General features: G+C 50.0%; 14 protein-coding genes and 3 pseudogenes across 38 annotated transcripts; 9 read left to right on the top strand and 8 right to left on the bottom strand.

Moving 5' to 3' along the window:
* Positions 1-13,239: 13,239 nt before the first annotated feature.
* On the top strand, positions 13,240-20,514 carry GATA5 (GATA binding protein 5; the record flags this gene model as incomplete). The annotated part of the gene is made up of 6 exons (XM_080924697.1): positions 13,240-13,783; positions 15,115-15,290; positions 18,923-19,048; positions 19,448-19,535; positions 19,922-20,046; positions 20,359-20,514. The coding sequence occupies 6 exons, from the start codon at positions 13,240-13,242 to the stop codon at positions 20,512-20,514; spliced, it is 1,215 nt and encodes a 404-aa protein (XP_080780823.1).
* Positions 20,515-58,976: 38,462 nt separating this feature from the next.
* On the top strand, positions 58,977-65,549 carry RBBP8NL (RBBP8 N-terminal like; the record flags this gene model as incomplete). The annotated part of the gene is made up of 12 exons (XM_080925589.1): positions 58,977-59,037; positions 60,441-60,483; positions 61,220-61,315; positions 61,599-61,711; positions 62,103-62,175; positions 62,307-62,449; positions 62,543-62,625; positions 62,810-62,976; positions 63,843-64,548; positions 64,784-64,910; positions 65,216-65,283; positions 65,376-65,549. 12 exons carry the CDS (start codon positions 58,977-58,979, stop codon positions 65,547-65,549), a joined length of 1,854 nt encoding a protein of 617 aa, XP_080781715.1.
* A 4,699-nt stretch (positions 65,550-70,248) lies between these two features.
* Positions 70,249-83,170, top strand: CABLES2 (Cdk5 and Abl enzyme substrate 2; the record flags this gene model as incomplete). Of its 5 annotated transcripts, none has more annotated exons than XM_080925809.1 (10): positions 70,249-70,604; positions 77,079-77,150; positions 77,263-77,355; positions 78,328-78,405; positions 79,233-79,341; positions 79,760-79,925; positions 80,282-80,385; positions 80,959-81,065; positions 81,240-81,455; positions 81,550-83,170. In XM_080925809.1, 10 exons carry the CDS (start codon positions 70,249-70,251, stop codon positions 81,863-81,865), a joined length of 1,617 nt encoding a protein of 538 aa, XP_080781935.1. In that variant the 3' UTR covers positions 81,866-83,170. The 5 variants fall into 5 exon arrangements, with proteins under 5 accessions (XP_080781935.1, XP_080781937.1, XP_080781936.1 ...); XM_080925811.1 differs by having other exon boundaries at positions 81,240-81,444; positions 81,550-81,823; XM_080925810.1 differs by lacking the exon at positions 77,079-77,150.
* A 132-nt stretch (positions 83,171-83,302) lies between these two features.
* Positions 83,303-84,348, bottom strand: RPS21 (ribosomal protein S21; the record flags this gene model as incomplete). Of its 2 annotated transcripts, XM_080925001.1 has the most annotated exons (6): positions 84,269-84,348; positions 84,050-84,112; positions 83,858-83,921; positions 83,663-83,734; positions 83,462-83,517; positions 83,303-83,370 (listed from the first exon to the last, which is right to left on the bottom strand). In XM_080925001.1, the coding sequence occupies exons 2-6, from the start codon at positions 84,097-84,099 to the stop codon at positions 83,361-83,363; spliced, it is 252 nt and encodes an 83-aa protein (XP_080781127.1). In that variant the 5' UTR covers positions 84,100-84,112; positions 84,269-84,348. The 2 variants fall into 2 exon arrangements, with proteins under 2 accessions (XP_080781127.1, XP_080781128.1); XM_080925002.1 differs by lacking the exon at positions 83,303-83,370 and having other exon boundaries at positions 83,458-83,517.
* A 7,639-nt stretch (positions 84,349-91,987) lies between these two features.
* On the bottom strand, positions 91,988-92,435 carry LOC308426796 (large ribosomal subunit protein eL21-like; annotated as a pseudogene). The gene has a single exon. The product of its transcript is annotated as a large ribosomal subunit protein eL21-like (transcript).
* A 20,152-nt stretch (positions 92,436-112,587) lies between these two features.
* LAMA5 (laminin subunit alpha 5) lies at positions 112,588-160,388 on the top strand (the record flags this gene model as incomplete). Its single annotated transcript, XM_080925767.1, has 79 exons — positions 112,588-112,899; positions 117,177-117,329; positions 129,196-129,313; positions 129,996-130,114; positions 130,201-130,371; positions 130,460-130,557; positions 134,878-134,993; positions 135,139-135,257; positions 135,352-135,442; positions 135,595-135,729; positions 135,876-135,938; positions 137,928-138,068; positions 138,150-138,287; positions 138,380-138,514; positions 138,601-138,735; positions 138,810-138,947; positions 139,459-139,511; positions 139,745-139,850; positions 139,948-139,997; positions 140,081-140,186; positions 140,606-140,705; positions 140,862-141,018; positions 141,156-141,294; positions 141,474-141,616; positions 141,693-141,799; positions 141,872-142,025; positions 142,307-142,467; positions 142,545-142,653; positions 143,022-143,119; positions 143,198-143,399; positions 143,509-143,635; positions 144,214-144,353; positions 144,681-144,796; positions 144,877-145,088; positions 145,378-145,582; positions 145,765-145,909; positions 146,093-146,233; positions 146,338-146,499; positions 146,674-146,775; positions 146,863-146,946; positions 147,685-147,915; positions 148,552-148,665; positions 148,825-148,952; positions 149,128-149,208; positions 149,306-149,520; positions 149,799-149,899; positions 150,117-150,297; positions 150,389-150,538; positions 151,043-151,194; positions 151,268-151,378; positions 151,563-151,674; positions 152,130-152,300; positions 152,480-152,676; positions 152,862-152,978; positions 153,138-153,292; positions 153,682-153,823; positions 153,915-154,017; positions 154,308-154,418; positions 155,108-155,287; positions 155,363-155,511; positions 155,588-155,764; positions 155,864-156,000; positions 156,081-156,234; positions 156,401-156,534; positions 156,608-156,770; positions 156,866-156,988; positions 157,068-157,216; positions 157,294-157,570; positions 157,671-157,801; positions 157,918-158,088; positions 158,173-158,287; positions 158,385-158,530; positions 158,603-158,798; positions 158,909-159,067; positions 159,159-159,312; positions 159,395-159,528; positions 159,599-159,689; positions 159,784-159,903; positions 160,042-160,388. 79 exons carry the CDS (start codon positions 112,588-112,590, stop codon positions 160,230-160,232), a joined length of 11,124 nt encoding a protein of 3,707 aa, XP_080781893.1. The 3' UTR covers positions 160,233-160,388.
* A 72-nt stretch (positions 160,389-160,460) lies between these two features.
* On the bottom strand, positions 160,461-165,023 carry ADRM1 (ADRM1 26S proteasome ubiquitin receptor). The gene is made up of 10 exons (XM_080925768.1): positions 164,895-165,023; positions 164,340-164,553; positions 163,664-163,780; positions 162,532-162,655; positions 162,169-162,255; positions 161,677-161,758; positions 161,275-161,507; positions 160,998-161,155; positions 160,808-160,910; positions 160,461-160,693 (listed from the first exon to the last, which is right to left on the bottom strand). Exons 2-10 carry the CDS (start codon positions 164,550-164,552, stop codon positions 160,587-160,589), a joined length of 1,224 nt encoding a protein of 407 aa, XP_080781894.1. The 5' UTR covers position 164,553; positions 164,895-165,023; the 3' UTR covers positions 160,461-160,586.
* Positions 165,024-173,666: 8,643 nt separating this feature from the next.
* Positions 173,667-216,272, bottom strand: OSBPL2 (oxysterol binding protein like 2). Of its 3 annotated transcripts, none has more exons than XM_080924891.1 (14): positions 216,210-216,272; positions 198,191-198,323; positions 197,104-197,242; positions 194,591-194,666; positions 189,078-189,212; positions 188,416-188,513; positions 185,639-185,821; positions 183,962-184,069; positions 183,179-183,268; positions 181,339-181,462; positions 179,876-180,016; positions 177,879-178,002; positions 176,732-176,822; positions 173,667-174,665 (listed from the first exon to the last, which is right to left on the bottom strand). In XM_080924891.1, exons 2-14 carry the CDS (start codon positions 198,225-198,227, stop codon positions 174,563-174,565), a joined length of 1,449 nt encoding a protein of 482 aa, XP_080781017.1. In that variant the 5' UTR covers positions 198,228-198,323; positions 216,210-216,272; the 3' UTR covers positions 173,667-174,562. The 3 variants fall into 3 exon arrangements, with proteins under 3 accessions (XP_080781017.1, XP_080781016.1, XP_080781018.1); XM_080924890.1 differs by lacking the exon at positions 216,210-216,272 and adding an exon at positions 213,282-213,416; XM_080924892.1 differs by lacking the exon at positions 216,210-216,272 and adding an exon at positions 213,282-213,416 and having other exon boundaries at positions 179,876-180,013.
* An 11,844-nt stretch (positions 216,273-228,116) lies between these two features.
* Positions 228,117-231,919, top strand: HRH3 (histamine receptor H3; the record flags this gene model as incomplete). 4 transcript variants are annotated; one of them, XM_080924938.1, is made up of 3 exons in its annotated part: positions 228,117-228,366; positions 229,368-229,534; positions 230,999-231,919. In XM_080924938.1, the coding sequence occupies 3 exons, from the start codon at positions 228,117-228,119 to the stop codon at positions 231,917-231,919; spliced, it is 1,338 nt and encodes a 445-aa protein (XP_080781064.1). The 4 variants fall into 4 exon arrangements, with proteins under 4 accessions (XP_080781064.1, XP_080781065.1, XP_080781066.1 ...); XM_080924940.1 differs by lacking the exon at positions 228,117-228,366 and adding an exon at positions 228,427-228,451; XM_080924939.1 differs by lacking the exon at positions 229,368-229,534 and having other exon boundaries at positions 228,117-228,362.
* An 11,048-nt stretch (positions 231,920-242,967) lies between these two features.
* MTG2 (mitochondrial ribosome associated GTPase 2) lies at positions 242,968-257,238 on the bottom strand. 8 transcript variants are annotated; one of them, XM_080925056.1, is made up of 11 exons: positions 257,216-257,231; positions 254,997-255,216; positions 254,202-254,315; positions 253,426-253,569; positions 249,618-249,895; positions 248,938-249,145; positions 246,420-246,567; positions 245,361-245,476; positions 244,552-244,770; positions 244,232-244,370; positions 242,968-243,430 (listed from the first exon to the last, which is right to left on the bottom strand). In XM_080925056.1, the coding sequence occupies exons 6-11, from the start codon at positions 249,139-249,141 to the stop codon at positions 243,036-243,038; spliced, it is 1,221 nt and encodes a 406-aa protein (XP_080781182.1). In that variant the 5' UTR covers positions 249,142-249,145; positions 249,618-249,895; positions 253,426-253,569; positions 254,202-254,315; positions 254,997-255,216; positions 257,216-257,231; the 3' UTR covers positions 242,968-243,035. The 8 variants fall into 8 exon arrangements, with proteins under 8 accessions (XP_080781182.1, XP_080781178.1, XP_080781179.1 ...); XM_080925052.1 differs by lacking the exon at positions 253,426-253,569; XM_080925053.1 differs by lacking the exon at positions 253,426-253,569 and having other exon boundaries at positions 255,036-255,216.
* Positions 257,239-257,665: 427 nt separating this feature from the next.
* On the bottom strand, positions 257,666-281,361 carry SS18L1 (SS18L1 subunit of BAF chromatin remodeling complex). 2 transcript variants are annotated; one of them, XM_080925023.1, is made up of 11 exons: positions 281,061-281,361; positions 271,313-271,389; positions 270,558-270,642; positions 268,821-268,965; positions 268,175-268,372; positions 266,555-266,719; positions 266,135-266,236; positions 265,008-265,100; positions 262,863-262,979; positions 261,727-261,854; positions 257,666-260,474 (listed from the first exon to the last, which is right to left on the bottom strand). In XM_080925023.1, the coding sequence occupies exons 1-11, from the start codon at positions 281,127-281,129 to the stop codon at positions 260,448-260,450; spliced, it is 1,206 nt and encodes a 401-aa protein (XP_080781149.1). In that variant the 5' UTR covers positions 281,130-281,361; the 3' UTR covers positions 257,666-260,447. The 2 variants fall into 2 exon arrangements, with proteins under 2 accessions (XP_080781149.1, XP_080781150.1); XM_080925024.1 differs by lacking the exon at positions 281,061-281,361 and adding an exon at positions 271,789-271,902.
* Positions 281,362-281,485: 124 nt separating this feature from the next.
* PSMA7 (proteasome 20S subunit alpha 7) lies at positions 281,486-287,378 on the top strand. The gene is made up of 7 exons (XM_080924846.1): positions 281,486-281,655; positions 284,360-284,486; positions 285,004-285,128; positions 285,716-285,838; positions 286,238-286,357; positions 286,784-286,846; positions 287,179-287,378. Exons 1-7 carry the CDS (start codon positions 281,560-281,562, stop codon positions 287,269-287,271), a joined length of 747 nt encoding a protein of 248 aa, XP_080780972.1. The 5' UTR covers positions 281,486-281,559; the 3' UTR covers positions 287,272-287,378.
* A 1,524-nt stretch (positions 287,379-288,902) lies between these two features.
* Positions 288,903-298,734, bottom strand: LSM14B (LSM family member 14B). 4 transcript variants are annotated; one of them, XM_080925158.1, is made up of 10 exons: positions 298,404-298,734; positions 296,911-297,074; positions 295,653-295,788; positions 294,658-294,774; positions 292,145-292,312; positions 291,828-291,905; positions 291,476-291,637; positions 291,034-291,184; positions 289,814-289,998; positions 288,903-289,362 (listed from the first exon to the last, which is right to left on the bottom strand). In XM_080925158.1, exons 1-9 carry the CDS (start codon positions 298,528-298,530, stop codon positions 289,827-289,829), a joined length of 1,275 nt encoding a protein of 424 aa, XP_080781284.1. In that variant the 5' UTR covers positions 298,531-298,734; the 3' UTR covers positions 288,903-289,362; positions 289,814-289,826. The 4 variants fall into 4 exon arrangements, with proteins under 4 accessions (XP_080781284.1, XP_080781285.1, XP_080781286.1 ...); XM_080925159.1 differs by lacking the exon at positions 291,828-291,905; XM_080925160.1 differs by lacking the exon at positions 294,658-294,774.
* Positions 298,735-333,221: 34,487 nt separating this feature from the next.
* Positions 333,222-395,066, top strand: TAF4 (TATA-box binding protein associated factor 4; the record flags this gene model as incomplete). The annotated part of the gene is made up of 15 exons (XM_080924937.1): positions 333,222-334,440; positions 368,950-369,110; positions 370,268-370,387; positions 372,618-372,737; positions 373,490-373,612; positions 375,348-375,437; positions 375,832-376,077; positions 378,627-378,774; positions 381,136-381,250; positions 383,075-383,244; positions 383,549-383,679; positions 384,546-384,671; positions 385,525-385,581; positions 385,973-386,092; positions 393,688-395,066. The coding sequence occupies 15 exons, from the start codon at positions 333,222-333,224 to the stop codon at positions 393,853-393,855; spliced, it is 3,114 nt and encodes a 1,037-aa protein (XP_080781063.1). The 3' UTR covers positions 393,856-395,066.
* Positions 395,067-415,764: 20,698 nt separating this feature from the next.
* CDH4 (cadherin 4) lies at positions 415,765-869,050 on the bottom strand (the record flags this gene model as incomplete). Its single annotated transcript, XM_080924965.1, has 16 exons — positions 415,765-415,971; positions 417,454-417,618; positions 418,320-418,459; positions 420,725-420,958; positions 422,749-422,982; positions 425,239-425,381; positions 425,946-426,199; positions 430,165-430,350; positions 437,711-437,848; positions 451,833-452,005; positions 465,528-465,672; positions 470,108-470,263; positions 512,426-512,596; positions 530,446-530,672; positions 866,952-867,063; positions 868,994-869,050. The coding sequence occupies 16 exons, from the start codon at positions 869,048-869,050 to the stop codon at positions 415,765-415,767; spliced, it is 2,742 nt and encodes a 913-aa protein (XP_080781091.1).
* LOC308426961 (small ribosomal subunit protein eS24-like) lies at positions 672,981-673,368 on the top strand (annotated as a pseudogene). The gene has a single exon. The product of its transcript is annotated as a small ribosomal subunit protein eS24-like (transcript).
* Positions 869,051-960,712: 91,662 nt separating the features above from the next.
* On the top strand, positions 960,713-961,441 carry LOC308427618 (protein lin-37 homolog; annotated as a pseudogene). Its single transcript has one exon. The product of its transcript is annotated as a protein lin-37 homolog (transcript).
* Positions 961,442-1,153,433: the final 191,992 nt, after the last annotated feature.

The following is a 1,153,433-nucleotide window of genomic DNA, read 5'->3' as shown; positions in this document are numbered from 1 at the left end:
AGGACTCGGTGTTCCTAAGAGGGAGCAGGGACTAGGGGAAAGAACCAGACACAAGTGGATCCCTTGGCAGAGGAAGGGCTACAAGGCAGACATGGGACTGGGAGGAACAAGAGGGGCCACGGGGCCAGTAACAGATGCAACTATGAGGGGCATTAGGCAAGGGGCTGTGCAACCTGGACAATTTGCACCCGGAGGCTCAGCCGGCTCCGAGACTGGGGGTCAGTGTAACCTATGAACTGCTAACCCGCACTGAAGCCCAGTGCATCCTGGGATCTTGAGGATTCTATGACAGATGCCCAGGTGCCTTTGCTGCTGTGTGCTCCCCACAGTTGCTTCATGGCATGGAAGGTCTGCCCTGCCTGAAGGTTTATCCTTTTGTGGCAGAATCTAAGACACCCTGTAGATTACAACCCCATCCCACCAAAATCCCCCACTCAGCCCAGTCAGGAAGGGCCACAATGAGGGGACCCAGGCAAGATCTGCCTTAATGTCAGCAGAAAAGAAGTATTTCTGAAGCCAGGCTGCAAAGTCAGCTTCCTCAGATCTGGGGGGCAGCTCCACAGAGCATGAGTGGCCACTGCCTCCCAGAAACTGTGTCTAGCAGGCTGTACCTCAGCAGGAATCTGCACCCAGGCTGTTCTTCCCACCCAATGAAATGAGGGGTCCATATGCAAGGGACAGCCTCAGCTGCTTACTGTCCAACGCTGGGACTCAATTTCCCCTGAGGTAGCAAGTGGGTGGTAAGGGGCAGGGGGTCCGTGTGACGGCTCCGAGCCAGCCTAGGCTGTCCTTTGTGGAAGACCTACCTGGCTCAGCTACAGGAAAAAGTAGGGAACATGGGAACTCAAGGGAGCCAGCTGGGGTGCTGGGCCATCACCCTGACTTTATGGCTGAGTGATCAGTGAGTCACACCTGTTCCAGGCTGTACCATGCGCCACCTCTCAGGGAGGACCCTCGCCCTCCGGCTCCAACCCACCCGTGCCCGATTGCCAAGGCAAACCCTCCATTCCATCTGTATTTGGGGTGCCGCAAAGGTCAGAGCCGTCTGTGCCGGGAAACGCCTTCTCACCACCGTGGCCGAGGCTCAAAGTCCGCAGCTGCCTGTTTGCTGTGCCAGGGCATTTGCCTGGGAGGTGCCGGTTCCGGCAGAAGGGGCAGAGGTCTGCAGGCAACAGTGGGTAAAAACCAAGTCCAGACCTAGAAAGACCCAAATGAGATCCACAGAACGCGCAAAGGGAATCTCAGTCTATGGGGAGTGGGGGAGCCGACATTGAATGGCTTCACCCGTGAAACTGGTGAAAAACACAGCTGGTCCTGCTTCCTCACCAACCCTGCACCCTTCAGCATTTCTGGAAGGGACCTGACAGCCTTTACCAGACAGCACAAGCGACTGCTGTCCACAGGGAGCCCATCTGTGGGGAATCTATCATTGTTCCCAAGTGCATGCAAGTGTGCAGACCACAGCACAGTTCACAGGTTCAAACAAACAAACCAAAACAAAGCCTGAATGTACCTGGACACCCATCTCCAAAACCACAGCCACGGTCCCTCACAAAATCCTGGGATGTCAGATGACCTGAGGGGTTTCTAGATCTTTCTTTATGGAAGTTGCATTGGGTACATCAGAGGATCAGGGCATCTGGGCCTTCCTCAGAAGCAGAGTCCTACAGATAAAGAGATGGGACTTGGGATCAGTGAAGATGAGGTTCGAGATACGGGGCTATCCCCAAGAGTGTGGCTGTGGTGATTGTGAGCGTTTGTCAGACTACAGGCAGAGCCCACAGAGGAGAGGCTCACCCTTCTCTCCTCAACCAAGTTTCTCCTCCCCGCAGATCCTCTGTGGACCCCACTGCCAGGCTCAGTCCCACAGAACGAGCTTCCCTTCCTGAATGGATGGGATGAACCCAACCACCACCTGTCACTTTTCAGTCCCTGAGGGGAGGACAAAAAGCCGAAGGGGGACCAGACAAGCTGACAGGCCCAGCACACCTTCCACCCAGCAGACGCAGCCCCAGGGCAAGGTGAAGTATACCTTCCATGTCCAGTTCTAGGACGCAGCCTATGTGGCATGGCAGATGAAGCGAAGGCCCAGAGAGACACGGAGTCCTGAGTCCTGCAGCCAGTGAGACACGCGGTGCAGGCTGCAGAGGCCGAAATGAGGCGTCCTGGAGAGATTTGCCTTCTCAGTGAGATATCTGAGCAGAGGTTGTGTTAAAGGGGTCTCACGGGGAAAAGCAGGCAGCAGGGAACAGTGAGGCTTTCCAGGGCAAAAAGTGGCCTGTTGGTTTGTTACAGGCAAGGCTACCAGCTGCAGGGAGGTTGTTTGTTTGTTTGTTTTGCCTTGTTTTTTTTTCATATGGCTTGGAACTGGCTTTGACTTTTCCAAGAAGCCAAGGATGATCTCAAACATCTAGTCCTCCTGCTGCCCCCCACCCCTCCCCCCAGTGCTAGGAGTCACAGAAGTGTCCCACAGTCCTTGGCTTTGATGTTTTATTTTAAAGATTCATTTATTTTACATATATGAGCACACTGTCACTGTCTTCAGACACACCAGACGAGGGCATCGGATCCCATTACAGAGGGTTGTGAGCCACCATGTGGTTGTTGGGATTTGAACTCAGGACCTCTGGAAGAGCAGTCAGTGCTCTAACCACTGAGCCATCTCTTCAGTCCAGTTTTGATACTTTTATTTTCTCATAAACCTTTCCAAGTTTTTAAAGCAAAGTGTAGCACCGTCATGGCTGCCGGTTTGCAAACTAGCCTCAGCAATGGGACGGAGGCATCCCCAGGCGAGGTCCCAGGAATGAGTGGGGTTCTGCCTCACAAAGACTCCTACAGTCCGAAAAGGCAAAATTCCCTGTTCCTCTCCCCACCATGAGCACCCGTGTTTGCCTTCCTGTGCCTCTACACACTTGCAGCTCCTGTGAGGCTCGGGAGGTGCTACTCCTGCGTGCTTATTGAGTGGCCCCTGTCACATGCACACACACACACACACACACACATAAGCATCAAAAGACTCTAGGGGGAAAAAGCTTGCTCGCCCTGGACCATAGCAAAGAGACGGTGGTCACCAGTAAACACCCTGGGTACCAGGCGTTCCTCTCAGCACCCAGAGCCACCAGCTAGAGAAGCCAGGCCACCTCTTTCTGCTTGAGACCCAACTGACAGCTGGTGTCAGTGCTGGCGCCACCGTGTCAGGGGGATGGGCCAGCTCTTCAGCTAGCAAGATGCCAAAAGCTCTCTTATCTCTCCCCCAAAGGAAGCTGCACCAGGCAGGGGCTCCAGGACTACAGGAGGTGGGAGGCCCCGGGGTTTTCTAGTAAGATCCATCTGCAGAAAACTGTCTTGTAGATTCCAGCAGCAGCTGCTGGGGAGAAATTCCTACACAGGAGAATGGCAACTTTCACAGGGCGTTTCGGAAAGAGGCAGGCACAGCCTGGGACAGACTCTGATGGTGACTGGGCAAGGCCGCCATAAAGGAGAACAGAGGGAAGTGACCATACGCCTGTCAGCCCTGGAGGGGGAAGTCACAAAAGTGGGGATGGCCCCAGTCCACCCTGGTGACTACTTAGTGAGTTCTGGATAGGCCTACACGGACGGAGGCTTCTCTGAGGACATGAATGGACCGTTGCTCTTGCCTGAGAGTTCAGCAAGGAGCTTGGTGGCCAGGAGAGGCAAAGCCGTGAGACTACCTTCCCACCTCACCACCTGGGCACCAGCATGTTCCTGGCGTGAACTTCCTGTTTCCAGACCGAGCTGCACAAACTTCATAGCATGATCAGTGTGAGCAGCAAGAGACAGCAGGGACTCAACTCCAGCATATGCTCACAACTCATGTGGACAGCTGACCCCCAGGTCCGGAGCAGCCCCACGTGCCATACAATGGTCCTTGCACCTTCTCAGGAACGTGGATAAAGGTGAGAAAGCGAGGAGCTTGCCGCCGGTGACAAAGACAAAGGCACAGGGCTGGGTCCGTACCCACGTATCTCACAGCCTCTCCGAGATGACATCCAGTTTCCAACTCAAAACTTCGCTGCAGTCCCCCCACACCAGTAAAGCTGTACAGGGATACACCTGTCCCATGCACTGGGGGGCAGAAGCTCTATGCCAGGCTCTGCTGTCACCCTGAGCCCTCACTGGTTTCAGGAGTCTTCCTCAGAGGTCTGGGGTCCCAGCTCCCAGGGAATTTTCTCTGGAATATGAGGCCTTATTTGGTCCTCTGCCTGCCAACCCCTGGGCCTGTGGACATAGGGATGCTTACATAGGAACTTCAATGTCAAGGTACCAATAGACCCACCAAGCCCCTGCCCACCAGGGAAACCTGACCTTTGCTCCTCTCAGCAGGGTTCTGGAACATTTGGGGTAAAGAAGGAGGTATCTGTCACTTTCCAAGTTGTGTTTTACATACATATGTACATGTGCTATATATAGATACACACATGGGTAGGTGTGCACACAAGTATGTGTATGTGAATGTGTAGGCAGCTGCATTCATGTGAGCCTGGGCATGTGTGTGGGTGTGTGAATGTCCATGCACCAGGAGCTCACATAGGTGAGCATGCATGCTCACAAGGTGTGTGTACACACGTGACTATGAAGGTGAGCACACGTATGTGTGTATTCACATAGGTGCTGATGCACAAGCTCAGCTCTGAGTCCTCCCTCTCTCCCCCTCCCTCCCTCCCCCTCTCCCTTTCCTTCTCCCTCCCTCTCCCCCTCCCTCCCTCTCCCCCTCCCTCTCCCCCTCCCTCTCCCCCTCCCAGACTCTTGAGAGCTGCCTGTACCTCTGCATAATGGAGCTCAGACAGACACTGAAGCTAAGTGAGGGCTTAGGAAACGTCTCACTGAGTGTCGAGGACAATATGCTTCTCTCTCTGGTCAGGTTGGCAGGCCAGGCCGCATGGCAGACCCTGGCTCACGCACGCTCTCTCTCTCATTATGTGCTTTGTATAACTTACAATGTCTACAGTCAAACCACATAAGAACACTCCTTCCCCTCTCTTACCAAGGTCTCCACACACTGCTTGTAATAAAAGAAGCATATATATAATATATATATTATACATACATATATTTGAATATATAATTCACAGTCATGTGTGCATAAACACACACATTTCCTCATGAGCATACACACACACTCACCTACAGGAGCTGCTTGTGCATGTACATTCACATGCCCACACACACATATGCCCAGACTCATGAATGCATGTCTGCAGCCATTCCCCTTACACACACTCTCAACAACACACCCACTCACTCACATACACACTCTCACACATTCTCAGTCACACACTCACACACACATACTCTCACACTCACACACATTCTCAGTCACACACTCACACATACTCTCACACTCACACACACACACACACACACTCAGTTAAAAGGGGAATAAGAGGCAGGCATCAGTCCCTCGGCCAATCAATCACCCCTTCTTCTATCTAGACTACTTGGCGCTTCTGAAACCTTTTAACTTCCTTGGGTTCACATCCCAAATCTCCACCAACAGGAGTTGGCTGATGGCTTCTGACACGTCCGGAGTCAGTACACTAAGCAGACACAACGAAAATACGATAAACCTCTGCTCCCAGCCCTGGGGACTGTGGTCTTGAGGGACAGGAGTTGGTGGGCTGTCCTCCTCCACAGACCTGGAATAAAGCAACAAGGCTCCCAACAGACACCATGAAGCCTCCTGTAAGCTCCCAGAAGTTCTGTCTTGGCCCAGTATGACTCCAGTCAGAAGCCTGAGCTCCCCTGTGTGGAATTTTTCCTGAATAAAGCAGGAGGTGATCCTTGGCTCCTTCACAAATAAAGCTAAAAGCAGAGAAAAAAAGGAGAGGGGGAAGGGAGGGAGGGAATGAAAAGAAATTTTTACAGATAAGAGAAGGCTGAGGTACCCCACATACGGCTCAGAATGGCTAGCACTATTCTGAGCTCTGCTCATTGTCTGGCTGTGTGAAAATCTGTACCCTTTCTCTCTCCTCCCCCGAGCCCAACCGGCTCCAGGTCCATCCAAAGTAAACCTGCCCAGAAGACTTAGCAAGGTCAGAAAGTGGAGGAGTAGGGCCTGAGAACTTTCCACCAGGAACAACCTGACACAACTCACGTAGGCTGCCTTGCCACAGCCTGGTCATGCCCAACCCAGCCCTGCATAGGTCAGCTCGGGCCAGCTGATCACCCCAGACACTTGAAAGTAAAAGTGAGAGTCAAATCCATGTTCATTATAAGTTGTCGCCAGCTCATCTGGGGACTCAAGGGTCCTCACCAATCCTCTTTGCGTCCCTGGCATTGTCTCCGAGCAACTACCAAAATCTGTCACAGTGGGAGACGGAGGATGCTCCCTGACTGTGGGGAGACAGGATCCTTGATAACTTTAGAAGATGCTCACTAGGTTAGTCCAGTTGTGGGCTCAGGGTGCTGACACACCACAGTTCACCTAGGTAGCAGAGAACATGTCCACACGTTAGCAAAAGAGACTCTGTATGTCCAGCAGTAAGGCCCGACTAACATGCTCACATCAGCCCCATGCTACTTCAGACCCGGTCCTGAGCTGACCTGGGTGTATCCTAGGCTGGAAAGGCCCCCGAATGTGCAAATCAATCAGCATGCTGTGCCTCACCTAAATTCTGGCCAATCCTGCTCTGAGAGTTCGGTGGCTGCCACAGGCCTCAGAGTCTCAGTCACGGGCCGGCCATGTTTCCCAGTGTACTGCATGACGTAGTTCACTCAGAGCTGTGGGCAGCCAAGAAGATTCTGAGTACACGGCAACCAAGAGCAGCTCCATCTCCCACCGGCCTCTCCTGTCTTGGCTCCCAAGCTCTGAGACTGTCCAGAAGGTATAGTATGGAAGACACTTCTTCACCGAGTGGGGCACCTGCTGGAAAACGAGTTTTAAATGTTTTAAATGACAGTGTGCACTGCTTCCTTCCATGGGTACCCGGGCAGGATAGACTCTCAGGAAGCATCGGCCCCTTTCTAGGTCACCCGGATGCTGACCAGGAGATTCGGCCGTGAGGATCCTTAGCTTCCCCTGTGGACCTCAGCGAGGCTCTACAGACAAGATAGCAGAGCTGTCCCTTCACTCAGGGTGCTTCTGAGGGTCGAGGCGGGCCAGCCAGATTCCCGAGCACCAGAATCTCTCAGTCGCATCAAACCCTGTTTCCAGCCTAACCCACCAAAAGGTTCACTCACTGACATCACACCTAGTACTCGGAGGTGGACTCTGTTGTCCCCTCCCCTACACTGACACTCAGCCTCAGGGTGTCCTTCCTATACACACAGAGCACTTGTCTGTTGGGGGGTGTCACTGAGTGCCTGCTTGTACTCACATGGGATGGGGTCTGGCTAATTATTGGTAATTCCCGGTCGCTGTTTGGTTTTTGAGACAGTCTTGAGTGGTTTCAGGATGGTTCTCAGCTCCTGATCTTCCCGCTTCTACTTCCAAAGTGCTGGGATTGAAGGAGTCTGGTGTTTCAGAGTGGGTCCCACCGTCCCTCAGCCTCTGTAACACAGCCCAGCTGGAACTACCACACAAATATCAAACCCCCTCCCACTTCGTCTGTCTGTCTATCTATCTATTTGTGGTTTTCAAGCAAGTAGTCCTAGTTTTCCTGGACTGGCCTCAAAGTCAAAGATTTGCCTGCCTCTCCCTCCTGAGTGCAAGGATTAAAGGTGTGTGCCACCATCACCACCACCATTACCACCACCATCACCACCATCATCACCATCACCACCATCATCATCACCACCATCACCACCATCATCACCACCATCACCACCACCACCACCACCATCACCACCACCACTATCACCATCACTACCACCATCACCACCATCACCACTACCATCACCATTACCACCACCACCATCACTACCACCATCACCACCATCACCACTACCATCACCATTACCACCACCATCATCACCATCACCACCACCACCATCACCACCACCATGATCACAACCATCACCATCACCACCACCACTACCACATCACCACCATCACCATCACCATCACCACCACCACCACCATCACCACTGCCACCATCATCACCACCACTACCACCATCACCACCACCATTACCACTATCCTGCTTCCCTCCTACTTTTTAACCCAAGGACAAGCCAAGATTTAACTGGCAAGGCAGCATCGGTGTCAGGCTGGTTGATAACTCATTTCTTTCCAGCCTGGTCAGCAGGTGTCCTGGGTGAGGTCACTCTCCATGAGCTAATTCTCAACTGAGAGCCATGTGTTCAGCGGCCTTGTCCATCCTCGCTCCAGCTCTTGGCTTAGGGGAACCAGAGACCCCTGCCCTGATTCGTCCTCTCCAGTGATGTGACGGGTCTACCCAGCCCCTTGTTCCCTCCATCCCTGAACGGCATGTCTCAAAGCCATCCTGTCCTGCAACAGGACATTTGCTACTTGTTCAATCAGATGGACATTCATCCAAACACAAACTTGCCTTGAGGTCGTCTGGTGGTCTGGCGCAGGAGCCTGCCACAGGGAAGGCTGAGCAATGTCAGGAAGGGCTTTGAAAGCAGATCCAGTTACACATGGGATCCAGGACCCCTGAACTCTGCCTTCACTCCTGTACCCTTCTTTTTCCCAGCTGGTTCACGCCTCACCAGGTCATCCACAGTGCAAGCTGCTTTCTGTTTGCAGAAGTTGATGGGCCCCGCTGCTGGCAATGGGACCCTCCCTCCCACACAGCCCGAGGATGCTGAGCGCCAGCCGCAAGCTCCTTAGACAGATGGGAGCCTACTCAGCCCAGTGGATTTAGAACCTTGGAACGGCAGTACTGATCCGTGTCTGTGGAGCAGAGAAGAGAGCAACCTCTGCCTGGTTATATTTCTGAGACTAGTCACTTCTGGCCTCAGTTTTCTTATCTGGGAAGGGAGCAAGAAAACCTCCCATCTCACTAGTGAAGGGAAGACAGTGAAGACAGGCACGTGAGATCACCAAGGGAATGTCCTGATGGTCATAGTGACAAACGCAGCTGTGTGCATAGAGAGACCCAGACAGAGGGACACCGCAGGTGGCACCTTGCTCTGAAGATTCCATTACAGCTCTGGGCATAGACAGATGGCACTTGGCCTGAGGGATCCAACACTGTTTCCAGTGGCTGAGCTTACATACCTGCAAGCGGAACACATGCAGCGTGCCCAGACACAGCAAACCCGGTACCTCCAGATCCTGCACTCCAGGCTACCCCGCCCCTCCTAGTTAGAAGCACACACCTTTCAGCCCTCCCTCGCCTCAACCAGTTTTCGGGCCTTGAAGGAGCCCTAGAATCCTGCTCTGTGAACCCAGAGGGATGCTAAGTTCCTGAGACAATCTGAGGCCTAGCCGGGGCGGGGGTGGTCAACAGAGAGCCACACTGCCCCACCAAGGACACAGAGAACGCAGGATAAGGACCTGAAAAAGGTAGTGGGGGTCGGAAGCTAGCTTTACCCAGAAAGTGGGTAGTAGTGCTTACTGAAGGTATAGCCCTGTGTGCTGGAGACCCCCTGACCCCCCCCCGCTACCATAGGCGGCAAAGGAAGCCCCCCAGCTTTTTCACGGCAAGGGTGACCAGCCCTGCTCTCAGGGGTTGGACTAAGGACACCCCTGTCTGCACGTGATCAAAGCCCAGTGGCCACAAGTAGCGTGCCAGTGAGCACGGGCAAGGTGTGTGCACTCGGGGCTCCACCTGGAGGCAATCACTTAAAGGTCGCCCCCCCACCCCCCATCCTAGGTTATTCTCACCACAGAGGGCGAATGTAAGAGCAAACACAGCCAAAGTGTGATGCATACCCCAGACATCTAAGGACAGGCCAGGGTCCCTCTAGGGAGTCGGTCTAGAGGTCCTGACGCCCCCTTATCCCTCTGAACAATAGAATTGTTTTCTTTTCCTCCGATAAATGTGTCTGCGTTAACAGTTCCCAAGCTCTGCAGTGGGGAGGGGTTGGCTGTTGGGCAAGTGACATCTGGAAATGAAACCCAGATCCTGTCAGGCTGGCAGGAGGTCCCTCTCCCCATCCTCCACCTCGGCCACTCAGCTCTCATGGTCACAGTGCCGCAGCCCTCTTAATCCAGACATCATGGGTTGAACTCAGTTCCGTTTGGTCACAGGGTAACGGTCATGCCAACCCCTCATCTCTCTAATATGGGATCCTTATCTCAAAAGAACTGTCCTTTTCCTGGTTCAGCCAGGGAAGTCTGAAAGGCTACCCGAGGGTCACCGCAGCTAGCCAAGGCAGAAGTTCCCACCTGCCTACCTGCCCTATTGTTTGGCCCTTGGCACTCTGGGGCCAGGGCCTGCTCACCCACCCACCTGACCAGTATTCATGAGTCTCTACCCAGAGCCTGTTGAGAGCCTGCCACGTGCACACCCCAAGACAAGCTGCTCTGATGCCTGTTCCCACCAACCCCTCCCTGAAGCCACTGTGAGAGGTAAATGCTGTTACCACGCCAAGAAAAAATGGCTAGCCAATGCTGCAGTCTTGCTACAGCAAAGCAGCGTCCCCTGAAGAGCCCGGCTGCTTCCTGTCCATGCTCCATCCTGCTTTCCTCAAAGCTGACTTTGGGACTCGGAGCCTGCTGAGGGGGGTCTGACAGGAACACATAACGATCTGCCCTAGAACGCTCAAAGTGAGGCACAGGGAGTAACGTGGGCCCTGAGGGGTGTGTGGGAGTGGGATGGAGGGTGAAGAGAGGAGACGCTCTCCTCGTCTGGGAATAGCAACGAGAAAGTCCTGTGGACAGAGAAACAACTTCCGACCTGGTTCAGGCGTTGGTTCCCTCCTGGAACTCATAGGCAGGATCATGGGCGTCAGGGGAGGGATAAGGTACAGATAGAAAGACATAGGCTTTGTGGTTTGTTCTGAAACTCCTCCTTCTTTGCCTCAAGCAGAAGGGTCCTGTTAAAGGGTCAGATATTGTCACTGCCAGTGTCCGGTCACTATGGGGAAACCTGATCTGGGCAAAAGACACCCTGCAGCCATTTCTGTCCCTGCTCTCTGAACAGATGAACCTACTTCCTTGTCTAGACAGTAGCAGGAGGCCAAAGACCTTGGCACCCACAGGACTGCCCTCTGTGGGACCAAGCCTCCAAGGAGCCTGAGAAGGATGGATCTCCTCCCCCTTCCCCATATCTATAGAGGCCAGGAGTCCCCCTAAATTCTTCATCTGTCTGAATCAGCATGATGGGTTACTAGCTGAGTGGCTTTGGGGTAAGTTAGCTTTGTTCCCCTGGGTGTAAACGGGAATAGCATCATCTGCCTCATTAAGACTGAGGGCAACAATAAAATAAGTCACGGAACAAAACCCAGCACCTGTGTCATGAGGCTCTTTCCACCTCATAGACTGTACTGAGTTTATCCCACCCCAAAAGCCCAAGTCCTTCTAGGTCCATCCCGGCAGGACCCTAGATCTACAACTAGGTACTATTTTATCTGGGGGAAGAGGATTCAGTTCCCAGAAAGTGAGTCCCCCTCACTTTTCATCCTGGACTTGGTGGAGTGCAGGGGGGACATCTTCCTATTTCATTGAAACATAGTCAGGAGGAGGCTAAGGTGCTGTGCCGCTCACTGGTCAGTGCCAACAGCACCCAGCAGTCCCCCAAGATGGGCACCTGGATGTCCTTCCTGCTCCGGGGCACTTGGGGAAGAGGAAGACCTGCACACTGGAAGCCAGAAGCGTTCTGATGAGAAGGGATATCAAGGCTGGCGACCCAAGTACTGTGCATCCACAGAAAGAACCATGAAGTCGGTGCTGGAAGCATCAACCAAGAGCCCTGGCCTGTCCAGTCCCCACCTCAAGGAGGGAGGGAAAGGAGAGGCCAGGAGAATGCAGTGGGAGGTACTTTGAAGCAGGAAGCACTGGCTAGCTCTCCTTCCCAGGACTACCCCAAGCCAGCTTCTGTTCTGTGCCTCTATGGGTCCCATTGAGGAGGCTGTGTCAGGACGGTCTGTATCATCCTCAGGCCCAGGATACCCCATCACTTCCACTCATGGCTCACAACTAGATCTCCTCACACTGAAGAGAGCAAGTTGGGTGGACATCAGTGTGCGGCAACGCTCGGCTCCTTTCTGACTAATTCATTCCCGCATTGAGCAGCAGAAACACTGAACACTGACTCCAAGGTTAGTCCATGTGTTTCCCTTATCAGGAGCTCCTGCCTCGCCACCTATCTGTTTGCAGCCCCCGTGGGCCAGCGTGAACAAGTGAGAAACATTCACTTCCATCTTGGAGCCCCCCCCCCCGGCACCCCCCTCCCGGGCTTGCTGCACCTTCTGCTCTCCTTCTGGAACTCCCAGTAAACCAGAGGACAGAAGTCACAACAAAACTGAGCGAGCTGTTCTAGCACCAGCCTCCTGGGAGTTTCCAGTACCCGAAAGAGACTCTTGCCGATGTGAAAACCGTGGGACTTGGAGTCTGCCGGTCTTCTGTGATGGCCTTAGGAACTATATCACTCCACTCAGATTTCGCTGGCGCTGGAGTCCCTCCTGAGTGGACTAGATCCCCACGTAGGGAGTATAGGGGCATCAAGCGCCGGCCAACACGGTTCCAGCACCTTGTGTCCCTAAATTCAGTGGGGCCTCAGCCACAGGACACTCACTAAACCAACTTTGGCCAGGAGTTCGGAATAGAAGTGGGGCAAGGGCTGGCACTCGTGACTGTAGCGACAAAGTTCGAGACGGTTCCGAACTGCTGCTGCCCCAGGACTGTGCGCGCACCCAGCCTCCTCCCACCCCCTGCAGACGGGCTGCGAGGGTACGGCCGTGCGCCCAACTGCGGAACCTATTCGGGTCACGTGGCACCGCGGCCAGAGCCCCGGCGCTGACCCTGAGAGGAGGGAGGGACCGACTGGAAGAGGGAAGGGGCCGCTCAGCGGGGGCGGGGCAGCCCAAGTTCCCGGGATTCCCTGCAGAGCAGCTCTGGGGAGACCCAGTCTACAACCCACTGGCCACCCGCCCTGGGCCAGCGCCGCACCTTTCTGTGAGGGGTTTGGCCGGCGATCTCTTCACGAGGCAAGGACCTTGTTCCTGGGGTCCCGCGCCTACTCTAACCTCTCATTCCACCCGGAGGAGCCTGGGACCTGCCCCGGTGACCGACTCAGAAAAGCAGAGTGTGCAAACCGAGCTGCAGCACCTGCCCCGGGCGAGCGCAAGAGCTGATGGAGGGGGCCCACTGAGCCTGCCCTAGACGCCTGTCTTTCTTCTCTGCAGGTCAAGCTCGCGTAGGGGAAAATGTACCAGAGCTTGGCGCTGGCCCAGAGCCCCGGCCAGGGCACCTATGCCGACTCCGGAGCCTTTCTGCACTCTTCGGGAGCCGGCTCCCCGGTGTTCGTGGCACCCACTCGCGTGCCCTCCATGCTGCCGTACCTGCCTTCGTGTGAGCCGGGCTCGCAGCCTCCCGCGCTCGCCGCGCACTCTAGCTGGACGCCAGCAGTTGCTGCTGATTCCTCAGCCTTCGGCTCCGGAAGCCCGCACCCGCCAGCTGCACACCCACCGGGAGCCACCGCCTTCCCGTTCGCTCACAGCCCCCCGGGGTCGGGCAGTGGCGGCAGCACTGGGGTCCGGGACGGTGGCGCTTTCCAGGGCGCGCTGCTGGCTCGCGAACAGTACCCGACCACGCTCGGGAGGCCCATGGGCGCCTCGTACCCCACAACCTATCCAGCATACGTGAGTCCCGACGTAGCTCCTTCGTGGACCTCCGGACCCTTCGACAGCAGCATCCTGCACGGTCTGCAAGGTCGCCCTGGTGGTCTCCCTGGCCGCAGGACCACCTTCGGTGAGTACCGGGCTGGGGCTGCCCGGTGGACCTGGCTCTAAAACTGAGGCGCGCAGCAATAAACCCGCGCGCTACGAAATGCGAAAACCCGAAATGCGCTCTTCTGCAGTCAGGGCTCTTCCGCCTAGTCCGACCACGCAGATTCCCGCCTAGAATTGTTAGGACTCAGAAACCTTCATAAAACACACAACGATGAAAAACGCTCGATACAGAATTCTTTTTTCAGCACAATAGCAAGAAAATAATAGATTTCTGCTTTTCACCCAATCAAACCCAAAAAAGCATTTCTAGATTATGTCGATTTGGGACGTACATTTTAAAGTTTTCACAGGAAGTTTTGGAAATTGTTTTTGGTTTTAAGACAGGGTGTCATTATGTAGACCAACCTAGTTCCAAACTTAACAGCAATCCTCCTGCTTCAGTCTTCCAAAATGCTGAGCTTCCCGGCCTGTGCTGGGGCTGAAAATGAATTTTATGAAGCTCAAAAAAAAAAAAAAAAAAGCGATTATTTGATCAAGTCACCACAGCCATCTCGTCCCGCAACGCTGGCATTCCATCTTGAAAGTTCCATACCTCCCAGGAACATAAATTAGGTTAGATTCCAGGGTTGTTGAGCAGAGAATCGTTCGTCTGGGTTTCTGAGTATTTTTGAGGAACAGACACAGTAAAGAGGGCTAACCTCGGGGCCTTGTCTAGGCCATCCCTCCAAAAACCTGGAAGGTTGACCCCTGATTCATAGCTCCAGTCTAGTCTCAAACCGACCTAGTAGACTTAGATAAGCAAGGGCAGCCCCTGTGCCTGGCACCCCCCCCCCCGCCCTGAGCCAATCAATGCCCCACTGCCTTCGCATGTGTGGTTCCCTGATACCCCTGTGTCTTGTCTTCTGAGGGCAGACAGTAGTTGATCCCACAACAAAGCGGACAGGAGGCCCTTGTAGACCTCAAATCTCCATTTCCCAATCCTCAGACCACTCACTTGTACACTGGAGACCCCGTGGGATGGGGAAGGGAGGGAAATAAGGCTCTGCCATTTGTTTCCCGCTGCCTGCTTCCAAAGTGTAGTAAAAATGCAAGTGGACTAGGCCCTGGTTAAGAAAGACATGTCAGGTATCATCTACCTTAGACTTCGGCTTATTTACCCTCCTACCTTATAAAAGCAGCCCCAGCTAACAGATTTCACTGAAAATGAAATATGACTAAGTATATACATAAATAAGTTGCTCTTTAAACGAGTAAGTTTAAGACACTATAAAAGGAAGCGGAGTCCAGCAGAAGCCCTCAGGCATCCTGGTGGAGCAGAGGCCCCAGTCCACAAGCTTCTTGTCCCCACAGTACCTGACTTCTTGGAGGAGTTCCCTGGTGAGGGTCGGGAGTGTGTCAACTGTGGAGCCCTGTCTACACCGCTGTGGCGCAGGGACGGCACCGGACATTATCTATGCAACGCTTGCGGCCTCTATCACAAGATGAACGGGGTCAACCGACCACTAGTGAGGCCCCAGAAGCGTCTGGTGAGTGTGGCAGGGAGAGGGCCAGGGCCACGAAGGGGGTAAAAGGACTAGCTGGCTCCTACAAACTCAGCGGTGTCTAGTTCTTGAGGGATGGGGTAAAGACTGAAGCATAGGCACTGTAAGCTTCCCAGGGCTCCTGGTTGGGCCAAACTCATCTCCTCCTGGAGTTAGAAAATATCCAGGGACCCATCAGTATCCAGGCAAGGAGTCCTGATAGGCACCTGGCTCAGGGTCTCACAACCCACTGCAACATTGTAACCTTACAGCCCATTGGAAGTTACCTGGGACTTAACAGACACGGTACCTTTCAAAGCCACTAGCTACACAGTCACAGGATGTTTCAGAGTCAGTTTTGAGAGTGAGTCTGACCTGGATACATATAATACACAAATACAACCCCTGGATACAGATTCTGTGCGACTCTGAGGGCTCAGTCTTGCAGTAAGACTATGTGGATGGCAAACCTAGTCCTGAGTATTAGAGGCCTCAAGGTGACCCAGCACAGATAAGGCTGAGGTGCACTGATGGTGGTCTAAATGAGAGGATCTGTGGATGTGTGTCCTTGGAAAACACTTTCTGCCTCTGTTTTGAGGGTCTCTAGGAAACTAGGCTTCTGCCCTTTGCCTAGATCGCTGGCTAAATCTTGTTTTCACTTTTGGTTCTTTATGGTGCATGGCACTGGTGTTAGGGATGTCAGGGCTCAGGCGTGGGTCACCGAAGTCACAGAGGCAGGAAGTAGCTTTGCTCTCTCATCTCACAGGCCAATCTTCAAATTCAAGTTTAAATATGGGTTTGGGTTGGAGTTGGCAGCTTCCGTTCTTCCTATGGAGGCTGTAATGTGTTCCTGGGTCTCAGACCTGGACAAGTCCTGAGTACCAGGCCCTTCTGTGTAAAGGTGTGAACCCCTCATGTCAACATCTCTGCCTCCAAGTTTCAGGAGCCCCTGTGCCCATAGCAGGCAGCACTGAAGGACTGGGTTCAGCCTGACGGTGTGTTGAAGGTGGTTCTGAGCGCACGAACTTGGGGTTATAGATACTCAGTGTTGTGGGCATAAGAGGTCCCGAGATGGGAACAACCTTGCAAGTTCCGGGAGGCAGGTAGGATACAAGAAGGGGCCTTGGGGAAGCTATGCTTCCTTCCTCTGAGCTGGGGTTTAGGATCTGCAGGCCCGGTCTGCCCAATACCTTGCTTCTTACCATCTGAGCGGCCACCTCAGAGGCTACTGTGCCCTCCGTGAGCTGCTCAGATGGGTCTCTGTAACATTCACTAATGAGGAAACCATGGAAACATAGCCCAGTCATGGAGGACCAAATCCCAAGCCTGAGGATGCAGTCTCCTCAGGCAGCAGACCTACTCTGTGCACTCTCTCCTGTGCCTCCTCAGGCAGCAGACCTACTCTGTGCACTCTCTCCTGTGCCTCCTCAGGCAGCAGACCTACTCTGTGCACTCTCTTCTGCCAGGCTCTGCACTGGACGCCCAGACACAGTGATAAACAAGAATCAGGCAAGAGCCGCTGTCTGCTCTGGGGTAGAGGGATTCGGGTCCCTGGCCCCAAATCTACTCTTGTCACCACTCATGCCCCCATCTCAGTTTTCTGTCAGCAGACAAGGGACAAGCTTCGACCTAATCTGCTGTGTCTCCTATAGGAGAGGGTCCACTTGGAGCCGTTCGAGCCTTGGCTGATCCCCAAGGCTCCAGTTGGCTGCCTCAGTCAATCTTAGGTAAGCTGAGCCCTGGACAATGAGGCAGCCGCTCTTCAACCCTTTTTATTGCAGCTTACACTCCCCAGACGGCTTCCCTGCCTACGTAACTTGCCCTCCAAGCAGGGCTCCAGCCCCCTTCCCTGTGTGTCCACCTTGGCAGGGCTGCCTTTGAGCTCCAAGGCTGAAGTATTTGCAGGTCCCCAGTGCATGAGGCCTGGCACTTAGTGTCGCCCTCCTTCAGGTGAGCAGCCATTGAAGATTAACGTCTCTTGAAAAGAGGGGACCAAAAATAAATAAATAAAATAGAATAAAAATGAAGTGTATCCAGGGGAGGTTGCCTGGTCTGGCACAAACGGGGAGAGAGGACAGATGGATGCTGGCATGTGAGGTGGCATTGGGGTGTGGCAAATGGGCATGTGCCAAAGTGCTCAACAGAGAGAGAAGATTCTGTCCACCTGGCTCCTCAGTTTCCTGACTGATCCCTTGTCACCTGGTCCCTTGACATGTCTGAACCTGTTTCCCTATTGTCTAGTGGCTGATGGCTGTGACGTTTGAGGGAAAAGCAAGCGCTTCTCGGGTGGTTGTTTTCCTGTGTTTTTAAGTTCATAAAAGTAAAAGATAATCACCACGGAAGATTCCAACCTGGTTTCTGGACTTTTCTCTTGCACTTCTGGACATGGGTTACCTTTCATCCTGTGTATGGGCTGCATGTGGGACACATACTTCGATTTCTTACCCACCGTGTCTCAGAAGGGTCCATAGTTCCTGGAAGAAGAGAGGCAGGACGCCAGGGCCCCCCTGAGTCTAAAGGTCTGTCGGGAGCTGTCACCTACAAAGTGCCAGGCACCTAGTTAAGTGTGGCTTCCAGATGAGCACGGGTATCTTCCTAGTCATATTCCGAGTATGGCCAAGGACACTTTTTAGCCTGATGTTCTGGAATTGTAGTTGAATTTTTATCCCTGAACCATAACGGGGATAGATGGGGGTGGCGTTCACATGTCCTATCTGAGAGGTACTGTCCGAAGTGGGGACAGAACAATACCGTCTGGCGACAAGATCCCATCACACACTGAACCGTGAGCATCACAGAAAGGTTCAGCTCTCGGGCAGCTCAGGAGACATTGCGCTTGGTGAAGAGAGTTGGGCCCTCCAGGATGGTCCCCCAAATGCAGCACAGGAAGCCCATTCCTTGCTCCCTACCAACTTCATTGGTTAGACCCAGATTTCTGGGTCTCAGAGCCCAAGTTCCCCAAACACAGGGAAGTCTCTGGTGGGATTCAAATGTGTGAGATCAGGGGACTCGAGGCGCTGAACACAGCAAGGGTGGCACATGACAGATAGGACCCCGAACCCTCTACTCAATACTCTGTGGGTACTGGGGTGCTGCGGGATGTGGGGGGTGTTGTCCGTGTGTGCTCTGAGCCTCTTGGGAGACAGGTATGCAAGGGGACCAGCAGGATCTTGAGAGTTATCCTTAGGGCCTGACCTCCTAAGTCTGTGGCCTTCCAGGCACTGATCCCCCACAGAGGTGCTGGATTAGATCAATCTGGCTGGTGATCAACAATCAATAGTTGTATTTCTACACTAGGCCTTTACTGGGCCCAGAACCCCACAACTAGCCCCTGAAAGGTCTGTTACATCTCAGGGATGGGAAATGCCCAGAGGTGAAGGATTGGTCCTGGAACCAGAAGGTCAAAGAGTCAAAGCTTTGTGGAGCAAAAGATACCACGTCCTGCCAGACAGGTCCATGGCAGGCTTCAAACCGTCACCACCCGAGCATCTCAGTCAACCAGAACGGTCCACGGCCCGGCCGCCGGTAACTGCTGAGTCTGGCTTCCATCCTTCTGCTGGTTGTCATTCTCTGCACCCAAGGACCCCAAGTCTGGGTTCCCTAATTTCCGGGCTCACCCCAGCTTGCTTGCCCCACAGTCCTCATCCCGCCGATCCGGCCTCTGCTGCTCCAACTGCCACACTGCCACCACCACCCTCTGGAGGCGCAACGCGGAGGGCGAACCAGTGTGCAACGCCTGTGGCCTCTACATGAAGCTCCACGGGGTGAGTGGCAGGGAGTAGCTGCCTTTATCTGGGGTCACATGGTTGCCCCTCCTCCCCAGCAAGACAGGCTTGAACATGTTCTGGAAGTGTCACACACGTGTTGACTGCCTGCACACCAGCTCCTCTGGGAGACCAAGCTGTTGCCTCCACGTCTACTGCACAGACCTGCCCACTGAGGCTCAGGGAGCTCCCCAGGGTTTTCCAGGATAGATACTGGACACCCAAGTCTTGGCCTCTCGGCTCTCGGGCAGATGGGATGGCACCCAAGGGTGGTGCCTACAGTTCAACCCAGCGTCTAAGAGGGGACTGGCCCTCCAGGGTAGTTCAGGAAGGTACAGGGAAGGGCCTAGGGGTGAGCAGGGACAGGGAGCAGCCACCTACCCTTGCTGTTCCTGCCAGGTGCCAAGGCCACTGGCAATGAAAAAGGAGAGTATCCAGACAAGAAAACGGAAGCCAAAGAACCCTGCCAAAATCAAGGGTTCCTCAGGTAAGCAGGAAGCCAAGAGGAGCCTTCAGGCCTCCAAGTCTCATTCTGATGAGTGACCTTAGCCTTGCCGTGGGAGGGGCACGTGGACAGATGTGGGGCGGCTGACCCTCTAGCATTTGGTGATGTGTGACTTTGAGAAGTCTCTGAATCCTTCTAGACGAGGACAGGAAAACTGGCCACATGGCGGCAGGGGGCGGGAGGGGGGAATATGGTCAGATATATTCTGTCACATGGTGGCAGGGGGGGGAGATATGGTCAGATATATTCTGTCACATGGCGGCAGGGGGCGGGGGAGGAATATGGTCAGATATATTCTGTCACATGGCGGCAGGGGGGGGGGAATATGGTCAGATATATTCTGTAAATGTCCTCCCCTTCCCTCGCAGGATCCGCAGCAAACACCACAGCCTCCTCCCCCACTCTTCTCGACACCGACAGCTCAGCCACCACTCTGAAGGCAGAGTCCAGTCTGGCATCTCCAGTGTGTGCTGGGCCCACTATCATCTCCCAGGTAAGGAGGATGAGGCAGGGGAGGGCTAAATCCTCACACTTCTCTGGAGAACCTTGACTCTTCACCAGCTCCAATCCCATCAGAGTCCCCCAAGACCTCTCCCAGAGTTTCACTAAACACATAGCCCTCAGCCACCAATATGATGGCCTCTTCCCCAGAACTGTGCGTGACATTGCCCAGGACCTGTCAGGTCTTACCAGTCCTGCTCCTCAGTGAACTTTGTGCTCATTCTAGGCTGAGGGGCCCTTGGGGCAAGTCCCCCTATCCCATGAGAGGAGGTAGACTCCACACTCCATCCCATCCCCCCTGCAGGCCTCCAGCCCAGCGGACGAATCCCTGGCCTCCAGTCATTTGGAGTTCAAGTTCGAATCTGAAGATTTTGCCTTCACCTCCTCATCCCTGAGCCCCCAGGCTGGTCTCAGTGGGGTCCTACGTCAGGAGGCCTGGTGTGCCCTGGCCTTGGCCTAAGTGCTCAGGAAACTGTTCCCACGGTGCATCTCAGGAACAGAAGTTAGTTCCTGACCCAGCAGCCCCAGAGGTTCCTCACCACTGTGTGGGGAAAACTTTGTGTTGATCGCCTGGAGAAAGAAGCAGGCTGGTGGATGAAGGGTGGAGCCTCAGCTAGGGTAGTAATGGACTCCCCAGACCCGTCATGGACCTCTCTGCAGCCAAGATGACTGGAGATACCCACCAATTACTTGAATTCAGCTCTTGACATCGATGGTCAAAATTTACAGTTTGTAGCAGCTGGCAAAGGTTCACAGCATCCCACAGTAAAATCTGATCCAAGTGAAACAAACATAGTCCAGGCAGGCAATGAGAAACGGCCTCTCGGCCCTCGAGGTCTTTATTTCTCATGTTTGACTCTGCACGGCGGACGGAGCGCTCACTCCCTTACGGATGCGGGACAGCCAGAGACCAGGGTACAGGTTGAGCACTGAACTAGGACACCGTCCCAGGGCAAACGCATCCCTCCAGCCGTCTTCACAGACTTCTGTATTTATTTGTATGTTGGTCTCCAGACCTGGAAGTAAAGGGCCTTGTCCTGGCAATCCGTGTACTAAGGCATTTGCTGGTGGGAAGACCCACACAGCGACACCGTTGGAACTGGGTGACCTGTGGCCTTGTGGCTTGGAGTTGGTGACACAGCCCCACCTACAGTATCCTTTTCACTCCAGGTCACATCAGCTGGTGGTGACTCTGCCCAGGGCCTGCAGGTCACTTATACAGCCCTGTGCAGGAAGGTGACAGGCAGCAGAAGGCAGAGGTGCTCTCTAGGCCACATTCCCACAGGTCCTATGTCCTTTGACTGCTTCCTGGTCTTTCCAGGCCTCTACTCCCCGGTAAGGAAACCAAGGGAGTCAAGGGGTCATCCAACCATGAAGGCCACCCCTAACCTGTCTTTTATGTGGACCCTCAGTTCTTCCATCCAGTTCAGCTTGAGAGAGAGGCAGTGAGCGCTGGTTAGAAGGAAATCAAGGGGCAGTAGCCTGCAGCATTTGCCCTGTCACTAGCTCCGAGCAGGCATGCCTCACCACCCATGTGTCTGTGGAAGGCAAAGCCAGCCGAGCTGCCTAGGTGTCAGTGGTCACATCCCAGATATTGGAGTAAGGAGAGGGAGGGGACTAGAGACCTGGACACAGGCAGCACAGTGTATCTCTAAGCACCCACACCCCAAGTGCGCAGATGCGGACCAGACCATAGCATCAGCATGAGGCTGCGCACAAGGTCTCAGCAACGTGTTCTCACCGCAGTGTTCCTAGGAGCTCCTTTTGCCCTGGCTTCAGTTTCCCCTTCTGTGATGAAAGAGGTGTGACCACATCTATAACTCATGCACCTTTGAGGTGGTACAGGACTCACCAACCTAGGGAGGCTTCCTGGAGACAGCCACAGCGCAAGACACAAGGCAGGTGGCATCCCTTGGATGGAGAGGAAGGGAGTTCAGGTGAGAGGGATGTACACACGAGACCCCTTCCATGTTGTAGTTTTTTTCTTAGACAGGGTCTTACTATGTAGCTCTGGTTGTCCTGAAACCTATTACATAGACCAGGCTGGCCTTGAGCTCACAGAGACCTGCCTGCCTCTGCCTCCTGAGTGCTGGGATTAAAAGCATGAGCCACCACACCTGGCTTCCTTTGCTTTTTTATTTTTTAATTTATTTTATCTGTATGAGTGCTTTGCCTTCATGTACGTGTGTGTGTGTGTGTGTGTGTGTGTGTGTGTGTGTATCCCATGCATGTATGTGTGTGTATCATATGTATGTATGTGTGTATATCCCATGCATGCCTAATGCCTCAGGATCCCCTGCTACTGAGTTGCAGGTAGTTGGGAACCATCTTGTGAGTGCTGAGAACTGAATGGATCATCTGAAGAAGCAAGGAGTACTCCTAACCACTGAGCCATTTCTTCAGCTTCCTAATTCTGTTTCTTAGCTAAGGAGCCAGCTGAGGTGAAGAATGCCGTCAGTCAGTCACTGGGCATGATTACTGCTGCTAAATGTGAGCGTTCTCCTCCCCAGGAGGTAGCCAGTGAACCAGGTCCTTTATACAGCTACCAAGAACCCTGCCGCTGCCCTTCCTCCCCCTCCCATCCCTGTCCTGCCCGCTGGTCATAAACCACCAGATGAGTTGTACTCACTGGGGCCAGAGCAACTGGGGGACTTATCCGAACAGCAGGAGGGGAAGGAAGACCCTGTAGTTTGCTCTGCTCCGCTCCGTCTCCATCACCCCAGACCATGAAGCAGAAGGGGCCGGCCATAACATCCCTTCTGCTTCATGAGTCTGTCCCTTCCTGTCCAAAAGTATTTTCTGGTCCTCCATGATTTGTCCTGGAAGGAAGGAAGAAGGAGAACCATGATAAGTAGAGCACATGGGGCAGAGATAGGGAGACCAGGGTCCTGTCCATTGGAGTTTCTTGCCAGAGCTTATGGGCAGAGCCCTCCAGCCACGGCCCTGCCCCATGGCTGGAGCACAGCAGACAGGCTGGTACCATACACTTCTACTCTATTCTGGGGTCTTGCTGCAGTGTGTGTTGGCGTGTTCTCTGTAGATACAGGGTGAAACTGACCCCTAGATGCTTCGTGGCGGAGCTGTGCAACGTCAGGAAGCCAAATGCTGTTTGCACTGCCTCAGACGGAAGCTTACGGGGGACAGCCCAAAGGCTGAGAGTTTCTTAGACTAGAAAGGGCAAGCCTGTCAGAAAGTTGAGCCAATTCTCCCAGGTATTCATCTGAAAGCCTGGGGTCTCAGAAAGGAAAGCTTAGGGGAGGAGGCACGTGGAGGGCAGTAGCTTCCTGTTTGACCAAGTAAGGGCATTTCTTAGAGCAGGCCACTTGCTACTGTCAGCAGCTTGGTGTGGGTCTCATCAAAAGACTGAAGGCACCATGTTGGAGAAGGGGCACTGACCCATCCACAAGGCCCTCTCCGCCGTCCTTTGTCACAGCCCTGTGGACAGTTCTGGGGCCCAGGCAGCATTTCCGAAGGTAAAGTAAGCAGCCTGGGTGGACATGTGAGAGGTGATGTTCCGTGGTCCCAGTTCCCCATGTTTTCTCAGAGACGGGCCTGCAGCTGGGAAGCCCTCAGAGTCCCTCCAGTCTCTCTAAAAATAGGCCCAAGACAGCAATAGGGGAAAAGCTCCAGCCCTCTGTGGGACCCAGCTAGGGTAGGGACACCAGCTAGCAATGAAACTCAAAAGTGTCCTCCAGTCCCACTCTCATGTAGCTTAGAGTGTGTCACACCTCATATTGCCCTAGATTAGTGCCAAACAGCCACCCAGACAGGCCTACCCCATGCATTGACCCTGTGACCCAAGGAACTAAGTTCCTACTGTGTCCCTGTCTACAGGATGAAGAGAGGCCAGAGAGACATAGTTTCCTGTAGCTGCCAGGCTCTGGGCAGGGCGGCTGTGATGCCTGAATTTCCTACACAAACACTTGGGTTGGGGCTGACCCTGGCCTCAAAGGGGAGGGGGCTGACTAAGCTCTTCACCAGTAGCCCCCTCCCCTCTGGGCCCCGCACGCCGCCAAGATGTTGACACGGACGGCTCCAGCCGTCTTATTTATTATCTGATAAAGCAAGCTCGGCACCACTGGTGGACAGCGTCTGGCCGCTCTGAGCTGACCAGCATGGGGGAGGAGGGAGGCGGTACTAACAGAGGCGGGGCCCCAGCCTCACCCTAGGACAGGCCTCCACCCTGGACTCCCTCCGGGACAGGCCACATCTTCTCCTCCCCCACCATTGGCCATCTGGAAAGGATCTCCCTGCCTGTCATACACACCTGAGCCTGTGCCCACTTCTGCAGAACTCTGCTTCCCTCCGGTTCCCAAATCTTCTAGCTGAGCCCTTCTTCCTCGTGTGCCTGGCACCCCATTACTGTTGCTGCCTATCCTCCACACCCTGCATTTGGCCTGGAGCTCAGACTTTCCATGATGCAGGTTCAGGCCTGCTTCTTCGCCTCCAAATACTACTCCTTCAAGAGTCAACTCTGCAGTGTTGACTAGGCCCCGGGAACCCATCCCCCACCCCCTCCATCCCTGGGCCACACTGTTGACTAGGCTCAGCAGCAACCCTCCCCCCATTCCAGGGCTCCTGTCTGCAAGCAGCTGCATTTACTCTCAGGTACAGGGGACACTTGGCAGCGTCCAAGTGCATCTAAACCTTTGCTTCATCCTCGCCCCAGACGCTAATGCCCTTCCTGACCCTCATGTGTCTAACCAATAGCATGGGCACTAAGTGCCCACTCACCCCTCCTCCAGCACTGATGGGAAGAATTTAAAAGTGAGATCAATAGAGTACTGCCTCTCTACTTGGAGGTCAAGTTCCCCAGCCAGCTCCAGAGGCCTCTTGCAGACAAATTAGCATAATACCTACACCTCTTCATGTATTTGTGGACCTGGGCATTGCAATGTGAGGTGTAAGCTCCCCTTTGGCTGTGGACAAGGTCCCATGAGACTACCTCCCACCAGGAAATGCTACTGTGGGGTCTCTAGCATAGATCCATCACCTGTCCTTGAGCAGGGGAATCATGGTAGATATCCAAGAAAAGGAAACTGATAATTATTAGAGGGACTGTGTGTAGCTCAGCCCTTAAAAATCAGACTTCCAAAGCTGGGCACACATCTTTAGTCCCAGCACTCAAGAGGCAGAGGCAGGTGAATCTCTGTGAGTCCAAGGCCAGGCTGCAGACATGACAACACAGAGAAACCCTGTTTGAAAACCAAAACAAACAAAAAACTTTTTTAAAAAAATTATTATTGAGTCGTAATATTTTGGGTTATTTTTTCTTTTATCCTTTCATATATTACATCCTGACTGCAGTTCCCCTCCCTCCACCCCTCCCACTCCCTACCCCCACTTCCCCTCTCCCCCACATCCTCTCTTCTTTTGTTTCCCTTTGGAAAAAAGGAGCAGGCCTCCCAGGGCTATCCACCAAACACAGCATAACAAGTTACAGTAAGACCAGGCACAAACCCTCATATCAAGGCTGGGTGAGGGAACCCAGCAGGAGGGAAAGCAGGCCAGAGTCAGAGGCATCCCCACTCCCACTGTCGGGGAGTCCCACAAGACACCACGCCACACAACTATAAGGTATATTCAGAGGATCCGCCCAGACCCATCAGGGTCCAGTTTGTTGCTTCAGCCTCTGTGAGCCTCTGTGAGCCCTGCTTAGTTGGTTCTGTGGGTTGTGTTCTTGTGATGTCATCAACCCCTTGGCTCCTACAATCCTTTCTCCCCCACTTCTGTGGGGTTCCCCTGGCTATGTCTGTCTGTTTTGGCCGTGGAGCTCTGTGTCTGTTCCCATCAGTTGCTGGATGACACCCCTAAAGTCAGAGTTTCTAAGAGTTCCTAGTAACACAAAGGTGTGTCACTCTCCTACCAAGACGATAGGCCGAACTTCAGCCCGTATGTAAAGTATGACCACCACAATAAATACGTAATTATTCTTTGTGTGTGCATGTGTCGTACATGTGGAAGAAATACATGTTTGGGCATGGACAGGTGTCCTCATGGCAGACAGAAACTGACATCAGTGTCCTTCCTCCCTCACTCTCCTTGTATTGTTTGTCTGATTGATTGATTGGTTGGTTGGTTGGTTGGTTGGTTGGTTGGTTGGTTGGTTGATTGGTTGGTTAATTGAAGGTTCTCACTGTGTAGCCATAGCAGGCCTGGAACTCACTCTGTAGACCAGAATGGCCTCAAACTCAGAGATTCTCTGTCTCTGAGGTGCTGGAATTAAAGGTGGGCAGCACCACACATGGCTACTCTCCTTGGTTTTTGATACAGAGTCTCTCACTGTACCTACCACTCATCAATTACGCTAGGCAGGCTGGCCAATGGGCTCTAAGTACCTTCCCCCAGCACTAACCAATGTATCTAAGGACCCACCCTCCCATGGTGGGTCCTTAGCCAATGGGTTCTAAGGTCCCACCCTCTCACAGTGCTGGCCAATGGGTTCTAAGTACCCACCTTCCTCCAGCACTAACCAATGTATCTAAGGTCCCACCCTCTCACAGTGCTGGCCAATGGGCTCTAAGTACCTTCCCCCAGCGCTGGTGTCCAGCCTACATGGGTGCTGGAAATCCAAACTGAGGGCCTCATGATGGCGCAACAGGCTTTATCAGCTGCGCTCTCGCCGTATCCCCAGTGCACTGACGATTCTTAATATGTAGAGAAATAGATGGCAACTAACTAATTCCCAGGACAAATACAACTTAGTCTAAAATGTATTTTTCTAAACGTCCTTCAAGTTAACTTGGTTACTGAGGACGGAAGCCCCAGAGGCGACCTTCACGGGGCTGAGGAAGCCAGCGTCACTGCCTCCTTATCCAAAGGTGTGGAGCATTCGGGACAAGTGAGACATTGCCACTAGTTTTCCTGCCAGACCCCCACAGTCCCTCCTCACAGAGGATCCAATAAGGACAGACTGAGGTCACTGTCTTCTGCTTGCTAATAGGTCCCAAGCAGGTCCTCTAGGTGACTATACTGTCCTCTTAGAGAAGTGACATCTCCCCCCCCCTCCTACAAAGAGGGGGACCTAAAATTCCTCCCCCTCACCTGCCTGGTCACATCTCATCTCAGGGATGAACTTACAATCCAAAGAGACCCGCCGGACAAACTATTCAACATAACAATCTGAGTCCCCAGAGCCTTTAGAGACCACTGTGGATGAGTCAGACGGGGAAGCATCAGGAAGAAGACCAAGAGTAGTTACTGGAGCGTGCACACAGATGTGGAGGCTCCCATTGCATGCCTGATCCCACAAAGGGCTCTGGGGAGAGTCTGCCGAGGCTGTTGCCTGCCCTATGCCTCTGTGTCTCTGCCATACTGCGAGGTAGATCTAGGATCCAAGAGGTCTTCTGCCAGTCCAGTAGGAGGCAACTGGGAAGAGGCAATTCCTTCTGCCAGGCATTTCTCAGGGACGAATCCATGAGCCTCAGAAGGGCAGGAGGACACTCGGGAGGCTGAGTTCTCTCTGAGTGAAAAAGAGAAGGATGAAGAAAGACAGAGAGACAGGGGAAAGACAGAGACAGACCAAAAGAGAAATAGGAAGTGACCAAAAAAAAGCAGGGAGGGACCCAATCATCTGACCCTGGCTCTGTGATCTGCCAACCACAACCAGGTAGTCCCATTCTTGGAGGAATTAGATGCCCATCAGTATGGACCTGGTACCTACTGGCCCATTTGTTACTTCTGGGGCTGGAGAGCACAGGATAGAGAAAATACCAGCCTAGGGCTCAGGGCTATATTATTTTCTTCAGCCACACAGAGAGGGTCAACTTGTCCACATCTGAATGGAGTCAACAGAGACTATTGAACTCTGCGAATCTCTCCCTCCCTGCATACTAATGACCTTGGGCTAGGGTGTGGGAGACAGCAGGTCCCACTCAATCCGCAGGTGCACAGACTTTCCTAAATCCTGCAGCCCAGGGCCAAACTTTTAAGTTCAGAAAACCTTTCATACCGAAACCTCCTCAAACCAGCAACATCTGCTAGGAATGAGCCAGCCTCCACTTCCACATGGCTCCATGGGGAGACTGGCTCTCACCCTCCTCCAGAGCCTCACCACCAGGATCTTCTGCCTAAGACTTAGGAGATCTTGACCTAGAAGGTAAAATCTCCAGCCTAGCAGACATACACCCTATGTCACCCTAGAGAGAAAGCAATGCCCTGGGCCAAGGTCAGACCAGCACACTGCTGCAATCAGGACTCTAAGAGAGCCCGGATGAGCCCACAGCCACATCCTGAGGGGTTGTCAGATCACCTTGTTCATTTCGTAATGAAGCCAGGAAGTTAAACACTAAAATAAATCCTCCATCTTTTCCCAGCAAGTCCAGACACTCTCGAAAGCCGTATGTGGTGGTAGTTGCTGGGGACCTGAAGCAGGCACATGCTGCAAAGGGTAACTGGAGCCAAGATGGAAGGGGACACAGCAGCCTGGCCAGACATACACAGACCACTTGGACTTAGCAGAGTGCAGAAGATTTAGAGCTATTGGGGGCTGCCTTGGGGTTGGGTTCAGGGCTAGCAGGAATCTTTGGTGCCTAGGAATCCCTGACTGCAGAGGTGTTGGTGACAGATGTGGTCTTACCATAAGAGCAGTGGTGGCCCCTCCTGTCCATGTCCTGCTCTCCAATGGTGGGACATACCTCACGGGCTATATGGTGCACTTGTTGGCTCTACTGCTAGACTCAGCCTCTCTCAACTGCTCACTGGCCCTCCTCAGATTCTAACATAGCCACCCCCAAGTAGGAAACTTCTGACATCTCCCCAGATGCTGTCTCAAGGTTGGCCATAAAATAGGGATTTGATAAACTCCTGCCCTAGTGTGTCCCATGGCCTGGGTGTGAGGGGACAGAAGTGGCCTTTCCTTGGTCATTCTGTCCTGCTGAGGGGACTGGGCTCAGTACTTCCTCCAGAACTGCTCCCACTACCCTGCTGAGTGGAGCCACAATTAGAAGCACCATCAGCTGGACAATGGGTTCCAAAAATACCCCAAAGGCAGGCAGGACTTGCCCGTAACATCTGTAAGTTCTGCCCTGCGGAAGTTATAAATACGAAATAATGTTAATTCAGAGTCATTTGTCATTTGGGGACAGCCCTGTCCTTTGCCGGACAAGGGATGTTTTTCCAGCTTTATAATTTATTGCTCTTTATAGTTAAATGCAGCTACAGGCAAAAAGAGGAAAAGATGAAAATAAAATTTTTAAAAAGCAGGGTTTCCCCTGGAGCTGCCCAGGGTGGGAGCAAGGCTGGCTGGGTAGAACCTCCTTTACCCTGGCCAGCAGCTGCAGGAGATAATGCTATGCCCCTCCAGTTGACAACACTCACACGCAGGCAGCAGGACCACCAGGAGGCACCCTGGGCCCTTAGGGTCTCCTGATATCCCCAAGTAGCCAGGTAGTCATTAGGCCTACCCACTCCGTCCAAAGAGGGACTTTCAGTCCTCTCTTGGCCCTAGCCCATCTGGCTACCAAGTTCAGGCCACCCTCAGAGTAACATGTCAGCATCCTCCACCTCCTAACTCCATCTAACATCTGCCTCACCCTTCTGCACATATGTGAGCCCCAGGGGTTCAGGGTCACAGGAGGGGATCATGTTCCCTCAGCCTGGAAAGCTGTGCCAACAGCTGCCTCAAAGATCCTGGGTCCTCCGTTTCCTCTTCCTTATATACTGTGGCCACACTCCGTGCCTCAGACCCTCAGGGAACCTCTGGAAGGCTCTTGCTTGTTGCCCCTCTGGGCTGGAATGAATGCCTATCCTGCTCTATGTGGGCCTCGGCCTTTCCAGAATGCATCTTGCTCACAGCCACTTGTTACTGGTGTTACTGCTTTTTAGTGGTTCTCCTCAAGGCTCAAGTGCAGGAGAAAGGGACCCGTGTGCTCCTTTGTCATTACCCCAGGGTCTGTACAAATCTGGCAAACAGAAGATGCACTGTTTTGGAGGGTTACTACCCGGTCCCCGGACTTCAGAACATCCCAGGTACACACACCTGTGAAGGCCGCACTAGCTGACCTGCGATGGGCAGTTAACATGAAGGTCAGCAATCAGCAAAGCCGCTTGGTCACCACTACACTGACCTAGCCCAAGAGTCTGAGAGTAGCAGGCAGGTGACCCATTGGCCCCACTAATCACAGGCAAGGGTGAAAGGTCATAGATTCTCTGAAGAGTAATAGCAGCAATAAAGTTTCCCTGACCCTCCCGACTGAAAGTCTTCTCATAGCTGGGATGTCTCAGCCACAAGAGTTTCTGAAGCTGGCATAGCTTGTCTGCACTCAAATATGCCTCTGAACTGCCTTACAGCCTCCCGCTGCCTCCTTCCCGGGTTCAAACTAGGAAGGTCCAGTGAGACTCCCTTGACCCTGTCTGACCTCTCCTGGGAGGAAGCCTTAACCTGGAGACTATACTATGACCTATGACCCTAGCTTTCAGATCTGCTCTAAACCATAAGAACCAGAACCCAGGCGCTGAGGTCAGGAACACAAGTGGAGGTCAAGAGCAAGTGATTTGAGTTAGATGAGGTTGAAATGCTGCCCTGGCGCTGGCAACCCTTCCCCCTCCCACCGCCTGCAATTGCCACAGAACTCCAAGAAATTCTCCCTGAGAATCTTCCTGAGCCTCAGAAGGGACTGGGAGAAAAGTAGAAAGGGCTTGGGAACTCTAGGTTATTGGTACAGAGTAAAGGACCACAGCAGATTCTGAATCTCAAGTGGGCTGGGTTCTGACAAAGTGGACCACAAGATTATCTTACTCCTGGACTCTGGGTGGGCAAACCAAGGCCTTAATGTACGTAAGAGCTGGTGTGCTCATGGGGGTTTTTGGAGATGGGGAAGGAGACAGTGGCCAGACAAACAAGCAGATCCACCAGAGGGTCACCCCAGAGCCTAGGGACCAAACATCTCACATGAGGTACTAGGGAACTCAGGACTCAGAATCATTGGCATGGCAGCAAGGAGCAAAAGGACCATCCCATTGAGAGTACATCTATATTCTCCAGGGCCATAATGTCTTCTGTCCCTACCCAGAATGCTCCCTCTCTACAGACAGTAAAGTCTATGTAATAGAAAGTAAATTAACAAATTGGACCCAAGGCTCACTTAAGGGTTATTTGGTCTCTACTAGGGCAATCTGTCCTCTAACCCCATCCTGATAGTGATGAGTCCCTTTCTGCAGAGTCAGCAGATGGTAGCCATTCCCACCTTCAGGGATTAGGTGGGACAAGGAGCCTGGCCAGGGCAGGGAGGCTGCTCAGTGTAGCATTACACATCCTGTTTCGACCTCGGGATTGTACTCTTGAAGCCAGCCTGGCCCACAGAATCATCCATGCATGCCTTGGATACAAACTTAGGTACCCAGTCCTACGGGGAGGTTAGAGGACAGCATGGGACATGAGGTACGTGCGGGATGTAGAATACATGGATGGATGGTTCAAAGCCCTGAGAGGCTGCCCTGGCCTCACTCAGTGCCAGGCCCAGGAGTGACTCACTGAACCACCTAAAGAGACCACAAAGGCTGAACCCTGCTGAGCAAGCTGCCCTCGCATAGCACTGGGAAGTGAGACACTGCAACTCATGGCAATACTACCCGCAGACGCTGGTTCTCCCCAGTCCATGAATTCAGTCCACACAGCCTGAGAAGTATTCATCAACATGCCCCTGGCCCTGCATGGAGACAAAGCCCTAGCCTCCAGGACAGGGAAGTCAGGCCCAGTGACCTTGAGGACATCTGCCATAGGTGGGGTGTCTGGGGATCCCAGTACAAAGGTCCCAGAGAAAAAAGAAACAGCCATAAACCAAAGGGCAGCGTTCTGCTGCAAAGCAGATTCAGACCATGGTTGGCGCCCAGTTCAGGGGCCCCTGTGCTGAGAGCTGCCCAGCCTCCCAGTCCCATGAGAAGGATAGACCAGCAAAGGCTGTGTCCATCTGCAGGGTCCTGCTGCCTTGGGGCCCTTCCATTAATTTCCAGGCATTTTTCTGGGTGACTGTGTGCCGGTGTAAGGCTGGCTCCCAGGGTCCCCATGAGTGCCTCGGAGCTCTGTCACTTCCAGGGCAAGTCTGGAGCCTTGTCCCAGTAAAGAATTCTGGGTCCCAACCTCGGGGGCTGGAGCTTCAGTATGGCTAAGATATGAAACCAGGCATAGTGTCATGTGCCTTAAATTTCAGCATTTAGGAAGTAGAGGCAGGCGGGTCTCTGAGTTCGATACCAGCCTAGTCTACAGAGCAAGTTTCAAGATAGCCAGGGCCACACGGAGAAACCCTGTTTGGGGAGATAAAAAGGAAAGGAAAAGAGAGAGAGAGAGAGAGAGAGAGAGAGAGAGAGAGAGAGAGAGAGAGAGAAATAGGGGAAGGAGGGAGGAAGAGAGAAAATGAAGAGGAAGAGGAGGAGGAGAAGGAGGAAGAGAGTGATGGAGGAAGACAAGCTGCTAACATGGGTTGACACCAGGACAGTGTGCCGAAGAGCTTCACAAATTCACCCAGCATCCAGAACTTTCTGAGCCCTGCCTCTAGCTGAAAACACCTCGGTGACAATCACACAAGCACATAGGGGTAGGGACTGTGCTCTGAAGCTTCCATTTTATAGGACAGTACCAAGGAAATGTTTTACAAACACACACACACATCACACACACTCATGCATATACACACACATCAAACACATACACTCATGCACACACTCATGTAGACACACTCATAAACACACACTTACACACACTCATGCACATTCACACCCACAGACACACACACGGAGGTAGAGACAGAAAGCCTAGAGATGATAATAAGGGGTCTGTGGCCTGAAAGACACAGTGAAGGTGGGAAGCGGCAAGCACGGAGTAAGGGCTGCAAATTTCTGTACTTGTGGAGATCCCATAAAGATTCCAGAGGAGCAGGAGAACCCTTAAGAGACAGGTCCAGGAGGGAGCAGAGTCCTGTAGATGTGACATTTGCTTGTGCAGCTCCCTGGGAGCATCGTCTCACTGAGTGTCCCTGCAAGACCTGGAGGCTGGTCTCAAAACCAGGGGCTCCTGCACTGGGCATCACCCAGTGTCCCTCCAGTTTCTCTGTAGTGAGTCTCATGCGTGTAGCTCACAGAGGACCCCCTGACACATCTGTATAAGCTGAAACAAGCCTGTTGGAATCTAAGACACCAACTTCTCCCAGGCCAGTTCTTATTGACCAATATTTTTCCCTAGACAAGATCTTCCTGTGTAACCTGGGTGGTCCTGAAGCCTCATTCTATGCAGCCTGGAATCACCCCTTAATTGTAACACCCCAGCATTTGTTATTTTTGTATCACACTATGACCACAATACTTGAAACAATGTAAGAAAGGAGAGGGTTTTGGTTGGTTGGTGGGTTGGTTGATTTTGGTTTTTTTGGGTTTATTTGTTTTTGACTTGTAATTTCACCCAGGTTCTATTTTGTTCTCATAGTGAGGAAGGTATAGCTGAATTTATGTAAAAGTTCCCCATCCTTCTTAAGCAGCGCCCCCAACTGGGGGACAGCGATCTCCCAAAACACATGTTGGAATCCAAATCCCCAGGACCTCCGTATGACCTCTGAAAACAGGGTCATTGCAGTTGCAGTGAGGAAAGACAAGATCATGGCAGACTGGGAATGGTCCTGACTCCTTGAGGCAGAAATCTGTGAGAAGGGAAGTTAAACACAGACACTGTCAGGGAGAACACTATGTAAAGAAGAAAACAGAGGTGAGAGTAATGTTTCTACACCCCTAAGGGGATACAGAAATTCAGAGCAGACACCTCTGTCTTAGGAGGAGCCAAACACATAAATACATACACACACATTCATACACATGCATCAAGAAAAAGGAAGAAGGGCTGGAGAGGTGGCTCAGAGGTTAAGAACACTGGCTGCTCTTCCAGGGGTCCTAAATTCAATTCCCAGCAACCACATGTTGCTGTAATGGGATCCCATGCCCTCTTCTAGCACAAAGGCATACATGCAGTCAGAACATTGTACACATAACAATTAAATAAATATTTTTTTAAAGAAAAGAAAAAGGAAGAAATAATCTTTCAGTATCTCTTAACCCAGTACATCCAAAACATCTCAGCCTGTTGTCCCCCAGGAAGTAACAAAAGACATAATTTAGCATCTCTGGGTCGTTCAGGTCTGTGTAGCCACTGTGTAGTCCACACTGAGCCACCACAGCAGGGCCAGTCATCCCATGACAGCCACACTTGCTGTATGAGACCAACACCCAGATGAGATAGGTCCTCCTCAGACCTCATGTTTGGGCCAGAACTAAGATCAAGGTAAGCTGAGCCACACCAAGGACAGTTACAAATGGCATGCCCGGTCAAGCTGGCTTTCTAGGTCTGTCCCTGAGACACTGACGGAGCTGGTCCAGCTAAAAGAAGAGAATTCTGGGTCAAGGAAATGAAAGAGGAGTAGAGGCTGTGCTGGGAAGCAGAGAAGGGGGCTAGGAAGTGGGGAAAGGAAGGGGTGAGCCAGCTGTACTCAGTTCTCTCCTTGAAACTTAGGTGCAGGAGACAGGGCCTTCTTCTCACCTTGAGCTGTGGCCAGCAGACTTCATCATTATCATCCCTCCACCGAGAATGAAAGGCCGTGTGAGCATGTGGGAAGATCAGACCTCCACAGCAATCCCCCACCTCAGTGATGGACGAGGTGGGTTTTCCATGAGACCTTCCAACTGGAACCCCAAAATGCTTTGGCCACCCAGGCAGGGTAAGGGTCGTGCCAGGCTGTACTGCCAGGCTAAGCTGTCTGCTGATGGCCCTGGCCAGCCGGAAAAGAGAGACTCATATTTTCCTATGAGGAGGCTGGCCTGGCAGTTAGAAGACCATGCTGATAAGGGAATCCTGGGCCCCTTCTTGTGCCTGTTCTCTGAGCAGTACTGAGGAGCAGAGAAGCCCATGCAGAGGAAACCTAGCCAGGATCCAGCAGCTCTAGAGTATAAACTTCACCCTGTTCCCACTGCCTCGGTACCCCTGCCACCTGCTGGGCTAAGCAGGCATACAGGGTGTCATCAAGGCATACAGGGTGTCACCAAGGCATACTGGGTATCACCAAGGCATACTGGGTGTCACCAAGGCATACTGGGTGTCACCAAGGCATACTGGGTGTCAGCAAGGCATACTGGGTGTCATCAAGCATAACTGGGTGCACAGCAAATACTCAAAAGATGTTTTGGGTATATGTAACGGGAATGGGGAAAGGAAGGAGGGAGAGAGAAAGGGAGGGAAAGAGGGAGTGATAGATGGAGGAAGAAAGTGAGGAAGGGAAAGAGGGAGGGAGGGAGGGAGAGAGAGAGAAAGGAAGGGAGAGAGGGAGGAAGGGAGAAGGGGAGGAAGGGAGAAATGGAGGAAGAGAGAAAGGAAGGCAGAGAGGGAAGGAGGAAGGGAGAAAGAAAGGGAGAGTGGGAGGGAGAGAGGAAGAGATGGAGGGAGGAGGGAGGGAGGGAGGGAAGGAAGGAAGGTAATGAAGGGTAAGAAAGGAGGAAGGGACAGGAAGCTAGGCTCTGCCCTGAGGGAGGGGCCTGCCATGTCCTCACATTCAGCTGACCATTCTATAGTGAGTAACTCACAGAGCGCCTTGCCCACTGGTCAGAATGCACAGTGGAAGACCTGCGTCTCAGATCTTGACCTCCTCAGGACCTTCAGACAGCAGGTGCCCAGAGAAAGACCCGTGCAGTATAGCCTGGAAGCGGGACCCAAGCCAGATCCATCAGTTCAAATCCAGCTCCTCCACAGTACTGTGTGGCAAGCCACTGATACTCGCTGTGCCTCTGTTCCCTAAGCCAGCTCTGAGAAGGCAAGGACGCTTCAGCTCAAGGAACTTGGGAGACAGCTGTGGGGAAAACAGGGCCTCCTCAGGACAGCTAACTTCTGCCAAAGACAGAAGCCACTGGCAGAGCCAGAGGACCTGGGGGACCTGGGCACCTGCCCTGCGGAAATCGAGCAGCCCAGCCAGACCTGCATTCCCAGCGCCATGTTAAGGAGAGCTGCGCAGATAAAGCTCCCGGGATGAAGCCCTGGAGACTGAGGCCTCCTTGTGGAGGTGCAGAATTCTGGGATGGACCTACTGCGCAGGAATCTTCTTAGAAATTGAGGTTTTTTTTGTTATTTGTTGTGTAGTGTTACAGCTCAAATCTAGTGCCTGCGACTCATCAGGAAAATGCCACAGAACTGCACCCAAGCCCCTTCTGATTCTAGTTTTAAAAGTAGGATGTGCTCTGGGTCCCCAGATAATTACGTGTTAATTTAGGGAAGAGACCAAGCAACCCTGACCCAGGACACTGGCCTCCTTCCTCCTTCTAAGGAAGAATTCATAAAGCAAAAAGCCCAGACCCCCCACACGATGGTCCCACATGACCTGCCTCCAAGCTGACCTCTGTCTGGTGGCTCCATTGGCCCTAGGTAGTGTATGTGCCTGCCACAAGCAAGGTCATATACTCAGGGGTTCTCAGAAGGCTTGGCCCTGCCTGTCCCAGGGTGAGAAAGCTCGCAGACAAGCAGGATATCTTCCAGCCAGTCAACAAGACTAGCTGCAAATGGTCAGGGATGACCACCAGGCTTCTGCTCCCCACAGCCAGAAACAATAGCTTCTGGAGGCTAGAAAGTAGATGCTGTATCTCCGGAAGCTTCTCTGATACCCCTAAGCCAAACTAACTTTCACGCGCGCTGAGCAACTGCCGTCTGCAACTTGTAAACGCAAAAACTCCTCTGCCTCCTCTTCTTCCCCTATAGATGGCAACTGGGCAAGGGGCACTGATGGCCAAGCAACATGGAGGGTCGTCATCCCTGCCTGGGTGTCACTACACCGAGCCTTCTACAAGCAGCTCCTACCCACTGGACCAGTCGTGTCCACACCACACACATACACGCACGAATGCACACACGCACACACACAGTTGAGGGGAGAGGGGGGAAGGGAAGAGAGAGACAATATGTGGTGTGCTGAGCATCTCAGGTTCTAGTCCTCATCCCCAGGGCATTTATACATACATAACTACTCAGCAGCAGCAAGCTGGTTCTGCCTCGCAGGTTTCCCTGGGAAGGGGGAGTCACAGGTGAGCTGGGGGTCGTCCATTCTGGAGGGAGGGCGCTCATGTGGGTGTGGGATGTGAATGGGATAAGCTGGCCAGGCCCATGTCTCATAACATCACCAGTCAGCACCCGTACCAGGAGTTAAATACAGAAAGCCGGGGCTCTGTCCTCCTCAGGACGGCCAGGGACAAGAGCTGACCTTTCGGATAAGCCTTGGAAGGTGCTGAGCCACTTGGGAGGCTAACTACCATTGTTGGGAGCTCACTGGAGGAATTCTGCATTCCCCACTGTGAATTCTCCACAGAACAGTAAATGCTTTGCTGACTGCATTTGTTCCCGAGGTCCTAACAAGGTCAGCAGAACTCTCAGCTGAGGCTGTGAGACAGACCCAAGTGTGGGCAGGGCCTTGCTCAGGCAGAGCCATACTGTCCACAAAGGTCTAGTCCATGGGCACCCAGGTTGGAACTCTGTCACTGTGGGACCTCCAGCCTGGGCACACATTTGATTAGGTGCCACAATGACTTCATCTTTCCTTGACTCCATCTGCTGAGATCCTGTTTCCAAATAAGGTCCCATTCTTGGGTACCAGGGGCAAGACTTCCCCATTTCTTGGGTGCCACACTCTGGAGCTCTGAGAGAGACAGGCCCTCCATGTTGGAACTATGTCATATGACATAGGGAACGAGACAGGAAGTACTTATGAGGTGAAAGACAGCATAAAGCAAGCAGAACTGGAGAGACAAGAGATGGCCAGGGACGTTGAGGCAGGGAAGTGAGGGTTGGGTTGAGGGTTTGTTGATGTCCAGAACACATTGGCTCTTTTCTCCCAGCAAGTAGGGCCCACAGAGGATTTGGAAGAGGAAGACATATGATCTCCCTCGGGGCATAGCCCAAGCACTTCGAATGGACTTCAGGGAGGCAGGAAACCACAAGTTGTGGTCACCCTTCGTTGGGGTGACCAGGGTTGCCTGAAGACCTAGGGGATTCCCACCCTGCATCCCCAAGAACTCAGCATCGTGCTCAGAGCACAGCTGATGCCCAGCTGGCAAAGCATAGGGCTGAATAAGTGGAACCTTCAGCCATGGACAGAAAAGCCCAGCTTCTCAGAGGGGTCCTCCAAGCCAGAGCTGGAGCCCAGTTCAACAATAGTCAGAGATCTTCCCTACACGTGCCTTATTCACCCCGCCTGCCTGCCTGCCTGCCTCCCTCCTCTCTCCCTGCCTTTCTTCGGGAACAAATGACCCATAGACTCTATGCTGCTGGTCTGTTAGTGCCTGTCTAGGCTTTCCCAGGCAGCCACTCACCCTCCTGCCCTGTCACCAGGCCAGAGGCTCCATTATTCCAGATGCTTTGGGCAGAGCCCAGCAGCTTTCAGAGCCTCCATATCTTCCTCTATAAAAGAAAAAGCAATTGCTCCCACAAAAGAAAACCCAGAGGGACCACACAAGAAGACGAGTATCCCTTATCAGCATGCGGGTGCCAGGTAAACAGTTGGTGTTGGTCAGTGTGTGTAACCATCTCTGAGATGGAGTGGAGTGACCGAGGGAGCATCACCTTCCTTCTGAGCCCTCAGTAGACCTGCAGATGGAAATCCTGACACCAGAGTGACTATCCCCAAGCTGTCCCACCGTGACCTAGCCACTGTGGTGCCATCCTCTGTGCTGCTCTTCCAACTCCCCATGGCCCTCCGCTACCCACGTATTAGAATCCAGTCCAGGGTAAGGAAGCCTCCCTGAGCTGTCAGTGTTTCATCCTTCCTCATTCCTCCCTTTCTGTCTCCCCAGGGGACTAGGAAGATGGCAACTTCCAGCCCTACCAATGATACTATGTAACAACTGTTAGAATCCTAATAGGCAGCCCTGGCCCAGCAGCTCCATAGGAATGCTGGCCTTGCCCCTTTCCAGAGAGACAGAAGTGGTCGAATCTTTGTGAGTTTGAGGCCAAAATGGTCTACAGAGCAAGTTCCAGGACAACCAGGGCGACACAGAGAAACCCTGTCCGGAAAAATAAAAGAATGCTATGGTGCACAGCATGCAGGGCTGCCGGCTTGGCTGCCAGCACTCTGAGGCCAGGCAGCTGGCCAGACACTCAGCAGCTCCCTGGCACTTAGACACTTGCAGCCTGCACCCTGGATGCCCTTCACTGGGCCGGCACAGACATAACCAGCCCCAGTCCTCCCTCCTGCCTGTCCTCTGAGCAGCTTTGGACACCACACAGCCATGCCTGGCCAAGACTCCCTCAGAGCCCAGAGCTCACCCCGTGGCCCTGCCCACCCGGACAAGAGGAAGGTGGGGCTTCTTTCCTGTCCCCTGTCTCTCCTAAGAGCTCTTGCTCCAGCCTTTGATCTTCCATAAGCTCTGTGGCTTCTGCTCCCTGTCCACCATGACATTGACAATTGTTTATTAGTTCTGAAATAGCTGAAATCATGTCAAACATTCCGCATGTTAGAAAAATGTTTATGAAGTGTTATCATCGTTTATGTAACCGTGCGTGTTGGGAAAGAAGCGTAGATGCTGCAGACCACACAGGCCAAGCCCTGGCCATGCCCAAGGAGGGACTGTATCCTGGAGGGAGCCCAGATTCCCCGGCTCCGGGAGCAGATGCTGAGGCCAGGGCACATTCTAGGTCCTGCAAAAACCCCAGCACCTGGTCCAAAAGCATAGGATGCTCCTCTCACTCCCGAAGCTTCATGGTTTCAAAGCTTCCCTGTACTGGTCAGTGTCTAGCTCCTCTGGGCTTTAGGGGGCCCTGGAAGTTCCACCTCTGTTTGAGGTGGATGCTTGGATTTCCTGTTAGTCTGAGAGAGGATGCTGAGGGCAAGTGAGGGGCCTATGCTGTGCTTCATGTCACGAGATGGACTCCAAGGAAGACCTCAAGGCCAATTTGACAGGCATGGCGTCTGTCCTACCCAGCCCTTACTGAAAGCTAGATCCTGACACTTGCTGTCACCTCGAAAGAGTTTTTTCCTTCATGAATGTCCAAGGAACACATGGGCCAAGTGTGCTGTTCCTGAAGAGTGAAGAGGAGCAGCCAGCGTGTGCAAAGGTCCTGGGGAGACAACAGCACAGAAAAATCAGAATGAGAACAAGGCACAGAGTCATCAGGCAGCAGGGGACACTAGGGCTGAAGGAGGCAGTGGTGGATGGGGGTTCCATGGCACAGTTGCCAGCATAGGTAGCCTGGCCTGAGACACAGGTGCTAAGGAGCACAGCGTGGAGCACCAGCGTTGCTTGGCTGCTGAAAGTCTCAGACAGCTCACTTCACCACTCTGAGCCTGTTTCCCGGCCTTTACCTTGGGACAAACACCCACCGGAATGGCTAAGAGCTGACAGGAAGTATCAGGTAGCAGAAAGGCAGCCAGTGCCCTCACAGTCTCTGGCGGGAAGGTGGAAGGCGTCATTGCCGAAAAGCACTTCACTACATCATTCAGAGAGCCATCCTGCCTGTGGCTGCAGATTTGCCTTCTAAAGAAAACCCGCAAAAGCCCTGTGCACAGATGTCTGCGCAAACTCTGCTCATAATGAGCAGAAAGAAACAACAGGTGCACCGCCGTCAGCCATGGTGATGGCTCAGCCTCACAGGGGTCCACCGATAGGCAAGCAGATAAGGAACTGTGAGGGACCGACAAGAGGGAATACTATTCAGCCATAAACAAAAACAACACCCAATAACATCCCAATCAAAAAGCAGGGAGAAGAAGCCACAAGAGGGTGCAATTTTCCATGAACTGTCCAGGGAGGTTATCTGTGCGGTGGTCACGTCTATGGAGAAGAAAAAGTAGTCACATGCCAATCCCAACATTTGCACCTGATTCCTTCCTCCAGACCAGGCATGACATCCTACAAATCCTTTACCATGCCCATCACCAGGCAAAGATTGCTCCTACTCAACAGGAGACTCCTTGGGAAGAGGGAGAGGGAAAAAACCTTAAATCTTGCTCGAAACACCAGAACTGAAAACAGGTATCCAAACAACTCTCATACCTAACGTTCACCCCCACCGAAGTGGAGATGACTGTCACACCCTTGGAGGGAGGAGGGACACAGTGCTTCACATGGCCAAGCGTGAGCCCAGAAACATGATGCCAGGGAAAAAAAGCCAAACCCCCATAGCTCATGCTGCACCATGTCAGTCACGTGACATGCCCAGTGAGGTAAACTGGGTGTAGGAGGGAGGGGGAAGCAACTATTGAAAGGCCTCCAGTCTCCCTTGGGTGTGATGGGGTGTTTGGAAATGACCAGAGGTGATGTCAGGAGTAAAGGACGTAGTAAATGACACTGACTTATAGGGCTCAGCAGTTAAACACACTAGCTGCTCTTCCTGAGGTCCTGAGTTCAATTCCCAGCACATCAAAGGGATGCTCCAAATCCTCTGTATCTAGTCTCATGACCTGATGCCCTCTTCTGGTGACTGACAGAAGTGCAGCCCAAAATCAGTTGACTTGCAAGTTTGTGCAATGCCTTACCGGCATGTACCCACACCCCTGGGCACATCATAGCCCAGAGAGAGCTGAGAACAGACCTCACGTCCTCCACCTTGCTCCTGTTAGATTACACACAGAGCAAAGATGCAGGCTCCAGCAACTGCAGTCAGCCAGCAGTTCCCAGAGCAGAAAGACCCCTCTGTCCCCGAGCAGGGTACCAAGAGCTCTGGGCAGACCCTCACTGCAGGGCAGGACTCAGCTCATACACAGTGCTTCCTAAGACAAATTTGTTCCTTTCTGGCAGGTCACTCAAGCTAAATCCTGACGATAAAACCTTGGGATAAAATAAACATTCCTCAGACAAGGAGCATATGGCAAATAGACCTCCGCCCCCACCCCCAAAATGCAACCTCCTCAGTATTCTCTTCGATCTGGGAGAGCCAGGCTTTCAAGGTGGTCCTGCTCCTGTGGATGCCTTCCTGGCCAAGGATATCCTGATGTTTGCCCATGCCAGCCCCATTATCACAATATACCTAGGCCACCCCACACCCCTGCTTTCCAGACATCCCCAAGAGGACACTGAGAGGGTCATCAGAGAGGAGGCCACACCCCACAGCCCATCCAGGGCGCTGAGACCCAAGGGCAGAGACAACTTCTCCCTTCCCATATCTCTATTGTTTAATTGTTTTTAGGCCATAAAATTCTGACTTTAATATTTTCAACTCTTGTTTCTCATAAAACAACATTAGTATTTCTCTAAAGACACGCAGACCATTAATGTATCTTTATGATGTGCTCGGGATCCTTGGTGCCTGGACCGTGGCCTGCTGACACCAGACCCTTGCCACGCAGCATTAGTTACAACATCTGGGTCTGACGCCGTCTCTGCGTGCACGGCAGGGCAGGGCAGTTTTACTATCTGTGACGTGCCAGCCCGGTCCTAGGATCTGTTCTCTCGTCACTAACACCTCTTTGTCCCCTCCGACTGCCCTCCTCCAAAGTCACAGATCAAGTTATCCTGACCGACAGCCATTTACAGTTCCCATCGCAAGCTCATTAAGTTCCTCCAACTCCAGGAAGCTGAGGCCACTCTAGGCAGACACACAAGCCTGGGAGCCCTGCCATTACAGCCCCAGGCCAGGGACAAATGAGCAGAAAAACAAGTCCATGTTTCCCAGAGCTGAGTCCACAAGGAGGCCCAGAGCTGCCCAGAAAGGCTGCCATATTGCCTGCCCGGTATCCCTCCCCCCTTCCTCTCTGTTAGATATCAGGTCCGGCCCCAACTAGTCAAGAACCAAAGAGGCTGCTAGGAAAGAAGTCTGCATAGCCCAGGATGCTCTTCCTGTGACCCCCACACTGTCAAAAAGTATCTCTATCACTGCTTTGCCAGCAACTAAAACGACAGAGGACAGATGTGACGGAACCATCTATGGTTTATCCCAACCCCTGAGCCCCAGGCAAGAAAGGTCAGACCAGCATACTTGGATCTCCAGAAATAGGGCGGAAAAACACAAGACAGGAGGGGTCAGACTGGGTACAGCTGGCAGGTCTTGCCAGAGCTAAGACTTGGGCCAGATTTAGCCAGGTTAATCCCAGCCTTTGAGAGGCAAAGATAGGTGGATCTCTGAGTTCAAGGCCAGCCTGGTCTACAGAGGGAGTTCCAGGACGACCAGGGCTGCACAGAGAGACCCTGTCTCTAAAAACCAAAAAAAAAAATAATTAATTAAAAAATAAGACTTAGGATTCCAAACCCTTAGCAACGAAGAACACCGGCTGTTTAGACCTTTTTACTTCTGCTTATTTCTGGTTTTTGAAACAGTATCACATGGCACAACCTCAGCTCAAACTTACTGTGTATCAGAGACTGGCCTTAAATTCCTCCTGCCTCCACTTACCTACTAGTTTATAAGCATAATATTCACACTTTTACTTCAATTGAATATTTTTAGGTAAGTGTGGGTTTACAAATGTTCCTGCCATTCCAGTGGTGTCTAGGTAGAGGCCTAGGTGGATGTCAGCCATCTAATTAAGCCACCGAGGGGGTCCAACTGTCCTCAGGGCTGGAAGCTGAAGAGAGAGCTCAGAGGTTAAGAGATTGTAGTTAAGAACACACGCTGCTCTTGCAGAGGATTTGGACATGGTGCCGACACGTCCGACAGCTTACAACCACCTGTGAGTCCAGAGGCAGGAGAACCAAACACCTCTGGCCTCAGCGGGTACTTGTGCTTGCAAATACACACTCACACACAAATATACACATACACATGATTTTTTAAAATAATAAAATAAATATTTTTAAGAGATCCTTTTATCTGAGAGGGCTGCACACATGACACAGTGGTGAAGCCCTTCCCTAACATGGGGGAGACCCTGAGTTCATTGCCAGGTACCACGAGAAAGAACATTTTTAACCTCTTAATGGCTCCTCAGAACTTAAGCATAGAGCCACCAGAACACATCACATCCACACCTAGGTTTATGTTAGTACCAAGACAGCTGAAAACAAACATTTATCCAAAAAAAGTTCATCCCTGACCCCAAGTCACCTGGTGTCACATACCTGCTGCCTCAGCCCAAAGAATGCAGAGTCAAGAGTTCAGTAACAACCTGAGCTATTCAGTTGTCCTCTGATGTCCACAAACGCCTCTACCTGTCTCTGCCTCCCAAGTGCTGGTATTAAAGGTGCGTGCCACCAGGCAGGCTCAGTCATAATAGCCCTTCTGACGGCAACAACCGATAATGGAGTGAGAATATATAACCACCCACAAGCAGCATCTTTAGCCCTGAGATGGAGAGCAGCCCCGCTGAGCACAAAGAGAGACCTGAGTATTTAGATGAAATGACCAGAGCAGAGCAGGTAGATAGGCAAGGTCTAATCAGCTGTCGGGGGAAAGGTGAACCTAAGGCTTTCTTCCGGGTGAAGAGAATTTTGGACTCAGCCACTATGGCTGCGCAGATCTTGTGGCCATAAGAAACATACATCTCTGAATGCTTCGTGCTGGAGGGGCTATCATGCTGGCAGAGAAGGACCGAGAAAGAAGCTCACTCCAAGCAGAGGGAACCCTGGGAGGAGACAAGAGGGACAATAAAAGGAGACTTTGGTCTTACTTGGCTTCAGTGCTTGGCAAAGTGGACCATCCTTACAAAGCCTGTGTTATCAAAAAGTAGCCATAAAAAGGGGTGCTAACAGAGAGGTATGTGGGGGGCAGATGAGAGAGAGATGGCTCTCCTTCCCAGTGCCCTCCCCAGCAATGTGTGTCTCAAGTTGGATATATAACCAACTGCCGTGAGAAAGTCCCTGCCCCTCCCACACAGTCCACTGCCTGTCTGCGGGAAGACAGAGACAGAGGGCCTGGACTTCACTGAAAGAAAACCCTACTCAGCAGGACCCCTCCTCTGGGGCCGTATTAATAGGTGACACATTTATCTGGGGGCTAGGGATACAGGGTTGGGCTGGTTGGTACTGGCAGCCCACCCAGCCTCTTATCTATTAGTCCAGTAACACAAACATCAGTGGCCCCGCAGCTTTTAAAGGTGTGCTTACTGGCAGCTGTCTTTGAAGCCTTATCTTCAGCCCTCTCTGCTCAGGGATAAAAGCCCAGGGCCGCCTCACCTCTGGGCTGGGCTTTCCCCAATTGGCTCTGGAAGCCAGGGTGAGAGCTATGAGAACTTCAGGGGTAGCCTTGGTGACTCAGGCATCAGCAGGGGCCAGAGGATCCCTGCTAGGGCCAGGGATCACCTACATTCTCTGAAACTTGGACCACCTGCCCACTTACTGTCCATCTACAGAAGAGAGCCCCAGAGCTGCCCAGACACCACTGTGATTGGATACATTAGCAAAGGATGCCAACCTCAACCTCCAAAGAGAGTCACAGATGAGTATACTGGAACCTTCTCTCTCTCTCTCTCTCTCTCTCTCTCTCTCTCTCTCTCTCTCTCTGTCTCTCTCTCTTTCTCTCTCTCTCTCTCATATATATATATATATATATGCTGACTCTGACTGTCAGAAGTTTCCTGAAGGGCAGGAGAGATGATTCATCAGTTAAGAACACTAGCTGCTTTTCCAGTGGACCTGGGTTCAATTCCCAGCAACCACATGGCAGCTCACAACTGTCTGTAACTCCAAATCCAGGGGATCTATACTGGCTGGTTTTGTGTCAACTTGACACAAGCTGGAGTTAGCACAGAGAAAGGAGCCTCCCTTGAGGAAATGCCTCCATGAGATCCAGCTGTAAGGCATTTTCTCAACTAGTGATCAAGGGGGGAGGGCCCAGCCCATTGTGGGTGGTGCCATCCCTGGCCCAGCCCATTGTGGGTGGAGTCATCCCTGGGCTGGTAGACCTGGGTTCTATAAGAAAGCAGGAACCAGGGGGAGCAAGCCAGTAAGTGACATCCCTCCATGGACTCTGCATCAGCTCCTGCTTCCTGACCTGCTTGCGTTCCAGTCCTGACTTCCTTTGGTGATGAACAGCAATGTGGAAGTGTGAGCTGAATAAACCCTTTCCTCCCCAACTTGCTTCTTGGTCATGACGTTTATGCAGGAATAGAAACCCTAAGACAGGATCCAACAGCCTCACACAGACATGCATGCAGGCAAACACCAAAGCATAGGAAATGAAAAGCTGGGGGAGAGGGGGCTCCTGAACACAAAGACACAAGCAGTATCTGCAGTCATTCAGTGTCCAGAGCCAGATATAAAATGTGGTAGGGCGTGGTGCTGAGTGACCAGGAATGTGGCTTTGTTGGAGTGTACTTGCCTTGCATGCCTGATGCCCTGGATTCAATTCCTAGCACAAGAGGAGGTGGGAAGAAGAACAGGAGGGAGAGGAGGAAGATCAAGAAAGAGGAGGAAGAAGTTTGACACCCAACCCAACCTCTCTCAGAGGAGAGGGGCCACCTGCCTGTCCTCCCCTTCCTGCCTCTCCGGCTACCCTGCTCCTCATTCAGATACTCCAACCTTGGGGCTCCTGTCTCCCCGCATCATCCCCTGGTCCTTTGTACATCTATAGCTGTTCTCTGCTTCGGTTTGCTTAAATGTAACCTGTCCCTCAGGCCACCAAAGGCACCCTAAAGCAGCCACAACCAATACCCATTTTCTCTCCCCAAGCACTTCCACAAGCTGGTGTGGCCAGAACTTTTTTTGGTTGGTTGGTTGGTTGGATGGTTTGTTTTCTTTTTGTTTTGTTTTGTTTTTTTATATATGAACTTCTAAAAAAGAATCTCGTGGTGCCTTCCTGACCTGCACACAGTAGGCACTCAGCAATGTCATCCATTTCTTACCTCCAGCCTGCACACAGTAGGCACTCAGCAATATCATCCATTTCTTACCTCCAGTCTGCACACAATGGGCACTCAGCAATGTCATGCATTTCTTACCTCCAGTCTGCACACAGTAGGCACTCAGCAATGTCATCCATTTCTTACCTCCAGCCTGCACACAGTGGGCACTCAGCAATGTCATCCATTTCTTACCTCCAGCCTGCACACAGTGGGCACTCAGCAAGGACACTCCGCCCTTGCCCCAGTCTTTACAGAACAGGCAGTCAGTAGAGGGCACATCACCCCTACCCTCAGTAGGTGCACAGTGAGAGTTCAGTAGACAGAACCCCATCCCTGCCCCAGTGTGCACACAGCACAGGTAGTAGCAGGCTATAAACAGATACCAGTGAGCATACTCAGTGGGATCCTATGGCTACAATCTCTTTGGCCCACTCCCACAGGATGGGGTATGGGACTAGAAGGACTCCAAGTTCAAGGCCGGGCCTAGAAATGTGGCTCAGTGGTAGAGCACAAAGCCTAAGGTGTGAGAGGCTCTGGAGTCGATCCCAACACCACCCAAACCAAAAACCAAGTTAAATAAATGAGGCCAGCTCAGACAACTTTAACAAGATTCTGTCTTAAAATGAGAAAAGACCTCGGGGTGTATCTCAGCACTTGCATGGTATATACAGGGTCCTGGGTTCAATCCCCAGGACCAGAAAAAATAATAAAAAAAGAAAAGATAGCTTTATTTACAAGTTTTTATAGTTCGTTTACTTAACGTGTATGGCTGTTTGGCTGCGTGTGTACTTGTGTGTGCACTTGTGTGTGCACTTGTGTGCCACGTAATCTCAGGCCCAAGGGACTGGAGTTACTGATGGATGTGCAAGAGCCACATGTGGGTGCTGGGAACTGAACCCAGGTCCTCTGGAAAAGCAGCCTGTGTCCTAACTGCTGAGCCATTTCTCCAGACCATAAGTTCAAAAAAAAAAAAAAAAATGGATAAAAAGAAAGGGGTAACCTGGTGAGGACCAACCTCACACAACTGCCCTGACCTCGGGAAGGTGGGGCTCCTTGTTTTCCCAGTGGCCCCTCTTATACCACCCCCAAGGGTCAGGGGATATGTGTGTATGCACAAGAGTAACTGTGATGGTTTTTATAAGCTTGACCCAGGGAGTGATACTATTAGAAGGTGTGGCCTTGTTGGAGTAGGTATGTCACTTTGGGTGTGGGCTTTAAGACCCTCACCCTAGCTGCCTGAAAGCCAGTATTCTGCTAGCAGCCTTCAGATGAAGATGTAGAACTCTTGGCTCCTCCTGCACCATGCCTGCCCGGACGCTGTCATGCTTCTGCCCTGATGATGATGGACTGACCTCTGAACCTGTAAGTCAGCACCAATGGCTTATATGACTTGCCTTGGTCATGGAGTCTGCTCACAGCAGTAAAGCCCCTCACTAGGACAGTAACCGGTATGCTCTAGTTTCCCTTGTGTTGAGGGAAGAAAGAGCTTATTTAATTTACTTCCTGGTCACAGTCCAACCTTGAGGGAAGTCAGAGCAAGAACTTGAAGCAAAAACCATGAAAGGATGTTGCTTGCTCTCTCATTCACGTGTTTATGATTGCTGTCCTATACCGCCCAGGACCACCTTCCCAGTTAACAAACAGTACCACCTACAATAATCTGAGATTTCCTATATTGATCAACAATCAAGACAAACCCCCATAGGCTAATCTGATCTAGGCAATCTCTCAGTCAGGTTCCCTTCTCAACTGGTTCTAGGCTCTGTTGTTGACAATTCAAACTATCGAGGACTGCGTGTGTACATGCGTGTGAACACTTGGCACATGTATGTATATGAAAAGGATACATGGGGATAAGTGAGGGATAGGCATGTACTCACACACACAGCATGTGCACTGTAGTCAGACCTTGTGCTCTGTCAGGACTGAGGCTCTGCTGAAACACTGTCCAACACTGTACCCTAGAACCAGCCATGCCCTGAAACATGGGTAGATGGACGGATGAGCGAATAGGTTTGTGAATAGATGTGAGATGTCTAGTGCTTGCTCAGATCTTGGGCAGACATAGTAAATCTGGAAGAGGACTAAGGCCACACTCTGCTCCTTTCCAGGGAATAGGAGGGAATCTCCAGAGGCTGACTTCTCTGGCTCCAGCTTGTCCAGAATATGAAAGGGGACAAGGAGTAAGAGGGTGTGGGTTAGGGTTTCCTCCACACACCCTTTCCAATGCAAAAGACCCCTGAGTCACTGTAAGTCACACACTTTCTCAGAATAGCAACCAAAGTCACTTCAGGTCCAAGGCAATGAGGAGAGCTTGGCCTCCTGGACCAGCCCACTTCCAAGAATGCTTCCTCCAGGCCTTCCCCTGTGGTATCTTCCAGCTTCAAAGGTTTCTGGCTTTGCACGTCACCCAGGAAGGGTGAAACGTCTGGTGAGACTTCCACTAACCTGGGAGCAAGGAGAGGGTCAGTGCTTCACGTAGGCACAGAAGGGGCTCGTGTCGGCAACTGAGCAAGTCATGTGATATGTCAGTTTGATACACAAAGCAGAATTATCTGCAAGGAGAGAACATTAATTGAGAAAATGCCTCCATGAAATCTGGGTGTAAGGCATTTTTTAATTATTTATTGGTGGGAAAGGGCCCAGCCCACTGTAGATGGTTCTATCCCTGAGCTGGCGGTCCTGGCTTCTATAAGAAAGCAGGCTGAGCAAGCCATGGGAAGCAAGCCAGTAAGCAGCACCCTCCATGGCCTCTGCATCAGCTCCTGCCTTCAGGTTCCTGCCCTGTTCCCTCTCTTCCTCCCTCCTTCTTTTTCTCCCTGCCCCCTTCCTTTCTCCCTCCCTCCTTCCTTTTTCTCCCCACCCCTCCCTTCCTCTCTCCCTCCTTCCTAGGTTTGGTTCTCAGCACCCCATAAACTGTGTGGTGGGCCATGTCTCTAATCTCACCTCTTAGCAGGTAGAGGCAGGAGGATCAGAAAGTCGGGTCATCCTTGGTTACACAGAAAGTTTGAGATCAGCCTAGCACATATGAAACCCTGGCTCCAGGAACACACAGAGCTGCATTTTAGAGTAGTGCTAGGATCTTAGCAAACACAGCCTCTTCCTCTCTCCAGTGGTCCCTGTCAGACCTGAGCCCACAGACACTCACTGTGACATTGTCAGCAACTAAGGGGGACTTAGGGACATGACACATGATTGCATATGTTCAGCTGCCTACTCCACCTACTGGTGACATCTGTCTGGATCCTAGTACCACCAAGGGATCCTTGACCCCTTTCTCCTGTGGTCATGTTTGGACTGTGTGTCCCTCTGTCCTCATCAGCTTTGCTGGAATGGTTGCCATGGTGACAGTGATGCTAACAACTCCCTTGGTCCAGTTTTGCTGAAGACCCTTATAAACAGGTGGGGAAACTGAGGCCAGAGAAGTGAAGTGCCTTACCCAAGGACCCTCCCTTATGTGAGGGGACCCTAGAATGAATGGGGAGGAAAGGAGGAAGGGAGGGGGTGGGGAGAAAAAGGAAGGAGGGAGGGAAGAGGGAGGGAGGAAGAGAGGAAAGAGGGAGGGGTCAGGGAGAAAAAAGAAGGAGGGAGGAGGGAGAAGGGAGGGGCAGGGAGAAAAGGAAGGAGGGAGGGAGAAGGGAGGAAGAAGGGAGAAAGGGAGGGAGGGAAGAGGGAGAAAGAGCAACTGCCTGGTGCACACCTGCAATTCCAACGCAAGAAGAAAAGTATAAAAATATATTTCTTTTGAGGCACAATCTTCTGTAGCCCAGGCTGGCCTCAAACTCATGAAGGCTGGCACCACCATACTTGATTTGATGCAGTACCGAGCATTAATCCAGGACTCACGCATGACACCGAGCTTGCAGCACTCTACCAACCGAGCTTTGTATTCCATTTTTTTAAGACCTGGGAAGGTAGCTTAGTGGTGGAGCAGTGTAGGAAAACCTCCTGCTACAGTCGAAGTCTGACATTACTGGACAGACCTGAGCTTGGAGCAAAATGCAGACTCCCTTGGTCAGCGGGCTTCCTCTTCTCCGGAGGATCCGGGACTCCTGAGGAATGCGGTGCAGTCCTGCACCTGGGATTCCTGGGATGCCGCCCATGCTAATGAGGCAACTCAGTACCTTAGCCTTCACTCCATGACCTTTGCCCACAGTGAATATTCTCATCCCAGTCCCAAAATGATATAACCCTTGTCTCACTCCCAAATAAAGTGTACAGGCATACGGCCACCCCAATTAAAAAAAATATACACAAGCTAAGATCATTTCAGAGAGCTGTTTCATTGAAGAGAAGGTCTTCAGAGAGCTGTAATGTTAGGCTCCTGGGAAAAGGCTTTCTCCTCTCCACCCCACCCCCACCACGCCCTGCCCCACCCCCACCATCACACCCTTTTCTCCTACTCCCTACCCCCTATCCTTACCACCACCACTCACACATCCCCACACCTCCACCCCACCTCCCCCACCCCCGCCCCCCATTCACTCCCAGGATCCTGCCTGGTCTCCCCACTTCGCCCTTCCAGCCCAGCGTGTATAGCCCATCTATACACCATGAGAGGGAGAAGACAGAGGATGTGGAACCACAGGCCAGTTGTGTGTGGAAGGCCCCAGGTTCTATCCCCAACACCATTTTTTTAAAAAATCAGCCATTGAAGTGCAGTAAACCACATGGTGGCTCACAACCATCTGTAATGGGATCGGATGCCCCCTTCTGGTGTGTCTGAAGACAGCTACAGTGTACTCATATAAATAAATAAATAAATTTTTTTTAAGTACAGTTGCATAAAACTAAGCTGGTGGTGTTTAATGTGCAGGATGAACATCCCCAAATGAGCCCCCACACACACAACCACAACCAAGAAACTGACTGCCCCATCACCCAAGAAGCTGGTTCCTGGGCTGCTTGTCGGAGGAAATCTGTTTTCTACTCACGTTCCTGCACTTTTCTGTCCTCTTTATATGGAACAGAGGACTCAGAACCCTGCCTCTGGATCATGAAGGAGGTTCCATTTCAAAACGTGGCTCCTTTGTTTATTCTCTGGCCAGTCCAGTGGAGATTGGTTATAAATACAGCAGCTGGAACACCAGCCAGGCTGCAGGCCAGTGTGTGCGGACCTCTGAGAAAGCAGTCTCTCCTCAGGTACGCTGGTCTGCACCGCTTCCCTGTCTGTCCTTCCAGCCCCAAGCAGGAAGGGTCGCACTGCCGAGTGCCTGCCTACAAAGCACACTGTCGATAAGTCCCTGGCTCGGAGAGACTTCGACTCAAGTCACAAAAGAGCTAGGATTTAAACTGGCTGGGGCAGGACGCGGGACAAAGGAGGCGGGACAGAATTGAAGGGTCCAAACTTCAGCTTTGGTCCAGAGACAAGTCTACCCTGCAGGTAGGAAGCATGCTGCTTTTCCTCCCCACAGAGAACCCACCAGATCTGTACACACAACCTCCAGGCATGCACACACTGCCCCTAGGAATGTATGTACAATCCTCTAGATGTGTACACAAAGCCTCCAATGCACACGTACAGCCTCTAGCCTGTAGACCCTGCCACACACACCTGAAAAGCCCATACACATAGCACAAAATAGCACCCATCGAACAGTCAGGAGCTAAGACTTGTGCACCAGATCTGGCTTAGCCATAGGCTGCTGTATATGTCTTGGGCTAGGGCTGACAGAAAGCAGAGGTGTACCTCTCTTGGTCCTGGATGAAGGAAGTCTAAAAGCAGATCTGATGACAACCTTTGCCATGTGTCATCTGGCAGAGGAGGCAGGATGGTGACATACATGGGGCTCCATCCTGATTGCCACCCAAGTTCCCAAGAACTACAGCCTCAGTGTTAAGAAGTCAACATCCATGGTAGGGGCCACTTCAGACATTAGCCGAAAGCAAACAAAGCCTCCGTCTACTTATACACAAATCCTCTTTCTTCAGACACCAGGAGCCCACAGGGAACATGTCTGCTCCCTCCTGTGGAGCCCAAGCAGAGACACACACATGCTGAGAAGCAGACACTTCTCACAAAGGTCCCACCAGAAGGTGAGGAACACAGTGTCTCTAGTGCTCTATGCCCTAAACCTTCCCCTTCCTGGAGCCTGGACAAAGTCATCCTGGGGCTAGAGACAGTCCATTCGTACCCCAAGTTCACGGTCAGCTGCCAGCAGCAGGAAGTCTATCCTTCCAGACCCAAGACTTCCTCCTCTCCCAGTCAATGTGGTTGCTCCGATCGACCCTCATTACCTACCTTCCATGGCTCCATGTGCGAGGAAGCCCCCTTGCTTCTGGGCAGAGTCAGACAAGCTAGAGTGAAGGGATGTTGAAAGGCACTTGAGCAAGAGAGAAGAGGGTAGGGCTGTGAGCACCCATGGCCTCAGAGGACACCGTTTCCTGCAGGAGTGCAGCCATGATGTCACTGTCCACAAGGCAAATGGCATGACATCACAGGGTCTGGCCTCTCTAGCACCTCGAACTAAGCTACCTCACACTGCCCCATGTGACACACCAGGGATACTGAAATCAGAGATGCCCACCCACTGTAATACCCACAACCCACAGGCTTAACCCCTGACCACCTCTACCATGAGCAGAAGCCAGCTGTCTGTCTCAGGGAGGCCAAACTGGTACTGCACACTGGCGAGTATAGTCTATACTTCATGTCCTGGCTTTTGGCTTTGTTTTGTTTTGTTTTTTACCCACAAGGCATAAAGTCGGGATGATTGAACTGTATCTATCCAATGTCATTCTGACCACAGACCAGAAAATCAAGGTTGGACAGGAAAACTTTCCCTGCCCAAGGTCAGCCCAAGGCAAGCTGGTTGTGGGAAGCACAAGGGTCCTCTAAACATCTGACTCTCGAATGGTAAGGCCAGCAGCATCTCTCCTTCCTTCATGAAGGCCCACACACGCTGGGTGTGCTCTGGGCTAGCCAGTACTCCTGACTGGAGCCCCACAAGATGCTCCCGGAGATGGTCAAGCTGAGGCACCCGGGTCGCTCCGATTATGGAGAAACAATCCAGCTCTATGCACATGGGCAGCCGGTTCTTCCACTCTCCCAGAGATGGCCAGACCAGTCTGGCAGCTTTAGGCAGTCCCTGCCTCCTTGCAGCTCCCGGCTGGAAGAATCAGAAACCTGTCAGGCGGGTTTGGTCAAAATTCTGTCTTGCAAGTTCATACTGCTTGCTCCTATCTCTCCCAGGTGGGGATCACTGAGGACCGAGGCCCCTGGAGGTCCAAGGCTGGCCAAGTGGCCATGTGAGTACACGGTTGGTTACAGCAGGCAGGGCCCTTCCAGGAGCTGGGTGGACTGAGCCGTTGGGGTGCTCACCATGGGGGCTGGAGACCCAGCTCGGGCTTCAGAGCAGGAGGCCGGAGACAGGAAGCAGGTCTGGGAGGCGGGAGGCAGGGACAGGCAGGCTGGCCTGCCGTCACCTGTGTGTGATATGGAGGACTACCTGATGCCTGGTCCTGGGGACCGAGCAAGGAGAAGAAGGACTCAAGGATTTCCTGGGCAGAGGTTTGAATGCAGCAAAAGGAAAAAAAAACGACACTGTGGTCCCAATTTCTGCAGGGGGTTCCAGGGCCTAGAAATAGGCTGGTGGCCAGCACTGTGTCCTGGACCACTCACTGTCTGTCCCCTTCCTTGTGGGTCTGGAGACTTTGCAGCCATATAAATGAAGACAGCACAAGGCCAGGTCCAGCCACCCTTAGCTCAGAGCTTGCTTGGGGACACTGTCGGGGGCCCTAAGGTTGGGGCAGTGGCTGAAATACTTAACAGGCAGTGGGGGACAGTAGGGATCCATCACTTGCCTGTTCCGTCCCCTGCCCCCAGGCCTGTGAGGCTGGAGTCAGGTTGCAGGGCCCTCTGTTACCTGGCCTGTTACCTAAGCTCCTTATTCTTTTGCTGTGCCCAGGCAGGCAGTGTGCACACAAGCATAGGACACACAAGTATCTGTGCTCACCTGCCTGTGTGTCCACAGCCACCCCCAACCCCGTGTAAGGGATTCATGCGGCAGGGGATGGGCTGAAGTTATGCAAAGGCGTTTACTTTGGGCATGGACCCAGAGGTGGGTTTCTCGAACTGAAAGTGTTGCTCTGTCTGTGGTGGCTGCCTGCCTCTCAGGGCCTATGTGCCAGAGACATCCTACAGCCACCGACTGACCAACGCGCTGGCCGGGAGGCCTGTCTGTGCCTAGGCCATATCTCTTGTGAGCTGGACATTGTAGGTAGGTAACATTTCTGATCTCAGTCTCTATCAAACAGGAGCTGCAGTGGGTGAGCATGGCGGGATGTGGGAGCACATGGGTTAGAAGCACTCTGTTCCCTGCCTGGCCCTCTGGAGCACACAGGGACGCTCCCACTACATGCCGGGTTCCTCCTGCCTCCCCAGTCACCACTACCCAATCTGTGAATGGGGAAACCAAGGCACAGCCAGACAAGTAGCTTGTATGAAGCCACCGTGAGATGCTTTGTCAATCATAGCAGTCCCCCACACAGAGAATGAGAAGATGGACCAGCTAGACTCTGGTTCAAATCCAGCTTCTGCCTCCTTGCCTCTGGTCTGCCCCATCCATGCCCTGCAGGCTGGTTCCATAGCATGAGATACTCAGTACTTCTTCCAAGGCCAAGTGGGCACCAACCATGTCCAGGTAATAGCTTGGCTTCCTTGGCTAAACGCTGGGAGAATGTTAACTTGCCTGGGCCAAAAAACTCCTAGTGAGACACAGGTGCGGAGGTTCTGTGGTTCTGGTTACCACCACTGTGGTCAGTGTTGATTTTTGTGGCTAGGTGAATGTCAGATGAATAACAACCCATCCTTAAAGACACTGAGCCAGGGTCTGCTGACGAGTCCTCTTCCCTTGACAGCCTGATTAAAAAGGAAAAAAAAAAAAAAAAAAAAAAACAGGGGACCAGGCATTAAGGACAAACAGACAGGGTGGGTGTCATTGGTCTTCTCTGACTTAGTTTTCCTAAGAGGGAACAAAGCCAGCTGTCATTACCTACCAGTGACATGGTCAGGTAACAGGAGGAGTCCAGGGGCTCCAGCTGCCCCAAAGAACAGCATCCAGATATGACCACTGACCCATCATTTGGGCTTTGCCACTGGGCCAGATGGCACTAGTATTATTAGGAGCCACAGCTGGGGGCATGGGTCTTCATCTTCATTTCCTGGGAATGGTCACCGAGCCCCACGGCCTGGCCAGCACTTGTCACCATTGCTGATGACAGGCCTCTTCCCCTTCTTCCTACAAAAGGTCTTTTTGTTTGAGAGACTCGGGCGCAATGAGGGAGGGTGCTGTTAGCTGCCTGGGGGCTATACATGAGGGAGATAAGAGGTTCAGGGTTCCCTCTGTCACACACAGAGCATGTGCCACCTGCCTTCTGCCTGGAACATTTAATACTGGTGAGAGTCTCACAGAAACTCAATATAGGACAGGGTGTGTCATTACCCCCAGATGAGGAAACATGGGCTCAGGGGATAAAGCGACTTACCCAAGACTACACACGGAAAGGACAAGAACCCCATTCAAAGCCCAGGGTAGCTCTCTTCTGGGACACCAGTCTGCTGGCCTGCTGATTAACTATGGGAAATCCCTACCTCCTCTCAGTGGCCACTCAAGGGGGAGCTATGCGGGGCAGGTGAAGGGTCTGAGGTTTGGGTGGGGCTCCTTGGAGGTAGGTGAGACTGAAGAGCAGATGGGGACCTGAGAAGCAGGTGGGAGTTCGACAGGACAGGTAGGGGCCATAGAACAGGTGGGAGAGTCTAAGGTTCCAGTAGGGCTCCCGAGAGTGTAGTAAGGGCCCTTGGAGCCCTGGAGGCTTCACAAAGTACATGGGTGCCCTAGGAGGTAGATGGGGACCTAGAGTTGTGGATAGGGGCCCTTGAGACATGTAGGGGTCCTGGGGAGCAGGTGGAGATCTTTGGAGCAAGTGAGGCATTGTGAGGAGCATGGGGGAAGGGAAAGGAACCTGAGGTTCAAGTAGGCTTCCTGGGAGGCAGGCAGAGTTTACTGTGTGCCTTTCCTGTGAGGACATGTGATAGAAGGCTTCTGCTGTCCCCCAGGCTTCCTCGCTGCGCCCTCCTAGACTCTGACAGGGGAAGCAATCAGCTTAGGGACATGCTCCGTTTGGTTCTGGGGGGACTGCACTGAGTTGGTTTGAGTAGCTCAACCTGTCCACACGGAAGCCATTCCTCAGATCCAGTCTCCTTCCTTTTGCCAGCTCTGATTCTGAACAAACCGTACCTCTGTCCCTGAGTCCTCACAGACAAAGGGAGGCACAGTAGGCCTGAAGGTGTATGAAGCCTGTGTAGGTGGCAGCTGCTCCCAGCTTTGTACTTGCCTCCCCAACTGCCCGGGCAGCAGCAACAAAATGGAGCGGAGGCTGACCCAGCAGCTTTGTCCCTCGAGCCCCTCCTTCCCAAGGATGCAGTGCCTCGCAGACCTTCTAGTCTGGGTGTCGAAGAGCAAGGGGTCCCGTTGCCTCTGGCCAGGGACCCTAAGGCACAGAGTTTGGGCCTCAGCCCACTCCCATCACCTCCGGCTTTTTGCAGGCCCGAAGCCTCACACGCTCCTGGGAATCACCCTTCTGGGTTCGAGGCCTGATCCCCTTCACGGCTCCCCACACCCAGAGGGTGCAAAACAACAGCCTTGGCTTCTGAGAGGACCCCACACTCACCTACAGAGTTCCCGAGCTCCCAGCCATCTTCGCTAGCACAGATTTACAGAGTAGGCATCCTGGGGATAGCCACCGGGCTGACCTGTGACACAGGCCTCCGGGGAACTATCATCTCACCCTCCTTTTCCTGACTACCCCTCACAGGGACACCCCAGGCATGGCAGGGCCACTTTGTCCCAGTCATATGTGACTCTGCTGTCTGTTTACCAGGGAAGTCATGTCATGCCTATAGCACGGTTACCCAATCCGTATCAAGACAACCCTGCTTGATCTTGTCACGGCCACGGGTCCCTGGATGGGACACACCATTCACATCTGAGGGAACTAAACCAGTGGGCAACAGAAAATGCAGGATTGCCGTTGGGAGCCTGAGGGTCACAGCCAAGTGGCAGCGTATGGACCCAGATCCCATACAGGCCTCTCCCAAGCCTACAAGCACCTCAGGATCCCTTGGCAAGGGTTGCTTCAGCCCATAGAGCAGGTGCTAGGGGCCTGGGAAGAGCCACTCGTTGGGCGAGTCTGGGTGGAATTACAGGTGCCTCAGCTCAGCCCTTTCCTAGCCCTGTTTGTCCGTCCAAGCCAGCTGGTTTCATCTTCTGGGCCTTTAGCAAGGTGAGGCTTACACAGCTGAGCATACAGGCCCAATGGAAAACATCCCAGGCTTGCACAGGGTGAATGAAGAAGGTCTGAGTTCAAATCTAATCCCCACCCCCACCCCACCCCTAGTGAAAGAGGTAGAGATGGAATCTCTTTGAACCTTAGTTCTCCCACTGGAGAAGAAATCCCTTGGGATGTTCTGAGCATTAGATGGTTCTGTTGAAATTGGTACTGAATATAGGAGAGGAAATAGCAGCTAGAATCCTGTAACCTAAGACTGGGGCCCTCAGCCCCTGGCCCTCAGACTTGGGGTGGTTACTTAACCCACAAGGAAGTCACTCATTGAGATGAGCCTCAGCTGCCAGTCTCTGGGTGAGGGGTCTCCCACTTCTTCACGCTCTCACCCACCAAACAGAGCCACCAACTGTCACCTCCACCACTGTAGCCAGCTGTAGGGCAACTGAATCCCAGGGGAGTCTGTAAAACCAGTCTGGGAGCCCTTCTTCTTTGTGGTTTCTCTCCCATAGCATAGGTGTCTCTGCTCAGTGGGTTCCTGTGGCCAGAGCCACTGTGTGAGACAGGATTCATTTCACTTCAGGATCCCCAATATTGCTTCTCCCCACTCATAGTTTAGCCTCTAGAAGACAAGGTTTATATCCAATTCTCTGACCCCATGCATATTCTGGTATTAATGAGTTCAGTCCCATCCCCCAACCTTGAATCACTCACTCTCTGACTCTCCCGCACTGCAGGCAGCCCCTCACAGTGAGCAGACATGCCCCCCACTCGTGTACATTTCACATACTTTCCAGCCCACAGCCCCTTCTTAAGCCAGCCCTCTTCCCACTCCCTCTCTGCAGGCTGGACACGGAAGAGCAGTAGAGGTCCCAGCCCGCCTCACGGCCAGTGCGGAGTGGCCAGCGTTCAAGGAGTCATGGACAGCTTCATGGAGTCACTGAACAGGCTGAAGGAAGCCCATGAGAAGGAGGTCCTGGGTGAGTGGATATTGGAAGGGCTCCACTGCACTCACAGGAAAATGGTTTGGGGGTCTCGGCATGTCAGGGAACTCCCAAGGATCCTCTCTGGCCCACAGAATCCTGACCCAAGGACAGGATCTGTGAAGTGTTCGGATGCCCAGCCTGGGCCAGACCATATCCTATTGTGTAGACCAGGAGAGGGGCGTGTTGAGGAGTCATTACCAACACCTTGTAACCACAAGCTACATCCAGCCCCCAAGCATGTCCCTGCTGTGTCCTCTTAAAAGACTGGCAGGTTTATTCTAATAGCTCATAACCCAAAGGGAGAGGCCACTCACCCTAGAGGGTCCTAAGGCCATTTGATGCGTCTCTGGCACTGAATAGACACCTCCTCCTTCCCTCCAGCCCAGGCTAAATTTTCCACTGGTCAGGGTTCCCTCCACCCACTTCTCTGTGATTACAGTACAGACCTTGGAGGCCTTTCAGAAGGGCCACGTGAAGGTCAAAGAAGCCAGCCACTCCCTCAAGCCTCAGGGAAGAAATCTCTGTCTTTCTGGGAATGCCTGGGCCTACCCAGGTTGAGATCAGCCTCACTGGCTCCGAGAGAACTGTGACGGTGTGAAGAGGGTCTCATGGGACTTGCCCTGAAAGACGTGGATCACACAGCTAGTGTTATGGAAAATGTCCCAGAAGTAACAGAAAGCATGCCTACCCGGTGTGCTTGGGGATACAAGCTAGGGTTGATAGGATTTGAGCTCGAGAGTCTTGAAGTCAGTACTGACCAAGAGGAGACCAGGCCACTCCCTAACAGAGGAGTAGACCTTTTTTGGCAATTGGTTTGGGCTGGCAGACACCCTCTTTATACCTAAGAGACTTGACTGGTTACACAGGAAAAGGGGCAGAGGCTGCTGAACCCCAGGGGCTAAGAACTTACAGCTGCTAAAAGAGTAGATGGCTAGTCCCACCCACCCTCAGAGATTATGGTAATTTGAAAACTGAATAGAACCTAGCTAGTAGGGAAAGACAGGTACCAGAACTACCCATCCCATTCTATGAGCCCAGTATAAACTTCCCTCCCTACCCCTCAAAAAGTATCCCCTCTTGGATTCTCCACTCCTCCCAGATGGCCCACCACTTCTAGAACCAGGGTCTCTGCCACAGCCTCTAGTCAGATGTTGAGCTAGGGTCCTAGGCCACAGTTCAGGAAACCCAGACTTCCAGGCAAAGGTGTGGATGGGGTGCCCTCTTTATGCCCTTCCTGAGGAAGGGGGCTTCCAAGAGTCAGGCAGATATCAAGGGTCTAGAGATGATTCTGTGTGTCAGCCAGAGCAGGGGTTTCTATAGCATGCCTCAGCCTTACCTCTGCTACAGGAGGCAGCTGGGCTGGGCCTGACATGCACCTTTTCTGTCCTCTCTGCCAGGCCTGCAGAACAAGCTTCTAGAACTGAACTCAGAGCGGTGCCGGTGAGTCAGCCTAGCCGGGCCAGAGGAGCAGACAGGAGAGCAGCTGTTCCCACAAGCCACGGTCACCAACACTGCCCAAAAGGTCCCAGGATAGCAACCCACCCAGTATCCCAAATGAAGAAGGAAAACTGAGACTTGGCATAGCAGGGAGGGCGCAGCGAGTCCCTTGGCCAAGGTGGCATACTACTCATGTGGTGGAGCCAGGACTGGACCATTGAGACGTCAGTCCCAAGAAGTCTGACGTGGCCCTCCACTTGGGGACCGAGAGAGACCAAAGCAGCAGTTGTCAGTACTTGTGAAGCCCAACACATGGCCTCAGTGCTGTGGTTGGCCTGTAGGTCACCCTCCTGTGTCCCATCTCTGAGTAGACCAGTGGTTCTCAACCTTCCAAATGCTTCGACCCTTTAATATAATTCCTTGTTTTGAGGTGACCCTTAACCATAAAGTTATTTTTGTTGCTACTTCATAACTGTAATCGTGTTACTGTTATGGATATAATGTGAAATATCTGTGTTTCCCAATGGTCTTAGGAGACCTGTATGAAAGGGTCGTTCAGTGCCCCAAAGGGGTCGTAACCCACAGGTTAAGTAAGAGTGGCTGAACTAGACCAAGGTTTATATGTGCCATAGCTAAGGTAACACAAAGACAAGACTAGACAGGTCCCCACAGAGCACTCAAACCCAGACCACGCTGGGCACCAAGACCAGCGGCCCACCTCAGTTATTTAACCACACAGAGATGCACAGAGGGTGGAGGAGCTCTTTGCCAAGAATCACCAGCTCCGGGAGCAGCAGAAGGCTCTGAAGGAGAACCTGCGGGTGCTGGAGAACAGGTGAGAACATCCAGCCATTTGGCTCTCCCCAGAGCCATCCTGAGCGCCTTTAGCACAGACCAAACCAGACAGAGGTTTCCACTGTAGGACCTTGAAGAACCTCAAGAGAACCTCCCTCCCAAGATCCCTTTCCAAACATAACTACAGTGTTTTGTGTAATTATGTTTAGCAGGAGGCAGGCCTGGGGTGGGGGAGGGGACCATGACCGTTGGGAAAAGCAGGATGCATCCTAGCAATGGGGCAGAAGGAACTACCCTGATGGGTATGGCTTCTCCTGTCCTAGGCTGCGGGCTGGCTTGTGTGACCGATGCATGGTCACCCAGGAGCTGGCGAGGAAGAAGCAGCTGGAACTGGAAGGCGCGCACCTGCAGAGCCTGCAGCATCTCTGCATCCTCAGTGAGCCACACCCACAGTCAGGGACCCCAGGGCCTGCCCGGCCCTCCGAGAGCCACAGGGAAAGAGACATGATACACTCTGGCTCCCAGACACATGGGAGGAGGCCCCCAGTGGCCTGTGTCTCCTCTCACATAAGTTCCTAGGCCCGGGCATCCCCACTCCCCTGACCTTCCTGGAGAGAGCTCTGGGGACAAGCTGGGGTACAGTGTTGTCCCTTCTGCCAACCTCAGGCCGGGGCTTACTTCACACTCTCCCTCCTCTAGTGTTACTATTATACAGCCCCTGCTATGTGCCAGGCTAGCGCAAGACAAGGAGGGCTTGTCTGGTACCGTGGGAGTCCCCTGTCTCCTCCCTGCCCCACAGACATGCTCACTGACGACACTCTTTGCAGCCAATGAGATGAATGGGCTGAGGGAGGAAAACAAGATCCTGAAGGAAGAAGTGAAGAGGCTTCGGAATCTGGGGTGAGTGGGGAGGCCCAGGCCCAGACATCTGCTCAGCAGGCCCGAGTCGTCCTAGAACCCTGCCCCACAGAGTGGCCCAGCTGCCTCAGGTGCCCTTCTGAATCCTCATCATCGGCCCTGTTCCTCTCCAGAGACAAGACCACACCACAGGCCTGGGAGAGCACCTCAGAGCCCCCGTCGCCCTTGCCACTCCCTTCCCCCAGCAGCCGGAAGGGTGCCACCGAGAACCCCCCAGGATGCTTGGAGGAGGCTGAGGAAGAGCAGCTGGGCACAGGTCTACAGGGTTAGGGGAGGGGCTGGGAGACTGAGCAGGGGTTTCGGGGATTTCACAGCATCTCCCCAGCTCCTGTCACTCCTCCTCCCACAGATAAAGTGTCAAGCCATAAGACATCCCCAGTGACCAGAGTCTCCCCAGCTGCCAACCTGCCGGAGCCACGAGCCCTGGACATGGTGAGGATGTACCTCCTGACCTACCCCCGCAACACCGAGTGCCTTCCAGGCAAGCATCTAGCAACATCATCCCACTGTGTGTAGGAGATACTCCGTACCAGCTTCACATTCCCGGGCTTCATGTGGGGGGGGGGCAGGCCTGGGTGAGGTGCCCCACCATGCTGACCTACCCACCTTTGTACAGACCCCTCAGTGCATCTCCAACCAACTGCACTCAACGGTAGCCGTGGTGCGGCCTGGCTCCAGGGCCTGCCCACCAGACAGTGGCGCTGCCAATGGGACACCCCCACCACCATCCACGGGGAGTAGCCCTCCCAGTCCAACATACGAACACAGTCTCCCAGTGGACAGGTGAGACCCCACCCATCACTGGGAACAACTCTTTGCTGACACCCCATAGTAAAGGAGCAGCCTGGGAAGTCCTGATGCTCAGCAACCCTCTGGGTACCCTACCTCTTCCTGGGTTGACCTTTCTGGACATCTGGGTTGATTTACAGCTCCCACTGCTCCTGAGTGACCAGGCCACAAGAGGGTCAGGACACTTGTATATGCCTTGGCTAGGACCTCAAAAGACCTATGTAAAGCCCGAGTCTTGTTGCCTAGCAGAGCCAGTGGGGCTGTGGGAGATGGACAGGGGGACCAGACACTCCAGATAGCCACAGGATCTTCTAGTTCACTTTCTGTTACTGTGGTCAACAAAACCTCTGACAAAAACGACTCAAGGCAGGGGAGGGTTTATCCCAGTGCACTGGTCTAGGCTCATCCCTGAAGGAAGTTGGGGCAGAAACTGGAGCAGGAATCTGAAGACAGGACTGCTTGCTACTCTCTCTACAGCATTACCTCTATCGAGGGCTCACTCGCAGCCAAGGAAATACAGCAGGAACAATGCAGAGGGGTGTCAGCTAGCTCCCTCATACAGTCTAGGAGCATCTGCCCACCCACCATGGGTTGGGCTCTCCTTAATTAATAACCAAGTGTCCCAGCCATGGGTCCTCTTTGGCCAAATTGACCACCTTCTATACCTAGTGGCCTCCAAAGCCAGGGCCTGAGAGCCTGCCCTCTCCTGTGGCCGTGTGATCTTAGGTGGCTTGCCTGACCTTCCAGGGCCTCGGCTTTCTCCTCCACAAAGTGACATGCCTTTGTCCTCTCTCTGGGAGCTCACTTAGCCAGTCACTGCTGGACGAGGCTCACTGACATCACACTTCCCTTCTTCCTAGCTTCTTACGGGCCACCCGGCCATCAGCCATAGCCTATGAGACCCTGAAACACTCCCTTCAGACCGATCGCCTCTGCCTCCTGAACCGACACCTGTCTCTGCACCTGCAGAACCCCCACAGCAGCCCCCGGGCTCCTGCTGCAGCACCCAATAGTCCCCTGCCTCGGGGCCTGAAGGCTAAAGAGGCAGAGGCGTGGGAGGAGCCTGCTGCCTTGGTGGGCATGCAGGACCCACGGCTGGAAGGAGCACTGCACCTGCTTCTGGTCCAGCAGCATCTGCGGGCACGGGCACGGGCACGGGCAAGCACTGCCAGGTTGAGGGTCCCATCTGCACCAGAAGAGATGCCATCTTCCCCACCAGCGGGCTCAGATTCTGGGAGCTCTGACAGCGAGGCCCCCAAGTCAGCTCTGAGCACAGAAACCCAGCCTGATGGATGGCAGCCTCAGTCCACAAGCCAAGGTAGCTCCCAGGAGACACATGTGGCCACTCAGGACTGCTCCCCAGACAAGCCTTTGGACCTCTCTGACCGAGGACGATATCGGGACATCTCCAAGACGACTGGCCAACCTTTGCCACTCAGCCCCACAGCTGTCTGCACTCCCGGCTCCCAGCTGCCCAACTTGCCCAGACCCCTGGTTCATAGCTCCCATACGCTCAATAACACAGAGACCAGAGCTCAGGAGTCTAAGGAATACTCTACTCCCAAGGTAAGGGTCCCAGCCCTGTCCTCAGCCTCTATGCAGCTCCACTGCAACCTCCCCGGGCTGCCTTCTTGTCTCTCCCCCACCAGTTGATACCAAAGAGCATCCTTAGCTGCCTTGTTCACAGTTGGATGGAAAAGACTGAACACCAGTCTGAAGATAGAGCTGGCTTGTAACACACACACAAGCACAGAGAGACAGACAGACAGACAGACTCAAATCATTAATTTACCTCTCCCAGGATACCTCACATCCTCTCCCAGGGATCCATGCGGGCCTGACCTCTCCTGGAAGAACTGCAGAGGAGACTGGAGGAAGGCCAAGGCCAGGACCTCACCTGCAGGGACTTGGTGCTGATGGGACCACAGGTAGCATGTTAGAACTCGGGACACAGGTTCAGTGGGAAGTGATGTGCAGTAGGAAGGGAGGTGTAGGGCATCCTGCTGGCCTCGAGCCGCGTCTCTCCCACCATGGTTAGAAGCTGTGAGGTCCAGGTGTTCTAAGGGAAGGCTGTTCTGTAGGAGCTAAGCAGGCAGTTACCTAGCAGGTGAGCCTGGGCTCAGAACTCTGGCAAGATCCCTGGGGCAGCCCCTCTGAAGAGCTATTACTCTTTCCTGTCTTGGGACTGCATGCCAAGACCACCAGTCTGGCTGACTTTATTCATGTCTTTAAGAGCCTAAGGTCAGAACACAAAGGCCAGAGCTGGAGCAACTGGAAAAGTCAGACACATCAGACACCAAGGTGGGTCCTCAGCTACTCACTCAAAGTAGTCCTGGCAGATGCCCAGGCAGGAGAGGGTGTTCTTTGCCCTCAATGTGTCTTCTTCTGCCCAGGAGGGTCTGATTTCTGAAGCAAGTGCTGAGCAAAGCATGGAAGGGGAGGGGCGTGCTGAAGACCATCGACAGGGTCAGCAACAGAAGAGGAAGCGAGCCTCAGACCAGCAGGACAAAGGTACCTACCTCCAAGAAGGGAAAATAGGGCCTGGAATATGGTGGGCGCATCTCTAGCCACCTGGAGAATAGCATCTGGGCTCCAGCTGATAGAAGCCCCGAGCCTCCCCAGTAAAGGACTCTGCGAATCCTGGCCAAATGACCTCCTTGAGGTAATCCTGGGATTTAGCTTCCTTCTCTCAGGAGGACCAACACCAGAGCTCCATAAACTTGATCTGAATAAGAGTGGCCCTGAGAGGGCGGAGAGATAGCTCAGTGGTTAAGAGCACTGACTGCTCTTCCAGAGGTCCTGAGTTCAAGTCCCAGCAACCACGTGGTGGCTCCCAACCATCTGTAGTGGGATCTGATGCCCTCTTCTGGTGTATGAGAAGACAGTGACAATGCACTCACATACATAAAATAAATCTTTAAAAAGGAGTGGTGCTGAGAGAAGCTGGGGTGCAGCTCAGCCGGCAGAAGGCTTACCTAGCTTACCTAGCAAGCATGAGGCTTGGAATCCCATGCCCAACAGGAGGCAGGGTCTCACTATGTCGCCCTGACTGGCCTGGAACTAACTCAGTAGACCAGGCTATCCTCAAATTCACAGACTGGCCTGCCTCTGCCTCCTGAGCACTGGGATTAAAGGTATGTGCTACCACACCCAGCCACAGGGAAGTACGTTAATTACATTATGACCCTCAGCTACCTCCCGGCCAACCTCAGCAGTATGAGCTCGTATCTCAAAAAGAGACAGAGAACTGAAGACAGTTATTATTTTCCCCATAAGTAGCTCCCTGGGGCTGGCTGGCATCCTTGGACCCTCTGTGTACCTCTGGGCAGCCACAGAGGCACATCCAGCTGGCTCTGGGGTAAGTGTTCCTTCAGCGTTAGGGTTGCTCACATGTTTGCCCAGGGCGGTGTCTTTGAGCTCAGCTCTGCCTGATAAGATAGCAGGAATCTCAGCCTGGTCCTGGGTGAGGACTCAGGACACTTCCTGCTCCAATGCACAATGGTGAGTCTTTGAACACCTAAGCTAATATTCATGTGCCTTATGTTTGCCCAGGCTACAGCTTAGCAGGCTGGGCTGGGGCCACCACAATAAGCCATTGTTGCCGGAAAGGGACTGACCGCAGCCTGTGTTTGCTCCGAGTGGAGGCTAGTGTCATTTCCAAGCACTTCCTGCTATGTGCACATGGGCTGGGGTGTGGTCCACTAAGTCACCTTCCACCTTTCACACTGAGTAAGAAAGACAGTCCACCTAGCCCTCCCAGCTAGAGTTGGGTGGATGCTTCTCCATTCCAGGACACTGTCTGGCAGCCAGTGAGAATAGGCATGTCCTGTGAAGGTCGTCCGCTTTGCCTAGCAGGATGTCACACATCCCAGGGTTAACTTGGGCCAAGTAGAGTGGGAGGCTCATGTAGTCCTCTCCGCCTTATAATTCCGACCGGCTTGTAGAGTTGATGCTGCTTGACACGTGCTTTGACACGTGGGGGAAACTGAGGCTCGATGAGTTACTGACACAAAGTCACGGGTCTGCTGCATAGACCCAGTGTCTCAGGAGGTCCTGGTGTTATTTGCCCAGAGCAGATGCCCCTCCCTTGTAGTCACAGCCCTGGCCACACTGTGGCAGGGAGAGAGACTCTGGAGTTAGACTTTCTGAGAGGAATGGCCCTCCGGTCATACTTTCGTGGCTCAGCCGTTCACTACCTAGTTGGGAACAAGAGCGGCCGACAGACTGAGTTGAGCTTTCCTGAGCCTAGAAGTAGAAAGCCAGAAAAGCCGGCTGATGCCACGTCTACTCTAACTTCATCTTCCCCACAGCCCCCAAGAAGCCACCCCAAGGGAGGAGGAAACCGAAGGAACCCCTAACATCAGCAGAAGGTCCCAGGAGCCCAAGGGACGTGCAGGACTTCAGCCTCTCCGCCATTAACAGCTGTCGGGAGTCCTAACTCTCCGGACCAAGGGACACTGCGTTTGCCCAGAAGTAGCTGTCACAGACTATTGCCCGCACAAATCAAGCCACACAACCTGAAGATAACTCCACGCACATAAGCTCCGCCTATGTCCAGAGGGGCTGGTGAGCCAGGCCTCCTCTCAGGTCTCTGGGCAGTTCCTCCCTTTCCTATCCTGTAGGAAGGCTGCGCTAACCCTGGAGTCAGGGCGGGGATAGGGGCGCCCCAGCCTAACTCTGCTTCCTTTTCTGGGCAACGCCCCCACCTCCTGATGCGATTGGAGGTCCCAGACATTGCGGACTTTTCCAGGCCAGGAAGGAAGCTTCAGCCAGCGGTCTCAGGCGCCCCCTTGTGGATCCTTGGCAAATGAAATGCGGCCCGCAAAGAGGATGAAAAAGAAGGCCACACGCACCGCACTGAGTACCTGGTCAGATGTGGGAGAGCTCAGAGAAAAATATGAGTGGCAGTTCTGCAGCTGGCAGGGCTGAGGTCAGATGCGTTGACCCATTTAGGCAGGTGATCCAGAATTAACTGGATCCAAGGACAGGAAGACAAAGTAAAATTAGCTTCTATGTTCTGCAAACCCCCTGCTCGCTGTTAACCTGGCGCTAGTGAGGAAGGCGTCTCAATGTCTCTGAGCCTAAGAATCAGCCCTGGGCCACTGGATCCTGACGGTATTGAGGAAACTTAGGGAAATCCCTGTGTGGATGGAGTTTAAGAGCTGCCATTTCCAGGGCAAAGACAGGCACTGGCTGCAAAGCACCCAGTCAGGGTCCAGTGTGGGGTAATAGGAAGAAAGAGGCTGCCTTGGGAGGTCAAAGAAGGTGGCACCTAAAGTTTAAATTTGGGTTCTGAGGGATGAATAGGAGTGTGCCAAGCAGGCAAAGTTTGTAGCATGCTCTTATAAGCATCTAGATGCCTGCCAAAAGGTTGTGGTGAAGGCCAGGGAGAAATCACTTGACCATAACTGAGCGAGAAAGGCCGGAGCGGCCAAACCAGATAGAAGGGACAGCATAAAAGATGCTTCAGTGTGGCTGTAAGAATCTGAAACTCCCGGAACTGGAGAAGCTGTCACTGGTGTGCGGTGAGGCCTGGGCTTGACAAAGTACTGTTCTCCACTGAGCAGACCTCCCTACCTGCCATCTGAGAAGCCAGAAGGACTGAATTCCAAGGGACAGCCAGCCGGGGGTGTATGTGTAAATGTGTGTGTGTGTGTGTGTGTTCAAACAGTTACAAGTTTCTTGAGCTTTTTCAAAATTGAATAAAATACCATTTTGTTCTATGCAGTCCGACATCCTGGTCAGATTTGGTCTGTGGTCTTCCCACATGCAGGAAGAGGCCAAGTGCTGCCTAAATGCCCCTCAAGCACCTCACAGGTCCCACCATGCCTGCCAACACTGGGGTCCAGCTCTAGGGTCATGTCCACACTGTGGCAAGCTGTCGGGAATGCTCCTTGCCATCCCTGTTTGACAGTGGCTTCTGTCAGGCATGCCTGGTTTTTCTCCTGTTCACATTAGCAGCAAGGACCTAAACCTGCTGAACCATAGGCCCGATGCTATCATCTCTCAATTACCTATCCCAAAGCAGCTTAGCCATTCAGAGAACACGTCACGCTGCCGGAGACCAAAACTCAGAAAGGCAAGTTGCTCCCCTGGTCACTTGCAGACACTGGCTGCTAACAGCAGCCCGAGTGTGAAGGACACCACACCAGGTCAGCAGATACCATGCCCCCCCCCCACAGAAATGACACTCTCTGGGTGTGCCCACCACTCACTTGGACCAAGTCCTGCATTCTACTAAACAGGAAGACTGCCCACCTTGTCACTGGTCCTGGCAGAGGCCATCTCGGAACAGGCAGTGGAGAAGAGAAGGGGTCAGAGCAAGAATGAAAGGAGAGAAGGGGGTGTCTGACAGAATCAGCTTGTCTGAGCCTTGAAAACAGGGAGGGGCCACCGATGGCTTCTTCTCCCAAAGAAACCAATTCCTGAGGATCCCTGTCCCTCAACCAACTCCAGTCCAGCACCCACTGCAGCAGACACAGGATCAGAACAGGCAGTGACCATAGACCAGAAAGAACACCAGGGAGATTTTCCTTTTGTGCTTCCTCAATGATCCACCGAACACCAGACTCTCTACGGGTGAAGACCAACATACAGAGTAAGAAGGGTTTGTATACTGAAGTCCTGGTCACCCTCCAAAAAGGAAACTGGAATTCCAGTATCATGAAGACTCAAGACCACATCCATACTGCAATTGAGGTAACCCAGGAAGGTGCCAGCTGTCCTCAGACCATAAATGGGCAGTCAGTGAAGGAGGCCAGGTGGCCCCACTGGTACAGCCTGGAAGCTGTGGGCTCTGGTGGCCTATAGCTGGATGCCTGTCAGAAGAACCTCATCGCTGAAGAAACACCCTTGGAGCAAGTAGCCATGCCTGTGCCTCACTCCGAGTCCTCAGCCTATAATGAGCATTCGCTGCAGGGCGCTCTGTACACACGTCCTGGACAGGAGAACAGGACACAGGTCGTGCACCAAACAACCTTGCTCGGTCTCTTAGCTACTCCAAACTTCAACCGACAGAGGACAAGCATCTCTAAGGCCCCAGAGGAGCGCCGGGGCACGGCACACCTCGCTAGCCAATGGAAGGGCTCAGGGGAGTCTTATTTGCATGCTGTCGCGCCGCGGCCAATGGGCAGGGACCGCGGAACTACATTTGCATATGGGCGCGCCGCGGCCAATGGGCGGGAGTGACGGGGTGGTATTTGCATGCAGGCGCGCCGCGGCCAATGGGCAGCTGCGCGGCGGCGCGGCGCGGCGGCGCACTCGAGCATGGCCGCGGCCGCGGCGGGAGGAGCCCCGGGTCCGGCCCCCGGCCCCGCCAGGCCCGCGCCGGCCTCCCGGAACCCGCCGGCCGCGCCGCGAAGGCGCGGGGACTCCCGGCGCCGCCAGGCCGCCCTCTTCTTTCTCAACAACATCTCCCTGGACGGACGGCCCCCGAGCCTTGGTTCCGGAGGCGAGAAGCCACTACCGCCGCCGCCACCGCCCACCGAGGCCCGCGAGGCGCCCGCGCCGCCGCCCGCTCCACCAGGAGGCCTCCCGGGGCTGCCAGCCAGGCCTGCGCCCCAGGGCCTGCTCAGCCCCACGACGGCGCCCGCCGGGCTCAGCCTGGACGGGCAGCGCCAAAGGTGAGTGGGCTGGGCGGGGGCGGCTGCACGCTGGGGTCGGGGTGGCCTAGAAGAGGCCTAACCAGCTATGTGTGTGACCTATGGCCTTGGCAGCTCAGGGCACCGGTGGTGAGCCAGGTCCCTCCTCCCAGCTCACAGGGTAGTTGACCGGTGAGCCACAAGCTCGGCAGAACTGGACATGGTTGGAATGAGGCGGGTCCATTCACCCCGCACACCTGGGACCCACCAGCTAGCTCTCAGAGATCTGGGTGAACCAGAGTCAAGAGTCAAGATGACCAGCCCAAGATCAAGGTGTTGGGTGACTAGGGAAGGAGGTTCTTCAGCTCATGATGCAGGAGCCAGGGTGGTGGGCCAAGGGTCCTTCATCCTAGTGCTTGAGGGCCCATCACGGCAGCGTGCAAGAGTCAGAGTGGCCTGTAGTCCCGTCTGCCCTTGACTGGGACTGAGGTGATGTGGCAGCATCAGTCCAGGATACAGAGGACAAATTTGGGATTGATGGAAGCTGGTCAGCCTCCAGATGTAGGGAATAGTTCCATTGAAGCTGTCAGCTCCTGGATATGGGGAGTTCTTCACCTTGAGAGTTCCCTGAACATGGATTTCAGAGTTCCTTCAGCCTAATTGGCTCTAAACACATCCCTTCCCTGGCCACTCCATCAGTACTATAAACACCAGGACACAGGAGCCCTTCTTACATGCTGTGTGTCCAACTCAGCTTGTATGCCAGCGCCCTACCCCACATGGTCTCATCCCTTCTCGGCTTTATTATACACCTGGCCAGACCTCCCTCCCCACTGTCCTACACCTGCTGGACTCAGGAACATGGAACTGTTCTTTCTCCCCTGCCTGGATCATTTCTAGGATCCCACAGCCTAGCCAGGGCAGCTCCTAACCATTCCCCCCATCCTCAGGCCGTGCCCACTTCCCAGATGGCCCAGCCACCAGGTCGGTCTCAGCCTGCTCAGCCCCCTTTTGCATTCTCGGCCTTCACCTGAAGAGTGATAACAGGAGCTGGGCAGAGGACACTGCAGTCCTTTCCAGGAAGACCCTGCTGCTATACGTCCAAGCTCTTGCTGGGTGGATCCCAGGTGTGGTGGGAAAAGTTGTTTGACATCTGACCCTGCATCACGTGTGGCCAGAAGGGCCTCAACTTTCTGTCACAGCCTTAGCCTACAGGTAGGGCCAGGTCATGCTTCTCTACGGGACAGAGGGTTCCACTGGGGACAAGGGGCCATTTGTCCCGGTGTGTTAGCTGGACCCCTTGTGAAAGGCAGGTGAAATGTTTGTGGGTGAGGCTCCCTTTGGTACCCCCGCTACCCTAGCTCTTCCAGCCAGCCAGCCTTGCCCTCCTTCCTAGTTCTACCCCACTTCATTCTGATCCCCTTCTGTGGTGGACATCTTCTGGGGCTCTACTTCTGAGTTCTTGACGCTGCCCTGGTATTAGAGAGTTGTTATCCTTCTGTGGTCACAGCCCTCAGCAGGAGGACAACAGTGGCCAGCCTCCTGAAGGCTGTGTCACAGTGAGTGCACACCAGCCTTCCTCTGTCCAGTAGCTCTGTGACCTTGGGCAGCTAGTGGGTCTCTTACAGCCTCAGTCTCTTGCCCTGCGGAATAGGCTGACAAGAAGCCCTTTCTCCTTGAGGTCCCAAGATACTAGGGACTCAGTAAAGTTGATGCTAGTTCCACTTTGGGCTATCAGGAGTGTTTGGTAGCAAGAGACAGAGTCTGCTGGGTTTCTGCACAGGACTCTTAGAGCCGTATTGTCCTTTTTCCTGCATGCCTGGGAGTAGGCTCATCTCTAGAGCCTGTGGTCAGGTTCGGAGTTCCAGCTACTTGTCCATTGCTGCTTCCCGCTTAGAAAGTCAGTGTGTGCACCTCCAAGGCCATGGTGACAAAGGACACAAGCCTGGTAGTTCTCAACAGCAGCACTTTTTCCCCCATCCCTGGATGCCTGTCACTGAAGGTCAAGCTGCAACCTGGGGGTCCCTCTGACGGTGTACAGCTTCCTCAGGCCTTGGGTGCTCAGGCTCTGTTGATCCCTCTCCTCGTCCCTGTGTGTTGTCCTCTGTTCACCTTCATCCCTTCTTAGACTGTCTGCAACTAAGGCCTCTAACCAGGGCTTCTGACGGATCTTTTTGGGGAACTACTTCAACTCACCACAGCCCTGCTTAATACCTGCCGGAGAAATGAAGGGGAGGGAAAGTCCCCATGCCAAATGACTTTGCAAATTGCAACCTAATTGCACCCACCATCAGAGAGCTGGGCATAGCCCAGAGGCAGGAGGCTTTGTTCTGCTTTGATCTGGAAGAGGGGCCTCAGCCAGCCCTAAGTAGCACCTGAGCCACTTAGAGAAGCCAGTGAGCCACTTGGCAGCCTGGTATTAATCTCTGCCCAGAATCCACTCACTAGGGGCTGAAAACCACTGGAGTAGTCAGTTCTCAGGGACAGCCCAGTTGCTGACCCTGCCTCTGAGGCCCCATTCTTTCTCTGTGAAGCTGCTAGACCACAGGCCTCCACATGGAGTGCTGGGAATATTGTTGTGGCCTGTGCTTCCTTAGCAGGGGAGGCTCCTGGGCGCTGCCCAGGATGGGGCTTCTCTGCAACCTGTCATGTGGCAGGTGGCTCCTGAGTCTGCCCCAAGCCTGCACAACCAATCCACTCTTCCTGGATCCCTAATTGACACAGAATCGAAACCATGGGAAGATGGTCCTGCCTAGACCTCTCCCCATCTCCCAAGTCACCAAGTAAGGTAGCCTGTCACATACCAGATGCTGTTTTCAAGGTCTGTAGTTAGGTTTCAGGTACTGACTGAAGTGGTTGTGGACTGAAGTGGAAGCAGAGTTGCTAAGAGGCAGATCTGAGCTGTTAGGACAGCTGAACTGCTAAGCCCTCTTAGCACCTCCGTCTCACTCCTGACCCCCGGCCGACATCACATGTCGCACATGGAGCCAGAGCAGGCACTGTCCTGTATTTATCTGCAGCATGAGGCACTGAGCTCAGGTCTGCCATAGTTGGACTTGCTTAGTTGTCTGGAAAGTGTCAGCTGAGGCAACACAAAGTCCAGATTGTTCCTCAGTGTTTATCCACTTTTGGCCATTTTCAAATTGAGTTGCAAGGCACATGTGAACAGTACAGGAGTCTGTGCAGCTTCCTGTGTGTGTTTGTGGACATACACAGTACATGGCCACCTTACACTCCAGAGAGCAGCCCTGGGTCTTCTCATATCCTCCTCAGCCATCTCCTTACCAAGACACCCGTTGCTACGTTAGAGTGTCGTATCAGGCATCATGTACAGACATCCCACATGTCGACCCTTATGCTGGCCAGCACAACTGGTTCCCAGTAGGGTCAGTTCAGGGCACACTGTGAGGTGTGATCCTGTCTTGTCTATAGAGCATGGCGTCTGCACCAGAAGAACCTGGCCCTTCCTCAGAGTAGCTGAGCTCACATGGGTCTCTACTTCTCTGTTGCCAGCTGTTGGATTTCAGACAAGTTGAATGGCTGTGTGCCTCCGTTTCCCTATCTGAAACTAAGAGTAGTGCCTACCTGTTACAGTTCTGATGATTGGATTTACAGATAGCATGCTTGTGAGGGAGAAGAAAACCACAGGGAACAAGATGTTGGACCAACTAGGAACACTGTGCACGCTCCCAAGGGAGCGTGACATCCCTAAAGGGACCAGAAAATATCAGGAAGAGCAAGCCAGGCACCTGAGGAAAGATCTGCCACAGCTCGCCCACACTGTCTCTGAGGACTTGCAAATGAGATCCTTAAGGCTGTGATCAGCCACCTGGTTTCACCTAGATAATTACCTCTGGGAGTACTATGCAATCCTGCAGGGTAACCTGGGAGCACCTTCTTACACAGATGAAGTCTAGAGCCATTCCAAAGCCCCTGCAGACAATGGGCTAGTAAATTATATTTATGGGTGGCTTACTTGTATGTCTATATGCTATGTGTTTGCTTAGTATCCACAGGGGTCAAAATAGTGTTTGATCCCTTAGAACTGGAGTTACAGATGGTAGTGAGTCACCATGTAGGTGCTAGGAATTGAATCTAGGTTTTCTGGAAGAGTAACCAGCGTTCTTAACCACAGAGCTGTCTCTCCAGCCCCAAACAGCAGACTTTTATTTCTCACATTCTGGAAGCCAGAAGCCCAAGAAGGTGTGGCAGGCTCCCTTTGAGACCGCACCCTCATAGACTTGTCCTCCTTTGTCATCACATGATCCTCCCGCTGTGTGTCTATGCCCTAATCTTAAAGACACCAGTCGCACTGGATTAAGGGCCACCCCACTCAATAAGGTAATCTCTTATCTCCAACCATATCTCAGAGCTCAGTTATGTTCTGAGGTCCTAGGGTTAACATACGGATTATGGGGTGGGGCACATACTCCCTCCAGCATCTCAGTGTGAAAAACCTGGGTTTAGAGTTATTTATTTATTCCATGTATGTGAGTACATTGTAGCTGTCTTCAAACACACAAGAAGAGGGCATCTGATCCCATTACAGATGGTTGTGAGCCACCATGTGGTTGCTGGCATTTGAACTCAGGACCTCTGGAAGAGCAGTCAGTGCTCTTAACCACTGAGCCATCTCTCCAGCCCAAAGGACCTGTTTCTTATGAGGCATGATCAGATCTACAGGGGCCAATACAAAAGGTATTCAGGCTTCTTCATATGATCCTTCCTTTCCTCATCTCATGCCTGATGTGATATTTTTCTTGTCCTCAAGAAGAAGCATTTCTGAGCTGCAGTGCCTTAGACCTCTGGCGTGTCAGAGGCTCGTGGTTGGATTTCCAGGTCCAGCTAGAGGACTCATTGATCAAAGAACTTGGGCTTGCTTAGTTGCATGGGACATATCCACAAGTCAGTGAAGCCTCTAGTGTTGCAAAAGAGCTCTGGCTCAGTGCCAGCCTGAGCTTTCCTCTCCAGTACCTGGAAGTCTCTGGATATCAGGCTCACCTCACCTCTGTCTTTAGTATGCCTTCACCCGCTGGCTGCCAACACCACTGGAGGCTTTTTAACTGTGACATAGCCACTTTGTGCTCTGTGAGGAGCTTGGTACAAAGTGAGGAACAAGGACACTATGTACGTGTAACAGCAGTTAGTGCAACTGAGACACAAGGACTCTGTACACGTAGCAACAGTTAGTGCAACTGAGGCACTTTAGCTGCTGGCACCACTGACAGTTCCCCACCAGTAACACTCAAACCCACATTGCAGAGACACCATCATCCCCATCTCTGCCGCTACGCCATCCCCTGCACTACCTTCTCCGCCATTGCTCTGAGTGGGTGGTTTCCTAACAGTGCTGTGCGGCAGTACTTGATCTCAGCTGCTGCACTTTCAGAATGTTTTTGGTGCAGACCAGGATTACCCACGGATCCTGCCTGGTACAGGGAAGAGAGAGGAGAACCAGTGTCTGTGCCTTGGTGGCCGTGTGGCCTGGGGAGTCCTTTGGCTGCTTTGAGCTTGTCCGAAGGGGCCACACGTCTTGCCCAGGGCAGACTGTTAGCAGTGCTGGGTCTTCAGGAGGCAGCCCCTCGTGCAGTCATCCCACAGGCACATGGCTCAGCTCTTTATTTCAAAATGCCTGCACAATTGCTGAGGTCCAGGCAGGAGGAGGGTGGCTCATAAGTGTTCCAGCTTCTGTTTGGGAAGCCTCAGACTGTATGACCTGGTGAATTCCCTGGCCAGATACCTACTTTCAGGACTCGCTTGGAGTGAGGACTAGTGAGAATGTTTGGCTTACATCACTAATCCTCAGGTGCATTTGATGGGTGATTGCGAGGGCTGGAGTCTAACTTAGTGGTAAAGCAACTTGCCTACCATGTGTGAGACTCAAGATCTTCAACATTAGATGCATGTAATCAAATGCACACATGTGAAGTGACTGAATCATGGCATTTTGTGACCCTTTGTTTCAATGATTCATGCCAAGACAGTAATCCTGGTGACTAACAGGAAGTTATGGTACGTGGGTGAATGGCTTTTGAAGGAGTTGCTTTTCTGTGTAATCCCAACAGGCAGCAGTGGAAGCTGAAGATTAGGAATTCAAGGCTAATTTGCAGCTGCCTATTGAGTTTGTGGACAGTCTGGAGCACATGAGACCCTATTTTGTTTTATTTAAGATTTATTTATTTATTATATAATAAATACACTGTAGCTGTCCTCAGACACACCAGAAGAGGGCATCAGATCTCATTACAGATGGTTGTGAGCCACCATGTGGTTGCTGGGATTTGAACTCAGGACCTCTGGAAGAGCAGCCAGTGCTCTTAGCCGCTGAGCCGTCTCTCTCCAGCCCCCTAGATGTTTTCCCTTAGGAAAGGCTGGCAACCTTGTGACAAGGAAAAGGACCCCCATGCTGCCCTACTGCACGTTCCCACACTAGCTCAGTCCTGCTCAGGGACCTGCTGCAAAGGCTTCCTGGAGTCTGTGTGTTGTCTCTTCTGAGGCCATGATGTCTTCCTACAGGAGACGAGTCACATCTCAGCGCTGTTCCCTTGAGTTTCTGGAAGATGCAGTGGGATGTGCCTCGGTGCAGAGGTATACACCCTACCTGCCCCTGCTCCAAGGCCCTGAGCTCCAACTGCCTCTGACCCCAGGAGCCACAAGAAGGCCCAAGGAGGGCAAGAACGACCTGCTTTTTACCTTACAGAACCAAGCATGCATCTGGATCACCAAGACACAAAGGCCTGAAGAAAACCCACTTCATCAAGAACATGAGGCAGTATGACACAAAGAACAGCAGGTAAGAGTGTGTAGGGCCTGGCCTGGGACTGCCCACTGTGCTCCCTACACTGTGGGACCAGGCCATATCTCTGGAGGCCAGAAATATGAGATCCGGGCCCTGCCCTTATTGACAGCAGCACCATCAATTCATGGGGCACTTGCTCCATCGCCTGTGGCCTGTCCCCTGACCCTATATATTAGTTGAATAGCCAGGCCAGCAAGCCACTGCTGTATAATCCCAGAGAAGGGCCACCAGCTGGACACAAGTGTTCAGAATTAGAGATCAGGAAAGGCAAAAATGCATGTGTACCCAGGATATAAGGTGTGGCAATATTTGGGGAGCATATACAGGATCAGGCATGGTTATACTTGGCAGCACAAAGATCCACATTGGGGACACAACAGGAGATGTGGTATATCAGTGGGCATATGGGAAGCTTAACTCAAACTGGTATCTGGCTCCCCGGAACAGTGCTAGGCTAGACTCTGGGCAGCAGCGTCTGTCTTCACTGGTGCAGGAGAGAGCTTTGGGTATGTCCCTTGGTAACACATTACCAGTCACTCTGACGCCAGAGTCCCCCTTCCTCACTATAGGTCACCCTGGTAAGTGTCCTCAGGAAATGTTGCTGCAGGGCCTGGCCAGAGGTAGCTCCCTGCAAATCCCAAGTACTAGGACAGTACGGTGGCTATGGTTACAGCTTTGAGCATCCCAGGGACCCAGTCCTAAGCCCCCTAAATAGCTGAGATCTGGGTGCTCTCTAGTAGCAGTAGGCCTTGCATTTGTCTGGACTCTGATAAACTTTGGCGCCTTCCTGTACCCTCTGTTTATGCAAATGAGGCTGTTCTTTTCTGAGTGACCTGTGCTCCCAAGAAATATGAGCTCTATGGCCCAAGTGCTAAGATGCCAGGCCTGACTTCCTGAATCAGTTTCCATCACCCAAATGTAGACAGGACAGAGTTCCTGCCCTGCTCTGACCTGGGCCTCCCACAGGATTGTACTCATCTGTGCCAAGCGGTCCCTGTGTGCAGCCTTCTCAGTTCTGCCCTATGGAGAGGGCCTACGGATCAGGTAAGAAAAGCCCACACTGCGGACACAGATCAACTCTGGTCCTGCTGGGCCCAGCCCACAAGGCAGCCCAGCTCTTGAGTGTAGGCTGGGTCCTTAGACTCATGGGGTTAGCATATCATCTCCCACTACAGCCCAGGAACATGCATTCCATGCTCTTATTCCCCAGAGCCATGGGTTCTGTTCAAACCGTGTGTGTGTGTGTGTGTGTGTGTGTGTGTGTAAATGTATAGATAGATAGATAGATAGATAGATAGATAGATAGATAGATAGATAGGCAGGCTACATATAGGTTGGCTTATATATAGGTTGACTGAAATATTCCTGAACCTCTCTCAAATATGCTACTATAACCTTGTAACCAGTCCAAGTGATTGTGTTCAGGGAAGAAGGAAACAGCTGTTGGGGTGGGGCAGTGTTGTGTGTGACCCCACAGAACAATAGTCAGCACAGAGACACCTCCTGTGCAGAGTGGGAGACAGCTAGTTCTCGGGCTCCCAGGCCAGCTGCTGAGCCGCGTGACTGCAGTCGAAGGGATTGAGGCCCCTGGGAAGCAAATTTAAGCCAGAGTTCAGGTAAGTGTTCAGGGATGTTCCAGAGTGGTGGTTCCCAGGTGCTGTGACAGATGGCATCTGCCCTGTCATTCACAGGGCAGGAGTGAGAGGCAGGTAGCCCTCAGGTTAAACCTGTCACACACCTCCAAGGTCGTGCCATCCCCTTGTATGCTGAGCACTCTGTGGGCGGGTGAGCATGTGGATTTGCTGTGGGACGACATCACCCACTGACTACAGGCAGAAGGACTGCAGCCCTCCCTCTCCCACACATTGCAGTGACCTGAGGGTGGACAGCCAGAAGCAGAGGCATCCATCCGGCGGCGTTTCTGTTTCTTCTGAGATGGTCTTTGAACTGGAAGGCGTTGAGCTGGGAGCAGATGGAAAGGCAAGAACCCTGTGGCCAGCCAGTGGTCAGCAGAGTTAGGCAGACAGGAGCTGCACATCAAGACAAGTATTGGGAGCAAGCCACAGCCCTTTACACCTGTCGCTAGCTGGCTCATGCTACCCCAAGGAAGGGCCTAAGTACTCCTTATATGGCCACTGACAGCTGTGGTGACCCAGCTGTCTCCCCTGGGTTTTCCACATCTAGCTTCTGCACCAGTAGGCCAAGGGGCTCCCAATACAGAGACTAGCCGGCTGCAGATCACAAGTTAGGGATGGAAGCTAGTGTTCTGACCTTAGAGTGCCCATTCCAACTGGGTAACAGCATGGCTTCAGGCTTCTCACCGGAGGGCAGAGGGAAGCAGAACTTGGTTGTACTTCCTGGAGAGAAGGACTAAGCTCTAATGTAATTGCTTTTCTAGGTTGTGTCTTACGCAAAGTTCCTGTACCCTACTAATGCCCTGGTTACACACAAGAATGACAGCCATGGCTTGCTGCCCCAGCCTCGGCCCAGCATTCCCCGGGCTCCACCAGGTTCAAGACACAAACCTGTGCCTACCAAGTCAACACCAGCTGGCACAGAACTAGGTAGCCAAGATGCCCTTCACCATCACACAAGGGAGGCAGTAGCACTGGGCTAGGCACAGTGGTGGGGCAGACAGCAGGGTAAGCCACACTCATGCCTGTGCACTGAGGCTTCTCAGAGGAAAGGATCCCAGGTAGTGTGGCCCTGGGCTCTGCCCGAGTCAGGCAGGAGAGGCTCAGTGTGGGAAGAGAGCTCTGTCCAGACGTCATTTCTTGTACCCACGCTCTGGCCTTTGACCTGGAGCCCCTCTCAAACCTGGGAGGCTTGCTGTCATGCCTCTTCATTTGCTACAGTGGGAGAGGGATGGTGTGGGGTTCTGATCGAGATCTAGGGTGTCAGTAGCTGCCTCTGCCTACAGGAAGCGACGGGGGAGATGCACTGGAATACAATCCCAACCTCCTGGATGACCCACAGTGGCCATGTGGGAAGCACAAGCGTGTGCTCATCTTTGCTTCATACATGGTGAGCTCCATAACCCTAACCAAGTTTAGGTTCAAGGAGCACACAGGGGGCTGCAGAGATGGCTCAGTGGTTAGAGCACCGGCTGCTCTTCTAGAGGTTCTGAGTTCAAAGCCCAGCAACCACATGGTGGCTCACAACCATCTGTAATGAGATCTGATGCCCTCTTCTGGTGCGTCTGAAGACAGTGACAGTGCACTCAAAAATAAATAAATCTTTCAAAAAAAAAAAAAAAAAAAAAAAAGGAATACACTTGAGTGGGTACCTCTCCACATCAGAAACTCAGAACAGCCATCCCAGGGTGCCTTGTCTCCACCCACCACCAACAGGTAGAGGGAAGGATCATAGGCAAGGGTGATGTGCCAAAGCAGGATAGCCAGTCATGCCGGACATCTCCTGGGGTCAGCTCTGAATGCCTGGCAGGCTGGGCCTATCCAGAGGACAGACAAACTCAGAGCCATTTTATCCTCAGAAATGCAGGCACCTCTCTGAAGCCCCACATGCTGTCTGTAAATCCAGCTACAGGGCATCTCCTCTCCAGCATCTTGCCTCCACCTACCTCTACTTCTGTTATAGACCACCGTCATAGAGTATGTGAAGCCTGCAGACCTCAAAAAGGACATGAACGAGACCTTCAGGGAGAAGTTCCCTCACATCAAACTGACATTGAGCAAAATTAGAAGGTAAGAGCGGGCCAGGCAGATACCCATCCCCAACCACCTAACCTGGCTCCGGGCTTTCTCCTTGTGTGCTAACAGCCCACAGCCCATGGCATAGCCATGGAAGGGTGGCTGCTACTTCATCAGTCTCATGATATAGACTTGCCCCAGGGAACATGACTCCCATCCCACCCACAGTTTAAAACGGGAGATGCGGAACCTCTCTGAAGAGTGCAGCCTGGAGCCTGTGACAGTGTCCATGGCCTATGTGTACTTTGAGAAGCTTGCACTGCAGGGCAAGCTCAACAAACAGAACCGCAAACTGTGTGCTGGCGCCTGTGTTCTGTTGGCTGCCAAGATCAGCAGTGACCTCCGCAAGAGTGAAGTGAAGCAGCTTATTGACGTGAGTGTGAGGTGTGCACAGCATGAGCAACCCGCTAGGCGCTGAGCCTTAGGTGGGGACCACAGATGGAACTAACCCACTGACCCTTTGCTTCCTTCACTGCAGAAGCTGGAGGAAAGGTTCCGGTTCAACAGGAAAGATCTCATTGGATTTGAGTTTACGGTGCTTGTGGCTTTGGAACTGGCCCTGTACCTCCCCGAGAACCAAGTGTTACCTCACTATAGACGCCTCACCCAGCAGTTGTAGCCGAGACCGGTGCACCCCACAGGGAGGAAGGCCAGTAGCTTGGCTAGAGCAGACTAGTGTCCCTGTCCCTCTAGAAACTGCACTTGCTCCTCACAGCCCATGGCTCTTGGCTTCCTTTGAAAGACACTGCTTTTATTTTGGAGTACACCACACCTCCACCATGAGACCCTGTTGAGGATTTTCCTGAAGCAAGTGAACAGTGTGAGGCTTGATTTGCTTTTCTTGTGCCTGAGACCAGCCTGGTTTATGTTGTGAATCCTGAGATCCAGCTTTCATTTTGCCTAGCCATGAAACCATTCCTGTAGAGACCCAGGTATCCACCTTCTGAACATGCTGGAATTGCCAGGCTTCCGTCTTCTGTGCCTCCACCCAGGCAGAGTTCACCATCAGCACTTTGTCAAGATACAGGAAAGGGCAAACACCTTGACCCCATTCTGAGTGCTCACACTGGACCTTGTTAAAGCATCTGCCACTGTGAAACCCATGCAGTGTTTGGCCAACACCACCCTTGTCCCTGCCAGAACTTTTCCCTGTGGTACTGGACCATTTAAGACAACCACTAACTGTGGGCTCTTGACTTTTCTGAGCAATATCATGATGGAGAAAAGGTATTATTGAGATTTAGTCTCTATGGGAACAGAAGCTGGCCCACTAAAGCCTGCTGCTGACTCTGAACCATGCTTGATCCTCAAGCAGGAAGGTACTAAGCCCTGCCATTTAAAACACTCCTAATAGATGCCATCTAAGCCAGCTTGCCTGCATACTGACTGCTACTGTCTCCCTGCTGGTACCAGACAAGAGCCATCGTCTGCCTTCCCAGGCTTGTTCGTCTTCCCTACAAACTGGTCACCAGCCTGGCAGATGCCAGTTCCACAGCCACTCTTCCTAGAAATGTTCACCCTCAAGCCTGACATTACCCACCTAGGCCTAGTGCATCAGTAGCAGCTTAAACTGGAGCCTTGAAGGATAGTAAATTACCAGCCCTTTACCCTGTCTAAGCTTATACTGGTCTGTTGAATCCTTAGAGCATCTTTGAGTGTAAGACAGTGATCCTGCAAATGGGTCACCTTCAGGGCAGCCCTTGTTTAAAATGAACTTTTGAATACAGCTGACTGAAGGGCTATCCTTGGGGGACATACCCAGACAGTACATCTAGATCTATGTTAGAGCTGGCAAACCATAATTTAAGCTTCTATATTTATGTAGTACTCACTTTACCAAACTTGGTGCACTGTTCTTCCTGCCCTCAACAATGCTAAGAGCTGCAGATGTGTGGTATTGAGCACTGTTACAACAAAGCCAACCTTTAAACTAAATGGCAGGCTGACCACCACATACATCCGTTAGTCCAGAAATCTGAGGTGTATCCATGGCGTCCAGCTGGACTGTGACCCAATGCCACAGACCTGGTGCTGCACCCTCAGCACTCAATGGGACAAAGCTGTGTGAGAGTGTCTGACCTCAGAATGCTGTGTGTGTCTGGTAGATTTTGAATGGAAGATGTTAAAATGTTTTTCTTAAAGTAAAACTTGTTTTTGCAACATGCTTCCTTGCCTCCTTTTAAGTGTGCTGCCCCTTTTCTGGTCTCGATAAGAACATAGTCAAAGCAGACTTAGCCATCACAGGTACTTATTTTTATTTATAACAAATTTGTTCCTGATTTCTTCTGCTCAAAAGTTCCTAACAAAGGGGAAAAAAAAATAATTACAAGCTGTGTCTCTTGGGGAATCCTAAGACACTCAACCCCAAGGTGAGATTCCCTTCCACTTACTTTGAGACAATTCCATCAGCCTTAGCCAATCGGAGGATAGAATCATCTGACTCGCCCTTTAAAATTAAAAATAAACACATGAGTATCCACACAAAGCTGGTTCCCTGCTTAGCAGGGCAGAGCATACACGACCACACCCAAGAAAGGGACACCACCATCACAGCTCAAATATTGGCAGATACATGTGGTGAAACAACTCACCATCCTGCGAATGGCCCCGCAGATGCCGTAGGTTTTAAACTGGCCGTTAAACCGACCTGTGCACCTGTCAACCTGGAAAGACAAAAAGAGGTTGGGAGATTCGGTCCCACCCATACCAGAGCCAGGCACTCGGACCTAACTGCTCCAGTATTCCTGCCCTCGGGGACTAGCCTCACCGTCGGGTTCCCAGCTCACCTCGGCCACGTTCATCTGGATGGACGCGTGGTCCTTGGCAGCAATGATGCGGTTGCTCGCGGAGCTAAGTAAAGAAAAACACAGTGCGTGTAATAGGTCGCGAAAGGACAATGGATGAAAGGGAATGGGGCAAAGTGGGCGCAAGAAAGACGGGGCCGCGCGGACCGATAAGCAAGAGCCGCAGAAGCTCACCATTTCCGCGGCACATAGAGATCTACAAACTCGCCGGCGTCGTTCTGCATCCTGAGGCCGTCCCTGCAGAGTCACCACGCCGGTCATAAGGCTGGTCAGGCCCACACACCGAGTCTGTGGCCCCAGCCAGACCCATGCCCTCCCACCCCCACCTCCGAGCGCTCCCGGCCATGAGACCGCGCCCGACCCGGCCTAGCTCGCGCCCGCCGCACGGCCTACCTGTTCACCAGTTCAGCGAGAGCGCAGAAAGGAAGTGCCTCGTTCTCACGCAACACTATTGTGCAGGAGGGGCGGGTCGTCGGTAAATGCTTCCGGGTCAGGTTGACTGTATCCACCATACCGGAGGTGTGTTTGTGAGCTTTTACTTCCGCTTCCGGTGCAAAGAAGCCCGGGCTGTTCTTTACAAATTACGTAGGTCCCTGGTTCCGCCTCCAACCAAGACACACCTCTTTTCTCAGGCTCCGCCTCCATCGCAGAGTCCTGCCCCTCCGTTCTCCGCCAGTTGGGTTGCACTTGGTGTCTCTGCAGGCTGACCAGGAGGGTTGGAAGGGCGTCGGAGCGGAGCGGCGCTGAACGCCGACGCCAGAGGGTCCGGGCGGGGAGCCGTCGCCACAGCCTCGGAGTTTGGCGGAGGGAGGCGGGGACGGGAAGCCCAATCCTTAGAAGGGGAAACTGAGGTCGGGTCAAATGAGCTGCACCGCTGGCTTCCCGCTGCACATTCGTTCTCTTCAAAAATCTCCTACCCATCCTGAGAACTGAACTGCGTCCTTGCTATTCTACCTCCCCTCACCCCAGGCTCTCTGCCCCTCTCGCCAGGCCCTACCCTGCTTCTCCGCCTCCAGCCACCACGCGGTCTACACGCCTAGGGAAGGGAGTCTGGTCCGAGAGAGCACGCCATTAATCTCAACATTCGAGATACCGAGGCAGATGGATATCTGTTTGAGGCCACTCTACATAGTTGGTGTCTGCCTTAAAAAGAAAGTTTCCACACCACAGTCACCATCGTGCACAGTAAGCCCCTTGTTGACGAGGCTACTGTAGAACCGTATGCCTAATATCATTTCTCTTGAGACTGGAGCTGCAGGCGTATACACCCAGTTACAATAGTCCTGGGGAGAACCTCCCTGCCTTGTGTGCCCTGAGTGGGGATCACCTTCCAGGTCTGGTGAAGCCTAGGCTACACTTTCCTCCACCCACCTGGAGTGCCGGTAGTTGTGTGTGCAGTAATACTCCCTGGGGAACAGATGTCCTCTGTCAGATTCGGCATAAACTACACCCAAACACTTGTTTTCTCCGAGCCTTTATTAAGTAGGGGAAGAAAAGCTAAAGCGGCTGCTTCCTGACTTGGGCTGAAAAACACCAGCAAATGACCTTGCAGGTGTAACTTTTAATAAGAGAAAAGGGAGAGCTCTGTTAAAATGTACTTAGGACACGGTGGTAATACTTTGATTGGATAGTTAAGTGAATCAAAGCAGATTTTTAATACCTGGTCTTTGGTGGTCAAGCCTCGGGAGGAGGAGGTGGCCAAAAAGGAAGTAGACCTTGGTGGTTGGCTTTAGAAATTGAATCTATCAATTTTTAGCAAGGCAAGGCCTGCCAGAGCCATGTTTGCCACATTCAGGCTGCAAGGCACATAGATAAGGGTGGTCTGTTTATGTTTTAGTCTTGAGATCTGCAGCTGATCTGGCTGCATCTTTGTATGTCCAGCTGAACCCTCAAAGCCTCCTTAGTGGCCAGAGATGAAGCAGCCGGTGTGCCAGGAAGCAGAGCATGGCCAAAGAGAAACCGCAGAAATCTGCAGTAGACTCCACTCCACAGATTCAGCGGTCCTGGAAAGGGTAGGGACTGGGATCAAGTAGAAAAACTTAAAGCACATAGCCCTGGATAGAATGTTCAGAAGGTCTAGCCTCTGGTAACTACCCAAAACAATGCCTAGAGCCCACCTGACATCATAAAAGCAAGACTTGAAAGGGTCAAAGTAGTAGTAAGTTAAGTCCACTGCACCTCCAAAAAGGAGCAGGAAAGCTGCTTGAAGCCCAAGACAATGAAAATTCACATCACCTGGTGTCCACTCACTGACTGCCAGACAAACAGCGAGGGAACACGGTCCCTAGTGAGAGAACGATTGATCCAGAACTCAGATGCTAGAATTAGCAGACAGAGTGGTGACAGGGTTGACGTAGACGGCACTCCATCTGCTCCAGACCTCGGGAGAGGCAGGACACTGCATGCCCGAATCTCAGCACTAGGCAGGTGTGGGCAGGAGGATCAAGGATTCAAATCCCAGCAACCTCATGGTGGCTCACAACCATCTGTAATGAGATCTGATGCCCTCTTCTGGTGTGTCTGAAGACAGCTACAGTGTACTCATATGTAATAAATACATCTTTAAAAAAAAGTTTGATCTTAGGCTATAAAGTAAGGCTTTGTCTCAAAAATCTAAATGAGTAGGAAAGCCAATGCTTTTAGTAGGAATAAAAGAGTCTAAACTACTAAATAAGCTTCCTGGGGGGGGGGGGGTAGTACACGCCTTTGATCCCAGCAGGCAGGACGCAGAAGCAGGTAGTCTGGTATACAGAATGAACTCCATGACAGACCGGGCTGCACAGAGAAACCCTGTACCTTGCCCAGCATCACCCACACTGGGGCACATGTGACTGCCAGTGCTTACCAAGTCCTCACGGGTAAGCACAATGCTCTCATTAAATCAACCAGTGTAGAGGTTGAGTCACCCTAGCTCACCTGGCTCTGTTGTTCCTGGTCCAGCAGGGTTCCCACCTCCACCCGACTGAGGAAAAAGTGAAACAGAGCCTCTTGGTCTTCTGTAAGATGTCAATGAATAAACTTAAAAAACAAACAGTATCAGAGGGCTGGGTGTGGGCAGTGCAGGTTTTAGGCTTGTGGGAGCAGAGGCCTTTAGCCCCTAGCCATCTCATTAATCAGTGTGACTCATGCCTCACACTGGACTCTGTAGACCAGGCTGGCCTCAAAGTCACAGATGCAGTTCCTATGAGTTCAGGGCCAGCCAGGTCTACTTAGGGAGTTCTAGGACAGCAGAGCTATCTCGTAAGACTCCATTTTCAAAAAAAAAAAAAAACAAACAAACAAAAAAATGAGTGTCTCATAATGATTACATAACGGCACCCAAACCTCGATGACTTTTCTCAGTTGTCAGCTTGGCTATATCTGGAATTAACTACAATCCAGAAATGGAGGGCTCACCTGCGACCTGGATGTGTGTGTGTGTGTGTGTGTTTGTATATGTGAGTGCTGTGACCCAGAGAGGCCAGAAGGAGCTGAATGCCCCGGAGCTGGAGTTACAAGCCGTTGCTTCTGCCCACTATGGTCTTCTCCACCTACCCACAGCCCCTACTTTGCTTTTTTCATTTTGAGAGAGGATCTCACAAGTTTCCCAGACTAGCTTTGAACTCAATTCTGTAGCCCCGGCTCGTCTCAAACTTGACATTCAGCCTTCTAAGTAGCTGGGATTATAGGTCCGTGCCTCCAGGATAGCAAAACAAACTGTTGTTTTTGTTGTTTTTTTAGGCCAGGAGTGGTGACATGAATCTTTAATCCCAACACTCATCGATCAGACGCAGCTGGATCTTTGTGAGTCCAAGGCCTGCCTGATCTACATAGTGAGATCCTGTCTCATAAATTAATTGCTGAGGGTGGAAGATGCCAGGAAGATCAGTAAAATGCTTTTATCACAAGCATGAGGACCCGAGTTCAGTCCCTAGAAGCCAGATGTGCGACCCACACCTGTAGTGCCCGGGCTAAGGACCAGAGGCAGGGATGGAAGTCCCACAGCTTGCTGCTCAGCTAGTCTAGAGAATCAGCACATTCTAGATTCAGCAGGGTGCTTTGTCTCAAAAAGCAAGTTTGGAAATGATCAGAAAAGTTGCCAACCTCTGCTCTATACACACACATACATGCACACCTACACACACAAATACACCTCTGGCCTGTATATATATATACACACACGCACAGACCAGAGGTCAGCTCTGGGTGCCATTGGGACAGAGTCCCTCATTAGTCTGTATCTCAGCTGATTTAGCTGGTGAGTCCCAGGGGTTCATCTGTCTCCACCTCTGCAGCACCCCAGCATGGGATTGCAGTCCCACCTCCCTGGGTGACCCTGTCTATACAATAATTCGACACACAAAATTCAAGACCCCCAAAATAAAGAAGTGAGTACCCCCACAGGAGGAGCCACAGTGAGTTTCTTTTTCCTCAAGCACCCAAGCATATGCAGGAGAGGAAACTATTCACGGCAGGCGCCATCCTGAAAGGTAACCTCACATCCCCCTGTACTGTTCCGAGCCGCCACTGGGGGGCATCAAAGAGCCATTCTGGAACAAGGGCAAGCTTACAGGGTTCAGCTTCGCTGCTTCCAGGCTTTCACCCCAAGTCATGCAATCACCTCTTGTAAGATCTCTAGGGTAGGAATGGGGTCAGAGGCCAAGTAGGAACCCCAAACTTCACACACTGTTAGACAGATGCCTTCCTGCAGAATCTCTGCAAGGCAATCTTGTCAGGGCTCCTGAAGGGCCCTGGGTCCTTCTCCCTGCAGAACAAGATCACACCTGCTGTGCCTCAGTGCACTCCGTGCATCCTACAATGATGTCAGCCGCTCACCGTGTGGGGAGTGTGAACTGTCTTGGTAAAGAGGATGAGTTTTTATCAGTTATCCCACCCTGTTTATTTATTCTGGGCCTGTGTGCCTCTGCAACTGCACAGATGACATGGTGTGTCCCTGTGGAGGTCGGAGGACAACCTGAGGAAGCCAGTTCTCTTCTTCCACCTTGTGGGACCTGAGATCTGAGTCAGGACATCAGCATTGGTGGCAGAGTTACCCTTTCACTGAGCCATCTTGCGGAACTTCTTCTGACTCTGTAATGACTATTCTGGTTGTCAATTTGACAGCATCTGGAATGTGCAGTGTTGGAGGGCTCACCTCAGATCATGAGGCTGGAAGACAGGTTTCTGACCTGGATCTTGACATGGAAATACTGAGGCATAGTGGCCGTGAAAAGCTTAGGCCCAGGCAAGGTGTCGCACACCTTTAATCCCAGGAGACTGAGGCAGAGATCTCTGAGTTCGAGATCAGCCTGGAACAGAGTGAGTTCCAGATTCAGGCATGGCGGTGGACAGCTTTGATCTGACCACACCTTCTGCTGCAGGTCTGCATAAGGACACTGGGAGACGAAGACTCACTCTTCTTCACAGTTTGCGCTGACTCACCAGCACCTCTGTTGGAACCCTGTCTACAGAAGACCAGCTGAAACAACCAGCCTCGTGGGACTGAGCAGCTGCTAGATTCTTGGACTTCCCACCCACAGCTGCCCATTGTTGGGTTGGACTACGGACTGTAAGTCATCACAACAAATTTCCTTAATACAGAGAGACTCCATATGTTCTGTGACTCTGGAGAACCCTAACTAATACAGACTCTTTATCAGAACCCTGTATTATCTTGACAGCTAAAATCACATAAGAATTGTTGGTCATGAGCTGGAGAGATGGCTCAGTGGTTAAGAGGTTAACCTCTGCTCTTCCAGAGGTCCTGAAGTTCAAATCCCAGCAACCACATGGTGGCTCACAACCATCTGTAGTGGGATCTGATGCCTTCTTCTGGTGTGTCTGGTGACAACTACAGTGTACTTATATATAATTAAATCTTTAAAAGGGGGAGGGGCTGAAGAGATGGCTCAGTGGTTAAGAGCACTGACTCTTCTTCCAGAGTTCAATTCCCTGCAACCACATGGTGGCTCATAACCATCTGTAATGAGATCTGATGCCCTCTTCTGGTATGTCTGAAGACAGCTACAGTGTACTTATAATAAATAAATAAATAAATAAATAAATTAAATAAATTAAATAAATTAAATAAATAAATATTAAAAAAAGAATTGTTGGTCAGCTTTGTGTGCCTGCCTCATTTTTAAATTTAAATTTGCTTTATTTTTAAAGAATCATTCATTTTCATTTCACGTGTTGATGTGTTTTGTTTGTAAGTGGACGTCTGACACCCACAGAGATCGGAAGACAGCACCAGATCCCCTGGAACTGGAGCTACAGAGGGTTGTGAGCCACCACCTAGGTGCTGGGGATCGAACCCAGGTCCTCTGCAGAAACAGCCCCGTGCACTCAGCAGCCGAGCCATCTCTCCAGGCCCTCGCCTCTGCTTCTCTAACCATGTGACCTAGGACAAATCTTCTTCCCACTTCTCACCTTTATCCAAATGGTAAGCATGCATACACACAGTACCCCCCCCCCCGGAAGGTGTGTACTCAAGTACTCAGAGGGTCCTGTGTACCAGTTCACACCATCATCATCACCACCATCATCACCACCATCATCATCACCATCATCATCATGATTATCACCCTGATCACCAGTATCATCATCACATCACCATCATTATGATCGACATCATCAATTTTCTAAGTCAAAAAACTGGGTGGATAGATCCCCAGTCCTGGGTTGGTTCTCTGGAAGCCATCTTGAGCTTTCCTCCATCCTAAGCATCTGGGTTACCTGGCCCTGTGTGCAGAACACCCCACTGGGCTCCTGAAGGCCCACCTCCCAGACATGTAAACTGAAACCATGCAATGAAACGGGTGAGGGCCAAGGGGTGGAGCTAGGCCAGCATCGGTTGCAGCTTGTGAGAGAAGGATCCAGTTCAGGGCTAAGAACCGTTCCTCAGACTGGAGAGGGCTCAGCAGTTAAGAGCACTAACTACTCTTCCAGAGGTCATGAGTTCAATTCCCAGAAACCACATGGTGGCTCACAACCATCTGTAATGGGATCAGATGCCCTCTTCTGGTGTGTCTGAAGACAGCTACAGTATACTCATATACATAAACTAAATAAAAATTATTTAATAAAAATTATTTTTTAAAAAAAGGAGTCCTTCCTCCCAGGCCTGGACTTTGGTCAGGATGAATGACAGGTCAGGGTAAGGGGCAGGCCTTCTCCTGGAACAGGTCTGACCGGGGCTTCAGCCCCCTCTCCCTCAGGCCCCTCCCAGGCAAAGGCTCTGACAGCCAACTCAGATTTCGGCTCCTGGTGCCTCTGCTTCCCAGCCATGGTCTGCAGCGTACACACAGTCATAAAACCCTAGACAAGCTCAGGTGAGGCCATGTTAGGCAGTGCTGACAGAGTCAGCCCAGATGTCTGGGGTCTGGAGGAACTGGGTACCCAGCTCTGAGCCAAGCAACAGAAGAAGAGCCTTTATACATTAGCTCCAACAACAGTCAACAACTCCCTCCAGCCAAGGTGCACAGTCAGGCTGAAAGGAAGAAAGCTGTCAGGCCCGAGCCCTGCTCAGCCTCCAGGCTGACCTCTGGCCCCAGGGACAGATAGTGCTGACTCTAGGTCTCTCCGTTCCCAGGTAGAGTTTCCGGACTGCCGCCACCCCCAGGTCTTCCCTTGGAGACAGGAACAGCGCTCATGAGCATCCGGAAGAGCTGGGCGCCTTGGTGTGAGGGACTTAATCTTGTCTATCGAACAAGGTTAGCAGTGTGTGCCTGTTTCCTCTCAGGTCCTCCCTTGGCCCTCATGTCAAGGATGCGTGTTTGTTCTCTCAGATCTAATCTGCTTCCTGGAATGTCCATATGTCTCACCCTGACTCACTGACACAGTTTCCTGGAATGGCTAACTTAACACACGGCTCTCTCTCTCCTTTATTGGCAGTTTTGAACTTAGCTAACGGGTATAGATTGTGAGGCTAAATCTCAGCCAGAGAGGGGTAGCCATAGCCAGTTTAGAATGAATGTTCTTGTCCCCAGCCTTTGGGGATATTTATTCTTTTGCGCACAAGTGACGTTTTCCTTGCTGTGACCCTTTTTTTTTTTTTTTTTTTTAAGTCCAGGTCCTTTATTTCTCTTTGTACATTAGGCCATGAATTCATAGGGAATGGGCTCCAGCAGCTCAAGGCTCTTTTCCATTAGTCCTCACAAAGTGGGCTTCTCTGGGTGGTGCAGGCTGGCGCTTCAGCTGAACCCAGGTGCCCTTCTCCTTGGCTTCCTTTTTCTTCTGATCGTTCTCCTTCACCCGCTTCAGGAAGCCGTCTCTGCTCTTTGAGTGCTTGATGTGCTCAATCCGCACATTGATCCTCTTGGCCAGAATCTTGCCCTTAACTTGCTTGTTTACAATGATGCTCACAGCATGCTGGGTGACACTGTAGACTCTTCCGGTTTTTCCATGGTAACACTTATGGGGCATTCCTTTTTGAACAGTGCCCATTCCCTTGATGTCTACAATATCACCCTTCTTGTAGATTTGCATGTATGTAGCCAAAGGAACAACTCCATGTTTCCTAAAAGGCCTAGAGAACATATAGCAAGTGTCTCTCCTCTTTCCCTTTTGTGTTCGTCATGTTGGCGAGTTAACTGGAAGATGGCTGCCCCCTTGCTGTGACCCTTAATTTGAGTGGTAATTTCTTTCTTCCTTCCTTCCTTCCTTTTTGGTTTTTGGTTTTGGTTTTGTTTTTTCAAGGCAGGGTTTCTCTGTGTAACCTTGGCTATCCTGGAACTCATCGAGATCTGCCTGCCTCTACCACACAAGTGCTGGGATCAAAGGCATATGCCACCACCGCCCAGCCAAGTGATAACTGGACCTTTGCCTGAGTCTTTAGTACTCCCTGGACTAGTGAAGAAACAAGCCCAGGGCTGGAATCTGGAAAGATGGCCCAGAGGTTAAGAGCTTTCTGCTCTTCTGGAGGGCACAGTTAGGTTTTCAGCACCTACATGGTGGCTCACAACCACCCGAGCCATAGCCAAGGACTCCAGTGCCCTCTTCTGACTTCTACAGGCATTTGCACATGCAGTCACACTCACACACTCACACACACCACAGATATAGATAGATAGATAGATAGATAGATAGATAGATAGATAGATAGATAGATAGATAGGTGATATATAGATATTTAAGATTACTCTTTTTTTGAGGCAGGATCTTGGAACTTGTGTAGTCCAAGCTGGCCTGGAACTCACAGAGATCCACCTGCCTCAGTTTCCTAAGTGGTGGAATTAAAGGTGTGAGATCACTATGCTCAGCCATAAACATTTACTTACTTATCAGATCCCAGTGCAGAGGGCTGTGAGCCACCATGTGGTTCCTGGGAATTGAACTCAGGACCTCTGGAAGAGCAGCCGGTGCTTTCCCCAACCACTGAGCCATCTCGCCCTCCCCAATATTTTGCTTTTTTTAAGGAAACAAGAATCAGATTCTCAACAGTGCAAGGAAGGACACAGTCAAGAACTGTAGGACTTGAACTCTGTACATAGAACAAAGAAAGAGAGACTGTGGAGTGGGGAGGTGCTCCATGGTGTCTGGGTCATCCTGGAGGCTGACTGGAAGATGGTGCTGAGTGTGGAGCCAGTCTGATGAGTATTCTGGTAACTCCAGTCTTTTGGTTGTCCTTTTGGACCTAATCGGGCCCTTGTGCATGCCCATTACTAAGACACACCAAACACAAATAACTGCCCCATAAAGAATCAGTTGGAAACTAAGCATTCATAATTGGGGTACAAGAAACCCCCATAGGAGTGGTGAGTGTTGAACCCCTCATCAACCATGGGAGTGTAAGAAACCTCCTTAGGAAAAGGTGACTAAAACTCGGGCACAGTGGCGTACAACTTCCCCGAATAGCTCTTTGCATCTCATGCGTGCTTAAATATTGAGCAGAAAACACCCATACTAAAGGCAAGAGACACAGCAAATGTCAAGAGTCTTGCTGCTGTTCCTGGACCCAAGAGCCGATCTTTAAACCCTCAATGTGTTGGCCCCGATTCAGCTCAGATGAGGACTAGGTCTGGCAGCCTTTCATTGAGCAAATGCATTAGAAAATGTCCTGTTTCCCAAGAGGGGACTCAGTATGCCCAGTGCTGGAGGAAAAGTTCCATAACTCTACTGCCCATAAAAACAGATCAGGATGACCACGCAGATAACAGAGACCCAGACCTGATTCCTGACTCCTTGTATCCCCCTGATGCAGCCGTTGCTGCCCCCTCTCCTCTTCCTCAATTGTCTGAAACCCTTCAACTCAGACAGACCCCTTGTCAAACTCAACAAAACACTGCCCTCAGGTGATCAACATGAGAGGGAAATTGAGAATCTCCCATTCTGGGTCACCAAGAACTATGACCCCAAAGAACCTGAGACCTTTTTTCAACTGATGTTAGCAAAGCTCTCCTAGGAAGGGAGGGGATGGGCTTGCAAATGTCCTGCTCTCATGATGAAGCCAGAGACAACAAGAAGAAGCAGATGCCTCATCTTGGAAACCAGGAGAAACTAGGTTAGTAGAGGACATTGAAGAAGCCTTTTTGGAGTCAGATGGTGGTGTACACCTTTGATCTCAGCACTCAGGAAGCAGAGGCAAGATCTCTGAATTTGAAGCCATCCTGGTCTACAGAGTCTGTTCTACTACAGCTAGGGCTATGGAGAGAAACTGTCTTAGTCAGGGTTTCTATTCCTGCATAAACGTCATGACCAAGAAGCAAGCTGGGTGGGGGAGGGTTTATTCAGCTCACACTTCCACATTGCTGTTCATCACCAAAGGAAGTCAGGACTGGAACCCAAGCAGGTCAGGAAGCAGGAGCTGATGCAGCGTCCATGGAAGGATGTTGCTTACTGGCTTGCTTCCCCTGGCTTGCTCAGCCTGCTTTCTAATAGAACCCAGGTCTACCAGCCCAGGGATGGCTCCACCCACAATGGGCTGGGCCCTCCCCCCTTGATCACTAATTGAGAAAATGCCTTACAGCTGGATCTCATGGAGGCATTTCCTCAACTGAGGCTCCTTTCTCTGTGATAACTCCAGCTTGGATCAGGTTGACACAGAACCAGCCAGTATAGAAACCATGACTCAAAAACCAAAAAGAAGAAGAGGAGGAGGCACAAGCCCTATTACTGCCTTGTATTGGTGTTAGCACTACCATACTTAGAAAGGCCATTTCATTTATTTATCAGTATTAATTAAAGGACAGACTTGATGTCCCAACACAAGAACAGAGGACACCAACAATGACCTATGGCACACCACCCAAGGTACTCACACTATTACTCTGGACTGGCCAAATGTATTCAGTGGGTGACAGCCACAATTCTTTTAACAGGCGAAAGTGAGAAGCCAAGGGGTGGGGAGATGGCTAACGGAGTCTCAGATCTTGAGGTATGGAGCTACCATTATAGAGAGAGATTACTTGATTCTGACAAGTCCCTGAATGCAGCCTGATTTTTATTGGCTGTCCTGAGCCTACATTAATCACATTGTTTGGAGAGAATAGAATGTCAAGCTGAGGTCCCAGCTGACGTAAGAGAAACTCACTTTAAGATTGGACCTGGAGTGGAGGCTAGAGAGATGGCTCAGTGGTTAGGAGCCTCTTGCAGAGGACCCAGGTTCAATCCCTGCCACCCACACAATACCTCACAGCCACCTTTAACTCCTGTTCCAGAGGATTTAGTGTCTTCTTCTGACTGACACAGAGTCCAGACACATATATGGTGAACAAACATCCATGCAGGACAAAGCATTCGTATAACATACAACACACACACACACACACACACACACACACACACACACAGGAATGACCGGGCTTACATTCTTTATAAATGGATCCTCCAGAGTGATTGAACAGGAAAAGCTAATGTGCTACAGTTGGTGGGAGTACTGAGTAATGCAGCAAGCACGTAAAGTAAGGAGAATACCAGGTAACTGGTTAGCTCAGATCCGTGAACTGTGTGCTTTCCACTGGCCTTCGACTGAGGCTAAGTAAGCCTTTGGTGTAGTACACGTTTGGTGAGATCTGGGCTCACAGGATATAACTGACAGGAAAGATGCCTTGTCCACAGGAACCAACCACTCCGATTCTAGATATCATTTTAGATTTGCTTATTTTATTTATATGGCTCACTGTAGCTGTCTTCAGACTCACCGAAGAAGGGACGAGATCCCATTACAGATGGTGGTGAGTCACCATGTAGTTGCTGGGATTTGAACTCAGGACCTTCGTATCTTAATGCTACCTGAAGAGATTACAGCAAGACATGACCCTGGGCTCCCAGACAGACAAACTCTCAGCTGAGATTGAGGGAAACGATCTGGCAGGTGACTTTGCTAATGAGGCCACTTAGTAGAAATGTCCCTTTTCTATTTCACCCACGTCTCTCATCCTATCCTAAGTTCCCTGCCCTGCATTTACCCCCAAGGCAAAACAAGGTAGGACCTCCAAAGATGAGGATGGGGGACAGGTTCTAGAGATAGCTCAGTGGGTTAGAGCACTGACTGCACTTGCAGAATGCACAAGCTAAATTCCCAGCACCCACAACTGCCTGTAAGTCCTGGCTTTCATGTGCATATAATATAAAAAGAAATACTTTTTTAAAAAAAAGACAGAAAATGCCTTTTACCCAGACAGAAAAGAAAATGCAACTTAAACCCCATGTGTGTGAATTATTATATCATGTACATAGTCACTTAAGACCCCCAAGTGTGTGATGCTACCTTAGAATGTCTGGGTACACAGCCTTTATACCATAGCAAGTATAAATGGTGGCTCACAACCGTGTTTGAAAACAGCTACACTGTACACACATACATTAAAGAAAGAAAGAAAGAAAGAAAGAAAGAAAGAAAGAAAGAAAGAAAGAAAGAATGACATCCTTAAAAATAATGTAATTGAACTTGAGAGGTGGCTCATCGGTTAAGAGCACTGACTGTTCTTCCAGAGGTCCTGAGTTCAATTCCCAGCAACCACACGGTAGCTCACAACCATCTGTAATGGGATCTGATGCCCTCTTCTGGTGTGTCTGAAGACAGCTACAGTGTACTTAAATATAACAAATATAATAAATAAATAAATAAATAAATAAATAAATAAATAAATCTTTTAAAAAATAATGTAATCAAAATATGCTTAGAAAGTAAATTTCCTAGGTTTGGAATAACCGACTCAGACAATGGGAGCCATTTGCCCACAACCTTTGTCAGAAGTTTCACCCAGACTCTTGAAATACATTGGGAGCATCATACCCTCTGGCACCCTCCCCTCCTCTGATAGAGGACAGTCTAAGTCAATGTTCTACCGCTGCAAAGATACACCACAGCCAAGACAACTCTTATAAGAGAACGCATCTAACTCGTTTACAGTTTCCGAGGTTTAGTCAGATATGACAAGGAGTAGGGCAGCATGCGGGCAGATATGGCACTGGCAAGGTAGTTGAGGGCTACAGACTCATCCCTAAGCTCACTCAGTGATACACTTCTGTCAACAAAGCCACACCCCCAATCCTTCTCAAACAGTGCCACTCTCTGATGAAACATTCAAACATATGGGCCTCTAGGGGACATTCTCACTGAGACCACTACAAGGAGAAAGGATGAATCAAGCTCTAAAAGACTTTGGCAAAATTCATACTTGAAACAAAATTACCCTGCCAAAATGTCTCCTCTTTGTCCTCCTAATAATCAGGACTGGCCCTTGAAAGGACATAAACTGTCACCACAGGAGATGGTCTACTGTTTATCCTTCTGAACCCTACTGGAGGTCCATGGCCTTTAAAGCCAAGACCCAGTTTCTCAGGGACTATCACCTTGGGCTGTCTTCTACTTCACCCTGTCTTGGGTAGCAGGGCTATGAGCTCAGGCACCTCTTTCAACTTTCCTGCCCAGATGCATGAGCCGGGTAGCCGTGCGCTGATCAAATTCTGGAGAGAAGGAAATCGAACCCCCTGGGTAGTATCTAACCAAGTCCTGCTTGGCTACACACTGCCCAAAGGGTCTGGGAACATATACTCAGATCAAGAAGTGACCTGCGATCAAAGAGACGTCTACCGAGTCTGGCAAAGCTCACCTGAACATTCAGGAACCACCAGCACAGTCTTTAAAACCAATCCTCAGGAGATGTCCAATGCCCCTCACTAAGCCACCTTGCACGCTCATCCTGTGACGTCTCAACCTGCTGCCGCGTGCCTTGGTGTCTGCACGTTTGCTATAATCATGTAGGTCTCATGTTCCTGTTCCTCTCTTGGGGCCTTAACTCTCTGAGGCTATTTTTAACTCAGGATACTCCAAAAGGCAAACCTATTAACTTCTTGTCACAGGCTCCCTTTAAAAAGACTTTAGTGACACTCTTGCGTCTCATGTAGGCAGCGGACAGTATTTTTACTATTAACATAACCATGTAACCACAGCCAACATATTTCTGTCTGTCTGATTTGATGCATGCTTGGTAGTACCCTGTGGGGACATGTAAAGTGAAAGACTACTCTCTGGGATGTACCTTTGTCTCTTCAGAACTCAGGAAACCAACTTAAGCACAGTGCTGGGAAGAGCCCACAGTGACAGGAGTGACTCTCGAGAGACCACTCAGGATTAGGGATGGACTTACAACCCGCCCCCCACACGTGCTATGAAAACCCCAATGGAAGAGTTACAGTAATTATCATACCCACTACTCCAAACTGCATTGACACCGTCACCCATAATGCATCATAACAGTAAGTCTTGTGCAAGAATCCTCAATATTCAGGCCTTAGGGAATCAGGGCAGATGTAAGAGGAGGAGAGCTCAAAAGGACAGCTTCCCTAAAGCAGGTAAAGGGAGATCACCTGCCCCAGATCGTTTCTAACAAATCTTTAAGTCGAGTCCTTATTAACTCCTTTCCCAAGTCCAAACCTCTTCCCAATTTTCCATCACTTAGACATCACTTAGACCCCCAAATTATCTGTTTACTGGCCAATATCTCCAGCTAGCCATAATGGAAACCCAAGACTTAAGACAGACCTTTACAACTGAGAGGGGATGCAGAGACACAAAAGCCTGGTTACAACAGATAAAACAGGGGCTGCAGAGATGGCTCGGTGGTTAAGAGCACTGACTGTTCTTCCAGAAGTCCTGAGTTCAGCTCACAACCATCTGTAATGGGATCTGATGCCCCCTATACAGTGTACTTATATATAATAAATAAATATTAAAAAAAACAATAGATAAAACACTCAGTCCATACACTTGATAAGGATGACCCCAGACTCAAATAGTCCCCTTCCTCTTGAGTGGCCCTTCTATCCAAACTTTTCCAAGGCTGAGGGGCCTGGAGCTGGGAGTCCTGTTGTTTCTTGTCCTTGCTGTTCCCCCTCATCAAAGGCATGAGGCCATGGCTGCTGCAGAACCCCCACCCCCAGGACTAATTGAATGTAGGTGGGAAGAGCAGTGACTCCCGTGGGCAGTGTAATGAGGTTTAGTGCCGGGCAATTTGTTGAAGAGATGACCAGTCACACAGTGAGATGTCTAGTGTATTGTGGGGAATCCTTATCTGAAATCCTGCCGATAGATGGAGGAACTAGTCCTTTATTCCCCTTTAGTCCTGTTGGCTACCTCTTAAGATATATGAGTACATTGTAGCTGTCCTCAGACACATCAGAAGAGGGCATTAGATCCCCTTACAGATGGTTGTGAGCCACCATGTGGTTGTTGGGATTTGAACCCAGGACCTCTGGAAGAGCAGTCAGTGCTCTTAACCATTGAGCCATCTCTCCAGCCCTGGCTACCTCTTTCACTACAGCATTTAGATGCCCCCCACCTGCCTAAAGGCCCCTCCCACAAGAAGAGGGATCTGTTACCTCCAGGAGACTTATCTGACTCCCATATTTATATAGATGGTTCACACGTGTCCCAGGAGACCCCCAAGTTAATTTAAACCTTGAAACCAAATAGCAACCAATTTCAAGTGAGCCTTGTTCTCGTGGTCAGTGGTTAATTAAACTGTAGATTATAGCAGGGAACCCGTTAGAAGTGGAAAAGATTCCTTACCAATACTGGCAATGCTGTTCAGGGAACAGATTAGCAACTTAATCCTAAAGCAGTGGCTCGGGATTAACAAGATTTTAGTTGGAAAAGGCAGAGTCTGTGTGTGAAAAAGACAGTAACCCTTGTTCATTCCAAACAATGTTGTTCCCCATGGGACTGTCACCATGGTTCTCCAGGGTCTTGATGCTCTCACCGACAAACTAGCCAAAAATGTAGGGAGAGATGAGTCCTTTACTAACTTCATGGAACAATGGTGAGGATAATGGAATGATGACCTCAGTTTATAAATCTATAATTATAATCTCATAATCAGCATGTGTAATTATAATAGCTGAGTCATGATTCCAGGAGGTTGTCACAGATAGCCTTGTGTTGGAGTTCTAGTCCTAAGGAACAGCCAGTGCCAAACAACCTCCACCCAGTACCCATGGCCCCTCCTTTAGATGTTCAGGGCAGAGGCCCAGAGCCTCTGAACAGAATCTGAAGATGAGAATATATAACAAGAAGGGTATGTGTTGTGTTGTGGTTTGTGTGTGTGTGTGTGAGTGTGTGTTGTGGTGTGTGTGAGTGTGTATGTATGTGTGAGTGTGTGTGTGAGTGTATGTATGTGTGTGAGTGTGTATATGTATGTGTGAGTGTGTTGTGTTGTGTGTGTGAGTGTGTGTTGTGTATTATGAGTGTGTGTGTATGTATGTGTGTATGTGTGAGTGTGTATGTGTGTGTGTGAGTGTGTCTGTGACTGTATGTGTGAGTATGTATGTATGAGTGTATGTGTGTGTGTAAATATGTGTGTGAGTGTATGTGTGAGTGTGTGTATGTGTAAGTGTGTGTTGTGATGTGTGTGTATGTTGTGGTGTGTGGGTGTGTGTTGTGGTGTGTGTGTATGTGTGAGTGTGTGTGTCTTCTGGTGTGTGTGTGTGTTCTGGTATGAGTGTGTGTGGTGTGTGTGTTGTGGTGTGGTGTATGTGTGTGTTGTGGTGTGTGTGTGTGTCTGTGTGTGTGTGTGTCTGTGTGTGTGTAAAAGAGCCAATCATTTTTGTCTATCAAACAAGTTTAGTAGTCCATGCCTGTTTCTCTGGGGTCCTACTCTTTTGTTACTTTGTCATGGACTGTATGTTTGTTTATCCAGATGTAATCTGCTTCTGGGAATGTCCACATGTCTGACACCCTGACTCATCGCCACAACTTCCTCAAATGCTTGTCTGTTAAAATTTACCCCTTCAGGCTGGAGGGATGGCTCAAGCAGTTGAGAGCACTCGCTGCTTTTCCAGAGGACCTGGGTTTAGTTCTCAGCACCCACAGGGTCTTTAGCTGCACTTCCATGAGATTTGGTGCCCCTCTGACCTCCACGGGCATCAGGCATGCACATGGTTCATAGACACACACACAGGTAAAACACATAAAATAATTTATAAAAACAATTAAAAGTCCATCCTTTCTCTTTGTACCCTTTTGATTTCCTTTGCATATTTTCCAAACTAGCCAATCAGGTTTAAATGGTGAGGTTGAATTCAGTCAGTGAGGAATAGCTAAGTGCCCTTTGAGTTAAGGCTAAAAGATTGAGGCCATTTGGGGCTGCTTGTGACTGGTTTCTAGCTTTTGACAGCTGCATACCATTCTGTGCAAAAGCAAAGTTTGCTTTGTCAAACTGCCTTTAATTAATTAATTAACTAATTAATTAATTAACTAATTAATTTTGAGACAAGATTTCTCTGTGTAGCCTTGGGGGTCCTGGAACTCTATCTGTATGTACCAGGTTGGCCTTGAACCCTAACAGCTGCCTTCCTAGTGCTGGGATGAAGGGTTATGCCGGGCTCCACATGTTCATTTGAGTGGTAGTTTCTTGATTTGTGAACCCAGCCTCATCTCTAACACAGTGTGCTGGTGCGTAGGCCCATGTGGCATCTTGACCCTAGCCTGGCACGTAGGGATGGTTCCAAGAGAAAAGGGTTTGTTTTTAAACCTTTATTCATTTATTTTTAAGATTTATTTATTTTCTCTATGCGCACACTGTAGCTGTCTTCAGACACATCAGAAGAGGGCATCAGATCCCATTACAGATGGTTGTGAGCCACCATGTGGTTGCTGGGAATTGAACTCAGGACCTCTGGAAGAGCAGCCAGTGCTCTAACCACTGAACCATGTCCCCTGGGAACAGTTCCAGACAGTTGTGAGCCATTGTGTGTGTATTGGAAATCGAACCTGGGTCTTCTGGGAGAGACCGTGCTCTTAACTGCTGAGCCATCTCTCCTGTTGGTGTTTTTGTTTTCTCTGAAAGATAGCCAGACATCCAAGGGGAGATATTCCATAAACACTCCCCACCTAGTAAAACCTTTCTGTAATTCCTGTTTGCTCAACACTAACTTTTTCCCAGACTACCACCCTCCCTGCTGTGCTCATTGTGAACTAGCCAGTTGAATTTGGTTGTTCGATCAAGCCCATAAAATGAGCGGCATTCACCGCCCACCTTAGAATAAAATCAAAGTGAACGCCCCGCCCCAGTGAGCTTTCCAGCCAAGACTGGCTCAGGGCACAGCGTGCCCTCGTCTCAGAAAGTGCCTTATTTTCTCCCCGTGTGTCTCTGTGCCACCCTGAGAATGTTCTTTCCTAGAAGTTGGGAGGACTGGTAGATGGTAGATCCCATCTTACAGATCAGGAAGACAAAGGAGGCTAAGTGGGAGGAAGCGGAGAGACTGAGGGCCCAGGCACTGCTCAGCCTACAGCAGTGTTAGGGAGATTCAGGATTTGGGGGAACCCAGCTGGGGAGCAAGGGTGGACAGCAGAGGAACCACACCCACTTCTTCAGGGCCCGGTCTATCAAAGATGAACTGTCATCAGGGTGTGTTTTGTGTGTTGGTAGCTGGTAGCTGTCAAAACCAGCCCTGAGGCCAAGGTCTGCTGGTGAAACAGGACGGAATCCAAATTCCTGCCTAGGTGAGTTGCCTGGGCTTGCCCCTCTGAGCCTGGCGCCATATCTGCTGGAGGCTTTTCTTCCACCAGCTTTATACTCCTTCTGGAATGTTCTCAAGAACTCAAGGAAAGGCTGCCAGAGAGTCAAGGCCCTGAAGGAAGACTTGAAACTTTCCTGAGGCTGCCCACAGCAGGGGCCACAGGCACCTTGGCGGGGTTGAAGGCTGCTCTGAGTCCTAGGCAACAGTGGGCCAAGCTTTCCATAAGCCTTCTATTGCCGGTCCCTGAGGGTAGAGCCAGGCAGGCAAGCCGGGACTCTGGATGAACGCAACTTCTGCTAGCCAATGTAGTATGACTGGGCGGTGCAGCTGCCAGCCAAAACCTGATCCATAAAGGCGTCATATCTGGAACCCCCTCGCTCTCGACATCTCCACCGCCTTAAGCTTCTCCCTGGGCTGCTGTTCCCTGAGGGGACTTTGTCTATTCCTTCTGTGAGAACCTTATGGCCACAAAGCCGCAGGACACTGTTCTTCACCGTATGATTATGACTGGATGGATGCCCCCACCCACCTGATCCGCCCCAAGCCTGGCCAGGAAGAAGCTGGGTTGAGCTTGACTGGAGCCCACTCCTACGCCACCATCTCCCTGTCCGGGGTTCTGTGCAGCCCCTGCTGTCTGGCCACCATCCCCAGCTCCAGTTCCAGGGGCACCTGAGCCACAGTTTCCACTGCTCTGCTTTACTCAGTCCACAAGGACTCAACAAGTATCTGTTTGTTCAGGCCTGTGAGAGGCAGGGCAGGAGAGTCAGCGGTTTCCCTCAGAACAAGTGGCAACGTGGAGACAGTTGTGATTGTCACGACTAGGGTAAAGCAAAGGGCTCTTGTGTAGAGGCCATGGTGCCTGCTCGGATCCGCAGGGCGTACAGCACAAACTATGGGTCTATGACCGATCCAGTCAGTCAACAAGGCCAACTGGACAGGCTTTGTTTTTATTTTGGGGGTGTTGGGGTGGAACTCAGGGCACCCTGAATTTACTCCGTCATGCTGGGGCCTCTAATGCTGTCCCTCATGCTGCGGTGAGCCCAACCACACAATAATTCTCCTTGCTACTGAATAGCTGCAGCTCTGCCACTATTGTGATTGTAAATATAAACATTTGATACCTGATATGCGACCCCCCCAAAGGGGTCTCAACCCACAGGAGTGGGTGGTTTGGAGGGTCTTAAAGAGCTGTGGTTCCACAGAGGAGCTACATGCTGCTGTGCTGGGGGTGAGCTCCTAGAGCAGTGGACTCCGTTTCCAAGAGAGCACTGGTACCATTGTGCACAGAGACAGGGCTCAGCTCCCAGTGGTGCCAGGACTGGGGGAATTCCAGAAAGAGGCCCACTGCATTCCTCCACCTGGGTGGGCAGGGGCGGGGGCTCTGTGCATTCCTCCTGGAGACAGGGGCCCACAGCCTGTGCCAGCATCAAGAGGGACCCAGATAACCTCTGCCCAGATTCAGCTCAGGGGAGCTAAGCTGAGCCTTGCTGAGGACAACAGGGGTCCCACCCTCCCTAAGGGACTGGAAAGAGGCCAGGCTACTAGGTCAGGCCTTTCCCAACCTGGTGGGCAGGGCGGAGCGGAAGTTGGGGTGTCTGGGGTCACATGGCCATCTGCAGCAGTCCATAGGTAGCCTCTTCGCTGTAGTCTGTTCTCTGTGAAACAGGTTTTAGAGCAGCTTACCCCAGGTGACAGTGTCTCATTGGCCCATATGCAGCCCTGCTGAGGGCTAGTAATGCTGAGGGCTCCATGCCTAGAGGTGGCTCCGGGACTAGGCCAGAGGGCCCAAGGCAGATGGAGACAAAGGTGGAACGCAGGACATCACTGTGTCCAAAGGTCCCATTGGCCATGTTAGTCCAATAGCACAGCAAGGCTTGGTAGAGCTACGGTGAACTAGGAGGCTGGGCCTTCCTATCAGGAGACTGCACCGTGGTTCTCCCTGACCCCTCAGAGGACAGGAACAGTCCCTCAGCTGGGACACACAGACCCCCGGGAAGAATAACCCTGAGCTTACAGCGGACGCCCCCACCTACCCACACACCCTCTGCAAGCAGGAACCTCTCAGCCTCCATGTGTTTACATTCCCTGGAAATGTATTTCCACACGAGAGTCATAGGACAAATATTTTGCTAATGTTGAAACTCGGAACAAACAGAGATCTGCAGCGGAGCCTCCATCTTAGCTCTCCTGTCCCACACAATCAGGGGGATACGTTTCCAGGTGTGACCTCCTCACAGGCTAAACCATGTTCCCAGATAGCCTGGTCTGAACTGAAGGCTACCCAGTCAGACCAGAGACGGCCTGTAGGATCCAGCTGTGGTAACGTCTCACTGCCCTGCCTGAGCTGGACACCCCAAGTCCTCTCTGAAGTTTCTGCTCCCAAAGGATTTCCCCAGGCTTTTTACTAAACACGTGGGACAACAGTCAGTGACAGTATCTGGGTATTACTTGGTAGTTTGAACCACTATAGACCCCAAGAAGACATGTGCCAGGCCTCCTGGGTATGGGATGGGCAGGCATCCTTCCAGATGGAGTCTAGACTCCACAGGAGCCTGGGGTGGTGGGCAACTGAAGACAGGTCAGGGAGGACCCACAGTTCCTGGGAAGCCACGGAGTCTCTCCGGGCTGAATGTCCTTTGTTCACAGCACACCTAAAGTAGAAGGCACAGGTCTTCTTGTGTGAGTTGACAGAGCCCAGAAGTCCGCGTGGTCATCGTTTCCAGGATGTAGCCCTGCCTCCACTGACAGCCTGAAAGGCCCCAGGCACCCACCCTGCCTCCATGGCCCCCAGTCGCCTCCAAGCCTAGATCCAATCGTTGATCTTGCACAATTGAGCTTCCTCTTGAAACCCAGGAGGACCATGGTCACAGCATGTCCTGAGGTGTCCACTTCTCACTCTGGGCAGCCTCTTTACAGAGCTGGCCTTCAAGGTCTGGAGAGCCAGGAGATGGAAGTGTAAGTCTCTCCTCCTGCAGGAACCACTCTCCTGTGCTGGTCATGGCCGATAGCCTCTAAGGGGTCCTCTCCTCCTCTAAGGGGTGGGGACTGCTGCTGCTGCCGCTGCAGACCTAGTACAGGGCATCCTGTGACTCACAGGTTGTCTGGGAGTCCCCACAGGGTCAAGTGTGACTATGTTTAATTCTAGTGTTGTCACCAGTCTGTCGACATCGCTGACCTTCAGCTGTGTGTGCTGTCCCCTCACGACATTCCTTATCGCCCCCATAATCCCACTCAGGGGCCACAGAGTAAAGACCATCCCTGTAGGCCTCTGGTGGCCACGACGTAGACGTCCTGTGCGCGTCAAGTCCTTCACCCTCTTGTCCTGTCTCCATCTTAGAGCCTCCAGGCGCTGCACAGGGAGGGGCTGGCCCCCAGGTCAGTGTGAGAGAGATGGTGGAATGGATGGGTCATGTGGCTGGTTCGATCTGCGTGTGTAGGCTCTCACAGAGCCATCCGGCCTCACGGGCTCCCGTGTGCAGGGCTGAGTGACCAAGACCCATCTGTTCTTTGTTGTTATTGTTTGGGTTTTTAATGCAGATATATAAAGTGTTTATTAACAAGAAAAGCCTCCACATTCTTCTCGGATACACCCATGACTCAGCCACTGTGATCTCAGCCCAGTAAGTCTTCCAAAGTGCTGCACTCGGAGACCCCTTGCTGGTGCGTGCGGGGTTTGCCATCCAAGCGGCAGTCAGTTTGGCTGCATGTTCCAGCCTATGTCAGGGCCTCACACTGATGTGGATTTTATATACCGGCAGTCTCACTTGCCCCCTCAGCCCTGGTGTGTCCCTCAACACCACGTGAGCCCTGGCTATCCTGGAATGCACTCTGTAAACTCTGTAGACCTGGCTGGCCTCGAACTCTTGGAGAGAGTGCTGGGACTAAAGGTGTGCACCACCACTACCAGGCGAAGTCACTTTCGTTTTAATTTATTCCTCTTGTATATTACATCCCAACCACAGGTTCCCCTCCCTCCTCTCTTCCCAGTCCCTCCCACCTACCTCTCCTCTTCCCTAAGTCCACCCCTCCTCTGTTTCTCTTCAGAAGAGGGCAGGCCTCCAAGAGATGGCAATCAAACACGCATATCAAGTTTCAATAATACTAGGCACATCGCCTCATACTAAGACTAAACAAGGCAACCCGGCAGGAGGAAAAGGTCCCAAAATCAGGCAAAAGAGACGGAGGCACCCCACCCCCACTGTTACGAGTCCCACAAACTCACCAAGCTACACGTCTGTAATGTAGACGCAGAAGACCCAGCTCAGACACGTGCAGGCTCCCGGTTCGTCGGTTCTCACTCACACTGCCACTTCTAATGGCTGTCACCATAGGCTGTTACTTACTGCCCACTGATGTTGGTGTTAGTTCTCACATACTGTGCTAAGGCTTCTTAGGGACCATAGGAGACGGGCATTAGTGGCACCAGCAAAGACAGCTCACTGTCCTCCCTGAGCTGAGGCAGCACAGCCCTTCAGTGGTGGAATAAGGTCCGGGGTTACCTTGCTGATAATACGATGTCCTTTGATCCCTATGAATAAGAATCAGGCCTAGATCCATCAGTCCCAGTGTGAGGCAGGATCTCGGTGTCCAGGAATGGCCAGCCCCTGAAGTGGCCTTGAGCCACGTGTAATATCACAAGTGAGGTATGGAGTAGAGAACATGGGAGGGCTCTGAGGAAGGCTCTGAGGTGGGCTCTGAGGAGGGCTCTGAGGTAAACTCTGAGGAAGGCTCTGAGGTAAACTCTGAGGAAGGCTCTGAGGAAGGCTCTGAGGAGGGCTCTGAGGTGGGCTGAGGTGGGCTGAGGTGGGCTGAGGTGGGCTAAGGAGGGCTCAGAGGTTGGCTCTGAGGAGGGCTCTGAGGAAGGCTCTGAGGTGGGCTGAGGTGGGCTGAGGTGGGCTGAGGAGGGCTCTGAGGTAAGCTCTGAGGAAGGCTCTGAGGAGGGCTCTGAGGTGGGCTGAGGTGGGCTGAGGTGGGCTCTGAGGAGTGCTGAAGAAGACTCTGAGGAGGACTCTGAGGAGGGCTCTAGGGTGGGAAGTGATTTTAGGGCACAGCTGGGAAATAGATACAGTGTTTCTAAGGACAGTAATGAGGGGTTCCCAGAAGGCAGAGGATAGAGATCTGGGGGCAGGGGCACTTGTAGGCCTGAGAAGCTTCTAGAAGGTCAGCTCTATGGCAGTCATAGAACTAGGGCCTTTCAGCTTGGGGGTCCAGGGTATTTGTGCCTTCCAACTGGCCCATTGCCTACCCCAGTCCTTCCAGGGCCACACCAGGCCCTGCTGCTGAGTTTGGCAGGTCTGGGGCAGCCCTGACCAGGCAGATGGAGAGAGATAGACAGACAGATACATGGAGACAAAGAAACAAAACTGTGAGGAAGGTCGGGGTTAGGAGGTGGAGGGAGCAGGTGGACAGAGGAGCTGCCTTTGGCCAAGAGCAGAGGCTGCTAGGCCCAGGCAAAGAACTGTCCAACCGGTGTGACAGGGGGTAGGCTGACCTCCAGTTGCATTTTTTGCCAGTGCAGAAAATCTGGCATAGTTTGAATTTGAGGACCCCATCTTCCCGAGGTCCTGTTGGGTGGCTCTCCTGCTGGGCTGCAGCCAGGACACCAGGGACCATGGGAAACACTCTGACAGCTCAGGAAGCCTTGCCCCTGCTGGAGTCAGGCTCTGCCCTCAGGAGAACATTCCTCCTGAGCATAAGCCTCCTGGCCATATAAGGCCGCCTGTGGGCACCTCTCACAGGCCCTCACCCCACCTACCCCATGGGAGCCAGTTTGACCAGCCAGGACAGGGAGGAGCCTGTCGGAGCATTGGTACTGGGGGCGAGTACAGGGCAGCTTTGAGGCTGAGCACAGCATCCCCAGATGTCTCCAGTATCCCACCGTGTCCCTCTTGCTCCCTTTCCATGCAGGTCTGAGCCTCAGGCTTCTCAGGCTTCATCTGGGAGATGGTAGGGATGGGGTAGGAAGGCAACAGATCTTGAGTCTTTCTTTCTCAGCCAGGTGCCAGGAGACCCCTTGGTGCTTTCTCTACCTGGTAGTTCCCAGGAAGGTGGTGGGCCTTGAAGGACCTTGGTTGTCTCTCAGGCAAAGGGCTGGGCCTCTTGAACAAGCAGGGAGAGGTGTGTCTGTACTCTGGCAAGGATACTTCTGGGAGGCCCCTCATTCCAGTTCCTGAGACACCCTACCCCCCACCCCAGGCTGGGAAGTGGTTGAATCTACAGGAAAAAGAATCTTGGTGTAGTACAAAGGTCTCAGATCTTTCTCAAAACTTCTACACTTTTCCTCTAAGAACTGGAGCAGGAGCAAATGAACCCATTGGCAACGGCTGCCTCAGGTGAGGCCTGCGGTGGTTACAGAGGGCTCTGGGCATGGAGCTCACTGCCTGCGGAGGGGATGGGTCTGCTAAGACCCTTAGGTTGCTCCTGCAGAAATGACAGTCTACTGTATGCCTGGGCCTGAAGGTTCTAAGGAACCATGAAGAGAAAGTCCTGCTTGTTTCCAGGGTCTTCCCAGCCCCACCCTTATGAGTACAGAAGGCAGAAGACTTTTGAGAAGTTAGATCAGATAGCTGGCCTTTGGACAGGGTTCTCCAAGCCCAGGGGAAAGGGGTCTCAGGGTACGATGCCTGGGGACCTCCTGCCTACGAGCTTCCCAGCTCTGCTAAAAGACAGTTCTGATGTAGGGACATGCTGTGCTACTCTGCCAAGCAGTGGCCAACAGAGGCCAGACGCTGTCCTTTGGGTTTACGACATCCTGATGTCAGCTTCTCAGGACTGTGACTCCCTTTGGCATCTGTCCAGGCTGAATCTTTGGAGGACAGAGCTGGAGCTTGCTGACAGCAGCTGCCAGAATCAGTCCTGCCACTGGCTCCTGGCTGCCATCCATAGGCAGGGACAGAGGTTCTGCCATCAACTCTCTGAAAGGGACTCAGAGCAGCCCCGAGAAAGGGAATGGGCTTCCATACCACCCTTTCTCCAAAGCGTGTCCCTGTGGAGGCACACATCCTGGGCCTTGGAACTTGACCCTCTTCCTGGCTTGTCTAAGCGAGAGGTAGTTAGAGCCCGCTCTCTATGAGGGTGTGGCAGCCACCTTAAGGCTGGGACCCCAGGCCTGTCTACTGTTGCTTGTGACGCCTAGTGACATGCTTGAGGGTGAGCAAGGGTTATTTATCCTCTTGTCCTCTGGCTTCTAGGGTTGAGTGGAACAGCTCAAGTCCAACAGCTGCCCCCAGGTTGGGTGGCTTAGGGGCTGATGGGTAGCCCAGGAATACTGTTGGAATAGACCCCTATGCAAGGACAGGAAGAAACTATGGCAGACCTCTTTCCCAGCAAGCTGCAGCTGACCCCTCTGCCTTCCTCCGAGGCTGGGCCTTGGTGAGGACCGCTTCTGACACAAGTCCCTCTCTAGGCCAGTTTACTCTTTACCTCATTTTAGACTAGGCCTCTGTCCCACAGGACAGGCCCCTCTGATGTTGTCTGGATTGTCAGAAGAAAGGGGTCAGCTTTGAAAACGAATACCCAAAAGATCCCCAAAATGCATGCCTGAGAACCGAAGTAGCTGACTTAATGGCGCCTCTTTGGAACCGTGCATGCGCGCCATTGACTCCATCCATCCATCTGTGATCTGTTTCTCCATCTACGCGAGGAAGAAAACTGGTGGTGTTGTCAAAGGCTGCAAAAGGAAGATACTGGCCCCCTGTAGTGAATGCTGGAAAGTGGACCAGGTTGGCAGGGGATGGGCACAGAGAAAAGCACCCTCGGGCCCCGCCCTCGTGGGATATCTCCTCCTGCTCCATTCCCCAGCTCCAGATCCAGCTGCTCTGTCCTGGCCCAGGCAGACCAGCTGCCACAGGGTAGTGTGTGGACACCTCACCAGCCCTGTGCCACAGAGTCCTCTGCCCGCATTACCCGCCCCGTCCGCCCGCCACCAGTTGCTCTTGGGGCAGCTGTCTGCTGGGAAGTAGCTAGTTTGGGGTTAACCCTCCGGGTGCTGGCTGCTGGGCTGACTCAGCACGTTCTCAGCCATCTGCCCCTCTCTTCCACTGGCCGGTCCTCTGGGACCAATCCAAAGTACACCCTGCCTGGCCACTAGGGGGCTCAGAGGAGTCCTGGTACAACCTTTGCCCTCTAGACCCTCAAACTCGGGTGAAGTCAGCAGGCTATCAAGCTCAGAGGTCAGACACTTTAGTATTGTATCAGCCTCAGGCTATTAGGACCCCCCAGCTGCTAAAGGGGAAAGAGGCAGGAACGGGAGAGGCTTCCTGATGGGTATGGTGGACCTCTAGGCAGTAGAAGGGTGGGGCCAGCCATCTGGGAACCTGCTACTGCCCAAGCTGTGCCTCGCACAGGGTCATAAATCAACTTCTGAGCCTACTCTACTGAATTCCAGATTCCTCCAGGTCTCCCGCCCTCTCTGGAGCCAGCCCCTCCCCCACGCCAAGCCAAGCCTTCGCTGCGAAGGGAAGCGGCTGCCTTGCCCTCCTCCCCCAGGTGGAAAACTAATAGTGAGGTTATAGAGGAATTCCGGGGAGGAAAGTGGACGGGTCCAGGAAGGGCAGCCTGTCTTTACCTCACATTTTTAACCCAGACTGGGGTCCACCCAGCCTCTTGCGGTTTAAGATTTGTAGGAGACTGGGGGTAGTCAGGAGGGCACCAGGTGGTACAGCCTTTCCTGACAACTAGAATCAGAACCTAGCCAGGACATGATGGCGGTGTTTCAGGAACTCACTCGGACCCTTGGGATCATCCAGAAGGCCCAGCAAGATGGGAATCCTACCCAAAAATGTGAGATAGTGGCCTGGTGAGGAGACCAGGAGGGATGCTAGTCCTGCTCCTGTGTCCGGCCCCACAACCGCCCAGGGCTTCCCTGGAGACAGGTTTGGACCTAGAATCCAAGGGGAGGTGACCCAGTGGCTGTGACTGAAGCCTCCATGACCTTAAATGCTACTCAGAACCTGGCAGATCAACCAAAGCCCACTGTACCCCAGAAACAGGAGCCAGAGACACAGCTTGCTTAAAGGATGTCTAACCAAAGTTTCAAGGACCCTATTGGGCAGGCACCTATAGGTCAGTGAGCATCCTTGGACATGTCCCATGTGTGGGTGCCTGTCATTTCTTTGCTCCCTATTGTAGAGGAGTTTTAAACCCAATAGGGGTAGACAGGGCTAAATCCTACCTACCAATGGAGGAAGTAGGGGGTCTCCTTCTGTCTGGTCTCACCACCACCACTATTTGCAGATCATATCCCCTCTGGGTCCCCACCCAAGGCTACACACAGTTTATACAAACATCAACAGGGAAGGAAAAGAGTAACAGGCTAGAGCAACGGGGAGGCGCCAGGTGGCTGAGACCTGTTTAAAGTTAGGGAAACAAAAAGGGGAGCCGCTGGGCGGGTAGAGGCAGGCCCGGCGTGCTGGAGTCCTGAACACCCAGGGGAAAAGCAAGGGGTCTCTGTGGGGATCGAAGCCACGACCTGGAGAAGAGGAAAGGCTCAGTAGCGCCAAGTTCCCACGGCCTGGCCAGAGGCCAGCAGGTGCCCCTTCCAGGACGCTGGTCTAGCCGGGGTCCGAAGGGTTAAGGTCCCAGGCCGCCCCCTCTCTTCTGCCCTCCCCCAACCCCCTCTCCGGGGCATAAAGCTCGGGCGCCAGGGCGGGCCTGGGCGGGGCCTGACGTTCTCGAACAGGCGGGGCCAGCCGGTCCGGCCGCCCCAAACTAGACTTGCCGGGCTCCTGCGGCGCGCTGTCCCTAGAGCCGCAGCCCCCAGGAGGAAAATGGCGAAGCGCAGAGGGCAGCTCTGCGCGGGGAGCGCATCGGGCGTTCGTGGCCCCCGGAGCCCCGCGCCGCTGCCGCTGCTGCTGCTGCTGGCTGGGCTGGCGCTGGTAGGCGAGGCGCGCACTCCCGGGGGCGATGGCTTCAGCCTGCACCCGCCCTACTTCAACCTGGCGGAGGGCGCTCGCATCACCGCGTCCGCGACCTGCGGCGAGGAGGCCCTGACGCGCAGTGCCTCACGCCCCACCGAGGACCTCTACTGTAAGCTGGTTGGGGGTCCGGTGGCCGGCGGAGATCCCAACCAGACAATCCAGGTGAGCACGGCGCGGAGGAGCTGGTTTTTACACCATCCTGTGGTGTTCCACCCCTAGCGCCGGAACCCAGCCATCTCCTAGGGGCTCCCAGTGCTGGGGAAAGTTAAGTACGGACTGACTCTCCCACCAAGATTCCCTGGTCCCATGTTTTGCTGGACTAAGAGGGACCCTGACGGGGCCACCGAAACTCGTGCAGACACTGCACGTGCCTCTAGAAGAGCCAATGAAGTGTCCGAGTCACTGAAGGGCCCTGAAGCACGGGTGAGGGGGTGACCTAGGCAGGAGGGGACCGGGGATCAGTCCCCGGCAGCCGTAAGTCCGGGATCCCTGTGTGGGCGGGACTTGGCCTGGGTGCTGACTGTGAGGAGGGGGCGGGAACTCCTTGTTCCCCCGGGACAGGCTGGAACCTGTTGGCCTCCCGGATGGGGATGGAATGAGCGCGGAAGCCGCGCCGTCGCCCGTTTCTCCTGGTGTTGGGTCTCACCGTCCCGGCCAAAAGTTGAAGCTTCTTCGCTTGGGATCTGGGAACTTCGGAGGTGGAGAGATCAGGCAGGCAAAGTTTTAACTGAGCGTTAACACCTGAGGGCCGTCGTGGGGCAGCCCCCTGGCCAGCAGGTGGTGGGTCCTTGCTTGGCTTCAGTCTCCCAGAAGATGTGGATTCTGTGCCTAAAAGACTCTCCGGAGCCCTGCCTTTCAGGCTGAACCTGCAGGTGGGCCAAGTTGTCTCGCCGCAGGACTCCTGCCTCCTGTTAGGGACCTAAGAGAGTTGGGAGCCACAAGAGCCTGGTAACGTTAGCCCTAGGGACCTGCTTCCACATTCCTGGAAGGAGGCTGGCGAGGGAAAGAATAGCTGGAAACACTCGTCGGTCGGGGTGGAGAAAGGGGAGCGTTGAAGGAGTTCGGTTTCGTTCACTGGCTTACCTGGCCACCACCCTCCTTACCTGTTTACTCCACTCTTCCTTGGGCCTCCAAGTGGGGTGAGGGGTGTTGAGAAGGGCCTGGCTCCCTGTGTTCTGGTAGTCTGAAAACAAGAGTAGGTGTGGGCCATCAGAGACAGGGAAACTGAGGCCTGGAAAGGTACAAACACCTGTTTCTGAAGCTTTATAAGTCAGAGCAGGATCCATCCCAGCGGAGCAGTTGGAAGTGAGGTGCCTCTTGGCCTGTGTTCCTCTGTATATAGTGTCAGGGAGCTGAATCTCAGGAGGGGGCCCTCTAGGGATCTGTCCTGACCCAGAGGGACTGTCATCTCTGCTTACATAGTAATTGCTGTTCTATGGGAAGGGAACTCAGGTCCTTTGGCACACCCCGACCACTGATCCCTCTGCCTGTTCACAGGCCTCCTCAGAGGGTACTGGCTCAGATGGATCTGGTTCTGTCCAGTTGCTACTATTTCCCTATACTGGTAAAGGTCACAGCACCCCCTTGGTGAGAAAGTAGAAATAATGGCTGCTTCAGCAATGGCCCACTACCAAGAGGTTAGGCATGAAACTCACAGATTGGCTCCAAGGAGTCAGGGTCCCTTTATGGCAACAGAAGAGGGACCAGGCATCCCAGGTCCTACAGGATCTTTGAGCAAGATGGAGTGTGGCCTGGTTCTCCCACCCTCCCAGTGGGCATCACAACTCTGCCGGCCTCACGTCAGTCAGGCATGACTCAGTGGAAGGGAAAGTCCTAATCAGCTCCTATGTTTCCTAGTTTTGTTCCTGGTAGGACCCTCTGTGGCAGGGGGTGGAGGAAGCCTGGTTTCCCAGCCCTGTCTGCCGAGCCAGAGGTCAGTGGGGGAAATCCAGGCCACCAAGGGTGCTTGTGGCTTACTGCTTAGTGAGTAGTTGATCTGAGACTCTCACTGTGGTTTCCTAACTCCCTAGACCCTCTGTTGGCTAGAAAGGGGCACGCACTGACTCTTCTGGGTTCCTGGAAGCCTACTAGTATCCCTGAGCCCTGGCCTGACTTCTGGGGCAGTATGATCATGTTCCACGTGGTCTGAGCCACAAGAAGCCTCCCTAGTGGGCATGCCCGCCCAACCCTGCTTGGCATCCACGGGGCAGGGTCCTCTCAGGGTCCTATTCTGCTCCATCCTGTAGCTCTGAGAGTTGGGGACACACAGGTTGTAGGTAGGGGATTATCATTTAGGGTTGACAAACTGGCACATTTAGGGTCACCATTGTCCTAGCTCCTCTGAGTCACAGCACAGGGTGGTGGAGCAGGATGATTGTGTCTAACACCAAAGAGTTCTCAGGGCCCCAGGAGAGCTAGCTAGATAGTGTGTATGATGGGATAAACATAGCAGGCAGGACCTGGCAGGGTACAAGTCAGCTTGGGTGGTCCAGAACAATGCCTAGGGACTGATGTCTAAACCAAGATCAGAAGAGCACTTAGCCTCTACAGGCTGCCAGGCAGGAGCTCCCCAGAGGTCAACACCTGGAGTTTGGGGAGCCACAAACAACCCTAGGAATGGGCACATAAAGCTGAAGTCTGGGACTAGCTGAACTTCCAGGGAAGCAGAGCCTACTGTGTGTAAGTGGGAGCTGGAGGCTTGGTTGCCACTGAGACCTTCTTGACCAGGCAGGGATCTCCCACACTCCAACCTCTTCAGGAAGAAGTTCTGTACCGCACCCTCAATCTGGGAGGAGTTAGGGTCACTTTCTGGGCCCCTGTCAAGTCCCCAGTGCTTGCTGCCTTTGTGTTGGACAGGTTTTGTTTCCCTGGGGTATAGGGGCGGGGACTCTCCTGGCCGGGCTCCATGGCCCCGCCCCTCCCCCCACCAGGAACAGCAAGCCAGCTTCCTACAGGCTCCAGCAGGTGGCTAGGCTGTGAAAGAAGCAGCTGTATGTGATCATGGCGGTGGCATCTTCAGTTCACCACTATCCCTACTCCGCAGATGGGGACACTGAGGTTCCCAGGGCACCTTGACTTGGCTTTGTCCCAGAGGGTGGGAGCCCCAGGCTCTGCTGCTACTACCTCTGTAATTGTGATTACGAGGACATTTACGTTCCAGCTGCACCCCATCCCTAAAACCTGCTTAAGTCTTGTCTCTGGAGACCCAGTCTAGGAGGTACTGGATTGTTGGGGTGTGTCTCCAGGCACAGACTGGGAGTTGGGGAGACATCTGATTCCTCCATGCACCCTCTTCTCCAGATGGTCTTTCTTCCTAATAGTTCTACCTTTCTTACTCTTTCATCCCTGCTCCCATATTATCAACCACTCCATCCCCTCCCCCATCCCTACTACCACCCCTCCTCATCCCTACTACCATCCCCTCCCCATCCCTACTACCACCCCCCATTCCTACTACCACCCCTCCCCATTCCTACTACCACCCCTCCCCATCCCTACTACCATCCCCACCCCATCCCTACTACCACCCCTCCCCCATCCCTACTACCACCCCTCCCCATTCCTACTACCACCCCTCCCCATCCCTACTGCCATCCCTCCCCCATCCCTACTACCCCTCCCCATCCCTACTACCACCCTCCTCATTCCTACTACCATTCCCTCCCCCATCCCTACTATCACCCCTCCCCCATCCCTACTACCACCCCTCCCCATCCCTACTACCACCCCTCCCCATCCCTACTACCACCCTCCTCATTCCTACTACCATTCCCTCCCCCATCCCTACTACAACCCCTCCCCCATCCCTACTACCACCCCTCCCCATCACTACTACCATATTTTCCCCATCCCTACTACCACCCCTTCCCATCCCTACTACCACCCCTCCCCATTCCTACTACCATTCCCTCCCCCATCCCTACTACCACCCCTCTCTATCCCTACTACCAACCCAGTCCCCTCAATAATCTCAAATTGTCAACCCCTCTCCCCATCCTATACTATGAACCCCTCCGTCCCCCATCCCTCCTACCAACCCCTTAAGGGATTCCTTGCAGTGACCACCAGGGAGTGTGGTAGGCTGGAGGGTTGGAGAGATCTTACCTGCTTTTGCCTCCTTTGCTCTCCTGGATGCCTCAGTCCTAGTCAGCTCTCTGCCCAGGACATACTCCCTTTACCCTGAAGGCCTCTGAAGCTGCCTTATGTCATCGAGGCTTGTCTTGATTTTTCTCACCTAAAGCAGTTGTCCCCTCAGACACTGTTCCTGCAGTGGGGGCCATACCTCTTGAACTGCTCTAAGAACTAAAGATGAGGATCTGAAGGTTGAGAATAGAGAAGGCATTTTGGGGACCCAGGGTTCATACGGCAGGATGGTGGCTCTAGAGGAGAGGGGGTGCCTAGCTAGCCCTTCTCAGTCATCTGTCCTTTTCTCCCTGCAGGGCCAGTACTGTGACATCTGTACAGCAGCTAACAGCAACAAGGCGCACCCTGTGAGCAACGCCATCGATGGCACGGAGCGCTGGTGGCAGAGCCCTCCCTTGTCCCGTGGCCTGGGGTACAATGAAGTCAACGTCACACTGGACCTCGGCCAGGTAGGGTCCATTTTTGTCCTGCTTTGGGCACAAGATAATGGGCTTGGTGAGGTCACCCTCTGGGGAGACAAAGCCTGGGGCAAGTAGGGCTGCTGGGAGCAGGACTGGCCCAGGCAAAGGCCCAGTGGCTGTGGACGTGGGGGGGTACCTGGTGGGCCCATGCCAAGGTGTGCCCTGAGAAATCACGCGGTGCCACAGATCTGGTATAAGGGAGGTTTATTTGGGAAGGGGGGAGCGAGACTCTGGTAGAGGTAGACAGACAGGGGAGCAGAGAAAGGGGTCCAGAAAGAAGGGGGGAGGGGAGAAAGACCAGCTGGGAACACAGGGAACATAGAGGAAAGGGGGCGGGTAGCAAGCAGTTCTTTTATTTGCCGCCCCAGAGTAGGCAGCCACCTACACCTGGCTGCCACCTACACCTGGCGGCATATAATGTCTGTAGTAAGCGGAAAGCCGGTCCTTGGGAGGAGTCTAGCGGAGTTGCCTGTAAGCCAACAGTGGGCATCTTTGTTCTTCAGAGTCCCCGGATGTACCTTCATGGTAGACATGAAAATTGAGGAGTGAATGGAACACCATCAGGGGCCACACACACTGGAGTTGCTAGGGAGCTGTGCTGGCTGCACACGGAGGCGTGGCAAGCCTGCCTTAGGGCCCCTGGTGCCCTCAGAGGCTCCCTGCTGTTTGCTCTGAGGAATTCCTGGTAGAGGTGGGAGGGGTGCAGGAATGTGGAGGAAGCCCGTAGAAATGGACATTCCTGAGATACCTGTGCTCTGGTGACCACCTTTAGGTCAAGGGATCAGTGACTGAAACCACACTGCCATCTCTGAGCCCTCACAGGCCCTCCAGGCTCCCGTTCAGGCAGGAGGGTAGATCAGGGTGTTTCTCGGTGATGTGCAAGCCACCTGGTGATGTGCAAGCCACCTGAAGGTGAACGGGGCTTGGGGATGCTAGGGTCACTCCAGGACTGGGCCACACTCACGTAGCTGTGTCTTAGTCCACTGGGGTCCTGGCTTGTAGTGGTGGACATGTTGAGGCTCCCTGGAACAGGGGGGGCTGTGTAGATGAGGCTGGGCTTGAGGTGGGGTTTGGGCTCGGGCTTGGTCTGGGGTTGGGGCTGGGGCTGGGGCTGAGGCGGGGCTGGGGCTGGGGCCGGCTACATGGTTGATCCTACACACTTCTGCCAGTGCAGAGACTGTCTCCATGCCTACCACAACACAGCTGGCCTCTGCTCCTTCCTGGGCCGCTGTCCCTCCTGCCACTTGAGGTAGGAGGGGATGAGAGGTGGACCAGGGTAAGGGAGGTGCCCATAGCCAGGCTGCAAGAGACAGGCCTTTAGGGAAGGTACCTGCTTCCCATGTGGAAGCCTATGGATTGGAGAGCAGACTCGGTCTCAGCATGTGGTCTTGAACTTCAGGGGAATCATCCACAACCGTGTTCTAGCAGCCGGTGTAGAGAAGAAGGGGGAAGGGAGGAGGCCGCTACCTCAAGCCTGTCTGGTTTCTGGCCTCTGAATTCCTGTACCCTGGAGCCTAGGAGGTCTCAGGGGACACTTGAACCCAAAGCCATTTTCTTCTTTGGCACAGAAGTGGAGCACTCATGGGAGGGCGTGTGTGGTAGCAAGGAGGTGCCTATGCTCTTCTTCCCAGTCTTGCCCGGCTGCATCTAAGGAGGCAGGTGTGGGGTAACACTGGGAAGAGAGGGTCCTATCCCCATGGCAACCTCAGACTGCCCACAGGGCAGGTGGGCACTGTGCCCAAGTGTTGTATGGGAGGGGTAACAGCTACCTCTAGAGCCCAGAGTCATCGTCACTTCTGCCCCTTGGGCCTCAGATTGTTCCAGGCTAGGAAAGAACTTCATACGTGGGCTTCTTGTTTCTCCAAGCCTCAGTTTTACCATGAGGCAGGAGGATGAAAGCCTTCCCAGCCACATTCTGAGAAGAGCCCTCCACCAGTCAGTCTTCTGTCTCTCTCTGTCCTCTGTGGACCGTGTCACGGCTGGCCTGATGGCTGCCAGCCATGGCAGGGGCGGGAAGCTCTGGGATAGGGGCAGGCAGACTGACTCCAGCTTTTCATGGGCAAGTTTTTCCTGGGTTCTGCGCTGCAGGCCTGGGAGGTCCTCTAAGGCACTAGCCCTGGGCTGGGGCTCCTTCAGGAAGCATCAGGAAGCGCCTGGCCTGGCGCCTTTGTTCTGGTGAAAGCGGATGCCCTGGGAAGGGGGTGGGGGTGGCTGGCAGGGAGCCTTACAGGGCTGGGGAGGGCAGGCTGGGCTGCTAGGCCGCCCTGGATCTTATGCCCTGGTGTGAGAGTCTGAAGCTGGCACTGAATTTGGAAGGCTGGGTCCCCATGACACCCGTGGGAGCAGCCAGGACACCTGGAAGGACACCTAGGAGAAACTGGGCACTTAGTGGAGCTTGAAAGAGGATTTTTTTTTTCTGTTGGGGAGGTCCCCAGGAAAAGTTTTCAGCCAAGGACAAAGGAAGTTTCCTGAAACCCAGCCTGATTTGCTAAGGGTTGGAGGGGGTGTGCTCTTTTATCTCCTTTTGTTTATCTGGAAGTTTCTGGGGCCCAGCAGTCAGGTGGCTGCTCCCATCATTTTCTCTCCAGAGCCCAGCCCTATGCCAGGGAACCAAACTGAGGCCTCCTGACAACCCCAGCAGTCAGGGATGAGTTGGCCTGTGTCCTCTTCCTCTGCTGTCCGACTGGAAACCTGGCCACACAGGGCTACAGTTCCTCTTCACCTGCAGTATTAGCCCCCTTCCCAGATCAGCTCAAAGAGGTGAGGAGTGTCATTCTCTCTCCTGATAGGGCCCTCTCTTGCTATTGTGCAGGCTACGCAGGTCCCAGCCCCAATGGTCCAGAGCTGCAGGACACATCGGAGGTGCCAGAGAAGGGGTAGTCTAGACAGAGACAGTGAGGGTACTTTGGATGAAAGCTGAGCCGGTTAAAGCTAAGTAAGGCTAGGGTGAAGGGCCTGCGCCCCAGGGAAGGCTTATGACACAGATCTTGCCCCCTGCCCATCTTCCCTTTGACCGGAAGAATGATACATGGAGGCTGTGGCACATCGACTGTCAGGTGTCCTCCAGGAGCACCCTGTCTTGCTTTTCTCAGGTTGGGGCTCCGTGGATAGGCCTGCTGGTCTTGGGCTAGTGGTCATGAAGCTGAGGCTTCTGGCATGGCTCCCTGGGCCTGGCTGGGCACACAGCCATGTGGCCAATGTCCTGAGACCGCTTGGGTTGTCCAGGGAAGTGGCAGGAAGTGTAGTCATGGCCAGGCTTAAGTTACAAGTTACAGAGTCCAGTGGCCAGGACAGGTGCAGGATTGTGCCAGTCTGACTCCTTGGGCTGGTCTCCCAGGGGTAGGGTAGAGTAGGGGTCTGTGCAGGCAGGTTCTCAGACCAACCCTGAGTTGGAGCCGCCTTCCTTCCCTTCCTCACTGGCTCGCTTCATGCTCCCACACCTCCCTCCCACCACCTTTCCCCTTCTCACTCTCCCTGCTCAGAAGAGGGCCCAGCCCAAGGGCTATGGATACACTCTGGCTGTTCCTTTGCTGCCACACTGACTCTCAGTCATGACTCGGTGGTCTCTTCACACTCTGAATAGAACGATGCACACTCCTAAGTCACCCTCTCTAACCCCAGTCCCCCCTCCACTGCCCTGGAAGCCCCCAAAGCCTTCCTGTTTTCTGTGGTTTTAAACAAACTCCACTGTGCGCCCGTACCTCTCAGTGGAGACTAAACTGTTTGGGTTTCGGCCGTGGGGGGTCCTCTTGGGATCAACTCCACTTCCTCTGCCCCCCCCTGGCCTTCTGACCTGACCAGGCTGATCCACAGGCAGGAGGGGCAGAGAGCTTGGGCCAGCTGTGTGTTCAGGGCTGTGTGGCATCTGCTTAGCTGGGATTCCCTAGTTAAGAACCTCCTGTCCCCTCTGCCCTTTCTTTTATAGTCTCCTTCTGCGGTGCTTACAACACACCTGTGGCCCTAGGCAGCCATCTGTTCTTGGCGTGTACCACAGTCTTTTGGGTTTTTTGTTTGTAATTTTTATTAGATAGCATCTCATGTAGCCCAGGCTGGCCTTGAACATCATGTTAGTTAACCCAGGCTGGCCCTGAACATGTCAAATAGCCAAAGATGACCTTGAACCCTTTGCCCCGACCTCAACAGATGTGAGGTACCACCCCGACATCAGTCCCTTGCTTTCCCGGCATCATTTGACTCTTGAAGTCTGCCCAAGTTCTCACACATGCTGGTCAGCTGCACCCAGGCTCCATTTTATTTGTTTTCTTCCTGATTTTGAGTGGTGGGCTTGCTCAGTGGCTCTCTGGTCTGCTGAAGGGATGGGCCTGCCCATTCACCCAGCCGTTAGCCTGAGCGGACTGTGTCACGGCAGTGCCCATGCAGTTCCGTCTGGTGGCAGATTTCTTGGTGAGGTGGAGAAGGACAAAGAGACTGAGGGCTGGACAGGACTCCTCAAGGTCTTGGAGGGCTCCGAAAGCCGAGGTGCCCTAGAACTTGATCTGAAGGGAGCGGTCAGGGCATTAGCCGGACGCCTGGGGCTAGGAAGGCCTTCCTGCCTCCGCCCCGGACCCTGACCTGTCCCTAGGAATTGGCAATGGGCCTTCTTCCTGCAGGGCCCAGGCTGAGTCATTGGCCACCCGCTGAGTCACTCCACCAGAACCGTAGGTTGGCCCCCTCAGCCCAGGACGTGTCACGGCCATCTATACTGGGTCTCCGTAGGCGCTTGGGCCAGGGGAGAACTAGGCTGTAGACTCAGGACCGAACACTGATCCTTCCCTGGAGGCCCAATTGTAGCCTCCCTCTTGGTGAAGCCGTATCTTCATTTAGGATGCTGTCAGGCAGGAGGCTCACCTGTGCGTGCCCACATCACAGGGCCTGGAGGCCCCCACCAGCTCCTCTCTCACCCTCACATGTAGATGTCCAAACCCACTTGCCTTTTTCATTTTATGTGTATTGGTGTTTTGCCTGCATGTGTGTCAGCCTGAGGGTGTCAGATCTTGGAGTCACAGACAGTCGTGAGCTGCAGTGTGGGGCTGGGATTTGAACCTGGGACTTTGAAAGAGCAGCGTATTTTTAGCTGCTGTCTTACTTTTCCTTGGGTTTCCTTACCAATGTTGTGTCAGGTGGTTCTAGGGTTGGCTGCCCTGGCACCACCTCTGTCCATCCAGGGGACAGATCTCTTCTCACTGGGGCTCTGGAACCTTCATGTCATGGAGTTATAATATTTGACGCTTCTCCGTGTACCTTTTCCCTCTCCCTAGGGTGGAGAAGTAGCTTCATAGGGCCACACCACGGTCCCTTGAACCTGGAACCTGCCCTGTACTCCCACCCTGGATGGCTGGCTTGGTTCATGGGACTCTTGCTAGTCCTGGCAGGCAGGGTTATGGGCACAAGCCCTGTGAGGTCTGGCTGGACGGGGGGTAAGGAGGTATGGTGGGCCAAGAGCCTGGCCCCGGCTGCTGCCCTGGAGACGTGCCTGCCCCAAAATAGCAAGACTTTTAAAAATAACCGGCAGCTTTTGTTTGCTTTTTGCTTTAAAAGACATTTTTCCCCTCTGTGAAGAGCTATGCAGCAGCAGAAAGGTCAGGCTGTCTTGGCAGCTGAGAGGAGCAGGCGTGGCAGGGGAGGGGCCAAAGTCAGGGGTCTGTGCCCCTCCCGGGTCATACCACGGGCACTGCTGTAGTCCTGGGAGCAGAGACCAGGTTGGAGACCGACGGGAGGTGAGAGGGCACAGCCTTCCTGCCCTCCAGTGTCTGCAGCCAGCAAGCCCTGGAGGATAATTGCTCAGGCTATACATAGCGTGCCTGAGGCTTAGCTTGACAGGTAGAGGGAAGGTGGGTTTGGGTCAGTGCATCCCACCCCATCCTGGCTTAGAAGTTTCCATGCGCCTTACTCTGCCCATCAGCAGCTTGGAATTAGTGTTTGTGAAAGTGCTCTCAGCTGGGAAAAATGCAGGGCCAGCTGACTGGGGAAGGCCAGAGCCTCCAGCAAGGGTGCAGCCTGGGGTCGGGCCCAGGGAAAGGCGGGGGTGGGCCCCAGGGACTCTTGAGGGCCAGGCTGCCAGCTCCCAGGGACAGCCAGTGTCCCTGTCAGTTGTGCCTAAGTTTCCCTCCTGCTGTCCCTGGCCTGTCTTCTTCACAAGGGTCCCTCTGTCATTGTATAGTCCCAGACCTGCTGGACCTCCAGTTTGGGGTCACAGGGCACAAGAGGCTGTGGCATGAAGCAGGGTGCAAAGTAAGTTGTCTCTGAAGAGGCCAGAATTCCTCCTCCAGCTGGGTGGGGTATCACCCCCCCATGGAAGTGGACAATGACCTCAGAACTGGCAGCCCGTGAATAGGCCTGTGCCTTGGGGAGAGTAGCTGTACTTGGTCCCACCCCTTTATCTCAGCAAGGACAGCTCAAACTGTGTCTGGGTACACTGCCTACTGGGAGTTGGTCGGGGTGTGTGTGTGTGTGTGTCTGTCTGTCTGTCTCTGTTTCTCTTTTTTAAAAAGATTTTATGTATGTGAGTACACTGTCACTGTCTTCAGACACACCAGAAGAAGGCACCAAGATCCCACTGTAGATGGTTGTGAGCCACCATGTGGCTGCTGAGATTTGAATTTAGGACCTCTGGAAGAGCAATAGTCAGCGCTCTTAACCGCTGAGCCATCTCTCCAGCCCCTCTGTGTCTCTCTGTCTCTGTGTATCTCTATCTCTGTTTCTCTCTTTCTCTGAGTATTTCCTTCCCTCTGTCCTGGAACTAGCTCCGTAGACCAGGCTGGCAGTGAACTCAGATCCACCTGCCTTTGCCTCCCTTTGCTGGGATTGAAGTCTTGTGCCATCACCTGGCTCTGAGAAGAATTCTCAGATTAAAAAAAAACTGCCTCCCTCAGGTTGGCCTGTGGGGCATTTTCTTGGTTAATGACTTCTGTGGAAGGGCTCAGACCGACGGGGCCGGTGCTATCCCTAGACAGGTGGGCCTGGGTTACTTTCGAAGGGTAGCTGGCCGGCCAGGGAACAAACTAGGAAGCAGTGTTGGTTTCCGCTTCAGTTTCTGCCTCGGCTCCCTTCAGTGTAAGATGAAGTCAACTTTTCCTCCTCGATTTGCTTTTCTATTGGTTTTTTGCACAGTGACTGACAGCAGACTGAGAGAGAAGCTGGCACTACGGGGAGGGCAGTGCTGGAGTGACCTGACCATGTCTTTATTTCGTGTCTTTATTTTGTGGGAAGAAGGGGGAGAAATTTGGAGTTTTGGGCTCATACTTAATGAACTGTTCTGAGGCCTTTGAAGATGAGGATGCTGAGGAGTGTGTGGGCAGTAAAGGCCGGGCTTGTGAGATTTCACAGGGAAGTTCTAGGGTCCCTCACGGACTCTATTGTAGTGGTGTGTGTGTGTGTGTGTGAGAGAGAGAGTGTGTGTGTGTGTGTGTGTGTGAGAGTGTGTGATTGTGTGTGTGTGTGTGTGTGTGTGTGTTATTCTGAGTTAGGAATCTGTGGTTTTAGCCTGGCGTCAGGGCGTATGCCTTAAATCCCAGCACTCAGAGGTGGAGGCAGATGGATCGGTGTGAGTTCCAGTCAAGCAGGGCTACACAGAGAAACTGGTTCAAAAAACCAAATGAAGGGGCTGGAGAGAGTGAGGGTGTACACATAAAATAAATAAATCCTTTAAAGAAAAGATTTATTTAATGTACATAAGTACACTGTTGCTGTCTTCAGACACACCAGAAGGGGACATCAGATCCCATTACAGATGGTTGTGAGCCACCATGTGGTTGCTGGGGATTGAGCTCAGGACCTCTGGAGGAGCAGTCAGTGCTCTTAGCCACTGAGCCATCTCTCCAGCCCCTTAAGGCTTTTTATTAAGCCAAACATGGTAATGTGTAAGAGTCTCCCACATGGTACTGTTTTTGGTGGCCAAAAATCTATAGGATTAGAGGGGCCATAGACAGAAGCTGAGGCTTGTCTTTGTAAGAGGCCAGGAGAGTCCATTGGTAAAGGTACAGCCTCAGCTACAGTGGGGACCCTAGGATTGAAAGAGTAACGGAGAGAGGTTAGAAAAGAAAGGTTATGGGGCTAAAGAGATGGCTCAGAGGTAAAGAGCACTGGCTGCTCTTGCAGAGGTCCTGAGTTCAATTTCCAGCAACTACATGGTGGCTCACAACCATCTGTGATGAGATCTGACGCCCTCTCTGGTATGTCTGAAGACAGCTACAGTGTGCTCACATTCATAAAATTAATTAATTAAAAAATAAATTAGTTAAAAAGAAATAAGCTTAAATCAGAAGGGAAGCAAGCCACTAAAATAAACAGCATCCTTCCGTGTCTCTACTTTATTTAGTTCCTGCCTCTGGTCAGCATTTAATCACAGCGAGTAAGCAAGCTAATACAGCCTAGAGTAGGGGTTCCCCTTCCCCATGGGGTCCTACACACTCTAAACCTGGTGACTTCCACCTGCTATTAGTGAGAAGCTGGGGCAGCAGATAGCAGGAGGGATCTGCCCTGTGCAGCCGGGGTCCAGCCTGCTCACCCCACTGGCCTCCTTAGTTCCAGCGCCTGGAACAGATCCCAGCCTGGACAATGACTTCTCCCCTTCCTTGTTCATCTTGCTCTAATTTCCAAGACCTGTGGGGGGGGAGGTGCGTTCTTCTCGGCTTACAGACTTGTGCATGGGCTGTGGAAAACACTCCCTCCCCTTCCTCAGAACAGGGGAGGCCAAACCTGGAGTGGGTGCTGTGGAGATACCCCTGGGCTGAGCGGGGCGTGCAGATAGAGAGCAGGTGATATGGAACTTGTAGGTGCTGGTCAAGAGGGAATGAGAAGTGTTGGGGTGTGTGTTTTTCTTGGGATGGAATCCAAGGCTTCATATGTCCTTGAGAAACACTCTAGTATGGAGTGGCAGCCCAGCCCCAGGCAGCTAAATGGGCAAATGGCCCACCCAGTGCCTTTATCCCAAGGACTTCATTTCTGGCAGGCTAGTTAGTCCTCAACACAGGTGGGTAAGGAACTTCCTGCTTCATCTTACCTTCGGGTTGAGGTAGTTTGTGTATATCCGACACTGCAAGTGACCTGTAGGCAGACTGGAGGTAACAGTGAAGTTGGGGAGCCTCCGGTGAGGAGGGACAAGAGCTAGTAGAGTTAAGTTGTGAGGTAGGTTGGGGAGGGTGGTGGGCAGGAGCTTATGAAGTGAGGATCCCCTTGAGACGTTCAGGGAAAAGGTGGTTTGTTGGTCCAGAAGAGTGCTTTGCTGAGGTTTCTGTGACAGCCTGTCACTTAGTGCTGGGAGCTCAAGGCTGCGCTGTGGAAGAACCTTCTCAAGCCCTGAGGGCTAGAATTAATAATTCAAGGGCAGGAGAGGTGGCTCAGTGGTTAAGAGCACTGAGTGCTCTTCCAGAGATCCTGAGTTCATTTCCCAGCAACCACATGGTGGCTCACAACCATCTGTAATGAGATCTGATGCCCTCTTCTGGTATGTCTGAATACAGCTACAGTGTACTTTTATGTAATAAATAAATAAATCTTCAAAAAAAAATCAAACACTTCACAAACCCAAAGTTCTAAGTATTCTCTGAACTCAGACTCCTTGAGTCTATAAGAGCCAGAAGCTACATCCAAATAAAATAACAGTATCATTTCTTTTTAAAATGTATTTACCCATACTTACTTGTTATTTTGTGACAAGATCTCACTATCTAACTCTGGCTGTCCTGAAACTGATAATGTAGGTCAGGCTTGCCTTGGACTCATAGGGATCCTCCTGCCTCTGCCTCCCAAGGACTGTGATTGAAGGCGTGCATCACTACAGTGTGTGACAGTCCTATTCTAAAAGGAAGGAATGAGAGCAAAGCAAAAAGGACCAACATTAAATCCTGTAGCTGATGCTCAACATCTGTGGCATCGAGTGGCCCTGTCCAAATGGCTTCCATTGGCAGACTACGTGGCTTCTCTGAGATGACTCCACTTGGTGCCTGTAGCTCTTCTTTATAGATTTTCCAAGTTTCAGGCATTGCCAATGGCTGGGTCCTTGCTGTAGCTGGGGCTTCATTTGGAACCAGGAACTCTGTTACTCTTTTCTCAGAAATCTCGGTAGAAGGTGATGCTGTAACTCTTGTATTCTCCATCCCAGCAGATCCACCACCTTATAGATGATGCCGAGTTCTGTCACCATCCTGAGCAATGGGTGGGCCCCTGGTCCTTAGTTACAGATACCTGAAATGGTGGGTCCATGTTCCCACGTAGCCTTCTGCCCCAGGCAGCAGCTTTTCAGGAGAGTTGACAGTTTGACACCATGGAACCTGGTAGAGCCACCTCACTGCATTGAAGGCCCCCAGGGACCTTGCTAATTACGTAATTTCTAATTAAAGTTACTAGGCTTTGCATTCTATTTAAACAAGCTGCCTTTTTTTGAATACTTACATTCTCTACATCTTTGGGTTTTTTTCTTTTCTTCTTTTCTTCCTCCTCCTCTTCCTCCTGCTGCTGCTGATTCTGGTTGTAAATCTGACCAAAGGCAGCCAACAATAACCATGACAGCCTAGATGTTATGCTGACTTGAATTTTACCCCCACAAAATTAATTAATTCATTCCTTTTGAATTTAGCCTCTCTCACAGGCAAAATGCGGACAGATTCCTAGCCAGAATGACTAGTGTGACTTCTCTATGGGATAGTTATTCCCTCTGAAGCCTCATGTCTATGTACCACATGTATGGCTGGTGTCCAAGGAAGCCAGAAGAGGGGGTATTGAAACTCTGGAGGTTCCACAGGGGTGCTGGGAACCAACGCTGAGTTCTCTGGAAGAATGGCTTGTGTTCTTAAGCTAAGCCACCCTGTCCATATCGCTTTATTTTTGTTTTTGTTTTTTAATGTGTATTTGTGTGCATGTAAGTATGTGTTTGTGTACACACGTGGGCCATGTACATGTGTGGAGGTCAGAGGACAATGTGGAGCCTCATCTCCTTCCATCTTCATGTTGGGTTCTGGGAATGAGAGCCAGGTTGTCATGTGGGCGATGCTTTTCGGTAGGGAGGCATCACTGCCCATATTTCTGCTGGGATCCTGGTCTTTCATGCTTGCATCAGAATGGCCCAGCAAGTTCCACCTCCAGCTTCTAGTCTTTTTTAAGATTTATTTTGTCAATAAACACGTGTCAGATGTTTTTTCTTTCTCTTTTAATATATAAGTACACTGTAGCTGTCTTCAGACACACCCAAAGAGGGCATCAGATCCCATTACAGATGGTTGTGAGCCACCATGTGGTTGCTGGGGACTGAACTCAGGACCTCTGGAAGAGCCATCAGTGCTCCTAACCACTGAGCAATCTTTCCAGCCCAGCTTCTAGACTTCTCTAACCTACATTTCTCAGTCTTCCACATTCCTTCCACACCGGCTCCAGAGCCTGGGGACTTTGTCATTAGCTTTAGTGACAGCAGTGGCCCAACAACTCTGGCATCGGGTTTGTTTTATTCTTTTTTTCTGAGACAGGCCTTTTCTGTGTAAAAAGTCTTGACTGTCCTGGAACTTACTATGTAGACCAGGCTGACCTCGAACCCAGATCTTTCAGACTCTGCCTTTCAAGTGCTGGGATTAAAAGTGTGTGCCTCAGATCATTGTGACAGGAGCTAGGTTTTCAAGGCTCCTTGTGACCCACTTCCTCCAGTTAGGCCTCACCTCCTAAAGTTTCCACATGTCCCAAAATGGCGCCACCAGCCGGGACCAAGCTTTCAAAACATGAGCCTGTTGGGAAGACATGTCAGAGTCAGGCCGGAAGAGCTCATCACAGACGAGCCTCTGTGTCTCCTGCTGTACCTCACACCTGAGAGGGCGGGGAGGTACTTGGAGGGGGCCGGTGTCCGACATCACACTCTCTGCTCCCGCAGGTGTTCCACGTGGCCTATGTGCTCATCAAGTTTGCTAACTCACCGAGGCCTGACCTCTGGGTGCTGGAGCGATCCACGGACTTCGGACACACTTACCAGCCCTGGCAGTTCTTTGCCTGTGAGTGTCCTGAGCTGGAGAGTTGGAGTTCTTGCCATGGGGCTGTAGTGGTTTCAAGGCCCCTGATGCCAATCCCCTATGATGGCCTCTTAGGGGTAGCTGGGAGCGTATCAATTCCCACACTCGACATTGGACATAGTTGGTGTCACACTGGTGGTACCAGGAATCTTTGGACCGTTTTATGGCTCCTCTAGATAGGCTTCAGCTCCTGTGGTAACAAAGCAGCCCTGGCAGCTGTGGGCCTACCTCCTGCCAACTTTACTGCCTGCGGCAGGAGACAGCTGGAGCCCTTGGCAGGCCCGGCCACATGCCACCTGACTAGTTATGTTGGCAGAGCAGGGGGTACTCTGATTAGATAGGCCTGAAGGCACGTCCCCCAAAATTCCCAGTCTGAGAGTGGGAGGGGCAGCTGCAGTCTAACTATGCCCACAGAGAGGTTAAGGAACATCTGTCCTCTGGCACGTCCCAGGAAAATGGAGGCCTGAGCAATGTGGTAGAGACGTCTCTGCAGTCCAGTGTGGCCTGGCTGCCTGAGGCAAGGGTTCTCTGTCTGGCCAGTAGAACACAGGGCACCGATCTGTGATTCACAGCATGTAGGCAGCACAGGACGCTAGGCTGGGGCCCAGGATGTCTGTCTACTTCTAGCATTCCGTTGTCTTACCTTCTTATCCATTTCCTGCAGCCTCCAAGAGGGATTGTCTGGAGCGGTTTGGACCTCGGACTCTAGAGCGCATCACGCAGGATGACGATGTCATCTGCACCACGGAGTACTCTCGAATAGTGCCTCTGGAGAATGGCGAGGTGTGGGGATGCACAGCCATGCTTGTCTGGGGGTGGTGGGTCCCTGTAGTTAACAAACCTGGTCTGATCCGCCTTGTCTTCTGCAGATCGTGGTGTCCTTGGTGAACGGGCGCCCAGGAGCCATGAACTTCTCCTATTCCCCGCTACTGCGAGACTTCACCAAGGCCACCAACATCCGATTGCGGTTTCTGCGAACCAACACCCTACTGGGCCACCTTATGGGCAAGGCGCTTCGGGACCCCACCGTCACCCGCAGGGTGAGCACGTGGGTGTAGAGGCTCTGGGGAGTGGGTTGGGGTAGGTGGCACGGTCAGGTGACACCAATGCTCATGGTTTCCATTACAGTATTATTATAGCATCAAAGACATCAGCATTGGCGGTCGCTGTGTCTGTCATGGTCATGCAGATGTCTGTGACGCTAAGGACCCCTCGGATCCTTTCAGGTGAGACCTGTGGCTCTCTGTCTGTCTGTGCTCATCTACCTACCTGCCTGTCATAACTCTGGCTTCCCCATGGGGCCCGCACTGGCAGCTACTCCCAGTCTGTTTCCCCATCTGAAGAGGTAGAAGTGTGTGAGTCTCTAAGGTTATCCTGGTCTTGGGTGGCAACATCAGTGATAGACATGGTGACTTGGCACACACCTGTATCCCTAGGTGAATGTGTAGCATTTGTCCAGGTGGCCCACCCCAGTTCCCCTAAACTTCCCCAGGGCACAAAGACTCCCTGTTGCCTTCATCGTGACCTTTACCCCACTCAGAGCAAGGGCCAAGGTCAAGGACAGGAGCAGCAAGTGTTCCCCATTTTATGTACCCAGTCCCCATATAGGGCCGGCCAAAAACTCACCTCTCGGGAGTAAGTAGAGCTTTAGCCTGGCCCTGGGCCTGACATCCAAGCTCCCATAACCTACCCAAAACCAGCTGACTAGGCAGGAAACACCCAGTATCCACCACACACACACACACACACACACACACACTCACACACACACACACCATATACCTTCATACAGTTTGTATCTGAGTCTAGAGCTCCTGGTGGACTGACCTCCCAGTTAGCCCTAAACGGATGACCAGAGCCTGGCACCATAGTTCTTATTCTGCCTGGAAGCTGCTAACAGGACATAGCCTTTCCTTTCCTCTCCTGTCCTGTCCTCTCCTTTCCTGTCCTCTCCTCTTCTCCCCTCCCCTCTTCTCCCCTCCCCTCCCCTCCCCTTCCCTCCCCTCCCCTCCCCTCCCTTTGGCAGCAGCCAAGTTTTGAGCTGCTCACAGACAAGGCCCTGTGGGCATGAACACAGTTGCTCTGAGGAGGTAGCATGAGCCTCGAGTCAGAACAAATCAGGAACAGGAGCAGGTAGAGCCACTGGATGGAGCTGGCTGTGGACCCCGATAGACCTGCAGGGTGGAGCCGCAGTGGGTTGTCCACATGAGACACTCACGTCCCACCCAGTACATTGGCCAGGCAGCCCCTCCCCCAACCCCTTAACCTGCCCTAGAACACGCCCACAAGATGTAAGCAGTCCACCTGACACCTCTATTGCCTCAAAGTTTTTGATCCTCAGTCTTGAGCTGAGCTCAGTATTCAGTCTCTACTGGGGCTTCACAGTTTTAACACCGGTTCCAGATTCTTGCATGTACACACACACACACACACACACACACACACACACACACACACACACACACACTGTGACAAAGCTGTCTCCTGCAGAGCAACTTAAGCAGGTGTCCCCAGCTGAACGACTCAGGCAGGCAGACAGGCTGCAGTCCTAGACGTCTGGGGACACTTGTGGGAACGAGTCTCTGGGCTCTGCTAATTGCCCTGGGAAATGAAATACCGAGTGGGAGTACAGCTCCCTCTGGCCAGGAATGGATGGAGCCTATTAGTAAACCAAATTAGCCTTAGAGGAAGTGGGGCCCCTGGCATCTGGATCCATCCTTACCTGCTGGGAGAGGCTCACCGTTGTACCTGTCTCACATGCTCAGGCCGAACTGAGCCCAGCCCTCCCTTCAAGGCTTGAGGAATGGCATATGCTGGCATTTTCCCCAGAGCCACAGACTTCAACCAAATATTATCTCAGAGCTCCAGCCTGTGCTCTGAAGCAGGCCAATGCATTCTTTCAGTCACTTGCTGTCCCTCCAGAGATGAGGTCGTCTGTTCCTGCAGCTGGCTCGTGCCGCCTTTCCCTCATCCTGTCTATCCAGTGTGCTCCTCATCCCCACTTGTCCATACCATGGCTGCTAGCGCTGACGAAGAAACTAAGTCTCGTGGATGCTAAGCAATCGCTATACCCAGTGAGCCCCAGCCCAGTGTCTGCTCTTGTTCTGCACAGGCTTGCCTTGAACTAACTCTGTAGTTTGGGCGACTTTCTGTCTCAGCCTCCAGAGCAGCTGTAGTTACAGGGTGTCCCTGGCATGTACACACACACACACACACACACACACACAGTGACAAAGCTGTGTCACAGTGTATTCTATGACAGGCTCTGGCAAAGCCAGATGTGCAGAGAGAGACCCTAGCTCCTCCCCATGTGACCTGCTCCTCAGCCCCACATCCTTCCCACCTGGGACTCTCGTCTCTGTCTCTGTCCAGTGCCTTTGTCACTCTCTGGTTCCTGGTTCCTGTTCTCAAGGACCCTTGCTCCGCCGGACACTTTTCCGTTTTCTACAGTGTACCACCACTTAGTGGGTGGCTCTCTGCCAGTCACCTTTGGAAGGCAGCTGTTGAGCTAGGGCATTGTTGGCTTTGGCTCTTTTTTGATGCCTGTGCCTTCAGACCTTCCATGGAGTTCTTTACCTGGGTCAGCATTCGGTCCTCATCGGGTCCAGGGTCCCTTGAGCTGAGGCTGACGTGGTCGCCATGTTTTTATGACCTCTGCCTGTATGCCCTGTGGATCCAGTTGGAAGTGTGGAGGGCGTGTCTCTGGTTCTGAGCTCTTGGAATGCATGTGTGTTTGTTAACCAGGTGTCCTCTGTCCTCTCTGTCCTTGTCTGTGCTTCCACACAGTGATCCCTGTCTGAGGACACCTCGTGTTTTCCTTGTGTCTTCTTGGTGGCCTTCCCTCAGAGAATGTCCCCGTTAGCTCTGTCTGTCCTGTTATTCACCTACTCCATTGAAAATCCTTAATTTCTTTTTCCTTTAAAAAATATTTTTTAAGTTTTTGTATGCATGAGTGTTTTGTCTACATGTATGTATGCGTACCATATGTGTGCTGTGTACTTGAGGAGGAGGCGACATAAGATGGTGTCAGATCCATGTGGGTACTAGAGATCAAACCCGTCTTGGAAGGGCAGCCAGTGCTCTTAACCACTGAGCCATCTCTCCAGCTCCGGCCTTTGTTTCCAGAGTCTCACCATGCAGCTCTGTTTGGCCTGGAGCTCATAAAGTAGATGAGGCTGGTCTGGAATTCACTGTATATACAAGATTAGCCTTGAATTCACAGATCCACCTGCCTCTGCCTCCCAACTGCTAAGATCAAAGGCGGGCCCCACCACACTGAGCTTGGCTTTTTAAAAAAATAATTTAATAATTGCATTTTTTCAATTCTAGAAGTTCTAACTAGTCATTTTTCACATCTGCCTATTTTTAGTTTCCTTTGTTTATAGTCATTCTGAAACATTCTTTACAGCATTGCTTCATTAGATGGAGTAGGGCCCAAGTCTGCTGTGTGTGGCATCTGCAGACCCTTCCTTTGCAAGACCTCGTTGGGGGCTCTGCCTCTGATTAGGGAGAGGCCCCCAGGGCAGACTTGTAGTGATTTTTTTTTTTTTTTACCCGTTAGCCAGCCTTACACCACTTTCTACTGCCTCCTTCCCTTATTAGCTCAGGGGTGCCTCTAAACCATGTAGATCGCTCAAAATGAGATGGGCTCGCTGCAGACCTGTGGTTCTGCTTCAGCTGGTTAGACTGAATGGCTGCTGCCTATCTGTCCTGAGAGGTAGTTCGTTCCTTCTATGTGGAGGCTGAGGCTTTCCCAGAAGCCTTTGGGATGTATGTAACAGGAAGCAGAATTGACTCCCAAGGCCCTGGGACCCCCTGATGGGGATCAGCAGGAACAGAACTTGATGGTTTGAGGTCCTGAGTTCCTGGCACACACAGACAGGCTTCTGGCCCATTGCTCAGGAAATGTGTATGCTGTCTCTTTGAGCTGGCTGTGACCCTGCCACACGCCGGTAGAACGTGGGAGGTGTGGGTTTATACAACGCAGATGCTTCAGTCTTGTGCTCATCTCTGGCCAGCTGTCCCCCTGCCCACTGGGACAGCGGCGGGCCTTCGGCCTTTGGAAAGAGGAAGTAGTTCTTGGCCACTAGCCCCTGGGGAGATGCCCTAGATCTGTGGGGGTGTCTGGCTGACAGGATTTCACAAGCTGAGTAAGATCCAGGTTTCTGGGGAAATGAATGTATTCTTCCCTTAGGACTGGATCAGGATTTGGGTGCACGGTATTGAGAGGGCCAAGTTCCACCTGTGTTAGCACCCAGACCCCACCCCAACATCAGTACACACCCTAAGGGTGTCACTGAGATCCCCTGTTCCTCTCTGCTGACTCAGGGAGTCTGTCTCTTTCCCTTTGCCCATTCTCTAAGGCTCAGGCCATGTGCAGAGCCATTGCAGTGGGAGTCAGATGTCTGGACCAGAGCGTGACAACTGGGAAAAGGTGGGACGGGGAGCCTGTGCCCACACAGCAGGCCGGCGATGCCCAAGGACGTGCCACCACCTCATCTCTAGCCCTCTGATGCCTGTCCTGACTGGTCTCTGTCCCTTCGTAGGCTTCAGTGTGCCTGCCAGCACAACACGTGTGGAGGCTCCTGCGACCGATGCTGTCCAGGCTTCAACCAGCAGCCGTGGAAGCCCGCCACCACGGACAGCGCCAATGAATGCCAGTGTGCGTATTCCACTGCGGCACACCGCCGGCTCCCAGGGCTCACGGACTAGGCCCCACACACTGCCCACTCCCAGGGCTCACAGACTGGGTCCCAGGGTCTCCAGAGCCATGGAAGGCATGCTAATCGTTGGCCTTGACTCCACAGCCTGCAACTGTCACGGCCATGCCTACGACTGTTACTATGACCCTGAGGTAGACCGGCGCAACGCCAGCCAGAACCAGGACAACGTGTACCAGGGTGGAGGTGTCTGCATCGATTGCCAGGTGCGCTAGGCAAAGGCCAACCCGGTGTAGGTGGCCCATGTGAAGGGAACAGTGACATGTCTGGACTTAGTGAGCTGTGTATCTGTCTCCCCAGCACCACACCACGGGTATCAACTGTGAGCGCTGCGTTCCTGGCTTCTATCGTGCCCCTGACCAGCCACTGGACTCACCTGATATCTGTCAGCGTAAGTAGCGTTGTTTCTAAGCCTTGGAGGCTGTGAGTCTTAGGGTCTGGCTGTCTCGGCTGCTGTAGCTCCCAGATCTCCCTCCCACCCCAGGAGGCCAGACCATAGCTCCTTATTATTTTATGACCCCCTTCTCTCTGACTGTTCCTCAGCCTGCGACTGTGAGTCAGACTTCACGGATGGGACGTGCGAAGACTTGACGGGCCGCTGTTACTGCAGGCCGAACTTCACTGGAGAGCAATGTGCCGCCTGTGCAGAGGGCTACACGGACTTCCCACACTGCTACCGTGAGGGCCAGCGAGGAGCTCGGGGTGGGGGTTGGTTGGGAAGGCCCAGGGTCGCTGCCTGAGGGGATAGAAGGGCCTAGGAAGGGTGGAAGATCCAGGGCCCAGAGCCCTGGAGTGGTTGACAAGTATGATATCTCCTCCCTCAGCTCTGCCTTCATCTCCCCACAATGACACGAGAGAACAGGTGCTTCCCGCCGGACAGATCGTGAGTAAGTACCCCGAAGTCATCAGGGCGAAGCCGTGCACAGAGAACCAGTTTTTGATCTTAGCCGCCTTTCATTTAGCTTGTTAACCTTTAAAGTTAATTTTTACTTCATGTGTATGCATGTTTGTGTGTGTGTGTGTGTGTGTGTCTGCCTGCCCATAGAGGCAGAAAGTGTTGAATCCGCCTGGTCTGGGAGTTACGGTTCTGAGGCACCACGTGGGTGTTGAGACCTCAACCTCCTTCTCTGCAAGAGTAGCCAGTGCTCTTAACTGCTGAGGTGTATCTTCAGCACAGCCACATGAAAAGCTCTGCTTGAGCCTGTATGTAGCTTTGGTGCAGGGCATGGCCTGCCTTTCCCAGAGCCCTGGGTGCCATTATTGAAGGAAAATAACCCATTCTTTTCTTTTTTTTAAGATTTATTTGCTTATTATATGTAAATACACTGTAGCTGGCTTGAGACACACCAGAAGTGGGCATCGGATCCCATTACAGATGGCTGTGAGTCACCATGTAGTTGCTGGGAATTGAACTCAGGACCTCTGGAAGAGCAGTCAGTGCTCTTAACCACTGAGCCATCTCTCCAGCCCAAATAACTCATCCTTTCTTTCTTTCTCTGTTTCTTTCTTTCTTTCTTTCTTTTTAAGATTTATTTATTTTATTATGTATCTGAGTACATTATAGCTATCTTCAGACACACCAGAAGAGGGCATCTGATCCCATTACAGATGGTTGTGAGCCACCATGTGGTTGCTGGGAATTGAACTCAGGATCTTTGGAAGAGCAGTCAGTATTTTTAACTGCTGAGCCATCTCTCCAGCCCCCAAATAACTTATTCTTACAAACACTGAAGTGAACCACACAGGCCGTTTAGGGGTTGTGTCTCCTGCCACAATCGTGTAAACATGGCCTTCTGCAGCTTTCTTATACAGACAGATGGAGCATCAAATTAACCAGCCACTCTGCCCTCCTTCAAACGGGCATGAGCGACTTCTCATGGTCTCTTCTCCACAGGGTGTTTCCCAGACATCAGCAGGCTCTGGCTCAGCAGACTTGCATATGTTGTGGCCTTTTGCCCGGGTGCCAAGTGTGCTCTCTAATGTAAGACAGCAGTGCTGGTGCACCAGCTGTGTGCATAGCTGCTGGCCGGAGTGTTGACCTGCTCCGTAGCCTCTGCTGTTTGGCTTTCTTTCACAGCCCTGGCTGCCATCGGGCTAGCTATGTAGACTAAGCTGGGCTCAAGTTCCCCCGAGATCCAACCACCTGCCTCTGAGTCCCCACCCACTCACCCCACCAGGTCCCTAGCACTGGGATTAAAGGCGCACACCACCACCATGTGACTTCCTGCCTTTATTTTGATTACTTGGCTACTGCTACACTCTCTGCTAGCTCCGGGCCATTATTCCTGTCAGGATCATCGGTCGGAAGATGTTCACAGTACTCTGCTGCATGGTTTGGGCCACCTGATGGGCTTTCTTCTTCCCAACTCCCAGAAATAATGATAAATCCAGAAGTTTCTGTCTGGCTTGACAGTTTAGTCTTGTTTTCCCTGTGCTTGTGCTTTCGTTAATTAGGAGCCTCTGTTAAAACTGTGGCGAATTAACATCTGTGTTGTTGTTGTTGTTGGTGGTGGTGGTGGTGTGTGTGTGTGTGTGTGTGTGTGTGTGTGTGTGTTTAAGACCAGGGTCTCACTATATAGCCTTGGCTGGCTTGGAACTAGCTGTGTAGACCAGGCTGGCTCGCAGAGATCTGCCTGATTTTGTTCAAGATAGGGACTAAAGGTTTGTGCCACCACACCCAGCCGGACAGGTGGTTTGAATCTGCACCTCATCACTGTTTTCCTAAAGTACCAGCTTTGGGAGTTTGACCCCTTTTTAGATCTTAATTTGTGGTACATAAATGCGTAAGGAAGTGACTTTGTAGAAAAGCTGGTCTTTCGGGTGGGAGGGTTGGGCTCTGCCTGTGTCTAAGCTCCCTGTCCCCACCTTCCTCCCAGACTGTGACTGCAGTGCCGCAGGGACCCAGGGCAATGCCTGCCGGAAGGACCCGCGGTTGGGACGCTGCGTCTGCAAACCCAACTTCCGGGGCGACCACTGCGAGCTCTGCGCTCCCGGATTCTACGGGCCCAGCTGCCACCGTGAGCGCAGCCCCTCATCCACTCGTGAGGTGCCCCTGCACCAAGTGAGCACCAGCTGATCGGTTGTTTCTCTCTTTGCAGCCTGCCAGTGTTCCAGCCCCGGGGTAGCCAACGGCCTCTGTGACCCAGAGTCAGGCCAGTGCATGTGCCGCACCGGCTTTGAGGGGGACAAGTGTGACCACTGTGCTCTTGGCTATTTCCACTTCCCTCTCTGTCAGCGTGAGTTGCATCAGCAGGTGGCACAGGTGGCTGGGGTGCCTGAGGGACAGCCTGCTCCTGTCCGGGTCCCAGTAACACATTCTACTCTGCAGTGTGTGGCTGCAGCCCAGCAGGGACCCTGCCTCAAGGCTGCGATGAGGCTGGCCGTTGCCAGTGCCGACCTGGTTTCGACGGTTCTCACTGTGACCGCTGCCTTCCAGGATACCATGGGTACCCCGAGTGCCAGGGTGAGCAGAGATTTAGAGCGAGAAGGGCTCAAGCCATTCCCACAGGACCAGGGTCTGACCCCCAACCCCTCCCTGCGTGCCCATAGCTTGTGCCTGTGACCCTCGGGGGTCCCTGGATCAACAGTGTGGAGTGGGTGGTTTGTGCCGATGCCGTCCTGGCTACATGGGTGCCACCTGTGAGGAATGTAGCCCCGGCTTCTACGGCTTCCCCAGCTGCATCCGTAAGTTTCTGGGGAGAATGGAGGTGTGCGGTTCTTGGCCCTACCTGTACCCACACGCTGACTTCTTCCTGTAGCCTGCCACTGCTCTGCTGATGGTTCCTTGCATACAGCCTGTGACCCTACAACCGGCCAGTGTAGGTGCCGGCCCCGAGTGACAGGACTTCGTTGTGATGAGTGTGTGCCAGGGGCCTATAACTTCCCCTACTGTGAAGGTGAGCTGGCGGTGGTGCAGCTGTTTGTGTGATCTGTTCACGGAGGTGAGCTCATAGGTGTATTCAGGGACTGCGCTCTGTGGCTGTGTCCCTGTGCTGTGTGTTTTTAAGGTTGCTCATGTGCTTGTGTTCACATGTGATGTTTGCGTGTGCCACCTTGTGTTCCGTGTGTTCCGTGCTTTGGGAACCATTCATGTGATCGCTCTGTGTGCATGATGAGTATGTACACGTGTGTGTGTGTGTGTGTGTGTGTGTGTGTATGTGTGTGTATTCATTGTAGGTGAATGCCCATGTGTATTCTTGCATGTAGCCACATGCTCTGTGGCTCCCTGCAGCATGGGGGGAGGAACGAGTGTGCCCTTGCCTTGGTGGCAGGGATGGGTGGGGAGACCCATGTTTTCACACCTGTTCACAACCACAGGAGGGTCTGGGGGTTAATCTGGGGCTGGGGAACCCTTGACCTTGAGCCCTGTCACTGAGGAATGATCAAAGCTTGGTTATCTCTTCCTAGCTGGCTCTTGTCACCCTGCTGGTCTGGCCCCAGCCAATCCTGCCCTTCCTGAGGTAAGCATAGCATTGCCTGTGCTGGAGGATTAGGCAGGGGACCCAGCCTGCCAAGTCTGAACCCCAGAGAGACCCTGGTTTCCAGCCTGCTGCTTGCTTGCTGTGGCAACCTCAGGGCCCATTTGCTCCTTTTGCCGATCCTTTATTTCTATTCTGGGTGGCTGCCAGGCATGGGGTAAGGGTGGGTGAGGGGCTTCAGCCCTCTTCTGTCCCTCAGTCTTACTCTCTCCCAGGTTCAGGCTCCCTGTATGTGCCGGGCTCATGTGGAGGGGCCAAGCTGTGACCGCTGTAAACCTGGGTACTGGGGACTGAGCTCTAGCAACCCTGAAGGCTGCACACGTGAGTCTGCCCTAGAGGGGATGGTTAGGGGTCTAAGGGGTAGACCTGCCCCCCATCCTGTTCCCCAGGACTCTCAATCCTGCTTTGTTCTCCCCAGGCTGCAGCTGTGACCCACGAGGTACACTGGGTGGAGTTACTGAGTGCCAAGTATGTCAGAGAGTCAGGTATTGGGTTGGGGTCTGGGGTCAAGTGTATCACCTCCCTGAACCTCTCTTCCTGTTCCTCCCCAGGGCAATGGGCAGTGTTTCTGCAAGGCTCATGTGTGTGGCAGGACCTGTGCGGCCTGCAAGGATGGCTTCTTCGGCCTGGATCATGCTGACTACTTTGGCTGCCGTAGTAAGTCCTCATACGCCAGCTCCCCTCCCCCCATCTGTACTGTGTCATGCATGCTGGAAGTCTGAGGCCCACGGGAGTACAAGTGGGTCAGGCAAGAAGGGGTCTCACTCTGACAACAGTGAGAGGATTCTGACATGTGGCCCTTTGCTCCACCCTGTGTTCATAGCAGACATGACTAGTCCATCCCAGTTCCCTTGCCCCTGCCCCCAAGCAGACCCTAAGAGTTGCTGTTAGTTTATCTACTGAGGGTAGTAGACACCAGAGGTGTGCACACATGACAGCTATCCAGGTGGACCATGCTGGCCCTCCCTGGGCTTGGTAGAGACTGGCCTGTTGGGCCTAACCTGGAGGGTCATGAGAGGGACCCCTGAGGGTGCTAGGGGCTAGGCAGCCTCTGACCCTGTTCTTTTCCAACACAGGCTGCAGGTGTGATGTTGGTGGTGCCCTGGGTCAGGGCTGTGAACCAAAGACGGGTGCCTGCCGGTGCCGCCCTAACATCCAGGGCCCCACCTGCAGCGAGTAAGTTCCTTCCACCACCTGGGCCTGGGCTGGGGAGGCAGCATGAATGATATCCCCCCCCATGTTCTCGCTAGGAGCCCACATGGTACCCCCTGGGAAATCTGGGTGGCCATGAGGGGCCATTGTCCGTCCCTCTCAGACACCTCTGCGTTGCAGGCCGGAGAAGTACCACTACTTTCCAGACCTGCATCACATGCGGCTGGAACTAGAGGAGGCGGCCACTCCCGAGGGTCATGCTGTCCGCTTTGGCTTCAACCCCCTGGAGTTTGAGAACTTCAGCTGGAGAGGCTACGCACACATGACGACTATCCAGGTGGGCCGCCCTGGGCTCGGTGCAGAGATGGAAGCTGCTGGGTCTCTGGGGTGTCAGGCAGAACACGCAGCACCTCGGGATCAGGGGACCCAGGTCAGTGGTCCGAGGCGTGACGTTGTTGTCTTACACCACCACAGCCCAGGATTGTGGCCAGGCTCAATGTGACCTCTCCTGACCTCTTTCGGCTGGTCTTCCGGTATGTCAACCGTGGATTGACCAGTGTGAATGGGCGGGTCTCTGTTCGAGAAGAGGGCAAGCTTTCCAGCTGTACCAACTGTGAGTGGGGTCGGCACACTGCTTCCTTTTCAGCCCTACATCACCCAAGTTATGCGGGTGGTGGACCTGGCCCGTGTCCCCTTCATCCTGACCCCGTGGGAGGTGTATGTTACATGGGAGAAGTACAGACTCGGGTGGTCTGTGGATTGAGCCCAAGCATCTTACCCTCTCCGCCCTAGGCACAGAGCAGAGCCAGCCAGTGGCCTTCCTACCCAGCACAGAGCCTGCCTTTGTCATTGTGCCCCAGAGGGGCTTTGGGGAGCCCTTTGTGCTGAACCCCGGTACCTGGGCCTTGCTGGTCGAGGCTGAAGGTGTACTCTTGGTGAGGCAAGGGTCAGAGTGGATGAGGGTGGGCCCTGGGCCCCAGAGCCTGTGTACTCACCCCCCACCTCCCTCAGGACTATGTGGTCCTACTGCCCAGCACCTACTATGAGGCGGCTCTTCTTCAGCATCGAGTGACAGAGGCCTGCACTTACCGTCCCTCAGCCCTACACTCCACAGAGAAGTAAGGTCTTGCTGGATGGGTCGGGGCTGGATCCTGCGTGGACCTGTGCTGACCTCTGTCTCTCTTCCCCAGCTGCCTCCTCTACGCTCACCTACCCCTGGATGGCTTCCCTTCGGCAGCTGGGACTGAGGCCCTGTGTCGCCATGACAACAGCCTGCCCCGGCCCTGCCCCACAGAGCAGCTCAGCCCCTCACATCCTCCGCTGGCCACCTGTGTCGGCAGTGATGTGGGTATCTTAGGACCTGTGGGGGAGTAGGTGCTGTGGACCTTAGACTGGAGGGGGTGCAAGGCAAGGTTGTGAGGTGGTGGAGTTGCCATCCATGGCCCAGAGTGGCTGCTGCTGTCCCCAGGGTGGAAAACAGGAACTCACCTAGCTTTTCCGCTTCCTTCGTCACCGGGAGTGTAGACCTCTTCTGCTTGTAGATGCCCTGGGCTCCAAGATCTAGGTGTAGGCAGCTGTGGGAAGGATTCGAACTGTAGGGCTCTGTTCACCCTGCCCTCCCTCAGGTGGACATCCAGCTTGAGATGGCAGTGCCTCGGCCCGGCAGATATGCTCTCGTGGTGGAATATGTCAGTGAGGATTCACACCAGGAGATGGGAGTGGTTGTACACACCCCTCAGAGAGCCCCCCAGCAGGGGATTCTCAACCTCCACCCCTGCCCATACAGGTAAGCTTAGAACAGGAAAGGGCGGATGGGAGGACCCTCCTCAGATCTTTCCTGTTTATAATCCGTCCCTCCCTCAGCTCTCTTTGCCGGGGTCCTGCTCGGGATACACAGCATCATCTAGCCATCTTCCACCTGGACTCTGAAGCCAGCATCCGGCTCACGGCTGAGCAGGCTCACCTCCTCCTGGTAAAGCCCCAGGCCCTTGCCCCAGAGTAGCTTTTTCTAGCATATTTTAAGTATGTATGAAAGAGAACAGAGCCTATGGGTCCCAGGAGCTCCTGCCGTGCGGGGTTGTGACATACTTGTCTGTGGAGGGGCTTATGCAGATCCGGCCGTGTTCTTGCCTCTGAGCTGAGAGCCCCAGATAGAGGTGGGGTGTGCCGCAATAGATAGGTGGGGGTACCGCAAGGTTTGGGGGGAAAGCCCTAGGAACCATCACCAGTTCTGAGTGTGGGCTCCGGGAAGCTAACATCTGTGATCAGCTGTGGAGATCCCACCGCCCCTCCTGTCCTCGGCTGCCTAGGGAATAGCAGCATGTCACCCTCTGTCCTCAGCACAGTGTCACCCTCGTACCTGTGGAGGAGTTCAGCGCTGAGTTTGTGGAGCCCCGGGTCTTCTGCGTGAGCAGTCATGGAACTTTCAACCCCAGCAGGTACTGGGGCTGGGAGTGGCTAGGGTGAGGAACTAGGAAGTTGGCCAGGAGAAAGTTCTCACTCACCCTGCTTCCCAGCGCTGCCTGTGTTGCCTCCCGATTCCCGAAGCCACCGCAGCCCATCGTCCTTAAGGACTGCCAGGTCTTGCCGCTGCCCCCAGACCTGCCTCTGACTCAGTCTCAGGAGCTCTCGCCGGGTGCACCCCCAGTGGGACCACAACCTCGGCCACCAACTGCGGTGGATCCTAATGCAGAACCCACATTGCTGCGCCACCCACAGGTGAGGGCTCAGGGCAGACGGAAGCCTCTCCAGGGATGGGGGTGGTGGTGATGCTGCAGACAGGTGGGGCCGGCTGTCCCTGCCACTCACTGGAGACTGTCTTCAACAGGGCACGGTGGTCTTCACCACCCAGGTGCCCACCCTGGGCCGCTACGCCTTCCTGCTGCATAGCTACCAGCCGGTCCACCCCTCTTTCCCTGTGGAGGTACTCATCAACGGTGGCCGCATCTGGCAGGGTGAGCAGCTGTTCCAAGGGAGAAAGACCTGGGCGCTGCCAGTTCCTTTAATTTTTTAAAGATTTATGTATAAGTAAACTGTCTTCAGACACACCAGAAGAGGGCATCAGATCTCATTACAAATGGTTGGGAGCCACCATGTGGTTGCTGGGACTTGAACTCAGGACCTCTGGAAGAGCAGTCAGTGCTCTTATCCACAGAGCCATCTCTCCAGCCCTATTAGTTTTCAAACTAAGTGCCCTATGGTCACAGTGAGTGGTAACTCCACCTCACCTATCCCAGTTCTCGGGAGCCTTATACCAACGCCCGTTCCCTGTATTAGAGCTCTGCGTGTCTGTCAGGAGTGGTGAGAGGGACTTGATCATGTGTTGGCTACATATCATTCACAGAGAATGAGGCCTGGTCTCAGAGGCTGCCGCAGGCTCTCTGCCTGTGACATACCTGAAGTTCATAGCACAAGGCCTGTCCCGTCTGTGTCCCCTGATCTCTCTGCCTGTCCTACACTCAGGATAGAGCAGCTGTGCAACTAGAGTGCTCAGCGCTGGAGGCCTGACCTTCCTGTTTTGACCCCCTGCCAGGGCACGCCAATGCCAGCTTCTGTCCACATGGTTACGGCTGCCGCACCCTGGTGTTGTGTGAGGGCCAAACGATGCTGGATGTGACAGACGACGAACTCACCGTGACCGTGCGTGTGCCCGAAGGCCGCTGGCTCTGGCTGGTGAGTTTGTGGGTCTTAGCTTGGGTACATCCCCTGCTTGCCAAGGGACCCCCGTCACCATCGGAGGCTCTTGAGGCTCCCTGAGAACCGAGCCACTAAGCCCAGCTGGTGGGCAGAAATGGAGGCTGGGTAACAGGAAAGAGAAGAGGACGTGAACAATGCTGGACACTTAGCTTGCTGTCCCTTCGCTGTCTGCCAGACAAGGACTGCCATGCCCTGGCCTTAGCCAGTCTGAGGGGGCTGCACCACTACCTGCTCCTGCTCACAGGCTCTGTCCACATTCCCCCAGCCAGGATCTTGCAAAGCTGACCAGGTCTTGTTCCGTAGGACTACATACTCATCGTCCCTGAGGATGCTTATAGCCCCACTTACCTCCAAGAGGAGCCTCTGGACAAGTCCTATGACTTCATCAGCCACTGTGCTACCCAGGGCTACCACATTAGGTGGGTTGGGTTAGGTTGGAGTGGGATGGGGGCACAAGGGTCAGGCTAAGGGCCAGGCTCACTGTTACCCCTCATCATAGCCCCAGCAACTCGTCTCCGTTCTGCCGGAATGCTGCCACCTCCTTGTCTCTCTTCTACAACAATGGGGCCCTCCCTTGTGGCTGTCACGAGGTGGGCGCCATAAGCCCCACATGCGAACCCTTCGGGGGCCAGTGCCCCTGCCGGGGCCACGTCATTGGCCGAGACTGCTCCCGCTGCGCCACCGGCTACTGGGGCTTCCCCAACTGCAGACGTGAGTACCCCAACTCCCTGGGGGATGGGGTTGGGCCAGGACCCGGGGGCATGGTGGGCAAGGAAACATTCTGGAGCCTCACTGACCGCCTCCGGCAGCTGTCGGCTTGTGCTGTGTGGGCTTGTCTAACAGGGCCTAGGAATCAGCAGGACCCTGTGTCCCCGACAGTAACACACAGGAGCCCGGAAGGGGTAGAAGAAGGGTAGTGTCCCTGCTCTTCCCTACCACACCCTCACACCCTGGGGTTGAATGGGGCAGAAGGGTCAACCAGTACCTTCCACTCCCACAGCCTGTGACTGCGGAGCCCGCCTGTGTGACGAGCTCACAGGTCAGTGTATCTGTCCACCACGCACTGTGCCCCCTGACTGCCTGGTCTGCCAGCCACAGAGCTTTGGGTGCCACCCCTTGGTGGGCTGTGAGGAGTGTAACTGCTCAGGGCCTGGTGTCCAGGAGCTGACAGACCCCACCTGTGACATGGACAGTGGTCAGTGCAGGTGAGTCACGACAGCACCCCACAGTCGTGTGGGGTCTCGTGGTCAGGGCGAACATTGCCTCTTATACTCCACTCCTGTTAATCTCAGACCACACTCGGGGGGGGGGGGCCGGGGTCCTGTGGGATCTGGGGGCTGGGGCCCAGGGCTGGAATGGGACTCCCCTAGCCTTTGTCCACACACAGATGCAGACCCAATGTAGCCGGGCGTCGCTGTGACACCTGTGCTCCAGGCTTCTATGGCTATCCTGGCTGTCGCCCCTGTGACTGCCACGAGGCAGGCAGCATGGCCTCCGTATGTGACCCCCTTACAGGCCAGTGCCATTGCAAGGTAAGTAGAGGCTGTGTCCACCTATGTGTGAAGGGGCTTCCTACGTATCCGCTTCAGTGGAACCATGATCCTCAGCAACTTACTGGGCAGGTGGGGCTTCCTGGAAGCATTTGGGGGAACAAGGCGGGAAACTGGTTAGTGCTCTGGCTCTAGACTCTGGCCTTGATTGTCTCTTGCCCTTAGGAGAATGTACAGGGCTCAAGATGTGACCAGTGTCGCGTGGGGACCTTCTCCTTGGATGCTGCTAACCCCAAGGGCTGTACCCGCTGCTTCTGTTTCGGGGCCACAGAGCGCTGTGGGAACTCTAACCATGCCCGCCATGAGGTATCCTACCTTCCCCTGGGACTGAGGCAGAAGCCACCAGAAGGGGTCCCAGAGTGCAGAGCAAGGCCAAGTTCCCACTCTGTGACCCACGTGTGTGCATGCAGTTCGTGGACATGGAGGGATGGGTGCTGTTGAGCAGTGACCGGCAGGTGGTACCCCACAATCATCGGCCCGAGGTGGAGCTGCTGCACGCAGATCTGCGCCTTGTGGCTGACACGTTTCCTGAGCTCTACTGGCAGGCTCCGCCCTCCTACCTGGGAGACAGGGTGAGCATTTGGTTTGAGGAAGTGCCCCGGGGCACTGGGGAGCATCGGTGGGTGGCAAATGAGGTCACATCCGGGGACCTTGGAGCTATATTGTAAATGGAGCCCGAGAGGTGCCCAGGTGAGGGTGCTTGTAAGGTGGCAAAGAGGGAGACTGTTCCACTGTGCTGGTCCCAGGTGTCATCCTACGGTGGGACCCTCCACTATGAGCTGCACTCAGAGACCCAGCGAGGAGATGTCTTCATTCCCTACGAGAGCCGGCCGGATGTTGTGCTGCAGGTTGTGGAGTGCGGTGGGTGTGACCAGCCAGGATAGTGGACCAGCCCAGTTGCCGGCTCTCACCTGGTCCATGTGTCTGCTTCTCAGGGCAACCAGATGAGCATCGCCTTCCTGGAACTGACATATCCTCCGCCTGGCCAGGTTCACCGAGGACAGCTACAGCTGGTAGAGGTGAGCAGAGCCTGCAGCCCAGCAAGGGCCCAAAGGAGCCATAGTCACTGCTCGCTGGTCTCCACAGTGGAGGATGCTGAGGAGGAGACAGAGGCGGCGGGTGTCCTTTCCTATTTCCCATGGTGGGTCATCTCTGGTTCTAAAGCCTTCTCAGGCACTGTGGGAGCCCCTCTGTGTCTCCTCGGGCTCTGTACCTCACATGAGACACAGCAAGAGCCGCCTGCAGTTTGTAGCTCGATCTCTTTTATAGTTAATTATATTTTATTTATTTCCTGGATGTGTGTATGGACGCATGCACACGCACACATGCATGTTACAGCATGCATGGAATCAGCGTACAACTCCCAAGGGGATTGAACTCGGCTTGTTAGCCATCTGTACAAACATGCAGAGTACTGATAAAAGCAGAAAAAAAAAAATCATCCTTAAAAACAGACAAAAGCTTTCAAAATGTCCTTTAATGAACAGGTTCTTGATCTCCTGAAGTTTATCAAGTTTTCACATTTGTTCAGCCTGTGGGTCTTGTTTGTGAAAGTATTTGCCTCCGATGTCAGAAAGGGCCCATTTCTCTGTTCTTTTAACAACCTGAACTATTTCCTTGGCGGATGTAAATTTTCAGTACACCTGGAGTTGACTTTGTGATGTGAGGTAGGAGCCTAGCCGCTCCCCTGCGACCTGTGGGGGTCAGCTCTGTGCTCCCTGCTCCACCCCAGCTGAGGTCTTACCTTGGCCCCCCAGGGGAACTTCCGGCACTTGGAGACTCACAACCCAGTGTCCCGAGAGGAACTTATGATGGTGCTGGCCGGCCTGGAGCAGCTGCAGATCCGTGCTCTCTTCTCGCAGACCTCTTCCTCTGTCTCCTTGCGTAGAGTGGTACTAGAGGTGGCTAGCGAGGCTGGCAGGGGGCCTCCAGCCAGCAGTGTGGAACTGTGTATGTGCCCTGCCAACTACCGTGGGGACTCATGCCAGGTAAAGGGGTGAGGGTGGGCGCTTAGCCAGGAAGGTCCTTCCTCGAGACTCTGCCAGCATCTGCTCTCTTCCCTGTCCCATGTCTTTCCCCAGAGTGCCCCCCTCCCCACGAATGTCTACCCTGCATCCTGCGTACTTGCTCAGGTGGCTTCGAGCCCTCGCCTGTTTTCCCAGCATCCACCACTGCCTGCCCCTCCATACACACAGCTGCTGCGACCCATCCATTGCTCTCAGAACCCACACAGCCAGCATCCCTGATCCATCCTGATTCCCACTCTGCTCCCTCACCTGGGGATCTGGGTAGTCTAGCATGATACCCGGGGAAGGTTTGTGACCGACCGCCACTAGGAAAAGATGTTCAGGGTAGAAAGGTGGCTCTGGTCACCAGTCCCACAGGCTGGTCATTCCTGAACTGCAGTATCCACGTCTGGCACTGTGTCCGTAAGTCCAGAGGCCTAACAGTCAGACATGGCCAGTGGTTCTGGCATCCAGTTCCCTAGGGTCCAATGTGTGCTGTCTCTGTACCCCCTGTTAGTGCACGAATGTCCCTAGAGGCGGACGTGTGAGTGGCCCATCTGGTCTGCCCAGCCTTGGGGCTGGCATCCAATCACAAATGCCCTTTCTGCCTTTCTCCAGGAATGTGCCCCTGGCTATTACCGGGACACCAAGGGTCTCTTCCTGGGCCGATGTGTCCTCTGCCAGTGTCATGGCCATTCCGACAGCTGCCTTCCTGGCTCTGGTACTTGTATGGTGAGTACTTTAAGCAGGGTGGCCAGGAAGACCCCAGGGCCTGTGGTTCCAGATAAGCTTAGGCCTCAGGTCCAGGATACACACCAGCTGGCTTAGAGCAGTCCCTGGGGTGGGAGTGTGTTTGCTGCTCTCAGCACTGACGATGGGCTGTTGTCCCAGGGCTGCCAGCACAACACAGAAGGGGACCAGTGTGAGCGCTGCAGGCCTGGCTTTGTCCGCAGCAATCCCAGTGACCCTGCATCTCCCTGTGTGAGCTGCCCTTGCCCCTTGGCAGTGCCCTCCAATAAGTAAGTAGTTGGTCCCCTGTGCAGCACCCGAGCAGCTGGGGTAGGCCGTTAGGTGGGAACCCCAGTACCACGTGCCTGCCCCGATGTAGCTGGTGGGAGCCCCCAGCACCGGTTGGCTGCCCCGATGGAGAGGTGCGGTGTGTGATAACTGCTTGTCTTATCTTTACCCTTACAGTTTTGCAGACGGTTGCATCTTAAGAAATGGCCGAACCCAGTGCCTCTGCAGGCCAGGCTATGCCGGTGCCTCCTGTGAGCGGTAATTAGGCGGGCTGAATCTTTACTAACAGGTACCCTTGAGCAGGGCCACCAGACCCTGACCACTCCCTCTCTTCTCCTTTTCTCACTGTCCCTAGGTGTGCACCTGGCTTTTTTGGGAACCCTCTGGTACTGGGCAGCTCCTGTCAGCCCTGTGACTGCAGTGGTAATGGAGACCCCAACATGATCTTCAATGACTGCGACCCCCTCACAGGAGCTTGTCGAGGCTGCCTCCGCCATACCACCGGGCCCCACTGTGAAAGCTGTGCCCCTGGTTACTACGGCAATGCCTTGTTGCCAGGCAACTGTACCCGTAAGCGCTGGGTGGGATCTTGGGTGCACCCTAAGGACAGGTTATATGCTGGTGTGACCACCTTTCTGCATGGTCGCCAGTTTTGCAATCAGACCCTGTCCTTGCCATGTCCCCTTCAGGGAGGGGCTGTAAGGGCTTGCACGGAGGAGAGCCATCGGACCAGTGAATGTGGGGTGGGAAAGGCTAGGACCAAGTAATGGGGAAAACAGCAGGAAGTAATGGGCTAGGTTTGGAAGGACTGAACTGGGGGCAGTAACCATAGCCCCCACTTTCTGCAGGGTGTGACTGTTCCCCTTGTGGGACAGAAACCTGTGATCCCCAGAGTGGACGCTGTCTGTGCAAGGCAGGCGTGACTGGACAACGTTGTGACCACTGCTTGGTAGGGCCAGGAGTGGGGCTTAGGACGGGGCAGGCTAACGGGAGGAATGCGGCTTGTGGAGGGAGCGGCTGAGGGAGAGGAGAGTCCTGCTCTGTGGAAAAATGGGGTTGGGGGAGCTTTCACTGGTCCTGAGGAGCCTGAGATAGCCCAGGTTTCCAGGGCTGGCAAAGTGTGATGCTGAGGGCTGGCCAGCCAGTGACAACAAGGTGATTCACAGGAAGGACACTTCGGTTTTGAGCAATGTCAGGGCTGCCGCCCTTGTGCCTGTGGACCAGCTGCCGAGGGCTCTGAGTGCCACCCTCAGACCGGTCAATGTCACTGCCAGCCAGGGACCACAGGACCCCAGTGCCTTGAGTGTGCGCCTGGCTACTGGGGGCTCCCGGAGAAGGGCTGCAGGCGTGAGTACAGGAACAGGGGCGGCAGGGTGGAGCGAGACAGGCTTCCAAGGACAACGCCTACAGCCACAGCTGCCTGCCCCTCTTGCTGCAGGCTGCCAGTGTCCACGGGGCCACTGTGACCCACACACCGGCCGCTGCACCTGTCCCCCAGGGCTCAGTGGGGAGCGCTGTGACACCTGCAGCCAGCAGCACCAGGTCCCTGTACCGGGCAGGCCTGGGGGCCATGGCGTACACTGTGAGGGTGAGTCTTCGCTCTGCCTTTCTCCCTCTTACCACGGTTTCTACTCTGCCTGGTATTTGGGGTTCCCAGGCCTGATGGCCTGGTGTTCATTGCCTGTAATAAGTAACCTCAACACCACAGAGGGACTCCAGCTTCCTGTGTCCGGTTTTTGAAGACTTTCTTAACTTCATGCTAACCTGATATCCACCCTTACTGCCCTGGTGGGTCTCACTGCCCTGGACTCTCCCTAATGAAGTGCTCCATGACCTCAGGCCAGCTCTTCCTGACCTTCACTTGATCCTGGGATGCCCTCGCCGACCTCTCACCCCTATGACTTTGACAACCGACACAGTTCAGTCTCTTATGCTAACCTCTCATGCATCTCTGACCCAATGCTGACCCCGTTTTCCTGATTAATTCCTGCCCTGACCCGTTCAGGTCCATAACCCTGGTACTGGTTTCTTGTGCTAATGGTTGTCCCTGGGATCCCTGGCTCACCCATGTCCTCCGCTCTCCCACCTATAGTGTGTGACCACTGTGTGGTCCTGCTTCTGGATGACCTGGAGCGGGCTGGTGCCCTCCTTCCCTCTATCCGGGAGCAGCTGCAGGGTATCAACGCGAGCTCCGCAGCCTGGGGAAGGCTGCACAGGCTGGATGCCTCCATTGCTGACCTGCAGGTATTCTGTGCTCACCTACCTGCCCTGCCTCCTCTAGCTGGCCGTGTGGTAGTTAACCTTCCGCCCCCCACAGAGTGCGCTCCGGAGCCCGCTGGGACCTCGCTACCAGACAGAACAGCAGCTACAGACTCTAGAGCAGCAGAGTATAAGCCTTCAACAGGATACGGAGAAGCTGGGCACTCAGGCAAGACCTATGACCCCGCCCCAGTATCCTATGATCCCTCTCCTCAGGAGGCCCTCACCCCCAGAACCCCGCAGTCCTTGATACCAAAGCCACCCATGCCCATCCCTGGGGCCACCCTTTTTATCTTGCCCTGTCTCAGTCATGTAACCACAAACGCTACAGCTGAAGGGAACTGTACCCACAGGCCATAGGGGTCCAAGATCGGGCGGGCCAGCTACTGGTCAACACGGAGTCCACACTGGGTCGGGCACAGAAATTGTTGGAGACTGTGCAAGCTGTGGACCGTGCCCTGAATGGTGAGGCTGGCTGAAGCTTGGGCCCAGTATGGGGTGAGCTGTTTGGAGGGGTAGGACAGGGCCTTCTGGAATTCTCTTCTTGAGCTGGCTGGGTCCAGTACGTTGATTCTCTGGGCAAGTGGCTATTTGGCCAGGGTCCGTTGGATCTCAGAGCTAGACCCTCATACAGCACCACTGGGGATTCTAGCAAACCCTTTAGTGACAGACAGACCAGCGGCTGAAGAGAAACTGGGGCTCCCAATCGTATGATAGGATTGGGGGGGAAAAGTGAACTTTTTGCCTGGGGAAGGTTGGGAATTGGACAGAACCAGCGTGTCAGGATTTATGGAGAAAGGCAGAGAGGGGTCTTAATCCTGGGGGGCTCCAAGAGCCTGTGAAGTGCTGTTGGGGTGTGCGCTGGTGTGAAGTGGATGAGTGGAGTCTAGCCCCAGGCCCTGACAATCCCCTCTCTGTAGAACTGGCGTCTCACATGGGCCAGGGATCTCCAGACAATGCCTCGGCACCGTCTGGCGAGCAGCTGCGCTGGGCACTGGCTGAAGTGGAGCGGCTACTCTGGGAAATGCGGACTCGTGACCTGGGGGCCCCACGGGCAGTGGCAGAGGCTGAACTGTCAGACGCCCAGAGGCGTGAGTGGTGGTCAAACCCTGTTAGTCAGGGCTGCTCAGGAGAGCTCTGGAGCCAAATAGCAAACATCTCAGCAACTGGACTACTCTAGGGGTGGATTCGATGGGCGCTAGGCAGAGACGGGGGTCAGGAAGGGGGTCTAGGTAGCACGGTGACCACCTTCCTACTCTGGTGTTGGCAGTGATGGCTCATGTCCAGAAGCAGCTGACCAGCTCCTGGGAGGAGAACCAGTCGTTGGCCACACACATCCGGGACCAGCTGGTTCAGTATGAGTCTGGTCTCATGGACCTGCGGGAGGCCCTGAACCATGCAGTCAATACCACCCGGGAGACTGATGAACTCAACAGCCGCAACCAGGAGCGGCTGAGAGAAGCCCTGGTAAGCCCTCTTGCCCTGTGTCCCTGCCTCTGCTGCCTCCTACTTGGTCCTTTCCGCCTGTCCCCCCATGCTCTCTCAAACCCAGGCCTTCCCTCCCTCCCGTTCTCCACCCCCACCCCATTGCCCTATGATCTTAGGGCCCCATAACGGCCTTTATTCTCACTCTCTTAAAATGTTGTCCCAAGCAATGGAAACAGGAACTGTCCCAGGACAATGCTACCCTGAAGGCCACTCTGCAAGCCGCCAGTCTCACCTTGGGCCATGTTTCTGAGCTTCTGCAGGGCATAGACCAGGCTAAGGAGGTAAGTACACCCCTGCACCTCACTCGCTCCCCCTGGCTAGTTTCCTGTAAGATTTCCGGTTGCTGCCAGCTTAAAGCTGTCCCGGACTCACTTGCGTGCATAGTACCACCTGGTCCCACATCAGGAGGGTCATTGAAATAAAGCCCACGGTCATCACAGGACCTAGAGCACCTGGCGGCCAGCCTGGATGGAGCCTGGACACCCTTACTGAAGAGGATGCAGGCCTTTTCCCCGGCCAGCAGTAAGGTGGACCTGGTGGAGGCTGCCGAGGCCCATGCTCAGAAGCTCAATCAGCTGGCGATCAACCTGTCTGGGTATGTGGCACCCCCCAAGGGTGTGACTTGGATGCCTGTGGGTACACTTGGCCCACAGTAGTGGCAACTCGTCTGGAAGGAATCCTGGAGGGAGAAATCAGACTTTTTGTAGTCTCGTGGGAAGTTTGGGGCCCAAATTTTGGCAGAAAGGAGCAGATCTAGAATTATTTATTTTATGTAGCTGTCCTCACACACATCAGAAGAGGGCAATGGATCCCATTACAGATGGTTGTGCACCACCATGTGGTTGTTGGGATTTGAACTCAGGACCTCTAGAAGAGTAGTCAGTGCTCTTAACCACTGAGCCATCTCAAGAGACCCCGAGATGTGGCCTGCCAGGTTATACTCGTCCAACCACATATCCCATGATCCTCCCTCCTTCCCGGCAGGATCATCCAAGGCATCAACCAAGACCGCTTCATTCAGAGGGCGGTGGAAGCCTCCAACGCCTACAGCAGTATCCTGCAGGCTGTTCGAGCTGCCGAGGATGCCGCAGGCCAGGCCCTGAGGCAGGCCAGCCGCACATGGGAGGTAAGGCTCTGAGCATCTGGCCCACAGGAGCCCTGCTCCCAGGCCTGATGGTGTGAGCAGTCTCATGTAAACAGCCCCTGACCTCCTGCAGATGGTGGTGCAGCGGGGCCTAGCAGCTGGAGCCCGGCAGCTGTTAGCCAACAGCAGTGCCCTGAAGGAGACCATCCTTGGGCATAAGGAGAGGCTGGGCCTTGGTGAGTACCTAGATCCTTGGGTACACAGATATCTGGGACATGTCCCCGTAGCTTTGGTATGATCCTAGTGTGGTCTGGTGTAAGAATCAGTAGGTACTAAATGTGCCTAGCCTGTGTGGCTTCTACTCTGAGGGTGGGGTTTGGGGTGTAATGTCAGCTGTCTTGGTGGTATGCCAAGGGACCACAGCCAGAGGATGGATGAAGCTCAAGGCTGACTTTGTTCTTACTCCATCTGTGGGCAGGAGGGTTGGGTAGAACTCCTTGCCACTGAGGCTGCCTCCTCTCTGCAGCCCAGGGCCGCCTGCAGGCCGCGGGGACCCAGCTTCATGATGTCCGGGCCAAGAAGAACCAGCTGGCAGCTCAGATCCAGGAGGCACAAACCATGCTGGCGATGGACACAAGTATGTAGCGTCTCCCTGCTCTTGCCTACCACTCTTCCGGACTCAGTAGTGCCTCGTGAGAGGAGATGCGCTCACACCTGATGAGTTTGACTGTAGTCGGCATGTCTGAGGAAGCTCCCATGCTAAGGAGCACTCTGGGCTTGTGCCTCTGATCTCTGAGGCACGGGGCACCAACACAGTGTCCTGCAGGCACTTGGCATAGATAAGGCAGGTCACAGGAGTGCTGGACAGTGGTGAAGTTACGGGCGAACATGGGACAAGGCCCAGCGGGGTAAGTTACTAGAGGATGTAGGAACGTGTCCAGCAGATCCCTTGGTTTGGGAGAAGGAGCTCTGAAAAGGACCTGCTGACCAGCGAGCACAGAGGTCAGAGTGGGGTTCATCTGGCTGCCTCTCCAAGAGGGCTCAGAACTGACAACAGCGTGGTCTGACCATGTCGTCTAGGTTTCCCTGTGGCCTCCAAAATGTCCCAGGCACACCTGTCACAAACCTAAAACCCAGGCAAGACTTGGGAGTTGATAATGGTCCCACGGTGGGAAGATCGCAGGGCCAAGAAGAGAAGAGTGGGGAGGATTTTGAATGTATTGAGCTGCAAGTGTGACGCTTATGCCATCCACGGGGTGGGTGTCTGCAGCCGAGGGCCCTAGGAACCTGAAGCTGGCTGCCACTGGGCATGGCTTCCTGTTACAGGTGAGACCAGTGAGAAGATCGCTCACGCCAAGGCTGTGGCTGCAGAAGCCCGAGACACGGCCACCCGCGTGCAGTCTCAGCTTCAGGATATGCAGAGGAATGTGGACCGGTGGCAGGGCCAGCTGGGGGGCCTGCGAGGCCAGGACCTGGGCCAGGTGGAACGGGATGCAAGCAGTTCAGGTGAGCGGGCATGGTCCCTGTCTTCCTCGGGGACAAGGTGTGGGAGGTAAGGCTCACATCTCGCCTCTCTGGCAGTGTCTAACCTGGAGAAGACACTGCCACAGCTGCTGGCCAAACTGAGCCGTCTGGAGAACCGCGGAGTGCACAACGCCAGCCTGGCCTTGTCTGACAACATTGGTCGTGTGCGCAAGCTCATTGCCCAAGCCCGGAGTGCCGCCAACACGGTGGGTACTCACCTTAGGGAGGTATGCGGTGGACCTGGGGAGCCGGGTGGTGAATTGTCTTGTGCTGCGCTTCCAGGTCAAGGTGTCCATGAAGTTCAATGGGCGTACAGGGGTACGTCTGCGCACCCCACGAGACCTTGCTGACCTTGCTGCTTACACTGCCCTCAAGTTCTACATCCAGAGCCCCGTGCCAGCGCCCGCACCTGGCGAGAACACGGGGGACCGCTTTGTTCTGTACATGGGTAGCCACCAGGTACCAAGCAGGAGTGGGGATGGGCCATACTGGACTGCAAGTTAGAAATGGGTCGTGTTTGGTCTCCATCCTGACTGAGTCTTCTGGGCACTACCACAGGCCACTGGGGACTACATGGGAGTGTCTCTGCGTAATCAGAAGGTGCACTGGGTGTACCGGCTAGGTGAGGCTGGCCCCACAACTCTCAGCATTGACGAGATCATTGGGGATCAGTTTGTAGCCGTCAACATCGACAGGTAGGGTTACCCTGAAGAGAGGTTGGGCTTGTATTTCCAAGTGTCCTGTTTGTCTCTCACTGCTTGCCTCTGCTCTTCAGGACCCTCCAGTTTGGCCACATGTCTGTCACAGTGGAGAAGCAGATGGTTCATGAGATCAAGGGGGACACAGTGGCCCCTGGGAAGGAGGGACTACTCAACCTGCATCCTGACGATTTTGTCTTCTACGTGGGAGGTTACCCCAGCAACTTCACGGTGGGCCTGGCTCAGCCTCGGGGAGTGTTGGAGTGCTCTGGCGGTCCTGCCTATCTTAATCTGGGGAAGAGTCCTCATCTGGTTTTAAGTTCAGGCTTCTACAAGTCTGAGCGTGCTTGGTCTCTAGGAGGTAGGAAGATGCCCTGACTTTGCAATTTGCCCCCAGCCCCCTGAACCCCTCCGATTCCCTGGCTACCTGGGTTGCATTGAGATGGGCACACTGAACGAGGAGGTAGTCAGCCTGTACAATTTTGAGCAGACCTTCAAGTTGAACACTGCGGTGGACAAGCCCTGTGCTCGGTAGGTAAGGCCCAGCAGCACCCTGTGTCTCCAATCACCCACCCTCCACTGACCTGAAGCCTCTAACCTGCAGCTCCAAGGCCACCGGTGACCCATGGCTCACAGACGGCTCCTACCTGGATGGCAGTGGCTTTGCCCGCATCAGCTTTGAGAAGCAGTTCAGCAACACAAAACGCTTTGACCAGGAGCTGCGCCTTGTGTCCTACAACGGGATCATCTTTTTCCTCAAGCAAGAGGCATGGCTGAGCCCTGTGTCCTCTCCTTGTTTTGACTTTTCCCTGATGTGAGCCTAAGGTCTCCGAGCTGACCCTGCTCTGCCCTGTTCCTACAGAGCCAGTTCTTGTGCCTGGCAGTACAGGAAGGTACCCTTGTGCTCTTGTATGACTTTGGCTCTGGCCTGAAGAAGGCCGACCCACTGCAGCCCCCACAAGCCTTGACGGCATCCAACAAGGCAGTAAGACAAGGGGCCTGGGGACGGGAGGACCGGCAGAGAAATTTGGCTTTCCTGAAGCGTGCTACCCTATCCCCTGCAGATCCAAGTGTTTCTACTGGCTGGCATCCGCAAGCGTGTGCTGGTCCGCGTGGAGCGGACCACTGTGTTCAGTGTAGATCAGGATAACATGCTGGAGATGGCTGACGCCTACTACCTGGGAGGTGTGCCACCCGAGCAGCTGCCTGCAAGGTGAGCACGGGCTCTGGGGCATGTGGGGTCCCAGTGCCACCAGGGCGGCCACTCACGACCTGACTGGTGTCCTGTAGCCTGCGGCAGCTCTTCCCTTCGGGAGGCTCTGTCCGTGGCTGCATCAAAGGGATCAAGGCTCTCGGCAAGTACGTGGACCTCAAACGATTGAACACCACGGGCATCAGCTTCGGCTGCACTGCTGACCTTCTAGTGGGACGTTCCATGACTTTCCACGGCCACGGCTTCCTGCCGCTACCACTTCCTGATGTGGCACCCATCACCGGCGAGGTCTATTCCGGTTTTGGCTTTCGTGGTACCCAGGACAACAACCTGCTGTATTACCGTACCTCCCCGGTGAGTTTGCTTCTGCCGCAGGCACAGTCTGTGTCTGTGGGGGCAAGAAGAGATGAGTCTGGACGCTTAGCATAGCCAGTGACCTTGCCTCTGTCCCTAGGATGGGCCATACCAGGTAACCCTGAGGGAGGGCCATGTGACACTCAGGTTTATGAACAGAGAGGTGGAAACTCAACGGGCCTTTGCTGATGGCGCCCCTCACTATGTTGCCTTCTACAGCAATGTCACACGGTAAGCCCTGCCTCAGGCAAAGGGAAGGAGGGCTAGTGTGCCTTACAAGAGGGCCTGGGGAAGCTTGGCCCTTCAGGAAGAATGTACTAGGCTGGCAAACACCATCTTCTTCCCAGGGTATGGCTGTATGTGGATGACCAGTTACAACCAGTCAAGTCCCGTGAGGGAACAACCCAGATGCTCCAACTGCAGCCTGAGGAACCCCAACGGCTCCTCCTGGGAGGCCTGCCCATGTCTGGTGCCTTCCATAACTTCAGTGGCTGCATCAGCAATGTTTTTGTGCAGCGGTGAGCCTGTGGGTGTAGGGGATGAAGTCCCAGTTGACCCTGCCTTCCAGTCACTGACAGGTATCTAACCTGTTCCCCCCACAGACTTCGGGGACCACAGCGTGTGTTTGACCTACACCAGAACATGGGGAGTGTCAACGTAAGCGTAGGCTGCACACCAGCCCAACTCATCCAGACCTCAAAGGCCATGGCTCAGAAGGTGGGGGACCCACAGTGGTGTGTGGGCAGGCTTGGGTAGCTGGGGCTCTGGCTTTCAAACAATTGGTCAGTGCACCATGGTCTGGTCTGTGCCTTAGGTTTCCCGCCGCAGTCGTCAGCCCAGCCAGGACCTTGCCTGCACGACGCCCTGGCTCCTTGGGACTATTCAGGATGCATACCAGTTTGGGGGACCCCTGCCTAGTTACCTGCAGTTTGTGGGTGTCTCCCCGTCCCACAGGAATAGGTAAGGTTGGCCAGGCCAGGCTTGGGTGGGGTTGGAGCTGCTGCCCATGCTGACACCACACTTGGCTTCCAGGCTCCACCTCTCGATGCTCGTCCGCCCACGTGCGGCTTCCCAGGGCGTCTTGCTCTCTGCAGCCCCCCAGTCGAGCCACAGTCCTTCACTGGTGCTCTTTCTAAACCATGGACGCTTTGTCGCACAGACTGAGGGCCCCGGGCCCCGGTTCCAGGTCCAGAGTCGCCGGCATTCACGGGCTGGCCAGTGGCACAGGGTAAGAGGTTAAGGAGAGATGGGGGGTGGGTGGGTGCACAGGCAATGCCCCTCAAGCTCCTTTCTTCCCAGGGTTCTGGGATACCCTTAACCAGGCTTTTCCCACACCAGGTTTCTGTCCGTTGGGGAATGCAGCAGGTACAGCTTGTGGTGGACGGCAGCCAGACCAGGAGCCAGAAGGCACCCCATCATCGGGTCCACAGAGCAGAGGGTCCACAGGCCTACACCCTCTTTGTAGGAGGTCTCCCTGCCAGCAGTTCCAAGCTCCCTGTGAGAACCACACCACTCCCATCCCTGGCCTTGGCCTGGATGTGCACCCTTTAGCAGTCTAAGCCTGATGTTATCCGTTTGCTCCTCTCAGGTGTCTGTGGGGTTCAGCGGCTGTATGAAGAGATTACAGGTGGATAAGCGGCCACTGAGGAACCCAACGAGAATGGTGGGGGTCACACCCTGTGTCTCAGGCCCCCTGGAAGAAGGCCTGTTCTTCCCAGGCAGTGAGGGAGTTGTCACATTAGGTGTGTGAGGCAAGGGAGGTCTTGTGGGAAGAGGGGTGCTAAGCCAGGCCCCGACCTCTCCCATCACGACTCCTCCCCACAGAGCTCCCCGAGGCCAAGATGCCCCATGTGAGCCTGGAGCTAGAGGTGCGGCCCTTGGCAGCTGCTGGCCTCATCTTCCACCTGGGCCAGGCCCAGGCCACGCCCTATGTGCAGCTGCAGGTGGTGACAGAACAGGTGAGCAGAGCCTGCTGCGGGTTTCTTCACTGTGGCCTGTTGGGCAGAACCTAACTGTCTTTCACCCCAGGTCCTGCTGCGGGCAAATGATGGGGCACGGGAGTTCTCCACGTGGGTGACCTACCCCAAGCTTTGTGATGGACAGTGGCACCGAGTGGCAGGTGAGGGGACCCTTTTCCTTTTCTGCGGAGAAAGGTGGGTTGTGGAAGGGTCGTTGCAGGTTGGCTGGCTAGGGGACACAAATGTGCTCCACAGTGGTCAAGGGCAGGAACACACTCCGGCTGGAGGTAGACAGACAGAGCAACCACACCACAGGCCGTTTGCCAGAGACCTTAGCTGTTTCTCCAGCACTTCTGCACCTTGGGAGCCTGCCCAGTAAGTGTGAACTGCCCTGTAGGGACTGCGATCCTCCCACCCTCCGAAAGGGTAGCGAAAGCCCAGGCTGATGAGCTAATGCAGGGACAGGATCCAGCAGCCATTTACATGGGTCTTCTCTGGCCCCTCTATTTCCAGAGTCTTCAACTGCTCTGCCAGAGCCCCCCGCCTACCGCGGATGCTTAAGGAAGCTGCTGATCAATGGGGTCCCTGTCAACGTGACTGCTGCACAAATCCAGGGAGCAGTGGGGGTGAGCGGATGCCCCTCAGGAGTCCTCGCACTTCCCAAGCAGGACAACCCCAGTGTCCTCCCGCTACGTTGGCATTGAGTGTGCCCAGACCCTGGTGTTCGCATGCACTGTCCTTTTAAATGAAAGGACACCGCAGAACAGACATTTTATTTATACGTTGTTCCTCTTGCCCGACAGCTGAGTGCTGAGATCTGTAAGACCATCGGCCCCTGAGATTAAAGTGACTTGTTTTGACTTGTGTGTGGATTAAACAGAGCAATGGCGGGCTGGGGTACAGAGCCCAAGTAACACAGGCCAAGACCAGACTGGACAGGTACAAGAGAGGACTTTATTAGTGAGGTGGGGTGGGGCAGGAAAGGGGGGGACAAATCACAATCACCACTACGGAACCACACAACTACAAATCCCAACTGGGGAAGAACAGTGAATAACTTAATCTAGACTCATATCTTCCTCTTCATCTTTCTTGTCTTTCGTGTCACCCTCCTTGGGGTCTGATTTGGCATTGTTCTGCATGGCTTTGGCAAATGCTTCCACATCTGAAATAGCCACAGAGGGTTACTAAGCCTCACGCTAGGGCTGCAACCCAGGTAGACAGCCTCTAGCACTCCACAAACAGGCTGGCTCCGGCCAGAACTGGAATTGGTACTTACCACCTTTGTTGGCAGCCTCTACAGCCTCTGCAGGAAGGCCAAACTGGCACATGAGGGGGCCAAGCTGTCCCGAGGCCAAGGCCGCGCTGAACATACCCAGGGCCTGCAACCAAGAGCAGACATGCAGAGCTGGGTGTGTAGGGCACCAGACCCACCAAAGTCACAGGTGCAGAGAGTGCCATGGACATACCTGCTGGAACTGGGGCGAGGTTAATGTGTTCTGGATCTCATCTGCAGTCTGGGGCAGAGACTCCCCAGAGGGCAGGTAGGGCAATAGGCGCTCCTGAACATCTGCATTGGCAAGGATGGGAGCCATGATCTCTGGTGTCAGCACACTCGCCAGATCCACTAAGGGCACAAGCAATGTGGTCATCAGTGGCCTGGTGCTAGCCCAGGGACCCGAGAGCAGCAGATCAGGAGCCTTGTGTGAGGTGGGCCAGTGAGGCTGGATGCCACGGGCTCTTTACCTTGCTGGCTGCCTCCTGGCCCTGCCGGCACGTTCATAGTGGCCAGAATGCTCTGGAGGTCGCTCAGCTGGATGGGCTGGGTCGGGCTGGCTGCTGTGCTGGTTCCATTACCTGAGCTGGGTGCGGGACTTGGGCTGGTTGCCGAGGCAGCTGCTGGGGCAGAAGGGGCTGGGGTGGCGCGAGTGGAAGAGGTGGTGGAGGACGGGGTGACGGCTGCTGACTGGCTCCGGGAGCTGGGAAAAAGGAGCAAGTGCTGGAGCAGCGAGGCCCATCATGCTTCAGGGCTCCTCCTCAGGTCTGCAGGACCACCTCCCCTGGCAAGTGAGGTCTCCAGAAAGGGGAGTGCACTGGCTGCTGGTGGTGCCTGGTACCCACGTCAGGCACTGGGGGATGGGAGCTCACCTGGATGAAGAGCTGCTGGCCGGAGGTCCACTGCTCCCCAGCAAGCTGGCCAGGCCTGGCCCAGTGAGGGCCCCAAGGCCACCTACAGGAGTAAAGAAATGTGTGCTAGATACACCCTCTAGCAAGAGAAGCTACACATTGCAATACCAATGCCAAGGGATGGAGAGGGAGGGTTAGGCAGCCATAGGAGGCTGAGGTGACCACACTGCTAACCTGCACTCTGAGAGCGATTCTAAGTTAGGTCATTTCCTCCCTAGCCACATTCATGCTTAAACAGTGCCTTCTAAGTAGGTGTGACGTCTGTGCTGCACCTCCGTCAACTACACACACCAGACCAGGTCACTCTCTGCACATCTAGCAGACAAGCACTTTCCATAGGGGAGACACAAGGCACACCCAGACATGGCTGAGACCCTAGTAACAGGAGCTGAGAGGAAACCCAGGTCTGCAAGTGAGCACTTAAAGGCACCTCACAGGAGCCAGGCAGCTTACCCAGTCCTCCGAGGCCGGCTGGTCCGATGAGCTGCATGAGCTGGCTGTGGCTCATGTTCCCCAGCAGGCTCTGCAGGCCGCCCTCACCTGGTGAACACAGGAGTCAGACATGGGCCTGTAATGGCCATGGCCAGGACCTAGACCCTTGTGAGCACTATACATTCTTGACTATGGCAGATGCCTTGCCTGGGCCCCACCCAAGAGTCACTCAGGAAATACCAGCCTCTGGAAGGAGGCGGCAGGGACCAGGTGAGCTGTGTAGATGGGAGGAAAGAAAGAACCAGAACTTATTAAGCAGGGATCTGCCTCAAATGTTCCCAGTCTCTGAAGGACACCGTCCCACACAGGCTTGGTGGTAATTACCGCCCAGTGCTGAAAGCTCGTGGCCACTACTCCCACTTGCTCCCAGCGCCCCAGGCATGGGGGGGTTGTTCAGACACTCGTTGACTTTCCGGCAATGCTCCTCATCTTGGTCAGTCTTGGGCTCCTGCCAGAGAGGATGTGCAAAGAGCAAGGATGAACAGTCTGCACAAGGAGGTAGCTCACGCCTGCTGGCTTCCCTGCCCCCACACGGCCACCTCTCCAGATTCAGCCCACAGTGACTGGAGAGGCAGTGTAACCCGCAAATGCGACAGCACCAGACATCCCAAATCTAAAAGGACAGCAATGGTAACAGTGTAGGCCCCACAGCCAACGACTACGACGGAAGACTGGTGTGCCTTTGGGGTATGGCTCTTCCTGGGCTGTGGAGGTAATGAGCTGCCTGGGCAACTGCTGGCCCCAAAACTTCAGAACAGAATACTGTGCAGCAAAGGAGCAAGAAAAGGCATGCTGGGAGAGTGACTGGTTCCATTAATAATGCTCATAACTGAGGCATTCCACCTAAAGATGCTCTGTAACATGGACACGCCCCTTGTCCTGTTTGGATCCTTGTGCTCAGGTGACCAGAACCCAGGCTGAGAGGAAGCCCCTCCCCTCTTTGCACTTTGCAGACACACAGCTGCTGCCCCTTTTCACAGGATGAGCGTGGTAATGACTGGCTGTGTGCCCACCCTTGAACAGACACCCAAGTCTAGCCCTACCTCTAGACTGTACCCATGTCCCCAAGAGAGCCCATGTCCCATACCACATCGGAGCCACATTAACAGTCTAAGAAACACAAATATGCCAATGGTCTTCAACAGGTGGCAGAATGTGGAGACACCATTTGAGGGACACTGCAGATGGGGGTGAGCTGCAGGCGCCTCAACACTCAGCACAGGAAGGCTTAAGGGGGCGGGCACCCAACAGCTGAGAGAACAGAGGGTGTCACCTCTGAGGCCCTGGAGCTGTGTGTCTGTAGATGAGTCCATGGGCAGGGCTCTGGTGCCTAACCACGAGCTATCCACAGATGTGGGAACTCAGCTAGACCAGGCCTCCAGTCAGCACCTTCTAATGCGGGGAAAGTAACCTCAAGTGTGTCACAAGGAAAGACAGAGTGGACCGTCCTGCTTACCTGCATCCAGAAGAAGAGCCGCTTGGACCCTGCCTTAAACTTGAGTACGTAGACCCTCCCACTGGGGCACTGAGGCACCCGCTTGAACTCACAGTCATCAGGAAAGATAATCAAGTCCTGTCAACACAAGGACAGTCAGACAGACGACACACACACAAGTGTGCACCACCAAGGCTTAGGTCCCATGAAAATTTGCTGGACCCCAATAGTAGGATGGAGTCAAGAAATCTCAGACCCCAGTGAAGACAGAGGAGGGTCCAGATGACTTAACAGAAACATCCTGCAACTATGTTCCAAAAAAGTAAAAAGGTCAACCAACTCTGTCGGCTGCTCCTAAGTCTAACAAAGAACAATGTACTCTGAGAGACAAAGAACCCCAAGGAAAGCAGCCTCTTCAGAGCCTAAACTACCCCAGGCTGTGGCGAGGGTCATATCTGCACACTTCTCCACAAGACTGCAAGTTTAAAGCCAGGGCTGAGGACGATGTCACCAGCTGACTCTGTCACCCTGTCAGCAGGCTGTCTCTGCTAAAACCTTAAGTACCATGGTCACCACGGGGTGCATGGCTTCAGAGTGACTGGAGCACTCTGCCAACCTTAGGACCCCTATACCAATCTACTAAAGGTAAAGCCATATTCCCAGCTCTTGCCCCACTGGCCTGGTCTCAGGCACTCACATCCTCCACGGTCCCAGAGGTCCTGTCTTTCCAACAGAAGTGAATAAGGGAGTCGTCCGTCTGCTGGATATACACGAGCCCTTTCCGTTTATCTGGGGTGACCGTAGTTCCTTTTAATGACATTTTTCCTGCCCGGAACTCCACCAAATACTTGGTAGAGGATCCCCGAGAGCCGGGCACCAGGCTCGGGAACAGAGCGCCTGAAGTCGTCATCCTGAAAAAACAGAGCGAGGCCCGTCGTGCGGCGTCGCGTGCGCAATGTCCCACCCATACGCCGGTCAGCCCGCGGCTGCCCGGGAGCGGGAGCGCGCCAGGCTGCCCAAGGCCAACTGGTGTGCGTAGGACGGAGCGCAGCCCCGCGGACCCCCCGCTCCCGCGACGTCACTGCCCGCCCGTGCGGAGGCTCGCTGCGTTCGGCCCCGGTGCGTCTGGGGCACCGGCAGTCGGCCCGGACTGACTCGGCCACGCGCTGCCGCCGTGTTCGGTCCTCCCGCCCCTCGGCCCAGCCTGGAGCCGCGTGCCCCTGTGCCGCCGCTGCCGCCACCGGGCCCCTACCTGGCGGTGTTCACACTCAGCCTAGGGGTACCGTCCGGGCTCGCTCTTCCTCCTCAGCGCCTGCCGGGCCTCGCCGGAAGCCCGCGCTCGGCCCGCCCCGCCACCGCTCTCGCCGCCGATTGAGTTCCGTCAGTCGCGCGGCCGGCCCCGACCAGGTCCCGATTGGTCCGGGTCGCTGTCCATCGCGTCCGGCCCGCCTCCGCGCCGGCGGCCTGTTTCCGGCGGAAGCGCGGGCCAGAGCGGCCCCTATTGTTGCTGTGTCATAGGGGAGCGGCGGCGACCCCTGGCGGCGTCGCCGGGAACAGTGCCCCGACCTCCTGGACAGACAGAAGGGTCCCCACGGGGCGGCGCTGCAGAGGTCGAGTTGAGGATGGTGGGCACCGGGCTGTACACAAACGTGGCGGTAGGGCTGAGCTGTGATGTGACATGCACCCGTGGACAGTTGTCCACTGCGTTATCCACCCAGTTCTGAATGGACCCATCTCTCTCCACACCGCAGAATGACAGCCTGATTTGCATTATTGGGTGAGCGAGATGTCAGGGCCTGAGACATAAAATAGTCACGTGGTTTAAAAGGTAGGTGGTAGTCTCTTGACACGAGAGCTCGGAAAGTGTCAGCTTCATGACACTTTGTGCTAATTTGACATACATTATAACCAAGTACAAGAGGCTGCTCAGGACGGGGGTGTGGGGTGTAGAAGGTAGCATGGGGGTTGCTCGACTCTGTAAGTGCGAGTTCACAATGCACCAAGGATGGGGTCTAGGGGCTGCTTGTAGCTACCCAAGTGAAGTGCAATGACCTCCGTTTAGGGCAGAATGTAAAGCCCGAGAGTCTTTACATTTTCTCTACACACCACTTCCATTTCTCTCTGCTTCCTCTATGTCAGCTTTGAAGAACCTACGAGCAGTAGTTCAGCTTGGTAGGCCCCAGGCCCATCCTCAACCCGTCTCCAGGGCTAAACAGTGCCGAATCTCTAACTTCCCCTGGCATGTTTCACAATTCACCATCTGTGTATGTGTGAAATGTGTGTGGCCTTTTTCTGAAGCAAAGGTGAAAAGTAGTTTTTTCCCACCTATCGGCTGCTTGACGCTGACACAAATACGTTCCAGGCCAGCCTGAGCTGGAGGAGGCTCGCCTCTAAGATGCATTTATTTATGTTGCCACAGTGGTTCACTCATTTAAATTCCTGTCTGGAATCCCTATGTACGAAGCTCCACACGCTGGCTTGCATCTGTCATCTTTTTGTTGGCCTCTGTCCTGTGTAGCTTTCCTTTTCAAAGTGTGTGTGTGTGTGTGTGTGTGTGTGTGTGTGTGTGAGAGAGAGAGAGAGAGAGAGAGAGAGAGAGAGAGGGAGGGAGGGAGGGAGACTGACAGGCACCCATGTGGCAGTCTATGGGTTCCTGGATCAAACTTGGGTTGCCAGGCTCTCCTGGCAAGCAGTTTTACCTGTTGAGTCATCTCACTGGCTCAGTTTCCAGATTTACTACCAAAACATTTGAATTTAGTTAGGTGTGGTAGCTTATGCCTGGTAATCCCAGCCCTCAAAAGGCTGAGGCAGGAGAGCTGCCTAGTGTTCAAGACCAATTTAAAAGAATTAATTGGGGCCAGAGAAATGCTTCTGTGGTTAAAAGCACTGGCAGCTCTTCCAGAGGCCCCCAGGTCTGATTTCCAGCACCCATATGGCAGTTCACAACTGTCTGTATGTCCAGTTCCATGGGAGCAGATGCCCTCTTCTGGCCTCTGTGGGCAACACACACACACACACACACACAGAGAGAGAGAGAGAGAGAGAGAGAGAGAGAGAGAGAGAGACAGACAGACAGACAGACATGCATGCAGGCAAGACACACATAAAATCATTTGAGGAGCAGCTTGGAAAATAGAGCTGTCATTCACTAAAACGTTATGTTCAGAAATGGAAAGGTCATTTTTGTTTGTTACCATGTTAGGTGTCCAACCCAGGGCCCATGGATCCCTGGTTAAATGCTTCAACACTGAGTTACATTTCCAGTCTGATTTTAACTGGTTTTCATCTTATATGTATGGGCGTTTTGCCTGAGTATACGTGTAAACAACTCACATTCCAGTGCCTGCAAAGCCTAGAGGAGGGTTATGTGGGACCCTTAAGAACTGGACAGTTAGGTGAGTGCTGGGAACCTTCCTGGGTCCCCTGGAAAAGCAGCTCGTGCTGTTTAAAGCCTACATAAACAAAACTTCTTTGCAGCTAACTGTTCCTTTCCGTGTGGCGCTGTACCACCGGACACTGTAAGGCAGCCCTTGTCATTTCTAAGAATCGTTCCAGAGGACGATGGTGGAATTCGGTCAACACAGGCTTGGTGAGCTTGGTGTCTGGAGCTGACACTACAGCCCAGTGGGCCATGAAACAGCCAAAGAGAAAAAGAAGAGAGTTCAACATGGCTTCTCAGGCAAGTGATCCCAAGCAAAGCCATATGTCAAAACTGCCACTGGAGGTCACAAGGAACCCACATTTCAAAACCAAGAGATTTGGGCTTCTTCCAGGTCATGAATGCTGAGGGCCCTGGATCCAATATCTTCTCATAACCCAGTTGGAATGGTGCCTTCCATCCCTTCCATAAGTAAGTGTTCTGTGGGGAAAGCACACTGTGCTGGCTGGGTGCTGAGCTATGTTCAAGTCCACTCCACTGAGACACTGAGAGGGCAAAGATAATGGTCCCCGCAGTTACTGCAGCTCACAAACACCCTTGGAATGTGCAAGCCTGTAGAACCCATGTGAAGGCCCCAGAGGAGACTCGGGGAGAGGACACTGGGCAGGCTGCAGTGGTTACCTTGGCCCCTGACCTGTGTGGACCGCACAGTGGATGGTTTCTGTGTGGAAAGTCTTCAGTTTCCACAGGGAAGTCAGTTCTAGCAGTCACATGGAAAAGAGGAAGCCCTGAGCTGGAGATGTGGCCCAGCAGTTGAGTGGTCCCCAGCAAAAGCCTCACTGCACAAAACAAACTGTGACACCTCTGCGCGTGGTGGGTGAGTGAATGCTGGGTCCCAGCCCTGGGCACGGAAGCTCAGAGGCACTGGTATGCCTGTGCACTTTTACCTGGGGAGGAAGAGAGGTTTTCCAGAGGGCAAAGGCACCTGAAAAGATGTTCATGTTTACAAGGAGACACAAATGACAATTCACCCTTGAGAACAGGTCCACAGAAATGCAGTAACAGCACCGAGGGCTGGGGGTCTTTAGTTCTAGAAATGCAAAGTTGGCTTAGCCACTGGGGAGCTGACTTCGGCAGGTGTGGCTTTTTCTCCATCTGTCTTATTAATAGACTTAATTCTTCAGAATAATTTTAGGTTCACAAGAGAACCGAGCAGAAAGTGCAGACAGCTCACACTCCCCGGCTTCCCTGCCTCCCAGGCTTCACCTTTCAGGTGGGTCTATTAGAACCAGTAAAGTTTCTCCCAAAGTTTATGATTTTAGAAGTCTACAATGTACACGGGGCTCGCTTGGCAGGTGCTACTCTGTACCCCTAAATGAACACTAATCAGTTTCCATTGGGAAACCAAGGTCAAAGCAGGGCAGTATCGGTGCCTAGTAGGGCTATGTCTCAGTGGGGACAAATGTCTTTACATAGTGAAAGGTGCCAAGCAAGCAAGGGAACACAGCAGGACACCTCCTTCCATTAGCCCCGTGCAGGAGGGGGGCGCCCTCCACGCCTCCTCGCCTCTGACCGGTCCTGCCTCATGAGGTCATCAGGAGGTTTTGAGTTGTACACGTGTACAGTTAAACCCTACCAACACTGCTCACGCATACTGTTTGAGACAGTCTGACTACATACTCCAGAATGACCTCCAAATCTTCCTTTTCCTGTGTAAGCTTCCTGAATGCTCCTGGGCAGTAAGTGTAGCACACTTAGACTACTGTTTCCCCGTGTCTTTTTTTCTGACTTGGTGTGTAGGTGTACCATGTGTGAGTCTGGTCCCGGCAGAAAACAGAAGAGGGTGTCAGATTGCCTGGAATTAAGAGTTAATTGGCTCTTGTGAGGTGCTAGGAACCAAATCATTGTCTACTGAGCCATCTCTCCCGCTTCCCACTCTAATGGTGAAGGTCAGAGCACAACGCCCAGAAGTTCAGGAGTTAAGTCTCTTCTTCTGCCATGTGGATCCTGGGTATGAAACTTGGAGGGTCATTAGGCTAGGGGGCAAGTGTCTTTACCGCTGAGCCACCTCACTGGTCCTCCCAGGTCCTTTTATGGCTTAAAATCTTCCAACACTGACGCTCCATGGTCTGGGTGCACCTCTGTTCTCTAACTTGCTGACGTTCTTGGTTTCTTACAGGTACCTGTCCTGATCCCAGCTAACATGAACCTCCGTGTGCGGGTGTGTGCGGGCACAGCTGCTATCAGCCTGTGTGCAGGTCTGCGTCGGTAAATATGAAAATCTGCTTGTCAGCTTTGTGGCAGGATTGTATCTACTTGGGTTTTGTTTTTGGAGACCTCGTCTCACTGTATAATTAAGGCTGGTCTTGCGCCCAAGGCCTTCCTGCCTTCCCTTCCAAGCTGGGGCGACAGGTCTGCAGTAACCATGGGCATGGTCTGGTTAGTTTTCTGTTTTTAACAGACAGGGTCCATGTAGCCCTGGCTGCCCTGGAACTCACCAGGCTGGCCTTGAACTCAGACTAGAGGCTCGTTTAGTTTTCTAAGTCCCTGCCACCTGCCTCTGCATGCCCCAGCAGTGCTGAGTGTCCTGCATGCGTGTCAACAGCGTCTGCGGTGCTTCCGTGTTCCAGGCTGCCGTTTCCTAATGCTCGATGACAGCCTGAACACTCCCCAGCTTCAACTGTCACCTACGGTTCCTTTCTGATGAGGTGGTAATGCTCCTGTTTGTTTTTAATGGAGGTGAGTGTAGTACTGCTGTGTGATTAGGCTAAGACAGATGCAAGCTGGTATGCAGGCCAGCTGTAGTGACTCAAACTCCTAATCCCAGCACTGAGGAAGCTGAGGGTAGCTGTTTCAAGCTATATGAAACGTGACCTCAAAACAAAACCAAAAGGGTCCGGGGAGATAACTTAATTGTTAAAGTGTGTGCCACAAGGCTCTGGGTTTGAGCTCCAACACCCACATAAAAGTGACACAAAAGAGCATGTGCTTGTGGATCTAGTACTGAGGAGGGTTCCTGGAGCTGACTGGCCAGCCAGTCTGACTAATCATGCACTCAGGTCTCAGAAACAAGATGGATGGCTCATGGGAATGACACCCAAGGCTGAAAAACCTGTGTACAAACATCTAGGGATTTTCTTCACAAACGCCCCAATTTTGAAGCAGCCTGCTAAAGGGACAAAAGGTGACACCTCAATGTCTACTAACAGAAAACAAACAAACAAAACCCAAAAAGCCTCAGGCTCACACAGGCCCGTGATGACTTTCAAATAAACTATTAAAAATGAAAACAGCCAGACAGGAAGGGCAGAAACTTGGGGACAGAGCCAGGTGGGGGTGGTCAGGGAAGCCTGTCTAATGAGGCACCTACATGGTTTATCCAGTAGGATTTGGCAGCCGGTGGCCATGCAACAATATGAACTTGCTGGAACTCATAGGTTATGCCTCTTAGGAAGAGGCCCTAGCAGGTGTGAGCCCTGAGCAGCACCACCCTCTGGTGCTTGTTCCTCGGGTCAGACGGGAGGTAAGATGCTGTGTCTGAGCGCCTGCGGCAGTGGTGCCATCTGCCCTGCACAGCTGGAGCACAGCAAGCACATGGATTCTGGAAGACCATCTGTCCCTCTATCCACAGAGCTATGACAGTGGATAAACTTGTGGGCTCCCTCCCAAGCACTCAGGCTGCCCCTAGCTCAGCTGTTTTATGGCTTCTAACTGCAACTCTAGTCCCCAGGAGAGAGGACAAGAACCACTACAACTCAAAATGTCTGAACCCTCCATCCTGACACACCACCCACGGCCCCTCTCCACTAAGACAACCCACTTCAAGACATTACCCATTTGCTAGGCCAGTGTATAGAACAGACAGTCCAAACTTCTACTCCAGTGGCGTACGAGAACTTGCCTATAGCTCTTTCCAGAAAAGTCAGAGCCCCTGAAATGGGTAAAAAAGGATCCAATGTGAAATGTCAACCACAGCCATGTCCAAAGAATCTCTACTCAGGCCTGAAAGTTAACATTTATATACTCATAGATCTGTGCACAATCCTCAAAACCTCAACCCAGAAATGATTGATTTGGCTAAATAAACGGTACTGACTGTCCCAAAAATAAACATGCCCATAAGTGCATTTTCTTGTCTGGCATTTTCATGTGTTGGTGCTGGTAAAGGGCCAGCCACGCACAGGCACGGGGAGGACGGCAAGCTTGAGACAGCCTTAGGTCGGGGAGCAGGCCAGAGTGGATGGAAATGTCACTGTCCTCTGTGGATGTACTTTCCTCACCGGCAAGAGCTGGCTCTGAGAGCATAGAAAAGGACGGCTTCCACAGAGCACACCTCCAGAAAAATCTCAGAGGGCACATGGCGGCTAGTGAGCCAAAGAGACACAGTTTTGAGGTCAGCTGGCTTTGTGATTTTGTTTGTTTTCAGAGTTTCTCTGTATCCTTGGCTGGAAGTCACATTGTAGAACAGGGACAGACGCACCTTCCTCTGCCTCCCGAGTGCTGGGATTAAATGTGTGTCACCACGGCCTGGCAGGTCAGCTGCTTTAACAGGCTGCAGGTCCCCGTGTCTGGTACTTATGTTAGACATCAGCACGTGTGCAGGCTGAGACAGGAGGAAGTGTATGGCTTTGAGGACTTCCTATACCACTCCTCCAGGTCCAAGAACTTGAAGGCAGGACAGTCCCCATTGCTGTGAATGCCTTCTACTTACAAACCCCGCCTCACACTCCAAGGACCTGGGATGCCAGGTGCCCACTACTTTGAGAGGTGTCTCCACATGTAGTCTGTTGAGATGGGTAAGAAGGCATAAAACGTGTAACTCCCTTTTAGAACTTTCCATAGAAGGAGGGTCTGACAGGAACCTTCCCGCAGGGGCTGTTTCACTAACGGGACAGAAGAGGCTCCCAAGCTTTTCTTCTGATTTTCTAGGCTTCAACTATGGAAACACACAGGAAATACAGGGCATATCCTCTATGCATGAGGATGACTCTCCAGAGGGCAAGTTCAACTAGCAACAAGGTCCCAGGGCCACTGGGGCTGTGGGACACCCTCCTAGGAGCTAAGCCTGTGCCAGACTTTGAGGTGTGACACTGACCCTTTGACAGACATTATAATGACTGTAAGCTCTGGGCAGCCTGAGAGCTGTGAGTGACTCAGACTAAAAGCTCGCAGACATGCACGTAAGTGGGTGTCACTCCTCCTTAGATGACTATGTTCACAGAGCATTACAGGTTCTCAGCCAGAGGATTCCCCATGTTCGTTCTGCAGGACTGAAGAGCTGGACTTTAGAGAGGCAGGTTTCCGATACAGGCCCACCTCTAGCCAAGCCCTGGCAGGAGGTTATGGATGCTGGTGACTCCAGAGAACCACCAGAGTAATGAGATACAACCAGTAACATAAATCATTTAAAAAGATACATTTTACATAAAACACTACAGGTGTTTATCTTCTCACCTTTAAACCTCTAATTCTAACTACAATTAGAATAAAGACAAGAGGTGCTGAATGAGACAAGGTCTCACTACAGATGGCTTTATGCTCTGTTTTCTCAGACGTGGTCTCACACACCCTAGGCTAGTCAGCTCATTTTGTAGCCAAGGATGCCTTTAAACTGCCGGTCATCCTGTCTCTGCACCTCAAATGCTGGGACTATAGCATGCACCACTGTACCTGACTTGAGAATATGACATTTGGAAAAGCCTGTTGCTCTTTTCCTCCCCTGAGGCTATCTCAAGGGACAAGACGACTCTGTAAGCAGCCAGGCCCCATGCTAGGCTGAGCTCACCCGCAACTGCACACAGGAGACATCTTTCAGTGTCTTCCAAGGGAAAGTTCATTGTGGAAGCTCATTATGGACACTTTCTAGAACTGTCCAACGTGAAGGGTCGGGGTGGCGACTTCTCCATGTGTTGGAGCAGGTGGAGACACACAGCTGCCCTGTTGCCCTTTCCCCTTACACTTCTGATTCCGGCAGATGTACAGAGAAACTGGGCTGGGGCTGTGTACACGGTGATGGGCCTAAAACACCCAGAGCCTGGCCTTAGGAGACGGCATGGAGATACAAGCCTGCCAGCTTGTCACTTCAGGCCGTCGGAGTCCCTGGTGAGAGGTCGTGGGCTTTCCGAAGTAGTCATTTTAAGTGTGCCTTAGACTTGCATCTTCAATTTGGGGAAATGTGCTGTGTGAAGGTTACCATGGAAAGGCAAATGGCCCCCAGACGCACATAGGTTGCCCTGCTCTCTCAGACACTTCACTATATCCTCCTGGAAAGATGAAAAAGCCATAAATCCTCAGATGCATCTCATAGGCATCAGAAACTTTGTTAAGGGGTCTCAGGAGATAGAGCAGAGACGCTAGTCCCAGGCAGTCGCCTGGCTGCCACAGAAACATCTATTTTCAGTTTCTACAGCTATAAAATCAAGCCTGCAACCCATGTTGGCTTTTCAAAGTGTTTTAATGACAGAGACTTTTTGGAAGCCTGGACATAGTGATTACCTTCCCATTTACAAGTGCACACTGTGTGAACGCACAGATGTGTACACAGTAGATTATCTTTGATGCAAAGAGCTCCACTGTGAACCTTGGTGTCACCATTTTTACATAAAGTCCATCATGTGACAGGAATGCAGAGGTGGACACACCTACTTGTGTTAAAACAATTTTAATGACACCAGGTAAGTAGATCTTGCTTCTGGTCTTCCATTGCACACAACCGAATGTCACTTGCCTGGACTGAAACATGCACACTGGGGAACCAAACACAAGACTTTGGGGAAGGGGAGGGCACACAGGTGGTGAGTGAAGAAATGACCTTAGAAACAGGCGTGGTCCACAGCGACAGTGAAGCTATGGAGTGCTGTAGCTAGAGGCGGGGCTGCCAAGGCTGGAGCAGCCCTGAGGGTTCTTCATCTAAGTCACAGTGTTCCTGCCACTCTGGCTTGGCACAGGACACTTGGTTTGGACAGTACACAGTGGTGATTATGTGTTTGCTGCACTTTAGCAGATCATTCAAGTAATTTCAATTTAAATATTTTCTAAAGTAATCTTTACCTTATTCAAGATTGGTAAAAAATACAGAATCTGGAGGCTTGTCACTTCATTCCACGGTGCTTTCCACAGCAAAGGGGACCCTGGCCACAGGATGCTTTTAAGATCCATGTTCCCCTCCTTCTTGGGTCTGGGTTTGAAATTCTTCCAGAACTCACGTCACAGCCTTGACTGGAACACACAGACCCTGCTGGTTCTTCCTTCATTACACATTTATAACAGAGTGTGCTGCCAGCTCAGCTGGCTTTGTGCACTGTCACCTGTGAGAGGACTGGAGTTCTGAGGCCTCAGTGGATGTGAAGATCCAATGGAGCTTCATAAAGGGGCTGCAACAGCGTGAAGCGCTGGGCAATGAGAGCTCACTGAGGCCCTCCATCAGGTCCGAGGCTACCTCCACGCCTGTGGCTGGAGAGGCTGTGTCTGCCACGGTAGAGCTCAGAGGCTACCTGAGGATTCCAACCTCACAGGCCTCCTCCTGGGCTCACAGGCCTTACTTAGTAGATGTCTGGGCAATCTGAGAAATTGCGTTCAAAGTAATGGCCGGCATACAGCCAGTCGGGAGCTCCTGTGTACGGGTTATTGCCTGGAGAGAACCACCTGCAAATGCAAGGGAGGTGGTCAGCAGACGGCAGGATCCGTCTTAAGTCAGCCCTCACAGCGATATGTGCCACTGGAGAAATGCAGCCTGAGGAACACCATCACCGACAGTAACTGACCAACTTCCCTGCGGCTGAGCTCTCCCACACACCTAACAACCCAGCCCTCCACAGGACAGCTTTCAGAGGAGAGGGCGCCCAGGACGTGAACCTCACCGGGTTCAGGCTGCACTCCACCAGACCAAACCAACTAAGGTCATCAGGGGTACACCAGGAAGCACACTCTGTGGGCACGCCCAAAAAGTGACGGGCTGGCTTTACGGCTCAGTGGTCAAGCAGTCTGCCTGGCAGGTACAGAGCCCCGAGTCTCATCCTCTTGAGTGTTGGTATTAAATGCATGTGCCACCACTGCCCAGCATGGATTATCTATTTTTAATTACAATTTCTTGAGACAGTGCCTGAAACCCTGACTGGCCTCAAATTCAGATTCTCTTGTTTCAGCTTCCAGAATGCTAGAGTTAAAGATGCAAGCCACTACATCCAGGTATGTTTTTTAATAGTTTGAAAGACCAATAAAAGATTATTTTCAAGTTTTTCTCTAGAACAAAGACATGCACATTCAAAGCACTGCATTAAATCAGAAGGCCATGCATCATTGTCTCAGAGAAAGTGTCTGCCATACACAGAAGGTTCTGGGTTCCATCTCCATCACAGCACAAAAGGGAAGGCAGAGGGGGTGGTGGAAGAAGACTGATTTCCAAGCCCCAGACCCTCTGGAAAGTAGTGATACACAGGTCTTTAATCCCTGTGGGGGTGTGGGGGTGTCGTGTGTGCAAGGGCAGACAGATCTCTGGGTCTGTTGCCACCCTGGTCTACAGAGTTGCCAGCCACAGCTACACAGAGAAGGCTGACTCAGAAAACAAACAGCAACAACAGATGCCAACAAACCAACCCCAGCCCAACGTCATTAGAGATGGTTATTGACATGACCTAGAGACAGTGCAGGCTCAGTGACACACACACACACACACACCCATCCCTCAGCTGCTCTGGAGCAGGACTGGGAGGTGCTTGAGTTCAAGAATGGACAACAGTGTAACCCATCTTAAAAATAAAAAGCAACAACAACAACAAAGAGCCTGAGCCAGCTGATGGCCCACAGGCCTTTCACCCAGCACTGGGGAGGCAGAGGCAGACAGATCTCTGAGTTTGAGGCCAGCCTCGTCTACAGACTGAGTTCAAGGACAGCCAGGGCTACACAGAGAAACCTTGTCTTGAAAAAACAACCCCCTCCCTCACAAAAAACCAACCAACCTGATTCATTGAACTGTTTCAAACATCCGAACATTTTTACAGAAGACTAAAAATGTTTATACTACTTACACAGGTATGTATCTTGCCTATGCTTAATAATTACAGCACTTCAACTACTGAAGAAAAATACAAGCAATGTAAGAAATCTGAGTCAGAAGTAAGGCAAAGCTCCTGGCAGCTGATGTAGGCCCGGGAGTCACACACCCTCCACATGGCCCCCATCTCAGCAGAGGGCCCACATAGAGGTTTTCCTGGTGCCACAGTGGGCTGGCAGCAGGACCTACCTGGGCTTCAGTCTGGCACCACACTGCACAGGGTAGGTGATCTGTGTATATGTGTGCATCACCTTACCACAGCGTGTAAATGTGACATCAAAACTCTCACCAACTGTTTAAATGAACCGTTAGACTCAGGCTATATATATATTTTTAAACTGGCCATATCTGAAAAACCATCTTAGGTCAAATATGCTGTGAAGTAGGACAAAAAGGCCTGGGGGTGAGGTGACATGTCTTCTGTGACAGTCAACTCCCTGTAAATGTTTTTAAGCAACATATGTGCTAACCAGATACTCCGGCCTTCAACACATGGCTGAGTCACAGCACTAGGTAGCAGTGGTGGGGTAGGGATCTTAATGGACCCACGGGCTGGGCAGGGAGGAGGGAGTTACTTGCTGTCTGTGGTGTGGTGTGGTGTGGCCTCTTTACTGCCCCCACACAATGAGGTGTGTGAGGCCTCATTGTTCCATCTCACCTGGTCCTCCATTCTGCTTCCTCTTTGGCGCGCTCTTTTCTGGCCTCTCTCTGCTTTTCCTCCAGTCGCTCCTTCTCCTGACTGGCCAGATCTAGGTCCAAGCAAGTAAGCAAGCACTTGAAGCTTCCAGCTTGTCAGAGACGCCAGACCCACACCCACCCCTAGAGGACTTTCCCACTTTGACGAGAAAGTGTGGGGAGTGAACTCTGGCTCGACCACCTGTTACGGGTGACTTGTTTCTGCGAGATGTGGGGCACTTCTCCAGGACAAGCAAATGAGAGGCCTCCCAATAGACCACAGCATTCCTCCAAGAGTGTTCTGTGATGTGCTGGGCAGTTTAATGGCACTGAAGCCCAAGTGGGAAAGCAAGTATCTGGAGCAGTGAGAGCTTATAGGACGCCAAGGTGTAAGAATCCCAAATCTGCTGAATCTTTCCCATGAAGGATGAACTGTGGCTTCTGATGGAGGAGAGAGGATGCTGGAGGGAGGAGCACCTCCTGCCCAGCATGGATGAGGTAAGAGTGGGTCTCCAGACATTAGGACTTCCTCCCTAACAAGGAGCCTTGCTGGTATTCGATCTAGGTTAGTGTTCATTTGGAGTCCTGGGTTAGAAAGAGGTGAGTCCTGGCAGTAACTCCACTCATATGAACTCTGCTGGAAGTTAGTCGGAAATGCAAGCGCTCTACCTCTGAGCTATACCTCCAGCTTTTGAAATGCAATTTTAACACCAGCTGAATTAAATAATAACGTTTGGGATTTGTATTTTGCTCTTTTCCCCCCATTCATTCATTTTTTGTTGTGCTGTTTTGAAACAAGGTTTACTAGGGTAGAGCACTCTGGCCTGAAACTCTGTGCAGCTCGGCTGGCCTGGTGCTGGCATCCATCCTCTTGCCTCGGCCTCCCAGGTACTGGGACATAGCAGGTATATGTCACCATACCCGGCTCACTCGTTTTTAATTTAATTTTAACATTTTATAAAGGACTGGTCTGTGACTAGCTGGAAGATAAGGTGTTCACTACCGTTTGCTGCTCTACAAAGCATTGTCCTTGGAAGGCAGCACCTGTTAGCCTTGATAAAAGGTCTGAGCATCCTTCTCACAGGGCAGGCCTCAGCTTACCCACACGAGCCCTGAGGGCCAGCACTCACCCATGTTGCCATTCTCCATGCCACGGATGTCAGGACGGAGGCGGCAGTCTGTGGGCGGCAGGGTCTTCTCCATCCCCGACTCCAGCTCATTGAGACTCACAGTGAAGCTGGTGAAGTTGTACATCTGCAGAAGCACAGAAGCACTGTTGCACGTGGCTGATCAGCATCCTGACTCCCGAGGTGGCCTTCCCTTCTTTCTTGTCATTATTTATGAGCATGTGGCTCAAGGACCATAAGGAATGTAGAATTTTCTCTAGTCATCCCAACTTAACTGACTCCCGGGAACAAACGTCACTTAAAACAAAAGCAAACCAAGCCTCAGGGATGGTGGTGCCCACGAGTGTGCACTCTACCTTCCCAGGCCATTCCCAATGCCCCAGATCCACCAGCCCCAAACAGGCACGAGGGTCCCACGCACACTGAACCAAAAAGGAAGGCGCGTTCATCTTAAAGGAAGTTTCCCTGAATAACGCATAGGCTGTATTCTTCTGAAAATGCTCTGGATGACTCCGGCTCCATCAGTCCACACTGAGGCAGTGACAGTGGCACAGTGAGAAAGCTGGACAGGGATTTATGTGCTTCACCTTAGCGACTTCAACACAAGCTAGAGTCATCTGGGAAAGGGACTCAGTTGAAAAAACGCCTCCTTCGGTGGCCTCGGACAGCCTGTGGGTGAGCAGTGAGCAGCACCCACTGCTTCTGCTCCAGTTAGTGCCTAGGCCCCAGTGGAGGCTGTTCCCCAGAAGAGTGGGCTCCCCTCCCACATTAGCTCTGGTCAGTGTCTTATCACGGTAAGGCAGCACGTTCACAGGTAAGCAGGACTTTGTCCTTTGTGTGCTAATTTACTCTGTGTAATTATGTGTGTGGGCACATGCACGTAGCCCAGAGGACAGTCCGTAAGAGTTGATTCTTTCCTTCTACCATATGTGTTCCAAAGATGGAGCTGAAGTTGTCAGGCTAGGAGCAAGCTCTCTTCCCACAGAAGCCATGCCACTGCCCGCCCTGCAAAAAATGTTGGCACAGTGCTAGGACAGAATGCAGGCCCTGCTGTGCACACTAGGTACTCTATCACTAACTTACACCACAAGCCCTGAAGCCCCCACTCCCCTTTTTTTGAGAACAGGGTTTCTCTGTGTAGCCCTTGTTGTCCTGGAACTCACTTTGTACACCAGGCTAACCTCAAACTCAGAGATCCACCTGCCTCTGCCTCCTGATTGCTGGGAATAAAGGCGTGAGTTCCCCCACTGCCTGGTTTGGCTGACTGACCGATTCATTCGTTCATTCATTTTATTCTATCTACTTGTTTTGAAACAGGGTCTCACTACGTAGCTCTGGGTGTCCTGAGACCCAGTTTGCAGACTTACAGTATAAAAGGATTCGCTCACCTCTGACTCCCCAGTGATTAAAGGCATGTACCACCACACCTTGGCTATGTTTTTAGTTAGGTGTATGTGTGTGTGTATCTATGCATGGGAATTTGCAAGTGACTGGAGGTATACTCAGAGACAGTAGTGTTAGGTCTCCTGAGAGCTGGAGTTACAGGCAGTTGTGAACTACTTGACATGGGTGCTTGCAGAGAACTGCAATCGGGTTCCCTAGAACAGCAATAATCATGCCTAAGGCTAAGCTATCTCTCCAGCTCCTGGAGCTCTTGATGAGATGTAGTCAAGACAGAGCTCTGAAGGCACAACCAAGCACTAGTGAATTCTGCATTCAGATACCTATGCTAGCTGGATTGCCTTACCCGCCTATTCCCAGGTCCCACATAGGCATCGCAGTAGGTAGAAGTTACTCTCAGACTGGGCCACAGTCTCATGGTAGTTCTAGGGAGTAAGGGCCTCAGGATTATAGGGATGTGATGGAATCTCCCTGTCTGCTTGGAGACAGCTGGTTGGCTACGTGCAAGAACAAAGTGGAAGAGCTGTGGGCGTGACTGGAAAGGTGCAAACAGGAATAGCCTGCAGCAGACGGGCCTGGCCTCAGGGAGGCTTACACACCTGAGCAGAGTTGGGGGGCCGGCTGTTGATCCTCCAGAGTAGCTTACTGCCAGGGATGACTTGCACCGTCTCCTGAGCCACAGGAACATCATCTGCCACACTGCCAGGCACATCACTGTTAACTTTCTCGGGGCCATCCTCCTGAAACACAGAATACCTCAGCAGACACTGGCTAGAAGACTTGCTCCCAAGCCCTTGTGCAGTGCCAAAGCCTTTTCTAACTGAGGAGAAAAAGCTTCAAACTGTGCACATGGATTTGCTTTCTTCAGAGGTGTGCCAGGCTGGACTTCTAATCTCTCACAGAGAAGGGCATCACAGGTTGAAACAGCAGCAGGTACAAACACTGTCCTCCCTAACAAACGCTTGGCCATGTGCCTGCCCTCCTTCTGGACCCATAACATCATCTGAGACAAAAGGCCGCCTGATGCCATCTGTTTTCCTGGGCAAGCTCATGAGCTATCCCATTTTAACAGGCACAGCTGTTTGATTTGCCTCTAAAGTCGGCTCTAGGACACAGCTGTGGAGAGCACCAGGGCCCTTCTACCTGCCCGCCTGCAGAAAAGCTGCCGGAACCTGAGCACTTTGAAGACTGTGGATAACAGGAACCTGCTGTATAGATTAGGCTGCCCTGGAACTCACAGACATCCTCCTGTGTCTGCATGAGTGCACTACCACACTTAATAATACCACCGGGCAGGCACACACCTTTACTCCCAGCACTCTGAAGGCAGAGGCAGACAGATCTCCAAGTTTCAGACCACCCTGGTCTACATAGTGAGTTCCAGGACAGCCAGGACTACACAGAGAAACCCTGTTTTGAAAAACTAGCTAGATAGATAAATGGATGGATGGATGGATGGATGGATGGATGGATGGATGGATGGATGGATGGATGGATAGACAATAAAAGGTGTTCAATAGCATATGTATAACAACACCAAAATAACAACTAGATGCCTGGATGAGGACAAACACTGTTAAATAAAAACTGAACATCTCTGCTTTAGAACATGCTGGGTTTTTTTAATCTAGTAAGTATGATACCTTTTTTGAACTATCACTTTTCATTATAATTTTGCTTAAGAATAACTTAGCTTATAGTCATCAGCATTCCAAAATTCTTAGAGGAAAGTCTTTGCCAGTACTTCCTGACTGCTGAATATATTACTGAGAACTCAAGAGCTGGAAAAACAGAAATGAGATGCACTTGACTTCTTAAGTAGACCTCAGCTAACTCAGGCAAAATGAGAGATATATTCCACTCCTCTGGAAGCTTCCAGCAGCTACAATATAGAACAGAATAAAGTCAAACACCTCTGCCCAAATACTAGGACCTAGACAGTTTTGGCTGGACAGATATATTCCACCCTATATACACCTCCTGACTGAGACCACAGCAGCACCATGCTCCTGGAGAGGGTATGCACCTTGAGCAGGGTCAGGCAGCTGCAGCTGGCACTCACCATCTTGGTTCTCCTGGCATGGTCACCTCTCTTCTCTTGCTTCTTAAAGGATTCATACGAAGCAGGATCGATACCCCACAAGCACTCTGTCCACTTGCCATACATTATAAAGAGCTTCTTCCTGCTGCAGTAGAAGAGTTTAGAACATGGTTAACAACCATCACTGACAGGGCAGCACCTCAGTGCAGGGAGGACTTTGTGTTTCAGTACCTCATTCATGCTGCTGGAGAAAAGGCGTCCCCATCCCCGATGACAAAAAGAGCCTGAGAGTCCTCAAGGCCTTAGAAAACAGGGTCATCTTTAAATGTCATGCTGTTGTGCAGACCCTTTGCTAGGGTAAGTGCTCTACCACTGAGCCTCACCCCACCACCTGTTGCTTTTAAAATACTACATGGGGTATTCATATCTCCTGAGTCCTTCAGATATTTTTCTATAAAATCTGCCCATAATGCTTCCCAAGGTCACATGATGATTCGCTTTCTCTTTGGTTATCACTGCTCTCTTCACCTAATCACATGCCTGGAAAACTCCACAATAGTCAGACTGCCTCATATCAAGATGAACAGAGCCCACTAGGGACAGTCTTTTTCTTTTGCCTTAGTCTGGGAAGCACACAAACTGGCACCTGCTCCTTGGGAAGTGCCCTGACAGGAAGGCACTGTGTGGGAGGACACATATGGCCGGTACAGGGACTCAGGAGCTTTTTTCCCTCCACGGAAAGTTTGCTCGGGGCTAGGGAGAGGCTCAGTGAGAGCTTGCTGCGGAAGCACAAGGACCCAAGTTCAGATCCCTAGAATAACACTTGTACTGGGGTCAGAGACAGAACCAGACAGACAGATAGGCCAAATCAGTGACCAATCAGTGATCCCCAGGTTCAAAGATCAAACGTGACAAATGACAGAGGACGACAGCCAACACTGACCTCGGCTTCCACATGCATGATCACAAACATGTTTACAACACACATGCATAAACGTGTACACACTCATACATCGCACATACAAACAAAACAAAAAAAGGAAAAAAGTAAGGCATGCTTGGATCCAGGATACAAAACCAAAGGCCAAGACTTGCCCACCAGTTTGAAATCATCAGCCTGCTTCAGCCATGGGCGGACAGGCCAGTCTCAAAAGATGCCTTGTGCCCTGGGTCACCATTATGACCATGACAGGACCTGTGTGTGTCCTTGACAGCACACATGTGAGGTCCTGACATTTCTCATCAATCTAAAGTCTGACATTAATGTACAGGTTGTTTGAACAGATGAGTTTCTAGGCAGGGAGAGAGAACAAAAGCACTGTTTTGAAGTCAGAACTAGATTTCAGTAGCTCGAGAGATTCTTTTAGCATTATACTACTGAGCGGTGGTTAAAGTTATAAATAAAAATTTGAGAGCCACAACATAATTTTACCAAAGGGAGAAACATCCAGAAAATGTCAAAACAGTACTGCTGTCCATTTTCTAGACAAAATGGATACCAGGCCGGTGACCCAGGCTGTGACCCAGCATTGAGGAGGTGGAGGCAGGACTGTGACCGTGACTGATACAAGCCTGCACCGCACGGCAAGGCCATCTCGGAAACAAAATAAATGGAAAAGAAAAAAGCCACATTATCCCTGAGTAAAAATGTCTTACTACTTAAGGTCACCTTCTCCTCTTCCTCCAGAAGGGACCAACGCCACTCTCCTATCACCAGAGGTCACACTCAACACTCATCTTTTTTTTGAAGGGATTAAAAAAAGAGCTGGCCCCTTTCCCCTTGAACAGACTGTATGACCACAGCTCGGCACAGCACTGGACACTGTAGACACACCCAGTGGGCATCAATGAGCAGACCTACTTTTTGTCTTGAATGTATCCCTCTACTCTGTGAAGCTCCTTCCCAAACAGTCCGCAAGGCTTGAAGTGCAGTACACACTTATCTCCAGTTCTGTGGGACAGACACAGGCGTGAGCTATGACGGGAAATGTCTAGAGAACTAACCAGGCTATAGGAGAAAGAGAAGGACTCAGCCATCGAGGAAAGGAGGCCATGAGTGATGGTTAACATCACAAGGAGGCTTTACTCAGTGACAGAAAGGCTCTGTAACTGACTTGTGGTGATTGTTTACACAACTGGGTAATTTACTAAAATTTTACTTCAATGCCCATTTAGAAAATGGGTGAATTTTATGATTTATAAATTATATTATTACTAAGATGTTTACAAGCAAAGATGTTTACAAGCAAAGATGTTTACAAGCAAAGCCTAGACCCTGACTAACGCTTGGGCATGGTCACTACAGTTTTCACCTAGCACCCACACTTCTTTGGTGCAATTTACATTTTCAATGAAATTAACAATGGTAATGAAAACACTAATCAATCAACATGGGGCATTTCTGATTATCTCCACACTAGACAGAACTAAGTCTAGTCAGACACAATGCCTAGGGGCCCCACTACAGGAAGGACTCAAGCTGAGGGACAGAAATGCAGGATAGAAGTCCAGACAGGAGGAGTGCAGACAGACAGACAGCACCCTGCATGTCAATCAGCTCATTTGTCTTATCTTCCCATAGCCAGCCTGGCCTGTCACCCACAGCCCAGAGTCACCACCCCACATACACAGATGGACCTGTTACCTGTGATTTAGGATCTCCACTATCCCATACTGTTCTATCCATAGCTGCCCAAGGATGACATTGTGTACACAGCAGGTGGGGTTGGTCCAGGTATAGGCTTCATTATGTCTGTGAAAACATACAAGAAAAGAAGTCAGGAAAATGAAGCTCAGAACCTGGTGACCCAGAAGGCCATGACCAGGCAAAACCAGACCATAAATGCCTGGGAGCAAGACAGTGCTTTGAAGTCTTTCCAGTGTAGGCGATTTAGTTAGTGTGCATCTGAAATTTATTTCTCCGTTCCTTTGTAGCATCAACAAAGCTTTCTACTTAAATGTCAAGACAAGTTAATAAGCAATAAAGGAAGACTAAAACAAAAGAGAGGCAGCTCTCCTGTGAAGCTGCCAAGAGAAAAGATGTTCTAGAAAATCACATCCCGAGTCCCAGCCTGGCTGTGGGGAGTGCAGGAGAGGGCTGCTGCAGTCAACAACACACAACACTGCCCATCCTTCGAAATGACCCTGCCCCAAGGAAAAACCTCACAGGGAGAATGCAGTGGCATCTAGACCTGTCCTATGGGAGGCTGTACCAGAGACCTCTGCAAAGAGCAAAAGCATCTTGACATAGGAAAAATATCTGCAATCTCTCAAATGGCCCAGGTAGAGTCCAAACATGTTTCTCAAATACATTTGCAGCTTTGCGATTCTTCCCATCTCAACTCCCAAAGCAAAGAGCATTAGGACACAGGTCAGGCACTGGGGTGTCCACCACAGGAGCTTCCCTCATGAGCCTGCCTCTGTGTTCTGGCAAGCTCTGCAGGTTCAGCCTCTAGCTTCTTAATGTTTGTTGGATTTCTGAGACAAGGTCTCACTATATGGTTTGATTATCCTAGAGCTCATTATGTAGACCAGGCTCGGCCTCAAACTCAGAGAGATCCACCTGCCTCAGTCTCCCTGAGTGCTGGAATTGAAGATGTGTACAAATACATCCAGCCTGCCCTCAGGTTCTTAAAACTGTCTGGCAAATGGCCAGTGGAGAGCAAATACTACACAGATACTCCCTCACAACAGGCTCACATTAGAGAACCAAGTAGCAACTGAAATCCTGGGCTATGGGGGCTGCAATGGGTTTCAAAACTTGCTACTGACTGACTATCTCAGATGGCAGCTGGGCTGGACAGCCTCTAAGAAGGACCTCTAGTGGTTCTCACCTGAGGTACTCAACTTTGTATGTACAAACACACATGCCTGCATGGGCATCAGCAAGCAGGTATATGTGGCTCAGGAAAGCTTTGGGTCCCCTCCCGAAGGAAGGAGAGACCCAACTCTGAAAGCCCTGGAGGGAGTCTATGGCTGAGAGTGAAGTCCTTGCTGACCTGGAGCCAGCCTATACATATTAGGTATGTCCTAGGAGTAAAATGCTAAGCTAAGCAGTTGGTTTGGGGTTGTCATGAAACACTAACGGATGGTTAAGGTGAGCGGCTCCAAGCACTGTGTGGGAGGGATGTGACTCATCCACCTCTGTGGACACAGGAACTCTCCCCACCAGGACACCTAGCAGAAATGCCGCTGGCAGAAAGGCTCTCAGCCTATACAAGGTCGGGATCTCCCCAGAAAGAAGCCCTATGAGAAGTGGAAGCCATGATGTCCCCCCAGTCAGTGCAGGGCACTCTGGCCCTTGCTTGCTCCTGTCACTCACTTGAGCAGCTCCAGTGTGATGGTCCCCCGGGGCTCAGCCTCCACACTCTTGCCCCAGAACTTCAGCTTTGGGTAGATGGAACCGTGGAACATGAAGTCTTGATTGAGACCTTCTGAATAGAATGCACTAATAGGAGGGTGGTGACTGACCTGCTCAGATATAAATCTGAACCCTAAGTCTTCCCTAGATCCAAAAATGAGAAAAGGGGAAGAGAAAAAGCCACATTAATGACAGCCATAACAAAGAGCCATCAGCTTACCCACCAGTTGCCACAGTGTGCCCTCCCCTAGCCGCTGATACAGGATCTGGGCCCAGGAGCCTCCAGTATGACAGGAAGCAGACCCAGCAACAATCTCTCAGGTGACACGTCTGGCTGTGTGCCAGCACTCTGCACTACACTGCCCACTACCACACAAGCTCTCCTGAGAGGGAGCGTCTGTCTGTCCCACTGCCCACCCCACTGACACCTCAACCTTGCAGCCATCAGCCAGGCAGGCCTCAGATGCACACTGACCTCAACCCCAGGGACTCCTAAATGCCAGTGAGCCCACGGACTCAAATCCTATGAATGGGTGCTCCTGTCCAGCCCTCATACAGGCTCCCAAAACTTCTATGATGAAATGTCTCACATCCAAGAATATTCCTGGCCAGGAAACAGGATTTTAGCAGACTCCCTTATTCAATAAAAATGTCAGTTTTTAATTGTTCCGGAACTATGAATACACCTACAGTTGTAGTCATTAGGAATTATAAAAGCTAAACCACATAATTACTAACTTAGCTGGAATCAGAATTCCCAATCATTACAGAGGAAGGAAAGTTGAAAAATTAGATTTTAAAAGGTTGCCTGCCAAGGTATGTAATCTACAAAATGAATACTTGTCTAAGAAAAGCAAGTGTATTTTTAGCTGTTCAGGAGGCTATGAAGGGATGAGAGACAGTGTACACAGCCTGGTCTGCACAGCACTGTGGAGTAGGGCCACTTAATATCAGGAAGCTCAGTGTGGAGACACCAACACGCAGGCCTGGAGAGGAGCACATTACGAGGGAGTTCTCCTGGCAGCCTCTGAATTAAATCCCAAGTCAGGCTAAGTCTCTGATGCCAGCACCTCGGGGCTGCTCCTGTTCTCTCCGCATCCACACTTGTCCTTTTTGTTGAGACAGGTCACACTATGTGACCCAGGCTGGCCTGGAACTTGTAATCCTCCTGCCTAAGCTTCCTGAGTGATAGAATTTAGAGGTATGAGCCACTATGGCTAACTCACACAACTGTTTTTACCACCCAGAAATGTTCTCTCTTACTTCTCTCATCCTCTTTTTATCCCTTCTTCCTTTTGGTTTTTGATACAGGGTTTCTCCATGTAGCCCTGGCTGTCCTGAAACTTGTTCTTGAGCTGAGAGAGATCTGCCTGCCTCTGCCTTTTGAGTGCTGATATTTAAGGTATGTGCCACCATTCCTAGCTAAGAAAAATGTTCATGATACGATGCAAAAGTCACCAATTACCTCACACACAAGAAAACCTACTAAGATGTGGCACCATTTTCTTTGGTGGGTTGCATCTGTTTTCTGCTTCAGCACTGCCACATTCCATACTGAGCATCGCCACGGCCAACTCGCCAACAGGCATTTAATGAATTCCCAGACTACCAGCTGACCCTGATTGGAGAGCAGTGGCAGATTGCACACCAGAACTCCTCTCTGCAGAAAGGACATCAGAGCAGGATGGCAGGTGCTGGCCCTTCTGCCTGCAATCCCACAGCCTGTGGCAAATAATCATGATGCCAGCCAATGAGAATGCCTCATCTAGTTCCTTCTACTTACTTCCTTCCCCATCAGAAAAGATCTCCTTACTAAACCACACTGCTGTTCTCTGCATTCCTGAGGCATAAGCACACTGTACCAGCCATACATGCAGCACAGAATAGGGCCCACTAGGAACGTGCAAATTCAGTAAGTGACAGTGAGTCTCTGGAGCTCAGGCAAGGCTAAGGCAAGAATGCAATAGAGTCTGTGACTTATGACTAGGAGTGTTTACCAGGGTGGCATCTCCAAGACAGTTTTCTGCATAACTGCAGGAGACCCAGAATTGGCAAAGTAGGTAGCAACAATCTCCCAGCCCAGCTGTCTAGTGGTTCACCACAACCCGTATGCTCCAGGCCTCAGTGGTCTGCTAGGACCAAGGGTGAGAATGGGAGATATGCACTGCTCGTGTATGAGCGCCGGCCACTGTCTGCCCTGTCCACCCCACCATGCCAGCCTCGTGCTCTACAGGGTCCCAAGAGAGAAACCACTCGGGGATTTCAGAAACACAGACTACACATGGTAAGGCTAGCACTTTCCTAAGGCACCGAATGAACAATGGCTGGGCAGTGTCTCCTCTCTTAGGTCACTGCTCTCTCACCAAAGTGATTCTATAACCCGCATAATCCTACTCATTAGTTCTCATTCCTTTTTGGTCTAAAACTAGTGACCCCATGTCTCTGCCATGTAAGACACATATGCTACCAGTGGTCTAAACAGCATGGCCCCCATCCTTGAGCCCACTGTACTAAGATTCTATGCCAGACCCTCATATGGTACCAGGGTTCTATCTCATCTGTAACACAGCACTTCATGTGTGTGAATACCTTCTTACCCACAGCATTCCAAACACTTCAGTAGCTCCTAGCTCCAAGCGTCTATCCTAATCTGAGGAGTCAATGCTGAAGAGAAAAGTGAGCTCTTCTTGTTCATCCAAGAGCCCTTCTGCAAAAGATTCATTATGAACTCTCCTTACCTGATCAACTCGTAGGTCTCCCCCAAGAGCGGATTAAAGGGTTTGCCAGTTCTCTCCCACTGGGAAGCCACAGCCGAGACAGCAAAGGCAGCTACAGACTGCAAATAATCCAAAGGCAGATCAGAACAGCTTCAGTCAAGACAGCAAAGCTGCTCCCCACAGGTATCCAAGGCACTCAGTTTACACTGCCCACTGTGCTGACTTTTCAGTTTTTGACTAACTCTTTTTTTAGGATTACAGAACTTTTAGAGAAACACCATTATATCATCATCATCATCATCATCATCATCATCATCATCATCATCACCACCTACTGCCTCCTCAAAGTCACAAAGAGGGAACATGTTTTCTCCACCCCAGGATACAAATCCTGCATACGCTGAAGCAATCAATGTCCATGTGTCTACACACGCATGTTTACATGCATACGCATGTGCACAGGTAAATTCCCCCCACATAGGCACATGCACAGATGAGACAGTAGAAAGAAGTCAACTATGTGAGGCTCACAGCTGGGAGTTCTTAGACTGGCCAGATACTTGAAGAGAATACAATTCCTCCAGATAGCCTACCAACAGAATACCTGGGTCCCTACAACTATGGGGCCAGTCAGTCAAACAGTTAAAGCATTGGGACTGTCCTCAGTCGTATGAAGTGCCCACCTGCATCCTTTCCAGGGGCTGGGACTGATCCGAGGCTTTGTGAATGAGGTACACATGCTCCATGTACTCCGTGATCCGCTGCAGGAAGCTCAGTGGCTCATTGAAGGCAATTGGCATTGTGATCTTGGATAGTTCCTAGAAGCCAGAAAGACATCTGCTTAGGCCTCTGAGGCTTCCGGGGCAAATATTCCACTTACTCTACTGTTCTAAGGATCACTTCCCAGAGCCTCAGATTCCCACACAGATAAGGTCTTAGAAACTCTCTGTGGACAAGCTATCTGTTGTGAGCCCTGGTTTCTACCTTGACGTGTCTTCCTGAGAGGCAGCGATGGCAGCTTTCTAGGAGCCACTCCCAACCTGAGATCACAGGAGCTCCAAGACAGCCCCCACCCTACCCCTGTCCATTTTAGATGAGTGGCATCAGCCCCAAGTTTCCCACTGTTAAAGTTTGCCCTTAATGAGCAGGCGGTAACAGCGCATGCCTGTAAGAGAGCAGAGGCAGGAGGATCTCTGAATTAAAGGCCAGTCTGATCTATGGAGTGAGTTCCAGAACAGCCAGGGGCACACAGAGAAACCCTGTCTGGACAGAAAACAAAGCAAATGTATCCTCAGCATCCATGGTCTCCTCCAGGATGACATGGAAGCACCCGTGTGCTTGGCAGGTAAGCCCTTCTACAACGTGGCTCTGCCTGGAAGCTTTCAGAGTCTGTAAAGGAACACCAAGGGACAGAAGTGATGCTGGAGCTCCTGCCTCTCTCCACAGAGTTCATGCAGAGAGGACAAAGGTCTTCAGAAGCTATTCTTGAACGGGCTTCCCGAAAGGTATTAATAGAGAAGATAGAAGGGCTATCAGAAGAGTGAGGATGTTATGACAGGGTAGGCTCGGGCGCTCCAGAAACTACAGGCTTTGGTTCTTAGGATGATTTGCAGGCTTTCAGTATGGGGGGCTAGAATGACACCCCCACCAGTACCAAATGTCACTAGAGATTGATAGAGTTCCCTGGGAGAGATAGTATGCTCAGTGTATTGCCAGCAAGACAGACAGGTCCTGAGAGACAACATTCTGGGAAAGGGTAGGGCCTTGTTTACTGATTTAGGGAGATCCCACTGAAAGCCTGAACTCACAGATCCTGAGCCAGAGTCAGTCAGGTTTCTCAGACACTAAAAGCCAAGCTGAGAGACATTCAGACATCTGGAAATATAGGGATGCTTCCATAGGAGAAAGGTAAGAAAAGACAAGGCTTCATAGACTGCTGTGCATTACATACCTGTAAAAGCAAAGCAAGCTGAGCCTACAACCTATAGTGCAAGAGGTCAGAGAGGCCAGCAGTGGGCAGGAAGAAACACACAAGGCTTCCAGCAAGAGAGGCTGGCTGGGCTCACGGCTACTCTCATGCACACTGCTCACCTGCTCTAAACCTTGGGTTCCATAGGCCAGACTCCACCTCTGCTCCTGGGTACGGTACCATAGCCTACAAAGTGGATTTGGCTACAGGCAGCAAAATTTCTCCTTTGATCCAGGATTGCCATGTCTCAGCACCCATCCCTGAGCCTCAACAAATAGGTATGCAGGGCTAGTGACTGTGATCTGCTTTAGTCAGCCAAAAGCCAGAAATGGTTTAATGTCCAAAACAGGGCATCATCTCACTAAACTGAAAAACCACCAAGAACGGGGGTTGAAATAGTTACAAGATCACTTAGATATTGTTGGCTGAGGGGTACAGAAAAGCCTATTGCCTCTCTGAAAGCACAGGAGGAGACTTCATAAGTCAGGGTGTGGAGCATGCAGTGAGCTGCCACAAGCATGGGTGACAGTTACTTGTGGGGAGAGATGAAGCACAGGAAGCTGAGCTTCTGAGACTGCCTGCCATGTTCTGGATGTGGACAGAGTATCAAGGCTTCGCCAATCAACTGTGAAGAATTAAGAGGATGACTTAATCCATCTATGTTGTTAATGCCAATCTTCTGGAAAGCCATCAGAATTAGGTAAAATCATTCCATGGTTGACTAGGGTAGCTAAGAAAGCAGGACAGGAGCTGGTGAGATATTTAACAGCTACACTGTACAAGAGAACTGACTCCTGCAGCCTGTCCTCTGACCTCCTCATGCACATGTGTGGACATAAATAAACATAAATAATAATCACAGGACAGGAAGAGTCCGTGAGACAGCTCAGTGGTAGAATGCTTCTGAGGTTCTGGACTCCGTCCCCAGAACTGTGAACAAACAACACCAAAAGGAAAAGAGACCAACAGACACACAGCCGTGTGCACCCCTCCCTGCCTTCCCCTGTATGTCTTATGCTGCCTCAGGACTCTGCCAGCATTAAAGTCATCACCAGACACATGTTCTTGTCTTGTAACTCCAGACACAGGAAACAGAATAAGTCTCTTTCCTTTACAGTTCGTCCAGTCTGTGGTATTATATAGGCAACAGAAAACTGACTAACAAACATTTAATGAATTTGATTTTAACTCATATTTTGAAATAAAATCATAAAAGGAACCTGTAAACATAAAAAATGAAACTGATGAACCTACACGGCTCTCCCAGACCTATGCACAGTCACTCATAAAAAACTGGAAAACTTTGCACCAGGGATACACAATCAAGCAATTAGAGTAAGGTAACGTCCCCAGGAAGACATATGGATGTTATGCAATTCTGAATGAGCAGACAGGAGCTCTTTGTTTTTGTGTATTCTGATCCAAAAGAGAACCTATACCTACAACTTCTTCCAGTTTCCCAGTGCCAACCCCACACCAATATGTCTACCTTTAATCCACCTACAGAGCTTTAAAGTAAAAGGCTAAACGTGTTCTCTCTGGGCACAGGGTATCCCAACAACAATATGCCATTAAAAGAGCACAGGCAGACACACCTGAAATTTGGCAACAGGTACTTCTGGACTCTTGGACTTGAGTTTCTAGTTGTCAAGACCTGGTTTGTGCATGAAATGTGCCAGAGACCTTGTTATGGTAATTTCATGATATCTATCTATCTATCTAGATAGATAGATATATAGATATATATGGCATGCATATATTTTCTTAGATGCTGTGATGGTTTGCATATGCTTGGCCCTGGGAGTGGCATGATTTGAAGATTAGAAGGTGACCCTGTGTCACTGTGGGTGTGGGCTAAAAGACCCTCATCCTAGCTGCCTGGAAGCCAGTCTTCTACTAGCAGCCTTCAGATGAAGATGTAAAACTCTCAGTTCTGCCTGCACTATGCCTGCCTGGATGCTGCCATGTTCCCACCTTGATGGGATTGAACCTCTGAGCCTGTAAGTCAGCCCCAAATATATGCTGTCCTTTATAAGACTTGCCTTGGTCATGGTGTCTGTTCACAACCCTAAGACAGAAGTTGGTACCAGGGACTGGGGTATTCCTATGAAAGGCCTGACCATGCTCTTGTTTGGAAGAATGTAGATTTGAAAGACTTTGTTACTGAGTGTGTGGACCAGGCCTAAGAAGTTTCTTTTCTTTTTTTATTGGATATTCTCTGCATTTACATTTCAGATGTTATCCCCTCCCCCAATACCATCCCCCCTTCCCAAGAAGTTTCAGTAGAGAATTTCAGTATGTGGCCTAGAGACTGTTCTTGTGGTATTTTGGTGAAGAATGTGGCTACTTTTTGTCTTTGTCTGAAGAGTCTGCCTAAGACTAAGGTGAAGAGACTCAGATTAATTGCATTGATAAGAAAGTATCAGAAAAAAAACCAACATAGACTTTGTTCTCTGGTTAGGTCTCATGAAGAAGATTTTAAACAAATGTAGCAAGCTTAGAAAGGAAAAATATAAAACGGTCTGAGTATTAATGGGGTATTAGGATGTGAAGCGGAGCTGAATACTGGGTTCAAGGATCCTACTCAGCTAAGTTTAGATCCAGGCAAGGCAGTTGGTACACACCTTTAATCCCAGGAGATAAAGCTAAGAAGATCTCTGAGTTCAAGACCAGCCTGAGACAGAGTAAGTTCTAGGGGAAGAAAAACTTAAATCTAGATATGGTGGTACACACGTTTAATTGGTGCAAATCTGAGTTCAGGGTCAGTCTACAGAGCAAGATCCAGGACATCCAAGCTTAGGCAGTGAAGGCGTTGTAAAGGAGAAAGCTGGTGATAATGTAATAGAACAAGGGGACCACGTTCTAGCTTCAGCAAGTGGCAGAACTTGGCAACTTTGGCCATGTGGCTCTGGCTTTACAGTCAAAAGGAGGAGACTACTGGGACAATTGGTACTGGTTAGCTAGAGCAAAGAATTGAGTAGTACCTAAGGAGAGACCAGCATCACTGAGGTGAAATCTTCTGGGAAGCTGTTCCAGAGATAGCCAAGGTTGTACCTTGTGCTGCAGCTGTACTTGGTAATGTGTAAGAATCACCCAGGTGGTACTGGTTTTAAGGCATGAAGGGTCATGAAGAGCAGCTGAGGCCTGGTACTGTGAGAGGCCATGGAAGGCCACTGGTGAAGGTGCAGCCTCAGTTGTAGTTGAAGGCCCAGGGCTGAATGGGTCATGCAAAGAATTTGAGGCTTAGCACCATGAAGAGAGACTATGAGATATTATTGGTGAAGCCTAGTTGCAGCAGAAGACCCTAGTGTATTAGAGATGCCAGTACCACAGGATGATCACCGAGCAGCAGCGGCAGTGAGTGAATCAATCTAAGCTTAGAGTGCTACAGAGGGCAGAGCTGGAGAAGCGATGCCAGCCCTTTGGAGGAAGCCAGAAGATCTGTGTGGATCCCAGACACTGAAACAAAAGCTATAAAATTGAAGTTGCCTTCGAGACCCCAGATGCCAGAGCCATGGGCTATCTGCTGAGGAAAGCCGCTAACAGGGAGTGGAACCAGCCCAGGAGAAAAATTTGTTGCAGTCAACAAAGATAAAAAGGAGTTGAAGATCTGAGGACTGCTTTCACATCAGACATGGAGATGCAGAGTTTGGAGTTTGCCCAGCTGGTTTCCTGTCTTGCTTTGGGGATTACAGTTAAGTGATCGGATGAATCTCAGAAGAAACTTTAAATTTTTAGCATTGTTGAGACTGCTATAGACTTTGGAAGTTGAACTAAATGCATTTTGCATTATGCTATGTTTATAAACTCATATGTTTGAACAAGCCTCAGAGGGCCAGGGAGTGGAATGTGATGGTTTGCATATGCTTTGCTCAAGGAGTGGCTGGATTAGAAAATGTGGCCCTGCTGGAGTAGGTGTGTCACTGGGTGTGTGCTAAAAGACCCCTATCCTAGTCTTCCACTAGCGGCCTTCAGATGAAGATATAGAACTCTCAGCTCTGCCTGTCCCATGCCTGCCTGGATGCTGCCATGCTTCCTGCCTTGATGATGGATTGAACCTCTGAGCCTGTAAGTCAGCCCCAAATATACGTTGTCCTTTATAAGACTTGCATTGGTCATGGTGTCTGCTCACAGCAGTGAACCCTCACTAAGACCGACACCAACAGTACAAACCTCATAGGTTTTAATACCTAAATCCCATGCTTCATGTGACTCATCTGCACTCACCAAGCCAATGCATTTCTTCAGGATACTCCACACGCTGAAGTCGCTTCTGGTGAACATGGGAGCAGGAAGGGCTGTTCTGTGAGGAATTTGAGAGCAACAGAAATTTATTACCCAATGGAGTATGTAGGAGTAGCAGGTATTTCTCACAGGAACTGCTCAGTGTCATCCTGGCTTAAAACTGAAACATCAGTCTCTTAAACAACGGCATGCTGGGAGAGAGAGGAGGTCACAGCTGACACTACAGGGTTTCTGCACCACTGTTTCTAAGTCCTCCCAGGAATGGTTATTGGTCATGGTGGCCCCTGCAGGGGCCAGGCCATTGCTGTCCTTCCGTGAGCTCAGGACAAAGCTGACAATGAGAAGGGAATCCCTCTGCTTGCATCCCTACTTCCTGATGTAGAGTCCTCTGCCTGACCTCAGATGGCGGGCAGAACGGAGACTGCAGGAGTGAGGTTCTTCAAGAGTGTCCCAAGGTGCATCCCTTTCGAGCCACCTTCCACCCAATGTCACCTTAGCCTCAATTTCCGCTCTGGCTACTAGGAAAGACTAGAGCCTACTTCATCTATAACTGTGGGCTAAACACTGGCTCCATGTGTGGGAAGAAGCCTCAGTAGCAATCTGCCTAGCTTGAAGGAAGGAATGTGGCCCATCATAGGAGTACAGAGAAGGCAGCATAGAGCGAGCCCTTAGATACACATGACAGCTCTGGGCCCTTAGAGGACAACCTAGTTTTTCTTGTGGAATTCCCAATGACACTTGTCTGAAGAGGAACCAGAGAACCCTGACTGGGCATTTTGATCCTGGAATAGTCATAGCTGGGGTCTTGTCAGGTAAGGCCTCACAAAAGGCTCACTGAGTCAAGGCAAGCTAGGTTTATTTGGGAAAAACCTCTGTTGAAAAACACCTCTCTGGTTGCTTACAGTCAATTCTATGGCCTTTTCTTGAGTATAACAATGGGTGTGAAGGGCAAACCCACTGTGAGGCTGAAGCAGGTGGCCCTGGGCTGCATAAGAAACAAACTGAGCAAGTGTGCAAGCCGCGGAAGCAAAGCTGCCTGGCTTCTCTGATGAACCCCTTTATTCCCAAGCACATGAATATGTTTCCTCTTGGTTAAAGTGTTTATCACAACAGGAAATAACTAATACCCAACTGTTGCATGAAGCTGGGAAGGGTCAAAAGGAGAAAAGACACGGGGGAGAATGGCAAGGTTCCAGGCTGAGACAGCAGTATGGAGGAGCTGGAGGAGCTTGAGTATACAGAGGTTTAGATGCAGAACTCAAGACAAGAGGCCCCAGGGGAGGCAGAGCCAGGAGGGTGAATAAAGACAGGTCTGAGTAAGGCGACATGAGCCCTCGTTTCCTTTTTTTTTTTTTTTAAGATTTATTTATTTATTAAATTTATATTTATATTATATATATGTACTTAATATATTATTATATATATATATAAGTACACTGTAGCTGTCTCCAGACACACCAAAAGAGGGCATTAGATTTTACTACAAATAATTGTGAACCACCATGTGGTTGTCAGGACTTGAACTCAGGACCTCTGGAAGAGCAGTCAGTGCTCCATCTCTCCAGCCCTGTGAGCCCTCATTTCAACAGTGACCATGTAGATCAACATCCACAGTGCAACACCCGTCTGAGCAAACAGTGAAGACAGGAATGAGTCCCTGCTACAGGAGCTTCAGGCAGAGAACAAGGGTGACACAAACAGGGTGCTAAGTGCCACTGTGCTGAAGGAGAATGGGGGAAGGCAGCACACTGGGTGCAGAGTGGACATGGAGAGCCTCAAGGTCCAGGGGTATGCAGTGGCCAAAGCATCAGATGAGGGACAAAATGGGGTCTCATGCTCACTGTGATGTTTGGTCACAAGGTAATGCACACTTGGGAGGGAGCTGGTGAGAAAGTAAACAAGCTCCTTACACAGACCCTCACAGCCCACGTCAGATACTCCTGCACCCACTAAGCATGTGAATGTAGGACAAGAGAAGGCAGAGGGAGCCTGCCCTGAAGGCAAGTGGGCCATGTATTAGATCAGCAGTGAGGCTGAGGGTCCACTGAGGCCAAAAACACCTTCTAGAACATAAGCAGAAAGCCTATATGCCCTATGGGCGCTTTCCCTGAGATTGAGAAGCTTCTGTGATGAGCACATAGTTTATCAGAGCTGCGGGAGTTAGAGAACCGTCACTAGTCCAGCAGTCACGCACATCTCAGTCACAGTAAGAACAGGATTAACCTGGTGCCTGGTGTGGCAGGTGGTCAGTGGGTCAGTAAATGAGGCTGTGGATCATGCTCTGTACAGACTGTGAGCCAGCCTGGAACAGCACTATCACTTCGTGGAAAGAGTTATGGGCAAACAGTGGACAGGCATCAAGTTTCATAGGACACCTGGTGGCTAGACTGCTGGGGGTGTCACCTTGGAACTAGGGCTGCTTAGCTCAATTCATGAGACTTAAGGGAATACTTTATAAGATATATAGAGGTAATCCTTGATACAAGACAGCATACCTGTGCTTTTGAACTCCATTCTCTTGTGGTCTCTCCCCATTTTTCCCACTCCTAGTACTTTTGCTGGTATCCAAGTCAATCATCCCACTAATTTTATTTGCCTCTGAAAATTCCCCTGTAGAATTATCAGAATCAAAGCCTGCAACAAAGAAGTAAAAATGGTCACCTTCTCCAGACCTGGGAGATGTAGAAGCCTACTTCAAGACACAGAGAAGCCTAAGGATCTGTAAACCTTCTGTTTGGTTTGGTTTTTGAGGCAGGATCTTACTATGTGACCTCATCTGGCCTTCAGCTCACAGTGATCCACCAGTCTCTGCCTCCTGAGTGCTGAGATCATGTGCCACCATCTCCATCTGAACATTTCTAAGTGGTACATTTAGAATAATCATCTGTCCCCAACTCAGTGAAAGCGATGGTCCCCTGCGGTGTCAGGATGCAGAGGGTGTGGAAGCAGCACCTCTACAGCCTACTGTAGCCTGCTAGGATGGCAGAGATTCTCTCAACATCAACGACACTGAGCCCCTCTTTGAAAATATCAAGACAAGCTACTTCAAAAGCTCAGGGGTGTAGATCTGCTACACCAAGTCCCTGGCTGAGAGAGAAATTCTAGGGGATGTGTGAGGAGGCATGGCCTCCCGGGTATAGCTGGGTATCTGTCTATAGACTCCTCCTCTGAGGGCTGCTGAGGCTGTTCTACAGCACACTCCACTTGTAGGCACACACCAATGAGAAACAGAGTCAATGGGTCTAAACTGAGCATCGAATGGCTGACACTCCATGCCCAGAATGGAAGTACTAGCCGGGAGGTGGTGGTACTCGCCTATAATCCCCGTACTCTGGAGACAGCCCCAACACACACACACACACACACACACACACACACACACACACACACACACAGTCCTTACATGCTGTCTCTTAAGAACCAATCAACCAATCAAGGTTCACCTCATGAGAGAAGCCATCATTGTCTTTGTAGGAAAACTACTGTCAGGTCTAATCTAACACACTCCTGGCCTTTGGCTAAGCCAGACCAAATCCCATATTCCACACCCCACAGACCTCTACACAGGATGCAGTTGCTCACCTGTGACGGCATCAAAGAATTCTTCCTCCCCGTTCATCCTTCAGTGACAAGGCTGCCACTGCTGTGGGGTTTGGTCCTCCTACTGGATCATATCTGATCTGTACTTAGGTAGAGGTGTATGGATCCTGGGAATCTGAGGGGAGAAATAGTTTGGAATGAACTCAGCCTATGGTCTAGAAACAGCTTGTAAATCCCACCCCCCCCCCTTTTTTTAAATTTTGTTTGAGACAGCATCTCACTCTACAGCCATGCAGACCAAACTGATCTAGAAATCAAAGGGCTAGAACTGCTACCATGCTCAGCCAAATACTCATTTGGAATTGATCTAATCACTCTCCATAAGGGCCACTGGCACACACCTTTAATACTACCACTCCCCAAGTAGAGATAGTGGATTTCTGTGAGTTCAGGTCTGCCTGGTCTACATAAGGAGTTGCTGGTCAGCCAAGATTACATAATGAGACCCTATCTCAAAAGAGAAAAAGTAGGAAAAAGAAGAGGAGGAGAAAGAAAAAGAATTTAAAGAAGAGAAAAGAAGGAGGAGGAGGAAGAAAAAGAATTTAAAGAAGAGATAAGAAGGAGGAGGAAGAAAAAGAATTTAAAGAAAAGAAGAGGAGGAGGAAGAAAAAGAATTTAAAAATAGATCTCATGTCTAAGTAACAAAAAAAAAGTAAATTAAAACAAATTTATTCTTTGAGCGGCAGGAAAAGATGCATGCACACCAAATATAAAGATGAAAGATAGCTAAATATTGATATGGTGGAAAAACTGACACTGACTCCTGTCCTCTGACCTTGTACATTCCTACCCCCCCATACACACACAGTAAAGAAATAAGAATAGATTAAAAAAACACAAAATAAATGGGTTAACAGTTCAAGGCCTAGGACCACAGAGATTGCTCAGATAGCACTCAGGCAAGCAGACTGGAAGTTCAGATGCCTTGAACGCACACATGTGGACACGTCGAGGCAGTCTGCCCGTAACTGCGGCTTTGGAGGTGGGACCCCTGGAGCAAGTTGACTAGCAAGTTCTGAGTTTGATCACGAGTTCCTATCTCAAAGAATAAGGTGGAAGAACTGAGAAAGATCCTAAGTGAATCAGTCTCCAGACTCCACAATCATGCATACACATACATACACATATGCACACATGTAACTCCACACATGAAAAGATGCACACACACACACACACACAATTTAAAATAAGATCCAGCATCCCAAAAATAGAGTTCCAGGCCAGCCTGAGCAATTTAGTGAGAGGATTTTTGTCTCACGATTAAAAAGTAAGCTCAGCAGGTAAGAGTGCTTGCTACCAAACTTAAGCTGAACTTACTTGCTGGAGCCCATACAGTAAAAAAGGAGAAATGAGTCCACAAGTCATCCTCTGAGACATGTATGCATGCCACAGCACTCACCCATACACAGAATGCAGGGAAAGTAGAGGAGAGGGTGGAGATGCAGCTCAGTAGTACAGCACTTACCTAACATGTGCAAGGCCCTAGGTTTGATCTTCAGTAAGTAGTATAAAAAGAAAAAAATTAAAAACAATGACTAATACATCAATAAGTAATCATTATTTTAAGAGATACATTTTAAAATAGTCCTTTATAGTTAGTTATTCAGGAAGATGATAAAATATTAACTTAGGAAGACATGTGGGCAGTTAGAGCAGTTTTGACAGACAGTCCCCTGAGGGTGGGCTCTGCTGTGAGTCATGGGGAGCTGGATAACAAATAGCTGGAATAACATGTCAAAATATTTGACTCTCATCCACTCACACCAACTGTTCTTTTCCTTTTTGGTGCTAAGGATGGAGCCCAGAGTCTCACACACACTTAGGCAAACACTCCACTGTGGGTTACATCCCCAGCCTGGACACCAGAGAGACAGCTATATAACTTTTCTCAAAATTACTTTTAGTAATTTAGTAATCAGCTTAGCATTTTAGAACTCCTGTACAATAATTTCTCCTGTTGGGAAGAACACTTTCGTTTTGTTCAGGACAGGGTCTTTGTATCTCTGTATGTAGCTCTGGCTGGCCTTAGACTCACAGAGATCCACCAGCCTCTGCCTCTGGACTGCTGAGATTAGGTGCACCACCATGCCCAGTCCAAGGATAGGATTTTAAAACAGCGAAGCAAAAGTTCAACTTAAAACCAGGCATGCATGCCTTTTATCCCAGCACTTCTGAGACGGGAATGAGAACCTCTGAGTTTGAGGCCAGCCAGAGCTACATGATGAACTTTTGTCTAATAGGAAAACAACAAACATCTTCAAATTGTTTCAAGGGGTTTGATTTTTTTTTTCCTGAAAGTAAGTAGAATGCTACATGTAACTTACAAACTCTGCTACATGTAACTTACAAACTCTCTGAGAAGTTGCCTGTGACCCCTGAGGGACAAGCAAAGTCCCAGGTGATAAATATGGCTTCTGCCTTTGGAGTGACCAACACAGTACTAGAGACAATACCCACACAACCACCGAGGCCTTGCTTACTAATAAGGGTCTAAGCATCTGATTACCAGCCAACCCCGTTCCTCAGCTTTGGTACTTCTCTCTTCTTTGCTCCCTTCCCAATGTAAGTGAGGAACCAGACACCTATGAAGCAACACAGAGCAGCCACAGTTCCCTACATGGTCTGCTGTGAACTGTGCAAAGCAGAATGTGCTGCTTATTTCTAAAGCTGCAAGAAAAGAAACCGCTAAACTCAGTAATGGACAGCATTCTGTCCTACAGGTAGCAAGACAACCAGATGGCTACCGATGTGCTATGCCTGCCCCTCCAGATAGATCTCTACAAGGTGACTGGGCCCAAGGCCCACCCTGGTCAACAGAAATGAGCAGCCATCCTAAATGCACAGATTCCCACTAACAGCTCCATCAGCTACCACCTATACTGACACTGGCCTATGCACTGTCTCCCCTTCTGCCCCTACACAGCCTCCTTCTACAGTGGTGATACACAGGAACAACCTCACCAGATACTGACTGGTACCATTTGTTGCATTTTCCAGCATCCAAAATTGAGAGGCATCGTGTGTCTGTTCACTATACACTGACTACTCTGCAGAATCGCTACAACGGCACAAAATGGACAAAGCCAAGAGGCCAAATCAAAGCCCCCACAGCAAAGATAAGACAACCTGGATACTGAAAAGCATGTAACAGACTGACCTAAGACGTGGATGACCCATGTTCCTAGCAAACATAGAAATGACTGGTGACTAAGAGCCAGTGAATTATTCTTGGGAAAAAGGAATGGGCTGAGGATGTGGCTCAGCTGATGAAGCACTTACTCATCAAGCATATAGGGAAGCCTGGGCTTGACCCCACAGTACCATACAGATCCTGTAATCCCAGCACTCTAGAGATGGAGTTCAAGGTCGGCCTCAGCTACATGGTAAGGCCAGCTCAGGATGTATGACACCCTGTCTCAAAACAAACAAATAGGGTAAAACTGTTTCCCAGCCCTCAACTAAGATCACATGTGACCATCAAAAGCAGTAACAGTCTGGGGAAAAAAACCACATGGCCAGCTAAAGCCACCCTGCTGAGAAAATCATGCCAAAATGAGCCCTGCATCTGGTTTAATCTACAAACTTAAGAAAATACTCAGAAAAAGGATTGTGATAGACACTGTGGGAGCCCAAACAGCAGCGCCCAGACTCCAGAACCTTCCAAGCCAGAGACAGCTACTCCAGTAAACAAGTTACAAAGGAAAGAAAGTGGCAAAGGGCAGGATTATCTCAACAGCAGCGCTTCTGCGGTGGCGGTGGCGTATGCCTATAATCCCAGCACTTAGGAGGTGCAAGCACAAGGATTAGGAAACCAAGGTTATCCTGACTGCAAAGCAAATTGGAATACAGCTTGGGTACAAAAGACCTGTCTCTAAATAAATTCACAAACAAGTTTTCGGAGCTAAGGGTGTGTTTTGGCTGGTAGAACATTGCCTAGCATTTGTAAAACCTGAGATCAATTCCTAGTACCTGGAAAAAAAGCTATAAATGACTCCCAGGTGGTAGTCGTACACATCTTTAATCCCACTGGGGAGGCAGAGGCAGGCAGATCTTTTGTTTGAGGCCAGTCTGATCTACAGAGCAAATTCCAACAGCCAGAGTTACACAGAAAAACCCTGTCTTGAAAACTCAACAACAAAAGGGGAAGGATAAAATCTGGAGTGAATAAAGAAAGAAAAAAAGAAAGCAAGCAAGCAATGGGAGGGAACCCAAACAGAGAAACCAAACAAAATTAGCAACAAAAACAGCCCACATGCCTTTAACTCCACCACTTGGGAGGCACAGGCAGGTAGATCTCTAGGACAGTCTGGTCTACATAGTGAGTTCCAGGACAGCCAGGACTAGAGAAACCCTATCTCAAAAACAAAACAGCACTAATGGGGGACTGGAGAGATGGCTCTGCAGTTAACAGCACTTACTACCCTTGTAGACAGCCAGGGTTCTTGGCACTGGGATGGTGGCTCATAACTGTCTGTAACCCCAGTTTCAAGGGACCCAACAATACCTCTTAACACTCTTAGACTCCTGCATGCACGTGGTGCATGTACATCTGTACATCCGTACATACATACATACATACACACACACACACACACACACACATTCAGGCACATACACTTAAAATAGTTTTTTTTTATAAAAACACACTAATATCATGCCTGAAACCATGTTCAGAGAGGCCAGTGAGATGAGTGGCCCTTGGGCAGCATGAGGACCAAGTTTGTGTATTAATGTCATGACAGTGTTTTTCAAGGGCTCTCATGTTCTAGAGCTGTACAGACATGCATGTAGGTAATATAGCAGCCTGCTGAGTGTCTCTTCAGAAGAATCAGGGAGAACACATGGCAGGATGGGCTTGGATGGTTTGTGTTGATCCTAGCACTCAGGAGGTAGAGGGAGGTGGATCTCTATGAGTTCAAGGCCTGATCTACAGAGTAAGTTCCAGGATGGCCAGCCCTACACAGAGAAACTCTGTCTCAAAAAATCGAAAACAAGCAAAAGGAGAACCAGTCTTGGTAGGCCTTTCCCACAAGACTCCACAAGGTCATGGACCCGATCTTGTCACTCATCCTCAGTAAGTCCCACAACTGTAAGTAAAATCATTAACCTCTAACTCCCAGCATGACTGCAGGCTGCCATGGAGGAAACAGAACTTGCTCAAGGGCCTGGGAAGACTGTTGTACTCTGTCAGGCCAAACCTGGTGCCACTGCACTAGTTTTCGGTAGACCTAAGCCACCAGAAGCTGGGCTTGGGGGGGGGGGGGCCAAGGCCAACTACACCAGTGTTCCCAGGGGAACTCTCCTGATGGACTGTCACAACAGACAAGATCTGCAGGAAAACGAGGCCACGTGGATACCCAGCACTTCAGAGATGGCCCACAAGGTGGAACAGCACCTATCAGTTCTCAGACCTTCTACAAGTCTGTCATCTTTAGGACCTGCTTTAGAACATGGCTCCCAAGTCTATGTAACCTACAGACTCTGTTTTTTTCTGTTGAGCAGAAAACCCAGAGAGAATGCAAAATTGTATTTGGCAAATGAGCATCTTCTGTTAAAGGAAACTATGTCTGGCTTGCTGAGCAGAACATCCCATTGTGGAGAGCTGCAGGCGCAGAGTCAAACTATCCCGGGTTATCTTTGCTCCCCTTAAACACTCGTTGCCCACACTTTGTTGACCTAACACCCCTTTGACTATCAGGTAAAACCACTGAGTGTATTCTTAGCAGACTGCAGGCTCCCACCAACCAAAACCCCAGAGCATCATCAGACAGCAACACTGAATCCACAGCCTCCAGCAGAGCATTCTAAGCTTTGCTGTGCTGCCTGCCTCATGTTCCCACCAATGTAGTCAGTAAAAGACCTGCCTGTCTTTTGTTCTGCAACCGCACTAAGTTCACGACCCTGCATCCATAATGGGACATTTTACTTGGGGCAACCTGAATCCTCAGGGCTGTGGGTTATGTCTTTCCATTTATTTATTCATGTATATATTAGGGGTGAAGGTGAATGTTTGCCACAGGCAGCACAGAGGTCAGAGGATGACTCGTAGAACGCCTTTTGTTTCCAGCATGTGGGATGGAACTCGGTTCAACAGGCTTGACAACGAATGTTTTTACCCATTGATTGACTCATTGACCAAAGAGCTATGTTGTGTGTGTGTAGACACAGCTCTCTACCAAAGCTGAGACCACAAAGCAGACAGAAAGATAGACCTTACCTCCTTAGCAATGGACCTACAGGTTCTCTTGCCCTCATAACCAACCCATAGGGACTGCTTCAGGAAGGGCTCTGGGGTTCTTGTTTCTTTAATCAGTGCTGTCTAGTCAGGTATTTCCCTTTCTGAATTCTAGAGAAAACCCAGGAAATTAGTTCTGGCTGGGCATCATTTTGGCTTTTTACCTTCTCCACAAAACTCTAGGCTGGGGGCAGGGCTCTCTCCTTCCATCTGGTCCCCAAGCATACCGTCACCATAACCCCTCCCCAATTTGGGACACTCAACAATTGTTTACCTAATAAATGCCCATCTGCTTCAAAAAGGGCCCTCCCAGGCTCTTCTAAAGTCCCTCTATCCCTCTGTGTGCTGTCTTCCTATGAGGACCTGACCCAATCAGACCCACAGTGTCCCACACTTCCAAGAATTCTCCTACTTTCTCTTACAAAGTATCTTTGGGTTATTTATAAAAATAGATCTAAAGCCAGATATGCTGGTATATACCTATGATCCCAGAACAAAAGAGGCCGAGGCAAGAGGAGCTGGAGGTCCAGGACAGCCTGGCCCACACAATGATGCCTTGTCTCAATCAAATAGGAAAGGAGAGGGAGGAAAGAGAAGGAAAGTTTGGACAATTAGTCATTAAATGAACAACCAGAATACCACTATCAGCTTACTTAAAAACTTAGTCATGGGAACCTCTGCAGTTAAAACTAGGAGGGGCAAGCTAGATAGGATCTCTACAAGGCACAGCATGCATGGAGAATACAAACATTCTAAAGCCTCTTTTTCTCACATATCTATAATCCCAGCATCTGAGTGGTGGAGGCAGGAGAATCAGGAGTTCAAGGCCAGCCTGGGATTTTAAGACCCTATCTTAAAAAAAAAAAAAAAAAAAAAAAAGCCCAGCACTTGGGAAGCAAAAGCAAGTGGAAGTTTGAGGCCAGCCTGGTCTAGAGTGAATTCCAGCCACAGCCACACAGAGAAACACACCCCTTAGTTTCTGCAGGAAAATGTTAGTTTCCAATCCTCAAAACTCCTGCTTAACCAGACAGAAAAATTTGCTCTCTCCCAAGAGATCACAGAGCAGGAATCCTCACGCAGTGAAGTCTCACTGTACAATCCCACCCTCACTCAAGGGTAGGCAGGAACACAGGAGTCTAGAGAAATTTCAGAAACACAGACACACGGCAGCCATGGGTATCGTGATGGCACCTTTCATCTAAGGCCACCAGAGCCACAGCATTTACTGACAAACTTGACAGATAAACTCATGCAAAGGTCAAGGCATAACAACTGATTAGGCCCAGCCAAGGGTACCACCATATTCTTTCCTCAACATTGCAGACCTAGCAGGAACTATCTGGTGTGTATCCTGGGTGGGCCTGTCAGACCCAGACACATATCAGAGCATGACATGAAAGAAGAGTCACTCAGAAATGCTGGGAAGAGAGCATATTCTGCAGTGATCAAAAGAGCTCTGTGGGAATTAAAAACAACTTTCCTAGACTGAGATGGAGAATGATAAAGCTAAGCCACAAAGACAAAGTTGGTTCCACAATCTGAGCACTCAGCCACCCCAGCAGCCCTCCGCACCGCACAGAGGCAGCTGGAGCCCAGGCTCCTATTCCCCACCTTCCCCAGCATCTAGAGCCACCAGCCCCAGGCCTAGGGCATCTTCATTCCTCTCCCAGGCAGGCCGTAATGCTACTTTGAGTGGACAGTGCTTCTTGGCCACCTCTTCAGTGCCTGTCATCATTTGTCACTTGGGTGTCACCTTGCAATACCCAGGAAGCTATTGTGCCACAGGAAATGTAGTATGAGAGGAAGGAGTGCTCAAGGGACTCCATGCACCACCTTCTCTGAAAGGCCTGCTGAGACAGCATGGCCCATGGGCCTCACAGGCTAAAGCATTACCCACTGATCTAGAATCCTCAGCAGCTCCCAAAAAGTAGGAAGAAATGAACGGGAGACTCTCGGCCTTATAAAACCAGGCCTATGCTGGGGCACAGCACAGCTCAAACAGCCAATTCCACCAGGATACAAGACTGAGAGTCCGGCCAACCTCTAATTCCAGCCCCTCTGCTCTCAGTTCAGTCACTGGACAATGCTCTTTGCTGATGCTCATTAAAAGTCTGCAAAGCCCTGTCAAGGGAGACCTGCAGTGGTTATTTTTTACAAACTTTGTATAAATTTAGAATCACAGAAACAATCCCTACTCTTTCCAACAGCTTTTTTTAGGAAAGAAGCAAGAGCAGCTGGCTGGCTTTGGCCTCGACTGCAGTCATCAAGATGAGAGGGCACAGGTCATGAAAGCTTTGCTTTAAGCAGAGGCAGTCTTGGGGAAGGAACCAGAAGTGACCTTTACTAAACATTGACTCCCACTCCTTTAGCCAAACACAGTTAACTCCAGCTGTTTAAGAGGTGCCATTATAGGTGAGACAAATGGCCTTTACTGTGCTGTCCAAAGCCTCAGCTTTCTTCAAATTCCCAAGATTTATGGCTTCTTCCAGGAGCTACACAATCCATCCCCAAGTAAAACCTAACCATGCTCAGAGCTGTGTAAGTAAACAGCTGACTTCAGCCTCCAGACTCCATTCAGCAGCAGCAAGTCTGGTTAGTACCTACCTGCAGAGCAAGTGTTACAGCCAGAGGACTCTAGGTCTCTAAGAAAGTCATGCAGGAAATGGGAAGTGTCTAGGCCCAGAAAGGACAAGGAAAGCCACAGCATCAACCACCTGCTGTTTCCATTCCCCACACCAGCAGGGTGGCCCTCAACTGTAGGCCAAGAAGGTGGGTGCTCAGCAGGATCCCTTAACAGCAGCCACTTGGGGGGGAGGGCTGTCACCTCTAAGGGAAGCCTGGAGTCCATTATTCTTGACAGGTTCCTTCCTTCACTAGAGCACATTTAGCAAGCAAGCAAGCACCAAAAACATACCACACACTTCAAGAACATTATCTTATAATCCAGCACAATGTATTTCAAGTACACACAAGATGAGCCCAGTGCTTTTGTACAAAAATGTTTGTTTTAGTCATCAGTATGCTGCAACAGAGGAGAACTGTTCAGACGCTGCTCCAGAGAGTGGGTGGGGAAGTTGTGGATGGGCCTCCCCACAGCTTATGTCTGCCACTGAGACAACAGCAGAATCAGACAAGTGGTTAATCCTCTGTTACATGTGGCTTCTTTCCCTCCAACACCACCACCACCTTGCTGATCATCTGCTGATCAACCACAGCTTTGGCAAGAGCCAAGAAAAGGGGAGCTTCGGCAGAACCAGATGGATGACCCTTGATCACCCATGAGTGAGATATCCTCTGGGCATCAGCCTGCTCCTGGCCCTTCTGACATTTTATTTGGCCAGCTTCCTCTCCCACTCCAGGCTCTTCCTCATCAACTGGCTCAACATGACTCTGCAGCTCCTTAACTAAACTGGTTTTACTGTGCTGAAAACTTGTGATAAAATCACACCTACCCAGATCACACCTACAATCCTTTCTGAGCACTGGGGCCAAGGGTGAGCAGTGTTAAGACCAAGTCAGAGAAGCCATAAACCCCAATTCCTCCTGACAAAAGACAAAAGAGGAAAGCTGCTGAATTCAATCAGTGTTTATTTTGTCTGAAGAAAGGTGACTCAGCTATTGATTAAGTGATAAAGGTCCTTGATCCAAAAATTGGCTCTGAATATCAGAAGGTCTGGGGCTGGACCAGAAGCTATGCTCACATGTGCTCCATGTTTGCTGATGATAACCCCTCCTAGCTGCACGTAACTATTAAGTCTAGAGTGCTGTCTTTGCCACACACCACTGAAAGAGGCCATCACTGGAATGGAGCATTCATGGGAGTGAGATACACCCCAGATCTGTTGCTGAGGTGGCCTCACCTATGACACTAAGTGCTTTTTCCCCCTCCCAGGTGTCCCAGACACTAGATCACACCCTTACGCTAGCTTTAAAGCACTGCCATTTTCTGTCAAGAGCAAGTACCTAAGGTGCAGGTTGCAGCTGGCACCTTTACAGCTAGCCTTTAGCCAGATAATTCACAGGTGATCCACTGTGACCTCCCTCCATACAGCTGCCTTCAGATTCCAGAGCAGACTCAGCACATGCTCCCCACAGACCTTCTGATCTCCATGCATAACTGCTCCTACACCTAGAACTCAAGTCTTCACCAGTGCAGACACTTACCTGGTATTTTTCCAAACCAGTAGTTCAGCCCTTCTGAAAAACTGTTGCAGACTGACACCAGCCAAGAGCCCTGGAGACCCTACCTACCTGATATACCTCAGCACCAGTCTAGAACATGCCAGTACCCAGGCTGGGGTCAGGCACTGTCAGTCCCAACAAGTAAACATCCCACTCACATCCATCCCTCCTCAGCACAGACCAAGAGCTCAGAATATGTTTCTCAAAATTAACCAGGAAGGTGGGCGGAGAACGGCAGGAGAAAGCAATCAAAGAAAGAGACATGCAGAAGCAGCTAACAACAGTGCACACAGCCACCTCCTGGAAGCTGGAGGCTCCCACCACCGCACTAAGACCGTGGAAGACATCGCATTTGGAGGTTCTGCCAATGGAAAGAACAGGAAGTGTCAACAAAGTTCACGGACACATTAAGATGAGGACATGATCATGTTTATAAAAGGCTGCAGGTTCAGAGTAAACCAGCCGTCTAATGAGGCTGTAATACCAGCAGTGGAAATGCCTTAATAGTTTGGAAAGGCAAAAACTTAGACATCAGATACAAATTCAGGATTGAATCTGGACACCAAAACCACGATCAAACTCAAGCCTGAACTATTATTAACTCTTATGACTGAAGTATTTTTAAACTTGTATTTATGTGTATTGATGTTTTGTCTGTACACCATGTTTGAGTTATTGAAAATTTTAAGCATCCACATGGGTGCTGGGAGTTGGACCTAGGTCCTCTGGAAGGGCAATCAGCACTCAACTGCTAAGCCATCTCTCCAGCCCTCAAGTTTGGGGGTTTTTTGTTTTATTTTAAGATTTATTTATTTATTAAATACAGAATGTTCTGTCTGCATGCCAGAAGAGGGTGCCATATCTCAATGTAGATGGTTTCGAGCCACCATGCAGTTGCTGGGAATTGAACTCATGACCTCTGGAAGAGCAGTCAGTGCTCTCAACCTCTGAGCCATCTCTCCAGTTCTCTGAAGTATTTTTAGCTGAGCAGTTTTGTTTTGTTTTTCTGGAGCTGAGGACCAACCCAGGCCCTTGTGTTTGCTAAGCAAGTGCTGTACCACTGAGCTAAATCCCCATCCCCTGAAGTATTTTTGAAAATTCAGTTATTTATTATTATGGAGGGAACACACATGCAACAGGACACATGTGAAGAACCAAGGATGGCTCTGTGGAGTCAATTCAGTTGGCCCACCGTTACATGGGTTTTGTTTGGGATTGAACTCAGGCCCTCGGGCTCTCTGGCAGATGCTTTTACCCTCTAAGCCATTCACTGGTCCCTGATTGAAGTACTTAGCAGTTGTGTTCAAATACTGACTGTTTCAATCATCCAAAGTGTTATACTGAGTTTGGGATTAAACCCTGCACTGGCCAATTAGCACTAAACAGTACATCAGATGTCCACATCCAAATGGAATCAGGTGATGACCAGGTGCCAACACAGAGGCTCACAAGTGAGAGGAACCACACCCTGAGGTGTCCACAGCAATGCATTCCAGAGCAGATCTGCCTGGCAAAGGCTCTCTGTCATGTGTGGTATCATTCCTAGGTGCCTGTCTCACCCTTGGAAGAGCCCAGGGTGCCCTACAGCACACCACACACATATAACTTTATTGTTTTCTATTACTTGCATTCCTCTCAGTAACACACTGTTCAGGCAAGGGCACAGAAGACAAGAGGAAATGGTGACTGCTCTTGTCAAACAGCCCAGAGACCAGCCAGGACCCAGGAACACACCTCAACCTTCCCACTAACTCCACACCACCTTGTCAGCCACCATGAGGGCTGTCACACAACTTCTACCCAAAGGCACCCCATGTACCTGGCTACAGCGTAACAACAAGGCTGTCTGCCCAAACAAACACCAGAGAAATAATTCCTAAGATTCAGCAAACACCATTATTTTCGGCAGCACAGGAGAATAAAATGCACCAAAAATGTTCTAATCAAAAAAGGGAATGACAGACCCTGAGGACGTGGTGGTGGTTAAGTGCTCTTGCTGCTCTTACAGAGGACTAGAGTTCTGTTTCTAGCAACCATTAGCAGCTTGGGGGGGGGGCTGGGGGGGGGATTAGTGCTTCTTCTGTCTTCCACTGGTACTGAAATGGGTACACACATAAGACAGACAGACAGTCAAAAATATACACATTAAATCCTTTTTTAAAAAAAGAAGTATCATATTTTCAATTACCTTTATTAAACAAGGAGATCTCATAGCATTTCCAGAAGTGCTGGACAGGCGGATCAAGGTTCAATGGCTTTGTTTGTTAGAGACAGGGTTTTTCTGTGTAGCCCTGACTGTTAGACCAGGCTGGCCTCAGACTCACGAAGATCCACCTGCCTCTGCCTCCCAAGTGCTGGAGTTAAAAGGGTATCTACCGGGGGCTGGAGAGATGTCTCAGTGGTTAAGAGCACTGACTGCTCTTCCAAAGGTCCTCAGTTCAATTCCCAGCACCCACATGGTGGCTCACAACCATCTGTAATGAGACCTGATACCCTCTTCTGGTGTGTCTGAAGACAGCTACAGTGTACTCATATATAATAAATAAATAAATCTTTTAAAAAAAAAAAAAAAAAAAAAAAAGGGTATCTACCACCATGCCTGGCAATATTAACAAGTTGAAAAAAGAACGAAGCTGGGTGTCAATGTGTACCTTTAATCCTAGCATTCTGAGGCCGGTTTTTCAAGACAGGGTTGCTCTATGTAGCCCTTGCTGTCCTGGAACTCACTATGTAGACCATGCTGGCCTCAAACTGGCTTCAAATGTCCACCATGTAGAAGGCAGAGGCAGGCAGATCCTTGAGTTGGAGGTCAGCCTGATCTATAAATCAAGTTTCAAACCAGCGAATGTTAAACAGTGTGGGACCCTGTCTCAAAAACAAAAACAACAAAAAGAATTTGAGCTTGCAGGCTGGAGAGATGGCTCAGTGGTTAAGAACACTGACTGCTCTTCCAGAGGTCCTGAGTTTAATTCCCAGCAACCACATGGTGGCTCACAACCATCTATTTGAGACCCAATTCCCTCTTCTGGTATGTCTGAAGACAGTGACTGTGTACTTGCATACATAAAGACTTTTAAAAAAATAAAATAAATTAAAAAAATATGAATTTGCCAGGGGCTATGACACTTGCCTGTAATCCCAGAACATGGGATGGTGAAGTAAAAGGATCAGAAATTCAAGGTCATGCTCGGCTACACTGAGCCCACCTTACATTAGATCCTCCTCAAAAGTAACAGAATGAATGTAAAAAACACACCAGCTGGAATCCAATACCAAATAATCAACCCTGGAAGCATATACATACAAGTAACACTACACAAACTGAGCAGGTTGTATTTACATATTTAAGGATACATAATACACACATATGTAACATAAAGAGAGCAAAGGGAGTACAAGGAGACTTAGAAAGAGGAAATGATGTAACCATATTATAACATCGAAGAATAAAGCTGGGGATATACCGCAGAGGCTGCTCACTTGTCTGACAGGCATAAGGCCACGTTCATCCCTAGCAAGGAAAAAAAGAAAAAGAAAGTCTGGGTTACAGTACCTTTGCTCCTTAATTTACTGCTGTGTGATCTGGAGTAAGTTACTTGAGCTCTCTACCCCTCAAGAGTAAGGATAATGTTAGTGACCGCTGTAAGCCTCCTGCTTCTAATGATCTAGAGCAAATAATTGCTCAAAATTATCGTCCCCTGAGATAAGAGTTGTTATTAACAGACTGTACCTGGGGCAAACAGGAAGGTAGATTCTACGGAGGATATGCAACCACCCATTTCCTCATTGTCACCCTTTAGATAGCACCATCAGAAGCACTGAGAGGCAACGGACAATATGTCCACTCGAATGTCCCTGTCCCCTTACTAACAGCAGTGAACTAACACTTTGGAGCACCTGTTGCTCGTCAGAGCCCACTACAGACAAATGACCCATATGTATCTCTCTCTTACTGGTACAGCCGATGCCACATGCCACAAACAAGAAGTGAGGGCGGGAGAGAAGGGCCAGTCTCCCCACAAAAGCGGTCAGCAGTTCCCCATCCCTGAGGATCCCACTCAGGAGCTGTCCCTTCAACATTTCAGACGATAGGGAGCCTAGCCTACATGAAGACCTCCTCCAAGTGTGTGCAACGCCCCACAGAACCACACTGGTCCAGATGTGCAAAGGCCGACCCAAAAGAGCATAACCCAAAAGCTTGTCCAGTTCTCAGGACCGAGGCGCCCCCCTCGGCCGCAGCGTCTCGGAAGAGCAAGAGGGACCGCGCGCCGTCGCCTTTGCTTCCCCGCGGGGCCCACCCGCTGCACTCAGCGCGGACAGTCCTGGCTACCTCGCCGGCGCAGGCGATCTGAAGGCGCGCTCCGACTCCGCTGTGGAGACACAGGCCCTCGGACCTGAGGCCACGCGGGCACCAAGTTCTGCGAGCGCCCCGGGGGGGATACGCGGCTCGCCCAGCGAGGAGAGATCGCCGGAGTCCCGCGCGCACGACCGCGGACCTCGCTCAAGCCCCCACGGCGCCCCATCCCTCCCGCGGTCCTCTACACTCCTGGCGGCCTAGCGCCCGAATCTCCAGCCCGGGCCGGGCCGCGGCCTAGGTGGCACACGGGCCTCCCCGAGACCCGTCCACGCGCGCTCGCCCCGCCGCAGCCCACTCACCCGAACGTGGTCCCCGCGGCGCCGCCGACCCCACGGCCGCCCCGCCTCCGCCCGCGTCCAGCAACCCTCGGACACCCAAGCGGAAGTGCGGCCCGCGCCTCTCCGACCCACAGCCCGCCGCGCCGCTCGCCGCGCCCCGCGCCGTCCGTCAGCTGCCACCTGTCCAATCAGCGCTCGGCCCGCAGGCCGCGCCGGGGGCGGGGCCATACAGATCACGTTCTCCGGACAGCTTCTCCCTCCGCCCTATCAGAGTCCGGCTTACACGGGGGAGTGGCGGTGAGTCTAGCCAATAACCGCTTCGGGAAGGTGGGTTTATGCAGATACTGTAGCAGAAGGAAAAGGAGGCAGGAGGAAGGGGAGTGACCTTGGGAGAGGCTAGTTTACAAACAGTGAGTCAGGTGGCTGGGCGTGGACGATCCCAGCCTGGCGCTGGGTTAGACCCACCCTTCGGCTCTCGACCCCGCAGACGCTTTTCTCTATTGCTGGGTTTGGAAAAATTGCAAATGTCGCCGCCCGCCTTTGCGTGCCAGTCTTGGCTTAACATACCCTGGGGCCAGTTTACCTGCCCCCACCCCCAGTTGCCTCCCTGGCCGGTTCATCCAGTTTAACACCCTTAGGCGCCCTGTGGTCTGCAGTGGCTCCTGGTTAAACCCAGGATCGCTGGGGACACGACACGCCTGCAGCCTGTTTGGCCTCAGGAAAGCTAACTGACCTCTCTGAACACTCAGTTTTCTGTGTAGCCAGAGCTCCGCAGCCTCCTCATTACATTTAAATGGGGTCTGGTTTGAGACAGGCGGAGCGACATTAACCAAGATGGCTTCTGGCTTACATAGGACTTTGCTGCGGGACACTGGAATTGCAAAGGTAGAATTTGCAGCCTAGCCAGTAGGTTCAGTCCAATGTCAAACCCGAGGGAAGCAATCAAATGACTCTTGTGTTTTACAAACCTTCCCAGAAGCAAGTGAAGTGAGAGCTTCTGTAGGAGTCTGGTCGTTTGAGAGCAGGAAGCCAAGGAGGAAGCAAGACCCCTAGGTCACCCAGAGCCAGCTGCACCTGACATCTGTCCAAGGCTTTCCAGTTACTTGAGCAATTACTTGGGGTTTTTTTGCTAAGCCAGTCTGAGGTTTTGGCAAAGGAGTTCTGAGTTCCCCGAAACCAAGATTTGTAATGTATGACCCATGAACCTTCAAGCACATAATGAAGGATTCTGCCCCAAGGCCACACTTCTTCCTCCAGTAAGGTGGTGCTCGCACACAGGCCCCCCAGCTGCCTCTGTGGCCCACTCTGCAGATGCTCATGCCCTCTGCAAACAGAGTGAGTGCATGGGTCTCTGTGGCCCAGCAGACCCCGTCTGCCTCTCTGGCTCCCACCCCAGGGACAGCCTGCCTTTCTGGTGGCCCCTTCTCAATGGCGCAGGGGAGACGTGCTGGGACTGGAAAAGAGCCCCCTGCATGCTCTGCTCCTAAAGAGAGAGACAGAGGGAGGCGGGCCAGGCTTCCGAAACAAAGGCGTTGCCATGGTTACCTCGGAAGAAAGCAACTCCAGCCCGCTGAGGGCTGATGGAAGGGTGGGGCAGCTGGCCCCCCAGCCAGGACAAGGACGGCTAGCCGGTTGCCACGGAGATAGTCAGGCTGACCAGGTTCAGCATTTTTTTCTGGGGGCCTGGCCAAGACGGGTTCAGAGCCCCTCAAACCCACCACCACCCACACCCTCACCTAAATCTCCAAGATCAGCCCCTATGCAAGGGATAAGCCTCAGTAGGACACAGCTTATCACCTCCTTTTTGACTTTGAGCTACAGGACCCTGCCATCTGGGCAGAATTACCACCCAGGCTGGACTGGGCATCTCTACTCAAATGGTGGAGTGAGTGGGGTGACCTAGGGTGGTCCCTGGGGCTGGGATGGCGTTCCAACCACCTGTCTTCCAGCTCTTGGGGCTGAGGCTAACCTTGAGTTCCTCACCTCCTGCATCTACCTCTCAGTGCTGAGCTGACAGGCGCCCACCACTACTCCTGGCTCTCTGTCCCTTTTAGGGGCTGCTGCTGACTTTCAGCATTCTCAGGTGCAGGGCAGGTGGCTCAGCATCCCTGCCAGCTGGGGAGGGGGCTCCTTCATCTTCACCGGGTGTAGACAGAGGCAGAGTTGGCCATGACAGTGCAGATAGTGAGAGTTATGACCCCCAAGTATCCCATGATGCCCATGTCCCTTCCAGGCCCCCCATTTCAGCAGCCAACCAGGGAGATGTGTGTCACTGCTCTCACTTTATAGGTGTCATATGACTGGGTCTCAACCTGGGGGCAAAGGGCAGGAAGGTCTGACGGGCCAGCAGTCTGGCCATGCCCAGATTCCGGACCAGGGTCTGCCCTGAGTTTCCTGAAGGGACTACGGCTGAGGGCCACAAGATCAGATACCATGTCTCAGGACCACTGAGTAGCTGCAGCTTTGAGTGCTCTTAGCATCTGAGAAATGCCAAAGGACTGTTTGGGGAGTGTGTTCCTTCCTGACAGGCTCCTGGGACACAATGGGATGCCATGTGAGTGCTGCTCCACCACGCATGGTGTAAATAAAAGACACACCCAGTCCCAAGTGCTGAATGAAGGGGGGGGGGTTACAGGATAAATCCTGGAGGCCAAGCCAACTCTGAGGGCAGAGGCTCTCTGACAGAATCCCTCTATCTTCTTGACCAGGGTGAGGACTGCCCCTTCCCCATGGGCAGGCCATCTGCCTGTGTCTCGCAAGACCCACACAAGGCCTCCCTTGACCGCAGCTGGTGCTGTGGGTGGTCACAGCCAAACAGCAACATGAGTGCCATCATTCTGTTCCCCATCCTCACCCCTGAAAGGAAACAGAATGGAGGTGACTGTTCCCCACTCCCAGGGCCAGGCTGACAGCCACCCACCCTCTGCCTTTTACCCACTTCACTCTTACCTCTTTGCCAGAGTGCTATCTCTTCATCTCATCCTGTTTGTAGACCAGCTGGGTCAAGGCGTGGCATCCAGGAACTGGGGTGCCTTGTATGTGGCCCCACCTGGCCCCTGCTGCTGAAGCCAGCCTGAGGCCATCTCCACCCCTGTTCCCAGGCCCCTGGCAGAGCACACGTCCAGCTTCTCAGCCATGCCATGGAATCTTCCGTTAGGACAGGAAGTAGGCTGCCAGTGGGCAGCCTGGCCACAGAGGCCTGGACCAGCTCACGTGGCTCGGCTGATTCTTCCCAGCCAACTTCCAAGTCTCCTCTGCAACGTGACGACGCTGGCTTCCCTGTCGGGGAGGGTGGGTATTTTTAGGTTGAACCCGCCTCGTGAAGAGACAAGTTATCAATAGCAGCAGAAAAGGGCTTTTTTCTTTTTCCCCCTATGGCTTTGGGACACAAACATGCTGCACCCATTAAACTCTGCCAAGAGGAAGCAGGAAAAGCGGTGTTTCCCAATAAACTTTTCACCCCAAAGTTCTCTCCGTGTGACGACAAGCCCAAGTCGTCCCAGGCCGACCCCAACATTCCTTCCTCTTCTGGGAAGCTACCCTGTCAACCTACCCAGTGACAGGTGACAGGTGCTGCAGAGGTCAGGGAGTGAGGATCCAGGGGACGTGGGAAAGGAGGCCCCACAGACTTCCTTTCAAGCACCAAGGAAGTTATTGGACCATTTCTCGGTTCCTAGTGCTGTGTGCCCAGCTGTAGGCTGAGTGCCCTAGAGTGGATTATGTCAGCTAAATGCCCAACTACTCAAGACAAGTGATCACGAGGCCCCCCAGCAATCTGCCCACCTGAGGTCAGGAGGCCTCACTTGCCAGTTAGCAACTGTTTCCTGCAATCAGAGGGATGTGTGAAAGCTGGTCAAAGCCAGCACGCTTCTTCCTCCCCCACACGGCTGACCAGAGTGTGTGGAGGCGCCTGCACGCCAAGAGCCCAGCGCAGAACCAACATGTACGAACACTGAGCTTTTCTGACAGGACACTGGAATGGCATCCTGCCTTGCTGAAGGAAACATTTGAGCCGACTTGGCTGCCTGCCCTTCAGGATTGGTTAGCAAGCACTCCGTCTCTGAGGAAGCCCAGAATAACAAAGGCTTCAACAAAATAGAAGTGTGCTTGTCTCCCATGTGACGGGAGCCCAAGCAGCCAGAGCTCCTTCCAGTCTCATATCACACCATGGCCCAGAACAGTGGCTGCTGCCCTAGCCGTCCCATACAGCTATAACTAGAAAAGAAGGACAGAAAGAGGGAAAAGGGACAGCAGCAATTCTGCCCCCAGCCCCAAGATGAATCACCTTGAAAACCTGCCCCTGGAGCTGAGGAATGTTCGGCCAGCGAACCAGTGTGCCCCTCTTCCCAGCTGTGCCCTGACTGGTGAAAAGTGGGTTTCTCTTTCTTTTCCCAGCACCCACTTCTCCACTCACATCTCACTGGCCAGGACACCATCCCCTGCTACTTCGACAAGGCTGAAGCATTCTAACTGAGGGTGTCACTGGCCTAAATAGAACAGGGTCAGGAGGGACGATTACAATAGTCGATTATCTGCTAGGCCTACCTGCTGGCCTCACCTAGAGCAGAGTCTGAGACTACCCACCCCCACCCAGGTCCCAGGGGCTGGGACTCTGGGACTTAACCACACACACACACACACACACACACACACACTCGAACTTCAGCCCATAACAATGGAACTCCACAATACCCTCATGGGGCCAAGAGCAGTGTGAGCCGGGTGGCAGCTGGGCTCCATCTCATAGTCTTTAGGGCAACTCCATGCCCAGCATGGAGCTGGCCCAGGGAACTTTGCTTCTTCCTGTACTGGAACTGGTGGAAGACAGGTCCCTGTCTTTCCTCCCAGGAACCCCTGAGCACCTGCCACACACACTGACCCTGGGCTGGACCCGGGGGGGCCAACATGAGTGTAACACAGATGCAGGGTACACCTGAGCAAAGAGAGGCCCTGGGTCCTGGCCCCAATCTACCAGTCCCAGGGCCCCACGTTGGGTGGCAAGGATATACGTACATCCTCGTGCGGGGGAACAGGCAGGGCGGGGGAGAAGTGGAGGAACGACAGCTGGGCTGGGTTAGATTTAGCTTGCTGAGAGCCAAATGCGTTGGCCGGAGCCGCTGGCTGGGCCTCGGTGCCAGGGAAGCTGCACACCGGATGGGAGGGGCAGGTTAAACGTGCCTGGGGAGCCCAGATGGGTAGCAGAGATGAGGTTCAGGACAAAGAATGGAGATTTCTTCTTTCTGGTAGTAGATCAGGCCAGTGAGGAAGGCCAGTCAAGGCCACCACCGTCCTTTCCTGGCATCATCATGCTTCTTCCATAAGGCAGAGAGCTAAGGACACAGGAGAAAGACAGCCGGGTAACTGGAGTTCTTCTGGGACAGGGTATGTACCCTTACCTTATCTTGGGAGAGCCGTGGTTGAGAAAAACACAGCCAAGGACCTAGTGCCCACTGCCTGTGTGCCAGGCTGGGTTATCACAGAGGTCAGAAGCCCTGCCCTGGCCCCTGACCTGTGGTGGAGATGAGGTGGTCTCTCACGGTATTGTAGTATAGCCAGGAACCTTGCTGGGCACAAGCCTATGCCAGTGTGCAAGACCCACGCTGGATTTATTGCACTGATATTGCTGTCTTGAAAAGCTTAGGCCACATATTCTTCTCATAGCAGGTTTAGCGATTTCTACAGCAACCATGTAGAAGGAATAGGCTGGGCGAACGCTAATGCCTCAACCAGCTCAGTGACTTATCCCCTCCAGGGATGGGGATGGGCCAGGCTATCAGGTTGGGGTTGTTTGGGGAAGAGATGGAGGGGCTGATAAAGGGCCTCATGCTAGGCACTTTGCCAAGGCTGGGAGAAGTCAGGAAACCCAAGATATCCTTAGCCATGGCTCTAATGGCCCTCCCAGGACACCCCTGGAAGATAGTTAGGCTTCCCCCAATACCCTTACCTCTAGAGCAGCCTGGCCTTCTGAGCCCTTGGCAGTAGGAGATGGCGCAAGTAGACCACACATGGACAACCCAGGTAGGACAGAGCCCAGAGCCCACATGGGTTTTCACCTGCCTTTGCTTTGTGTGCCTTCATCTTCCTGGGACTTGGGAAGGTGTGTGAAAACCCTTCAGAGGGCAGGCACCTGGTCATCTACACAGGATCCATCTCTGAGCTATCTTGACTCCGCCCACCAGCAGGCTGACCTCAGACAGGGGCACTTGATGGCAGGGTTTGAGTACATCTACCTCTGGACTGTGTGAACTGAGATACGAACCTAAAGGCATCACACTGAGGGGAGAGGCTCACCAGGAGAGCAGAACCAAGGGTCGCAGGGAGTACTTCGGCTCCTAACACCAGCCATTCCTACAAGGTAGACGAAATGACCGACTTCCTCTGCTGGGCACGCTTGACAGGGATCCCCCTTCGAAATGTCACACGAATCAGGAGTGATAAGGCACACCTCTCATCCTAGCACTCGGGGGTGGGGGTAGAGGCAGGTGGATCTCTGGGTGTGAGTTAAAAGTCAGCCTGGTCTACACAGAGAGACCCTGTCTCCAAACAAACAAAAGATGGAGTCTAACCTCCTCAGCTCTTGGGCTCAGCACTGCCACTTCCCACAGGTGACCACTGTCATCGTCCTAGCGGGAACAGGTAAGCACTAGCTCTGCCCAGCTGAGTTCTATGGAACTACAGCTTCATCTGTCAGCACCCTGTGCAAGCCGTCCTCCTAGGTGTCGGTCCCCACTCCAAAACCAGCCACCAGCAGCTCAGCCCCACCGTCTTCCACAAGTCTGGGGGCCCTAGGGGACATCCTGCTATGTTTTCCTGTTGTGTTCTGACTCTGTGGGCTGTGAGCATGTCAGGTAAATGGATGAGTGTGTGGGATGCAGGAATGAACAAGGATCTCAGACACCAACCCAGCCATGCTAGGCCTCTAGGGAAATAGCACGTGTTCCTGTTACTGGTTCGTTTCTACAGCTCAGGTCAGCTTCATCCTGTTATCACCTTACACACCGACACACACACACACACACACACACACATTCTCCTCCTCTCTCTCCCTCTCTCTCTCTCTCTCTGCTCCTCCTCCTCCTCCTCCCTGCCTCCCTCTGTCTCCCCTCTGTCTCCCCTCTTCCTTGGGAGCTTCTGAGGTGCCATCCTTCCTCTCTCAAGGATCCAAGGACTTGCCTTCATTAATTGCCTCCACAGCCCTGCCCTGAGCAGTTCATCCCATCTTTATTTTCCCAGCAGTATCTATTCCCCCCACCCCCACCCCTGAGGAGCTGTACTGATTCCCAGGGGACATCAAGAGTAAACAGAGCCACCCTACAGAGGGCAGGGTCTTCCAAGCAGCCCTAAGTCAATATTCACTCAACTTCCTTTTTGTTGTTGTTATTGTTGTTTACTGTGCTTTTGAGGACTGTGGAGAGGTCTCAGAGCTCTAAGAGGAGTCAAGGAATCCAAACAACTCTGGGGTGGGGATTGTGGGATGGACATATTCACAGAAGTATGGGCACCACCCTGATCACAGGGCACAATGGGGAAGCCTGGAAAAACTCTGAGGGTGAGCTGACCCTGAAGGGATGTGACCCAGAAGGGGTTTCCTATGGGGCGTGGGAAGAGGTAGACACCTGCCCCTTCTAGCAGCCATGCTCCAGTTGGGTGGAGTACTCTTCTGCCCAGCAGTGAGACGCCAGGACAAGCCCAGTGAGCCAGTTCAGCAGACTCTCCCTGACCCGGAAAAGAGGAGGAGCAAGCAAGGGATGCTGGTCCTCCCATGATCTGGGTGCTGAGTGCTACATGAGGGTACTGGTTGGCTACATGGAGTAGCCTGGTATTATTAGCCCCCAAGTTGACCATCTAGCCTCAAAGCATCAAATTGGGGACTAAGTCAGAGGCGGGAGTCACTTTATCATGGTGTTGTCACATGTGGAGTGACTGTGGTGGGGCCCAGGAGATGGTCAAGCAGAGGGCAGGAACCCAGAGATACCAAGTGACGAAGCATTCAGGCCAGACAAGGCCAGGATGGCCGTCAAACGTACAGAATATGAAGCCCAGACCTTCACAGAGAAGGTGGGAATTTCCAGAACAGACAGCAGGCAAGCAGCCACAGCCTGCCACAGGTCAAGGGTTCAGACAGAGGCTGGGCATAGTGACACACACCTCTAATCCCAGCACCGAGAAAGCAGAGACGAGAGGATCTCTCAGTTTAAGGCCAATCGGGTCTGCAGAGATAGCTAGAACTACACAGAGAAATCCTGTCTCGACGCCCCACCACCAAAGACTCCAGGTAGAGGAACGACTCAGACCTACCTACCAGGAAGGGCATGGAGGGGCTCAATGTGGGTGCCATCTGGGCTGTCGGGAGAGGCCCCAGTGAGGACCGGCAGAGTTGATAAGGGGCTGAGCGCCTCCTCCCCCTCCAGAGCAAGGCCCTCCATTCATAGCACCCGTCCCCATCTCTAGAGACGGAGTGAGTGGTCAGGACTGAGAGCTGGCCAGTGCCCCTCCATTGTGTAACATTCACCATCCACTCTGGCCTAGGACAAGCCATAGTCCATAGATGGCCCCAGAAGAGCGCTGTTATAAGGAGGGTGGGAGTATGGCCGTGAGGGTAGGCAGGCTTACCATTGCCATAATCTGAGAGGCTCTACCAAACACTCCTGAGGAAGAGCTAGAGGCTTCTGGCCATGGGCTGGGCTCCATACCATCACAGAGACCCACACCAACCCACACTCCGCTGGGAGCCTTGGAGGGTCTCTGGAAGGGTGGCTTCCACTTCCCTCTGGCTTTGCTGTTGTGGCTGCCTTGGACTTAGCACCCACTGGACAAGACTCTGCAGGTACCCGAGCGGAGATCAAGCAGCTGTGGGTGCTCCTCGTCCACTCAGACTCCGCGAGTGCTAGCGTGATCTGGGGCAGCACCTCAGGGAACAAGTAGCCTTCCAAGACCGTTATGTTACAACAGCCTCTCCAGAAGCCTTACTGTCAGCAGGGACATCCGGAGACTGGTGTCACACTCTCTGCATTGCCCTATCGCTTACTCTGCCTGATGGGCAGACTGGAACCAGGTTCTCAGAACCTTGGCACGGCTGTCCCCAAGGACCCCACTCCGGTCCCTGTTCTGTCGAGGTCGTGTATCTGAGGGACAGTGTGTGTGAGCTGACACCAGCACAGGTTCCCTGGTTGAAGGTCAATCCAAAGGGCAGATGCAGGGGTGACTGGCTGCAGTTGGGCTTGCCAATACTCCCCTCCTCTGTTCTTCCCCTGGTCGTTGTGGAGTTCGGATTATGTGCACCCACACCATGGCCGGAGCAGCTACCATGGCTGTCACAGACAGACTGATGTGGCAGACTCTAAGACAGGGGAAAAGGAACATAAACTGGAGGGAGCCGCAGGGAGAGATCTCAGGGACAGTCTGGGAAGGAAGCAAGTCCAGGGGAGGCAAGCTGGAAAAAAAAGTTGTTCTCTGAGCACCCAAAGTCTCATTTTCCCTGAACTTTTGAGCCCTAGGCAACAACAGCCATGTCTTTCTTTAAGGATTTCTTGAATTAGTTTTTGTCACATGCTAAAACACTAAAAGCTAAAAAACTAAAAACCTAAAACCAACTCTATCTCCCATCTCCTTTTATCTTCCTGATATCTGGTCCCTAAAGGGGACATTGAGAGTTAGGCCCTGTGTCTGCTCTGAATCATGGCCTCATACGCCATTTTTATCACATTTGGGCCCTGAGCTCATCAGGGTGCACCGGAGCCGGCTCAGAATGTCACGGGATGGGGGGTTGGGGGGAACAAGGAACAAAAAAAAGAAAATCTGCATTCCCATATTGAAATGAGCTGCTGCAAGAGAGAGCAGACCCACGGTTCCACTGAGGAAATGAAGCAGCTAGAGACCAGGCCCTGGCAAACGCCTTGCCCACGACAAGCCAGACGGCTGCCCTTCAACTAGCCCTTGGTGGTTCCTGCTCTCTCGTTATTTCTCATTAGCGAGCAGTGTTCCTACACAGCACAGGAAGAGCTCTGCAGCCAGTAGCACCAGGCTCACCCCGGTTCAAGGGAGAAAGGTCTTTTCTGGCAATGAGAAAGAAAAAAAAAAAGCTGGAGGCAAAAAGCCACTTGGGACAGCACCAGAGGATGGCACTAGCTAAGCTGAAGCTGTGATCCACACTGGCTTCTTCAGCCCAGAGCTGCTCTGGCCCTGGTCCCAAGTTTTTCGTTCCAACTAACCTTCTGAGTGCATCTGCACCTCAATCTTGTAACACCCAGCACCCAGATCCCCACTGGGCTCCATGCCCTGTGCAGTGCTTGAGCCCTAGACTCTGGAGGTAGACTTCCTTTCGCTGCCCTTCCACTGTGCATTCCAGGATTGAAAGACATCCAAAGTCTTCAGGTCCTCACTTAAACTTCATTATACAACTGCCTCCAGCTGGCTCTGGGCACCTACCCTCCACCTGCCCAGTTAACCCCACGGTGGCCAAGGACCTTTAAGATGCCTCTCAAACCCTCTTGGAGTCCCCAACCCTCCCCAAACATCAGCATCCTGTCCACAGCTTGAGAAGCCTCTCCCCTTTCCTTCCAAAGCCCTCCCATTTGCCTTCCTGTGCTTTCAGCCTGGCTGCGTTAGCCTGGGCCACCCTTTTCTGCCGCTATCCCCTCTCCCTAACCTCTATTTCCTTCCTCTTCTCTCTACATTGTGACCTAGTGACAGCTTATCAGTGGGAAATCCCTTTTAAAATCAAAATCTGACCCTTGTCGAAGTGGGGTTCACCAGCTAAGGCAGGGCTGGTGGTGATGACAGTGATTTACGAAAAGGACCTGGGCAGATGGCCAGACCCACTTATGCCCTTAGCTGCTGGTCTCTGGGCCTGAGGAACTTCAGAGATGAGGACTCTTATTCCAGAAGATCTCTGAACAACCTATTCCCTCCCTGATAGGTCATTGAAGGGGATTTTAGCAGTAGCTTTTTCTTTTTTCTTTCTTTTTTGCCACCAACTTCAGGTCCTAGACACTGTGCCTGTCCTCTGCAAGTACAGTACCATAGAGATGCCTCTGATTCGTATTGTATATCCTACAGTAAAGCAAGTATCCTTACAGGCCATTGTCCCCAGCCCCCGTGTGCTTACAGGAAGCCATCCCTGCAGCCTAGGATGTAGCTGCTCTTCCAGGGTGCAGGTTACTGGTCTCAAATCACTCCCAGCCTCTTTTGCAGAAAACTGGTCCCCTGTCCAGATGTAGCACCTACGTCCTTGGGTGGGGACTCTGCAAGCTCTTGCACGGTGGCATAGGCTGGTTCAGGGTAGCCTGAACCAGGAGAAGGAGGCCATGAAGTTAGCTTAGTATCAGGTATGAGGGCTATTTGTTTGGAGTTTGTTTTTGGGATGGGTCTATGGCCAGGCATTCAGAAGAACAAGAGTTTAGCATACAAGCTTGAAGCTTTCCACACGATCCTCCAGTGTGGCCACTGCCCTGTGCTAACGTGCTGGTCTGTCAGGTACACCCTGGTGGGTGTCTGTCTATCCATACCACACAAACAGCTATGCTCACACTGCATGACAGTCACATCACCCTGGACCAAGGTTCCCTATCTCTGTCAAAGGCCTTTTTCTCCAAAGCTCCTGCATCGCCAGGACGCTGGTCATTGCCTCTGGCCTTGTGTCCCTTTTCCCACACAAAGCTCTTCCTGGGAAAATCCTCCAGGTCAGGGTGACACCCTATACAGGTGACCTTCTGTATTTATGCCTTGCCTTGGTCCAGTTGGCCAGCCAGGTCCCTCTGCCTGCACGCTTTCCACGCCGGTATTTCTGCTGGCCTCAGGAGCCTCTGTGTCAGTGCTGAACCAGGACTAGGGCCCCTGAGAGGGTGAACTCTAGGTCTGTGTGACCCTACACAGGTGACTCTACATAGGACAGTGGTTCTCAACCTCCCTAATGCTGCTGTAATGTTGCAATGGCCCCCAACCCTAAAATTATCTCGTTGATACTTCATAAGTGTAATTTTGCTACTGTAACGAATCATAATGTAAACATCTGATATGCAGGATATCTGATATGTGATACCCCCCAGAGGGGTCGCAGCACCCAGGTTGAGAACCACTGACAGGATGTCCGGGAACCTAATGAGGTCGTGCATGCAAGCGGTGAGTCTGGCCTATAGGGGGCACCCGTCACCATCGGCCACTGTCCTTATCGAACCTCTGGGCTAACTCAACCTTCCTGCTTCTTCTGGTCTCCATCCATGGAGGAAGATTTCCAGGCTCCAAGACCACACAGCTGAGCCTTCAGCGCTGGTGTCTGAAGTAACCCTAGTTGAGTGTCTTTATGGCACTTGGCCTCTTCAGAATCCCTGTGAGGGTGCACGAAGCTGGTCTGTAGGACTTGGGCATACTGCCTGGTTTGTTTGTTTGTCTGTTTTATGTATGCTGAACAGTTCAAACCACCAGCACACTAGCACCATAGACAGCTGTGGGGCTGTAGGGGTGAACTGTGTCCACCCAGCTGCTGGAATAGTGAGAGACCACCCGAGAACTGCTCTTGGCTCCAGGTGGTCCCCACGTGGCTCTCTGGCGATGGGCAGCCAGTGGCAACATTCATGGAGGCTTGTGAAGAAAGGGAGACATGGCAGGTGGGACTCTATGCCACGCAGTCCTGAGTTCCTCGTGGGGTCTCAATTATCATTGCTGGGCCTGGTGAGAGTAATGACCAAGATCAGGGCAGTTTAGACGGGGACTGGCCAAGACTTTACAGGGGATTTCTACAAAGTTTTATTGACTATCTCCCTCAATCCTGTGTCAAGATGGGGACATTGAAGCTCCAGCCATTAATGGGATCTAAGGATCCCTTAAAACTCCCACAACCCCATTTCCTGAGGGAGATCTGAACATGTCTGGTTCTACTTGCTTTCTCAGGATGAGAGAGCAGCTGAGGGAGAAGCATTCTGAGGTGCTGGACAGCTGAGAGAGCGGGTCCTGCCAAGCACCTCAGGCCTCAGGCTTGAAGGGCATGCTCCACTGTGCCCACTAGCCCAGCTGGATCTTGCTGTCCAGTTCCAGGACAGATGTTACTTTGACCACTGGTTAAATGCCTGGACCTAGCATGGCTTCTGGACAGCTTCTGTGCTGTGGAGGGGAGCCTAAGGGTTTGCTTGTAAGAGCAGATCAGAGAAGGCTTTCTAGAGAGGATATGTTGAAATTCACCCCTCCCCCATAGAAGCTTCCGGGGTGCCCTTGAGGGGCAGAGACATAGACTTGAGGTAGAGGCTTCTCTTTGCCAGCATCCCCAAGGCTGGTACAGAGAAATGCCAGTCCCCACTGCCCAAAGTTCTCAGAGAACTACTTGGGGTGGGGGAGGGGTGGGTCCTCACATGACCAGTCCCTGCCTGTCAGTGTAGGGTGCTTGGAGCGACGCCTGGGGTCCCCCTCCCCCACACTCATACAGTCTACATTTCTGTCCATTTTGAGGCATCCACCGATGTGTGCTGTTGGTGACAGAGGACAGTCACTGCTTCCCTCTCCCTCGGGCACTGTTCCCTGTCTGTCTGCTGTCTGACTATTCGTGGGTCCCAGCATGATGCTGGGTGGCTGTTTCCGTGACTGTGAATGTCTGTATGTCAGAGCGTGGGTGTGTCTGTCTGTCTTCAGGGAGCCTCTGCTGCTGACTCTGTCCTTGACCTCCAGTATCTGTGTCAGAGGAGGGGGGCCGGCGGCTTTCCTCCTCCCCCTCCCACAGGCAGTAACGCAGCTGCCACCACCCTAGCTGCACTCAGAACTCAGTGACCTCACCTGTCCCCCGCAGCAGTGACCACCCTACTAAGGTATCTCAGGGGGCACTCGTGGCCCAAACCAAGCTGCTTTGTGGGTCGCCCCTCCACCCACTGCTGCTGAGTTCTGGGTGGATGTGCTCAGCTCTGGGCTGGGTCCGCTCAGGCTCCTTCTTCCCTTATGTAACTCCACATCTGTGTGTGCCTTGCAGGTCACCCTGGACCCTGTTTTGAGCTCTGTCTAACCACGTGGAGATTGAGACCCACAGTTCTGTGCATATGAGGCTGGAGAGAACCCTCGTTCCCGGCATCACTTTCAGAGACCCCTCCCCAATCCTTCTTTGGACATCTATCTCTTACCCCAGAAACCTACTTGCACAAAGCAGAATGCAAAAGGGAGTCCTGGGGCGCAAGTTCCCCAGAGCTGCAGGCAGCCATTCTCCACCCCACCCGGGCACTGTCCCAGGTTCTTACAAGCTTAGGAGCTACGGGCAAGGGTCGGGCAGGGGTCACCAGGGGCGAGGGCACAAGGGCAAGCGGATAGGCAAAGGACTAGCTTCTAGGTGCGACCTTAGACATGGTCCCAACCCTGTAGCTGGCTATTGCCGGAGTCGGGCTCTCCGCCAGCCGCCGTGCGCACCCGGGCAGGGGCTCGAGTCGGCTGGCGGGCACGCGGCGCTGTCCGTGGTGCTGCCCGCGCCGGGCGGGGCGAAGGCGGGACGGAGGCGGGGCGAGGGCGCCAGCCAATGGCGGGGGCTCTGAGCGGGGCGCGGGGGGCGGCGGGCCGATCGCGGGGCGCACTCGGTTGCGCGCTGAGCTAGGGGTGCACCGACGCGCCGCGGGCGGCTGGAGCTCCGCTTTGCTCTCGCTGCAGCAGCCGTGCCACCCGCCCCACTCCGCTCAGATTCCGACACCAGCCCCCTCTTCATCGCCCTCCCAGACTCCAGCCCCGGCTCTCGTTCCTGCCTCGCGGACCATGCTCCGGGCGCCCCCCGGAAAACCGGGCTGGGTGAAGAGCCAGCAAAGATTAGGCTCACGAGCGGGGGCCCCACCCGGCCGCCCAGCTCTCCGCCCGTCCCCTGCCCTGTGTCCCCGAGCCGCTTGAGCCTGCTGGGCCATGGAGCGCGCGCCGCCCGACGGGCTGATGAACGCGTCGGGCGCTCTGGCTGGAGAGGCGGCGGCTGCAGGCGGGGCGCGCGGCTTCTCCGCTGCCTGGACCGCTGTCCTGGCTGCGCTCATGGCGCTGCTCATCGTGGCCACAGTGCTGGGCAACGCGCTGGTCATGCTCGCCTTCGTGGCGGATTCGAGTCTCCGCACCCAGAACAACTTCTTTCTGCTCAACCTCGCCATCTCCGACTTCCTCGTGGGTAAAGCCCCCAGACCCCGTCCGCTGCCAGAGTCCAGGGGCGCGGAGCCCGGGCTGGGCAATGGGGCTTGGCGCTGCAGCCTGGGGTGGCTTCTCGGGGGTTCGGCCTTAGGAGGGGAGCTCTAGAAACCTTAAGATGGTGGGCGCGGGCGAAGTTCCTCGCCTCCCGGGCTGTAGGACCGGGGCTGGGTAGGGACGTCCCCGGGGAGGCTGCACTAGCCGGCGGGCGCTCAGGAAGGCGCAAGGCGCAGCGACCGCCGGTGCAACGCTGACTCCTGCGCCGAACCAAACAAAGGCAGCGGCGCCGGACTCAGGATGCTGGAAGGACGCGGAGGGGGGGGAGGGGACATAGAAAGGGGATTTGGGGAGCTGTGCTGAGGAAGGGGACTGTAGGCAAGGCGAGGGTGAGATGAGGAAAATGCTCCGAGGAGCTTGTTCTCACGTGTCCAAGCTCTGCTCCCAACTGGGGAGGGGGGGGGCGGGGCACGCGGTGGGGGCCGAAGCGCCAGACACCTGTTGGGGCTGCGAGCTGCTGCGTCTACCAGACGCTGGAAGCCGGTTTGGGCGGTGAAAGCGGCTGGCGCGGCTGCAGCCAAGAACCCTTTAAGCCAAGAGAAAAGCTTTCTCGGTTTTTAAGCTGAGAAGGGAGGCTGTCAAACAGCCAGGGTAGGCATGGATGATCAGCTCCAGAGCCAGTCAAGCCAGGGAGAACATAGATCCCTTTCCCCTCTTTTGGCAGTTGGTAGGGCAGAGGCCCAGGTTCTGTGTCCAGAGGTTCCTCCCTACATGAAGGTCCTTTCTCCTACTGCCAGGTCCAGAAGACATTGGTGGGCTGGAGGCTGGCAGCAGTTCAGTTGTCGGGTGACTAGGAGGATAAGTAAGATAGAGTACTGGTCCTAGAAAGGTGGCTGCCCTATGAAGGCCAGCCTTTGCCCTCTCTCCATGTGGTCAGTCTGTCCCCAAATCCTGAGCCATGGCCACACCACAGCTGCTTTCCCATAGGTGCCTTCTGCATCCCATTGTATGTACCCTATGTGCTGACCGGCCGTTGGACCTTTGGCCGGGGCCTCTGCAAGCTGTGGCTGGTGGTAGACTACCTACTGTGTGCCTCCTCAGTCTTCAACATCGTGCTGATCAGCTACGACCGATTCCTGTCAGTCACTCGAGCTGTGAGTTCTGGGATGTGGGCATTAGAGTTTACTCTGTGTGTTGGAGAACACTGGACAGGGTATGGCTGCCCCGGAGTTGAAGACAGAGACCTGGTGGGCTTGCTTCCTTTTGACATGTGGGCCATTATTCAGTGACCATTGGCTGCTAGTAGTAGTAGCATGAGACAGGAGGTCAGCTTGGAATTCCATACTCTTGCAGGAAGGGGTGTTTGGATCCAGCCTCTATCCTGGGCAGGTTCAGGATTCCTGGAATGGAAGGAGGGGTTTCATCCTTCCCATTTTTGGGTACAGGAAGGCATGCACACGTAACAGCAGGACAACACAGCTCATAGCTGCACAAGCTCTGCTATATGGTTATTGTGAGATAGCCCGGGGCCAGCGGACACTGCTGTGGAGCGGGGCTTCAGCTGACACTTCTTCAGCTCCTCTTCTAGCGGGCTCACTTTAGGTTTTGTCAGGATGCATCTTAAGGACCAGTTTGCAAAGAGCACCAGCACAGAGCTTCCCTGGGTCCTGGGTCCCTTCTACCATCCCCTGAAACCAGCAAGACAGTGGCACAATCACAGGGCTATTGTGACCAAGGTGCCCAGTACAAAGCTGGCATGTGGCAGGTGTGCTAGACTTGTGGTTCCCAAGGTGGCTGTAGGGGACACTTATCTCAGCTGTCTCTCTGAGACCCCTCAGCAGAATTTTTGACCCCTTCTGCTACTCTGCACCTTACACTTGGAGGTTAGTTTGTTTCTTGGAAGACTAGATAACCCCACCTCCCTACCTTTTCTAGCCATTCACCTTCTAGAAGACAGGATACATTGTTGCTCTCTTCAGATGCACCAGAAGAGGGCATTGGACCCCGTTACAGATGGTTGTGAGCCAACATGTGGCTGCTGGGAACTGAACTCAGAACCTCTGGAAGAGCAGCCAGTGCTCTTAACCACTGAACCATGGCTCCAGCCCAAGACAAGATACTTAATTCTCTTGTGTGTGTGTGTGTGTGTGTGTGTGTGTGTAGGGGGGTTTTCTAGCAGTGGGCCAGCAGGTTTCCCTTCTGCATTCCCAGTTCCAGTAGTGAGAGGAAGGAGATACTGGTGCAGAGTTGGGACAAAGCCCTTCCCTTTCCCACAGTGAACTGAAGACAGCTCTCTGGCCCTTCTAAGAAGCCTCACCTCAGAAACAGTTGCGTGTGGCCTCTGGGTGTGGCCTCTGGGTGTGGCCGGTGCTAGTGATGCAAGCAAAGGCAGGGGGACCCTGTGGAGCTGGTGGAGGATGGCGAAGAGACAAGATTCTGGTTGGTTGTAGTAGGCTTGGAGGCTCCGGGAGAGTGTGTGGGTATCAGGCAGGCAATGGACACAGCAGGGGAGAGAAGGGACATGGCACCTTACCCAGGGCAGACACGGAAGCTGAGGCTTCTCTGAGCCTCCAGTCCAATGCTGCTGACCTGTTGTTGATCTGTACAACCCACTGCAGGTCTCCTACAGGGCCCAGCAGGGGGACACGAGACGGGCGGTTCAGAAGATGGCACTGGTGTGGGTGCTGGCCTTCCTGCTGTATGGGCCTGCCATCCTGAGTTGGGAGTATCTGTCTGGTGGCAGCTCCATCCCCGAGGGCCACTGCTATGCTGAGTTCTTCTACAACTGGTACTTTCTCATCACGGCCTCCACCCTCGAGTTCTTCACACCCTTCCTCAGCGTCACCTTCTTCAACCTCAGCATCTACCTGAACATCCAGAGGCGCACTCGCCTTCGGTTGGATGGGGGCCGTGAGGCTGGTCCAGAACCCCCACCTGATGCCCAGCCCTCCCCACCTCCAGCTCCCCCCAGCTGCTGGGGCTGCTGGCCAAAGAGGCATGGGGAGGCTATGCCGTTGCACAGGTATGGGGCAGGTGAGGCAGGCCCTGGTGTTGAGGCTGGGGAGGCTGCCCTCGGGGGTGGCAGTGGGGGAGGTGCGGCTGCCTCGCCCACCTCCAGTTCCGGCAGCTCCTCACGGGGCACTGAGAGGCCACGCTCACTCAAAAGGGGTTCCAAGCCATCTGCATCTTCAGCATCCTTGGAGAAGCGCATGAAGATGGTGTCCCAGAGCATCACTCAGCGCTTTCGGCTGTCGCGGGACAAGAAGGTGGCCAAGTCGCTGGCCATCATCGTGAGCATCTTTGGGCTCTGCTGGGCCCCTTACACACTCCTAATGATCATCCGAGCTGCTTGCCACGGCCACTGCATCCCCGACTACTGGTACGAGACATCCTTCTGGCTTCTGTGGGCCAACTCGGCCGTCAACCCCGTTCTCTACCCACTGTGCCACTACAGCTTTCGCAGGGCCTTCACCAAACTCCTCTGCCCCCAGAAGCTCAAAGTCCAGCCCCATGGCTCCCTGGAGCAGTGTTGGAAGTGAGCAGCTACCCAACTCTCCTGAGGTCTCCCTTGTACCTGTTCCGTTGGCAGCCCGAGCATGGGCCTGGCCTTGTCAAATGCCATGGCAGCCTCTTAGATCATCAACCCTGAGGTGGGGTAGCATGGCAGGTGGGCTGAGAGCCCTCGCTGGTGGAACTGGAGTGTGCTGGCTAGCTCTGCCGCCACATTTTCCTTCACCACAGAAGAGACAATCCAGGAGTCCCAGGCATGCCTTCCACCTACACACACACACACACACACACAGTGCAGTGCCAGTGATGTCTCCCTTTGCATACTTAGTGGTTGGTGTCCTCCCTAACGCAAACCTTGGTGTGTGCTCCTGGCTCCGGCCCTGGCAATGCGCCCTGCATGTGTTCACACCCGCCGCACACTTGCCATACCTCCCCTCTCCCAGCTGATCTGGGAATGATGCTCTTTGCTGCCACTGTCTCTTGCTTACTCCCAGAGCCTGGCTCCTATCCCCCTCCCCCTTAAACTCTTGCGCCCCACAAAGTGTCAAGCGCCCCAGGAACCTTGAAGCTTCTCTGCTCCGTTCTGGATGTTTTTAGGAAGATGGAGGAGAAGAAAACACGTCTGTGAACTTGATGTTCCTTGGATGTTTAATCAAGAGAGACAAAATTGCTGAGGAGCTCGGGGCTGGATTGGCAGGTGTGGGCTCCCACGCCCTCCTCCCTCAGCGCTGCAGCTTCCGGCTGAGCCGCGCCAGCTGCTTCTGCCTGCCCCACCCCCAGACTTAGGACGATGGCCCTGCCCTGCTTGTCCCATCTGTACAATCAGAATTTGGGGGCGGGTGGGTTGTGAGGTAAAGTGGCTCTTCACTGTGCCCTAAGGGTCCTGAGGCTCACAGGACCGGTCAGCAAGAGAGCAGGCCTGCGACACCCGGAAGGAAAGCTTTGCCCATCCTGCATACCCACCTCAGGCCTCTGCATGCTCTGCTATCCTTGTGCCCTGGTGTGCTGCCTCTGCCAATGTGAAGACACAATAAAGTGTATTTTTTTATGGGTGCTGACTTTTGGGGACTTTGTGGGTGTAGCCATTGTTCGGGGTTCTCACCAGAGGTCCATCCGGTGGAGATGAGAATGTGGCCTTGGTATTCTGAGGAACTAGATGGAAGAGAAGCCAAGCTGTCATCCCAGGGTGTAGTTCCCATAAGGAACTCCCAGCAGTACCCAGTTACAAGACTCCACCTGTCGTGTAGGGAGAATCCCAGCTGGTGTCCCTTTTCAGGTGCTGGGACAATTCACATTTGCCTTTGGAACACACTATTGCCGTTCCAAGGTGGGTGCTCAGTTTTCTTGTCAGAAAGCATTCATTGCCATGACCTTAGCCTTGTACATGTGCAGCCAGCCATGTTCTGGCAAGACACAGGCCCCAGGAAGGGCCTTGACCATCCTTCCTGCTTTGAGAGAAACTCAGGAAAGTGGCAAGGAAAGGAGCCGTTGGAGTTCTGAGAACTACAGGTGGACTTGGGGCGGAGAGATGTAGAGTCGCCAGTGCAGGACGGACAGTAGGAAGAAGACCCGTGAAAGGTGGGCGGTACTGCCCTCAGCAGACAGCCTTATGGGTATCCTTGCCACCTGGAGCAGGACAGCCTGGTCCTGGCTGTCACCTTTCCCCCTCTGAGCAGGGAGGGAAGTTGCTACCACATCCAGGCAGCATGGGGTCTTTACTGCAGAGAGAGGGACACCACAGGAGCACATCTTCGAGGTAGCTCAGTGCTGCACAAGGAAGGAACCCACAAAGCCGTTCCTCTCCAGATGTGCAGTCCCTGCAGCTGTGCTGGCACTTGTCTTTCCCAATTACTTGTCAAACCCCAAAAGGCAGAGCCTCTCCCTGGATTTGAGTCCTGCTTCCTCTGGGCTCAAGCAGGACTTTCCTCCCTCAAATCACTCAGGGCCCTCCTCAGTCACTGGGTTGTGGAGTGAGCCTGGGGATTCTGGGTCTTCTGCCATAGTCAGTGTTTTTTGTGCCTCAATGCCCCAAGCTGGTGACAGCAGATGCCACCTTTGCTCAGCACTCCCCCTACCCATCTTGTCCCTGAGAGCTGTGAGGTTTTGTGGCTCCCCCAGCAGGCTGGTACTGGCTCCCTCTCCCTGCACCAGGCCTTGCCTCCTCAGCGGGTTATCTGTCCCCAAAGCCCAGAGTGATCTGGGGAAGGACAAAGGACTGCTCTCTCAGCATCGGGCACTTCCAGCATAGCCAGCGGCCAGGCTGCCCCTCTGCCCGGCCCTACTAAATGGCTACAAATTGGAGGATAAAAGCGCAGGCTTTCAAGCAATTTTGCTTTCAATCTCTGGAAACTGCCGCTCCCAGAGTCGCTGTGTGGGGACGGAGGAGGAGAGAAGAAAGACACAGAGTCTATTGGGCCCGAGTCTGCAGCAAACAAACAGGCGGAGGGGGCCTTCTGCAGCCCCAGCCAGCCGCTCCCATAGTCCCAGCCCGGAGGAGAGGAGGCTGTGCTGGGCTTCAGCTGCACAGATGTTGTTTACTGAGCACCTACTGTGCACCGATGCCAAGGAGGTGGGTTGCCAGCACAGCAGCACAGATGTGGGCCCTGAGCCAGAGGTGACAGACAGAGGACTCCTGGGATAAGCAGTTCTAGGACACAGTTGTCTTGGGCCTGGGAGAAGGACCACTTACCAACCAGGGGCCACCAACAGGGACAGACTTCCACTTGGATTCTAAGTCAGGGCTGTGGCCAGGCTGAGGGCTACCTGGAGGAGTGGGTCCCCCTGGGTGTTGACTCTGGCTGCACATGTCTGTCAGTCATCTCTTCGCTCTTGGTACTGACTCTGAAGATGCCCCATGAGGGGAGGCTCTGACACATACTAGCTGGGGACCCTCCCAGCCTAAAGGAAGAGCCTAAGCGAATGGAGGCCCCATCAAGTAAACCCAGTCCTCTCCTCCACAGAAAAAGAAATGATTCAGAGCCAGGGCTGTTAATGGCTGGGGTCTCTCTGGCAGGGCTTCCAGAACCCTGTTGTATAAGAGTCTTGTTCGCTGTTCTCTGTCCCATCCCAGAGCTTCTGGATAGGTCCCAGGGCGTTCCGGGTAATAACTCCTTCACTAAGAGTTAACAGTTGCGTTCTTGCTGGGCTTGAGCGGAAGTTAGCACCCCATGTCCTCAGAGCAACCCCCAGTACTGTGCACATTCTTCATTCTGCAGGCTCACCCCACATCATAGGTTGGCAGTTGGCAAGGAGCCAGCATTTGAAGCCAAGCCTGACACGGAGCAGGCTCCTTCCATCTTTTCTTCCGGAGCAGTATTGTGCTCTGGATACCATGGATGGCAGTGTCTGAGCTGGTCCCTCTGCAGGATTCTGTCCTTCTCAAAGACAGCGTCCACAAGTCACCTGCCTACAGGGTGGCTAGTAAGAGTCCCCAGAATGGGAAGGAAAGTAAGGTGCTTGAGACAAGCTCTGTTGATCTTTGGCTGGTTCTTGTTGTTGTTTTCTGAGACAGATTGCCTCTGTATAGTCCTGGCTGTCCTGGAACTCACTCTGTAGACCAGGCTGGCCTTGAACTCAGGGATCCACCTTCCTCTGTCTCTTCACGATCTGATTAGAGGTGTGTGCCATCACCACCCAGTTTGGCGCTGTTGCTCTTAACACAAAGCATTTGCTGTCGAGAGTTTGAGATGAGGTTTTATGTAGCTCAGGCTGGTTTCCAATCTATCATGTAGCCAAGGATGACCCTGAACTTCTGATCTTCCTAGCTCTACCTTCTGGTGATGACTTCTCTAAGCATGAGCTGCCAAGCTTGGTTTATGTAGCAGTGGGAATGGAGCCCAGAGCCTAAAGCATCCCAAGCAAGCACTCAACAACCGAGTTACCTTTCCAGATCAAAATGTGCATTGTGGTGGCGGCGGTGGCTGTGGTGGTGGCGGTGGTGTACACACCCTTAGTACAGTCACTAATGAAGCAGGGACAGGTGAATTTCTGAGTTCAAGGACAGCCTAGTCTATAGTGAGTTCCCGAATGACCAGCACTACACAGAAGCCCTGTCTTGAATCCCACCCCCAACCAAAACCAAAACCAACCCTTTCTGGCCACTCCCTGTACACTCTCCAATGTGCAGTCAGGAAAGCAAGCGGTCCCTGCCTTCCCTAAGCTGCTGCTGAGTCAGCGTTGTGGGGAAGAGACCAGGACTGTGGAGTCCAGGCTCAGCTGCCCAGGTGCCAAAAGTGTGCTTCAAAGGACACTGTGACTTGAAGGCCGAGAGTTGCCCGAGCCTCCCCAGCTGATCTGTGTTGAGGGTCAGAGTAAAAACCAGGCACCTTAAGGGACGCCCATCCTTGTCTATCCCAGGCCAGTTTGTGTGAACAGCCAGGTGGGGGAGGGGTGTCAGGGATTCCTAAGCTTTGCTCCTCTTCAGCTCAGTCTCTGCAGCTTCCCCACCCCCACTCTACCCGCCAACAGAAAGTGGCCCTCGGGCCACTGAGGCCTCCTGTCATTACCACAGTTGCTCCACTACTGGCAGTGCCCAAGCCTGCTGCCAGTTGGTAGTGCTGTGCTAACCTGGCATTGAGTGCTTGGGTCTCACCTCCCTGCAGGAGGGCAGGCTTCAGGGGGTGGGTACTGAGGAAAGGTCCATGGCTGGTACCTTCCTGCTGCTTCTCTCTGTCCCTACACAGTGGGGCAAGCACCACAGAGCGACAGAACGGGGACACTGGCTGTTTTCTAGCTGTGTGGCTCTAGCAGGTCCTTCAGCCCCAGAACCAGAGCACCTTTCCCTCCCCTATGGGCCAATGAGGACAGAGGGTCTCGATTCTGAAGTCCAGGTCTATGGCACATGATGGCCACACTGAGGTGGGGACCCTGGAGGAGGCTTTGGCTGCACAGAGGCTGGGAAGAGACAGAGGACTGAGCAGAACACTCCCTATACCTAGGAAAGGTCACCACGGTACCAGCCCAAGGACTGTGCTTAGACCATAGTGACACCAAGGACAGCTTTGGGCAGTTATACTGTGCCTGATCCCTTTCCTTCAACTCTAGTTCTCAGACACAGCGGCTTCTGTAATTCTTGCCTTACAGATGCCAAAGCTGGAGTACGGAGTGGTTAGGCAGCAAAATGTCCCACAGCTGGGAAAAGGCTGAGCTGCAGCTGTCTCCTTCTGTGGTGACTTCTCAATTTGTTTAGCACTCAGCACCGTCTTCTTGCAACTGTCTTGAGCCCAGCCTGATAGGCCCTGCTCAGGAGCCGAGTTCCTCTCCACAGAACCAGTCCCTCCTCACATTTAGCTCTGAAGGGGCTGTATCACCCTGCTTTGGGATGGCCTCTGAGTTACCACATGAAAAAGGGGAGCCAGGTGTGGCTTATGCCCATAATCCTAGCACTTGGGGATCTAAGGCAGAAGGCAGATTTGAGGCTAGCCTGAGCTATAGGGAGTTTCAGGATAGACTGGGCTATCTGTTTCAATTAAAAAAAAAATAGATAAAAAGAAGGAAGGAGTCAAAGAGAGGATAAAGCAAGACCTAAAACCAGAAGCTCAGGAATTAAAAACATTGAAGCCCAGTGCTTCACTGGTATCTGGGGCACTTGGTGCCTTCACATGAGCTACAAAGGACTTGGGTAGTTCTGCTTGGGATCTGTGGGGCAAGCACTCACAGCCCACTCTTGGGCTGGTTCAACTCTCTGCCAGTGGTTTTCCTCAAGCAGACAGACGGTCCATATTTCTGGCATCTCCAAAATCCTGGGGTTTCCACGGTAGTTTGGGGTCTACCTTTGCAGCTTCTCCAATCGCCTTCTCGTAGGAGGTTTGTTGTCTTAGGGTTTTCTTCTCTTTTAGACAGGGTCTCCCTCTGTAGCTCAAGATTATCTCAAACCCATGGCAGCCCTTCTGCCTCAGCCTCCCAGATGCTGAGGTCACCATGCCCAGCCCTAAATTCTTGCTGTAAACATGGTTAAAAGCAGCCAGCGATATTCATGCCAGGACCCAGGAGGCTAAGCTGCCTTTGGAGTTAAGACCTGGTTAACTAGCCCTTTATCTTTAAATTCACTCTCATATAAAGTCTCCGGGCGCATCAGGAACTTATATGAATGACGCCTCATGCAGACCCCTGTAGTCTTTATCCCTCCCTGATCCGTCATCAATACAGTTCTCTCTGCCCTTTTTCTACCACCATTCTGCCCTGGTGAACTCTTATCAGGAGGCCTAGTGGGAGGTGAACTCGAAGCTGGTCACATTACTGCACAACTATAGTCCACATTCATGTGACCAAAGCAGGAGAATCTGCAAGTCTGAAGCCAGCTTTCTCTACATAGTGAGTTCCAGGCTATCTAGGGCCACATAGTGAGACCTTGTCTCAGATAAACAGGTTACTGACCCAGCGGCTCATCTAATGGCAATACTTGGGAGGAAGAGGCAGGGGCGGGATGATCGTTGTGATATAGAGACCCCTCCCCCCATCTCGACAAAATGAAACAAGACAAGCCCATCTTACACCAGCTACGTCTTCTCTAGCATACATCTCCACATTTGTGAATTTTTCCTAAAAAACAGGTTTAGTTAATGTAATGACCCCACTTCTCTGGTTCCAGTTTTTGTTTTGTTTTGTTTTTTTTTTTTTTACTAGCTACATTGTGTCAGTATGAGAGAACACCTGGCCAAAGGAAGGACAGAGTCTCAGTGCCAGGAGTTTGGTGTGTAGTCTCTCTTTCATCTTATCCTTGCCAGACACCAAGGGGGGTCATTTATAGTAGCCAGCAAGCAGACAGAAGGGGAGACAGGGGACAAGCGGAACTTCGAATGTCCCCCAGTGCTTCAAATCATAAGGCACAACAGTGACGGGGGTGGTTCACAGACTTTCTACAGTTCTATAATCTAGACACCCCTCAATTCATTGAGAACCCCAACAGTTCCTCTATGGTCCCCATGAGGGAGTACCAACCTGGGGGCAAGTGTCTTAGTAGAGGATCCCATTAGATGCTGGGAAGGGAGTTGGTTGTAGCAGTTTTTACCCCTGGGCTCCGTCCCAGGCTCATCCTCTCAGCAAAGAGCTCTAAGCTTAGCTGAGGGCCAGGTGAGAGCACTGTAGCTGGGCCATCTTCCAGAGTTCCTCACCGAACGGTTCCCTTTGAGGGTTTTCAGATCCACATGCCACAGTGGTATGTATAGAGGTCCATGTGCTACTGGCAGAGCCTCAGACAAACGGCCAGCAGTTGCATGGTCAAGTTCTTCTGGAGCTGACTCTGAAAAGGCCCTTCCCAGTGTCTTAAGAGGGAGTAAGGTCTTGTGCCACTGGGATCCTGGATTTCTGGTCTCATTTTATGTGTGAACAGTTTGTCTCTGGTCCATTCTGCCTCTGCTGTGCTTCTCCATCAGAGGTGGCCTAGGATGGGCTATGTGCTGGGCACTGTGGCACCAAGATAGCAGAGTGTGAGCTAAAGGCCCCTGAGGGCCCCATCAGTAACGCCTTGTTGTCAGGGCAGATACAGGCAACCAGACAAGGGTGGGAGCCGAGCGAGACTTACCAGCAGTTGCTACCTGCCATGACTCTGATTGGTTGGGAAACCTGAAGCACCCAGCCCTTAGTGTGCCTGGGACACAAGACAAGCATCTTCAACAAAACCAGAAAAGAAACGGGGCAGGGGAATCTCTGTAGAGAAAGACAAGTGGAAGAGGGGCCTGGGAGCAGCGGTGAGGGTGAGCTGACGGCAAGGCCACTTCCTTTTATGTGTTCCAGCTCTGCAAAGGCCGGACATTTGGCTCCTGGAGCATGTGCATGCAAGTACAGCTCTGGATCAGCGGGGCCAGGCTAGGCTGGGAAGCTTAGGGGAACTCTGTACCTCAAATCTTGTGCTCCATCCCCAGACCTGCTTCCAGAAAGGCCTGGGAGTAACCAGGCTGCAGCAGGTGCCCACACATAATCACTGGTAGATGACTGTCACCGGGAGACAGACTGTGGAGCCCCAGCAAGGGCAGGCTAGACCCCACAGGCAAATGTGCCAGGAGAGAAAGCACCAAGGAACAGAGGGAAGCTAGCTTGCTGTGCTGTCTGGGAAATGTCACCAGTCAGTGGGGACAGATGTTGGAAGATGGGAAGAATCCAGAAACGTAGAAGTGATTGGGTAACCGCGTTGGGCAGATGTGTGCTCCAGACAGCCAGGCTTGTCATAGCTCTGCAGCTCCTCCACTGCTCTCCATCCAGACATGGGTCACAGTGGGGGGTTGGGGGGCTGGGCCAGCAATATCCTAAATGGTCCTCGGAAGCCCACACAGCTCTTTGGAAATGGCCAGTTGAGAAGTATGGTGTCCAACTTAGGGCAGGGCTGCTACTGTCTTAGTGATGAGGAACCCAGGACCCTCATTCACCGCACATCCACACGTACTTGGCTAGCTGCTCTGCTGGGCTTGGATCCACGGAGGTTGCTTGGGAATGGCTTATAATCACGGGCCCTGCCCTGGAGACGATCTCAGTCCCATGCTGCCTGTGGCCGTTCTGTGACTTAAGGCAGCAGCTGCTATCTCCAAGATGGCATGCCAAGCCTCCACTGGGCTGCTGCTGGACAGCTGCATGTCGGGGCTCACGCCTTTAGTCCCAGTACTCAAGTAGACGGATCTCTGGAACTTGAGGCCAGCCTGGTCTAAGGGTGAATCCCAGGCCAGTCAGGGCTACACAGAGAAACTCCCCACAAAATGGAGCTGCACAGGTAACTGGCCATCACTGGCTTCTACTTGTGTGGAGTCTGGAGGATGTAAGTCTGTAGCAACAGACGGTGGTCTTTTTACATGGTGGTGGTGTTTGAGGCTGAGGTGTAAGCAACCAGATGAGAGGGACTGACAGTGCAGAATTCCACTCTGGGAACTGAACTGTGGTCAAAGCAGGGATCCGTGATGGCTGCACAACCCTGGAGCCTTCCACATGGGATGGATGGCATGCTCTTGCTCCTTTGTTTTTCTTTCAAAAATTGAAAGAGACCTTCATGTAGTTCTGGCTGGCTTCACACTGTCTGTAATTGAAGATGACCTTTGAACTTCTGATCTGCCTCCCTCCACCTTCCAGTGTGTACCACCCCTCATTACCACAGTGCTGGGGGTGGAGCCCAGAGCCCTGCATATAACAAGTGAGTGCTTTGGCACCCGCCACACCCTGGCCTGTAGTAGCAGTTTAAATTTTATGTGGATGGGTATTTTGCCTGCACATGGTAGGACTGTGCACCATATGCACGCAGTATCCTTGGAGGCCAGAAGAGGGCATTGGATCCCCTGAAACTGGAATTACAGACTGCTGTCAGTTGCCATGTGGGTGATGGGAATTGAACTCGGGGCCTCTCAAAGGGCAAACAGTGCTCTTGATGGCTGAGCTGCCACTCCAGCCCCCTTTACTTACTTTGTGTATAGGTGTTTCCCCTACATGTGTGCATCATACATGTGTGTGGGCAGCAATAACTTGACTTTAAATGAGCAAACACTCATCCTTGAAACAATGATGGGAACACGTGGCTTTGTGGAGAGACCAAATCAACTTTTCTTTCTCTCCAAAAACACCATCCTAGGAAGGAAGCCAGCTTCAGAAACACCCCTTCTGGGGTGGTCCCAGGATGAGACTCAGTGGCATGGCCCTGGTGTCAGCAAAGCTCAGCAGTCTGTGTGACTGAGTCCCAGCCAAAGACTGTTGGTGGTTCCCAGGACATACGGCAGCTCCAAGGAGCCAGCCCACCCCCAGGTCTCCAGGTCCTAGGGAGGCATTCTGAGGTCTCCAGAGCACAGCAGCCACAAAGATGAAAGCCAATGGTGGATAATTAATGCTCTCAGGCCTGGCCTGACTACAAAACCCTTTGCAGTGGCCTGAAAGAGAAAAGCCACAGACACGAGACCCGCCCTGGACTCCAGAACGCCAGGACCTTTGAAATTATAAGATATTAGAATAAAGCTTCCCGGAAAAGGACCCCGTGTTCCAGCTGCAGATCAAAACGGAATTGCTTCTGAAAGCTGAGGCAGGCCTGCTGTTTCAGCAGCCCCACCCAACACAGAGGGACCTGCCTGTGAGCCAGAAGCTTAGCTAGCCTCACTCCAGGGCAGGGGTCTTCCCTAAAGGTGAGCCCTCGTTTCCATTTGTCTCCTTGCTGTACTTTGGAGGGCCCAAAGGGCCACACTAAGGCATCGACTTCCCTGGGGATACTCTGGGACATATGGCCCCAGTCTATACTACCTGGGGTCACTTTCCATAGGGCAGTGTCTGGAGGAGCTAAGTGGTCCCACCTGGCAAAAAAGGCTGGTACCGACTCATAGGTCTAGGTAGGGTGTGGTGAGCTGAGCCTTTGGCCAGGGCAGGGCAGAGTGGTGGCAGTGTCTGCCTCTAGGGACAGGTCTCTGACCACTCTTCCATACATCCTGCTGAGCTGAAACACTGCCAGAATTTAAGGTTCACATCTCCTTTGGTTGACAACCGGCTGGCACATCCTTGAGGCACAGCCAGAGGCTGCGTGCCTGGTCGGATATTGGGTGCATTCAGTCGTGAAGCTCGAGGCTGCCTTGGTGTTCGGCCCCCACAGAGCTCCGTGTTCTGGGAGTAACAGGGAAGGAGCTGGCCCTCAGTGTTCTCAGTCAGCCGGCACTGGAGAACAAAGTGTGGCCACTGCACCCTGTTCTCTGACACGCGGGTACAGCAGACAGCTGCACCGAGGCTGGTGCAGGGCCCTGCAGCTCTGCAAACTGAGGGTCACTCGGCCACAAATCCTGCCATGCGTGAGAAACCCAGCCATGGCTCTGCTGCTCAGCTGCGTTTGCCCAGGCCGCCTGGCAGCAGCGTTTGCTACCTTCAGCCAGCAGCCCTGTCCTCCGACTAACGAGGTGTTAATTAGCACAAATGAGTCAACCCCAGCAAACCAGTCAGCAAGGGTGACAGGCACACGGAGCACAGGGAGCAATTCAGGTACCAGGTGGCACAGAATACTCCATCACCCTGGGCCAGAGGGCAGGGGGCACTTTAGGAGGGTGCCCCAAATAGGTGGGAAAACAAAGACACTGACACATTCATCTATTAGCAAGTACTTAGTCTCAGGAGCTCAAAGCGGCTTGTAATTTACAAAAAGGTTGCTTTTGCTTCCTGTGACTTCGGGCCCACCCCTGTCCAACGATGGCCCCGTGCCCACTACCACCTGAGAGGCTGGCGACCCTGCTCCAGCTCGGCCTCTATGTGGGCATCATGCAGCACCTTCAGGTGTAGAAGCAGCTGCTCCAGGTTCTCCCCAGTCAGCGCTGACAGGCCTATGACCTCCTGTCCGAGGTGGGCCTGGAGCTGAGGCAGGTGGGCTCTGGCCTGAGGGAGATCGATCTTATTTGCAACAATCACGTGGGACCGCTCCGACAGGCCTTCTTCATACTTCTCTAGTTCATATTTTAAATCGTCAACCTGAGTCCATGGCTCAGGCAAGGAAAGATCTACCACAAACAGGAAGAAGCGACAACGCTCGATGTGCCTGAGGAAGCTGAGGCCCAGGCCCTTGTTCTGGTGTGCGCCTCGGATGATGCCTGGGATGTCTGCCACTGTAAGAGGTAAGAGTTAGTCAGTCGGCATCCTGTTCTTGGCCTCCCAGTGCGGTCTCAACCCTGGAGTAAGGTGACTCCCCTCAGGGAGACCCTTTCTGCCCAGATCTCATGTTCTACAACTTTCAAGGAACACTGGGAATCAAAGCCACTCATCCGCCCCCAGGTGACTCAGCAGGCCAAGTGACACTGAGGCACCTCCACTCTCAGGTCTGCAAAATGCTCTGAAATATTTGGGTGACAGGCATGGTGGATTAATCTAATGAGGAAGATTTAACACATTCCTGTCTCCCAGGCTTCAAACATGGTTCAAAAAAGGGAGATGGCTCCCTGCATTCTATGGATAATTTGATTATGGATACAAATCACTACCGTGCACTTTGCAGATATAAAGTACTGTACAAATAACCTTACCAGCAGGCTTGCTATTTTTAATGGGTACATTATCTTCTGGAAAAAAGTTTTCCTCTTAAAATGGTACAGGAAAGGCTTTTTAAACCACATGCTGTCTGCATGACTGATACCGCCCAGTTCCACAGGAGAGAATGAGGAAGGCAAGAGGCAGGCCTCTCCTTAGGCTTCCAACTCCAGATTACAATTCCCAACAGAAGGGATCAGATTTCTTGGCTGGGAGGGGAGGGGTTGACTTTGACAGAGAACAGACTCATTAAAATTGTTTCAATCAGGGAAAACAATGTCTCATTTTTTAAGTGGGAAGCGAAACTCAGGGGTTACATAATTGCTCTCCTGAATCACTGGCCCATTTAAACCCATCCTCTGGCAGGGTTTTGGAGGCTCTACCTGCTACCTGTTGGTGGCCTTCATAGTGAACAATTCCCACGTGAGGGTTCAAGGTGGTGAATGGATAGGAAGCTACAGCAGGTTTTGCATTTGAAATGGCTCGGAGGAGAGAGGATTTCCCGGCATTCGGGAAGCCAACCTAGAAATAAAGTCAAAGTGTCCTGTCATCTCAAGGAGGACACTGTCCATGCCACCAGCAGCTGGCACAGACAGAGCACCAGGCAGGGGGAATCAATGAAAGCCACCATTCTCTCCAGGGTAGCAGTGTGCCCACCCTCAGGAACCCTCTACCTCAGGGTGTGGCACAGTCAGGGGCGTACCATGCCAGCGTGAGCCATTGTCTTGAGTTCCAAGTAGAGGACTCGCTCCTGACCCGGTTGTCCAGGGGTGCAAGTTACAGGGGCACGGTTGTCATTGGCCAGGAAGAAACGATTGCCTTTTCCTCCTGCACCCCCGAGAGCAGCCACGTACTCGTCTCCCAGGTTAGAGAGGTCAGCCACAACCTCATCTCCTTCTTTCACCAAGGTACCCACAGGGACCTGAAAAGCACCTCAATCACCATCACCATCCCCACCACCATCATCAAGTTCTGTTCTATAACCAGCCAGGAAGGAGGGGTAGGCACTGGTAACTGTTCTCTTCAGCCACCAGAACAAACAAAATGTCTCTGCCTGAAGAGATTTTGTGAGGCTGGTCAGTTGCTCCACACTGTGTCATGGTAAGACCTGCCTTCTAGCACTCAGGCAGCTGAGGTGGGGATTACAAGTTCAAGGACAGTCTGGGTCACACAGCAGCAGAGACCTATCTGCATATGGGTTTTCTGAAGTGTTTCTACAGAAACAACCAACCAGCAGGGAGCCAGCACGGGAGTGTGGAACCCTGGGTGGGTGCGCTGTCCCCACCTAGACATGGGAAGGTGTGTTCCTGGCTCCCTCTTGAGGGCCATTTCTTTAGACTTCCTTGGGTCAGAAGCAACATGGCGCCACACCAGTGCAGAGGCGTCTGTGTGGGGATGTGACTCCTAAAACACACCACTGTCTGCTTTTGTTCCTAGCCGGGCATTTAGTCAACCATGGACTCAGTGACTAGGACCCAAGGGAACTGTGCCCACTCCAGTGCCTCAGCTTACCTGGATGTAGAGGGTGGTACCACCTCGTCCAGAGCAGTTTTTACTGCCACCATCTTCTCCACTGAAACCCTGATACTGGGACAAGACTGAGGACAAGGACTTGACTTGCTGGTCAACTAGAGCGAGAGGAAAATCTCATGTTCCTTTGTTTTGAGACTCAGGTGACGAAGCTGCTGAGCAGAGAGAACAGTGGCCTTACCTCTGTCCCCTCCCCCTCCCCTGGCTTGGGTGTACGGCTGGCCGCCCACATTCTTCATTATCCTAACCGAAATAGAATATGACCTTTTTTCCTTCACTGAGACAGAGCTTCTCTGTTTAGCCCTGGCTGTCCTCGAACTCACAGAGATCCACTTGCCTCTGCTGCCTCTCCTGAGTGCTGGGATTAAAGGCACATGCCACTACCACCACCACTAATGCCATGGGCTTTCTTTCTTCTTCTTCTTCTTCTTCTTTTCTTTTCTTTCCTTTTTGAGACAGGCTTTCACTACGTTAGTCCTGTAGCCCTGGCTGGCCTGATATAACAGATAGGCATCACCATATGACTATCATCAATTAAAAACAAAAAAATCCCCTAGGGAGCTAAAGAGATGGGCTACTGGATAGAAACAGGGCTGCTCGTGCAGAGGATGCAGGCTGATTCCCAGCACCTAATGCCGCTCACAACTGTCTGCAGTTCTACTTGCTGGGATCTGACGGCCTCTGCAGGGCACACATGTGGTACCTACACAGACAGACACTCAGGCACATAAAGTGACCAGCTAGCTTCACTATGCTGTCAAGGTGCACCCAGCTCACTGAATATTCATGTCAAGCATGTGCTCAGTACAGCCAAGGCTTCTGCTGCACTTTCTGACCCTGTGACATGGGCTGCCATGAGGTTTCTGATGGGAAACAACCTGTTTCTGAGATTAAAAAACAAAAATGACATCCAAAGTCTTTTGCCTTGGTACACTGGTGCTGAGCACACGCACAATTCATAAAAAGACAGTAAGTCTGAGTGCAGACGCATGGCCAGGTAAGACAGTGAGACCTCCCCCCAGCTGCTCCCAGGGGACATGCCTCTCAGGATGATGTGTCCACCATTTCCTCCATCCCCACCATCAGGGCCTCCGAACTCCTTGCGGGGCTCACTATGGAAGCAGCTCATGCCAGAGCCCCCACTTCCTCCACGGACCAGCACTCTCCGGTGATCCACGAAATGCCTTTTCTACAGAAAGTAAAAGGCACCAGAGGATGTTAGTACCCCTGCAGCCCCTCCAGGAGACAAAACACATGCGAGCAAAACACTCATCCACATTAGCATCTACTTGATACATGCCTCTCCACCAACACCAGAAGTTAGCCAAGCTAACGTGACTGCAGAGCTCCCCAAAGGCCACAGCTAAGACCCAGCTCTTACGGGTCACCCACACCCAAGGACTGACGGGGAGCCACTGCAGACACAGCGGCGGCTGGCATGGTGCGCACACTTCAAAAGGGAACTCAGCAATTCTAGAGAGCACAGCTTGTTTAGGAAATGTTCCCTGAACAAAGTGTCCTGGCTTCTTTCAAACAGAGCTGTATTGCTCACACAGCAGCTCCGTCTGCACTGGTGGAAGCTGGTGGGGAAGGTGGGTCCTGGGAGGACGCCTGAGCTCTAGCTATGCAGAGCTTGCCGTACGCCACGCCACCGAGTGAGGGCCTATGCGTGAAAGGCAGGCACAGCCCTTCTCAGGAGGGCTTTCTTTAGGCCCTTAGTGCAGAACACAGTGAAAGAAAAGGAATTAGCACTGGGCTGGAAAGATGGCTCAGCAGTTAAGAGTTCTTGCTATTGCTGCAGAGGACTTGGGTTCTGTCCTTAGCACCCACATGGCTTACAAACATCTGTAACTCTAGTCCCAGCTCTCCTGGAACTGGGACTACAGGTAGTTGTGAGCTCCTCTTCGGGTGCTGGGGTCAACAAGTCCTCTGCAAGAATAACACGTGCTCCTAACCACTGAGGCATCATGCCAGCCCCCAGGACTCAACTGTTTTTAAGAAAACAAAAAGGTGTCCAGCCCGGGGTAGAGCTCAGCAGTACAGCGTTGAGTCATCACGTGTAAGGTCCTAGATTTGATGCCTCATACCACAAAAATAAACAAAAAGTCTCCAGAACAAATATCCTCAGCTGCACCCTGAAGAAAAACACGAGCTGCTACTTTGACAGGAATGCAAGTCTGCACTGAACCAACAAACCAGAATCCACCTTACAGGAGAAAGCAAGGTCGGATAGCATCAGGAAGGATCCCGCAGAAGCATGAACTGCCAGGGGGGACAGCCCTGAGGAAGCCTCTCTGCTCTGCTCCTTAGTCAGGCTGCCAAAGTTCTTCTCCCTGAGAAACATGGCCTTTTCTCAGCTGCTCAACTGAAGCTCTTCCACCAAGGTGGACATGAGGGGAGTCCTAATGTCTCTTGAGTTCTTGAGTCAAAGGTCAAAGGTCAAAGGAGCCTGTGGTGGTGGCAGCACACACTTTTATTCCCAGCACTCTGGGGGCAGAGGCAGGAGGATTTCTGAGTTCCAGGACAGCCAAAGCTACACAGAGAAACCCTGTCTTGAAAAACAAAGTGAAGCAAAGCAAAGTAAAACAAAATGAAACAAGGTCATGAAAGGTTCTTGCAAACAGAGGAAAAACTTCCTGTAATGGCCACATGTGTTTGGTCCCCAGAGCCCAGATAAAGAGCAGTTGAGGCAGCCACTAAAGAAGTAGACAGTGCTCGGAGGATGACTGAGATTGTCTTTTGGCCTTCACACACACATTTACACAGGCACCTGCACACACACAGGCACCTGCACACACACAAGCACCTGCACACACAGGCACCTGCACACACACAGGCATCTGCACACACACAAGCACCTGTACACACAGGTACCTGCACACACACAGGCAACTGTATATATACACACAGGCACCTGCACACACACACACAGGCACCTGTATACACACACAGGCACCTGCACACACAGGCACCTGCACACACACAGGCACCTGTATACACACACAGGCACCTGCACACTAAGGAGGTGGAGACAGGAGGATAAGGAATTAAGGTCATCTTCAGCTCCATAGTGATTTAAAGGCACCTGGATGGCACAGTCTGTCTCCAAACAGTAAAACAAGGTTGTAAGGCAGCTCTTAGAACACGTTAGCACTCAGGCAAAAGCCCTGGGTTCCATTCCCAATGCTCCAAATCAATCTATCAAATCAGGCCCTAGTCCCACCTGGCCTTGACTGGGCCTGGGCTTTGTTGGCCGGCAAGCAGCAAGCCTTTGGCACACAGTCCCCTCTTCAAGAGCTCCATGCAGCCCTCAGTACTGCACCACGGCAAGCCAAGGCAAGATACAGAATGCAAAGGCTGGTGCTAGAGAGACATCCGAGCAGGTAAGAGTTCTTGTTGCAATTCCAGGGAACCCAAGCTAGGATCACAGTACCTACTTCAGGTGTCTGTAACTCCAAGGGACCCTGCCCTTTACCTTGGCTTCCATGAGTAAACACATGCACACAGTTGGGTGGGGGTGGGGCAGACTCAAAGGTATCCTCCCTAGGCAGTGACTTACCAGTTTCTTCTCTGACAGTAGCTTCTTCCCAGAAGGCTCCCGGTGCTTAGCGTGGTTTATGATGCCCACAGAGAGCAATCTGCATGATGCTTGCAGAGGAAGAAGCTGGCTGGGCTTGAGGACAGCCCATGTGGATGGAGCCCATTTCAAAACACCCTCAAACACAGGGCAAGTCCTTGCCAAGACAAGTCTGGTAGGTACCATAGCTCTAACAAAAAAGTCAGAAGGATCCAGTAAGGCCCTTGGGTTAAACTTGAACTTCAGACTAGAGCTAGAGCAGAGTCTGGCACATGGCAGAATCCAGAATGATGTCAGAGAAAACAAGCTGAACGGCAGTGACCTGTTGGACCCTACAGTACTTGGGCTTCTGTGTCTGCCTGCCTATGTGTACTAAGGTCAGGTCAGGGTCTGGACACACAGGTTTAGATAATTAAGTCTTTGCAAGGGTGAGTGAATCTCCCAGGAGAATATGAAGTACCCGCTTGGTGAGATTATTAAAAAGGAAATCTAGACCTCAAGTCAGAATTTCTTCAAAGTGAAAACAGCCATTTACTAAATTGTTGCTAAAGGGTGTGCTCTTGGGTAGCTGAAAGCCATTAGACTGGAACAGGAGAACACTGAATAACAGCCCACACACCCCGACACAGGTCACCTTCGCAACAGCTGCTCAGTGTCCTCACCTGAAGGTGGAAAGGCTGGGCTAGGCCAGGCCAGTGTGCACGGGTGCACCGTGGTGTCTGTCCTGCTGTGAACACAATGAGCAGTGTCTGTGGGCTTGGTCCTCTGTTCCTCACGCAGCTCCCATCCTTCCAATTTCCTGAGAGATGAGAATGATGGGGCCTCTGGGCCTCAGTGGCTTGTGCTCTAATGAGGTGACGTGCCCTCCTGCAGCTTCAGGATGGGGACCTGCCTCCACAAAGGCCAGACAGCACTGAAGCTTGGATGTCCACCACACAGCCTGCAGCAGGAAAAACGGCTAGGATGTAAAGGTGTGCTTCCATGATGGTCCACACACAAAACCCTGAGGCCAGGGGAGAGCTGAGCTGCTAAGCACACATGGTAGGCTGCGCCATACTGTACTCCACAGGGAGGGGCACTCCTGGGCAAGGCCTCGCTGCCTGCCTGCCCTCTCCACAGGGGTCTAGGGAGGCACCCTAGATCCCGCTCCTCCACACACCACCAGTTCTTTATTCTATGCACACGTCTTCCTCGGTCAGTGCACAAGGTCTTGGCAGTACTCAGTCTGAGTCTCCAGTTGTTCCTGGTGTGACCAGCAGAAGTCCAGTTTTGGGCCCTCTGGGTTTGTGCTATGGGTCTCAGCACCTTTCTGTGCCCCCCGCCCCCGCGGCCCCAGCCATGCCCTCCTTTGGCACAGCCCTGCAGATAGCCTCACCTCCAGGAACTATGAGACCCACATTTAGATGCTGTGTGACACTGATGTCCCCAGGTGTTCACATACTGTGATGGTTTGAATGAAAACAGGCGCGTAGGCTCATAGGGAGTGGCACTATTGGAGGTGTGGCTGTGTTGGAGGAAATGTGTTGCTGGGGCTGGGTAGGTTTTGAGGTTTCAGATGCTCAAGTCAGGCCCAGTGGCTAAGTCACTCACTCTGCTCCTGCAGATCCATATGTAGAACTCTCAGCTTCCTCTCTAGCACCATGTCTGTCTGCCACTGTGCTTCCCACCATGACGATAATGGTCGATGAGCAGCCCCAATTAAATGCTTTCCTTTGGGCTGGAGAGATGGCCCAGTGGTTAAGAGGACTGACTGTTCTTCCAGAGGTCCCAAGTTCAAATCCCAGCAACCACATGGTGGCTCACAGCCATCTGTAATGAGATCTGATGCTCTCCTGTGGTGTGTCTGAAGACTGATACAGTGACTTACTTATATATAATAAATAAATTTAAAAAGTAAATGCTTTCCTTTATAAGAGTTGCCATGGTCATGTCTCTTCATAGCAATAGAAACCCTAACTAAGACACAGACATTTAGTTTGGTAGTCTAGTGTAGCTCAAATGCTCTGTCTTGGTGGCTTCTTTTCTCCTAACAGTGTCCAGTAACCAGCCTAGCCCCATGTCACCGCTTCACGGGGATACTCTCCTCCTGCTAACCGTAAGTTCTTTTTTCAATTTTGAATACTTTATTACTTTATTTTATGAATATGAGTGTTTTGTGTCTTTGCATGTGTGTACATGTGTCTGTGGATATGAAAGTGGGCATCGAATCCCTTAGAACTGAACTTACAGCTCATTGTAACTAGTAAGACCTCAATGCAGACTATCAAACCTTAAAAAAAAGAAAAAAAAGTCAAGCACTGACACAATTGTATTTGTATACATTTATGCAAAAATGTTTAAATTTTTTTTCTTTTATCTTTGTTTTCTAAAATAAAGTTTAAAAAAAAAAAAAAAAAAAAAAGAACTGAACTTACAGTTGTGAGCTTCCAGATGGGTCCTGGGAATAGAACCCTAATCTTCTGTAAGAGCAGCCACACTTTTAACCACTGAGCCCTTTCAAAGTTTTTTTTGTTTTTGTTTTAATTTCTACTAGTTCCTGGAGAGATGGCTCAGTGGCTCTGGAGAGATGGCTCATGGTTAAGAGCACCGGCTGTTCTTCCAGAGGTCCTGAGTTCAAGTCCCAGCAACCACATGTAATCTGATGCATGCAGGTGTATATGCAGACAAAGCACATATACATGAATAAATTATAAAATGCCCTACCACAGAGATGTAACCCTAGTCCTAAGTATGAAAGCAATCTTTTTAAAGCACATTACTTTGGAGTGACTAAATTTACAGACAAGTGCAAAGGAATTCCTGTACACTTTACACCTGAGACTTGCTCAGCAGTGTGGCAAGTGGACATAGCTTTCCTTTCCTTTTTAAATTGTTGTTTTGAGATAGGGTTTCTCTGTGTAACCTTGTCAGTCCTAGAGCTCACTCTGTAGACCAGGCTCGAACTCGATTTGCCTGCTTCTGCCTCTTCAGTGCTGTGACTGAAGCCATGGGCTGCTCCTGCCTGGCAACCACCACATGGGCATATATTTAAATATTCAAACAAACACAAGGACAAATAGTACTACATCTCAAGAAATCACATTTTCTAGGAAAAAATATTTCCAAATTTCAGCATTGGTGGTTAAGTTCCTGGAAAGTGCTATCAAAAAATAAACCCAAACTTACATTTATTAGATTACTATTCAATCCACTTTATGAGTTCAGTGTAGCCCCCAAACCAAAGCCTAGCTTTCACACAAAGCAAAGTTAGAGGTTAGTACCCCTCAGAACAACATGCTGCTCTGAGGACTCCAGGCTAGTACCTAGCAGGGTCTGTTGAGAGAGCACAAGGCCACCTCTGCAGGTGGGTCCTGGCCAGCATGCTAGGGAACATGGCTGGCATCTTCTTGATACCCAGTAGGGAAACTAATGCCTCAGCAAACAGGGTGGGGAAGGAATGTCACACCGGGTACAGGACAAGTGCTGGGCTGAGGTTGATGGCACACTTTATAAGAGAAAGCATGAGTGGTTCCTGAGACTGAGGCAAGGCAGGGATGCCCACGTCCACTCATGTAAGCCATGTGCTCTTGGACGCTAAGGCGGTAAAACAGAAGAGGCTGTGGGCTAGAGACAGCCCAGTGATTACAATGTAGACTGCTCTTGCAGATGACCCAAACTCAGGTCCCAACACACACACCAGACAGCCTAACCATTTGTAGGAACTCTAACACCTTGTATTGGGCTCCACAGAAATCTGCTCTCTGAGCACACACCCACAGGCAGACAGACAGACATACATTTTTAAAAAATCTTAAGAAAGAGGAGAAGTTAAGAGAAGACTGAATGCATAGAAAACCCCAGGAAAATCATTTAGAGTATCACATATTATTATATTGTCTTAGGGTTTTACTGATGTGAGCAGACACCATGACCAAGACAACTCTTACAAGGATGACATTTAATTGGGGCTGGCTTACAGGTACAGAGGTTCAGTCTGTTATCAAGGCAGGAGAATGGCAACATCCAGTAAGGCATGGTGCTGGAGGAGCTGAGATCTGCACCTTGATCTGAAGGCCCACTCCCACAATAACACACTTCTTTCAACTTTTTCCTAACAATGTCACTCCCTGGGCCAAGCAGATCAAACTACCACATGTACACCAGCAGCAATCAATAAGAAATTAAAGTTAAGAAAGCAACCCCTTTGCCAGGTATGGTAGTGAACACCTTTAGTAGTCTCAGAACTGAGGAGACAGAGGCAGATGACTATAAGTTTGAGGCCAGCCTAGTCTACAGATGAAGTTCCATGACAGCCAGGGTTACATAGAGAAAAACAAAACAAAACAAAAATAACAAAAACGAAAGCAATCTTCTTTATCCAGTGCCACATATGAAAAGCATTTAAGCACAAATTAAAAATACATATTTCTCATTTATTTTATGAGTGTTCTGCCCACAGGTATGTAAGTACACAACACGAGCACCCAATACCTGTGGAGGTCAGAAGAGGGCATGAGATCCCCTGGAACTGGCGTTATGGACTGCAGCGAACCTCTGCCTGTTTGGGGAACTGACTCTGGTCCTCTGTAAGAGTAACACGTGTTTCTATCCACCAAGTCACCTCTCCAGACCACCCTGTAACAAATTAATAATAACCATATATGGGAGCTTATGTCTCCCCTACAGCAGAGCTCAGGGGAGTAGGATTCCCTTGACATGGACGTCAGTCCAAGCTATTATGATGTCCAGGCTCCCAGCTACAGAGGGAGACTTTATCTAGATATACAAGGCAGCCAGGCCTGCTGGCATGCATATTTAACCTCAGCAAGTTAAAGACCAGCCTCAGCTACACAGTGTGAGGCCAGTCCGAGATACATGAGACCCTGCCTCAATAACCAATCAACCAGGGCTGGAGAAATGGCTCAGCAGTTAAGAGCACTGACTGCTCTTTCAGATGTGCTGAGTTCAATTCCAGCAACCACATGGTGGCTCACAACCATCTGTAGCGGGATCTGATGCCCTCTTCTGGTGTATCTGAAGACGACAGTGTACTTACATATATAAAATAAATAAGTCTAAAAACAAACAGCTCAACCAGTCAAACTGAACCAAGCAACCAGTAGCAAATGCTCCAGCCTAGTGTGCTACTCGAAGAATTCTGTTCCTGTTAAAATAAGGCTCGATTAACCCAGTCTTTCTATATAAAGGTTTCACAAAGCAAATGCTTTTATTATTCCCATATGACAAAGAACTGGAACATAACTCACCGAGGACTTGAGCTACTGCATGAAGGGAAGAGAGTCTTGGGAACGTGGTGGGTCAAGGGAAAAGCACTCTCTCTGGCTCTGCTGCGGCACCTGCTGGCTCACCGGCAGCTGGACCTGTAAGGCACAGGCTGTCACCATCAGCCCACCGACACCGGCGAAATCAAACTGAAAGGTTAGGAACAGCTGCAAAGCCACCTGGAGTCTTGACGCAGAATTGGGCCTGCTTTGGCACGTTTCCTTCTTTCTGTGCTTCCTGTGATTTTGGGGGGGAGTGGTGTGGGTGGTTTTGGGACAAGGTCTCACCATACAACCTTGGCAGGCCTGGATTCATAGAGAACAGTTTGCCTCTGCCTCTCTTAAGTGCTGTGACCAAAGGTGTACGCTGTTGCGGCCCTCTCCTTTCCCCACTTTCAGTTTGGGTGTCCAGTCTTTGAGTGGGGTGGCTCCCTGCGAGGGAGCAACGGAACCTTTCCCGTTGCTGTTCTCTCTCGCTGTCTTCCTAATGCTATCTCTGCACTGTCCCGTCCAGTGTCCAGAGCTACCCGGGACTGGTAAAGTTAAAGTTAAATAAAACTCGGCTGCCGAGATGGCTCGGGAGGCAAGAGTGCTTCCGTGCAAGCACAGGGGCTTGAGCTGGGACTCCAGCACTCATGGCCTGCAACCCACACACACTACAGGGAGGCTGAGGTGGGAGAAACCAGACTCAAAGAGTCCCAAGGATCAAACTTGGGTCACCAGCCTTAAAGGTAAGCACCTTCACCCCACCCCAACCCACAGCCAACCCAATGCCTTTACCGATCGATTTGACATTGGTTATCATGTAACCCGGGGCACCTGGAAGCTCAGTTCTCCTTCCCTTGAGGTTGGCCTTGATCCTCCTGCTTCCACCTCAGGGAGGGCTGAGACTGCAGGTGTGAGCCCCACATGCAGTCAGATCCACATCTGGGGAGGCGGAGGGGCCAGCACTCCGGAGAACCCTGCCCTCAGAAATCCACCTTTCCGTTCACCGACTCCCCTGTCAAAGTATTTTTTGAGACAGGATCTTATTCTGTGGGACACCGAATGTCCTCTTACACATATGCACATGTGTGTGCGTGCATCGGCACACTCACAGGAGTAAATAAGCCTAAGTACCTAGCTTCAGTGCTACAGGCCACACAGGGCTGTTCCAGGAAACACAGATCAGGATACTGCCGACACAGGTCTACCCACAGCACACTGCAGAGGAAACCCTAGAGAGCATGACCTTTTCCTAACAGTGCTCTTGCTGGGCCAGTGAAGAGAGCTGGGGCCTGGAGCCTGACAGTCAGATGCTTTAGGGACTGTAGAGAAAGGCTTTCATGCACGGGTACTTCACGGTGCTGCTGTGTGAGGGTCACTGTTGCTATACAGGATGCTGAGCTCCCGGCTGCCGTCCATCTTGGTTTCACAGTGTACTGACCAAACTGACTGTAGCTGGTACTGGAAACATGGGCCATGATGTCCCCATTGAAGAAGAAAGCAGGCTGGAGAGATGGCTCAGTGGTTAAGAGCATTGACTGCTTTACCAGAGGTCCCGAGTTCAAACCCCAGCAGCCACATGGTGGCTCACAACCATCTGTAATGGGACCTGATGCCCTCTTCTGGTGTGTCAAAGACAGCTACAGTGTACTTCATTTACATAAAAATTAATTTAAAAAAAAAGAGAGAGAAAGCACTGTGGGTGTGGACCGATGGTAGAATGCTTGCCCGAGGAGAACGCACAAAGCCCTGAGGTTGACCCCTGGAACCACACAAGCCAGGCATGCCACCACTTAGGAGTAGCGCTCAGGCTGTGGAAGTAGGAAGATCAGATATTCAAGGTCATCCTGTACTACATAGTGAGTTCAAGGCCAGCTAGGGAGCAGGGTGTATGGAAACCTGTCTAAAAAAGGAGAAGAAGAAAAAAAGCATTCTGGAGGAAATGTTTTCATTCCTTCAGTGTTTTATACTTTTATAGGCTCAGCACCACTGATTCATGGTCTTTACAGTTAACTAGCTTAATTCTAAGCACTTCCTTTTCGTTTTGCTACAGGATATTAAATCCCACAAATGGGGAGGGGCATTACTGTTCCTGCTATGTACACACACCACACTTCATTACATATGCTTGTGATGTACTTCTTCGTGTGGAAAACATTTAGCAATTGGAGTACCACTTTGTAACCTGACAAATCACATTACATGGTTCCTTCTTAATTACATGTCATTCACAGGAAAAGGGAAAAAAAAGTGTTCCTGCTGTGTGTGATGGCAGACGCACTCTGGAAGCCAGACAGGCATCTGAGTTCCAGGCCAGCCAGGGAGAGCATGTCACGAATTCAATAACGCTGCTGTCTGGTGCCTGCCCTGTGGGGCCTTGTGGGACAGACTGGAGGGACAGCTACCCCCGACACAGCACCCCAGGTCCCCGGACTGGTTGACACGCAGTCAGGGAAACCTCCGACAGTTCCGAAACTGTTCCGGCCTGGTTCTTTAGGCTCCTGAGTAGGAGCAAGGCCATTTGCTCTCACCCCAGCCGCATCTCTACCGACCCTTAGTGTGCAGAATGCTTCTTTACCTCACCTTAAAAAAAAAGAATGCCTCTACAAAGCCGCAGAGGCAAGGACTCGGGATAAGTCAATTGCCCACAGTTAGGCGGCACGCTGAGGCGCCTGCACACCCGAGGAGTGCATCCATAAAGGCTTTCCAAAAGAGCCGGGCAAGGGTAAGTTTCTGCCATCGTTTTCTGTTCATGGTCTCACTATGTAGCCTAGGCGGGCCTCGAACTCCTAGAAATCCACCTGCTGAGATTACAGGCATGCGCCACACGCTCAAGCTAAGACAAGAACGAGTCCTTCAGAAACCAAGTTTCTGGCGCTCAGGCCGGACGGGCCCTTCTCATCAGAGCTAAGACACACAGAGATACCGCCCAGCCATCCCACCCGCCACCCGCCGCCGCAAAACGCACACCCGAACAACGCCACCCGCACCCACCGGCTACCCGCAGCTCCCACCTCCGCTCGCCCGACTGCTTCCGGGGGCGGGCTCTGGTCGCGCATGCGCACTGCACCAGCAAACCGGAAGGCGCAGCGCCACCTCCAAGCTCCGGTTCCCTACAGCTCTGAAGCTAAAGTCTACAATCCGGGCACCGTGGAAGCTGAGCAGAAGGATCGCCGTGAATTCCAGCCCAGCCTTAGACACACAGTGATCCCGTCTCACAAACCAGGAAAAAGTCAGGTGCGGGGTCGCACGGTTTTAATTCCGGGCTTGGGAAACAGAGGCAGGGGGATCACTGTGAGTTCCAGGCCAGACAAGGTTTGTACAATGAGCCGACATCTAACCAACCAAACAAAACAGGGTGAAAATGATAGGGTGTTTAAAAATTGTACTTCATTCACAAATAACAAGACAGACGTAAGCTGTTCAATAAACAGAAATGAGGTAATGGCTAAAAAAGTGTTTTAATGGAAACGGAAAGTCTTCCTCTTTTTACAAGTTTGAATGGACACTTATTACTGAAGACCACGTCTGAAAACTGGTATGACGGGAAAGGAAGACACCTCCTTCCTAGGCCAGGCCTGTGTCTGCCCAGTGCCTCTGCGGAATCTCCCATATTCCACTGTGCTCTAAAGTCTGCAGAAGATGGCCCCTGACATGCGCAGCTTCTTCTGCTAAGCAGCGGGTACTGAGTGGTCAGCCCATCGGAACACCCCAGTCTTCAGTGGTCAAGTTCACCAAGTGCTGAACGGATGTTGGGAAACAGGAGAAGTACGAGCAGCGATTTCCAAATCTCCCTTTGCATCTTTTCTGGCCTTCAGTAGGAGGAGTCATACAAAACAAAACACAGTCAAGCACGCCTGCACAAAGGGTTCATTTCAGCCCAGGACTTTCCAAACATTCATTTAACAGAAGAAAAGCTGTAATACAGGCAATGAAAAACATAGGCAATCACTTTCCCCCACAAAATTACATCAAAATGAACAAAACATTAAATAAACATTATTATTAATCATTAAATATATTAACACCAAAATCAGGTATAAATTAGGAAATAAATGTACAAACTATTTCACAAAGTGCTTTTAAAAATATATACACAACATTCAAGAAATTCTTAATGTAAGACATTTCAGATTGAACTTTTGGGGTGATACATTTTTTAAGTGTCCTTTTCTTTCAAAAAGTATTCACACACACACTAATACAGCACTTAACATATACATACATACACACATACATAACACATACATACACTAATACAGCACTTTAACATATACACACTCATACATACACACACATACACATGTATGCATACATAAAAGGCATATTCCCAGATTGGCAAGGAATAAAAACCATTTTCACAGTTACTTAAAACGTTTTAACATTTTCAATGAGATATTTTAGCCCCTGACTGAGCTTGCAGACTAGTTTTATAAAAATTGCCAGAAAAGAAAGGAGTAAATTAGATGGCGTGTCCTTAAAATGAAGTTACTAATACTTCCGTCACGAGGCGACAGAAACTTGTCTCTGTAAAGTTAAAACCATCATGTAGTCAGCCCTTGCCTCTGTGTTTCCTAAACCCTGTGCCAATGAGACATATGCCCAGGGTTGTTGACATCAGTCCCACAGGAGAGGGCAAATGTCCTAGAGTAAGGTGGTAGCCAACACAGACAAATTCTCTAATCCAGCCCTTGGCTCTTCTGTAAGTAAAATGGAGCTTTCGATGTATTTTCTGGCAAGACTATCAAGATTAATTCAAGCAAACCCCCACACAAGTGCCTTACCCACTGAGCTACAGTAAGTTTTATATCTTAAAAACAACCAACTACAAACATTCAGGTATGGTGGTACATGCCTGTGGTCTCAGCACTTGGGAATGGAGGCAGGAGGATCATTAAGTTCAGCCTCAGCTATGGAGTGAGTCTGAGGCCAGTCTGGGCTATGGATAAGAAGACACAGATAAAGCAAAAGCATCCTGATTGACAGGCCTGATGCACCAAGATCTGCATCCTTGGGGATGGTTTTGTACGGTTCTTGGTTGTTCTCAGCACTTATCTGGAAGGTTGGGTTTTTTTTTTCTTCTCATAGTAACATCATTATCATCCAAATAAATGCTGAGAAATATGCATGCTACACTATATGTGACATTTTCATTCAACAGAACTTTTTCAAAAAGGCTGTCTCTCGAATTTGCACAGAATTAAAACGAGATTAAACATCCTAGAGAGGTGTAGGGAAAAAAACTCGCTCGAATTTCACTGTATAAAACGTGTCCTTTTCATTTGAAAGAAGGTGATAAAGTTATTTGGATTCATTAAAAATGCAGTGTGGGTTTCAGACTTCCCCAAACTCAAAGGAACATCTGCTTGGCAATCGGAACCCAGAGGTCCTGAGGAAGTAATATAAACCATTTGCCAACTGCTTGTAAAATTAAATATGAGTACTTTAAAGTCTCTTTAAATCTGGGTTTGGGTACACTCAAATCCTAGAGATGACGCCAAATAAACAAGGGTCTAAGCCACATGACGCACAAGCCGCTGGGAGACAGTGAAACTGCCCTCCTCAAGGAAGGCTCCCCTACGCTGACGTCACAGACAGTTATCTGGAATACAGTCACCATCCCTCTTCACTCTCTACTACAAAGACATACTTTGGGACCATGGAAAGTGGAGAGACACAGGCAAGCTCTGGAAAGGACAGCTCATGGTTTTTGCACATGAAGCAGTTTTCTTGTTAGAGTGATATGACCCCAAGACACAGAAGGTGTCCCCAAGCCCTACTTAGGCACAGAGGAGATGGCCACCAAGCATCGTTCGCATGTTAAGCTATGAGCCGCCAGTTGAAGAAACATCTTTAAAACAGTCCACTTTGCAACAATGGTATGAGAGAGGCTGACTGGGCCTGTTCATGGTAGCGTGGACCATGGTATCTCTTAGATATTGTTTCATCACTGGGCACAGAACATGTGATACCGTGACCCCCAAAGCTATCTAAGAACATCAGGGAGGGGGTGGGAGACACAAACAGGACAACCTCCCCATCGTACCCATAAACAATGCTTTACACAGCACCAAACATGTCACGCCACCGCAGCCAGTGGTGCACACGGCATCACACCCAGCACGGAACGAGCCTGCCTCTCATGCAGACACGGCACTGAGCAGAAAGGGTGACCAACATGTCATTACTGCCACCAGCTTGTCCAGAACATACTACTACGAAGGGTCCAAAGCCAACATTTGTCCTTTATTGCTGGTAATTTCCATACTGGCCCTAAAAGAGAACAAGATGTAGATTACACTCTGAGGTCCCCAGTGACAGGGTCTGCGCACCCAAACAACAGGAAGCTTCTCCCACAGCCAGAACCCCGGAGAGTCTGCCGAAATCCACACAGTGAGAGGTAGCCCTTCTCCCATCAGAAGTATCGCCCCTTAGCCTGACGGTCCCACCCCAACCTTACAGTTGTTTTCTTGACTGGTTTATTTTGATCAGCTTTCCTCACAGGCAAAGTGCCCTCACTGGGCTCTCTGAGGGTAGGGCCTGGCCATATGCCTAACCAGACGTCATGGTGCATGGTGTCCCTCTGAGAAAGGAGTCCCCCGTGCCCCGAGCTCCTTTGAATACCTGAAGGGGCAGCAGAGCTGCCGCCAATGACCTGTGAACAGGATCAGTCAACACAAAAACCGAAGGAGATAAAAGTGGAGCCTGAATCCAGGCTGAGTTGCAGGGTTGGAAGCCAAGAGTCCTGCACACGGGGTGGGGGAGGTCTCCTTACAGACACAGGCGCTCAACCACAGATTCTTCTCCCCCACAGCTAGCAAAGGAGGGCTCCTGGGGGGGCCACAGTGAAGAAGCTATGCAGAACAGTCTGACAGGCCTCTGGTGCCTGTACCCAGGTGGGTGAGGCAGAGGGCACAGCAGGCCCCAAGTATAATCCTCAGGGCAGGCAGACTCAGCACAGAGTTCAGTCTGTGCCAGTGCCTCTCAAGCCAGCTATTTCTCTCTGCAGGGACACAGGACAGCCCGGAGGCTGCTTCTGATCCCCCAGAACCAGGAAGTGGGGTGAGAGAGTGACTTGCATCTACGGATGGAGGCTAGGGACAGAGGAAAGCACATACAGTGTACACAACGCTTTGCCTGCACTTGACTAGGTCACGGGCCAACTGACTTGGTTGGGACTTTGCAGCACACAGCTAGAACCCCGACAGGCTGCAGTCAAGGTCTGGATGGGGGTGCTTGCCCCTGAGATGTCACTGATGTGCCTCCTCTAGAGACAAATGTAGTCATCCCCTCTAGTTCAGTCCATAACTGGGTTAGCATGCCTCTCTTGTTGATCCGATATTCAAGAGAGATTCTTTTCTGGCCTCAAGAGCATCTGGGCCACTCTAGCCCCTCAGTGGCTGGACACTTCTGCTTTACTGGAGGCCAACTAGTCCCACCCGTGGTTCCTCAGGACAGTAAGAGAAATCTGGCCTCACTCTGACACTCAGCCGATAGCACTTCCTGAAACACCCAGAAAGCTTGCCTGTTCATAGCCATAAGGCCGCTGCTGCTGGGCGGAAGGTCCAGTCTGTGATGCTCTGTAGCTTCCATACTGCTGGCCTTGTCCTTGCTGGTAGCTTGAATACTGGGAGGGGGCTCCCTGGGCAGGGCCTGTGAAGACAGCAGAGGCCGTGAGACCAGCCGCAACCAGCTCTCCATGCCTGTGAACATCCGGGCACCAGGCAGCTGTCCTGCGGTGGGGAAAGCAGCTTACTACTCATGAGGGTCCTGTGAACACTCAGGACTGTGCCCACACTGATATGGAGCACCGGCGGCCTCTCCCCAGCACAGCAGGCCTGCCACCTTGTAGCTGAGGTCAGTTATAGTGGACTAAGTAAAGCAGAACCTGGGGACAGGGAAATTCTCAGGCAGGAGAGAAATGTCAGGTTTCCTGTGAAGATGAAGTTGAAGGCTCAGGAGACGGTTGCTCAAGTGCCCATGTTGGTATTAGGACAGCTTCTACCCCCAGCGATGGCACCACCCACAGGTGACAGGGACCTGGCACATCCATCGCCATGGAAACAGCCAAGCATTCCCAGGATACACAGTTCAGAAGCCCAGTTCCACCTGGGAGCAAATTACGTCACTACCCCCATAAAAGACTGAACCCCCTAAGCCCCTCTTTCTTCTCCTCTTCTCCTGACCCCAACCCTTGTTCCTGTTCTATTAAACCTCTCCACATGGAACCGTGTTGGTTTGGTGTGGTTTGTCCGGGCACAAGCTGAGAAATCTAATTAACAACAGCCCACATCTGCTTAGTTGTTACTTTGTGTGTGTGTGTGTGTGTGTGTAAAACAGATCACCAAGGATGGCAGTACTCTGTCACGGAGCCGCTGTCCAGCCCCCTAGGAAACCCAGGCAGACTTTCAATGCCATAGGGCTGTGGCCTGAAACCTACTGCCTGGCGCTGTTTTCCTTTCTACACATATATCCGCATATCACTCACATCAAGCAGAGGCCAGAAGAGGGAGTCAGATCTCCCCTGGGACAGGCACATGGGAATCCTCTACACAACCCCTACCCTCTCCACACCACAAGATCAACATCTGCCCGAATGGTACCATCAACAGTGTGTGCAGACCCCAGAGGGTCCTCTGTGAGAAAACAGGCGACCCTTACCGTAGGCCTGTTGCTGCCCGGGGTAGCTCTGCTGGTTGGGATACTGCTGCTGGGAGTAGGTTTGCTGCTGTGCTGTGCCCTGATACCCAGCCTGCTGCTGACTGTACTGGGAGTTCCCTGCAGAGAGAAGAGGCACAGTCTCATTTGTGGGCAGTGCAGAAGGCTCCCTGTCACCCCCAGGACAAGTGAGTAGCCAAGGAATCCTTTCACCAACATCTCCAGAGGCAGGACGTTCCCACGTGGCTCAAATATCATAGGGCATTTTTGTCCTACTATTTTATAAAATGCAAATGAAGTGCCGGATGACACAAAATGGGTGATGTAGCTGCTTGAAGGCTAAGAACAGTCCTGTGCACAGGATGGTCAAATTCTGAGCCACACAGCATTAGTTGTCAAGGTCACTGGACTCAAAACGACACAACCCAGTCTGTCTGTGAAAGTGTTTCTTGAAAGGCCTAACTATATGCAGGTGGAACCAAGTCATGGTCCGGGGTCCCCAAATGAAGAAAGAGGAGAAATGAGCTGAGCCCAGCATTTGTCCCTCTCTGCTTCCCGTCTGCAGATGCAACGGCTGTCTGAGGCTCCTGCCACCATGGACTGTGCTTGAAACCGTAAGCCAAAGTAAACTCTTCCCTATGTTTCTTCTGTCAGGTTTTATCCCAGCAACAAGAAAAGAAAAATACAGCCTTCAAAGTTAAACTTTACTTCCTAAGACATGAATGGGACTGGAACTAGAAACAGAATCTTCAGTGGATACCAACAAGGAGGGTCTATGTGAAGCCAGAGAAATCCGATCAGATACACAGAGGCCACAAGACAATGCAGGTAGAGACAGCCAGACTAACTGGAAGGAGCCAGCAGATGCTGCAGAGACCTGGAGCAGACCTGCCCTCAGCCGGCAGAAGGCAGCTCTGTAGAAACTCTGACCTTAGATTTCAGGCCCCCAGAACTAGGAGGGGACGAAGGCCTGATGACCCAAGCTGCCCAACTGGTATTCTATCAGTGCACCCCAAGGGTGCACCACATGATCAGGTCACAGCAGAGGCTTAAGAGGAGTGACCCACCTACTATGTGTTTGGTTTTGAAGGAATAAAACATAAATGAGTGTAGCTGGTGAAAATCAAGTCTGAAGGGCTCAGTGAGACCAAGCAGGAAAAGTAAAACCTGTGGGCTGAATCAGCACACGACAGTGTCACATACACACTCACCTCTCTGTGAATAATTGTGGGTCAATTATTAAGAAACATTTCACTGGGCAGTGGTAGCACATGCCCTTAATCCCAGGACTCAGGATGCAGAGGCAGGCAGATCTCTGAGTTTGAAGCCAGCCTGGTCTACAGAGTGAGTTCCAGGACAGTCAAGGCTACACAGAGAAACCCTGTCTGGAAAGAAAACCACAAAATACAGAACAAAACAAAAATGCAGGAGAGATGGCTCAGGGTTAAGATGAAGTGGCTACAAGACTGAAATTTGGCTCCAGAGTTCATTAGGTAGTTCACAGCCACCTATAACTCCAACACCCTTTTCTGGCTTCTAAGGATGGCCCTGGTGAGGGTGCACAAGTGCACATGCCTATGCACACTCATTTAAAAGACAATATATATGTACTGTGCATGTGTGCAGGCACGGCTAAGACTCTCAGCTTGCTCACGGACGGTGCACCTCTCTTGCTTCCACATTCTGTGGCATCCCACTGGTGATGCCTGTCAGCCAGGAAGGGCACATTTACGCCACAGAGATGGACAAATGCTATGAAGCAGGGCTTTCTGCGCAGAGCCTCACAGCAGCCACATACAGCTGTCCCTCTCCCCATCCCCACAGCACCACCAAGGTCTCCATGCCGGGGCCGCAAGCTCCTTACAAAGGCAGCGATCTGACTAGCTCGTGGGGCTGTAAAGCTGGAAGAATGACCATGTTTGTCTCCCAGCGGTGAAATCCCCAACACGCTCAAACTCTGCCCTGTTTCCCAAATGTGCAAAAGGCAAGTGAAGCCCCGAAGCCCAGCCTGGCAGACCCAACCTCACAGACGTTGGTCACCGACCTGGCTGAGACTCGCTGGAGGCTAGCGCAGCTGGTGTCTGACCCCCTGGGTCTGTGCTGCGCCCGCACACTGGGGCATGGCGCGTGCCCTGCCCTGCTTCTTACCCCCCTCGTAGTAGTGCTGGGTGGGATCCTCAAATGAACGGTCGTAGCTCTGCTCTGTGTAGGACGGCTGCTGATAACCGTAGTCGCTGTGGCCTGCGAGGAAACAGGTGGCCTACTGTCAGCAGAGGTGTCTCCTTGGTCCTGGGGGACAACGGGGCTCTGCAACAGTGAGCTTGGGCCAGGAGACGAGGCAGAACTGGCTGAGTCTACTCCTCCAAGGCCCTCTGTGGTAGTTCACGTTCTCTTCCCCTCCCCTCCTCTTTCTCTCCCCTCTCCCCCCCTTTCTCTCTCCCCCTTCTCTATCGCCCTCCTCTCTCCTCCCCTCTTCTCTCCTCTCTCTCCCCCCATCTCTCTCTCTTTCCCTCTCTCTCCCCACCCACCCCCCTCTAAAATGCTAACACCGTGGGGCTGCTGTAAACTGTAGAGCAAATCAAGCCTCTTGACAGCACCAGCTGTTCTCTCCTGTCCTTGTACAGCTCCTGGGGGTTTCTGGGTAGCAGTGCTGTGTCCACGAAAAGGCCTCTGGATCATGCCACCACCTCACACCAGGATTCAAGGCTTGGTATAAGACTTGTCTCTGCCACCTCCCCTGCCTCCCCTGCTCCCATCCCCGGTCCCAGACACACAGTCTACCTCATGCTATGGCTCATGCCAGAGCTCCCTGGAGACCTCTATCTTTATCTCTCAGAATCTATACTTATAATGGATATTTATTGAGACAGGTCTCCTAATGTAGCCCAGGCTGGCCTGAAAATTCTTCATCTTCCTGCTTTAGCTACCTGGGGTTTTAACCTGGGTTACTACACTCAATATTAAGATCATTTTAAATGTCATTTCCACAAATCCACTTAAAGGTAAAACTGAAGGTGACAATTTGTAGACGTGAGGACAGGAGGCTAGACATCTGGACCCACCATGCTATACACAACTGTCAGCAATGGCTGGCTCCACCCAGCTCAGACTGTTACTACCTTCTGGGAAAGGGAGGCAGAGAAAACCCAGAGGTGGGTGGAGTCCCATGGTGACACTCTTTTCAGCAGAGACCAGCCTCAGCCCATGCCCCCGTGTGCTCAAGCGGAGGGGCTCCGGATGCTTGGTTGGCAGGAGCTGGCCCCAGCGCGCCTTACCGTCTGGGTAGTACTGTTGACTCATGGGCTCTGCAGAACCCTGGCTGTGGCTGTACTGTTCGCTGTAATACTCCTCCTGGCCCAGGTACTGCTGGGAAGAGCCTGTAGGGATGTGACCAGACACTCAAGACCAGCACGCAGTGGGTGTGATGCGCTCACACCTAGTCTGGCAGCAAAGCCACGCTGAGAAGCCTCGTCCGCAGGAGGAACACACCCAGGACCATTCAGATGCTAATCCTCCTTCTCCTCTTAACCCAAACACTCTAGAACTGGAACAACAGCCACCTGTGTCCCCAGACCCAAATATCTGCTCCCTGGGCTAGCTGATGCTTACTCACTCGTGCCATGGAGCAAACCTTACTCCCACACGGAGAGACAGTATGACTCCTCACTGCGGGCTGAAGCAGGCCGCAGCCTTACCTTGCTGAGAGGGTCGGTAGGGCGCCATGGGCCGCTGCCCCATCATGCTGCCTCCTTGGCCACCCTGGCCCATCATGGCGATGGGCGCCTGGCCCTGGTAATGCTGGCTTCCACCCTGTGCTGAGTTGTAGTGGGACGTGGCTGCCTGCTGGTGCATCATGGAGACTGTGTAAAACAACAGAGATTCCCAAAATGAACCCAAGATAACTCTAGGGTAGAGTTCCTTCCCCTGCAAACGTGACTTTCCCCAAGAACCTTTGACTCCAAGTTGTACATCTAACAGTGTGAGCTGCATCCATGCCCTGGTACAAGGCCAGACCTCAGCTGTTAGGACTAACATTTGACTACCTTAGGAAAGAGCCACTGGGCAAGATGAATCGGGCCCTCAGACCCATACACAGCTCCTGGACAGACACTAAAACCCTGTCCTTCCTTGTCCCCAGGGTTTGTCCTGAAGGTGTCATGGTGTGCTCTCTCCACTTCTTGAGCAGCAGTCCTACAGCACCTGCCTGCTGGCCCAGCCACACACTGCTCAGAAGTCACTGGGACAGCACCACCCATCAGAAATCAAGTAGGAGCCATTCGTTTTAAGTCTGTAGAAAGCCAGGTGGAGTATGCCAGTCACTTTAGCTACTCAAAAAATGGAGGAAAGAAGATTCCAAGTTCAAGGCTACCATGGACCACAGAGTATGTTCAAGGCCAGCCATGGTAATTTAATGAGGGGGTGTAGCTCACGAGTAGAGCCCTTGCCTGCCTGCATGAGGCCCTGTGTTTAGTCCCTAGTACTGAAGAAGGAAGGAAGGAAGGAAGGAAGGAAGGAAGGAAGGAAGGAAGGAAGGAAGGAAAACAGAGAAAAAAGAAAGAAAAGTTAATATTCATGTTGAAAAAAGGAAACCAGGTGAAAAACACTCTTAAAGGAAACATTGTAACACTGTACTTGCAAAATAGACCTGCAGTGTTACAATGAGAGGAAACATTAAGGAACCATCCCATCTTATTTGCAACATTCTGAGACCCGTGTCTCTGATGCTCAGGCAACATATGGATTGGGACCTGCCATGCCCAGGTACCCCACGACGCTGCAAGGCTATGTTCATGCTCAGCATCCACTGTAAACCGGAGCTCCTGCTCCGCAGAAAGGCCTGGACCTCCATTTTAGTACCTTTGATCTCCAGCTTAGACCCTGTAACCTTCATAACTGTACCTCTAGCTTAGTACCTGTGACCTCTGTCTTAGTCCTTGTGACCTCCAGTTTAATGCCTGTGACCTCCATATCTGTGACCTCAAGTTTAGTATCTCTGACCTCCATCTTAGTACCCGTGACCTCCATTCATCTTTTCTATTTTCAGCCTTTCCCAGGGTTGTCTCGCCTGAGACCAGTGTTCCTCTTCCAAGTCCCACGGCCAATGGCTCCCTTCCCTTGGAACTGCTATGGCCTCTGGGCAACCACTCAGGGCTGAGTCACTGTCCACCAACCCAGCCCTATGGAAATGCCTAGGGAAGAGCCACAGCACTCACCAGGAGGCCTGCCCCTTAGGAGCCACACAGACAAGTTGCCCGTGTCTGTCTGCTAGGGTTGGGAGCCGACCACGGGTATGGGGCCAGGTGTAGAGACAGTACCTGGGTTGGACTGCATGTTGATGTTGGTCCGAGACACATAGTTGCTGATGGCACCTTGGCCTTGCATGGGGACACTCTGTGAGGTAGGTCCCGAGTGGCTGTACCCAGGCCCAGTGCCATGGCCACTGCCTGACATACTCATGGAGGTTGTGGGCAGTGTGCTCTGGGCCGTCTGCTGCATGGACACGTGGTTTGGACCTGCCAGGAAGGGTAGGAGAGGGAGCGTCAGGCACCAGAGGTCAGGTTTCCACCTCAAGGTAAAGACATCTGCATTCCCTTCAGATGACTTTGAGGAGGAAGGCTAACCCCAGGTCAGTAACGCTTAGGAATGGGGTGAGTGATAAACAAACACACACACACCACGTGTCACGGTTCCCGTGAGCCCCCAGTTGGTTTTCTGGGTTCTTAGTTTGCAGCCCGAGCATGAGCACCACCACACCTTTGTTTCTAGAAGAACGCACGCAGAGGCACATGACCGTACACTAAATGCCACAGGACAGAGGCAAGTGGACCTGGGCACCTGGAGTCAGCTTCATGCCTTCTGCACGGTTATCGGCCACCACACACACTTAGGTTTAGAGGAGTACCTGCGGCCAGGACAGATCTATAGCTACCTTGGTGACACTGCTGCAGCAAACCTGCTCACCGTTACCAATCTGGCCCTGCATGAGGGAGGCAGGGGGCAGGCCCGTGCTGACGGTATCGCTGAGGCTGCCCTGGGGGTGCAGGCCCTGGCTGGAACCGCTCTGACTCAGTGCTCCGGGGCCCAGGTTCATGTTCTGTGTTGGAGGCTGTGGATGACAGAGAGGTTAGAGCAAGAGGGAGTTAGCTCAGAGAATAGGCACCCAGAGCCATCTTTAAGGACTCAGGGACCCATGGGAATTGCACAGCCCCTGGCCAGCATGGTGCTGAGCTGAGACAGAGACATCCTGACATTCAGACACCAGTCAGCTGGCCCTTGGGTCTCAGCGCCCACATCTTTTCAATGAACCAGTCAGTGCACAAGCTGGCGTCCAGTACTTTCACTTCTCCCTCTCATTCTCCATCCATCCCCTCCGCCAAACACGTGGTGAAGAAGGAGGTGGCTCTTCTTCTCACCAAACAGTGGATACAAAGGTTTGTACACACGCCCTACCTAGACCTGGCCAAGAAAAGGAACTCCCAACCAGGCCTGGGGCTGCAGGCCCACAGTCTCAGCAGGGAAACAGAAGCAGGAGGATGGAAAGTTCAAGGCATGCCTGGGCTACAGAGTGAGTTCAAGTCCAGTTCTGGGCAGAGCAGTTAGACTTAGGGACTTAAAACTTATTTTCCAGGGCTGGAGAGATGGCTCAGTAGTTAAAAGCACTGATCCTAAGGTCCTGAGTTCAATTCCCAGAAACCACATGGTGGCTCACAACCATCTGTAATGAGATCTGATGCCCTCTTCTGGTGTGTCTGAAGACAGCGACAGTGTACTTATATATAATAAATAAACAAAATCCTTTAAAAAATATTAAAAAAGAAAAGATGTAAACGAGAAGGTGCCTGTCCAGCGGGAGCAATACCACAGCTGACCGAGATGATGTCACTTGTAATACCTCCACTTTCCAAGGGAGCCACATACTAGGGAAGAGTCATTTCCTCGTGATACGTCTGCCCTGGCACCTGCAATCAGCCTTGGTCACCATGCGGTGGCTCCTTCTCTTGGCCATGTTACCTCACTTGGCCACAGGCACACAACCCGACATCACAGTTAAAGTTTAATTTGGGGAAAATGCATTTACAGAAAATCAGATAGACAATAAAATATTTATAGCAATATCTGGGACATGACAGCTCTGGAGATTTTCCCTTTTAACTTTCCTTCTTTTTCGTTTTTTGGGACAGGATTCATAGAGTGTAGCTTTAGCTAGCATTGGCACTTGATATATGGCCCAGTCTGGCTTCAAACTGACAGCAAGCCTCCTACCCAGCTTCCCAAGCGCTAGGGTTAAAGGAGCACCCCTAGAAAGACTTATGCATTTTCCCATCCCAGAAGTACACTCATATGCATTGGGACTGTGTGCGCCATTGGGGCGGGGGGGGGGGGGAGGCTACAATGTAGGAGGCCCTGCATTTAAGCCTCAGCACCACAGCAACAGAGAGGGAAAGGAAGGGTTTACAACAAGGGCAAAAAGCCCTCTCCTGTTGGTCATGACACTACTGTTACCATTCCTAGGGTTGGTTCTGGGGCCACCTCTCTAAACTAATCAGGCAAAGTTCCAATTCTTCCTGTCTACCACAGCCATTTATGTCCTCTCCCTGTGCGATAGGGGTTTTCCCAAAACCCCTAATTTCTGATGTCTCATAGCTCTGGGCTGCTGTTGGTCACCTGTCTACTTGAGGTGACACACGCAGTACCTACCGCAGGAAGCAGAGACTGCATGTTCTGGTTGGAGTCAGCTATGGTGGCTAGGTAGACTAGGTTCCGGTGCAGGATCTGCTGGTACCTGTGGAGAAGCATGCAGGTGAAACAGGACAAGCTGCCACATCCAGTGTAGAGGCCAAATCTAATCAGGGCAGCCTCGACCTCCAGCCTGGCAGGACTGAGAACAGTGACAACTAGGCCAGGCCGGAAACGGGCAGCTGGCTGCTCTCCACAGTCCGGGATGGGGCAGGCAGGGACCAGGTCCAACCGAATCCTAAGCAGGCTCCTGTTTCGTGACTGAACCCTGGGAAGACTGAGGCGTGAGCTAAGAGGTCAGTGGAGAGGAGGAGATCACGGCAGGACAATAGGGAACAGCCCTGCTCCACGGAGCCAGATGTTGAGGCTGACTCCACAGAGCAGACATTTGGAAGAGCCCTGGAAGGAAACAGGATGGGCCCAGGGGGCTGAGGCTGCTTGTCCACACTTCACTCACCTACTCGTGAAGATGAGAGAGAGAGGTCTGAGGTACTCTGACTCCTCAGAGGCAGAAGCTGTCTTCTGGTTGGGTCTATTACGAGGCCCATGGACGGAGGCTATAGAAACACCTCTCCATGTTCCCCCTCCCACCTCACTCGTTCTCTCCGGGCCACATCTAACCTCCCTGTGCTCTACACCAAGGATCTCCCAGCACATGGAGGAAGCAGCCACAGACACCAGGGCGGGCTGGGTCCTGGGCTGGCAGGGTTACTCACTGGGTACACTCCGCTGTCTTGCCCTTGCTCTGGTAGTCCAGGATGCACTGGATCAGGTGGTGGTTCTCATCCAGCATCTGGGGGAAAGGTAAGCATGTCACACAGCAGCTGGTTCACATCCAGGATGCCAGGACCCTTGGGGAGTGTGCTAGGGCCGACCGCTCCAGGTCCTGGCTCCTAGAGTGCTCCATAGACCCTCAAATCTCAACTCCACAAGAGGGCAGGGGGCTTATGCCCATCCCTGCAGGCTATGTTCAGTGAGAAAAGCCCCGGATATGTCATGGCCAGTAGGAGGCACTGCAGATACATAAGACTAAGCAAGACAATGAGAGGACTGTGTACCAATCTGTAGCCTCTGGTTCTCCCTGAGCCCTGAGGGCAAGAAAGGAAAGGGGGCTGAGGCCCAGGCTACCCTCTGCAGAGGCTGGTGCTTTAAAAAAAAAAAAAAAAAAAAAAAGCAAAAAACATTTATTTACTTATTTAATGTATGTGAGCACACTGTAGCTGTCTTCAGACACACCAGAAGAGGGTATCAGATCTCATTACAGATGGTTGTGAACCACCATGTGGTTGCTGGGACTTGAACTCTGGACCTCTGGAAGAGTAGTAGTGCTCTTAACCACTGAGCCATCTCTCCAGCCCCGGATGGCACTGTTTTGAGACTGTCTTACACATCATATAGGACCTGGGTTAGAAACATGGGGAGACAGGTGACTGGTTGGGCATGAACATGCCAGAGATGGATTGTGGGTTCCCAGAAATGTGCACACCAGAGACTCTGTTCCAGGGAGAAGGAAGCTGATCCTCACTCCAGCAAGCAGAGCCCTTGTTGGCCATGACACTGTAGGAAACTGGTCAGAAATGTAGATCCCAGACCTGCACCTGCAGCAGTGACAGAAAGCACCGGACTGAACTCCCAAGGTGTCCTGGGTGTGCTGGCATGTTTGTTGGAGATTCTAGTACACTCTTCCCAAACTCAGTCATGTGAGGTCTGACCTCCTCAGACCCCAGGGCTGTTCTGGCATGTACTGGTTCCAGTGACTGGTAACAGACTGGGAGATTTGGGACACTGGGCATGACAATGCTTGAGTAAAGTGGACCAAGCTTATGGACAGGCAATACTCAAGGGCCTTGGGCCACCCGATGTTCCCTGAGGGGCATCTGAGAAAGGCAGAGGGAGAGATGGGACAGGACAGAAGAAGTGTGGCAAGCCAGTGGGCAGAAGACAGCCAGCAGGCACAGCGCTGAGCCACGTTCTACCTGGAGTGACCAGTGTCCCTGGGGGAGGAAGTCTGGAACACCTGCTATAGGGTCTGTGCTCAAGTGCTCACAACAGGCCAGCCGGTCCTTCCTCCACCTTCACAAAAACACATGCTCTCCCGTTCCTTTAGACTACCTGATGCCTGTCCTGCTCCTTGGTAGGATACAGCGCCTCCTGTCCATCCTGGACTGGGTGCCCACCAGGGGGCGCTGCCACATAGAAGCTGCTTGTTCATCAGTGAGAGTGATCTAAAGGCCAAGGGAGAACTTTTTCCAGGGTCATTTACCTCCCCATACCCCCCACACAAGTAAGGCTCCCAGCATCCTCTTCTCCAACCCCTCACTCTTGAGGAGAGACTCTCTCCAAGGACACGAAGTAAACCCCCTCCAACATGTCCAGGTCTTCGGATAAGCATTAGCCACAACAGCCAAAGGGAAGATGCAGAGAGGCCGGTGACAGCCTTACAAGTAGAGCCACCCAGAGGGACAGTGCCATTCACGCAGGACCTAGCATTTGTAAGCACAAGGAAACACTGAACTGGCACCCAGTTTTAAGATTTGTTTTTTAACTATGTGTACATGTGTTTACTTGTGTGTTGGTATGCACATGACCTGCGCAGGTACCCAAAGAGGCCAGAAGAGAGGGGTAAGATCCCCCAGAGCTGGAGTTACGGGTGGTTGTGAGCTGCTCAGCGAGGGTGCTGGGAACTGAACTTGGAGCCTCAGCAAGGGCAGTACATGCTCTTAACCTCTGAGCCGCACCCCAGCCCATGTTTTCTCAAGACAGCAAACGGGTTGCTGGCTTGCTTAGTTCAAAGACATTCACAGGAAAGACAGGACACATGCCAAGAGCACCAGGAGCTCACAGATTAGCCTGCAGGAACCAGAGACTTTCAAGGACCATAAGGACAGGAACTGCTGTGGATCTGAGGGAGAAAAGCAAATAGATGAGATGGGAGCAGTGGTCACCAAGGCTCAGGACAGGACTGTCCCCTGCCTGCACCCTGTTATCAGGGATGGGGGAAGGGAGCTCCAGGAATGCCTGCAAGGAAACACCATGCACCTGGAAGGCAGAGAGCATCTCGAATGGAGGACTACATCAGTCTCAACAGGGCTGATCCATGACAGCCAGCATCAGCCTATAGAGGAAGCCTGTCCTCGGGGTCAGACACTGATGGTTTGTAGATGCTTGGCCCAGGGAGTGAAACTATTAGGAGGTGTGGCCTTGTTGGAGTAGGTGTGTCACTATGGGCATGGGCTTAAGACCCTCACCCTAGCTGTCTGGAAGTTCGTCTTCTACTACCTGCCTTCAGATGAAGATGTAGAACTCTCAGCTCCTCCTGCGCCACTCTTGCCTGGATTCTGCCATGCTCCCACCTTGATGATACTGGACTGAACCTCTGAGCCTGTAAGCCAGCCCCAATCTAATGTTGTGCTTTATAAGAGTTGTCTTGGTCATGGTGTCTGTTCACAGCAGCAAAGCCGTCACTAAGACAGACACTAAACCCAAAGGCTAATTAAATAGTCCAGTGGTAGGGGATCTGCCTGACATGTAGAACTCCAATCGGACCCCTCAGATTGGTTCACAATGACCAACACTTGGAGCAACCAAGATTATGAAGAAAAGAACAACTCTATATTCAAAACACAACAATAAAGACAAGATACTATATACATGAAAGATAACCCTGTGCTTAAAATTAACACAGGGTTCTGGGCAGTGTAGGCGCATGCTTTTAATCCCAGCACTCAGACACAGGGGAAGGCAGATTTCTGTGAGTATAAGGCTAGCCTGGTCTACAGAGTGAGTTCCAGGACAGCCAGGGCTACACAGAGAAACTTTGTCTCAAAAAAACAGACAGACAAACAAACAAACAAACAAAAAAAGAGGACTGGAGAGATGGCTCAGTGGTTAAGAGCACTGACTGCTCTTCCAGAGGTCCTGAGTTCAATTCCCAGCAACTACATGGTGGCTCACAACCATCTGTAATGGGATCTGATGCCCTCTTCTGGCATGGAGATAAAGCACTTGCTTCCCCCCAACCCCCGCTCCCACCCTGTGTGTGAGTGAGTGTGAGTGTGTATACATATTCACACATACACACATATATAAATACATAAATAAATCCTTTAAAAATTAGCTGGCTATTGGTGGCTCATACTTTTAATCACAGCACTTAGAAGGCTGGGACAGGTAGATCTTTGAGGCCAGCCTGGTCTACAGAGTTGGTTTCAGCACAGCCAGGGCTACACAGAGAAATCCTGTGTCAAAAACCAAAACACAAACAACCAACAGATAAAGTCAACACCTCTACGGCAGCCATCCATATGCATACTAATATATGGTATAAAAACCACAGGGAGCCAAAAAAAGTCCTTTTAGAAGTTAAAAAGCTGTTAGTGAAAACAAAACAAAAGCCAGGTACACCACTACTCGGGCAGAAAGAATGGCAAAAGTTGAAGACTAACCTGGTCTACATCGTGGGTTCTAGGCCAGTCAGAACCACACAGTGAGACCTTGTCAAAAATTGAAACAACAGGGATGGAGAGGTGACTTGGTGGTTAAGAGGGAGTGCTGATCTTACAGAGGACCCGAGTTCAATTCCTAGCACCCGCTCGGAGAACTCACAAATGCCTGGAACTGAAGGATTACCTAGATTAGACTGGGGTGAGAAGATCTACCGTCCACTATGAGTGGTTCCAGTCCATCGGTTCATGTCCTGAGCATGAATGTCTATCTCATCTCCCTTTCCTGTTCCCTTCCATCGTGGAGAAAATCTCTCTGAAGACCAGGATGTGAAAGGGGAGGGGACACACACGGCATTTTAGGACAGGATTTTCTGAGAGGTAAAACACTTCATTCTGCATTAAGACAGGAAGTAAACAATTCAGAAGAGCTTCAGGAAGTCCCTGAAACTGATCAGACTCACTAGACCTCAAGAGTATATAAGCAGTAAGGATTGCTGGACCTGCTGAGCAGTCTGCAGCCTGTGCAGCCTGGTGTAGGTTCCCAGATTTGTGAGCTGTCACCCATGCTAGAGAAGCCTTTGGTGATGCAGCTGTTTTGGAGTCATTTCTAGGAGACAGAAGACTGGCTTGAGCACACTCCAGGAGAGTGCTGCAGACCTACTGAACATTCATTCACCCACTGCACAAGACATGAGTTAGCGGTGCAAGCAAGCTTCAAAGCAGTCCCAGAAGCACACACCAGCCGTGCATGTGGGAGGTACACATAGCCTTGTAGTCTCACCACCATGCTTAACACCTATGTCCAGTTTTCAAAGACTATACACACAGTAAAGTACATGACTGCAGATACGGTATGTTTCCACTTTTCTGAGACAACACGGGTGTCATTTCTTGTTCTGTGCACCTCTGAATACTTAGAAGATCAAGTTGGTTCAGCACAGCATAGTACCCTGCCTCTGTGATACACAGATGACAGATGGTGTTGAAACGATTCATGTTCAGATGAATTCAAATGGCCTTTTTACAAGATTCTGGACTGGCCAGTTTTCTACCATTTTCTACGAAGTCCTCAGCACTCTTGCAAAAGGGCACCAAGATGATCCGGCCCATCCATATTGCCTGAGTGGCTTTAACTCAACATCATCTTTACTCTAAAATCAGGACACCGAGGCCCAGAAAGAGCATGTCAAGTAGAACAGATGGAAGAAAATTTGAGCCCAAGAAACCGGAGCAGCCCTCTTTGCTCTCACACAGTCCAGAGTGTAAATGTCACTTCCTCAGATGATGGGATGAGATCTGTACCCAAGCTATGCAAATACATAGCTTGGGCTGAGCCCAGAGCATTTCTCTCTGTGCTTTAACTATTCTTATATGTAGGCCTGGAAGTTTCTAATCTCCTTGCAATCTAATCTTCTAAGCTGACTGATTCAATCCGCCTTCTCTTGGCTTTTGACTGAATTGTTCTGCTTGGCCGAATATTCATACTATGGATCCTAGAACACAGGCAATGTGTTCTGATCTTCTGGCTCCTTCTCATTCACTGGCTTGTTCTATCTTCACCTGTGTCTGGCTTCTCTCTACAACCTGTCTCTGTAAAACTGCCACACACACACACACACACACACACTCACACATACATAAACACACACATACCTGCATACACGAACACCCACTCTCCCACATACATACACATACACACACACAAACATACATACACCCATGTACCTGCATACATGAACACACACACTCACACACAAACGCTTACACACACACACTTTTACACACACACACTTTTACACATATACACACTTACATATACACAACCTTACACACACACACACACACACATCTGCATACCGAACACACACCTACACCCACAAATACACATACATAGTCCTTTTATTTTTTTCGCACTACTCCTTTTCTTTCTTTCTTTTTTTTTTAAAGAAAGATTTACTTAATGTATGTGAGTACACTGTCAGTGTCTTGAGACACACCAAAGAGGGCACCAGATCCCATTACAGATGGTTGTGAGCCACCATGTGGTTGCTGGGAATTGAACTCAGGACCTCTGGAAGTGCATCCAGTGCTCTTAACCACTGAGCCATCTCTCCAGCCTCTTGAGTTGCTTCTCTTTCTGTGCTGTTTTTGTGTGACTTGGATCCTATCCTATCCATGACTCATGCTGTCAAATCTTTCTCTGACGTGTCACTTTGTCTGCCCCTCAATTAAACACAGCTTTCAAACATGGCTGCTATAAGCTAACTTTACCTCCATTGTCAGGGATTGGAGGTGTGTACTAAGTCTGCATTCCAGCCAGATCACACTGACCCAGAAGGCCTTTGGATGTGATCCCTTGCTACAGCAGCCATGGATTCAAACTCTTTGATAGCAGAGGACCCCATATATACATGCTTACTAGAGACACTCTAAGAAGTAGCACAAATGGATCCTGTCCACAGCCTGTCTACACAGCACTGTACAGTCCCCCACCCCACTCCTTCGGGCCTGTCTCTCTCACATACGACGAACTGGACTTTAAAGTCTGACTGTTTCTCTCCATCTTCAGTCCCAACCCGCTTGCTGGTGCTCATATCTACCCCTCACTGCACCTGCTGGACACAGTGCATTTGTCACCTTCCTGCATGGGGACTTCCTGCAAATGGCCCTGGGCTCCAAGCACAGGGAAAGTGGCAGGCAAGCCTGCTGGCCCAGAAATCTAGGAACATGCCTGAGGCAGAACACCAACACGCACTACACAGTACAGTGTTCTCTCCAAAGGTGCACAGAGGATGGGGGTAAGGAGGTGGAGGACACCGAATCCTGTTCCAAGTGACTCTCCACTTTAGACTGAGGAACAGATCTGGCCTCTGGCCAGAGATGCCTTCTTGGGAGTGTTTCCAGCCAGGCCTCACTGAGCAGAGGGCACAGGCCTGTGTGTCTCTTTCCGAAGAACACCTGTCCCTGCTTCTCTCCATCCGAGGAATGCAAGGCTCAGGCTGAGAACCACGCAGAGAGAAAGCAAAGCCTGACAGAAAGCAAAGAGGCCAAAGGGCTGTTCCCTCCCCAAGTTGGACTCCAGACTGATGAAGGACTATCATTCCTCCCCAATTCCAGGGATGTGCTCCCACGGGGAGGACTGCTGATCAAGAACAGTTACCGAAGAACCATTACTTTCCCACTATAATAGCAGACTCAGACTCAGCTCCACCCGACATTCGCCGTTATGGGGACAGCTCTAACGTTTCAAGCAGCCAAGTTGCCTCCCTAACTGGATTGGCTTTAGAAGCCTGGAGATCAGAACCCATGTTTAAGGAGAAGGAACTGACCCCACAATCCTGTGTCCTCCACCTTACACTGTGGCACATGCACCCATGCATATACTCAAGAATTAAAAAAAAAAAAAAAAAAAAAAAGCCAATACAATCAGCGACAGAGATTCAGCAACAGAGATAGGTAACTTTTATTGTGCAATTGTTGTATAAAACAGCAGGGGGCGCCCGGTGGGCCTTCTACTAGGCACACAGCCATGGGGATCACTGCACTAGACCCTGGCTGGTTGCATTGGGAGCACAGTACACTGCTGTCATTGGTCACTGGTATACTATGGCCCTTAGCTGGTAGGGACGAAGAAGAATTGGTTCTTGGTCAGTGGTGTCTCTGCCAGCAGCAGCTCCGTGTCAGGACCCCAGGCGCACACACTGTCCCCACAAAAGCACCATCCCGACCACACCTCTCTCAAATGCCACCTCTGTCACCACAAGGTCACTTGCTCCAGGGCAGGTCAGCTCTCTAGACTTCCCACTCCCTGCAGGCCACATCTAGAACCTACCCATCGTTTGCTCAGACTTCCTGACCTCACACCCTTGCTTCTACGAAGAGCCCTTAAACTTGGAAAGAAGGCTCTCTCTGCAAGTGAACGTTACCATTGCCCTTAGAAGAAGAGGGAGAGAAGACAGGCAAGGAGAGAGCTCAGAAGAGGGGACCAGAGATCTCACGGTAGACCGGAGGACACCGAAGGCTGTGACACCCACCACATTGGCTTAGGCAGAGCTGGTGCTGTAGATTCTATAGAATATAAGGCGTATCATGCAAGACTAGGGCCCGGCAAGGGCTCCCTCAGTACACACTAATTCGTATGCCATCAACAATACCTCAAAGTCCCACAGTGGCCTAAGTCTCTCAAGAGGAGTTTAAAGGGAGGACGCTCTGTGGAACTGTGAAGGTTGAGTAGCATCTGTCCTCCAAGAACAAAGATGTTACTTCGTCTGCTTTCACCAGCACACACACACTGTGAGGGTCTGTGTGTGAGTGTGTGTGTAGTTACTAGACAAGAGTTTTACCAAGATACATCCCTAGCCCTTGGCTTCGATACAGGGTCTTGCTATATAGCTTGGGCTGCCCTTGAACTTGTCACGTAGCTCAGGCTGTCCTTCAACCCTCCACCTTGTAGCATTTGCTTCAGAATGTGATTACATCATCAAGCCAGGTCAGAGTACACATCCCCTCAAGCCGTCTCAGTAAAGGATTCACAGACAGGAAGTGGGTTGAGGATCCTACCAGGTCAAGGGCCTAGACAAGCTAAACTGCAGACCCACTTTCCACAGATGCACAGGCTGACTTTCTACCCTGGACTGAGGTCAGCAAACCTGAGCCCCTCTTTGTGATCTGATGTTTGGGGTAGTCTTCCAACACACCTTTGCCTGGAGAAACTGAGGTTGCTTGATGAGCAAGTGTGACTACAAAATTCTGAATCAATGCTGAAGTCAAAGGTGGCTTTGGAAACAGTAACTGTTTCAGATCCAGCAGCCAGAGTGCCTGGATACCGTCCAGACTGCCAATGTGTGGAGTACTTCACCCTCCGCCAACCAAACCTCCTAGTCCACAGCCACAGCGACAGCAGCCTGTGAAGACACATGGAAGAGCTACTATTAGCTCTACCATGTAGCCTCTGCAGACTCAGTCTCCTTTACTAAGGAGTCTCCTTAACTGCAAAAAGTTAAATGTGGCAAGATGTATAAAATCTGTATTTATGCCCTTCTCCAACAATCTCCCCTGCTCAAAGCTGACTAGGGCTTGCCCACTGTGATAACCATAATATTCCTAAGGAGGACAGCAAGGGTGATCTAGGAAACAGGCGACAAGGGAAGGAAATCCCCACAAATACCTCTCGGGTCATGAATGAGTAGAGAGGCCAATGCCCTCGGGGACATAACTGGCTTTAGGGAGTTCAGGAATTCTGTAGAAGGAACCAGAATTAAGAAAAGCCAGCGCGTAAGAAAGGTGCTCAGAAACGCCAAGGCAAACAAACAGTAAAAATCTAAAGTGACTATGTCAAAACTTGAAGCTTCCTTTTGTTGAAGACGTCCACAAACCCACACAAACGCCTTCTCTGGGAAACTGGCCCGAACTAAAAGATGGGACTGAGAGAGACTGCAGGACAAACCTGCGGTGTCTGAAGCCAGGGTGCAGGAGGCGAGGCTCCATGATACCCAGTGGCCCGAGCGGGGGCGGGGCTGCGCTAGCCTCAGGTCCGCCGCGTGCAGCAAGCTTTGGACGGCAGTGCGGGCCCTGGGGATGGCACGCACACTTTAGATGCGTCCCTTTGTGCAGGGCACCGCAGTACCTCACAAGAGCGGCCAGCTCGCCGCAGCAGCGCGCCTCCAGGCAGCCTGTGCCCCCTTCTCCACTAGCAAAGCTGCGCGCAAAGGCGCGCGACCGTCGCTACCAGGGCTGTCAGCGGAGCGCGACGAGCCCCCGCCCCGGCTGGAGGGGCCGCGGGCCCTGGTGTCTCGCACTGCCGCGTCTACTGCCTGGGGCGCTCTCAGAGGACGCCGCGCGACGCGTTCCAGGGTCCCCACCCCCTGCGGTCCCCGCTGCTAGTGCCTCCGGCAAAGTTGGCGCAGGCTTTCCTGGGGGCGCGCAGAGCCGCCGTCGGGGCTCAGTGCAGCGGGCTGTGCCCCGGCTTTGTTCGTGCCCCGCGCCCACCCGCACTCTGTACCCCCTCGGCCCTGCCCACCTTCTGGATGGTCTGCTGAGTGACCTCCCCTTTGCCTCTCGGCCGTGCCGACGCGAAGGCCACGGACATGGTGGTGGCGCGGACTCAGCCCGTGATCATTGGGGTTTATTCTCCGGCTGAGCCCCGCGGCCCGAGGTGCCCATTCTCCGCAGCGCGGGGGCGGGGGCGCGGGGGGCGCGGTGCTGTGGGCTCGCCCGCCTGCCTGTTGCCAATGCACGCTCGAGCCCCCCGCGTCCTCACGCCTTACGCGACGGCCTCCCGGGACCGGATCACGCGGTGAGCCCCCCTGCACCCGGCCTGCGATCTGCGTCCAGCCGGTCTCCGCTACGCCGTCCCCTGTGCTGGGCTTCGGTGGTTCCGCCCGCCCCGCCCCGCCGCGCCGCACGTCCCCCTGACGCTGGACGCCGCAGACGCCGGCAGCGTGGCCCGGGCGGGCGGGGCGCTGACGGTGAGTGTGCGCTTTTGAGCGGCGGCGGCCCGAGCTCGCACGTCCGCAGTGATGAGCTACGACCGCGCCATCACCGTCTTCTCGCCCGACGGCCACCTCTTCCAAGTGGAGTACGCGCAGGAGGCAGTCAAGAAGGGTTCCACCGCGGTGAGCCGGCCCGGGGCCTGCGCGGCGGGGGTGCAAAAGGAAGCGGGGCACGCAGACCTGGGCCCGGGGACCACGCTATCTGCTGGCGGCGGGTGGACGGGAGGTGACGGGAGCTGAATGGTGACGACGTAGAAAGGGCGCCAGGCCGCGGGGGCTGCGCCGCGCTCCCTAGAGAGCCGGGCGACTTGGTCTGGCTTCCCTGCTGCAGAGCGTCTAGGCGAGCGCATCCCCGGGGCTGGGCCGAGGCCATCTTGGTGCTGTGAGCGCGGTGCTGGTGGCCGAGGCCGCAGGTGCGCGCGGGCGGCGGGAGGCTGGTTGTAGCCAGCGTCGGCAGGGACTCGGGAATCTGCGAGCTAGGCCCAGGTGGGCGTTATGAACAAAGGGCGGTTCGTCGGCCCTGCGATGGTGACAGGCTGCTTCCGGGTCCGCCTGCGCCACCGACGCCGGGTTCTGGTTCCGGTGGACCCCTCTCACTGCGCCCTAGTGTTCGTTGAGAGACCTTAGCGTTATTTGGAAAGGGGCTGCTCCACACCTACAAGCATGAGGAGTGAGACAGTTTTAGTTTTGGTTTTGGTTTTTCCGGAGTCACCGGATCTATGGGAACACACGTGGTTCTGAGTCTTGAAGCGCTTGCATTTCCCAGGTATTTTATCTCCTTGAAACTAAAGCTCCGAAGCTTCTGGTGACCCAACCCACCCAAGAATTCTGGAATGACCAGGCTTGGAAGTGCAGGCCTATATAATCCTGGCATTTAAAAGGTTGAGGAGGCTCGAAAATCTCTCAAGTACAAAGCCAGCCTGTGCTTTTAAAATTAAAGACCCTCTCTATGGATATGTGTGTATGCATTACTAATCTTTAAAGTTACTTTTATGTGCATTTGGTATTTTGTCAGTAAATATATATATATAATGTATATAATACATATATATTATATATGTATGAGTGTCAGATTCCCTGGAACTGGAGTTGTCACATGGGTGCTAGGAATTGAACCTGGGGTAGTCTGGAAGAGCAACCAGTACTCTAAACTCTCCAACCCCAAGAGATATGGCTGGTGAGAAAGCTAAATCAATGAAGTGCTTGCTCTGAGGCTCCCAGCACCCACTTTTGTTTAAAGGCAATTGCATCCCAGCATCCTAGCGCCTCTGAGGCAGAGGCAGGAAGATACACCGGGCTTGCTGATCAATTAGTGTAGCAGAATCTGAGTTTCAGGTCCAGAGCGAGACTGTCAAAAACTAAAAACGTCGGAGGGCTGGAGCTATGGTGCAGCAGTTATAGAGTGGAGTACTGAGTAGTTATCAGCGCCCAGGTTGTGTGGATCAAAATTGCCTTCAACTTCTGCTCCAAGAGCTCCAGCGCCTCTGGCTTCCATGGGCAGCGGCACTCAGGTGCACAGACACAGCATACTTAAACTGCTTTTGAAGTTGGAGAAGGGACTGGCACGGTGTGTGGACTGCTGGTCTCCATGCGCTCGGTCAGTAACAGTGTTTTGGAATCTGAGGTGCTCCTCTCCTGTGCTCCCCCTGGCAGCTGTTTGCAGCACCTAGCTAGCTTCTCTGGATCCTGCAGGTCACACTAGCAACACAGAAGGAACTTGTGAAATCACTCTGGGCCCTTGATGGGTCTGTGGAAGGTTCCTGGTATCTAGAAGACTGGAGCCAAGGATCCTGTCCCAAGTCAGAGGGAGCTGCCACCTAGTTGTGCCCTCTGCCTAACCTAACCGCCCTTTCAGGGATTGCTACTTTGTTTCTGTTTCTCTCTGCATTGAAGGGTTAAGTGTCAGTGAGGTTTCCTGGGTTTATTGAGGGCTTTTGTTTTGTTTTGTTTTTTTAAACAAAATCTCACTCGTTATTTACCAATGAAGACTCAGGAACCCAGATACTGGGGTGAAAGCCAGAGAGATAGAGAAAGAACCCAGCTGACCTTCTCAGGCTTGTCAAATTGAATGTCCCTCCTTTCTGCTTCCTGTGTGTCATTCTGGCCATCCTCCTGACTTCCTCATACTCCCCCTTTTTTCTCTCTTAGTCTTATGTTCACGGTAGGCCAGATAGGGGTGGCCATACATTTCTGCTGCGGCTACAGCCAACAGGTTGCTTGTCCCGCCTCTTGACCTATGATTGTCTTTTTTTTTTTTTAACATTGTTGACAGTGTTCAAGCAGGGTCCTTAGACTAAAGGTGTGCACTAAGGCTCAGCTCTACTGCAACTAGAAAGCTGTTTTGTTTTCTTAAGTAAATAACACCACCTTGGGGTCTGTGGTATGATCAGATAGCCTGCGACATTTGTTGGGTTTGGTTTTGGCCGTGTTAGTCGAGCACCATTCCACATCCCTTCGTCTAAGCAGTGGCCGCTTCCTCCCTTCTACAGTAGTAGCCCTGAGCAGGAAGGGGTGTCTTAAACCAACAGTGGGTAGCGCTTCACTTTAGCTACGTGCAGTGTGCACGGGCAGGATCGTGGCCCGGGTCTCAGGACAATTCAGCTACGATACAGCTGTAAGCACCTCAATGCTTTAAAGGCATGACCTCAGCTTTCGGGTCTTGGTACCTTGTTCTAGTTGACGGGAGTGGACCTGGGTGGGCATACTTGCCCGTGGGGCTCCTGCACCAAGCCTTGTACGTGTGCCTAGCCCTGCTCCATTGTATCAGACATTAACTGCTGTCCTGCTTATACAAGTCTTAAAAGTCACTTATGTATTCTCATTTAAGGTTGGCGTACGAGGGAGGGACATTGTCGTTCTTGGTGTGGAGAAAAAATCCGTGGCCAAGCTACAAGATGAAAGGACAGTACGGAAAATCTGTGCGTTGGACGATAACGTCTGTATGGCCTTTGCAGGTATAAGTTGGACCAGGGTGGCAAGTGGAGCATCTGTGACTGGTTGGGGGGGGGATGGGCAGTTGTGATGAGTGTAAATTCAGTAAATGGAGGTCTGTTAAAAGAGGTGGATATGAATCTCTGAGTTCCAGTCTAGCTTGGGCTACAGAGCAAGAACAGCAGTTGTAGCTTGGGGGTCTCCTGGGATTCCTGGGGCGGGCTGGCTGATGTTGCGGTTAGTCCTATCAGTCCCAGTGACCGTCACTGACTGTCCAGTCTGGGAGCACCTGTGGCTGGAGGGATGCCGGGAGCCTTCTTGCCCTCGCTCTTACCACAGAGTTGACAGTTCCCATCTTCAGCAGATCTCAGTTTCCTGAGTGCCAGTATAACTAGATTCGCAGTTGCTGGTGAACTTGCTTCTTGGGACAGCATGCAGAAGCTGGTGTGCTCTGGGGTGTGATGATCAAACGCTGTGTGGCTTGTCATTCTTCTACTCAGTTGTGCCCATGAGCTGCCCTGACCCAAGCCTTTGTCTCAGGTCTCACTGCAGATGCAAGGATAGTCATCAACAGAGCCCGGGTGGAGTGCCAGAGCCACCGGCTGACCGTGGAGGACCCAGTGACTGTGGAGTACATCACCCGCTACATTGCCAGTCTGAAGCAGGTAGATGCTTGCTTAGCCGCCGTCCGCCCTACAGAGCTGTTCTGTTGCATCTTCTGGCTTGGAGCCATCCTGACTCTGTTCTTTGGAGGGAAGTACAAGTCTTGCTGCTCTGGTTGATAGGGGGCTGAGAGGTACCCTCAACTCTGGTAAGATGCTCATGAACCTTAGGGGCAGCTTATAGCTGGAACATGTCTGCCTGTGTGGAGGTGACTTCCAATAGTCTCAGTTAAATGAGTGTTATACTGGCTAGAGAGATGATGGTGCAGCAGTTCAGGGCATTACCTGCTCCAAGGACCTTGGCTCATGAGCAGTCTCTCGCGCCACTTGCACTCCTCCTGACACCAAACACAAATATGGTGCACACTCATGTAGGCAGATACACATCGATGAATCTCTAAATGTGATGCACAACACGCTGCCAGTCCTGGGTGTGTGTGAGGAAAGGGGCGTGTTGAAGGCTGTTCTCCGGTTTCAGTGTCCAAATTGCAGGTTGCTTGCAGGAGGCTTGTTTTTTTTTTTCTCTTTGCTAACCTCTTACCCGTTGGCGTGAACTTTGTGGTTGACAGTGCTCACTTTTTTCCTTTCAGCGTTACACACAGAGCAATGGGCGCAGGCCATTTGGTATCTCTGCCCTAATTGTGGGTTTTGACTTTGATGGCACCCCCAGACTCTATCAGACTGACCCCTCGGGCACATACCATGCTTGGAAGGTAGGTCTGTTTCAAAACAGTGGGAATTTAGGCTAGTGGAAGGTACAGCGCTGGCATCAGCAAACAGTAACCTTGTAGCTTAGTTCTGCGTGCACTGCTTGTTTGTCCATGATGTATGTGAACCCCAAAAGTTCTTCATTCCCATTTGGCATTGTATCAAAGGACATGGGAATTATAAGAGAAAGTGCCTAGATTGAAATCTCCCTAAATTGCTCGATAATAAAAGAACTTTCATTGTTGGCAAGGATCAACACCAGGTGGTAATAGTACCCCCCCCCAAAAAAAAGATCTGGGTCTGTGCATCGCCCCCCACTTCTGGAGCCAACTGCAGGCCATGGAAGTCGGTAGCTGCTAGCCAGCCACTCGGACTGGCTCCATTAAGACACACGTGTGTTTTAGGCCAATGCCATAGGCCGGGGTGCCAAGTCGGTGCGTGAATTTCTGGAGAAGAACTACACTGATGATGCCATCGAAACAGATGATCTGACCATCAAACTAGTGATCAAGGCACTGCTGGAAGTGAGTGCACTTGGGAACACCCCCTAACCCCCGACAGGGCTGCCAGTGTGGTGGCTGGTGGGTTCTTTGTACAGCTTGGGCAGTCAGGGCTTGTCTAAAGGCAGAACATGCGAAACCGTGCTGAGCTGTGGCGTCCCTGCTCAGGTGACTGGGCCATTCCAGAGGCTTGTGTTGCTAAATTGTGGAATTAGGGTGCAAGTAGGTTAAGCCAGAGTGAGTAACTGGAAATACAGGCCTTGAGTCCCAGCGGCCATTGCTGCCTATTGAAAAGTTGCTGTACTTGGAGTTACACGGGCATCTTGCTTGAGTAGGCCTGACTCAGCATTTGGGCCAGTAGAGGTTCCATCTCTATGGAAGGTTTAGTCATGAGCCAAAATTTAGGTCTGTGTAAAGCCAGACACACCTTAACTCTTTGCCTTCTTCAAGGTAGTCCAGTCAGGAGGCAAAAACATTGAACTTGCTGTCATGAGGCGGGACCAGCCCCTCAAGGTAAGCCTACTTTTGGGTAGAGAGGGCTGCCAGGTTACAGGTGTGCAATGATAGTGATTCTTGCTTGATATTTTTAGCTTGCATGGCTGAAATGCCTCGGAAAACCCCTCCCCAGGCCCTGTGATGTTTGCCTGTGAAGTTTACTTTCTCACAGGACTGTTTCTTATCCTGGGCTTTGTCTAAGAACATTCCCACTCGCAGCTGACTTCCTCTGCTGCTTCTAGGTCATGCCTTGTTCCACAAGGCAGCTAAGTAGCCTCCCTACCCTATGGTGCTGTGCTTGTGCCTTGTATAGAGATTAATCATGAATGTGCTTCTTATGGGGTGGGTAGATTCTAAATCCTGAAGAAATTGAGAAGTATGTTGCCGAAATTGAGAAGGAGAAAGAAGAAAATGAAAAGAAGAAGCAGAAGAAAGCATCTTGATGGAGGGCTCTAGTCATCAGAGCATCTCAGACTCCATCCGGACAAGCTTCGGTGCTGGGCCTTGTGCTGTTTGTCCGAGTCCAATAAACTACATTTTTTAACTCTGATGAGAACCTGTCATTTGGGTAGAGTTGTGGTTAAGCTGGGATCTTTGTGACCGTTCTTTCGTGCTCACTTCACCCCACTCTTGGGGCTTGCGTGAAAGGGTGTGGCAAGCCCTGGGTTCTCAATACATTTCCTTTCAGACTTTTGGTCAAGTCTCTACAAATGAAATAATGAAAGCCTGACTCAGGCCTAGCAATAGCTCAGTGCTTAACACTTGGTGCTTTTCCAAGGGGCTCGAGAACTCACATCAGATGACTTTAACTTATGTCTCTAGTTCACAAGTATGATAATGCATATGTACACTAAGTGATACACATACACGCCCCCCTATACACAAACCTTGAGGGAAAAACCTCCATTTCCCATACTACCCCCAAAACAGTCACTGCCTACTCCAATTTCCTACATTAACATGAGGCTGACTATCATACCTTTTTTCCTTGGTCAGAAATGCACTTCCTCTTGGCTTCTAGAGTTTTTTTTCTACCATCTGCGTTGGCTTACCACTTCCTCTGCCCTGCCTGCCCCTTGGTTTTTTACCAGTTTTGTTTTTTAAAAAAAAAAAAAAAAAAAAAAAAAAAAAGCTTGGGCCAAGCTTATGCCTAGCACATGTGTGACTCAGCACTGTCTTAGAAAGGAACCCTGTTCAGTTTACTGCTTTAGGACGCTGCTTCCGTGTAGCACACGCGCTCTAATCGAAGGCCCAGAGACTGTCAACTCCAGCCTGATGTCCATGTATCTGCTCTGGGCTTGCATCCTTACTAGACCGGCAAGAACCACCCTGTCTACCTGTCTGGCCACCAGGTCACTTTCCTGATGCACCATATAGTTGCCTGTTAAGTATATCTGAATCCTAGCCTGTATGTGCTCCAGGCTTTCGACACAGGGACGGAGGCAGCACTTGAAGAATTGTATGTTTATTTCGTTTGCATTACCCCAACAGTAGCCCCAATGCTATGTTCTACTCTCAGCTATGAAGTCCTACAAAAATAAAGCCAAGCTTTTACGAGTGACTTCATCAGGACAGAACTAAAACTTTGTAGCTATTTTGAAGGGGTTTTGGTTATCAAGGTGCTTATTTTCAACAAAATGCCCTGTCAGAGGATGCATGCTTATACAGAAAATCTGACACATTTACTCATGCCACAAATTTATGTCCCCACCCACCCTCCACCGCCTTTAAAATAAACACATAACTTATTTACAAATGAGAAAATAAGGCCAGTGACCTTGAAAAAGAAGGGAGGGGGGGACCTGGCTCATTTCAAAGTGAATGAGAACACTTAAGTGCAGCCAGAGGCTGACAAGGGCAGGAAGGTCAGCACACTTGAGCTTGCCTAGGGTTTCAACACTACTGTGCCTCTGCCTGTGGAAGGCAGGCAAGCTCTCCACTCACTCAGGCCCTTCCTAACTTCACTCATCCCATTGGCCCCCAGCATGACATCACTGGTTCATTACATAACATGATCCATGAAACACCCCCCACCCCTCCCTGCCCTGGCCCTCCCACCCCCTATGACTGGCTCACCCTGTGCTGGCCCTGCCTGGCTCCTGAGACTCCCCACTTTTAGTAGATGGGGTACCAGGCCAGCAGCACCAGGGGCCAGATGGGTTGCAGAGACACATTTGGACACTACACGTGCCAAAGAAAATTTGGTTCCATTTCAAGAGTCAAAGCTGTCATTAAAAAAAAAAAAAAGTTACAAAGTGAGGATTGAGCCTTTGCCTATAGAAACCTTTTTGCAAAATACCAAAACCTTACTATTAGGCTGTGCTCAACCAAGAAGAAAATGTAGGTCAAGTCACCTTTAGGGGTCACCTACAAATACTTCCCAAAAAACAAGTGGTTCTAACTCTCAGACCATGTCCAAGTTAGGTTAAGTCCAAAACTAAGTAGCAGTATGAGGGTTTCCAGACTTCTCCCATTGACTGTAGCGTTTCCTTCTGTCCTTATTTTCAGGGGAGCACCTCTGCCTCCTCAGGACCCTGTAGGACAGAAATGAGCATGTCCAACAGGTACCTATTACACAGCTGTCTATTCCCCTCAACCCCCTGGTGACCAGAGTAGAGGCAGAAGTCCCCGGCCCCTCCACATCCCACACTGCACAGGAATGGTTCAGACAGATTATTCCACAAGAATGAGCTAACAACAGGTCCTGACTCAGTGGCCACTGGGCTTCCATTCTCACTTATAGACTATACTACACAAGCCCTCAGCTTACAAATGACTGGGCCGTGGCCCTGGCTCTCCCATTCAGACAAAGTGGGGCCCTGGTTACGGGGCTCGCTGCTCCTAGGATCTGCCTGTGCTGTTCCACAACCCATGCTTTGGCGCAGTTTCTGGGAGCAGACGGGCTTGCTCCCCAGCTTCTAAGCAGTATCTAGGGACACCTACCTCACTACCTCCTACCCAAGGATCCAGAGGTTCCCCACTCACTTGTACCGAAGCCTTATACCCGGCCAGTGCCGGCTCGGTGGGAAGTGGGGTTGCGCCGTGTTGTTCCATTTCCTCTGCCTCCTCGGAATCCACCACGTGAACTGCGGCCACGAAGGAACCTCCCTGACACTCCAAAAGTCTCGGTGTTCAGCTTCCTCTCTTCAGCCCATGTTGTCCGCCTAGAACTAAACCAAGAGATGTGTTGAGATCTGACTGTAGCGGGCAACAACTAAGTTTTTGAAATAGGCTCTGTCCTTCGACAGTTTAAAGAACAACCTCTGCCACAGCTGGTAGAGGAGGGGCCACTGCCCAGAAGCTTGGACCCTCAGAGGAATCAGGCCTCCTACAGCCACGAGGTCACCATCATCAGTCTAAGCCTCCGTCTGAGCCATCTAGCCCTCTCATGCCAGCTCAGCTTCAACCAGTCATCGAGTCTGTACAGACAGATCAGCAAGTTCTCCTGACTGAAGATGGCCCTCACTTAGTGTATAGCCAAGCCATCGCCCTGCAGACTATTCTGATACACAGCCACATGCAGGTCTTGGGTTCACCTTGGCTTCCCCTACAGAGTCCCTTCCTCCACTACTAAAGCTGCTGCTGAGCGCTGGCCACACCTCTTGTACACGATAATGATACAGCTGGGTCTAAGTCCTTTTCTTCCCTTGTCTCTTGCTTCAGTTGCTCCCCTGGTAAAGTGTGCATGACTCAGGCTACCTAGCCCATTTCCTGCTCTTCAGTGGCTGGCAGCATGCCCGGTACTCAACAACAGGACTCCTGGGCCTATGTTTGTACAGCATGCCTTCTGTCAAGACCACCTACAGTCTGGGGTGCTCACACAGCTGACACAAATCACAATGGGCTGACTACTAACACTTGGGAGGACAGGATGCTCAATCAATTGCCTAAGCAGCAAGGTCATCAAGGGCTTCCCAGAGTGGTGGGCAGATCAGCCAGAGAGAACAGCATGAACAAAGAGCTCTGACTTCAGCAAGTCCTGATCAAGTTTGGAGACAGCCAGCCAGAAGAAACTTCTGGTAGCACATCCTAGCAGGTAGATGTAGACCCAATTGGGTCTTGTGCTTCTCATGTAGAATGTAAGATCCCAGAACATCCACTCCCAATATAAGCTCTAGGCTTGACTCAGTGCTAGTACATCTTAGTCATGTGCTTCTAGGACCTAGAAAATAGTCACCCCTTCCACAGTGCACCCAGGCCCTTACCTTGTTTTGAGTTCAGAAGAAATGTTGTCAAAGAAGGACTTAGATTTGTCGTAGTAACAGTTGGGCCCCAGAAGATCATCCTCACCAGGAGTCTCTTCACTCTGGGCCATCACAGCTGGGTCCTTCTCTTCCCCCTTTTCAGCTTTGTCATCTACAGAGGCAAACAGAGCACAAAGGTCCAGAAACAAACACTACCCAGTAGTCTCCTGGTCCACTCTGCAGCCATCCTCAGGCGGAGGTTAATGGATGGGCCTGACCAGAGTATTTCCTCTTACGAAAAACAAGTCACAAGTTTCACAAACCCACACCCAGCACATCTAATTTCTCAGTTTATTCCAATGGCCACGTTGGTCAGAACCCCAACTCACTTCCAAATGACATCAGTCCTATCTTAACATGCTCTAAGGATTCTCTTGGGGGAGAACTTTCAAGTGAATCAGACCTTTAAAATTCAGTTTCTTCTTAAACTCTTTATCAAGCTCCTCTCGGTTGAACTGCGCATTTGCACTCTCAAAATCAAAGTCACCTTCAAACTTGATTGTGTTTTCCTTAACATTAGTTGGGCGGTTTTGCCCTCTGGAACGATTTCTTGTTCTCCGATTGCCTATGTGGAGGAAAAAACAGCATGGCTGAAATCACCAACTTATTTCTAGCTTGAACTCAAGAGCAGCTCACACACACTAAAGAAAGGCACAGCTCACCAAAGTACCACCTTAGTCCCAAGTCCCCAGCACAGATAAGCAAAGCACAGCCTGCTGCTCATGGCTATGGACTCAAGTGGCCATGGGCATTACCTGACCGCCTCCGTGGAGGTCTTCTGTTCTCATCATTCACCTGCCCTTGAGTGTGCACAGGTGCCGGCTGGACTACATCTAAGGTGCAAAGGGAGACGTGAGGAAAAGCTCCTGCAGAAGCCAGAACCCAGCCACCAAAGCAGACCACTACCACCGCCGCCACTGCCACCTCATGCAGCCCACAGGAAGGACTGAGGCTGCCTATAGGCCTGCCTGCAAAAGCATGTGGTTTGGGCTAGGATAAGGTTTTAAAACACAACCCAGTGCGAACTTCACTAGGAACAGAGCAAACTACAGGGGAGTCAGTGTTCAAGTACCGCTGGCTGGCTTGCTGCTTGGCTGAGCCTGGCGACCATTGAGCTGTGTCGCCGAAGTGACCTTGCTGGGCAACAGTTTCTTAGCATTCAAGTTATCAACAGAACTAGTCTGGACAGCTTGCTCCACCATGGGGCTCTTGCCGACTGGGGTAGATGGGAACCCAGCTCCTGAGGTGAAAAGAGAAAGAAAGTTTAGAACAGCTGAGGAGAGAAAACTTACCACACCTCAGCCAGTTCCCCTCTGGCTGGTACACTGGGAATAGGACAGAGGTGACATACTGTCTAGAAAAAGTCTGAACCTAGGGTTTACTCTCCCAGCTGGCCCATTCCCTTTGAAGCTGGTCCAAGGTGACCAAAAAACAAAACAAAACAAAACAAGTCACAGGATGGCACCAACCCTAGAGCTCCAAGTTGAGGAACTACAAGGAGAGGAAAGTCACTCTGCTACCAATGGGAACTCCCCCAGGTATGCCAATAGGTTTTCTAGGCAAGCTCCGACCAGCCCTGAAGGTGTCAACAGCCCTGAAACAAATTCAGAATTCTAGAAAGCTGGAGAACCACCACCCCAGCCTGGAATCTTCTAGAAACTACAGCAGTCAGATTCTAAAGTTAAATTCTTGAACAGCTTTATGAAAAGCAGAATGAGGTGAGGAGAGACTACAATGAAGGTTAACAACCCAATTTTTCAAAGAGTGAGCCCTTCATAAGTGAGGACGGGCTGCCAGGTGCCCACTGTGGGAGATTATACCCCACTCCCCACAAAGCAGACTCCTCTGACAGGCACTGGCGACACATGAAGGGCCTTCAGTGCTCTCTGCTGTTCCTTGACCGATCAAGTCCTATAACCATGGGGACATTACATTCTTCTGGGCTGTGTGGAACTAGGCTGAGACATGAAACAGAAGCTTTGATATGGCAAAACAAAATGAAAACACTGATGTGGAGAAACCCTAGGGACAGGGTCAGACACTCGCAAAGCAGGTATCCACAGGTCCTCCTGACACAAACTGAGCTGCACCCGTTTCTCAGGCCTGTCATCTCACTCAGCAAGAACAGCCCCAAGAAACAAAAAGGAAACAGTCTCACAGTAGTAGTAGCTCATGTGTGTGGTTTTTAAAAATACTTATCTATAGACACAGCCCAACCATTGACCCCTATGAAAGAGTGGTATGGAAGGACTGAAGGAGCTGAAGGGGTGACAACCCCATAGGAAGAACTGTATCAACTAACCTGGATCTCTGGGAGCAGAGAACATAAGAAAGGTTGGTGGTAAGCCACCAACCAAAGAGCATGCATATGGGCTGGGCTGGACCGGGCCTTCCTCTCCCCCACACATATGTTGCAGAAGACTGCCTGTTCTGGCCACAGTGTGGAGGATTCGTCTAATCCTGTAGAGACTTGCCCCAGGGAAGGGGGATGCTGGGGTGGAGGTGGAGGGAGCACCTTCTCAGAGGCAAAGAGGAGGGGTGAAAAACTGGAAGAGGGGACCAGGAAGGGGGAGGAAACATTTGGAATGTAAATAAAATTAAAAAGTGCTTATCTATCTGTGTGTCTGGGTATGTGTGTGCTTATCTATACATGTATGTATGGGTATTTTGTCTGTGTGCACATGCTCGTGTGTTGTGTTTGTGTATCACATGCATGACCAGTATTCTCAGTGGCCAGAAGAGATCAGCGAACCTAGGACTGGAGTTACAGACCATTGAGAAAGACCATATGAGTGCTGGGAATCAAACCCAAGTTATCTGGAAAAGCATCCAGTGCTCTTAACCATTCAGCCATCTCTCCTGACCCATGTGTACTTTTTAAGAAGTAATTTTGCCTTATGGGTAAATTTATGTGACCACAGAAGAACAATGGAAGTATCTCCAGTCATAGCTCTTAATTAGAAATGATACTGTATGTCCTAATTCAGACACAAAGAGCCCCTTAGACTTAAGAGCCCACATATACAGACTGATAGTACTCCATGCCCCCAACCCTGGGCCTCCTGAACTGAAGTGTGAGATGAAGGCTTCAGCATGGCATTACACAGAACAGATGAGCCCGAGAACACGAGGAAGGTGAAAACGCCCTCAGGTGCTACTGCCTCAGCATAGACAGCTGAGTGCACAGCAGCACTAACTAGCAGGCTCTCAAAATGGCACTGTCCATGCAGCCAGACACCTGGGGGCTGCCATGCAAGCTCCCCACTTGGAATGTCCTGCTGAGACAACTATGTCTCATCTGAGTTGTTGGGAAATTTTCCACAGCAGCAATTCAGAACACATTTGAGACCTGAAAACCCCAACAGGCACCTTTATGTCTTCCCATGCAACAGCCATGCACAGGTCAAAACCCTAAACCCAGGCAGAGTGAATTAAGTGCTCTGCTGACTCTAACCAAACACAAGCAGTGCCCTGCTCCCTGGGCCTAGCGGATGCTCTGTCCCAGCCCCTGCCATCTTGGATGTTCACCCCTGGCTCTCACAGTCTACAAGACAGCATGCACTTAGTTCTCCAAACTGCTGTTACCCTTGCAAGTGAGCTGAGGTGGCTCTGAGGACATGTCAAGCTCTGAAACAGGCTGTGGAGATGGAGAAGAACTAGGGCTGGAAGCAGCGGCTGAGGCTGGAGGGCTTACCAACTTCTCTGAAGAGAGAGAGAGAGAGAAGAGCAAAGAGAAAGCACACAAATAAGTCAGGACATACTTGTCTTATCCTAGCAAGCCTGGAAAGAGCCAAGTTACCTCTCAAATGATGTATTTAGAGCCAGGCTGAGAAGTCACCTTCCACATCAGAAGAGCAATCAAACAGGTGGCCCATAGCATTGGTCTGGAGCTTAGTTAACATTCCCTACCTCAGCTACCTGGAGTCTGAGAAAAGGTGGATGGGGGAAGCATGCATGTATACATATATGCACATGTGCACATTTGTGTAGAGGTCATAGGTCAACCTCGAGTGTTGTTTCCTTGGGTGTCATCCACTGGTTTTAAAGACAGGGTCTCTCAGTTGACTCAGAACTCACTGATTAGGCTCAATTTGTGGGCTAGCCCGTCCCAGGGGCCTGCCCATCTCTGCTCCTAGCACTGACAGCACCCAACTCTCCACGATCTGAACACAGCTTCAAGGTTAAAGACATGGCTGATCTCTGGGAGTAGTAAACCCTGTCAGAAACCATGTTTGAGCTGGGCTCTTGCAACACACCAATCTAGGCTACAACAGGACACAGGGAATTAATGGGCTTGCAGACAGATCCCATCTGTAAAACTACAGCTGCACTAATACTTCATTTCAGGTGCATTCTGATTTATGTCATCTGGTGCAAAACTCAACAATGCTACCTCTCTGTCTCAGGAAACAGCTACTCAACACTACAAGCTGAAGCTGTGCTGGGTAAATTGTCAGGAGCTGTTAGACTACAAGAGTCCAGCAGCTGTAGGACATGAAGACTCTCTGCTCTCAGGGTGCATGACTCCACTGTTTAGTGATCATGGTAAGAGTAGTCGCGCACACGAAACAGTCACTCACCTAGACCTAAGGAAGCGGCATACTGCTGGCTGAGCAGGGAACTGGCTGCCAGCTGGCCATACGGTGGCATCCCTCTGAAGGGGCTGTAAGGCACATGCGGCTGGAAGGGCGAGGCGGAGGCAGAGCCCAGGGAGGACTGAACAATGAGACACAAGGTAAGAGTGCTGCAACATCCTGTTACCCTCAAGTCTCCATAGACAGCACTTTCTCAGGCAGGAAGAGGGTGCCAGGTCTGTCAACCTGCACTCCTGGTATGGTATATAGTTCTGGGCAGTTTCCATTGTTGCCAAACATGCCTTTCCTCCAAACATTTCACTACAGCTGCATGAACTTCACAAAATTAAAACTCTTACAGCTCCCTCTGCCAACGGCAATCTGACCTTTTTACATGAGGAAATGCCACTTTTAGGTGGAGAAAGGCTCCCTTGAAGAGGGACAGCTGTGAGGCTAGGAACTATTTACACATCTCCAGTATATCCTTCCTCTCTGCCTACCAACCTGTCTCCAGGATGAGTGCTCATGAGGACTGCCTGTTCACACCCCCCTCTGACTCTTTGCAGTCCTTCTAGTCTGGTTGCTACATTCCCCCATCTTGAGACCTTGAACACCTATCCACCAAGCTTTTCAGAAATCTGACTTGGGTTCTCCCAAGGGCCAACCCTGTACCCTGCCTGTTCTTACCTTTCTAAATATAGCCTCATCTCAGAACCTGGGCAGTCTGAACCGGAGAAGCCAACAAAGGTCTACACTTACAAAAGATAATAATCTAGCTGCCCTTCCCCCTGTAATCCTGGGGTATAACCTACCAGGCAGTCAGTCAGACTTAGCTTAAGACTTTCAAACTTAGTGTCTACCATAATACAGTACCACAGGAGAAAGCCAGGAGACAGTGAACCAACCTTGTCGCTTCCCCCCCACACACCCGATGCCACTTATAAAAGCCAAAGCTGGACTGCTAAGCTCCAGGCACGCCAGGATCAGGCTAGACCACCAGCAGTAACATCTGTATACCAGGCACAGCAAGCTCAGTTCTCTTTCCCTAGTGGCCTTGCCATGCTGAACATATTACCCTGTAAAGTGTATGCTGCTGCTTGAATTAACCCTTTAGAAACAAACTGTCTAGATGAAAACCAGACCAGTGGTCATTAGAGGCAAGTCCTCAAGGTGAATGCTCTAGACAAACAGATGACACCAACTTTCCCGTGGAAACCAGCCTCTCTTATAAAGGCACACCCACACAGATGCACCATACGCTTACCTGAACAATAGCAGGATCCTGAGGGAGTGTGTGCTGAGCTTTTGGAGGTTCGCACACAGTGATGTCTTTGATATCACTTCCCCGGAAAATGATATACTCATAAATTTCCTCTCTTGGGGGAGCAGGCCTGTCTGTGGGACGGTCTTCAGTACCAAAGGACCTCACTTGGGGGGTTGAGAAAAAGACAGTTAAGTTATTGTCCTGTGCCAAGTCCATTTGCTTCAAGCTTCTGACCACAGCAGCCTCTGACACAGCACTCTCCTTACAATTAACAGCTACTTAATCTCTCAATTTTCACCTGACAATACCGATAAACCACCATGTGGCAAAGATCACAGGAGACAGTAGTCGGGAAGATTACATTCAAAGTAGAATCCCAAGCCTCACAAAGCTCCCTGATAATCTGCAAAAAACCACCGATGGACATAGCTCCTTGAAGACAAGGATGGCGTTGCAGAACCTCCTTTCTCTGATCTGACTTTGCAGATGGAACCCTGGGCCCTCATCACAAGCTGCAGGTGAGGAGATTTTTCTGAGGCAAGCAGGAAGTCTCCCCAGCCCTGGTACAAACAACAGGCCATGGTTGGTGCAGAAACAAAGGGAACAAATTCTGTGTCCGTAAGGAAATCCTGGACCCAAAGGACCCTCCACAGGACGGATCTAGGAAGGCTAGCACCTCTCTTAGGCAAGACTCCTGTGCTGAGCTGAATCTGGTGGCAGGCTTTAAGCAGAAACTCCTATTGTGGACAAGGGCCTGCTCTGGGTCTGTTTCTCCAACTGGGTATCTAATATCAACTGCAGCATTAAGAGTTCAAGTGAACAAAAAGCTCGGACACTGAGCTCTTGCCTACAGCACCGCAGTCAGTCTGGGTCCGGGTGCCACGCTTCTAACAGAAGGTATGGCTAGGGTTTGGGAGAATGGACCAGGACTGCAGGACTCTGGCTTCGGATTGGCCTAGACCCTTCCATCCGCACCCTCGAGGGTCTAACACACCCTGGGTGCGCTGCTGCGCTCACGCTTCTGAAGAGCCGGAGGAAACGAACGCCCCATTTAACGCCGAGAAAAGACAAAGAAGCTCTGGGCCCTCACGCTGCCACGACCAGCGCACCGACTCTGGACTTCTCTCCTCAAACCAATCCCTCAAGTGGACAGGGTCGGGAGAGTTCAGAGCAGGGCAGCCGCAGTTCAACCGACGCCCTAGCTCGGCGGGAGGCTGCACCAGGACTCGACTGGCGGTGGCTACCAAGGGGTTCCAAGGAGAGCGCGCAGGACCCGCCCCCCCCCCCGCCTCGCCGCGCGTCTCGCCCCGCGGGGGCGTCTCGCAGGTGGGAGTTCTATGGCTTCAAAGGCACCCCACCCCCGGACACCGGCAGGACCCTGGTCCGCTCCTCCCACAGCCCCTGCCGAAGCCGGGAGCACCATTGTGCGGGCAGGCGTGGGGCGGTGAACTGTTGGGGCGGCAGTTGGGCGCGCGGCGGCGCCGGGCCGCTACCTTTAGCGAGCGCCACCGTGGAATTGTCTGTGTCGATGGTGTAAAGGATGCCCTCGTAGCGGATCTGCGCCTTGGAGATGAGGCTGATCTTGCTGCCCAGATACGGGGTGCCGGACGAGCCGCTCATGGCGGCGGCCGGGGCGCGCAGGGCGCAGGGGACCAGCGCCGGGCTCCGCCCGCTCCGCCGCCGTGCGGTGGCCTGGTCGCCCACTCCTGCGCAGCTCCGCGCCGCCGCCGCCGCCGCCGAGGCGCCTCCTGCCGCGCCTAGGGCCCTGCGGGCCACGAGCGAGCGGGAGCGGGAGAGGGAGCGGAGCGAGGCGCTTAACCCGAGTCTGAGGGGAGAGGGGGAGGAGCGCCGCCGCAGCCACATCCGGGTCCTCCCGCCACCGCGCGCCGCCCCCGCACGCTCGCAGCCCATTGGCTCCTCGCTGCCGGCTCCCTTTAAATATGGCCGCGCCGCCGGCGGTGGGCGGGTCCGCGCCTGCGCAACTGGGAGCTGCCGGCCCGGGACCTGCCACTCCGAGTCTTCCCAACCTGTTCCCGGCGGGCCCCGCGCACCGCCTAGGGGCGTGAGACTGAGCGGGCGGGGCGGAGCGCGCGTGCGCGGAGCCCGCAGGAGGCCTCTGTTTGCAAACTCCGGGGCAGGGCTAGGGCTGGTCCTGGAGGATCGCCAGGCTCCTCCCTCCGCGCGTGCCGCCCGCACCCTTCGGGCCCAGGTGTTAATAGGCTGGAGATGTCAGTCTTTCTTGTTTACAGGAGCTGGACCCCCGACTGTTAGCCGGCGCTGGGCCAGGTGCGTCCTCTGTGCCGCTGGAGCCCCGGGGTCAGAGAACTGGCAGGCCGGTGCTGCTCAGTTCTGCAGCGCTCCCGGTGGGGCGGCTCCGGAATAGAAAGTACTGGGGGAACCCGGGGCAGCCCTTCACTCCTCCTAAGCCAGCAGCGCTGATGTCCTTAAAATAAGCCCTGACTGTCTTGGGTGGTTCCCGCCTGCCTGCACGCGTCCTCAGACTGCTGCCCGCAGCTATGAAATTGGAAAATTCCCCCCACTAAATCGCTTCCTGTTCTTGCCGAACTAGCTCCGCGTCAGGCACGATTGGTAACTTTGTATGTATGAGCGCATGTTTATTTACAGTTAGTCTCCAGGATCAGATCAGGTTAGTTACTATGAGAAATTTGGTAGGTGGCGATCAGCATTTTATGAACGTGAAATAGAATGAAAGAGGAGACAAGGGAACGTCCCACAGAGTGAAAATCAGGACTGTTTGGGGAAACAATTTCTCTTAAATGTGAAACATGAAACGTACTCCGTACTGTGGTGACATCAACTTGCCGTCAGAGGATTCTGAGAATAGTTGTGAATGTTTTAATATTTTATTTAGTGTGCGTGTGTGTGTGCATGTGTGCATATGATACAACGTGTGCAGAGGCCAGAGGACAACTAGAAGTTCTCTGCTTCCTGGAAGCATATGGTTTCTGGAAATGGAACTCGGGGTCATACTTAGCAGCAAGTGCACTTGTCCACTGAGCCATCTTGCTGAGCCTGTTTTTGTTTTTTTGTTTGTTTAGTTTTAATTGTGACAGGGGACTTACTCTTAGCTAAGGTCGGCCTGGACCTGACTATGCAGCCCAGACTGGCTTCTAACCTTCTACCTCAGCCTTCCCACGTGCCAAAATTTTGAGAATGAGCCACCCCACTAGACACCCTTAGTTGGATGACTTCCCCCCCCCCCCCCCGTTTAAACAGGCAGAAACAATCGTAGAATATGGATGACCTTTGAGATGTTAGTCTGGACCTCGATGGCCACACCGTAACCCCACCCCCACCCCCTCTGTGAGACCCACCGAGTAACACCTGCAGTCTCCGTCACCAAACGGCGGAGAAGCAGAAATGTCTGCTAGATCAACTATAATTCAGCCACACTTTCCACAGCTGCATCTTGACTCAGGAAAACTGAAGCAGCCCTGTTGTGTTGGGAGAGTTCTCCTGGTGTGGGGCATCTGGCTGTCACTACAGCACGGCCATGCTCACTCACACATGCAAGTTGTACTTGGCAGGGTGGGTGGGTGGCCCTGTGAGTGACCTGGCTGCAGATCCCTCTGTGTAGCCCCTACCTTTCAAAGTCACTGAGTCCTAAGCCTCTTGGATTGGAGGTGTGTGCATTTCTCAGTTAGCAGAGGCTGATTCTTCCTGAGTCCTAGAACTTGAGATGGAGGAAGGGGGTTCAGCTCCCAGCGGCCTCACAGTGCCTGCCAGGCTCCTGCATCTGCATCGGGTGGTTCCCGGAGGACACTAGACACAGTGTAGATGGCCACGGAGTGCAGAGTCTAAAAATACACACACTGCCAGGTCCAGGAATACAGGCACTGCCATTCATTCCTGATGTCCTGCCCAGTACTAGGAATGGAGGGCACTTGGGCAGACCGGAGAAGGAGAACAGCTGTGCCGGACTGACCTTTGACCCATGTCTCCATGGGAGAAGTTTTACAGGCTAGCATCTGCCCAGTACTGCTACAGTGTAGCTCTTTACAGTAGGAAGGTCTGGAGAGCCTGCTGAGCCCACCCATTTGATAATCAATCGTGGAGCCAGGGAGTGGAGAGATCTATAGAGAGAAGCCAGGGCTTCTGGGAAACTCTGACCTGTCTCACTTTCTGCTTTTCACAAATGGTGATTAAGCTACTCTGCCCATCTTACCGGAACACTAGAAGCCCCCAGAAGATGTTGCCTACATGAGGCAGCTAGGTTGGATATGTGAAGAAACTGTCATAAGCTGCATGGGAGTAGGGTGCAAAAACTCCCAAGAAGGGCAGGTAGGAGGCAGAAAGGTGAACCCCCATCCCACACTTCAGTGCTGGCCAACTGTGGGTTACAGTAGCCAGTATTCTGCAGCAGGTGATTGTGTGGCACCACAGAAAACCATTCTGTAACTCAGAAGCACACCTGAGGAAGAGTGGCCAGCACACCGTATCCACTGTCGGGGATGGAAGAGGAGGCACAGGTGGACTGAGTGGGAGGCAGAGAGAGGAGGGCGGGCAGCCCAGGGTGTCTGCCTCCTGGCAGACCAGTGCCACGTGTGACTGCACAAGCAGCAATCCTCCTTCGGTCTCTCCCGTTGTCCCTGGTTCCAGATGGACTCCACTTCCCACTGTTCAACAGGCCTGCTGTCCCAGAGTGCACACAAGTGGGGCAAAGTTCATGTGTTTTGACATCCCCCTCCCTATTCAGCCCCCTTTCTCTTCTTTCCAATCCCGTATTGTTTTGTGAGACAGGGTCTCCCACGTAGCCAAGGCTGGCTGTGAACTGTAGCTCAGATGACTTTGAAACTCCTGATCTTCCTGCCTCTGCATCCCAAGTCTGGAGATCACAGGCATTTGCTACCACATTAGACACAGGCTTGATACACACTAGGTGAGCACCCTTAATAGCTCAGGAACGTCCCCAGACTTCCTGGTGCTCTCTCTGTCCCTACCCTTCTTTAAAATTACATGTATTTATTTATTGTACATGTGCATGTGAAGGGCCACCGCACATGTATGACAATCAAAGGACTCTGTGGGCTTTGGCTATTTCCTTCTGCCATGTTGGTTCTGAGGACTGAGCTAAGGTCACCAGGCTTGGCAATTAATTGCTTTTATGCTAATCTCATCTTTCTGTCCCTACTCCCGCCTACCCCCTGCCCCCATCCCAGGTGGCTTCTTGTCCTCTTTGTTGCCTTTCTCCTCTTCCCCGCCCCACTTCCCTGGTACCCAGGTTTTCCAGGTTTGGAGCAGCCCTGCGGTGGAGCTACTACACCAGGGAGGCAGAGGGAAGCGTGTGAAACTCTTGACACCACCACCACCAAGCCTCAGCCACTCTCACGGGTGCCGCTGTCTGGGGCTGGACTGCTGCTCAGACCTGATGGGGTTCTAGGCAACCCTAGATACTGAATCTCTAACTGGTGGAGAGGCAGAAACAGATAAAGTGTTTAGAGAACACGATGTGGACAGAAATGAACCTCTACTTGGAGGCAAGTCTCTTTGAGACCTCGGGAACACCTTAGGGTGAGTCCTTGGGCCTCTGTTCTTTGTGGATAGAAATAAAAGCTCACTTAAGCTATTCTATGCGCTCACTAAGTGCCTACCACCACACAAGAGCCAAATCCACACAACTCTATGCACACCAACTCAGCACACCTGGCCACATGGTCGCCTTGCCAGCCCTCTGAGGTATGATGGACAGTTTCATCCTGAACTGGGTGACTTTGCCAGGGTTACACAGCCAGGGAACGGTAGGTTGGGCAGAGTTCTGATCCTCTTCTGACTTCTGACCCTTAGTTCTCAGCCTCTGAGCATTTTGCATGGTGGGGCTGTGCAGTCAGCTGGGCATCAGAACCCAGATACGGCTGTCTGGAGGCAGGCTCCCAGAGGCTGGAGCAGGACAGTGAGAAAGAAGCAGCAGACTCTCCAAGTGTTTTCTCTGGCTTTTCATCCTAGCTTGGCTCCACAGGAGATACAAGATGCCTCCCTCCAGCAGTTGCCATGGCAACCCAGAAACCTACCTGGGAGCATTCCAGCCAGCCTGGGCACTCTTGGCACCTGCTTGTTGGGGAAGGAGCACCTGCTGGGTAAAGCCACTACTCAAAGGAACAAGGTCATGTAAAGGAGAGATGTCCAGCTTCCTGAGCTGGTCCTCAGCTGACCCAGGGCACTTGTCCATGCTCCGAGGCTCTGTCACGCTGGGAGACGGAAGATTCTATTTTTACTCATAAGCAGGTCTGACTTAACAGCTACAGTCCTTTTCCTTCTGTCCCCACCCCAAGAGCAAAGGGCGAATTAGTGCTCCCTGTGACAGAATTGTCACGCACCAGCAATGGAGGCCTACAGAGTGGGGCACTGTCTGTGAGAGGGAAGCCTGGTCAGGAGCAGGCAGAGCCTGAGAAGAGGGTTCTCCCCAGAGGACATTGGTTTCTCGGCCCAGGGCTTCTGTGCTGTTTCAGCAGGTACCAGGCACTAGATAGGAAAGGTGGCCACTGGGAATATGTTCCCTAATACTAAAACTCTTGCCTTGGAAGTCCTGCAGGATCAGACCACTCAAGTGCTGGTCATCAACAGTGGTGGCACTTCTTTTTCCACACTAGGCTGGACCAGAATAATTTCCAATTTACTTAACAGTTTTACTGAGATACTACTTACTTACTATAATAGTACTCCAGTATACAGTTTAATGATGTTCAAATATGTTCAGATGACCATTACCTCGTACTCATTAGCAGTTCTTCTCTGTCCCCACTTCTAGTACCAACCATCTTAGGTGTTCTTGGTCTCTTGTCGATTTACCTAGTGTAGACATTGAATAGAATTTCATATGGGGGGAATCATACACGGTCCCCCTTCACTTGGCATCCATGTATGTGATTCCCAGGCTCCTCTGTGACAGCATGGGTCAGCAGCTCCCTTTGGGGAATGGATAATGCTCTGTTCTACGATGTTGCTCGGCTTGCCGCCACCTGACCGACATTTAGGTTATTGCCACTGTTCAGGTGTCACTGTTCTGCCTGGAACACCTGTGTGTCTCTTTGCTTGCTTTTACTACTTCCAACCCTCCCACAATCCTTCTCCCTAGTTCTCCCTCCCCTTCTCTTGAGTGGGCGGGAGCCCTCCAGGTATCCCCCCACCCTGGCACATCCTCTCCCACTGAGGCCAGACAAGGCAGCCCAGCTAGAAGAACACACCCCACAGACATTGCCTCGCTGTGTTCATTGTTCTCGGGACTACGGTATCCAGATCACACGGAAATCTATATTTCACATTGTGAGAAGCCGCCGACTGTTTGTCAAAGTGCAGAGCCATTGCTGCTCATGTAGATAACTTTATCCCGGTCTGTATTCCTGAAAGCAACCCCAATAAAACCTCATGTTCCCACCGCCAGCCGTGTGTGAGGCAGATCATGTTTTCACAGTGAACTCGTTCTGTCTGTGGTCAGCATGCTATCTGGAGAAAAGAGACTTTGGTTCATGTCTCCAGAAGCTGGATAAACTGTAGACCAACTTCTCCGGGAAGGTGAGTGGTGGGAACTAGTGCCTGTGGGAAAGTCAGCTAAGAAACCCGGAGACACACCCATCGTGGCACAGTGGGGCTCCGGAGCTCTTTACAATGACTGCCTATGGGATCTGGCAGCTCATATTCCTCAACAGATATAATTTACAACAAGGTTTAAACCTTAGAATGTGACTAAGGTTTAAAAGGTGAGCTGTGTTTGTCTTCTTAAAGGATTTTCTTTTGTAAATTGTGAGGTTTGTCTTTCTTTTTTTCTTTCTTTTATGTCTGTTCATTTTTATAAGGGGCGTTGGCTAGACTAGGTACTAATACAGTTAAGTCACAAACATTCTGGTCCTGAGTTGGTCCAGTTCACTTGTTTTAAACACCCTTTAAAGATGTCTCTTGGGAAACGGGCATTAGCTCTGTAACTTTGGCTGTATCAGTGGATGTTTCTTAAGCCTTAGGCTGTTCGGAAGGGACATTAGATCCCAAGGTTCAGGGTTTCTCCCCGACTTCTCATGGGCCCTCAGTCTTGTCTGTCTTCCTGTCCTGCTGTAGTACCGTGGTCCCATTCGGAAGACACTGCCACAGCAACCTGAAGCAAGCCCTGAAGTAGCAACAGCTGCAGGCAGTTGGGTAGAGTCTCTTTGGCTGAGGGAAGCAGGTAGCAAGATCCTGGAACCCAAGGACTCATGGCCACTTAAGAGAACTCTGCCACTCTACTGCCTCTGCTCACTTGTCCCTTTGTGAAGGGAGATGGCCCTTAAGCTGCAGCGTCTCTTGTCTGTGGGTAGCCCAGTGTCTGCAGCTACAGCTTAGCTCTCGCGTGATAGATTCAGCCTCCTCACACAGTTCTCCATGCTCTGCTACACCCCACCACAGTCCTCCTGGCCCAGCTTTGGCCACTGTAGGGAGTAGGGAAGCTGTACGCTTCCATTCACAGAAAGGACTGTGAGGGAGACCTGTGACACCTGAGGACCCCAAGCACCCTCAGAGTCCAGTCCCACCGTCTTCATCACCAGCCCAGCATCTCGCCAGATCAGGTTACAGGAAGAGCGTATGTCCGCAGACTCCCACATAGAGAAAAGGCTGTCCGTAGTTAGTCATCCCCACAGGGAGAGGGGACCTGCTTCTGTGGCTCATGTGGTTCAGAGGTCTCTGAGGTTTCAAATTATAAACTCCTTGGGATCTCTGTCCACCTACTTGGGCCCCATCCCCTGGCCCCCACACCGTGTCTTGACCTTGGCCTAACCGTTGTGCTGCTTGAAGTCCATCACTCTGTCCAAAAATCTGGATTTGAACTTGAATTTTTCTGAAACAACACAAAGCAAAAAACAAAACAAAACAAAACCGGAAGGGGTTTGAAGTTGGGAGCGTGACTGGCTGCTCTCGCCTCAGCTTCAGTTGTTAGCTAATTGCCCTCAGCTGCAACGGAGTTAACAGCCCTTTATCCTCCCCTCCACACAGCCCTGAGTCAATGCCGTGCTCACCCTGGGACAGCCGCGCACCAATCCTCCCCCAAATCCCTCCCCGGGACTAGTTCTTAAGCCATTCTCAGGAGAACTGTCACCCTCAGGTATGGCCACCACCTGGTACCCAACACCTCACTGATGAGTTGAGAGCAATCTGGTACACAGCCCTTCTTAACTGTTCTTGTTTGGGCCATCCTGTCCCTGGTTTCCGCTCTCCAGAGAGCAGACCCTGAAGTGACTGGAAGTTTCTTGGGAATCGCATCTTTGAGAGGAGGAAGAAGGGAAACGGGGATAGTGGCCAGGACCTGAAGAAGTCTGAAGCATCTCTCCCTGTGTTAAGAAGCACAGATTGCTGGTAGGAGAGGCCCTGAGGGCAGGAAGACTGCCCACTGCCCCAGCTTCGCCGAGCTGGTCCCTGGAGACTCTTCACAGCAAGGCAAGCTTGTTCTCTGTGTCTGCTACCAAGGGCATGGCAGAGTTCAGGCAAATCCTCCTGGAAGGGTTATGAGTAAGTACTCCCTCTCCATTTCTGGAGATTCCAAGCTGAATATGGCTTCCAGGGATCACCTCCTTGGGCTCCCCTGGATGGGATGGTAATCTGACCTGGAGCATCTCCCTTGGTCAGACCTGCCAGATCTCCAACTGGGGAAGGGTGGGAATTGATGGCTGAAGTCAATATGGTAGACCCCCCACACAGGGGACACTCAATGGAACTGAGTCAAGCAAGGCCTCATGGGTACGTGTACCACGGAGCTGCAGAGAAGCCCTCAATCAGAAGTAGGAGGGAACATCCCACTAGCTGTCACTCCAGATGACAGAGAGGTCATCACTGATGACAAAAGTCCATGCCACCCGGCTGGCAGCAGCATTCAGCCTGCAGTGGCCTTCAATGGCATCTGCGATCTTCACGACAAACTCTCCTGGTCCCAGACCTCAGGCTACATAAATTAAGGACAGAGTTTTTTCTGTGTTGGCTGGTTTGTTGCTCTTCAGCAACACAGCCTTAGGAATTAGATATCAGATTGCCATTCCTGTAATGCTTGAAGCATCCAGGAGCCACAGACTGTGGCGGTGATGGGGGATGTATCCGGCCACTCCTCCTGCACCAGGACTGGGTAGGTCATAGACGTTGGCTCAGGTCTACGGACATGCGGTGGAGGAGGATCTATGACTTTTGCTATTCAGATCGGGAATAGCTTTTCTCCCCATCTCCAGGGCCTAGCCAGCTGGCGAGTAAGACTGGAACTGCATGGGGAATGAGGCCTGCCTCCGTAGGATACACCCTCCAAGTTGACAAAGGCAGACATCTAGAATCCTGTGGGTGCCCCAATCCAGCAGGCCCTTGTCACTTTCATTTTGAGGTCGATCTTTAGGTTGGACCTACGGCTTGTTTCCAGCTGTGATGTTCATTGTCAGCTTGAGGGAACCAAGAATCACCTGAAGAATAGGCTTCTGGGTTGCCTGCCAGTGGGGGGTTATCTTGATTGCCAGGTGAGGACCCCTCTTAGTGTGGGCAGGACTGTGTTCTGGGGAGGGGGTTCTGGACCTCTCGAGAAGGCAGAATGAACACCAGCATGTGAGCTTTCATTGTCCACCTCTACAGAGGTCACATGACCAGCTGTTTGGACCTCCTGACACCTTGGCTTAGTGGCCGTGGTAGACTGTACTCAGAGCTGTGAGCTAAAACAAACCCTCCCTCCCTTAAGTTGATTTTTATTTTCTGGTTTTTCTATAATCTGTTTATTTTTATTCTGTGCACATCAGTGTTTTGCCTGCATGCATGAGAGTGTCAGATTTCCCCTGGAGCAGGACTTACAGTCGGGAGCCACTATGTGGTTGATGGGAATTGAACTCAGGACCTCTGGAAGAGGACCCAGGGCTCTTAACCACTGAGCCATCTCTTCAGCCCCCTTACATTGCTTTTTAAAAATTTGTATTTATTGTTGGACAGTGGTGGTGCATCCCTTTAAATCCTACCACTCAGGAGGGAGGCAGATGCCAGCAGATCTCTTGAGTTTGAGGCCAGCAAGTTCCAGGACAGCCAGGGCTATACACAGAAACCCTGTAACAAACAAAAAAACCCACAAAACCACAAAAACCCTATGTATACACACACACACACATATATACATACACATTTGTTTTTCATATATATGTTCATATATTCCATTTATTTGTATGTTTTTCATATATAAATACATATGTGTTTATATATTCCATTTATTTGTGGGGGTGGGGGCACATGCATTTGTGCTTGTGTGGAGGTTAGTGAATGCCTTGATGGAACTAATTTTTCCTTCTACCTCACAGGTCCTGTGAGAAACAAGATCCTCATTTCTCATTAAGGGTCTGGGGACTCAGAGGAATAGGATTGAAGCAGCCCCCATCAGTCTGTAGATGAGCACAGAACCTCCGTTCCGGTCTTGAATAATCATGGGTGACAATCTCACAGTCCCCATCAGTCTGTAGACCAGAGCACAGTACCTCCATTCCAGTCTTGAATAATCATGGGTGACAATCTTGCAGTCACCTACCTCTTACCTTTCCCTCTGTTGACTTATCATGTCTTTTCCTCAACAAAAGGAAAAGTATCGAGTTCATCTCTGCATTTTACATCCTGTTTGTTTTAAGAGCCAATCAGACATGTGACCTTGTAGTTAAGTGTTGCTGTCTTTTCTACTCTAGACTTCTAGTGTTTTTTTGTTTCATTTTTTATGAAGGGGTAGTTGTGGCTAGACTAGCAGATATTAAGCAAGGGACCTAGTGTTTCCTGCTTATTTGTAGCTGGACCTAAGCTAGCTCAAGGCACATTTGAAAACAAGCCATCAGATCTTATTTCTGACAGTCCCGAGGCTCAGACTCAGGGTATTTGGCATGGTGACCATCACCCTTACCCTCTGAGCTCCTAAAATTGCCCTTTTCAAAGTATTTTGTCATAATAACAAGAAAAGAAACTAAGCCATCAGCCGAGATTCACAGGACAGCCCTCCTGCCACAGCCAAACCTGAGCTCCAGGATTGCTCCAGGACCCTGCCTAACCTAAAAGACTTAAGATGACAACTTTATCAGCATTTAACTCAAATATACAATAATGTACCCCTTTAAAATAAACACTTCAATGTTTATTTTAACCTACCCTCACTCTCTCCTCAGGCCCCTCCCACAACAGGCCCCGCCCACTCATCTACTCTCACATCTTCATGGAGCGCCTCCTCTGGACATTTTGTGTGAAGGGAACCACATAAGATGCTGGCTTTGTCACAGGCTTTTTCCCAAACCATAAAGGTTTCCAGGTTACTCCTGGTTAAGACGTGTGAGCAATCCATTCCTTCACATAGCTGGACAATAACCTATCACATTGATATGGCATGTCTTATTTTGTTGTTGTTGTTTTAGGATTTACTTTTAGTCCAGGCATGGCAGCACACACCTTCAATACCAGCACTTGAAAGGCAGAGGCAGATGAATCTCTATGAGTTCAAAGCCAGCCTGGGTTACAGAGTAAGACCCCGTCTTAACTGTCCCCCCCCACCACCAAAAAAATTCTTTTTTTAAATTGGTACTTAAGTATGTATATCACATGGGTGTGGGTGCTCACAAAGACCAGAAGAGGGCATCAGATCCCCTAGAGCTACAGTTACAAGTTTGTGAGCCATCTGATATGGGTGCTGGGAACCACACAGAGACTATTCTGAACTACTGGGCCATCTCTCAAGCCTCTTGGTTTTTGATGGTATTGAAACTGTGTGTGTGTTTGCTGGTTTGTCTCTTTTTGTGACAGGGTCTTATTATGTACTCCGAGGTGTCCTGGAATTAACTATGTAGTCCAGAGTGGCCTCAAACTCATGGCAATCCTCCTGCCTCAGTCCTTTCAAGTGCTAGAGTGACAGGTGTCACTCCTAACTTCTGTATTTTACTCTCACTGGCTGGTGGCCATTTATTAGCTAGGCAGGACAGTGCTATTATGAACTTGGTACACACGCGTTTGTGTGGACCGTTTTCATTTCTCTTGGGGACACACTGGGGTGCTTGGCAGGGTCAGCTGGTAGCTGACCAACCAGTTGAAGAACCACAGCCTGTTTCCCACGTGGCAGTTCCAGGCCACATTCTCACCAGCGGTGTTGTGCTGGCTGGTCTCACGTTGACTTGACGTACAATCTGGAGTCATCTGAAATGAGAGAACCTCAGTTATGAAAAAATGCCCCATAAGAGCCAGCTGTAGGGCATTTTCTAAATTAGTGATTGATGGGAAGGGCCCAGCCCATTGTGGGCGGAGCCATTCCTAGGCCGGTAGTCCTAGGTTCTATGAGAAAGCAGGCCAAATTCAGTGCCAGAGTGTTTCTCTTTGTCCTCTTGGAAGCCAAATCAGAAGCAGACCTGAGCCAGACAAGTGCGCGGCACATCCTCCCCCCAGGCCAGCCAGCCGGCAGCAGAATCCAGCCCACCCTTTCTCCTCCTCAGGGGCACAGAGTTGGGGGGAGGGAGCAGGCTGCGACTGCCCTGGGGAGGGGTTGGGTCTAGTTGAGAGAAGGGAAAGAGATGGAGGAAGCAGATGGTCACCCAAGTGACTTGGACACGAACAGAGAAGAGCAGGGAGCACACCTTGGTCTGACCCTGACTGGGGTGGCCCCGGGTGTGATGGCGGAGCTGTTGTGAACTAACTTATTAATACCAGATAAAGATGGGATTCCAAATGTGAAGTCCCCGCAGAAGGAAGCACACAGGTGGGAAAACTCGAAGGAGCTCCGAGCTGTTACTTAAGTTACTTCAGGAGGATTTATGTTGGTGCGTGGGTGGTCTGAGGGGACACCGTCTGTTCTGATAGGGAAGTCATGGCGGCAAACCTGGGGCAAACGCGGCTGAGAAGCGGAGAAAGACCTCAGCCCATGGGATGGATGGTGCCAACCACGTGCACTATGGGGTTCCCCTTCTCAGTTAAGCCTCTCTGAAAATGCCCTCACAGCACACACCTAGAGGTATGCTTTCTAGGTGCTCCAGATCTAGTCTAGTTGGAGGTTGAAATCACCCACTGTGAACGCTAACCCAGCGGTTCACACAGCTGGGGGCCGAGGGCATCGGAGATACACAAAGACACACAAGCATCTGGCTATCCAAGGATTGCATTCCTTGAAGGGAATATACAGCCAGCAGGGAGGTGGTGGAAGCAGGAGGTGGTGATACCTGAAAAAAGGGTTTCCTGAGGAAGGAGCCAGGGGTGAAAGGGCTTCTTCACAGAGACAGTCACTTTGGGAACCCAGGTGCTGGGAAGAGCCCAACCTGGGGTGTATACAGAGCTGTGTGAGGCTCTGGGGCGGCTAGCCCAGAGCCAGTGTTCAGCAGATGTGGAGATACTGGACCTCCAGAAGGTTTATACTTAGTGTCCAGCCCACATGGGGCCTGGAACAAGGTCGAACAGATGAGCTGTGGGCTCAGCATACTGTACTTGATCCACAGCCCCAGAACCAACCACCTCTGGACAAGCACTTCACAAAGAGCAGGGTACCCCAAGCAAGCAAGTCTCCTTCCACTTAGCACCCCTTTCCTCCTGCATGTGCAGTGAATTTTCCTGATAGGGACGAAGAGGCACTAGATTGATCTAGCTCAGCTCCCACAGGCAACCTGCAGACCCAGCCCAGGACTGCCCACTACCCAAACTGGTCTGTCCACTGGGTGGTTTTGCTTAGCTCATGGTCTTGTCTGGAAGGCCAGTTTCTCTTCTTCCAGGAAGCCCTCCTTGACTCGCATGTGTGGTGACCTGTGTTTCTCAGAAGCTGGGAGAAGTCGGTGGCTGAAGAAAGCTGCTCTGTCAGGCTGTGAAGTGTCTGCCAAGCTCACTCATTGCCTTTGGTTTTGTCCCAGGCTGTTGGTTGGCTCTGGTGAGCTCTTCGGTAAAGGTTTCACCTAGGTATGTGGTAGCATCATTTCTTGTAGTGCCTGGCACCTGCCCGAGGCTAAGCCTTTTTTTTTCTCTTTCCACCGTGACTGAGTCCTCCCCCCAGTCCTGCCAGTGTCCCCTCCCAACAGTCACCTTTCAGTTTTGCCAGCTCTAACATTTTCTCACAGTTCCCTGGCTAACTTGCCTCATTTCTGATTCCTTTCCAGAAACGCTCCTCCAGGGGCCACAGCGCTCTCCCGTTACCGGCCACCCACCTCCACCGTGCAAAGCTTCTACTAAGTCAGATCTAGCGGTCAAGGTTACCAGTGACCTCCAGAATGCTAAGCCCCTTAAGCCCATCTCTGGGGAGGGAGTGGGTGCCCAAGCATGCTTCTCCTCTCCTTGCTGGCTGCCCTGTCTCTCCTCCTCCTCCTTGGATTTCCCTGGAACATGGTACCCAGTCCTGGCCTGGCTCCGATGCTTTCTGAGGGATCTCTCCTGTGGGCAGATGACCTGCAGCTCCCGGGATGCAGACTTCTCATTCTCATTCGTTGCTGGCACACGAGGGAGTCCCACAAGAACACAGACCTGAACTGTCTTCATTATCTCTTTTTCTCTCCAGGGCAGGAAATCCCAGTGCCTGACTTTTTACCTGTATCAAGAATCCCACGGACCCCTCCAAGGGAAGGCTCTATCCCCACTCTTTGTTTGTATTCTGTTACATTGACCTGGCCTCTGCCCCTCTCCTGAGCTTGGTGTGGGTGGGTGTAACCAGCCAGACCTTTGCTACTTTGTGGGTTCTTTGTTATCACACCCTTTCCCATCCTTTCAACCTCTAAATACCAGATAACAGAAAAAAAAGACCCCCTCCCCAAGATTAGGGTAGTCGAGTTCCTGGGGCAAGTCTGATCTTCACTGTCAGGATATCTAAATTCTTCTTGTTTCTTCTTTGTGTACAACCACTTAACAACCAACCAGCAACCTACACCACCTCGCAGGGCCCTAGCATTTCTATACTCTCCAGAGTCCCCAGAATTTGGAACATCTGCAGCTGTCAAAATCGCAGTCCTGCTAGAACACAAGGCAAATCATAGTCAGCTGCTGTGGACAATCTGAAGCAGCCCCAGATCCAACAACTGGGATTAAAATGAACACATTCTTAAGAAACCAGAATCCCCAAGGTGCTGAGGTGGAGAGGGCGATTGGGAGAGGGAGAACCTTCATGGAAGCAAGGGGAAGGGGAGGGAAGGGGATAACATTTAAAATGAAAACACAGAGACTATCTAGTAAAATAAGTAAAAAAAAAAAAAAAAAAAAAAAAAAACCCAGAATTCTCATTACAGGTGGAGGTGGGAGATTTCTACAAAGGCTAGTTCCCTTGGACTCTTCTCAGTCCCATGTCCATGGGGTGTCCTAGGCTTGGGGACAAGGGCTCTGCCTCTGCTGCTTCATGTGGTGTTTCAGGGATGAACCTCCTTACTGGGGTCCCACCCTTTCTCTACCCTGTTCATTGGCATAGAAGTCCAGTCTGGGCCCCTTTCAACCCATCTAACATCAAGGCTCTGGACATTGTAGCTCATGAAGAAGATTCTACTTAAGGGCTGAAGGATGTTTCAGTCAGTAATTGCTTGCCTACATGCTGAAGGTGACTTTAAACTTCTGCCTCCATGTCCTAAATTCTGGGATTACAGGTGTGTGCCACCAGGCTGAGTTTACATGATGCTTGGCTAGTACTTGACTGAGTACTAGACCCTCATGAGTTCTTGAACAAAATAGTTTGTGTTTGCACATGTGTATGTGTGTATATTCCTGCTTCAAGGTATATCGTACCAAAGCACCCATGGAAGTCAGAGGACAACCTCAGGTTGTCTTTGTCTTCCATCATGTTTGAGGCAGGGGCTCTCTTGCTGCTGCTGAGACGTGTATTCAAGTCTTGCTGACAAGATTCTAGGGGATCCTTTGTTTCTGCTTTCCCTTTTTCCATAGCCATGTCTGGGCTACAGACATGAGCTATCTGATTTTCATGGATTCCTGGAATTGGGAATTTTTACCTGCTGAAACATCTCCCTGGCCCCTTGACTTCTTTTCTATTTTGAATGTTTAATAAAGTTATTATTTTATGTATATGGGTATTCTGCCTGGATGTCTGTGCCTCTTTCTGGGTCTGAGACCTTACTCAAGATGATTTTTATTTTTGTTCTACCTATTTACCTGGGAATTTCATTCATTCATTCTTTTTAAAATTTTGATGGCCAAGTAATAGTCCATTGTATAGTTGTACTATATTTTATCTATTCTTCTATTGAGTGGCATCTAGGCTGTTTCCAATTTCTGGCTATTATGAATAGAGCAGCAAAGAACGTGGTTGAGGAAGTGTCTCTGTGGTAGGATGAAGTGTCCTCTGGGTGATGCCCAAGTGTGGTATAGCTGGATCTTGAGGTAGGTCAATTTCCATCTTCAAGAGGAACCACCACACTGATTTCCTTGGTGGCTGTACAAGTTTGCACTCCCACCAGCAGTGGAGGAGTGTTTCCCTTACTCTGCATCCTCACCTGTATGAGCTGTCATTTGTTTTTGATCTTAGCCATTCTCATGAGTGTAAGATGAAATCTCAACAGGTTTGATTTGTGTTTCCTTGATGACTAGGAATGTTGACTATTTCTTTAAACATTTCTCATTTGAATTCCCTCTTTTGAGAATTATGTGTACATTTGTACCCGATTTTAAAAATTGGGTTATTCATTTATTTGATATTCAGTTTTTTTATTTCTTTATGTATTTTGGATATTACCTCTCTATCAGATGTGTAACTGATAAAAGTTTTTTCCCATGTTATAGCCTGCCACATTGTATGACAGTGTCCTTTGCTATGAAGAAGATTTTTAGTTTCATGAGAAATCATTGGTCTTACTGCTCATGCTGACAGAGTTCTGTTCAGAAAGTCATCTCTCCAGAAGGCTATCCCCTTTCTTTTCTATCAGGTTCAATTTATCTGGTTTTATGTTGAGGTCTTTGATCCATTTCGAGTTGACTTTTGTGCAGGGTGATGAATATGGATCTACTGGATTCTTCTACATGCAGACATCCAGTTTGACCAGCACTGTTTGTTGAAGATGCTTTCAATTTTTTACTGTATATTTCTGCCATCTTTAAAAAAAATCAAGTGTCCATAAGTGTGTGGTTTATGTCTGGGTCTTCAGTTGGATTTTGTTGACCAAAATGTCTGATTTTATGCCTCTACTGTGTGGTTTTTATTACTATGGCTCTGAAATCAGGGATAGTGATACCTCCTGCAATTCTTTTCTCATTCAGGATGGGTTTAGCTATCTTTGATTTTTTTTTTATGTAGAGCTGAAAATTGTCTTTCAGGATCTGTGAAAAATTGTGTTGGAATTTTGATGGGGATTACATCGAATCCATAGGCTGCTTTTGGTAGTTTGGCCATTTTTACTAGGTTAATCCTCCTGGTTCATGAGAACGGAAGATCTTTCCATCTTCTGATGTCTTCTTCATTGCCTTGAAGTTTTCATTATGCAGGTCTTTCACTGGCTTGGCTAGATTTATCCTGAGATAGTTTATATTACTTGGTGTTATTTCAAAAGGTGTTGATTCCTTATTTTTCTCTCAGCCTCTTTGTCATTTGTCTGTAGGAAGGTTATTGATTTTTGGTGAGTTGGTTTTGCATCCAGTTACTTTGCTAAAAGTATTTGTTAGTTGCAGGAGTTCCCCAGTAAAGCTTTTAGGGTCACCCACATTTACTATCATGTCATCTGCAAATAAAGATACTTTGGCTTCTTCCTTTCTAATGCATAGCCACTTGATCTCCTTCAGCTGTCTAACTGCCCTAGTTATGACTTCAAGTACTAAATTGGATAGGTGTGTAGAGTGTGAACACCTTCCCTTGCTCCTGGTTTTGGTGGAATTGCTTTGAGTTTTTCTCTATTTAAGTCAATGTTGGCTACAGGCTTGCCGAAGCCACCTTTATCCTGAGCTATGTCCGTCGTATTCCAGATCTCTCTAGGACTTTTATCATAAAAGGTGTTGAATTTTGTCAAATGCCTTTTTTCAATTCTAATGAGATGATCATGTGTTTTGTTTTGTTTTCTTTCAGCATGTTTATATGGTGCATTACATTTCCACATGTTTGTATATTAAACCACCCCCCCACATCTCTGGAATGAAGTCTACTTGATCATAATGGATGATTTCTTTTGTGTGTGTGTTCTTAGATTTGGTTTGTAAATATTTTATTGAGAATTTTCATATATGTGTTCATGAGAGAAATTGGTCCCTTGTGATAATCTCTTTATTGGTCCAGTCTTTGTGTGGTTTGGGTATCAGGGTAACTGTGGCCTTATAAAATGAATTGGACAATGTTCCTTCTGTTTTTATTCTCTTCCTTCTATTTTGTGGAATAATTTGATGAGTATTGGCATTAACTCTTCTTTGAAAGTCAGATAGAATTTCTTTGCTAAAGTCATCTGGCCCTGAGCTTTTTTTTAATAAAATCATTTTTTATTGGATATTCTCTGTATTTACTGGTTGGAAGATTTTAATTACTGCATCTTTTCATTAGGGTTTATGGGTATGCGTAAATTGTTGATTTTACTTTGGTAAGTGACATTGAGGAAATTATTCATTTCTTTTAGATTTTTTTCAATTTGATGAATTTTTTTTATACGTCTTCAATATTCTCTGTGTACTCCGTGCCTGGTGCTATGTCTCTCTCATCATTTCTAGTTTTGATATTCCTTCTCTGTCTTTTAGTTAATTTGGGTAAGGGTTTGTCAATCTTACTGATTTTCTCAAAGAACTGACTCTGTTTTATTGATTCTTTATAGGTATTTTTGTTGTTGTCATTGTTTCTACTTTATTGATTTCAGCCCTGAGTTTGATTATTTCTTGTTGTCTACTCTTTTTTTGGTGTAATTTCTTCTTGTTGTTCTAGAGCTTTTGGAATGTAATATTAAGTTACTAGTATGAGATCTGTCCAATTTTTCTTTTTTCCTTCCTTCCTTTCTTAATGTTGCTGTTTGATGATAAAGCTCAGAACATTCCATCACCAGGGCTGCATGGAGTCAAAGCACCACACACAGCATGGGTGACCTTAGGGAGCCTCCATGGTAAAGACAACAAGGAAGGCAAAAGCCCAGGATGGCATAGAAAAGCTGCTTGGGGGATGGGTTCCTAACATAGCCAATCATCAAGACGCCAAACACTGTTCCACTGACAGTCCCTGATGCAGCCTCACCAACTGTGGTGGGCCCAGCACCAATAAACTTAGCAGCTGTGTCAATGTCCTAGGAAATAACACTGGTCTCGGATTCCCATCGGGCCACCTAGAGAAGAGCTGCTGCAGGAAGGCTGTTTGGATGAGGCTTTGTATACTCAGGGGACAGGAAGACACAGGCCCTGGTACAGCTTCAGATCAGAACTGGAAAAGGGAGCAGTACCTTGTGGTCTGCATCTTTAAATCTGCAACCCCTGCTCAGTGACTATTTTTTTGAGACAGCGTCTCACTATGTAGCCCAGGCTATGCTGAAACTCACTTTTATAGACTGGGCTGGCTCTGAACTCACAGAGATTTGCTTGCTTCTGGCTCCTGAGTGCTGGGACTAAAGGTGTGTGCCACCATGCCTAGCTTCCAATTTTTTAGGTACTTAGTCCTATTTACTTGCCTCCTTGAACTTGCCTCTTCATTGTGCCCCGTAGATTTGAGCCACAAAGTTGTGTATCCATTTTCATTCAATTCTGGGAAGTTTTACATTTTTTTTTCTTGATCCACTTTTCATTTGGTAATGAGTTGTTCAGATTCTGTGAGCTTGCAAGCTCTCTGTTGTATCTGTCATTGATATCCAGCCTTAATGTGTAGGGGTCAGGAAGGGTGCAGGAGGTTATTTCAATTTCCTACTATCTGTCAAGACTTGCTTTCTGTCCAAGTATATGGTCAGTTTTTAGAAAAAGTTCCATGAGGTGCTAAGAAGAAGAACAAGCCATAGTCTTTTGTGTTGTTTGGGTGTAATGTTCTAGAAATATTTGTTAGGTCCATTTGGTTTATAACATCTGTTAGCTTCAGCATTTCTGTTTAGTTTTTGTCTCACGCTGTCAATGTGTGAGGGTCAATATGTGATTTAAGCTGGAGTAGTGGGTTTTTGTTTTTAACTTGACTGTCCTTGTTTGGTGCATAGTTGTTAACAATTGAAACACAAACGAGGTAGTGGCATATGCCTTTAATCCCCAGACTCATGAAGCAGAGGCAGGCAAATCTCTGTGAGTTCAAGAATAGCTTGGTCTACAGAATGAGTTTCAGGATAGCCAGAGGCTACACCGAGAAAGCTTGTCTCAAAAAAGCCCAGCCAACCAACAAAACAAAAGAATAGAAATGTCCTTTTTGATGGAATTTTCCCTTTAATGAGTATGTCTTCCCTGTCTTTTCTGATTAGTTTTGGTTTAAAGTCTTTATTTTCTCAGATATTAAAATGGCTACATCAGCTTGCTTCTTAGGTCCATTTGCTTGGCATATCCTTCCCACTCCTTTGTCCTGGGGTGATGTCTACCCTTGATGTTAAAGTGTGTTTCTTGGATGCAGCAGAAGGATGGCTCCTATTTTCACATCCATACTGTTAATTTTTTGTTTTTGTTTTTAATTGGGGAAAGAGCAGTGTTTGTGTGTGTGTTTCCCTTCTTGATCTCCTGGTTTTTCTGTTTGTTTGTTTTTTTGTGGGGGTGGTTAGTGTTCTTTCTACAGATGTTGCTTAAATTTGGCTTTTTCATGAAATGTCTTTTTTTTTTCTCCATTCATCCTGATGGAAAGTTTTGCTGGGTATAATAGTCTGTGGTCTCTTAGAGTTTTAAAAACTTCTGCCCAGGTCCCACTTTTATAAATTACTTGGTCTCCTTACCTGAAACTTTTAATATTTTCTTTCTTCTGTGTGTTTAGTGTTTTGATTATTATGTGCCAAGGGGTCTTTCTTTTCCCCCCTGGCCCAGTTATTTGGTATTCTGTATGCTTCCTGTGCTTTGTGATAGGTTCTTCTTTAGGTTGGATACACCTTCATTTCTAGATTTCTGTCAGTCAGGGTTTTCTTTATTGATTTTATTTCCACTCCAGGGTCTTAAACTGTTTTCTTCATTTCCTTCTATGGTTTTTGTTTTCATAGATTTCTTTAAAGGGCTTTTTTCCTCTTTAAGGACCTCTGTCATACTCATAAAGGCTGTTTTAAGGTCTGTTTCTTGTGCTTCAGCTATGTTAGAATACTCAGGGTCTGCTGTGGTAGGGTTGCTGGGCTCTAGCAGAGACATGATGTCCTGGTAATTGTTGTGTTTTTATTCTGGCAGCTAGGCATCTGGTGTTGGGATGAGTGTAATTCTAGTTGCTGACATCTGTTCTTGCCTTTGTTGGGTGGGTGTTGATGTTGGTCCTTGTCTGTCTGTTGATTTTTGTTGACCTCTTTGTCCTAGGAGAGTGTGGTGGCTGTGTGTTGCTTGGGAGGAAATTCTTCTGGGATCCTTATAGGTGTTGCCATTGAGGATTCCATGTAAAACATGCTTCTATGTTTTGGGAGCTGACTTTTAGGAATAAGGATGGGATCAGGGGAATGCTGAGGGGGTCCCCAGGAGGGAGGAAATCAGGGCGTTCCATAGGGTCTGCTTAATCTGGGAATGGGAGTAGAAAATGAGGAAAAGATGAGGCAGATGGTACGTTACAGAATTAGGGATGAGGATGGAGGGTCAAATCTGGAGGAGCAGGATGGAGGGTGGTCTGCCATTAGACTACCTGCTTCCTGGCTAGAGTGGCCTAGTAGGTTCCCAGGCAGTGCTTGCTGGGGTTGAAGTCTGGGATAAAGCACAGTGTGTGTGTGTGTTTGTGTGTGTGTGTGTGTGTGTGTGTGTGTGTGTGTGTATAGAAAGCCCCCTGGGGATGGAGAAGTAAAGGTCTGCACTTAGTCAGCTTACCTGTTTCCATGGCTGGAATGCTATTTTCTAATCTTTTAAAACTGCTAAAATTGTGGCTGTGGTGATGGCTCAGTTGACAAACTGCCACCCTGCAAGCATGAGAACCTGAGAGTGGACCCCCAAAACCCACTTTAAAAGCCTGGCAAAGGGGCTGGAGAGATGGCTCAGCTCTTCTAGAGGTCCCAAGTTTAATTCCCAGCAACAACATGGTGGCTCACAACCATCTGTAATGGGATCTGATGCCCTCTCTGTTGTGTCTGAAGACAGCGACAGTGTACTCACATATAGTAAATAAATAAATAAATAAATAAACCTTAAAAAAAAACCCAAAAAAACAAAAACTGGCAAAAGTTTGGGGTGGAGAAAAAGTTAGTTCACTTAAGCTCATTGGTTGGCCGGCCTTCCCACTCAAAGTGTGTCAGTTTTAGTGAGAAACACATTCTCAGAAACAAAGGTTGAGGGGTGGAAAGATGGCTCAGTGGTTAGGAGCACTTGTTCTTGCAGATGGCCCAGGCTGATTTCTAGAACATACGTGGCAGCTCACAACCATTCATAACTCTGTTTCCAGGGATTCAGTGCTCTCTTTTTCCTCTATGTGCACCAGGCATGCACATGGTACCCAGATACAGATGCAGGCAAAACACCTGTGTAATAATATAAAGTATATCTAAAACATTAAAAACAGATGTAGGGAACCATCAGGGATAGGCAACTGTTGTCAACATTGGAGCTCAACTTGCATATGCACATTCAGTCACACACACACACACACACACACACACACACACACACACACACAAAATATACAGAAAGTTTATCACCTTCACGGTGGCAGTTCAGCTCAGTGGAACTGAGTAGAGCCCTTAGATGGGTAAGGTCTCATATTTGATCCCATTTCCCATACAAGAACAAAAATCCTGGCCAAGTTAAGCATCTAAAATTTTATTGTTGTATTTTAATTGTCAAATAATGACTGCATGTTCTTGGTCGGCAGTCGAATGAACGAGGTTAGTTAACCAGAAGATCGCCTCCTACAGTTGCCATCCTTGTGGTTCTGTTGGGGGATGCTTTTCTGCACGGTGTATTCAGATGTTGATTGATGTGTCCAGAGACCTGCTTGCAGTCGGGCAGTTGGCATTGTCATGATATCTGGAGTGTGTCCTGTCTCAGTGATGTGTAAAACTTCTTTTTCATTACCTCTATTTGGCTAATAAAGAGGTGATTCGGCCTATAGGTGGGCAGAAGAAAATAGGATTGGAATTCCAATCCTAGTCAGGGGGTCCCAAGAAACCGGGATGGGGGAAGGAAGAAAGAGAAGGAACTGGAGGGTTCTTCACCTGGAGAGAATTGTTGGAGTAGAACAGCCAGGGAAAAACCAAGATGATACGGGGCTGGGAAGAGGAAACAGGCATCACAACTGGTTTACAGCAGATGAGTATCTGCCCAGCATAGTGCCTGCAGCTTGTTAATAAATTGATTAGATCTCTGTGCCATTTATTGAGGAGCTAAAATGAATAGCAAGAGCCAATGTAGAAATGTCATCATTGTTTCGGCATGAAAGGGATGAAGACCCCCCCCCCCAGAATTAGATTTACATACTCACACATTCCCTTAGGTTTCTCTACAGGAACAGAATTGATAGAATGAATGTGTATGTAGGTAAACTATATATATAAAATATATAATCACATCAGGGTCATCCAATGATGGTTGCTTCATGATGGAAAGGCTGTGAATCTGACAGTTCAGTTCCTGAGTCTGATGTCTGGAGTCCCAGAGGATTCCTAGAGAGCTGCTGGTCTTCAGCCTACAGTGGAGTCCTGGAGAAGTAGGTTCCAGTACCCTAAGGAATACCTGAGCAACAGGCTGGGTGCACTCACCAGTGAGAGCTGTCGAGGGCAAGCAGGCAGACACAGATGCTGCTTTAGTGGCTTCCAGATGTAGTTGTTAACAACCAAGGTTAGCCATCATATCTAGCTTTCCTCTCTCAGGAACATTCCCTGTAGATCTTGTGGTAGATACATATGGTCTCTTTCTTGGACTGCCACCTGGGAGAGGGATTAGGAGTGTGTGAGGAGAGCTTGCTTAGCCATTTAGGAAGCTTCCAAGTTGTTTATGATCTGGACCTTGCCCAGGTGGGTGTGACTGGATCTTCTCCTCCTTTGGGAGGTGGGTGGGGTCCTCTAGTGTGGGCCCTGATGGGTGTGTAGTGCTGTCATACTGTGGTTTTAACTTGGTTTCCTTACAGACCAAAGGTGTGCAGTGCAGTATCTTTCCATGTGCTTGACTCACCTTTTGAGAAGTAACAGTTTCATCTTTGGCCATTGTTTTAAAAATGTGCTTGTTGGGTTTAGTAAGAGTTTTTCAGATGTACTATAAATCAAGTTCTTTGTCAGGGAGAATGGTTTTAGCAATGCTTCCTCTTAGCCTGTATTTCCTCTGTATTGACTTCCCATATGCCTCAGAGTATAGCACTCTGTCTAGTTTACTGATTTCCTTCCAAGTTGGTAATGTCCTATCAGTTTGTGCCTAATTCAAAGCACAAGGATTTTCTTCTGAGTTTTCTTTTACAATGTCTTATGTTTTTGCTTTTCTGGAATCTTGTTTGGATTTGTTAGAATTGTAAAGTAGGGTGGGCTGCAGTTTCTCCATGGTATGTCCAGTCTAGCCCTGTCTGTTGAGAACAGTTTCTTCCCATTGGTGGCCCACTGGCTACAGAGGGGAATACTTCTTTCCAGGACCCTGAGCCCTTTCTCCTCTGCCTTTTCAAGAGCATGTGGGGCTATTCTGGTTCTTTGTCCTCATGTAAGCTCTAGAATTAATTGGTTTCTGCTCCTCTGTGCTGGGATCAGAGAGACAGACCACCATACCTGGCCTGTGGTTTGCTCATCACCAGGACTCCTGCCTCCTGCCTAGGTGGACTCTGTTCTGGCTGACTGTACTTTGTCACTTTCAGGCGCTGGAAATTCCTTTACAGCCAGTACTCACATCTCAGTGAGGCCCTGTGGCTTTGCTCTGCGGTGCTTGGTGTACTGTCAGCTCGCATGACACACTTCAGACTCATCCGTGTTGCCCACTGACAGAATTTCCTTCCTTCATAATGCTGAATAGTGTTCTATTGTGTTTATACTATAAAGATTTTTTGTGTTTAATTATGTATGTGTGTCTCACTGTATGTGCCTGTGTGTAAGCAGGGGCCTAAAGAAGAGACTGTCCGACCCCCTGGAGATGGAGTTCCAGGCGGCTGTGAGTCATCTGACATGGGTGTTGTAACTGAACTTGGGTCATGTACCAGAGCAGCAAGCAGAACCACTGAAGCATCTCTCCAGCCTTCTGCCCAAGTTCTGAGACAGGGTTTCTCAGTGAGCCTGGCTTGCTGTGAATCCCTGGCATGTGCCTGACTCTACCCCCACCCCCAGCACTGGCTTTTATATGAGTGCTAGGGAGTCAAGATCAGGATCTTGTACTTGCCCAGTAGGTACTTCGCCCACTGGCACATGCACCATTGAGGAGAGTAGTTTGTTGGCCACGAATCCTGAAACTTCCGTTTGGGTCAGTTTTCTGTTTTCTGGAGGCCAAAGGCCAGTTTCATCGCTGGACTCAGGTTTCTGCTTCCTACAAAATGAGTTTATTCTTGACTTTCCAGTTCAGAAAGTCAGTTTGCACAGAAGAGCTGCAGCCTACACTGACTTTTGTCCAACAGTAACATACTCAAAACTGCACACACAAACACACTCAAAACTTCACATACACTCAAACTACACAATACACTCAAACCTTACAAACACACTCAAAATTGCACACACACACTCAAAGCTTCACTTACAAACACACCCAAAACTGCATACACAAACACACTGAAAACTGCACTCACAAACAGTCAAAACTGTACACTCAAATGATATTTACGAGGAGCCACTCACCACAGGCTGAGCAGATGGTTTCTTCCCACTGGCTTCACTGCTGGCAGAGACCTGGGCTATTCCCAGTGTGTGGCTATCAGGAACAGCACTGAGTCTGGAGTGTGAAAAATGCATGTTTGTTGACGATATGTTCAATTGCTGGAGTAGCTATGGATTTATTGGAATCTGACAGGCATAAAAAGGTTTGTAAAATGGTTAAGTAGATAAAACGTAGGCACGAGGACCTGAGTTTGGGACCCCAGAACCCACTGAAGTCAGATTTGGTAATGTGTGTATCTGCAGTCCCTGTGCTCCCATGTTGATAATGTGTGCAATCCCAGTGCTCCTGTGCTGAGGTGGAGACAGGAGGAGCCATGGAACCTCACACAACAACAAAAAAGGTGAATGGGGAAAACAGACCCTGAGATTGTTCTGACTTCACACAGATGCTACAGAAAGAGCCCCCAGACCTACGCACATGCATGCGTGCGCATGTGCACACACAGAGAGGGGGGGGAGAGAGAGAGAGAGAGAGAGGAGAGAGAGAGAGAGAGAGAGAGAGAGAGAGAGAGAGAGAGAGAGAGAGAGAGAGAGAGATTATTTTGAAAGGGTGTGAGGCATAGGAAGACCAAAGGCCTCCGCCCTGGGACCCAGTTTGCATTTGTTGCTGTCCATGAGAAAAGTAGCTGGCAAACTTAAAACTGCAGAGATAGTGCCTGTCCTAGAGACATCTTAACCATGACGAAAGTGGCAAGCCGTGTTTCCACTGGGAGAGAATGTGTGCAACCTGCAACTTAATGGCTAACAGGCTCCTAGACTCTAAGTCTAAGCAGCGAGTCTCATAAAGCTACCTTATAAAAAATACCTTAAAAATTATTTCTGTTTGCAAATGTGGGTGTGTGTGTTGGTACCCAGGGAGGCCAGAAGAGAGAGTCAAAGCCCCTGGAGCTGGAGTTATAGGAGGCTGTGAACCACCCACCCAACTTAGATGCTGGGAGCTGAACTCAAGTCCTCTGTTTTTTCCTAGCTTTACTCAAAGGGAGTTCCTAGGGCTGGGGTCCTTCAGGCTGCTGACAGAGGTGCCGACCTGTGCACTGATGCCCACTGCCATCTGTGGCTGCTTGTCACAGACACAAGCACTTGGGTAACGTAGAACCACTTTTATTCTAGACGTTTGTATTACTGTAACATTACCACAATTCGCTGCTGCTGATTTTGCTTTTTTAAAGCATAAGCATTTCAAAGAAATGAGGAGAAAAGGCATCGGTTTTGCTTATTCTAATATTCAGCATTTCTGAAACTTTTTTTTTTCTGGTCACCAAATTTGTGTCTGGTATCCCTTCAGTCTAAACAGTTTCCTGTAGTATTTTAGGGTCTGCTGGTAATGACCTCTTCATTTAGCATGAAAATATCTTGGCTTGACCTTCTTTTTTTCAGTACTGGGATGGAACACATGGGATGAATGCTTTGCTTCTAGGATATATTCACAGTCCCACTGTTGCCTTTTGATAAGAGTCTTACTAAGATGCTCAGGCTTGAACTTATGGCCTTTCTGCCTGAGCCACCAGGGCCAACTTTACTCTCACTCTTAAAAGGTCTGATATAGCTTATCTATCTGTCTGTCTGTCTATCTATCTATCTATCTATCTATCTATCTATAATCTCCAACACTTTAGTTCTTTTGAGACGGGTGTTACTGTGCAGTCCTCAGTGGCCTGATACTTGGTGTGAAGATCAGTTATATATTTGACCACACTGCACCCATCTCTAGTTTCCTGTGAGTTTACTCTTTGGGAGTCCAGAGAACTTTATAAAAATAGTGTGTATCTCTCACTAGACGGGATTCTAGTCAAGAGTCCCCCCCCCCCCAAAGCTTTCCCTCCTCTTTCTGCTCTCCCTGTAATTCGAGTAATGAACATGCAGACATTGTCACAGAGCAAGGCACATAGACACTGTCACACAGCAATGCACACATAGACACTGTCACAATAGACACTGCCACACATAGACACTGTCACACAGCAGTGCACACATAGACACTGTCACACATAAACACTGTCACACATAGACACTGTCACACGGCAATGCACACATAGACACTGTCACAGGGCAATGCACACAGACACTGTCACACATAGACACTGTCACACATAAACACTTTCACACAGAAATGCACACATAGATACTGTCACACAGCAATGCACATAGACACTGTCACACATAGACACTGTCACAGGGCAATGCACACAGTCATTGTCACACAGCAGTGTACACAAAGACACTGTCACACATAGACACTGTCACACATACACTGTCACACACACTGTTACACATAGACATTGTCACACAGCAGTGCACACATAGACACTGTCACACACAGACACTGTCACACATAGACACTGTCACACAGCAATGCACACACAGACACTGTCACACATAGACACTGTCACACAGCAGTGCACACACTGTCACACACAGACACTGTCACACATAGACACTCACACACAGACACTGTCACACATAGACACTGTCACACAGCAGTGCACACACACTGTCACACACAGACACTGTCACACATAGACACTGTCACACATAGACACTGTCATACTGCTCCAAGTCCTTATCTCTCCTTTTCAGATTAGTGTTCTAGCAATACATGGCCCAATCATTGAGTTTTATCTTAGTTACAGAATATAAACTTAAAATAATTTCTAGTTATGTTGTGAAAAAAACCTTTCATTGGTGGAAAGCCTACTTTTATGCCAGATATTATTGGCCTAGCAGTTGTCTTACAATTCAATTTTGTGTTCACATTTGTGAAGGGTGTGACAGAGGACGTCTCCAGGTGTTTCTCAGGTACTGTCTAGCTTTTAAATTATATTTTAAAAAATGTTTGTGTGTGTAGGGGAGCATGTTCACACGTGTGTGTATGTATGTACACACATGCAGGCCAGAGGGCAACTTCAGGAGTTCACCAGGACAATTTCTTTGCTTCTGCACGCATGTGTATATGATCTGCACATTTACATGCCCAGGTGTGCAGAGGCCAGAGGAGGACTTTGTGTTTGGACGGCATGTGTCTCTAGACCTGGATCTAGTCTGGCAGGTCACAGGCGATATTCTTGTCTGTGTGCCTCAGAGGACTGCAGTACAGATATGCCTGGGGACAAACCTGACCTTTTTATACGGCTGCTTTCTCATGCCAACACAGCAAGCACTCTTACCCACTGACTTCTTTCAGCCTTTGTCTTTTTCTAGGACGTGGTCTCTCGCTCATCTGAAAACTATAAGCTAGGCTGGCTGGCCTGTGAGCCCCAAGGATCTCCCTGTCTCCAATTCCCCAGCACTGGATTGTGAGTTTTTTTAAATTTATTTTTAAAATAAAAAAATTATTTGCTCTTTTGTCCTTTTGAAATGAAGTTTTATTATGCAGACCAGGCTGGCCTCCTAGCAACCCACTTGCCCGTCTCTGAGTGCTGGGATTAGAGATGTGAACCACCATGCTCAGATTACATTTAACTTTCATCTTTTTAAACATGGTTGTTGGGGATGAGACTCCTGCCCTTATGCTTCCAAGGCAAACAACTGGCGGAGCCACCTCCATAACTTACAGCTACTTTATAACCCTTACATACTAATCCTGTAAGGCAAGAAGTAAGGTACTTCTCTTGAGAATGGATGATTTTTAAATTTATTAATTTTTTTTTTTTTCAGACAGGATATCTCTGTGTAGCCCTGGCTGACCTGTAGCTCACTCTGTAGACCAGGGTGGCTTTGAACTCAGAGATGTGCCTGCCTCTGCCTCCTGAGTGCTGGGATTAAAAGTGTGTGCCCCACCTCTGCTTTAGGATATTTTGGTACTGGTTCATTTGGGCTTGTGGCCTGGACATTGTGACAGCATTTTGTCAGCTGATGGCTGGTTTGAAGGACTGAGACCCAAGTCCTCATCTGTCACTTGGACAGCTGTTCATGTCTCCTTTCTTATTCTGAGCTATGCTGTTTGGAATCTTCCCGGTACCCAGCAGGCGATGGAAACATGCCGGACTTTATCTCCCCTTCGAAAGATGCCCTGTGCCTTCTGGAGAGAGGTGACATCCAGCTCTTTGGAGTTTCTTTCTGCATTAGTGGCCTGGACCATGCTCTGACCCTAGTGGCTCCCCAGGCATGGGTCCCTGTGCTATGCTGGCTCATTTCCAGAACCTGCACTTGAGGTCATGCTTTGAAAAGCCGGGCAAATGCTGTATCATTTTGCAAAGGGTTTGAGGTGTGACCCAAGGGAGAGTTACTCTTGCCATGTGGGAAGCACAAGCCCGGCTTGTCAGCTTTTGTGATCAATGATTTAAAAAGAAAAAAAAAAAAGCAAAACAAATGGGGTTTAAACTGTATTTTGCACCAAGTAGCTGATACTGGGGAGAAATGACATCTTTCTTTAATTTGGTATGTCCCATTAGGTATCTACTCTGGGTGCAGTATAAATGCTTGCATGGGTGTGTGGGCCTCACGTTGACGTCTGTCATGGTTTCCTTGATTGCCTCCTGATTCATTCACTGAGGCAGGCTGTCTTGATGAACCCTGAGCTCGCCAATTCAGGCTAGTTAGCCAGCTTCCTAAGTGTTGGGGCTACCGGTGGCTGCCTGCCACACCTGCCTGGCTTTTACAGAAGCCGTGCGGATCTGGACTCTAGCTCAAGCTTGCCTGGTAAGTACCTGGCTCACTCAGGCATCTCCCCTGCTTCAACTTACCTCAGTCACGATTAAGACTGTCCAACTATGGGTCTTGTGTTTTTCATTCGTTTCATACTGAGGTACTTTTTATCTTATGTGTAACTGGTTTCTCTGTGTGCTCTGGCTGTCCCTGGCTGTCTCTGCTGGGCTTCAAGGCATGCCACCACTCAACTTGTATTCTACATTCTAAATGGTCAACATTTGAATGCTTGGTCCCCAGCTGCCGACATGGGTATCGGTGGAGTCTAGGTAAATGAAACAGGATGCTCAGAGGGTAGACCTTCAAGTATGGCAGCCAGACCTTGCTTCCTGTCTTGTCTACAAGCATCCTCAACCTCCTGACACTACAATCCATGGGCTGTTCTCTTGCCATGTCTTCTCCAGCATACTGCACCGAGTAAGCTCTTCTTCACTGAGGCTCTTTTGTCAGGCATTCTCATGGTGAGGTGAAACTCATTTTAGGGTCCATCCTCAGTGATCTAGGCATCTCACTAGCTCTCAGCCCTTCCCAACAGTGCCATGCCAGCCACTAAGCCTTAAATGGGACCATTCAACATGTAAGGACACTAAGTTTTTAGGGATGTGAGTTGGGTTTTGTTATCATTGTTTATTTTTTTTATTTATCTTTCAAGACAGTTTTGTGTGGACCAGCTGCTCTTCACATTGCTATGTAACAGGCTGATCTTGAACAAATCCTGCCTCCACCTCTGAAGTGCTGGGATTATATGAGTGTGCCACTATACTCTGTTCCAGATTGAGTTACAGGATTTTATAAACTAGGCATGTGAGCTGAATGGGGGGCAATCTGTATCAGAAATCAACCAAAAAGGAAACCAAGGGAACTACCGGATAGAGCAGAACAACGCTGTTTTGAAGGAAATATGGCTGGCTTTCCCTGGGAAGTGAGGCTGATGGTGAGGCACCCCGGGGAGGTGGAGGCTCAGGAAGGCAGGTGCAGGCATGCACTGAGTAAGCTCCTCTGAGCTGAACTGTAAACCCGGTCACACAGCTATAGTTAGTCTTTTGTGGGAGTCAGCCAAGAGAATGCTGTCATGAGTCATTCTGGAGTTTTGTAGACAGCTGGCTCTGGAGACCAGGGTCAGCTTCAGAAGGCAGGAGGAGCAGGCACCAGACTCATGATGCCCACTATGTATGACATGTAGATGGAAGGATGGTCAGCCTCAGCATGAGAACAGAGCGCTGCCGTCGTCGGCAACTTTAGTGTTCAAGACTTGGCTTTCTACCCTTACCAAGAGTGAGACCCAGCCACAAATTTAGCCTCCTAACCTCAGTTCCTCTCTGGTCTTGCAGAAAGCACTCAATATGTCAGTTTTAAGACTAGTGGCCACCCAAGCCTGGTCCCAATCAAAGGAATCTTGACTAGGCATGTTTGAACGCTGTTATTTTCGTGGGAATGCAGGGCAGCAAGAGGACTCTGTTCCAGATGCTTCAAGCCTGTGTCCTGCTCCAGCTGCCTCAGGCTTCTGGGCAAGCATGAGACTGGATAGACCAACAGGTGCCTTCTGGCCTTTTCAAGTCTTTCTCTTCCTACAGAGACACACTGGTGTAGAGGGTTGAATAATTCCCCCAACTCACACCCACCCACAACACAAATAAACTTCTTTGGAGGAGGTATCTCTGCAGTTGTAATGTGTTAAAAAAAAAAAACCTTTCAAAATCATCTTGGACTTTGGTGGGTCCCAAATCCAGGGACTGGTGACTTTCAAAGATGAGAGGTACCGGCTATGTGAAAGGCGGACAGGATGGAGTGAGCTTGTCAGGGCTAGCATGTGCAACACAACCAGACAGTGTCAAAACGAAAACGGGGAGAGACCAGAGATAGCTGAGTCACTACAAGGCAAGGGTGCCTGATATAAACACCCAGAGAGCAGGACCCAGCTTGAGGCCGGCTACCATCTAGTGTGTGCGCTCTCTCTCTCCCTCCCTCTCTCTCTCTCTCTCCCCCCCTCTCCCTCTCTTTCTGTCTCTCTCTCTCTCCCTCTCTCTTTCTCTGTCTCTCTCTCTCTCTCTGTCTCTCTTCCTTTCCCTCTCTCCCTCTCTCTCTCTGTGGTTGCACACACGTGCATGGAGGTTAGAGGTCAGCGTCAGGCATACAGGTGTATTCCTCAGTCATGCTTATTTTTTGAGACAGGGCCACTATCTGGGCCAGTGAGACCCAGGAATACTGGGAGATCCCCATTTCCCCATAGCTGCACTCAGCATTTTCATGTGGGTGCTGGGGTCCAGCTCAGATCTCATCACTTCACCAAGTGAGCCATCTCCTCATCCCTCCGCTGTGCACCCCCCCTTTTTAAATTAAGCAAACATTTTATGGAGCTGGTGGGATGGCTAAGCAGATAAAAGTAGTTGTCATATTAGCCTGATATAAATTTGATCCCTTGAACCTATGCTGGGGAGAACCTACTCCCAAAAGTTGTCCTCTGCTTATACAAAATAAGGTGTTTTATACTTCATACTTCATGATTCCTCCTGTTCTTTTTTTTTTTTAAAGTAATAAAAATTTTATTGAGAATTCCTGGCATGGTGGTTATCTCCCCCCCCAATCCTGTTCTTTTTTTAATGCCAGTTCTGGGGTTTTTAACTCCAAACTATGGAAGTCATAATGGCCTGTGGCAATGTATCAAAGGAGAGACATTTAAAGAAAATTTCTCCTCAAGTTTCCAGAGTGACAAAGGTTAAGGCTCTACTAGTGTTTACTGTCCCTTGCATATAGATTTTGAAGAGGGGAGGAAACTTTTATCTCTGCCCACATCAGTCTTAAGGGCAGTATACTTGAAAACAGCTGCCTGAAGTGTGGCTCCCACACTGGGCCCTGCAGCAAGGAATGAAGGGGTTGGTAGGCACAGACAGACCCTAAACCCTACACCTGTAACAAGTCTTGGTGGCTCAGGGGCTGTAAGTGTTATCAGCAGATGCTTATGCATGGAAGGAGGCTGTGTCCTCTTGAAGAGGCTTGGGACCACACTGGAGACACGTCCTGGCCTATGGAGAGGCCAGTGCTTGCCCTCATGAAAGTTCTTAGTACTATAGCAGCAAGGAACATGCAAGGTAGGGGTGTGGCACTGGGAATCACCAGTCACCCAAAGGCCTGTGAGCTCCAGAGCCTGGGTTTTGCTACAGGTGCCCATTGTTTTGCTCCCTGTCACCTAAGGGTTTCAGGGTACAGGCTGCTGTGGTTCCCATTAACCAAGGCATCAAGCCAGCCAGCAAGAACCTGCTGATCATTTGGTCCACTTTAAAATCTTCAAACCATCATCAAGAATGAAAATAATTCTGATCTGGGGCTGGGGGCTGTCACTAAGTGGTGTCCCACTTCCTTAGGGTGCTCTTGGCTCCGAGTGTTCTCCTGTGTCAGAAGAAGACTCTTGGGTTTTCTTTACAACTGTGAATTTCTGTTCCTGGAGTCCATCCTACGCTGGCTTGTAGCACCTAACCTGCTTCCTCATCGTCTCCTTTTTACTGGCTTTCCAAACCTGGAGGCTGATGTTCAAGAACAAAATTTCTGTTGTTTAAGGATTTCCCAAGCACACTTTGCAAGTGAGGGCACTTTTGTGGGGTGGCTTCGATGTGCACAGTTCCTTAGGTAGACGATTGCTTAGAGGACTGCTGGGGTAGGGTGGGGTTTGTATAGCAGTTATATAACTCCTTCAGTTTAAAAGGCTGGGACAGGATCAGCACACAGGCTGAGAGTTATATTCTGCTTTTGAGAGAAGAGTCCTCACCTCACCTTTTTGATATAAGGGACTCATGAGACCCCAGGCTGGCCTCCAACTAAATACATAACGAAGGTTGAATTCCTTATCCTCCTCCTGCCTTCATTTTCCAAGCACTTGGATGGTGAGTGTACGTAGAACAGGCTGGTGGGAAACGTCTCTTCAAGGCAAAAAGAGAAAAAAAATTACAGTGTCAAATTCCTCATTCTCCAGTACTGGATCTGTACAGACTGTGACGGTGCTTCTGGGAGGGTCAGTTGCAGTGAGGTCCCAACTAGGAGCTTTGCCATCTGGAATTTGTTTTTGGGCCTTTTCAAAAAAAAAAAAAAAAAAAAAAAAAGAAAGAAAGAAAGAAAAAAAAAAAGTTAAGACGAAATCCATAGCAACGTCCAATAAGACGGCCTTTTGGTTAAGAGAACACTCAGAAAGGGGCGAAACGGTAACGAAAATGTTCCCACAAAGCGCTTGCAGGCATCAGTTTAGCGGATTTACTACCCCCTCCCCCACGAGAAAAGTAAATAAAGAACAAATCAGCTTCCGGATGTCCAGCTTCGCTCGGGGTGTGCACGGCCCTCTTACTAACCGCTGTAAGTCAGGGGAGCTGACCCGTCGCGTCCGCGGTGTCCTCTGCGCACCTCTCCGCCCCGAAAGCGCCTTCGTGCCAGGACTGCTGCTCCTCACTGACCGCCGGGGCCCCAGGAGCGCCCGCGCAGCTGTCGCCGCCCGCCCTGGCCGCAGCCATTTTGAAAGGGTGTAGACAAAGGGCGAACCCCGCAGCCGGCTGCAGCGACCCGGTCGGCGCCGAGCGCCGCCGCTCTCCCGGCACCGCTGCCATTCTCACCCGCGCTCCAACAGACAACTAGCACCCAGCACCTCGCCTGCTCCCCGGCCTCTGGCGCTCGCAGCCATTGGCCGCGTCTTTTAAGAGCCGGCCGCAGCCAATCAAAAGCCACAGGGGCGCGGGCGGGGGCGGTGCGTGTCGGCGCGCTTGCGCAGTAGGCCGCCCCTCCCCCTCCCTGCGCGCCGCGCCCCCGCCCGCCCCGCGCACCGCCCCCCGCCCGCCCCGCGCCCCGCTGGAACCTCCTCCTGCCCAGGCGCGCTCGGCCGAGCGGCGGCGGCGGCGGCGGCGAGGAGGAAAGATGGCGGCGGGCTCGGATCTGCTGGACGAGGTCTTCTTCAACAGCGAGGTGGACGAGAAAGTGGTGAGCGATCTGGTGGGCTCGCTCGAGTCGCAGCTGGCGGCCAGCGCGGCCCACCACCACCACCTCGCGCCGCGCACGCCCGAGCTGCGGGCCGCGGCCGCCGGCGCGCTCGGGAACCATGTTGTGAGCGGCAGCCCGGCCGGAGCCGCGGGCGCAGGGCCGGCCGCCTCCGCCGAGGGCGCGCCCGCAGCGGCGCCGGAGCCGCCCCCCGCAGGTAGAGCGCGGCCGGCGGGTGGGGGCCCGCGGCGCCCCGACTCCAGCTCACCGCGCCGCTTGCTTGTCCCCGCAGGGCCCGCGCCGGCGCCCGCCAAGCTGAGGCCGCCGCCCGAGGCCAGCGCGGGGCCCTGCCCCGTCGCCGCCGCCGCCGCCACCGCTGCCGCCGTCGCGGGGCCGGATCCCGCCGCCGCCGCCCCGCCCGCCGGCCCCGGCGCCTCCAAGCCCGGCCCGCCTGGCCCGCCCGGCCCCGGCGCCGCGCAAACTTTGAATGGGAGCGCCGCGCCGCCCACCGCGCCGCACGCCGCACCTGCTGTCAGCCCGGTCAACAACGGGCCCGCGCCGCCGCCCGCTGCCGGCTCTGTCATCCAGGCGGCCCCCGCTCCCGCCGCGCCCTCGCCGCCCGCCGCGCCCGCGCCCGCCGCGCCCCCGCCGCCCGCGCCCCCAGCGCCCGTCGCGCCAGCCCGGCCGCCCGGGCACCCCGCCGCGCCCGCGCCCCCCGTGTCACCCGCTGCCGCCGCCGCCGCCGCCGCCGCCGCGCAGAACGGGGCCGCTCCTGCCCCCGCCGCGGCCTCCGGGGGCGCCGCGGGGTTGGGCCAGCCGGGCGCGGGCGCGCAGGGGGCTAAGGCCGAGGCGCCCAAGCCCGGACCGGGGCCCGGGCCGGGGCCGGCGGCGGCGGCGGCGGCGGCGGGGGTCGCGGGCGGGGGCGCGGCGGGCGGTGTGCTGCTCGGGCCCGCCATGCCGGGCGCGCTGCCGGGGCCTGCACCCGGGACCCCAGTGGGGCTGGCGAAGGGCGCGGCCGCGGCGACCCCCAGCCTGCCTCGGACGCCGGCGGCCACCACCGGCGCTATTCGGGCCACGCTGACGCCCACCGTGCTGGCCCCGCGCCTGCCGCAGCCGCCGCAGAACCCGACCAACATCCAGAACTTCCAGCTGCCCCCAGGTGAGTGGCAGCGCGCGGAGGGAGGCGAGGGCGGGTGCACCAGGCGGCCCTGGCGTTCCAGGAAGTTCTGGGCTGCATTCTGGGGCCGTGCCCTGGCAGGGTGGCCCGCGAGGCCGAGGGTCGGCCTCTGCCCAGGTGACCTGCCGGTTTTGAGGGCTTCCCAGTCCTGGAGTGCCCAGAGCTCTCGGGGAAACTCTGCTGTCCTCTTGGGGTGCTGTGGGCTACCGCCGTATGGCCGAGGGACCCTTCTTTCTCCTCCCTCCAGTGAGGTCAAGAGAGGGCGATCTAACTACCCACGGGCAGGCTAATGAAGTCTTGTGTGGAAGGCATGGGCTTCCCTGTCGTCAGGGAAGCCGGTTGGGGACTCCATGTAGGGAGCGGAGGTTTAGTGGTCATCGGTACCTGAAAGGGGATCCTGGGTGTTTTTGTTGTTGCCATCCCTGGAGGTCAGCAGGACACTCAGTGCGCAGGGGTCTGCGGATGCAGAAGATCATGGTGATGTTGATGCTGGGGCTCAGAAGCTGTCTCAGCGCTTGTAGATTCCACACCTGCTCTGACTCTGCTGTCCTCGAATTCCTCAGGGCCCCTTGGGTTTGATGAGTGGCTCCTTTCCCCGCTTGTAGACTGCTTTTGTTTGAGAGTCCTCCGCAGGAGTGTTCCCACTGAACCCTGGGCCGGAGCGAGCCCGAGCGCTCCTCCCGTATTACACAGTGACATGTGCAAGCGGTAGTAGCAGCGCCGCCCGCTGCGGTGGCAGTAGTAGAGAATTAGAAAACATGCTGCTTGCTACTGTGTCTGAAAAGTGGTTTGGGTCCCGCTGAAAGAGCTACAGCATCTTTAGAATTGAAATTTGCTGTGGAAGTCAGTGAGGATCAAGGAAGGCTCATCAAAGGTCCAGAGATACCTGCCCTATCTTTGGGGATATAGGAACCAGAAGTGTTTGTGAGGTTGCAGGGGCTGCCGTGCTCTGAGGAGGCACTGGGTGTGACATAAGGCCTAGGAGCTGCAGATGTCTCTTGCTTCACATCTGGGGCTTGCTGAGAAGTGCACAGGGTGTGTGTGTGTGTGTGTGTGTGTGTGTGTGTGTGTGTGTGTGTGTGTATGTTTGAAAGGTCTTGTTTATTATCTTTGTTCTGACCTTTGGGTCTAAAATATGGCTGATGTTTATAGTTTAAGATGCGTTTTGTGCTTGTAGTTTATAATTCGAAATGGCACAGTGCTTTAATACTACCTTTCCCAATGCTAGTATGTACCCATGTGGTCCTTTTATCAGGTGCCCATGGCATCCTTCCGCAGCGATCTTGGCTTCCCCGGCTCCCTTGCTGTATATGTGAAGCTCTCTCCCCTGGAGAAGGACTTGTCACCTGGAAAGGGCACTGGCTGCTGTCTCCATCACAGCCGCCTCCTTTCCAGGTCAGGTTCAGGGTTGGTGCGTGTTTGAGCAGAAGATAACTCCTTGGGGAAAATGTAAACATGTCGTTATTTGCACTTCTTTGCTTCTGCATCAGCTGAGCTCCTGTTAGAGAGTAGGGCAGAGACATCCCGAGCTCTGCTTCAAAGTAGCGATGTGCTTTCTAAAACAGAAGCCTCATACCTATCTTCTGCACCCTCTGGCTGCTGTGGCTGTTTTGATAAGGAATGCTGATTCAAAACCTTACTCAAAAACACCCAAAGCTAAGCTAATGTTTGGTGCTTAAAACTACCACCACCAGTGCTAGGTTTTTTAAAAAACAAGACAGGCATAGTCAGAGGACGCAAACATTCTAGTTTTGTCCTGTAACTGAGTAATCAGAACCTTTTCTAACCGATGTTCCTCTTTCATTGATAAATTTCATAATAAAATATATTAAGAAAATGTGGAAATAGGTTCTAATAAAACTTTGTTTAGCCAATAGCAGCCTTTGCACTGTCGTGTGTGGAGACAGGTTTCAAGGCCACACATTGGTGTCAAGTGGAATAGCATACCATTGACAGTTGAGAGCAGTGTGAAAGGGGCCGAGTCCTTCCCGGTGCCCTCATGATAGAGGTCATGCTGGGGGAGGGGAGGGACACAGGTTTCACCCTGAGGACTTTGAGATCAAATTTCATCTTCACAGTTCATCAGGAACTTCTCATAAGCATGTTGAACTTGTCTGATCTTCCCTGTCAGAACAGGTTTGTAAAGGGACAGGGATGTTACTGTGTCTGTGATTTGCTGCTAGTTTGCTGGTGCCAAAGTCTAAGTTTGATCCACAGTGAGAGCTTGGGAGAGCTCTTAGAGGACTGGGTGGCAGGTGCACATGTCAGGAGTCCACAGTGTGTCTGACTATAGTTGCCTAAGTGACAGGTGAGAGGACCCCAGAATTAGTGTGTGCTTTGGTGGCTTTGAAAGGTCTGGGTGGAGGATGCTGTCCTGCAGGCTGCCCCCCCCCCCCGGCAAATTAGCATTTTTGTGTGTCTTTCTACCTTCGTATTGAATTTACTCTCCAGTTGCTCTAGAACTTGGCTAAATCATAGGTTCTCTGTCTAGGAGAAAACACATTCCTTCTGGTGGCCTGGAGGCTGTGGCTCTGGAGTGAGCACAGGTGTCAGGTGCTGGCTCCCCCATGTCCTGGGTTGTGGACTAGTGGCTTCACTACATTTGGGCCTGCCTGAGTTGTTGGGCAGATTCTCAGGCTGCTCACGTTGGAGCGCTGCCCGTGGACTCTATGGGCTGGGGTTCTGGAGGCCAACTTTGGCAGCAGCAACCAAAAGGGACGTTCTTGGAACTTTAGCTTTTCTTACTTGGGGTCACAGTTGCTGTTTGCCTAGGAAAAATATGTTGCTTATGGAGCTGCAGTTTGTCTGACTGTAAAGTGACTGACTGCTTTGTGAAGAGGAAATTCTGTCAGAATGGGACATGGATGGTCATGGCTGCTCTTTATTACTAGTTCCCCGATCCTTTCCCTGCTTTGAAGGGTAGTGTTGCTGTAGAAATAAGTCTTTTTAAGGTTAGTTTTATTCCAGTCAAAATTCTTATCCAGGTGGACAAGAAGTTTGGGGCAGGTTGTCTTGCTTTCAGTGGAAGGAACTGGACCATGTGGAGTGGTCACCACCCACAGCGCCACATGCTGTATGCTACCTGTGGGAGGACCTCACCAGGGCCTGGCTTTATTTAGGCCAAAGATTGTAACCTAGTTTGCTTCTGCTGGAGGAGGAAGAAGGGGAAGAAGAGGAGAAACATTTTGGTAACCAGAACTTGGGCAGTGGTGCACGTTGGGAGACTAGGGGTGGGTTTTCTTCCCATCAGACTCACAGCTGGCCTGCCATTATCTTTGGGCAGTGTGGTGACAGGGTGATGTGTGGCACTTGCAGGTGTTTTTGCAGCAGTTCAGCATTGTGTTTTGGCAGTGGTAGAGGGGCCGGTGAACATTTCAGGATGGTGGTCTCATCCACACTTCATGCTGTGTGTTGTTCATGCAGAGGCTCTGAGCTTGAGGAGAGTCTATCAGCTCAGCTCTGTTTTGTTTTTCATGAGGCAGGGTCTCATGAGATTGCCTGGGACTCTCATTCGTATCCTATTTAGGCCTTGCTTGAGGTCCTCAAGTTCCAGCTTTCTGGGTGCTAGTGTATGCTGTCATTCTTGGCTTACTGGTCTCCTTGTGCATGAACTGCACGTCCTAGGCAGATCCCTGTACGCTAAGGCTGCTAGGAAGACTGTCCCTGGATTGGGTGGGAGTGAATGAAGGAGGGTAGGTAGGCCAATGGGAAACCTCTTCACAATTGCCCCAGAGATGTCACTGGATCAGAACCATACCTACCTCACTCAGCCCCTGCCCTGAATGGAGTGGCTTGGTGGGTAGTACTTAAGTTAGGGTGTTCCAGGATGCTTTCAAAGTCTGCCTCTGTGTAAATGTGCACTTTCTTCCACTTACAGTATACATTTGGAAACAGCTTTTATTAATAGCAGGTTATATCTAAGTTGATCAAATCACAATAGCTTTTTTTTTCTCCCCCAATTCTTGAAGCAAAGATGTAAAGTTCTGTAGAAGCTGCCTAGGGTCTGAAGCAGTTTGTGGAGTTTGAAGAAGCAACTTTGCTTTTCTCCATGGGCCTTTGCTCGCCTGGTCTGGGATGCAGCTGCTATTCAGGACCGTTTCTGTCAGTCTTGTAGTCAGGCCTTAGCTAGCAATAAAGCCTAGATTAAGTTACGTTGGGAGAGGGGCTTTCGAGTAGGCAGTCTGGGTGCTAGGCAGCTTTGTACCTGTGCTCGGGCCAGGGTTACCTGGGTGCTGCTTTGAGTGCAGTTGGGCCAATTTTCTTAGAGCATATTGCTTGGCAGTGTTCTGCAAGGCAGATCAGGCACTACAGGTTATGTCTAAGAATTAGGAGTTTTATATTTTATGGTAGGGCTGTGAAAGTTTTGGTTTTTGTATTCTTTTGGATATTTTTGCCAAAGACATAAAAGCTTGAGAATTTTTAAGAGCTAAGATTGCCCACAGTTAGGATCCACCTTGTCCTGTTCTTTTGTTACCATGCCTGTCCAAGCACCTTGTGGCTGCTGTATGGGGCAGTGAGCTGCATGCATACCTGCAGCTTGCTCCATGATCTCGTTCTGGTAGGAACTTAGGATGGGAGGGGTTGCTGGAACCTAGGACCCTTTTGCTACTCTTAGCGTCTGTGAAGGTAGGAAGAACCTTGTCCTTCCTGAAGCTTTAAAATTATTATTGTGTGTGTACATGGTGTGTGGGGGTGCACATGCTTCAGCACACATGTAAAGAGCAGACAAGAGTATAGAGTCATATTTGTCCTTGCCACCTTTCTGTGGGTCTTGGGGACCAAACTCAGGATGCCAGGCTTGCAAAGCATAGCAAGTGCTTTTACTCACTGAACCATCTCTGTGACTCCTTCCTGAGGTTTTGAGAGACCATTTTTTTTAAGGTCCTATTCTCTGTGTATAATAGAGTGGCTCTTGAGGAAGTACTTACTGGTTTCTGTGGCCCCCAAACTTTTGCAGGGAGTGCATCCACAACATCCAGGTGGGAGGTGCTGATGACCTGAGGTTTCAGTCATTGCTCTGAGGGACTAATGGTTCTAGTGACAAACTGAGTATCTGCCTTTAGAATGAGACCTTCATAGTGAGTCTGCTCTGTGGATCTGAAAGCATTTTATTTGAGGGTCTGAGTCTTAGTTGATGCTGAGCAGCAAAAAGAGCTGAGCCCTTCCTGTCCAGGGCTGCTGCCCAGAGTTTCCTGCAGGGTCAAAGCTGGGGTATGTGGCCCAGAGCAGCCACAGGGCAGACAAAGGTTGAGCTTCTCCTGATCTGACAGCACTTTTGAGAAGGTTGCTGGCAGGGTTGAAGGGTTCTTGGCTGGTGACCTTTCACAGAGTGGCAAAGAAGGGAGGGAAAGAACCTGCTTTTTTTACTTCCTGCGTAAAATACACAGGAGTGAAGGCTCAAGATTCGTTTGTTCCCCATGTGTACCAGTTTGTGTTTGTATGTGTGTGCAAAGTATATGGTGTCTTCCCATCCAATTAAAAATGACAAAGTTGGTTACTGAACCTAGAGCTTAGTAAAGCTCTAGATTGGCTGGCCAGCAAAATTCAGGGGTCCTCCTTTCTCCGTGTCACCAGCTCTGAGACTATAGTGGAGGTGCCATGCCTGAATTGTACTAGACCGTGCTTTGGATTAAACTCAGATCTTCCTGTGTGCACAGCAAGTATTTTGCTGCCTGAACTATTTCCCCAGCCCCTTGCTTTTAAATTAACCCATCCCTGCTGTGGCATGTGCATGCGTGCGTGCGTGCGTGCGTGCGTGTGTGTCTGTCTGTCTGTCTGTCTGTCTTACACCTTGGTAGAGAGGCCAGACGTTATTCTTGGGAGATGTTTCTCACGTGCCAACTACCTGTTTGTCGAAGGGTCTCTCACTGGCTAGAGCTCAGCAAGTAGGATGGACTGGTTGGCCAACAAACCCTTGGGATCCACCTGCCAATGCTTATCCAGTGCTGGGATTACAAGGGCATGCACTGGCTATTTATGTGGGTACTGGGCCTCAAACTCAGATAGATCCCTACACGTGTGCAACCAGCCCTCAGGATTAGCTTTTGAGAGATTTTGGGCCTTTCACAGGGGGAGCCCTGATTTGAAGGCTGCTCCTGTAACCCACAAAGCCTAGTGGAGAGGCTCCCAGTCACAGGATAAGGCTGCTTGGTGCTCAGTTGAACCTTGTGAAATGGTCTGGAATACTACTGCCTCTGAGTAGTGGTTATTTGAAGGTGTTTGAAGGAAAGCTGTTCTGGCAGACTTGTTTGGACAGGGTCTCTGTAGCCCAGAGTGTCTTGGAGCTGGCAGTTCCCTTGCCTCTGCCTCCAGAGTGCTGTGGTTATAGATATGTATCACCACACTTGGCTGTTTTCCCCTCCCCCAGTGTTGCAGGGGCTTTTCTGATTGTAAGTTTGTATTTACTATAGGAAGTTGTGAAGTTAGTGGGAAGAAAATAAGTCTTTCTTAAGTGCTCCTTGCTCAGACTTTCCTGTCAGGGCCGATCATTTCTGCCTCTTCTTATGATATGTTTGATTTCATAAAGTTAGAAACTTTTCCTGTCCTGCTGAGTGTGGCTAGCCTTGCCCTGAGCTTTTCTGTGCTCCTCCAGCCCTCTTTTGAGGCTTTGCCTGCACTGCTGATACCTCAGTTTGTGCAGACTCCTTGCTGAGGTGTCCTAGTCTGCTATAATGGCCCACCCTTACTTGCATATCTCTACATACACTGGCACATCTGATGGTTGAGCATTTTCTAGGCCTTGGTAGAAATTGCTTTGCAGGGGCTAGGCCAGTTTATACTTTTACCAGAAATACTGCATAGGGCCTATGTAGTTGTGCTTTGATGGTGTCTGTGACTCGGCTGATGTGGTCTTGTTAGTGTGGATGGTTCTGGGGCACTCTGGCTTACTTGCAGAACTGCACCTAAAAATATGAGCATGCTGACCCACGTGCTGAGGGGCCTTCCCTGCTCTTCTGGCATGGCCCTTGTGTGGGGCCAGGTACTTGACAGAGGAATTTCAAAATTTGTTTCTGCCTGTGATGGGTGCCTGTGGCTGAGAGGCGATGCTAGGCAGGGAGGACCTTCCTGGGAGTGAAGAGAAGGGCAGCCATAATTCTATTCAGGGAACAACTGGGGAAGATCAGGGGAGTGGGGAGGAGGGAAGTAGGAGGTGAGGCTGTGTTGGCTTGGTCTAGGAATTGAGGTTTTTCTTACCTGGGAATCAGCTGTTGAGGATTTAGTCAGGGCAGTGACAGAATCAAACTTTGTTTTGTGGTCCCTTTTGGGTCTGTGAACTGTGGAATACAAGTTGTTTGTTGTGGGGGACGGGCAGAGGCAGGGCATGGGATTGGCAAAATCCTAGTGATGGTGTGAGGTGAGGGTTTGTGGGATTTGCTCATGGCCTCAGCTCTGGGAACTGGCTAGGTAGTCTTGTCAGTTAGTGTGATGCATGGGCCATGCTGATGGATGCCCTCTGGGTGGAATGTGCAGGGTTCGATGTGTTATGTCTGAGTGGGTAGTGAACATAATCCGGAGCCCAGGTAAAGGTAAGAATTTGAGAGTCAAGAGTATTTGATGGCCTATTTGATGGCCTTCTAGTCAGGGTGGGAAGAGCTACGGGCTCCTCCTAGGCATGTCCTGCACCTGGAAGCACTGGCCTGCTCCTGGAATGGGCTGTGGAGTCTCCCAAGCCTGGAGGTGGCTTGGGAGGAAAGCTTCCCAAGCAGGAGGGGTGAAGAACCGACTCTGGGGCGTAGGAGATGGGGGCATAGTGTAGACACTGTGCTGGGACCTTTTTTGGAATGGGGACCAGTGCTTCTTGTTTATGCCACTGACTGTGCTCTTTGATATTATAGGTGGGCTCAGGTCCAGCCAAACTGCCAGGTGTGTCTGTTGCCTTAGGCACCATACTGTGTGCTGATGTTTAAACTTTCAGTCTGGGGCCTGTCTTTAGGAGCTGAAAGTCCCATACTGGGGATATTTCCTGTGAGAAGGTGCTGTAAGCAGGAAAATGCCCTGCCAGGGACCCGTAGGCCACTGTGAGGGGACTTGGCAGCTCAGTGTGTGGGCAGTTCTGGGGACCTACTTGTGGTTCACTTGAGTTCTGTTTTTGTGTTTTACACACCTGTGCAGGAGAGTGGGCTTCTGTGGAGGGGTGTCTGCACTAGCACAGGGGACTTACTTCATACTGTGCTTAAGGTCAGGGAGCCTGTTTGTTTGGTGCAGTGACTCAGTGTGTTCTCTGGCCTTGGTTTCTGTCATTCTGTGAGGGCACTGGTGGGCTCTGTTTCATAAGGCTCCTTTGATTTGAGTTCTTTGAGTTCTGTTCTATTTTGCAGCTCCTTTTTGTATCTGGGGCTCCCTGGCTAATGTCTGTGAGGTAAGTTACAGCTTCAGGAGCAGCAGGCTGTGGGCAGGGGCTTCCCCTTGTCCTTAGGTCTTGTCCCAGAAGCATCATAGCTTTCTGTAATTCAAGCTGGGAAAATTTGGTAACTGGCTGTTTCTAAGTACAAAGGGTATTGGGGAATTAATTGGACCTGTACACTGGGGAAGAAAGGGAGGGGAGGTTTGAGGGACAGGGAGCAGGCGAGGATATGGCTGAGTAGACAAGAGGAGTGGAATGTTCTAGGGAGGTTCAGCTTCAACTTCAGACCCCTTGTGCTAGAGGTAGAGGGAGTAAGAGACTTGTTGCTGGTTGTATTTGGGGAGCAGAGCTCTGTAAGACTGGAGTGCAGTTTGCTAATAGACCGTCCTCTCTCCTAGAGACAGCAGGTCAGCTGCATTCCATACAGGACACTGCAAAGTTTCCCTGACACTTCCTGGCAAGTGGGTGGAGCCACTTCGGTGCCACTTAGGGAAGAATTTAGTCTAGCACTGAGGGAACTTAGATCATAAAATGTGTGTGAAACTTTAGAGTGACTCTGTGAAATTCTGGTCCTGTGAGGAGCTGTAGGGAATTTTTCACCAGGTTCATCATACTGTCTGGTTCCAGGGGTCTCTGACCTCTGTCTCCTGGTTTGGAGGACTTGCCAGGCTTTAGTTGGTTCTAGTTTTACCCCTCAGGTCCTGTGACATGGCTCTGTACATAGTGTTTGTGATCACTGTCTGGGGGCTGATTGAAGATCTCCTTTAGAGTTGAAGAGAGAAATGACCTCTTTCATCCTTGGGATGCCTTGTAGGCCAGACTCAGCTCTGTGGGATCTCTGAGTTGCTGCAGTCTTAGCACCATGGCCCTGGAAACCCCATTGTCCAGTCTGGCTTTCCCAGAATCCTGGCTTTATCCTATGACTTTCTTATCCCAGACCTGGCTCCATCGTCATTGCCTAGCAGTGAGCTGAAAAGGACAAAAACAGTGGTGTTGGTATAGACAGGGTGGACAGCATTGTGCCTGCTGAGGTAAAGAGACTTCACAGGCAGCACCTCCAGGGAGAGGAGAAACTGCTCAGTCCTTTTACTGTAGTTCTCTTGAGGAGACCTGGAGCTGAGACTTGCTGCAGTTTTAACAGCCTTCTGCTCTGGGTGGCTAGCTTGTTCTTTCTTACATGTGTTTACAGCGGCCTCAGCACTGGGAGGGGATTGTGCAACACCTGGGGCAGGTGTACTTCTGGCCATGGTTACTCTGTGTGGTTACAGGTCTCTCTCTCTCTACTGTTGGGACACTTTAGATGCTCTTTGAGCACAAGATGTCCTTCCTCTGCCAGGTACCTGGTCTGCTGAGGGTGCTCTGAGTTCTCTGCTGCCTCTGGAATGAGATTTAGATGCTCGGAGCAGCCTGACCCCCCAAATCAGCCTAGTCTTCCTGTCAGCTTGTGCTTGACAGTTAGGACCTTTCCCCATGGCAGAGCTTGGAGCTTCCTTCACTGTCATTGGGTGAGTTTGTCATTCTGGGTTGGAGACCCTGTGAGGTGTCCCAGGTGGTTGCATTATTTACTTCAGCACCACTGGAGCTTCCTCTTGCTTCAGTGCTGCTCCTGCTGAGTGCGAGTACCATGCAGTCCTACACTGAGGTGGTTTGAATATGCTTGGCCCAGGGAGTGGCACTACTGTGGCCTTATTGGAGTAGGTGTGGCTGTCACTGTGGGGCTCAGCTTTGAGACCCTCTTCCTAGCTGCCTGGGAGGTCTCCTGGTGATCTTTGGAACAAGATGTAAAACTCTCAGCTCCTTCTCCAGCACCATGCCTGCCTGGATGCTGCCATGATGATAATGGACTGAACCCCTGAAACTGTAAGCCAGCCCCAATTAAATGTTGTTCTGTATAAGACTTGGTCATGGTGTCTGCTCACAGCAATAGAAACCTTAACTAAGACACACATCCTCAGCATCTGGCATAGCACCCATGTGACTGAAATGTCCCAGATGTGATTCAAGGAGTCTGTAGGATGCCATGTGGCTTGGCTAAGGGTTGATGGCTGGTGTTTAGGAGACTATTAATTAGCATGGGACGCCACACAGGGGACAGGATGTGTGCTCTGGAATCCCACATATGTAGATCTGGGCTGCTTACTTTTATGTCATTTCACATAGTTTGCAGGAGAGCTCTGATTGAGCCGGCATCCCAGGTAACCATTCATTGCACTGTTGGCCTGGCCTGTGGTATTGGCTTCTCTGCCTTTCCTTTCCTTCTGTGCATTGGAGCTGCTTCTTCAGTATATTCCTAGGCATGGGCGCTTCATCTTGATATTGTAGAGTTCTCTGTTACCAGTGCCTTTGAGGATTGAGTCCTCTGGCTGGTCTGCTTTTTTGCAAGAGCTTTTCTGTTGTTGGTGTCTCACTGGCTACCGTCTCCATGGCTGTGTGGTGTATCCCGTGTGTGGTCTCTGCAGGTTTTTCTGTCATCCATGTTGTTGTCTGTGTGGAGGAGTGCCCTGTCCCAGGGTCTTGCTGTTTGATGGGTAAGTATGGCAGCAGCTGTGTAGCCTTGGGCGTTGTCACGTTGTCTTTTATGTGTCCAGTTGTTGCTGTCCAGCAGTGAGGGTGGCCTTCTGAAAACAGGCTGTTTATAGGGAGTATAGATTTTGAGTATCCAACAAATATAATGCGAATTATTTCAGCGTAAGGACTTCTAAAAGATGGGTGGCTTTTAAACCATGGGGTGTCCCTTTATTTGGTGTTGGGGAAAGGACAAGAAAATCAGCCTGGAGTTCAGCTCTGGTCTGGTGGGGGAGGAAGGGTAGGTGTACAGGAGAGCAGGGGGGGGCGGGGAAGACATGCAAGGCACTCTGGTGCCAGAGTGTGGTGGGAGGTGCTTGCCTTTCCTAAACCTTCTCATAAGGAATGTGGGAGAGCATGCCACTGTAGGAATGGGGTCAAAGGGTGTTTCCTTAGTTTTTTGTTTTGGTTTTGAGACAGGATCTCATTATGTAGTCCTGGCTGGCTCAATACTCTCTATGTAGACTGGGTTCGCCGTGAGTACCAATGGTGTCTGCCTTTGCCTTTGAGTGCTACAGGTAAAGATGTGCACTGCCACACTTGGCTGAGGAGGACGTAGTGGGGGGCAGTATTCCCTAGTAGAGACAGTGTGGGTCACATGGGAATTACTGTTCCTAATAGCATGTGAGTGCATCTAAGAGATACTGGTGGTACATGTCTTTAAGGCCAGCAGTCTGAGGCAGAGGCAGATAGAAGGGACTCTAAGTTCTAGACCTGTCAGAATTACATAGTGAGACTCTGTCTCACTAAACAAAACTACCTCATCAAACCAAACAAATGGTAAAGCCAACTTGATTAGTCTGTCTTGTGACTGCCTTGTCTGCTATATAGTGTGAGCAGTGCCTACCCCTCTGTCCTCTCTGGTGAGCCTGAGATGCCACTTGTGCTTAGACTTTGTGATGCTGTGTAGCAAACACAACTGGGAAAGGGAGAAGCCGATGGCGTTGGAGTGTAGAGGGAAGCCTCAGGAGGACATAGGGAGGGGTGTGTAGGCTAATGTGGGAAGAATAGGGCAGCAGGCAAGGCCTTGTTCTTTCCCTGGGCATGTTGACCACGTGGAGACAGGGATGCTGGTGGCTGACCACTTAGGCCACTGACAAAAGACTGCCCAGAAGAGGAGTGACAGGTAGCTAGGGTAAATGTTGTCCCATGAGTACAAACTTCCTGTACATGGGATCCCTGGGTGTCCCTGGCCTCCTCTGTTGAAGCACTGCTGGACAGAGTCAGCAGTGGCCATAGGCCTGTGAAGGTGGGACAGAAGGACCACAGACAAGGGGAACTAGCATCAGGAGAACAGAGCTAACACACAGTTGGTTCTACCTTTCTGATATGTATTTCTGAGGTGATCAAGTTTGAGGGCATGGAGTGGGGAGCTAACCAAGTCTCCTCATGAGGGTACTGAGGACTGAAGGACTGTCCCAGTGGCTGTGGTGCTCACTAAGTGTGTGTGTAGGGAGACTGAGCAGACAGTAAAGAGGGCCAGGGTAGCCAGCCAGGTGTTTGGCATAGCCACTGGAACAGGTAGCAGAGGTGGGTGGGCCCTTGGCTACCAAGAGCTGGGCCTCCATCCTTTGCAAGGCCAATGTCTGTCCTGGTTTCAGGTCAATGGGTGAAAGAGTTCTTAGCAAGAGTATTCTTGGAAGGGTGGGCTGACAGAGGCACCTACAGAGGGACCCTGTAGCATCAGCATTAGTGTGGAGTGTGGACAGTTTCTCACTCACCAGGAGCTTATGTGAGTGTGAAAGGGGTCACAGATCAGCTGAGCCGGACACACGCTAGTTGGGATGTCATGCTCAGGGCGAGTCTGCCTTGTCATGTACACACAGAGCTTGGACCCTCCAAGGGCCCAGGAAGGACCGCTTCTAGGCCCGCCTCTGTTTCCTTCTACTGCTAGTCTGTGTGGCTTCCGTGGATTTGTTTTCCACCTGGGTCCTTTAGACTTGGGTCCTCCTTGCTTGGGTCCTTTTCACCCAGGTGCTCACCCTTCCTGTAACCCACCACTCCCTCTCTATGGTCTTTCCAGCAGGTTCTCCCTCCTTTACTAGCAGGTCTCAGGGTACTTTTGGCAAGAATTTCAGAATTGCCTGCTAGGTGGACAGCAGTCAGGACCAAGCCAGGGGCACTGAGAAGCCCAGGTTAGTGGTAAGAGGGACCTGTGGGACCTGTGAGGTCTAGGTCACTGTGAGCATGGCAGCACATATGGCATGTGGCAGGAAGTAACAAGGCAGGGATGACCACAGACAGACCTCGCCGACAGCTCTGACGGGTGCTGTACACTGCCCCCAGATGAGCAAGTATGTGGTTTTCTTTTGAAGTTACTTTGTGTTTGTGACCACACTCAGCATGTGAGCCTGTCTTCATGTGACACAAGGGCTCAGTTGTATCTTCTCAGTAAGTTGTATTGAAGTGACTGGACAGGGCACAGGCAGTGGCTCCAGGAAGATGGGCATGTGTCTGATTAAGCAAGATGGCATCCACTTTGGCACTGTGGAGGCTGATGGCTGTGGTCATCTCACAGATGGAGGCGCATAGGTTCATGGAAAAGTTGTGATGTTGGGCTGTAGTTAAAGATTGGGTAGGGGCACAGCGAAACACGGCAGGGGCACATGTAGGCTTACGTAAGAGCCTTGCGTGTGTTGGGAGGTAGAATAGAACAGTGCAGAGGTGTCAGGGCTTAGACCTGAAAGCTTGCAGGGAACTGGTTCAGGGAGTGGCACTGGTTGCCAAATAGCATAGGAAGGTCAGGCTGGGGGGCTGTTGGTGGCATCTCAATGGGATTGTCTCACAGGGCTCCAAAGGGTTCACTCTGACAGGCCTGGTCCTGCCCAAACTCTCCCAGCCATGTGAGAATGGCTTCTAGGGCATTGACAAGCACACTAGGATGCATGAGCCCCGGGATTTTAAAGCAGTTTTTGTGCCACATTAGAGCCCTTCCATTGGTGCTCAGCTAAGCAGGTGCCGATCTGCCCCAGGGAAGGGACTATACAGAGGGCACTGCCTCAGCTCTGTGTCCCTTGGGCTCTCTAGGTTATTCTGGACACTGATTGCTAGTGGGCATGATAGCAGGTGAAAGGAACCCTCTCATGTTGTAGCTCTTGGTGTGGGGACAGGATTTGTGTGTCAGGACAGGGCAGGCGGCAGTGAACCTGGAAGCAAGAGGGAGAGGGGCCTGGGGTAGCTCTTGATGAGCGGCTTCCTTGGAGTAGGATCACCGCGAGCCGCCCCCCCATCTGTCTTTCCTCAGAGGAATCGCAGGTACTTATAAAATTGGTTAGCTGGCTTCTGTGACTGCCACTTTTGGTGTGACTGAAATTTGACACTGTACATGTGGAAACCAGGACGACCTTTATCATGGCAGAGCCTGATTGTTCCCAAATGGACTAAAGGACCTTTGGTTTGTGGCAGGAGCTCTGAGTTGGCAGAGAAAGGTGGGGCTGCCTGTCACAGTGATTTAAGCAGGTATCCTTTCTGCCAGAGCCAACCCTGTTGTGTGGCACACTAGAGTGTGGAGGGAGTACAGTGAACCTTCCCCCAAGGGTGAGCTGGCCTCCTTCCTAGTGCCTTCAAGGTAGACCTCGGAGACATTCCCAGAGGGAGAGGTCTCTGGAAAGCTACAGTGCAAGGGGTCATGTTGGCCTCAGGGGTGAGTGAAGTTTTCAGAAAGATGTGTGAACTGATCCTGTATCTCTGACTGGGCTGAGGAAAGGCCTCAGGACATGGTAACATCTGAAGTAGAGGGAATCAGTAATCTTGACTTCAAAACTGAAAGAAAGTGACTTTTGGCAAGGTGGATGCAGGTCAAAGCACTTTACTAAGGGCTCCTATATTTTCCTGCAATGGTGGCAAGCAGCTCTTAACACAGAGGAAGGCCACAGTGCTTGAAGAGGCATTTTCACTATCTCATCCAACTGCCACAGTGAAAGAGACTGTCCACGTGCAGTGGAGATCCCAGGTCCTGCAGGGGCCTGCAGCAGTGGTGGTGGGGGGTGCAGAATAAAGGTGAGAAGTGAGAACTTACTCACCAACCCATTACCTCACTCCATGTGCCACTCCTGTGGGGATGAGTGGTCTAAAAATACTCTGCAAGGTAAAGCAGGTGTTGTATTACATAGCTCTATGTGTATGAGATTCTGGAAAAAGGTGACACAGCTCAGTGGTAGCTCCTTGGTTAGCATGTACCAGTTCTGGGTTCAATTCTGAACACTGTAAACCCTGCCTCCAAACAACAGGAAACCTGAAGCGAACTGTGGTGGAAATGCTTTCTTGGAGCCTTCTTAGAGGTTCCGTGTGGCTCTGGGGATGCCGGCAGTGCATGAGGGCGTTCAAGTCAACAGCACCTAGACCTAGACCATCAAACTGCCCTTAAGATGGGGAGTTGTATTTTGTGAGCTGTGTTTCAGTAAAGGTGCAGGAAAGTTCATGCTGTCCTGTCTTCTCCTTTGTGCTGTGAACTATTGCAGGGTCAGGAAAGCTGATTGCAGCTGGAACCATGTTTGGGATCAATAACACGCACACGCGCACACAGACACGGACATGCAGACACACACAGCACCCTGCGGCTTCTGAGAAGCAGGTGCAGTACAAGAGCAGGTGCTGCAGGTCAAGCTTGGGCTACCTGCTTAGGGCTCAGGTAAAGGGCCTTGGGGCTGATGTTATCTTGTTTGTACACAAGATTGTATTGGGTGTTAGGAAGAGTCGAAGGAGTTTGTTGTGTGGAGAAGAGTTATTCACACAGATCAGCAGGCTTCCTGGGATCTGTCCATCTTTGTTCCATCCGAGCAGAAGTATTTGTCTTTTATACCCCAGGTTTGATTTCACCTTGGGCTCTCTGATTCCAGTTGTGACTTTTATGTGATTTCTACATTTCTCCCTTTCTCTCTCTCCCTTTCTCTCTCTCCCTTTCTCTCTCTCCCTTTCTTCCTCCCTCCTTCCCTCCCTCTCCCCCCCTCTCTCACACACACACCACACACACACACTCACACACTCACACTTGTTCATGTTCGTGTGCTCTGCAGGAGAGTGTCTAGGAGCCTGCAGCAGCTAGGTGTAATAGTGCCATGGCAGGGCATATAGTTTAACATTTGCTCATTTAGGTGTTTGACAGGGCAGCCTCTGAATTGTTCCCATGTTTTACACAGGAAGCTTGGGTCTGATAAGGTCAGTGTCAGACTCTGAAGCTCTGACAACAGAGCAGAGTAGTCGAGGCTTCAAGGGCCTTTGCCTTAGAGGCTGTCCTGTCTCTATGTTAGCCTGGTCTAGTTTCAAATGTCTCTTTGTTGTTTGTTTTCATTTCTTGTATTACATTTGTAAAACACGTGGGTCCAGAGGGTGTTTCTGAGAAGCACTTTGACCTCTGCCCTTTTCTTCCCTGCCCCCAGGATAGGTTTCCATGCTTCTTTTTGGTGATTTCTAAGCCATTCTTAGTGTTTCTGTGTGAAAACAAGCCTGTGCAGACATGTAAGCATTGACTTGCTAATGTACATATGTGCCTGTGCACACAGTGCACATAAACACGTGCAGACATGTAACCATTGGCTTCTGTTGCTTTTGAGAAAGGGTCTTGTTCAGTAGTGTAGGCTAGCTTTGAACTCTCCTGTCTTCACTTGAAGGAGATGCCTGAATTGCAGGTGTGCCCATGGTGTCTGATGTAGTGTGTTCTCTGTCTTCTTGATACCATTGGGACCAAATAAACTGATGTGTGCCTTGGTGTGTTTCTTAACAGATATAGCTTAGAGATTGTTTTTGGTGACCTTTTCTTGTTAGGATTTACTTGTTTTTGTTCTGTGTGTATGAATGTTTTGTCTGTATGTATAACTGCACCACTGTCCTTGGAGGCCAGAAGAGGGGCTTTGGTTCTTAGGAACTGAAGTTATCCTGGAACCCAGTTCCCCTCTGGAAGACCAGCTAATATTTTTAACTTTTGAGCCATCTTTATAGTCTTGCCATTTCCTTTTAATTGAAATACTTTTAAATTTATATCTAATATACTCAGAGAAGAAATTGCTTTGAGTAGGGATGTGTTTCTGCATAATTCACGCACTAAAACTTGAGACATGATTTCACAAGGAAATAGTTCAAGTCATACTATGTTTTGCTAATGTTAAAAGCATGTAGTGGATTTGGTTAGTTCTGCCTGGGCGGATCTGAGAGTGCAAGTGATGGCTTCCAGGGAAGCTGAGCGAATGGGCCTCTGCACAAGTCCCTCTTCTCTTCAGTCACTGTGCTGATTAGTTTTTGTCAGCTTAGCACAAACTTGGGAAGAGGCAACCTCAACCTCCATTGAAGAATTCTTTCATCAGATTGGCATATAGGTAACTTTGTGGAGCATTTTTTTGAGTAATGATTGATAGGGGAGAGCCCACTCTGCTGTGAGCAGCTGTCTGCAGCAGCCTTGGTTGTGTGGAAAAGCAGGGTGGCTAGGGCGTGAAGGGCAAACCATATACTTTGTTTTTCCATGGTGTCTGCTTCTATCTTGTCTCACATTCCTGCTTTGAGTGTAACCTGGGATATGGGATATTAAGCCAATTAAACTCTTTCTTCCCCTAAGTTGGTTTTTTGTTATTTTATTATAGCAACAGAAACCAAACTAGGACAGTCACTGTGGACTTGTGGGCAGGTGACATGGTCCCTGGAAGGGAGGGGGATGGACAAGGTCTGGCTTTGTGTTATAGTTCAGGAGTCTTAAAATTTGCAATCTTTCTGTTTTGGCTTCCTGACTGATGGGCTTGTAGATAGGTGCTACCACACCAGCAGATACCTTTTCAATATTTATTTATTTATTTTGAGGTAGAGTTTTACATTGTAGCTCTGGCTGGCCCAGAACTTGCTATGTAGACCAGGCTGGCCTTGAACTTACAGAGATGCACCCTTTCTGCCTCCTCAGTGTTGGGATTAAGAGGAGTCATTATGCTCTGAGTAGCTGCTTTTTCTCTTCTCTTCTCTTCTCTTCTCTTCTCTTCTCTTCTCTTCTCTTCTCTTCTCTTCTCTCTCTCATGCCAATGATGGAACCTAAGGCCACCTGTGTGCTAGGTGAGTGAGTCTTCTACCATTGAGCTGTGTTCTGCCTGGGCTGAGGTTTTCCTTTAAATGCAGGCATGTATATATAACATTGTTTTCTGAGGATCATCCTTTACATAGAGCAACATGTCCTCCTTTCAGAGTACAGTTTATTTTGAGTCTGTGTCTACCTGACCACTCAGTCTGGACACAAAGCTTCACACAGCCCGCAGCCCCTCCACTGTCTGTCCTCACATGCTGAATCCCAACTGCCACCATTAGCATGGGCCAGCTTGCCCCCTCAGGCTGAGCTCAGTGGTTCTGCAGAACGAGGGGCCTGTGTGTTCCCTCTCCAGCTGTGTGTCATTGTCTTATAGGTAGCTTGTTGTGTATACTGAGAAGCTTTCCATGTGTGGACATGAGCTGTCTGTCCATTCAACAGGGAGGCATGCTTTAGGGCTGCTTCTAGCACTTGGCTGTTATGAACTAAGCTTCCAGAGATATCCTTGTCTGAACCTTGTGAGGACATTCTTTCCTCTAGCATAACACTGAGAGTGGACTGGTGAGTCCTGTGGAGTCTGATCTGTCTCCTCCATGACTTCCAGGAAATGTGTGTATCTGACTCCATCACTCCACACCATCACTTGTTTTCCAACTCAGTTATTCCCATGGTGGAGTAGCTTCTTATCTCTTTTCTTTTTATTGGATGTTCTCTGTATTTACATCTCAAATGTTATCCTTTCTCCCCCACTCTCCTCTCCCCTTCCCCTCTCCTTGTTTCCATGAAGGTGCTCCCTCTCCCAACCACCTTCTCTGCAACATATGCAACTGGAGCCGTGGGTCTCTCCTTGTATGTTCATTGGTTGGTCTTATCTATTTTCTTTTTAAACTGAGGTATAGTTGATATTGAGAGACACCATTTTTAGTGTATGATTCTCTGAGTTGTAATGAACTCAGTTGGCCCACTAGTGTCAACGTAGAAAAGTGACTGTGGCCCTTGGTTATCTTCCTGCTGTGGTGGGCAGTTCCTCCCCTTGCTCTCCCTGACTGTCTTTGAGCTGATGTTGGCCTCTTGGTTCACATAGTGGGTAGCTGAACACTATCTCCTTTCTACTTCTGACACACACACACACACACACACACACACACACACACACACACAGAGAGAGAGAGAGAGAGAGAGAGAGAGAGAGAGAGAGAGAGAGAGAGAGAGAGAGAGAGAGAGAGAATTAGAAGTGGTCTACAGGTTGTGGTCTAGGTAGTCTAACAATGGCTGTCTCCTGATGTAAAGACCAAGAACCCATGTGCTCAGTTCCTGAGTCTGATGTCTGGAGTCCCAGAGGATTCCTAGAGAGCTGCTGGTCTTCAGTCTACAGTGGAGTCCTGGAGAAGTAGGTTCCAGTACCCTAAGGAATACCTGAGCAACAGTCTGGGTGCACTCACCAGTGAGAGCTGTCGAGGGCAAGCAGGCAGACACAGATGCTGCTTTAGTGGCTTCCAGATGTAGTTGTTAACAACCAAGGTTAGTCATCATATCTAGCTTTCCTCTCTCAGGAACATTCCCTGTAGATCTTGTGGTAGATACATATGGTCTCTTTCTTGGACTGCCACCTGGGAGAGGGATTAGGAGTGTGTGAGGAGAGCTTGCTTAGCCATTTAGGAAGCTTCCAAGTTGTTTATGATCTGGACCTTGCCCAGGTGGGTGTGACTGGATCTTCTCCTCCTTTGGGAGGTGGGTGGGGTCCTCTAGTGTGGGCCCTGATGGGTGTGTAGTGCTGTCATACTGTGGTTTTAACTTGGTTTCCTTACAGACCAAAGGTGTGCAGTGCAGTATCTTTCCATGTGCTTGACTCACCTTTTGAGAAGTAACAGTTTCATCTTTGGCCATTGTTTTAAAAATGTGCTTGTTGGGTTTAGTAAGAGTTTTTCAGATGTGCTATAAATCAAGTTCTTTGTCAGGGAGAATGGTTTTAGCAATGCTTCCTCTTAGCCTGTATTTCCTCTGTATTGACTTCCCATATGCCTCAGAGTATAGCACTCTGTCTGCTTTACTGATTTCCTTCCAAGTTGGTGATGTCCTATCAGTTTGTGCCTAATTCAAAGCACAAGGATTTTCTCCTGAGTTTTCTTTTACAATGTCTTATGTTTTTGCTTTTCTGGAATCTTGTTTGGATTTGTTAGAATTGTAAAGTAGGGTGGGCTGCAGTTTCTCCATGGTATGTCCAGTCTAGCCCTGTCTGTTGAGAACAGTTTCTTCCCATTGGTGGCCCACTGGCTACAGAGGGGAATACTTCTTTCCAGGACCCTGAGCCCTTTCTCCTCTGCCTTTTCAAGAGCATGTGGGGCTATTCTGGTTCTTTGTCCTCATGTAAGTTCTAGAATTAATGAGTTTCTGCAAAAGCTCAGGGCCCTGTTTGTTGATAATTGTTATCTTTTTTTTTTTTTTTTTTTTTTTTTTTTTTAAATTTGTATACAGCATTCTGCCTGCATTTATGCCTGCATGCCAGAAGAGGGCATCAGATCTCATTACAGATGGTTATGAGCCACCATGTGGTTGCTGGGAATTGAACTCAGAACCTCTGGAAGAGCAGTCAGTGCTCTTAACCACTGAGCCATCTCTCTAGCCCCCTATGATTGGTATCTTAATATTGAACTTTCTGACCCATGACATGACCCTTCTCTTCATGTAGTCAGCACTTTCAAAGGCCAACTCTATAATGACAGAACAGGAAGTCAGGACAGTTGTATGTTTGGGGCCCTCATAGGCTACATAACAAGTTTGCAGTCCACCTGTGCTGTAGTGTGCGACTGTATTACAGATAAAGATAAAGCAAATTTCCTCTTAGCATTGTTTTATAGCTTTCATAGTTCCTTAACACACTTTGCCTAATTTGTTTATGTATTCATAGCCTATACAGTACAATGCTGTACTTCAAAATGTCAATATATAGTTACTTGTTACTAATACTTAGAAACATCACTTTTAAACCATTCATCTTCTATACTGTGTTCTTGCAGAAATAATTTATTAACTGTTGCTTTTTAAATTTTACTTTTATGTAGATGAGTGTTTGCCTTTGTGCATGTTTGCCACTTGTGTCCCTGTGTCCACTGAGTCCAGAGGAGGGCATTGGATCCCTTGGGTCATGAGTTATAGACAGCTGTGAACTGTCTGATGTGGAAATAGAACCCAGATGCTCACGGTTCTAGCCGTCTCTCTAGCCTGTTGGTTAATTTCTGTAGCTTTCCTCTGTAGAATCTTATGTTTTTTCTTTAGAGACCAATACACTGTGGTAATAGAGGCCGCATTCCATCCATCTGGCTAGCAGGGACATCTCAGGAAGGGACTCTGGGCACTTCTGGTCAGTCTTTTCTCTAGTTCTCCTGAGTCAGCCCTTTCTCATTATTCTTCTTCTACCCCTTTCTAGGCTGTTTGGTTTGCTGGGATAAAAATATCATGGGCATGGTGTGTGTGTGTGTGTGTGTGTGTGTGTGTGTGTGTGTGTCTTATTAGCGTCTGAAACTTAGCTTTCAGTCATGGACTCTGGAACTCCAAGACCAGGTTCCAGCAGATGGCATGTCTGTTGAGAGCCCTCTTTCTGGTGCACAGAGGGCATTTCTCATCTTGTCCTGATATGATTTGAGGAAAGAGGCCAGGGGTCCTTTTGAACTTGAATTCTATTCTCGAGGCTCTACCCTATGACCTATGACCTCCTAACAGCATCACCTTGGGAGTTAGGCTTTGTCCTTTTCTGTCTCAGTGTCTGGCCATGGTTGATGTGAACAGTACCTGTTGTGTTGGTCTGTGTCCCCCTCTTCACAGCACGTGTAGGGTAGCCAGATTTCAGAGTTCAAATCCAGCCAACTCAGTCCTGAGCTCAGACCCTGACACCATACTGTGTGTTTCTGGCTGTTCCCAGGCATCCTGAGAGATGTATCTTTCTGCCTGGGTTTCATTTAAAATTTTTTTTCCTTCCTGCTTGGTTACTTTGTTTTTGGTTTATGGCTTATCCTCCCACCCACCCACCCACCCACCCACCCACCCACTCACTCACCCACCCACCCACCCACTCACCCACTCACTCGCCCACCCCACCCACCCACCCACCCGCCCGCCCACCCACCCATTCACTCACTCACCCACCCACCCACCCACTCATTCACTCTCCTCTTATCACTTTTCTCACTTTCCACCCCTCCCGCTCTTTTTTTCCTTCTTTCACTTCTTTTTCTTTGCTTGGGTCTTACTTAGTCCTGGTTAGTCTTGAACTCACAATGGAGTTAACCATGACCTTGAACTTCTGATCTTCCTGTCTCTGTCTCCCACAGGCTGGAATTGTAGATGTATGCTGTTTCCCTCAGATTTCTTGATATAGTTTCTGATGAACAGGCATTCTTGATTTTAATGTTTTTGAATTTACCCATTCTTCCCCTGTAGTAAACACTTTTTTGAGATATCTGTGAGTTTTTCTAACTCCAAGATCGTGGGGATCTTCTTCTGCATTCCTGTAAGATTTTAGTTTTTCCTCCTCTCATACAGGGTTTTTCTGTGTAGCCATGGCTCTCCCGGAACTAATTAGACCAGGCTGGCCTCAAATTCAGACAGCTGCCTGCCTCTGCCTCCAGAGCGATGTGACGAAAGGTGTGTACCCTCATCACCTGGCTTAATGCCTTTTTAAAAAAGTGTACGTTGGCATTTTACTTGCATGTATGTCTACTTGAAGATCTTGGATTCTCTGGAACTAGATTTAAGACAGTTATGAGCTGTCCTGTGACTCCTGGGAACTGAAACCCTGGGCTTGGAAAAGCAGTCAGTGTCAGTGCTCTTAACCACGGTGTCATGGAGTTGGAGCCATGGGCTCTGTGTTGGGTCCCAGACTGCATTGCTTTGTACCACACTTTTTCTGTGTTCTTCCAGGCTATGTTATGGAGGGGATACATCTGGCTCTGAGGTTTCCTTTCACTTGTCTGCCTGGCATGCCAACTTGTTCTGCGGCAAAATTCCATATTGACTGCATGTTGCCTAGGATTGGTGTTAGAGCCTCCCACCCCTGGACTTTGGAGCTGAGCTAACTCTTTGAAGGACAGATGTGGGAATTTTTGAAGGAATAAACCAATACCCATTGAACAGTGGTGTCTGCCTTGTCTGTGACTGAGCATGGGCTGTCATTCAGTTTAGATCTCCTGCAGCGACTTCTAGATAAGTGTTACACTTTCCCAAGTTAATCTTGTACATATTTTGTTAGGTTTATTCTGGAGCATTGTTAAGGTTATTGCTTTGATTGTGTTACCCCCAAGCCTCCTGCAGAGGTGGGAACTAAACCCAGGGCCCCATGTGTGCTAGGCAAGTCTCACTAAACCATCAGTTGTATTCTCTAGTTGAAACCCTCCTACCCCACTGAGGTACATAATCAACCCTTGTTTCTGATTGTGTGGTTTTGTTTGTTTGAGACAGGCCCTCACTCAAAGATGGTCTGCAACTTACATTTGTACAGCCCAGGCTGGCTTTGAATTCATGGTAGTCTTCTTGTCCCTGCCCTCTGAATGCTGGGTTCACCCATTGAATTCTCCTTTGAGATGTATGTGTGCATGCTAGGATATGAGCATGTGTGTCGGGAGGTCAGAGGCTGGCACTGGCTGTTCTTTTATTGCTATATATCTTCTTGGTTTTGAGACAGGGTCTAACCCGGAGCTCACAGATTCAACTAGAATGGCTGGCCAGGAAGCCTCAGGATCCTTCTGTCTCCACTCCTGTGCTGCTGCCGTGACTAGGCCTAATCATTTAGGAAGACTGAGAAAATTCTTCCACAAGACTGGTCTGGAGGCAAGCCTTTTTAAGTGAATGATTGTTGGGGGAGGGCCCAGCTCATTGTGGGCCTATATTGCCATACCTGGGCAATTGGTTCTGGAGTGTATATAGAAGTACGTTAGGCCATTCCCCCATGGCTTCTGTTTCAGTTCCTGCCTCCAGTTTACTGCCTTGACTCCCCTCAGTGATAGAGGAAACCTGGAAGTTGTAAGCTAAAATGAACTATTTTCTCTAAGTTGTTTTTGGTTTTTATGTTTTTATGGTGTTTTATAATAACAGTAGACATCTATGACCCTGACATTTACATAGTTTCTGGGACTCATAGACAAGATGTTTATGTGGTAAGCCCTTTACCAGATTTAATATTTGAGAGCTCTGTGTGGTTGTCATGAGTGGTTGTTGGGTTTTATTCACTTTCTTTGTGTCTCCTTACAATCTTAGCAGTGCTGTGCGAACTGCAAACCCTTCTGTCCTCCTTGGCTGCTTTCTTTTAGCCTCATTCCACATTCCAGTCTCTGCAGAGATCACTAGAGCTGTTCCCAGCAGCTGAGGTTGTGACTTAGCTTAGTTGGGGGGAAGTGGAGGTGTGTGCCTTCTTGGTCCCCTGTGTTTTTCCCAGACTATTCGCTTGGCTTCATCAGTTGCTTCTCATCCCTCTTAACAGCCAAGTCCTATCCATTCTGCTTGTGGGCCTTCATAAGAGGTCTAGACAGTTCTTTATTGTACAGAGTGGCTATCCTTCCTACATACAGAAGATACATGATCTATAACATTGGGTACATTGGAAGGGGGTACCACATGTGTGTGGGGTTCTGATGGTTGTTGGAGACTGACCAGTGAGTATGCAGGGTGGTACAGGGCAGGTTGGATATGTGTGTGGTGGTACTTTGTGAGTGTGTAAGACAAATGACTGCTGGTGTTGGTGTGTGTGTTAACTGTCAGGATGATGGGAGAGCCCATGGCTGTCTTTTCCCCATCATGGTTTGTTAAGTGAGGCTGCCAGAGAGTCAAGTTTGGAGAGTTGAAGTTTGGCTGCACATTGTTTCAAATGCATTATACTCAAGCCTGACCTGTTTTCTTGTTAGTGGCTCGAACACAGCACCAGTTTAATACATGTTTGCCACATGCAGAACACAAACACAGGACTGGTGCTCCTTCAGCTTGGTCTCAGATTGCCTCTTCCCCACTTCTAACCTTCTTGGGTAGAGGCTACTTTTAAAAAGTCAACATGCAGAAGGACAGATACACCCTCCATCTAGAAGACCTTTGTCTCCAGTGCTCAGGGACCCCAGAGGATGTCACTCACTGGTCTCTCCATGAGAAGCCCTGTGACTGGCATTAAGTGCCATTCAAACTATTTCAGATGTTTTCTTCAAGTTGCAAGTCAGAGGTATCAAGACATGGTAAATCCTAAATGGTTCAGCAGCTTGGAGAAGGATGGCAGAATGGAGAAGGATGGCAGTGGGACCTGGGTAGGCATCCTCCCTGCCCACATGGAGAGTTTGGACTTTGTCAGAGCAGCATGTAACTGTCCCTGTCCTGTTCCTAAGCCCAGCAGAGATGGCAGCAGAGTGTCCTGGCTGCTCTTTGGGGTTTTCATTTTCATTTAATCAAACACTCCTTGCTTTAGTCAGAATGCAAGGCAGGTACCACAAATACGATACCAGAAGTTAGTGTCACTGGGAGAGTCAGAGCAAAGAGGAGGGAGTAGGGAGTAAGAAATGGCTTCCCTCATGTTCCCTGGCTCCTGTCCGGTTTCAACAGAAGGGCAGTCAGAGTACCGCCTGGAGAGTTCCTACTCCTCAGAGGACAGAACTCCTGCTTAGATCCTGTAGCAGTAACAGGCCCGTGAGGCTGACAGTGTGTGACACTATCAGGACAGACACTGAACAGTGTGTGGCCCATTGTGCTGGTGTAGCCACCCCTGGACACTCGAGCAGATGGTCCCTCATTCTGCCGAGGTTAGGGTCGAGGAGCCCACACAGTGGAAGGGAGGCTGAGAGGAAGGCAACTATGTAGAGGAGTGCAGGCTTCCTTGCTGGCGTCGGTGTATGAACTGTGGAGATGCGATGTATTGAGGAGGGCAGCCCTAGGCTGTGCAGGAGGCAGGGTGTGATGGGGAGGAAGAAGAGTGCACACTCTTGTTTTCTTCTTAGAGTGGCCTTTCTGTGTAGATCGGGCTGTCCTTGAGCCTGTCTTTGTCTGCTGTCAGTGCTGACCAGTCAGACTGTGATGCACACCTTTAATGTTAGCACTTGACACACAGAGGCAGACACATTTCTGTGAATTTGAGGCCAGCCTGGTCTACATGTAGTGACTTCCAAGCCACTAGGGCTACACAGGAAGACCTTGTCTCAAAAATAAATGTTAGTAAATGGTGATCTTCACATGGTTTAAAGAGACATAAACCTTACAAACACACAAAGCTGAAGCATGACTTTGAAGAGTGGCTTTGAAGTGTCTCCTGACAGTCAAAGCCTTGCAGTCAAAACCTTGTTGGGTGACTTAGATGTCATTCTACTGTCTTGAATGAGACTCACTGTGCACCTAGGACTCTTCCCTGTTGGTTACGTGTGGGGACATTTGCTAGTGTTGTGCACCAGGCAGGTCTTTCTGCTGTAAAGAGTTGAGCTTAAGTCATTGTCAGAGGATGAGCCTGCCTCTCTGATGTGTAGTCTGCACATAACTCGTAGTAGAAGCAGATGCTACAAACTAAATGAAGTTTCTGCCAGTAGGGTAGGTAAACTTGCCATCTCAGTTTAACTTGCTGTTCTTGCTTGCTAGCAATGCAGCACAGCCATGCTGTTTGACCTTGGTTGCTTCTGTGGTACTCTTCAGCCAGCTTTTAAAGTAGACAAGATTATCCACTAGCTTAGTGAAGTGTGTTACTTTGTATGTACACACACATACATGCAGATGTGTGTGCTCCTGTAGGTAAGTGTTGGGTGTTAGGACCGGGTCATACTGAACCCAAAGCTTTTGGATTTGGCTAGGCTGTCCAGTGTACCCTCTTCCCAGGGCTAGGGTCTCAGGGGCCTGGTGTGATACCTGGCTTTTTATATAGGCGTGAGGGTCTAACTCAGACCTTTGTACTTTTTATATAGGTGTGAGGGTCTAACTCAGACCTTTGTGCTTGAATAACAAGTACTTTATTGTCTCAGCTACCTCTAGTCCCTTTACTTTGAAAAATTGTTACTATCTGGGTTTTAGTGACTCATGCCTTTAATCTCAGCACTCAGTAGGCAGAGGCAAGTAGACTTCTGTGGGTTCAAGGCCAGCTGGGTCTGCAGAGTGAGTTCTAGGACTATCAAGGTCACAGAGAGAAGCCCTTCTTGAAACAAACACACACACACACAGTTTCTGTGTGTAGTGCAGGTTTTAGCTGCTCTGCTTTATATTCTGGTGGTTCCTGCTTCCAGCTGGCTCTTCCAGCCACCTGCCCAGGGAATCTTTGGATTGTGAATGAAAGACACACACACTAGCTTATTTTTAATATGCCGTGTGGCTCAATGGTTGGGCACATCTCACCCTCCTCCTGTACCCTAGGCACAGTCGGGAAAGCTGCTTATGCCCTGCAGCTCCTACATCCGTCCTATCCAACTGCTTCATGGCCAGAAGCAACTCTCAGGAACCCACCCTATCTCCCTTTGCCCAGCCATTGGTCACTGGCATCTTTATTGATCATTCAAAACCAATTGGGGACAAGGACCTTTAGTGTGTGGACACGCAGATTCCTGATTGAATCAAAGCATTAGAACCAATCTCCAACCACTTTGAGCTGGGTATGGTGGCATATGCGTGTATGCCTGCATATCTGTGATCCTAGCACTGGGGAGTTTGAGGCAGGAAGATCACAAGTTTAAAATCAACTTAGTTTACATCATGAGACTATTTTTTAAACATCACTGGAAGCTCTGGTTCTGAGTGGATATGTGATGTGGGAAGAGACACCCAGTTCTCTGCTGGGTGCTCAACAGGAACATTCAGAGTGCCAGGGACAGCACTTGCCACCCTAAGACTCACTGGGGTTTAGGAAGTTGCTGAATTCAAAGCGCATTGTGCCTGCTCCATTGTGGTCTAGAGGGCATTGAGGGCATTTGTGTGTGGACTTTAGCTTCAGCTTTCAGAAAGCAGAGCCTTGGATGCTGTTGTCCTGATAGACTGTCAGTGTCTTTGTTAGCCATGGTGGCTTTGGCCACTTGGTCTCTTGCAGCCTTTGCATTGCCTGGTTGACCTTCTTGCTTGCAAGCTGGTCTAGAGCTGAGTTTGAAACCTCTTTGCATGCAGAAATAATTCTGTCTTTTTGGCTGAGCACTTTCTGAGAAGAGATGTGGTTAAGGAACCATGAGCGTGGACGCTGCTGGGCTTAGGGTAGAACTGTCATGATGGCCACAGGGACATCTCAGTGTTGTGTGGGCTTTGAATCCTGTGTCTGACACACAACTGACCTTACTTAGCATGGACTCTGACGGGAACAGGCTGTGGTGTGCTCCCTTGGGGAAGGCTCTGCGTTGGCCGTCCTAATGCCTTACACAGAAGGCTAGAAGTTACTTGGCAGCCATTGTATTGCATATTGGTGTCTTCTCACCAGTGTCTTATTTTATTTTTTGAGACAGTATCTTGCTTCATAGCCTAGGCTGACCCCAAACTCATTCCTTTCTGCCTTTCTAGTGTGGGGACTTCCTTTGCTCATGTGTGGCGGTCTTTCTGCTCGCTCTACCGGCTGCTGTCTTTCCTCAGTCCTTTCCTCTGCTAGGTCTTGACACTTGGGCCTTTTTACTCTGCCGATTCTCCATGGCTCTGCTTTCTCGTCCAGGCCCCTGGCTGGCCCCGGATCTTCCCTCTAGGTCATCTCTTGCTTACCTCTCCGACCACAGAGCTGCTGGGTGTCGGAAGAGGTGGAGGGAGGAGGAGAGGAGGCAGAGCATGGGAGTGGGCATTGGAGGGACCTGCAATTTCTGAGCTAGCTGGCTTCCTAGGGAGCCTGGGTCAGCCATGGTAATCGTTGGCTTCTGCTCTGCTGCTCCCTGCGCTTATGTTTGCGTCTCTGCAGCAGACCAGTGCTGGCTTCTTTATCTAGCACTTTCTTTCCCTCGGTCCAGCAGCTCCTGACAGTTACAGCAAGCCACTGTTGATCTGTAGCCATGGGCTTGGTATTTGTGGGAAAGAAGCCTGTGCTTTCGGTTAGATACTGTTTGAGAGTTAGGTGAAGTACCAACACCATAGTCTTGAATATGCAACTGTTTGTAGGGAACATGCCACTTTGAACTGGGTGGGTATTGACGGAAGGATGTTTTGTAGTTTGAACCTGTATACTACTAACATGCACACTCCAGCTTGTGAAAACACAAATTAAGATCTAAAAAGTCATCTTGCCAAAGTCTGTCAACTGTTTAAAGTTGAAGAGAATTTAGGAGCTAATGCTTTGAAGGATACATTTGGCTTTAGGGAACTCTAGTGTGGAGACTGGGCCACAGTGTTGGAGACCCGTGGGTATCAGCCACTCCAAGTGGCGAACTTGGCTTCTGCAGAGCAGCTTCCTGTCTGGGGCTGTAGGCTCCTACCCCAGATCTGAGGGAGCCTCAGTTTTAGTCATGGAGTGTGTTGGGTAGAGGTGAGCTGCCTGCCAACCACTGGCCAGTTCTGTGGCATTAGAAAATGCAGGACACAGTACCTGGGCACTTCCCTAGAGGGCCACTCCCAACCAGGAAAACACACACACACACACAAACACACACACACACACACACACACACACACACACACACAAACACACACGCGCATGTACGCATGCACAAAAGTGCGCACAATCTTTCTTCACAGCCACAGAGTAGCAGCAGCTTAGGGTCACCCTGCCCCATGCTCTGTTTCCCTTTTCGAATGGGTCTCATGAATCTGAGGCTGGCCTCTAACTTTACATGTAACTGCAGATGACTTAAACTTAAGGTCTCTCTGCCCATGTCCTGAGTGCTGAGGAGCAAAACCAGGGTTTCGTACATGCTAGGTACACCCTTATCTGCAGCCCAGCTTACACCTCTTCTGAGATCCATTTTGTGTCTAATAATTGCAGATAGAATTCATAATAAACACTCAATTGAACAATATGCAGTTTAGGTGTTTGCAAACATGGTACTAATGGGTTTTTTTGGGGGGGCAACCAATGTATGAAACAGTTTATTGTCAACTCTATTTATCCTGCTCTGAAGAGCAGTTAGAATGTGGTGGGAAGGAGGAGAAATGCAGGTGAGCAGACGTGGCTAATTGCAGGGAGCAAAGGTTCTGTAAGTTCCAACTCTTGCCCTCAGGGAGCTGACTTGGAGAGCAGGCGTAGCTGTGGCTGTGAGGGACTGTCTGAAGAGGCTTCGAAGAGGGTCTGTGTCTGCAGCTGCACCTGAGAGAGTGCAGAGGACACCCCTGATGCTTGGAGGCTGCTGTTAAAAACGGAGGCATAGGGCCATCTCTGCTCTCGGCAGCTGGAGCTTAGTCCTGTGATGGGATGTTGGCGTTGGAGAACTGTTCCTGACTTAGGTGACAGCTGACAGGCAGTTACAGCTCAGGCAGGTGCAGAAGCTGACTGGTGTGTGACAGTGGAGTATGAGAGGAGGGACAAGGAAACCTGGAGCAGTCGAGACTGGGCAGCTGCAGCTGCAGTGGGAAGCTGGGATGAATGAAATGTGTGGTTTCAGTGGGGTGAAGGCTGGGGAGACTTGTTGGGAGAGAGAAGAGTAGATTTAGGATTCAGGATGAGTAACCAGGAAGCAGCCTGCAGAGAAGAGCTGCTGCGATTGGTCACAGGTCCCTGAGTGATAGGAGCCTGTGGCAGTAAGTCTCTTTGGACGAGTTTGAAAGCTGAGGCAATGAAAGTGAGTGGCCTGCTCAGGGGCAGTGTTGTCCTGTGGGATTCTGTGACCTACCTGTGAAGCACAAAGCTGGATTTCTCACCCCATCCATTCCAGATTTGCACACTGGTCACTGCAATCACCCCGAGATGGGAAAGGGCTGTGAAATGTTGCTTGTGTTCATGTGCATGGCTCTTTCACAGACTGCTAAGTTAAACCCCACAGGTAATCCCAGGTGATCCCAGAGCCATCGCCTAGGGAGAGTGCAGGCTGGAAAGACAAAGAGGCTTGGTTGGGTTCTTCTAGGACCTCCTGTGTGGGCTCCTTGGGTCAGCAGATGCCTGCCGTGACAACTGCAGCCCACTTTCTGGTCTGTTGATACCAGCTTTCCGAAGAGGGAAGAGGCACGTGTAGGAGATAACCTTTTCCTCTGGCCCTCTCAGGGGCACTCTGCCGGGCTTATGTGTGTTCTGGGGCATTGCTGGGATCTCTGTCAGGACTCCAGTGCCATTTGGCACTTCGACTTGGAGCCTCATCCTGAGGTTCTGGGCATCCTTCATGACTTTAATCAGCTAAGCTGTACTACAAGAGGAGTCATTCAGAAGGAGCCCGGAAGGCATATTGCACTACAGGGTCAGCTTCCAGTTCCTATGTGTGAGGGTAGCCGGAGCTAACTCCTGGTCTGTTTTTGTATGTTATGATGACTGTGGGTATGCTGGTTGAGACTGTGCCTTATCTTTAGGGCTTACTTGGTTCTTGCTGTGTGTGCCTGCATGTGTTTGTGTCGGGCTTTATGGAGGTGCAGTTGGCACAGGAACCTATGGTTTCAGTGCAGTTTGCCAGTGCAGCTGTATCCGTGGCTCACTCTTCATCTTTGAACACTTTTCCGTTATGTAGATACCTTATATTTTGACTCTGTATTGGTGCACTTTGTTATTCTGCTTCAGTTCAGGTCTAAGTCTCCTGGAGGTGGGCTAGAGTGAAGGGCTGCACTCCCTCATGGGGCAGGCCTAAGATTGCAGGGTGATGTCAGAGGCTTTGGAGTTTTCTGCCCACATCACCAGTTAGGTTTGGTCTCCTTTCAGCTGGGATGTGGACAGCTCCCCACGGTGGACTTAATTTGCACTTTCCTTGCTGGCCTGTGACACTGAGCTCATTTGTTGGTGTAGGCTTCGTCACTGGGAGGTGCCTGTTCAGATATCTTGCCTACTTTTACTTTCCTTACTGAGATGTGAGAGATCACTGAGTGTGTATTCTGTACACCTGCCTTCTCTGTTTGCTCTGGGTTGAGGACCAGCATTTCCTTTCAGCTTCTGGAGAAGAGCTGCACCTGGAGTTTGGGGTGTGAATCGTCCACTTGTTTCTTTGCTTTGTGGACCATGCTTCTGGAATGATTTCTAGAATAATGATGTCTTCTCTCTCCTGAGCTCTGGTCTGATGTGCAGAGGTAGATCCAAGCCTTACCTGTCCCGGGTACTCACTCACCCACCCACCCACCCACCCACTCACTCACTCACCCACTCACCCACTCACTCACTCACCCACTCACTCACTCACCCACTCACTCACTCACTCACCCACCCACTCACTCACCCACCCACCCACTCACTCACTCACTCACCCACTCACTCACCCACTCACTCACTCATTAACCCACTCACTCACCCACTCATTCACCCACTCACCCACCCACCCACCCACCCGCTCACTCACTCACTCGCTCACCCACCCACCCACTCACTCACCCACTCACTCACTCACTCACCCACTCACTCACCCACTCACCCACTCATTCACTCACTCACTCACCCACCCACTCACCCACCCACCCACCCACCCACCCACTCACTCACTCACTCACTCACTCACTCACCCACCCACTCACTCACTCACCCACCCACTCACTCACTCACCCACTCACTCACTCACTCACCCACTCACTCACCCACTCACCCACTCATTCACTCACTCACTCACTCACCCACTCACTCACCCACCCACCCACTCACTCACTCACTCACTCACCCACCCACCCACTCACCCACCCACTCACTCACTCACCCACTCACTCACTCACCCACTCACCCACCCACCCACCCACCCACCCACTCACCCACTCACCCACTCACTCACTCACCCACTCACCCACTCACTCACTCACCCACCCACTCACCCACCCACCCACCCACCCACCCACTCACCCACTCACTCACTCACTCACTCAACCACCCACCCACCCACTCACTCACTCACCACTTTTCCTTTTTGCAATGTCTTCTGTGTGGTGCTGGGTGCCTGCACTTGGCCATCCTGTGGGCTTTGGGTGTTCAGGCAACATTGAAGGGCATTCTGATTCATTCTTACTACTCCCAGTCAGGCATTTTCTAAAGAGGGATGGCACCAATGCCCTTGCCCGTTTAGGTCTGTCCCAGGTATCTAGGGTCTTTGATTGTTACCTGTTATTTCCTGGTGAACAGCTGGAGGAACTGGGTAATGTTAGCTTTGACACATAGTTTAGTCAGAGGTCAGGGATACAACCAAGGCAGGGCCGTGAGCCACCTTGGGCTGGCTAAGCTTGCCTATAGGGCTCCACTGTACCTCTTAAGTTGGGTATATTTACACCAGGCAGTGGGAAGAGCTTCAGAGCTTTCGAGGAGAGTGGTATTGAGGTCCTCTTAGACCCCTTATCAACTAAGGAAATGCAGAGTCCCTTCAGTCTGTTTTGCATCAGTAGGTAAGATGTGCCCTTGAGGAATTCTGCACGGTGGGCTGGAACATGCTGTGCAGTAATAGTGAGTATGTGTGACAGTAGCCACATGGATAGAGCCTCCTAGGACATATTGCCTGTACCTTGTTAGGTCCACAGAGAAACACCGGCCTACAGTGTGCTGATGAGATTGTGCAAGGTAGTTCTGGAGGGACATTCGCTTTCTTAATGCCAACAATAGGGCTTTCTGGATAAAGAATTTAGTGAGTTGAAAAAAGCTCTGCTTCAAAGAGGTTTCTGGTATACTCAGAGCTTGACAATATTAAAGAACCTTCCTGTAGAGGTGTTCTGGCTTACTCCCAGAAGAAAAGCCCAGGGTTTTTCTCTGTGTGTAACGTTTCAACTCTTTCACCAGCGTCCCCTTCCTCTCAGGTGTGTTACGTTGTAGCTGTGCCCTGCTGGGTTGGGCTGTTGCTGAGGGTATCTGTAGCTCTGTTGTGGATATTAAATTTAAGATAGATTTGTTGCTGTTGCTTCTAGGACTTAGGGTACAATTAGTTGCTACTTTTGAAGTCAAAATTAGTCAAACTTGATTGGTAGAATTTGCTTTTCCAGAGTTTCAAGAACTTTGAGGTTCAGGTGAGAAACTATAGACTGTCTGGTACCTGTTCCTGTGGACATCTATTATGTTGTGGGCACATTCTGGTCACCTAGGAAAAAGCACAGCCCCTTTGTCCGACAAAAATAGTATTCCCATGAATAGAGGGCCACAGTTTTTGGTTTGGGTTGGACATTCTGGGGCACATTAGGCTGGAGGAACTTGATTGCACTCAGAGTTGTGACCACAGACTTCAGCACGTAGGACAGAGAACTATGGAGAAGGCACAGAGTATCACCAGACTCATGGCTGCGGTGAGTGGGTGCCTCCCACTTTGTGAGTGTAGACAAGGCAGAGGCAGCATTTCACGTGTAACTCCACATCTGAAGAGGCTGCAGGGCACACATCTATCTGGGCTGAAGCTGTGCCTATTGAGCTTGTTTGTAAGTTTCTTTGTGAGAGGAGAGGCAGTGTGTTCTTAGTGTATTTGGACAACCCTCCATCCGGGGCTCTGTCTCCAGGAGCTGCTCTGCAGCTACTCACATGTCTCCTGCAGTCAGTAGTTCCCTGGTCAGGGTCTTCTTGTACTGGGGCAGGGAGCACTTCCTGATGTCGAGTCTCATTTGTCCCCAGGAATGGTCCTCGTGCGGAGTGAGAATGGGCAGTTGTTAATGATCCCCCAGCAGGCCCTGGCCCAGATGCAGGCCCATGCCCAGGCCCAGCCTCAGAGTACCATGGCACCCCGTCCTGCAACCCCCACAGGTGCTCCACCTGTCCAGATCTCCACCGTGCAGGTGAGTGCATGCGTGGTGAATAGGCTGGTGTGGGGCACTGCTGACTCAGCCTGGCTCACCCACTGGGGATTGCAAGAGTGAAGGTGTGCCTCGTGTGAGTGGATGCTGAGGCAAGTGTGTGTTTTCAAACCCAACCATCAGGTGGAGACTAGGTTGGCTCTGGTCTCCATTCTTCTGACTGAGACCGTCCGCTCTTGAAAGCCAGCTCTTGTGGGCAGTGCTCAGCTTGATGACTGAGTAGGGTTAAAACAGACACGGGGTCAGCTGCCTTGGCTGAGCCCTGGCTTTCCTCTTGCCACCAGTACCTTTAGACTTGTGTGTCCCAGTCCCTTTCTCTGTAAAGCGCAGATCTGGTCATGTACAGGTCAAGGTACTGTCATGAGGACTGAGCATGCTTGGAGTACCAAGAGTGAGAAGGGACAGCAAAGGCATCCAGGTGAGGCCAGGCTGTGCTGTCCCGGTGTGCAGTGCCCTCACACCCTCAGCACTGTAAGCCTCAGGTCTCCAGCACACGCTTGTATGCTTTGTCGGGTGCTGACAGCTAAAAAAATGGTGGGAGTGATCCTGATACTCCTCTGGGTTGTGCTCTGCCCTGTAGATGGGGTGTCTGTGCTGGAGGTGGGCAGGGCTTCCCATAGGAAACAACAGAGAGCACCTCTGCAGTGTTTTTTCCTGAGGAAGCATGTGGGCTGCTGTGGAAGGTTCTCAGTGGCGGGTGGTGCCTCTGTCTGACCTTTGTGTCTCTACTCACACTACTCTGTGGCCACCTCAGGACTCCAGGTATCTCCATCCTCCTCTACCTTGCCTCCCGCTTTGACACTGTGTCCAGGACTCAGGGCGTCTCTACTTTCAGTTCAGGCCAGTGTCCCCAAGAGCACTGCCACAGCTGGGCATCCAGATGTCTGCTTTAAAAGATGGCATTTTGTAGACTTCACTAAAACAGACTGCTTTGCTTTTAGGATTTTTCCATGAGAGGTTTCTCATCATAATTTTTTATTTTGGGCTTTGAATGATTTCCTTGTAGCTTAGTAGTAAGCAGTGAATTACTTGAGTACCATACTATTTTCTTAAGAGTCTGTGTGTGTGCGTGTGCACACATGATGTACATGTGTTACTTACTGTGGCTCATTTTAGATGATTTCTAACTTATTTTCCAGGCTCCAGGAACACCTATTATTGCACGGCAGGTGACCCCAACTACCATAATTAAGCAAGTGTCTCAGGCCCAGACAACGGTACAGCCCACTACAACCCTACAGCGCTCTCCCGGGGTACAGGTAAGAGGATGCTGCCTAGTGCATCAGTAGGATTGCCTGGCTGGCAATGCATGCTTCTGCTTCAATACAGGGATGAGGCTTTAGGATACCAGGTTGGATTTAAGGATGCAGGTGGTCAGTAAAGAAATGATTTTTCTGTGAATGCAGGCTATGTCCTTTTCCTTAGCATTAGCAACATTCAAAAGCATTTTATAAAATGTAATTATGAATGTCACCTCATTAATGTTTGACTCAGGGCATCTTTGAGGAGGGAGTCTGTGCTGAGGAGCATTGTGTCTGTGCTGTGGCCCCATTACATGCTCATGGACAGTGCTACTGGTGTGTGTGGAAGGTGCCACTTCCTATGGCAAATTTGTAGAGGAGCTGGGGAGGAGATGGAGGGGCATTTTCTCTAGTCTTGCTTTCCTGATGTTAGTGCTCTGGGTAGCAGTTGGGAGCGTGTCCTGCAGACACTGGCCGTACCTGGGACAGGTTGATGCCCCTGATCAACTTGTGCAGCTTCTAGCATATAAAGCCAAGGGGAGCTTTCATGCCAGGGGCTCCTGTTGTGTGAAGCAGATATTAAGAGTGGTAGAAGGTGCTGGTCTGGGAGGACATAACATGTTTGGAGAGATGTACTTGGCTGTGCAAGACATTCCTAGACAGAAAAGACACATCTGATCAGGGAAACAGTTGTAGGGCGATGTCATTGGTTGGGGAGGTGGGAAGTAAAGAGCTCCTGATGTTGAGTTTTGAGCAGTCATACAGTGCAGGGCTTTGAGCTCTGTACTGAAGCACTGGTCATGTGGTGCTGTGCTCACTCATCCTTGATCTTAGCTGCAGTGTTTCTGAACTTTTGGAGTTCTGCTCCATTTTCTTTGGTAGCTGTGGAGAGCAAGAACATCTTGGAGAATGGTTCTGTCCCAGGCAGCTGTAAGCCAGGAAAGAGGCCTATGTATTTCAGAAGCTGGAGTCTGGGAGACTTGGGGTTACCTGAGGGGAATTTGTAGTGCTGCCTGTGTTTGACTCCATGTCTGCTTCTTTGAGGAGATAGTGAAGCACTTGGTAAAATTGTGTGTCATGTTTGGTGGTGACAGATGCTTTGAGGTCGGTGGACACTCTCCAGTCAGGGTGAGTGTGTGCCTTGCTGTAGCTGTAGCTGTCATTCGAAGGAAAGGTGGTGAGAAGGGTCCCTGGATTCTGCTGTCCCTGGCTTGTTGAGTCAGCTCTTTGTTTTTGCATATTATCTTCAAATGATGTTTTAGGTTTGGTGGGCAATAAATACATGCTTATCATAAAGAGACAATTATTACCCCTATTACTGCAGGGTAACTTGGGGGCCAAGAGGCCTGGAGGTGGCTTAGGTCTTGTGCAGCTCCCTTATAAAGCGTCTGTGGCTGGAATACTCCAAGGCTTTGATCTAAGGGAGCTGAAGACTTACTTGCCTAAAGCGCTCTCCTTGGTGTGGGTGTGGGATGTTACACTGCTCCCCGCCCTCAGATTGGGGCCAGTGTTTAAAAAACCTGGAGTGAGGAAATGTGGGCAGCTAGATTTGTAAACTGGAGAGGTCCTAATGTAAAAACCTGTAAATATTTCATCGTGATTATTCAAGAATAGAGAAATCTTAGGAAAGAGACTAAGGGGCCAGTGGTTTGGAGAATCTGAGCCGGTTGACATCTAAGTGCTCATTTGCTTTGCAAATGTTTTTGTTTGACCAAGGAGCACCTTCCCACAGCTGGGCCAGTACCTGTGTGTGACCAGCTCTTATTCCTGTGCTTCTGCATGCTGGGCCTACAGAGCATGTTAATGCAGGTAGTTGTGGGGAGTGAAGGCCCTTCATTTGTCTTGATGGCCTGTAAGGACCATGTGGGAGATGCTACGTGCTGGAAGGCCACAAGTGCTTTCTAGCCAGGGCTCTCTGAACAGATGAAAGGGTTCTCAGGATTAGTGTCTGAGATGGGAGCCCATTGTGTATCCTGTCCTCTGTGCTTTGCTGTGACAGCTTCTGGACAGTAACAGTTTCAGTCAAGCCCATCAGGTTTTATTGTAGATACAAATACACCTCTGTGCTATCACTGTGATCCTCAGGTGCAGGTGTGTCAGGGATGCCCTTGGCCGCCTCACGTGGCTGAAGGAAGTGTGACTTCTGGCACTTGTTGAGCCATTTGCTCTCTACTTTCCGAGAAGCTGTTGTACTTCCCTGGGCTTATGCTGCTGTGGAGATGCACTTACCTGTGTTTTGACCTTCTAGCCTCAGCTGGTTCTGGGTGGCTCCGCACAGCCAGCCTCACTTGGAACAGCCACAGCTGTTCAGACAGGGACACCTCAACGAACAGTCCCCGGGGTCAGCACCACCTCCACAGCTGCCACGGTAAGAACTCCCTTTGGGACCCGGGGTAAAGTCAGCCCATTGGTATTGCTTGGGAAATGGAGCTGGTATACAAAGGGGCTTGAGAATATTTTGGGGCCCACAAACCAACCAAGAGCTTTGATGCATTGAAAGGGCAGGGCCCACGAGAGAGCTTGGGCTCTGTCTTCCCTTATGGGGTGGCCTGAGGGGCCACCTAGGAACAGTAGGAGAGGGCCCTGAGCATTCTGCTTGGGATCTAGGACCCTACAGGTGCCTGTGGAAGCCACGTGTGTAGCTGCTGAGCACCTGTGATCTGGGCAAGTTTGGTTTGTCTCTTTGTCCGTGTCCGTGTGTGTCCGTGTCCGTGTGTGTGTGTGTGTGTGTGTGTGTGTGTGTGTGTCTGTCTTCACTGCTTTTTCTTTATGTACTTGGAGCTTTAGAGAAACTGGGCCCACGTGTGCACCTTCTCTTTTTGTGTTCTTTGCCAAGTACTTTTAACCTGCCTGGGGCTTTATGTGCTTGAGCGTATTTAGGCAGGCAGCAGCCCTACCCTGACATAAGGGCAGTGTCTTGGTAGATGTGCCTTCTCTAAAAAGGCTGGTTGAGAGATGCAGGCTTGGTGGTCTTCAGCGTGGCTGATTGCCCTTCTGAAGAGATTATGGCTTGTGCAAGAAGTAGTGTTTTTTGAAGAAAATGTAGACCCATACACATTTTACTGCAGTGAGATCCTGTGGGGGAAATCTGTAACTTACACCTTTTTTATTTTAATACAGGAAACTATGGAAAATGTGAAAAAATGCAAAAGTTTTCTATCTACATTAATAAAACTGGCTTCCTCTGGTAAACAGTCTACAGAGACAGCGGCTAATGTGAAAGATTTAGTACAAAACTTACTGGTAAGGAACTCACACAAAACTGTGCTTCGAATCGTGCTGTGTGACCTCAGCCATGTTGAGTCTGTGAAAGCCTGTGTAAGGATCTTTAGAGGGAGGGGTGCACTGTTGCCAGGATGTGTGGACTGCCTGGCATGCGTGTTCTGGGGACTTGGCTGACACCCCAGCATTCCTCCTGCACTTAAGCATGCAGATGGGTCACCTGAGGGGTCCTGCCAGCACTAGGAAGGAAGGGTTAAAGGGCTCCTTAGAAGCATCTGCCTGTGCTGGAGAATTGCAGAACATGTCTCTGACAGCCAGTGTTGCTTCAGGAGGCAGCCCACCTTCTCCTTCCTCCCCCTTTTAAAACTGAAGGAAACAGGGTCCTTAAACTCCAGTTTGTAGACAGGTGGTCTCTGCACCCGCCCATGGCCCTGCTCCTCTTCCCACCCCTTGAACATGTGATGATGGTCTCTAGAAGGTTCCGCAGAACTGCCCTCTGTCATTGGTTGGTTTCTGTGTTCCTGGCTGTCCCATGGATATTTTATTTAGGCAACTTGGCTCGGGCCAGGGGCTGAACTGGGCTCCTTACCTTGTGTTAACTCTATTCTTTTTACCCAAAGTATCTACTTCCTTGCTGTTTTCTATCTTTTCTGTTTCTTTGATCAGGAAGCACAGGGATTTTGAGAATGTTGTTTTCTGGTTTTTGGCTGGTGGAGTTTGTGGTTCTGTCTGTTCTCCTGGTCCTTTTCCTCTCTAAGGCCAGGCGGGGTGGCATGCGCTGCTCTGCTGCCCCAAGCACCGTCCCTTTCCCGTGCTGCCTTCTCCGCCCGCTAGTCCTGTTCACTCCTTAGCTGCATTCAGCTTTTATCAGGGCCCTGGGGGTCTCCTAGCTCATTCTTGTGGGACCTCTTTGTGCCTTTGACTTTACAGGCTGCCCCTTCTGGCCTTTGCATCAGTCAGATTGGGACTTCCCTGCCTGCAGCTCATGCCATTCTCAGGATCAGAAGTATTGTCAGCCTGTGTGCCTTACCATGGCCACATGTGCCCTCCTCAATGCCCAGTGAGGGTGTGCACCTCACTCACAGGCTAGCTGATGGCCTCCCTTCTCCGCTATGCGTCACTCTTCCAAGATTGCTGTTGTGAGCCTGCTCTCAGCAGTCTGCCATTGCTCTGCCTGCTGCTGCTCTATCAGGGTTGTGTGAGCCCTGGACAGATGCTGTGGTAGTGTGGTGCGCCCTTCTCGGCAGCACGGGTGGGCCTCTCCCCACTTCAGGTGTCTGAGACAACTGTGTGCCTTACTTGTAGACTCGTATGCTTCTCCATTGGTGCAGTGTAGGCCTAACTATGGTCTAGTCTCTCTGACAGGTGCCCTGCTCCCTCACTGGGCTAGAATCGCCCTGTCACTCTGTCACACACACACTTGTTTCCTAGCCTGGCACTGTAGGTGCCTGGTGGGCCCAAGGGGAGGACACTTGACTGAGAAGCCTGTGGGAGCGAGGGTGTTAACCTGCCAGTGACTAGCTAGAGACATGCCCACCAGCTGCTGCTCAGGGTCCAAGGGGGCATGAGACAGGTGCACCTAGGGATCTGCATCTGTTAACACTGGGCAATGGCATACTGGCACACTTATTGTCAGAAGGGCCACCAGACCAGTGTGATTATACAGTTTATGGTGTGTGCCATGAAGTTGTGTGGAAATGTGTCACAGCAATTGCTATGTGGAGTCACTGCAATGTCCATGTGCTTTGTTTTTCAGGATGGGAAAATTGAAGCAGAAGATTTCACTAGCAGGTTATATCGAGAACTGAACTCTTCACCTCAGCCTTACCTTGTGCCTTTCCTGAAGGTGATTGACAGCTTGTATTGCAGTAGTGTGGTCCAGTCAGGGGTGGGCATCACAGATGCCACCTGGCGTGGGTGGGACAGAAGTGGCTTTCTTGGAGCTGAGCCCCCAGATGCATTACAGCTCCAGCACACTTGTGCTCCCTGGGGGAGGGCTTGTTGCCTCTTAAGTGCACTATAGCCAGTTCTTACTAAGAAAATCCTGGTCAACGAGTGTGTTTGAAGTTGAGTGACAGGTGGGCGATTAGTACCTGACACTGGAGATGTATGTGAGTATATCTAGATGAAGTGATGTTAGCCACAAGGCTTTCCTGAAGAATTATGCTTCTGAATTTTTAGTATACTATAAGCAGCAATGTTCCAGCTGGGCCTGACCCTACATGTCTGTCTGTCCTCAGAGGAGCTTACCTGCCTTGAGACAGCTGACCCCAGACTCCGCGGCCTTCATCCAGCAGAGCCAGCAGCAGCAGCCGCCTGCCTCACAGGCCACAACTGCACTGACGGCTGTGGTGCTGAGCAGCTCAGTGCAGCGCACAGCTGGGAAGACGGCTGCCTCGGTGACCAGCGCCCTCCAGCCTCCGGTCATCAGCCTCACGCAGCCCACACAGGTTGGCGTTGGCAAGCAGGCACCGCCCACACCACTGGTATGAAGGCGCGAGCCTGGCATGGTGCTCTTGCCAGCCGCCATGCCATTAACTCACCAGCCCTGGCTCGGAGCCCTTTCTGGAAAGAGCAGGCAAGGAAGCTCCTGCTGGAAAGACATGTGGTTGTTCTCTTAAGTCATTAAAGTGTGAGCTGGAGGTTGAGGCCCACGACTTTGTATTGTATTTTAATAGAATGAAGTGAAACTTGTTGGCTCACTTACTGGCAGGCCCTTAACCTGTTGTTGGGGTTTCCTTAGGAGGATACTCTCTGGACTTTGAGTGATGCCTGAATGTTCAAACCTTTGGGATTGGGAAGGGGATAGGTCTGCCAGGCTTTTGCCTTCCCAGGATAGAGCTGGCCAGTGGCAATAGTTAGTGCTCAGGGAAAGCTGAGGGCTGCTGGCAGGTGGATCTGGCTTTGTCTGGTTTGTATTCTTTGACTGGAGGCAGGATGGCTCTTCACTGTGAGTTGCGTTCAGAGTGTGTACACCTGCCATGAACAGCACAGCCTCACCACACATAAAAGGCAAACGTCCAAAGGGGGCTGGCTGTACAGTACAGTGTTGTAGGGCAGTTAGGAGGTCTTAGGTTTAATTCACAGCTCTGGGTGGTGAATGACAGATGATTGGAATTATTGTAAATGCAGCTTAAAAGTGATGTACAGTGCTGTATGCAGGGTGGGTGTTAAGGAGGCCAGACTCCTGGGTGCTGGCTGCCCTGTTGGAGCTTTTGTCTTTACTCTGTTGGTGGTGAGAAGAGCTGAGAGCAGGCTGACGGCTCACACGTGAGCAGCTTTGCTCACTGAGCTGAGCGTCATTCCTGTGTCCTTTGCTCTCACATGGTTTTAGCAGTCAGCACCCTGATTTACCCAGAAGGCAGTTCTGTGGGAGAGTATGCTCTCTTTGTGAGGGCCTCAGCTCTGGTCTTGGTTCTGTCAGCATGGCCTCGAGTGCTGGGTTGCATGCAGAACCATTTCCGTTGTGTTGGTTTTAACTGTCAATTTGGAATAACTTAGAATCATCTGAGAAGAGCATTCTTAATGAGAAATTATCTAGATCAGAATGGCATGTAGGAATGTCTGGGGGATTGTCTGGTTTTTGATTGATGTAGGAAGACCTACCCTGAATGTTGGTGGCACTATTTCCTGGGCCCTGAACTGTGTAGGAGCTCAGAACGCTAGCTGCACAGAAGGACACAGGCAGGCAACATGGCCGCATTTGTTTCTCTTGACAGTAGATGTGGTGTGACTAGTCTCCGTTGTTGCCTCTGTGACTTCCCTACAGGGATAGACTGTGACCAGGAATTGTAAGCCAAATAAACCTTTTCCATCAATTACTTGTGGTCAGGCTGTTTAATCAGTGTCAGAGGTTATGCTAGAACAGTGGTGTTTCTTCTCACAAACGTGAACATGGTGTGTTCAGCCACCTGCTCATTGCTGTGTGCTGTCCTGATCCCCTCTTACACACTCATTCTCTGCTTATGCTTGTGTGTGCAGCTGAGGCAGATAGGTCAACTTTGAGCAAACCTGGGCCTGAGGCCAGAGGATCTCAGAACCCGTGGAGTGAGCCACTTTTCTGTATCTTCTTTTAGTGGCTTCTCAGTGGAAAGCCCTAGCCTGAGTTGCTGTGGACTTGCCCATCTTGTGGTGTGAGCACCATGTTCTGTTGCAAAAATAGTTCTGGTACAGGTCTTAGCCTCAATTTTGCAAGTGTCCTGTTACATGTGGTGCTCAACAAAAACACACCCACCATTTTTTTCTTTTTAAAAGTAGAGTTGGGGTTCAAATACTAGAAGGGATTCAGAATCCTGCAGACACGGTGATACTGCGTTACACCACTAGCCACACCAAAAACCAGAATTCTTCAGAAAAGCTCTTAGCCCAGAGATTTATAATCAGACCATTGGGGACTTCTTGTGGGCCAGACCCAGGGCACAGCCAGGGCTGTGGGCTCTTGGAGCCTGTTGTAGGTCAGGACAGCAGAGCTGAGCAGGCCTGAGTATGGACCAGCCACCCTTGGGCTGCGTGTGATTCAGAGTGATGAGGGGACAGAGAACCAAGTTCAGGGCGGGACGTGGAGATCCATCTTCACTCCAACAAAAAAGGAGTCTGACCCTATAGGAAACTGATTAGAAACAAGTCATTCCACATACGCCATCAGACAGCAGTGTCGGTCTGACAGGTTGGGAGAAGTCCACGTTCCTTGTGGGGCCTGGGCTTAGCAAATTTTGCCTCACCGCTGCCCTCTAGGGTGGATGTGTGCGGTCCACTGCAGGTCCTAAATGCTCTGTGTACTTGCTCTGCTGTACTGTGGCCTGGTGTGGTACCATTCTGTCTTTGTCTAAAGCTTTTGAAGCTGTGTACAGAGGCTTGTTGGGGACTCCTTGGGCCAGGCTTTTAGATCTGGAATGAGGTGTACATCTGAGCTCTCTGGAGCCTCTGGCAGGGCAAGGTTGGGGTAGCACTGGTGAAGCAAATAGAGCTGGCTTCATGGGTCAGCGTGGTGGCCCTAGGATGTGTGTGCTCATGCACTATGCTGGCTGTGCCCCAGGTGATCCAGCAGCCCCCGAAGCCTGGAGCCTTGATCCGGCCCCCGCAGGTGACCTTGACGCAGACACCCATGGTCGCATTGCGGCAGCCTCACAACCGGATCATGCTCACCACACCACAGCAGATCCAACTGAACCAGCTGCAGCCAGGTGAGGCCCCGGCTGCTGCCACCCAGGACTGGCTAGTCCCAGAAATGGCCAGTTGTGGGACTGGTACTTTATTTCATTTAATCATTGTGATAAAATTAATTCACGCACATCGCTCAGTGGCTTCAATGGTTTGTGCAAGCCATTACCCTTGTCGTTGTGGTTTATAAATTATCTGAATTCTATACATTACACTGTTAGTATCTACTAGATACTTCTAGCTGCCTGTCTCCCTCCCCGGCAGCCAGGCTCCTGCAGTGCTCAGACCCTCTCACACCTGTGCCAGTGAGTTGCCTGTTCTCAGTCCTCCTCCCCCTCCCCCTTCTTCTGACTTTCTTCCTTTTCTCCCCATCTCCCTGTTTTTTCTAAAGTTAGTCTAGATTGTGTGGCATAAATGTTGTTCCCACCCTCTACAAGCCTATAAAAAGTGAAGCCTGCTTTGTTCTTAGGGTTTGGAGGGAAGGCCTTCTCTCTCTTCAAGGCCCCATCAAGCTGCCTGTGGTGAGACACTGCCTCTTCTGAGGCTCTTCCCATTTCAAGGCCTGGCCATAATGAAGTTTATTCTGAAGTGTAATTCCGTATCAGCTCTTTCCACCAGACTTAGGCCTTTAGATTATAATAATATTCCCCCTCGATCCCTTTTTTCCAAGGTAGCCTCACTGTGTTACCCGGTCCTAGACTCCTGGGCTTCAGGAATTCTCCTGCTTCAGTCTCCTGGTGAGACTTTGAATATCTAGCACATGTCTGCTTTACTCTTAGTCCCTCTCAGGAGCCATTCCTGTTGGAGGGAGCCGGGTGTGTGGTACAGCACTCAAGGGCAGTCCCATCTTCAGAGCGAGTTCCAGGACTGCCCTGGAGTGCTAGATACTTTTATAAACCACCCCACCCCCCGCAAAGAGTTTGAAGAAATACAGTCGAGTAGATGCTTGAAGGATGCAACTAAACCTTAAAAAAACAAAACAAAACAAAAAAAACCCCTTAGGGTTTAAACATTACTTAACAGTAAACTTTTATCTTTAAATCTTGTAAATGATTGTATCCTTTGAGATTTCACTTAGAAAGCTGCAGGGAGCCCCCCCCCCCCATACTTGTTGTAAAGACACATATGAGTGCTTCTTTAGAGTCTGTGCTAGTGAGGAACGGACACAGACAGGGCACAGGATGGGTCTACCGTGATCGGTGGTGGCTCCATCTTGGATTTGCACTGTAGTTTTCCTAAGACTGCTTTTCTTTTTCTTCATGTGTATTCTTCCTTATCTTTCTGAGACTTCACACACACACACACACACACACACACACACACACACACACACACACACAGCATGTTTAGATAAAATCCACCCTCCTGCTCATCTCCTCCAATTTTTTTAGACCCTCCATCTCCCTCCCAATTTTATGCATTTTAAAGAAACCCCCCCCCCCCCAATCTGTTGATGCTGCAGGTTATGTGCATGGGTCCAGGACTATCCACTGGAGTGTGAGCAGCCTATCCAGGGCTGTCCTTGGAGAAGCAGCTAGGAGCCCATTTCTACCCATGCTAGAATTAAAAACAAGACTAACAAACAAAACACCACAACAACTTCATTATTGTTTCCTGTGTGGGGGTATTTTGCCTGCATGTATGTCTGTATACCATGTGCGTGCTTGGTGCCCTTGAAGGCCAAAAGAGGGTGTTGGATCCCTTGGAACCGGTGTCAGCCATCGTGTGGTTGTTAGGAATTGAACCTAGGTCCTCTGGAACAGGAAGTGCTCTTACTGAGCCATTTCCCCTTCCCCTTTATGCTGGGATTTTAATGGGCTTGATCTTAGCAGATGTTGAGTAAGCAGCTATAGCTGCTTTGAGTTTATATTGCAAGGGCCTTTCATATCTAGAAAACAGTTTCCTAGTTGTCTTCCAGTCTCTTGGCTCTTAGTGTCTTTCCACCTTTCCCTTCTGTGACGATCCCTGAACCTTGAGGGGAGAAGATGTGGTCAAGGTGTCCCACATCTGCAAATGTCTCTGAGTTTTCAGCATTCTGACCAGGTGTGTGTGTGTGTGTGTGTGTGTGTTCGAGTGTGCGAGCATGCATGTGCGTGTGTGCATTTATGTACATACAAGTGCCCACAGAGTTCAGAAAATGGCATTGGATCCCTGGGGCTATAGTTTCAGGTGTTGTGAGCTGCATGATGTGGGTACTGGGAACGAAGCGTGGGTCCTCTAAAGAGCAGTGTAAGCACTTAACCACTGAGCAGCCAGCCCTGTAACTTCAATGCCTATGTGTCACTGTGACAAGTGCAGAGATGGCAGTTTCCCTGGGCTTGTAAAGCAGCAGAGCCAGTCCTCCAGTAACAGCCTCTGTGTCCACTGTGTTTTTGACTTTGCAGTCCCTGTGGTGAAACCCACCGTGTTACCTGGAACCAAAGCCCTTTCTACTGTATCTGCACAAGCAGCCGCTGCACAGAAAAACAAGCTCAAGGAGCCCGGGGGAGGCTCCTTTCGGTAAGGACTGAAGCCCTGTATGCTTTAGGGAGAGCACGGGAGGGGCTTGGGTTGCCTGCCAACTTCACTACCGGGGCTTCCCTACTGGCTCTTGACACTGGTAGTGTCAGGACTGTTGTACTTGGGTCTGAGCACTCATCTGTCAGTGTGAGCTCCCGGTGTGGATGCAGAGTAGCAGCTTGCTTCTTGCCCTCCGCAGGGATGGAGAACAGGTCAGCTGACTTGGTGCCAACAGAGTACACAAAGGTGACTACATTTATAACACAGATGGCCCTTGTCACCCTGGTCACTTGTGACTCTTGATGAACAGAACAGCTTTTCTGGACATTGCTGTCTTGAGATTCTTGTGTTTGCTCCCCAGAGGCCAAACTGTTACCTTCACTGTGACTGAGCAATGGGGGTTGTTTGAATTTTAGGGAGATTCTTCATCCCCAAAGCTGTTAAATGAGGCTGGAGAGAGTTGGGAGCTATATTGGCTTTGAAGGTTAAGGAGCAACCAGGCAGAGCAGAACAGGCCACCAGAGTGGATGGGGAGAGAGGTTAGGTGTGAATTTAGAGCGGAAATGCCTGCTCTGCAGGTTCTCGGTGCTGTGGCCAGTGTTGATGAAGGAGCTGGGGATAGGTGTGTGGGTAACCTAGAGCTGGCCGCAGTCTTGGGTCCCAGCTGGGCATGGGAGGCATGCTTAGGAACTGCAGTGGAGGTTAGGGCTCCTATTTGGTCTCCTGGAAGAGCCTAGGTACACCCATTCCCAGCACTCATATCTTACCTACTAGAAGCCATTTTTCTGTATAAGGACAGGGCTGTTCTTCAGGGGAGATCAGGAACAAGCAAAAGACAGTGTGAGCTGGGGCCACCTCCTCATGTCAGGACAGGGCTCAGGTAGTGACATGAGCTGGGCTGGACTCCTTCCTATAGCCCATGCTGAGGTGGTCATCCGGACGGTCAGCACTGAAGCAGAGGCAGGACCAGAGGGCTGAGCAGAAGTGAGCTGCTTAACTTGTAAGCAGGAAGGCTGAGTGTGTTCAAGCTTCAGGATGCCTCCAGAGTACACTCTCACAGTACACACGGTAGCAGGTAGCTGGGTGGGAAGGGCAGCGTGGCTCAGTGAAGACCTCCAGAGGTCAGGCTGTGAGGAGGACAGTCTGCACCAAGGGTGAACATGTTAAAGACAGGCTGACGGGTGTTCAGTGAGAGACACTGGAGGGCCTGTTGCTGGATGTAGACCTCCCCAGTGAAGAGGTTGGTCTTGGGACAGTGGTCACATGTGGCTGGGTTCTTATGCTGGGCCATTTTCATAAGGAGACATGTATCTGGGACTGGCTGGTGTTGCTCTGTGGAGGCTCTGAGTGAGTTTTGTACTTGCTCCTCTTCCTCTGAAAGCCGTGGCTGAGGGAAGACAGATTTTCTTTCCTGGAGAAGTTTTTAGGTAATACGGCGTCTTCAAAGCAACAGATGGTGTTCAGGGTTTTGTTTTCTTGGGAAATACTGTGGACATACTGTGGGCACATAGTTCTCTGTGGACTCAGTTTAGCTGTGACCCCACACAGTTCTTCCTTTGAACATTTGAATTTTCAAACAAGGCAGCAAAACACTGTCAGACAACAGGACAAGGCCAGTGTAGGAGCCTCCTGTTTGTGTTTGTGTTTGTGTATCTGTTTGTGTGTCGATGTGTGTGTTTGTCTCTGTGTGTGTGTGTGTCTGTCCATTCATCCATCTCAGTGCCCTTCTACTGCTCCCTGCCCCCTGCATGCTGACACTGAATTGGAACCACTTGAGTGAGCTGTGATTTCCTTGTGCCACAGAGCGTTCCTCTCTTCTTGCAGGGATGATGACGACATCAATGATGTTGCCTCAATGGCTGGAGTGAACCTGTCTGAAGAAAGTGCAAGAATATTGGCTACAAACTCTGAGTTGGTGGGGACGTTGACCCGATCCTGTAAGGACGACACCTTCCTCCTCCCCGCGGCTTTGCAGAGGAGGATACTGGAGATAGGTATGTTTGCACCAGATGATGCCCTGGGATGCTGAGTGTCCAGACCTCTGTCCGCTGTGTTCCATGACCCTGTGAGACTCAGTCCAACCCTTCTGCAGCAGCTCCACTGCCTTGTCTTGGGCTCACCCCATAGAGGCGCCGCTGTTGGTTGGCAGGTAGTAGAAGGTGGGCAGTGACCATCTGCTTCCTGCTTAGATTGCCTTTGTTGTACAAAGCAGTAACTAGTGGGTGAGAGAAGCCAGGGCCGTGACAAAGAAAAGCTGGGTAAGTACCATAAAGTGCTTTTTTTCTGCATGGCCTGCAGGTAAAAAGCACGGCATCACGGAACTGCATCCAGATGTAGTGAGTTACGTGTCTCATGCCACACAGCAAAGGCTGCAGAATCTTGTAGAAAAAATATCAGAAACGGCTCAGCAGAAAAACTTCTCTTATAAGGTAATGAGGCTGTATTCCTGGGGAGAATGTTGGTGTTCTCACCTCGTGACCTGGGCTGTCTGGAAGCCTTGTTGTCCTGGTTGCTCCTGTGCTCACTCTTAGCGACAGCCACAGGTGCTCTCAGGTGCTTCTGCATCTGGGCTGGAGGTACTCTGAAGCTGTCCCGCTCTGGAAGACGGGGCTGTGAGTTCAGGAGATTATGGAGTCTTGTACTCTTAGTGCCCAGTTCCTGCAACCTGGCCCATTTGAGCCCCACCTACACACTTACACAACTACTATTGATTCTACAACTATAGGCTTTCTGCCGTGTGGTGTGTGTGTGTGTGTGTGTGTGTGAGAGACGGGGGGGGGGGGGGGGGAGGCGGAATATGACTTGAGCAGTCGCACAGATGAAGGAGTTTGTGTCTGAGCCTTCAGAGCAGCTCATGGTGAATTGTCAGCTTTAAAACACTTCTAAAGTTATGCTTGGTGGTGCACACCTTTATTCCTAATACTTGGGAGGCAGAGGAACATGGGTCTCTTTGAGTTCAAACCCAGCCTGGTCTACAAATTGAGTTCCAGGATAGCCAGGGCTACACAGAGACACCCTGTCTCAAAAACAAACACTTCTACACAGAAGGACTTAAATATGATTTTAAAATGCTAAAGTGTATCAAGTGGAAACCTTTTATGGGGCTCCCTGTCCTTGTGAGGTCACGACTGGAGCAGTGAGGTGTGAGCAGCTGCCACCGCCACGGAGCTGTGTGCACTGTGTTCTCTGTCCAGCTGTGCGAGGCTTGCTCATGCTTGTTGAAGTTCCAGACCCAAAGTGGACAGAGCTTTTACTAACTCTTTTTTTTTTTTTTTTTTTTTTTTTTTTTTTGTAGGATGATGACAGATACGAGCAAGCAAGTGACGTCCGAGCTCAGCTCAAATTCTTTGAACAGCTGGATCAGATTGAAAAGCAGAGGAAAGACGAGCAGGAGAGGGAGATCCTGATGAGGGCAGCAAAGGCAAGTTAAACCCTGCCTCCAGCTCAGGCCCAGCTTGCAGTCACCCCTCCTGCTGATCGCCAGGCGCACTGCCTTGTCCTGCTCACCACCGTTTCTGGATAGTGTGGAAGAAGGGTTTTGAGTGGAGCTGGGTAGGTCAGGAGCCTGGCCCCCGTGGTGGATGTCAGCTGCGGGAGGGTGCACTCTTTAGAGATTTCATATAAGAGGTGTGGCTCTTTCATTTGTTAGTTAATTAAAAATGTTTCATTTTATTTTTGATAAAAGGTCTCTTTATGTAGCTCTGGCTGTCTTGGAAGTCACTGTGTAGACCAGGCTGGCCTTGAACTTACAGAGATCTTCCTGCCTCTGCCTTCTGAGTATGGGGATTAAAAGTGTGTAACACTATGCTTGGTGGTGTGGGCCTTCTTCCCTTCCCTGTGGGTTCACGTTGCCCTTCAGCCTAGAGCACTCATGCTACGAGTAGGAACTTTGTAGAGCCATCTAGGGATGTTAATTCCAGTGTCAAGTCCTTTGCGGTAGGAGGAGTGACAGTTGAGTGCCAGCCTCACTAGCCGCTGAGCCCAGTGTGTCTGGAAGCTCTGTCAGGTTTTCTTTCCCAGTCAACACTGAGTCAGACGTATGACAAACGGGTAGCCATATGTCTAAGATTCTCTTACTGCATCTGGATGGTAGCAAAGACATTTTTTTCATGGCACATTCATTACCTATGTTTTTGTCGTTTGGATGTAAACCTTTATAGAATTAGCAGGAACTCTGTCTCCTGGCTAGACGCTTCTGTAGATTGGGCATGGTCCTGTGGGTTCAGTGATGCTCATGGAAGGCATGACTCTTCCCTTTCTCCTTTCAAAAATAGTCTCGATCCAGACAAGAAGACCCAGAGCAATTAAGGTTGAAGCAGAAAGCAAAAGAGGTGAGTTTCTCTGATTCCTCACAGCACTTGCAGCTCATGTTCATCTCAGTGCCCACAGAAAAGAGAAAGAAGCCTGGGTTCCTGAATGTGGGCATCTGTTGTGCCTTCACGCTGTCGGGTGGCCAGTCAGCACAGGCTCTCTGTGTGGTCTGCATTTGTCTGGAGAGCACCCGTCACTTCTCTGAGATCAGGCTCCCTAAGTCTCTTCTACCTTCCCGGGCATTTTAAGGAAAGCTTCTGTTTAAAAATTTTAAAATATTTTTGGTTACAGACATGTCCTTAGTTTTAAAAGCCTCAACTTTAAAGAAGTGGTAACTTAGGAAACTTGAGAGAGTTTTGGTAGTAAGAACTCTCAAGGCAGTGATGGTTTTGTTTCCTTCCCAACATGAAGATGCAGCAGCAGGAGCTGGCACAGATGCGACAGCGAGACGCCAACCTCACCGCACTGGCAGCGATTGGGCCCAGGAAGAAGAGGAAAGTGGACTGTGCCGGGCCAGGATCCGGAGCAGAGGTACTGCAGAGGGAGAGAGCACCTCCCTGAGTAGCCAGGGGAGCTCCTGGCCTTCCGTGGAGGCGTGGCCTTGCATTGGACACTTGATTTTCAAGTCCCCTTTTAACATGAGCTAAAACGTGCTCACATGGTCGGCTCTGCTGAGGTTCAGCTTGATTTGGAAAGGCCTGGGGCAGAATTCAGGGTTGGCTCTGGTGCAGACAGTGTGAGGTGACCTGCAGGGCGTGTGACCCAGAGAAGTAGCCATCTGTCTTAGCATGCTACCCTAATGGTTACGTCTGCTTTAAACCGTTGCCTTTTTATTTAGGACAGTAGCAGGCCTGGTATCTACTGCTCGGTTGTCTTCACTGTTGCTGTGACCATGCTGGGTCTCTGTGTCGCTGGGTTCATGGCTTGGAGGCTGGCAGGGTTGGCATCTGAGCCCGCACGGGGCAGGCCCCCTTCTCGCCTGTGTGCTGTCTGCACTGGTTATAGAGCTCTAGAGTGCAGGTGTGTGTCACTTTCCCTGTCCTTGCCTCTGTCTGACTGCTGACACTTTGGGCTTTTCTTTATGAGGTTTTCTGTGTCTTAGGTTCAGTCTCTGAACCTTCCTGTCTCTTCCATTTGCTAAGCTGCTTAGACTCACATGTGGGACTGTGCCTTAGAGTACACATTGGCCATTATTTTCTTCAGGTGTGTTCTGTCCCCATTTCTCTTCCTCTTGGTCTCCAGCTACACACACACTAGACTGTGCTATGGTCTCCGGTCTCACACACACATACACTAGACTATGCTATGGTCTCTAGTCACACACACATACACTAGACTATGCTATGGTCTCCAGTTACACACACACACTAGACTGTGCTGTGGTTGTGCTATGGTCTCCGGTCTCACACACACACACACACACACACACACTAGACTGTGCTATGGTCTCTGGTCACACACACATACACTAGACTGTGCTATGGTCTCTGGTCACACACGCATGGGACTGTGGTGCGGCTGTATTCATTCAAATCACCAACTTCTTCTCTGCCCTTCAGACTGGGTCATGTTCCTTGGCCAAACTGGAGTTGGGCCAGCTCCTGGTGGCTGTTGAGCTCCAGTGCAGGCTCCATTCACAAATGTCGATCTTAGTTGAGAGTCTAGAGCAGTGGCTCAGTCGCCCTGTGCCAACCGTGGGGTTGCATATCAGGTGTTTACATTATGATTCAGTTATGAAATAGCAGTGAAATAATCTTAGGGCTTGGGGCCACCACAACATGAGGGATGTTATGTAGTCTATTTGTCTATAGGCTCTAGTGAGGGGGAAGTCTGCCACTTTCTGATGGCTAGATTTCTCCTCTGTCATTGAACATATGTATTGAAGCTTCCAGCCTCAGTTTCCCCTCACTGTTCTCCCTCAGTTGTGGACTACTTTTCCTATTTTAGTGCATGTCTAGTGCCTGTCACCTGAATGCCGGGTACCTTTGATCTGATGTGATGAGGCTCCTGGGTGGTTTTCCTCTGAAGAACGTGGGCTGGACTCTAGTTTTGGCAGCCATGTTGGTCCACTCAAGTGGACTCATCTGCTGTTTATTTTCTTATGACAGCTCTGTGCAGACATGGGGCTTTTTTTTTTTAAGTCCAGTACAACACAGCACCCCGTCAGTGTGTGTCTTTGGCGATTTTCACATGAGTCTTAATGGAGAATGACCCTTCATCCTGGGAGGCTTGGCCAAACCTCAGCTGCACTCTCGTGTTGCTACCAGGCCTCTTAGTCTTATTTTGCCTTTATCCCCATAGAAACTGCTGCCTGCTTTGCTTGGGCAGTTCTGCCCTGCTGTGGAGGCATGCAGGCAGATTGTGACGTCAGCAGGGCAGTGACCTCCTGTGCAGTGCTCTTCTGTGTGGAGACTGTACCCTAGAGGTACAGAGGCATCCCTCTCAGTTCAAGGGTAGGTAGGAAGAAAACCTCAGCCAGGATCTTTATGTAAATGAGTTGTCAGAAAAGTTGCAGCAACTGGGTCTGCTGTTCAAGTGTGCAGGCCTCCAAAGCCCACACAGAAGTGAGGCAAGAAGGGAGTAAAACCTTGGGTAGCAATTGCATACCTTCATAAGAACACCAGGGGAGTTAGGAGACATTAGTGGAATTTTTCTGCTGGGGGTTTTTGTGGGGTTTTTGTGGCTTGCTGGATTATTATAAGTTGTAATTTATCACCTGGTTGAGGCATAAAAGGCAGGTGCATTGCAGTCCCTGGGTGGGAGGGTAGAACCCAGGGCTCCAGGACTGGCAGCTGAGTCAGTGAGTGAGAGACATTGTCTCAAATATGTAACAGATGTGTTAACTCCTTAGTGGGTTCTCTTTTCTTCCACCCTTCTCCACCCCTTTCCCACCCTTTCAGTCCCTTAAAGCTCAATGGAGAGACAAAAGGACAGAGGGAAAAGGGTAGCATTATTGTTAGACTACTTCCTGCTGATCAGGGCATCAAGTTCCTTAGGGCAAGTTTGATCTTGATCAGAATTTCTAATTTCTTTTTGTTCTTTACACTTGACTACTTAGCATACTGTGACCAACAGCAGTCAACAGCAACCAGTAACATGACAACAGCAACAACCACCTCTTGGGGGTCCTAACATTATATACCCTCTGAAAAGTTCCCAGAATTCTAACTGTCCCACAGCTGCAGAGACCATCTGTAACTGGTTGAATCATGCCCTTGCTAGAGCACAAGGCAAATACCTGCTGTGGTCAGTCTGAAGCAGCCCCACACCTGCGATTAAAATGGAAACTCCCACAATATTTCTGTCTTTTTCAACAGAACCAAAATTCTCACTACACAAATAACGTAGCCATTAACTTGTGGCCTAGCATGCATACACATGTGTGCAGGCAGTGCATACACATGTGTGCAGGCACATTCATGTCTCCTTGGCATCTTCTGTTTCTTTACCTGTGCTTGTGGCTTTTGTTTGTTTGAGACAGCAGCTCCTGCAGCCCAGACTGGACTTGAACTTGCTTTGTGACTAAGCGAGACCTGTGCCCTCCCTACCAAGTTTGGGGATTTCTAGTATGTGCCATGGTAACCCACCTTGTATTCATTTCTATTTTGTTGTTCTTGTTGTTTTGGTTTTTGAGACAGGTTTTCTCTGTGTAGACCTGGCTGTCCTGTAAGGCACTGCAGACTAGGCTGGCCTTGAATTCGGAGATGCATTCGAGGGCCTCTGCCTCCGGAGTGCTGGGATAAAGGTGTGCACCAGTGTTCCCTGTTTCTTTACAGTGGGTTGGTTGCACGGCTGGCCTTGAACTGTCTTTCACCTCCCAAGTGCTCATGGCCACTCCTGGCTTCTTTGTGAAGGCTGTTGTGCTAAGGATGGTTTTTGTCTGTGTTCTGTGGTTACTTTCTCCTTACACAGTTTGTAAATGACCCTGGTCTCATGGTAGTTTCTGTAATATAATGGTGTCTTCTCTTCACACCTTCTGCCTTCCTTCTCACTTTGGTACTGTGAGGTTGGCCTCCTGGAGATGTTGCTTTTCAGCTTTAGGCTAATTGAACTGTTTGGGCTCTTAATCTGTTTGGGGGGAAGATGAAGCCAGCCTCTAGCAACTCAGCCATGCTTCTTGCTGCTGCCATCCAGTGGTGGCTTGGTACATTGTCCTGGCTTGCAGATTGGTTAAAGTCAGAGGTGGCATGCTTCCTCTTGCTTTGGTAAGTTAATCAGTGGGAGCTGTTGTAACTGCTGTGGTGCCCTGGGTCCTCACTGTACTGCAGGCCTTGGTTTACAGAGTGTACAAAGGTCGGAGCTGCTTTTGAATGAAGGCCTTTCTGACTCTCATCACTTTTTTCCTTCTCTTTTCTGACTTTCCTTCTCCTCCTAGACTTGCTTAGCACTCCTTTTTGTGTGTCCACACTGGCCTCTTCTGTCTCTCCTCTCTGCAAGGGCAGTGCTTCTGAGCTCTGAGCGTCTAGGGCCTGTGTCTCACAGGCACAGCACTGCCCTTGGTCACTTCAGCTTGAGCAGGACCGTGTCTGTGGGTGTGCTCTACCTCCAAATGTGGCACCTGGGTGTTTTGTCACTTGTGGAGTGATAGCACCCTCTCCTGGCAGTATTTGGAACTCTACCTAGGTTGTACAACATCTTGTGATTGCTCAGGATCTGCTGGTGTGTACTGACTCTGTGGCCACTTATTTTGTAGACCCTGAACCCCCTCATTTCTTTCCTTTCATTCCTCTTTGTGTGGAAGGTTCTATCCTGCCATGTAAGGACCCATTGCCACTTGTGAGGCTCCTACCTTACTGCCTGTGTTTGGAGCACTTGGGTACATGACCAGATTCCTTCCGTTCTCAAGTCCCCTGTGTTAGAAAAAAGATGGGGCTGGGTATGGCCCATGGAGGTATGGCGAGGCCTGGAGGGGAAGGAAGAGGCCTCTGGGGGGCCCATGTTGGGAATCCCTTTCCCCTGAGGAACCAGCCACATGGCGGTATAGTACAGAATAGAGTTTATTCAGGTCATGGGGGGGGGGGCGATTAAGAGGGTAGTAGAGGCAGAGAGAGAGAAGAGGAATAGAGGAGTAGATGCCGGCCACGAGCATGTGGAAAGAGGGGGGAAGGGAAGGGGAAGAGAAGGGGTAAGGGTGGGAGAGCAAGAGAGAGAGAGGAGGGGGGGCAAGCAGCCCCATTGTATAGTGTCAGGTAACTGGGCGGAGCATACCTGGCTGTTGCCAGGTAACTGAGGGGTGAGGTTAGAGAATTCCAACACCCTGAGTGTCTCCACCTGCTGTTAGAACTTTATTGAGAGTGTGGTCATGCTGTAGGGGTGGCATCCTCTCTTCTAACACCCCTGGCTTTGCATGGGGGCAGTTTTTCCCAGGGGTTTCATTAGAGTTTTGTACTGGGGAGGTAACCAGGCTGCCCTGGTGCTGAACCTCTTAGAATTGATGTCATTTCGTAAGAGTTCTGAGTGTCTGTTAGTGTTCCTCAGATGCTTTGCCAGGTGAGCATGGCTCATGTGGGGCAGTTCACAGAAGGGATGGCAGAGACCCATCTGTAAGGATGGCAGCCATGGATAGGTCTAGTCCTACACTGGCTGCTCTCCCAGTGCTCCTCTGACCTAATGGCTGGTAGGAGACAGCGGTGCAGATTCGTGGTCTTAGAGGTTTGCCCAAGAACACCCACTCTGTTCTGAGGTGCGAGCTCTAGGCTGTTTCTGAAGTGGGTCAGAAGAGTCAGACTGCAGTCTTGTGACCCTGTGACCTTGGGGAGGAGCAGAAGCCTGCCCAGCACTTCCCTTAGGACATAGAACTAACTGCACAGGCCCTGTGTATAACAGGCTGGCCTTAATAGGCAAAGCTAGATAGACAAGAAATAGACCCACCTTTTTATTTAGTCCTTTTGATAGCCTTGGATGGGGCTGGGTGGGCAGCCACAACAGTACAACCCAGGAGGCCCAGACTCATGTACCAGGGAGAATTTTCCTGGTATTGCCACTGTGTGTGTGTCCATGTGTTTGTGTGTGTTTGCGTGTGTGTGTGTGTCTGTCTGTCTGTGTCTGCCTGTGTCCATATCTGTGTCCACACCCAGCCTTGAAACACCTCTGAACTGTAGTTACCATGTTAAGGTTTCAGCTTTCCTGTGGGTGCTGGCAGATGCCTTGTTCCTGTGTATCCCTATTGGGCTCAAGTAGTACCAGGAACACACTGACTGCACCCATGACCCATCCTAGAGCCTCAGCTAAGGACTCCACAGGCTGGATGATCTGTGTGCTCCCATAGCACATGAGGGTTTTGGACAGTCTTCTGAGGACCATTCCCTCAGGTCAGCTGGTTGTAGTTCTGAGGCTGAAGGTTAGGTTCTTCTTACGGTGGTCAACCCTGAATGTGCTCACTGTGTTGTGCCTCTGCTGCACTTCCGGTTTTACAACTGAGTCACATCCTGTTGCTTATAAGGCCCATAGAACACAATTGAGAATCTGTGTCCTGTTCTCACCTGACTGCTGGCTCCGCAGGTGACAGTGACCTGTCCTGCTGAATTGGAAGCCCAGGCTGCTGTGTTTACATGAAGCTGTGGCCTCATTAATGTCAGTACTTGCTCATCAGAAAGTGTGGGTGCCAGGTTGATCCTGTTTGTCTCGATTTCTAACCTTTGTTACTTCTTAATATTGTGCCTGAGATGAGTGCTCCCCGCTCTTCTCAGCCCTGGTGTTGAGGCATGAAATACAGCCTGACCACTGGCCACACACTCCCTGCTACCCAGGCAGGGTCTCAGTGGGCCTGTAGTCTCAGTGACTCGGGTCAGGTATAGCAAGCACAGAAGAGTGAAGCCCACAGAAGAGAGAGGCAGTTTGATCTCAGCCTGACGCAGGCTCCAGAGCCTGTGGGCTCTGCCGCTCTCAGCAACCCGTCTTGCTGCCTCCGTTGCAGACCCTTCTCCTCTACAGGCTTTCTTCCCAGAAACTAGCTTGTTGCTCCTTGCCAGATCACCAAGACCCTCTTGAAGGAAGCTCATGTGTGTGCTGGCCCAAGCACAGCCTGAGTTGGCTTTGGGAAGACTGACAGATTCCCTCATTCCTACCAGCTGCACATTTTTGCTGTGGCCCTTTAATCTCAGGATGAAACACTACTTAGAGCTGTTTCTGCCAACAACATCCAAGGAAATTATTCACCCAAAAGGACATGGCTACTAAGGTGATGGTGGAGGCCAGGGCCACAAATGGACAGTGGTGACTCCCAGCATCTGAGGAAAAGTACCCTCTCTTCAGTTGGACTGTCATATGCATGAAGAAACTGGCCAGGTCATGTAGGCACTTGTACCTGGCCTGCCTGCCAGCTTCCTATGACTGCCATCTACTGGCCCTTGGCCCCTAGGCCTCATGGGCAGCTTCAGTTTCCTAAGCTTTGACTATGGAGGCACAGTCAGGATGTAGCTGCAGCATGTGTATATCACACAAGCAGTTTAACCTGCAGGACACAGACCTGGTTCTCTACTGAGAGACGAGAGCTGTCCATGGGGATCTTGTGGTTTGAGTCCAGCAGGGGTCAGATGGAGGCAGTGATGAGATCAACTGCTGGAGGCAGGAAGGAAGTGGGCTTGGCTCAATGGATAATTGGTGGCCCAGGGGATGGATGGGTCTACAGTGGGGCCCAGCCAGCTAGGGGAGCAGAGAGCCTCCTTCCCTTGGCCATGGATTACTGTCATGACTGCTGAGCAGTTGGCTTCTCTAGCTCACCCCCACCCATGAGTTCAGACCTAGTGCCTCTGTCAGCCAAGGAGGGATGGCACAGTCCTAGATGTGGCATCAAGTGTGTTCTTTGTCCCCTTGCCTGAGCCTCTTGGCCAGTACTTTCGATGTGTGGTATGGAGAATGGGGGTTGTGTGCTTTAGAGCCTCTGGGTGGGAGCCTGGGCTTTGGCTTTCTCCCACTCATGGCCAATCCTATGGGGACATTGGAGGGTGGGTATCCTGAGTGTGTTGTAAAGTGGGGAGTGGGGGGCTTCTGCCCTGCTTAGGGACTTAAATGACAGGACTGTGTTGGCCATACATGTTTCCTTTAAATCCTTGGGATACTTGAAACCCCCCCCCCCCAACTGTTGTACGATCACTAATTCATGTCTTTTCCTTTATCCTTACCAGGGCTCAGGCCCAGGCACAGCAGTCCCAGGCGGCTCCGGCGTGGGAACCCCCAGACAGTTCACACGGCAAAGAATCACGCGGGTCAACCTCAGGGACCTCATATTTTGTTTAGAAAATGAGCGTGAGACAAGCCATTCACTGTTGCTCTACAAAGCATTCCTTAAGTAACAGGATGAGCCGGCGTTTCTGATGGGATGCTTGCGGACGTTTTTATATATTTGCAGATTACGCCTTTTTGTAACAAGCAAATGGGATATTGTTTGAAAACAGCCACCTCTTTACAATGGAGCAGTTTTATACTCCTGTTTATAAATCAGCTCTTCAGTGCGGCAGAAACCGTGTCTGCAGCAGAGAGAACACAAAGGCCTGTGGATGCTCTCACAGGACAGCTGACCCGAGCTCATCCTCGGCTGAGTGGCCTTCTTGCCAAACAAGCCATATTTAAAGACTGATGAGAGCGCTTAGCAAATGATTAGCAGTCGCTCATCCTCTGTGCGTTTCGGTTCCGCTCACCTGACTCACCCGCTAGGTGTGTGTCTACAGCCGATGACCTCATCTCTTATTTTACGTTGTAGCAGTCAGTTGGCGAAGCAAACTGATTTTTTTAGACTATTTATCACCCCACCCTTCCCCTGCCCCTCCCCTCCCTTCTACATGAAACTCCCCAGGAACACAACCTCCAAGCAGGGTCCTGTTTCTGCCAGTGGAGGCCGGGGGCAGCACTGTACAAACATGTTTTATTTGCTGCAGTTTGAAGCTGTAAAGTGGAAGGAAATGAGAACCTTTTCAGCATAAATATATTTTACTTGCACTGTGTTTTTAGCTCAGAGTGAAGACTTAGATGAAATCAGAGTTGAGAAGAATCAACAACAGACTGTTTCTCAGTGTGGATCAAGTGTTGGAAATGGTTGTGTATTTTGTCAGTAATTGTACATAATTTTTGGCACATAACATAAAATGGTATGTAAACTATAATTATTTTGCTAAGAGACTGTATGCAAGCTGTGGCCAACCTTACAGGCGTCCAGAGCAAAGCCCCTTCTTTGTACCTATTTTTTTATTACAAATATACTAATTGGTTCTTTATATTTTCAGAGGTTATTGTATTAAATTGTCTATTGATAGTACTTTTATGACTGTAAATACCTGGCTTTCTCCGTGTGGATTCTCATGTTAGACTTCAATTCGCACGTGTGAACTGAACGCTGATCAGTATTTTTTACAATACCCGAGAACTGTTACACCTTTCATTTTATCTTTTAGGAAATCCCCGTCTTTCCATTTTTTCATGTAAATTTTGCACAGTTACTTGTTAATATGTAAATATTTTACTTTCAGAAATGAAGTTTTTAATTGCTATTGTTTTATATAGGATTGAAAGAAAATTAACTCCTTTATTAAAAACAAATTTATCTGTATTTGTTGTGCCTCTTTTTCCCATTTCTGAGTCTCTCTCTGGTCCTTCTGAATCTAGGATTTGACCAAGCACAGCCCCCCTTCTGGGCTGGGGGTGGGGCCAGTCCTCTGTCCTGTTCCCCCAGAGAACACCAGAGGGGCTGTGCTTTTCCCATTCAGGCCTTATCCTAGACCGTTGTGGGTAGGTATGGGGTGTGTGATAGACCCCTGTAAGTCGGGGTGGTGGCCGTGAAGCTGTGTGTCTGTCTGTGCTGAGGGTTCTCTGTCAACACACCAATCAAACCTAAGCGACATCATGTTTACTGCCCCCCCCCCCCCCCCCCCATGCAGGCATGGATTTGGGACACAGTTGATCACAGAGCGTATGTTGTTGAGCAGTGTGAAGGATGAGACCTGAAGTTTGAGGGTGGAGACCGGATATTGTGGAGGGCAGTGGCTGTGTGAGGTAAGGTCCCTATGGTCCCACTACTTATCTCTTGGCTTCCTGGCCTGCAGTTGGCTATGCATGTGAAGGGCACTGACTTTCTATAAGTGTAGTCAACCGTTTTCACTTTCTTGCTCTCCCTGTTGTGTCAGGACAGCCACAGTGAAGATTCATGCCTGTGCCCAGGCGAGATGATCCTGCAGTGGTGGTTTCGCCCCCAGGCTTTTTCCACAATTGGGTTCTTAAACCTACTTGATACTTGGTCCCAGCAGCATGGCAGGAGACGTCCCAGGTCCTGTTTGGCTATTTGTACAACAAGGATGGGGATGCAAGACTTCCCCTCTCAGCACTCCATTTCAGGACACTGGCAGCTCCCGTCAGGCATGAGGAGAGAAAGAAAATGTAGACCAGTTTGTAGAGGAAGAGTGTGAAGTAGGAATTGATGGTTGTAATCCTGCACACTAGGGGTGATGGTTAGAAAACTTGAAACAGGCTGTTAACGGTAGCACCCAAGCAGTACGTGTAGAGTGTCTGTGGTGAAGGCTGTGTAATAGCTTTCTGTTGCAGTGATGAAACTGAAGGAGACAGGGTTTATCCTGGCTCACAGCACAGAGGTACAGTCGGTCATGGCGGGCAAGTCAAGATGGCTGGAGCTTGAAGCAGCTGGTCACCTATCCACAGTCAGGAAGCAGAGAGTGAATGCACGCTGCTACTTAGCTCCCTGTCTCTTCATAGTCCAGAATCCCAGCCATGGGACGATGCTGCCCACTTTAGGGTATTGGTGAAATCAAGATAACCATCCACAGGCATTCCAAGAGGCGTGTCTCAGGTGACTGACTCTGTCCTGTTGATGAAACCACGAGGTCCTTAGGCCAGATTTGAAAAGATCTGCCCAAATCCCTAAGTCAGAGGCTCTCAGTCTGCTCTCGAGACTCCCACGGGGGTTATATATTAGATATCATGTATATCAGATACAGTATAGTTTATACTGACAAAGTTGGAATTTCATTTTCCTTCAAAAACACAAACAGAATGTGATTCTGTTTTACCCCAGGTGTGGGGATGTGGGGCCACTTCAGACTCCGCAGCAGCTGACTGGTTTGTCGAGTGTGCTAGCTGAAGTGTGGTTTTGCCAGCTGCAGATTGTTTCTGTGTGACATTTGGTGTTCTGGGAACTTTTTAAAGGTATGTAAATGGTAGGGCCCCATAGGCGGGGTGGGTGGTTGCTGGTTGTTAGTGTCGGGGTCCAGGAATTACCTTACAAACCACTATCCCTGTTTGACTAAGATTAGTGTTAGGGTAGTTCCCAGGGAGGTCTTGGGAATGTAAACTTTACTCCATCATTACTCAAAATGGACGTCTTATTTTAGATAGTTTCTTATATCTCTTAAGGGGGTCTATCCCAGGGGAAGCGCCTATCATACAAACTTATACACATGTACAGGAAGTATTGTTGGGTGGTTGGCTCAGGTCCAAGCGTATTGTAACTATACAGTTCTATCACAATTGGTTTCAAAGGGCACAGAACATAATAAAATAAGTAATCAATATTGGTTTCCTAAGAACAGCAGAAACATTATGAGAAAGTTTTCTTATGATAGCAGGCCAGCCAGGTAACAGTTACCTAGGCACTAACATTCTCTCTAGGCCTTAACATTTTACTTAGGTCCTAACAGTTAGTAGCCATGGTCAAAGAAGAAACAAAAGGAAAGAAATCAGATTCAGGGATTTTCCTAATTTCTCTCTCCCTCTTATCCTTGTCTCTCCCATTAACTAGTGTTAGGAGATGTACTGGCTGGTTTTGTGTCAACTTGACACAAGCTGGAGTTATCCCAGAGAAAGGCACCTCAGTTGAGGAAATGCCTCCATGAGATCCAGCTGTAAGGCATTTTCTCAACTAGTGATCAAGGGGGGAGGGCCCAGCCATTGTGGGAGGTGCCATCCCTGGGCTGGTAGACCTGGGTTCTATAAGAAAGCAGGCTGAGCAAGCCAGGGGAAGTAAGCCAGTAAGTAACATCCCTCCATGGTCTCTGCATCAGCTCCTGCTTCCTGACCTGCTTGGGTTCCAGTCCTGACTTCCTCTGGTGATGAACAGCAATGTGGAAGTGTAAGCTGAATAAACCCTTTCCTCCCCAACTTGCTTCTTGGTCATGATGTTTGTGCAGGAATAAAAACTCTGACTAAGACGGGATAAAGGGTGGGAAAAAGAACCTGCAAAGTAGCAAAGATCAGTTACAACAACTCATAACAACGAAGTTACAGTTAGGAAGTAGCAACAAAATAATTTCATAGTGGGGGTCAACACAACATATTAAAGACTGTATTAAAGAGTCGAAGCCTTAGGAAGGTTGAGCCATTGCCCTAGATGAAGTAGTGGCTTGAGATCTTACAGAATCGCAGTCTGGACTAGAAATTCTGGAAGTGGGGCTTAGAGTAGCTGAGAAGACCTCTCCTCCCTCATCACAGCAGCCTAATGGTGCTGTGATGGTTGTGTTTAGTGATGGGGTGGGGGGCCCTAGGCTTGTCTTGTGTGGGTCACAGGACTCTGGGTAATTATGGCCACCCCATGCAGGGCAGTCAGCACCCAGCCCATCACGCCTTTGGTTTCTGTGTCAGTTTACTTCTTAGTCTTAACTTATGTGTGGTGTCTACTGATACATAGTAAACAATTCAAATACTGGAGACTTAGGGACAGTGGACACATTGAGTTTCTCTGTGAAATGTAATTATTTCTGAAAAGGCAAGCATGCCTTACTTGGTGTCTTGAGATTGTTTTATCATTGAGAAAGGCTAAAAATGAAGTGGAACATGATTCCTTTTTAGAATGTGTTTAAAAAAGATATCCTCATGAAAATACGGCAAACTACAGGCTTGGGAAAGTTTATGCCTGGCAAAGCCTTAAGATCCCACAGCTTGTGGCAGATAGGCTGGCTGAGCGGGAAAGGTGTCTCTGCCACCAAGCCTGCTGACCTTGAGTGCATGTGTTCACCTCCCTCCCACACACAGACATAGACACACAGACACACAGGTACACACAGATATACAGACATACCCAGACATGCATACACACAGAGATACACAAGACACAGACATACACACAAACACACACACATAGAGATGCACACACAGAGACACAGATATACAGACATACCCAGACATGCATACACACAGAGATACACAAGACACAGACATACACACAAACACACACACATAGAGATGCACACACAGAGACACAGATATACAGCCATACAAACACAGGCATGCAGACACAGATATACAGACACACACACATAGACACTTAGGCACAGATATACAGAAACACATACAGACACACATACATACAGATAGACACACACAGATACAGATGCAGACACAGATGTACACACAGACATGTACACACAAACACAGATACATACACACAAACACAGATACACACAGATAAGCAGACACACAGGCACGCAAACAGATATACAGATATATGCATTTGTGCACACATAGGCATGCAGACACAGACACACAAACATAGACACACACACACACACACACACACACACACACACACGAGCCCTCAAGAGTGGTAGATTACTTTTTACTCTTCTCATTGCTTTGGCTGCAATACGTGACAAAAACTGATTTAGGTAGGGGAAAATTGTCGTCTTAGGGTTTTTCAAACCCTACTTCTAATGAGGGTTCTTAAATGCTTTAACCTCCCTTCTAGCCACCTGAGGTAGTGGAAAAGGAAGGTTATTAGGATACAGGGAAGGAGACCTGTTTTGAAATGGTTCTTTGGAGCAAATTCCATCTGCGTTGTCAGGAAGTCAGCAGTTTGGTTCACAGGTCAGCGGCAGCTCGATCCACTCACAAACACTTCAGGGATACACCAGCAGCCAGTTCAGTAGTGTCGGGACAGCAGCAGTGGTGTCAGGGCCTAGCAGAGACGAGTCAGGAGGGGTGACCAGGAGAAGTTCTCTGCCGTGTCTCTCTCAACAAAGAGAAGATCATTGAAGACGGGGACTTGATGCATTTCAGAGGTCGCTACGCAAGCCCGCCATCACTGTCCACTGGGTCCCACTCATACTCCCTCCAAACATCAAGTGTCCTCCTCAGGTCCTGCCTTACCGTGTGAGACTATCTCAGCAAAACTCCATGAGTTTTGACGTGCTTCTCTCTATGGAGTCACAACAACTGATGACCTTTAGACAATGGTAAAGCTTTACCAGTACCCCCCAGCGCTGTCCAGCGTCGTCTGCCGTCTGTTGGGTCCCGCTTAACTTCATGTGTCCTTTCACGTGTCTGCTTTCACTGTGTGCCCCAGCGAAACATCGTTTGACAGGACTGGCTTTCTAAAGAAACCAGAAGTTTCCACCTCAGAGTTTATTTTGCCTTAAAGTTTGTGGGTGTGTTCTATCATGGTGGCAGGAGCCGGGTGCCGCTGGATCTAGTCAGGAAATGGGGAAACACAGATGCTGGACTCTTTCTCCCTTTTATTCATTGCAGGAATCCAGCGCATGGGATGGGGCTACCCACACTGAGCAGATCTTGCTACTTTAACCTGATCTAGAAACCCCGTCAACAGACAAACCCTAAGATTCACCTTCTAGGTTTCCCTAGATCATCCTGTGAAGTTGACATTATACAATCTTTACCCAGCTCCTCCCCCATTGGTGGGCCAGAGCTCACAAGTCATCAAAACCTTTTGTATTTGATAAAGCTCAGAGGTTCCCAAAGGGCTGAAGATGTTCAGGTCACCAAAGTGTCTCATAGCAACACCCAAGAACATTTACAGGGACATAAAAATATCCATTACTGAAGAAAGGTGGAAGTCACAACATCTGGTCGCCAGCCCAAATTCCCTGGTGGTCAAAGAAGAAGAAACATCTACAGGGAAGAGAAACAAACAGCCAGCTAAGATGAACCTAGAAATGTGACAGGTGTAATGCTGCACAAAGAAATACAGCTTCTGAAAGATCTCAGTGCTGGAGAAGCAGAGAGCAGGCTGAGGTAGGCAAGGGCTTCCACGAGGCCTCCTCAGCTGAGCAGTACAGCATCTGGAAGGAGCTGAAGACAGGTGGGAGTGGACAGAGCCACAGAGTCACATGACAGCCAGCACTCTGCTGGAGTAAAGCATGTTTCGAGTGGGCGGCTCCAGGTGGACAATGGCAATTTCCAGGATGCCTTTTTAAAAATCATGTGTGGGGCTGGAGAGATGGCCCAGTGGTTAAGAGCACTGACTGCTCTTCCAGAGGTCCTGAGTTCAAATCCTAGAAACTACATGATGGCTCACATCTATCTGGAATGAGATCTGATGCCTTCTTTTGGTGTTTCTGACAGCTACTGAGTACTTATATATAATCAATAAATCTTTTTAAAAGATTATGTGTGCAGAGAATATCCAATAAAAAAAGGAAAAAAAATCGTGTGTGACCCCCCCAAAAGTTCCCAGGCAGCTCATAGAGGCAGGGGAACGAAGGGGGGATAGGGGGATTATGTAAGGGAAATTGGGCAGGGGAATAACATTTAAAATGTAAATAAATAAAAATAACCAATAAATACCATGTGTGTTACATCTATCTGTCTGGGCATGTGGGCACAGCAGCCTGAGGAAGTCAGAGGTCCAATTCTCCTGGGGACCTGGGAACTAGAGGCTCCAGCTCCAAGAAGTTTGGTTTTTCAGATTTGATGAAACCCAAACTCAGTAAGATTCAAACGTGTGAAATGGGAAGGGAAAAGCAATAGCAAGGTGTGTAAGACATTTTTGTCAGTAGAAATGAAAGAAAACAAATCTGGGTTTTACTCAACAAAATGTCCTTTTCTTTCCTTTTCCTTTTTTTTTTTTTAAAGATATATTTATTTTATGTATATATGTGTCTGTCTTCAGACACACCAGAAGAGGGCATCAGATCCCATTACAGATGGTTGTGAGCCACCATGTGGTTGCTGGGAATTGGACTCAGGACCTCAGAAAGAGCAGTCAGTGCTCTTAACCACTGAGCCTGAATCTCTCCAGCCTGAAATGTCTTTTTCAAAAAGGGGTGAAAGGCTTCCAGAAATGGAAAGACTTTCTCACACAAAAATTGGATGTCATTTCAGATATCGAGTAGCATGGTGTCCTCTCAGAGTGGGGCACAGAGGGCTGGAGAGATGCGTTTGAAGATCACTGGATATCAGACAGTAAAGAGGAGCACTGAAGTCAAGATCTGAGCAGAAGAGGCATCAGAGAAGTGTGCTGAAGGCAGCAAGCTTACATAGAAAGATGCTTGGCCGCTGACTAAGGAAATGCCCATTGAGGTCTTAGCAAGGTGGCTTTGCACAATGAAGAAAGATGCTAGACAGGCTGGCGAGGTGCTGGATGGAGGGCAGCTCTGTGTGTTCCAGGACTGTGGAGTATGGAGGGAGGGTTCCTGGGAGGTTAAGCACAGGCCACCCCCCAAAACACCGCAGGTGGATGCTCACTACCGGGAGGTTGAGTCATTGGTGCCCCACACTCACGGCAGCCAGGTGTCTGTCAGCAGGTGTGTAGGACACATGGTTAGTGTGTTCGCAGGCTGGGAAGCACAGTGAGGGATGCCGTGCACAGCAGCCTGGACAGCTCGTAGGGTGTCCTGTTTACAGAGGTCAGACGGTCTGAGGATAGGGGGCCGCGGTGACAGCAAGTACAGCATTGGCTCTGGAACCTGGCCAGGGGTGACTACAGGGGACACAGCCGAACATGCTGGGCAGACAAGAACGTGCTATGCAACTGTAGAGGTACCCAGCAGTACATAGCCAGACACACTCAAGACTGATGTGCTGACCCATGTCTGTGATCCTAATGCTTAGAAGACTGAGGCAGGAGGATTTCTGCTAGTTGGAGGCCAACCTGACAGCCAGGGCTACAGAGGGAGAGCCTATCTTAAAAAGTTCAGGGGGTTGTAGAGATCGTGCCTTGGGTTTCATTACTGTGAAGAGACACTTTAATCACCATCTTATAAAGGGAAATAGGTAATTGGCTACTTGGAGCTGGCTCACAGTTCAGAGTTTTAGTGCTGGTCCCTACAGATATACAAGGGGCCGTTTTTATTTAGACCACCAGAGATGGCTCAGTGTCTTTTTTTTTTTTTTTTTTTGGCTTGTTGTTTCTTTGTTGTTGTTTTTGTTTTGTTTATTTGTTTTGAGATGGGGTTTCTCTTTGTAACTCTTGGAACTCTTTCTAGAACAGGCCAGCCTTGAACTCAGAGATCTGCCTGCCTCTGCCTCCTGAGTGCTGGGATTAAAGGTGCGCCACCTCCACTCTTCAGTAGCTGAGCCGTTAGGAGCATTTGTTTTGAGAGCATAGATGGGACTCTGGGTTGGTTCCCAGCACCCACATGGTAGCTTACAATTATCCATAACTCTAGTTCTAGGGAATCTGATGTTGCCCCACTGACTTCTATAGGCAGCAGACATGCATATGGTACATACACTTGACATGTAGACTAACCACTCAAAAGAATCTAAAAAAAAAAAAAAATCTTGTAAGTAAAATAAAATTGGTGAATTTTGTTATAGACACATTACATCTCAAATACAGCTGATTGGAAAAATCAAAGTGAAGAAAGAGCCAATCTTTCTGTTGCTGGCTCAGCAGTGAAGAGCACTGGCTGCTTTTGCCGAGGACCTGGCAGCTCCACATGGCAGCTCACAACCACCTGTAACTCCAGCTCTAGGGGCTTCTGGCCTTCCTGGGAATCAGGCAAACAAGTAGAACACAGACACACTGCAAGTAAACACCCACACACATAAAGTAAAAAATAATTCAAAAGGGAGAGGGAACTGAAGCGGAAATAGTTGGTTTCTTTGGAGACTCGGTTGCATCATGGGATGCTTTTCTGGAAACTGTCTTATGAGAGGATGCTTTTGCTGAAGCAGACACGTGGGTGGATATTTTGCTAAGAACAGACATGTGGTATTTTTCTGGAGTCAGGCAGCCTGGAGAAAAGGCATGTGATGTTTTGCTAGAGGGGATGCTTGAGAGAACAAGTGTTGTTTGGAAAGGGTGTAAATATAACCCAACAGACAGTGGGCAATGTTGGATGGTATCTGTTCGCCTTACCAGTCTTTGCTGGTCATTGTTGGGCTTTATTGATGTTGGTCTTCGCTGACTATGCAAGATGGTATTGGTTCGCCTTACCAGTCTTTGCTGGTCATTGTTTGTTGTGACTTCATGGAAACACACCAAAAAGCTTCTGGTAGTGTTGTGGCTGCTTCTTGCTGCTTCTATGGTCTCGGACCGACTGGCAGAGCCCATGGTTTCCTCTGAATTGGCCTGCCATGGCTGATTTGTGAGTGGTGTTTGCAAGTGGACCCAGCTGCCATTGCGGATTTGTGTGAACTGAACTGCTGGTATCCTGACAACAAGGATGGTTGTGTCAAGGAAATATTTCTAAACAGGTCCACATCTTCCTTTGCTCTATTAACCTTTCCTTTCCACTATGGTGGGTGGTGGGCTGAAAGGGATGTTAAAGTATTTAAGAACCTTATTAAAAGTAGGTTTAAAAAAATCTAAGCCTACAGGGAACCAGTCTTGAAAGCAATTCACCACAGGGAGTATTACATCAGGGGAGCCACAGAGCAGCTTCAGTGCCATAGCTCCATATGGATGAGAAGCCAATGTCATGAGCTGATTCCTACCGGTGTGAGGAATGTGAAGGGGTGTGAGGGGGTGTGAGGGGGTGTGAGGGAGTGTGAGGGGGTGTGGGTGGTGGGAGGGGGTGTGAGGGGGTGTGAGGGCGTGTGAGAGGGTGTGAGGGTGTGTGAGGGGGTGTGGGTGGTGGGAGGGGGTGTGAGGGGGTGTGAGGGCGTATGAGAGGGTGTGAGGGGGTGTGGGTGGTGGGAGGGAGTGTAAGGGGGTATGAGGGTGTGTGAGGGGGTGTGAGGGCGTGTGAGAGGGTGTGAGGGGGTGTGAGGGGGTGTGGGTAGTGGGAGGGGGTGTAAGGGGGTGTAAGGGTGTGTGAGGAATGTGAAGGGATGTGAGGAATATGAAGGGGTGTGAGGGTGTATGAGAGGGTGTGAGGGGGTGTGGGTGGTGGGAGGGAGTGTAAGGGGCTGTGAGGGGGTGTGGGTGGTGGGAGGGAGTGTAAGGGGGTATGAGCGTGTGTGAGAGGGTATGAGGGGGTGTGAGGGCGTGTGAGAGGGTGTGAGGGTGTGTGAGGGGGTGTGGGTGGTGGGAGGGGGTGTAAGGGGGTGTAAGGGTGTGTGAGGAATGTGAAGGGATGTGAGGAATATGAAGGGGTGTGAGGGTGTGTGAGAGGGTGTGAGGGGGTGTGAGGGCGTGTGAGAGGGTGTGAGGGTGTGTGAGGGGGTGTGGGTGGTGGGAGGGGGTGTGAGGGGGTGTGAGGGCGTATGAGAGGGTGTGAGGGGGTGTGGGTGGTGGGAGGGAGTGTAAGGGGGTATGAGGGTGTGTGAGGGGGTGTGAGGGCGTGTGAGAGGGTGTGAGGGGGTGTGAGGGGGTGTGGGTAGTGGGAGGGGGTGTAAGGGGGTGTAAGGGTGTGTGAGGAATGTGAAGGGATGTGAGGAATATGAAGGGGTGTGAGGGTGTATGAGAGGGTGTGAGGGGGTGTGGGTGGTGGGAGGGAGTGTAAGGGGCTGTGAGGGGGTGTGGGTGGTGGGAGGGAGTGTAAGGGGGTATGAGCGTGTGTGAGAGGGTATGAGGGGGTGTGAGGGCGTGTGAGAGGGTGTGAGGGTGTGTGAGGGGGTGTGGGTGGTGGGAGGGGGTGTAAGGGGGTGTAAGGGTGTGTGAGGAATGTGAAGGGATGTGAGGAATATGAAGGGGTGTGAGGGTGTGTGAGAGGGTGTGAGGGGGTGTGGGTGGTGGGAGGGGGTGTAAGGGGGTGTGAGGGGGTGTGGGTGGTGGGAGGGAGTGTAAGGGGGTATGAGGGTGTGTGAGAGGGTGTGAGGGGGTGTGAGGGCGTGTGAGGGGGTGTGAGGGGGTGTGGGTGGTGGGAGGGGGTGTAAGGGGGTGTAAGGGTGTGTGAGGAATGTGAAGGGATGTGAGGAATATGAAGGGGTGTGAGGGTGTGTGAGAGGGTGTGAGGGGGTGTGGGTGGTGGGAGGGGGTGTGGGTGGTGGGAGGGGGTATAGGGGGTGTGAGGGGATGTGAGGGGGCGTGAGGGGGTGTGGGAGTATGGGAGGGTATGGGGTGTGTGGAAGTGTGGGAGAGGGTATGAGGGGGTGGGAATGTGAGGGGCTGTTTGGGGATATGTGGGTTTGAGGGGCTGTGGGGTTATGAGAGGGTATGGGGTGTGTGGAAAGGGGAGTGAGTGTAAGGAGGTATGAGAGGGTATGAGAGGGTGTGGGGTGTGTAGGGTGTGTGAAGGGGTGTGGCCTCCCATGCTGTGGATTGGCCTTGAGCCTTGAACCCATCTTGGTCATCATACATATCCACGCTGACTGTGGCATGCAATGGGGGTACAGGGACAGCACTGGGCTGTGGAGAAGGAGGGTCACAGAGGCAGCAAGACATGCTTCAGTGAGTAGCAGCTTCACGTGGCTTTCTGTGCAAGTTGACCTGTTATGACCTGGCGCTCTTTGTAGGGTAGCCGTGTGTGTGTGTGTGTGTGTGTGTGTGTGTGTGTGTGTGGAGACACTGAGAGACCTCTTGTCTTATTACCAGGACAGAGCCTTTGATCACACTGGGTGGCAGGGATGAGGCTATCCTTTTTGTGTCTGGCCATCTTGTGAGAAGCTGGAGGCTGGCTCCCACTGGCCAGGCAAAGGTGTGGATGGGGAAAAGGGCTCACTTCCTACCACTTCCAACCAAGTGATCCAGGCAAACACCAGCTTCATGGCACCAAGGCCGCTGGCCCAGAGCCAGACAAGTTCCCTCCAGGATGGTACAGTCCTGAGCCCGGAACCCGGGCAGCTGACAGTGCCATTGCTGGTTAATGTCCTCACACTTGTCATCACTTTGCCTATTTCATGATTTGCAGAAATCATATTAACAGATTAATACATAAAAACAGAGTCCAGTGGCTGGGGAGACGCCGGGTTAATCAAGGGTCTGAGCACAGGGGCCTGACTTTGACCCATCCCCCAAGCCTGTGGGAGAAGATACAGAAGATGTTAGCACATACTTTGTAAACCCAGTGTAGAAAGGTCCTTTACCAAATAAGCCATCCTCCCAGCCCCCAGGCTTTAAAATACTTTGTAACATTTTATTTAGTATTATGTATGTGCATAGCATGACACCCATGCAGAGGTCAAAGGGCAACTCTGTGGGCTCTATCTAGTCTCTCCTACTGTGTGACTTCCGGGGATCAAGCTCAGGTTGTCAGGCCTGAAGAACAAATTCTACCTGCTGAGCCATCTCAATGGTTATGATTTAATTAATTAATCAATTAATCAATCAATCAATTAATTAATTAATTAAATATTGATGATGTGGCTGACTGAAAAAAATGTTCCCTAAAGATGTCAAGTCCTGGTGCCTGAGCCAGGGGACTGGATCTTGTTCAGAAGCAAGAATTGTGTGGATGAAGTCAGGTTCAGGGAGGGCATTCTGGACCGGAGTCGGGCTTGGCGAGGGCATTCTGGATTGGCCACTGACAAGTGTTCATACGAGAGAAGGAAGGGAGTATAACCCGAGAAACTGTGGCATGACCCTACGTCTGCAGGATTGCGTAGCTGTTTAGGGGGCCCCATGGTGGTTACCAGGAGGTAGGCGCAGAATGGCCTTGGCAAGCCAGAAGTGTCCACACCACCTCAGTAGCACCCAGTCTGCCATTGCCATCTCAAGTCAAGCCAGCCAGTGTGCCCTCCTGTCACAATGGGAGGGGAGAATGTTCTGACCCTCCATTCTGCTTTTCTTGGTGCAGGAGAAGCTGGGGAGACCAGGTGCATCTGTATGTGTGTGTGTGTGTATGTATGTGTGTGTGTGTGAGTGTGTGTGTATGTGTGTGAGTGTATATGTGTGTGTGCCTGTGTGTGTATATGTGTGAGTGTGTGTGTGTATGTGTGTGAGTGTGTGTGTGAGTGTGAGTGTATATGTGTGTGTGTATGTGTGTGTGAGTGTGTGTGTGTGTCTATGTGCTGAGCGCTGGACCTGCCATGCTTTTACAGTCCAGCCCCCATACACCTCCAGTGAGTCTAAGTTTAAGGGACCATTTTCCTAAACATGTGGGGACTGAGAGATGAGGATCATGGGGTTTTTAAAAATTTCAGCTGGGTGTTGGTGATGTACATCTTTAACCCCAGCAGTCAGGAGGCAGAGGCAGAGGGTCTCTGCATTCAAGTTTACAGAGCGAGTTCCAGGACAGCGGGGCTACACAGAGAAGCCCTGTCTTGATAAACAAAAATCAAAAACAAGAAAGAAAAAGGTATATGCCTGGCTGTCTTGTCTGCATGTATGTCTGTGTACCACATGTGTCTAGTGCCTGTGGAAATCAGAGAAGAGCATCTGCTCTCTGGGAGCTAGAATCACAGGGGGTTGTGAGCCGCCATGTGGGTGCTGGGGCTGGAACCATGGTCCTCTGCAAGAGCATCAAGTGCCCTTAGCTGCTGTGCCGTCTCTCCAGCCCCTGAGGATTGAGCTTCAAGATCTCGATTTGTAACGTTAAAAACATAGAATGGAAATCTTGTTGAACAGGGACTCTGATTGTCTTCCCACAGAAGACTGTGACTCAGGCCCACGTGGATGTCTTGGGCATGGCTGGGCCCTGCAGAGGAAGGCCACTCAGAGAGGGTGTCCCAGATGAAGTGTCCTTCAGACTGAGGTAGGTCTAAGTAAGGGAGTGTGTATGTGTGTGTGTGTGTGTGTGTGTGTGTGTGTGTGTGTGCATGTTGGTGTGGGTGCAGTGCCTGACAGCCCGTGATAGGCTTGAGGAGGGCAGAGAGAGTGTGTGCATGTGTACATGGTCAGTGTGTGAATGCAAGCATGTCAGTGTGTTGTACTTGTGTGCACATCAGTGTGTGTGTACATGTGTGCATGTCAGTGTGTGTGTATATGTGTTGCAGGTCAATGTATGTGTGCACGTCAGTGTATTGTACATGTATGCATGTCAGTGTATGTGTACATGTGTGCAGGTCAGTATGTGTATACACATGTGTGAGTCAGTGTGTGTGCAGAGGCAGGCCTCCATCACGTTTGCCGCAGCTCAGTTTGTTGACAGCTGCCTCTGAAATCAACCCCACAGTTAGAGAGGCTGGGCCCAGTGCAGACCTGTAGCTCTGACCAAAGAGGACAGGGACCTTTGTCTAAGGAGATCTAAGAATCTCTGGACTTTTAGAAAAAAAGGCCTAAGCTGGACTTCACAGGTCATATCCTCACACTCTGTCTCTGGACCAACCAGTCCTCTGCCCCAGGGCTGGAAGAGGGTCCCCACCAAATTCTCCAATTCAATCTGTATCCTGTGGCTGCACCCCGGGATGCTGGCTGTAGGAGTGTGCTCCCACTGCCTTTCCCAGCCAGAGCAGTTGCCTCGTTGTAAATGTCATTAGCTGCTCAGCACATGTGGCTAATTGCTCCTGCAATTGTCAGCGGCACCGGAATTAACCATGTGAGTGATGTTTTATTATGCAAACCTCTGTGAATGCAAACCTGTACCCAAAGGCTGATCTCAGGTCAGAAGAACGCCCCTTTCCCAGAGACTGGGGATCCCTCTGCTCTAGAAGGCACCTAGAAGGAGATATTTTTAAGGGAGGTTACATCTTCTGGAAGAGACTTCCAGGGGTTGAGTCTGAGGTGTCGGTACCCAGCAGCTGATCCTGGTGGGGCAGGGTTCTGACTCTGAGCTCCCTCCAGGCAGGGCCTGTAGGTTCATACAGCAAGGTACAGTTGTGTGGCTATGAAGGTGTGACTTGGGTCAGCAAGGAGCATACACATGGCTGGGTCACTTTGACCCAAAGTCAGTTAAAGAACCCACAGTGGGAATCAGAGCCGTGTCAGCGAGCCTGAGGTCCAGGAAGAAACGTGTTGATTTTCTCATCAGTGACACACAGTCTGCGCTTGGGAGCAGGGTGGTGGAAAGTCTTCTTCTTGATTTTGGAGGACTCCATGCTACCCAGGAAGGTGAAGCTTCTCGAGCCGGCCCAGTGGACTCGTATGTTAGGTGAGGTCCAGGATGCTGCGAAGGGACTCTGGCTGGGAAGGCTGCTGTGTCAGGGGCCCGGAGTGGAAGAGAGCCACTTACGGCTAACACGAGAACACGTGGGACGTGCTCCGGATCTCACCCTTATTAAGCTATTGACAAAGAGCCTGGCTACACTGGTCAGGTGTGGTTTGCTGTGGCTACAGGCTAGTTTTCCAATCGAGGAAGAGTTGGAGTGGAAGCCATGCCATGTCTCCAGCCAAGATCAGGGCAGGACTCCAGGGCTTCTCCTGATACTGTAGAAGAGACTATGGGTTTTGCACACACAGGCCATGTTATGAATTCACATCCAAGGGGAAACTTGGGAAACTTTGGTCCAGCTCACAATCTCCATCTATGCATCCACTGGTGGCCCACGGGCAGCTAGGGACCAAGACTACGTAGACATGTCATGGAGGTAGCAAGGCCCCTCATCTCCAGGGCCTGGGACACTTGTCTTTTCAGGGAGGGATACCTGTTGGTGTTTGTCTCAAAGAGATGAAGCTTGGGAGTGAATATTTCTGTGTACAGGGGTCCTTGTGGGGACAATGACATGCGAAATCAAGCACACACAGAGGCTGACTGCTCAGCTCTGGGACTGGCAGACGAACAGGTAAACAAAGAGAAGAGCAAGACAAAGACCCCTCAGAGTGCTACTTGGGGCTGCCAGCCGTGGGTTAGAAGACATTCTAGGATCTGCTTCCTCAGTGATGCTCAGGTTTCTGGTTCTCTGGCTGGGGTTGAGGAGGAAGGAAGAGAAGCTGAAGAGATATCATTATCAGGTAGACCCTGACTGTTGGGACACTTCTCTGCTGGATGTGATGCCACCCGGGAGTCTCCACTTCTAGTGTGACATCCACAGAGCGGTCTGGCTGCAGTCTGTGAGTGTGGATGGTGCTCTGGCCTCCTGTGCTGCTGCTGGTGTCTTTGTGTTGCTATAAGGAAATGACTGGAAATAAATCCTCACAGTTCTATCGGTTGCCAGTTCTAAGAGCAGGTCCGGCAGGTTGGTGTTTGGCAGGATCACTGTGTGCTTCCATGTTGGCGCCTTCTGTGTCCCCTGGTGTGACACTTTGTCCTTCTGGTAAATGGTGTGTGAGGTACGTTTGCTAAAGTCTCTGTACTGTGTGGGAACAGACCCTGGTCTGGTGACTCTAGTGAACTCTGTGGGTGTCATTTAGAGCTGGAAGCTGTCAGTACCTCTGCTGGCTCCATCCTTGTCTGGCCACCAAGGGCCACAGGGAGGCCGGTTCTGTGGGGCTCACTGAGGAGCCTCACGTGGGTGGACAGAGGTGTGAGTGTCTGGAGTTCTTGGATGGGACTGGAGTTCGTGAGGAAAGGCAGGGCATCCCATCCATAGAACATCATGCTGGAAAGCTCTGGAAGCTACAGAGAACAGGGCCTGGATGTGGCTCCTGAAATTGGTCTCTGGAGACCAAGAGTGACAGCCCCAGCTGGTAGGAAGCTGACTGGTGCTAGACCATGTCCCTGCTATGGGGCATGTCGGCCATCTGTCCTACTAGTAGGGGTGTGACTAGCATGATGTGCTGGTCCCAACAAAGGCAAGCCTCAGATTCTAATGGTGGTCAGAGTTCTGCCTGACCTGCCCAGGAAATCCTGCCTGGGAACGCAGATCAGATCTGTGTCTGGGACAAGGCCGTAACAAGCAGGAAGTTGTGGGGGAAGAAAGGTAAGAGCTAAGGAGGAAAAGAGGGCCCAGGAGCAGGCTGAGAGCAGTTAGGTAAAGGGAGGAGGCCACCTGGGTGTAAGGAGAGCTCAGAGTGAGGGCAAGAGATGTTCATGGTGGTCAGGCTTGAGCAGAATTCTGGGTTGGGGTTCCTGATAATGTCAGTGATAACAAAATAAGGGCTAGGATGGGCTGCCTGGATAAATGACAGGGGCTTGTTTGTGTGCACACATGTGCACACCTCCATAGGCATGTGTGCATATATGTACACACTTACATATGCATATGAGCATGCATGTGCATGCACATATATATGCATATGCACACCTCTACATGCATGTGAACATGTGTATGCATGCCTCTATATGCATGTGCACATGCATGCACACACCTATATATTCGTGTAAGCCTGCATATGTGTATGCATGTGTACATGCAAGTGTGTTGGCACTTGAGGGCACATTTGACTCCTCCCCATGGCAGTGGAAAGAATCTACAGTACTCAGGGGCCGTGCATTTTCTCCTGCAGTCCGCTGTGGGTCTCAGGACCTGGGGCTCATCACCGACTACCCTCAGCCTGTACAAGCTCCCACACAAGACACGATTTAAGATGTTTTACAAAGTGAAGCTGTCCAAAGCTCCAAGGCGTTTTGGGGAAAGGAGTGCTTAGCCACGAGGCCACATGCAGACTGGAGTATCTGTCCATGTGCAAGCCCCAGCTTCCTTGCACATCAGCCAGTGCTGGGGCAGGAAGGCAGGGTGGTGGGTAGGCCATATGCCTAGTGTGGTCACTCTTGCCTGCCACACACTGCCTGTGAGAATTCTAAATTTATGCAAGGGTTATGGTCCAGTGGCAGAGCATATTAGAGGCCCTGGATTTGACAAGCAGCACCCAAACCAGAGCAAACTGCTCTTACTCTAAGGGGCATCTGTGAGGCATATCTAACCGTGTTTGATCTACCCGCCCCAGTCACCCGCCCACAGCCCTGACTCCGTCAGATTGCGCAATTTGTGGAAAAACACAGCAAGTTGAGGGCCGACTATTTCAAAGGGGACTTTATTTACTCCTTTGGAGCAGCGTGCTAACGCCCGACTCCACTCCTGGACACGACAATTCTGCAAAGCTGCTGTTCCCCTCGGAACCAAGACTTCCTGGCACTAAAAACACATCGAAAACATCAACTCTCTTCCCTTTTTGTTTTTTGTTTTTGTTTTTTTTTTTTCCTTTTTTTGTTTTCGGTACAAAATGATACAAACGACAATACAAAATATTTGTGCTGTTGACGATTACAAAAAATGTCGGAACGTCCGTCTCACCGCATGGCGCTCAGCTGCAGTGCGAACACATCATACTCCGGAATCTTTCCCGAAACAACCACAGTCATGCGGGCTGCTACACATTTGTCCATTTTCAAAAATAAACATGCAAAAATTAAACCAGAATGGAGAACAGGAGAGGAAGGAAAAGCAAGATGCATCCCCGGTGGACACAGAGGTGGTGTATACGAAGGTGGTTTCCACCGGCCGACTGGTGTGGCAGAGCCTGGTGGGTATTCGGTCTATGGACGACCACGCCCAGTGCTCTGTGCAAAGCAATTCTGCTGTGAGTTTTTGGTTTTGCCTTTCAGTATGGGTAGAAATAGATTCCCCTCCTATTTACCTTAGAGAGCACAAAGTATCATCTTAACAGATCACATACTCACTATGGGGAAACTGAGGCGTCTCCAAGGACCTGACATTTGGCCATTACTCTGACACTTTGGCGGCAGGAGACCCAGCAATTTGGATGTGCTGAAAGACATGAGACAGAAAAGCTGCTGGCCGGAAGTTAGGGGTGACTGAGGCTGACCATGGCCAAGTGTTTTTCCAAGCCACTCAGTGGTGTAGGCTTTTTCCTTAAAGGAACCAAACTACACCCTCGTACTGCACAGAGCTGGTTACCAGCCTAGGCTGGCTGGGCCCTGACCACGGACACATTGTATCTACAAGCTACAGAAGAGAAACATTGGACACTGGCTGTATGCTTGGCTAATGCTAACTTGTTGGCCTGGGAACAGAGTTCCAAGATGGGTCTGGGGGTGTGTAGAACCCTATTTTCCTCTAGCCCTAGGGGCTGGCTGGGGTGTAGGGTGAAAGGGACAAGCTGTCCAGCTTTTAGGAAACCCCATGGATGTTCCTACAGGGGCCTGGCAGTGACAGAGGCCTTGGGGCTGGGGAGAAGGAGGTGGAGGCAGGTGAGACATGCCTCCGGGTTCTAGACTAGACTTGGTTCTTCTCAAGCCTTGGGATCTCAAGAGAGTTCTTGGCCACGGTGCCAAACATGTGCACACTTCCAAGAACTTTCTTGGGTTTTCTAAAATAAAACCCAGAAAATTATTCTCAATTCCCTAGCCCTAACCCACGACAATCCCTCCAGTGGCCATGCCAAGCTCAGCAGCGCCCGAACTGTCTGATGGTTCGAGCAATTTGCATAGGACAAGCCCTCCCAACCCCCTCATGAGCACAGGCAGGGGGACTCCCAGGAAGCTGCACAGGCCCCTATTTATCCCCCGTCCTAGGACAGCTTCGTGAGCAGTAAGAGTAGACACAGCTGAGTTTGCAGACCAGCTCAAGTCCAGGAGTTCAGAGGTGGGGATGGGTTTGGTTTGGGAAAGAACCCTGACATCCAATGGGTCACACCCATGAGTTGGGCACTCGTGAGTTCATTCAGGTGTGCCCTTGAGACCAAAGCAGTCTGGAGAAGGGGATTTAGCCACGGGGGATAGAAACCAAGAGGAGCCATGAATTGGAGACCTCTAGTTAGGGAGCACGTGATCTCCTGGGTACCCCCAACCCTTTTGAAGCCTTCCTGGTCCCCCAGTAGTAGATATGAGTTAGAGACCTGGAAGAAACCTATTTTCCATCAATGCTGGGATTTCCGTTGTCTCCCCAAGAAGACTCAAATGTCAAGGCCTCCCCAGCTATCAGTATTCTTGAACCTCTTTCTCGGGGAGCATTTTGTAGTGTGGGGTAAGCCGGGAAGACTCAGCACAGGATGCCCCTTCAGTGCCTGCCTTTCTGTCCCATCCCAGGGCTCCTTTGAGCCCAGACATGTGAATGTCCTAGGTCTGTTTCCCCTCCAACGAAAAGGACAGCTTTGCCATCTCCTGTAGGTCCTTGTACACAGCCTATGCTGCTGTCCTGCAGAAGTGGTCACATGCCCAGCGTGCCCTGTGTCAAGCTGCCATGGTGAAGTGTCCCACCAGCTCCAGAGAACAACAGAAACACAGGTCCAAGTCGGAGCATCTGTGGTCACAGGGCCACAGCGAGATAATCTCACCAGCCACTTGGTAGGTCCTGACATCCATAGTGGTTCATGGGACCAGGCTGGAGCTCAGGTTAAAGGGGCCCAGGGAGGCCAAGCAGCTGCCAGAGTCTGCCTAGGCTTTGCTCTCTGTGGTCTGCACGGCCTGGGGAGGGTGCTGAGCGTTCGTTCAGGGGTTCCATTGAGGGGAACTTGTGATTGCCTTCAACAGGATCCCTCAGGGTTTCATCCTGAAGAGTGGAGGGCTGAGTCAGGGTTCTGCAGGATGCTGTGACTTCTTAGACAACATACTGTCTCGAACCAAAGCAAAAAGGGACCTTGGTGGTATTGGGGGTGACAGCTGGTCCAGAGAGAGGCTTGAGGGTGTGGCAGTGGCCAAAGTGGAGAGGTGGGGTCTGCCGGGAAGGTCTCCAGGCATTACACCTGTCCCAGCTGTTTACAGGATGTTGGGGCAAAACTTCAGGTGAAAGCTGAGTCTACACAGAAGTGGCTCCGCTGATGGGGTTGGGCTAGCCCAGTGTTTTTTGGTGCTGAAAAGCCTGGGTCCTCACCTCACAGGCTTGGGGAGCCCAAAGGGCCCAGGAGACCCCGGCTGTGCATAACAAAAGCCGGTTGAGATCTGGACACCATACTGTTTTTGCAAATAAGTTACCTACTTTCTTTTTCTTAATAAAAGGCTTAAAAAACAAGACAAAACAAAAACAAAAATAAAAAAAACCAAGACATATTGTCTCCCACTGCTTATCTCCCTCAGAAGGTACCAGGTGGGGCTGGGGCTGTGGGGCAGGGGGAACAGAGGTGGGGGCCTCGGGCTGTCTCTTCTCCTTCAGTCACTCCTGAGTTAGGGAATCTGTCATGTACCAAAAGGCACTTTTGTTTTTTGTTTTTTTTTTTTTTTTTGTTTGTTTGTTTGTTTTGTTTTAACAGTGCTTTTGTGGTAAGAAATTCAAGTTAGGGCTGTGCCTCTGGCTCTCCCTTTGCGGTACGTGGCTGTGGCTACTGAGGTGCCGCAGCAGTGGGTGCCCGGTGGCCTTGGTCCACACTGCAGAGCTCCACACGGGGGACGGCAGCGGGGAGGGACCTCTGACACCAGACAGCTCTGGCACCTTGGTTCAGCTCTGCTGCTCGGCCTCCAGTGCCCTTCTCACGTTGGTGGTGAGGCCGGTTAGTCCTCCTCACCACCCCCATACATGTCTGCCAGCTTCTTGAACCGCGGCCCCCAGTCATTCAGATAGTCGTAATCTTGATCCCCGGAGCTGGAGGAGTTCAGGGAGCTGACGGAGCCCGCGGTAGAACCACTGCCCTCATAGTCGAAGACCAGCAGGGAGTCATAGGGGGGTGCGGTGGGGTCGTTGTCAGCAGCTCGGAGTCCCTGGAGATCACAGAGATGGGGGGTTAGATGTGTGTGCTATGCCTGCCCTGTGATCTGTCAGAACAGAGGCAGATGGACTCCATGTAAGCAGGTGGGATGGGGGGGGGGGTAGGGCAGGATCTTGCATACAGTAGGCACTCAATAATCGCTGCATGTGTTTATCTGTAGGGTATTTCTAAGGACCAAATAAGGATGCATGTTTATAAGAACAGACACAGGGGCTAGGGAGATGGCTCGGTGGTTAAGAGCACTCTTTGCTTTTGCAGTACCTGCATGGTAGCTTACAACCACCTGTAACTCCAGTCCTAGGGGTGATGACCCCATCTTCTGACCTTCGTGGGCACTGTACACAAACATACATGCAGCCAAAGCACACATCCACATAAATAAAATAAGATAAAACATATAAATTTAAACAGCAACAACAGCACAGAGTGTAAGGGTGGGAAGCTCAAAACTACTGGCTGCCCCACCAAGGGTAAGACTGGGCTGGGCTGTGAGTAGCGTTCTGCCCCACCAAGGGTTAGGGCCGATGTTAGGCTTAAGGTAGGGCTGCTATTCTAGGGTTTGTATTAGGGCTAGGTTTGGGTTAGGATTAGGGTTAATGCTAAGGATAGGCTTGTAAGGTTAGGGCTGGGGTTAGAATCATAGCTGTTCTTTGGCTAGTATTAGGATAGCTATAGTTTGGGCTGGTGCCAGGGCTAGAACTGGGATGAGGAGTAGGTGTAGGTTCCAGGCCTCCGCCTGCCAAAAACCAAACAACAACAACCCCCCCCCAACCAAACAGGCTAAAAGCAAACCAAACTAGCCCCCCTCCCCCCCAAAAAAAAACAAGACAGACCCAAAACAAACTCCAAACTGTGCTGTCTTGCAGTTGTCTGTTTTCTTTTTGAAGACTTTGTAGGAGGCAGGGGTGTGGTGTGACATGCAGCTGGCCTTCCCTGACTCAACTCTAAGAGATTAAACTTCTCCCACAGTGTGAAGGCCTTGGTGCTGGGTGGGTCTTTTATGCAGCCAAGCGCTGAGAGGGCTCTGTGGAATGCTTGGGTTTCCACCCTCATGTTGTGTTGGGGACAGGGGGCAGAGGTGAGACAGGCAGGTCAATTTGCTTGGTTACCAGGGCTCCAATGCGGGCTGGGACAGCCATTCACAGCTGTACTGGCTTAGTGTGTCCATTCCTCCTGAGAACAGTTCTTCCTCTTGTCACCCCACTGTGGCACAGTGGCCCAAATAGCCCCTAATTCCCACTGAGCATCTGCTGAGAGTCTTAGACCTCCAAAAAGTAGCTGACTCAGGAGCTAATGTGCTCAAGGCCACCAAAGCAGGAGGGCAGCAGGCCTCAAGTGCTAGTCTGAGCCGTCTCACAGCTGTGTGTGTGTGTGTGTGTATGTGTGTGCACATGTGTGTGCGTGTGTGCGTGTGTGCGTGACAAGACAACTTTTAAAGGAGACACTTTTGCTCAGGTCCTCCTGAGGTTCATACCTCATTGATGAAGTCTCCAATGTCTCCTGGGTGTGGCACCACAGGCCTGACTGGGTACTGGGGTTCAGCACCTACGGGCCGTTCGTCCACCCGCCGCACACCGGGGGCCTTGCTCAGCACATGCTCCATGGCTTCTGGCTGCTGTAGCTGGCTGAGGTCGTAGTCCTGAGATGGAGACAGAGTGAGTCAGGGAAATTGCAGTGTGGGGACAGCAGGAAGGGGCACAGGAGAGTGCTGAGAACACCCTTGCTCAGTTTTGTCACCTGCCCAGAGGGTGCCAGTCTCCAAGCACACTGACTGTCCTAGTCTATCCCCTAGGCCTGCCCCTCCCCTCCCAACACTGCCTCTTCTCCATTTGCCCCTCCCTGCCTGAGCTCAGGGTTGCCATGGACCTGCCAGCTGCCTTGTGGGGGCCTGGACCTCCGCCCTGCTCCCCCCACACAAGTGACCTTCCTGCCTGCAGCTCAGCAGCCTCGTGCAGTCAGCTGCCTGAGAGAAAAGGGCTGGGTCCTCCTTCCCCATGAGGTAGCTCTGTGTACTCTCCCCATCCTGAACAGAGCCCCTACCCCCACTGGGAGTGTCCACTAGGTGGGTGTAGGTGACCCCAGAAGACTCGGGACTGCTTTCTTTAGGGCACAGGACAGCAGTGGGTTGGAGAGGGAGGATCACATGAGGAGGACTGATCCCGAGGACAGTCAGCCCAGGCCTGAGCACACATGGGAGAGGATGCAGCCTGTACCCAGCCTGTGCCTCTGGAAACAACTATGCAGTACCCATCCATAAGGAACAGGACAAGGCAGGTAAGGCTAAAACCCCAGCAGGAGCCAGGCTGAGCCTGTGGGACGCTTGCTCACTCGCTCGCTCACCTGGTCCTCCTCGCCACCACCCTCCTCGTCGTACTTGAGGATGTTGTCCCTCACGTCGTCCTCAGGGTCGATGAGCAGCTGCTTTGTGTGCCTCTCCTTTTCCCTCCGCTTCATCCACACAACGAACAGCAGGACCATGACTGCGAGAGGAGAGGCCACACTATGAGCAGTGTGTGCGCACACGGGCACATCTGTGCATATGTGCTCACACAGGTGTGAATGTGTGTTCATGCCTGGGCATGTCATGGACCTAGGATGGTTGGATGTGTGTGTATTCTGTGTTCATCTACATAGCCGGTGCGTGTACATGAACGTGCATACGAAGTCTTAGCTATAGGGACTGGAGAGATGGCTGAGTGGTTAAGAGCAGTGAAATCCCAGCAACCACATGGTGGCTCACAACCATTTGTAGTGGGATCTGATGCCATCTTCTGGTGTGTCTGAAGACAGCTACCGTGTACTCATATACATTAAATAATTAATTTTTAAGATTTATTTCTTTATTTTTTAGAGGGCATCAAATCCCATTACAGGTGGTTGTGAGCCACCATGTGGTTGCTGGGAATTGAACTCAGGACCTCTGGAAGAGTAGTCAGTGCTCTTAACCACTGAGCCATCTCTCCAGCCCCAATAATTAATTTTTAAAAAGTCCCAGCTATAGAATAGACGGAGGTCACAGGAGACATCTGTCCTGATCTTTTTATCCCTCACTGTATTCCTTTGAGACTGGTTCTGTCATTTAACTTGGATCTTGGTTGTTCATTCACCTGTAAACTCCAATAATCCCGTCTTTGAGCCTTACAGTGGGGTTACAGGCATACATGGCTATGCCTGGGGGGGGGAGGTCTTAGGATTCGAACTCAGGTCCTTATGCCTTTGCAGTAAGTGATCTTAATACTGAGCCATCTCTACCAGCCCCTGCTACAAAATTCTCTTTGTGAACATTTTAACTGCAGTTGGTTGTGTATGCAGAGGTAGAACCTGGGGTTGCAAATGGCCCTTTGGTTTAGTTTCTTCTTTATGGACATAATAGTGACACAAATGTCAGGAGGGTCAGGAGGACAATTGGAGAGGGTGAACTAAGAGACAGTCATTCCTCAGAACTATTGCAAGTTGAGACTCTGGGTCCAGAAGTCAAAAGAGACGGTTTTAGGGTACCATGTTCTAGGCAGGAGCCATGTGGGATGATGTTCTCATGATGGAAGGAGACTGGGGAGGGGCAGCCCAGAAAGGGCCTCCAGCAGGTAGGTCAGGGGTGAGTGGAAGCCACATCCTGCACCCCCAGAGGCCCCCTGCCACTCCCAGGAACACACCAGGATAGGCATGTGATGTGTGATATGTATGCATATGTGTATACCATGTGCATGATAAATGTACATGCACATGTGTATGTCAGCACATATGTGTGTGTGTGATGTGTATGCATATGTGTACATTGTGTGCATGATGTATGTATATGCATCCCAGGAAGGAAGGAAGGCTGACTGGGGAAGGATCCCAGAGGTCCTTTTATCCAAAGGACTCGGGTACAAAATAAGAAATTATGTGTGGATGTGCTTCCTTTGTCACCTGCCTTGGCCACTTGTCTGTAGCTTTCTGCTCATCTCTGGGAGCCTTTGCATGGTCCTCCCAGACAGGTCTCTGCTCCTGCCTGGGTTCTGAGGGCAGAGCTTTTGTGACTTGGAGATAGAGACCCTAACTATCATAAAGGTGTCTCTCCAGGTGCTTCCTGCAGCCCCTGCCATCTCTTCACCTTTAAACATGGAGAAGGAGGAGGGGCCAGCCAAGCACTCCAAGGCACAGGGAAGAGAGGTGAGTGTCAACAGGGAAGGGTGGCCCATTTGATCAGGTGGTTTGATTGGTTGCTGGGATAAGAAAGACTGCAGCTAGCGCATGCTCGGTGGCCAGACCTCTGCAAGTGACAGATAGCATTCCTTTCAACCATAGGACAAGGTGGTAGCCAGGGGACCTCTTGATGTGGCCCATGTTGAGGACAGGGAGAGAGAGAGAGTGGGAGGTTCACTGTGTGAGCATCGAACCAGAAACCAGACACCTTGGGCCACTTTCCGCCAGATCAGTTTGCCAGAGAGGCAGCTGTGCAGCTGGTGTCTCATGTCACCTGAGGAGACATGTGGAAGGAGTTTGTGGAAGAAGGGACGTGTCCTCCCCATATGCACCACTCTCTGTTAGGGCCACCTGTATTCTGATCCCTAGCTTCGTACTCCCTGCAGGCTGGAGAGGGAGGCAGCTTCCCTTTCTGCATGGTAGGTGCACCCACTCCATCTGGGCAATGACTGTTCCCCATCCCTGTCCCTTGTGCCACCCCAGCTCTGCCTCAGTCAGTCACCTCCTCCCACATGAAGAAGGTGTCACACACTGAATACTGAATACTCGCCGACACTCACTCAGCAGGATCACGATGCAGATAAGGATGGCCACGATGGCGCCTGTGCCCAGGCCAGCTGCAGCCACCGCGCCAACCGTGGTACAGTCGCCGTTCTCATCACACGGGCACACCTTGACCTTTATGATGGATGTGTTGGACAGGGGAGGGTTGCCAGAGTCCGTGACGATGATGGGGACATCATACACCCCTGCTTCCAGGTACAGAATGCGCAAACTGAGCTGGGCGTAGTCACCTGGAGTGAGAGACAGCAACATGCAGCCAATGGGAAGACTTCCACAGGCACTGAGATTGATGGCATGAAAATCTCTCTCTCTCACACACACACATACACACACATGCACACACACAGATGCATGTACATACAACATACACACAATGTACACACATGCATGCATATCATAACATACCATGCAGTCACACACACGGACATACACATGTGCATACACACACATCATATACATACATTATGCACACAGTGTGCACATATGTGCACACATGGACACATACACACATGCACATACATATATCATATACACAGTATACACATATGTGCACATACATCACACATCACCACATACCATACAGACACTTATGAACATACATTATGTACACATGCGGACACATACACATGTAATACATTATGCACACAATGTGCACATATGCACACACATCATAACATGCCATGCAGGTACACACCCAGACACACACATGTGCATGTACATACATCATGCACACAATCACACATCACAATATACCATACAGATGTGCATGCACACACATCATGAACACACACATACACACACACACACACACACAAACATACACTCTACCATCATGCCATTAAGTTAAGATAGTTGGGGAGATAGTTTCATTGGTGAAGCTCTTGCCATCCAAGCATGAGGATCTGAATTGTACCCCCAGAACCCATCTAAAATGCCTGCCACAGACTGCATACTTATAGTCAGATCTGGGGAGGCAGAAGCGAGCAGATCTTTGGAGCTTGCTGGCCAGCCAGAGGGGCCCTGTCTGAAAAAAAGAGTGGACATCTCCCAAGGAACAAGAGCAGAGCTTGACAGTGACCTGCAGTGCACATGCACACACACACACACACACACACACACACACACACACACACACGCCTACATACACACAAAGCTAAAACATCAACCATTTCAGAACTGAAATCGAGTCAGCATTTAGGATGAAGAAATGATTTCCTGAGTGTACAGTGTTCTATAAAATCAATTAGAAAAAAAGATAAAAACAAAATAAAAACAAAAAACAAAAACCTGGGTTGGAGAGGTGGCTCAGCCATTAGCAGCACTGACTGCTCTTCCAGAGGTCCTGAGTTCAATTCCCAGCAACCACATGGTGGCTCACAACCATCTGTAGTGGAATCTGATGCCCTCTTCCAGTGTGTCTGAAGACGGCTACAGTGTACTCACATACATAAAATAAACAAATCTTTTAAAAACAAAAAGAACAAGAACAACAACAACAAAACAACAACCCCAAAACCTCAATTCTTCCAAAGAACAAAGGCAAAGTCGTTGAGCGGGAACCCAAACCCCCGTGAGCATGTGACCGTTCTCCACCAGGAGCCCAGAGGCAGAGGACAGCAGTGGCTTCGCTTACTGAAGCAACGCCCTGTCATGTTGGCAAGGGCCTGAAGAATTGGCAGTTTCGCTGGTGGAAGCATGAATGGGCATCACATCTCTAGTATGGTGTAAAGCTCCAAGCACTGGCCACACAGGAGAGGTACCTCCTAAGGGGTGTGGTCCCCAGGAGCCAGACAACCCACAACGGCTGCCAGCATGGTTGAGCTAGGCTCTTTCTAGAACAGGGAGGCACTAGGAAGAACTGGCTTTGTGGTGCAGACAGAGACAAACAGGGCTGTATCTCCAGCCTTGTGTGTGTACCGTCTGGGAGGCAAGGACTGTCTCCCATCTCTGTGGCTCACTGTTCTTTGGTGATGGGTCTGGGGCTGGATCCTAGGGTGAGAGCACTGTTGGGTAGGCTCACCATTTAGGCGGGTGATGGTCCAATTCTTCCTCACTGTCGTGGGGATGAAGGGCAGCTCAAAGACGTAGGGGCCAATGTTGGGGTCCATATCGGTGTCGGCTGCGGTGATGTTGATGGCGTTGAGGCCGGGCCGCTCACAGATCTGTGCCTCCTTGGGCAGCAGCTGTGGTGCGTTGTCATTGATATCGATGAGGTAGATCTGCAGGGTCCCAGTGCCGCTGGCTGGGGGGATCCCTGCAGAGCAGAATGGGGTGAGCACACAGGGCTATACACGGGGCAGACAGACAAGTGAAGTCCTCAGTGAGACACACAGACGCACGTTGCCTGGAGTTCATACGTCATCAGCAAGGCTGGGGGCTCACCATAGGTTGCACGGCTTATTTAAGATTATTTTGGGGATTTATACTTTTAGTATTGTGTGTATGGATGTTTTTCCTGCATGTGTATCCTGGCACCCCATTTGTGCAGTGCTCACAGAAGAGGGTGTCGGACCCTGGAACTAGGGTTACAAATGGTTGTGAGTTGCCATGTGGGTACTGGGATTTGAACCCTAGTCCTTTGTTAGAGCAGTCAACCCCTCTTATCTATTGAGCCATCTCTCCAGTGCTCGTACAGCCAACTTTGTGGACCACAAGGTGCTCAGGACCTGGGGGAGCTGGTTGGATTAGGGTTCAGGTTTCTGAGCTGTTCACTTGCTATGGGATCAGCTTTGGGGCCACAGTAGTGTTTGCTCGGTTTCCCAAGAACCCACCACAGAGTCCTGCCTTGGGGTCTTTCACATGTTCCTTTTGAGAGCAGAACTCTTTCTCCTTCCCTGGCTCCCCACCCCCCGACCTTTGCTCTCTCCCAGGTTCTCTTGCTACTAAAATGGCCTGGGTTTCCCTCTGTCCTTGTCCTCTCTCTCTTCTCTTTAAAAGAAGAACCAGCTGTGACTCCGTGCCTAAGTCTGAGCTGAGACCTAGTGTGGTGCTTCCTGGAAGTCCACGGGAGAACACGGGTGAGCACGGTGTTCTTCTTGCTCTTCCTGTTTTTGAGAATGTGATCGTGACACCTGGGGTGTCCATCCTGGACCAGGACGTGGCACAGAGTGGGCAAGGTGGGAGTGGAAAGAGTCTGGCCACCAAATCTCACTCTGACTTCCACACTTTGCTTTCTTAGTTCCCGAGGCTGGCTTGAAATATGTTCTCTAACCCAGGCTCCTTGAGATCGTCATCCTCTCGTCTCGGTCTCTTGAATAACTGAATCAAGGTACGTATCACCAGGCCTGGGTACTCACTCCTCTTTCCCCTTCCCCCTCTCTTCTTTCCTCCCCTGCTGACCCCTCCTTTCCCCTGACACTTTCCTAGACTAGGCGTGAACTCGGCCTCACACATGCTAGGCCAGCACTGTATCATTGAGCTATGACCCCGACTCTAAGCCTCCGTAGTGTGAAAGAGAATCCCTCTCAGTCTTGACTGCGATACACAGCCGGAGTGATCTCTACTGGGAAACTGGCTTTGCCAGGTTTCTTGGTCTCTTCTAACCTAGGTACCAGATCCTCAGTGAGTTCTGCTGGGTGAGGCTCGTCTCTTCCGACTCCAGGTAGGTGCCTGGCCTTCAGTGGGTGGCAGGATAGCCGTGGTCAGAGCATGGAGAACACTGGTGCTGGCTTGCTTACAGGCCTGCCATCATACACGAGGGACACACCTGTCAGAGCACTAGGCTCCTCCCATTCTGCCGGGGCAAAGGCTGAGGCCCAGAGAGGCCATGGCTCTTCCCAAAGCAATGGTGATAGACGGATGTCTCCTCAGAATCTCCTTTACACCCGACCAACCAGCACCACATGGAACACATGAGAGCGCTCAGCTAGACTTCAGGGTGCTCTGGGTCTTGAAATGGGTCTCTTGGTTATAGGTTCCCTCTGCCCTTGCTCCATAGCCCTCAGAAGCCTCCTGAGAACCTGCGCTGTCTCCCTCAGGATGACCAGCGTCCTTCCTGCTCCACTCCTCAAGCTCTTCCATGCTGTCTGCCCAGAACCCACCTATTGCCCTCCCTTGCTCTAGGGTCTCAGGGCTAGGGTAGACATGGACCTTCTTGCTTTTCCTGGCTAGGGTGCCAGCTAACTGTGTTGGAGAATGGCAAATGTGTTCTCTTCACCCCGGTTCATACGTGGGGGAAGCTAGGCTAGCTAAATTCCCTGGCTCATGATTACCCTGGAGCCGCAGGCGGATGTGTAACGGCTGGAACACTGTGGGGACATGGGCAGGTAAACGAATAAGCAGGCTGTTAGGGGAGTAACTGAAGTTTCTGAGGTTTGCATGATGGGACGCCGCGGGATGGGGTGTTTGTTAGGCGTTCATTAGGCTTGTACAGACTTCCTTCCACTGGGCCCTCTAGACCTCTCTGTGGCTCTCTGAGTGCCCCTGGCCTCCCTCGGCAGCACCCTCCCTTGCCCACAACCCCAGAACATGGGAAGCTGCTATGGCAGAGCCTCCCTGGAGTGGGACTTACCGTTGTCAGCAGCCAGGAAGGTGGCCTCGTATACATTGTTCTTGGTGTAGAGGGACTCTCGGTCCAGGACTGCGGCCGTGGTGATCTGCCCGTTGGATGTGTTGATGTGGAGCCAGTTGGCGGGGTCAGACAGTTTCGAGTACCTACAGACAGATCAGAGGCGGGGTCTGCAAGGCCTCAGTGTTCTCCCAGCCAGCATCCTGGGTCTAGCATCCTGGACCGTAACCCAGTGGCATTTTTGTTCTTCCAGAGTGCTCAGGGGCTTCACGTACCTTTATACCCCCTACAGAGGGACAGGCCACACCAGTGGCTCATGTCCCTGTGGTGGGTGGTCTTAGATTCTGGAGGACTCCAGTGGGCTGTGTTCGCATCACCTACATTTTGCATGTGGGTGGGTACTTTGAGGTACAGAGATGGTCAGCGGCTAGCTCAAGTCACTTGCCTCTGTCAGGGAAGCTATGGCTTGCCCTGGCTCCACAATGGTGACATTGGTCACTGATGTCCAAGGTTATCCTATTGGTTGATTTTCTGGGGTGGGTTGCATCTAGATAAACCTCAGGTCTGGACATGGTGCCCCTGTCCTGCTCTCTCTACTGGGCTTCCTAGCTTTCAGGCTTCTTTGGGCATTTGGGGACTCCTCTGCGTGGTACACAGGACTGGATCCTGCTTTGAGGGTCAGACGGGGCTAGGCTGTGCTGAAGACTCACCTCACGGCTTGCTGCATGAACCGGTCAGGGTCCACTGCGGAAAAGGTGGTGAGTGCCGTCCCAGCAGGCACACCCTCTTCCAGGCGGATGAGTTTGTGGTTGGAGGGGAAGTAGGGGGCTTCGTTGACATCGGTGACAGAGATGGTTACCCCCGCTGTGGACTGGAAGGACATCTGGATCCCGCTGGCCAGGGGCGCCTGATTGGACACCATTACGGTCAGCATAAAGGCACGGTTCAGCTCGTAGTCCACTGCCTGGAAGAAGAAACAGGTTACCTGGAGTGTCCTGGCGGGGCTGGCCACACCCAGTGCCCAGTCTCTTAGATTCTCCCTGCCTTGCTTTGTATGGTGGCCTGGTCTCCACTGTCCCTTTACAGCAGACTCTTGTCTCTGGCCTTTTCTGGGTTCTGGCCAATGAGAGAGGAGAGAGGTTGGGGTAAGGGGTCTCTAGCTAGTAGCCCCACACCCTGATGAGGCAGAAACTGGGTTTCTTGGGGCATCGATCTTTCTGCCACAGCTCCTGCGTGTTGTCTCCATGCCTGGCTTCATGAATTCTCTAGAGTTCCTTGACCACTGTGTGGGCAGGCACAAGTGAGTGGAGCGTCTTGAGGGCCACTGCGATCACAGGAAGCTGAGGAAATGCAAATGAGGGTCAAGAGTAAGGTGGCCAAAGGTTGGTTGGTTTAGGGTGGCAACGATGGCAGAGAATGACATCTGCCGCCATGTCTGATGACGAGTTTGTTGGAGGGGACCACTGACTCCTGCAAGCTGCCCTCTAACCACCTCCCCCAACCAAACAAAAATAAAAGTTAGTTTCTGCTGGACACAGTGCCACATGCCTGTAATCCTAGCGGTCAGGAGACAGAGACAGGAAGGTTGCAAGCTTGCGGTCAGCCTGGAATACACAGGGAGACTGTCTCCAAAGCGCAGATCAGGGGCTGGAGGGATGGCTCAGTGGTTAAGAGCACTGACTACTCATCCAGAGGTCCTGAGATCAAATCCCGGCAACCACATGGTGGCTGACAACCATCTGTAATGGGATCTGGTGTGTCTGAAGACAGCTGCAGTGTACTTATAATCAGTCAGTCAATCAATCAATCAATAAAAAAAAAAAAAAAAGCCCAAACCAAGCTAAACAGCAATGTTTAGGTTTTACTTGTTCACTGTGTTCTTGTTCTTGCTACTGATTTTGTGTCCCCAGTGGGAGACTTAAAATAATTTAAATGCAGTTCTGGAGGCAGAAGTAAAATGTCTGTCCCTGGGTTAGAGTCCTGTCTCATACGTGTCCACTCTGGAGAGGGGTTTGTGGGACCCCTGTGGCTTTCGGCCTCCAACTGCTTCTGCCTCTGCCTTCACACCTTGCTCTCCCTTCGAGCTCGTTAGTTTTGGGTGGACACAATCTAGAGTCCTTTCAAGAAAGGGCACCTTGGTTGAAGAAAAGCTGCCACCAGGTAGGGCTCTGGTGCTCCTTTCTCATTGGTGGATGATGTGGGAGTGGCCCGGCTCTGTGGGAGGGGCCACGGATGGGGCAGGTGCTATGCTAAAGCAGCAGGGTAAGCAATGGCGGCGAGCCAGTAAGCAGCATTCCCCCATGGTCTCCACATCAGCTCGTCTCCAGGTTCTTATCCTGACTTTCCCTCCATGATATGCTTGGGACATGTAAGGTGAAACGTGCTGATTTGTTTTAGATTTATTTATTTTGTATGAGTGCTCTGTCTGTGTGTACACCCGCGTGCCAGAAGAGGGCATCGGATCCCATTACAGATGGGCTCTGGAGGCAGGTGGGGGAGGGGCTGGGTGGATGGTTTCCGACAGCGTTTCTTGCCCCGATGTTGAGAATAGCACCTGGTTGGAACTTGGGCGAGTGCTTGACAATGGTGCTGAGAGCGGCCCTTGTGAGAATAAACGGGGAGATGGATGATTGGGAACTCAGTGTGTCATCCAGAGGCTTGCTGTCACTCTATGGGAGGGGCAGGCTGTCACACCTTGACCACCATAAGCAAGACAGACACATACCACAGCTCTCCAGTCACCCGTCTCTCCTTGAAGGACCTTCCTGGCTAATTTATTCAAAGGAAGCTCAAGAGAACAGGCCTAGGACACTTGCCCACAGGCCATCCGATCCCAATGTGGGATCGTCCACAGCCAAACGGCTCAGCTTCTCCAACAGGGCAAAGGGAGTGTACTGGCTGCTTTTGTGTCAACTTGACACAAGCTGGAGTTAGCACAGAGAAAGGAGCCTCAGTTAAGGAAATGCCTCCATGAGATCCAATTGTCAGGCATTTTCTCAACTAGTGATCAAGGGGGGAGGGCCCAGCCCATTGTGGGTGGTGCCATCCCTGGGCTGGTAGACCTGGGTTCTATAAGAAAGCAGGCTGAGCAAGCCAGGGGAAGCAAGTCGGTAAGTGACATCCCTCCATGGCCTCAGCATCAGCTCCTGCTTCCTGACCTGCTTGGGTTCCAGTCCTGACTTCCTTGGGTGATGAACAGCAATGTGGAAGTGTGAGCTGAATAAACCCTTTCCTCCCCAACTTGCTTCTTGGTCATGATGCTTGTGCAGGAATAGAAACCCCGACTAAGACAGGTAGGTAGAATGTGAAGCCTGGGAGTTACTGGGGAGCTCCCATCACAGTACAGGGCTCTCCCTCCTTATTGTAGGCTTGCCCGGGTCTTCATGAACTCCATCTTGGGCAGGGGTGGGGGAGTGTTCCTGGTCGAGCCAGCTTCTCACTTCTGTCTGTGTTCCACATTCAGATGCTACCCCTTGTGCTGCGTCTGACCCCTGGCTAAGTAGATCAGAACCCAGCCTCCCTCTGGACTTTGGTGCCCAGTGCTGCCACTGTGTGAAGTATTCTCTCCGCACGGAAAGGGATTATAACGAGGTAACCAATACTGTGCTGGGCCTGGGACGGAAACAGAAGCACTGAATCTAGACGGGGTGCCAGAGATGCTGCTGGCTCCTTGATGGTGACTTTGGTGAGCCCCCCTCCCCCTGCTGGCTCCTTGATGGTGACTTTGGTGAGCCCCCCTCCCCCTGCTGGCTCCTTGATGGTGACTTTGGTGAGCCCCCCTCCCCAGCCTGGTTTTTATGCTTGTCTGAGGGATGAGGATGTACCATTTCCTGAGCTCTGAGTATGACCTCACCTCTCCGTGGCTCATGGCGATGTCCAGCTGTCACCGGACACGGAACATGGCTGGGCCGTGCCTCTGTCTCCCTAGGCCCAGGTCTGGCTGGTGAGTGTAGCTGTACATGTGGGGTACATGTATGAACTCGTCTCTCCCATGTTCTCTCTCTGCCAGTTTGTACTGTGTCGCTGGACACTGTACAGGTGCAACTTTATAGGAGGAGCCTGTGCCCTCAGGGTCACCTGGCTGGACCCACAGCCACCCAGGGTAGAATAACCTGCACCCTTCCCTTGAAAGGTCTCACAGAGGCTTCTAGGCCAGAAATAGTGACACCCTTCCCTCCCCAAGCCTAGTCTTGGCTCCTCTATACTTAACTTCCAGGTACCACCAAGCTCCCAGAACTTGGCAAGGTCTTCCTCCTGCAGAGCCAATGACTGCCAATGCCTGTAGCCTCAGGCAGAGGCCAGGTCAGTTCGCTTTAATAGGCTGCTTCCTAGAACTGTGGAGGAAAAGGTCTCTGTGCTTTTCGGCTTGTGTCCTTGTGAGACACAGAATCACACTGTATATGATGCACTAAAAAATCTCCCCATCAGTCCTTCTAGAAAGACTACAGCCAATAAAATCCACTGGCAGGTAAGATAAAATACACCTATAACGTGGAGACCAACAGATAATTTGCTGTGACAGTTTCAATCAGGGTGCTGGACATACTCACTAAGGTCCCCTCCTCAGTGACCCTTGGCTCAAAAGTGAAGCTTAAGTATACCTTGGGAAGGTAGGCCCTAGCATCAAGCTGAAGAGGAGGCTCACAACGCATTCTCCTGCACTGATTTCAAGGAGTGTGCATGGTCTCACCAGAAGGGGGGGTCTCATTCACAGACAAATAGCACCATGGACGTGAAGGCCAGAATCTTCCCATTCCTGGTGGAAAATGGTTGGTGAGATTGGAGTCAGGAGGATCAGGAGTTTGAGGCCAGCCTGAGTTAGGAGAGACGCCGTGGAGGTTGCACCCAAAGCGTTTGATCTTTGGCCCTAGGTAGCCAGCAGACATTCATGTTCCTTGACCAGTGAATATGCAGGCAGCAGACACCTACCTTCACCACGGTGACCATGCCCTCATTGGTAACGGGGTCCGTGCGGACACTGAAGTGCCCAGAGGGGTCCCCACTTATGATTCGGTAGACGGCGTTCCAGTTGGGTGAGTGGGGTTGGTCTCGGTCCATCACTGTGAGGTTGGCCACTACTGTCTCTATATGGTTTTCAGGGACCTCGCCTGCAAACTGCAGAGTACAAGAAAGACTATTAGGACCTCATACGGACTCCCTGCCAACACTGACAAGCAGCAGGGTCTCTGCTCTCTAGGGATGACCTAGGTGGATGGGGTGGGGCTGCAGCAGCCGCGGATCACTGTGCAGGGAGCTGGGATAGCCCTGGCTTCTCAAGCATCTGCTCCAGTCTGCACACATCTCCCCAGGACAACCTCATCTGTGCAGCAGGCTCTTGTGCAGGCCCCTCTCCTATGCTCATGTGCACGGAGGACCAGTGGCAAGTAGCTAGCAGGGAGAGTGGGAAGAGCAGGAGTCTCGGAGTAGCAGCTGCAAAAGGCTTCTGAGAGAAGCATGCCCTGGCTCCTCCCACCATCTAGTCACTCCCTCAGGTGACTTGGGGTCAACCACTGTGGCCAGTGACCACACATAGAAATGCTAACATCTCTGATGTTAAGGCACAGTGAGGTTGCAGTGTGAACCCATGAAGGCCCCATGGGTTCACTTGGAGTGGGGAGAGGGTGTCTGCTGTAGGAGTTCAAGTGCCCCCTGCCAACTGTGGCCCACTGCTGGGGCTGGCTTCTAGGTTCTGTGCTCAGAAGCTCTGAGCCCATCTGCTCTGCTGTCTTGGAATTCACCTTAGAGTAAGACAAATAATTGTCATGTCAATTGTCATGCCCCTACTGTACACATTCTAAAGGATGTTCCTACTGTGCATATCCTAAAGGATGTCCCTACAGTGCCCCCCAGTGCTGTTCTGGAACCTTCCTCTTCCAGCCTTTCACCAGAACAGTAGATGGAAGCAAAGGGTTGCTGTCAAGCAGAGCCTTCCTTTGATTTTCAAACCACCTTCAGCCTAGCTACCTTGGAGCTAAGAAGCCTGAGGCTGCAGAAGGTTACCCCAGGAAGCACGAGGAGGGGAGCTTTAGAGAAGTAAGTGGGGCACAGCTGGTCTCTAGAGAATTCTAGGAGATGAAACCCTATGTTCAAACCTTCTGCCATTTAGCACTGAGGGGCACAGGGCTGTCCTAGACAGAGTAGCAGACCTGAGTTGTGGACGCATATGTCCCGTGTCTGGCTTCCTTACTGGGCTCCTGGGTGGCTGGGCGAGGCTGTCATTGGTGGTGACTTCCATAGTGAGAGTGTCTTCTCCTGACACCGACATTCCACATCAGCAGTAGGGTTACCAGGTGTCTGAGGGTCCGCAGTGTTGCAGGAAGAACCACGTCACCCAGGTTTAAGTGTTGAGGCTCTTAGCCCCAGGATCTCAGCCTGTAACTTTGTCTTGAGAGGTATCAGCATGAGGCTGGGGGATTGTTTTAAACCAGACTGTGTGGGGCACAGTTTATTGGTTATTTTCTTTACTGCTGTGGCTAACTCCCTAACAAAAGCAAGGTAAGAAAGAAAGAGTTTATTTTGGGTCACAGTTGAAAGGTTCAGGCCATCATGGTACCCTGTGGAGGCCACTGGTTACCTTGTATCTGCCGTCAGGAAGCAGAAGAAAGATGGATGCTGGTGCAGCAAGCTCCAACCCAGCATCCATGGCGATGTGCTTCCCACATTCAAGGTGGCTTTTTCCTCAGCCCCCTCCCAACTGGGAACTCCCTTATAAACACACGTGCCTCCTAGGTGGCTCTAAATCCAGGACTTTTCAGGTCCAGATTTCCAGTGTCCATTTAGTCTGAGGCTTTTCCAGATCTTCAGGAATGTCTAGATTTCCTCACATGCTTTCCAGAAGTGGGCCTCTCTAGCCATAACAGTAAAACAAAGGCGGCTGGGCTCTGTTCCCAAATCCAAACCCTAGGTTCTAGATTCTGAATCCACTTGGAGGCTGGTTCCTTCCACCACCGATAAACTGTTTCATTATTGTAACATCTATGTTACAAATCACGTGTAACAAGAGTTACAGATGTAACTATTGATACATTATGAGCCTGAGGCTGTCAAGTTGCAGACATCCAGGTGGGCGAGCAGTCCTCCCTGGCTCCATGAAATAAGAACAAACGTGAGCTGGTGTTATGGTGGGCTCTGGGATGGTCCCTGGCTAGCAGCTGGTGAGTGGGTGGCCAGGATGATACTGGGTATCTTGGTTTGCTTCCTTCTTCCAACCCAGTGCCTTCACCTTCACACTGCTTGGCCAAGTGGGGGTTCAGGGACCCAAAAGAGCACTAAGTACTTCTTTGGACACAGACCTTGAAGCCTTGTTGGGTGAGGGGTGACTTGTTGCTGTGTGTCCTAGTCTTGGGTACCCTTCTCCTGTGAGTTACCCGCATCTCTGCCTTCTTACCAGGCTCTTCTGCTAGGCAGGGTCTGGGTCTGGTTCACTGTATTCTGACCTCTGTAAGGGGTTCCTCAGAGGCACTGGCAGCCTCTGCTGTCTGAGGGTGGACCCTGGAGGGAGGGTTGAGGGAGTGGAGGTGATACTGGGCGGTTCGGGATGGAAGCTCTGGGCTTAACCCTGTGACGATCACCCCAGAGCATGAAGAACTAGCCCCCAATTAATGATTTATTGCCACGTGCCTGAGTATAATTAAGGGTACAGAGTCTATTTCAAATTTAAGATGCTAAATTTTAAGCTCTAGGAACTTGTACTAGATCAAAAATCTCTCTCTTCTCCTGGGTCTCCATGCTCAGTTGAAAAGCTGAGAACCCAGGGCTTTTAGAGGTTGGCCATGGAGATTGACACTAGGACGAGAGGCTGGCAGATGCTACACTGCCCCATCTGGCTAGACTCATGGAAGGTTCCCAGGTTAGCCCAAATCTAACCCCACAATTGAGTAGCCTTCTCAGGTAGATAGGTCACCCCAGAGGACAGCATATGCTATACTCCTGGTTATTAAGAAAATGACAAGAACCTCAAAACCTTAGAGGCCACAGGTACAGATCCCTGGTGCTAAAGTTCAGTGAACTCCTGCTTCTGGGGAAATAATTTCCACTGTGACCTGTGAGCCATCTGCCTGTGATTGTTACCTGCTCTGGTTTGGGTAAGAGTTTTCTGATGTCCCAGGCTGGTCTCGAGCCTGTGGAGTGTTAGGGACATAGTAGAAAATGGGATAGGTATGGGTTAGTGGGAGGGAGTCAGGTTAGTGGGTAGACTTGTGCCCCTGGGGGGCTGTGGACACCCTGACCCTTGTCTCTGTCTTTGCTTCCTGGTGACTAAGTGAGCAGTTTCTCCTTCATGCACCATGATTTGCAGCCTGAACACGTACAGGTTCACAGTGACCATGGATGGGACCCTCTGAAAACCTGAGCCAGAACAGGGGTTCCTCTTTGTGTACCAATGACATCATTGTCATAGCAACCGAGAGCCAATACCATGCCAAGTGCTCTTCAGAGGGTCACTGTCCTGCTGTATGCTGTCCCTTGTCTGCCTGGAAAGTGACCTATGGGAACACCATGGCCTAACCCTCTTTCAGTCACTTAACTGGGTGTCACTCACTCCTATGAAGGGACAGATTCTCTTGTACAGGCAAATTGTCATATTGCATGATTCTGCTGTTCTTTCTTAGTGGAAGAATGGTGTGGAGCGCTTTGGTGATTGCTCTCAGCTGCTAAAGGTGACACCAGGGGTGTCTGCAGGTAAAGCCTGTGCCTACTGTTCAGGTGTAAGCTTCCTAGAGCCAGCTATGACCCTGTCATGGCCTCAATCACACACGAATATAAATATGGACAGGCTTTCTGGGCTCATAGAGGTCTGGACATCAGCCAAAGCCACCCAGCAAGAAGGGATCAAGAGCAGCTAAAGGGTAGCCATGTATGGGTTGGGCAAGGCTTAGAGGAAGGCCACACACAGTTGCTGGGTCTCTTTGTGCCTGTCGGGGTCTGCACTGGAGGCTTCTGGCGCATGCGTGGTTTGATGTGTTTTCCACTCCGGTGGGTCCTGCCTTGCTCTGGGAGTGTTGGTGGAAGGAGGCCCTGAGATGAGTTATAGGCTCTGCCCTCCAGGGGGCACTGCCGCTGCACAAGAGCAAGAAGAAAACAACTTTTAATTAACACTTGGGAACAGGATTCCGAGCTGGCAAATCTCCGCATCTCTTTAGCTTTGCCTGATTGTTCTTGATTAAAGTTCACAGAAATAGCCCATGTGTGTTATGCGGCCAACCTGCCCGGCACATTCCTACCGTGAAGCGAAGACGGTGCCTCCGGGAACCTGCCTGGGACTAATGTGGATGGTGGCCTGGCAAGGGCCACCAGGAGCCCAAGTGTGAACAGATGGCAGGGGAGGCTGCACTGGAGAAGAGGTGTGCACTTGGTGTGAAGTGTTCTATACTCACAGGACTTCAGACTGCCGCCTGCTTGTCCCTCCTTGCCTTCCATGTCTCAGGGAACCAAGGGTCTCCACCTTCCTTCATGGGTTGCACAGAGGCAGGACTTCCTGCCATTATACTCCACATTTCAGTTCCAGTGTGAACCACCAGCCTGTCCATAGCAGAGTGTGCTGGCTGGCTCGGAATGATTTCTTCTGTGCCCCAGCACAGAGGCCACTGTTTGCTCCAGAGCTTCCTTCCTCTCCTGTATCTCTCACAGATGGCATGGGACCTGCCAGGGTTGGCAGGGTGGCTCGTGCATATGAGGGAAGACGGAGGTCAGTTAGATTGTATGTGGTGGTCCAGGCCAGACAGAGCTCAGATCCATGGGCAGAACTGGTCCATCTTCAGAGAGGGGAAGGAAACTCCCCTGGAGCTACCATGGAGGGCACGTGGTGGCCGGTGTTCTCCCACTGTGATCATCCCCAGGAGGTGGTACAGGAACCTCACCTTGGAGTCAGAGCTGCCATCTTGGGTCCTGCTAAATTTGACCTCAGACAATCTCACAGATAGTCTGAGATGGGATTTATCCATTTGACACAGGAGTAGGGCTTCTTGGCTCTCTATCTCTGAGTCAGGGTATCTGTGTGTCTCCAGTTCTTTCTGAACAGCACAGCCTTCTTGGCGCTCTTTGGAATGAGCAAGGTGGCATGGCTGAGGCTTGTGGTGGGATTGGGAGGCAGGTTGGGTCCCTGAGTACCACACACCGACCTCTGAGGCTCCCTCCTGCACCATCGGTCTGAGAGGAATACCCTCCTCCCGAGGTGGGCTCCCCAAAGCCAATCAGGCCGCTGTGGTGTGCCATCTCCTCTTCTGGGGAGGAGCCCAAAGCCGCACTCTTTTGGTTTCCCTCTGGTTCTCGTGGTGACCATATCATCCGAAGGCTGCCATCTGAGGGTAGGTGTGGGGGTCCAGAGGTCGGGAGAGTTTTGTGGTTTCTGCACCCTGATATATGTGCACCAACAGTTAGGTATGGACAGAAGGCTATATTCTTGGGAGCACAGGTAGCCCTAACTTAACAGTGGGTCTCAGCTCTGTATGACAATCTCAGGACCCCACAGCACTGATGCCTGGTTTAGGAGTGCTCTTCCGATGTTTTAATTTTATTTTTGTTGTTATTTGCCATTTAACACAAGCTAGAGTTATTTAGGAAGAAGAACCTCAGTGGTTACTGAGATTGAGTAATATGTCTCCATCATATACCCACAGGCAAGTCTGTGGGGCCATTTTCTTGGTGTAGGAGGGCCCAGTCCACTTTGGGCGGTACCATTCCCTGGGCTAACCGTGCTGTAAGAAAGCACACTGAGCAAACCATGAGGGGCAAGCCAGTAAGCAGCATTCTCCCACATTACTGAGGCTCCATTTATACCCTTTGTGATGACTGTGATCAGAATGTGTCCCGGTGTTTTATCACGATAGAAAACAAGTGAGTTTGTGTCTGTGTGTGGTGCTGGCTCACCTCCTGACAAGGCTACCCTGGGTGAGCTCCCTGCCTTCCTGCGGTGGCTGTGACAAGGTGCCAGGACTGTCATTTGCAGCTCAGGGTCAGTGGCTGCTTTTCTAGAGTCTGACTGGTATTTCTTCCTCTTGTCTGCTAGAGGTAGAACAAACAGACTGAGCCCAGAGAGAGGCCCCTCCGGCTTTCTCAAGGCCTCCCTGGCTGGAATACCAGTGCTTCTCCAGGCTGAGCGACCTGGCCAAACCTTCTCCTGTTCCTTCCTGTGCCTGTTGATTGTGGATAGGACAGGACTTACTTAGATCAGTCTGCAGAGGGCCTGAGGCTCTCTGTTTGTCGGCCATCTACTATTTGGCCACTAGGTGGCGCTGTGGTCCAGGAGAACAGCATAGGGACAGGCTCTTGACTGGGCTCCAGCCTTCTAGACACCTTCTCTTCTCTCCCCTCCTCTCCACATAGAAGCCACTTTCAGGGTTCAGTCCTAGCTGCTCAGTGTGGTCTATGTACCCAGAGCCCCATGTCCTGGCCCACCACTGGGTTGGGGATCAGAGGCTCACAGGGTAAACCGATTGGGGGCTGATGAGACAGTGTCTGTTTACCTATGTGCCTGGCAAAGTCCTTGTTACTATAAATGGACACATGCCCTCTTCACTTCGCCTCTGGGAGTGGCCTTCTGACCCTCCCCTCGGCACACCCTGGCCTGTAGCCTGCCATCTCTTCATGGATGAACTGGACTGTGTGTTCACAGAGGGGTAGGATCACAGAGCTGTTCACATGGTGGAGGGGGAGGGGGTTGGAGTCCCGGAGGCAGATACCAGTATAGGAGAGATGACTTAGACCAGGGCCCCACGGAATTCTGGGAGGCCCAGAAGTGGTTATCACATCTCCTACGCACTGAGAGAGCCTGAGGTTCCTCCCCTGTAGCATGGCTGTTTCATGGGAGTCTAGGCGAAACGGTGGTCATGTGATGTACAGTCCAGTCTCTAGGGCCTTCCCTTCCAGGGTGGGGTATCTGTTCCTCTGGCCCGTGACTGGAGGCTCACAGTGGTCTTTCTGTACCATAGTTGGGCAGATACATGCATGTTCAGTGGATTCTTGACCTCTGAGGTCCCAGTGTCCAGAGCTGTAGCCAGTCTTTACCGGTTTTCCTGTCTGCTGACGGGAATCACAAGGGGCTAGCCCTTGTCCACTGGGGACCAAGGTAGAAAGGGAGCTTTGCTTCAAGGACACACATGCCCATAGCCAAGGCCCACCTGGGCATCTCCCATTAGGTGCCCACTGCATAGCCACCCGAGCCTCTCCAAATGACGTAATAGCCTGACTGGTCAGCTTCTCCAGACTTCACAAGAGGCTCCAGCAAGTATCACCCATCGCTTAATCTTGGGGCACACTGCACCCCTAACCCCTTCTCCACAGGAGCGTCTGGGCCCATTCTTTCCCAGCAGAAGTGGCTGGCATGGTGTCTCTCTCTTTACAAGTCACCTGTGCCTCAGGATGTTACCCACAATCCATTCTGTCCCCCCCCCCCCCCACGCCACCCCAGAGAGAGGGAAGTGCCGATGAATTACAGCTTAGGTCTGGCATCTCCTCTGCAAGAACCTGAGGTGCTCACCGTGCTTGTGGTGAATTCTGGAGGGCTGTCATTTACGTCCGTCACTGTGATGATGGCGGTGGCTGTGTTCGAGAGACCGTAATTAAGGTTTCCTTCCATGTCGGTGGCCTGGACGATGACCGTGTACTGCTGGACTTTCTGGAGGGGGAAGACAGCGAGTCAGTCTCGGTTCAGAAGTCAGGTTCAGAAGATGGGGAATACAGGCTTCCTCGGCAGGGTCCATCCATGGCACAGGCTGCCTGGGATTCCCTGGGAGCCTGCCTGGTGGTGGAAGGCTGCTCATGTCTGTATCTCAGCAGCCTGCAATGGGGACCGTCACTTTTGGTGTTAAGGACAGAAAGGGCAGGGCAGGGTTCCTAGGGCCCTGCCCAGTCTTCAGTATGACAGAGAGGGCAGCCTGGAAAGTGCCGGGGGGGGGGGGGGGGGTGGGGTGGGGTGGGGGGGAGCACCGCTGTTGAGATAAAGCCGAGTTGCCAGCTAGATCAGGAGTCAGGGGAGGAATGAAGGGCTAGCAAATGCAAGACATGGTACTTTGGGTTCACAGGCTCCGCAGTGGGGGTGCGGAGAGCGCCTGGACACAGGTGTGATCTGTGAAGGCAGGCAAAGGATAATGCTACGCTGTGTCAGGCCCCGCAGGAGTCACGTGACCCTCCCCTGCTCACTCGCTGTCTGCACCCAGAGAGTCACGTGACCCCTCTGCTCACTGCCTTAGCTGAGAGGCAGAAGCATTGGAATCACATGCCACCCCCCTTTTTTGACCAGGGACAGCATGCTGTGGGAGTGACAGCCTCCGATCAGCAGGGGGCAGCTCTGTGGGGACCCCTCCACTTCTTACTCGCACTGCTGGAGACAGGGTAGAAAGAACCCCTCTGGAATGTCGTCCAGATGACTTAAACCTCTATCCCCGGTCTCCTGAGATGTTATGAAAGGCCAGTTCTCACCACATGATTCAGGGAAGTGTGTGTGAGTTCCAGACAGTGGCTCCAAATCATAAGCAGCAGGTGGATCACATGATTTCCCTATTCATCCACCATCCCTCCACCTACCCAGCCTCCCTCTCTCTAGTGTATGTCTTTAAATATGAACACATGTGTGTGCATGGGAATGTGTGCACACAAATGCCTATATGCATGTATATGTACATATTCATATGTGTGTACATACCTGTAGGTCTCTGATCATGTGTGTAGTGTGCATGTGTGTGTACAGCACCTGCCACTAGAGAGTGAGCTGGGCTTGCTTCTGGACAGCAGGACCCGGGAGGGAAGCCAGGCCAGCAAGGTGAGAGAAATCCTGCAGGAACCCAGAAGAAGCCTGGATTATCACGGCTGGGGCAGGCCTCTGAACCCTCGTGGACCTGAGTCTGGCCCCTGGATTACCCCTCCATAGAGACAGAAGGAGGTGTGGGGTGCAGTGGGGCATCTGGAACAGCCATCCCTGGGGCTTCCACATCCCTGCAGCCCAGCATGCAGACTCCGCAGAACACCATCAATAATGCATCGGCCAGCCTGCCCTAGAAAGTAGCAAAGACTCCACAGCGTGTCCCCGTAGGCAGCGTCCCTTGCCAGCCTGGGCTGATGTCCAGGTCAGGCTGAGCCCATGGCCGGGAGCTCCCAGCTTCCCCTCAGGAGCTGCCCCAGTAAGCACTGAGACCACCTCACCCACAAGGCTGCGAGCAAGCCTACACCCATTCTGGGCTCTCTGATCCCGGAAGGCAGTCAGTATGGGGGAATATAAATTGAGGCTGAGAACCCAACATATGAACCCCTGAACCCCCCATCCTCCACCGAGGCCAAAGTTATTGCCTGCCACTCAGAGAGGGTCTCAGGCTCAGAGCTGTTCTCTGCTAACTCCCCATGTTACCCAGAGGTCACTATTCTTGGACTTTCCCACGGGTCACTGTTGGGACCTTTGTCCCCCGGATACTGAGAAGTGGAGTAGCTGAGAGGCTGCTCTTAAGTTGCTCAGCTTCTAGAGACTGTTCTGCGCCTGACAGTGAGGTGAGGGGTTTGCAGGGTCAGCTCTGGGGCAGAGGGGCCCAAGGGCGCTGTGGAAACTGAAAAGTTGGACCTAGACTTGACACTCAAGCCAGAAGCCCCACTCTTGGGTATAGATCCAAGGGCCGAACAGGCGTCCACACAAACGGTGCCCAGCAGTGTGCACACAGCACCACTTGAAACACAGTATGTCCTCACGATGGAGTATCACTTAGCCATGAAAAGGAGTGGCATTTCGGCACCTGCTGTGCTTAGACGAACCTCAGAGCCATTATGTCAGATGAAAAGAGCCAGGCCCAGAAAATCGCAAGGATGTTCTTATAAAGGCAATGTGTCCACATCGGGCAAGTTTACAGATTGAGGCTGCCTATGGGGGTAAATGGGTGACACCAGCGTTGTAGGGCTTCTCCCTGGGGTGATGAAAGTACCCAGGAGCTAGGAGGATGTAACTCTGGGTGAGCTGAGTACAGTGTGTGGGTGAATTTCACAATGTGTGCACCACAATTAAGGAGCTGGCACTAGACTGTCCCTGAGAAAGCCCAGCTCTCCTCAGTGGGCTGCGTGCATTCCTCCCTGTGCCCCCCGGCCCCCCTCTGCAGGCTGCAAGCCTTGGCCTTGGGACATCGGGGACATCGTGGAGGGGGCTACACAGTGCTGCTCTCTTTGGCCACTGTCCCCCAGGAGCCGAGAGGACTCTGTGCTCACGATCCTGCGTGGTGCCGAGCTGCTAGGAGATGCCGTTGGAGTTCCCAGGCTTCCAAAGGGCCTCAGCAGGCGGAGTCCAGGCATGGCGCATTTGTGCCTGACTGTAGGTCACTCTAAGGATTCTCCTGCATCTGGTGCCGGGATAAGGCGATGCATGTGTGCACAGACCACCCGGGCCCCAGCAGCGCTGGACCACTGAGTGGCAGGGCGCTCTGGCATGTCCTTCTGCTGGGGCTTTCCTTGCCTGGGGTCCAGTAGGGAAAGATGTGCACACCTCACTGGGGGCCCAGGTGGTTGCTTGGTGAAGAAGACTTGGACCCAAGAAGTTGTCCACATGCAGAGCCAACGCCACCAACAGGGACACCGAAAGGGTAGCCACAGAGGGCCTGGGTCTTGGGCAAACCTCCGACTGTCCTAGTCCCTGAGATTTGGGCTTCCTGAGCATGAGTTCTGGGGCTGGAGAGATGGCTCAGTGGTTTAGAGTGTGTGCTGTGCTGCTCTTGCAGAGGACCTGAGTTTGAGTCCTCAAGAAATTGAACTCATCTGACCTCTGTGGGCCTGCACTCACTTGCTCTCTCTCTCTCTCTCTCTCTCTCTCTCTCTCTCTCTCTCTCTCTCTGTCTCTCTGTCTGTCTGTCTGTCTCACACACACACACACACACACACACACACACACACACACACACACACACACACCTCAGTCCCACCTGAAGCTTCTAGCTGCTGAGCCAGAGGATGCATTTCTTGCTCAGACTTCAGCATTTTGCTTGAAGCGCTTTGCTTGCTGTGGCCTGGGGTGGTGACGCTCTGCCTCCACTCTGGGGGCAGGTAGCAAGCTACAGAACCACTCAGGGGCTCCTACTGCCTAGACCTGCCACCTGCTCCTGGCGCTGCCTCTATGACACACAGTGGGCTTCCCTCCTTCCAGCCAGCAGCTCCTTCTGCTGCATCAAAAGCAGAGGCTGCAGATCTTCTCAGTGGGGCGCACACAACCCCTCCCCCCCACTGCTGCTGCCTGTGGGGTGCCAGCAGCCTAGCAAGCCTCAGGCTCGGCACAGGGTGGAGTCAGCTGCTCGGCTCTCAGCCTCGCTGTCTACCTCTCTTCTCCGGGGAGCACCATCCATCACAACCGGAGGAGGCTGGGTGTCAGGAACGTCCCTGCTTGAAGGAGAGGGCGGAGGACTCAGGTCCTTCTCAGCCCTTTCTGGCAACCCCTCTGTCTCTCAGGTGCTGCCTCCGGGCTACCGGGCTACGACGAAAACTACAGGCTGCACGAGGCCCCGACGAAAACCACAGGCTGCACGCGGCCCCCTTCACTTTCCTCGTTCTCCTTGAGGCTGTGGATGGCCCACCCTTGGGTTCCTGTCTTTCCAAGGTTGACTCTAGGACCATTGGTATTTGTGGGCAGGTCGCTCTCTGTTGCTGAATGTCCCATGCCCTATGCAGGCACTCGGCAGTCTCCATAGACTCTGCCTGTGGGGTGCTGGGAGTCAATCACACATACCAACAGTGTAGTAGTGTCCCGAGGGGGACATTGTTTGAGAAGCAGGACTCCAAGGAAGGAAAGGTCTGTGCACATTGTGGTGGGCGTGGCTGCTACCTGAAGTAACCACCTCCACTTAATATGCAGAGGGAATGGTTTGTACTAAGGCCCTGGGGGAGGTGTGTGTGTGTGTGTGTGTGTGTGTGTGTGTGTGTGTACACCTACACCTGTGCATACACCTGTGCATGTATGTATGTGCATGTGCATATGTATATGTGTGTGAGCATGTGTGTGTATGTATATGTGTAGGTATGTGCATGTATGTATATACATGTGGTTGTTTGCATGTGTGTATGTGTGCATGTATGTGTATGTGCACACTCCAGGAATTTTGGCCTCTTATGGGGGGTGCAGTCTTGAGGGTATAGAGTTATTAAAAGCCAGGTCTAGTATTAGTCAGAGTAAGATAGGAAACCATGGAAGGGTAGAGAAGATGAGCGTGGTCACGTGTGTGCACAGGAGAAGATGAGCATGGTCACATGTGTGAGCACAGGAGAAGATGAGCATGGTCACATGTGTGTGCACAGGAGAAGATGAGCATGGTCACATGTGTGTGCACAGGAGAAGATGAGCATGGTCACATGTGTGTGCACAGGAGAAGATGAGCATGGTCACATGTGTGTGCACAGGAGAAGATGAGCATGGTCACATGTGTGTCAGCACAGGAGAAGATGAGCATGGTCACATGTGTGTACACAGGAGAAGATGAGCATGGTCACATGTGTGTGCACAGGAGAAGATGAGCATGGTCACATGTGTGTCAGCACAGGAGAAGATGAGCATGGCCACATGTGTGTGCACAGGAGAAGATGAGCATGGCCACATGTGTGTCAGCACAGGAGAAGATGAGCATGGCCACATGTGTGTCAGCACAGGAGAAGATGAGCATGGTCACATGTGTGTGCACAGGAGAAGATGAGCATGGTCACATGTGTGTGCACAGGAAGTGCTGTGTGGCATCTGGAGTGAGACCTGAAGGGCGGGCCTGTCTCAATGGATGGGAAATTGGAACCAGGGTGTCTGCTGTCTAGACACTTGTCACCAAGAGGACAATTCCTTTCTGCTCCAGGTTGGAGCTCTGACACGCTTTCCTTCTCTCTTGATGGGAGTTCTCTCTGGAAGCAAGCAGCAGCAAACCCTCGATGCCCAGTGCAGCGAGTCAGGGTCTGGTGCCAGGGGACAGAGGTGTAGACACTTGGGCTCAGGCAGATCCTGGCCTCCCAGTCCCTCCAGAGGAGCACGCCCGGAGGTGAGAGCTCGTGCCTTTGAAGGATCTAAGGAATTTGTGTACAAAGCCTCCTGGTTAAACACTGGCAAAGTTCAGAGAAAACCAACAGATACAGCGTCCATCTGTGGCTGCGGCTGTTGTCTCTGGCTGCCTGTCAGAGACCTCAGATCTGAACAAGCGGGGGCTGTGGAGTCTCTGCATGGAAGAAGGCCCTGCTGCGACAGGTGTGTGGACTGTCTGGGGCTGCTCTGGCTACTCTGCACCCAACATCTGGTGAATGTCACAGGGAAGGTCGAGGAAAAATCTCGTGTCCAGACCTCTGGAGGAGCACGGTGGACGGCTACAAAGCAGGCTGGACTTGGCTTGTGGGCTGGGACTGGGGTGATCTTGAGCTAAGCCATGCTCTTCCCTGCTGCTTGTTAGAGCCTGGAAGACCCTGATCTGGGGACTGAGACCAACCTGGCTTATTTGTCACCATTCCTTCACACTTAGAGGTTAATGAAGGTCACACCGAGGGCATTCTTATCTGTTTACTTGGCCTCCATGGTGGACTCTTTGACCCCATGCCTTTGAAGGCCACCTCTGGTTGCCCTTGAAGGAAGAGGTCGGAGGAGAAGGAAATGGTCAAGAGCAGAAAGCACAGGGATCCCTCGAGCAAGCAGCCTCGTGGATGGAGTGTGGGAGAGCTCTGAGGAGGCAGGGCACAGCTCTGAGGGCCCTGCAGGGTTCTGAGGGGAATGGGTGCTGCTTCTTTCTTATTCTCGTGTTCCATCCGGGTGTTCCCCAGGCCCCTGCTGACACCTGCTCCCGTTCTCCCGGGTTCCTGGTCAGCCTGACCAGAATGGCATGGGCGTGGGCAGGTTCAGATGCTGCCAGGCTCCTTGGTGCTTAGGTCATGTCTTCCCAACTGCAGAATCCCATTCAAGGCCCCTTCAGGCTCTCTGAGCAGGCTGTGACCGGACCTCAGTGCTGTCTGGGAAGAACAGCGCCAGGTTGCCGGGTCTCTGCCGTTGGGTTGGTTTTGTCCTGGTCTGATGCTTTTGTCCTGAGTGGAGCTGGGAAGGTGGTTGAGACAGGGTCTGAGGTTTTGATTCCATCTTTGGAAAAGGAAGGACCGTGTCCTGCTTTCTCTGGCCTTGTTTCTTTTGAGTTGCTGCCAAGTGGAGATAGTAGGGAGGTAGGTGTTGTTTGGGAAACTTTGGAAATGCTGTAGAAAAGGCCGCTTAAAAAATCTCCACACAGATGTCCTTGCCAATGACATGTCACACATTTTTGAATGTGTCTGTACATTTTTGGACATGTCTGGATGTCACTGGGGTTTCAGGACACGTCTGAATATTTGTGGGTATTTTTGGAAGTGTCTGGACGTCTCTGGGTTTGCTGGGGTGGCGTCCGCAGGCAGCCCTGTTCCTGGGGTGCCTGTATCACCACACATAGCTCTGCCCTTGCTGAGATGTTTTCCTGTGGCGCCAGTGATTAAAAACTCCTGGGTTGGGATGCAGGTTGGTGCTGGAGCCCTGGCTTAACCAGCACAGGCCCTGGGGTTAGTTCCTGGTACTGGAAAAAGTCTACACACAGACCACACACACACACACACACACACACACACACACACACACACACACACACCACATACATACCACACACACACACACACCACACATACACACCACACACATACACCACACACACTACACACACACACTACACACACACACCACATATACACCACACACATATACACCACACATACACATCATACACACACACACCATACACATACACCACACACACACATACACACACATACCCAAATCACACACACATATACACACATACACATACTACACATACACTACACACACATAAACCATACACCACACATACATACACACACACACACACATACACACCACACACACACACCACACACACAAGCACATGTACAAACACATATGCTCACATGCACATATACAGACGCACATGCACATACATACACGCACAGGTGTGTGCACATGTGTATACTAGATGACAGTGTGTTTTCAGGGCCACCATTCAGTTCAGTACAGACACTAAATGGACCAGGGCTGTGGCTGGACAATGACTCCAGGGACCCTGGGTCTCAAGCTATTGGGGTCTCTCCCTCACTTCTGGCCCAGAGAGTTTCTGCTATCCTGCATCCTGGGTTGGCTCTTCTATTTGGAGATATCATGCCTGTCTGTCTCTATCTGTGCCAACCCGGTGGCTTCTGAGGGCAGTTAGACAGCAGCTGACTCGTTGGCAGTGGAGGCTCTAAGGTAGGCAGGACTTGGATGGAGCGTGAAGCAGCCCCGAGCAGGTTGAGCTGATCCTCACTGTGGTTCGTGGGCACAACGGGCTTTTATTTCTGGCTGAGGAGGTAGGCCATGCTGTTACAGCACAGAGGCTCAGCTCTGTCTCTGTGGCACCACTGCAGCCCAGTTTGAGTAGACTCTCCCAGCTGCTGGGAACTTGTGGGAGACTTCCCTTCTAACTGGATCCCTTCCAGCAACGGTTTGAATATGCTTGGTGCAGGGAGTGGCAGTATTAGGAGGTGTGGCCTTGCTGGAGTAGGTGTGTCACTATAAGACCCTCATCCTAGCTGCCCAGAAAGAAGTCAGTATTCTGCTAGCAGGTTTCAGATGAAGATGTAGAACTCTCAGCTCCTTCTGCACTATGCCTGCCTGGATGCTGCCATGCTCCCACCTTGATGATACTGGACTGAACCTCTGAACCTGTAAACCAGCCCCAATTAAATATTGTCCTTTGTAAGACTTGCCTTGGTCATGGTGTCTGTTCACAGCAGTAAAACCACAACTAAGACACTACACTTCTCTCTCCTCCACTATGGGGGTGCTGACCCTCACACCCCAGGCTGGCCGTCTTCTCTGACTCCAGGGTCCCCTGTCTTCTGGCTGGACATTGCTTTGTCTGTTTAGAAGTCAGTTAGCTGCGGGCTGTGACTGTCCTGCAGTGGCAGGCATCAGAGTTTAGGGCGCTTGGCATATGTGAGAGCCTCAGGATGGAGTTCTGTTCATAGGGAGGCACCAGGCCTGGTGGTGGAGACGCCTAATGGCTCCAGCCTGTCATGATGGTCCACACTTTGACCGGCAGCAGGCCTGGGCTGAGGCGGTGAACATTACCCATCTGGCTGAAGACAAGATGTCTACTGGGTGTCCTTGAGGGATGCTCACTCACAAGAGGCCACCCTAGGACATCTATCTTTCCTTAGCATGCTGACTTCTGTATGTGGTACCAGTGGGGGCTCACGTGAGTGGGCAGAACCGTGGGTGGTGGCTCTGTGGCACAGAGATGACCAGGCCTGAGGCCTTCTTGTTCCTCAAGTTCCTTGTCCTATCTGTGCCTTAGGGGTTTCATGGTATTTCAGCTAAAATGGCCTCCCTGACTTCTGTTGACATGGATGGGGACAGAGAACAGGGAAGGAGCACAGGAAAGTCTCTGAAGACAGAGGACAGTCCCTGGTGTGCTTACTTAGTGCCCCGGTGGCTTTAAGTACCATTTGCAGGAACATAGGGGACAGGCAGGCACTTGAGTCTCATGGAAGGCTACAGCCTGTTTCAGAACATGCCTTACCCACCATGCTGGGGGATGAAGGCCTGATACTTCCTTTTTGTGAACTGACTTCTTTTCTACCAGGGAGAGGTAGTTTTTGTGATAAGAAAAAAGGATCAATAGTCGTTACCACAGAAAAGGCTTGTTTTTGCAAAGGCCTGGTACCATGGCAGAGCCCTGAGAGTTTTAGTCCATGAGGTCTGGGAGGTAAGGGGCCTGTGACCCTCATGTTCCATGCTTGAGTCAGGAGGCATTCGGAAGTGCAGAGGCCCGGTCTGCCTGCTCTGTGTGGGAGTTGTTCTGTGCTGTCTTCCTTCACTCGAGCTCTCCCTCCCTCCCTCCCTCCCTCCCTCTCTCCCTCTCTCCCCGTCTCTTTTTCTGGAGGAAACAGAGCTCTTTCCATCTGACATGAGTGTTGTAGGAGTTTAAATGAGACGGAGGAAGGCGACCAGCTGCTGGTCACTGTGGTGGGACCTGAACTGGATGGAGCCCACGACAGTGAAATCAGCCTCACGGGGGTCAGAGTGGAGGTGTGAGCAGTGTGCACCTAGCTTCTAATCATGAGACTCAGCAATCAAGCCCCCTGCTGCCTCTGAGCTTGGTTCCCACCTTCAGAGCAGCCAGGAGTGGTGCTCATCTTCCTATTAGGCCATAAATATTCTCATTAGGAGCCTTGATAAGATGAGGAAGATTAGCAGGTGGGGCAGGGACCAGAGAGGCACTTGAGCCCCTCGTACCTCGTCCAAGTCTCTCCTGACATTTAATCATGCAGAAACTCTCACTTCATACGGCTCTCCTAATTAGACCCATGGCAACCGAGCTTGGGAGTTTCCCACTTTCTAAGGAGAGCTCACTGCCTTGAAGAGGAAGTGGACCTGTCCACACTGCCCTCCCAAACACTGCTGCATGGCACTGGACAGGAGCTCCTCACAGGGAAAGATCACCAAAGAGCCTTGCTGTGGTAGTTCAGATTTGACTGTGCTCATGTCTAGCTGGAGCAGGTAGTGGAGAAATGGCCCCCTTAGACTTTCCATATAGACTGAAGCTTCCTGAGTCAGGTAATGCCTTGGCTCTGGCTGGACCCTATGCGATCAGTTTCTAGTTCCCCTTTCTCCAGTTTACAAATGCCAGGAGACAGGTGACTGAACGTACTGTGAGGCGTCTAGTATACCATAGTAGGTGAGGCTGGGACAGAGGCCTTTACAAGATGCCAGCAGGGAGCATCTTCAGGTAGCTAGTCTGCAGGGCAAGGCCCTCGGAGCACAGGACACACACCTGCATCAGGAAAGTATGTCGATGAGAGCTCCTCCCCCAGAGACACTGTCCTTATCAATGGCCCCCACCCCTGAGGCTGAGAACCAGAGCAGAGAACTTGAGAAAGAACATTCTGGGGGCTTCCTACCACCAGGAAGCTCCCTTCCACTGGGAAGAAGAAAAAAGGAGGACAGAGAGCATGGAGAAGGAGGGGGAGGAGGAGGGAAGGAGGGGAGAAAGGGGGGAAAGGGGGGAGGAGGAGAGGAAAGAGGAGAGAGAGGAGGACAGGGAGGAGGAGAGGGAGGAGGAGGGGAGGAGGAAATGGAGGAGAAGGGGGAGAAGGAGGAGGAGGAGAGGAGGAGGGGGAGAAGAAGGCAAGAGGAGAGGGAGGAGGAGGGGAGGAGAGGGGAGAGGGAGGAGAAGGAGAGGAAAGAGGAGAGAGAGGAGGACAGGGAGGAGGAGGGGGAGAAGAAGGGAAGAGGAGAGGGAGGAGGAGGGGAGGAGGAAATGGAGGAGAAGGGGGAGAAGGAGAGGGAGAAGGAGGGGAGGAGGGGGGAGAGGAAGGAGGAGAGGAAAGAGGAGAGAGAGGAGGACTGGGAGGAGTAGGGGGAGAAGGAGGGAAGAGGAGAGGGAGGAGGAAATAGAGGAGAGGAAGAAGGAGGGGGAGGAGGAAAGAGATAAGGAAGGAGGAGTTGGGTATCACTGAGACCCAGCAGCCATGAGCCATCAACGTACCAGTCTTGCCAAGGGCATAAAGCCTGCTTCCTCCTGACAGGCCCCTCACCCTCACTGGTTGTAAATGGCATCTTCAGTGTTCGGTTGATCTCTCTATGGAGCTTTTGAGCCCTCAGCCCAGTGAGCACATGGTGCCTGGCACTGGGGGGCAGTTTCTCCAAGGGAAGAAACTGGGATTACGTGGCAATGAAACGGAAGGGCTTTCTGTGGTTCCTCAGATGTGGGCACCAGCTCTCCCTCCAGCTCACAGAGGTAGCCAGCCCCGGAGACCCATGGGAAGAACTGCACAGATGCTGGTGTTCCAGACCAGGCTCGAGAGGACCAGTGCCATCAGGGGAGGACATGGGAGTGTTCCCAGATGGTTCTGCTTTCTCGACAACTGGGGCCCACCAAAGGCAGAACTTTCTGTGCCTGGGTCCTGGAGTCCGGTTACTGGCATGGGTAACAGAGAAGGGTGTGTCCAGGGGCCCTCCCATCATCCAACCTTCCCAGCCAGAGAGACACACAGAGTCAGGGCCTGAATCTGTTCATTGCCTGGGTAGCAGCACAGGGCACGCAGCAGCTCTCAGAGCGGGGCATGCTCTGTATCACCCTCGCATCCTGTGTTACAGGCTTTCCTTTGGAGAGGTTCGGACCGAGTCTCTGCTACAACCCACCTGGGCTCACATATCCTGCTCTGCAGACTCAGGCTGTCCTGATTTAGAAAGCAAGACTTAGGGAACTGGGAGCCACTGGCTGGGTCCTGACTCTCTGGGTGATGGCATCAGAGGCTCTCACCCTTTTGCCTTTTGTGTGACAGTGTCTACTGGCTTGTCCACAGGGGCTTCCTTCTCTAGCCCCCGTACCTGGATAGGTCTCTATGCTTCTTACTGGGCCTTGTCATGACTACCCCTTCTGCTCTCTCTGAACATAAAGAAGGCCAGGTCCTCCTAGCTAAAGACAGCACGGCAGATGCAGCCATTTCTGTTTAGAATTTAACCCAGTCTTTATCCCCGGCTTTCAAACCTCAAGGATAGTCATGCCCAAAGCCAGTTGTGTCCTTCAGACAGTAGCTGCCTAGTTCATCTCTACTCAGTGGCTGTCTGTGAGCTCTTCCTCTTTCAGCTTCGTTTCTGGGGAATGAGATAGAAATGGTGAAGAGAAGAGAATTTTGCTGGAATTGAACATTAGAGATTGAAGTAATTGAGAACGACAAGAGAAAGCAGGTCACCACAGTGTGCCTGATCAGTCCCAGAAGAGGAGGGGGAAAGAGGGAGGAAAGGAGAAGGAGGAGGGAGAGGAAGAGGGAGAGGAGGAGGGAGAGGAGGAGGGAGAGGAGAAGGGAGAGGAGAAGGGGGAAGAGGGAGAGGAGGGAGAGGAAGGAGAAGAGGGAGAGGAGGAACAAGAGAAGGAAAAGGAAGGAAAGGAGGAGAAAGAGGAGAAGGGAGAGGAGAAGGGAGAAGAGAAAGAGGAGGAGGGAGAGAAGGATGGAGAGGAGGAGGGAGAAGAGGGAGAGGAGAAAGAAGAGGAAGGAAAGGAGAAGGGAGAAGAAGAGTAAGAAGAGGGAGAGGAGGAAGAAGAGAAGGAAGAGGAGGAGGGAAAGGAGGAGGGAGAGGAGGAGGGAGAAGAGGGAGAGGAGAAAGAAGAGAAGGAAGAGGAGGGAGAGGAGGAGGGAGAGGGCGAAAAATGAAAAAGGAGGAGGAACAGGAGGGAGAGGAGGAAGAGGAGGAGGAGGAGGAAGAGAAAGCAGAGGAAAGCACTGAGGCTGAGGAGGTCTGCTTCATCATGTCAGCTCATGCTGGGTTCAGTTTCTCCTTGGAGAGGTGTTGGGACAGGTTGGATGTCTAAGGCAAGCTCAGCCACAAACTCCAACTCCCAACCTCAGTTGCACACAGCACGAGGGCACCTCATGTCTCTCATCTTCATCAAGTATTCACACACACACACACACACACACACACACACACACACACACACCCCTCTGACCCTTAAAGCCCAAAGGCCAGCATTACCACTCCATCACAGATGAAGGCAGGCGGACTCTATGCCCTCTGACATGCTGTGAAGGCCACATCTCAGCTGAGTAGAACCCACACTGTTTTCAAGGCCAACACTCCTCCCTTCCTGACACATAACTACAGGGGGACACTGTCCATGTACCATCCTGTGTACTGCTCCATAACTTAATCAGGGACAGTTTGAATTTTCCAGAAAGCTCTGCGTTTTGAGCTAAGATGGGAACTGAAGGCTTCAGGTACTCCATAGCCCTCAACCCGCCAGATTCCCCAGATGGGGGCACTCCTTGGGAGGAGATATGCTGCTCGCTTACAGCTCATCCTGCAGATTATCACCAGAGCCTCTACTTCCGGCTGAGCAGCCGACGCCTGTGTTAGGGCCCCGCAGACCTGGAGAGTGAGACCGAAAAGCTTCCAGAGCTGCTGACTTGCAAAGGGGATAGCCTGGGTTACAAGCAGGAAGCTGTAGCCACACTTCCACAAAGGAGCCCCAGTGTGGCCAGCCTCTGCAGTCACAGGGTACACAGGAAGTCAAGTCTGTGGTGAAGGCAGAGACACCGTCCTGAGGCTGCTGCCTAGGGACTGTCAGGTCTTCGAGGACCCTGAAAGTGACCTGGACAGGGACAGGTGGGCAGCTCTACTATTTCTGGCAGGCTTTAGCTGGTCTACCTTCTTTTACATAAAACCCAGGTCACAGAACCCTGTCCGTGTAAGTGAGCATCTCTGATGATCCAGGCAGGCCTGGTGTGTAGAAACACCCACCATCTTGTGCCTGGCATGTCATAAAGGGCTCTCGGCTACTCACTGATGGTGGTCCAGCTCAGGGAGGTGGCTTCAAGGGGCCCCAGACCTGGAGTACAGTGGCGACAAAACCCTGAGAGCCGGGGAGTTCACCCCCACTTTGCTGAATCCCCGATGGGCTATGGGTACCACTGGGCATGCTGGGGGAATCTCACAGGTGTTGCTCTGGGTCTGTCTCCCTCCAGCCCAATCAGGAGCCAGCACTGAGCATCACCGGGACCCTAACCGTGTGTCCGTTTGGATCACAGAGCCTGTTGCTCACAGCCCATCTCACCTCTCGGTCCAGGCCTGCTGCCACGGTCACGATGTCCCCTGTCTCACTGTTGATGGTGAACATGTTCTGAGATGGGCTCTGGGGTGTCTGGGTGACAATCCGGTACCTCACCATGCCGTTGGCTGTGGTGCTGTCATCTGCATCGTTGGCCGTGACAGTCATCACATATGTACCTGAAACAGACAGCAGGCCGGGTGGGAATGGTCTGACCCCAGACACCTGTCCCACCGCACACCCAGGGCTCTCAACGCAATGGCCTGTGCCTGTAGCATCCTTCTCCACAGTGTGGTCCAGGAGCTGCCGCTTGTCTGAGGGAGCTCCAGGGCAAAGCTCCTCAGCCTGCGGAAGGAGTCCTGCAACATTGTTTCCTTGCACCTCTCTGGGAAGCTGGCAGCAGGAGCAGCTCTGAGTTAGGACTGCTAATGTCCTGAGGATGGGGACAGGGTCCTCATGCAAGACTGCTTCCTGAGGACCGAAGGATCCCGAGTGAAGTTGTGCTGGTGTTTATAAATGGAAGGACTCCATAAAGATGCTGTTACTGAAACATAAATCATGCACATAAAGTTTGCCATTTAAAAAAAAAAAAAACAGCCCATGGTTCTGATATCCTCATGAAATTGAAAACTATGTAACCGCAGAAGGACATCCTCACCCTGGAGAGAAAACATACCTATCACCAGCCCCTCCTTATCCTTCCTCCTAGCTTCCCAGGCTCTGGTCTGATTTCTGTTTCTCCAGATTTCCCTATTCTGGATGCTTCATGTAAACGAGGTTACATAATCTGTTTTCGTTCACTGAGCCTAGAATTTCTGGACCTCCCTCCTTTTCATGACTGAGTACTACCCCATTGTGTGAATGAGATAAACACGCTGCACTTACTGACTGAACGCTTGCACGCCCGGAGCTAAGCTTTATGAACGAGGTCAGCCAGAGAACCACCAGCCCCTCCTCACTGATACTGAGGTTGGCACCTCAGATGGGCAGATACTGAACTGCAAATGAACAGTGTTTCCTGGGAATAAGGGAGGCCCGTGTTCGTGAAAAGACACATAGGTTAACTGAGTGGGAAGGTGGACTGTGGTCATCCCCAGTGGGACACTCCAGCACCCAGGAGGCTCAGGCTGCTGGATTGCCACAAGTTTGAGATTGGCCAGGTTCTAGGCCAGCCTAGGCTGCACAGTAAGATCAAAATAAACTGACGAAAATGTGGTCTTCAGAGGAGGCAGAAAGGGCTCTCTAAGAGAGGAGTTGGGATAGAAGATGACATAGACCCTGGCTGGAGAAGCAAAGGCCCAGGGGAGGAGTTCCATCTGTGGGGCAGGGGTGAGGGGGGAGCAGAGTAGACAGGCTAGGTGTGAATCTGCAGTGAGCTCAGAAATGAAAGTTAGCTGGAAAATGTACCTTCAGGTCCTGATAGTCACACCCAGGAGGGCAGAGGAAGGAGTCATCAGGTAACGTTGCAGGGGATGTGGCTACATTAACTAGTGCCAGTTTTCCATGAACAGGACAAAGCCAGGGAAGAACACTTGAGACTTCTCTGCTGTATCACTGAGGCCTATGCTAGGCTTTAAAGTAACAATGTACAACCTCAAGGAGAGAAACTGACATGTGACCACACAACCTGCAGCAGCCCTGGAGTAAGTGTGGCAGCCTAGCTCAAGATCTGGTGCTTTTCTTCTAAGGGTGAGTGGGTGTCACTTGGCCATCAGATGATGAAATGTGTGTTGGGGAAGGAGAAAAAGAGGGAGAGGGAAGAGGGGGAGGGAGGGAGGGAGGGAGAGAGAGAGAGAGAGAGAGAGAGAGAGAGAGAGAGCGAGGGAGGGAGGGAAGGAGGAAGGGAGAGAGAGAGGGAGGGAGGGAGGGAAGGAGGGAGGGAAAGAGAGAGAGGGAGGGAGAGAGGGAGGGAGGGAAGGAGGGAGGGAGGGGGAGGGAGAGAGAGAGGGAGGAAGGGAGGGAGGGAGGGGGAGGGAGAGAGAGAGAGGGAGGGAGGGAGGGAAGGAGGGAGGGAAAGAGAGAGAGGGAGGGAGGGAGGGAGGGAGGGAAGGAGGGAGGGAAGGAGAGAGGAGAGGAGGAAGGGGCTGAGATGGAGGGAGGGAGTATGAGGGAAAGAGAGAGGGAAGGATGAAGGGAGAGAGATGGAGAAAAAGAGAGAGTGACAGAAAGAGGGAGGAGGGAGAGAGGAGGGAAAGAGGGAGGGATGAAGGGAGGGAGGGAGGGAGTAAGAGAAGGAGGAAGGGGAAGAGGCCAGCAGAGTGGGGAGTGGAAACCCAAAGTTACTGAGGTAGAGAGAAGAGCTCCCAAAGCCCAGCCCACAGTTTGGAAATCAGACCCGGCTGTTTTCACAGCCAGCCCATAGGGTGAGGTGAGGATGCTCCAGGCTTGAACACTTTGAGCCAAAAGGAAGAAGCAGGCCACGGGTTGCCATGGAAACGACCCAGGAACATTCCCAGCCCTAGAGCTGAGCAGAGGCTCTGCAGGTTTGGTTTTTCTTTCTGAAAGGTGCAGAGAGAAGGGGAGGAGGAGGCCTGGAAAGCTGCCCTGGCTTCGGACTCCCTCCCTCATGTTGCCCAGGGATGCTCTACACCCCAGCGGCCTCTGTACTGTCCGCTCAGGATGTCTGATAGTCTGAGGGGCAGGCTCTCAGGCAGCCTCTGCCATTTTTGCCTCCTGTGAGCCTTAGCTTATCCCTCAAGCCTGAGGGGTGGTTGGCCTTTTCAACGCTTCCCTTCTTGGCCTCTCTCTCTTTATGTCTGATGGTTCATGCACCCCTCAATGGATTACTCCCCTCATTACTCCTCTGCACCCTAATTTGGGTTGGATGGGTGTGACTTGGGCTCAAGTCCATGCCCGGGAACAGTGAGGAGTCCAGGACAGTTATGCTCAAGTGTTCCAGGCAAAGCTGTGGTGCAGAGGCAGGGGAGTGCCCAGGAATGAGGAAGGGCCATCAGATGGTAGACTGAGGTGGAGGAGAAGCCACCTGGCACAGGGCCCTGTGCAGAGGACCCAGAAAACAGTGGATGCTGTTGGTCAGAGAGAAGCTGGAAACTTTCAGCAAGTGCCAGCTATCAGGAGGGAGCAAAGGGAGGAGGATGGGGACCCAGGAGTCACAGGGAGGCTGCTGGCAGTGGGTTCAGTGCTTGGAGAACAGCAGGGATGCAGGATTTAGTGGAAGGTGTGGCCACCAATGCCTTCATCCCTGTGGGAGGAAGCAGGTCTTCTGTGGTGGTACACTGGGAGGAAGGAGATGTCAGGACAGGCTGAGGCCAGGGTGTGGTCCCCCACACAGAAGGGTTTCACTTGCTTCCGGAACGGGTGAACATGGCTGCCACTCTGCCAACTTGGGCACAGCCTAAGGCTGTTGTGTCCTGGCTCATAGAGGGCAGGTTGACAGCCTTACTATTGCCCAGAGACCGAAGGGTGGGGGAGGTCACAGGGACAGTGAAGAAAACCGCTGATGGCTTCAGTCTCAGAGCTGTGGTGAGTCTTCCTGGGTATACTTATCAGGCAATGGGGCTGCCTTGGGCCCAACTCAGAAGGGAGAGCAGACACACTCTGGGGACTGTGAAAACTACGGCCAGGAAGGCCAGGAAGGAAAGTGTGCTCCTCTGGGCTCATGCCCAGGACCATGTAGAAAGCAGAGAGGGCCAGGACACAGCATGGGTGGGCAGTGGCTGTGGGGGCAGGGCACAGAGACACTTTCATCACAGGGTAGGCTGGGTCTGCATCGATTCATGCTCAGGCTTCAAGCACGACTCACGTGTAGAGATCCTTATCTGCCCCCATGTGGAGAAACAGCCTCGGTAGCCCTTCTACGGGGCTTCAAAAACACTTGTAAAGTCCTGCACAGAGTACCCTAGTCAAATAGAAGCACCTCAGAAAGTCTAGAAGCCAGGAAGCAGTTTCTGGCTGTATCAACATCTCAAAGATGCTGTTTCTCCAGGCACCCATAGGACATTGTGGCCCCACATTGGGATGTAGAGTTGGGGGGAGGCAGATGTCCTTGATGACTTGGAAGAGAGTTTGCTGCCCGATTGCCTGGGGCTGTCTCTTGTCTCTGGAGTGAAGGAGACCACAGTCTCCCATGAATGTCATCACCACCCTTCACAGCATGGCGTTTTTCTTGCTTCCCCCAGTGGAGGGTGTCGAGTTCTGCATAACTCGGTTACAGAGCGTTCAGTGAGCTGGATTTATTGGCCTCAGCAGGGAAGTGGGTAAATTTATTGCTCTGCAGGACTCTTGAATCCCACAGACAGATGCATGGCCTTGAGCTGCCGGGAGGCCATGTGCTGAGTTATGGCTCTTGCCAGTGGCCTGGGGAGGACTACAGGCGGTGGCCTGGGGAGGACCACAGGCAGGATACATTTTTCTCCAGACTCCTGCTTACATTTTTGCGGGTCAAGTGCTGAGCACAGTGCCTATAAGGGAGGCTGCCTGGGTCTCACTCAGCTGGGTTTCAGAGAGACATCCTGGAGGGAGCCTTGAGGGAGAACTCAGAGAATGTTCCACATTCCTCTGCAGCCCCTGCAGTCCTTGCTAAGGACAAACCCACCTGGCTTTGTCCCCTCTCGACTAGGGGCAGGACCAAATCCCTGACACTTGCCTTGTCCTGGAATGATTTATTTGGAATGTTTTCACTAGGCCCCCAAAGTCACATGATCAGAAGCACTTTGTCTAGTGATACAAGGAGGCCTGGGATGGGAACCAGAGGGCCGAGGAGTCCAGGCTGACGAGCCATAGCCACAGCCCCGGAGAGGCACCAACCCTGCCAAGGATCTTCTCTAGCCTCCAGACGGGAAGGAACTGAGCCCTGAGAACGTCCCAGACAGTGCCCAGAGATGCTCAGATGATGGTCCTGGCCAGACAACCTTGACTGCGGGTGTTGGAAGGTTCTAGAGGAGGAAGAAATGCCGGATTTCCAGAGCATTCCTGGAAGGGAATACGGCTTGTCTTTTAGGATCATTGTGTCAAAGTGACCCTGCCTGGGGCTTACACGAGTGTTTAAGCCCATAGCCGGTGTTGCCGGATGAGATGGTTGCTCTCCCTCCCGAGGCCCCAGAAGCTTTTCAGTTGCTAGAGGTGGTCTCTAGGTCCAGGGGTTCCTGGCTCATGGCCACACCCCTCCAAACTCTGCCCATCTCTGTCCTCACTCGTGAGTCAGTTTCCCCTTCCTTCCTTGGATTTGCTGTGACTAGCAATGTGTGCAAAGCTGACCCCCTTGGCGGGTTTAGCCTTGTACCCATTGTTTATGGGAATTATGTGGAGGATGGGGCAGGGCAGGGCTTGATACTGACAGCAGTGACTAAGCACAGGAGGCTGTGACCTCTCTGTGACAAGTGCCTGGATGGCTTGGGTCGCTTCAGAGGCCAGGCTGGGCTCAGAACTCAGATGTCTCAGTGTGAACCTGGCTGTGACCTTCCCGGTACTCAGCTGGCTGCTGCGTCTCCTCTTCAAGTTTCAGGTTCTTTATGAAGCTGGAGCTGAAGGTGTCTCGAGTCTTAGTCTGAAGAAGACTGATCTGGGCTCTGCATTCAATGCTATTCCAGTGGGTATCAGAGGGCCAGCGAGGTCACGCCGCCTCCTCCTCCTCGTGTTGTGAATGGAGGTAGTGGCCAGCCACCGTCCCCTGCTGACTCTTTCTTCTCCCTCTGAGGCCACATGGACCACTGTAATCTCCCAGGCACCCTTCTGAGTGTTGCTGAGCCCTTGCCCTACTGCAAAGCCAGACCACCAGCGTAATGGCAGGACTCGTAGCCACCCGCATACAATATGGAGGGAGCATCCACCTGGGCCACATCTGTGCTGGCCTGGGTGCTACTCAGAGATTGAGAAGAAAGCCGATTTTCCAGAGCTTGCTCTGGAGGCCTCTACAGCATCCCCCCTCCCTCTTCCTGGAGAAAGACTTGGGTTTTCCCCTGTGAAGCAGAGCCAGGCAAGCCAAATGAGTCATCTTTTCTCTGGGCTCAGGGGTGTGGCCTGCCTCTCACCTGGAGGGTGAAGGCGCCTCCTCTCTGAATGCACAGGCAAGTGGAGCACGGAGGACTCCAGGCTCCACTCTTCCTTGGAACCCGTGTACTACGCTGCCACACGCCTTAAAGGATTAATTTCACAAGCCTTAAATTGCAGTTTAATTTGAAAACTAATTCAGCCCCATAATTGGCTTTCTGCTCAAATCACTGAGGCTAAAGATTTAAATTCTTAATATTCAGACAACTTTCAAGTATCTGGTGCCATCTGTGCACCAGGCCGTGGCATTAATCTAAGGGGACTTCCACCGGTGCAGAAATGAAATAAATAAATATGGGGGCTTGCTAATAGAATAATCTATTGAAGCCGGAGCCCGGCCTTGCACAGATGAGCGTTTCTCTCACTCCCGACTCGTAGATTCCCCTGCCATTTAATGTTTTATGTGACATCAGTTTTAGAATTCACAGCGGGGGGGGGGGTTCTCCACACTGCTACCAGGGGTCAGGGTGTGGGGTGAGCTCTGACAGCTGACTGAGAGGCCAAGACGCAGCTTTGCTTGGGCAGCTTAAGAAATGAGGCTGCAAGTTGGCCGTGGGCTTTCTGGCCAGAAGCATAGCAGAGGTTCTGTGGCCACCCTGGGGATGCTTAGAAAGGAGATGGGGGCTGGGGAGAGGACTCGGTGGGTAAGGATCTTCCCATACAAGCAGGAGGACCTGAGTTTGACTCCCCAGGGTCCACATGAAAGTCGATGCTCAATCTATAAACCCAGCATGGGGAGATGGAAATGGAGACAGGGGAATGGATCCCCAGGAGCTCGTGGGGTAGCTACCCTGGTGAATGGACCTTATTTTGGAGAGGTAGAAGGTGAAGATGGGTGCCTGAGGGTGTCCTCTGACAGCCACACTCACACTTCAGCAAGCACACATCTGCACACACGCACAGGAACACGCATACACACAGGTATGCGCACACACATATAGCACATACCCAATAGTTTTGTTTACAAGGCGATGTATGTGTGGACTGGACTGGACTCCCCCAGAATCACCCTGGCCACACATACACATAGGTGAGACCCTGAACCCTATCTAGTGTGCCAACTGTCACGGTGTGAGTGTGAACTGCCCCCCAGTCCTGGGTGTGTGCCACCTATCATGGTGTGAGTATGAACTCCCCCCACCCCAGGCCAGGGTGAGCCCTGAATCCCAGTGTGCTATATGTCATGGTGTGAGCATGGACTATCCCCCCTGCCTTCCCTCCCAGGTGCCTGTGTTTGCACACTTGGTCTCTACTTGGTCATGCTATTTTGAGAGGTCATGAAAACTTTCAGGGGCAGAGTCTGTTTGGGGGACCATGAGTCCCGGAGGAGAGACTGGAGATATTTTATGGTCTGAGAGCTCCTCCTCACCCTGCTTTCTCTCTGGTCTCTGCCTCCTGTCTCAGAGATGTGAACAGTCCCAGCTGTAGGTTTTTGCTGCCACAGAGCCATTTGTCACTTGCTTCCTCTCAGTGAGGGACGGAACCTCAGACTGTGAGTTGAAGTGAGTTTTTCTTTAGTACGACACTTTGGCCTCAGCACGGAAGGCCACGAACACCCCTCCCCGGCCTGCCTGTTGCTGTAACTCATCCCTAACCAGTTAGGAGACTGAGTGTCTCCAGAAAGACTCTCATCTGGGGCGGGGGGGGGGGGGGGGGAGGAGGCCGTAGCAGCCCATTGAGTGGCTGGGGTGAGGACTCCTGCTATAGGCTCTCTAAGGCCTACAGGCACCCGGCAGGAAGGTCAGCTGGCTTTTAAATATATCTCCCTACATTTCTGAAGAGATGCTAAATTCAACCAAAGTGACTTGTCGCAGTTTGAGGGATGATGTGGACGCTCCGATTCAATCTTCCAGATCCACAGAGTAGGTGGTTTGATCCCCATTTTATCAGCACGTAAGATGAAAGGCTTGCTCTAGGCCACACCAGGGTCACATGGTGACTGCACAGTAGTAAACCTGGACGAGCAGAACCCCTGGGTTCCACACAGACGTGGGTGCAGGGTTGGCTGGGGAGGTCTATCCCATCCCCAGGAGTACACTGTGAGGGAGGGGAGAAAACTCAGATATCGCCCATCCCAACCCCCACAACTACAGCTGTCACAACAGTGACACAGGCGAGGACTGTGGGCTGTGCGGGAAGAGTAATTCTCAATGCACCTCTGAGAACAATCTAATTAGAGGCAGACAGAGACATGAGCGGTCACCGCAGAGGGTGCACAGATGGTGAGAGACACGGGACAAGATGCTGCATGTCACTTGTCATTAGGGAAACACACTCTCTGTGCACCCACCCACAGCCCCGCTCAGAGGCTGGTGGTGCAGAGGTGTCTGCCGTTCACCAGGCATAGCACAGGGGCAGCTCCTAGGGGAAGGGTGTGGAACTGTCTTCCACTGGATCCCAGTGTCCTCTAAAGACCCTTGCCTTAAAGGCAGATCCTCAGCAAGGGGCGCTGTTGGGAAGGGGTGACAGTATGTTACAGTTTGCTTCAAAGGACTCCAAAGGCTTGGGCTGAAGACTTGGTCCCTAATAAGCGGATCTGCTCATGGAGAGGCCATCATGAGAGTTTGACTTTGCCAGAGGATCCATTCCTTCCTGGGATCCATTCCTTCCTGGGCTCCATTCCTTCCTGGGATCCATTCCTTCCTGGGATCCATTCCTTCCTGGGATCCATTCCTTCCTGGGATCCATTCCTTCCTGGGCTCCAGCTGGAAGGCTTAGTTACTGGTGGCGGGGAACCAGAGGTGGGGCCTGACTGGAGGAAGTGTGTCTCGTGTGTGTATTTCAGGGGTGTGTTTTGTTCCTGGCTGTGGTGATGGTTCCTCAGCCTCCCCTCAGACTCACAGCCACGGAACCAGCCAGCCATGGCGGAACTGAAACGGTGAGCCCAAGTAAATCTTTGGAGGGAGGTTGTGCCACAGGGCTGGGAGCTATCACACCGTGCGAGCTGGCACTCCCCTTAGGGACCTTTATCCCAGAAAAAGGAAGCTGCATTCTCAGACATTGTGTTTCCCCTTAGTGGCTTCATTTCGATGGTCTCAAGCGGGAAAGCACTTTTGGGACGATAGCAAACTTGGATGACGGCCAGCTAGCAAACTGGGGCGTGTCTGAGGCTTACACTGTGGACCTCTATGGACGGGCTGAATGAACCTCCAGGGTCCCATGCTGACGTGCAAATGCCAACCCCGGCGGTTCTGTGAGAGCAGAGCATGACAGGGCTTGCCAGGGTGAGGTGAGGTGGGGTATCTGTGGCTACAAGAGTGGCCGGAGGGGTTCCCTGAGGGATCTATATTCTTTGTTTTCCTCAATGCTCCGACCAACAGGATAGCTGACCGGAAGGGGCCTAGGGAAGAGGAGTTGCTTTCAGCCCACACAGCTGGGTGTGTGACAGAGGGAGGGCAGACATGGAGGCAGGCGGCTCTGGGGAGCAAGGAACACAGCTGTGACCTCAGGCTTTCCCAAGGCTTCATGACACAGGGAGCAGACAGGAAATGGGATTGGGTTATCAAGCCTTAAGACCTGTTCCCAGTGATCCACTTCCTACACTGGGTTGCATATCCCAAAGGTTCCACAAGCCCATGGCAGACATTTATATCACCACACATGTCTTTGTATGTCTTTTGTGTCTTGATGGTTTGGGGTCACAGAGCCATGTGGGCGGCAAAACTGCATAGACATCTAGACGAAAGCATCTACACAAACACTCACAAAAACATATACACACATGCATAGGCTCACACACAAACATACAAACACATATATACATACATTCATAGGCTCACACCAAAAACATACATATACAAATATACACACAGAGACACAGACATCTGCATAAACACACATATGTGCATAGGCTCACACACATAGACACACACTTACATGCATAGGCTCACACACATAGACACACATTTACATGCATAGGCTCACACACAAACATAGATACATACATACATACACAGGCTCACACACAAACATGGGCACATAGAGATATACACACACAGACACAAACACCTAGACACTGACAGACAGACATATGCAGGCAGACACATAGGTACACATATTCAGATACATACACATAAGTGAATGTAAGTGATACTGGCCAGCCCTTAACATGATTGTGGTTGAACCAATGCTGGCTCCAGAGCACGGCCCCGTGCTGGTCCGGAGGATTCAACTGTGGGAGCCAGGTGAAGAGTGGCGGAGGCCATACCTTTTCTCACTGCTACATGTGAATATATATTTTCTCAAAAAGACATTTCTAGTGAATTTCTACCATTGAGGGGAAACTGAGGCTCTGGAGGAAACTGAAGGAAGTTCAGGTTGCTTGTGGGACCCCAGGCTGCTCATGAGTGGCGCTGAGCGAACCCCACCCTTCAACATTCTCTGCTGGCTTAGTCAATATTTAATCTTTCCCATTTGTTTTCCATTAGGACGCATATCCGAAACCTCTCATTAGCCCATCCTTCCAGAGAATAATGACTAATTTCCGACAGTAGCTTTCCTTTCTCCTACAGAGACCCTTCCATTATTGTAATTTACTGACAGAGAAGGAGAAATTGCAGACAATTTCCAGGGCCCAGGGACTGTGCTACAGGAAGGGACGCCACGTCCTTGCCTTGGCTGGGGTCTGGGGAGGAAGGAGGCGCCAGGTGAATGTGACATCATCTGGCTTCGTCTCAGTTGGTCTGAATATGTGACTCCTTCAGGGACCAGGGACAGATTCTGTAGTTCTGGGAGCTTTGAAAGTCACTCAGAAATCACGGTCAGACCTTGGATAGCTCGCTGGGAGCAGGGTTCAGATCTGTGCGGGCTTCTGCTTTCTGCCTGACTCTGGGAAGCACCTACAGCTCAGTGGCTTATGAGAATTTCTGAGGGGTGCTGAGAGAGGTACCAAGACAGCCTCTGTTGGCCCTAATGAGTCAACACCAGCGACGCAGGCTGTTATTTCTTTCTTTATTTCTTTATTATTTATTTATCTCCTGTTTGCTTTAAAAGGTGTGGGAGGCCTGGTTTGTGAGAGGGAAGGCCGGAAGAATTTCAGGCCCATTAGCTAAGTCCCAGGTTCTGGATGAGAGGCCACCTGCCTCTGTACTAATGAGCACACACCCCAGCTGAGCCGTGTCTTCCCTCCAGCCCCTCCAAGATGTGCCCTTGGCTGCCCTCATTCGGCTTCTTGGGTTGCTTGTAGCTAATTTGCCCGCCCACCGCCTGCTCCTGCCCCTCGAGGGACTGCCTTGGGGGATGAGCTTCCTAAGGTTCCACAGAAATAATGTTACATCCCGTTCCCTCCGGTGACACTGAGCTCGCCAGTGTCTTACCATCCTGAAAGACAATCATTCAGAAATGCAATCACTTTGCTGAAGCAGCAGTCCCCAGAGACGGGGCAATGACAACCCCTGCCAACGGAGGAGAGTGTGATAAATGTTTGCCCTCCTGCCCTAGCCAGAGGAGAGGCTGACCCCTCACGGGCCCGTGGAGCCCTGGGAGAAGATGGCTTCTTGGAGGACAGATTGCCCTGGCTCTGCTTGCTCTCTGTTTCTGAGGAAAAACTGCCTCTGTTTTGCCCAGTACTCTGCAGAGCTTAGAATCCCTGCAGGAACCCCAGGGCTGGGGCCGGTGATAAGGTGCAGGAAGCTAGGCAAATAATGAGGAAAAGGTAAACGGGTGGAAACCCTGTAGTGTGTCTGAGAGTTGCAAAGGGCTTATCCGTAGAGAGTGGCTTGCTGTCTGTCTGAACTTCAAGGCTACTTGGGTGTCATGTGTTTTTAGATGTCTATACCCGGTATCGTCAGCAGAGGCTTCAGTGACCTCATCTATCCTACCTTCCCCAGGGTAAGGCTTGCCCAATGAGGTCCTTCCATCCCCCACAATAGGGGACAGCTCAGCAGGATTGCCTAGGGGTTTGTTAGCCCTAGGCTGACATCTCCTGAAGAGACCAAGCTAGTGGGCCTATCAGATGTGGGTCTGGCTAGCACTCTACCTCTCTACCTCTATGTAAGCCTCCAGCAGGGTTGGAAATGTGGGTACCCATGTTATAACCCCCATATACAGCTGCTTGGGTCCACCGTATCCTCACAGCTGAATGGCGTCTGGTAGATTTGTTCGTCAGGACTGTGACATGCAGTTGAAACCTGACTCATAGTGAGGGTCCTGGTAATGGTAAAGGCATATGTCCTGTGGTCTGTGGGAAGAGAGGCTCTTGGGTCAGTTCGCAGGGGAACAGAGAACCTGATACAGGGGTTCACCTCCTGGGCCGGGAGAAGAGTTTGCTTGTTTGGTGGGCCCTGGTCTCTGGTCTGATTTCCTAACTCTGGTTGGCACAATGTCTTCCTTTCCTATGTTTTTCTCTCTCCTATTCGTCAGCCCTAGTCTAATGTTACCATAGAGACAAAGACAAGACCAAGAGCCAAGGCAAAATCTCCCACTCTAACAATCTAAGCTTAACACTTGGTCTCTGACCCAGGATACAAGTAATTAGAGCAACTCCTGATGGCTCCCGGGCCTCACTCCAAATGGCCAGGCTTGTGGAGGACAAGTGATATTAAACAATTTTCTACTTTAGGGCAGGTAGCTCAACTGGTAACATGCTTGCCTTGCAAATACGGGGACCTGTGTTTGACTTACAGAAGCCATGTAAAAAAAGCCAGGCACAATGGCGCATGCTTACAAACCCAGAGTTGGAGAGGCACAGACAGTCAAAGCCCTGGGGCTCGCTGGCCTGCCAGTCTAGTCTATGCAGAGTTTTAGACTAGTGAGACCCCTCACGAAACAGCGTGGATGAGCTATGCTCAAGGTTAACCTCTGGCTTCCACATGCACATGCTTGCATGTGTACTGACACGTGCACTAACACGTGTGTGCTCACACACCGGAGCACTGACACATGTGCACTGACACACATGCACACACACATGTACCCACATGCACGCTCACACATGTACACTCACGTGTCTCCTACATTTCCACTCATCCCCTGAAAACATAGTGAGTCACCCTCCTGCTAGCTATTCAGATATGACCCTGGAACCAATGGCCAGGAAGCTTCTTATAATGGCTATAAAATATCTCAGGAGTCTGTCCACTCATCCACGGTCTTTCTATCCTCAATGTCCAGTCTTCCTTAAAATGTTCCTATTTGCAGAGAGACTCTCTTATAACCATCACCCGTCAATGAGAAAGCTGAGGCAGGATTAGAAGGTGGGACATCTGGCAGGGACAGAGAGAATTCTGGGAGACAGTGAAAGATGAGAGGGATTCATCCCAGAACCATGAGGAGACAGATGTAAACCAGCAGGTAGCGGAACCCAGGTTGGAATAAAAAGGATGATAAGTTAAGAGCAAGTTGGAGAACAAGTCAAAACTTACAGCCTAGGCATTTATTAATAAAGAATTAGTCTCAGAGTTGTTACCACTGGGAATTAAGTGGATGGGAAGAAAAATGAGGTTTTATACATAGTGGGTCTAGTTTGGTTAAAAGCTTTGCTCCCTTCTCTAGGGTAGCGGTCCCCTCTTCTCCGTCAGCACCTAAGGTTTGCTACAGTGCCTGCTCTCTGCAGCCTCTCTGTACCCCGAAGTGTGTGAGAATGGGGGTTGGAAAGTCTTGGGCAGCTGTGTTGTGTGGTATCAGTCCCAGCCCCATGTCCTGCAGTGTGTGGAGTCTCCAGGAAGCAAATGCTGACACTCTGCTGAGCCTTACCTGGCTTGGAGCCCTCATCCACAGAGCCGTTGTAGACCTGGTTGATGAACTCGGGACGGTTGTCATTCATGTCGATGACGTAGATGTACAGATCAATAGGATTCTCTACCTTGTTACCGTTCATATCCACAGCGTGGGCTCGGAGCTGCAGAGCAACGGATGCACACATTACAGCTGGCAGCCACATTCAAGGGTAAGCTTGTCTCTGGTGAGGGTGGTTCCCTGGGGACTCACAGCTCTGGGGTAGCACAATAACTTCCTGCTTCCTGGGGGAAGTGGCAGGAGTGACCTGAGGTAGGGCTGAGATACCCAGAAACTTCTGTGAGCCTTGACTCTCTCCTCTGTGCTGATAGGCTGTGATGGCTTGAATATACTTGGTCCAGGGAGTGGCACTGTTTGGAGGTGTTGCTCTGTTGGAATAGGTGTGGCCTTGTTGGAGTAGGGTGTGGTCTTGTTGGAGTGGGTGTGGCTCTGTTGGAGTGGGTGTGGCCTTGTTGGAGTGGGTGTGGCCTTGTTGGAGTGGGTGTGGCCTTGTTGGAGGAGGTGTGTCACTGTGGGTGTGGCCTTTCATATACTAGTCCTAGCAGCCTGAAAGCCAGCCTTCTGCTAGCAGCCTTCCCATGAAGAGGTAGAGCTCTCAGCTCCTCCTGTACCACTCTTGCCTGGATGCTTCCATGCTCCTGCCTTGATGATAATGGACTGAACCTCTGAACCTGTAAGCCAGCTTCAGTGAAATGTTGTCCTTATAAGAGTTGCCTTGGTCATGGTGTCTGTTCACAGCAGTAAAACCCTAAGACATGGGGTCATGTTGGCAGAAATAGGGTGGCATCCTCTATCTGTGATGCTAGGGTCACCCAGGGCCCCTCAGTCTGACATCTTCACATGCCTGGGCCAGACAGGTGCCCCACAGACAAGACTTCACATTTTTCCATAGTGGCTGCAGCTAGGCCGCTGTGACTTGTAGAGTGGGTGGGGCTTAGGTGCCTGCTCCTGAGAGGCTGACTGAGGGGAAGGCCTGGGGAGAGATCTTTATATGGTGCATACAGGCGGGGTGTGTGTGAGACTTCAGAGTTGGGTGTCAAGGAGGGGCAGAGGGAAGGCCAAGCTGGTCAGGACCACTGGGAATCTGCTGTGGACTCTTTGGGCTCAGCTGCTGGTTCACCCTCTGGAAGGTTTTTTTGCCCCTGCTTCAGATATGTCTGCAGTTCTGAGCTTTCACATCCCCCCAGCTGGCTCTTGACACTGAGTGGCTGTGGATGGGCACAGAGGGGCCTGTCTTCCCTCCCCTAGGTGACTGAAGTAGCTATGGTGGGAGCTCCAGCTTGGGCAACGGTGAGGGGTGATCCCTGTTTCATGCCTGGTCTGTGTAGAAGTGAGGTCATCCTAGTATCTTGTCACAGGCGGACACAGGACCTGGCAGTCACGGGAGCTCTGTGTTTACCATGCTCTAGTTCATTTGTATGGTTTTTGGTCTCATTACTTTGACACTCTTGATGCTTTCTGGAGCAGAGGCCACCCTCCATGTAATGCCAGGTATAAAGCGCCATGTCGGGGGTGGGGCTGCGCATGGGGCAGGCAGAGTGGGCTGTGCACTGACTGCCACAGACTGAAGGTCATATGACTGCTGACTCCTCCTGTGGGGAAACCATGGGAGATACAGAAGACGGCAGCCTGAGAAGCCCCAGCTACAGTTGGTTCCCTGCCTGGGGTACCCTGCTGTCAGCTGCTATGTCCCAGAAGCATGAAAGCAATTTTGGGGATGCCCCGAAGCACACGACAGATAGAATATTCCGGCAGGAAATCAGAGGCTTGATAGGGCCTCAAGTCAAGGCCTCGGGGAGGGGAGGAGGCAGAAAGTAGAAACTCCTCAGGCCAGGGACTTTCTCTTATAGACCATGATAATTAAAAAGCGAGTTTGTCTAATCTTGGAAGAAGTGAGTTTAATAAGTGAGTGGCTTCCTTCTTTGCCCATGGGAAGTGAAGTGTTCTCATATAAGGCTGACTCTAGGCGACCTGCTGACAGGGGAAGAGGCAGGGGGAGTGGATAGGCTATGCCTGTTTTCTTCTTTCCTTCCTTCCTTCTTTCCTTCCTTCCTTCTTCCATTCCTTCCTTCCTTCCTTCCTTCCTCTATTCCTTCCTTCCTTCCTTCTTTCCTTCCTTCCTTCCTTCCTTTCTTATAAAAAGATTTATCTATTTTATATATGTGACTACACTGTAGCTGTCTTCAGACACCAGAAGAGGGCATCAGATCCCATTACAGATGGTTGTGAGCCACCATGTGGTTGCTGGGAATTGAACTCAGGTCCTCTGGAAGAGCAGACAGTGCTCTTAACCACTGAGCCATCTCTCCAGCTCTGTTGTCTTTCTCTCAAACTTTAATCCCACGCCTTGTTGACCTCCCCTCTAAACATGGGCATAGATGTCTCTAAAGAACACATTCTGGAAGTGGTGCCTACGGCAGACAGGAGCAGGAAGACCTGGGCATGGGTTGTGGGGTGAGGTGTCTGGCTCTGAAAATCTGGAGACCCAATTTTCTCTTGGGGTGGGGCCGTGAAGGATTTAATTGTTCCCCCAAACCTGGGCTGAGCTTTCGTCAGCTATTTCTGTTTTCCCAGCATCTAACCCAGGGCCCAACACATACTGAATGCTCAAGAAGTGAACATGGTATGGAAGGATGGATGTGTGGTTAGCATGGGCAAGTGGGTGTGTGACGGATGAGTAGATGGTGGATTGGTGGATAGGTAAACAGATGAATGGGTAAACAGCTGGGCGGGTGGGTAGGTAAGCAGATGGTTGGGTAGATAGGTAAACAGATGGGCAGGTGGGTAAGTAAACAGATGGGCAGGTGGGTGGGTAAACAGATGGGAGTGTGGATAGGTAAACAGATGGGTAGGTGGATAAATAGATGGGCAGATGGGTGGGTAAACAGATGGGCAGGTGGGTAAACAGATGGGCAGGTGGATAAGTAAACAGATGGGCAGGTGGGTAAACAGATGGGCAGGTGGGTAAACAGATGGGCAGGTGGATAAGTAAACAGATGGGCAGGTGGGTAAACAGATGGGCAGGTGGGTGGGTAAACAGATGGGAATATGGATAGGTAAACAGAAGGGTAGGTGGGTGGGTCGACCGGTGGACAGGCAGGTTGATGGATGGGTAAGTAGATGGCTGTATGGATAGATAGTATATGAGGACTAGTTGGTTAGATATGCATTTGGGTGATGAGTGGACAGGAAGGTGTGTGAGTGAGTGAACACACAGATGAGAAATAAAGTTCATAGAAAAGGGGGTGTCTGGTCAGATCATGCTTTTTCTTGAAGTTTCTGTGAAGAGGAACAGCTGGAGAACCACCAACAGGGGCTGTGAGCCTGACTGTGTTCCAGCTCATCATGGAAGCCATGAGGCGTGCAGAGGCTCCTGGTCTGTGGTCTATAAAACACAGCTACGTAGGCTCAGGCAAGAGGAGACTTGTGGCTCAGGAGGGACAAACCACATTGCTGAGGTTGCTTCCCCAGTCCTTCAGCAGAGCACCCTACTCCCCAAGGCTTGATGGGGAGGACCCTGCGGCCAGTGACAGGCTCAAGCTCCTGAAACCCCCTTTACATAAACAGGAAGTGAGCAGCCTCAGGACCAAGGTCTGTCCTTGCCTGAGGATATAGTGTGGATAACCCGACAAGTCCTTGTGCATGCACTCGGAGCCTCCTTTGGAGAGAGGAGGGGGTTGATCAGTCCTGAACAAATGGCCATCATAGAGGACCACCAGGGCCAGCTTGCAAGAGTTGCAGCAATTAACAAGACAGCATGGGGCAGAATTCCGCTTTTGTTCTCAGGTGATTGTCGACTCACTGGGCATCCGACTTCTTGGCATTTCACCACAGGGGCACACAGCACCCCCAGACATGCCCACCTTTGTGCTCTTCTGATGGTGTGCGGATGATCTTTATAACCGTGTCATAGCTGAGATCTCTACATGGTGAGAGGCCCGAGTCCAGGGTGGGCTCAGTAACTTGCCTGAGGCTCACAGAGGTAGAGTGCTGGGCCTCACCCTCATAGGTGCTGGGGTGGAGCCCAGAGCCCTGGGGATCAGCCGCAACGTTGTGTGTGTGTGTGTGTGTGTGTGTGTGTGTGAGAGAGAGAGAGAGAGAGAGAGAGAGAGAGAGAGAGAGAGAGAGAGATAGAGATGTGGGGGGCGGGGGGGAGATGAGGGGAGGCTCGTTGCCTCCCTCATATGCACGGATTGTGGGGCAAAGAGGAAGCTGAGCCTTCATAGCCTCTCTTTTCTCAGATTTTTTCCTTTCTGAGAGGCTCTTGCCTAAGAGGCTCCCAGAGACAAGCTATAAGCATATAGATGAAAGGCAGAAGGTCTAGCCTGGGAAGGGACTGGCTATGCTGAGTGAAGACCACTCTGGCCTGGAAGTGCTGAGGTGGAGCTTAGCAACCACACTTTGACCTCTTGCTGGTAGATGCCAGGGTCGTCCTGTGGGTCCTAAAGTGCTCCTTGCTGCTGACCTGCCAGTGTGAAGGGTGGACAATTCTCAGACCGCCTGTTACTGCTTTCTCTGTTCCACGCATGGCTACTTACATGGTAAGAGGCTCTTTCTTCTCGGTCCATGGGCCGAGTGACATACATCCGGCCAGACATGGAGTCGATGTTGAAGACCTCCATGGGGGGCTGGTCGGCGCCCACCCCTGTGATGCTGTAGCGGATAGGGATGTCATTGTCTTTGTCCGACCTGATCTGAAAGGCACAAGAATGGAGATGTGAGCTACAGCAGCAGCTGATACATCATCCTGACCGGAGGGTCCACGCTTGCCCACATTCTCAGAGCACCATGGACCACTGCCGGGACAGGTCAGTAATGCCTCTCACACTGGAGCACACTTGTCCCTTTAACAAAGCAATCAGTCGTTCAGCCCTAGGGAATTCACTTCCCTTCTGTGCTTAATAAACACATCCTAGGGAAAGAGCCAATCCAGTCTGAACTGGTTTTAGGTGCCTGTATGGCAATGCAACCTGGAGTGATCCCAATTTACCATCGAATGCCTACGCATGACTAGGCATGCATATGATTAAAATACCCCATGCCCACACAAAGGTCCGTTTCTATAAGTCAATCAAAAGTTTATCAGAGCAGAAACCCATACCCCTCTCTACAACCAACTTCTCTTCCTCAGGGCTCAACGCAAGCTTCCAGGAATACACAGGCTCTCTAGGACTGTGGCTCATGCTCCATGTTCCCTGAACACGGCTACTTTGTATTTTTTCTTGTAAATAAAACTCCTTGCTACATTTTATGTTTAGTTCGTCAATCCTTCGAAGATGACAAGAGTCAAGAATACAACAGGCTCAGACAGCAACCACGAGTATCAGAAGGGCAGTCGGTGTGCAGGGACTTACTGGGTGCTGCTGATCTCATGCCCAGGGCTCATCAGGTGACAGGCTGGGACAAGGCACAATAGTTAAAGATTGTATGTATGTATGTATGTATGTATGTATGTATGTATTTAGTTTAGAATAGTTTATTCAGGGCCTGGGAGGGGAGTTAAGAGGGTAGTAGGGGCAGAGAAAGGCAGGGAGAGAGAAGTAGAGAAGTGGAGGCCAGTCATGATCATGTGGGGAGGGGGGAAGGAAATGGGGAGAGAGAGTGGGTGGGTGGGGGGAGAGGACAGAGCAGGAGCAAAAAGGCAAGAACAAGAGCTTGTTTTTTATTTTATTTTATTTATTTATTTTTTAGAAACTTATATATTTCATGTATGTGAGTATACTATTGCTGTCCTCAGACACACCAGAAGAGGGCATCTGGTCCCATTACAAATGGCTGTGAGCCACCATGTGGTTGCTGGGAATTAAACTCAGGATCTCTGGAAGAGCAGCCAGTGCTCTTAACTGCTGAGCCACCTCTCCAGCCTTTATTCTATTTTATTTTCTTGAGGCAGTATTCATGTAGCTCAGGTTAGCCTCCCACCTGTTATGTAACTGAGGATGACTTTGAATGTCTGACCCTCCTTTACCTCTCAGGTTCTGGGATGAAAGGCAGGCACCATTAAGTCCAGTCTACACAGTGCTGGGAACCTAGGGCCTCATGCATGGTAGGTAAGCACTCTGCCAACTGAACTACATCCCCAGCCCCTCAATATTTCAAGTTCATGTCAAGATATGGCGTAGGTGCCAAGCCACAAAGAGACACCAGCAAGAGGTACAGAGGCAGAGAGAAGTCCCCATCCACACAACAAGCAGGATCTGCTGAGCAGGTCACCTGTTTGGGTAAAATGAGACAGGAGTCTCAGTGGAGGTCTGAGAGAAGCCAGAGAGCAGATTTTCCTTCCAGTTTTATTTGTACACCAATCTGCAAGGTGACTCCAGAAAACCCCCAATTCCTAAAAAGTTCAGCCGATGGAGAATATCTTTCTTTCTTTTCTTCCCCCATTCTTAAAGATAAGTCGATTAAAAAATTTAATTAAGACTCTTAAAGCAGGAGCAGGGGCTGTCTCTGACTCATCTGCCTGCTTTGGGTCTCTTTCCCCTAACTCGGCTGCCTTTTCTAACCTCAATAGAAGATGTGCCTAATCTTACTGCAACTTGATATGCCAAGGCTGTTTAATATCCATGGGAAGCCTCTCCATTTCTGAGGAGAAAGGAGGAGGGATGGAGGGAGGGAAGGAAGAGAAAGCTTCAATCAGGATGTAAAAAAAAAAAAAAAAAAATCAAGAAAAATGTAATTAAAATGTAATTACATTGTTACTACCTTTCTTTTCTCTTTCAAGTTTGCAAGAAGTTAAATTGAAGAATTTTGGATTAATGTAACCTTGGCAGAAGAGATTTTATGGCAGCCTAGTGTTGACTGTGTCTTACTGTTATCAGTGGTCTCTCTTACATAGATCTACAATGAAAAGGAACAAGCAGAGTAAAGAAAAATGCAAAATGTACAGTTTAAAGAGAAAAAGAGCACCAGGAAGTGGAAGAATAGAGGACTGAAGTTCCAGTGCTCAAGGAGATGAAAAGTTTCAAGAAAAGCCTAATCCTAAGTGAGATAAAGGGAGTGGTGACCTGGGGTAAGGCTCTACCCAGCTCAGCTTCTTACTTGGGAAAAGGATTTAAAGAAAAGCTTAAGCAGGAAAAGGAACCCTCAACAACAGAAATGATACAGATGTAACTGAACAAGGGGTCGGGTTCCCAGCCCCAGCAGGCTGCAGAACTTGGCAGCTGGGGTGGTTTGTGCAGGTTTGGCCTCCTTAGACTCACGGTTTGAACACAGGCCCATAGGGAGTGGCACTAATAGGAGGTAGGACCTTGTTACTGAAGGGTTGGACTTGGAGGTCTTCTATGCTCAAGTTATGCCCAGTGTGGGACACAGACTCCTTCTTCTGCTTTTGGATCCAGATGTAGACCTCTCAGCTCCTTCTCCAGCACCATGACTGCCTGGACGCTGCCATGCTTCCTGCCATGACCAAAATGGACTGACCCTTTGACACTGAAAGTAAGTCCCCACTTAAAAGCTTTTAAAAAATAAGACTTGACACACACACACACACACACACACACACACACACACACACACACATACACTCGGTGGGAGAAGACACACACAAGACTAAATAAACACAACCCCAATCTGTTTAATGTTGCTTGTTGTGTGTGTGTGTGTGTGTGTGTGTGTGTGTGTGTGTATGTGTGTGTGTGTGTGTCTGTGTGTGTGTGTGTCTGTGTGTGTCTGTGTGGTACACAGTCTGTGGGGCTTCAGTTCTAGGCACTCAATGCTTTTGCTTCCATGACAAGGTAGGAGTTGGGTGGTCGACATTCCAGCCTTTTCCCCCTTAGCCAAAGCCATCTTTCTCAGGTGTTGGCGATAGCTGTCAAAGCATGTGCCCTTGACCTTTCATAGCCCCACACCCTCTTTACAGCTTCCTCTCCCACCAAGGGTCTTACAGCTCCCCTCTCCCACTGAGGGCTTTTGTGGCCCGCACTGTCCAGGAAGGAGTGCTTCAACCTTATCCGGGCAGCCCCTGGAATATAAGGGAAGAGCCTTGATATATGACCCAGATGCCAAGCAGCACTTCTTCCCAGGGAGATGAGTCTTATCTGGGCAGCTCCTGGAATGTAGGGCATAGGTCCTGAGATGCAACCCACGTTGGCAGCAGCCAATTGACTTAAAAGTCAACTAAGCCCACCAATGCTTGCGTGCCTAATCACCATTTGTAGCCCACTCGTTACTAAGTGTCTAAAAACTATACTGTTGGAGGGCTCCAGGTTGTCTCTCCTCTGGATGTAGGCCACCCCAGTGCACTGGACTAATAAACCTCTTGCTTTTGCGTCGATCCCCAATCTCTCATCTCATTCGTGGGAGCCTCAAATAGACGGGACTCAATTTGGGTCTTACATCCTTCTGGTCTGTGCATAGCAGAAAAACTCTACCATGGAGTCTGAGTTGCTTCCAGATGCTACTCTGGTGAAGTGGATAGTCTCTCAAATGTTGTCTCTTCTTCATTTTTGCAGAAAATGGGATTTAATAACCAGGGGCATGGAGAGTCTAGCGGAGAGACAGCAGAGCCTGCCCTGTGCCTGTGCCTGTGTTCTTGGTGTGTTTGAAGGGTCTAAGGGACAATTCCCACAGTCATGAGGTGGAGCTCCTATCACTGGAACAGGGACCTTCCCTGGAGGACCAGGTGCCTTTGGGTTATGGAATGTGGGAAGCTGTGGCTCTGGGCTTGGACTTTGAGGTCACAGTGAGGTCTCAAGTGCAATGGGGGAAGGGGACACACAGAGTCAGGGACGGGCCTCTGCTGAGAGGGACTGGTGAGCCTCTCTAGCAGCCCTAGAACAGGTGCTGTGTGTCACATATATAGCCACCTCCACTTCCTCTGCCCACAGGGCACTCATTATAACCACGCTGAAAGGAACCACCATAGAGTTAAGATGAGACACATTGTGCTTTGATCATCTGCTGGGCCACTTCTGACAGTGGGCTGCCGAGTGCGGAATCCAGGGGGCTCTCTGCACAGACCTCGGGGTGATAGGATTCGCTCATAGTTTACCTTGTGCAGAAGAAATACTGTATAAAGGAACCTGGCAGGCCAGGGGAGAGCACTTTCCTGTGATTTGTGTCTAGAAAATGAGGAAAACATCGCAGCCGTGAATGCTGGGTAGGGAGCAGGAAGTGCAGGCAGCCCTCACACCGGCTCCCTGCTGAGGAAGCCGGCAGAGAATAGCTTGGGCTCCTCTGCATTTGTTGTTAGAGGACAGAACAGATGGTAAAAGGTTAGTTTAAAGTGATGTCTGCATTGAAATAATGTACGGGGCGCCGGAGGCTGTGTTCACCTGGGGACTGTAGCAGGACCGCTCTGTCCTCAGAAAAGATGGAAGGAGGGAGGCCCCCAAATCCCCTAAATAGAGTACTTGCCTTATTCAAATGAACTTGAAGCTGGATAAAGTCACCATGTGGCTTCCAGTTGCAGACACCTGGGTTTATTCTCAGTGTATTCAAGTGAGAAAGTAATGGGGCAGAATCACATCTGGATTCCAGATGTGTGTGGGGGTTGGGGAAGAAGAGAGGAGAGGGAGAGGAGAAGAGAATTAGGCCCAAAGGAGACAGCACAGAGACACCCACCATTCAGGGACAGGGAGGTATTCACCCGTCCAGGGCAGGAGCTGTGCCACAAAGTGAAACTCCACAAGTTATAAAGCTGGACCACAGCTGTCAGTGACAAGAAGGTCTTGGAGGATGTGCAGGGCCCGGGGCAGGAGTAGATCAGAGAACGTGATGAGCAAATCGGGCTCCTTTGCTCTTGGCCAGTTATGGACACAGACACACTACATGTAGGTGCATAAATGTTATCTGCACACACACCACACAACAAACACATAAAGCCACACACATATACAAGCATGCATACTCAAACACAAATACTACAAAAATTCACTATAAACACATCCAAAGACATTAAATACATACAAGCCTCCGAACCCACACATTGGCCTCTCTCCTCTGGGTACCCACCTCTGAAGGCGTTGGATATTTTGCAGGCAATGGTTCTGTCCCTCACTGCCCCCTGGTCCCTGACCTGGCATTTCAAAAGATGCTCAGATAATCCTTAGGATCAAGGCTGTTCGGCACGACAGGGATCTCTGGTAAAGTGCTTCTATGCCTCCTCCTTGTATTGTATCAAACCTAGAGATTTTCCCAGGAGAACAGGTTACAATTTCTCATTTTTGTTCCCGCTGGGAGTTTTGTGCAGCCTGCAGTGGTTCCAGCGAGAGAGAAGGGTTTTGAGTCCTGACGGCTGTGCCTCCCCAGCCGTCAGACGCCAGGATGGAGACAGTGGGTTTACTGCAGCCAGCAAGACTAGCTGGCCAAGAAAGGCATTTTTCCCCCTTTAAAACCGGACCCTCGCTGAAGCTCAGAGGCAGGATGACGGTGGCAGCTAAACACATTTGCAGCTTCCTGTGGCCTCAGCCATGTGCACGTAAAACTCGGCTGCTCTCGGAGCTTGAACTTGATCCCAACAGCTGACAAAGAATCAGGTTTTCTTGGGCTTCCGCTTTGCCCAGATGCCCTGCCTCCATTTTCCCTTCCCTGCCCCTTTGTCAGCAAGCCTGAATGATGCTCCACACACCTTAGGAATCCAGTAGAGTTAACTGTCCCCAAGAGTAGCACGTTTGGTCCTGGACGGCACATGCAGCAGGCGCCTCATAATTACTAGATGAGCAAATTAAACCAGGAGTCACCGGTGGGCAGAGAGACAGCCAGACCACTCACTCAGCCCTCTGCTGAGAACCATGGCTGCCAGGCCCCACGAAAGGCTTTGTGCACAAATAGTTACCCATCACGTGATCCAGAAGATGGGTAGGCTGTGGAGGGGTGGGGCAAGAAAGGCTACACAGCCTGAGGCTTGGCAAAGCCAGACAGGTGCTGCGGTGAGTACGAACCATGACTACATGGAGAACAAAGACAGAAGACAAGAGTGGAAGGAGAGGGAAGGGGGTGGAGACATGGCAGTCACCCCAGCTCCCCGGAGCAGGGCCTAGAGACTGCTGGGAACCCATAGCAGAAGATGAAACCACACACCGTGGGTTCTCCACTCTTGCTAACCGCCCTGGTGCACGAGGGCATTTTTAGCAGCTGATCTCCAATCTACTCACTGTCCTTGGGCTCACACCTCTGCACAATCATATCTTCCCACCTAGTGCGGCCACATCAGGATGCAGTAGCCTGGTCAACTGCTCTGACACCAGCTCAGTGGCCCAGCCTGTGGAGGAGCTGCTGTCCAGGTATCTCTAGCCCTTTGGAAGGTCTCAAAAGACCATGAAAACATTCCAGAATGCTAGGCTTTCTGGCCATTGTCCAGCCCATGCTGCAGATGTAGCCACTGAGGCCAAAGATTTCATGTGCAACTGGAACCTTGAGCAGAGTTCCCAGGTTCCGTTTAGTGGTCATATTACCTTTGATCGTTTATTTGTGGTGTTCAGGAGGGATAGAACCCACGGCCTTGGGTGTGGTGGGCAAGCGCTCTACACTGAGCCACGCCCCTAGCCTAGTCCCACACAGCCTCTGTAAGCAGAAGGGAAGCAGAGCCGTCTGCCTGCTGGACCCAGAGCCATACGTACAGTGGACAGAGGGGAGGACTGAGTCAGCTCTGCAGCTCACAGGGCTGCTGCACTTGCCACCAGAGACTCAGGCACATGCTCCCTCCTGCCAGCCCTGCAGATGTGAGTCCTGGACATTCAGGCGGTTGTCTGTCTAAGCTCCCTGTTTAAAAATCAGCACGGTTTGTCTTCGTTCCTAGGCAGAGTTTAATTGTTCTGGTAAGTGACTGTGAGAGGGCAGCTCTGTGGCGTGTGAGCTGCAGCATCTCGCTGAAGAACTCCTTCCTGGGTGATGAGTACCGAGTCCGAAGTAGACACTGTATGACCCACTTCCGGGCTCGGGGAACACCAAGGGAGAGGAGGTGAAAGATCCCAGGAGGGCGGGGAAACTTACATGACCACGCCCCTCCCCAAGGAGCCAGAATATGGGATCACGCCCCTCCCCAGGAACTAGGAAATGCTTACACCTATTAGCATGTTGCTGGGGAAGGGCGAAACATTTTCTTCAGAAGTCACTGTTAGAATGCCTATGGTCCAGGGACTACCACCACCCACACCCACTCAAGCAACCTACTGAGTCACAAAAAGCCAACCGTCCAACTAACCAGGCAGTCAACAGAAGAACAGCAAAGAGGATGGAGGCTTATGGAGGTGTTTGGTGGGAGAGAAAGGGTGTGTGTGTGTGTGTGTGTGTAAGTGTCCGACATTCATCATAGACATGTATAAAATCACCAAAGAAGAAAGCTTGCAAGCAGCCGGACTCAGCCGGCTGCTAAAACTGCTCTCACCAAAGGACTGACTTACAGATGGGGCCCGCCCTGCCCCCACGCTTCCTCAATTTTTTCAAGTGTTATCAAGGAGATTTTGAAGTGTTTCCCATGTGCAGTGAGATTGAGCCTTCAGTTATTTTCACGAAGGTTCCCGTAGCGGAACTCCCAGCATGTGACAGATGTGACAGGCAAAGGAAGGAATGAAGTTGGTGGCGAAACATCATGGCCATTGTACATGCTGTTCACAATTGGAGTTTCATAAATCACAGGAAAACCCTCAAAGTCAGATGAGCACTAATGAAAGCCATGAATATGTTCTTATAAAATTTGCCTGGTGGGGAAGAGGGGATGAGTTGATCTCAGAGATGCCCTTGAGGTTACACCAAATTAACAAGGCCAGCCTCTCTTAATTTCTTGTGGGTGATTGGGCGGGCTTTATTCCTGACAGTGGATGGCTGTGTGGGCAGACACATGCCTGACCTGCTGGGAGCACAGAGGTGACTACCATTTGGGGGACCGTCATTTTCCCACTGGGAGAGAGTTTATATGCCCTGCCCTCCCTAGCTGGTGGAGGCCCCAGGGCAGTCTCTAGCGAGTTCCTGGAGCACCACTCTCTTTTTAACTCCACCCTCTTTTTAACTCTTGTTATTTTGAAACAATGTTTCTCTCTGACCTGTCCCATGTATTCCAGGGATTCACCGGCTCTGCCTTGCCAGCCCTGGGATTATAAGCGCACTGCACACCGCCTGGCTGCTTGTGTCGGTTTCGGGGATTGAGCTCATGTATTTGTGCTCAGTAGGCTTTTCCTTCAGTCTTAGGGCATACATAGGCACACAATCGGATAATCATGTCTGGATTCACTCAGAATAATCGCCTCTGTGCATCAAGGTCCTGGATTCACTGGCTACACAGAACTTACTCCTGCTTTTAGTCTTCAGAAGCTTCTTTTAAAAATAAAACTTTAAAAACCACTTGAAAACAAAAAAAGCACTAAAGCGAAACTCGGCAAGCACATTTAGCAAAGAGAGTTTCTACCCTGGCCCCCCAATGTTTGGTGTGTCCTCCCATGGTAGTGTCTGTCTGTCCGTCTGGAGACACACAGGGTGAGGCTGTCACACTTCCTAGGTAATTGGTAGTGGCCATGAGTCCTTTAATCATGGTGCCATGCTTGACTTTTTACATCAGAGCTGGGACTTGAACTCAGGTCCCCCTGCTTGCCTGACAAGCACTTTAACAGCAAATCCCATCCATCTCCCTTAGCTCCTTTTCTGACAAAGTCTTGCTATATAGTCCAGACTGGCCTCAGACTAAACTTTCTAAGTGCTGGGGTTACAGGCATGGGCTGCCGTGCCTGCCTTCCTCCTTAGCTTCCTTTCTTTGATAATTCTGATCCAGGTTTTGTTTTAGACCTCTCGGTGCTCTGGGCCAGGGAGGGTAAGAACAAAGGTGGTCATGCCACCCAGTGAAGTAAGGAGAGCAGTCTGGTCAGAACAGACACTAGCTCAGGGAGGCATGGCTGGGCTTCCTGCAGCAAGCGGGTGTCTGGTTCTAGTGCTCCAGGGACTGGGCACATCCACAGGTGTGGAGTCATGGCTCACTCGATAATTCTTCCAGGAAAGGTATTTTCGGAAGTTTGCCAAGGTACTCCCTTCTGCAACACATGTCAACTTGTGTCACATTCCCACGCAGGGACACTTGCCCAGGGCACCCTGGGCACTCTCTGCCTGTCCTGTGCATGCCCCCATGGCTCCGGTGGCAGGTGGTGACGTCCAGTCGACACACGCTTAGATAAAGGTATCAGTGACAGACCCTTACAGAAGATGGCACTGCAGCCAAGACCTGGACCAGGGGAAGAGACAGCCCCCTGGGTGATGGGGGACAACGCTTCAGGAGAAAATGTCTAAGAAACCTCAAAGGGCTGAGGCTTAGAGCCAGGGGAGCCCAGCTGTCATACTCAAGGACAAGCAAGGTGGCCAGTGTGACAGGGACAGTGCTCAGAAGACCTGTGGGATCCTGGCTTTTGTCCTGGTGACGAGAGAGCACCGGAGGGGTGAGTGGAAGGTGACATCTGAGGGATGGTGATGTCTCAGGGCAGGTGGCAGAGGGTGACTGAGCTATGATCTGGGGGCGTCCTCTAGAGATGGATTATGCGTGAATGTGAACAGGGGACACAGAACTCCAGGCAACTGGGAAGACAGAGATGCTTTCAACATAGACAAAGCCTGTGGGAAGATGGACTCATGTTGAGGAACTCGGGGTTATGGGACACGCTCAGTTTGACACTTGAGCAGCAGGTTCCCCAAGCACAGTGGTTTGGGCTCAGCTCTGACCCAGTTCAAATTCTGGCTCTACTGATTCCTGCCAGTGGTCTTGGGCAAACTTATTCTTTGCCTCAGTTTGCTGCACGTTAAAAACAGAACGTTGCCTCCGGGGTGAGTCCTGAGTGTGGCTGCTTCATTTCCCGTCAGAGCCCAGTGTGTGATGGATGCGCCTGGGGGTGGTGGGAGCGGACGGGTTTTAACATCATAGGGTACGGTGGTGTGCAAGGGGGAAACCCACCATCTCTACGGTCTCTAGGTCAAATCAGGAACTCCACTCTGCCACACACCCAACGGCCGCATCCGAGGTCCTGGATGAAGGGTGTGGTGACAGACCGTAGGGAAGAGTGCGGCTCAGAAAGTCCATCCTCCGACAGCATCCTTGGTGCCGTGGCAACCGCCAGCACACAGACAACCTAACTGCCAAGTGAGGAGTTTGCTCCTTTCGAGTGCATGTGCGTGTGCCTGTGTGTGTGTGTGTGGGGGGGGCTGTGTTACCCCAGCCTCCAGTAGACTAATAGGAAGGACACTGAGACAAAACAGGCCTTGATTAAAGTGTCCTCTTGTTTGACACCAAATTCTGTTTCCCATCGAGCTTTCTTCCCAGTTTACCTGCATGGCTCATTCCAGATAAGCCGTTAAGACCAGTGTTAGGAGCAGAATCATGAACGCGTAGCTTCTCCTCACAGCAGATGGCCTGACTCAGGTACGGAGGTGACGGGAACCCTGTTTCCTTAGGAAGTTTGCTTTAAGATTTCCCTTCCTCACGAACCCCCATCTATACAGCTAGTCCATACTGCTGTGGTGTGAGGGAGAACAGCCTTTTGTATTTTCCTCCACCTTTGCAAGACTCAAGGAAGAGCCAATATGTATCTCCAGCCATCCTGTTCACCCGGTAACCTGCCCCGGCACTGGGGGTGCCTTCGGAGGATGCCACGGAGTGGGGGATGTCCTGGGGAAAAGCCTGCATGGTACAGAGCCACCGGTCTAAAGCTGTGGGGCATGGAGAGACAATTTCCCAGGAGACATGTTGCTTCTAACACCGGGTGGAAAAAATCACAGGCAAAAAGAAGACAAGCAGGCACACTTAAGGCTGCTGAGAAGAGAACGCTCCTCCCCAGTGGCACTCCTTCCTTCCTCCAGCAATTCCTGCTGGAGCCTCGGGACATCGCAAGTTCCCGGATTGATAAAACCCTTCTCTGCACTCGGAGGGAGTGGCCGGCCACGCGCTTTCTCGGCCTAGTATTTATAGACGAGACGGCGGTGGGTGTGAAATAGACTCGGTAGAGAACGGCAGGTCTTTCAACAGCGTCTGCAGACTGGCAACATTCTTAAGCCAGCAGATAGCTCAGCGGACTTTAAGGGCAGAGGAATTCGGCCGGGTTCAAAGCACACAAAGGCGCGATGAGGAACAGTGCAAGCCTGAGTTTGGGATCAAACTCTCGTTAAAGTCCTCCTTCCATCTCTTATTAGCGAACCTTGGGCAAGTCTAACTTCCTAACTCTTCGTCTTTTCATTCTCAAAGAGGGACTTGAGACAGCTGCCGAACAAAAGCGAAGATGTCTACAGAGCAGAGAGCGATCGAGAGGCGGGGCTTGGAGGCTCCTCCTCCTCCACCACGTCACAAGCTCGCTTTCACGCTGCCTCAGCATCTTCTACATCCACATCATCATCAGCACCACTGACGCTGCCCGTATCACCGTCTTCCACACCACCAACCACCACCACCTTCGACCACACTGCCACGATCGTCATCTCTGCCCACCAACATCATCACCACCAGCATCTTCCTCATCAACACCACCATCAAGGTCATCTCCATCCACATCACCCGCTAGTTCGGTTGCCGGCATCACCACCACTGCCATCACCATCATTTTCCCCACACCCCTATCATCCCCATCACCACATCAGTACCATCACCACCATCATCATCTTTCTCATCAGCACCATAATCTCCATCATCAATCTCCATTTTCCATCTGTTACCACATCATCTCTATCCTCAATTTGTTATCCTCATCATCCCCACCATCAATCTATTACCATTGTTTGAACTCATTTGCCCAAAACAGGGAGAAGAGGTGTGTTACCTAAACACGGCGAGAAGCTGCTGAACCACAAAGAACGTAGCCGTGAGTCCTCGGGGGACTACACAATATTGTTTTTTCAATATTTTTACATCATGAGACTTGGTACTTAGTAAGGGTCAGACACTGATTCTGACATCAACAACGCCAAACTCCTGTGAGTAACTAAAGATCTGATTTTTTGTGTTCCTTGAGGAGGAGAATGCCTGTGTGTTGACCCCAGGACATATTTCCCAGACTTGCCAGCAGAGGCGGCAGACTTGGCTACAGGCCATTCAGATCAAAGGTCAGGATGTTCTTTTACTGCCCCCTGCTGGTGTCCAGCATGTCCCTTCACCTTGCTGGTTCTCTCAGTGAGAACCTCCGACACACCAGTTTTCATCCAATTCCTTGCTTTAATGAGGACACATGTGAAACCAGGGTGGGGGTGGGGCGGGTGGACGGTGGGCTGCATCTCAGTGGCTGGTTCGTGTTCCTATGTCAGGGGAGGAGTCTGACTGGCTTATTTCTCCTGGAATCTAAGAGCCAGGGTAACCCAGAAAAGTCATCGGGTGGTACCTGCTGGCCGGCTTCATTGTGCGCAGGTGTGGAGAGACCTCACATGTCTTCTGGAGCAGAGGGCACCCCTCCCTCTGGCTGTGCGGAAGCATGCAGTGGGTGTGGCAGTTGCTGCCACAGACCTGGCTGCCTTTGCCTTCTCTTCTGACAGCCGTGTTGATTTCAGATCAGGCCTCAGGTCTCAAAGATTCTCACTTAAGAATCTGCAGGAGTGGCTCCCTGAAAAACCAAGGCACCTGGGAAATCTGACTCAAGATGACTATCTGGGGGGGGGGGGTGGAGAAGCAGCCCCTTTAGAGGATGTACAAGTTCCCACTCCTTCCTAGTGCCTCACAAGCAGCTTGCCCTTGGCCCTCTGAGTCACCTGCAATAGCCTCTCCCCCACTGCCTGCCCCCGCCTCAGCGGAGGAATGCTGGTCTTGTCGGACTAGGCTAGAATTGCCAGGCCCCAGCTCTTGAGAACCCACCCTGTCCCCACCTGATCCGAAAACCACCTCCTCCCCTTCCCATGACCACTTCCTGGGTTAGGCTTTGAGATCGCAGGTCTAAACTCCAAGGTCAGGCTTAGAGAAATGGCTTGGACATTTCCAGCCTGTAATGGATCCCAGCCTTGGACAGGACAGAGAATGTGCTCCGGGCATCTGACAACTACAGACTGCAGGGTCCTTGGCAGGCACTGCCTGACCTCCCGCTCAGCTTGCCCCAGCATGGTGGCCTGTCTCCCTGGCTCACTCAGGCAGATGGACAGGCTGCCCTGGGGACACTCTTTCTCTCTACAGACAGCTCTGGCCTCTAGCACTTCTTTTCCTGATGGCCTGTCAGATGGTGCAGAGGCCCTTGTGACCCTGTCCCCATCTGCATCAGCAATGGGTCTCTTCCACGCCTGGGTTTCTGTTTCTGCTGCTCGTTGGCTGGTCTCAGTGCTTTCCTGCTTGGCTCTCCTGCTTACGTTAAACTTGGAGGAATGGGCCTGTCACAGGCAGCCAGTCAGAACCAGAGGTTCCCCAGTATTCACTGTGTAGTCCGTGCTGTGGTCAAGTCAGCCCAGGGTGACACTTGACAGGATCCCATCGAGCTTGCGTGTGTACCTCGGGCCAGGAAATACTGTCATGACCAGAGTAACGACAGTCTGGGAAGAGGATAGATGACTTGAGGCAGGCCACCGGACCAGTAGAGATCTGGACTCTGCCCCTCCAGGGATGGTAAGTTTCTGTTCTCAGCCTGGTTGGGCCACAGGTTCTCCGGCATACGGCCCAACTCTGTTCTGGTCTTTCTGTGGAGCCACTTTTGACTGAGGCAAATGAACATATTGTAGTCACTGCCCTTCCCAGGTGGGGTATGGAGCGGGCCTCACCCTATCAACCAGAGCCTGAATAAGATGGAAAGATCAGCTTTCTCCAGCTGGGAGAGCATTTCTCAGCAGTGGCCCACAGAGCCATGCTGAACTTTGGCCTTTCCGGAGTCCCCTACAACCTCCAAGACTACAAAGCTTTTCCGTGTGCTAAGTCTACGACACTTTTCCAAGGAGGAGCCATGCCTCTCACCAGCCCTCACTTTAGCCTGGCTGGGGACTGGTGAGCAGCGTCCGCGGGGATGTGTGACCCTTAACCTGCGCTGGCAGATTTGCTTTCAAAGCCGGTGGGGAAGTGGTGAAAGGCTCTTTCCGTGTCTGAGGTCTGACCCAAGCCAGGCTGGCCCTCATCAGTCATGGGAAGCAAGGAGGCAGCTGAGCACTCGGACAAACTCAGTGGCCTCTGGCGGGTCAGGCTTGATGGAAGCGGACCTCTGATCTTTAGCTCAGTGAAGCCAGAAGGGCTCCTGGGTGACCTGAGGCTGGGGCCCTGAGCACAGCAGTCTCTGCCACTGAATACTTCAGAGATTGTGCTGGTGACAGACCCCAAGTTACTTCTGCGGTAGGGTCCTGGGGGTCACTTCTCTGACCTTCTGGTTTCATCTCAGCCCACGGCAGTTGTTCATACGGTCTGAACACGGCGCCCTCCTATAAAGTCCGGAGAGTGCCATGCTAACAGCTCACAGGCGCCAACACTTGTAGCTAATGGACCAGTTCTGGGCGCAGGCGCTGATGGGGCCGAAGCAACAAGTGAGCAAAGCAGGGCCACGGTGAGCGGAGTGGGCAAAACCACCATATTTCATTTCTATGCATTAAAAAACTAAGGAATAATGCATATTGAAAAGCAACTCGCCAGTGGGCCATCTTCTCGCTTTAAGGACCTCATGTGTTACCGAGTTCACTTCTTCCTCGTTGGCACACGGGCCAGAAGCTTGCCAGCCCCTCTTAGGTGAACTCAAGTTCAGCTCAGTTAACAGGACTTTACCAGGGAGAACGCAGCAGCGTGTGCAGGCCCATGTGTCGGGTGGGACAGGGCTCTGAGAACTCGAGAGCTGCTGTCTACTGTGCTACAAACTGTTCCCAATAGCAGGACTTCATCTATTGCTGAACAAACTCCAGCCAAGCCAGACCAGGCCAACCCAGCCCAGCATGAGTCCTGTATCAGCCCACAACTGGAACCCATATCAGCTCCTGCCCTAGGTCAGCCCAAGCTCCAGCTCAGTTCCCAGCCCAGCTCGCCCGCTCCAGCTCGGCCCCGCCCCCGCTCGGCCCCGCCCAACTCGGCCCCACCCAGCTCGGCCCCACCCCAGCTCAGCCCCGCCTCATCTCAGCCCAGTCCCAGCTCAACCCTTGCCCCATCTAAGCCCCGCCCCAACTCAACCCCCGCCCCAGCTCAGCCCCCCACCTCAGCCTCAGCTCAGCCCCAGTTCCACATCAGCCCCACATCACAGACTCAGCCCCACTTTGTCTCCACAGTGAGCGCTCACTGTGGGTGGAGACATGCCCTAGGCACTCTTTACATAGCTTTACACTGACCTCTCATCCATTCCTGAGCTAGCTTTACACTGTCCACAACTCACATGTGCCCGAATGCACTGTATATATGTGTGTGCCTGCCTGCATGTGTGCAAATGTACATGTGAAAACCAGAGGTCAGCCTTGGGTGTCATCTCTTGGGGGTGTCTCACCTTATTTTTTTGATACAAGATTTCTCAATAAGACATGGACCTTGATCACTAGTTTAGGCTGATTGCCCAGAGAGAACCAGGGATCTACCTGTCTCCAAGCTGGAGCTCTGGGATGAACTACCATGCCTGGCAGGTTTTACTCGGTGGTAGGGTGAGTACTCCCAGAGTGTGGGCACAGGGAGCCCTGAAGATTGTGGCAAACATCAGTGTATACCCTTAGGCATGTCTGCTATGGCAAATCTCACATGATGCCCGCTGCACCACAAGGAAGAGATTCGCTTTTCCTTTTCTTCTGTGCTCAGAGAGCAGGGAGATGGTGTGGGACACTAACATTTGTTTTTTTTTTTCTCCCAGGACCACAAGTTTGTCTGTGAGTCCCTAGGGGTTGGTGCCAGTACTGCTTGGGTTCCCCTCCCTAGTGTTTAAGGGACTTGGGTCTGAATGAGATGTGTGACACTGCCTTGTGCTCCGTTGTGAGGATGCCGTGAAAGTTTGGCAAAAAAAGACCGAATTACAACTGTGGACTTCCCCTCCCTAAACAGCAAGGCCACTTTATTACCCTGAACAGACCCACGCAAAAGGCCACAAAGGAAGCACAAGGGAGGGTCAAATCCCGGGGTCAAGAAACAGAAATGACATTTGCCTCCCGTGCCTGCCTCATCTATGGGATTGAACTTGCTCTCCACAGCCTGCCCGGCACACATCAGGGAGCTGGTACTGGTGAAGAGAATGGACCAACCTGCCTGGCATCTTCTTCTTCTGTTTTGTTCCCAGCAGCTACTGCTCTATGTTCTCCCTCCCCCTCCCTTCATCCTAAACTGAAGAGCATGTTCAGATGAACCCGGGATTAAAAAAAAAAAAGGTTTTATTTTCTAATGAATATTCAAAATGTTTATTTTATATGCATGGGTGTTTTGCTTTTAAGCACAAATATGTACTCTGTGTTTGCCCAGTGCCCGTAGAGGCCAGAAGAGGGCATCAGAGTCCCTGGAACTGGAATTAGAGATGGCTAGCTGTGTGGATGCTGGAATTGGTCCTCTAAAAAGCAGCTGGTGCTCTTTTTTTTTTTTTTTTAAGATTTATTTATTATTATATTTATATAAGTACATTGTAGCTGTCTTCAGACACACCGAAAGAGGACATCTGACCCCATTACAGATGGCTGTGAGTCACCATGTGGTTGCTGGGATTTGAGCTCAGGACCTCTGGAAGAGCAGTCGGTGCTCTTAACCACTGAGCCATCTCGTCTACCCCCATTAGTTTTTTGAGACAAGAGTCTCATGTAGGCCAGACAGGTTTCAAACCCAATTTGTAGAAGAGGATGACTTTGAACTCCAGATCTTCCCACTTGGACTTACCACCATGCCTGACTGAGTGAAAGTGATCTCACGCATCCTGGGTGAGAATGGCTCCCTGAGCCGTATCTCCAGCCCCACAAACGCTGTGGGATTTTAAGAATTATTACAGACCTTTTCTCCCATGAGTGACTTACTTCCCCCAAAAGAACATGATCCTAGGAGGGGAGGGTCCTTCCCTCTAATGTCCTGGCCATCCCAAGCTGGCCCGGGACAGTTTCGTTGGCCAGTATCAGAGGCAGGGGCCTGATTCAAAGTCTTTTTCTGAAGGCGGTTTCAGGGAGGTCTCCTGGTACAACAGTAGCATACCTTACTTCAAAAGCTGGTCTCCACCCTGTTCAAAGTCAGTCAAAATTGTCGACCCCGCCCACCCACGTCCTTTTACATCTCCCATTGGCTGGGCGGATCTCCGAGAGCCACAGGCTAACAGCTACCTGGCCGGCTCCCCAGAGAATATGCATTTCACCAACACAACTAAAATAGCTCTTTTCAAAATGTCTTCACGTAGCACATGATGCTGGAAGAAGGGTTTGTAATTATGTGTATCACAAGTCATCCCAGCCCGGTGGGGGGCTTAGAGCCTTCATATAAATTATACGAATCAGCAGCAGAGGGAGAGAACCCCACGTGGTTCTTAAAGTGATGCTTTCTCCCCACGGATGCACACGGCACTAAATCACAGCAAAACAGCGCTGGGGGCTGGCACCGTGAAGGGAGTGCTGGGCTTCAGCCTGGCCGCCTTCCTAAATGCATATGATCATCTTAATGATGTATTTGGGGGAGACATGATAAATCACAGAACCAAGGGAGGCTGCAGCATGCAAATGTGTTCGAACGTTCCCTGGGAGGCGTGAGTGATGGACTGCAAACGCACCTGGAACCTGGGCAGCTCTAATTCTCCATCCGGGTCTCTTTCCTGAAGGGGCAGTTTTTAGGCCTCCCACAGTCCTTCGTGCCTACTAACTTTGATCCCTCCCTGCTTGGTGCAGATGCTACACCAGAGGGTCTAGCAGACGTGGACAAAGTCCTCTTAGGTATGGGCAGGGGTGGGGAGGGGTTGGGGTAGGGGTGGGGGTCATTTGCACATTCCTTCCTTTTGTTCTGTTCCCAAGGCTCACAGGCCTAAACCCCTATAGGACCCACATGGCACTTCCCAGAGATTGTAGGCTGCACAGTTCTCTAACATTCACCTTCTGACCCATTTCCCTGTCCCAGCAGGTGCTGGTCAGCTGTCCAGACAGGTGTGTGTGCTGCACGTAGTGTCAGGGAGTGGCTACTCTGTGGGCTCAGGGGCTCGTGGATTCGGCAAGATCTTGGATGTCAGGAGCACAGAGTCAGACAGGAGGAAGTGGGCACGGGTGAGAGAGCAGTGCATCAGGAAGGTGGGCTCAGGGTCTGATGGGCAAAGCCCTGAGGAAGAAGCTGGCACATGAGAGGAGGCCAGACCTTGGCATATCTCAGGCTCTGTGTGTGGAGGAGGGTGGGGAAAAGCCTATGCATAGACATGGTAGATCACAGCCTGGGAGATGGCTCGGTGGGTAAAGTGTTTGCCAAACGTGCACATGGACCTCAGTTCAGATCTCCAGTGCCCACTTAAAAGCTGAGTGTGGCAGTTTGCACCTGCAACCCAGGGACAGGCACATCCCAGCTAGTAAAGCTGGAACGGCCAGTTATAGGTTCAGTGTGTCAACGCTGGCAAGATGGCTTAGCAGAAGTGGAAGGGAAGACTGACTTATGCCCACCTTCATACATGCATTGTGGAACATTTGTGCCCACAACATACAAAATCAACAAATCAATATAAGAAATCATGAAGAAGCAATCAGAATATATCCTGACATCAGCTTCTAGCCTCTGCTCATGCCTACACAGGCAAACATACCTGTATACATACACGTGTATAAACCTTACACATACGTGAATATGCATGCACACATGCACAGAATCTTCATAAGAAGAAGTCAAACGGTGCTCCCATTGGGAGGCAACTGTGCTCTAGTCTCTGGCCTCTGTGCCCCTGTTGTGCCTCTCAGCATCTGGTTCCTTGGTGATATCCTGCTACCTGAGAAACAGCATGGGGAAAAAACCAGGCTGTAAATAAACTCAGGACTTTGAGATCCCCCACTGTGGGTGAGAACAGAGGGTTCTACTCAGAGCAGCCTGTGGGAGTATCCAGTGCCCTGGCCTGGGGCCTCTTGAGGAGGGTCTGCCAAGAGACCTCTGAGACTCCTTCCTGTAAGCGCAGCTCTGACTCTCCACAGATTCCACCAGGCCCCTTCTGCATCCGTATCCTTCTTCCTAGGAAGCTGGTGGGTCACAGGGTCTTGATGTTAAACGAAGCCCCTGCCTAAACTGAGGTGATTTCCTGCGTTTGTAGGCACCGGTTTGTAAGCACGAGGCATTGCTATTGTAAGAATTAACATTTCCTACCATAAAAGAAAATAAATTTGATGTTTAAGCAAGTGGAAAATAGCATTTTCCATTGCTCTGTGCCTAAGCATTTCAGCTGAACTTGGCCTCTGGAAATTACCTCTGTTCAGAATATCTAAGAGCAGGCGAGAAAGCGTCCCAATCTCTCCCTAGCCCCCCCCCCCCCCCCCCCCCGTGCACACCAGGGAAAACACTGCAACGTACAAGATGAACTGAGTAAGGCGAGGGTGGCTTTAGGTTAGGGAAGAAAGTCTCACTTCCTGTGTTTCCCCTCCTCAAGGCTCCAGTGGGTAGACGTCCAGACCATGCACCCAATGGCTCTTCTATTTCACGGAACATTTGCTTCCGTAGACCTGGCTGCAGGAGCAAGTGCCAGGGACCACCCGGACACCTCCCTATTGGCTTCTGAGCTTCCCCGGGTTTAGCTGACTTTAAGTTTCTCTGTACCAAGGCCAGGTGAAAGTGCTCACTTCCCTTTGTACGGGGAGTAAAATGGAGGTTTGATAAGAGTGTCAGACTTGGCAGATCTCCAGGCTGTGGGGCTGACTGGGGGCTTGGGGTGTCAGATAACAGTTCAGAATCTCAGAGACTGAGACTTCCTGGCTGGGGCATAGTTTTCATTGGTTAATCTTTTTTAAAAAGAATTATTTATTTTATTCATGTTGAGTATACTGTAGCTGTCTTCAGGCACACCAGAAGAGGGCATCAGATACCATAACAGATGGTTGTGAGCCACCGTGTGGTTGCTGGGATTTGAACTCAGGACCTTTGGGAGAGCAGCTGGTGCTCTTAACCACTGAGCCATCTCTCCAGTCCCCAAGTTTGATAATCTTGGATGAACAGCTTCAGACATTTAAAATCAGAAGATCCAGGTTCCCACTCACTTTAAACCCTGCCATAGCCCCCTCGTCACGGCCCAAGGCTGGAACTCAGTCTCCCACCCTCTGCTTCCTGCCTCTGCCCTGAACACCCAGCGCAGCAGGTCCTCCTGCTCAGAACTCAGCTTATCCTCTGGGGACCCAAGAGCCAGGCTGCCTTTTGCTGTCTTCCCTTTTGGAAGCTTCTCTGGGACAAATGTGGTCAAGGCTGGGTCAGCAGCTCCCATTGCTCCAAGAAACAAGTTTGATGGAGGCCGGGGATGTCATGGGAGCTGTTACTGAGCCTGAACAAGCACTGCCTGGTTCCAAGACGTACGACCCACGGCCTGTGACCCTGCAAGGCAATGACCCCCTCGGGCCCCGCTATTGTGTTTTCATTGCTGTTTGAAGCACGTGAATCATAGCATCTGGGTTGGAAGAGACGCCACAGCCTCTCACTGAAAGCCCTTCCTACCCTACATCCACCACTGCAGCGGCCTGCCACATAAACCATGAGCACCATTAAAGCGGCTTCGTCCAGCCAGTTTTTGTCATCTTATTCAACACCAAGAATCCCGACTGCTGCAGGAGTCCTGCGAATTCCAGGAGTCACAAGCCTTTGTAACTTATGATCACACAGCAAAGATGTATCGTGCTTTCTAGAGCCCAGGAGTGGGGCAGGTGGGGTTCTTGCCACAGGATTGGGGTTTCTGCATCATAAGAGGATGTCCTAGTTGGCGTCACTGTGATGAAACATCATGACCAAATAAACTCTGAAGGAAAGGGTTCTTTCTGCTTAGCTTCTAGATCACAGACCATCACCAAAGGAAGTCAGGACAGGAACTCATCATGTAGGGCAGGGACCTGGAGGCAGGAGCTGATGCAGGGGCCATGGAGGGGTGTTGCTTACTGGCTTCCTCAGCCTGCTTTCTGATAGAACCCAGGACCAGCAGCCCAGGGATGGCCCCGTGTACAATGTGCTGGGTCAATCACTAATTAAGAAAATGCCTTACAGCTGGACCTTATGGACAGCATTTTCTCAACTGAACTTCCCTCCTTTCAGATAAAGCCAGTGAAGTCGACATAAAACTAGCAAGCACAGCTCCCAGCACAGCTTCCCCTGCCACATCTCAGCTGACCTTTCAGAAGCCATCCTTGCCAGGGCTGCAGAGGCAGCTCAGTGGATAAAGCGCTTGCTGTACACAGGACCCTCAGAATTCCTGTAAAAGCCAGGCAGGTCTGGTGCCTGCCTGAAATCCCAGCTGCCCCATTCTCTGGAAGGGACAGAGACAGGGTTCTCTAGAACAAACCAGGTTAGGCTGGCGTGAAGGATGAGGCTGTTCCTGAGACTTCTCAGTGGCTACCGCTTGCCCATTTCACTGACTGAAGTTGATACCTAGATTTGCAGCTGAAGCCCTTTCCACCCTCTTTGAGTAGGCTCTTCCTGCCATGGTGCCCCTGGTGCCCATGTGTGGGATGTAAGCCTTGTGAGGGAAGATACCCCTTAACCTCCACAGGGACTTTTCAGGCTGGGCTCTGATCTGACCGCTCACAGCCCCTACCAGAGGTGGAGCTGTGGTTTGCATTACTGCATGGACGATCATGCCTAAGCACCAGACTCTGGCTGGACCCCGCTTCTGGTTATGCTGAGATGACTCTGGGGGATGAGGTGAGCCGGGAGCCACCACCCCACATGCAGGCTTCTGGGGCTAGGCCTTCGTGCCAGACTGTTAGTAGGGTGAGCCTAGGAGTCTGCGAAGTGAGTGCTAGCAGCTAGTGCGTGAAGTTCATGGGAACAGGGCAGACTCAGGAATGTAAAAAGCTGGAGTCCCACCAGTGGCATGGGGAGCCCAGCCTGCCAGCTCGCTGTCACATCAGCCCAGGCTGCATGACTGTGGTTAGGTTCCTCTGAGCTCAGCTCTCACCCGTGGGAAGGGGGCCTAAGGAGAGGTACAGCTCCTATGAGCCTAAATGTCCCTGTCAGTCATTATTGGCAATATACTCCTGGGAGAGAGAGGACCCTTAGGTTCTCTTGGTGTCTGCTGGGCCGGAGAGATGGGATGTCTGACTCATTAACGAGGTGCCAGTGAGTAAAACTGGGGCACAGAGGAGCTTCAGGGAGCTCGTGGTGTTCTCTAAACACCCCCAACCTTGTTTGCACTGCTAATTCCAGAAGAAGGGGGTTCGCAGAGATCCTTAGGGATTCCCTTTGAAATCTGCTGTGGTTAGGAGGGAAGCCCTCCCTACTTAAAGGCACAGAGGACAGTTTTCTCAGTTGAATGTGCACGTGTGGGAATGTGCTCTTAGAACCTGGGTGACACCCCTTCCATCAGCCTTGGTCTGTGTTTCTCCCGGGGGACCATCCTGCAGGGCCGTGCTTGTTACCAGGCATCCACAGTTCTGTCTGACCTGCTCCTGCCTGTGGATGATGAGGAAACAGAAATGCTGTTCAGGTATGAGCCACTCCTCACACCGGGAAGGGACCGGGAAAAGCTACAAATATTTTGCACAAATGAGAATTATAGAACACAGTGAAACCTGATTAGTAACTTCATACATTTTTAAAAAAGATGTATTTATGTAATGTGTATGAGCGTCCTGTTGCTGACGCACCAGAAGAGGGCACCGGATCCCATTACAGATGGTTATGAACCACCCTGTCGTTGCTTGAACTCATGACCTCTGGAAGAGTAGCCGGTGCTCTTAACCACTGAGCCATCTCTCCAGACTGAAACCTGATTGGTGAAGAGCCAATTATCTCTTGCTACTCAAGAGGTAATAGCTAAGAGGATGGGTGGCAGACCACCCAGGGAAGAGTCAGAGCTCTGCACACTCTGAGGCTGTTTGGGGCAGTGTGATAGGAAAGAGAGGCCATGTCAAGGAGGAGAAAGGGAAGGTCTCCTAAGAAGGAGGAATGTCTTCTCAGGTTCACCTCCCTGGATGCTGAGTCTGCTCCTGGAGCTGGGCTGGCTACCCTGTTCTCGGCTCTGCTTCACCCCAAGCTCAGCCCTGCTTTGGCCAAAACCTGGTGAATCTTAGGTAGTATTCTAAATAGGCACAATGTAGCGGTGTCTTCTGGGGTCTGAGGGGTGACAAGAAGCCGCCGAGGAAGAGGTATGGCCTCCCTTCGCTCTGGTGCAGCCCCAGACGAGGCAGTTTCAGACTGCGGTTGGAGAGGACCCTATGCAGTGGCATATTTATGGAGTAACCATTTTCACACAGCAAGGTGAGATGGACCCCCGAGCTCCCAGGACCTGCTGGACCGTGGAACCAGCCGTTTTTGGTTTCTTTTCTATGTCTGACTGTTTTCATCAGCGCTGCTCTATAGCCAAGACTCCTTTTTCCAACAGAAAGGCACAGAAGCTAAGCATTTACCTGCCTCTCCTCACTCAGGTTGCTAAAAGTTTGATGTTTATTGCAGGGGAATCGTGCACACTCAAGGATGGGTCTTGAATTTGGCTGTCTCCATACCGGTGGCTGGAGCACCTTGTCTAAGGGAAAGTGACCTCAGGCAGACATTTCTACCTTTCCTTGGTGGTCTTCTAACTCAGCCCAGAGGAGCCTGCTAACCCCAAGCTCAGCCTTAGTGGAAATTGTGTTTATTTTTCCTGCAGAGTTGGTTCATTTCTGGCTGGTCAGGGAGCTGGGGTGGCTGAATAAGTGGAGGAATGCCAGGGTGGTGACACAGAGATCCCACAGGAGCCTCACAGGAGCGCTCTCTCTCTCTCTCTCTCTCTCTCTCTCTCTCTCTCTCTCTCTGTTGTCTGTATGTGTGTCTCTCTGTCTCTTTGTGTATGTCTGTCTCTGTGTATGTGTCTGTGTACATGTGTCTCTGTCTATCTGTCTCTATGTATGTCTGTATGTATGTCTCTCTCTATGTGTGTCTCTCTGTCTCTCTGTGTGTTTATGTCTGTCTCTCTTTGTATGTGTGTCTCTGTCTGTGTGTGTCTGTATCTCTCTCACTTTCTGTGTCTGTGTATGTGTGTCTCTGTCTATTTGTGTGTGTCTGTCTGTCTGTCTCTCTCTGTGTATGCATGTGTGTGTGTGCATGTGTGTGTGTCCCTGCCTCTGGCTCATTTGTTATGAGTTTTGATGAACTCATTCCTTGGTGCAAAGAGAGAACACACTTGAGTCTGGGTCTGAGAAACCAGGCTAGGATGGTGCTGGGGAAGTGCTTATGGGACAGAGGCCTACAGGAAGAACATCTCAGGGACTGTGGGACAATATAGACCCACATGCCTGCTCTCCTGTGTCTTTGCTCACTATGAGACCCATCTTGGGTTCCACACTTCCTGGCACCAGCCACCAGCAGCTCCAGGTACCAGAGAGCACACTCCTTTCCTTTGGGTGCCCTCAGGACTTTACAGTGTGCAGGATTTGATACCAGTGTCTGTCAGAACCCACCCTAGACTGTCCCCTTTCAGCACAGTTAGATGCATGAAAGAGTCTGTTTTTGTCCAGGAAAAAAAACAATCACCTGAGTCAGAAAACATGCCTGCTCTCAACCCAACTGCCTCATGCCATCAAAACCCTGATCCCCAGTTCTGGACTGTTGCACCCCTCCCCTCCCCGTGCAACCCCCATGAGCTCTCAGTGTCCTTGGTCTCCAGAAGCACAGACGCTAATGAGTCCCAGAGTCATGCTGGAGAGGCTGTAATTACGTCTAATCACCCAGCATGTTGGGACTCTGATCCTGCACTGAGTGGCGCCCGTTTTCAGATCTCCCGTTTTGGGAGTTGGTTTTAGCTATGTAAACTGTGCAGATAGCAGGTAAGCTGTCTTCCCGGTGTCATCTGCAATTTGCTCCGGTGTCTAATACTATGGATTAACTAGATTCCTGAGCTCACAGACACATGCCTCGTGTGTCATGATGTGGGCTGACAGCTCACGGGTTCAGGAACATATCACAGTACTCTGTGGAGGGAAGCAGTAACTTAGTCTCACTGGACCTCGATGACAGCATGTCCGGGGTGTGGCAGGCACCTTTGTGCTTGAGTTCCTGAGATCTTTTATTTTCTTCCTCTTTTGGTGGAAACACTCATATGCACATACACTCATCTAGGACAGCAACACCATCTGGTCACCTCTGCATTCATTCTGGATCTTTCCTTGTCTCCTGACTGATGAGACATTTTTTGTTGTTGTTGACCAACAACTGAATAAATTGTCCTTAATCATAAAGTTGTTTGGTCTTTAAGATCGAGCCAGCTCAAGCAACATCAGGGCAGCAACAGCGCCCAGGAATCCAACCACAGGGGGCAGAAGTAGGTGTGTGTGGGGGTGCATGTCACCGGTGCCTGCTCTACATAGGGCGTGCTGCTCACGGACAGGCGACAGGTCACACACTTCAGAGGGCAAATGGTGGGCTGAGGCCATCAAGAGTGAGAACACTTCCAGGAAGTCTCTGAGGTGCCGCGTGGGGTCTTGGACCTGCTGTAAGTCACACCCAGAAAGCCTTCTGTGTGTGCTCTCCTTAAATCCCAAAGGAGGTTCAGGAGGGACCGGGATGGGAGACATCCCCTATGATTAAATAAAGTGTTTGCCCTGAACGTGAAATGGGTGGATGACTCCTGACCATGCATCAGTGACTGAGTCTGCAGGGGGAGGGGGGCTTGGCTCCAGAAATCAGCCTGGGATCCCATGAATCCTGTGCCCAGCTCCGCTGGCCTTCTCCCAACGTCATCCTTTGACTACGGTGCCCCACAGGTTGACGCCTCTCCCCAGGACGTTTGACTACGGTGCCCCACAGGTTGACGCCTCCCCCCAGGACGTTTGACTACGGTGCCCCACAGGTTGACGCCCCCCCCAGGACGTTTGACTACGGTGCCCCACAGGTTGACGCCCCCCCCAGGACGTTTGACTACGGTGCCCCACAGGTTGACGCCTCCCCCCAGGACGTTTGACTACGGTGCCCCACAGGTTGACGCCCCCCCCCAGGACGTTTGACTACGGTGCCCCACAGGTTGACGCCCCCCCCAGGACGTTTGACTACGGTGCCCCACAGGTTGACGCCCCCCCCAGGACGTTTGACTACGGTGCCCCACAGGTTGACGCCCCCCCCAGGACGTTTGACTACGGTGCCCCACAGGTTGACGCCCCCCCCAGGACGTTTGACTACGGTGCCCCACAGGTTGACGCCCCCCCCAGGACGTTTGACTACGGTGCCCCACAGGTTGACGCCCCCCCCAGGACGTTTGACTACGGTGCCCCACAGGTTGACGCCCCCCCCAGGACGTTTGACTACGGTGCCCCACAGGTTGACGCCCCCCCCCCCCCAGCACGGCTGTGGAGCTTTCAAGCAGGTGGGAGCTCCAGGCTGTAAACTGGAAGATCAGGGAATGAAGGAGACGTTTGCAAAATCATCGACTGCGGCAGTTTCTTAGCAACCGTTATTAGAGGGCTCCGTGGTAGTTAAAAAAAGATCAGCTCTCTTGAAAATGGAGCCGTGGATGGTGGAGCCAGATCTCCTTCTTGCCTCTGCTCTGTGGAGGAAACACCCAGGGAAATAGCAAAACGTCTGCAGTTCTCTCCTCGGAACCAAGCAGCCAGGGCAGTCTTCCTTGGGGCAGGAGCAGGTACCAAAACTCTTCCAAGTCAGTGCTGGTGCTCATGACGCTGAGGCTGGGCATACCACACAGCAGCCCCTACTTAACTTTCCTGTGTCCCTGCACTTCACAGAATTACCCAGAATTCAAGAGGAGGGGGTGGTTCCCATAGATCCAGGTCTGAGTAGTGCTAAGAGTCACAGCAAAAACCCCTCCATGGCCATCTGTCAGCTCAGGTGTGTGTGTGTGTGTGTGTGTGTGTGTGTGTGTGTGTGCGTGTGTGTGCGTGTGTGCGTGTGTGTGTGTGCGTGTGTGAGAATGTATATGTGTGTGAGTGTGAAAGAGTATGCATATGTGTGTGAGAGTGTATAAGTGTATGTGTGTGTGTATTTGTGTGTGTATGTGTATGTATGTGTGTGAGTGTGTGTATATGTGTGGGAGTGCATGAGTGTGTGAGAGTGTGTGTATGTATGTATGTGAGTGTGTTTGAATGAGTGTGTGTGGGGTTTGCCTATGTGTGTGTGGTTGTGTATATGTGTGTGTGGTTTGTGTATGTATGTGTATGTCTGAGTGTATGTGAATGAGTGTGCGTATTTGTGTGTAGTGTGTGTATGTATGTGTGTATGAGTGTGTGTGAATGTATATGTATATATGTATGTGTGTATATGTGTGTGTATGTGTATGTGAGTGTGTGTGAGATTGTGTGTATATGTGTGTTTGTATATGTGTGTGTGTGTGTGTGTGTGTGTGTGTGTGAGTTCTAGGGAGAATCTAAAACAATGCTCACGTTCTCAAATGAATGTGGTCCCTTTCCCTCCCTTTATCTTGGATCATACCGTGTATATTGTGGGTCTACACAGCTCCCCAGTCAGTGGCAGGAAAGCTCTCCGCATGTGCCTACTTCTGCAGGAGACAGGCACTGACCTGTGTATTGTCTTTCCATATTTGTCCCTCCTAGGATCTGAAAGATACACAAGGACTCCAGGATGGGGTCCCAGCACCACACATCTCCCACTGTAACACACTAAGGTGTGATAGCAGTGGATAATATGTAAATTGTTGGGGGGCTTTGCTTTGCTGTTTAGCTGGAATGGAAGCTGCTTCCTAGAAACATATGGTCAAGGACTTTGAGACTTTATGTCCCAGCACGGGTTCCCTGATGCTGTTTCCTGTGATGTGTCCTGTCCTGCTGTGTGGGCTGGGTTTGTGGAGGAGAGCTGCCCTGTCTTACTCCTCTGTTTCCTCTGCACCAGTGGAGACAGCTGGTTCCTGACATGTGTGGACAAAATCACACCACACACGGGGGTGTCTCTGTAGAACCAGGTGCTCAACATAGGGTTCATCTTCATTCCCAGCCTCCGCAATGCATCTTGGGTGACCTGGCTTTTTTTTTTTAAGATTTATTTATTTATTTTATATGAGTACACTGTAGTTGTCTTCAGACACATCAGAAGAGGGCATCGGATCCCATGACAGATGGTTGTGAGTCACCATGTGATTGCTGGGATTTGAACTCAGAACCTCTGGACGAGCAGTCGGTGCTCTTAACCACTGAGCTATCTCTGCAGCCCACAGTTTGGCTTTTACACAAGGGGTAGTTTTCCTTGTCTGAATGAAGTCTGATATTTTCCATCCTATGAGAAACATACACCCTTGGATAACGTGGCCTCTTTTGGTTAGGGTGTGGCCTCTCCCTTGGCAGAAGATACTGGGGACAAAGAGCACAAAATTTTCACCTCCCAGCATCCCTGTCCAGCCTCCTCACTCCCCCATCCCTGACTCTGCCATGTCTGAAATGCCTGCTGGAGGGGGCAACAGGCAGATTTCATGTGGTCTTCATTTTCTGGGGAGTGGGTGGGTAAATTTCAGCTCTGAGTATTCCAAGCCACAAAGCGGCTGGAAGAGGAAGTTTTTCTCATAATGGACTTCCGTGTTTTGACAGTTTAATGGCCTAGCAATTGGGTTGGAAGCTAGAAATAAAGTTGCTTGCCCTGTGTGGCAAAGCAACGCTCTCTGGTTTCTACCACAGTCCTGGAATTCCCAGTCTGGGCCGCCTCACCTGGGGCCTGTGGTATCAGCCCAAGGGGCTCATCCTGGCTTTGGCCATCTGCTCTACACACACAGCTTTGAAACCCTGCTTTCGAACTGAATTGATTCCACCCTCAAGAGGAGGAACTCGGAGGGAAAAAGATATTGATGGAAATCCCCCAGCCGGAGCTTCCTTAACATGTAATCAAGTTACCGTTCATATTTCCAAATAAAGTTGAGCAGCTGAGCCAGAGATCTCATATGGGAACCGAACGTAAATTTAAATACTGCCTGCCTCTCGGTATTAGGGATTTTTAGACTTTCAAATAACCAAGCCCAGGAATATTGGTTTGGACAGGTGCTCTGGCTACTCTCTCTCTCTCTCTCTCTCTCTCTCTCTCTCTCTCTCTCTCTCTCTCTCTCTCTCTCTCTCTCCCTCCCTCTCTCTCTCTCTTACTGCTAATTACCAGCTTGGATGGATTGTACCAAGTATTCCAAGTGTTCCAAGTTCCCAGCTGGTGGCTCATGATTTGAAAGCGTCCAGAAGAACCTCAGAGCTGCCTAAGCCACCCAGAGGGGATCTGGGCAGCTCTTCACGAGGTACATGGCAGCAAAATACCTCAGGAGAGACAGGGGGCTCACCTACAGGTGGGTAGCCAGTCATGATAAGCTGCCTGCGGGGGGGGGGGGTGAGTAAGTGACACAAGAGAAGTCTCCTTGATTGTCCAGAACCATCATGTCTGGCACAGTGTGGATCATGAATGTTGATTCCTCTTTTCAGCTGCCCCGCCAAGAGCCAGGCCTTGGACAAACAGAATTAGGAGGAAATGTCTCTGAGCTGAAGTCATCTGAGAATATCCTACAAAGGATGACAGAGAGAATGATGGGGAGAAGTGTGTATGTGTCTGTGCACACATGCGTGCATATATGAGTGTGTGCATGTGTGCATGAGTGTGTGAGTATTTATGAGTGTGTGCATATGTACACGTGTGTGCGTGAGTATGTGTATGTGTGTATGCAGTGGGAGTGTGCATGAGTGTGGGCATTTGTGTGCCTGAGTGTATGCATGTGTTTGAGTGTGTACGAGTGCCCACACATGCATGTGTGCTGGCCTGTGGTGGTTGTAGAGCACAGAGTCCCAGTGGCAGGGGTGGGGTGGGGTGGGGCAGGCGATAGGCATGTGGATGGAAGGCAGGATGGGTGGTGATGGGAGACGGGGAAGCTGAATTGTTTGGGGACTTCCACCAGCCACTGCTTTTACCCATCCTGCCCTGGGTGGCGTCTCTACCACTCTACAGCCCTGTAGAGTGAGCAAGGAAAGTTCTTTGGTTTGACTTTGGTGCCTCCAAGTCCAGTTCTGTTCCTGGAGCCATGACCTGGAGTGTGAGAGCCCGTGGACTCTGAGCTGCTGTCTCCCGGGGAACAGCATGGCCCATTTGTAGTGCCTTTTGCTTGGCTACAGCTGAGCTTAATCAGGCAGGGAGGGCTCCAAGCTCCCAACTGTAGATACTGGCTGTTAGGAGCACCTGGAAAGAGGCAGAGACCACGTGGAACCATGTTAATGCTGACTCACAGGATCGTAGGGGCCACAGCTCTCTTCTGGAGCACCGTGATCAGACGCAGAGGGACACCGACTACTCAGGTGCTAACCCGAGGCTATAAATGTTACCTTCCTCAGCAGAAGGACTCACAGCTGGGGCCAGCTAAGGACTTTGAGATGAGAGATGACTCTGGGTTACTTAGGGGGTTCTAGAAGCCACCACAGGGCTCCTCTGTGAGGAGGAAGAGATTTGGTGGTGGGAGAACAGACCAAACAATGAGAGGCAGGGAGGGGCAAGAGGGGATGCGGGTGCTTCTGGGAACTAGGGAAAATAGGAATATGGCAGCCTCTTGAACCCTCTTGAGGGGTCTAGAAAGCCAGCCATCAGACCTGATCTCAGACTTCTGACTTTCAGGAATGTCAGAGAGTGAGTGTGAATTGTTCAAAACCACACAAAACTCACACAGAGAACGAGGGAAGCAATGCAGAGGCTCCCTTCTGAACCTCAGAGACTTACAGGCCCACATATACTCTGGACACTGGGTAGGGCATCCCAGACTCACCGTGGCTGGAGAAGGGCATGGCATAAGAATCTGGGAGGACTCAGACTCTGCCCACCCCCACCCAGTGTCCAGGCTGAGGCTCAATGTCCCTAGGGCTGCAAATATTCCTCAAGAGACAAGTGCTTGTCTCATTGTTGTGAAAAAATAGCAGTCTGAGAGGAAGAGAGACTAGTTCTGGCTCATGGTCTCTTGGGGGACTTCAGCCCATCACAGCAGGGAAGGTATGGTGGGACCAGGAAACAGAATGGGTCCAGAGGCAGGGCTTGTACGAGCCCCAACATTTCACCCGTAACTACCCACTTGAGCCAGCCAGGCTCCACCTCTGAAACTTAAGGCTCCACAGCCTCAAAGTGCCACAGCCAGGGAACAAGTACTACAATCACAAGCCAACGGTAGACATTTGAGGTTAAACCATAATTGGGGTATGCATGGCTCCTGAATCCCCATAGGGCCACTCAGCTAACTAGTGATGTCAGGTGGGCTTCTAGGCACAGGTGCTGGTGGCTAGAGATGTACATGGAACGTGTTCTCGGGACAGGGATGTAGTTCAGTTGACACAAAGTATCTAGCTAGTGCACATGAAGCTCTGGGATCCATTCCTAGCTCTGGAGATTGGGATGTAGCTTAGTTGACACAATGTGTCTAACAAGGGATCCATTCCCGGCAGTGTAGACCCTGGGTATGGTGCCTTACCCCTGGAATTCTAGCATACTCTAGAGGTTAATGCAGGAAGATCAGAGTTCAATGTCATCTTTGCTCCATTGTAAGGATTGGCTACATGATACCCTGTGTCAAAACCAGCAAATGCTTCTCTGGAAATAAAACCCCTAAGTGTCACCGTTTACAGCTTTCTGGAAGGCCAGTGTGACATCTTAGCACATAGCAGTGCTTATGATGTGGGTTTGAACATCTGAGTTTGATACACCCCCACATACACGCATCACACATACACACACATAGTACACTTGCAACACACATACAACATACACAACATACAAAGCTGCAAGGAGAGACACACCATACACCACACATACACCATACACCATACACCCCCATCACACATACACTACACATACCATACACCACAGTACACCATACACCCCCATCACACATATACCACACACTCCATATACCACACACACACATACCAAACACACATACACACTACACATCATACACCCCCCTCATCACACACACTCGTGCACACACACACACATACACACACACACACACACACACACACACACACACACACGAACACATAAAATTATCATCTATCCCATGAATCAAGTGTAGTCTCTCCTTTCTCAGAGTCCACACACACTCGACAGCCAGCTGTGGGGCTCTGCCTCACCAACACTCCCAATTTCCAGATGTTCAAATGTAAGCTCCTGATAGATGGAACAAGACAGTGTATTTAAGCTATTCAAATATTATCCGATTATTTAAAAACATTTATAGGGGCTAATTATAAGTAACAGTTGATCAGAAATGTAACAGCTATAAAATTAATCCTTAATAGCCGCAGCTCTGACAGGTGGCTGATATTTGTTTAACATATATTAAAAGCTTTTTAAATTTGCATTAAGAGAGCCCGGAGCTTAGTGAGATCCCTGGGGACATTGACCAAGATAAAGTGGCTGTCACCTCTGGCCCTCTGCTGTGGAATGAGGCCAGGTCAATAGAGGCTAATTTTTATTGACTGCATCTTTGAGAAGAAGCATTGGGCAAGTTAGTGAGGAGAGAGAGAGGGGGAGAGAGAGAGAGAGAGAGAGAGAGAGAGAGAGAGAGATGACTACACTCACACACAGAGGGAGGGAGAGAGAGACAGAGACACAGAGAAAGAGAGAGGGAGAGAGGGATAGAGAGAGAGAGAGGCAGACAGAGATACAGAGACAGAGAGGGAGAGAGAGAAGAGAGATGACTACACTCACACACAGAGGGAGGGAGAGAGAGACAGAGACACAGAGAAAGAGAGAGGGAGAGAGGGATAGAGAGAGAGAAAGGCAGACAGAGATACAGAGACAGAGAGGGAGAGAGGGAGAGAAGGAGAGGGGGAGAGAGAGGGAGGGAGGGAGGGAGAGAGAGAGGCAGACAGAGATATAGAGACAGAGAGGGAGAGAGGGAGAGGGAGAGAGGGAGAGAAGGAGAGGGGGAGAGAGAGGGAGGGAGGGAGAGAGAGAGAGGCAGACAGAGATATAGAGACAGAGAGGGAGAGAGGGAGAGGGAGAGAGGGAGAGAAGGAGAGGGGGAGAGAGAGGGAGGGAGGAGGGGGCATGGCATTAGTGGAGTTGAAACAGTCTTGGTCAGTGTGTGTGACTACCATAGAGGACCACTGTCCAGCCTTGCCTCCTCTTCCAGGTTATCCAATGGCCCCTGGCATCCAAAATATGCACAGACTTGGTCCAAAATGATAATGTTCATGAGTACCAACCCCCTAATGAGGGGCCTGAGCAGGGCAGCATCTGCCCTGGGGCCTCCTGCTGAGCTTCATGCTACTCCTCCTCTTCCTCTCAAGGAGCCCACACAGGTTGGTCCTCTGGACTCTTGTGTGGATGTGGGGTTGTGTGGAATACAAAGGAGCAAAAAGATGGGCTTCCTCAAGCCAAAAACCCACAGCCATATGAGCAGCTACTATCTGAGGTGAGGGGTGTTGAGTATCTGCTGGGCCGGGAGAACGAGGCTCAGGAGCAGCGTGATGGTTAACCGTGTCTAGCCAGGCTCGGAATCGCCTAGGAGACACGCCTGTGGGCGCATCTGTGAAGGCCTCTTCTGAGAAGATTAATGGAGGAAGGAAGGCCTACATTGACTGTGGGTTGAACTGTTCCAGGGGCTCTGGTCCCAGACTGGGTAAGAAGGAGAGTGAGTGTGGGACCAGCACTGTGCTCTCTGTCCTGACTGTGGATGCACAAGTTGTGCCAACATGACTTCCCCTCCATGCACCCTCAGAACTGTGAGCCAAACGAGCTCTTCTCCGCCCCCCCCCCGTTGCCATGACGTCATAAGCAAACAATCCAGGATGAACTGCACCAGGAGCAGAGTTCATCTCCCCACAACCGCTCCTTGCTTCCCAGGACACCCCCGATGCCCGGTATGAGGCTGTGAAAGCACAGCTCAGCCATGAGGAGATGCTCTACAGAGGGGCTGCTAGCCTAGACCAAGGCTGTTGACCTCAGAGGCAGAGGCTGGGAGGGTAGGACCTACATCCTGGGCCGGGTAGTGAGAAGTGCTGTGACGGGGAACCAAGGCCATCAGCTTGACGGCATGTGGATGCTGGGCCCTGCCGTGAAGGACTTTCTTGATCATAGCATTTGAATGTGGGAAGATTTACCCTAAGTGTAGGTGGCACCTCTAGTGCTCAGATTAGATAAAAGGACACAGAAGAAGGAAACTGCTCTTTGCCTGCTTGTCTACAATTCTTGACAGCAAGTCCATCAGTCCTGGGGCTGCAACATTCCCCCACTGACATAAGAACCAACGTTTCCAGAACTCTAGTGTCCACTGAAGACCGGCAGCTCCCCAGAATCCTCCAGGCCTTCAGCACCAGCCTCACTGACTGAACATTTACTGATTCTCTGCCTTTCCAGTGAGAGACAGCCATGTGGGACTACCCTGGGATAAATCTCATAAGCCAATCTAGTGTGTGTTCATGTGTGTATACAGACATGTGTAAGCATGTGTGTGTCTATGTACATGTGTGTGCATGTATGTGTGTGCATGTATGTGTGTGCATGTTTATCCATGTCCATGTGTATAATTGTGTGCATGTGCATCCATGTGCATGTGTATATGTGTGTCCACATGTGTGTATGTATATGTGTGCATGTGTGTAACTATGTATGCATGCATGTACATGTGTGCTTGTGTGTCCATGTGTGCATGTATGGGCATGTGTGTTCATGTGAGAATGTTTATGTGTGAGTGTGTGTATGCATGTGTGTGTCCATGTATACGTGTATGTATATGCTTGTGCATGTGTGTGTGCATGTGTATGCATGTGTCCATGTGTGTGTATGCATGAATGTGTATGTGTGTGTCTAGGTGTGCATGTGTATGTACTGTGTGTATATGTGTGCACGTGTGTATATGCATGTGTATGTGTGTATCCATGTATGTATGCATGTGTGTGCATGTGTGTGTATAAAGTATCTCCATCTTAGAAAACCCTGACTGATGTGAAGCTGTATGCTGCAGCTGTTCTGCTCTGGCCAGAGACCATTGCTGGTAGCACATTTCCACTCTGATTTACCTGGAGGTCAGCAAGTGCGCTGATGTGGGAGGGGCCTGAGCCCTCCACAGCTTCCTGGGAGGCTGTGGGAGGAGGGGCCCTGCCACCAGTTGCTTCTTCTCCACAGAGTGAGGGTCGGGGACAGTGAGATGTGAGCTGGTCCAGGCTCCACAGACTGGCTCTTTTATGCACATGCATCTAGACCCACTTGATTCAAAAGAAGGGTACGGGGCACTGTGCCCTCTGCTGAGACCCTGTCAGTCCCACCCCCTCAGCATCATTCCAACGCTTCTCCCGTGCTCAGCCTGCCACACTCAGTGAGGACCTGCAGGCGAGGGGACCCCTTTGGTAAATGATGGCTGCTACATCCCTCTAGACGAAACACTGAAGAGAGACTGTGCCAGCCAGACAGGGCCAGATGGACAGTGTGGCCAGGCCTTTTGTCTCTATCCTATAGAGAACAGCCTACAAGAGAATAGACTTGCTAGGGCACTTTTGGCCATCTAGAGGCAGGGTGGCTGATACCTGATGTCACCTCTGGTTGGGGATATCTCTTCAAGTTGAAGTCTGTCATTTGAGCGTCCCTTGACCACTCAAAATGTGGATGTCATGCTGCCTCTGAAGTGACTCTTGCAGTCCCGCGACTAAGTGGCAACATCATGTGCAGAGCAGTCACATCAGTAGCCATCTCTGCCTCAAGCTTTCCCAGAGCCTGAGACCTGAAACTTCCCATGGTCACCTGGAATTTAGCTCACTACTCTCCTTCCCTTGTTCCGAGTGACCCACTGCCCAGCATCTTGCCTGAATCTGGCCTCCATCCTAGAGCTGGCCCAGGGCAGGAGGCTCTAATGCTGTGGCTGTCCATGGTCATGCCTGCTTGGAGAAGTGTTTCTAAACGTACCTAAGTACACCCACTTGAGCCAGCAGCTCAGCTCTAAATCTCTGACAGTAAATTGATGATGGAAATCTAAAACATTAATGTATTCTAATTGAATATTCTCCAATAAATTATCTGAGCACTTGCAGCAATTTGGTTTTACTGTGATTTCATATAGAACTCTCTGCTGTATCAATATAACCACCAGGGCAGTCAAGAGAGGGAACATTTTCTGCTCAGACAAGGGACAGTGAGTACAAAGGCCCACTTATTCACAGGACTGATTAAACCACAGAATACGGGGCAGCTGAGGTGGGGGACGCTGCTTTTGTCCTGTCTCCAAGGCTCCAGAGCAGACAGCAGAACCAGGACACTGAATTACAGGGGTGCTTGTGGGGGATGTCCTGTCCTGTCTGCTGGGCTGCTCTTCCAGAATGACATCATCTCTTCTTCACCATGGGGCGAGGAAGGAACCTGTAGCAGGGAACACGGTGTGAAAGGGTACACACCGCGAGAATGTCAGTTTCTCCAGGGAGGCCTGCTTCCTTCCGGACCGAGCTGCATCCCCTTGGGACTGCAACTTCAGCCATTTTTGCAGTGGGTCCCTCCTGCTAAGTGACAGCCACAGCCACAGTTCAGCTCTATGGGGAAGGAAAAAAAAATCCAATACAGGCTGACTCCAGGGACACGCGTCTAAGAGGTTCAGTCTGCAGGTTCTGTCTGGGGGAGAGGTGCGTCACACATTTCTGTCTACACCGCATATCGACCCAGATGTGTGGCCTCTCTCCGTCCTCCCCACCAGCCTGACTTTTAGAGCTGTGGTCCTCAACCTTCCCAGTGTTACGGCCCTTCAGTGTCCCTCATGCTGCGGTGACCCCAACGGTGAGATTATTTCTTGGTTATCATTATGAATCATAATGTAAACATCTGACGTGTAGGTTATCGGATAGGCCACCCCCATGGGGGTCTCGACCCACAGGTTGAGAACTGGTGCTCTAGGGACTCCGAGATGCAGTGGGGTGTGTCCAGCCTTTGATGCAGCACAGGGGAGGCCACAAGACGCTCCCCAGGGCTGCTTTTCCTCAGCAAGGGTCACCATACTTTCTGCCTGCCATGGGACAGTCGAGTGAGTGACGCCTCTCAGTGATCTGAGGGAGTGTTAGAATGTTAGTTATTCTCTTTCCTGTGACGAAAGCCCCGACGAAAGCACTTATTTTGGCTCACGGGGTGAGAGGGGTCACCCACCAGGGCAGAGAACATGGTGCTGGGAACATAGGGCTGCTTGAGCTCATATTAGCAGGTTAGGGTGAGCCGGAGACCACTTGACACCCACTGTGGCTAGAGTTCAGTGAGCACAGTGGGGCTGCAGGTCTGAAGGAGCAGGAGTAAGACACAGGAAGAAGATCGTAGGTAGACTACCCTATTTAAGATGGCCACTTCCTGCTTCTTCTGCTTGTCCAAGACAGACTTGGTGACTTTTTCCTGCTGGAGGGAGCTATCTGGTGGGGCTTTCCCACCTGTGTTGGTGCAAGGGCTGAGGTTCCTGTGTTGAGAACCAGGTTCCCTTTCTGTGTCGAGATTATCCAATCCCTGCAATAGCACAAAACAGCCAGTTTCAAGCAGAAATGGGAACTCGTTCCATCCCTAAGCACATAAAAGTTTCCTCTTTGCCAAACAAACTCAGACACCATCTTTGGATCCCCTTCCCATTAGGGAGTCTGTGTGCTTTGCTCACACTTGTATGAGCATTATTTCCCCACAGGCCTTCCATGCTTTTCTTCCCACCTTCACAAAACAAATATATCTGTCTGTCTGTCTGTCTTATCGAGCTATTTATCTACCTACCTACGTATATTTGTGTTTGCTCGTGTGAGTTTTATGTCACACCTGCATACAGGAGCCTGCATACAGGAGCCTGCAGAGACCAGGAGAGGGCATCCAATCAGTGGAACCGGAGTTACAGGTGAAGCCTCCGCGTGGCTGCTGGGAACTGAGCTCAGCGTGTGTGAACCATTGAGCTGTCTCTCCAGCTCCTTTCCTGCCTTTTTATTCTTAAGTTGGCACATGTGTATATGTGCTCACACATGTGACCCCACACAATGCACCCACACACACGTGCCCCCCCACATGGACCCACACACATGTGCCCACACATATGCATCTACACAATGTACCCATACACACGCACCAACACATATGCACCCGCACATATGTACCAACACACATGAACCCACACACATGCGCCCATACACATGTGCCCACACACCTGCACATTATGCTTGTGAAAATACACGTGGAAACGGAGAAGCAAACAGTTGGTTTCTACCTGGAGCTATTGTGGCTGTCAGCATTGGGTCAGGTGACCTCTGCAGAGGTGCTACTTATGATCTCTCCGCTGAGACTGCCTGTGTCACCTTCTGCAGGGCACTGTCCCTACATGGAGCAGTTTTGTGGCAGCTTCCCTCAGTCTTGGCTGTAGCTATTCCTGGGGCTCACTTTCTAGTAGGGGCCCGTTTGCATGGCTTCTTGTCTCCTCAAATATCAGTTTCCAAAATTAAATGACTTGTCCCCCAAGAACACTGCATTTCCTCCTCCTTGTCTCCAGTCAATTTGTGCACCGCTGCCACGGACAACCTCCCCAGTTAACAAATTCTGAATTTCTATTAGATTCAGCTGCGGAGCAGACCTCTTTCTACAAGTCCTGTTTTATCCTCCCCTGAATCTTGCCAGCAGTCAAACTTCATGAGCACGTTAGAGATTTCAGAACTCATGCTGACATCCCTTTAGAAGCTGTCAGCACTGCTGGAGACCTGGAGCCCAATCGGGAGGGACAAGCAGAAGCCAAGCCAAGGGTTGGTGTTTCTGGACCGCCATGGAAGGGAGAGCTCTCTGCTCTTCCCCCGAATCTCCAACAGGGAAAGGGGTGCCCCATGCAGCCCAGGCAGTACTGGGGTTCTAGACTAGGGACTGTGTCCAGCGTTTTTCCAGGGTGGCTCAGGGGCTGCCCATTGCTCCCTCCCCTGTGCTGTGATGTCACCGAAGATAACTGACCTATAAAGGGAGGTTTATTTTGGCTTCTGATTCTGGAGGTCTCTGTCCAACAGGCTCTGTGATTTGGGCCAATGGCGGCACCAAGTGTGGTATGCTGGAAGTTGTTTACCAATAGCTCACTGAGGTGTGGCTGACACCGGGTGTCACTGTGCCCCTCAAAGGCCACCTCTCAAGTGCCTCTCCCTGCCTTCCGTCTCCAAAGAGCCATTCTCTTTCAATAGCACTGAACTAGGAACCCAGCCATCTTTATACAGGCGTCTGAGTGCACTTTGCTAATCCATGTCCCCTTCCCCCAATCTGAGAAGTAAAGCTGGCTGGGACTTATGGGTAATGTCTCCCCAAGACCACGACCACTCTCAGCTCAGCCGCTCAGTTGGCGAGAGTCGGTCGCACTCCCCTGTGGCCCCTGCAGTGCCCTGCAGCTGACTGGTGTGGCTCAGCCCATGCTTCACCACGGACTGGTGCCACTCAGCTCCGTGTGGGTCATCTCGTTCTCTGCACCTGCTCAGCCGCCTCGCTGTTCTAACCGGGCTTTCCTGTCCACACAGTGAGCCCGTCCCCTGTTGGGTAGAGTGAGCACTTAGGAAGAGACCGTCCAAGGAGAGAGCCTGCAGTTCCGCTTCCACCCACGTTCTCATTCAGCGAGTTTTATCAGAATGAAGTGTCCTAATGAGCACGGAACTGCAGCTAATCCCAGCTGAACCTCTGCGTGCCCCAGCTCCGCTGCCCGCCCCTCAAGCTGCATTCCTGCTCTGGTGTGGGCTTTTTGGATCACTGCCCCGGAACGCTGACAGGAAACTCAGGGGCTCCCTGCCTAGGAGACACCACCTGTCTGCACTCTGTGAGGGTCAGGAAAAGAAACATGATGTGGGTGTGGTTTCGTAAATGATGTAATGTGTGTGCGTGCACACAGGGCTTGTGCATGCGTGTGCACATGCTTGGAATGGCTGGTGTGTGGAAGCCATACATGTATAAATATGTAGGAAGGGGGTTGAATGAATGCATGAATTAAGTTTCTGAATGTGTGCGTGTGTGCGTATGTGAAATGGGTTGCTATGTGTTCATGTATGCGTGCATGCATGTATGGTGTGGGGTGTGCATATGTACATGTGTATATGAGGTGGCCTGCTGTGTACACAGTCAAAACATGGTTCCTTTATTCTCCTCACAGGTTTAGACACTTGGCTTCCCTGCTCCATGATCTGGCACGGCCCAGCTTGCAGCGTCTGCGGCCTGCCGTTGTCTCCAGACAGACTCCCCACGCCTGTGAGAGCAGTAGAGAGCCACCGCCCCTGCTATGCAGCCGTCCCCAAAGGGAGGCCATGTAGACACCCGTGAGCTCAGAGAGAGGCTGACATGGGTCCAGGTCTCTACTGTTTGGGGGGAAGTGGCCGTCCTCTGAGCTCCAACTTTCCTGGCCACCTCAGACCACTGACACACCCATGTGGGTCAAGCATTCCAAGAGTCTTGACTCCAGGTCCAGCAGAGGACATCAGACAGCATCAGTCACCACTGCCCCCCACAATGGCATACACTTTCTGGGTGCATGGCTCTGCCCACCAAGGCCTCTTATAGTCTTGTTATGTTTTCCCCATCTTTCTGTGGATGGTGGGACAAAGACCAAGGACTCCGGGCCTTTGTCCAAGCTGCAGCACTTCTGATCTCTGCCCCCATTCCTGTCTCTAAACACACCCACCCACCTTTTGTATGTGAGCAGGCCAGAGCCCTCAGCCCCTGCCGTTCACAGCCCAGGAGAATGACTTAGAGCACACCTTCCTGGAGGCTGGGGTCGAATATGACTGACAACTGTCAATCAAGGTTCTGTTTGCAACTTATTTTCAAGAATTTGCGTCCCCCCCATATGCTGCCTGGGCCGGCCTAGTTCACACCTGCGTCCCAGAGAGCCTTTGGGTTTCAGAGACTGGCCGACCTCAGAAAAGTGAACCAGCTCTGACCCAGACCCACTCCTCCACGCCGTCCCACCTGATGGTGCTCAGGAGGGTCTGCAGCACCCTGGAGAACGGCTAAGACATGTTGCTGTTCCCATGGCCTCCCTAGGCTCACACCGAGGCTCCGGGTAGATGTTCTGGGAAGTCACCATTGCATGGCTACCTTCCGTAAGACACACAGTGTAGTGCTGCAGACACCACTGGATGAAACCCCCTTCAGGACAAACTGACTGCAAGACATGGAGAAAACCTTCCAGCAATGGGTGCAGACTTCATCGCCAGAGGCAGCCACTGTCTGGGGAGGGCTGAGACTTTTGTACAGCATGAGGAACACAGGGCTGACAGCATCACTGTCTTAGCGGGTACCGCGTGCAGCATTGTGGGAGCTGAGGCCCCACAGTGGGGGTTCCATCCTCCACAGCTCCCTCCAGGCCCGGACTCAGACTCACAGGGCAGTTCCAGGGGGTGTGTACACTCAGAAAAGCCTCACAACCCCTGTGGTAAGAGTGTGCACAGAGGCCAGGGACATCGCCACCGCGTCTTCCTGGATGTGTGCTGTGTGAACTGGAGTTTCTGTTGTAAAGCCCCTGTCACCCTTGGATAGAAAACCAGCTGTGACACAAAATGCCGGAGGCTCTGGTAATGCACACTAAATACACCACCTGGTCTGCTGTTGAAGGGACACATAACACAACAGGTCTGAGAATGTCTCCTTCTGCAAACTCTGGCCATCCATGACCCTTACAGCACCCCAGAATCCTTATTTTCATATGGTTTTTGCATGATCATGTCCCCGCATTTCATCTTGGTGACCATTGTCAAAGATGTGCAAGCTCCCCACAGGGAAAAACACAGACAGTCAGATCACAGACAGGTGTCAGAAGCCAAAGGACACAACTGGAGTCACCCACGCTTCCACAGACAGGACAGTGGTGTGTAAACAATCCCAGAGGAGTCGCTGTAGCCAGAGAGGGCCTGTTGGCCCGGAAGCAGAGCATTGGATCTGCCATTGGCCTGTTTCTTTACAATAGTGCCTCCCACAGGGTGAACCTGCCCTGGCGCCGGAGTGTCCAGAAGAGACGTCTCCAGACCAGCCTTAAGGATCGCCGAGGCCCACTTACCCTGACGAGCTGCTGGGGGAAGGGCCCACGGGAGTTCTCCGGAACATTGATGGGTGGGATGACCCAGTCACGTTTCTGCCTCCTCAGCCCGCTGGAGCTCTGATGTTGAGGCCACGGCAGCAGTGTGTCCTTCGGGGGCTGAGAGGGGTCCAGGGCCACTGTCTTCCCTTTCTGAGGGAGAAAAGTCAGAGAAGCCAGGTTAGGTACTGTTACGGAAACATGGGGGACACTGGGGAAGGGCGAGGACCTTGTCTTACGTTGGATTAGATAAAAGAAGAAACCACAAAAAAAGAAAAGAAAAGTTCCTTATTGGTCTCCGTGGATATTATTTTTAAATTCTACAGGTGCTGGGGTGGAACCTACGGCTCTGGGCTAAGCAACATGATTCACAAAAAAACTCACAAAGGGTCACTAGCCCCTATATAAAGAACTTTGGTAAACTAATAATATCTTTCATAACAAGAAGAGACCACGCGCATAGATAGTTCAAACCCCAACACATGCTGAGCATCCACAGCCTGTTCCATCCTCCATGAATCAAACATGCAGATTAGAGCAGCACCCCTTCCACGGGGCAATCTGACAGGATGAGGCAGCTCACTCCCAGTACGGACTGAGACATTCGTTAGTGGTGGGTGACCGAGGTTGTAGGTTTTGTGCAACAGACTGAGCACCGAGTGGGTAAAGGGACAAGTGATGTATCTCCTGTCATGACTCAGTGGCGTTGGATGAAGTCATGATAGCCAGAGTTCCTCATCTGTGGCCCTGTGGACAGACAGACTCGTGGACAGACACACTCGGAGTTGGCGCTGTGGACAGACACCTTTACATGTTGTGGTCCCAGCTGGCTTGGAACTCAGTTGAACCTACAAGGCCCTTGGCTCAGTCTCTCCAGTGCTGGCTCTCACTTCTGAGGCCCTGAACCCTGTGGAGTGGCACCCCTCCCCCATTGGCCTGTGCAGAGGGATAGAGGTGCTGCACATTCCCACGAAGGAGGTGGGCACGGAGGTTTGTCTCCCTGTCCCCAGCTGCCTTCCAATGTGTTGGGAGAGGACAGGGCCTGAGTTCCAGACTGGCGCCACTGCTGCAGCTGTACACCAAGGACCTTGTTAGAAACACACATTCCTTAGCCCCAGGTCTGGCCAGCTCAGGAGTGGGCCGGGCGTCTCTGTCCATTGAGTCTTTGGGTGAAGGACATCATTGGTTTTCAGACACGTGTGCTCATTGATAATTTCACGAGCCCCAGACTCCAGGCCCACCAGTCCCAGGTACCTACTCTGGGGAGAAGGGATTATTTTTCCAGCATTAGGCACAATTCCAGGCCTTTTGAATGCTAAGCAAAGGATCCCACCCTAATCTCTGTCTTTCTCTTTGCTCTCTGTCTCCCCTCCCCCTCCCTCCTCTCATTTAATTTTAAGATAGGGACTCACTGTTTAGCACATCAGGCTTTGGACTCATGATCTTCCTGCCTCTGCCCCCAAATAGCTGGGCTCACAAGCTTGTAGACACCAGACCCTGTACTTATTCCATTCAGAGCACACCCACCGAGGCGGCCAGCCTCTGGGAGGGGATTCTACTTGTCCTCAGTGCTCCTAGCATGGTGAGTCAGAGCCCACCAGGCTGTCTCAGCCAGAGGCGCATCTTCAATGGTAGCCACTTCTGCTGAGGCCTCTAATTGCAGATTGGAAACTCCGAGCACCTCTCTCACACATCCGCTTAAAAGCCCGCCTTTATCTTCATTTGCCCAGAAAAGAGCTTGCACGGCGTTAATTTCCCAAGTGTTGTTTAAATAAATTGCACATATTTGCTACTGTTTTAAAGCTGTGAGACAAATGTAATAACAAAATCTGGTGAAAGTCAATGCCAGACCTGCGCCGGCTTCTGCCTTGCAAGAGGCACCCACCGCTCTGGGAGAAAATCGTCGAAGGCAATTAGGGGCCAGCCTGGCGGGAAGGCACGTTCTCCTAAACACATGAACACCCGGGCCCTTTCTGAACACGGCACAGGAGCACGGATGCACAAACATGCCTGTTATGAATGATGCTCCCCCCCACCCCCAGCAATTCTCCCCAACGGCGGACACCAGCTGATTCTCTGTGTGTTGATGGTGACTGTGTGGTGGGTAAGGGAGGGTGAGGTTCGCCTGTTACTAAGCACTGTGGAGTACACCCATATCTGTGTGGTACTCTGCGTGTGTGTGGCTGGCATACACAGAGGGAGGCGTGCGGACACATGGACGTGTGCCCGGACTCCTCTGTGGCCTGCTCCTTGCCGGGTCTCTACATCTTAGTGTCTGAGAGTCTCTGACCTGCTGCCAACACTTTGCTCCTTGCTTTCGTTCTGGCTCGGCTGCTGAACTGAACGAAGCCTTGCCCTGCCCCTGCTGCTGGACTCTAGGGTGGCAGCGTGGAAGGTGAGCGTGCGATGGAAGAGGAGAAATCTGTCCTACAGCGTCCCAGAGCCTGGGTCTGGTTTCCCCTAGAGCAGTGATTCTCAACCCACAGGGGCCGCAGATCAGGCATCCTGCATGGCAGATATTCACGTTACAGTTCATAACAGTAGTGACACTACAAGTCTGAAGTAGCAATGAAACAATTCTGCGGTTGGGAGTCACCACTTGAGGAACTGTATTAAAGGGCCACAGCATTAGGGAGGCTGAGAATCACTGTACTAGTTATAGTTAGCCCTGCCCCGCCTACCTCCTCCTGCCCCCAGGGTCTAGGATCTGTCTGTGCTTTGTGCCTTAGAGTATTAGGATCCAGGCCGGCCTAGGACCGTGTGACTCCAAGGTACCAGCTCATCAGCTGTCAGACCCATAGCCCTAAAACTGTTTGACTCCTCGCTTCTCTCCTCCTTCTTCCCTCCCTCTTCTCTCTTTCCTTGAGCTGAGATCTTACATAGCCCAGGCTGGCCTTAAAGTTGTGACCCTCCAGCTTCTGCCTCCAAAGAGCTGGGATCACAGGTGCTTTTCCACCCCACTTGTCTTTTTAATTTTTTTTCAAATATTGAAAATTCTGATGATTAACCTCAGATCTTCTTGGTTGTAAGGGAAGGACTTTAACAGCTAAGTTGTAACTTCTACCTGGACATCAGCCTTTTAAAGAAAAATGGCAATGGTGGAATCCATTGCTGGAATGTGCATCCTTGTTCTGCAGAGTGCATGCATATGTGTGTGTGTGTGAAAGTGCATGCATGTGTGCCAGTGTATGTGCATGCACATGTGTGCATGTGTGTACATGTGCATGTGTGTGTGAATGTGTGTGCGTGCATGTGTGCATGTGTGGGTACTTGTACATGCCTGCATGTGTGTGAATGTGTATGCATGCATGTGTGCATGTGTGGGTACTTGTGCATGCCTGCATGTGTGTGAATATACATATGACATGTGCACATGTGCATGTGTGTGGGGGCATGTGTGTGCATGTTTTTTATATGCATGTGTGCACACATGCACGTGTGTGTGAATTATCCTGGGAGGGGCTGGGATGGGGGGTCTGGCAGCCCTTCTCTATCAACTGGTCTCAGGTCTATCTCAAACACAGGCACCTTCCTTTTCTCCCTCTCAGGACAATGGCAAGATGCTCAAACTTGAGGACACATAGGTTGTCACTTCAGGGAAGAGGTGACAGCCATACAAACAATAGCAGCCTGAGGGTTTTCTCTGAAGGGTAGAGGCTCCAACTCCATGGCAATGAATTTGGAGATGAAAGCACAGGTCTTAGCCTCCCCTTGTCCGCAGTGGGCAGTAAGTCACCCCACATCCCTGTCCTTGTGCCCGGGGCACTGTCCTGCCCAGGCCTTCTTGGCTTGTAGGTGAGTTGTTCTCTGAGCATGACCCACAGCTTCAGCTGTGGCTTCTCCGTGAGGTCTCCAGGGCTGCTCCGCATTAGCTAGAAGCTGAGTCAGCTCCCTGCAGGCTCCCTTCACACTCAGGGGATAATGAATAATTCAATCCTGATCTGGGGCAGGTTTTAAATAATCTTTTTTTTTTTTTTTTTTTTTTGTCAGGTTCTCACAATATTGCCTGGCTGGCCTGCAGCTTGCTTTGAAGACTGGACTGGCCTCGGGCTCACAAGGATCTGCTGGTTTCTGCCTCCCAAGGGCAGGGACTAAAAGTTTGTGCCACCACACCCTGCTTATTTTATGCCTGAGATAATAAATCTGAGTTAAAATATAATGCAGAAAACGACCTTTTCTCACTGCTCCCGGATGTCCAAACTGTTCACCTTTTACAAGGAATCACGCAGGAGCCTGGGCTTTAGAGTCAACAGGTTTAAATGTCAAACAGGCATATGAGGTCATATAAGGTCCTGTGAGCGGCCGAGTGCCGGGACCAGAAACTCGGCACCTGTCCCACGTGTGGGTGTGTCCTTATCACTTTCGTTTGGGACGGGGGGGGGGGGGGGGGAGATATGGTTTGCAGTGGTCAGGGAGCGCTCTGCAGTGGGTGGGAATTGGTTTACAGGTAGATGTTGGTCAATATTTTCTATGACGACAGTGCTGAGGGGTAGCAGGCCCCACGCCAGGCCCCTGGATTAAGCATGGCAGGTTCCAGAAGTTGGAGTGGATATCAAGGGGAGGCAGGCTCTCAGTGGAGGGACACTGACGAGACCTAGCAAATGGACCATGCTCACCCGCTTCCCAAAGCTAACGGAGGATGGACAGTCAGCGCTGGGTTGCTGCTCACTGGGTTTCTGCATGCTTGTACAAAGTTCCTGGAGGGACAGGGAATTTCCCATTGTTGCCCAGAGCAGGGAAATGGGATTGCTTTAGGGTTCCCAGATGCCATCTCTGTAACCCTGGAAGGTTGGATGGCCTGACCTTGGAGATGGGGTGGGTCAGCACATGACCGGGCTTGGGTGAGCATGCTGGGTGTCTCTTTAGACCGTAAGTTCCTCCCAATTCTGAGAAAAGGGCATGTGTGTGTCTTCCTGATTCAATAAGAGCCGCTTACAGAAGCTGGCACATCGGCTCCTGTGGGACACACAGCAGGGCCCCGGGACAAAGACTCTTAGTCAAGGTGTGACATTGCCAACCTCACCTCCCGAGAAGCAATCGTCAGCTTCTATTACCCAAGGATGGAAGTCTTTGGAAGACTCTGGTTGGCAGCACAGCCCTGTGAACCCTCAAGGCTGGCGCGTGGTTTCCGGAAGCTGCCTGCAGACCTTATTTGCATAAGCAGAGAGTAGGATTCAGTGGCTGGACACAGAATAAAGACTGCGTGGGGGGCAGAGGAGTTCGGGTATTTCGAGGCCCTGTTTTCTTCCTCTGGCTTTTCTGACCAGGAGATTCCATCAGAAAGAAATAGTAAATCTCGGTGATAGTGGCAAACTGGGGATCTACTTTCTTGCCTGAGCATGTTTGTACGAGCACCCCCTGAGCCAGAGCTTCTTCCCACGGAAAGACACTCACAGCCACAGCCAGGGGAAGGGTGTGTAAGGGGCCAGCAAGATGGCTCTGCAGGTAAAGCACTTGCTGTGTAACCATAGGGGACTGAGAGCAATCCCTAGGACCCATGTAAAGATGGAAGAAGAGAACTCAGTCCACAAAGTTGTTCTGTGACCTCCACATGCACACAGCGGTATGCACGTACCAACACACACACACACACACACACACACACACACACGGACACATACACTAGAGCACACACACATACACAGACATTCAGACATGCACACACATATATACACAGACACATACATGCACATACACATATCCACAGACATATATACACGCATACACACACACATGCACACACACATATACACAGACATACAGACACATACACACATATACACAGACACATACACACATGCACACACACTACCAGGTAAAATTATAATTATTAAAAAAAACCCTGCCAGGCATCTAATCTGCCAAGTGTATTTGCCTTCCACAGCTGCAGGTGGCAGGGGGGCGGGGAACCTCATGAGCTCCGTGTGGCCGCTTGCTAAATGGTGGCTAAAGATTGGGCACAGGCACCTCATAATTCTTAGATGTGTGTATGGCAGGGGGTGGGGCTGAGTCATGTAGACTTCCTATTACCTTCCTGCTAGCCAGAAGGGTGTGGCCTTTCTCCTGGGTTTCACCATCAGACAAGCCCAGCAGTCTATGGCCCGTGATGTGGCAACCAGACGATTTTATACACTTCCAGCTGTAAGTTGAAGAGTCTAGCTGCAATCCCAGGCAGATGGTGTTCCCAGCAGAGAAGGTTCTGGAATCTTCAAAACCTACCTCCTTCCCTGGCCCCTCCCAACTTCTAGCAATCAACAGCTGCTTAGCCAGCATCTTCTTCCTCTTACCCAGAAGCCTTTGCTGCCACACAAGCTCCAGCTCCCAATGGCTCCAGCTCTGTATGTAGCCGGGTAACCACAGTGTCACTGGGGTTGTAGCCTAATGACTTGGGTGGCTTCTTCCAATACAGAGGTAAATATGGAGCTAACCCAGGCCATGCAAATATAATTGTGTCTTAAAGTCTAGCGTTCTGAGGTTGCTAACTGGGTATGAATCTGCATCAAAATGGATGCTGTTCCTGGATTATGAATGAGCTTGGCTCACACTGGAATAGAGGATGAGATACAGCCCCCAAATAAATCTATTGGTAGCTTTCTTCCATTTCTCTGTCTTGTGTGTGTGTGTGTGTGTGTGTGTGTTTGTGTGCACGTGGTTTGTAAACTTTTGTGGTGGTTTTCCCAGAGCTGGAGAGTCAACATGTTTCGATGGAAAGGGCTGTGGGTCCCTCCCCACTGACCAGCCTGGCACTGCTTTAACTGATTAACTGGATTAGGAGGGTTCCTTCTCACCTCTCCCTCTCCTTCCTTCCCTCTCACCCTTCTGGAGGAACACTGAGCTCCGTACATCCTTTGCCTCTTCCTTTTCAGGCTAACTGGGAAAGGGTCCATTGTGTTTGCCTGCAAGCATGCACATTTAAAATATTTAGCTAGGCTTCTGTCTGCAGCCATCTAGCTGGTTTCCATAGTAGCCAATGAACAGCTGAGGCAGAATAAACTGGCATTTAACAAACACAGAATAAAGCCACACAAAGATAGCCACACTCGCAGAGCACGGAGACAGTATACACACCTCTGTATGAGTTCACTCTGAAAAGACCCCAGGTCGGTGCAGGATGCCGTCCTTGCTGGGGGCTGGTTGCTTCTTTGTTTATCAGAACTAAGTTCAGTCACTTTGTTGCCAAGCTGGGAGGTGTGTGCTGGGGGATGTGTGCTAGGGGGTGTGTGCTGGGGGGTGTGTGCTGCGAGGGTGTGTGCTGGGGGTGTGAGCTGGGAGGGTGGGTGCTGGGGGTGTGTGCTGGGAGGGTGTGTGCTGGAGGGTGGGTGCTGGGGGTGTGTGCTGGGAGGGTGGGTGCTGGGATGGTGGGTGCTGGGAGGGTATGTGCTGGAGGGTGTGTGCTGGAGGGTGTGCTGGGAGGGTGTGTGCTGGGGAATGTGTGCTGGGGTGTGTGTGCTGAAGGCCCTAGTGGGAAGGCTTCCCAAGCAAGGCAGATTATTTTGTCATCGTCCCTGTCTGGAAGTAGCTTGGACTTGTACCTCCTGTGTGAGCCACCTACTGTGTGCGGAGTATTGACTGCACCAGCTTTTCATTTACTCATGAACATGATGTGAACTGTGGGAACCGGTGCTGCCTGAGGACCTGGCATTGGGGCTCAGACTGTGACCCCAAGATGCAGCCCTCAGTCCTCTGCTCCTTTTGAAGGTGATGGTTGGTGCGGAGGGTGGAATGACTGTTCCATTAGGGGCCTGCAGCCCACTTCGGTGCCTATGTGTAGAGCAGGAGTGTGAACTGTGGGTCCCCCCACCCTGGGCACTGCAGACAGTGTGAACTGTGGGTTCCCCCACCCTGGATACTGCAGACAGTGTGAACTGTGGGTCCCCCCACCCTGGACACTGCAGACAGTGTGAACTGTGGGTCCCCCCACCCTGGGCACTGCAGACAGTGTGAACTGTGGGTCCCCCCACCCTGGGCACTGCAGACAGTGTGAACTGTGGGTCCCCCCACCCTGGATACTGCAGACAGCTGTGAGCCCACTACCCTAGGCACTGCAGACAGTGTGAACTGTGGGTCTACTTCCCTGGGCACTTCAGACAGTGTGAACTGTCAGTCCACTTCCCTGGGCACTGCAGACAGTCTGGTGTGTGATTCTCACTATCCTGGGCACTTCAGGTTACTGGAAGCATCCTTGACCTTCATCCAAATGACACCAGGCACACCTCCCACCCGCAGTATCCAGAATGAGAGCAAAGTCCTCCGGAGACTGTGTAGACAGGCCTACACTGGGCAAGGGACAGGATGGCTACATCTGGGCAGATTCACAACACAGTGACCTTGCCCTGAGGCCTATGGCAATGGCTGGAGCTGTCACGGTGACGGTGACATGAGTGGCAAGTGGCAGAAGATGCACCACACCTGTGACCTGGCCACAGAGCTTCGGACGTAGAAGCTGTTCAGTCTCATTCAGAAGGCATCCTTCACTGTTTTTTGGACATACAAGATTCACGCCACCTAAGGCCTCCGGTGACGTCTCCAGGCAGACTATGCCTCTGGAGAGCATGTCTCAGGCGTGAGGTCCTGGGTCTCTGAGGCCTCAGTGCTGTAGGTCCTGAGGCCTCTTTCAACAAGAGTCTCTGAACCTCTAGGTGTCTACTACTGGTTTTGGAACACCAGGCTTCTGGAACTCACAGAGGGTGGAGGCTACACTTTTTACAGCACTGTTCGGCCACAAGGTGTCCGAGGCCTCTGTGGAAGGCTGGCGATAGTTGAGACTAATCCTTAAGACCTCTCCTTTCCATTTTCTCACAGGCATCATGGGAGCCTCAGAGGCAGAAACAGGAATGAAGCTACCAACTTGCAGGATGGGACGCCAACCATGACAGTCAGAGGGTGAAGGAGATGGGAAGTGGGTGATGGGCCATGGGTCTGTGTCAATGAGCTACAAATGGGAGGGTAATGAGCCAGGAGAAAAGAGTGTGCTGGACCCAAGGGACAGCATGAGGGGCCTGCCCAGGAAGATAACGGACCAGGAGATAGGGTAATGGACCTGGGGGTAGAAGTTATTGATCACTATGGCTCTTACAATATTATCAACAGGCTGCAGAACAAAGGACTATGGGTTCAGGGGCAGGGTCTTAAACCAAAAGAAGTATTATTCTTTTCCATTGGGAGGCCGGAGTTCAAGATCAAAGTACTGGTTGGGGCTGTGGCTGGGGCTGTGGCTGGGGTGGGGCTGTGGCTGGGGTGGGGCTGTGGCTGGGGCTGTGGCTGGGATGGGGCTGTGGCTGTGGCTGGGGCGGGGCTAGGGTGGGGCTGTGGCTGGGGCTGTGGCTGGGCTGGGGCTGTGGCTGTGGCTGTGGCTGGGGTGGGGCTGGGGCAGGGCTAGGGCGGGGCTGGGGCTGTGGCTGGGGTGGGGCTGGGGCAGGGCTAGGGCGGGGCTGTGGCTGGGGCTGTGGCTGGGATGGGGCTGTGGCTGTGGCTGGGGCGGGGCTAGGGCGGGGCTGTGGCTGGGGTGGGGCTGGGGCGGGGCTGGGGCCCAGGCTTGAGGGTTGGCTCCTTGTCTATCTGGCTCCTGGCAGGCTGACAATTCTTGGCAATCCTGGGGGTGTAGAGACCACTCTATCTTTGTTTCATCTCCTGACAATGTTCTCCAGGTGTCTGTCTGAAGGGTCACCCATCACTGTGGACCTAACCCCACTGCAAAAAACGATGTTCACCCCATCTCCAAACGGGACCACCTTTTACAGCATTAGAGGTTGGGACACATTGGATCCCTGGTAGCTGGATCCCAGGGAAGCTCACAGCTGTCTGTAATCTGGTCCTTCAAAAGTGCTGATGTGCTAGAAGACCCAATATTAGTCTCATAAACAACAGCGTCTTTTTTGGCAAACTACACCCACAGGCCCTATCGTCACCCCCAAGCACCATACCAGCCAGGCAGATGACAACAGCGAGGGATGCTTCATCTTCGGTATTTACCGAGAGGCCGCGTGTCGCTCCGATTCCTCAGGGGCACCTCAGCGCTCCACTGGGAAACATGTGACCTCATTTGCATTTTCTAATTGAATTGCTATCGGCTTTCCTGCAAGACTGCACAAAAGGACATTCTTCCAGATTTGAGCAGCAACGCATCACACACAGAAAGACGGCCTTTAATAGCTGCTGGGGTTGGGGGGGGGGGAAGAAAAGTTGCCAATTTTTTATGGTTCATCTAACTGTAAAGCCGTCGGTTTTACCCAGAGCCATGAGAGTCGCTAAAATAATGAATGGGGAGGCGTCGGGCGCAGAAGCCGGCAGAAGAGAAATGAAAGAACAGGACCGAGAAATTAGGGGTCCCAGGGCAACGGCCCCCGAGGGATTTACTCCAAGGCCCCTTTCCAGGAGAGCTTCCCCGGAACTTAAACATTCTGTGGACACTGCTTTAAAGGCAGCCATGTTCCTCTCTGGAACCTTCTAAAATAGAACTCTTCCCAGGCCCTGCTGGGAAGCCCTTGACATGTGTGTTTTTAAAAGTGAATGTGTGTTTGTCTGGAGCATAAGCATGTGTGCTTGTGTGCAAGTGTAATGTATATGTGTGCATACAAATATTGTGTACTGTGCACAGTGCATGCATGTGTAGTATGTGTGTAGCATATGTGTGCATGTGGTGTGTGTGTAGTATAAGTGCACCAATGTATAGTATAGTAGTGTATACATAGTATTTGTTAGTGTGTAGTGAATGTGTAGTGCATGTGTATATGTAGGGTATATGTAGTGCATATGTTTGCATGTATGCATATGGTTAATGTTTGATTCCTGGCATCACATGTATTATATACATATATGTATGTATATATGTCTTTATTATGTATGTGTGTATATAGTGCATTTGTGTCTGATTTATTGAATACACATGTATGTGTACTGTAGGTTTATGGAGTTTATGGGTTGGCATAGGCATGTGTTTGTGAGTATATTGTATATGTTTGTAGTGTATGTGTTTGTGATGTGTTTGTCCTAGGCATGCATTTGTATAGGTTGCATGCACAATATGTGTGTGTAGTATGTATTTGTACAGTATCTGTGTGCTTAGTTCATATGTGTAGGGTATGTGCCTGAGTATTTCTGTGTAGTGTGTAAATATGTGGATATAGTGTGAATGCATATATCTGCATGTATGTACAGATGTGTAAAATGTAATGTATATGTATTGTGTATGTGCATTTGTAATATATGTGTAGGCCAGAGGTAAACATCAGTGCCTTTCTTGATTACCCTTATTAAGTAGGGACAGCACAATGTTCCTCCAGGTAACAGGGTAGTTTTCAAAACTTGCAGGTCAGGGGGTAAACTTGAATACATTGTATGGGAACTTGTGTGACCATTTAAAATATAGTCATTAAAAATATAAGGGTCTACGGTGTGATGGGAGAAGACTCTTGGCATATGTATAGTATATATGCATATGTGTATCAAAAATGTATTATGTATGCACACACATACATGTGTATTCATGTGTGTACATGTATATACATGTATGTATACATATGGGTATGAATGTATGTGCACACATGTATGTATGTATGTATGTATGTATGTGGATCCCTGGGCAACGATTCTTGAGGAATTTACTTCAGCACCCCTTTCCTTGAAAGCAGCCTTAGAACTTTAACACCCCATGGACTAAGTTTCACAGGTGCCCGTCTCTTCTCTAGACCCTTTTGTAACTATCGAATTCATTTTGTTGCTGGAGTCTGTCCTGAGGAATCACGGTTGGGAACTGAGCGGGTCAAGGCAGTCATTAGCTGCCACGCCTGACATCCTGAGGTCAGTCCCTGCCATCTACATGGTAGAAGGAGAGAATGGACTTCCACAGGTCCTCCTTTGACTTTACCATGCATTGCTGTGACATGTGTGCCCTTACATATATACATATGCAAAGAAACAATTTTTCTGGGCTTATATTCTACCCATGTTTTCTCTCTGAATCTTTGCTCGAAAAGCTTCTTTAACTGAGTCCAGTGGTTCTGGAATGATGGTAATTTTGTCTCCGAAGGAATCTTTGGCAGACACTGGAGACAGTTGAGGTACAATGTCATTTACTGAGCAGAGGCACGAGTGCTGCTAAGCACGAGGTAGAACTAATATCTCCACAACATAAAGTCCTCCAGGAATTTAAAGAGCCCTTAGAATTTTCCTCAATAAATAATATGAACTATTGAGTGTATCCAGACTCATCCAGATCAATCCAGATTCATCCAGATTCACTCGCTGAAGTTCATTGCTGGGACACGGAGCTCACTTCCTCCATATCCAGCTAGTTCCACCTGTCATTCCTAGTAACTTACTTGTCACCCTTTAGGTTTTACATTTCACCATGCTAGCTTTATTTATCTTGATTTTTTTTTCTTGTCTTATGGCGTTGGCTTGGACCTTTGGTGCATGAGGTGGGCGCTCCTTTCCCTATTTCAGCAGCTGGCTGAACTGCCACTGTTGAGTTTGTAGATCCCCTTCTGAGCCACTGTAAGGTCACTTCCTTTTCCAATAACCTGAATATTCCTAATATCTAGAACAGAATTTAACTTTTAGTATTGATATGTAGAAGATTATTCATTCTTTTAATCCTTTATTCTCTAAAAGCACAGATTGATTAATCGTATATTCTTAGGCATGATTTATCAACTATGTAAAAAAGGCAGATTAAAGTTTGTTCTTGCTTATCTAAATCCATAGGCAATGATATTCCATGATGACTTTCTATCACATGTTCCAAACGTTTGGGTCTTTGGCTTGGAATGTGGTTTTGAAAAAGGCTTTTCTGCAGAGCTTTGGGAATGATTTGTGTTGAGGTCCAGACGTGAGTCCTGATCACCTGGGTATGGTTTTCCTGGTTTGAGATAGACAGGAGCGACCTTTCCAGTGAGTTCTTTGGGCAAGTTTATGTGGAAGTAATTTTATTTCCTCCTTATAGCTAAGGAAGACCTCACTAGCAGAGTTGAAATGTTCCCTTGATACAGATTTTAACTTTTAAATAAATGTAATAAACAAATTTGTCTGTTTCTTTGCCTTTTGGCCAAGACCAGGTATAATAAGATAGACCAGAGTTTTTTCTTACGTCAGTTCTGGTAAACTTTATGCTTTGGGTATAAAGCACACAGAATTTCCTAGTATCCACACAATCAGTCAGCTCCATCTTTTCATCCTGGAATCAGTTATCTGCTGCTTCTGTCTTTTTTTCTTACCTAGAATGATCAACTTCCATCTTTGTGGTTGTTTTGAGACAAAGTTTCTCTGTGTCGCCCTGGCTGCCCTAGCACTCCCTTTGTAGACCAGGCTAGTCTTTCAAACTCAGAGATCTGCCTGCTGGGATTAAAGGCGTGTGCCACCACAAGCAGCTATTGATGTCATCAGTTAGGAATCGACTTTTGTCACTGACTGTGTGGCTTTCTGATTCCCTGTCTTTCCTCCATCTCCCCCAACCCCCGCCTCTCTGCTCTTTTTTTTTTTTTCTGTTTACTTGAGCCTCATCCCCCACCCTTTTGATGATTTCTAGGGATGGGTGCTTAGAAGGCAGTGTTCCTGTCTTTACCCCATTGTCCATTAGGCCCAGACATTCCATCTGCAGAAACCCACTAGGTTTATTATCCGGTCACCGTGCCCCCTATTTATATGTCAGTTCTTCTTTTCTAGGGGACACTAACAAGGCTTCCATGTGACTTACAAATCTATAGGGATTTTCCACTTAAATTCTTTGCTATTGATTTTTAGCTTACTTACTCTGACAGAAAAAAAAAAAAAAAAAACAAAAAACAAAACCAAACCAACCCACAACCAGGTCTGTTTGGACTTTAAATAAATATTGTAACTATGGCAGGACTTTTTGGGTTAAAAAATGGAACTGTTCTGTCTGCGGTTAGAAGTCGAGGCCCTTAGCAGTGGTGGGTTCCGGGTTACAAACTTTTCTGCACAAGGTTGAGCTTCCTGGTTGTGTGGCTGCCTGCCCTCTGTCTCCTCAAGGATGTGTCTGTCTGTCTGTTACTCACAGGTGCAGACTTGTTTTATGTTTACAGCTGATTCACACCTGATTGGTGTTCCTCTCTTTACTTCTACCAGCTTCGTTGTGAAGAGCCTGAAGTCACATACATGCACACCAGTCACACATGCATACCAGTCAGTCATACATTCACACCATACATGCACACCAGCCATACATGCACACCAGTCATACATGTACATTAGCCATCCATGCACACCAGCCATACATGCACACCAGTCATACATGTACACCAGCCATATGTGCACACCAGTCATACATGTACACCAGCCATACATGCACACTAGTCATACATACACACCAGCCATACATGCACAGCAGTCATACACACACACCAGCCATACATGCACACCAGTCATACATACACACCAGCCATACATACACACCAGCCATACATGTACATGCACACACAGTTTCACACTGTCTTCTTGTCCTTTACACACTGCTTTACCCCAGTCTGTCTGTCTGATGTCAACAGAGCTGCCTCTAGCTTTTTTCTGGTTGTTTACACAGTTTTTTCCTCTAGAATTTTACTTTCAACCTGTCTTCCTTCTTAGACTTTGGAGATGTGTATTTAGCAAGCTGTACCTAGCAGGGTTTTACTTATTCAATCTGTCAACATGTTTTCATTTATTTGTATGTTAACATGTCTTCATTTTTATAATTACCGATGTATTTGTAAGCATACCATCTTACTCCAGAAGAAATATATTAGCCCATCTGTTCTGTTTTCTTTTCTCCTTTTCGAATTCATTATCATTGAACACACACACACACACACACACACACACACACACACACAATTTCATGACTCTCAGAGATATATATCTCCCAGACTTTAAGTATTTTTAAAGGAAGGTTTATTATTAAATCTTATTTATAGGTGTACGAGTCTTTTGTGTGCAAACACACATGTACGCTAAATGTGTGCAGCACCTGCCAGGGCCAGAAGAGGGGGTTGGACCCCTGGAACTAGAGTTTTGCTGTAGGGAGCTGTGAGCCACCCTGTGGGTACTGGAAACTGAACCAGGGTCTTCTGCAAGAGCATCAAGTGCTTTTAACTATGGAGTTATCTCTCCAGTCCCTAGAACAAATGCTTTTTTATCTTATCAAATTAGGATAAAATTTTCTCCTATTAGAAAATTCAAAATCTGAAATGTTTTGAGCACCATCCACACAAATTCTACATTTGACCTCATGTGTTGCAGTAAACACACACTCATGCCCTCACTCACACACAGACACTCACAGACACTCACACACACTCACACACACTCACACTACTCACACTTACACTCAGACACACTCTCACACACTCACACACAAACTTATTCACACACTCTCACATACTTACCCCCACACTTGCACACACTCACATACTCATACACATATTCACATGCACTCACTCACACACACAGACACTCACACACACTCACACTACTAACACTTATACTCAGACACACTCTCACACACTCACACAAACTTATTCACACACTCTCACATACTTACCCCCACACTTGCACACACTCACATACTCATACTCACACATATTCACACACAACACACAGTCATACTTGCACACACACACCAATGCACTGAAGCACACATGCATGCACAGGTCCAGGCTATGTGTAAAGAAGAGATAAAACAGATGAGTTCTGGTTTAGCCTTGGGTTGCATCCCCAGGATGTCCCACTATAGTCTCAAGCAAATATTCTAAAATCTGAAAATGTGAGAAACCATCTGCCTGCAAGCATTCTGGGTAAGGAAAGATCTACTTAAATTAAAACCGGGTCCCATAATGTTCCATGTGGTTCTCAGCCTTCCTAATGCTGCCACCCCTTAAAACAGTCCCTGGTGTTGTGGTGACCCCCAACCATAAAATTATTTTTGTTGCTATTTCATAATTGAAATTCTGCTACCGTTATGAATTGAAATGTAATTATCTGTTTGGGGGTAAAAATGGTCTTTTGGGGGTTGTGGCCCTTAGGTTGAGAACTGCTGTTCCGTCTCAGCACCTTTTGGCGACAGATGTCGCTTCTCAGAGGTAATTTGCTTACTGTCTAGAGTTTACACACTGTGTTTCCCACATGAGCTGTTCACATGGAGGAAACTGCCGTCGGCCTGTCCTGCCTTGAACGTTTGTCCATCCCTCACCTCAACGGTCCTTTACTTGGCTCAGGGGTTCATGCACAAAAAACAAACAAGGAAGAGTGAGCAGGCACACCTGCCTGTCTTAGTGTCTTTAGCACGCATGGGCAGAATGTATGTCTGTATGTGTGTGATGGTTAGTGTGTGTAAATGTGTGTGTGATGGTTGTTAGTGTGTGTGTTTGTGGTGGTTACTTTGTGTTATTTTAGTGTGTGTGGTGTGATGGCTAGTGAGTATTATGTTAATTTATGTGTGATGGTTAGTGTGTATGTATGTTTGTATGAAATGGCTAGTGTGTGTGTGTGTGTGTGTGTGTGTGTGTGTGTTCCAGTAATGTGTGTCCTCCGAAGGTTTACTCCTACCTGGACTCAAGAAACAAGACCAAAACCACTTCCTGCTTCCCCAAAGTTGGTTCCTTGTCACACCTGTTCTACAAGCCATTCCACTTACGGTCCTTGGTTAGATAGGTTTTTGGAATTTTGGAGATTTTCTCCCACTAAGAGGCTTTTAAAGTCACACTCAGTTATGGAAGGATCTGGGCAAACCCACATAAAAGAATTTAACTTTGTCCTCCAGGCTTCTCCCGGGGAGCCCCCATGACTGAGCCTGCCTCACACTGCATCTTGGTTATGGAGCCAGACAGAGTTGAGGGGCCTGTCAAGCTCCCTCTCAGGCCATTCTGGTTTTCTCAGTGTCTCCCTCCTGCAGACACACAGTTCTGACGCCTGAGGCTAACTGCCAGGGTTCTCAGCACTGATGGAAACAGAGAGGAGGTGGGTGTCATGGAGTCTGGTCAGGTGACTGGACAGTACAGGACCGGGACAGGGGAGGTGCCCTTACCCCTATTCATCTCACAGGTACCCAGCTGGGAGGAGGAGGAGATACAGACCGCAGACATGACAGGATTCCCTCTTCATCTTCTCTCGACTCCTCACTTCCCTTTGACCAGCCCCTGCTGTCCCCTCTCCTGTTCTCTCTCCCACCTTTCGCTGCCCCTCCTACCTCCCGCCCTTCCCACACTGCTGCCCCTCCTACCTCCCACACCTCCTACCTCCCGCCCCTCCCACTCCGCTGCCCCTCCTACCTCCCACACCTCCTCTCCGCTGCCCCTCCTACCTCCCACACCTCCTACCTCCCGCCCCTCCCACTCCGCTGCCCCTCCTACCTCCCGCCCCTCCTATCTCACGCCCCTCCCACCTCCCGCCCCTCCCACTCCGCTGCCCCTCCTACCTCCCACACCTCCTGCCTCCCACCCCTCCTACCTTCCGCCCCTCCCACTCCGCTGCCCCTCCTACCTCCCACCCCTCCTACCTCCCGCCCCTCCTATCTCACGCCCCTCCCACCTCCACCGTCCCTTCCACCTCCCTGCCCTTCCCACCTCCGCTCCTCCCATTTCCTCGCCCCTCCTGTCACCCCCCCTTTTTTGTCTATTATTTTCTTTCCCTCCTTTATCTCCTGAGTAGTGGTTTCCTCAGCCTCAGGGCTGACCTGCTTTCCTTGCCAACTCTCCTGTCCTTGAAAGCAGGTGGCTACCTCTGTGCTCAGTGCCCTACATACAGAATTTGTGGTTTACAGCTCAAGGTAGAAGAGAGCCTCATCCAAAATGAGACAAACATCTTGATGGTGGTGGTTTGGCCGGTCTCTATCTACCCGAGGGATGTCTACCTCAGAGGGATGTGAAGTTTAGGGGTGGTCCCAAGCCTTGATGGGCAGAGCTGTCAACCCTCATTGTTCACAAGTCAGAGAAAGGCTCTGCCTGGGACTCCCCAGAGCAGGGGACACCTTGATTCTGGACCCAACCTTCCTGCTCGCACTGTCCTCTTACCTTGTGCTCAGAGTGTGCCGATGACTGGTGGGCTACCAGCAGCCGCACCATGGCGTCCCATTGCTCAGCGCTCTGGCGTTCCCGGGCAGTCACGGTAAAGGCCACCTGCTCTGAGGGGATCTTCAACTCCCGAGTGGCGAAGACTGTCCCATCGGCCCCGACTTTGAAGTCCAAGCTGTTGGTCTCATACTGTGTCCCTTTGGTGCCCACGCAGCTGCTGAACTTAACTGCAAGAGGAGAGAAGACGGTCGGGGTGAGCAGCAGACAGAAGGCTCCAACAAGCACAGCATCTGGTTCCAAGTGCCCTGACAGTAAGAAACTCATGGGGTCTCCTCTGTCTTTGGGAGAAGTGGCTGGAGGCTAAGGAAAGGGACAGAAGGAAGGATGGGTGGGCATCCAACCTTCAACTCCAAGTAGTCCCTCTTCCCTCCTGCTGTGTGGTTCAGAGGGAGCAGGGATCTCCGCCCACTGACACCCACATTCCCATTGCTTGCTTCACACCAGTCTCTGCCTGTTGGTACAGATGGCCAGGTCCTTTGGCTCCGATTTGTGCTCACGAAGGCCAAGAGCAATGGAGCAACCAGAGAAAGATGGTGAGTCCTAACTCTTTCCTGACATGAGAAACATCCCGGAAATGGGATTGGCATGGCTGGCCCTTCCCTGCACTTGTCAGCCAGCTGTGTTCTGCTGAGGCAGAGGCAGGATGGCAGGTCTAGCCGAGCCACAAACTTCCTGGTTAGTCACAGAGTTAACATAGCCTGTTGATCCTGGCACAGTATCTGCACTGTTTGCTTCCAAAGTATTAGTTAGGCAACCAGATTGTCAGCCCCCGGCGGCCAGTGTAACCGCCATTTCTAACTCCTCCACAGAGCGAGACATTCTCCAAGTCTGCACATTCATCTGGGCCACGTTAGCGCATTTTTTTTAGACGCAGGCTTTTGTGACTGTCACCCAACGCCGCAGTAAATTACGAAGCACCAACAGCTGGTGTCACATTCTGCTGATAAAAGCAACAGATAAAGTTACCCCGTATTTATAAAAATGTGGGTATCTAAGCAATTATGGTGGGAGGGTTGGTTTTATAAGCAATTTCTCTGTCACAGCTTACATGATTTAATTACTATTTATTCTAGAAACTTAAAAAAAAAGCGACTTGTGGTTACATTTGATAAAGTGTTTTCCTGCATGCTCACCTTTTATTACTGCCCTCCTTGAAACAATAGATAACACGTGGCCTCCCTTGTCTGGAGAATCATTCACTAGAGATGTCCCCCTAGTCGCTGGTTCCTCCTGCTTGAGTTTTAATATGAAAGTGGTATCTATCTATGTATCAATGTATCTACGTATCAATGTATCTACTTATCAATGTATCTATGTATCAATGTATCTACGTATCAATGTATCTACGTATCAATGTATCTACGTATCAATGTATCTACGTATCAATGTATCTACGTATCAATGTATCTACGTATCAATGTATCTACGTATCAATGTATCTACCTATCAATGTATCTACGTATCAATGTATCTATGCATCAATGTATCCATGCATCAATGTATCTATATATCTATGTAGCTATGTATCCATATGTCCATGTATCCATCTATCTGGTTTTTTTTTTTTTTTTGAGACAGGGATTTTCTGTGTAGCCCTTGCTATCCTGAAACTGTTTTTGTAGACCAGGTTGGCCTTGAACTCAGAAACTTGTCAGCCTCTGCCTGGGATTAAAGGTGTGACCCACTATGCCTAGCTTGAAAAATGCTCTTAAATATAACGAGGGCAGGCATTTCTGCTCTGACAGGGGGAAGAGTGGTCAGTATAGAGAATCTGGCTTGTCTTCTGAGGCTCAGGGTAACTCTCTGTGTGGCTGAGCTTCCTTGAAGCTGAAACTAGGCGGTTTACAGTATACCAGAGGCTAAGGCAACAAGGCTTTCTCCCACCATGTACACCATCAGAAGGGTCTGGGTCCTCAAATAACTTGATGTCATTATGGCATTACTTGGGTTTGCCTCTGCCCCCTGACAGAGTAAAAATGCCTGGCCTCATTATATTTAAAAACACTGTCAAGCTAGGCATAGAGGCTTGTGCCTTCAGTCCCAGCACTGAGGAGGCAGAGGCAGGCAGATCTCTGAGTCTGAGGTCAGCCTGGTCTACAGACTGAGTTCCAGAAATACTCCAGATAAGGGAATCTAGTCTACCTTATTCTATGAGCACGCTACCCAACTCTTTAAGAACAGATGAAACTTCTTAAAACCCACAATGCAGGGCTGGTTGGAGAGGTGGCTCATGGGTAAAGGGCACCCGCCATGAAGCCAGATAATTTGAGATTTATCCCTGGGATTCATATACTGGAAGAACAGAACAGACTCCCACAAGTTGTCTTCTGACATGCTATATGTACACTGTAGCATGTGTTTCCAATCAATCAATCGATCAATCAATCAATCGGTCAGTCACAATGCAGACCCTACTGGGCTATTCCCCTCCTTGGGGCATCTCACTCAGTCCCTCCGGAGCGGGTTTGCTTCATTTTACTGAGTGACCTTCTCCTTAACCTGTCTGCATTTCTTAACTGAGTAAGTATTTTTCTCCCTGGCACTGAGGACTCTTTCATCAGAGAACAACCTGTTTTTGTTTCTATTCAAAGTGTAAAGAAGTAAGCTAACTCTTTGCCCCCATCATAAACAAATGAAAATCAATAGGCATCAGACCGAGTGGACCCACCATCGCTGATCCCCAACTGTCACCAGTGAGAGTGACAGGTTTGTGCTGAGTCAGCACAAACCACAAAGGAGCCCTGAGCTCTGAGAGCCAATTCCTAACAAACCCAGGAACACGTCACAGTGCGGGAGACTAAGCTCTTACATTCCTGTGGGTGGTGGCAGGAAGCTCCCTGGGGGACTGATGTCTCACACACCAGAGCAGGGAGCTCTCTGGAGCCAGAACTACTGATGAAAGCTAATGTCCCTCTGGGCTGCAGTAGGGCGTCTGTAGGGGGTTCCAGCAGGCACTCGAGTCCTTTGTGTTGTGTATGACCCTGAGCAGCACAGTGCAGTGGTCACGGATGGTCACACCTGAGTGACCAGGGCTGGAAGGCAGGAGCGAGTTCCGCTGAAGCAAAGGACCTGTTAGCAGGAATCATTTATCAGAAAAGCCCCAGACTGCCTTGAATCCCTGCAAATTGTTCCAGGGACAAGCCATCACAAACCACCCCCCTTCTCTTTCCATATTAGGGCGTTATTTTATTGTTTTAATTTTTTTTTTGAGATTGGGCCTCACATTTTAGCCCAAGTTTGTCATCAGGCTCAGAGATATTCTTGCTTAGGCCTCTCGAGGTTCACATTACAGGTGTGCACTGCTGAGCTCTGGGCCTGTCTCCAGGGTGCTTAGAGTATCTATATAAGGCTCAAATGGTAAAGTGTGCAGCAGTCTCATGCCCTTGGACGGCTTCTGACATTGTGTGCATATCTTAAGTTACACTAGGGGTCAAACCTTGCCTCTCAGAACTCCTCTTAAAGCCCCACTGTGTGGAAGAGTCCCTCTCTTGGTCACCAGTTCTGCAATCAGGCAGTCTAGTACTCCTTGAACATGATCACACAGCCATAACAATCCTCAACAGCTCCGAACCATTCCTTTTGCCTCTTCAGATACCTCGGTTTAAAGTGTTACCCTGCGATCTCCTAGCTCCACCCACTTCCCACTAGCCCAGAGGCACTGGTGCAGTCATGCTTCATCTGCAGATGCATCCCACTCACCCCGCCTCCCACGCACCCCCCCCCCGCATCCCACGCACCCCGCATACACGCATCCCAGATCCCACTGACCCTGCATCTCACGCACCCCGCATCCTAGTCACCCCGCATCCTAGTCACCTTGTGCTACGGAAAGAAGCTCAGCTTTCACCACGAGCCTGCCTTGAACCCTTCACCCTCACTACTTTTAATTGCTGGCTCTGTGGATAGAGCTGAGGTGGCATGCATTTGTAGGGGCTCCTTAGCAGAGGTGCCTGACATTCACAGGAGCAACAGATGACATCTTCCTACGACAGGATACAGCAGAATTGTGCTGTGTCACTGAACACGTCATTTTATTATTTCCCTTGTTAGGCGAGTTGAGAAAGATCATCTGAGCCAGACGTGAGCTTATAGCTGGATCCTTGCCAAGGAATGGTGTTTAGTCAAGTGTGCTAGGTGAGGATGGCTTTGTGGGCGTGGCTTGTGAACCCGTGCTATGGCTGCTAAGAAAACCCCAGGAAACAAGCAAAGCTCTTCCCGAATGAGCAGTTAGCCTGGCAGGGTCATGCACTGCTGGTCCCCGACACTCCCCTGGGCTCTGTTCTTTTCGGCCTGCATCTTTATCTGGTGCCTGCTGCGATGTGTGGCCAGAGCGCCCACCATCAGATGAGGGACTGTGTGCAGCTGGGGAACTGTTGAGCATCGGAGCCGGGCACCCTCCTAGCAGGCACTGCCCACCAGCGTGCCCCAGCCTGCGTCCCTGCTGTCAAGGTGAGAGTCCATGCCCAGAGGAGGCTCCTTCTGTGCTGGTGTGCCTGGGAGTACTATTGGCCATGAGCCTCCTCAGAGCAGAGAAGCAGGGTAGGGAGGGCTGGGGTGGGGATTGGGGGGTAGGAGTGAGTGGGGGGATGGTGTCTGGTGGTGGTGTGGGGAGTGGGGGATTGGGACCTCAGAGCAGAGCAGCAGATTTGAGATGTGTCACTTGCCCCTCTGTTGGATTTCATTACAATTGGTGGGGTAGGGCTGAGGTTCTTGTCTGAGCTGAGGTTGCTTCTTAATCCCACCAATTTAGCCTGGATCTGGGTGGGTGTCACAGCACTCAGAGCTCCCATGGTTATCTGTTTGGAGAATTCCTTCCCTGGGAAGACGGATCTGCTTCTTAGCTCTTTGTGAGGTCCCAGCGACAAACCACAGTATTAGGGCTGGATTCTAGAACATGACTGATGTTTTTTTTTTCCCTGTAGGATTGTGGGTGTCCCCAAAGGAGTCACGCTGGAAATATTTTTACTCAGTATAGGTGGAGACTCCGCCTCCTCCAGCTGACCTTCCCCAGTCCATGATACTCTAGCACCGCCCCCCCAGTCCCATGTGTAACTAGGGTAGAACTGTTACTCAGATGAGCTCGAGGTACAGGCGGCATCTGCTCTAACCTCATGACCTCTCCCTTTTTGAGGGAAAGTCAATAGTGAGCAGACTGTCCTCAAGATGACTGCTTGCAAGTGAGCACAGGCAGATCTGTTAAAGATGGTGGCTAATTTTCATGAAGGATTACTTTCTACAAAGTTCACCAGTATATTTCTTCTGTGTACACTTTAGCCATACACAGGCATGTCACAGACCTCTCAGGAGCCATCTGCCCCTCCTGCCCATGACAGCATGTGGCAACACCACTGCAAAGGGCTTGGCCAAGAGGACTGCTCTTCTTAGTTCTTTCTCAAAGGTCCTGAAGAGTCTGGAGGAGTTGTTTATTAAGTAGCAAGAAAGCCACGCCCATCAGGAAGCCACGCCCCCATCCTAGGCGCTACCCACCAGTTTGCAAGCAGTCTGCCAGTCAGGCATATATGGAGTCTGGCGGCCCCCTGCTGGCCTGGACCAAAGCTAGAGACTAGATCTATCTGCACTCAGCAGATTTCTGAGGTGTCCATACGCCGGTGAAACAGTAAACCTATTTCTAGAAAGTGTAGCTTGGTCTGCTGACCTCACCAAAGGATGCCTTGAGCCAAGCTGGTGAGGGAGGGGAATGGACAGCCCTGACTTTAAATTTGTGAGTCCCTCAGCGGCCGCATGGTCCCTTGATGCTTATATTTTCGGTGCTGCTGGGACAAGCTCGCTCTGTGAGGATAGGGGAAGGTTGCTTCTCATCCCTGACCAGTGGCCCGCCGCCTATCAGAGGGAACATGGGCAGGTCGAGCATTGTCCGAATGTCACCGCCTCATGTGTCTGCATTGTCTGGACTGTCAGCACGCTGGTCTCAGCCCATCAGAAGGTTCCTCTGCCCTACTCTGCAGAACATGTCCTTCACCGATGTGGCTGAGCTCGCTTTCTCTGTCTGGGTTCAAGCTTACTGTCTGGTCCCCGTGGATTACTCTGAAGGTTTATTTGCTTTTAATTATGTATGTGTTTCTGTGAGGACCTGTGCACATGAGCAATGGTACTGACAGGCACCAGGAGATGATGTTGGATTACTTGGAGCTGGAGTTGCAGGAGGTCGTGAACTACCCACGGGTGCTGGGAACTGAACCTAGGGCTTTCGAAAGAGCACTGATTGCTCTTAAGTGCTGAGCCAGCTCTCTACTCCCCTGCACTGTTTCTTCTGGGACAAGGTCTCCTCTGTATTTCCCCACACCATCGGCTCACAATCCTAAAAGCAATTTGGGTGGGGACTTCCAGAACACATTTCCGGCATCATGAGGGCAATGGGGAAAGGCAACTTGAGAGTCCAAGTCCTGGCTTGAACCCGTGACCTGGATGTCAATTTTGTACAAGGAATGTTATTGAATGCTCACACAGGGGTCCAGGGTGAGGATGGGCACAAAGAATCTCCTCCCCAGGAAGCTCACCTTGGGGGAGGCTAGAATTACCTCTAGCTCTGTGGAGGGTCCAGCCTGGAGGGCAGAGGAGGCCGTGTGGTTCCCTCTAACAGGGCAGGATTGAGCAGAGATCTGAGAGATGATACAGGCCCAGAGAATTTTTCAGGGAGGGGACAGACTTCCCACCGTCCATGGTCTCATGGTTGGCAGCAGCTGCCTGCCAGGTGCTTGAGAAAGGACAGGGGACAGGGACACAACTCCAGTCTCCCTCATGTTGACTGTGGGTATGGGTTGGAGTTTGGATAAGGCTGAGTAGACAGTGCACTGGGCAAGCCCAACTCTCCTAGCATCTCAGAGAGAGCGCCCGGTGTGTGGAACAGCAGGAAATCAGGCTTGTCAAAGTGAGGAGGAGAGAGGATAGACAATCGGACAGGAGAAGGGAATTCTGAGCAACCCTGTCATGCGGACACATCTCAAACACCTGCTTATGTGTCCCCAGAAAAACGCTTAATACCAGTGTGTCCGCCTGGGCTGTTGAACGTGGTAGAAGATGTAGGCAAACGAGCAGCCAGGCAGGGCAGGGAGGTACAGGTGTAGCCCCTCAGCCCCCTATGTACTGTGAAGTCAAGCGTCCTAAAGAAAGACATTCTCGGCTCACCCAACCCACAGGGCTTTAGGTGTGTGAGAAGACCTGCTTCCCTGGAGAGCACAGAACGGAAGCTGCTTTCCTGCCGCTGGCTGAGCTGCCCACTGTGACTTCCGTGGAATGGACTCAGTCAGTGTTAACAGTAACCTCACACCACGATGACTTTACATCTCTCACTGATGGGAAATTTCAGAGTGGTCTTTGTGTCCACTCAAAGCCACCCAACGTGGAACGTGCACTTTACACTCTCGTAGCACCCGTCCCCCAGTGTGACATCACTGGGCTTTTTGAGTCTTTTTATTTTATAGTGAGGGCACTGGTAAAAGCAGAAATCTGCAGTCGGAAAGTGGCTTCCCAACGTCAGGATCTGAGCTATTCGCAGCTCCTTGAGGTGTCTGGGCTTTGTCTAGAACCACCCTGCGGCCCTCAGACAGGAGACAGACTTTTTCCCTGCGTAGGGGAGAGACTCTGGTTTCTTGCATTAACACTGGTCCTTTGGTTAAGCGAATTTCTGTGCTGCTGTACTGGGCAATACAGAAGTGGGTTTAGGAGGTCGCCATTGTTAGAGGATGCTTATTCCAAAGTGGCTGAGAGAAACTGGGCCATGAGTACCTCATTAAAAAAATCCCACCAACGCCCATTAGGGTGGAACACAGTAGGTCTTAATTGAATTGAAGAAATCCTCCGATGAATTCTCTAATCAAGCCACAGACATGTGCGCACTGAGGGCTTCCAAGCCCAGGGAGCATCACACCCTCCTCCGTTTCTGCTGCTCCCAGCACCCAGAGCCTCAGCACACGTTTCCCATGCTGGTGAACACTACTGGGCTAGACATGGATGCTGTTTAGTACTGACCAGGGGGTTGCCTGAGCCTCACAAGGTAGGAGGGCTCTGGGCAGCAATGGAGGTCACATTCTCATGGATACCAGCTTGGGAGATGGAATTTCTGAGGACTCTGGAGAGACAGCCTGGTGGTCATGAAAACTCAGTCAAGACTGTGGAGTCCCCTGGACTCTTTGAGGGAAATGGGAGGGATTTTAAGGTTCTTCAGATATTTTTTTTCTCTTTCCTCATTAAATGTCACATAGTGTGGGCTAACCGATACAACTAACATTTTCTAAAAATTCTCTTATCCATCATCCATTTATCCACCCACTGATCCATCATTCATCCACCCATTCATCATCCATCCATCATCCATCCATTTATCTTCCTTCCATCCATCCATCTATCCATCCATCCACCCATCATCCATCATCCATCCATCATCCATCCATCCATCCACCCATCCATCCATCATCCATCCATCATCCATCCATCATCCATCTATCATCCATTCATCATCCATCCATCATCCATCCATCCATCATCCATCATCCATCCATCATCCATCCATCCATCCATCATCCATCTATCATCCATCCATCATCCATCCATCATCCATCCATCCATCCATCATCCATCTATCATCCATCCATCATCCATCCATCCATCAATCCATCATCCATCCATCCATCCATCCACCCATCATCCATCATCCATCCATCATCCATCCATCATCCATTCATCCATCATCCATCCATCCATCCATCATCCATCCATCCACCATCCATCCATCATCCATCCATCCACCATCCATCCATCATCCATCCATCCATCCATCATCCATCCATCCATCATCCATCATCCATCCATCATCCATCCATCCACCATCCATCCATCATCCATCCATCCATCCATCATCCATCCATCCATCATCCATCATCCATCCATCACCCATCCACCCATCATCCATCATCCATCCATCATCCATCCATCATCCATCCATCATCCATCCATCCACCATCCATCCATCATCCATCCATCATCCATCCATCATCCATCCACCATCCATCCATCATCCATCCATCATCCATCCATCCATCCATCATCCATCCATCCACCATCCATCCATCATCCATCCATCCATCCATCATCCATCCATCCATCATCCATCATCCATCCATCACCCATCCACCCATCATCCATCATCCATCCATCATCCATCCATCATCCATCATCCATCCATCATCCATCCATCATCCATCCATCCATCCATCATCCATCTATCATCCATCCATCATCCATCCATCATCCATCCATCCATCATCCATCATCCATCCATCATCCATCCATCATCCATCCATCCATCCATCATCCATCCATCATCCATCCATCCATCATCCATCCATCCATCCATCCACCCATCCACCCATCATCCATCATCCATCCATCATCCATCCATCATCCATCCATCCATCATCCATCATCCATCCATCATCCATCCATCATCCATCCATCCATCCATCATCCATCCATCATCCATCCATCCATCATCCATCCATCCATCCATCCACCCATCCACCCATCATCCATCATCCATCCATCATCCATCCATCATCCATCCATCCATCCATCCATCATCATCCATATTGACTCACAGTCTACCCCATGTCCTGCTAGGCACTCAGAGGCTACCGTCCTTGTGAACTCTCACAAACTTAGAATAAGCTCATCAGGGTATCAGGTATATCAGCAAACACCAAGGTCAGTCTTCTCCCAGGGTGCCTGGCTGTCCCTCTCCTCCTCAAAGCCCTTGCTGACTTTAGAGTCTTGGCTTCTTTTCAGGAGATTCAAATCCACACCCCCTGCCTGTGTTCTGAATGACACACACAGCCTAACTGCGGTTCCATCAGTCTGGTCTTGCTTCCCCTTTTGGTGCTTTTTCTATAGTCCTCCAAGAGGAAGACTCCATTCACGCTCTTGCCTTCTGGCCACCGAAACAGGGCATTGTAGCATACATGTGGAGTCTTGCATGGTCACCGTTGGGTTTGTGGGCAGCAATGTTAAGCTCTGGAGAGGTTGGCATCTTCTGGGGGCATACCTTCTAGACTGTCTTGGCAGTGGTGCTTGGGGAAACGGTGCTGCATGGGATCAGGGAGCTCCTGGAGCAGGAGGTGCTTACACTCTGAAGACAGCGTTCTCTACTTCATAGTCCTGTGACTCTGGACCTCAGGTGAGCCCCAGGTGGGAATATCTATGGTCCTAGGCAAATGTGAACTAGCATGTTAGTCCTTGTGGTAGATGACAGTGCAGGAATAGTGGTGATGTTGATGGTGGTGGTGATGATGGTGGGGTTGCTGATGGTGATGATGGTGATGATGGTGGTGGTGGTGATGATGGTGGTAGTGGTGGTGGTGATGGTGGTGATGATGGTGGTGGTGATGATGGTGGTGATGGAGGTGGTGATGGTGATAATGATGGTGATGATGGTGGTGGTGATGATGATGGTGATGATGGTGGTGGTGGTGGTGGTTGATGATGGTGATGATGATGGTGGTGGTGGTGATGATGGTGATGATTATGATGGTGGTGATGGTGATGGTGGTGGTGCTGATGACTGACAGGGATGATGGTAATGATGACAGACAGAGCTGTTGTTGATGACTGACAGACAGGGGTGCTGCCATTGATGGACAGAGATGTTGGCAACTGATGAGATGATTGTGATGATTGACAGAGGTGGTCATGACCATGACATCAGTAACTCTGATACAATCGTTTGGAACTGTGACCCAGACTGGAGTGGATCACAGTACATAGGCTCCCCACCCAGTCCCAATGTAGTCATGGGGGGGGGTTGTGCCACCATCCCCTGAGATGTCTCTCAGGAGGGAACACCCCAGGTACAGCATAGGCACCCCTCTTTGATTCATGACCTTCACATGAGCCGCTGCCCTGCATACATACATATCTAGATAGTTGTCTGTGCTTGTGCATATGTGTTCTTGTGTGTTCGGGAACGTGGAGGCCGGATACCAATACCCAACGATACCTTGGGTTCCTCAGACTCTTCAGCACACCATTTTGGGGTAAAGTTCCTCACTGGCTTAGAACTCACCAACCATCCTAGGCTGTCTCTGCTGCCCTGGCACTGGGATTAAAAACATGTCACCACACCCAGCTTTATTTATTTTTATTTATTTATTTTTAACTGTGGTTTCTGGGATTGAACTCAGGTCCTCAGAAGACTTCACCAACATCTTTCCAGCCCCACCCTGTTTTACAGATGGGTGTACAGCTGTAACATGTGGCCTCCACCCCAGGATGCAGCAGCTAGGCACGGGCACCCCCAGGAGCCATAGGTCACCTCTCATGAGGAATACTGCAGGACAGCATGGCACGCCTGCTCGGTTTATACCCACCCGGGGCCAGCCTACACCAGTGTTGCTGCTCGCCCTAACCCACTACACGGCCAGTGCCCGCGGCCTCAGTCTCTCATCCACTGAGGCTGCGGGCTCCTCGGCAAACTCGGATCACACACTGGGGGTGATGAGAACCATGCTGGAGTCGGGCCCAGCAGCCCCACTGGGGCTGTGTCTTTAAAACTAGGAACCAGAGGAGTGAGCTATTCTTAGAGCTGCCAACCTCTCTCTCTCTCTCTCTCTCTCTCTCTCTCTCTCTCTCTCTCTCTCTCTCTCTCATTAGTGTCTTGCACATCAGGATGGGACTAATGAAATCGTTTGTGATTAGGGCCCAGGTGGGGAGATGACTCTTGTCCGGAGCCCCTCCCCCATTGCCTTCCTGTATGTGGAGGGAGGGTGATGGAGTCCAGGCCCTGCGCTGTCTACTTTTGCTTTTCTCCATTTAGGGCGCTGTGGGACTGTCTCCTGCTCTGCATTTTCTTCCTGTTCTGTCTCTCTAGCCTTAAGGCTGCAGGAGGCAATGTCCTGCTTAAACTCTTACAGAGATGATAAGGAGGTTTGGAAAGAAAGGAGGGTTGAAGCCCTGGTAAGGCCTGGAGCCATTGTCCCAACTTCTAGCGATCACTAAAGGTGAGTGGGATTGGGGGCATGTTCTGTGTGCCAAACCTGAGTCTGGGGAGGGCATGTTCTGTGTGTCACACCTGTGAGTCTGGGTGGGGGGGCATGTTCTGTGTGCCACACCTGTGAGTCTGGGTGGGGCATGTTCTGTGTGTCACACCTGTGAGTCTGGGTGGGGGGGCATGTTCTGTGTGCCACACCTGTGAGTCTGGGTGGGGGGGGCATGTTCTGTGTGTCACACGTACTTACAGATTTGAGGTGGGAAGAAGAGCAGATCCTAAAGTGCCCAAGGAACTATCTGGAAGCCCAGAGTAAGATGCCAGGGGCTGTGGGTGTGGTCTGAGTCCCCCAGGCCTGAAGCAGCCGCAGCTGTTAGTCTGGCTCTTTGTCAGCTTCAGGGCTGAAGCCAAATATAAACCTGAACTTTACCATCTGGACGCTACTGTCAAGACGCCCACACTGGCTGCCAGCCATTTTCCTAGAGTCAATAAGAAGGGGCCCGGGAAATGCAAACATGGTTTTCCATCTCTAACTCTCTTGGTCTGCCCTGGCAGCCTCTGCCAGGTTTTCCGTGGGAGACCCCCTTACTCTGGCACACCCCCAACGAGGAATTTTAAGGTACATGGAGATCCCTAGAAATAAACAAACCCGTGGGTGCCTAAAAAAAACCAAGGAATGAAACTTTTGGCATAGATGGTGTTTAGGTTGCTTTGTCCTTAATGGGCCAAGGTGGACCCTACCTTGAATCAGGCAGACACTCTCAGGAGGCAAGAATGCCTTTGGAAGTCTGGGCTGCTGGATGCTGTATTTGTTAGGGACTCCAGAGCAGCCGCTTCTGGGAGAGCCCCAGGCGTTTCTGACTGGTCCTGGGGCCTAGGAGGGGTCTTGATGGAGCTGTGCTTAGATGAGAATCCAATGAAGGGCAGGTTATGACCTTAGCAGTTAAACCCATCCCAGACAGAGGGGCCCGGGGAGTTCTTCAGAAGAAACAGAGTCCCTTCTGAACCTCCTTCCAGCACGGGACCATAACATTCCCATAGGATCCGGCATTTGACACGCAGGTAAATAGTGTCCCAGAGATGTGGTAAGAAATCTCAGTTCTGAAGCCGACTGCCACAGAAAGAAAGACCACAGCCCCCTATTAATGGCCTTCTCCATCATACTTGGTCTCCACATTTGGGATCGTCCATCTCCAACTGTTAGCATTCTAAGTCCCACCCCACGGTTACCTGGCAACAGGCAGGCGTGCCTGGCACTATAAGAGGGGCCTCGTGCCCCTCCTCACCCTCTTGACCCTCTCTTGCCCTCTTGCTCTCTTCCCTCTTCCTTCTTTGTCCCTTCTTTTCCCACCCCCACCTCACGTGCTCATTGCCAGCCTCCACTCCTCTCTCTCTCTCTCTCTCTCTCTCTCTGCCTCTACTACCCTCTTAATTTCCCTCCCCATGCCCTGAATAAACTTTATTCTACACTATACCATCATGTAGCTGGTCCCCCAGGGGGAAGGGATGCCAAACATGGGCCTGCCAGGGGCACCCCTCCCCCACACCTCGCCACAAGTCCACAGAACATACCCCCCCTCCACTCTCTTTATTTTTTTCATAACATTGATGCTGAAATCTGAGACATGTTTTTTTTCTTTATCTTTTTATAAACACATCACACCCCATTTCTCTAAAGAGTGTCATCAAATCTCCACAACAGCATAGGACAGGTTTTCAGGCGTGTGCCTCTGAGAAAGCTGATTCCTTTAAGCTGGCTAATGAAGTCAGCTCGGAAGAGACAGGAACATGCAAACACGTCTCACCTGGCCTTTGACCGATCCCCAAGTGTCCTCAATGACCAGCCCCTCCTGGTCCAGAGGAAAACATCAGGTAGCTAGCTGACAACCCCTGCCTGCAGGGAGCCATTGCGTGGTGTCTGTTATGCAAATGAAGATCTTCTGCAAGGTGATTATCCAGGATAATTTCAACACCAGATCTCAACAGACAGCAGGGAAGACGCCTAGGACTTACTTGATGCTTCGCTCCTGGGTGCAAATTAAAACTTGAAGAAAGGTCAGTGGACCAGGAGAGATTCCCCCCACCCCAGTGATTTCTTCTGGAGGGGGCTTCGCAGACTCTCTGCCATCTGGCCCCACCCACAGTTCATCACTCCCGCCCATCCAGATGAATCATTCACTCCTAGTCACTCCGAAGCCCCTGCCAAGTGCACACTGGAGAGCAAAGAAGATTCCAGGCTTCTCTCAAAAGGAACATGAGCTTTCACAGACAGGTGACCTTTGGCTTAGATCCCCCTGGCTACTGAGAGAGATTTGTTGGGAAAGAACAGTCTAGGCCAGCCTTGTCTGGCTCCCCCTCTAAGCACACCCACTGTGTGCTTCCACTGAGTGCACCCACTGTGTGCTTTCACCAGAGATTGTGGCTGAAAAGTACAACATGCTGCTTTGTAAGGGTCCAGTGCTTGGAGCTAGTGGACTAAACTGTGTGGTCTTGAAGAACTTGTTAAACTTCTCTGATCATGTCTGGCCTAGCACAATACCCCAAAAGCTACCAGGCATGAGCCTGTAAGTAGCAGAGCTGGGGTCACTGACTCACTGTGGTGAGAGAAGCCACAGGTTAATGTCTCGTACTCACCAAAGTGTTTGTGACAATTGAACTCGGGATACTCAGCACAGTACCTATAATTTGGAAGCTTGGAGATCTGAATGGTCAAGGAGGAAGGTGAGCTTCCTGCCATCTTACTGTTGAGATTCTGTAAACCCCACCCCTCATATACCTGGCAACAGCCAGGTATACCCCACTCCTCAGTTACCTGGCAATAGCCAGGTATGCTCCACCCAGTTAGCTAACACTATAAAAGAGACTGCTTGCCCCCTCCCCTCTCTCTTACTTGCTCTCTTGCTCTACCCCCACCCCCTCTCTCCATCCCTTCCCCCTCTCTCTACATGCTTATAGCCAGCCTCTACTCCTCTATTCCTCTCTCTCTCTCTCTCTCTCTCTCTCTGCCTCTACTACCCTCTTAACTCCCCCCATGACCTAAATAAACTCTATTCTGACTATACCATCGTTTGACTGGTTCCTCAGGGCGAAGGGATTTCCAACACGGGTTTCCTAGAAGCATCCCCCTTGTCCTCATGCCTCGCCGCACCTCCATGGGCCATATCCCCCCCTTCCCCGCCAGTCTCTTCATCTTTTTATTAACACAGTCACTTGGGAGAGGGAAGCAAGCTGCAGGGTACAGAAGGCATGCTTGCTGGACCGTAGCTCAGCTCAGTTCCTTGGCCACATCACTGATCAATCCCTGCCTGTTCCTGGGAGCCGAACCCCTTAGAGCCCTTGGTGCTGGTACCAGAGACAACTGCGTCACCACAAAGGACCCCTGGATGCTAAATGTCTTCCGAACACACAACCCGGCTCCTGTCTGTAGACCCTAAAGGGTGCTGGTGGGTCACCGGGGGCATTGTCCCTTTGCACCCCTTTCAGAGTCCGCTTTTCATCTTTCTGCTTCAGCTGCTAAGAAATTTGAGGAACTCAAAAAACCCCTGGGGCAGGTCCTCACTCTTCTGAACCCCAAGAGGGAGCCCAGATCAATTGCTGCACTTATCCTGAATTTTTGGAAAAGGGAGGGGGTGCTTTCCTGCCTGCTTCTAAATCTCCATCTCAACAGTCCCTGCAGAACAGAAACCCCCCAAACTCATCTCTTCTTCAGGAAGCAAGCTGGAGAGGCAGACCCTTGTCCGGTGCCCCCAGGCATGCTGGGGTGCACTCCCCCAGGTTCACTGGGTTTCCCTGTCTTCTGTGAGAGGCTGTGTGAGGAGGGCAGCCTGCATTTAGAGTTCACAGCTCTAGGGTGTTGGGATTTGGGATGGCCATTATTGAGAAAAACAACTTAAACAGGATGGAGAAACAATCTCTTTGGTTTGGGAAGAAAGGAAAAAAAAAAACATGTACTTATTATTATTATTATTATTATTAAAACAACATTTTATGGGACTGGAGAGATGGTTCAGTAGTTCAGAGCATGTCCTGCTCTTTCAGAGGGCCTGGGAGGGAGCACCATTCCCAGAACCCACACCAGGCGTCTCTAAACTGCCTGTAACTTCAGCTCCAGGGGGATCTGATGCTTGCAGGCTTCCGGGGCACTTGCACTCAAATGCGTATATCCACACGCACATAATTAAAAATAATAAAGATAAACCTTACAATAACACTTTATTCTAATTAGCTCACAAATAAAAGCAGCGTATACACAGTTCAAGAAATCCTCTCAAACACTTCGCGCTCTCGGAACTGTCTGAACCCACAGGGCTTTGCCCAGGATTTCACACTTTCAGTGTCAAACTGTGTAATTTATGCATGTTTCATGGTTCTCGATACTTCAATATTCAGAAAGTTAGATTCACTTATCCACCATGTTAAAAAAAAAAAGGAGAAATTATGACAGACAGAAAGTCAAAAAAGAAAATTAGCTTCCTGTTTACTTTCATGACCCATGGGTCGTCTTTACCTCACCAACTGACGCTCCCTTTTCTCAGCCTTCTTTATAAATGTTATACTGTCCACATTTACCACTGTACACACACACACACACACACACACACACACACACACTGTGTGCATATACATTAGAGCCCGGGGTCCATATGTGAAGAGGATATCTTTTTTTTTCCCTTTTCTGTCTGAGTTTGGGTCACTTAGCTTAATATATTTTACAAGCTCATCTATTCCTGAGAATTTCGTGATTTTATTTTTCTTTACACTTGAAGAATATTTCCTTTTGCGTGTGAGCCACATTTCTACCATCCTCTCATTGGTTTGGCTAGCTGGATATCTAGGCTGGTTCCATTTCCTTGTCAGCCCAGCTATGGCACCTCTAGGCACACGCCGGAGAGCTCCCTAGCCCATCACCAGAGAGAGAGAGAGAGAGAGAGAGAGAGAGAGAGAGAGAGAGAGAGAGAGAGAGAGAGAGAGAGAGGAGAGAGAGGGGGGGAAGGGAGAGAGGATGAGCACATGTCCATGTTTATGGTTGTTTTTGTCACAAAGGAAATGACACTTCGGTACATTTAACAAGTCACCCTGGTTATTCCACACAGCTGCTGTGGTGCTGCTGATATGTCTGTCTGTTCACTGCTTCTCTCAAGATAAAACATCTAGTATTTCTTTGAGAGCAAGGCTTAAACGCTGCCCCGACCTCTGACTGACAGGCACCTTGGAAGACTTGGTAAGAGGATGTGTGGCACAGATGTTTCCTTCCGTGGTCAGGCACTGAGGCATGGCTCATATCTTTTTCTGTGAGTGTGAATAAGATTTGTCAAGAGAAAACCCCAAACAACCCAAAGCTCTGGGTAGAAGCCATCGAAGCTCCCAATCACACGGTTCACTAGTTGTTGACCATCTAGTACAGCGAGAATTGCTTGTGTGCGGTGTGGAAGCGTCACCTGTCAATAAAACTCTGATGGCCAATGAGATGATGACCTGAGGCAGGAGTAGAAGGCGGGACATCTGGGAGAGGGAGCGAGAGAGTGAGAGCAAGAGGAATTCTGGGAAAGAGTCAGAAGTGAAGAGGCTAGTCACGGAACAAGGTCAAGCTTATGGCCTAGGTATTTATTCATCCATTTAAACCTCCAAGTCACAGGAACTGGGGCCTGGTGAGAGAAGACCATGGTTTCAGTCTAGAGTTGTATGAGAAGGAGTCTCTTCTGAGGGACTGTTCAGGCCAGAGTGGCCTGTGAGCATGGGGTTATCTTTTTTGTTAGTTGAAGGAGGAGGGTTCATTGTGGGACGGCACCATTCTGTGGGCAGATGGTCCTGCGTGGGAGGCACTATTCTGTGGGCAGATGGTCCTGTGTGGGAGGCACTATTCCGTGGGAAGATGCACACAGGGAACCAGGCCAGGGTGCTGGCCCACCAGGCTCTCCACCAGAAGCTGCTGTGTGGTGCAGCTGAGATGGTTTAGCTGGCTGTCTCTCACCCAGTGTGAGGACCCCAGCACTGTATCTGCCCCATGAGGTGCTGCTTAGGCATGGCTGGTGCTATAGAACTCTGGATATGGTAGGACCAACCACCCAAGGAGAGGAGCATAGCTCTGGGTCGGGTGCTACCGCTCAGGCATTGCCCCCCACAGGATCAGAGTAAATGGCTGGGTGTCCATCCCCAAAGGCAAGATGACAGGCATTCCCTGGGCACTGACCGTGTGATGGTCTGGCTGGTGGGCTCTGGTGTCTTAGCCTGCACTGGAGGTCTCCTTTGCCGGACAGAGGCTAACTTCATTGCCTTAACCCTGGGAAGTCATGCCATGGGGCACAGACTGGGAGCTCCCCAGGAGGGCCATGCCTACGAAGCTAACCCTGAAGCCATGCAGATGGAGGCTCCCATTCCATGTAGTTAGTAGAGTTCTCCAGCTAGGATTCTCCTTGTGTGATTATTCACCGTCTTGTCAGTTACAGGACTGGGAACCTGGTGAGCCTGCCAGTCAACACAGGACACCAGGCTCAGAGACAGAAGCTAACTTGTTGGAGGACACACAGCAAAGGAACTTAAAAAAATTGTAATTTAACTCTTTGAAAATGTCATATGTTTATACAATAGATTCTGAGCATATTCCCAAAGGTGAGTGACTGTTCCTCCCTCAGCAGATGTCAACTGCCAACATCGGCTTTGCCAAAGGGTGGGCGGCAGGTGACCACGTGTCAGATGGCAGCATTTCACAGTGTCTCTAGCCAACCTCTGGCTATTGTGTTATTTCTGGCCCCTGTCCTTGGTAACCCCGAGCCTTTGGTGGGGCAGCCTGATATGGATGAAGCATCCACCCCTGGGCACAGTTTCCTATGCCCAGTATTTTGACTAGTTATGAGTTTTTACTATAGGGATTTCTGGTTATTGATTTCATCCTGGGAAGTCCTAAGTGGCTAGCATGAATCCGGATTGGAAAATCATCCAGCCAGGGCTAACCTGGGAGAACTCTGAGGGACCTCAGACCCACTAGCTGGGCTTTTCTGCCTTCCACGGGTTTGGATCTACTCCCTGTTGGTTCTGAATCCCAGGATCCCGACGGGCATCTGGGAGTTAAGAGCCGGCTGCCTATGGCCAGCAAGAACCGTCCTCTTCAGCATTTGTCTCAAAGTTTCTAGCGTGTGGCTGGTGGCAAGCTTCACACTGAAGCACAGATGGCCCAGCCTTATCCTGCTAATGAAAAAAGTCCGCATATGGCTATGAAACCAGACACAATCATCTGTTTTCCAACATTCTGAAAAAGTCTACAGAGGTGCAAGGTACTCTCAAAAGAGGATAATTAGCTTGTGCCATCTGTGGGGAAAAAATAAGGACCCCCCCCCCCCGCTTCCTGCCCCACCCAATGCTCTGGGTTTCCAGAAGGTGGCAGCAGTGAGTAGCTGCGGCAGTGTTGTCATGGTGAGCGAGCACCTCCTTCCAGGAGCCTCCACTGCTTCATGTTCGCAGCCAACCACTGGACTGAGCACCCGGACCCCAGTGGAGGAGCCAGAGAAAGAACTGAAGGAGCTGAAAGGGTCTGCAACCCCATGGGAAGAACATTAACCACCCCCCCCCCCCAGAGCTCCCAGGGACTAAACACCAATTGCTGAGTACACATGGAGGGACCCATCACTCCAGCCGCAAATGTAGCAGAGGATGGCATTGTCTGGTATCAATTGGAGAAGCTTTTGGTCCTGTGAAGGCACGTTTCCCCAGTGTAGGGGAATGCCAGTCGATGAGGTGGGAGTGGGTGGTTGGGGGTGGAAGTATCTTCATGGAAGCAAGGAAAGGAGGGAGGGGGAATGGAAGAAGAGGAAAGGGGATAACATTTGAAGTGAAAATACTTAAAATATTCAATAAAAACTTAAAAAAAAAATAAAGAAACTAGCACCACACTCCTTTGCACTATGTGGTTGTAAAACGGGGGAAGTGATGGTCCATTCCTGACAGTGCTCTTGGACAGCAAAGCTCTGGAGTGTCTGGCACACCCTCTGGGGGCTGTGGTCTGTTAACTTATCTGTGTCTCCTCGCATTCTCTGAGCTCTGACTCTGAGCCTGCCAGGCGGAGGCTGCCTGCCAGTGGAGCTTGCAGCCTGCAGGGCAGCAGGCAGAGTCAGGCTCAGTTTGGTCATCCAGACCATCTGTTGGGGACTTTGTATAACTTCCATTACTCATTGGTTCTGATGTAAAAATACTGTAATACCTCTGGCTACGCTGTTGTATGGGGGAAGGGCTGAAGGCTGAGCTTGGCTGGAGGGATCTGGGGCTAGAAGAGATACAATGTTTCCATTGAAGTGTTCAGGGTTAGAATAATGAGGCCTGAGAGATACAATGTTTCCTTTGAAGCTTTCAGGGTTAAAACAATAAGCTCTCATAGCTCCAGGATGGTAGTTTCAGTCTAAGTTAAGGGGGTCCAGGTTGGGGAGGAGGGCTTCATTCTAACATACCTAGTAGGAAGTAGAAGAGAGTATAAAGCATATTGGGATAGTCTGGGCCAGTACTGGGAAAGGTTGAAAATGCTCAGTGCTGCAGGGAGGAAAGAAAGCCAGGCGCAGGCTCTGCTGTGCCCTGGGATGCAGGAAGGCCAGGGAGACAGAAGTTCTGAGGCAGAATGCCCCAGGCTGCTAGCACTGCCACCTTCATTAGTCCATATGAGTTACCATCACAGGTCAACATTGCGGGAAGAGACAATGCCCCCCCCCCCACCTAAGTCAGGTCTGGACCCAGGAGGAGCCTGGCCCAGGGAAGAGGGATGGATTCTCAGAGGAGGGGTGGCACAGAGGATACCCCACTGGACAGTAGGAAGCCCATGGCTTGGGAGTTCCCGTGAAAATAGCAAAGAGGCATCCTGCCAAGGCTGTGGGCCACCATGGCAAGCTGATTTGCAACTGGCTCTTGGCCTTTAGGGTCAGCTTGATCTGGATCAGGTAAATTCTTGAGCTGCAGAGGAACAGGAATTGAGGGCTGAGAAAGTCTTCAGCTCAGAGCAAGAGCCTGGCATTCCGCGCTGGGAATTCCTGCTCTGTGGAGCTCCTCCGCACACTTCTGCACTCTTCCACTTGCCTCCTCTTGGTGGCCCCTGTTTGTCCCAGAGCTGCCACCCTGTGGGCTGTGTTGTGGGCCAGGCAGGAAAAGGAAGTGGATAAGCATGAAGGCCGGATAAGGGTAGAGGTGCAGTTTAGGAAGGGGTGGGCAGGCCTCCTCTTTACTCTTCTTCATGGGGCCCTCAGCTCTTGTGTCGTTCCTGACAGGGGTTCAGCCTCACTGAGATCCAGGGACCATTTGATCATTAGTCACCCATCCAGGCATAATGCACACTGCTGGGAATCATGTGCAATTGCCAGGGCTAGGGCGTTGGCTGAGGTGAGGCTGAGCTCTTGGGGACCATTTGCAGCAGGTGGGGAGGGGGCTCTGTGCAGATCCCTGGCAACTCTTCTTGAAGCTGTGTTCCCTGAGGAGGAACTGTCCCTGTTGAAGGCATGTCCACACAAACCAGCCTCCATATAGACCTATCAGCCAGCCCAGGGGTGGGGGGCTCTTCCCTCACTGGGCCTTGCTACCCCAGTCCCCACAGAACCACGACCCCTATAGTCCGACATCTTCTAGGTCCCCTTCTGTGACCTGCAGCCAGGTCATAGGTGTCCATGTTGCAGAGACCCCCTTCTTACTAGAATGTGCAGTATTCAAACACAATGCCAGCTGCTGCCCTACTGAGTCACCTGGGATCCTGGACTCCCCACTGAGCTGATGCTTTGACAGCACAACGCTATTTCCATTAAAAGCAGGCACTGCAATAAAGTATCAAATCCTCCATTGCAGGTCTATAGAGCATCCCTGCTAGGCAGGCCTCCTGTGCATTTCAGGACAGGCTGAGTCCTTGTTATACACACTTCATTTTCACTATGCTTGCCTCTTCCTGGCCTCAGAATGCTTCGAACTCCACGAGTAACATCTGTCTCACCCACAGAGAAGGATGGGGGCGGGAGCTGTGATGAGATGTGCTAGACACTCTACCCCATCCCACTGATCTCTCGGGGCTGACCACTGACCCAGGGCAGTAAGGAGCATCCTCAGAGGTATGTGGAGGCGGATTCTAAGTAGTGGAGGTTATATGGGGACAGAGGCTGTGCCCCAAGGTCCAGACTTAGCAGTGGGCCTTGCTAATGCCGCCATCTGCACCACACACATGACCCAGAGGAGCTGCTAAGGGCTTGGTCTTTGGGGTGGAAGTGTGCCTCCAGCCCCATCCTCTTGCCTTTAATCTCTTCAAACCCATCAGGACTGGGAGTTCAAGGGAAGCCTACCATGCTCCTGGGAGCACAGACTGAAGTGTCTCCTGGAGTTGACTTTCTCTGCCTTTATAATAGGAGCAAGCAACAGCTTCCAGGGAGGCAGAGGCCCAGACACTGGCAGGAGGGCTTATCTCTGGCAGGTGGGGTATTGGGTGTGTGAGAGAGATTTCTCTATCAGCAGCAGGGGTGGATGGAGGGCCTAGGGGGTGTTGGATAGGGACTACAGTTTCCAGGAGCTTGAAAGATCCTCGGGACTTGGACGCTGACCAAACTGGCCATCATGCCTAGGCTTGGATAAGATCAGAGGTCATTTCCTTGGAGGCAGGAGGTACTGGTCTCTTAAGGCCCCTTCCAACCACAGCTCCTTCAACTACCTGTTATAGGTTGGGGATACACCTGAAGGACAAGAGAAGCTTTGGGCACAAGAGTGTGGCACACCAGCACTCTGTCACTCGTGTCCCTCCATTTGCAATGGCTTTGCTTTCATTTCCCTTGTAGTTGAGGCTGTAAAGGGGGTGTGTGCATGCTTAGCAAGGTTTCTGCATCATAGACATTCTCTTTTGATGGTCAGGTGTGTTAGGCTACAGTCTGGGGATTGTGGAGTGTTGATTCCAAGGACCCACTAGACAAAGCTGTCACCTGCCTCAAGTGTTTGTGAAGTGGCCTGTGCAAGTTCCTGTGTAGCAAATGAGAAAGAGGCCAGATTTGTCTCAGGGAGCTGGGCGCATGTGCTCAACAGCACACACCTGCCACGTGTCTCCGAGGCTTCTCTAGCTCCTGCTGGAAGCAACAGCAGGAGTCAGGCTGACAGCCACCAGCATCCCAGGCTGAGCCTCACGGCCTGCAGCCCACACACCCCATGCTCCTGAGGTCCTGCGTCAAAATCACAGCACCTTTGGGCACCCAGCCTGGGTGTTACCCAGTGGCAGGGAGCTGATATAATTGCCTTCAGTTGTGGGGAGCCCAGATGCAGGGCTGTTTCACCTCTGCTGGGAGATCCTACAGCCCCACCCTTGGAATGTCCTTGGGGAACCAGCTGCCACCGGTTCTGGTGGTTTATCTGCACTTCTTCCCAACATCTGTCCCTGAAGAACTTTCTTTGGTTTCATGCATTCTGGTCATGGAGCTGGTTACAACTGTCCTGGTATTACCATGGAAGGTGAGGGGTCCTACAGGAAGGCCAGCAGTCAGGGGCTCAGGAATGGTGGCTGGGGACCCTAATTATCTCCATTGGTTCTATTAAGCCCCCTCCAAGAAGCATACTCCAAAGGCAGCTTAGTGCAAACATGACTGAAGGCCAAGGAGCCACAGAGGAGAGCAATCTGAGAGAAGAGGGGAGGATACGAGGGGTGCCCTCTCTGCTGCCTGCTGTTTACCAGTCTATGAATTCAAGGAACTGTGTGTGAGTGTGTGTGTTTGTGTGAGTGTGTATCTGTGTATATGTATGTGTGTGTGTGTATGTATTGTGTATATGTGTATGCATGTATATGAGTTAGTCTATGTGTATGTATATGAGTGTGGGTATATATATATGTGTGTGTATGTATGTGCATTTGTATGTATTATGTATATGTGTATGCATGTGTATGAGTGAGTCTATGTGTATGTGTATGAGTGTGGGTATATATGTATATATATGTGTGTATGTATGTGTGTATATGTTTGTGTATGTATGAGTCTATGTATGTGTATATGAGTGTGTGTACATGTATATGTGTGTATATATCTGTATGTGTGTGTAAATGTATAAGTATGTATATGTATGTGTGTTTATATGTATGAGTGTGTACATGTGTATGTGTGTGTGGCTGCTCTGTCCAGAAAGAGGAGCAGCAATGCCAACCCTGAGTGCAAATGTGTGCATTGTACCCAGTGCCCATCTAAAGAAGTTTCGGGCATTACTTGGAAGCAATGTGGCATTTTTCAAGAGTCTGTTATTCCTCATATCACATCTAGGGAATCTTGACACAACTGGGGTATTTGACTTGGCTGTTAGTGATGTAATTTTTCACTGTTGACATACCGCATGCAGAAGAACCCAGCCAGTGCCTTACAGCCAGAGCCCCCCGGGCTAGTCTCCGCTCCCTCAACTCCCAATTTAGATCTTCCCCAGGTTCCGGCTGAGAGACTCTGTCAGCCAAGCAAGCAGCCTGCTGGAGCTTATACACATGGGTAGCCAGGACTGGGAGCGGCAAGGCAACATCACAAAGGCTCTGCTTTTCTCACTCAGACCCCACCCTTCGGGTCCTTGAAGTGGGAGGAAGCACAGCTGCTGCTCTCTAAACTAGGGCTATGAGATGGGAGCATTGCTGTGAGATAGGGAGCACTGAAGTGAGATGGGAACACTGCTGTGAGATGGGGAGCACTGCTGTGAGATGGGAGCACTGCTGTGAGATGGGGAGCACTGCTGTGAGATGGGAGCACTGCTGTGAGATGGGGAGCACTGCTGTGAGATGGGAGCACTGCTGTGAGATGGGAGCATTGCTGTGAAATGGGGAGCACTGCCTTGAGATGGGGAGCACTGAAGTGAGATGGGAGCATTACTTCCTAGAGATCCCTGGAGAACCCTGGGGTCAGCCCTGGAGTTGCCTGGTTTCATGTATATAAGCTTGACATCAGACATGTGTCACACTACAAAGAAGGTGGTTTCAGGGGAGCCTCCCTCACACACCATTTGCCCCACTGGCTGGAGAGGTGTGGTCTTAGCATCCAACAGTGTCTTCATTTCACTGAACCAACCCCTTGACTTGTTCTTTTGTGTGTGGACCTCAACTTCCAAGTAAGCGAGGACATATGTCCTCTAAAGTCTGTCTAAAGCTCTCACTCCCCCCCCCCCCATGTTGGGGGCCAATATATAACAGAGGCTAAGGGGTCCTGAAGCAACAGGCAAGGCAGGGCAAGGTAGGGTTAAACAAAACAAGCAACCCATATTTAATCTTGTCTGAAGGTCTAAAACATTGTTTCACCGGACCTGATTTAACCAGGAAACAGATGGAGGTGGGAGGTGACCCCACCTACCCAGACAGCACCCTTTCTTCCTTCCGATGGCCTCCGCACCATTGAGCATTCTGGCTTGGGACACTTGTGAGAAGTGCACTCTCTGTTCTCGGGTGCGCTGGCTGGCATTCAGAAAGGCTGACCTTTCTGTAGAGTCAGGAGAGGTACCCTACCACACCCCTCTGTCTGGGAAGATGCCAAAGGAACGTGTGCACACCTCACCTTCCCACACAAGGGTGTATTCTGCCCAGGTTAGTTCAGGGACCAGGATTTGGTCCTCTCAGGTCAGGCACGGCCTCAGGAGCAGTGACTGACTCCAGCATCCTCAGCCTGCCCTATCTCCTCTCATATGCCTTTCCATTTATCGAGTTTATTTGGAAGTTCTGAAAGGTCACTATTAATATCTTCAAATGAAAACACAAGGTGATGTGTCTCTGAGTAAATATTGTTAAAATCCAAGGTGCTAAAAACTAAAATGAAAAGAACAAGTTGGGGAGTGAGACTGAGAGGGTGAGGGAGGGGCGGTTTGAGCTGAAGGGGAGGGGAGGTCTGAGCAGAGGGGGAGGGGTGGTATGAGTGCACTGATTCAGCTCTGGCACTAAAGTGTCATCAAGAGTCAAGTACACATCTTTCCTGGGGTCTACCAGATGTCCGAATACAACTGAACACCACTCTCTGTAGATTTCTCTCTACACTTGGGAATGGGTCCTCTTCTCCTACCTGTTCAATGTTGCAAAGACTAGTTCAGCCCTAATCCCAGCCATCCAGTCCTCCTCTATGGGAATCTGCACCGCGCCTGGTTTCTCAGGATGCTGACACTGGCCACTCTGCCTGGGCAGTTTGCTGCCCTCTTTCACACTAGCAAAAGAGTTCTAATATGCTAGCATTCCCACACAGAGAGTCTGGCCTTCAGCTCAGAGTTGGAGCTCACATCCAGGTAGACACAGGAGAATGGACTCTGCTTACCCCAGCATCCCTCTCTGACCATCGGCAGCATTTGCTGTGTTCTCAGCATTTGATGACCCCTCAAGCTCTGCAAGGTCCCACCTCACCAAGGCAGACTGTCAGGCATATCAGGCTCTGTCTGCTTTGCAGGAAGGGGACACGGGTCAAAAACTCTGAAGTTTCAATCAAATTGAACGGCAAATTAATTGCAAAAACCTTTCAAAGTACTTTGGAAAGAAAATAACACGGCGACCTAGACACAAAAGCCCTGTGTCTTTTCTAAAGATGGCACTACTAGTAATTCGATTTACGGAGCACCCCTGAAGCTGCGGCTCAAGTGGTCTTGGTGCTGATAAATAAGATTGTGTGTGACGGTTACAAGCAGTGGTTTTGCCTCCCTTGCACGTCAGCGGCTCTGAACCAAGGTTGCACGCTCAACTTCCCCATGAAGCAAAACAACCCCATTGCTCTCATGCAGCCAGGCTGGTAATGCCATCAGAACATGTTTGCACTGTGCCCAGGGGTGCCCAGGGAGCTGGCTGGGGGAGGGAGGGTTGGAGGGTGGCTCTCACTTTCCTCTCCAAAGCCAGAATCTGCATGGCTTTCTCTGAGAGACCAGGAGTTCCAGAATCCCATTACATCATTTCTACTGTGTGAGTTGGGCATAGTTCCTGTCTGGCTCCCGTCCTTGGGGCCTGGTTTATGAGGACCACAGAATGGGTGACCATGAGACACTGCTTTCCCTTTTTCATGGTGTATGTATGTCCATGTGTGTGTGTTTGTGTGTTGTGTATGCACATGGATGTGGAGGCCAGAGGTCAACAGTGGGTTGTCTTTTCTTGTTCTTGTTTTGTTTCGATATTTATCCCTGGTTATCCTGGAACTCACTATGTAGACCACGCTGGCCTTGAACTCACAGAGATCCACCTGCCTGTGCCTCCCAAATGCTGGCATTAAAGGCATGTGCTGTCATATCACACCATCTACCGAGACCTGGAGCTGACCAATTTGGCTAGGTTGGCTGGCCAGCCAGCTTGGGGTTCCTGTTTATGCCTCTCAGTGCTGGGATTACAGGTGTGTGCCACCTTACCTGGCTTTATAATGTGGGATCTGAACTCGGGTCCACCACACAGTTTAAAGTTACTTCCTGCACTTGCTGTGGCCAGGCTGCAAGGGGGACAATGAACCATCTTTTCCCGGATAAGGCCATATAGGAGGCTTTGAGGTGACAGTCCTAGGAGGACCCAGTGCCCATTCTCCTACAAAGAAGACTGGGTGGCCCTTCCTCTCAGACGGCACTGCAAACGGTGAGTTTGACTGCAAACCGCTGGTGCTTACCCTGTGCTGGCCTTTCTCATGGTACCTCACTCATTTCAGCAATAAAGAACTCACCCTCCCGTTCCTTCTAAGGTACCCCGAGGACAGTGGTGCCAAAAGTTATGGAGTGTGTGGATTCCAGGCTCTTCTCACACAAGTCTCTGAGCATGCTCATGTGCAAAGGGGTTTTATTCTTTGTGTATGTGTGTATTCGTGGTGTGTATGTGAGTGTATGTATGGTGTGTGTGTGTGGTGTGTATGTGTGTGTGTGTAGTGTGTGTATGTAATGAGCACTGTATATGTATGGTGTGTACCTATATGTGTGTGTGTGTGTGTGTGTGTGTGTGTGTGTGTGCATTTCTGTAATGAGCACCATGTGTGGTGTGTGTGTGTAATGAGCACTGTGTGTGTGGTATGTGTAGTGTGTGTGTATGTGTGTGTGTAATGAGCACTGTGTGTGTGTCTCCTTTCTTTATCTTTCCCCAAGGCACTGTGTAGACCCTGTGAGTGAGCGCATGCTATGTTTATGTTCTTAGCCTTGCTCTTCATCTCCATGCTAAGCTCAGGGGCAGCACTGAGAAGGGAAACAGCCTGATCTTGGCTGAGGGTTGGAGAGCCGAGAGCCTGTCGGTTGGATTTGTGTTACAGCATGGCCCCCAGCAGGTTAGTAAGATGGTAGAGAGGCCAAGCAGACTGTTAGCCTCCTTCCCCCCAGCTATGCATCTGGATTCACAGGGGCAGCCCTAGCCCTGCAGGGGAATTGCAGAAACTTGGCTTAAGCTGGTTAAATGTGGCCAGCTACATTTGGAGGGAGATGGGCTTCCAGGGCCCTGCTAATTCAGGCTTGTCACAGTCCAACCAATGCTCCTGGGTGTCAGCCTCCTCTGTCCAGATGTGTACCATGGTGGCTAAGAATGGGGCCCAACAGAAAAGCTTACTTAAACCATTTAAAAATTATCATCATCATCATCATCTTCATCATTATCTTCATCATCATCATCATCATCATCATCATTATTGTAACTTGGCCAAATTGTTCTTGAGCAAATAAATATCCTGTAAGTGTCCATGGCATATTGCAGTGTCAAAGGTTAGGCACAGGTGCCCAGGGCTCTCCCGTTCCCCACACCTCCTACACTCAACACTAAGCAGGCATTAGTCCTACATTAGAACAGCCAGTCTGGAGGCTGGGCTTTGAGGCATTAACATTCTGTGCTCAGAAACGACTGTTTTCATCCTCCCATGCAGCCAAGCAGTAAAGAGCGCCACGCAGATTTTCTGCACCTATCCAAAGAGATTTATCTTTCACACCCTACTTCGTGCCATATGCCGGGTGCTGAAGGGATGAAGGATTTGGCTGTCGGTCTCTGAAGGCGCGGCAGGCCTTACTCAGGCTTTCCTTTGGAGAGTCGGGCTGATCTGTGACATTTCACTTCCCACCGTCAGGGCTGTCTCCTGAGTGTCACCCACTGACAACAAGGATGCCTGTGCAGAGGATGGAGCTGCGTGGGGCTCAGGCTGTCAGGAGCGGGCGGTGGCTCACCCCCCTGGGATGCCAATATTGGTGCTGTCAGGTGGCCACGGGGCTGGCACCCGTGTTCACGCAGATGGTCTTTGCCTCTGCCTCGCTCTCTGTGTCTCGGGGTCTGGTACGCAGAAGCACAGAGTTGCATCTGGCAGGTAGGGTACTCTCAGTATCCCCGCCCCCTGATTCTCTTCCTCACCTCTCCACAGCCACCTTGATGCTGTAAAAAGTTAGACCAGGGACAGGCCAGTGTCTTTGATAACCTGTCTCATCCGCGCCATCGGGGACATGTGCTAACTTTTTTGACCAAAACATCCCATCACATGGTGGCAGGGACAACAGTGACTGTCACTATGGTTGTCAACAGGCTTAGTAATAAACAGTTACTCAGGTGATGGGCTAATAGAACTTCTACCCCCCCCCATGAGCCATTCAAACCCCAATGGTGTTTTCGCCAGGCTCCCTCCTGGGGCCTCAAACCCATGGATCATTTTAATTGGATCACTGAGGGGAGGAGAAAAATCTCTTTTAGTAAGCCTCCCAACACTATTAGCTCAAAGGTTTTCAGGAAAAAAAAAGTGCTAACTTTTGACAAAAGCCACACGGGCATTTATGAGGTCCTTGCTGGCATTTGCAAAAGACACTGACTGCCAATAGAAAATAGGGTATTAAAACAGAATCTAAATCAATTTTTCTGATCAATTGCTGCAGAGATGTGTAGAAGTGACCGCAAACCGAGTCACACACTGCACAGATGGGCTCTGTGACGGGAGTCGTTATGAACACGCCCCGCCCCGCCCCATCCTTACAGCACCCGGGGACCTGCAGACACGGATGCAGATCTGAGAGAATTTCCTGCTTGATCGATAAATGCTTATTAAGAAGTGTGGCTCACACATCCCCGGCAGCATACGCACAGGGCTTAGATGCTCAGCTTTCTCCTCCTCTGGCTTTTCTCCTTTAACCTAAAGCAAGATGAGGCTCAGGTCTGTCTTTCTAAGATCTTTCCAGGACGCTGGCCAGAACGGAAGAAGGATGTCTCGGTGCCTCTGGAGTGAGTCGATGCCCCTTTGATAAATTCCTTAATTGAATCTAAGGATATGGGTGCTAAACAAACATGAAACTAAGTCACACACATATACATACCGACCCACACCCCATACCACTCACACCCCACACCACTCACACCCTCACACCACTCACACCCCACACCACTCACACCCCCACACCACTCACACCCCCACACCATTCACTCCCCCACACCACTCACACCCTCACACCACTCACACCCCACACCACTCACACCCCCACACCACTCACACCCCACACCACTCACACCCCCACACCACTCACACCCCCACACCACTCACACCCCACACCGCTCACACCCCACACCGCTCACACCCCCACACCACTCACACCCCCACACCATTCACTCCCCCACAGTACTCACACCCCCACACCACTCACACCCCCACACTACTCACACCCCACACCACTCATACCCACTCATGTCCACTCACACCCACTCACACCCCCACACCCACTCACACCCACCCAAACTCCCCCACACTCACACCCCACACCACTCACACCCACTCACACATCCACACCCACTCATACCCATTCATACTCACACTCATACCCCCACATCCCCTCACACATACTTACACCTACTCACACCCCCACACTCACACCCACTCCTACTCACACCCCACTCACATATAACACACACTCTATTCCACACCTTTTACCTCTCATCAGGCTTTCATGTTTAGAAATTTCCTTGTATAAAGTCTAAAATTTTATGTGCCTAGGGGATGGGAAAAGCTCATTGATTAGGAGAGTTTGTGTGTGCGAATACTGGGGTTGGAATCTGCTGTAGCAAGCTGGGTGGTCTGTACATGCCCGATGCCTGGGGACAAGAGGATCAATAGGTTTATTGTCTTCCAACCTAGCCCAGAAAACACAGTCCCAGGTCCATATGTGCAGAGGTGTGCACATCCCCACACGTGTACACAAACACAAACAAACACAAATAAATAAACAAATAAATAAATGACTTCATATACCTCATACAGTATATCTACAGACACATAAATACATCTAATGTCTGACTCCATACACATGTGCAAAATACATATCTGAACCTATGTGTATACACAGGACATATACCTATGTATATCAAAATCTATGCACACACATGTGGGCATATACTTAGAATTAATATCTATAACTGTGAATATACACATACAACTACACATATAAACCCGATACCCGTATATAGATCCATACATTGCACACCTGCCATCTGCGTCTCTGCATGTGCACATCTCAGATATGTGCCTTTGCACAGACAGGCACACGCATATGCACATGAACATACGCATACACCTGAGGTCTGTACCTATACAACACAGAGGCAATACTCACATAAACTCACACTCGGACAGTGCACATATTCAAGCCTATGTTGGGTTTCCCATGTCTTCTCTTCCGGGGCCCTGGGCTGCTGATCTCTGCATTTGGAGGTTTCTGGGTAGGAACCCATGTGAAAGGGCTTGGAGAGATTTGGCCTAGCAGTGAATCATGGGAGACAGGTTTGGGACCATCTGCTCTGCGCTGGTAGAGGTGGAGTGTCTCAGGAGGAAAAGGTCCCACATTTTAAAAGAGCGTCTCTTTTATTTTTAATTTTAAGAGAGATGAATTTGTTTTTATTTTGGGTATATGAGTAGTTTTGCCCGCACGCATCATGCCCGAGCATCAAATGCATATGACGTCAGAAGTGGGCATTGGCTTCCTGGCCAGTTGTCATACGAATTGAGTGATTTTCTGTGCTCTTTCCACCTCTGTCTGAAACAATGAATCAAACCCACCCTTTTCCCCTCCTAAGTCGCCTGTGCCAGGCACTATGATAATAAAAACAACCCAAGGGAGAGCCACCAAAGCACACTGCAGCTCCCACAGATCCTGCAAAGGAATACAGGGCATTGCTCAGGGAGAAAGGAGGCTGTGGCGGGCGGGTGTGAGCAGCCCAGTGGACACAGCTGCCTTATACCCAACACTGCTGGCCCTGGGTTCCCACTCAGTCCCAGAACTCACTCAGCCTCCTGGTCACATGCTACATCCAGTGAGATGTGCCTGTGACCACATGACCACACTGTTCCCAGCCATTGTTCTGATAAAGCTGTGTGTGTTATAGCGCCTCCAAGCAGGAGAAACTCTCCCAGCGTAGGGTAGTGGCACCTTCTCATGGCACACTGGGAAGAGAGAGCTGGTTGCAAAGGTAGCATAATTTTTAATTTTAAAAGATCATTATATACTTTATGCACATACTTTGACCCTGTGTGAAGAACACTCATGCCCTCACCTGTGGCGCAGTTTCCAGAACATTGCCCCACTGTGTCACACAGCTGTGGGTTTGGAGTTCTGCATTGTACGTGCGGCTTTTGTTAGCAGACAAAGGAGCTGACTTTAAAAAGGCAAGTTGATTCATTGGAAACACCTGATTCTGGAAGGGCTGTGAAGACCTAGGCAGATGGCCAGAAGCCCTGACAAGAAGTGGCACTGTGTGGGGACGTATGACAGGTCTGACGCCGACATCACAGCCCCGTGCGGGCAGGTTGGCGTTCAGACACACTGAGTGCGGGCTTGCTCTGTGCCTCGGTTTCCACACACATCTGCAAGATGTCACTGGCAACAACCATCTCCCTCACAGTCAAGACTGGGCGGTCCTGCCAAGCAGCTGAGTCAAGTCAAGAACCGAACCAGCAGAGCTTTGCTATGGGTCCGCCATTGACAGAGCAACGGCTGTCGCTGAAACTTTTCCGAACACAGATACCGTCTAACTCAGGCTGGCGAGCCCATGGGGAAGGCAAAGGCAGGGCGGGGAAATCTAATGTCACTTGTGGGCTGTTTGTGTAGCTCTCTTGATTAATGAGGCTGAGAGCAGACAAATGGGAACACTGAGGGGCCTGCCGCTGACTCGCAACACGTAGCTGAGCAAAGCCGTGGACACTCAGAGGTAGTCCTGGAGCATGTTTCCGGCCCTGGGGCTGTAAGCAGGGGTGGGGGGTGGGGTGGGGTGGATGCCGTACCCCAACTTGGCCAGTTTTGCCCAACTCCCAACAGATGCATTCTGAACGTGGCTGCTACATCGTTCTGAACGAGCTGAGCCTACAAGCTTAACTGAGTTCACTAAGCTTCCCAGTTTAATTTCACCACTCAACTGAACTTAGCTTATTAACTTAGCCTATTAACCTAACTAAACTTCCTTCACCAGCTCATTTTTAAACCAAGCTCTGAATGAGGTTTGCTCCTCTATACCCCCTGGTTTCTTTCTGTGTCCGGCAGCCAGGACTGGGAGGCTTCTAAAAGCTGCATGATTGGCGAGTAGGCATGCACAGACCTTTCTGCACATTATTCCCGAGCATGGCTGTTTACGTTTAGATGCCGCTTTCCCAGGGTTGAGTGTGCTAGCGGTGACTCTGGCCGAGATGGCCTATGTCAAGCTGCACTTGTCCTGTCTGAGGGCGGCCTCATGCTGCACCAGCTGAAGACAGCTGTACTAACAAGATGCATGGTAAATAACTAGGTGAATTCCCAGACCTTAGGTACAGTGAACTAACCCTGCTATGAAAAGACCCACACATTAGAAAGCCCAAGCCCCAGACTCCAAACTCCCCTTGTGGTTCAAGGCTGGGCTCTGGACCATGATTGAATTAATTTTTGTGTTTTAAAAAAGAAGATTTTGCCTCGTGGACCATGGGAGGACTAGCAGGTGTTTTCTGCAACCAAGGCTACCTGTTGAGACTCCCCTCCCACGAGGCTCTAGGGAGGAGCGTTTGCCAAGGATTCACCTGGGGGCAGAAGCTCCTCTGTGTTGTTTGTGCACCGGGGAGGGAGCTTGGCCTATTTTACATTGCCAGGTCTATTTTTAAATAAAGTTCTTTGTGCTTTAAGCTGCTCCTAAAATAGCCCCCTGGCTCCTCTCATGGAATTAAAACAAGTCACCAATCGAACCTCTGCTTGAGTCAGCAAATCCCAGTGCTCAGGGACGGAGCGACCATACCACGTGGGTATGCTGGCACCTCAGGATGTCCCTGTCACATGCCTTCATTCCTTCCCACACTCAGCAGCCTCTGAGAACTGTCACTGATGAGGGGACAGGCCTCCCCCAACAAACTGTTCTTCACAAATCACATCAAAAGAAGAAAAGGAAGAGATAGAGCTTTCATTTTGGACCCTTGGGTTACAAATACGAGCAGGCTGGTCGTGGGGAGGGTATGGGGCTGCTTCAGAGCTGCAAGGCACACACGGGTGGCCTGCTAAATATGCTGGGGCTGGTCAGGGATGGGAGGAGCACCTGTGATTTCCAGGGAAAGCACTGTCTGAGCTGTAGGGTTGATGAGACAGACTTTAAAACGACAAGAATTGTCAATGGAGCAATTGCAGTGTTAGCTGCTGCGGGGTGGTGTGTGTCTTACTTGAGGAATTCTGTAGGAAGCCAGTCACTCTCTGTTGGTTTCCATGCACACACACATACACATGTGCACAGGTGAATGTTCATGCACACTCATGCACATGTGCACCGGTGCATGTTCATGCCACACACACACACACACACACACACACAAACACACACAGGAGCTCCTACTTGCCCCTGGAGTTCTTATTACATGCAACGAAGTCATATGTGCACATGTATCCTTGCACACACACACACACACACACACACACACACACACACATGCACACACACTTAGAAGTTCCTATTTACCCCAGACCTCCAATCATATACACACTCATGCTCATATATGTGTAAACACACATATCCAGACATACTCATTCTGAGACTGCTGTTTACCTCTGAACCTCCTGTCACACATGCACACACACACATAAACACACACACAGACATATACACACAGAGACACATACAGACAAACACACACACACACACACACACACTCAGAGTTGCTCAGCCAGGAAGGTAAATGACTCTGCCAGGACACTGGCTGTCATCTGATTCAAGACAGTTTAGACAGTTTGTAGAACTCTTGGACTTTCTCAGAAATCCTGAGGCCATTAGGAAAACCCAGCAAGACTGCCCTGCTCTTGGCAGAGAAGTATACACATTGATCCATGCAGACTCCTCTGGTGTATTTTAACCAGAAGAAGACCCTTTCTGCATATCTGAGGTCACTTCAGTGGCCACCATGCCTGAGCATCTGTAGTATTTACCAGACTCCTCAAGAGTTGTGTAAATGTCTTCTGATGAGGGAAGAGAGAGGGCTTGGGAAGGCTTAGGAAGACCAGAATGTCTGGATTGAGTGTCAAGTTGTGAAGGTGCCCATGTACAGAGACTCCACAGGATGTTGTGTCCTGCCTACAATTAACATGGAGACGGGAACATGAAAGGCGCTCTAGACTTCTGGTGGCAGATGGGGGCACGTCCCCTGCTTACACTGTGAGGACTGGAGTCTTGTGGCTCTAAGAGTAGAGATTTCTTGGTGCCCCAAGTCAGGAAAGCAGATAGGTGGGGTGACTCCCATCAGGAACAAGTGTTCATCTAGAAATAAGATTGTCACTGTGACTAGACAAGGCCAGAACTGCTGAGAGAAGCCAGAGAGGCCAGCCTGGACTGGCAAGAGCACACTCTTTATGAGGGACGGCATGTCAGAAGTGTTAATTATGAGGGGCATAGGAGAAATGGTTTAGTGCCAGACTTGTTGCCCAATGGCCCTAGTAGACGTGTGTGTGGGTGGGTGGGGTGTCACCCCACTTTATACAGTGGTCATAAAGCTAAGACCCTCCAAGAGACTGGTGAACAGAGCAAGACTGAGGACCAGCAGCCCTGGAGGGGCGACACCTCTTCAGAAAAACACACAAATGTACCCCAAACATGGTACCGAGGTGTAAAATCCACATGCCGTGTGACCTCTTGTATGAAATATTGAGACGAGGAAAAGCTCTGAGACAGAGAGAAGAGCAGGCAGACAAGGCTGGGAAGAGGACCAGCACTGGGAGGACTGTGTGAATGCTCTGAAATCAGCTTATGGGCCCCGTTGCTCTCCTGTGCTAAGGCTGATAGTTGGACTCACTGCACAGGTAGACAGGGCTCAGTCGAGGTCATAGTCCATGGCTGACTCAAGCTGAGAGGACATCAAATAAAACCTGAATTGCTTCACTGACCTTTGTAGGTTGGCGTTTTCTCTGCTTGTATGTCTGTGTGTCTGTCTGGAGCAGGAGTTACAGACAGTAGGTGCTGGGAATCGAACCTGGGTCCTCTGGAAGAACAGCCAGTTCTCCACTGAGAACCACTGAGCCATTGCTCCAGCACCATTGGGTTTTAAACCAGGGTAAAGTCAAACGCAATGTAAAGTTAATTCTCGACACCATTTTTAGCACATAGAGGATGTATTTCACTGTTTTGGCAACTTTCTGCAAACATAGCTCTTATCTTAGGTGCTCTGAGACAGCAGGGACTACAGGGTTCTTATGTTTAAGTCTTCACCCGCCCAGCCACGCCCCTGGGGCCATCTGCCTATCACCTTCCAGGTGAGGGCCCAAGGTGGGCAGTGAGGGCTCTGGGAAAGCGACTTCTGCATGCAAGACTGGACACGCGGACAGGACTCTCAGCAGACAGCCTTTGCAACCCATCCCTGCCTCTGGTGGTTGCTTCTCCTCTCCCAGCAGCACATCTGTTCATTCTATTTGCAAAGATCAGAATTTTACAAGACAAACATATGGATCTCGAGATTTATCATATGCCCTGTGCTGTGTCGACGAGGAAATACAGCTGTGTGTGCTTACTCACTCCCTGCACGCTTGTTCCCGGAGTATAAATTCACACCAACACATTTCCGCAAGAAAATATTGTGTCAAAGTCGTACGAAGCAAGCTCCCGTTGCCAGTACTGAATGACATGGTGACTTTATGTTTTCTTTAATAGACTCTAGTCTGTCATTTTTATCTTTATAAAAAAAGGTGTTAGGTTTTTTGAAAAGTGGCCGAGGGAGACCATTCATTCACAATGTGTTTTTTCACTTGTTTTCTCATGGGGAATTTTCCTGAAGAGTGGTGGCTGAAGGGGGGGCAGCCAAAGTCTGCTTTCTAGAGATTCACTTATGTCTCAACCCCATTCCACAGCAAATGCTGTAACCCTACAACTCCAAGAGTAATCCAGAGTCCGCCTCTGTGTTTCCCACACGTTCTCCTGACTAAGCCAGACTATCAGGCTTTCTCCAGAGTGAGCTGGGGAGAAGTGGTGCAGGCGAAGCCCACACTTCCTCCAATAATCACCAGTAATGAGTCTCTAAAGAATCCTTCTCCATTCCATTTACTCATCAACACACTCACTGCCTCACACAAGCATCCATCTACCCATCCATCCATTTACCCACTCATCCATCCATCCATCCATCCATCCATCCATCCATCATCCACCCACCCATTCATCCATCCATCCATCCATCCATCCACCAATCCATCCATCCATCCACCCATCCATCCATCCATCATCCACCCATCCATCCATCCACCCATCCATCCACCCATCCATCCATCATTCCTCCATCCATCTACCCATCCATTCATCCTTCCATCCATCCATCATCCATGTATCCATCATCCATATACCCACCCCCGCCCATCATCCATCATTCATCCGTCTGCCCTTCCCTTTACTTCCTTATGTATCCATCTATCTATCCATTGCTTTTTATCAATGTGGCTAAGATCAAGTGCATTTGTCCATGCATCCATCCATCTGCCCAAAAGGTTGAGATCTCCCAGATCTCAGGGCTTAGGATGGAGGCAGATACTCAGCAATTCGATGTTGATGAGAGCTACTGAAATCACTTAGCAGCAGCTGAAACCCTTGGGGCCACTTCCAGAATGACTTGCTTTAGCCCACATCCTGCCTGCCCTCAGTATGAACATGAAAACACTTTCCATGGTTTTCTTGTCCAGGAGGCTGATGGAGTGTGAAATGATTGACAGGAACTATTTGCTCACATCTCCACAGAGCTTCTTGATGCCCAGCTTGGGCACTCATCTTAGCCTCTGCAGTGTTTCCAGGAAACACCTGTAGGGGGCAGTCTGCTCTCTGAGCCAGTCACTGAGGACTCAGGTTTCCACCATAACCATGGTTCTCTTCCTGCCCACTGGGCAAGGCTGAGCTTTACCGTCCGCTTGGTTAAGGCCTGATGCTGACTTGTCTCAAAATGTATGCATTGCTGTGAGGCTTCCAGAGTTGTCTAATGCCTTTCTGTCACCTTTTGGGTGATTTAAGCCTCATTTTTATGCATGCAGAAAAATCTTAACAATTCAGAAAGAGGATTTTGTAGGATTTGGACAAAGGAGAAAATTTATACCGATCCCTGCAAAAAGCTTCTTAGTGGCAAAGCACTGTATACAATTTGTAGGTAATTCACATTAAATTATGCCTCAGGTTTATGTGGTTGAAAGAGGGAAAAAGCTGTTAGCATAGGCGGTGGTGTTTCCCCCGCTGAGAACAGTCCTGGGATATTACAGGACCCATGAACGCCCCCCTCAGCGACACCATTGCTTTGTTTGTTGAAGGACACAAGACATGGGCTGAGCATTCCTCAAGAAACTGCTCAGCATGCCCTCCTCGATGGGGGGAGTGGGTGGGAAGAGAAGGAAAAAAAAAGGGACACCCTAGTCCTCTGTCCCAAGAGAATCTTGTCCCTTGGAGTTGCAGACAGATCTCCAAGAGACACAAGTCCTGCTGTAGATAGCAGATTCCCTCTTCCCATCTTGGTAAGACAGGGAGTCCAAAACAGCTGGGAGGGTATGGAGACTTGCTAGGTCTTTAACTGCTGAATTGTGCCTGTGTGTCTGCATGTATACATGTGTATGTGTTTATTGTGTGGGATGTGTGGTATGGTGTGTGTGTGTTTCATCTATGGAAGCCAGAAGCCAACGTTGGCTGTCTTCCTCAATCTCCCTCCCTCCCTCCTTTCCTCCCTCCCTCTCTCCCTCCCTCCCTTCCCCTCCTTCCCTCCTCTCTCTTTCCTCCTCTCTTCTCTCTCCTCCCTCCTCCCTCCTCTCTCCTCTTTCTGTATGTCTCTGAACGTAGAATCTCACAGATTCAGATAGGCTCGCTAGCCAGTGGGTTCCGGTGCTCCTCCTGTCCTTGCTTTACCAGTGCTGGGATCACAGGTTCATGCTGTCACCCCCGACTTTACAGTGTTACTGCAGTGGACGGAACTCAGGTCCTTGTGTTTGTGTGGCAAGCACTTTACCCGTCAAAACGTCTCCCCATTCACTGTGAGCAGCCACGATTGAGCAACGGCAGTGAGGTTGTGCTGACCAGGGCGGGCTGTCAGTCAGGGAGAACGTTCTTGGGAGGGAAGACAAGAACTCAGGACGGTGAAGAGGGCACAGGGAAACAGATGGGACAGGCAGCGCCTTTGCAGACAAGAAAGTTCAAGAGCTTGCAGAGCCATCAGAACCTGCACAAAGACTTGGAACAGTCTCCCGTAGTGCCCCAGAGGAACTAACTCTAACAATGACTTAGTTTCAAGTGTTTGATTCCAGGGCTGTGAAAGAATGCATTCCTGCTGTTGGAAGCGTCCTACTTGGTGGCTGTTTGCTCTTGTAGCACATGCGACTAACAGATACTAAGCATGGCTTGGCAGTAATGTTTGTTCCTAGTGATGGGGCATCAGGGAGTCGACCACGGTCCACACTACATAATGCCTGTGACCATGACTACAGCTCTCCTGCTCACATTCTCCGGCTAGGACTTTGAACTATCAGATCATCAGCTTGCAAAAGCCATAGGTCTCCATATGTGTCTATGCTTCTGTGTGCTCAGCTCTGACCTGCGGGTGGTATGTGTCTAACACGGATACGAGCATGTATCTACTGCCTACATACTGTGCCGCTGTGTGCTGTCCGTGTGGACTGCCCTCACCACCACCTGTGTCTTTCTCCGCAGCCCGCTGCCATGGGTTACGCCAACCTCTCTACACTTGGACTTGTCTGGGAAGGACCTGCACGGAGAAAGCCGGTCTGAATTGCTGAGGAAAACGATGCCTGAAGCGCTGCTGGTTTCTCTTAAAAGAAAGCTGTATATTTTCAAGCCTGTGCATTAGCACCAACTCTCACGCATTAACAAAACTCCAGGGTCTGCTGAGTGCTGTGGAAGTGTGGTGGGAAGGTCCTAATGGAGAGACAGATCTGGCACTCTCCTCACACACCCTGGGTGCTGCTCATTTAGCACATTCTCAGCCAGCAAACGGTGCTGCTAATGTATCACATGGGGTTGTCGTCATAAGTAGGTTACATGCCCCCTTCCTGCAACACCGAGACTCTCGCCCCTCTGCCAAGCTGGTACAGGGGGTGGGGCGTTGCTTCTGCTCTGGTCTAGCCAGAAGTAAAAGCTTGGTGGTCTGAGAGAAGCCTGGCATCCCACCCCACATGGCCAACGGTCTACTCAGCATTGTGATCATGCCTGATGTGGGAACCACACTTTGCCCCCTGCTCTGCAGCCCCAGGGCTCTTGCCCACACTGTATGCTCTGCAGCCTGGTTTGCCCTTTTGCCTTATCTGGGCTCTTGAATACATCAACCAAGCTTCCAGCTAATGGTGCTCCCTGGTCACACAAGTACATCTGGTTACAGCAGCATGAAGAGATTGTGCTCCTCTGGAGGAAGGGGAAGAGGAGGAGGAAGAGGAAGAGGAGGAGGATGGACAGGGCTCAAGCATAGGTGATCCAGCCAGGAGCTGGTCTTGGCAGGTAAGAGATACTTGGAAAGCTCTGTGAAGAAGGTTCTGAGTCTAAACTTGAGGGGTCGGAGGTGAGCCGAGCCAAGCCAGAACCCCTACAGGATCACTGTTTCCTTCTCCTAAGCATGGGGTGTGGTGTGGTGAGCTGTCCCACTAGCCCACACAGTATACCCAGAAGTAGGAGCCTGAGATAGCAGCCCATTACTCCTGCCAGATTGTCCCATGGCTCTTCCTCTCCCGAAGGACCTGGAAGGATTATCTCAGGGTGCCAGGTTCTGGGGCTTCTTGAAACTGCTCAGCCAGTTTAACCCAAGGGCAAAAGCCATAGGGGATAGCTAAATGTAGGGGTGTGGCTGTGAGTCAGTCAAACTTGACTACAGAAATGGGTCAGCAGGGCCAAGAGGTAGGTATGATGCATCTTTGAATCTTCGAGTGCCTCTAACCCTGAATGGGGGTGAGGAGGGTCTGAGGCTTCACTGCATCTCTGGCTGTGTGGTGATCCAGAGCCTCGGAAACAGGCAAGCACACTGTTGTAGAAAAACTACTCCCCAAATGGAAGCACTCTCTCCTGGAGGGAGGAGAGAGCCTCACAAGACTCAGGGAGACAGAAGACCAACAAGATCAGGAGAAGCCAAAATGTACAGGATTCTCGGGACCCTCCCAAAACTGTAAGGGCAGTGAACGGTGGCTGGGTAGGAAACCTGATCCCTTAAGTTGCCTTCATGTGATACACAGAGAGCCAGGATTGTGACTTTGTGAGGTGGCACCAGATCCAGTGGGCTCCTTGACGACACATTTACCTCTGGGTCCTCCACGCAACTGCCAGTCCCTTAGGTAAGCCCTTCGCTGTACCAAGTCGGATTTGGTGGAATTGCGCCTTTGGTCCCGGGTGCCCTGTCTGGAGTGGGTCTATGTTGCTTCTTGTCTCCCTAGGAAAATCTCACACAACAGCTTAGCTGAGCTGGGAGGTCCCACAGTGTGGTGCATATACCAGGGCTCTGTAGACCTAACAAGTGTCAACTGCTCACAAGCAGTTATGTTGGCTGTACACTGAGACAGAACCTCAAACCACTGTATTATGTAAAATGCAAAATCAGAACAATTCCTTTCCTGATGACTGCAGTCTTAACTGTGGCTTCTGGAGAACTCAGGGTGCTAGGCCGATGGCAGGCATGGCTCTCAGCGCTTGGCTGTCCTGACCCCACTCCTGGGTCTCTGGAATCGCGTCCCCTGTTTCCCATGCCTGGCACAAGTTCTTCTACCTATGAGCTCCTATACTCCATTCCCAGACTTTTAGCTAACACCCTATTAACCCAAATGTGCCTTCTATTTAGGGGCCTGACTGGACCCCTCCCCCAGTCCTTCCTTCTAGAAGGCATTCCCAGCACTGGGGACCTCTTTACCCTCTTCTGATTGACCCCGACTGTGCTCTGGCTTCTCTGTGCTTGCCTGTGTCGGCTCTGTTGTTTCAAGGAGAGCTTATCTGGATGAAATGTGGGCTGGAGAGGGAAGCTTGGAGATCAGGCATCTTCTGCCTGCGCCCCAGAAGCTGGCTATCCCTCTCGCTTTCAAGCCTGTCCTTGGATGAGACTCTTCCCTGTTCAGGTGTAACTTAAGCTTGAAAAGTGTGAACTTTGAGCAGTCCACCAGGCACCACGGTTACACAACTTAAATTTCCAGAAGGGCATTCTAGCCTCTATCCCACTGAGTCCCACGGTCCAGAAGAGGGATGTCATTTTTCGTTTCCCCTTGGCAGTGGGGCAACTGGAGTGTGCTATTTGCTCTGTGGGTAGCTCCACAGTCCTGAATTTATTTCCGTATGTGCCCTGAGAGCGCTATGAATGAAAGATGTCAGAACGGGCTAGAGAGCCTGCCAGGCTGGCCCTCCCTGCCTGCGGGAGAACATTGAAGAGAAGTGGCCTCTGGCTGCACACACACTGCATAATAAAACCCTGGTAAGGGAGAAGCTGTTTGTTCATGGGAACACCAGCCCCAGCATCCATGGAAGGTGAGACTTGCTAGGCCTCATGGCCTCTTTTGGCCAGGGCTGCATGCAGCCCTGTGTGGACCACTTCCCCTCACACGGGAGCTTTACTGTGGAGCTTTCAGAAGGAGGTGGGAAACGATGGCAGAAGATGCTGCCGCCATGGGCTTTGTCTATGTTCCTTCAGGTAACTGCCTCAGAGGAGATGCGGCAGAGGTGCAGCAGTGAGCAGAGAGGCCCGGAGGGTCTTAAAGTGCCTGTGGCTACATTAACACACAGCCACAGATCCAGGGCTTGGGGATGTGTGGTCAGAGAAGGTCTCAGTGATTGAGGGGAACATCTGTGACCCCCCTCTGTCCCACAGGCCTCTCCTACTACCCTCATATTTCTGGCTGTGTCCCCTAACCCCCCTTCTCTAACAAGGGACACCTTGGGTGGCGCTTGGATCCAGCTGGACAGATCAACGCCATGTCCTCATTCCAGGAGTTTTATCACACGAGTCCTGTGCAAGCAAGGCTGCACATCCCTGGCTCTGTGCACCAGGATCTGGACGTCCAGGGGACACCATCTTACCACTGCACCTTCCACTTAGACTGCGAGCACTGGGGTGCAGCACTGAGACCCACTCTGGTGGCTTCCATTCCTAAAGGTCCAAGCCAGGAAGTGTTTTACCCTGGACCGAATGGGCGACCTTCACTTCTGGCTCACGCACTCATGAGTCCTCACAGGCTTCTCCATCCATCACACGGCTTTGGTCTTGTCCTGTATGCCACCATCTTCTTACTGCCAGAACCAGACGCCAGCCACACACTCAACACCCCCCCCCGCCCCCTGCCATGTGCTGACTCAATTCCCTTCTTAGTCCTTTATCGAAAGGATGGACTGATGTGTGGTACAGCTTTAGTCACAGCTGCTCAGGGGTCCCACCCTTTTCTCCCCCCATTCTTACTAATGTTCCAGTCTTTGATAGTGACCCACTAACCTGCTCAGCACCCTTGCACACATGGCAGACATGTTCACTGTCCTCCAGACACCATCTGCTTGGAGTGCACACCTCTGCCATGGCCTCAGGGGTTGCCTTGCCTGGGACCACATTGAGTCATTCGACAACAGTGCCAGATGCTAGAGCTGGGAAGTCATCCCACGGGTGTTCTTGCTCTTATATGACATACGACTATGTCTGCTTGTCAGATGGGAAAAGGCCCTTGATCTTCCTTAAGTCACTTTGGGATTTCCAGGACAGGGACAACACCTTATGTGTATTCTTATGCATGGAAGGAACACTGGTGTGTCCTGAGGGAAATACCACTCATCCATCTGTATATCCATCTACCTATCCAACCTCCCTGTGTGCTTCCTTCCTTCCTTTTCCCTTCCATGCATTCAGGCATCTCGCCATCATCCATCATTTGTGAAACCATCACTGACACGATCACCCACCCACTAGTTTTTTCTCTATCTCCATCCTTCTACACACCCACCTACCCACCTATCCATCATCCACCAACCCATCCATTATTCATCCGCCCATCAATCATCCATCCATCCATCCATCCATCCATCACCAATTTACCCATCCATGATCCATCCATGATCTATCCATCATCCACCCATCCATTCATCCATCATCCACCCATCATCCATCCATCCATCCATCATCCATCCATCATTTATCCATCCATCATCCACCCATCCATTCATTCATCATCCATCATTCACCCATCCATCCATCATCTATCCACCCATTCATCCATCATCCACCCATCCATCATCCTTCCATCATCCATCATCTATCCATCCATCCATTCATCCATCCATCTATAATCCACCCATCATCCATCCACCCATTCACTAACATGTCAATCAATCAATCAATCAATCCTCCACCCATCAATCTTTCACACTTCTCTCTCTTCAACTCTATCCCACAAACACTGCAATACCAGCTCTGCACCTGGATTTGAAGTTGGCCCACAGATTTCTCAGGGAAGAGACCTTGGTTAGCACCACGCACACAGGTAACTTAAGTTCACCCTCATGTCTCATCTCCTAGAAGCCTTTTTTCTGGTGAAGAGGTCAAATCTTCACCAGAAAACCTATCTGCAGCTCTTTACCCTGCAGACCTGACCCACCACCTACATTCTATCCTACATCACCAGAGAGAGTCATGCGTAACTTTTCACAACATTGGCATGGCTGCAGGGACCCTGAAAGGCTACTTCAGCTTTGCCTGGTCTGAATAGCTTTCTCCAGCCTTCTGTACCTGAGTGTGCGCGCCACACCTCTTGGGGGAGGGGATGACTCAGTTTTGACAGTGAATCTGGGCTCTGTAGGGGCCTCCAAAGCCTTCCCAATCCATTTGGTTGGGAGAGTTGACCTCATCTTTAGCACACTGAAGGACGTGTGACCCTAGCTTAGCCAGTGTGTGGGTCTAAACCCTCATGAACAGGTTAGAGGTCATCCTGCCATGGTGACTGGACTGAGGACTCTCTTCACAGTTTTCTGGAGCTGATGGGGAGGGACAGTCACACTTGATGCCAGTGAGGCTCAGTTTCTAGGAGCAGCCCATGTGAAAAGCAGAAACCCAGCCGATTCAGGAAGCAATATCTTCCTGATGGGGTCACCCACCCAGACCTCTGGGCCAACACATTCCTAAAGTCCACATTTCTGCTTTGGGACTGTTCTGGGTTGTACTTTGTTTCCTTGCCCAGGAAACCTGTAGCTAGCTACCTGTTAGCTGTGGCTAACAGGGAGTGGATGCTTCAGGTGGCCTGAAGGATTCCTGTTCTGGTTCTCTCTGGCCCTGCCAGCTCAGGTCTGCCACTGACACCCAGAAGTCACATCCCACCCGCACTGGACCCTCATTACCACAGCTGCCCTTTGGAGGGGAGGGAAGGAGGCTGGGGAGGCAGGAAAGGGGAAGGAGGCTGGGGAGGCAGGAAAGGGGAATGAGGCTGGGGAGGCAGGCCTCCTCTCTGGCGGCTGAGGAAGGTGATTCAGAGAGAGTGGTTGCTTGCACTCAGCGGTAGATAGGAGTTTGGGAGATGCTTTTCTGAGGTTGCACTGCGCATGGAGATGCTTCTGAGGGGATCCGAGGTCTCTTCCTTGGTTTTCCTCAGTTCCTCTGTACTTGGGAATAGGATCTTTGGTGTGGACCACTCCAGTTAAACCCACACTCTGCTTTTCCACCAAAGCCTGCTGTGGCTGCCCAATGTCTCAGAGAAAACAGTTTCCAACACACTCCAGGGCCTCAGGGCCTGCCCACTTCCTCTCTGCTCAGCCCAGCCCCCCTCCCATCAGCAAACAGACCCGTCAGCCTAGGCACACAGAGCCTGCGCTGCACTGGGCCTTTGTGCTGACAATACATTGCGCAGGTTGTGGTATGGCAGCCCTTGACGAGTAATCAGTACAGTGGACCTTGGCCCTCTAGCTCTCTAGTGACCTGTCCTCTCCATCCCATAATGCTCTAAGCACCCTTCCAAGAACTCTATCCCTACGATGTGTCCATAACCACTTGGCACCTTACTGCCTGTGAACATGACTTTCAAGGCCAAGGATGGTGTCAGGGGTACAGGGCGGAGGTCAATGTGGTAGGCAAGCCACTTGGGAGCCCTGGTGCTGTCTCTGGGTTCCTGGGATTTCCCTAGATGGATCCTCCTGAGTTGGGACACCATCAAGAAGAGCCTGCTGGGGAGGGAAGTCGGTGGTGAGGGCCATGGCGGCAAGCTGGTCAGTGGGTGGAGGCAGCCCCTGTCCGCACCATTCTGGGAAATGCCTTGGTTCAAGGCCAGCAGAACATCTGCTGTGAGAGGACCGGGAGGTTGTATTTCGGCCGTGACAAGAGTCCCAGACACCGGGGAATGGAGGGCGCAGCTCGGGCGGAGACTTGTTCAGGCTTCATCCCCCAGGCCACCAGCTGCTTGCAGGGACCCAAAGGTCGAGATAAATCTAACATTTTGTCACACTGGTGCATTGTAAGGTCAATTGGCGGCCCTTGGCTGTGCAAACAACTCATCAAAAATGAATAAATATGAGCATGCCGGGCTCTGCTCCTGAAGAGGTCATACAAGCACAGACTGACCGGCAGGTCCTCCGGCCTCAGACTTTGGCAGACGCCGAGGCTGCTCCAGGGAGTTGTTAATATCCCAAACACACACTGCCCTGACTGGAGTCACACTGGCTCTCTGGGGATACGACTTCTTCCCAGCCAATTCAAAAGTTCAGACTCACTGGGAGAAAATGAGTGTCACAGTGTTCACAGACAGTCTCTGAGTGAGCAGCGAGCACCTGGCCCGCCAGTGGCCGCAGCAGCTTCCCTGATGGGTGGACACCCAAGCTGCAGGGGCAGCTCGGTGGGTATGACCTACCTGCTGGCCTCAGCGGAGGGCCACGGGTGGCAGTGTCTGTGGTGGCCGCCCTCCTTGAGAGACTGAGGAGTGACTTCCTGCACCTACACTCACGAGGTAGAGGGGGTGATTCCAACTACCCAGCTTGTTTAGCACTGAGGTTGTTTGTTTCTAGAAGCATCTTCTAGCCATGTCACTTTCTTCCTCCAATGGGCATCAGCAGATCTCTGTGTGTGTACACACATGTGTGCATGTACTCCTGTGGGTATGTGCATATGTATATGCACGCATAGGCATATATGTACGTGCTTGATGGCGGAGTCACAGGCCGACATCGGGGCGGAGTCACAGGCCCACATCGGGGCGGAGTCACAGGCCCACATCGGGGCGGAGTCACAGGCCCACATCGGGGCGGAGTCACAGGCCGACATTGGGGCGGAGTCACAGGCCGACATCGGGGCGGAGTCACAGGCCGACATCGGGGCGGAGTCACAGGCCCACATCGGGGCGGAGTCACAGGCCCACATCGGGGCGGAGTCACAGGCCCACATCGGGGCGGAGTCACAGGCCCACATCGGGGCGGAGTCACAGGCCCACATCGGGTGCCATCCTTAACTGTTCTCTTCCTGATCTGTTGAGTCAGGGTCTGTCTCTGAACCTGGAGTTCACCAACTCAGACCAGCCAGTCAGCAAACCCCAGGGTTCCTCCTGTGCTGAGAAACAGGGTTCTACTCCTCAAGCATCACCTGTTGCCAGGAGTGCTGAAAGTTCCGGAAGGTTCTGATGCTGCTTAAACCACCTGCGACTCCCACTTACTCTGAGCACGCAGTTTGCCTCAGGTCTGTTCCACTGACCAGGAAAACACAGACCTTTGCACTCCGTATGGCCTTTCTGCCCAAAGTACTAAACAGAGCAGTCAGAGAAAGCCCCTGGCTCCACACACCTGAACACTACTCATGCCAATGGGAATGAGCACACACACACACACACACACACACACACACACACACCTGAGCACTTTTTGAGCACAGACCCTCTTGCCTAGTTGAAATTTGGTTCCCAAGATTTTTTTGCTGTGTGGTCCTGGATGAGTTTCTTGACCTCTCTGGGTTTCACTTTTGTCATTTGTGAAATAGAGGTAGGGAAAGTATCTCAAAGTATTGAGCTGGGCAGACTGGCGGCGTGTCTCCACTGCGCCCCCCTCCCCCAGAGGAAGCTGTTGCCATTGTTGCTGTTGTGGACAGGGTGGAGCACTGTGGTGGAGCACTATGGTGGAGCACCAGGGTGGAGCACTGTGGTGGAGCACCAGGGTGGAGCACTGTGGTGGAGCACCAGGGTGGAGCACTGTGGTGGAGCACTGTGGTGGAGCACCATGGTGGAGCACCAGGGTGGAGCAGGGACTGAGCACATGTGCTTATTGGAGCTATTCATCCACATATTTCCCACCATACTCCCTAGAACTAAGGAGGCTTGGCCCGGAAGCAGAGATGGCGCCATGGCTTGAAAGACTGGCTTCACGATCCTCCCTCACCATTTCCATCCGCTCTCGGTTCCCTCCGTTTTCTTTTGTGAGACTCCTGTAAAACCCACTGCTTAAGGGCAATTGAAGGTAAAGAAGAGGCCACCTCTGGGCCCTGCTGAGCTGAGGGAATGTAGAGGGAAACAAAGGGGCCATTAGTTTGCACTGCCAGTCACTGTGTGGGCATCTGGGTGTTCATGGAAGCTCCTAAGGCTTACACTCTGACACCCAGTTAGAAGATTATATGACACTGGGACACTGGTGAACTCCATGAGGCCCTTGGGGGCCCCACAAACAAGACTGTGTTCAGGCAGCCAAGCACACCAGCCCAGCAGCCCGAAGCGCTGTGGGACTGCAGAGAGGGCGCTCGGAGCCAGGACCAGGTGCAGAGAATCCTCACACCGCAAGTCTAACGATCAGGATGCCTGGTGACTTTATCACGGCGTCTGCTGACTTCTGTCTAATGTGTCTGATTTATGGGAACAGCACAGTGAATTAATTATGGTTATTAAATGCTGCTTGTTTAATGAGGACAGAACACATACCCGCAGGCCTTCCTGTTCTAGCTGGAGGCCAGGGGTGTTCAGCTCAGCTCACAGTGACAGAGAGGATAGAGACGCGGGAGGGGTCAGACAAATAGAGGAAGGTGGCCGGGTGGCACGCCCCTCTGAACACAGCACTCAGGGGCCAGAATAAAGGCTGACCTTTAGGAGCTGAACTTTGGGTTCAGCAGCGCGTTCACTGAGTGAGCTTGGACCCTTTGGAAGCTCAATTCCCTTCTTAAAAAATCAGGATTTTTTTTATAGGAGTTAGTTATGTAGGCCAGCACAGTATGGGGCCTCATGGGGCTGCTACAGCTTTGATTATTTTTTATTGGAAACAGGGGTCAGCTCAGGTGTTTACATGAATGTGGAGAGACAAAGATGAGGAATAGATGGGGCAAGTATGGATGGTTGGGGAGGGAGGAGCGGTCCACTGGGGAGGGAGGAGCGGTCCACTGGGGAGGGAGGAGCGGTCCACTGGGGAGGGAGGAGCGGTCCACTGGGGAGGGAGGAGCGGTCCACTGGGGAGGGAGGAGCGGTCCACTGGGGAGGGAGGAGCGGTCCACTGGGGAGGGAGGAGCGGTCCACTGGGGAGGGAGGAGCGGTCCACTGGGGAGGGAGGAGCGGTCCACTGGGGAGGGAGGAGCGGTCCACAGAATGAATGCTACCAGAGCACACTGGAGCAGATAATATGAATATTCCAAGCCTAGTTCAGCTTCTAGCTCTGTGACTCCTAGTGAGACTCTTAACCTGTTACTTGACCTCTAGGTTATTCTGTGGTTTGTGTGTGTGTGTGTGTGTGTGTGTGTAGGGTGGGGAGCAGGACCAGAGCAAGAGTGAGAGTTGAGGTGTGTCCAAACCCGGCTCTAGGCCTTGCATGGTTGGGCACATGTAGACCTGTGCTCCCTCCTTTGCCCCGCCAGAGGAGGCCACATCGCCTGGTAGCCAGGTTAAACTTCCTTACTGTGTTACCCGCTGCCCGCCTCTGGTAACTCTCTCAGGCCACTGGTCTGATTGCTAGTGATCATTCTGTTAAAGGAAAGCAGAGTGGGAACAATGGTGGCTGAGGCCTTAACACACGTGAATAAAACGCACGTGGATAAGAAGACAGGAACTGAGCTGCCCGTCACCCACAGGTACCCCAAGACCTCGGGGTTTACAGAGAGTACGATGTCCGGAGACCTGTGGCACAGGGCTCCCGCTCTGATGGTCCCCGTCCTTGAATGCGATAAGCAGGCCCACTTGCCCCACAGAGAAGCCCGAGTGCTTAGCACGACTAGACTTTCCCCGAGGCACAGAAGGAACAAAGATGCCATAAGCTGGATCCTTATGATGAGAGCCGAAGCTAGAGACGTTTATCGCTCAGTTTCGGGGCCTTTCAGGATGTAATGGTTCATTCAGGATGCTATTGCCTTTTGATGTTGCTGTTCTGTGCTGAGCTGTGTGGAATGGGGACAGCCTTGGGGGCAGGGCAGGCCCCATGTACGAGATGGAGTTGGAACTGCACGGACTCTCCTCAGATCTGCCACGAGACCCCAGTCCAGCTGTCACCCTCACCAGATCCCTGCAGAGCCCTGCTTGGACTAAAGAGGACTCCAAGAGATTTCTGAGTTTACATTGCTCATCTTACTATTTGATATTACACAGGACTGATCCGCTTCAGACATGCCATGTGTGCAAAAACCCACGCACAGATTGTCCTTGCAGATAAGGAGACCCATGTTTGTCTTCTGCCTCAGGCTGGAGAAGAAATAGTCCATAGAGGAGGGAAGGAGGCACAGTGGCAAGCTGCAGCAGGGCTGTGGAACTATGCATGTGCCCCAATGCCTCCTATTTCCATAGAGCAGGAAGCAGAGGGTGGACAGGAAGCAGGGCTGGGCTCTGGAAGCCTTGGGGTCTTCCTCCAGGTAGGTTTCAGTCCCTAAAGGTTTCACAAAATACCAACACAGTGCCACCAGCTTGGGACCCAGCGTTCAGACATTATGGCATATCGATTTCCTCTGAGACAAAACGCCTTTGAGGGAAGCTCCACAAAACAGGATGCTCTAAGGAGAGGAGAAATGTTCCATCTCACAGGAAACACCTTAATCTCAGGAAGTAAACTACACAACAGCCTCAGGAAGTCCCTGAAACGGACCAGATTCACTAATCTCCTCTCTCCAGCAGTGTGTATAAGAACATCTACAAAGAGATGCTCTTAGACCAGCTCAGCTGCCCAGAAGAAGCAGAGGCCAACTTAGCACCCAGAAGGACACTCCCACCCCACTGCGTTGCCTGCAGGTTGTGCATTGTGTTCAGGTTTCTACTGTTTGTGAGCTGTCACCCATGTTGGGGTGGGTATTTAGTGATATAATATTGGGTCATTTCTGCTCCTGTAACTCCTCACCAATACTCCCTTAAGTAACCCCAGTGAAACTTACTGGTTGACTAGTTGGAGTTGGTGTGGCTGTACTTTGGTTCCTTGTGAGTTGATATTTATTCATGTCTCCCCAGGAACAGTGTCACACAACACACACAAACCCATGGAGAATGTCTCACATTCAAACTATCATAATCTTGTAATGGCTCCTTGGGGAGTTCTTCCTTCTCCTTTTTGTCTACAGTGTATCTTAGTATCTTACCAGACAGGTCACCGTAGGACCAGGCTGCCTGGGGTGGACTTGTCCAGGCGCTTGTGTGACTCACCAAACAACTGAGTATGTGAGCTGGTCTGGGAGCCCTTTGCTGATGGCTTCCTTTGGGATCACCAAGAGGAGGAGGGTGAACGTGCACCGGGGATGGGAGCAGGAGGTACCTCAAGTTAGTTCTGGAAGTTTCCCTATTCTTTTGACCCTCTGCTGACCCTACAGTTTACCTATCCTGACAGGAGTTATAGACAGGGTCATCCTCTATGACTGGAGACCCACAGAGCAGCGATGAGTTGCAGCCATAGCCAGGCTGAAATAAATCTCCACAAATGGCTTCTGTCCCCACTATGACCCATTTGGTGACTCAAGGCACAAATAATCTTAGAAGGATAAGACAGGTCCAAGATACCCTGCCTCCACCCAAGATACTGGCACACACATGAGCTAATGGTTCCCCCAGGCCAAAGGCTGCTCCCGTGAAGACATAGTTAGCCATGCTAGCCTCCAGCCAGCCTGCTTCAGAAGCTCTACCCACCATCCTCAGAAGGGAGTGCAGTGTCCACAGTGCCCAGAATTCCAGGATGTGTCTAGCCTACCATAAGAGTGAGTGAGCTCTAGGACTGACATCTGGCTGTGCCCTGCCTCAGAATGTACTGGTGCTCTGCATGTCAAGGACACTTGGGGACCTCTAAAGATTCCTCTTATTGGGGGGTTGGCTCCTTTCCATCTCTTCAGCTCCCCCAGATGCCCTCTGGCTTCTCTGCCCCTAGCAGGGTTGGTGGAGCAGGTCTCACAGGGACACCAGGTGGAAATAACTCCCTAACCTGGACAGTGTCCCCCAAGCCCCTTACCTGGTCCAAAGTCAATGGCTAGATGCTGCTGTGGCCATGGCCACAGGGCAAGGTGCATCCTCCTTCCTGCTAAAGTAGGAATGCTTTAGTGGCTGCTATGGCTTAGAAATGGCTTAGAGGTCCTGTGAGGGCTTGTGTGTTGGAAGACTGAGCCCCTTAAGAAGTGGAGCCTAGGTTCAAAGGTTATCTCCTCTCTCATCTGGCTGCTGTCTCCTCATGTGATTTCTCTCTTGTCAGTGCGGCAGAGTCTGTGAAGTGAGGCTCTTCAGACTTTCAGTTGCCAACATTCTGAGGGACGCAGATAGCCTTTCTTTATGTATGTCTCATCTTGGCTCTTTCCTTACAGGTGACAAGGATGCCATATTATAGAATCTCAGTGACACCTCCCTCCCCCTTAAGTTGGAGCCCCCTTCAAAAAAAGAAAGTGTGTTTCACGTATTCAGACTGCACTCCACAGACCGCCAGGGCGCTCCAGTCTCTGCACTCCACAGTAGAAAGGCATGAGTGGACTTTAGCTCCAGTCCGAAGAAAAACATAACCGGACGGAGTTCAGCAACTGAGTGAACCCCAGAATCGCTGTGCCTTGCCCAAGTCACCCCCGAATCACCGTGCCTTATCCTAGTTAGCAGGAGGCTCAGCAGCCTGTGAAATGCCAGACCCTGCAGCTCACTCAACCCACTCCAGCAGAAGGATCACCCTCCCCTGCCAGGCACCGTCTTACACCTCCCAAATAAGTACGAGGAGAAGCTAATCAGTTAAGTCTCTGGAAGGATTAGGTCCCTTTACTGATGTGAATCTACTACTATTGATTCTGGCCTATTGCAAATCCTGTGTAGCCCATTTCGTTTCAGAGACAGTCCGGTGTTGACATTGCTCGGGATCCTGTGGACAGCTTCATCTTCATCGACTTCCTCTGGCGAAACGCTCAACGTGGGTGCTCACACCCAGCCCAGCCCTTCCCTGTTCCTTCCACCCCCGTACGACAGATTTTTCCCCCTTTACAGCAACCTTGAAAGAGCCACAGAACCCTCAGTCCTGCTACAGGGAATCCGTAAAACTGTATCTCTGCTTCATCCTGGGTTCTTTGAAACAGCTCTTAATGAAACAAGCGAAAAGGAGCAGGAAGCCAAAGTTTCTGATCAGGAGTGGTGGCCCCTGCTGTGGCGCAGCACTCAAGTTCTGAGGTGGGTAGGCAGTTAATTCAAGGGCAGTCTGAACTGCATAATGAATCCTGCCAGAAGAGAGGAAAGATGGCTGGAAGGATGGCTCAGCAGTTAAGAACACTGGCTGCTCTTCCAGAGAACCCAGGTTCAATGCCCAGCACCCGCACTGTCTGTAACTCTGTTTTGGGGGATCTGATGCCCTCTTCTGGCCTGTGCACGAACAGCATCTGTGGTGTGCACAGTAGCATGTATAAAACAATGGGAAGAAAAAGGAATCACCTTGTAGTTCTATGAGATATCCTCTATGGTCTCGGGTATTTGCACATGCGGTCCACAGTTAGAGGCTGTTTGGGGAGGATTAGGAGGTGTGCTCTCACCGGGGGAAGGATTGAGTTCGCTCTCTTTCTGCTTCCCAGTTTGCCCCAGCTGCCTCTGCTCTGCCTTCTCACTCTCTAACCCTCAGGAACTGGAAGCCCCCAATTAACTCATCTTCTACACGTTGCCTTGGTCACGGGGGTCTCATCAGTGCAGTAGAAGAGTAGCCAACACACGACTCCAAACTGTATCTATGAAATGCGCCAACTTGCTAGCAGAGATTCTGTCCTGGCCTTCTGCTGGGGAGCCAAGCATGCCCTCTTTGTCCTGACCACCAGCTCTCCCATAGCTTGTCCCAGCATGGAAGCCTGCCCAGGCTCTCTGCACCCTCCCTCCGTGAGGAAGCACATGGAGAGGCGCCCGCTGCTTGTGAGTCAACCTCTGCAGTTGTCCCCCCATTCAGGAGATGCTGCTCCCCAAAGAGTCTCACCATCTCTTTTCTCACTACAGTGTCACCTGCAGACCACCTGATGTCACCTTATTCTTCCATGAGCATTTGAAGTAAGTGCTAGTGTTACAGCGTGAGCTCTTCTCTTGTGTGACCAACTTAAGGAAAAGGTTTCATGGGTTTCCAAGGTTTCAAGCTATCATCACATGGCTCTTTGGTTTGGGGGGTCTGCAGTGAGATGGGCATTATGGGGGAGGAGGGGTCACTTAATGGTGCTCATGAAGCAAAGAGAGACAGAGGAAGAGGCCATCAAAGGCCACACCTTGAAATGGTCTACATCACCACCCCCCACTTCCCGACAGTCCACTAGATTATGAATCCAACAGTGGGGTTTGGACAAATCAGAACCCCTTGATCCAATCACTCCTCACAAGGCCTGTCAGCTGGGATCAGGCCAAATCTTAACCACATGGATGTCAAAGAACCCCAGAGAGCGACAGGTTTAACAAATGACAAAAGGCCATGGTAAATTACGAGATGAAATAATCCTGTATGCAGCTGCGGTTTTAAAGCCACTGAGCCTCTCGTACGCCACAAACACACAACTAATCACAAAAAAATCCACCCTTTCCGAAAGTTATTTGTCACGATGAGGAATGAAAGTTCATTTTTTTCCCCAGTCGGGGGTGGGGGGAGAACGAATGTCAGTTATCTCTGAGACTGTAATTGGGTAAAATTAAATTTCAAAGCCGAAAGGTTTGGATGGATTTTCTCAAGTGCTAATGGCAAATATATATATAATCAATTGTCCTGAAGGCCCGTGCGCACCGTTTATTAAAAGCATGGTAAATGTCTGCGCATTGGGACCTGGCCGTGTTGAGATTTTACCTAAGGAAATAATTGATGAATGAAAAAAAGATTAAGGGCGTCTGTCATCACATTACGTAGGATATTGAAAAATGTTAGAAATGACCTGAATGTAAGACATACGTGGCCAGTTGGAGAGCCTGAGCCCCACATCACGGCCCTCGGACACCTAACAGTCATGATGGCCATTCCTAAGGGAGCCAGGTCATTAGCTACGGAATCTGCACAGGCCAGTCCTGTTGCCACAGTGGATCACAACACATATGTGCACGTGTGCGCAGTCACAAGGAGACTCAGGGAAGGACTGTGCCAGGACCTTCACACGGAGCAGGCACTTGTCTATTTTCTTGTGACATTTCACAAGATTAAAGGAATGATGTCACATGCTGTTTCCAGGACCTTGTGGCTCCTTTCTCTTTCCTGTGACTGCAGCCTGTTTGACTCCGGTCTGAAAGCTGCCTGAACTGAAGGAGAGTCTTTAGCCTACCGAGGATACAGAACCCGGAGAGGCCCCAGTTCCACCAACCCACTGGTATAGCAATGAGTGTGTGTTGCAGTAAATATTAAATTGATAGCTTAACCTTTTATCAGCCCCTGAGGTCTCACTCCATGGAGCCACTCCAGTGCGGAGCTGAGCTCACACATGCAGTCCCCACACCATTTGGCACTCCAGGCTGCCTTTAAGAATGCAGGCACGGTTCACTCCACCACCCCTGTTGCTTCTGTCCCTGGTGTTCCATTTCTCCATTGCCTGGTACAAACATGACTCCAAAGCCTGGAAGCTTTTCGAGCAGGTTTATATATTAAATTCTCAATCTACAAACCCTCTACACAATAAGATTACATCCAATGGACAAAGATACAAGCTGCCCTTCTATATGAGAGAGAGGTCTACAGTGTTCCTTAAAAATATTCATATTTTCCTACTGCCAATTAACTCCACCTAGATTCCCCTGCTCAATCTCCATCTTGACTTTTTCTCCCAATCTCCTCTCCGCCTCCTGCCTCCACCTCTGCTCCTTGACCTTTCCCCTGCCTATCTCTCTCCTGTCCAACCATGCATCGCCTTAACATAAATCTACAAGTGTAGACTTGGACAATGGATCGTTTTTAAGTTGGAGAGGATGAGATGGGTGTGATACCTTAACCAAATGGCCCTCACTCCACCTGGATGGTAGGGCTACCTATGAAGAACACATGGCTCTTAGGTGGCCAGGCGTCTGGATGGCTCAGGAGATACCTTGGCTGCATCACTGTGCTCCTGGGGGTGGGTACGGGGGTGGGGCTGTTTGTCTAGGGGAAGTGCTTTTGGTGACAGGTAAGACGACAAACCCATGAGGTCTGGAAAATGCTCTACTACAGGCAGACACCTTTGTGAGTTCCAGCACCTATGATCAGAAGGCACAACCCCATTCAACCGTCATTCCTGACTCTCGTGCACACAAACTCAGCTGTCTACTGTCCGCTGTGCACAGCCTTCAGTCAGGGGTGACGTCAGCCCTGCTGAGAGCAAACATAATTATGCAGATGGTCCACCCAGGGATATGTTGATTAAAGCCCCGGGGAATGTTTGAGTGAACTAAGTCTCACCAGTGAGAAAGGTGAGGAGAACGGTTAGCACTTAGAAAAACTAACTAAATACCACTTATTTGTGAATTACCACCACCAAAGGCCTGTAATTATTATTATTACCTTTAAGGATGGAAATAAATCTTTGGATGGGAGGTAAACACTACCTGTGGGCGACCTTTCTTCTCAACGCTTAAGTCTCCTTTTCCTATAGGTGAAGGCGTTGGCTACTCTCCTGTCTTATGAGAGAGGCTCTGCGGTTAGCGCCCTCCCACTCCTCCTCTGGTAGATGTTCAACATGTACTCTCAGAAAGAATAAAGTGTGTATTAGCCACGCTTCCCGGAAGGCATGATGATAGTTTTGTTAACAGTGTCAGTCATCGTGGGCCGAGGCTCCCGGGCCACACTTAAGCCACACACTCCGGAGCGCACTCCATCTGCAGTGCGTTGCTCTAAGTGCACACAGACACCCTCACTCAGAAAGCGAGGACAGCAGCGATGCACTCTGGGTAGGCGTCGTTGGCCCTGTGCCTGGCTTTGAGATAATTAGGAATTTACCAGTGAACAAAACTCCAGCTTCCTGGAGTGTGCAAAAACCCAGAGAAGTATAATGTGAGCAGTGTGAGTGGTCGGAGGACGCAGAGCCTCTCTGCTCAGAGCTCAGAGGGATGTGGTCAGGACAAGCATCAAGGAGCAGGGACTGTGGATGAAGAGCCTGCTGTTTAGGCCAAGTGCAGGGGGATGGTTCTCCCATTGCCACAAACCTCTGGGTCAGGAGTACTTGGAACTATTAAAAAAGCCAGAGAAGAGATGCTGAGGTCCACACACAGTGATAACTGTAGAAAAGTCCCCCAGTGTAGCAATGGGGCCAGCAGTGAGCACATGACTCAGGGTCACATGGAAGAGTTCTGTTCTAAATGTGACCCAGAGCCATTGATGGGTTGGAAGGGCTGAGGTGATTTCGTTTTTGTAATGTGTTGATTGGCAAGCAGGGGAACAGACAGAGACACGAAGAGGCAGCATGGAAGCTGGGCTAACTCAGCTGTTCAGTCCGTCAGGGAACCTGCACCCCTTGAGGGAGCCGCCGCTGATGTTTGACTCAGCAAACACTAGTCTGTCACGAGTTTCATGCTACTGGACATAGACAATGACCTTGACAGATCCATGGCTTCCCTGAGCCTGCTCCTCATCCAGGCCAGGCCTCTGTATCTGGACAAGACAGAAGCAGACCTGGAAACACTACTGGGTCTGAGGCCTGGAACACTAGAAGAGCCACAGAAGCTGCTAGAAGCCAGTGCCCCTGTGCTTGCAAACTTGTCACAGATGAACATTTAATACCTGTCAATTCTCCCGCCGTTTCCAGATGCCCTGTCTTCCAAAGCTAAGTCTAAGCTCTGCTCCCAACACAAGGGTGACCGAGAGCTGCTCTCTCTCCCTGCAGGACATCTCTCATGTGATCTACACTGAGCTGCTCATCTGTTCCCAGTTCAGGTGAGGATGTCAGTCACACTCCTAAAGCAAGTCCATGACGACTTATAAATCGTGACCTGGATGTGTCACTCCAGAGTGACAACAATTGAAGTTCACAGAGCCCGAGAGAGATAGACTCAGGGAACAGAAGCTGGAAACAAAGCATAAAGGGGTTAGACCAGACTCTATCCATGCCACGCTCCATCTTACGGATGAAAGCTTTGAGTTGGAAAGCCAAGAGGGGGCAGATGCGGTTAGACCCTGCTTGCTGTTGTGTGGCCAGCTTTTGGATGCCGTTAGAGGCGCCTACCAGCTTATGGAGCTGGTCCTCACAGCTAAGACAAATGTTAGAGGCAGGCAAGCACTACAAAATCAATGTTTGTAGGTGGTTCTCAAGCCCAGCTGACTTATCTCCTACCCATGATGCCTTGCCTCTCCTACCCATGATGCCTTGCCTCTCCTCCTACCCATGATGCCTTGCCTCTCCTCCTACATTGATGCCTTGCCTCTCCTACCCATGATGCCTTGCCTCTCCTTCTACCCATGATGCCTTGTCAGTGGCTTGGGTTCCATCTGTAACCTCTGCCTATCTTCACCCTGTGGCAGGAATCTCCTGTTCGGCAAGTGGTGACAGAATCAGGGTTTTCCTTCTTATTTAGCGACATAAGATGCTTGCTTGGTTAACTGAGGGCGAAGGTGGTGGCTGTGCTGTCTGCATGTTACCCATGGTCCCCTAAGGCTGTGGCTCACCTGCAGTGAGGGGCATTCCTCACTGGGGTGTCCTCTGCTTCATTCCAGACCAAAATGAAGCCGAGAAATGGGAGCGCACTTCATGGCGATAAGGTTAAACCATGTGGCCTCTGGGCAGCCTGGGCCATGTTTTGGTGATGTGCCTTTAGTAATGTCTGCTGTTTAACTCTCCTTGGGAGGTCACAATCCCGTAGCAGGTGGCCATATGGCTGCAGTGTCCTGAGTAAGCTCCTCTCCAGAAGCAGGGGTGGGATGGTGTCATGTGGCACACTTCCTGGGGTGCCCACAGTACGGGAATATCACACGGACATGGGACTCGATCCTTGGACCCTCCCTACCTGTAGAGAACAGTTCCTGCCTCCCAGGTCTCAATCAGCCAGGACAGGGTGTTATGACTTGGGACTCCCAGATCTCCCAAATTCAAACAGTAGGTATTTTCACTTCTGCATATATGCTCACGTCTGTGTTTGCATGTGTGAGTCTGTGTGCCTATGTGTGCATGTATATCATGCATGCATATTCAGGCATGTGTCTATATGCACACAGCCTTTTCCCTGTTATCTCATTTTTGAGGTAGAAAGATCTAAAACATACTTTCCATGTTTGCCGACTACCTTCCTGGCCTGACGTTTATTTGCAGCTGCCTGTGTTCCATGTTTTTGGAATCCTCACTGTTGCCTTGGATTAGGGAGATTGTCTGAGAAAGGAAGGTGGCTTGAGTGCAGAGAGTGAGATGTTGCCTCTGGAGAGACAACCCTGAAGAGTCTCAGGTCAGACATTGTCAGCAGGGACCCCCCAGGCAGCACTGGTCAAGCTGCCCCCCACCCCCCACCCCAGGACGGCTGGTGGTGACCCCTCTGCCCACCTCCTCCTCTGTTTTGTAGCATTCTTGAGTAACCGAATTTTCTTTCTTTCTTTTTTTTCTTTTAGCCCACACCTGCATCTTGGAGCTGACACAGAAGTTAACCACCCCAGTACTTTGGAATCAGAAAATGTTGTTCTAACAAAATGTTTGAGGCTGGATCAGCTCCAACTCCTTGAAGAAGCTTTTCTGCCGCTATCCAATTCATCTCCTTATTGAAGCACTTGGCACAATCTTCCAGCGCCTCGGGTTCCATGACTCAGTTTGGAATGCTTGGGATCCTGGGGTACCTTGGGAGGCCGGGGCCATGTCTGTAGCCCTCCATGGAAAGAGAGCTGCCTCCATGGTGGGGAGAAGCCCCAGGGACAGTAACACAGGACCACAGGACCGCCATGCGTGGAGCTAGATGGATGCCTCAGGAAGCAGGGGACCCTCCTCCCTGAGGCCGGGTGTCCCCAGACACCAGCCTGTACAGGACCTGCTCTTTCCCTCTGGCCACACAAGCACACAGAGGTGGCAGTCCTGAACAGCAGCAGCAGAGGTCAGTGCTTGATCTCAGACTGTAGTAGCCTCCAGGAGTGGGAGAGGTTATTCAGTGATTCCGTGAAGCCTTCCAGTGTGGCGTTACTGCACCTGACAGAGCGTACGGGGAGGGCTCTGTTTGTACAGCGAGAGAAACAAACAAACAACAGAAATCCCCACAGGCGTCCATCTTGCAAATCTACTTATGTACGGATTGAGTTTTCTTAAAGCCAAACATGGGGACTGCGGTGCGGTTCAGTGGGAGAGCATTTGATAAGGGTGTCTGAAGCTTTGGGCGTGGTCCCCAACCTGCACACACACACACACACACACACACACACACACACTTTCGTATGCACATGTACACACACATGCATGCACATGTATGCACACACGCACCTCTGAATTAATCAGTTTGTTACTTTTACTCCTATGTGTTCATTCACATTTAACGGTCACATACCTAATGGTATGAGGTTGTAATATCATTCAGACATTCAGAGTTCCTCGGGAAGGCAAACTCCAGGAGCTGCCTCTGACACATTAGTGGTTGGAGCCACAGGTGGGCGGGGCAAGGTAGCCTGGACTCTTCTGCACAGGGTAATTTGTGTAATGACGACTCTCAAAGACAATGCTTCTGTTCTTAAAGATTGAGCAAATGTCACTAGGATGTCCCTGGTCAAAAATCTTGATTTCTTCCTGTCAGGCAACTGGTGAAGTCTAATCCACACTGGTTCACGCCGACAAGTCACAGCACTGTCTCTGTACCCAGCTCCCATCTTTGGGGTGCTTGGCTGACTCCTAGTGGATCCCAGGCCCAGAGGCTGCATAAGTGGACACCCCATTTCTGTACATCTGGAGTCTGGAATTCCTTTCTCTTATGGTGCTCACTGCAGGAGCCCCTTCCTGAACGTGCACCTCCCTGGCTCCCAGTAAACAGTGGGTGGCGGAGGCTGGTCTCCACTTTCACTGCCTGACCTTACGGTTCCCGCCTGCTTCTCTCTGCGCAGTGTTTCAGAACCTCGTGGAGGAGCAGGGACAGCGCGGAAGAGTAGCAGCTGTTGAAATTAGCTCCTGCTCCTGCTCAGAGCAGCTGCGTTCACAGGCAGTGAGGGGGCCCGGGCAGCCTGGGCATCTCTGCGCTCCGGTGACCTTCAGTCTCTCCCATTCTGGTGCTTAGCTAGTCCACGGTGACTCCCGTCATCCAAAGCTCTTTCCTCTATCACAAAGAGTCCAGAGCAGAATTATTGGACGCTAGGACAGCGAGCAGCAGCCCAGAGCTGGGCTTGCCTTTCATGGGCTTGGTGCTGTCTGCATATCCACTGGGGCTACCCAAGACAGTTCCCAGGGGACTGCTTTAGTGACCACAAGGCCATGGCTTGACTTCAGCTGGGATCCCTTAAGCCCTTCTTTTGGCCACTCCTGCCTTGACTTCCCGACCTAGTTTTAGCAAAAATGCCAAATACCACTGAGTTAGCTTTCCGAGGAGACCTGCCATAAAGTGAGGCCCCTCGTTCCTGCCTCTGCCTTCAGTGAGAATACCATTTACCCAGTGTGAGACCTCCCCTCTCCAATCATGATCCTCTCAGGAATTTTTCATCCTGACCCCTCCTGGCATGCAGCTGTGTTAATCTTTCCTGCACACAGGAAATTTAGAGTCTCAGAATCGCCAACTCCCCCCCCCCCAGCCCCCCACCAGAGTCAGAGTTACTTTTCCGGAGCACGCAGCACCTCCCCCACGTAACGTCACTTCTGGAGCACCTGCCACGCTGCAGCGTCTTGATAGAGTGACCGTGCTCCACTGCCCACAGACAGCACAAGGTGAAGGAAAAAGAAATGCTTGGGTGGACCAGAACAGGCATGCGAAGATCTGCAGACAAACGGAAGTGCTGCTCCTGCCGCTGCCAGGCCCAGAGCAGGCTCTGGGATGGTGAGGTGGGCTCCTGCGCTCAGCATCGCATTCCTCAACATGCGTGTAATATGGTGAGAGACTGATGGGGTGTTTCTCTAACACGCTCTGGCCCCACAGGTGTGCAGTGTAGATTAACGGCCTCAGATGGTCTTCCTCACCTGAGGTGGGAACAGGGGTCTTTGAGATTGGTGAAGGGTTTAGGATGGAGACATGAGTCAGGGAGGAAGCAGAGGTCAGCAGGGCGTGGCTGCTGGTTCACAGGATGGAGGAAAGATGGTCGCTCTAAACCCTAAACAATGAGTGGATTACAATGGGAGTGGATTCTGCCCTGTGACACTTCCCACCTGCAGAACTGGGAGACACATTCACATATTTGGCCACCAAGCTCAAGGTCACCCACCATGCAGCTACATGGCCCGTGCAAGGAACTTTGTTTCTGTGCTTAGGACAGATCATCAGTCAGTCTTTCAGCTTCTGTGTTTCTACCACCCCACAGTGTCTCCTGGCTCATTCCAAACAGAACCCCAGATTCTTCCTGCAGGCAGACCTCACCTTTGGTCACCTATGACGATCTTGCTTGGTGGCCTCCCACACATCCTGTTGGACTGCACCCCAGGTAGCTACCCACCTGCCTTACCCCTTTACCAGACTTCAGGCTTACCCAGGGCTCCTGTGACCTGGCATATTTCACCTTCCTCAAAAACAAGGGATTATATTTCTACATTGGCAAAACAAGACAAGACCAAACCATAGCGTGACCTTTCCTTCCTGATTTATAAAGGGTATGATACTTTCAAGGCCTCTGTATACTTTGGGACCCTGAGGACCACAGCATCTGTTAGGTCCTGAAACCTTTGGTGTGGTGGGTTTGGGAATCCCTGCCTCTTTTTTTTCACTTTGATACCATGTACCCAGTAGATGGCTCCAAATCTGTGCTGAAGAAATGGTGCTTAGTTTTAGCCACACTGAGCAGAGCCAGTGGAGGGCAGTGAGGTCTGAAGACCACCAAGAGCAGGGAGGCCATTAGGGATGGGGAGGCTGCACGTGACGCTGGTGTTCAAGCCTGTTCATGTCTGGGCCTAGTGAGCTCCCTCCTGCTTCCCAGGGGTCCCCCCTGAACCCTGCAGCATTCACCGGGGTCCTGTTACTGACCTCATAAGCTCCTAGAAACTAGATCAGGTGCCTGAACACACCAGTCAAGGACCCGAATGCTTCACAGAACCGCCCCGGATCTCACAGTGCCACTTACACAGCCACCAGCCATCTCCTTGGAACTCTCTGGAAGGTGGGCAGCCACCCTCCTCTGGCTAGCCTGGAGCTGTATTCAGGAGTTATCAGTGGAAACGGAACTGAAGATCACTGAAAGACAGACCCAAGGCACAACCCAAACGCCAGCACCCTCCTGAAAGTAATCGCAGTCTCATGTTTAATTAATCTTCCCTGAGCTTGCTGGGGGATGAAAGAAATTTTCTATTAGTAGGAGACCCATGTACGTGCTCAAGAATGTTTAATAGATTCACCGCAAACCCATGCCAACTTCTAAAGTTCCATTTCTGTTCTGTCTCCTGGAAGCATCCTTCTCTGAGCCTAGGCAACCAAGACTGGATTTTACACACTTATCTCCACCTGCTGGAGGGTGGGGGTGTTCTTATCATGTGTGTCTAGCCTCTCACGAGTCCTCCCTCCTTCAGAAGTGGTAACTTGGCTTGGAAGCCCAGCCTCTAGCACAGACCGAATAGCAGGTCTCCACTTGGGTAGTGTAACTGCTCCTGTTTGCTGAGCTGCACCAGCTGCGGTCCTGTGCACATTCAAGTTCTCATCTGAACTCGAGTCCCCGTGCAAACTGGCCTGGTCTGGGGACCACTGTGTCATCAACGAGCTTGTTCACCACGCTCCACATGTGGTCAGTATGGTGGCCCTCTGGGGGCTGGCTTTTATCTCCCCAGGCAGGAAGACAGAGTTAGACAATGGTCAGGAAGCCAGAAGTGAGACATGAAGGGCTTTGAGTACAAGCAGTCCCCTGGCCAGAGAGAGATGCTAGTCACTTCGAATTTTACAGCAAAATCTCCCACGAAACACCAGAAGCTGCACTTGAAAGGCAGATCTTGCTCCATGATCTCGCCCATGTGTGCCATCTACAGAGACAAGACGGACAGACCAACGAGAAAGCCACTGCTGCCTGGAAAAAAAAAGGATTTATGTACAACACAGTGAAACCATCGTGTAGGCTTAGCATCTGACAGAGCCACACCATGGTGACCAGGACTGACTGCTGTTGGCGCTACTGGATAACCAGGGAAGCTTTCGGTTCCATTTGCACTACTGATGTGAGAGGGCATGATACGACAGGCCAGGTGGTGTAAAAGCTTCCAGGAAATGCTGACAGTCTTCTCAGCCCCAGGAGTTCTTGAGAAGAAGTCCAGACCTTCAGCTTTGCATCCAGAACTTAAAAGATACAAAGAAGCCAATGCTGGACCAATGATTTTCTCCCTCATCACACTGTAGGGCTGGCTCAAACATTACAGCACATAGCCTCTGCCTCCAGCTCTCAAGTTGAACTCCAGTGTGAGCCACCGAAGTGCAAAGCCTTTACTGTTCTTTGAGGGGGTTTATGCAGACAGCATATATCTCTGGTGCTGTTAATTTAGGCTAGGAATTGTTTAAAAGCTTTTGAGTCATGAGCAAACCCAGCAAATAACAGAGCAGCAACCAGCTCTTGGCCAGAAAGGAATTAACTGCCAAGTTAACAAGAGTCAATGTTGACCAACATGTCATCTTGATGCCTGATCTTGTTGGGGACCGCTGCAGAGAAAGCTCTCAGGAGTCCCGTTGGAGCGGCAGGGTCCTCCCATTACAGGCTGTGATCCACTGACCACTGGTAGAAGTTATGAGCTCCTGGTTCTCATTGAACAACAGAGTGGCTGCCGAGCATCCTGGACCATCTGGCCTGGCTCCTGGCTCCCTACTTGTGTGCACTTGGCTCTCATTCCTGCTGACAGCAAAGATCACAGGGGCTGATGACAGATGAACACTGCTGTGTATCAGTGTCTTCTACTGTGTCTCATTACAGTACCAGTGTGCCTGGTGGCACCTGGGGGACCATGACCAGAGGTAGCACAAATCCCTATTCTATATTGTGTGCAATTAGGAAAATCTTGGACAACCTATGAAGAGCCTCTTCTGCTTCCATGTTCTATAGAGAATGACTCTGCCTGAACTTAGTAGCAAAACCAGCAAGTGGTCATGTCTGAAGCAATTTCTCACACTGGATCATGGGGAAGGGGGAATGCTTGTATACACAACACACCTAAACTCAAGCGTGGATCTCTGTACTTAACAAGACCTTCATGAAACAGCGGGAACTATAGAGTTCTTTTTCCTGCTAAACTACCCAACAGCATTTATCCATCCATCCACATATCCAACAGCATCCATCTATCCATCCATCCATCCATCCATCCATCCATCCATCCATCCATCCATTACCCATCTATCCACTCACCCAAGAGCACCCACCCATTGACCCACCCACCCATCCATCCATCCATCCATCTACCCATCCATCCACCCATCCATCCATCCATCTATCCATCCATCATCCACCCATCCACCCACCCACCCACCCATCCATCCATCCACTCATCCATCATCCACCCACCCATCCATCCATCCATCCATCCATCCATCCATCTATCCATCTATCCATCCATCCATCCATCTATCCATCCATCATCCACCCCATCCATCCATCCACCCATCCATCATCCACCCATCCATCATCCACCCATCCATCCATCCACCCATCCATCCATCCATCCATCCATCCATCCACCCATCCATCCATCCACCCATCCATCATCCATCCATCCATCCATCCATCCATCATCCATCCATCCATCCATCCACCCATCCATCCATCCATCCATCATCCATCCATCCATCCATCCACCCATCCACCCATCCATCATCCATCCATCCATCCATCCATCATCCATCCACCCATCCATCCATCCATCATCCATCCATCCATCCATCATCCATCCACCCATCATCCATCCATCCATCCATCATCCATCCATCCATCCATCCATCCATCCATCCACCCATTCATCATCCACCCATCCATCCATCCAATAATCTGTTTATGCCCACCCACCCATCCATCATCTTCCCTTGCTTTTTCCTTCTCTCCACGTCCACAGTCTCTCCTCACTAGACTTGAGGCCCCACCAGATCAAGCCTGTCTGTGTCCTCACCTCTGTATCCAGATACTTTCTTCTTTCTCCCCTCAGCCCCTTTCACAGTTCCCTGGTCACTTTCTTTCAAACTCTTTGCCTTGACTATAGGCCCCTCTCCTTGCACAGTGAGGATTCTTTTTGTCACTCCTTGGGTGGGTGGTTTTTCTTTTTATTCCTTTACACTCTGCAGGCTAATTGCCTCTCATACCTCTCCCTGTGGGGCCACGCCCTGCGTGCTCCCATTGTGGCTCCTCCTGTCTTCTGAGAAGCTTCTTGGTCTCGTCTTGTGATTTCAGTGTAGGAAACCCCAAGAACTGCACTGGACCCTTGACAGCAACTATCACACTTTTAATTTTTTCAGTCCATAGCGCACAATCCATATAGCATCCTGGGTGTCATGAGGAAATGCAAAACCAGCTCACAGAAATGTGGGAAGGGAATGAAAAGAGACCCTGCATCACGACCCTGAGATCAGACTCTCTGACCACAGACATGGATGGCCTTCCAAAACTCATTTTAGGTAAAGAAATTCATACAGGAAGAAACGAAACTAAAACCCCGTAACGTTGACCGTTACTGTTGCTCAGGCTGGAAGCATGACTCCACATCCCTCTGTGTATGCATTTAGGTGATTCAGAGGCAGCCAGGGAGATGGAGGACCCGGAAGGTTGAAGAAAAGAGTGAGCTAAGCTCCCAGTGCAGCTGGTCACTGCCGCTCCCATGACTGTAGGCTAACTTTCTAGACAGTTGCTTCTTACACAGGCTCTCTCACTACAGGAGGACCTGGCTTTTACACCCGCAAGAGTTCAGTACACATGACAGCTACTCATAAACTGTTATTCTTACAAGGTCATGGATGTGAAGACTGAGAAACAGAGCAGCTAATGTTTTATAAGGTCTTGATGGGGAGAAAAAAGGTCATGGTGGGAGGAAGAATAGAAGACAAAGAAATCAGAAGAGGGGACATATGAAGTTGATTAGAAAGGAGCCCAGGCAGGGCAGTGGGGAGGAGGGAAAGAGGGCAGTGGGGAGGAGGGAGGCAGGGCAATGGGGAAGATGGAGGTAGGGCAGTGGTGTATGGTGTAGAGGGACGGAAGGCAGGGGGAGGAGGAAAGGAAGAAGGGGGAGGAGGGAAGGAAGGCAGGGGGAGGAGGGAAGGAAGGAAGTGGGGAGGAGGGAAGGAGGGAAGTGGGGAGGAGGGAAGCAGAGCAATGGGGAAGACAAGGGAGTATAGAATTATTGCTATGACTGGGTGGTACTGCTGCTTCCCAAGTAGATGCATGAACGAGGAGGAACGTAGAGTCTGAAACACAGTCTCCCTATTTCAAACTGGGAGGCTGAGTGCACCGTTCACAAACCACGCAGGAGTCTAGAGTGGTACAGAGCTACCATTTCCCCTGGGTGGCCTTAAGGTTGGACTGCAGGACGCTGTTAGCCAGATGTGGCGCTTTGAATAAGAATGGCCCCCAGAAACTCAAATATTTGAATGCTGGGGAGTGGAACTATTAGATAAAATTAGAAGGATTAGGGAGATGTGGCCTTGTAGGAGGAAGCGTTTCACTCAGGGGTGGGCTTTGACATTTCCAAAGTCCCTACCAAACCGATTTCTCTCTGACTGCAGATCAGGGTGCAGCTCTCAACTCTAGCTCGCATCATGCATACCTCACCTGCCAACACTCCCCACCACGACGATGCTGGATGAATCCTCTGAAACTGTAAGCCAGATCCCAATTAAATGGTTTATCTTCTAAATGCAGCCACGTTCATGAACATCGACAAAGACACTGGGCATCATTGGGTACTTGAAGAACGTGTTTGTGGGAGCCAATCCTGTAGCATGGTCCACATGAATGACGTGCACTGTGGCCAATGAGAAGGTCGGGGGCAGGGCAGGCACAGGAGTGACATGCAGTTTGGCCAATGAGAAGATGCGGGGGGCAAGGCAGACGTGGCTCTGTCTATGCAACTAGCTTCCTATGGGTCTATATTTACAAACTTTAACACAAAAGGCTAAAATTATTCGAAGAAAAGAAAAATAACAACATAAGTCCTCAAGTGCCACCAAGGGCCCAGATATCTATGCTGGCCAGGAAGGAGCAGAACGAGACCCTAGTGATCTCTCTACAGCAAGGGTCAGATAGGAACAGGTGGGCCACAGACCAGCTGCTCCAGGCTGCTCAGAGCATGACAGCTGTGGTGGTTTCAATAAAAGTGGCCCTCACATGTCCACAGGAAGTGGAACCATCAGGAGGTGCTGCTCTGTTAGAGTCAGCGTGTCACTGGAGGTGGGCTTGGAGGTCTCAGATGCTCAAACCACGAATAGTGTGGCATCCTGCTGCCGGTGGATCCAGATGTAGAACTCTGGGTTCCTTCTCCAGCACCAAGTCTGTCTGCATGTTGCCACACTTCCCACCACGATGATAACTGACCGAACCTCTGAACTATAAGCCAGCCCCAATGAAATGTTTTCTTTTGCGAGTTGCCTTGGTCATGGCGAGTCTTCACAGCAATAAAAAGCCTAAGACAGCAGGGTTAATGAGCTCAGCATGGGTTCTGTCCCTTACCATTAAACAGAGGTGCAGGCTGTGGAGGCAACATTATCTCTGTTCCTATCCTGGGACAGGAAGTGAAGGGGGCAAGGGTACAGGGAAAGGCTGGCACAGGGGTTTCATCTCAGCCTGGCCTGGGCCTGAGTGGGTGGCACAGTCTCTGACCAGCCAGACAAAAGGCAAGAGTGAGGAAGGACCAGCTGCTGGGAGGGAGATACTGCAGGTGTCCTAGAAATATCTGTTCATGAATTCTGGGCTGGCTGCCAGAGCCATACTGATACAGATGAGGATGCTTGCAGCTAACCATCAGACTGAACTTGGGGACCCCAATGAAGGAGCTAGAGAAAGGACCGAAGTAGCTGAAAGGGTTTGTACCCCATGGGAAGAACAACATTATCAACCCACCAAACCCTCCAGAGCTCCCAAAGATTAAAACACCAATCAATGAGTATTCATGGAGAGACCCATGGCTCCAGTTGCATATGTAGCAGAGGATGGCTTTGTCTGGCATCAATGGGAGAAGAGGCCTTTTGTCCAGTGAAGGCCCATTTTCCTAGTGTAGGGGGATGCCAAGGTGCTGAGGTGGAGAGGGTGGTTGGGAGAGGGAGCACCTTCATGGAAGCAAGGGGAGGAGGAGGGGGATGGGAGTGGGGGGGAAGGGGAAAATATTTGAAATGTAAATACAGAGAATATGCAATAATAATAGTAATAATAATAATAGTAATAATAATAATAATAATAATAATGATAATGATAATAATAAAGAATTCTGGGCCAGAGCCCATAGGTAGCAGGCTGCTCTAACTCCACATATCTCCAAGTCCTCACTGCTCATCAGCTGATGGAAACCCACCCCTTCCTGTTCCCTGACTTCAGATCTCCCCATGGACTCCAAATTCTAACAGACCATGAACAATGAGAACCTGTAGTTACCAGAAAGGGGGCTTTGGAAGGTGCTGTGTAGGTGGTGGGTATAATGGGCTCTACCAGGGAGAGGCAGGGCCTTCTGGGCCCTAGAAAGCATATGACTAGATAGCAGATGGTCTATGGACCTTCCTAGGTTCAGGGGAGGTTAGCCCACACTCAGCCTCATTCCCACCCTTTGCTGTTACTGTTGGCGTCTCTCCTGTGGGACAATCCCCTAGTGACATATGTTTTCTTCTCCATCTGTATAACATCAGGACATCTGTTAAACACTTGTCCTGCCTCTTTTGGATACTCAGTCTACTGGCTATGTGATTTGAGCAGTGTGCATGTGCCCTTAAACTCCAGATTGTGTCCTGAGAAAGTCCCGAGGGACAGATGAGGGGCAGAGTGCACAAGAGAGACAATCCTTGAACAAAAAGATTTAATCCAGATGAGTTTAAATCATTAAAAAAAAAAGATGAGAGAAAGGCAGGGGAAGGGGGGGAGAAGAGAGACAGTGTTGGAGAGGGAGGGAGACATGCTCTGCTGCAGCCTCGCGCCACATATACGAGGGTCCTGACCGTGTTTGCTGGCCCACTCTTTACTTCCTGTCCATTGTCCCCTCGTGTTCACGGCCGCTCTGAACCGATTTCCAGGAACACAGAACTACGATCCGGTCAGTAGCTGCTCTTGAGCTTTCTAACCCAATGGGAGCGTGGTAGGCTCTTGGGGAGATTTTAAGTTATAATATAAACCACTTCCCAGCAAGTGTAGCTCCTTCCACATGAGGATGACAGCGTCACCAGGGCAGAGACAGTGGCCCACAGCCTGTGAGAGTCCTGTAGGTACCAATGGCTTCACCCTTGTTGGCACTGCCAGTCTGAGTCACCAATCTTGGCAACTGTCGGTGAGCATCACCTCTCTAAGCTCAGGTTCCTGTGCCAAGTTATGGCCATGGGCACTATCTGTTATTGAGGACCCCAGGTTCTTAGTCCTACTGTGGGCTGAGCTTACTGGAGACCCTGGGACCCAGGTGGTGGGGTAGTGTATGGTTGGCAATGCCTTCTACATTAAAGTCCCCCCCCCCACGAATTATGGCCATGGCGTCAAGGTATAGAAAGGCAGAAAACAGGGCAACTGGTACCACTGGTGAGGGTAACTGGCATCTAGTGGGTGCCCAGTTGGGTGAGCCAGGCTAGGGAGGGTACTGAGTTCCCCAGTGACCTCAGCAGTGCCCAGAGAATCCTGATGCTGTGAGACCTGGCTGACTTGACAACAGGATACACTGGGGCCAAGGCCCTGCCCACAGGGACATAGATGTGGCAGGGACATGGTTCATCTAGGACGTGATGGCGCTTGTGTGTGGCTTCTCTGTTCTACCACGCGGTTCCCGGCCACCTCTGTGACTGATGGGAAAGCCACAGCTGCCCTAAGTGATCATTATGAACAGGTTCCCTGTAATTGGAAGATAAACCTTCCAAGTTCATTGCTGTCTCAAATTCATCTTTAACTTAAAAAGAAATACCAATAATTAAAGGCAGCTGCATGGGGCAGGACAGCATGTGTGGAGGGCAGATAACGCCCTGCTCTCTTTGATTGTGGCTCATTTTTGCCTTGGGGATTTTTAATCCCTCGACCTTTGGAGTCCAAGCTCTTAATTGTTTTTTTTTTTTTTTTTTAAATTTCATTTTTAGCATCAGTGGCTGCCCAGAGCATAGCCCTCCAGGAAGCTGCTCCTGAGGACACAGCTAGCTCCTGGTTGGGGGCTGGAGAGACAGACACAGAAAACCACAAGGGACCCTCCATTCTTGTGTCAAACTCTATGGTGGTCTTTTCTCTTTCTCTAGCATTAAGAGACAAAAAGCCACCTTCGTAGCGGCTCCCAGGTCCGGTACACAAGACGGGTGGCTGCCAGAATAGTGTCTGAGCCAGCAGAGGCAGACTCGTGCCTGCCGTGCATCACATGTGTCCTGTGGAGAGATCCAAGGAAACTTAAGACACTTAAGAGGGGTTTGCCAGCAAAGATTCACTAAGCACTTATTAATCCCCAACTGTATGCAGTGCAGCTGCCAGAGACGGCAATGGAGGGATGAAAAAAGTCTGAGAGAAACCATATCCTGCCAGGGAGCTGGGTGAGGGTAGGAGCCCCTCCTCTGTGTCTGCCCTGTTTAGAGCTGATGTTAAGAAGTGCTTGCTGACAGGAGCCTGAAAGAGTTGTCTCCTGAGAGGCTCTGCCAGAGTCTGACAAATACAGGGGTGGATGCTCTCAGCCAATCACTGGACTGGGCACAGGAACCCCAATGGAGGAGTTAGAGAAAGGAATGAAGGGGTTTGCAACCCCAAAGGAAGAACAAAAATACCAACCAACCAGACTCCCCCAAGCTCCCAGGCACTAAACCACCAACCAAAGAGTACACATGGATTGGTCCATGGCTCCAGCCGCATATGTAGCAGAGGATAGCCTTGTCAGCCATCAGTGGGAGGAGAGACCCTTGGTCCTGTGAAGGCTCGATGCCCCAGTGTAGGGGAATGTCATGGTGGGGAGGTGGGAAGGAGAGGGTGGGGGAGCATTGTCATAGAGGCAGGGGGAGGGAGGATGGGATAAGGGGTTTGCAGAGGGGAAATGGGATAACATTTGTAATGTACATAAAGAAAATATCAAAGGGAGAGAGAGAACAAGAGAGAGAGAGAGAGAGAGAGAGAGAGAGAGAGAGAGAGAGAGAGAGAGAGAGAGATGAGGTCTGAGGTAGAAGGAGAAACCTACTGCGTTGACTTCTCAACTGTGTGAGAGTCTCAGACATTATCGGTGTTTTGTGCTCTTTCCCAGTTGAGAGCCCTGAGCCTAGCAGCCAAATCCCAACAAGCTGATTCACTGGACTCAGAGGGATGCAGCTTCCTGCCCGGGATGCCTGGCCCACATCATCTGGAGGACCCAATGCTCGGGAGATGGTGATCTCCTATACTCAGAAGGGAAGTGGCTTCCCCGAAGGGCAGAAAGCTTGTTCTCCTTCAATAATCAGAGCTAGACTATGAATTCATGGGGCTCATTACACATCCCAGTGCAGGAACTGCCAAAAGGGCTGCAGGCAGTGAGGACACCTGAGGCAGAGCAGCCATTCAGGAGGGGCTGCTCCTGCTGTGTGGGGAAGGGGGCAGTCCAGACAGGAGGTGAGGATTCCTGGAGGTCGGGGATGGAAAACCAACTCATGACGCAGCAGCAAACGGCACCTTCTCTATGCGCAGAACATGGGGAATCTTCAGTCTGACACAGGGGGGTCTATGGTTGTGGGGCAGAAACACGAATACACAAAGGTTTTGGCACACGGAGGTATGGTTGGCAGGGCATCTGCCTGGAAGGCCAGAAGCAAACTGGCCACTCCTTGGATAAATCCCTACAGCAGTAGATGGCCGGAGGGCCCTGGAAGTAATATTTGGTAAGGCACGCTCTCTGGGCACAGCACAAAGAAGGAGACAGATACCCCTGTAAAGCCACAAAGGAGCAGATAGCAGGCATCTGGCCTATAGGGAGATATGAGGGAGAACAAGTTTCTGGGCCTCATAGGAGGGAAACATGCCGGAAGGTAGCCGGTGTGAGCAGCCCAGGGTGTCTCCTCTCTGCTGAGCCAGGACTACACAAGGGACACATGAACAGTGCTATTGAGCCATGGGGTGTCATAGTTTCCTCCAGGGCTAGCTCACACTCACCACGCCCCACCCTGCGGCATGCAGATAGATCACAAGGAGGTCTCAGAAGCCGCAGCCAGCAGTGGTTACCAACCTGCTAGGAGAGCAGCTATGAAAATCGGCAATATTTCTCCACATCACTCATTTTCTGGACCTGAGCTTGGACCCTCTGACGCTTTAGCTATGATTGTAGAGATTCTGAGCCACAGTCTTTCGCCTAGAAATCCGATCGCGGGAGAGTGGGATAAGGTCTGTGCTTCTCGCTCAGCAGCGGGCAGGCATTGTCCAGGTCCTAGGTACTCATGGTGGGCGTGGAGGCAGACCTGCAGGGGGACAGCTAGGGCAGTGAGACTGGGCCGGTGAGGCCAGAGGTCTCAGAAGTTCAGCCTCGTCCCCATTCCTCAGAGAGGCGCTTCTGAGCTATGTGATTAGCAAAGCCCACAATCTTTTTCTTAACTTTTCCAGGCTCTCTCCCACTTTGGCTCACACCCTGGAGGAACGTCACGTGTGAACATCTGTGGGTGCACACATGCACACACTTTTGGTCATGACAGCCTTAGGAACGTTCTAAGGTCAGGCACAAATGGCTCAGAACACTACACAGGCCACATCGGGATCCAGGAAGCTGTGTTTTGTGCTGCAGATGTTCTGAAAGGGGGCAGAAGCCACTTGTTCAGGTCTCCCCTGCCCTGAAAACGCCTCCCCAGCTGACGGTCTCCAGCCCACCTCCTGTTTCTGAAGCAGTGATCTCTTGACCAGCAGCACAGGTCTCGGCTGTCCAGGTTTCCCTATACCCAAGGGTTCTTGGGACACCCAGGATGTGTCAAACACCGTGGAGCAGATGGTGTCTTACTGCAACACCCCAGCGGCTGAACCTCACCGGCCGGCTTTGCTGCAGAGCGGGGGTGTTCATATGGCACTCTCTAAGTGACCAAGGGCTTTGGTATACACTGTCCTGTCTCGTCCCCATGGTAACCCAGACAGGTGAGAAGAGAAGCTGAGGCTATGAGTTATGGAGACCTGAGGTGATATTCTACATCTTAGCTATAGGACTTTATCAGGTAACTCTCTCCCCTAGCCTTGGCCTCCCCGCCGACAAGAGGATTGATGTCACTGTAGCTGGTTCTGGCTTGGAGGCACATGCATTGGGATGCTCTCTAAAGCCCATCGGGACACCAGCCTTGTGGAATATGCAGAAGCCAGCACATAGAACCCCGAATGCCAGCTAGCACCTAACTACCCAGCTCTCCCTCCCAGCAATGCTGCTGCTGCTCTAGCTTCCGGGTTTGTTGGCATGGATCTGCAGGTGCCTGGTTCTCATGATAAGTTGATGATCATTATTTCTGACCCCAACACAGCCTGCTTCTCGGGCTTCCGACTCCCACACAATCTCTTGGGAGCAAAGACTCGCTGAGACGAGTCCTTCATTAAGATGCCGAGGTTGGTTCGGCAAACTCCAGAACTCCCGATGTCAAGAGGAAAATCCAATCTCAATAAATATTTGAATGGTGGACGAGTGTGCTAATTAGACACATAGGGAAGCACACACCTGCCTACGGTGCTCCTCTCCATGACCAGCTGGCAGAATCAGCAGGGGTTGGGGGGTCTTTGGGGGTTTGGCCCCACCTTAAAGAAGTCCTGATAGCACCCAGGATAGACCCTTCCTTCAGACCTTCCCCGGCATTCTACTGTTTTCTATATAGTCTGTGTCAAAGGGTGACTGGAGAAACCCTAGAATAGTTTTTGTCTTGTGCTATACACCTGCCATCCCAGCATTTGGGTCCCAGAAGATGAATATCAGGAGTTCAGAGCTAATCTCAGCTACGAAGTAAGTTCTAGGTTAGCCGGGTCTACACAAAACCTTGCCTTACAACAAATAAGCCAACTAGGCAACTAAAGCGGGACGTTTCCAGTCCCATGACGCAGAAGCAGAAAGAACCACTCAGCCGAGTCTTACTGCCTCCCCGTGGACTCCGTAAAGACACCTGCGATCACCGTGTCTGTGGCCAGCAGGCTGAGACAGTGACATGAGCTGCCGGTTCTTTCTGTAGGGGGCATGGCTGCAGTAACCTGGAGCTGCTAACTATGGGGCTCCCGAGAGCTCCTTCTGGGACCAACCTCAGACTCATTCACTCTCCCAGCTGACCTCCTCTCTTCCTCACAGACTCACCTCTCCCCTCACAACTGTGTTCTCAGCTCCCGTGGCTGCCTCTGGGCTTATCTCCTCCTCTTCACAGGAACCCCCGATGTCCATGGGCAGTTTCTCAGAGGACCTTATTCCTTTATAATTGATACACTTTTCTTCCCTTTGTCCCACCATCATCAAGAATGTTGTTTCTAGGCAGTTTCCAGTTTCTGGCTATTATGATGAATGGATCATGAAAACGTGATACAGTTGCACAACAGGATATTATTTAACGGCCAATATTAAGGAAAATGAAATTATAAAAATTTCAGATAAATGGATGGAGGTAGCCAAAAATAAATCATCCTTAGTGAGGTAACCTGAACCCCCAAAGACAAATATATATATATATATATATATATATATATATATATATATATATATATATATATATAGTATGTTTTCTCTTATATGTGGATATTAGCTTCTAAGTTTTCAACATACAGACTACAACCCAAAAAACCATAGAGGGTAGGTACCTATGTGAGGAACAAATGTGAGGTACAGGGGTGGGAGTGGGGGGGTGAGAGTGGGGTGGAGGTATCTCTTAAGGAAGAGGAAAGAGCTTAATCTAGTGTTATGGAGAGATGAGGAGGAAACTATACCAGGAAATCTAACACTAAAGGCCACTTGACAAAACATGTGGAAATGTAATGCTGTAGACGCTTCCTAAACTATGCACATACAGGAAAGGCATCTAAGTAGAGTTGCCAAATTGTAGGCGAGACAATGTCACAACGGGACATCTTATGCCACCAAGGAAAAGCTCCAGTGCCAGGCATAGCTTAAACTCTGTTGAGCTATTGTTCAAAGAGGTCCTCAAACTCTTTCAAACTCCCCAGGCTATTGCCAAGGCTATTGGTGGCGCTCTACAACCTCATGGTAAGATCCTGTTGATAAAGGCAACACAAGCACATGCCTCTGAACTTGGGAAAGCTGAGGTGGTGCCTAACGAAAAGCTTTAGCCCAGCTGACAAGTGTTCATGGTGCTGGAAGGTATCTGAAAGCTACCGGAGAAGAAAGGCAAGCTTTACAAACTTGGTGGCCTACAACAGCGACCCGCCTGCAAGATGTGCTGGTGCAACTGTGGCACAGGAGTTATGGCAGTGACCAACGACTTTCTGATTCGATTTAAGGCTCACATCACGGGATGGAACCCATACTCGATACCACTAAAGTGGCTGGGAACCTGCGAAGTTTGCTTATGGGCCTTATAGTGGGAAAACCTAATGCAATTATTCTGTTAAAGGATCATAGCAATAAAACAACTCCCAATAACCGGATTCCCCACCATCTATCCATGCTCTGCCCCACTCACATCAGAGAATATTCTTCCTGTAGGAGGAAACCAACATGAAACACAGACCTACAACCAGACGATGTGCAGAAAGCAAAAGAGAACTTTGGAGCACTCAGCCCTAACCGGGATGTCTTCCTCAAACCCCTCTCCTTAAGGGCCAGTTATCTCTGTGGAAGGAAGGCATGGGGATTACAATAGCCAGAGGTGCTGGACTCCAAGGAAACTGTCTTCCACATATAGCAGGGCTGATACATACATGAACTCACAGAGACTGTGGTAGAACACATGAGACTGGCGCGGGTTCAAGCCAGATCGAATTCCAGCAGTGAGAAGGAGGAGTGGGCATGGAATCTCACCCTTAACCAAGAAGCCATCTGCAATTAATAGCCCCTGGCAAACATTTATATAAGGCAATATAAAAGTTCTTCAATAAAGTGTCACTGGTATATAAACCGTTTTCCAGAGAAGTATTCATGCCCGGGTGTAGTTGGCCAACACAAAACAGACTCAATGGTATTTCTGAGGACTTTTCCTTTGTCTTGCTTTGTTTTGACATTTTTTTTATTTGCCTTATCGGTCTTTTACTTGTTTGTTTTGATTTTCATTTTGTGATTCTTGCTTTTTGAAAGAGAGAGAGAAAGAACATACAGTTGAGAGGGTAGGGAGGTTGGAATGATCTGTGAGGAGTTTGGGGAAGAAAAAAATGATAAAAAGATACCAGTGAATGATTTTTTTCAATAACAAATAATAAAAGAAAAACAGATAGCTGATTTTCTCCCCTTCACACTTTTACCAGGAAGATGTCACTGCCCCCCCTGGATTCCGTTTGAGGAGCACAAAATGAATCAGACTTTCATGCCTGCTGGAATCCCAGACGTCAGAGACAAAGAGGCTGGCTGGGCTCACCGGCTTCCTCATGACTTCTGTGAATTTAGAAGGGGACAAATCAGGAGCCTAAAGTCAACATCTGCCCAACCATGCTTTAACCACTGGAAACTTTGTGTCCAACTGTCACTGACTCACTTCTAGGGAGAGCTGTGGGAGAACTAGCAACATTGTAGCAGAGTGCAGCAGCTCAGTGAGACCCGCCCTTCCGGATCCCAGAAGGGCTCAGAAATCTACTCTGTGCTTACAATGCCTAGTTTTATTATTATCACAACCTTCAAAGTGAGAACAGTGGGGGCCTCATCTGGCAGTCGAGGAACAGCTACAGAAAGCGCACAGTGCTTGTCCAAGGTGAATCTGAGGTACTGGGTCTGCATGATAGCCCTCCCTTTCTAGACCCCTACCACATCACTGTGCAGTTCAGGGGGCTCCAAATAAGGTGGGTATTCTTCAGGGTGTTCTGGTTTAGATTCCATGAAAATTTTATGTCCGATTATAAAAATACACTGCACCCAACACCATGTCTTTTGTCCAATGTAAGGAAGACATCATGGCTGCCCAACACGTCTCTCCATCAGTCATCGGCTCTCTTTGTGTGGCTTCCTTGAGAGCTGGATCTGCATTTGATGTCATTTCTACTACAGCAGTCTGGCCAAGCTTCGACACAAGGTGTGGTCCCCACCCAGACATGCACAGTTCACACCTTTAGGGTCTGTTTGGAAGGGAGTTGAGAAGGGTTCACACCGAGAAAAGCAATTGTGGACAGCGGCTGCTGTCTTCTGATGACACGTTATCCTTTATCTCTGAGGACCGAATGGGTGATGCTGCCACCACATGCAGTGTCCAGCGACATTTGCAGTGTGCATTTCCGATCAGCCTGGGCGACAGGCAAAGGAATCTGTTTCTCTTTGGCCACTGTGCAGCCATGCAGCAGGTGATTAACTAAAACCACTCATCTCCACCCCTTATTGCTGCCAATTTGGTGCTCCGTAGGTATTGATGCTGAATCCCCCATCCTGCACGCTTCCCATCAGATCTTCAGAGCTGCCAGCTCCAGTCAGACCTGCTTTCGTTTATCCTTACAGGAGTGGGATGGCCAGTCACCCTCCTGTAGCCTCTCCATTGCATGTGGCAGGGCAAGAACAGGAAGCCAGGCTGGTCCCACTCTCGGCTAAGGCTCTCTGCCTCAAAGCTGCCCAAAAGCATCAAAAGCAGACTGGCTATCTGTTCGGCTGAGGATATCAGATCCCTGTCTGTGATCCACAGGGCAATTCATTCCCTCTCGTCATCCCAGACACTGTAGTGACCACTGGACGGGCACCCAGGCATCCTACAAGCTGCCCAAGGCTGTTCAGTGAGTCACCCTGGTAGCTGGTATAAATTAGGGTCCTTCAAGATGGGTTGGACGCTTCTCCGTGGCTCTGATAGAGCCTCTGGGGATGTGCAGCCATGTCTTGACACAATTTAGTCGTGACAATGGGGTGTGCAGGCATTTGTTGGACTCTTTATGTAGAGTTGGGGCTGAGGCCCAATACTCGTAATGCACAGTCTCCCATGGGGAGGCCAGGGAGCTGTTCCGGTGGCTGGTTATTCTTGTGACGCTTCTGTGGTGTAGAGTTCTGGGATAGTCTCCTACAGCCAGGCTCATGACATCTGTAGAATGAGGCCAGCTATGGAATCTTGCAGATCACACTGGGCAAAGCCTAGTGTTTGGCTGTGTGCGGTCACCTCTGCCCTTTCCATGTTGCCTTTGGCTCTGCTAGCAACATGAAAGGTCTTACTTCCCTAAATACCCCCATCTCTTCATTAGCAGAGAAACAGCCTCGGGAACTTTTCTGTCACTTTACATTGACTCACTCTCTCCTTCTGTAGCCCAGGCTGGCCTTGAATTATTTCCCGTGCTGGGATTACAGGTGTGACGTCACACACCCTGTTTGTCCTCAGATTTCTGAAGTATCCGGGTGACCATGCATAGTATGTAAATTCTTGTGACCAGGCAGTCTCTTGACTAGGCAGTCTCTCTCTAAATACAGGAGAGGGGCCAGGCGGCATGCTGAACAGCACAGGAGCTTCTAGTACTCTGTGTGTAGTTATGGGACTGGAGCTTTGTCATAGATCCTCCTCTATATTGTGTTTCCTAAACCATTCCTGCTTAAAGCCAGTTGCAGCAGGCTTAAAGGAGGTCTGTCCCGGGGTGCAGGATCAAGTTCCGGGGTGCAGGGCCAAGTCCTGGTGTGCAGGGCCAAGTCCTGGTGTGCAGGGTCAAGTCCTGGTGTGCAGGGACAAGTCCTGGTGTGCAGGGTCAAGTTGCAGGGTGCAAGATTAAATCCTGGTGTGCAGGATCAAGTCATGGGGTGCAGTGACAAGTCCTGTGGTGCAGGGTCAAGTCCTGAGGCTTCACTTCAACCAGCTATCACAAATTGGTGGCCAGAGCGAGAAGGCCTGCAGGGGTGCTTCCTTTGCGCCTGAGACTGCGCAGCTCTGCTGGGGGAGGCTAATTTCGGTAATTATAGTTTATACACTTAAGCTCTTTTTACTTTTAAATTAAACACCTATGTGTATTAGGATCTTCAGACAGAAGCACACGCACTCCATCCCAAAGAGGGTTTGCATCTGTCACAAATTAAGAAAAATATAAAATTAACAAATGTAAATACGTCTGAATGGATGGTTACGGCAGGCTTCTATCTTGACGGCTGCAGTTTTACCTCCAGAAAGGACTCTGAACTATCAACTGCTTTCGGAGCACAACGCCCAGCTGCTTGGCACGCCGCATCGGAGCCACGCTTCCTCTGCAGCTGGGCTCTGGCACTGTCTAACTGCAGGCTTCTGCAAGCCAGAGATGCTTCTCGGGAAGGGCAGTGTTGGTGGAAGTCTGCCCAACACAGATGTGAGCATCAACAACTTTGTGGCTCTGATTGACCGCATGGTATTTTAGGCAAATTAACCTGTCTGAAAAAAAAATCTTTATGGCTGTGTTCATGCCCAGATGGAACACGAACTTGACACTCTGGGTGCTAGCTTTGCAATTAGTTGAGATGTTTCAATAGACTAATGAACTTTCTTCTGAGGCATGTTCTCTGTCAGCAGAGAAGGCAGGCTGCGAGAGACAGTGACAGATGTCAGACACCAGCCGAGCAGCATTCTGGGAAGCTGTGGGTAAAGCCACATGGGAGCAGAAGCAGGGCCTGGTGGTGGAGGGTCCTTGGGAACCCAGCTCACAGCACTGAGCTCTGGCTGAATAGGCAGTAATGAGAAAGTGCCTCAGAGAACACCCTGGAATCAGCAAAGTAACAGGGAACAGAAGCATAAACCATGGCATCCCCAGTGCTCGGGTGGGATGTGTGATTAATACTTCCTGATGGGTCATAGAACACAGAGGGGGAAACTGGGATGAGTCAGAGACGCAGGACTGGGTACTGACTGGCCTGGCCTGATGCTAACCCTAACAACCCCAACACTAACCCTCGCCCTACCATGACAACTCTATCAGTCTAATCCTAGCCCTAACTCTAGCCCTAACACTAACATCCCTAACAACCCTAACCATAACTCTAACGCTTATCCTAACTCTAGCTCTAGTCTTAATGTCTTAGTCAGGGTTCCTATTCCTGCACAAAACATCATGACCAAGAAGCAAGTTGGGGAGGAAAGGGTTTATTCAGCTTACACTTCCACACTGCTGTTCATCACCAAAGGAAGTCAGGACTAGAACTCACACAGGGCAGGAACTTGGGGGCAGGAGTGGATGCAGAAGGCATGAAGGAGTGCTGCTTACTGGCTTGCTTTCCCTGGCTTGCTCAGAACCCAGGGATTCTGCTTTCTTATAGAACCCAGGACTGCCAGCCCAGGGATGGCACCACCCACAATGGGTCCTCCCACTTTTGATCACTAATTGAGAAAGTGTCTTTCAGCTGGATCTCATGGAGGCATTTCCTCAACTGAGGCTCCTTTCTCTGTGATAACTCCAGCTTGTGTCAAGTTGACACACAAAACCAGCCCGTACATCTAACAACCCAAACAACATAACCCTAATCTTAACAACCGTAACCATAACTGTAACCCTAACCCTAGCCAGCCTAAGCCTAGCCACCCAGTGAGGGCTGGAGGAGCGGGTAAGGGGCTCATGTGTAAGCCACTGTGGTCCACCAGGGAGAAGAGCTTGACTTGTGCCTCAGTGGAATCACTAACCAACCAGTCCTCTTCAGGGGACACAAAAGGAAGTGAAAACTGTTGTTTTCAATTAGGTGGACTGTAATTAAAGTATCTTAAACATCTTTGTTAATGAGATGCAGGGTCTATTGGCATATAGCAAGGAGATTTCTCTCTCGATATCTATATCTATCTATTTATGATCTATCTGTATGTCTGTCAGTCTGTCTATGTATGTATGTATGTATCAATTATCTATCTATCTACCTATCTATCTATCTATCTATTTATCTATCTATCTATCATCTATCAATTCATCTATCTAGCCACCCACATACTCACTGAATCATCACCCACCATTTATATATCTAGTTCATCTAGCCACTGTGTGGTTTCTCCTTCCCAGCACCCCTGGCTCTAGTTTCATAACCTTAAAATCTGCATCCAGCAGAGGGTTTCCAGGGATCCCACAAAGAGGGCAAAAGGACATCGGATCCTAGGCTGGAGCCGGTTAGAAAGTGTGTCCTTTAATCCTACAATGGCTTTGAGTGGCTCTCTGAGAGAGGTCACTTTTGACACCATCCAGGCACAGACACTGGATTTTCAATAGCCCAATCCTCTCCCCAAGGCCACTCCACAGGGTCCCTCATGGGACCTTTGATAATGTCGAATGTCTATGCTCCACTGTCTCCGGCCGCAGTTACTCTCATGACCCCGGCGTGCAGATGCACCTGCTGAGGTTCAGCGGCCCTTAGTTTCTCACGCTCTGACTTGACACTCAGCTAACTCACGAGTGTTACACTCAGCAATCCCACTGCTGTTGTGAGCCCATGAGCCTGGGCCCATAGCTTTACCTCGAGATGCTTCAAAATGGTAAGAGGGAAAGCCAGACCATGACTCGCCAGAGGCGTCAGAGAGTATATTTAGTACACATTTCTAGTTACTTGCCACGTTCTTTTATACAATACCAACCCACGAGGCTTGAGCGTCTATAAGCAAGCTGTATTCGAATACTATGAGACTTAGCTGATTATAAATGCTTTTATGACGATATGTTGCTCACTTATAAAAAGAAATGTAAAAAGTGTGAGAGCTGAGTCCCAAGTACCAACTTCCATCATGGGGACAGAAGTGTCTTCCACCAGGGCTCTCCTATGCAACTCAGTCCCCACTCCCTGAGGTTCTGCATGGGCAGACATGACTGTTGCCTTACTAAACTTGGACACAGTGTATGAGAAGGAGCTCAGGGGTGAAAGGAAGTTGGGACCTGAGCCAGTCTCCTGGTTCCTGACTACAGGACATCTGAGGATGTGAATGTCTGAAAATTGAGGCTAGCTCTGGCTATCTACAGAAAGACAGGTTTTAGTGAATGTCTGAGATTGAGGCTAGCTCTGTCTACTACAGAAACATGGGTTTTAGTGAATGTCTGAGATTGAGACTAGCTCTGGCTATTACAGAAACACAGGTTTTAGTGAATGTCTGAGAATTGAGACTAGCTCTGGCTACCACAGAAACATGGGCTTTACTCTTCCACTGCTTTCTCCCTGACACCTCCCATGAACCCAATTCTAGGTTAGTGTTCTCACAGCTCATCTCACTTCTGACACAATCACCTATGTGGGCTCAGACGCTGGAGCTTATGCCCATGAGACTACCCGTCTTGGGATTGGTCCTGAGTCTTAGGCTACCTGCTCTTCTGGCTGGCGATGACCTGGGGGCGCTGATGAGCACTCTTCAGCTTCCACGATTATCAGGAACACACAAGAGACACATAGAGCAAGAGGCACATTCTGAGACTCCACAGTCACTCGGGTGTGTCACACTCCTTACACCTCTGTGTCTGACCCCCAAGCTCTCTGAGCTTCCTCTCCAGGATTCTGTCTGGTGCCAGCTTACTCTACACCTTTTGCTGTAGTCAGTACATGGGCTGATGGTACACAAAGCTTCTGGTCTTCCAGGTGACCAGCCTTATGCTGCTACTGTCTGGATCCCTTAATCTGAGTCACCAACCCAGGCAGGGATTACTTCATGAGTGACAAAAGACACAAGGGTGTTCAGGAAGTGCCAAACGGTTTAGGAACCCTATGCCAGGGAATGGGGACTAGGGTTAACGCTGGTCCCGTGCCTGCCTATGCACCCCGTCCTGCCTTTGTAAAGTGAGACAGATGAATCGTAGGCTTTCCCATATCTGTCAACCTAGGGAGCTAAACAACAAAGACCTATAAGCTTCATTCAGAAAATCCAGGGCCAGTAGCCACTACAGGGAGACAGATAGTCCTGTCTTCCAAATTCTCTCGTAGGAGCTACAAGGATGCCAAAGAGACTGCAAAGTGCAGAAGCCTGTAGAGCCAAGTACCCCCCGGAGAAGGGTTGTTGGGGAGCTCCACTTCAGGCTGGAGCTTAGGAGACAGAAGACAGCGGATGCAGCTGCGATGGTCTTTTAATATCTTGGAATTAATTATTTCCCTGGTGGTTTGGGCATCCAGCTCACTAGATACTTTTTTCCTTTTGAAGCCCCTTTTTCCTAAAATTTTCTTTCCTTTATATACCCCGAATCCCACATGGAGACGGGCAGTCTAGAAATGTCCGTGGCTGACAAAACACGGAGATGAGGAGGCCTTCTGTACTTTCTGGGGAAATATTAAAAGGTGTGAACATCGCTGTCTGGCCCTGGAGATTTCTCCTACCAACTGACAGATGCAAACAGGCTCCTCTGTAATGAGGGGACATTGTCGGCTGTGTCTTCAGATCAGCTCCTGGGATGCTTGGATAAAGCCCAGGGGCTGCTGTGCCTGGAGGGCAGTGGTGTCTTTCTAGGCTGTCTCTCCTTGTAAATGACTCTGAAGGCGTGTTTGCATTTGAAGCACTAGGGTGAAGGCTTGGGGCTGGTAAGGAAGGTGGGAGCGTGGAACAGACAATATCAGGACAGACAGGGCAACTGGAATCATCCCCCCAGTTTCTCAGGGAAACTTTTATAGGTGAGAAAAGCTGAAGATGGGCAAGAAGGAAGTCCAGCAGGCATGCGAGAGGCGGGGCTTTCAGTGGGCGGGGCTTTCAGTGGGCGGGACTTGCTGTGTACAGAGCCTCTCATCACTCCTGTCATGGCAGCCTGCTAAGGTCAGTAGTTCATGGTCATGAACTCTGTACACAGAACATACATGGTAACAGTTGGCTTCTTCAGAGCTGTGTTCTCTGCGGTAGACACCAGGCAGAAGAAATGGATCTGAAGGCCTCCTAAAAAAGTTAGAGTTGAAAAATGTGTGTGATCCCTGCCTTATGCCAACCATGGTAAAGCCAGTTAGAGACCCGAGAGCAACACGTGGGACCATAACAGTCCACGGCTCTGACACAGTTTGTGACACAGGCAGGGAGAGTCTCTGAGTAAGACTGTGAGGTCTAAGCCACAGGAGAAGCACTTGGTAACTGTAGGTTCATAATTGACTATCAGTAACAGGCACATGGGGGCTTGCTCTCTGTCAGGATCAACATGCAGAACAACCAGGAAATCTTTGCTGGAGCACTGGAAAAACCATGTTGAAAATGCCAAGGAAGGCGTGTGTGTGTGTGCCTGGATGTGTGTATGTGTACCTGTGTCTGTGTATGTGTGTGGGTTTGCATGGGTGTGCCTGTATGTGGGTGTGTACATATATGTGTGCCTATATGACTCTTGCTATGCAAGGGCATGAATTCACTTCTCAGCACCTATGGGCTTCATGATATCCTTGGGACCCCAGCATTTGGACTGTAGAAACAGTTGCAGGTGGATCTGTAGTGCACACCAGCCTACCAAGCCTGCTTGGTGAGGTCCAGCTTAATGAGAGTCTGTATCAAAGGTGTTCCAAGGATGACACTTGATGGGCCCCCACATACATATGCATTCACATGCATAGGCACACACACATGCACATACATGCACACATGCACACAGAGCAAAGAATGAGAGTGGAGAAATGAAGCCTGGGTAACTTCAATGACATTCGAGTGTGTATAGGGGTGAAAATGCATGGAAAGCCCGAATTCCTGTGATCCCCTGTGTGAGCCTGCATCCCTGTGATACCCTGTGTGAGCCTGCATCCCTGTGAGCCCCTGTGTGGGCCTGCATCCCTGTGATACCCTGTGTGGGCCTGCATCCCTGTGAGCCCCTGTGTAAGCCTGCATCCCTGTGAGCCCCTGTGTGGGCCTGCATCCCTGTGAGCCCCTGTGTGAGGCTGCATCCCTGTAAGCTCCTGTGTGAGCCTGCATCCCTGTGATCCCCTGTGTGAGCCTGCATCCCTGTGAGCCCCTGTGTGAGGCTGCATCCCTGTGATCCCATGTGTGAGCCTGCATCCCTGTGAGCCTTTGTGTGAGGCTGCATCCCTGTGATCCCCTGTGTGAGCCTGCATCCCTGTGATCCCCTGTGTGAGGCTGCATCCCTGTGATCCCCTGTGTGAGCCTGCATCCCTGTGATCCCCTGTGTGAGCCTGCATCCCTGTGATCCCATGTGTGAGCCTGCATCCCTGTGAGCTCCTGTGTGAGCCTGCATCCCTGTGATCCCATGTGTGAGCCTGCATCCCTGTGAGCCCCTGTGTGAGGCTGCATCCCTGTGATCCCATGTGTGAGCCTGCATCCCTGTGATCCCATGTGTGAGCCTGCATCCCTGTGATCCCATGTGTGAGCCTGCATTGTGCTCCCAAAAACATAAGGCAGCTCAGCCTGGCTTCAGCAGACGCCTTGCTGTGGGTGCTAGACAATGAATGCGGTAGCCGCCTTCAAGGGCCTGGCTGCCAGGCTTTGCCCTGCACATACAGCATGGTCGCGTGCTCTGCGACCCAGGAGGTCACACTCTGCCTTGCAGTTGGTTGATCTTGTGATACTTCCATGGGCAAAAGCTTCCAGAGATCCCTGCCTGCCTCGGGGGAAGCAGGGCAGAACTCTAGATATATGCAGAGCTCTCTAGATATGGCAGGGAATGAGGCCATTGTCACAGGTTGTGCCCTGGCTGTGTCTAATGTCCCCACTGTATAGAGCACAGCCAAATGGGCAAAGTACAAAGAGGCACAGGCTCCAGTCTTAGGCTGGTCCTCTGCTGCATGTGTGTCCCAGACCCCTCTGGACCAGGGTGGAAGCTCTGTCCAGGGTCCTGACAAGTCTCAGGTGGCATCATGGCAGCTCCATGCGGCCAAGAAAACAGCCAGTGTGGCTAGGGAAAGACAATTTGAGTATCTCACTGTAGACAGATCCTTCTTTGTTCTCACGATGACAGCTGTATCTTCCTTCAGCGATAATGGGTGAGTGCATTGCTCACGATCTCTAGACCAGCTTGGGTGGTTCTGACCCAAGTCTGCTCTCAGCACTGAACAGAAGCTGACAGGGCTAGCATGGGTGACGGCCTTCATAAAACCTCATGAGAAGCACCAGGTAGAAAGTGTGGAGGTGCTCCACAGCCGAAAGATCAGCTCCTTTCTGTGGCTTGATGGGAAGGCGGACGGGCCCATCAAAGGTCACGTGCATCCGGTGACCAATTGGTTCACCCTCGCTTTTCAGACATGGTCTGATCTACCCAGGGACAGACAGGCTCTGCTTTTACCTAGAGTGCAAGGGACGAGGAGAGCAGGGCCGTGGGAACAGCTGGCGGGGAGAAGAGAGCCGCCAGTGTGCATCCAAGTGCTGAAGATGGCAGGTACCGGAAGCAGGAGACCTGGGCACATCACGCTGGCGCAGAACTAGGCAGGCTTAGCTCTTCAAACTGCCCGTGTGTCAAGGTCTCTGCCACTTTCTTTTTCCTGTTCCTCCTCATTTCCTGCTCTTGACCCTTGTTGACTGCACAAAGATCCAGCTAGGATCCAGGGGAGTCTTTGAGAGCAGGCTAGTCTAGGTGGACATCTCTGGCCCGGGCAAGCCTGTGCTGTGGCTCAGGTTCCACAGAGTAGACCCTTTGTCATCTCAGACCTGGGATGCTGCTAGGAGTCCTTGCACAACAACCCTCCTCAGTAACACGTCTCTCATGTTTTACCGGTCCTGCCCCATCACGCTTCCATCCTGGACCACCCATTTCTGGACCACCACACTCGCTTCTGCATTGACGAGCCAAGTTTTACACCTTCTACATTTGTTATAAATTAGACTTGGAAGGTGGCTCAATGCTTAAGAGCATTTGCCGCAGAAACTCCAAGCCCTGAGTTCTGATTCCTGGCACCTACATAAAAACCAGGCACGGTCCAGTGTGCCTTTCACCTTAGCACTGGAGGGAGAAGCGGTCTGGGCCCGCAGGCCAGCCAGTCTAGCTGCAATGGTCACTTCCAGGTCTTTGAGGAGCACAGTGAAAAGCAATACAGCAGAACCCCTGTGCCCTCCTCAGACCATTCACAGACTCACGAGCACATGCCACATTCTGTCTCTGCCTCTAAGTGGTATAAAATATGTGTGTGTGTGTGTGTGTGTGTGTGTGTGTGTGTGTGTGTGTGTGTGTGTTTTAAATGGGCTGCTTTGAATTCCAAAAGGCCATGGCTCTACTGATTTCACGAGGTGAGAAAAACCAGCAGACACTGGAAGGAAATCCTCTTGGCTGATGCAGCCTGGCAGGAGACAGCTCTGCCTGGAGCCCCGTGAACGCTGAGGGTCCGGTCTCCCCGTGACAGGTAGATTTGCTTATTTCACTTGGTTTGCATATTTGGTTTGGCATCTGGATTTCAGGTACACATGGTGACGACAGATCCAAAGTGATGGTGTTCAAACAAGAACATAAAGGTTAACAGACCAGGAAAAGATGCAAACTCTGTCACCCACCAGGCATGAGTGGGTGGCTCTTGGCCCCTCTGTCTCACCTGCAGCTGGATTTAGACCTCTGGCCCTGATTTCTACAGGGTGGGCAGAAAATTTCTCAACGCTATGGCTTTCCCACAGCAGGTACCTGGGAGCTGGTTTGGAGGTGCCAGAGTCCAAGTACCGGGCTGGATGAGGAAGCCCTGCAGAGCCTTGACCTGTCTCCCGGGCCCTCGGTTACACAAAGAGTTGCCCATAGTCCACCACATTCTACCTGTGTCCCCGTCCCTCTGGTCTTTCTGTCCACACGAGTTACTCCTGGGAAACCTTTCCTGGTTGGATGAGGATCCAGACCTGAGATCGTGCAGAGGGAACCTCACGGACAACGTTCATTTTGTGGGCAGCATCTGCCAGACCCCACGGTCAAAAGGCATGTTGCTGGTGGTCCAGGGGAAGCTGAGCAACAGAGAGAGACTGAGAAATGTTGAGAGGAGCCTGTGTGTGAGGGAGAAACTTAGAGAGGGAGAGAGACAGAGTCAGAGAGAGGAGGGAGAGAGTCAAAGAGAGTCAGAACCAGACAGAGGCAGAAAGATAGAGACAGACAGGGTTGTGGGGTGGGGGAGAACCAGCCACTGTTCACGGGCAGCGGGGCTCTGCACCTCCTTCCCAGGGATCCTCACACCCTGTGTACCTCCAGGGTCTCATCAAATGCAGGGCTTCTGCCTTTCCAGACCTTTACACCCATCTCTGCCCCATATTTGCTGACCTAACAATTTTCCTGGCTGCTAAGATCGCATTTCATAGAGAATTAACAACCGGTACCTGACCGAGAGTCCCAGCCTCCGACTCCACTCATGACAAAACTCTAAAAATCCCACTGGGACGTTGAACCTCGCTTGCTTTAGCTAAGGTGCAAATGGTGGGAGATGGAGCCAGCCACGCATGGCCAGGCCTGTCTCTAACCCTATCCCTGTACCGTACATCAGCCTAGTCACTGGCTCCTTTCCCGTGAAGCGGGACGTCACTGGCTCCCTTCCCGTGAAGCAGGACACAGTGCAACACACTTGGAGCATTTCGAAATTTGACTCCTCATGCAAATGACTGAAGGGAAACTTGTTATCAATTATTGTCTGAGAGAAAAATAAACCTACATGTGTGTGTGCATGCATATATGTGTGTGTGTGTGTGCATCTGAGTGTGTGCATATACATATGTATGTGTGTGCATGCATATATGTATGTGTGTGCATATCTGTGTACATGTGTATATACATGTATGCACAAGTATATATGTGTGTGGATGTGTGTATATGTGTATACACGTGTGTGTGCATGCATGTATGTGAGTGCACGCTCATGTATGTTGGCTTGGTGGTGGCACACACACATGCTCAAATACAGGAAGAAGGGTGAGCATTGCTGAGATCAGACACTGAGCAAAGGGACTCCACCCAGAGTACCTGCCATTGCCTGCATGTTCCTCTCATGTGCAGAGTGGAAATCTCCTTATCTGAGACTTGGGGTATGGAAATCACCCCTAACCAAATCTTACCACTGCCTGGAATACACTGAAGGGCAAGGGCGGAGAATCGTTCCCCTGACTGTCAAACGTGTTCCCACTTCAGGCCCACTGCACCTGTACAATTATTCAAACTGGGAATCGGTATCAATAACTCATCTGAGATCAGCCTCACTGTCCAGAAAGGCTCATTAGGAGCAAAGGAAGGCGCAGCAGCTGCCGCCAGGGTGGGCGCTTACGTGATTAGGTTCACATTGCGCCAGCTACAAAGGCTCCTGGCCACGTAGTCTCCAGAGAGTCACCGTCTCAGCATCCTTCCTCCAGGGCATAGAAATATTGTCTTCTTGGCTTTGGACACAAAAGCTAATCGGGATGACATCAGTAGGCTGGGCTGGGAGCTGATTCTGTTTAATTGTATGGTCTCAGCTGGAACAGGGGGAGCGTGGCTCTCGGGGACTGCGGGGCTCCTGCTGGGTTTGAAAAGGGACTGTCCATTAAATCTGGTGTATATCTGTGCACGGGTAGAGCTGAGTGTGTGTGTATGCGCACATGTGCGGGCTTGTGTGTATGCATGCGTGTGCAAGCATGCACATGCGTGTACATGTGCACACACATGTGTGCTGCTCACTTGCATGTTTCCTGATCCTGGGCTCTGCCACCCCACACTCCACTGCACAGAGTTGAGCTCAGCTTGCAGATCCCATAGAGGACAAGCATAGGTTGCTCCCGACAGAGTGGATGGCAGAGACTAAACGGGTGCTAGAGCAAAGCCAAGGAGTCTGTTCCATTTGTTCTCAGAGTTGCTCCAGTGTGTTACAGACATCTGGGGAGAGTGGATGCTCACAGAGGGCAAAGGGAGGCAGGCACAGCCAGCAGGAGCAGGCCGGAATGGGCTGCTGGGAGAGTAATTCTCAAGGTCATTTGGAAGCCTCAGGAGGCCTTCAGGAGGGCCAGTCTCACAAGGTTTTGAAGCCTGAGTAGGAGCCCACCACAAAGCCAGCAAGTTTTGAACAGAGTCCAGAGGATTGCACACGTGACAGAGTCTGCCATGTGTTGGCTAGGCGGGCACTTGGCAGGTGCCTCGGGAACCTTACTACACTCTGTTGTAAAGACACACTGACGTCCCCATTGCAGAGAGAGCCAAGGCACTATGCCCTGTCAGTTTCACGCTGGCACAAACAAACGCTCCCTTGCTCGGCTTGAGGGTGAGCCTTCAGAGTTCAGGAGAGAGCCGCAGAGGTGACCGGTCATCCTTGCTCCCCACAGGGCCCCTCGGACCCTCTTATTTTATCTTTAGTGCTAGGGATCAAATCTAAGACCTTGCCCATGATAGGAAGTGCTTCATCAGGGACCACATTCCCATCTCAACCCCTTAACTCCCAGCAAGGCCATATCTGCAGGGCGGCCCCTCCCCCAGGACCCAGCCTTCTCTCACTGTGGCTGAGCTCATCCCTGAGCCAAATAGTTGTGATAAACACCTTGGGTAGTCAGATGTCTGTTCAGATAGCCTTTTAAATCATACCAGCCCTCCCTCCTTCCGGGTTCTCAGTCAGTGTACCTGTCACTTCGGTTCAGGCTCCGGCTCACTCTGGGGACTTGTGAAACAACCCCTTCCACTGCGCCCCCCACCCCTCCCTTCATGCACTGCAAGGGAAGCCAAGTCAGTCCCGCCCAGGGGCAGTTAAGACAAGAGGTTGTGTGTAGATAGAATCAGCAAAGGAGGAAAGGACACAATTGTCCCGGAGCGCAGCTGGTGACCAGAATGGAGAATCACTCTGGGACTTTCTACATTTGTGCATCTTCTATTACAACGAGACTTGGGGGCAGGCAATGGCTGCTTGTGAAATTGCCCCTGTTAGCCTTTTGGCACGTGGCACTGCTCTCCGACTTCCCATGGAGAACCAGGAGGGAAACCTCACCAGACCTCTGGCTGCAGGGCAGGGTGCCAATAAAGGCGCACATCACTTTCCAGCACCGGAGAGAAAGGGTAGAGGTCCGCCTGCCCTGGGGACCCCTGTGCTGGATGCTCTCCCCACTGAGGGGGAACTTAGAGCTTTGAACCTAGGCGGAGAACACCCATCTCTTGTCTTGTCGCGCCCTCTCACCGCATTGTGCATTGTGCATGGGGCCGTGGTGCCCCGGCAGAGAAGCTTCCCCTCCCAGGAGCTCATGGGAAGATGCTATAGTGGGCGGGGCTTGCGGGATGCCAGCGTGAGAAAGCTCTCACCCACTCCATTCGTGGGGTTCCCCTTGTGACTGGTGGGCCTGGTCCCACAGTTCTGTCTTTCCCATGAAATTGCCATGGAATAGAAGGACATTTTTCATGCCACCTGGGCCAGGGTAGGAACTTTGTTTACGTTTCTCCTCTCAGCAGAAAAAACTGATTAAAATCCACCCACCCCCCCACCCCCTGCAAATTTGATAAGCCACAGATATCCACTTCTCTGTGTGTCTTAACTGTTGCTCAGATGAGACAGGTCATTGTGGAAGCCTCACCATGTAGAAGGGCTTGCCTTCCTCCCACGGGCTTCTCAGACCACAAACGCTGGGTTAAGATCCCTGGAAGGGCATGGGGGTTCTGAGCCTTGGGGACAGGTGCTCAGCATAGGGAGTTACCAAGGGGATACATGGGGCCTTGCGTGACCCAGCACCCAGGGCAGAGTGTGGCGCACCCTACTGCTGTCAGACCATAACAAGGCTACTTGGAGCTGCAGCCCACACCCACACTTACATACTGTAGCTCAGTTTTACTTACCTTTTTTTTTTTTTAAAGGGATTTATTTTATTATATATAGAGAATTCTGCCTGCATGTACACTTGCATGCCAAAAGAGGGCGCTGTTTCCCATTACAGATGGTTACAAGCCACCGCGTGGCTGCTGAAAGAAATTTGAACTCAGGACCTCTGGAAGATGCTCTTAACCTCTGAGTAATCTCTCCAGGCCCCCATTTTTTCTTTTCTTTTCTTTTCTTTCTTTCTTTCTTTCTCTCTCTCTTTTTTTACATTAAAAAATTATTTATGAGTGCACACCAGAAGAGGGCATCAGATCCTATAATAGATGATTGTGAGCCACCATATGTTTGCTGGGAATTGAACTCAGGACCTCTGGAAGACCATCCGGTATTCTTAACCGCTGAGCCATCTCTCTAGACCCCATGTAACCCAGAGTTTTAAAAGGCAGGATTCTAAATGGGGTCAGCCTGGCCACATTCCTTCCCAGACTCCTGGAGACAGTCTACTTCATGTCCGTTTCAGCTTCTGGAGGATGCTGAGGTCCTGGTCTCATGGCTGTATATGAGTTCTACTTTAGCTTGAATTCTCTCAGAGGGCTCTCTAACCCCTCTCTTACCAGACCAGATCTCATGTACCCACTCAGATACCCCATCACAATGTCCTGACTCAATGACACTGAAAGGCACCAGTTGCCATGGTAGTGACACAGTTACAGGCTTGTTAAGTGGCCTGTGACACCGTGACCATGAGTGTGATTCTGTGATAAAGAGGACAGAGCCTGCTGCTGCTGTTACAAGCAGTGGAAGCCTGGAAACTCTAGGGCGTCTAGCGGGGGGGCTTCTCAGACGCATGCGTGAAAGCTAAGGTGCTGTTCAAGGGAACAACCACCTAACCAAGCTTCCAGTGGGGAGCCCGCTGAGCACAGCTGAGATCCTGAGGGCCAGCGGCTTCCTCTGCCGAGCTCCTGGCACAGCTTCTCCTGCCACATCCCAACTGCCTTCAAGAAGCCACCCTTGCCAGAGCGGCAAAGGCAGCTCAGTGGATAAAGTGATCTCTTCATGAAAGATCCTCAGAATTCCTCTAAGAGCCGGGCAGGTGTGGTGGCTAGCCTGAAACCCCAGCTGCCCCATCTCTCCAGGAGGGAAGGAGACAGGGGCTCTATAGAACCAACTGGCTAGCTAGATTAGCCAGAACCTGTCAGCCCTGGGTTCAGTAGGAGGCTTGGTTTCAATAAATACAATGAAAAATAAATAAATAAATAAATAAATAAATAAATAAATAAGCAAAGAAGTAGAAAGCAATTGAGGAAGACACTCGATATCAGCTTTAAACCTCGATAAACTTATACATACCTGTGCATGCACACTTGCACACACACATGTGGGCTTGCAAATACATATGCATACACACCACATGTATGTAAGACAGAAAAGATGCTTGGCAGCATCTGATGGCAGTAGAATACCCACAATTCCCATGGAAAAGACAGGTGACAGTCACCCCCCAGTGAACACACCAGAGCTGGCTGAGGTTTTCACACACATTCCCACCAGATGACAGGCCCACGGCAGACACAACTTGACATTCAAGAGGTCAGAAACAATGCCTGCGCCAGCCTTGTCCTCTGCCAGCTGGCTTTGTTGGGGGGACACAGAGTCAGCTTTATAAAGCACTGAGTTTATGTTGGCACGTGCTGCACGTCTTATACCAAGACAGACACTGCTTTACAGGGGCTTCGGTTCCAACTCTGATGTCTGCGCAAGCATCCACAGACTGAGGTTGTATATGCAAACACTTTCTGGGTTTGGTTAAAAAACAAACAAAAAAAAAAAAAAACAAAAAAAAACCCAAAAACTATAGTGCCCAAAGGCTAGGAGTTAGGGAAGGATGTCACAGGGCAGGCTAAATAGGGAAGGGAAGAGCAAGAGAGCCATGGGATGGGAGAAGGCTGCTGGCTTCCTTGTGCTCAGGGACAGGGACACTCCTGGCTACCCTGCCCCCAACAGTCTTCTAATCAGCACAGCCTTCAGCTTGATGTTTCTGCTCTTGGTAATAGTCCATGGCTGCCTGCTTCCCAGTGTCCAGAAAGGGGCTGGATCCTTATCTCTCTCTCTCTCTCTCTCTCTCTGTGTGTATGTTTATGTGTGTATGTCTGTGTGTGTGTTATGTGTGTATTGTGTGTGTGCATTATGTGTATATGTGTGTGCACACTCAGGTGTGCATACATGTGTGGAGGTCAGAGCTTTTTGGCAAGTGTCTCCCCCCACTACTTTCCACTGTAAGTTTTGAGACAGGGTTTTCCACTGAACCTGGAGTTCACTGATTGGCTAGGCTGCCTCGAAGGTCCCAGACACTGTGATGTTCAAGGGCACCCCTCAAGTCTCCGCATCCACATGTTTCTTGGCACTGAGCATCTTGTGACATGCTTGGAGGACAGAATGAAACAGTGTGAACTGCTCTTCTGGGTGTCCCCTCTATCTCTGCCTGTCACCTTGTAAATTATATGAGTCACATCATGTTACATCCACTCAATAATCTTTCCAGGGAAAAACACTGGGATGTTTGCACATCATAAACGAGGCTGGATGAAGTGGGCAAGACTAGGTTGGCTCCATTATGTTTCCTCTGCTCATCAACTGTAACTCAGGTTAGGAACCAGTGCTCATGTGCCCACGTCAAAGTCAAGACCATGGGCTATGTGTATGTGTTGTGTGTGTGTGTGTGTGTATTGTGGTATGTGTATGTTGTGGCATGTGTGTGTATGCATGTCGGTTTCTGTGTGTGGTACATATATATGTTGTGATGTGTGTGTGTATTGTGGTATGTGTGCATGTTGTTAGTATGTGTGGGGAATATGTTTGGCATGTATATATGTATATGTGTGGGTTGTAGTGTGTGTGTATGTGTGTTTGTGTGTGTGTTGAGGTATGAGTGTGTGTTGTGGAGTCTGTGTTATGGCGTGAGTACATGTTATATGTAAGTTGTGGTATGGGTGTGGGGTATATTTTGCATGTAGGTGTATATGCATGTCTGTTTGTCTGGGTGTGTAATATACATGTGTGTTGCATGCTTAGAAATCCTCTGTTTTAACAATGTAACACATAGGTGGAAGGAAGACTTGGATTTTGTCTTAAGAGAAATGTTTAATTTTTAAAGTTACCACACCTGGGAGGAGCCAGATATGGTGGCTCACACGAATCAGGGCAGCACAGAAGGCAGAAGCCGGAGGGTAGCCATGAATTTGAGGCCAATATGGGTTGTGTGGTAAGTATTAGGTAGCCAGAGTAAAGAGTAAGACCCTATCTCAAAACTAACAAACCAACCAACAACCAAACCAAACCAAACCAAACCAAACCAAACCAAACCAATCCAAACCAAACCAAACCAAACCAAACCAAACCAAACCAATCCAAACCAAACCAAACCAAACCAAACCAAACCAATCTAAGCCAAACCAAATCAAATCAAGCCAAGCCAAAACAAAACACCCTAACCAACCAACCAAACACCAAGCACAATGGCAACCATTAAGAAAACAAATGAAATGCTAGAGCAGACACAGAGAGAGGGAGTCTCTACAGTGCTGTGGGAATGTCAGCCAGTCGAGCCAATGTGGAAATCAGGATGAGGGTTTCTCAGGACAGGACCCACTATGCCATGCCTGGCGTTTACTCCACAGACACAAAGCCCGAGCACATCGCAGACACTCAACGCTGCAGCTCATTCCTGCCCCGCCCACAGCACCCGAAGCCAACCTAGGCATCCGGCCTCGGAAAAGCAGATAAAGAAAATGTGGTTTCTACACACAATGAATTTTATTCAGCCATAAAAAGGAAGAAAACTATGTTGTTTTAGGGAAAGGGAGGGGCTGGAAACCATCAAATGAAATAAGCCAGATCAGGAGGAAAAACACTGCACATTTTCTTACATACATGGACCTCAGATTTTATACAGGCACCACATAAAGTCATGTATGCATGACTCCACAAGCAAAGCTGTCTGAGGGATGGGGGTGGGGGCAGGGCTCTGGGGGTGGGAAAAGGTGCTCAAAGCATAGCATATGCTTGTAGGACAACATCCTTATGCAGCTCAGTGTACCTGTCTGTCTGTCTGTCTGTCTATCTGTCATCATCTCCCTCCTCCCTCTCTCTCTCCCTCCCTCCTCCTCAACCCCAAACTGTCATCATCACCAACAACATAGCCCCGTGGAACAGAGCTAACCCCAGAATCCTGCTTGGCCAAACCTAAACTGGGAATCAGAGATTAAATTTTTCTTTCCTCCATGCACGGTTTTAAAGCTATGAAGAAAATTCTAAGCAAATAAATCGTGTTTTACAAATCACTAATACCCAAGGAACAGATTAAGGCGTGCGAAGAAACGGCACGCAGGGCTCTGATGTGGCACCACACACATCTCTGATCCATTGTCACACGCCTGTAAGTAAAACAATTAGAGATGTTTGCATGTATTTATCTTCTCGTGGTTTCTTACGAGCCCCGTGCCAAGAGCAAGCTTGGAGCGGCTCAGAGATGAAACAGGATGAGGGCTCAGCCCTCGGGCTCACAATCAAAGTGAGCCCTGATAAAACGATCCAGACGTGGAACACATCAGCCGAAAGGCAGTTAAAATTTATGAGGTGCAAGGGCCGCTGTGCTTTTCCAGAGAAACGCATAAAGGAGGCCAAGTAACTGACAAGCTCCGCGGACAGCGTGTCCTTAGGGGAGAGGTGAACACAAGGCTGGAGAGGTGCTTCGGTGGCTCAGGCACTAACTGCACAAGCCTGAGGAGCAGAGTTCGAATGCCCAGAGCTGAATAAAACCCCAGCATGGTGCCTGTAATCCAGGCCTCTGAGAGGCAGAGACAGAGTTACCTCGGCGACCCAAAACCAGGACTAGCCAAACAGTCAGCTCCCAGGTCAAGGAGGGACTCCTGTGAGCACAAAAGTGAAGAAAGTTTGAAGAAGACACCTCTGGCTTCCACGTGCACAATGTGCACACACTCACGTGAACATGCACACGTATATGTACATACACCACAACCCTGTCCACCTCCCACAAAAGCACAGGTTGCAGGAGCTTCTGGAGAGAGGCGGGGGCGGGGTACAGTATGGGGAATGGGAAGGAAGGAGGGAGTCATCGCACAGGGAATCCGGCCACTTCTGAGCTGACAGATGACTCAATTTCCCCTGTGCAGTCAGCATGGTTTACTTGGAACCAGTGCTGGACATGGGTCCCTGTTTCTTCTCCTTCCCTATAAGGGGCCAGAACTTACTCCTTGGTATGAGCAAGGCGGGCAGCCTCAACTTCCCTGCGGCCCTTTCCAGGCTTTGTCTTGCTTTCCCACGTTGGGCTTATTGAAATCAGCAAGAAGAGAAAGTGCTGGACAGGCCATGGGTCAGAACCCTGCTCTGGGAGCCCATGAATGCTTCTGACGAGTGACCTCAAGTAGGACTTTCACAGGACATCCTAGTGCTGCTACTCGAGCCTCGAACCCACAGAGGGGCCACGGTGTTCATTTGTCTTGTCCTGATGAGGACTTTGGGGATTGCACGTTAAGCCATAGCCTTCCTTATCTTCCTTCTCCCTCCCATAACCCAGAGGCAAGTTCTGGCAGGAGAATCCACCTGCCCTTCTCTGGCTCATTTTTCCTCCCGACCTCTGTTAGATGGAGACTCTTGAGCTGAGTAGCTGAGCCACTGCCCCTGGTAAACCTGCTCTTGACTTCAACAATGGAGTGTGCTCAGGATCAGGACAGCCACGCCCCTCCAGTGCTCAGGATCAGGACAGCCACGCCCCTCCTGTGCTCAGACTCAGGAGAGCCACGCCCCTCCTGTGCTCAGGATCAGGACAGCCACGCCCCTCCTGTGCTCTAGCTTCCCCAAAGCCTGTGGGCTCTGTGACTCTCACCCCCAGCTTCAGCACTAAGAGCTCAGGAGAACAATTGCGCTCTCCAACAGTCCAGCTGCTTTCTGAGCTGTTCTCTAATGCGCATGGGGGCAGCGTGCCTGCGGAGTAGTGGTCAAGAGGGTGATCTGTGGGCCTGGTGTCCGGTGTTCAGATCCAGCCCTGCCACCCCTTGGGTGGGAGTGCTGGTGACATCGTTTCAACTCTCTGCAAAGACAAGTTCCCTGTCTGTCAGAGGAAATGTTCCTAAGGCCCATGTGAGTACCACATGAGTTAGCCTAGGGCATCAGGACTGTGTGAGAACCCAGCAGCACTGGAGTGTGAGGAGCAGCTGTTGTCATCATCACCACCATCACCACCACCACTACCATCACCACCATCATCACCACCACCACTACCATCACCACCATCATCACCACCACCACCACTACCATCACCACCATCATCACCACCACCACTACCATCACCAGCATCACCACCACCACTACCATCACCAGCATCACCACTATCACCATCACCACCATCACCAGCATCACCATCACCACTACTATCACCAGCATCATCACCACCACCACTACTATCACCATCACCACCATCACCACCACCACCACCACCATCACCATCACCACTACCACCATTACCACCATCACTACCATCATCGGCATCACCACCACCACCACCATCTCCAGCATCACCACCATCACAGTCTCTGTCATTAGAACACGACCCTTCTCAGGGCATCACCCAGGTTTATCACATGTTTTATTAGTTTTATTATCATTTTAATGAAATCTACTGTCGCACTGACTCAGTTAAACTGTCCTGAGCACACACTGTCTCGGCAGGGCCAGGCGATGTGCTGCTCATTGCAGACAGAGCACTGGGGAGAAGGGCGCTGCTCTGTCATCACCATCCCTGCATGGGTGTCCCAGGGGAATGGAGTTGGGGTCAGAAAGGCTGTCCTGTGAGGGCCTGCTCTGTCCCGCAGGTGTGACTTGTGGAGATGACACCGGGCATTGCAATCCATCAGATCCAAGCAGCAAATCCAGAGCTGGTCCATCTGGACGAGCCTGGGGCTGGAACACTGAAACCAGGTGCCAGAGGCTTCTGTCATATTACCTCAGCCCAGCCGGAGGTTTCAAGGGGCCATTTCCTTCTCCAAATGCCCGGCGTTCAAAATCCATAAATCCGAGTGTAAGCAGCTACCGTAGGCCTGCAACCTCTAGTGAGGGGCTTGAGTCACATTCTCTCTCTCTCTCTCTCTCTCTCTCTCTCTCTCTTTCTCTCTCACACACACACACACACACACACACACACATACACATAGAGAGAGGGAGAGGAAGAGAGAGACAAGGAGGGAAGGAGGGAGAGAGGATGAGAGGAGAGAGAAGAAAGAAAAAAGAGAGGGAGGGGAGGGAGGGCTAGAGAGGGGGAGGGGAGATGGAGAGACACAGATTTTGGAGTCTTCTGATAGGTTGGTGTGAGGTCAGCCACCAACAGTCTCCTACTCCCTCTTGTGCTGGACACTGGTCGGCTCCTCCATCGCTGGCTCCCTGCACCTCCCGAGTGTCCCCCACATTCCTTCAGTGGCTACGACAGACTTCCTCTACTTCTTACCATGAATTTCATGGGAGACTCAGACAAGACTGCAGCTCACAGGACAGCCATGCACAACACGGGGGATTCACAGATCACTCAGGCAGGGTCTGAGCAGAAATCCGAGCCAGTGCCAGTCTGGCATACAGCCCACTAGAGAGGACGGCTGGGAGGAGCTGATCTAGCATATCCGTGACCCATCCATGTCGGCAAGGCAAGGTTCCAGGCACTTGGGAAATACACAGTGCAGGCTGGTTAAGGCAAGAAAGAACGTAAGAGAGGAGCCGAGGTGGGGGGGAACCTCTGGGTAGAAAGAAGCTAGATGATTGGTGGCCCTTGACAGAGGTGAGATGGTGAGGGAGACACACACACACACACACACACACACACACACACACACACACACACACACACAGAGCTGAAGATGTTGCTGCTACAGGAGCAATTGTGACCTCAGGGCAGACCTGGGTTCACCTTTGGAGCCTCCAGGGGCCACAGCCTTGCTGACAACTGTCTGCAACCCACAGAAATGAGCTTTGGACGTCTGACAGCAAGAGCTGAAAGACAGAAAACACTGCCATTTGAAACCATTGTCCACGCAGCAGACATCTATTCCCAGAGACTAGGAGTGAGGTATTGAACTAGCCCTTGCTGGATAGTTTTGTGTCTACTTGAAACAATGTATAGCCATCTAAGAGGAGGGAGCCTCAGTTGATAAAATGTCTCCATAAGAGAGGGGGCTGTAGGGCATTTTCTTAATTAGTGATTGATGGGGGAGGGCCCAGCTCATGGTGGGTGGCGCCATCCCTGGGCTGGTAGACCTGGGTTCTATAAGAAAGCAGGCTGAGCAAGCTGTAGGAAGCAAGCCAGTAAGTAACATCCCTCCATGGCCTCTGCATCAGCTCCTGCCTCCAGGTTCCAGCCCTGTGTGAGTTCTTGACTTCTTCCAGTGATAAACTGTGATCTGGAAGTGTAAGGGAAATAAAACCTTTCCTCCACAACTTGCTTGTCATGGTGTTTCATTGAAGCCATAGAAACCATAACTGGCATGGGTCTTGTCTGGGTTTCTGCCACTCCTGAAGCCAACAGGAGGGAACACACATGTCTTCCCTCAATTCTAGCGCTTGGATGCTCTGCCACCATCCTCTGAGCCTCGTGTGTGTGTGTGTGTGTGTGTGTGTGTGTGTCTGCCTATGGGATTTTGTTTGTTTGTTTTATTTTTAGAGGGACCTGATGTGCTGAGAACATGTCCCTGTGGGCAGCCTCAGTTTCCCCATCTCACCACGTAGCTCTAGAGGACTCATTCCCACTGCCTGGGAGTCACACCTGCTTACTCCAAAAAAGTTAGGGCAGGAAGCCTTTTTCTCTCAACCTCAGCTTGGTGTTGCTCAGTTACCTGATCTGTTGACTTTTTATCATTCTCCATAAGCTTGTGTTCCAAAGGCAAAACTGCCAGAAGCTTCCAGAAGCTTCCAGAGGCTTCTGTTACAAGAGCCTCAGCTCCAGCAGGAAGTCTTGGAAGTAAATGGATTTTGTGTCTGGGTGAGCACGGCTGCTGCCGTGGTCAGGAAGAGCAAAGGTTTGCATTGCCCAGTGAAAATGAAAGCACACGTGATGAGAGGAAAATAGCTGGCTGTGCCTTCATTATTTTTTTAAAACTCACTTATTGACTTACATTTTTGTGCATGTTTATGTGCTTGCATGTACGTATGTGCCTCATGTGCAGACAATTTCCATGGCGGCCAGAAGAGTGCATCAGATCCCCTAGAACCAGAGTTACAGTCAGTTGTGAGCCACCGAGTGGATGCTGGGAATCGAGCCCTTATCTTCTGCAAGAGCAGTAAGTGCTCCTAACGGCCGAGCCAGCTCCTCCAGCTCCCGCACTGAATTCCAGGGTGGCTTCTAAAGGCACAGCCCACCTGGACGACACTGGAAGAGTCTCACAGGCACAACTGTTTATTTGACAGTTTTTTAAAAATAAAAATACCAGAAAGGATATTCAGCTTAATTCTCAATTTTGTTTTACAAAACAAACAGGATCGTTTTGGCTGGAAGAACTTTAGAGCAACATGACTTTGCAGGGTGTTTGGCATGCAGAAGGGACACTCAGCCCAGCTCTCCAACTCAGTCAAACTCAGACAGGAAGTCAGACACCTCTGCATCCACATGGAGGTTACACATCACAGACCCCATGAGCCCTACTGGGTGCCTCCTCTATCCCATGCATCAGATACTGTGGGTGTGGGAAGCCCTCAGGAAGAGGCTTCGTTGCATGCACACATCCAAACAGAGGCAATGCCAGCCTGGGGCCACACTCCCAGAAGCTCGTACTGGAGCTCACGCCCATTTGTACACATTCTTCTCACACATTCCAGGTCCCTCCAAACCTCCCTTCTTTTTGTCCTTCTCTCCCCTTCTCATAACTCAAATCTTAGAAGGAGGATGAGATCGAAGATCCAAACCCTCACTCACATGTTTCCAGGGACAACTATATTCCTCTGCTAAGGTCTGGTTGCCTCACTGTATGTGAAAGGCTGGAGCGGGCACCATGTTGTAGGCAGGGATGATGGGAGGGATTATTTCTTGCCATTACTCCATTCTGCTGTGAGACAGCCGCTTCTGGTAATATGGGAACTGTATCATGACTGTGTTTTAATAAAGCTTTATTTATAGACACAGACAGGGGTCAGATGCACAGCACTGAGGTCACCGACCTCTGAGCCCCACTCATCTCCTGTCTTCTGGCTCTGTTCCTTCTCTTTAGGATCTACTCAACTGCTGCTCACTGACATCTACATGTGATGGGTGCAGGCACTTCTGAAGCCTGCTCGACAAACCTTGCAATGTGGCACTGACTGAGCCTGGCTCCACATGGCCCTGAGTCCAGACACTGGGAAGTGTGATGACATTAGGGGGAACCTTTTGCCCCTTGTTACTTTATTCTTGGGGACATCTAGGCCCCATCACGAGCCTGTTCCAATGAGAGGCTCGTCAGACTAGAAAGCTCAACTGGAGGCAGCAGAGGTGTAGAAAAAACCAGGGCTGGATAGTTGCTTCTGGTCAAGCCATACCTGAAGCTGGGCTCAGATTTTTCTCCTGTTTTTGTTTTTTGTTTCCAACCTCAGCCACTTTACCACCCGCCATAGAAACAGCCCTAGTTACGGAAAAGGGTTAGCACAACACTCAGGGAGGGGGCAGAGAACAGGCGCAGCTGACAAGGTAGCCCTTGGGGAAGCTGGGTGGAAGAGAAGGTTTGGGACGTCTGTCCACAGACCTCTGAAGCTCACAAGGGGCCCATCCTCGCTCAGAGACAGGCAGCTTATTCTCAGATTCACTCTGCTGTTTGGAGGCTTCCGAAAGAATGCACAGCTGGTTCTGGTTTAATCCTGTCTTCTCTGAGAAGGTAAAGTCTGCTGTAGACCCCTGTGACGGTCTGGGGGTGGGGAGTCACAGTTGTCTTTGCTTTAGTTTTCTCCTTTTACATACAGAAATACCCAATCACAGGGCACAGCTGGCAACTCCAACAGAGTTGTTTAGGGCCTTCTGCCATGCAGGGCTGGTGGGAGTGACTCTGGAAAGTTCTGGGAGACTGGGGAAGAGGATGGAAAGGAAGGGAGAAGAGAACAGGCTGGAAGAGAAAACACGTCCCTTTTAACAACCTAGCAAGGGGTCAGCAGTTTTCAGGCCCTAGAGAATAGTTCTTGGTATGAATGGGTTTACCGAGCACCCGGCTTCTTCAGTGAGGCCCATGCTGGCTCTTCATGACACTCGTAGGTGGTCTGTAGGTTCAGGGGTGCCTGCTGTATGTTTCTGGGCCTCACTGAGAAAACCACTATGGCCAAAGAGCCAGGAGTCAAACACCTACCTGGATCTGACCCCATGTCATCCCTTCCCAGGTGGCTTGGATGCTGACAACCCTCCCTCCTGAATGGACCTATGGGACACACTCCTCAGGCTGGATTTTATGCTTGTTTACATGCTTCAGCCCTTTATAAACCCTTCTGGGGGTGATGGTGGCCACACATACCTGCAGTGTCAATGAACACGGCTGTCCTGGTGCAAATTTGTGTTCTACGGGAGGATGCAGGGGAAGGAGACACCCATCCGAATCTCAGACACACGGGCAGAAAAGAGCGGAGGGAACGAAAGAGCGCAACTCTCGTACCCAGACACCAACAGGAGCCGTGCAGGCTGCTGTCCTAACTAGGCAGCGACTGGCGAGGAAAGATCTGCAGAACTTGTCTGCTCAGACAGCAGAGACAGCAGCCAAGTTCTGCTGTATCCATGTGGATGTGTAAAGACTCCCACCGTGTGATACCTAATTTCTCGCAGCACACAGGGCTGCTCCGTGCTGACATTTTCCAAGAGGAGACTCTGTCTAAGGTACCAGCCACTGCATACCGAAAGCGACAGTCTGGGTGGAAAAGACAAGGAAGCCTTGTGGTAAATGAGTCTGTGAAACAGTGGCACCACAATCCAAGCCCCGCTCTGAAAGCTCAGCTCTTGCACAGCTCCCCAGGTCAGCATGCATTGTTTTTACATCGCTTCCCGATGCTTTAGCCGGGAACAAACTTGCCTGCTGACCCCCCACTCACAGGATCCTTCAGTGGCATGCCTAGGGCATGCTGGTAGACAGCTGGATTTAGGATGAAGCGTTGCTTCCCTCACTGAAGCTCAGAGTCCAGAACAGATCTTTGTTTTTATCATGCAAAGCTCATTTACATAATTCCCTTCATCTCTTCCCTAAGACGGTAACAATGTAGCAACCATTTTGAAATTTTGGTTTCTTTAAATGAAAACCAGAAATATTTTAAGACTATGTTTCAATTTTTAATCCCAGGTGTGGGATATGTGGCTGCTTCAGACTGTCCACAGCGGCCGACTGTGATTTGCCTCGTGCTCTGGCAGGGGCGCGATTCTGCCAGCTGCCGATAGTTTCTGAGATGCTGTGATGCTTGGAATTCTGGGGGCTTTTTGAAGTTTATATCAATGCTAGGGGCCTGAGGGTGTGAAGGGTTGTTGGCTGTTGTTGCTCCAGGTTTGTCAAATAGCCATGTACAGAGAAGAAACAAGAAGTTATATTTCCTGATGGTCAAGTTCAAACTTGCCCCAAGGAACTGGACGCCTCCAATCAGCAGGCAGTAGTCTAATAGTAACACGGTCCTTTCTGACCCCTGACTTTACTCAGGCATCTCTTATCTTTTCTCTCTTTGTTCCCTTCCCTATCTACTGTTAGGGGTGTTGAAAGGTCAGGAGAAAGAAGAACCCACAAATGCCCCAAAAGACAGGCTCCAGGTAAATCATCTGCCCCGCCAGTGTCTGCGGGGGGTGAGGAGCTTTAAACCCATCCCCCGTTTACCCACGGATCATGGTACATGGCATGTCACAAAGAGTAGAACCCCGCAAAGTGGGTCAAGACTGCAGAGCTGTCCAACATGGAGCCGTGTAAGATCCCAGTGACCTTTTTTTTTGGACAGACCGACCCCAATTATCAGCTCCTCTGGTTCCTACCCCCTAGGGCCTCTCAGGCAATGGCTGGCGAATCAGAAAGCGATTTAGTGATATCTGTGTGAATATGTACCACGGCTCAAGTTTCATGGAGCCCCGTGGATACTGGCATCCTCAGGAACACTGTGACCTCTCAGCATGGGGTATAGCAGAATTTCCCTTATTCCCACAGACACACATGGGGGTGTCCCCTCCTGATTCAGGGGGAACACAAAGACACATGTACTCTGTAGGCAACTGGTAGGAAAGTCACTCTTACAATGTGGGTGGCTATTCTCTCTCTCTCTCTCTCTCTCTCTCTCTCTCTCTCTCTCTCTCTCTCTGTGTGTGTGTGTGTGTGTGTGTCCTTGTTCATGTGTGAGTGTGTCATAGCATGCATGTGGGGTCAGAAGACACCTGTAGAAGTAGGTTTTCCTCCTGTACCATGAAACTGGGTTCAGGTCACCAGGTTTGTCAGGAAATGCCTTTACCTATTCAGCCTGCCACATACATAAGCCCTTTTCATCTTAGCTCAGTGTGCTGCCCCTGGCTTTTTACATGGCTTCCAGGGATCAGAACTGGAGTCTCCCCGGTGCACAGCAAGCACTCTCCCAAGTGAGCCATCCCCCCAGTCCTGTCCTCCATGTCTAACTGAGTTCATCCTCACTGGGATCAAACTGGGTGAGCACTGGATTCTGCTAGTTTTCCACAGGAAGAGGCTGGTCGTCAGCCTGGTGGCAGCACCGGGGGCTATCACAGTACCATGTCTAGGTCCCTCAACAAGAAAATTTGAACTTCGACACTGAGAAGAGGAGGCTGTGAGCTGGTGATAATAAAGGCTACAAGGAATTAAAAAGCTGAGGCACCCCCTGCCCACTGAGTCTCCATGAGAATGCCTGGGTCACCTACTGCTCACCCACAGTTAAATGAGTCACCCCAAGACAGACTCTTCCAATCCTTGGAGACACCGTCCCCTGACACACAGGAGGACAATCGCAAAACGGCTTGTTTGTCACCGTGACTGGGTGGTAAGTTCTTGAGTAGGTGGAAGGCAGCAGGAAGCTGACAGCGGGGTCCAGGGATTGCTCATTCGCTCAGGCTGAGTTGCCTACAAGCAGGCAGGGCATGGATACCAGCATCCCTGCTGGATAGTCATTTGTCGTCCCTTTGCCTTGTGGGACATTGGTGTGTCTGCACGGCCCTCCCTGTGCAGAGCCTGCAGGCATGGACCCCAGTCTTAATGCTCCCAGCCCTCCTGCCCACACGTGTAGATGTGGCCACCCCCAGGCCCCCTGTCCACACATGTGGCCACTCAAGAATACACAAAAACATGCACTCTGCTTAACGGACAGGTTGAATGGCAAGGGCGAGACTGGGCAGAGCTGCATCAGCGCAGGGCCGAGCAAAGGCTCCTGGGATCTGTCTGTGTGGGTCAGTGACACCACACCAGTACTGAGGATGCAGCTAGGAAGGGGACTGCAGTTCTGTGCGCCTGACTTGAACTACTAGCTGAAGTGCCCAGGGTCTGAACACAGCATCTGTTAAGGAGCAAGGCGTCTGCTCTCCCTCCTCGGATGATGGTGGGCCCGCTCATGTGCAATAATTTGTTGGCTTTGATTTACCTATAAAGACAGCTTATTTAACTCTTGAAATTAAAGCTTAAAACCACTTAATTAAAATAATAAATCAGAACCATTCCTGCGGCCCACAGGAGCCACAGATCCCATGTTACTATGGCCCTGCTGGGGAGGCCACCTCAGACCCATTCCTCCCGTCCCACACCGACGGGCACAACCAGCGTGAGAACCCAGCTTTGTGCACAGGCATGTTCTTTCTCCCTGCTTAAGATCTCAAGAGGGAGCTGCTGCAACCCCCACTGTCTACAGAAATGGCACAACCAGCTTCCATGGCAGTGGACAGATGATTTCTCGGTACAGAAGGAATGCTCCCATGCTTGGGGATAGTCGGTGTGTCTGTGTCTCTTCTTGTCTGTTAAAGTGGGTTTAACAGAGGTTTTCTGCAAAGGTCCAGATGGTAAATATTTCCAGCTTTGTGGACAAACTGGTGCTTGCTGTCATTTTAACACACAGCCCAGAGCCAAATGGACACGAGTGTGTGCCAATAAAACTTTATTTGCAAACATAGGCAAGGGACCAGATCTGGCTCTTTGTAGTACAAATAGTCAGTCATTAAGGTAACCTATAATTCATCCTTCCCGCGTGGGTAGGACTGCTTATAGGGGAAAACAGCTTGTGTTGCACAGGAAACAGTGAAATATGTAAAGGGTCTAGGCCGCAGGAGCCCACCACACCTCACAGTAATGGTAGAGCTACTGTCTCTGCCCTCATGGCACGGTGTGGTTCACGTGTGTGCACAGCATTTACACGAATGCAATCGACATGTGATTGTTTGTGTTTACTGTAATACAGAAAGGCTCTGGACTTTCTCAACCCTCCTAGTGGTCTGGGGGTTGGGCTGGGGGTTAGTCAGGGTGAGAAAAGCTAGGACTCAGAAAAGAAAGCTTGGGTATAAATAACATTGCTCCCAACTCATCCTTCGGTGTCGACATGGGCAGGACTCACCGCCAACATCAGAGCCATGCTCCCTGCCTGCTCATCTGACTGTCTCGAAATGGAACCTCTGCATTGTTCCTCCTTCATGGGTGGGAGTAGCTCTGGGACCCAGATTGTTTCTGTATTGCAGGGATGGCATGGTACCTGAAGGGACTAAACCCTGCCACGTCTCTGTGATGTGCTGATGAAAGGTTTAGTACCATGTCCGGAGGACCCATGCTCTAAGCTTCTTTGGTGGTGTGACCTCCAGGATGAGACAGCAGCCAGCAACCTGGATGGTGCATGTTATGGGTCTGCTGGTGCATGCTAAGAATGTCTCAGAACTCTCTGGACCAAGTCATTCAGGTAGGCCAGTGCTGTTGGCTTCCTCTTCCAGACAGCAGAATTCAACATTGGCGGTGGAAGGAACTCACCAGCAACAGGCAGGAGGGGGTTTAGACTGGGCAGCTGGAGCTGGACACAGAGACAACTATGAAATAGCTTTTGTTGCAGGAGCAATGGACACTTAGGAACTTTCAAACATCTGGTTGAGAGCTATTCCCTGGATTCTGTTTTAAAGCCAAATGTTTCCCACTTCTCTTCTTGACTAAGAGAGGAGTTTTCTTACTCACAGGTCTTTATACTGTTTCTCTAAATATTTCAAGATACATTAACAGACAAGGAATTTCTGAAAGGGACCCTAACAATTCAGGAAATAAAAACAACCCCAAGAACTTACATTTAAAATTTTGTGGAAATAAAAGTCTCCTGTTTCTCAGTGGAAACAATTAGCAGAAAGAGAGTCCAAGGAGTGACAGCCTGCCTGTGCCCAGGACAGAGAATGCAGCTCGAATTTACAAAGAACCTAGATTCTAGTTATAAAGTAACTAGCTTCTAGTTATAAAGTAACCAGATTCTAGTTACAAAGAACCACAAAAGGTAAACATCAAACTGAACTGTTCAATCATCAAATGGGCGGAGGAGCTGGGCAGGCAGCCCTCAAAGAAAGAGACGCAAAAGGTTGATAAATGTTTAATAACGGTTCAACATCTTTATCCATTAGGGAGATACAAATTAAAGCTGCTTTGAGATATCATCTTACCCCTAAATCAGAACAGTTATTATCAAGAAAGCCAATGAGGAGGTCTGCTGTGCTCAGGGTGTAAACCAGTGCAGCCCCTATGCAGGTGCATAGAGATTCTCTAATATTCTAAAAACAGTACTACCATAGGACCTGCCTGTGCCCTCATGGGTATCTAATATACTAAATTCAGCACTGCCATAGGACCCGTCTGTGCCTTCATGGGTATCTAATATACTAAATTCAGCACTGCCATAGGACCTGCCTGTGCCCTCATGGGTATCTAATATACTAAATTCAGCACTGCCATAGGACCTGCCTGTGCCCTCATGGGTATCTAATATACTAAATTCAGCACTGCCATAGGACCCGCCTGTGCCCTCATGGGTATCTAACTGAAAAATTCTAAGTTAGAACATTCTGGAGAGACTCGTATCTCCATGCTTAGTGCTAAACCATTCACAACAGCCTCGCTGTGGAGCCAGTCTAGAAGTCCATTAATGCATGAATGCACAAATGCAGGATGTAGAAATGACATCACAACAATTGCCAGAAAATGGATGGAACTGGAGATCAGCGTGTTAGGCTAAATTACACAGACTGAAGCAAGTATCTGCGCCTCCTTTCATATGCAGAATCCAGGCTTACACACACACACACACACACACACACACACACACACACACACACACACACATGTAGGGCATACAGATAGAAAAAGGACTAAGGGAGTGGGGGAGGGTCTGAAGGGAGGAGGAGGGAACAGAGGCTGATAAAATATATGCAAGCTGAAGAAGTATTAGCAGTGTGGAAGGGGCTCTGTAACAGAGTAGGGTGTGGGGTGCATTGGAAAGTGGTCACGGAGGGACAAAGCATGATGATTGATGCACAGGAGTCGAAACGCTGTGTGTGGCCCCTGGTGTTCCCACTGAAAAATGAAGGGTCCCTGCAGGACGGTGTAGGAGGGAATGGGGATTTCTGTCCATGGTGCTGACAGAAATTTGGTGGCCTGGTTTTCAGCCAGGTGAAGTCTTCCCTCATCTACATCGTCTTCAGAGACCAAGCCAGAGTGTGAACTTGGGTTTACAGGCAGGATATTTGATCCCTCCTGGGCGAGCATTGCTGGGAGCCCAGCCTGACGTTCAACAGTTATATCAATGGGTGTAAGGGCTTACAGTTCAGATGTAGGGTGCTGTGTGTGTTGCTGGGGAAGCAGCCAAGGCTCTTCAGCTCTACCTTGGGTACCAATGCCTGCCTATGAACAGTGCCTGACCAACAGAGAGGATTCTAGGAGGCTGATAACATCATTTGCTGGTGCATGGGGGGAGGAGAGATGAGACCTAGCTGGATCACATGATCTTCCTTCACTGCCTGACCAGAAGCCCAATATCCATTTCCTCTCCTCTCATGCCAGCACCAAGGATGGTCCCCTCTTTCCTTAGAGTGAACATCAGGACATCATCAATATTCCACAAAGCAGGGATTTTTTTTTCTTCCCACTGAGTTTCTCACAGGTCTGCTCAGTAGGAAGGGAAAATTTAGCCTTTAAAGCCACTTAACACAGCTGGGGCCTCATCAGTGAGGTGATCGAGAGAATGGGGTTGGCTGGCAGGGGACAAACCTACTGAGAGGCCCCTGCAGTCCTCTCAATGGGACGGTGGCTCTCTAGCAACTGTGGAGGTGAGAGCGTCTTGGGAGGCCCCCGTGAACCCTATGTGGACGCCAGCAAATGTTGTCATTGGTTTGCTGCTTTTGTGGGTGCTAATGTTTGGTGAGTGAAGGCGGGGGACACGTTGTACACCATATGTGACTCTTCTGGAACCATTTTCCTCACGGATGCCAGGTGGCACTCTGGGGGTTCCCGAGATGTGGTCATGGAAATGACCTTTGCTACCTCCCACAGATTCGCTATCTGCTATGCTGTGCAGCTGGGCGAAACCCGAGCAGAAAGAGCTGAAGCACAGAGGCGAGGACACACAGTGAGGGGACACATTTCAAGGACATCCGCACTGCTGTCTCTGAAGCACTTTCCTTGGACATGAATGGCAAGTGTGTGTTGTGTGTGGTGTGTGCACATAAATGCTACTGCCCATGGATGCTAGTGGTGTCGGGTCCCCTAGGGTTGGAGTTCTGTGTGGTTGTAACTGATATTAGACTTCTGGTTTCCACAAGTATAGGCACATCGGATATCTGTGCACCTGCACACACATGCACAAACACACACAAGCATGCACACACATGAACTCACACACACACATGTACACAAGCACATGAACGCACATGCTCATACTCCAGCACACACACATACACATACATTACACACATGCATGCCCCCACATGCACACACATAAACTCACACACACACATGCATGCACACATGCATATATACCCAAGCACATATGCACATAAGCACATACACTCAGGTACTCACACATGTGCTCACGTACACATGCACTCACTCATGCACAAGCACATACATGCATGTACTCACACACGTATACACATGCGCACATATACACAGGCACACACACATGCTCACACATGTACACACGCACACACACACACACACTCACACACACACACACACACACACACACACACAGTAGGGAGGACAATGCTGAATCTGGCTTGGGGCAGCTGCCCCAGTCACTGAAGAGACACACTGTTCTCTTTTCTCCTAGATACAGAGGACAGAGCCATCTTAGATCAAGAGCCACCACCAGCTAAGTGGGGTGAAGGAGACACTATCACATTATGAACCCACACTCACAGTTGGCCCAAGGCTGCTATTATTCACACTAGTAAAATTTTTGTTAGATTTAATGAAAATGAGTAGGTAAAATTAGTCCACCAGCATTCCATCTTGAAGTAAAGGCTTTCTCATTCCGATGGGCAATTTCAGCACAAACCCCAGCCTGCGACTGGAACCATTTCATTGTCACAGCTTGAAGTTTGTTTTGAATTACCTTGATAATAATAGAGCCATTCATTTAGCAAAAGGCACACCACATAGCTGATGGGTCTCAGAGGCCTAATTCCTAAAACCCGGAGCCGCACAGTCACCGTGCAACTAGAATTAGTGACGCTCCACCAGCGTGGGATGGCGTGAGTTTGTCTTTGATGATTAAAACCCAGGTAGCTTCACTTTAATGTTGTTAACAAGACTTTCAGACTCCAGCTGAGCTATCCATCCGCAGCAAGTGCAAACTCTCAGGGGGGCGCAAAGGTTCCCTTCACCCCAGAAGTCCAAGTGCCTCCAGGAAGTGTACAGTTCCATTAAGACAAAGATGTGGTTTTGAATGGGATCATAAAAGAGCTGAGGTGTTACTCCTGGGTTTTTGTCTCCCCTCGTTCCTCAGAGCTATCTTAGTAAAAGCTATCATCTTAAGAAACCCAATTAATATGCAAAAGAGCAGCAGTCCACAGCGAGCAGAGCAAAGTCCTGTGGTGCAGGAAGCAGATGCCCCACTCGGAGGGAAATGGCAAACTGTATTTGCTTTCACAAGATCTACTGTGGTCTTGGATAAAGTTGCACCAAGCAATGGGTCCCCGTGGCCTGCTAACCATCTGTGAGCAGAGGCCCTGGAGCTCAAATGGTGGACCATTTTGTAAACAGTTTTATCCTACTACTTGCTTAGTATACTTTTAGCATCTGGCCCAAGACCAGAAATTTGGCTGTCTGGATTGTGAGACTTGCAAAGGAGGAGCTGAGGAGCTGGGGCCACCATCAACTCCAGGCGCCTCTCTTTTGTCGGGCCAATTGTGACCTTTTTAGTTATGAGTTTATGGATTCCCAGGATGCCTGCTCACCCGGGACCACAGCAGCAGAAACGCCCATTGGGAAGGTTAAAACTTAATAAAAACCCCACTAGCTCATCAAAGGGTGACCTTCCATTTGGAAAGACCCAGAAATAAATTTCCCTTTTGATTAAATTGAAAATCAATTTTCAGTGACATTTCTATTTCATCAGGCCCCACATGGAAGCAAGACCAGACTTCCAAAGTCGGATGGGCGGCTGCAGAGCAGGAAGCAGCCAGCTGCCTGTATGTGGGGCAGTTCCACCACACATGCATTTCAAGGGCTCTAGATGACAATGAAGGTTGTGAGGGTGTCGTCAACTGTGGAGTTGGGAGCAGCTAATGGCACTGTACAAGAGGCTCCCCTGGGTATTTTGATGCATGAGCTCCTACTACATAGTTCCTGAGGGTGGGGTGGGGGGGCACTGCCTATGGCAGCGCCATTGTAACTACGCAGTTCCCAGCTGTTGCTCAGGAAGGTCTTGTATTTTGGCTTTGGCCAGTCTGTTCGAAAGGCTCCTCCCTGTTTGATGACCGCATACAATCATCCTGAGACGGAGGTAGAAACTGGACATGGTTATTCTGTGCAGGGCCAATCATTCCCACTCCCAGAAGCTGCCCTCTGCGTGGCTTCCTTCTTCTCTGTTGTAAGATGGGCTGCTTGTACTCTAGAATGCTCCAGGAACCTATTCGATCAGAGCTCACATTCTAGAGGGACCTTCCTAACACAGGTGGAGACTATTCTGTAGGGAAAACGTTCAAGCTTCAAAAGCACAGTGAAGCCTAAGTTTCTATCCCTGAGGCTAATGTGGAAGCCATTCTTGGCAGATTCCCGTGGTCAGAGAGCCCTTAAAAGCTGAGCTCCACTTGGCAGGGATACCAAGGAATCCCACTAGGGTGTCTCAGAAGAGGGGAAGATGCTCTGTGCTTAGAGCCCACGAGAGAAATGCCCATGGCTCCGAGGCTTTCTTCAATAATGTTTAATGTGCAATCAATATCTGGGCACCGTGCCCACAGGGCAGGCACAATGCCCCCAAATTGTACAAACTGTGTGAATCTCGTTAGAAACGGGATTGCATCATTGTCCCTGAGGCGGCACCCACGGCATCACAAGCTGGGTGCAGATTGTGTCTAAAAAAACGATCGCTGTGATTTAAATAAGCTCAATATGATAGAGGAGGGCTCTCTGCTGTGCTAACGAGCCCATAACTCACGAGTGGGTCTCATTCATCCCAATGGAACCGTTTATGTAGCATGTTCATTACAGCAGATTCCTCACAGCAAACACACAAACGGCTCCAGAAACGGATAGGATACAGAGATGGAAGGACTGCATGTCCTCCGGGTCTGAGGCAGGGGCCACAGTAATGTCCAGAAGAGCAGCAAGGATCTCGAGGAGACCCTGACCCTGGAGCCACAGTCCATGGCTCCCCACAAAGAGGTTACTGGAGCTGCTGACCTTGTTGAGGGGACATGAGGCCGAGACAAGAGGCTACTGTCTCAGGGGCTCTGTGGCTCTGCCATTGATTAAAATGAAGATGACTTGGGGGCCCTCAGTTCCTCACCTAGGATCTTGTAGCAATGAGAGGACTTGGTAATTAGAGGACATATAGGCTTCATCCAGGACATAGCTCCCATGTGCTCTTGAGAAGTGGTTCACCGAGAAGGCACCTGGGTCTCAGGACCACATGTATGAAGAACCTTTCAACTTGTGCCATAGGGTGGCTCACCCTCCGGGTGCCTTGTGCTCATGTATATATGTGCACGCAGGCCATCCTGAAAGAGTATCTGCACATGCTATGTGTACTTGTGGAGTTACAGTGTCCATGTATACACATATGTATGTGCTTATGGGCATACACGGTTCATGACAAAAGTACTTTTACAGGATCTGAGCACAGTTCCCCCTTCATGGTTCCTAAACATATTACAAAGCATTTAGGGTGTAACCCACCCATCGGGACAGGGTCCTCAGGATCCAGCCATCTCTCCAGTACTGACTCTATCAGATGATGACCAAGTCATCTTCCTCCTAGCTCCCTGAGGATGCCCAGTCTGTTCCTGGGTGCCTTCAGGTGAAGATGTAGAACTTTCAGCTCCTCCTGCACCAGGCCTGCCCAGATGCTGCCATGTTCCTGCCATGATGATAATGGACGGAATCTCTGAACCTGTAAACCAGCCCCAATTAAATTCTGTCCTTGTAAGAGTTGCCTTGGTCATGGTGTCTGCTCACAGCAGTAAAACCACAAGACAGTGCTATTCACAAATGTTTTCTTCAGTGCATTCATTTATCTTTTTTTTTCTGGATGGCTTCTTTTGAAGCACTGATGTTGGTAATTTGGAAGAAGTTAGGTTATTTTCTCTTGGTGCTTTGGGTCATGTCTAAGAAGCCATTGCCGAATTCTCAAACATTCATAGTCCTACGTTTAACTCCCGGTCCATCGGGAGGTAATTCTTGTGTGCATTGTGAGGTAGGTGCCCAGCTTCACTGTGTCCCACAGTGATATCTGGTTGTTTCAGCACCATTTGCTAAAGAACCTGCCTTTTTGCTACCGTGGTCTCGGCCTCTTCTGGATTCTGGGTTAAGGTCTGGAGTGATCTGTGTTCATCTTCATGTCCACACCGCCAAGTCTTGCTGCCGTGTGTTTATAATTTTGACACATAATCTTACTAGGTATCTCAGCCAGGCTGGTCCCAAACTTGCAAACCCCTGACTCAGGCTGTGATTTCACCATGCTAGGCTAAAACTGTGGCTTCTTAGCATGCGTTTCATCCAACAATTATTTTACATACTTCCCACATAAATTGGGTAAGGAAGTCCTTCCTGGTGTGCTCTCTGGGGGTTCTGTTCAGATGTTTGCAAATAGCAAGAGTTGCTTCTGCCACAGGAAGTCAGTGCGGCAACTAGGAGGAGCTGGCAGACTTCGAGGGACTCTGAATGTTCTGGCTTTGGAGACAGTGCTTGGCTACACACATAAACCCATTTCGTGAGCACACACTGAGGTACAGAACAGTGAGATATGGACGTTCCTACATTATTTTACACCCTAATAAAATGTATCAGATAAAAAAGGAAGAAACAAAGATTGGTTCAGCCAAGATAGTGAGGGACAAGGCATCTCTATCCTTGAATAGCTTGTTCATCAAGCTTGACACACTCTGTGCTGAGAAAGCACACAGTAAGTTCATGTTGCCCCTTCCATTAGCTGTTTCTAAGAGCCCAGGATGAGGAACGCCTATTCGCCTATTGCTTGCTTTCTGTCTTTGAGGCCACTATGAAGTGGCAGAGGGGGGCAGGTCCTGGTGCAGAGCGAGTATGGGGGTGGGGCAGGAAAAATGGAGGACTTGTGAACTGCAGGGCACCTGAAGCCTCTGGGACTCTGGGGAGAATGGTGTTCAGGTGGTGAGTTTGTGGTGGGCACAGAGGTTGCAAGGTGGACAGAGGTTACCCCACATGTGAGAGTAGGCACTGAGTAGACAGAGAGCATGATGCAGGGGTGTAGGGAGCTCTGAAGCAGGCAGAGGCTGGTCCCTTGTCCAGGGTGGAGAGCATCAGATCAGTCAGCTAGACGGGAGGGGCGTCTGGGAGAACTTCAGGCTGCAGTAAGCTCAGTGAGGGGCCCCACAGAAAACAGGTCTTCAGCAAGAAGGGATGGATGGTTGGGCTCTAAGGTTGGCTGGCACTTAAGGGAAGAGAGCTGACCAGCTGGCCCAGCAAGAGTTCATCCAGACACCAGGCCTTCAGGCTCGGTCCAGGGTCAGTCATTTTGTCCCAGCACCCCTCCTTATGATCTGGGTACCCACCGAGGCAGGAAGAGGCAGTGTCTCTGATTCCGGTACGTTGGGTGCAGCTGGCAGTGTGGACGACATTGTGGCTGAACAGCTGCTGGGCCGCGCACAGGCACAGCCACGAAGCGCATGAAAACACTCTAAATGTGTCCACAAAGAAGGCAAATTATAGCCAAACAAGTTTCCCAGCAGCCCACCCAACCCCCAAGTGTGGTGTTTGAAGAAAAGCAGTGTCTAAGCTGGGAAGGTGACCTAGTCAGTGAAGTGATTGCCTCACATGTGTGAGGACCCGAGTTCAATCCCAAGGACCCCCGTGAAGCAGCCAGGTGTGCTGGAGACCTTGCAATCCTGGGGCCCAGGAGGTGGACATAGATTTCCCCAGGGTTTGCTGGCTATGTGCTGAGTTCTAGGCCAGTAAGAGACACTGTACATTGTGTGTGTGTCTGTCTGTCTGTGTGTATGTGTGTGTATGTATATACATGCACACAGACACACCCACATGGACACACCAACACACATACACAGGCACACACCAGAACTCACTGTTGCATCAGATTTTGACTGTGGACAGTGTGTGTGTGTGTGTGTGTGTGTGTGTGTGTTGGTGTGTCTGGGCTGCACCAAGGAGGGGCTGACTGTCCTCCCAACTCAAGCCTTTTGTAGAGGTGACGGTGCCCTGCTCCTCACTTACCATCTCTTATCCTGCTCAAAGATACCAGCATCCCAATCAGCCGCTGGGTGGCTTTTGCACAGCCCTGGCTGCTGGCTCACCCTGGCGTTAGAACATGCTCACAGGGATCCCACCGAGGCCTCATGAGGCCGGGCTGCCACCCACCAGCTCATCTGCATCAGGAAAGTTGGCCCTGTGAGCGCTGTTCCTACCTTCATCCTGCTGCTAGCTCTCAGCTGCTCCACAGCCAAAGCCCCGGGTGTGATGCCTGACTCGTGCCTGGAAAGCTCCGACTCCCAGGTCTTGCTAATTCCTCCCTCTGGACACGCAGATGTCCACCAGTCTAGAGATAAGATTCCAGTCACCTGCTGAACCTAGCCACATCCTGACTTTTCCTGTCTTAATTTCCATTCCTGAGACTTCTTGGAGGATCCGCCTCCAGATGGACACGCTAACTATCCTAAAACCTTCTGGGGCTGGGCCGTGCATCAGACGCTGCTCACTTTGACGGCTCTCTTTGAATTGCTAAGAGATATGTGCTTTTAGAGGCAATTTTCTTGAGACACTCTGAGAATTTATGTTTCTATAAACACATTTTAATTTTTTAATAGACATTTTATGCCACGAAAATGCAACCCATCTGAATAAAATGTTGCCCCAAGAACTTCACTCAATACTTTAGGATTAAATTTTAAAATGTTGCAGAGCTGGGGGTGGAAGGGATGAATTCCACCATCTTAACACCCCACACCCACCTCTGGCTTTTCTTCCACCCTCTCTGCCCATACACACTCTTCCTTACACAGATGCCCTCTGTGTTCAAGTCTAAGGAGGGTGCCTAGCAGGCAGACACCCCTTCCCTCCTTCTCCTCCCCTGCATCCCTTGGATCTTGGATCTCCAGGCCCCAAACTCTGAACTGCTGAAGTCTTCCTGTGGCTGTTCACTGCTTCTTCAGGATTCCCCTAGGAACAAGCTCGACACCAAACACCCCTCTCCTGTTGTCAGAGTAGAAATGGACAGAGGACAGGACTTTCTGTTCTGCAGGAAAAACCAGTCACCGCAGACTTTCCTTTTTGGTCCCAAACAAGCTGTAAGTTTGACAAAGAGCCTCATACACACACCTCATACTGTAGCTCACATACATGAATAAACACATACACACATCACACCATAGCCTCCACACATATGTGCACACACACATACACACATACACATACACACACACCACACATAGGTACAACTCATACTGCAGTCTGTACACTGCATACACACATCATACACACACCTTGCAGACCACATATAAGTACATCACACACAAATGCACACCTGTTTGTACACATGGCCACTCTTTCTTGCACATGCACACACACCTCTCTCTCTCCCCTCCCACCTACACACACACACACACACACACACACACACACACACACTCAGTCTCTGAGTCCCAGACAGTAGAACAAAGCTCTCTCCCCACCCCCAGTGCCTGGTGACTGGCTGCACCCCAGGAGACGTCTTGCTTTCTCCTGCCAAGCTCTGGCAGCCACACAGTGAAGGGTGACAGAAGAGATTTCTACCCTGGCCATGAAAAAGGAGTCTACATCCCCAGCTGGCCTTTCCAAGAACAAGATCTGATGGAGCAGGAGAGACAGTGCCCAGGCACGACCTAACGCGGCGCCCAGTGCTCAGCGACGCACAGCCAGCCCTGTGGAGGAAGTTCCAGGGCAGTGAGCCCTGGGGAGAAGCCCGCTTCTTGGTGACAGGCCATCAGAGTTTCAGTGTGCGTTCAGTGTGCGGTGGCTCGTGGCGCCTGAAATGTTAATTGGCCATTCACTGAATTTACTGCCACTTCCCAAATGCACACTTATTGGACATGGCCATAATTTTAGCATTTTAAAGGTAATTTTTTAACAGGGCAGCCCACTTGGTCTTTTTAAAAGCAGTGGTTACTCTCATGGGGGGAGCCGTAAATGGCCACAGTACTCTGTGCTGCTCAGCGAAGCTCGAGGCTCACGTGGAGCATTCCTTTTGATGAACTGTTTTAAGCTCTGAAAAGGGTCCAGAGACACTGTCACGTGGACCCCGCAGCATCCAGTGCTGCCGCTGTCTGGGACAGCCTCTGAAGGGCAGGCTCACAGTCCCTTAGCATGGGAACGTTTAACTCCACACACAGCAAACTGCCTCCAGCTACACGTGTCCCGTCAAGTTCTAAGACTCCATAGTAGGTCAGGCTTGTCCGTTCTCTGTGTTTAGGCTTCCTAACTGTGACTCTGATTTCTTAGGGCAAGTGACAAGACCCCGTTCCCTGTGACCAGACAGGGTGGCAGATGAGTGTCTAGGGCCAGAGCCAGATTCATATTTCTTGTTCTTCATTACTATCCCCAGATGTCCCCTAGTGTCTTCTGGGAGATGGAAATGGTGGTGGGGCCCGAGGAAAGCTGTGCACTGTAGGAGTGGTCTTCTCCGTGGCCCTCAGAATGTCTCAGTACATGCAGGGGAAGGATTTGGTGACAGTTGCTGGGACCATCATGTCAGCGAGTGTTGCCTGGTGACCCTTGGCAGTGGTGTCACAGCACTGTGCATAAAGTGGGGTCCCAAGTTACAGCAGCTAAGCGCACCACTTAAGCATGGTTTCTTGGCCTCAGTGACATGGTGGCATTTGGAACTGGGCAACTCTGACTATAAGAGTTAGTGTGCTATAGCCTCCCACCAGTGACTTACGAACATCTGGAGCCCCAACACACACCACCGTGACAACCACACACATCTCTAGGAACTGCCAGTGTCCTAAGACAGAACCACATTTCTAAAGAAGACAGCATGGCCTGTTTCCACCAGGGATCAGCTACAGAGCCTTGGGGCAAAGACGGAGGGTTCGGGGCTGTACTGACTGGTTTTTTGTCAACTTGACACAAGCTGGAATTACCACAGAGAAAGGAGCCTCAGTTGAGGAAATGCCTCCATGAGATCCAGCTGTAAGGCATTTTCTCAACTAGTGATCAAGTGGGGAGGGCCCAGCCCATTGTGGGTGGAGCCATCCCTGGCCCAGCGCATTGTGGGTGGTGCCATCCTTGGGATGGTAGACCTGGGTTCTATAAGAAAGCAGGCTGAGCAAGCCAGGGGAAGCAAGCCAGTAAGTGACATCCCTCCATGGCCTCTGCATCAGCTCCTGCTCCCTGACCTGCTTGTGTTCCAGTCCTGACTTCCTCTGGTGATGAACAGCAATGTGGAAGTGTAAGCTGAATAAACCCTTTCCTCCCCCAACTTGCTTCTTGGTCATGATTTTTTTGTGCAGAAATAGAAACCCTGACTAGGACAGGGGGGTTGGGGGGGGGGAAGAAAAACTTTAAAGACCAGGAAGAAGCTGTGTGTAGACGAGAATCCTTGACGATGAAGGAAAGAGCCTGCCTGGCCAGCACTGGACCTTCTCCTCGGCTCCAGGGTATGTGTAAGGTTTGCTTGCCCTTGTGAGTTGATACACAGGCTTAGGAGAACACCCCTAACAGCTGGGGTGTCTGCCACAGAGCTACCTTGCTTTGATCTCTTAACCTGTCTGCAGCGACACATCCAAGGTGCCATCAGCTTTGGTGCTTTTGTGGGTTTCTTTTCTTTTCTTTCTTTCTTTAAAAAAAATTTATAACTAAGTTAGAAAGAAAACTGCTTGGTTTGGCAATGTCGTAAGTGACAAATGAATCCTATTAAGGTTGTGAAATTAGCAGAGCTAAATGACATTAGCAAACGTAACGTTTTTATCACTCAACTAAACGCTGCCATCCCCACTCCTGCCGACAAAAGAAACTGTCACTTTCGGAGTCACAGGAACTTTAAACATCATTAGAGAGACCGTGGAACAGTTGCCAAGGGCCATCTCGGCACAGCCACCTTCCCTCTGTACGGCAAGCAGATGTGCTGGTGCCGGCATCCATCCGCAGGGTGCGAAGCCCGTCTAGCCTGTCCTGCTAATAAACATCCTGCATGTGTTTGTTAAAGTTTACCCTGCTGCTGAGGGACGCTCTTATGTTTTCCATAAAGTGACCCCTAACCCTGTACAAACATGAATTTTGTTCACTAAAAGGGCTATTACAGAAATCTTTTTCTGCGTGAGTGGACCCACAGCGAACAGAAGCCAGGAAGTAAATCACAGGCTGGCAGACACGGAGAATCCAGGGTCCCTTGCACAGGAGTGTGGGTCCTGCTGAGGGTGAGGCACATTCACTTGACCTTGCACAGGAAGTCCAGGTTGCCCCCTTGGCCCTGTGTGTCTGGAACCCAGGTAGGGTGGTCAGCCTTGCCACCCACACACCCCAAAATCACAAGTGCCTTTGTTAGTCAGAAGAGGGTGGTTCTCTCTGGTCCACTGTTTCTCCCCTCCCCCCCAGGATGAACTGAGGACTTTTCTCTGATTGAGTCTCACCTGAGGAACAGACTCTGAGTGACCCCACAGGGGAGGCGCTTCAGCATTTGGGGACAGGCACCATCTCCACTCACACTGTACCCTGAAGGAAAGTTTTATGGTCAGCTCTGAAATCAAGGCACGGGACAGAAGGATCCTTCTAGGTTCCCTGGGAGGAAGGCAGACGTAGGAGTCCTGACAGGGAGTAGCAGCCATAAAGGATCCCGCTGTGGCATGCTCATTTGATTGACAGCTACCGAAAGGATGTAGGAGACTCCTAAGCAGAGTTGATTTTAGAAGAAAAAAAAAAAGATCTTTGCTACAGATTAGGAGATGATGTCATTTGTGAGTTTTAAATGCATTTATGTAGGAACCCAGCGTGATTTTTGAGGTATCTCAGGTGGTCAGAATGGAGAGAATGGTGAGGGGGGAACAGTCAGGGGGGAAAGGTTAGGGGAGAAGGGTCAGGGGGGAAGGGTGTACTGCTCTTCCAGAGAACCAAAGTGTGAGTCTCAGTGCCCACACTGGATGGCTCAAAGAAACCTCTAACTCCTAGTTCAGGGGAGGTGATGTCCTCTTCTGGCCTCTAAGGACACCTGCACTCATGTGCACACAGACACGCACACACACACACACACACACACACACACACACACACATCCGCACACAGACACACATAGACACACACACATCCGCACACAGACACACACAGACACACACACAGACACACACACACATCTGCACACAGACCTGTAGCTAAAAAAAAAAGTAAGTAAGCAAGCAAGCAAATAAATAAGTAAAGCAAACCTTTAAAAAGCAAATGAAGAAAGGTGACTTAGGAACATTGTGTCTTTTCAAAACAATCTCCCTTGTAGGATCTGGAGCCTGTGGATGACACCTGTCCATCCTGCAAGGTGAACACCCAGTAATATATCTGGCCCATCATGGGAGGTGGATACCTGTCAATCTTGGATGGTAGACACCCCCAGTGATACTTTATCCTTGGATGCTTATGACATTTTCTGAAGATATACAATTAACTAGTTAAAATGCTAACATACTCTACACAATAATCACGCATAAAGGTAATAATCACACCTAATTATTGTGTGGCAGAGGGTGCTGGCTGCTCACAGCAAACTCAAGGGTGTCTACACCCACTATGGAGAACTCACATGCTCGGCACATCCCTTTGTCGGCAGATGTTGGAGAATTTGACAGACAGTTCTGATTGATAAACTGAGCAGACACAATCAGAACTACGAGTACTGGCCATTTTATTACTTTCTGGAGAAGAAATCGGTGCTTTCCTTTCTACACAGGTAGGATGGTGGCTAACAGGTTGTTTTAGTTCTTGATTGGAAACCTCCAAATGCTTTCCCCACCCAAGCTGTGATGGGATGAGGTAAGCTAGAAACCCCAGGGGAATGTGTTGTCATTGTGTTAGACCTCCAGAGATGCCCTGGCTCCTGAGCCGGGAAAGAGGCAGAGAAGGCTCCGGCTTGGCGGCCCGTTTCATTATCCCTGTCAAGGGAACCATTAAAGGTCAGAATGGGGTCTGGGCTCAGTGGTTAAGAGCACTGACTGCTCTTCCAGAGGTCCTGAGTTCAATTTTCAGCAACCACATGGTGGCTCACGACCATCTGTAATGAGATCTGATGCCCTCTTCTGGTGTGTCTGAAGATAGCTACAGTGTACTTGTATACATAAAATCAATAAATAATTGTTAAAAAAAAGATCAGAGTGATCATTGGAAAGCCACTGGGTTTCCCATTCAAGGCCCGCCCATTCAATGTAGTATGACTAGGGTTTATCAAACCCCCATCACTTACCTCCAAGAGCTACACAATAAACCAGAATTCACCTTTACCACTTAAATTCTATTGTCAAAGTTCTAGAAAACTCTACGCCAGTGTCAAATAGGTAAAGTGGCACTCTCCAAAGAAAGTGGATCGCCACCACTCACTGCTGCTTTAGGGGTCTCCCTTGGGACAAAGGACCTCAACCCTAGTTGTCCCTGCAGGTACCCATGGCATCCTGGAGCATGAACTAGGACCAGTGCCTAGACCTTGGCACTGTGTGGCAGGAACTTCATCATGGGTCTAAGAGATACCAGATGCATGAGTTTCCCTGGGAGTGGTCATTAAAATCTGGGAACTATTCTGCCCCCACTTTTTTTGGCCATTTCTCCCGAAAAAGCGCAGCTCTAAGTGGCATTTTGAAAGCTTCTCAGTCTTCTTCCGCTCCAGAGGAAGAGCATCGGCTACCTAAGGCGAACCTGGATGGCTCAAATGCATCTTTTCACCAAGGTTTTTGTTTTCCAATAGAGAATTCACCCTACTGTGCAGCGGCAACCTGGAGACCTCACAATCTACCTCTGCTCAATTATCTGACCACCCTGCTTCTTGGACAGCCAGCCTCTCTGTGCCTTGCCCTGCTATGAATCCACAAGCAGCAGTGTAAAGCAGGGGTGAAACCGGAGGGGTGATTCCTACAGTCTAACCCACACCTGCCCACCAGGCCTGAGGCAGCTCTGAAAATGGGGGTTGTAGGAGTGGGACGGAGGAGCCGGAAGCTGAGAGCCAGGCAGGGGTGTGATAGACACATACTCTTCATGAATGCCTCCAAATATCTCTTCCTTTTGTTTACAAAGGCATTGCCTTGCAAGACAATGCCTCTGGAGTGAGGCTCGACTGTGTCACCATGTGACATGTGATTTGTGGCCATGTGACATGTGATCTTTACATTGACCGATGGCCTCACAAGGTGGAAGGAAATTGAGGGTCTTGTCTCAGTCTGTGGGAACTGTCCTGGCTAACAGGCCCCTTCCTCAAGTCTCCCCTCCTGACAACAATCAAGTCTGATTTAGTTTAGACGGAGTTTCCCTGCAGTACTGGGAGACGCCGGCTCGTTTTCTATCTCCCCTGCTAGGCAGAGTGTCTTCTCAGCTGATCTCTGTCTCTTCCTCTTCCTGAGCCTGAATGTTCTCTTAGTCCCCTGAGGATGCTGGAGGTGTCAAGAGGCAGGGGAGTAGGAGAGCCAGGGTCTGAGGATTTGTGTTTGAAGGTACAGGAGCCACTATATCCATGACACACAGAGCATGGGGAAACCGTTCTTGAGTCTTTCCCACGTTCTGTTCCCTGGTCCAACAGCAGGACTGGCCTAGGGACAGCCTCAATGGCTCTCTGGGAAGCCAGTGTATTTTTCTAGGTTAGACTTAGACACGAGCTAGCCGTGCCTCCTCATGGTACCATGGCACATAGGCACTGGATGCACGCCCTGCATGGTCCTCTAAGATGGAAGCGTGGGTGACTGGGAAGACCCTCCCCTTATTCTAGCTGCTTCTCACCTAGCAGGCAGAAGGTTTCTAATGGAGCAGGACCCTGGGAAGGGACGCTGGTCGGACGGCATCACATGCTCCACACCACTGTAGTGTGCAGGGTCTGCAGAGATGGCTGCCCCAGGGGCTCTGCTACTGTCATCTTGAAAATTCTCAACATGACCTGAAGAAGAAAGTTTTCATCTTTTGCTGCCTCGGGCCCCCGTGAATTACATCACCACTTCCTTCGTAGACGACTTAGTCCTGAAAACGTGCTTTTGAAAAGCTTTCCTGGACAGGTACAAGCTGGTTTCCATCCCAAGCCTGACTGATGTTAGGGCTAAGGCTTCCCCTGGAGAGGTGCTTCCCCGGCCAGTGTCACGTGCTTGCTTGGGGCCATGAGCTTCTCTGCATCCTGGGCTGCAAAGGGACCTGCACACAGAGTGGGGAGGGCAGTTGTGTTGCTCATGGGCTGACTGGTCCATTGTCCGTTTAGGAGAAGCATTTGAGGTCGGTTCATACTACGTACCCCATAGCTGTGTGGGAAGAGTACGGGATACCAGCATTGCTGACTCTGCAGCAGATGGTCCCTGCTGAACAGACCAGCTCTGGAAGCGACCATCGTACTGGTAAGGAATGAACTGACTGAATGGTATACATCAGGTCGGATCGCATATCTAACATATATGTGACGAAAACGGCTTCCACAGAACAAGAATATTTGTCCTGAGAACAAATCGATGCAGTTAAAACATCAACGCATTATATAATTTATGGTGAAAAAGTGTATTTGCTTTAGTGCGTGAGGATAACCAGCTCATTTTTCCTGGAGGGTCCCCTGGCCTGTCTCTTTGGCTGGTCACCCTGCCCACAAGCTGACTCAGCTTCCTCCCACCAAGGTGCTGTCTGCCATCCAAGAAACTGCTGGCCTGCCTATGGGCCTCAGCTGCCTCATCTGGGAAGTGGGGATGGGGGAAACCATTCAACATGTCAGGGCACAGCCATTGTGAAAGCTGAGGTCGCAGGAGTTACCTCTGACCCTGAGAGGGAAGGTTAAGGTCAGAAACATCTCATGTGACAGCCCACTCAGGAGCGCTAGAATTTAACACTCAAACGTGGTTGTTACCACGACAAATGTGTTAGGTGTCACTGATAAGTATTATGGTATGTGTGTTGCTTGCTGGAACCAGGTCAGACATGCCTGATGTGAGGCAAGGGGCCTCTACCATCGGACTGTCCCTTTGTATGAGAGGAAGGGCTCTTAAAAAGACCCAGGACACCAACGGTCCTGCTGCGGTCTGGCTCCTGCTAGATGCTGCCACAAGGGGTTTGCTGCCCAGCAGGTGAGGCCCAGGGCTTGACCCCAAGGCTCTAGGTTAGAGAAAGACTTCAAAAGAGAAGCCCAGCGAGAACAGCAGTCCATATCAGGGAACGTGCAAAGCCGCAGCAGCCGCAGCAGCCTTTGCCCCTGATGCTTACTCTCCTGAAGACCGCTGGCCTGGGAGGCCCCTGGCCAGGGCTGTGAGCCTGCGACCGTCAATTTCACTGGCCTTAAAGAGTGCATTAAACATGCATTAAACACGCGTGCGTAGAACAGGTCTTACATAGTCATGGGAACCAAGTATACAGGCTTGTTTTTGCTTTCGTCTCTTCCGCCCAACCACTGTCCCACTGGAGGCTTTGATTTCAGTCTAGGCTACCTCCTCTTCATCTACAGAAACACCCACTGGACACACCAGGGGACGGGGGAGATGGAACAGTCTCAGTCCCATTTCAAACCACGAAGTAATATTTCCACAGCAGAGAGCAGATAGAATTTTACATAATGCCCGGAATGAATGCCTGCCCCCAAAATAATCAATATTTCCAGCTGGATGCATAAATTAAATGATGATGTTCAAGTGCGAGATTAAGACAATGATTTGATGTGGAGATTGAGTCATACCTCCTCACGCCTGCCTACTGCTGGGCATGTTAATAGGTCTGGTTGGTGACTGCTCGGTCCACCTCTCTCCCTAGAGACAAGGTTCTCAACCTTCCAACGCCAAGACCCTAGAACACAGTTCCTCGTGTTGTGGTGACTCCCCAGCCGCCAAAAACGATCTTGTTGCTACTTTATAACTGTAATTTCGCTCTTGTTATGGATTTTAATAATATCTTAATATTATTAAAGTAATATTTTAAATGTTTAAAAATTTAATATTATTTTTAAGTATCTGATACACGGGATATTTGATATGCAGCCCCTGAGAGAAGGTCAGGTGGCAACTCACAGGTTGAGACTGAAGGAGGTTGGAAGCCAGGGACCACCAGGAACACCTCCAGAGAGATGCTTGGGACAGAATAAACTTAGCCACGTGAACTTACAAATGCTGTGGATATTGCTTAGCTCTCCCATCAAGGTGGCAGGGAGAGGGGGTTACATCTTCCAGAGGCACTTCAAAACCTGAATCAGCAGTCCTATATCTCTGCCTTGTTCCCTCCTCTCTGCCAGAGTTCGGGAGTTGAGGCCCCAGGCAGTGGCCCGAAAACCTGCCCACATTGCTAACATCCTGGTTATTTGCTTTGCAGAGCAGAGGCCCACATTGGTCCCATGAGACACCTGCTCAGTGGTGTCTTAGGAGGTGGCAGCATTAATGGACCGGGGGACAGAAGAGAGGTTTGGACACAGTTCTGCCTGGAGGCAGGGAACAGGCAGGGAACATTGTGGGAGCTCAGTACACTCAGGTGTTCATAGAACTGAGCCTTGGTTCAGGTACTCTGTCCAAATGCAGGTGAGTACTCCGCCTGGTCATGGGACATGGGGTAATGGCCAGCCAGGTCCTTGCATTGGTAATTTTACAGTGCCACTCAGGGAGGAGGGTGTATGTGTGTGTGTGTGTGTGTGTGTGTATTACAGCAGGTGTTTCCTCTTGAGAATTTGCCACAGCTGACATTCCTGGAGCTTCCACACGTGAGCAGCGCACAGGATAAGAACAAACTTTAAATCCAGCTAATCCTCACTTTGCTGCCAAGCGGCACTGACGAAATCCTGCTTTGAAAGCTCTGCCCCCTCAGTGAGTACCGAGCCATGTTTCCAGCACTCTGTGTGACAGACATCACCCTGGAGTTCTGCACACACTGTAGCCTCTTCTTGAGCTCCAGAGATTGTCACACTTCCACAGCTGGGTCTCTGCCAGCACTGTTGTGTCATGCCCTAGCCCCCAGTCACGTGCCTGGGGCTTGCAGGCCTGACTCTAGGTCATGAGACCCTGTTTCTAAAACAAAAATGAATGGTATCCAACTTTGATCTTGGCCCCTCTCCCACCTCTTCCATTCCCCCCCTCTTTGTCTTTTCCCCCTCCATTCACCAAAAAGTTAACAGCTACTCGAATCACGTACTAGACATTCTAGAACTTTCTTAAGAACCTTTTAACTCCATCAAGGGTGGTCCTGGGCCAGTCCCGCTTCACAGGTGGGAGCACTTAGGAAGACACCGGAGTCTGCGAGTCTGGGCTCATATATACCCAGTCACGTTCTCCTCCCAAAGCAGCCATGGGTTTAAGATGGACAGTGTGGTTTTCTCTTATGTATGAGGGCCTAGAAATGAATCATGGGCAGGATACTGATTTCGGGGACAGGAATGGTGTCAAGTGCTTGACCTGGGCAGACACAGACTCGGCATCCCTTCAGGGATAGCACCAAATAGGATCAGTTTGGTAGGGAAGGAAGTCAAAGCCTCAAAATGTCTACAATTCTTGTCCCATGCCAGGTGAGGCAGAGGGCAGCGGGATCTGCAGGACCTGCCTTCTGGCTTTGGTCTTCAGGTAGAACAGAAACATCCAGTTCTAAGACCAACATGAGGCCCCATCAGGAACCTAAGACTATCATGTGACCTCTCCAGGACTCTAAGACTATCATGTGACCCCTCCAGGACCCTAAGAGCACCATGAGGCCCCATCAGGACCCTAAGACCACCATGGGGCCCCATCAGGATCCTAACACCACCATGGGACCCCATCAGGATCCTAAGACCACCATGGGGCCCCATCAGGACCCTAACACCACCATGGGACCCCATCAGGACCCTAAGACCACCATGAGGCCCCATCAGGACCCCCAGAATGCCATGGAAGCCCTCTAGAACCAAGGCAAGTGAGTCCCAGTTGTTTCTACCTCCTTTCTGTCCCCTAGGGCACTCTGTGTGGCTCTGGGTCTTGGTCCAGTTCTGCTGGATTTCTGTGGAAGTGTCAGAGTGAAAGGTGGCCAAGCAAGACATGGTGTGAGAATTCTAGCTGGTGGGTGAATGCTTTCCTGTGCCGCACCGTGACATGGTTATGTGTGTCTGTTATCCACCTCAAAGGTCCCGGGCTGCAGGAGAGTAAGATTCTACGGAAGGGTCACTGTGGTGTGATGCTCGTAAACCAAGATAAAGAGTGGGTTTGCAGCAAACACCTTGCACCATCAAAGAACACTGACTTGAAAACAGTCTTGTAGTCCTCAAAGAACCCGGTTGATGTCTCCTGAGGATCCGCGGTTACAAATGCGCACGGAATTAAGAAGACAATATCCACCGGGGGATCGTGCAATAAACTGAATTTATTAAAATGCTTGCAAAGCACCTCCAGAGAAGGATTTTCCTTACATCCCGATTTAATACGGGTTATATGACCATAACGATCTGCAATAAGTTTACGACCAGTGGTGCATTAGGAGTTCCGCTTTATTGTGAATCCTTGGATGTTTAAGGCAGATGTAAGGGGTATGAACTGGAGGAAGGAGAAGAACCAGATTTGTCCAGTCCATGTGATCGAGGTAAATTAGGCTCTCAGCTCTGGCTCTCAGGAGTCACAGCGAGCAGAACAGCCAACATGGAAACTGCTGTCACGTGGCTGGTCATGTGTCACGGTCATGTGGCAGGTTGGGCTCCCACTCCTCCCTGCTGATTCAAAAATCTGACTTCCCTGGAAGACTATTTCATCATTAAGACTAAGCTAGGCTATCAGAAAACTGAGCTATCCTTTAGCCTGTGTTGGGAGCCTTCCCAAAGCATCAGTCCTCTGCCTCAGTACATGGGTTACGTGACAGGCTCAGGCACCAGGGCGAGGACCAAGTGAGCATCCGTTCTGTGGTAGGAGCTGGGGTCCAAGCAAAGCAGTGAGCTGTACACTGAGCATCTTCTTGCCTTTGTTTCTAGATGCTCTGAGGGGCCTAGCTCCCCCATGGCTTCTATAGTTTAGAATGTCTTTTCTGTACCACCTGCCTCACAGGTCCCCTAGTACGATCCTTAGGATTTTCCTTTCAGACAGACTTGCTACACATCTGAGGACAACCTTGAGCTTTGGCTATCACCTCCCAAGTGCTGGGACTGAAAGCACACACCCCAACACCTGACATGTGCACTGCTTGTGACCAAACTCCAGGGCTTCCGGCATGCTAGGTCGGTGCTCTGCTAAGTGAACCTCGTCCCAAGACTTTTTCTAGTGTGTGTTGCTTTTCGGATACACAGTAAAATCTTTACTGGGAGGAAGGAGCCCGCTGTCATGAGAGCCAGAGAACAGACACTACACGCTGACTAGCATGTCCCACAGCCTTGGCGGGAGACCCGTACTCAGAACCACAGTGGCCTAAACACAAAAGTGTAATGAGTTGAGAAAAGGGGAGGGGTCTTAGGAGAGAGGAACTGGGCTTTCTCCCGCCTGGTTGTGGCTAGGGTGAAATTCCATGTCACGAAGTCACAGCATACGGTGGTGAAGAACAAGAGCCTCTGTGAGGATAGACTAGTGAGCTGAAGATTTTCCACGGGCTAGGATTGGTGAGGTGCCTGCAGGGTCTCATTGTCCTGTTTGCTTGGGGGATGAGCAGGGGCTTCAGGACAGTCAAAAAGTTTTACTTCCTGCTGCCTGGATCTCTGCTCAGGGAAGCTGACCCCATATTCTACTAATAGAAGTTTTATGTAGAGAATCAGAAAGGCCACATCTGCCGAGTGATGGTTGCGTAGTGGGGCTCGGGGTCTAGGGCATAGATTACGTGGTTCCTCTTCTCTTCTGGGAGCTGGTCTCAGGATATGAGGCGTGGGTTCCTGTGCTTTTACTGCCGCCCATGAAAACCACCAACGTCCTAGTTGGTCTGTAAATGCAGAAAGGTCTCGTCAGAGCCCAGGGAGGCTCCGAGTGATCTCCTAAGTACTGCCACCCCATCTTCATGGAGGAAAGCCCGACAAATCAGACTTGAGTCAATTCCTAGGGAGTTTTCTGAAGGAACATAATTAGATTAGAACGCTGCGTTTGTTAATTTTTCGGTTTGCTCATTAAAATTGACATGTCGCTTGATTTTGACAGAAACCTTTTTATCTTGATGTAAGGCGGTAAGATTAAAAAAATATATAAAGCTATATTTAGGAAGTTCTGAAATATGACATGTGTGTTAACGGAAGTTAAACCACTCTCCTCGCCATTCACGCCTGAGAGTTGCAGCTCTGAGAGAGAAAACCAACCTGGGTAAGTGAGGTCCCTTTAAACTTCATAAGGAGACTGCCATCACCAGCAAGGCTGTCTGTTTATAAAGCACTGTGCTGCACCACTGGCGAAGTTGGCTCCTCTGGTTCCCCTCTAACACAGGAAATCAGGGATCTACTGCTGACCTCCAGGAAGGGGACAGAAGGGACAGGCATGGGGAGGCATGGCCGAATCCTATAAGTTCCCAGGCAAGAAAGTATGTCACTCAAACCTCAGCTGCTTCTCTGTGACATTGTTACCTCCCAGATCATCTTGCTGGATGTTGTCCCTCAAGGTCCAGTGGGGACACTTGGGCCATTCTGGACTATAGTTCTGTGGGACCTGTGTTGCCAGTCACCCATGTTTCTTCCACACCAGCAGCTGAACAAGAAGAGCTGAGGATGGAGAAAGACGAGACGAAAGGAGGATGGGTAGGGACACCAGCGGTGTCTGTTATACAGGAAAATGGCGGAGCCTTGGGCCAGCATCCAGTTGAAGCAGCTGGTAGAAAGAAAGTAGTGATACTGATACTTAGGTTCCAGAAGGGGACACAGCGTGGGTCACATGGTGGTTGCTAAGCTGGTCTTTGCCCCCATGCTCTCCCTCCTGTTCTTGTCTCCTAGCCTCTGAGGGACAGGTATTTTGGTGAACAGGTTCTGAGACATACACGGTCACTTCCAAGGACCGCAGTCACGTCTGAGCACCTCGTACCTGCACAGCGAGGAGAGGCAGGCCTGTGCACTGTCAGATGCAGGATGGAGCGGGAGACCCCAGATCTTAGTTCTTCAGCATGTCCAGCAGAGCCCCAGGAAGGTGCTTTCAACACTGTGGCCTCCCTGTCCTGCCATGGGCCTTCCCCCACCAAAAGCCTCCCACTCAGCCAAGTTATCTGGGAAGAACTGAGCCAAGAGGCATCAGGAGAGAGGGATCCCTGCTCTGCCAAAGCTGGTATTGGTGCCACCTGAGCCCAAGCACAATTGGGGTCCCATGAAGATGATGGGGCTGGACTGGGTTGTCCCGGCAGCTAGAGCTGGCTCTGAGATGGATGTGTGCTGACCTCCATGGTGGGAAGAAGGCTCGTCTCTATGGATGATTCTGGAGATGGGGTGAAGACCTAGTCCTATGACTTCTAAATTTTCTGTTGACAGACACTTTGGGGAACCCAACAAGTGATGCAGAAATGATCAGTCCCTAGCTGTAAGGCTGCATGTGGCTGAGGGGTATCCATGAATGTGGCCCAACACAAGAATAACTATTTATTTATTCATTCACCCATCCATCTATCTAACCATCCATCTACCTATCATCTATCCATCCATCCATCCATCTATCATTCTATCTATCTATCATCTGTCTGTCTGTCTGTCTGTATATTTTAACTTGATCGTATGATTACATGTCCACTGTTGTATTATAGTCTCAAAGTCTTAGGCATGTCTGGCGAGGACAGGGGGTGGAACTTTACAGCCGTCTATTAAAACTATTATGTTTGATACCATTTTAGACTCTTGGAGTCGGCACCTCCTGTTCAGGAACTCTGGGGTGTTTCGCACCTAGCACTCTCTAGGGAGAGTGCAGAAACTCACAGGGACAGGGACACATCAACAAAAGTAGTGTGTGCAGGTGCTAATATGACGCTCTTCCTACAGGGCTGTACCTAACCAACTCCATTCTGGAGGCATGCCTTCCGCAGAGAAGCAGTTTTTCTTAACAAGACTTTCTCATAACTGCCAAACTGCAGTGGCTTCAGTGGGAAAGATCTTCCAAGGCTGCCACAGCGGGAGGTCTGTCGTCTTGTTTGTGCCTTAGCTTTAAGGATTGGTGTCACAGGAAGAGAGGACAGAGTCTGAGCAGGGTTATGGTTTGGAGAAATCCTGGAGGCTGGTTTGTATGTAGGAAGCACATGGTCCCCTCCCCTGTCATTTGGACGCCTACTGCTGGGTGCCTATTGCACAGGGAGGGATGTTTCTGAGGAAGGAAAGGCAGCAGCTCCTGGAGCCCAGGCAGGCTGGTCCCAGCCCCGCCCCTTTCCCTCTGAGTTGTCCTTTTAAGGTAAAACCTGACTTCCCAAAACTTTGTCTTTGTTAGCTACACACTTTTTTTCTCGTGTGTAAAGGGTGGGGTCTTGCACCCTGCTGTTCCTAACCACCACCCCCCCCCCCCCCCCCCCCCCCCCCCCCCGCTCACCTGCCTCTCTCCTGATTCAGGACTCAGCTTGATTGGCTGAGGCTTCCTGTGCTCCTGCAGCTGTTACCTTGTCCCTCCATCCCCTCTCTTAGCCACACAGTGGAATTGAGAACTGGGTTTAGGTTCACGCAGGTGTGTAAGCACGTGTTTATCTGCATGGGCAAACATGGTCTGACCTAACTTTGGTCTTCTTAGCCTCTGTCTGAAGGTAGACACTCACTGGCAGCCTGTGGTGAGATGCCCAGCCAGCATGGCCCTGTTCCCGATGCACTGAACCTGCTATGGAGCTCAGGGGACAGATGTGTCCTTGGTTTGACACAGATCACCAGAGGGCTCCTCCTCCCTCCTTGGTACCCACTCAAAGTTAAAAAGAGAACCTCTGGCCTTAGACTAACCTGGAATAAGCCTCTGGCCAGTAGTGTGCCTGGGTCAAGGGACATAACTAAGGTGGTCTCTGCCCGACTCGTACACTAGGGAGAGACCCAGGAAGATCCCACTGTGGGAGGAGAGGTGGGGAACAGCCAACTTCAGGGTGATTGGTGAAGACACTTCTGGGTGTACTTCTCACACCCACCCCTGAGGTATCGCTTCCTCAGATTAAGGGTTTTTCTGCAATAGTCTTGTGAAGGCAGAGCTGGGCTTCAGCTGCCCCGCAGAACAGGGCCAGCAAACTGACGGGGTTTCCAACACTGCGGATAAGATGACTTAGGCTGCCGCTGGGTCTCAACACCAGACCCACCTGCCCTCTCTGTAGAGCTGCATAAGTAAGTCCAGCCCTGCCCACACCACACATACACACGCAAAGGGTCCCACATTGCAGGCTAATCTCAGCTCTTCTCAACGGGAGACCCATCTCTTGTCCTTCCTGACTGGGGACATCTGGCCAGACCTGAAGACACAGTTGGTTATCACTCCTGGTCAAGGCAGGGATGGTGTCATCCTGTGGGTGACACAGGCCTGCTACTGAGTCCCCGAAAGCACAGAACACATGTGCAGGCAAGGCCAGCATGGAGACACTCTGACTTCTGCCTTTGAATCTCACAGGCCAAGAATTGTTACAGCACATGCTCAAGTAGAGAACCCACCACAAACTACCCAGGAAATTATTCTGGGGTTGTGTAGAAACGGGGGCCAGAGAAAGAGGAAGAAAACAAGAAGCAAAGCTCTAGCCTCAGGAATAGCATATGAAAGCACGAAGCAAACTTTAGTCTTTCTTCTTCCCTTTCCATGGGAATCATCAGACGGGTGGGCGAGGCCGTCTCACTGTTCCGTGTCACACTGCAATAGGCACTCGCCAACAGCTGCCACAAGCTTCCTGTCCCTCTGCCCTCCATAAAAGGCAGAGATTTAATTAATTTATCAGTGTTTTTCTTTGTTCCAATTCGAGTTCAATTAGCTGGATTAAACAGAATAATGGGGATGAAAAAGCTTTGAAAGGAGTTTAAGGCGTGGCATACATAGAAAAATTGTCATTATGAAAACCACAGAGAACCATTTGCCCAGTTACCATCCTGTGGAATTCACATGCACACGCAATGCTGGGGCCACGTCATGGAGGGAACCACGCAATGCTGGGGGCGGGGGCCGGGAATGCCAGGGTCACCGGGGCCACGCAGTGCCGGAGGGGGAGGAGCACTCAGTGCCGTTGTGACGCTCACACCAGCCTCAGTATTTACATATTGGGACATGTATGTCTCCGCTGTAGGAGAAGATGAGGTGCTGAGCGTGTGGTGACGCCAGCGTTACAAAAAGCTCGTCTCCAAGTTCAAGCCAAAGTAGCCTCTTGGTCTCTAAACTAATGATGAAATTGAATTTTCTAGACATCTTGCTTTTTCAAGGGAACACTGCAAGCGGAGCGTCTGGGCTCCCCATGCCACAGTCCTGTCAGGAGCTGTTTGCACAGTTCCTGTCCAGACTCCCCCTCACAGCTTCATATTTCCTAGCGCTTTGGTCTACCCCCACCATGTGGGTGCTGTTTGGAGTGGAAGTCGTGGAAGCTTTGAGACACGTGGGGTTAGCTGGCAGAAGTCGAATCAGCTCCTCTGGGAGCTTCCTGACCCTCTGAGGTGGAGGAACTACTGCTTCCTGCCACACAGTTACAGACAGAGCTGTCTACGCACCATGTCTACCTCAGACAGAAAGACCGAATGCCCTGAAACCGTGAGCCAAAGCCATGTCTACCTCAGACAGAAAGACCGAATCCCCTGGAACTGTGAGCCAAAATCATATCTAATTCAGACAGAAGGACCAAATCCCCCCAAAACCGTGAGCCAAAATAAACGTTTTCTCCCTTCAGCCACTTCCAATAGATATACTGAAAAATATTATAGTCATAATAATAATAATTACTCTTATATGTATAGGTGTCTTTCTTGTCTGTGCACAGTATACATGCAATGCCCATGGAGGCCAGAAGATGGCATGAGATCCCATAGGACTGGAGTTCGAGATGCTTGTGAGTGGCTGTGAATACTGGGAACCTAACTCGGATCCTCTGGAAGAATAACCATGCTCTTGACTGCCGAGTCATCTCTCCAAGCCCAGTCAGACATTTTGTCACGGTAACAAAGTACCCAGAACAGACATTGTCATTCAGTGTTTTCCGATCATAGAGATTTTGTTCTGGGGTGATAGTCTAGTCAGTGAAGTACTTGCTAGGCAAGCATGAAGAAATTCACGTACCCATGTAAAAAGCTGCACACGTGCCTGTAATCTCAGTGTGGTGGACGGAGCCAGGAGGTTCCCTGGGGCTGAATGGGCAGTCAGTCTAGGCAACCAGTGAACCCCAGGTTCAGGGAGAGATCCTGATTCAAGACACACATGAACACACATGTACCCCGCACAGGGACACAGATGGAGCTATTCCATATAGAATAACAGGGCCTTTCTGTTAGGGAAAGGGATTCTACAATGTGAGGTGACAAGGCCTTCTCTCAGGACCCTGCCATACCAGATGCTTATAGCAAAGGGGAACTCGTGTCAAGATGCGTGAGGCCATTTTCCATTGCCCATCTCCTACATCTGAAACCTGCCCGCCCAGGTACCCATCAAATACAGTTTGCTGGGAGCTGCAGGGTCTAACCTGCAAGCTACTGGGAGGAGGAATGGCTCCCGTGCGGTCTATGCGAAAGAAGCCAGGATGGGGGAGGGTGGTATCTTCTCTGCAGTGCAGGAGAGTGAAGGGAAGAGCCTCTTGGTGCGAGCCCCCTGCTCTGTGGGTGGGTGCTTGCAAACCCAAGACTGCTGGGAGGGAGGTTTGCTCTGTGCGTGTAGTGGGTTCTGGGTTCACCTAAGAGGCCCCAGCACTCATCAATCCAAGTTCTTATGGAGACACAGGCCATGGCTTGAGACAGGGCAAGAAGAGATGAGTTACCGCAGAGAAACCAAGGCACAGCCCCATATTTGTCATTTGGGAGGAAGAGTGGGCAGACCAAGCCTGGCCACTGATATCCGGGGGAATGGAGGTGACGAAGGCAGCGTGGAGGTGGTGTCTGCCCTGTGCATGGCTGTGTGCAATTTCTCACAGCATAAAGCAGAATGTGAAAGGGTCCTGCCTACCTCAGATGACAGTCTGACTAATCAATTGGCCAACGTCCCCTGAAACTAGAAGAGACTTCTACCAAGCTGCCTGCACTTTATAGTCATCTCAGAGTGGGCAGCTGCTGTCATGGGAGGGACATTCCGTGTGTGCAGAGTGAGGCCCGTGGCTACCCCAGTGGAGAGGGAAAATGAATCAATTAATAAAAAACAAATTACCTTTTACCCAGTTAAGTAAAAGCTAATATAAACGGAGCCGCTGTGTGTGGGGCAGATTTATGCTAACCATAACCACCGAGATGGAATTGTCTTAATGCGATATTAGAAAAGATCAAATTAAACTTTAATGAATGTGACACCGGGTGTCAGAAAAGGCACCGCGGCCCCTTCTGTGTTTTTACTGAGTTCACAGATGAGAATCTATCTACCTGCCTCTAATCTTCTGCTGAGGAGGGGCAGGCACAGCTCCAGGAGGAATCTGGGCTTAGGTCCTAGGGGCCCCTGGCATCCCGTAGGAGCCTTTCTCTCAGGCCCTTGCAGGTCTATGCCTTTAAAGGCACAGCTACAGATCCAGGTGAACGAACAGCAGAGCCTTGCCTGGCCCCACAGAGACAAGCCATAACTCATGCTACCACGAACATGAGCCAGGGTACCCAGACCTGTTCTCTCCCACCACAGCCTTGGGACAGCTGAGCCAGGCCTTGGGTGTGCTTTCAGGATGGGCATGTGACTGGAGCTTGCCTCTGGCAAGAAGAGTCTGTGGACACACTGTAGGGCTGTGTGGCTGGGAGGTGCTGAGGAGCCATCTAGAGATGGTGGCTCTGTTTCCCAGCAACAGAGTGGGATCTGCCCCATGACCTACCCCAAAGGAGGAAAATGAGGTTCTGAACCAGGCCCAGGAGTCAACAACTCTGTGGTCTTCCTGGGTTTAGGTTTCCATGCCTCAGTTCCCCTCCCTGTAAAATGGAAGGACTCTCCTAGGGATGAGAATCCGTTTGGCGCTCAGGAAGTGTTCTAAGAACATAGACCATGCTGACTGTGACCATGTCCTTTCTGTCCTGAGCACGCTGAGTTCTCAGTGAATACCCTTCTTAGCATCAGGCTGGTGTCCCCTGAGTCTCCACTTTGTAGCCCAAAGGGTTTTAGTCAGTTGCCAAATCCAGGGGTAGAAATCGACCTCAGACCTCACCGTGCTGGGCCGTGAGAAGATGCATACATTAACCTTGGCTCATTTCTATCTGCTGAACTCTCACCTGTGGCACCAGCTGTCCCTTACAGCCATGTTCTCAGAGGCACAAGCTCAGGGTCACCAAAGACATATCCAAGGCTCTGACTGTAGCCAAGAACTCACCCTGGTCAGCTAATGCCCCATAGCATGCAAATGGCTCACCAGTCTCTTTTCCCAGGAGACGCTATAGTATCACATGCCTGTGGGCCTCACAAACAGGGTGACAGAGAAGCCAGGCAGGAAAGAACCGGTTCGCCTGCAGTTTAAAATCAAGCAGAACTCATCTAGAAGGTCTGAGTTTGGAAATCTGATTCCCTTCCAGGAGCTGCTGGAGACCGGGGGAGGGGCTTTCTCTGGGGGCAGGTCTTGTGAGTTCAGATTCAGTGCCAGCCACACCGGGGGTCTTTGCTGTCTGCAACCCCAGCAGCTGTGTGTTGAGCATTTGGGCACTATGTTAAACAATCAAAAATCAAATAGATTATTCTAAATAGGCCTCCCTGGACGGAGCTCATGCCCTGGATAAGGAGGCCTACCCCACCTGCTTACACGGAGTCAGGGTGAGCCAAAAGGGAGCCCACGCTGTGGCTGGGAAATAGTAGCCAGGAGCCAAGCTGTGCTGACCAGGAAATAGCACCTATAAACCTGAGGAGCCCACATTCTGACTAGAGGGGAACATGCCCTGATAGCTGCCTGTGGTCTGACTGAGGCAAAATTCCCTCCCCAGCTATTTTTAGAGATGTCTCTAGGGCAAGGCCACACTTGACATTTCGTCCAAAGCCAAAGCAGCAGCCCTGTGCAGAGAGCCTGGGTGCTCCACGGTCTGCTGTTTGCTTTAAAATTGCTCAGCGGCTGAAGTCTCTGCCAAATGACTGTAAATTGTTTTCCATGATGCTGTGATGCAGGGACACAAGCCACAGGGAGCATTTTCAAGGGTGGCCGGAACACAGATCTTCCTTCTGAGAACCTGAGACCTAGGGTCCTGGATGGGCCCCTGGGCTTCGCTTTCCCGTCTGTAAGATGGGGGCTGATGTTGTGTGTTGCTCTGAGTCAAAGTGATGAACACCCGGCTCGTGCAGTGTGTACGCACAGCCCCATGGGGTGTGGGCTCAAGCTCTGATTCCTGGCTATAGAAGGGAGAGCATCCTGCTAGGCGAGAGGGAGTCTGTAGGCCTCCCTGTTTGGCTGTGTCTAAGAACAGAGGTGTCATGGTGGCTGCCTGGGTGAGAGGGCAAGTGGGCCCTCTACAGTAAGATTGTGGAGTGTGTGTTTGGTGTAAATGCCTCTGTCCGGTGGTAGAGGAGAGGGGCCAGGGCCTGGCCAATCAGGAGGGTGCTCTGCAGGGATTGTAGAGGCAGCTGGAACCATATTAACTGGGACACTGGAAGGCAGGCTAAGCTAGCCTACTATAAGCAAGGGTGCTGGTGGGTTTCATGGTTTCTGCTCGTGAGAAGAAAAGTTATAGATGAGCCAGTCACCGTTACCAATCCTTGGGGCAGGCTGTCTTCTTGGTTAAGGGATCAGCCAGTCTGGGCCTGCACTGGGAGACCCACACCAACGTTTCTCCTCACTCATGACCCCTTTCCAGCTGAGGGCTTTTTATATGACCTTGGGAATGTATGCACATGAAGCAGGTGCACCAATCAAAAACTTACTGTCAGCAAATCAAAGAGATTAATTTGCAAACAATTCTTTGTTATACATAGAATGCTAATATCTATTAAGGATGAGGCCAAACTCACACACTAATGCTGTGGGTTTACTTGTTTATTTTTACACAAGAATTAAATCTTGGCTGAATATTTGATATGTCAGGATGGCAGAGTGTCTTCCACGCTTTCCAGAGTTGATTGATATTTTGATTTAATAATTGTCAATGCGGAAAACACTGTGCAAACTATGTCTTGGGCCATCTCAGAAATTATTAGCAATTTTATACTTACCCCAAGCCAAATTCATTTAACATCTTTTTTAAAGAAACTCAAGTCAACAACTTAAATGTCAATTTTAAAAAAATCAAACATTTTAACACAGAACAATCCAAAGATAGACTTGATACCTTCATGCTGAGGAGTGGGGGCGGGAAAATATTGAAGGTGTTTGTTTTCCGTAATTAAACCATTTTGTTTCTATGAGAACAGAAAGCTCTATGCTCAGCACAGACACTCAGTTCATAACACGGCGGTCTGAGCCACAGTGCTTCAGGCAGCATTCGCTCGTGGGCTTAAGTCCCAAAACCAGGGTCACAGTCCAACCATGCAACCTAGGTGAGCGCCGTGGGACACGCCCTGGGTTCATTCCACCTCAGACTTTGGATTAACCTTTGTTCTGCCCACTGAGGAAGTCTTCACCCTCATAAAACCGGTTTTGTGGGTCTCACATTCAGTTATGTGACCTGATCTGGGGTCAAAACTCACAGTGTAAGAAACTGCGGGGTGTATGGTGTGGAGCCCATGGAGTCTAGCCCTGGGGGTTCCATACATCTGAACCTGCAGTTTCTCTTCCCAGAGGACTTCAACTTGAGAACATCTGGATGGCATATGGTCACCACCACCCAACGGAAAATCATCATGGTTCACATGGAAATGAAAAAAGCCCCTGCTCACTTCTGTCTGTCTGTCTGTCTGTCTGTCAGAACTCACAATACAAAGGAATTTGTTCTGGGCAGTCTTCATCTGCCATGTATTCCTGAATACATCCGTGTGTCTGCACAGCCATGTCCATTTATGATCCCTCTGTCAACCACCGTGGGCCACTGCTAGGCCAACCACGAGTGCCTCTCCAGAGCCAGCACCAAAATGGAGTGAGGAGAAAGTGGCAGACAGAGGATGGGAAGTGTAGTCAGGACGGGGTGGGCGGAGTTAGTGATCTGTGCGTGTAGACAGTGGACAGTGGGTCACAGAGAATACAGCAGGTGGTGACAGTGACAGTGGATAGAAGTCTGGAAGTGGCTGTTTCCCTCCTCTACAGCACGTGCACCGCAGCCATCATGAATACACGGTAACCATCCCGACCAGGAAGTTCATGATGAACCGTCTGCTTCAGGGGAAACAGACAGTCACTGACTCCCTGCATCCTGAGAAGGCAACAGTACCGAAGACAGAAATTCGGGAGAAGCTGGCCAAAGAGTACAAAACCACGCCAGACGTCATCTTTGTGTTTGGATTCAGAACCCACTTCGGTGGTGGCAGGACAACTGGCTTTGGCATGACCTATGACCTATGATTCTTCAGATTAGGCAGAGAAGAAGGAGCCTCACACAGACTAGCAAGACATGGCCTCCATGAGAAGAAGACCTCCGCAATCAGCGAAAGGAACGCAAGGACAGACTGAAGAAGGTCAGGGGACTGCAAAGGCCAATGTCGGTTCTGGCAAAAAGCCAAAGGAGTAGATCTGTGCTGACTTGATGTTCTGGTGTGATGTGTGGGCTTCTGAGAGGATAGATAAGCTAAAAAGGTTTTATTAAAAAAAAAAAAAAAAACCTTGGTAGTGGGTTGCGGATGGTGGATAGGAAGCCTTGGTAGTGGGTTGCGGATGGTAACAATGGGAGACTGACTGGGCAGATGACGGGGTAGCACACGCTCACTAGGCAGTGGTGGGGAACGGGAGATGAAGGAGAGATGACTCACTATGGACAGGGGGCAGTGGGTTATAGATGGTGGACGTGCAGTGCTGGTCTGTGACTGGTGAGTAGTGGGCGGTGGGCAGTGGGCCACAGTGAGGAGCACTTGGGGTTTGCACAGTGCCACACGGGGATGGATTTTACAGCTTTCCCACCGTCTGCTCCGAGCATAAGTCACGTGAGTCAGACACCACGGTTTTCTCTTCTACTGTCCCAACATGCCCACGTGCTCTGTGCAGGATACTCTGGGGGAAGCCTGGGGACAAGAGTGTCTTGCTTTCAGGGGAAGAGCTCAGTCATACCTCAGCCCCTGGCCCGAGACAAGAAGCCATGTGCTTAGGAAGGGGGTTGTCCTGTCCATATCCTGGACCTCATTCTGCCCTGTAGCTGCTGGCCATGTGCCTCTTTTCACCACGACAGGAGAGTCCTCTTTGAGACCGTATACGGCCCACTGAACACTCACAGCTCAATCCTGCCTGCATCTCCTGGGGGCAGAATTAATCTCTGGCTCCCAATTCCACTCTACCACGGAAGGCTGTGTTTATATATCACCTGCCAGCCTCTGAGCCAGGTAATGCTGGACTTCAGTGAGGATGTGGTCATTCAATCAACAGCCTCTGGTCCTTCACAGTCCAGTGAGGAGACCAAGGTTGCCTGGCAGCCGTCGTGCAGAGGCCTGGCCAAGTCAGAATTACAGTCATATGAAACAAAAGTAAGCTAGTTGGAGTTTTCAAAATCGTTTTTAAGAGGAAAGAAGAGCCTGGTATTTTTAGAGATGGGATTTGTTTAAAGGTCTTCCTTTCTGTCTGTCTGTCTCTCTCTCATGCACACAGACACACACACAGACACACACACATGCACACACACATGCATGCACACACACATACATGCACACATGCACACACACACATACCACAGTGGGATTCTCAGAATACAGGGAGGACCCTTAGTCTATCATAGACAGCTGAGCCATCCCAGTCACCTTGACCAAGTTCCATGATTCAGTTTTTCCCTGTAAAATGGGCAGACATTAAGCGCATGGCCTGAAGGAAAGTGAGGAGGCCCAGGATTCTGGTGAAGCTGGATTGTCAAGTCCATGGGATTTAGACTCCTCACAGAAACAAATCTCTGGGTCTGTCTGTGGGGGGTCACCCTGGACTTAGCCAGTACCGTTCCCTGGGCTGGGGTCCCAGACTAAGTATAAAGGAGGCAGAGAACTGAGCACCAGCATGCCCCCCTCTCTGCTTCGGAAGGTGGGTGCAGAGTGGTCTGTGCCTCACGTCCCTGCTGCCAGGCCGTCACTGTCCACGGGGGAGCGCAGGTTAGAACAGTGAAAGCCAAGACAGTGCTCTCCTTTCTCAAACTGCTCTGTCAAGCATTTTGTGAAGTAACGAGAAGAGCATCTGACATGCACAGAGCTCTGAGGTAGCACCCTGCCCTCTGCAGACGCCACATATGCCTGGGCTTGGGGGACTCTGACTCAGAGGAAAGATAACACCATGTCTTCTACCCATGGCCCCTAAGCTGGTCACCGTATTGCCCTGTGCACCCTATAGTCAGATGCCACACAACCATACCCTATGGCTCTATACCTCCCCCACATACACTGTGGGTCCATGCCTCACACCTGTACTATATAGACCCATGCCCCACACCCCTACCCTGTGGATTTGTGCCCCACACACATACCTTATGGATCTGTCTCACACCTGTACCCTATAGACCCATGCTTCACACCCTTACCCTATGGATTTACGCACCCCCCCACATACCCTATAGATCTATGCCTCACACCTTTTCTTAGGTAATCATACTCTGGGATGGCAAGATTTGGAGCTGGGCTTCGAGCCTCAGGATAGCCAGGCCAGTCTGGACAGACTGCTGGTCGTTACAGTTGTCCCTTGAGAAATGACAGTCCTTACAGGGGTGACATGAGATGGGTGGTGGATAATGAGTGGTGGGCAGTGGGAACCTGGCAGAGGTGTAGACCTTTGGCACTAGGCAGCTAGTCAGTGGTCAATGGGCGGAGGATGGGATGGTGGATGACGGGGTGGACAGTGAACTGTGACTCAGTGTAACAGAGAATGGGCAGTTGACAGTCTGTGGTGGACAACGGGCAGTCATTGTGGACAGTGGACAGTGGGCAGTCATGGTGGACAGTGGACAGTCATGGTGGACAGTGGGCAGTCATGGTAGATAGTTGACAGTGGACAGTCATGATGGAAAGTTGGCAGTGGGCAGTCATGGTGGACAGTTGGCAGTGGACAGTCATGGTGAACAGTTGACAGTGGACAGTCATGGTGGACAGTTGACAGTGGACAGTCATAGTGGACAGTTGACAGTGGACAGTCATGGTGGACAGTTGACAGTGGGCAGTCATGGCGGACAGTTGGCAGTGGACAGTCATGGTGAACAATTGACAGTGGACAGTCATGGTGGACAGTTGACAGTGGACAGTCATGGTGGACAGTTGACAGTGGGCAGTCATGATGGACAGTTGACAGTGGACAGTCATGATGGACAGTAAGCAGTCATGGTGGACAGTGGGCAGTCATGGTGGACAGTGGACAGTCATGGTGAACAGTTGACAGTGGACATTCATGGTGGACAGTTGACAGTGGACAGTCATGGTGGACAGTTGACAGTGGGCAGTCATGATGGACAGTTGACAGTGGACAGTCATGATGGACAGTTGGCAGTGGGCAGTCATGGTGGACAGTGGGCAGTCATGGTGGACAGTGGACAGTCATGGTAGATAGTTGACAGTGGACAGTCATGATGGACAGTTGGCAGTGGGCAGTCATGGTGGACAGTGGGCAGTGGGCAGTCATGGTGGACAGTGGGCAGTCATGGTGGACAGTGGGCAGTGGGCAGTCATGGTGGACAGTGGGCAGTCATGGTAGATAGTTGACAGTGGACAGTCATGATGGACAGTGGGCAGTGGGCAGTCATGGTGGGCAGTGGGCAGTCATGGTAGATAGTTGACAGTGGACAGTCATGATGGACAGTGGGCAGTGGGCAGTCATGGTGGGCAGTGGGCAGTCATGGTGGATGGTGACAATCTTTGTGGATGGTGAATAGTCATGGTGGACAGTGGGTGGTGGACAGTCGTGGTGCACAGTGGGCACTAGGTACTGAGCAGGAAGCACTAAAATTGCTGTGCTCACGGACAACATGGCTTATTCAGAAGCCCTTCAAAATGACAGGTATGTGTTCTTTAAGAACTGGAAAACAGCTTTCTGATCCTACAACAGAACCTCCATAGATTCTGATGATGAAATTTTCAGTTTATGAAAACAAAACGACCTCAGTCCATCCACACCCCCTGTCCCCAGGTGAATGGAAAGGTCTCCTTGTAGGAATCGACATCCCACACATTCCCAGCAGTGAGGGGGTGGGTGTCAGCTTTTGTCCCCAGCCACAGGCTCACCCTCACAGGCCACAGGTTAGTACTAAATTGCTGTAGCTGGCCTAGGTCTGTGAATCTGTGTTCATCTGCTTGGTTAATCCTCAGAAGCTGCCACTAAGGCATTTTTAAGTGGTTGCTTGTGGATCATCCCGCTCACCCCTTCGTCTCCGTGGCGACCCACTTTTGGTCTTTTGTGCAGGGGCCGTTGGAGAATTGGGTCGTGATGTGTGCAGGGCTTTGGCAAAAAAAAAAAAAAAAAAAAAAAAAAAGAAAGAAATGTTTAATAGACTTGCCAGTTAGCATCCCATCCTTCCTGGCTTCAGACAAAACGAAGCGTGTTATAGGTTGGAGATCAACGTGGGGGTGGGGCTCTTGTAGGTATATGGAACTTGCATGAGCACACATGCGTTACCCCAGTTACCACTATGTGGTTTGGGAATGTCACCAGGCTTGCACGTGAGGATGAGATTAGTTCCTTAGCAGACAGCTGGTGACCTGCTAGGGTTGCCCAGGGGCTCAGAGACTCTAGCTTTACCACTCCTGGCCATATTCTGAAAGGACTCTAGACAATTCCACAGAGATACCACACACTCATGGTTATTCTTGGACTAGTCATGACATATAAAACAAACAAACAAACAACAACAACAACAACAACAACAAAATACCCCAAACACTTGGGTGTCCATAAACAGGTGAAGGAGGGAGAAAAAAAGTGGTCTATACACACAATGGAATACTATTCCGGCATAGGAGAATGCTATCATGGGGTGTGTGTGTGTGTTTGTGTGTGTGTGTGTGTGTGTGTGTGTGTGTGTGTGTCTGTGTGTGTGTGTATCTGTGTGTGTGTGTCTCTGTGTGTGTGTATCTGTGTGTGTGTGTCTGTGTGTGTGTATCTCTGTGTGTGTGTGTGTGTGTGTGTCTGTGTGTGTGTGTATCTGTGTGTGTTTTCTTGGAGAAGGCATCCACTCAGACACCAATGGTTGTCTGGCTTGGCGACAAGGCATGGTTTATTGTCACTAATAGGTTCTCTATGTTCCCCAATGGCAGGGAGATGCTGTGTGCTTGGAGCCCATGGTGCCTCTACCTGCACACAGATGCATCTGGGGGCTGCCACAATAGGGCGTGGCTGCTTCCCCCAGTGAGGCAACCACAGAGTTTTTACATGATCATGTTTGGACTTTTTACAATGGGGTTCTAGTTTAGAAGCATTTTAGGTCTGCCGTGGAGGTGCCGGGACTCTGTAGGGACTGTGAACTCTACGCCCTGCCAAGCCCTCAGTGTTCTAGTCTCCAGCCGGCATGACAAGCAATTAGGTGTCATCGTGCCATGTTCTACGCCTGTGGTAGCCTTCATCTGAGGTCCCCATCTGTTTGGGCTCCTCTCATACCTCCTGGGGTTCCTATCATCTGTTGAAGTTTCTCAGATTCTCCTTGCTTTTGGTGACCTTTGGGATTTGCTGAAAGTGGTCAGAGTTTTTTTTTTTTAATTTGTTTATTTTATTTATATGAGTACACTGAAGCTGTCTTCAGACACAGGAGAAGAGGGCACAGATTCCTTTACAGATGGTTGTGAGCCACCATGTGGTTGCTGGGAATTGAACTCAGGACCTCTGGAAGAGCAGTCAGTGCTCTTAACCACTGAGCCATCTCTCTAGCTCGTGGTCAGAGGTTTTATTGAACACTTGTTTTGTAAGCATGCCACCATTTGGGTTGTGAACACAAAAGCTTTTTAAGCTGTAGGAAGTGGGTACCTGGGAAGATCCCAGGCTGCCCTGGCCCCTTCTCCATGCAAATCCAAATCTCATTTGGATCCTGGGAAAAAGTAAAAATAGCCCCATCCTATGGCAAGATAGAAGCTGAGGTGGGGGAACGATCCCCTAGCTCTCCAAAGACTCAGGCACCATCAGGCTGCCTCTGATGGCCTCTTAATTACTTGTGGTACCTACAGCAATTCCGGCTTTGGGGAAAATGCAGTTGGAGAAAATGTATCTATTTGTAAGCTTCTCTCTGTGTTTATTTTTAGTTGTTACATTTAACTCAACAAATACCCCTTCCCAAAACCCAGGCACAATATGTTGTACAATATGTAACTCAGGAAAGAACACTCTGAATTTTCACTGTGGCTCTGCTCCCCAGGTCCTGCATGGAGCCCGAAGGGGCTCATCTGGAAGCCCTTGAGTGGGGCCTCCTATAGCCAAGAATGGATCTCAGCTGGCTTGGGGTTTCCAATCCTTTACACTTGCACATCACTATTCTTTAAGCAGAGTCAATCTTCTCAAACTCCACCCAAGGCAGTTGAGATTGACAGAGCCCTTCCACAGGGACCCACAGGAAGTCACTGAGGTCACAGCACCCAGGTGGCTCTTAAACCCGCTTATGATGCTCTGCGTATCACTCCCCTGCACTTGCACGGGGGCATCTACATCTGAATCAAGAGAGAAACGCTGTCAGGGCGTGGCCAGGGCCACACAGGGCACTGACTGAGCTCTTGGACTCACTGGAGTCAATCAAATGGAAGGGGGTTTCATTTCTTTGTAAGAGTCAAAGAAGAATAATATGGACTCAACATTACCATGCTCAAAGGCTCCTTCTCCCTAGTTCCTTTACTAGACAAACTCAGAAAGGCAGCTGCGACTGGAGCCGGATCTCCAGCAGAGAGACACTTGGACGGAGGACCCTGCGAGACTGCTTGGTTGAAACATTTATCTTGCATTCACAATGCCTTGCATTTAAGGCTGAGCTATTAGTGTAATTGGATTTTAATAAGGCCAGAGAATTGTCTGGAGTTTTGCTTGCTGCCTGTACCAACGTGAGGGCAAGAGGCCTGCGCTGTACCGCCCTCTACAGTTGTGGAAGTTTCCCAACTCAGACCTCTTGAAATGGCTCACTCCTGTTGCTGGCACTCCATAGCATAGTGTTCGATGCCGTCACCAACAGTAACCACAAAACCGGCTGCTACTTGCTGATATTCGAGTTAGCCATTCCTATGGGGGGGGGCAGATGATTCTGAAGTCTGAACAGCAGATTACTTTCTGATACTTTAATTGCATCTCTGTAATTTGAACTCCACGTTTTGAGCCTGTCTCTAGATTTCTAATCAACCAGGCAGACTTCCGAGCCTCTGAAACTCCTTTTCAGCCCCTCCATAAAAATTTCCATGCTTAATAAGGATGAGGGAGCAAAGAATGTGGCTGTTATGTGGGGACTAAACCCATTTTTCCCGCAAAGCCAGGCGTGAGAACTGGGTTCTCTGAAGCACACAGACCCTGAGATAGGGGTCTCTGGCTCTTACTGTCATGGTTTGTTTATGCTCAGCCCAGGGAGTGGCACTATTAGGAGGTGTGGCCTTGTTGGATGGAGTAGGTGTGTCACTGTGGGGGTGGGCTTTAAGACCCTCATCCTAGCTGCCTGGAAGTCAGTATTCTGCTAGCAGCCTTCAGATGAGGATGTAGAACTCTCAGCTCCTCCTGCACCATGCCTGCCAAGATGCTGCCATGTTCCCATCTTGATGATAATGGACTGAACCTCTGAACCTGTAAGCCAGCCCCAATTAAATGTTGTCCTTATAAGACTTGCCTTGGTCATGGTGTCTGTTCACAGCAGTAAAACCCTGACTAAGACACTTCCCAAGATGCACTGATACTCAGCAATCTAGAACTAGCCGAACCTCTGGCCTGGTGGCCTTTGGCTCAGATCCTCCTACAGGGAAGTTGTTCTTTGTACAGGGAACAATAACAAGGCCATCTGTACCAGGAAAAGCCATACCCTGTGCTCCCTGTGTTCATCTCCCTAGTTAGGAGCGCTAGAAGCCAGGACTTGGGGGATCCCTTCAGTGTTGCCTGCTCCCCTGACTTTGCATAGGGCTTCCACTGGCTGTGTTCAGCCCTCATCCCAGAAGAGAACCAGCCGAGGCTGCTTCTGTCATCTTTGCTCTCAGCCCAGGACTATGCTAGAGTTTTAAAGACACTTTCCCATGTGGCCTCCGCTGGCCTCAGACCCCACGTGTAGCAATGGTTAACTTCTGATCCTCCTGTTCCTACCTCCTGCATGCAGAGATTACAAAGCAGCTCAAGCCGGCTGGGATGGGAGCCCAGAGTTCCTTGCATGCTAGACAAGCACTCTACCATCCGAGCGCCATCCCCACCAAGCACCTTCGGAGTCCAGTCAACCATCATGGCTTCCCACAGTGCCCTCTTTACCATCCTGTGAACACAGCTGTCCGTAGCCCCGGCCTCTCAGAAGACTCATCCCACCAGCCTCACATCACAGGCCCTTCCAGTATATGAATAAAAAGTGGTCACACATTGAAAAGTCATTTCCATGAGTAAAACAGACACAAGCCCTACTTCATAAGCAAAATGTTAGGCCATTGGGGAAGGGAAAGCAATGCCCCCACCTGAGCCATGCCAGGGCTTCCTTGATGTTCACCTGTCCCCACATGAAGTCAGACACTTTTGAGCCAAGCCCTTGGGGAGGAGGCGGTACGACGTGAACAGAGACCAGGCAGGAGCGCATTTTGTGACTGCCTTTGTTGAGATCGAGGGGGACAATGGATCAGAGTAATTAATTGTGTCTCTGGTTCCAATTAGGATGTGAGTCACATTTATACAAGGTGAGTACACGCGGCCACCTCATTGGCCTTGGGCCTGGCCTGATGATGCTTGGCATCTGAGAAGAGGCCAAAGTTCAGGGGGATCTGAGGAAGGATCAGCGTCTTGGGTTCTCTAGACACACACCCACATTTGCACTTGGCAGGAGTGGGCTGTAGCAGGAGGGCTCCAGCTAGCCTTATTCTGGCTTGGGTAAATCTCACTAGAGGGCCATGGCGCTGGTTGCAGAGTCAGGGTGGGATGTGGGGATGTGGCGGAGCTCTCGGGGCCTCCATTTCCCCATTGGAAGCAGTGAGAACCACACATAGCTCCCAGGGTGTGGATTACGAGACCTGGTTGGGAGGGAGGTCTAATACCCATCTGTATCCACAGGTGTCGCTCAGTGCTGCTGGCCAGCACCACAGGTTGGACTTCCCAACCTCCACCCTGCCAACCTATAGATGAGGTTGTTGTAGGCAGCTGTCCTGCTTCTGAAGGACACCAAACAGCATCCTTCACTAGCAAGCCACCCCTAGAATGGTGACTGTTGAATACTTCCAGATACTTCCTAGTGGTCCACAGCTGACGAACCCATATCCTCAGACAAAAGCAAGAAGACTCAGATGTCACCACAAATAACCACCAGTGGTGATCAACCACAGATTGTCTATGGACTTCCCGGGGCATCAGCTCAGTTGTTGAAGCATCACAGGCCACCAGGGACTAATAAGACAAGACGTGTGGACTGTACATCTAGTGCTCTTTGAGAGAGGCATCTACAGTATCAAGCCAGACTCAGGTTGTCGACAAGCAATGAGTGTTCAGGAGAGACTCTCAGGGGGCAGCCCTATAGGTGTCCCACCCCAGTGATGAGCCAGGAATAGGCTCTACTCAATGATCTTGCTCTGGCCATGAGCCCAAAAACTCTGGTATGCATGCTTTCCTGGCCACCTGGTGATATCAGAATCCCCAGATCCTAGACAGAGGTACCGTGATCTAATGCTAGGACACAGGACGGACTGTCCCAGGTGGAAAATGGAGGGCGGCCTTCACCATCGGAGCACAAGCAGACAGAGTAAAGGATCTGGGCTGCACCCAGGGTGTTCTTGGACAAGCGGATCATGTTGGATTTCTCTAGCTATGGTGAACCGCAGACAATCCCAACAGCCAAACTTCAGCTCATCACAATTACAGTGTCAGTGTGTGAGGACAATGAAAGGCAGCTCTGCTCACAGAGCCCTGAGTTCTTGCCATAATGAACCGAAAACAGCCGAGTGTGTGCACACGTCTCCTTACACTCCTGACTCACGTGATTCCAAGCTTGCATCCAAGATCAGGAATGGGGCATGACCTCTGACACATGACCCGTGTTCTTTCACAAGACTTCAGCAAACCTGGGGCAAGTAAGGATCCTTCCCAGTCCCCAGTCCCCAGTCCCCAGTCCCCATTTCTCTTTCTGTAAATATAAGCACCCTTTTCTGGAAGAAATCCGGGTGCTTAGCAGATTAGCTTGTATGATGTCTCTCTCCCCCCTTGTCTGTGTTAGAGGGAACACGTCCCACACTTGGGGCTACGTGTGCACACTGGAAAGTCTGCCAGGTGCCTGCCAGGTGCCTCTCCCTGCACCTGAGCCTGAGTAGATGTCTCCTGCCTCCACTAAGCTCTTTCTCCTCACCACAGGACTTTGCTCCCACCATGTACACCTGCCTTGTTCCTTCCTAATTGCAGTGGTAACCCCAGGATCATGTATGCCCATTCCAGCCCGTGTAACATGATACCAGGCCTCATGTTCTGTTCATGCCAGTACTTGTGTGCTCTAGTCTCCCTGGACCTCCCAACCACTGAAGGAACTGTTAGGGACGGTCCCAAGGTAATACCATAATTGTGTTATGAAATAAATGGAACGGGCAGCCACAAGAGGCCCTCCCTGTGTTTTCTCCAGAAATCTTGAGACTTTGGCTTATTGAGGTCTTTAGAACACACAATCTAGAATATTCATATGGAACGAGCTACTTCTTTTATGACTGAATTCTGTCAGCAGCAACAGCAGCAGCAGCAACAACAGCAGCAGCACCCTCAACACAAGGACGGAAAGTAATGGTATTTTATTCTGAGATGTCTGCAGCGGTTTTAACCATGCCCATTTCTCTCTAACCGTGACCACTAGGAAGCTTGCACCATGTGGTGGTCACCTACAGAGCTTGGAGGGTCACCCTGCCACTCAGAGTGTGAGACACACATTTCTAGAGCGTTCTGCTCTTTGGCCTTTCTAGCTGCACGTATCTCTCACGACAGATGGGGCCCCAGAAAGCTGGGCCTTTCTTCTTTCAGATAATATCATGATCTTATTCCTAAGCCACGTGACACGAGGTAACACTTCTCACCCTCACAAGTGACATCTCACATTCTTCTTTCCAGTAGACAATGAGAATTCTTAACTGTTTGCAACAGTCGTTTTAACCTCAATCATCACTGAAGCCATCGTGGCCATAATAGGGAGAGCCCTGGCAGCCTGAGCAGAGTGTGCCAGGAGGCTTGTGGGAGCAGAACAGACACCTGAGAGTGTGAGAAAGTCAGCGCAGAGGTGTCGGTGTCATTCTCAAGGACAGAACTCAGCTCGATCCCTGGAACTGCTGAGACATTACAACATCCCTCACAGGGAGGGCAGGTTCTGACCTTCACACTGACATCCTGCGTTCTGCCTCATTTGGCCCATTCTGACTCCAGGTTGGAGTCTTCCAATCAGAAAGCTCGCAGCAACTGCATTGCTTTGTAGCCCGATGCTTAGCTATTACATCTTTACCCCATATTCATTTGTACATGTTTGGACCAAGATAGACCAAGACGTGCCACCAGAGACTTGAAAAACATGGCCCACATCCCTCTCACACAGACCAATGATCATCAGTTTGTGGGTGTGCAGCTGGGGTGGTTCTTACTGTACATGGGGTCTTTGCTCACACATCTCTGGAGTCAGGAAGTGGAGGGAACATTCTTGCTGGTGTGACAGCTCGTATAGACACACGTATGCCCGGCTTTAGCAGTGAGTCACTTACCTAGAAATAAGAGGAAAGGGTTGTGAGTTGAGTATAGTCTCTCCCACTGGATTCCTGGTCTAGTTACTTCTTGTGGCAGTCATGAACTTTAGGACCAAAGACAACTTGGGGAGGAAAGGGTTTATTTAGGTCACAGGTTATTGTAATTGGTCATCAAAAAGCAGAAATTAAGGAGGTACACTGCTGACTGGCTTGCTTTTCCCCAGCTTGTGTTCAGCCAGATTCTTACATAACCCAGGTGCCCCAGGGTACCTCCCATAAGTGATTCTAGGCTCTCGTAAGTCAAATAGCCATCAAGAAGATGCCACACAGACTGGTCCACTGGCCAGTCTGATTCAGGAAATCCTTCAGTTGAGGTTCCTTCTTCCTAGGTGACTCTAATTTTGTCAAGTTGACATTGGAAACAGTGGTGGTACCCTAAGGAGTGAGGTCTGACCCTTCAGTAATGACCAGTATCTGACACTTTTTAGTTTGTCTGGTTTTGTTTTGTTGAGAAAGGATTTCCCTAGCTGACCTGGAACACATTACACAGTCCAGGCTGGCCTTCAACTCACAGACACCCCTCTGCCTCTGCCTCCCAAGTGCTGGGGTTCAAGGGTGTGCCACCATGCCCTGTCCGAAACCTCTTTTAGTTTCCAGTGTCTACTTCCCTGAATCTTGGGGCCATGGAAAGACAAGTGCTTAAAGTTTTGGGGACTCAGAAAAACCGAAAGAGCCAAGACAAAGGCCAGCATCTCCGATACTTCAGCAAGGTCTCCTCAGTCCCACCGCCCACCCACCAGGCCTCTCGCTGGGAAACAACAGCCAGGAGAATGCCAAAGACCAGCATCTCCCAGGCGGTCCAGGCTCTACTCATCTTGCTCTTCCCTGGGCTCTTCTTTCCACCATCTTTAAACTGCTCTTCTGTATAGGGACCAGGATAATAGCTCACCTCCCCCCACAGCCTGAAGGCTCCAGCTACACCACAGCAGAAGTTGCCAGAGTCTGCCGAGGGCTTTAAAAGACCTAACTCTGAAAGGACCCCGGGACAGTTAACTGCCAATAAAACAATGATTTTTCTTGCTTTATTGGCGTTGTTCCTGGTGGACACTGTGGAATATGGACATAATGCAATCATGCCAAGAAGGCAGCTAAGTGTCCAGAGCTGTAGAGAATGTGCTGTCCCATGTGCCAGGTGAGTTTGTGTAGCTGCCAGGTAGTCCCCCAGTGATTCCCACCCAAGGTTCACTTTACAGAAGAAGCCCTTGGAACTGGATCATGGGCGGGATATGAGGAAAGTCTGAAGATGCAGCTTGGAAAGAGCTCGGGATCTTAATCACTTTTAGTGGGTGTGTCTTTTGTAGAAGCCCAGAACAACAAGCTTCCAGTCAAAATGAGCGCAAGGATAACTGGACACCCTGGGTACAGGAGGAACGGGGGATACCAGGAATCACAGTAGAGTTCATTCCTGTTACGTCCTGGCAAATAATTTGTCAGAATTTTCTCTTATGTCCTGAGAGTTTAAATGAAGCCGGGCTTCATTTAACATAAAACAAAAGATTAATTTATTTGGCAGATAAAATTTCGAGAGAGTGAAAATTCAGGGGTGGCATGGTTCCTGCTAGCTGCTTTTAGCTAGACTTAGAGTGAGGTTGGAGAACAGAGAACAGAGCCAAAAGATCTGGAGGAAAATGGAATAGACAAGGTTTTGATTACCCAGAAAAGAAGTGATCTAATGTTGGAGGGAATGGTTGTTAGAGAGATTGGTGCAGTTAAAAAGCAATCAAGGGCTTTGCATCTAGGTGATAGGAAAGACACCTCAGGAAGCTGGGAGAATTGGCCATCCCCCATCCCTTATGTTCTCCATGATTCTCTGGGCCATCTTACAAAGGTCACAGGGACACTGCTCAGCCACCGATAACAGTTTTACACATCTGTGGGTGTCAGTGTCACGGAGGTGTCCACCCAGACTTCAGAGGAGGGTGGGGAAGGACAGAAAACGTGGCAGAGTCAGAGTCCCTGAAGACTCCGAGGAGCCATTTGTAAAGCTATAAAGGGAAGACACTAAGACTCTGCTGGGAGGAAATGCCAGGCCCACAGTGGAGTCTGTCCGGGCGACGACAGAGCGCGAGCTGCGAATAGCAAAGCACGGATTCCACAAGCCAGCTGGAGCTTGTGTCATGACGCCATGTGTCCTGGATGTTGGATATGGAGCCACAAGGTTTACTCTCTGAGCTTTGGTGGTATCCTGGTTGGAACGGCTACCTACCTACCCCCCTATTCGCATATTTGCAACCATTCTACCTTAGACTATCTTGTTTCTTTTTTATTATTATTCATTCTTTTATCAGTTTTATTTTACTATTTTAATTACTTTGTTATTATTAAGTATAATTAATATAACCACACATTTATATTTATGATTACTAGAGTACCTTGCCTTTGGAGTTTATAAAGTCTCCTAGCAAAGAGCTTGCTTTGGGTCTTAGAAGAGACTTTCGACATGGAGTTTCAAACACTAGTGGAATTCTGAAGTCTTTGGAGACTTTGGAAAGATGCATTTTGTTTTTTAAGATGACCATGAAACTCTTGGAGCCAGGGCTGAAATGTTATAATTTGAAGGTTAACCCATCCTGGGTTTGTGTGTTCAATGCTTGCTGGCCAGGGGATGGAGCTATGTGGGGAGGGCCAGGAAACTGGAAGAGGTGGGCCTACCTGGAGGAAGCAAGTCATGGAGTCAGGTATTTGAAGATGCCCTCCTCTCTCTGCTACCTGGTTACCTGGTTACCATGGAATGAGCAGCATGGACCACATGGTCTTGCCTCTGGGATATGCTACCTCCTTCTAAGGGGCCCCAGAAATGTGAGCCAGGAAACTGTGCACCAAATAAATGGGTAAGTGAGCAAAAGCTGTTGTTCTCTTGTATTTCTGCCAGGTGTTTGGTCAGATACCTGTAACAACCAACATGACACACAGGGTTTTTCCTTTCCAGGCTGTGGTAGGAAAGACTACAAAGTCTTCTTCATTCTCCACCGCAGTACACACATGGAGAGAGAGCCACACACACACAGACAGAGAGAGAAACACACACACACACACACACACACACACACACACACACAGAGAGAGAGAGAGAGAGAGAGAGAGATACAGAAAGAGAGAGACAGACATAGAAAGAGACAGGGAGGGACAGACACAGAGACACACAGAGAGAGACAGAGATGGAGAGACAGAGACAGAGAGAGACAGAGAGACACAGACACACACAAAGAGAGAGACAGACACAGAGAAAGCTAGAGGCAGAGAGACAGACAAAGAGAGATAGAGATAAATAGAGAGAGAGAGAGATTGAGACAGACAGACAGACAAACATACAGACAGATAAAGAGAGAGAGCGCAGAGCTGGGGTTAGGCAGATTCCAGTGAGATGGAGCCTCAGGTTTACATTTCTTTCCAGCGCCATGATGTAGAATTTTAATGAGGAAATTCTGCAGGTTCTGTTCCCAGTCACACACTTTAGCTCAGTCTGCAGTTCCAGATGTGAACGTGAGTAATGACAATATAATTTGTAATTATGGTGTCCAAGCCCTCCTCAGCGTGCACCCCTTCCTTTATTACTACCGGATACCCCATTAAAAATTTAATTTTCATTCCCGAACACAGCCCGTAATATTTCCATTATTTGGCAAACACAACTGTAATGTGAACGAGTCACTGACACATGCTGAAGCTGAGGCTCCCCACCCCCACCCCACCCCCTGCCAGCTCAGCTATCTCTGAGGACACCCTGCAGCTCCTGATCAGAAAAGCAACCATCCTCCTGTTGATGGCTGTTGTCTTAGCAACAAGAGCCATCAAATGTTAACAATAATGGCCCTAATGGCCCAGTAAGGTCTTGGTGACATGGAGGCCGTGCCCAGCATCCTTCTGAGTGTACCGAATAGATGCTTCCTCGACCTGGCCCTGTCAGGATGTACAGCTTTTACGATTTCACACAAGCACCAAGGTTTGAAGGAGCTCAACCTAGGCCCCTGTGAGGTCAGAGGCTCCTCCCTGGGTCTCTACTACTGCACTAAAAACTTGCTCAGAGCTGTTAGGGGACAGTGACACATTCACAGGATGGCTGTCTCAGAGTCCTGACTACCCTGAACCGTAGGTAGCCCTGTGAGGACCCATGGGATAGATTTGCCTTGTGTCTGCAGGGTAAGGTCCCAGGTTGGTCTTGGGGACAGGGCTTAAGTTATCTGGGCCAATGAATGCAAGTGGTCAGTCACCCATGAACAGTGCTTTGTGACCCAACACTCCACGTGCCTCTCTGAAAAGTGTGGTAGATGACTTGTGTGAGGAGGAACACGCTAGCACATCTCTGGTGTGCTTGTGTGCTGGGGACGCTTCCCTCGTGGCCAGAAGAAAGACAGAGAGAGCAGAAGGAAGCAGTAGACTCTCAGGTAGGGAAACTGAGGCCAAGAGTGGGGGGTAAGACCCAACAGAGGGGGGCATGGGCTTTCCCCAGAGACCCTGCCCAATGGTGCTTATGTGATCCTCGGTGTGAGGAGCAGTGGACCGGTGCATAGGTGTGTGATCCTCGATGTGAGGAGCAGTGGACCCGTGCACAGGTGTGTGATCTTTTGTGTGAGGAGCAGTGGACCCGTGCATAGGTGTGTCCACCATGGCCTCGTGGATTCAGAGTGCAGCTGTGGAGGCGCAGCTACCTGAGCCATGGTGGCGCTGTGACACACATGGGCCCTGGGTACCTGCTTCTGCCTCTGTGTGGCTGATGAGGACCGGCTCATACTGCCTCTCTGGTCATGTTAGGCTGAGCAAGCTGAGGTACTTTCATCTTAGAGCCTGCTAAACACACTTTATTACAAAACAAAACAAAACAAACAAACAAACAAAACAAAACAAAACACAGACTTGGCTACTCTATCCTTTCTTACTGATCAAGAATTACAATGTAACATTCGGCTCCAGGAGGGAGTTCATTCACAAGAGAGAACTCTGGAACTTAGCCACAGCCTCCCTGCCCCCTCCCTCAGGCAAACGGAGCTGTGTAATAGACACTGTTAAAACCATGACAAGGTAGTACATGCATGTAATCCCAGCATGTGTCACGTCTTTTATTTATCTTTTAAATAAAGATTTATTTATTTAATGTGTTTGAATATACTTGCTGTCTTCAGACACATCAGAAGAGGGCGTCAGATCCCATTACAGAGGGTTGTGAGCCACCATGTGATTGCTGGGGATTGAACTCAGGACCTCTGGAAGAGCAGTCAGTGCTCTTAACCACTGAGCCATCTCTCCAGCACCATGACGTGTCTTTGATAGTCTTTCTCTAGAGCAGTGGTTCTCACCCTTCCCGTTCCTGTGACCCTTTAATACAGTTCCTTCTGTTGTGGTGACTCCTAACCATAAAATTATTTTTGTTGCAACTTTGTTACTGTAATTTTGCTACTGTTATGAATTTTGATGTGAATGTCTTTGCTTTCTGATGGTCTTCCGCATCCCTTGTGAAAGTGTCATTCAACCTCCTCAAAGGGTTTGTGACCCACGGGTTGAGAACTGCTCTTGAGTGTAGAAGCTATGGACCAGATCCTGTCTCCTGACCACAGCTTCACCTTTAAAACCTACCATATACCCATGATGCAGCTATGGGTTTCAATGAACAGGCAAGTGAATACCCCCCCCCCGCCTTTGAAGCTAAATCAGTATCAGGCCTGAGAGGGCCGCATGGTTACTGGCTATGGCTGGGCTTGCTCCCCATGCAGACCCCAAACTTAAAAACTCCATCTTTGTTGCTTCCGCAGTCACAGAGCTCTCTCAGGGTTGCTTCGAACCTGTTTCCCATTCTGAACAGATCTTGGTTCCTAGAACACCTTCCAGGATAGGCAGATATCCACCAAACAAGAAATGATGGGTAGATGTCAGCTTCATGCTGTGTGTGCTGCAGGTATGACTTTATACATGCAGATACACATGCCCTCAGACTCATGTGCTGTTGCTCATATGTCATCCATCTTGGTTTTTGAGACAGGACCTCTCATTAGCCTGAAACATACTCATTAGGCTCTACTGACAGCCAGTTGCCCTTAGGGGTCTTTGTGTCTCTTCCTCTTAAATGCTGGGTCATATATATACATATATATAATATACATATATGTATTACATAAACGTACATGTACATGCACACATACACATAAATACATACATACACACATGCATATATACACATACATATACATACACACATGATACACATATGCATACGTACATATACATGCATGCACACACAATACACATACACACATACATGCATACATACATACACATGCATGCACATATATACACACATACACACATATACATGCACATATATGCATTCACACATGCATACATATACACATATACACACATACATACACACATATACATACACATACATGCATTCACACATGCATACATATACACATATACACACATACATACACACATATACATACACATACATGCATTCACACATGCATACATATACACATATACACACATACATACACACATATACACACATGCATGCACATATATACACACACATACACACATATACATACACATACATGCATTCACACATGCATACATGCACACATATACATACACATACATACCCACATATACATAAACATACATACATGCACATGTACATACAAACACACATACATATATTCTGGGACTGGAGCCTGTACTCAGGTCTTTGGCTCACAGGGTAACACTTTACAGAGTGAGCCATCTCCTCAGGCCGAGCTCCACATTTTGACCGACCCCAGCAGATGCAGTTCACAGCCTTCACCTTCCCCGCATAAGTGATTGCCTAGAAAGCCTGAAACAGACCAAGCGGCGCAGAGCTCGGTGCACCGAGCCCCATCTCTGCTGTTCTTTGTTACCTCAAATTGATGTCTTTGACTGGATGTCTTTTAGAGAAATTCTTAACTGCTATGTAATAAAATCTATTAGAGATTAATTCAAGTTCTCCCACAAATAGATTTTTGTGTGTGTGTGTAGATAGAGAAGGTTTTAGAAGAACTATTCTCTCACGAATATTTTATTAAAAAGTCTGGTGCTAAACATCACTTTTCTTAAAACAAAATTACTACCTGCAAGGAAATAGCTGTTTTTGAAAGAAAGAAAAGGGGTGGGGGGCTTCCAGTGAGCCTTCTGCATCGTACTGTGAGTTGTTTGTTAAGTACTGAGGGGGGTCTGGGGAGACAGCTCATTTGTTAAATGACAAAATCTCAACTCTGAGGATTCATTGATGGTTCCCTTCCATAGCTGTGTATGACTTCCCCAAACCTAGTCAGGGCTGTAGCTTCCAGAGACTTGCACACAGCACGAGAGAGCAGAGGTGGAGGGAGATTTTGTGACCAAGTTCAGGGGGGGGGGAAGAAGGAGGAAGTGACACTTGACAAAAAACTTCAGCAAACTCAGAGGATGGCTAAAACTAGTGATTGTAACAGGAGTCAGAGCCTCCTGCGACCTCACGCCAAGGCAGGGCTCATAGGAACGGGCTTAGGAGCAGGCTGTGGTCCCAGCCTGCCCAGATTTCAGGGGGCGCCCCTGCAACGAGCTTCCGGAATCATCACACAGCCACCCTCTTCACACTTCCAAACCTCCCTCCACTTTCATTCTGCACACACCGGAGTCACAACCGGCTACACTTTGCACACACTTAGGCGTCTGGCTGTCTCAGCCTCCTGTGGACACTCTGTCCTCCCTGGAAGTCTACAGTGGATGTTCCTCTCTGGTGGGAGCACTATCTAGGGGTGGAGTGGGAGGAGGTCTAGATCCGTACCCCAGAGTCATCCCCAAGAACCAGTCTTGCTGGAGAGCTGAAAAGCAGAGAGAGGGAACGAGGAAGAAAGGGGGCGTGGAAAGGGAGGAGTCTGGGTAAAGAGAGGGCAAGGGGAATGCTGGAAGTGGGGAAAATGTTGGGGGGGGGAGAGGAGTAAAGTCGGGGGAGGAGAAAGTAGAGAGGGAAGAGGATAGTGGAGAGGAAGCCAGGGCCTTGTTTCCAGATTTTGTGGGTATGCTTGGATGTTGAGGGGTTTCCTGGGCTTGCTCAGCTCACACCATGAGGGGAGCAGGGATGTGGAAGAGAGGATCAAGGCTACTGGGGTGGAGAAGTGAAGAAGCAGAGGAACTGAGGGGCCGGAAGTCATTCAGCTCCTAGGATGTGGAGTGACCAGCCTCTGAGGCTATCCATGTCTGTGACCCCTGACCCCTGAAGGGAGGCACACAGGACCACATGTGTCCCTCACCCTGGGAGAGGGATCAAATCACTGCCAGAGTTAGTCCTGGAGGTCCTTCCTGAACCAGCTTCTAGGATCCCTCTTTCTAACGTGTTTTCAACAACAGGATTTGGGGGAGCAATGGGGGTGTTACTCACAGGGTGGGGGTTGCTTTTCTAGATTAGTAAAAGATTCAGAGACCCCAAAGCTGCTCCTGAGGCCTTATCCAGGAGGGGAGTCATGTCTGCCTGGGTGTAGCACACGCGTGGATCATGGGTTTCAGGGAAGGTAAGGTTGGGTGGAAGGCGGGCTGCAGGCCTTGGAGCAGGGTAGCTCAGCTTCTCCTGAAGGAAAGCAAGATGAAAATTCATTTCCAAGATCGCCGCTGAGCTAAAATCTGACTGTCACGACCAAGTGCAGGGCTTTGGATGTAGACGCCTAACCCTGGTCACACTCCCGCTACAGAGCAGAAACCCTCACCAGGAGGCTCCTCATGGAATCCACGCAACGCTTCACCTGCAGTCTGAGCAGACAATTCCATCATCTCTTCTGCCCCTTGCCCCCCACCCCCTTTCCAGAGGCAATTCTATCTCTCTCGGGGATTTATTCATGGAGACCCGACAGTGGCATTTCTCTTATGTGCTCTGCTGTAGAAATGTCATCATAGGCGTACAGTCCTATGTGTGGCCATGTGCTCAGTGCTCAGTGCTGAGTTCTCAGTGCTGAGTATTCAGTGCTCAGTTCTCAGTGTTCAGTGCTGAGTACTCAGTTCTCAGTGTTCAGTGCTGAGTACTCACTCAGTGCTTAGTTCTCAGTGTTCAGTGCTGAGTATTCAGTGCTCAGTTCTCAGTGTTCAGTGCTGAGTACTCAGTTCTCAGTGCTCAGTGCTGAGTACTCACTCAGTGCTTGGTTCTCAGTGTTCAGTGCTGAGTACTCAGTGCTCATCAGTGCTCAATGTTCAGTGCCATCTTGCCCACAAGGTGATAGGAGGCAGACTTGGATAAAACAAAACCAGACAAGACAAAAGGCTTGCCCTATGTTCACTGAATGAATTATGAGATGGAAGTTGGTGGGTAGAACAACCCCACAAACTACTACTGATGGCTCCCCGGTATCTTAAAGCAGTTTCCCAATTCTTGAACAAAAAATCTGTCCTTCAAACCCAAAGCCAACCCTGGACACGGCATGTGGCTTCCACTCTGCCTCATACTCGAGGCCCCTAGAGTTCATTGTGGCCCCGGAGTTGTTGGCACACCCTGCGTCTATTCTGGGACAGGGGTGCGGAGGGGAAGAAACCACCCATTTCCAAGATGCAACCGAAAACAAAAGGATGCAAATGGGGCTCATTAGTATTTGTGTTTCGTACTTGTTGACGCAATGGGGTTTGGATATATTGAATTAAATAATGCGCATTTGCTGTAATTAACTCTACCTGTTCCTTTTTGTTTTCTATGTGGCTCCCAGAACCACAGATCTAGGACATTGTTTGCTCCTCTTGGTGCCGAGTGGCCCTTGTGCCCCATGAAACATGTCATGTGGTGCTTCACCTTGAGCCCTGTGCCAGGACTCCTGCCACTAGGTAGCTCAACTTTTCATCTCGTCTGGGTGCAAGCTCTCCTTCTGGGCTTTGGCTTACCATGGCCTCTCCAAAGGAGGTCCCCTAGCTTTAGCTGTTTGCAGCTGCCCTTCCCCAAACACTCGCTACTGTCAACTTGTAGAATTTCCATTTTGTGTTGAGTGCTTCTTGCTTTCTGATACTGCAGTTCTGTGCCGACTCGGTCACTGTCTGACTGGCCTTCCTCGGCTTCTCAGGGGCAGGTGTCCCTTCTGACCTTTTTTGTCCATAATATCTCCGATCCCAATTATGATTGGCATATAGCAGGCTATAGCATAAAAGCCAAAACCCCATAGAATGCTCCCCTTAAAACCCCACCACCACAAGCACCATTAACATAAACAATTGACATCACAACCAACATCGTCAGCATAAATATTAGTATAAAAAGATTAACACTGATATCAATCCCACCTACTATTGATGGTTCCCCCAGTATCTTAGAGCAGTCCCCTAGCTTATGAGCAGGAAATCTGTCCCTCAAACTTAAAGCCAATCCTAGACACAGTACCTAGTTTTGACTGACAAATCAGCAATGCCTTGGCTACCAAAATAAACACCATCAACATCAGCATCTGCATCAGTAGCATCAATATCACCATGAAAAACGCCAACATCAGCATCAAGAGCACTGATATCGACATCGTTACAAGCAGCATCAACAGTGCCAAAGACACCAACAAGAACCCCATCAGCAGCATCAATAACATTGACACCACCATCAACAAGACTAACACCCACGTAAACAAAATACCAATACAGTCAGAGCAGGCACACTGACATCACCTCCACAACCAACACAAACACCACCAACACAAATGCTACCAACATCAGCGTCGGTAGTATCAACATCACAAACACTTACATGGGAAAACCATTAACGCCAGTGCAATTACACCAACCTTACCACCAAGTGTGTAATGGTTTGAATGAGCACAGCACCCAAAGATCTGTATATATCTGAATGCCTGAAGACAGTTGGTGGAACTGTTTGGGAAGGATTAGGGGGTGTGGCCTTGTTGAGGAGGCATGTCACTGAGGGTGGGCTCTGAGGTTTCAAAAGCCCATGGCTTTCCTAGGTATCTCTTTTCTTCATGGTTGTTGTCTCAACATGTCGGCTCTTAGCTACTGCTCCAGAATCATGTTAATCTGCCTGCTGACGTGCTTTTTGTCATAATACTTACAGACTCTACTACTCTATGGAGCTGGGGGCCCAAAATTACATGATTTCTTTTATGAGTTACCTTGTTCCTGGTGTTTTATGACAGCGATAGAATAGTAACTAAGACAAGCCATATCAGCAATTCAGACTACCCTCATGAAAAGCACTGACAAGCAGCATTCTCATCAACAACAGTGATAGCACCAGCAACCCAAACATCAGTAGCATCACCCTAATACCAGCACCTTCAACACTGATATCAGCTCACTACCAGGAGCATAAGACTACCAACACAAATTCCATTAGCCTACCAACAAAATCCCCATTAGTCTACCAATAAGAACCCCATTAAATTACCAATGAGAACCCCATTAAACTATGAACATGACCCCATTAGACTACCAATAAAAACTTCATTAGACTACCAATATGAACTTTATTAGACTACCAACAAGAACCTCATTAGACTACCAACATGACCCCATTAGACTACCAACATGACCCCATTAGACTACCATGATGATCCCATTAGACTACCAACAAGAACCCCATTAGACTACCAACATGAACCCACCAGCATCAGCATCAGCACTGTCTTAGTCACTGTTCAACAGCTGTGAAGAGATGCCACGCCATGACCAAGGCAACACTTACAAATGAAAGCATTTAACTGAGGGCTTGCTTACAGCTTCACAGGTTTAGTCCATGGTCACTGTGGTGGGGAGCATGGTAGCGTGCATAGTCCTATCGTGTTAGCTGAGGGCTACATCCTGATCCACAAGTCAAGAGAGAGACTAGGCCTGGCACCCTTAGTAACTCACTTCCTCCAACAAGGCCACACCTTCTGATCATTCTGATCCTTCTCCCCATGACTTAGCATTCAAATATATGGCCCTAAGAGAGCCATTTTTATTCAAACCACCACATTTCCTCCTTGGCCCCATAGGCTGTAGCCACATCATTATGTAAAATGCATTCAGGCCAACTTCCAAAGTCCCCATGGTCTATAACAGCTGCAACGCTCTGTACCAAAGTTCGGCCCCTTCTGAGACTTATGGCAATCCCTTATGTGTGACTCCCTGAAAAACAGAGAAGCTGATTGCGTTCTTCCAACGTACAGTGGCACAGAATGTACGTGGCCATTTCAAAAGAAAGGGAGCACAGTGAGGAAATACTGGACCAAAGCAACTGAAAACCAGCCCAGTAAACTCTGAGCTCCGCATCTCCACGGCTGATGTCGTAGCTCTTCAGATCTCCAGCTCCTTTCTGCTTTGCTGACTGAACCACACTTCTCTCTGTCTTGCGCTGGTTCTACTCCTCACAGCTCTGCCATCGCCACATCTCGCTGTCTCCAACATAGTACAGGCCTTATCTTCACAGCTTCATGTAGCAGTCTGTCTAGGCCTTCATGCGGGAACACCCCTGATACACAGCAGCTTCCTTTAGTTGCGGAGGGAGATTCCACAACCCTCTTTTCTTTGAATCCTTGACTCTAATGTCAAAACCATGTAGCCAAAGCTTCTGAATTCTGCTGTTTGATGCGGCTGGAACTTGGGGCCCACCTTCCATTACATTTGTGCCATCGTTCTCTTGTTGATGGTTTTCTTTGCTGCTTACACTTAAAAAAAATTCCCTTTCATGAGTTGGGAGCTGCACTGAAGTCTCCACTTCCTTTATCCCATTTAGGATCGGGCTTTGTGTTTGATGTTATCTTCTCGGGCACAGGATTTGGCTCCAACGAAAACATTTCCTGGTGCCCCCATTCTCAAGCACCTTATGTGTTTTCCTTTCTCCACTTGCTGTTTTTCATTGTGAGTCTGCACAACAGTGACCAGCAATAGCACACTCCACAGTCAACACAAGTCTGTTTTGAATCTCTTCTGCCAGTACCATTGATTCCCCATTCCTCATTTAGCCTTGGGCAGATCTTAAGGACATGGGAGAAAAACAGCCACATACTTTGCTAAAATATTACAGGAAGTGTCTCTAAGCCACCAATATTCTTCCTTTCTGAAACCTCTTGTGTCAGGCTGTCACCGTTGACATCACCCTCAGCTCCAGTGTTCATGCTCCAACTAGAAGAGCCCAGTAAGACCCACTTAACGTGTTCAAGATGCTTTTCTAGTCCAAAGTCTAAATTCCCCATATCCCTCCAACAGACAGCTTGCTCAGACTAGTCATAGCCACACTTCACTTGCTGGTACCAGCTTCTGTCTTAGTCACTGTTTTATTGATGTGAAGAGACACCCTGATCAAGGTAACTCTTATTTTAAAAAAAGCATTTAACCCCAGAGGGTGACTGGGGAGGCTTGCTTATAGTTTCAGAGTCTTTGTCCGTTATCATGATGGAAGAGAACACAGCAGCAAGTGTGGCCCTGGAGCAATAACTGAGCTTCATCTTGCTTCACAGGCTGAGTCAGAAACTGGGTGGGGCATGGACTTTTGAAACCTCAAAGCCCATCCCCTATGACACATTTTCTCCAACAAGGCCACACCCTCTAATCATTCCAGTCCTGCTCAAATAATGTCTCAAAATATCACCTAGGGTGCCTTTCTTCCTCAAACCACCACAAACATCAAAAACGTCAATATCACCAATACCAGAATCAATTATCAACACTGTTAACACTGATATCAACTGCACCACCAGCCCTGGCTATGCTAGTATTATAAATATAAACACCACTGATGTCAGCTATCAATATGAATGACACCAACCCTATCAACACTGGTCAAATCAACACCATCAATATCAGCACCATGGACAGCAACACCAGCATTGTCAGTATAAATACTACCATTACCACAACCAGTTACTGCAGGATTAGAATCAACAGCAGCAAAACCAACATTAAAAACATCACTGGCATGAGCATCAGAATAAGGACATTATCACCATACAGCATCAGCAACACCAGCATCAGCAACACCAGCATCAGCAACATCAGCATCAGCACCACACAGCATCAGCAACACCAGCATCAGCAACAACAGCATCAGCACCACACAGCATCAGCAACACCAGCATCAGCAACACCAGCATCAGCAACACCAGCATCAGCAACACCAGCATCAGCAACAACAGCATCAGCACCACACAGCATCAGCAACACCAGCATCAGCAACACCAGCATCAGCAACATCAGCATCAGCACCACACAGCATCAGCAACACCAGCATCACTGTTACTGTTATCAAGATCATTCACCATGATCATCAAAAACATCACTACTGCAGTACCACCATTAATATCATAGCATTAATAATGCCAGCATTGTAACCCATATTAATACCACCAATCCCTACCACAGAAGCACTAACATCCCCATCGAAGACAGGGTAAGCATAGATGAAATGAGACAACAGAGGTACAATCCCTTAGGCCTATGTCACAACTGAAAAAAAGTGTGTATGTGCATGCACATGTGTGCACACACATGCATGTGTGTACGTGTCTGTGCATGTGTATTTGTATATATACATGCATGTATGTGTGCATGTGCGTACACACATGCATATATGTGTATGTGTGCACATGTATGTGTGTGCATGCACATGTGTGTATGTATGTGCATACACACATTCATGTGTATGTATGTGCATGTGTAGGCACACAGGAGGCATGGTGGGCACATGGGGAGGTCAGAAAACATCTCTCTGGTGTTAGTTTTTCCTGGCACCATGTGGTATCCAGGCATTGAACTCAGGTCACGAGTCCTGCTCTCCAGTGTCTCCAGCCACTGAGCTATCTCTCTGGTGCCATTTCACAGATACGGAGCATCTTTAATATTCTCTACCTTACGAAAGCTTCCCATGTCTCACAGTTCCACACGGCGTTCCACTTGCCTCCCTTTCCCCAACACCTGCATTCTGCAGGCTCTTGGCTGAGTTTTCCAGTTCATGTCCAGCCTACTCAGAACACCCATCCTGCAGGCGGTCTGGAGGGTGAGAGGTCCCGGTAGTGCATGCTCCTTGGTATGTAGGTCAGGCACTGGAGCCCTGTTACAGCCCAGCAGTAACCCCTGTGGGCAGATCATGGCGTGTCCATCTTTCTCAGCCTGACTGACCATACAGAGCATCTCTGAAGAGGAGGATGCTGCCCCCGGGGCTGGTTCACATGAAACACACAAGGCGACTATGTATAAAGAAACCCAGGTTGCTGTAAGAAGAAAGGGCCAGCAACACCTTATACTAATGTCACATGCAATGAAGTCTGTGACAAAATGGTGTCATTCTTTCCCACTGACTCGGGTGAGGGGAGCAAAGGAAAGTGTTATCCAGGGCAGGTAGGAAGTTGTGATTTGTGAGATCTGCCTGGAGGGTGGCCACTTGAATCTTAAACAAATCGCCTGTCATCGGACAATTAAAGTACAATCAGCCATCCTTGTTAGGCGTTGATTACTTCCAATGCAATTTTATATTTCCTTAATGACTCAGGGTGTATTTTAAGCTCCACGCTTTAAATCTGTCTTATGGCATTCACGCGGCCGTTTGTCGCAGGCGGGGCCTGCTCAGTCTACGGGTGCCCACAAGTGTGGCTCAGCATCTTCAGTGTGGATACAAGAAGGGTTACATAGCAGGCGTGGTGGCAGTGTGTTTATCACCGGTGACAGTGACATGCAGTCTAGGCTACTCTTCTAGATCACCCATCTTGAGTCACCGAAGTCCTCTGAGAAAGAGACCTTCCCCGAGCTTAGCTCTGGAATGGGGTAGTTTCTGACACCACTGGCCATGGTTCTGCTCAGAAGTAAGTGGCCAGGTGGTTGGCATCACATCGATCAATAAGACACTAGGAAGCAAAGCATGAGCACGGGCAACCCTGCTCATAGAAGTGACCTGGGTCCAGTTTAGAGGGCATTGGAGCATTCTGCCTGGCTGTGAGTGTGCCCTAAGAGCCTGGTGCACAGAGAGATGGGGAAGGGTGGAGGGTGTGGAATAAGGATAGCCTCCTTCCCTGCCATGCCCCATTTAGAGAGTCCTACTGAAGCATCACCAGTTTTCTGTGTTATAAGGGAAAAGGTGGCAACCCTCGATGGAGCAGCGGCACCCCGATGCTCCCAGATGTGCTCAAATGTTAAACTCAAGGTTGCCATCTGGAGCCCATGATCTCGAGTTTTCACTGGCTCCGTTGCTCTGCCATCTTTGCTCTCCCTGTTAAGGAATTGTAAGCAGGACTCAGAAATACACCTCATCAAAGGCCAAAGTACCTCTAGGCTCCAAGGGCCCATCTGGGAGGACTCAAGAGGAAGAAATCATAGAAGATGTAGAGACATCTCTTCCAGGGATCGGGGCTTGGGTATCCCTACTCAGCCGCTTGCCTGGTCATCATCTGGGAGCAGCTCACTTCACTGACTCACAGGAGGTCAGTAAGAGCCCCACTGCTGGTGAAGTCAAGGACCTAAGAGATGTAGAGTCACAATGACATCATCGTTGTATGCTAGCTTCTTGTACCTTAGTGCTGGCTGGTGATGACGCCGAACAAGTCTTTGATAAGTATGTCCCCATCCTCCAACATGTCACTATGTTTAAGTGGCTGCCCTGTCCAGGGTAGCTCTACTTAAGAAAGGATCATTTCCACCCTATCTCTCTATAATAGACACCTCTCTAGCCCTACATATAGCCCTACATAGGCTAGTCAGTTTGCTTTTTATCGTTAACATACCCAATCCTTTGGAAAGAAGATATATTTACATGTCTTGCTCTGGGATGCTGAGACTAAGGGCTGGATATTCAATGTCTGCTTTTGGAAGCTTCTGGGTCCTAATTTACCCAGAAGTCTGTGTACCCAGATAGAGCATTCGGGAGCAAAACTAATTGGTAACTTCAAAAAGTCATCATAGACTGGAAAGACAGTTTAGTGGTCAAAAGCACTCTTTATTTTGGCTCACAGAAAGTTTAATCTGTCATGGCAGAGGGGCAGGAGGAGCAGGTCAGCTCATGGCAGTGTGACTGTGTTGGGAAAGACAGGTTTTCACATCATTGTGGACCAGGAAGTAGAGAGAGGAGCCAGGCTGGGCTAGAAGCTTTAGAGTCCACTCCTAGGGATTTACTTCTACTGGCCCCCCATTTCAAATTACTTGTGGCTTCTCACAATGGCTCGGTCAGCTCGGAAACACGTATTCAAGGTAGAATTGTGTGGACGAACTTCTCTAATTCAGGTCGTAACGCTGTGTTTCTTCAACACCTATGTCTCCATCTTCTCAGCCCCCCATTAGCCCAACAGGGCAGGGCACCCCCAGATATTTTATCGGGCACCCCACCAGTGAGGTTCGATTTCTAGGTTGGTTCCTAATGTAACATGTCCGCCGAGTGAGCATGGCTGCAAACATCTTCCGTGTCTGCGGAAGGGCTGTGACAAAGGCTCGCCCTGCTGATGTAGTTTGCAGCTCATCTTGGACCATCTGAAGATAGGTTTCCCTCTCAGTCACCTGGTATCGGACGCCGGACTTTGCCCGTGTCAGCCAAGTGCTCCTCTCTTGCGTTCCAAGGTCTCTTCCTATGCTCTCCACTTCTGATCCACAGTTTGCTCTTTCACATATAGCCGGGATACGGTTTGCTCTTGCAAAAGAGCAAACTGCCTGGCGTTTCTCAGGTTGGAGGAAGCCATTGTGTGGCTCATGCAGTGTGTGGTTCTTCGAGTGCACAGCTCACCCAGTGACTCTTCCACTGTGTAGTCTCTTATCCTTTCTTTATTCCTCTTAGCAAACCCAGAAAAGGAATTCCTGGACCACTGGCTGGGGTGGGGTTGACTTCTCTCTCTCTTTCTCTCTCCCTCCCTCCCTCCTTCCCTCCGTCTCTCCCTCTCCAAACACCACTAACCAGTTTATTTTTTAAAGCTTAAACCAAACCAGCAGCTCCTAAGCTTTGCCTTTTGTTAAAATCACAAGAGATATTATTCTAAACCGTGGTCTCTTTAGCAGGTCTCTCTCTCCCTCCTAATCCTTCCCCTAACTCAGAGCCCTTGCTACTGACAGTTTTTTTTTTTTCCTTTTTAAGACTCACACCTCTTATACCTTGGAACTTATCCTACAATTTAAAATAATTCAGCACAGTGTAGGTTGCACTGTGCGCATAATTCACACCAAGGAAACCGATCCTAAAGCAATCACCTCGGCAGGAAGTCTGTCAGGCAAAGCTGCTTAGAAAGATCATTCTGCAGGGGCCTCAAGTTGGCTCCCAGCACTTGTTTATAGAGATGGGGGTGGATAGGTTACTCTGGAATGCGCTCTTAAAAGCATAAAAACCTCTCTGGCCATTAGAAAGGTAGGCCCTGGGTTACTGCTGCCCGAACATCACAGCTTTGTGATGGTAGGTTGTGGGGAGGGAGCAATCACAGCTCAGCCTGTTGGCCCTACCTAGAGTGGCATGGACCAGCATGGCCACCCACACGGCCACCTGCATAATGAATGCTTGCGCTGCCTGGGCTGCCACCTGCTCACCCACAGAGCCAGCCAGCGTATCATTTCCTTTGGACTCTAGCTGGACAGAGCTAGCCCCTTCACTGTGGTTCTCGAAGACCCAGGTGTTGGCAGATCCTGCTCTGGGGACTGCCAACCGCAGCTGTGGTCTTCAAGACCACACACAGTTCTCACTACAGTCTGGACTGCACTTCCTTACTCTGGACAGTATCCCAGTGACAAAGAAGACGGGCCGTTAGATAAGCCCTCAGGGTGAGTGGGACAGCCGGGGACCAGATGCTGGGCTACTCAGATGCACTGGAGTGCTGTTCGATGATGTCTGGCTGGAAAATTGTGTGGATGGGAATGAACCTGCTGAAGGCTCCGTGACTGTCAGAGAGGCACAGGGGAGCAGCGGGCTGCTGGATGGGCAAGCTCAGATCCTAACCTCCATGTCCCTTTCCCAGGAGACCACTTCCTCAGCAGACGGAGCTCAGGAAGCTGCTCTGAGGAAATGAGGGCTCCAGGTTTGAGACCAAATAAGTCGCTGCTTAGATTTAAGTTACGCCCACGGTGCCCACCAGCAAGCGGGGCAATTGCCAGTCATTCTGCCATGACCTTTGCTCTTCCAGCCTCATCTCCCCACGGCCCTCTCACAAGCCACCTGCTTCCCTGATCCATGAGATGGTCCAGGGAACCCCAGCTCCACAGTTCAGCGCGCCTCTGAGAAGCGAGGTACCGCAGAGTGGAGGGGGCCGTCTTTCTAGCCATGGGTGACAAGGCAACTGGACGAAGAGAAATATGAAGCTAGACTCAGACTGTCCACGCTCATGAGACTGCCTCACAGCACCTTGGAGATTCCGGGTAACCTCAGCATCGACAATGTCTTCATAGGTAAAATGCCTAATTGTTAATTGTGAGAGGGGAGGCTAAGAAGTTGAAGTTCATTAAAAGTGGCAATCAGAGATTTTGTGAAGACACTGTTAGAACGAGGAGACAGGCCACAGATGAGCTGAAAATATTTGGAAAGAAAGCCACATCAGAGGGGCTAGGAATGTGGCTCAGACAAGCAGAGTACAAGAAGCCCTGGGTTCGACCCTAGAACCTCACACAGAGTCACGGCGATACACATCTGCTGTCACAGAAACCAGGATGTAGAAGCAGAAGGATCCAAAGTTCAAGTCCATCTTTGTCTTCACCGCCGATTGTAGACCGGCTTAGACCACAGGAGACCCTGTCTTAAAAAATAAACACATGCCTAATATGCACTCAGCCCTCTTGAGTCTCAGCAGTCAGGTAACAGATGACTAAGAATTGGTCCTCAAGGGACACCTCAGTGAGAAGAAGATGCAGTCGGCAGCAAAGCACCAGCCACCAGGCACTGCAAGTTAAGGACACCAGGTCACTGAGCCCCTGATAGATACATGCCGAGAGGACCTGTCTCTCACTGTGGTTCCTGTGCACAATGGTGTGACTGCTTTGGGGGACCCTGGCTCATGAAGCTACATGCACTGTCTCAGGAGAACGGAGGGACAGCGGGCTGGCATGGAGGAGAGAAGACAGCAGAATTGGAACCTCACCTTTCTCAGAGTTTCTGGTGTTGTCCTTTCTGCTCACAACATTACAGATATGAGGTCAGACTTTGCAGACCTATATGGGTGAGCACTCTCTCTCCTTACCTGTGAGCCAGCCTGCCCAGAGAACTGCAAGGCAGCGGACCCTCCTCCAGGACTTAATACTGACTGACGGGGAGGAAGGTGGGATCGAACGGAGGAAACGTATTATGATTTGCTGAGTTCAGGGAAAGCCGAGGAACCAGGGGCTGTGAACACTCTGCTGACTGCCCACACAGCTGTAGTTGCCGAGGAGGAACTTGATATCTCCTGAAGCCGCACTCCAGGAGGAGCTGGCTCAAGTCTGGCTGTACGGTGCAGGCAGTCGTCTGTTCGCCACACTGGAAGTGGTGCCAGTTTCTCCCTCCTCTGGCACACGGAGGGCATTCTCCATCATCACCTCTGGGACCAGCCTCCCATGGACACACAGAGTTCCATGAGTCCTGACCCTGCACACTGTAAGCCCCTCCCATGGAAGCCCCTCTCGTTGGACCTAATGGAATGTTTTAGGGAAAGCATAGTTATGATCTACAAGGGACACTCAGAACAACAGGGACTGCTGGAGAACGGAGAGACACAAGGCTGACTGGGTGAGCTTTCCTGTGACATAGTTGTACTGGCTGGTTTTGTGTCAACTTGACACACCTGGAGTTATCACAGAGAAGGAGCCTCAGTTGAGGAAATGCCTCCATGAGATCCAGCTGTAAGGCATTTTCTCAACTAGTGATCAAGGGGGGAGGGCCCAGCTCATTGTGGGTGGTGCCATCCCTGGCCCAGCCCATTGTGGGTGGTGCCATCCCTGGCCCAGCCCATTGTGGGTGGTGCCATCTCTGGGCTGGTAGACCTGGGTTCTATAAGAAAGCAGGCTGAGCAAGCCATGGGAAGCAAGCCAGTAAGCAACATCCCTCCATGGCCTCTGCATCAGCTCCTGCTTCCTGATCTGCTTGAGTTCCAGTCCTGACTTCCTCTGGTGATGAACAGCAATGTGGAAGTGTAAGCTGAATAAACCCTTTCCTCCCCAACTTGCTTCTTGGTCATGATGTTTGTGCAGGAATAGAAACCCTGACTAAGACACCAGTCATGCTGAAAGGTGATTCGAGGACCTTTCCCCATCGAGGCCTTTAGAAGAGTTTGCTTCTCATCCTATGATGAGACAGGGTGTCCATCTCTGTCCTGAAGCCCCAAGTTCTGGGCCTAGATCTGAGGGCAAAGTGCAATGTGCTAGTTCATGTTGCGTGTTAGACAGGACAGGAGGCATATATCTTAGCAGAGGATGGTTCTGCCGTATTGGTTCTTCATGCTAAAACATGTGTGTATGCTAATGGGAGGGCACATCACCAACGTGACGGTGAGACCTCACTGAGTCTGCTTTGAAGGCAGACGACATGGGAATACCTCTGCCCATGTCGTAATCCATCACGTGAATTGAGAACATGAGCTTAGTGGGCAGCCGCCTCTACATGGCTGTGAATTTGGATCCTGGCTTCACAACATTGGTAGCTTTATCTCTTCGTCCAGGAAAAATGAACGGGTGTAGCCTGCTCCTGTCTGTAGGCTGGCCTACCTCAGAACAGGCTGAGGTAGTCTCCCTGGGGTGCGTGCCAGGAGTGTACCTACCTTTAGCAGTGCCAGCCACCCACAGTAAGCCATTATGTTCCTAGGGATGGCTGTGGGCACAGAGCACACCTGGTTGTGGTAACAGGAAGTGAAGTTGTAGCCACCAGGCATCCAAGGCGCCGACTAATGGTGCTGACGGAGTGGGTAAGGGGGAGGCAGGGTGAATAAATGCAGAGCTCCAGCCCAGCATGGACCCGACTCGGAAGACCGGAAGAGCAGTGAGCCACACATATCTCCCTGCCAAGCTATCCAGAGAAGGCTGGAAATGGCCCCGTGCCTGGCTTCTTCTTCTGTAACCAAGCATGCAGAGAGCCCTCACAGATGGTCACTGGATAACGGCATACAGGACTGGCCTGGCACCCGGTACAGCTGCCGCTGTTATCGGTGGCATATTGTTTCCAACAGTGGTCATTGCCAATCTCCAGGCATGGGTGGAAGAAGCCCACCGGTTGGTTATGTGTGACACGGGACTATTTAAAGGGAATCACCACTGGGGAGGACAGGGATCCGCTCAGCAATCCTAAGCATTGTCACTGAAAGAGGTGTGGTGGGGAGGGGACTGGCCACTAGCCCAGCTGTGGAGACATCTGGCTGACCCTGGAATGCAGGAACAAGCCACTCTGAGGCTGGACGTTTGACAAGAAAGGTTAAAATATGCAGTCAAAATATACTGATTGCTTTAATAATTTCCTTGTGAATAAACAGGGTGCTAGCCAGAGACTAGTATGAATGAGCATTTTGAAAATGCTTGTGTGGGTGCAGCCCCAGCCTTGCTCCCCTTGGTTCTAGGATAACATGAAGTGGGTGTCTGGAGGGACCCTGCTGGACCACACCCCTGTTTGTCTGCATTTTACAGCTACTGTCGTAGGCACATGACACACACAGAGAAAGGAACCCTGGCAACTTTAATAAATGAGGCCAGAGAAAAGGAGTATCCAAGGCCTTGACTCTCTGAAAAATCGGCCCACATTCCCTGACAAATGAAGCTGTGACCTTCCTTCAGGGTCAGTGTCAGCCGGGACAATCGCATGACTAGGAGGAAGAGCGAGGAAACAGAATCGTCTCCGCAAAAAGCAGAAAACCGCGCTAGGCATGAAACAGAAAAAAATATCTCATAAGGGAACATTTTATAAGTAAAAATTTATGGCCATTTTACAGTATTTGAAAACCGTTTGCTGAAGCAATTTGGTCCCTGGACAGGAAAAAATCTCCATCATATATTTTGATGCCCTCTTACATATACATTGAAATGCATAAACATCTTGGGCAAAGCATGAGTTTCCACATCGTTACTGTGTCTAGCTCATCCCACCATGCACTGCTGCAGGCTCCCTTTTCCCAAGGAGCAGCCAGTCCAAGACACGGTTGACCCTTTGCTTGCCCAAGCTCTGCATGGCACCTCACACATCCCTGTGTGTGGAACAGAAAGAAGTGAGGCCTAAGTTTGTCATGTTTGCTTCAGAAAGAGTCTCCAGTCTGGGACTTGGAAAAGGGAACCTTGGGTCTCCCTCAGGACAGGAGATAAAGTGGGGACCCTGGAAGGAGAAAAGGAGGAGTCTCTTAGAGATCAGAAGGCAGAGAGAGGAAGAGAAAGGGAAGATATGGGGAGGGAGGGATGAAAAGAGAGAGTGATGGAGAGAGAGAAAGACACAGAAACACACACACACACACACACAGAGAGAGAGAGAGAGACAGAGACAGAGACAAAGAGACAGAGAGAGACACAGAGAGGAAAAGAGACAGAGAGAGACAGAGAAAAAGAGAGAGAAAGACACAGAGAAGAGAGAGACATAGAAAGAGAGACGGGGAAAGAAAGACACAGAGAGGGAGAGAGAGACACACAGAGGGAAAGTCACACAGAGAGAGACAAAAAGAGAGAGAAAAAAACACAAGAGGGAAAGAGAGAGGTATAAATAGAGGTGGCAGGGGGGAGATAGAGAGACAAAGAGGGAGAAAGAGACAAAGAGGGAGAAAGAGACAGAGAAGGAGAGAGAGACAGAGAGGGAAAGAGAGATGCAGAGAGAGACACTGTCATGCAGACTATCTACCCTTCCTCTTAGGCTGAATTCTGATCACACTGATGTATGTTGGGGATTCCTGACTAGGAAGAGCCCCCATAAACTTAGGGGGAACGGTATCCATGGTTCACTAGGGCTACTGCTGGCCAACAGCTGCACATGGCATGTACAACAGAGAACTCAGCAGCAAATATACAGACTGACCTGTGTGGTGGTTTGGATGCTGGGTGTCTATCCTAGAAGGAACAGGGATGTTGGGCGGTGGACACTTTAGAGGGCAGGACTCAGAGAGGCCTTTGGGTCATTGGGGCATGTGGTTGAAGGGGCTGTGTCTTGGTCAGGGTTTCTACTCCTGCACAAAACATCATGACCAAGAAGCAACTTTGGGAGGAAAGGATTTATTCAGCTTACACTTCCACATTGCTGTTCATCACCAAAGGAAGTCAGGACTGGAACCCAAGCAGGTCAGGAAGCAGGAGCTGATGCAGAGGCCATGGAGGGATGGTACTTACTGGCTTGCTTCCCATGGCTTTCTCAGTCTGCTTTCTTATAGAACCCAGGTCTACCAGCCCAGAGATGGCACCACCCACAATGGGCTGGGTCCTCCCCCCTTGATCACTAGTTGAGAAAATGCCTTACAGCTGGATCTCATGGAGGCATTTCCTCAACTGAGGCTCCTTCTCTGTGATAACTCCAGCTGTGTCAAGTTGACACAAACCAGCCAGTACAGGCTGTAAGGCCAACTTTTTTCCTTTTGGTTCCTGGAAGCATCTGGTTCCTTCAGTCAAACTCCTGAACTACTTTCTTAATCCTTTGAGGCACAAGAAAGATGTATCCATCGTCCCATCTTGCTCTGACACCTGCAGAACACTGAATGAACTAGACCTTTTGTCTCACAAGCAATTGTCTCCGGGATTTCTCTACAGGGATGGGGAGCTGACTTAGCACCAGGCCAGTGCTCCAGTCCTGTCTGAGAAAGCCTCAGAAGAGACATGGAGAGATGCAGCTCCTACCTTGTTATCTCTCATGTCTACATCCAAGAGAGAGATTTTCCCCAGGCCTAAGAGAGTGCCCACACCCACCGGAGTCAAACCCACAGTCCTCACCATCCAATCAGAACACACCATGGCTAAAATTGCAGAAAAGAAAGACAGATGGGGAGCAGAAGGAAGGACTGACCAAAAACAACCCAGAAGAGTGAGGAGGGAGCCAAAGCTCGCCAAAGCTCGCCAAAGCTCGCCAAAGCTCCACATCACGCACAAACAGGAAGAGATGAATGCCAAGCCAGGGCTTTAGAGGTGAAAACACATTGACCAGGATTCACAGCAGGAGAGAAACCGAAGCATAAAGAATGCTCATGACTGCACTAGAAAGTTTGTGGAATGTAACAGGAAACACAGGAGCCTAAAACAAAACACCCAGACAGTGAGCTGGGTACAGATTATCAAAATAATGACAGTTTCCCAACCTCTATCAAAACTTAAACATTCGAAGAGCCAACACTCTGTAGATGGGCAAGCTGACCAGCCAGCAGACAGACCAAGGCAGCTGACGGACAAGGCAGCAATAGAGAGAAAAGCCCCGAAAGCATTTCATACAGGGAGACAAAGGTAAGGATGCCAGCAGATTTCACACCAGGGGCAGTGCCAGATGGAGGATTAGAGCGCCATGTTTTTAAAGTGTTGGAAGAAAACAATGTCCCCTTCAACTTGGCGTTCTTGAGGCAGCAAAAATGTCTTTCAAAGATGGCAAAATGAAGATATTTTGCTCAGACATAAGAAAGCTGTCCAGGATTTATTACCAGCCCTGTGAAGAACATTTAAGGAGTTCTCCCAGGTGGGGAGGAAGTGTCACCAGACAGAAGCCTGCATCTCCACAGGGGAAAGGTGAGCACCCAGAAAACCTTCACAGGAAGGGTTACTCTTCAGTTCCACGGGGAGCTTTCTGCTGCCTGTACTTTTCACGCCACCATGGCAACGTGCTCCCTGGAGGATGTTTGCACAGGCTCCTTCTTTCCAGCAGGAGGCACAGTATCTAGCAGAGGCTGTATATGTGGCAAATGCCCAGTGAACCTCCCTACATCGTGACGGGTCCTGTTCACATTCTACTGGACTAGAGTAACACATATGGACGTGTAAGAGTTTAGGTACCTAAAGTCCACTGTGGTTTTCCAAGCAACATGACCGCTGTCTCCATTAGATCAGCCTTCCCTGTTTGTGAGAGTCTGTTGCAACTGAATGGGCTTACTGACAGCTGCAAAACACCATTCCTGTTGATCTTTGTCATTCTCTCGTGGAAGGGTTGGGTGGGAAGGCCACTGGAGCCTCACCTAAGATTCTGGCTGCCCCTTCTGACTATTTGTATATAGTTCTGGCCTAATTGGCTATGGCTCCCGGGTCTCTGAGGAGCTCCACGCGTGTGGCTCTGGGGAAGCCGCCCTCCATGCTGGTTGAAGACTTTCCAGGGTAGAGGGTCATGACCACTCTTGCCAGAAGCTCCACACTTGTCTTTTATAACTGCAATGAAGCCCTTTCTCCCTGAAGTTGCTTTGTCAGGGCAACAAGAAAGAAACTTGGATGCTGGCTGATAGATGCTAACCACTGAGATGATGCACCCATCCTTCCTGGGCACAAGCTGGTTCTGTCCTAGCGGATGTCGCTGGTGGCTCTGCCTCCCCCTCCTCTAGCTGACATCCTACACAGATTGTCACCACTGTTCAACAGCAGTGTGTCTACATTGGTGACTGGTTTGTGTGGCCTCACAGTTTAAAACTGCAGTCTACCATCGTTTGGAAATCAACGCAGCAGTAGCTTGAACAGCTGGTCACATCACAAGCGTAGACAGGCACAGAAAACAGGAAATATTCTTACTCAGCTTTCTTTCTTTCTTGGTTTCATATGGTCCAGGACTCCAGCCTAGAGTCCCTCTGTGGTTTGGGGCTACCTGCTTGGCAGTTCCCAATTTAGGAACTTTTGGTTGTCTGAGCCTTTCTGATCCCTTGCCAGTCATGGGAGGGTTCCTGCTTCTCAGTGACAGACAGCTTGGGGGTCACCTCTTACAAGCCTTGCTGGGGGTTTGTTTTAGACAACAGAACTATATGTCTGTGCATGGCTGAGAGAAAGGGATGGAGTCTCAGCCACGAACCTTCTGCAAGGCTGATGCTCTGCTGAGAAAGTATCCCTCCCCAGCACCAGGGTCACTGCTGTCCCGGGAAGGACAAGCACCTCTCTTCCTGAGCAATGACTGGGAGGATGGGGAAGCGCCTGGTGCTGCTACTATAGAAGCCAGAGTCCCTCAGAACTCCTCAGGCACAGGCAGACATGTTAACCGCAGGACCACACAGCTGCAGCCTGCTGAGGCTGCTGAGGAGGAAGCCTAAACCCTGCCTGTATCACACCCTCAGTCTTATCCCAACACCTGCGGTTTTAGGGAAGTGCGTGGGGACAAGCTAGAAGCACTTGCAGTGTGAAATCATATGTATACTGAGACAACTCCACCCTCCCCTCTTCCTCTTTCTCCTTCCTTCCCCACCCTCCTCCATCTCTTCCTCTCTTTCCCCTTCCTCCTCTCCTTTCTTCTACATACCTCCTCCTTCTGAGACAGTGTTACACTGTAATTCAGGTTGACCCGGAGTTCACTGTGGAGCCCAGGCTAGCCTCAAGCTTGCCTGAGTATAACCAAGTACTAGGGTTAAGGATCTAAGGCAACAACCCAGGCAAGAAGTCTTTTCCAATGTCTCTCCTGGCCTTGACCCTTCTGTAAACTGAGAGGGTATCTCAGCACAGGCAGCCAAGGCTATGCCACACAATGAGGGTTCACAGAGCAGGCCCCTGTGGGCATGCCGCTGGATGAGGTGATGCTACCCGGAGTTGAACCTACAGCGTTGTGGTGCCCAGCACTACCTCACGGAACTCAGAGGAGGGAACTCAGCCTTCTGTGGAAAGTCATTTCAGATAACATACATCTAATAACTCCCTGTGGGAGGTGCATCCTGGGAATCTGAGGGGGTGAGGCGGGGGTGCGGGTTTGTGCTTTGGCCCTAGTGAGCTCATTTTGGCACCACATGGGTCACCCTCTACACTTCCAGAATTAGACTTTCAGAGACACACTACATCTCCTCAGCCTTGGTGCCTCTGGTATGACCCACAGGCCCATCTCCAATTCTGTGTCTCAAGCGTGTCTTCTCTGAACCCATCCTGCCCACCCGGACGCTGTACTCACCACTAGGTCACCTGCTCTTGGCTGATCTCTGCCAGCCTCCCTTCTCACTGCAGAGCTGGCCCTTCCATGCACACTGTATAGGCTGGCTCGCCGGTAGGGGCACAGGACACAGGAGAGGGAACAGCCTTCTCTTTCTGTCCTGTGGAGTCTGCTTGCCCCCTCTGCCCTCCAGCCAGCCCCTGACAAGGATCTGTCCCATTAACCAAGAGGAGAGGCACACATGAGTCGAGCTCCTGAATTCAGTTCCTTCTGAAGCTGTTAAACCCCATTGTCCTGAATGGACTGACATCACTAATTCAGCTCTCTCATCCTTACTGTGGGTATTGAACAGCCTGTCCCTGGCTGTATTCTAGCAAGCAGTTTTGTGTTGTGTTGTTTTTGTTGTTGTTAATTTGCTCAGTTGGTAGAGCATGGGACTCTTAATCCCAGGGTCATGGGTTCAAGCCTCATGTTGGGCGCCACCTGTTACCATAAATATTAAAAATGGCTTAACCTTTTATCAGCCCCCTCAGAGTCTCACTCTGCGGATGCTGCTCTAGTGTGGAGGGGATTGCACGTGGTGGATACGACCACCCCAGCCTGTTCCTTTCCTCCAGCGCCCAGCACAAGCATCACTCCAAAGCTCGGTACCTTTTCATGAAGGTTTATATATTAAATTCTCAATCCACAAACCCTCTACACAATAAGATTACATCCAATGAACAAAGATATAAACTGCCCTTCTATATGAGATAAAATGACTTACAGAAACCCTTAAAAATATTCATATCTACCTAACGCCAACTAAGACCACTTGGATCTAGATCCTCCTTCTCCAGCTCCATCTTGATTCCTCCTCGAAGCCCCTTTCTCCCCCTCTTCCATTTTCCTAGCCTTTTCCCCTCACCTACCTCTCTACTGTCCAACCATATATCACCTTAACATCAACCCACAGAGGAAGGCTGTGACAACCAGAACAACAGCCTGGAATCCCAGGAACAGCCCCTCCCAGATGTCCCCTGGCCATCTGTGTGACTACCCTGAGGCCCTAATGTCCCTGAATCCATACAGTGAGCGTGTTCCATTTTCTCAGCTATCAATGGGGGGGGGGGAAGACATGGGACTCCCCACAGCTACAGTCTCGAGACTGAATTTTGTATGATGATATTAATACCCACATGGTCATTATGTGTCTAGGCTTAGAAAGGACATGCACCACATCCAGGCTCAGAGAACACACACACACACACACACACACACTTCTATATCAACACGACTGGCAAGGATGCTCTGAGTGTGAGCCTCAGAAGAGGGACTGCACTCAGACCCTCATGCTCCTGCTCAGATTGTGAAGCAGGAAGCGTGTCTTGTGTCTCCTCTGGCACCATCTGGCCGTGCCTTTGTCCCTGTAGGATTGCATCGGAAAGAAAGTCTGTGGAATCAGAACCAGAAAGGACCATGGTGTGGCGTGGAGACGGAGTTGGTGAGAACCGAAGCATCTGTACCTTTACCAGAAGGGCCAGGCGCGCATTGCTCTTGAGGACTAAGCACCCACGTCACGGTTTGGCACAGCAGGTAGGCTGTTGTGCAAGTGCAAAGCCCTGAGCCCAGATCCCTCGTACCTAAGGCAAGTCATGCCTGCTCACAGCACCCCCACATGTGGAGTGGATGCAGGGGAACACTAGATGCCTTCACAGCCGCTTGCCTGTGAATGCTCTGAACAATGAGGAAGAGGCTGTGATTCAAGGAGGCTTTTTCTCCTCCTCCTCATCTTCCTCATTATCTTCATCTTCATCTTCATCATCACAGCCATTATCATCAGTGACATCGGAGATTAAAAAGAAGAACCACGGCACAGGAGGGGTGGCTCAGTGGTTAGAGCACTGGACGCTCTTCCAGAGGATCTGGGTTCAGTTCCCAGCACCCTCACAGCAGCTAACAGTTCTCTGGGAGATGGTTCCAGGAGATGTGGTTCCCTCCTTGCATCTTCATAGGCACACATAATGTACACAGATACACATGTAGAACATACTTATATGCATAAAAACTTAAATTTTTAAAAAATGATCTAAGTGTACACACTAAGTGTTCTGACATCTTACTGTTCTTGCTATCTATGGGGTAGACTGACCTATGTATGTATGGAATGTGGCGTGCAGTGTCTTGTGTCATACCACAGCTATGTGATAGCATTTGGTGTAGCTGTTTGACTATATGTGATGTGGCTGTGTGGTTGTGTGTCATGTGGTGTGGCTGTGTGTGTCATGTGTGTATGTGTGTTTGTGTTGTTGTCTGTAGTTAGGCTATGTGGCTGAGTATGTTTGTGTGGTAGCATGTAGTGTGGTTGTGTGACTGTGGCTGTGTGTGGCAGCATGTGGTGTAGCTGTGGGGCTGAGTGTGGCATATGGTGTGCCTGTGTGGTAGCATGTGGTGTGTCTGTGTGGTAGCATGTGGTGTGTCTGTGTGGTAGCATGTGGTGTGTCTGTGTGGTAGCATGTGGTGTGTCTGTGTGGTAGCATGTGGTGTGTCTGTGTGGTAGCATTGTGGTGTGTCTGTGTGGTAGCATGTGGTGTGTCTGTGTGGTAGCATGTGGTGTGTCTGTGTGGTAGCATGTGGTGTGTCTGTGTGGTAGCATGTGGTGTGTCTGTGTGGTAGCATGTGGTGTGGCTGAGTGGTGTCATGGAGGAATAGTAACAAATGTTGCTGCTGGGAATACGACCAACTGTGGCCTTCCCCACAGCTTCCCCTGGCTCTCCTTGGCACTCTGCCTTTGGCCATAGCTCTCATAGTAGAGAAGATGTCCTGAGAAATCAATAGGACATGCTGCAAATGTATCTCAGGAACCCTGTTTATCTGTAGTCTTGTAAAACAGCAATCTGCAGTGAACCCGGCTGCAGAGATTCCACAGAGCACAGGAAAGTTAAGCAAAGTTGCCCTGCGAGGCCACGTAAGGCCCTACTGTCCTTCACTAGAGCCCACAGTGTGTGTGTAGAGACACACAGGGAGAATGACAGACAGAGACAGGGACATACATGGAGAAAGTCATAGGAAGGGACAGAAATAGAAACAGAGGGACACAGAGACAGCACTGAGAGAAAAAGACAGAGAGAGGCAAATTCCTCAGGGAGGATGTGACAGGGTAGCCTGGTGTCTAGAACATGGATGGATAGATAGACAGACAATGGCTCCTTTCAGAACCTCTCCCTTTCTGACACTGACTTTTGTGGTTTTGTGTTTATTTGTGGGATGGGGTCTCATTGTGTAGACCAGGCTGGCTTCGGATTAGCAGAGATCCTCCTGCCCCAACTTCCCAAGTGACTTTTTAAATCAAAAATTTTTTGGGGGGTGGGTTCTTGAAGAAGACCTGAGTGGTGTCTTCTAAACTCGCTGAGAGGCTTAAGAGTCTTTTTCTTTAGCATCAACATGCACAAACATTTTCTGGGGTGTTTACACTGGCCCAGCGCTCACAGTCTGGGAAAGTGTAACACCCACACTCGGCTTTGTCAGGGTCCTCGCTCGGCTGAGGATGCGGGCAGTCTTCTTGCCCGCAGTGCGCTGCCCATCATGGGGCTGAGAGGAGCTATGATCGACGTAATATTTCAAAACCCAGCAAGCACGTTCCTCCCCAGAGCAGGTCTCTGAACTGGGCACAGAGAGCCTGAAGTCACAGCCAATCTGCAGCACCTACTTTGATATCATGTTCCAGAACAGTCCACGGTGCTGTAAAATCCCATCCAAGGCAGAAACAACAGCCAGCTCTGGGGTGTTTGCCCCTGGCACCTGCCATAGCAGGAATTTCTTTCACAAAGGATAGGAAAATGCCCTTGGGCGGAATCAAAAAAAAAAAAAAAAAAAAAAAAAAGGAAAGGGGATGAAAAGAGAAGAGGGTGTTTCCGAACAAAGGACTAGAAGCAGCATCATGTGTTTTTACAAGAATCACTCACTGCCCAGCCCCTGGCGATTACAAGCCTCCCCTGCCCCCATCACAGAAAAGAAGAGCTTCCCTAATAACCCGAAACCCATCTTGCATCTCTGAACCCGGTGAACAAATGGCACTTGTTCCTATGGGTGTCAAATGGCTTTTGTGTGAAAGACAAAAATATGCTACCCTACCAGGAACAGCAAGCAGACACTTGTTCCCCACAACTCAGATGCCCAGCGGGTGCAGTTCAGCCCCTGTGGCCCCCAGCATGCCAGCCTGGGTCCTTTCTGTAAGACCAGGAGACCCAAACCACAGGTGACTCTCGAAGCTGAACCTGGAGAGTAAGATGTATGGGTGTGTAAGGGGGCAGCAGGCAGGAGGCTCAATGGTCCGTCACTTTGGATCACATCCAGATGTGCCCATCAGAATCTCCCTTCTCTCTTCCCTGCTCCATATAGAGCCACACACACTGTGATCACACAGACTCAGAGGACATTTCCCCACAACGAATGGCTACTAGTTCACAAAGAACCATAAGCAAATCTGCTAAATGAACCAGAAGTCCAAGCGTCCACCCACGAGTTAAGTAAAGTAACTGTGGTTAAACTGTGAGCTCCTCAAACAGGCATTTCTGAGAGTAAAGACCAAGGTTGGCAGGATGGTGTGTCAGATGTTTTGAGGGTGGTGAAGTGCTCTCCCTCAGCCAGAAGCGCTCCTGGAGCCTGCTGGAGCCTGCTGGAGCCTGCTGGAGCCTGCTGGAGCCTGTCACTGAATGACCAGACTCTGCTGCCTCTTCCCTGTAGTGCCACCATTGGGAATTAAAAGGCTGGGACTTACAATGGACATGTTATCTTTAAACAAGGACAGCCGGTGTTCTAGCAACTCACTTCTCGTGACTTACTGCCAAGGTTACAGAGGCCATTCAAGTCTGTTATGTCTCCACAGAAACAAACAAACAAAAGCAACAACAGTAACAAAATGTCACAATGAGCTGCTTCTGCCTCTTCCCAAGTCCACACAGGCTATTGCCACGCTGGAGGACTTAATCCTAATCATTGCCAAATGTTAGCAAGCAGGACTCCCTTCCCTATCCTGAGAATGGGCATCCCCTCCGAGCCCACAACCGTAAGTCCCTCCCTCTAACACAGGAGTCAGGAGTCTCCACACCAAGTCCCAGGGATCACTCACTACAACAGTTTAATCAAAGAACTTACAAGTGCACCCGCAGCATAAAAAATATTAAAACCACTGAGAACATCACGGCTTCAGTGGGGAAAGAAAGAACATCAAGATAGGAATTTCACGCTTGAGTAAAAGTTCCCAGCATCTAAGAAGTAAATGATATTAGCTACAAAGTATTAATTCGTTTTTAAGTGGAGGGTGGGGTTAGGGGACAATGCGTGCATGACCTCTGGCATGTGGAAGCCAGAGGTCAACCTTGGGTACTGTTCCTCAGTCACCAGCTACCTTAGTTTTTGAGACAGGGTCACTCATTGGCCTGGAACTAAACAGGTAAGGCTGTCTGGCCAGTGAGCCCAGGGATCCACCTCTGCCCTAGTGGTGAGGTGTCTGCCCCATGCCTTTTATTAATAGAGGTGATTAAAGCAAACATAGGACTTCATGTTTGTACAGGATGCACTTTACAGACCGAACCATCTCCTCAGCCAGGGATAGGGTTAATTCCTAATGCAAGGACATCTTAATGCGAGTGTCAAATAAAGGGCTCTTTATTTGTGAAGTAAAAATTTCAGCCTTGGGCAATGCTCACTGGGAGGTACTGTCACCTGCTGCGTGTTTCTTCTTTCCCTCTAGGGAGGCCTTTGCTGCTGGTCTCTTTGTAACCGTGTCTGGTTCTTGTCCATTCCTAGGCATCTTGGGAGGGACTGTTATTTCCCAGGACGGCAGAAAAACTCGTTTACCTCCCTAGCGCTAATCCAGCTGTGTCCACACATTGTCAAACATCTGGAGAGAAACTGAGAGAAAACATTTGCCTCCACTGGCCTGAGGTTGGAGTTGAGAGATCGGCACCCGGGCTAGCTCTTTGTGAATATCTATTACACTTTGCAGTTCAGTGGCTGCAGGGCAAGAGGGCAGCCATGGGAAGAGACAAACACACTCACCCGTGGAGAGGAGCACACTTCATCCAGCCTGCGCTGTGGCTGAACTTTGATGTGTCCTTAGGATGGAACTCTTTCCAGACCTGAGGACAGGGAGACCTGACCCTGAGCCTGTCACCCCAAACAAGGCTCTTTCTTGTGCCCTGATTGTGCATGCAGCCCCTGGAAACCAACCTAAAGTCTAAACCAGTTCAAAGACACACCAGCGGGCCGTGTTTTACACCCTATGAGATAATGTGCCACACTACATCTGCTGTTCTGGCTTATGCTTTTGAACAGTTCAGTGAGGTCAAAATTCAAAGTAACTTTTGCAAGCAGGAAACTCATTCAAGAGTAGAAGTCAAGCTCCAAATGTGTAAGAACAGGGCAAAAACCCCCGGGATACAGATTCTAAATTCATGATGTGAGGATGGCTCAGTGGTTAAGTCTATGTACCACTCTACTTAGAACTCCAGGGGATCCAGCACCCTCTGATGTTCCCCATAGACATTCACAACACACACACACACACACACACACACACACACACACACACACACACACGGGCAAATTTAAAAAGTAAATTGTAAAAGAAAAGAGTCTAATTTCAAGGCCAATAATGACCTTCCCAGTGAGGGCGGTTCACTGATAACATGACCCCCCAGTCCAGGTGAGATCAGAGCAGACAAGGGTTTAAGGAGGGTCCCACTGCACCAACGCACCCCCACACTCCCTCCTTCCCCAGCATCACAGCACCAGGAAAGCCACCGTTGTTGGGTCATAGTTACAACAGAGACCTCTTCTTCAGACACTTGTGTGTGTGTGTGTGTGTGTGTGTGTGTGTGTGTGTGTGTGCATATGTGTGTGTGCATGGCAGATGGATGGCAGATTCAGGAGTGACTATGGAGCTCCAAGCAGTTCCCCGACATATCTCTCCCTCGCCAAGGTTTTAAAAGGTGAGCAAAATCCCTGCCAAGGGTACCTGGGACTAGCCTTTGTGTGCTTGAGACTACATACAACACACACACATCACAAAAAATCATACATACTACACATACCCACACAATACATGCCATACCACACACACATACAACACATACTACACACACAAATACACATACACACCACATGTATACATATATACACACACACTACCCCACACACAAATTTACATACACTCACACCACACACCCACACACCCACACACATACATATACACACTACACACACATACACACATACACCACACACACCACACATACCACATACAAACAAATATGCATATATACCACACACATACATATATGCACACAGATCATATACATATACACACACTACACATATCATGCACACATAAATATACATACACAGCACACACACACACACACACACACACATATATATATACACATACACACAACACACACACATACAGCACCCCCTACACACACCACACACATGCACACACCACACTCACCTGCAGACCCTCCTCACTCTGTGCCTGTTAATCAAGGATCTAAACAGCACATTTCCAGTGTTTTCTTTTCTTATGCATGCTCTGAACAAAGAGGCACACTCAGCAGGCTCTTGGCGCTCAACCAGGCCTTTTTGTTCTCAGGGAAAATTAATTTGGTCACCGCTCCAAGGCCACAGTGCAAGGTGAGTCCGTCCCTCACCACCCCACAGTTGCTGGCAGAAGTGTCGGGCTTGCTTAGGAAGGGACTTGGACTCAGCTCCCCTGAAGATTGGGCTGCTTTTCACTGTGAGGACAGCAGGCACAGCCAAGTTAGCCACTGCAAAGTTAATAAAGCTGGGCCCTAGAGTCTCTGTGGTCCTGTTGGCTGCTCCAAGTTTTGGCTCCCAAGACCCACCTCTGCATCTAGCACCAACCCCTGTCAATTAACCTTCTGTTGTCCTGGTCCTACTTGGGGACATATGTCGCCACAGGGGCAAAAAGAGGTCTTGGCCCCTCAATTTGCGGGACTCTCAGAGGTAACTGTGTTCGAGAATATTTGGGTCAGGAGTTTGATACTGGGTCACCATTACACAGTGGGACTTCCAGGGGTTCAAGAACTCTTCTCCTACCCCAGGAACACAGCTAGAGTAGACTGCAAACCCATTTACTCTGTCTCTTCTGGGCTCTGGTGTGGGTCCACTGCGATTGGATAGGAATCGGATATTCTAGGCTTTCTGTGAAAAGGGCATATCCTGGTCTCCTCTCCATCCTTCTTGCAACACCAGACACACCCTGTCTCCTGAAAGTGCTGCCTTAGGAACCCAGGGTGGGGGGTGGAGAAGAAAAGCCCCTATTCGTGTTGACTCTGTTGCCTTGGCCATGAACTCACAGGTGGAGCCATGTTCTCTGGAAACAGCTCCTTTAGCATTGTCAAAAAGGTTCATGTTAAGACCTCAGCTTTATCATTTCCCTGCTGAGGGTCTCATGTCCCCTTGGATGACTTCCATAGGCAGGTTTCATGATAGTCATTAGCCTCTAATCTTCCTGAACTCCCAACCTTGCTGGAATATCTCCCACAGAGATAAGGGTCCTCCAGTTTCTTAACGCTTTCAGGGAGCTTGGTCTCCTCCGGTGTGGCCAACTCTACAGAGGGCTTTCCTGGCTACCTAACTCGCCACAGACTCAAGCAGGCATAACACACTTAAGACCCAGAATGTGTGTGCACCTTTAAGAACTCTGTCTCCATTCCCATCAGCTGGTTGGCTGCCTGAGGAGGGGGTCTTGGGACACAGAGTAAGTGTACAGCTTAGTCAAGCCGCCTTCTTCCCTCTGGTCCTTAGGTGTTGATGGCTTTCCTCCAAGATGGAGGCAGGTTTGCCCTTATGCTCTGAGTTCCTCTGTATTGTATAGAATGGTGTGTTTACAGACTGTGTTTTGTCCTGAGTGCCTCCATTCTAATGCCACTTTGACTGTTTTGAGGAGGAAGCCTGCAGCTTCTGGTAGGGGTGATGCCACGGGGACGCTACCCTCCGCACTGTCTCCACAGTGCCTGTGGAGCACCTGTCAAGCACCGGGTGGTGAATGACTTACTCCTGGGGGCTGCATGAGGGCCATCATATAAGTTTATTGGGTGAACTGAGACAGTGGGGGCACATGGATATATTAAAGTCATATTCGGGAAACCAGGTCCAAGGATTTATGGGACATAACAGATACAGGAGAGGGGACAAGTAGCTCTTCTGACCCCCACACAGTGAAGCGCACTAAACGCTGAGACGGCATGGTCTTACTCATGACCTCACACATGACATCATGCCAGCCTATGGTCTGGTCCCCGTGTGAGTGTCAAGGGCTGAGGATGTCCTGACCTTCCCTGGAATTTTGGTTGTCTCGGAGATTGATGCCACTGGAACAGTTGTTCCCTGTGGATTTGTTACCAACAGCTTCTGATGCCATGGAAGTATGCCTACATTTCTGGCATAGTGTCTCTGTGACACCCCCTTGCGGAGGTTCTGAGGCTTGTACTCTGGTGTCTCCCTGGCCAGGACCCTGTGGCTCTGCTGTTGCCCCTGTGGCCTCCTGCTAACATGGCTGTCCACTCTGCAGCGTGGGCTGACCCCTCACCTACATTTATCTCATTAAGGATGACTTGAAACCTCAACAGAGCAAAGAAGGCAGCTGGTACTACCGACTGGGTTTACGGAAGGACCAGCCAACATCATGGATGAAGAATGGAACCAAAAGAAAGATCAGTGGAGGCGACTCTATGGTGTCTAGAGGGGCCTGTGTCTTTGCCTCACCCCCTCCACTGCCTCCCCCATAGGATAGGTCCGGCCTGAAAGCTCAGGTTTCCAGCAGAGGCAGCAAGGGGGACTCAGCACCAGGGTCTGCTGTCTATGTGAGTGATCTTTGTCATCTCAGAACACGCAAGCAGAAAGTCACAGGAATCACGGGTCACCCATCGAGCAAGAAAGATAGGAATGTGAGTAGGATGATGATCACACCAAACAATACCCCAAACAGGAAACAGTGGCAGAGAAGCCTGGGGGTAATGAGGGTAAAACAGCTAGTGGGAGGAAGAGCCAGACCGTCATACGTGGTAGAGCCATGTAAATGACTAGGAGGAGAGGCCATGACCCTGAGGGCCCGGGTTTCAAGCCAGGGACTTTCCCCAGCCTCAGAGCCCAGCATCACTTTTAAGCCTCCTTTCTCTTTCTTAATAAATGCCCCCCCCCCCACTCTCTCGCTCGCTCCCCACGTGTCCCTGGCCAATGTCTTTGTTCCAGGACTCAAGAACCCAGATCCTCTGGACTATCCATCAGTGACCAGAACAGATTTCGATCAGATTCCCAGCTGTCTGCCTTCGGAACCACGGAGCTGATGGGCCCTGCCCCAAGGAGGCCCCAAAGGGAGCCAAAGGGAGTAGTGCTTGCAAAGATAATTGAGAGAGATCTTGACAGGGGAGGGACAGGACCCTGGCGGGAAGTCCTGATCCTCAGCAAGGCCTGAACGGAGGAAGGCACAAACATTCCCCAGCACACACCTCATCTGCCAGCTCTCACGGTGGAGCTTCCAGCCCGGGGTTAATTTCGGATTTGTCCCTTAATCCAGCTAACAGGCCTTCCTTGTCAGCTCCCTTGTCAGAAAGCCTCCCGGTGGCTTCATGATTAAGTACATGTTCCAATCTGGAGCCCGAACAGGGAGAATTAAAGTGGTAACTCCTTTGTCAGCTCAATTTTTAATGGGCATCTTAATTTTTCATGGACCCGGTCATAAGGTTGCAAAGTGACTTTTTGGCCCCGGTGGCTGCAGCGTATTCCAGTTCAGCAAAGTGCTGAACAGCCTCTCTGATCCTCTGCTGGCCAAGTGGAAAGAGCTGGGTGCTTGTTCAATAAGAATCCCCTGCAAACATCCTGCGCCTCCTGCGGGGACCATTCCAGGTCAGTGCACAGGTTAAGTGAACAAGAACACAAATGCAGAAATAACACAGGCGGACGGGGCTCCAATTCCGCAGAATAGCAGCCTCGGAGGAAGTCATCGAGCTCCTCCCTAGCTGCCAAGGGTTCCTCAGAACAGAGCCCTACCCAGCATCTGGTCTGAGGGAGGAGCCACAGTTCTCTCTGCCTAGTCAAGGGCTTCCGGCTTCCAAGAAAAGATGCCTCACCAGAACCAGTCCTCCTCCAAGGCTCTGACCTCCCTAGGATATGATCCCTCCCTCCCTGAAACTCAGAAGACCCCATTTGCTCCCCCGGATTCCACCGTTTCCTATGACTTCGGACCTCTCCCTGGTCTCATCCTCTCCCTAGGCTGTAGCTCCCTCCTTCTCCAAGACCCCTCTCCAATCCCAGGTCCTCTTCCCAGAAGTGAAATCCCTTTCCTCGGGCTATATTCCTCTCTCACGCTTTACCCCTCCTCTAGTCCACCCCTTCTCATGCCCCATCCACTTCCTGCTAAGATGCTCTAGCCTCCCGTGGCAGCCTGAGAACTGTAGCTGTGTGGAGTTCTTCCCTGTGCCTCCTCAGCCCCACAGCGCTGAAGAGTAGAATGTGCAACTCTGCCTCCAGCACCCTGTAAGCAGAGCAGAGCAGAGCAGAGCAGAGCAGAGCAGAGCAGAGAGGGCCATGGGTCCGGCTCTTCCCCATTGCAGCCCCTGAGACTCCAGACCAAGGCCTCTGGTTGTTGCTCATCAATATGTGTGACTCTTTAAAACCGTTTGTATGACCCCAGAATGGGCAGCATGTGACGACGAGCCTGTGCGAATTCAGGAGTAAGGCCATGATGTCTAAAACATGTGGCTGAGTTCTGCATTGGGACCCTGGTACCAGTCAGTTCTCATCCCACACATCAGCTGGGCTGCTTCTGAATGAAATGTGGTCTCTTGTTAGGGGTAGGGGGTAGGTGTTAGGAACGGGGGTGGGGAGAACATCACAGGGGGTTGGGGAGGCTGAAGAAATTCTGTCTCATGGGACAGTCAGTCACTCACAAAAAAAACGGCTGCTCTCATTAGGTCAAACTTTCCTCCTATGCCTCTCCACAGTGAGGTCCCTGGCAGCCAGCCCAGAAGCTTACCGTGCTGCCCCTGAGGGACTCTAGAATACCCTGGCATCATTTCCCCTCCTGTAGCTACTACCGTGGCCACCCTGAGTCACCTCTAATCAGACCTAGTATTTTGTCAATTTTTTTATAGGCTAGAGTCATCTGAGGGATGGGAGGGGCCTCAGTGGAGAAAATGTCTAAGACTGGGCTGTAGGCAAGTCTGTATGGCAATCTTTTCATGATTGATTATGTCGCCCCTGGGCTGGCGGTCCTTGGGGGCTGTGAGAATCCAGGCTGACTGAGCAAGCTACGAGAGTGAGACCAGAAAGCAGCACCCTCCATGGCCTTTGCACCAGCTCGTGCCTCCAGGTTCCTGCCGTGTGTGAGCTCCTGTCCTGAGTCCCTTCAGTGATATACAGATATATGGAAGAGTCAGCCAAATCAACTGTTTTTCTTCCCAGATTGGTGTTTATCCCAGCAACAGTATCCCTAACAATGATTCCCGGAGAGAAAGCCTGGATGGGAAGCCTTCTCAATGTACTTTCTCCTGGCCAGAGGAATAAATGAACCCCAATAAACCAGCATAAAAACACACACTTTGGTTATTATATTAGCTATTAGCTTAGATCGGGCAGCTCTCACCACACCAACCTATCCCCCAGTTACGATGCCTTTGCTATTTGCAGTTTCTCCCGGACACTTGGTTCTGCTCCATCTTCCCTTCTCCTCCTCCTCTTTTTAAGACCCCGTCCCACCTTTTTCTTCCACAGTCACAGGCTCTAGCCTTTATTGGACCAGTAAAAATGGGCAAAAGGTTCACATGACTATGTGAGCAACTGTTCCTCGGAGAGCAGCTCCTCCTGAGGATTGGAAATTAGCATCAGAAAACAGCATCAGGGCAACCCACAATACACTATCACCATCATCACCAACACCATCACCATCATCACCACCAAAATTATCACCCCATTTTATCATCATCATCACCATTATCACCAACACAACCGCCATCGTCACCATCATTGCCATCACCGCTGTCATCATCATGATCGCCATCACCACAATTACCAAACAACCCCATTGTCATCACCACCAGCACCACCAGCACTTCTATGGCCACTGTCTTCCATCACAGTTGTTATCATCGTAACCAATCTGACTGTCTTCATTATGGTCACTGCTCTCCAACAACAGTCATTGTCAGGTTCTATCTGCTTTCGGGGCTGAAATTCCCACATGCTCTATTTCTTGAGGCATCCCTGGCCCCCTCTCTCTGGGCGTCATCTTAACAGAGTTATGTGGGACAAGCCAGCCCTTCAATCCACATGGTGGGGCATGGCACTATGGTGGGCTGAGTAATCAGCTGGAGATGTTGCTAACTTCCCAGGTAATTAGAATAAAGAACTATGACAACATCACGGCCAATGGCCATGACAATTCTGTCACCCAAAGGCCTTGCCATGGCAACACAGAAGCTGGTTTCAGGCTCCCTGTCCTTGTCGTGTCTTTTAGTAGATACCATAAACACAGGCTTGTTGGCTTTTAAAGAGAATTGAGACTCTGAAAGGAAAGTTCAAGCACAAAGCATCATGTCGTTCAGTAATCTGCTGACAAGTTAAAACACGGTTCTCCTTTGTGCAGTGGGTTTCCGTCTATGACCCCACTGTACATCCAGCTTCCTTATCCTATGGGTGTTAATGTGTTCACTCCCAGAACAGGTAACCCTTTATTCTCAGAAGTTTTGCTGTGCTTCCCTAACAACTGGGTCTTCAATAATAATAACTCACACATCCACCCATTAGCTTACAGATTCATCTAGCCACTTGACTACACACCTGCATGTCCATCTGTAAATCTACTCATCCACCTACATAGTCTTCCATCCATCACCCATCATCCATCCATCATCCATCCATCATCCATTCATCATCCATCCATCAATCATGCATGCATCCATCCATCATCCATCATCTACCCATCATCCATCCATCATCCATCCATCCATCCATCCATCATCCATCCATCCATTATCCATCCATTCATCATTCATCCATCATTCATCATCCACCATTCATCCATCCACCATTCATCCATCATCCACCATTCATCCATCCACCATTCATCCATCATCCATCCATCCACCATCCATCCATCCATCCATCCATCCATCATCCATCATCCATCCATCCATCCATCATCCATCATCCATCCATCTATCCATCATCCATCTATTCATCATCCATCCATAATTTATCCACCATCCATCCATCATCCATCCATCATTTATCCACCATCCATCCATTCATCCACCTATTGATCCACCTACCAATCCACCCACTCATGCATCTATATAGCTAGTTATCTATGTACCCATCCAACAAGCCACCCATCAACTGTCCATCCACCCACACATCTATTCCTCTCTTCATCCATCCATCATGTGATACCTTCACCCATCAAATCTTTAGTATCTCTTCCTATCCATCAACTATCCATCCACTCTTTTTATCTATCTATCTATCTATCTATCTATCTATCTATCTATCTATCTATCTATCTATCATCTATCTATCTATCATCTATCTATCTATCTATCTATATCCAATTCATCTACTCACTTATCAATGTATTTGCTCAATACACAGCCATTTAACTACCCATCCATCCATCCATTCACCCATCCATCTACCCACCCACCTACCTATTCATCCATCCACCCATCCATCTATCCATTCATCCACCCGTCTATCCATCCATCCATACAACAGCCACTAACCCAAGCCTCCTTCCTTCCAACCACCCTCACATGTGTGCATATTCAGTTGCGTCACTGGGCATAGGCCCATGCTACAGGTGTGATATATGGCTAAGGTCTTTGAGGACCTTGTCATGGTAAGTGGGTCTCAAGGGTGGTAGGACTTCAAAGGAAAGTTTTGTAACTTTGGATTCTAATTTTCATTACTTGAGTATCTTGGATGACATTTGCATCTTCTAGGCAAGAGCAAGAGATTCAGAAAGGCCTTGGTGGGCCCACTGCTGGCCCTCTGTAAGGTCTTGTAAGTTTAGAATTGAGTCCAGATCTTAAATTTACTTGTCCAGGAATCTTGTCCATCTCTGCAAAGATGATTAAAATTCTACATGGAATCTTCTTGGGGGGTGGACAACTACCACAGAAAGAGAAGGACATCTCTCCCCCCACCCCTGGGATTTCCAGAGACTTCCTTACCAGCTAAAAGAACTGAGCACAGGCAACCATGGTAACTGGAGTTAAGATTCTACTTTGTGCCTATGAGCTCAGTGGGTGTCTCCTTTGTGGGGGCTCTGAGGGCAGCCCTAGAACCAGCACCCGTGTTTGGTTATCCTTGGGTACTGCATGCTGAGAACCACTCAGCTGTCACCTTCCACATGACATCTCTCTCAACACTGATTTATTTAAGGGAAGGGGAATGTGATATAATCATATTTTTATTAAAAATATACACAATACTGATTTCTTAAAAAACACTCGCTGAGGAGAGGGACCAAGGCAGAACTTTGGCTGTGGTGGTGACACAAATCTTCATGTGACATAAATTCCATAGGAGCTTTTGGGGTGAGGAAAGCGGTCTATAATTAGATCGTGGTGGTTGTTGCATAACTGCAAATATACTAAAAACCACTGAACTGCATTACAAGGGTGAATTTTATGGTATGTAAATTTCGTCTCAATAAAGCTGTTTTTAAAAAAGAAAACCTTAAATGGTTCTCACCTGCCCTTGGAACGCAGCCCACGCTTCCTACACTGCTGGAAAAGCCCCACGGAGAAGCTTCCTCGACAGGCTCCTGACCTAAGGCTGGTACTCAAATGAGGGACAGCCCACAGCGACCTCTTTGAGAGTGAGAAGCAGCCGGGTTCAGGGTCAAGCACAGTTGACCACCAGCTCTGTTCAGACCCTTGATCATGCAGTCAGCCTCTGATTCGGGACTTCCTTGTATGGCGTTGCTTGTTGAAAACATGGCTACGTCCAGCCGACACTTACCCTGCCTGCCTTACGAGCTATATCTGATGTATGGGCTCCACTGGGTCTGTCTTTGTGTGACAGACCCCCACCAGCTTGTTCTCCTCTGGGAGAACTGCCATTCACTTTACAAGCCTGGAGGAAAGGCAGGTAACCTCTGAGGACATGTGGGTGCCTGGAGGAATGGCACTGGGTGGCATGGGTCAGATCCAACTGCTTTTCAGTCTCCATCACAGCTCCGTGGGAAAGCCTGTGCAATGCACGGCTGTCGAGAAGATAAAACCAAACCCAGAGCCTCTGTTTCGTGGGTGGGTGGCCTGCAGGCTCTATCTGTTCTCTGTGACTAACTGCCAAGGGCTGAGCCCTACAGGGACCCCTCTTCACACTCACCCCTTGCTCCCCACATGTGGAGAGTGGGCACCTCGTGAATTATCCTCAGGTCAGAGGATGGGGCACTGGCTTTGCAGAGAGGTCTGCTCACCTGTCTGAGGGCCTGCTGACTGAGCTGGGACTAGACATAGGGAAAGCAAGCAACCTAGCAGACTGCTTGGCTCTGTCCCCCTAGGAACCCACCTTCGAAATGGGATCAGAGAATCCTTTTTTTTCTATACAGTGGGATGTATAACGCCATCCCTGCCGCCTTTCCCACAGCAGAGAGATGCTTCAACTTGACAGTTTCGAGAACTACAAATTGTTCGTGTTCCTGGATATCAAATGGTGACATTAAAATTACTTAATTTAATATCCTCGATATACTCCTTGGCTGGCTTTGGTCCCCCCCCCGCCTCCTCTTTTCAAATTCTTATGGCTTATTATAAACTGATATAATTACTTCCCAGGAAGTTTGATATTCGTTTCTTCATCAGCTCCTTAATAAACCCCTTTCTCCATGGCTGAGTTGGGAGAAGACGCGTCACAAGTTTTAACTTTTGAGAAGTTGTAAGACTGAAATTCGGTGTGTTATTATCAGAGGCAGATCGCTTAGAACTTAGGGACGTGGGGTGGAGGGATGGAGCGGGGAAAGGTAAGAACCAGGATAAATGTCATTTACGTCCCCACCCACCTAGTCACCTGCCACTCCTCCAGCCTCACTTGCTTTGGAGCTTATGCACAGGAAGCCCCTGGCACATCTGGGAAGCACACACCCTGCCACATAGGCGAGAGGCAAACAAATGAACGACAGCCCCCTCCCCCACCATGTGCTTTCTTTGTCTCACGACCCACAACGTGCTGGAGAAGTCTTCAACAAGTGCCCAAAGTTAACAGCCAAAGAACATTGGAATGGTAACCCTAGCAGAGAAGACCCTTCAAGGACCAAGTCTACCTTTGAAATTCGTTAACTAAAGCCATTTGCCAAGCCGGCTCCACAATGCATTTACACAAGATGAGACCCATCTGATAATTACAAAAACCAAAACAAACCAAAACAAAACAAAACAAAAAAAAAACAAAAACAAAAACCAAAAAACATGGCTGCATGGGAACAAAGGGCTTTTAGAAAAATCCCCACTTGGATTAGCAATCTCTTCAGTAATCAAACCACACACGTAAAGCTACTTAAGGTTGGCTCCCCTTTCCCCCATCATGCCGAGTAAGGAAATCATTCAATGGGGCACTGAGGTCTCTCTCAAACCTGTGGTATCAGTGTATCATCTTCTATAATTTCCTGACACATGAGATACATTCCAAAGATGCTTAGGGCTCTACATGTAAATCTGCCCTTGGAGAGATGAACCAAGATACCTTCATTACTGCCCGAGTGAGCGAAGTTTCTCTCTGTACCCCTGTTCACAGCACCCCCCCCCAGAGTGCTGCTGGCTGACTCTTGAATGACCCCAGACATGCGGACGTAGACTGACACCTGAAGGACCCAGAATGTGCGTGAGTCAGCTGACCACCGGGTTTGCACATCAGGAAGGGAGGTTTAATCTGGATAATGGCTTTTCAAGTACTTTCTCTCCTGTCACTCCGGGAGGCCTGAGTGACAGGCTGGGGCGAGCTGTGTATACAGTGGCTCCTGACAGGTTGAGAAGTACTCAAGAGGCTGGAGGCTCACCCTGGCTCTGGGTTCTGTATTCCCCTCTGCTAAGGCAGGACTCTGGTGCCGTGTCACCCCACTTCTGGTCTGCTGTGGGGAAGCCACACTTGTACACACAATGCGGCAAGAGCATTGCTCTGTTCATCAATAAAAATGCTGGTAAGTCCAGGGCAGACTCTGCCTGCATCCAGCCCTGACCACAGCAGCAGGGGCACCCGACTGTACCCACACCAAGGAGCACAATCAAAGCCCCACCGTGTACAAGGTTCTGGGCTGGTCCCGGGAAGGCGTGTTCGGTCAGCTGCATAGGACTCACTCTTTCCAAAAAACAATTCCTGCTGATGTAACCAGAGAGGCATATGGAAAAAAAATGCTGTGCAGACAGTTACTCTCTTCGGGAACGGCCTGTGGAACAGAGAGAGCTAAGGAGCCTGAGCAGAAACACGGAGGAGTGGTTCACAGTCTGTGGACTCCTTATGAGTAGAGCTAACTATTCACAGTGCGGGGAAATCGCTGGCATGGACAGAGACATTGAGGAAATTATTTGGTGACATGTCACTTTTCAAGGTTTAACTGGAAAGGCTAGAAATGATGTCTGTCGATCCAGATATGAACAGTTGGGGTTTCACGCTGCAGCCACCCTAGCCACTACACAACACTCCCCCCACAAATACACACTGTTATTCAAGTGGTTGTTAGAAAGCAACCAAAGTTGTTGAAGTCCTTCTTCTATGGGAGTGTACAAAAATCACCATGTAAGGGGGAGCCCCTGGGTTATGGCACCACACCCTACACTGCCTGTTACCAGAATCCAGGCTTGGGGCCAGGGACAGACAACCCATATTGGCAGAGGGACTCTGGGAGCAGAGAGAGAATGGGAAGGTTGAGGAATATGCAAATTAATGGCTTTAATTTTCCCTATCCTTGGTTCCAGGGCACTTGGCCCTGCCATCCTTACTGCCCTTTGTTCCAAGGTCCCCTGCCCTCATCGGAGATGACTGCATGATCTCCAAGGACAGCCCTGGCTTGGGTTAAAATCACAGAGCTGCCTGGCACTGGAGCCCCTCAGCACAGAGAAGATGAAATGTGGGCGTCTGTCCTTTGGCACAGCATGCCATGTGGGCAGCCGGTGCCACCCAATTCTCAACTGCCTCCCGGGAGGTCGCGGAGAAGAGAAAGCAGAAGGGAATGAGAATCCCAGCTTTGTAAACTTGCAGAGAATAACATTGTGCATTCAGGGCCGAGAAGCCCCACATTGAGACCTACGTATAATCAAGTCGCTGCAGCTGTTGGGCTAATGGAAATAGAAATATTATGGGGCTTTGTAAATTTTTGTTTTATTATTTTGTGTTGTTATTATTTTTATTGCCATCTCTCGATCACTAGGCTTTGATGATTGGTTTGGGAGGGGGGAGAAAGAATAAGTTTTTTTTTCTTCAGAGATCAGAAAGAGCTGCTGGCGCACAAGCGCCTGCTTGTATATTCATTAGGCAGAACAGCACGTCCACGCAAGGAAAAGTTCATCAGAACAAGGTTTAACACAATTACGGTTTCCGAGGCTGGGTCTATTTAAGTCATTTCCTGCCAGCAGAAAGGTGATAATGTGGTCCGTGAAATTCCTCTCGCGCCTATCACGGAGCAGAGATGCCCGCATCCGAGTCGCCTTTGTCCTTTCCGAGATAACCATTTTCTTCTCCGAGAACACAATATGTGTTTATTTTACAAACCCCAACACAAATGGAAATAAAAAGAACATTACAGAGATTGGGGAGCCTGCAAGGCGATGTGTGATTAACCATATTCCTCAGGGCGGGAGCAGCCAGACAGCCCACTGTCCTGGATTGTTTCTCCTTTCTCTTGTTAAACGTTCCCATAATACATTTCCGATTGGGATGAGCGTGGGTTTAATAGAAATGGCTTATGAGAGGAGCTTTTCAGCCAACAGGAGGCCAACCTCTCTCCCAGTACTGTGCTTCCCGGGGAAACCGGAAAAGTTCAGCCGTCTTTCTGGGAACCTGGCTAAACAAGCCTGCAGGACTGGGGTGACTCTAAAGACCCCTTAGTTCATCCCCAAATGCATCCTGCATGGAAACTAGTCTCCAAGGCACCTGTGAAGGACAGGTGGAAGGAAGAATGAAAGAAAAGCCCTGGGACTGGAAGAGAGGAAGCCCAGTCTGTGATGTGTCGGTGCAGGGAGGAGGATGAGGAGAGAAAGGGTGGTCAGAAGCAGAAGGATAGGGGACAAGGCAGGTACTGGGAGTGGATTGGAGGAGAAGGAAAAGCCTAGAAAAAGATAGGCAAGACCAGAAGGCAAGGCTCCAGAGTTCCAGCAGAGTCTGAAAGATAGCCCGCCACAGAGGACGCCAAAAGACAGTGGAGCACCAGGAGAAGTCTCAGGCAGGGCAGTAGGCAGAAAGGTCCGCATGGAACACATAAAGAATTCCCACAAAGGAAACAGCAAAGACATGAACTACAAGAGAGCTCGCAGAAAGGATGGAAACAATACAAAAGAAAGCACCCCCTCAAAAATAAAAAACCAAATCCAAAGACCAATGAGATAATTAACTCCTGGAGGGAGTTGAGGGGTGGGGACTACGACACAAACTGCCATCAAATAAGTTGCAACAGAAACCAGACTATCAACGAGTAAGTTTCAATGGAAGTGTTTCCTCAATATGCTCGATGCTTAATGATTCCCCTCACACACTGGCCCAAACCGATGCATTTACTAAAGGCAATGGATGTGTGTGTGCAGATACCATCCGGGATTAAGGTGACATAGGCTGGCTATTCATACGAGCTTGTGAATAGCTCTATACCTTTAAATACAGCTTAAACATGGGCTTTAAATATAGCTTTAGAGCCGTGAACACAGTGCAGCTACATACACCAAACCGTGATAAACCCCGATGCTTCAGTCCCGTGCGTCAGGTGAGACAGATGAAAAGCAAGCACACAGAAAATGTGCATTTTAGAGCACTTTGCTATGATTTGAAACTGAAAGCCTGCTGCTGCTTTTGAGCAGGGGTGGGAGTGGGGTGGGAGTGGGGTGGGAGTGGGGTGGGAGTGGGGTGGGAGTGGGGTGGACGCAGTGAGCATCCATTCCATGGACCACGTGTGGCGCCAGGAACATCTGCTGCTGTGGAACAGCCCGAGACCACAAGCGGAATAAAAATATTTGTTTTAAAATGCAACTCTCAATTTGTCTGGAAATTGCTTTTATTTCACACATGAGCATGATCAAAGTGTGAGGGTTCTCTTTCCGGAAAAGCAATATATATATCTATATATTTTTTTTGTGGGCAAGACAATTAATCAAACCCTCATTCACGTAGTATTAAATCTTGTATTCCTTATTTTTTTAAGTCTATAATTAAAAACAAGGTGAATTTATGGAAATATGCTGTGCACAGGCAGGCAGGTGGCCACTTGGCTTAATAAATACATTTTAAAATCAGGGTCTCTGCCTAATGGAGTCTGGCGGGCGCTCAGCTCTCTTGTTAACAGTTAGATGACAGTTAGGTGGCTCCAGGAGAGTCTCGGTGACAGCTTTCCAAAGCACGGCACAGTCATCTTTCTGGACATGTCCAGCAGAAGAACCTTCCAGGCTCACAGGAGAGAGCCGGGGAACTGTTTTGTCTATGAAAATAACTGCCCTGGTTAAAGTTCCTACATTGTAACTGCATTTAAGTGTGCGGGACCATGAACTGCCCCATTTCCCCAGAAGCATCAGAGATTGTCGTCTCTCCTCCATAATTTTCCTTCCTTCACCCCCCCCCCCACACGACTCACACAACCCCGGGCCAGTCACCTCCATGGCTGCCACACTGGAACTAACTGTGGGGTGCCCACCAGTATGCTTAAGGGCTGGGATTCTGAAGGAGAAAGAAAAAGCTAAGCAATTGACCACAGACCAAAGTCACCCAGGGAGCAGAGCCCACAACCCCCTGTCAAGGAACGTGGTAGTAAGGGCCCACGGCAAATATTCTCCACGACTGAGTGTGGCCCGCACACAGGAAATGGCATTTGTTTTTGCAAGGCTCCCATGTTTTGTTCGGTTTCTTTAAAAAACTGAGAACACAGCTAATATAACAGGGTGTGTCCAGAAGGTGCCGTGAAAGGCGGGCGCTGCAGGCAGCGGGGTGGGCACTGAAGGGGTCTTCACCTCTTCAGGGCCCTTAGCAGCTGGATCAGTAGCACCCGCTTTCTGCGACCAGCACTTCCTTGCAGTTAGAACTTTTGCACAGGACGGACGGCACAGCCAGAACTTTGAAGAGGGTCCCCAGGGGCCACCAGTTCTGCACTTTGCTTCCTTTTTCTGGACCTCTCTCCACTGACAACTAATGCCTTTCACTGTGTGGGCTGATTGAAATCTTAATCTGTATGACTAGAGGGCAGCCAGGCAACGCTTTCCCAGCTCTCTAACACCCTGGACTCACTCTCCTGTTGGCTCCCTAGACCCTCTGATTCTGGAGATTTTGACGGTACTGGGCAGGTTCCTGGTTTGCCAGAGAAAGCCAAATCGACACTGCATTTCTCCCATGAGCAGAAGAGGAAGGGAGGAGAGTAAAGAAGAGAAGAAAGGTGCTTCCTTGACACACGAGTAGGTGGATGCACACACAAATTACACAGGTGAACAGAGAGATACATAGGACACACATAAATGCATAGCAACAGAGATTCTGCAGGCACACATACATTCATTCACACATACATACACTCATATAAAATAAATGCAGAAGACATACACTCAAGAACACACATAGATATATAGATACATGCATACACATACACATATAGTTGTAAAAAATACACACAGATCACACATTTGCACATAAACACTGAACATGAATAGGTACAAAGAAACAGATATTACAGACACATATACATAAGCATACACACAGAAACACACATATGTATGCAAAGATATACATATTTATTCACAGATATATACATGGAAATACATATAGATGCATATATATATATATATATATATATATATATATATATATCCATAAAGATAGAGATAAATGTAGGCATATACACAAAACCACATATGCATATAGAATACACACATATGCAAAGATACATATATACTGACATATAAATATAAACAAGTATACATAGACAAATATATATGCATATATATACAGATACATATATGTATATATATGTATACATATAAACATTTGTGCATGAACACACATGCATGTAACTAATACACAGACATATAACAGAAACACATAAGTATACAGATATGAAATTGTATAGATACAGTGGAAACACAGGTAAACATGCATCAGTGCACAGAGGCACAGAGCCAGGGTACACCCAGTCTGTGTGTCAAGCCCTCATTTTGATTTCTGCAAGGCGTAGCTCCGGGGCTGTATGTGTTCATAACTTAGCCAGATGCCTCCTCTGACTTTCAGCTTTCAAGATTCTAGGGAAAGGCTGTGGTGCCTGACTCCAGGTACTGTGGTGTGACAGCTGTGTGATCCAAGAAGAAAGGTAGGCTAAGACAAAAGGAGTAATTAGAGTGAGCTACCAGAACCAGCCCCGGATTTAAATGTTTAAATGTTTTAATTGAAAAGAACAATGGCTCCTGGAAGCGTTCGCAGCCAGGCTGACAACCTGCCATTTATTAATCAGTGTTAAGTAACCACGGCTCAGGTTTGACACCAAACAGAGGATGATGGGTGATGATCCCTAAAATAGCAGCCATGTCTCAGAACTGATTTCCAAATGATCCTGCATAACAAGGCAGGCTCTGGAATATTTACCAAATCGATTAGTGAGCGTTAGGTGACCTGTGGCAAGGGTGCAGGGGCTTTTGGGGAAGGCATGGCACTTTTCACACTGGGCATGTGGGGCTCTCAAGCACATGGTACATGAAAAAGCAGTCAACAGGCAGAAAACACACTTGAAGCTCAGTTCTCCACAGGCTCCGGAAGACACACGGCCATGTCTGAAAACAAGCATTCCTTGGGGTGAAGGATTCGGAGGCGGAAGGAACTCAGGGATATGGCCACACATGACATTGTGGACGAGAGCCATCTTGTCCTTGATGTCAAGGGTGCTGAGCTTAAGGAAACTGCAGTAGAAAGATTTGCGGGCCACCTGGAGAAAGGCCTTCTCAAGGTGTATTTTTTTATCTGCATAAAGCGCTTTGTTACTTCTTTTATCTCAGGATCTGCCCCAGACCCTTGCTTCCCACGGGAAGCCATCGCACCATCTGCCCAGATGCAAACTGCTTCCTGTGTGACACTGTGCTCAAATGCAATTTCACACACCACCCCAGCCAGAGTGAAGGCTCTGGCTCCAGGAGGGTGACACTTAGCAACATCATCATGATTTCCCCTAGGACTCCTGCAGGCACTGAATTGAGCTCTCTTCTGCTGTGGTCTGTTTTGAGACAGGATCTTGCTCTGTAGCCCAGGCTGACCTAGAACCTATTGTTTGGCTAAGGTTGGCTCACATTCATGGAAATCTTCATGCCTCATCCTTCAGAGTTGGGATTATTGGTGTAAGCCACCATGCCTGACTTATTGAGGTCTCAAAACCATACACACAGGTGCTCCTGGATGTCTGTACATGTGTGTGCATGTGTGTGGAGGCCAGAGGCTGACATCAGTTGCCTTCCTGCTTTGTTCTCTGCCTTATTTTTTGGGTCAGGGTCATTCTCCCAGTGATCACTGATTGGCTAGGCTGGTTGACCAGTTAGCTCCGGAGGTCTGCCGGTCTCATGTCTACTTGTGCTTCTCCCTGGTCCTGGGGATCTGGACTCACACGTTCATACCCACGGAACCAACTCCTCAGCCCTGAAATCTCACTTCTTAAACCCTAAGCATTTTTATAACAGGAAGATTAGCATGAAAATACGGGGCCTTATATCACTGTGGCAAGGGGGAGGAGTAAGTTTCTCTTAATGACAAGCTCTAGGGGGCCTGTGTAGGGATGTGTTTGTGTTGGGGAGGAGTGGAGCCCCCTCAGTAGCATCCTGGTGTTCTGAGCCTGTGCACTCACACCCGCAGGGGCAGGCTCTACTCCCGGAGTTGGGGTTTATGAGACATGCACTGACTCTTCTTAAATATGTCTTGAGTAAATCTCCTTTTAATGCTCAATTTAGTGGGGACAGGTACAATCCATCATGCTAAACAGAGACATCAGAGAAGGTAGTGGTTACTCCAGGAGTGTGTGCTGGACCAGTGCCTGGCCTTCAAGTGTGGATTAGCCTCAAACCCACTGTCTCTCTGAAGCACATATTCAGCTAACAGAGTAGGGTCTGAACCTGTGCAATTGATTCTTCTTTGCCTGTGTTTTTCTTAGACCATATCCCCCAGTAAGTACGCAAAGAAGTCTGCCTGGTGATTAAAATAATTCAGTCCTACATCTGTAATAATCTGCCCACTCTGCTCTGGATATCACAAGAAAATGCCCATGACTGGATCATTTTTAAACCAAAAAGTTGCTTCTGTGTTACAGACTTGTAATCTCAACTACCTGCAAGGCCGAGGCAGGAAGAGGACAAGTTCAAGGCCAGCCTGGCCAACTTACATGAGACCTTGTCTCAAAAATTAAAAGTAAAATTGGACAGGAGAAATGGCTCCATCATTCAGAGCTCTTGCTGCTTTTGTAGAGGACCTGGGCTCAATTCCCAGCACCCTCTTGGTGGCTCATAACTGTCTGCAATTCCAGTTCCAGGAAATCCTGTCCCCTTCTCTCTTCTCTCATCTCTGGACACATATGATGCATATCTATTCATGCTTCAAAATGCCCATGCACATACAGTAAAACATACATGCTTCAAAATGCCCATGCACATACAGTAAAACATACATGCTTCAAAATGCCCATGCACATACAGTAAAACATACATGCTTCAAAATGCCCATGCACATACAGTAAAACACACAAACTTCAAAATGCCCATGCACATACAGTAAAACAACAGCAGTAAGGAGAATGCTTGACTAGCAGGCAAGAGTCCCTGGGCCCATTACCTAACAATGTAGAAAAGAGGAGAGAGAGACAGAGAGAGAGAGAGAGAAAGACAGGGAGACAGAGACAGACAAAGACAGAGAGGGAGAGATAGAGACAGACAGAGACAAAGAGAGAGACAGAGACACAGAGACATAGAAAGCTAGAGAGAGACAGAGACACAAAGAACTAGAGAGAGACAGACAGAGACAGAGACACAGTGCTAGAGAGACACAGACAGAGACTGAGACACAGAGAGAACACAGGGGTAGGGCTTCCTTACACACTCCTGACAGGCACTTAACCTGTGTTCAAATCTCACTGCTGCAAAAACAAAGATAAGGCAGAGGAGCTCAGAAACTTTAAGACTAAGGTGTGGGCAGCTTAGGTGAGATGATATCTTCTGGTGGCCCTGGCAAGGTCCAAATATGCATGGCTAATGCCAAGAGCCAGGGAGTAATTTCCTGGAGTCCCATCTCCTAACTCCACTCCCTTGGTAAGTGGGATTCACGAATGAATTTGGGGGTACACTGTGTGCACAGCACTGTCCAGTGGCAGAAGCAGGGATAGACAGCGCTCCTCCTCCCAGCTGGACTGGCAGCTTCAACAGAGACCTGGAGTCTTAGCTGATTCTGCCCCGGGTAGGTGCTCTCCCACAATGTCTCCCAAATCAGGAAAACCCTCTGTGGAATCCAGTCTTACCTGCCCTACTTTCCCAAGGTGGGTGGGACAGTAGCAGGCTTGGGGTACTCGGGGGCCCAGGTCTGGAGACACAAAGGCGTCTCTCCTTCCTCTGAAATGTATGAAGAGCTGCTGTTTTCACCAAGAGATAGAATCTTGAGATGGGCAATGTCTTTGAAGCTATATCCAAACTCGAAAGAAACTTCAGTTCAGACCCAAAGTCTTGGCTGATTGTGTAGCGTTTTCTGCAGGGGTGGTCGGCCCGCAGGCAGGAATGCTAAGACTCCTCAGTAACTACACACATCCTGAACTTACTATTCTGTGCTGGTAGTGCTTAGACAGAGTGGACGCCAGACACACCCCCCCTCCTCCAAGCACCCCGCAGCATGGAAGCCGGAGGCACCAGGACACCTGCTGAAAACTCTAACAGTCCTTGTTCATGGGAGCTGGGAACAAGGAGAAGCCAGACTCCCAACCACGTGGTGTGGGAGGGATCAGAACCTCAGAGATCCCCTCACTGAGCCCTAACCCTGAGACTCCAGCAGAGTCACTGGCAGCTGGGGTTCGAGGCTCGCCATAAATTGGGTAAATCAAATATTCGCTTAGAGCTTCATAACAGAAAATCAAAACTAGATTTTTTTTATCAAAGCTGGCATGCTGTATTTTATATCTAATAACAGTCTGGTTATAATGGTGATTATGAGCTAACATTTAGCGTGAGAGATGAATCAGGGGAAGACCATTCCTCTGGGTAGCTGCCTATAGAAAGCGCCCAGCAGGGGAGAGGATGTTATCTACAGACTGTGATTCGCAGAGCCCATCTGCTTCGGGAAGCTGTGCTTTCCGCTCATGCGTGCTCTCAGTAATTATCTTACAGAACCCCCTCACCGTTTCTGCTGGCTGAGCAGATCTTGCCCTTCCGTGGTCACCTTTCTGGGTGCAACTCCGTGGCCATCTCATGGTGGTGGCGTCTGCAGCTCCTGGCAGCCTTTTTATTTAATGGAACTTATTATTTATTTACATGTGTAGATGCAACAGACAAGTGTGGGTGTCAGAGAAAAACTTGGATCAGACTCTGGTCGCTAGGCTACACGTGCCATTGCCCACCTAGCCACCATGCCATGGCCAGGGTCACCTTTGTAGCAGCCCACACTTGCATGTTCGCACCACCCTAGACAATCATTGTGGGCTCTCTGCAATCCGGACAGGTACAATAAAGCTGGCTGTTAATGTTTAGATATAAATGTCACACCAGGAGGTGGCACTTTGGGAAATGCATGTATCAGGTGGCTCTGACCCAACACTGGATTAGATCCCCAATGGATTTGTTATACGATGACATTCTTGGGGACTGGTTGGGGGAAGGAGGGCACTGGGCTCATGTTCCTCTTGTTCCTTCTTGTCCTCCTCTGCTTCCTGGCTACAGTGGGTAAGCAGCTTTCCTTCGAAGAGCCCGTCCATTGTGATGGTCTACCCTACCAGAGCCCGAGAACATGGACAGAAACATCTGACTCTTTGAGCCTAAAAGGATGAACATGAGCTAGTCACAACTTGGGACAAACCCAGACCAAGTCTCAACTTAATGAGGAAGTATGAGAAACTCCACGTAGACCCAGCCTAAATGGAGCCCATCCCCATCAGAACCAGAGCCAAGAACTGTTGTCTGTTGAAAGGCTCTGTGCCCACACCTGCAGTGCCACCCCCTGAACCCGCCTCTCCGGCACTTGTTTGTGAAAAACAGGTCTGCATCTTCCAATCACAGCACTTCTAGGTGGTGAGATTGTTTTGACCGTTTTTTGACAAAAAGTCAAAAGTGTTTTTCAGGGAAGAGATGAGTCTTTTAAAAGTTAAAAATATATCCCGTCAGGGCAGTCAACTTAGCCTGTGCTAAGTTGAGAGAAAAAATAAGAAAATCTCTGGAGAGCCCCCGCTCCCACTGTGGAAAGAATGAGACACTCTTCACCGTGGCGGGGGCAATGCCTGCGAACACGGGAGGTCTGGCAGCAGGATCTGTCTTTGCCCAGGGTTAGCTTCTAGATGCTGTACCTGGCTAAGCCAGTTATAATCCTGTCAGTGCTGGCTACAAAGTTTTCCAAAAGTTTTTTTTTTTTTTTTCTGACACCTAGAACATTCGTTTTTCACATACTATGATTTGGGGCTACTTTCCTCCGCTTATCCATGCAAAGAAAGCCCTGACACTCAGTTTTTGCATAAACAGTGATATTCAGCATCCACAGCTAAGGACTGTGGCCAACTCATTATATCCACGGGCCATTTTCGTACTTCCGCAAACGCTGGATAAGAGAGAGAAATCTTCAAGAAAGCACTCCACACATAAAATATTTCTTTTATAGCGAAATGTGTCCAATTGATTTACGAGGCTCTCTCAAGGAGAACAAAACAGGCGCCACAAAGCTGAAACTCCACAGAAAGGCTTCCTGGCTTCCTCAGAAGCAAGCTGCCAGACTTCATGCTGCTTGGTTTTCAGTTTCTAATTTGGATTTCTTTGGGGGAGCCCTGTTTTCATCCTGCTGGGTTTACTGATATTTACAATAGTGTAATTGTTATATATTATTTGTTTGAGTGTGTGTGCGCGCACATGTGGGCGAGTATGTGTCTCTCTCTGTGTGAGAGTGTGTAAGTTAGTGTCTGTGTGCGTCTGTGTATGCACATGCGTGCACACATTTCTCCAAGTGGATAAACTTGCCTGAATCAGTCTCTCCTTTCACCATGTGGATCCCAGAGATGGTACTCGGACCATGTGGGTTGATGTCTATGGGAGTAGGCACAAGACAAGGCAAGGCCTGTGATTGGGCAGTGAAAAAGAAAGGAGGTGCTGAGTTTTTGAGAGGTGGGAGAGATAGGAGAAGAAAGGGAAAAAACCAAGATGGAGGAACAGAAGGACAACCCAGGTCTGTGTGGCTTTAAATAGCGACAGGTAGCTATGAATATCTTATAAGAGATGGATTAGTACAGGACAATTTGTCTTATCTAGGTGGGCAGTTTTTATCAATACCAATGGGCTCTGCATTTATTGTGTGGACATTTTGTGGGGATATAAATCTGATTGATAAATTACAAGCCTCCAGAATTTTGATCTTACCAGGTTACTGGGAATTGTGACTGTACCCACAGGGGGCAGATGCTGGGAATGTGAGCAGGTTCGCAGCATGGTTTCTGCCTGGGGCTGGTATAGTAGCCATGGGAACTAGATGGACGGCTGTGGATGGAGCTAGCCATGGAGGCAGTGAGAGCTCTGGGGACAGACAGTAGCAGGCAGTAGCATGGCATGGTACCTTTTTTACTTTTGAATATTTACTACCTTACTCAGCATAATGGCAATGCTGTATCACCTCAACACTGAGCTATCTTACCAGACTTTAATTGCTATTTTTATTGCTTTAAAAAAATGTGAGTACACTGTAGCTGTCTTCAGACACATCATAAGAGGGGATCTGATCCCATTACAGATGGTTGTGAGCCACCATGTGATTGCTGGGATTTGAACTCAGGACCTCTGGAAGGCAGTCAGTGCTCTTAGCCACTGAGCCATCTCAGCGGAATGTTTGATCCATCAGGGAATGTGAGGGAGACTTGCCTGACTTGGACACCTGGATCAGAAGTGTGGAAAGACCTACCTCAGGCCTGGTGAGCCACATCCCCGAGACATCCCTGGCCTGGTCACTGCCACCTCTGTAACCTGCCTGTTGTGGTTTGATGAAGTATGGTCCCCACATAGACTGCAAGGCGCTTCATGGGAACTGTCAGTTGGCTTCTGTTCCAACTGGAAATGGCCTCCCTGATACTATCTCGTATCAAATCATCTGTCATCTAAGGAGGAGATCCATGGACCCTAAGTGTTCAGGGTGGACCATCAAAGGGGGCTGAGACACACAGACGGGACGGGGTTTGGGATGGGATGGGGGATTGGAGGAATCTGGAGAATTACTCTTTTTAAAATGGCATTCACTAAATTTCACAGTAGAAGCCTGGAGGTCACCCAGAGAGCCAAGCACAGCTACCTGGCCCAGTTTTCTGCTCCCGCAGAAGACCCAGTTTGAACAGGCGCATCTCTCTTCTTGGATGGTCCCTGATGCTGAAGGTCTGATTGCAGCCCCCTCAGGTGGAATGACTGGAGCCTATACACCTTATTTAGCAATCAGTGCCCAGCAGGAGAATGCCCTGAACCCAGGGGAGGGAGACTAGGTGCCCTTTGAGCCACAGCAGGGTTTTTGCTGAGTCACCAGAGAGGAGGGCAGCTGCTATTCCTGTGACTAAATGCTATCATTGCACCGCTCCAAAGAAAACAGGTATCTTGCCAGAGGAAAATGGCATATGCCAGGAAGGGAAAAAACGTACTTGAAGGTAAATAGACAGGTTTCTTCCTTGGGTCTGGGATTCCAACAGCCATTCCCCTGCTGGGCAAGCAGCCAGGTGTGGTGGTGCATGCCTGTGAACCCAGCACATGAAAAGCTGAGGCTGGAGGATTGCTGTAAGTTACAGACACACATGGATTACATACTGAGTTTCAGGCCAGCCTGGGATGCAGGGAGAGACCCTGTCACAAAATATCAAACAAACAAAAACGTGAAATAAGGAAAGGGGCCAGTGAGCTGCCCGGAACAGACAGTGCAGACTGAGCTCGGTGGCAGTGTAACCTCTACTGCTGGCCCACTGGCTGCCTCCTTTGAATGATGGAATCACGGAACTGTGACAGGCTTCATATGTCTGCCACTGGACATGGATGCATACATTCATGGTAAATACCGTGTATGGCAGGTAAGTGGGAACACACACCCATGAGAAGGAAGCACAAATGCATACCAGCACCATGCATGTATGTAGGCACTGCATGTATGTATGTAAGGTAAATATTTACAACTTAAATCCATGTAAACATGCAAATGTCTATGAATAGGTCTGATGTGCTTGTGTTGAATGTGCGCATGTAGATAAGCATGTGTGTGTGTGTGTGTGTGTGCATGAGCACATGTGTATATGGAGGCCAATGAACACACACACACACACACACACACACACACACACACACACACACACACACAAGTGGGCAAAGATCCTGCTGGCTTCCTGAGTTCTCTAGAGGGCAAAGCGGGCAGGAAACAGTTCTGTTGTGTCCTGAAGAATTTGCTCTCTGTTCCTGGGTCCTGGCAGGAGCTTCTTCAGATTTCCTGAGAAGTGGGAGTGTCTTTGTCATGCTAACGAGGTGACTCACAGATAGCCCCCGTGGGGTTTGCAATGGGGGTTGGGCACAGGAAGACTAACCCCAGGCCAGCAGCTGGAAACTGAGCCAGCCTGGCTCCAAAGGCTGAGATTCCGCCGCACCCCGTCAGAACTAACCAATCTTGCCTATGTGGAGCCTCTGGGAACTCTGAACACTAAGGTCCAGTGGAGCCCCCTGGCAACCAAAGAGGGAAGTACAGGAAGCCCATCAAACCACTGCCCTCGGTGCAAACCTAACCCAATGCCTGAGACTGAAACAGTGTGTCTTTTTCTAGTAAGAAAAAATAAATGAAAGAAAGAAAGAAAGAAAGAAAGAAAGAAAAGAAAAGAAAAGAAAAGAAACAGTGTGTCTACCTAGAGTAGTCCTGAGTTTTCAGACAGGTTCTACAAAATCACAGTTCCAGGAGAGCTGTGGGAACTCCAGAGTTTGTAGCCTGCTGTTCAAAAGTGAGGGTGGCCCTAAGACTAGTGTGTGTTCTCAGAAGTAGGTGTGACTTCAGCGGCCTTGGTAGATTGCCAGGGGCTGGAGAAAGCAGGAAGAAGGCTGAAATAGGAAGGACAGACAGGGTTGATCAGGCCTGGAAGGGTCCTCAGGCAGAGGGAACAGCTCATGCCAAGTCCCTTGGAGGGACCGGGGTGGGTGCGCTTGGGTAAAAGTGGTGAATACAGAGTAAGGTAGAGGTGTTTGCACAGCATGCCCAGCTAGAGGGGCTCCACAGACGCAGAGGTGAGGGTCCACGTCTTAGGAGACAGCACAGAGACAACAGACACACGGCTCACACCGCCAGGGTATATAGTTTTTCACCAAACCAGTTCATGACACCTGTGGACATGCCCTAAAGACAAGGGACCCCTCTGGTAGCTTCCCAGAGAATGCGCGGTTTCCTGCGATCTGAGAATCCATCCTGTGTGGAGGCTCCACAAGGAACAGTCAAATCCATGTGAAGGAAGACTTGGCAGCCATTCCTGCAGGGCAAGAAAAGCCACCCGAATCACAGGAGACTTTTTCAGGAGCCAGAGACAGCAAGATTGCTACGGAACTGACTGTGACAAGAGCGACCCTTGGGTTGAGAACTGTGGACGCTGCTCTGCTCACACTGGGTCTACTTTTCCATATAATATATCCTCATTCTTCTGGGCAGCTTGCTGGGAGCCCTAAGTGCAGGAGAGCTGGTCAGCACCCTGGAGCCAAGGGTTCTACTGGGACAGGTGATCTCAGCCCCAGTGGGAGCCTCAGATATGAGCCTCTAGGCTCCCTGCATCCCCAGCGGGTCCAGAGATCCTTCTCCTTCCTCTGGCAGCTTCCCTAGAGGGGAAGCATGGGCGACCACGCTGCTCTGGAGAGCCCCAGTGTTCTGTGTGGCAGACACGATGGTGTGAGTTGCTCACTGCCTGCAGAGATCATGTGTGATCAGCGGGTCATGGTGAGCAGAGAACTTAGTCACCGATTCCCAGCTCTGTGGCTTCAGAAGGAAAACCCCGGTTTCCCCACCGCCTGGCTTCAGTGAGGGCACAATGGGAAGGTGGCAGTGTCTGTGTGCTGGGAGTCAGACTGGTGGCTTCCTCTACCACAGATCATTGTGGAGCCCAAGTAACAGGGTGACAACCGGGAGGTGCCAGGACTTTAAGGCTAGAGGCCAGCAGGGGGGAGAGACTGCAGTGGGGGGTTCTGGGCAGATAAGAAAACCTCACTGGGGTCCTCCCTGAGTTGCTCTCCAGGACTCCCCAGCTTCAGGTTAGCCCAGTGTTCTCTACCTGCTGTCACACCCAGGAGAGAGCCTGGTGACAGAGGCGGAGCTGGGGGTGGAAACGAAGTGTCCTTTGCGCCACTTAAGGCTTTATGAAGTTCACTAATGTGCTTAGATGAACGCAAGGCAGGTACCTGCTCCCAGGACCCGAGCCACGAAAGCAATTTGCAGTGAAGCTTTGGCTGCTTAGAGCTCCCTGATGCTTCCGCCCTTCCCAGAGGAGAGCTGGGTTACACGATGCCTCCTCTGAAGCGGTATGATCGGGCCTCGCCATGCGCCGCAAGCTACAATCTATCTCATAAATGGATCCGAATGTTCTACAAATTACCCACTTCAGTCCCTGGAGGTGTCTTTAACTGGGGGCTTAGAGTTGCAAATGAATTCTCCTATGGATGTATTATTCTCTCAAGTAGCGCAGAGAGGGGGACTGGCTTGTACAATGTCTTCATAGAGCCTGGCTAAATTAGATCATGCAAAATCTAATGAGGCTCATTCAGCAAAACTAAGCAGGTATGAGAGGCAGGACAGCCCTGACCTGGGTCTTCATCCAAGATGAAGCTCCCAGGTGAGTTAATTCTGGGCAATACCACTTGGTGTGATCTTTGACACTGGGGAGGTGAAGTAACCATGGATACCAGCATCAGTCACTGGGCAAAATCCCTGGAGAGAGGTTTGTTCTAGCAGGTGTGTTCAACCTGTGACCTGTAGGTCATGTGTACATCAGGATAGCTAGGATGGTGGTTATTCTAGTTCAATTTCCGAAGCTGTGATAAAAATATCAAGACAGAAAGCAACTTAGGGGAGAAAGGGTTTATTCAGCCTAACACATTGATGGCATCACTGAAGGAAGTTAAGGCGGGAGTTCACACGCAGCTCATCACATCACATCCCCAGTCAAGAGCAGAGAGATACAAATGCACTCAGGGGGTGCTGCTTGCTCGCAGCCAGCTTTCTTCCCTCTTATCTGATGCAAGATCCCTAGCCTAGGGAATGGTGCTGCCCACAGTGGGCTAGGTCTTGCTACATCAATTAATTAACAAGACAATCAGCTCACAGACATGCCCACAGGTCAGTTCATCCAGACTCTCTTTCCAGGTGAATCTAGGCTGTGTCAAGTCAGTAGTTCAGATTAACAATCCTGGGGCTGGGGCCCTGCAATCATTTAGACCACAAACCAGTCTTTGGCTGAATGCTACACCTCCTATAGGTCACTACAGTGGTGGGGGAGGAATGTATGAACTTCTGCAAGAAAGGTAGCTTAGACAGGCAGGAATGTGGCTGTGAAAGCCAGGCTTGGTGAGCTCACCAACTAGGGGATCGGATCTCATGACGTTTAACCCCTCCCACAAACAAGCGCTTTCACATACATTAGGGTCAAGCAGACTAAGTATTAATGAGAATGGACACCTGCAGATGGGGGTCCCCAGGACTCTCTTTAGTACCACAGACTCTCAGGTAACTTTTCTTCCTTTTCTCCCCAGCCCTGCATCCTAGTCTCCTTCTTCTTTGTACATGGTATTCTGTCTGCGCAAAGGGTCTCACACCCAAACTGTAGCAGGCTGCACTTTACAGTGAGCTGAAGTGATTTTCAAGAGAGATCTTGACATTCGCAATCAAAATTCCAGCAGGTTTTATTTTCCAAAATTGACAAGAGGATTCTGTAATGTGTACAGAAATGTAGACAGCCTAGAAAAGCCAACATGACTTTGAAAATAAGTAGCAGGCTAGTATACACTAGTTTGCCTTGAACCTCCTCGGGGGAATTGGGGACAGAAAAGCAGAAGAAGGTGTGCATAGGAAGGAGGAGGTGTGCACAGGAAGAAGGAGGTGTGCACAGAAAGAAGGAGGTGTACACAGAAAGAAGGAGGTGTGCACAGGAAGGAGGTGTGCACAGGAAGAAGGGGTGTGCACAGGAAGAAAGACGTGTGCACAGGAAGAAGTAGGTGTGCACAGGAAGAAGTAGGTGTGCACAGGAAGAAGTAGGTGTGCACAGGAAGAAGGAGGTGTGCACAGGAAGAAGGAGGTGTGCACAGGAAGAAGGAGGTGTGCACAGGAAGAAGGAGGTGTGCACAGGAAGAAGGAGGTGTGCACAGGAAGAAAGGGCAATTGGGCCTTTATTCACTTCATGCAGCAGGAAAAACACAAGCCCTGGGTCTGAATGTACACCTAGAGAGAGTGCTACTGTAAGACAGCCCCAATTCAACGCTTTCTTTTATAAAAGTTGTCTTGATAATGTTATTTTATTGTATTTTTGCAGCAATAGAACCATTGCTAAGACATCCACAGTCTCCAGCATTTACTTGGCTCATAGGTGGTGGCATTGTTTGGAGAGGCTTAAGTGATTTGGCCTTGCTGCAAAGTGTGCCATTCGGCACAGGCTTTGAGATGAAGGCCTCAGCCCATCTCTAGTTTGCTTGCCTTCTCCTTTGAGCTTTCAGCTTCCTGCTCTGGCTGCCAAGCCTTCTTGGCATTATGGACCTCAACCTCCAGGAACCTTAAGCTAAGTGAAAACTCTTTTATAAGGTGCCTTGGTCATAGTGTTTTATCACAACAACAGGAAGCAACCAATATATACATACTCTGTTGTTGATTTGAAGCATGAAGTCCACATATGACAGCCTGGTAGGAGACAGCCCCAGGTACACCTCTGGGAGGGATGAGGGTAGTACCTGTCTCTAGGGAAGGAGGGCAGGAGGCGCTTGCCACCGAGGGGCAGAGGCAGAGGGATAGCTGCTTCTACCAGGGGTGAGGCATGGTGCTTGTTGGTACACAGAAGCCCCAGCTTCCTTCTGTATCTTAGCCAGTGGGAAGTAAAGAACACTCTCTTATTAAATAAGAGCCGAGAAGCATCTGGGAGGAGTACTATGGGTTACAGGTAGACCACCAAACAAAATTCAATTTTCAGGGAATGTGAGGGTGTAACGCAGAGGGAGCAGCTACGTTGCACATCACAGGAGACAGTGGGTGATAAGGCAGGAGGGAGGTAGGGCCGGGGAGGGGACAGATCCTGTCTGGTGAGGCTGGGATTGTTTTCTTCCCCCTCTAATCTCACCACTGCAGTGTTGATTCCGAACAAGGCAGCCCATGAAAAATGTCACCGTTCTGCCTACCGTGCGCATCTGCTTGCAGTGAGCGAGCTAGTGGCTGGCTCGGCACAGGATGGTGGGAAGCCACTCCATCCTGCCACGCTCAGCGGGCTCCCCATTTCCTCCTGCAATTACACATCAAACTGTTTTAGCTTCACAGGCCCTGGCTCTATAAATGGCCCGAGGCAGAGAGCCGCCAGGCAGCTAAGCAGCTTCAAAGCTGAGGATTCAGGTATGAGGTGGGCTGTGAAGAGCCAAGTCAAGCCCCTGGCCCTGCGGGCGCACCCCAGGCGGCAGAGCTTAAATACGTGCCCCAGAAATCACTCTCTACTTATCAGTGCTTAATGCAATTAGCAGAGGGTTTAGGGGAAAGTGAAAGCAGAGACAAACCAAGGGCAGGGCAGGGCCACAAGCTCTTGCCCCTTGGTGCAGCCTGCAGACAAGCAGTGGGCATTTCTTCCTGGGGGCCCTAGAGAGTCAAGGTCTTGATTTGGGAAACACACTGTCCTGTCCAGGGTCTGTTTCTGAGTCCTCTCCGGGTGAACAGCATGGCTCCAGGCCACATCATGTTCAGGAAGTCTGAGCTTCTGGGTTTTTCTCAAGGCTCCTCTTCCCTCTGATCCAGACAGGCTCAGAAGACACTACAGAGGCATGACCTTTTGAAAACTCCATCTATCTGCTTCTCTATTCATCTACCCACCCACCATTTGTTCATCCATCCATATATACATCTCTGCATTCTTCTGTTCCTCTATCCATCATATAACCAGGTACCATCCACTTATCTATCTATACACCTATCCACTGATCGATCATCTATCCAAATCTATTTGTTTACATATTTACCCACTGTCTCTCTGTCCATCCATTCATCCATCCATCAATCTATCCATGAATCCAACCATATGCTTAGCCACCTATCCGAGCATCTACCTGTCTATTTATTCATCTATCCATCAAACAAATATCAGTTACCACTCTGTGCTGTCCCTCAGTCCCTCAGCATTGTTTCTTGCTTGGTGTCTCCAACCCGCCTTCCCAGAGGACATGGAGCTTAGGAGCCAGCACTGAGCAAAAAAAAAAAAAAAAAAAAAAAAAAAAAAAAAAAAAAAAGTAATAATAATAATAAAATTAGATAACTTAAGGTCACTTCTCTTTAAGGCCTGTCTCTTTAAGTCCTGGCTGCCGGGGTGTTTTCGGGTGCTTGCAAACTTCTTGCCCTGTTTCCTTTCCCTGTCCCCTTCCTCTCTAACATAACCTTGTTTTAGTGACAGTCTGGTCCCAGCTCCTGTGCTGCACTGGAACTGGAGCTGCTGCTAGGCACAGAGATAAGCTGCCTGCAGGGAGGAGCACGTAACTGAGTGGGCATGAAATCGGGGTCTGGATCTGGCATTCCAGACAGGACAGAGAAAGCAGTACAGCTGGGAGGCTCCAAATGTTTGACTGTGATAAGGAAGCTAGACAGAACGGTCTGCCGACCGAGAGGGACATGTGATGTCCTGGAGTGAGAGACTGACTGGTAGGGTGGATGTTGTCAGGTGGACCAAGCCAACAAGCAAACCGACCTCGCTCAGGGATTTGCTGCAGGTCGCAGCTGCAGATTGTATGAACGTGGTGCCCAACTGCATCCAAAGTCCCCAGAACCCAGAAAGAAAAGACCTCAGATGCCTCTGGCTTTTGGGGCTGCTAATGTTAAAGAGAATTTCATGCTCTACCTGAGCCTGCAGAGAGCCACATCTGTGCCCCGCGTGGGTATCTGTGCAGGACAGGACTTGACGGGATGGAGCGAGGTGCCCAGCACAGTGCAGGACAAAAATCCCCCCAAACCCAGAGCGCAGACACTGACGCCTGTCCTTATCCCAGAACACATGTCAGGGAGACATGTGGCGGGCTTCTGCATGGCTTTTAATTTCTCGTTTCAAAGACACTGGCTCAGAAAATGCTTACTTCCCAATTTTTTCTTCCTCCTAATTAGACTTGGAGAATCTGTCACACAGAGCGCTCATTTCAGTCACAAATGAGTGGCATTCGCATTATTAAGGAACATCATCACCTATCTGGAACACACTCCCTGACAGCAAAAATCCAGCATAGCCCAGGACCACACAGGCTTGCAGGAAAAGGTCTCAAACAGGAACGCTGTAGAGACGCATGTCTGGGTTCTGAAAGACCTAACATGGAACACATGGTACGAACACACACCCTCTCCTTCTGAAGTGGCCCAGCCTGGAGAGTCAGCCACAAGGATTACCCTCGTGCCTCGATTCTTGGGAGGAAACTGTTGGGTCAAGCCTTCCTCTGACTTGGAGTCAACTTCCGGAGTCACCTCCGAGAAGCAGGCAATACTGCAATCTGGAAGAGCTAAGGATGGCCAAGTGTGCATCTGAGGTTACGCTCTCAATGAGAACTTCGCAACAAAACTGCAGGGCCATAAGATGATACTGAACTGTTCAGGTTGTTCACAGCTGAAATTTGAGACTGAAGAAGAGGCAAAGGTTCTATAGCCCCACTCTGGGACACCAGGGTCCACTGCCGCCCTATACACCCCTATATCTGACAGTGGGGAAACACCACAGCTCATAAACCCTAAGTATGTCAGGGTCCAAGCATTGTCTCATTTTCCACCCACTAGATGGTTTAATTAGACACACAAAGTGCCCACCCAAGAGATTGCAACACTTAGCTGGGTCAAAGAATGAGGTCACCGTTTTGTTGTCAGATCTCAAAGAACACGTGCACACGAAGTTGGAGAATCACATTAAACACATAACATCGCTCTCTGTGGCCCTTGATTTCCCTGGATGCTTTTTGTTTCATAAAATGGGATTCATCTCCATAAACCTTTACCTGCAGAAAGTCTGTTAACCAGAAATGTGACTCCCAGCAGCTTCCTAAGGAGGAAGGCGGTTTACCCTTCCTGGCTTGTGCTATGCCCTGATTTATTATTACATGGAGGAATTTCTGCAGGCACATAGCCCTGGCTGCCAGCCTGCTCCGTGTCCTACTGCTCAGGCCTTCTGCATGTGTGTTCACAGAGGCAGGTGTATGGGGTGTGCTGGGGCAGTGCTCTCTGACCTGGATCTGTGAGTACCACTCTACAGTGTGATAGCCACCCGTCCTTGTTCTCACGGTCACACTCACTCTCCCTGTGAAAATGTCATCAACCACCTGCCCCATCATGATGTTGGGCTTTAGGAAGATCCACCATTGTCTGTGTAAAATAGCACACTCTGCCTATGTGAGGGGCATGTGCGTCTGTCAGCGAGAAGTTGGCATCTGGCTCACCACAGATGTGCAGACTTTCTCCCAGAAAAAATGGAGCTAATGTGCAGCCTGACTACATGTGGGTATACAAACACATCTTGGCCAGAATCAGGGTTGGTCAACAATCGGTCATCATCATCAAGGAAAGCTATGGGATCCAGAGGCCGAGCCCCGCATGTGCCACACTCACGCCTACTGGTGGCATTTTTTAGAAGAAAAAGCTGGTGCTTGACTGTAGGTCCCTCGGGTCAGAACCGGCTCAGGTAGAAGAAAAAACTTAAGTGTTTTTTGAAGGTAGGAGCAAAAGGAGAAGAGGATGAAGAGTGTGTGTGGGAGAGTCAGAGAGAAGGAGAAGGGAGACGGGGAGAAATAATGGAGAAGAGTCAGAGGAAAAAGGGAAGAGAAGAGAAGAACAGGGAGAAGTGGACCCAGAGGCAAGGTTCTGGAGGTATGGACTGCAAGTCCTTTTGGGCCTTTTCCCGAAGGAGGGATTAGGATCTGCTTGTCTCCAGTGGCCACGGTCAGCTCGGCCTCCTTGTTGTCTTACTGAACAGCAGTTCAGGGCTTGAGAAGCTCCACTGTCTCCCAGTCTGTGCTTCCACTGGCCTCTCCAGCTCCACCCAGCCCTCCATTGTCTGTGTGTGAGACCGAGACTGTTCTAAAGTCATTCACACAAGATGAACCCAAAACCCAGTGGAGATGGTAAGAGACACACTGTTAGACTACACCCCCCCCCCCCATTCCACGATGGTATGAAACAGAATAGTGTCAAGGACATTAAGTCAGTGACAAGCAGAGATCTCGCCAGCCTCAGTGCCAGGGTGGGGCTGGAGAGTGGGAGGACAGATGGGTATGAGTTAACAGATGGCAGGGTGGGTGTGTGGGTGGGTGGATGGATCGACTGTGGAATAGGTAAGTAGGCAGGCATACAGATGGATAGGTAGCTAGGTAGATGAATGGTGGGAAATGCTTGGGTCGATGGATTGGTGAAGGGATGGGTAGATGGATGGTTAGATGGGTGAATAGATGAATAAATGTGTAGATGAATGGACAGATGAATGAAGAATGCATGGATGCAGGGACAGAAGAGATGAATCGCCAAGTAGACACATGGAGTGGTAGATGGATTAATGGGTAGGCAGATGGATGTATAGATGAATGCATGGCTGAACAGATGGGTTAGTGGGTAAGTAGACATTAGATAAAACGAATGGGTGAGTAGATGTGTGTGTGAGGGATGCATACATGGATGCATGGATGAATGAGTGAGTGGGTGGATGAATGGATAGACAGATAGATGGTAGGAGGGTGGATGGATGGATGGATGGAAGGATGGATGATAGATGGATGTATGCATGGGTGAGAGGGTGGATTAGGAGATATACAGACTGACAGGTTGCTGAGGTGTATGGGAGGATGAAGGGATGGGTGGATCAGTGGGTGGGTAGATGAGGGGATAGATGGATAGGTGGTAGGTGCATGATAGACTGGTGGGCGGGTGTACAGATATATGTACAGATGAGTGGGAGGATGGATTGATGGGTAGGTGGGTGAGAGGGAGGATGGATTGATGGGTGGGTAGATAGCTGGGTAGATGAGTTCAGATATTCTTTCTTCTAATAGCTCATAGGGAAAAATCATTGTATTGCCAGGCTTCTCTACAGTGATAACCTGTCCATCCTGAAGTGAGAACCAGTGCTCACAGTCAGGCAGCCCAATGTCAGTTCTGGCTGAAGCTCCAGTCTTTGCCCCTCCCTGAGATGCGCACCCTCCGGTGGTTGGCTCGGCTTCGGTCAGACACCTCAGCCCTTTTCTAGGGAACATTTGCAGATGCCAGACAAAAGGACTTGGGTTCTGAAAATCATTCACACTGACTGAGATACGTGTGTTTCGGTCTCTCTTTGTCATTTCCACAGTGGGAACAGTGGAGCACCGCAGACATTCTCTAGTTTCTGGAGTCTGCAGGGTTGTAGACCCAAAGCTTCTGAGCGATTCTTGATCTTGCCGATTTCATGCCCAGCACTTCCGGCCTGCTTTAGCTGTGTAATGCCCCTCACCTGTCTCCTCTTGTAGACACTCCTGAGAGGGACAAGCCAGGTGATGGCGACATGGGGCCTCTGCACGAGAGACAGCTCAGGCTGGCTCTGAAGACTAACACATTTGAGCGTATCCACCCTGCTTTCCACCTGACTTGCTTCAGCACCGCAAGCCCCAGAATCTTAGATGTCCCCCTAGGTGAAGGATCCTGCATTGGGATCTGGAGGCAGGAAGAAAAAGGAGTGTAAATGGAGAAGCCTGCCCAGGAGCAGCACCTTAGAAAGCACACACGCACACACGCACACACACACACACACACACACACACACACACGTGTGTGTGTGGTTTCCATGTTCCAGCAGGTTTCCTTAGCCTGGAACTATCCAGCTGGGATCCCAGAAGACCAGGGAGGTGAGAGACACTAATGACACCCGAAAACCTGCCACACACACACACACACACACACACACACACACACACACACACACACACAAGAGGATGGCTCTGAAAAACCAGTGGGTCACAGAACCCACTCCCAGGTGTGCCCTGCGTCAACCTACTGCCCTCACAATAAGATATCATCTGCAATGCCCATTTCTGAGAACCCTATGATTGAGTAATAAAAAGCAGTAAAATAAAGGCAAATCTCACAGTGTTCTGAGCTTACAGTGTTTGCTTGGACAATCCAGCTGTACCTGGGTGTCTGCGGCCCACAGACAGTAGGTTGGACAGTCCTGTGACTACACACGAGTCCTTCTCATTGCTAGGCTACTTCTCTGAGCAACAGGAAACGGAACCAGTTTCTGGTTGTAGGGTGATGTCTCACTAGTGCTTGTTGCTGTACAACTCACCGTCCACCAGCCCCAGGTGTCACAGTAGGAGGGATCACAGTAGGTGCCTTCCCCACACCTTGGGAGAAGGGATGCTGAGCCAGCAGCTCCGTGTCAAAGGCTGCCACCGCGTCTGCCTCAATCCCAGCAAGTGCACATATGCAGGTGTATGGGGGGCTCAGAATTCAGACTCACGTCACCAAACCTGACATCCCAGTATGGAGTGCCAACCACTCCCCAACATGAGTTCATTCCCAGCAATGCCCAAGGGAGCCCAGAGTTCTACTGTCATTACTCAGCATGGAAACAAACAAATTCCATGTGCCATGCCTAACCGTTAGACTATCGTAGTCAAAAGGACTTTTGAGATGTAATTAAGCCAGGGATCTTGATGTGGGTGAGGACCCTGGGCTACGTGGGAGTCCCTAAACACTTTACCACTACAAACAGGTTGAAGAAGACACTGGTACACTGGGTAAGTGTTCTGTTCCCCGCCACTGATAATACTGAACTGTCTCAAATAAAGAATTTACAACCTCTGAAAACTGGATGAATCTTCCATGGGAGCCTGGATTTATTTGACAAGTAGCATTTGAGTCCATAGATATGTGTGTGTGTGTGTGTGTGTGTGTGTGTGTGTGTGTGTGTGTGTGTATGTGTGTGTGTGTGTGTGAGAGAGAGAGAGAGAGAGACAGAGACAGAGACAGAGCAGAGAGACAGAGACAGGGACAGAGTGACAGATATAAAGACAGAGAGTGACAGTCAGACAGAGACAGGGATAGATAGAGACAGAGACAGAGTCAGTCAGAGACAGGGACAGAGAGATAGGCAGAGATAGAGACAGAGAGAGACAGAGACAAACACAGGAACAGATATAGAGAGAGGGAGAGAGAGATGACTCATGAGCAGTCAGTTTGGGACTGGGGGCAGACTCTACACACCACAGACAGTGGGAATGTGCCCTACAGAAAGGCCAGGCAGGGGCCAGCTCTATGCTTTTGGACAGCAAAAGCCTTTATTCTCCAGGACCACAGACAGGAGTTGATACTTTGGGTACCTACAGACTCCACTGAGAGGGCAAACACGGCAGCTAGGAAAGGCTTTGGTTCTTGTGTATCAGAACCAGGAGAGGAAGGCTGGTTTCCCTCAGTCACATCATTCCCCAGAAAACAAAAAGTTTAGAAAGGACTCGGCAGGCAATTTGGCTACACACACACATGTGCATCAGCTGGCCCATGGCATCTCATGCTCCTGGTCACCTGTGTCAGGATAATCAGGGCTCTGGAGTTAGATGCTCTGGGTCACAATGTAGACAGAGCCATGTCTGATGTGACTGGCACACAGAGAGTACATCTGCTGTCACCGGAGATGCCAGAAAAAGTAAGAAGTGTGGACTCCTCCTGATGCTCTAATGCCCATTGCTGCCCTCCCGGAGGAGATGGAAAAGTGTGAAAATCCATGCAATTAACCCACCCTCCCAGAGAAGCACCAGTGTTCAGGATTGGAGTGCTGACCTTGCTTTTGGGAGTGGGCCCAGTCAGGCATAGCAGAGATGAAGGAACAAGCTCAGGATGCTTCTTCCCGAGGGGTGTGATGCCCAGCCCAGCCCTCGCCACCAGCCTCAGCTCCAGCCCCTGGGAGTCTGAGCTACACTTTGTGGCCAACAGTATGTGAAAAGACAGGAAAATGTGAGCTTTTCATTAGCACTTAACTGAGGCTGTCAGTCACCTAATTGCTTCAATAAAATATAATTAATTAAGAATAACATGCGGAGCCATTCACATAAGCTACAGAGCACACACTGAAACCTCTGGATTTTCTTTCTCTGATGAGCCCAAGTCCTGCCCGACACCGCATGGCTGTAGTCAAAAGAGGGGAGTCAACGGCTACTTCTGTCAGTCACATCAGGTTCCCCTCTGCCCTTCAGGTGCTGAGGATGAAGACCATTTAGTTTCTGCTACCTTCCAGAAAGAAAGAATTCCTGGAGGAATCAAGGAACAAAATGAGGGTCTCTGGGGAGTTTGAACCAGGGACTTAAATAGTGACCATCCATGCAAGTGTGTGGCCATTAGGGAAATGTAGAATGTGGTACCCGAGGGTGTGTCTTTTCTAGTCTTGGTCTGGCTTTCTCATGGGGTTGAACTGAGCTGTTGTGTTGGCATGTGGGGATAGGAGCAGGAAGTGGTCATTGCAGTGTCGAGTCCCCTGGAGAGCTGTCTACAGACCTCGGGGAGTGAGGATTACCTACAAGGAGCAAAGTGTCAGGAACTCAAAATGTACAACCAAAGGAAACACTAGTTACTCGGCAGGGAGGGCTAGCCTCAAACTCATAAGGCTAAAACCAGGCCCAGAAGTTGCCAGCTCAAGAGAACTGTAGTGGTTGGGGGTGACACACACCCAGCTTCCTCATATTCCTCTTCATGTTTTCTGTCTCTTTGTTTCTGTCTCTCTGTCTCTCTGTCTCTCCATCTCTCTGTCTCTGTCTCTTTCTGTGTGTGTTCAAGCTTACTTCATGGCCCAAGGTCATCTAACCATTATTTTAATGTTCTATATCTACTAACAGAGAGGTGTAGTAGGCCAAAGAGGAAAAAGTAGAAAGACAGCCCACCAAATATTTCTGCTTAACTTCAGTAGACAGAGCTTGTTCATGGAGCCATATTCAGCTGTAAAGCAAGCCTGGGAATTGAGCTCTTTGTCTAGGTAGATAATTGCTCCCAAGAAGATCCGTGGAACTATAAGTGAAGGAGAGAGAGAGAGAGAGAGAGAGAGAGAGAGAGAGAGAGAGAGAGAGAGAGAGAGAGAGAACCTAGCGGCTGACGGAGAAGCAGAGTAACCACATGCTTTTTTATCATCCAGCCTAGCACAGGCTTCAGGTCCAGTGCATCCTGTGCTCCCCAGTGTGTGCCTGTGCACCCCTGCGGGTGTCTGTGCTCCCCAGTGGGCTCCTGTGCTCCCCAGTGGGTGCCTGTGCTCCCCAGAGAGCACCTGTGCTCCCCAGTGTGTGCCTGTGCACCCCTGCGGGTGTCTGTGCTCCCCAGAGGGCACCTGTGCTCCCCAGTGTGTGCCTGTGCACCCCTGCGGGTGTCTGTGCTCCCCAGAGGGCACCTGTGCTCCCCAGTGTGTGCCTGTGCACCCCAGCGGGTGTCTGTGCTCCCCAGTGGGTGTCTGTGCTCCCCATTGGGCGCCTGTGTGCCCCAGCAGGTGCCTGATGCTGATATCCAGTGTCAGAGGAATCTCCCTTGTCTACACTCCAAAAGGCAGACAAATGCTCCTTGGCGTTTCCTGGCCTCTCCCAACATGACCCACACTGCTGCCAGCTGGCCTCCCAGCGTGCCTGCGTTCAAGATGGTTAGGAAGTATGAGCTCATACATTCTTGAGAGTGAGGGCCAGCTTTGAAAGATCCGGGACGCTGAAGATTTGTGGTCTACTGTTTAACACAGAAGCCTTTCCTCACAAGTGTGATGCAACCACAGTAAGGAAGTATGTGGGTTGACGAGGCCGGGTAGACAGCATAGCACATAGGGACCAAGAAGGATGGGTCCCCGGCCAGCTTGACAAGATTGCTGCCCTGTAAGCAATGGCAGACACAGGGCCCAGAAAGTGAGAGGTGGTTGTGAGGGTCATTAGGTTTGCAAGCCTACGTCAAGAAAGAAACGAATGTTTCTACACTCTTGTGTTCTGCAAAGAAAAGGCCTCGCAGAAATGCAGGGACCCCAGATTAGCACCCACCATGAACCCTGAGGTGCCTGAAGAAGCTACCACCAGCTGCCTCTTCATGGGGTTTTTCTGATACCACCCATGATTTGCAGAGACATGCTACCCTAGGCCTAAAGCTCACATCAAGCCTCCAAGACTGTGAGCCAAAACTAGTCTTGGGCCTTCTGATTTGTTAAAGGACATTTGTTAGAGCTCTGAGTGGGAGAACCATTCTTCCTCATGCGCTGACGTCTCTGCCTTTTGTTACAGCGACTGGAAGCTCGCTAACACAGCAAACGAGCCTCATCTAATTAGTCTGGGCTTTAAGAGATGAAGACAGAACCCTCTTAGCAGCAGCCTTGCCTTAGACTATACTGTCCTTTCTTCCTGGCCCCTTCTGGCCATACAGGCTGGCACTCATACCTCAGCTTGGGGCTAGCTGTCCCTTCGTCCTCTTCTTGGACATGGGTCCTGTGGGCATGTTTCCGTGGAGAACCCCGGCTAACCAAACCTCACCACGTTCCTGTCACTCTTCGAAGTGACACTACCCAATATCAGTAAGCTGCCTGCTTCCCTTCCTCTGCCCTTGAGCAAACAGTGCACTCAGGATGCCATCTCTGTTCTGCGTGAGCCACACAGTCTGAATGGGCGTCTCTGAGGATGCAGGGACAGACTCGACAAATATTTAGTTTGGGACTTTTGGAGGCACACAGTCGATTCTGAGATAAGCTCCCAGGACAGGCACCCCATACTTGCTGTGTCCTAGCCTGGAAGTTACGCCTGCAGAGGAGCCCCGTGAGAGGCAGGGCCTGAGGCGGGCTGTGTGGGCAGCCTCTGCCAGCGAGGTGGACATCAGCTGACCCTTGAGGACAGATGCTGGAAGGTCACACCTTACAGGAGGTAAGGCCATGGGCCTAGGGAAAGTACCTAAGAGAAAAAGACACCCCAGAAGTTGTGCTTCACCTGGAACCCCAACCTTTCCAGACAGCTGGAGTTATGGCCCTATGACAGGGCGCTTGTTACATGCCAAGAATGTCAAAATGTGATGATAACAACCCTGACCCTTGGAGGGTGAGACCAGCAGCCTCTGTTCCCTCATGTGTCTCTACGTCAGGGCTCAGCTGTGATGCGGCAGTAACTAACTGTGTGCTCTTAGGGCGTGTGATACAATGTAACGGACTGGCAGTAACTAACTATGTGCTCTTAGGGCATGTGAAACAAAAAGCCAATGTTCTGAGAATGTAGTGGTGCTGTGTAGTATCTCATCTAACACCCAAGATCACCCTGGCGATGGAGATGAAGTCTGACACCCTACTGGGTGTGTTACAGAAACACCAGTGGAAGAAGAATTACCCAGGCAGGGCAGATCTTTCATGGCAGCAAAGGCATGTGGCACTCACTAGAGGACATTGTGTTGATGTGGCTTGTGGAGTGGTCTCCAGCTTTTAAAAGCTTAGTTTGAATGCAGACTCTGAGCTGTTCCCTCAGTCATACTGCTGAGCCTCTCTGTTCCCTACCCTTGGACAGTGGCGCAATCTATATGTGACTCTGAATGCTGACCATTTGCTAGCTGTTGGTGGCCGTGATGGGCGTGGCTGCTGAACACTGACAGCTGGCTTAGACCATCAGTACGTTTCAGGGCCGCATTTCACTCTTGTTGGCTGGCTAGTCATGACCCCTGAGGTGATCTCTCAGATTCTGTCTACAAGCCCAGATGTCCTGCCTCTCACTCAACGGTTGCCCTGTCCGCACAAAATCTGACTTAGCCAAAGAACACATTCAGCAAAACTGACCAGCAAATGGCTGTGCTGGAGAAAGACCTCAGCCAGACACGAAGTCAGTAAGTCTCACTTCAGGGTGGCCAAACAGAGCCCCAATCCTGTCCGTCCTGGGTGATGGTGGCCCACACTGGTGTCACTTCCTGTCCCGGGTACATGAAGATGTCCTTGCTACCCTCGCTCGGAGAGTCCATGTGAAGCCCAATTAAGAGTGTTATCTCACTGAGATGATGAGCCACTCCCCTAGAGCCACACCTCCAGATGACTGTGTAAGAAACCAGAAGGGAAACCAGAGAGGTGTTAGCCTCAGAGGGGCCAGCAGGAGGCCATCGTGACAGTGCCCCAACTCGGATCCCTCTGTGACAAGGGTGATGCCCGGGAGTGAGGCTCAGCTATGTCTGAGCACTAGGCTCGCCCTGCCCAGTAGGTCCTCCACATTAGTCATCTGGTTATTGCTGAGCGAGTGGAGTGATGGGTGGGGCTGGTGGGACAAATGGAAGACTAATGTACTTGACATTTCCCAGAGCCTCAGTGGGTGAGGGGCGCCCGGGACATCAACATGCGGTATTGTTGTGTTTCTGATGACAGCTGTAAAAAAAAAAAAAAAAAAAAAAAAAAAGTCCAGGGGGTTCTCAGAAAATGTCAGATTTAACAGCACGAGGAAATGTCTTTTGAGTTGGAAGATGAGAACTCAAGGGACTTAGATTAACAACATGGCCCAACATTTTACCAAGTAATAGGACCATATTTCCCCTTTATGGGACGTTGCTCAGGGTGATATTTAATCTCCCGAGCTTAATGAACTTTTAAAACTATCCGATGAATACTCAAGGCTGTGACAAGCCCTGTCCTAAGATAAATCCAGGCACACTTCAATGGACTGTGTCATTTTTGTTATTAAAAAAGGTTAATTTTGATACTCAAGGGGCTCACTTCTCTGGAAAATCGTGCCAGGGTCTGGAACGTTCCGTCCTGATGGCTCCTTGTGACGGTGCATACTGAGCAGGGTGACGGCGAGGAGCTCTCTGGGGGCTGCAACTGCTTCTAGAAAAATCTGGAACCAGAGAGCAAAGATCACCCACGAGAAAACCAAGCCAGGAAAGACCTGCTCATGCTGTGCCTTGGAAACAAGGCTGGGGTTCAATCCTGCTTCTGAAGGCATTGGAGTGAACAAAGGTGAGGGGAGGATTTGTCAAGGAGGGGTTGATATGTCCCACCCCAATCTACATATCTCTCCTTCTGCTGAGTTATTCGGCATTTCATTTCACAGAAGGTGCTGAGTACCCTTGCAGGCTTCCAAGCACATCTGAATTAGTTTTCTTGCTGCTATAACAAAGTTCCTGACAAAAACGACTTAAGGAAGCAGGGTTTTTATTTTGCCTCACATTTCCAAGTACAGTACCTTATTATGGAGACGTCCCAGTAGCAGGAGTGTGAGGCAGAGGTCATACCATGCCCTCTGTCAGAGTGAGACAAACACCAGAACTAAACGAACTGTCTCAGTTTTACACAATTCAGGACCCAGCCTAGGGGATGATGTCACCCATAGTTAGGATGGGTAAAGATCCACCTCAATTAATCCAATCTAGAAACTTCCCCACAGACGTGCCCAGAGGTTTGTCTCCAAGATGATTCTAGAACCTTCCAAGTCGACAGTTGATATTAACCCCATAGTTGCCCAGAGGTCAGACATTGTTATGTGAGCAGTGACTCTCAGTCACCACCAAGGTCTTCTTTCTCCCTTCCCTTGTTGGTAGCTTTCCACAGAAGGCAGGGATGGGTAGTTGCCAGGTAGAAACCAATTCCCAGCCCTGCCAAGTCAGGAGAGCTCCACTGGATGCCCAAGAGCATGCCTGAGGAAAGTCACCTAGTGTAGACAAATGGTGGCATCCAGTGTAACGAGGGATTCTGTGTTTCTAGTGTGAATCCAGGCTGTCCATGAGACAATCCTCCAACACAGGGCATTCACATCTGTGCCAGACAACCCTTCTGCCTGAATTTCCCTAAGGGAGACAGAGCAAGCCACAGAAGACAGGTGGAAACCATTCCCACAGACAATGAGTTGCATGGATAACCAACATAATTCCTAAGTCTTCGTTACATAATTCCTGGGTCCTCGTGCCCCACAGAGAACTTTCTGGGAATGTTATGAGATGGTGGTGGGGAGGTGACTTTGCCTGGTTTTGGCAATTCCCCTCTTGCCAGAACCCGGTGGAAGTCTTAGGACACAGTCACTCCAGTCCCGTGAGGGAAGGGCCCTGGTCCATGGTCACCAGTGAGGCGCCACTAAGCCTAACCATCCTCTGGCCCGAGGTGTGAGATTCAACATGTTTGGAATGTTCCCGGCCGGCACAGTCTAGTTCTGGGACCCAGCCCTCATTCCCTCTTGCCCTCAGCATCCTCACTGAGTCAATTTGTATAGACTACCACATGCTTGTATTCTCTCATCTGGCAGCCTAGAGACTGGGCACATCCCAGGAGTGCTTTCTAGAACATTCTTAGAGAGTCTAAGTGCTCCAAATCTGGAAGACAAGGATAAATATTCAAATTTGCAAGAAAAAAAAATCTGTATAAAGAGCCAAGATATAGCTGAAGCAAGGTGCTGGGCTGAGTCCCCAGTAAGAGCTACTGCTGATTTCTCCTAACATGCACTAGGTGTGTGTTTGATAAGCAATCTTTAGCTGTAATCAGACAACTTGGCAAGACGAGACTAAGACAAGCTAGCCCTGAGCTCGTGAGTTAGACTGGGGCTACTCAAACTGGCTTTCTGAGTTGATGGCTCCAGGATTGGGATCTAGAGCAGTGTTTCTGTGTGTGTGTGTGTGTGTGTGTGTGTGTGTGTGTGTGTGTGTGAGAGAGAGAGAGAGAGAGAGAGAGAAAGAAAGAGAGAGAGAGAGAGAGAGAGAGAGAGAGAGAGAGAGAGAGAGAGAGAGAATGTGTGTGTGTGCATTCATGTGTGGTGGGATATTGAGCAGGATCTCTGGCCTCCCTGCACACACTGGATGGCAGTGCTACCCAACATCCTGTCATGACAACCAGAGTACCTCCAGACAGGGCCATGTATATAGAGCACTGGCGAGGAGCCTGAACCTGTGTGAACACGGGCTATGATGCATCTATCTTTCATGATGCATCTACCAATCAGGTCATCAGCTCATATCTGAAGCCCCTACTATGTGACAGACACTAAATGAGGCTGCAAGGGGCTGGTGTGAACAGGACGGCTGTGATCCCACTGACAAACTCATTCCTGTGGTTCAGGAGCAAACACATTTATTATGGGTCTTGCGTGGTGCCTACAAAAGTCTGGCCAGGCGGGGGTGACATGTGGGGCAGCCAGGCATGGAGCTGAGTGCAGAGAAGAATTGAGTCCCTGCTTTCTCAAGCCCTGCAGCTTCCACCTTCCGGTGCACACCACCACCATGCCTGTGCACACCACCATTGTGCCTGTGCACACCACCATTGTGCCTGTGCACACCACCATTGTGCCTGTGCACACCACCACTGTGCCTGTGCACACCACCACCATGCCTGTGCACACCACCATCGTCCCTGTGTACACCACCACCTTCCAGTGCACACCACCACCATGCCTGTGCACACCACCATTTTTCCTGTGCACACCACCATCTTCTGATGCACACCACCACCATGCCTGTGCACACCACCATTGTCCCTGTGCACACCACCACCGTGCCTGTGCACACCACCACCTTCTGGTGCACACCACCACCGTGCCTGTGCACACCACCACCTTCTGGTGCACACTACTACTGTGCCTGTGCACACCACCACCTTCTGGTGCACACCACCACCATGCCTGTGCACACCACCATTTTTCCTGTGCACACCACCATCTTCTGATGCACACCACCACCATGCCTGTGCACACCACCACCATGCCTGTGCACACCACCATTTTTCCTGTGCACACCACCATCTTCTGGTGCACACCACCACTGTGCCTGTGCACACCACCACCTTCTGGTGCACACCACCACCGTGCCTGGGATGACCAAGGACACCTGCCCACTTAAAGAAGAGCTGTTTTTTTTTTTTTTTTTCTGCAGAGAACTGAAGCAAAGCCAGCATCAAGGACCTTGGCCGTTTTAACCCGACATGAAGGAAAACATCCAGTAGGTTCTTTGACGCAACACGTTCAGTTTTTAAAATACCTCCGGAGGGGGATACGATTCAAATGCAGAATAATTTAACAACAACAACAAAAAAGATTGAATGTCAAGGCTGTTTACACCAAAGCAATTTATAATTGTGAAAAGTCAAAGGAACATAAAGCCTTAGTTACGTTTGGCCTGTGGCAAGGGAGGTGTGCTTTGGATGTAGTTTGGTTCCTCGAAACAGCTCTTGGGGGGGGGATGCTGTTACATGAAAAGACACAGATACAAGAATGTAAAGTGTGTGTGTAAACCTGTGTGAGTGGGTACACAAAAATGTTGGTGCACACTCTCGTGCACACACACACACCACCATCACCAGCAACATCAGCAACAACAACATTTGCAAGCAATTCAGGATGTTCTTAAGAATCGAATTATAAAATAATATGCAGTAAGAGTTTTAACAACAGGGCTGGGGATGGCTCAGTGGAAGAAGCGCTCGCTCTACAAACATGAGAACTGGAGTTCTGGGTTCAAATAAAAACCAGGCAGCCACAGCAGCCCAATGTATGAGAACCAGAAAGAGGATTCCCTAGGACAAGCTGGCCAGAAACAGTCAGGCCAGCAGAACCCAAGAGGTCTTGTCTCAACAAAGTGAGAGAAAGACACCTAACACATGTGCACACATCTCTCCACATGCAAATGCACATATGCGAACATGCAAAACCCACACAACAAACAACGTAAGGGCGAATGGTTTATTTCAGTTCAGGGGTCTACACGGGGTTCATTCAGTCTATCACAGTTGGCAAGGTGTGATGGGGGTTCATGGTTCTAAGAGCATGTTGTCCAGACTTTGTACAGGGAGGGCCAGGCCAGGAGCAGAGGAAACTGGACCAAGATCGGAGGTGATAATCACCATCACGGTCACTTTCTATGATCTTTTTCAGCAGCTGGGTTCTACCTGTGAAACTCTTTAGTCTTCAAAATAATGCCTGGAGCTGGGGGTTGATTCTTCAAAGCATGAGCCTGTGGGGACACGGCAGAGTCACGCCACACAGTAAAACATAGGCAACGACGTATGAAGAGATGCTGGCTCTTGGTTGTTGTCACGAACATGTACCCTACACTCACCCACCCACCAGCAGACTCAGGGTATGAGGCGAGGTCCGGCAGTCCCAGGCACTGGGGAGTAAGTACTAGACAGAGCTCAGCTGTGGCTAGAGGGACCCAAATCACTGAGTTCCCATTAGTCAGTGACCCGGCGGTTTAGTAGGATGAGGTGTTCTGGACCTTTGATTATGCCCAAGAGAGACAAATCCTCCCCTCTGCACTCGCTGATGTTTGGGGTGGCCTCAATGTGAGGAAACCCCCGTGCCAAGGACAAAGGAGCAGGAAACCCCTGTGCCAAAGAATGAAGGAGGGCAAGAAACCCCTGTGCCAAGGACAGAGGAGGGCAGGAAAACCCCATGCCAAGGACAGAGGAGGGCAGGCTGCAGAAGCCTCACGGTGTGGCATCTCAATATAAGTCTAAAGAGTACACCAGAAGAGCGCAGGACCAGATGAAAGGACACTAATTTATCACACTTAAACCAACCGAGACAGAACACTGGCAGGAAAAGGAAGGTTCCCCTGGTGTCCTTGGGGGTCACAGGCATATGGTCTTACCAGGAGACCTATTCGGAGGGCACCAAAAGGTCTCCACCGGAGATGTTGGCTGAGTGTGAGTTGAAATTAGGGTAGTTTGAGTGTCTCCTTGGGCAAGTCTTGACTACCAAGGAATGTTCTCCAGAAGTGAGGTGGGGCTAACCCACACCACACAGAAAACACAGGCCTCAGCATAGGCTAGCGAACGGGTCCTAGATGACAATAGGAAGCTGACCATAGGCCCACATTAAACAAGGGCCTGCAACAACAGAGCCCGAACTAATGCATCAGCTGGGCCAGGGAGCATGCATTATGATGTAGAGCATCTTGCCTGAAGTGACGATATATTCTATGAATGCAGCTCAGAGGCCAAGGCCAGGACCTCGGCAAGGATGGCAAGGAGGTGGAAGAATATTCCGGACATTGCACATGGCACCTTTGAGGTCCCTCAGGCCGGGTACCTGGTGTGGGGGGAACTGTGGTTAGCTGTGGCACCAGACTGCAGTAGACCCCATCATACCCATGGGTATGCTTGACAAGTGTTCACACCAACACCCACCACGGACAGATAAGTGTACTGCATTGGACAAAAATGAACAAGGTCCCACCAGCCTCCAGTCATGGGGGCCTGATATAATGACCCTCATAGTTCAGCCTACATGGGTAATCTGAACCTTGTACAAAAAAACAAAACAAAGCAGACAAACAAAAGAGCAAGGGCTGGGTGAGGGGAGAGACAAAGCTTGACCTCTGAGGTGGGACTGGGGTGGGAAGCGTTCTCTTGTGGCATTGCCTAAAGATAATCCTGATCTTGTCCCTGTGACCTACAGAGCTTGGGTGAAGGTGGCTTCCTGGAGCATGGGGTATGAGTGTTGTTCCCAGAGGTCACAGACCACAGTACCCTCTTCTCCTGGTACCAGCACCATCCCCAAGTCTGAACTGGCAGCACCCCAAAGCCTTTTGATGACCAGTGTAAATCTTCAGGGGCCATAGGCTCCACTCTGCCTGGCCTTGGGTCTGTCACCATGTTCCAGCTCAGCATAAAGTGTAACTGGATGACCAATCATCCAAGCAAGGTGTCACGGCAGAGTGACCTGGAATAAGAAAACCATAGCTACTTCCTGTCTTTCCTTAGGCTGGTTTCTTCATGTGTGGTAACTGTGAGCCTCCTTTTACTCAGGGCTACGATGCTACACTGCCAAGAGTCATAGAGCATAGGGTACTGTTTACACTAAATGCTGGGATTCCGGGTACTACTTACTGCTTATCAACTCCTCACTGTGAAAGCCATGTTGGACAACTTAATGTTTTCTAATTAGGAAAAAAATACGTCTTCTTACTCCTCATTTCTTAGTTTTGCATGTGAGTTTCCAAGTAAGACTATTTTGCCACAGGTGTTACTTTGATGCTTTTAAGTAGGTCTCTGTAGTGGTTGATTCTGAAGATCAACTTGCTGGGATTAAGACATCTGTCCTGAAGGCCTTAGTGTGTCTGTGAGGACTTTTGCACCGAGGATTAACTGAGAAGTCTCATCCTGAATCTGGTGGTGCTGCTCCAGGGCTGGGGCCTCACACTGCACAAAAGAGGAAGGGAGGGGCCAACTGAGTCTCTACTTCCTGCCTTCCTACGCTTCCTGACCCAGCCGGTGTGAACAAGCAGCTTCCTCCAGCCACAGCCACCGTGATCAATGCTTTCTCCTCTCCGTTCTCAACCTTGACTGTTCCCTCTGACCCTGAAGCAAAATAAGCCCTTCCTCCCTTAAGCTGGTTCTGCAGCTCTATTGTCAGAGTGATAAAGAAAGAAATCACTGTGGGCTCTGGGGGAAATCATTTGATTAAAGGTTTTCCCCTTACCAGATTTACAAAAGAAACAAAGCAGCCATCATTCCTCTGGGTCAGGGGCATATATATATGTATATGTATATGAAAGGGTTTATTTGGAGCTTCTAGTTCCAGAGAGTTGGAGTTGACGACTACCATGGTGGGAATATGGCTGCAGACAAGATGAAATGGTGCTGGAGCATCTGATAGCTCATCTTCTGAACCATAAACAAGAAACAGAGAGCACATGGCAGAGGCTTTGAAAACTTAAAAACTCACCCCACTGACATGCTGCCTCTAACAAGGTCACACTTCCTAATCTTTTTCTTTTCTTTCTTCTTTTTTTTTTAAGAGCTCAGATTTTTAATGGGGACCTTCATTTTGAAATGGTGTCTCTCAAGAGCAGGTGGTGATCTAGCCTCAGCTACCCTGACAAGGGTTGAGGGTACCTATTCTTGGTGTGGGGTTGGGGGGGCAGGACAGTGACGGTTGGGGGCAGGATAAGGAGATACCCGTTTCACTTCTCTTCCAACACAAGGGCATCTTGTTAAGTGGATGCTGTTGCTTAATGTAAATGGTTGGGTTGTGTGTGATGGGCTAATTATTTCTGCATAGCCAAAAACCAGCTGAAAATAATTGTGTACAATTTTCTCCATTTGTTTTCTCCCCAAGAACTCTCGAGTCCCTGACTGGGCAGTGGTAATAATCATGTAATAAAATAAACGATGGCCCATCTCAGGAGTCCATTGCCACATCCTGGTAACCACACAGCCTGTTCAAGGTCAATGACTCAAGGAAGAGTAGGCCAGTATTTCCCTTCTCTCCCCTCCTAATCAAAATGACAGTGCTTCAGGGGCTGGGAGTGAGGGACACTGAGGGCTTTTGCAGTCCCACACCCTCCAAGAAGGAGTGCTTCACCTTTATCTGGTGGCCTCCCAGAGTGAAGGGAAGAACTTTGATATGAGGCCCAGATGCCAAGCAGCACTTCTTCCCAGGGGTTGTCTCTGGAATGTAGGGCATATGTCCTGAGGTGCAACCCACGTTGGCAGCAGCCAATCTACTTAAAAGTCAACTAAGCCCACCAATGCTTGCATGCCTAGTCACCATTTGTAGCCCACCCATTACAAAGTATATAAAAAACTGTACAAATAGATAGAGGCACAGCGTCACCTCTCCTCTGGATGTAGGCCACCCTAGTGCACTGGACTTATAAACTTCATGCTTTTGAATCCATCTCTGATCTCTCTTCTCATTCAAGGGGGTCTCCAAGTGGTTAGGGCTCAATTTGAGTGTTACAGGAAAAGGTTCAGTGGATAAAGTTTATAAAGTACGAGGGTCTGAGTTCAGATTTCAGATACCCACATAAAAGCTGGGTGTATTTTAAGCCAGTACTGGTGTGTGTGAGCATGTGAGGTAACCAAGAGGGTCCTTGGGGCTTATTACCCAGGTAGACTTGCCAAATAAGTGAGCTCCTAGTTCAGTCAAAGACTTTATCTCAAAAAAATGACGGGGTGGGGTGGGCAGAGAGATAGCTTACCAGGTAAGAGTGCCTGCCACCAAGCCTGACAACGTGAGTTCAGTCCCAACACTCAACTCTTGCAAGTTCTTCTCTGACCCCCACATGACCTCCACATATATGTAAGGCCTGTGCCTCTCCGCAAAAACTAATGCGTGTAGAAATTTAAAATACAATAAAATGGTATCTGAAGAAGACACCTGAACATCTATCTCTGGCTTCCACATGTGCACTCATGGGGAAAACCAAGCACACATATACACACCAACAAACTAGTTAATCCATGGATTAAGTAACCATTTAACTAAACTGCTCCACCTAAGATGGGACTAACCTTCTCACAGTCCATCTGAACTCCCCCTCCTTCCAGGTTCATAGCCACGTCATACTGCAGAGGTTGGATGTTTTCAAATATTTTCTGGATTATAAAGGAAGATTCACCAGTGTTTGCATGACATTAAAGTAGCTGCGCCTTCCTTCTCGGGACAAATGTCTCTGATTTTTCCTGCAGATGTGGGAGGAGTGTTTCCGATAGAACACGGGGTAGACATCACGCTACTTTGTGGAATCCCAAACCCATCCTTGGCCGAAACCCTGACTGCCCTGCACTTGTAGTGAGGCTATGAAACGCCCTCAGAGTTGCCAGAGAGAGTCAGCTAACAGTTAATGTGGTCTTTAAAATGCAGACTCTGTGATGGGGAAGGGTGTGTGTGTGTTAGATTTGTGAATGACGGTTTTTTTATTAGAACTGCCTACCATCCTCCCAAAAGATATTATCTTCCTGTCATTGTGACATGCCAACAAGATCTTGAAAGATGGAAGGAGGGGTATGCATGGTGGGCGGGGCAAAGGCAGGGCCCAATCAGACTGTCAGACACAGGTAGGAGGTGCCAGGGTCACAGATAGGAGGCGCTGAGAGCGGTTTATGAATCAGAGGTCTGTGAGTGACAAGTTTACTCAAACCTCAGAGCTCCTCTGTCCAAAGATACAGATGTGATGATGTTATCAGAAGGACATCCAGAAGTGCCATCAAGATGGCAAGAGGTTGCGGCAGGTATGATTAATGTGCCAACAAGGCCTGTTTGCCACTGAGGCAGGACCGACGGCGTTAATATAGCTGCGTGCCACACACGACACACATTGAGATGAACTGCTTTTTACCAGCTCAGGTGGCGTAACCTTAATGCGGTACATTAAAATCATTCATTGCTATGGATAAATGGCTTAATGAGACTTGAAGTTTCATGCACACTCCACAGGAACATCTGATAGAGTGAGGCAAGCAATGGCTGTCACGAGAACACATTACGCAAAAAATAATGCCCTTCCTTCTGGTCTCTGCTCCTGCATTGTTAGTTCTGGTGACTGGTGGCAGAGACACCTTTCCAGGATGGTGCCACATCAGCCTGTGCGATCAACCACAAACATCCACACAACACTTCCCTGAGTACCTCCCCTTAAACACAGGTCAGTAACACTCTTTACTCTGGCTGGCTAAACCCCTACCAGGACCGCCTGACTTTGCTTTAGGTTTAACATTCCTAAATGTGAGTCTTCTAGGACTCTCAACAGGAGTTTAAACAAAGAGCATTCAAGGACAGGGGTGTTCGGCAGAGTTTGCGAAACAATGGGAAACAGGAAAAGTTTTCTCCTCTGTCCTTAGGAAAATCTCCCCACATTCGTTCAGGGACACAAGAGTTCCAATTGTAAGCTTTCCCCTCTCCTCTGTGCACTGAAAATGGGAGGTAGCTGGGATCGGAAGAGTCAGCCTTCAGCTGTGGGGGGATGGGGCTCTGGCTTTTCTTAGTGACCCTAAGAACGATCCTAGGCAGAACCTGGCAGACTAGCTGTTCCAGCCACTTGTCTTGGTATCTCTAGTAAGGAGTGCTGGACTGTTTTACAAAGCTGATTAGGACATCACCAGGTTTCATTTCCCCATAGGGAACAGAGCCTTCCCAAGACCCCACCAGACCCAGTATGGCAGCCACAGTGTTCCTATGCATACCCCCGTGCATTCTGTTCATACTCCAGTTCCTTCTAGAGGCATCTTAAGCTGTTAGGCCTTTGCAAACTCTGCTTTGCCATGGACTAGATAGAAGCCCTAATACATCCACTGGCTAGGGAGGCCAAGTGCCCAGAGCTCTCTAATCCTGCAATTTCATTGGATGTCCAAAAACAGCTGGGGGCCACTGCAGCTGGAGTCAGGGTTGGGGGTGGGGAGATGGGGGGTGGAGGGGATTTCCTCATGTTGTTCCTTATATAATGTAGAAAACAAAACCCAGGACTCAGAAAGGTTAAGCAATGTTAAGTCACACCAGGACTGTGGTTGAAATACAGGCCTCTCTGATCTTCAGTTCAGCCCCTGGCACACAAACAAAATACAACAAAACAAAACCCAACAGGCAACTTTATCTAAAGGCTGCGAACCGTGCCAGCATTAGGGCTCCACTGTAACTCTGGGCTGCAAATGGTGGAGGCTGCTATGGGAGAGATGCGATATCCTTTCTGCGAATCTGTTTTTTTTCTTAAAGAAAGAACATTGTTATCTAAGCCACCCCTGTCCTTCTGCCCACTCCTGCTTACCCTGAGTGAGACGAGGACCTCTTGAGGCAACTCTGCAAAGCCACAATGTAAAATGGACCATAGGGCCTTTCCCTGAAGCCAAAGGTCACTCCGAGCCCGGGATTAAGATATGCAAGTATCCTCAGGCTCTTCTGGTCCGAGAGGAACTTGGAAGGAGGTTAGGTGGATGCTCTCTCCCTGGAAATGTAGCTCTTTGTATCAAATTTCAGAGAGATTGTTACAAAACTAGAGTGAGCAGGATGCTCTTGCCTCATATCACAATGACACCAGAGAGTCACCAGGGACACCTGGTGAAGGGATTAGTATAGAGTCTATAAGGTGACTGTGCTAGCATGCCAGGCCCCTGAGAACCCCTTGGCCACCAACTCTACCATCTCTCCAGCATGCAGACCTTAAACAGGACCTCTGGCTGCATCAGGGGTCAGGAGCTTCCCGGCCAAACCTCTAGCCAGCCTCTCCCAGCCCTTGCTTCCCTCTTCCCCTCCCCCAGGCTGGGCACTCTTCATTCAGATGGAGTCACAAGCCCTTCCATAATCACAGAGCCCTGCTTGCAAAAAAACACACTTACGGTCCCTTCCAAATCCCCAGTTTCCTTGGCAACACAGACATGAAAGGGAGCAGTTCCTGGCATACCTTGGGGGCAGGTGGACACAGAATTTTGGCCATCTCATGGCTGCCTGGCTGTCTTCTGCTGACTGACTAGGAAGAGAACTGATTGGCCCAGAGGATTTGCACATTGGATTGAGCATGCACATCTATGCCAGACCCAGCAGAAGACCCTCAGACAGAAGCATTAGACGTGGCAAAGTGTAGGTAGAGAAAGGGCCAAGTATGTGTGCTTCACACAGATAGCGTATTCACCTGCATGTGCTCAGATTGTCCCTAAGCCCATGTTCTTAACCCGCCATCAAGGGCTTTCCTCCCAGTCCCATCCAAGCCTCCATGAAGAAGCCCACAGCAGAAGATACACGGGTGCAAGCTGCTCAGAAGCATCTGTAGTAGGCGGCCATTCCGTACACACCAAGATTCATGTCATGGTTGATCTTTGCCTGTGGCTAAGCTGAACTTGGCCATGTGGGCTCTGCTCTGCTGCTGCGGGGCTCCCCCCCCCACTCTTGCTCTGTCAGTCTCTGCACCTACTCATCTCCTGCAGAAGACAGTAGGCTGCCCTCCCTGACCAGCCTTTCTCCTAGAAGATGCCCCAGACACTCCTGTCCCTCTTTATCTAGGACCTCCCCAGAGCACTTACTTCATACCACAAAGTAGACTGTAGCTGGGGGTCCTCTGCTCACCCCACTGGGGCCAATACAGACAGTGGGACACAAATGGTGAGCACACCCCCCTATGTTGGCTCTGCATTAGCTGATGCCAAGAAGTACTTACTGGTAGGAACCAGATAGAGATGCCTCCTCAGGGACAATGTTAGAGTCATATAGACACAGCTGAGCTTGCTTGCAGCCAACCATCGGACTGAATTCGGGGTCCCCAATGAGGGTGTTAAGGAAAGGACTGAAAGAGCTGAAAGGGGTTGCAACCTCATGGGAAGAACAACATTACCAACCAACCAAACCCTCCAAAACTCCCATGGACTAAAACACCAACCTTTAAGCACACATCAAGAAACCTATTGATCCAGTTGCGTATGTAGCTGAAGATAGCAGTGTGTGGCATCAATGTGAGAAGAGGCCTTTGGTCCAGGGAGGGCATGGTTTCCCAATGTAGGGGAATGCCAAGGCAATGGGGTGGAGAGGGTGATTAGGAGGGAGTGCACCTTTGTGAAGGCAAATGGAGCGGAAAGGGGGATGGGATCTGGGGGGGGGAGGGATAATATCTAAAATGTAAATACAGAGTATCTAATTTAAAAAAATGAGAAGGAAAAAGATAAAAATAAACTCTATCGACAGCATCGCCACCCACACCATCACCAGTGGGCCGCAGACACCAGCATCATCATTCCGCCTCCACCAACGAGGCTGCAGGTACCACTTCTGCATCATAAGCACAGTGGTGACCACTCAGGCCAACAGCACCATCGTTAGTACAGAGTCACAGCCACTGATGCCACAGAGGACAGGTCTGTGTCTCCAGCTCCAACACAGCGCCACAACTGTCAGCGCCATCACCACAACCACAGCCATCTGCACCAGTCCCAGCACCACACCACTTCATCCAGCATTTCTGCATGTTCTCCCACACGCCAACCCTGTGGTGACTGACCCACCTTCAGTGACTTGTCCAAAGTCACAAGAAGGAAAGTGGAGGGACCAGTTCCGGATTTCAGTCAGGATGGCCTCTGAGTTGACCATCCAGGACCTTCAGACTCCATGGAATTCTCTAGACACCACATGATAGCCCTCTAAGCATCGATGCCTATCTGGTGCGTGTGATTCACACCAATGGCTGGTCCTCCCCTCTTCCAGAAGTCCTCCCTAGATAGATGCAGGGTAAGCCTCTGTTTTGCCTCGTGACTCGAGCCAGCTTGACATTTTGTGCTCCGAGGACGTGAACTTACCGAGCAGTAGGGTGTTGCTCGCCAGCTAAAAAGATCACATAAAACCCCAAGTTCAGGGCCTGACCTGAAGGGTATTAGGTATTGCTTGACTTAACCTGAACCCCCAAACTCTCCCATACTTTTGTGCCCTACATGAAAGCTCTCTTGTCTGCAACTGAGGGACTGTTATACTTCTTCCTGGAGGGAGGAGTAAGGTTTCTGTGCAGTTAACAGGGCTGAAATAAAAAGTTTGAACAAACCCATACACACCTGGCGGGGCACTCATGCGTCATTAAGGTTTCTCACATGCCTCCCCCATGGTCTCAACAGCCATTCAAGCCACATCTAAAGAGGAAAATGATCCCTGAGTTCAGTGTCTGACAGAACAGCCTGCCATCCACATCCACGGTGGGCCAAGGTCACTCTGGTGCAAGTGAAACCACACCTGCCCTTGGCTCCTAGGTCTGTGTGGCTGGGCAGCTGGAGACACAGGAGTCCTATGGTGTGGGCTGCTGGTTTTTCTCCATTAAGTCCAAAGGACCTGAGAGGCCATTCATTACAGGCGATGTAATAGAATCTCGGCCACATTATCTCCACAGAACAAAGAATATCATTGCTGTTTTTAGAACAATGAAAGAGGCTCTGAATAAACCTCTAAGAATTCAAAGTGAGGAGGGAAAGGGTTTGCCCGGCTCACTTCTCCATGCCAAGCAGAGCAGCCACTTTGGATACCCAGAGCAGCCCCAAGGGCTCTCAGCAGGGCGCCACAGAAATTCTAAGTGCAGGACGAAGTCCAGGAAAGATGTGTGGGCTGTTCCAGGGCAGCCTGTCCTTGAGGACCCGCAAGCCCACAGCCAGTTGCTGGGGACCCAGTGGAACAGGAACCCTGACTTCCCCTTTTCTGTGTTTAAAAGCTTAGCCTGGAAACCGAATATTCTGAGGAAAAAAAAAAAAGAGTGACTAATTGCTCACACCTAAATTTTAAAAAATCAGAAGCAGCAGATAGGAAGAAAAAAAGCTGGGACGTGAGCCCTGGCTGAGCTCACAACAGCCAGGTGATGCTCTCATCCCTAGACTGCAGGGCCCGAGCAACAGTGGAAAGAAGGTGCAAACCCTCTGACTAGCAGCCACATCTACCTGGTGCCAAATGAGACCCAGCTTAGCTTTGCTGTTCCTCATGGAGGAGGGAACACTGCCTAGCCTGCTTGTGGGTGGGTGGGCCCTGAGCCTTGAGGTTCCTCAGGAGGGCTCAGTGACCAAGATCTCTGTGCCTCTCCAGGACACCAAGTGCACTCAGGGGTCCTGAGGTCCAGCAAAGTCTGAAGACCAATCCTGAAACCTCTGTTTAATAAACAGATGTCGTCTGGACTCGGCTCCTGTGCGTCTGGAGAGGGATGTGGAAGTCAAGTCACATGTAATCTTTCCTGCCCAGGAACATGCAGGGTTGCATGAGGCTAAGACTGGGTGCTGGGTATGTGTGTTTGGATACAATCCTCCATATGAGACACGGGCTGGCCAGGGAAGGCTGGGCACCTCGTCCTGTTGCAGCTGTGTTACATTTGAGTGTGACACGTAGACCATGTCACCAGTGCCTGACTCCCTACCAGCAGCCAAGTCACAAACAAGGGCTGGGCCATCAGGAAGATGTGGCGCTAAGGCCTCTGGGGACTGTCAGTTAGTCAGCCAAATGATTCACATGCTTAACTCTGGGGCCAAAATGCCAGCCCAGCAAAATGAATTGTGACTTTTATGAGGTGGGAGGAGGGTGGGGGGAAAGAGAGTGAGACAGACAGACAGACAGAGAGAGAGAGAGAGAGAGAGAGAGAGAGAGAGAGAGAGAGAGAGAGAACACATATCCCTCATATATGTGGGAAAGATTCAACAAGGAACAAAGACAGGATTCCACCTCATGTAACCCCTTTAGAGAAAGTTAATCTTTGGTCCTGAACTGGTTCTGCTAATAAACCCGAGCCAGGCCTGTCACCAGATCAAAGAGATATTAAGTCACCTCCAAGCCCAGGCTCCGTGCCTCTTAACCCCAAATGACACGACAGGGGCACATGTGTTTGGCCCCACTGGGAGCAGAGGAATTTCAGTTAATGTCTTCCATTCGGCTTCAAGCAACACTGCTGTGGGTGGCCAGAGTCCCACCAGGGACACACTGTCTCCTCTAGACGTGGGTCCTGGTGACAGAGCCTATGCTATACCAGTCTATGATGTCAGTAGCCTGCCTGCCTGGCGCTCTCGGAGTGTGACTGGTGCAGACTGAGTGGATGGGCTAGGAAGAAAAAGAAGGTGTTCGGAGATCAGCCAGATGATGCCCAACGTCACTCCCCTGCCCCATGGCTCAAGAGCAGGTGAGGTAAAAACCATCCCACAGGATCTCAGGTTCCTGGGTAGATAGGGAGGTTGTCCTCCCCTAAAAACAAGACCCCCAGAAGAGCCCAGCCCCAAGACAGCTTCTGTGGTAGCTACTATACAATGACAATTGGCTCCCATCGTCAAAGCAGCGAGGGAGGAGGCCATGGACATTGAGGTGCCCACCTCTCTTGCCTGCCATCATCCGGTGCCCGGAGGCTGCCAGCACGGTGTAGCCCGGGCCAAGCCAATCACGGCTGTTCCGGAGCCTTCTGCAGGGCTCTGAGCACCCGGCTGCAATCAGATTACACGCACCAGCGCCCAGCCCTGCTCACTCCAAACAGAACGAATCCATTCATTAACACCAAGGCCAATTAAAAAGTAGGCATGCTCCCAATAAAGAAGTCCCCCAGGCCAGGCATTCTCATCCTTACCCAGTGCTTGCTAAGCGACCACTGCCCAATGCAGCGTGGCTCCTGGGGGAACAAATGGGCAGAGGGAAGGGAGAGGGGCTGGACCAATAGCCACCAGTATTCCATTTCCTTAGCAAGGACAAAAGGTTTGTTCATCAGCTCCCTGGGACCCTTAAACATTAATACAACACTAAGCCCCTACACAGCTTGCTCCAGACCAAATTTTATAGAGAGCTCATTTGTGTATTTTCATTAAAGTGCTTAATATCCAAGTGACAGAGAGAGAGGGAGAGGGAGAGGGGAAGAGAAGGAGAGAGAGAGAGAGAGAGAGAGAGAGAGAGAGAGAGAGAGAGAGAGAGAGGAGAAAAAACCCTGCCTTTCTATTATAGGCTCTATAAAAGCAATATTGCTTTAAAAAAGTCACCATTGAGTTATTTACAAAGCCAAAGATGTAATCAGTATTTAAGCGCTCGCTGGGAAGGCCCATCTTACTAGATTGGCAGCTACTATTCAAATCCTCTCTGGATCCTAGGGCACCAGGCTTCTTCCTTCAAGAATAAAATCCCAGGACCTCCTCCTGGCATGACCCCCAAGGATGAGGCCTCAATATCTAAATTAGGAAAAAGGCTCAAACCACAGCAAGGAGACCCCGATGTGACGGGGTGGGGCATGTGGGTGATCTGGGGTGTCTGTAATCGGAAACCGTTTCCGACTCAGTTGATTGTCCGTCAGATGCCTGTCCAGGGGTGGTTTCTAAGCTATTTGTCTTCTGCTTAGGCCAGCATGGCATGACCTCCAATCTTACTGATTCAACAGCCGACATCTCTCCCCCTTTAATTCAGTTTAGTTGTTTATTAATGAGTGATATATATGCTCACATGTGCAAGCGTAGATGTCCTGGTTCATTACTTACTAATACTCTTAGTATCTCTAACTGCCACCAGGCTTGGCTGGTAGCCAGCAAGTCACGATGAACATCCTGTAAAAAACACCCATGGTTCTGGGCTTACGTATGATTGCTTACATCTGGCCTTTTACACAACTGTTCGGGATTTGAACTCGGGTCCTTGTGTTTGCAAAGCAAGCCTCCTTACCAACTGAGCCATCTCTCTGACTTAAGTCATGACTTACTTCTGAAGCTCAGCATTCTCCAGACTGGGTCGGTGGGAGTCTGCGAGCTGAGCCGGCTCCAGGTGTTCCTATCCCAAGCCTGTCGCTGTGTGAACATGCCCCGACTTTCTGCAAGTTTCTTTTGTTGCTTTAATTGGTTTCACTTATAATTAACTGGGGTTCTGTTGCTTAATCGCTTGCCTTCTGATAGTATCTTGCCATCAGCCCTGTTTGAGGCTGAGTCTTAAGCCTCAGAAAAGGTTTGAGCATAGATAAGCACCTAAGAGTCATTCACCCACTCTGGGGACACTCCGTGGGGAAGAGGGATCCACAGACATCTCGGGGCTCTCCTGGTGTGCAGCCCTTCCCCAGCTTCTCCTAGGCAATTCTGGCTTGTTCAGCCTCTCAGAGAAGACATTGTTCATCTGCTCAAGCAGTGCCTGGGTGTGTTGGGCCAGCTAAGGACTACCCCAGGCTAAGCTTTCACCTGCTCCCCCTGAGACGCACATCACTGCGCTGAACTTTGTATGGGCCACCCCTCAGAGAGTCCTGGCTCAGAGTTCCACCCGTCCATGGCTGTGTCCATGGACACAGTTTCCATTTTCTTTCCATCTCTCTTCCCTCCCTAGTCTTCCTACCTTCTTCTTTCTCCATCTTCCCTCCTCCTCTCCTTTTCATCTCCTCCTCCTCCTTCCCTTCTCTCCTCCTCCTCTTCCTCCTCCTTTCCCCCTCCTCCCCTTCTTCCTTCTCCCCCTCCCCATCTATAACTATTACTCTTTTCTTTTTCTTTGGTCTTTTCTTTAATGAGACAGAATTTTACTAAGCAACTCAGACCACGCTAAAGATCACTATCCTCCTGCCTCGGCCTCCAAGAGCTGGGATTATAGGCAGTAAACACAGCATGTTTCTTAGGATCAGCTGCCTACACTCAGCCCCTGCCATGGGACCCAGTGTTGAGTCCCCAAATCAAGATGTCACCAGACCTTGTATGTATGATACCCTTCAGAAACCCAGAGAACTGACTTGGGACCACACTCTGGGCCATCATGGAGGGGCTTTGGATCCCCAGGGAACTGAAAAAACGCAGGTAAAGCCTTCAGCAAAGCCGTCACAGTCTTACCACAGGGGAGTCAGTATTAGCCTTCCTTCAGATTCCTCCAGCTGTGGCAGGAGAGCCTCGGTCTGCAGAGAACCTTGAATGATGCTTCTGAGACACAGCACTGGCTCCTGCCCATCTCACGACACACCAGAAAGTTGCCTGTGCTTAGGTTTTTTTTCTGGCTGTGTCACCTTGTCCATAGACAGCAGCCGCACGTCTCCCAGCATTGGCCGAGGAGCCCTTACTTGGTGCTGCTCTTGGCCCTGGGGCAGGTACAACACTGTCTGGAAGCCCCTCTGTGGCTGGATTCTAACCCAGTGGCTAACAGAGACTTTGCACAAAGAATGTGGCCGCACTGAGCAGAGCAAAGCCTTCACTTCCACGCAGAAACAGGGCTCCCCAGTGCTCCTGATGAGCCCTAAGTTTGGGCCTCTGGACCTGGCTCTGCACCTGCCTTCCTGACTCTACCCTGAAAACTTCTATTTCTTCCTAATGGCATAGGGGTTGCTCCTTCCTAGTTCTTGTACACTGAATACCTATGCATCCCCTGTTGACTGTGAGTGTACTAGGCAGACACTCTTGGTATATGGTTTTCTTGAGAAAAAGAATGGAGTAGTCTTGTGTCCTTGGGTGGCCAGGGCCCAGAGCTGGTGTCCCTGCCTGAAGATGGACCATAAGCCCATACTCAGCACTCCAGGCCTCCTGCCTCTGTGACATCCCACCAAACTGTGGACAGGGCATGCACAATGGGCGCCATCTCGAGCCCTGATATAGCCCAGGAGGCTTTGAGTTGGTTCCCCAAGAGTGCGCTACCCACTTTACTTGCAGATTCTTAGACTCCATTTTTACCCAGAGGGTGTGGACAGGAGGGAAGTGCTGGTGTCCATGTATGTGTATGGCCTTGGAAGCTCTGGACCAGATAGATCCAAGATGGCACAGCAGGAAGGGATGCCCCGGAACACAAGAGGGAGAGAGACCAACAAGCCTGGGCCACGATGTAGCACAGGCTAGAGAGCAGACGTCTGAGCTCAAAGAAACAAACAACCTGCAAGGATGGAGACAGAAAGATGGACCTGTGATGGGCAGGCGCAAGCAGGGACGTGTGCGGAGGTGACGTTTTTCCAGTATGACTTAGTAATCGGGAAAGGTTAGCAGGCACAGAGAGGAGTCCCGAGGCAGGAGAAAGGACCGAGGATGTGGGGGTTGGAAGGACTGCCAGTGTGCTTTGCTATGGCTGACTGTCAAGGAAAAGCTGGCCGGACGTGGTCCTGACTTGGAGCCTGTGATTCAGCACTGCTCTAGCCGCAGAGCTAGAGAACTGGGTGGCAGTCGGTGTGTGACTCGCAGTGGACCTTTGAACACAGGGCAGGGACAGCAGGTCTAAGTCACAGGATAAGAGCAGAGAGCACAAAGGCTGTCCAAGGAACAAGAAGCCAAGGACGGGTGCACTGTCAGGGGCGCTGGGGAAGGCAAGAGGGTTTTTGCTTCTTTTTCTCTCTTTCCAAAGAGCATACAAAAGTGTCACGGTGAAATCCCCTGTGTGTACTATCCGAGAAGCTAGACAATCAATTAAGATCATCTTCAGATGTTTGATATTGGCTGTGGGTGACAGGTGAACAGAGTTATCCGCATTTCTCATTTTCACAGGCATTTGTCATCAATATTCCTTATCAAGTCACAAATGGGCCTGCTTCCATGTTTACACTCTCTGTGGTTTTGCTTTTCTTCGAGGCCACAGAACATAAAGTTATAACGAACAACTGTGCAGCAATTTCCGATTAGAATAGTCAAGACATAGAAAAGTCTGTTGTTACATAAAAGCCCAAACAAAACCAAACAGATGAGAAATGACTTGCTAGTTAAGTGTGGCACCTCATGGTTTCACAGCTGTCAGAAGGGCAGGTTTGTGGTCAGCAGCCTGCAAGCATGCGCGTGCACACACACAGCACGCATGGGCACAAGTGTGCACACACATCCATAGGAGAGAGAGGCCAACCAGCATGGCGGCCGTAACACCTGACCACAGTTTAGTGCTGAGTTAACTTCTCCCAGAGAACAGGGAGGGCGAAAGCATCCATGTTCTGAAGTGAGCCCAGCCTTCTAAGCTTAAAACTAAGTAAAAATAAATAAATAAATAAATAAATAAATAAATAAATAAATAAATAAATAAATGAAATAAAAATAAGCGAGCGAGCGAGTCATGGCAATATGGAAGGTCAACACTCTTGAGCTCTGAGTCCAGAGGGCTGGATGGAGTATGTGTCTTGGCCAAGCTGACTACCTCAGCAACACAAATTTGGTCCAACTGAGGAGTATTTATCAGTGCAATTTCACCATCACAGATTAGAGAGAAAACTGCACGACTATTTCGCAGGAGAAAAAAATCCTGACAAAATAATTTTAGCAAAGTGAATCGGGCGAGGCTTCTAGCATTTCATGAGGTGTTTTAAAGAAATCTCCAGCAAACATCATTTGCCATGATGGACCATCAGAGCCATCGCCTTTTAAATTAGGAACAAGACAGCTACCCGCTATTAATTTACACCTCTATTTAACGTCGGCTAATTAACAAGAAAGAAGGACCAGTGATTAGAGAGAGATAATTAAGATTAGCATCACTCATCGACGCTATGATTTTCCCACACTGAGAAACTCCAAGCAATCTGCAGCTCACGAGAAACCAGAAGTTGAACAGCTTGGAAGATATAAGATAAATTTACAAGCGTCCACTGCATTCAGCACAGCGGAGCAGGGGGAAGATGTATTTAACAAGAAGCAAGGTGTGGAGCGCGTACGAAGCACCCACGGGAAACCACGGCAAAGGGTAAGGAGAGAGAGAACGCACATTACAGGGCTCCCAGGACACTTGCACCATCTGAGAAATAACCCTCTCATAAATATGCAGGTTCTTAGCTCTTACTTAATTGGACCAAAGTTTCACAGAAAATCCCCATCAAAGCTTCAGGGTGTTTTTCGGAGCTGGCCTTTCCAGTTTCCCATGGAAGCACTAGTCCAGCAGATGGTCTGGGGAGGGTGGGTGGGAATCTGCCAACATTTTCTCCAGCCTCCGAGGCAGAAGAGGCTGGTTCCGGCTGACCTGCACGTGGAGGGGGGAGCGATCAGAAACCTTTGATTTTTGTTACATTGTTATTGCTGTGACCTAATAGTTCACAAGAAAAAACTCGAAGGAGGTTCCACCTGCTCTCTGGCCTTGCTCGCTGGTGTATGTGAGGCTCCTGGCTGGAGCAGCAGGGCCACAAGGCTCCTGGCTCACACCTCGGAGAGACGAAGGCCAGTGTGATACTCTCCTTTTGTTCTGATCTGATCCACTTGGGATCCTCCCCTGTGAGATAGTGCTGTTCACATTCTTCCTGTTCACTAAAGGCTCTTTGGACAAACCTTCCCAGACATATGCACAGGTGTCTCCTGAAGGTTCCAAATCTGTCTGTCTGTCTGTCTGTCTGTGTCTCTCCTTAAAAAACTATTTTAATTTTTTTGTGAACATCACATCATCCACCCTAATCCTGCTCATCTCCCCTTCCCCTATACCCATCCCTCCACGCTTGCCACGCCCCCACCTCCAACAGAGGGAAACTAATCTCACTGTGGGAGTGACAGAGTGTCACAGTGTGTGTCCACAGCACACATACCCTTTGTCCATACCTCTTTCCTTGCAAATGTTCATTCAAGAACTCCTTGGTCTGGTACAAAGCCTCTGACTTCTGCTATTCGATCAATACTGGAGCCTCACTGGGGCTCCTGTTGGATGTCCTGCTGCCGCCCTGTGTCCTGGAGATGCTGTAGTTTGTGATCTGTAGGACCGGATGGACCTTCAAGCACTGCAGAACGCTGGAACGCTGGGATAGATGCTGGGTGGGCCAGTTCAAAGCCCCTGATCTGGAAAATGAGCCGGTCAGTGCCAGGCAGCAGATTCTTTCATTCTCCAGCCTTCTGGGCTGGCTTGCCTGTAACTCTGAAACCAGGGCCGGCTTTACCCTGAAGCCCAGGTGAGGGGCAGGGCCTGCTCTCCTGCCTGTCATAAGTGGAAAGGGAAAAGGGCAGGGCAGAAGGCATCTCTCTCTTACCCATACTGCCTCACTGTAAACAAATTATATAGCCACTTCTCCCATGCTCACACCCTGGGGGCCGGCTTACGCGCAACCCCCACCTCCAGGGCCAGGCCCCTAGTATTTCTTAATCCAGCCAATCAAAACCGACAATTACACACACACATACCTGTGAGAAGTACATACAGAATGCAGCATGCCTGGTGCTGACAATTCCTGTGGAATGGTGCTACTGCCCAGTCAGCTAAGGGGCACAACCACAGGCCCTCACAGAGGACAGACCTCACAGAGGACAGGTGATGTGATGTCAGGTTTCCATCTCATATTCTTCCCGTATCAGTTTTGGAAGGACGAAGAGCTTAATTGCAACAAAAGCACTAACTTTGAGAGAAACCTTAGCTGTAAATGTAGTGGAATATTCATATGACCTTGGGTTCGGGGCAGATTCCTGAAGTGAGATTGTAAAACCCCAGTCTATACAGAACATGATGGATTGTTTGCCCACACTCAATTAAGAACTAACATTTATCTGGAGACATCAGGGAGATGCAAGGAAGGACGAGGTGCTTACTGGAGATGATAGTCACTGTTTGCAAATCTGAGAAAGGGCTTGTGTCCAGGGTAAGTGAGCATCTCTGCAGACAGTGACCAAATGCCAGTGAGGGAAATGACCCAACCGGAAAAAGAAAGGAGGCTCCGCAGCTATGGGCTGGTGTGGGCTTCCTTACAACCTTGGAAAGCTAAATCACCCAACTTTAGCACAGCATTCCTAAAGTCCCTGACGAAACACGTGGGTGTGACCTGGAGAACACACGTCAAAGCTGTCCACGCATATCTGTAAACTCAGCACTGAAGAGCAGAGAGAAAAGGATCCCTGGGGTGCCATGGCCAGTGACTCAGCCAGCCTAGCCTGAGTCACGGAGCTCCAGATTCCCTGAGAACCGTTTCAAGAAAGAAAGCGGGAACCGGAGAGATGGCTCAGTAGTTAGGAACATTTGCTGCTCTTCAGAGGATCTGGGTTTGGATCCCAGCACCCACAGTGGGTTGCTTACAAATAACTGTAACTCCAGCTCCAGGGATTTTATGCCTCTTTTGGGTATCTGTGCACATGTGTGTGTAACACACACCACACACACACACACAAAGTGAGGATGGGTTCATTTGAAACAGGAACAAAGTCTACGGTGTCTTTACAACTGGACCCTCAGATGCTGGGTGCAAACGCCTGAGAAACTGCCATGGGAGTGTGCAGGAAGTCAAGCACTGGGGACAAACCAACTGTCCGTCAAGGGAAGGATGGGTAATGACAGCATTTATAGAATGGAGCTATATACAGCAGTGAAAAGGGAACTCTACACAGCAATGGAAAGGAGTAAATGGCCTATGGCCAAAGCTGAGTGATGAAACTTAAAAGATCCACATGTGCTGCACGCCCCGTTCCCACAACCAGTGCCTCAGGAGCACGCACAGTATTTATTTCACCACAGGAGGTATGGCTGACGCGGACCGAGCTTCCAGCTTGCATAAGCGCTCTGGCCCTCCTGGGAGGCAAACCTAGGAGACTGGTCCTGAGTCAGCATGGGATGCCTTCCACCTGGACTCAGAAGATAGGTGATGAGCCTCCATCTTCACGAAGCCCAACACAGGATGCAAACCAGACAAGGTGTGAGCGAGGGAAGCCAGGGCTCAGCCACGGTGCAGGGGTGGGGTAGCTCACACTGGGACTCCTCTGCTCTGTTTTCCTGTTTTTTTTTTAAACAATGTGTTTTTCTTTATAAAATACTTTGAAACTCTCTCAGACTAAACAACAACAAACCTAAATAAAACTAAATAAACCAGGCAGAGGTGGCACACGCCTTTAATCCCAGCACTCGGGAGGCAGAGGCAGGCAGGTCTCTATGTTCAAGGTCAGCCTGGTCCACAGAGTGAGTTTTACAACAGTCAAGACTACACAGAGAAACCATGTCTTGAAAAAACCAATGGAGGGAAAAAAAGAAAACTAGGTAAAAACTTCAGTCACAGGTCAAACAAGATTTACAGCCTGAACCCTGGTCCTCAAGGCTGTGGTCCTGGGGTTCGGGTGACATTGTCCCTCCCTGTATTCTGGCTGGTATCAGAGATGGGGCCAGGCTTTGGTCTCTGTTTGTATCACAGAAGCTCAGGTGGCTAGTCCCAAGCATGGAGCTGCTAAAGCAGAGACTGAAGGCAGAGACAGGGGTTCTAGGCACCATGAGATCCACATGTGTGACTCTGCCCAGAGCAGCCTTGTCCTGCCCGGGTGTAACCACAGTCTGCACCCCAAGCTTCAAGGTGTGCTCTCAGGAAGAAGGGGCAGGCATCCCATCCCAGCATCTCAGCGGAGAAGACCAAGGCCCGATGCATGTGCACACATCTGCAGATACCATTGGACATTGGCCTGCAAGCCAGGAAAAGGACAGGCGGTGGGGGAGGTGAGCTACGGCGGGGCACCTCCCTCCTGACACAGGATGCAGACAGTGGGTGGTACGTGGTCTAGGAAGGAACTGGGCGCTGCTTGTCCAGGAGGAGCCTGCGCTCAAATGGGATCATGTTACTCATGGTCAGATCTAAAAGGGAGAAGAGTCCTCAGAGCAAGACCAGGCCCAAAGCACCCACGAGCCCCGACTTTTGCGATGCGGTGGGGGGGGATCCAGAGAAGTTTTGCACATCTTTGCCCCTGGAGACAGCCTTTCCAGAGGCCTCCCACTGGACATGAGCTCCAAGTGAACTGAGCACAGAGAAGACCGAGGAAAAGGGTCTACCCAGCAGATCTTGCTTCAGATGGGACATTGCTTTGTGGTTCTATGGGAGGGAACAAGGAGTTGGACAGCTTCAGCTGGAAGCCACTTAGAGGCGTGGTCTCTGCATCTGGCCTCCGAACCCACTGATCTGTAGCAGTGCCTGCTTTGCCTGCTACCTCACTGGCCTAACCGTCAGTCAACGGTCCCAGCTTTATTCCCATTGGAGGGGAAGCAGAGCCCCTCCCCCATTACTTTATTCCCATTGGAGGGGAAGCAGAGCCCCTCCCCCATTACTTTATTCCCATTGGAGGGGAAGCAGAGCCCCTCCCCCATTATTTTATTCCCATTGGAGGGGAAGCAGAGCCCCTCCCCCATTACTTTATTCCCATTGGAGGGGAAGCAGAGCCCCTCCCCCATTACTTTATTCCCATTGGAGGGGAAGCAGAGCCCCTCCCCCATTACTTTATTCCCATTGGAGGGGAAGCAGAGCCCCTCCCCCATTACTTTATTTCCATTGGAGGGGAAGCAGAGCCCCTCCCCCATTACTTTGGCATGCACACATGTGCAGCGTGGACATGGGTCTATCTCTGGCAGACTTCATCTATTTCACCTTTAGCCACAAAATAATTCTGCTCTCCCTAGGAAGCTTCCAGTCCCCCATAGTGGCTATGTTCTTCTCAGATGACACTAATGGTGAGCCTAGAACATTTGGTAGCACTGTTTTTCTCTTTTTTTTTTACTTATTTGTGATCAAGTGGGGGAAGGCCAGTGGGGAAATGAGAGAGCCAGTTTCTTTCCTGCTTCTCAAAGGACTGAGGCTTCTTCCATGGCCCCGTGTGGCCCCCAACAAGTTCGGGGATAGGTAAGCGGATGCTCAACCCTATTTGTTGAATGAACGAGTAAAGCTAATGAATGAATGAGGGTGCTGCTGTCCAGCAGTGACCTTCAAAACGTCAAAAGTAGTAGAAACCCAAAATGAACGCCAAAGGCTCAGATGTAGCGGGTCTCATCCATACAATAATGAAACGCAGACAGGGAGGGACCCTGGTCATCTCTACGTCCTATGTGAAAACAACAGAATCCAGAGCCATTCCTCAAGTCAGCAGGGCCAGGTAACAGGTCGATGTGGGGTGCAGTTGTATGCAGAAAGCCTCACCGTTCACACTTGCTTGAAGTTCGGATCGAAACGCCCGGATTCCCACTTTGCTAGGCGCGCATTGCCCAGAACGTTCTTTACTTACAGCTGCCCAACGTCGTGTCCTCCAGCCCCCGCCTGCAAGCCTCACCTCAGGGGTTTCACCTCAAGGGTCTCACAAGAGCCTCACTCCAGGAGCCCCACCTGGGAGGTGGACAGCCCAAGCTCTACTCTGGGAAACACCTTGTTCGGCTCCAGCAGACCCTGACCAGGAGCCAGGTAAGGTTGGTGCTGCTCTACATGTCTCCTTGGCTTTACATTACAGATCTCCCTCTCCCCTCCCTCTTTCTCTTTCTCCGTCTCTGTCTGTCTCTGTCTCTGTCTGTCTGTCTCCATCTCTCCCTGTCTCTCCATTTCTCTCTGTCTCTCTCTGTCTCTATCTCTCTGTCTTTCTGTCTCTGTCTGTCTGTCTGTCTGTCTCCTCCCCCTCCCCCTCCCCCTTCCTTACACCCTGTGCTCGCCCATTTCTGTCACCTGTTGTCTTGCTCAAGTCTACTGGAAGAGGAAATGGAATTGGCTAGCTTCATGTTCCACGCCAGCCAGAAACTAATGTTAAATGGGGAACACATTCGGTCTCAGAAGACAGTGGTGGCCAGCAACCAGAAAATGAGAAAAGAGAGGCCTGGGAACATAACTGATTCACGAGCTTGGCAAGTAAGGCTGCGTCTACCTCCCAGGAAATCACACTCCACAGCCCGGAAGAAGCTACCTCCGTGGGTCTAGAAGGCCTGTGCTCCATCAGCTGAACAGAGAGGGAAGGGCCGCCCAAGGGCTTCCTCTCTCTAGACCTCCATCACACTGTGCTGAGGCCATGGCTCCCCCAAACTCTACTTGTGTACTGAGAATGTCCTCTCAGCCCAGCTGACAGTCAAGGGTCAGTCACAACAGAAGAAAGAAGCAAAACAGCGCAGACGATAGCTCTCAGTACTGTCCTCTGTCTAGGGACACACAGTAGCCTCTCGAAGCGTCCTTCACAGAACAGATGTGTCTGTCTCTGCCACCTGTCTGCCTACCCTTTGAAGTCCTTTCAGATTCTGAACCCACCATCTCATCTCCAAACTGCAGGTGTGCCTGGCCTTGGCCTCATCTTACAGATGAAGCCAGCATGCCCTGTCCCCCGGCTCCCCAGCCTCACCTGCCCAGCATGCTGAGTGCACAGAGGTTGGCCACTGCAGTCTCCCAAGTCTTAAGGACTCAGACTGTCTCTTGGGTTCCGTGGGAAGAGGAAACCACTTGACCCTCAACGCCCCCTAGGGGCATTCTCCTGCCAAGACTTCCTGATTTCAGCTCGTAATGTACAGTTCCTTCTAGAAGGGTCTAGTTTCTGCTTTCTTTCCTTCCAGAATTTGTAACATCCCCCCCCCACCGCTAATCTCATCTGTGTTTATTATGACTTGTTCTCAACAAACAAACAAACAAACAAACAGACAGACAAACAAATTACTCGTGGCTGGAGAGCTCAGTGACTAAGAACTGAGTTTGATTCCCATTGTGAATAGCCCTAGAAATGGCACTGTTGGAAGATGTGACCCTGTTGGAGTAGGTATGTCACTGTGGGCATGGACTTTAATACCCTCGTCCTAGCTGCTGGGAAGCCAGTCTTCTCCTAGCCGCCTTCAGATGAAGATATAAAACTCTCAGCTCCTGCACCATGCCTTCCTGGATGCTGCCATGTTCCCACCTTGATGATACTGGACTGAACCTTGGAATCTGTAAGCCAGCCCCAATTAAATGTTGTCCTTATAAGAGTTGCCTAGGTCATGGTGTCTGTTTACAGCAGTGAAACCCTCACTAAGAAAACCATCAAGCATGTTGGGTGGCTCACAATCTCCTGCAACTCCAGCTCCGTGGGATTGGTCTTTGCCTTCTGTGGGCACCTGCCCTCACATGCACAAACCCCATACACATGTGTGTGTGTGTGTGTGTGTGTGTGTATGTGTGCATGTGTGCGCACATGCGTGTGCACACGTGTAACTAAAGTAAAAATCATTCTTAAAATTTAAAAATAAAAGAATTTTTTTTCCTAGGCCAATTGCCACATCCTGGCGAAATCATCACATCCTCTGGATTTTGCTGTACGCTGCCCACTTCATGTGAACACAGGGCACAGGGCAGACACCACAGGCAGTTAGAGCCTCTTTCTCTCCAGGAAAAACTGAAAACTGAAGGCTGTGGGAGCAGAGAAATTGCCTCTAAATCCCTCGACACCAAAGAGCCAAAGATCTGCAGTGGCGGGGTGTGAGCTTCAAGGGGTTGTGGTGGTGTGTGTGGGGGCTGGGGCTGCATGGCTCATTTGCCCCTTTGTGGGACATAACAAAGACTCTAGCCTGGACCCCAGTAGTCTTGGAACCCACCACTAGGGTGGTGAGAACGAACTGACCTCCTATTTCCAGCCATCCCGTGTGCGGAAGTGCATATTTTAAAGGCACACGTTAGCGCATGGAGGTATGTGCCTGTGATCCCAATGCCTGGGAAGGAAAGAAAGGAAAATCAGGAGCTGAAGGCCATCCCTGGCTACAAAGTGAGTTTAAGGCTAGCCTAGTCTACCGGAGAGTGCCCGTCTGGATAAGCAGCAGATGTTGCATGCTCTTGGTAGGATCCTGGACTTGGACATATGTGCTTCTCACTGTGGCTTTCCCAAAGCAGGTGGGTGCACACATCAGTGAACACGCAAGGGACAGTGAACCTGTCTGATGCGTGGCCCTCACCACTGGAACCCCAGCTCCTAGGGAAGAAATTTCAGAGTAAATAACTCCCCGGGTTAGCACAGGTTTATAAGGCTTTCTGAGGGCATCCTCGAGTGGGAATGTGTGAGTTCACTGCTGGCAGTCAGAGACCCGGGAACTTCCTTTAAGGTGATGAACTCCAGAGCCAGGAGGGAAGCTCAGGCACTAGCTTTTCTGTGAGATCTCTGGGCTTCATTGGGAGGACTCAGGAGTGAGGATGCTGGAGCGGGCTCTTTAAGAGATCTCTGCCCCAGGCTCTACTTCAGGGTGCTCTGTAGTGGATTCTGGTGCGCCAGGAGCAAATGCCTCCCTTCTTTCCTGCTGGGCCCTGAGCTGAAATTTATGGAAAGCAGTCTGTAGGACGGCTCCCCGTGGAGAGGAGGTTTTGTGCAGCTTTATGGAAGCTTCCTCAGCTTCCTTCTTGCATTAATGGGATTGTTCCCTCTGGTAAGAATTACTGTCTTAGGCCCTAGGCCAGGTTCCCTGTTGCCTGAAGCTTCTAAACCCAGCCTGTGAAAACAGAAGCAAATCTGTCTCAAGGTGAATTTGGCAGGAGGCTTCCAGCAGGCCGGGAAGATGGAGCGTTCTACGCGAAGCAGAGGATGAGTGTGGGCATCCCGTGCCCAGGGGCTGGGTTTCGGGTCTTGCTAATTAACAGTGTGAAGCTGATTGGTTTAGAACATTCTCCAAAGCAACGGAGAAGGAGGTGATGAAAAACAGTCATTCTGCCTTTGCTTAGCAGGGATGAGACAGTTACTGCACTGGGGCTCAGGGGGGCTGGGGTGCAAGAGGCATCTTGTCGGGTATGAACTGGCCTCCCCGGGGAAGCCTAAAGTGTATGAGGTGTCACAGAGAGTTCAGAGCGAGTTTTCCTGAGGCCCACTATAGGCCAGGCCCTTGAGCTCAGCACTAGGCTAGGTGGATGAGGCTGAGAAGAGGAACTCACTCATCACTGCAAACCAATCACTCGGAGGAAGGCTTTGCAGGAAAGTGTCCTGGGAAATGATCTTAGTGGGTCAGCTTGTAGGGATCCGTCAAAGTTCCCATGCTCAGACAAAGGAAAATGAGAACAATTCCTCCTGAGCGTCTACAGTGAGCAGCTGGGGTGTGCAACCCAGCACTGTGTGTGCTCGAACACACACACATGTACACACACAGGCACACACACTCGTACACACACACAGGCACACACACACATACACACACATACACATGTATTCTCAAGCCTTCCTGCCTCCCAACACAGCACACAGAGACTACACTTCTTTCCCAACCTCAGTACTTACTAAGAACCACCAAGTAAATGGTCAGAGAAAGATCTGCTGTGAAGGACACAATGGCAAACAGAAAGCAGACTATTTAATTTAAGAGGGCAGACTATTCCTGCTTTCCTAGGGACTTAGGGATTAACCCAGATGGCAGAGCTTTCTGGACACCTGAGCCCTGTGCCACTCCTGTCTGAAATTAGGAGGTGTCACATGGGGTCACTGTTTTCCTTTCTTCTGAAACCACAGAGGTTTCCAACACTGGGCTCACGTCTGCAACTTTCTGCCTGTCCCAGGTTCTTCTTGTCTGAACTTCCAGGACCCTGTAGGAGGCGAAGCTGGGAACCGAGAAGAACCAGCAGAAAAAGGCACATAGAGCAGCTTACCCCAGAGGGTAAGAAGTACCCAGTGAGCCTCAGAAAGGCAGGGGTTGCCCGGAGTCAGAAGCAGGAGCTTCACAATGGGTAAACAGCTGGTCTTGGACAACCAAGCCCTGTTCTTCCCAAATGTAATGGTGTCCCTCCATACAGGCTGGGGAGAATTTCAATGTCAGGAAAGACCCAAAGCCTGAGCAAGCCCAGGGTGGCTAGTAACAGAGCTCAGAGTGGACAGAATTTCCTATCCGTCTTCCCTGGGATAGCCTGGGCTTTCATATGTAGGCTCCCACCACGACCCAGAAATGGTGGGATGTGAAAGTCAGGTGGCAATGTCAAACAGGGCACGCCCCTTCATGACGGATGCTTATCCAGGAGAATATATCTAGCTCGAGTGCTTATACCTTTATAACACACCCTTAGTTCACCCGACCCCCAGAGAGCTCCGACAGGAAGGGGTGAAATGCCAGCCAATCTCTGAACCTCGTTTCCCCCTTTGCAAGTCTGTCCGGTCAGTCCCTACCCAGATGCTGTATGCTGACGGCAACAGTCCTAACAGGCTGACTTTTTAGTTGCTTTTTTTTTTTAAAGGAATATTTTCTAATAGATGAAAAAAATTCCTTTTCATGCTTCACTAATGCAAAAACAGCTGAACCAATTTAGCTCAAACTTTCTCAATAGCTTGTTACCATCCTAATTAAAATATTCACATACGGCGCAAGCTTTGGGGAACATAATATCGCGTTGTCAGTCAAACTCGGCCTGAATATTTACAGCCAGCTAAACAGAGAATCAACAGCATGGCTTCTGCCCTTTGTTGCCTCTCGGAGAAAATGAAGTCAGACAATTAACGGTGAACAGATCGAGGTGCAGAGGAGGCGCGCCATTTCTCCGCTTGGCTTAACTCATAAACAAAGGGTCCGAGGAGCTTACGCCGCTGGCGGCTGCGCACGGGGCAGGTCAGCGCTGCTGTTTTCATCTGCACAGAGCCTGAGGTGCTGGCTGTCTACTCAGGGGTGCCTGGAGACGCAGAAGAGACAACACAGCTGAGCCCAGAAGCCTCGTCACTGAACAACAAGGATTTCCCAGGATGCACTTGCCCCATCCCCAACCACCTGGACCGGAGTCAGTGCCCTACACATGCCATAACCACATCCTGTCCAACTGAGACAATTTCTCGAAATGATAGTCATGAGGAAAACTGGGTGGCTCATACCTGAAACTCTAAAGGTTGAGAGGAGCTTGAGGATAGTCTTGGTTAGAGAGAGAGAGAGACCCTGTCTCAAAAGACCAAACCAAACCAAACCAAGTAAGTCATGAAGTAAACTAGGAGGAAAATGTTTGATCTCCCAGAAGAAACTATTTCTAAGTGTACAATAAACATCGTGTGCCTGAAGCAATCAAGTATGCTCTTATGACTGCCCCCCCATCATTTCCAGAACAATCTAGAACATTCCATGGGCCTTCTGATTTATTCACACCTTAGGCCTTCATGGCATGGGCTATAAAAAAGGCAAGCAAATTTTTACAGGAAGTGTCCATGTGTCCAACAACGCCTAGGTCTTGTGACTGGAGTGTTTGAGTATGTGTCACCAGATGGAAGCCAGGCTCAATGACGGACTGTATCCATGCAGACAGACACACAGCCCTGTCCAGGATGCCTTCCTCTGCTCAGCTCCCAGCTGCTGGCTCTTCATGTGTGCATCCTCCATGGCCCAGATGCTTCTGCAGCAGAAAACCAGAGGGCTCACGTGTGTGGTGAGGCCCGTGTAGAGTTGGAATTGACTAGGTGGTTTCTGTCTCTGATGCTTTCTGCCTTCTGCTCTTCTTGGTTTGGGTTGTCATAGATTCCTAAACTTCCACAAGAGAGACGTGATGCCCACCAAGTCCTTCCGTCCTTCTGGGTCACAACTGTAGATTCAAGAATGCTAAGAACTTGTGGGTGAGTGGCTTTGCTTAGATGTTGTTGGAAGTAGTTGGACCTCTGAGCACCCCCCACCTGCTCGATGCAGAGCTCATCTGAGGCAATGCCTTTCCCCAGGGCAGGTTTGTTCGCTGCTTACTGTCGGGAAACTAAAGGATTTGGGGGGTCTTTCCAAGAGGAACTAAAGCAGTACTTTCCTCTCTGCTCAGTAAACACGGCTACATTGGAGGAATCTTATTCCCACGGTGACTTGGTTGGATGTGCTGAGTGAGAAGCAAAACCCCAGAGCCAGCAAGAATTGCGTTGGCTTTGCTTTTCTTCATGAGAAAATGGCCCATAAAACAATGCATGTGGCTCCCAGGGTGGCTGACAGTGCCTAATTAGGAGGGTGCTCTTAAGCATGGGGCAGAAGCCTGGCGGGAGCAAGTCTCCTGGCTGCTGGAGGATATGACTGGGTTCTGCCTCCTCCTCAGGCACCACTTTCCTAGTCCCCTGGGCAGGCTGGCCCAGGCACAGAAAAGTATGACACGGAGGGTCTAAGCAAATATGACAAAGTCCTCACTGGGACAAAGCTCAGTGAAGAGCTGCAGAGGCTCTGCTCAGACAATGCAGCTAGTGTGAGGGTTGACCCACAGCATTTCTTGGTAGCCAGGCCACAGGGATGAAGGCAGAGGACGAGCTGCCTAGAGCTTGGAAAGGAGGGAGTAGGAAGCACCTTTTCTTCTCTTGTGCTGTCTCGAGCCACATGGACTTAGCAGGGATGTCAATTCGGATGCCACCTGAATAAGCCCTAAGGAGAAATTAGTTATTGATTCTCACCAGGCTCACCAATTAAGAGTGCATTACCAGGAAATGCCCAGGAGTGGTCAGGCCACACAGAGGCAAGGCTGGGAATTCTCTACCTTTGTTACCTGAACCCCGAGGAGCTCAGGATCTTCTGGTGACATGGTCTCCCAGCTGCACTTGCAGAAAGACAGTTCTAGACCATCGGCAGTGATGCTCTGCGTCTCTGTCTTGGGGCTGGAAGGAAGGCAGAGGTGTACTGTGCAGTGTTGAGTGGTAACCTTGGCTCCACTGACACAGCTGGTACCAGTTCTACCTGTGACAAGCACTGTTGGGGGGCAAATGTTGAAGTTCACGGGGGTCCTGCTGGGGGGGGTCTCAGAATCCCTGTGTGTCATTTGCTTCCTGCAGCCTCCCACTAAAGAAGGGTCCTTTAGACAGTGGCAGGGAGAGAAGTCGTCTTCTCTGTGCGCTCCAAGATAAACGCCACTTAAAGCAGCAAGCCAAGGATGACTGTCATTCTCGTGTGCTTCCGAGCCAGCACAGGGGGAGGAAAAAGGGAGGTCGAGAAGGAAGAATAAGGGGGGAGGGAGAAGAATGAGAGAGGAAGGTGGGAGAGTAGGCAGGAGGAAGAGAGGGAGGAGGGTGAAAAAGTAAATGGGGAAGAGGAGAGGGAGGAGTGTAGAAGAGTAGGGGGAGGAGGAGAGGGAAGAGGGTGGAAGAGTCGAAAAGAAGGGGAGGGAGGAGGGTGGAAGAATAGACAGGGAGTAGGGGAGAGGGAGAGTGAAAGGGTAAACAGGGAGGAGAAGAGGAGGGAGAGGATGAGGAGGAAGCAGGAAGGAGGAATAGAGAAAGAGAGGAGTGAGAGGTAGAGAGAAGACAGAGGGTAGAGCAAAGGGAAAGGGGGTGGCACAGAAAGATTGGGAGGAAGGCGAGAGAGGAGATGGAGGAGAGGAAAATGGGGGAGAAAGAGGTGAGACAGCAACAAAACCAGAGAGGGAATGAAGAGGAGGAGGAGGAGGAGGAGGAGGAGGAGGAGGAGGAGGAGGAGGAGGAGGAAGAAGAAGAAGAAGAAGAAGAAGAAGAGAGAAGAAGGAGAAGAAGAGAAGGAAGGCAGGAGAGAGGGAAGAAGTCAGGGATGAGGAAGAGTAGAATTTACCCGAATTAAAAGCCAGGCTTCAAGAAGTGATTGATTTGAAAGGCGTCCACTCTCAGGGCTGTGGAATACAATCTCACCTTACAGGAAGACTGTCTTCCAAGGAGCCTCAGTATATTAAAGCAGTTTACAAGGTAATGAGTTTGATAACGGTGGTGGAATGGATTTACAGCCCGAGCCGCAGCCGTTACGCAATCCGTGATGGCCTGGCACGTTGCCAGGAACTGTGAAATTAATTTTAATAGAAGAGGAAACGTTAAGTCAAGAGACAGGCTGCTTTGGGGAGATGGGCTGCCACCTCCGGTGCCTTCGCTGCCCCAAGCACTGACACCTGTAACCTTGAGAGGCTGCACTCACCACAGCGTGGCATTGTCTGTGGAGGTAAACAGATGTGTCACTTTCAAGCTACGGAAATCCAGGACTTGGAGCTGACCCTGGAGTGAAGCAGGCATGGGGTAGTGTGCCAGTGACAGCCATGCTGGGAGTCAGAAACCATGGGCACCAAGAAAGCTTCTTTCTATTTACTCCAGGAGGAAAGAGAGAAGAGCTGCAGGGACAGTGCTCTTCGTTGATGTTTCCAGGTCCTGACCTTCTGTGCCGGATGCAAAGGGGAAACAGAATGGTTTCTTGCTCTCAGTGCCATGCATGCACAGGGTATCAGGTCACTGGACACTTTCATCCACAAATCAACAAGAAAACACTCACCCACTGTGACGGTGGTTGTTAATTTATTGTCAGTAGTCTAGGTAGTCAGACAGTCTAGAACCACTGGAGGAGGAGACTCACTGAGATCAGGCTAGGAGGACATGCCTGTGGGGACTGTCTTAATTAAGTTAATTGAAGTTGGGAGACCTGCCCACTGTGGGTGGCACCATTCCCTGTGCAGGGTCCTCTGGACTACATGATGTTGGAGAAGGAAAGTGGAGCACTAGCATGTACTACTTCATGGCTGCCTTGACAGTTGATGTGACAGGATGGCCCCCTTGTCCTCCCTGCAGTGACAGGAAGCATGGAACCATGAGCCATAAACCCTTTCTTTCTACGTTTACTCTGTCAGGATCTTTTACCACAGCAGCAAGAAATAAAACTAAGACGCCCACATGGGAATATAAAGAGTCAATATAAAGCATTGGGTGACTCTGCCAGTCACTGGAAGAATAAGAATTAAAGCCAAACAACAACAAAATGCCATCCCTCCGTCTGACATCCGAAAGCTGAAACTACCAAGTGATGGAAATGCGGGATGGGTAGAGTGCCATCAAGACTGCGGCGGGGCATGCAGACTGGTGCGGTGGTTCTCAAAGGCCAGTGCAGCCTCTGCCACAGTGTGCGGTGTGCTAGCCTGCGCTGCTGAGTGAGCTCCTGGCGAGATGTGAACAGGTCTCTAATCATCCCAGACAGGGCACAAACGACAGATCGAAGTAACTACTGTACCCAACTCTAGTTTAGTGAGCCAGTGAGTTTATTGGGCTAACTTACAGGAGTGTGGTTCACTCAGAAAGGCTGTATCCCTGGAGCCCCACGCACAACCTGCAGGCCATTTCACCAGAATGACCCCACGCCCTGAAATCATTATTGCTTTCATAACCTTGGGAAGAGCATTCTGACACTGGAATGTCATACATTGGGAAGGATAACAGCCGAGAAAACCGCTGGTCCTCTTCTCTGTCCAGTTCGAAGGTAGAAACAAGGCAGTCAGAAGTAACGGCGTCCCATGCACAGTAGAAAGTATTCACCATGGGAACTTTGTGAGTTTTCAGTCTTCCCTGTAAGTATAAAACTGGGCTGACTGTGTGCTTTCAGAGGTGTGCCCAACTCCTGTGCCTACCAGGACAGATATGAAGGTGACAAAAATCCCACAAACTTAACTTGAAACACGAGCTTTTAATTTCTGTGATGATCTTTGTAGGTTGCATATGTAGGCCTCAGGGAAACTGCATAGACGATATTGTGCCATAATGCCAGAAGGTGGGAGAGGGTGCCGTCACTCTGACCATCAGACCAGACACAAGAGGCTCAACCTATGCCTAGCTTTGGGGCGACACTCCTGCCAGTCAAATCCAGCTGATACCGAGGAGGCTGAGCTCATGGCCAGATTTTTTTTCCTAACAGCTGTCCCAGTGCAAAGGAGGGCACGGGCAATGACAGACGCCCCAGCTGAGCCCATTTTGCCTGGTAAGTACCTGTGACCCTGACTCAGCAGGCGTGTGTATCCAGGTAGGTGACAAATTAAACTTGCCTCAGATGTCTGTCTCTGAGTTCCTTACTAGAGGGGGGGGGCGACAAAGGTCTAATCCATTCGAAATAACACCGGCAGCTGTCATTAACGATTCCTTCTGCGGCTTGTCACAGATATTTATATTTAGTTACCACAGGAAGAGCCGTGGGAGGCAGCATCCTGCTGCAGGCCCCACTTCTCTTTGGGAAAGCCCAAGGAGAGAGATGTGCTCACATGCTTTTTCCCTTCTAATTCTTCTTTAGCAAAATTGGAGGAAGAGTGATTAGAAGTCAGAGGAGACCTCGTACCTGTATACCAGGAAAGACTATGGGTTCAAACAGCCATCCCCCAAACTCAGTCACCACTAACACACCCACCACTAGCACACCAACCACTAACACAGACACAGCACTAACACACACACAGCACTAACACACACAGACACACACACACACCACTAACACACCCACCACTAATACATCCACCACTAACACACATAGCACCAACACACCACGAATACACACACCAACACACACAACCCACTAATATACACAGCACTCACACACTTACCACTAAAACACACACACCAACACACACACCCCACTAATACACACAGCATTCACACTTACCACTAATACACCCACCAGTAACACACAGACTACTAACACACACACCAACACACACACACACACCACTAACACATACACTACTAACACACCCACAACCAATATACCCACCACTAACACACCCACCACTAACACACCCACCACTAACACACCCACCACTAACATACACATACCCCTAACTACTACCCACCATTAACACCCACCAACCACTAAGCCACCTACCACTAGCACATCTACCACTAACACATCCATCACTAACACACCCACCACTAACACACACACACACACACACACACACACCACTAACACACCAGGAGGTATTTCACCAGATTGAGGAATGGTTCTTTCAAGTTCAAGGTCACATGGGGGCATGACATACAGAACTGATTGCCAAGTCAGAGAGTCTCTGATGTCAGGACTCTCACACTGCGGAGCTAGCTCTGTGGTAGGGTGTGTGTTAGCATGGGGAGGCCTTGGCCCAACCCTGAGTGAGGCCCAAGACAAAATAGAGCAGAGAAAGTGGAGTGCGCACGAAGCTGTGCGCAACACTGTGAGGTGTGTCTTCTGAACTGCATCTGCAAAGCCCTGTGGGTCTGTGTGACGGTGACCAGCTAGCCTGTCTGAATCCACGAGAGGTGGCTCCTGCCACACAAGCCCAAGAAGCCACTGTAATCCGTCACATGGCAGTAGAGGACTCAGCTGGCACTGCGGCCCCCACAGTGCTGTTCAAGACCCCCCAACAGCTTCCCCAAGGCACTGCTTCTGAGAACTGCTGCTAGCTCCCCCGCCACCTCTGGCTGGGTGCTGCTCCCTGTTCCTTTGTAGGGCTACATGCCAGAGCCAGGCCCTCCTTGCCATCTTCCAGGGCTCCCCTCTTCCCGTTACTCTACATCACTTCCTCAATCGTCAAACTCTGCTTCTGAGGTTTCACTGGTCAGGTTACTGCAGGGCAGCGGTGAGGGCTTTCCTCTCAGAAGGTGCGAGAGTGAGCCACGGCGCTCTCTACCTTTCTTGAACAAATGCACTCTGCTGAGTTGTGGCCTGTGTCGAATTCTAGAAGGGCAACCTGCCTGTGGGCCAGATGTGGACTGCTCTACCCCCACCCAGGCTCTGGAACCTCAGTTCTTGCAGCTGTGACCTCCCCGGACCCATGATGAATACTGGGACATTATTGTCACTGAGGAGCAAAGTTGTCTTTGGGTGAAGGGACCGGGGAGTGGGTGTCTATACTTTTGTATCTCAGCCCCATAGAAACTGTTTCCCTAGATGCAGGACAACCATTGGTCAAGATCTCAGTTCTCTGTTCTCAATACAACCCACTCACACAAGCACATTCACCTTTTCATTTAACTCAACATGAATTATGAATAAATAATCTCATGAATAAATCTGAATGAAAGTTACTTTTCTTTGGGGAAGGGTTAAGGGACACTAACCTATGATTCTTTTACCTTAATTTGTTATATATATATATATTCTAATTTCTGGACCTGTGGCAGAAATTCACCAACTCACCCACAGTCCATTTGCACAAGGGAACTCTCCAGAGGAGATTAACACAAAGGCCTCCTCTCCAGCTGTGGTGTGAGCACCAACAGCCAATGGTAGCTTTGAAGGTCCCGTGGGACACTGTGAGCCCATCACCTCCCAGAAAGTGCCCAGAGGGTTAGATAAATAAGAAGGTGCTATTTCCCTTCCCAGTGTGGAGCAGAGAAGCCATTGACCTCATTAGGCCACGGGCGGGTGATTTCAAAAGCAAAGATGTAGGAGCCCTCAATTCCTCATGTTCTCTTGTTTAAATGGATGGAAACAATCTTTAGATAAGATGTTGTATCAGTTACTTTCCTCCTTGTTGCTTTGAGGAAATTCTTAGAAGAAGGAAAGAAGGAAGGAAAGAAAGAAAGAAAAAAGTAAGGAAGGAAGAAAGGAGGGAAAGAAGGAAGGAAACAGACAAGGAAGGCCTGTCCGTCCTGGTGGGAAGGCACTGCCTCGGAGCATGAGGCAGCTGACTACACTACCGGAAACAGGAAGCAGAGGATGATGAAGGCCATGCTTGGCTCACCTTTTCTTTTATCCACTCAAAGGCTCGATCCCAGAAAATGATGTGTCCCATGTTCAGGGTGGGCCTTTCCCCATCAACCCATTCTAGGCATTCCCTCCCCAGTGCCTGAAGGTCTGTCCCTGGGAGCTTCTACAGCCTGTCAGTTCAACCAATATTAACCATCATAGGTGCTTTTCTGTCTGTCTCTAGTGACTGCCCAGAGTTTTGGAACTGTCTCCCTCACTGGGCTCTAACACCACCCCTGGAGCTGTTTCCCACAGTATGGGCTCTGGGAGAGCAGGGTAGTCCATCTCTGCCACCACGGCAGGATGAGTAGTCAGAACCCTCTGGTCTCAGCATTTTGCCCAGTGCCTTCCCAGGAAGTAGAGCCCAGGAGCTCTTCAGGTCAGACATGCCATATTCTGTAAGTGATCATGCCTTGCTGACCAGGGCCCTTTTTAAAGCACAAGCCGAGGATCTCCCTCCTGAGTCAAACCAGCAGGCCTCGGTGTGAACTGGCCACCCATAGCTTCAGCCCGTGAGACGGGAACAGGAGTAGTGGTGGAGTTAAGGGCCTCCAGCACAGGGTCTGAAGTCTGCAGAACCTGCTCATACAGCCTGCTGCCTTGTGGGCTGCCCTACCACTCTGCTCGGGTACACACACACACACCCTGACACAAAAACAGACACACACACATAGACATACACACAGACACACAAACACGTAGACATACACACGCACACACACAGACACACATACGTAGACATACACACAGACCCACACAGACACACAGACATACAGAAACACACATAGACACAGACATACACACAGGCATACAGACACACAAACACATACAGACACACACACAGACACACACATACACATATACACACACAGAGACAGACAGACACATACCACACATACATAGACACAGACATACACACAGGCATACAGACACACACAGACACACACACACACACAGACACACACACACACACACAGACACACACACACACACACACGCTTTTTGCATCTCGAGCAGCCATTAGGATTCAGTGAGCAGATGGGCCAGCCATCTTCTGCCAATCACCGAGATTACTCAGCTTCCTATTAATAGCACACGACAATTAATCAACAAAGGTGTTTATCATCTGAGGAAAAAGTGCCTGTGTTCTGCAATCACGGTGTCCTCTTCTTCGTGTCTGCCAGCTCTTGAGCTGTGAAGAACCTTCAGCTCCAGCTCCCTCCTTGCTCTTTTATCTGAGTGGTGCGGGAAAACCAACGGTCTTTCCCTGACACCGAGGGAGAACGGCATGCTGGCTTCTGACCATCCCGCAATGCCCAGATGTGTTTAATATCAGGCCGTGACGCCATTGGTTTTGTTATAGAGTGACTTCTTTCTCCCCAAGTTTACATTTGAGATGATGTTCAGTACCAGTGGTTATAATGCTTACCATGCCAAGACTGACTTAGGGTCTGTGTGGAGAGCCCGGAGGGCTACCCCCTTTCCATCTACATCCCAACAGAGTTTGTCGTCTTAACTGCCAGTTACAGGGCCATGGGAACCAGGTAGTTCCTTGGAGCCGATACGGTGGCTCTTGCACAAAGGGAGGAAGGAAGGGTCCTCCAGGGCCACCCTGCACGCCCTGATCTCTGCTGATGGAACATGTTCGTGAGGCCTTGACGAATGTAGCCCTTAGCAGAGTGAACACTACAGCTGAATTCTCTGCGCACCACCCCAGGGCTTTATACCAAAAGAATGAAGCAAGGGCCTCAGAGGCCAAGAAACCACCATTCCACGAGGTGTGTCTGTCCAAGGTGTGTGCACTGCACACTGCCAAGGGCGACTCTGTGTGAAGCTCAGCACAAACTCATAAACTTACTTAAAATATTACAAGACTGATTCCTGCCTCCCCCTTTCCTGGTAACTTGATTTTATGGCTCTCAGGTGCGAACTAATGTCCTGTTACAAAGTCAAAAGATCGGACTCGCCTCCTCAGTCCAGCCATCGTTTTAGAATGAACATGAGCAAGTTCATTGTAAGTCACCACAGAGTCCCATGTGGAAAGTCCACAGAGCTACCTCGGGGGGGGGGTCTCTATGGGGGGGGGGGTCTCTACAGAAGCAGCAACGGATGGTGGGCATGGCAGGCAGCTGTGGGTAAAGGCGGTGACCTGACACTGGTACCCTTGGTGTTCCCCGTGGGTCCTGAGCCGCATGCTGTCCCTCACCCTCGGTCTGTTCTCCACATGTCTACACTCCTCTGCTCAGACAGCTCTCCCTCCCAGCCCCGCCTTGCTGTTGGATTATTTGTTTCATCCAGTCAGAACAGTATCTCAAGCCTTCCGTTCCATTTAAGGTTCCCAATGATGGGATTACACCTACCTGGGCTTTAAAATTATGCCAAAGAGGCTTTCTGGGAATTATAATTCCTTAATTAACTCGTCTTATGCACGGTAATACCCTTCCTGTTCATAAACGGAGCTTGAAAGCAACGAGGTGGCACTTGGAATGGGCAAGCCAATAACCCGTGACGGGGGCCGCTCCATCACGGCCTCTCCCTCTCGCCCTCTGCGTTGGCTACTGCAGGTGGGATGCAGAACAGCATCTGGCTAGCACGTAGTAGGGGAGCACATCTCAATTCCAACAGAATATGGACTCTGCTAAGACAGGGCTGTTGGCTGTGCCCTGCCGGGGGAAACACCCATTAGCCTCAGTCGCAGGACAACACAAAGGCAAGAAGATGGCAGGATGTTTGTGTTACTGTGGCTTGTCAGTTTCCTCAGCCGTGTGTGTGTGTGTGTGTGTGTGTGTGTGTGTGTGTGTGAGTGTGTGTGTGTGTGTGAGTGTGTGTGTGTGTGTGTGTGTGTGTGTGTGTGTTTTGGATATTGGGTTAGGTAAAAATCATTGTCCCATCTCTTTATCAAGCCTATAAGTGGACAAGCTCTGTGAAATGTTTAGGTCCATAGAAACATATGAGAGCATGCATGTGCATGCAAGAGCATGTGCACACACACATGCATGTGCTTACAAGAGTGCAAACATACATACACATGCATGTACACGTAAACACACACACATACAAACACACACATGCATGTGCATGCAAGAGTGCACTCACAAGAGAGCACACACATACACACACACACACACACACTCTCTCTCTCTCTCTTCCATGTACATGCCCCTACATCAGAAAGTAAGGAAGAACATTTCCCATGTCTATCCTGGACTCTCAGATACCATCATACCTTAGGGAAGAATGCCTGTTTTCCCACTGTCCTTAAAGCTGGTCCCTCCACCCACAGTAGAAACTTGCACTTGGAAATCGGCCTGCATCTCTGTTCATACTCCTGCCCTATTACCAAACATAAACAAAGTAAGTATTTGGAGATTTTTTAAAGCACCCTATAAGTGGTACCAGAAGTGGATTTGTGGCTATGAACAGGCAGTAGCATTTTCTCGTCTCTGCTGGAGCTCTCCAGGAGAGACTGTGTGTAAGGTCTCTGGCAGAATGTCACCACAGGGTCACGGCACATCTTGGCTTGCCCTGGCTGTCTGTCCTGGCTGTCCTGGCTGTCACTGAGGTGACTTTCCTGTGTGGCCTCCTTGGAGTCTGTTCACGAGCATCACTGGGTGTTTGCTCCAGAAACAGCCCTCGTCTGCAGGGCTTGTGGGCATATGGAGTGCCCGGAGAGGTTTTCTCCATAATTCTCAGCCTCCCAATGTCATTTTGGCCCTCAGGATAGCTCAACATTTATAAGAATAAATGCATTCTGGGGAACCATTAGTATAATTGAGCAGACTTCTCTTTTCAATTTCAATTTTTATCTCCGAGCTGGGCAAGAGCTGGCTATTATGAGCAAAGATACAGGAAATGGTCAGTAGGGGCCGGTTTCATCTGGAGGGTGAGGGGAGACTGGATGTAGGTTGGGAGTCACAGAGAAGCACAGAGGGGAGATAGTATGACAGGAGAAAGGGAAATAGGGACCCCCAGCATCCTGGTGGGCTCTCCAGTCCCCACACTCGATGGTAAACCAACTGACTGCCCAGTCCTCCCCTCCAATGCCTGCTTGAGTCCATTCGACTCTCAGCTGATTTTAAACCTCAACTTCCTTCTCACCAACCTCCTCCCCCATAGCCCCCAGCATCCTCCCCAAAGAATCCGATAATGGGGGCTTTGGTAAGGGTGGTGGAGCTGGGTCTGCAACAGAGAAGCAGATGAGCCCTTGGCTCACGGTGATTAGTATGCCTCTCTTTGATCAAACCAAGATGGCACACTGAGCCCCAAGTCTCTCCTTCTGAGGTAAAAAGGGACCGTGCCAGAAACACCAGGCTCTCCCTGGTCCTGGGACTCTGCAGCACTACCAGGCCCTGTTGTTTGGAGTACACAGAAGATCCCAAGGAAGGGGGGAGGTTTTGAGCATCTGCCCAGTTAATAGAAAAACTGTAAATGCTATTGTGAAGAAACCAAACTAATTAACCCCCCACAGCCACAGAAAACTAAAAACCCCAGGGCAGAAACTCACGCCTCTCAGAATTACCAGGGAAAGAAGGGAGAACTGAGCCTGTGTTCACAGCCAAGCACACATTGTTGGCCTGGGCTGAGAGAGCAGAAAACCCCATAAGTAGGAGCCATGGCTGCAGTAAGTGGAAAACACATGACCATAAAGGCCGCAGATGAGAAGTGGTGCTTTTCAGACAAGGACTCAGCACGTGTGAACCAAGGACAAGGGATTTGACTGTGCATGCATGCTAGACTCACACGTGTGAATGTGTAGGAGATCAGTGGGCTCAGAAGTCAGACACAGCCACCATGATCACCATTGTCCTCAGCAGCAGCATCACCACCACCATCATCATCACCTACAATATGGTCACTGGTATCCTTAACAACATTATAAATATCACCTTCCTCCCCATCGTCACCATCTCCACTGTTGTTATCGACACCTTCATCCTTGACGTCATCAGTGTCATCGTCATGGTAACTGTCACCCTCATCATCTTTGTTATCATCATCATTACCATCCTCATAGCACCCTCATCTTACAACCATTTCCATCCTAATCCTCCCTTGATAATCATCCTCAACATCATAATTCTCTTTATATCAGTACGGCTCACATCTCCATCATCCACACGCTCACCACGACCCCTGCCATCACAGCCATCATTAGGTAGCTTTGATGTCTTGGTAACGGTCACCTCAGCCATCATCTCATCGCTATCCTTGCATTGTCTTTATCCTACCTTCATTATCATCCATCTACCGTCATCTCCATAGGGAGAATCACCACCATCAGCACCAGCATCACACCACCACCATTAGCATCACCACCACCACCATCAGCATCACGATCATCACCATCAGCATCACCACCACCACCATCAGCATCACCACCACCACCATCAGCATCACGATCATCACCATCAGCATCACCACAACCACCATGTATGTCCTCTACCACAACCACCATCATCTCCATCATTACCACCACCACATCACCATTGCAACGATGGCCTAACAACGCATTCTACTAACCACATTCAAGGAAATAATCACTCAGTTTTCAAATACCTCTGGGACATCAGTGCCTAGACAAGTGTCACTCACAGTAAAGGTCTGTCCTTCAGAGATGATGCACTTGCTTGGGGTCAGATGAATAAGGAACAGTGAGGGTAGGGCTCCATTTCTCTTAAAGTCCTGCTGTGAACGTTGTAATGAGAGCGAGATGAGCCCTGACGGACATGGAAGCCAATTGGTCCGTCCTTCCTAATCACCTAGACGGCAGTCAGAGTCTCCTCACTTGGACCCCTGCCTTTGCTAGAATGTCTGCTTCTCCTTCCTGTGAATCTGGGATGACAAGTGTACTGGCTGGTTTTGTGTCAACTTGTCACAATCTGGAGTCATCACAGAGAAAGGAGCCTCAGCTGAGGAAATGCCTACATGAGATCAAGCTCTAAGGCAAATTCTCAATTAGTGATCAAGGGTGAGAGGGCCCACCACCAGTGTGGGTGGTGCCATCCCTGGGCTGGTAGACCTGGGTTATATAAGAAAGCAGGCTGAGCAAGCCAGGGAAAGCAAGCCAGTAAGCAACATCCCTCCATGTCCTCTGCATCAGCTCCTGCCTCCAAATTCCGGTTTTGTGTGATTTCTTGTCCTGACTTCCTTTGGTGATAAACAGTGATGTGGTAAGCTATTTATTCAGTATAAGCTGAATAAACCCTTTCCTCCCTAACTTGCTTCTTGGTCATGATGTTTTTGTGTAGGAATAGAAACCCTAAGTCAATGAGCCTCCCCTGGGGAAGGAGGCTGTTGTGGAGAGACAGCAGTGGCCACATCTACAGCTCTTCTCCGTATTTTCTAGGGAGAATCATACAAAAGTGTTGCTCGCCCCCAGGGATTCTGACAGTGACCTGACTCAGTCCTCAGCCAGCCTGAGTGGCTGATACAGCCTCCCTACACTTTACCCACCAAAGCAAGCAAGTCCTGGCCAAATATCCACAGTTTTGGGCTACAGGAGACACTGGATCCTCCCATCAAACACGAAGGGCCTACTGTGTGTGTGAGCTCAGCATTGATGGAAGGAGACTGGGCCATGGCCATGACATCATGATCTTCTGCACGGGAGACGTAAATGAACTTAAAGGTGATTGCATCGTGAATTGGAGGACAGATGCTAGGAGAGAAACACCTCAGAGGAGAGACCTGTGTGGTGGCGGTACACCAGCGGAACAGGTGAATTAGACAGTGTTGTCGATGGTGGAGGAGAGGAAAGAAAGCACCTACTACGTGCTAGGCATGTGATCTGCTTCATGTTCCTTTCCTATGGCCATCGACATTGTGTGGAGGCAGGCGCACGGATCAGAAGGAGGCTCTGTGACTTTCCCGGGGCCTCTCGTGGTGTCTGCACACTCTCTTGTGAAATTAAAGGGGCTGGAATGGGAGGAGACACACTAAGGAAGGGCAGGTCTGAGCGGGGAACCGAAGGAGACTCTACAGTTTGAACATCAGACCATCATCCTCCCCGACAGTATCTGAGGAAGGCAATCCTCTCAGACAAGCTAATGGTCTCCAAGGTGACTAGGTTGGACGGGGGTGACATCTTCCATTGGAATACAAAGGTTCCTATGTCACCAGGTCCTCCCAAGGCCCTGCCATTCTTATTAGATGTGAGAGAGAGAAAAGCAGTCCTGGGCTGGTGTGGGCAGCTCTTCCCAGGGACACCATTTCCATATGTGGGACAATTACAAGCAAAGGCAGGCGCCAGTCATTGGAGTGCATCCCAGAGAGCTCCCCCAAACCATCCTTCACTTCCTGATGCCTGACAGGGGAACATCTAGGTAAGGCTACCTGTTCCCTTGTCCTCAGCCTGGCCTGGCTCCTGCACTGTCTACTTTCTCCATTATATCCAGGTTTGAACCTTCTGATGATTCCTTGGGGAACACAGAGACGGATAGAGCTTGTCAGTGTGATTTATTAGTTATCTTCCTGGGGATGGTGCTGTCATGGGCTTACCTTGGTCCCCGAAGAACAGCTTGACTAACTGGCCAGCAGGTGTTCAAACCTGAGGTGACTTGCTCATGGTGCTGAGAGACACCTTTTGTAAAACACCAAACCGGCACATTAAAAAATTTAAAATATCAGGTCCCCATGGGTAGAGCCCGTGAAGCCTTCTTGTCTAGGTTATTCTTAAATTTTGAAGCAAAGGGACTATCATTACTTGTGACTGTCCCCTGTGAACATGGTGGCTCAACTACACCCCGGCGGCAGACAGAGCTGCTGACGCCCACCCCTCCCCATTCATTCCAAATTGGCTGGGCCATTAAGAAAGAAATCAATCTGAGTACAGTGACATTTGTCAATGGTCCACACGCTGTTCCTGCTGACTCTGTGCATGTGCTGATACTGAACCACACCGAGTTGCTGAGGCGGGAGTCAGAGTCATTAGTGTCCGGAGCAGGGAGATCGCAGTGTTCGCAGGATAGACGCCTGTCCCCAGCACGGGACATCCCTGTGAGGGGGCGAGTGAGATCTGTTCTGTTGTCAGTTTTGTCCAGAGAGGGCTGGCTTGGGGAAGGGTGAGCTGGTGGGGAAGTTAGCCACCCCCCTGTCCAATCTGCACACATACAACCAGACTTCCTGGCTTCCTACCTGAAGCCTGGAAGTACCAGCTTGTCCACAAACCCCCGGTACTGTGGAGGAAACCTGAGCAGTCTCCGCATCTTCCTTCCTAGGCAGAACAACAATGGCACCATCTACAAAGCAGGGGGAAGCCCACCTCAGACAGTGCCTCTGCTGGCCCCTTGACCTTGGCTAAGGACAATAGTGATCAAAAAATGGTCCACCTTAACGGGTTTTGCCATAGCAGCCGGAACAGATAGAGAAGACCTACCCACTCTGCCCCTTTTGCTATATGGCCTTGGCTGCTGCCTGACCTCTTGAGTTGAGTTCTGCTCCTCGCTAAGGAAACAGCAAAACGCAGCCATCCCTATGAAGGGCCAATGAGACTGACTTGGGTTGGTGTGACATGGGAGGGGCCCTGCAAGCTTCGCTGTGGTTCTGCCAGTGCTGGCTACCGCTTCTCAACTCTCCTGCCTCTTCTCAGCAAGTCCATCACTGCCAGAGCTCTGACTGCTGCCCACCTGTTCTTTGAGGAAAGCCTCCAGTCTGTAGTCTGTGTTGAAAAATACCAGTCTCCATTGGGGACCTCCAAACCCAAGCCCCTCCCTCTTACCCTTGAACTCCCACTACCTTCAGTGTTGCCCAGGCTCTTAAATTGGCCTCGGAACCCTCAAGGGGACGAGGACTCCAGAGAGAATGGCGCCTTGATGTGTCAGCCTCCCCAAGGTTCTTTAGGGTCCTGCCAGGAGGTATAGCTCCAGGTCCCATCTATGGGAGGAAGATACAGCCACATGAGGTGGTGGTGGGTCATGGGGTAGTGGCAGGGCAGGGGAGATGCTGTTTTGAGAAGAGGGAGCTGGGACCCAGAAGGCTTTGAGAAGGAAACAGCTCTGCTGTTGGGTGTGTGGGCCAACACTCCTGTGCATCTTTATTCTCTATGTTGGCCGATCCACCCACGTACCTGTGAGCAGAGCCTCAGCCAGACATTCCAAGTCTGATCTGAGCCCTAAAGGGAAAGAGGTGAGCAAAAGCACCTTGTCCCAGGAGGGACAAGGCATGGCCAGGTCAGATGAGACAGGGTACCCCTAGTTAGATAGGGGATAGAATACCTTTCTGCTGAATGACTGAATGACCTTCCTGGTCCTTGTAGGGTCAGGTTGGTACAAGATCCCTGTTGTCCTCGGTTTCCCAGATACACTCTCCAACTGGGTTAGTTCCCAGCGGCTCCCTGGTAGCCCCATCCCTAAGCCCCGGGAGATGGCATCAGATATGCTGTGCACAAAGTTAACACAAGAGGCTCCATGGACCTGTGCCACAACTGGCCTCCCTGCCAACCCAGCGTCTAATGCTGAACCAGTACCAGGACAATAAACTTGCTACCATGATGCACCTGCTTGGAATGTCTGCCATGGTTCCTAGAGGGACACATGTGACTTCCAGTGGCAGAGACAGCCTATGACCCGTGTCCAGCTCTCCCAGCCTCCGCCTGCCCCCAGCTGCCCAGGCCTGCTTGTCAGCTTGGCTGTGAAGCACGTATTCCCACCAGTGTCTACCCTCCTACACTAGACTGTGTTCACTCCATTGTCCTGTGAACAGAGCCTTGGGACCACACTTGAAGCACCAAAACTAAAGGTTTGGCTGCATTTGGCTGAATGTTTAAGAAAAGTGAGCCTGCCTGGCTTGCCAGCCCAGGCATGTGTGTGTGAACATGTGTACTCACGTATGCATGCATGGAGGCAGTTTGCATGTCTAGTTTTTGTTTGTTTGTTTTCTTCTTTATCAGAGATTTGCTAAAACCACCTCTGAACAGCTTCCTGTTCTCCAAAGGCGGAGACAGGAGACTGTGCAAAGATCCTGTCTTTTTCCAAAAAGCAAATGTGTATAGAAGAGAGGTCACCCCAGTTCAGGGTGGGAGGGGCTTTGTGTAGGGACAACCTTCAGGACACTGGTGTGTGAAGGGATAGAGCTTCCCAGGCCTGGGCAGAGAGGCTTTCTGGAAGCATCTGTGTGACCAGAAGCCTGACCTGAAAGAGCTTGTGGTATCTGCCTAGACAGGAGGCCAGAGATGGGCTGAATCCACACCCATGACAGGGACAGGAACACCCATAAGAAGGATAAGTCCACCTGAGAGGGGTAAGTGAGCCAAGAACCTAAGCACGCAGCACACAACAGGCACAAATCTAGAATTATAATAATCAGGATGCTTGCCCTCTGTGAAGCCAGACAGGGGTCCTGATAATAGTTCATGCTCCCTGGACAAGACTAAGCACCCTCCCTCAGTACCACCAGAGGAGCTATGTAATTTTATGAAATGTCGTCTCCAAAGTGCTGTTTGCTTATGTACATATGACCGGAGTATGGTTTCCCACAACTGTGGTCCTACTGGGTATTTTGTAGAAGCTTTTCTTCTTCACAGGAGATTATAAACCAAGTTCTGTGTCACCCACGGTCCCAGTCCTGACGGAGGGGGGGGGGGGGCTGGTACCAAGATTGGAAGCTTTCAGACCCTGGAAGCTTCAGGCCATCTAGTTTAATCAACCCTCAAAAGTCCAGGACAGTGAGAGTCCCTGTCTCAGATGCAGTGTGGAAGGTGCCTGAGGAACAACTACTGAGGTCGTCTTCTGACTTCCACATGCTCACCATGCATATGCTCCCTGTACCCACAGGTGAATTACACACTTACACACACATATGCACATGCACATACACATGCACATTCACACACAAACAAACACACAAACACATGTATACACACGCACATACACAAACATGCACATGCACACACATATACATACACATGCACACATACACATATGCACACACAGACACATACACACATGCATGCCCATATATACACATATATACATACACACAAACACACACATGCATACACAGAGACACATACACACATACATGCACATGTACACACATGTGTACACATATACACATGCACACACAAACACACACACATGCACCACACAAGAACACACACACAAACACATATAAACATACATATACACACATGCACACACACAAGCACACACAGACAGACACATGCATACATATACACATGCACACACATATATACACACATGCACACATACACACATGCACACACATGCACACACACAAGCACACCATCAACCATCTGTACAAAGCCCTCTTGCCACCTTAGACCCTTAGGCTCTAACTGTAATCTTTCCACTCTGGTTAGTAAAAACCAGCAGGTCAGGTATGATTTTTGCACTTTGCGGATACATCACACAAACCCTCTTTTCTTTCCTAATACATGTCACTTAGCCATTGTTTAACACCCTGCCCCAAACAAACTGAATGCTTAGTCTTGCTCTCATTTATTTTTGAAGAGCTCTTTATTTATTAAGGCAATGTTCAAATACGTTAAATATTTCCCCCTAAGTTACTCCTTTTTTTTTTCTGTAAAAATTAAATGGTGTGTTTTTTTTTTTTATCATCAGTGCCTTTAATTTTTATAGTCAAAGTTATCTGCCTTTTCTTCTAAGGCTTCTGGGCACATGAATTTTTCAGGGAAGATATGAGAGTTCAAAGCCACCATTTGCTTCTAGCAGACCACTGCAAGGGAGTTCCTCAGAACCCCAAGGTCACCCTCCCTCTGATCCCTTGATGTGGAATTCTCATTAGAAGGCATGGAGGCCATGGAAGCCTACCGCAGCATGGCCAGGAAACCTGTCTCCGGCACATGGGTGGCCCGGAGATGACATCTTAGGAAGGAGGGGCAGGCATGTGTTTGTACGTTGGTACCTCTTGCCTCGTGGCCACTTTATCCAGAGCCTGGCAATGCTCCAAGGTACACTGAGAGGAGGGGACATAAGAATAACATGTCTCATATTTACCTGGGACTTTGCTACATTGGAAATCAAATAGAATCTCTCCTCCAGGGAAAAGGAGGCAGGTCATTTCTGTGACTCTCTCTTATGGGCTAACACAGCAAACTCTCTTCCCTAGAGGATCCAAGTCCCCACAACTCATGGCAGAATATTCATGGAAACCCAGGGTCTCAGTGGCTCCCTGGTATTTGCCAAAGTGCCTGGGAATTTCTTGGAGGGAGAAGTTTAATCTCTACAGTCCTCATGAGTTCTGGATTTTATGCTGAAACTCTGCATCACACGAGGTAATATGGTTGAGATTAGGCTACGGCAAGCTAAAATGGACCTGCTCTGCCAGGCCGGGCAGTCTGTGGGACCCAGGAGGCTGTGAACCCCCTGACATATCTGAGCAACTGTTAGGCATTTATTTCTCAGGAATCATGTCTTCCCTAAGCAGCTCCCTCACGCAGGCCGTGCCTTTCCTGTGGGTCAGCACCACCAGCTGTTTGCTCAGTACGTGACCGTGGAGTCTGAGCTTTGAACAATTTGTTTAGCCTCCTCAATAAACCAGAGGCAGCCAAGGGACGGCTGTGGAAGACAGCGCTCAATACCTCTAAGCAAAGATTACAGGCGAGGGTCTTTTTCCTCATCCGACTGTTACCAGAAGTTCACTCAGGAAACAGAATGGATCACCATCACCCTCTCTGTTACTCTCACAGTTGGTGGGAGCCAGGCCCCAGGGGTTGGGGAAGTAGGGACTCCCAGGAACGTGAGGCCAAGCCCAATTGGGGAAGCGTGTATGTTGAAAAGTCGAAAGGCAGGGAGGGGCAGTTCCAGTTTTCCTATAATTCCCAGTAAAGCGCACGGACTTCCTGGAGCCAGGCCTCCAAAGTGTGCAGTCACAGAGCCACAGAGACCCACATTTGAAAGCACAAACCTCTAGCGTGCCTCAAGCAAGAGTGTTAGTGCCAATGCTTTCTGGGGACCCTCTGCTGCCAACCCCAGCCCCCAAGACTGCAGACACAAAAGTCCAAGGGGCCAGGGTCCCTTAGATGCCACACATTCTCTAGTCCCAGACAAGCCTTCCATCCTGATGTCTCTTGAGAAAGGGGCAGAGGTCTGGTTCTCTTTTCCTTGATGCCAGGAGACCAAGAAGTCTCCAGCCCTGCCAAGCACACACAGGATGAAGTCGCACAGTGCCTTTCTATCCCTAGCACATGCTGGTTACTGTGAAGCCTCTTTAGGTATGAGGATAACTGTCAGGGCTGGGCTGGGCATGGTGACACACACTTGTCATTGCAGTGGGCAGAATGAGGAGACAGAGGTCAGCAAGGCTGCCCAAAGCAGGCTGTGTGTGTGGAAGTCACAATGCTGTGAGAACTCCCTGCGCTGTCAGCTTTCTTTAAACACTGACCCCATCTTGGTATGGCCAACCCAAGAGTTCTGGTGAGCACCCAGGCCTTCGTGAAGCCTCTAACCGTGACAGTTTGGATGTGAACTGCCCCCCACGCTTGCATGCATTTGAACACTTGGCTCCACACCGGTGATGTCGTTTTGGAAAGTTGTGGAACCTCTGGAAAGTGGGATTTGGCTAGAGGAACTGGTCACGAGGAGTGAGCTTTAGGTTTCTTCACAGCATGGCTCCACTTCCCACGTGGTCTCCTTCCAGACTGCAGCTACAATGTGACCAAACACTTCTTGGTCCTGCGACTGTGTCATCCCTGCCATAGGGACTGAGTCTTTTCTTAAATGTGAGCCGAAAGGAGCACATTCCTCCCTTAACTTGCTTCTCGTTGGGAATTTGGCCTCAACGATGAGGAAAAGAAGTATGCCATTAACGAAGGCAATGAAGATCGTTGGCAGACAGAAGGGGGCTCTCGGACCCACACGAGGCGACTTTTGTTTGCTGAGATAAGTCACTGACCAAGAACAATGTGTGCAGAGAGCTTTTGTAGCCCAGAGCTCATAGTCTATCATCAAGGGAAGTCAGGGCAGGCACTTGGGCGGGGACGGAGGCAGAGGCCATAGGATGCTGCTTTTTTTCCTGCCTTGCTTCCTCTTGCTTATTTACCTATTTCTTTTACACACACACATACACAGAGAGGGGGGAGAGGGAGGGAGAAAGGGAGGGAGGGAGGGAGGGAGGGAGGGAGGGAGAGAGAGAGAGAGAGAGAGAGAGAGAGAGAGAGAGAGAGAGAGAGAGAGATGAAGTGGAGTTTGGCTAGAGGGAGTTGTGTGTCTGTGTGTGTCTGTGTATATACAGCCCAGACCTACTGGCTTGGGGATGGCACCGCCCACAATGGGCTGGACCCTCTTACATCAATTAGTGATTAAGAAAATGCCCAAAAGACATCACAGACCAATCTGATCTGGACAGTGTCTGAGTTGAGGGTCTCTCTTCCCAGGTGACTCTAAGTATGTGTGGGAGTTCAAAGCTGAGGCTGATGGTAACACATGATATCCATCAACTGGTGACTGTCACCTGCAGCAGCCTCCCAGCTACATGTTTTGTGTGTATTTACAAAGAGTGTTCTGCTGTTCCTTGAGATAAACTTGGCCATCAAAAAATCAAGAGGAGCCAGGATTGGTACGGGAGTGTCTGGCTGCTGAGGCCTCATTATAGCAGGCAGACCAGTACGAGGCCCAATCAGCAGTCAGAATGATGGGCAGGGGATGACCCTTGTTGTCTACTTGGGTAGCTAGGCTACAGCCAGTGATGACTCCTTAAGAGGAGGCGTGACAGACATGGAGGTGGTTCAGGAAAGCGAGCACTGTGTGCAAAGCTTCAGCCCTCCTTGTCAGCCTTGAATCTGGTGAGGCACGTGTCTTGCTCGTGCAGCATACGTAGGTGGGCTTAAGACCCCTGGGTGCCTCTGGAACTTCTGCTCTGCCTCGTGGAAGAGAGCTAGCTGGGTTCCCTCTGTTCTGCACAGCCTTGCTGGGGCCACTGAAGGGGTAATTCAAACCCGAGACAGGTGTGTAGCGCTTTATGGTCCATCCTGAATAATTCTAATGCCCTAGTTTCTTTGAGGGTGCTCCCCCCATCCTTGGCCTGTGTTTAGTCATGTCTTCCAGAAACCTGGAGTGGTAGGGGGGCCATGTGGGTCTCCTTAGGCTTTGCCCCTCAAGAGAGGCCCCCATGATCTCTCTCTCTCTATGGCATATGCAAACACACAATTTGCATTTTTTAAATTAAGGAAACATTTAACATATTAACATTCCAAGGGCCAACCTTTAAAGGACACCAGGAAAGCTGAGGTGACCAAGGTTTTCTCTGTTGTTAAAAGGCAACCTCACGCCCTCCTCCACAGTCTAGGTAGAAGGGGCAGCTCCCCGGATCAATGCAAAGACTACATTTATTTCCCAGGAAATTAACTGGTCTAATTTGCAGTTAACTAAATGCCAGCGCACTCTGACCTCTATCAGCCACTAATGAGCCCACGGGGTCCGCGGCCTTCTCCGCCTGCCTCCCTCCCACTCTCTGGAAGTCTACCGTATGGCTAGGCAAGGTAGGACTAGGTGGGTTACAGCCCTTCCATGGAGACTTCAAATGTCAGGAGAACCCCCAGGAAGGAGGCTCTTGGCTAAATAGACTAGAGTCAGCCAGGGCATAGTGGCCACAGAGCAGGGGTCACAGGACACCGCTCAGATGGGGCAGTGAGCTATTCTCTTACTGCCACCTGTGGAGCTCTCTCTCCCTTCCCTATACGCAGCTCCCTTCAGGTGGGTCGCTTTTCTCCCTCTCCATCTGGTTGGCTCCTGTTCCCTCATTTGAACTGCAGCTGAACCCAGGTTTTCTGAGCCTCATGGAGCCTCTGCACTGTGAGGGTGCGAGGTTCGGTCTCTTAGAGACTGTCTCACTGTGGAGTTACTGTTCTCCACTGCCAGATGTTAGCAGCACCCTGACCCGCTTACCACAAGTCTCTGGTTCAGGTGACACCCCAACCATAAGCTATTCTGGTCTCTAGCCTGCCTAACCAGATCTGGGCACTCCAGGCTCAGTGCCTCCACCTCCGGCCAGCAGGGGCTCCAGCTCCGGGAGATGAAAAGTGCTAACTCACTCCCTGCACTCCACTGTGTGTGACTCAGGAGAGATGTTCACACTCAGGGTGTCAGCAGAAGAGGCAGGTGTGTGCTCAGAGCAAAACAGAGCAGTGGGAGGAAGACTCACGCCCAGGGATCAGCCAGAAACTGAGCCCCACTTCGGATGGCACCAAGGGGAACATCCTGCTGGGGGAAGGCCAGGGCTGATTCAGGGACATTTTATTAAAAGTTAGCAGAAAGAGGACTTACTAGGAGGTCCAGATGCTTGACAGCTTTCCAGTGTGCACACAGTGCTCACCCAAAGTGGCTCTGGAATGACATCACTCACCAGAATGTGACCCCTCAACCCAATGCATGTGTGTGTGTGTGTGTGTGTGTGGTGTGCACGTGTGCCAGCCAACTATGACCTAGATACTCACTGGCATGGCTGGAGATTGGTTCAGGAAAGTGGGCTTTCAGCTCAGCCCCCCACATAATGCCTGTGCAGACTAGGGTGGCTGGCCTGGTCCTTGCCAAAAGAATGGATCTGGATTGAGCAGGCTGGAAAGGAGCAGCCCAGCTTTGCAACTCAGGAGTCAGCAGCAGGTCACACTCGGAGATCCAGTCAGAATATGATCCCAAGCCCTTCTGGGTAGGAAGGAAGGTCATGTGCCCCCTGCTCTTTCCCAGAGTACAGAATACAACGGGCATCCAGCTACCCCAGAATCCTGCTCTACATAAAACTGTCAGTGGACAAGGTTTCCTTAGGAGATATGAGATAGAGGATTAAGCTAATATGTATTAGTTAAGTTCATTTTGCACACTTGCAGTTTTTAAAGTCACTCAAAGAGGAAATGAAAGACACTTTAAGGAGGCAGCCTGTGGTGCTCAAGGCTGGTCAGTCAAGCTCTGTGGATTCCTGATTGCAGAGGGGGATATCCGGGAACCTGGCTCTGGTTAGGAAGGAAGCACACTGCAGAGACAGACAGTTGTCCAGCTGGTCCTGGGCACTCAGTTCTCCCTAGTACAAGCTCTGCTTCCTGGCAGTGCAGGGTGGAGGTGTGTCTGTAGCCAAGGCTAACCCAGTCTTCCAGCAGGCTCTCTGGGTTAACCTAAGCTTACCGGAAACAAGCAAAAGAGGGACAAAAAGGGCCTCTGTCCCCAGGGATTCTTGGTGACATCCAAGGGCATTCTGGGTTGTCTCACAAGTGTGTGTGGGATGGGCTGCCACTGGTCTCTAGTGAGGAGAGATCATGTCACCGTTTGACACACAAAACTGCCATGGGGAATCCTCCAGCCTCAGAGCGCTGTGGCCAGGGAAGCTGACTCAGGGCAAAGGGAGCTACTCACTGACTGGGATGGGTCTGTCTGCTCAGCATCCACCCAGTACAGGACGGGGCATCTCAAACAGGATTTGACAGAATTTACAGCACGGGCGCCTGGGCTGGCGTGGAAGTGTGAGGCTACACAGAGTTATGGCGTTGTGTCTGTGTTCTTCATACGTGTGGTAAGGTGCTGCATGTCTCTGAGGGTCCCAGGTGTCTCCATCTGACCAGCATTTGGATTACATAGGAGACAAACAGATGGGACTTACCCAGAGTTCCCAGCTGTAAGGACTGAGCGGCAGGACTCGTTCGTCCGCTCCCCACACTAGCAGGTTTCAGGCCCTTTGAAGACAGTGCAGCCAGGTTCCTCTCAGCCTGTTTCATACGGTCAGCGCGTCTTCGCTACCAATTAGCCGATCCTTTTGATCAAACCTCACTCCCATCAGCCAGCAACACTGGTGGCCCACTTAATTAATTGTGCGAAAAGCAACTCTTTCCCTTTAACAAGCAAAGCGATCCCTGCTCAAAGTCCGAGCAGATGTGGGCAGGGAAGGAGCGAGGCGGAACAGCCGAGAACTCGCTGACAGCTTCATTCTTCCCTTGGCCAGAGGTTCATTCCACCTCTGCTGTCTTTGCTGGAGCAGCACATTTGTCTGCAGCCCGAACCTGACCGAGGGGGACAGACTGTACAAACTGGGTCAGGAGCGGGCTCCACCAGCAAGGGCTGCAGCCCTTCCCAACAGGGCGGATGAGGGGAGCTGGTTTCCTCTCCTTAGCTCCTGATGAAATGGGTTTTGAAAAATGAAGATTCATCAAAATCCTGTCTGGAAGCATCCTTCTTGTTCTCTTGCCAGTATGTGCATGCGTGTGCATGTGGGTGTGTGTGTGCATGAATGCATGCATGTATGTATGTGTGTATGTATGTGGGTATATGTGTGCATGAGTGTATGAGTGCATGGATGTAGGTTTGTGTGTGTTCACATGTGCATACATGTGTGTGCGTGCATGAGTGTGTGACTGCATGGGTGTAGATGTGTGTGTGTGTGTGCATGTGTGCATATATGTGTGTGTGAGTGTATTGTGTGCATATAAGTATGTGTGAGTGCATGCATGTGGGTGTGAGTGTGTACATGAGTACACTCATGGGTGTGTGTGGGTGTATACACACTCCAGCACGTGTGCAGGTATGCATGTGTGGTATGTGTGCAGGTTCCCATGCATATGCATGCATGTTAGTGTGGAGGTCAGAGGATGCGGCAGTTATTGTTACTTGGGAGCTGTCCAGCTTTGTTGTCTTACTGTTTTGAGAACTGGCCTGTAGCTCACCAATCTGGCTCAGCCTGGCTTACAGTCCTATGTGATGAAGTCTGGTTTCCAGCTCAGAAGATCTACCGGCCTCCTCCTCCCTAGTTCTGGGATTGAAGGCATTCACCACCACTCCTGGTCCCCAGACTCACTTTTTGAAAGTGTTCACGCTTCGCTAATCACACTTAGGTTCTCACGCCTGTAGCAAGCAAGTTACCCACTAAGCGGTCTCTAAGACCCCTGAAGGCCCTGGGCTATTTGGGAAGTGAGCTTCCAGATCTTGTCCCCTGACCAGAACAGGGCAGGATGGAGGTGAGGGAGAAGGGACAATGGAGGGATTGTGATCACAGGGCTGTGATCGTCGCCCCACCAGCTCCACATGGGCAGCCCACATCCCAGCCCTCCTGTTAGGAACACTCCTGTAGTTTCAGGCAGGGCACAGCTTCCTGACCTCTTTCCCCTAGTGTCGCCCCCTCTACTCTGAGCTTCATACCCCAGCTCAGCAACGCTGCTGAGGGTTTTCTCCCGTGGAGAACAGAGCTTCCTACCAGCTAAGGGGGCCAGGTGACCCAGAGCCTCTCACTAAAGCTGGGTCACAAGCTCGGCCCTCCTCATTCTGCTCCTCGTTCAGGAAGAGGTGCTACTAGAGGAGGTGGGGTCCTCTTGGTCCCCAACACATGCCCAGCCAGGGAAGAGCCAGGAACAGAGCACACCCAGCTGCACGTGTTAACTGCCATACGTGTCAAGCAAGCAAACAAACAACCCAATTAAAAAAATGGGCAAAGAACCAGGAGAGATGCCTCTTCATAAAAAAAAAAAAAAAAAAGACATGAAAATGGCCAACCAGTTCACAGGGGAAGGGGGAGTGTTCGGCATCACTAATTAACAGGGAAATGCAAATTAAAAACACAAAGATCTATCATCTCACACCTGTTAGGATGCTGTTATCAGAAAGATAAGAGTTGAGTGCTGACAGGTTGGCGGGAATATAAACGAGTGTTTATTATGGAAAACAACATGCAGCTTCCCACAGAAATTAAAAATAGCTCTACCCCGTGAGCCAGCAGCCCCATTGCTGGTGAAAACCCCGAGAAAGCTAAATTCCAACCTCAGAGTCCAATGTGCATTCTCATGGCCATTGAAACACAAAACATCAAAACAGCCAAGATGCAGAGTCCACCTGAGTGCCTGAGGATGGACAAATGGGAAAGGCAGGCACACTTGTCACAATAGAATACTATTCAGCCTTTAAAATGGAAGGAGTACTATTCGGCCTTCAAAAAGGGACTCCTGGCATTTGCACTGACAGCAAGATCCCGGAAGATACGTTAAGTGAAACAAGGCAGAGAAATTAAAATACCACAGAATACCGCCCACCCGAATAAGCTAAGGAAGTCAAAGTCAGTGAATGGAGATGGGGCAGGGGTGGGGGAGGTTAGGGATGGAATGGCAAGATGACCATGAAAGGGTTAATGAGCTCAGATGTGAGAGGGGGAAGCGTGGAGAACATAATTGCAGCTTGGCTACTCCAGCGAAAATTCTGTATTTTCCGCGTGAAGTTTGCTTCAGCGTTCTCCTCACCTGCACCAAGGTAACCAGGTAGAATGTATATCCGCTGATTTAATGGAAGTGGCCATGTATTACATACATGTACATCGCACAGACTCCCCATCATCACTTCGAATTTGTGTGGATTCGAGTGCCTGGAGCTCTCCCATTAGTCTAGGCAGGTTGGCCAGACAGGGATAGCCTCCTGTCTCAGCACTGAGATCATAGGTGTGTGCTCTCTCCCTCATGAGTTCTAGGGATCCACTCGGGTCCTCACGCTTACACGGAGCACATGTCACCCGCTGAGCCATCCCCCCAGTTTGATTAGTTTTATTTGATTGCATCTCAACAAAGCCATTCCAGGCTGGACAGCCCTTGCTCTGCCTGCCACAGACTTCGATGGCTTATTCTGAGCGTGAAATTAACAGCCCCCTCTACATGGTTTGCGAACTCTCATGAAGAGGTTTATGCTCAGGAAGAAGCAGCGTCCAGGGCACAGGATGAAGACACGGCCCCTCAGGGAAGATACCCACAAGTTCAGTGGGCAGTGTCTCGCTCGGCCTGGACTCTGCCTTCACAGTGGCCAGAGATGCGTAACGACGCGTTGTAGACCACCAGAGCTTAGCAGACCGCTGATCGGACACGGCTAGCCTAGGCCTGTGTAGTACATGAGTTTGAGACATGCCGGCACAAATGGGATTTTAAACACTGGTAGGCTGCCATAAGCCCAAACAAGAAAAGCCTCACTGGACTGGAGCCAGACTGAAATAGTCATTCTTTATGGCATCGCTGGGGCCTTCTCTGGAAGGCCCAGTGAGAGGAAATACCTCTGGGTCTGTTGGGAGGGGCTGTAGACACAGACATTTTTGGCTCGCTTCAGCCCAGCAAGGAGGCATAATTGCCTAAGGAACAGGGTGGTGTGAATAGAAGGACCTGAACTGGGACCCTTCTGCAACCGTGTGGGTGTGATTATTCAGCACTTGAGTAGGAGCGACAAGCAAGTATAGTCAAGGTCATGAGCCAGAGAGGCCTAGGATACTGCCCACCCCATAGACTCGGGGTGCAATGGCTCATTTCCACTATTGTCACACAAGATAAGCTTCCTGGAACACAGCACAGGAAGGACACACAGGCCCCATCAGAGATCTTCAGCATCTGGGTGGATACGAGGAAGACACGGACAACAGACAGGGGAGCCAGCTCTCCTGTGTGTGGGGAAGGGACGCTAAGCTGATAACTCAACAGAGGAGAAAGAGAACTCTGTGCTGGGAACTTCCAGAGCAGCCTTGCTTGTGGGAACAAGATGAGACAAGCCAGGAGACGGAAGAGGAGAAGCTCTGAGGCCCCGGTGCCCTTGCTTGGTTTGGTTTTATTCTGCCTGCCCTCCCAGGCTCACACAGGATGCACAGAAAGATGCACATGCATGTGTCACACAGAGACACATCTACACAGCACACACAACATGCCCCTCACACATGCCATAGATGAACCATACCTACCCACCTACCGTGAGCATGTGCACAAATACAGTGCATACATGTGTGTGCTTATGTTTAGCGGGCTAACATTGAGCCTTGCGGAGGTCAGCAAAGCCACTTAGAAGACATGGCCCTGAGGGTTACCTTGCTGTGTGTGTTCCACCACACTTATGACTTAGGGTCTCTCATCATTGTGGTTGTCAAGTGAGCCTAAGGTCTTGAATTCTGTTCCCAGAGTTGTGAATATTAGGAAACTTCCTGTCTAGGGATTCCTTCTGCTACCCAGTGGCCCAGTATCCTTTCTGTCTCTGGGCTATGATCTGAGCTATCTAGGTGACCTGGTGGGTAAAGCCAAACCTCACCTGGCTTACTGAAAGGAGAAGTCTAACTAGCTCATTGCCTAGCCCCTAAATGCTTTGAGGTTGGCCTGGAGTTAGCCCTCCATGGGCTTATCCAAGGAACTGAAGATAAACAAGTGACATGAACCATCAGACCGAATTAGTCAGTCTCAGAGTCTATCCTGGCCTACCCACCTGTGTGAACCAGGAAGAAGTCAGCATGCAAATGTCATCCTGCACAGGGAGCCAACCTGAGGGTGGAGAGGACACACACTTCCAGTCATAACACCCATAGAGTCTTCCCCTCTATGAACTTTAAAAACCAATTTATTACAAGTTTTATTTATTTATTTATTTACTTATTTATTTAGTGTATCTTTGCAAGTTGGTGTGTGTGTGTGTGTGTGTGTGTGTGTGTGAGTGCCACAGCTTACATGGAGATCAAAATCATCTAGTGGGAATCAATTCTTTACATCCACCATGTGGGTACCAGGGATGGGTCTCAGGTCATCTGGCTTGGCAGTGAGTGCCTTTATCCACTGAGACACCTCAGTAGTCCCTGCTGTGAGCTTTTAAGGCCATCTTGTGTAGCAGTTAGCTTTGTCCAACCTCATAACTCCAAGTAACATGTTTGTCGTGACAGGCCTGTCCTCCCTCTGTTCCCAACATGCTTTATGTACAGGTCGAGGCTTGACTCTCATATTGCCAGGGAAGCTGAGAAGGTCAGCTCAGGTCCATGGTGGGTCCAGGTGAAGTCACACAGACACTAATCCCACGGTGACACTGTACTTGGAGATGTTGCCAGGTAACCACTATTGCTACTGATGCACCTGAAATCCTTTAGGAGTCGGTGGCTGGGCAACTGGTGCCAGTAGTCTCAGGCCTCTTTCCATAGAGATTACAGTACAGTTCATCATGGCTGGTCCCGTGATGGCTAGCCTGCCATGGCGGGACCTGCTCACTCGGGAGCCTCTGCTCACAGGTCAGCACTCCCTGGCTTGTGCTGTTCGCAGTCTTTGCACTCCTGACAGGTAAGCCATCGGAGGCTTGCGCTCCCAGGCTTACACCCTGTGTCATGTCACCGACATCTTGAAACTGAACAGATTTTGAGTGACAGGCCCCAATTTCTAACATGCTCTGTACCTGCAGATCTGCAGCCAGTCCAGCTGGGACCAAGTCTGTTGGGAAGAGACAGACCTGGGAGCCCCTCTAATAAGGCATCTTCTCTGCCAGGGCACTGCAAGCTCTAATTCCTGTGCTCAGCCTTCCAACAGACCCAGAGCAATTTTCCATGCATAGTCAATGGACACCTAAGGACTGGGACAGCAGCAAGGTTCAAGACCCCAAATCCTTACCTTTCTGTCACCTGTAAACCTCATGTCACTGTTCACACCTGACCCTGAAGGAACCTGAGTGGGCTCAACAGCACATAAGAAGAGTGCACTCAACAGCTTGTGTGGATTCAAGTACCGTAGAAGCCCCATCGCTTCTGATCCCACGCCACCCTCAGCACAAGTACAAGGAAGAAGCTGACTCGGCAGATAAACGCTGGTGCATCTGACTCTCGGCGCTCTGGAGTCGGGCAAAGATGAACTGTTGACACACTTTCCTGCTCAGTGTTTTGAGAAGGATGGCTTCACAACTCCAGGCCGCCCTGTCCCCTCCAAAGTCTTCGGATCCTGCTAACCCTAAGGTTAGCCCACCCTCCCCATGCTGAAGTTCACGGTGGTTTTGTGATCCTTAAGTGTATACTCCAGGTTTATTATCAAGGAGCTCACTTGCTGAGGCTCCCCTCCCCCAGATTTCAACATCTCCAATATGGCATGAATGGCAGAGCTGAGCTACACACACACTCAAAGCCAGAGCCCCTGGAAAGATCCAGAACACCTGGGTCTTCCTCACACCACACTCCAGCGCTCACCTTCCCTCAGGTTCCCTGTTCACTTCATTTCTGCAAGCATTTTTGTTCCTCAGCAGGCCACTATTGGGGCTGGCAGGCAGTCATTGAGTGGGAGGTTCCCTCTGACACCGGCGTCTACAATAGTACGCACATGTGTCCACCGAGAGCTGACTGGATAAACTGAGCCTGGTGCAGTCACTGTTGGGAAAGCTGGCTCAGAGGGAGGAAGCAATTACAGAGCCCCTGATAGCAACCTGAGGCAGAGAGACTAGAGTCATCCCCACCAGGTTCAGAAGGACAAGGCCATCTGTCACAGACCCCCTGGAAAGGCGTGATGATTAATTTTGCCAGCTGGGAAGGATCTAGAACCCTAGGACATAGGTGTCTGGGGGTGTCTGTGAGGGGTTGTCTAGATTAGTTTAACTGAGGGGAAAGACTCACCAGAGTGTGGACAGTACCCTCTCATGGGCTGGGATCCTAGGCTGAATAATAGGAAAAGAGTGAGTTGAGCTGAGCACCAGCGTCCATTGCTCTTTGCTTCTGGTTGTGTAGCTAATGTGACCAGCACTCCTTACGTTCTGCTCCTGTGCTCTCCTCGCTATTCTGATGGGCAGCAATCTCTCCCATGCTCTACCTGCTGTTGTGAAGGGCAGCATTCTCTCCCACGCTCTCCCTGTTCCAATGGACTGCATTCTGTTTGTCCTTCAGTTACTTTTATCTGGTATTTTATCAGAGCAGGTACAAAGGTAACTGACATGAAGGGGAAGCCACTGTCTCCACTGAGTGGAGCTGGTACCAAGCTTTGTCCATCAGAATTCACTAGGATACTACAACGAGTGCTCCTTGGAATGCTTGCACGGGACCATGAGAAGTTCCTAAAGGAGGCTCCTGCCACATCATCCATGTAACTGACACCCTGAAGGCGTGGAGGACGTGCAGCCTGTAAGATGCTATGGTTACCCGTCATGCCAAATTCACAATGGCCACTCTTTCAACAACCTTCACAAGACTCCAAAGCGGTAGATAAGAAAGAAGGCCCGTGTGGCAAAGAGGCAGGGGAGGGGCAGCACTCAGAACATTCTGGAAGGGCAGCCAAGAGCTGAAGCACACAACCCATCCTGGGACTCTGACTTACACTAGAGTGCCTGGCACTGTCATAAAATATTAAAAGGACCAAGAAAAAGGAAGGGTGATATTAGAAGGTTTGTAATGCTCAAAGTAATTACAGGCAGGGCGGTTAGTAGCGATCCGATCAATCCATGGCCCAGATATTCAGATCAGAGGTCAAGTCCTCAGATAGGAATCAACTCCACATCTTTGCTGACACACAGTTGCATCTGCTGGGGATAAGGACGTTGCTGTCATTCATTTGCTACTGTTTTCATGTCCCCAAGCCAATGTGACGATCTCTAAGTCACAGGCCAGGGGCAGTCTCGATGTCACACAAGCTCTGTGGTGCACACCATTCCCAGCACCTGCATGGTGCTCTCTGGAACCCGCAGACCCTCTGACTTGGGAGCAGCAGGTCCTCAGTCTTGCTTTCCGTGTGACCACCCGAGACACTCAGAAGCCAGAGAGTCAGAACAGGAACCTGAGGCTCGGTCACACCATGCATCTCTTCTCCATGGGACATAGAAATGCCACTCATGGGATGTAAAGGCCATTTTCACATATTTTCAAGGTCGGCATGAATGAGGCTAAGAAACTCAGATAGCACATGAAAAGCACAGTTCTCAACAGCACACATATACCACAGAGGACCACACCACACATAAACATATAATTAACATATAACTCACACAGCACACCACGTGTGACACAGCACTCAGCAACACATGCACACATATGCCACCTAGGTAAGCATATGTAGAACACACAGCATATGTATTGTGAATATGTATTGCATAATACACTTTACACACATACATAGCACAATACTTGACACAGACATACCTAATACATGACACATGCATATATAATGTACATAACACATATGCATATGTAAGATACCCAATACCACACATGAGTGCATATGTATATCTACGCACATGTACAGATGCACATACACCCTTTTACATATAATGCACACAGCACACACAAATATACTTCTAATATACACATTGTGCACACACATGGGGCCCATACACGTGTAATGTACAGAGAACATATATGACAAGACAGGCCTCCCGTGCTCCCAGATCTTTGCTCTGGAAGGGAACACAGAAGATACTGGAACAATGGATACCAATGGAGAACAGCCACAAGTTAGGACCAGGAAAACCAGGCACAGAATTCCTAAGAGCACACTTCTGGTGATTACCTGCAGAAGGAGCCTTGTGTGACCAAAGACTATCTGTCATTTCCCTAGGATACTCCGACTTCTAAGAACTGAGCTCAGAGGGTTACGGAGGAAGAACTGAAAACCAAGATGGGGCCTTCGGGGCAGTGTGTGGACAGAAGTGGTTCTTTCTCTGTGGCTGAGGAAAGCCATGCTTGATGCTGGCCTCAGACGCTGAGGTCTGGATTGACTACCTTTGTCCTGCTCTCTACGTTGCCCTAGGCTGCAGGAGAAAAAGAATCAGCTTGCCTGTAGGGTGCTAACTGGGTACTTCATTGGACTGCATGTTCTCTGAACAAAGCACGACTTGGATTCAATTTCATCTAAGAAGATGGCTGGGTAGATAATAATGAATTTGATGCTTAAGTGTGGGAACCTAAGTCTGGATCCTCTGGACCCCAATAAAAGCTGGGTATGGAAGCATGTACCCCAGCTGTAGGAGACAAGGAACGGGAGCATATCAGGAGCTGGCTGACCAGCCAGCCAAAGCCGGCGCAGTGAGCTCCAGGTTCAGCTGGAGACCTTGTAGTTGAGGAAGGCACCCGATGTTGACCTCTGGCTGTCAGGCAAACATGCACAGGTGGGCGCACCTTCCCCTCACAGCTGTGCACAAAGCATGCAGGATGAACAGAGTCCTGTTTCTGCTCATTCAACATTTTTGAAGAGAGGCAATACGAGTGCCTACCCTCAGATTATAGCTCTGATCTTCCCACCTGCCTTCGGGAGCAGACGGGACATTATAGGAACAACTAACATGCCTTCACATCTCAGAGTCTACAGCTTCCAGCCCATCTGCAGAAGTCCCTGCTGCTACTGAAGAAGGCACAGTCACGGGGCATGGGCATCATGGGGACACCCCCTACCACACTGAAGGGGCACACTGAGGCCATAAAATGGGGAGCTTCATGGGGGACTCAGGCTCCTCAATTCCACCTCAGGATGACTTGAGGGCATATGCTAGATAAAGGAAGTCTTATGGCCCATCTGCCTCCATCAGAGCTTCCCAGTGGGTGGGGGTGCCCTCCCAATCCCTGGAATAAAGCTTGAGCCAACAAACAACCACCCAGGTCAAGGAAAGCACAGGGGACACATCCTTTTGGCCAACCAGGAGTCACACACAAAGCAGCTTGGATTCGTTCGAGTGAGTGAAAACTTGATCAGGTTTAAGGAAGTGACAGTCTACACTGAGGTGGCCCCATGGGGATGAGGCCAGGTGCCCAGAAGGAGAGACCTTAGACCAGCTCCGTTTGCAGAGGGGCCCCTCAGATCTCATTTGGCAGGACTGCTTAGAGCAGCGGTCGCCTTCCTTGGTCCAGATCTGACTGGAAACCTACAGGAATCTAGTCTTTGCCCCACCATGTCCTTAAAGGACCAAGGTTTCTGTAATACCTAACTCTACCTTTGGGTGTTTGGGGTGACTTGCACACTGTAAGCCAGCAACAGAGAACAGTGTAAAATCGCGTGTGATTTCCAAGCCCCGGTCGTTAATGAAATCCCAAACATTCAGATTTTAATTGAACTAGATAAAGATTAAGAAGCTTAGCAGCAGCTGGCATTACGAATAGGTTCTCAGTAGAGTTTTATGTTGTACCCTAAATCACTGCTTTTGTAATTGTCTTAAATTGTCCTTTATCTTGCTAATGCAGATACGGTTCCCGGGGACCACTGGGCTCTCTGTCTCCACACCGCCCGTAAGATTTTGATGAGTAAAGTCTTAATAGTAATTTTAATAATATTATGACCTATACGTATGATGTATATTCAATAAATCCTTACACTAATTAGGAGAGAAGCCGAGGCCTTTATGCGACCTATTTTTGGAGATGAATTTTATTGCCCGAGAGTAATTGCTGGAAACAACTTAAAATGCAGAAAACTCTCCAGAGGTCTCTGACCAAGGCAGGGTATAATGGGCCAGTGAAGGCAGCAAGGCAGGTGTGTCACGCATGAATACAATCGGAAGGAACCTGCCCACACATGGCTGGCATTGGTTGTCACCTCTCTGAAACTGAAGAGATGTATGTCCCCAGACGGCCAGTGGTGTGTACCAATGCTGCATCTATGAAAATATGTGAAGGCCCTGGCTGCCAACCCTTTCAATTCCAGAGAAAAGAGTGAATGAGGCCTTTTGTGGGTCCCCTGGGAGCCAGGGTGCTATGTTTCTCCCATATTGGGCACTTTCTTGGACAGCTACTAGAATTCCATGGTGGTATAAATATAAACCTTTCCCAAGGCTTATGGGGGGGGTCCTGTTGTTCAGCGTAGTGGGTGGCTACCAATTCTGGCTTGTGATATTACAGGGGAAGGGGAAGGAGGGGAGAGAAGGAGAGAGAGAACATATGTGGGGTATGAGTGTGTGCACACAAGTGTGGGGTCGGGGTGAATATATGAGTCTCTGTTGTGTATGTGTGGTGCTGCAGATGTGAGATCAAAGGTTGACTTTAGGATCTTCCTTCAGTCATCCCTCACCTCTATTTTCTGAGACAGGGTCTCTCCCTGAACCTAAAGCACTACCATTTTTCTGTGCTACCTGACCAACGGGCTTCAAGGATATGCCTTTCTCTCTCTCTCTCTCTCTTTCTCTCTCTTGGACCCCCTGAGCTGGGAATCCAGGCACACAGCACCAGAATCCACAATTTATGTAGATTCTGGGGTCAGACTCAGTCCCTCAAGCATGCATGGTAAGCCCATCTTCCCAGCCCAGGATGCTTGAGAATTTAATAAAAGGCATGCAGAGTGGGCTTGTTTCCTGAGTTCCTGCCCTCTAAGGACTGTATCAGAAATCCTTCTTCTCTCAGTCAGATGGCATCCTGGGAGAGGAGGAGAGACTGGCACAGCCTTGCAGACATCCCTGAGCCTGGGGTTAGGAAAGCAAAAAGGAAAACTCTACAGATCAGATAGGGAGGGGTCCGAGTGTGCTGCAGGGCAGGGCAGGGCTGGGCAGCAGACAGTGGCGGGCGTGGCATGCTAAAGTGGAAGGGGCACAGTAAGGCGGGGCAGCTGGGGGGGGGGAGAGTGACAAGTGACTTGGGGCTTGTGTCATAGAAAGTGAGAGTCTCCTGTTAACCCAGGGATGGGGACGTTGCAGAGACCAGGAAGGGTGTAAGCCCGTGCAGCCAAGATTCCTGGTCATTCTGTGGAGCCTTCAGGGCCTTTGCACCTGCTGTGTCCAGACCACTGTCCCTGTCTGCAGGGAGCTCCTCTCTTCACCTACCCTTCCAAGTCAGAGCTGCTGTCAGGCCCAGCCTCTGGCCATGGATCCTGACTGAGCACCCGCCCTGCTGTTTGGCTTGCAAGTGTGGGTCTTCAGTCTTGCCATCCACTGGCAACAATGAACCTCAACCAGGTTAACGACTCCACTGTGCACCAACAGATCATCGGTAGACAAAACCATCTCTGGAGTTTGCAGAGTAAATGAACACACGTTCCCTAAATAGCAATCTCCCCCTGTGAGAACTCTTTCCAGGTGCGGTCAACCCTTGAAGCTTTATTTTGAGTGGTCTTAGGAGACAGTGCCAGCTAACCTGTGCAGGCGATCTAACAGAGTCTGTGGTACTTGGATAGCCTGCCTTCCTCAGCTTTGTCTGCACCGTTTACAAGAGGTGGATCCAGGCTATGAGTGTGCACAGCTGGCTCTTGTCCTGAGGACCACAGAGTGGAGATGTCCTTGTAACAGCCTCTGAGTACTGGTACCAAACCTGGCATGGGATGGAGAGACTATCAGCAAGCAGTCCAGGGACAAAGCGTGTCTGCCTGTAGTGGACGGAGCTCCTTATCACTGCCAGGAGTGCCAGAGAAATGTCAGAATTGAGTGAGATTTTTCTTCGTAGTATTTCAAATTGACTCTCCCTCTGCGACCCACCTTCCTGTGTTCACTAAGGCATTGCTACAAACCAGTAGCTTGGACAACAGAGTATCGTCCTCTATAAAATCTAGAAGGCAAATTCCAGGTGTGGGCATGGCCATGTTCCTGAAGAAAGCTCTAGAAGGCTCCCCAACCCCCTTCCAGTGGTGGTCCAGGGTAATCTTGATGGTGTCTGATAACACCAGCCTTGACCTCCAGCATTCATCTTGAACTTGATTCACTGCATTGCTCCTGTTTTCCCAAACAAGATCGCATCCTTGGGTTCTGGGTTTGACTACAAACTGTTCAGCCATCATACTAAGAAAAAAAAAAGTTTACAGGGAAATTGGGCCACCACGGCTGTGGCTTGCCTCTTTCAGCTAACTCGCTCTCTCAGCTCCAGAAACCCCATTGAGCCGCAGTGTTTATCTCTCTCTCTCTCTCTCTCTCTCTCTCTCTCTCTCTCTCTCTCTCTCTCACACACACACACACACACACACACACACACACACACCATTTGCTTTTCTCGTCACTGTGAAAAAAAGTAGGCTCTCACTCATGATCCGTTCCGGGCCACTCTGCGGCTTAACTTGGAAAATATTCTCTTTGCTTTGTGTTCTGTTAAGATTATTTTTAATATATTTTGGCAGGAGGAAAGGGTAATGATCAGAGTGAAATCAGAGAGTGTTGTGTGCCAGAAGTCTCAGTATGTCTGTCAGATGCCATGTTTTATTTTCTCAAGGGAAATGAGGGGCCATGGGAGCCTAACAGAGTTGGTTGAAGAAACTCCAGACACAGATTCTGGCCCTTGTTTTTCTGGAGCTTGAATGGGTTGTGGCCTGTGAAAACCTTCTGGAAACCAGATTCAGGAGAGACAGAAGTGAGAAGGAGGCAATTCTCCTACTGAGCTATGGATTTCAGATCTCTGGGGCGCTGAGAACCCACACACCCGAGAACCAAGACATGCAACTCTAATCCAACTCTGACACTTACACACTCACTGTAATTACATCTCTACATGTGCAGTAGGTGGCCAGCAAACCTGCAGTTCAGAAGGGCTGAGTCACTTTGTGGGCATACCTATGTGGCCCCTGAACTGACAGAGGCTCCCTTAGATTAGCATGGGCTAACACCTGTGCTCCTAATACTAGTTTGGAGTCACTCAGCAGAAGCAATTGTGCAGGGGTATGAGAGACAGCTCAGTAGTTAAGGAGCACCTGCTCTTCAAAGGGAACAAAATCCAGTTCCCAATACATCTGGCAGCCCACAAGTGCCAGTAACTCCAGCTCCAGGGATTCTGGCGCTCTCTTTTGGCCTCTGTGGGCACCTCTACAAACATGACATATTCACACAGACACATACATTTAAAAAAATCTTAAAAAGAGAAGCCAATACACAACCACAGAGGCCTCCTGGGATACCTAGAGCCATTTCTGACATAGAACAACAGGCCCCTGAACCAACCCAGGATCACAAGAATGATACACTTTAACATCAGCCAAGATGCCTCTCCTGATTGTCATTCACTCCACATATTCATTCCAGGTCCCCATGGACTGGTGAAAAGTTCAGCCAAGGGCACGTACGTATTAGATTAAAGGATAGAGCGAAACAATGAAAATCCCCAGCAAAGGGTCTGACATGTGCTGATGTCTCTATCACGCACACATACACACACCCATACACACTCGAGCACACACACGAACACACACACACACCTACACATACAAGTGCACACACATGCACACACACATGCTCGCACATACATATATACAAGCACACACACACACACACACACACACACACACATACACACATACTCACGCCACTCTTGAGCTCATAGGGGAAGCTCTCTGGGCTTCTGGAATTTATCTAGGAGGTGAGTGAGCTTCTTTCTGTAGTAGCTTCTACAGTGTGCTAGGTGCTGTCCATGGTACCCAAGTGCCAATTCCATACTGCTTTATACCTGATTGGTCTACAGCCTCAGGGAATTGGTCATGACTGAAGTTAAGGAGACAGGAAATGCCAGGGGACAGGACATGCTGGGGCTCAGCAATGCAGTGGATGGCATAGCAGCTGGTGCGACCTGTCTGGCCACCCACACCGGCTTTGTCTGCCAGCCTTGGATTCAACTCCCTTCACCTAGCTTAAGGACTCCATTCCTGTGGTTTGAAACATCCATAAACACATCCCACCCACAAACAAATTAAAACTCTTACCACGGGCAGAATGAGGGTTTAATTGCATTTTAGAATACAAAGCAGCTTCCTTGCACCTATATAACAGTCCCACAGATCCAAATGATCAATACATGTATACGTGCCAACAATCACACCGTATTATGTCGCAGCCCACACAGACACACCACTTTAGTGGAGTGGCCAGAGTGGCTTCTCACAACATAGCATGGAGGACACACTCCAGGAAGCCTACTCTCTCTATATAAAGCAGACAGCTTCTAGTTTTCCCAAAAAGCACCATAGCAACACCAGCATACAGGGTGTCTACTTGGGAGACCAGTAACCTTGTGCCCAATGCTCTGTCTACAGTAGATGTCAAGGCTGGGGCCTGTGTGTACCCTGATACCTGTGCTGGGTCTAGCCTAGCTTCAGGGATTCAGTTTCCCCAGCGCAGCCCAAGTCTTCAGTCTCAAGTCTCAGCAGCTTGGGCTTCTGTGGTGATAAGAGCCAGGTGTGTCCTTACATGCACCTGCGCTCAGACAAGGTGGTGTCCAGAGTGTGTACACAGGTGCGGCACTCTCCAAAGTGGACTGGCCACGTGGTCATTGGAGAGAGCATCTGGGGCTTGATGTAAGAACAGTGTAGGGCTTCCCCAGAGCCCTGAGTGATTAGTCCCGTAAGTCTCTGGGAAGTGCTCTACCCCACAGACCCCTGACAGCGGTGAGGTGCTCCATGCACAGGCTGATGTCCTCAGGGATGACAAGACTATTCCGAGGGTCAGGGACAGCTGAGTTGGCTGGAGCTGTGACTGCAAACCTCAGACCTGGCACTTTCCGAAGGTCTGTGCTCAGAAGCGCTTCCCGGGCTTTGTCCTTCCTAATAGGATCTGTGTAAGCTGCTCTCCTCCTTGCCCCAGTTTACTTTCCAGGATCGAGTACCTGTGACTTCCACCTGAGAACATGACGATTTTATTATTGCCTGCAGACAATGAATACTCTTGAACCTGCTGGCAAAGATAAAAGTGGAAACTGCTTATGTTTGTATTGTTCCAATCACCCCGTAAAGTCAGTGGCAGGCGTGCGTGCTCCGGGAGCAGGCTCCTTCATTTGCTGCTTGCCTGGCCTCAGAAAGCTGGGTTTAGCACAATGATTTCTACTCTCCTTGCTCTTTGAGAGCTACTAGAACCCAGGGTATCTGGGTCTCTGGCTGGTCAGCCCAGGTCCCTGGAGACAGCAAGAGGCTGCTGGAGAAACATCATTGTTAATGAGGAATCGTTCAGTATGCCCCTTATTTGCACTCCTGGGCTCTCTACAGCCAGCACCCAATGGACAATGCCATTAATAAGCCAAACTCCTTCCTACCCAGACCCAAGATCAGCTCAAGTGTGGATAGCAGGCCGCTCTGCAATCAACAGTCACAGTCCTACACACTAGCTGTCATGTGTGTGCAGTTGTCAGCCATGAGCAAGCAATGGTATTTTTCCCCCAGCTAAAGTGGGTTACACAGACAGACTTCAGGGGCTTGGCCACAACACTGAGAAATCCCCATTTATACAGTTCAGCTAGAAAATAGGACCAGTGCCGTGCAAAGGGATTTTTCATGGAAAGATACTTCTGGGTGGTAACAGTGAAGACTCAGGAACACACTGTGCTTGGTAATATATGTTCACCAAGTGGATTAGGGGAAACCGAATGGTTGATTGTTGTTTTGAGACAAGGCCTCCAAGGAGCCCAGACTTGACAGGAACTTATTATGCATCCCAAGCTGGCCTCAAACTCACAGCAATCCTCCTGCTTCTGCTTGCTTAGTGCTGGGTCTACCTACAGGCATAAGCCACTACAGCTGGCCAAATCCAATAATTCTTAAAAGCAGGTAATTCTCCTTTAAAACCCAGCTGTCTGCCATTTTCTTCCCTTCTGTAAAATTCATGTTTCATGGGAAAACATATGATTCCACATCTTTTTACTACGGCCAGGGGCCAAGAAAGCATCGGTTTCCTAACTGTGCGGTTCAGTGCTGCTGGGAACCTGGTCTGGCCTCTGTACTTCTTAGTTTTATTTCTCAGTCACTTTGGAGGCCAGATACAGGCATGTTCTTCCCTCATGGGAGACCCTATGTGGGGTTCGCTTAACAAGGTGAGATGTCTTGTCTGTCTGTCCCAACGGCCACCCAGGGTCCGTCAGTTAAGCTTAACACCCCACATATAAGGTGAGTTCTTCAGCTTCAGGGAACCACTAATTCCCAGCTATGACCACTCCTGTACTCAAGGGGGAGAGTGGAGATCACCTTCTGATCAACGCTGAGACAGATCACACCTGAGACAGAACACACCTGAGACAGATCACACCTGAGACAGAACACACCTGAGACAGATCACACCTGAGACAGATCACACCTGAGATAGATCACACCAAGATAGATCACAGCTGAGACAGATCACACCTGAGACAGAACACGCCCCAGATAGTTCACACCCGAGCTAGATCACACCTAAAATAGATCATGCCTGAGATAAAGCACACTTGAGATAGATTACACCTGAGATAGATCACACCTGAGACAGATCCCACCTGAGAGTGCCATTCCACCAGGAGAAATGGAGCTTGAAGAGGGCTGAAACCTACCAGTGCCTCTGAGGCTGCTCTTCTTCTAGAAAGTGACTGGCAAAAAAGAAAAAGAAAAAAAAGAGGAGAAGACAAGGAAGAGAAGAGGAAAACAAGGAAGAGGAAGAAGAAAGGGGAAAAGGGGTAAAAGGAAAGAGGGGGAATTGGCACAGAATAAGTGGTGGCCATGAACCTGGCATCGTCAAGTGTGACCATTGTACAAGACTAGACCTCCCAGAGGACACACGGTTTTGGGTCAAGAAGCGAGGTAGACACAGGGAGCCTGTGTTGTGTCCTTCCTGCATGTTTGGGGCTCAGCAATCCCATCTCAGGTGGCTGTTCCACAGAGCAGAAGCTTTGAGAAGTGTCATGAATAATCTCCCAGGAGCTAGGTGCCCTCCTTAGCACTCAGCCTCTGGGCAGCGTCGAGTCTCAAAGCATCCAAAAAATAAAAAAGAAAGAAAGAAGGCTGGAAAAGCAAACAACCCGGAGGATGTCTTTAAGCTCACAAAGAAGTAACAGATGTGACTCTGAAATCTACCCATAAACAAGCAGAAATGAAGCCGTCAGCTATTCGGGGATCTTCCCGCAAGCTGCCGCACATCCTTCCCCATTGTTTTATTTTGGGTTTCTGATGCCTTGTGAACCAGACCGTTGTGCAGGGCTGTTAAAAAGCTCTTCCACTGCTGTATGTTCGTTTCCTCAAAGTTGCCGAGCAGACACGTTTGCTCGTAATTTCCCTTCTTGAGCAAGGAGGCCTGAACGACACACCCCTCTTGGCTCCTAAGCCACCGTCGGCATTTCCCCGGCATCCACCCAGACTTGCCCCAAGAATATGCAGGCAGAACTTGGAGTCACTGGGTCTGGAAGAGTCACGTGGATAGGTGTCTGCACACATGGGCTATACCTGGAAAGCACAGGTCAGCCCACAGCCTCATCTGCCCTTTAGTCTTGTTCACTCCACAGAGTCAAGCGTGGCTCTGAACAGAGGAACCCCGGGCCTGATACTTCCTCTCAGCTTGGTAAGGCTACTGGGGAGGGATGAGCTAATCTGGGTTAGTCAGCTCACCAGCAATTGGAAAGTCTTCCTCTGTTTACCTGCACTTTCCTGGGGTCAGCTGGCTCAGTCAAGACAGCATTTACCACCTGGCATCCCTTTGTTACATGTTCACTGCAGTGTGTGCTGCCTGCAAGGTGCATGTGAGCCTAGGCTGAGCCAGAAAGACAATGTAGCACTGGAGAGAGAAACAGTTACACATCATAGACGGCCTCACCTAACAGGGCACCTGCATCCAGCTGGAGTCTGTTCCCAAGTCACCCTCCCTGCACACCTAAGCTCAAATCTGGTTTCAGCTCTCAGTGTGCCCAGAGCCTAAGCAGGGTGTCACATTTCCAGTGCTCTGAACAAATATGCGACACCTTAAGGGAGAAATAACTTGTTTGAACTCGAACTTTGATGGCACCTTCCATAATAGAGGGCAAGGTGGAGGGCTGGGTCTTGGTCATGGCAGCAGGAGGGTGAGGCTGCTTGCTCACATCTGGGTCAGTCGAAAAGTAGAGAGGACAGGAAGCAGGGTGGTCATTACCCCTGGGGGAACACTTTTCTTCTTGTTAGGTCCCAACTTGCAAAGGCTCCTCCACCTCCTAAAATGCCGTCACCATCTGGGCACCAAGTGTCCAAAGGAGCACCTGAGAGTGTTACCTCAGCATCATGGTGTGAGGTGGGGTGACATCACCAGAAGCTCAGGGGTTCCTTGGGGCACTGGCACCTCTTCCCCGAATAAGGTGGACCGTGACAGCTGGAACATTGGGGTCTTCTGAACTTTTTCCTTCCCGTACTGGGCCAAACAGAGCAGAGAAATGAGAAACTGCCTCATCCTAAAATATGGATTTGCACTCACCCCCATCATCTGACCTGCAGAAAGCTCTCCACAGCAGGAATCCACAGGGTAGCCCTGAGTGTGTCTGGGTCCTTGGCTCCTCTGCTTCCTGAGGTTGGGCAACACTGGTGGAGCCGTGGCTCACTGGCAGCCACCACAGCCTTTGGCTCCACTTTTGAATTTACATAGGCAGTGACATTACTGGGTGACAGCTCTGAACATCCGTGTGACCTTCACTGTGCTGTCTTGCATTCCAGCCTCATCCCTCACAAGCGTGTGCCGAAGAGTCAGGGACAGGCGTGCAGAGCAGCATTCACACCCAGAGTCCTCTTCCTCCAGACACACGGAAATCAGGACATGTTAGGCTGAGGGGGAGATAAGCAGGTGGATAAGATAGATGAGCAGCAATGGGAGGCTCCATGTTCAGGCAGAAAGAGAGGGACGAACGGCAGCTCAAGGGTGGAATCTGGCGCCAGTTGCTGCCATTAAGAAAGTTTTATTAGCGCATTCTCGTTTGTTTCAGTCCTGCACCATCTGTTCTCGGAGGCATGTGGAGCCAAATGCAGAGTGAGTGACCGGCCACCTCCTATCCAGCCCGACAAGACTATCAGGTCTTTACTGTCTGGCTCTGGAGATGGAACTGTCTGAGGAATCCTTACTTACACACCCTAACAACCACACGCATAGACAGCACTCCCATGCTGCCTACATGCTAAGCAACGAGGAACAGATCCCTAAGAACACACCAGGACGGTACAAAAACCGTCAGCATGGCTGACATGCTCGGTGGTGGCCGGGCTGAGCAGACACCAAAACTGTGTTGTGGGTGAAGCCAGAAGCCCCCCTGGGCTTGAATCCATCTTCAGTTGCGCTCACTCCTGGGAGAGAAGCTGCCAATCACAGGCAGGCAATTCACAAAGTGGGAAAAGGAGAGGAGATGGGGCTGAGGAAATCTGACTCCACAGGTTAGCAAACACCATTTCACACTTGCTTCAGAGGAAATGGCGCAGAAGAATGACCTCTGGCAGAGTTCCAGGCCAGCAGCACCCCTGCTTTCCCCTCCACAAACAGACTGGCTCCATCCCTCTGGGACACTTACATGCCTGGATGCAGGGCCAATCACAGGCAGAGCCTTCTCTAAACTAGAAACTGCTCTGTGAATGTAATGACTCAGCACAGGAGATAAAGGAGATGCAGCAGGTGCTGCTTACAGACGGCTTTCCTCACAGATCCCATCCTGAAGGAAAGAACTGCAAGTGCCCTTCTGCCTACCACACATACACACGCACAGTCACTAGCACATGTGCGCGTGCGCACGCACACACACACACACACACACCACTACTCCTCTATGCATGCTTTCATGTGTGCATATAATATAGCATCACACATGAACATAACACACACTTGTACACACAGGTAAACACATACACATGAATTTATATGTGTGCACACAAATAATGGCTTCCCATACATGCCTGTCTGCACATGCACATTCATGTACACATGCATGCATGTACACACACACTTACACACAAATACACACACACACACACACACACACACACACACACACACACACACACACATGAGACACCACGTTTGCTCAGGGAGATGATTTAAGTTACAATCATTTTCTTTGCATTTGGGGTGCAGGGTTTGAAAAACATGAAATACTTAAAGTCTGGTTGTCTCAGTTGAAGTTTCTACTGCTGTGATGTTTATTTCATCTAACAGCATGTAGTGCATCATTCAGAGAAGTCAGGTTGGGAACTCAAGGCAAGAACCTGGAGGTAGAACTGAAGCAGAGGCCACTTCCAGGTTTGCTCCCCAGTGCTTGCTCATCTTGCTTTTTTATACACTCATGGGTGGCACCCTCTCCCCTGTAGGGTGGGCCATCTCACATCAGTCACTAATCAAGAAATGACCATGGACTTGCCTACAAGCCAGTTTGGTAGAGGCATTTTCTCAGTTGGGGTCCCTCTTCCCAGGTTACTAACTTGTATCAAGGGGACAAAAACCTAGCTAGGGTACTGGTGTGGAAGCACACCCCTTTAACCTCAGCACTTGGGGGGCTTGGAAAGAAAGGTTGCAAATTTGAAGTTGAGAGAGAGATAGAGAAAAAGAGAGAGAAACAGACAGACAGGCAGGCAGACAGACAGACAGATAGACAGAGGGAGAGAAAGAGAGGGGAGCAAAACCACAGTGCTTAAATAAGAGGGCTGCTGAAGATAGATTTTTAGCATCTTCCAGGTATTGATACATTTATTCCACCCTCTGTTAGTCCTGACTGATGTCTTTCCTAATTCCTTCCTATCAACTGGACTTCTCAAAGACACATTAAGTGGATGCAATGTTGTATGATGAACTTGCTTATTTGCAAACCCACTGTGTCTTCTCCTTTGCTTAGCCTGTCAGCAATCATGATGGACAACAACTGACAGTTCCTGGCAGTGCCTGTCCTGTGGGAAGTACAGCGTGACCCTGTGAAGTGAGACTCTGAGTACAGACCTTTGGCTCTGGCTTCACTGAACTCCCTGAATTCAACATCATTGGTTGATTTTGTTACCCAGGAGGGAGGTGACCTGTGCACCTGGAGAGATGGATGGGGGTGGGGAGAGATACCTGACTACTAAGGTTCACCATAGCCTAGTCCTTTGGCACTACTGTTACGAAATACCACTGACCAGATACCTGAGAAACAGCACAAATCCTTCCTTCTGCAATTTGGAGGCTAGAGAGGCAAGGTGGTGACATCAGCAGATGTTATGTCCTGTGAAGAACAGTTCCTGGTTAGTAGGGGCCTGCTCTGCATCCTGACAAGGAGGGAGAGGTGATAAGCCTCCAGGATCCCTTGAATAAAGTCTCCTTCCAGAGGGTTCCATTCAAATGACTAATTGCCTCATGTAAGACCTCCCTTCATGGGAAGAAATTCTGATGCATGGGTTTGGGGGTACACAAAGATCCAGACCACAGCCCTACATAAGAAGAGGCTCTTTCCACAAGCTGTGTGATTGAGAGCAAGATTAGCATAGCTCTCCTCCACTTTGCATTCTAGGGAAGCTTGTCTCCTGGGCAGCCCAGCCAGGCTTTATACCCCATGTGCAGACCCTGTCCACACATATGCTCTGTCTCCTTTAACAAGGCTCGGCCTGAGTAGGAGGTGGGAAGTCAACAGTGTAGGCCTAACAACAGAGGCGGTCATATCAGGAGGCTTTGTGGGTACCTAACCCATGCTTACCTCTTGCAGGGAGGTGGTTAGAACCTTGATTAGGGGTTCATGAAAATATATCAGTTATCTGCACAAATTCCATAACATAAGGCAAACACAGCCACCACTTACATGCCATGGAACTGCTTTAACCTAGGGTGGCTACAATGGTGGTTGCCCCTATGGCAACTTCCTAGACCTCAGATTGTGTTTGCTGTGTTCAATTTACTCTGTTATTAAACACAAGTGCACGTGTGATGCTTATACCATGGCTCTAACACTGTGCTGATGAATGACACCAGGAAACATAGTGACATCCCTAGCCTTTTTTTCAAACAGGGCTTGCTTTGGGGAAGAAGGACACGTGGGGGCCAGGACACCCAGCATTAACCTGAACATGGGAAGAGAACTAAAATCCTCTCCATAGAGTCATGAGCCTGCTGTGATCACATCGGCCGCACTCTGCATGAACCAAGGTACTTACTTGGGAAAAATCAGAAGATAGCCAAATGTTTTGTATAGTTTCAGGCTCTAACAGCTCATATTCAAACCAAGTACATCCCAAATCCTCCACTCCACTGTGAACATTCAAGGGAAAGAAAAGCTGTTCTCCCCCATCAGTATGTACCTGCCCTGCATGCTCCCTTTCACACCTCCATGGGGAGCTCATCCCACCAGACCTGGGTTTACCAGAGAGCCTCATTCAGAACTTAAGGCAAGCAATACCAAGAGAACCCACAGCTAGTGGAGGAATGAGGATGTCCCAGTCCTTCCTTAGAGGCTTTCAGTACCCTGATCCATTCTTCACCGCCTGGCTGACCCTTATTTTCAGTGCCAGCCTGTGCTTGGGTTCACCAACTAGAAGATGCTCTCTTCCCTGCAATACCAGGTTCAGACCAAGAAGTTCCATGCTCTCTTGATGCTTCTTCCAGAAGGGCATCAAAGGTGGTACAGGTCAGCAAAAATCTCATGGACTCTTACAAATGGAGACATTGCATATGGAGGGCCAGGATGCCCTTGCTTCTCTGGAACTAGATGGGAAGGTCAAGTCAGGAAAGAATTTAGCATTCATGGGAGGTTCCCAGTATGGATTTCGTACCATAGCATTGTAGCTGGAGAGGAGTTCCATATGGTTCAGTATAGACTCCATACTATTGTCTCTTCACTCCTAATCTGTAGACTTACAGTGGAGGCATTAAAGGTGACCCACACTAGTTTTGGGGGTCAATAACTTTCACTCAGGAGCTCCAGTAACTGAACATCAGCAGGTGCTATGTGGAAGACAGGCTTTGTTTATGACCTCAGGGGCTCCAAATTCACAGTAACCAACAATCTCAGACCCTGAGTGACTTTTGACACCATATTTGTAGGAGGGGCCCCAGCCATGAGGAAAGTGTGAAGGCTTCAGGTGAGACTGAATGTCCATGAGGGTTAGTACCTTCCAACCAACTAAATATGAAAAGGGCCAGGAGGAAGGGAGAGTTCAATTGTCCCCCTGGGAAGAGTTGTGACACTCAGAAGGACCAAACAGAAGGGGCAGTCAAGGAAACAGTATCATGAAGAGGCTGGTGGGAGAAAGTGCACTACCTTCCAGCTTTCTCTACTGGAATGTCTTATACAGAAAACAGCTGTGATTTCAAGTCCTGAGTGAGACTCTGTAGCTCAGGTACTTAAGCTCTAGTACTTAAGATTGGAACATAGGCTGCATGTTCACAGAACCAGTCAGATCAACAGGCAAAGACATGTGGGACAGAGAGATGGTGGCTCTGGGTGGTCATGGGCTCTGCACAGGCTGGTGTGAAAGTTGAGGATTAAGAAGAATGAGAAGACCTCTGTGGGCAGGGACCAGACCAACTTATACAACAGCAATGATCACAGGTGTAACCTCTCAAGCCAAAGAGAAGAACCCATGAGAGGCCCCAGGATAACTCCAAGCAACATAAGAAAGGATAAAGCAGAGTATGTAACTTGGAGTTTGTGAGGGGTTGGTATGGAGCTCACACACAGCTTGATTTTTAGTGTATGTGCCAGGATCCACTGGGCTGCTGCATACAACTTTCATTCCAGTTGGAGAGGAAGGGTATAGAGGACAAGAGGCTCAGGGAAGGCTTTTGCCAAAAGCTTAGGAAAAAAGAATGGCATGCCCCACCATGTATCTCTTGTGCTCAGTCCTTACCCAGTGTGTGAGCTGTTCTCTAGTAATCATTCAGTTACATTCATGATAAGAGGCTGCAGAGATGACAGACAGCTCTTAGAAGTGAGTTGTGAACAAGGGATTCCCCACCACTAGCAACAAAGAAATATGGGCAACAGTTTAGGGGAAAATAAAGGTGACCTGTCTGTACCATAAGCACTCCAAAAGTGTGCCTCTTTGCTTACACATCCACCACTTTCAGCTGCTCATGCCTGCAAAGGTAGAGGCTTCAGAAGCAAATCTCATTTCTTACCAAATAAAGAATTCTTGCCACAAAGCTCCAAAGATAGCCTTTACTTAGGAAATAGATTTTGTCAAATCAACACCCTCAAAGTAACACACTTTCAGCCCATGCAGGTAAGACTGCTGGGTGATGTTATTCTCCTCTGAGCCCCTGGAATTCATGGGTCTGTCTCTCAGACAGGAGAGAAGACTCTTCAGTCTCAACTGCTCACATACAACAGAAAATATGCTTTACAGAAACTTCCATTCTCTCCAATTTCCATGAAAATATACTCAATTTATCTTTCATTTTGTACATCCTCATTTACTTTAATTATAGTACACATTTTAAAAAGACTTTAAAGGGATACTAAGGTGGGTAGGGGGATGCACAGTAAGTAAAAAATGTTGACTCTTCTCAAAGAAGTTCCCTAAATCATGTGGCCATGGGAGATGCTGCCTGAAGACACCAGGGTCATGACAATAATCAATGTCCCCAGCCTGCAAACACATCACTTCATTGTTCACTGTAAGGACATCTATGCCATGGTCAGCACCAACACATCAGTACTGCACTAAGGAGAATTCTGGCTCAAGAGAGCAGAGGGAGAAAAATGAATCAATAGATGTTATCAGTCGAGCAGCTTGACTCCTGGATATTTAAGAACATGGGCACTTATATATCTCGGCTTCTAGAGGTCAATATAATTTTATAGTGATGCCTAATCCTCAGCAGTTGAGATGAAACTGGAAGACAGCACCACCGAGAAGGATTGAGGATGGGAAATAAGTCAAGCACTTTAAAGAAGGTAGATATTTAGAGGTGGGTCTTCTTGGCTACCTGGCCCTGAGAAGAGCAGTTGCACGAAGTGCAGGCTCTTAAAACAGAAACATACCCATGGAGAATTTTTTTTTTATCAAATGGCAAGAAAGATGCTTTTAAGTGAGGTTATAGCACTAGCTCCAATACAAGAAGAGTAGAAGGAAACAGAAGGTAGAGCCCATCAGGCTCTGCCAGAATCCATCCTACTGTTTCAAGTTGAGAGCAGAGCCTGAGACTCAAGCCTTTCCCTGCTTCCTTAGGATGAACAGCTGTGTGTAAAAGTGCACAGAGGAAGGGTCTGTCCAGTCTGAGGCTCACAATGCAATCACTGCCATTGTTATCCAGTTATGCGTTGGATAATTGAAGATAGCACAGCTCACAAGGGGGCAACTGCATTAGATGAAGACCCACTTTTCTTCTTTTACTTTGATAATAACTTAATAAATAAACTGAGTAATCCCTAATACACTGATGTGAAAATTAGAAATATTCCAGTTTAACGTCTTATGTCTAATGTTCTTCACTTATCACACCTTCATATCTTTTACTTGTCGGATCCTTCTTCCAATTCCTAGAGGTGGGAAAAGCTCACCTACATCCTTACATGGGATTCCTACATGGGAAGATAACTTAGTTTTATGTGGGTGCAATGTAACATCTGTCTCTGTTCATGGTTCCATTAAACACACCACAGACTCCTCAGTTCCATAACTGTGTCCAGCATGCACGTATGTACACACACACACGCACACACACACACACACACACACACACACACACACACACACACATTCAATAAAATAAAGAGTTCAACTTAGGAGGGCATGAAGTAGAGCACAGTTAATACTAGCTTTACACATTTAGTAAGACCCTGACAAAATAGTGGTGGAAAAATGTTGACTTTCTTTAGGTAGTTAGGAAGAGAAGTCAGAAAGATAGAGCATCAAAACACAAAACAAAACGCAAAAACAAAAACAAAATAAAACAAAAAATGTGGCATGCAAGTTATTAGAAGCCCATAAACGTGTTTACACACACAGGAAAAGAACATAATGGAACAGGAGCTACAGAGATGACTGAATGTGTATGGTAGTTTTTGTTCTTAGCATACATATGACAACTTAAAACTATTTGTAATTCCAGTTCTAGAAGTCCCATTCTGTCTTCTGACCTCTATGGACACCAGGAGCATGGTGCATATAAATACATGCAGGAAAACATTCATAAGAAAAATACAAGAAATAAATCATCTTTTAAACAAAAACAGCGAAGGAATACTATAGAGAAAAAGTGGCAATTCCTGTTACCTCATCAGGCAATAGGGGGCTAGTGTCTAGAAGGGAGTGGGCATGGCCCAGGGAAAAAGGGAGAGGGTTTGGAAATACCGAAAGAAGGTCCTGGGGGACAAAATTTGGTTCTTAATTTGTGGGATTTTAGAGAGTCTAATAAACTATGGGAATTTCATGTTAGAAGGAGGAAAAGAACTACAACCTCTCCAATATCCAGATATTTCAATACTGCTGTGCATCTATTCATATTAATTATTAATGATACGTATTAATAAAAACTATGCACCTTGCTAATTTTCCATTTACTTTTCAATATACCCTGTAACACAGAGGCTACCTTGGAGCCACTGTTAAAGAACTGCAGGTCTAATCTCTGTTATCCAGAAACATAGGAACCTTCAAAAATATTTATCGCATCAAAACAACTCACTTAGAAATAAAGGAGCTAGTATTTCCTGCAAGACAATCATGGAACATCAGCCTCTGAAGACTGTGTGCTTCCTGGGCATAGCACTTACTTCCGGAGGAAGTATGAAGTTAGCAGAAAAAAAATGGGAGGACATTTACTTACTGGTCAAATGGGCTTCCTCAATCTTCCTTCTCCCAATGTAAAGAAACCACCAAGAATAGTTCTTTGATCAAAAATGCCTACCACAGGTCAATCCACTTGTCCCAAGTCTATCCATGTATGTCTGAGGTCAAAGCTTGAGGTCATATCAAAGATATGAAAAAAGATATGAGGCATGAAACCTCTGTATGTGCATTTATCTTTAAAGTACATGAAGGTACGCTGCCCTTCCTTTCTAGCTTAGGAGTTCAAACAGCAATGAGACTTTAAATTATACTCAGGAAAATAAAAATAGATTAATAGGATCCAAGTCAAGCTGCTAGAAGAGGTTTTTCTTTGCCAAGAGACAGGCGCTGAGAGTTTCCCTAAACAGGTTATCATTTTAACACCGTAAAGCACTACATTTATTTTTTTTAAATAGCAAAACTACAATTATCTCTGCATGTCTGTATCGCCACTCTGCAGTGCTCCAACATAACAAACCAACTGTCAGCGATACAGACGGATGAGAGTATCAGAGCCACGCCAAACAGCTGGCCTTATCAAAATCCATCCGTATTAATCCCTTTTCTTACATCAAAAATCAAATAACTTCCTGAAGAGCGGCCACAGTCTCACCAAGAGCAGTTCCACAGAGAGGTGCAGTTGAGATTAGCAGTGCAATATGTTAGGAAATAAATAGATAAGGATTTATTTTTCATCCTACTGATGTTCAGAACAAGGATTCCATCCGCAACACGCAGACAAGGGTCCTGAGCCACACTATTCTTAGTTTACCACTGCTGGAGGGAGGGAGCAGGATATGACACCTACAATAAACAATGCACTCATTTCAATGACAAATGTTTGACCCAGTTGGCATTTAAGCAAAAGGAAAGAATATTACTTAAAACCTGATAAGGGGGCTACACTGAGAATACCCCAGTAACTTTGCAGGGGCCCTTCCTGGTGAACCAGGTACCATTCCAAGTAAGGAAACATGGCAATTTGCTGGCAGGAAAGAACCAGTAGACAGAAGGTGGCTGCAGCCTCCTTATCTTGGGAGCAGCTCCTTGGCTTCCCTGGGGCCAGAAGAAGTGATTAATTAATGCCTCCTTGAAGTGCAACCTTGGGGAACTGCTGGGGACTTTACACATGAATCTCAGAGAATGATACTCTTTCAGATTTCTCCTTTTAGAACTCAGCAATGAACATGTTTCTCAAAATCTGAGTGCCAGGAGGGTGGGTCCCTAAAACTGCAGAGAAAGAGTCAGAGGCTCTAAGTTCAAAGGACTCTTCTTGGGCCCTCTTTTGTAAAGACAGAAAAAGCCACTAGTGACACAATTTTAGGGGAAATAAAGAAGCAGCCTAGTTCACCCTGCTCTTTCTGGCTATTCCCCAGCACCAGTTCTGGTGCCAACCCTAACCATTAGCTGGCCCAGATTCTCCCTCAAATGGGCTGCATTATTTGAGCACAGCACATACAAATAGAAATGGTTCAGTCTTAAGGCCCACCCCGTACCCAAAAGCAAGCCTTGGTAAAGACAGGAATGTCCCCAGAGTTCCTTTTTAGTTATGAGAGGGAAACATCAGAATTCCCTCAAGTTGTGACAGAGCCACCTCATTAGTGGCACCTTTACCCTCATCCAAGGAAAGGCACAACCTCCAGCTTGATATTGCTGAAAAATCTAATTCTTATTTAATGTTCATGCAAGCTCGAGCAGCATGAGAGGGTGGAGGGCCAGAGCCATTGACGCAACATCAGGTGAGCATGAGAGATTGTCAGAATTTAAATGCAGACACGTGTGCTTCTGGCCTGGATCCTCATATTCCAAGACAGCAAAGCCAGGGCCTGTGGCTCTATGCCAGCCTGCAGGGTAATTTAATCCTGCTCACAAAGAAATTACAAAGACAGCCCACTGGCCTGCTGGTTACGCTGATTCAGCTGGCTGGATCCAGAGGCCATCTTCTATCACTTAGAGAGAACTCTACTGTCAATGGGCTCGATTTAATATAGCAGGAGATACTGGACCCAAAAGGCGCTAGGAAATTAGTAGAGAGAGCAATTAATTTTTAGCTGAGCTCTTTGTATAGCCTCAAGATGCAAAGGCTTTTCCTCAGACCACTCAGAATTGAAGCTGTGTTAAAACCAACAAGACAGGAACAAGAAGGTCGAAATACTCAGGCAAGGAACCCTGAGTCTTCCCATTCCCTGTCTTTCAACTTAAAATCTTAAGCTGCCAAAATGAGCCAGTTGAGTAAAGGAACTTGACAGGCAAGCCTGAATTCAGTGACCAGAACCTTTGTAAAGGTAGAGGGAGACTGCTAACTCCACAGAGCTGTCTTCTGACCTCTGTAAACACACACAACCACACACACACACACACACACAGACCACACATACTCATACACACTAACATACATATTCACAGACACACTCAAAGACTCAAATACACTCACACACATATATGTACACTCCCAGAGACACTCACACACACTCATATGCATGTTCACACACATGCACACATATGTGTACACAAATATACTGCATGTGCATGCATGAAAGTGCACACTTGCATACAGGCACACATACTCATACACACAGATGCAAACACACACATACATACAGACAAACACAGAAACATATTCCAAAATGTTTTAGAATGTCTGTATGGAAGTTACAATCTAAGTAATTCCTTTTTGTTTGATGTACAGTACAGCAATAGTCTCTTACTGCCACCTAAATTGAAAAACTGAAATTTGCCAAGATTATTATTGTACTGTAGTTTTTAACAACACCTCCTCATGGTGGTGGTGGTGGTGGTGGTGGTTGTGATGGTGGTGTGTGTGTGTGTGCTCAACAGAGACATCTGGAGATAGCCTGGGTGAATTAAGGTGGCCAGATCCATCACAATAGGATACAGGTTTAGGGTCTAAGACCAGAGACACAGGGATTATTTTAAATTTCTCCAGATACAAATGCAGACCCCACTATCAAAAGATAGGTGCCTTACCTTAGGGGTGCCAGGCTTCCGCCATGACAAAATGATGCTCAATGCTCTATGAATCAATTTCAAAAGATGCAAAGCTTCGGAATGTATTTTGAACTTCTTTATAATTCTGTCTAGATGACACTTTACATTCTGTAAGCTCTTTTTATTAGCCAGGGTTGTAGAAGATTGGTGTTTACCACACATTATTCTTTTAAGCATCTACCTACATTCTTCCCGACCTTAAAGTCTATCTTACCCTCCTTAAGTAACCAATCCCTTAAGGTATCTAGTTCCTTTAAGAAGGAAAGAAAAGTCATTGAAACCACCTTTCTCCCCTTGAGAAGAACATAACTTCTATAATTTTACAAACTTCTGATCACAAGTTTATACCCCTCAGCCCTGCAGTGGCCTCAGCCCTGCACTGTGCTGTTTATCTTAAAATATAAGACCCAGATAAGGCAAGCTGTATAATCCCTTCTTTGTTAACTGGGAGGAAGATAAGAAAAGATATGATAAGAACTGAAAAAAACTATTTTAAACACTCAGGGGCCCACAGTGGGGCTAACAGCAGGGGTCCCACAGTTGGGCTATCTCTATAGTAAGTTTTCTCCAACAGCACAAGCTCCTGAGTGTTTACACATTAACTGTGTTAACCCTGACAGGACACTTCAGGGATCGGAGTGCTGATAAACAACAAAGTGCTCACATACCTTTTCTGTGCACAATCCTTTGAAGCCTTAAACAAATCACTCCATAATCTATTGACTCAATTTTATAAACACATCTCTGCCCAAAAGGTCTCTAGCCACATGTGAGAATGTCTAGCCATTAACAAGAAAGTCTTTGGAGAGAGGCACAGAGCTCCTGAGATGAAGCCGATGCTCATCTCAGAAGGCACCCACCCCAAATGCAGAGCCCAGGTTTCACAGTGGGCTTGTTATAGGAGTTTTGAGTCCTCCACAGACAATTGGTAGGGATGGAAGGGAAGGGCTCTCAGTCTCTGAATACTTCCTCCTTATCCAGGATTCTTGTGGCAGCGCTGAGACTGAAGCTGAGACCCAGACAGAAAAAGGGATGACAGGCCACTGGCAGATGGAGAGCAAGTGTGAAGTCTGGCTGCATTTCCTCTGTAGGTGGTGCTAGCACATTTGCACAAGTAATAGTGACAGGGACTATTCTGTATTGCTCTGTGCCTCCATGGGTCAGAAGCATAGCAACATACCAGCAGGAACTGCCTGCCACAACCATAAAACCTGCCACGGCAAGAGCTCTGCTACCCATCTCATAGAAGGTCCACAGAACTTTCAGATGTGGCCAATAACTTGGACCAGAACCCTAGTTGGTCAGACTCTGAAGCATAGCCCCCAGGCAGGGCACAGCCTGGTTCTGAGGCCAGGCACAGAGCAGAGGTGGAGTCTAAGCTTCACTGCAAACTCAGCCCTTTCAGAACTTCAAGCAAGTGAAGCCCATATCTACAGATAACTGAGTCCTAAACTCTGTCAGAAGGACTTCAGAAGACATACATTGCCAGGAGAGATGGAGATGCAGATCAGCCCAGCTGGTATGGACAAGGAGCTTGCCCCAGGGCCTTCCCAAGGAGGGTCAGTTCAATAGTCAGGAACTACAGAGTCATGTTGTCTGTTCCTATAGAGATGATGCCCTGGATGATAATGGGCTTCTGTGAGGTACTAATGCCCGCCCAAATTATCTGCAGAATATTTCCCATTAACCAAATACCAATAGATGCTGCAAGGATGAACCCCAGAATCTCTGTGCAAACCTCACTGAGGGAGAGAGAAAAAAAGGAAGCATCTATGCCTTCATCCCAAGCTGAGCTCTAACAAAAGGCAATGAGAAAAGGTCCTGCATAACTGGCTCTGACCTCACCAGTGGGCTCTTCCTGCTCTGTCCACTGCTCCTGGCTCTGACCTCACCAGTGGGCTCTTCCTGCTCTGTTCACTTGATCACAGCCACCGCACCTGGGTGAGGGTGATGGGTGTGTGCAGCCCACAGAACCACCTGTGCCATTCTTTCCTCCAGCCACTGTGCTTAGCTTCTACCTCTGGTCGGGCAGAGCTGCTAGACAGCCAGAGAACAAGTGTTGTAACCTGAGAAACAAACACCCGTGGGCAGAAGTGAGGCCCTTCACCAGCTCCACAGTAGAGCAGCTTGGAGAGTGAACAGGCCTGTTTTATAAACACTTGCTTCTGCATGCCTCCATGTGTCAGCAGCAGAGGAAATGTACTTTGCCTCTGTCATGCAGCCCAAATTCCCAAATACAGTCCCTAGATTAACAAACTACTCACAAGGTATCTATTTATTTTAATGATCTCCTGGGACCCATATCTCATAATCCCATTCAACAGAGGAAGAAGATGGGCAGGAGATATATATACACACACATACACACAGCTACATACACATACATATATACACATATACACTCACATATACACATGTATATACACATACACATCCATATATATACACATAAATATACATACATATATACACATACACACATATGTACACACATATACATACACATACCCATATACATACACATACATACATATACACACAAATACTCACATACATATTTATATACATACACACATATATGTATAAATATACATACATATACATACATATACTCATACACACATATACACACATATGTGTGCATACATATACACACATACACACATATACACATACATACACACATATACACATATATGTACACACATATACATACATATACACGTGGATGTAGGTATCTGTGGATGGTAGAGTCATCTGGTCCCCTGGAGCTAGAATTAAAGGCACTTGTGAGTCACTCAGTGTGGGCACTGGGAATTGAACTCAGGACCTCTGCAGGGGCAGTCTATGCTCCTAACTACTGAGTCACCTCGTAAGCCCAACATATATTTTAATTTCACTGAGATTATTTAATACCATACCGCACTCTACAATGTACAAGGTGATATTCTGAGACTGAAGTTTCTGAGCCATTCTAGAAAGATGGAAATGAAGGGTGCCATCTTAGCCAAATGAGGGGTACCATCTTAGCCACCCACCCACATGATGCTTAAGGACAATGGTTACAGTGAGATGCCTTGGTAAATAACATAGTGCTCACAGGGAATGCTGACCCTTGGAAAGCCCTCCAACCTTCATGAACATTAGATTACTGGGGAGGCAGACTATCAGGAGATTCCAGGCCAAACTCCTAGGATTTCCAGGTTGGTGGGTGGGTTGGCTGTTGCAGTGAATGAGCAAGCTCTTGGTAGCACAGATGAGAAACTTTAGTTGTTCTGGACCCTGCAGGCCTGAGGGCAGTCACAGAGGAGTGGTTGGTGCAATAGTCCCCTGACAGCTCCAGGGAAGACCCTGGTCTGTGACTAATCACTCTAATTTCTGGCTGTGTCCCCACATTGCCTCCTCTATGTCCCTAGTAATGAAAATGATTGGATTTAAGGTATGATCAACTAACTAGGATCTTTGTCATTTTTCTATTGCTGTGAAGGGACATTATCAACATGGCAGCTCTTGTGTTTTTACATGAGCATTCAGTTGGAAAGGGGGGCTGGCTTACAGTTTGAGAGGGTTAATACATGAACATCCTGTAGGGGAAGGTGGCAGGCAGGGCACTAGAGAAGTAATGGGGAACTACATCTTGATCTGCAGAGAGGAAGGGGGAGGGAGAGAAACACATACATACACACACACACAAACACACACACACACACACACAGAGAGAGAGAGAGAGAGAGAGAGAGAGAGAGAGAGAGAGAGAGAGAGTGAAAGAGGGGAGAGGGGGTAAGTAAGACAGAGACAGAGACAGAGAGATAGTGACAAACAGACAGAAACAGAGACAGACAGACTAGCAGAGATGGAGCAGGAGAAGAAAAGAAGGGAGAGGGAGACAGAAACAGAGTGAGAGAGACAGAGACAGAGAAATGGGGAGGGGAAGAGGGAGAGGGAGAAGGAGAGGGAGAGAGGGAGAGAGAGAAGGGAAAGATACTGGCCCTAATATGGGCTATTGAAACCTCAAAACCTTTTTCCAGTGATACATTTCCTTTAACAAGTCCATGTGTCTTAATCCTTCTAATCCTACCAAACAGATCCACTCCCTGGTGACTGATCATTGAAATCTATGAGCCTATGGGGGCCATTCTTATTCAAACCATCACACCTGGGATGACATGATGTTGAGATTCTTAGATATACCTGCAAAGACCTTGTTTCTATACAGTGTCTCAGGTTCCCAGAAGATGGACCACTTCGGGACTCTCTCTTCATCTCATTGTAGAAGGTCTGGGATTGGACTCAGAAGCCAAGCCAGCTGATCAAGCACCAGCAGCCAGGCTGCTGAACATTCTAAACCTCTGATTTTCATATTGAAAAACCATGGCTGGCGTCTAAGTAACCCTTTCCTAGCCAGGTGCCCTCTGAGACACATGGCAGTTTTGGTCTGGATTGTTCTGAGGTTTGTTCCCCTTTCAGTTTTCCAGGCACGCTGGCAGAAATGGTGTGGTGGTCCATCCCCATTGTTGAGATGGTTTGTATATTCTTGGCCCAGGGAGTGGTACTATTAGAAGGTGTGACCCTGTTGGATTAGGTATGTCACTTTGGGTGTGGGCTTTAAGACCCTCATCCTAGCTGCCTGGAAGCCAGTATTCTGCTAGCAACCTTCAGATGAAGATTTAGAATGCTCAGCTCCTCCTGACCATGCCTGCTTGGATGCTGCCATGTTCCTGCCTTGATGAAAATGAACTGAATCTCTGAACTTGTAGGCCAGCCCCAATTAAATGCTGTCCTTTTAAGAGTTGTCTCAGTCATGGTGTCTGCTCACAGCATTAAACCCTAAGTAAGACCACTGTCAACTTGATAAGATTTGAAATCACCTAGGAGGCACTTCTGGGTGTGTTTTTGAGAATGTTTCCAGACAGGTTTTGATGAAGAAGGCAGCCCTATCCAACATGTAGGCAGAAAACCAAAGATCTGGAGTTTTGGGTCCAGTACAAAGGAGAAAAAGAATGGATGCTGAACCCTGGCCATCCCCAGCCTCTGCCCCTGTGCCAAGATCCCCCTTCACAATAGACTGCATTCCTTTGACAGTGGCTGAAATGAACCTATCCCTTTAAGTTGTGTTTTGTTGGAAATCTGGCCCAACGACAAGAAACACAAGCAATACAGAAACAATAGAGATCAACAGGTGGAGTACCCTGACCAGGTGGCTGTGGTCCTTCCAAAGTGGTTTGTGGAAAAATATGGAGCTGTGAACTAGAGAAGCCACAGAAGTCTATAAGCACAGAGCGTGGTGGTCCTTTATGGTGAGCATTTGGAAGTACAGACTGCTGTGAGAAAGACCGAAGGGAAAAGACAGGCTCATGACTCTTAAGAGGACAAGGAGTCGCTCTGGACTGGGCTAGAGGCCACACTGACACAGAATCTAGCTATATTTGCCCACACCCTCATAAGCTGAGTGAGACTAAATTAAAAACCAATAGCTGAGACTGTCTGTCAGAAAAAACATGGCGCAGCTACAACTCACTGCTCTTGGTCAGAGCTACAATGGTAGGCAGACATGAAAAGGGAAACTCTTCAGCTTGGAGAGGAAGAGACTGGGAGCAAATGCAAAGGTACAGCCATGGTGGGTGTGGATGAAGCAATTATAGTTGTTAATAAGATTAGTATGCCCTAAAAAATACCTTTCAGAGCTGGGGATATGGTTCATTAGAGAAGCACTTGCCACATGAGCCTGAGGACCTTGATTGACAGCCTCAGCACCCATGGTAAATCTGGCTCAAAAGCACATACCTGTAATCCCAGCACTCAGGGGAGGAGCAGAGACAGCCAAACTAGTGAGAGGCTGCCTCACAAATATACGATGGGAAACAAACACCTTTAATCCCTACACTCAGGACTCAGGGGCAGATGAGCTCTGTGAGTTCAATGCCATCCTGGTCTAACTACCAACTTCCAGGCCTGTCAGGAATAAACAGTGAGACCCTGCCTCAGAAGCTTTTTAAAGTGTTTATCAGTAAGAAAAGTAGTTCACAGTTTTGCTAGGTGGGAAAGTATATGCCCTTGATTACAGCACTAGGGAGGCAGAGGCAGGAGGATCTCTGTGAGTTCTAGGCCAGTTCGTTCTACATGGTGAGTTCTAAAAGAGCTTGGGAAAGAGTCATAAAGGAATTAATTAAACAAATATAAGGTGGCTTCTGATTGAGGAAGACACCTATTACTGACCCCCAGCCTCCCCACAACTTTATCCCCTCTACTTTTTTCACCAGAATGTTCATGTGTACAATCCCAGACCAACACATATCAATACCCTTCACAATAAGACAAATAATCACTTTTTACTTTGTACTGTAGTAATTAAAAAAGTATTTTCAAGACAACCCTCCGGCCACCAAGGGCTCCAGCTTGTAAAGATGGGACTTAGTTTAAGAGTAGACATCCTGGAGTGTGAATCAGCTGATGGGCTCCCTGCCCAAAAGCAACTAGTTGCCTAGGGAGCGTGGAGTGTGTTTGCCCACGCTCAGTCAAGAAGGCACTCTGGGGCCACTACCTCTCCGGGACTAGAGGATTGGCAGCAAAATGGAACAGCACCATGTATGTGGTGTTGGTTTGCAGACATGAGGAATGAAAGGGTTAGAGGATCATGGAGGCTTGCACCAGTGTTCCAGAAAGACGCTGGCATCAGGAAATGTGTGGCAGAGCTGGGTTCCCCACAGCCTTGCTGTGGGGATGGTGTTACAGGAACCTATGACAGTTGCAATGAACAAGGCAGAAATTCGAGGTGCGTGAGATGTTCGTGGAGGAAAGCTGTAGGTGTGGACTGAGTCCAGCTCCCTCTGAAGAAAAAGAGGCTTTATGTGCCAAAGGTGTCAAAGATAGAGGAACGGGCTTTCAAGTCTGCTGACACCCAGGTGTCACCAAGATCGCCAGGTGCCCAAGATGGAGCTTCATGATATGGTGCCTTCCCTGCTGTGTCTCTGTCTTGCCTTGCCCACCCCTCACCACCCTGCTCCTTCCCTGCTAGGATCTCATCTGTCCCTTTCAGAATGGAAATGTTTACGCTGTGCATGTGTTAGAAATAGGCAATTTAGTGTTTGTTTGTTTAATTTATAGTGGTCCACAGCTAAGAGATCACCTTGATCCTCAAAAGACTTTAGTTTGCATTTTCAGGCTGTTAAAACTTCTAAGAAAGACTATGGCATTTTAGATTCTGCAATAGATGTATCTTGTGATATGAGATGCCTAATGGCCTGTGGGAGCCAGAGATGGATTGTTATTTTACAAAGTGATATATCTGGGTGTCGGGTTGACAAAGGGGTGGACCTGAGGAAGTTAATTTTGATTGCCTACTTGATTAGGTAATAAAACATCTGGGCCATTCATAAGGTAAGCTGTGGATGTGTCTGTAGAGGAGTTTCCAGTGTTAAGTGTGGGGGTAAAGTGCACTCTGAGTAAGGGTAGATTTATCTCATGAGCTGGGGCATTAGCAATGAGGGAAAATGGGAGAACAGTCTTCTGTCTCTACTTGATCGGCACCATGGGCCTGGCTACCCATGCCTTCCTGATGCCAGACTGCATTCCCTGTGAACCAAAACAACCTCTTCCTCTATCAAAATAGACTGTGTCTGGTACATGGTCACCGTGATAAGAACAGTCACTCCTACTGGTGTTCAACACACTCACGTTTGGACAGCACAAACAAGGGCCCGTTGCTGCTTCTGATCGGGCACCTGAGGTTGTGGTGGCTCATTTTCCTCCAGGCTCTGGGAACAATCGAGAACCAAGCCTTGGAATGCTCAGAGACACCAGGAGACGGTCCATGTCCAGAACAAACAATGCCTGCATCCTAGGGCTGGAAGTTTGAAGTTGAACAGGCACCCTCTGGGGGTGGAGGGGAGGATAAGTATGCCTCCCACACCTGTGGCTGACCTGTGCCACTCTCCTAGACAGGAAACACCCAAGCTCTACAAGGACCATCTGACTGTTAGCAAGGTACAAGCATCCCTGGAGTGTTGTGGACATTCATCTGTCTCTAAAGGCTTACCTTAATCCTCCCTAAATCTCCACACATGTCAGAAAGGAAGCAGAGTGAATAAGAAAGAGGCTGAGTTAAAGCAGTCGGAGGGGAAGTCCTGTAGCTGTTTGGCAGGGTCTGCCTTCAGACATTCCCATGGCCGGCCTCCTCTCAGCTGGCTGCTGGGATGCAGCTGTCCTTCTGAGTCTGAATTCTGGATACCGGGGCAAAGCAGGAGACTGCATCCTGTGGGCGTGCAGGGCAGGAAGGACTGAGAAGCAATGGATAGTAATGAAAAGCGGAAGCTCACTTTTCATGGCTCGCTCTCCGACAGCGGTGGCTCACTGCCTCAGTTTCCCCCATAGGCATGCTGACACGGGCCACTGCCAGTGCAGGGGGCTCAGCAAGTCCTCATAGGTGGCAGTGAAGGAGACTCCCAGAAATGGCTGTTGTGCCCTGGCCCTCTGCACAGGGCACACTGAGGCAAGAGATAAGCTCTTGGTTAAACGGAGATTTTGGAGCTGGAGATGACCATAGATTGTGTCGTGAGCCATCGCAGACTGTCCTAAATTGGATGGGAAGCAGAGCAGACCCAAGCATGGTGCCCCCTGACTGGGGATGAAGGAAACATGGCCCCGGCTGTAAACTGGAAAATCCTCCCTTGGGTTCCTCAGGAGGAGGCAGTCTGTCACCTTCATTTCAGCCCACCGAAGGCCATGGCCGCCTCCTGACACTCAGAACTGTTGGCTACTAAACTCCACAGCTGTGTGAATTGTTTTCCAGTAAGAATTATCTGTAAAGTGGGAGAAAATCTATAGAGCCTAAGTCTGTGGCCCGTGACCTGAGCAGTCCCTTAGAGCCACTTGAAATCTGTGGGTACCACAGCAGAAGGAATCACAGGCACAAGACAGCTCCTCCAGACACCGGATGTCCTCACCCTTGACCTTTGATGGGGCACTGGGAGGAAATGACCGTTGTAAGGTACAGCCTGGTGGCAAATAGATGAGTGCCTTGTTCTGCTCACGTTCTTCACAAATGCTGGCCAAATGCTTTTCCACAGAGCTATGACCTCAATCCTTTATTCTCTTTCAAATTTTTGTTTATTTTTACATATCTATGTGTATGTTGTATATGCATGTATGGTGTGAGTGTCCTTAGGGACCAGAAGAGGGCATCCAATCCTCTGGACTGGAGTTACAGGCAGCTGTGAGCTGCTTGTAGTGGTCTGAATAAGAACGGTCCCCAAGGCTCACATAGTTGGACGCTTAGTCACCAAGGACTAGAACTCTTTGATAGGGTTGGAAGGGTTTAGAGGTATGGCCTTGTTGGAGGACGTGTGCCACTGGAAGTGGGGCCTTGAAATTTCAGAATCCCATGCCAAGACCAGTGTCTGCCTCTCTGTATTCTTTACAGATTGGGAGGTAGCTCTCAGTTCCAGCGACTGCTCTTGTGGGCCACCACCCCCCCCCCCATGGTGAGAATGGACTAAATCTCTGAAACTTTGATTAAGTCCCCAGTTAAATGCTTTCTGTTAGTTCCTTGGTCATGGTGTCTCTTCACAGAACAGTGGCTAAGACACTGCCCAGCATGGGTGCTAGGAAGCATACTAAGAGGTGAGTGACCTCTGGAAGAACAGCAAACACTCTAGTCTGTCCTGCCCCACCCCCTGTCCTGAGGAAGAACACAGAAGAGAGCAAATGCTCTCGAGGAAATGGGGAATTATTTTCTGGTGGTAGCGATGCAAACTGGTGGGGTTATTATAAAAATAAGATGGGGGGGGTCAGAAAACTAAACATGGTTTGACCCAGAGATACCGTGGCTGGGCGTACGTCCAAGCGCCTACATCTCACACAGAGATGCTCCCAGATCCATTGCTTCTCTGCCCATGATACCAAGGAGGTGAAGTCAGCCTAGATGTTCAATAACAGAGTAGAACGTGAGAGTGCGTTGTGTGCGCACAATGGAAGTTTATTTAGCTATAAAGAGAAACGAGCCATGAAGATTTCACAAAAGGACTGACGGATTTGGAAATTACTATGTTAAGTGGGGTGGCCAGTTTTCAGAAAGGCAAAGCCTTATGTTCCCTCTCACATGCAGATCTCAGCTTTTAATTGCTGTGCGTGCACGTCTGTGCACTTGTGTATGGGTAGAGTTCACAAAAGCCAAAGGGAGATGGTGAGGAAAGAAGATATTGGGGAAAAGGTGAGGTCACAGAATACAGGAGACAGGAAAGAGGAACGGGTCTCCTGGAGGTAGGGCAAGCATGAAGAACTCAACATGATACATTCACACGCTAATTCACAGAAGCAGAAATGCCGCAACAGGCTACGGGAAAGACGGTGCTTGGCTGGTGTGGAGTCTGAGACGGTACAGGAGGAGCAGGAAGAGGGCAGTCCAGAGCCAGGGTTTGCAACCCAGGCCAGAGGTTCTCTAGGGATAGAGCAAGCAGGTGTCCCGAGGGCACTCAGGGGAACTTTATCACCCTCCACAGACACAAGCTTCTCTAGGCTGGTGGCATTTTTTATAGTGGAATTCACTCACAGGAAAAATTGCTCCTTCAAGAAGTCAGAATAATAGGCACATTCTTGGAAAAGATGAATGCGTGCCTGCTTGCTTTCACCTCCTGACTAGTGCTGCCATTTGCTTAACCATACTTCCAAAGGGGGGGGGGGAGAAAAGAAAAGAGAGAGGGAGGGGCTCCCGGCCTCACTTTGAACCCATATCCACTTGCAAATTTGGGGAATTCAAAAAATTTCCTCGTTCTGAAATTAAGAACATGGAGCACGGAGAAACACACCACAGGTGCCTGTGCACGACACAGTTTATTCAGCCTGTATTATGATGTGCACTGTGATCTTTAGAAAAATTTACAAACCCAGCAGGGCAGAATTGGAAAATCGCTATTTCTGAAGCAAAACAAAACCTCCAATGTCTCGGCAGTTAACACAAAAGTTGTGGCTGGAGAGATGGCTCGGTGGTAAAGAGCATGGGTCGGGTTGCTCCTGCAGAAGACCATTGTTCCATTCCCAATTCCCAGTGCCCACCTGGGGGCTCACATCTATCTAGAACTTCAGTCCCAGGGCATCTGATACCCTCTTCTGGCCTTCACAGGCACCGGGCATGCAGATGGTACACACATGTACAAGCAGGCAAAACACCCATGCACATACACGTAAATAAAATTTTAAATAAAAATACACACACACACACACACACACACACACACACACACGTGAGCACGTGCACTTGTTGGAATGAATCCTGTGCCCTGCTAGAGAAGGCAGCATGGGGGTGCCTCACACAGAGGTTCACAAGGACTGGGCTTGGAGGAAGCAGAGAAAGACCCTGAAACCTGGAGCTCCAGACCACACTGAGAGACAAGGATGGGGGACTTAACACCCAGCCAGGACCCCATGTCCCAACAGGACATGCGTGTGAGGACATGAGGACTGTATGTCTGCAGGTCCTTCGAGAAATGTGCCAGCCAGTGGAACTCCAGAACCTTCATATAAACATAAACATAAACATAAAGCTGTGATCAGTCTCCCTCCAGGCCCCTGGTGCCAGAGGTCACATGTTGTAACAGTACTTCTGTGCATACACCCAGCTGGCTAGACCTTCATCTACATCCTGTTGTGCTGTCTGCCTGGTGGCACAACCTGAAAGCCAGGAAAAAGCCCTGCCCAGGACTGGCACTGCAGAATCCCCATCTCCCCATGTCAGAGCTGTTGGTACCAGCCCAGCAGTCTAGGGAGTTAGGTCTGAAGGGAACAATGCTGTGGAGAGCTGTTGACACTCATCTGAGCAGAGCGACAGTCGACGCATGTCCTGGTCACCCTCAACCATGCCAGTGGCTCCGAATGTGCACGTGCATTTCTGGGCTCGCTCTGCCATCTGCTCTGACATCACAGGGGCACGAGAAGCAGGTAGGAACACGGGGCTGGGAAACAGGAGGAAAAGCAGCTCAGCCCATCGGCCGTGCTGAATCTCAGTTCCTGATCTAGTAACAGGCTTTCAGAGATCCACGGAGATATCTGCAGAGAGCTGCTCAGGAGCAGAAGTCTCTCGGCCCTTTATCTTAATGTTTGATTAGCGACAGACAGTCTTCAGTGTGTCCCCACACCTTGTGTGGGATGGGTGTGCTAATCCTAGAAGCGACAAAGGATGCTATTTTTTGACATCAGTGTGTCATGAGGGTAGAAGACAGGATAGAGGGAGTTGTGGTCTCTGGCGGTGGGGTGTGGTAAAGAGCACATCCCCTCAATTAGGCCTTCATTTCCTTATAGGCAGTGGGACTTTGGAATCTGTCTCCCAACACTGTCACTTATGGACAGGAACAGAGAGGCAGGTGGAAGAACACTGGTGTGTGTGTGTGTGTGTGTGTGTGTGTGAGCACACATGCATGTGCACTTTCTTCCTTGTCTGCCAGGAATCACACACTTGGGTTGAGCACTGTTTCTAGTCTCCCTGAGCCCCGCTCCCCTCTGTCCTGGTGCCTGTTCTACACGGTAGCATCATATAAGAGAAAAAAAAAACTGTCAAAAGAAATCAGTCACTGTTGCCAAGACTGGCCAAGAGACAGTGTGGTCATTCTGGGGAGACCTTTTAGAACGACACCCAAGAGAAGCATGGTGTCTTACGCTAATAACAACTTCCTCCGGTCACAGGAGCCGCAAGCAAGGCAGCTTGGTGTCCAGGGCTGTGTCCTCCTCAGCCTCATGGCCCTGTGATCTCGTCAAGACTCTGGTGTGTTGGCGGAGAATTCATATGGACAGGGAAGACACCCAACATGGCCTCTGCTCTTGCAGGGTGCCAAGGATGCTCCTGGAGCCAGTATCTCCTGAAGGCTTGGTGACGGCCCTGTGATGACACATTTAATGTATCTTTGTTCCTGGCTGGATGAGAATCCCAAGGGGCACCTGTTTGTCTTAAATACCAAATCTTTTCCGACGCGCCTGACATGCACCCTGCACGCGAGTGTGCCAGCAGGAAACTCTGAAGCACAAAGGAGCAGAGCCCTGGTCTCAGGCTGGGCGGAAGAGCCAGATAGAGCAGCTCAGGTAGGGGCAGCTGGTGCCCACAGCTATTACTGCCCTTCCACTGGGGAGTGCTCCTAGTCACTGGGCTGTCTCCAATGTACCCATCTCACCTTTGCCAAGGTTCAAGGGTGACCTGTGGTGAGGCCAGCTCGACCATTCTGACAGTCACAGAAAAGTGTACTTGACCAGCAAGAATTATGTCTATATTCCAGACAGAGGGGAAAGGACCAACTTAGTCTTTTTTTTCTATGTCACATCTTTTTCTTTTAAATCTAGCCTTCCCAGAAGCCTAACCTAATTAAATACCACTGACCAGAAAGAGGCCACGTTGGCCTGTGGGTGTAAAAGCCTACAGACATTTAAAATGAGACCCACAGTCAGAGACTGAGTGAGGAGAGCCACGGCTAGGCAGCCATGGGGACTGAGGGTTCCAGACATGCCATTCATGTCTGGATTTCAGTCCCAGTCGCCTTCCCCGCTTGGTCACGTGTTGAGCGAGAATGCCACTCCAACCTGTTTCCTTACAGCATGGCCCAGCTCCCCAGGAAGGCTCAGTGCAGGGCAGGCAGTGAGCCCATTCACACCTACCCAAACCTTCTGGGGTGCCAGCGCTCTAGAGTTAGGTCCCATCAAACCACACAGGCAAAAGACACTTGCTGATGAATTATAAAAGAATGGTTGGGGTGAGGAGCCATGGCTCGGTGAGGCTCGGGAGCAAGAACACTGGCCGCTCCGGCAGGAGACCCAGATTCAGTCCCAGGACTCACATGCTGACTGGTAATGGACCTGAATGTCAGTTCCAGGGAATCTGATGCCCTCTTCTGGCCTCCGCAGGCACTGCATGCACCTGGTACATATGCATACAGGCAGGCAAACACATCCATACAATTCAAATAGATCTTAAATAAATGTTAAAAAAAAAAAAAAAAGGAAGACAGCACCACTGCAATGCAGCGCTTTCTAGAATCCAACATGTCTTAGACATTGACCCCAGGTGTCTTTCATGACCTCTGCCCAGCTGTCCTCCCATAAGCATACGGGTCAGGGGTCAGACAAAAGCCTCAGCTCTTAGAGAGACGATAGAGGATGGGGAGAATTCAGGGTCATCCATAGCTCAGTGAGTTGGACGCAAAGCTGGGTTATAAGAGCACCGGTCGGAAGAAGGGAGGGAGGGATTGAGCGGAAGAAAGCGGGGGCACACATGCCTAGTTGATGGCCTGCCTTCCTTCATTAGGCACAGACACCTAAGGCTGGGAAAGCAGCATTTTCCAGGCACTAAGGTTATTTGCGTAGCATCTTTCCCTCCCTTCTCCTAAAACGGGACCCTCGGTTCTTTCCCGAGACAACCGATTTAAAACAAGTACAACAGGGCATTTTGTGCAGCTCGGAACACCATGTGACCTGGTGATAGCCAATGAGAAGAACCCTTACAGGGGTTTTAAGAGAACCCCTTTCCTGGGACAGGAAAGGAACGCAGAGGGCTTCTTCCTTCCACCCTGAACTCAGATGCTGCAACACACAGAACAGCAACAGCTGGTCTAGTGCCACGTGGCAACAAAGTAGCAGTTTTGATGGCAGAGTGGTAAGAACAGAGATGAGGCTTCTGATAGGTGTGGGTCCGATTCGCTGCCCATCCCTTGGCTATATTTCAGTATTCATTGTAGTGTGAATAAAATCAACGCCATTTATTTAAGGGTCTGTTAATCAGGTCTTAGCCTGTTGGCCAAGTATGCCTTGGAAGAGAAAATATGGTAAAAACTAAGCAACAGGCCCGTGACCTCTGCAGCCCTCAAGGTTTATGTAAGTGACATAGCTGGTTGACAAGAAACAGGTGTGCGGCCACTACACAGACTGTCCCAGGCTAATAGAAGATGGATTTCAGGAGGAAATCTTTAAATGAAGTCACTAATGGCAAAGCCCTTCTCTCTAACTTCTTTGAACTCAGCACAGACTCTCCTCAGGTAACTACCGAACCCCAGCCTTCCTGCTACTCAGCAAACAAAGCCTGGACTGAGAGTCACCTTTCTCCAACCCACATATTCTTTACTCCTTCAAGACACCTGAAACCTTCCCACCTGCAGGATTGTCCCCGAGACATTAGGCAGGGTGGACCAGACTCGGTCCTTCTTTCTGGAAGACAACACAGGACATTACATTGGCCTGTAGCCTCTTTGGGCAGGTTGACTATTAATAATTTACCCAGCAGAGAAGAGACTCTGGCTTACAAACTTGCCCCAGCCTGACACAGGGCTCAGAGCAGGCTGCTTGGTAGCGCTCAGAACCCAATTGTCATATTTACATATTGGTATGTGCCGGTCATCGTAAGTAAAGTATTCTAAAAACAGCGGTGGCTGCACTGCGGGTGACTTTCAGTGTTCGCCAGCAGAGACATCAGGAAGATATGAGGCCAAGTAGATCTGGAACAGTGAGGGCCCAAGAAACATCCTGTCTTCTGTCCTTGGTGATTCTGAACCTCCAAAGGGCGGCTTTATACGCACTTGTTACCCTGTTGGGGAAAACTATTTTAAGCCTAATTAGCAGGATATTTTTTTTTAAGAATGCAAATGCTTTTCGTTTAGACATAAAACAAAATGCCACGACATTTCCTCCACCCATTTATCACAAACAAGTTAATTACTGTGTAACAAATCTCTCCTACTAGAATGGAAGGTCCGGGCTGCCAGTGAGCTGACTCAGGCATTGAGAGGAAGCCACCGGGCGGCCGGTAATAGCTCATGGCGTGCTCACCGTAAAACCACGACTGGGAAGCTCTGCTTGTCAAATTAAGTAAGGTTAAGCTCTCTCGCTCGGAATAACTCAATTATCAGTAGTCATTATCTATTTAGCACAGAACCTACCAGAAGCTCTGTTTCTGACAGAGGCTTCCTCTCACTGTGCTCTCGGAGTGGCAAAGTTCTCTGCACACCCAGTCCTCCCTGCATGTCCTTGCTTGAGTGTGCCGCCGGCCTCTGTTCTCACCTCCATGTGTGCAAAACTATTTCTAAGATGTAAAAGCATCCTCGTTCCCGGTATCTTCTACCTCAAGCTCAAGAGGAAGGAAACGGAGCGAGCAGAGGGTGCTGTGGCCGAGGCAGATGGACACTGACTCCAGACACACGGATGCCACATTCTCCCCATCTAGGCCTGCTGAATACTACACATGGCTACACTCGTAGTTATGATGGCAGTGGGACCCAGGAAGCATTGCAAAGACACAGATATTTCTATATATCTGCTGCAGACATCCCTCGTTACCGAATGTTTGTTTGTTTCCCTCTTGAGTCCCTGGTTATTGGGTGTGGTAAGAGGCCTTGTGTTGCAGGGTCATCATGGGGAAGTCCAGGATGCAGTGGTGGCAGGGAAGAGCCACACTAGACTCGGGAAGGTGATCCACCTCATCACAGTCCACATCAAAACTGAGATACAGCTCTCACTGAGGCCCGCCCCTCAGCCAACTGCCTAAAGTCTCTTTGTCTCCCTTCCTTTCTTTCCTTTCTTATGATCAGCAAAGGCCAATGGCTTCAGCTTCACAATCATAAAACAAAAACCAGGTACAAAGTGTTGGGCATTGTCTTCATTCACACAACTAATAAGGAATAGGAATCTGAAAGATGCCTGCTAGCAGGGGCAGATCCAGCAGACAGGACGTTGCAATGGGATTTCACACCTGAGAACTGTACAACCAAACTGACACACACACACACACACACACACACACACACACACACACACAGAGGGGGTGGGGGGGAAAGAAGGAAAAAATCTCACAATGTTCCAAGTCTAGGATGTTATATCAAAGTGAATACATACACAGGCACTTCTGAGTCTGCAGACCACTGCTGCAGGGCAGACGTGTCGAGCACCTGCATTCTGTGTGCAGGGAAGAGCTTCCACACACCTGTGCACACCTGACCATAGGCGGCTGCTCTGCTTCTTAGGACACAAACCTTGGGGGGTGGTGGAGTTAACAGCCTTAGGACTTCAGAGCCAATATGGAAATTCACTTTTATACCTGGTTGAAAGCCCACTTCCCCTGTCTCCATGAAACCTTCTTGGGATCTGAGGCCAAGAGCAAGAGCTCCCAGACTCCGACCCCCGGAACCCAGCCTCTTACTCTATGAAACCATTGTATCAGTCTGTGAAGGGAAAACGGACTTGCGATGAGTTTTCCTGACATCTGTTCCCTTCTAACCCTTGCCCACCACAGTTCCAGAGGCTCATGGACGCCGCTCCCCGTGGCCTTTTCCTGTCCCTGGAGGGGCAGTCTTGAAAGCCACATGCCATGTCTGTGAGCAGAACGTCTGTGGGCTTATTTACCGAGCTCCCAACAACATCGTCTGCCTTGTCACGCATTTCAAAGTGGGGATAATTTAAGAGTCCTGCATTTCATACATAAAAATACTCAGTAAGGAAGTCTCCCTGCACAGCATTGGGTGACAGTGTTCCACCCAAATTCTCATTTGTCGCGCAGGAAATGATTCACCTCAGTCCAAAATGACAGGCAGACCCTCCGAGTCATTCACCACATACAACGAGCCTCTCAGTTGCCCCGCTGGAACCTCAACGATTCCATAGCCATCTCTGCAGAGAGCAGTGCCTTCAGCTTCATCCCTCCACCCCTCACACGCCCCACACTACCTTTGAGTAGTTTCTCTCCTTCCAGGACGTTCGGGGAAATCAACGCAGTGTAGCCTTCTTCGGAGAAGCCAGCCTTACAGGCCCCTCTGACTGTAAGGTCCTCACGGTGGGCCTGGGGGTGGAGAGGAGACTGTGAAACCAGTGTAAGTTCATGGAAATTTAGTCCGACCTACATTTGTCATGGCCACCTCACAAGCCTCTGCCGAGGAGCACAGATAAAGCACCATCTCCACCCAGAGGTGGTGTGGGGGAATCCTCAGGTCTCTGGGGGGACTTCAGGCTGTACTGGCCCAGGCTTGGGGGAGCTCCCTGAACTGGAAAGCTGTACCGACTTCGATGGGAAGCTCAGGGTCTGCTGATACCTAGCCCAAGTACCAGAGGAGCCTTATTGGCTAAGGGCAGAGGGGAAAGGCAGAGAGGTGCCCAGGGGATGTGGGTGAGCAGCATCTGTTTCCAGCGGTTCACCCATTCACAGGCACAGCCAAGGCCTGTGGAGAAGAGTGAGGGAGCTCTACTAAGAACTCCCTCTCCAGGCCGCTGAGCTCTCTGCCTTTAGGCTAGGTGAGGAGGAGGAAGCCTCCCTCTGCAGGCCACAGGGGTGGAGTTCCAAGAAAGGGAGCTGGCAAATTCCGTGATTCCAGGGCCAAGCTGAGCAGGAGAGTGACCAGTTGTGCCTCTAGGCAGCAAGGAGGCATGGTGCTCCTGTGTGTGTGTGTGTGTGTGTGTGTGTGTGTGTGTGTGTGAAGTTCATCCACCCAATGTCCTGGACTCTTGCTCACTCTGAAGCCCCCATTTAAAGCCTAGTCAGGAGAAGAGGCTCCCCTAACAGACCAGAAGGGTTTTCTTTCTGTTCCTCTAGAGTCTACATCTGTAGAGAAGGGAAGGCAGTGGGTTCCACCCAAGCTGCCAGGAACCAAGGGAGATAGCCTGTGTCCCCACTAATCCACTCCGCTAAGGAGAAGAAGGCGCACCAGGCTCCCGGTGAGCAAGCTCCAGGAGCCGCGGGCGCAGCCAGCACTCCGGTAGTCTCAGCTTCTCGGGCTGCCAGAGCGGAACGAGCCTCCCTGCCAGCCAAGTCCTCCAGCTGCGCGCAACAGCTCCTCCCGGGTTCGGGTGGAAGGCCACCCGCAGCCAGCAGCCGGTATCTCGGGCTGAAGTACCCGACCCCGGAGGCTAAGAGAGGAAGGGCTGGGTCGGGGACCTTCCCTGGGCCACGCTCAGAATGGCATCCGATTCTTGGGGACCACAGCTCCGAAATGCACTTTACAGCCCGCGGGAGGCAAAAGTCGGCCGGGAAAGTTTCTGTCTCCCCGGGGCGTGTTCCCCGCGCAAGGCGACGGTCCGGTGGCCTCGGAGCAGCAGGTCTCTAGCCATCGTTCATCGCAGAGATTACCTCAGCGTGGCAGCGAGCAGGCCACCGGACCGATCGGCCACGAGAGGGGGTTCGGGCCACTCGGTCTCCGCCCAGGGTCGCTGCAGGAGCTTCCGCTGAGCCGTGAAGAGGCCCCGCAGCGAGCCGGAGTCAATCGGCGGAGCCGGCTGGGGACCGCGCAGAGACCGTGCGTGGACAGCGCGGGTGTCCATCACCAGTCCCCGGGCTCAGTGCCTCGCGCTCCCGCTGCGCCCTTCTCCCGATCCCTCTCTAAGTCGGGAGGACCTTCCAGACCCCGCTGCTACAGCCCAGCTCCCCGTAGTCGCCTCCGTCTCCCACCGTAGCCGAGCTCCGCGGCACCCACGGGACCCGGGCGAGCGCCCAGCACAGCCTACCCGACCCGGTCGCGCGGCTGGAACTCGGGATGCGCGGCTGACAGCCGGTGGAGGCGAGCACTACACTACGGAGGGCGGCCCCGGAGCGCAGATCGGGCAGAGAGATGGCACCGGGGTCCCGCCCGCTCAGCCCCGCGGCTCCCGGTTCCGATAGCGGGCGGCTTCGCGAAGCGCGGGCGGCGAGGTTGAGAAGACCCGGGGAGAGAGAGAGAGAGAGAGACCAGCTAGCCCCACGGGTTCCCAGATCGCCCGCGGACGGAGAGGCGGCAACTTACCCGGAGAGCGCCCGAGAGCCCGAGCAGCAGCAGCGGCAGCACCGAGCCCGTGGTCATCGTCCCCGCCGCGCCGCCCCGGCGCTCGCCCGGTGCCCGGCTTCCCTCGCCGCGGCGATGCTCCTCCCGCGCCCGCTCTGCTGCTCCCCGCGCTCGCCGCCCCGGCTCCGGGAGCCAGGCCAAGTGGGCCGGCGGCGCGCTCCCTCCGGCCGGTGCGTCCGCCGGCCTCGCAGCCGCCCGCGCCTCTGTTCCGCGCGCTCGGAACTGCAGGTGAAGCCGCGCGGCTGCCCTGCCGAAGCCCCGCCCCTCCGGCCGGGCCTGACGCGGGCCTTAAAGGAGCCGCTCCCGCGCCCCTCTCGCTCGCCTGCCTGGCCTGGTGGCTCGCTGGCCCAGCGGTCTCAGTCCCGCGGGACAGCTAGAGGCCCGTTTGGGCAGAAGAAGTCCAGGACGCTTGGTTTCTAGGAGCAAAGACGGTATAGACAGAAGGAGGCTGTAGTCTCTGCCTAACAAGTTAGATGCCTTTTGTAGATTGTGGGAGCCCCCTTCTTGCGATCTCGGGGTGATCATAGGTCAACTTCTTTTCAGAGCCCACAGTGGAGAGTGGACACTTCCTTCAGCCCTGTGTCATCTAAATCTCTGGATACAGGGCTTTGAGATGGCGTCCAGATCGCTGAGCAGCTCAGGAGTCAGAAGAGAGGGAGAGGGGAGGGGTCATTCTCCAGCTGGCCTGCTCCGACTGACCCTTTATAGTGTGGGCCTGGCTCTGGCTACCCTCCAAGGTTTGGGAGGATCCCTGCCCATTCCTGTTTGTGTGCCAAGATGTAGTTAGGTCTTCTGTGAAGGCAAGGAAGAAATCAGAGGCTCCGGAAGGAAGGGACTCCGGCGGGCAGAGCTGTCAGGCCCGTCAGCTCCCTGGGCAGGCCAGCTCCATTTGCTTCGCATGGGCAATTTCCAACCCTGACTGCAGGCGTTTCTTTAAGCATATCGCTCCCGCGGGGGAAAAAGAAAAAAAAATAAGGGCAGCTTGGACTGTGAGTGAAGGCTTCCTCATCCCTCCCTTGGCTAAGCAATGTACAGAAAAGTGGGACGTTTGCTCGGATGTTTTTCAAATGTTCTTTGTCTGTCTTCTGAGGGTATCTGTGTCCAGAATACAACCGTTCTGGTTTGAGAAGAGTGAATGAAATTGCCCCAAGGTCAGAGACAGCCTGGACAGAGAGACCCTTCCCCCACATTGGCGATGATACCCTAGGCTGTTGGCTGGTCTGCTGGCTAACACTCAAGCCATGGAAAGCCAGGTATGGGGTAACTGAGGGCGCACAGTGGACTCTATCCAGGGCTATGAGACTGGGTTTAGCTTGTACCACCAAGTATCTGAACATCAAGCCTGTGGCAGCCCGTCCCTGTGCCACAGCCTGCCCCCTTGTTTTCCTGCATGAAATGAGGGAGGGTGCTAACTTAGGGTGACTGGCTGGGTAGTCATCAGACTGTACTACGTGTCCTTCTCTGGGGAGACAAAGAAAATTCACTCTAAATGGGGGTACCCGGAGCAGAGCTTAGTACAGCCTGATGCCCAGTGAGCTTATTGGGGGTGGTTTGAAGGAGTGTGGAGACCCAGAGGAGGCAGCTCCGTAAACTCAGACACACTGCACAGTGGGGGGGGGGGTAAGCAAATTCTTCTTCGGGAGAGTTCTGTTCTGCAACCAGGGGACATGTCCCTTAAGGAGACGCCTCCCTCCTGAACACACTTCATCCTGCCCTGGTGGCATCAGCTCCCTGAGCCCTTCTCTCTTCCTGTTGTGTTAAAATGCTACCATGGGGGCACAAGGCAACAGGTAGTCACCTGGAAGAGCCTAACCTCTCTCCAGCTTAGGTTCTGGGCAGACAGCCATGTCACCTTGAGGGGCAAGCTGTGACTCTGAGGATGCAGGTGGGTCCTTAGCACATCTCACTGTTGCCTACAGTTAAGCATCAGAGAGCTTTGGTCCTCCAGGCATGCATGTGACTTCCTGACAGAGCTTACTATCCTAGCATTAACCAGCTCAACTGTTAGAGCAGGAGCATTATGTAAGTTCATCTGCCCGTGTGCAGTTGTAAGGTTCCCTTTATACAGCCAGGCAGAGGGAAGTCTAGAGAGTTCACGTACCAAAAACTGGCTACCAGCACTAGCACACAGACTCCAGGACCCCTGGCATGGGCGGTATTCCCCAAACTTACTTATTCAAGGAGTCGGCTTAGGCGGCTCACAGGAATCCATGGTTTCCAAGAACATGGCTCAGAAGCGTTGCAGTAACCCATGCGAGTCCAGCAGAGAGCATTGCTTTGTCAGGCTTGTTCTGAGCGAAGCCAAGAGGGCGTGCTGAGACAGGCAAATACAAAGCAGGCTCTTCTCAGGGACTATCCTAAGCTGTCTCCTGTAGTCTGGCCAGCATGACCAAGGGAGCATGTTTAAAAATATGGGTTCTTAGACCCCTCATCCACTACTCCTTACTGAAATCCATGGGATAACTAACACACACGCATGCACAAACACACTCACACTCACACAAACACACATATGTACCCCCACAATCACTTTCTCTTTCTTTCACACACACAAACACGCACGAATGCACACACAAATCCCCTACAGTCACACATGTGCACACACACTCATTCACACTCACATGTTCATACACATTTACACACTCACTGCCACGCTGCAAGTCATTCTTCTACTCAGGAGGAAATATATAGATTTCTAGTGAAAATGCAGATTCTCCAAGCTCTGCCTGAAGCAAACAACACTGCCTTTCCCCTCCCTCCCTCTTTCCTTCCTTCCCTCCTTTCCTCCCTCCTCCCTCCTTCCTCTCTCCCTTCTTTTCCTCCATCCCTTCCTCCCTCCTTCCGTTCATCACTCTCTCCTTTTCTTCCTCCCTTCCTCCCTCCACCAGTCCCTCCCTCCTTCCCTCTCCCCCTCCCTCTTTCTTCCTTCTTTTTCTTTCTTATTTTAAGGCCCAAATTGGCTTCAAACTGACAGCAATCCTCATGCCTCAGCCTCCTTAGTGTGAGGATCATAGGATTGAACCAATATTATCCTTTCCTTAAGCTCCTTTCCATCTCTTAATGCCCATACTAAAAGACTCTTTCCATCATCTGTCTGTCTCTCTATCATCTATCTGTCTGTCTGTCTATCTACCTATCAACCATCTATCTATCTGTTCACTTTACATTTCAGCCTCCTTCCTCCTCTTCTTCTAGTTCTACCTTCCACCTCCTTCTCCCATTCCCCCTCCCCTTCTCCTCAAAGAAGGAACAGGCCCCTCCCTGGGTACCAACCTATCCTAGAACACGAAGTCTCATCAAGACTAAATGTCTGGTCTCTCCCACTGAGGCCAGACAAGACAGCCCAGCTATGGAAAAGAAATCCACAGGCAGGCAACAGAGTCCAAGTCAGAGACAACCCCCTGCTCCAGTGGTTGGGGCACCCACGTGAAGACCAAACTGGACATCTGCTACACATTGTAGGGGTTCGACATCCACGCATGCTTTTGTTTGTTGATTCAGTCTCTAAGCCCCCATGGGCCCAGGTTAGTTGCCTCCGTAGTACTTCCACCCTTACTTTATACGAAGAAGGAAAGAAGAGTCTGGTACCAACAATGGTAGGCAGGGAATAGGGTCTTAGACCCTTGGGCCCCTGCATTTAGCAGCCACCCTTGTGGACAGCAGCACACACTAGCACTTGAACCATAGGCATTATTTCCTGTGCAGTGCCCTGGACCAATAAGCCTTAGGAAATGCTGCTTCCTGGGCCTTGGGTCTGTTGCCTGGGGTTCTGTGGGTAAAGGATGAGGCTCTGCTCTACCACTGACTCTCAGATCTGCATGGGGCAGCTACTGAGACCTGGAACTTCAGAATCTGGGTAGAGGGCCTTAGATGAAAGTGAGCTTTTGTTCCAAAAAGAACTTGTAAAGAGGCACCAGGGAATGCCTGATTTCCACACATGTAAAACTGTGGATGCTTGCAAGCAGGGAAATCTTCGATACATTCCACTTGTTGGGGTATCTGGCAAGGGGTTCAGCTTCCACAAGTCATATGCTTGCAAGTCTCTGGCTTCTCCTGTGTCTGTAGTTTTGTAGCTACTACCATTTGTGTGTGTGTGTGTGTGTGTGTGTGTGTGTGTGTGTGTGTGTGTGTATGTGTGTGTTTGTGTGTATGTATGTACGAATGTGATTATGCAGGTAATTATGCATATGTTTGTGTGTGTTTGTGTGTATGTGTGTATGCATGGTCTTGCAGGTACATATGTATATATATGTGTGCATGTGTGGGAGTGTGTTATGTGTGTGTGTATTCACATGTGTATATATGTGTATATGTGTGTGCACATGGTCACACAGGTACATGTGTGTGTATGTGTACATGCTCATGCAGGTACATATGCATGCATGTGTAAGTATGAGAGAATGTATGTGTGTAGCGGCCAGAGGTTGACTCTAGTATCTTCTCAATTGCTTTCACTGTGTTGATATCTCCAGGGTCTCTCATGGAACCTAGATCTCAGTGGTTCAAGCTAGCCTGGCTGGCTGTCGTCAAGCCCCAGGTTTCCTTCTGTCTCTTCTCTCCAGTGTGCATGTGTGTGTGGTCACAGATGCTTGCAGCCATGGATGTCTTTTTAAGCAGGTGCTGGAGATTCAGACTCAGGTCTTCATGCTTTTGTGGCAAGCACATTAATGACTGAGCCATCTCCCCAGATTGCCCTATCTTTTAGGCACCTTGGTGTCAAATGAAAAAGCTGTCTCGTGAAGAAGGCAGAGTTGGCAAAAATTGTGTTCATAAAATAAAGCCAGGTCCTTGGGGGAGGGCGGTTGAGAATATCTGAGGCAGGATTGGGAAGGAATGGAATCTACCTGCCACCGGCTCCTGAAAACCTCTTTGTGCAGAAGACAGAAGACTCTTAGGGAAGGAGCAGGAGGGAGATGGAGAGGAAGAGAGCAGAGAACAAGCAGCTACCTCCAGCCTGGTATCACTTCTCAGCCTGGCCAGGCTTCCCTGGGAGTCGGAGGGGGGAGGCTTCGCTGGACCGTTTTCCTATCTCAGCCGCTCGCTTTCCCTTCCATACCTGTTGTCTCCCGCTGCCTGCCAAGCCTTGCTCTGAAAGCCTGGAACTGTACACACTCCTGTGTCCCACACTAGGAAAAAGACCTGAACATGTTGTGGACTATCATGGACCGACTGGTCAGATATTCTCTCCATCACCTCCAACTTCTGCCAATTCTCCTGCCTCAGCCTTCCCAGCGCTAGGATTACAAGCTGATACCATTGTACCAGTCTGCTCCATGCTGAGCTTCTGCAACTAGGGGCAGTGGGACTTGAACCTGCTACTTGGCAGCTCGATGCCTGGTGCAGAGATCGAAGGAAGCAAAGGGCATGCAAGCAAGTCCCGACTCCCCATCTTCTCTCCCTTTGACCTCAGCCTGACTACAGCCAGGTGAGAGTTCTGAAGCCATGCCAGGCCTCACTCTGCCCCCTCACCACCCTCCCTCTGGTCAGCATTGCTCTTTCCCCTGGGGTAGAAAAGTATCTGGTAGCCTGTCATACCAGCCTCTCACTCCGCACTGTAGTAGATAACTGTGCATCTGTTTCACAGTCCCTCAAGATGCATAGAAAATCGGGGTACAGTATGCTCACCCACTCCTCGGGCAGCTCAGCTTTCCACCTGGCAGACACCTCCAGCAACACAGGCTGCGCATGACGCTCATGCACACATCCCATCATCCCATTTTGCAGAGGAAGAAAGCGGGGACTGAAGCTAGCTGAGGAGCTCAGACTTGGGGAGCCTCATGGAGCCCATTAGCCACAGCACTGGGATGTTTGCTGGGACCACGGAAAGGGATGTAGGGTGTCTGTCTGTGAAGCAGGACGGACAACTAAAAGGGGAAGAGTCAGAAGAAAGTGGTCAAAGTGAGCAGCTGTCAGGGTGGACAGGGCTGCTGGGGAGAGACAGGCAACAACCCTGTCACCTGAGTTGGCATCTTGCTTTGCTGCTTTGCTTGTTGGGTTTGTGTCTGATGTTAGAAAAGGGGGGCACCAGTGGCGGAGGGGGGACAGACGCCGCAGGACACTTGCTCATGACCTTGGATTCTACCTGTTCAGTCACTCAGAAGGAGAAGAGATCAGGATGGGTCACTGCTGGATAGCACTGTCACACTCCCATGAGGGTAGGGACCCTCACTCTCAGGAGTGTCTGTGCCCCGCTCACCCTGGTGGGCTATACTTAGTCCAGAAAGTAGCACTGTTTGGAGGCGTGGCCTTGTTGGAGTAGGTGTGTCACTCTGGGCATAGTCTTTAAGACCCTCATCCTAGCTGCCTGGAAGCCAGTCTTCTGCTCGCAGCCTTCAAATAAAGATGTAGAACTCTCAGTTCTGCCTGCCTGGATGCTGCCATGCTCCTACCTTGATCTGAACCTCTGAACCTGTAAGCCAGTCCCAATTAAATGCTGTCTTTTATAAGACTTGCCCTGGTCATGGTGTCTCTTCACAGCAGTAAAACCCTAACTAAGACACCCCCTAAGGTCCATGTGGATAGAGCTGTGTCCCTCTTGGATTCTGCACTTTGGGTGACACAGATCCCAGGTCCTCAGTGGTTTGAAGATTGACTTCTAACTTTTTAAACAGACTGTCCCCACCCCCTTTACACTTTTCTCTCAAGCACACCCCATGTCTGTGTATTCTCTCTGGCCAGAGATGGTTGGCGCCATCTCTTTGCCCCATCCCTGCAGCTCCCTTTTCTTCTGTGCAATTTGCACAGCAGTGCTGAGGGGGTGATCTTACCAGCTCGGTCTGAACAGTCTCGTTGCCGATGACCCCTTCTCTGCTACCTTCAAGGTGCTGGACCACCAGGTCTCTGCTGAGTTCTCACTGGAACACCAACTCCCACCCTCACCCCTACTGTCCCAGGGCCTGCACTGTCTCTGGAGTAGCCTCAACATTTTACTCAGGTTTCCTGCTGAGTACAGCCCTTCATGAAGCTCCAAGTAAGGGCTGAAGAACCCTGGCCGGGCTGAGAGACACACCCAACACAGCCAGGAACCCTGGATCTCAAGCCTCATGTCTCCAGTGGGGCCATTTTTTTCTCAGTGTTCGATGCTATCCTCAGCACCCCCTGCCTGTCCTCAACACATATGTGACTAAGTTCTGGAGGAATCAAGTAAAGGGGACCTAGCAAGGCAGCCTGGGCTGGGGGGAGGCACTGTGCACCTGCCCCTTTCTGAACGACAGCCCAGGGCTGGAGGAGTGACTCTGGTGGGTGGGTGGACTCAGGATAGGATTCCCAGAGGCAGCGGGGGAGGGAGAAGGTAAAGACAAGCATCGGAGCAGAGGAAATGAAATCAAGCAGCGAGGTGGATGATACCGGGTTTAAGGGAGGAGGAACATGGGGGGGGGGGGAGTAAAAACATGAGCAGATCGAGTGGCCATAAAAAATGGAGACATGGAGAAAATGGTCAGGAAGTGGAAGTGAGCTGCAGGAATTTAAGCATCTGCCTGGAATTGTGAGACCCGCCCCAAAAAGATGATACTGGCTTCTGCAACCCCAGAAGGGCCTGGGGACACAGCTATCACCGGCAGCAGGTAGTAAGCCCTTGCAAGTTATATGTAAGCAGGTCAGTTGCTGAACTTGGGCACCTTTCATGTTCTCTCCCATGCAGCAAGGTGAGGCTGGGGCACCCTGAGCAACGACTGTCCTCAGCCCAGGTCGTGCCATCCAGATGACCTTGTTTGAGACCTGCCCGTGTGGGTGCCCTACTCAGCACCCTGTCCCAGAAAGTGTGTACCCACAGCTGCTGAAGGAGTTTTAGAGTCTCAGTCTCTACTCCAATGGAGAAGAGACTGCACAGGCAGACACGGGGAGCCCCCTCCTCCCGTGTCCCTGGAGAACCATTCCCTGGGAAATCAGAAGGATGAAGTGCAATGCCTCTAGACCAGGGTCTCGTCCTGTCACTGTGGGGAATGAACCCAGCCCCAGGGGCTCAGTAGAAGACAGGTGACTGGCACTAGTGTGATTCCCCCTCTACAAAGTATATCAGGTCTAGAGGTTCTCAGCACCTCAGCATGGAAGGGATGATGCCATCCTTCCACTGAAGGGTTTGCTACAGGAGACAGAAAGATGCTAACTCAGTGTTCCTATTGCTACAACAAAGCACTGTGACCAAAAAGTAAGTTGGCAAGGAAAGGGTATGTTTGACTAAAACTGCCATATCACTGTTAATCGCTGAAGAAAGGACAGGAGCTCAAACAGGACAGGAACCTGGAGGAGCACTGCTCAGTGGCTTGTTCCCTCATGGCTTACTTAGTCTGCTTTCTTATAGAACCCAGGACCACCAGCCCAGAGGTGGCCCCGCCCTCAATGAACTGGGCCCTCCCCCTAGGACCACCAGCCCAGAGGTGGCCCCGCCCTCAATGAACTGGGCCCTCCCCCTAGGACCACCAGCCCAGAGGTGGCCCCGCCCTCAATGAACTGGGCCCTCCCCCTTTAATCACTAGTTAAGAAATGTCCTCCAGCCAGATCTTATAAGGTGTTTTCTCAATTGAGGTTCCCTTCTTTCCGACAACTCCAGCTTGTATCAAGTTGACACCAAACTATCCAGCACATGGTGAGACATGGTACAGAGTCAGGAGATCTCTATGAGTTCAAGGCCAGCCTGGTCTACAAAGTGAGTTCTAAGAAAGTGTCAGACCATACAAGAAACAAACAAACAAAAGCTAGATAGCACAGATGTACATACGTGAAGGAAATGTAGCCAGAGGAAAGGGCTTACAAGCGTTAAGGACCTGAGGTGGAGCCCCAGCACCCTGGCACATAAAGGCTGGCCATGGGGGTTGGGGTGGGGGTGGGGCATCTGTAATCCCAGCACTGGGGAGGCACAGTGGCCAGCCAGTTTAGTAGAATCTGTTAGCTTTAGCTTTAGTGACAGGCTTTGCCTCCCAGCTGACTGTTTCTGTCAACCCAGAGTCACCTGACCAGAGTCTCAGTCAAGGAAAGGCTCTGTCAGTGGGGATTTGTCTTGGTTGGTAATTGATGCAGACAGCTTGCCCATTCCACTGTGGGCAGCACTACCCCTACTCAGATGGCCCTGGGTATGTGAGGAAGCTAACTGAGCATGAAGCTGCAAAGGAGTCAGCAAGCAGCATTTCTTCATGGTCTCTGTTTCAAGTTCCTACTTGAGCTCCTACCCTGACTTTCCCCGGTGACTGACTACAGCCTGTGAGCTTAATTAATTCTTTCGCCTCCTCAGTGGCTTTTGGCAATGGTATTTGTGGAAGACCTGTCTCAAAGGGTAAGAGATGAAGAGTGATTGAGGAAGACACATCTGGACGTTTAGTATATGTGCACACATGTGCATGGTCAAGTGACTACACACACACACACAGAGAAAGAGAGAGAGAGAGAGAGAGAGAGAGAGAGAGAGAGAGAGAGAGAGAGAGATAAAGTTCAAAACTGTTGACTACCACATGTGGGGGGCAGCAGGCTGGGATAAGGTGAGAGGGTACCAGGGGCCCTCCTCAACTACAGAGAAAGAGCCCCAACCCCAACCCCTACCTTGGCTCCAGGAAAGGGAATCCCAGGGTTGTGGGATACCCACCCCTATCCGAGCAGAGGACATCCCAGCTGGAATGTAACATGTAACTTCTTCTAAGCCCTTCTAGATCAAGGAGAAATAGTGGAAGGCTGAGCTAAACCAGAAGAGCTGGGTATTCCCCAAGCCTGTGTGCGTCTCACTACCAGCATTGCACTCCAGCACAGACGGACTCCTATGCATAGGAAGGGAGCAAATGTTGCAATCAGGTAAACTGAGGCAGTCTGGTCTAGTCCTGCGTGAAAGGCCACTCCAGGATCCTCTGTATTCCTGCTATGAGCACCACGGTGCTATGCATGCTTCAGAACTGCAGAAGGGTTGAGGAAGGCGCTCTCCGTCTAGCTACCCTCAGCCTGGTGGGGAAACTGCGCCTATGACAAAGACTCAGGTTGTTGACTCAGTAGGTGCACATGGTAGCAACACCACAGATTCCCACCATGATCTTGGCCTGTCTTATTCCCTAACATGCAGAAGACAGCCATATCGTGTCAGCCTTCATGCTCAGAGGAGTCTGGTCAGAACACAGGTACCTCTCCCCTGAAGAACGGGGCAGAGGCTTAGAGGCTTGGTAGTTGTGCACAGTCCAAGCTTCCTGCCCAAGCAGCCACACAACTACAGGGTCAGATGTCTATCTTCCGTCTCTGAGATCTCATCCTACACTTCCTCAGTGGAGCCTCTGTTTCCTGTGCTAAGTAGACACCCCTTCCACTTTTGGAAAATGAATACTTTAGTGTTACCTCAGTTAGTAGAATGCTTGCCCAGAGTGTTCAAGGTCCTAGCTTCTGTCTCTACTACTACATATCTTAGATATGGCAAGACATATTTGTTGTAATTGCAGGACTTGGGAGGTAGAGGCAGACAGATAAGAAGGGACTGGAAGGCAGCTCAGTGGGCAAAGGTGAAGAGGGATTGATGTTGAGAACCGACTTCTGCAGATTGTCCATTGACGCCCACGCATGCACAGAGGCACATAAAATTCAGACATGTAATTCAAAAAGGTGTTTTAAAGGCTTTATTCTTATGAGTTGTTTTAGGTTTACAGAAAGATGGGTCCGACAGAAGGGAGATTAGACTGGCTTCCCTACCCAGTCTTCATGCAGGTGTGCCCTGGGGCTCACACCAGTGAAACAACCTCCCCTTTCTAAGGTCTCAGTGCTGTAGCAAGATTGTAGCAGGTAAGGAACCTGTATGGCTACACTGTTGCTGAGATCTGGGCTTCGCTAAGGGAGATCCTTTGTTTCAGTGGAACTGTTGTAGCCAGCTCGATGATGCCGCTCAGGTGAGTTTCCTGGATAAGCACTCAGTGCTTTCTCCTAGCTTAGTCCCTCTAAAGACTCCACAGGTTTTTCTTCACCAGCAAGTCATACGGCTGGAACCAGCATGTAGAACCTTTCCAGGGCCTCCCTCCACTTAGCAATACAGATTCATAGCTAGCTCCCTTTCACGACTGGCTAAGATTCTGCAACATTGAATTTGGGGGACACAGTCAGGCATTTATCTGCTCACCTCTCCTACATGACCTTCAGACAAATCACTGGCCTCCTGCCTTCCAAGCTAGAGTTGTTGTCTTCTGCCTTACCGGGTGGTGCTAAGTCATTGAGCAGCTCAGTCTGGTGAGCACCTTTGTATTATGACTCCCCATGAACCTCTGTGAGCCACCACGAGCTTCGGTGAACCCCACAAAACCCTGCGAGTCCCTTAAGCCCCAACAGGTCCAATGAAGCATCCTTCATACGATGATGCTTTAGCTATCAGCAAACGTAATCGTTCCCGTCTTTCCCACTTGAGCACCTCATCTCCGGATAGTGTCCTGCATCCAGAGTCCCCTCCTTTCTGGGTATCTAATTATGATTTTTATGTCTTGCTTACAAGTCCTATCTAGGAAGTCCTATTCTAAGTAAACACACGTTGTTCTTAGCAATAATGGCCTTCAGTGGTTTGACATGGTTCTCCCTTCCCAGCTCACTGGGAATCTGGTGTTCTGAGAAGTACTATGAGAAAACCCAGCACAGCTCACTTGGTCTGAGATACCCAAGAGTCTCAATGCTCTGGACTGTTTTTCAGTTCAGCCTGAGCCCAGGGAAAGGAGTGATTTTCCGGCCCCTCCATGGACTGATTAGTGTGTAGTGGCTCATACACCTTGTCCCCATCTCCCATTTGACAGGGCTGCTTAGCCTTAGCTTCCTGGAAGAGTCTCCGACTCAAGGAAGCAGCAATGACAATGCTGGATGAGTGTTGAGTGGCTGAGAGAAAATCCATTAGGAGAAGACCCTCTTATCAGTCCTGGGTCCCTAGACACCGGAGTCTGAGGGTCAGGCCTGGGAAATGTGGTGTCCCTGGGCCTGTCTCTTCATCTAAGTCACATTGCCAGGAACCACTGAACAGTGGAGCCAGTAGGAACAGGTGGCTTGATTAGAGGTGACATGCCTGTTTCTGCCCAGAGGGTGGGTTCAGGATATAAGGTGACGGAGGGAGCCTCTGTGTCAGAGTGAACACACTGGTGTCCCTCAGTACCGGCTGCCTACCCAGCCCAACCTTCTTTTCACTTCAGGCAGCTCTGTGGCTGTGTGTAGGCTGAGCTCAGGGAGGGGGTTGGAGAATGAGAGGGAGAGAAAGAGGCAGAATGAGCCCCGCATCCTTTGTGAAACTCATCTAACATTGTCAGAGTGGGAAGTGATCTGATTAAACTAGCTAAGAAGCCATATGGCCCCAGCAGGGCAGGGCCTTCTGAGTGTGTTTGTGGGACGCTAAAGATGTCTCCTGAGAACAGACCCCCACGTGCACGTACACGGTCAGTACCTGCTCCACGGCACAGCCTTGGCTGTCCTCACACTCGCCCTGGCCTTTCCTCCTGACATGACCTCACAGGTTTTCATGGCTGCACCTATCTGTCTTAGAATTAGGACAGGTAACAATGTGAGGTCTGTCAACTCACAAACCAAAAAAACGTACCGAGCTATACACTGGGCCCATGGAGATTGCTCACCTTACACTGCCTAGACCTTACACTGGTGAACTTGCCTTCTCTTCATCCTGAGACCTGTGTCTACCAGTTCCCAGTCTCCTGGATCTTCCTCCTGCAGGCTCCCCGTATTGAATCAGGCAGCCGTGGGCTTATTTCAGTTAGCAAGGTCTCCAGGGCTCATCTACATGGCTGCCCATGGAAGAAGTTCCTTTTTTAAGGTTGACTAATATTCCTTTCTGTTTCTAGACCACACCATCTGTCACCTGACACTTGGTGGCCTATCCCGGCTGTGGGAGAAGGCTGCTGGGGTCCTGGGTCTAGACACATTGTTTCCAAGTAAATCTGGTACCAACTCAGAAATACTGGATATTTCACAGAGAAGCAATAGTCTGGAACACTGAAGGGCCCATGGAGAGACAAAAGGGTAACAATATCCTGAGACCAGTGGAGATGAGACACTCTCCCAAGATGAGGGGGCACAAAAGGTGGCCACAGAGCCACACATGTCAGGGAGAAGGTACCAAGCTCAGAGTTAGCAGGAGTAGGGCTCTGGCAGGCAGTGCCCCAGGCCAGCAGAGAGTGGGCACAGGGATAATCACAGCTATGTAAGTAAAACAAGGTCCTTGTTTCATGCCACACTATGGTGATCAGCATATTGCACAGGGGGATGGGGAGTGGGTAGAACCCATCTCTGTTTTCCCTTATACTCTAAAACCTGCTTTTCTGTATTCCCCAGGTCTGGAATAGTCAGAGTGCAGGCCAGAGGCGGGGGGGGGGGGGGGCGGGGGGGAAGGGCTTTTATTTGTAAGGGTCATTTACATAATCATGCATATTCATGAACATCCATTTTTCTGTTGTGTTCAAAACACCATTGACTTCGGTATGTAAAATCAAATAAAATTAATAGTTTAACCTAAGCCAAGTGTGTTCACACATATTATTCAAGGCCAAGCGTGAGAAAGCCCAGGGTACCATGGGGCAGAAGGTTGGTGGTCTGCCCTGTTATCTGACTCTAAGGGGCAGCTCTTCCTGCTGTGGACAAACTGGGAGTGCCCCAGGCAGAAACAGGGGATGAGGGGAGGTCTAAAATATTTGGGCAGGAAACACTGTGAGAGGGGAAGCCCACAGAGGTGGGCAGGGCCTTGAGTAAGCATTTCATCTCCTTGAGCATTTTTCAAGACAGTACAGTGTTCTGTAATTCTGTAGTTTGAAACCCATTGTGCAGCCCAGGCTTACCTCAAATTTAGGGTAATCCTCCTGTCTCAGGAATTCTGGAGTATTGGGATTGCAAATGTGAGCCACAATGCAGGTTACTTTGATTTTAAAAGGCATTCTTCTTCCTTCACAAGGCCAGATCAGTGAGGACTCTGAGAATGGCAGAGGTTGATTGTGTGTGTGTGTGTGTGTGTGTGTGTGTGTGTGTGTGTGTTTAAACCACAATAACATCCAAGGGAATTAAAAACAAAACAATCTCTAAGGTGTATCATTAGGATATTGCTTTTCAATCTGAAGACTGTGAACCTGGGCTCATTCCAACTTTTGAGAGAAACTGAAAACATATTTAGCTCAAGTAACTCAAAAGCCAAGATCTGTATTGAGCTTAGGCAACCCAAAAGTAAAACCCAAAAGCTGAGCCTTTACCTCATATGCAGCCACTAAATCAAAGCATTATTGCTGATGCCAAGTAGTGCTTATTGGCAGGAACCTGATATGGATGCCTCCTCAGAGGCTCTGCCAGAGCCACACTGATACAGATGAGGATGCTTGCAGCTGACCATCAGACTGAGCAAGGGGACCCCAATGAAGGAGCTAGAGAAAGGACTGAAGGAGCTGAGAGGGTCTGTAACTCCATGGGAAGAACAAAATGGTCAACTAACCAAACCCACCACAGCTCCCAGGGACTAAAATACAAACCAATGAGTTTGCACGGAGAGACGCATGATTCCAGGTGTGTATGCAGCAGAGGACAGCATTTTCCGGCATCAATGGCAGGAGAGGCCTTTGGTCCAGAGAAGGCTCATTTTCCCAGTGCAGGAGAATGCCAATGTGCTGAGGTGGGAGAGGATGGTTCAGAGAGGGAGCACCTTCTTGGATGCAATGGGTGGGGGAGGGGGATACAATGGGAAAAGGGGATAACATCTGAAATGTAAATGCAGAGAATATCCAATAAAAAATGAGAAAAGAAAAGAAAAAAAAAAAAAAAAAAAAGCTGAGCCTTTACTTCAGGACCAGCTGGATCTGGGCACTCAGTTGTTTGCTCTTGACCTGTGGGCTTCAGCTCCATCCTGCATGAGGCTGTCTCCTAGTCACAAGAGGGCTGTGTGCCTGCAAGCTCAGACACTGCATTCTCAGCAGCCCCGTGCTGGTGAGCAGAACTTATTCAATTGCTTCCAAAAAAGTTCTAGAGAGGAACCTCCCTGGACACTGCAGTCCTGGCTAAGCCAGTAAGTAGACCACTCAGTGTTCTGTGTGGCCAGGCTAGACAGCCAGCCAGAGGAGACAGTGTTGGTGGAGTTGGTTGAATTACACTGAGGAGTAGAGTTCCCGGGGGATCAAGAGTCTTGTACCTGAAAGAGAATCACATGGGCGAGGAAGAAGCTTGTGTGTTCATGGAGGGGGTGTTAGAGCATTTTAGTTTGAGTGTGGGGTCTTCTGGGGTCTTGCTTCAGCAACTCAGGGTACTCCCAAGTAAGGGCCTGAGTAGATCAGAGTATGGAAGGCAGAGCTGGGCATCTCTTTACCACAAGGGTCTGAAAGTTGCCAAAGGATGACCCCAGACTCAGATTGTATGCAAAGACAATGTTCATTCTGCAGAGACCACCAGCATGCAGGGGTCAACCACTCTTCAAAATTGTGACCCCAAACAAAGGCATATGGGCCTTCTTATAGGGAACCAGGGAATTCTCTAGAAGAATTAGATTATCAGGTGGGGACTGAAGCGGTGATATTGGGATGATTTTGATAAGCTACTATGTTACTATGTTTGTTCTTCTATATTTAGAGAGCAGTTTGGATAATCTAAAATTTCATTGGTGGGTACTGGGGAGGTCACAGGGGTCAGCTTCTGATTGGCTTGTGCCAGGTGGTCAGTGGTCTGCATCCCTACGTCATGAATGTTTGACCAGAGGATGGGGTAGGGCTGCCCAGCACACTGGACCATCCCAAGATATTTTTATATTTTTGTGGTTATCTCTAGGCTGTTCTCTGGGAGGGGCTTTTAATACTTATTCTTAGAATTTATTATCTATTCCTAGAGCTGCTGGCCTATGGCCTAGCTCCTGGGACTGGTAGCTTTTTGTGACAGTTTGTGTATGCTTGGCTCAGGGAGTAACACTATTAGGAGGTGTAGCCTTGTTGGAGAAGGTGTGGCACTGAGGACTTGGGCTTTAAAACCCTTATCCTAGCTACCTGAAAGCCAGTATTCTGCCAGCAACCTCGGATGAAGATGTGGAATTCTCAGCTCCTCCAGCACCAGGCCTGCCTGGATGCTGACGTGTTCCTACCTTTATGCTACTTATGGCATTTTTTTATTACCTTCTTATTGATAAGGCCTTAAAAGAAGAATGAGGTTCTGGAAAGATGTATCAGTGGTTAGAATGTTGGCTTCTTTTGCAGAAGACCAAGGTTTGGTTCCCAGCACCCACTTGATAGCTCACAGCTGTCTGTAATTCAGTTTCAGGGGAGTCTGACATTCATTTATAGCCTCTTCAGGGAATACATACACATGTGCACACACATGCATGCATATGGATACACACACACAGAGTGCTTACCTACATGTCAAAACACCCATACACATTAAATAAAATATATTTAAATAAGATGAGAAATAAGGGGGAGAAAAAGGAGAAGGAGGAGCAGAAGGAGAGGAGGAGAAAGAAGAGGAGGAGGGGACAAAGGGAGGAGGAGGAAGAGGGGAGGAACAGAAGGGGAAGAGGAAGAGGAGTAGAAGAAGGGGAGGAGGAGGAAAGAAAAATGAAAGACTTGCTAACCTCATGGTCCCAAGTGTTAGGATCCTTCCTCTGATCATTGCTCACTCTGACTGCAGGGTGGGAGGCTCCCCCTGGTTTCTTTGAGCTCCTAGGGCTGAATCCTGCTGCTCAGCCAGGGTAGCCCCACCTCAGGTCCTCACCCTGTGCAAAGCCAAACAGTATCTGCTCAGATCACTGCAGATGTGACAGGAGAGCGGGACAGGGAGGCAGCCCTTCCAAATCAGTGGAGAGTGATGGCAGCGTGCTTCACCTTCACAGGCGTAGCTCGGCAAAATTGAAAGTAAATGGAATTTCAGGGGTGATGGCGGTGGGGCCAGGATGGGAAGGTGGCCTTTGTAGCACAAATTCATATGCATTATAAAAAAATATCACCCGAATCTAAAGAACTTGGCTTCTTTTCAGGAGACATGCAGACACTCGAGCTGTGTTTACCCAGCATGCTTCAGTAAACTTTCAATCTATTTACAGGTATGCATGACAGAGTATCTTGAATGTATGAGTTATTGGTTCTGCTATAAATGGAATTAATCATATGAGGTGGAGCCCTGTAGCAATAACAAGTTGCTGAAGTTAGCTCCACTTGAGACAAGAGCAGGCCCCTCCCCTGGGAAGCTTCTCACCATCTATGGCCCTTGACCAACTCACTAGCTACCCCTGGGGTTATGCAAACAGGAAGGGAAGCAACTGTCTGGAACAGGTGGCTAGTGAGAAATGAATCCACATATGGGGAGGCTGGGAGACGGTCTATCCCAGGATGGAGCTTTTCAAAGACAGAGGTGCCCATAGTACCCTCTGAGGTCATCAGTCCCCATACAAGGACCTCACCATGGTCACAGAAGGATATTACACACACAGGGTCACAGGTCATATTTCCCAGATGGTCAGATAGAAAGGGTGCTCCAATGATTGCCAACAGGGACTGTCCCACGAGGGAGTGTCTTTTGTACGTCGTTCTGAAGCACAGGTGAGCAGGTGACCCAGGCTGGGATAATAAGAATTATGCCAACCCTTGGCCCTAGTGACATTACTAACATGTACAGAAAAGCCATCTGAGGCCCAGGTACACACCATTTTAATTCCAAAGCTCAGCTGTTGATGGGGCAGGTGCCAAAAGCCATGCAGAAAATATGTCACAGGCTGTGGACTAGGGGCTGCTGGAGCCAATGTCTGCTTTCCTGGAACATGTGAACGCACTCACACGGAGGTGTTTCTCTACAGGAGTCTCCCCATTCATCAAAACACAGAACCTGAGTAATTCACCCCAACTCAAACCCAATCATGTAGAGCCTCACTGTGACTGACGGGGTGAGACATCAGCTCTTCCTTTCAATTGCTCTGGGCAAATACCAATTAGGAAGAGCAGAGGTACTCGGGGGAGTCACTTTGGCCACCTCCTTCCAGGCCTGGCTGCTAACTGAAAGCCTTCTTGTTTGTCAGCGGCCAGACAGCTTTATAATTATTGAAATAAAGTCATGGTTTGAGAACGATGTCAAGGAGCTGGCAGGGTAATGATCTTGTGACTATGACTGTCAAAGAGATGACAAACAGGTTGGGGGTGCCTGGAATGGTCTTGCTTTTGGGGGACTGGGTTTTCCTTCCTACCCTGCCTCAGAATGAGCTGTAAGACGTTCAAGACAGTGCACACTGCCCAAGGCATTCAGGGCCATGACAGGTTGCTTGTCCCCTGGGGTGTGGTTGTGTGTGGCTGAAGGCCAGTCAAGCAAGTTGATGTGGTTCGATCTGCCTGGCTTGAGGCTATGGGACTGTGGCCTGGGGCTGGCCTGAATGGATGTTGGCCGACCTTGTTGCTCCTGGGTTGATACACTCATGTCCTGGGTATAGCGTGGGTAGGGCCATTGCCCTGGGTTGACTTATGGTGATCTGGTTTAGGCAAGGCTAACTGGCTTGGCTTTTGCTGCCCTGGTAGAGCCAGGGTGGGCCAGGTAGGAGTGTGGCCTGCTTGTCTCTGCTTGAAACTACCCTGGGCTCTGGTGCTTTTGAGGTGCCACATAGGAAGGGCTTCATTGGTAAGCCAGTGTAACCCAAGATGGGTGAGTTACAGGTCAGAGAGACCATGTCTAAAGAGATTGTGGAGAGTGGTCAAGAGAGATAGATAACTAAAGGCTACCTCTGGTCCTCACACATGCCTGCACACACATATACATCACACATGTACTCTGTAAATATCACCAGAATGTTTTTGGAGTGAGAAAAATACATGTCACCATTTTTCCTCAGGCACCAGTATCAGGTTGAGCCTCTGGACAAATTTTGATGTTTAAGGTGACAGTTTTACAGCGGCCTATTGAACACACCAACACACATATGTATGCATTCTTTAGTTTTCACCTATTTGCAGACACTGCCTGGGAGCCCAACCATAGTTAGCCATCCTACAGAGAGCTCTACATGTACCAGTTTCCCACTCTCTTAGTTATGGTTTTACTGCTGTGAATGGACCCCATGAACACGTCAACTCTTAGGACAGCATTTAATTGGGGCTGGCTTACAGGTTCATTATCATCAAGGTGGGAGCATGGCAGCATTCAGGCAGTCATGGTGCAGGAGGGGCTAGAAGTTCTGTTTTCATTGGAAGGCTGCTAGCAGAATACTGACGTCTAGACAGCTAGAAGGAGGGTCTTAAAGTCGATGCCCACAGTGACCCACCTACTCTACCAAAGCCACACCCACTCCACTGAGACCACACCCACTCCACCAGAGCCACACCCACTCCATTAAGGACATACCCACTCTAACAAAGCCACACCTCCTAATGGTACCACTCCATCCACATTGAGTATGCATAGTCAAATGATAATACCCACCATCACCCTTCTCATTCCTGACAGACTCTCTTATTGATCTGGAGCTCACTGAACAGCACAGGTTGGGCTGGCCAGTGAGCCCAGGTGGCCCCTTGCCTCCACCCTACACTGGTGCTGGGATTACAAAAGCATACTTCACACCTTGCTTTTGTACATGGCTTCAGGACTGGAAGTGGAGTCCTTGGGCTTGTATGTTGTCTTAGTCAGGGTTTTTATTCCTGCACAAAACATCATGACCAAGAAGCAAGTTAGGGAGGAAAGGGTTTGTTCAGCTTACACTTACACATTGCTGTTCATCACCAAAGGATGTCAGGACTGGAATCCAAGCAGGTCAGGAAGCAGGAGCTGATGCAGACGCCATGGAGGGATGTCACTTACTGGCTTGTTTCCCTTGGCTTGCTCAGCCTGCTTTCTTATAGAACCCAGGTCTACCAGCCCAGGGATGGCACCACCCACAATGGGCTGGGCCCTCCCCCCTTGATCACTAGTTGAGAAAATGCCTTACAGCTGGATCTCATGGAGGCATCTCCTTTTTCTGTGATAACTCCAGCCTGTGTCAAGTTGACACAAAACTAGCCAGTATATATGTCAAGCACAGGAACTTGGAGTTATGTCCCCACACCTCAAGGTGCTTAACCACACCGGCAAAGTTCCTTTTGCCATTCCAGGTAAGATATTCGTGCTTGTGTGACATTGTGAGAACATTCATCTTCTTTCCACGTAGCCAGCCTTATGGCTAACATGTGGTGTCTGTATGAGTGGGCAGTTACCTTTCCACCAACAATTTACACCCATTCCTTTTTCATAATCTGCCTCCCAACCACTTCCCATTGGTTTGGGAAGGTTTTTCAGTTCCTGGTTATAAAAACAGTGGCCCCTATTTCAAATGCTTCAAACACAGTCTACATTTTTCACATTCTGAACAGACAATTTCCTAAACCCATCCACCCATCCAAAACCTTTCACGGTTCTCTCATTGTTTGGCATCTGCTAACCCTGCTGTAAATTGAAACCCAGAAGCCATAAGGTAAATGGGATTTCCCAGGGCCAGTCCCCCAAAGACACCCAAGGGAGGCTAGACTTGTTCATTTGTCTGATCCAGATAATAGTCTGAGTGTGGAGACCCGGTTAGCATGACCACGCTGAACAGTTTAGTCAGAATATTAACTTGCTTTAAGGCAATTTCTGCTTCATCTGATTTAATTCTCCCTTTGTCTATGTATGGCAGCTTGAGCCTGAAATTGATGCGTGGATTCCAAGCATGTGCTGAGCAGCAAACAGCAAGATCAGCAAGGGGGATCAGTAAGATGAACCCCACTAAACTATGACCAGTGTCGCTTCTTTGGGTGGAGCTTGAGGAGAGGGGCTGCAGGACTTGTTGTCGTGTGGACAGGTGGACAGCAAGAATGCTCAGAGCCAGCCGGGCTCATCGGCACTCCGATGTCTCTGCAATGTGAAGTGTTTGCCAGAAGCACAGCTGCCCCCTCCCCCACTCTGATTCCTTGCAGATGCTACAGATGGCCTTGGGTGAGGCAGGGTGGTGTTCAAGAGCAGAGGGACCACTCAACCTTGGGTTGGCATCTCTGGATGTCCCTTCGGGCCAGTATGTCTCCATTCCCACCCTGAAGGACAGACAAGTAAAATGTTACTGTACTTTCCTGCTGTTTGCTGTTTATCCTTTAAATTAATTTGCCGCTGACACATAGAGTCCGGGTTACTTCTTATTCTCAACTTAACACAACCAAGAGCTTGGAAATCATCTGACAAGAGGAAGCGCAACTGAATTTGCTTGGATTCATGTCTGTAAGAGGGCATTTTGACTGATGGCTGGTGTAGGACAGCATTCTCAACCTGTCCGACTTGACCCCTTTCACAGGGGTCGCCTAAGAGCAGCAGAAAACACAGGTACTTGCGTTTGTAGCAGTGGCAAAATTACAGTTGCGAAGTAGCAACAAAAGTAATTTGATGGTTGAGGGTCACTACAACGTGAAGAGCTGTATTAAAAGGTTGCAGCTCTGAGAGCGTTGAGAACCGCTGATGTGGGAGGAGCCAGCGAACGGAAGTGGAAGGAGCTAGCCACAGGGAGCTGGATTCAGTCTTTGGTGACAAAAAGCCCTACAGACCCCCCCCCCCCCCCCCCCCGCCCCCAGGAGACACCAGGAAGCATCTTTTTAAATCCCTGTCTTTTCTTGGTGGGAACATCTTAGGACAGTGCTAGTTTATTGGTTCCTCTGTCTCAGCACAAAATACTCAGAGTCACTCAGAGCATGTACTCTGCCCCTCCCCCCCCACAGCAGCAGCCCAGGCTAGCTCTGACTCCGTTGGGAGTGTTTGTACTGCGCTTGCCTTGTTTACCCCGTGCCCTTTAGCTGGCTTTGAGCACAGTCGCAGCCTTAACCGAGCAAATATTTAAGAGCTGCCTCCAAAGTGTGTGGTGGGGCAGCTTGCTTGGAGGGATTACCTTTTAATGACAACGCTGATCCTGGGAGAACAACGAAGTAACTTCATGCAGGCATGAGAAGTGCCCGCAAGCACATGGAGCAGGGACAGTGACCTACGAGGGAGCTCGGTGGGAAGAGATTGGCTAATTTCGATGGCATCACAAGCCGGAGACTCCGAGGCTACCTTTCCGCACAGAAGCCCAATCAGACAGCGTTCTAAATAACACTTGTCAAACACGCACTGCTTCTGTGAGGAGCAAAACGCAGAGGCTAGCTCGAGTGGATCTATAAACCTCACTTTCCTCCTTTGAAAATGTCATTCAACCTGGATTACGGCCTGGGCATGCTGACTCTAGAGGTGTTTGTGACGGCCAACGGCCAACGTGAAGTTGAAAATGTGTGTCCCCTGTGGTCTTTATCATGCTAAGGTGACAGTGTCCAGGAGGCCCTTTTGTCCCCAGATCCCCAGACAAGTTCTCTGCTGAGGAAAATTTGGGCAGAAGCTCCTCAGGGTCTGATTTCACTAGACCTGTCTGTCTGCACATGGGGCTGTGAACTTCAAAATATTCACAGGCTCTTTTTTTTTTTTGTGAACTTTGTTTTTAATTGGTGACATTGATTAACATTGTATTAATTTTGTGTGTGCAATAGAGAGGCCCCAAGAGTGGGCCCTTGGGGCAGGATCTCTAGGAGGTACACTGTTTCATACAAATTGACAGGTACCATACCCAGTGACAGATGCAGGACATCCAGACTAGAGGTCTTTTTTTTTTTTAATGACAGGATGATGGATGGGTGAACACGGCTTTCCACAGAAGGATTATTCTTCTAGATCCCGGAGGCTGGGATGAACCTGTCTGAAGCTGACCATCCTACACACCCAGGAGCCTCCTAGCATCCTGAACACAGGTGCTTTGGCAGCTCCATGCCCCCAGGATGAGGTCTGCCTCGGATAAATGAATTTACTCAAAGTATAACTGATTGACTGTAAATCAACCACACTAACCAGTGTACTTACTAGAGGCTACTGTATCGACATGGGTAGACAGAAAACATTTCCAGCATTCTAGAAAGTTCTGTTGAACAGAACAACTCCCACAAATTATTTCTTTTCATATTGTATCATGCAGAATAGCATGTTGCTGCAGAGATTCCGTGTGTGAGAGTGAGTGAGTGTGTGTGTGTGTGTGTGTGTGTATGTCTATAGTACATACTAGGCACACATTTATGAGTAAATATAAGGCTCTCCCAGAACTCTCGATGAACTGGTATCCACACACTATGACACCCTGTTTTCCTAAGCGAGTTTTGGGTGACCGAACTCATGTTTTTATGTTTGTGTAGCAAATACTTCACGCACTGATACAGCCACCCGAGAAACAGCAGGAACTCGAGTCGGTTCTGTACTCTTGAGACTAATTTTGATGTAATGTTAAGCCCTCTCGTAGAAGACTCTTTAAGAGGGAGCAGGAAGAATGTAGAGGACAAATCCAAGGTAGGTTCCCTACACAAAAGGGGGTGACTCCAGCCACTCCTTCAACTGATCGAGATAAGCTAAAGATCAGTGACCCCTAAGCTGGGCCTCAGAGAGAGGGCTCAGCTGTGCTTAAGTCCTGATCTAAAGCAGTCTCCATAAGTAGATCTGAACCAACTAGGCACTAGCTTTTTATCTCAAAAATCAAGCAAACGCTTACTTACAAGGAAGGGCAAGGAGGGGGATGGTTTGAGAAGGGTTTGGGCATGCTCCTCATGGACAACAGGCATCAGGAACTGGCTCACGGTGCACAAGCTACTTGGGTGCATTGCAATGCACATGGAGACATGCCAAATTCTGGCTTCATATGAGTTAAGAGACTCATGCAGGCCTGGTTAATGGCTCAGTCAGTAAAGATTTTCTTTCATGAGCACGAGGCCCTGAGTGTTCTCCCCAGAAGACACATAAAGGAGTAGGATGTGGTGGCTCACACCTGAAATCTCAGCTCTTAGGTGGTGGAGACAGGAGGATAGCTGAGACTCAGAAGCCAGCCAGCTTAGAAATTGGTGCACTCCAGGATCACTGGGAGAATCTGTCTGGAAAAGTGGAGAGCAATTGAGGAAGACATCTGACATTGACCTTTGACCTCTACGTGTGCATGCAGGGGTGACAACATCTGCATACACAAGTGCACATGTATGTAATATTTTCAATGCTTTTGCCATCATGAATGTCACCGTGGTTTCTGCACATCAATAGAGTGAGCTCATAAGCTAAGATAAATCTTTCATAAATTGCTTCTGGGAGGTATTTTGTCAATGTCAAGAGAAGTTAGACAACAACATGGTACTACTGAGAACTTGGAGCAAGGAGACCACTTGGAGGCTGTCAAGTGGCATTCTGGCAAATAACTGGGCTATGTCCTAAAATCTTGTAATGGAGTGGGGTCATTTTTGTGAATAACCTGACCATGTGATTCTGAGGCCTTTGGAACTGATTTGTGAGAAGAATTTATGAAAGTCTAGGGTTGCAGGCATGTGAAGCTCTACAATACTATGAGAAGAAATCAATGGGCAATTCTCATGAGAACTGGGAAGACCAGATGCTGAGAGGCCTGAGGAGAGTAAAGGCTGCTCTTTTGAGGCTCTGGTGGGAGCAAGGATGCCATTGAGAACTTGGAGCAAGCAGCCCATTGAGAACTTGGAGCAAGGAGACCACTAAGAACTTTGAACAAGGATCCCATTGAGAACTTGGAGCAAGGATCTCTTTGAGAACTTGGAGAAAGCAAACCTCTGAGAACTTGGAGCAAGGAGACCACTGAGAACTTGGAGCAAGGAAACCACTGAGAACTTGAAGTAAGGAGCCCATTGAGAACTTGGAACAAGGATCCCACTGAGAACTTGGAGCAAGGAGCCCATTGAGAATTTGAAGCAAGGAGACCACTGGAGGCTGTTATGTGGCATTCTGGCAAATAATTGAGCCTTGTTCTGGCAATTGAGCCTTGTTCTAAGAACTTGTAATGGAGTTCAAAAGTGCTGAATTAATTTGATTGGCAGAAGACATTTCAAGATAACATAGCACATATCCATTGCTGATTGATGTGAGACATATTTACACTGGTAATTCTGAACAAAACAGAAAGAGAAGGGTGTGAAAACCACACACCATGTGTAAAGGCACACTAGTATATCAGTGTGGTCAATAAGACAGGCGTGGATGAAATGTGAGCCAATGGGAAAGAAATCATGATTAAGGTAAATGGTACTTTGCTCTTGATCTGTAGAAAAACTTTTCCTACCCTTCACACGAGAGATTCCACAATGTAGAATGCAAACTCATGAGTGGGAAGACTTAAGTTAAAAGGGAGAGTGTGTGGAAGGAAAATTCATGGGCAGAAAGAGTCTGGTGCTGGCTTTACAGAATCAGGGAGGCTTGCACCAAAGGCTCTGGAAAGAACATTGAAGAGGCCAGTCCACACAAAGCAGGCAGGGTGAGGGGGTTGGGTCCTTGCGAAAAGCCTAGTATATGGACCTTTCGGGATGAAGCTTCATGTTGCAGTGAAGATCCCAGGATGATGAAAATATCAGGAAAATGGAACATCTGTTGAGCAAAGCTGTAGAGCACCAAGGGAAGCTGTCCCAAGAGAAGCCACATTGCCTCTAACAGAAAGGTTGTAATGGCAAGGTTACAAACCCCATTAGAGTTCACTGGATGCTCTCCACTCTGACTATTGGTTGTGGAGCCAAGGGTTTCCATCTTTGTCCTTCTGGTTCTTCCTTCGGTCTGATCTTTCCTCCCATTCTTCTTTGCTATGCTGCTCTACTATTTACTAGTGGGGGTGTGAGCTGATCTTTGTTAATTCTGTAGAACCTCACACTGAAGTGATAACCTTAACTTTCAGAAGCGTGGTAGCACCATTAAACAGTGTTGGGGCAGAGTATAGGTGTTAGCATTCTGTCTAAGCGCCACCTCACAGTTACCTGGCAACAGCCAGGTTTGCCTGGCACTATAAAAGGGGCTGCTTGCCCCCCTCACTCTCTTGTTCTCTTGCCCTTTTCTCTCTTACACTCTTCCCACTTTGTCTCTTCTCTCCTTATCTTCCCCCACTCTCCACTGGCTCATGGCTGGCCTCTACCCCCCCACCCTCTTAACTCCCTTCCCTAGGTCTTTAGTAAACTTTATTTTATATTATACCATCATGTGGCTGATCCCTCAGTGGGAAAGGATGTCTCAATGTGGGCTCACCAGAGGAACCCTCTTCCCCCACTCCTCACCACACCTCCAGAGAACATATCCCCTCTCCTTATCTTTTTATAAACACATCAATAGGAGCTTGTGCAATTGGACTTTACATGTTTTCCAATGTGAGATGGCCATAAGCCTGTGGTACCAGGGGTCTAGTGCCATAATCTGAATGAGGACTGTGTTTGGAACCCCTCCAGGCTCATGTCTTTGACTACTTGGCATTCAAACGGTGGCATTGTTTTGGAAGGTTATGGAACGTTTGGGGCATAGGGCCCAATTGGTAGATCCCCTGATCTCTCTGCCTCTTACTTCATTGTGATGTGAACAGGTCTGCGATACCTCCCTGCTGCCATGCTTCCCCATGAGGAACTGAAATCTTCTCAAACCCTGAGACAAAATATACAGGTCCTCCCATGAGTCACTTGGCATGGCCTCTCATCTGGGTGCAAAAAAAGGAGAAAGGTTGTGTTTATGTTCCTTCTGCATGTTTGCATGGCCGGTTCTGAGTTTATTGACTATGACACACTCTGAAGTAGTACTTTTTGGGCCTTCTTCCTCACTGTCTTGTACCCCTTCTTTGATGCTGCTGCAGTGGTGGTACCTTATTTATTGATTAATCCTCAGCAGAGTCCTCCGTAACCATCTCCTCACAGCCCGTGACAAATAGAGTTTGTTTAATGATACTAGTTTTCCAGCGTGATAGTTAAGGAGATTATTTAATGAGGCTGAAGCCAATGTTACTTAACATAACATTACAGCATTATTTAATAAAACAAATTTTAAAGCGATGCCGGGGAATTAAGTGCATAACTCTCATTATTGTGAATGGTTGTTGCATACCTAATTCCCCTGCTCAGTGCACTAAAATCTCAGCCGCAGCTCCTCCTCCTATGGAAATGAGCTCCCGAGCATCTGCGCAAAGCATGCCGGCCACAGGTATAAATAACCACTGTGCTGTTTCTTTGTGTCTGCAGAAATTAGCCCTGACCCCGATAGAGGTAACATCCGCATATAGATTCAGTTTGACAATTAGTGGCATGTAAGGGTCATTACCAAGGAAATGAGGTAAACATCTAATTAGTTTTTATTGACTTTCACACCCTGAATATAAATCTTGGGAATAGGTAGGACTCATCACCTGCTAGGGCCTCCACACTGGCATTAATGTGCGTTCAGTGGGATGGTTTATGTGTCCAGTGGCAGCTGCTGAGTGAGCAGGCTTGCAGGGGATTCACAGTGCCTGGAACACAGGTGGTGAGTGCTAAGTGCTTTACTCTTTACTTCAGTGGACTTCAGAGACTGGGAGTTCTGGTTCTGACTGGAGCAGAGGCAGCCTCCGATGTTGTTTCAGTGCCCATGAACAGTACAATGGGACCATGCTGGGAGTTCATCTGAACATGTAACGGTGGCCTTTAAATGTGCAATTAAATATGGCAGACCTTTTTTTGGTTGAGCCTTGGCAGAGACCTAAGAAAATCTGGGTTGATCAAAAGAGTAAAGAGCCTATATACATTAGCCTACATACAATGCAGAAGTCATCAACACATGTGTAGTGTGCCCATTCCCAGGCACCTACCGTTCATCTCCTTGACTCGTCTGCCCATGGCAGGGAGTGCTTCATCCTCTCCAGCTACAAACCTCAGCATGGCTCAGGACTCTGAGCAGTCAGCACCCATCTGAGGAGAAACAGATAAATGACTTCACGGGAGACACACCCACATGAGCTGCTTCCACGTTAAGAGGATGTGAATGTAATGTATTGGGGCCAAGAAGGCAGTGAGGGGAGAAGGAAGAATTTGTTTTCCAAATCCCAACCCTCGAGTCTGGAAGGCGTCTCATACAGTGTAAAGAAAATCAACTGAGACTAAATAAAGGAAGTGTGACTTCATGCCGTTGGTATTAGGCACATGGAAATCATTAGTTTAAGGCCCCAAATATGTACGCTCAGAAGGGGCTTCAATACCATTACTTTTATGAACACTTACTCAGTGTGCCCCAGTGTGGCTGGCCCAGGGGATGCAGGAGATCACTAGGGTGAGTTTTATGCCAGCACACTCATGTCATGATTTCAACTGGTTCTGAGGGACTTTCCTTACTGTGTGGTGTGGAGGCCATCAGATCTTGGAGGAGTTAGACAAAATTTAAGTTTGTATCTACCATGATAGAAGGAGCTTGGGTGTGTGTTCAGGAAATAGTTACACACAGTTATTCTGGAGGATCATGTATATTCAGGATCAGCTTAGCATCCTGACTTTAAGATGCCTGTGCCTTAGGCATCTTAAAGCACAAAGAAGCCTTGTTGAATCTTTCACCCAAAACACATGGAGTCTAGTGTGTTGGTTTGGCTTACCCTCTTTAGAGAGAACATGGCCAACTAGGCAGGTGCTATGGTGTTACAATAGCATGGGAGTTCTCCCACACTGAAAGTAGTGTGGCCAAGAGATATTCATGCTTTCTAGGATAAAGTTCTAGCAGGAAGTCAGGCAACTGTAATGATGAAAGCTGGTACTGGTGCAGTTGGAGGAAGGCAGAGAGGGAAATGTACACTCCAGACATTTCTGGGTCAAGTTGAGCAAAATCAATGACTTGATAGAGATAAGCAGGTACCAGAAAAGAAATGTGGCATGTAAGTGTGAGAAGCTGAGTGCTGGATGGGGAACCACTTTTTCCCTCTCAGACACCGAGATGAGTGGAGGAGCCAGAAGGGAGCTTCCTTCTTGCAATGCCAGGAAAGGTCATACAAAAGCGAGATTAATCCTCCCTGAAGAGGCCCAAACTTACCTGGATGTAGGAGAGGGACTGTGGGATGCAGCCATCAAGGTCAAGAAAAGAATGGTATACACATGATTAATGTGTTGGCTACCATAAGGTATGAATCTGTCGGGCATCCAAGAGATCCTGTAACTGCAAAGGAAGGGTAGGACCCAGAATGCATCAAGAAAGATCATGTGGCTCCTAAATTGGGGGTGTTGGGAACAGAGGAAGGGCAATGGAACAGCAGAGCTGGCTGGAAGAGACTCCATCAATCCAGGACCTGAGCAATCTCACCAAGGGAAGAAAGGTGAGAATTTATCCTATCAAATAAGGAGACAAAAATCCATGTGCAGATCCACATTCAGTCTGCCAGCCAACTAACTTCTGAACAACCAAACAAACAGGAGTCTGAAGTTAGGCACATGAAAAAAAAACTTTTTTTAAAGTGTAGAATTATTGGCCCCTGAAGGAGTGGGATGAAATGAACCTTCCCAGCCACAGTGATCAGAACTGATTGAGGCAAGGACATCAATGGATGCTCACAGCACGGGATGGAGTCTCCTGCTGGAGAGGTTGTCCACACCACAGAGAAGCCCAGTGTCATGGTTACTTATTAATTACTGAGGGCAAAGGAGGACTTAATAAGCAGGGAGGCTGACAGACACTTCAGTGTGGTGATCAAGCTTGAGAGACTGAACAAAGGACTTGGTGACTTCACAAACCCCAGTGGACTGCGCAGTAAGGGGACATTGTCTCATGAACATGATTATCCAGGATAAGATCACATAAGTACAATTGAGGGGTCATCTGCAAATTAATTATCTGGATGTACCAGGAGATCAGTGCCTTGGCAAAAATATAGATGAAGTCTGGGGAGCTATTCCAGATTTGAGGGGATTAAAGGAATCTTGCAACCCAGAGAATTTCTGATCCTTAATTACCCTGAATTTTCTTCCTGGATTAAAAATTGAAACAGATATAAAAAGAATTATTGAGACAATTGGAAAAAATTGACTATGGAAATAATTTCAGAGCATAAGATCAGGCTGTGTAACTGTCACCAGGGTGGGGGCACAGTGAGGGATACTGTATCTCAGTGAGTAGGAGGAGGCTTGACTGTTTCTTCCTCTGCTTTTCATGTGTTTGTCTCTGAGTGTGTTTGGGTCTGTATGTGTATATATATGTATGTGTGCATGTTTGTGTATATATATGTGTGTATATGTATGCATGTGTGTATATGTATATGTATGTGTATGTGTATGTGTATGTGTATGTGTATGTGTATGTGTATGTGTATGTGTATGTGTATATGTATATGTGTGTATACATATATGTATAATATGTGTGTATTGTGTCTGTAAGTGTGTGCATATATGTGTATGTATATATGTGTGTATAAGTATGTTTGAGTGTATATGTGTGTATATAACATGTGTATATGTATGTGTGTATAAATACGTGTGTGTATGTGTGTATATATAGGTGAGTGTATATGTTTATATGTGTGTGTTTGTGTGTGTGAGTGTGTGTGTGTGTGTGTGTGTGTGTGTGTGTGTGTGTGTGTATGCACCAGATATTGATATCAGCAGTCACTGTTGATTGCTCTTCCATCTTATTCATAACTCAGGGTCTCTCAATCAAATGTAGATCTAACCGATAAGCTGAATGTTTTCTGTTAGTTCATCCTGAGGATCCCAGTCTCTTTCTGAGGCCAGAATTGCAGCCAAGTCAGCACAGCTATCCAGGATTTACACATGTTTTTGAGGAGGTGTGGCGAGGGATCTGAACTCTGTCCCTTGTGCTTAGATAGCAAGTGCTTTAACATGGTAGCCATCACAGTCATGGTATCTGTTTTTAAGGACATAATCACTGATTTGCTTAATAATAAAATGGCCAATAGTTGTGAGTCTAACACCTCAATGAGATGGTGTGCAAAACTGTACAACTGTATGTGCATGTGTGTTACTGTGTGTGCATGTATATACATTTGTGTGTGTTCATGCATGTGTATCCATGAATATGTGCTTCATGTGTTTATGTGTGTACATCTGGGTGTGCATTTGTATTTATATGTGCATTTGTGTATTGATGCATGTACATGTGTGTGTCCATTGTATTTGTCTCCATGGGCACTCAAGGATGTATTTATACCTACCTTGCAACTATCATGTAGATATAAGAGCTTGGAAGTAACAAGTTGGGAAAAGGGGGAAATATATCTGGAGGCTGCCAGTGTTTTCCCAAAATACATGTGTGGGTGTGGATGTGGATCAGAGGCAGACACTCTGATGTGGGAATCGATCCTTCAGAAATGAGAGCACATGCTGATAAATATGTGTGCCCAAGATTCTTTTGGTATCAAAAACAAACAAACTGACTCTCTGTCCATCAAAGATTAAAATTTGGGACATTTATAATGTGGAATTTTATGCAGCTATTAGAAAGGATGCCTCTGGCAGAGCGATGGGTGAGATATGACAAACCGTACTAAAATCTACTCCAGATGCTGATGAAAAAGCATCCCTTTAAAATGCATGGCTCCCAGAGAGAAAGTGAGTTCTCCTTGAAAGACAGCAGTGGTGACAGCTGGGAACCCAGCACAGCAGCAGGATTAGGCAAGAGGAGCTGGAGCTCTGTACATTTCAGCAATGGTAAACCCAGCCTTTCTATCCTGCAAAAGGAGCCTAGATACTGGCCACCTCCATGTGAGGTGATATGCCGAGTCCATTTTTCTCCTTGAGCCGGATACCAGTATCCTCTGTGTCTTAACCTTCCCATGAATTCAAGGCTTAGCTGTCAAGAGTTCTGTTGTTATCTTGGAGTAATATTGAGATGGATGAGTGAAGCAAGGACCATGCTAGCCTGCTCATTAAAGAGGCTGCTAATAAAATGATGGCACAAGGCACTTCTAATTAGTTAATTAAAATCCCCATCTGAGATCGGGATGGGTTGCACAGAAATTTGGCCAATTAAACTTATTAACTGCTTCTTTAATTTGTTTGGTTGCTGTTGTTGCTAAAGTAAAACATATGTCCTATAAAAATTAATTAAATAAGCTGACGCCCCTGCTCTACTGACCCCCACAGTGTTGATGGTCCCGCCTCTGAACCCAAAGGCCCGTGAGGAACTGAATGTACTGTGGGAGGCAAGAGCTACACTTCCATCTTCCTCTCTGGTCCCTGTGGTCCTCATCCGCAGCAGAAAAGATTGGAAATATCTAGAAGTGACTAAGCCACCTGTTGCTGTACACACACACTGGCCAGAGAAGCCCACAGCTCAGCTCCAGACATCAGCACAGCCCCCACTCCAGCCTGACATTCACACTGCACCCACTGGAGATAACAACACAGTTCCCACTTCAGGTATCAACACAGAACACACTCTTCCATATCTCTTCTAGTAGCTCTGAGGCGCGGGACGCTGGCCACTTACCTTGTACAGCTCCATGGTTGTAGTTCATTTAGGGTTCTGAGCCAACAGTCAGTTTTGAATGCTTTTATTATTTGAAGAAAATGCATATCCAAGCCTTCTTCTCAATCTCTGAAGCCCAATGCCCAGCCCACAGTAACCATAACTCTAGTTCCTAGTGTATAAAAGATGAGTTTTATTTATTGAAGTGTGTGTGTGCGTGTGTGTGTGTATGTGCACATGCATGCACATCTGAGTGCCATACCCAGAGAAACTAAAAGAGGGTATTGGTTGCCCTGGAGCTACAGGTACTGGAGGCTTTTAGCCTCCCACATGGTGTTAGGACCTGGACTTGTATCCTCTGCAAGATCAGCACGTCATCCTAATAGCTGGGCCACCTCTCTGGCACCCTCTTTTCTGTTTCTATAGGCTGGCTGTCCTGAAGAATTCATGCATCTGGTCATACAATTCATTGGCACAGTTCATGTGCATGCTGGCACACACCCATTCTTCCTTTCTTCTTATCCAGGTCTCCCCTAGCCTATCATGTGATTTATTCTTTCACTTTCTTGCTCCTACTTTGGCCAGACAAGAGCAGCACTGTTGTGAACACAGGACACTTCTAAATGTTTCCACTTCCATATCTGCATAAGGTATCTACGAGTGGAGTTAATAGCTGGTTCATACAGTAAGTCTACAGATGACTATTTGAGGGACCAATGGGCTCATCTCTCCATAGTACAGTGTTTTAAATCCCCACCAGTATCATGTGAGGGTCCTCGTCTCTCCCCATTGTCTCCCACTCAGTGCGTACCTGGTGTCTCTCTGACAGGTTGATTGACATTTCTCTAGTGGCTGATGACACTGAGCATCTTTTCATGGGCGGTTGCCCATTTATGTGTCTTCTTCGAAGAACCTGTCTATTCATGTCATCTGGTGGTTTCTAAATTGAATCATTTGCCTTTTTATTATTGAATTATAATAGCTTTCTGTAGCACCTAGATGCAAGTTCCGACTTATACATGATTTCTCCTCCTTTTTTCGTGAAACCTTTCCAATTTTCTGGTAGTCTTTTGGGGGTGTTTTGATGTGGGGGATTCATCTATGTCTCCTTGTTATTTTTTTCTCTTGCATCAAATCTAACAAATCACTGCTTATAGTAAGTTATTACAGTTTTAACTTTTTTCCCTCAGAGTTTTGTAGCTTCAACTCCTGTTTCCACTTTGAGTTAATTTTGTTATACATTGTATATAATCCAGATGTATTGTTCTACAGAGGTGTCCAGCTGTCTTAGCTCAGCTTGCAGCAAAGCATGCTCTGTCCTCATTGAACTATCTGCTGTCTGGGTGGGGGTGAGCTGACTGTTGTGGAAAGGCTCATGTCACCAGCAAACCTGTCTGAAGCCAGAGCTGACTATCCTGATGACTGCAGCTCAGACATGAGAGTCCCCCACGCTTTTTTCCTTCCTTCCAGCTCATCTAAGGATGACTGTTAGTTATACTGAGCCACGATCAAACATGGGACACAACTGACTTCTTGCCATGTGTGATGCCAAGGACACCCCCTCCCCTCTCCTTTTGAGACTACTTTCTTGGTCTCTGCTAATCACAGCACGCTTTTGAATTTAGTGTGTGTGTGTGTGTGTGTGTGTCTGTGTGTGTGTGTGTGTGTGTGTGTGTGTGTGTGTGTGAGAGAGAGAGAGAGAGAGAGAGAGAGAGAGAGAGAGGATACAGAGACAGAAAAGAGAGAGGCACAAAGGGAGAGAGGCAGAGACATAAAGTGACAGAGAAACAGAGGAAGAGGATAGACAGACAGAAAGGGAGAGAGACACCCAGAAAGGAAGAGAGACAGACAGAAAGAGAGAGAGACAGACAAAAAGAGAGAGAGACAGACAAAAAGGGAGAGAGACAGACAGAAGGAGAGAGAGACAGACAGGCAGAGACAGAGAAGAGATAGAGACACCAAGGGAGAGTGAGGCAGAGACAGAGAGAGACCGAGACAGAAAGGGAGAAACACAGAGACAGAGAAACAGAGAGATACATTCACACGGAGAAAGACAGAAAGGAGAGAAGGAAAGGGAGGGAGAGAGGGAGAAAGAAGAAGACAGAGAGAGGGAGGATGGGAAGGTCAGAGGACAGCTTTGGAAGTGAGTTCTCATGCCCCATCCAGTTTGTTTTGTGCATCCTGCCTGCTAGCTGGTCAGTGACTCAGGCGGGTCACCTACAGGGTGGCTACAGGTTCACACCACTTCACCTCCCACTGCTCCAGGATGGCTGCGGGAATGAAGCCCGGGTTGTCAGGTTTGTCTGGCAAGTACCTGTTGATCACTGGACATTCCTGTCTCAGGAAGAACAGTTCTTGTCAGTTCTGTACATCTCAAAATTACATGTGTTTTATGTCAATTTCTAAGGGAAAAAAAAGAATTAGGTCATAGGTGTACTAGAAACAGTGATGTCCTAGCAAAGGTGAATCTGGGAGTGTAAGATGACAGAACCCTCTCATTCGGGTCTTCTTGGTTTCTCCAATCATGTTTTATTGTACCCAGAGTGTTTATAACACAACCATTTTGCTAAAAAAATATTTTTGTGTCTTTTATTAGTCTAGTGCTATTAAGGATAGAGCCATTTTCTCCCTTTTATGTTGGTATGCTCATTGCCACTGCATAAAAATGCAATACATTTCCTGCACCGAGTTTATATTTTGTATACTGGATAGAATCATTTATTATTTCTATGACTTTTGGTTCTTTAGGATTTGCATATCCAAATTATGCTATCTGCAGGAAGGGCTGGTCTTAGTTCTTCCTCCCCAATCTAGAAGTCACGCATTTTACTGTTTCGTTTGATTGCCTTGCTCTCATCTTCCAGTGCATGGTGGCAGGAGGCAGAACGGAGGAGATGTCCCCAGTCCCACATAGGGCTCCTAATGAGCCTTGTTGGCTGGAGAAGTTTTTTACCAAGTCAAAGTGTCTCCCAGCTTCCACTCCTTCATACTCATGCCATGGAGGCCAAACCTTGGTGAAAGCTAATTTTTGTTCACTGAGATGACTCTATAGGCCTGAAGTTTTCTCCTACTGATGTTATGTGTTCTACTAGTTGAGCCTCAGAAATGAAACTAGCCATGGAGTTCAGGGATAGTCTCAGCTGGCCTTTGTGTACGGTTCCTTCCATGTGTCCCTCCATTAAGTTTAGTAACTCCTGGTTGGGTTTCGTACAGAAGTTTCAAAACCCTTTCCGAGAGAGTTTCAGGTTGTACTCTCTCATTGTGCCTGGCTTTGGCGCCAACCACACTGGTCTCAGGGTAAGCTGGAAAGTGTTGTCTCTGCCATTTGAAGATCGTTTTCCCCTTCCATGTTCTCAGGTCACCTGTGGCTCTTCTCTGAGAGAATGCTCACACTGAATTTGAGGTCCCTGAGGCTCTTCCTAACTTCATGTTCTAAAATCCAAAGCTCTGGGGAGACAGCAGGTGTGGGAAAAAACTAAATACCCAGTGACCCTCCTGGAGACTGGCAAGATGACGGTAGGCAGAAGGTGATTTGTCCAGGGAAGGGTCACTGTTGGGTGCTGGGAAAATGGCCTCATCTCCTGTTTCATGGATGAGTCATTCAGCAGGCCAAGCTGCAAGAACCCAGGGAGCATGCTAGGGCCCAGACAGAGACCATGCTGGGACCCAAAGAGCATGCTGGGCCTGGAGAGCAACCTAGAGAGGATGCTGGGCTCAGAGCATAGAGGACCCAGCATTCACTGTGAGGCTAGTGCTGGTCACAGGGTATAGTCCCTTCTGTAAATCACTCCATTGGGTTTATGTGGCTGCTGAGGCAGAGATGGTGTGAGGGGACACTACTGAATTTCCGAGGGCACAGGACATAGCTAGAGCCAAAGTGTGGGAGCAGCGAGAGGGTCTTGACCATGGCATGGGGAAAGGTACTTGTAAATGGCATACCTGGGTTTTTTCGAAGTGTGATATGTCAGCAATGGGTGGCCTAGAGGCCTCACCCTTACTGTTGTCTTCTTTGTGTGTTTTGTCGCTGTAACCACAGGAGCACGTGTACATTAGATGGGCAGAGACGGGGTTCCTTATGTTTGAGGAGATAGAACCTGGGGGTGAGGGATGTTGGGCCGGGTTCTCACCAACCATGCTTGTTTTTCAAATGCATGCCTCTGAAGATGAGTGCCAGGAAAATCAATGCCTGGGGAAGTCATCTTCACATGCTGTTGATGCAAACATGTGACCACAAAGATGTTAGCTGTACAGGAAAATTAGCTCCTGGGGGCTGGGAGAGCTGTTCTGTCACCAAGTGCTTGCTGTGTAGACATCTGAGTTCAACCCCATAGAACTTTGGTAAAGATAAAACAAAGCCAGGTGTGGTAGTGTGAACTTACAATCCCGACACCAGGGAGGTAGAGCGGGGGTTATAGGGGGTTCCTCGGCAGCCAGGTTAGCCAGATTGTCAAGCCCCAGGTCCAGTGAGGGAATTTATTTCAAAAAAGAGGGGAAGAAACTAATAAAGATGCCCAATGTTGATTTCTGTACTCTGTACACACGTGCACACACATGCTAATACACATGCCTATACATGTGCTCATATACACGAATAGGTACACAACACACACACACACACACACACACACACACACACATTCTCACATGTGCACACATGCACTCTGATTTCCCATGTGACTCTGCATGGACTGGGATGGTTTGATGTCCTCCTCTGGGCTCTTCCCGACCATTGTAAACCATTCTCCCAGGCTAAGGAATTGCCCACCACCTCAGCCACAACACCTTCCACTGCCCAAATCAAACGTGCAGCCACATCCAAAGCCCGGGAGCTCTAGTGAGCCTGACATTTATTGGAGGGGGCTGGAAAGCTGCAAGCGAGGATGCAGATCAGGGAGTGGAAACTAAAGAAGGTGAATTAGTCTGTGAAGGAAAGATTATGGAAGAAAGTTGGAAAGGAAAGAGAGGGTGAGGAGAGGGAGAGAGGAGGGAGGGTAAGGATGGGAAGAGGGAGGGAAAGAGGGGGAGGGAGAGGGGTACAGGAACAGCTTTCCATTTGAGGGCAGAGGTCTGTGAGCAGAGACCAAGGCTGCTGAGTGGCAGCACGATTGGTGGCTGCCACTGTTGTCTGGGCATCGACTAGGAGGGGCTCTGTAGACCCAATAGCGGTTTACATCTTTCTGTGGGACTAACGGAAACAACTGCCCCATCTCCAAGTGAATATAATTTCCAAGAGCCCAGAAGGTATTATCGGTTAAAAAGAAGAAAAGCATAGTAAATTTCCAGCAGGAAAAAAAAAAAAGCATATTCATTCTTTTTCTATGGAAAAGAGACGCTAAGCTCTAAGTGGTGTTTTTGGAAGCCTTCATCGAGTGGCGAAGGCCTCTCCATCGGGCTTTTCATGCATGGGTGATGGACAGCTGCCGAGGTCCTGTGCTCAGAGGGGTCCTTTGCCCTTTATGGGCTGGCATTGCCTACTGAGTATAGGGGAGTCTTAGTGCATTGGTTTGAGGCTGAAAACATTGTCATGAATGAGCATGGTGTGGTGGGTATTATCTAATATTAGGTGATTCTGGGAGCCACTAAGATGTGCTCCTGGGTGTCTATGGAGAGTATTTCTACAAGGATTTACTAAAAGGAGAAGCTCCTCTCCCAGAGTGGGTGAGTGGCACCTTCAGGTGGGACCCTCTGCAGAAACAGTTGCTGCTTTGCCTGCCTACCTTCCCCCAGTTCTGGTGAGCACATACTGCCCCCCTCCAGTGGCATCAGACCTTCTAGCATAGACTGAAGAACCGAGGAGTCTCTCCAGGATACCAGGATATCTGACAGCATCAGATGGAGGCTTCTGAAGCTCCTGGTGTCATGGACTGAGCAGCTGCCAGGTCAGACCTCTTTGGTGCACAGCCATTGATGGACCGATCAGTCCCAATCAGAAAAGCCAAGCTAATTAGTTCCCTCTTTCGGTTGCTTCCTCTAGGGAATCTGAGTTGCGCACAGCTGTGGGAAGATCCTGTGTGGAATATTTCAGCGCCAGCTCTCTGTCCCCTTTAGGCAGGCTCGTCATTACATATCTGGACAGATTTTGGAGACTGAAGAAGTAACAGGAGATCTTCTCCCTCTGATACCTTCGTAGACTCAATCCTTCACCTTGTCAAGGTGTCCAACGCCATGATGCCCACTGATGAGCTCAGCGAAGTCTAGTGGTGCTCACTTTGACGGCACGGGGTTGGTGGGGAGAGTCACCAGGGATGGTTTTATCACCTTGAACTTTATGATGATACTTCTATCCACTTTCAGTGTGTCTGTGGTGAGACTCACAGGGCCGGATGCTCCCCAGAACGAATTCTCCTCACTGGAATGGGATGAGGCTGCCAACCTTCTCCTACTGTGTAGATTTAGCTTTTCTGTATAACCCAGGAAGTTCTCTGCACCCTTTGAACATGGAACCTACAGAACTCCCACCTTGTCAGTGCTCCCAGGTGCCTCTGACAGTGCTCCCAGCTGCTTCTGACAGTTCCCCCCCCCCCCGGTGCCTCTGACAGCCTCATGGGGATTTCATGTCATCCCTGGCACTTTGAACCTGTGGCTGTTTGATGAACTGGCTCACTCCAGTTCCGGTGAACATCATATTCACTCTTGGTGTGATTCCCAAAGCATTTAGAGAGAGTTCTGGAGGCAAGATGTTCCATATTCATCTGCACCTCTCTCGCTCTCTGCAGACATCAGCCCAAGCTCTGAGGAGTCTCTAGGGCGTCTTATGAGGAAGAATTCCAGGCTGTGGAGGAGCACCTTATCGGAGGCTCGGTGGCTCTTTCCCTAATGGAGAAGAAGAGGAAACTTGTTGCTGAGACTTCATAACTGGGCTGCTGCAGGACTAGGCTAATTCCGCACATATTATCTGTGCGTTAAGAAGGAAGTTTCTCCATGACACTGGCCTAGCTGTTTAACTGCTTCTGTAAGTATCGGTTTTACATGTGCCCTTAAGCACACCTGGGGTCCCTAGGGTCTGCTCCTCCCTCAACCCACATACTACTCCTCTTCCCCGAGGAAGCCACTTCTTGCCAGGTGTGTAGCCAAGTCCCAGAAACCAGGCAAGCAGGACAGACCTGGCCTGTGATTTTTGCTTTTGTTTGTTTGTTTGCTTGTTTGCTTGTCTTTTTGAGATCTCAGAGTGTAGAGCAGGCCACAGAAACACTGAAAACAATGGGTGATGGGGGTCCATTGGTGGTGTGAGCTGGACCTGTCGATGTGAGCTAGGGCAGTGAGGAGACCCAGCCCTGTCTTTGGGCTGGAGGTTCCCCCCCCTTCCCTCAGTGCTTCATTCTCTCCTCTTCTCCAGTTGGCTTCCCTTTCTGTCCTGCAGTCTATTACCCAAGCTGGGAAGAGGGCTCAGTGCAAGGTGATTGATGAGGGCTCAGTACAAGGCAAGCGGCTGCCAGTGTTTGAGCCGATAGACTTTCTCTAAGGTGAGCTGGGGTCCATGGTTTGCATACCCAAGCCGGCAACATGGAGTTGCAGAGTCGGGATGATAAGGAGGAATAACGATGTGTCCCCCTCAGGTCTCTCTGGTACACATGTCCAGCTCCAGTGCCAATGCCAGCCCCACTGCAGGCTGCGATCTGCTTCCCAGGACCTGCTTTTTAGCAGTCCTGCAGGGACAACTTAGAAGCCAGAACCCCAAAGAGAAGACGCAGATGCCACTGTGGCTTGGGTATCACTGGTGGCCTACATCCCTAAGGCCAAGAGGAGTGGGGCTAAGAACAGCCGCTATTCCATTTTTTCCAATTTCCTGCTATGGTATCTAATTGTTAAAGAGGGCTGTGCATGCTGATGCCAGGATTTCTCAGGGGTCTTCAGACCAGCATGCTCACTGTCAGGAGACAGTAGAGGAGATGGGCTCCTGTCAAACTATTGAGACGTTCTTGTCAGGCTTTTAATTTTTAAAGTATTTTATTTTTACAATGGAAACTTCTACTGTGTTAGCCATACAACAAAGAAAGGAAGAAGAAGAAAGAGGAAGGAAGGGCATGCTGCCTCCAAATCTAAAGAAGAAGAAGCCTCACGGGGGCACAGTGACGGCAGGAAGCGAACCGGTGATCGTCGAGCCAGCCCGTTGACATTACAGAGGTTCAATACCACAGCTGCACAGATAAGAAAACAAGACGATCGTCAGGAACAATTACCCACCAAACAGCTTGATTCTGGAGGATTTACTCATAAAAGAGTCAATCATGAGGAAAACAGCTGCTGGGGTGGGTTTGGGGCTTGTTGGGAGCAGGCTTCTGGAATCGCTTCTGTCGATAGAAAAGCATGGGAGCACAGCATGCCAGGGTACACGTATGTACCGCACACAGTGGCCACAGCTGGACCTTGCCATTTGCAGATAGGCTATGTATCTGGGAAGGGCCTCAGAACTTTCTCACTGGGGCCAGTCCTCACCCCATCCTTCTCCTGGGTCATCCTCTGGCTGATGCAGGAAGATGTATGCTCCACAGGCGACCACCTCCTTTCTTAGAGCTCTTGTGTTGGATACCAGAGTTCCTGAGGAACAGGGTCTCAGGCACAGTTCCGACAAGGCTGTTTCTCTCTCTCTCTCTCTCTCTCTCTCTCTCTCTCTCTCTCTCTCTCTCTGTGTGTGTGTGTGTGTGTGTGTGTGTGTGTGTGTGTATGTTTGTGTGTATGTGTGTGCTTGTATGTGTGAATGCTTGTGTGTATATGTTTGTGTGTGTGAGAGAGAACATCAGAGAGAGACAGAGGAACAGAGAAAGACACAGAGATATAGAGAGAGACACAGAGAGACATAGAGAGTCAGAGAGACAGACAAGGATGTGATTTGTTGTGTGTTATTTGTGTGAGGTGCGTGTGTGAGTCTGTGTGTCTCTCTCTGTGTGCTTGTGTATATGTTTATTTGTGTGTGTCTATGCTTGTGTGTGTTTGTATGTGTGCATGTGTCTGTGTGAGCAAGAACATCTGAGAGAAACAAAGAAACACAGAAAGAGAGATAGAGTGAGTGACAGAGAGAGAAACATACAGAGAGAGACAGAGAGACAGATAGAGATGTGATGTGTTATGTATGTGAATATGTGTGTTATGTGTGTAATGTTTATGTGTGTGAGTTGTGTATGTGTGTGTATGTGTACATGTGTATAAGTGTGTGTGTATGCTGTAGTATGTATATGTATCTGTGTGTATATGCAGGCATGTACATGTGTAGAGGCCAGAGGTTGTGATCTTATATTTTTGAGACAGATTCTTTTACAGAACCTGGAGCACACTCCACTTGTCATGAGCCAGGATCCTCTTGTTTCTCTCTGCCTCCCAAATGCTGGAATAAGCATGTGGTTTCACATCCAACTTCTTAAGTGGATTCCAGGAACTGACTCAGTTTCTCATGCTTGAAGAACTATCCTTGCCTGTCTTGAGGTATTGGTTGCACACCAGGCTGCAGGTTGCAGTATCTCCTTTAGCCTATTGGACCTCAAGGATTTACATCATCACTATCACTACCATCACCATCACCACCATCACCACCATCACCACAACCATCACCACCATCACCATAATCACCACCTCCACCATCACCATTGCCACCATCACCATCACCACCATCACCATCATCACCATCATCACCACCACCATCACCACCGTTACCATCATCACCACCATCACCATCACCATCATCACCATCACCATCATCACCACCACCATCACCACCGTCACCATCATCATCACCATCATCATCACCATCACCACCACCATCACCATCATCACCATCACCACCTCCACCATCACCATCATCACCATCATCACCACCACCATCACCATCATCTAGATCCAATTTGGAAGGAGAGAACCCACCATGTACCAACCAGCGTCTTCCAGTTCCCATGTCCAGTCTGTCACAGAGGGATTTCACTTCCCTTCAGGAAACTTGTGCTAAATTCTACTCAATGGCTGTTCCTAAATTTTCCTTGCTTGATAAACTACATGTTTCTTTCCGTTGCACACTTGCCAAATCTCAATATTAATTGGCAACGGTTCCTCTCCAGGCCACAGGGTAATGCTATCTGTTTAGAATTTATCACCATTGTCTTAACAGTGTGTTATCATTGTCTCAAGCTCTGTGTTTTGCCTCAAGCATAAAAGAACTAAACAATGAATTCAGAAATGCTGGCAAAAACCATCTCTACAACATACTGGAGGAGATGTGCCCTCTTGGGGCATCCTGGCTTGTTTGCTTGCTTTTCTCTTCACCACAGGTCTGAGGGGATATGTTTATTGTCTTAAAAGTCCGTGGAAACGGATACAAACCAGCACACCCATCCACTTCTCTGTATCTTGCCTTTTTCTTATTACAGACCCAGGTTCAGGACACAGAGCCCAGGATCTGGGTAGATCCAGGGTTCATGTCTAAAAGAAGACAAGGAAGAACATGGAGGACATGAGTCTGTGGAAGAGGCAGCCCTTTGAGGTACCAGGTGAGCAGAAAAAAAGTGCATTCCACTTTCTACACCTTGATCACATGACTCAGCTTCCCAACAACAGTTGCCCTGGGGCAGAAAAGATTCTGGAAGTGCCAAGGTCCAGAGAAAGCAGGGATGACTTGGGTACCTTCCAAAGAGGCAATTACCAGGTCACCATGGAAACACATCCTTAGCTCTGCTCAGAACAGTGTGGAACGGCAGCTTGCGGGGAGGCTGATGTATATGCTACCCGAATTAGCGTTACGTGGCTTCATGGCACTACAATCTGAGGAGGACCCTGTGCTCCCCATAATATGATACAAGGTCATAGCAGACGGGACACATAAAGGATGGGGGCTGTCCTCTGCTCCCGGTGGCGGACATGATAGGACCAGCTGAAGTTCCGATTCCCCTGCTATGACTGTAGCCTGGACCACGAGATGAACCCTTTCTGTCCTAGGCTGCTTTTGTCAGGGTGCTCAGGACAGCAATGAAACTAGGACCATGGCTCACAGTTCAGAGTCAAGGTTCATTACCAATGTATGCTCTGCAGGCATTCGGAGAGCAACCCCTGTGCTGTGGGCGTCTTCTCCACCAGCTCTGAAGTGTTTTCTTTGCTCAGGGACTTCAGTTCTTGTGTGTGTGTGTGTGTGTGTGTGTGTGTGTGTGTGTGTGTGTATGTGAGAAAGAGAGAGAGAGAGACAGAGAGAGAGACACAGAGAGACAGAGAGAGAGACACACAGAGAGAGACAGAGAGAGACAGAGAGAGAGTCAGAGAGAGAGACATACAGAGAGAGACAGAGACAGAGAGAGGGGGGGGATTCAGCTGTCTGTAGCCTGTTTGATTCCGTACTGGTGGAGGTGAAGAGAGCACATTCCCGGAATCTACTGTTGACGCAGAACCTGAACTCTTTGTGTCAGAGTACAGCTGCTCCATTATAGAAGCGTGGTCTTCCTTGACTACTGGCTGGCACACCTTCAGATTCACAGTAGAGCAGCTGCTGAAGCTCCGTGCACCCAAGAGCCCTTTCTTTTCATCTACATAGATGAGTTCTCAGGAAGCCTTTAAGCTACCCTCAGACTGGCAAAGGCATTCCAGCCTTCTGGGCTCCTTGTTTCCACTTCCTGTTTCCACCTCTCCAGAATGGACACAGTCACAGTGTGTGGTTGTGAATGCTTGGCACCTGCTCAGCCATTCTTTTGTTGAGCCTCTCAGTTACTCCTTACAGATAATGTCTGATTGAATAACCCAGTGGGAGTCTTAAGAACAAGGCTCCCAGCTTCCTTCCCTCAGCCTCTACCGGCATCAGAAATGCTTTTGAAAAAAGCAGTTCTGGACGGAGGGCAGTTCTTAGCTGAGTCCTACTTTCCACAGGTCAAGCCTTCAGTGTCCTCCATGCATCAAGACCTTCACCTGTGGAGATCCACGATGCCCAGTTTTCCCACAGGCTTTGTAACGTTAGCTCAAACACGGCCACCTGAGGGACTCATTCATGAAATAGATTCAAGATGGCGTCACCCAGAAAGGCTTACTCCACATGACCATCTTTAAGATATTCCTTTTCTTTTCTAATTTTGCAAAGGTCTGATCAACAAGTGCTCTAAAATATTAAACAACCTCATGAAAATATCATATGTAGGACCCACTTGAAAGATAAAACAATACAGTTATTTTTATACTTATGATAAACACTGAGGGTCACCCGACCATAGGAAAGTAGTGATGGCATGTGGCCTGCCATGACCTTTTGGGGCGAATGGGCACAAGGTGCCTTTTCACAAGACCAGCTGGAATCAGGGCACAGAGTAGCCCTGCTTAGAGACCCAGGCGTTGAGATGTGGTCTGATGGGCAGGTGCTCAGGACGGGGGAACAAACAGGTCACCAAGTCAAATCTTAGGTGGATAACAGAGCTCTTGCCTAGGCTAAGTCAGAGACAGACTCACACGTTGCAGTGTGAACATTTTTAGTATTTAGTATATTAGTATAGTATTTTGGTTTTTGTTTTTATTTTATTTTTTGTCTTTTTGTGGCCGAAGGTTTGAGTCCATATCCATTCACATGCTATGCCAGAATTAAGTTGCTAAGACACATTATTTTTTTCTTCTTACTTTCTGTTTTTAAAGGGACTCATTACTTTTTCTTCTTACTTTTTGTTTTGAAAAGGACTCTTGCTAAGCGAGTCAGGCTGACCTTGAACTTGTAGTCCAGTTTGGCCTTCAACTTACCTTTCTCTGGCCTCAATCTCCCAAGTGGTGGGAATCACAGGTCTTGAGTCAACGAGCTCTGCTAGGTTTTAAATGTATAAAAGTAACAAATGCACAAGAAACTGTCTGAAAACTCCAGTAAAAACACAGTCTTGGTTGTACCTTCTGGAGACAAAATGGTCGAGAGTTGACGTGAACACTTCCACTTTGTTCGAGTGCTCCCTGGTGAGTGTGTAGACCAGCTCTCCTGATTCACGATAATGCACAAATGTTAGCACTTTCTAGAGACACATTTGAAAGCTACTTTTTCTTACACTTTTCCCTTAGCTTGGTTCAACCACTCCACATCTCGTGCATATTTTAAAACACCATGTTTTCCATGATAGACATATACACATTTTTTGTCAATTAAAAATAACTAAACATCGATTAAAATGCAATTGATTAGCAAAAAATATGTCCTTGACACTTCAAAACACAGCCGCTTCAGACTAAGATAGTAGGAGTGTCCATACCTGGGTGGGGATGTCAAAGGGAAAACTACTCTGAAAATCAGTCTAGGAGTTTTGTTAAAAACCTCTTTTTGCTCTTGAACTTGATGGGGAAACCCTATTGCTGATAAGACCATGGTGTCATGATGACATATTGGTCACAGGATGTGGAGAAGTCAAGTTGGTACTGACCAAGAAGCTTCCTCCATACTGACTGACTTTCACCATACCAGAAAAGGAAAGTTCACCAACTTCCTTACCCAGCTACAAACCCGTGGGCTGTAATAACACATTACAGGGGCAAATAATGCAACAATGTTACAGGAAGTAACAACCACTTCCAGGTTGGATTCAAGGCCTACTCCTCAGGGAGAAAGTCATGCATAGTGATATATATATATACTAGAATCTCCCTGGGAAGCTCATAGGGACCCTACTAACATTATTTCATTAAATAGACCTGGTATAGAACCGCCCTCCAAATTCATGGTATGTCCATACAAGGAAAAATTGCTCAGCTATGAAAACAGTGAGCAATTGATGCACACAACATAGATGAGTCTGAGAGTAAACAGGTCAAATCCATCACATGAAACCGAGAAAGCTAAGCTGATTCCATGGCAGGCTTTAAATCAGCAGTTCAGGAGACTAGACCTAAATCTCTGTTTCCAAGAACTGGGCAAGTCCAGGCCTCAGAAGCTGTCCCCATCACCTGGCCTGAAGTAAGGACAATGGGTCAGCGGCAGTTTCCAGACTTCTCCAGCAACAGTTTTCAGACTTGCCCACCAACACTTTCTAGTGCCCCGAATCCCAGACCCTATCGATGGTTCTGGAATGTTCCTAGACATAGAGCCAAGATTAAAATAGAGGTCACCCACTCCTCCCCGTAATTCCCCTATTGTGCTTTAAGTCTGGCCTGAGAGCCCACTTTGGGGTCTCTCCATCTTTTTAGATTGTAGACTCCAGCGTGCTGGACTTCTGCAGAATAAAACACTCTTTGCATTTACATACTGTTTGAGCCCAGGGTACCAATCTTTGGTGAATCATGGATCCTTGCAAAGCCTTGTTTATGTAAACCTAGAAAGTGGTGATCCACAGAGATAGAGTTTTTTAGGGAGTGAGCCTCACTTGGAACCCGGGGAGGAGAGAGTCTACAGTAGAGATTGGGCTGCCAGTCACATTATGCACCTTAAGTGTGTGCAGTGGATGGCGTGGCCCTTGCCTAGATGAAGCCAGCTTTGATGACAACCTGGGCACCTGCTGGTCATTTAGATTAGCCTCTTGTGTTGGCTGCACAAAGTCCATCCTTCCACAGATGCCCTTGAGTTAAATGGGACAGCCCTGGTAAGCGTTCCGGTTACTTCCAGTTCTCCACTATTCGTGGTGGTTGCCATATGTGTGCGCATGATTTCGCTCTTTTTTTTTTTTTTGTCAACATTTCTGTAAATGGCTTTTCTAGAAATGGAATTGTTGGGTCAATGGTATGCATGGTTTAATTTCTAAACGGCACTGTCCAACTGCTCTGCAGAATTAAAAAAAAAAAAAAAAAAAAAAAAAAAAAAAAAAAGAGCCAACCTCAACAGATAACCTCAAAGTGTTCTGATGGCCCCTCATTGGTGGGGAGCGAGAACTCATTTCCCTCTTGCATCGTTGCTGCAAGATAACAAGGCAAACACCATGCTATTTCTGCTGTGGTAATGGGATGGCTGGCCCTGTTCACCTAAGGTCAGTGGTGTGGCTATGGCCTGTTGCCACATACACAGGCCTCTCTTTTTGAGGGGACCCTTGAGTATGGAGGTCTCTTGTATACAAAAGGAGCTCAATTTGTCATGAACTGAGCAGAAGTGACCACTGTCTGAGAGGTTCCTGTTTGATGGTGTCTGCATCTGCCATCTGCCCCACCACTGCATGTCTAGCACAGACACACCAAGTCAGAGGTGATGTCAACAGAAACCTGCAGCTGTTTATACCGAGGGTGTGGGGGGTTGGGCTCTGCCTCCTTCACTCCTGCTAGCAGATGTGAACTCTTGGCTGGGGCTATTTTGTCAGTGTTGTGTGGGGTTCTGCTGGCTGCACTTGGTCTTTGATGCAAAGGTTCTGAGGTGTGAATTTGCACAGCTGCTGTTCTCCGAGCCCTGGCAAATGCCTGTGTTCGAATCACAGCTCAGCCAGCCGGCCAGCCAGGGGCAGGTCCTTCCCACACACAGCTGAACTGACTGCTTCTCTCTCTCCTTCAGGAACTCTAAACAAAGGCAAAAGAAGGTGGCTCTCTGGGAATGTTCCAATCCCAAAGCTATCTTCCTTACACAGTCTATGAAACTTCTTTCCTTTTGCCGTGCAAGGCAGAGACCAGTCACCCTTCATCCTTGAAGGTAGCATGGCCAGTTTTGGTGGTATTGTCCCACAGATCATGGTGTTGGAATCTGATCTTAGCTGAACAACCTTTTCCTACCTGGACCTGTAGGGCCAGTGGGAGAGACTTGAATATAAAATGTGTAGTCTATGAGAAAGACCTTCTTTTTATTTTGTCTCAAGTCAGTTCCAATTCAAAGCAAAACATGCCTCTCACGTATTTCAAGCGCTAGGTCTCCTCATTTTCCTCTCAGGTTCACCTCAATGGAGACAGGCTGCAGGCTTGCTTTCCATGATACCGTGAGGTTAGGAGCACAGGTTTTAAATCCATCACTTCAGGTTTTAAGATAAGCATTTTTTTTTTTAACACCTGCAAAGACCTCACCCCCACCTCCCGAGAAGAGAACAGACCACAGCTTCCAGACATAATACTGATTCTGCCTTTCCCTTGGCTCAAGTCAGCGGAGGATGGAGGCATCTCCTGCCCATGGGGATGCAGCAATGAGAAAGGTAGCTGTGCGTGGCCTGGCTTCTTCTCAACAGGGCAAGCAGGGCTGGGCTTGTCAAGATGCACCTACCTAGCACAGCAGGGCCGGTATGGAAGTTCTGGTGATGACCCATGGTGCTGATAGAGGAGCACGGTGGGTATGGGGTATTCTGTGTCCTTCTTTATTCTCTTCTACACTTGAAGGGCAGGGCTACCACTGTGGCCACCTCAAAGGAAACGGTCTATTCTATAGGACAGGCGCTGTTCCACAGGACGAAGGATACCCGCAGGATGCAGACATCTATGGGATATGGTGCCATTAAAGCTGCTCCCACAGCCCATGATGGACACCTTGCTCTTCCCACCCCAATTGTGTGTGTCCCCAAGGGTCTCCTGGAGCCTCCTGAGAATGTGAATTGCAGCAAACACACACCCTCAGCTTTCCTGCTCCCGAAGTCGCTGCTGTGACGGAGCTGAGTTACTGGCTTCAGAAGGGAGCATGGCTTTTACTTTGGGGCCAGCAAGTGGAACAGACTAGCAAGTGATTCTGGGTGTCACATGGTTCAAAACCACATGACCTCATGAAGCGTGGCGTGGGGTGGGGGGATCAGAAGACAAGGGGATGAGAGTGACTCCTGGATGAGTCTGTCCCTGGCCTATTCTTATGCTCAATGGGGTTTTCACATTCTGGTGCAGACTAAAGACAGTATGAGCTAATCTCTACCGACTATTCATTTGCTAAACAGAAACTGAGCTAGAGCTACTGTGTTGCAGCTAAATGCATCCGGATTGTAGTGTCAGTCAGAATAGACAAATCCATCTGTGATTTTGCAACTGCGATGACAAATGTCAATCAAATAACAACATAACAGGTATACACTACGAATGGGGGTGTGCGTTCCTAAGAATGAGAGCTTGCGTTCTTATGAATGGGAGCATGTGTCCCTGTGAGGTTTCCGAGAGTTCAGGCAGCATATGCAAATGTCCTGGAGTGTGAGGGACCAGTGAGCATGAAAGTATGGTAGTAACAGAGTCCTAAGGATGTGGTGGTGTCACAGCCTGAGGGACATCAGGGATCTCAGCAGCTAACCAGGTTGTTTGGGTCTTAAGGGAATGAAGATGGCTACACCACTGAGGGCTCAAAGCCAGGCAGGGGTGTGGTCATGTGACACATAGTTCTCTCAGGGACATGTGTGCCATCAGCTGAAGTGGGCACGAGCGGTATGTGGTGTGTGTGTGTGTGTGTGTGTGTGTGTGTGTGTGTGTGTGTGTAAGGGTGGTATGTATATATGTGTGGTGTGGTGGTGGTGGTGGTGGTGAGGTGTGTGTGTGCATTAATTCTGCACTGAGATCTATCATAATGTTCTCTAGAAAGTGATTATGGGTCCCAAGACAGCTTTCTAGTCAACTGAAGAGCAAAGGGCAAACTAAAATGACCATTGTGTGTTTTTCTGGGGAGACAGATGGGAAACACTGGTTTATCTCAGATAGAATGCTAGTAGTCAAAAAAATGACTGCCCGAAATCCTGCTGTAGAGCTGGTGGGTTTGTCTGGACTACAGGATCAATGGTGAGGAGTTACTTGCAGGGTTGTGGGCAATATGTAGGCAGCTATACCATGGAAGCCTTCACTCAAAAGCTGTTTGCCATTTGCCCCAGGGAAAAGAATGGCATCTGGAGCATCCTGTCTGCCCCCATCATCCACTCAGAAGAGCATCCCCTGGGAGTGAATGCAGCTGCTCTGATTCAAGGTGGCCACAGTCATGGCACGTTCAGAGAAAACAGTCATATAACATGGTCTTTTCAAAATATCGAATAGGGTGGTGGAAATGTCTCAGTGGGTAGATTGCTGGTTCTGCAAACATAAGGGCCAGAGTTCAAATCTCTAGCACCTACATGAAGAGCCATGCATGTCTGCATGTGCCTGTAACCTCAGCATTAGTGGGTGGAGAAAGGTGGCTCCTGGGGTCTGACTGGTCAGATAGCCCAGCTGAAGCTTTGTGCTTTCCGTTCAGAGAGAAACAAGGTGAAGAATGACCAAGGATGTCTTCCTCTGACCTCATGCACAAGTGCTTATCCATTCACAAACACAGGTATTTATGTTCACACATAAGTGTTACACACATGCATGCTCATGTACACATGCACATGAACACAAATGTGCATGCATATAGACACAGAGCACATGCACAGAAACATACACATGTATGCATACATGCATGTACACACATTTACACAGTGCATATACAATGTTCACACACATACACACACACACACACACACACACATACATACATACATACTTCCCCTTCCCCCACAGTAAACAATAAATAAACAATTCTCCTGTGAATGTTAGTTTTGTCAGTCTGACAGATTTTTAGAATCATCCTGCAGACAAAGTTCTGGGCATGTCTGTGAGGGACTTTCTAGATTAGGTTGATTGAAGAGGGAGGACCCACTTTGAAGGTGAGGCACCATCAGTGTGGGCTGGGGCTACAGAGCAAATGAAAAGGAAAAAGGGCGAGCTGAGCACCAGCATTCCTCTCTCCTGGCTTCCTGACTGCTGGTAGGTACAATGTGACCAGCTGTGGATACATGTGAACAGCTGCAGACACAAATGTGACCAGCTGTGGATACATGTGAACAGCTGCAGACACAAATGTGACCAGTTATGGATACATATGAACAGCTGCAGATGCAAATGTGACCAGCTGTGGATACATGTGAACAGCTGCAGATGCAAATGTGACTAGCTGTGGGTACATATGACCAGCTGCAGATGCAAATGTGACCAGCTGTGGACACAAGGTAAACAGTTGCCTCCACCTTAACTCTTCTGCCAAGAGCAACTTACTTCTCTACTCAAGATACTTCAAATTGAGTCAAAATAAGCTTCATTCTCTAAGTTTCCTCTGTCCAGTAACAAGAAAAGAAACCAACACAGCCCTCTGGGTATTCCCAGTTTGGACATTTCTACTATACAAATACTTCAAATAGCTATTCAATGTCTTCAAAACCCCACCACGCAGTCACTTCACAACTCTATACTACAATAATGTGTTGCAACAAGCTTACTACCTCCAGGCATGGCAAGGACGTCACACTCGGCCACATGATGTGTATCCCTTAGACAAGAGGGGCCAAGTGGGCAGTGGGTGGAACCCTCTCTGTTCCTATTTTACACCTCTGCTGGGAGTGAACCCAGGCCCTTGTACATTCTAGCCAAGTGCTCCATCACAGAGCCACACCCTCATAATAATGCTGTCTCTTCTTTTGAGCCTAGATCTACAATTCAACCTCCTCTGACTAGAACCCTACCCTGTCCACAAGCAGCATCGTTTACCTTCACTGACAAGGAACTGAAGGTAGCAACAGCTTGTCTATTCTTAGAAAATAAGTGATGGATAGTCCTGGCGTGAGAGGAAGCAGGGAAGGAGGGCTCCAAATGGTGGGGCCTGTGGATTTCTGAGCTGGGTGTTGAAATGTAAGCAAGGATAGAGACAAATGAGAGGAAATGTTTGCGGTCCCCTGACAAATAGCAACCCCAATGAATTTTTCATGCATGTTGGATGAAGAAGGTGGCTTGGCAGCTTTCAAAATATTTCTTCCCTCTCAGAAGTGGCTAACATATGATCAACATCCCGTATGGTGCAGACGTCCCCTTTCGAGTGTCTGCAAGCAGATGGTTTGTCTTTGTGCAGAGTGGGAGAGGGGGGTAGGGAGTTTGGGGGTGGCCTTGGAGCATTAGATTTGGTGAGCTGGTCACCTGAGAGGCTGGCCACAGTCTGGGGCTGACCAGAAGAACATTCCAGAGTCAGAGTGAGAGGCAATTCCTCCAAACATATGGAGGAAGCAATAACTCACGGCAGGGGTATTTGTCGCCGGAACACATAAGTTCCCAGATTCTGATTTGGGCAACGTGCAGAGGGGTTTGGAGCCGTTAACTCTCATTCTAAATGAATGAGGTCACCAGCTGGAGAGCCAGGCCCAAGGCTCATCGTGCAGACAGCAGGGGGAGGCCTCAAGTGTTTGCAGATGAGACAGACGCAATGAGAGAGTAAGCGTGGCGGGTGGGGTCCTGGCTGGGTATGTGAGTGTGAACGGCGAACACCGTGGAGCTTGCTGCTCTTTGCAGCCCAGACTCCTGAGCAGACTGCGTGGATTTGGACAACCAGCCAACTGAAGAGACAGTGTCTGTCACAAGAAGCATGGCTCAGCTTTCTTCTGGAGAGTGCACACCAGGGATCTCACAGAACCCCAGCTCCTGTCTCTCCTGTTTCACTTTGCCCGTCCCACGATGGAAGCAGGCTGGCAGTGATGCCCCGGAGCTCTGCTTTTGTGTTTCCACTGGTGAACGGGACTTCTCAGCCACCACTGGCCTTCTGAAAGATACACCAGTGAGCAGAGGCATCAACGAAAACAGGCAGTGTGACAATATTGGTTCTTCCCGGTAAATGAAAGCCTTCACAGCACGCAGAGAGACGAGTCTTGTGGGCATTTGCAAGCATCTTTACTGACTGGTAAATTCATGCCATCATCCCTGAAAGTGGAATCTTAAAAAAAATACATTTATTTTAGTATGTGTGTGTGTGTGTTGCATATGAGTTATGTTTGTGGTGTGTATGTGTGTGTGTATATGTAGTATGTGTGTGGAATATTGTGTGGTGTGTGTGTGTGTGATGTGCATGTGTGTTATGTTTGTGGTGTGTGTGTGTTTGTGTGTGTGAAAGAGAGATATATGAGACAGAGAAAAGGAGAGAGAGAGAGAAAGAGCGAGAGGGGGAGGGAGAGGAAAAGGGAGAGAGAGAGAGAGAGAGAGAGAGAGAGAGAGAGAGAGAGAGAGAGAGAGAGATCCTCTATGCTATAGTTACAGATGGCTGAGCCACCATGTGGATACTGAAACCTGAACCTGGGTCCTCTAAAGAGCAGTAAATACTATTAACTGCAGAGCCACTCCAGTGGTGGCTGATCTTTATCATTAAGTTCACTGGGTCTGGGCTGGCCTGGGAAAGTATTTCCGGGGGATATTAACTGAGGAGAAAAGCGCCTTCCAGAGAGGGGGCTGAACCTTCCCTTAGAGGCCCAGAGTTTAAGGGATCTGAGGAAAACCAGTGCGGCTTGCTGCCTGCCCTTGATTCTTATTGTCCTTTCTTTCCCATTGCTCTTCCAACCTTCCAACATGGATGTCAGACCAGCGGCTCTCGGGGAGCCCTCCAGTCCTTCAGCACCGGAGTTGTTCAATCTCATGAGATGAGGAACTACTGAGTTCTCGGCCTCTCTATCCAGCCCCACTGGGTAGATCGATCTCATAAATTCCCTTTATAGCCCACATCCATCAAACAGATCTGTCCCCAAAGAGATCCAGCCCCACGAAAGGCAAGCGTAGGGGAAGATGGTGGAAGCCTAGAGACTGACATGGCATGTATCTGCTTCACCCTTTGGAGGCCTACACAGGGCCTGCTTACCAAGGTCCCCCTCTCTGCACATGTCTAACAGTCTTCCTTTATAGGATCTGTTCCCTCCGAGGAGTGGAAGTGACCAACCCATTCTCTGCTTCCTAAGCCCTTGGCCAATTGATGCTGCCCTACCAAAGTCCTGTCCGTTTGGGCACAACTGGGTTCTGATGGACCCCGGCAAAGCAAAGCCTCATGTACTAAACAAAAACAACAAATCATGGCACCCCTTCCAAACCTCACTTGTCAGGTTCCTCGTGGAATTTCTAAAAGACAGGAATGATCATCTTAAATTCAGAAAGCTCAGGGAAGAAAATCTTCTGTGGCCAACACCTAGGAGTACCTGGATCCAGCCTAATGATGTCACCTGTTGTGTGCCAGGCACTGGAGTGGTACACTTGGGTCACAGCCAGCATGCCGTGGATGTTCAGAACAGCACATCGTAAGGCGTGTATCAGTTACATATCAATAACCCAAGGTAGGATATCCAGGACGGTTTCTAAAGCTGGTTCTGTCTAGGGATCCCCGGAGGCACTCAGAAGACTTCAGAGGGGCAGGACTAGAGATTAGTGTTAGCATCAGGTCTACTTGTCTCCGAGTCAGGGCTCTGGGCTGACTGATTTGGATTCCTTCCTGCCCTATAATCCAAGATACTATAGAATCCTTCCAACTGTCCTCACTGTGTCCTCCTGGGAGCACCCCTGGGGCAGTGTCATGGGCTCTACACCCAGAAAGAAAGACAGCTGACCACCATGACCTTGACACCCTCAAGGGCACTGGGTCACCTTTCAGCTGCTCTACTGGCCTTAGGTTTGGATAGTAGGGCTTAAATACAGGATCCAGAGTGGGCTGGATGTTTTACTGGGGGAAAAATGACCAAAAAGTATATTACAGTGTCTCAACTGCACGACTTCAATCTTCCTCCACTAATTTAAATTTTAAAATGTTTCTATTATAATATCTGAAGAATGGTTTCATCTTAAAGTTGCCCCTTAATAACCCATCCCTTGAAAACCACAGTCAGACTTCAATAATAACAGGAGCACGTTAAGAAGTAGAGCGATAAAGAGTTTTTCTAACACCTCTTTGCCCATTCACGCTAGGTGACAATTTTGTTTACTCGGTTCGGGTAAAATTCCAGGGGCATTGTGAGCCCCACAGAAGAGAAATTGATTTTCTCCCTTACAGCTTGGAGCACAGAGGCTCTTACAATTGTGATGCCGTCTTTACAGTGAGGTAGGGAGAAGCCACTGGTTCACACAAACTGATCAGAGCCAAGGTTGCGGGCTCTTCCCAGCCTCCAGCCCAGCTTCCCGGTGTCCACCTGGCCGGTGAGGGAAGAGGGCTGATGTCCACTCTCATTTCTCCTCCAAAGGCTCCCACAGTGAAGCTCTAGGTTAGACACGATGAGGTGGTAAGGAAAGAAGAAACCGAGTACGGAGCATGGAATGACTGTCTTTCTCCCTCACTCCTTGGAGGCATAGCAAAGTCTGCTGTGTGGGCACTGGCTCTCTCACTCTTCATTCAATGAAAAACAATAATCCTTTTACTCATTTTGGTTTGTAGTAGGGCATTCTCTTTGATACACACGCACACACATATACACATACACACAAACATACATACACACATACATATATACAAACATACACATACAAATACATACACATACACACATACATACACATATAGATACACACATATATACACATACACATACACACATACCTATACATACACACATGCATATATGCATAGACACATCCAAATACATACATACACACACATACACACATACATGCATGCACACAAGCATATGTACATGCATACACACATACATACACACATATGCACATACATACATGCAGGCATGTACACAATACACATACACATACATACACACATGCATATATACATACACATACATACATGTATGTACACACATGCATATACACATCCATACATACATACACATGCATACACACACCTATACATACATACACACACACACACACACACACATATATATATATACATACATGCATGTACACACATACATAATACACACATACATACATAGCTTGTGTAGTTTAGTGTTCTTGTGGGACTGTAAACAGCAGGAGTATGTGTGTCTCTGACCCTTTCTCCTGTTCTTGGGATACTTTCCTTCCTGCTGGGTTGCTTTGTCCAACCTTGATATGAGACTTAGTGCCTAGTCCCATTGTATCATGTCACTCTATGTTCAGTTGATATCTCTGGGAGCCCTGTTTTTTCTGAAGGGAAATGGAGGAAGAGTAGATCTGGGGGAGAAGGGATGTAAGAGAAAGGGACTGGGAGGGGGGGAGGAGGAGGGAAACTGCAGTTGGATTCAAGTGTATGAGAGAAGAATACATTTTTTTAAATTTCTCACAAAAGCACCTCAAAGGAGGAGGATTTCATTTTGGCACACAGTTTGAAGGGACAGTTGGTCACGGCAGGGAATTCACAAAGGGGAGGGGCAGCTGGCCACACTGCATCTGGTCAGGAAGCAGCAAGAGATACACGCTGGTCCTCAGCTCACTGTCTCCTGTTTAATTTACTCTGGGACCTCAGCACATAAGATGTTGTGCCCATATTCAAGATGGCTCTTCCATCCTCAGGCCCATATTCAAGATGGCTCTTCTGTCCTCAGACAACCTGATCTGGAAGTTCCCTCACAGGTACACCCAGGAGGTGAGTCAGTCTCCTAGGTGATTCCTGATCCAGTCAAGCTGACAATACAAATCAACCGTACCATGGCCACCAGAGATCCTTGTTGAACTGCCCCTTCTGTCTCCTGTGATCCTGAGGCTGTCCCCCATACCCGATGCTCGGTGGTTCAGTTATGAGGAGCACCTGTTGTGGCTACATCGGATTTTATCTGTACACATTCTTAAGTGTTTTTTACGGATGCTTCAGGACATAAGTGCAGGGCTCTGTCTTGTGACGTGTTGCTCATCCTGGATTGTTTGCTGGAAGCCTGAGCTGACTGGATGCCTGGCTCTGCTCTCTCACCTTGCTCTGACTCCCCTCTGTCTGTTCTGGTCTTCATGGACACATGAATGGCGTGCACCCTTTTTATTTACTCGATGGGGCTGTGTTCTGCACTTGATGCTATTATCACTTGACTTATCATTCAATTAATAACCCCAGTGAACAATTGGTCTCCCCACACATGTCCTTAATTTTCTTTGATTCCTGGAGTGGTTCTTATTAACTTCCCAATCCTGTGAGCTTGCAGTTTCACGGCCAGGGCTGCAATCGGAGAGTGCCCACCGTGAGTGCCCACCGTGAGTGCCCACTGTGAGTGCCCACCGTGAGTGCCCACCGTGAGTGCCCACCGTGGGTGCCCACCGTGAGTGCCCACTATGAGTACCCACTATGAGTGCCCACTATGAGTGCCCACTATGAGTGCCCACAATGAGTGCTCACCACAGCTCTAGCTCGGGGATTTCCAGACTGCAGCCCCTGCCCACTCTCTCTCTCCACTGGAAGCTGTTTCACCCATGTACCCTAACATAATCTCATTTTAAATCCACACAAATTGGGTTGTGATTTAAGCCAATGTGGTCACATATACCCCTGAACATCCAAGCAGGCATCCTGTGCAGAATACAGAGTATTCTACGAAAGCATTCTGATCAACTGCCCACTAAGATGAGTGTTTGGAACAGAAACATAGAACAGGAGCGCTCTGTCTTCTAGCAGTTCATTTTCGCCTATGAGAGCTGTGCTCTCAGAATTAGATATTAACAGCAGTGCACTGGAAATCGACATGAGCGATGTTTGCACACAGCGTTCTCAGGTTTCCCCGATGCCAGCGAGGAGCAGGCTCCATGAAAATCGATGATTTTATTAATATATACGGGACCCAGACCTCATCCTGCTCAGAGGCTTTTTAATGAGGTCGATGCTTGAAAACATGGGGTTCTCAAGGAAAGATGAATAAATGGCATGCCAGTTCTGTTAAATCACACCTGGTTATGTATTTTTGCCTCTTCCCCTTCAAGACTAGCAAGCCACGTAGCCAGAGCCCATGCAATTCGAGGAAATGGACTACGCCTGTCCCTGCCTGATGCCCAAAGAATGTGGTGCCAACCCGGTCCGGTCAGCCTATCTGCACCATGGGGCGTGGTTTTGCTCAATGCTCAGCGCCTGGGAGGGAGTTAATTAGAGGGAATGAGTGGTCTTAGAACACCATGGGCCGGGCACGGCTTTCTACCAAAGGCATCAAGCTTCCCTATGATCAGGGCCCTGTGGCTCTGAAGAGAAAACTCAGTCTGGCCCTTGTTTGATCCAGTGGCTTCAGCCGTTTCTGGATCCTGGCCTAGGGAGAAGGATCAATCAGTAGAGTGCTTGCCTCACAAACCCGAGGACCTGGGTTCCTATCCCCAGCACCCATGTAAAAACTGGATGACCCTAGCACCAGAGAGGTGGGCACGGAGGATCCCTGGGGCTCGCTATTTAGCTAGTTTTGCTAAAACCGGTGAACAGTAGGATCAGCGAGAGACGTGTCTCAAAAAAGATGCCGAAGGAGGGTATGCCTGATGCGGCATAGTGGATGCTCACGTTTTCACAGCGCGTTCACACACATCCACACGCATCCGCAGACACACACCTGCAAATAAACACGCATAAATAATTCAATAAATGCCCATTTGAAAGGCCCGATTTCCTGTTTATCTCTTCAAACCCCGTTCTTTAGCATCTAGCCCTAATTGGCATAATTTATTCTTTTAGGAGTATGGAGATACATCTAGCTTTTGGGAAACCCAAAGTTGATCATCTCTCCGTGTTTCTAATTGGCGATTTCTGAGGCAAGGCATGCTACATCCTGCTCATAAATTCAACAAGGTGAGAAGTAAGGAGCTTTGATTTAGTGTCTTCCCTAAAATCGCAGCTGCCTCTCAGGAGCAATTCATCTTCAGTAAGGAAGCCGAGCCACCGTGCGAGGGACCCCTCAGGGCTAAGAGCCGGACCTTTGGAGGCTCTGGGTATCAAGACTTCCTGTCACAGTGTCCTGTCCAAGTAACAAAGTAACGGGTAAATTGCAACAATCTGTGATCCCTTGGAACTGCTCCTGGGGAGAATTTGTGGGATGCAGGTGTGGCAGACTTAGTGGGTCAGGCATCTGTAAGTGATGCCCCAGGCAGATGTTCCTGTGTTCCCCATCCCTTCCTCAGAGTTGTACTTCTGGGAAGAGAGCCCCTCATTTCCCTGTGGCAGATCTCAAGAGTTACATTCTAGCTGGTCCCTCTTCTTCAACCATGTCACAGTATCCACACCGAGGTGGGAAGTCAGCTGAGAGCTGGCATCCTGTGTAGTCAGCATTGTGTCGGAAGGCAGCCCTGTGGTAGTTGGGGTGCTGCTTTTGCCTCTCAGGTTTGTGCCTGTCCCAGTACGGGGATGGAGTGGGACTCCAGCATCCCAAGTGTAGTAATGCTGTGAGAGTGGAAGAGTCTCAAGCGAGGCCACCACTCATGCCTGGCCTCTTCCCTGCGGTACATCTGTTTCTCTACCATACTGTGATGCATCCAGAGATCTATACCCCTGGGCACAGGATACGGGCAGCTTCCGGTCTCATCAATCTCCACCCACAATCCATTTGTGGATAAAGAACCAAATGGAGTGCTCTCTCTCTCTCTCTCTCTCTCTCTCTCTCTCTCTCTCTCTCTCTGTGTGTGTGTGTGTGTGTGTGTGTGTGTACATGTGTGGGAGCCAACTTGTGAATGTCTTCTTATGAGTTCATGTATCTGCTTAGAGTGCATGTTTATATGTGTATGTGTATATATGAATATATTTTTCTGTGTGTATGTGGCTACATGCAAGTGTCTTATGCATGCACGCACATATGTGTATACTTGTGTATGCTTGAGCACAATTCTGTGTGTATATATACATGTTTGAGTGTATGTTGGCATGTGCACAGCTCTGCATGTGAACACATATGCATAGACGCATATGTGTATATATGTGCCTATATATTTGCTTGTCTCTGTTCATGTGTGTATGTTTTATCTGCATACATCAATGTCATATTGCTTATGTGCATCTGCCTGCATGCCAGTGAATATGTGTTTGTATGTAAATGTGTATATATTCATGGCTGTGTGCACATACATCTGTTTGTACATACTTATATACATAACTTGTATGATGGACTCCACGAGCCTTGTGTGCATCTGCCTGTAAGTCTACATATGTGGGTTCACAGTGCATACATACCGCCCTTTCTGTGCACTCATGTGTGTGTGTATAGATGCATGAGCATGCATGTTAATCTGTGCTGGCACATTTGAGTGCATGTATTTGTGTGCCTGTTTACATGTGTGCTTGTTTCCCTCAACAGTGCGCACATGAAAGTACAGGCACGCATGATTTATCTGTGTTTCTGAGGATGTCAGCTGGTGTGTGGGAGAACTTTTTCCTTTTGGGCATCTACACTAGCTGTATTTACTGCAGCTCCTGTGGATTATTTTTACAATAAAAGTAAAATACCAGAAATCCTGGTTGTCCCAGGCCTGAGCCTGTGTTTACCCTATGGCCTGTAGGGAAAGGGAAGCCTTTTCCACACAGCACTGAGGAAGGTGAGGAGCTGGAGTCATAGAAGGTTCTGGGCCTGAAGTCCCTGAGCAGACTGCTGTTGGCTCCCTGGAGATGCTGTGGGGATTTCCTGCGCTCCCTTGGGAAACAGACAGTTCAGCGACCAACAGATTGGGATGCTGAGGTTTCTAAACACCCCTTTCTGTCATTTGCAACAGGAGAGAGTTGATGTCTACACAGCAGAGTCAGCCACTGCCGCTGGCATCTCTCTGTGAGCTACCTGCTGAAGACAGAAAGCGGGAGTGGGAAAAGACACTGTTATCATTGTGAGTTCACGAGGGAAGTGCTCTGTCCTAGAGGAGGAACTGGAAGGAAATGTGTCCAGCACAAGGAAACTAGGCAGAGCTGAGAAACTCAGTCTCAGCTCAGTCCAAACTGTGAGCTGCGCTCGCCCTCAGCTCACTGGTCTTCCTGTGGGTGCAGACGCCCTTCTTCCCTGAGAACAGGAGGAGAGGACCAGACCCTGTCACAGGTGACCTGAGCACACTGGAATGAGATGAGCAGCATTAAGCTAGGTGGCCTACTTCCTTTCAAGTTGCCAGAGGGGTTGTCTGGGCTTCCTAGAGGCACAGTTTCTCCTGGGGTCACATCCAGAGCTGAGCATCTGAGGTGGGAGCTGGGACAGGGTTCAGTGACCATGAATCACCCAGAGAAAGACTTGGCTCACCCTAGGAAGGGGTTAGGCTTCAAGACAGACACCAAGAAGAGGACTGAATGCCGGGAGGACACTTCTTTCCCTGGAAACATGGCGTGCCAGCTGCAGACCTGGTGGACGCGACACCCTGTCCTCCAAAGAGATCTGGCTACGCACACCCAGCACCCAACGCCCGCTAGGCCTCATGGGAGGACTTCATGAAGCTGAAACATATTCAAGGGGACTAGATTCCAGTAAGTCACCCCTCAATCCCTGTCAGTGTGGGGCTGGAGAAACCACTCAGTGGGTAAGAGAACTTGCTGCTTTTGCAGAGATCCCGAGTTCTATTTCCAGCACCCATGTAACAGCTCACAACTGTCTACAACAATTCTGTCTTCCTTAGGCACCACACACACAAGGTACGCAGACCTGCATACAGCACACACGCCGACATAACATAAACATTTGCAATGTCACTAGAGAAATGTTGGTCTTTGCAATCAGGTGTTCAATTTAGCATTCCACTGGGGCCAATTATTCAAATGCCACTGGAGGCGGCAACCTCCTTCCCATCACAGGCTCTGCAGCTGGCCCTGCTAAAGAGATTGACCTTTCGGACGATACGGGGTCGGGGTTTGCATGCTGTTTAGCTTTCTGTGGCAGGCGTGATTTTCACCTGGTATCATGATGTTCTGTGCAGCTGATTTATCCCAGTGAGAATTCTCTTCAATATTGTTCTTGAGAGCCCATGAAGCAATATTAGAGCGTTCTGTCTTCATCTTCCCGGGCCCTGGCTGCCTTAATAACTCCTCTGCTTCCGAGAGTGGCACGGACTCAACCTGCTTGCTCCTTGCCATTCACAGAGCTCCATGCGCCACTCGGGGACATGCTCACCAGGTCAATTCTGCCACAGACCCTCCGGTGTGTAGCTTCCGTATTAGACAATTGTCTCCTCAGGTAGCTAGCTCTGTCTTCAGTTACCAGAATGGGATCTGTGTGTGAGTTTCTTTGAATTCGCCCCTCACTTTAAAGATGCCCACGGTGGCCTTGAACCTCTTTGGAAGACAAATATAGAGAAAATTGGAGGTTCAAATTATCAGGCAATAAGGGCTCAGGGAAGTCCTTTGGCCGTTCAAAACCTGACCTGTCTTAATTGCTCTTCCTGTTGCTGTGGTAAAATACACTAACAAAAGCAACTTAGAGGAGGAAGGGTTTATTCTGGCTCACAGTTTGAGGGCTCACACTCCATCATGGTGGGAAGCACGGTGGCAGGAATCTAAATAAGCCAGTCATGTTCATCTGAGATCAGGAAGCAGAGAGTGGTGAACGCTGATGCCCACCATGTTTCTCCATGCACACTGTCCATGATCTCAGTCAGGGAATGGGCACCCACAGCCTAGGGAATGGTGCCACCCACAGTAGACAGCTCTTCCAATCTCTTTTAATTCAAACAAGATTACCCCCAAAGGCATGCCCAGAGGCTGATCTTCCAGGTGATTCTAAATCCTATCAGTGACCTAACAGCAGCGCAACCTGGGAGATGAGATGAGGACCAGCTTGATGTGATGGGTAGACTGAGGGATGGAGAGGAGTCCCGGGGCTGTGCAAGGAACAGGAACAACAGTCATACAACAGTGCCATGGACACCCAGGAAGAAAGCCCCAGTTTTGTTTGCAGAGAGCACAAAACTGCCAACTCTCCATGTCTCGGGGCTCTTTGTGTATCTCAGTTCTGTCTAGGCGACCTCTTTCTGTGTGGGCTTGCTTCTGACAATGGGGAGGCTAAGTTCACTGCGGTATTAATGGAAGCCATTGTCTTCTTTCTCCGATTTCCTCTTGTTTCCCAGCCAAGCGGCTGTGAAGAAGGGCCAAGACACAGGCCCTCAGGGTTTATATTTTCCAGGATGCATGGCAGAGGGCCAGGGATCCTCCACACCCCCTCTCCTCACTTTCTCTTCCTTTACAACTCAACACATTTTAAACATAGCGGTGCTGTCTGCTCAGAACTGCAGGTGCGCTCTCTGCTCCTCAGGCTCAGGGGACCTCGCCGGAGAGCCGAGATCAGCTGCAGGAACTGCCGAATCCGTCCCGGCCTCAGGAGTATCGTAACTCTGATGCTGTAGCACCTGCCTGTCCCGGTTCAGGGACAACACACATCCACCAAAACCTTTGTTTTGTGGAAGAGGAGGAATGGCTTTTTCTTCTCTTTCTGACTATAGCAGATATCAGTCAGAGAACTGGAGGGTACTTCACGTTCCTTCTTAAAGGAGGCTGTGCAGTGTCTGTCCTTGCTCCAGAGACAATGGCTGTGCTGGTACCTTAGGGTCTCATTTCTCCCAACCCAACCCATCCGGGAACTATGTATTCAGACTCAACTACAAACCATCCGGGCTCTTCCCGGCTGACGTTCTTGAACCAGACTCGGGGAAAGAATTTGCCAGTATTTGGCATAGCGGGTAGGAGTCAGGCAGCCCATTACTGGGTGGTCTTTGGGGAGTCAACTGGAGAAGCCATGCGCTTCTCGCAGCTCCGACTCTGAGACACAGCCTTGGAGCCACCTCTTGGATCCCGGGTTTCTGTGGCAGTCCTTATGTGGCTTCTTCTATCACCATTCTAAGAATCATGCATGCAAGTGAGCTGGAGCAGAGGTTTGCTGCTTGCAAGCAGAGGGTGAAACAGAATTCAGTGCATCTCATTAAATGCTTGACAGGGCAACAGGCCTCACAGAATTCTAGCAGGGCGTAGAGCACTGAGCTAAAGCCTCCATGGGGGTTGGTTCGGGAGCCTGTGCACATATGCCTTTGCGTGTGCATGTGTGTGTTTGTGTGTGTGTGTGTGAGTGTGTGTGTGTGTGTGTGTGTGTGTGTGAGAGAGAGAGAGAGAGAGAGAGAGAGAGAGAGAGAGAGGAGAAAGAGGGTTGGGAGGAGGGGAATGGAAAGGGGGAGAGGAGGGGGAGGAGGAGGGGGAGAGGAAGAGGGGGGAAGGAGGAGGAAGGGGTGGAGAGGAGGAGAAATAGAGCCAACAGAGATCATCTCCTGTGCTCCTTACTGAAAAGGGCTGAGTGGCGGGTGTATGGACTGGCCAAAGCCAGCCCCTGCAACGGCAAAGTGGAAGACAGGAAGACAGAGTAAGCTGAGGAAATGCTAGAAGCGGCCGAGCAGTGTGTGGGAAGGCTGGGCAGCAGGAGAAGCAGTGGTCAGAATCTGTTAGGAAGAAGCCAGCCAGGTGGCAGGTGGGACACTGGGGGCATTGCTGCTGGGGGCTGACCACAGATGCCAGCACCCTGTCTTTCTGTATCTGGGACAGGCATTTGCTGTAGAGGTTTGGTCTCAGGCTCAGTCTGAAGGGGGGATGCTGTTGCACAGGCCGGATGACAGTGAGAGGAAGTGGAGCCATGCCTTTGGCTGTTTGAGCTTTGGACTAGGTTCTTTCCGACATTTCCTCAGTCTGGGCAGAACCAGCCAGGCATGGCTCGGAGCTGGAGACAGGTTGAATGGAAAGCAGCAGATGCATGTGTTCTCTGGTAACAACATGGGCTTCCTAGACGTGCTCCAGAGCCTGCAAAGAGTATTGTGCAAATGGACAAAGGTTTCAGCCCTGCACACCAGGACAGCCTGGCACACTTACTTCTCATGGTCCTTGGTGGCTGTGACTTAGAGCAAGCAGCCCCAATTCAGTGTTTGACAGCCTTGAGTGATACCTAGAAGTAAGTACATCCCTTGGCGCAAAGGACGTACTGTGAGAATTTAGTCTAGCAGTGGACTGAACAGTCTCTGTTAAAAAAAAATACTAAGATTTTTCTCCCAGCCCCTGATGGCTCTGAGACTAATTAATTTTTAATAAATGCCTTGACCACAGGCCTTGGCTCATTCTATGACCAGCTTGCTTGCTGGTTTATGTCTGTCTCCTCAGTGTTCCCAGTCAGTCTCCTCTTCTTTCTATCCTGGCTCCTCTCTGTGGCTGGTTACCTCAGCTCAGCTCCCATGCTTCTGGTCTTTTCTATGTTCCCAAGCGCATCTTCGCACCCCTCACTATTTCCCAGAATCCTCTCTCTTCCTGCCAATGTCCCACCTTCTACTTCCTGCCTCAGCTCATTGGGCATGAGCTTTTTTTTTTTTTTTTTCTTGACAGGTGTAGAGATTCTCTCTACTGTCTCCGTAGGGCCTTGGATTCTCCTGTTACTGTTGGTCTGGCATGACTTGGAGGCAGATGCAGTCAGCAGGTCACACAAGTGATGGTTAGAAGAGGGAGGGATGGATGGACCCAGAAGGATGTACTGGCTGGTTTTGTGTCAACTTGACACAAGCTGTAGTTATCACAGAGAAAGGAGCCTCAGTTGAGGAAATGCCTCCATGAGATCCAGCTGTGAGGAATTTTCTCAACTAGTGATCAATGGGGGAGGGCCCAGCCCATTGTGGGTGGTGCCATCCCTGGGCTGGTAGACCTGGGTTCTATAAGAAAGCAGGCTGAGCAAGCCAGGGGAAGCAAGCCAGTAAGTAACATCCCTCCATGGCCTCTGCATCAGCTCCTGCTTCCTGACCTGCTTGAGTTCCAGTCCTGACTTCCTTTGGTGATGAACAGCGATGTGGAAGTGTAAGCTGAATTAACCCTTTTCTCCCCAACTTGTTTCTTGGTCATGATGTTTGTGCAGAAATATGAACCCCGACTACGACAGAGGGTAAGGCAAAGCCATCCCATGCTCAGAGACATCCATGACCACAGTCATCCTTGAGGTATTAACCTGAATTTATTGGAAGATGGTTTTCTATGGGTTCTTTCTGCCTGTGTGTTTATTGTTTGTAGGGCAGGGTTTCGCTAATAAGGCCCACACTGGCCTTGAACTCAAGACAGTCACTCTGCCTCAGCCTTTCCAGGGCTAGAATTTTAAACCTGAGCTACCCACACCCAAGATTAAAGAATGAATCTTTTCCTAATCCTCAGAACAGGCTGTGAACAGAACATCTTGGAGAGCTATTGTTTTTGGGTTGGCTCAGTCTGTCTGTCACCAGGACTGGACCATGGTGCGTCTGTGGTCCTTTGTGACTGGACTGCTTTGTATGTATCTAGGTGGGGGCACTTTCTGAGTGAGATGGGGATCTGAATGGAGAGGGCTCTGTAGCAGACTGACTCAAAAGCCAGACCCTCTAGGAAACAGAAGCCCGTCGCTCCTACCCAACGTTGTTGTCTCTTTCTGGCCTCTGAACTAGGTCTGTGCCATCCCAGGTTTCCATCTGCTAACACAGCCCTTGGGATAAGCTGGTTTCCTGAAGTGGGAAGGATGTCTTTCCTTCTCTGAGAACCAGTGAAGAGCCAAATCCCCAGGTAGGTAATTCCACTCCTATAGCAGGCAGAGACTGAGGGTCTGAGTGACCTGCTCCCGAGTGCCGGGTCGCTCTTCGGTGTTTGCACTCTTGTCCAAGAAAGTCCAACCCTGCCAGGGGCTATGTGACATGTCTACATAAGCTCAGGCTGCAGACTTTGCAGGGGCCGAGAGCCCCACCCCTTGGACAATGGCCTGTGAAGACCCCCACCGCATGGGCTGCGGTGAGGAAAAGGCTGCTCTAGATCACCTCCCCTCCACTCCTGCCCCTTCATGTTCAAAGCATCATGAAGCCTTTGGTGTCCTGAGAACTTCTGAGTCCTGGTGTTCTGTCCTCTCCAGTGGCTTCCTCTGGTTCACCTGAGAGGTCTTTAGGGCAAGGGACAAGCATATGTCCCACTCAGAGGCTAGAAAAACTTCAAATACCAACCTCAGACACCAAGCCCATCCTCTCTGGAGGTGGCTACAGTCACCAGACTCCACCCAGGGGCACGTGAGCCCATTCAGGAGTGCCAGCCAGAGCTCATCAGTGATTTAAAAGGGCTGGGTTCCTTCTACACTGTCCTCCACAAAAATTCATGACCAAGAAATCCAGTGGGGCTGCATTTAGTGGGGGCTGATGGGCACTGGCAGACCACCTCCACCAGCAGAAAAGTGCCACCACTGCAGCTGCGCCGGAGAAGACATTTAGACACTTCGGGTTTAGAATTTTTAATTATAAGAAGCCATATTATTCCATAATAAAACTTAAACACAGGTTAATATGGTTGGTAATTAGCATATAATGGAAATTTGTAGGGAAATGAATGTCCTCAACCTGCTTAGAAACAGCATGTGCCGTTCAGCAGGATACCTGCTTCCTCAGTAATTATGTCTGTACTGGGTTTTGTCTGCTAAATCCGAATTTCCTCGTGAAGACTATATAGACTCCCCCTAAGTCAAATCCCTGCTGTACGACTACAGAGTCTGAAGAATATGAGTCCAAATTAGGGACAATTTCCTGCCGTTCAAGTGATTTTTTTTAAGGCGCCCATTTGGCGAGTCTTGCAGGCTGTGCCCTGGGTGGGGCATCATGGCTGGCAGAAAGTATGAGGTTCAGGGAAAGCCGGTTTTCTTTTAGCTGAATCAACAGTTCGATGGAGGTGAAGCACTTTGAAAGCAGCTTGGTAGACACAGAACAGGCTCCTCTTCCCTGAGGCCCCTAATATCCTGTTCTGTGTCTACCCAAGGAAAACAACACGATTTTGCCTTTTGATTTATAATTCATGGGCTCTGTGCACCAGGATGCTCACGACCACGGTGGCTGGTGTTGTCTGTTGTAAAGACAGGTTTGAGCAAAGCCGGTATTTTGATGTTGACAGTTAGTGCTTGCTTGACATAATTTGAATATTATTTTCCTCAGAAACTGAGGGGGGAGAGAAAGCCTGTTCCTTGAAATAAAGTTTTGGGGGTATGAAGAAACTTGCCACATTCAGCATTCATGACCCGTTTATCTTCCGTTGTTTAAGAAATATTAAAAATATTTGCAGTGGCAAGATACCATCCAAGCAGTCTGCAAGATAAATTAGGAACAATGCTATCTTGCCTTTGATTTATGGCAAAGAAAAAGTAAATACTCTCCCTGCCTACAACCTCACGAGTGAAAAATGCCAAGTGTGGCTCGTGGCAAGGATTCTGGGCTGAAAACTGTCTTGTTGTGGGTTTTATGGTCACATAAAAACTGGGAACTTCTTTCGAGGAAGGTTGGGGACAATTGAGAGGGCATTTGTGATTGACAGCCAGTGGGTCAGAGAGTTGGGATTCTGGACTGAGCAGTTAGTTTGGCAAATGATTGTCCCTGAACGGCTGAAGGTCAGATCCTCTCCAAAGCTCGATTTGCTCCATGTCATGGGTATGGTTGTCACCCTGTTCATAGATGCTAAGGTTCATTGGTGTCCCCTCTCCTGTCTTGTGTGTTCCCCTCAGTTTCCATATTGCTTCATCAGCAGCTGACATGTGTCGGGCTCAGTAAGATGATGGGGCTGATGCACTGTATCTACAAAGATCTCAAAACAACCAACAAACGAGCAAACAAGCAGCAGTGTAGGATCCGTCCCCCACTTCTATTCTTGATCATGTGATCCTCCACCTCTCAGGAAGTCACTTGCCACCAAGACCCAGACTTGTTCAGTGTTTGCACGGAAGTTTCACAGGATTTGTACAGCCACTGCCCATCTCTGAGCCTTTCAGGATACGTCAAGACAAAAAGCAAGCAATGTTTAAAAAGGGCTTGGGAGGGGCTAGAGAGATGCCGTAGTGGTTAGGAGTGCCCATTGCTCCTGGAGAGGGCTGGAGTTTGGTTCCCAGGATGTACATGGTGACTCACAGCCATCTACCTAATCCAGTTACGGGCATTCAATGCCCCTTCTGACCTCTGTAGCTACCAGGAGTGCATGTGTACATACATACATACATACATACATACATACATACATACATGTATACATACATACATGCATGCAAGAAAGACACTCATATAAATAAAATAAATACATCATTGCAAGGGGAGCAGGCTCAAGGAAAATGCTCAGAGGGTAAAGCACTCACCATGTAAGCCCATGGACCTTCAGTTTGAATCACTAGACCCACCATCCATTTGGTGCTCGGAGCATCCTGTCTAAGGTGTGCTGCTTGAGGCATTTTTATCTACAGGCACAGTGAGAAGCCTATCCTAATTCCTGGCTGGGAAGGAAAGTCTGCAGTGCTCCTCCAATGTCCTTAAAGAAGGGCCCATTTCCTCTCATGGCAGATTCATCCCTTTGCACTGGCTGTTGAGAGGCACTGAGTCCTGGGTTTGTGGGTCTCCCAGGGATGACCTGCCAGGTAAGTATTTGTCAAATGAGATGCTGCTGGGAGATTTGAGGAGGTGGAGGGCAAGCGTTTCAGAAATGTGGCAACAAAGGGACTCATGGCTTCTTGGATGCTGGGGGTCTTCCACTGGTGACAGGTTCTATGGATGAGGCCTGGATGGAGTAGGTAGGGAGTTTCTAGTTCTGCTCTGTGCCCGCTAGAAGACTGCCAAGCCACGCCCTCTGCAACCACAGCTCATCTCCAGCTTATTTTACCCATCTTGAAGTGTCACGGGGTGTCCTGCTACCGCAAACTCTGACAGCATCAGACAGGATTCTGGAAGGCGTTGTGAAAGTGTCCCTCCACTGATGGACTCCTAGTCTCTGGACTTCTCAACGCTGGGGCACCATACCCGACAAAAGAAATGTAAGGAAGAAAGGGTTTAACTCTCAGGCTGCGGGGGATACAGTCCCTGGCCGGGAAGACATGGGCCAGGCCTGTGTGGTCACATTACAGTCAGGAAGAAGAGAGAGCTGAAGAGCCGTCTGCTCCCCCGTATTTAGGCTAAGATTCCAGCCCACGGGATGCTGCTGCCACATTCATATCATCCCTCCTCAGAATGGCTCTCACAGAGATACACTCCTGTGTGTCTATAAACCCCCGTTCAGTGTGAGAAACAAGATTAATGAACCGGGAACTCTTCAAAGAACAGATCGCAGTCCAGCCTGTGTGACCACCCTAGAGGTACCAGCTTCCAGGCACCAGCATAGCTTAGCACTGCCCCTGACAGGTCTTCCCTGCAGTCTCCTCCAATCTCCTGAAGTTGGAGACAAGGATTATTAGGAGGAGAGGCACCATCTCTAAGCATCTCTTAGAAGGGCCAGTCATCCATCAGGACAGGTGAGGTTGCCTCCGGCTCTCCATCTCCATTCCACCTGTTGCTCAGGCAACAGCCTCCTATGCAAAGCCATATTCTGCAGGCATTTGGTTCCAGGAAAAGAGGTCTTGTCTAGCCTAGTGCTTCAACTTCATAGTGCCTGCAGGGCTCTTCTGGGGACACTGGATCCTGTTCCATCCAAGACTTTAACTGGCTTTGAAAAATCTTGGCTTCAGTGTGTCCATCGACGGCTTGCTACTGGAACTGAATGATTGGAATGCCCAGAAAGTACCCGCTAATGGTGGTGGGTCAGCATGCCTGGGTGACTTCCAAGCTGGCCTGTGTTGGTTTCTGCTGGGAGTTCTGATCTCTTCTCAGCTGCCTGTGGAGTCTGTTGTAAGGTTTTCTCCAGGCCACCCCAGATGGTGACAGCAAGAACAAAATAAAGACATAATTCCACCCGAGTCTAGACTGGTGAACCCCTCAGTTTATTGGGGTTGCATCAGGAGCATGAGTGACTCAGACAGGTGCATCACCCCAAACCACCCAGTGCAATTGACAAGTCACAAACAAAGCATGCCTGCAACTGAAGCCCCAGTAGAGTTTCCCCCTCTCTTACTTTCTAGTACCTTCCATGAACACATGCAGGAGCAAGGAGTGGCTTAACCTTCAGCTGAGGGTCCGATGTCCCCACTCCTGCATAGCTGTGTTAACGGGCCCAGCCTTGTGAGGGTCTCATCTCCTCAGGATCTCACACCGACACTCTGATTTCAAGATGACAATGGCCATGTGATACCCAGAATCCAGAGTTTCCTCTGCCTTCTATAAAAGACCAGCGGCAGTGAAGGGAGCTCTGAGCACACAAGGAAACAGCATCCAGCCAGCCTGTGAGCTTTTGAAAACAAACCCAGAAAGATAAATAACGATACATAGCTACTAAAGTAATAAAGAAAACTTTGACATTTTAGAGCCAATCTGGTATCAGAAAATAGATTTTTATCTTTATTTTTCATTTGCCCTTCCATCTATAGATCTCAATCCAGTAAAGCAAATAAACGGGCTGGTGTTACTAGCTATATATTTTACACACGATGGAGGCATCACAGAAAAGCCTTTGCTTCTGAGTGGGTAAATAAAAGTGCTATTTCAAACATAATCAAAGAAATAAGAAACACAGTTGCCAACAAAGAAATAAGAAACACAGTTGCCAACAAGGCTGCGGACTGCTGCTCAGAGCATCCTTTCAGAAAAGGGAAGATTCATGGCAGGGCAGACGTGTGTTTACTCTTCCCGTGGAAGGACAGGGCAGAGTCCCGCACAGGTTACAGGGCAGACACAGCTCCCACTCTGCCACTGCATGATGAAAATGACCAGTTCTGGAGTTTGGCGTGTGGAAAGCCATGAAGGCAAGTATCTAAGGGAGATGGTTTAAGGTGACTAGGGGAAGAAGAGCCGAGGAGATGGAGGGGGACAGACATGAGCAGGAGACCCCTGCCTACTGAGATAGTTGGTTGGATGACTGCAGCAGAGCTGGCACACCCAACATCCCCAGCATACACTGGGCATCAAGCCTCTTCTGTGCTGGCCTCTACGTCACCCGTGTGGCTGTTCATGACAGGCTGGACCACATTCCTAGCACCTTTCCAAGCTAGTCTCTTTATGCTAGTCTCCAAAAGGGACAGGGCTTAAAGGGACATTAACAGGCTCTCTGCAGCTCCAGTTAAGATATTTTTCAATCCCCAGGGACCCAATCCCTGATGGTGACTGAATCTTGTCACCTGTTCGAGGCAGAGGCACAATTATGACTAAGTCTTGGGAAGATGCCAGCCTGAGCCCGCACTGGCGAGATCACGGGGTGCTGTGTTGGGGGTTCCCTTCACCTTTTCTGGAAGGTTCATTGGCTTCTCTTTGAAGGCTGGAAGGCAGCCTCCTTGCACGAATGGTTCAGGATAGCAGAGGACAGATGCTGAGAGGCTGCTGACAACGGTGCAGCCCACACAGGAGCACTGGCCTCTCGGATATGACTTGATTCTTGTCCAAGTGATTGGCCAATGAGGGACCAAAAGCCAAGGTTTGGGCTGTCCCCAGCTCTCTCTTTCCTGCTCCTGGTTTGGTCTGGGTACCACTAGTCCTGCTGAGTAGATGGAACAGAGAACTCTCAGCAGCTCTGCGAAGTCTCAGTATGTTTTGCAGAAGTAAAAAGATGGCGTAATTTATCACGGCTGAACATACGCTTTGTTCGATGACAGGGTAATTAGACATTCTTTCGGCAGACACATTAAATATATACTTATGCATTAAGGCTCTGTGTCTCGGATCAGCTCTGTTGATTTATTCCTCACGCTTGGATCTTTGCCTGTTGATAGCCACATAAAACTAAACTTCCCTGCCAAGGAACGGAAGTGACGGGATTGAGGGGTGTCTTCCATATGTTACCTGAGTCAAGCTGGGGGATGAACTAGGAGAGGGAAAAACTCGAATATGCTTGAGCATATACACACCAGCCAGCTGGGGCTTCTTTCTTTCCCCCTCCCTCACCTAGCATTAATTATGCAGTGGCAAAAATAATTTTGCATACATAATGCTGACCTCTCTCACTAGAGGGCAACAAAACCCCAGCTTAAGGAGCCTCCACCTTCCGCTTCCAGTGACAGGAAGCTTTTAATAAGGAGTCGCATGGATTTCATAATGAACTCCCTATTAATTTTACATAAGTGGAAAGTGACTTCAGGAAAGCAGGCTGAGATCCTGCAGATGCACATTCGGCCTTCTCAACAGGTGGGGAGCAGCAGCTGCCTGCCACTCGTCATGGCTAACTTCCACCTGAGCTGCACCTCTTCCAGTACTTATACCTGAGTCCTCAGGAGCTGCATTTGCCTGTCCTACATATACCCCCTCCGTGTGCTTCGTCCTTCCTGTCATCAATGAACCTCAAGCTGAGCATGAAGCCTGCATCCTGTCCTGCCCATGTGTCTGACTGTCTACCTCAGCCTTGGATACAGCTTCAACCATCTTTTTCCTTCACTGACCTGAGTCTCTTCCAGGGAGTTGGACCTTAACCTTAAGGAGTGGAATCCATTTTGGCCTCTGTCCCCAAATATGAAAACAGAAGACAAGGACTCATCGCCAAACATGTACTTACTGTGACGATTCATGTTTTAAATGTTCACATAATAACTTCAGAAAAGAGATGTCTGGGTATTCTGTTCCAGCTTCTAAGTAGGAAACACTGGCCAGACTCTGTTAAGAAGGGAAGAGCTTTAAAGACTTAGGAACTAGAAGAGGTTCCTTAGTGGTCAGAGCACTAGCACTGTAGAGGACCCAGGATTGACTTTCTGCACCCACATGGTGGCTCATGACCATCTATATCTCTGGTTTCAAGGAATCTGATATTCTCTTCCGTCAACCATGGAATTCTATGGACCCGGTGGATATGCACACACCCAGGCAATGCCTAAACACATAATGTAAGTAAGTCTAAATAGATTTTTAAGAAAGACCTAGAAACAGAAATGCTCTGACTGGGAAAGCCACCTGAATGTGTCTTTTGTTAAAATATCCTTAGAGAAGCAAATCAAAACTCCAGGTTTCCAGGCCTTGTACCAGTTGTAACCTGTGTGGAGAACACTTGGAATCCCTTTTGTGAGAGGTCTTTTCTGCCAAGATGAACAACAAGCATCATATTGTCCTTCACAGGAGGAGCAAGACGTGCTGCCGACATCCTTAACCATGGACTTTCCTTTGGAGTGAGTGTTTAAAACTGGTGCTCAGCTCTTTCATCTGGTCTCACTTTCCTGGCAGGGGCATGGCCAGGGAAGGGACAGGAGTGGGTAGAGACCTACAAATGTATCTTTAAAATTATTGTTGCTGTCATCTGCATCATAGTCATCGTCATCAACATCATCATCATCATCATAGTCATCATTGTCAAAGTCATCATCATCATCATCATTGTACTTGCTTTGGCAGCACATATACTAATATTGGAACAATACAGAAAAGATCAGCATGGCCCCTGCGCAAAAATGACAAATCCATGAAGCGTTCCATAGTTTTTAAAAAAGGGCTGGAGCAATGGCTCAGTGGTTAAAAACACTGACTGTTCTACCAAAGGTCCTGAGTTCAATTCCCAGTGACCACAGGGTGGCTCACAGCCATCTGTAGTCAGATCAGATGCCCTCTTCTCGTGTATCTGAAGACAATATACTCACATAAAATAAATAAATAGATCATCATCATTGTCATCCTATTTGTCATTGTCATTATCATAGTCATTGTCATCATTACCATCAACATCATCATTGTCATCATCATCATTTTCATAATCATTGTCATCATCACCATCGTCTTCATCGTCACCATCATCATCATCATCATCACCATCATCATTGTCAATGTCATTATCATCATCATTGTCATCAACATCACCATTGTCTTCATAGTCATCATCATCATTGTCATCACCATTATCATAGTCAACATTGTCATCATCAAAATTATCATCATCATCATCTTCATACTCATTGTCATCACCATCATTGGAGTCATCATTGTCAATGTCTTCATTATCATCACCATCATCATTGTCATCATTGTCAATGTCATCATCATCATTGTCATCGACATCACCATTGTCTTCATAGTCATCATCATCATTGTCATCACCATTATCATAGTCAACATTGTCAATGTCATCATAATCATTGTCATCACCATTATCATAGTCAACATTGTCAATGTCATCATCATCATCATCACTCATTGTCATCACCATCATTGGAGCCATCATTGTCAGTGTCATCATCATCATCATCATAGTCATCACTGTCAATGTCATCATTGTCATCATCATCATCTTCATAGTCATTGTCATCATCACCATCATCATTGTCATCATTGTCAATGTCATCATCATCACTGTCATCATCATCATCGTCATCACCATCACTGGAGTTATCATTGTCAATGTCATCATCATCACTGTCATCACATTACTTATTGTTATTATTTTACAGTTGACAGCCCCTTGGAAGAAATGGCCAAAGAGCCACAAAGAAGTGCCAGCTATTTTCCAAATGCCTTAGTTACTTTTCTGTGTCTGTGTTAAAACACTAAGACCAAAAGGAACCAGTAGAGGCAGAGTTTATTTGGGTTTATGGTTCCAGAGGTGTAAGGTTCTATCACGGTGGAAAAACATGGCAGCAGGAGCCAAAGCAAAGAGCTCATATCTCAGCTGATAGAGAAGCAGAAGTGGCTTACGGTTTTCAATCTCACCTCAGTGACATACTTCCTTCAGCAAGGTGGCACCACCTAAACCTCCCTAATAGTATGGATCAAGAACTCATATGCTGTGGGGGCCACTTCTCATGAATGCCATGGCATCATGTGATGCTGTATGAACTTGTAAATGTTCCTGATGGCCTCTTCATGTTTTGGCTTTGCCACTGTCACTGAGAACACACACCTGGGCATGGACCCACACATGAGCAATGTTTGAGTGGCATCTCAACCTTCCAATCCTCGAGCAGAGATCTGCCTGTCCAGCACCCAGGTCCTTAACAGTTTCCTTTGAAGCGTAACTCATCCTATGAAGACAGAACTAAATTAAAAGCACTCCAGAGAGGAAACAGATTGCAGCTATAGATTAGGAGCGCAGCCTAATCCTTCACAAGCATTAAATATTTAACGTAATTGCACCACAGGTGCCAGGAAGATGTCAGCATTGTTTAATTAGACTTAATTAAACATAAGGAAAAGTCAAATGCGTATTCAGGTCGAGTTTTTTTTTAATTGATTACAAAACCTTCCATTCGCAGGTCCCATGTGTGGTCAGGTGACACTCACCCCATGTTAGTTAGAGCAAGCCTAGCTTGTGTAGAGGGGCCAATGAAGAGGGTGCATATTCTGTCTGCAGGTGGGGGGTTGTACCCATGACATGGAAAAGACATGCTTTTGAAATGAAGAGATTGCATGGTCAGTTGTCCTCCAGCCTTCAAAATTTGGGCATTTGTCTCCTGCCTAGTTTTGGTCTCACTATTGATCTGTCGTCTTTTATCGGGTAGGAGACACTGAACCTTCCACCACATATGCTTATACAGTCTTGTGCAATGACACACATGCACATGTGTAAAGGAGCATGTGCAAACTCTGCTCTTCTACGTGAGAAAGATAATGAAGAGACTGTCAACTCCTATCAGCACCATTAGCCTATGGCCCTGGATATCATGGCTCTCCAAGTAACAACCGACTTGTTGTTCAGGGCTGGGGAGGAGCTTAGCCAGTAGAATGTTTGCTTAGCATGCACAACACCCTGGGTCCGTCATACAATCATTAACCAAGTCATACCGGTAAAATCCACCTTATCTTGTAAGGCAGTGGTTCTCAACATTCCTAGCACTGTGACCCTTTAATACTGTCCCTTATGTTGTTGTGACACCCAACCATAGATTTATTTCATTTCTACTTCAATTTTGCTGTTGTTATAAATTGTAAATATCTGACATGTGACACACCCCAATGAGTCACAACCCACAGGTTGGGGATCACTGTTGTAAAGTGACAAGTTCACAGGACTGTAGGATTGGAACATGTTGGAGTGCTGGTGGGTATGACTGTAGTCTACTGGTGCACGTGTGTGTGTGTGTGTGTGTGTGTGTGTGCGCGCGCGCTCTAGCATATGTGCACATACACACCAACACAGATGAAGGCACAGCATAGATGATTCTTTCCCAATTGTTCATCTCTTTCCCACATTCTGCTCCATTTGAAATTCATACTTATATCTTAAGCTGTCAATATTCACAACGAACATGTTTAGAACCAGCCCTTTCGTCTTCTACAGGAGCTCAACCAGGCTGGAAATTAACGCATCATTCATCTTTGACAAACGGGCTAGTTCTTTAAACCTTATAAATTACCAAAAGTCAAAACACTTTCTGACTTACAGTCTTATTTTTTCCCTCTGCTTTGGCAATATAATATGTTATTTGCAGAAATTGAGGTTTTTTTCCCCCTTTCATTCAGAAGAGCTAATTTTCAGAAAATTAAACTTTCCCTACCAGAGACTCACAATGTGGTTCCTGGGACCACTGCCCAGCTGGAAGAAGATGCTGAAAGACTGGCATAAAGTTGGTACCCATGTGTGGCTCTTGCTGCTGTGGGTTGAATATGGCCCAACACTCATGTGTTATTGTGCTGGCTTAATGCCAGCTAGAGCTGTGAGTGGGGAGGAAGCTGAAATTGAGAAAATGCCTCCATAAGGTCAGTGATCAATGCGTGAAGGTCAAGCCCACCATGAGCATTGCCTTCCCTGGGCTGGTGGTTTTCAGTTGTGTGAGAAAGCAGGCTGAGCAAGCTCTGAGGAGCAAGCAGTAAGCAGCATTCCTCTGTGGCCTCTGTATCAGCTCCTGCTTCTAGGTTCCTGCCCTGTTTGCCTTCCTGTCCTGAGTTCCCTTCATGATGAACTACAATGTAGAAATGTAAACCAAATAAAGCCTTTTTTCCCCAAGTTGCTTTTGGTCATGGTGTTTCATTGCAGCAATAGTGACCCTAACTAAGACTGCTGCGAATGTAATTCCCTGTGCTGCTGAGTGGTAGAATCTTAGGAGGTTGGGTGCTTTCTTCTCTCTGTGGATTACTGTCTCTTCTGTGAGCGTAGGAACCTATTTCACAGTGTGCATTAACACTTGAGCTCGGCTCCTCTGGCTCTTTTTCTCATGTTCCCATGACTCTACCATCCTCTGATGTAAGAAAACAGCCTTCCTCAGATGTGGCTCTTTGAACCTGGACTTTCCAGACTCCAGACTGTTAGGCAAACACACACCTCTTCCGTTACAGATTGCCAATCTGCAATGTCTGCCACAGCAGCATTGCGGGGAGACGGGAGCAAGTCTGGACCTCACTAGAATGCCTCGTGGTGTCTCATTTTTCCTCCTGTTCCAACTCTCACAGGGGAACCTTGGAGTAGGATTCTTGGAGTGGGGGATGTAGAAAAAAAAAGACTGATGACTACTTGTATGGTGGGGTTGAAGACAGACTTTGGAAACATATGATACTTCTCTCAAGCTGTCAGAGAGCCTTCTGGAACCCAAAAACCCATCAACCCTTGGGGCTGACAGGCATGAGTAAACTCATGTGACTCTGTCTAGAGCAGCTAAGAACTCTTCTTGCCTGATGGTGGAAGGGAAGTGAAGGGGAAGTTTCGCAGTGCCTGTTGGGTTCCCACAGGAGCAGCCCCAGAGCTTGTGCTTTTCGAGGAGCCCTGGAGCTCCAGAACTGAAGGGGGGGGTCTGTTCTCTTGATGAGCATGGAAAATACTCGTCTGAGCTTCACCATGTGTGGGGGAGAGACAATCAGGCAGCCATCTGAACTCCCTTCATCCTAGAGCTAGAAGAATGTGAGGACCTGACCACAAGGCCAGGAGAAACATGGGAGAATCGGCTAGAGAACAGTCTTCCCTTGTGGGACTCAAGGGACAGCTACAGAAAGAGTCAGGCTTAGGCTTATCTGGGTGGCCACCCCAAGTCACAGCCAGAAGCCAGTAATTACAAGCATACCCCCATGCACCGATGTAGAGTCAGCCCTGTGCTGGCCACATCACAGCTGTGGTGCTTAGCACCCTAGAAGCAGATTCAATCCCCAGTTAAAACAGGAAGGAAAGCCAGGTAATGTTAGGAGAAGCTGCTGTGGCCAAGCACGTGAAGAATGAGGGTCCATTTGTTGGGATTTAAATTTTACATGAGGTTTCAGTGCATGGGGAGAATGGTCACACCAGTCACACCAACAGTGAGGTCAGTGCATGGGGAGGGTGGTCACACCAGTCACACTAACCGTGAGGTCAGTGCATGGGGAGGGTGGTCATACCAGTCACACTAACCGTGAGGTCAGTGCATGGGGAGGGTGGTCACACCAGTCACACTAACCGTGAGGTCAGTGCATGGGGAGGGTGGTCACACCAGTCACACTAACCGTGAGGTCAGTGCATGGGGAGGGTGTTCACACCAGTCACACCAACAGTGAGGTCAGTGCGTGGGGAGAGTGGTCACACCAGTCACACCAACAGTGAGGTCAGTTCATGGGAGAGTGGTCACACCAGTCACACTAACCATGAGATCAGTGCATGAGGAGGGTGGTCACACCAGTCACACCAACAGTGAGGTCAGTGCATGGGGAGGGTGTTCATCATCGAGAGAGCTCAGTGGTCTATAACTAAGGTATGAACTAATGCACTTTTTCCTGAGTGTACCAGGGCATCACACTAGCATATCTTCAGGTCTTGGCTCACTTTCTTCCTTTTGCCTCGGTTCTGTGGTCACAGGTTTACCTGCCAGTGAAGTTCAAGGAGGCCTCTCGGTGCAGCCAGGCATCGGGGGCTGTATTGAACCAGATCTCTTACGGACAAATATTGCTGTTCACATGTTAAATATGACCAAGTCTGATGTCAGTGGGACTCTCCAGTTTCTCCTTCCTGCTGGAGCTAAGCCTTAAACCCTTTTATTTCTTTCTATGCATATTTCTTCTAAGAGATACAATGTTTTCCAGTTTTCTTTGACAACTCTGTGAAACTTTGCTTGTGTGCACCTGAGCGTACACATTTGCAGTGTGTACGCAGTGAGACCCGGTTTGCAGCCAGAAGGGGTGTGTCTTCAAATACTGGAGGGTTTGCTATTGGTTACTACCTCCAAAGGGATGACCTGCAGCATTCATGGCCAGGCCTGGGACACATGTCCAGCATTTCCTATTTGCCTTGTACTTACGGTACCTGAAGACAGTTAAGTTTGTCAATCTGTCCCCACCGGCCACCATGCCAACGATCACCCTCAAGGCTGAGAAAATCCCCTTGGATCCTGAAGGAAGCTTTGGTTGTGTCTTCTCGGACTTCACAGTCATGGGAGATGACTCTGGGAGAGTTCCCGGAGGCTTGGGACAGCTTGTCCCTCTTCCCAGGATTTTCCTCCAGGCGACACGCCATAGTACCCTCAGGTGTGGGGTCCATGTGTAAAACCTTAATGCTACTGGGCGGGCCTTTGTGCTGCAGTACACACATTGCTGGAGTGTGTTCCCTCTGCAGTGATGCATGGCTGCTTCTGCTTCTTAGATGGGCAGGAATCATGAAAGACCACCTTCGCAGGCGAGCACTGTGGCCAGAGTCATGAATGGTGGTTTTTACAATGCATTTAATAGGGCTGTGCTGCTCAGCCAAGTCCACAGCATGCAGGCAAGTGGGCACCCTTACGGTGTCTTACGTGCTTGCATGCAGAATATGCAACCTGGGTGCCTTTCCTCTGACCTCAGGTCACATGGCCCAACCCAGCAGGTCTGCTGGCAAGCTGGGCTGAAAGACTCCATTTTAGTTTCTGAGACAAGGGTTTTTTGTTTTTTTGTTTTTTTTTTTCCCACTGAACTGGCCCTAGTGATAAAGCTAGATTGGACAGTGAATGTGAGAAATCTGCAAATATTTGCCACGGCGCCGGCTTCCACGTGACTGCTTCAGATCATTATGTGTGTGTGTGTGTGTGTGTCAGAAACTTCACCAACCGGGCCGTCTCGCAGCTCCAGTGTGTGACTTTTTATCCCTTACATTCATCAGTCTGGGCTTTTAGGCTTAGCTCTTAAACCTGATATTATTGAATCGCTCCTATATTTGCTTGTTGCCAACATAATGCAAGTTGTAGAGAAATAACGTCTGCTTCCCTGTGTGTGCGCGTTGGGATAGTTGAAGCACGCCCCGCCCCCTCACTCGGTGATGGCTGCCTTTTCCTGGGTATCTTCCACAAAGACATGCAGATCCACTTCATGGCCATTAGCTTGTATAGGGTCAAGTCGGGGTCGGGTGGGTCTGCTGCATGGACTGTCCTCATGTCTTATCCCTGACCTCACAGTGAAAAGCTCCACGGCCAGAACCTCTAACAAATGACCCCTTTTTGGCCATCATCCTATCAATACTGCATAGATCCTCAGTTTACTGTAGCCTAGAATATTCTCCACAGTTCTTCCAGGACACCCTCTAGTTTGAGAGAACCCCATGACTGCAGACACCTCAGAAGCCAGCCTTACCCAAGTCAGAGAATCTATCAAGAGAACATGGCTCTCCATATCAGCCTGTCCCCTCCGGACCCGGAAGAAATGAGCCCCCACTCATTCTCAAAGGCCCAGGCCTCTCTCTTTCCCCTCTGCCCACATCCTTCATCATTGGCCCAGGCCACCTCCCTTAGCAGGAACCATCAACACCAGTGGGTCTCCCCTGATTTCCTGCCCGTGTAAGTTTTCCGGAAGCTGCTTCCTTGCTGTTAATCTTTTGAAGTCCCACCTGTTTCCCAGGAGCATCTGTCACAGCTTGGGCACAACTGTGCCCAACTCATGGGAGGGATGAGCAAGCATCACAGAGGTGCAGTGACTAGCACTGGCCCCACCCATGGACCACAGGACCAGGTCTTCGGAGAAAGAGAGAGTCTGCACAAGGCAGACAGTGAGCTACTGAAGGTGCAAGGAATCTTCTGCCTGAGCAAAAGCCCCATGGATGCACTTCTACATCTAGTGCGGATGGAACTTTTCAGATTAAATTCTCAGTGTCATAGAGACTTTGCCATGATCAAGCTGGGGAAGACCACAATCGTAACGACAGATCTCCTAGAAGAAGGCAAGAGGTCCCAAAGACACATAGGTAGAAGATATTCATGGAAACAAAAACCTGTAGAGACCAGTGAGGGCACACCAACCAAAAGGTGCAAGAAGTCTGTGGCACTGAGACATAGGCGTAGGTCTACATCCATGAGCTCACACAGAAGCCAGTTCTCAGCTTTAGGTGCTGGCCTCAGATTACAGCTTCCAACTCCAGAAGCAAGTGGGTTGCTGGTTTTAAGGTCTAAGTCTGACATAACTTGTCATGGTAGAAGGCAGGGAGCTGGCACAATTACAGGGTCAGGCTTTATTCTCGGAACGCCTTGCCTTTGGTGTGGAGGAGAGCTGAGAGGTATCCAAGAGCAGACAGCGCCTGGATTCCGTGCCTGCTGAACCCTGAATGAATCTTCCAAAACACACTAAAATTGAAACTTAATCACTATTATTACAGGTGAGAACATTAGGGGCTGGAGAGAGGGCTCAGTCATTAAAGGGCTTGCAGAGAAAACGTGAGGGCCCAAGTTCAATCTTTAGCAACCCCTAAATGGCCATGTGCAAAGGCATAAACCTTTAACCCAACCCCAGAGAAGTAGAGACACAGGGCTTCCTGGGCTTGCTAGTCTACCCTAATTAGTGAACTCCGGGTTCAGTCAGAGACCATGCCTCAAAAATTAAAGAGAAGAGCAGGTAAGGAAGATGGTTGATAGTGACCTCTGGCCTGCACATGCCATATATACAGGTGTACGCATGTGTGTGCACACATGCTCACAGGCAGGCAGACAGACAGACACACACACACAGAATTTGGGGAAGATCTTTATTTGGAGGGCCCTTAGGAAAGGGACAGAGGGTTTGTATACTTTCTTGTCAGCTTTTATACTCTGGGTATAAATATATTCTTTTTCCTAGCATTGGTCTTCTCTTGTTAAAAACTGTTTTATGATATTTATTTGTGTGTGTGTGTGTGTGTGTGTGTGTGTGTGTGTGTGTGTTTGTGTGTACGTGTAGTGTGGAAAGCCACAGTGCATGTATGGAATTCAGAAGACAACTTGTAGGAGTTGCATCTCTCTCTCTACTATGGGTCCTGAGAATGAGGCGTCCTCGGGCTGGGAAGCAGGCGGCTTACTGCCTTAGCCACCTCACCAGAATATTGTCTTCTTAAATCTCCGATCACCACCCCCTTTCCTGTGAGAAACCTCATACCACTTCCAAGTAGATAAACTAGGCATACAAAGAGAGATTTACCGATAACAAATGATAAGAAAATTTATTTTAAAACATCTCTTTAGCATACACACAAGGTTATCATTTATTAAAGATGAAAGCAAATTTGCATTCAGATAAGATGGAAATGTTTCTCTATTTTTACCTAGAGGTTGAATCTTGCCTGATGTTTGATCCTGCAGGACAAAGATTATATTCACTTTTTAAAGTAATTTATTGATATTTTGGTTTTATAATCATCAATTCTGAGACAGTTACTTTACATAAGTACTGTGTAGTAAAAAATGGCTGAAGTATGTTTCGAGCCATTTCAGTATTGGAAATTCTGTCCTAACCCCAACCCAAAATTTGTTTAATGATTTATAAAAAGTGAAACTCAAGTTATTAACTTAAATGGCAATTAAAAATGTCAAATATTCTAACAAGATGATACACTGACTTGGTACTTACTTCTTGAGGATGAAACATTAAATGTCTGCGTTTTCTGTAAGTAAACGACTATGTTGCTATGGGAGCAGAAACACTTGTATGTGCTGTTCATGATAAGTGGTAATTTGGAGTCTGAGCCCACTTTTCAGGCAGTATCTGCTGGTGTGTTGTTTTCCAAAAATACACAGCAAAGCGTACTGCCCTGTCCTCACATCTAGAGCCACCATAAAGTCACATGGCAGAGCCTCCAATTCGCTAGCATCCTAATTGACTTTTTGGTTGTTGCACATCCAGAGGTCTTCTGCTGTTGACAGCCCTTCTGTGGCTCCCACATTCAGTTACATGATGCTGGCGGCGTGTGGTCCACTGTCAAGGATCTGGGCTGCAGAGGAAGCGGTGCCTTAGCAGACATGACCTCGCTGGTGCCCACATCCACACTGGCATTTGTAAGAGCAGGGTGAGCTGTCTAAGTTGGTGCCTGTCTGCAAGTGTTATCTCCTAGCCAGATGTGTTCAACAGCTGACCATCTACTTCCACTTCCCGCAAAGAGCTGCATTAGGGAAACACGTTGAATTTGCTTAAAGACATCTCCATCTTGTAACTGAGAAAAGCTGCAGCTGTTCTCTTGTGATCTGCCTCTCGGCTGGACCCTAAGATCTGCCTGGTGGCTGGATCCTTAGATCTGCCCCTTGGCTGGACCCTAAGATCTGTTTAAAGTCCCTTTTCATCATCAGGTTTTGCTGGTGTCAACTTCATCATTAAAATAAAAGTTGCAATAAATGTGGGGAAGCCTCTGGGTGCTCTCGGGAATCTAAAGTTCTGCTGCAGACTTATCGATGTTCAGATCTGAGGATCCCAGATCCCCATCTTAAACACCTCAATGACGCAAGATATAACTGGAACGTGTTTCTTTCACGAGTGCAAATGTGTGAGAGTGTGGATGTGGGCACACTCACACCTGTGTGCCTGTGCCTCTGAGTGCTCGAGGACAGGCTTTCTCACCGGCTTGGCACTCACCATGTAAGATACCCTGGCTGGCCAGCGGTCTACCGGGATCTTCCTGGTTACACCACCCTGTACAGAACTTAGCACATGCCAGGGATTTTTATGTATTCTGTGGATCAAACTCAGGTTCCCAGGTTTGCAGAGAGAGCTTTGTGGACTGAGCCTTCTCCCCAGTCCTGGAGCATGAACATGGTGTTTACAATGACCAAGGGTGTTGACTGTGTTGTTCAAGTGGTGCTGTCTGTAGTCACCCAAAGACCGGTACAGCAAAATGACAGACTGAATAACTGTTCATTACAGGATTCCCTCCACCCACCATGAGGGACAGAGCTAGGTGTGTCTGATTTCAGGGATCGGATTTCACAGGCTGTCCCCTCCCTGACAGGAATCACATACAGATCTAGAGTTACAGAACTCAAATCACTATCTCATTTCTTCCTGAATTTTAGACTCAGTCACAATTTCAGATGTGATTTATTCAAGGGCTTGAATTCATTTTTAAAATAAATCACTTTGCAGTTTCTGGAAAGTAGAGATGTTGGCCACAATTGTGTGCAATCATTTAAACACAGAAGAAGGAGTTTGTTTCTGAAGATGCTGCTGTTGGAAAGACTCACTGTGAGGAATCACTGGTTAGGGTGTGGCTGACTCCAGCATCAGGCCTGTTCTGCGAATCTTTGTTCAGGCCACAGGTGATTCAAGCAGTAGGGTGTGGAGGCTGGAGGCTGCTTCCTGGTCCCATCCTGTCCTCCATTCCTGAATCCTTCCCTAGACTTCACTCCCTCTGTTGTTCTGAACGATGGTTCTACCCCCCTGCTTAGTACCTGATCTCTCTGGATGTGTCTGACACCATCTTTCTTCATGGAATTAAAAATATTTTGTGCTTTTTCTAAGTCATTCAAGATCTTACTCCTGATATAACATGAATGTGAGGTGCTTTTGTTTTTTCATTTTTGAGATATTGGTGGTTAATGATGTTTCAAAATGGCATGTTACCATTTTAAAAAATAAAGATTTTGCTTTGCCTTTATCTGTCCATCCACCCATCAGTTCTTCCATCCTTCCATCTGTCTGCCCATCCATCGATCTGTCCATTTATCCCTCTGTTCATCTATCCATACATGTATCCAGTCACCTACCTATTTATTCAGCCATCCGTCCATCTCTCCATCCATCCATCCATCCATCCATCCATCCATCCAACAATCTATCTATCTATCTATCTATCTATCTATCTATCTATTAACTGTCCATACATCTATCTGTCCATCTATCCATCCATCTACCCATCCATCCAACTATCTATCTATCTATCTATCTATCTATCTATCTATCTATCTACCTATCTATCATCTGTCCTTCCGTCCATCCATCCATCCATCCATCCATTCATCCATCTGTGTATCTGTGTGTATGTATGCTCATGTATATGGGTATGAATATATACACTCAGGCTCATGTGGTGTGTGTGTAGTATGTTCTCTTCTAATCTATAGAAGCGGCCTGGCTAAGAGGACCTCAGCTTCCAGGCTCAGGAGACTGCAGACTTCTCCTAACCATCAGTTCCTTGTCTATTAGATGTCAACCCCCCTGTGCCTGTTCTGGAGTTTGGCATCCAGCTCAGGCGAGGAGTGCTGTGGCCGTGGCCTCATTAGAAAATTGAGGGTTCAGACCCAGCTTGATGGGAGGATGCATCCAAATAGAACCTCCAATACACTGACACTTCCTGTTCCCAGTGAGAGGCAGGTGATCAAGTCTAACTTGCTAATCCTTTTAGGATTATATTAAACGAGATCGCGTACCCGAGACCTTTGGCTTGATGCCTAAGCACTCGGTGAGTGACAGCTATCATGACTGTTATCAGTTCGCACCCCAAACTCAAAATGAGTTATTTTTACAACATTTTCAAGATAAGGAAGCTGATTTGACATTCATTTTTATAGCAGGCTCAGGAAATTTCTCTCCAAGCCCCCACCTTAAGGAGGATTTTCACACTCTGAAATCTCATCTTTGCTTAGTGTCTTCTTTAAGATCTGGCAATGGATTCCAACACTTGCAAGGTGCAGAATAAGGGCCCTGGTGCAGGCAGGAGTGTGATCCCCAAAGCCCTGCTTCTGGCTGCAGTGTGGACTTTGTCGGGCCTGATCCGCCCCCCTCTGATCCCCAGCCCCCCAGCTCCATCTCTCACCTCCAAGGTCGGCCTCTACAGATGCTCTTCTCTGTATGTTTGTAATGGCCTCCAGCTGTCTGTCTGGAACCTGGCAGGGGACCACCTCCATCCTGCTGAATGCTTGGGTCAGGACGTTTTTGGGAGTGTTGGTTGACTGAGAACAGGAACAAGACTCAGATGCAAGGGGAGGAATGGAGCCCAGCTCTTGGTGAATTGTCCTGGGAGGATCACTTTACCCGGGGACATTTTAACAACCAATCAATTATTGACCTATAAAAATCAAATGGAACCATCCTGCGAACTGTGTCTAGCTTCCAGGCCAGATGCTCCTCAGGGCAGAGACGAGGCACAGGGAACTGTGCAGACCTGTTCTGTAGCCAGAGCAGGATGTAACCGTCAAGGATCATTTCTTGATGTACATATGATCTGTGGTCGCTGTCAATCAAGGCAGTTAGCAACGTTAGTCTGGGTTTCAGATGAGCCTGGCACCAGCTATGGAGGGACTCAGAGCATCTTTGCCTAGTCATGAGCTAAGGTACTTTTGATTCAGACTTAACTTGACAGGGAATACATCAGCCCGTTTAAAGGGTACCCTGGAGTATTCACCTCAAACAAGAGACATTTGATCCTTGAGGGTCTGGAGGTTGGAAGTTCAAGATTAAGGTGCTGGAAAACAACCCCTGGCTTATGCGGCCACCGTCTCCAGTCTTTGCTTGGCAGAAAGACAAGCCTCTCTCTGTCTTTCTTTGTCTCTCTGCCTCTCTGTCTCTGTCTTTCTCTCTTTGTATATGTGTCTGTCTGTGTCTGTCTCTCTTTTAACTCCTTAATAACACAGCAGCGGTTGGTCCACTCACAATGCTGTAAAACTACCTTTGTGTAGTTATAAAACATTTTTGTATGTCCAAAAGCAGACCCCGCAGGCACTGAGCAGTGTGCCCCCCTCACCGCCCCCTCAGTCCGTGGAAGATTCATGTCCTCTTCCCTTCCTGGAAACTCATAGAGGCACACATGGAGCCATGACTTGGATGTCTGGCCTCATCACGTAGCAGGATGCTTCCAAGGTTAACCCTTTCTGCAGTGTGTGCCAGGGTGTTGTTCTTTCTCACCAGCTCATTCTCTGATGTGCACATAGAGCACATAGAGAAATCTGTCAGTCTCCATATATTGATGGGCAGATATAGTTGGTCCCCTAGGTATCATCATTGTGAACATGTGTTAGTAAGTATCAGTGGTAGCTGTTTTTTTCTTTTAAAATACATTTATTTTAGTGTGTGTGTGTGTGTGTGTGTGTGTGTGTGTGTGTCTGTGTGCGTGCGCATGTATGCTCGTGCACGCAGGTGTTCAAAAAGACCAGATAGGGTTGCCAAATCCTCTGGAGCTAGAGTTACAGATGGTTGTGAGGTACACATCATGAAGACCAAACTCAAGTCCACTGCAAGATTGGATTTGCCCCTAGCACCTGATGCCCCAATCAACAGGAAGTATCCTAAAGAGGTCTATACCCCCTTTCCCCTCTAATCTTCTTTCTCTCATATCAAGTGTTATTAAGTGTTGGGGAGTTGCAAGGGATCAGGGTGGAATGAGGGTTGGAAAGGTGGTAGATATAAGAACCCAGTAAGTAGCTAAAAGATGTACGCCAACACTCATGGTTACAAGGTCAACGTTTACAGACTGAACTGTCTCTCAGCCCTGCTCTGGGATGCTCTTTTCAGCAATACCCCATTGTTTCTGGAACATAAACAGCCAATTTGTGAATAGAACACTTCAAAGGAGAGGACCGAATTTCCAATGTTCTCAAACCCAAAGTCAGCAGGTGTCGTGGCCATGTGCAGCCCGTCTCCGGCCCACACACCCTGTCAGCCCTGAGAACACTTCCTCCCTGCTATGAAACTGGGTCTCCGGCTCAGCTTTCTTGTTTAATAAAAAAGGATTTTCCCAGTGGTCAACTCTCTGTGGCTGTGCTCTCATTGGAGACAGAGAATGGGAAAACATTATACATATGAGAAGAACTACCCAGGCAGGCTTCAAATAGTCCTCTGGTCCTGTGGCATCAGACTTTCAAAAAATTAGGTTTTCAACCCGTCGATCTACGCAAAATAAACCAACTATGGTAGTATTTCCTAGGTGATGCAGTTTCTTTCATTCCATTTCACATGCAATTCCATTCTTTTAGGGCAGGGTGGCTAGGATACCTGGGGACACCTGTGAATACCTGGAGATACCTGAGGACACTCTGTGGACACCTGGGGACATCCAAGAACACCTGGGGACACTTGGGGACACCTGGAAGCATCTAAGGACACCTGGGGACAGCTGAGGACACCTAGGGACACCTGTGAACACCTGGGGACACCTGGGGAGTTCTTACAGTGATAAGCAGAATCTCTTGACTCTGGGAAGATTCTTCCTTCTGCCTGGAGGCCTTTGGGGTCTAACTTGGCTCAATCACCCGCAGCATCTAAAAGTTCATTCCCACCTCACTTCTGATACTGTTAACTGACCCCCAGAGCAGAGGCTGTTTGGATCATAGGCCTTAGGGGAGGAGCTGCTTCCACTCTGTTGCTTGTTGGACACAGTCATAAATGGGCCACATAGATTACTGCATCTCATGATCTTCATCAGAGAAGTTTCCTTTTACAGTAAGTAGATGGTGGTTAATACAGATAACACAGCATCCCTGTGTAGCAAGTACGGTTGTGTGGAGTGCTCAACTCGAAAAGTGATGTCTGTATCACACCCCTACCCACAACCCTCAAGGGGGAACACTAAGAGCCAGTGGTAGTAGATGTCTGCAGTCAAACTGTAGTTGCACAAGGCACTCACAGTGGGTGGACTATGTGCACAAGACCCAAGGCTGGGTTGTAGGCACAAGACATGTACAAGTTCAAGCCACAAAACTCCAGCAGGGGTCGAGGAGGGGCACATGAAGTCCTCACCAAATCTAAAGAGCTACTGGCCATCGGTAGGTGTTGGGGAGGCAGAGTCGGTAGATGGTTCTACAATCATGCACTCGGCACATGCAGGCAGGAGAGGGAGGGAGGGGGGAGGGAGGGAGAGAGGAGAGAGGGAGGAAGAAAGGGAGGCAGGGAGGAGAGGGGGAGGGAGGGAGAAAGAGAGGCAGGGAGGAGAGGGGGAGGGAGGGAGGGGGAGGGAGAGAGGGAGAAAGGGAGGCAGGGAGGAGGGAGGGAGGGAAGGAGGGTGGAGGGAAGGAGAAAGAATAAAGTTGGCAACCAGTGGTGGGGGAGGATTTAGAAGGGAAAAGTGGGGAATGGGTCAGATCCAATCACAGTATTACATGCACATATGAATAATAACTAAAATATTATAAAGTATTTACAAAACAAAACAATGCTTGTATTCTTTGGGTCCTGCCAACCTTTCCTACTCATGCGCCTTAACTTTAATTTCCATTCTCCAGCTGAGCTGGGCTTGCAAGCGGGGACTTTCCACCTCTGAAACACCCCCTCCCGGACATCACTCTGTCATTCCACACCCAGACCACGTGACAGTCAGCAGCCATGGCCACCAGCTTCTACAGCTCCTGTGTTTGAAATTGCACTGTGGGGAAGACTTCTGATTTTCAGAAGGCCGCATCCCCAGTGTAAGAATTTAAGTGCATGTGACAGAGCACGTCTCTCAGAAGTGGGCAGTCCTGCCACAGGGAGCTGAAGGTTCAATTCAGAGACTGTCTAGACTGTCTACAGGGGCAGGGCTGACATCATTAGAGTTGTCCTCTTTACTGCTTGAAATAAAAGAACCCAAACTCTGGGGGAGTCAGGGGAAGGCTTGGCTACCACAATTACAATGTCTCGAAACAGTAGCAGAAGTAGAGACACATTCAGGCTAGAGATGGCTCCATTTGTCTGGTGTTTTGCTCCGCAAGCCTGAGGACCTGAGTCCCTCCACAGAACCCACGGACTGAGCAAAACATGAAGCCAGGTTCTGGGGCAGAGATGTGGGACAAGGGGGTCCCTGGGGTTCCCTGGCCAGACAGTTCAGTTGAATTCCTTAGCTCCAGGTTTAGAGAGACCCTGTCTCAAACAGGCATGAGAAAGACACACATGTGCACAGGCACAGGTACACACAGATGCACACACAGACATACACAGAAAGACATGCACATATACACAAAGACATGCACATATACACACAGATGCATAGATACACAGACATACACAAACACACCATAGATACACCACACACATATACACCATACACACAGACAATCACACAGACATACACACAGACACACAGACATATGCACAGACAGACACAAACATACACATATATGCACACAGAGACAGAGATACATAGACAGACATATCACATACATATGCAGAGACACACATACACACACTTATATAGACACATCCAGAGACACACAGATAACATAAACACACATAGACAAACACACAGAGAAACACACACATGTACACATACTCACACACATATACACACATAGACACATACTCACACACATGTACACAAACACACAGACACACAGATACACATAGATACATCCACTCACACACAGACACACAGAAACAGATACACACATAGACACATCCAGAGACACACATATGCACACACACACAAACACACACATACTCACATACACAAACACAAAGCCACACAGACATGAACACACACAGACACACACAGATATGGGCACACAGAGACACAGATAGACACACACATGGACATACACAGACACACACACACATACACATAGACACACAACACATACACACATAGACACTTCATAAGCTGGAATAAAAGAAAGGAGAAGAACATTTGGCTGACCATGTTGGGCTGAGTGTCCAACCCAAACCAGAACTTCATTGTTCCTTTAAGTTAGGATTGCCACACAACACATAGGAAGCCCATAAAATTCAATTTTTCAGAAAAGCAAGAAGCAATTTTAGCATGTTGCCAGTACTACATAGACTATACTTATATTAAAAGTTGTTTATTTTTCCAGTTTTACTGGGTTCCTGACATTTTTATTTTTTAAAATGAGGCCACCAAATGGCTGAGAGTTGTGAAGTTGATGTGTTCATAGCCACAAATAAAATGTCACCTCCCCAGTGTATATTAGAATAACAGTGTATAAAAATGTACAGAGTTAACATGTTTAAAAACTGTAGTGTTGGGAAGTGGTGGACAAGGCAGTTGTGGCTGGACAGTGCTCAGGCCAGAGGACCAGTGGGACCTAGACTTACCTTTGACCTTTTCCTGCCTGCCTTCCATCTTGTTTTTGAACCCCACCTCCTCCAAGATTTTTTTAATCTAGCTCATTAGATCTGGACTCAAATCGTATCCCGGTAAAGGTGAAAGTTGGGAAATCAGAGATGGAGATGGATGGCTAAAGCCCTGAACCAGCTGGATGCCTTTCTTCAGTGTCTGCTGGAAAAGAGTCACATGGACAGGGGACGCCTGCATGAAGAAGCTGGGAAACCCCCTCAGAGACGCACAACAAGAATTGTTCCATTGCTGCCACTGGCAAAAGGCCATCTTCCCTCTTCCCCCACCAGCGGAGGAAGAGGAGGGAGATGGATGACGGGCTCGCTGAGTGGGGTCCGCAGAGATTCAATATGTATGTGATCAAGCTGTTTGACCAGCGTGTGGACTTGGCCCAGTTCAGTGAGAACACACCATTGTACGCCATCTGCTGCACCTGGATGGATGTGCAACAGCCGCACAGCAAGAGGACGAGTGCTCACCCAGCTCACCACTGTTCCTCTGCCTGAGGATGGAGAGGGTTCAGAAGTCATCAACAGCAAAAACCGTGATGTGTACAAGCCGCCTCCACCCACAGCCCCTGGACCACTTGGAGATGCCTGTAGATCCCAAATTCCATCCCCACTGCAACCTGAGACCCAGGGTGCCCTGGTGATGAATCTTCTGAGCCTGAACCCTCTCCTTCCACACTTATCCATGGAAACATGCAACACAGGAAACGCATACGTCAGAGGTGGGAGGAGGCATCTCATCGGAACCAGCTTCATTACTCAGAAAGTATAACGATCTTCCCGGAGATGTATGATCGGCAGTGATTTTTCCAGTACCCGTCCCAATAAACCTAATAAATCTGTCTCCAAAAACAAAACAAAACAAAAACAAAAAAAACTGTAGTGTTGGCAGTACTGGGGCCAGCGTGAGTTGTAATCGTGAATTAATGGTGGCACTGTAAATTAGCATAATTCCTCGAAAGAATAACTATACTGTCAGGGATTAGGTGGGGCTCCAGAGTGGGGACAGGCTCAGCGTCTGCTCCCAGCAGTGGCTTGAGGACTGGTCCGTACACAATTGTCCTCTAGCCCAAGCTCACTCTGTCCCCACTGCAGAATGGAAGCCTGAGACTTCTCAGTGGCAATGGAGCCCCACCCTGCCCCGAGTTCCCACCCCATCCCTTACCCTCTCCCTTTTCTGGACCCTTCTCCCCATTGGCCTCCTGGCTGTGTTTCCAACACACCAACACCAGCTCCTTAGCTCCTTCTGTGTCCACCAAACCTTCCCCCACTGTCTACACTGCAAAAAGCTTCCTCCCCAAGCTCCACTGCCACGTGACACTCTCAATGAGACCACCAATCACAGGTCTCCAACCTGCTTACAACTCTACCAAGTTTCTGCCTCTTCTCCTTTTGCTCAGGAGGCTGTAATAAAGTTCAAGGCTGGTGTTTAAACTTAGACCCAAGATCTTCCTATTAAAGTGTGTCTAGCCTTATAAAACACAATAAAGCCAAGGCAAAGCAAAACAAACACAAATGTCTTGTGTGCCTATTGTTCTTGTTCAGTTCATGTTTAGGCAGACATGTGTGCTGAGACTTCCTGGTGTCTACCAAAAGAACTATGAGCCACGGAGGAATACTGAGACCAGAAAAATGGTCTTCCCCAGGAAAAAGCATGTCAATTGTCTGTCCAATACCAAATGGTCATCCCTGAAAAGAGTCCATACATTTGAAAGACAGCAAGGAGAGGTACATTTGAGCATTTGGATGGAGGAAAGGAAGGGGAGGGGAAAGGAATGATGTAGTTGTATGATTATAATACTAAAAAATAAAGAAATAATTAAAAAATACTCAGTAAACATTTTGTAGTAAATGAAGGGGCAGAACCCTAGCTGAGTAGAACTATTTATCCAAGTCAGAACTAAAAGGGACCCCTGACCGATCGCTGTGATGATTCCTATTAATTGGCAAGTTGACAGAACCCAGAGATTCTAGGAGAGCAGCCTCTGGGCATGCGCAATGGGGATGATGATGAGCATGCACGATGGGGATGATGATGAACATGCGCGATGGGGATGATGATGGGCATGCGCGTTGGGGATGATGATGGGCATGCGCGATGGGGATGATGATGCTCATAGCCAACCTCCTTTTCTCCTCCTCCTCCTCCTCTTCTTCTTCTTCTCCTCTCTCCCCCTTCCTCTTCCCTTCTTCCCCCATTCCCCTCCCCTCTCCCTCTCCTTTCCCCTCTCTCAGCCTTTCTCTGCCTCTACTACCCTCTTAACCCTCCTCCTCATGCCCTGAATAAACTCTATCCTATACTATACCATCCTTTGACTGATCCCTCAGGGGGGAAGGGATGCCTTAGCATGAGCCCACCGAGACACCCCCCTTTGCCCCATACCTGACTACACCTCTATAGAACATATTCCCTGTCTCTTTATCGTTTTATAAACACATCAATGAGCCCTCAAATACTTTCTTTTAGAAGTTGTCTTGGTCATGTCTTATCACAACAATAAAACAGTAACTATGACATCTGTTGTTCAGAAATGAAACCATTAACCTCACCAAAAACTGTAACACTCCTTGGATGAGGAATTCTTAGACTAGGCCCTGAATCATGATGTTGAAGGATGTCAGGTTTGGCTTCCTAAGTCCTGGAGGTTACATACATCTGTGGCAGATCACTGTGCGGAGGGAGAAAGCTACTCACTGTGTGGAGCACACTAGCCCACAGGTTAGCATCCTAGAGCTCTGCTCAGTGTCCATCTCCTGCTACTTGGGCCACCATCTCAGTGATGATTGAGGATTCCTCTTTACTGTCCCCATCTCAGTAACAGTTCATATAATTGTTCTTCAACGCTTTCACAAACACAAAACAGCCAAAGACAAGATGTTCATTTTGAATAAGAAATTATCAAGCATTTCTAACACATGCAAAAACATAAATAATGCCAGTGAAAGCCCTAGCTTTATGACAAGATTCTAGAATAACCAAGCAATGGTTAATTTATGTCCCAACACCTGGCTCCATGGGTCCAACACCTGGGTTTCACTGTTATTTTTCATGTGTTTGTGTGTGGTGGGCTTGTGTGTCTCTGTGTGTATGCATGTGTGTAGGTTCACATATATATGCATACATGTGCACATGGAAAGGTGTGTGGCGGGGGTCAGAGGTTAGTTGGCTTTTAACTCTATTTACTGAGACAGCCTTTCTAGTCTAGCTAGCCAACTTGCCCTGGGGATATCTTCCCTCTGCCTTCTGAGTCCTGGGATTACAGGCAACACTCCATGCCTGCCCGGCTCTCAGTGTAGGTATCTGGAGTCCAAATCATGGTCCTCATCCCTCTGCAACAAGTGCTTTCTCCATGGAACTGTCTCTCCAGGGTCTAGAATTATTTTAAACCCTGTCTCAGGATTTCCCATTTTGCATTGTCTTTTGGAAATGTCAGTGTTTTAGCCTCTGAGAAACGCTGGATGACATTTTCCGGGTTGGCCTCTTCAATCTAGAATCCAGCCTACTAATATTATAATTTAAAAACCCACCTGCGAGTTGATTAAAAGGTGTGGGTGTTCTTTTCTCCAGGGGTCATCTCATTTTTATGTGCAGGACAGAAGGCTGGTGTGTAGAAAGCTCCCATGGAAAGCAGGCGTGCTTCCATATGGAGTTGCTACAGTGAGTCCACCATGCCTTCCTATGGCAGGCTGACTGCACATTCATCCAGAGGGTGCAGCTGTCCCCATTCACCTCATCTTTTGGAGGAGGTGCCAACATTGTGGGGGATCTGGCATGAGGTAGTCTGCTCCAGAGCTCCTCAGGGGTCAACTGTAGCCCAAGGCTGGAGATGTTTAAAGCTGTAGCAGACAGACCTGGCCTTCTGCTGTGAGATGAACCAACTTAAAGACCAAGCCCGCTTAACCTTAAAGGGAAAGTGTGAGCTGCATCTTGACTTTGCAGGGTGAAGCTAGGCCCTATTAGTGCACACTGAGGCCCATGATACCTAGAGCATCAGCAGAGCCTTCTTGGTGTTAAGGACAGAACCTTCCCCCAACCCCATCCCAGGTCACTAAGCAACAAAGAGTATTTGGCATGGCATTAACTTCTGTATCTCCTGCCTTTAAGCTTCTTGGCAACATGGATCAAAGGCTAATCTCTTACCTGTGCTCATAGCAAGAAAATTGCTCCCTAGGGTCCTCTGCCTGATATCTGACCCCCATCCCCTTACTCTATGCGTATAGGACTCCTGACCCCTGGTAGGCAGAGTCTATGGTGTGGTGCGCAGTACCTGGACTGGTCAGGGAATTCTTCTCTGACAGTGTCTCGACCCGAGTAAACATTTTCTTTGCACTTACTGTCTACAAGGAGCATAGCATGATCAATGAACCATCGACAGGGAGAGAGATTGCTACTGGAGACAGCTGGTAGAGAGGATGTGGGCTCTGCAATCATCTGCTTCCCCCGTAACACAAGGAAGCCCAATGGAATTGGGTTCCTGTCTCCATCTTCGCAGTGGACTATCTGTTGTCTTCTGCCTCTGTGGAAGCTTGGAGGAGGACTGGAACTACCATCTTGGATTCCACACTTCCTGAAATGCAGAACTATCTGAAGTCTCTCGATTCTACCCAGGGAGATTCTTCTTTGGGAATGTGATTAAATGATAAGAAGATGGTTTCTGACCCGGGACCCTCCTGATCTACTCAGGTGTAGCCATGTTTAGCTCTCAAAAGACACTTGCTGGTGCTCACGGGACAGGACGGGGAGCACGCGAACATTTCCCATGCAAAGAACTCAAGTTCTAGCCAAGTGAGATGCTGCCAGTCATGTGATGAGTCAAGCCACCATAGGTACAGGCCCCCAGGCACAGGACACGGGCCACCGATTTGTATGTTCTGTGGGTCCAATCTCATGAAATGTCCTGTGGGGCTCATCCTTTAATCGGGAGGAATAGGATTAAAAATTACTTTTTTGCTTTCTTTAAGCAAGCCACCTCTGCTCTCCTTTCAGAAGATTTGGTCCTGGTTCATGTTTGTTCTCAGGCATGTTCCAAAGCAGCTGTTTATTAAAATGTCAACAACTATGATTAATTTCTGGTGCTGTGTGTTGCATCTGTTCGGGGACTGTTGACATCACCCTGGTCCAAGATGATACTTGTGGTGGGGGCTCTGCCTGGACACCCAGACCCTGTGTGTTTTCTGTGAGACTTTAGGATAGTCCATTCTGAATTTGACAAACAAGTCCATTTTTTGATATTACAAACACACAGACTTTTCTTTGGAGAAAAGAAGCCCCAGAGACCGGCAGGCTAAAGGTTTGTATTGCTCTCTCTTGTGAGGACATCTGTTCATGACATTCCAAGAGTTGAACTTGGTTCATGGAGCCTGAAGTCACATCTGTATGGGAGGTGGGAAGGAGGGGAACTCTGATGGAGAACATCTGTTTCCAGACACATATTGACCCATAGTTACACGGTATGGGATGCGGAGCATCATCTGAGGATGGACTGAGAAGAGCCAGCACTGAGTGACACCAGGGAAAGAGGTGGGGTCAAGGTTGTGAAGCCATCCCTGCAAACCTGATTGTTGGAGCAGTTTTTAGCACATGTGTTCACAAGGCCATCCCGCACATTGCTTCAGGCACTAGGATGAAGCTCAGCATGTACGCCGGAAGTCTGGCCAATACAGCAGAGAACAAAGAAGCTCCACAGAACAGGGCGCTAAGGTCCAGAGGGAGCTGGGGTTCAGGGGGGAAGGTTAGCTTTGGGTCCACTGGATTGACTGGCAGCAGAAACTAGCAGATCAATCTATCAAATAAATGCTATGCCCCAGAACCAAATCCCCGAAGCTGACATAATTTATAGAGATCAATTTGCAGGCTTATCAATTGGGTGAGTTGTCTATGTGTTAAAATATGTTTCTATTAAAAGCTAATAAAACCCGTTATAATTCTACCTGTGGGGACTGGCTTAAATGGCCTTTGAGGATATTTCAAAATGATTCAGAGGTGGGAGCTGGTGTGCTTTCTGTTGCTTTCTGTTTTCATAGGCGAACACTGCAGGTGTGGGGGTGACTTTAAAGATTCTGGGGCCTGGAAGTCCAAGACAGGATGCCGGTGTCCCCTTGGCTTTCAAGGGTTGTATGTGATATGGTGGAAGGCATCCCGTGGCTTGATCATGGACATGTGCTCAGGGGTCTCCTCTTAGAAAGCTGTAGGGTACTCCTCTGTAATCATCTGATGTTAATAGGAGGTTCTCTAAGCCTACACCCAGGTGACACAGCTTGCTTCACTGCACGTGCACCCAAAACTAGTTCAATCCAGATCTGTCCCTTGATTCGAACACAGGAATATGTTCCTGAGGATGGCTGAATGGAAACTGACTGCTAAGGCAGTTGCTAAGGGTTGCTAGTGGAGGAGAGATCTAGTCCATGGTCTCACATACGGGTCCACACATAACATAAATGCAGGTAAGGGCCCTAGGGACCCAGGTGCATTATAGGAGAGGGTTTGTGCATAGGTGAGGGAGGCACCCTGGGGAGCACCGAAGGAAGAAGGATTTAAATGCATCTACTTTAGAAACAATGTACTTTTCTCAATGTATAGTAATTTTACGTAGTGTTATTTTCATAAAGACAATTCCTTCAAGTCCACCATGTGCTTTGAACAGCGCGCTGGTTACTTTCTGTCAACTTGACACAGGCTGGGAAGAGGAAACCTCAACTGAGGAATTGCCTCCATTAGACTCTTCTGTGGACAAGCCTGTGAAGCTTGTATATTTATTTCTTTATTTATCTATTTATCTATCTATCTATCTATCTGACCAGTGACTGATGTGGAAAGGCCCAGCCCATTGTGGGTGGTGCCCCCCCCTTGGGCTTAGGTTTCTGTAAGAAACATAGCTGGGCTGGCTTTGTCCTCCCTCAGTGACGAGCAATGATCTGTAAGTCAAACGAACCCTTTCCTTCTCATGTTGCTCTTGGTCATGGTGCTTGTTGCAGTGAAAGAATGCAAACTGATACAGCTGTGACCAGTCCTTTACTTTGCTTTCCCTCTCCCTCCCCTCAGGTCAGACTCCGCCCCTGATCCTGTTGATAGCTCTGGGTGGGGGGAGAGGAGCGCCACAATCCTTCGTCTACCCCCAAGTATGAGTCCATTTACATCTAAGCTGGCTAGTCACATGTCAGGTATGCTCCTCAGAACACTGGGAAAGGGGTGTGAGGATGAGGTATGGGCGATCAGGTGGAGGCTGAAGTTCAAGGAAACGGTCAGCCTCCCCTCCCTCAAGGGTGAGGGTGCTTGCAGTCTGGAAATCCTGAGCCCAAGCCCAAGTCTGGCACCTTCTACATCTTCCAGGAAAACCAGAGGGCAACAGTATAAGCTTTAAAAAATCGAATTATTCCTTCTTCGCTGGCTGTAGATCTGGGTGCCATTTCTGAGAGTGACCCGCTGCTTTTCCAGTCAGACACAGAGGACAGGCACAGCCTGCCATCTCAGCTTCATTTCCCTCTGTTATGGCTTCAGGATCTTGACGCAGCTGTCACGGCCAGGAGCAGAGGGCGACAAGTTGATGCACACATGCCCAGATTGCTTTCTCCATCCACACATCGTCCAGGATTCCCAAGCATAGAGGATGATGCCACCCATAGTGTGCAGGCTTTCCCACATTGATTCATGTAATTGCAGCATTTCTTCACAAACATGCCCACATTGCAACTGATCTAGACAACCCACACTGAGACTCTCTTCTCAGAGACTCTAGAGTGCTGCAAGTTGACAACTAAAAGTCAACTACCACTGGATCCTATCTAGTCTCGGACCGTCATCATGGTTACACATATTTTAAAGATTAAGACCTCAAACTTTTGTTTAGAAACCACACACACAGCAGGTTTTATTACCTCCATGTTTACTTGGAAATGTAAAGTGAGTAGGAGATACCAGGTGACTGAAGACAGCAAGTGCACCATTGCTGAAGACTCTGACGGGCCATGGGGTGGCCTGGGTGGTGTCACTCCTCTGCATTGTGGTGGGGACTCTGGAAAGCATCCTGTGCCTTTAACTTCTAAGTCCCTTCTTTTATATCACTGCGGGAAGGGAGATGGTATCCTTTAAAGATGTCCTTGGATTTGAAATTTCACACTGTTTTTATTACTTCATTAGAAGACTGTCTTGTGACATTGTTGGAAGACAACACCGTGAGCTGGGAAATGTCAGCCGGCCTCCTTCCTGCCCCACCATATTTTCAATATGCAGATTGGGCTTTAATATGTGCTTCAAAGATAATTAGTCAGACCGGGATTGGGGTCTGCCTCCACTTTCTTCCCTGATCCGGTATTTATTTGCGCAGGACAGACTGGGTTTCTAGAAATCTGGAGCCTTAGGGAAGGCAGACAGGTGGGGTGGCAAACACTCTCCCGTGACTGCCTTCTATGAACCAACTCAGGAGCCTGCCTGGCATTTTCTGCAAGGTTTGAAGTTCTTGGATGGGTTTGAAGGTCATGAAGAGGCTTGAAGGTTATGGAGGGCTGTTCTTCCGAGATGAAGATTGGACAGAAAGTTGACCTCACTCTCATACATATAACTTTCAGATGTACAGCTTACCACTAGCAGACTCAAACACACACACACACACACACACACACACACACACACACACAGCTCTCCACCAATAGTATTATTGAGATCTGGAGGAAGGACTGTGGAGTGGAGTGGGGTGGCCATCAGCCCCAGGAGGACCAGACTGAAGGATGGTGATGATCACTAGGCTTCTGTGCTCCCATCAGACACACAGCAAACTCTTAAGTTCCCTGGGGTCCAGTTGTCTGCTCGTGCACCTGAAGCCATTGCCTCAGAGAACAGCTGTGCAAGTGAGACCCGGGAGTTTGGTTTTGCGAGAGGACATGGCTGTCACACCTAAGGAAACGTGTTCATCCTTTTGTTAGGAGGGTCTCAGCATCTCAACTCTACCTCATTTACCTGTGTGCTAGAGCTCGGACCAACATGCAGACCCATCGTTTCCTCTGCTGTCCTGAAGGGATGGAGGAATAGAGAGGAGTGCAGCAGGCAGCTGCCTGTGTGAGGGAAGGGAGACAGAGTCAGTGCCCCTACCCAGATGTGGAGAGCCGGGGCACAGCACAGATGAGAAAAGGGAAATAAACATGTAGAATTATGCCAGACCAAGAAGGAGCCCACAGAGGGAGCGGAAGAGACAGCCTACAGTATGGAGGAAAATATTTACCAACTACCCACAAGACAAGGACTCACCGTCCAGAACACGCAAGGAGCTCGCACTGAGAAACAGACGATGGGACCAAAAGCATGATCCAAACATGATCATAAAACACGGGCAGGCGATCTGAATACACATTGGCTCAAGGAGGTGTGCAAATGGCTGTGGGCATGTGATGATGCATTCGGTGCCCCGATCTCCAGGAGAATGAGGCGCCAAGCCTAAGAAGACCATCGCTCACACCTGTTAGAGCGCCTGCTCTAACAGATGATTACAAGTGCAGGTGGGCGGGGGGGCCTGTGTGTGCAGCTGGGCAGGGGGTCTGTGTGTGCAGCTGGGCGGGGGTCTGTGTGTGCAGCTGGGCAGGGGTCTGTGTGTGCAGCTGGGCGGGGGGGTCTGTGTGTGCAGCTGGGCAGGGGGGCTGTTTGTGCAGCTGGGTGGGGGGGTCTATGTGTGCAGCTGGGTGAGGGTCTGTGTGTGCAGTTGGGCAGGGGGCTGTGTGTGCAGCTGGGTGGTGTGAATTGGTATGTCGATGGTGGAAAACAGGCTAGAGGGGCTTTTCAAGATGAATTTTAAAAATTGAAAGCTGGAACACCTAAGATTCAGCCATTCCTTTCATTCCTTCTCTCAGCACTTACCAGAGTTGAGTAAAATCAGCGCTGTGGAAAGGCACTGGTGTCTCTCACTGTGACATTAGCCGTGGCAGGCGGACAAGGAAGAAGTCTATGTGTGCAAATAGATGGATAGATGGAGAAGAAACTAGTATGTCTCTGTGTGTATGCCTGACTGTGTGCACAATGTAATATATCTGTGTGTGCATCTGACTGTGTGCACAATGTAATACATGTGTGTGTATGCCTGACTGTGTGCATAATACATCTGTGTGTGTATGCCTGACTGTGTGCACAACATAATACATCTCTGTGTGTGCACTGGACTGTGTGCACAATGTAATACATCTGTGTGTGCACATGACTGTGTGCACAATGGAATATATCTGTGTGTGCATCTGACTGTGTGCACAATGTAATACATGTGTGTGTATGCCTGACTGTGTGCACAATGTAATACATCTGTGTGTGCACCTGACTGTGTGCACAATGGAATACCTCCCAGCTCTTAGTAAAGGAATTCCCTGTCAGAATCACAGAGTTCTTCAAAACCATAATAAAATGGTGAGACAGTGAAGTTATAACATGATGTTCATTGTTTTCTTAAAATTCTGGACATGTGAGATCTAGGGCCCTAGCTGGCGATGGCCTTGTTGGTGGCAGTCCCCAAGTTGTGGAAAGTGTCATGTAAGAAGAGCCCTCCCGAGGCATCTTTTCCAGTGTGTCCATCTTCATACAAAGCCGCTGGGATCTGGAGACAGGGTTTTGCCTTGATGACCTCACTAAGCCCCAGTTCCCTCGCACCGGCCTCTACGCTCCACAGGACAGTTGAATTCTACTCTCCTCCCGGCTATCACAGAGCACAGAGGATGAAGCCCCTGCACAAATCCCCGACTTTCAGCACATTCAAGCCACACACTGGGACATGCTCCTACATGGGTGACCTGTGGGGCGTTACTATGTCATCAGGCTGACACCAGGGACAGCAGCTGCATGGCCCCACTCCCAGGAGCAGCCGAGAGACAGCGGTCGACCGAACAGGACAGAACTGGTTCTCAGCCTTAGGGTGAGAGAGGACACACAGGACTCTGAAGGTGTCTGAAGCTTAGCCCAATTTAAGCCATTTCTGTTTTTCTTGGGATACTAACATACCATTTCCCAAGGAAGGTCAGAACTTGAATATACATCTTGTGTGTGTTGGGGGGGGTTACTACTCCAGGTTCCTGAATGGAGATGGGGCTGAAGCTGGAGGTGATGTGGAACATTTGAGACAGTTTGTCCATGGTCTGGGGTTGATGAGGAGAAGTGGATTCTGGGAAGGGGTGAGCTCACTGCAAGCGCTGACTCTACTGTGCCCTCTTGCCAGACACCTCTTCTTTGAAATGATCGGCAGGCCTCTGGGAGAGCCCGGAGTGTATAGGAGGTGTCTTCTGTGGGGCTTGTCCCATCTATGACAAGCCTAGGAGCACATCTCAAAGCACACACTACAATGCACTCAACACTAATGGTGTTTTAAAGTTTTATTCACGCGGAACTTCTTGTGAATATCAGTTACACTGGACGTCAGCATGGTTGCTGATGAGGGCCGTCGTCAGGGGAACCGCATCATAGCTGCCTTTCTTGCATTAGGTCAGTCTTTCTGTGCATTGTCAGGTGTCAGAGATCCTGACTATGCATGCAGCCTGGCTTTCCAAGGAGGGAGGTCGGTGGGACTGGAGACTAAAGCCAACCGGGTTCGGTGTCCTCACCTGTCCTGTGGTGTAACACTGACACCCTCCACGCACTGCTGGCTCGGTAAGGAAACACGGAGCTACTGTGTGTGCAATGCTCACCCAAGGTCTCCCTCTGATGTCACAGATGCTGGTGCGCCTCACAGACGAGGAAAACAGAAAGCGGAGAGAAGCCACACCAAGCCACACCGGGACCCATACTCTCAGCGTTTGGGATCCAGTTGGGACCACAGAGCCTTTTCCATAAGACACATTATCTTGAGTTCCCAGTGACCAGCTACCCCAAGACCTGTCCAGGAGACCAGTGATGTTGCCCACAAAGTAGACAGCAAGTGAGGGGGGAAAACCCAGCAGCGAGAGCTAATGCTCAGGGGAACTGCCCTTCAACCCTGGCAAGCAGTGAACATCCCAAGATTGCTTGCCAGCAAAGACCAACGGGTAACGAAGGGCTCTTGGCTAAGTCACGGAAACACATGCTCATGTCTCAGAGCTTATGTTGTAAATGGAATCCTTTAACTGAGGCATGCTCTGCTTTCTTGTCTTGTTTTTAAGCTTATGTTTGCATTTTCTCTGTCCTACCTGGTAAAATTTTGTTCGTCTTATTTGTCTTTAGAAAACAAACATCCTTGCGATTTTTATTGATCGGTCCTAGCATTTGCTTCCTGGTTTAGCATTTGCTCTATATCTCCTCCAGGCTTGGTAGAGATTTCTGAACACGTACGTGGAGGACCACTCTGGGGAGGACTGGGCTGCAGTCAGGGGATAAAAAGGTGAGGAGGTAACAGGCTTGGCCTTCAGCCTGTGGCACTTGCACTTGAGTCCTGTAAAGTCATCGTGAGCCTGAAAGGAGTTGATTAGTTGATCCTTTTTATGTTCTGTTTCATTGTTTTTAAAAATAATTTATCTTCTTTTCCCATCATTAATTTCTTTTGCTTTCCTTGGGTTTTGCATGGGATTTGTCTAGAGGCAACCTGGAGTCAACCTTTTCTCTCTACTGAGCAGAAGCGAGAAACAAACAGAAATGGAAAAACCGGCACACACAGGAAAAGAACCAGATTGGTGGGTGTCTCTCTGCTCCCCTGAGCCCACGCCCACGGCAGACCGAGACTCAGGATATCTCCTGGCCCTGCCACAGCCACAGTTTGCAGATACATCTAACCTAGCTGCAACTGGTTACAGGAACAAAAATCAAGTGCTTGATCCTAGGAGGGTGGACGCCTTGGCTCCGTGAGATGTTAGGAAAGTCCTGAGGTGCGCTGCCTGTCTGTTCATCCACAGGACCAGAAGCGTTAGGTGGGCTCCTCAGCATTGCTCAGCCTCAGCTTCCCATCTGGAAAGGCAGTGACAGAGTATTTCTAAATGAGGCATGAAACTCTGGCAAAGGACACAGGATGGCTTATTGTTCTTAGTTTTTGTTTTTTCTCTTTAAGATTTTAGATAAAGTGTGTGTGAAAGACTTACCCGAGGTTCTAGGAAGCACTGTGTTGCCATGAGGAGACTGGGCTCCCTTCAGTGACAATACACAGAATGAATAGGCACCTGTCTCCTGGGTTCCAGAACATCGCTAAATGCTCGCCTTCACCGCACAGTGCGACCATGTCGGGCTGCCATCCTCAGTCCGATGTCCTCTGAGCCTGAAGCCTCAGTTTCTGGTCACAGGAACAGACTCGGAAGTTCAGTCGTCCCACAGACTCCCCAGGTACTGGCCCTCACTTCTCTGCCTGGTGCTCGGCAGCCCTTTGTGGGAAGGTTGGGGAGCGCTTGGCGGAATCTTAAACGTGGCATTCTATCTTGTAATCCACGGAATGGTTCAGACGGGTTGCCGGAGTAACACTTTAAATGTCTTGCTTGAAATTAATGTCTTGAAGTTCTTAAAGCCATTGGAAAAACTGAATATTAGTCAGGTATTTAGTTGCTAAGAGACGAGGACTTTGGCAGGTGGCCTTGCTCTTAGAGGAGTCTGGAAGGGCCAGTGTCCTGCTCTGAGCAGAGTAACTACTTTCCCATTCAGCATTCTTAAGCCAAGGCTGGCCTCCATTGTCTCTTGTCCTAATCCGAGTCTGCACAGGAAGGCAGCATCCTCTGGGAACTTTTACTTCTGGTGGCTTTTCATTCTTCTTCTCCCTGTAAGGTACCCCCTGCCATGTTGAAACCACGCCCCTCCACAAAACCACGCCCCCTTGCGCTGCCCACAGCTGGCTGGATACAGTAAGAAATGGGACAAATTCTATGTCCTCGGGATTTACATCTGGGTGTCTTAGGTTCCTTCCTTTTGCTGCAATAAACACCCTGGCATAAAGTAGCTCTGTGTGTGGGACGGGGGTTGCTTGGCTTGGTCCCCATTCATGGTCCAGCGTTGAGGGAAGCCAAAGTAAGAACTGGAGCAGGAGCCTGAAGGAAGGAAGTGAAGCAGAGGCCATGGGGGGGGGGACTCTGCCCACAGGCTCATTGGCTCAGCCTTGCTTCTTATACAACTCAGGGCTTCCTGCAGCACTATCACCAGTGAGCTGGGATACCCAATCATCCATCAATGAAATGTCCCACAGGCCAATCTGATGGAGATATTTTCTCAGTTGAGGTTCCCTCTTCCTAGACCTGGAAAAGGGCAGCAAACTGGGTCTGGGGAGATGTTGCTGGGAGGGTACCCCTAATGTAATGGTGTACCCCAAAGGCCTGGGAAGCCATGTGGACTGGACGGCGGGTGGGCAGCCCAAAAGTGGTATGAGATGTCCAGAATAGCCTATGGTATTTCTGCTGGCTGGTTTTATGCCAGCTCCACACGGGTTCATTTTGGAAGAGCAAACCGGAAGCCATGGGGAGGAAGCCAATAAGAAGAAAGAGCAAACCGGAAGTCATGGAGAGGAAGCCAATAAGAAGCGTTCCTTCATTGTCTATGTACCAGTTTCTGCCACCGGGTTGATGCCTTGGCTTCTTGTCTTGATTTACAGGCTGTAGGGTGAAATCAACCCTTTCTTCCTCACGTGACTTTAGGTCATGGTGTTGATTACAGCGACAGATACCCAACCAAGATGGTGTCTCTCCCGACCTCATCTGTCCACGAGCCCACCAACACCTTCGACCTGGGTCTCTCAGTGCCTTGTGGTGGGTCCTCCCTCTCCTGGTTTACCTCAGCTCTAGTCATTTCCTATTGCCTACGACCAGCAAATCCCAATTAATCCCTTTCCATTACCGGCAGGCATCCAGAAGCACATTAATATCTCAGCTCATCCCCAGGGATGCGTGCAGTCAGCGTCTCTGTCCTCAACCCTGTCCTCCATCATTCTCGGAGTCTTAAAACCCTGGACTCAGCCTCATTACCATTTCGCCTCCAGGTGTCTCTGAAAGGCCCTTTAATCCAGCTCTCTCCTGGCACCTGGCGGACCTCTGGGCCTCCACACCCATACCTAGGAGGGATGCAAGCTCTTGAGTTGGAGACAGGCACTTCCATCTGCATTTCAGAAGTGCAGGCTTCTTTACAGTTTAGCTTTTGTTTTTGTTTTCTGTTTATTTGTTTTTGTTTTGGATGTGAAAAAGTGGGCCAAACTTACAGTGATTTCTATTCTGCCCCCACCCTTCCTAGCCTTTGGTAACTGAACATCCTCCTTTTCCGGTTTCCAAGCCTGTGTGTTAGGAGGGGTGTGTCTGTGCCAACGTTGTGGGGTAACTGTTTCTAGTTCTGATTATCCCCATGTTCCCAGAGTCACATACTGCCTTAGCCTTAAACATGTGGAGGAGGGATCTCTACCGTGGCACAGTGAAGCCGGGCTGCAGTCTTTCCTGGGTGGTGTCTGTGATGAAGGAGTAACTCAGATGTACACTTGTCATGGAGACAGAATGATGCTGTGAGATGGCCAGCCCGTCTTCCATACAGGAAGAAGTAAGTTCCACTTATACAGAGCCTGGAACAAACATAGGCTGCAGGAAGGGTCTTATGGCCTCTCCGTGTCCTCATCGTCACCCCTGGCCAACGTACCTCTGAGCTGTTCCTGCTTAGGACAGTGTCTCTTGAAGGATGGAGGCCTGAATCCATGGAGGGTCCCTGGAGTCTCAGCTGGGGCTCAAAGCCTTTCTGTGCAGGTGAATGAGGCGTCCCATCAGGAGCTGTGGCCTCGGAGGCAGAGCAAAGCGCATGCGCAGTTCTGTTGAGGAAGGATTTGGTGAAGGCTGAAGGTGAACATGGGTCAGGGTGGAGTGTCATCCTAGGCTCCTGGACCCAAGGGCTCACCAGACTTGAGATGAGCAAAAATGGAGGGCTGTTGCTACAGTGGGGTTGGAGGTTGTGCCAGGCTGGTGGAAAATCCACCTGAGTTTCTGAGGAAGAGATGCTCATTCTAGAATGCCCTGTATCCAACCCACCATGGCCACCACATCCATCATAGAGAGCTATCGGAGGACAGTGGGGGCACCCTGAACACAACACCTCAGGAGACCAGCAAAGGAACCACCTTTGGGGTGGCGCAAGAGAGAGGGACCAAGAGAGACAGAATGAGGAGAGATGAATAGGCAGAAGGTTCCAGAGAAACCCAAGCAAGTAACACAACCTGCTTGTTCTTGGATTCCACAGGAGACTTTGTCTTCTGACTCTTAGATTCATTTTTATTTCTTCTTCTGATGCTTTGTGGCCTCTGTGGGGTTGCTCACTGCAGGCAGGACCCTGGAAATTTGAGTTCACCGAGAGGGAAAACAGGAATTGAGGTAGCCTAAACTCCTGGCAGCCTGGCCTGGGGCCCTAGCAGGACAGCTTCCTCTTCTGTGCCAACCTCATCTCTTCTTGATGCCCTTTTGGGCCTTGGCAGGTTCTATGATGTGTGCTAGACCAGGGAAGGGTCCACTAAGGCAATGGATTCTGTAACATTAGAGCTTCTATGGGTTTTCCTCTCATACCATGGGCTGGAGGGACACTGGAAAAGGCCCATTGGCCCCAGGGTTCTATGTCTACCCTTTTTCCTCCAATGGTCACAGAAGACATCTGTATCTTTGTGTCTCCTACCCATTGCCCTCCATCTGCAAGCTTTGCTGGTGTCCTCTTCCTAGCAGCACGTCCACTGTGAGGAGGTAATGGTGCTTTGTATAAAGGGTTTCCATTCCAGGGAGCCAAAGCCACCATTAGGCAGGCTGTTCCCATGGAGACAAGATAAACAAGGCACTTTTCCTTAATGATCACTCTTTGATCAATGACACTGTCTTTGGGGCCGGTGCTGTGGGAGAAAGCCGCACTGCAGAACACACACATACACACACACACACACACACACACACACACACACACACACACACACACACACAGAGTGAACTCAAATCTATCCTCCTTGAAGGTGGCCCTTGGCTCACGTGATTTCACTGAGAAATTTTTGGCCTACAGAAAAGACTCATGAGAAAATCTGAGCCCCAGAGTAGTCTCTAATACCGGGAAAGACAAAAACAGGTACACTCACTTTACACATGGCTCAAGTAAATACTGAGCTTCCACTTCTTTGTCGTGATCATTGCTGAGTTTGGGGGAGGAACATCTGAGCAACATGTCCAGCCAGGAGGTTTCAGTCAACTAATCCACACATCCTCTGGTCAGAGTGGCCAAGTGACACCCATGTCCTCATCCTTGAGACTTCTACCCATGGGAGTCACCCCATGGCAGCAGGGACTTTGAGATAGAATGTGGGTTCTGGGTCAGTCTGAAAGGGGCCAACTTGATGAAAAGCCCCTAGGAGGCGTGAGGAGGAAGGCCGGGGTGAGAGAGAGCATTGAAGATGTTTCACGACAACTGTCTTTGGAGACGGGGAAGGGGGGTAAGGGGAGGTAAGGGGAGGAGGTACCATGGTCAGCAGGGATGGGGGCAAACACTAGAAGCTAAAAAGGCAAGGAATGGACTCTTCTAGAGCCTCCATGAGAATAAGGCTCTGCTGGGCCTGATCTTGGACTTCTGACCTCCAGAACCTGAGGAGTTGGTTCAGCAAAGTGTTTATTGTGCAAACATGAGGGTTGGTGTTTGAGCCCCAGAGTGTGTGCAAAAGAGCCAGGCACGAAGGTAATGCTTGTCACCTAACACTGGGGGAGTAGGCACAGAAGGAACCCTGGGATTTACAGGTACCCAGCCTAACCTAAAGAGTGAGCTCTCATTCGAGACCCTGGCTCAAAGAACAAGTTAGACAGCTCCAGAAGAACAGCGTTGACCTCCAGTCTCCACACACCCCTGCAGATGCCCTTAGGTCTCCCTGCATACACCTCACATAGAAAACAGTGAGGTTTTGCTTTTCCATGCGGCTATGTTCTTGATAATTTGATGCAGTACAATACTTAACTAGCTGTCGGCGGACGTGCGCCACTGTGCCTGGCTTAGCACAGGGAGCTTATTCAGTGACAAGAAGCCAGACAAAGCCATTTGCAGGGGTTGAGGCACCCCATAGACTCCCGTTCTCAGTTCACACAAGGGTGCTTGAGGATGTGAGGAGAGGTAGGAAGGGCTGGGGTGCAGCCACAATTTCCTTTGCCTGGCTTCTAAGCTCACTGTGAGGTTTCTACCCCCTTTCCCTGTTTGCTTCCAGTTGATCACAGAGATGAAGTTTTTCTCAGGAGAATGCATAGGTGCCCAAACATCAGGGCATCAGAGGCAGAAGGGTACGTGAGTGTAGAGAGGCAGCTGAGTAGATTCCCCTGCAGCCACAGCTGGGACCCTAGCCAGGGAAAGTGAGAAAGAACTTGGCCTGAGCAGGGTTCACAGGGACGCGGTCACAAGAGCCAAATTTAACACATCAGCGGTGAAAGGGGTTTGCTATTAGCTATGACTTCTCTAAATATTAAGTTATATAAAATTATAATTTAGCAAACTGTATTGGAAAAACGTCTTAAAATATACAACTTGCTACTCACCATTTTGGTATCTGTGCACATCTAAGTAGTAAGACCTGTGTGTGTGCATGTGTTCGTGCCTGCATGCCTGTGTGTGTGAGTGTTCATGTGTGCGTGCGTGTGTACATGTGTTCCTACTTCCTACTCATGCTGAGAGCTTGGGGCAGAGTTTTCCAGGAGAAAACACATACTATGAAACTCTGAAGCAGTTTCAAGAGGGCTTGATTTCTGTAGCCATGAGGGTGGCCGTGGGGACATGGCCTTGGTGTGAGGACAGACCCTAAGGAGTAGGTCCAGGATGAATTTACTGAGTTGTTTGTCATGGAGAGGTGGGTGGAGCATCTCAGAGTCATGCTGTATTGCTCTGAATTGAGGCCTTGGGAGCTGAGGAGGGAACCAGTGAAGACCACTCTCACCTAACAGTACCACAAGTAAGGGTGAGATCCTAGGGTGTGAGCAGGACCCACAAACTGCGGTTTGTCAATGCTTTCCTGATATCTGTCCACACATTTGCAAATCCATGCGTTTGTTTGCCTGCCTTCACACCATTCCCACAGGGTCCACTTGTAAACTACACAATGTCAATGGGGGAATTCGAGTTCAGTCATTTCTCCGGGGTTACCCAGGATTGGAGCCGGACCTTGAACTCACTCACTCACAGAGGCCCTGCCCTGTGATAATTCTGTCACTTTTGTGGGTTCCCAGGCCAGGGACATCAGGAGGTCAATCTGAAGATCTAAGACAGGGAGAAGGAGCTTTGAAAGACTGTGGGTTGGATCAGAGCGCATCCCACACCTCCCGGAAGCACTGTTTGCAGTGTGGCTTGGCTTGCTCCTTAGCTAGAGTTCAGGGGTTCTGTGCTGTCCCGGTCAGGGTGGGCTCTCATAAGGTAACCTGAGTTTGGACAAGTGCCTCTGGTGGGATCTCTCCTCACTTGACCTGCAGGGCTGTGTAGTGGGAAGTTCCTGTTGAAAGCATAGTGCTTGAGACCCTCAGAAACCCAGATCCTGGAGCCCAGGACAAGCTATTTTATGACTATATCTGAGGAGAAAGACACCATTTTCCTAAGCCCAGAAGGTACTTGTTTCCTTTCTTTGAAAAACAAAATAATGGGAGCTGTTTCACAAGCTATGATTCAAGTATCTGTGCCGTGTCTGAGTCCTTAGAGAACTCCTTGGCCAATTGAAAGCATGCTGCAAATTATGGCCCCCACTATCAATCTTTAATAACCCCTGTGGTCATTAAAATGAACTCTAAGACCAGGATTCTGAAATTTGAGCATCGGAGACACAAAATCCCACAGCATCAAAATGGCTTCCAAAGTCTACTTTTCTTTTGATTACTGAGCTGAGGCCAGGAGGCAGCCCTAGGGGAGCCAGGGCCAATGAGTTTGTCCTTTCAAAGCACTCATCGATATTGGATGGCCCGGCTGTCTGGCTCCAGGCTGCTCTTGGGCTAAGCCACACTCAGCCGGAGCTTCTCTGGCTCTGGGAATGCGGAGAATCTTTGACCGGAGGAGACCCTGGCAGTCAGGAGCCCAGTTGCCTACAGCATCACCCTGTGATCAGACACTCACTAGCTGAAGACCAGTGTGATCTGAAATCTAAGGGTGGGGCAGCAGAGCTAAGCATTCCAGGGAAAAGTTCTCTGAGCACAGAGTAGCTTATGCATAGCATACACTCCCTCACTGTGCAAATGTAATTGCTTACTGAGCTCCACGGGGGAGGAGGGCTGTGTGAGCAACAACAGAGAAAAATCATCATCCTAAAGGGACTGAAGGCAGGGAAGAGGGTAACAGAGATTCTGTTGTGTACTGTATTTAAAAATGTCCGCATGGACTGATCTGCTATCAGACCCATAATCCTACCTACGGGGTAGAGGGTGGGAACCAGAAGTTGGAGTCTAGCCTGGGTAACAGAACCACTGCTGAATTGGGTGAGAGAGAACGTACTTCCATTCCTGGCAACTGGGAGGCAGAGGCAGGGGAATCACATATTCAAGGCCAGCCTGGGCTGCACATTGAGTTCAGCACTGACCTGGACATCTAAGTGAGGTGCAGAGATCACGGATGTAGCTGCACTGAGAGGCATGGGTCATGGGTTTCTGAGGTCACTGTCCACAGGTCCTGGGGACCTCTGTGCCTTTCAGATCCTGAGAAACGGATGTACTTTCTCGGGCAGTGAAGCATCCAGGCCACTGGTGTTTCTCTGTGTTCCTTGGAGCCTGTGAAGCACATCAAACATGGCAAAACCACAGTTATTATACATTAATCTTGTATGTTCTGTCTTGCTTGTATCAGGGCGACCACACTGTATTCTGTCTTTAAGTGCACAAAAAGTCTGATTGCTTGAAATAAACTTGCCTCAGCCCCAGTTTTGCTGTGACTCCTCCAACTTGGCCTGGTTTCAGTTCCCAGGGACCATATCCGGAAATCCAGAAACCCTGGTTAGTAAGCACTGACATTTACAGTGAGACCTTGTCTCTACATGAAAAGCAAAAGGAGGGTTGGAGAGGTGGCTCAGCGGGAGAACGCTGGGTTGGCATATAATATGTCCTTCGTCCAATCCCCGGTACTGAAAACCAAATGTGGCCCTGAAAACAAAACCCCAAATGTTCCTGTAAGTACCTCTTTAGCTGGTGGGATGCTTAAAGCAGGGTCCTGGGCTCTAAAGAATGGTCCTAGGAGTCACTATTTTGAATGGCCACTTACCTGCTTTCTGTCCCCAACAACTGGCATACACACAGAGACCACACGTTGGGCCTGAGTACTTAAACACGATGGAACATTCTGATCCCTTGGCAGATTTGACGCTGCATCCTGTCCCTGCAAAGCTCTGGGAGAGGGCTGATGGGGGTCTGGTGCCCACTCAGTGCCAAAGGCATATTTATTTGTAATACTCTGAAGATCCTGACATGCCCACAGTGACCGGTGAACTTTGAGGACCAAAAAGAGAGAAACATAGCTATTGGGATTTTGTTGTTGTTGTTGTTAACAAATGAAAATATTTATGTCACTAATAACTTTCAATCTTTTCTACAGAAGGACTTGACAGTTTTATACACAGCCATGCATTCTGGGTACTCCCTCTTCTTCCTTCACCTTCACCCCACTCTGGCCAGCCCCTCCTCTTCTTTACAAATCTCTTTCTCATACTTAATATTTTTTGCTTTGTTTCATGTCCCACAGAGTTTAACTAGGGCCATCTCTATAACCTCAAGTCTAGAACTAACCATCAGTGTATCACAACGACCCTGGTGCACTCGTCGGTGGGTGAAAAACTGGATATGGTTCCTCCATTGCTCCCTGAATCGGTTAGCTACCAATAAATCAGCAGTAAGTGGTGGGTCCCTGTGAGCCCTTTCTCTCTTTGTAGCTGATTAGTGGGTGGCCTGACTTTATGTGCCTACTGTGTAGACACAGCAGTTGTGTGTCCATGACTGACTACATGGTCATGGGTATGCTGTGTTTACACGATGATACTTACAAGAAGCCTCTCCTCCAGATCTTGGGGCTCATATATTCTTTCTAACTTCTCCTCCACAATGGTGTCTGAGCCTGGATGGGGGACTTACATGTTTCATCAGGGGATGAGCTCTCAACCATTCCTTTTCTCAGCATCTTGTATAGCAGAGGGTCTCCTCATTCACCTCTGTTTACAGAAGAAGCCTCTCTCATTAAGGCAGAGAGTAGCCTTTGTCTGTGGGTAAAAACACAGAGATTTCAAAGGTGGTTTGATGCTAGGACAATTCATCTAAGCAGTAGTGTTCGGTCCTGCAGGATCTGAGGCCACTTTAGGTTTTGAACCTAGCTCAGAGTATTTGCTAACCATAGGTTTCCTCTTGTGGGGTTGGCATTAAATCCAGCCATGGAGTGGTTGGTTACTCCTAACAGTTTTGTCATTATTGCACCGATTAATATCATGCCTGGCAGGCTGGTCTCACAGTATTAGAGTTTGCAGCTGTTTAAAGACCCTGATGATTTTACTGGTCCCTACCCATCCTCAGCAGCCTCTTCATCACTAGCCAACATCGAAACTTAGCCAGTTGGGAGGGAGCTTCCAGCGTGGTACCAACTATTTCTTGCACCTAAAGTGTGTGGTGTCTTCAGAGTCTTACCCAACAGTTCCCATGGGCAACCAAGTAATGGCAAGAACTGGGATTGTTCTAGGGCTCTGTGGGATCCCCCAGCAGTCTCCCACACCTGGAACTGGAGCTATTGTTTGGTGGCCTGTTTGTTCCACCCAAGCAGGGCATCTGCCTTTTCTGTCTTACAGCTGGGTTACCAGAGCATCTTTTGGAGCAGTCTCCTCATGCCCCTTTGTTTTGATTAACCTTTTGAAATTGAGAAATCAGATGGGGTTGTTTGGTAATTATCCAATTAGTGTTTCCTCATCCTCAGCCAAGTGCCCGTGTACCTCCAAAATGAGGGAAGGAATGGAATACAAGGAAATGCATTATCCCACTCCATAAACAAGGCTGCCATATGCCCATGTTTGTGAAGACCCTGCTTCACTGAGCAGTCTCAACCACACATCATTTCCTGGATCCTATTGGTTCCCCTGGGAAACCCTTGCAGGTCGCTGTTTAAATGAGGAGAAAATTGGTTATAAATCAACTTAATTTCCAAAGATATTAATCCAAGGAGAACCTGATTTTCCATGAGGTAGTGGCTCCATTAAGAATTATCAGAATGCTTAAGAAAAATGAACACATGAGTCTCCTAAACCAGAGTCAATGAAATGTGTTCAATTATAGAAACAGAGATTTGAAAATGTCTCCCTCAAGCCCACTTCTTTTCTGGTTTCCATTTATTTCCCCAGTTTGGCACAGCAAGAGAATATTGATGGGGGTGGGGGTAGAATTGGCAGGCATGGCGATTTTCACAGACTTCTAAGAACCCCAAGAACCTAGGATTCATGTCTTCCCACAGCACAAAATGATACAGGCTGTGAGGAGTAAGGGAACTTAAGAAAGTAGTTTTAGCAAGAAGAGGTGGAATTAAAATCAGGTCAAAGCAAAACTGGATCTACACTTTTGAGGTTGGGAGATGTGAAAAGAATGGGAGCATTCATTTGGAGAAAATGATAGGTTAATAGTGAAGGAGCAAAGTGATTAGAGAGCCCCTAAAGGTTACTTGAACCCAAACCCCAATCCTTTTCAGGTTTATTAGTGGTTCTTCTTCTTCATGTTACCATGCCCTGAGGAAAAGCTATTTGATGAGGGAAGAAGGAAGGAAGGAGGAAGGAAGGAAGAAAAGAAGGAAGAAGAAAGGAAGAAAGAAGAAAGAGAAGGATGGAGGAAGAAGAAATCACGAAGAAAGAAGGAAGAAGGAAGAGAAGGAAGGGAGGAAAAAAGAAAGAAGAGAGAAGGAAGAGAAGGAGGAAGGAAGAAGGAAACAATAAGAAAGGAAGGGAAAAGAAAAACAAAGAAAAAATGGAAGGAAGGAAGAAAAGAGGAAGGAAGAAAGGGAGGAGAAAGGATAGAAGGAGGAAGAAGGAAGAAAAGAAGGAAGGGAGTGAAAAGGAAGGTAGAAGGAAGAAAGGAAGGGTTTATTTTGGCTCACTGTTGGAAGGTACACAGTCCATCACATCTATAAAATCATGGTGGCAGCAACAAGAGGCAGCTGGACACACAATGTCTTCAGTTCAGAAGCAGACAGAGACGGATGCTGGTGTTGATAAAGCTTTTTCCTTTTCATTCAGCCCAAGAACTCAAACCACTGAATGGTATGCCGAGAGTGGGTATTTCCACATCAACTAACCAGATCTGGAAAAATTGCTTGTGCTAGCCCAGAGGATGATCTCCTAGGTTGTTTTATATCCTGCAAAGTGGATAGTATTAACTATCACATCACGACTTGAACACTAGGACACAAGAAGAAGAAAGGGTCATCAGCCAGTGGCAACGTCATCAGCTTTGTCTCCCAGTCTGTGAACTTGAGGGACCGCTTCAGTCCTCCTCTCAACAGAGGCCATTTCTCTAATGGTATCAGCTTCATTGTGATGGTCACTTGTCAACTTGGGAAGAGTTATAATTGGTCCGTGGCCTCCCTGGGAGGGGTTGTCTTATTTAATTAATTGATGTAAGGAAAGTGTGCGTGGGCACACTCGTTTGCTCTTGGCCGTGCATCTGATGTCATTAGCTGTTTGAAGTTCCTGCCTTAACTTTATACAGTGATGGACAGAAAAATGGAATTGTAAGCAGAAATTAAACGTGCTTAAGCTGCTTTCTTATAGAACCCAGGATTACCAGTACATCCCACCTACAATGGGCTGGGACTTCCCACATTGGTCACTGATTAAGAAACATCTTCCAGTTGGATGATATGGAGACATTGAGGCTTCTTCTTCTCTAAAGTCTCTAGCTTCTGTCAAGTTGACATAAAACTAGGTGGTACAACTGACTCCTTGTCAGCCTGACACACAAACACACCACTTTCTTTTCTCATTTATCCTTGACTAGGACATTAGTATTAATATCTCAATATAAAACATAAATAACTTTCAAAGTTCCGCAGTCCTTACAAATTCAAACACATTAAGAGTTTAGTCTATTCAAAATATCCAATGTCTTTAAAAAAATCTATAAAGTTCAAGGTCTCTCAGCTGTCGTCTCCTATAAAAGCCAAAACTCTTGAAGGAGGGGAGAACCAGGGCACAGTCACAATCTGAACAAAGCAAAGCCAAGCTCCGACAGTGTAAATATGTCAGTGACCAATGTCTGGGAGTCTCCTCTTAGTCACCACACATTTCTCATCTCTAGTTAACCAGCACCGAATAACCCAGCAAAGCAAAAGGTTTTACTTTACTGCTTCTGGCTTCTTGTTAATTGCAGCTAACTCTTCAGCTCCAGCTGACCAGAACTACAGATTCTCCACACAAAAATCCCAGATCTTTGAAGCAGAAAGACACACCTTTATTCTGGACCACACCTTTTGCTAAAAACCCACCTAAGGATATGGAAAAAGGAAGCTTTTCCTCTTTGCCTACTTTCCCTCACCTTGCTCACAAGTCCACTCCCCCATTAGACCTGACTTGTTTGGGACTCCAGCATCTACCATCTGGGACATCTAGCCTTGTGAACTTCTAGATTCTTGGAGATTCTGTTCATAGCCAGTGATTGTTGGAATAGCTGGACCACAGACTATAAGCCATCCTAATAATAAATGAAATATATATGAAAGATTCCAACTATAATATCTGTTACTCTAGAGAACCCTAATATAGATTTTAGTACCAGGAGTGGGGTATTTCTGTGACAGAAATAACTTTGTTTCGAGGGAGGATTGTAGAGGGGCATTAGAACTTGGGCTAGAAAGGCCACAGAGCTCTGAGAGCCCAGTGAACAGTTCTGTGTGAGCTTGGGAGGTGAGACTGTGGAAAGCAGTGCAGATGGGCCTGGCTTGTGAGGTTTCCGAGGGAAGCAGAAAACTCTACTGGGAGTGTGTAGCAGTAAATATTAAATAATAAACAAACAAACAAACAAACAAACAAACAAATAATCACCATGCCACGCTATCTCCTGCTTCTTTCTAGTAGCAGCTGTCCTCTTGTGGCTCTCTGCTGCATACTCTTTGTATCTGCCCCTTGTGGTTATAGTCATAATTCCCAGTAACCTGACCAAAAAAAAAAAAAAAAAAAAAAAAAAAAACTCTAGAAACTTGTAATTTATTAATCAGATTTATATCAGTAACTTTTCACCTCACAGAATGTCCACAATAAACTCAGAGCCAATTGATATTGGTATAAACTGCCCACCTAGATCAGACAAATTGTCCTGTACTAATTTGTCCTTTATAAGATATTCATAGCTACCTGTGGCTATTTAAAGCAACACATGGGTGGTTCAGCCTTCTCTTCTTCCATCTTGGTTTCTTCTTCCTCCCCTCTCTGCCTTTCAAAACCTCTTCCCGCACCTTTCTTTTTCACTGCCCAATCACAGGCCTTGCCTTATCTTGTACCTGCCCTCACCTGCATATAGACATCAACCCACAGGATTGTGGTGTGAAGAATCTGTAGTTCTGGCCAGCTGGAGCCCATAGTAAAGCAAAAACCTCTCACAGGTGTGTCCATCCCCCCAATTTTTGATGTAGTCAAGTTGTCAACTAACAATAGGCATTACAAATCCACTCCTTGTCAGCTTGACACACACTCATATCTTCTTATGTTGTGATTAATTTCCATATGAAAATAATAATTAGGTCATAATGTTTAAATATAACTATCCCACCTACAATTACAAATGTATTGTAGACTAGGCCATAATTATGCCTAGCATGATATAACTAGCCCTCAAATAACCGCAGAAGCATTATAAATTTAGAGTAGAATAGGCCCCCTGAGAAACATTTTTTAGTACCTCAAACTCAGGTATTCTCTTACCAAATTTTTAGTGTCTCAGACCCTTGATATTCCCTTAATTGATGTTACATCACATGATAAAGTGATTGAGGAAATAAAATGCAAATACCTGGATAAAGGCATTCTTAACAAACTATGAAAGAAACATTCATGTCCGCTACAGTCCTCATTTCTCTACCTGGTCCTGTGGCCTTTGATAGCATTTAAAACAGCCTTTCTGTATTTCCTCCTCTGCGATTCATTCACTATTTCCGACATTCTCCAAAAGAACCTCAGCAGGTCTTGGCTGGTTTCCTTGTGGAGTGACCCATGCCTTCATTCCTAATGGGTCTGTGTCCTTTGACATCCTGCCTGGATTAAGCTATTGCAGTAGACACTCAGCCCAGACATCTGCTGCAGGGAGCCCGAGGATCTTCATATGTGTCCAGATTCTGCATGTTTTGGGATACTGACTCTCCGGTGGCTTGGAGCTACCTATGGAGAGAGGGAGGCAAAGCGTGATGAACTTAAAGACTGGTGGGGGAATGAAGGCTTTGATGGATTTTGAATTTTGTTAATTATGCATTTTCAAGATGTAATGTTGGCATCCTCAGGCCAAAAGGCCTCCCTCATGATTCCACAATCATTCCTTAATATTTTATCCTGTGGCTTTAAACATACTGTTTTACTGCTGGTCTCTTATTATAGAATGCTCTAGAAATAGGATGTTATTCGTGGCAATTTGGTAGCATACATTCTGGTACTGGTTCTGGTTTTCTCCACTGGATGAGAACAATGATGTCTCAGGCAGAGTGACAGGGATGCCTGTCTGCTCTCAGAGCCTGAGCCTGGGCCTGGGGCAGCGTGACCTGAACTGCCTGCTCAGACAAGCACTGCCAGTCTAAAAAGGCATCTCGCTTCAGGGGGCAGGGCTGGGTTGTGGTTCTGTCCACCAATGACAGGCTTTCTGAAAGACTGCACACTGCCTGCTTTTATGACACTCCCTGCGGGATGAGTGTGGCATTGGCTTCCAGATCAATACCGACTTTTCTGGTGATGCAAATCTCGAGAACAGGTTAGGGATGGCGCCATTGATTTCTGAGTGAAAAGAATAACCCATCTCCCCCCACCCCCAATACAACCTCCACGCTCCAAATGCCAATGTTTTCTTTTTGTGGTGTGTGCTGTTGATAGAACCGGGGCCAGGGCAAGCCAAAGTAAAACCCCGAGGAGCCTATGGAAGGATGCCCCAAGTGCCCCAGTTGTGACTCCAGCGCCATGCTGCCTGAACACAGCTGTGTGAGGTCCAGGCTCCTGCTTGTCATGGTAGAGGGAAATTGACCATTTAGGGTCCTAGAGGACAGATGTCAATGCTCACATATTTGGACCCTGAACTTTGGGGCATGACAGAAACACTGTGTCAGAAGAATGCTGAATTGCTCAGAGTTAAACCTCAGTGGAGTATTTCCTATGAGTGACTTCCTGCCAAGGGGACATTGTTTAGCTGACTCCACGAGGACCACTCCTGTGGTCTGAGACATACACTGTCAGAGCGTGGCTTAGGAATGAAGAACAAATTTATAGTGAGGATGCAAGGAGACTCTCTGGAGACTGAGAACAGGGAGCCAGGGTTCTTGATGTTAGATTCAGCAGAATTGTGCTGGTCCTGGAGAGTGATTTCTCTCAACCATGGGTTCCTGTGCTTTTCTGTGTGTTCAGAACTGAGTCAGGCTCCTCTAACTCCCTGTTTATCTGCCACCACATGGAGTGTTGGCAGACACTAGTGCACATGGCAGCTCGGCTCATGTTCTGCCGAGAGGCATGTGCATGAACTTCACTTGGACAAGGTGGTTCTCTGCGTTAGTGACTTTGTCATGGCTGTGAACAGAGTATCTGACAGAGGCAACTTAGGGGAGAAACAGTTTATTTGGTTTATGGTTCAGAGGATTTTAGTCCATCACATCAGGGAAGGTGCAAAGAGCACATTGAGAGTGTAGAAACCTCAGTTGGAAGACAGTACTAGCTTAGTGAAGAGCCACAGGATTCACCTGTCAATGTGTCAGAAACAACAGACACTGGCCACTTAGTCATGTCTCCAAATGAGAGGAGTGGTTCCCCCCCACACCCTGCCAAGTATATCTAAAAACTGAACCACTTTAATTTGAGGAACACCCACTGGTAAGGTACCCATGCCTCAGTGGATGATCCTACACCCACATGCAGATGGGCAGCATTAGACTCATTTATTATAAATTATAAAAAGAGAAGAGGGCGTGAGGTTGGGAGAGAGACACATTGGAGGGCTATGAGGTATCGGAGGGATGTAGGAGGGAATATAGTAAAGACACACCGAATACATGAGTGATATTCTCAAAGAACAAAGCTAAGATGTTCTTTGAAAACACTGTTCTTGCAGCTCCCTGCTTCTGGGATCTTGGCACTCTGCCTTAAGAGGTGATTTGACTGTGTCTGTGTCTGTATGTGTGTGTGTGTTTGCAGATACAAAAGGTCTCCCTAAATGTGGTCTTTCAGTCAGGTTCCATTCCCAGGAATTCAGTGGTGTTGGAATCCAACCAGCTCAGCCTGTACCAGTGGGGGAACATTCTCTGCTTTGATGGAGAGGTGAGTACTCCTTGATGACAAAGCACCCCAGGAATGCCCGGGAGATCTTTATTTGGATGCCCAGTGTTGGTGGGAAAGACTGAGTGCCGGTTGTAGAGGGAAGAAGCCTGAATTCATTACCTACCTGGTAAATGTCATTGTCATTCCTTAAAAAGTCAGCGCCCACCACCGTGTCATCAATTCCTGCTTCTCAGAGGATGTCGTCTTCCTCCTCAGGGTGAGCTACAACTTAGCTTCTCTAGAAACTGGTGACACTGCAGATCCCCATCCTGGGCGCCAAGATTGGCTGGCAGTTGCCATGGCAGAGCTGGTGACTATGTAGGACGAATTTCAAAATGAAGAGCAGAAAGAAGATAGAGTTATCTGGGCATAGGCTAATTCGAAACAGCTGGTAATTTAGTTCTTAATCGTCTCTTTCCGAGTTTGCCAGAAGAAATCACTCCAAGTGTCCACGGAAAGGGGGCTAAAGGGTATTGTTAATGGAGTCTATCCACAAAGTTTTGCTGCCTTCCTGGTCCCCCTCCGTCACTCCCAGGATGGGACAGGTGGGCCAGCATAGTGTAGAGGTGGGATGTGCTCATTCCTCTAGTGAGATTTAAATCCAGGCCACATGACCTAGGAAGGCCAGGGATTTTCTCAAGGATTCACTGAGAAAGCAACAGATAGTTAGATAGACAAGGCCTCCATTAAGTTGGTGTGGGTCAGACCTGTGACTCTGGCTAAGTAGATGGCATCTACACAGGCATGGGTGTAGGTGTGAGGAACAACAGCTTCCAGGCATACGTTCATTGGCTTTATTCATATTCAGCAGAAAGAGTGAGGGGAGATGTCATATACCTTGAAAACAAATTGAGCGGGGTTTGATACTCAACACATTAAGGTGGAATTCTAAGTCTAAGACAAGGAGAGTAGGAAGCGGCTCCTGCGCCAGTATCCCTGTATGGAGACCTGGTTGGACTTGACAATAAGAAGTTATTTGTTGGTTGTCTGGGCTCTGGTCTGTGTAAACCATGAAGAAGCACAATGTTTGCCAATAACCCTGATGTTAGAGCACTCTGGAGGCAGAGGAGAGGCCTGGTCATACACACCCTGAAAGAATAATCCTTTCCCATGTCAAAAAACCCACTGGGGCCTTTGCTGTAGCAGTGTTGTGTTGTGTTGGCTGTAGCAGTGTTGTGTTGGGGTGTATTGGTGTTGTCTTAGGCTGTATCAGTGTTGTGTTGGGCTGCAGTGGTATTGTGTTGGCCAGTGCCCCACCCCTCCATTGTCCCAGAGAATGTCAGGAATCATTCTTCCTCGTTTTTCCTCTGGGACTATCAAAATGGAGCACGCTGCATCTCCCCCATCTCTCAGGTATGTCCCACACTTCCCTGTCATGCTCGGGACAGCGCATCATGTTGAGCTCCAGTCTATGTGAGCGTGTGCTCCTCTTGGCCATGCGCTTCCTCTGACTGTTCAAGTGACTCTGCCCCACAAGACCCAACCATCTTACTTCACGCTGCTAGACAGAAATAGAGAATTAATACCACATAGGAGCAAACATGGAGTTAGAGCACTAAGCCCCCTTTACCTCAAGTGAGTCAGTTTTGAGGTACACACTGGGGTTCCTTCCCATATTCTCTACTGACTTCCTTTTCTTGCTGGAGTCTCCTTCTCCACTACCCCACTGGAGCCTCCTGGGACCCACTCCCACATCCAAGGCTTGCTCTGGAATCCTTGCCTCAGCTGTGTTTCTAGAGAAGCCTGGGTGGACAGCAAGACCCTGGCCAGGCTGTTGATATCCCCGCTCCAAGTTTCCATGCTGTGACAAAAGATTGCAGCAAAAAGCATCCCAGAAAGTCATTTATTTCAGCTCACAACTCCAGGTCATGGTCCAGCAGTAGAGGAAGTTAACACAGGAACTTCAAATAGCTACTCACCGTGCTTCCACAGACACGGAGTAAATGCCCACGTGCACCTGCCACTTGTGTGCTCAGCTTGATTTCTCCATCCCCACAGTCTAGGAGCCTCTGCCTAGGGAATGGTGACTTCTTCAGTCTGAGTCTTTCCACATCAGTGACCTTACCTAAAGGCCAGTGCAACATAGACAGCCCTTCACTGAGACTTTTATTTCCAGTTGGCTCTCGGTTGTATCAAGTTGACAACTCAAGATAACTACATATGGGCAGGCTCCATGAGGGCTCTCCCTTGGGCACAGTCCACCATATTGAAAACTGCGTCGACCAAGGCCTTTTTGCTCCGTGAGGGACTCCGTCTCAATAAACACAATGGCTGAAGAAAAGCAGGTGTGGTGTCCCATTAATTGTTTAGTAGATGGAAAAGAGGGTCACCCGCTGCTTTATGGGCACCTGCTGGTTTATGAGTATCCACTGGTTTAGACACCCAAACAGTCATGGCTACGAAGCCCTGGAGTGAAGTCAAGCAGATGTGTGAGATGTGTTCTGTATCCTCCATCTTCCCGATGCTCTGACGTGATGCGTGAGGTCTTCATGGGTCTTCTGTGTTGATAGGAGTGGGTGGGAGAAGGCGATGCTTGTCATCCATTCACACTGGTGCCTTCACTTTTCCCCTGGCGGGGAGCCCCACACCCTCATTTGGGGTCATGCAGACCCCGGTTTGGCCTGTTGCAGACTGTTTCAGTATGGGAATGCCGTCACACCTGAAAGACAAGCAACTAAAGAACTCTGGGCTCGTTCTTGCCCACTTGCTTCCTCTGCTTCGGATCTCTATTGTGAGCACTTTAAAAAAATAAGAGAAAGAAAGAAAAGACGAGGTTATTTATTGATCAAAATGCCTGGCACAACTTTCTCCATTTATTAAAAATTACTCCCATTACTATAGAAATGGCACCCAAACAAACAGAAATTACCCGCAATTTTCTATTGTCAAAGATCACTCATGAGATTGGGCAGCTGAAGCGAATCCCCAGGGATACTGGGAAAATTACATAATTATCTACAAAGTGTGTTAATGTCGAGAAAGAGAATGGCTTTCACTGCGTTTGCCACCCCTGACCTCAGAGCGCAGTAATTCCTGGCGGAGTGATTGCGGGCACTTTCTCACTGATGGGCAGTGGCAACCGCTGTGAGATCCAAGGAGATTTCTGGCAGTTTCAAATAATTAATCCTCTGGAATAGGAAAGAGAAAAAGCCAGTGGTACGGAGGATGAGTAGGTAGATAAAATGAGGGAGACTGTCTTCACCCTCTCTGTTTAGCCATTGGAAAGACACCCCAGGATGGGAGGTCAGACATCTTAACCCCAGGGACGTGGGCATGGAACTGGGAAGATGCCTCCGTGTGAAGGCTGTGTGGTTTGACTGGACCTGAACGACTGTAACAACCAAGCAGCCACCTTTTGCTAATGAACAATTTTATAGGAATCATACGCAGGAAGGAGTATTTATTCACAGCAAGAAAGTCAAGCAGAAAGCCACGGATTTCCCTAATTAATAAGACCTCAATGGCTTGCAGGCTGGGGCAGGTTGATTTCCACTATGAAGGGGCCGATTGTAAATCCCCAAAGGCAACGATCAGTTGGACAACACCTTTCAGGTCAGTTCGGATAGTGCTGACAACGGTTGTTGCTCAGACAGGGCTTTGGAGATGCAAAACTCTGTCATGTTCCCTGTCTGTTGTTCCCTGTGTTTGCTTGACAAACAGTCATTTCAGAAGGGAAGGAAAGGCCATCATTGGCTCCACGATGACACTGGGGTGTTTTATCAATACTGCCATGGTTAACCTGGTCATCAGCTTAGTGGTTTCTCTGCCTCGTTAGAAACAATTAGATCACATTCCTAAAGCTAGCCACAAAGGTCTATTCTTTATTTGGCCACTTCCTCCTCCTGAGACTGACCATCACAGTCCAGCTATCAAAGTATTGAAATCCAGCAATTCAAAAGCCCCCTTTGGCTCACCCAATTAACATGCCCAATCAAAACAAACCAATTTACTCTAACTGGGTTGTGGAGGGGGGTTTCCTTTGTACCTTTATAAACTGCCATTTGTCCATGGTCACATTCTGTGTCTCCTCGCTAAAGGCAGTCCTTTGTCCCCTGGGACAAATACCCCTCCCTTGTCCCCTTTCCTTCTCCCTCATCTTCTGTCTCCTATCTTTGTTTTTGATTTCCATCCAATAACCCAAGGGGACAAGAACCCTTCCTTGGCTGGCTCAAGATGACATCAAAGTGGACAGTCAGAACAGTCTCAAACACCACCATTCAAAATACTCAAGCTTTTCGAAATCCGCACAAGTATTTGCACGAAGAAATTTTTTTTTTCCAAGAACCCTGTAGTTAATGATGAGGCTCATACAAATGAGAGTTTTCCAAGTTCTTGGGAGGCTGTGAGGAATTTGCCTCTGGAATGAATGTGGAAGGACAGGGAGAGGCAGGGCCAGTCTTCTCATGGCCGGAGATATGCAGAGTCTTGAAATGGAAACAATTCTCAGCTGGTGCAAGAAAGGTGCAGCTTGCTCCTCAGAATGTGCACATAAATTGGTGATTGCTAGTTTTCTTTCCATGAGAACCTGAAAGAGGGACTACAGAAGGGGGATGGGCATTGGAGGGACCATCCTGGGAGATGGGCTACTCTGGTACTGGTTACACAGTTGCCGATCTATTACTTCAGATACTTAGAATGAGTGGAAATCTCTCCTCACTATTGGTGCTAAGAGGTAAGTTTTCCAGACAGACACAGGAAAGCTGGCTCACGGCCTCCCTTGTCCTGGACCAGAAATGGGTGCCTGCATCTAAGCAACAGTCGTGGAATCCTTGGATGTGCTCATCACCAAACACCTGGCTTCAAGTCTCTCTCCCTTCTTAGTGTTGTCTTTTCCCTGTTGCTATGACAAAGCATTATGACAAAAGCAACTTAGTGGAGGAATGATTCTTTTTGTTTCATGGTTTGAGGAGAAAGTCTAGTAGCAGCAGCTGGAGACGCTGAAGGTCACATTGTATCCACAGTCAGGAAGCAGAGAGTGAGTGATGAATCCTGATACTCAACTCACTTTCTCTCTTTTTATAAAGTGTAGAATGCCAGCCAATGAGATGAGGCCACCCCCTTTTAGGGTGTGTCTTCCCACCCCAGTTAACCAACCCAATAAGCACGGTTATAGAGGCTAACCTAATATAGAGAATGCCTTACAAACATGCTCAGAAGCTTGCCTTCCAGGTAACTGACTCTAGATCCTGAAAGGTGGTGACCAGTATTAACTGTCACCTACCAAACCCAACGACCGACATGTGCCTGAGTTTAAATATTGCACCCCAATTTTATTTTTTATTTCCCCACCTAGAATTATTTTCCCTTCCTTTATAGACTTTCTAGGTTATTTTTGCTTTGTTCTCATATTTGTGTACGCATAGCTATTTTTGGCATAGCTTTTGTGTGTGTGCACACACATGTATGTACACTTGTGTGTATGGGTTGGAGAATAACCTAAGCTGTTCCTCATCAGTCACCCTTTTTATGAGGTTTTTTAAGTTGAAATTTTCTTCAGTAATTAGGTTTTATTACTATTCGTTGTTTAAGTAAACATTTAGAAGAGCTTAATCTTCATATTAATGACATTTTTTAAAGCCTGTGACTCTCCACATGAGCTATGCAGGCGCACACTGAATGCCAGGGATTTGCCTCATTCTTTTTTCCTGGCCCGGGAACACAAGCACACACCACCATGACTAGCTTTTCTTTCTTCCTCTGGTTTTGAACTCATTTCCTGTTTCCTGAAAGGTAAGTACCAGCCCCCCAGCCAGTCTCCCTGCCTGAGTCCTTTCTTAGCTCTTCTTGTCCTGCTTTACTATTGTTTATTTTTTTCTGACCCTTGAGCTTTACCCACAGCTCAGGTTCCATGATCTCCTCCCAAGTTACCATGTGCCATGTCCTATGTACACCAGCGAAAGGGCAGGGATTGGCACAAGATAACCCAAGACCAAATTCTCAGTGCAGGGATTTATTTCCCCACGGGGACAAAGGGCAGGGAATAAGAGACAAAGACAGGACCTAGAGGACAAGGGAGAGAGGAAAAGGAGTGGGGGGGGTATCTCAAAGGGACACAGGACTGCCTCTGGATAGAGAGGAAACAGAGGATATGGCCCTAGGCAAATGGTGGATTCCGAAGGGAAGAAGGGAACCTCCACATCAGGACGACGGCATGTTGATCAGGTGAGCCAAAGGGGGCTTTGATTACTGGGCATCCATACTTTAATGGCCAGACCTTGGTGGTCAGCCTCAGGAGGAGGAAGTGGCCAAATGAGGGAACCAAACTTGGTTTCTGGCTGTAGGAATAGAACCTTACAGTTGGCAGAGGGAATGGGATGCGGGGGGAAGGGCAAGGTCCGATAGCCTGGCTTGCCATGCATGGGCCCACTAGAGCCATGCACACAGTCTTCATGTGACTTCCCATGTGCGTGTCCTGTGTACACACACTACTTGAGAGCTAAGCCTGTGCTCAGGTCTCTTCTCTTGTCCTTGATGGTGCTGTGTCTTAGGAATCAGAGGCATGTGTTAATTTCTCATGAGCAGCCAATCACCTGGTTACTCTTGGTCGAGAAAGGCAAGGAGGTTGTGTTTGCCTCGCAGTTGCCAGTTCTGGGGGCCATCGTCCATTTGCTTAGGTCTGGGGTTCTCTCTTCTCTCATTCCCTACGGGTGGAAGAGGTTCTGAGAGCACATGCGCACCATTCTGCATGCCTTGGGTCACCTCAGGAAGTCCTTATTTGGAAGGGTCTTCTGCTGGATCTAGAATTCTCCAACAAGCATTCTTTCAACTGTCAACAGCACAGGCATCACCAGTCCTGAAGGCACCTTCTCAAGGTGGCTTAAGTTTGTAATCCCAGCTGTCAGAAGGTTGAGGCTGGAGGATTGCTCTGAGCTTAAGGCCAGCCTAGACTATGTGACAAGACCTTATCTCAATCCGTAACGATAACAAATAAATAAATAAAACTGAAGGACTCTCCTCTTACCCTCATGGCTGCCTGCATTGTTGCCTGCATTGCTGCCTGCTTGTCTGCCTGCATTGCTGCCCATTACTGTCTGAATTGCTGTCTGCATTACTGTTTACTATACTGCCTGCATTGCTGCCTGCATTGCTTCCTATTACTTTCTGAATTGCTGTCTGCATTACTGTTTACTATACTGCCTGCATTGCTGTCTGCATTACTGCCTGCATTACTGTCTGATTTACTGCCTGTATTACTGCCTGCATTGCTGCCCCATTGCTGTCTGCATTGCTGCCTGCTTTACTGTATGCATTGCTGCCCACAGTGCTGCCTGCGTGGCCGTTGAGTCTTGCAACAGACTGGTAGAACTCCAGTTGAGTTCCCAGTGTGAAGAGTGTCTTTGCCCTCCCCTCTGATTCCCAGGACACTGACTTGGCAGTAAACGGGCACTGGATTTGTGCTGCTCTGCCTGAGGCTCATGGGTCCGTTGGTTTTACCCCCTACCATTTCGGGAAAACCATGACCACTGTGTCCACCTCTTCCTCCCTCTATGCTGTTTTAAAATTACATTCTCTCACACACTTGGGGAATTCTTTGGATACATCAGCAGGTTGGATGTCGGCCCACAAGTCGTAAGCTTGGAATTTTCAATCCCCCCTCCCCCACGCTCTGCCTTACGTCTTTCTTTAGAGCTACTCCTGCCTTCTGCCTCTGGTGCTGATGGGGTGAACTTGTACAGCAAGGGTGTTCTTCTCTTAGGAATGTCATTTCTCCACCAGGTGTCTGGGTATGCACTCTCACGACATCATCTACTTTTGGTTCAGACCCTTAGACCTGTTTAGAACGATGGCGTTAGAGCTGCACGTGAGTTCAGCATCATGCCACCTCTGAATTTCTGCTGGTTTTCTTTCCTTCAGATGGCATCTTCTGATTTTTCAGGTTTCTAGGAAGTTACTGTATTGTGAGCTAGACACTGTGATGAACCTGAGTGTGGCCTCCCTCTGAAGAGTCCTGCTCCAGCAGGTGGACTGTAGCTGGGCTTTGCCCAGTGGGGTTTTATGGGGAAGGCACAGGACATGAGTAAGTGCTTCGAAGGCAGCACCACGTGGAGTCTCAGCTGACATTTGCAGCATCCAGGATGTGGGATCAGCTGACATCTTCAGGAACCGGGATGCATCTGTCTAATGTCCTTTCCAGTACTGTAGCCCTGCCCTCAATCTTCTGTGAGGTACAGAGGCGGTGTGATCATCTAACTGTGCATGTGTCCAGGATACTTGGATACGCTCATGCCTGAACACATTTCCTGCATGGATTCCTCCCTTTTGTGTTGAACTCTTAAATCTCAGGCACCTCAGTCCCTGTGTCAATTCCTGTTCCTCACACTTCCACGAGCAGTAATCTCCAATCCACACTGCACAAGGTCCTGGAGGATGCTCTCAGAGACATTCCCTGGGTTAACGTGGACCTTCCCCTGTTTGTCTCCCTTATGTCAGGATAATGACCTTCAACCTGGGGGTGCAGGGTGAGTCCAAAGTCTACCACTCTGCTATGACAGACTTGGAGGTTGAAGCTGTCCTTAAACCCCAGTCCTGATGAAGGTGGTACTTATGTCTGCTGGCTACACCCGAAGCTGGCTTTGCAAGTCGTCCGAACCATGGGTGTTATCTGTGCATACCTATACTGTAGAAGCTGCCCTATACCAGCCACCGGCCAGAGAAGACAGTACACCTCAGAGCAAGGGTAGGACGGAGGATGCAGATGTTACAGATGAGCAGTAGAACCAGCCGCAATGTGTCTGGAGCCGTGGGTGATTTGTGATCGAGACTGACAGGTCTTCGTTCACTCAGGAGCTTTTCCAAGTCAGATAGCGCAGGTTCAGGCTGAGCTGAGGGGATTGGAGGAAGTGTATACAGGGAGCAGTGGGACTACTGGGGAGGTGGGTAGTCCTGAATAATGCTCACCAAACGTCCTTTATGGGGGCTTCTGAGCATGCCCAGGTCTCGCCTTCAGCCAGTCAGGAGATCTGCTGTCACTTTATCCCAGGAAGTGCACGGACATCAGAGGGCAGCCAGGGGCAGTTCTGCTGAGCATCCTAGACCGCAGGGCACACCCTCTGGTCCACAAGGTCAGCAATGGCTGGGCTGAGGAACAGTGTGGGGGTCCTCCCAGGGCACTTGGTGCTGCCAAGCATTTGTGTCAAGCATAAAGTCAGCTCCACATCTCTGTAGACAGACTTACAGATGAATGTGTGGGGACGGGACAGAGAATTTGAAATGACTGGATGTGCCCGGGTCCTTCCTGCAGGCATGGCTGTGTTATCAACACATTCCTTTCTGAGGCTAGAGCAGACAAATTCATGATCCTGCTCTATGGATAAAGATTATACTGTGATGAGACAATGTGACAATTTCTAGAGAACTCCCCAGGGGCCGCACTTTGCTGAGCTCTCTGGAAACACAAACTATTTGCAATTTGCGTAGTGTTGCCGACCTTACGGACTCACAGCTGTGTACAAGACAATCGAGCTCGAGTCCGTTAAGTCGAAGGTTCCTGTCTGCTCGGTTTATCAGCAGGTCTGCGGTTCAAGGAATAGGCAATAACACACAGCTTGGTTAGGCTTTGATTGCAGAATTCCCTGTTCCCTGTTCATCACAAACCTGAGGCTAAGAGGATGTCAAAAGCCAGCTAGATTTCTCCATTCCTTCCCTGAAGAGGCTCAGAGGCCAAAGTAGTGCAGGCCTCTGACTGACTGTTGACACAAAGCAAGGTTTCAAGTACCAGGGAAGCCGATTTAAATAATAATAAAATGCTGGTGGAATGGGAAGATCCATTTGTGTATTGGTTTCTGAGATGAAAGAAGCCCGCTTTCCCTGTAATTGCTGTCAGGTTTTAAGCAATCCTCTTTTCAAAACGCACCTCTTAATGCAACCGTGAACATCGTTACCAAGCAACTACGGCCTCCCTCCAGTGGTGGGAACAGGAGAGTGACTGGCTTGGAGCCATTCATCCCACATGCCACACCTCCCTGGCCTGTGGGCACCTGTGTGGCCAGCTCTTCTGGCTGGTGGCTAGCTCTGTGCCGTGAGACCGAAGGCTGAAATAAACACAAGCAGATGTGCCAGCTCCCGCTAAGCAGAGGAGGGGTCGCTTTAGAGTCAGTCTTTCCTTTGCTGCCTATAAGAATGGGGACACTGTCTGCAGACCTTTGGGAGGTTTGCCTTTCACCAACGGAAGCAAGAGAAAAACCCCACTGTGGGGCACGCAGTGGCCTTGGAACTGGGCATAACCAAGTCCCAGTATGAGGGCTCCGCCAGAGTGGCTACTGTGCTCAGCTGAATCTCCTAGATGGCACGGGAAGGTGTGTGTTGAGGGGCTCCTCATTAATGTGACATTCTGCCAGTTGAAGTCACGAGCCCAGCCCGCCACAGCCTGCCCAGCCCTTCCAGTGTGGCACGGTCTGATTTCTGTGAGTGCTCCTTCTCAAGTTTCCCGACTCACAGACGTCTGATCTCAGCTGCCAGCTCCTTACTTCTGGGACAATCTTGCCTCTGACTTTAGGCAACCGCTCACTGCCCTTGCTGGTCACCGTACACTAGAGTCAGAGACCAAAAACCTACAAAGCATCTATTACCCTTCCAAAGCCATACCCTGTGAACTAGGAAAGCTGGACGCCCAGGAATAAAGCAGTGAACCTGTGAACGTGCTCCAGGCTGGATCCCCCAATGTCCCTGTCCCTGTCTGGGATAGTGTAGTCAGGGGTGTGACATGAGGCCTCCCTGACTCAGGGTTAAAGTTTATATAGTCTATTTTATTTAGTAGAATGCCTATTTAAGGCATCTCCCACTGTTTGGTTTTGGAATTGAGAATTAACTCATACACACGAGGCCGGAAGACTATCCCTGGGGTCTAGCTCTAGTCCCAGCCTTCTCATTTCTTTTGAGATGGGAATCTCTATAAGTTGCCCAGGTTGGACTTGAATTCCCTCTGTAGCACAACTAGGCCTTAGACCTGTGATTCTGCTTCCTCATCACACCCCAGCCCCAAGCCCTGTAAAGTAGCAGGGTCCTGGTCTGCACCTCCAGGAACAATGTAATCGGTTCTTTCTGACACAATAAAGAAGAACCAGTATCGCTGGCCAACATGGAAGAATCAGAATCTTCTGAGCCCCTGTGGGATCATGGGTTTGCTTCTCGGTCCTCCCAGGTGTGTCCAAGTCTCATTTCCAGGGACAGGCGGGACAGACCAGTCCCGGCAAGGGCTGCCCTAAGGGACCCCTAAAAGCAGCCAGTCCTCTGCTGGCACCTGACTTCCAATGTTCAAATGTTCAAGTGGCTCGGGCAGGTTTGGCACACACTTACTGCGGGGAGGAAGGGTGTGTTGTCCGTGTTGTAGTCTGCTAGCAAAGATGTGAGGTGAAGAAATAGCCACATATTCATGTGCCCCACCAAAGCACTGCATTCTAGGCCAAGACAGACCTCACCAAGAACTTTCTGGGTGCTTCTAGCTTCCCTGACCTCATGGGAACATCTTTCCCTTAAGACACTAGAAGGTGGTGGGGTGGGGGGGTGGGTGCTGAATTACTGAAATTTTATTATTTTCATCCCCAAAGAAAGATAAAATCATGGCTTGTTGCTTCACCGGTCAGACTTCCAAATAGGGGCTTAGCCTTTATCAGCATCTTTTCAGGGTTATATATATTTTCTTAGCACAAATTAGCATTGATTTATGTTATGAAAACACACAGCCTTTTAGTACCCAGAGCCTTCTCACGTACTCTAGCAGAGTCTGTGTATTGATCTAAAATCCAACACAGCGTGGGTTTAGACCCGGTGACTCTCAGGCATGATTTTAGGACCTGGGACACACAGATACATTGTTACTTAAGGTCAAGCAGGGGAAATAGAGATTAAACAAACACATGGCAATGCCCTGCGGAGACCCAGTGGGGTGAGGGCCCAGAAGATTAGTGAGCCAGATGTCCCCAGATGTATTATTGGAAGAAGCTGTTCAAGGAAGGTGACAAGGACAACTTTAAGGCTCTGATCTCACCTGTGCCCCGATGCTCCCTCTAGCCTTAAAGTCGTGGGCAAAGTAGGACGGAGGCGTGTGCCATCTCATAGTCAGTTGCAGCCTGTGAGCTAGCATGCTCTCTGCGACTAGAAGGCACAGCCTTAAAGACAAAACCCCAAGGCTTTGATTCAGTCCTGAGCATGTTGGGGGCCACAGTGGCTTTAGCAGGGAGAGACATGCTCAAACAGAGCCCAAGTTCCCGAAGAACTCCACCAAGTGCCCTGCCTGAGCTCATGGTGCCCTTGGGCACTGCACTACCTTAAGCAGAGCCTCCTAGGTGGGTGGGCTGAGGAAAGGCCTCCCTTGAGTGTGTAGACTAAAGAAGTTCCTTTTTGGATGGACCTCTTCTGAATGGGCTAGAGAAGGTCTTCCTTTGGGTGAGTGGGCTGAGAAAAATTTTGCCCTGGGTAGTGGGCTAAGAAAGGCCATTCCTTGGGTGGGTATGCTCGGGGAAATCTGTCTTCTGGGTTGGGCCTATACTTCCAGACCTGCAGCTGCAGGCCAGTCAAAAGAAGGTGATTCTAATATGTACACCAGCTATTGGGGGTGTGAACAGTACCCCAGCCTTGCTGGTGGTCAGCACTTGAGCTGTAAAATCAGCTAGGTCTTTCAACAGGTGACCGAGCCAGCATCCTGGAATGGGGGGTGGAGAAAGACGTTTCTGAAATGTAAAATTGCAGTGTCTTTTAGAGGCTCATGCCTGCAGAATCCAGAGGAAGTGGGCATTGTCTAAAGTGTGAGGACACAGAATTAACTGGTGGGGCCTTGCCATCCTGTGAGGGGAAATTGGAGCTGCAGAAGACTCCTCTGTGTCACAGTTGTCATCCCCAGTGTCAGATGGACACCCCCTGGCTCTGATTCCTGGTTTTCTCACCTATAGAAAGGAAACATATAAGTCACCCACTTCAGAAAGTGTGTGGCATGTGAGAGAAATTATTTCTAGACCACGGTGTGGTAAGTATCAAAGCTCCACGGGGACTTGCAGTGGGGTTATGTTATCTCTTTGTCTGGAGAGAAATGGCCCTGACCAGGGTGGAGTCACCAGGCTTGGGGCATGAAAGGCACCGACCAGGCCATGTGAGCAGAAGGCTTCGGGGCCTAAGGCACACAGCAACTCACGGGTTATGAGTGTCCGCACGCCCCCATGGAGCCGAAGGAACCTGCCAGTCGGAGCTCATACCCAGCTCTCTCCGTGTTTAGCTGATACATGTGGAGTCACTGGCTGTGTGGCTAAACAGTTTCTCACTCAGGTTTCTGTAGTTAGGCAGCATAGGTTGAACCTTGGACTCTCTGGGGAAGCTGGCTAGCCTGGGCCCATTTTGAAGCTACTGGTCCCTGGATCAAGCATTTCAGGATCCCTCAGTCCTAAGAGGGACTTGAGTCCTTGTCTGTGGTCAACAGTTCTCTGGTTTTAAGTGTCAGAGCATAATGAAGAAAGCCACCAGCCACCCTGGTCTACACAATGCTCCTGTTTCAACCCAGTGTGGCTCACACCACTGTCGCCTTTCTGTCAGACAAAAAAGCACTGCAAACAAGATGCTTTGTTAACTAGGCTGCAGGGAACAGTCTTCATCATCGTCAGGAGCTTCTATTCCCCCCCCAGCTCCCCCCTCCGCCACCTTTGCTCAATAATCCTGAAGGGCTGAGTCTTTGGAGAAGGCTGGAGGTCTGGGCGGGCCAGTGGGCTGCCTGGGTGCACCTTGGATTTGGTGTAGGACAGTACCGAGAGGCTGAGCTCTACACTGACCCCAGCTGGGAAGTGACTTGGGAAATTCCTTCTCCAAGCCATATCTTTGTGGCTTCGGCTCATGGTCTGTCCTGGCATTTAATAACATTTAGTAACATCTGTGACAGGTGCCGGGGAAGACAGAGCCCCAAGCTACTGTCTGAAGGTACAGATAGGAAGGTGGGAGGCAGGTAGCCTCTCGGAGGACACCGTCTGTGTTGGACACCTTCTTAGGAGCAGTGCCTACCACCCTGGGTAGATGATGTCACATTAAGAGGGTTCAACCGGAGCTAGATGGAATTCCAAGTGTTCTATTCCCAGAGTGTTAAGGTAGCAATGGGATTCAGACAGCACCCATGGCGGCTCTCATGGCTGCACACGGGGGCCCGAGCTTTCCTGTTTGGGAGCCTTCCCACATGGTTTTCCAATAGGCAGCACATGCCAGCAGCATTGATGGGAAGCGGACAAGCTTCCACAAGGGCTGCTTGGCTTGAACAGCTCCTCAGTTGTGCATTTTTAATTTCTCCATAAGCAAATATTGATTTATTCCATTTATTTTCCCTGTGCTGGAATCTGCAGCCACAATGCTAAAGAACCTCTAGCTTTTGAGTGGATTCCGGAAGGCAGTGCCCGGTGGACGTGCAGCCTCTGGCCCCGGAGGCCATGTAAGGCTCAGAACAGTGGCCGATAACCTGACCAGAGTGACTGACCACACGACCTCCGGTGACGTCTGCTGACTGGAGAGGAGAGGGGGTCAGCTTTTATCTCCCTCCTAGGAGAGAGCTCCTGCCTTCTCACATCAGCGGCTCCGTGGACAGACTCCAGGTCTGTACTTACTGCTGTTCGCTACCTCGGGCACCACTGGCTCCCGAATTCTGTTTACAGCCAGTCTCTGCTCTCTGGGCATTCTGTGTTTGTTTCTGGAAGGTTCCATAAGTAAGTCCTTTAAGTATGCAAAGGTCAAAGACTAAAAGGAAATCAGACAGTGTCCTTTCAGATCTCTGCTCCGGTGGCCAAAGCACATCCCTCGGTTGAGGCCAGAGACAGCGGAGGAAATGTGAGGCCTTGGAGCAGAAGGTGGGAGTGGGAGGTAAGGAGCCTTTGAACCAGCCACTTGTGCAGACTCTTCTCCAGGATGGTCACAGGAGAGAAGACTGTGACGCTGAAGACCCAGATCTCAGCACTGAGTCCCTTTATTCTGACCCAACTTGGGGACAAGAAAGAGATACTATGAAGCTGGTGTTGAGAGGACCACAGAGCTGGGCATGTAACCCCAGCTCTCAGGAGGTTGGCGCGGAAGGATCATGAGTTCAAGGCCACCCTATCAGCTCTTCTCAAACAACAATATTTAAATTACGACTAACTGGACAGAAGACCACAGCACAGGAGAGGGAGGTTGGAAGGGGAACTGAGCCCTGAAGCAGTTGGCTGCAATGGCCACAGTCTGCTGGATGCACAAGTCCACAGACACCTTATTTCTGGCCTTGCAGACGCACACGCGAAGGCACGCACGCAGGCACACATGTTCACTGCTCTTTTCACAATAGTAAACATTGGGATAATTGAATGTTTGTGGTGCAGACACAGTTCTTGTGCTAATCAATGCTTTTCTGTGCTGCCGTTGGGGAAAGTCGTGAGTGAAAATTGGCACTCGTGATTAATTCTGTGATGGCAACTGACTCCTTCACTCTGAGTCAGAATGACTGATCTTCATGGGAGGTCTGCCCCTCCCCCATGCCCCCACAACCCTCCCCTCGCCCGGAGGACACGGCAGTGGGACTCACATTAAAGATGGAAGAGCCAGTCTGGGGAGATGTTCAGTTCAGTTCTCAGACATCATGTGGACACACTGAGTGTGCCATGGTGCAGTGCTCACAGGAATCGGTGGGCGTCACACTCACAGAAGCATGGGAGAGGGTGAGGACTTGCTGGTCAGTGAGAACTTCTGCTGGGGGAAGGAGGGGGAGGGGAGAGGGCCATGAGAGGGGGAAATGGCTGATGCGCATTATAAACATGTATGGGGTTGTCAAAAAATATAAAAAAGGAGAAGGAAGTTACAGAAAGAAGTCGCAGTGTCTTGGTGGCCCGCAGTGACCTTGGGAAGTTAGAGATGGGAGATGTTTGGGGTTCCTGGCCAGTTGGCTTAGGAAGCTCCACACTGGTGAGATGGTCTGTCTGAAAAAGCAAGGTGGACGGCTCCTGGAGAGTGTTGACCTTCAACCTCCTCAGGCACCTGCACACGTGTGCATATACACACATGCACATGTTCACACAGAAAGCAAGGAACCCCAAGGAGTGGTGTGAGACAGGGCAAGAAAATCCCAGGCAAAGCTGGCCTGGACCCCGGGCCCCCTGGGCATCTCCCTTCTTAGCACCAGACCTTCCTGAGGGACTAAGTGTTTGTGCCAGCCCCTGACCCCGCCCCTGCCCCCGCCCCCGCCCCCGCCCCTGCCCCTGCCCCCACCCCCACGCTTGCCCCTGACCCATCAACCACTTCTTCGCAAGTCCAGCCCGCGTTTGCATGGAAAGCCTTTGTGGGAACCACTGGCAGAGTGAGCCTACTGGGAGTTTGTCCACCCTCTGCATCTCACTCTGGAGATCCCCGGCTTGTGTTTCCTTTCAAGCAAAGGCAGCCATTTCTTCCAATGAAATCCAGTGTTCTCTGTATGGAAAATCTCATTGCTTTATGAGATTAAACGTTTGAGCAAAAATTATAAATGCACCATAAAGCGCTGACGGAGTAATTCGTTTATTTATTTTCTTTTTATTTTGCATGTTTTAGAAGTCGGTGGGGATGCCTGTGTCGAGGCAAACCCGATGACAGTTTTCGAATTTTTCGAGGAGCAGAGAAAACCGGTTGCCAAAGATGGCTGGGCAGGCAGCGGTGAGGAGGCCTGCTTGGCTAATATCTCTGTGGCCACCCACTTTGAGCGTCCGGTCGAAAGTACACTTAAGCGTACATCTCATTGGTGCATCTCAGACAAGTGGGAGGGGCCAGGCCCGTCTTCTCTAGCTGAAGGTTGACACCTGCACTTTCTAGTCGGTCTTAGGCTTGGACCATCACTACAGCGTGACGGAACCTGCACATCAAGAAGTCAGGGTAACTGCACTAAATTGGGTGAGAAAGATGATGTCTCTGAAGAACTCAGCCCATGGGTACTTCAGGGGGTAGGGAATGTATTAGGAAAAACTTCTGGTTTGTGCGAAGTTGGTGCTCCAGCCCGTTTTTCGACGTTTGCCTAGACTGACCTCTGGCTTCTGTAAAGCTGAAGTTTATCTGCCCTGTTTTCACCGCTGAGTGTCCAGAACTCTTATGATGAAGGGAGGGTCAATGTTACCACACTAAGAATGACACAAGAAAGCCCAACGCAGAGGAACAGTTTGGGTGCACTAAGGGGTCAGTGTAGAGCTCATTTCTCTCTGCGCATCCTCCTGCTGCCCCCAGCCTCCAGGACTTCTTTCACCATGGAGGTGTGTACTTGGGGGGGCGTGGCCTGACCCTGTCAGAGCCTGGACATTAGTCACAGCATCTAAGCCAGCCCCTGTGCTTCCTGGTTCTGCTGTCTGGAGGTCACAGGGAGCTCCTTGAGCTTTGGTTTTGCCATGTGTAGAACTGGTAGACGGTTTGCTTCAGCAAACACAGTGTGGACGCCCGGAAGAAAGGGCACCCAGATCATCTGAGCTCCATAAGCTTCTGTACCCTGGAATGTTGTTCACAAACTGTACCTCTGCTTCCTTCGTGAGCTCGGGGGATACGCCAGGCTGTTTATTTGGAATAAAATAAAGCACTAGGCAGTCTGTCCTTTACCATGGCTACAATTGGAGAGTGTTAAGAAGTCAGACAGAAGCAAAGGAACAAACAGACCACAACGCCAGCTTCTCCACTCTTTGTGAACATGTGTGTACGTGCATGCATGTTCATGTGTGCGTGTGCACATATGGGTGAGCAGCTGTGCAGATAAATGTGTCTGAGCATCCATGTGGAGCCCAGAGATTCGAGCCATATGTGTTCTCAAATTCCTCTCCGCTTGATTTTTCAGGTGGAGTCTCTTACTGAACCCTGAGTTCACCAAATAGGGCAGAAGCTCCAAGGATATTCCTGACTCCACTTCCCCAGAACTGGGAATAGAGGTGTCTATGTAGCTAGGCCTGGCCTTTTAGTTTGGGGCATAATACTGAGGATTAGGATTCAGGTTCTCAGGTTTGTGTGACTGGCTGTCCGCCCAAAAAGGCAACCCCACAGCCCAGAACGGCCCTGACTGAAAGCCTATGGTGGCAGTCTTTGGAAACCCTCCCACATCCACATTATCTCTTCACATTGGTAGGACAGGGTGACCCAGAGAGAGTTAGAGCACTGCTCATGGTACCAGACATCTTGGCACAGTGGGAGGTGTGTGCGTGCATGTGCGTGCATGTGTGTGCATGTGTTTACTAGGTGCTCACTCCCTATTTGTGCCTGTGTGCCTGTGTGCATGCATGCCTAAGCTGAGGCACTCCACAGGCTCAGACTCTGCAAGCACACTACCAGCTTCTTATGCTCAGCTTGGGAGCCACTCAACCACCCTTGTGCCTCTTGACACTCGGGGCTGTGGAGTGCAGTCGGCAGAGGAGCCTCGTGTGTAAAGAGCTGGCGAGGGATGCAGATCTGGGCTCTTGAAGCCCTAATCCTGTCTTCGATGGCGCCTCGAGTTGCTATGGTGATGATTATGCTATTTGAGGATTATCATTTCCTGTGAAGAATGAGTGCTCAGACTAGACCAACCCTGAAGAAACAAAGAACCCTGTTCATAAACAACCACACTGAAAAATTAAAACAGGGGGAAGCACACACCCACCACAAGCATCCGAGCTGACAGATTCATCCACCTGCAGAAAACACTTCTAAGGTTCTTAAGTTCAAAGCTTGTTTTAGGACCAACAAAAAAGAAAACCTATAGAGGCCATCATAACAAAAGAACAAGGAAGGGGAGATTTAATAAAAATATTGACAGGGGATGAGAAGAGTGGAGTAAATACAGAATTTGAAAATAGCAGGTAACAAAACAGAAAAAATGTTAATGACTTTTAGTGAATATCCACTTTGGAAAGCGTACAGACCAAAGAGCGAAAATATTTAAATTATTTCATTACAAGAAAGAAGCTGACTATCTCTGAAGCATAAAATATGGCATTCACACGGCATTGAAGATGGAGTTCCCATGGGGCCAACTTGAAGGCCCGTGTCTGCCAAATGATGGCCTTTGTAGGTTGAACATCCTCTTCTGTGGAATGTACTGGATTGTCACAAGTTCAACATATTGTAGTCAATAGAAGCAAAAGCCTTCAAATGCTTGAGAGAGAAACCAACTTGTGAGCCTTACACACAAAATCACTTGTGGTCATGCAGGTTCTGACCTCCCAGAGGTGCCGGTGTCACGCAGCATAGGTCCACTTTGAGTCCTTTGCTGTGTTGCATCTCTAGACCATAGGACACTCCAGTACACCAAGGCCACAGCTCACCGGAGGCCACCTGTTTGAGCCAGCAATGCCACAGGGATGCTGGGAAACAAGCCTTCCCATGGCATTTCAAATAATGATGGTTTCCTATCATGGGTTGGGAGGTAGTCAAGGTACCTTGATTGGGTAAGAATGGACTCAACTCTCTTTGTTGGATCTAAGTCTTATTCTAGACTGGTTGAGTCCTGCTGTGGATGTTGCTTCTCATCACTGGGTTCATGGCTACCCTAAGCCTAGTGTTTGGTGGCCACAATGGAAGACACAGCTCACAACAAGACCCTGAGGCCTTTGAGGCTTGGGCTTTGTCTCTGTTTTAAGCCACTTGTTGGTGTACATGTCGTAATAGGCTTGTCCTACAGGGAGTCATGTAGGCTGTGGCTCTGTCCTGGAGCCAAATACCTGGGTGTGAAGGTCGACAGGACCCGAGTTAGAGCTTGTTTCCTTCAGATACATCTACAGAAGTGCAGGATGGTCCGACCTGGAGCCTCCTCCTCTTCAGCCCTCTCTCTGCACATGCAAAGGAAGAACGGGTCCGCACCATGCAGACGGGTGCACATAGACGTAAGCCAGGACCAGATACTCCACAGTCACAGACCATTACATACCATCTTCCCCTGCCAGGGAGGAACCAACACTGCGTCTGCCAGGCAAGAAGAATACAAGGTAAAAGACGGGTGGGAGGGATGCTCATGTGGATAGTGAAGGGCCTGAGAAGAGGCAGGCTGTGAGACAAGACCAAAGAGGCTCAGCCGTACGACAATAGTGCAAATGTTCTGCACAGTGGCCAGCGGGAGCCAGGATTCACCAGCCAGCTGGGCACACCGGAAAACCAGGAATAGGACCACTTGCAAAAAAAAAAAAAAAAAAAAGTGGTTATAACAAAACTCGTGGTTTCCATCTGCAGAAAGATACCTGTCCTCTTAGGTGACCCTTGGGGAGCAGCCACTTCTCAGAACTGCTGTGTACTGTCCTGTGCACAGTGGACTCGGGCTACTGCAGGGTGAAGATTGCCTCCCGCTTTCCCTTCCTTTTCCATTTGCACATGAATTGGACCAGGAGCTTCATCTTATAGAGCTTAGAAGAAACTTGTTTACAGTCTAATCATCAGGGACTGGGCTGAAAAGAACTGTCACTCACCCAGGCTGGGCCACGTTCATGGGAAGCCCATGTTCATTGACCACAGTGTAAACAGATTCTTTTCATGCCACTTTTCAGAGCCACTGTGAGCTGAACAGAAACAGACAGAATTCTGTATTCCTGTCATAGTGCTCAAGATTGGCTGGAGTGTGAATGTACGCATGCATGTGCGTGTATGTGTGTGCATGTGTGTATGTGTGTATGCATGTGCATGTATGTGTGTTTGTGTGTGTGTGCATGCATGTGTGTGCATGTGCTTGTATGTGTGTATGCATGCACGTATGTGTGTATGCATGAATGAGTGTGTATGTGTCTATGTATGTGTGTATGCATGTGTATGCATACATGTGTGTACACATATGCATGTATGCATGTACATGTGTGTGTATGTATGCGTGCATGCATGTGTGTGTATGTGTGTATGTATGCATGTGCACATATATGTGTGCGTTTGTGTGTCTAGGATCTGGTCTTTTAACAGAGCTTTTATGAATTCTGGCTGGCTGGCATCACACAAGGCAACACTCATGGATGCCCAGCTAGTATCAGTGTAGCTGACTCCAAGTCCAGTGCTGATGTGGCAAGGTACCTCTGCTCGGGAAAACAGAACTGTCACCTGCCTCATGTCTCCAGCTCAGAGCCAGCATGACATAAATGATGATGTCATTGGGTCTTCACACTGTGCCTTCTTCCCATTGCCACTGAGGAAACCAAAGCTTGGAGCTAATCTCAACCCCAAAGGAAACTGACCCAGGACACAGTGCTCATGTAAACATTTGGGGACTTCTTTGCAATGATTTCCATAGACAGGAGTTCTAAATGTTCAGTTTGACTTCTCATGTTTCCTTCAGGACCTTGGAGAACCTAATCCCACGACCACAGAGAAATGCTAGGATCATGCAACAGCCTTTCTTTGCTAAAACCAATCAGGTCTAGCCATCCTCTGCCTCCTGCTGGTCAGTGCAAGAACACAAAGAAACCTGGACCTAGGAAAACGACCAGTGTGTACCAGTCCACACAGGGGTCCCCATCACTTGCTAGTGACAGGGGAAGACATTTGCTAAGCCCCTTGTCTGTTCTGAGAACCCCAGCAGCACAAAGTCTTCTAGGACCAACTGCCGTGTCACACAGAGACCTACTCCTTGAGGTCTCTTTGGATACAACATAAAGTCATTGTGTTCAACATCTAATTAACTGTAATTAATTGAGTAAAAGAAAAAATGAGCCCAGAAGAAGAAAAACACCAGGGAAATGAAGATGGATTGTTAAGTTGTGCGCTGCGAGGCCTGACGAAAGCATCATATTTCCCGCTCTAATAACCCCGGTTAATACGCAGTGATCAATCACACCATGGCGGGTGTTTTTTAGCTTGCCGGCTTATCGATACGAGGTGGTTTAATGCGGACGGTCCTGACGTATTCCCAATACAGAGCAGAAGGCTGATGGCCGGTTCCTCATCTCTGAATGCCCGGGATTGTGATGGCAGATCAATACTCGTAGGAACACCCCGGTTCTTCTGCAAACCACACTCAGGTGACAGTGATTAAGCTGTGGGGGCTTGTCTGTCTGAACCCAGGATGGTTCTATCGCAAACAAAGCCCTCATTGATCAAGGGATATTATTTTTAATATTCATGGGTTGGACACACTCAAAACACAGCATTGCTATGCGCATGGGAAATGAGCCCTCTGCCCAGCTCTGATCAACACAACGGGAGAGAAATGTCCCGTGCTCCCAGCTGCTTCTGACCAGATCCACGCCTAGCCCCAGTCCTCTCTAAAGCCAGTCCCAATAGACTGGGGAAACCAAGCCCTGGATAGGGTCTCTGTATTGTGTCCTTGATTTGCAGTCACTCTGAGCTGAACTTCATGGAAGGACAGGAGGAGGGAGAGGGACAGGAGGAGGGAGAGGGACAGCAGGAGTCTCCAAAAGCATCTGTGAGCATCCTCCATTCCGGTGTCCCAGGGTGCCACCCAATGCTGGCTGCACCCTCTCACTGGTTTGCTCACGTGACTGTGCTGAGCTCTATGTCTCTCTTGCTTCCTGTTCAGGCCATGAAGCATAGTTTCTGCATAGCCACCTTCTGCTGTCAGCAGGAACTTCACCTGCCAAGGGCCTCAGGCATGAGCAGCCATGGCCCTAGGGATAGACCTGGGAAGAGACTCCTAGTGTTGGGCTGTGGGTTGGTTGGCTGAGGTCAGGACGTGGCTCAGGCTATGGGTGTCCTCATGCCTGCTTCCTTGGGAACCTCCTGGGTGTGGCTGTGCCCTCTGGTGAGAGTCTGTAACAAAGGCACCTTTCCTTGACACAGAGACCTGGCTCCATCCCAGTTTCCTAGGGCAGTGACCTGCTGCAGTCAGGCTTAGATGGGGGTGGATGTTTGCCTGACAGGGTCTCAGTCTAGCCTAGTGCTGCAAAATGAGCACACAGTCGGCACGGGCAGGTGTATAGATTGAAGAAGAACCTTGTTTCTGAGTACCAACAGTCAGCATGTCACCTGCCCTTGTCTTTCTCTAGTTTTGTACACCAGTCTCAGGGACCTTTCTCTAGTCAGCCCTTCAGTGCACAGAGAAGGCCAAAAACCCTGCCTTCCCCAACATAGAACTCACTGTGGCTTACAAGCTAGTCCCACACTGGGACCTTGTCTCTGGGTGATAGACAACTGCCCTCTTTCTGTATCTTCTTTGCTGGGTGTTCTAGTCACCAAGGGAGAAAGAAATCTAGTCTCAGACAGAAAAGTAAGGGGGTTGCTCCTTCAGGAGATATTCCCATCACAATGCAGGAACATATTCTTTCAAAGAGAGGCTGCCTTCCCTTCTGATCTGCTGTTCAATGCTCCCCACCCCACACCCAGAATCATTTCTGACAATCCTCTCATCAATTAAGTTTCCTCCAGCGATGCACACAGATATTGTGCTAACACATGCCATAAATCATGCTGCGATCTGCGGGACTGCAGTGCTGCTGACAAATATGGTCTCCTCATTCAGATGGAGACAGGGAGCTGACACATGCTACCTCAGGCATGTGTGTGTGCACGTGTGTGTCTTTGTATCTGTATGTCTGTGTGTATCTTTGTGTGTGTGTGTGTGTGTCTGTATGTCTGTCTGTGTGTCTTTGTGTGTCTGTGTCTTTTTGTGTCTGTACATATCTGTATGTCTCCGTGTGTGTCTGATTGTGTATGCATTGTGTATGCATTGTGTGTGTGTGTGTGTATGTATATATGGTGTATATGCTTTGCATGTATATCTGTGTGCATGCATTGTGTATGTGCATTGTGTGTTGGTATTTATGTGTTTGTATATGTGTGCATGTCTGATTGTATGTGCTTTGTGTTTGTGTGTATATATATATATAATGTGTGTGTATGCGTGTGTACATGTGTGTTAGCATGAGTGTGTGAGCCTGTGCATAAGCCAGTACAAGCACAGTCACATGAGCAGTGGAGATGAGGTGTAAAAAAGACAGAACCCAATGCATTTGGAACTTCAGGACAGTCAGCCTCTGACTTCTCTGAAGTCAGTGATGCTAAGAATGACAGCTTGGACCTTGGCCAAGTGACACAGCACCTTAGCATGCCCATGGCTTATGCCTGTGGGTCCCACAAAAGCTTGTCTGTCCCACTCTTCTTCCTTGAGGACACCTAGCAGGTCAAGTTACTGGGGTTCCCAGCGGAATGCAAACGCACCAACAAAAGAGCCGCAAGAGTCATGACTGACCGGGACAAAGAACACTCTGGGGCTCAAGAAGGAGGCTTTGCCTGGGACGCCCTAGTTGGTACATATCCTGGAGGAGATGAGGTGTTCCTCGCCCAGAGCATCCTGGAGGTCTGGACATGCTGAGTGAGTAGTCGGGGGGTCTCTGGCTGTTGATTGTGTCCGGAGATAAGCCCTATACCAGAGTGCTGTCTGTGGCTACCTGACCTTTATTACCTAACTCTGCATTGCCTCCGGTGCAGCCAGCAGGTGGGCTAGCTTTCGGCAAGAATGCCCTGCAAGACTGGCCAGCACTATTTTGCGGTGGGCTCTGCTCTACCAGAGCCCCCTCCCCTTGGTCTCTGTGGTCACTGTTTCTGTCCATCAGATGGGCCCAGCCCTTTCTAATGCTAGAATACATGCCTGGCAGGAGAGATTTCCCCAGAGGCCCGGGGTCTGCAGCCACAGCATGTGTCTGTGGTATTGCTGCTGTCCCTTGGCAGGGTGTGCTCCTGCATCCCTCCATCCCGGGGAGGTGGGCTTTCCTGCCAATCAAGATCCCTCTCCCATCACACCACTTCCCTTTCCCGAGTCTCAGGTTCCCTACACCTTACCACGGAATCTCTTAGGGGGCGGCTGAGCCCCGGCTGCCTGTGCCTCTCCCATGGGACTCCCGTCCATCCCCCTTCACAGACAAAAGGGCCATTTTCCGGTTTCCCTCTCCTTGAAAGTCCGAAGCTGAGATTAATTCCCCACTTTCTTAAAGTGACTAAGCAGATACAATGGGCTTTATTATTTTTTAAAAATTGTTTTATTCTGCACTGCACAGGCAGCCAGCTCTTCCGACACCGAAGTGACTTGGCAGAAGCTTATGCAAAGAGAAAACAAGCATCAAGCAAACAGAAACCTTGGACTCTGTCCACAGCAGCTGTCCGCAGCGGCCACGGGGGTCACTTCTCTCATCACCATGGTAACCCCAAGCCCATATTTCACTAGTGGCCATGTTTGCTTCTGGTTACCTTAAATAAGCCTACCTTTGCCCATGCTCTCCTATGTCATCCATTAGAAAGTCACGGCAGAAATTCTTAAGAATTCTTTCTACCAAGATAGACATCTTCGTTGCGCTCTCTTCAACTCCAGTGCCGGCCATAGCTGGATAGTCAGGAAAGCTACAGGAGCCGAATGGCATTGCAAGAATAAGATTGCTCCAGAGAGTGGCAATTCTAGCTCCAGGAGTCAACGCTATGGCTGCGTCAGAGCTCAGAGTCTGTATGCCAACCTTTCTGTAGGAAGTGGAAATGTTGAGAAGAAGGCCACAAGCACAAGTCGAAGTGCTAGCCTGTTCTGTGCCATACCACAAAACAATGCTCACTCCAGTGTGCCAAAGCTGTGCAAGGTTATACAGACAATTTCGGTGTTGCTCAGGACTCCAATTATGCCAGTACTTCAGAGAAGTAAACAGATTCTCACATAAAACACGACCATGAATATATATAACAGTGTCCTTCCTTGGTATCCTCATCTACAGACAGTCTAAATACCCCCACAGTGGGTGCCTGGATAAGCACACTGTGGTATGTCTACCCAGAGGAATATTACACAGCAAGGACAAAGATTGTGTTGATGTCAGCCACCATGAATGGATCACAGATGCATTACAGCAAATGAAAGTAGCCGGGCACAAAAGGCATCTAGTATGGAGTTCTGATTATATGAGGTTCTTGGAGGCTTTACTGTTGAAGTAAAAGAAGGAATGGGTTGGCTACTGTGCAGGATGGCAGACAGGGTGTGGAGCTGGTCTGCGGACTGTGAGGCAGAGAAAATTGTACACATGTGAAAGATGTCAACGTTTATACCACAAAGGTATTTTTGCTGTGTCTAGGTTTGTAAAAACAGAGGACAGAGACAGGAAAGAATTGGCCTTGAAAGCCAGAAGTTCTAGGTGGGATGGCTGGCACAGGTCTGTGCTCTGGTCTGTGTCTACTCCAGAGCCTGGGGTCTGAGGATGCACCCACTGCTTAGAAGTCCACACAAGTCCCAGATGGAAACGACCACATACACATTCCAGTGTGGAGGCTCTAGGGATGACATGAAATGATGTGGATGAGGAGAAACTTGAAATGGAGGATCTCATGTTTGCATAGAAAGATGGTTCTTCCCTTCACACCCCCCCATGGCTCCTCCTTCACACCCCTCCCCCATGGCTCCTCCTTCACACCCCTTTCCCATGGCTTCTTCACACCCCTCCCCCATGGCTCCTTCTTCACACCCCTCCCCCATGGCTCCTTCTTCACACTTCTCCCCCATGGCTCCTCCTTCACACCCCTCCCCCATGGCTTCTTCACACCCCCCCACCATGGCTCCTCCTTCACACCTCTCCCCCATGGCTCTTACCTTAACACCCCTCCCCCATGACTCTTACCTTCACACCCCTCCCCCTCCTGAGCTACTGGGCCACAGACACCCTCAAAGTCTTGAAGTCCCACTTCGGATTTAATTAAAGCCGCCAAGGTCATTCACTGACTCTCCCAGCTAGTTCTAAGGTCTGCTCAGCTTTTATGGAATCCCATTAAAGTTCACTGCAGATATGTTAAAAACTTTAAGTGCTTTACAGAAAGTTTAAACAATATGGCATGACTTTTTCTAGGTGAGACAAGGACACCTGAGTTTTCCCCATTGGCCTGCCTGAACTTGTGCTGCAACCAAGTCACCCAAGTCCAGTGTCCCAGAGCCTAGAGCCTCTGTGGGACTCATGGTCAGCAAGTGGACCACTATCCTACACGGTTGACCCGACACCCACCCGCGAGACATTTGCTTAGTGAGGATGCACAAGTGACCATTTGCCCCTGCTAGGACACACACAGCACACAGTAGGAATGATTCCAAGGAAATCAGGATTAGTGGATTGATTAGTGAATTGGGTAATTGGGACAACTTAACAAGAGCATAGTAAGGGATCCCTGAGCACCCCAATTACCCTCCTCCCTCTTTAGGCCCATTCCTCTTCAACGTCCCATCTGAGGCAGGGGCATGGTGCTGCCCTTTCTGTCCTGTCAGGCCTGGAATAGTGGTGCTTCCTAAGGACAAAAAGCTAGCTACTTCCTGTGCTCTGGGCTATTTTCACCAAGCAGAAGGTGGGGAGACAGCCTGCACAGGCTATCATGCCATTGAAGGGAAGGCTGACAGATTGTGTGACCAACCCTGCGGTTCTGCCTTCGCCCAGGGGTGCAGCAGATCCCTGTGTCGGCCTTGTTGGGAAGCCCCATAATTGCAATAGGCGATGGGCTCAGGGCCCCCACGTTTCCCCATACTCTATAAAAGGGGGTGGGAGCCTGGTCATTATCTCGATTCGAACTCAGGGCCCCTGAGTCCAGGCGCCATGTGGCACCTGGATGAATATGTTCGTGACGTGTGCATTGGTCCCCTAGAGCAAAGTTGGCAGATGTGTGCACGTGGCATCAGACAGGTTCAGAGGCGCTGGGTAAATCCTCCATGTTTCATTCTCTAAGATGTAAGCTCACTTACGTCTTTATTGCATGAGACACACCTCTCTCTTCTTCCTTCAGCTTATCCAGCAGCCAGGACACCTGAGGATCATGGGATATGTTCTAAGCAGGAACTGAAGCATAGACTGTGGAGAAGGGCTAGTCACTGGTTTGTTCTGTGGCTCACTCAGCTACCTTTTTTATAAAACCCAGAGCCACCTACCCACCACTGGCACTACCCACAGTGGGCTGGGCCTTTCCATATCCAATGGTAATCAAGAAAATACCTCCACAGACTTGCCTACAAGCTGACTGAGGCAATTCCTCAGTCAAGGTTTCCCATTCTCAGACAACTCTAGCTGTGTCAGGCTGACGGGGGAAATCAACCTGAATAGAAGGAGGAGAATAAGAAAATTGTTCCTCTAGGCTAGAGAGATGGCTCAGCGGTTAAGAGCACTGACTGCTCTTCCAGAGGTCCTGAGTTCAATTCCCAGCAACCACATAGTGGCTTGCAACCATCTGTAATGGGATCTGATGCCCTCTTCTGGTGTGTCTGAGGACAGCTCCAGTGTACTCATGTAAATAAATAAAATAAATAAATCTTTTTTAAAAAGAAAAGGAGCTGTTTCTCCAACACAGTCACATCTATCTAGACTTGTTCCAATCTGGATTGGTTTTAGTTATGCTTTGTGTGAGGGCCAAAGTAAAGCCTTCTGTTTACCTAAAATTAGCTAAGGCTTGGTGACGGTCTCCTGCTGGAACCGTGTGGAGATCAGCTCTCCATCAATTACAACATAGACGCCCGTCTTCAGTGTAAACACCCACGTGCAATTTACTCTGCTGGAAAGTGTGTACACAGAACTGATACCAAACAGCATTAAATGATCATTAGTAACAGGCCGCGGAGACTCTCAGGGCAAGAGATACTGCTGAGCTGTCAAAATACCTGGCACTGTCCTCGGAGCACACTCACTGTGCTTGGATCTCTGTGATGGCGTGGATGTTACCGGTGGCTGAGAATGACTCCGATCTGCAGCAGAGAAGGAAGGGGGGTCTCTACTGTGTCTGGGATAACATCCACCTGGTAGATATGTGTGGGCATGTGATCCACTGGTCTCAGGAGGGTCCAGGCCTCTCCCCACCTTCCCTTCTGCTCTGAAATGTCTTTCAGGGTTATGAGCTGCAAATGATGCTAGTCCCTCTTAGTCTGTATACTCTGGTCACATCTGGAAATCCATTTGTCCCATGATTACATTTTTATGTTTTTTTTTCTTTGTTCTGCATTCCTGAATTGAGATCTGGTAGAGGAGGCATCAGCCATGTACATATGCACCATCCATCCATCCATCTATCCATCATCCATCATCGATCCATCATCCATCCATCATCCATTCATCCATCCATCATCCATTCATCATCCATCCATCCATCCATCCATCCATCCATCATCCATCCATCCATCATCCATCCATCCATCATCCATCATCCATCCATCATTCATCTATCCATCCATCATCCATCATCCATCCATCCATCATCCATCCATCCATCATCCATCCATCCATCATCCATCATCCATCCATCATTCATCTATCCATCCATCATCCATCATCCATCCATCCATCCATCCATCATCCATCATCCATCCACCCATCATCCATCCATCCATCATCCATCATCCATCCATCATTCATCTATCCATCCATCATCCATCATCCATCCATCCATCATCCATCCATCCATCATCCATCCATCCATCATCCATCATCCATCCATCATTCATCCATCCATCCATCATCCATCATCCATCCATCATCCATCCATCCATCATTCATCCATCCATCTATCCATCCATCCATCCATCATCCATCCATCCATCATCCATCCATCCATCATCCATCCATCCATCATCCATCATCCATCCATCATTCATCTATCCATCCATCATCCATCATCCATCCATCCATCCATCCATCCATCCATCCATCCATCCATCATCCATCATCCATCCATCATTCATCTATCCATCCATCATCCATCATCCATCCATCCATCCATCCATCCATCCATCCATCCATCCATCATCCATCATCCATCCATCATTCATCTATCCATCCATCATCCATCATCCATCATCCATCCATCCATCATTCATCCATCCATCCATCATCCATCATCCATCCATCATCCATCCATCCATCATTCATCCATCCATCCATCATCCATCATCCATCCATCTATCCATCCATCATCCATCATCCATCCATCCATCCATCCATCATCCATCATCCATCCACCCATCATCCATCCATCCATCATCCATCATCCATCCATCATTCATCTATCCATCCATCATCCATCATCCATCCATCCATCATCCATCCATCCATCATCCATCCATCCATCATCCATCATCCATCCATCATTCATCCATCCATCATTCATCCATCCATCTATCCATCCATCCATCCATCATCCATCCATCCATCATCCATCCATCCATCATCCATCCATCCATCATCCATCATCCATCCATCATTCATCTATCCATCCATCATCCATCATCCATCCATCCATCCATCCATCCATCCATCCATCATCCATCATCCATCCATCATTCATTTATCCATCCATCATCCATCATCCATCCATCCATCCATCCATCCATCCATCCATCCATCCATCATCCATCATCCATCCATCATTCATCTATCCATCCATCATCCATCATCCATCATCCATCCATCCATCATTCATCCATCCATCCATCATCCATCATCCATCCATCATCCATCCATCCATCATCCATCCATCCATCCATCATCCATCATCCATCCATCTATCCATCCATCATCCATCATCCATCCATCCATCCGTCCATCATTCATCTATCCATCCATCCATCCATCATCCATTCAATCATTATCCATCTATCCATCATCCATCCATCCATTATCCATCTATCCAACATCCATCCATCTATCCATCCATCCATTATCCATCCATCCATCCATCCATCCATCCATCCATTCATCCATCCATACATCCATCCACTCACCTACCCAAATCTACTCACTGATCTGCCAACCATTAACTTAAAAATCCATCCACTCATTCTCTGTCTACCCACCCAACCCCTTATGCATTCACTCACGCAAGTATCATCCTTCAGGCCATCAAAACTATCCGTGCATTTACCTATCTACCCTTGCATACCTATCTATCTACCTGTCCATTTACCTATCTGCCTGTCCATTTACCTATCACCATTTAAATACCCACCAGCCTTTTCATCCATACACAAAGCCATCCAAACATGAACCCAACCGAACACCTATCCATCCACCTACCTACCCACTCACGTATTTGTCCATTCACGTTTCCTTCCATTTAGCTACCCATCTAGCCACCTCTCTACACAGTCATCCATTCATGCACCTCCCACACCCCACACACCAACTCACCTATAAAACTATGCTCAGCACACATGTTATTCAGTCCCCGGTTCCTTCCTGGATAAAATCAGGAGTGAATTAGAGGTGATAATCAACAAGTAAAAGTAAGCATGTTTGTGATGAGGAATACAGCACAGCATCTTTGGACCATTACAGCCCCACTTCCCTTCCCAAATGGCTGGTGAGAGTCTGCGTGAGGACTAAACCTCAGACCAGGAGACTCAGAGGCCACACAGGACTCGATGGTCATGGCTGATGTGGCAGCTACTCAACGTTTTGCAGACTTGATTTGGTTGACACTCACAGTCACCCCTGTGGCTGTCTGCATTCTCTAAGCTGGGACTCCAAGGCAGATTGGACTAACCGGTGGTACAGCCTACCCCTGAGGGCTAGCCTGGGCATACTGAGAAGGTGAAGTGAGCTGTAATGTCTGGGAGTGAAGAAGTGATTGTGTTTTTTTCCTGGCTTTCCTCTGAAGGCCACAGGTGGGCCATGATCAGTGTTCCTTAGTGAACGCATGACTTCAGAGTGTTTGTCATGTGACCATTGCACAGTCATCTCATGGCATCACTGGAAGACCCAGGGAAGGGGTGATGTGACTGTCACATGAATGGACAGAGACCCACATAGGCCCGGACAGTTGCTCAAGAAGGTGTATGTGTTTACATTTACATTTAATTCATTAGCTGGCATAGAATGGGGCAATGCCATGGGGACGTGTTTACATCAGAGGACAACATGTGGGAGTCAGTTTTCTCTTCCTACCTTGTGTTCCAGGGATCCAGCTCTGGTGAGCAGACTTGACAATAAGGAGCGTTCATGGCTGGGCCATCTCACCTGCCTGCATACATACTTCAGTTGTTCTCTAAGACATCTGGGGAACACAAGGCTCTACTCTGCTGCTTGACCGGAGGCAGGCGTGACACAAGCAAGTCTGCTGGCCAGTGTTCACTACACAGCAAGTAACAGTGCTCTTGTCTCTTCCTTGCCAATACCGGAGCTAACACACACATGCACACACACACTCACATACACACACGTACAAATCCACACATATATCACATACATACACACATACACACATATACACACAACACACACAGCTCATAGACACATATTTACACCACACTCACACACACACACTACACACACATATATACATATACTAACACACACAAAGTCACACACATATATACACACATCATACACACAAATATATACATACAGAGACCACACACACTTCATACATACATATACACATCACACAATTCCTCTCTCTCTCTAACACACATACATACACATACACACACACTACACATAGACACATACACCTTACATACACATATACACACACATGCACACACATATAAACATACATACACTCATAAATATGTAAGTGCACACACATGCATAAACACAGTCACATGTCACCCACACATGCACATACTACATAAATGGACACCCACTCACACACACACATATACACACCACACACATGTACAATCCCCATATCCCACACATATACATACAATACATACTACACATACTGACACACACATACACACACACTCACACACATGCACACACATATACATATTCACACACTCACACATGCCACACACACTCACACACATGCACACATATACATTCCTACACACATGAACTCACATACACACATTCACACAAACGTACACGCACATGCGAGCACACACACACACCCTTTATTCTTTAAGTTGACACGCCATCCTCATGGCCCTTCCTTCTCAGCATGTCGCACCATCTTCCCAGACCTGCTGATGGGGAGGTCATTTTTGAGCAGTATTTTGATAAAAAAAAAAAAAAAAAACAAAGAAGAAGAAGAAGAAAGAAAACAAAGCAAAAACAATAAAAAGGCCCATTCCAGACAAGCAATTCCCTTGTTTATTGATCTGCCCTGTCAGGTTCTTTTATGCAGACACAGGTTCTATGATAAAACTCCCGTCTTGCCTTTTATGGCAATAAATAATGCAGCGTGCTTCCCCGGTGTCCCCAGCTGTGCGAGCCTCACGCTGGCCTGGAGGTTCCGAGCTGGTCCCTCTGCTTCAAGTTGTGAGTTTGCAGAGTCACGGTCAATTTTCTCTTCCTGAAGATGGTGGCATGATGACCCACTGGAGGCCACAGTCTCTAATTGCCAATTAAACTCCACAGTGTCGGTTTTCCTGTCTGCTCTCTTCGCTCTAAGGCCGCTGTCAGACAGTATCATATAGTCTCATATGGCTTCCATCTCCTGCCCCTGGGTCCCCATAAATGGGGAAAGGCATGGTTTCTGGAAGGACAAATGGGACCCCAGGGCTGCTGGAGAGATAATGGCAATGAAGAGACCTGAGGAGGATGCACGAATGCCCCAGCCTCTGCCTCACAGGCCTGTGCTCCTCCTGGACCTCCCTTCCCAGGGCCTGGCCATCACTGCAAGATCTCAGCTTTCCTCTACTCTCTGAGGCTGAATTCCTCAGATTTTCAAGGCAAGAAGAACCAAGACTGGAATCTATTGTTCAGGAAGAAGCTCAAGTTCATGGTGTCTGAGCCCCCAGCCTGTCTTTCCCTTCCCCACCTACATGCACAAGGAGTTAAGACATGCCCTTCTCTGAGAGGAAGGATGGGGGTAAGAGACAGATGACAGGGACTTCTGTGGTACAGCAGAACCTTGAATACTCCGGGGGCTGCAAGGCCAAAATATGTATGGCTGGGGGCCGGTTAGATGGCTCATTCGGGTTAAGGCTACTTGCTGGGGAGGCTGCAGACCTGAGTTGGATCCCCAGGTGATGTTCAGATGATGGAGTCTGTGACAGATGAAGAAGCAATTTGGAGACCTGGGGTGATTCTGAGCCAGATTTACCATGGAAATAATTCACACGGATCATGAGAGACTTAACAGCCAAGTCGGTCTCCTTCAGGGCTTCATACCAGGGACACTGTAGTGGCTGAGGCCAAGTAATCCCTTCCTGGCGGTGGGCCAGTTTCCCCGGGGCACCATGGAAGCCAAGCAGAAGCCCATTTTGCCCTCACCCCAGTTCATAAACTAGTGGGAAGAACACAGGGGGCCTGGATGAGTATGCCTTAGAGAACCCTCCTGGAAGCTGACCGAGGAAGCAGGAAAAGCCCAAGTCCTGCAAGGGCGAAGGCAATCTCAGTGGCCCTTCGGTGTGCTGATCGCTTCCCATGGTTGTAAAATGAACAATTCGTCGAAGATTATTTGAAGGCAAATCGCTTTAAGTGTAAGAAATAAAAAGACAAATTGGCAATTGAATTTTGCGAGAGTCTATAAGTGGGTGATTTGCATGGGCTGGGGAGCTAGGGAGACATAGCGAGCTCTCTTGGCAGGAAGAGACATTGTCATAAGAGAATTGTTCAGGGAGTGTGGTCAGGCACGCAGCTCCCTTGAAGAGCTCTTTGTAGCTGAGTTGGCTGCAATGCCAGTGACCTGGTTTAACGAGGGAGTCCAGGCCAGTGTCAGTGTCGTAACTGACATTTACATGACTCCTCTTAAGGGGACAAATGTGGACGCATATTAGGGTCATCTCTGGAAGAACTAACCTGTCAAAGCCTGTGATACTGTTAGCCAAGACATTGCATGGGGAAGCCCAAGAAGCCATTCAACTTAACCTGCCCCAACACCACTGTGTATGCGGAGCTGCTCCCATGAACTTCCCTATCTACCAGAAATTATTTACAAAGATGAATGATGTACTATTCCAAAAGGAGAATGGGACAGATGGAGCTCTCATTTATGGGAAGTGATATATTTATAAAAAGATAAAGGGAAGGAGGATATGTTCTCTGGAGGTGCAGTCAGGTATGAGGGAAGGAGGTGCCTTGGCGGGCCCACACCGAGGCATCCCTTCCCCGGAGGGACTAACCACAGGACAGTATGGTGTAGAATAGAGTTTATTCAGGGCATGAGGAGGGGAGTCAAGAGGGTAGTAGAGGCAGAGAAAGGCAAAGAGAGAAATAGAGGTTGGCCATGAGCACATGGAAAGTAAGTGAGGGAAGGGACTAGAAAGAGAGTGGGAGAAAGAAGGAAAGAACAAGAGCAAGAGAGAAACAAGAGAGAGAGGAGGGGGCAAATAGCCCCCTTTATAGTGACTCAGTCATACCTGGCTGTTGCCAGGTGACTTGGGGATGGAGCACACCTGACTGTTGCCAGGTAACTGTGGGGTAGAGATTACACAAACTGCAAACAAGAAGGACCCAAGGAAATGTGATGTCTGCCAGTGAGTAGGCAAGGCTGAGCAGTCACCATGAGCATGGAGCCAAGCAGGAGCTGGCTTTGCCCTGTCAGGCTGAGCTTTATCCACCTCAGCTCAGGAAGACCCAGACAGACCCAGGTTTTGAGAAGGGGCCCCAAGACATCTTCTACTCCTTTGTCGGGGCTGTTGATGGCTGCTGGCTTCACTGTGAGCTCCCAGCAGCCATGATCGTCTCTGAGCTCCTACTTTTGGGCTGCCTCCAAAACCCAAAAAAGCATAATGGGGCAAGATGGGGGATCTGGCTCCACACTGTCATTAAATATGTGTACATAGGAGTCGGGAGGGCGTCAAGTCACAGGCAGCTCCTGGGGACCCTGGCAATATTCATGTCTGCCCCGGGGCTCATTCCACCCCTGCGTTCCCTCTACAGGCATCTCTGGGGGCTTTGATGGCTCTAGGCTCCTAGCAACTCCTGCCTCTCTTTGTCTCATCCCTCTTCACAGGCCTTTGAGGAGCCAGAGCTTTTGATCACATCAGTGTATGAACTTCACACAGACGAGGGAGGAACCCCACCGGGCTCCTGCACCTCCATGCCAAGGTCAGGGACCAGGCAGGAATGCACAGTTGGTTGCTGGCTCTGTGATCCTTGGCCAGGGCGAAACACTTTGAATCTCCATCAGTCTTGAGCCAGTGGTGAGATGGCGAAGGGAAGAAAGATCCTCCATACTGGGTGACGACTTGCTGGCTCCCGACTCACATCTGCTTTGCTTTCAGGCATGCACATGTGCACTTCTGTGGGATGGGGTCAGCTTGCGGCACATCACTTACCTCAATTCCCTGGGTGGTTATGCTGTAGCTCAAGTCTATCATACTGCCCTGTGTCTTTTCCTTCCCTCTACCCTCCCCCTTCTCCTGTCCTCCCCCTCCCCCCTCCTTCCCCTTCCCATCCTCCTCTCCTCCCCCACCCCCTCTCCTTCCCCTCCCCCTCCCTCCCCTTCCCATCCTCCTCTCCTTCCCCTCCCCCTCTCCTTCCCCTTCCCATCCTCCTCTCCTCCCCCTCCCCCTCTCCTCCCCCTCCCCCTTTCCTTTCCCTTCCCATCCTCCTCTCCTCCCCTTCTCCCTTTCCCTATCCTTCTCCTTTCCCTACCCCTCCTCTCTCTTCTCCCTTCCTCTCTTCTCTTCCCATTCCCTCTTCCCTCCCCCTTCCCCCTCCCCCTCCCCAGTGACTTGCCTGGATCTTGTACAGAAGGATCCTGAAGACCCGTTCTATTCTTGCAGGGTGCATGACATTCCCCATGGCCACCAGCTTCTTCCTCAGACTACAGTCATTTTCAAGACGTAGCAGGTGTTCCTCCTCTTGCTCTTTCTACTTCTGGCTCAGAGTCTGTCAGAAGTGGCTCAAGTACTCCACAAAGAGCTCTGCCATTAGTTTGATGTCTGTGACCACACCAGGGCCACAGAACAGTCTGCTGTAAGCTGAGCTTGCCTGTGACCCAGACTTCCACACCCACACTGAGCCCCAGATCTACATATGAAAGTCCTGGGGCAGCAGACAACTCAAGAACTAGGACAGGGAGGAGGAAGGCAAGCTGCAGAGCCACGTGGCTCTGACCATTACAAGCACCAACCAGGAGACACTGACTACCTAACATCCATGGTGTGCCTAAGTTTTATTTTCTGCCACGAGACAAGACTGACCACAAGGAGAAGTCCCAAAAGATCCACACAGAAGGGGCAGCTTCTGTACTACCATAGAGACCAAATTCCCTGAACAGCATGTATCAGAAACGAGCGTGTCCTGTCAGCCTCAGATGTGTGGTTCTTCCTTGCAGGGTTGTTCATTCCTGCATGGGAGATCGGCACTGTTTGGGCACTCAGTGCATGCTTCTGTAGAGATCAAATGAAGCCCTGTCAGCGGAGGATCTGTCCTCGGACATTGTTAATCAGCCTCTGTCTATGCCCCCATACCGCAGTAGCACATATAGTCCTAGCTCATTGGGGAGACATCCGGGTCAGACGCCAGGAAAAGAGGCACTGTCCATCTGCTTGGCCACCGTAGGCAGGGCTTTGAGGCGCCAGGGTGCTTTTGTGTGTTGGAGGTGGACGGTACCGTTACTCACAGAAACTGTCAGCGTTCGGCTCCAGCCTGGACAAGTGGAACAGGGAACACTTGTGAAATGGGTTTGTTCATTTACCACACCCAGGCCATTTCTCTCCCTTCCTGTGGCACCCTGTGACGGCCATCAGGATGGGAGAGCCAGGGGGATCCACAACCTTTGGATGTCTTGCCCTCTCTAGAAGGCAGCTGCTTGCTGCCAGGCTCCTGAGCTTCTCAGGCAAGAAGGTTGTAGCCTGGGTTGATTGCCATGACAATGGATAGATTCATGGAAAACTTGGGGGGCAGGGGGCAGCCATTCCTGCCTGCAGGTGAGGGTTTGGGAACAGTCTGGGAGCCCCCACGCTCTGTCTGAGCCGGGCTGGCACTGGAGTTAAGCTGAGCACACGCCTGTGGCTTTTCCCTCTCTGCCTCCCAGGTTTGCTTTGTTGACCTGGAGCTTGCCAAGGAAGCTCCAGGAAGGAAGGTATCTGTCCATAAGGATGAGCCGGCTCAACACAGTCTCTTGGTGTCAGAGAATAAATCGGTCCTGATCTGTCGTCTCTCGCTGCCGAGTTTAGACAAACAGCCGCGCCATTCGATTTTAGTATTTTCAACCAGAGACTCCAGCATGAAGCTCACTGACCTGGTCCTAGCTGAGAGCACACACCAGGAAGTCCCAGTGGGGCTGGAGCATCTCTCTAGAGGCTGCAGGTGAGCGGTCTGCATGAAGAGTGTAATGTGGCAGCAGCTAGAACATCAGGTCTGGGCGGGAGGGTCAATGTGATGCTCTGAGGTTCCAGAGGTCAAAGGTGAAATCTAAAAGGATGCACAGAAAACTTCACTGTCTGCTCACTAGAACTACAGACAGAAGTCAGGCGCCTTCATGGGCTGTGGAAACCGGTGACTTGCCCATCCAAAAGGACAAAAGAATTTGTGGCCTTGGCAGGTAGCAATCTTTGGGTCACATGGAGGGTTCATTGTGACAAGGAATGTATTGGGCCTGGTGGAATGTGACTTTTCCCTGTACAGCTTTTCCACCCTGAGCAGGTGTCCTGCCCAGTCTGTGCCCCAGCATCTGTCAGTCTACGGTTGGGTGATGGGGTGGAACACATGAGTAACTGCAGGTACTCTGCTGTTTTCTGATGGGACACATGAGTACTTGTAAGCGCTGTGTGCCATTCTGTGATGGGACACGCAGGTAGGTACCCACAAGCACTGTAATGGGACACACAGGTACCCACAAGCACTCTAATGGGACACACAGGTACCCAGAAGCACTGTAATGGGACACACAGGTACCCACAAGCGCTGTATGCTGTTCTGTCCAGTCTCTGTGCTGAGATTATCCTTGTCGAGAAATGAGACAGACATCCTTTGATGAAGGAGACATCACTGGCCTGATGGACACCCTGGGGGTTTCATACAGAATATGTGAACATGCATATGAATACATGTAAGCATGTGTGAACATGTGTCAACATACATGAATGTAATGTAAGCATCGTGAGCCTGTGTGTGTATGTGTGTGTGTGTGTGTGTGTGTGTGTGTGTGTGTGTATGTGTGTGCACTGAGAGCTGGGACTCAGAACCCCTAGCTCTACAAGCACCTAAAGCCCTACAATGCAGTGTTGCATTTAAGGTTCTGGAATTTTCCAATGAAAGGTAACAGGGAGTCCCCTGGAGCCTTACACTGAACCTAGGCAGAACCAAAGACTCCTAAGCGACAGTTACACAGTCCTCACAGAGACTCCGATGCAGGCTCCCCAGTCAGCCCTGTGCTCCACTGAGAGGGGATGGTCAATACGGAGAGATAGTCATGTGTTCAAGACCTGTGTAGTGCAGGTAGGTAGACTTAGCAGGCTGGAACCACTGGGTCACTTTTATCAACACCAACTAAATACTTAAAAGAAGGAATTCTGTATTTTGCTCATACTTTCAGAAGGCTCAGTCCACAGTCATGTGATCCCACCCTCTTGTCTAGAACATTGTAATGGCAGGAGGCGGTGACAGCTGCCAGTTACCCAACCATGACAGGAAGTGGAGAGGGAGCTATGGGAGGGGCAAAGGACAGAGCTGGAGGCCACGCCCCGGATGACGTGCTTCCTGTAGCTTGGTCACACCCAACTTCCCGTACCTTCCAATAGAGATCGTCCCTATGATTAGAGATCCTGTGGTCTCTGGAAATGCCCTCGCAGACACGGCTATGGGTGTGTTTCACTGATCTAGTCAGAGTGGCATCCACTCAGAGTGACATAGAAGCCCACAGTCCACACTCACTAATCCACGGTGTGATTGTCAGTTTTAACTGTCAGCTCGTTACTAGCATCACCTGGGAAGAGGCCGGTGACGATTTGTCTAGACCAGGCCACTGTGTCTGGCAGCTCTTCCTGGGCCCGGAGCCTGAGCTGTACGGGATAGAGGGAGCGGGAAAAGCCAGGCAGGCTTCCATTTTCTCCCCACCGCTGCCTGCGGCTGCCACTTACTGCTTCACATCCCCGCCTTGACTTTTTCCGTCTAAGTTGCTTCCTGTCAGGGTGTTTCATCACAGCAACAGAAATGAAGGTAGGGCGTGGGGCTTTCAGAACATCCCCAGGAACCTGCCCCTGTGACTGCTTAAGTCAAGAGGCTGTCAGCTGAGCCCCCGGCTTTGTGAAATGCTCCAGAGCTCTGCGGGGCGGCCATATCCGAGGCTACAATGCAAACACAGAGCGATGTGACACTCTGGGTAGCTGTGCCAAAATTAAAATCCGCCTGCACATAAGACAGTGCTCTTCAAGGGTTCGGAAAAATCAATCCCACCTCAGCTAGAAATAACAGTTAAAGCACTGGATATGCGTTATCAATACCGTGCCTACTTCCAGGATGGCAACGAAGCTATTCATATCTTGACTTAAAGCCTGTAATTCCTTCTGTACAGACACCTCTGGAACGCAAGTCAATTCATTAGCAATGCACGGGATGCGTTTGCAGGAGGCTTTCTGCTGGTTTATGAAGTGGTCTAAGGTAGGATCATCTCACACGGGACCGGTGTGGACTGTGGTCTGTCTGCGATTAAGACTAGACTCCAGCAGTATGGAAGATGGTAGGCCAGCTGTGAAGGGAGTGACCCATGTGGTCTCACAGGACTCTACTCAGGAGAGCCCAGTGGTGGGCTCTTTGCTTGACAGGTGTAGCTTGGAGATTCTTAGTATTGTAAACCAGGATTTCACAGTGGACTAGGGGAAATGAGCAACCCCATTCCTTCCACTATGGTTACACTAGACACAGGCTGGCTTCTGGTCAGCTACATTCGTCCTCACTGAAGATTTGTTTGCATGCTGCTCCTGCCACAACCAGCAGTGGCAACACTTAGACAGGGCCAATATTCACCAAAAAAAAAAAAAAAAAAAAAAAAAAAAAAAAAAAAAACCTACAAAAACAAAACCACAACGTCCCCAAAGCCTCCCTGCTTCCCACGAAAAGTCCAAAAGCCCGAGGTCAGCATCAGAGCAAGACTGAGACATAGAGTGAACTTGTAACTATACAGGGAGTTAAACAGCAATGATTAATGTGCCGAAAACTCTCCTGGGAAGGCAGGTGGCGTGTCAAACAGGTAATAGAAGCAAAGAGGGAGCTCCACGGGAGAGTTGGGGGAGGGGAGGACAGAGGGAATGCCAGGACAGAGCCCTCAGCAGCGACAGAGAACTTCTATGTCAGGTTCTTGGGGAGCCAGGAAGTTTGAAGATATGTTAACTGCAAACTGTAAGGAAGTAAAGAACACACAGCAGAATATTCAGGATGAATAGAAAAATGTCAGAGGTGTAACGTGATCAAAAAACAAGAAGCAGTAAAAAGGACGGGAGTGGAGGGGACGTTTGATGTCATGGTGGCTGGGGACTTACTCGGCTAATGTTAAGAAACTTTTGGGGGTTGACCATGAAAAAGAAATCTTACAACCAAACCAAACAGCAGCCTGTCCCTAGGCATATCAAATACAAACTGCCAGAAACAGACAAAGGGAAAACCTTGAAAGCAGACAAAGGAGGAGCCATCACACACTGAGAAGAGAGAGGCACACATTCAGTGACTTTTCATCTGCAACTAGGTAAGGAAGGGAGAGGAAGAGGAGCAGGCAAATGTAGGCACTGCACCGCTGTCAAATACAAGTTCTGCATCTCGTAATAAAATTAGTCCCTAAAAGTGGGAAGACAGACTTCTCCAGACAAGCAAAACTCAGGGGGTTTGCCACTAGCCAAAGCACTCTGCAAACGTCACCCTTTGTTTTCTGATGGCCAAAAGCAACTTGGGGGAAAAGGGTTTATTTAATTATACAAAGTTTGGTCGTAGTCTCCCACGGAAGGAAGTCAGGGCAGGAGCTGAAGCAGAGACTGACGTACGCACTCTGCCTTGCTCAGGTACTTTTCTTAGACAGCCCAGGCCCACCTGCCTAAGGATGGTGCCGCCCACCGTGGGCCGGAATCCCCCACAGAAATCACCAGTCACAACCATCCTTATGGACATGGCCACAGGCCAACCTGATAGATGGAAGTTTTCAACTGAGATTCCCTCTTCCCATGTGATTCTAGGTTGTGTCAAGTTGAAACTAAAAGCAAATCACGGCAATATACCCCTTGGCAATCTTGAATGTTGGCAGAAGGTTGCCTTGGAGAGAACACAAGATGCGTTCGAAGAACTGGTGAGTCAGAGACAAGGAGAACAGAGTGAGCAAAAGATGTCTGTCGCTCTAACCCTTAAGTGACAATGAAACCTGAGTGTTTAATGGTGGCAGCGATGCCTTGTGGGTGTAGTGTTTAAAGTATCTGGGTTATTAAGTGTATGTGTGTTTGTGGGTGTGTGTATGTGTGTGTATGTGTGCATGTGTATGTTTATGTGCATGTATGTATGTATGTGTGTGTGTTTGTGTGTGTATGTGTGTGTACGTATGTGTTTATGTGCCCATGTATGTGCAGTGCAAGCAGAAGTCAAATGATGGCATCAGACTCCCTGGCACTGAAGCTACAGGAGATTGTAAACCACCATGTGGGTACTGGGAAGGGAATCTTCGTATTCCGCAAGAGCAGTAACTGCTCTTAACCTCTGGGCCCTCTTTCCAGACCTCCTACAGTCACTTCTGAAGACAAATTGTAAAAATGCACCAATTGAAGAGCAGTGACAAGCAGAGTGGGGCTTTTAAAGCCCAACTGTGTGCTGACGGTAGATCGATTCAGAGGGCTTTAGGAAAGGACGGAGAAACAGACCCACAGGACTATCCATGTCAGTTCAGACATGCAAGCACTGAAGAGCAGGCAAATGTGACAGATTTTGCAGTAAAAATAAAAAGTGGCAACCTTTTATCCCGAGCTAGTGCTGGCAGCCATAGGGCCACTTGGCACTGTGGGGTATCTTTATCTTAGCGGCTCCTCATGGCCTCTAAGTATTCACAGACCCCGGCTTCTTTTGACTAAGGTGCATCCACTCTGCCTGCCCTGGATGCTTCCGTCCCGTGTGGTCCACAACTGCCCCAGAGTGTTGTTTTTACTGACTTTCTCTTGGCGTGTTGTTGCCAAGCCTTGCATACACACACACACACACACCACCTCTATGGCCAGCTTTGTGCATCCTGCCACTTTGAACTCAATTAAGTAGCCACATCACAGAACACACCAAAATACTCTGAATCCTCTGATCCAATTAGTATAATTTTCCCACCTAGATAAGTCAAATGATCCTGTACAATTTTATCCCTTATAAAATATTCATAACAACTTTATCCATATAAAGATGCACCGAGAGAAACATCCATGTCTGCTTCCATGTTGCCTCCTCTTGAATCTCTCTTCCTCCTCCGACCTCCTTCCCAGACTTTTCCCTCCTCCCTTTCCTTCTCATCCAATGGTAGGCTGGACTCCCATTGCTGTATAATGACATCATGGTACATACAGAGAGCAGTGCTGAATGACGCCACTGTCCTAAGAAGACAGAGCAAGCCAAGTCTCCGAGTCAGCAAGGAATGCCTTATAGTAAGTGGGTAAGACATCCCTGTTAGGGCTGCAGAGAGAAACAGATAAACGCACTCCCATGCCTGGCCTCTTCAACATCTTCTCTTGGTAATTGATTGATTAAGCAGGCAGGAAATCAGTAAGGATATTGTTGAACTGAATAGCCTCATCCATCAAGTTGATCTAATTGACATTTAGGGAATTCTCCATCTAATAAGAGTGGCGAACACATCCTTCTCAAGTGATATGGACGACTCACTGAGACAGACTTCAGCCGAAGGCTCCCGATGCCACTTACATCATAAAATACACATGGAATGTGTCCTGAGGCTGCAAAGGAATGAACGGTCACCACAGGAAGGCCAGGGACCTTCCCTAAATATGGGGAACACACCTTTAATTGTAAAGGTTAGAAAGATAAATCTCAGGGTGAAGTTAAATTGTTTTGGAATAACTGAAAATAATAAAAAACAAAGCATCCAAATATGCACAGTACAGGGAAGGCAGGGGTTAAATGGAAATCCGCAACTGCAAGTGCATATACTGGGAGAGAGAAAGGTAAAAAGAATCAATACTCAAGTTGTGTATTAGGAAAGGAGTGAAAGAGGAGTAAGTTACGCCAGATAAAGCGGAGTAGACAGTGAATATTAATCAGGCTTAAAACAGAAAAAAGGAGTTTTTGGTTGGGTGATGGCGATCCCCGGTTGTCAAACTGACCACATCAAGAATGAAGTACAGTTCAGAAATGGAGATCTCACCTGTGATCCACATCTTGAGGCCAGAAGACACAGGCTTTTGATCTGGATCTTAATGTGGGGTTATACACACTCTTGATCTGGATCTTGAGGCATAGTGGCCGTGAAAAGCTTAGGCCCAGGCAAGGTGTCGCACACCTTTAATCTCAGGAGACTGGGGCAGAGATCTCTGAGTTTGAGGTCAGCCTGGGACAGAGCGAGTTCCAGATTCAGGCATGGCGGTGGACAGCTTTGATCTGACCACACCTTCTGCTGCAGGTCTGCATAAGGACACTGGGAGACGAAGACTCACTCTTCTTCACAGTTTGCGCTGACTCACCAGCACCTCTGTTGGAACCCCGTCTACAGAAGACCAGCTGAAACAACCAGCCTCGTGGGACTGAGCAGCTGCTAGATTCTTGGACTTCCCACCCACAGCTGCCCATTGTTGGGTTAGTTGGACTACGGACTGTAAGTCATCACAATAAATTTCCTTAATACAGAGAGAGACACTCTATATGTTCTGTGACTCTGGAGAATCCTAACTAGTTCAGGTGGACTCCCTCTCATGACATGAATCTCAAGCTGGACCTGTCATTGCTTGGCCACCCCTTCAATTTCTGTTCCACATTTACTCCCGTATATCTTGTAGGCAGTAAAAATTATGGGTGTAAGGTTTTGTGGCTGGGCTGGTGTACCAGTCCCTCCACTGGAAGTTTTGCCTGGTTACAGAGGATGCCTGCATATCCATCCATTCAGACACCACAACCTCCATTGCTAGGAGTCTTAGCTAGGGTCACCCGCATAGATTTTAGTGTGTCCCAGAAATGCACCCCCATTCCTGTTAGTCTTCCCATTACCCTTTCCCTCTTCGCTCCCCCACCTGATCCCTCATATTTCTATCCCACCCTTCCCCCATTCAGCCCCCTTCCCCTGTCCACCCACAATATCTATTGTATTTATACTTCTCAGTGAGATTCACAGGTACCCCCTTTGAGCGTGCCTTGTAGTATGGTATAAAGTATCATTTGGTTATATGCCTAGGAACTCAGTCTTGAGGTAGAGCTATTCTCAATTTTCTGAGAAAACACAAATTCGATTTTCAAAGTGGCCATACACTTTGTGCTCCCATCAGGATTGGAGGAATGCTTCCCTTGCTCCAAAACCTCTCCAACATGGAGGAACGTTCCTCTTGGTCCACATCCTTGCCAGTATGAGGTGTTGCTTGAGATTTTGATCTTAGCCTTTCTGATAGGTGTGAGATGGAACCTCAGAGTTGTTTTGCTAAGGATGTTGAACATTTTTTTCTAGTGCTTCTTGGCCATTAGAGATTCATCTGCTGAGAATTCTCCATTTAGCTCTGCACCTCAACTTTTAATTGTGCTATTTGCTTTGTTGACATCTAGTTTCTTGAGTTCTTTGTATATATTAGATATCAGCCCTCTGTTGGATGTAGGGTTGGTGAAGATCTTGGCATTTGCCTTACAGAACCCTTTGTTAATGAGATTCTGCAGAAGAAAGAGGGTTCAGGGCACCACAAGAAAATGTCTCAGAGTCAATTTAGCCTGGCTCCGTAGTGGTTCATAAACACTGAACGCCAACCAGAGAACATGCATGGGACTGACATAGGCCCTCAGCACATGTGTGACTGTTGTGCGTCTGAGGCTTCATGTAGGACTCCTAACAGCAGGAGCAAGGGGTGTCTCTGGCTCTGTTGCCTCCCTTTGGGGTCCTTTTCCTTAACTGGGCTGCCTTGTCTAACATCAGTGGGAGAAGATGAGCCTAGTCTTACTGCAACTTGATATGCTGAGGCTGGTTGATAGCCATGGGAGGTCTCGCTTTTCTAAAGAGAAAGGGTGGAGATTGAGAAGGAGGTGGTGGGGAGAGAGGTGTGGGGAAGGACTGGGAAGAGCGGGGGGGGGGGGAACGTTTGGTCCAAGTATAAAGTAAATAAATACGTCAATTTAGAAAGAAATATTTTATTTATGTAATTAAATATTAAAATGAATTAAATTTAAAATTAAATAGGAAAAGAAAGCAGAAAAACTCAGAGATGTCAAAAATTAACAGAAACAGAAAAGAGATTACATCTGCTGATTTCACAAAAGTGCAGGAGAGAGGACAGTCACACTCTTTCTGGTCACAGCTCCCATCTCTGTGGTGAAATGGGCTGATTTAACTCTAAAGGCAAAAGCACAGAGGCACCCAAGGAAAACTAAATGGTGATCAGATAATGTATTCATGGAATTAATACTATGAATTGTTGATGACCTTCAGAAATGGCCCAAGACAGAGTCTGTAGTGCATGCTGCTCAATCCGTAAGCCGGAAATGGTACTATGTCCTTTTATATTGTCTTCCCCCAGTTCCACTCCACATGGCCAGCAACCACTGATGTCAGAACCAGAGTCAGACATGTCAAGATGGAAAACTATAGACTTACCTTGTTTGTGAATTTAGATGCAAAACTCTTTACTGAAACGCTAGGAAGTTGAATGCCAAATTATAAAAGAATTATACACGGCAACTGTGCACCACACGCTCAACATTTGCATGGACAATGTCAGGAAGGAAAGTCACACAGCCACAGCAGTAGGCTCAGAGAACGCAGGCATCAAATCCCAAAACCCACTCTGGACACAAATGCCTAATGGCAGTTCTGAAAGTCAACACTGAAGAGACAATATTACCTGAGCTCAAGACTGGTGATCAAGCTAGTGTAGTCAAGATGGTGTGGAGCTGGGGAGGTATAGCCTGATCAACAGAACTGGAGAGGGATAGCCTGATCAATAGATCTGGAGAGGGGATAGCCTAATCAGAGCTGGAGAGGGCATAGCGTGGTCAATAGAGCTGTGGACGGGATAGCCTGGTCAAAGAGCTGGATATAGCCAGATCAACAGAACTAGAGAGGGATAGCCTTATCAACATAGCTGGGGAGGGATAGCCTGGTCAAGAGAACAAATGAGAGATCCAGGAATAAACATCACAGAGAGTCAGCTGGTCTGTGACAAAGCTGCAAAGGACGTTGAAAAATGCCACCTTTAACCAGAATGCTGGAGGAGGAACTTGTTCTTGAGGAGCTTAGACCCAGACCTTACGTCCTTCCTTCAGACTAGCTCATGCAGATGCCTGACATAGTGTGAGACCTACCCATGGGTCGTTAGGACATGAAGGAAACAATCAGTACCCAGGCTTCAACTTGCAAGGTCTTCAAGGACCTTTTTTTTTAAGGTTCATACCATGAAAAAAAAAAATAGGATGTAGAATTATGTTTAATCTTTCAAATTTTCTTTTTGAATCTAAATAGAAGCAAGCAAAACAAGACAAAACAAGAAAACATCAAAACCCTAAAACAATCATGAAAACAAACCCAGCGTCCAACTTAGGGCATAAGATGATGCTGACTGTGTTTTGAGAAGCAGGCCTTCTGCTGATGGCTAAACCACAGTAAATTCTTGCTCCACACAGTGTAAGCAGCCTGAAGAAATGGACCCAGAGACACCCATGCCCTGCTGAGTTGAGGGAGGCTCTTGAATCTCTGGAAATTCTGAAAAGGACTTTACTTTAAACCCCTAAAACTGAACAACCCACAAGTCCTAGGAAGCCCCTGAAACTGAACAGATGCACAATCCACTCGCTTCCTAAGGTCATAGACAGTAAGGATGGCTGAGAAGAGGCTCTCTTCCCTATTAAGCTGCCTGCAAATTGTGCAGGAAACTCAGGGCTCCAGCTTTTATGAGCTGTCACCAATGGTGGGTGGGTGTTCTATGAAACAGCTGTCTTTGATTCACCTTTTTTCTTTTAAGTAATGCTAATAATGTCAGTAATTTAACAATCTAGACCTCAGGGATAGTGTTACTTCTGTCTCTCATTCGTTTCTTATCTGGGGAAACAGGATTTTGTTTAGTCTCTCCAGGAAAAATGTCACACAACATCTGTTCCTCCACAAGCCCTTTCTGTCACCCTCATCCTCAGAGGTCTCAAGGTTCCCAGTGTGTACAGCCTTACAGCAGAACCTAAGAAAATGACTTGTCCTGTGGAATTGGACATGGATACCATGCTGGATGTGAAGATCATGAGAGTCTGGTATCTTCTCCAGGGACCTTTGCACAGCCAAAGAAGGACCCAAGTAATGCTTGCTTCTGCTATATCACGGAAGCTAGCAGCTGCCGAGATGCTGTTTGGTAGTCTGGAGATGGAGAGAGAAGGAGATTAATTAGGGAGAGAGAAATAAAGGGGAAAAGCAGGAAGGCAGGAGGCAGAATTGAGGACCTCTGTGTAAGGGGAAAGTCAGTGGGAAAGCTGGGAGGGGAGAGAGTATGGACAGCCCCTAAGGATCCCAGCAGGGTCTGTGGTGGTAGGTGGTTCCCATCCTTCACCAATGTGACAATCAAGTCCCCTAGACAAGAAAACAGGAGCCACAGAGTCATATCTATTGGCCCAGAAAAGCACTTGTCAGCCATGGTCAAGAGAGTGAAGACTTGGAAGGGTGCTTAGTTCTTATCTGCAGGACTCAGTTTGACCTCTATTTGACCCCGTGCTTGAACAGAGCCCTAGAAATGGCTGCTTTTGAATTTATTCAGATTTCATGTGTATCTGATGCAATAGTGCTAAAAATGTTCCTGTTTGCCTGGTGTCCTCTCTGGCTAATGTCCCCCATTTGATGACACTTTTTTCAGATCAGTTACAATAGCTTCTTACCCAGAGTCTGAATAGCTGCCGTGGTGCAGAAGAGAGAGTGTGGTAGTCTTCTGCAGAGCAGAGAAGTCCAGTCTCCTCTCCAGACTCAGCTGAGCAGCTTGGACCATGTCACTGACTCTCACTTCCTGTCCATCTTGCAAGCCAACATCTGCTACTGATAATGGCACAGCATGGGGCCCTGGCTCATTTGCTTCCCCTAATGTGGAAGAGAGACAATTGATTGATATGTGCTCAATACACCATTATTATCAACAGCAACGTTGTTCTACAGAGAGGCACACAGCTGACTCCGTACTTCCAAAACTCCTTAAAAGCTGCAGATTCATACAGAACCCCAGCTAGAGTTTGAGCAAGAATAGCTTCACTCAAGGTGTAAAACATTTAGTGCTAAACAAATTCTCTTTCTCATAGCTGTTACCACAAACAATGTGATTCAGTGTAGCAAGGCTGCGAGCAGAACTGCGGAAGAGCCAAGAGCACGCTGCTCTGGTACAGGCTTAGCTACCGTGAGCACTGAAACTCTCTGCCACTTCCACAAACGGTCTGCTTCACGGTTCTCTCAACTTCCCCTTTTAGACGTATTAGTGTATAATCACTGTGCTAAGTGACAGGTTCATAGTGACACTTTAATTCGAGAGCATTGTGCACTTTCACTAGATTCATCCCATTTCTCTTTTCTGTTTCCCCCCCGCCTCCTTATTGCTCGTCCCTTCTTTCTTCCCAAGTAGTTTCCTTCTACTTTCTTGTCATATATCTACTTAGCTTCATACATGGAAGAAAACATGAACTATTTGGTTTTCTGACTCTGGTTTCTTTTATTTAACACAATCTCCAGTCCTATCCATTAGCCCGGAAATGGCATTGTGATGGTTTATATAGGCTTGGGCCAGGGAGTGGCACTATTTGGAGGTGTGGCCTTGTTGGAGTAGGGGTGTCACTGTGGTGTGGGCTTTAATACTCTAGTCATAGCTGCCTGGAAGTGAGTCTTCCACTAGCAGCCTTCAGATGAACATGTAGAACTCTCAGCTTCTCCTGCACCATGGCTGCCTAGATGTTGCCCTGCTCCCACCTTGATGATGATGGACTGCACCTATGAACCTGTAAGCCAATTAAATGTTGTCCTTTATAAGACTTGCCTTGGTCATGGTATCTGTTCACAGCAGTAAAACCCTAACTAATGTAGGTACCATCTCTTTCTTTGTGGCTGGATACAGCTCTGTGGTGTACAAAGATGACAATTTTGATAGGTGGCTGCCCCTGGAGGGCTTCCATGATGAGGTACAACCCCACCCTCTATACCACAGAGAGACGGAAAAGGTTGTTGTGTGCAATGCTCCTTGAGATTACCTAGTCAAACAAAACAAAAACCTGGAGAGGACTTTCTTAGCCCCATGTAGAATAAAATGGAATGTTTGTTATCTGTGGAGGAGGCATGGAGAGAAGGGGGGATATTACTGAAGTCAACATCAAATTTTCTTTCTTCAGGAACTATACAGCTGTTCTTTGGAGACAGTGCCTGGGGCTACTTAGCTTCTTACATGGATGTCGGGGATTGAACTCAGGTCTCCATGTCTACGGGGTATGGCTTTGCCAACCCAGCTACCTCCTCAGCTCAAGTTATGATTTTTATAGAGAGAGAATAAAATGCGCGTTTCACCTTTCATGCTCAGGTTATCTCTGGATTTGTCTGTGTGGAACAGGGGGGATGTGGGTGATTTCAGAGCATGTAACCACAGCCAACAGCTCAGCCTTTTTCACCTCTGGGTCCTGTCAGAGTGGCTTGCTCCTGCTCACCACCACAGGGGTAACCCAAGCATGCTATCTGCCTTGTCTTTACTACGAGCCCCCCTCCCCCAAGGCTGGCAAGCCCCTGGGAGCGGGCATCGCTCCAAGGGAGAGACTGAGATCTGCTAACGCTCGTCTTCTGTGCTGCATCCAAGTCTGTTCACACCTCAGAAAGCATTACTGCGTTTACATTTCCCAACAATTTTTTATCATTCATATTTAAATTACGTTCTTTTGAGAAGGAGATAAAGGCTGGGAATTTTATCAAGAGGCAAATAATGTAGGCAGGGAAGAATCTCACCTTTTATTATCAAATGTGTAAACCATTTGAACAGGAAACAAACTCCTTAAAGAGTGCCTGCCTTGCCAGGAGCGGACGAAGGGCTTACACTTGGGTTGCCATGTTTAATGATCTGCGTAACCAGGCAGCTCTGAAGCTAAGAAGAAGTAGGTCGCTTTGTGCCGTGTATTTCTAAAGCAACTGCAAGTGTGTCTGATTTCCAGGGGGCAGGGTGCTACCAGTAAGCTGAGACCCAACCCCAAAGCTGCTCAGGGCTCTCCTCCAGGAGATCACACCCCAAAACAACAGGAGAAGATACGTTGAATTTAATAGATAGCCTGCATTAAGACATTGAAAGATAGCATTCTTTTTTTTTTCAGTCTCAGGAAAGTATTGACTCAGAATACCTCCTCCTGCCCCCAAAACTGGGATGACAGAGCCTGCGTCTGTTTCCAAGGGGACTGAGCTCAGGAGATGCCCTCCATCAGTTCCCAGGAAAGACGACACAGCAGCTCTGGTCTGAGGAGCTCTAACCTCACCTTCCCAGACAGAAACTCAGCCCATTCCACACCTACCAGTGACCGCAGACCTTGTTCACTTTAAGCTTCTGGCTGGCCCCTTCTGCGGGTCTGGCTACCCATGAGCTGTCTCCTCTGCTGTCCCCAGAAGAGAGGCTTCCTGTTGCTTCTGCTCTCTGAGACCCCAGCAGGGTAGGAGCAATAAGTAAGCAGGATTCAAAAGACATTGCTGAGGTAGGGCTGGGGTGGGGCTTGGGTGGGGCTGGGGTGGGGCTGGGGTGGGGATGGGGTTGGGTTGGGGTGGGGCTGGGTGGGGTTGGGGTGGGGCTGGGGTGGGGCTGGGGTGAGACTGGGGTGAGGCTTGGATAAGGCTCGGGTGGGGCTAGGTTGGGGCTGATGTGGGGCTGGGGTAGGGCTGGGGTGGGGCTGGGGTGGGGTTGGGGTGGGGCTGGGGTGGGGTTGGGGTGGGGATGGGGTTGGGTTGGGGTGGGGATGGGGTGGGGATGGGGTGGGGTTGGGGTGGGGCTGGGGTGAGGCTGGGGTGGGGCTGGGGTGGGGTGGGTGGGGCTAGGGTGGGGCTGGGGTGGGGCTGGGGTGGGGCTGGGGTGGGGTAGGTGGGTCTGGGGTGGGTCTGGGGTGGGCTGGGTGGGGCTGGGGTGGGGCTGGGGTGGGGCTGGGGTGGGGCTGGGGTGGGGCTCGGGTGGGGTAGATATGGGTCTGGGGTGGGACTGGGGTGGGTCTGGGGTGGGGTAGGTGGGGCTGGGGTGGGTCTGGGGTGGGGTAGGTGGGGCTGGGGTGGGGCTGGGGTGGGGCTGGGGTGGGGCTGGATCAGGCTGAGACATTTTTGAAAAGTAGAAAGTAAGGCTCAGTGCAAGGGAGAGAGCCCTGCAAAGGAGTGAACATTATCTCCAGAAGACACATCCACCCAGAACCTGTGAACACAACCATCCTTAGAGCACAAAGCTTCTTTTAAAGGCAGTAGCGTAAAGGACCTCGGATGGATCAGCTTGGATTTTCCAGGCAAACCTTAAGAGGGTAGTGTCCTAAGAGACAGAAGAGAGGGGAATCATGTGACCACACAGGAGGGAGCTGTCATGTGATGACACAGGAGAGAGGGTCATGTGATGGTGTTGGCTGGAGTGCTGGAACCCAGTTATCAGCCAAGAACACTAAGTAGTTCCGTGGCCCCGGGCAGTGGGATGGTCACGTGATCTCCCTTCGGGCTCTGCCCCCTCTCACAGAAGCCTGATCCGTTCTAGTCTAGGAAACCACATTGGTTATTTTTGTTGTTGTTGTCGTCTTAAGACAACTGACAAGCAGCTCAAAGCCAGGAGGGTTTGTTTGGGCTTGGGGTTTGAGGGTAAGATCATTTGCTAAGTCAGAGCGGACATGGTGGTAGGATCCGGCAGCTGGTCACGTTGTAGCCACGTCCAGGAAGCCAGGAAGCAGACCACGCCCAGGAAGCATAGGGGATGATTGTGCCGCTGCATTTAGGGCGTGTCTGTCATTTCGGCTAACCCAATCCCGAAGCGACCTCACCACCACGCCCAGAGATTTGTTTCCTAGATTGTCAGGTTTACAGCAGTCACCATCACAATGGCCTCATGGCACTTCCTGGGTTCTGCTGGAGTCCTTCCCAGTTCCTTCCTGAAGTCTGTGCCAGCACCAGGATTTCCATACATTCCTGAAGAGCAGCTTGCCTATAGCTTCTCCCGGGTGGCCAGGTACAGGGAATGAGGACGCTATTAGTCTGCGCGGACCTCACTGACCTCCCACATTGGGGGTCCTGGGGTTGCTGTGGAGCTGAGTGTAGCCTGTAAAATGGTGGCCACAGTCAAACCTTTCAGGGGCTACTGGATCACTTCTCATTCTCCAAGTCTCCTTGACAGGAGCCCACACCACAAGGCACACCTTGACGTCACAGGACCCACTTCTTAGGTGAAAGGGCTGGAGCTTAGAGAAGATGCTCGGAGCTGCAATGGCTACACCTGAATCTAGACCTCTGTCAGTGACCACTGAGTCATAATGTACCGGCCTATGTCTGTTCCCAAGCCTTGGTTTCCAGAAGCTCAGTGAATACACACCAAGGAGCAAACAAACACATCAGAATATAAGCACCCATCCCAGATGAGAGAACACCACAGTCTTTCAGACAAGAGCTTTTCAGAGACCTCTGATCACCAACAGACTGCCTAACAGCAGCACCAAGACCCAGGACCTGAAACCTGTGTTGTTGTGGATTGACTGGTATTGAAGTGGAGGGGTGGCCTCGGGTACTACTAGGAAGAAATCATCTCCCATACATTTCCAAGATCTAAAGTAGGGGCCAGAAGAACTCAGATTTCCCAGAGATAAATGCTCACCCCAGGGGATGGGCAAAGCTAACCTTTGTATGAGATAATTCTTAGTTGCACAAGAGAAATGGAAAACTGCTAACTTGGTGGCGGGAAGGAATTCAAGACAGAGGAGAAGCTGTTGGGGAAGGATTGGAGACTGAGGAGTAGCTAGGAGCTAGCTCTTTGTGGAAGGTGTGCTGGGTTCTGTGTGGTCCCCTTGGACATGTTCCTTCTCAGTGGGGGCTCTACTGGTAGACAAATAACCCTTCCAAGACAGCAGATCAAAAGCACTTAGGTCCAGATAAAAGGCTGAGATACTGTGGAGGTTCCTTGTTCTGGAATTCTGCAGCAAGGCAGTAAAGAGTATAAAGGTAAAAAAAAAAAAAAATTAAACAAACAAGGAGAGGGTTAAAAAAGAAAGAAAGAAATAGATGGTGTAAGGTCTGGTCCACCAGTAAATATATCTTCCGCCCCTGAGACGAGATGCCCTCGGATTATGTGGTATTTGCCTGGAATTTAGAACAGAGCCAGGAACAACAAACAGTTAGACACCGAGGGCTTGAATCTCACACTCATGGGGATGTGAAAATCCGAATGGTGCTCAAAGACTCCCCACTTAGGAGAGGGAAAGAGGCGGTTTCTGGGTGAGGTGGTTTGTATATGCTGGTCCCAGGGAGTGGCACTATTAGAAGGTGTGGCCTTGTATGAAGAATGTGTCAGTCTGGGGCTGGGCTTGGAGACACTCTTCCTAGCTGCTTGAGGATGACCAATCTGTTCTTGGCTTCCTCTGGATGAAGATGTAGCACTCTCAGCTCCTCCTGCACCATGCCTTCCTGGACACTGCCGTGGTCTTACCATGATGATAATGGACTGAACCTCTGAACCTGTAAGCCAAATGTTTGTTGCAGTAAATAATAAAAACTGGAGACCCTTTGTCCCAAGCTTGTGCTGGCACCCGTGAGGCCACATGACACTTTGAGGTATCTCTAACTTAGTGGCTCCATGCCGCCTCTAAGAACTCAGGTTTGGTTCACTCCACCACCCGTGTGTTGTTTTCACTCACTTTCCTCCACCGCCTGGTAGAAACATGACTCCACAACCATTAACTTATCAAACAGGTTTATATGTTAAATTCTCAATAATTCTACACAATAAGCTTACAACCAGTGGACAAAGTTATAAACTGCCCATCCAGATAAGATAAATTAGACCCATAGAAATCCATAAAAATAATCATAGCAACCTTATCAAGCTAGAGACATACATGTCTGCTTCTATCTTCTTCTTCCCTAATCTCTGCCTCTTGTGAATCCTGTGATAGCAGTTGGGTGCTGGGCTCCATACTAGAGTGGCTCCCACGGAGTGAGAAGGAGGTGCCGATAACAGAACCATATTTAATAATTACCACAACAAATGTTGTCATTTATAAGACTTGCCTTGGTCATTGGTGTCTGCTCACAGCAGTAAAATCCTAACTAAAACACTGGGTAACCCATTGTTAAGAGGGCTCAGGACACCTGTCCTCAGACATGGCTAGTGGGGGCAGAGAGGGGCTCCTGGCTGCAGAAGGGTGTGGCCAGGGAGTTTGTTTTGCTCTCTTGACTATGGTGGCCTTTCAAAGGATGTCACCTATGTGCATATCCTTGGCCTCTCCTCCTGCTTGGCAGCTTCTCTTAGGAATCTCATTGTGAAGGGCCGAGGAAACAGGCTGAGCCTATGCAGAGACAGCCATAATCCTTTACCCTTAAATGTCCCCTTGACTCTTTGATGGCTGGAATTATTACTAGATTGAGGCAGGCAGGTTTAAAAATTGACACATTTTAATAAAATGGGAAGGGCTGTGTGATTCAAGCAAGTTTGTAAGTGATTAAAAATGATGTGTTTCCCAAGGAAAGCCATTTGTCAGCAGCTGTGTTGTCAGACTCGATGGCTTCCTTCTCTCTGGAGTCCTTTTCCCCTTCTGTCCTGTCTTATTCTTCATTTTTACTTTGGTCATGTCCACACGAAAACGTCTCATCACCTTAGGAGAGGGAGCCCATCTTTCCGGGGAACTTTGTTCTCCAGTGTGCCTCTGTCAGGGGAGGAACCCCACAAGCTGGTTCACTGTCCCTTGAGCTTGGATTCATAGGGCAAAAGTGACTTAGAGTTTTACTGCTTTGATAAGACACCACGACAAAGGCAACTCTTATAAGGACAACATTTGGTTGGGGCTGGCTTACAGGTTCAGAGGTTCAGTCCATTTTCATCAGGCAGAACATGGTGGCATCCAGGCAGGCATGGTGCAGGAGGAGCTACATCTTCACTTGAACGCTGCTAGCATAATGCTAGCTTTCAGGCAGCTAGGATGAGGGTATTAAAGACCAAGCCCCCAGTGACACACCCACTCCAACAAGGCCACACCTACTCTGACAAGGCCACATTCACAGCAACAAGGCCACACCTCCTAAAAGTGCAACTCTGGGTCAAGCACATACAAACCATAACAGTAAGTAAGAAAACAGTACAACACCTTGCCTCAACCCAGCTGAGCCCTGACATTGTCACATTTCCCACCACTCACAGGTCTTTCATCTAACAGTTCTTACTCTCTGTCATCTCCCAGATTCTATGAATTGAGGAGGGACTTCCATCTGAGCCCCAGCCCCAGGCAGGTACCTACCAAGAACCAGAGCCTAAGAGTAGCCTAGGGGCCTCTCAACTCATATAACAAAAACCATGTGATAAAAATATGAATATAGGCATGCTCCTGCTTATCATGGACAGACAGGAGACACCAGGCAGGAGGCTTCCCAACTCTGTGACCCTAATGTCCATGGAGATAGGACTCAATGCTTTCATTTTAAGACCCTGAGACTGAGAGAGAGGGTGTTTAAATACACCAGGCTGCCCAGCTCCGGATGCATGAATAGGAATCTCAGGCTCCAGAGCTTGTCTGCTCTCCGGCTATGCTTCAGTCAGAGTCCAGCAGGGTCCTGTATCCCTGGATGGGTCAAAAGTTCAAGGACAAGAACTGTCCTATGTACCTCACACCTGCAATCGCAGCCAGGAAGAGCCTGGAGCTGCTGCATTTTGTCATCTCCTCCAGTTAGAGAGCTGGGCTCTGGAGAACAGAGCTCCCAGAGGTGATTGGGGAAAAGCTTCATTTGCCCTGGCCATGGTGTACCTCTAACTCAGCAGCAGTGGGAGGAATGGAAACACAGCACAGGGGTGGACAGAGTATGATAGGGTAGCATGGGATGCCGTGTGGGTGCCGCTCAGTGGCCAGAACTCAGGAAGAATTCTTTTATGTTCTTTTTTAAGTAGAAAAAAAGATAAAATCATGAATATTTGTCTCTTTTTATTCATGTTTGTATAGTTTACACATAAACACATGCCAACATCACCTTCACCACCATCATCATCACCACCACCATCATCATGACCATCACAACCATCACCAATATCACCATCACCACCACCACCACCACCACCACCACCACTACCATCACCACCACCACCATCACCATCACCACCATCACCACCATCACCACCATCACCACCACCACCACCACCATCACCATCACCACCACCATCATCACCACTATCACCATCACCACCACCACTGCCACCATCACCACCATCATCATCACCACCATCATCACCCCCACCACATCACCATCACTATTACCACCACCACCACCATCATCACCACCACCACCACAATCACCACTACCACTACCATCATCATAACCATCACCACCACCACCATCACCATCACTACTACCATCGCCATCATCACCACTATTTCCTAAATCATGAAACTGAGAACTTCCCTACTGTGTGGGCTATCAACTCAGGTTCTCCAGAGAAACAGTCTGTTGGGAATATGCATATATAATGGAAAGAGATTCTGTCTATCTATCTGTGTTTGTCTGTGTGTTTGTGTGTTCTCTGTGTGTCTGAGTCTGTCTATCTCTCTCTGTGTCTCTGTCTGTCTCTGCCTCTTTCTGTCTGTCTGTCTGTCTGTCTCTCTCTCTCTCTTTCTCTCTCTCTCTGTGTGTGTGTGTGTGCACTCAAGCTCGAACATGTATGAGTGTGTGTGCATGTGTGCCTGTGTGTATGTGTATGAGTGTGTGTGCACCTGTGTGTGCATGTGCATGTTTGTGTGTGTGCCCACCTGTGTATATCATGTCTGTGTGTGCCACTGTGTGTCTGTGCGTGCATGTGTATGTCTGTGTGTGAGTGTGCCTGTGTGTATGTATCTCTTTGTATGTACACTTGTGCCTCTCTATGTGCCTGTGATTGTGCCTGTGTATATGTGTGTGTGTACACACCTGTGTTTCTGTGTGTGTGTATGTGTTTATGTGTGTCTGTGTGTGTGCATGTGCTTTTGCCTGTGTGTTCTTGTGCCTATGTTTATGTGTGTGAGTGCACTCATATGTGTGTATGTGTGTGTGCACACACCTGTGTGTCTCTGTATGTGTCTGTGTGCTTTAGAATGTGAATATGTGTTTGTGTATGTCTCAGTGTGTGAGCACGTGTGAGCTCGTGCCTGTGTGTTCTTGTGCATGCATATATATGTGTGAGTGCACTCATGTGTGTGTGTGTATTACCTGTATAATTTCATTTTTCACATTTTAAAACGGTCTGTCTGAATTCCACTTTTCTTGATAATTTTACTAATGAAATGAAAGGGAATTGACAGAGGAATCGAATACTCAAATAAATGTTCTCATTAAATTAATGATGTGGTGCACACTTATTGATCTATTATAAAACTTGGAATTTCTTAATTGGAGTGTGGATGGGAGGGCGATAACAACCTATGATAGAAGCTAATGATAAAGTGGGTTTCTCGCGTCTGGATTACCCATAGCTGTAACTAACAGGGAAGTGCAGCCGTGAACCTCTCATCTTGGGTGTAGAACTACGGTGAAAATGGATTCGTCTCAGGTAAGGATTAGTGCCCAGATTCATTGTCTTAGCAAAGTCGGGGCATCAGAGCCAACCGTCCCTGTCACTTCAAGGACAATGCATTCCTTTGTGGACGTGATCCGGACACACAATGTCCTGGGAGCGAAGAGTGAATGGATTGAATGGACCGTAACTCCCACAAGCCCCTACTGTGTGCTAAGAGCACCCTGTGAGGAGTTTCCTGGGACACCTGCTCAGCTTGGGAAGTGGAATTCTCCTGTCCCTGGGCTACAGCAGAGGAAACAGCACACGGAGCACGAATAATGCAAAAGATGCACAGCAAGTCACAGGCAGGAACCAGTGTGTCGGTGTGTGTGGGCATGTGTGTGTGCACCTGCATGTGCATCTATGCATGTTTGTATGTGTGCATGTGTGTCTTTGTATGTGTCCATGTGCATGTGTCTGTTGGACTCTCTTTATGTGTCTCTCGGTGTGCATGTGTGTTGTCTCTGTGTGTGTGTACACATGTGTCTCCTTCTCTCTGTGTCTGTCTGTCTCTGTACATGTGTATATACATATGTGTGTGAGTGTCTGCATGAGTGTATGTATTTGTGTATATGTGAGAGTGTGTGTGTGTATGTATTTGTGAGTATGTGAGAGAGTGTGTGTGTATGAGTGTGTGTGTGTGAGTGTGTATGAATGTGTGTGAGTGTGTGCATGAGTGTATGTACTTGTGTGTATGTGAGTGTGTATGAGTGTGTGTGTGTATGTATTTGTGTATATGTGAAAGTGTGTGTGTGAGTGTGTGTGTATGTATTTGTGAGTATGTGAGAATGTGTGTGTATGAGTGTGTGAGTGTGTATGAATGTGTGTGAGTGTGTATCTGTGTATATGAGTGTGTGAGTGTGTGTGTGTGTGTGTGTGTGTGTGCCTGTGAAAGGCAGAGGACAACCTCAGTGTCACTCCTTGCCTGCTGCCTGTAAGTGCACTGGGACTGTACAGGTAGGGTCAGGGATCAAACTCAGGTCCTTTGTCTTGCAAGGCAAACACTTTAACAACTGAGCCGCCTGCACAGCCCACGCCTTATCTCTTGATCCTTATGCCTGTCTATCTGTCCTGTTAATGCACTCAGCATATGAAGTCATTCAGAAATATTAGAACATTGCCAAAAGTTTGGTCACTGTGGCAATAACAGCCCGGGTCTGAAAGCTGGACACCTTGTCTACACGAACCCGTCAAAGAACAAACAGAAGTTAGAGACGTTCTTTCCCACGGATGTTTGCTCTGCACTGGTGTACGGTGGTGATCAAGGTCACCTCTCACTGGCACTTATTCCCATGACATACACAGAGGTGGCCATGTTTTTCATCTATACCACTCTGGTTACACCATCATTACCCCAGGCTGTTGCTTGAGCTGTCTCTAGATCTCATGGCTCCCACTCTGGAACTGCCTGGGCTGTTCTCCACATGAGCAGTGGATAATCCTCCCCCATGGGCAGTGGATAGTCCTCCCCCATGAGTAGTGGACAGTCCTCCCCATGAGTACTGGACAGTCCTCCCCATGAGTAGTGGACAGTCCCCCCCATGAGTAGTGGACAGTCCTCCCCATGAGTAGTGGACAGTCCTCCCCATGAGTAGTGGACAGTCCGCCCCATGAGTAGTGGACAGTCCTCCCCATGAGTAGTGGACAGTCCTCTTGGGTCATTTCTTATGCCCTCCTAACCCAGGGCAGGACTTTTTCAGGCATTGCAAACGGTGAATCGATCGTTGGCCCTGCTCAGGAGCAGCTATCACCATTGAGAAAATGCCCGCATGCTCTCCTGAGCGTGCCACAGTTTTATGTCTGCCGTTGAGAACTTGCCCAATGGCTTTGGTGGCAGCGTCCCTATCCACACACGAGAGAAACATGGCAAAATCTCAGGCTAGTATTCCAACTTATGGCCAAGCATTTCTGCTGCGACAGGCCCCGGGGTGGCGGTCTGAAAGGGTGAAGGGACAAGGGGAGGTTCTGATGGATGCAGAACAACCCAGATTTCCTGATGAGTGGGAGAGGGGTGAGCTGGTGGCCTGGGAGGAGACAGGGGCTCGTCCCTCATGTGAAGAAAGTGCTTTGCTAGCCAATCACCCACAGGAAGAGCAGAAGCCACCACATTCTTTAAGATCTGAATCGGCTGCCTGTAATTAGTTCCCCACTTAGCTCAATAAGTTCCCTTGTAAGTATGTAATTCGTTATAAACAAATATTGCCATGGAGATGGCATGATTATGATAATTCTTGAGGTGTTGATTCTATACCATTATTCACCATATGCATTTCACTATTGTGTGGCAGATTCCTGGGCCCTCTGATGAGCAAGCCGCTTCCTGTTTACATTCTGCTTGTAAGCAGAATCTTGCTAAGGTCTGAAGCAATGGGAAAGGTGGGATGGTAGGAACGGTGATCTGGTTGATGCCTTCATTCCAGTCTGGGTCAGAGGTCACCAGGAGCCCTCCCCAGCAACGTCCTTTATGCATTGACAGTAACGTTTATGCATGTTTATTTTTCCCGCTTTTTGAGAGCAAAGGGTATTTTCCCAGAGTCCACACTAGATCAGATGACACCCTTTAGAAGTCAAGGTCACATGAACATGTTTCAGGCTGCCTGTCAGATAGGCACCAGTGACATTGCTTCTAGTCACGCCCTAGGCCTGTCACAATTTTATATGTACGCACCTATTCTAACTCGTAGGCGCAGTAAGAGACTAGCAATATTGATCATGGTGGCTTCAATGAGAAATGTCCCTGTATTTAAACATTTAGTCCCAAGTTGCTGGCACTGTTTTTTTTGGGGGGGGGCGGGGTTAGGAGGTGTGACCTTGTGTCACTGGGTGTGGCTGTGAGAGTTTAACACCTCCCTTTGCTTCTAGCTTGCTCTCTCTACTTTGTACCTGCTGCTGAGGATATAAGCGCTCAGCTCCCACAGCCGCCCTGCCCGCTGCTGTGTCTTGTTGCCCCGTCTTCCTGCTGTGATGGGTACTTATTCCTCTGGAACTGTAGACCCAAGTACTCTCTTCCCTCTACAATGGGGTCTTGTCATGGCAACAGCCGAGTTACAGATATTAACGCACAATAGAACTATTATGAGAACACACTTGGAAGGAATCTTCTCGGGAAGGAGTTGATCATGAGGGACGGACACGGTAGAAAGCAAGTACAGAGGCTTTCTTTTTCCTGCATTTTCGTGAGTTGGACAATTTTCTCAGCCTCATTTCTAAAAGTAAGCAGGTAGATGTCACCTGTCATCACGGCTTGAATGTGAAAGACCCAGTGAGAGGGGCGGATGGTTCAGTGGGTGAAGAGCTTGCCACACTGGCGTTCTGAGTTCAGATCCCTAGATCTGGACAGGGGGTCAGAAATGCCTGTTGTCACAGCCCTGAGGGGAAGAAAGAGGGAGGCAGAGAAGGGAGAACATGCAGAAGCCTGCAGACCAGGCCGCCGGGCCCACGTATCAGTGAGCAAGAGATTGTCTCAAGGTGGGAGGAGAGAGTCAACACCCAAAGTTGTCCTCTAATCTCCATACCTGTGCTGTGACACATGTGCAACCATAGATGTACACATCACACAGGCTCACACACAACCACGGTCATATACATTTCACACAGACTCATACACAATCATAGACATACACATTACACATAGACTCATAGGTAGTCATGGACATACACATTACAGATTTACACACAAGCATAGACAGACACAGACACATTACACAGACTCACACACATCCATAGACATGCACATTACAGACTCACACACAACTGTAGACAGACACATCACACACAGACTCACACACAACCAGAGACATATACATTACACAGACTCGCACACAACCATGGACATACACATTACACAGATTCACTCACAACTATTGCAAACACATCATACGCAGACTCACACATACCATACATCACACAGACACACCATGACCCCCATCCCCCACATCATGCATAGGCAAACATACTATACAAGATATCCCCCCAGAGGCTAACATGTTCGACCACTTGGACTCCAGCTGGTACTGCTGTTTTGAGATGTTCTGGGACTTTTAAGAGGTTGGGTCTAGCTGGAGGAGGCAGCTCACTGGAGAAAGGTCTTGAGATTACTTCTAGCCTGAGCTCTCTCTACTTCCTGGTTGGTACCATGTGAGCAAGCTGTAAGAGGAACTTCTACTGTCCCAGTCAGAGCCTCTTGGTCACTAAGCCTTCCAGTAGTGCAATGATGCTCTTAAACTAACTTCCAGAGCAAATCCTCCTCCTCTAAGTTGTTTCTGTCAGGCATGTGGAGGAAGAGGCCAACATGCCTACCTGAGCAGCTCTCTGGGCACTCTGGAATCTTGAGAGTTGAAAGTCAGTTCCTGGACTCTGGGTGTGGTAAACAGGGTCTGAATTGTGTCTTCCACCTTTTTTGTGTGGCTCGAAGCAGTTCTCCCCCATTGGTGCTGTGGTCTTAGCCTGAGGTCATGGAGAGGAAGGGAAAGCAGGAAAGAGAGGGGAAAAGAGATCTGTCATGGGGTCTGTACCACTCCAGCCCTGTAACAAATTGCTCTGCTGTGTAGGTTCCTGACAATTGCCTTGAAGACAGCACATGGTGTCCAGTCTGATTCTGAGCCCTTGAATTTAGTTTATATCTTTTGGCCTGCTCAGGAGCCTCTTCACACAGGACTCAATCTGCGTGGCTATACCAGCCGGAGGGTAGGATCACAGAACACAGGTCTCCAAGGCCTCGGTGTGTGGAACTCCTGTTGCCTGGTCTGCTACCAGCTTGCTCCATGCAGGGCTGAGGAGAAAGATCCCACTTGCAAGCTTGCCTCTGGGTTGAGGATAGCTATCCCATCTGCAAGCTGGCACCCATTTAGTGCTGAGGGTGGCTGTCCTATCTCTTCATAGAAAGAAATACAGAAGGAAGGCACATTGCTGTGGTCGGAGGCAGACTCTGCGGCTGTCCCATGACTCTGGGTTGCACAGAGGCACCCGCCTTCTCTCTGGTGAGAGAGTCATGGGAGGGAGAAGCGACAGGCCTCACCTTCAGCACGTGACCCCATGCTTCTCATCTGCTTGCTGCTATTTGTAAGAAGCAGATGTTTGGGATTATAACTCATTTCGCTCTGAATCAACGATGATTTGGATTCTCGGATTGCTCTCTGAAACCTGCTTTGTGTTTGACGGAACTTGGACATTAGCCAGACACGTGCACCTGTATGTCCTGATTCAAGTCACCCAACACCCCAGTCCCCAGAGTCCCGTGAGCACAGACTGTGACTCACATCAGTCATTTTCAATTATTTCTTATAAATATATGCAGCTGTGAAAATTATTAGGGGGGATATAAAACCTTTCACATGAAAGATGGCTCTGAGACGGAGGGAAGGCTCAAGGTGCCACCAGGGTGACAGGCTACGCTCATTCTAAACTAAAAGACAAGAGCCCCGGAATTCAAAATCTTCAGGAAAGAAAAGAAAATGATTTCATTGTCTCAGATTTTTCTTACTTTCTGTTTTAATTGCAGGGTTTGGCTTTTTAAAAGAAGCCTTAGCACTTGCAAAGGTGTGATCATTAGCCCCTATCAAGCCTCTTGTTCCTGCGCCCGCAGCCTGGGGATTCTAAACCGCAGACCATCTCCTGTAGTCTTTCAGTTCCACCTCAAACTCAGAGCATCAGTGTGAGTAACCTGGGTGTCGCGGCTGGATCTCACAGAGAGATTCTCAGAATGTACCCCCAAAGGAACCACTCTCCCAGCCTGTAACTTGAGGAGAACTCCCTCAAAGGTTTTAGTGCACAGAAACCATGGACAAAGAGTCTCACCTGAAGCCCTTCGGAAGGCTCTCCTGCACTGGTGAGACGCACCTAGATTGAGACTGATTAGTGGCATCGAGCTGTAAGTGGGATGAAATATGTCCCCACGTCTGGAGGAGCCATCCGTTGGAGTTACCACTTGTCCGATCGCCGTCGGCAGCTGAATTTATCACACAGGCATGAAATCCGCCTGTAGCCTGTTCCCGGCTGCCTGACTCTTAATCAACAGCCCACTCTTGGGGATTTTTGGCTGCCTCACCTGGTTATGCCAATAAATCTGAGTGAGGAGCTGCTTGATTTGTTATTGATTTCCCCACGGACAAATTTGGGGCTGTGTCTTCAGCGATCGGTCTTCACCATGAAAAGTCAGGGCAAAGGAAAAGCCTCGGCCACCTGGGGAGGCTCAGGGGCCACTTCTTTGTGTTAAAGCATGACTGAATTTAGTTTGTGTAATATTCTAGTGCAAGAGGGGAAAGGAGGAACGTGTGGAGGATCCACACATTCCTCACAAGCCTGGCAGTTCAGGGAACAGAGGGCAAGCCAGCAGAATGGACCACCGTGTCCTTCCCGTACGGTCAACCCAGCCAGTCCTGACATCCTAAGGGTAGAAAGAACATGGACTAGGAGTTCAGTCACCATCCTAGGTTGGGAAACAGTTGACACTGAGACCTCACAGCAAGACCAAAACCAAGACTGGTTTTGCTTGAACTGTTCTCAATTTGAACTAAGTTGAGGTCCCATGAGTGAAACCCCAGGATATAAACACTGGAGCAGTGGGGTGACCTAAATGTCTGTCTCACCCTTCTGTCTCGAGAGCATCCCAGTTGTAGGCTTTCCTTCTTTTGTTCCTGTTCCTTTGAGTTCTCCTTGGAAACGGGTTGAACCGGAACACTGGGGAAGAAGAGCGTAAAGTCTGCCAACACAGCAGGAGACACCGTCTTATCTGCCTCACAGATACTTGTGTGACACTGTCAGTTAACATGACTTAACACTTTAGAGAGAAAAGTCACCTTGTCACTGTCCCCTGGCTTTCTCATCAAATCAAGACTGGCCTTACTTGTCCGACATTAGAGGCTTTGTCCAGTGCTGGCTGTAAACATGTTCTCTCTAAAACAAAATCTTCACTGTGAGAATTTTTAAATTAAACTAATGACTGAAGACTTTAAAAATGTTTATTTTTATATTTGCACTGGATGCTGGGGGCTGAACTCTGGTCCCAGGAGACCAGTACACATCTTAACTGCAGATCCATTTCTCTGGTTCCAAACTTTTTTTTTTTTTTTTTTTTTTTTTTTTTGAGACAGGTTATCACATAGCCCAGGCTATTCTAGAACTCACCGAGGATGGTTTTGAACCTTTGATCCTGGCATTTTCCTCCCAAATGCTGGGATTGCCTCCCACCCTAGTTATATAGTGCTAGGGATCAAACCCAGAGATTTGCGCACTGTAGGCAAACACTGAGACCCAGTCCCTGCCCCACCCTTGCCCCGCCCCTGCCCCCTCCTGAGCCAAGCCCCACCCGGCCCAGGCCAGCCCGACCCCACTCCGGCCCCGCCCCTGGGTCAAGCCCCACCCCGGCCCCGCCCCTGGGCCCGCCCCTGCCCCTGCCCTCCACCCTGGCATCCAACCCAGTCCCGCCCCTGGGCCCAGCCCACCCCAGCCCCGCCTATGGGACCTCCAGGCCTGCTTTCAAGTATTGTTTAAGGCAGAGGATATTTGAATTCCCTCTCAGGCAGCTGAGAGTTGGCTCTACATTTATGGAGCCCGTGCTGGTTTGCACGTTCCTCAGCAGCTTTCCCATTGAGAGAAGTGTCCTCTGCCTGCTTGTCTGAAGGGCCAGGTTGTAGGGTTTCCTTGTGGCAATCTTGAGTTCACTGCAAGAGGCCACCAGATCTGAAACAAAGCCCTGAGACCCCTGGGGCTATTCATCTCTCCTGGAAAATAAACAGCCATCGGCTTGGGATTCGAATTTTAAAACTACATTCATCAGGCTCCAGGTTTTCAAAAGTGAATTCCTAAGTCTCTCGGCAACGCAGGAGAAATAGAATTTCCAAACTCAATCGCACTCTTGGTGGGCACGGAAGGGAGAGCCTCTAACTCAATTCTCAAAGCGATTGAGCTTTAGCTGCAGGTGCTCTCTGTCAGGGAAGCTTCTGTTTAAGTTGTCAAAGCAACCAGGCCTAAAGGGTCTGGAGTGAGGGAAAGACCCTTGTGAGCCCTGCTTTCCCCATAGTGTGGCCGTGCCGTGTCGTTATTAATATTTCTCCTGCACACACTCCACAGAAGGGGTGGCAGACAGCTCAGGGCCGAACATGCTTAGCAAAGGGGCTGGGGGCGGCCTCAGTCCGAAAGACTGGCTGACAAGGCACTCGGCCTGCCTGCCTGTTTGCCAAATCTCAAGGGTCTGCCCATGCTTTCAAAGACCTTCACTTTCTGCTCTTATGTCCTGGATAGACCTTGCCCAGCACAGAATGGATGGCCACGGTCACTCCAGCCCACTCCCTGCAGAACTGACCCTAATTTGTTTATTCATCGAAAACTTCATACACACATATAAATATCGGTCGATCCCCCGGGCCAATTAACTGTAAAAATGTTAATGTTTTAACTCATTCAGCTGCTCTGTCTCTCTTTCCGTCTGTCAGGTTTTCGTCTGACGCGGATCACAGCTCAAGCACCAGGGCCATTCACACTTTCTCTTTTCTAAAAAATCCTTTTAAAATTCTTTTTAATGATAGGGTCTCACTAAGTAGCCTTGTCCGGACTGGTCTTGAACTCATAGGCATCTACCAGCTTCTGCCTCGTGTCTTGACAAGTCAAGGGGCAGCAGAAAGAGCTACGCCGAGAAAGGAAAACACATCTCCACGCAGACCTCGGCAGTGCTGAGACCCCGTGGCCCCCGACGCTCTGTGAGTATCGGTTTCTCCGTGGAGAGTGAGCGCCGTCACAGCCACGTTGCAGGACTAGTGAGCAGCAAAACCGAACATGTCCCCAACTCAGCAAAGACGTGAATAAAAGGAGACACTCTTAGATGACGCTGTAGCCACCATGGGCAGCGCGTGCCAGTGGCCTGTTTGGCTTGACAGCAGCAATTATAAAAAGACATTTTCAAGGCACTTGGAGAAGCCTGAATGTGGACTTGCTGTCAGACGGTATTAAGGGAGAGTGTTTATTTTGTTAAGTCTAATAATAGCATTGTGGTTTACAAGTAGATGTATTTCTATTTAAGAGACAGATACAGAAGCGTTAAACTAGAATCGAGCTGCCTTTAAAGCCGGGAAATTATTTTTTAAGATGCGTAAGCAAAATCCATCAGAAGCAAACAGCAAGGTCTTAACAAACAGATCAAGCAGGCGTTTGAGGCCTGGCTTGCTCTTTTCCCTGGTGCCTGGTACAGTTTCTACATCGCAGGGCTACACAATGATCTCTGTAAACTTCTGCGGGGGCCCGCATGCTGCCCTGAGAGTTAAAGGATGTCGACATGCATTTATTGATATGTTTTCTTTACCCTAGAAAGGAAAATGAGCGAGGTGAGCCCGTGACAGAAAGAGCAACAAAAGCAGCCGACAGGGCCCCCTAAACTTAAGTTGGGATGTTTTTAAGCTCAGGTGTGCCGTCTGGACCATAGGTTTTGTAAATGCTAATCTCACGTTGCTACGTCAAAAGGTTGGTTACTCCTGCTTTGAGGTTCATTGTAGTTCTCCCGAGGAAGGGAGGTGTCTACCTTGTCATTGGGATACTGGTCTGGATACTGGTGATGCTGATCACTGTGAGTCAGAGAACTGAGGCTAGCCCAAGGGAGGAGAGGTGGAAGAAAGAGCTGGGTCCAGTGGGGCCGGTGATGGAGGAGGGGATCTGTGCTCCTGCAGTGGGAAGTCTGTAAGTGTCCAGTGGGGCCGGTGAGGGAGGAGGGGATCTGTGCTCCTGCAGTGGGAAGTCTGTAAGTGTCAAGGCTGCGTGTCTTTTCAATGTCGCTGTAGCTCTGACACTGTCTGCATCCAGGGACCTCACTGCATGTGGGGTGGAGTGACTCTGACTGATTCTTCAAGTCACCGCTTCGTCCAAGGTGTGTGGCTGGGTGGGTCCAAGGATGTGGTAGGGACAGTGTGATGATGTGCTTGGTGCGGGAGGAAGTGTGTGGAGGATGAGCTGGGGGAGGAGTCTGAGGATGGTTCTGTGCTGTGGCTATGTGTGTACATGCTTATGAATGTGCCAAAAGAACTCGTATCTGTCATGAATGCCAGTTAGGAGCCATGTTGATGCTATGCATGAGGTTTTCCCCTTCATCCTTCCCAGAGCATCCCGAAAATCACTTTTTAGCCGGACAACTTGGAGCTGGAGTTACAAGGTCGCTGACGTCACGGAGACTGACCTGGAGGGCTGGGTTTTGATCTGAGCTCAGTCAGACTGTTCTTCCTGCCTCCCTGCCAAGCCCCTTTAGTTTTTGCACACGTTACTGAACCTAGAGGTTCTGGAGATGGCCCAGTCGATATTGGCAAGACACTTGTGCAAGCATGAGGGCTTGATCTCCCTGCACCCATGTAAAAGTCATAAATGATCATATGTTCCTTCACCGGCAATGCTGGGAGACAAGGCTGGGAGGATTCCCCAGAGCTGGGAGGATTCACTGCCCAGGCAGCTTAGCCGAGATAATGAGACTCAGGTTCAGTGAAAGACTCCACCTTAATAAACAAGGTGAAGATGATCAAGAAGCAAGCACGCTCATGCACAGGAAGATACACGAGCTTTGAGTTTCCAGGGCTCCCTGGAAGCGAGCAGGGAGGTAGGGCTCCATGCGCACGGGTTTGGAGCTGGGTCACATCCTCCGTGTGCATGGGGTCACAGTTGTACTTCATCTTTTTTGTGCATGGCTTTGTCACTATCCTGTGTCCTCTCTCAGCCTGTGAACACTACCCTTGTCCCCTCAGATGCTGCTGGAAGTGAGGAGACCATGGCTCATCAGCGGGGAGCAAGGAAGAATTCTCTTGGATTTCCAGCTGTAGCCTGTGCTCTTCCGGCCTGTGATGTGGAGGTGCATCCGTCAGATTCATTAGGAGGCATTGTCTCCCAGTGGGGTGTGAGCCACTGTGTCAGCCAAGGAGAGAGGCGGACAAAGGAATGAGCTCCCCTGAGTGGAGGAAGAGAGGTCTTCAGAACTGGGGCTGCTTCTCCTGACACCCAGGAGGCCTCAGTCTTCTGCTGGAGTTTAAAGTTGGGGTGTTTCGGATAGTCAGCTCCGTGGGATACTTTGGTGTCTAAAAATCTCTGCTGATGGCAATTCCAACATACAGAAAATGAGAGTCAAAATGGATCAGCGTTGCCGCATGTTCTGGCAACGACTTGGACTTCTTTACCTCCAGAGGAGAAGTGAAAAGCCTTCATAACACCAGGACAGGGATGTTAGATGGCTCAACAGGTAAAGGGGCTTGCAGCACAAACCTGGCGATGTGAGTTCTATACCCCAAACTCACATAAAAATGAATGAGAACTGACTTCACGATGCTGTCCTCTGACTACTGCCCGCATTCACATACCCACTCTTTAAATAATAATAATTAAAAATATGTAAGGTTTAAGGGGTGTGTGAATCTGAGGAACGAGATTCAGCTGTTAAAGGGGCTTGATGTATGCAGATCCAGCCTGCGTCTCTGGCTTCACAGAATAGCCCAGCATCTCCCTAATATGTTTAAAGAGTCTGTTCAAGATTGCCCATGGTTCCTCAGAGGAGGAGAATGTAGGAGAGGACGGTACAGACTCCCTAGGGCCTCAGTGTGTAGTGCTCATGGGAGGAAGCTGGGTGAGAGAGGAGGGCTCGGTGTGGAATGCCTGAAAGGGCCATTTTGCCGCTCAGGCCTGCTTCCAAGGGAGCAGAACCTCTCAGAATATGCCAGTGAGGAAGACACTGGGAATGTGACGGTGGAGAAGAGACAATCCCACGTGTCCCTCTGCTTCACGGTGTCACCGTAGCTCTCCAGCTCTAGAAGTGAAGGGCTAAGGTTGCAGACGACAGTCAGGAGTGTGTGGTCCTGAGCCCTTTATAAAGCAGAGGTTCTTTCACACAGTCAGACAATCTCTTTAACTGCCTATGATACTGATCTCGTCCAACATTCCTAGGATACTAGTCTAATTTCTTCCCCACATATGGGAAAACTGATCAGTCCCTCAGCTGAGTCCTGTGGAAATTCTTGTCCCTTGTCACCCACGAGTATGGGCTGGGGGCTTTTGACCCACAGTGATCACCAGTTTTTCTGGAAACTGTTCTTCATATGCCTGGTACAGCCATTGACTTCAGAGTGACATTAACTCTCACAACACTAGGTAAAAAAAAATTAAATCAGATTAGGGATCTGGGTTGCTATGGCACCAGGAAAGTACACTTTCATGCAAAGCAATTTAATAGATGTGAAAATGTGTACCTTCTTGTAGAAACACTGTATTTTTGAGATAAAAGCCTCCAGCCATCGTCAGCTAACAGACAGACATCTTTTCTGGGGCTGTCTCCCACCCCTAGTCTTTTTGGCTTTCTTGTCAGCGAAGGTCGGTGTCCATAGGAACACCTTGTAGGTGATGTCTAAGCAAGAAGGGTTTGGAGCTTAGTTAGGGAACCCGGAAGTTCAAATGTTGACAGCCTCATCTGTTTGGCCTCTGTGAAGACTTCTACTGGACAGCATCATGGTGTCAGTATGCAGAGGAAGAAGTCACAGGGCCAAACAGGAAGCTCGGGATGGAAGAGGGCTAGGTTTGCTTTCAGATAGCCACCTTCTCTCCAGAGAAGAACCAAGTACTATGGTAACTACATCCGTTCCACTGATGGCGGCCCCTGGTAGCAGACTTGCTTACTGTTAATCTTCTTTACTTCAAGGCTTCACCACCTTCCAGGGTTTCCACGATGAAGGTTAACCTCTGCCACATAAAGCCTTGCGGGGCGCAATGAAGGCCTGTCCAAACCACCAGCACAGTATGCAAATTCAGTGTGCACAGAGACATCACATCTGTGCTGACCCTGCCCTCTGAGCACATCACCCCAAGACTGAGCTGGGTTGTTAGAATCTAGGAGGCACAGCCTGGAAGGACCAGCAAGACTGCAGAGGCCAAGGATACTCAGAAAGGTTTGTACAACCTGCTGGGCCTCTGCTTAGAGGGCTGTGCACACGATCACAGCTGCTCTGTCAGCTCTGTCTAACCTGCTGCTTTGAGCAGAGAGTGGGCTCCCACTCTCTAAATAGGTACTCACTTATTTCTTCTGGTTCAATGCCACCTACTCTCAGACCAGAGAGAAACCCCATCCCTACCATCTTGGTTTTGAACACCCTGATCCTCAATACCTCATGTTCCGGCCCCATTTGTGCCATCCTATGGGGCTCGAGTCTGTGTGAAATTTTCTCTTGTATCTCTATCTCACTATATAGAAGAGCATGGAGCATCTCAACTACATTTGTATTGAGCTTATAGATGGGTGGATGTGTAAATAGATAGATGGATGGGTAGATGGATGGGTGGATGGATGGGGGGATGGATGGGGGGATGGATGGGGGAATGGATGGGGGGATGGATGGGGGGATGGATGGGGGATGGATGGGGGGATGGATGGGGGGATGGATGGGTGGATGGATGGGTAGATGGATGGGTGGATGGATGGGGGGATGGATGGGGGATGGATGGGGGGATGGATGGGTGGATGGATGGATGGGTGGATAGATGGGGGGATGGATGAGGGAATGGATGGGTGGATGGGTAGATGGGTGGATGGGTGGATGGGTGGATGGATGGGTGGATGGATGGGTGGATGGGTAGATGGGTGGATGGATGGATGGATGGGTGGATGGGTGGATAGATGGGTGGATGGATGGGGGATGGATGGGTGGATGGATGGGTGGATGGATGGATGGGTGGATAGATGGGGGGATGGATGAGGGGATGGATGGGTGGATGGGTAGATGGGTGGATGGATGGATGGGTGGATGGATGGGTGGATGGATGGGTGGATGGGTAGATGGGTGGATGGATGGGTGGATGGGTGGATGGGTGGATGGATGGGTGGATGGATGGGTAGATGGGTGGATGGATAGGTGGATGGATGGGTAGATGGGTGGATATATGGGTGGATGAATGGGTAGATGGGTGGATGGATGGGTGGATGGGTGGATAGGTGGATGGATGGGTGGATAGGTGGATGGGTGGGTGGATGGGTGGATAGGTGGGTGGATGGATGGGTGGATAGATGGATGGGTGGGTGGATGGGTGAATGGGTGGATGGGTAGATAGATGGATGGATGGGTGAATGAGTGGCTGGGTAGATAGATGGATGGATGGGTGGATGGATGGGTGGGTGGATGGGTGAATGTGTATATAGATGGATAGGTGGGTGGATGCATGCATGCATGGGTGTTATGGATGGATGGAATGAACTACTGAATTAGTGGAGGATGAAAGATGATGTCTGTGAACTCTTGGGAAGTAAGTGTGCTACACCGGCTAATATGGAAACAGTATGGCTTGACCATAAACTGTCTCCTACATGCTCATGTTCTGAAACTTGGTCCCCAAGATGGTGTGCTTGTTTGAGAGACTGTGGAACGTTCTGGAGCCAGGAGCAGGGGAGGTGGCCCACTGTGGAGAGACTTTTGAAGGTTACACCTGCCCTTAGTTCCAGACTGCTCTCTGCCACCATGAACCAGCTCTGCCACAGGATCCCACTGCAGGGAACAGCCGCCCATTATGCCTTCAAAGACTCTGAAACCAGAAGCCGACATAACTGTTTCCCATGCCAGTTGTTTCATTCTTTCATTGGTTCATTCGTTCATTCATTCATTCAGTCAGTCAGTCACTTTGGTAGTGACCAGCACAGGGGACATGGTTGCTTCTGCTGCTCCTCGTTGCTCAGGTACCAGTGCACATGCCTCTCTGACCACGGCGCAGGGGTGACTGTCAGACAGCTGGGGCAATATGAGCCCCAACAGTACCTCGGGGGTAGAAGCCCTTCCTCTTACCTCGCTGATGCTGTTAGCCTGTTGTGTCTTCACACTGTGGGCACAGTGGTGCTGATACAGGGCTGGTTCTCCGCAGGAGCACCTCAGCAGGAGCACCTACAGCATCTGTTGTCAGACATCCCCATGGTTCATCAAAACTGAGGACAGGGAAACACAAAACCAGGGAAGAATCTCCTCCCCACCTTTCATTAAACTCTAAGTATTCATGTTCACTTTGCAAATGAGATGGTGTGTTAGAGGTCAAGATGAGCCAGGCCACACGGATTACGGAGCACTTCCAACCCAGTGATGCTTACTTCTGGATGGCAGAATGGCCTGGCTGCCCCCCCCACCCCTGAGGGGTCTTGTTCGACTTTGCTATAGTCATAGATCCTGGGCCTCCACTGTCCTGCAGACTCTCATGCTGGGAAGAGGAAACATCTTTGAAAGAGTTGGTTCCAAATTCACAAGCACGCATCCCAGAGCAGCAATCATGAGGAAGGGCTGACACGCTCTGAGGTCACTGCGGTGCCAGGCAGGTGACATCACAGCCATGGATAACTCTGATTTCAGCAGCTCACAGAGGTAGCCTCTGTTATCCCTGGTTTTGCAGGTAAGAAACCAAGATCTTAATGTTGCCAATCCTCAGTCAAGGACACACGTCTTGGATGTTGGTTCTGGATTCAGTCAGTGGTGGTGCTGGATAGTTTCACCTGTTGGCCTTTGGGGAATTATGGAGACCCACTATGCACTAAGGGCAGGAGTAGCCTCAAGAAGACCTACTGGGTGCCAAAGCATAGGGAAGGTATAGCCCACGCCAGAGAGGGGTGGGGCCTTATCTCTCAGAGGTCAGACATTGAGGAAGGAGCTATGGGAGGGTCTTTCTGACCAGGGTAGACCTACTCTTTGCCACGGCCCTGGATATCTTTATTGTAGACCCCGCTGCTGTTGACTTGTGTGATCATATGCAGGTGTTAGCTCGAGAAAGCCACAGAAGCTTTGGGGGCTTCAGGGAAGAACCTGATGAGCTCCCAACTTTCATTCCCACAGGAAGAGCCTTGGAGGCAGCCATCTTGGGAAGCTCTGCTGGCTTTCACCCCTGCTTCTCTCAGCTTCCAAGAAGCAACAGTAGATCCATGTTCCGATGGTGCAAGGCTTAGAGGGGTTAATGCCAACCATCCAGCTGTAGCCTTGGCATAGGCACGTGTTCTGAGATGAAAAATGTAGATACAACGATTTAAAGAAATTCTGGTGACCCTGTTTTGTCCTGTCTAGGGAGTCTCTCTCATTAAAAATGAGGCTTGGTGGCTATTGGCAGTTCACTAACAAGATTCAGTGACTGTTCTCAAAGAAACGAAGACAACATAGTGTTCCTCCTGTGTAGTCTCTGTGACACTTCCCAGGAAGCAGAGCGCTGGGAAGACCCAGCACTAAGACACTCTGGCAGTGGGGCTGGCCGAGCTGCTGCAGAGGAGAATGAGGAGGAGGAGGAGGAGGAGGAGGAGGAGGAGGAGGAGGAGGAGGAGGAGGAGGAGGCTCAATTCTCGGTTTTCTATGCTCTGTTCCTGCCAAGATGAGTGTCGGAAGTGTCAGCCCCTCCGGCTGTGCCACCAGGCGAAGCTGCTCACTGTCTGCTTGTGAGTTCTGCAGGCTCAGCCTTCAAACATTTACAAAAGGACGGAGGCACTTGGTTTCTGGCAGGGTGTAGCTAAACCATGAATTGTGGCTGCCTCCCAGATGGTCATCCAGAATAAGCGAGCAGTCAAATCTCGCTTGGTGGGACAAAGCACAGCAGCTGTCTCCACGAAACCTCCCTGGTGACTGGATCAGCTTCCTGTGATCAAGCAGAGGACAAAGCAGTAAGCCAGGTACGACATACCTGTCCCTCCACGTCCTCCTCGGGGGTTAACTTTCTGTCATGTCCCCTGTTAGTAAGTGCCCAGACCACTGGTTTTCATGTCTTCTCTGTCCCAGGCAGAGATGGCAGGTCAGTGGGTTGACACTGTTTAACGCAAACCTGGGGACAGCAATCCAGGAAGTCGGTGTTCTCAGTGATTGAACCAGACAGGCCTCGGAGGCTGCAAGACACGGGTGCTGTGGGAGAGAGGAGACTGCACGGGCTTGCAGAATAGGAAAGTTCACGCCTCTCTAACTATCCTTACATTCTGGGGTAAGGGTGGTGGTGAGGCGTCCTGATTCTCAGCTCTGTCTCATCTCAGTTAAGTTCCTTAGTAGCCAGCTTCCCCTGGGTTGGAAGGGACACCCCAAGGCCAGCACCCTGGCTTAATCTGGAGCAGTGGACAGCCTGGAACAACCACTTGTCTTCTTTCCCAGGAGGCTCGTTTCTGAAATAAAGGTCTCCCAGCTGCAATGTCTGGTTCTAGTTACCCTGGGATGGAAGAGTAAAGGGAGGTGTGCGCACAGCTCCACTGGAGTGGTGAAACACCAGACAGCTCTGATGGAATCTTGCTGTACTAGAGGCACTCTGGTGTCACATAGCATCAGCCATGCTCAGGGGCTTGGGCTGGGTCTTCACTCAGAGTGATCCTGCCTCTGCCGCTGCCGCCGCTGTCGGTGTGTCTCTCTTTCCCCTTTGTTGACTTGGATCAATGTGACCCTCATGCTCTTGCTGCCGTGATGGACTGTACCCTTGAATTGTGAACAAAAATAAATCCTTCATTTCTCAAGTTGCTTTGTCCCTTCCATAGTCACCCTCCCGCCTTTCTCTGATTCTAATCTTCCTCCACATCATGTGTGCTCTACACAGTTCACCCAGCCACCGTGTGTCATGTGCTTTTCACACCCCCATGATGGCTAGTAAATGTCCAAGTGGCTTCAAAGACACGGCAGAAGCATCTGGAACTGTAAGCAAACAAACCATCTCTTCTTTTTAAGTTACTTTTTAAGGTGTTTCCCATCGCAGGGAGGGTGGTCACACCCTTGGTGGGGGGAGCACTATTGGAAAGGGGCGGGCAGACTTGAGTTTGTTTGTGGGGCACTTGGTAACATTGAATTTCCATAAAAAGGGAATAAAAGGACATTGTGTGTCTCCCCGTCGATGTTTATGTTTCTTGTGTGTGTTTCGAAAAGTTAAATGTTTTAACTTCAGCTCTATCTCTATTTAAAACTGATTGGCATTCATTCTTTCTTAACTCCCTTATCTCTTCATAAGCACGGCACCTCAGCGAAGGCCCCTCCTGCATTTCTGGTGACAGCGATTTTTAATACCGTCTTCTCTTCATCGATAGCAGGTTTAATTTCGGGTAGCCTTTTGAAGCCCTGTTTGTCTTTTAATTTTCTCTCTTGCTCACTTCGCAGTTCTCTGATTTGGATGCCTCTCTTTGTAGATGCCCCTTTTTTCTCTGTTTACTTCATGCTTACTTTACTCTTGGATCCCACACAGAGCAGGCATTTGCTTCAAGCAAGTGTTGAGCAGTAAGGGTGTGGTCTGATTAAAATCATAAAAGACACGTGCAGTGTGGGTGATAGTCAGAGTCATAGTCAGAGCTGGCTGGAAGGTGGCAGAGCCACTCGGGTCAGAATAGAGGCATGAGCTATGTGCCTTCCATTTCCTGGGGCAGGGTGAGCCTTCTCATTGTCTCAGGCTTGTCTTAGTTATTGCTCTGATGAACACCATGGACAAAAACAACTTGGGAAAGGTCAGGTCAGAAACTCAGAGGCAGGAACCCTGAGGCAGAAACTGAAGCAGAGGCTATGGAGGAATGCTTCTTAGTAAATTGCTCCCCATGGCTTGATCAGCTCCCCCCTACCCTCCTCCTTAGCAGCCAGTCTAGGGGTCTTCCCACTTGAATGAAAATTTCCTATAAACTTCCCTACAGGCCAATCTAATGAAGGTAATTCCTCTACTGAGAGTCCCTCTTCCCAGATGACTCTAGCATGGGTCAGTGTGACAGAAATAGTAACCTGACAGGTATCTTCCAAGTAAGTATCAAGGCAGTGTATGTGGGGTGGGGGGGAGACAGTTGTGACTGAGTTGGGCTAGAGTCTGGGGTTCTCACTAAGAGCCAGCCACTTCTCTTTAGGACCATGGTGGGGTCTTGTTGATCCTCCTTGGAGTAATCTGGTTCTGTCACACAATAGTCACTTAGCCAGGACTATTTCCTGAGCTTTCTCCCTGGAGCAGATGTGTCCAGATGTTTAGCCTATTCTTCAAAGACAGAAGAAATGGACACACCTAGAGAAGTAGCAAAGGACTTGTATCCAGAAACAATGTAAACACAGGTTGGGGTCAAAAGTTCAACTGAACCAGAAAACTTGAAGGTCTCAATTATTGGGTCCAGCTGGAGGAACTGTGCGGAGGGGCTCGGTATGGGCGGCTTTCTGGTTTGATTAACAGGCTGGGGTTATGGAAGCTTTTGCTCAGTTATCATGTCCTTTTTCCAGGGTGTATCACATGCGTGCCCAGGCAGTGATGTATAGGAATAAGGTGGTAGATGGGAACAGTATTTCCTGTAACACTCAGAGGACAATGTTTGCTGACTGAATGTGCACACTGCCTTAGTTGGTTTCTGTTGCTGTGATAAACACCATGATCAAAGAAAGGTGGGAAGGAAAGACTTTATTACAGAATACACGATTAACAACAGAAACAAAAGCCCAGGAACCCAAGGCAGGAACCGAAGCAGAGGACACGGAGAAACACAGCTTGGTGATTTTCTCTGAAGCTCATGTTCAGCTGCCTTTCCTAGCCAGCCCAGCTCCACCTGCCCAGAGGCGGTGCCACCCCAATAGGCTGGGTACTGCAGCATCAATTAGCAATGAAAAAACACTCCACCGGTGGGTACACAGTCTCGTGAAGGTAATTCCTCAACCGGGGTTCAGACCAACAACCAAGATTAGTCACTGTGTGTATGAAAACAACTAGTGAGGAGTTGGTCCCCTGACTCTGGTCTCCAGATAAGTCCCAGGGTGTTTACATGGAGTTGGGGGTTTACTGAAGGATTTCTGGGGAGGCCTGGGATTTTGAACGGGATTTGTAAGCGGCTTGATGCAGATGGGGGTCTTGTTAGAGAGAGCAGTGTACGGCCATGGAGTCCCTTGTCGCTGAGATTTCCCTACTCTCGTCTGCCTCAAGACTCTCACACGTAGGCCCTATGCAGATGACTTTGCCCCATATTAAAGGAAAAAAAATAGAAGACATCTAGGCTAGATTCTGTAGCCTTTGGTGGCCTGTCCAGCATTATCTGTCTCATTTGTCATGGGGCCATTCTCTGCATCCCGCAGCGTGTCCTGAGGATGCCTTCACTCTTTTAGTCAAATCTGATATTCAAGAAGAAACAGCTCGCAGTGCACCCTGGGAAAAAAATTCTGCTTTGAAATCTCTGCTCAGCTCCTTTGAATGTGAAAGTCCTTTCAAGCTATTTTTAAATCTAATTTTACATTAATCTTTTAATATGATCTAATTCAATCATGAGTCTTAAATCTCTCCTGGTGAACGTGTAGCTCTATTGAACACCCTTAGGTGGGTTTACAAAGGTGAGCCGTTCCATGTTCTGCAAGTGGAAATTGTCTGCTGTGTCCTCTCCTCTGACTTGGTTCTGAGCTGAAGCTCTGTGGTGTGTTCTCCGAACATGCCTGTCCAGTCCTGGCCTCCAGAGGAGAGGGAGCTGTCATCCTTGCTTATGAGAAACATGGTGGGAATTGGGGCTTGGTCCTCTGCCCAAAGATGCTTTACAAACTAGTGGGCTGTAGGACTCAGGAGAGTCTCAGGCAGAGATGCCATGGGCACCACCACCTGTCACTAAAGCAGCCAATGTCCCCAAAAGAAACAGGAAGATCAGAAAGCAGAACGGGACACAGTCTCATGACCTCTTTCCAACAGTCATGTGGGGGCAGTTTGTTCCCCAGAGGGTGTGTGACTGGGCTTGGAGATGATTTGACTGTCACAACTAAGCTGGAGATTTTTTCCAGCACCTTTTGCAGAGACCAGGGGGTTACAGCTAAACACTCATAAATCCCTAACAAGCAATTGTCTGGTCCAAAACCTTAGTGGTACAGAGGTGAGCAATTCCAGCTCACAATAGTGCCCTCATTGAGGTGGATCAGATGTGCCTCTGAATACGTTTGTCCTGACAGGCATGGGCAGGACTAGAAATCACTTCATCAAGAAAATGTCAAGCGGGCTCTCAGGATATCTGTGACACTAAGCCCAAGAGATTTCAGGAAGAGCCTAATTAAGAGCCGTGTTCCTGGCAGGTGTGGTGAGGACTGCATAAAACAGAATGGGCACTGGTAACCAGAACTCCCCCACCCCTGCACGTTTCTGACTTCAGTGTTTATGTGTTGCCATGGTTACTTCCATGTGTTGATAGACAGGGCCTTGGACTACCTGATGTTGGTCAAGTGTCACCCTGGTTCTGTCTGTGAGGGGTTTCTGGGTGTGATGCCATCTGAGTGGGAGGGCAGAAAAGAGCAGATGATCCTTCCCAATGTGGGTGGGCCTTGTTCCAACAGTGAATGTTTGATTAGAACCCAAATACAGGTGTCCTAGTCAGGGTTTCCATTGCTAGGAAAAGACACGATGACCAAGACAACTCTTATAAGGGACAACACTTAATTGGGGCTGGTGTACAGGTTCAAAGGTTCAGTCCATTATCATCATGGCAAGAACCATGGCAGCGGGCAAGCAGACGTGCTGGAGGAGCTAAGAGTTCTGCATCTTGATCTGACTAGAGCCAGGAGAGACTGTCTCACTGGCAGCCAGTTGGGGGGTCTCTTTCAGTCCATAATAGGCTTCCCTTGAGTAAGGATAGCTGTGTGGTCTTAGGTAGGACCCTGGCTCCTCTTGGCCTGTTGGGATGGAAGCTTCCAGACTTTTCTCCAGTCTTCTAGCTGTCCAACTGCAGCTCATGGGGCTGGGCAACATCCTTATGCTGTCTTAAACTGAAGTCCTTTACACACACACACACACACACACTCTCACACACACACACACACACACACACACACATAGGTGGAGGGGGTTGAGAGAGAAAGAGAGCTGGCTCAGCTTTTCAAGAGTACACTCACTACACGTACACTTTTAATTTGAAAATTCATGTTTAATTTGACATGCACTTCTTTTGTTTTTTTTTTTTTTTCCTTCTGTATCCTCTGTGACGACGTAAAATGGGCAGAAGGCTTATTCGTTCTGTAAGCTGTGTGGCATCTGCTGTCTGTCCCCACACCCTTGTCCCAACCGCCCCACAGTACAAGGATTCATCAAGAATCCCCATGTTACCCTGAAATAAAATAACATAACCCTACTCACACACACATAATTTAATCAGAAATCAATTTCATGCCCTAACTGTAATATAAAGGTCACTCAAAGGGAAAGCAATTTAAAGTACAGTGATGTACTTCAGAACACAAAGGCTTAGAGAGACCTGGTCTGGAAGACACGGTGCTTACCCAACTCCTACATGGGAGCAAAAAGACACAGATGTATATGTTATAACACATGTCTATGTTATCAGCCAGCTTCTGCCAGAGGCAACACTCCAGAGTTGGACAGCTCTTAGGATGGCCCTGACACCCAAAATCAGGTCACATGGAGGGAAGTTCCTGACAAATTCACTGTGAGCCACAAGGCTTTGTGCGCATCGTGAATCAGCACGGGGGGGGGGGGGTCTAAGAGTCAGAAAATCATTCTCTCCAGGCCTGACACTTGGGCACACCCAGTAGCTGTGCAAAGTGAGCCAGTGGCCTTAACACTCCTTCCCTGAGCTACAGCCATTGTCAGCAGCACCTTTCAACAGTGCAGACACAAAATCCCCCACAAAACATTAGCCCTGGCTGAGCACCACTGAACCTGTCCCTGTCCTCTGGGTGCTTCCTTCTGGGTGAGGAGGTGGAGATCCTGTCCCTCCCTAATTGCTTGCTTCATTACCATAGGGATGGGGCATGTGGAGACAAATTGAGCCATCTCTGTAGCCCCTGGATCCCAAATGACCTAAATGTGGCTCTGTAGTGGTAAATATTAAAAAGCAGCGAATGGTTCCAGGCACCATTCCACACTAGTGCGGGCACTGGTGGACCACATGGCATTAGGCACACTCTCTGTCCCTGGCGCTCTCCGCCCCTAAGGCTAGCCACATGGAGCGGCTGCCCTCTCCCGCTGGCTCTCTGCTGTGAACTCAGCTCACATTTCCTGCATCCACACCCCCCCCCACCGTGGTTATTGTCACAATTCCCAGTAACCCAACAAAATCAAAACTCTAAAAGTTTTAATTTATCAATCAGATTTATACCAGTAAATTCTCACCCCATTAAACGTCCACACAATAAACTCAGAGCCAACTGATAATGACATACACTGCCCACCTATATAAGACAAATTTTCCTGTAATAATCCATAAGTTATAAATCCTCCGGTAGCGGATACCAGTAGATCTGAAACCTGAACTGGGTGTGCCCCCCCCCCACCTACGCGTCTCCATCTCCTTCCAGTCCAAAAGGGTGGCCTCCCTTTCCTGCCTCCCTTCTTTCTCTCTCAGATCCGAAGTCCCGCCTACTCCTCGCCCAGTGATTGGTCCCCTGAAATCTTTTTTTCACTGCCCAATCACAGGCCCGAGAGGAGAGATTTAGAAACCAAAGCTTTCCCCATTGCGCCCGAGCTGGCTTGAGTTAGGTTCCAGTCTGTAATTGGGAGAGCAAACTAGTCGCTAGTGTCAAGCAAGCAAGCAAGCAAACAAACAAACAAAAACAAAAAGCTTTCATCAAAATGAAGAGGATTGGAATGTTCAGATGTGGCGCTCCAAAGAGACGTGCCCTCATTTCAACCAGCCAGCCACTGCTCACGGCACCCAAGCCTACTTAAAATTACAGCTGTCTGGCTGAGCTGGGAAGTGCCACGCGGGCTGGCTTTGTGTTCCTGAGTTCACCAGTGGTATTTTCAGTTCCAGTATTAATCAGGCTTCCTGCCTACTTTCACCAAAGTCTAACAAATAAACCATGAGATGGAGAGATGGCAGGACCGAGGGTCAGCCAAGCATTTCTGAACTCGTAAGAAATACTGGTTTTCTAGACCCTACACTTCATCAGCCGTCTCTCCAAAGAACGACATTAATATTTTAAAGCAGAAACTGTTATAGCTGACATTGTCCCATGGAAACACCGTCACCACACCACACTAATGGGGCTCTGCAACCTGCTGCAAGGGGAGAAGCAGGAGACAGATCAGCAGAGAGAAGGGTTGTGCTGCTGTTGCTGCCCCTCTGCTAAGTATTTATGCTTGCTTCTCAAAGCTCCATCCCAATCCCCAAACTGCATGCTTGTCTCTGCGCGGGTGAAAGCAAATTTGTGTTCGGAGCAATTCCACATCACGAGCTTAACCTTTCATGGAGATGTGTGTGCGGAGGGCCTATCTTTCCCCATCCGGGAGCACAGCGCTCCTTCCATGACAGTGCTAATGAGAGGTTACTCCAAGCAGCCATGGGAAAGCTCAAGAACCCGTGTTCCGGCTTCTGTCCATCCACATAAGCTGGGGAGTGGGTCGTGAGGATTTTGCCCAGGCTTTTCCCCATACTAATTAGCCACGATGCCAAAAACGGAGCCAATTGTTTCGAGGATGCTGTTTTTCATGCCACCTTCAGATGGGAGTCAACTTTCGAAAATTCTCAGGGAACACTGGAGACAGTCCTGTCTGTGGGTGACATTATATCTTAATCCAGAGTTATAAAAGTAAGATTGTCTTCCTGCAGACTGAGTGAGTACTTTGAAACTGGTGGAGACCTGTTTTACTTTGAACCAGTCTCTACCATCAAGACCTTCCAATACAGCCCTCCTCCCTGCACATGTGGGTTAGCCTAAAGCAATCTGAAAACCATACAATCCATTTTCCATGCGGTAAACGGTATTTTGGAATCCATGCATGTTTCTGAGAAAGGAAAACAAAACAGGCACATTTTCACTCTGCATTAAACGTCTTCAACGCGGTCTTCCCCATTATCGAGTAATTCCTCGGATCCAAGTGCAGTACCAGAACTAGTTTGGATTGCATCACGTTTCCCACTAACTTAAGGAGGGGGAAATGTAGGAAATATGCATGAGGAGACTGTTGCATGGGCACGTGAGCAGAGAAAACAGGTGCTCACGTGGCCTGAGGATGGGTATTTGGGAGACTCTTCCTGTTGGGATTCTCTAAACCCCACCCTACAGTTACCTGGCAACAGCCAGCTATGCTCCGCCCCAGTTACTTGGCACTATAAAGGGGCTGTGCGCCCGCTCCTCTCACTCTTGCTCTCTTGGCCTCTTGCTGTCTCTTGCCCCCTCCTCTCTCTCCAAGTGCTCATGGCTGGCCTCTACTCCTCTGCTTCTCTACTCCTCTCTTCTCTCTCTCTGACCCTACCACCCTCACTCCCCTCCCCATGCCCTGAATAAACTCTAATCTGTACTATGCCGTCGTGTGGCTGGTCTCTCAGGGGGAAGGGATTCCCAACATGGGTCCCCCAGAGGTACCCCTCTTTCCCCCATGCCTCGCCGCACCTCCATGGAGCATATTCACCCTACTCTCTTCATCTTTTTCCTAACATTGGTGCTGAAACCCGGGACACCATTCTTTCTTTTTATACATACATCGTTGGTGCCCCGTGTGAGAAGATTAAATTTTCTCTTCTCTTTTACTTCCTGATGGTTCATTTAACTCAACATACTTCCAGGTGTTTTACTAGCTTCTTGGTGGACTGTTCAAGTTCTCTTCAATGCATGGGTAGGGGTGGGGTTGGTGGGATAGGGAGATGGTGGAGCTGGGAGGGCATGAAGGGCAGGAAGTCTGTTTCCCTGAATTCTGCACCAGGCAGTTGGGTTTTACAGGGGCCAGTTCTCTAGGGTTGCAGTCTACCTGAAAACATTTTAAGTTCCTCATACCTGAAGGTGTCTTTTCATAACGGAGGTCCTGCGATTTCTCAACAGGCCATCTGTAGACGGATCTTTTAGTTGGTTCTGAAAATAGCTGCATCTGGGAGAACCTGAGATGGAGATAGGAAAGTCTCTTAGCTTTCAACCGGATCCTTTCAAGTCTCACGGAGTCTGTGTATGTCTCTGTGTGGGCTGCATCCTGGCCCTGAAGAGCCTCTGATGCTAATTGGCAGCAGTCTTCAGCTTGGATCGAAGCTGCTTCCTACAACCCCACCCTGCCCTTATTCCTGGGGGATGCCATCTTAGCTCTGCTCCCATGATCCTCCTCTTCAGGAAAACCACTGCCTTTATCTTGGGTTCCAAGGTGATCTCCAGTGATGATCAATGAGCACGAGGCGGCGAGGAGGAGGGGCCACTGGCAGAATGGTCGGTTTCCAGTCTGGAAGCAGCTTCCACAGACATTGCCGAGGAAGGAGATGCTGCTGTTTGCTGAGATGCTGGGTCTTGCTCAGTGTGCTACAGATGGACAGCATAGGCTGGTACCCCAGAGAAGTACATCATGAGAAAGGCCAGCTCTTCCCAGGGTCCACAGAGTGAAAAAGGGAGTCAGGAAGCCACAGCTCTCTGAGTTATTTCTGCAGTGACAGGGGCTGTCCCAGGCCCTGCTGTGGTATTGCCTCCAGCTCAGGAGCACACCCCTGGGAACCACACACAGGCTATTCAAAAACAAGGTGGCACATTGAGCATTTCCTCTGCCACATGCCATCTGGGAAGCTCTTTGAGTTTCTGAATTCCCATGCCCTTGGTTCACTCAGCCTAGAGGGGTTCCAATGATATCAGCTCCTTGGGTAGAGACTGGCAGCATTTTCTGTCTGTTTCCTGTTGTCACCCCCTCCTCTGTCTGATCTGTTTTCTGGATGCATCTGACTCCTGTGCCCTCAGGCCTCAGGATACCAGTGAGCACTAACTGAGGTCTGGCTAACGATCACTCAGAGATGCATCTGGATCCAGCTGCACCTGAAGGTGGAACCCCCCTAGGTTTTCCATCTTCTGTCTCCCACAGACAGCCTGCACTGTGCCCAGCAGCCTAGCAGCTGGTTGCCATGCTTGATTCTGGACATGGCTGGCCAACTCATGACCACCCACTCATCAGGTCCCCTGGAGGGCCTGTCATAGGATAGGTTGTAAGGGTCGGCCTGTAGCTCCCAGGTGAGGCTGTGGATGCTGGTGTTGGAGGATTACACATGGAGAGAGTCTACATTTGCTCAGCCTGCATGTGAGGCTGTAGCTCTCTCTGTCATACTTCATGTTACCGCAAACATGGTGTCCTGAAAACATTCACTTATTTCCTTGTCATTTTTGATGGTCCTGTTACAGCCTTGGTCACACTTTGTGTTTCTCTTGGACCTTGCTGGGCATGGTGGCTTCCTCAAGGCTAGCCATGAGGGCAGAGTGCCAGGACCCAGGTGTTCTACTGGATGGAGTTCAGGAGTTCTGACTCCTTTCCAAAGACCAGGCCAGGGGCACGAATCAGCAGGTGTCCCCCGAGGCAAGGTCATTGTCACAGGGGTAACAGAAGTCAAACAAGACACTTTTAAATGTTCCCCGGCACACATCAGTGCCGCCAACTTGGTTTGCTACAAGCACTCTGTGACCACTTTGGCCAGTGCTACGAAATGATGCTATGCCCTTCCTAGGGGTGACTTGGAAGATGAACTGCCTATTCTCTGTCTTGAATAAGGTCTGGGCAGTGGAGGTGCTGAAAGTTTGGAAGACGAGGCAGCTTACAGCTAACCCCCAACCCTCAGAAGAAGGCGGAGCCATAATGGAGGAAAAGCCGGTTCTTCATGGGCCACTGTATGAACCCCCCAAGTCTCTCTGCACCCACACTTCCTGCAGGGCTCCACAGAGTGACTTTCAGCAGTATGCTGTCTGTTACGGCTTCTACTCTTGCAGCCGCATCATCCTGCTGGAAAGAATCACACAGCCAAACCTCTCACCGGGCAGCCCTTTCACTGGAGGATTTCCCGTCCACCCCTTGGGCATGCCTATTCTTTCAGAACCGGAAAGCTCTGATTGAGTCTCTCCAAAACTGGCCTCTCTCTATCCACAATAACCAGAATCTGGAGAGGCTGAAGGGAGTCAGGCTGAGAGAGAAAATTAAGCAATCACAGCTCCCAGGTTCCCCAGGCAATCCCTGCTGCCCCTGGAGGACTCTTCCAGTTTCATGTTTGCCTTGCTTCTTAATGAAGTCCTTTCTTGGGCAAACTGCCTAGAAACTTCGGTAGGAAGCCTGACCCTAGAAACTTCCTTAATTAGAAAGAATGTAATTAATAATAATGCCCCAAACTGCTAATCCTTAAGCGCTGGCTTAAAATTGTAAAAAGTGGATGCTCAGGAGAAAGGGTTAATATTTTGTTTTCCTAAAAAAGGCTGTGTTGGTGTCTTAGGTGTAATGAGACTAGGGAGCCAGTACCTGAGGGTGCTTAACAAATATCTTATAAGTCAATGGTGGGTCTGGGTGACAGCTTAGTGAGGAAAGCCCCTATCGTGCAAGCAACAGCCTTCAGCAGGATCCCTTGCACCTATATAAAAGCCAGGCATAGAAGCTGATGCCTGTGACCCCAGCACTAGTCCTGGAGGAGGGGGCAGAGGACACAGAAACACACGGTCTTCTGAAGCTTACCGTCACCTAGTCTAGCTGAACCAGTGAGTTGTAGCTTCCATGAGAGACTTTTTCTCAAAAATTAAGGTGGAGCCTCAGACAGATTCAGACACCCACAGCCAAACAGCAGATGGAGCTTGGGAATCTCGGAAGAACAGGAGGAAGGACTGTGGGCCTGGAGCAGAAAGGGACTCCATAAGAAGACAGAGTTTGGACTCTCGGGGCTCCCAAAGACTGAACTACCACCAAAGACTATACACGGACTGGACCCAGGCTGCCCCACACATATGTAACAGGTGTGCAACTTGGTCCTCATGTAACAGGTGTGCAACTTGGTCCTCATGTAACAGGTGTGCAGCTTGGTCCTCATGTGGGTCCGGAACAACTGGAGCGGGGGCCGTCCAAAGCCACTGCTTGCCTGTGTTCTCCTGCCTTTCTGGCCTCAGTGGGAGAGGGTGAGCCTAATCTCACAGAGACTTGAATAGGGTAAGGGACACCCAGGGGGCCCCACCCGCTCAGAGGAGAAGGGGAGAGGGGATAGGAAATGGGGGTATGGGGAATAAGGGAATGGGGATGGGGGAAGGATTGTGGGAGGCAGTGACCAGGAAGAAGTGCAGTAAATGGGATGTGAAGGGAATAAGTAAAAAATAAATAAATTAAAAAATTTATACATGTAAAAATATTTTTAAAAGATTAAAACAAATTGAAAGACATAAAATACAATTAAGGTGGAGAAAGGCACAGGAAGACACCAAATGGAAAATCACAGTGGCAAGTGCTTGCTGGTGTACACATATGAGTATGAGTGCATACACACACACACACACACACACACACACACACACAAGAGCACTCACACACAAGCATACTCACTCACATACACTCATACATGCACACTCACACACACACTCACATACAAGCACACACACACATGCACACACACATAAACACACACACACAAGCATACACACACACTCATACACATATACACACACAAGCATACACACTCACACACGCACTCACACGCAAGCATACACACACCAACACATGCATAAGCACACACACATTCATTCATACACAATCATACACACACTCACACACAAGTATACCCACTTACACACACTCTTATACACACACACTCACACACCCACTCACACACAAGCATAAACACACTCACACATACTCACATATACACACACAAGCATACACATTCACACATGCACTCACACACACTCATATACACACACAAGCATAAACACACATGCACTCACACACAAGCACACACACACACACACACACACACACACACACACACACTGATTAATATAAGAAGTTTAAATAGTGGGAATGATTGTATACATTTGTAACCCAGTACTCAGGAATGGAGGAAACAGGAAGATGACAAGTTAGACATCAGTCTGGGCTACAAACTATGACCCCTTCTTAAAACAGACAAAAAGAACCAGAAAGGCATCCAGGGAAAGGCTGGAACTGAAGGAGAACAATGTATCAGTGTGATTTTAGCAACTGTCCTGTTAGCCTAATGTTAACACTGCTATGTGGAGGCTCTGGCCCTCCTCGCCTCCATCCAGTGTATCTAACACACCTCTAAACTAGAGGATTGAAAAAACATATAAGAAGATGCCCGGCATTACATTCTCGCTTCTTTGGAGGCTGAGGCAGGAGGATTGCCTGAGCTGAAGGGCTGGACACTGGTCTGGGTAACATAATGACACTAAATTGCAAAATAATAAATGAAAATTAGGTGACTTGCTTCTGGAATAGAAGTTGGTAAGCTTATCTGTGCTGGTTTTGCTCGCCGTCCTCCCCAGAACACACAGGCACTCCTGAAGAGGTGTATTCTAACATCCCATGGCATGTTGGTGCCCGGTGATGGACAATCTGCATGATGTAGTGGACGGGTGCCTTCCAAATAGGTCACAGAGTGACTCCAGTTCAAGACAGGCCTGTAGGCTTCCATTTATTGCAGTGTGGAAGGCTGGGTGAGGCAGCTTCAGACCCATACTAATCTACCTGTAAGAAACCTTCACCCCAGTTTGGAGTGCACCCCAGGAAGAACAGTCACAGTGATGAAGAAGATCTCCAAAGTCAATTAAAACCGGGCGCCCTTTCCCATCTGGATATCTGCGAGGGGTTTTAACTATGTGGATGTGCACGCCTGGGTATAGGTGTGTGTATACATATAAGTACAGACCCCCAAGGAGTCCAGAGGACATGGATGCGGGGAGCTGCTGCAGTTACAGGAGGGTGTGAGAAGCCCAGTGTGGGTGCTGGGAACTTCAGTCCTCTATGAGAACAGCAAAAGCTCTTAATTAGTGTGTCATCTCTAGAGACACATTCTGTTTTGAGTGACAGAATCTTTTACTGAGCCAGGCACTCTCTAACTAGGCTGGACTAGCTGGCCAGCAAGCCCTGGGAATCCTCTGTCTCTGCCTTCCAATGATGGGACTGCAGGAGTCAGCGTACCTGGCAGTTTACATGGGGCCTAAGGCTTGCCTAGAAATCATTTTACTGACTGACCTAATTCTCCAGTGCCTGTGTGTGTGTGTGTGTGTGTGTGTGTGTGTGTTTATATACAAATTATGAGTAGTAACATGTTATGTTTATGTATTAGTGCACAATTCATATATGTTGATTGTGTGTTTACATGTATCCATTACATGTTTACATTTTATTTCTCTCTGTCCCTATCTCTCTGTCTCTTTCTCTCTCCCATGCCTCTGTGTGTGAGTGTGTGTGTGTGTGTTGGAATCCAAGGTCCTGAATGCGCAATTGAGTCCTCCCTAGCCAGTCACACCAGCAGTCCTTGTTAATTCTGCCTTATTTTGGTCCCACGGTGGGGCTCCTAGAGATGGGACTGGGTCTCGGGTGACTGGTAACTCAGTTGGCCAAAATTCCTTTAATAAATTAATGTCCATTGATCTAAGTTAGGTAGGAGCAGAGTGTGTGTCACTGTATTAATAGTACATTTTCAGAATAAAGTCCTTTCTTCTCTTTCCCACAGAGAGCTCAACATACGCACAGTCCGGGGAATCTCCAAACCTCCACAAAACAGATGCTGACAGTAATACAGGCAAATGAGCAACAGAGCAAATATACATATAATAAGAATATGCAAATACTATATAAATAAATATGTAAACGCATATGCAAATGCCTACATGAATAAACATTTAAGTATACAGAGCCAAAGACCCTATGCTGGAAACAGCCAGGTGGGGCCACCACAGGTGCCCTGGAGGGGCATGCACAGGTGTGCAGGAAGGAGATGGCAGGTGCCCTGGAGGGGCATGCACAGGTGTGCAGGGAGGAGACAGCAGGTGCCCTGGAGGGGCATGCACAGGTGTGCAGGGAGGAGATGGCAGGTGCCCTGGAGGGGCATGCACAGGTGTGCAGGGAGGAGACAGCAGGTAGTCTAGGAGGAGGCACAGGTGCTCTGTGGAGAACCTGAGCTGCTGAGTGTGGCTGTGCACATTTAATGTTGATGGGTTTTTATTTCTGGTCATCAGTTTAATTACAGGGTGATGTGAAAGAAGCAGAATTCACAGTGGCTTAGGCTCACTAATAGCTTCAGATACAGGTGTGTGTGTGTGTGTGTGTGTGTGTCTGTGTGTGTGTGTTTGCATGTGATATAACTATATAGAGCTAGAGGTGTTCAGCACCGAATGTCTGCCAAGGAAAACTGCTGTGTGAAGAACATGCCAGATGAGATCTGGGCAGAGACCTACTTGTGTGCCTGAATCAACAGGAAGTCATCTCCCTTGGGCTGGATTTTCTCACAGCCACACAAGAGACTGGACCTGATCTGAGCTATGTGGTTTCTGTGCTTTCTCCTTGGGTGCCTGTTTCCCTCATTAAACTGTGAGTGTGGACATAGGGTAGTAGAGGGTGTGTCATGGAGGGAAGAAGGACTTGTTGCAGAGAGGAGACCCTGTACCCATGCCCTTGGCCTCAGGAAACCCTGTACCATGCCCTTGGCCTCAGGAGACCCTGTACCCATGCCCTTGGCATCAGGAGACCCTGTACCATGTCCTGGGCCTCAGGAGACCCTGTACCCATGCCCTTGGCCTCAGGAGACCCTGTACCCATGCTTTTGATATCTCGGGGACTGATAGAAAAGGGAGAGCAATGGACATTTGAAGCTTCTGTGCCAAACCTTAAGAGCATGCATGAATGTTTAGGGAGCCTTGTGCAGGGAGCTTGGTGCTGCCGTGTGAAGAGAAGGTTCAGCATCTCCTGTCTCTGGGGGGCTCTGTACTGCAGCCACATGTCCTGTCCTGCAGGGACTTGTGAAGGGGTGACTGACTTAGCAGTGAACATCCCCTAAGAACGACAGGCTGAACGACAGGCTGGCTCTGAGGAGTGGGATCAGCATCCTGGCCCGTGTGAGGGTCAGACAAGGAGCTCTTATGTCACGAAGGTAGCAGGCTTTCTCCCTTCCAGTTACAGTGGGTACCTGGCTGGGTAGCTGTGGGCTGGAGGTGTTGGGCAATGACGTTAGCCTTGCAAGTTCGAGCTCTGCCGGACTCTCTCTACTCTGTAGGTAGGATAGAAAGACAGCTGTTGACCTGTGGACATTGCTCTGATCCCCAGATGTGGGTTGGTGATGTCCTTTTGGTCCTTTTACTGAAGAAAAGGTTCCCCTCCCCCCCAGGAACTTCTGGGAAAATGTAGTGACAAGAATATTGTCACAGGGTCACTTCTACTGCACGAGGTTCCGGTATGCTAAGAATAGCACAAACATGGCCTCTGTCAACGTGAACGTTCTGGAACACCAAAGGCTTTCCTTTAAAATGCTATTAAACCTACTCTTTGTCTTCATACAAAATGACATTTCAGGTTGTTACCAATTAAATCAGCTGTTTTCTTTCTCAGTCCCTGGATTAAAGTTAAGCTGAGACCTTGCCTTATGAAGGTTGGAACTCCACCTGGCCAGGCTAGGTCCTCGGGGGAGTTTTTCCTGGGCCCTCCCCAGGCTTCAGGGGACTGGGATCATTTCCTCAATGCATGCTTAATTAGATGTCTTAGACTTGACATCTGGAAGCTGGGAGACCTAGATTTAAAAGCATGGTGACTCTCTCCTGTCCAGAGCAGATGAATGTTGAGAGCAAATGGTTATAAAATTGCCACAGTTAAAGCTGCCCGACAGAGACATATTGATCACTGTTTGATACATAAAATAAAAACAAAAATGGCCAGAAATCTCGGGACTTTGAAAAGCAAAGCCTTAGAATGAGTTTGGCGCCACAGAGTTCCCCAGCTTTGCCAAAGGCTGAGGATGAACCACGCCAACAGATTGCCTTTCTGCAGTGAGATCTGCTGTCTTTGTGAAGGCAATGCAATGGCCTGTTAGCAGAGATGGGATTCCCAAGTTCGTTTCTAAGGCCCAGAATGCACCAGAAATACGGTAAGAATGGCTGTTAGTCTAGACATGTGCCTAATGCCTGTAATCTCAGAATTTGTGAGACTCCAGTAGAATGCATTGTTAGAGGCCATCTTGCATTGTGAGTTCCAAGACAGCCTGGAGTACAGAGTAAAACCTTGTGCCAAACAAACAAAAGAAGGAGTAGATGTTGAATGGAAAGGAAGACACAAAAGAGTGAGGGAGGGAAGAGAGATGGAGAGAAGAAATTGGAAGGAAAGATGAATGGATACCCAAATGGATGAATTGGTAGATGAACAGGGGGATATGTAAGTGGAGAAATAAGTGGATGAGAGTACAGACAGGTGGTGGGTGGAGAGATTTACGAATGGTGGATTCGTGAGGGGTATTATGTTTTATGGGTGTGGCTGACATGTGTGGACAGATGAACAAATATAAATATAGATGGGTGGATGGGTGGTGGGTGGGTGGATGGATGGATGGATGGATGAGTGGATGATGGATGGATGGATGGATGGGTGAATGGATGGATGGGTGGGTGGATGGATGGATGGGTGGGTGGATGGATGGATGGATGGATGGATGGATGGGTGGATGATGGATGGGTGGATGGATGGGTGGGTGGATGGATGGATGGATGGATGAGTGGATGGATGGATGGATGGATGGATGGATGGATGGATGGATGGGTGGATGATGGATGATGGATGGGTGGATGGATGGGTGGGTGGATGGATGGATGGATGGATGAGTGGATGGATGGATGGATGAGTGGCTGGATGGATGGATGAATGAATGAATGAGTGGGTGGGTGGATGGGTTGGTTGATAGATGGATAGATGGATGAATGGATGTGTGGATGGATAGATGTGTGGGTGGATAGATGATAGGAGGATGGATGGTTGTGGTTTAGATGGAGTTCCTTTTTCTTACATATTCCTAAGTTCTTTAATCTGTTATAAAAAGCCCTTACTAGGCATGACTCATAGGCCTAATAAAGTTATTCCTGAGGGACACCACCCCAGAGCTTATTCATCTGGCCCAGAAAAGTAAACAAATGTAAGGTCAAAGTTTGTAGCAGGAGGTTTGTTGCAGGAGGCATGTCTCAGGAGGTGAGTTGCAGTAGGTTGGGGATCTGTACCAAGAACAACACCCTTGAGGGAAAGTGAGCCCTGCAGATTTTATCTGCTTGCTTGCCTCTTCCCCAAAGTGCCATTGTAGGGACCTAACCGCCAGGCGCAGCTGAGAAGCCCCGAGTATAGGAGAGATAGGAACAGTGTGCGTCACTGAGAAATCGACATGTTCTCAGACATCGTACATTGTGTTTAGATAATTTAATCTTTAAGCCGGTCTGTCCTATGTGCAGACTTCCAGGAAAGCTCAGTGTGCGTGATGTTGTAAAATACCCCGACCCATAGACTGTTCGGGAGGATGAGCTCAGAGGTGTTCTCTTTAGCAGGTAAGGAATTTAGAATCTCATCCAGAGAGGCTCAGTCTCTGCTGGACAATTCAGCTGCTGAACACAGGGAATTTGGACCTGTGAACAGGAAATCAAGACCGGTAGACAGGGAATCAGAACCTAGATCAAGTATTAACTTTGCTGACAGGACTCGGTGCATGCTAGTATGAAATTAGTCATCGCTGGATCTTTGCTACAAGTCTTATGGTGTTTTGAGAGCTACACTTCCATTTGGGAACTCATGTGGACACATTTAAGAAGCAGGAGCTAAATTCTGCCATTTACAGAGAATACCTGTGCAGAGGGAGAAACTCTCCCAAGATCCCACACTGTAAAATGAGTCAGGGGTCAAGTTCAGGCATTCATACACTGAGTCCACAATCATAACTATTCTACCAAATCCTTCCCAAGAATGAGTGAGGTCCCAGCTTAAAGTGCCTTGGGGACCTCAGAAGCCTATGATGAGCTCTCATTAGATCCCCTTGTAGGAACAAGCTGCAGAGAATGCTTCTATTGTGCCCCGAAGTGTATGAGATGCTGAGGACCTTTGTATCTTGTTGCCATGGATACCATTCCCCCTCCTCAGGTAGGAATATTTTCTGTATGCTGCCTGGAAAATAGTAACTGAGTTTCTGTCAGCCAATTACTTTTAAGACAAAGCTTTTCTTTATTAGAGGGAAAAGAAAGTCTTTAAAAAAAATCAACATGTTCTCAGACATCGCACATGGTGTTTAGATAATTTAATCTTAAAGTTGCTCTGTCCTGTGTGCAGACTTCCAGGAAAGCTCAGTGTGCGTGATATTATAAGATGCCCCAACCCATGGACTGACAGGAAGATGAGCTCAGAGGTGTTCTCTTTAGCAGGTAAGGAATTTAGAATCTCATCCAGGGAGGCTCAGTACCAGCTGGGCAATTCAGCTGCTGAACACAGGGAATAAAGACAGGTGGACAGGGAATCAGGACCAGAAGACAGGGATGCAGTCCTCTGATTTCCATGCTTTGTTGATGGAAACAACAGTTCAAGATGAGGACTCGGGACGCTGCATGGTACTGCAGTCAGTGAAGTACTTGCGTTCCAAGCTGGAGGACCAGAGTTCATCCTGAGGAACCCGAGTCATAACCAACCCCACATCTGATAGAGGTCTAATATCCAATATACACAAAGAACTCAAGAATATAGATGCCAGAGAATCAAACAATCCTATTAAAAATGGGGTGCAGAGCTAAACAAAAATTCTCAACTGAGGAATATTGAATGGCTGAGAAGCATCTAAGGAAGTGCTCGACATCCTTAGTCATTGAGGAAATGCAAATCAAAACAACCCTGAGATTCCACCTCACACTAGTCAGAATGGCTAAGATCAAAAACTCAGATGACAGCAGATGCTGGAGAAGATGAGGAGAAAGAGGAACACTCCTCCACTGTTGGTGGGGTTGTAAGCTGGTACAAACACTCTGGAAATCAGTCTGGCGGGGTTCCTCAGATAATTGGACATAGTCCTACCTGAAGACCCAGTTATTCCACTTCTGGGCATATATCCTAGTGATGCTCCAACATACAATAAAGACACATGCACCACAATGTTCATAGCAGCCCTATTTATAATAGCCAGAAGCTGGAAAGAACCCAGATGTCCTTCAGTAGATGAATGGATACAAAAATTGTGGTACATTTACACAATGGAGCACTACTCAGCTATCAGAAACAATGCCTTAACGAAATTCTTAAGAAAATGTATGCATCTAGAGAATATCATCCTGAGTGAGATAACCCAGTCACAGAAGAACAGACATAATATGGAGTCCTGATAACTGGATACTAACCCCAGAAAGCTCTGAACACCCCAGAAACAACTCGCAGGCCATATGAAGCTCAAGAAAAACAAAGGCCAAAAAGTGAAAGCCTCAGTCCTTCTGAAAAAAAAAAATTGTGTATAGCACCCTCTCAGAGTGTGGTACACCTGGACCTTAAATCATTAACAGTCAAAGCGCTAAGAATATAGCCTTGTCACAATTTTTGGTATTCAAAAATCATTGTTTAATCTATACACACCAAGAAAACTGACTGTGTCCATGGTATATTCTGTTCTACATGTACTTTATGCTTATGGTAACTAGTTGATTTCAATGCAAACTATCAAACTTCTAAAAGAATTAAGTACTGACAAAAATATATTCATATAGCATTATGCCAAAATGCCTTTAAAACTCTGTACATGTCTCCCTCCTTTTTTAAAAAAATAAAGTTGAAAGAAAAAAAAAGAGTTCTGGGAGTGGCCGTGAGCACCCAGGGCTGGGAGACAGGGACAGGGGACTCCCCAGGCTCCATGAGCAGCCAGAGTATAATTGGTGATCTCCAGGCCGATGAGAGACTCAAAGGAGGTAAGCAGTACACCTGAAGATAACATAGGAGGTTGCCCCTGGTCCTCACATGTATCTGTATGTATGTACTGGTACATCACACATACATGCACACACACACACACTAGCACACACACACACACACAGTGATGTAATCACCGTACCCACCACCTCCAAGCATTCCAGGCCGCTGAAGGAGAATGATCTAGAAGTCAGCAGGCAAGAAGCTAGCCCTACAGTCTCCAAATTGTTTCCCAAAGGACCTGGTGAGGCTCTGAATCTGCAGGTCTGATAAGCCGCAGGCTTAGAAATAATATTTCTTTTCCTTAGGATATAATTTCCGTGTGGTGAAACTCAGCCTTGTTAGTATGCAGTGATGTGAGTTTTGACAAATGTGCCTTGTCATGTAACCATCAACATAAGAACCCGGAGTCTCCTTTCTCCTCAGCCCCTGGCGATTTGGACCTCTTTCCTCCCCTCCCCACCCTGCCTGCTTGGGTGTTCAGTAAACAGAGCCCTACAGTGTGCAGGTCCCAGGCCTGGCTTCTCCCGGGAGCACAGACTGCTAGACTCACACACTGGAATCAGGATCTCTCTTCTTTCATTACAGGTGTGTATCATATGTCTTCAGTTTGTCTATTTGCTTCCCAGTGATGGGACACAGTGAGGGACCGATGAGCAGACAGGACATTGTGTGGGCTTCTGTACACAGACATTTGTATTTTCAGGCTGGCGACTGGATTAGCTGGTTGAAGGGAAGGCTTGGCTTTGTAGGAATGAGGGAGCCTGGGGCTTGTTTCCGCCAGCATGCTTCCGACTGGTTGCTTTCACCTGCTATCCCATCTGAAGTAAGAAGACAGCAACCAAGCTTCCCCATCCAGAACCAAGCTGACCCAAGACATTCTCAGAGGTTCTGATGAGAGGAGAGAGGGGACTTCAGTTCTGTGTCCTTGTTGTTTCTCCTTATTTTCTTCTCCCTGATCCTCCTCCTTGACACGGCTCCATTTGGGACCCTTATTCCTGTTGGTTTACATACTTTGCTCTCTGTGTGCAGGCTGCAGAGTTTTAACTGCATGGATGACGCCGTCGCTTGGATGTTACAGACACCAACCGAAGTGTCAGTTACCTACATCCCCAGCAGAGCAAATGTCGTGCCCTCTAGGACCTCTTTTGTTCTGAAGATGCAAGGTCCCTATTTGGAGAGAATATTAAAAATGTATCCCAGCAGTAGGTGTTGGAGGCAGGTCTTAGGTATAATTCTGCATGGGCAAAGTATTGTGAAGGTTGAATGTGAGCACCTCCATGGGAGCAGGAGGGTTGGGGTAAGCATAGAAAGATGACAAGGAACTGGGGTACGGCCCAGCCCTCACAAGCACGAAGACCTGTGGACAAAGCAGGGTGTGGTGGTGCCTGATCAACAAGTTCCAGTCAGGGTTGGCTGGCCAGCCATCCTGACCTGCATCACAAGCTCCAGGCTTTAAAAGAAGAGATGGGCACGTCCTGAGATACGACAGCTAAGGCTGATCTCCGGTGTCCGAGCACATGCACCCTCACATGCATGTGCACCTGCACACATACAGGCATACACACCTCCCCTACACTCTCCAGGGACACAATTATAAATGAGTCAACAAGTCTGCAAAGAGGGAAGGAAGGTCAGGTAACAAAGGTAGCTGAGCAACAGTGTGTTAGGGTCGGGAGCAGCTTGTAGCCACAGAAGGCTGGCATAAGCACGGTGTGCTGGAGGTTGCAGGGCTTGGCAAGAAGGGGGCGGGGAGACAGGGGTGGCTGCCGCTGGTGAAACAGGAATTGATCTTGATTGGTCAGGGGTCTGCTGTCTCCAAGCCCTGCTCCGGTTTTGGCATTATTGCAGCTGAAGTCACGGAGGTCAGCTCACAAGAGAAACCTGTGAGGTAAAGACCTTGCTGTTAGGTTTGGCTAAAATCATACAACACACCATATTGCATCAGAGGAATCAGCTCACACACTTTCGAGATGTCAGGCGAGAGAAAAACAGCCGAACAATCCAAGGAGGAAGGCCGGTGCAGGGCTTATCAGTACCACAGTTCCACAGGGCCTCTCTCTTAAAAGTGTATTTTATTCAGTTTAATTGTGTGTGTGCGCGGGCATATGCATGTGTGTGCATGTATGCAAGCATGTGTGCATGCATACATGCCTATATGCATGTGTGCATGTACATGTGAACATCTATGTGTGCATGCATATGTGCCTACATGCATGCACATGTGTGTGTGTGTGTGTGTGTGTGTGTGTCCTCTAGAGGCTAATGACATCAGACATCAGATCTCCTCCCTGGAGCTATAGTTACAGGAGACCAACCGCCTGCCTGGCCTCTTCTAACAAGAGCAGTGTGCTCTTAACTAGAGTCATCTCTCCAGCCATACACAGACCTTGCCTTAAGAGCTGAGTACAGCCACATGTATGTGGTGTGAGCTAGTGACCCACACCTAGAATCCCAACATCTGGGCAGTGGAGACAGGAGGATCACAAAGTGGGGCTAGTCTGAGCTGCACACAGAGCTTTAAGCAATAGCTTTTCTCACCAAAACAAAACAAACGGACGGAAAAGAACTGTCAGCCCACTCACCTGCTCTTAGATCACTTTGCTTTGGGTTGTGACTACTTTTCAAGTTCCCTAAACACCTCCTGCTTAGCTTCCTGCATCGAACAGGAAATCTATCCCAGCATTGATCAGATTGCTGCAAAAACACAGCTGCCTTCCCATTGATGTAGAAACTAAATCTATTTGCTAAGACTAAATCCATGGTCTGCCCAACGACCAAGTCCCCTGGGCTGTCCCTGGTGGGGTGGTGTGTGCTGAGTTCACAGCAGGGATTGTAGTTCTCATGGCATGTTTTCCAGCCTCAACATGGAGAATTTTAGGACAGTTCTTGAAAGAGAACATGGCGTCTTGCTTTAAGCATCACTGGAGTATGCCTGATGTCTCTCAGGTCCAACAGGCCATGCTTGCTCTCTGTCCCTGTGGGCCACCCTGCGGTGATGGTGATGTTCGCCTTCTGTCTTGATTTCTCCTTCGTGTGGGTGACTCTCTGCCTCTGCACGAACATCCTGCTGCCACTCTGATGTTTCTGAGAAGCTGTGCTCAGCGGGGTCTGTGGGGTTACAGGAGAGGGACCTGACAGGTGGAATTTGCAATGCTGGCTTGTAAGGACAAGCCGAGGTTACATAACTGGTTTGCATTCCAGAAATCCAAAAGCTGGGGCCCATGGGAGGCACACAGCAAGTCAGAAGCATAGAGCGCAGCTGCTGAGAAACATCCCAAACCTCTGAAACATGCCTTTTCTGGGAAGACCTGATATCCACATTTCAGTGAGAGAGCGTGGTTCAACCAGTAATGCATGAGGTCCAGCCCTTTAGGACAGCCTTTGTTCAGTGTGGTGGCTTAATCTTGGTGTCAACTTGATTATATGTAGAATCAGCTAAGAGATGAATTTCTGGGCTTTCTGTGAGGGGCTTTCTAGGAGGGTTACCTGAGTGTGAAACACTATCTTGGGTAGCACCTCCTGGCAGTTTCCCATGCATAAAAAGTTTTGGGGTGGGGAGGACATTCCCTTGCTTCACATCTTGCTGGTGAATGCATCTACCGCATTGCTGCTGTTGTGCTGTGCAATGTTAAAACCAGGCTTCTTCATCCTTCTAATGTGGACTAGAGACCAGAGGCTCTTTGTGAATTCTTCAGGTCTTCAGCACCGGTCTGCCACTTCTGAGGCATCCAGCCTCCTGGGCTAGGCAACTACTGGCTTCTCAGAAGCTCCATTGTGTAGACAGCCATCGTTAGACTATTCAGCCCACGTCCTGAAGGCCACTCCAACAAGCCCTTTTAATACATATGCATCCTGCCATTTCTACTTCCCTGGAGAGCCCTGACTAACACTGAGACACGGGTCTGAGAGACTCTGCAACTTGGTCTTGTTTTACTTGATCAACTTCGAGAGTGTACGCTTCCCTACGTGGGCCCGGTGTGTCCCTGCTTCATCTGTTTGAAAAACACTTTCCTAGTGATCCCTTATTCCGGGACCAGCACAGCACAGTCCTTAGGCCACAGGCACATAACGTCATTTTATAAGTAAATAGAATTTTACTGGGACATGGGAATGTCTGTGGCTGCACTGGCCAAGATGAACAGTTGTGATTTAAAAACATCTGGCGTCTAACTCTGAGATGTGCATTGCCTCTGACTTACTTCTACAGCACAGAGCCACATCCTAATGGCAAGTGAAAATTACCCTCGGTGTCCCCTAATGCTTGCAGACAGTGACTAGAGGACAATTTTGTAGGACTGTCTAAGAGACAGGTGGAATCTCTCTCCATCTCATCCTCCAGATGCCCACTTTGGGTCATGTCAGCTCTGCCTGCGTTGTGATTTCTCCAGTTACGAGCACGAACTCGGTGGAGGCATGGATGAAAGACCTGTGGCTTCCCAGGGCTCCAGAGGAATCATGGAACTGCTGGGAACCCACCTCGGTGGTGCAGCCTCTTTGGCTCCCGACTCCCTCTTTACCTGCACCTCTAGTAAGCTTTCTAGTTGTGCGAAACTCTCAGTATTTGATTGGCTCCGCCTGGGCCAGTGAACAGGTACTTCATGGAGTCAGGGCAATTGCAACCTTAACGATTTGAACAGATGAGCCACTTGAAGCTGGAGAGAGGCACAGTCTGGAAGCTGAAGGCAGCAGTTTAGCTGCCAGCCTGCTCCTCCTCCTTCTTATCCTGGTGAGCACAACCCTACAACCTCTCTCTGCAAGAAACAAAGCTTAACTGGAGTGTGGTAGGAGTTTGGGAGTTTCTGAATACAATCCTTGTTTGCATTTATTCTGGCTTGTTCTTTTGCTGAACTCACTGAAGGGAGAGAAACTCACCCCACAGAGAGATATGGAGCCTCCAAACACCAGCAGCTCTGAACTAAATATCCAAGTACATTTATGCTTCAAGGAGTCAGGCCAGTGAATCAGACACTAGTGTAATCAGCTCAGAGGAACAAGCTCCTGGCCCCTGAAGTGTCACTGTGTGGGCTGGGTGCAGCCAGAGTTGCATTTGCTGGATTAGACAGGTTTGGGAGAGCATCGAATTGTTCACACATGAGTGTTGATTCTGGCAGACATCGAAGTCTTCTCTGCCGTACTGGGTGCCGAGTGGGGAAGGCTTGGGAGGAAGAGTGTGCGGTGAGGTTAGTACGTTCCTCGTTCACTCTGTGCCTGGAATCCACTCCGCCGTGTGTGCACTGGAAGCTACACTCAACGGCAATGCCAGCATCTGCTCACCACACACATCGTTGTCTGTTTTTATGGTAATGTCTGTCTGCTTTCTGACTCATATCCTCCCTGTGTCCCCTCCTATCTGATTTGTATTCCTCATCCTTATCATCTTTCTTTCCTGTCCCTTTTCTGTCCCTCTGCCACTCTTCCTTTGTCTGTATCTGGTCCTATCCTACCCTATCTTGTCCTATCCTGTTCTATCCTGCCCTATCCCGTCCTATCCTGTCCTATCCTGTTTTATCCTGTTCTATCTTGTTCTATCCTGCCCTATCCTGTCCTATCCTGTCCCATCCTGCCCTATCCTGTCCTACCCTGCCCTATGCTGTCCTATCCCACTCTCTCCTGTCTGCCATGTCCATCGTACCCATTTCATCTCCGAGCCTTGCTCAGATCCGTATCTCTAGCCCACCGTGCGACTCCTACTACCAGCTTCACTGTAGTCCCGCCATTTTCATTTGCCAGTCCATCTATACTTGTGTAATTAATTAGAATCAAGCACCTAGCACCAAGTACCGGAAATCCTGTTTTACAGAAGGACGCAGCTCCTGACTTTGTGGAATTTACAAACCACCTGGAAGGAGGTTTGAACTTGTCATTATGGTAGACGGCCACACAGCCATGTTTCCACAGTGAGCAGTCTGTAAGGCACCCGTGCTTGGGTGTAAGGAAATATTGGGAAACAGCTCCCAGTAAAAGGGGGAAGTTGCAGACTGACAGAGGGCAGAGAAAGAGCTTTGGAGTAGGTTTGAGTCCCTCAGACTGGGAATGGGGTTGAGTCTTTGTCGGGTCTTAAATCTTCTGTCCCTACTGGACCACTGCGGAGTGTCCCGTCTTCACAGACAAACACGATGAAGATTTGCGGCCACGACTCATATCCAAAGACACCCCAAATCCTCCGTTTGTAGCCAGCCTAGGTCTCGATCCTTCCTGGCATAGGTCTTTGTGAGTCTGAAATTAAGCTCCATCACCTCCTCACAGATCCCCTTTTAGAACACAGAGACCTTCTCAAGGGATCCTGGGAAGGGTGACTTCTGTTAGAGGAAGGCCATCCTCTTCTGTTAAAGTTGACGCCAAGTGAAAGACCCCCCTGTGTGTTTCCCAGAGTCACTGGAAGAAGCCGGGCGCCGCACCTGGCTCAGTTATGAAGATTTCTCCATGGACATTTCCAGCCTGCACGGAGTATTGAATCTGAAGACTCTGCTTTAGTCTGTAACCTGGATGAAGAGATACATTGTCTCGACCACAGGATCTAGAGCACCTGGTGCTGCCCTCTGCTAGGATGCTAACTTGTCACCTCCAGAAGCGTTGGGAGACTTGTCCTGAGCCTGAGCAATGTGCTTTTCTTTCCCTAGGCCCCTCCCACCCCTGTCATACGCTTCTTGTCTCATTTCTTTTTCTTGGGGACCCCATTCTTTACCAGGCACGGAGATCTCTGACAAATCGTTTCCACAATCAAGCTGAATGTAAAAGCATAGCAATGTTTCCTGGTTTTAAACTACAGCCTTTTACAAACATAACTTTTGCAACTGAGACCAAGCAGTGACTTCAGGTTCGTTAAGGTTCGGAAGGCAGGGCTGAAAGTCCTGGAGTGTCAGGAAGACCCGCCCACTGCCCCGGTTGTTCTCCAGAGGCAACAGAGTTTTATACCAAGCGGTGTGGGTGTGTCCAGTTTCCCTTCCTCGGGCTGAACAATTGGTGTGGGAAGATGTAGGACCTCAGAGCGACAGATCATAACCTTTGTAGGTCACCTCTCAGGCTGCCGTGTGAGGACTGCCTCCTGCTGGCCAGCATAGGGCACCTACAACAGCGGGGGACTCACTGAATCTCCAGGGAGGTTGCTGCTTTTGGAGGCAAGCAGGTTAAACCAAGTGTGCCGCTTAGACGGGACTGAAGCTGGAGCATCTGCTCAGGATTGCCATTCCAAACAGCCTCACACGACCTACTATCATTTTGACAGAGAGTGCTCAGAGCAGGAGGTTAGATACCTTACTGTTTGAGAGAAGGCCTTCTGGTCTGATATCTAGCTTGTGCAAAGGCTGAGAAAACCACTGGACAGTGCGGGTATCTTTTCCAAAGCATCTCTTCTGTTCTAATTATTACACCATCATTCTAAATAATCACTTAATACACATAATATAAATGCATAAAGCCTATGACTCAGGCACCACTTACATCACCAATGCTATTTGGTCAGGAAGGCTATAGGCATGGTACTGATCAAGCTTCTCAAATCCCCATATATTAACTTGGATTAAAACCCCCTAGACAGTTGCAGGGGGAAAAAAAGGAGGCAAGTGGGTCTCAAACAACTGGATCTTAGACAATGAAATGCAGGCAGGTAGACTGGAGAGGGAAAGTAAGCATGTGTGTGTGTGTGTGTGTGTGTGTGTGTGTGTACATTATAGTATGTGTATCTGGAGTCATATGTGTAGTAATAGTAGTAGTATATGTATGTTGTATGTATGTGTAGTGTATGTGTTTGTGTTTGTGTGTGTGGTATGTGGGTATGTACATGATGAATCTGTATGTATGTAGTGTGTATATATGTGTAGTATGCATATGTGATATGTGTATGTGTATAATCTGTATGTTATGTGTGTAGTGTGTGTGTTTGTGTGTGATGTATGATGTATGGTGTGTGTATATGCATGTCTATAGTATGCATGTGTGACATGGGTGTATGTATATGCAGTGTGTGTGTGTGTTGTATGTGTGTGGTGTGTGTATGTGGGATATGTGTACAGTATGCATGTGTGATGTGGGTGTATGTGCATGTAGTATATGTGTATAATCTGTGTGTTGTATGTATGTATATGTTTTATGTGTATATATGTAGTGTGTTTATGTGTGATGTGTTGTGTGTGTGTAGTATAAATGATGTGTGTATGTAGTGTGTGTGTACTCTGTGTGTGTGTGTGTGTGTGTGTGTGTGTGTGTGTTGGAGATGACCTAAAAATAGCAGACAGTGGGGAGAGGGAGAAGAAGAGACTGGCCACTGGTGTGAGTGAGAACAGGACACTGTATAGTCACCCTGGGTAACGCTGATGCTGGTGATCACTCTGTGTCACTGTGCGGGGGGCTCGGAACCATTAATTGCTGACCAGCAGTGGTTGGGGACTGCTTGGTGGTTCTGCTCTGGAGTGTCCAGGGACGAGGTCTAAGGAGGACAGAGTAGAGGGCCACAGCTACACGACCTGTCTCCTTATCTAGCCGTATCCCCTTAGGATTAAATGCATTCAACACAACGCAGTGTGGTGTCTGGGCATCCTTCACGGGCCCTATTAACATTTGAAGAGTGCATCACCTCAGACCTCCTGTTATCCTGTCCTTTCTTGGTGTCCCATGTTGGCTTCAAGGTTTCCTTTTAAATGTTATATCCTCCTGGAGGGATTAAAACTGCACACTCCAGGCTCTGAATTCCCCTCCCAGGAGTGTTAGCCAGCAGTCCAATCTCCTCATGCCATATGTCTTTTTAGCAACACAAGGTCCCTGAGATGGAGAGCCCTTGCTTGGAAAATTTACTGCTCTGGGAATAGCCTTCCTGGTGACAAGAACTTGCTCTCCACATTGGGACCCAGCCAAAAAAATGTACCCTGCTCCTTTTGAGAGAAGAGTAGGTGGGCCATGGTCGGGTGAAGTGTCCAGGCCTTCGTCGGAGCAGCATTCCTGGTAGGATGTGGAAGCATGTGGGTTTCAGTCAGACTGGCTGTGGTATAAAGCCCAAGAATTCCTTCTAGAAAACCATGGCCAAGTACCATGAACCTAGACTTCTGCTTGGTTCTGTTTGGAGTCAGCCAAGGCTGTGAGAAGGAAGGAATTGAAGGGCAGGGGGAAGGGAGGAGGAAGAAAAAGGGCAAGAGGCCACAACCTTGTGTTGAGTTTTGCTCACTGGAAGGACGAAAGCATCAGGCTGGAAGCAGTTGTCTGTCTTTGACCTCATTATAGCTCAGCTCTTAAGGATCCGGCCCACAACAAGCCCGACAGAAGCAACAAGAGCTGAAGGATGGTGGAGAGACGAGAGAGGAGCCTCAGAGTGGATGGAGCAGCCCAATTGTCCCCATGGCCTCAAACAGTTGGCGGTGATGGGCCCAAGCAGTTCCTATGGCTTCCTGGATAATTATCCAAATTTGGATTGCTTTGCTAAAGGCATTTCTTCCAGGAAACTTGGCAGAGGATGCGAGTTTAAGAGACATTTCCGTCATGCAGAGATGATCAATTGTTGGGTTTTCATCAGTTCGGTGACAGCGAGCTCAGCCCACAGCCTCCCGTTCCATTTGTGTCCAACAGTGTCTTGAAGCATTGTACTCCTGTTCTCATTACCGTGTGACCCCTGGGATGCATTCTGCTCTGCCATATTTAACTTGGCTCTGTCCCCTAAGTAGGACACAGAAAGGAAAGGTACATCAGTGGCCGATTAGGGACATGCCTGGCGGGCTGAGTGGAACCCAGGTTCTTGTCACATAACCTTCCTGGCTATGCCTGAGGACTGTGGTAGTCAAAATAGCTGAGCTGCACGCAAACAGCCTGGAGACCACAAAATACCACAAATGCCACGTGATTTTGAGATGAAATGGCCTTATTTCATAGATCTGCCCAAAATCATAGACCCACTAATATTGGAAAAGGGTCTAGAACTCTTAACCCCAATATCTAGGTTCAGGGGAAGTGTATTATGTGTGTAGTATGCATATGTGATGTGTGTATGTGTGTGGCATATGTGTATGTGTGTGATATGTGTGTAGTATGCATATGTGATGTGTGTGTATGTGTGTATTATGTGTGTAGTATGCATATGTGATGTGTGTATATATGTGTATTGTGTGTAGTATGCATATGTGATGTGTGTGTATGTGTGTGACATGTGTGTATATGTGTGATATGTGTGTAGTATGCATATGTGATGTGTATGTATGTGTGTGATATGTGTGTAGTATGCATATGTGATGTGTGTGTGATATGTGTGTATGAACAGGAGGATACCCATGGCTCCTGAGACACTCAAAGCCAAGGTCTTGGATGACTTGGGTGGGGGAGGTGGTGCTCCTGGGTGGGGGTTAGTGCTCTGGCATGTGAAGGAAGCCTCATTCCTTCCTCCCCAGGCCCTTCTCTCCTTGGCCCAGTTGAGCGCTCTCCTTACGTCTTTTGCTGCTAGATAGCACTGTGGCACGTGAGATCGTGATCCCCTCTGGCACTGCTGTGGTGAGTCTGTCTCCTGATGCCTCCCTTCTCTCTCCCGTACCATTTCCTCGTGCTGTCTCCTCCTGTTTCTCTTGACTGCAGTCAGGTCTGAGGGAACATGGAGGCCAATTCCCTCCACAGACCACACTTTAGAAGGACTCACCAAGGTCTATTGCTCCAGTACGAACATCACGTCCCAGAGGGCAGAGCTGATGATCCCAGCACCTAGCTGGTGGCCTGGAGACAGTAAGGAACACAAGGTGGCTGGGCATGTCACCTTTGCAATCAGAAAGCAGAGAGCAGATAGGAAGTAAGATTATCAAGACTCAAGGCCCGCCCACCTCCAGTGACTCACTTCCTCTACCGAGGCTGCACCTCCCAAATATTCCACAATCTTCCGGAACAAAGCCACAAGCCAGGGACCTCACGTTTAAATAAATAAGGCTGTGGAGGGCATTTCAATTCGAAGTCCTTCAGTTGAGGTGACAGTGGTGCGTTGGCTTCCCAACCAGATCACCACAGTGGGGGGATATCTGCAGCTCCTGATCCGTTCTCTGTTCAGAGAAGAGAGTCTAAATCCTGGCTCCCCTGACATCTCTAATCTGAGCATTCATAGCAGCGTCGTCTTGTTGAACACTGGTCCACCGCCAGAAGATAGTTCTCAAGGTGGTGTCAAACACCCTTGCAAACGGCTTCAGCTGTTACTCTGAAAGGCGCTTGCTATGAAGTCACCATGGAATCTCGGGCTTGGTCCCACGGAAGGTCACAGAAAAAAGGAGAGAAGGGGACACGAGTTCCAGAGAAAATGAGGTGTCAGCAGGTTCAGTTTTAACACTGAGCAGCAGTGGACTGGGCGGGAGGTGGGCCTGTTCTATTATTTATGTACCACTTTCAAAGATCTCTGTAAAGGAAATTGTTTGATAGACAGTAAATTTAGCAAAACGGCCCTATAAATTTGCATTAAATCTTCCATTGTTTTTAATATTTAATATAGCACCATGAATCACATTTTCACAAACTACAAGTTGAGGAGAGGCTTTAGAATGTACTTATCATCGTCATCATCATCATCATCATCATCTTCATCATCATCATTATTATTAATTATCAGCAACATCCACTAAACCATTCCTCTAAAGTATGGATTTGGTTGCATGTTTCTGTTTGACTTAGACTCATGCGATCTCACAAAAAGCAGATGTTGCTGGTTGCTTCCCAATACCGGAAACTCCTGTGAGACCATATCTTATAAGGTTCATGTTGGCAAACTCCTCCCTTGTGGTTTTAGTTTTTGATTTTCAAAGAAGGTTGTCTAGAAGGCTGGTTTCCAGTGAGTGGTGCTGTGGAGAGGAGAAAACTCTTTGTGTTAGGAAACTTAGGGGTCACAGTGGGAAAGGGCATGAGACCATACATGTGGTCACACGTGTGGGTGTCTAGCTAAGGCTGCAGCTGACAGGCACACCCTGAGAGACAAGCACAGACACTTGTGTGGTTCATGCAGTGCCCTGTCGTGATGTGTGTCTTAATTAGAACCCTGTCACTCAGCCCCATGCTCACACTGATGAATCAAAGTCTACGCAATATAAATCATACCGATAAATTGTCCTGTGCCGTTTGTGCTTGTCGAGATCTAACTCGGAGGTCAAGATGTCCACCCCACTACCCTTGCTCTCTCAAACATGTTGCTTTCAAGTGTCATCCAAAACAATGTTTTGGTCATGTTGGTCCTGGCTCTGTGGTAGGGATAAAGCCGAAGAGCTAAAAGCATTAAAAACATGGCACCCTTGAGAACAGCTAAAAGGTAAAGCTTTTACGGCAGATATGCTTGTTGTTTTTATGGTATAAAGAAGCCTGCATTAGGAGGGGGCCTGGAGCGCATGCAGCTGTTCTCAGAAGCCTCTCTGTTGCGAACTCTGACTGGACTGCTTCGCGGGGCCTTCCTCGGCCATCCCTGTGGGATACTGCAAGCTCCTGATTTGGTGGTATTTTTTGCATTCTGTCAGAAGATTCTATTACTGTAGGTTCTGTTACTTTCTATTTGTTTCCTCTACTTTTGCTTGCCATACTCTTAATATAAACACTCATCCTCTTTCCACACAGAATGGTCTAGGTGAATGGACCAGGCACAGAGAATGAGAAAATAGGAACAGAGGGTGCTCAGTGTAAGTGTACAGCTTAGCAAAACAAATGGGGTGAAACAACACCTGGAATGATTTGAGAAGCACCCACACATTGGGTCCCCTCAACAATAGGCTCCCCATCAACTCAGACATCTGTAATGGAGGCCTGAAGCTCAAAGTCAGTTCTAGAATTCTAGCCCACAAGGACACCTCCATTTGGTCAAGTGTGCCTGGAGACCCCTGACATTTCTGCATGGGTGACAAGTCTGAATATCATGTCCATCTTGGCAGCAGTTGGGGCTGGGCATTGACATTTGAAAGGAGGGTGTCTGGAGACAGATCTAAGAATGACAGGAAGGTTTGGGGGAATCAGAGAGGAAGCGTGTGAGAAGCCCAGTTGATCAGAGTCAGAGAGGAAGCAGACATGGGCCTACAAGAGCTGATGAAGAAGTTCGAGAAGCCACTGGGCCTGTGGTCAGAAACTGTAGGTGGTCCCACAGGAAGAAGGAGGACTTTTCTAGCAGAAGATGCCAAGAAAAACTCCAGAGGACCCTTTGGGTACTGGCTATAGGGTTGAAGACCAATCAGGTACTGGGAAGAGAGTTTCTCTGTAGGAAGGAAGAAGCCAGAGGAGGCTGATGCTGGCAGCCTACATCACAACTAGTGTCTGCTGCTTGGTGCCTGTTCAGACCTCCCAATCCCCAATGATATGGTCAGGAATGAGATAAGGAAAACCTCAGCCATTCTTTGAGATCTGGAAATGGTGCCATCCTCCGAGGTTTTCTGTCTCAGGACGCTGCTCTAGTTCAGAATGCAAGCACAGGCCGGCTGTTTGGGGCAACTCGGGAACCAGAAAAGAGCAAGCAAGGCAGGGAGCAAGGCAGGTGGGCTTTGGAGGATGGGTGATTTGTGAGACCACTGTGCATCCATAAAGGAAACAAGCACACAGATGCATGCTGGGTAGTGTAGTCCATGAGCTCCCATTTGGGGTTGAGAACCATGACCAAAGGAGACCAGAATCATTGCACAGTGTTAGAGGAGACCTGGGGGCATTGGCTGAACTCACACACTGAGAAGCAAATCCTCAGCATTGAGAGATACTGGTGAATAGGGTACAATGGCGCCACTACACAGGTCGTCACCACACACTCAGAAGTCCTGCACTGCCAGCCGAAAGAGCTCGGAAGCGAGAACATGACAAATAGACCCCAGGTGCGGGGAAGCAGGGGCAATGATACATGCGTGAGAGAGGACACTATGTAAGAGGAGCCGCCCCAAGAGTGCCAGAGAAGGAGGAAGTGTTCGTACCTCGGCCTAGAATGTCTTCAGTTTTGAGACTTGTTGACGAATAAGCTCAAAGGAGTAGCCCCTTCCGAGCTTTTGCTGATCTCGAGCTGATGGCTCTAAGCTTCTCTCCGTGCTGAGTCAATCTGGCCTCTCTGGGATTCTTTCGAATTGCTCTGCTTGGCCTCATACTAGCTCTGGCAATCTGTTCCAATCTTTTTGTCTCCGGCTCGTTCTGCCTTCACCATGTCTAGCTTGTTTTCTTTCTCTCTCCCCCTCCCTTCCTTTCTTACTAAAAGTCTCTCCGTCTTTTCTTCCTTCCAGTGCCCCTTGAGTATCTTCCCTTCTTCTCTGTTCTCGTGAGAGCTGGGCGGATCCTATTCTATCAAATCTTACTCTGATTTGTCCCTTTGTCTGCCACTCAATCATACATCATTTTCAAACATAGGTACTTCTATAAACTAACTTTATCTTCATTGTTTGGGATTAAGGTGTATAGTAGGGGCGGGTCTGTATACTAGCCAGAGGTGTGTGCTGAGGATGAGCCACACCACAATTAGAAAATAGTTTTTTTTCCCCAGTAAATAACACAATCTTAGGTTTCACAGTGTGAAATATCCTGCAACACTGATGGGCACACAGGACAGGACACAGGCACCCACTGAAGCCCACCCTGACGGGCACACAGGACAGGACACAGGCACCCACTGAAGCCCACCCTGATGGGCACACAGGACAGGACACAGGCACCCACTGAAGCCCACCCTGATGGGCACACAGGACATGTGGAACCATTGTAACAGTTCTAAAGAGCCAAACCACAAACCTAAAATTTTAATACAAACCAGGAAGACCTAGCATGGTCCTTGTAGACACATCCCCAAAAAGAAATAAGATTTAGGAGGAGCAATGGAACAAGCTCTCGAGGGTTTTGCTCTGGTCAGCTGGAACCCCAGTTTGGATGTGATGTAACTCTACTCCATGTGGATACAGAACTTCGGAGGAAGACACAAGTGTTCGGAAATTATATTTTCTTTCACCCCAACTTCCTCGTTTTTCTGAAAAGCTGGAATTGTGTCTAGAAGAGGCCACTCCTCCCTCTGTAACTAGACTTTCTGGAGGCCCAAAAGGAGACAGACAGTTTGATTGTGGAGCAATTTAGTTTGTTACAGAAGAAGGGCTCTCATCTCTGCCCAGTAAAGCAGGAGAATGCCCATTAGGAAGGGGTGGAAATTAGTCTGGGAGCCCCTGCACTCCCCTCTTCCACAAGGAAACAGGGCAGTGGGTCCCCTGGGCCGGGGCAGGTGCTGATGGACAGCGCTCGTCTCTGCAGGCTTGAGTTGGAAGGGCATGGCCAGCTGTCTGTGACTGGAGCCCAGGCTTCTCTCAAACCCCTGGGGGGATGTTGAACAGTGTGGGCTTGACACAGAACATGACAGCATGGTGTCCACAGGATGTAATTTGGGTCACATTTTCTCAATGGGTATGCTGGTGCAGGGGGGGGGGAGGGAGAAAAAGAAAAAGGCCTGGTTATTCTCTGAAAGCTCTTCCCTGTAGAGACCTCAGAAAACAGGGTATCCTCCCCTGCGTGAGGAGGAATGGTTTCACAATGGAGTCAGCATCTCCCCTCCCACGGGTGTTCTTACCCTCTGTGGCACACAGCTGCGTACAGTGGTATGGTTGCCATGTCCCAGGGGGCTGCAGTGCAGCTGAGCTGTGGCGTCCCACACACTTGCTTCCAGATAAACTCACGTGGGATTTATGCAAAGATTCAAGGACGGTGTGCATAGTTTATTCCAATGCCATTCCCTGGTGCCTCCATTTCCCAGGCTTATATGTCTTAGTTGGCGAGCCAGGATGGATGTGGTATTGTTGGTATTGTTATTATTTTGTTATGTGAGATAGGGTGTTGCTCTGTATCTCAGGCTAGACTGGAACTAACTACAGCTGAGGCTGGCTTTGAACTCAGGACAGTTCTTCTGCTTCAGGCCCCCGAGTGCTGGGACTCCAGGCATGTGTCACTGATCTGGGTCCGATACTGGTAACTGAAGTTTGCACTATTCAGAGTCCCTCCCGTTTCACCCTTTGCCACCTTTCTGCCTCAGAACCCTGCCTAGGGAAACATTCTGCGCTTGCTCATGTCTCTGCCTGATCTAGGCTGAGGTAGTCTCTCTGACTTTCTTTCTCTTGGATGAGTTTGACAGCACCGAGAAGTACTGGGGAGGAATTTTTTTAGAAAACCTTTCGATTCCAGTTCGTGTGATTTAAAGGGAAATATTTATTTATTTATTTTGCTCAGGCTGGCATTACGGGTTCAGGGAAGACAGCAGAGGTGGTCGGTGCGCGGCCGGGCTCTTGGCAGCCTCAGGAGCACCGCCACTGGCCTGGCTCTCTGCCGTCCGTCCGAATCTTCATCACCTGTCAAGAGGGTTTTTTATTTCGACTGCATGGTTGCTTTTCCTTGCTTCCTACACGCTTTGGAAAGAAACGGCTCATACATACCACATCTACAGAATTAAAAATTGGCTTCCGCCTGATTGACAGTTGATTATCTAGATGTTGTCAGGGTTTTTTTTCTTTTCTACATACCTTTGTCTCTCCCCTGTATTATTGACTTAACCATCCAGCCATACTTCCTACTTTGGTTGACTTGAAATTTTATATCCAACTTCAAGATTTACTACAAAGCCACAGCGAGCACAACAGAGGATCCTTACGGGATGTGTACATTTAGATCCGTGGAGCAGAATGGGGGGCCTAGAAATAGACACACTAGTAGCCAAGCCATCGTTGCTAATTTCATGGACAAAGAACAGTCTCTTTGGCAAATGGAGATGGACCTCACCATGTGCAAAAGGTCTCGGCACATGGGCCTTACTGTCACAATATTAGTGCAACATTTGCTCCATGTCTAGAGATAAGGACACAAACTTCTCCACACCCCTTAGAAGAATTCAGGTTAAACCCAGGGTGTCCTTGGGTTTGGTGACAACACCAAATATATGATCTACAAAAGAAAATAACTGGTAAACTATACTTTCCTGAAATAAGATACTTCTGTTTCTTTCTTTAAACTTCCTATGATTAAAAAAAAAAATGAACAAAAAACCAGCCACCGAGGCTCTTCTCTGGTTAAAAAATTATCTCCAATAGATACAAAGAACACTGAACTCAGAAAGAAGCGAGGACCCAACTGAAATGTGAGAGAAACTTTGCACTGAATGCCTCACGCATAAAGGTATACACACACACACACACACACACACACACACACACACACACACACACACACACAATCACCAGAGCGCATCCCACGGCTGGCATTTTGGAAAACAGGCAGGAAGGGCTTTCATGGCCAGGCAGGACTTCCCCACACATTCCTACTTAGTCCCAGAGGACCAGCAGAAGGAGCACACCAGGAAGGAATGGAACCACTCGCCGTTGGGGTAGGAGCCACAAGTAAGCAAGGAGGGGCCTAGAATGAGCCAGTGCTATAGTAACTTTGCTGGTCAGCTTTCCATAACTTAGAAGAATCACCTGGAAAGAGTCTCAGTGTGCGCATTAGTAAAAGAACAGGAATCCACCTCCCCCCCCCCCCCCCCGTGATGAAGAGAAAGGACAGTGGAATTCCAGGGTCCATTAGGAGCTCATTCTCAAACACACAGAATGCTGCCCAGATGAATGGAGTATCAGTGGAGCACGCCCACTTAACCTGTAGATGAGGGGTCCTGAAGACCACTTAGGAGCAAGGTGACTCACCTGGAAAATACATCAGCAACAGGAGAGAGAATCAGAGCCTGGGATGTGCCGGGCCTGACCAACCTAGCTTCCGCAGTTGCCAGTATCAGAGTACGGCATTGGAGCGCATCCCACAGAGACCTCAAATGAAAACAAGGGAAGGGGAAAACAGAATACTCAGAGGAGGAAATACGGGCACAAAGTATGGAGCAGAGACTGAAGGAAAGGCCACCCAGAGACTGTCCCACCTGGGGATCCATCCCGTATACAGCCACCAAACCCAGACACTATTGTGGATGCCGAGAAGTGCATGCTGACAGGAGCCTGATAGGGATGTCTCCTGAGAGGCTCTGCCAGAGCCTGACAAATACAGTGGATGCTCTCAGCCAACCATTGGACTGAGAACGGGTTCCCCAATGGAGGAGTTAGAGAAAGGACTGAAGGATCTGAAGGGGTTTGCAACCCTAGAACAACAATACCAACCAACCAGACCCTCCAGAGCTTTGAGAGACTAAACCACCATGGAGAGACGCATAACTCCAGCTGCATATGTAGCAGAGGATGGCCTTCTCAGGCATCAGTAGAAGGAGAGGCCCTTGGTCCTGTCAAGATTAGATGCCCCAGTGTAGGGGAATACCAGGGCAGGGAGGCAGGAGGAACTGGGTGGGTGGGTGGGGGAGCACCTCATAGAAGCAGGAGGAGGGAAGATGATATAGGAGGTTTCTGGAGGGGAAACCAGGAAAGGGGATAACATTTGAAATGTAAATTAAAAATCTAATACAAAAAGAAAGAAAGAAGAAAAGAAAAAGAAAGAAAGAAAGAAAGAAAGAAAGAAAAAAGGAAAAAGAAAGGGGGGTTCACCCCAGGCTAGTCTAGAGGGTAGTCCCGAGAGTCCATGGTAACAGATCACTTTGGAGACATCAGTACCAACTTCTACCAGGCATCGTAGGTGAACACATATCATTAAAATAAACTCATTGGTGTGAGCTGGTTGGTACCCATGGCTTGCTTTGTCAACCTAGACACTCTGAAACAGTCCTGCTCTGGTAGCAACAAGCAGACCTGGCACCTGGAGTTTCCAGTACTGTCCAATGTCTGTCACCTGTACTGGGTCTTCAGCCACATGTGTATTCGTGGGCTGGAGCAGAAAAGGAACACGGTGAGGCTGGGCTATCTTATACTAAAAAACAAGGAAGTCCTCACAATGGACGCCCAGCCTACCAGACAACACACACATTAACAGATGGGGTATGTTAAAGGTACAGCCAAAGCTGGACTGAGGTGAATATCAGAATAAGAGAACTGGACATTGGCTCAAGGGACAAATGTCCATGAATGCTATTAATTAATGAGAGGGGGGGCGGGGGCACCGGAGGCTGGTCACTGTCTTCAAATCATCCTCTGTCTTAGTGTCTGAGGTAGGATCTCCCCCTGAACTGGCAGCTCGGTGACTCAGATAGACTGTCTGGCCAGTGTGCTCCATGAGTTACCTAGTGCTGGGATCATGAGCGTAATCCATGGTGCCTGGCTTTGATGTGGGTGCTGGAGATAGAACTGAGGTCTTAAGCTATGAGCGATCTGCCCAGCCCCTGACTTATCTTTTATCTATGGCTGATCAAATATATGAATACAGCTTACAGACTCAAAGCTAATTGTACCTCTCTTAGGAACTCATCAAGTTCCTTTAGCTCCCTTTCTTTCTCACTCTCCCTCCTTCTCTGTCTCCCCTGTGTGTGTGTGTGTGTGTGTGTGTGTGTGTGTGTGTGTTTGTGTGTGTGTGGATATACATGTGTCACCATACATGTGTGGAGACCAGAGAACAAATTATGCAAGCAGGTTCTCTTCCTTCCCTGTGGATTCTGGGATCAAATTCAAGATGTCAGGCTTAGTAGTGAGCGTCTTTACCCCTGGGTCACATGCCAGCTCTTTACCTGTAGGTTTTGAGACATGACCTCTCACTGAACCCAAAGGTCATAGATGCAGTTAGATTGGCTAATCAATGAATGAGCTTCAGGGATCTACCTGTCCCTGTCTGCATGTCCTAAGGCTGGAGTCACAGGCATTCTGTGTCATGTCTAGCTTTTTATGAGTTCTGGGTATTCAAAATTGGGTCTCCCTGCTGAGCTGCTACCTGACCCACTTCCAGGGGCTTTATTTGTGCCTGAGAGTTCCTCCTTCTACCGTAGTTTGACCTGTATGGATAGCTCAGCAGGTCATGTCCAGCCTAGAAGTCACAGTGACCAGGGCAGCTCCTGGCAAAAGTATATGACAGACAAACTCCTTCCCACATTCTTTTGAGTGATGTTAGACACCTTGTGCTATGGGCACTTGGCATAGTCAGGACACACAGCCTGTGAGAGACAGTGATACCTTTCTCCTGGTGGAGTCATACGTACAGAGGAGAAATACCTTTGGAACGTGCCATAGTTCATTAAATATGATGACCCTCAAGAGAAGTGGGTTCTGCACCCCATGTGCTGGTAATAGCACACATACAGCCATCTCCACAAAAGGACAATCAGGCATTCCACACATGTGGTTTGGATAATGACGTAGTTATAAATAACTCTCCCTAATCAGAAGAAAAATTGCCCTGAATTATTGATGATCCTAACAGAGGCCAGGAAGGGGAAGGCAAATCCTCACAGACCGACTCTCCCTGCTCTCCTAATCAAGGAGGGGTTGGGGTTGAGTGAAGAGCTGTGGGGTTCTACAAATACATTCATATACACACACACATTCACAATACACATATGTTTATATGCATGTACATATTCATATATACATATGCATTCATATAGAATTCATATTCATATATAAATTCAAATGTATGAACATATTCACACGTACATACACATTCATATACACATATGCATTCATATGTATATACACTTATATATGTGTTAATATCTACATACACTTTCATATATGTAATACATTCAAATATACATATACATAGGCATTCTTATATATATATGCATTCATATGTATGTACATAATAATATATATACATGTTCATATATGTATATACATTAATATATATTCATATGTTTGAACATATTCATAGGTACATACACATTCATATATACATATGCATTCACATGTATATATATTTATATATGTGTATATATATTTATATACATGTTCATATGTGTATATACATTCATATGTGCATATACATTACTATGTACATACACATTTATGCATACATGTTTATATGTGTATACACACTCATATATACATATACATTTTTATGTATATACATATTTGTATATATATAAATGTTTATATGTGTATATAGTGAAATCCAATTTAAAAACAGAACAATACAAACAGATCTTGGAGTGGTGCCAAGCTGGGTCCAGAGGTGGTGCACAGAGAGCAGGTTAGAGCTGGGCTAGTGTGGAAAAAGACCACTAGGTAGCCTTAAACCACAGTCAGCAAGATCAAGCACAGCCCAGGCTGAATGGATCAATAGATTTCTGGAGCTGCCACCAGAGGGCAACATTCAGAGGCGTTGCCGGATCCCACTGAAGTAGGTAGCTCTTCCCTGGCACTTGACAGGGTGTGCGGTTCAGCACCCCGGACAGCTCCCGGGACAGCGCGGTGGGTGGTAGGGGGCGGAGGGCAGGGAAAGCTGTCCAAAATTTCCTGTTCCCGAATGAACAGTGGTTACACAGTGGAGGCCAAGGAATAAACATCTAGCCTGCCATGAACTCTCAGCTCAGCCTCTCAGTGATAATGCTCCACTGAGCCAGCCTTAGAGGAAGCCTGTCTGTGGAGAGATGCTTACCTCCTGCAGAGCTGCAGAGTGTGGATACTTAGACATGGAGATGTGCTTAATCAAGAAAGGAGCTTCCAAGAGGGAGGCATGGGCTTATCTCTCAGGTCTACAAAGGAGGCCTTCCCATGCTTACAGCCGGCTGGATTGTAGAAAGAACTATCAGGGATGCCTGTGATGCCTGTGCAGAAACAGCACCATGCATGGCTTGTAGGGTCGTAAGAAGTGACCTAGAACACCCAGAAAGGAGTCATCAGCCCTCACAACCCCTCAGCCTATCACATTGCAGCAACAGTCTCTCTCATACTTCTTGGGTAATGCTCTAAAGGGAAATGCTGTATTGGTTCACAGAACGCATCTAGACACCCCATTGTGCTTTCTCAGCCCAGCGCATGGAGCTCGGTACAGTCCCGTGTGGGAGGCTGCAGGTCGGGCTGCCCTGACTACCAAGCCTTCAAGCTAATGCACACCGTTGTCACATAGCGTGCCCTTCCTGGGGCTCTGTCCATCTTGCTGACAGAAGGCTGGCAGCTGCCTGTGGAGAGGCCCCCCTTACAGGAGCTTCCATCAGCCTTTCTTCTGCCTTCTCTGCTGTCCACACAGTGAGAGGCTGCCTTCTACACAGCTGGGTCTCTCCATCACTGCGGGTTTAGCACTGGGGGGGGGGCAGGGTGGAGCCCCATTTCCAGGAATAGGCTGTGTTGTCTTAGAACCGGTACTGTGTCCTGTAGTGACCACAAGGGGCTCATTTCTCCTTAAATATGCAAATATGCCACTATTTCGCTGCTGGCATGGCTGCCAGGCCTGTTTCTCTCCGGGCTGATCATTGAGAAGTGAGCACCTTTGACAAACCCACTGAGAAAACGGCGAGAAGGAAGAGGAGGAGGTGTTAGAGCAAGGAGAGAGAGAGAGAGAGAGAGAGAGAGAGAGAGAGAGAGAGAGAGAGAGAGAGAGAGAGAGAGAGAGAGGAGGGAGAATCAAGGAGGCAGTAGAGGGGGCAAGGAGAGGGAAGTAGAGAAAGAGGCAAAAATAAGGAGGCTGGAAGGGAAGTTAAGATGGGGGGATGGAGAAGGAGAAGGAGTGAGGGAAGGCCAGCAGGAGGGGGCTGAAGCCTAAAGAATCCCATTTCTCTTCCTTGAAAGAGACACCCAAACTGACAGATCCATCCTTTTATTTCCGTATTGGTCTCTCCAGAGCATTCTTATTTAGTAGTAATCTTTTAGAAAAGATAGCGTGCTCAGCAACACACACAAACACCTAACCCACTGGGGAGAGATTTGCTATGGCGGTTTCAGAGATGAAGAGCTGTTTTGTGGCGTTTTGTGAACAAGCCATCGTTAAGAGTCAGAGGCTGTTCCTGTCTTGATGGGAACAGTCCCACAGCTCCCAGCTAAAAGCCTGAACTGCCTTCTCTACCAGGAAGAGACATGGGGGACTGAGGCACATTCCATTAAAATATAAAAATGGTAGCCCTTTCACATGGAACTGAACTTTGTGGGAAAGGCTGCTTTTTCTCAGCCTTGTCTCTACACCAAGACTGTGGGGCATTATTGCCTCCTGCCTCAGATTTCCAGTTGCTCCTTTTCTGCTGAGAAGTGCCATCGAGACTTTGTACTAGGAGGTCCATGAGAGATGGAACAAGTTACCTCTGTTAGAAACCCTTTAATAAGTTCAATGTCTTAATCTAAATATATGGTTGTTTTCCTGTTATGAATAGTTCAATTGTTTTAAAATAAGTTAGCTTTTACTTGTAAGTGAGATGAAATTCTAAACAAAAATAATTCAGTCTCAGGTTCTAAGTCATTACATACCTGGCAAACTCTTGCCTGGTGTCCTTGGCTCTGTGTGTTTGCAGAATATTACCTCACAAATACTGACTACTTGAGTCACCGCTACAGACAGGGATCCACAGAGGTCCTCAATTTGAACTCATTCGGTAAGTGAACAAGGAGATACTAAGTTCACTGTTATTTCAAGACTAATTTGTAAATTGTATTTATTTATGTGTGTGTGGAGAGGGAGGGCAGCATGCATGCTCAGTCCCCTAGGAAACCAAGGAGAACCCCAGAGATTCCCTGGGGTGGTTGTGAGCCACTGGAAGTTGGAGCTAGGAACTGAACTCAGGTCTCTCCTTAAGAACAGTATTAACTCTTAACCTTCGAGCCACCTTTCCAGTTTATAGAGTTCTGTCCTTTAAAGGGTCTGTTTTATTATTGTGTGTGTGTGTGTGTGTGTGTGTGTGTGTGTGTGTGCGCGCGCGCGCGCACGCACATGCAGTAGCTAACAGAGGACATCAGATGGATGTCTTGAACTGGAGTCACAGGCTGCTGTGAAATGAGCTGCCGGATGTGTGCACTGGCACCTGAACTCAGGTCCTCCACAAGAGCAGCAAGTGCTCTTAACTTCTGAGCCATCTCTCCGGCTTCAAAACCTCACAACTGTGCTGTCTAACAGAGAGCTTCCACAGTGCCCATGACATTGGACGGTGCCGCATTTGGACTATTTTAAAGCTAGTCTTTCCTACCAGCCTGTGCATTGGCCATATCTGTAAAGGACCCGACTGACCCTTCGGCAGGTCTGCCGCCCTACGCAAAGGCAAGCGCACATGGTGCAGCCTACGTGGCTGCTGTTATGTGAGTCCCACAGACCCTCTGCCTGACTTCCATCTGCTCTTCACCCTCAGCTGACCCGTAACAAGCAGAGCTTCAGGAGCCCCGGCTCCAGCTCATCGTCTTAATAACTGCCGGATATGTCACGGCAGGTTTTAAAACTCTTTCATTATTTAACTTGTCTCTGGCTCCTTGATCATTTTAAACGATTCTGTCCTAAGCACCCTATCCGTTTATCATTGTGCGATGTGTTTTCATTTCTGTAAGGTAAAGAAGTGAGAATCTTTTGTTGTGACACATAAAGCTTAAATAGATCTTGTCTCACTTGTTTATATAAAACACGTGGACATCCATGTTTTCATTGTGAGTCATTTTTTTCTTATGGAAATGATCAAGCACGTGCCGGGGAGGTATCTCAGTAGACAGAATGTTTACCTAGCACAAAGCCCTGGCTCCAGTACCCAGTACTCTGTAAACTGGGCATGGTGGCTCATATCTGTGATCCCAGGACTCAGGAAATGGAGGCAGGAGAAGCAACCTTCAAGATCACCTTCCATGCACAGTGAGTTCAAGGCCAGTCTGGGAGGCGCGAGACTTTTTCTAAAGCAAAGGAAATCAGTCACCAATATTGTCAGCTATCTTAATCCGCCTGAGTTGCCTCAGTAGGCAGGGTGGCTTAAACGCAGACATTCATTATCCACGATTCTGCAGGCGAGAGCCCTTGGGGCTGCTGCTGACTCCACTGGTAATAAGGGCCTTTGTCTTTGTTAGCAGACTGCCATCTTCATGATGGCTATTCCATAGCATCACCTGACCTCAGTGAGCTCACCTGGTGTTTGCTGAAGCCATTGATCCGAATTATTTAGCATCACAGCTACTGAAGACTACACGACAGTTGCTACACAGGAGTTGGACTTCAAAGGATGGCTTGAAGAAGGGGTCTATGTGGCGGCTTTGGGATGAGGACTCCAGGAAGCCGTGTGTGTGCAGAATACAGGGCAAATGCCCAAGGAAGACTGTTGAGGGCTCTTATCTCCGTACTTACTGTCCAAAGAGAACTTCATTAGGAGGAGTGCCTGGTGGAGGTGGATCTTGAATAGGGAGAGAATGCTGAAGCTGTTCAGTGCAGAGATGAACGTCCACCCTTTAGCAAAACTGTCTCAGTTATAGGGAACTATCTGGTTTTTTGGACCTACTCACGAAAGGAAACGCTAGCTAGGAAATGACACAATTTAGGTATAACTAAACTAAAGGACTGAAAAAAGAGGGCCACAGCTGTATGGCACATAAACAGGAGCCCAAGAAGTACCAGTGACATGTTCTGGCCCAACAGCATCTGGCTCAAAACAGACGGGAGGCAGAGAAGGTTGAACCATGGAACAGATCAGTTGACCTGTATGCACTGATGGGGTCTCAAAGGGTGAGGTGTCATTCAGGGATGGTGATCAGAGGAGCTGGAGCCGCTGAGAAGAATGGAAACAAAGTCACAGTGTGTCAAAACCATCAAGCACATCTGGAGCAATGCATAAATGAAGGAATATCTCCAGTCAGCCACCACCTTCTTCTTTGAGACACCAAGAGGAATTCAGTCTCCACCGAGGGAATTGTAAGTCACTGACTGTGGGTTTTCTTATTTGCACGCACACATATGTATACACAGCACTGTGGAGACACGCTGCCTGCAGGAAAAATAATTTTCTCCCGGTGAAATTCCTAAGATTGGAAAGGCTCTGCGGTCCTTCAGACTGTTTGTTTTAGTCACTCTTAATCTCCCCATACTCTTGTACCCCTCACTGACTACGGACAGTGTAATTACTGGCTTTAAATCAATTCATGTCTTCACATTTTGATAATGTATCAGAATTATATTCAAGGAAAGTTGCCAAATTGCTATTTTCACTCGTTTAAAAATTTCCAACCCGGTGAGTGAGACAGTTTAGTTACTCAGTTTGAAGTTTCATTCCCTTGGCCGGTTTTGACTGATAGCCTAAGTATATTTCCTCATTTGTGAGACAGCTGTCTGCGCTGATTGCTGGTTCTCCTGTTGAACACATATGCTAAGGGTGCCCAAGCCTTTGCTGAGCTCTATGTGAACACAATCCTAAACTGCCCTCTAACTGGTGTAGATTTGAAAGTGTGTCTGTGTGAGGCTAAGGTTTTAGCTTCATTTAGTCCAACCTCCCAGGATTTGGTGTGTGGAGAATTCTCTCCATTCACCTCATTATGTTTAAGTATAACTAACTAACTGATCTAGCACTTCGGTTGTCCCGGTTATAGTTCATTCTTACGGCACCTCGTTCACTCTGTGCACGGAGTGAGAGTTCAGAACTCACTTGCTTCCTTTTGTCCCCGTGCCCGGGCAATCCCGCCTCCTTCTGTCGCTGGCAGAGCAAGTCTTCCCCTATGAACTCGATGGCCCAGCCCTACCGCTGACTCTCTGATACAGGGTGTGTTCTTGGTCCACAGACCTGTCTAGTTTATAACTTTGACACTATCTCCCCCCATGAGGAAATGAACATGGCATAAAACTGACTTTCATAACCAGGATTAGCACTTCCGAGGTGTGAAGTCTACATGCAGACCCGTGATTGGCACCTCTGCCAGTCACCGCAAAGCCACCACCTCGACTGCTGTGTCACACAAGAGAGCATTTGACAAGATGCTTGCCTTAAGTCTTGTTCTAAAGGGGTTTTATTTTTTATTTTTTTGCTCTGAATTTTTCTGGTGAAACTTCTAAATGCTTCTTTTTAAAGCTTTCTCCAAAAAACATCTCAAAAGTTTGTTTGGGAATAAACTATTGGGGCGAATTTGCCTTCCAGAAGTATTTAGTGTCCCCAACCTAAAATATCCCAAGTCTCCAGCATGTGGCCATCAGTAACATGTTGTTATATATAAATATTCTATGATCATTTCTTCATAACTTAAATTTCTCACAGGTCATATGTACCCAATTGCCTGGTTCTTCCCTGGACTCCTAGTATCCGACTGCCTACCCATGAGAGAACCCAGTATGTAACTGATACATTTATATACGTTAAGTGCTATATCTTTATGTCTAATTTGAGTTTATTGGTTTATCTCAATTATGTTTATTAAGCTGCCAGTGCATGTGTATGTGTGTTTGTGTGTATGTGTGTTTGTGTGTATGTGTGTTTGTGTGTATGTGTGCACTCAGTTTCTGGGTTTCCTGTGATGAACGGGGCGGGGGCATGCCTTAGACGGGTTCTAAAAGGTGGATATCACATGATGAATCACACTCTCAAAAGATCCACTCTTCATCAACCTCACCATCCTCATAACTCCCTGCCTCATAATCCCAGTCAACAGCATATCAAATTAGGATGCAGTTAAGATGAATGGACTGCAGTGGTGTGAGCCCCAAACTAACCTGACCAGAGTCCTTCTTAAAGAAAGGACTTAGTACAGGGACCCTGTGACCAATGATAAGGGAAGACCTTCCGACAAGGCAAGGGCATCCAAGGACAATGACCTTCAATCTCCAAAGCGCTGCACAGATCCTCCCTCTCAGCCTACTACAGAAAGCAGCCCCGCTGACACTCGACCCAGGGCCTCCAGTCTCCAGGAACAAGAGGAGCAAATGTCCATTACTGAAGTCACCTAGACACCAAAGCTACAGAGACCGACACATACCTGGTTTCCTTGGTGACAGAAGCTGATGCCTTACTCTGTGTAGTTAGAAGACATCAGGGGCAGTTAGCATCCTTTCCAGGTTTCCCAGGGCCTGCCTCCGCTGGGCCTCCCTCTCTTCCTTGAATGTCATTTGTGTCCAATTCCTGTCCCTACCTCTCAGATTCCCCCCAGGAAGACCTGGTCTTTGAACATGTTTAACTTAGCAGGGCGAATCTTTTCAAACAGACAGGAGCCAGGCCTTTCTCAGCTCTCAGTTTGGAGCCTGCTTTGGTAGTTTTCCTGTTGTGATAAGATAACCAGACAAAACCAGCTTGGTGAGATGGTTTGTTTACTCTGCGTATAGTTCCAGAGGAGGCATCGCTGTTCCTCATGGAAGGGAACACATGGGAACAAGGAGGGACAGCATGGTGGCAGACCCCTGAATCTCCACACATGGGAAGCGGTAGCAGACCCCTGAATCTCCACACATGGGAAGCAACAGGAGCAGGAAGTGGAGCCAGGTTATAAACTTTCAAAGCCAACCCTAAGTTTCTAATCACTGGAGTCTACAGGGTGTTCCTCCTTTAACCAGCATGGCACCCACAGAATGAATATCTCACTAAGAGGTGCATATGCCTCCTAGAAAGAGCAAGAGCCTTCAGAAAAAAATAAATGTCTCTGTCCATGTTTTAAAAAACAAAAGCATTTACACACCTGTATATAGAGGGAAAAAGTTCAGTCTATGGTAATCAGCCTGTTTCTCGAGTCCCCAAAGGTGTTTATCTGCATTAATTGGTTCTGGTTATCTCTTCAGAGCCTCAGACAGGACATGTGGACTTCCTTGAGTCTGCCTGTTTTTTATGACCTAATTTCCTGCTTTTTTTTGATATTTTATGTATTTACATTTCAAATGTCACCCCCTTTCCCAGTTCTCCCCTCTCCCATTTCCTCTCCCCTGCTTCTATGAGGACGCTCCCCCTCCCACCTACCCACTCCCACCTCGCCGTCCTGACATTCCCCTACACTGGGGAAATGAGCCTTCACAGGACCAAGGGCCTCTTCTCCCACTGATGCCTGATAAGGCCATCCTCTGCCATGGGTCTCTCCATGTGTGCTCTTTGGTTGGTGGTTTAGTCCTTGGGAGCTCTGGGGGGTCTGGTTGGTTGATATTGTTGCAAACCCCTTCAACTCCGTCAGTCCTTTCTCTAATTCCTCCATTGGGGAACCTGTTCTCAGTTCTCAGTCCAATGTTTGACTGTGAGGATCCACTTCTGAATTTCTCAGGTTCTTGCAGAGCCTCTCAGGAGACATCCATATCAGGCTCCTGTCAGCAAGCACTTCATGGCATCAGCAGTAGTGGGTTTGGTGGCTGCATATGGGATGGATCCCCAGGTAGGGCAGTCTCTGGATGGCCTTCCCTTTAGACTCTGCTCCACTCTTTGTCCCTGTATTTCCTTCCCTTCTTTGGGGGCATTTTCTTGATGTAAGTTTTCTAAGCAACACTTGGTCATCATGGTGGTTTCTGAATAGAGTGTGGACCGAGCCCACTCCTTCCACTTCAAGCTACAGCATATACGTGGGGTCTGGAGTGTTCAAATGTCATATAGCTGTCTGTGTACAGCCTCTTTGAGCCTCTTTCCTGTAAGAGATGTGTTGAATCATTAGTCTCCAAGCATCCCAGGTTGAAACAGAGAGGAAAGGAAATAAAAATAAAAACCCTCCATGTGCTCCCAAGTGTCTAGATTTCTGGACCAATGGTTTGCAGGGCCGACAGGGCACAGGGGAGGACAGCTGAGAGGCAGTCGCACTGTGTGGTGGCTGCCATGGCAAAGCAGAACAAATCACCATCAATAAATCAACCCCAAGAAATGTGCACAGAGAGTCAAACTAATAAATCAGACCCCAGGACTCGGGGAAGAAATCCCAGCCCATCCTTCTTCTCCAAGGCTCTGGGGGCAGGTCCAGGGAGGTTAGAGCAAGGACACTCACCACAGGCCTGTGACACAGAAGGTTGTCCTGAATTTTAGTCCCCCAAGGGTGTCAGGCCCGCAGCGGCGTGTCTGAAGAACAGCAACCGTTGGGCGTGCTGGAAGACGTCGACCCTTTGTAAACCGTGTCCCCTCCCTGCCTCGAGGGCTCCCATGCTCCACCACTGCGGTCATGCTTCATGGCCCCTCTCAGCTTGTGTTCATCACTGCCTGGCTTTGTACGCATGTGGGTGTGGAAACCTGTCTGTGGCACCCACCACTGCTCACTGAGTAGTAAACTACCAGAGGGCACAGCTGCCAGAGCCCCGTCACCATCACTACAGCCTCCAAAGTCATATCACATGTTCACCATTACCGCCCTTCTCACCACCCTCACCTCCGCCATCATTGCCACCAGCAGGTCTAGGGTGGCCATCAGCACCAGATGCATGACATAGCTGCTGCCATGGCAACCATGACCGCCACCACCATGATCATCACTGCCAGCCAGGTCAACATGATTGTTACCCTCATCACTATTGTTATGATCTACCCTTTTCACCACACTCACCACCATGGGTGCCACACTTATCATGGGCACCATGCTCACCACCACAGGCACAATGCTCACTACCACAGGTACCACACTCGCCTGCACTGCCTTTACCTTTCTCATTAGCAAGCACCCAATTGCCTGGTCTTGGTTGTATGCGTGAGTGTGACAATCTGCTAGAAAATTAAACCCAGCAATTCAATCATTGGAGTTTAAAGCACATACTTTCACCATTTCTGCCCCTCGGAGGAGCACACTGTGTCCTTGAAGGCAAAGCTGCTTCCCCGGCTCGGAGAAGGATCTTGGTTTCTTGGTTCCTGTTATTCTGACTGCACTCTGTGTGTCTCTACTCTACTGCGCTCTCATAGAGAACACAACTTCCTTTGGAGAACCTCAGCTCAGGAGTCCCCGGATCCCTGAGTCAGCTCTACCAGCACCTGCTGAGGATTCAGGGACACTGAGTGCAGGGTTGACTTCAGCCGGGAGCTGCCCACTTGGGGTCCACACACCGCAGCCTCTGAGCTGAGATCTGCAGTGGAAAGGTTCCGCCCCTAGCCGATCAAACTGCTGCAGCGGGCTGTTCTGTGGGCTTCCCCGAGCATAAGTACATTAGACATGACACCCTGTTGACTCACTCTCAGGGACAACACTCACCTGGGTGTGGTTATTTCTACACAAAGCAAGAGGCTGGAGGTGGCACTTCTCACTGGAACCAGAATCAAATATGAGTTGGAAGTGGGTCTAAGTGTACTCTCACGCTGCTGGCAGCGTCACCTTCCCCGTGTGCCCTGAAGGACAGCAGTGGTCAACCCGAGTTCCGCAGGTCTCACTGCAGTTACTCAGAATCGTTTTCCAACACGGCCAGAGCTACTGCAGGTGAATTCATGGGGGGTCTTTCCTGTCCTTTAAGGTTCATTTATTCCTTGGGACGGGGTGGGATAACAGGATCTGCCTCTATTATAAATGGATTGCCGTGCACACTTTGAAGGTTGAGAAGTGCCACATAATAACTGATGGCTGTGCCACGGAAAAGAGTCCACGGGAAAGGGTCCACGTAAGATTTCACGTGGGGCTGGGGAGATAACTCTGTGGATGAGTACTGGCTGATAAAGCAGGAAGAGCTAAGCTTCAATCTCCAGCAACAAGCCTAGCCTGATGACACATGCCTGCAGTCCTTGTATTGAGAAGGAGGAGGCAGTCAGATCCCAGCTAGCCCAATGGAGCTGCTATTCTCTAAGTAAAACTGGAAACTTATTTAAAAAACTCAATGTGGATGGCAATTGAGGAGGACATCTAGGGTTGATCTCTGACCTTCGTATGTATGTGCACACACTCATGTGAGCACTCGAGTGTATGTGCTGCTGAGAGAGAGAGAGAGAGGTATCTGTGTCTATGATATAGTACATAATGTGTCAACAGCACGTATTGGTATGGTGTTGTTATCTTTGATTGAGAGATCACCATTCTGGGAAGCTGGGTGAATGTGTCAGGGTCAACTTCTTGTGTGGCTGTGACAATCACACAGCTCAGGGACATTTGCTTGCAAACCACATGTGTGGATCTAGCCAAACCTTACAAGGAAGGGGTGTGTGTCTCAGATGGTGTGAAGAAAAACTGCAAAACTGCAACCTGGAGCAGCAGAACGCAGGGAACAGACAGGGAACAGAAGCAACTCTGTCGGAACACACCCATCTTACCCTGCAGTTTCTTTACTGGGCCATGTTGACTACTTGCTAGTCCTGGGGCCAGCGAAGGAAGGAAACCTGTAGATGGGCCCCTGGACTGAACTCATAGAGTCCCTGAAAACATTTGAAACCTTTTCTTTTTATAAAAGATCTATTTATCTATTTTATGAATGAGTACTCTATTTACATACAGAGTCTGCATGCCAGCAGAGGGCGCCAGATCTCACTACAAATTGTGGTGAGCCACAGCATGGTTGCTGGGAATTGAACTCGGGACCTCTAGAACAGCAGCCAGTGTTCTTACTCTCTGAGCCACATCTCCAACTCCTGAGACACTTTTTTTTAAAGGCAGGGTTTCATGTAGCATAAGTTAGCTTCAAATTTACTATGTAGCTGAGGCTGTTCCCTAATCCCCCCTTCCAGCTCTCAAGGATGTCGCAACTGTGGCTGGGAAAACATCTCTCTCTCTTTAAAAAGAATCATTCTTTAATTGATTGCATGCATGTGTGTGTCTAGTGCCGTGACTGCTGGCTAGAGAGAACACTGGATACTCTAGAGTTGGGGTTACGGGTACCTACGAGCTGCCTGGTGCAGGTGCTGGGAACTACACTCTGGCAGTTCAGTGACTGCTTGATGTTTATTGTGGAGCCCTCTCTCCATCTCCTATTTGGCTGTGTTATACAAGTACTAGTTAGGCTCCAGCTCTGCAGTTGCTGACAAAGCTGAGCCCCTGGGTGGGCGTGCCTTCGGGATCCTCTTAGGCACAGGAATGTGGGAATGCATTCCTCTGGGGCTAGGGCAACTCCTCATCCCAGCCCACACCCCCACAGGCTCCACATTTCTCATGTGTTCACACCCGTGTTCTGAATTCTGTAGAAAGCTTAGGGCTGGGATTCCAGCAATTAAAATTGCTTCTCTCAAAGAGAAAACTGGTTGTTACTCCCCAGTCCTTCCTTTATACGAACATTAATACAGTCGCACACATAACCCCCAAAGCACTTTTCTCTTTTAGCATAAAATTGTTTCTTCAAACACTTGAAACAGATCACAGGGGTCTGGAACTGGGAAGTATCTCCTGCCAACTCCTTAGGAAGATTTCATAATGGAAGCATTGTCTTCCTTGCTTTCAGTCCCTGCATCTCCAGGGTGGCCCTGGATTGATGCGGCTGTCAGTTCCCTACAGTGACAGCTCTCTGCAAACACAGGCTCTTCTCATAAATAAAATCTAATAATTGTGCGACCCTTCTCCCCTTCTGTTGTCAGGAGAGACAGGGGCACCTCAGTTTTGAAATGTCTCAAGAAAACACAGTCCTCTGCAAACAACCAAGACCTCACCCTTGCCCCGTACCCCCTGATACCTATTATTCCTGACAGCTGGGATTGTTCCAGACGCGCGATGCTAATGCAGGGGTGACCCTGTACCAGTACACAGTCCAGGAGAGCTGACTAAACTGCCCGTGGGCAAGGTCACCGTGCCTCAGTGTGGCTATACTTGTCTTGCCCGGGGTTGTAAGCAGAGTCAAGGAATCCTGGGAAGGATAATGTCCTTGGCTAGTGTATCCTCCTCAATGACGTCTCCTTCAGGGCACGCTTCGTGAAGCCATGGCCTGAGGTTAACTCAGGGTACCTGGTTGGAGCAGCTACTCTGGGTTTATTTCGGGGTCTTGGTGAGGATCACTGATAGCAATGTTAACAGTCTGTCACTACCCCTACCCCTCAGAGGAGGGTCCAAGAGGTGGGCTGGCATCTGGATGTTGTGCCCCAGGTACTGTCTGGAGACCTTGTATATGTAAATCAAGTCAGTCCACGCGGAGCTCAAGGTCTCCCATTCTGCCCTGGGCTGGCTGTACCCATTTCCCTGCATGAGACATTGAGGGTCACATGTCCTCAGGAGTTCTCAGCTGGAATATCATATCAGTCACCTCCAGCCAGTGGTGATGTGAACAGAGATCTGAAAGGGTCTCTGGTCGGCCTCTCCTTATTCTTCTCTGCCTCAGTTTCCTGCTCCATTCCCCATGATGAGCTCCACCACGATTTCCTACACTTCTGTCTGCCCTGGCTCTCAGAATTCCCACATGATGTCTTTCCCTGAGGTGCTTCAAGATTCTGGCTGAGTCTTCTCGCCTGTCCTGCCTCAGCTCTACATAGCCCCGAGTCTCCTATATTTATCTTATTATGAGGATTTTATTAGGGGAAAGGTTGAGGATGAGGAGCTGGCTCCAAGTATAATGTCTGCATAAGGACCTCACTGCAGATCCCCTTAACCTATATAATCTGAGTGTCCCAGTATTGGGTGACAAAGGTAGGCTTGCTGGACAGCCAGGTAGTTCAGGGTTGGCGAGAGACTCAAACAGTAGACAACTGAGAAAGACACATCTTTACATGTGCATCCCACATACACACATAAACCTGAAGCTAATGAGTGGGGCTGCCAGTAGGGTCTCAGCAGAGACTTGAGCTGTCCCATGATATTGTCATGGGAATGGGTAAGAGGAATGGGCAGCTAAAGTAAGCCAGGAAAAATGACCAAGGCGGCCATTTGGGGGTACAGCTGGTCTTCAAACACGGAGAAGAGCACAAGGCTGAGAGGCAGAAGGGCTAAGCCAAAGGCTCTTGTGCCTCACAAGGCTCAGGACAGTTACGAATGGGTTCAACAACACCCCAAACTTAAAGCATCATGAAATAGTTTTTGATGACTTTTTTGGAGGTGACTCATTTGCATATTTCTAGAGTGTGCACATTGGAGATGGGAGATCGGTATCACCCAAATAAATGTCCATGTTCTCTTGTAACCTCTGGGCCCTGCGTGAGGCATTGTTATCTTTAATGTGTGGCCCAAGATAGTTCTTCCTGGTCCATGTGGTCCAAGGAAGCCAAAAGCTCAGACATCCTTGGTAGAGTAAATCTGCCCATGATCCCTTTCTAGGTGCCTCCTGTGTCAGAGCACAGAATTCTTACTGGAAAGGGGATGGAGCTGGAGCTCAGGGCAACCCCGAAGGTCAGGAGAAGACTAAGGGATGCAGAAACTCCACTGACGAAGTTTGAGGTCCAAAGTAAGCCCCTCCCCGTTTTACCTCAACCTACATTGTGTCCAAGGAAGGAAGTCACAATGCAGGAAAGGATCCAGAAGAAGTGTAATTTCTCCCCTCAGTGAGGACCGTGATAGAGCACCTTGCCTGAGTCTCTGCCATCTGCAGCCTCCCTGCTGCAGCAGAGCCACCATCTTCCTTGGGACCCCGTGATGTAAGAGGCTTCCTTTGGGTGGACGTCTGCACCCCCGTGGTGTTTGCATGTGGTGTGAACTGCAGGTGCTGCGGGTTGGATGCTGTGCCAGGCTCCCACCCATCTTCCCACTGGAAGCAAGCATCTCATCACGCAGGTGTGTCTCTGTTCTCCCAACACTTCTTTGGGATCTGCTTTCCCTCTGTAAGAAGTGTATACGGGCCTAACAACTGCCTTTGGGACAGCCAAGGGCCGATGCTGTAGAGAGTTCAAGCATGGGACTGGGGCACACGGTGTAATGGGGACCCAGACAGACCAGGATCCTGATGAATGGAGGACAGAGATGGGTGTTAGAGTGACTGCCCTCCCCTCACTGCCCCACCTCCCCAGGTCCCAGTTGGGCAGAGATGACCACAACCCCTCCTGGTGACATTTCCCCACAATATGGCTCTGGTAGGGAGCTTGGGGCACTAGGCCCTGCTGCAAACTACAGTGTCTGCTCTAACTCATCTCCCAGGGAGCTTCAGAATGGGATGGGGCAGCAGCACGTGGGAGGCACAGGCCGTGGGGGGTGAGTCCCCCACAGTCTGCAAACAGTCACAGCAATTACTCCCCATGGAATCCCCAAGAACTTCTGTAATCGGGAGCACTTTAATTTTTTAAAAATGGTTTGCTTGTTTATATATATATATATATATATATATATATATATATATATATATATATATATATATATTAATTTATTGTCTTGTTATATTCACACTGCAATTTTTCCTTCCTCCTTTCCTTCGAGTCCCTGCCCTCCCTCCCCTCTCTCCCCTCCCTATTTCTCTCCACTCTCTATTTCTCTTCAGAAAAGGGCAGGCTTCCCAAGAATATCAACCAAACCGGACAAATCAAGTTTCAGTAAGGCTAGGCATCCGTACCGCCATCTTGAAGCTCGACAAGACAACCCACTAGAAAGACAAGGGCCCGGAAAGCAGGTCAAAGACTCAGCGGCAGCTCTCGTTTCCACTCTTAGGAGTCCCAAAAGAACACCAGGCCACACAGTACAACAGGTAGAGGGACCCTAGGTTAGACCCATGCACACCCACACTGTTGAGTCTCGGTGAGCCCCTGAGACCAGGCTTGTTGGTTCTGTGGGTTTTCTTGTGTCCTTGGTTCTTCTAGCTCCAACAATGCTTCTTCCTCTTCATCCATAGGATTCACTGAGCGCCACTTAACGTTTGGCCGTGGGTCTCTGCACCCACTTCCGTGAGTCAGTTGCTGGATGGAGCCTCTTTGACAGTGATGGTGTCAGGCTTCCGTTAGTAAGGTGAGCAGAGAATTATTAGGAATCATTTCTTAACTTTTTCATTGGTTCATTTTTTTTTTTGTTTGTTTGTTTGTTTTTGTTATTCATACTTTTTCGCCAGTCATGTTTGGTTCTGTCTTAGGTCTCTGCGCTATCCTGGCCTCTGGATTCTGGTCCTCCAGATGGCGTCAGGGATGGGCTCCCTCTTCCAGCATGAGTCTCAAACCAGAATAGTTACTGACTGACCACTCCCACAACTTCTGTGCCACCTTTACCCCATTTTATCGTGCTGGCAGGATAAATCGTAGGTTGGAGGCTGTGTGGCTGGGTTGGTGTCCCAATTCCTTCTCCGCAAGTCTTGCCTGGTTACAGGACATGGCTGGTTCATGTCTCCCATTACTAAGAGTCTTAGCTAGCTTCACCCTAAACGATTCCTGTGAGTTTCCATTGCACCTGGAGGGGTCTACCTTGTCCTTGAATTGCTTCTCTCCATCTCAGTTGTCTCTCCAAGCTCTCTCTCCCTTCTCCTCTCCCAACCTGATGCCTCCTGTTCCCATCTCCACCCACCCTAGCCCACCTACAATATCTCTTCTGTTTCTCCTTCCCAGGGAGAACTATGTATTTTCCCTTGAGCCTTCCTTGTTACATAGGCTCTCTGGGTCTGTGTGCATTTATTTTATAAACAATATCTATTCATGAGTACACACCATGCTTGTCTTTCTGGGTCTGGGTTTCCTCACTCAGGATGATTTTATTTTCTGAGTGGTATCCATTTGCTGGCAAATTTCATGTTATCATTTTTCTAACAGCCGAGTAATACTCCATTGTGTGAATGAACCACATTTTCTGTAATCATTGTTCAGTTGAGGTTCTTCTGGGTTGTTTCCAGTTTCTGGCTATTATGAGTAAGGCTGCTACGAACATGGTTGAGCACGTCTCTTTGTGAAAGGATGGAGCATCCTTTGGGTGTATGTGTGGGAGTGGTCTGGGTGGAGCATCCTTTGGGTGTATGTGTGGGAGTGGTCTGGGTGGAGCATCCTTTGGGTGTATGTGTGGGAGTGGTCTGGGTGGAGCATCCTTTGGGTGTATGTGTGGGAGTGGTCTGGGTGGAGCATCCTTTGGGTGTATGTGTGGGAGTGGTCTGGGTGGGTCTTGAGGTAGACCGATTCCCAGCTTTCTGAGATACTGCCATATCCATTTCCAAAGTGGCTGTACAAGTTTGCACTCCCAGCAGCAATGGAGGAGTGCTCCCCTCACCCCCACAGTATCAACAGCAGGAGCCTCACTTGTGCGTTTGGTCTCAGCTATTCTGAGAGGTGTGAGATGGAATCTCAAAGACGTTTTGATTTGCTTTTCCCTGCTGGCTAAGGATGGTGAACACTTATTTAAGCATTTCTCAGCCATTTGAGATTCTTCTATTGAGAATTCTGTTTAGATCTTTATCCCATTTTTTAAAATTGTTTTCATTTGCTGATGTCTACTTTCTTGAGTGCTTTATGTATTTTGTAAATTCATCCTCTGTAAAATGTGGAATTGATGAAGATTTTTTTCTCATTCTGTAGGCTGCCATTTTCTCCTATTGATGATGTCTTTTGCCTTACAGAAGCTTTTCAGTTTTGTGAGGTCCCCTTTGTTGACTGTTGATCTTAGTACCTGCAGGATTGGTGTTCTGTACAAGAAGTTACCTTCCATTCTGAGGTGTTCAAGGCTGTTCCCCACTTTCTCTTCTATTGGGTTCAGTGTGTCTAGTTTTATGTTGAGGTCTTTGATCCACTTGGACATCTTGAGTTCTGCACATCTTTCTACATACTGACACCTGTTAGACCAGCAGCATTTGCTGATGCTCTTTTCTTTCTCCCATTGTGTATTTCTGGCTTTTTTTTTTTTATAGAAAGTCAGTGTCCATAGGTGTTTGGCTTTATATCAGGACTTTAATTCAATCCCGTTGGTCAATGTGCCTGTTTTTATGCCAATGCCATGAGGTTTTTATTGCTACTGCTCTGTAGTAGAGCTTGAGATCAGGAAAGGGGACGTCCAGAGGTTCTTTTACTGTACAGGATTGTTTTAGCTAGACTGGGTTTTACTTTTTTTCATATGAAGTTGAATTTTGTTTTTTCAAGGTCTGTTATTAATTGTGTTGAAATTTTGATGGGACTTGCATTGAATTCTAGATTACTGTTGGTAGGATGGTCATTTTTTACTACGTTAATTTTACCAACCCATGAGTGAGTAAGATCTTTCCATCTTCTGATGTCTTCTTCAAGAAGACATCAAGCATCAGCTTCTTTAGAGGTTTGAAGTTCTTGTCATACAGGTCTTTCACTTGCTTGATTAGAGTTACACCACAAATATTTTATATTATTTGTGGCTATTGTTAAGGGTGTTGTTTCCCAATTTCTTTCTCAGCCCGTTTGTCATTTATATATAGGAAGACTACTTTTTTTTTTCTTTTTTTTTCTTCTAGTTAACCTTGTATCTGGCCACTTTGCTAAAGGTGTTTATCAGCTGTAGAAGTTCCCTGAAGAACTTATGGGTCACTTATATATACTATCATGTCATCTGCAAATAGAGATACTTTGACTTCTTTCTTTCCAGTTAGTTTGTATCCCCCTGATTTCCTTCATCTGTCATATTGCTTCCTCTAGAACTTCAAGTACTATACTGAATAGATCTGGAGAGAGGACAGCCTTGTCTTCTTAATTTTGGTGAAATATCTGGAATTGATTTTGAGTTTCTCTCCATTTAATTCAATTGATGCTGGCTCCAAGCCAGTTGTAAATTGCTTTTATTATGTTAGGTATGTACCTTGTGTCGTTGGTCTCGCCAAGACTTTTATGATGAAGTGGGGGTGGATCTTGTCAAAGGCCTTTTTAGCATCTGATGAGATCATAATGTGTGTGTGTGTTTTTAGTTTGTTTATATGGTGGATTACATTGACAGGTTTTCATATGCTGAACCATCTCCGGGTTGAACATAGTGGATGATGTTTTTGATATGTTCCCAGACAGTTTTGGGATATTTTATTGAGTATTTCTTATATCAATATTCATCTGATAAATTGGTCTGTAATTCTCTGTCTTTGTTGAGTCTCTGTGTAGTTTGGATATCAGGGTGACTGGGGCCTCATAAAATGAATTTGGTGATATTTCTTCAATTTCTATTTTGTAGAATAATTTGAGAAGTATTAGTGTTAACTCTTTGAGAGTCTGATGGGATTCTGCCATAAACTGTCTGGGCCTGGAGGATTTTTGGTTGAGAGACTTTTAATGAATGTTTTTTTGGTGTTATAGGTTTATTTAAATTTTTTATACGGTCTTGATTTAACTTTGATAAGTGGTATCTCTCATGATAATTGTTCATTTCTTTATGATTTTTTCATTTTGTTGACTACAGGATTTTGAAGTAAGACCCAGTGAGTCTTTAGATTTCCTCAGTAACTGTGATGTCCCTCTCTTTATTTTTGACTTTTGAAAATTTGGATATTCTCTGTAACTTTTAGTTAGTTTAGATAAGTTTTGTTTGTTAATTTGTTTTTGTTTTTCCAAGACAGGTTTTCTCTGTGTAGCCTTTGATGTCCTGAATTTACTTTGTAGACTAGGCTGGTCTTGAACTCACAGAAATCCCCCTGCCTCTGCCTCCTGAGTGCTGGGATTTAAGGTGTGCCCTACCATATTCTTTGTTGGTAAGGTTTTTCTCTATTTTATTGATTTTCTCAAATAAGTAACTTTTTGTTTCATTGATTATTTTTTAAATTATTTTCTTTGTTTTTATTTCTTGATTTCAGTGTGGAGATTGATTATTTCCTGCTGTCTACTTCTTTTAGGTGTGTTTGATTCTTTTTTGTTCTATAGCTTTCAGAAGTGCTGTTTTTAGTGTGGTCTCTTTCTAATTTCTTTAGTGCTATGAACTTTCCTCTTAGAACTGCTTTAATTTATGTCCCATAAACTTGGGTATATTGTGTCTTCAATTTCATCAAATTCTAGAATGTAAAAAAGTTACTCAGCGACCATGAGTGTGTAGGCTTCCTCTTGTTTCTGTTGTTAAAATCCAGCTTTAGTCAATGATGGTCTGATAGGATGCAGGGGGTTATTTCAATCTTCTTATATTTGTTGAGAATTGCTTTGTAACTGAGTCCGTTTTGGAGAAAGTTTAAGAAAGTGTTAAGAAGAAGTTATCTTTTGTGCTAGGGTGAAATGTTCTGTAGGCATCATTAGGCCCATTTGAGTAGTAAAGCTGTTTAGCTTCATTATTTCTCTGTATAGATTTTGTTTAGTAATTTGGAGGACCTGTCCATTGGTGAAAGCAGGTTATTAAAGTCTTCAGTCCTCAACATGTGCAGTTCAATGAAATTGTGCTTTAGTAATGTTTATTTTAGAAATGTGGGTGCCCTCATGTTTGGGACATAGATGTTCAGAATCGAGATGGCATCTTCATGAATTTTTCCTTTTTTCTTTTCCCCATCTGTTGGCTAATTTTGATGGAAGTCTATTTTATTAGATGTTAGAATGGCTACATCAGCTTGGATGCAGATGGGTTTATTTGCTTAAAAAATGTTTTTGCAATCCTTAAGTCTGGAGTAATGTCTATCTTTGATGTGTGTTTCTTGTATGCAGCAGAAGGATGGATCCTGTTCACATGCCCACGCTGTTAGCCTGTGTCTTTTTACTGGACAGTTGAGTCCATTGATATTGAGTGGCCACCAATGATTGTTAATTCCTGTTACTTTGTTGTTGTTGGGGGTGGGGATTGGGTAGGTCTTTCTATTCTTTTGGTTTTGCTGGTGTGAGAATATTTACTGCCTGTGTTTTCATGGGTGTAGTTAGCCTCACTGGATTGGAGTTTTCCCTTTAGTTCCTTCTGTAGGGCGGGACTTGTGGATAAAAATGGTTTCCATCTGTCTTTGTCATGGAATGACTTGTTTTCCCCTTCAGTGGTGGTTGAAAACTTTGCTGGGTAAGGCAGTCTGGGCTGGCATCTGTGGTCTCTGTGGGCAGGACATTTCCAGGCCCCTCTGGCTTTCAGAGTCTTAACTGAGAAGTCAGCTGTGGTTTTCGTGGGTCTGCTTTTATGTAGTGCTCGCTGTTTTATCCTTGTCACTTGTCACTTTCCGTGCCTTCTCTGTTCCAGATGTTAGTGTTTTGATTATTATGTGGTGAGAGAACTTTTTTTTTCCTGGTTCCATCTATTTGATGCCCTGTAAACTTCTTTTACTTTTATAGGCATCACTTCTTGTACTTTTATAGGTGTCCTCTTCTTTAGGTTAAGAAAATTTTCTTCCATGCTTTTGTTGAAAATATGTTTTATAGGCCTTTGAGCAGGGATTCTTCTTCCTCTGTTCCTACTAGTATTAGATTTGGACTTTTCATAGTCCAAATTTTCTGGATGCTTTGTGTCAGGCATTTTTTTCGGTTTAATGTTTTCTTTGACTGATGTATCTATTTCTTCCATTCTATCTTCAACGCCTGAGATTCTCTCTTCCATGTCTCCTATTCTGTTGGCAATGTTTTTGTCTGTGGCTCCTGTTTATAAACCTAGACTTTTCTATCTCCAGAATTCCATCAATTTATTTTTTCTTTATTGTTTCTATTTCCATTTTCAGGTCTTGAACTGTTTCATTCATTTCCTTCTACTGTTTGTTTTGTTCTTTTTTTAGCTTTCTTTACGGAGTTTATTCACTTCCCCCTCAAGGGTCCCAATCATTTTCATAAAGTTGCTTTTAAGATCTTTTTCCTATGCTCCTGCTGTGTTGTGGGCCTGTGTGCCAGCGGCCTCACGCGGAGATCTCTGGTCTGGCTAGGTGTGCGGGTTCAGGCCAAGGGAAGAGGACTCGAGCAGGGAGGGGGAACTTCTTCTGCTGCCTCCGCTGTTGGCGCTGCCCCACCTCCATTTCTGGATGCAGAGGAGCTTCTGGCAGCATTTTCGGAGAGCAGATCTCTTCCCCAAGTGACGGTGTTACAGTTTTTAGGACAAGCTCTCAGATGATGGAGTAATTCCTGCACCCCTTTAATCCTTCAGTTTTTGAATGGGTCAGGGTCTTACAATAGGTACTTCCTATTGTCTTGGCCTGAAAGCTTGGGAATACCTCATCTACATTTTTGGGGACATGGCACTGCTTCTATGTGACTGGTCTGTCTTGAGCCTATGTGACCTGTGGCAGGCTCACTTGTGGAGGAGGGGCTTGGGGGAATGCCCCTACGTTCTAAGTGACACTCTATAGGGGGCTATGGGGGTCTGTAGCTATGTGATCTCCTGGGATCTGATCTACTGGGAGATTAGGAAGCTTCCTGCAGTCTCTTAGGGTCCCCTGGGCTTTGACCTATCTTGACCAGGAATCAGGGTACCTTTCACAGCCCACAGCCCCACACTATAATAGGACAGTTGGGCTCTGATGGTGACATTGGGACTTGTCTCTTGTTTCTTATGTTCTTACACTGGCCTCTGTATGTATGAATCTGGAGAAATTAGAAGTTTATGTGCTGACTCCTGAGGTTTGTTTTGCTCTTTGTTTCTCAGTTTCTGTGTCCTTCCTGGTCTTCCGGTCTGTGTGCCCTTGGCTTCTTCCAAGTGTGTGTTATCTCTGGAGGATCTGGTAGTCTCTGCTCTAGTTGGGGGTTGGAGAAAGGCAGCTAGGAGGGCACAGGACTGGTGATGGGGTGAGGGGTCATGTAGATTGTGAGAGAGGGGAGGACTCTGAGCAGCAGGCAGCCTACCTGGCCTCTTCCCAGTCTGTGTGCTGTCTGGTAGAGCGGTGAGCAGCTGTTGGGGCTGGGGTGCAGCCGATGGGGAAAATGGGGCTGAGATACGGTGAAGTGCTGAGACAGTTAGAGTGTGAAGACTGAGGAGAGCAGCTGGCCTGGACTTCTCACGCTTTTCCAGGTCTCTAGTAGAGCAGGAGTCTCTTCCCCAGGCTAGTCCTGGTAGCTCAGGGAATCTTCACGCAGTTGGGGGCTGGTTATTAGGAGGGTGGGGGCTGTGGATAGGGTTGAGAGGGTGGTAGACTTGGGCAGGCAGGCAGCCTACAGGACTTCACCCGAACAGCATCTGATATAAAGCTCGGATGGCTAACGCTGTGCCACATGAGGAGAGGGGGGAGGGGGAGTTGAGAGAGGAAAAGCAGATGCAGCAGTCAAGAGGACATATGTACAAAGAGACTTGGTAACCAAAATGGTTGGATTATATAGGGAAGAGCCTCCAGGGACGGGGGAGTTCAAGGTATGCCAACCATTCCCTGCAACACCTAGGAACCAAGGAAATCTGGGAGAATCTGGCAACCGGGTCTGCTCTAATGTGTTAAACAGGGACCTCAGCCGTTTGTCCCAGGGTTTGAGACTTAACAGGGAAGTGGGGTTGGCAAGCACTGCTAGCCCTACGCGCAGATGAGCTCAATTGTAGGGCACAGCACTCTAGAACACCATTGGCCCTGGGCTGTGCCGATTTTGCAGCTAAAATGCTAACTTGTTCTTTCATACAGCTCGGATCAAGCAGGGGCGTGTCCCCCCAAGCACCCTTCCTCCTGTAGTGCCTGTCAACTCCAATACCACACAGACCAGGATCCCTCTTTTCTTCCTCCTGTCTCCTTATCTCTGCTCCTCAGCCTGCTAATCCAAAATGATATTCCTCTTCACCTGGAGAGTTGGTAGCAATGGAAGGTGGGAAACGTGGTAAGCTGCTGCTAGTCTGGCCCAAAGTCCTCTTTCAGAGACTCTCTGGATACTCTCAGCCACCTCCCCTCTCACATAAAATCCATTCTGAGCCCATGCCACGTGCTGGGGCCAGCTCCAAGCACTAGCCTCACTTCTCGGGTCAGCTCAGACCTCAGGGTTGATCCTCCGCCCTCTGTCCTCACCCTGTCTTACTCAGAGAAAGCATCAAAAGGGGAGCTTAATTCAGAGGGCTGAACACTCTGAAGTAAAAATCTCTTACCTAAATTAAGCCTTTTAGGCCATTTTTTTACGGTGATAGATTGGAAGGGCGGCTATGTTAGACCGTGGCCATAACTCATGTCGGAGGGATGGTGAAGAGTTTAATTGAGCTCTATCTTCTTCAGGATTCCTAGGGAAAAATGCAAATGGAAAACCGTGGTTCCTTGAAAGAGTGTTCTGGAATTGGAGAATTAACCATCCCAGGATAATACTGAATACTTCATCTCTCCCTGAAATCACGGCCATAAATCACAGAGACAAACGCAAGCAAATTCCCTCCAGTGGGTCTACTTATAGACCAGAAGCTTAGGAGCCACCATCTTCTTCTGCAAGGGAAGCCCAGGCACTTAATTGTTAAGGAGGATTAAGCTTGGATTTATGTAACACAGGATGCTTAGGCTTTGAATAAGCTCTGTTTTTCTGGACACCCCTGGATGAAACATGACCCTCATTAAACAGCCTTGAGGGTTATGAGCACTTTCTGAAGAGCCCTGGGAAGAGATTATTTATGGAGCCTCAGGAGATCTTGTCCAGGAGCCCAACTGCAGCAACCCCTTGGGACAAACCGCCACCTCCCCCTACCCCCTGCCCTCACACTGCCCGCTGCTGACAATTCTCTGAGCCCAGCTGAGTACCCTGACCTTACTCCAGCTGGGCACATACCCAGGAGCTCAGGCTGCCTCTACTCCAAGTGCCAGTTAGAGTCCCAGGTTACTCCCTACTATCCCATTAGCCAGTTCCAATTCATAATCCCCATGGCCTTGAACATCCCCAAGTGTGGCTTGCTAACACTAAGCATTAAAGGACACACGTAAATGTTTTACTTCATTGTTGTGAAGGACGGGTACTCAAGGCAGCACATGGCAGGGTATGAGGTAGAAACCTGCGTTTAGCACGGCCTTTGTTCTCCTGGGTTGTGGGAGAGCTATCATCCTAACATCATTACCATCATTACAATCACCATAAGTAACACATCATGAGCAAAATCAGCAGCAGCAGCAGCAGCATCAACACCATAATTATTACCGTCACCACCACCTCCACTATAATTTCCATTATCATCACAATCACCACAGACACCACAGCCAACATCACTATAATCACCTGCATTCATCAGGAGCAGTTCAATCACCACCATGATTGATAAAATCATCTCATTCACCGCTGTTGTCATGACCACTGTCACCGTCATCAGCAGCAACATAATCTTCCTCACCACCACCATCTCTACCACCATTAATATTATTGTCATCATGATCCTGGCCATCATCATCACCACCCAGAATCAGCACCAACCACCATCACCACCAGCATCACCACCACCACCACCAGCATCACCTTCACCACCACCAGCATTACCACCATCACCACCAGCATCACCACCATCACCACCAGCATCACCACCACCACCACCACCAGCATCACCACCATCACCAACAGCATTACCACCATCACCACCAGCATCACCACCATCACCACCAGCATTACCACCATCACCACCAGCATCACCACCATCACCACCCTCATTACCAGAACCATCAGCACCATCAGCACCATCACCTTCACCACCAGCATCTCCACCCTGACCCTTTCATCCAGCACCAGGATCTAACATCATACCCCCATGATTGACAGTGTCAGCATGACCACTATGACCAGACACTTCACCATCAGCATTGCCGCTGCCTGTCATGCGAACACCAGATCATTCCCTCTGCTCAGCGGAAGTTGTGATGTAATTAGCACAGAGCTCGGCTCCACTTTCCGCACTCAGGGCTTTCTTCCTGCTCTTTGGATTTGAGACGCCTTCTTTGTTGTTGCATTTGAGTTCTGTGGCTGTCCTTGCTAATGGCAGGCAGTTTCTGTGGATAGATTAGAACAGGGTCTTCAAGGACCACAGGAGTCAACCTAGAAGACCTGGATAGTCGGCCAGAGCATCCCTACTCATGCCGTGTGTGGCTCATTGTTCCTGATTCGGGCATCCTGTTTCTTACAAACTCCATCTCAGCCCTGAGGTCGTGGGAGTGGATGTGGTTCAGGGAAGGCAATGAACGTTTAATCCAACTGCCTGCCAGTTTGAACAGCACATTTAATACTTGTTCAGACACAGCATACAAGTAGTTCTATGTGACTTGCTGCCAATCACCAGGAACAAAACTGCTCGACCCAGATAATCTGTGCTGTGGACCAGTGGCGGGATTTCCGGTGGCTAGTTGCTCAGTGAGTAGCTTCTTTGAATCTCAGCAAAAGGCCAAAGTCCCAAGGCAGCTCTGAAAAAGTTACCGGACACTGCATGAGCCCTGCGGTGCTGTGTGTGCATGCTTGGGCCTCCAGTGGTCTCTGCTCTGGTCCAGTTATCGCCCCTCCCGGCTATGTGCCTTCAATCATTGGGCGAGGGTGAGGTTTCTGTGCTATAGTGCACTTCTGTGATTTCTTTCTTTCTTTTTATCTTCTTCTTCTTCTTCTTCTTCTTCTTCTTCTTCTTCTTCTTCTTCTTCTTCTTCTTCTTCTTCTTCTTCTTCTTCTTCTTCTTCTTCTTCTTCTTCCTCCTCCTCCTCCTCCTTCTCTTCTTCTTCTTTTTCTTCTTCTTCTTCTTCTTCTTCTTCTTCTTCTTCTTCTTCTTCTTCTTCTTCTTCTTCTTCTTCTTCTTCTTCTTCTTCTTCTTCCTCCTCCTCCTCCTCCTCCTCCTCCTCTTCTTCTTCTTCTTTTTCTTCTTCTTCTTCTTCTTCTTCTTCCTCCTCCTCCTCCTCCTCCTCCTCTTCTTCTTCTTCTTTTTCTTCTTCTTCTTCTTCTTCTTCTTCTTCTTCTTCTTCTTCTTCTTCTTCTTCTTCTTCTTCTTCTTCTTCTTCCTCCTCCTCCTCCTCCTCCTCCTCCTCCTCCTCCTCCTCCTCCTCCTCCTCCTCCTTCTATTCTTCTTCTTCTTTTTCTTCTTCTCCTTCTTCTTTTAATTCTTCTTCTTCTTTTTTGGTGGTTTCTGATTAACTATTCTCTCAAAAATTACTCTTTCCACTTTCTGTAGCAGCTCGGCCTTCACAATGCAGGGACTGTCTGTTCCCTCTGCTCAGTACGGCTCACAAGTACTACACAAGATGTGTCTAGTTAATTTTTTATGTTCACCAAAGTTAGTGGTGCCTGTTTGGGGGGGGAGCTTTAGATTTCCATGGCAACTGGATCATTGGGTCTTTGTTCCACGAGATTCTCCCACCAGCCACATGTGGTTTTGTGTGGGGGGGAAGGATCTGAGCTACTAACCATTTATCAATGGATTCATTCTCTGTTAAACTTAAATAAAAAGTGTGGATGGAATTGATCAGATTCTCTGAAACCCCATAAGAGAGAGGAAACAGATACTTCCTGGTTAGTCACAGGGTTCAAATTTTGTGGGATATTTTCATGCACTGTCTTAGAAAATGTGTGTGTCGGCGTGTGCTAATGACATATTATAGAGGCTGAACAAGGGCTGATCAAGTGGCCCAGCCAAGACTCCCAAATGCAGAAGCCACCAGTCTCTTTCTTCCCCAGGCACTGTTGACCCCTGAACCCTGCTGTCTTTCCCCTTCAACCCTGAAGATGCCCAGACAGCAGTAGAGATGCTGAGAGAGTCTGAAGTGGACCCCACAATCCCAGGCACCCACTCCATGGGCTCTTGTTACTCCAGCCCCCACCTCCACCTTCAGATCACCCCCCCCCCATGTGTCACGTGTAAGAAGGCCTGGGGCAGCATTCTGAGCCCACGAACATTGACAAGAATGTTATCTGTCTCAGTACCTTTGACCCAGTTAGGGTTTTGCCATGTTGTGTCATCTGCTCTGGGATTATCATGGAGACAATCTGGAGGAGGCGTCATTAGTGAGCACAGATGGCAGTGGGAACAGAGATGGAAGGCCTGTGAAGCAGCAGCCATTTGCTCGAGCCACAGGCCTCTGCTCACATCCACGTGGAGTGGAGCACCCTCTGCCTGTGCTGGCTCCGCAGAGGCAGGGCGGGGAGGAACTGAGGAGGAATCAGCCCTGGAGCCCTCTGAATCAAATCACAAGAAGCAGTCTGCACTTCTCCTCTCCCGGTCCTTCCCCACCCCCATTCCTGTGCATCCTTCTGACAGAACTGGTCTCAACACCCTGTTTTTTTCTTGGTTTGGATGGGAGAGAGAAACCATGATAGGGATTATGTAGTTTGACTGAATCTTGCACATGGATGCACATTTCCTACCTGAAGCTCTTGGTGTGTCCCTGGAGGGTGATCATTTACTTCTTAAACTAGGAGGCATATTTACAGTTGGTGGAAATGGTCCCCCAACCTCCCAAGATTTTTTCCTGCGGACTCCCCGGATCCTCGTTAGCTCTCCGTGTTAGACACTCCTTAAAAACGAACAGTTCTGTGGGAAACAAATTCACCTGGTTCACGTTTAATTAAATTTGGCGCAACGTTTTAAGTATGTTAGTCCTGACTATAATACCGCTGCCGTTTGTCCCAGCAATGGACTTCTGCCACCAGCGGCCCTGACCTAGGGGACAGAAACATGATATTCTTGTCTTACCAACAAACAAGCTATTGTTTAACCTGGAATCCACACTCCCCCGCCCCGGGTAAAATATCACATCCAAAGTACAAAGTTAGTAAATGGTGTGTGTGAGGATAAATGAGAAGCTAAAAGCAGAACAAAGAGCTGTGGAGGAGAAAATCCAGCCAGGGTAGGCTGTGTCCATAGAAATGGCCCTGACCCTGTGTCACCAACCTTAAAAGCAGCCTCTGGCTGTGACAGGTGATCAGAAGGTGGTGCTTCCTTTGGTGTCTCTGGAGTGCCAGATCTAGCTATTTCCTCCTCAGTGTCCTGCCTCTTGGAAGACAGGGTTTGCACACCATGACCTTGGGCCAAAATGTGACCCACACTGGCTTTGCACATAAAGCCTCATTGAAATGCAGCTAAGCCCCTTCATCTTATCCCTGTGGTTTCTTTGTCTGCCACTGGACAAGAGGAGCCAAGCTTTTCCCTGGAAGGTTATTGATTCCTGTGCACTGGCGCTCTAGAGCTCACCCAGGACGAGAGCTCTCTGGACAGAGCTGGACCTGGCTTGCCAATACAGATGGAAGAGCAAGTGTCCCCACCTCAGTCAGGAGTCTCCACAGAGCAAACATGAAGAGATAATCAGTAATCAAGTGCACTTAGGAGCCAGGACTGTGGACTCACACCCGGGTTCTAGCTCTTCATAGCTACAGGACCTAGGGTGCTCACCGTGTTTCTGGGCATTTGGGACTCTTCTGGAAGTTGCTTGTAGGGGGTCTCTGATAAGAAATGAAAGTCATGGGCCTGGTGCCTGGGTGGTGTGTGCAGGGAATTACAAACTTAAGGATTTGTTAGAAAGTCCATTGGATGGTGTTTTGCTGGGGCAAACATGTGAAGGAACATTTAGTTGAGGCAGAGATAAGCGAAAGGACATTTTACTAAAGCAAGCACAGGAAAGGACACCCGATTAAGGATTAAGGATTCTTTATTAACAACACAGCATGCATGTAGTGGTCCACCTTAGATTGCATAGTTGAGCTGCATTGGTCCGCACTGTATAGAGAGAAATGCACGAAAAAACTTCTGGTGGTGTGCTGCAGTTTCTTGCCGCTTCCTTGGCCTCGTGCTAATTGGCAGAGTGACGTCAGCTGAGACAGATGTGCATGCTGAGGCTAGACACATGGAGGACAGGTGATGTTTGGAGGGTAGAAATGGGACTCAGTAGACGGTGACCGAGGCTGAGCTAGGCTTGCTTAGAGCTAGCTGTGCAACGCTTGTGGGTCTTTGCTTCCCTGAGAGGCACAGCCAAGAACTTTTCCTGGTGTCCCTCAGCTCCCTCCTGCTGACTCGTGGCTACGCTGAGGCCCGGCTGTTCCTGCTAGGATGTGCCGCCACTGGTGTATCTGTGAGGTGTTTGCGAGTGGATCGAGCCACCACTGCTGACCTGTGAGCTGATTTCCAGACAACGCCGACAGGAGTTGCACCAAAGAACCTTTCGAAGCAGGTCCACTTTCCCCTGTAACCTTTCTTTTTCACTACCTCTGGTGGGTGGTGGGCTAAAAGGGAGGTTAAAATATTTAAGAACCGTCATTAAAAATAGGTGTTTGAAAAACCTTGAAGTAACAGTGCGGCCTATTTCTATCATCCTTGAGAAACCTCGATGCTCAGCGGTGGGCCGGCCTCAGAGGGTAGAGTTTCTTAACACTGTGAACCCAGGCTCCTTAGCATAATCTGGAGTCTCCCATATGGGTTGTTTATAGCTACACCTTTGATCACAATGGTGGTCTGTGTATGGATACTATGAGGTACATGTACTCACTCACTAATCATGTGTGAAGGGCCTACTGTGTGCACAATTTTGTGTCTGGAACTGGAAGTCAAACTCTGAAGCAGACCTAATCATTTTCTGACCCCTTCGAGTTGAAAATCTTTTATAAACTATCAGAGTAATGAGAAGGTTTACAAGACAGCCTGGGACACACATGGTCATGAGTATGAATGATCAGAGCCTTGAGAGATAGTCAGAGAGTGCAGATGGTGTGAGCCAGCTCTGTGCACAGCAAGCCCTGGGTGATTCCTGCTGGCTGAGCTGGAATCTATCCCCACCAACCCCGTCATTGCCTGTGGAGGTACCACTTCTTGTCATCTTTAAGGCCCCTCTTGATAGCTCTTTGTCTTAGTCAGGGTTTCTATTTTTGCACAAACGTCATGACCAAGAAGCAAGTTGGGGAGGAAAGGGTTTATTCAGCTTACACTTCCACATTGCTGATCATCATCAAAGGAAGTCAGGACTGGAACCCAAGCAGATCAGGAAGCAGGAGCTGATGCAGAGGCCATGGAGGGATGTTACTTACTGGCTTGCTTCCCCTGGCTTGCTCAGCCTGCTTTCTTATAGAACCCAGGTCTACCAGCCCAGGGACGGCACCACCCACAATGGGCTGGGCCCTCCCCCCTTAATCACTAGTTGAGAAAATGCCTTACAGCTGGATTTCATGAAGACATTTCCTCAAGAAAAACTTTTTTATGTGTGATAACTCCAGCTTGTGTCAGGTTGACACAAAACCAGCCAGTATACTCTTGTTAGGGTCTCTATCTGGGATCCTAGTCCAAACTGTCTTTGCTTGGTTCCGGCCGCCTCTCTGTGGTCAAGCTTTGCTGTGTTCCAATGGGAGTCTGTGATGTCTGTCAGTCACCCCGTCGTGTTCATTCTCCCTGCAGGGTTAGCCATGGTGGCTTGCCATCTTCTCTCTTACTTAATCGAGTTTATGCTTTGCCTTCTTTTTATATAAATGGTGAAACTTCTGGGAACAGAAGTCTGCCTGGCTTTCTTTCCTAACGCTGGATCCTTCCAGTGAGTCAGCAGGGCTTTGCATGCTGATGTTGAAAGACCTGGGCAAGCTACCACTTGGCTTGACTGGGTCGAGTGTCCTGGGAGCTGAAGGCAGTGTGTTCCAGCTACAGGAAGAACCCCGAGGGATGAAGGGATCCAGTGGACCACCTAAGACATGGAGTCAGGTGAAGGATGCGGTGCTTACTTTTCTGTGGCAGCGCACAATGCGGGGTTAGCTAGGACCTCACACTGGTACCCCCAAAGTAATTCCTCATTGGTCCCTGCAACCTTGAGCTATTTGGAACAAAAAAAAAAAAAAAAAAAAAAAAGAAATGTCCTTATTTCCTGTCAGAGTCTTCTGAAGAGTGAATTATCGGGCAATTTCAGAGCGGACATCTAGGAAGAAGACATCAAATCTAAGAGGTTGTGATGAGTGTTCGGAGGTCAAAGGGATTGGGGGGAATGGCTTCATGGCTCTTCCTTTATAAAGGCAGCACACACAATGAAATAACGAATGTGTGAACCCGGGCTCTTCTTCTCCTCTGTGTATTTTACGCAGCATAAAAACATGTCTTTGGAGCTTTTCGAGTGATTTAAAAACCAGATGGAAGCCGGCAAACAGAGCGCATCTACCCCTGTAACTCTGTCATCTATTTCCTGGCTAAGTGGGTAGAAATGGCGGCCTGTGCTTTCTGGTGAATGCTGAGCTCAGGGAACGTGGCCTCCAGCTAAGTGGCAAGTGCTTTTGATGCATGATGAATTCTTTCAATACAAGACTCCACCAGCGCTGAATCAAATTAGAGTCCTCGGTTTCCGGTGCTCTTTTCTACCACCACACAGCCCAGTGTCCTCCAAGCGAGTTCCCGGAGGCAGCTGAAGGAACCACTTCTGACCAGGCAGCCCTTTATTTATTTCTTTTAATCCTTCAGAAACAGAGCAGGTGAAGTCCCAGCTCCAAATAGGATCACTAAGAAAAACAGAAAATAGTAGTTGAGCAATTGTGATTTCCTCTCACGGAGCCAGTGGGCTTCCCCAGCTGAAAGCAGGGAACACTATGGAGATCCCGTCCTGTGTTTGTAAGTCAACTGTTGATCCTGACAGACGCCGGACATGGTTGATGCAGGGCCTTGCTTTGCCACAGAGGACTGGCATCCCATAAGAAGATGTGTGTGTGTGTGTGTGTGTGTGTGTGTGTGTGTGTGTGTGTGTGTGTGTGTGTGTTGGGGGAGGGGGCTTTAACTGTGTTTCCTCTGCCCCTGCCATCTTGCTAAGAGGTTGTTTCTCTCGGGTGTCTAGAGCCTAAAGCCTGAACTTTTGATGCTGTGACATGAGGCCATCTTCCGACAATGTGTTGGGTTACCTGTGTGAGTTTCCTAGGATGTGTGTGGCCAGTGGGCCACAGGTTGGGGACACAGGACATCGAGTGTCATCAGGATGTCCCACCACACATCTCCATCTCTGGCTTGCATTCAGTGTTCTTTCAGATCTTTAGTATCTATACATTGTTTATCTGTTTGCCGTGACCCCGTGGCTGATTGCTCCTGTAGCCCTTCCTTTACTAACAAAGCCCTCCAGTCCTAATGGTTGGTAAACTGAGGCTGTTATGAAGTCCTCATTCCATCTGTGCTCCCGGCACCATTAGAGCGTCTGGTCCCATCAAAGCAAACGTGGTGACTTCGGCTCTAGGTGTGTTGGGGATGCCCCCTCTGCAGTTGGACAGTGTTCCTGCACATCTCTCACAACCACGTAGCTTTTAAAGTACGGTCACTGAGGTATACAACTGTATGTGGTTCTGTTTGGAAGATTTCCTTCAGTCGAGGTATGAGCAGTTCCTCAGTCTATAGAAGCCGGGCTTTGTTCTCCACTGGGAGTCTGTTTCTGTGAGCACGCACTGAACGTTGGCTATCTTGCTTTCTCCCCCTACTTCATCAGAATTTCCTATGTATTATTCTTGTTGGTAGTTTGGTGGGGACTGAAGTATGGATTTCAGGGACAGGCATTTGTTCATCAAAGGATAAAGAGGAGAAATCACAATGGATGGGGCCTTGAGATTGAACTCATGTTACAGTGTGCAGTCTGGGTAGAATGATCACATTGTATTCCATAAACATAGACAGTTAAATCTGCTTTTCATTGTTTTCTTTTTTTAACAGATATATTGGGGCTTCAGAGATGTCTTGGTGGCGTGGACCACTTGCTGCTGCTCTGCAAAGGACCCAAGTTTAGTTCCCAGTATCCACATCTGAAAGCTCACAGCTATTTATAACTCCAGGGCACCCGATTCCCTGTTTTGGACCTCAGTGGGAGCCTCCACAATATGGCAAACATACCCAGATGCAGACACCTTCATAAATGTTTTTAAAAGTAAAAATAAGTTAAGAAGAGTGCTAGAGACTGTGAGCACTTTGCGCACAAGAAAAAAAAAGGCAACAAGAAGCAAAAGGGAAGAAGCTGGGCTTGTGGAGAAGCAGGCTCTGCAGGGCTCAGGGCTGGGCTCTCAGGGAAGCAGGCTCTGCAGGGCTCAGTGCTGGGCTCTCAGGGAAGCAGGCTCTGCTGTGCTCAGTGCTGGGCTCTCAGGGAAGCAGGCTCTGCTGAGCTCAGTGCTGGGCTCTCAGGAAGCAGGCTCTGCTGTGCTCAGTGCTGAGCTCTCAGGGAAGCAGGCTCTGCAAGGCTCAGTGCTGAGCTCTCAGGGAAGCAGGCTCTGCAGGGCTCAGTGCTGGGCTCTCAGGGAAGCAGGCTCTGCAGGGCTCAGTGCTGGGCTCTCAGGGAAGCAGGCTCTGCAGGGCTCAGTGCTGGGCTCTCAGGGAAGCAGGCTCTGCTGTGCTCAGTGCTGAGCTCTCAGGGAAGCAGGCTCTGCAGGGCTCAGTGCTGGGCTCTCAGGGAAGCAGGCTCTGCAGGGCTCAGTGCTGGGCTCTCAGGGAAGCAGGCTCTGCAGGGCTCAGTGCTGGGCTCTCAGGGAAGCAGGCTCTGCAGGGCTCAGTGCTGGGCTCTCAGGAAGCAGGCTCTGCTGTGCTCAGTGCTGAGCTCTCAGGGAAGCAGGCTCTGCAGGGCTCAGTGCTGGGCTCTCAGGGAAGCAGGCTCTGCAGGGCTCAGTGCTGGGCTCTCAGGGAAGCAGGCTCTGCAGGGCTGGGCTCTCAGGAAGCAGGCTCCGCTGTGCTCAGGGCTGGGCTCTCAGGGAAGCAGGCTCTGCTGAGCTCAGTGCTGCGCTCTCAGGGAGCAGGCTCTGCTGTGCTCAGTGCTGAGCTCTCAGGGAAGCAGGCTCTGCAGGGCTCAGGGCTGGGCTCTCAGGAAGCAGCCTCTGCTGTGCTCAGGGCTGGGCTCTCAGGGAAGCAGGCTCCGCTGTGGTCAGGGGGATGTAGGTTTTTTTGTGGACCTTCAGTTTTTATTAAATCTTGTTTTGCCACTGCTAGTTCTGTGCTCTCTGTGGTGACTTTGGTCTTTCATACCTACAGGAAGGTTGACATAAAGTTGATCTGTAGACAGTGACAGCTCTCATCTAGAGTGGGGACTTCCTCTACCAGTGGGGGAGTTTGATCTTTAAAATAAAAATCCCTGAGTCTCAGCAACCTGAAGGGGAACAGAGGGACCGCTCCCCAGCGAATTCTCTTGGTTTTTCTCTGGCCGAAACAGAAGTGAAGTAGGTAACTAAAACCAATACTTAAATGGCACCTTAATAAGATGAAGATGGAAACAGCCTGCGATCATGTTTCTTCTATATCCAAGGGCACTCATAGGACGCCATGGGAGCAGGTATTCACACCTCTGTTCGCTGGCCTTGGCTGGGCTCCCTGCTGGGGTCTCAGGGATATGTGTGCGCCAGTGAGCCACCTGTTCTCCTCGCACACTAAAGAGATTTGTGCAAAAAGAATAAGCATGCTTCCTATTAAGTGTGGAGACTGTGATTCAATTTTATTTTTCTTTTTATTTAACATTTCCTCCAACTTTCGCCAGAGTTAATATGCAATTACAGGCATAATAATGAAAAGATGGGGTGTATTAAAATAGTATTTATGAGGCATAGAACAACGGCACAGAGGATGCCTGGAGTACGTTAACAGAGAACCTGCTGCAAATCTGTGTATCTGTTCCCATCACAGCCAGGGTTAAACAGAACCAAACAAACCCCACAAGCAGAAAACAGCCGACCAGGTGCCACCCGCTCCCTGGTCTGCGAACAGCGGCTCTCAGCGACATGGTTCTCGGATAGCTTTTCTTCCTCTTCCTTCATTTGTGTCTTTTTCTGCTTTTCTGAAATATTTACTCTACACAATCTTCACATTGTCTGAAATACCCACCAAAAATGTTTGGGAAAGTTTAAATGACATGTAAGGCATCTCCTAATAAAATCATCCTTTGCTTGTGAGATACTCGTCTGCCCTTGTGGACTCAGGCTGCTCAAGGGAATGAAAGATCAAGATATCCCATAACTCTGCCTGAGAGGCTGCTCACGTCCATTCCAAGGTATGTAGCATGCACATGGCAAAGACACCCACATGTGGGCATTCACACATGCACACGCACAAAATGCACATGCACATACACACACATGCACACACATATGTGCACTGTACACACACATATGCACTCTTACATTACACTCACTCTCACGCTCACACACAAAAACACACCCCATCACTATTCTCATTATCACCATCACTATCACAGTCAATGTCCTTATCACCCTCCTTGTGTTCACCATCACTACCATCACTTTCATAGCTATCGCCACCATTACTGTTCCCATCATCTTCAAAACCACCGCCAGCATCATCATCACCATCATTATCATCATGATTATCACCATGATCACCATCACCATCATCATCACTATCATCACCATCACCATCATCATCTTCATCATCACCACCATCACCATCATCATCACCATCACCATCACCACCAGCAGCAGCACCATTGCCATCCCCGTCAGCCTCACCCACACCATCACCGTTATCATCCCCATGACCCCCCCAGGCAGCGAGACCCTAGGATATCACCCAGACTTCAGGTGGCAGCCTAGGTAACACACATCCACTCGGATTGCAGGCTTCATTGCAGTCTGGGACAGCGGCATGGACCACACGATCCTTCAAGGATCTGGAATCCGAGAGTGAGCCTTTTCTCATTGTTTCCTGAGGTCAGGGTGGAGGGATTGGGGGTAGAGATGGGAGACAGGCATATTTCACGCACTGAGTCTGAGCCTGTATAAGACCCAGCACGTTGTTCACCGTCCTGCCGATTGGGTGATGTCCGCACGAGGACCTCAGCTCTCTCTCTCTCACGACCACCACATCTCCACACTACCCATAGCACTGTTTTTCACTTCCCTGTCTGCCCATCACATAGTAAGTTGTAGCAGTGGTGCCCGCACTGGCCTATGAGACCGGGCGGTGCTTGGGTGTACAACTCTCAGAGCATAGAGAATGGAGCCTTCCTAGACACTGTGGGTTGATGCTAAGGTGATACATGATTGGACAGTGGAGAGGTAGGCGGGGAAAATATAGGAAAATGGAGGAAGAGCAGAGATTGTGAAGGGAGAAATCAAGATGGAGCTGGAGAAAGCAGACCTAGATCCTGGGGGCCATAATTGGTGATGGGTAGATATGAATATTGTTAAGGGATTCTATAGGTCTTTTTATCTCTTATAGAAGGACAGTTTGTGTGTTTGTCCATTGGATTTATTTTTATCGTATAGAGGGTTTGTTGATTGAGAATTTAATATATAAACCTACCATGAAAAGGTACCAGGATTTGGAGTCATGTTTGTGCCGGGCAGTAGAGGAAAGAAAACGCTGGGGCGGCCGTATCCACCCGGGACAGAGGCAGCGAGGCGGGCAGAGCGAACCACGTGGGAAAAGAATCGTGTGGAGAGTGCGGCTTGTAGACCGGTAGAGTCCTTGTGCTCGGCCCCACATTAGAGCGGCGTCCGTGGAGTGATAGGGGGGCCTGATAAAGGGATAAGCTCCAATTAAGTATTTACTACAACAAGACACCACATTGTATCTGATCTCATCTAAATGAATGTCTGTTGGTCTTGAGGTTCTGTCTGTCTGCCTTGCTCCTCTCTGTCAGTCTTGGTACACACTACACAGGTGAACCTTGCGTGTGATGGCGTGGTAAATCACAAGGCCGAGGCCCTGGCTCCTTAGTCTTTTTAACTTTACTACATCTACAATTGCTCCAAAGATAGGGTAGTGGTAGAGACAAAGTCTCCTTCAACCTGTCCCTGATGGTGCCATACGCAGTGGTCGTAAGTGTACCCAGCTCCTGTCTCAACAGGGACTGCGGGAGTTTCCAGCCAGGCCTGAGACCCACGGGTTCACACCTCATCCTTCCTCTGGGTAAATCCTACTAACCCAGACACAGAGGTGGTCTTCTCTTTAATAAACATGACCCTGTCGGAGCCAGCGAGTCTCCAGCCAAGGCCGCAGGCTTTGCAAGCCTCAATTCCCGCTCCATGTTTATGTGGCTTCCTGAGAAGGGAAAAGTGGCCTTTCGTGGGTGTTGCCTGGAAACAGAGGCATTCGTTCATTTGCATATTTAGTGGTCTTAGTAGGAAGAAAGCCACTCCAGAGCTGGCACTGTTGGGACGAAGGTGAGTTCATAAAGGTTCTCCTGGAGTCTGTTTTCTTTGAGGAGTTGGGTGAAGGTGTTTAGCTGACTAGTGGCACAGCCTGCGTTGTCCTTGCCTTCAAGAGGCTGGAGAAGGACCCGCACCGGTGTTTCCTGTGCTTACTGTTAGGTTTACACACAGAGAAGGCTTTCTGATGCTTGTCCTTATTAACTGCAGAAATGTGCTCGACGGAGGCAGGGGACTACCTCACTGGAGAGCAGGGAGCCTGCCTCAAGGGTATCTACGGTGTCTAAACAAGGTCACACATGGACAGGGTCCTTTGCTGCCGTGGATTTGGCTTGTGGACTTCAAGTTTGAGGTCTGGCAACATTTTATAGGTAAACTATCCACATTAGAAATGTGGGGGAGTGAAGTTTATGGCTTTCATGGTCCAAATATCCTCCATCTCTCCCCCTCCATCAGCTAACTGAAGTTTCTTCTTCTTTGAGCATTAACAGCACAAACCAGAAGTTCCTGAAACAGAACAAGAAGCAGGCAGGGAAGCATGGGGCCACATCCTTCTAATTCTGACACCGAGTCTCTGAACATGGCACTCCTGCCATGGGGGCGTATTCACTGGGGAGACACTCCTGGTCTTACAGGTTTCAGTTTAAAGCAACTCTCTCCCAAGACCAAGTTCACCAAGAAAAGAAATGCAAGACTTCAAATTCTCACCGCAGGTGACATGCCATCTTGTGTTTAGGGATGTTGGCCAGTATCCGCTCCGAGCAAGCACCTCTCACACTGGAAGCTGGCTTGTGAAGACCAAACTGAACATCACTTATCTGAAGGTCCACCAGCCTCGCCACTGCCTCAGGGATGCCAGAATCCATTGTCTGCTGCCTCGTATCCACACAAATTAGGCTCTGGGACCAGAACCTTCCACGCCGGGCAGAGGGCTGCAAAGCACTCAGGGTAAGTGTGCCTTTACTTCGGGTCTGAGCCTACGTTCAGAGGCGCATTTCTAACTCAGCTCCTCACACATTGCACAAAGGATCTATCATGACCCGGGACACTTTCAGAACAGGGATACTCGGTCCCTCTAGTCTGGGACCTACTGACGAAGTATGAGGACCCGAGAACCACCGTATTTCTCCTTAAACACACTGTGGGAGTTCTCCACTTCCCTGCAGACTTCAGTTTCCTAATATCTGAGAGCAAAGGTGCAAAGGCTTTAAAAAAGTGCACCAGAGCCTTCGTGGGCCCTGGGCATGGATGCTATTCACTGCTTAAAAAAACAAAAACAAAAAAAAAATCCTCATGAGTTGTAGGTGTTCAGAGTCCAACCTCACTACATTTTCCGTGACTTAATTTGAGTAATCAAAAACCCACATTCCCTCTAATAATGGGAAATTAGTGGAGTCGCTTGTAAGTGGGTTTTCTCTGCTGTTGTAATGTCTCTGTTAATTCAGGTCTAACATTCAGTCACATTTGAGGTTACTACCTGCTTCCCCGGGCTCTCTCCTGCCTTTCTCACCTCTGGGGTTAATTAGCTTTGCCTGAGGAGTGTGGAGTACCCCCAGTGAGCTAGCTCCTTGAGGCTTCTTGTATATTTCCATGTCTGCCGACTGGGCTTTGTTGCCCCTTCGAACAAGAGTCCCTGTCGTCTCCCGCCCCGTGGCATGTGGCATGCTGCCAAGACCTGTGCCCAGAGTCCAGCTCGGTCTCGAAGCCTATATCAGACCCTGGGCAGAATGAAGGCTTGGCTCTGTCGTTTGACCTCTTAGCCCCCAGTGGACTGTTCGGTCCATCTGCTGCAGAAAAAGACATTCCCCATGCCTGAGGAACAATGTCATTTCTGTCATGTGGTTGAACTTTCTGAGTCCTGGGAGACAAGCCATTCTTTGGCCTGGACCAGGATGCAAACTGCAGAAAAGTGACTGGAGCATTATTGCTGATATCATGATACAGTGTTGCACACTTTAGCAACCGGTGTTGCCTATGTCCCAAACCCATGACCCAGTCAGGCTCCAAATGTTTCTAGGTAAACAGGAGCACGTTGACACACCCCACAGTCTGGTGCTCACGGGAAGGCTTACCCCAGAAGAGAATGCAGCACGCCTCAGACATGGGAGGGGTTGTGCAGAAGGCTCCACTAAGAGGATTACGTCTGTAGTCTGGACTTAGAACACAATAGCGTCTCCGTGGATTAGCAGCCTCTACTGAGGATAAGGAAAGACAAGATGTACCCTGAGTCACAGTCATATAAAATCTGCTTTGAGAGGAACCCAGAAGGAGCTGGGAGAAACATCAAAATGTGGAGATAGGGGAGGACAAGGGTGAGCTTTACAGAAAGATGAGGTCATCCGCTTACCTGATGCATCCAGGGTATGTGACCAGTGACTGAATCAGAAGTTTTTGTCCATCTTCTAAACTGAAGCAGAACCTTCATTGTATCAAATTCTCTCACTCAACATTGTATCAAATACCTGAGCTGTTCGAGGGTGGCTGGTCAAAGAGGCAAAAGCCGTTCTTCAATCATGTCTTAGATTCATTTTGTTGCTTTGATAGATGTAGCATAGGAGAAGAAAAGGTGTGTTTGACTTGCAAATTCAATAGTTCATTTTGGGGAGAAGTCAAGGAAGGGCCTATAGCAAATGGCCACATCATATTTACAGTGAAAAGCAGAGAGAAACAGACATACCAGTGCTATCTGCTTTCTTCTCTCTTACACTGTTTAGAAGCCTCTGCATAGGGAATGATGCCACCCACAGTGGGCTAGGTCTTTCCACATCACATGCCACAGGCCAACCTTCATTAAGACTCTTCCCAAGTGACTCCAGGTCACATCAAGTTTACAGCTGAATGTAATCAGCACAGCATGTCACCAGTATAGTAGGTTCTGCTCCATCTCTCCTGACCAAGCTCTCAGTGCCAGGCCTCAGAATGGGAAGATCTTCTGAAAGAGCAATGTTTGAGGCCATCAGGGCTAGACACAGGGTGCAGCTGACTATAGGACCCTGTCAGAGAGCAGATTATCTGGGCTACCACTGGCAGCAAATTAGACTTCCATGTCTGTCAGTTACCTCTGACAGAGGAGCCAGTGACAGATGTCCACACATAACAAGAGGACGTTCTTTTGTAGGCTGATGGAAAGGTCGCAGATGGAAAGGCTGGGCCTGTGGAAGACCTGTTCATTCTGTAGAGTGAGGCTGGGCACGCAGGCCCTCACATCAAACCTGTTTCACCACTTCCCTTAATTTCATTGTTAAAATATTGAACGTCTCTTTTTTCAATGTATGTCTGGGATTTGGAGGCTCATTTTCAGAAGCCGTGCAAAGTGCTCGCGTGATCAAAGTGGAGGACTCTCTGGACTTGAGCAGAGTAATTGGGAGGATTAGGAGCTGTCACATCTTGTCGTGCGCAGATCCCACTTCTGAAAATTAGCTGGAGAAGGTACAAGTGGCTATCCAAGCCTCCTACAAGGAGCCACCGTCACAAAGTGTGTCCCATCACACTTCTTGGGCAGCGAGGTCAGCGCCCCTGCCTATCACTCCTGTGCTATCCATCTGCATATGCTCAGCCCCAGAGACACAAGTGCCCCAAGTCTAAACAAGACCATCTGGAACACCCTTGCAGTCCCAAGCTCTGCAGTTAGCGTGTTGTTTAGCACGGCTTTTCTAATGGTTCACTGAAGAGCATGAGGTCTTGGGCTCTGGACTGAAGCAACATTTTAGCCACAGTTCTCTGCAGATCTTGCCAGGATCTACTGGAGTTTCAGTGTGTCTACCTTGAAGATCTGGCTTTGCCCTAGAGCATCCTGAATGCTTTCCATTGTCCTGGAGCTGGACAGTCATCATTCTGCAGCTCTTTGGGAGCCTGGAGATGTAGTCAAAGCCTCCTGCAATGCTGGAGACTGGAGCACTCTAACCGTGTGTTGGTTTCACTCAGTGCTCAAAGAAAGTGTGGCGCAGGCAATACAGGAAGGAGTGTGTGGAAGGAACAGGAGCCAGGGGCTGTTTGATTACTGTTTGCTTTCATTGATAGCAAGCAAAACCAGCAGCAGCAATGGAGGGTATGTTCAGAAATAAAAGCAACACAGTACCCTTAAGCAATCCTCTTATGTGAGCACAGTAAATTCATGACGTCATAGCGAATGTCATAAGAACTTGGGAGAAAGGGGAGGGGATGACAAGAGAGGACCAACCGCTACACAAGCAAAGGGCAGGCTTCGTGGTGGGGCTTTGTTTCCCCCAAAGAATAGCATTATTTCTACAAAGCTCAGGGAACCGAGTTCAGATTCCAGGACCCACCTAAAAGCTGTGTGCACAGAGTGTGTCTGGAGTCCCAGCAGTCTGTGGTAAGAAGGGGATTGGGACGGAAGAAATCTTGGAAGATTTCTGTACCCTAATATAGGCAGTGACAAACATCAAGAGGCCGTTCTTCAAAGAACACAGAAAAAGGACCACCAGGCAAGCTTACCCTCTGGCCTCCATCTGTGCTCTGCGTCATATGGCTGTGCCTGCACTCAGAGCAGCAGGACTGTGGATAACAACATCTTTAACACAGCAAGACCCACTTTGGGCTGCTGACCTTTGCATCCATGCAGCTGTGGATGGTTTCTGTTCCTATGATAAAAGGCTGACCCAAAGCAACATGGGTCGGTCGGGAAGGGTTTGTTTGTCTTACGTCTTCTGACTGCAGTCTGCAGCTGAGGAAAGCCATGGCAGAACTCCGGCAGGGGGGCAAAGATAGGAAAGATAGGAAAGCCATTTTTTTTTTTTTTTGGCTTGTTTCTTTATAGAACCCAGAAACCACCTTCCCTGAGGTGGGACCACACACAGGAGGTTGGGCCTTACACATCAATCGCTAGTTATAAAATGTCCCACGAACTTGTCCATAGGTTGATCTGATAGATGGAATTCCTCCATTTAGGTTCCATCTCTCGAACAAGTGCACGGCTCTAGTTAGAGTCAAGTTGACAGCAGCCAACCTGCACAATGTATGTGACAACATGACATGCCGTGTCCATCTGATGCTGAGGCATCAGCCTTTAAACATGTGGCTATTTGGTGTTTCAGCAGCAGGGGACTCAGAACACAGCCAGGAGAGGGATGCGAACTGCGCACAAGCCCTGTGTGCAGAGAAAGAAGCAGGTCACCCCCACGGCGTGTGCGGAGGCCATGAAGGGAACCAGGGACGTCGTGCTGTGGGCTTTGTTGCCTCTTAAGACACTTGACTAATCCTGGCTGTCAGCAGGGCCATGAAACTGGGGTTCTTTCCTTTCCCCGAATATGTGTGACTATATGCGGAAGAATTTAAAAGCAGAATGGTTTCCAGCCTCAGAGGAACAAGGCTGACGCTAAGGGGACACCGGATATCGGCAGAAATTTCTGACAGCCTCCTGGACCTCAAATACAGCTGAGGCCAGCTGAGGGTGTAGTTAGCACTGGGCTCTCCAAATGGAGGGACATCTTTGCTAAGGGACAATTTCTATATCCTTTGTACTTTTCAGCCAAATGTTAGGACACCTGGCACCACGATGGTGGGGACTGTCACTTCAGAAGTACCATCTGCAATCTGCAGCTCTCCGACTCTGCACAAACGAAAGGCAACACGGTTTATCTTTAGCGTTCCACACTGCATACGCCCCGCTTGCCTTTGGAGGCATTATCCGGCTCAGCGGTAACCCCAGGCTTCGGAGCCCAGGACACCTGGCTCAGGCTCCCTGGCGGCAACCTTGGTGGAGGTCCGGCCTTCTTCACAGCCCCATTTTCTTATCTAGGAAATGCAGATGTGAACAGTCCTGGCCGTCAGGGAACAGGCATGTGAGTGAATTTGATGAGCTCATTGGCAGCTGCTGCTTGGCATGTTGGTCCGATTGGTTTCCCAGAGAGTTGGTGTCCTTCCCTTCCGAGCATCCACGGTCTTAATGATGCTAAGCTCCAGACTGGTCACTGTCAGTGAAGGTTTTTTATGTTCTACCACAGCTTCTCTGAGCTTTGCTGCTTGCATGATCCGAGGACCAGCGCCGTTTGCCAGGAATCAAGTATGAGTTTTGCCAGGTGCTGTGGTTCAGCTGGGAAAGCTGCCAGTGAGTGCTCTGTGCTTGGCTGGTTCACCCTCTGTGCTTTCTCCTATGATCTTTTCTTCCTAGGGAAATGTGTCTGGGCGTTTACCCAAGGGCTGTTCTGAACACATAAGAACCTGGCTGAAGGGGGTCTGGGAAAGCTACCCTCCACGCTGTGAAGATCCTTCTGGTGTCTTTATTCCAGGGGTTTCTACAGAGATACCTCCAGTGAAAAGTGAGCTCTTGTCTCTGAGGGTTGGCAGAGAGGGCTCCTGGGTCCACTATGAACACTTTGTGTTTGCATGTAGAAGTGTTTGAGGAAACAAAGGCGGAAATACAAAACAAAAATACAAGATTCAGAGGCTCGAAAAACTATATATGCTGGAGTTAGATGCATACACATACGCACACACATAACACACACACACACATCTCCACTGCTATATAATTAGGAGGAACCTAGTTTGGATCTCAGGCTCTCATGTAAAAGGCCAGGGTAGTGGCAAGAGACTCTCTAATGCCAGTGTTGTGCCCAGCAGAGCCAGGCAGACCCCTGGGTTCACTGGATGCCCAGCTAACCTAGTTGGAAAGCCCTAGGCCAGAAAAGGACCTTGTCTCAAAACATAAGATGGGATATTCCTAAAGAACAGCCACATACATTGACCTCTGTCTTTTGTGTCTTGTATAGGTACACACCACACGCTACACACCACACACACGCACATACTCATACACATAGGAGACCAGGTATTAGAAGTCAAGTGTCTTTCCAGGGGTGGTTGTGGCCTAGCTACACCTGACCACAGGTACCTCAGGCAAGCACTGTTTGCAGGAAGCCACAGAACGCCCTCATTGTCCCTAATACCCGGTGTCCCTCAGTTTCTACCCAAGCACACGTGATGGAGATGCAGATGAGTCTGAGGGTGGGGCACACCCTCCAGGGGTTCCAGGGTTTGCTTCCACCCATCGGCCAGTGTGCTTTCCTCTTAGGTGAGGATTTCTGCATCTATTTCAAAATCTTAGCCAGGGCCCCCCTTCTGTTGCTCAAGTCCCAGGCAGCATCTTGAACAATGAAGGAAGACACAGATAAAATCCCTATGGTACAGGTCTGTTTTAGCAGGACAGGTCACAACTTGACAGCCATGGTGCGTCCAGCTGCTACCTGAACGGCTCTGGATGTACCCATACCCGTCTCACCACAGAAACTAGAAAGAATGAAATCTAGTTTGTCAGTTGCGAAATACTGATAGTTTTTATGGGCATTCAGGTTTCAGCTGCTTGATTCATTAGAAAAATATGATGTGTGGTTCTCAGGCAAGCACACAGGCCTCTACCGTCAGCTCAACCACGGTTCCCTTTCTGTAGGATCACGGGAATGTCATCTCCTGTCAGCGAAGGGCTTAGCAGCCTGACACTCGGAGGAGCTTAGAATGTGTTAGCTGCATGTGAATCAAAGCTCACCTGTCTGTCCATGGCTCCAGCAGCCTGTTCCTCTAGATCAGCCTTTGTGAGATGGCTGTCAGTCAGCCTGAGGAGGCAGCCTCGGGCAGCAGTGCGGGACAAATGCTGAGGCCTCCCACACACTGCACGCACCTCTCAGAGGACCAGGGAAGAAACTGAATAATTTACCGCCTATTTTGTCACCTTCTGTTCTCTGTCACTGGAGAGGACAATGCTTGGGAATGAGGTATGACGTAAACTTCCTTTTCTGCCGCACTCAGAGGTTCAGAGTCACTGACACCTTATGTAACTGAGCCATCTCTTCTGGTCTTCCTGTGCCCTGCCTGGAGGAGGGGTGAACCTAGCTTTTCGTGTGAGAGCGGGAGATGGAACTCAGGTCTTTGCGCTTATGTGGCAAGTATGTCACCAGCTGATCATCTCTGAGCAAATGCAGTCATATGATGGCATGACACATGTCATCACAGTGGGGAGGAGCTAGCTGGTGCATGACATCACAGTGGGGAGGAGCTAGCTGGTGCATGTCATCACGATAGGGAGAAGCTAGCTGGCACATGACATCATAGTGGAGAGGAGCTTGCTGGTGCATGACATCACAGTGGGGAGAAGTTAGCTGGTGCATGTCATCACAGTGGGGAGGAGCTAGCTGGTACATGACATCACAGAGGGGAGGAGCTAGCTGGTGCATGACATCACAGTGAGGAGGAGCTAGCTGGTGCATGATATCACAGTAGGGAGGAGCTAGCTTGGGCATGACATCACAGTGAGGAGGAGCTAGCTAGTGTGGAATGTTTCTCAGCATGGAGAAGTTTTTCTTCTGGCTAGAAATTCAGAATCCTCTATCAAGACCAACTGGCTCCGTGGATTTGGACTAAGACTCACAACACTTGCAGGGAGCACTCTACAGAGAAAAAGGACAAATGTTGTGGCCATGATGTAAAAGTATGAAGATAAAGTAGCTGGGGGTCACATCATTCCCCTTTGACTTAAGACCTCTCCCTAGGCCCCATCCACTGAAGGCTCCCTTAGTAAGAAAGAATCAGGGACCAAGAACTGACACATCATCCTTGGGAGATATCCAAGCTCTGAGCTGAGGTAGCAAGCCTGTGGGCAGCCCCATTCCACAGCCCATAGCCAGTGGATAGTGGTGGCTCCTACCCTATGCACTCCTGGCTAGCTTCCATGTTTCTTCCTTCGTGGCCAAGCCCTAGGTCTCCGCTCATGCCGTTACACAATTCATGCTCTTCTTTAAGCAGTCACACCTTGGGGCTCCCCTTAGGATACCAGCTGTGTTTCAACACCATCCCTGGCATACGTTAATCAATACATTGACTAACTCAGATACACATCTATGTTTCCTGTGACCCCACAGAGGTGCCAGCTGATGCCTGGTCAGGTAGACTGCTCTCTGGATGCTGGTTTTCCAGTAGTTACCTTCCAGTTCCAAGTCTGGCATAGGTATCTCTCTCCCACAGGAGAGGAGTCCTCCTGGTTTGTCAGTGTCCTCTGATAAAGGAGAGAAATCTATCCCTCACCAGTCTCTGACAGGTACTGATCACTGGTCTCCACTCTGGTAGTTCTGAGAAGATTGGCCAGGTGTGACATGTGGGTAGAGTTTGGTGAAGAGGACACAGGTTCGTACAGCCTGCCAA

Source organism: Micromys minutus (genome assembly GCF_963924665.1).
Source record: "Micromys minutus genome assembly, chromosome: 11".
Taxonomy (NCBI): Eukaryota; Metazoa; Chordata; class Mammalia; order Rodentia; family Muridae; genus Micromys; species Micromys minutus.
This window is presented reverse-complemented; position numbering and strand designations above follow the sequence as displayed.

Coding starts and splice junctions, on each gene's coding strand:
- ADRM1 (XM_080925768.1), bottom strand. CDS start 164,552: ATGACGACTTCAGGCGCTCTGTTCCCGAGCCTGGTGCCCGGCTCTCGG. Junction 161,156..161,274: donor GCCAGGAGGCAGCCAGCAAG/GTAAAGAGCCCG, acceptor TTGTGCCCTTAG/TGGATCTGGCGAGTGTGCTG. Junction 160,694..160,807: donor AGAGGCTGCCAACAAAGGTG/GTAAGTACCAAT, acceptor TGGCTATTTCAG/ATGTGGAAGCATTTGCCAAA.
- OSBPL2 (XM_080924891.1), bottom strand. CDS start 198,227: ATGAACGGGGAGGAAGAATTCTTTGATGCCGTCACAG. Junction 184,070..185,638: donor ATCACACTGGAGCTGCTCAA/GTGAGTGACAGG, acceptor ATGTTTTCACAG/ACATAATGAAGCCTATACCT. Junction 178,003..179,875: donor GGCCCCCCAACTCTGCTCAG/GTGTGTAAGCCT, acceptor GTGCTTCTGCAG/ATGTACAACTTCACCAGCTT.
- MTG2 (XM_080925054.1), bottom strand. CDS start 249,141: ATGGTACCTACCAGACTTGTCTTGGCAAGGACTTGCCCTGTGTTTGAG. Junction 244,371..244,551: donor CAATGGCTCACGCTGGCATG/GTACGCCCCTGA, acceptor CTTTATTTCTAG/GTTGGCTTCCCGAATGCCGG. Junction 243,431..244,231: donor AGGCCACCAACAGGTAGCAG/GTAGAGCCTCCA, acceptor TACCTCTTACAG/TGGCAGACATCCCAGGCATC.
- SS18L1 (XM_080925023.1), bottom strand. CDS start 281,129: ATGTCCGTGGCCTTCGCGTCGGCACGGCCGAGAGGCAAAGGGGAGGTC. Junction 268,966..270,557: donor TGCAGTCTCTGCTTCCTGCG/GTAGGTACTGCG, acceptor TGTCATCCACAG/CCTCCAACACAGAACATGAA. Junction 266,237..266,554: donor CTACCGACCCTCTCAGCAAG/GTAAGGCTGCGG, acceptor ACATCCCTACAG/GCTCTTCCCAGCAGTACCTG.
- PSMA7 (XM_080924846.1), top strand. CDS start 281,560: ATGAGCTACGACCGCGCCATCACCGTCTTCTCGCCCGACGGCCACCTC. Junction 285,129..285,715: donor ACATTGCCAGTCTGAAGCAG/GTAGATGCTTGC, acceptor TTTTCCTTTCAG/CGTTACACACAGAGCAATGG. Junction 285,839..286,237: donor GCACATACCATGCTTGGAAG/GTAGGTCTGTTT, acceptor CGTGTGTTTTAG/GCCAATGCCATAGGCCGGGG.
- LSM14B (XM_080925158.1), bottom strand. CDS start 298,530: ATGAGCGGCTCGTCCGGCACCCCGTATCTGGGCAGCAAGATCAGCCTC. Junction 295,789..296,910: donor AGGATCCTGCTATTGTTCAG/GTAAGCGTATGG, acceptor CTCATTGTTCAG/TCCTCCCTGGGCTCTGCCTC. Junction 291,638..291,827: donor ACCTCCACGGAGGCGGTCAG/GTAATGCCCATG, acceptor TCCTCCACATAG/GCAATCGGAGAACAAGAAAT.